The sequence below is a fragment of the Aedes albopictus genome, chromosome 2, assembly GCF_035046485.1.
Source record: "Aedes albopictus strain Foshan chromosome 2, AalbF5, whole genome shotgun sequence".
Classification (NCBI taxonomy): Eukaryota; Metazoa; Arthropoda; class Insecta; order Diptera; family Culicidae; genus Aedes; species Aedes albopictus.
In genome coordinates, this window is record NC_085137.1 from 341,006,732 (window position 1) to 342,081,039 (window position 1,074,308).

Consider the following 1,074,308-nt stretch of genomic DNA (forward strand, 5'->3'; position numbering starts at 1 on the left):
AAAAATTTTGGAAGCAGCCAAGAACAATTCTGACAGCATCTCAGTAGAAATCTGGTGGCATCCCAGGAAGAATCTGGAAGAATCCCTGGATTCTTGAAGCAACGTATAAGTATTCTGAAAGCAACCCAGAAGGATTCTGGAAGAATACCTAAAGTATTCTGTAAGCATTCCAGAAAGCTTCTGGAAGCATCTTAGAACGAATCTGCAAACATCCTATAAGGAATCTAGAAGTATTCCAAAAGAAATCTAGAAGCATCCCAGAAGAATTTGAAAAGCATCCTAGAAGGAATCTGGAAGAATCGCGGAAAAACTTTTTTTCAAGCAACCTAGAAGATATCTGGAAGCAACTCAGAAAGATTTTGGAATTATCCCAGAAGGATTCTGGAGTTATCCTAGAAAGAATCTGGAAGCATCCCATAAGAAATCTGAAGTAATTACAGAAAAAATTTGGAAACAAGCCAGACAGAATCTGAGAGTATCCCTGAAGAACGTTAGAAGCATCCTTGATGGATTATTAAAGCATGCCAGAAAAAATCTGGCAGTATCCTAGAAGAATTTTGGAAGGACTCTGGAAACATTTTAGAAGAATTTGAGAAGCATCTCGAAAGAAATCTGAAAGCATCCCTGAAAGATTCTGCGAGCAACCTCGAAGAATTAGAAACAAGAAAGAATCTGGGAGCATCCCAGATTGTTTCAGGAAATATCCCTGAAGGATTATGGATACTTACATGGTAGATTCTAGAACCATATCTGAAGAAATCAGCAAGCATCCCAGAAGGAATCTGGTAACATCCAACAAAAACTCGGGAAGTGTCTCAAAAGAAATCTTGAAGCATCTCATACAGATTCTGGGAGCAACCTAGAAGAATTCTGAAAGCAACTCAGAAGAATTCTGGAAGCATCCGAGATGGATCCTGAAAGTGTCATGGAACAATTCTGGAAGTATCCCTGATGGATTCTAGAAGCATCTCAAGAATCCTTCTTGTAATATTCCTGAAAATCTAGGAAATGTTCCAAAAGGAATCTGGAAGCACCCCAGATGGAATCTGGAAGTATCCCATAAGAACTTGGGAAGCATCCTGAAGGAAAACTGAAAGCATCCCAGAAGCATTCTGGAAGCAACCCAAAAGGAATATGGAAGCATCTCAGAAGTATTTTGGAAGTAACCCAGAAGGATTCTTGACCTAACCTAGAGGAATTCTAGAAGCATCCCTGAGGGATTCCGGAAGCATTCCGGATTGCCGTCTAGTGGCCACCAATATAGTTTTGTTCAACCTGAATTGATTGTGAATTCTGTATTATTTATTAAGCTGTAGCATTATTTAGATATACATAGTATAGGTATTCAGAGGAACTCGGAATTATCAGTGGCCACATCTTACCTTCTAACTGGCTAGTGTTATCCAGAGAGTAAAAAATTCGAAGATTCAAAATGGAAATTGACATTCTCATTTTTTAATTCGTGCTTCGCCACATTCATTGTCAGCTGAATGCCTCTCTATTTTTATTCATACTTTCAATATGGGTATGAATGTAATGTAAATATCTATTGGAGTAAGTCTTCTGTATACCCGCTTATACGGATGTTCTGGTAGGGTGGGGCTCATTTTAAAAAATCTCTCCGGGATATGATTTCCCAACTGGAAAGTGATCTACTAGTCAAAATAAGAAAGCTGATGATATTTAGGGGTGGCGCAAAGGGTTTAAGTGAAATTTTTGCTAGAGCAAACCTTCAAAAAACGTTTCAAATTTAATTTTCAAACAAAATTTTTCTAGACTAAACCGGTGATTTTAGAACCCAGTTGGGCCAAATATGCGTTCAAAATTGCGTTAAATTGGTTTCCGAGATGTTTGAAGAAAACATGTAATATTTTGGTATCTATCCCAAAAAATACCAAAATACGACATTTTTCCAAATATTTCAGAAACCAATAGAGATATAGCAATTTTGAGCACAAATTTGGCCCAATTGGGTTCTAAAATCACCGATTTAGTCTAGAAAAAATATGTTTGAAAATTTAGTTTGAAATGTTTTTTAAAGGTTTGCTCTAGAAAAAAAAATCACTTAAACCCTTTGCGCCACCCCTAAAGATCAACCAAAATCACTCATTTTTGTACAGCTTACTTATTTCGACTAGTAGATCGATTTCCATTTGGGAAATCATATCCCAGAGAGATTTTTAAAAATTAGCTCCACCCTAATGTTCCGGGTTGTCCCGGATTGTTCCGGAACCACAATTGGACCATAATATGCAACTGATATTATCCGGAGTGCGGTTGACTTCTAATTTGCGGCTTCCGAAAAAATATCGGGTGCGAAAGAATTCTTGGATGACAATGATTTTGCTTTCCGTAAGGAACTCGGGTTGATTCCGGCCCTCTAGCTGGCCACGGTGAGGCCGCCGGCCAATGAGACCCCCACCAATCGATGCAGCACACTTTTTCCAAGCAAAAATGGTCTCAGCCGTTGGCAGAACGCGTTACCTAGCTGAGAAAATGAATTTAGTCGTGTTTCGGGTTCAATTTTTCCCACTGTGCAGTGTTGTGGCGAGCAGAATGTACTGCTTTCTAACGTCCAAAAGTTTGAAGAGCTTCATCTCTCATTTCATTTCTTCACTCGCCGATTCGCTTAGTGGCGTTCGAGAGCACATTGCTGCTCAGATAAACGAGACAATGAAATGCGGATTTGAACAATTGGGGAGAAATCTAAATTGTACATTGGATAGGGCGATTTCTGGCTTTCGGGATATAGTTAATAAAGAAATGGAAAATATGAAATGTTCATTCTCACAATTTAATTCGGTTAATGCTGCAATGAATGTAAGACAAGGTACTTCTAGCACGGCTTCGGAGCCGAACTCGAATCCCAGAGGTAAAAAGCGTAGAGTTCAGAATGACGGTGCCGATACGCCAGATGATGTTTTCATTGAAAAAGTTAGTTTTGCGGATATTGTTAAGAACAACTCTGGGAATCAAACTAACGGTAAAACTAGTAGAAAGAAAAGCGTGAAGTCTAATGACGCTAATGTCACAAAGAAGGTTGAGGTGACTCGTAAGGCTCGTCCAGTCATTGTGATAAAGCCGCAAGAGTCCAGCCAGAGTAGCGATGATACTCGAAAATTTTTGTACACTAAACTGGATCCAAAAATACACAAGATCAGTAACTTTAGAAACGGGAAAGATGGCTCTATTATTGCTGAGTGTGCAACAGGATATAACGTAAATGTTGTTAAAGATGGCATTCAAAGTAAATTGGGTGAAAACTACAAAGCTGTTGTTCCCTCATCGGTGCCAAGACTTAAAATGATGGGCATGTGCGATCAGTTTTCTTCCGATGAATTCATTCAAATCCTAAAGGACCAGAATGAAGACATCGCTATCAATGAAGTGAAAGTCATCCGTATGTTTGAAAATCTACGTTTCAAGTACAACAAGTACAACGCGGTGATTGAAGTTGATAAAAATACGTACAGTTGCATGTTGACCGCTAGGAAGGTAAATATAAGGTTTGATCGGTGCCTTGTTGTTCCAGACAATAGTATTGTACGATGTTTCGAGTGTGGAGAATTTGGACACGTGAGCGCTAATTGCAAGAACGACACTAAGTGCTCTAAGTGCAGTGAAAGTCACAAGACATCTGAATGCACGTCAACTGTATTGAAATGTGTTAATTGTTGTAAAATGAATAACGAACGTAAACTTAACTTGGACGTTAACCACGCAGCTTTCAATGTTAGTGAATGTGAAGTCTATAAGAGACTTGTTCAAAGAAAAAAAAGCAGCTTGCATTTCAATGAATAGCAACCAAGTTCCGGTAGTAATGTGTCACAATTTGATATTTTATATTTTAACATTGCGGGTTTATCTACAAACTACGTTGCACTACGTTAGATTGTAGAAGTTAAACGTCCACTTTTAGTCTTTTATCAGAAACACATATTGTTGATATGGATGCTTTTGAACAGTACAGTATTCCGGGATATAATATAGCTGCTTGTTTGTCACATTCAAGACACACTGGCGGTGTTGCTATTTATGTCAAAGAATCAATTCAATTCAAGCTTCAATTGAACGAAGTTTGTGAAGGTAATTGGTTTTTGGGCATTACAGTTGTGCGAGGCATGAAGGTGGGTAATTATGGTTGTTTATATCATTCTCCCAGTTCAAGTGATCACCATTTTATTGCTATTTTAGAAAACTGGCTTGAGAGTTTCGTAGATCCTAGTAAATTAAACGTACTTGCTGGTGATTTTAATATTAATTGGTGTGACATTCATAATTCGAATCAGTTGAAACGATTATCGGAATTTTTTAATTTAAAACAAAAAGTAAATGAGTATACGCGTATTTCCAGCCATAGTAAAACTTTGATTGATCATGTTTATTCTAATTTTGACTCTGTTAGTACAGTTACGTGTTTAGATTTAAAAATAACCGATCATGAAACATTAGTTATTAACGTTGAGGATACTCAAGAAGACGATAATGCGGTAAAATTGAAGTGCTGGAAAAAATACTTAAAGCAAGCAGTTTCAAGGCTTGTCGAGAGAAACATGGATTTTCAAACAACGGATTCCCTGGATAGGAAATCAGCTGTTCTTACCGACGTTTTGAAAACCTGTACCAATGAATTAGTTGAACAGAAGATTGTTTCTTTGAAAAACTCTAACAGCTGGTACATTTTAGATCTACTGCGCCTTAAACACACAAGAGATAAAGTGTACAAAAAGTTACGTAGAAATAATAATAATTATAATTGGAAGAGGTACTGTGTTGCGCGTAATAAATATTCGCAATCGTTAAAACAAACGCGTTGCGAATATATACAGAGGAAAATTGATCAGCATCAAAACAACAGCAAAGAGTTATGGAAAATTTTAAAATCTCTGCTTAAACCTAGTAATTGTAAACCGCGGTCTATAACTTTTAACGGCACATTAGAAGATAATGAACAAATAATAGCATGTAAATTTAATGAGTATTTCATCAATAGTGTTTCAGCAATTAACCAATCCATTGAGTTAGTTGATGAACCTGATGAAATAAAACAGCCGATAAACAATAATTGTAGATTTGAATGTTTTCACCCAATAACGATTGAAGAACTTAGGAATACTTGCTTTTCTATGGGAAAAACGGCTGGCGTAGATAATGTAAATGCAAAGGTAATACAAGATTGCTTTGATGTCATCGGCCACAACCTGCTGGACCTGATAAATGAATCACTGCAAACTGGGCACGTGCCACAGGTTTGGAAGGAATCTTTAGTGATTCCTATTCAAAAAGTTGCTGGGACGATTAAATCCGAAGAGTTTCGCCCTATCAATATGTTGCACACATCAGATAAAATTTTAGAACTTGTAGTTAAAGGCCAGCTATTAACGTATTTAAATAGTAATAACTTGCTTATACCAGAGCAATCGGGATATCGGGAAGGTCATTCCTGTGAAACCGCATTGAATTTGGTATTAGCAAAATGGAAAGAAAGCATAGAGCGAAAAGATACGATTGTTGCTGTATTTTTGGATTTGAAACGTGCCTTTGAAACAATTTCTCGGCCCTTATTGTTACAAAAAATCAGGCGTTTTGGAATTTCGGGTTCTGCATATAAATGGTTTGAAAGCTATCTGTGTGACAGAACCCAAAGGACTGCATTTAACGATTCTGTTTCGAGTCCCTTGAACAATAATCTTGGGGTTCCACAGGGAAGTGTATTAGGGCCCATTTTATTTATTATGTACATTAATGACATGAAACGAGTCTTGCGATATTGTGATATAAACCTTTTTGCAGATGATACCGTGCTATTCATTGCAGCTAAAAGTTTAGGGGAAGCCATATCCCATTTGAATGATGATTTGCGTTCTCTGAGTAGATGGTTAAAATACAAACAGTTGAAGTTGAACATAGATAAAACTAAATTCATGGTAATTTCGCGTAGCCGAGTAAATGAGAACGTCTCAGTGAAAATTGATGATGAGACACTTGAACGCGTTCGGGAGATTAAATATCTTGGCGTGATTATTGATGATAGATTAAAATTTGACTCTCATATTGACAATGTCATCAAGAAAATAGCCAAGAAGTATGGAATTCTTTGCCGACTCAAAAACGATTTAACTACAGCTAGTAAAATACATTTGTATAAATCAATCATCTCTCCCCACATAGACTTCTGCTCTTCCATTTTGTTTTTAGCCAATGGAACACAAATATCGAGATTGCAGCGATTGCAAAATAAAATAATGCGTTTGATTTTGAGATGCAATAGATTCACATCCTCCTCTTTCTTATTGGATGCCCTACAGTGGCTATCAGTGAAGCAAAGAATTGTGTTTTTAACTTTGGTGTTCATTTTCAAGATAGTAAATGGTTTGCTGCCTCGATATTTGTGTGATCGAATTGAAAGAGGAAGTGACATTCATAGGTATAATACTAGAAACGCGGATGATGTAAGAACACCACATTTTTTAAACGGTGCTTCACAAAATTCCCTATTTTATAAAGGTATAAATGTTTTCAATTCGATGCCTACACACATAAAACTAGCACCAACATTATCACGGTTCAAGAGACTATGTATTTCACACGTCAAAGCTGCCTTTTGAACAGCTACCTTGTCAAATTTGTATCTTGACGAAGTTCCTGCAAACGGATATTTTTGTTTGAACAATTTTGAATTACCTTTTAATATTTATTGAGGCACCAATAAACTATAATGTTCGCCTCGATGATGATGATGGAATTTTATTGTATTGACGTAATTTATTCTATTTTTTGTGTAGTCTACAAAAGTTTGAGTCTCGCGCGCGGTGACAGGTATAAATGACTTTTTTGTATTTATTTATCATATGGAATATTTGTACTGTTGAAGGATTCTGTAGAGTAGTAGTGAGTTGTCTAGTTGAATGTCGGGAATTTCATGAGAATGAGAATATTGCCGACTGTTTTGACATCGCGCGAACGTTATCAATCCTCGCAATATTTTTGATTTTCTGATTTTTCATGATCACTAGTAATGCTTGCAAACATCTGTAGTTGAGAGCATCAGTATTTTAAAATTTATGTTTTTGCTGTATAGTATGACAAATTATAAAGTTGTTTATATCTGTGAAAATAATCAGACCGTATTAAGTTTGCAAATCTGATTACATTGTTTATAATTAATAATTATCTTAAAGATATATCGTCTTGCTCAAACCTTTGTAGGGGTATGTGGCGGGACCATCATCATCATCATCATGTAGTACCTCACCTTAAAAAAAATAAAAAATAAGGTCACGTCGACTACGCCGCCGTCAAATAGGACATACTACGCTGCTTCAAATTACTATAAACGCCGCCGTTGGTGAAAAGTGCTTCGGCGCACACGGGCAAAGTGATGGTCTTTCGTGCTTGTTGTGTAACACTGCTTTAGAGGGTGTAATAAGGAGAGCGGGGATAAACACGAGTGGAACGATTTTCACGAAGTCCGTTCAGCTACTTGGTTTTGCTGATGATATTGATATTATAGCTAGTACATCCGACTAAATAATGAAACCAGGCGAATCGCATTAGTCACTAATGTGTCGAAGACAAAGTAAGTACATGATGGCAAAGGGCTCCAGGGAGGAATCACTGCGCCTGTTACCCCGAATTTCCATCGACGGTGATGAAATCGAGGTGGTGTAAGAATTCGTGTACTTGGGCTCACTGGTAACCGCCGACAACGACACCAGCAGAGACATTCAGAGACGCGTTGTGGCAGGATATCCAGCTTACTTTGGACTTCGCAGGACTCTATGATCGAATAAAGTTCGCCGTCACACGAAGCTAACTATCTACAAAACGCTGATTAGATCGGTAGTCCTCTATGGGCACAAAACATAAACTCTACGTGCAGAGGAGTTTCGAACGGAAGGTGTTGCGTACCATCTACGACGTACTGCAGATGGAATACGGGACTTGGAGAAGGCGAATGAACCACGAGCTGCATCAGCTACTGAGAGAACCAACCATCGTCCACACCGTGAAAATCGGGAGGCTACGGTGAGCGGGTCCCGTCATCAGGATGTCGGATAGCAACCCGACTAAAATGGTTCTCGAGAGTCATCCGACCGGTACAAGAAGACGTGGAGCGCAGCGAGCTAGGTAGGTCGACCAAGTGGAGGACGATCAGCGGACCCTACGCAGAGTGCGGAACTGGAGACGCACAGCCATGAACCGAGTAGAATGGAGACGATTCCTACGTACAACAGAAGTCACTCAGGCCTTAGTGTGACCGGTAAGGTAAGTAAGTTTTATGAGAACGTACCTCTTGAGCCGACCTACTGAAGGTTTATGCTTCCTTTTGTAGAAATGGAGACGCTTGGTTGTTGACGTCTGCAGCCTATGTTTCACCCAAGGTTAATGACATTTGGTATCATAACCGTTTTCGCATTTATTCCATCTTCACCATAACTTCTATTATATTCCAAAGAAAACAAAAACATTTTGAGCACTTAAGTCATATGACAGGGAAATTACTAGAAATTCCTATAACGCAATGGTTTTGAACTGTACCTTATCATGTTCTTACTTTGTAGCATCGCCCAAACCAACTGAGCTATGCTTGGTTACTGCATGTCGGAAAGTAATGAGTTCTATATTGCCGTTCTACGCATAATTGTCCCATGCATATAGGGTTTCCGTTACAAGTACTTACCTACTTGTTTTCAAAATGTTACATCACATTTGAAACCAATTTAGCTTCGCAAAACTTTAATCTCAATTCCAAACAGACGAATTCGAATCGGAACAGCACTATGAATTGTTTATGTTTTTTTAATTGGCGCTCATGCAAAGTTGATATCAGCTACCTAGCTAGTTGGGTTGAGCTCGGGAACCTACGACGCGTGTGACGGCAGTAGTCGTTTGCCAGTGCTAAATGAAACCGCACCGCATCGTTAATATAGTGCGCCTCTAGCTTGCCTCTATAAAAGCTATTGATTACTCATAAGCACCCGACAGTCGTCAGTCGAGCAGCCGCATAGAGAGGCAACCAATAACAAATTGAGTGAAAAAGGGTACCTGAAGTACGGGAGGAATTGAGAATAGAAAAAAAAAACGGTGGTGACTAAAATTCACGCGACACTAGGCAATTTGGTGTGCGATCGCTTTTTGTTCGCGCTGCTTCCGAAAATTTTCACCCATAAATCGTGCAACGTGATAGGCAGTGTGGCTGCGTGAAACCGGCCGCTAAAAGCAAATTAAGAACACAGTGAAAATTGCTCCGGGTGTTTTTCGGGAAGATTAACTGTTTTTGCTGCGATTTGCAGGACAATAGCGAGAGAATTGAGTGCCGGTTGAAGTTCTGTGAAAACAGATTCGTTATTTCGGAAACGGTGTCCAGTTCATTACTCATTGTTACGCGTTAACGTGTCCGTTCCGGTGTTGTGGTGCTTTGGAGCGGAGAATTGTGAACCGCAAGCAAAACAGCGCGTGTCTGCGATCTCACACATCGCATCGCTCTGCCCACGTCGCATCATCACGTCGAACCCGTCATCGAACCGTCGTTCCGCTGCCGACTGCAGTTTGAGGGTCGTAAAAAATGAAGTTCAACTTGTTTACACTGCTGTTGGTGGTGGCGTTTGTTTGCGCTTGCCATGGAGCCGAAATTCCACCACCTACGGTTCCCGAAAATGGAGATGTTGTGCGGAGTAAGTACTATGAACTCTGCTGTAGGTGATGGAACAATTCAATGGGTTATGGACTAGAAAACAGACGTAAAACTATGAACAACAACGATTAAGTTAGAACTACGGATGCATTTTATAACCCAATCAGGTCATATTGTTCAACACTAAAACATGTTTGAGATCCACTCGTCAGTGCATGATTTCCAGACAATCTCAAAAATGTTTTGCAGTTACTCATTCATAAAATCAACTGGACTTGTACTATTTATGATGCACAATGTTCCTTAATAAAATAAGTAAGGTTGCATTCCAGGAATTATTGCAAATTTTACGATTTTGTAGGTGCTAGCACAGAGAACAGACATCCAAGTCCAGTTCCGAAACTGTGTAAGGAATATAACGGCCATTTGAAATCGGCAACACAAGTGGCAATAGTGTGGCGCTGCAATCGGGTAATTTCCCATACTAATTTAATTCACCACTTGAAATATTTCAATTCACCACTGACTGTGGCTATATGGTGTTTGGTGGCGTTAGTGTTGTCATCGTGTATTGGTTTGCAACCTTACTCAAGTAAAGATTCAAATCCTTACACAACTTTCCGAATAAAATTTGTTCTAGCCTGGATGTCTGTTCTCTGTGGTGCTAGAGCTGATTTTGTGATTGTTGAACATACATATTTGATAAAGTTCAAAGCTATGAGAAGGTCTCGTCTCGCGTATTTTACTATGTACTGTGTGGTTTTAGCGTAATGCTAAACTATGGAGAATTAATAGATCTAGCTCAAGTGAAATGTCTGTGTCCAGCGTACTTTTAATTATTTAACAGAAGTGGAGCAATAATTATTTGCTTTCGACAGGATATTTATAATCTATTTATGCATTGTCAATTGTCTCAAGACGCAATGCATGAAGTCCCTAAGAATACGATAGTGAGGGTTTTTAAATGTACGTCAATCTTGACATCAATTTGTTTGAACAAAAAAATGTATGTTGGGCAGCAATCTGAGCATCTCTAGATGAACCAATACCTATTATCACCTTTTGTATGTGGATCCCAATAAATTGTGTGTAGTTTTAGCGAGTTGTGATCGATACGTACAGCAGAGCAGTTGTCTGGTGCTACGATTAAATGATTGGATTGTGAGATGTTCGCTTTTTCAATGATATATCCGAAAGCAAAGTCCTGGCTAATATGGTTTCAATTACCCGGAATACGATATGTATAAACGTCGTTTCAAAAGCAAACTATGAATCTATTTCATGATTTCAATTTTAAATTGAATAAAATAAAAGTTGTTTAAATAATAGAAAAACTAAACATTATTATTTTTTATCTTTGCTTTCGAGATTTCCAGCCGGTAGATGGTTCATCTCCGCGAAACTAAACATAGGCGGAGCTAGGAATACCAGTGCTAGAGATCAAACCGTTGGTAATAGCATTGGAACTGCTAAAAATTCATAACTCCACCATACATTATAATTTGTTCCGCCTATTGAAATAAAAACGATTTAGTTTCCTATTTTTTGTGTTTTTTACCCTTCTTACACCCATAAGAAGGGTATAAATATCGCTCGAAAAACCGACTTTCGATCCGAGGCCCGGAGGGCCGAGTTTCATATACCAATGAACTCAGCTCGACGAACTGAGCAAATGTCTGTATGTGTGTGTGTGAATGTGTGTATGTATGTGTGTGTGAGTATGTGCGTTACAAAAAAAAGTCACGCACGTTTCTCAGCCATCTGTCAACCGATTTGAGTTCTCTTGGAAGCAAATGAATGCTACTACATCCTAGTAGAACGCTATTGATTTTTTTTTTCGTCCAGATTACCAAGATATCTCTCGAAGAGTACTTATGAGTCGTACATCTAAACTTTTTAAGACTTTGACCAAGTGTATCATAATAAATATTTCGGTCGTTTGTCAATCGATTTGGATTCTCTTGGCACCAACTGAAAGCTACAACATCCTAGTAGATCGCCCAGAAATTTTATTTCGATTGGACATTTGGTTACAGAGATATCTTTCGAAGAGTACTTAGGATTTTGAAACGAACTTGGTTTGGCAGTTGACGATTGCCCCGCGATCTTGGATCCCGACGCGATCGCAGATGTCCGAGGTTCTTGTTAGTTGTACTGGTGGTTGACGGCCCGCCCCATGAAGAGGGGGGGGGGGCTTCGCAGTGTCTGTTGATGGATGACGTAGAGGTTATGCGGAGGTAAATTCGGCCGTCCGACGTTCAGCCGAAATAGATGTCGAATGGCGTTCTGTGCTGGGGCCTGAAACTCGTTGGCGACACGGCCGGACCATCCCCAAAAGGGGTGGGGGGTGTTCGTGGTTGAGTTGAAGTGATGGTGTAGATTGCCCGTCAGGTGTCCCATCAAAATCGTGGATAGATGCTTGTCAGCTTCCACATTGGCGGATCTCGTGTCGGCTCAGGGGAGGACGTCTCTGGCGACCGACCCTCGGGTATAGATGCTGATTGGCCAACTTCAGCCTTCACGAGTCCTTTGGGCGGCAACTCGATGGCTCTAAATACTTTCCGGCACACCTTGCCTGTTCTCTGGGTGATCACTGATCCTCTGTTAATCGCTTCGCTCGGTCCGAAGACCCGACTCCCTACTTCGTTCGTCAATCTTCGCCTTTTTGTTTCCTTTATCATAGCACCATACTTCACTTGGATGTTTGCAACCACCACCCACATAACCAATCTGTGTTTTAGTACTCTACTACCAACACCGTACACTCAGTTTGAAATGATCGTTTAAAATCTATCTGCACAATTGGTCTCCCTATCTTCCCACACCGTAGAAAAATAAACAAAGTGTTACCGTACGGTAACAATTTATACAACTAAACCTTTTGAAATTTTTGACCAGGTCTATCATAATAAATATCTTAGTCGTATGTCAACCGATTTCGGTTATCCTGGCACCAAATTAAAGCTACAACATTCTAGTAGAACCCTATACAATTTCATTAGGATTGGACAGTTGGTTACCGAGATATCTTTCAAAGAGTACTTGAGAGTAATACAGGTTAACTTTTTGAGAGATTTTTGACCAAGGGTACCATAATAAATATCTCAGCCGTCTGTCAACCGATTTGGGTTCTCTAAGCACCAAATGAAAGCTACAATATCCTTGTATAAGGCCCCGAAATTTTATTTCGATTCGACATTTGAATACTGAGATATCTTACGAAGAGTATTTCAATAAATTCTTTTTTATTATTATATTCACTTGTTATCTAGCATTAGTTTTTGACCAGTATATGAGAAATTATTTTTCAATAAATAATGCTGACGGAGAGACGAACCAGCCAAGGGCTGAAAGTCTCTCAAATAAAGATAAATCAATCAATCAATTAAATAATACTGACCTCATACAAAATGTATATTAGCAGATTATTGTTTTCAACAAAATAATAAATAACAAATTACAAATACACAGGAATTTTATGAAAACTAACAATATGTTAAATGAAAGCTTTGAATTTATATATTGTGGGAAAAATGCAAGAACCGGACAGCCAAAATAACTAGCTAATGCCAAAACTGATTAAGTTAGTAGATATATCATTTTTGTCCTTTTTACACCATAACCATGAATACCAAGTACTTCGGAGCATATTTAATCGACTGATTAAGAGATATTAGACAAAGCGTATCTCGCTGATTTTCTTACCCATTTGTTAATCGATTTTGGCAGTTAACAAAAGATACAATATTCCAGAATATGTAAGCTATTTTTTAAACAATCCATACAAGATTATAGGAGGTGTCTGGCATTTCTGGTAGTTTAGTAAGTGTAAGAAGGGTCTCTTAGTTGAAAGTGTGAATTTTAGCAAAAATGTTGGTGATACTACAAGTAAAGTTTGAAATAAATTTGTTAAATTGTTAAAATTCTTTAATTATGCTGATATTAGATTGTGCAGCAGAATCTGAGTGGTTTTTGTTCACGGAACGAGAGAAACATTTACCTAGAACAGTGCAGCTACTGATCCGCGATACGGCTGAGCTGGTACTTTCACAGTGCTGCCCTTGGAGCTGCCAATAGGACATTGAGGTAGGTGAATCTAATTCAATTCTCCTGCATCTGTAACTGTTTGAGTTGTGCGATGCGCCTAGCGAAATATTTCGATAAAACATCTCAATTTTAATCATCCACTGGCTCTCCAACTAGATTTTCTTACCGTATTATTTAATTTTTACAAATATTACCTCATATGCAATCTCGCATTTAAGATTATAATGGAGTCGCAACAAAAGCATCTGAAGTTGTTGAAGAATGTCAACTTGAAGTTATATAATTGTTAACGCAAATTTGAAATTATTAATACTGCTAAATGAAATCGGATGAAATTGTGGGCTTCGTATACGATTTAATCTAATTTGTTATTGCATCTTATATAATTCTAACTTAATTTGTGCATTAATATAACTTTAGACTAACATCCTTATATGACTTCTGGTTTGCTGGGACGGTTTCGTTAGTGCATTTGCTCAGAGGACACTCCATGTCAATCGAGGATTTGTGTCAGCTGGAGAAACAGTTGTAGGTGGCACGGCTGGATATTGAACCCATGACCATTTACATACAAAGCGAACGTGGATCCTCGTTACAACGAGGCCGCACCATGTTTTGGATATTTTCAAAGCATGTGCGGAAGGAATATAAAAAAAAATACGTGAGGTGTTTGCTAAGGCCCTGTTTTGCATAGACATTGCCAGAGAAACTCTCAAATGAATTGTTGGAAAAATCATCAAACATCATTCAAAACAATATTTTTCTGACGGAAATGCAAAGAAAAATCTAAAGAAATGTTTGATAGAACTCCCGAAAATTCTCTTCAAAAAAAAAAAAAACTCTCGAGGGAAGCTTTTAAGAAATTTGTCGGAATTCATTACTAAAACAATCCAGAAGAAATTGTTAAAACAACTTTAATAGAAATTTGACAATTCCAGAATAGGGCCTGTCATAAACTACGTGGACTCTTAGGGGGGACGGGGCGGTGGGGGCTCTGGCTAAAGTCTACGCTCCTTACATATTCCGAAATTGTCGTATGAACAAAAGTCTACGAGAGGGAAGGGGGGGTTCTGAGATGGCCCAAAAAAAGTCTACGTAGTTTATGGACAGTGCCTTATTACTTGGGAATTTCTAATAGGATTCAAAATTATCTAATAAATTCCAAACCAATTTCAAAACAAAGTGTCGGGAAAATTATCTAAGGTATTGCTAAATGAATTTTTCTTTCAAAAATACAAATTTCTTATGTATACTATGTATTTTTGGAAAATTTGATGAGTTTTAGGAATGATACTCATAATAATTGTTATCATGTTAAAATGGGAGTTCAACTAATACCACAAAAAGGTTGCCACTATCAATGATGTTGTCGTGTTTAGTGTTAAATTTGGAACGAACATAAAAATCTTCTGTATCAATTGCAGTTTTTTTTTAGAGATTTTGTAATTTCCAAGATTTACTGAGTTTTTTAGTTCTCAAAAATACAACTTTCTTCCTGCCGACATTTCAATGAATCACATTTATCTAGCATAATTTGAAAAATTAATGCCTTCCAAAACTTGCAAATCGAACGAATAGGCTTCGTGGCAGTGCGCTCTGAAATTTAATCGAATTGGTCTCTTCTGCAATAATCGCTAATTACGTTAAGAATAATTCGCGGATGACACCAAAACGAACACTAACACATGAGCGTTTATTACAGAATCATTTAAGTGTCAATTTATCCAATACAAAAAAATATCAAAGATCTGCTTATGTAGTTGAAGATGTTTATAAATATACCATATTATGCATATTATATTCGGCCAAAAGTTTTTCAATGATAAGAGCGCATTAATTGAACAAAAAGTACATAGGACCTGCTCTGCATATATAGTTTAGTAGGTCCTGTATTGAATTATTATAATAAGAGAGCTTTCAGAAGTCAAAGACACCTTTGATGATCAAAATATGTAAAATATGTATAATATGTATTTTGTCTTATATAATATAAAACAGGAGTACTGATAATTGGCCATGCATCGGAAACTTACCATAATCCTTGTTTACTGCTGATTTCTCTCCAGTACGAAGTTTAGAATCCTGGTTTTAACATTAGCAGTCATACCATTTCAATACATTGCAAATTTTAGTATGTATGCAAACCAGGACTTACCAGTCTTTGAAGAGTTAGCCTCGTATGGCGAGGTTTTTAACTATTTGCAAAGTAAAGTTGGTTAGCTTTGTTTTATTCAGAGACTGTGTTTTTAGGGCACATTAGGCTTTAATAATTTTCACTCAACTCCTACAGCATTGATGTCAAAGAAGCAAATAATCACAAGAAATTAGATAATATGATGCCGTTTTAGAATATCCAACATAATACGTACACTCCCTATCAAAAGTTTGGGGTCACCCAAACATGTCATTTTTGTAAACCCATTACAACATTACGGTTTCTGTAATGGTTTTTGGGTTTCGAGAACAGTAAGTTTTTGACCTTAGGTATTTATCGTGATGGGGCTGCCTCAATAGGTATAGCTTCCAGTGGAAGAGAATTACATATATTAGGATGTTCCAAAACAAATTCTATCAAAATTCTTCCTTTTGAGGTACTTCGTATTACAAACATGGTAATTACATATGCTTTCTTTACTTTTATTGGCATACGTTGTTCGGAGAACTTGTAGCAAACAAGTATAGCTTTCTATTTCTGCCGGAAGAAATAATTCTCGATAAGTTTTAGTATAGTTATGATTTTTTGAAGTCCAAAAATAGTCAAAAACACAAAATTGATTTGATGCACCTCTTAATTTCAATGGATTTGGCTGAAAATTTGACCAGTTACTTCTTTTAGGATGTTTATAAAAATATGGGGGTGGACTTGTGAATCAGAGAACATTTATAAAATTTGGACAGGCCTACTGTAAAGTCACCAAGACACTTTGGGTAAGAACTAAATATACTGAAGTTTTTTTTACGACAATAATGATACCGCATAAAAAACGCGTGTACAGATTTTTCATACTTTTTTTGTGGTGAGCATAAAACCTCAAACGCTGCAGCATATGAAAGCCATAGCTAAGCTGTTAAACTAATCAAATAGATTTTGTTTTGAGGTTATGACTTTCAGTTTTGGAAGAAAAACTTAAAAACGGATTGTTAAGTTTTCATCCGTTTTTGAGTTTTTCTTCCAAGACGAAAGCCATAACCTCAAAACATTAAATCAACAGTCGATTTCTCAAGAAATATTAAAATAGAAAGTATTTCATCAAGGTACATGTTGAGATATAATGTTGAGAAAACATATTCAAAAATCCTATATGTTATAACCTTTTGAACTTTCATCTGATTTTACTCAAAATTTCAGCAGATGATTTTTAATTAACCCTAGTAAGATGTTATAGCCAATATGACCCACACAGGCACGCTGGCGTTACATTTTCAGTAGATTTGATTAAAGTGTAAACAAGTAGCAAGCATTTGAATAAAAGCATGTCAAACAGATGGTTGTGTGATAAAAAGTGATGCACTAGACTTAGTACGTCGCACGCTATGTCGGAACCAGCAGATTATAAAAATCGAATGTACATCGGGTTTATTTTCACCAAACATCAGTACTCTAGCTATATTTTTTAATTTGCAGAAGGTTTCTATCGGTGAAAATTTTTCCATACATTTTGTATGGGAGAGAAATTGACCGAAAATGGGATTTTCATGCAAATTTGTGTGAAAAACAGTCAAAAAGATGAAAAACTCAAAATTTTCCCGATGAAATATTTTAAAAGTTTCTGCATATGATAATACAGCATGAATTCTGATATACTGTGGAAAGAAACCTGATGTACATTCGATTTTTATAATCTGCTGGTTCAGACATAGCGTGGGTCGTAAAACAATTTCAAAGTTACTTCAGATGTTACTCGTATTGTCAAAGATACCCGTTTTACAGTACATACTGTACAGTACAAATGTGTAATAACTTTACATTAGTTACCGCTGCCACATATTCTTATTCTTTTTCTTCATATTGGTAGAACGTCCCTTTAGGCTGCCTCATAATGAATGTCTTTGAAAGTTATTCCTACTTCAATGATCATCAAATTTACCTCCAATGTAGGTGTATCGATCATTTTTTTTTTCTTCCATGAAATGGTGGAGACGCAATATATTCCATATGTGCTCGTATCACGGGCTGCGTTTTGAATGAAACAATGTCATCATCCAAACCAAAGCCGCCGGCAATAGCCGTGGGAAACCACCAGAAACCAGCTTAGTTCAAAATGTTAAAACGTTTTATTGCCACCATCCATAACGTTTGCTCAGCTGGATGCACGCGACCCGTTTGCACGTTCGATCCGATCGGTGATGGCGTGGTGGCGCGTTAATCTGTGGTTAATATTCAACGCTCATACGTTCCGGCGTGTGGTGTTCCTTTACGACACACGGGTTCGGTGCTATAGTCAGTCAGTGTGGTTGCGACAGTTGGTGCGAAAATGATCGAAGATATGGGATTCTCCCATACAGGAAGCAGGAAAAAAGCAGTCTGGTCAAGAACACTCGCTAAGCCCATTCAGTTGCGAAACGACTGTTTACAAAGCGAAGAGTAGTGAAAGTGATAGCTTTGTCCTTGGAACGTTGAGCTCTGGTTTGGCTTGGCTGGTTGGACTTGGCGCGATAGTGGTTTACACACACGGATTTAGCGAGGAGGAAGGGGCCGATGATTGATTATGGTCTCATGTTCGGAATTGGTCATTTTCTTAGCATTGGGATGAGCGGAGAAGACTACGGGCAATTTAGATTATGAAATGTAAATGGGCTGTGCTGACTTTTATCACTTAGCTGATGACATAGTGATGCGTTGTTCAATGCCGAACAAGTTTGAGTGAATGCTGTGTATGCTATTAGTAAGAGAAGATTTGAGCCTTAATGAGAAATCAAAGCGGGCATACGTTGAAAAAACCAAACAGATTAATTGTCGATTAAATTAGATCATATGCACTGCAAACACTAGTTAACGTAGAATGTACCATCTTACGCCTACCAAAGGGGCTGTTCATAAATCACGTGGACTTTTTGTGGGGGGGGGGGATGGTTTATTTGAAGAAAAAATTTAATGATATTCCATAGGATAGTCGTAGAAAATCCGTACGTATCCTGCCTGTAAAATGCCTTTCAGAACACAGCTTGATCGCAATTTCAGTTCTCATTTCTACAACGAACCTAGCTTCAATGAGAGAATGATATGATAAAAGTTTCACCACACCAATCACATGTCAGCAAGCAAGCAAATCACTCGGAGTAAGTTTTTTTTTGCAACATCGGCTGGAAATACATAACTCCGTTTTGAGCCAACCCGTTCGTTGGCGTTGGTATCACCATCATACTCGGGGAAACAGCTGTCATTAATGTTGCCGGCTGGAAACTTAAATGTGAAAGATTCCGAAAATTCGTGTCGCAAATTTATGATGGCAAAAACTTTTCCGTTCCCATTCTTCGGCAACCGGTAATGAAGGAAACCGAGAAGTGGTTGATATGATGTCTCCGGGTAGTTATCTAGAGAAGGATCTACTTTTTCGGCAATAATATGAGCAGTGAAAGAGGCCCTTCTTTGCGGTGGAGTAGCATGTTGAGCAGCGTCAAGCGACGACAAGGATGATGATGATGCTCTATAGTTTGATATCAATTTGTGATGAGCTTGATACTTTCCGGATGTGCTGAGTTCGTACTTTTTATTTGAACAGTGGGATTGAATGTAAGACTAGTTTGTGTTAGTTTTACGTAAAACATCAGTTTTACAGTTTTCATCTTCAAAGTGGAGATTGGGGACTTCTCGTTTCACGATAACGTGACTGCACAATAAAGTCTCGACGAAGGCGTCTGAGTTCGAATTTTAATTTGATAATGGATAATTTTTTTGGCACAAAATATTATTTGCTCGCTAAACGATTACGAATACAAAGAAATATTTAACAAATAACACTCTTAGCTAATAAGTGTGCAAGTAGAAGTAAAGCACTTAGGGTTCGAGTTTCCATTCTAGTTGGTGTGTTAAATTAGTAAGAAGAAGATGAATCAATAACTTTTACAGCTTTTACAAGCATCACTGTATGTTCTTTATTCATTGCATTTCATCTGTAAATACGAATGGGCAAAGTTAAACATTAAACCGAGCCGTCATTTTTGCATGAATGAGCCGAGAGATTTCATCCGGCACTGAGGGTGTACACAAACGTGTGGATAAATTGAAACCCGAATCAAATCTGCTGCAGGCTATTGGGATCTGGGGACCTTAGTTTTGCATTACATTACAGCAAAGTATTTTTCTGCATAATGAGAACTTTTCATTAATTGAAATGGCCAATCATAGCTGTGTTTGGAACATCCCACGGAGCACATATAACTCCGACTTGTTTCATCTCGGTGATCATTTTAACAAGCAGGATGCCCGTTTTTTTCTGGATATTTTAACTGCGCTTTTGTCCGAAAATATTTGGGTCACATTTTATTTTCCCTTCAAGCGTGAATCCCACAAACATACATGAGCGAGTTGGAATGGAATGATACTCAACCACTTTGGCTGGTTATTCCTCACTGTGAAGTGTAGAAGAGAGAGTAATGAAATGCATCACTTCGATGATTCCACGATGCCTTGTGAACATTTATTATCTAGGGTATTGGTTCCCTTCTTAAGCATGTGGCTCCCATTTTTTGTTAGAAGTGAGCACGCATGAAAACAAAAAAGAACGGAATCAATCGGTGCCGTAATAGCTTACTTTCGAATAGGATGAATATGGGAGCGTGAGATTACTGATGGCACACATACCCTATATGAATGTATGCTTGTGGATGTGTTTTCGAACATCAAGAATGTTCTGCAAAATCAATTAACGTTGGTCAACGAAAAATAGTCAAATTAATTGAAAAAAAAGCATCGGTTGGTGCGTAACATTGAATCATGGTAAAGTTTCGAACGCGTGTTCTGAATCTGGCTACAATTATCCTCTCATTAACAGGTTCTCACTTCATGAGCGCAGCGTGGGTGTGAGCGCCAGAGATGCCAGATTATTTTAACAAAAGTCTGTATCAAAACAGATTTTTCTATAATACCGTTTTAGGTTAAACCAGACACCGAGAGTCCTAAAATTTCAGTGGAAACTAATAAAATTGTACTTCTTTTTACTGTTTTGAATTTTCATTGGTATTAATTTCACTAAGACGCATGTGAAAAAGCTCAAATTTTCATAAATTCTTCTAAGTTCAAGCAGAAATGTGTACATTATTAATTCAATTTATTGAAAATAACTTTTATGCTTTTTGGAGAAATCTGTATCACATTTTGAAAATCTGTAATTTTTCTGTACTCTGTATCTTGTCTGTATAGAAGGTCAAAAATCTGTATATCTGGTATCTCTGGTGAGCGCTGAGCCGGTAACCAACTTTACGGTGGCGAGGCGAGCATGTTCATCTCGTAGGCCAGAGTATATCAGAGTTTGACCCAACGCTAATCTGTGTGTTCTCCAAAGTTCGGCCAACGGACTTCGCTCAGTCCGATGATCTCAAGCTTCATACCTGCCATGCCTTATTGGCTAGTTTTGCCAGTTTGCCCTGCTGGGCTAGAGTTAATACATTCCAAGTTTCAATTCTTGTCCGTTGTTTCGCGCTAAAAGTCCGTTGAATCAGTTCGTAATCTTTCATTTTCGGTTTCTGTAACGGTTTTTGGGTTTCGAGAACAGTTGGTTGTTGGCCTAAGACCCTCTATCCACCGTAGTGGGGCTGCCACCTTAGGTATAGCTTGCGGTGGAGAAGCATTTCATACTCAGCCGCTGGATGCCACAACAGACGCTGTTTGACCCGCACCTCCTTGGTGAACAGACGCTCGGGACATACCTCCTAAATCTAGCTGAAGTCAGAACCCAAGTAACATTTCAAGTTTTATCAAATACTACAAGGTTGCTATAAAACGACTTTCATAAAGCCATGGTCAAGATAGTTTCGACTTTATATCTACGATCATAACCTCACGAAGAGTAAAATCTAGCCAGTTGGCCCACCCTGCAAGAGGTTTCGAAAGAACTGTAACAAAAGCAATTCAGCGTTTATGGATGCCATTTCTATGCCACGCTGTCTAGGCGCTTGCTCTTTCTCAATAAATTCTTTAAAAAACAGGTGACCAAACTCGAAACATGATGGCTCCATCATATTTTTCGGGCAAAATATTTATCGTGTTGTGCTCTCATTTCAACTGCCACATGAAATTTACTGTGAAACACCATAGATAACCTAAAAACTAATAGCCCCTTCGAAAATAGCTCACATTTCGATTTAGTTTTGGTTTCTACCAGAGCAGGAAATTTTGGACAAAATAATAATTTTATGAATTTCACTTTTTTGTTGCCTTTTGAATATGCTATTTAAGTAATTGAATAAATTTCAGTTGGTATCACTCTATTATCATAGAATGCTATGCGCTCAAAATATTAAAATCAAAGTAAAAGAATGAACTAATTATGGCGACTATCAATTTTATCAACATTGCTGTTTTGCATTCATAAAAGAATCCATTAATGCGTATACATTTATTATCGCATTTGTGAAGATAGTATTCTTGCCAAAATGTTTCTATAAATGCCGTTTGTAGACCGCTTGGCTATTTTTCAGTATTTATGGTGACCAAACAGCATGCAAATAAAATTTTGACAGTTAATTTGTTGATCTGTTTGTTCATGCACTTGTTGATCCATTTTCAGATTGGATCAATTGTAAATTTAGTTCTGTTTGCTTCTTCCGAAGCTTCTCCGGTAAGTTGGATATGTATCGTGATAAAGCTGGATTTGTGGCAACTTTATGATCCCGAACCCGACCATTTGGGACGATGAAAGCGAGTCGATCCTAGCCCTACCGGATATGTACCTAGGTCAGTTTGGCAGTCCTGTTTATCGCTAGCTAAGGGAGAATTGAGTTTTTCGTCGTCAAGAGGTTTCTGGCCGCCGATGTTTGATTTACTTTATATAAAAATATTTCACCAAAACGATAAAATAGCGCTATGCCGGCAGATTTCGCTAGGTCATCACTCAGTCGATTACATTGAGGGTGTTAAGCAAATTAGGTGGAAGCATACAATGTTTGTTTTAACGTGTTTACATAAAATTTAAGCAGGTTGTATGTTTTCATTAAACAAATGCATTGAATTTTATGATATCTAAGCTTATTTGGTGAATCCGAATCGCATACCGTTTGGATTGAAAAAAAAAACTAAAAGGTTTTATGCTGGGTTTTGTAAACTCAAACCAGTCTTATGATGTATTTTAATACAGCAGTTATTAGCAATGATTTTATCTTGGGTTTCGTAGTGGAACTGATAACCGTTTTAAACCTTCTAATGATGCCAAATGATATTGGCATTTAAATGTGTCTTCAAAAGGTTTCTGAAATAACCAGAAGAAAAACTTTAAAGTTTATTTGTTCAGCAACCATAAATGCTCTTTGTAAACAAAACGGCAAGCTTATTGCCATTATAAAACCGTTTTAAATTACCTTGAAGGCAAAATGGTTATTGAATTGCTACTTCGGAAGGACAGTGCCCAGGCTGCACTACCAGCTAAGCACACTTCTCTTAGCTGGCGGTCTTTGTCATCGCTTGGCTCGTGGAAGGTAGGGACTTATGAGGACCAGAGCTATGTTGGACGCTCTCCTTATCCACTCCCCGACCGTTTTGTAGCCCTTATTTGCTGTGTACATAATTCTATCTCTAATTTTCGAGGCATGCGAAAACTCACTTTCATTATCTTTGTTAATGTGCGAAATTCTGCAAAAACAAACAAACGTTTTTCTGGGATAGTACCTACGTCAAAATTAACACGCTAGCGAAATAGTTAGTGCGACGATATAGTTTCTTTTTGGTTATAGAAGACTGTACTCTCCTATATTTTAACGCATTTTTACGAAATCCATTTTTAACACATTTTTTGAAAACGTTATAACGTTGCTTTGCTGTGCATGCATCGCTCCTGTAAGGGTGAGTATGGCAGCATAATCGATCGCGTTCGCTATTGTCTCGAGTGAAAATCAAAACAATAGATGCGCGGGTGTTTAGTATTCAGTATTGTGTTCTGCTTTGCTGTGCATGCATCGCTCCTGTAGGGGTGTGTATGGCATCATAATCGATCGCGTTCGCTATTGTCTCGAGTGAAAATCAAAACAATAGATGCGCGGGTGTTTAGTATTCAGTATTGTGTTGTTCTTTGCTGTGCATGCATCGCTCCTGTAAGGGTGAGTATGGCAGCATAATCGATCGCGTTCGCTATTGTCTCGGGTGAAAATCAAAACAATAGATGCGCGGGTGTTTAGTATTCAGTATTGTGTTGTTCTTTGCTAAGTATTGTGTTGTTCTTTACAGAGAAGAACATTAATCAAGACAATTAGATGATCGGCATTGAACCACACAAAAACCCCACAACAATTGGTGAGATCTTTCCAATATTATTTATTTATAAATAATTCTACTTCAGTACATTTACTTTATAACTGCATATAAGTTGAAAAATCGCTATTTTCAACATCCTTTCATCTATTGGAAGATGCTTCAGTTCTGGGCTCTTTCTAAGTTGATGAAGGGATTTATAAATGCTTGCAAGGACTTGGCCAGGTGTGTGGAGCTGAGTGAATCTATGACATTGTAGATAGTAGCGACATCAGCAATGTCAATGGAAATATTCAACTTTGCAACTCCATCCAAGATTTGTGCAAGTATTCATGCTATGCTATGCTATTTTTTGAAAACGTTATAACGTTGCTGAACATGAACAGATTTTAATGAACTAAAGTATGTTTTCTAGGGTAAGGTCGTGGAATGGTTTTAATGTGGACAGTTTTTATTTAAAAAAAGCAAAGTGACGTAAGCGCCATTCAAAATTTCGATATTTATTAGTATAAATATGATATATAATATCTGGTGTAAAAATCACACTGTGGTATTCTTGCTGTATTAGAATGCAAGATATAGTCGTAATCTATCATCTATGGAAAGAAACTTAGAGTGTGAACAAGAGTTTTATCCATAATAATCAAAAAATGGGCCAAAACAACTATCAATGTCGCTTACGTCACTTGGCAGAATTACGGCAGTGAAAGTGTCTGCTGGAAATAAAGGACTATAGTTATCTGTGGACATAGATGATAAGTAACTTATTGGTAAGGGGTGCATCTAATTTTCTTCAGAGAAACATTTCTCTCTGAAGATATATGAAGATTTTCTTTGAAGATATTCTTCAGATATTTAAAAAGACACGGACACGTTCAATGCTTCCAGTGAGCTATTTGCTCTTTGAAGGAAGCACGACACTAGACAACGGACTAGCATGCAACGCCCAGTGGCACAGCCGAAAACTTTTCCTGACAGCTGCGGCGGGAATCGAACCCGCGCTCCTTAGCACGATGCGACTAAAGGCTTGGTGACCTTAGCCGCACGACCACGAAGCCACACAAAATATTTTCCTGTGCTCGTGGAAAAGGAATTATTCTCAACTTTATTGCAAAAGAACCAAAGAGGAATTTCACGGAGTCATGTAAGTCGATCCTGAGCGACCATTTCAAAAATATCTGAAACTTTGCTCAGTTTTTCAATTTAATCTAAATCGCCATTTTTCGATACCAAACCTTCATCTTCAGTCACGACTAACTTTTCAAAAGGGTGTATGCGAAAATGGTTCAAAATATTCTAAAAGCTGTACAGCAAAAACGGATTGTTCGATTATTATGAATTTTTCAGCAAAGTTAGATAACTAAATGGTGATTCCTAAGAAAATATACACTGTAAAAAAATATTTTTTTACATTAAAAAAATATAATTTTTGTCACATAAACTTAAATATCTCAAAACCCTATCTTTTAACCAACGTATTTTTTTAGGGGAAATGGCCCATTATATAAGCTATCTGCCATAAAAATTTCGTGATGGTAAACTAATAAACAAAAAAGTTATGACATTTCAAACAATTCACAATTTTTACATTTAATAACAAATTTTTTTTTTCTGTGTAAATTATTTCGAGAATTATAGTTTGATGCTGATTTTATTGTAAAGGCTATCGCCTGAATTACAGAAGTTGTTTTCATGATATTTTTATTTGATTATTCATAATTACTATTGTATCTATTTTAAACTTAGACGCGATCCAGTGTTGTGATCAAAAATATTGAGAGTGTCACACTTTTTATTGTACAAGACTGGTAAAAAAATCTCTTAATAGTGTTGAAAACCTGTTGGTTATAAGAAACATGGAATTAAACGTATTTTTAAGACAAAAGCTGTAAAATAAATGTTTTATATACTCGTATATGTCTAGTTTATCTGCAAAATATTACCTCTTAGAGAACAGACTTTATGATCGGAAGAAAGCGAGTAACCACCGACGAACCGACGTGACAGCTAGAACAAACAAATTCAAATTTATTGTCCTCAACGCCATGATGAAAAATAACCGAACACTACCGCCACCTCTATAACGGTTCGAGTTGATTTGATAGCTTGGCCCCAAACCCCCGTGTGTTCATATAGGGAATGGTTCGCGTCTGCGCTGATTAGACAGAAGCGTTCTCTCGCTTCGCTGGTTGACCGTTAAATTTAGGGGGGACACTTTTGAAACGCCACTGTCACGTCGATTCGTCGGTGGAATAACTTCAACAACATCAGATCCATGAGAAGTACATACCACAGACAAACAGACGAAATACATAGAACAATTTTCGTGAAAATCCATCGCCCAGTTCTCACTACCACCACCTGGTGGCAAGCATGGGAAAACTCATTCGCTCACCCGAATACCGGCGATGCATAATAGCAAAAAGAACGCCAACAACCCAATGCTGAGTGAGAGCCCGGCGCACTAAGAACGAACGCAATATGAACGGCTCGCCACCGACGCCGCCGAAGCGAATCAGGAGAGAAACAAATAGAGTTCGAAATGAATCAGCTTGCATCGGTGTATACGAAAAGAATGTTCGCTCTCTCAACTACCGAGTGGCATTCAGCTGATGGACTTATCCACCGATGAACCGAATTCATCGCGGTCCGAGAATTTTGACACTAGAGCGAGGTCTGTTCCAATCAGAATCGTCCAATTCTGATTGGAACGGCCCCGCTCTAGTGTCAAAATTCTCGGACCGCGATGAATTCGGTTCATCGGTGGATAAGTCCATTGAATCAAAACGCACTCACTGATTCAATTCCCAGTACTGAATGCTTCCACTGAACGCTAAGTGAACGTTCCAATATGAATGCTCTCGCACCCGACTCAGTACGCAAACACTCGTTCAATCTTGGTTCGTTCGCCTTCGGCATTCAGATTCGGTAGCGATTCATTCGGCCGTCGTTGCTTGCTTCGCCCGGTGCTCGGCGATTAGAAAGAATGGGCAATGAAAGTGGAAATATTTTGCTTGGCTGGGGGAGAAGCACACTCGCATCAGATTGCGCATGGATGTGAGAGAGGCATACGCAATAAATGAATGAATTTTTCCCATCCTTGCCTGGTGGAAATGTTTCACGACACACTGCGTTGTGCAATATCGTCAACAGAAGGCGCTAGTGATTGGGTCTCCAGTTAGCCTAGTGGTTTAGACTATGGATCGCCAATCCGGAGACGGGTTCGGTTCCCGTTCCGGTCGGGAAAATTTATTCGACTGCCTGGGCATAGTGTATCATTGTACTTGCCTCACAATATACAAATTCATGCAATGGCAGGCAAAGAAAGCCCTTCAATTAATAACTGTGGAAGTGCTCAAAGAACACTAAGTTGATGCGAGGCAGGATTAGTCCCAGTGGAGACGTAGAGCGATAAAGAAGAAGAAGAAGAAGGCGCTAATGTGAAACGTCAAACGCAAAGAAAAACGATGGGCGCGCTTTTGGTTATGAAAGCCACAACCAAGATTTAAAATGATCGTTAAAGGCGTGGCCAATGACAATTTCGCCAGTGTTACGCTTGTTTGTCTGTGTACATACCATGACAATGCTCACGAAAAAGCAAAAAAAAAAATTACTACCGCTATGGGTATTAAAAATTTTAGAGTATTTTTTTTTCGTCAGCCAAGCAAACGACACCAAACTAGTCAGTTAAAACTTATAAGTGATTTTGTTTATTATAATCTAACGAACAACATGAGTAGTCGCTTTCTCAACGGTTCACAACTCAATGCTCTCTTGTAGGCCGTTTGATGGAAAAAAAATGTTCAAAAGAGTTACGAAATCTCACCGAATGCACCATAGATAAACTGAAAGAGACTGGTTATGCCCAAATGTCCACATTGAATACAAATTTACGCATTTGTCTAGACTTTTACAAACGAGCAATCTGTATATCATCGGTAAAGCAGGGCACAGGAAGTTCAAAAACGACAACAACTAAGAAATTGCCAGAAGTGCTAAGTGCAGAGAGTCATGCCGCCATGCCATTAGCGACATCTGCTTAAACCATTTAATCACGCCCCTTTTCAAAAATGCTTTGAAATATTCTTCAAAATCTATGCGCATTTTCAATATTTTTAACGTTGCAAAACACGCTTTCAACATTCATCTTGAAGAAGAGGGTCCTCAAATGTTATAGCAAATTAATGAATAAACGACTGATGCGCGAAGGGCGTGATAAAATTGGAACATTCCTGTACATATAACATACATAATACAAATAAAAACAACTTGTTTAACTCACGCAAGGCCATTAACAATAAAATTAGCATGAAACTGCGATTTCCAGTCGAAATGATTTACACAGAAAAAAATTTCATGACTAAATGTGAAAATTGTGAAATGTTTGAAATGTCATAACTTTTTTGTTTATTAGTTTACCATTACCAAATTTTTAAGGTAGTTTGCTAATACAATGGGCCGTTTTCCCTAAAAAAAATACGTCGGTAAAACGATAGGGTTTTGAGATATTTGAGTTTATGTGACAAAAAATATATTTTTAATGTTAAAAAAGATTTTTTTTACGGTGTATATTTTCTTAGGAATCATCATTCAGTCATCTAACTTTGCTGAAAAATTCACAAGAATCGAACGAACCGTTTTTGCTGTGAAGATTTTTAAATATTTTTGAACCATTTTCACATACACCCTTTTGAAAAGTTACTCGTGATTCAAAATAAAAATTTGGTATCGAAAATGGCGATTTAGATGGAACTGGAAAACTGTGAAAAGTTTTAGGTTAATAGAAAATCATGAGTTAAAAAATTTCCTTAATTTTGATGCTGTTGCTTGGAAAAACCTTTTTAAAAAGTGTAATCATTTGTGATTTTGTAAATTAATAAGTAGGGTATTATAAACTTTATTTTGATTAATGCTACTTAAATGCGACTTAAATCTTTATCTACCTAAATCCAAAGTTTATTTTGTACCGTCCTCCCCACAGATCCTAACGAAATGCCTGCGGTAGAACATTTCTGCTTTCGGGACAAACGAAAAATGTTTTTCCTCCACTCAGAAAAGAAGCAAGTATTTACCCGGCCGCAGAAAGACAAACATGTGCCACCATCAGAGTCAACCTTCTCCGAGCGGACATCAACGTGCTTAAACTTTTTCGGTCCTTGTGAAATCGTTGATTTTCGAGTTGCTACTCGCAAATTACACCGCCGCGAGCAATTAATGCAATTAATTTTACCGGAAAATCTTGCGATTTTTTTTTCAAGGGTATACAGAACACCATATCTTTGGGTTTCCAGTAGAACGGAATTGTCCCCTCGAAAAGCGCAACGTTCAAAACCGAGTCCCGTATACGAGAGTAGTGGCCGGTTGATTTTGTGCTGCCAGAGTACGCTCAAGTGGGGATTTAGAAAGTCCTAGCCTCCAGCTTTCTGGATGCGGAAACGGTGCTAACGATGATGATGACGACGACAACCGGTTGGCTGCCGTTTTCCCGAACACGATGCCTTTGCTGTTCCGCAGTGTGAAGGCAACTAGCTCGTTAGCAGATACTATTTTCCCCACTATGGAGCAGAGGAGTGGTCTGCAATCACCAGCTCTGCAGACCGCGTTGAACGTGTAGGTATATGACTGAGCTGGGGGTCTCATGATTGAAATTAAGTTTAATAGTCCAGGACGGTAGCAGGCTCTGCCGCCGAGATTGCTCCTGAGTCATGCTCCTCTGCGGTGTGCTTGGGGCTAGATTAGAAATATTTGCTTTGCGAACCTGCAATGCAAGTGGCTGAGTTTGTTGGATGGAGCCATAGCCGACGTTTGAAAAAACGTAACCAAACCTTTAAAGAACTGACTTTGATGTTCCTTCCATTATGTATTTTTGAATCATGTTTGGAATTACCTATGGGAATCTTTATTATGAATTTATATACACTACTTTGACATAAATAATTATTATAATCAAATTATAATCAAAACTATTACGTGACAATACATGGTTTACGACTGCCGCTCTCAATAATTATTGATCACACCCAATGTAGATTTAAACGTTCAGGTAGGCCAGGAGGAGGAATTCAGACCGACGATTGGTAAGTTCAGCGCCCACCAGCAGACGAACGAAAACGGCCTACGACTCATTGATTTCGCCGCCTCCAAAAATATGGCCATTCGTAGCACCTTTTTCCAACACAGCCTCCCTTATCGTTACACCAAAAGATCACCACAGCAGACGGAATCTCAAATCGACCACGCTCTGATTGATGGACGGCACTTCTCCGACATTATCGACGTCTGGACCTATCGTGGGGCAAACATCGACTCCGACCACTACCTAGTGATGGTCAAACTGCGCCCAAAACACTCCGTCATCAACAATATACGGTACCGGCGACCGCCACGGTACAACCTAAAGTGACTGAAACAACCGGATGTCGCCTCAGCATACGCGTAGAATCTCGAAGCCTCTGGCAAAGCGAGCCGAGCTCAATGAGGCCCCTCTAGAGGACTGCTGGGGCAGCAGGGACGGATGTCCTGGGGCCTGACGCACCCCCCCGCTTGCGAGTCAGCCGCGTAGTTGCCGGCTAAGAATAGGACTACTAACCCCAATTCAAGGTGTCAAGCGACCCGTGTCGAGGAATGAGTGATCGAGGGGGTGAAAAAGATGCTCGATCTTTAACGGAGCCTGTGGGGCACCTGGGCACCCCCCACAGTAAGCTGTCCCTTACCGCGTTAATGCAGAGCTCTGGCGTGGTGGACATTCTTTCTCGTGCGACTCGTGGGAATCAAATATGAGTAAAAATCTTAAGAATCAAAATTCAGGTGGAAGTAGCGGTGCGATCAACCCCTTCGCAAGAAGCGGGTTGATGAGGTCTCCTACAAGGAGAAGCGAGGAGTCAGGTGCTGGAAGCTGCTTACGCAGCTCAAGCGTGGGAGCTCCTGTCCACTCCACGGCAAGCCAGCCGGCGGAGGTCATGGACGGAGCATGGTTGCTGAGGGCCATCAGCCAAGTTGCAGAAAAAGGACGGCCCGCATTTGAGGTAGCTGAGCAGCAGCTTGGCAAAATTATCGACTTTGCGACAACTAAGTCGAATATAAGCAAGGACCTGAAAACGGCCTTGCTTCGGCTTAGGGCGTCTGTCGATAATGCCAAGCAGGAGCACGCGGTTGCGTTGCTGGCTGCAGCAGCGGCGGAACCCGCAAAGGAGAAAGCGTCTAAGTTTACACAAACGGAGGCCTTCTCCTTCGCGGGTAGTCCGAAGAGAGTGGAAGCGAATGCTCGCGACAAAAGCGACAAGCATTCGCAGAAGCGGGCGAGGCAGCCGTCAGGTGAGGAGCTGTCTGGCGGCGCCCGCAAGGCCAGGCGTATAATAACCCCGAAAGCCGGTGGTAACGCTGGAAAGTCGGACCCCAGCCAGGGTTCCCGGAAAGCTGGGAAGGGTGGGCCTGAAAAGGCCGGCCCGTCCCGGAATGATGGGAACAAGGGGTTGCGACCAATGGTGGGCCCTCAGCAGCCACAGAGCAGGGCGATCCAAGGAGAGGACCCTCCTTGGACAAAGGTAGAGCGGAAGAGGAAGAAGAAGGGGAATCCGCAGGCAGAAGTGCAGGTCGCCAAGCCAAGGCGTAGAAAGGCAGGTGCCAGGCGCGAAAAAGGTGACGCTATCGTCATCAAGACCGAACAGTCGAAATACTCGGACGTCTTGAAGGCGATGAGGTGCGACGCCAAGCTCGAGGGTCTTGGAGCCGACGTACGCAGTATCAGACGTACTCGTACGGGCGAAATGATCCTGGAGCTTAAGCGCGAGAAGGATCACAAGGGCGCCGCCTACAAGAGGCTGGCAGAAGAGGTCCTTGGTGATGGAGTGGAGGTGAGGGCTCTTACGCATGAGGCGACTCTGAAGGTCAAAGACCTAGACGAGATCACCGAAGCGGAAGAGCTCGTCACGGCACTGCGGCAACAGTGCGATGTTCAGGTGGCCGCCACAGCCGTCAGGCTGCGGAAGGGGCCAGCAGGGACACAGATAGCTCTGGTTCAGCTACCTGTGGCGGACGTTAAAAAGTCCGTTAAAGTAGGGAGTATTAAGGTGGGCTGGTGTGTATGTCACCTGACATTCCACGAGCCACCTGAGGTTTGCTTCAGGTGTCTGGAACCAGGACACAAGTCGTGGGACTGCAAAGGCCCCGACAGGCGCAAACTGTGTAGGCGATGCGGCGCTGAAGGTCATAAGGCCCAAAGCTGCACGAGTCCGCCCATCTGCATGATCTGTACCGGGAAAACCTCGAAAAACAGACATGCGATGGGTGGTCCAGGGTGCCCGGCCTTTAAGAAAGCCGCAGTGAGCAACAAATCACAGTGCAGGTAACGCAGCTGAACCTGAACCACTGTGATGCGGCTCAGCAACTGCTTTGTCAGGCAGTTTCTGAGTGGGAGACGGATATCGCCATCATATCGGACCCATACCGAGTACCCGCCGGCAACGGCAACTGGGTCGCGGATGGGACCAGAAAAATGGCGGCGATATGGACGACGGGTAAATACCCCGTTCAGGAGTTGGTGTCTACTACCTATGAGGGCTTCGTGGTCGCCAAAGTAAACGGGGTCTTCTTCTGTAGCTGTTATGCGCCTCCGCGGTGGCCGATCGAGCAGTTCACGCAAATGCTGGACCGCTTAACGACCGTGCTCACAGGGCGAAGGCCGGTGGTAATAGCGGGCGACTTTAATGCCTGGGCCGTGGAATGGGGAAGCCGTTTCACGAACCAGCGGGGTCAGATCCTGCTAGAAACACTGGCCATCTTAGATGTCGACTTGGCTAATGTCGGTACCAAGAGTACCTTTAGTCGAAACGGAGCGGAGTCAATTATTGACGTGACCTTTTGTAGTCCTGGCCTAACAAGTAGTTCGAACTGGAGAGTAGATGATGGCTACACTCACAGCGACCACCTGGCGGTTCGCTACAGTATCGACTACAATAACAGCAGACAGCGGATAGAAGAAGAGGCGGCTAGGCCAAGGCCAAGCCCTCGCAGGTGGAAGACATCATACTTCGACGAAGGGGTATTTAGGGAGGCGCTCCGCCGTGAGCGAAACTTAATCGGTTTAGACGGCGACGAGCTGGTAGCGGTGCTCTCACGTGCGTGTGATGCGACCATGCCTAGGCGAGTCCACCCTAGAGATGGGAGGCCACCGGCTTACTGGTGGACCGACGCGATTGCGGACCTGCGCCGCGCCTGCCTACGGGCTAGGCGGCGGATGCAGCGAGCACGATCAGAGGAAGAGCGAAACGAACGGCGGGTGGTGTTCGCCGCTGCAAAAGCCGCGCTTAAGACCGAGATAAGAGCAAGCAAAAAGGCCTGCTTTGAGGGTCTCTGTCAGAGTGCCAATACGAACCCGTGGGGTGACGCCTACAGGATCGTTATGGCCAAGACGAGAGGTGTGATGGCTCCTACAGAGCAATCTCCAGAGATGTTGGAGGGGATCATTGGAGGACTTTTTCCGCGTCATGATCCTAGTCCTTGGCCTCCTTTCGTAGGACAGCCGGGGACTGGGGCTGGCGATGAGGAGAGGGTCACCGATGTGGAACTTGCGGGGATAGCTAAGTCCCTTAGCGTAGGTAAGGCCCCAGGTCCGGACGGAGTTCCGAACTTGGCCTTAAAAGTAGCTATTGCAGAGGCTCCCGAGATGTTCAGGTCTGCTATGCAGAAATGCCTGGACGAGGGAGTTTTCCCAGAAGATTGGAAGAGGCAGAGCCTGGTACTATTGCCAAAGGCGGGGAAACCACCCGGAGACCCGTCGGCATATAGACCAATATGCTTGATTGACACGGCGGGGAAGGTGCTCGAAAAGATCATCCTCAATAGAATGTTGCGGTTCACCGAGGGCGAAAATGGTCTTTCGAGTAACCAGTACGGCTTCCGGAAGGGGAGGTCCACCGTAGACGCTATCTTGTCGGTTACAAAAACCGCCGAGAAAGCACTCGAGCCTAAGAGGAGGGGAATTCGCTTTTGCGCGGTAGTGACTCTGGATGTAAGGAATGCGTTTAATAGCGCCAGCTGGTCTGCTATTGCCGATGCGCTCTTGCGTCTGGGGATACCGGAGTACCTGTACAAGATTCTCGGAAGTTACTTTCAGAATCGTGTACTAGTCTACGACACGGAGGTGGGTCGGAAGTGCTTTCACATAACCTCAGGAGTCCCGCAAGGTTCCATCCTGGGTCCGGTGTTATGGAATGTCATGTACGACGAGGTGTTGAGGTTAGAGTATCCAGTGGGAGTGGTGATTGTCGGATTTGCCGACGACATTACGCTCGAAGTCTACGGTGAAACGATCGAGGAGGTAAAGTTGACTACCAACCACTCGATTAAGGTTGTGGAGGCGTGGATGCGGTCCAGGAAACTGGAGCTGGCTCACCACAAGACAGAGGTGACGGTTGTTAACAACCTGAAGTCGGAGCAGCAGACGGAGATCAGTGTAGGAGACTGTACTATCCTGTCAAAGCGCTCCGTCAAACACTTGGGCGTGATGATCGACGATAAGCTTACCTTCGGTAGCCACGTCGATTATGCCTGTAAAAGAGCCTCCACAGCTATTGCGGCACTGTCCCGGATGATGTCCAATAGCTCTGCGGTGTACGCCAGTAAGCGCAAGCTTCTGGCTAGTGTTGCTACGTCCATACTTAGGTATGGCGGCCCGGCGTGGGGCACCGCGCTAAGTACTAAATGCTACCGACGGAAGCTGGAAAGTACTTACAGGCTTATGTGCCTGAGGGTTGCGAGCGCGTACCGTACCGTGTCACACGACGCTCTCTGCGTCATTACTGGTATGGTGCCTATCAGCATTCTTATCAGTGAGGACATGGAGTGCTTCGAAATGCGCGGCACAAGAGGCATACGCAGGACTGTCAGGATGGCCTCTATGGTCAAATGGCAGCGCGCGTGGGACAGTTCCACCAAAGGAAGGTGGACCTATAGGTTGATACCGAGGGTAGATAGTTGGATTAATAGGCGCCATGGGGAAGTCACATTCCACCTGACACAGGTCCTTACAGGTCATGGTTGCTTCCGACAGTATCTACACCGTTTCGGGCATGCGGATTCTCCCGAATGCCCAGTGTGCAATGGTTCAGAGGAAACGGCGGAACACGTTTTGTTCGTGTGCCCGCGTTTTCGCACAATGCGTGACCGCATGCTTGCCACATGCGGGGAGGACACAACTCCGGACAACTTGGTCCAGAGGATGTGTAGGGATGAGTTTGGCTGGAACGCCGTTTCAACGGCTATTACCCACATCGTCTGGGAGCTACAGAGGAGGTGGCGCGTGGACTCGGAGAATGGCTAGTCCAGATGCAGTACAAGAGGTGGTCCAGGGGTTCGGAGTCGGCTTCGTAGGTCATACCGGTGCCCTGCGGTCGAGATCGACCCTTACAACGATTAAGTGGCCGCGGAGAGGAAGTCCCGGTAGCGGTGCTGTCGTGGCGTCGGTCTACTGGGTTGGATCCAAGCCCGCGGTTGGAAAGGGGTCCCCGGCAAGGGTCGGGGCAGGTGGAGACCCTGCCGTCAGCAACCTACGGATGCATCTGATAGGGCCTGAAGGGTAGTGATACCCTTCCTTTGCGGGCAGGTCAGATCGGGTTGCATGTGGGCATCAGTTCTTGATGTCCGCTCAGCAGTAGGGCGCGGGCGGGGTTGACTCTGCCCGCCTTCCGAGGACAAAGGGAGTGGCGAGGACCACTCGGGAAACTGGCTAAGCGCCAGCATGCTACCGTGATGGACTCTCCACAGCGAGTCATCGATGTTCGTTGCTGCAGGCTACGCAGCTAACCTTGTGGGTGCGATGTGCACTAGCCCCTCTCTGAAGCAATACCTTCTTGGTGGTTCCGGAGAGACGTAGGGTTTGGCGACCATAGGAATGGTTTAGTGGGTACGAGGAGAGAGTAGTCCTGGATTTTACTTTTGTTGTAGAAGACGGCCTGTCAGACCTACACTACCCTAACCTTCTGTTAGGGTGTCTGTTGATCAGATTATCCCCCTATGGTTTAGAAGGAAAAAAAAAAAAAAAAAAAAAAAAAAAAAAAAAAAAGAGGACTGCTGGAGTACAGTTAAAGCAGCCATCAATGACGGAACCGAGAGCACTATCGGGTACGTGGAACGGGATCAACGGAACGAATGGTTCGACGAAGAGTGCAGAACGGTTTTGGAGGAGAAGAATGCAGCGAGGGCGGTAATGCTGCAGCAAGGGATCCGACAGAACGTGGAACGTCATAAACAGAAGCGAAAATAGCAGATCCGCCTCTTTCTGGAGAAAAAGCGCCGCCTGGCAGAAGCGGAGGGCGAAGAAATGGAACTGCTGTGCCGTTCCCAAGAAACACGGAAGTTCTATCAGAAGCTCAACGCTTCCCGCAACGTCTTTGTGCCGCGAGCAGATATATGCAGAGATAAGGACGGAGGCCTCTTGACGGACGGACGTGCACCTAAATGGCGTGGAGAACGTAGCCACGGGAGACCACGGCAACGGAGGAAATGACGTCACCAATGCAGCGGAGGACGGAAATGAATCAATTCCCACGCTGAGGGAAGTTAAGCAGCTGGTAAGGATGGTATCGCAGCTGAACTCATCAGATGGGCCCAGAAAAGTTGACCAGCTGTCTGCATCGGGTGATAGTCAGGATCTGGGAAACCGAACAGCTACCGGAGGAGTGGAAGGAAGGGGTAATCTGTCCCATTTACAAGTAAGGCGACCATTGGAATGTAAGAACTTCAGGGCGATCACTATTTTGAATGCTGCCTACAAAGTGCTATCCCAGATCATCTTCCGTCGTCTGTCACCTAAAACGAATGAGTTCGTGGGAAGTTATCAAGCCGGCTTCATCGACGGCCGGCCGACAACGGACCAGATCTTCACCGTACGGCAAATTCTCCAGAAATGCCGTGAGTACCAGATCCCAACGCATCATCTGTTCATCGACTTCAAAGCGGCATACGACAGTATCGATCGCGCAGAGCTATGGAGAATCATGAACGAAAACGGCTTTCCTGGGAAGCTGACTAGACTGATTAAGGCAACGATGGACGATGTGCAAAATTGCGTAAGGGTTTCGGGTGAACTAGCCAGTTCATTCGAATCTCGCCGGGGACTGCGATAAGGTGATGGACTCTCATGCCTACTCTTCAACATCGCTCTGGATGGTGTGATGCAACGAGCCGGGCTCAACAGCCGGGAAACGATTTTCACAAAATCCGGTCAATTTGTGTGCTTTGCGGACGACTTGGACATTATCGCCAGAACATTTGGAACGGTGACAGTGCTGTACACCCGCCTAAAACGTGGAACAGCAAAAGTCGGACTGATGAATGCCTCAAAAACAAAGTATGTACATGTTGGTAGGCGGAACCGAACACGACCGGATCCGTGTGAGTAGTAATGTTACGATAGACGGAGATATTTTCGAGGTGGTGGAGGAATTCGTCTACCTCGGATCCTTACTGACGGCTGACAACAACGTGAGTCGAGAAATTCGGAGGCGCATCATCAGCGGAAGTCGGGCCTACTACGGGCGAGCATTATTGGGCGCGACCGAGGATGGAGAGCGGCAACCACAAACCGAGTATTTTGGCGTTCTATTGTTGATTATGTCTTGTCTTAAATGTGATGTTGAATAAATAAATGTATGCCCAAGGCCTCGTACACGCCCATTGTACCTCCCATTATTCTCACAGCGCTCCTCACCTTTTGAATTGACCGGATCATTAGCGAATACCAATATTGCACCCAGATAGTTTACACTTAACGAGAAAACTAAAACTGAAGTTCTTCTGGATCCCTACTGGTATTTCTCCTGGATTCCTGGTATTCGTCTGGAAGTTTTTTTTACAGAGATCTTGAAGGATTTTTTTTCTAAGATTTCTTCCAGAGGTATTGCTCCCAAAGTACTTCGAGAAATTTCCCAGAGTTCCTTCTGCGTATCCTATAAGAAATTTTCGTTGGATATTTTCCAGGGCTTATCCTGAAATTTCTGTAGGAGTTTCTCACGAGATATTTTTTCATAGTTTCTCTTTAAATTATTATGCGCAGTTGCTTCCGGTGTTTGTCCTGGGATTTCTTTAGCCTAGTAGAACTAGTCTAGCTGCACATCATATTTTCTGTTTCACTTTATGAAAAGAGATGTGAGCGATTGAATGTAGATAAACAAAAATTCAATTCTTCTTGGGATTTCTCCCAGCGATTTTTGAGGGATATCTCCCAGTTTCTGTGGGGCAGTTTCTCCCAAAAAATCTTTCCGAATTTTGTTCAGAGAATCCTTGCTGTTCCTTGTGGAATTTCTTGCCGGGAGTTTTCACGACATATCTCTTGGGATACCCTACCAAATTCTATGTAAGAAATTCCTGGACAAATATCTGAATTAACCCTGGTTGAATCTCATCAGGAACTCCGGGAATAACTACTGGAGAAATTACGAGAGGAACGTGCTAGAAACTTGAAAACTAGTATATGTACACAGAATATTGTTTATTTGGCAAATTGAGAGATGAAATTGTGAAAAAATCGCGTTCTGATGGGATTCGAACCTGCAATTCCATATGTACATTTTTATTTTTGTGCATTTAATGAGAGAATCTAGTTGGCGAGAACTGCCCAAGTAACAATCTTGATACTATTTGGTTTTATTTGTTTTTATGATAGTTTTATCAAAGCATTGCATAATTTAATTGATCTTATAATAGTTTATGTTGAGCACTACTATTTTTCTTTTCTCTGTAGTTTTAAAACCTACTCCTAGAATATTTGCGAATCAGTGCAATAAAACCACAAACTCAATAAAGAACTATAGATCTCGATGTCAGTTTTAAGAGCCTCTCGTAGTTATCTTCAATTATAAACCGTTCTTGAGCAATAGCAACTGTTCTCGGGTAAGAATAGTTTGGTAAGGGGAAAATAAATAAAATCTTTAGCATTAGATCTGGATTGACATTGATCTATTATCGAAGCCAAACAAGAACACCAGCCCGGGTGGTGCAGCACCAAACTCCTCCGGTTTCAGCATCCAGAAAAGGTTGGTTTTAGAGATGGGCGAACCGTTCGCGAACGGTTCCGAAGAACTAGTTCTAAGGAAAGAATGAATGAACGGTCGTTCATTTTGAAAGAACGGTAGTTCTCCGCTCTCAAAAAAAAAAAAAAAAACGAGAAAATGAATGAACTACAAAACTGTTCCTTCAGTTTTCCCGATGAACGAATATTGGGTTCTGAGAGAGCAAATGTTGTAAATGATCTACCCAATCATTGCAAAATAGTGGTCCGATAACATATGCAACCGGTCGAAAAGCGGCAGTTGATAAATAATGTGTCAATGTACAGTATGGCAAATCCTATACATTTTTGTGAAGTTGGATTTACTTTGACTGCTGCTGGCCACATATCACGTTAATAACGCAGCAACGTACAAAAGTCAAACTTCGGTTCACAAAACAACCATACAAACTATTAAACGGAAGAACGGTTCGAAAGAACTAGTTTTTTCTAAGGAACTGTTCAATTGAGAATGGTTCTTTTGAAAGAACTGTTTTGCCCATCTCTAGTTGGTTTGATCAGCAGGACGTCGATTCCCATGCAATCGGTGATCCGATGAATTGACTGCATAAACACTTGACCGTTCTTATTTTTGCAAAAAATGGAAACGTTAAAAGTTTAATACATATCTTGCAACACATATACGATGAATTTAGCTTGGCAGTTGACAACCTTGCAACAGAACGGAAATATACCCAACCCAATTTGTGTTAGAAACTTATCCCGATTGTAATATTGTATCATTATCCTTGTGTTTTTCCGACTCAATACAACTTATCCTCCAACCTCGCCTCCAATATAAAAGCTGCAGCAGCAACGAAAACAGATAATTTTATTATCGTTTTATTGTGTACTTGAAGAGCTCTAAGTAGAGACCAATTCGCCTAGAAGACATCTTGTGAAGTAGGGAATCGCGCCGCTTGGGCGGTGGCTTCTATATTCGTCTGTTTTCCACTATAACTCAGTCAAATTTGAACCAATTGCCACAACTTTTGGAATGTGGTGAGATAGGTATAGTATCTACCCGTGTACAACATTTCAAGTCAATTGGTTCAAAATTGACTGAGTAAAAGTGGAAAACAGACGAATATAGAAGCCATTGTCCATGTGGCGCGATAACCCTATAACAGAACTTTTAAATCAACTCTCCAAGACTATCATAGGATGGGATTTCAAGGGTTTCAAGACATTTCAGGTGCGTTTCACGGGTTTCCCAGGTAACGCGTAAGAGACCCTCCGACACCCCTGAAAAAGCCTCCACAACGCCTCTGAATTTCGCCAAACTTGCTCTGATGCTTCCTAAAATGGCTCCAAAATCCCGCTGAAACCCCGTTGGACTCCTTGTAACGCACATAAGGCCCCCGAAGCCTCAGAAAACGCCACCGTAACGGCTTTGAAATTAGCCCAAAATACTCTGAAGCTCATTGACATGGCTCCAAAATCCCCCTAAATCCCATGTAATGCACCCGAGACTTTCCAAGGCCCACGAAAACACTTCCATAACACCTCTGAAACCCGTCGATAATGCTCTGGAACTTCCTTAAATGACTCCGAAATCCTTCTAAAACTCCTTCACACCCCATGTAAAGGATGTGAAACCCTCCAATACCTTCGAAAATGCTAGCGTTACGCTTCTGAAACCAGTTGAAAATTGTCTATAACTTCCTTAAATGGCCCCTTAAATCCCCTAAAATCCTCCCGAATTCCATGCACTGAATCAAAATTCAACCATCGTGCAACAATGACAATGTCATAGCCTGCATTTGTTGTGACAATCCACCGGCCGAAGGCCATTAGGCCGAAGGTCATTAGGCCGAAGGCCATTAGGCCGAAGGTCATTAGGCCGAATGGTCATTAGGCCGAATGGTCACTAGGCCGAATGGTCATAAGGCCGAATGGTCATCAGGACGAATTGAAAATCAGCCGTTATGAGCCTGTAAAGAGATCTGTTGTTTTTACTTTTTCCAAAATTTTTTTGCCGAAAACTACTTTAACAATGAAATTAGAAAGAATAGCCTATGTTTTAAAGAAGGAAAAATTTATGAATTGAATATCAGCAGTTTCTGCGCCAAAAACTATTTTAGCAATGATACTAGAAAGAACAGCCTATGTTTAAAAGAAGGAAAAATTCATGGGTAAAATATCAGTAGATTCAGCATCAATAAAGTATCTTCGTGCCTGTCACACGATATACACATGCAAAATGATCATTTGCCGAGGAAGCTCTCAGTTAATAACTGTGGAAGTGTTCATAGAACACTAAGCTGAGAAGCAGGCTTTGTCTCAGTGGGGACGTAACGGCAAGAAGAAGACCCAATGATCATTCGGCCTGATGACCATTCGGCCTAATGACCATTCGGCCTAATGACCATTCGGCCTAATGAACATTCGGCCTAATGACCATTCGGCCTAATGACCTTCGGCCTAATGACCTTCGGCCTAATGACCTTCGGCCGAATGGCCTGACACCCAATCCACCCAATGCGACATACAGTATCGGACAATAAAAATGCACCAAAGCCGTTTTCCCATACAAACTAGTCAACTTTGGATTGCCATATCTCAGTTATGTCTCAACCGATTGTTTCCATTTTTCTGTAGCGAACTACAAAACATTTCAATTTTCAAAAACTATTGAAAAACTTCAGTTATAACTATTGATACAAAAGTTACAGATAGGTTGAATTTTGACAATAAAAATGCACCAAGACAAAAAAATGCGTAGCCAAAAATGCTGAAGTAAAATCACTATGGTGTCTTCAGCAAATTTATTGGTCATCACACAAGAAACATATTTGCCGAAGACACCATAGTGATTTGACTTCAGCATTTTTGGCTACCCAATTTTTTGTCTTGGTGCATTTTTATTGTCAAAATTCAACCTATCTGTAACTTTTATATCAATAGTTATAACTGAAGTTTTTCAATAGTTTTTGAAAATTGAAATGTTTTGTAGTTCGTCACAGAAAAATGAAAACAATCGGTTGAGACATAACTGAGGAATGGCAATCTGAAATTGACTAGTTTGTATGGGGAAATGGCTTTGGTGCATTTTTATTGTCCGATACTGTAGGTGTATCCAAGGATGTTTTCACTCAGTTCAAAACTCGATCAGTAACCACTCTTTCCCCACTCAATCAACACCCACAGCAAAGAGCCTGGCATCACCTATACGTTTGAAAACTGGCACAGTAACTCAAAATCTGAATGAATACTGAGTGATCTTGCACTGCTGTCATTTAAACAAGTGTTCATCATCGCATGTATTTGTTATGAACTGATAGAATCGTCTCTGCCAATCGGTAGTTCATTATCACTTTCCGATCCGATTGCGCCTTTCATGTTTTGTGTCTTGATCGAATCAATTTCTATCGCAGTCTGATAATTTTCGGAAGCTCAGTTTGCAGCTATTTGTCGACCGATTTTCAAAATAAAAACATTAATCAACTGGAAATACATACTGTATCTCATAATTGATCAGACAGACGCCGATTTTTAATCAAAATTGTCAACTATGGTTTGCTTTGATGAATTCAACTCAAATTTTGACACGGTACAGTACCGTGTAACTACGAATATGCTCAAAGAACAAAATGTTTTACTTTTTTCAGCGGTACCCCTTAGTATTGCATGAAGTTAGTATTGCAGTAAAGTCATTTGAACAGTAACCGACAAATCGTTTCACTTATGTTTGCTTCTAGTCATCTTAAAACGATTTCAGTCAGCCAGAGCAACCATCTAACAGGAAGCGATTCCTTGCCATTTGAAAAAAAAAATGTCACTTCAAATGACTAGCTGAGCACGGAGCACCAACATTCCACCACACTGAAAAATTATCGGAAGTCGGGTCAATTTTTAACGAATGCTGGGCCACTGCTGGACCCACATCGGATAACGGTTGGATCTGTGTTGGGTTTAACGTCATCAATGATGACGAAACCAGAACATATGCTTGCTAGCTGGGGCAATTAAATTATAAGGTATGTGCCGGTCGTCAGTCGTCGCCGTCGGAGAACCCTGACTGTTGCTTGGGTTGGTGTAAATTTGATGATCAGAGGCCAGTCAATTATCCTGATTCAATGAGAGTCTAATAAAGGTGAGGAAGAAGATACTTCGTGTGCGTGAGATCCGTGTCTGGTGCAAAACATATCACTACTACAAGCAAAGCGAGCTCCCATAAGAACGCGTGTCAAATAGTGACGTCACTATTTGTGTTTACATTTTTCTTTCCTTACTAATACGTAGCCCTCTCTTCTTCTCCCCACCTCATTGATCCTGATTGTAAATGGAAAACGCTTGATTCGTTCGTGTGGAAAAGTGTACTTATTTATGATTTAGTATTTGGCTTTTGGGACGCACTCGGGATTCGACTGGTTTCCAGGGACTTTTGGGGCCTTCCCCTGCTAATATATTAAGAGGACAATTAGAGGACAAATGGTGTACTTGTATGAACATACAGTGAAAGTCTCTTATTTAAACGAACATTTTTCACGCCTTTCATTACATTATTGGAAATTCAACTGGTTGCACCTACACTATTGCAGAAATAGAGTGCTTTGGGTGCAACAGGAAGAAACGTGAAAAAATGCCTGTCGATTGCTGCCTAATGCTACATCAACAAGGACTTTTGGAAGAAACTGATTCGATCATAATGAACGCACTCAGCAATCTTCTGCGAAAATTATCGCCAAGTGATTGAGCACCGCAATGTTTACAACCGACTTCGATCAATGCGTGAGAGAATCACGGCCTTGCTGCCCGACTGTCCATTCGGTTGGTGCGGCTGAATGAACTTAGCCATTAAACGTGTAAACTTGTTCATTTCCCGAGTGGCAGTGTATGTATGCTGTACCAACACACCGATCGAAGCGGTTGTTTCAAACAGAGAGAAAATATCAGTTTCTCTCACTGATTCTCTCGGAACTCAACAACACTGGGTGTATCCCAACTTGAAAAGAATACGGTAAAGATCGTACACCACGCGTTTATGTAGAGATGTTTCAACCTTGCATTGCTATTTTTGAGAAGTTACGTCGAGTGGTTAAGCACTGCAACGCTGTTGAAGATCTATTACCAAACAGTTTCGATTTTTGGTTAGTAATAATCGATTATTCACGAGTTAAAAAGTGCGCAACAAATTCAGCTTCCGTTTGGTCTCCAACAACCATTTTCGTGATCATGTCATTATCTGTTACCAGTTGGGATAAAGAACTCCCCTGTAACCCCCTGAAACCTCTGATAGCACCCTGAAGTCCCTTGAAGCGCCCCTGAGAACCATAAAACCCCCTTCTGAAACCCCCGGGGACCTCTTTTAAATGCCCTGGAGATCTCCTGATACACCGCTGAAACTCCTTAAGACCCCTTGAAACGCCCCTATAACTTCTTATTTATGCGCCCCTGGTCACCGTTGCTAACGTCAATAATACATTTTTCTTATGCAAATTACTGGTTCTGAGTAGCTCTTCCTCCTTTTATGCAGGGCATAGAAAAGATGAATAAATCAAAAAGGCATAAAAATAACCTGCATAAAAGGAGGTCTCAGTATTGTTTTCAATCGAAATTGTTAACATTCATCGTAAATTCTAGATAATAAGAGATTTAGTGCAAATCATTCCTTTCCTTCAAACATATGGCCATACTAGTGGCCATAGCTCTCAGCCGGGTTTGTTACCCAATCTTCCTGTAGCCTGAGATTCCTCGTACCCCGGAAAGTTCCACGCGGAGGATGCTGGATAAAAGGGGTAAAAACGAAGATCAGTAACTGTGTTCCAGTTAGGGATTACAGTTTGATCACTTTAATGTCCATTTTTAAATTTCCGAGTGGTGCCACAATGATCAGCACAGTGCTTTATAATAATAACAACAAATGTACTTATGTCCTGTACATCTGCTCAGCATAGTAAATAATAAAAGACAATAATTTCATACACTACAACAAAAAATCGCCTAAGAGAATCGTCCGGAGGGTCCCCGTACGGACAGTATTCACTGAAGCGCAAAAGCACTGAAACCTATCTTTGGATGCTGAATAAGCACTACTGCGTCCGGAAGCTAGAAAATTATTATAACGCCTACAGCAGGAAAATAGCTTGGCACAGCAATTACGTGAGCCCTCCAGTCGGATAGATGGAAATAAATATTGTGAACCTGCTGCTAGACCGACCGGAGACCGCGCAACGTGCAACGGTTGAAAGGCGGAGCAAGGTGCTAACCGAATGTCTGTCTGCTAGCACAAGTAGGAAATGCTCGCGTGTGATATCGGAAGCTGCCTTCCAGGGCTTTTGCTTGGCTCATCTTCCACAATCTACACTCGTTCCGGGGTGGAAATCTTCCTTCCATCGTCGTCAGCATACAATAGGCCGCCACCGTGCAGCATCCGCACACCTTTCTCTATATACAGGTCTCATAATCAGCTGCGGATCGTGTTTCGAATGGCGGAGAAGTCGTGCGGTCGTTGTCGCGCGTTAGCGTGAGCGAAAATAAACGGCAATTATCATTCTACGTCTTACACGTCGTTTACCTAAGACTATTAACATTAATAACATCATAATAAAAATAATTTTCTCTTTGATAACCATTTTCATCTATTTTCATTTCTACATACGACGAGGCACCGGGTGTTGGGCGAATGGCAAAATCAAGGGCTACGTCGTCGATTCCATGCGATGGTTTTCAGGCAGATGAGATTTTTCATCCCTTTTTGGGGTGCTTTTCTGTACACATTTCCAGTGAGACTTTTCCCACCATCATCGCATCGTAACGGTACGCTAGTAAAGAAATATTGACATAGGTCCTACACTGTCTCTTTGGTGAGTTATGGAAATGAGCTTAATTTCGCAACGTCCACATGGCTGATGGTAATTGCGTTGTTCGGTGGTTGTTGTTCCTCGGGAAAGTATTTAATTTTTTTTTCTTTTATGGAGATTGTTACCGAGGATGGTGCGGAGTTGTATCCGGTGTGTCATTTTAATGTGGCAATTAATTCACTCGTTGATGGAGATGAGGAAGGTTTTGAAGCTTTGAAATGCATTGTCCACTAGGCTGCGAACCAAGTCTGGCCATTCCTATTTAATCATTTTCGGTCCTTACTTCAATCCGTGCTTTAGATTCTTCAGTGGACGTGTTTGTTAATGTTAGATTCCATTCATCGTGGTCATCCGGATTCAACAGGGAGTGAACAGCACCTCTCGAAGACACTATCAATCGAATGATTTCAAATTCAATCATAATTCTAAATATTCAATTATGAACAACAAATAGAAGATTCTGTTTAGAAACTGGTATAACTGAGTATTTCAAATTGAAGCTCATTTATCGATAACCATAAAATTATTTCACATTATTTGTCATAAAACTATTTAACTTACTTATATCAAAATTGCAGAAGTGAGCACAAATCTTTCTCTCATAAGTACCTGTAAGCATAATAAGGATGAAAGCATTACAATTCCATCATAATTATATTCTCAAGCATGATGAACTGGAGTTCTCACCATTTTCAATTGCTTAAGAAGTCCCTGGAGAAAATTCTCGGGAAACTCTGGTTGCAATTCCTAGATTAATCCTTTCTGAAATTTTTATTTCAAATCACTTAATAAAATATCTAGATGTTATAAGGAAATCTTAGAGGAGTCGGTAGAAGCATTTCGATCCCCGTTCGGGTTGGGAAGATTAACTTGAGGCATGCCAAGTTCCTATGCGAACGTAGAGCTAGAAAGAAAAAGATACTCCTGCTGGAATTCCCAAATAAAATCTCTGAGAAAGTTCCTGGAGGAATCCCTAAAGAAATACCGGAGGGCTTCTCTAATTAATTTCTGAAGAAACCACTGCGAGAATTGGAAGTCATTAAGAAATCCCAGAGATTTTAATAAATGATTTTTGAAAGAACCCTTCAAAAAATTTTTGAAGAAATTGTTTGAGGAATATCTGAAGGACTCTCTGAAGGAATTTCTTAAGGAACCGTTGAAGGAATTTCTGAAAGAATCTTTGGAAGACTTAGTGAAGAAATTGCTGGAGTAATTTCTGGAGGAGTCGGTGGAATATATTTTGTCAGAATCCATGGAGGAATTTTTAAATGAATACAAGTTAGTTTTTATTAAAGAAATCTAAGAAGATTTTATGATGAGGAATTTCCAAAGAAATTTCTAGAAGGTATTCTGAAAAAATCCCTGTATTAATTTTTAAGGAAGCCCTGAAGGTTTGAGGAGTTTCTGTACGTTTTTCTGAAGAAAACATTGAAGGAATTTCTAAACGAGTCTCAGGAAGATTCACTTAAACAAATTTTAGAGAAATTTCTGAGAGAAACAATGTACAAATTTTTGAAGTCATCTTCTGTGTGAAGAAGTTAAAACTCACGAAAATAAAAAAAGAACTTCATTCGAATGAGTGTAATCAGTTTCGTGTCTTTTAATTCAACCCTATACACTCATTTGAAGAGGGTATTCTGCTAAGAGGGTTCGAAAAGTCGGTACAAGAAGAACTTTATGTTTTTAGAAGTTATCTTTTTAATTTTTTTTTTTAAATAAATCCCTTATAAATTCTTATTTTTTTTTTAACGAGTTAAGAACTCTGGAAGAGTTATTGAGAAATTCCACGGAAGGTTTTTTCATGAATGCTTGGAGGAATCTCCAGAGGAATTTGAATTTCTGAAAGGAGCTTTGGTGTAATTTCAGAATAATACGGTGAAATATTTTTCGAACCAAAACGTGGGTGAGTTTCTTTAACAATTCATGGATAATTTTGTAAAGGATGAATTTCTGAAAAAATCCGTTGAAGATTTTCCGAGAGGAATTCCTGGAGGATATTTTGAAGGCATCCATGGAGCTAGTTCGGATAAAATTCAAGGGAGATTTTGCACATATGTATTTAGAGAAGTTTATGAAGGAATTCCTAGGATACATTTTGATAAAAATCCTGGAGAAATTTTTCAAGGAGTACCTGGAAGCTTTTTTGAACACTGAATTCCTGGTCGTATTTTTGAAGAAACTCTAGAGTGATTTCTGATAGCTTCTCAAGAGGAAGTTCTGAAGAAATTCCTGGAGGAAATTTTTGGATGATCTACAAAAAAAATGCTAGAAATAATTTTTGAAGGAAGCTTTCTTATTTTTTTAACGAATCTCTTAAGAATTATTTTAAAGAATTTCTGTAAGAATTTTTTAAACAATCTTTGTAGAAATATAACAGAATATCTTTTAAAGTTTTTATTAAGTATACTTTCTATAAATGTCCAAAGGAAATAGGAATTTCCAAAGAAATTTCTAAAAAATAATCCAGTAGACTTTTCTGTGTGGGTTCCCAATGAAATCCTTGGAGAAATTCTTGAAGGAAACCCGAAAGTAACTCTTTTCTGTCCCTTCACATTAAAATTTTGGGACAAAAGTTTTATGTGGTAATATTTTTATAAAAAAAGTCAATATGCTGTGAAATGATGTAATATGAAAAACTTGGCTGTGGAATCATGTTTCAATTTGTCTTCTTTGGTTTCATGTTTGTAAATTGTGAGTACTGTCGAAAACGTCGAGGCATACTTTATGATCTTTGGATCGTTTGGCTGAGATCGTTAAACAATATTCATTAGTGATTGTGGGGATGGTAGTCATACTGCAAGCCCATGAAAAATTTCGGAAGAAACCGCAGAAAAATCCGATGTAAGAATTTCTTAGAAAATCCATCAAAGGTGTTGTAAGGGAATCTTTGGAAAATTTTTTGGAGAAATCTCTAAATGAATTTTGAGTGAAAACACTAGAGGAATTTCAAAACTAAAATTATTTTTTGCATATTTTGATTTTTTGTTGAATGACTCAAGTATCATTTTGATAGCCAATTAGTCTTGTAGCGGTTTTCAAAACCGTCATAAAACCTAATACCTTTTATTTTGGTTTTATGGTGGTTCTAAAAACCTCTTCTAGTCTATTTGACTTAACAATGTTATTTGGGAATGGAGCAATACATTCAAAATCCGTTTCCATACACAGCTGGACGATAAATCAAAGTAACTCCTGTTTTTTCCTGGTTTATCATTTTTTCTGAAAACATTTTTTAAACATTTCGTTTAAAACAATTTCTGCAACACTGATACTTTCCACTAGGATAAAAATGAAGAGATACCTTGATCCTTTCTCTAAATGTGCAAGAAACCCGATTTTGGAAATATTGCGGCGTCATTCAACAAAAAATCAAAAACAAAAAATGAAGATATGCATCCAGTTAAGGCGTTGTCCATAAACAATGCAATGTGGACTCACTTTTGTTTATAAATGGGTTCTAAGGAATCCTTTTTTTATTTTTAAGAGAAAACAATATCAGGAGAAGTTTTAGGAAATAAAATCCGAATCATTAGCATATAACAATCAAAAGGATTATTTAAGATTAAAAAGCTTGCTTCAAATCTGTAGGTATTGTAGTGATGTTGTAATTCTTTACTGCTGCGCGATCACTTACCATCTATGTATTTATCCTAATAGGGAGACGATTCCTACAGTAGGGTGCTGTTTTTATGCACACTTTATAAACCAAATTGGAACACCTTGTTTTGGTTTTTTGTTGAAAGTATGCACGTATGATAACAGAAAGAAGTTTTTTTATCTGTATTAACGAGATTTTTAGCCCTAGGCTAGTTCATTTCGGGATCCAAGCTTTACTTCCATTCCAAAGGAAGAACTCACATACTGTGAGTTATTCGGGAGTTGGATTCCATCCTAGGCCTTCGGCGTGAAAGAGAAAGAAGTTATTTTGTGCTCTTTTTTAAATGTGCATAAGAGCGTAAGATAACGAATGACATTGTGATCCCACATTATAATTGTCTACATCTATCAAAACTTTAAAGTACTAGCCAAGCTAGTTGAATACATGCAAGAATCTCCGCTATCTTTATGGTTGCAATCATCGCTTGCCGTCAATGGACTGCAGCAAAGCAGTGTCTGAAATTGACCACTCAACACCATTACCGGGGGATAGTGTTCATCCTCTATCAGTCGCTATCTGGTCGCGTGACCACCACCCTGAAAAATAGAGAACAAATATTTGCCATTGTTGTCAGGGTGTAAAAAGCTTATTGTTTTCGCCACCATTCAACAGCACTTAAATGGACGGACACACCGCAGAAGCAGAAGTAGCAGCAGCGGTCGTCGGCAAGGACACCACGGCCGTCGACTGCCATCATACGCAATCACGCTTCTGTTGTTGTTCGGTTCGGCTGAAGTTGGTTGGTTACGGATAAAGCCAACGCAGCGCAGCTCTGGCAGCACCACTCTAAAGCCTCTTATATTAAGAGTACAAGCGTTGGCAAACATAATGCTGGCTGGCGGTTGCTTTACGGCTAGTATACGTAGGTACGTAGGTATGAATCTCTACGCCAAACCTCTTGATAGCATTGCGTAGGTGGTGGATGTCTGTCAAAAATGTTTCACGCAGAAGTGGGGAGGATGTAGACCGAAATCGTTTTTGATCTTTGTCGGAGATTTCGTGTTTCCATAATCCACATAGACACGGTTCGAATGGATTGTTGAAGCAGGTATAACATGCTGTGACATCAAATGCACCTTGTTGGTAAAATTCCTTTTTGAAATTGTTTTAAAAGAACGATGGTTGCATTAATGCGTATGTGGTTTCAGTTGAATATTTCGTTGTTAGAACAATTTTTCAATTTTTTCGGTTATGCTACAGGATAAATGGAGACTGGTCTGAGAAATATCAAAAAAAAAAAAAAATAATTTGGATGGTCATTTGGGTATTCAATAATGATTATTATGGTGTATTAGTTTCGTGTAATCTGTCCTTCGTTCGTTCCTTCGTTTTGCTTAAGAACATGTAATAATGACGGTAACTCTGCTAACGGCTGCCATTCGAATTTTATCGGAAAGAGCAAAGGAGGTTGCAGAGGCATTTCAAGAGGTTCCAGAGGAGTTTTTATGGAGGTACCAGGAGATCTCAGGGACGTTTGAAGGCGGTTCCAGGGAGCTTTAAATAGTCTCAGGGGTGCACCAGGGGGTCTCAAGGAAGGGGGGGGGGGTTTAAGATGGTCCTTGGGGGTTTCAGAGGGTCGCAGGAAATATAAGGGGAGTTCAAAGGGATCTCACAGCTGTTTCAGGGGGTCTCAGGAGGGCTTCATGGGGTCTCAGGGGTTCTTAGCGGAATTCCGGGGTTCCCAGGGAGTTTCAGGGGGGGTTCAAGAGAGTCTCGGGTGCGCTCCAAGAGTTCTCTGGTGAGTATCTGGGGGTCACAGAAGCGTTCTAGATACGGCCGTTTCATGGGATCCCGGGGATTCATCAGGATTTTGGGGGGATTTTCAGACGCGCTTCAGGGTGTCTGAGGGGTGTTAAATGCGTTTCAAAGGCATTTTGCGGGTCTCATGGGCATTTCAGGTGGTCTCTGGTGGTTTCAGGAGGATTCCTGGGGTCCTCAATTGCACTTCAGAGGGTCTCAGGGATGTTGCAGGAGATCTCAGAGAGGTTCTAGCTCTAGGGGTCTCAGGGGCGTTTTTGGAGTTCTGGGAAGGTTTCAAGTGTTCCAGGTGGTCTCAGGAGTGTTTCTGGGATTCTGAGCGGCGTTCGAGGAGCTATGAGGCTGATTGAATGGGTCTCAGGGGGTTCACAGGGAGTTCCAGATAGTCTATTACCAGTCGTATTAAGGAGGTACCAGGAGATCTCTGGGGTGTTAAAATGGGGCTCCAGGGAGTTTTTGGAGGTATTTCAGGTGGTCCTAAAATGCCTTTAAACGCTTCTCCAACCTCCACAATACCATTGAAATACCATTGAATGCCCGGTATCAATTTGAATTGCCCTGAAACTCCTTGGAACACCCTTTTAGGGTTCCTGAGACCCCCTTGAAACGCTCTTGAAACCTCCATAATCTCATTAAATGCCATGGAATCTCCATAGACAATTTGAAATGCTCCTGAAACTGTTTGGTATGCCTTTAAAAGGCTCCATAAATCCCCGGAATCGTCCCAGAAAATTCCTTGAAACGCCCCTGAAATGCAATCTGAAATCTCTCGGAAATACTCGTAAAACTTCCTAACACCATCTGAAACTCTCTGAAATACCTTGAAACGCCCTTTCAAGGATCCTGAGACTCTCCAAAATTGCCTTTAAAACCACTTAAAACGTCCCTGAAATTCCCAACAATCCCATTGATACGAAACGTTCCGGGATTCCCTTAAAAGGCCCATGGAATCCACTTGAAATCAACTTTTTTCAGGCTGTCTGGTAACTTCCTTGATTCCCCCTTGGCTCCAAAAATCATGATGCTTGCGGAGTGCGTTTTGCCCCATAACTCATCGCATTTACGGGAGGGTTCTTCCGTATAACTATCCCCGCTCACGCACTTGGATGGAAAGTGTTTTGTTGTAAGAGCTTTTTATTTATTTCCTATGAAAGGTCTTTTCTGTACCTACTCTGAAGGATGTTTTACCGGTTACAGGAATATTTTGCACACCCTGTTAACTGTTTCCTTGGATTGATTTGGTCATGATGAAATCTTGGCTGTGAAGGAAAATTGATTTTTTGATTGATGCTTGAAAAGGTATGCGTCCTTGAAAAACCTTCTTTGGTGTCGTCTGGAGATTATTTAAACATTTTCAAAATTATAAGAGAATCAAAATACGTTTTTGTACACATAAGAACCCACATATTTCGACTGAAAACAAAAAAAAAATCAAATTTTACAATTTTTTTCTGAAAAATATTGTAATACTTAGTTGACAGTGTTGCAAAAAAATCATCTCATTCATTTGAATATTAACCAACAAATCTTTACCGTCATTTTTCGTTCTGTTCATGTTCAAAACGATTTCATTCAATCAGAGCACCTATCAAATGAGATGCGAATCTTTGTCAATTGAATAAATTGTCACTCGAATGAGTAGCTGGGTACGAAACATGAAAAACCCTGCGAAATTCCGCCAGACTGAAAAAAATATCGAATGTCAGGTGAAAGTTTGGTCAATTTTTATTGAATGTTGGGCCACTATTGGACCAACGTCTAACAACTTTTGGGTCCATGTTGGGTTTTACGGCAAAAATAAAAATGGGTCAATGATAGGTTGATGTCGGGTTTGACGTCATCAATGATGGAAAAAGCTTTAACCTACAACACCAAAAATTCTGCTTCCTTGCTGGAGCTCAATTGGATGATATGTGCCTTGACTGAGGCTGGAGCTGATGTCAATTGAATGATCAGAAGCTATTCAATTGATATTCTGGTAGTAAATGGAAAAATGAGTGGCTACCATTCTCAGCTATAAATGTCGGTTGATACAGACACTTCGCAGCACTGCTTTGCTTAGCTGTAGTCTCTTCTGTAAAGTTTTGTTGATGGAACTTTTTGCTATAATGAAACGGTACAAATATTAAAATAACCAGTTTATTTTGAGTCGTTTACATTAAATTTTAGAATCGAACATGCTGGTGAAGTAATCCCGGTTTGGTTGGTCTCTGACCGAAAAAGATTAGATACTATTTCTTCTAACGTTTTGACCTTTGGTTTGGGCCTTCTTCAGGGAGGGTTTTGGACTACCACAAGGTGTTTTTGCTAGTTTCTTGGCGTTGGGTGGTCCCAAGCTGGTACAGCTGTTTACAAGTGCAAGACATTGCTATCTTAACAAATAATAAAACTGAACACACTACTGACAAACTGTTCCGGCATCAAAAACAAGACGCACCAAAAAATAAAAATAATTAATTTCAATCCTTGCGTTTGATAATCAAATTATTATATTGTACGCGCCTTGCTCCAGCTATTGCCCATAAGGAAGATTTTATACATGCGTAACTAATTGTGTTGATCCTTTATTGCCTCTTTTTTCGCCAAATCTCGTTTTAGCATACCAAGGAGTGAACGTGTACAAAACTGAACGGGCCTGTGCCAGACAGGGAGGCCTGTGCGTTCAGAAGGACGATTGTAAATCGCTTACCGCCATTAAGGGACTCTGTCCAGAAAATGCAAACCGCGGTGTGGAGTGCTGTTATGAAGGTTTATTTTCTGGTTTTGTGCATGTTTTTCATAACTGTAACAATGTCTTAATATCATGACATTAATACTATCAAAAAACATGTTATCTAATTCAAAACATGATTAAAAATTCAAAAACCATTTAATGATAATAATGCATTTGCTTATTGACATTCATGAATTATTTAACATTCATCTGATATTTAACTCATTTACGTAGCATAGTGAAATTCTTATGAATTTGTCTTAGATTTATTATGACATACATATCAGTTCATCGATGCTTTTAAAGCATTTCCCATATATCGGAACCATTATTTGTACGGATTACTCGTTAAATACAAATGACCATTAATACTACCTATCCATTTCACATCAGTCCCTGCCAATGGTGAAGCCAGCTTTCATATAATACCATTCTAGTGAACCCACCCAAAGGCCTTCGGTGCCGCCAGTATGATGGAAAATGTGATAGATGGTGTCACCGTGTGCAGCAAATGCCAGCCGTAGACTGCGCCGAAGGGCTCGTGTGCTGCGCAGGTTACAACAAAAAATGATCATTCGCTGTAATTTATTCAGAGCTTGCCTACTGATAGTACAAAGTTAATATTATGTTAGCTGACGGTTATATGTCTGATAAACCGAATGCTACAATTTGCTTTCAAACGCGTGTTGCATCAAATAGGTGAGTCGTTTTGTACGACATTGCTTCAATAACAACGAAGAAAAAAACATTCATTGGCTGCAAACTACTAATTCCATTTTTCCTAGTCGTCCAAGACTTAAGCCTGAAAATTGACTCGAATTGGTTGGACCCAACATTCTGAAAAGTAATGACAAACATCTTACCAAATTTTTCTTTTTCTTTTTTTATCTAGTGATTCCTTCGGAAGCGGTTCATACATGTGCTGAACATTTGGGTGAATGTATGACGGGTTGTAGAGCGCAGAATTTGGCGCGCAAGGCTACCGACTGTGCTGAAGGGGAAACTTGTTGTGTATTAGTGGTGTAGAAAAGAGAATGTATGTGACGTGTTTAATTTGATAGAGTTGAAGAACAAACATAGGATCATATAACAGTTAAACTATATCATAAGAATAACCATGTGTAAAGTTGAGTACAAATGACTAAATAATATACAATGTAAGCGACTTTCACGATGCTTCGGGAGTATAGTGAATTTTAATTCGAAATAAATCTCAACATGTGTAATTGAGTGTATAATTAAATAAATAAATAATCTTAGAAAGTAGTGCGTTTTGCTCTATAGAACTTAAGCTTTCTTTGTAATGTAAATATCTTCATCCGAAACTAGCTTGAACCTATAATGCATGTTTTATTCAAAATGATGATTCATAGAAACTAACGAATGAAGACATCCAATGATGCCCGGTCAGGCTCGTGTACAGAAAAGGCGAAAAAGGAGGGGTTTTGAACATTTCCTCAAAAAGCAAAAGGCAGAAGGGCGCCTTGTATAAGGAACTTTGGTAATGAGAGGTTAAAACACCATAACTCCTCCCTTGAGCACGGCCTTGTGTCCGGTGCAACTTCATCTTTAGTTTACAAACTGCGGGACTTGAACCAGTTGCTGTGTACAGTTACTGATTCCTTTTTTCTCCATTTTTTTATACTTTCATCGTTTTCAATGATAGTTTTATTTGTTAGGCATTGGAATTGGTAACTGCATATAAATAATATTTCCTTGATACTTCAGCAGAAAATTCACGAAACTAATGCATTTTCTTCGCTATTGAGCGATTTTTAAAGTTGGTTCGTAAAAGGCCATTAGTCGCTTTGAAGCAAATCGCTAAATTTCACATTATCACAGCAAGAAAACCATCAACAAGAGCCTAAAACACATGCATTATCTGCGAAATGATCTATTTGCATGTCAACAATCCACTCACTCGACTAATGGTCCATCCAAAGGGTCATCGATGACTGCCGTCCAATATTAGGGTTGCCAACTATCCGGAATCTACTGTCATGTTCCTTTGTCGCTGAGTCTGGGTCTTCGGCGCGGAAACCCAAAGGTAGGAATACAACTTTGGGGTTTGCGCGCAATATTTTGATTTTGATGAAAATTTGACAGAACAACCTGAAATTACTACCGTTTCATAGAAGGTACCGGTTGGTTAAGTTGGATGACCGGTTCCAAATTTATACGGAAACCCAGTGGGGTACGTCGTCGGTTGGCCAAATGAGACATTCACTGTTTTTGTTTTTTACAGATCTTATATGAAACAGTAAGCTTTTACATCTGAATCATAAAGTATTCATTTCTTCGGATACTTTTAGGTCGTTTGGAATTATAGTGGTCTGTTTCGGATTCCGAGGTATCATAAAACTGGGTAACTTTGATATTTAGTTTTTCTGCACGCAGTGAAATAAGCAATCAAATCATTTACTGCGTTTTTTTGTTTTTGACATTGTGTGCTACCGTAGCACTGCTACGTATGTAATCTTTACAAAAAGTTCCTGAATCAATCGCGCATCGAACCCGCCACCCTCAGCATGGTCGTGCTGCTTACCCACGCTTTTACAGCTATGGCTATATAGGGGCTGTGTCATAAAGTTCTATAGGGCACTGCATTGTTTTGATTTTGTATGGGATTTTGGCGTTTCTTGGCCTTGTTGTTTACAAAATTTCTGTAAGAATGAAAGAGAAGGAGAGAATTTCATGCAGTGGCCATGGCAAATATTAAATATCAAATATAAAGATTGATTGATTGATTTGTCTTTATTAAAGAGACTTTCAGCCCTTGGCTAGTTCGTCTCTCTGAAATATAAAGATGGCCAATATCCAAGATGGCGGCTGCTGAGTTATACGCTTAAAAACCATGTAGGGGAACTGCGGCCATAACGCCCATAGGGGGCAAGTTGCGCCACCCTTGTTTTAGGCAAACCACGTTATTTTCAGTACTTTTTTCAACTGCAATCGTTAAAATAAGAATAAAAATGCTTCTTTATATTTGAGTTTTCATATTTTTTACTAAAAAAATTGTATAGAAACTTCAAAAAAAGATTTTGGTTACTTTTGATGTAATTTTAGCCTGTCAAATTTTTGCCCTTTTTTACATCATTTAAAAGATTTTTTTTTCTCACTATTCCCATAAAATGTTTTGCAGACTCCCATTATTTGTGTATCAAGCGGAAAAAGTATCGAATTCGATCCTTATAACTTTTTTACAAAGGGCCCATATAGCCGAGGCGGTAAACGCACGGGTTTTCAGCATGACCATGCTGAGGGTGACGGGTTCGATTCCCGGTCGGTCCAGGATCTTTTCGTAAAGGAAATTTCCTTGACTTCCTTGGGCATAGAGTATCTTCGTGCCTGCCACACGATATACACATGCAAAATGGTCATTGGCAGAGGAAGCTCTCAGTTAAAAACTGTGGAAGTGCTCATTGAACACTAAGCTGAGAAGCAGGCTTTGTCCCAGTGAGGACGTTACGCCAAGAAGAGGAGAGGAGAACTTTTTTACAAGGGTCCAAACTTCTGAGGCATGTGTTACCCCTAGTTATTTACATTAAAATAGCCATTTATATCCTAATTTTAGCATAAATTATGTAGAACACAAGTTGGAACCAAGCATCAGCACATTTTTTCTTCACTATAAACAAGTTCACTAATCACACAGTCATGCGTCATTTTGTAGTAATTATTGATAAAACAGCTGACTATGACGTTTAAATGGAACTGAAACATAATTACAAGTGATCCATAATTATGTAATGACTGTAAACCATTCACGAACAATAACAGTTGACAATAAACCAGGCACGAAAATATATGTACACAGTTTGGCATCCTGGCGTTAGCTGTGGCTAGTGGCGCATTTTACCCCACATTAAAACTAAAATTTCGAAAATCAATTTTTTTTCAAATTTGGATTTCTCAGTAGTAAAACATAAAACTGATTCATGGTTTCTTCCATTTGGAAGGAAACATGTTGGTGATTTATGTTAGTGCCAAAAAAGTGTGTATTATGAAGTGTTTCGTGGTTAAAATTGGACTCTTCCTTAACGTGGGCGTCTTACCCCCAGTTCCCCTAATGAGCATGAATTGGAATGCACTATAAGACATCAGGCGGACAAAAATCGGAAAAGTGACCCTCACCAAATCTTTTTGTTATATTTTTGTCGAAAGTAAACATTCCAATTAAGACAAGCCCAAAGTTTCAAATCTCTAGCACTTTGCGTTTCTGAGATATGAAATGTCAAATTTAGAAATTTACGAAAAAATAGAACTTTTTGTCGGATAAGCTCGGTTTGTCTTAAATCAATTTTAGACCCGTTTTTCATGAGAAACCCCTTATTTTACAATACATCATTGAAAAGGTTACTAAAAAGCTGTAAGAAAAAAATAAAACAAGGTTTCTATACATAACTAAATAATAAAAAAGTCACTGAAAGGCATTGAAATATCGCAAATATAAAATATTTTTATCAGCAAATTTGTTTGCGCTGAATTGCGCATATCCCAGCAGTTTTAAAGCATAATCTGGGTCTATTTCAAAAAAGTTACGGTAAAAATGTTTGCGCATAAGTTGCGCAACTTTGGAATCAGGCTTTTCAAAAAATATGGCATTTTAGTACAATTTCATATTTCTTCATATATAACAAAAGCAATTGTATCGCTTTCATATTTTTTCCAAGTAGAGCATGAACAGTTCCATATGAAAACCAAAGAAAAAAAACCTTAATTAATCCACCTAGCGGTGATGGTGCCTTTCTCGTGCTTTAAAATATCCTTTCAACAAAACTCAAGCGACGTGTTGACAACATTGACATAAATACAAAATGAAAACTGTTTGCCAAATCTACTCAATATGGATACATTTTATGTTAGCATAACATCCAATATTCAGAAATATAAGACAACGATCCAAAATTCAAACTAAACAAGTGTTATGAAGCCGCAAAATTTCGAAACGTTATTTTAGATTTTCCGGTCATCATTTTTTGACTCCGGATATCTACCCCAACTAAACTAAGCGCCATCTTGAATATTAGGACACCATCTTGGATGTTCTGGTATTCATTTTTTGACTCTGCACCTAAAATTACATAAAATATGCACCTAAAATTACATAAAATAGTCACCGTATTGAATTTTGGCATGTCGTTTATGATTTTCTGGTTGAAGACCGGCATTCTTCCCCATTCAAACAATAGTCATATTGCAGACCTTGTGAAACACCGCACAGCTTGGGTTTTCTGATTATAAATTCGCAATACAAGCAATCAAACTATTGTCCGAAACAAAAATGTCAAACGAACGCACTTCACGACGATAGCGGCTTCGGGAGACGGTTCGACTTTTGTTATTCCTGTCTTCTTCCATAATAAGAGCTATGTTGCCCATCGGTGTGTCGTATTCAATGCAACATGCAAGAATAAACTAATATTAACATTCATAATCGGAATTGGCTGAAAATCTATGCGTAAAGCTAGAATTAGACAAATGTCATCGTGTCAGATGACATTAATTTGACCCTTTCTTATGTTTATTGATCTTCGTTCTACTGCTCGGTGTGTAAGAGGTAACGGTAGCGCACGAATGTAACAAAGCAAGCTGATACCCGACTGCGGCAGCGAAATGAAGGTAGTAAAAGTGTCGAATGTTTACAAGACTGGTCGTGTTTTGATGTACCGCATCCATGGGTTTGGTTAAATTTTACATTTTACTACCCGGATCTGATTCCGGGTAACTACCGGCTGAACCAAATATGGTCTGACACTATTGTCTTGTTAATCAAAAACGATGCAAATTGAAGGTGTCACATGCAGGGTTTGACAATTTCGACGGGACTCTCGGAACCAATTCCGGAACACTACCAGTTGTCTCTAGTGTGATCTAAGGCTATTTTCTTGCTAACTGTTCGTCAGGTTATCGCAAAAGCCACGATTTGATGTGTCACATGCCTGGATTTGGATTACTTTTACATTTCGCCCCTTCCGGACACTCAAAACCGATTCCGAAACACTTGCTTGCCGTTCATTAGGTAATTTATAAAGCCGCTATTTGATGTGACGCATGTACGGGTTTGTTTCTCTTTCAGATTTGACCACTTCGGCACGAGACCTGGAACAGGTCCCGGAACACTACCGGTTCAGATATGGTATGAGATGGTTTTTCTGCTTATCGCTCATCAGGTTATCGAAAATGCCGTGATTTGATGTGTCGCATGCATGGGTTTGGTTCACTTTGATATTTGGCCACTTCCAGCGGGACGCCTAGAACCGGTTCCGGAACTTTACCGGTTCAGATATGCTCTGAGATGGTTTTCCTGCTCATTGTCCATCAGGTCATCGAAAATGCCGTGGCTTGATGTGTCGCATGCAAAAGTTTGGTTCAATTGTATTTTTGGCCACTTCCAGTGGAACGCCTAGAACCGGTTCCGGAACACTACCGGTTCAGATATGCTCTGATAAGATTTTCTTGCTCATTGTCCATCAGGTCATCGAAAATGCCGTGATTTGATGTGTCGCATGCATGGGTTTGGTTCTATTGTATATATGGCCACTTCCAGTGGGACACCCAGAACCGGTTCTTGAACACTACCGGTTCAGATATGGTCTGAGACTATTTTCCTGCTTACCGCTCATCAGGTTATCGAAAATGCCGTGGTTTGATGTGTCTCATGCATGGGTTTGGTTCACTTTGATATTTGGCCACTTCCGGCGGGACACCCGGAACCGGTTCCGGAACACTACCGGTTCAGATATGGTCTTAGACTATTTTTCTGCTAACCTCTCATCAGTTTATCGAAAATGCCATGGTTTGATGTGTCGCATGCATAGGTTTGATGCATTTTCATATCTGGTCCCTTCCTGGGGTACCGTTCCGGAACACCTAAATGGCCATATCTCCGGAACGGCTGGACCGATCCGAACCATTTTCAATAGGAAACAATGGGACCAGATTCCGCGTCGAATAAACCATCGGTAATTGAAATCGGGTGAGGTTTTCTGCCAAAAAGTGATGTGAGTTTTTTTGTACACACTCACACATACACACACACACGCACACACATACACACATACACAAACACACACATACACACACAGACATCACCTCAATTCGTCGAGCTGAGTTGATTGGTATATATGACTCGACCCTCCGGGGCTTCTATCAAAAAGTCATTTTTGGAGTGAACATATAGCCTTTCGTGTACACTCAGTGTACGAGAAAGGCAAAAATCTATTGATTTGCAATCAAAGTACGGATCGATTTAATTCTAAATTTACTTTACATTAATAAGTTGTACGCCCTTTTAAAAAGTTGAGCTAGAAATACGGAAAAAGCAAATTACCGTAATATTTTGAAAGTATGGACCACAGAATAAGAAATTATAAAAATATTTTTGTCCGCCTGGTTGTATGGAAATTGCGCATAGTGGTATGGGGAAGACGTTTGAAGTCCAAAAATGTGACCAGCAGAATATCCAAGATGGTGCTCCATAATCCAAGATGATCGCTTAAAATTCAATATGGTGGCTATTCTAGGAAGTTTTAGACTCTAACACCATGCAATGTGGGTATGTTTGGTATGAGAAGATGTTCGGAGTCTAAACATGACGGCCCGAATATCCAAGATGGCCACCCAAAAGTTTAAGATGGTGGATGTTTTAAGTTGTTTTAGGTGCTTAAATCCGGGTCTCCAGTTAGCCTAGTGGTTAAGGCTATGGATCTCTAATCCAGAGAAGGCGGGTTCGATTCCCGTTCCGATCGGGAAAATTTTCTCGACTCCCTGGGCATAGTGTATCATTGTGCTTGCCTCACAATATACGAATTCATGCAATGGCTGGCAAGGAAAGCTCTCCAATTAATAACTGTGGTAGTGCTCAAAGAACACTAAGTTGGAGAAAAGGCAGGCTAAGTTCCAGTTGGAACGTCGAGCCAGAAAAAAGAAGAAGAAGGTGCTCAAATCATACAATATGGGTATATTTGCTATGGGGAAGATGTCCGTAGTCCTAATATGGTGACTAAAAATACCCAAGTAACTAATAAGCAGTTACTCAGGCATTTATTCAGTTCTATATGTGCCATTACAGCAGGTCATTAAACGCTAATCTGCCGTTTATGCAGCATAAGTGCTAATGGAATGCAGGTTTTGGCCTAATATACGGTTGATTAAATGCTTATCCCTCCTATCCCCCAGATTGTCAAAAATAAAAACCAAAATATCTTCCCCTGCTTATTTCCCGACATCCTTTCTCTTCTATTTTGTCACTCACTCTCCTGTACAACTTTTAAGGCTTGGGGCGCATTCTGAAGTCCTGTTGTTTTTTTTTTTTTGCTGATTTTGGGGTTCGATCCCTCCATTACCGGGTTAACGTGCGTTTAATTTTTGATCTATTTATTGTCGCGCTTATCTTTTATTAGAGTCCTGCGGCGGTCGTACGCTCGCAAGGCATACCGCCGCATGACAGTCGCAAGGCAAAACAAAAGAAAAAGTGTTCCCGCCAAAATCAAAAGCACGTGGGTTTTGCAAAGTGACAGATGTTTTTGAATGTATTTGTGACGAACGGCAAGAGTAGCTCAGAGGAATGAGTGTTCTTGCTGTCAAACCCCATATAGTGGAATTATATACTTTTAAATCTGGTGACGCTGTTATGATTAGTGACTGTCGCGCTAATATCAGAAGCCAGAGGCAGATAATCGCCATATTCTGATTTTTCTTGAGAGGCATAATAAGGCTTGAGTATAACACTGGTAGTTGCTTTGTTATTCTATGTCAGTTTTTAAGTGGCATTTTAATAGCTAATATAGGGCAGTTTAGCATTCAAACTGCTGTGATAGGGCAATACGCAGGTCAAATTCTGATGGAGAGAATTTCTCGCAATGCCCTATACTAGCTGTCCCGGAAATGTTGTACTGTCTGCCTGCTGTGTTTTTTGGCGTACAACTCCATAGAGAAGTACTCTGCAAATTTCTTCATATGGGAGTCACTTGTTTCAGAGATGGAAGGGGTCTCACACCATGATAAAACCCTTCCTCCGCCACATAACCCTTGCATACAATTTTTTTTGCCGATCGGTTCAGTGTTTTGCGAGTCTATAGTGGTCATACATACAGACAAACAGACTGACAGACAGAAATTCATTTCAATGTATTAACCTGTTTAGCACGAGTCGTTTTGTGCTATAATTCAGTCTTTTTAAACCAATTGGTTCATTTTTTCGTACACGGATAGTACTAACCGTGTCTACAAGTTTACAAATTTCATGAGAATCGTTTCAAAACTGGCTGAATTATAGCAAAAACCCGACCCGTACAAAAAATAACGCAGTTATAGATTTGGTATAAAAAAATGTTCGAAGTCCAGAAATGACGGCCTAAAATCCACTATAGTTATAAGCATAGAAAACGCGAGTGGGTTTTTGAAAATCCAGCTGAATTTTTCAACGCAGTTAGTGCTTACTATAGATTCATCACATACAATAAGTGAACTAAATTGGTTTGAATACAGCCAGGAAAATGCGGTGGGCGTAAAGTGGGAGGCATCGTCTAATAGCAGACCCGACTGTTTTTGGTATAGGGAAGATGTCCGAGATGGTGACCACAAAATCAATATTGCGAATGTCTATGGAGTTTTTGATCTGGAATTAAAAATGTTGTGAAAACATACAAGATAACATAGTCATATTTTTTTAATAAGGGTTTGAATTTGAATAAAGCCTGTATCCGCAATAATCGGGACACAGAAGTATGGCAGTAACTCTGTACTGAATCAATAAAAATTGATCAAAAATTAACTGAGAACTCTTTGATGTATGTTTATTATTTGTGCAAAATTTCATTAAAATCGATGCATTACTTTTAACTGTGGATGAGAAACAAACAGACGTGGTTTTTAGGATTTCGTACAATCATCACCAATTTTTATTCGTATACTAGATGGTTCTTTTCCGCTACAATTCAAAGTTCTGTGAGGATAATTATGAAATTTCGTGAGCAGTTATGATACTTATAGAGACACCTTCTTGCAATATTTCATCAACTTTTATCGATTGGATTGAAAGACACTGGTGTTGATAGGGGATAGTGTTAGTGAAAATGTTTCATGTTTTTCATGTGCGATGTTTGCCCATTCATAACTTTTGAATATCTCTGCCAATTTTCATGAAATTTTCACAGAAGGTAGTTGATTATGTGTATATTATCCCTGCAAAATTTGGTGATTATTGGTGAAGTACTTTCTACAATACAATCGAAACAATAAGAGGTGCTCACTAATTGTTGTCTGAGGGGCTAAAATCACGGTTAGCCCCAATATATGTTTCGGCTATAAAATTGTTGATAGTGCATCGATTTTTTTTGAAATTTTGCCTATGCAAGGGATGTATATTGAGAGGTTTGTGTTCAAAATTTCAGCCATTTCTTTTGCCAAATTCAAAAGTTACAGCGCTGACAAGCTAAACCAGGGGCTGTACAAAATTCAATTGCTCGCGTTCTACTGTTTCATTGCTACAACAAAAGGTACTTCACCGATTCAATTGAAATTTTGCAGGTGAAATAAACATATCTTGAAATATTATCTAGCAAAATTTGACCAATTTTAATGTATATATTGCAGAGTCGCAGCCATATTTCAGTGTCCCGATTATTGCGGATACAGGCTTTATTGAATTTGTAGTTTTCGTATATCCCTTTCGGGACGGAGCGCAACAAAAATAAACTCCATACAAATGACTTAACTTTGGCTCTCTAGAACGCGACAATCACAAACAAACATACGTAACACTCTTCAAAACGGCTTGGCACATACATTTAACGATCAATTAAAATTTCCTTTGATTTCCGCGATCCTTCCACCAGAGGCGCTAGTGTTCGATCGTTTTGACATTTGGCAGTGTACACGTTGCTGAATGATGCAAACAAAAACTACAGGCGATTTGTGTAGTAGTGTGCGTGTTAGACAAACGTCAAATCGAAATCAATCATGGCCGACAGAGTGTCTCGTGCGGTTCTACCAACAGGTGACAGTGTGCTCATGAAAAAGACACCTGGCAAAAGTTTTTCATGAATTTCGCCTAAGAGTTACGTATGTTTGTCTGTGTAACAATTATTTTCCCTCATTTGAAAGAACCACTCCTATCTTTCGATTTTTAGCTATGACTACCTAGATAAATCGGAAATAAAAAATATGCGACAGATAAAACTTTTTCATGTTTTACGGTTTTTGACCACTTTTTGTTCTCCTTGTTGTGGTAAATCTCACAGGCAACGTAAACAAAAGTTTGTTTGCACACATACAAGTTTTAGTAATGGCTGAATTATTGAAACAGTTTACATCACATAAAACAAAGTCTAAGCAGATGAAAAAATATGCAAAACTGTTACCACTCAACTGCACAATTGTGCTGGTTTGTCATGAAAGGGATATAGAGAAAATTTCAGGTGTCCAACCATATTACAGTAGACATTCGATATGTGCAACATGTTTACGTTTTACTCACCAAATGAAATTTGATAACTGCAACAACTGACAGACGTCACATAACTGTCAGTTGCCGCAGAATGCAACCAAAGTGCATTCAAAAAACATCGCATTCCAACAAAAGCTCATGCAAAAAACATCGCATCGCGGTTAACATTTCATTTTGACGAATAGCGGTGCGATAACTTCAAAATTGTTGCACTTAGCGGACTTGCAGTTAAAATGAATTGCAGTTAAAGCGTTTGCACCTAGCGAACGTCTACTGTAACAAGAAATGACGTTCCGAAAATCTTCTGCTCAATAAAATGTTACACTCTGAAATAATGCAGTATTCTTGGGATTATTTTATTGGGTGAGGGGTTGACACCCCCGGATATTGAAAATAACGTTCTGAAAATCCAAAATTGAAAGCTACAAATGAAATTTTGACCGTGGTCTCGGATTTTATGAATACCGAACATCATTCTTATATCAAATGTACCGTCAAGTCGCCATTCACCGTGGGCCTTCGAATATTTTTTCATTATTTCCATATTACAATGGAATGGTATGACAATTTCACTTTAATTTCACCAACACAACACCAATGGATTGTTACCATGTCAAAACGCGGGTTAGAAACCTTTTACAGTACCTGTTCACTGAACAATGGGGAGCTCTTTTCCGACTCTTTCAAGCAGTCCGCAAACTCTAATTTTGGTGCGAAATCAGCTTTAAGCTGCAAATTTATTTTGATTAGTTTAATTTAGTTTTATAGTTTATAGTGCCACAACTTACAATTGTTCGGTTTGAGCCTTTTACAAATTCGTCTGCGTTCGCCTATTATCTATTTGGCCACCGACTCTCTGTGATATCTAACTGTGATAAACGAACTGTAACCAACTGTGATACCGCTAGATTTAAGTTAGTTTAAGCAATGCACTAGACGTTAGTTCAAAAAGTTGCACGTTTTGCACTCGGTAGTATCAACAATGAACTCTCCGTCCACCAGATCCTTCCTGTCACCGAGCGTAGTTGACAATTCTGCCTTCGTCGGAACAGTTCAGTCCCGATGACACCGCGGGGCAGTGCTGGCAGTAACATCCTCCCCCCCGTAACACTGGCCACCGGTTCCAGTTTTACCACCTAACTCAACCTCCAACACGGCCAACTTCGACACCGGTCTACGCAACATCCCCCTCGCCGTTTGCACAATAGCTTGACGGATTCTTCCGTCTTTAGCAGCAACCACTTCCTTGACTCGGCCACGAATCCAACCGTTCCTCCGAACGTCCTCTACGATTAAGACCAGATCTCCTACTGCTATAGGCGGTACTTCATCAAACCACTTCATCCGCTTGGTCAGCATGGGTAGATACTCCCGAATCCAACGCTTCCAGAATACATCAAGTTGCTGTTGTATTTGATTCCAGGATTTTTTCGCAACTACAGCAGGATCACTAACTGGTACAGCAGGCTGGCGAATACCTCTAGAACTTCCTAGCAGGAAGTGATTCGGAGTAAGAGCTTCGGCTTCAGTGGCCTCCAAAGGCAAGTACGTAAGTGGCCGGCTGTTAACTATACTCTCAGCTTCGACGGCCAGTGTCTCCAATCCTTCGTCGTCCAGTTTCCTGTCAGAGTTGTATGCTACTTCCATGGCTGTTTTTATCGACCGCACCATCCTCTCCCATGCACCCCCCATGTGGGGTGCGCTTGGAGGGATGAACATCCATTTTGTGTCCGTATTGGTGAATGTCACTGCTAATCCGTCACGTATTTCCGCTAGTTGTTCCCGCAATTGTCGTTCAGCCCCTTGGAAGTTAGTGCCATTGTCCGTGTAGATTTCGGCAGGTGCTCCTCGGCGACAGACAAACCGTCGAATGCATTTTATACACGATGAAGTAGACAGACTATGTGCAACTTCTACATGAACGGCTCGTATAGTAAGACAGGTGAAGACACACATCCAGCGTTTAACAGAACTCCTTCCTACTTTCACCAGCAACGGTCCAAAAAAGTCGATGCCCGTGTACGTGAATGGTCGAGTGTATGACGCCAAACGAGCGATTGGTAGCGGCGCCATCCGTGGAATCTTCGGAAGCGCTCTCGTTACTTTGCACAATTGACACGCGATTGACACTTGCTTCACTACAGTCCTCAGGCGAGAGATGTGGTAGAACTGTCTGATTTCATTCACAACTGTTTCGGAATTCCCATGATGAAAGGCTTTATGGAAATCTTCAACTATGAGTTTCGTCACCGAATTCTTCCTAGGCAGGATCACCGGGAACCTGGTGTCGAATGATGCATTCGGAGCTGCACCGATTCTTCCATCAACACGAAGTACTCCACACTCATCAATTGTAGGTGTCAATTTGTACAAGGTACTAGTTTTAGGTAACTCGGCTTGTCTTTTCGAAAGTAGAAGCATCTCATCTGGAAAGTCCAGCCATTGCACGTTTCGCAGCACAGTATTCTTCGCTTTCCTCAATTCGTCTTGGGTCAAATGTAGTAGTTCGAGCCTTTCTCCTCGACGTTTGCGTTTGCAGTTGTCCACGAAACGATGTGCATACCCTACTGCACCTAGAAGCCGTCGCCAATTGGAAAATCTGTCGAAATCTACTACGCTCTCTGAGATTGTTGATCCTTGAATCAGGAAACATGATCTTAGTTCTTCCTCGGGTTTGTTTGAGATTGATGGTTGCCTCGGCCAATGTTCTTCGGACAGTCGAAGGAATTCCGGTCCCTTAAACCATGCATCGCTTGCATCAGGGCAAGCATTCTTTCCCCATTTTGTTGCACGGTCCGCTGGATTTTGCTTACTGGGAACCCATCGCCACTCTGCTACATCTGTTGTTGACAGTAATTCTCCTATTCGGCAGGCCACATATTGTTTGTAACGGCGATGGTCAGATCGTAGCCATGCCAAAACTGTTGCGGAATCGCTCCATATGAACCGCTGTTTGACTTCGACGCTGTGGTTCTCCTGCACGAACGACATCAATCGACTACCGAGAACTGCAGCTTGAAGTTCCAGACGAGGAATTGAGAGAGGCTTCAGTGGAGCGACCTTTGTTTTTGCCGCGACTATGGCGCATTCTGGTTCACCTCCCATGTGGACAACCCTGAAGTATGCTACAGCAGAAAAGGCAGATTCGCTAGCATCAACGAAAATGTGTAGTTGTAGCCGTTCATAAATCTGTGCTGTTGCTCCTTGAAAATAACATCGTGGGATGCACAAACTTTCGATTCTAGGGAACATGCCGGTCCATCTCACCCAACGTTGGAAGATCTCCTCTGGCACCTTTTCGTCCCACTGCAGTCCGGCGCGCCACACATCCTGGAGAAGGATTTTTCCGTGAACGAGGAATACACTAATAAGTCCCAGTGGATCGAATATACTCATCAAACATCGCAGCATTTGACGTTTGGTTGGTCGATCACCTTTCTCAATCACCTTCTGTATTTCTTCTGTTACCTCCATGGAAAATCGCAGTGTATCTTCAGTCGTCTGCCATAACATTCCCAAAACCCGATCGCTGTTCTCCATTCCGCTTTTACAGATGCTCTTACTCGCTTTTAGTTCATCCTCACGCAGTCCACTAAGAACGCTGGTGCTATTGGACAGCCAATTTCTGAGTAGAAACCCTCCTTTCTGGTGTACAGTTCGGACTTCTTGTGACACCCGTTCTGCTTCCTCTTCGTTCTCGAAGCTATCGAGATAGTCGTCGACATAATGATTTTTTATAATCCCTTCTACAGCACGAGGGTACAGATCAACGAATTCTTCAGCGTTCTTGTTTTTAACAAACTGCGCCGACGCTGGCGAACAAGAGGATCCAAAGGTTGCCACATCCATTAGGTAGATACCCACCATTTCCTCCGGACTGTTTCGGAATAAGAAACGTTGAGAATGACGATCTGGTCGACGAATTACCAGCTGGTGGAACATCTCTTTGATATCTGCTGATACGCCCACCTTGTACTGCCGAAATCTCGAAAGGACGGCTGGAAGCGACGTGAGTTGGTCTGGGCCTTTAAGCAACATTGAATTTAGGGATATTCCATCAACTTTAGCGGCCGCGTCCCATATTAACCGCACTTTCCCAGGTTTCCTTGGATTCATCACCGCTCCTAGTGGAAGATACCACACTCGCTTTGGGTCCGCTTCGGCAAGTTCTTCTTCCGTTGCTCGGTGTGCATAACCTTTGCGTTGGTACTCCAAAATCTGATTTTTCAGGTTCCTCGCTAGATCGGGATCTCGCATCATTCTGCGCTCCAAGCACTCCAAGCGCCTAATCGCCATGCTGTAGCTGTTTGGGAATTCGATGTCGTTATACTTCCATAACAGGCCCGTTTCGAACTTCTCACCCACGCGAGTCGTAGTTTGCTCCATGATCTCTCTAGCACGCTTGTCTTCTTCGGATTCTAGCACAACCGCTGACCTAGTCCCTGCATCTTCCATCGCGAAATACTCCTTCACAGAATTGTGTAGCTCCTGATCATTTGAGCATTCGCAGGCATGATAGTTCAGCGAGTGAGTTGCTGTACTGCCTCGGCCGCCGAAGATACACCATCCCAGCCTGGTCTTCACTGCAATTGGTTCATCCTTTCTACCTTCTTTAACCTGTAGTGGGACAGTTAAGCTGGCATTGTTGACGCCTATTAAAAGCCGAGGAACCGCTCTATCGTAGCTGTTCACCGGCAAGCCTCGAAGGTAGCGGTAGCGTTGCGACAGCTTGTCATAGTCCAGGCTTTGTTCTGGAAGTGTGAGTTCTTCGACGGTTCGGATATCGTTGAGTGCGAATTGTTGCTGACTGTTCACTCCTTTGATTCCCACTCGAACGTGTTTAGACTCCTGTTCTATCCGGCTGACATTTCCCGTCCACTTTAGGCACAAGGGTTTCTTCCAGCCGTCGATGCCCAGCTGCTCCACTAGCTTACTTTCGATGAGCGAGAGGTCCGAGCCATCATCTAAAAAGGCGAAGGTTTCGACGGTAGCTCGCGGTCCGGAAATGACAACAGGAATTATGCGGAACAGCAACGTTTGCTTGAAATGTCGATGTGTATGATGCTGCACCGTGGACAATCCTTGAGTAGGTCGCTCACTTACTCTGTCGCTTCGATCTGAATGCAACAGCGGATGATGGCGATATTGGCATCCTTCAAATACACACTGCATCGCATTTTTGCAGCTTCGCCTTCCATGATTGTTGAGACAGCTGCGGCACAATCCCATATGTTGAACAAACTTCCATCGATCGTCTACAGTATACGCCCTGAATACAGCACACTCTGCCACACGGTGACCTGGTTTCCGGCAGCAAAAACACGGTCGCTTCTCCTCCCGTTCTGGTTCGTACATCGGCTCTGTTTCGCTGGTGTGGGCATACACAGATCCCTTCTGCTTCGCTTTCTGATGATCGATGTTCCCAACGTACGTTGTCACTCTACTAACGGCTGTAACAATTCGTAGCATGAAATCGCCAAATATCTTCATGTTCACAACTGGATGCTGCTGTATGTACTCTGCCCACTGCAGTTTGGTGTGAGCAGGAAGCTTATCCACCATTTCCATCAGCAGGGTTGGGTTCGAAAGATGTTCATGTTGGCCAGCGGCTTCCAAATGGTCACAAAGGCTTCGGACGGCCAAACCGAAATCAATAATCGTTTCCAACTTTTCTGCCTTCGGTGACGGAACACTGCGCACTTTCTGTAGTAGAACACTGATTAACAATTCTGGTCGTCCGTATAACAAGCGAAGCGTATCTATCACTTGAGGCACTGATTCTGGAAGCAACAACCGACTTTTGACAGATTCGTACGCGGGCCCTTTTAAACAACGTTGGAGGCGCGCGAGATTTTCTGCGCTGTTATACCCACATGCCAGCGTACTGTTCATGAAGCTACTTATAAATATTGGCCAATCTGCGGGATCGCCAGAAAATGTCGGTAGGTCGCGCGACATGACTTGTCGTGCGGCCAACTGCGAGGGGGAAGGAGTGAAGTTATCAACGATCGGTAGTCCCGGCGGTGGGGGAACTGTTCCGATAGAAGTAACCGGATTACCTTGTGGCGAGGCGCCAACATTTTGTGGTTCCACTAAAGGGGGAACTGATTCATAATATGGAATCGTATGTCCATGTGGCAAAGAGCCAACATTCGGCGGTTCCGCTAGTATTAGCAACGGATTTGCCGGTGGCCTATGGCCCGTATTTGTACCAGGTGGTAGTATATTTGTTCGGAAGGAAGCCGTGGCTGATGGTGCCAGGCTTCCGAACTGTTTAATGATTTGTTGGAGGGAGTTATCGGATCTTGGTGGCATACATATAGAATTCGGTGGTTCGAAAAGTGGCTTACCTTGATGTGCTACGGGGGGGCATTGAGAGTCGACTTTACCTGGGTTGATCGAGACCTTCTGCTGCTTAGGGATCGCACCGGTTGACTGCTGCTGGTCACACGTAGCATTGCTCAGCCTCGGGAAAGAATGCGATTTTTCCGTGGAGTTCAGCGGAGGCCTGTAGAACCCGGAATCCGGTCGACAACCAGCGACGATGGCACCTGATCTAGCTTGTTGCACCGCATCTAGCTTTCCGACGACTTCAGCCCGCTGATCTCGAATTTGACTCGCCGGGTTTGGTAGAGATACATTGATGTCCAACTGGTCAGCTGGCCGCTCAAGAATGGCTTTTCCTGAATCCTGTGGGTTGCATAATCCCCCCTGCAAAATTGTAGAAGCACCATCCACAGGTTGACCGTCCACAGGAAGTCCTTGCTTGTCTCCAGACTGTTCTGCGCACTTCCGTTGCCACTGCTTCACCCTGTCTAAGCTCGTCCTTTTGCTTATCCTGCTACGGTTGCTGCTGATTTCGTCCATCTCATTTAGCTCTTCTTCCATTAACTTGTACTTCTCGGCGAGATGACGTTGTTCCATTGCCTGCTGGTCTTCCAGTTGCTTCTTCTTCAAGGCCGAACGTGCCGCCCTAATACTAGACGACGTTGTTCGGGAGGACACGCTGAGCGGCAAACAGTGCCCGCAGGTCCACGATCTATCTGCTACCGAAGCCGTAACCTCCGCGCACACCATGTGCCACCACCCGTTGCATTGGTCGCATTGGACACAATCGTCTATCGTCTCCGGACGATCACAGCATACACAATTGGTAGTTCGTTCTTTATTTTCCGGCGTTTTCGGGTTAGAGGTGTTGGCCGTTTGTTCCGCATTCGACATGACGAACAATTCTTAAAGGTTTGTTCACTGAACAATGGGGAGCTCTTTTCCGACTCTTTCAAGCAGTCCGCAAACTCTAATTTTGGTGCGAAATCAGCTTTAAGCTGCAAATTTATTTTGATTAGTTTAATTTAGTTTTATAGTTTATAGTGCCACAACTTACAATTGTTCGGTTTGAGCCTTTTACAAATTCGTCTGCGTTCGCCTATTATCTATTTGGCCACCGACTCTCTGTGATATCTAACTGTGATAAACGAACTGTAACCAACTGTGATACCGCTAGATTTAAGTTAGTTTAAGCAATGCACTAGACGTTAGTTCAAAAAGTTGCACGTTTTGCACTCGGTAGTATCAACAATGAACTCTCCGTCCACCAGATCCTTCCTGTCACCGAGCGTAGTTGACAATTCTGCCTTCGTCGGAACAGTTCAGTCCCGATGACACCGCGGGGCAGTGCTGGCAGTAACAGTACCATTTTGACACTAAAATGTGTTTATATAATATGAAGCAATATTTAGCTCAGTCATTGCATTCGTAGTAAAAAAAAAAACTGCGCTTACGTGATTTAGGCGATTAACTAAATGTAGTAACGATATTATTTCACCAAGAAGCAATTAAATTCACCTATCAGGTATATATTTTGCATTATCGAAGCAAGTTTACCAAGAAAGTACGATTCCACTCATTTTTTTTTCTTGAAACAAAAGGGAACGGTAAATGGGTATCGTAGAAATCAGTGGTCTCCATTCACCGTGACCCATGTTGCCTCATATAAGTAGAAAAAAATGTTATTACTGAAAATGAATATAAACGAAGAGAATTGACTTTGCTAGGTGGTTTTGAACAAAAAAAAAAACAAAAGAAAAAAATCTTCCGATACACGGTGAATGCTGACCTACCACGGAATCAGGCGACCTTCCCATCCTCTATTAAATGTACTATATCATCCATTTTTGTGAAAATTTTTCTACTTTTGTGGTTATTACTTTAATTCTAACCTATAATGAAGGCAATTAACAGCGATACAATGTTTATAAGATTGGTGTAAAACGACAGCCTTTATTCGCCTCAAATTTTCTTAGATCCACGGTGAATGGTGACTTGACGGTACTTTTATTGCGTCAATTTCTGGATAACTAAGAAATACTAAACCCGTTTATTGTCCTATTTTCAGTGAAACCTCCCCGAATGAACATGACTTGTGCAGATCATCAAGGAGAATGCATGGCCAACTGTAATGCTGTGTGGTTGATTCGACCTGCGAATGACTGTGCAAATGGAGAGACATGCTGTATTTTAGTGCGTTAATACTAATTTCCATTAAAACATTAGACCTATAAAATGATGTTGAATATTTCCAACACCATTATGAGCGATCTCATACCCACCGGCAGCACCGTACATTGGAAATTGGATTATTTATTCAAACGTTTCGCACATATAAAACCGGCTACGGGGAGCTTCGAGGCTGTCATCAGCTAGAAAAGTAGATTGAAGAAAAGCCGGAAGCAGCTTGTATACTGCACGAGACAGCCCGAGCTGGATATAATAGATAAAAATTACGCTTCGCGAACAAGACTGACGTAGATTGTGTCACGGATGACCTACCGGACAACTGCAGTAATGGATGTCGGATGTGGACAACGCGAGAGAGGCATAAATGTCAATCAAGCTGTGTTCACGGGATGGTAAACGCTTTTCCTGGCATAAAATTGATATAATAAACAGAGAAATAATTCATGAAAGCTTCGCATGGCAAAAATAAAAATAAAAACTAAAGCGGGGATCACTGATCGCAAAAAGCCAACTCCTATATCAAAGCTTTTAATTCGCTTGAAAAATATCCGAAACATCAAATATGTTTACAAGCTGTAAGCTGTGTACACATGCAAAATGGTCATTGGCAGAGGAAGCTCTCAGTTAAAAGCTGAGAAGCAGGCTTTGTCCCAGTGAGGACGTTACGCCAAGAAGAGGAGGAAGCTGTAAGAAAAGCACTATAGCCACTTTTTAAGAAGATCAGTTTTGTGAAAAATGAATACAGTCGAGTCTTCTATTAGGCGCTGCCACCCACCTAACGCCCATCGCAATTTTGCAGCTGTCTTGCATCTAATCCCGCTGAATTTTTAAATGCAGTAAGTGCTTACTTTAAACTCATCACATACAAAAAATGAACTAAATTGGTCAGAAGACAGCCTGGAAAACGCGGTAAGCGTAAAGTGGGTGGCAGCGTCTAATCAGACCTGACTGTAATATAAACAAGAAGCTTTCGGGATACTTTGGGGTTAATTATAAACACCGTCAAGTTTATTGTGGAAAGGAGAGGGAGGTCTTGAGAATGTTTGAAAAGCAATGACTCCTAATACGAAGAAGACCCAATACGAAGAAGTATTGAACGCAAACATGCGCTGCAGTATCGGACTTTTTCTAGTAATCATTTGACCATGAGTTTGGATTAAATTTATGACATCAACAAAGTGCTTATTGACAGAGAGAGGGGGGGCGGAATAGTGTTTATCTGAAACGTGTATATTAGGGTGGCCCACACTTATATGAAAAACAAAAATTTCGAAAAATACTAAGTCTTACCTCCTAAATCAGTTGCTTTGGACTCCCAGAAGCTACGTTCAAAATTTGAGCAAAATCGGTTGAGCCTAAGGGGACGCTCAAAACGCTTGAAGTTTGTATGGGAAAACTTGGCCAAATGTATGCAGAAATTTTAAGTTTTCAAATTTCGCCGCTAGGTGGCGCTGTAAGCGTTCAATAATCTAACCCTTTGATATTATTGTAGGTGACTATATGCCAGAGAACTTTGTCGAAGACCGCAAAGTGATCCGACGGCTGTGAAAAAAGTTTTACTTTAGGCAAAGTGAGGCAAAGTATTGAGATTTCATTATTGATATTATTCCTTTTACATGTATTGGAAAAATTACAATAAAGTTTATCCTCACTTTGCCCAGCGTATAATTTTTTTCACAGACGTTGGATCACTTTGCGGTCTTCGACAAACTTGTTTGGAATATAGTCACCTACAATAATACCAAAAGGTTTGATTATTGAACGCTTACAGCGCCACCTAGCGGCAAAATTCGAATTCGAAAATTTCTGCGTACATTTGGTCAAGTTTTCCCATACAAACTTCAAGTGTTTTGAGCGCCCCCTTAGGCTCAACCGATTTTGGTCAAATTTTGAACGTAGCTTCTGGGAGTCCAAAACAACTGATTGAGGAGGTAAGACTTGGCATTTTTCGAAATTTTTGTTTTTCATATAAGTGTGAGCCACCTTAGTGTATATCAAATGTGTGACATGCAATTCATTAGGAGAAACCAGAATGCAGAGGGGATGGGAATCGAAAATTGGATTATTCGATGCTCACTTGACAAAATATTTCTGTTTCAACAACACATTTTTATCTATGACAAGGCATGACAATTTAAAATCGTTTACCTATATATTTTATGTGCCTTTTTAAGATATTTTAATTTTCAAAATTCTTCAAAAAATAATTTTATGGCAGATTTGAGCGCAATGTTAATAAGCCCCCAGCATGCCTGAGGGTCCTTAAAAATATGTATTGTAGTACACTAAAACAAAAAAAAAACTGCCTTTTGCCTACCATCCCGAATTTGCCTCCATAGTGTCACGTGTCATAAACTTTGTGCAAGATTGTAGTAGGTTAAACGGTTTCTAGCTAAACCATCCATTTTTCTCCATCCGGAAATATATCAACTACCCCCTCTCCTACTCTGATGGAGGACGCCATGCTAGGTAGCCTTCTTTGCGTCTATGTTCCCCATATTTCTTGCTTTCACACGTTTTGGCACTCTCAATTTGCCAGATTACCGTGTGTTTCCGTCTACGGAATTTTCATCAATTTATTACTACGCACCGACTACGGGTTGACGTGCTGCTGGCTAAAAGCGGGTGTGTCGCTCGTTGTTGGCACCATTTGTATCCTATGTACCTACCTTCGGCTACAGAAAGCCATAACCTCAAGCTGAACCTAGAAAAAGTAACTTTGACACGTCCGCAAAAAGTTAAGAGGTTTTGATATTATTTACGGTAGAAGTTTCTGTTGCTATTTCCCATGCTACTTGTACTAGACTTTGAGGAATGTTTCGATAATGGGCTGTGTCGTCAGCGAATTGCCATCGGAAGTGGCTGTCAAAGTACAATGCTGCTCAAAGCAATATGACCTCATTTCTGAAGTTGGTTAAAAATATAAAAATAAAAATAAAGTTTGATCTTATTGTTATTTTTTATATTAGAAATTTTATGGAGAAACTTTCTGGAGAAACAGAATCCTACAGACCTCCAGAAGAACCAAAAAAAATCGGTATAATCTGCCAAGGGTTCGACGTTTTACTCGCGTTAATATCGAAGCTCCATCATTGCTGGTGATATCTGCTGAAATACTCAATGCGTAGTATTGCGACATTTGCACCCATTTAGACTCGGCCCAAATTCATTATTATCACAGTGAAATTTCGCACACGACTTCGCAGCGGCTAGCGTAAACAAGTTCGATTGATTTCATGGCAAGGGCGTCGGATACACAACAGATAAACAAAATAAGTTTGATTAGAGTGAAATGTCGCTAGAAAATGATAATTCAGTAGATTATCGAATTATCACAGTAGTCTAAACATTGATGAGAAACCCAATATCTGCACGACAGCTGCATCAGTTATTCTGCAATATCTGGAGCATTGTGACATTTCCGACTGACTGGATGCATAACACCGGACTGGATTCCATAATACCGGACCCAGGATGAATTCTTGCGGAATTCCTGAGGTTATGTGAAAGCACTTCCGATTCAGCTCTGTATACGAGCTGCTTCCTAGAATCTTGTACATTGGGCCGGATATCCATGGGTGCAGTGTACGACGCAGGAGCGCATTAGCAATAACCTCCCAACTGGCACTATTGAACGCGTTTTTTACATCCAGGGTCACTATTGCACAATCACGAACGACCCTCCTCTTATGCTGAAGAGCAACCTCGGTGGTCTTCGTAATCGCTAAGATTGCGTCTACGGTGGGCTTGCCCTTACGGAAGCCATCCTGGTTACTTGAGGGACCATAGACACCGTCGGTGTCCTTCAATACTTCAGGATGATCTTTTCGAGTACCTTCCCCGCCGTGTCCAACAAGCCCATTGGTCTATATGCCCGGATGGTTCTTCCACATTTGGCAATAGAACCGCCCACATAAACGATAACCATAAGATGTGCTTAACCACCCATTCGGCATACAATTTGAACAGTATGTGGTATTGTTGAACTGTCTACAGTACTGTCCGTGTATTATTGCTGTTTATTAGGGCGGGCTCTGTTACTTTCAAACCTTCGGAAAGACTCCTTCGTCGAGACATTTCTGCATAGCAAATCTGAACAACCCCGGAGCTTCTGTAATAGTTACTCTTAAGCTCTTAAGGCCAGATTCTGAACTTCGGTCGTACCTTGGACCTTACCTACGCTAAAGGCTTTTGCAATCTCCGCAGGTTCCTTATAGGTAACCCTTCCCTCATCGTCAGCCCCAGTCTCTAGTGGTTCTACGAACGGAGGCCAAGGACCTGGATAATGATGCGGAAAGAGCCTCTTGATGATCATCTCCAGTATCTCAGGAGACATCTCGGCAGGAGCCATTTCACCTTTTGTCTTGGCCATCACAATCTTGTAGGCATAACCAGTAAAATAACTAGCCACAAAATGTCAATGTCGTAAGCGTTTATGTGAAAAAACATCTAGTAAGCCACGTCCCTACAGCATCATTGCTGGTCCTAGAAGTGTCAAATCAATTTTAACTACCAAAACAAAACATCCACTATAACAAGTGCATTTAAAAACAAGGAATGGTTACACCTCAGGTATGGAATGAAATAATTTAGATTATTGACAACAGCGCCATTAGCGATCTAATTTGTCATATACACTCTTAGAAAAAATCGTGTAAATTTAAATTCTCTTGGATGCACATAAAAGGAGCGGCCCATTTGACACAAATTTACGTTTTCTATCACAAATGAAGAGTATTTCCTGGAGGAATCCAAGTAAGAGCTGTTGAAGGAATCCCAGACGGACACTCTTTATGAATCTCAGGAGAAACTCCAGAAAGAACGCCAGAGGGAAATTCTGAAGGAATCCTTAATAATACACATCATACTGTGTGCAGTATGATGATATTACTGCCTTACGTAATCAGTCGAACATCGTCCTGTCGATGGGCAACGTCGAGCCCAAAACCGATCGACTTAAGAAGTAAATTTGAATCCTTTTATTTTTTTGTAAGAACTATAAGTGTTGTGTCCTGTCTCGCGTCGCGTTCTATGTGTAATTGTCGAGGTTCTTACGTTAGCACAAGCCTCTGCATTTGGAGAAAGGTTTCTGAAGGGATGTACACTTCAGCATAACAGTGAAAGTGGTTCCAGTTTTAGCTGATTATTTGCTGTTCCCATTACACCTTAAATCACCCAGTGTGCATAATTCGATGGCTCAACAAGTGGATTAAACAATCAACCGAGAAATCGCTGCTACTTAATGCGAAATTGAGTGCTAAGTTATTATTTTTTTGGTGCTATCCACGTTATTGTTCTACGATATAAGCCCTTCATAATATTCATCAATCGCTGATCATCGTCATTTATCAACAAAAGCTATTGTGATGAGCCAAAACAAATCGACCAAAACAAATCATTCGATTACTCGGTCGGTTTCTACATCGTCTGTGTACGGCGATGGGAATAACAACAAGCGATCAAGAGATGATATGCAAATCGATGACGATCCTAACTGCGATTTGCTCAGCAAAATTCAGCAGATGTTCTTGATCTCGAACGCAAAAATTGAAGCTAAGATCGATGCAAGCAATGCCAAGCTAGAGGATAAGATCGTTGAAGTGGAGAACATGCTGTTCGCTTTAAAAGCCGAGTGTACGTCGAGCATCAGTAGTATTTCTACGGCGGTAACGGAGGTTCGAGATGAGCTCATTTCGACTGTTCGACGATTGGATCGATTGGAGAAGGCTAGTGATCTCATTATCTCCGGCATTCCCTATGCGACGAATGAGAACCTGATGGATTCATTCTTCAAGTTCGCTGCGGTCCTTGGTTACACCACTTCGTTCCATAGTGGACCTGAAACGGTTGCAGAGATTTTCAATTCCAGTCGGAACAACCCCACCAATTGTCTGCCAGTTTGCAATGAAAAACGCGAGGGATTCATTCTACGGCCGCTATGGCGCTGTCCATAAACTACGTAGACTTATATTTGGTCATCTCAGACCCCCCCTCCCCCCTCGTAGACTTTTGTTCATACAAAAAATTTGAAATTTGTATGGAGCGTAGACTTTGGCCAGACCCCCCCGTCCCCCCTTAAGAGTCTACGTAGTTTATGGACAGCCCCTATCTGCGAACGAGAAATTTGTCGCTACGTCATCTAGGTTTCGACAATGATCGGAGGGTTTTCTTTAACGAAAACCTTACTCAACATGATAGGGACATCAGAACAACTGCGATCAAATTAAAGAAAAACGGAGCTCTCAAGAACGTTTTTACTCGTGATGGGATCGTTTTTGTTCAGCGCTTAAATGGATCCAATGCTGAGCCGGTCGTAGACATCAAACAACTTGCTGTTCACAAATCTTCAAACCTTTCCAAATAGCTTTTCTCTTCCTTCCCTCAGTTCTCCATGTCTCCCATCATTTGCACTCCATGTATCCACCCACTCCTGAAAGTCATCATACTTTGAAGTTACCTTTATCCAAGAAGCTTGTCTTTTCCTTCATATGCAGTTTCCATGCTTCCATCCTCAAGTTATTCCCGTGAATCCTTCCAGTCCTGAAAGTCAAAGTCTATGCTGTCGTCCGAAACTGTTGCTGCTGCTGTTGGTGCAAGGTGCTGTTGCTGAACCGTTGCTGCTGCTGATTGGAGATGTTGCTGCTGCTATACGGAGGGTGTTGCTGCTGTTGGGAGGACTGAAACTATGTTTATTTTTTTTTTCTTGTACACTGCTGTTGGTGTTTACACTGTTAATCAATACCTTGGGATATATAAACAATCCATTTTGTTTTTAGAACTAAAACTGAACTTCAAGACTAAATGAAATATTGATGATTGTAGATTGTAGTTTTAATTTTTCTTTGTTCATTATTGCATGCGGGATGGTTTCTTTTGGCAGACTTTCTTCAAAGCTTAGTTTGATCACTTTTTTTGACTATGGCTAATGTTCTAGATGTTAATGCTTCTCTGAGCACTGCGATTCCAAGAATTGTTCTAAATGCTGCGTTAAAAAATGATCATTTGAATGTCGTTCACATCAACGTTCAGAGCCTTGTAGCTCGTAACTTCACGAAATTGGATGGGCTGCGAATGGTTTTTTGTAAAAGTAAAGTCGATGTAATATGTTTCACCGAAACATGGCTCAATAATACAATCAGTGATGTTATGATCGAAATTGACGGATATAACATAATTCGGAATGATCGGAATCGTCATGGTGGTGGTATTTGCATATATTTAAGAAAGAATTTTGGTTATCGTGTCGTTGCAAAGTCTAAATTTATCATTGACAATTACGGTGAAACTGAATATCTAGCAGTGGAAATCAAAAGTCGTAACGAAAAATTACTGCTAGGTGTTATTTATAACCCACCTACTGTTGATTGCTCTGAGACTATCAATGATTTACTGAAAAATTTCACTGTTCGATATGATAGTACTTTTTTCATTGGTGATTTTAATACCGATTTATTAAATTCTTCATTTCGTACAAGGACCTTTAAAGAAACGCTCGAAAGTTTATCATATGTTTGTGTTAATGCTGAACCTACTTTTTTTCCATCGAACAGGTTGTTCTCTACTAGATCTAATTCAAACTGATTCTCCAGAAATTGTCACGAAACAAGATCAGCTTTCCATGTCAGGGGTTTCTAACCATGACATGGTTTTTTGTTCAATACGCGTTTTTCAAGAAAATAGGAATTCTATTGTAACTTATCGCGATTATCTTAATTTTGACTCAACTCTGTTGCAGGAAGCATTTCTGAGTATTGATTGGAACTTTTTCTTCGCTCAAACTGATCCCAATGAATTGCTTCACTTTATGAATTACCATTTACTTCTTCTCCATGACAATCATATACCTATAAGACGCAAAAGAAATAATGCTAATCCATGGTTTAGTAATGCCATTTGCTGCGCGATTGTCGATCGTGACTTCGCTTATAGGACATGGAAACATTCCAAATCTGAAATTGGTAGAAATACCTATAAACGGCTAAGGAATAGAGTGAATACTATGATATCTCAAGCTAAAATCGAACGTGACAGACTTAAATTTAATGCTGATTTGCCAAGTAAGCAACTATGGCGCAATATCAAAAAGTTAGGAGTTACTAAGGAATGTAGTTTTGCCAACGAAGATTTAGCTGCAAATGAAATAAATGACTATTTTACATCAAACTTTACCGTTGATCCTTCATCAGAGCCTGTGCCATCGACCGTGCAAGGCTTTAACTTCGTCCAAGTTGTGGAACACGACATTGTTAACTGTGTTTTTTCAATCAAATCAACTGCAGTGGGCATTGACAATATACCTATTCAATTTATCAAAATACTATTACCCTTGGCTTTGCCAATGTTTAAGCATCTCTTCAACTCTATAATCAAAACCTCAATATTTCCAAAACCCTGGAAAAGTGCGAAAATCATCCCAATCAAGAAAAAAGGTAATTGTTCTTCCATTAGTAATTTGCGTCCTATTAGTATCCTTAGCACACTTTCTAAAGTTTTTGAAAAATTAATTAAAGCTCAAATTTCTAAGCATGTTATTGACAATAATTTGCTACACCCACTTCAATCTGGATTCAGAAGTAATTTTAGCACAAATACAGCTTTAATTAAGGTTCATGATGATCTGGCTCAGGCAATAGATAAAAGAGGTGTGGCCATACTTTTGCTAATAGATTTCGCCAAAGCATTCGATCGAGTGTCACATTGTAGATTAGTGAATAAACTAATAAATAATTTAAGTTTCTCTCAGTCTGCTGCTTATTTGATAACATCATATTTGAGCGATAGATGTCAAGCCGTGTTTTTCAATAATGTTTTATCTTCTTTTAGTTCGATTAAGTCAGGGGTTCCACAAGGATCTGTCCTGGGACCCTTATTATTCTCTCTTTTTATTAACGATCTTCCTAATTCCTTGCGTTATTGTTCAATTCATCTGTTTGCGGATGATGTACAAATTTATTTCACCGTTACTGGTGAATTCATTATAGATGATGTTGCTAGGAAAATTATTAATGACTTAAGAAGCATCTTTGCATGGTCCATAAACAACTTACTTGCTGTAAACCCATCTAAAACTAAAGCTATTATGATATCGAGACTCAGAAACCCTCCTCAAACACCTGTGCTTGTTTTTGATGGACAAATAATTGAATTCTTTGAAAAAGTTGATAACATTGGAGTTGTTTTTACATCTAATTTATCTTGGGATGCCTTTGTTAATACTCAATGTGGAAAAATCTATGGTGCACTCAAAAGGTTACAAATGGTGAGCAGACATTTCGAAACTAGTATGAAAATCAAACTTTTCAAATCTCTTATTCTTCCTCATTTCATGCATGGCGAATTTGTTTATGGTAATGCTTCTGTGGCATCTTTAAACAAACTAAGAGTGGCACTCAACTCGTGCATTAGGTATGTTTTTAATTTATCTCGATATTCTAGTGTTTCACAGTTCCATAAAACATTGATAGGCTGTAACTTTGGCAACTTCCATGATTTCAGAATTTGTGTACAACAGTTCAAAATCATTAAGACTAAGGAACCACCGTATTTGTATAGTAATTTGCAATTCTTAAGAAATACTAGAACGCGTAGCTTGGTTATCCCTCAGCATTCAACGACGTATTGTGGTAATTCAATGCTCATGAGAGGCATTTCTCTTTGGAACCGTTTGACACCTAATCTTAAAATGTCCATAAGTTTGAAAAGCTTTAAAGAGGGTTTGCTAGAGGAGCTTGAACGTATGCAATACATGAATTTTATTATAATCAGTTCAGAGACTTGAAATTAGATAATAAGTAATTTGTTAGTATGCTATATCCCACCAGTGTGTAACATTCAAATAAGGAGTTTTCCTTACGTTACATGAGTATATCAATAAATAAATGAATAAATAAAAAAATGCATCTTGGATGCTCTTCGTTCGCGGATTTCCCGGAAGAAATCAAACACGTGGGTATATTCGTGCAGCCTTGTGCCATATGACCTTTGCCGCTGCATCGCCTACACAACTTGCTCCTGTCAGGGCCTTTGCTGTTCCATAGCTTGTACCCTGATTCTGGACACCTGAAGCAAACCTCCGGCTACTCATGCAAAGTCAGCTGGCATACTGATAAGACCACCTTGAGGTTCCCTTTCTTTAAGTCTAGCCTTCAGTGTATTTTTTTTTTCAGTGTAGTTTCAAAATACAACAAATGATGAACAAGTGATGTGTGGGCACGTTGTATTCGCGGCATTTCTGCAACACCTGATGGATGACAAACATCTGATCCGTTGTAGTGCGTTCACCCATAAATCCAACCTGATATTGCCCCTCGAACTCTCTTGCAATCGGTGATAGACGGCGGCATAAAATTTGAGAGAGTATCTTGTAGGTAGCGCTCAGTAGTATGATCGCGCGATAGTTTCCGCAATCCAACTTGTCGCCCCTTTTTAAGGGTACACAGTAGGGTGTCCCAAAATAGAAAAAGTGTCAAAAAGTTAACTTGCTCACCCTTAGAATGATAGATTAGGGTCTTAGAAACTATAGTTCCATAGATGAAAACTCAATCAAAAAATATTTAGAGGTTGCACGCATCGATTATATGAAAAAATGGACGATTTTTGGTATTTTTACCAAAAAAATGCTAATATGAGTTAAAAAATAAAAGAAATAAAAGTCATCAATCTCAGTAAATCCTAGTTCTGGGTCCCGCAAACAAAGTTTGGAGGAAGTTTAGGTCATCAAAGCTGATTATATATATTTAGTAAAAGTTGAAAAATCAAAAGCGATTTTTTTCACCAAATTTTTCAAAAATGCTCGCAGTTCCCTCATTTTGTAGCAAATTTTGTGTAGATTATTTCGGCTGAAGACAGACGCCCTTTTTGTAGATGGGACACACGATACCTTCCATCCATTCCTCCGGTAATACTTCCTCCTCCCAAATCTTGGTAATGACCCAGTGTAGTGCTCTCACCAGTGCTTCTCCACCGTATTTTAGAAGCTCGCTTGGTAGTTGATCTGCTCCAGCGGCTTTGTTGTTTTTCAACCGGCCAACCTCCTCCTCAATCTCTTGAAGGTCAGGAGCCGGAAGTCTTTCGTCCTGTGCACGTACTCCTAGATCTGTTACCACGCCACCTTCGGTACTTGCAACGTCGCCATTGAGGTGCTCATCGTAATGCTGCCGCCACCTCTCGACCACCTCACGCTCGTTCGTGAGAATATTCCCGTGATTATCTCGGCACATGTCGGCTTGTGGCACAAAGCCTCTGCGCGAGCGGTTCAGCTTCTCATAGAACTTTCGTGTTTCCTTAGCGCGGTGCAGCTCTTCCATCGCTTCGCGATCTCGTTCTTCCTGCTGGCGCTTCTTCATCCGGAAGACTGAGTTCTGCCTCTTCCGCGCCTGTTTGTAACGTGCCTCATTTGCTCTCGTACGGTGTTGCAGCATTCTCGCCCATGCTGAATTCTTCTTGTTTTTCAACTGTTCACATTCGCCGTCGTACCAGTCGTTTCTGTGATTCGGAGTCGCGAAGCCTAGTGCTGTAGCCGAGGTACTACCTATGGCGGATCGGATGTCCCTCCAGCCATCTTCAAGTGTAGCTGCGCCAAGCTGCTCTTCCGTTGGTAGGGCCACTGCTAACTGCTGCGCGTAGTCTTGAGCCACTTCTACGTTACGAAGTTGCTCGATGTTGAGCCGCGGCGTTCGACTTCGACGCGTGGTGATAACTGTCGAAAGTTTTGAGCGCATGCATACAGCGACTAAGTAGTGATCCGAATCTATATTCGCACTGCGGTATGTGCGGACGTAGGTTATATCTGAGAAGAATTTACCGTCGATTAGAACGTGGTCGATTTGGTTTTCTGTTTGATGGTCGGGTGATCTCCAGGTGGCTTTGTGGATATCTTTGCGGGGGAAGAAGGTGCTTCGGGCTACCATACCACGGGAGGCTGCAAAGTTTACGCATCGCTGACCGTTATCATTCGATACGGCGTGCAGACTGTTTCGCCCGATTACCGGTCTGTACATTTCCTCCCTTCCTATCTGCGCGTTCATGTCGCCGACAACGATTTTCACGTCACGCGGCGAGCAACCATCGTATGTTTGCTCTAACTGCGCGTAGAACGCTTCTTTCTCGTCATCAGGTCTCCCTTCGTGTGGGCAGTGGACGTTGATGATGCTGTAGTTGAAGAAACGGCCCTTAACTCTCAACATGCACATCCTTGCGTTGATCGGCTGCCACCCGATCACGCGTTGTCGCATCTTGCCCAACACTATAAATCCTGTTCCCAGTTCATTGGTGGTGCCACAGCTTTGGTAGAAGGTAGCCGCTCGATGCCCGCTTTTCCACACTTTCTGTCCAGTCCAACAAAGTTCCTGCAACGCCACGATGTCGAAGTTGCGGGGATGTAGTTCGTCGTAGATTATCCTGTCACATCCTGCGAAACCTAGTGACTTGCAATTCCATGTTCCAAGTTTCCAATCGTAGTCCTTATTTCGTCGCGTGGGTCTTTGCCGATTGTATCGAGTCGTATTTTCTCCTATGTTATTCGCAATGGGGATTTTTACGGGTGGCTTATTGGGCCTACGCCAACACTCCTGTCTCGCCGGAGGGCCATCGTGCCAGTTCTGTTTAACTGGGACGACCACGCTGATGGGGCTACCACCTTGGATCTAGCTGGGCGTGGTGCAGCGTTTCTTATTCAGCCGCTGGATGCCAGAACAGACGCTGTTTGAGCCGCACCTCCTTGGTGAACAGACGCTCGAATCGTACCTCCTCAATCTAGCTGAAGTCAGAAGGACAACAGTGCCCAGGCTGCACTACCAGCTAAGCACACAACTCTTAGCTGGCGGTCTTTGTCATCGCTTGACCCGTGGAAGCATGAGGTAGGAACTTGGGAGGACCAGAGCTATATTGGACGCTCTCCTTATCGACTCACCGTTTTGCAGCCCATTATGTTTGCTCAAGAAGAGCACCAAAATCTATTTAAAAAAGGCAAACATTGTTGAGCGATCTACACATCACTCAAAATATATCATAGAACTTACTTGGAATTTGATTGTCTGACTTGCGAACACTATTATTATTAAAATTTCACAGCGAGTGACTTTTTGAGTCTTTTTTTGAACCGGTAAGCACAATCAATGTAAAATTATCAAATTAACCCAATTATTTCTGAAATCTTTCAAAAATGTGTACTTGCATTACATAACATGTCAAATACTTATTATTTGCTTTTTTTGCATGGTAGTCATAGAAACTAATGCACAAAAACAAATAACATAAGAAAATCCTATTTTTTCATTGATTGTATTATCATTATTATGCCGATATCTCAACTCATGAAGGAGATAGCTCAAAACTGTCTTCAGCCGAAATAATCTACCCCAAATTTGCTTGTGGAATTGTGAATCACAGGAAAATTTTCAAAATCCTTATAAATTGAGCATTTTTGAAAAATTGTGTGAAAAAAATCGCGCATTTTTGATATTTTAACCTTTGCTAAATATATGAAATCAGCTTTGATGACCTAAACTCCCTCCAAACTTTGTTTGCGGGACCCAGAACAATGATTTACTTTTATTAATGTATTATATTTCTCTTATTTTTCAACTCATATTAGCATTTTTTTTGGTAAAAATACCAAAAATCGTCCATTTTTCATATAATCGATGCGTGCAACCTCTAAATATTTTTTGTTTGAATTTTCATGTATGGAACTATTGTTGCTGGGACCCTAATCTATAATTCTAAGGGTGAGAAAGTTAACTTTTTGACACTTTTTCTATTTTGGGACACCCTAGTACACAGCTATAGAGGTTATTTCTCGTATGATGTCTAATAGTTCTGCGGTGTATGGCAGTATACACAGGATGCCTTGTCATGCTCAAAAATATTCAAGTTTTATTTTCCATACGATTACTCATTAGCATTAGCATTAAGCGAGTCGCACAAATTCGTAGGTGGTACAGTTAGACCGCTGTTATGAGGGTTGCCTCCTTTCCATCCGAACCAAAGATGTGGGACTAATCTCTGACTCTTAGACAAGACTGACGCAATCCTCCAATGGTCGAGCACTGTCCTGGCCACGTCCTTGCGACTGCTGAGGAATGGGAAAGGATGGTTAGTTTTGGACACCTATGAAAAATGTAGACAACTCTACGATCTCTCAGGCCTAGGTGTCACGGGATTTTGGGTGTTGTTAGTGGAAGGGTAAACTCCAAAGGATACGCTTGGTCAACCTTCAGGCACACCATTGTTAGACTTCTTCAAATCGGTTGTCTGCCCGATTCATCCTGGTTACATCATAAGACATGCCTCGTCATCTTGATGGTATTTGGTTGAATTACTAGATTCTTCGGTTGGCAATCTGAAATGTAAAAGAATATTAACATTGTACGTCAAATAAGCTACATATTAGTGATACGCTCGCCACAGTTACATATTTTTATAATATGATTTATATCATACGATAAATTTACCTGCTGAAATAAAATATTAATTAGTAGTACACTAAAACAAAATAAACTACAAAACACAAAAAAGTGAATCAAACTTTGATCTTGGAATATTTATAAATACGGTAAATATCAAGACCAAAATTTGATTTGGTAGATCTTACATCGCAACGCACCATTCTAAGGTGATCTACCCACGTTACGGGGACTGATGGTTTCGATATGTAGGGCACAGATAAACAGACGAATAGTTTTTGATTGCAAACATATTACATTTGGATTCGTCATTGATATTATAATTTCAATTTAAACATTTCAGCAATGATAGAGAAACTGCTTTTGAATTTCCCATGGTGACGGATTTTTAAACTTTTCTTGTCAAAAGGCTAATAAAAGTCTGGTTAACAAAATACTAGGTATTAAAAGAAAAATAAATCGAGCAGATACGTTAACATGTTGCAGTTATTGAACGTCTATTTTATCAAACTACTCTATTTAAACACACATATATAACGGTTATTGCACAGACAAACAGACGTAACTAATAATTCTCATCGTACACCGATTTAATGGACTGATGGTTGGCCAACTATCCATCCGTGGCGCTCGCATCATTTTTGTTCAAGTTTGACGTTTGTTCACTACCGCCATCTAGTTCATGGTCGGCCAAACTCAGTGATTTTAGTATTGGGCGAATATGTTTCCGTGACTATGATGTGAATCGAAAAATGTTCAAAGTGTTACGCCTGTTTGTCTGTGGTTATTGATTTTCTATGGAATCGGTAGGTTTACAACACATTTTATATCAGTGTACTAAAATGATATACACACAAACCTGTAAAAACCCAAATATTTGGAGTTTCTCCTAAGAATCGTAACATTTTCGCATGGTATGATTCCGCCGCATTGTTGCACGTGGTCCTCACTCTATACGATAAATATAGGTGAGGACCCACGTTTTGCAACCATTGCTTTTGGAAGTAACTGCCAAATTTTGTCGCGTTGTCGGAGTTGAATGTCTTTTTCAAGTGCGCCATGATTAATTGGAACCCTTCTTGTATTTTTTCAGAGGGCAGATGAGGTAGCTGCATAAATAAACGGTAAGCCACGTATTCCGTACTGTTTTCCGGAATACCCAGCTTCGACGTAATGTATCGTCTCACTGCCTGTTTTTCCATTCGATTACACCTTTATTCCTCAATTCATTTAGTCAAAGCACAGACTACCCCGAGGTATATATTTTCTGCAGATACGAAAGTGAAGTGATCATACCAAATTGAAAATCATTATTTTTGTGACAAAATTGTTCATAAAATCGATTTGTTCAAATTCTTATCATCCCAATTTCACGACATCCCATCAGGAAACGTTTGCTATTAGTTCGTGACGAAGATAAATATTGTTTTATTTTTCTGGATCTGAACGCATGTGTTCTTGTGGCATCGATGTTCTCAATCAATTCTATAAACAACACTAACGAGCCATTTGTCGCAACTGTTGAAGACATTTCAGTGAAACATTTGGCTAGAATTGAATGTCACGATTTGGAGATGTTTGCCAAATAGACACCTGGCATACACGTGTGCTGTTTCAGTCTGAAGAGAGGTATCAGCCGGCATTTGCGAATCCGAAGTGTAATTCCATTCAGCCGTTAAAAACTGGACAGTGCCATTCACGGCTTGTGTGAAACCGTTATTTTGACCGTCTACTTGGCTACTGACGTGGACTGCACAAAATTGCATCGTCATTCAGCGTTTGGACATGAAGAGGAAATACATATAATGCACCACTGCGCCACTTTGCGATTGCGATGATATCACGGCAACATTGTGCCCAAGGTAGATACCCGCTTGAGAATTGCGCATCCAGAGGGACATTGAGCCGTCCATCGGCGGCACCAATGTGTGCTAGTGATGTGATTTGAATCAATTGAATCCATTTCCGTTCATGGCGACTACCATTCTCAATTTTGGTTCAATTTGGATGGATTCGTATCATCGGTTGCAGTGCAGCGGTCAGCGTTGCCAATAATTCGTCGTATTCGAATACAACAGGATTACCAGTAAGAATTGGTAACACCGATAACACTGATGGAAAGTTCCAGTCCTCGTGATGATGCCATATCGGGTCCCAGTGAACGCCACTTCCGTTGGCTGAAGCACTCGATACGGTCCGATTCTGCAATACCTTCGGCATCATTTGTGGCCATACATCGTTATAATTAATATTCTATATCTGATGTTGAAAGTGATTGGTAAATTTAAATCACGTTCGTTCTGTTCCATTAAAATTTGCATGAGCATACAATTTGAATTCTACCAGGAACGGCGAACACAGGCATTGGATTTGCCGCTGGGATTCTGTCCCGGCTAAGTCGTGGATTGCGGCTGGTTGACTCTAGTTTCAAGTGTACACGTAACATGAGATGAGGTAAAAGTGGTCATAGGCTTAAGTCAGGATAAATTCAGTATGTGCTGAGTATAAAATAATGTCATTTCACAACCAACTCAGTAATAAATTAAAATCTTAATTTGGTGTTGATTAAACAGCACAAGTTTGCTTTTCCCCACGATACCTTACACTTTGAAAGCTCACCGGAACTAACAGAAGCGCACAAGACTTGCACTAGAAGCATACACCTGTGCCATTTGTGTGCACTTCAGGAATGACCGGGATGAAACGATATTCGCGAACGAAGGTTCAAATTCACGTTTGCAGGTAAACGATGTGTCGAAATCTGAGCACTTTCGCTATTTCGGCTGAAATCACAAAGAAGAGAAGTGGTGAATAAAGAGTGAGAATCCAAATGGAATCTTTCAACATAGGGTGATGCACTGTAACGTGACTCGATTAGTAGATGCTAGATGGAGAGATTTGGGCATATACTTTTCGGATGTGCAATTTTATTCGTTTCCAGTTACTTGTGAGTTATGTAGCTCAAGGGCAGGCGTTCGGCTGGAACGATGTGCAGTGGGCTATTTACTTTCAAAAACTGGTTTCTTACTCTCAAGCACACACTCGTTACAATCGACACAGTCGACACATCCTCACTCTCTGTTGATATCGGGTTTAGGCCAATTTTGATAAACAAGCTTTGTTTACACTCGAACCTCCATTTAGGTCGAGTATATATAGGTATAATCTATATAGGTTCAGTGTACCAGTTATGGCTATAGTACCTCAAACTCGATACATAATCGTTTTTGCCTTTCTCGTACACCAAGGTGTACCGAAAGGCTATATGTTCACTCCAAAAACGAAAATTTGATAAAGCCCCCGGAGGGGTCAAGTGTTATATACCAATCGACTCAGCTCGACGAGTTGAGATGATGTGTGTGTGTATGTATGTGTGTGTGTGTGTATGTATGTATGTGTGTGTGTATGTGTACAAAAAGGTCACCTCATTTTTAGATAGTAAATATGAACCGATTTCATCGACCGATGGTTCATTCGACGGGGCACATTGTCCCAATGTTTCCTATTGAAAATGGTTCAGATCGGTCCAGCCGTTCCGGAGTTATGGCCATTTAGGTGTTCCGGACCGGTACCTCAGGAAGGGGCCAGATATGAAAATGCAACAAACCCATGCATGCGACCCATCAAACCACGGCATTTTCGATTATCTGATGAATGGGAAGTAGGAAAATAGTCTCTGACTATATCTGAACCGGTAGTGTTCCGGAACCGGTTCCGGGTGTCCCGTCGGAAGTGGCCAATTAAAAAAGTGAACCAAACCCAGGCATGCGACACATCAAAGAGCGGCTTTTTCGATAACCAGATGAATGCTAAACAGGAAAATAGTTCCAGACCATGTTTGAACCGGTAGTGTTCCGGAACCGGTTCCAGATGTCCTGTCGGAAGTGGCCAATTAAAAAAGTGAACCAAACCCAGGCATGCGACACATCGAAGAGCGGCTTTTTCGATACCCAGATGAATGGTAAGCAGTAAAATAGTTTCAGACCATGTTTGAGCCGGTAGTGTTCCGGAACCGGATCCAGATGTCCTGTCGGAAGTGGCCAATTAAAAAAGTGAACCAAACCCAGGCAAGCGACACATCAAAGAGCGGCTTTTTCGATAATCAGATGAACGGTAAGTGGGAAAACAGTTTCAGACTATATCTGAACCGGTTGTGTTCCGGAACTAGTTCCGGATGTCCCGCTGGAAGTGGTCAATTAAAAAAGTGAACCAAATTCATGCATGCGGCACATAAAAGAGCGGCTTTTTCGATAACCAGATAAACGGTAAGCAAGAAAATAGTTTCAGACCATATCTGAACTAATCGTATTCCAGAACCGGTTCCGGATGTCCTGTCGGAAGTGACCAATTAAAAAAGTGAACCAAACCCAGGCATGCGACACATCAAGGAGCGGCTTTTTGAATACCCGATGAATGGTAAGCAGGAAAACAGTTCCAGACCGTAACTGAACCGATTGTGATCCGTAACCGGTTCCAGGTGTCTTGCCGGAAGTGGCCAATTAAAAAAGTGAACCTAACCCAGGCATGCGACACATCAAAGAGCAGCTTTTTCGATAACCAGATGAATGGTAAGCAGGAAAAAAGTTCCAGACCGTTACTGTACCGATTGTGATCCGTAACCGGTTCCGGATGTCTTGCCGGAAATGGCCAATTAAAAAAAGTGAACCAAACCCAGGCATGCGACACAGCAGGAAAACAGTTTCAGACTATATCTGAACCGGTTGTGTTCCGGAACAGGTTCCGGATGTCCCGCTGGAAGTGGTCAATTAAAAAAGTGAACCAAACTCATGCATGCGACACATCGAAGAGCGGTTTTTCGATAACCAGATGAACGGTAAGCAAGGAAATAGTTTCAGACCATATCTGAACTAATTGTATTCCGGAACCGGTTCCGGATGTCCTGTCGGAAGTGGCTAATTAAAAAAGTGAACCAAACCCGGGCATGTGACACATCAAAAATCGGCTTTTTCGATAATCAGATGAACGGTAAGCAGGAAAATAGTTTCAGACTATATCTGAACTATTTGTATTCCGGAACCGGTTCCGGATGCCCTACCGGAAGTGGCCAATCAAAAAGGTGAACCAAACCCAGGCATGAGACACATCAAAGAGCGGTTTTTTCGATAACCAGATGAATGGTAGGCAGGAAAATAGTTTCATACCGTATCTTAACCGGTTGTGTTCCGGAACCGGTTCCAGGTGTCCCGTCGGAAGTGACCAATTAAAAAACTAAATCAAACCCATGCATGCGAAGCATCAACTCATCAAAAATGTTCGTGAACCAAATAAACGGGCAGCAAGAAAATAGTCTCTGACCACACTTAAGATTACCGGCAGTGTTGCAGAATCAGGATTGGATGCATTGCTGAAATTACGCAGGTCAACAAAATTGATGCAAGCGATTAATATGTGTAAAAGAACAAAATCTTGATAAAAATTTAAGCGATCTTGTCAATTTACACCATTTTAGATTCCTGAGGCGTCATTATACAGTAGGATGGAACAACGTTGTATGGAAAAATTTAAATTTTATAGCACTTATAGCGTCTAAAATTAGTGCGAACAATTTGCAATGCAACTGGTTGAGCCTTCGCGCTCTGCAACTCGGTTGAAATTTGAATGGGTTTTATTATGGGAAATTTCACTTGCATTTTTTTAACTGTATGAACGAGATTTTTAGCCCTAGGCTAGTTTGCGAGTTCGTCGGGAGTGGGATTCGATCTCAGGTCCTCGGCTGCATTTTTTTTTGTTAAATTTTACATGAATCTTATGACTAATGATAATAAAATACAAGCTAAAGTGTGGAGAAAAAAAATTGCCGAAATGTCTTGATAATGATTGGCATCCAGTGCTAGTGAAGGTGGTCAAGCAATCAACTGAGAGGTTTGATATTTTTCAGCTTTGCCTATACGTTTAACATAGCGTCGGAATATGAGCCATCAATAAGTTTCCAATTCGATTATGGCTTTGATATAATTCTTGCATTTCTGAATAAGGCTTACACAAATTTTGATTTTCTTATTAGTCCAGAGGGGTCCCCCTTTGGAAATTTTGGTCGGAATTCAATATTTTAAAGAAGGGCACAAATAAATAAATCAATATTTTTTTCAATTTTATGGTGAAATTAGAGTTTTTCAGAAAATTTCTTATCAAATCCGATGAGTTAAGCGGTTTTGCTTAATTGTTTGAGATTTTTTTCATCAAATACATTTATTATTTATCAACTCCACCCCCATTGACGAGTCAACGAGCACTGTGACAAAAGAAGAAAATGAGATTTATTCCGTTCTAAAGTATTCTCAGGATTCAGAAACACTTCGGCTTATGGCGACGGAAAAAATGTTGAGTACACATTCGACGAGAAAGGCACTATCACCACTAGGTGGATTAATCTGGGTTTTGCCTTTCTCGTACACCAAGGTGTACCGAAAGGCTATATGTTCACTCCAAAAACGAAAATTTGATAGAGCCCCCGGAGGGGTCAAGTGTTATATACCAATCGACTCAGCTCGACGAGTTGAGATGATGTCTGTGTGTATGTATGTGTGTGTGTATGTATGTGTGTGCGTGTGTATGTGTGTATGTGTACAAAAAGGTCACCTCATTTTTAGATAGTAAATATGAACCGATTTCAACGACCGATGGTTCATTCGACGGGGTACATTGTCCCATTGTTTCCTATTGAAAATGGTTCAGATCGGTCCAGCCGTTCCGGAGTTATGGCCATTTAGGTGTTCCGGACCGGTACCCCAGGAAGGGGCCAGATATGAAAATGCAACAAACCCATGCATGCGAACCATCAAACCACGGCATTTTCGATTATCTGATGAAGGGGATGAAGGAAAATAGTCTCTGACTATATCTGAACCGGTAGTGTTCCGGAACCGGTTCCAGGTGTCCCGCCGGAAGTGGCCAAATAAGAAAGTGAACATAACCCATGCATGCGACACATCAAATAGCGGCTTTTTCGATGACCAAATGAACGGTAAGCAGGAAAATAGTTTCAGACCATGTTTGAACCGGTAGTATTCCGGAACCGGTTCCGGATGTCCTGCCGGAATTGGGCAATTAAAAAAGTTAACCAAACCCAGGCATGTGACACATCAAACAGTGGCTTTTTCGATAACCAAATGAACGGTAAGCAGGAAAATAGTTTTAGACCATGTTTGAACCGGTAGTATTCCGGAACCGGTTCCAGATGTCCTGCCGGAAGTGGCCAATTAAAAAAATGATCCAAACCCAGGCATGCGACACATCAAAGAGCGGCTTTTTCGATAACCAGATGAACAGTAAGCAGAAACATAGTTTCAAACCTAGTTTGAACCGGTAGTGTTCCGGAACCGGTTCCGGATGTCCTGCCGGAATTGGCCAATTAAAAAAGTGAACCAAACCCCATGCGACGCATCAAACAGCGGCTTTTTCGATAACCAGATGAACGGTAAGCAGGAAAATAGTTTCAGACCATGTTTGAACCAGTAGTATTCCGGAACCGGTTCCGGGTGTCCTGCCGGAAGTGGCCAATTAAAAAAGTGAACCAAACCTAGGCATGCGACACATCAAAGAGCGGCTTTTTCGATAACCACATGAACGGTAAGCAGGAAAATAGTTTCAGACTATATCTGAACCGGTTGTGTTCCGGAACCAGTTCCATCTGTCCCGCTGGAAGTGGTCAATTAAAAAAGTGAACCAAGCCCATGCATGTAATACATGGAAGAGTGGGGTTTTTCGATAACCAGATGAACGGTAAGCAAGAAAACAGTTTCATACCGTATCTAAACCGGTTGTGTTCCGGAACCGGTTCCAGGTGTCCCGTCGGAAGTGATCAATTAAAAAACAACAAAACCCATGCATGCGAAACATCAAATCATCAAAAATGTTCGTTAACCAGTTACACGGGCAGCAAGAAAATAGTCTCTGACCACACTTAAGATTACCGGCAGTGTTGCAGAATCAGGGTTGGATCCATTGCTGAAATTACGCAGGTGAACAAAATCGATGCAAGCGATTAATATGTGTAAAAGAACAAAATCTTGATAAAAATTTAAGCGATCGTGTCAAATTACATCATTTTAGATTCCTGAGACGTCATTTTACAGTAGGATGGATCAACGTTGTATGGAAAAATTTAAATTTTATAGCACCAATCCCCTTCTGCGTCTAAAATTACTGCGAACAATTTTGATGCAACTGGTTGAGTCCTCGCGCTGTGTAACACGGTAGAAATTTGAATGGGCTTTAATAGGGGAAATTTCGCTTGCTTGCACTTTTTTTTGTCAAATTTTACATGAATCTTATAACTAATGATAATAAAATATAGGCTAAAGTGCGCAGAAAAAAAATTGCCGAAATATCTTGATAATGATCGGCATCCAATGTTAGTGAAGGTGGTCAAGCAGTCAACTGAGAGATTTGATATTTTTCAGCTCGGCCTATACGTTTAACATAGCGTCGGAATATGAGCCATCAATAAGTTTCCAAATTCAATTATGGCTTTGATAAAATTCTTGTTTTTCTGAATAAGGCTGACCCAAATTTTGATTTTCTCTTAAGTCCAGAGGGGTCCCCCCTTGGAAATTTTGGTCGGAATTCAACATCTTGAAGAAGTGCACAAATAAATAAACCAATAGATTTATCAATTTTAAAGTGAAATTAGAGTCTTCCAGAAGTTTTTTTTTCAAAACCGATGAGTTAAGGACAAGGTATTTGGAGTACATAGCTCAAAATTTCTAGAGCACCGTTTTTTAGAACCGTTGAACGGATTTGGATGAAAATGCATCACGCTAATTGTTCAGTGGTTGTCAACAGCGTGATGCATTTTAATCCAAATCCGGTCAACGGTTCTAAAAAACGGTGCTCTAGAAATTTTGAGCAATGTACTCCAAATACCTTGTCCTTAAGGCGAAACTGAAAGCCTTTCCTCATTTTTTGGTTTTTGATGTACTATTAAATAACGAAGCAATATTTTCAGAATCGGTTCTCGTGCACATGTAGAGTGTGGATCAGGGTATCTTCTGGTTTTTTTTACGCGGTATAAAATGTTTTTCGTTTTTGCAGAAACCATGTTTGAACAAAATTTCACAAAAAATGGTTTCTGCAAAAACGAAAAACATTTTGTGCCGCGTAACAAAATCAAAATATACCCTGATCCATACTCAACATGTGCACGAAAACCGATTTTGAAAATATTGCTTCGTTATTTTATAAAAAATCAAAAACCAAAAAAAATAGGAAATGCTTCCAGTTTCGCCTTAAGCGGTTTTGCTTAATTTTTTAATGAATTTTTTCATCAAATACATTTATTATTTATCAACTCCACCCCTCATTGACGAGTCAACGAGCACTGTGACAAAAGAAGAAAATGAGATTTATTCCGTTCTAGAGTATTCTCAGGATTCAGGAACACTTCGGCTTATGGCCGGAAAAAATGTTGAGTACATATTCGACGAGAAAGGCACTATCACCACTAGGTGGATTAACCTGGGTTTTAACTTTTAATGCTGCAAGTCAACAAGAAAAAAATTGTGAACAACAGATCACGTTCACAAAAGTTGATTACAATCATTTAAACTTCACAATTTGCTCAAATTACGCTAGAAATAAACCATTTTCCTTAATTTTTCGGCTTCCTTGCACCCTATTTCGCCATAGTGTACCAGTTATGGCTAATCCCATAAGAAATGCATGTAAATAGTGCGAAGTGGAACCCAAATTAACAAATGTGTCCATTACTGGTACAGGGTTCCTATTATTGGCACACGCCGCAATAAATACTAAAACTGGTTTTGGACCCGTTTCTATATTTCTCCTGTAAAGTATGAAAACTAATCAATCATTTGACATATCGATGACATTCGACATCGACGGTCTTTTTCTTATTCTTTGTAGAAATAGGGTAATTCATGTATTTTGGACAGGCTGAGGACGTTGTTGGAAAAATCATCCGCTAGCTTCCTTAGAAAGCAATTGATTATTTTGAAAAGTTACTATAATACGCTTATAATATGATTGTACTTTGCGTTCTTGGTGACAAAAACCTTAACGAAAGCATTTAAGCTGAGAAAATCACAATTTCCAATCACCTGTTAGAACTATTGCATTTTGGACACCGAACATATTATGTTTTGGACACCCTCAGGTATATATAATTTGGACAGGGCAATTATCTCAAAGTTCAGTTATGAATATTGCCAAATCATGGAAGTAGCATAAGTTAACACATATTTTCTTGCAAATAATCAAATTTCTCCGCTTAACAGGCATCTAGGTATTTTGATAACTAGTTTTTGTTAAAATCGAGAAAATATGGCAAGACCCACAGAAAACGCCTCCAAGTATGCAATCGTACAGCATCCCAATGTAGTTGGTCAGATGACCAAAATATATTTACAGTAGAAAACTTGTAATGTATTTTGGACACCACCTATTTAAGGCGTTCCAGATGAATGTTAAGAGATTGGCTGCCTAATGCTGCTTCATTGAACATTTTCCATTGCAATAAGGCTTTTAAATTTCTTACAATTATTAATTTAACGATTTTGATGTGAATATTGAATGTGACTATGAAATGTATGTCGTCTTGCATACCTGTGCATCTGAGGGGTTTCAGTGAAACAACTTACATTTTCGATAATTTTGAAGTAAATTCTTAATTGTTAAGCGTATTTTCAACGTAAGTGTAAGTCATCAGAATTGGGTCTATTTGATCCAATAACACTGCTCGACAAAATTTTACAAAATTTAGTGTTATGGGATGAGAAAAAAAATAACAGGGGTTTGGGACCCTGGAAGTGTCATAGTGAAAATTTTTTTGAAAAATATTGGACCGGGCCTTCACAGTTTAAAACCGAAGTTTGTATGGAGAACTTGGGGTGTTCAATTGATATGTGCATTGGAACGTGCCGTGCATATTTTTAGGCGTTTTCGGTATTTGGGCTAGTTTCGTTATTGTCTAACGCCTAAACATATGCACAGCGCGTTCTAATGCGCATATCAATTGAACACCCCAAGTTCTCCATACAAACTTCGGTTTTAAACTGTGAAGGCCCGGTCCAATATTTTTCAAAAATTATTTCATCATGACACTTCTAGGGTCCCAAACCCCTGTTATTTTTTTCTCATTCCATAACAAAATATAGTGTTGAACGGTGTAGTCGATATTAAGAAGTATCTACTATTATTAGCTCTCGGGAACAAGACATACATCGCCATGCATGTCCAAATTACATACAGGGCCGGATCTAAGGGGGGGCGGGGGGGCCCGGGCCCCGGGCTCCCACATTTTAGGGGCCCCCACAAAAACCTTTTTTGGTTGCCAACATTGGCTTTATTTTTCATATTGCTCAAGTACTGTTCAAAAATAAGGAAAAACATTTTTGGTCATCTCTCCGAGGGGCCTCCATATCTGCTTGGGCCCCGGGCCCCCACAATCCTTAATCCGGACCTGATTACATACATGTCCAAATTATATTTTTACCCTAGTTCTTCTTGGGTAGTGCGATAACTGGGACACTCACTGGTACAAGCACCCTAGCTCCCTCCATTTAGGTAACGTTACCTAAATGGAATCTGATTGTGTTCAGAGCAGTTGGAGTCAAGGATTTTTTTTTCCTTCTAAACCATAGGGGGATAATCTGCTCAACAGACACCCTAACAGAAGGTTAGGGTAGTGTAGGTCTGAGGCCGTCTTCTACAACAAAAGTAAAAGCCAGGACTACTCTCTCCTCGTACCCACTAAACCATTCCTATGGTCACCAAACCCTACGTCTCTCCGGAACCACCAAGAAGGTATTGCTTCAGAGAGGGGCTAGTGCACATCGCACCCACAAGGTTGGCTGCGTAGCCTGCAGTAACGAACATCGATGACTCGCTTTGGAGAGTCCATCACGGTAGCATGCTGGCGCTTAGACAGTTTCCCGAGTGGTTCTCGCCACTCCCTTTGTCCTCGGAAGGCGGGCAGGGTCAACCCCGCCCGCGCCCAACTGCTTTGCAGACATCAAGAACTGATGCCCACGTGCAACCCGATCTGACCTGCTGAAGGCAAGGGTATCACTACCCTTCAGGCCCTATCAGCTGCACCAGAAGGTTGCTGACAGCAGGGTCTCCACCTGCCCCGACCCTTGCCGGGGACCCCTTTCCAACCGCGGGCTCGGATCCAACCCAGTAGACCGACGCCACGACAGCACCGCTACCGGGACTTCCTTTCCGCGGCCACTTAATCGCTGTAAGGGTCGATCTCGAATGCAGGGCACCGGTATGACCTACGAAGCCGACTCCGAACCCCTGGACCACCTCTTGTACTGCATCTGGACTAGCCACTCTCCGAGTCCACGCGCCACCTCCTCTGTAGCTCCCAGATGATATGGGTGATAGCCGTTGAAACGGCGTTCCAGCCAAACTCATCCCTACACATCCTCTGGACCAAGTTGTCCGGGTTTGTGTCCTCCCCGCATGTGGCAAGCATGCGGTCACGCATTGTGCGAAAACGCGGGCACACGAACAAAACGTGCTCCGCCGTTTCCTCTAAACCAGTGATCCTCAGCCTACCTGTCTTTGCGGGCCAAAACTGAGTCAAGAAAAAAGACTGCGGGCCGCAAGTCATTCAAGAGTTCATTTTCAACAATTTTCAAGATTTAACACAAAATCCATTTGTTGAAGACCGTAAGGTTTTGTAGTTCTTGGTTCAGATAATGTTGAGCAAATAGTAACATAAAAGTCATACGAAAAATAAGAAATAGCGACGCTGGCTAGAACAATATGGACCTCTTTAAGAATATTGTGGATAAACTTTCAGCGTACTTGTAGCGCAGATTATAAATGTAGAATTTTGGAAATCATAGACTTCGTGTTCGTGTTCTTGTCTTTCCGAATGGAATTTCTTACTGCAGCTTCCTGAAAAGCATATCGAACCCTTTATTTTAAAAAAAATCTTGGGATTGTGACGTTTTTTGAGACTTCTCATGGAATTTGAGAAATTTTAAAATGATTTGTAGGGATTTTAGAGTTCTTTCAAGTGATACGGTTGTGGAAATCCTTGATGCCTTTCAAGAAAATGTAGAAAAACCTGTAGATATGATTTTCTGAGCAATGTGCATAAGTATTTGTAGGCGATTTAGAGTATATTTCAAGAGGAATTCCCAGAATTAAGATTATGGGAATGAAAAGTATCTTGCCCAATTCCTAAAGTTTTTAGCTGAATTCCGAGTTCTGCCACAAGTTTAAAACCCATAGGAGAGAACCTGTGAAATTTAGCCTTAACTTATTATTGAAGCGAAACACACCGTTTCACAGTTTCGAAAATTTTCGGAAAAAAAAATCAAAAAAGTAGTTTTTTGCAGTTTGTAAAACTTTCAAAAATCTTACTTCTTTTGAAAAAAAAAAAAAAACCCATGACATTGGCAAAATTTCCATATATTGATCCTCATAAAAGTTTTAAAATATGGTGGAAGTTCTGATTTCCATTGTGGAATCTTTGAGAGGGCCACTATCTAATACATTTTGAAATCAATTCGCGGGCCGCACAAAACCTAGTGGAGGGCCGCAGTTTGGTGACCACTGCTCTAAACCATTGGGTAAACACCCAAAACCCACTCCTTGTGCACGGGCTTGTAGGATGATTTGTGTTGCGACGGAAACTGGCAACTGTTCTATCTAATAGGAATTAATTGAATGTACTAGAATTGTAAGGAGATTTAGTGTTAAGTTGTGCGTTGAGTCGAACTCTTAAGAGATTAAGAAACTATCATGTAAGTAATTTCAAGTTAATATAGCATTTAAGCTGCCGTGAAATACGCTGCTTTCAGTATGTGTTTCCCTAATCCTGAAGAAACTCGCGCCAACATTTTGTATAGGGTGTGAGATACATTAGCAAAAGTTCCAAGAAAATGGAAGCTTTTCCAAAATATGTCTCTAGAAAAAATAGTTAAATTCCCAGGCGAAATCGATTACGACAAATTCGGTAGAAAGTTTGGTACATGGAAAAACGTCTGAAAAAACACTTGAAAGAGTTCTACATTAAATCTGTATGACGAAGCCCCAAGCAACCAAAAGTTCGGATAAAATAGCATGTTTGGGCTTAATCAGCTATTCGAAGGTATATGAATAGCATTCTATTCAGCTCACTTTTTAAGTAATTAACCGAACTTCAGTTCACAAAAAGTACACTTGTGTCGCTGAAAGGAACGCTATTCAGCTTAAAAATAAACTTCGAAAAAATGAAAAAAGAAATTGTTTAGTCCTCAAAAGTAATTTATTATTAAGAACCATTAGTTCATGTGGAATTCAAATTGACTAATACCTTGAAATAATGTTTGATGTTTTTTATTTACTGAGATTTGAACTCGGGATCTCCTCGTTGAAAGTCGGTGCCTAACCACTACTCCATGTATGTGTTGTTATGCACTGTGGGATTTTACTCAATATGCTGATATCATATAGTAGAGCTCAATCAGGTTCGCGTGTGAACTTTCCCTGAACTTGGAATAGTTTTTGAAGTCGAAAGTTCGAAAGCAGTTCACGTGGAACTTCTTGTGAACTTACGCAGTTTGACATTTTCAGTTTGTTGTGGTTCGCAGTGCAAAGCAATAAATTAAGGCCAGTGTATCGACTTCAAGTAAATATTATAAGTTTTCAGCTTGGTTTTCAGTGAATACGATTGCGTCGATTACCGGTGCGCTGCAGTGACAAGTGAGACGGTGTGAAAACATCCAGCAAAGCTGGAAAATTTTTGTGCGCAGCCGAAAAACCCCCGGCGGCATCCTGGGGGGAACAGTTTTCCGCTGCGGGGGCAGCCTTTGAGCCACACAATACGGATCCTTTGCGTTGATTACAAGTAAGTACGTTCAAATATTATAGTGGAACAAAGTGTACTTGTGAAATTAACACAAGCTGTGGCTGCTGGGCTCGATTTCCGAGTGATTTAATTGAATGAGAACTTCTCCCCGGCCCCGCTGTCGCTGAAGTTCAAGTGAAGTTCACTTTTGGTACGGTTAATATTTATCCGAACTTTCAGTAGTAAGTTCAAAACAAGTTCGAAACAAGTTCGGAACGGATGATTTCAAGTTGTTGGAATATGTTCAAATGAACTATATTTGAATTTTAAAGGCACGCAAAAGTTCAACATGAGTTCGGTTAATATTTGATTGAACTCTGTTTTAAAGTTCAACATAAGTTCTTTTTGACTTTAATGTCGTTTTGAAGAGAAGTCAAAAGCTTGTACATGTACTTCCAAGTTCATAAACAATACAAGACTAACTTTTTGGAGAATTAAGTTCAACGAAACCTGGAATTGAACCGAACTTGAACTTCTGAGTTCGTTCTTCAAGTGGAATCCGAACTTTTGGTTGCTTGGGGCGTTATACACGGATAAACTCTTATTTCTTTTGCTTATAAGAAATTCCGTAAAATTTCATGTTCGTCTTTTTGTTTTTCATTGAACTCTACTTAATATAGAAAGTTGGCGATATTTGGATGAATTTAAGAAAATGCTGTGAATCAATATAAGGGAATCCCCAATCATGTTTTTTTCTCTTAATTGTTAAATTAAATTAAATATGTTTCAGACATCGATGTAGGAGTTCGTAGCGGAATTCTTGAAGTATTTCAAGTGGAAAGTAAGTGATCGTAGGGATTCATACCGATATTTTTGACGAATTTCTTCAAATACTTACAGGAGTGAATTGAAAATGTCAAAAGGTTAAATGAGCACGACAAACTGTAACAACGCTCTATGCGCAGCCAACTTTTATACTACAGTTCGTTAAAAAGGCGTTCGTTAGCTGTATTTCATCAGATTATTCACCAACATACTCTAGGCTGGTGATATGAGGTGATATATTAGGGTTTCGACTGGTTGTTTGATTTATGTTTCGGGTGACTTTCTCAGTCTTTAAGTCGAAAATGAATTGTTTTCTACTCCTCCGACGTTTCGGCCGAAGGGTTTTGGCTTTTCTCAAGGATCATAATGTCTATCATTTCCCGTGAGAAAGGTCAAAACCCTCGGCCAAAACGTCAGGAGAGCAGAAAACAATTCGTTCTCGCCTTAAATACTGAGAAAGCCACCCGAAGCATCGATAATAGGTGAGATGATGCCCATATCATTGCTTCAGGTTTCTGATAAACAATCGGCATTAGAGCATTTTATAGCATAATCGCAATGATGTTATGCATTATTGGTGTACTCTTATTAAGTCATTGGAGCAATCTTTGGTGTAATTAAATCTTCAAATTTTCAACAAAGGTCGCGAAAAATTGAAACATATATAAATGGAACTGTAGAAAATAGAGCGTCTTTATGAGAGTCTTTATAGAAATGCAATTCGCGCCACCGCAATCACGCAGTATCGATTCGCACAAAATTGATTAACCTAACTGGAAAATTCCGCGGAACTTTTTGGAAAAATTTGTTTCGTTTGGAAAAATACCGAGTGAATTCGGATTTCGTATCGATCTTACGGAACATTTTAAAATTTCGTTTCGTTTCGTACCGCATAGTATCAGAATTTTTATATTTCGTTTCGTTTCGTTTCGCCTTCAAAAAATCCCATACCGCATACCCTTACTAAATGGAGGTTTTGATGTAGTAATCTTGCTCAATAATAATAGACCTATAGCTTTGCCGAATATTGCATGTAGTTATTCCTGCAAATGAAAAAAGTTTAGTTTTCAATTTTTTTGATGAGAAGACTACCCTAATTTTCATGTAAGAAGGCCTTATTATTGAGAATAACATTGTAAGAGACCATATCCCAAATAACCAAAAGTTCGGATAAGAGGGTACTTTATGATCTATGCAGCTTACTAGGGGTTGCTCTTTGGTCTCCTAAGCAACCTTCTACAGACTCCTTAAGAAATTCTTACACAGACTTCTTTAGCAATTCTTCCAGTGATTCGTTTGGAAATGTTTTTGTAGATTCCTTTAAGAATTGCTAATCAAATTCCTCGATAAATTTGTTCAAAGATTTCAAGTCCAAGGAGACGTTCTATGAATTTCTTCCAACAGTAATTTATGGATTCCTACAGAAACCACTAAAGGAATTTGATCTTTAAATTTATCAAGGTATCTACCAACAACTTCTACGACGAATTATTATCAGAAATTATTCCGGCGTTTCTTTAAGAACTCTTTCAAGGGCTCCCTCCAAGAGCTCTTTTAATTAGATTTTTTTGGGTCCCTCCATCATGGGCTTCAAAACGGACCTCACAAGTTCCTACCTCATGCTCCCACGGGTCAAGCGATGACAAAGACCGCCAGCTATGATTTGTGTGCTTAGCTGGTAGTGCAGCCTGGGCATTGTTGTCCTTCTGACTTTAGCTAGATTGAGGAGGTACGGCCCGAGCGTCTGTTCACCAAAGAGGTGCGGCTCAAACAGCGTCTGTTCTGGCATCCAGCGGTTGAGTAAGAGATGCTGCATCAGCGTGGTCGTCCCAGTGCAGTGTTGGATGGAACGTTAAACAGAACTGGTACGATGGCCCTCCGACGAGACAAGAGTGTTGGCGTAGGCCCAATAAGCCACCCGTAAAAATCCCCATTGCGAATAACATAGGAGAAAATACGACTCGATACAATCGGCAAAGACCCACGCGACGAAATAAGGATTACGCTTGGAAACTTGGAACATGGAATTGCTAGTCACTTGGTTGCGCAGGATGTGACAGGATAATCTACGACGAACTACATCCCCGCAACTTCGACATCGCGGCGTTGCAGGAACTTTGTTGGACTGGACAGAAAGTGTGGAAAACCGGGCATCGAGCATCTTCTACCAAGCTGTGGCACCACTAATGAACTGGGAACAGAATTTATAGTGTTGGGCAATATGCGACAACATGTGATCGGGTGGCAGCCCATAAACGCAAATATGTGCATGTTCAGAGTTAAGGGTCGTTTCACTAACTACAGCATAGGTTCCCAAACATTCAGGTCGCGCGACCCCCTTTTACCAGCAGACGTAGTTTTCGCGACCCCCCATAGAAATTCCCTCATTTGATGTCTGTTACAGTAAAATATTTAACTGTCCCTCGCGACCCACAGTTTGGGAAACCATGAACTACAGCATCATCAACGTCCACTGTCCACACGAAGGGAGACCTGATGACAAGGCAGAAGCGTTCTACGCGCAGTTACGCACTCTTGGAGTTTTCGGACGGAAGGTGTTGCGTACCATCTACGGCGGAGTGCAGATGGAAGACAAGATTTGGAGAAGGCGAATGAACCACGAGCTGCATCAGCTGCTGAGAGAACCAACCATCGACCACACCGCGAAAATCGGGAGGCTACAGTGGACGGGCCACGTCGGATGTCGGATAGCAACCCGACTAAAATGGTTCTCGAAAGTCATCCAATCGGTACAAGAAGACGTGGTCGACCAAGTGGAGAACGATCTGCGGAGAGGAACAAAATAGAATCCCGAGGATTTTTTAGAGACCCCCTGAAGAAATGTAAAAAAATGAAAGAAACGTTGAAAATAGGCGCAGTAGTGAAGTCATTTTCTTGGGGTATGCCAGTATAGGGGATGCTGAAATGTGGAAACCTTGAGCAACCAGCCCTTATTTCACCATGACAGCACTGAACAAAACTCAGCATATAAAATAAGTGAGGAATACGAAGAACTTAACAAATAAAATATCCTTTGATGAGTTCTTCCACTTTGAATTTATTACGAAATTACGACGAGAATGAATCTCAGCCACTATTGGAAAGATTATTCCGCCAGAGACACTTGCCCAAATCACATTCCCAACCGAGTTCACAAGCACAGAAAAATTCAATATATGTGCTCAGCATATCAAATTACACACAAAGCAAAGTCACTTTCAATTTCTTCGTCGTCGCCTAATGTGACTGAATTTATACGGTTCGAGGGTTCGAAACGTGTTCAAAATTTGTGCACGTTTGCCTTGCTCGTTAGGTACTTCCGGGCCGCCGTCAAGATGGAGCACTTACCTGACACACACGAGCAGGAAGGCACACAACTCCTCTCAGCTGTTCAAGCTGGTAAAGATGAACTGTGGAGACATGCGTTGCCGTTGGCGTTTGCAAAAGCGGCAAGTTAGAGACGAACGTTTGAGGTGGAATGTTCGAGTGTGGAGGTGTGGAATCGGATAAGTACATCAGAGCAATCCCAGAAACCATCTTGAGTGTGTTTACAAATGCCTGTATGGTTGAAGTGTGAATTCTCTAGGATCTAGTTGGAGTAAATTTGCATAATTCAATTATTATTAAATTTGCTTTCGGATTTTGTTGAACGGATGGCAGGAAACGTGGTAGGAGAGCTTGCCAACTGTTGATTATAATATCTGTGTAACCAAGGTGAGCTTTTCGTACACTGTGTTTAAATATTGAATGAAAAAATACATTCTCTTATTTGTGCGGCCTGTTCTTTAGAACAATGAGCGAGTTTTTGTTTTAGTGAATTATACCTTGGTGTTTAACATGTGTGCAAAGCCAGAATAGACAAATGCCTTGTGGTTTCACTCTATCTAAAGGAAACATTGGGAACTGGTTGCAACCTAAGATATGCTCTTCGGAGCTTCATGTAGTTTGAAGTGGCTTGTGAGCATTCTATAGCCTCGTAAGCAGCAAGAATGTTACATTCTTAACTTTAGCTGAACTTTGTGGAACTTAAAAGTGTATTTTTTCATGGTAAGAGATCAAGGGAATGCAAAAAATAAAAACAATACTGAAACTAGAATTTAATAATTTAATTCGTTTTGTACGTGAACAGGTTTTATTGACACAGTTTATTTTAGTTTTTTTTTATTTTAATGGCTTGTGCAAATTGTCTACAACTGTACAGAAAATAGAACAAAAAAACAGGAAGCAAAGAGTCTATGTTAACACTAATTCAATTACCAGTCCCTACACTTCGAGGAACAGGCACCGGGTGCAGAAAGTTCGCAAAAATATGTTGATAATGTTAAAAGTTGCCCGAAAACAAAACTTACATGTACAGTTTGCGATGGTTGCAGCTGTGCGGCGGCGGGAAAATTGATCCGAGCAAGAGAAACTGACATGAAATAATAAAGATATACCAACCGGAAGCTGGCAAAAAAGCGACTGCCATCAGCCAGAAAACAATTGGAAAACTAAAGAAAATTGTTTGAGTTGATTTTTTCAATTCTCCGAACCGACACTGGTGGGATGGCAGACATTGTCCAGTTGAGAGAATGTCGGGTGAAATGTTTCTGCTTGGAAGATAAACTTAAGAAATTTTCCGAAAGTTAGATTTAGTTCATTTGGTTTACCAGCAAAAGTTTATCCATCGTTGTTCGTTCGTTTACGGAACTACCCGGAGCGGATTGTGTGTAGCAATCAATGGAGGTCTTATCCATTTCCTCTGGCGAGCACTTGGTTCATGTAGGCAGAAGTTACTCCCAGAATAGTAGCAAAACTTATTTTCGGGAGTCTAATTAATACTAGAAGACGGGTTGTGGACTTGCTCTAAGCTGAGAATGGCATCGTGATGAAGGTAGTTTAATTACTTTAAACAATTTGCACTTGTTTAAACTCCCTCAATTTGAAGGTTGCTAATTTGATTTTGGTTATGGAATTTCAGTTCCGAATATTGTTTATGTCACTTTACGAAAACTTTTAGAGTGAAAGCGTTAGGTGAACGAAAACGTTCATTTTTAGGAAAATGTAAAGCTTATTTGTACATTCCTACATAAAATTGTATTTTGTTTATTAAGTACAAGATTCTTCTTCCTTGTGATGAGCGAAATGTTACTCATATGGTGTCCCTCTGAAAGTTCGATAAACGTATTACAGGAAGGAAAACATGATGAATCGAAATTAAATCCTCCCAGGCGGCTACCGAAATGAACCGGTCGTAGCTTCCTGTCACGCTTCAACCGGAACATATGCTTGCCTCGAGAGAACGCGCGGCTGATGATGAGCAATGCCAATGTGCCTTCCTAGAGTATGTTGTACGGTTACGGTGGCTTGCCGAGGATGTGGGGCAAAATGTGTGGTTTGCTCTGAATTATTCATCAAGAGCAGATGAATTTAATCTCGGAGTTCTGGTAAAGGAGTTATATGGCTTTCCCGGTCGCACACGTTCACTTTTCCATTGTCACTGTAGCATAGTCGATTCACACCGTTTGGCAGGGGTCTACAAACTGTATGGTGAGGTAAAAGACGCGGACATCGTCTTCAGCCAGAGGCTGTACAGACTGAATGAAACTTAACACTAGATAAGAGACACACGGAGCATGCACCAGTGAATACTGGGAGGAAACTCTCACTAAAAGTTTCAACGCTCGGAGTGGGAATCGAACCCTCACCCTAGGTGACCCTAACCACACGTCTACGAGACCCCACTAAAGTCTGGAGGTGCTGAGAATAAGCTGATTTTTCCATAAAAAAGGATGTTAAGGAAATAAAGTTTGTTATTTCGGAACAGAAATTTTCAAAAAAGTTAAAAAAATCAAGTTATCAAAAAAAAAAAAACTGATGATTTCAAGAGGAATATATATAGAGTAGGCCTGTCCAGCTTTTCAAAAATGTTCTCTGATTCTCAAGTCCACCCCCATATTTTGATTGGCATCCTAAAAGAAGTAACTGGTCAAAATTTCAGCCAAATCCATTGAAATCAAGAGGTGCATCAAATCAATTTTGTGTTTTTCGACTATTTTTGAACTTCAAAAAATCATAACTACGCTAAAACTTGTCAAAACTTAATTCTTTCGGCAGGAATTGAAAGCTATACTTGTTTGCTACAACTTCTCCGAACAACGTGTGCCAATAAAATTGAAGGAAACATGTGTAATTATCACATTTGTAATCAGAAAAACCTTAAAAAGTTCATTTTTTGATACATTTTGTTCTGGAACAACTCAATATACGTAATATGTTTGATTTTTTAAAACGGCATCATATTCTCTCATGTTTTTTGGCTATTTGCTTCTTTGACACCAATGCTGTAGGAGTTGAGCAAAAAATATTAAAATTCGGGAAAGCCAAATGTGGCCTAAAAACTAGCTTTTTGGAGGCAATCACGCTGTGGCGCGAAATTGTACTGAACGTAGTAGCTTTGCTTCCTTGTAGTTTGCCTTGGCTACCCCCTACCACGGGTGATAACAAACAAGCGTGATGACAGATGTTGGCTATCATATCAGTGCTGACGCGATGCCACTTTTTGCGCGCCAAAGCGTGATTGCACCCGAAAAGCTAGTTTTTAGACCACATTTGGCTTTCACGAATTTTAGTATTTTTTGCTCAACTTCTACAGCATTGGTGTCAAGGAAGCAAATAACCAAGAAATATTGTAGAATATGATGCCGTTTTGAAAAATCCAACTTATTACGTATATTAGGGTGTTCCAGAACGAAATCTATCAAAAAATCAACTTTTTAAGGTTTTTCTGATTACAAATGTGATAATTACACATTTTTCCTCCAATTTTATTGGCACAAGTTGTTCGGAGAAATTGTAGCAAACAAATATAGCTTTCCATTTCTGCCGAAAGAATTTAGTTTTGACAAGTTTTAGTGTAGTTATGATTTTTTGAAGTACAAAAATAGTCGAAAAACACAAAATTGATTTGATGCACCCCTTAACTTCAATGGATTTGGCTGAAATTTTGACCAGTTACTTCTTTTAGGATGCCAATCGAAATATGGGGGTGGACTTGAGAAACAGAGAACATTTTTGAAAAGCTGGACAGGCCTAATATAGAGTTTTTTTTAGAAAAGGCTCAGTAACTCACGCTCTGTTTGAATACTCTTTTTTCCTCTTTATTCTTTATAAACTACGTAAAACTGTAAATTTCTTGATTTTGCTTTGGCTGACCAAGCCATGTGGGAAATTACACTGTTGAAAATGCTTTGACATCCATGTGCACAACAAAGCATGTGCTCGATGAACAAATTGAGATTTGAAATTTTGAAAATAATTCCACGTACTCCGGTGAGACTTGAACTCACGACTCCCAATTCGCTAGACGGGCGCTTCCATTCCTTCAAGCTACGGAGTCACTCGACTATCTCCGTCGCCAGTAGGCCTAGAACTGAATTCGATTTCACAATCGCACATGGTTATCTTCTTTTCACAATCCAAACCTCCTTCGGATGGGATTAGATGAACATCTAACACATACACTGTTGTGCACATGTATGCCAAAGCGGAAGAGGAAGTTATTTTTAATTATCGAGAGCTTCGCCTGGCGGTACTGCCTCCCAATCACTTATTGGTATGACAATTAGTGTGCAGTCGGAGAGAAATTCCAAAAATTTCAGCGATTAAAGCTTATAAAATTACCTTCTCAAAAATATTTTTCAAAACTTTCCACGAGTTTTGGTAGTTTTGGTAGTGGGGCAAAAGTTCGAGTGGGGCAAGAGTTTCTTTTGAAGTTTTGAGCTTAATTTAAATTATATCTTTCGGGTGTCAAGGTTGTTCGAAACCTTTTTGAAAAAGAGTCTTTCACTCCAAAAATTATGGAAGTTGATCAATATTTCGAAAAGTTATGACAAAATGTTGGTTTTTGATCAATAAATTGTATTATGCGATGGTCCTTCCAATGCATGGAATAGAATTGTAATGAAATCGACTTCGATATTTTATTTTGGGGGGTAACTAGGTATATTTTGAAGATGCTTCAGCATGTATAACTTTTTGCAAAAAAGATTTGGAAATCATATTTTATACATAGTGGGGAAAAAGTTCGAATTGTGGGGCAAGAGTTCAAGTCATGTGGCAACTTTAGGTAAAACCCTAAAATTCTGCAAAATGTACATATTATCTCTAAAAATGATGGAATCAGTGAGAAAATTCGATCAAAGTTGAAACAAAAATGTTGTTTTATCTGAAGTTGGCGGAAAACTACTAATTTTTGGTGAAGTAAATTTAACCCTGATTTGAGTAAAATCCAGATCGAACTTTAAAGTGTATTCCAGTCCCAACTTCAAATATTAATTGGTTTTAGGTATTCCAATTACCAAAGTGTCGAAGTGGTGTGCTACTGTTAGCGAAATACCACAAGCACTAGATTCGAACTTTTGCCCCAGTGGTGGGGCAAGAGTTCGAATTAGATACACAGATACAAAAAGTATTGTAACTCAAAATTGAAAGGACATTTGGCGTAACTTTGTTCAGCAAAATTTTCGCTCATGGATGGTAGAATCACTACACGGTATTCATGTATTTGTATCCGCTTAGAATTCTTGAAAAAAAAAAAAATGAATGTTCAACTAGGGTCGAACTTTTGCCCCACCTTACTCTATAGTTTTTCTGGCTTTTCTTTACAAATTTTCTCAATGATGAAAAGTTTTGTGGAAAACTTTTTCCAGTTTATATGTTTTTGGATTCCTGAGAAAATTTGCTTTTATTTTCATAAAAAAATGTTTCTGCGATTCTTCGTTCTTGAGTTATGATTCTTTAAATCAATTAGTGTCACTGGAAAAAACAGAAAAAGCCACCTGAGTTTTCCAAAAAAATAGGGGACCCTGAATTTTTCTCAGTTTTTTTATTCATACCGTAACACCCCATTTTTTAAGGGACGGAAAAAATTTTCGTCCCCATTAATTCATGGGTTCTACTTCTTAAAACTTTCAGGAAAAGCAGTCCGATCATTGTCTTGCTGCCTGCTACGCATATAGATTATAAAATTTGACGATTTTTTGGAGAAATTGAAGATATTTAACAAAATGTGCAAATTTTTGAAAATATGTAAATGGAGTGTTAAGGAATTCAAGGGAATGAATGTAAAAGTTCTTATATTTTGAAGAAAGATAATAATTGATTAATGGTAATCAGTGACTGTTATATTTCTTGAACATCGCCGAAAAAGATTATCATTGTCCTGATGGTGCAGGGACAGTTTCAATGTCATCTACCTTTGTATATGAGTTTTTGCCTTTCTCGTACACTAAGTGTACTGGAAAGGCTATATGTTTACTCCAAAAATGACTTTTTGATAGGAGGCCCGGAGATTCGAGTCACATATACCAATCAACTCAGCTCGACGAATTGAGGTGATGTCTGTGTGTGTGTATGTGTGTGTGTATGTGTGTGTGTATGTGTACAAACGAACTCACGTCACTTTTCGGCAGTAAATCTCAACCGATTTTAATGACCGACGGTTCATTCGACGCGGAATCTGGTCCCATTGTTTGCTATTGAAAATGGTTCGGATCGGTCCAGCCGTTCCGGAATTATGGCCATTTAGGCGTTCCGGATCGGTACCCCAGGAAGGGGCTAGATATGAAAATGCAACAAACCCACGCATGCGACACATCAAACCACGGCATTTTCGATAATATGATGAACGGTAAGCAAGAAAATAGTCTCAGACCGTATCTGAACCGGCAATGTTCCGGAACCGGTTCCGAAGGTCCCACCAGAAGTGGCCAAATATAAAAGTGAACCAAACCCATACATGCGACTCATCAAATCGCAGCTTTTTCAATAACCTGATGAACGGTTAGCAAGAAAATGGTCTCAGATCACATAAGAAACTACCGGTGTTCCATAACCGGTTCCGGAGGTCCCGCCGGAAGTGGTCAAATACAGGGTGTTAGGTTCCTGAGTGCAAACTTTTTAAAGGGTGATAGAGGACCATAAATGGAGAAAAAAATGTTCTACACATATGGTCAAATCTCAACCGTTACGTAGTTATTGAACTTCCCATGTTTATGACTCTTATTGCCTTAACTGGTAATAACTTGAAAATGGTCAAACTTATCGAAGTTTTTTTACCCTTATTCGAAAGATTATTGAATTTTCTAACAAATGGCATCTTTGAATCGATTGGTTTAGTAAAATAACTAAGTTTTCTAGAGCAAAATAGCTAAAAATAGTGTATTTTTATTGGTTTTTGTCAATTATCTTTGAAACATGCGTAATAAATTAAAATTCTTTCTTCGGCAAAGTTGTGGCCCCTGTTACACTCTACAATTCGTTCTTTGACACCAAACTTCTAGCTCTTATCGTTTTGTTGCAATTTTGATTTAAATGTGCAGCACAATGCGCAAAAAAGTGCTTTCCATGACAGTTGCAAATTTATGATCTGAAATGCGATGTTAAAATCGAATTTGCAACAAAACGATAAGAGCTAGAAGCTTGGTGTCAAAGAACGAATTGTAGAGTGTAACAGGGTCCACAACTTTGCCGAAGAAAGAATTTCAATTTATTACGCATGTTTCAAAGATAATTGACAAAAACCAATAAAAATACACTATTTTTAGCTATTTTGCTCTAGAAAACTTAGTTATTTAACTAAACCAATCGATTCAAAGATGCCATTTGTTAGAAAATTCAATAATCTTTCGAATAAGGGTAAAAAAACTTCGATAAGTTTGACCATTTTCAAGTTATTGCCAGTTAAGGCAATAAGAGTCATAAACATGGGAAGTTCAATAACTACGTAACGGTTGAGATTTGACCATATGCGTAGAACATTTTTTTCTCCATTTATGGTCCTCTATCACCCTTTAAAAAGTTTGCACTCAGGAACCTAACACCCTGTATAATAGTGAAGCAAACCCAGGCATGCGACATATCAAGTCGCGGCTTTTTCAATAACTTGATGAATGATAAGCAAGAAAATAGTCTCAGAAAGATTCTACCGGTAGTGTTCCGGAACTGGTTCCGTATGTCCCGCCAGATGTGGCCAAATATGAAAGTGAACCGAACCCATGCATGCGACACTTAAAATCGCGGCTCCTTAGGCGACCTGATGAATGGTTAGTAAAGAATAGTTTTAGACTATATTTGAGACAACCGGTGGTGTTCCGGAACCGGTTCCGGGTTCCCTCCGGAAGTGGCCAAATATTATTTTTTTTTTTGCCTTTATTAACGAGATTTTTATCTCGAAGCTTGTTCATCTCGGGACCCTTCCATTCACTTCGGAAGGAAGAACCTACGTTTTGTGAATATGTCGGGAGTGGGATTCGATCCCACACACTAAGATCAGCTCGGTATTTTTCCCATCTTTTTACTGAGTTCTCTACAGCAGATTTAACTCGTTACGCTCGGTTGTTTCTTTTGCGGATATCCTATAAATGAGTTGCCGAGCTCAGATAATAAACTGTCAAAAGTTACTGATACACGGTAAAAATCGTTACAGGTGAACGGTAAATACGATTACCGAGTGTACCGAGATAAATCTGCTGTTGAAAACTCAGTAAAAAGATGGAAAAAATACTGAACTCAATGAAAAAATTACTGAGCTGGAACATCTGAATCGTAGTGTGCAGGCCCTTGGCATGATAGTCTAGTGTTCTAACCATCAAACCAGGCCCGCTCCACCGCCAAATATTTAAGTGAACCAAACACATGCATGCGACACATCAAATCGCGGCTCCTTAGGTAACCTGATGAACGGTTAGCAAGAAAATAGTTTCAGACCATATTTGGGACAACCGATGGTGTTCCGAAACCGGTTCCGAGTGTTTCGTGAGCCGTAAAGTGGCCAAATATAAAAGCGAACCAAACCCATGCATGCGACACGTCATATCGCGGATTTTCCAATAACCTGATGAACGGTAAGCAGTTAAGCAAGAAAATAGTCTCAGACCACATAAGAAACTACCGGTAGTATTCCAAAACCAGCGTTGGGTGCTTCGTCGGAATTCAAAAATGAGAAAAATTAAAGCAAGTGATAGATATCTTGACAAAATTAAGACGATCTCATCCAATCACACCATTTCAGATTCCTGAGGTGTAATAATGCAGAAAGATGGGTTAACGTTGTATGGAAAAATTAAAATTTAATCGTAATAACTCCGAACAAACTTTTTCAATTCTCTTTCGCGTCTAAAATGACTGCGTAAAATTTTTGTGCGACTGGTTGCTCCCTCACGCACTGTAATGTGGTTGAAAGTTGAATGGGATTCAGTATGAAAAATTTCAGTTACTTGCATGTTTTCGTCAAATTTTATATGCATCTTGTAGCCAATGATAATAAAATGTAGCGTGTGTAGAAGTGTGTAGAAAATACTTTGTCAAAAATCGTTAAGGTATCTGTGTTTGTGAAAAAGTTGTATCGTCTTGGTGCTCCAGTGATAGTGAAGGAGGTCAAGCTGTCAACTGAGAGGTCTCATATTTTTCAGCTCTGCCTATACGTTGAACTTAACGTCGGAATATGTGCCATCAAAGTCAATTCAATGATGGCTCTGATAAAATTCTAAGTATTCTCATGATTCAGGAACATTCCAGCTCACGTCAACGGAAACGTCATGAGTACATATTCGACGAGAAAGGCACTATCACCACTAGGTGGATCAATCCGGGTTTTTTTTGTTAAAGCCTCGAAATCTGAAAAAAATATCGTCAATTGTACCTGTGTGGCTTCAATTTTAAACAAACACATTATTAACAGTTACTATTTAGAGTAACCAAATTGAATAATTCACACTGACCAACAGATTGTAAACTAAGGATGTGTAATTACAGTTTTTTGTTCACTTAAAACACATTTATATTGAAATGTTTCATATACAAGCATCATTAGATGGCCCAGGGTGTAAGCTGTGTATTCAATGCTGATATTTCTACTCTGGAGCATCGCTGATAGGTCGTATTTTAGATTCTGAGATATTTTAGCAGCCATGAATCTTCTTCATGAATACTTTTTTTTTACAAGAGTTAGTAGCAGTTTACATAATGTATGGAACAAGTGAGCATATTCCACATTTTCAAAAAGCTGTCACGTTTTAGCGCCAATCATTAATAATATTTAAATAAGAAAACAGACGGAAAATCTATTTTGAAGAATACGCCTGCGTTAAAACATAACAAAACACCTAAATAACACAAACTTCTGTAAAGAGGGGACTACTGCGGCATTGAGTAATAAATGTTTGACCAATTTTCTAATTATATGTATCAATCTGACATTTGTTTCTAAAATATATATTGTATGAGTAAAATTTATCATCCATAGTAACTTTTGGAATGTCTATGACCCAAAATAAAATCCATAATATGTCATTCAGAATAGTAACTGTTATACAATGAATCAATGGCCTCAAAACTTCATGATACAAATAAAAAAGTTATATAAGAAATTTAATCCCCTAACACCCCACCAGTTTATGAAACTAGACGTTTTTCACAAAAAATGTCGGTGTTCGAAAACCACCTTAATTACATCAAATATTTTACCCTAGTTTTGTTTAAAATGAGTTGTAGAACACCATACGATTAGTCACATATTTTTCCTAATAATATTTCTGACCTCACAAATAAATGTTTCAATGGTAGCGAAATTGAGAAAAAGGAATGCCGTTCTATTCTTGATGTCTAGTGTCCAGTTAAAAACGTATTTTCATGAGTGGTAATCCTTATAGTATGCCTTTATTTTCAACACACATTTGAAGCGAATTTGGAATTAGTAAATCAATTTGTATACGGTTTGGCGATTTTTCAAAGTAGTGTGTGAAGATGAATCCCTTAACACCCCATGAGTTCTTAACACCCCATTTTACGGTATATCCAAGAACCCAGCCTGTGGAAAAAAATCATGAAAATCTGAGACCCTTCGGCCCAAACCCGTACGGTAATAAAAAAAATCCCCATCACGTATAAAAAAAAAACAAATAACTCTGCTAGCTCAAAAAATTGTATTGTATACAAAACGTAATCTATACAAATGCTCAAAAATCTGTAAGGGAGACTGAGGAGACTTGATCCGTGGGGATACTTGTTCCTTTCATATTTTCTCGGAAATAAAAACAGTTTTCTTCTAGTATATTTTTTCCAAAACTAACATTTGAACAAACGATCATGTACTGGCTACAAGTAATTTCGATTGTACATTGCATCATTTTTAACGGCTTTAAAAAAAATCTATCCGGAAGCCTCTTTTTACTCGGAATTCTAGTATTTTCAATGATAAAATAGGCCAGATAATTATTATTTTAGTACACATCATGAATAGGGGGATCAAGTCTCCCTATTTTCAAAATACGCCATATCCTTAAAAAATTGAGGAAATCTTACTATTTGAAATACACCGTATAAATCAAAAATACAAGAAAGTTTGAGAAGGAAATGAATAGGAAGCCTCTGGAGTTATTTTCCTTTTAAATGAACCATGTGCTCAAAGGGTGATCAAGTGTCATCCATTTTTTGAAAACTACAGCATATCGCTTCCATAAAATCACAGGTTTCAAAACTTTGACAATAATTTAGAGTCCTTCTGTTCTATTCTATTCTAGTGCTTGCACAGCCAGTATTGAAAAGCATCCTGGAAATATCAAAATTTCTTCTGATATTTTCTTGTCAGCATTTATATTTGCAGCACATCAGAGATGTGACACAAATATTAAAACAGCCAGGCCCGCTGTGGAGACTAATGGGTTGGAAGATAATCCAAAAACTTAAAGCAATCAGGTTATCCACTTACGAATAACATGCTTGACAAACCTTTTTGAATTTATTGAAGAAAGAAACGGGGACAACCGTACCAACCGTTTCGTTTTAGGGGAGTGGTGTAAAATCGTTGGGAGTTGTGCTGCTTACAAGACTACGAAAAAAGTAAACGGAACTCTCTCACCCAGTTTCTTTCATCGATCTTCCAAATTATACAATTTAGGTTTGCCTGGTCGACAACTTCGCTGGAATCTGCATTGTCTCGATTCTTGTTTATTTTTCACTGCTGCTATCTCCATTCTCCAGTCGTCACCGAATTCGAATATCATTCTCCACTACTCAATTGTATATCACTTTTTCCCAATGTCAAAAACACTTTTTCCAAAATGCACAAAATCCTAATATTTGCAAATCAAGACATATCACTAATCAGCCAAATGCTAATTCCACAAAATGAAATTTCAAACCGGAGAGACGATTAAAACCGCGACAGAAAACTCAAACGCAGCCATCACGCGGCGCAGCTTGCTGCGATCAAAAATTTAGAGTCCTTCTGTTGTGAATAAACTTACAACAGCTTTACCATTCTGAACGAAAATCGGGTTTAGTTTTGTGGCTTCCTCAAAGTTACAGGCAAATTCAGAAAAAGGGATCAAGTCTACTCAGTCTCCCCTATAATAAGGACTGTTCATTAAAGAAAGTGGACATCTGTTTACCAATAGTTTAGAGTTAAAACTTAACAAAAAATTGTGAATTTTTGCTCAGTGTGTAAAAACATTGTTCACTTCGGCAACACACTCAAAGAAAACGGAAAAAGTAAGAAATTTCGAGCGATAGGTCGTATTAGCTTTGCGACTAGCAGATTAACTCTGCACAAATGGTGTTCCAAAAAGTTGTCGGGACCGCAATTTTTTAACGCTAAGCAGGGGACTGTTGTGCCGGATGATGTAGGGTACATCAGAACTGAAAAATTTGGGAAAAGGTTTTTAGTGTGGCAAGCCAATTGTTCATGCGGCTTAAAGAGTTCTTCGTATTTCACAATGGGAACAATCAACGGTGAAAATAACAGAAAGGAATGCATCAAAAAACGACTTCTACTTATCTACCGAAAACATACGGGTCCTCTTTTGTTTTAGGTGGATCTGGCATCCGCTTATTACGCTTCTTCTACACTAGAGATGCTCAATACGGAAAAAGTCGATTTTGTCGAAAAATGGCAAAATCCACAAAACTTCTCTGAACAGCGTCCTATGGAAAGATTCTGGACAATAATAAAGCGGCATCTTAAGAAAGATGGAAGAGAAGCAAGCTCTGTTGATTGGTTCAGAAAAATTTGGCCTGCGGCACAACGAAAAGTTACGGAGAAAGTTGTGCAGAATCTTATGGGAGGTGTCAAGAGGAAAGTCCGAGCGTTCTTCCGAAAAGCGAAGTAAATGTTCAAACTCACGTGAATTTGGCCACATGTATGTTGATTGTCATTTATAAAAAAAAAATTATGAATTTGTTCGAAAATACACATTTTCTATTGAAAAACAGGTGTCCACTTTCTTTAATGAACAGTCCTTACAAATCAATCTGTATATATGAGCGTGGTTCCACGGCGCCCTTGGCAAGCATCTAGATTTCCGCCCCATAGTAATGTTTATTGTTCTATTTTTTTTAAATTTCTTCAAAAGCTGTTTTGTTTTGATATTTTGATGACATTTTTTGAGAGTAAATGTTTTTTCTCAAAGAATTTCATATTTTCGAGTTTTCATTGAAAACTGTTTTAAAAGCATTGTATTTAATTTGTTGTATTTTCAAAGTTATATTTGTTTTAAATATCGCAAGACATTCATCTGTTTACTTTTACCAAACTGTTTTATTAGGAATGCATTTAGTTTTTTATATCACTTTGCAACACAACTTTAATAGTTTTTTTTACAGCATACTTCCTAAAGTTTATGACTATGAGAAGAACGCTTGGACTAGCCAATAAATTATTAAACAAACATTAGACAAACAACTTGTAGTCATACAGCTAGATTTTCACAGGAATTATATTCATTGGCGAGAGCAAGTATTATAATTCAATGCTCAAATTTGTTTTTAAATCAATTTTTGCGATTTGGTTGAAACAATATTTGGAAGATAACTTGAGACATAGTGAGAATGCTGATGGATTTTATAAAGTTTCCACAGATATTGGGATTTTTGTTTTAATTTATACAAAGCTTCCTGTTTTATTCCTTTCGATTAAATTGGGAAGAATATAGATTAATGTCTTAAAACGGGTATGAATTCCCAGGAAAAAAAATATTGTAAATATTCAAAAGAAACTGTGAACAAATCTGTATATGAAAAATGCAACAACAACCAAAACATGATAACTGTGAACTGTGGGTTGTGAAGTGTGAATATATAGGTTAATCATTTCCCATGTGTGTTTCTGAAATACAGTGCATGAATCCTGTTAAAACACCATCCCATCCCATCCAGCCTTTGGCCTATTTTGCGCCTTTTTGAGGCTGGCGCCATTGGCGGGGGCCAACCTGGCCAACCAGACGCTACGGCTCTGTCCATACCCTCTAACCTACGCTCTATTCCAACCCTCAACCCTACCATTTACCCTAATCCTCTACCCTACCCTCTACTGTAACCTCTACTCTATCCTCTACTGCCGTGAATCGCATATCTGTCACATCTTTGCTGGAGTTTCTATGCAAATGGGACGGATACTCGATTCACGGTCGATTATTGACACTCCAAGTGAGTTAGATGATGCATTTGATACTACAACGACTTTGAGCCTGTACATAAACTACGTAGACTCTGAGGGCGGACGTGGGGGCCAAAGTCTACGGTCCTTACAAATTTCGAAAATTTTGTATGGACGAAAGTCTACGAGGGTGAGGGGGGGGGGGTCTGAGATTGTCAAAATTGAGTCTACGTAGTTTATGGACAGCGCCTTTCAGACATTGCGTCTAGCAGCGATTAGGAAATTGAGTGTTTGTGGATTCCCCCAAGGGGGTGTCTTATCGCCACTTTTGTGGATTGGGACATTGATCTGCGTCCAATGTCCCATGTATTTGGCCTGAAAACCCCAAACTTGAAATCATTTTCCCCAGCTCAGTTTTTAATCGATTGAGCAGAATCTTTCACAGGTTATACTTCTCATCCAAGAGCATAACCCTAGGGGGTTCCCCGTGGATTTTGACTGCCTTTTTTATTTCCGCACAAATGAAATGTGAGTTGATCTAGCTAGAAAAAAGTATCGGTATTAAAGAACACTGTTATGAATTTTCAAAGTATCAAAACACACAATAAACTTAATGCCTCTGCTTTTATTATTTTAATTGCAATCAGTGGCTTTCAAGAAATCAGTAAATAAATGTGTTCCGAATCAGAAAAAAAAATAAAAAATGTTGTAATTTATGCTTGTCCCGCACAATAAGACCGTTTGAGAATTGCTGCCCCGTAGTGTTTGCAACTCTTAACGAAGCGTTAGGATAGTGTTCGGAAGAACGCAAGAGCAGAGGGACATCGGTTTCCCGTGTAGACATTAACGGAAATGCTCACATATGCTATGCCTGCCGGAACACTTTGGGATGGTCACTTTTCATTTTCATCCGACCCGACAGGCATGTACGGGTGAATATGTGTATGCATTCAATGCGAATTTGCATTGAATTTGGTAGATGAAGTTTCACTCCACGTAGCATGCACCACCAAGATACAAGAATACACCCTTGTCTCGCCGCCAAGCTCGGGAAAACTTATCAACATGGTGCAAAGTCATATTCATAGATACAACTAGGAGAAGATGGCAGCAACAGAAGTGTTATTTTTAGACAATTTTCCAGTTCGTACGCAATGCCCTAGAGGCAAAACCAGGGAAGATGTGTTTCCGTTCATTGGCGGATGTGGTTTCGCTTCCATCCAATGTTCGACTATTTGGTCTAGTTTCGTGTGCGACCTTGCCGGCGAGCGAGTGGTTGCAAGCTCATGCTGAACCATACAACCACGACATCGGGTAATAAGCTAGAGCAATGGTACCAATTTCTAGCAGCGGAAGTTCTTCTGATAGTGTGTGGTGTTCTTCCCCATGGGAATCTTGGCATATGTGGCTAGTTTAACCGAGTACGACTTGGGCACCGTAAATTTCGATGGATGTTGAGTAGCTTCTGGAAATTATAATACTTCTTCGTTAAATTCAATCTAATTTTGCAGAACAACTAACATTCAACTATGGGACATTATGCGATGAACTAATTCGAACAGAAATAGTGAACAAGGTGGACACAAAAGTCACAAAAGTGGTTTCTCTAGTCAAATATATTTATGTATCTTGCGAAAAGAACATGATAGAGCAATCAAATACAAAAAGCTTCTTGTGTTCAGAATTACCACAGGACATGACTTGTAAGTTCAAACATAAGATATCCGTATTGAGGAAGTCAAACCGACTTAAGAAGACTTGAGACTACACTCTACACAAAAGATTGCCTTTCTCACGCTGCCCCGAAGAAGAATATCAATTACGTAAATTTATTTCGCAGAAACTGTTTCTCCTAGTTTGCACAGAACTATTATTCCCATGGTTTGCATATCCCCTCCAAGGAGAACGCTTCGGCTTGGGTTTGTTTTCCACTTGCTAACTTTGTTTCCATAGCTTTGTACTATGTACTGTTACTGCAGTTCTATAAATGAGAAAAAAAAATCAACGGCGACAGAGTAGACCTACAGATGCCCAACGTCGAAAAGCAGACGAAAAACTTGCTTATTTGGAGTAGAAATGCTACGAAGTGCATTCACTTGTTTGCTAGATTTGTGGACAATCTTAGGGGGTGCCCTGCTAGGAGAATGATGCAGGCAGAACTATCTAGACAAAAGTTGAATTCAAAAGAGGCTGACCGTAATTACATGCAGCCCAAGGTTGAGGAATTCTTGGTCGAGCAATTCATTTTAATGCTCATTTATATTAATTTAGTTTCGCTTCCGAATGCAGCATTTAAAGTATTTAAAAGCTTTTTCCCTTCGCAAAAAGGTTGTGTACAGGCACAAAGTGGGATGTAAATGAGACTCGCGAATTTTTAAGCCTGACATAAATTAGCGTTTCAGTTACTGCACTTTCTTGGAAGGCAGGCAGTCTTTGATGTCGTAGAGGTCAAAACATATATTAACTGTCTTGCTCCATGGTGACAAGATACCTAGGGTAAAAGGGTATAATGCGCCCCACCGGGGTAAAACGCCCCCTTCATTTCTAGCGATTCAAGCGTTTTTCACATGCGTGTTCGATTAGAAATCATATATATTGAAGAATAATTGCCATCAAGCTGGTCTGTTAGTTGATTGGTACAGAAAAGCAATAAAAATATCAATTAGTCTGAAATCGAGGCTTTTGACGTAATATTTTACTTCTTGTAAGCTGACTTCATTGTAAACGAAGCTAGTTCTGTTTACTTAGATTATTTTGCAACTCTTATCCAGTTAAAAACTTGGTAAAAGACCCTACTTGGATATGCATGTGGTGGAATTATTCTCTGGGACAGTTTTATCACGGGGCTGGACGTTTTTCTTTTGATGGGGCTTATTGCCCCGATTGTTTTGAAAAGGCAGTTTTTGGAACGTTTTCGAAAAACGTTTCAAAGCTTCCATAGCCGCTCTTCCAAAGACAAAGTTCGAATGCAACTCTTCACTGACTTTAGGGACAATGATTTGCAGTGGACAATAGATGGAATAAGGCGCCTGTTTACCCTACCTTATTATCTCTGTTATCAAATCTGTTACTGAATGATTTCTGATTACACAGCGCAACATTTTTCTTTGTCTCCAGAGCAAACTCATGTATCTCTGACAGATTTTCGGCCGCTGAATCCGAATCCGGACTCAGATTTGCTCCAGTACATCACAGTTTCGAGCTAGGGCAACATATGCAAAATAATTTAAGCCATTAATTATGGAAATATTTTTTTAGCATTCAAAGGGTAAATAAGTCAATTAACATCTAAATCAACGACTCATGCAAAACATTTTGTTTTACCAAATCAAGTTTAATAGATTTAAGCATTTAATGTTAGTAAGTGAACTTGCATGCAACTTTTGGAGCGTGACTTCTATGGGAAATATCGAACCTAACGTAAATCGCTTAAAACTATCAAATTCGATTTTGTTAAACGAAATATTTTGCATGTATCGTTAATGTACATGTTAATCAACCATTTCACCTTCTGATTGCTCAAAAATAATTCCTTTCCATTGATGCAGTCAAAAGGTTTATGAACTTCCTTCAAATGATTTGATAAAAGACTCCTTCGCAATGTTCTGTCAGCACTAACGCCTTCAACAGTTTATGGGAGCAGTTGCGTAGCAAGGGGGGGGGGGGGGGGGGCGGTGGTTGCGGTCCGCACCGGGCCCCCGAATCTAGGGGGCCTCCAAATCAGGGCAGGTCTAGTGTTATAAACCTTCCCTGATTTGGAGGCCCCCTAAATTCGGGGGCCCAGTTTGAATAAAGTTCTGTGATTAGCGAAAGATTCCTACATATAAGTATAAGTTAAATACTTGCCGATCTGCTGATAGGTATGCAGGGGCCTCTTCGTAATTATCAAGAGATTTTGCAATGGGGAACACAGATGGCTATTTTGATGTTCTATTATGACCAATTATAAATGTACACACTTTATTCATGTAGCTTCATTAATTTTGTTTATATTAATTTGATGACTACTCTTTGCACCTGCAGGAGCCCCAAAATACAATAAAAAATGTGTTTGAAATCAAAATTGAATTTTACGATATTCAGTACCGATATGAAAGTATAATTTTAAGTGTAGAATTAGCTATAAGTTAAAATACACATTAATAAAAACAACAAAAAAAAAGTATAATTCATGAGCATTATGAAAATGTCCCTGATATCCTAACCACAGTCGTGTGTCCCATCTACAAAAAGGGCGACAAGTTGGATTGCGGGAACTATCGCGCGATCACACTACTGAGCGCTGCCTACAAGATACTCTCTCAAATTTTATGCCGCCGTCTATCACCGATTGCAAGAGAGTTCGTGGGGCAATATCAGGCTGGATTTATGGGTGAACGCGCTACAACGGACCAGATGTTCGCTATCCGCCAGGTGTTGCAGAAATGCCGCGAATACAACGTGCCCACACATCACTTGTTCATCGATTTCAAATCGGCGTATGATACAATCGATCGAGAACAGCTATGGCAGATTATGCACGAATACGGATTCCCGGATAAACTGATACGGTTGATCAAGGCGACGATGGATCGAGTGATGTGCGTAGTTCGAGTATCAGGGACACTCTCGAGTCCCTTCGAATCTCGCAGAGGGTTACGGCAAGGTGATGGTCTTTCGTGCTTGCTGTTCAACATTGCTTTGGAGGGTGTAATAAGAAGAGCGGGGATAAACACGAGTGGGACGATTCTCACGAAGTCCGTTCAGCTGCTTGGTTTCGCCGATGATATTGATATTATTGCTCGTAAATTTGAGACGATGGCGGAAACGTACATCCGACTAAAGAGTGAAGCCAGGCGAATCGGATTAGTCATTAATGTGTCGAAGACAAAGTACATGATGGCAAAGGGCTCCAGGGAGGAATCACCGCGCCCGCCACCCCGAATTCATATCGACGGTGATGAAATCGAGGCGGTTGAAGAATTCGTGTACTTGGGCTCACTGGTGACCGACGACAACGACACCAGCAGAGAAATTCAGAGGCGCATTATGGCAGGTAATCGTGCCTACTTTGGACTCCGCAGAACTCTACGATCGAATAAAGTTCGCCGTAACACGAAGTTAACCATCTACAAAACGTTGATTAGACCGGTCGTCCTCTATGGGCATGAAACATGGACCCTACGTGCAGAGGACCAACGCGCCCTTGGAGTTTTCGAACGGAAGGTGTTGCGTACCATCTACGGCGGAGTGCAGATGGAAGACGGGACTTGGAGAAGGCGAATGAACCACGAGCTGCATCAGCTGCTGAGAGAACCAACCATCGTCCATACCGCGAAAATCGGGAGGCTACGGTGGGCGGGTCACGTCATCAGGATGTCGGATAGCAACCCGACTAAAATGGTTCTCGAGAGTCATCCGACCGGTACAAGAAGACGTGGTGCGCAGCGAGCTAGGTGGGTCGACCAAGTGGAGGACGATCTGCGGACCCTACGCAGAGTGCGGAACTGGAGGCAAACTGCCATGGACCGAGTGGAATGGAGGCGGCTACTATGTACAGCAGAGGCCACCCCGGCCTTAGCCTGACCGGTAAGGTAAGTATCCTAACCACAGAACCAAACATAGGTGTTGACTTAGCATAAGATAGCAGCTGAAATTCAGGGGCCCCATTTATCAAAATTAAGAACTGAACGCATGTTACGTTCTTGAAGGGTTTCTGCGGGAATTCCTTCGGGCAAGAATATATTTTTCAATTTATCAGGCAGTTACTTCAAAGACTTCTACAAAAAATTCCTCTATGATTTACTTCAGAACTTTTTTCAGGGATTGCTTAAGAAAACTTTCTAAGCATTGGTTTACGAATACTTACAATGATTGCTTCAGGAACTCCTCCTAACATTTCTTCAAGGATTTCTTCACACAATTATTAAGAAATCCTTCAGGAATTCCTTTGAGATTTTTTGTAAGAATTTCTTCAAGCAGTCGTTCAGAAATACCATTTCGGCACCGTTCATAAAGCCATTCAAGGATTACATCTTGGAACTCTTCAAGAAATCCTTCAGATGGACCTCAAGGAATTTCTTTAAGAATGATTTTAGAGATTTCTTCAAGAGGGAATCTTGCAGTAGTTCCTCATGGAAAATATATTTGAGATTTTTGAAGCCATGCCCGAATGGATCCTTGGGAGATTTTCCAAATTTGAATGTATTCCCGAAGGAACTCTTGTAGAAGTGTCTGTAGGATATTTTGTAGAAATATCTAAAAAAATCTTTAAGAATCGCCTAGATGAATTCTAAGATGTATTAGAAAAGAATCATTGGGTTGATTTTGGAGGTATATTTGATGATGTTCTGGAAGGATTACTACAGTACTATGAAGTAGTACTACAAGTACTAGGAGTACTATGAGCAATTACTTAAAGGATTCCTGAAAAAAATCTGTAAGCAAAGGGATTATTGGAAGAACTAATTATGAAATGCCTAGATAATTTCTCAAGAAATCAATGACGGAAACCTTGGGTGAATTTCTGTAAGACCCCCTGAGGAAATTTGTGCAGGAATTCTTTAGGGATGAATGTGTCCATCCTTGTAGGGTTATCTGAAGAAAAACTTCGAGAAATCCATGAACGAATCTTTATACCGTCGTGCGGGGCTTCTTTTGACTTGCGGGGCTACTTTGGACACATAAGCTTTTAGCAGTTTTTAAAATAAATGCTTCTCTAAAGTTATATTTTGTATTTGGCATTTTAACGTACACTATTTTCCTCGCTACTTTACATTGTCCCTTTACAAAAAACGGTTATCAGTTGTTGTCAGAATAAAAAAACACTTCAAGTTTCGAGACGAGGTGATTTGCAGCTCCCGAAAAATTTGTGTGTTTTACAGCTTTCCCACTGTGCTTAAATTCCGGTAAGTTAATAAGCATGTCTTAAAATTAGTTATCTTTCGTATTTCAGCATAAACACCAGTTATTTGTCGATGAATTAGATGATTTTGTAAAAAAAATACACGCGCCGTAGAATATTTTAACATTGATCAAATTTGTAAGGTTATGTTGTTTACTTTTTTTAGGTTCAGAAATGGTGCGAACCTACCGAAAGGCAGATCGATCTCGGAAGTATACCATACTTTCTGGAATCGACAGCAAGGAATGCCTCGAAAAAGTGAGAGCCGGAAAGATGTCCCCTACATATGCAGCCAAACAACTGAACTGCAGCCGGCAAACTATTTACAACAAGCTGCGTGAATCGCACCATAGAACTCCTGGTCACCAAAAAGTGTTTACGGATGCGGAGGAAGCTTCGTTTTCGGACCACCTCTGTGCACTGTCCGAGTGGGGCTTTCCCGTCGGAACAGACGATCTTCGAGAAGTTGTGCGAGTCTATCTGGCGAAGCAGAACCGACAGGTTCCAACTTTCGTGAACAACAAACCATCACGGGACTGGGTAGCACGCTTCCTTCGCGACCATCAGGAACTGAGCAAACGATTCGCCCAAAATATTAAGTTGAGTCGAGCAGGAGTCACTCGTGAGTCTGTCGAGGAGTATATGGTCAACTTGAAGGATTCTCTCGAAGAAGTTCCCGCTTCCAACATCTTCAATTATGACGAGACAAATCTATCGGATGATCCGGGAAAGAAGCTCGCCATATGCAAACGCGGCTTGAAATATTTTGAAAACGTGAGAAATTTCAGCAAATCTGCAACATCCGTAATGTTTTGTGGTAGTGCGACCGGACAGCTGTTGCCACCATATGTGGTGTTTAAGGCAGAGCACTTATGGGACTCTTGGACACGAAATGGCCCTCCAGGAACACGCTACAATCGTAGTGCTTCCGGATGGTTCGATGAAAAGATTTTTGAAGATTGGTTCAAAACGCTTTTCTTGCCAGCAACAAGACATTTGAAAGGACCAATTGCTTTAATTGGAGACAACCTATCCTCTCACTTGAATCCAACAGTTATCGAGATATGCCGACAAAAAAATATACGATTCATCTGCCTGCCTCCCAATGCAACTCATCTGACACAACCGTTGGACGTTGCCTACTTTGGGCCAATGAAGCGAGAGTGGCGAAAGGTTCTGGGACGTTGGCGTGCCTCCAGGGAGGGGTCGAAAAATGCAACGATCCCAAAAGGCAGACTAGGAAGCCTAATCACCGAACTTCAAACAGCAATGGCTCCGAAAACCAGCCGTATTCTAGTTTCAGGTTTCAGGAAATGCGGAATTGTTCCTTGGAACCCACACGAGCTCCTTAGTCAGTTGCCGGTCGTGGACGTTAAAATCGATTTGGTTGGAGATTCGTTCAAAGAATTTTTGAAAGAACATCGCGATGACGTCATCGGATCTACACCCGGACATCAACCGAAAAAGAAATTGAAAGTATCACCAGGAAAAAGTATTTCACCTAACGAAGTTCTTAAACGAGATCCGAAGCCGACTTCTACGACGCCTGCAATACGCGGAAGAAAGCCCAAACATTTGACACCCGATGATAAACCTCGCCAAAATGCTGAAAGCAAATCGAAACAGCCCACCAAACGAGGAAGGAAACCGAAAAAGGCTGCGCTGCAGTGAAACGTTAACAGTACCTATGATTTGAGTCTTTTATTATTTTTGCGTATACTTAATTCAAGTTTTGTTTTATTTGCTTAAAATTATCACTATTACTGTAAATTCGATAAAAGTAATCATAATTTGCCGAAAGGAATGAATTTCGTTTCGAATTTCGATAATTTTTGATGAGTGTCAAAAGTAGCCCCCATGGCATTTAACAGACGAATTTTTGATGACTATATGAACGATTTTTTTGTTTTTCAATAGATTTTGCTCAAATTTGGGCGATATGTTATGTACATAACTACGTTAAATATGTGTAAAAATTAATGAAATCCATTAACTTTCATACGAGTTATATTTTCTTGAAGTTAGAAAATCGAAGAAATGTGTCAAAAGAAGCCCCGCACGACGGTACGTAACTTGAAAAACAAAATTCTTGTCGAAAAGATTAAATTTTTACTGGAATTTCTTAAAAGATTCTTGAACGAATTGTGAAAAAGGACTTAAAAACATTGCCTAAGGAATCTTTGAATGATTTTCTACAGAAATTATTAGAGGAATTTATGAGGAAATCCCTGCAGGTATGATTACTAAAGAAATGCTTGAACAAATTCTTAAGAAATCCTTGAAAGAACTTCCAAGATAAATCGTATGAGGCAGTGCAAAAAGAACCCTTGAAGAAGTTTCTAAAAAATCTTGAAGGAACTCCAAAGTATTCCTCTGAAAAAATGCTGAAGAGAACATGTGGGAATCGTTTGTGGATATCTTTAAGAAACTCTTTATAGAGTTCTTTGAATTACATAATACTGAAGAAAATCCTTCATGGAATTGAAGAAGAAGTTTCCTAAGGAATCGCTGTTGCAACTTTCGCAGAAAATCTTCGAGGAATTTGTAAAGAAGTCCTTGAAGTATTTCCCAGATGAATCGTAAATATATCCAAGAAAGAGTTCCTGGAGCTCCACACTTGAGAAAAAAAGTATTGATGAAATTGTTAGAAACATTTCGTTAGAAGTTTCGTGAAAGAAATCCGGACGAAACTGGTGTAATCGCTAAAGAAACCGTTAAAGTTATCAATAGAAAAAAAAAGCTGATAAAAACCTTGGAAGAATTCGTAAAGGATTCATTGAGGAATTCCAGTAGAATCTCTTGGAGCAATTCCTGTGAAAATTTTTACATCATTTATTACAATTTTTGAAGTATTTCTTCGGATTTTTTTTTTATCTTTTTCAGTAATTAATTCGGAAACCCGTGTACAGATTCGTTGAGGAATATCTTTAAACATTAATTTGAGAATCCATTCGAATATTGCTCTGAAAATTTCCTTTGACGATATATTTGATTAATTGTTAGGCATTTCCTTTGGAAACATCTTCAACTAATTCTCAGAAATGCTACAAAAATGGCTTCCGATTATTATTTCCACGAACTTCTATTTTTCTAATTCTAATTTCTATTTCTACGAAAATTTTGTTGGGAATTCCATCTGCAACTTTTCACTGACTTTTTTATGACAATTCGTTTGAGAAAACCTCTGGTAATAACTTTCGGAATAACTTTAACACTTTTCTGGTAACTTCTATGCCAATCCCTACGGGAATTGATTGGGTAATTAATTTGCATTTTTTTGGTAATTTATTCGAAGAGTTTTCTGTGAGTTACCTGAAAAAAATTTTCAAATATCTTTTGGCGGTTTTTTATGGCAAATTCTTGGGAAATGCTTTGATTGGATTTGATCCGAAAGTTCCTATAAGAGTATTCTTGGAATTTTCTCTGCAAATGTTTTTGAAAACTATTTCGGCATAACTCTTTTGGAATTTCTCGGCAATAATATTCAAAGTTGAATTAGGTTATTATTTTTGAAAATATCTTTGACAGAACCTTTTGAAATTCTTTGGGTTTGGAAATTTATTACGGAATTCAGCAATTTCTCTAAAAGTTCTACCAGCAGTCCCTTTGTAATTTTTTCAATAGCACAACGTAACAAAAATTAACTTTTGGTCTGTCTCAAGAGCAAACTAATGTGTCTCTGACAGATTTTGGGCCGCGGTTATGTTAGGTACGATACAAACCACCCTCCAAAAATTGCATGCAAGTTTACATATTAACATAAAATGCTTAAATCTTTCAAATTTGATTTGATAAAACGAAATATTTTGCGTGAGTCGTAAATTTAGATGTCAATTGACCATTTTACCTTTTAATTGCTTAAAAAAAATTTCCATGCTTAACGGCTTGCAGTCAAAAAAGCCCAAAATCCCATATTTTGCCCTATAAATTGAGGTATAGCTCAAAATTGTGGCATCCTAAAACAAATCTGTGCCCGGATTCGGATTCAGCGGCCCAAAACCTGCCAGAGACACATACAGGTACTTTGAAAATTAATTAGTCGATTCGTTTGTAAATTTAAGTGGCAACTTTTAAAAGCTTCTTTGGTAATTCCTCTGTAAATTTCTTCTGATAATTCTTTATTAAATTCCGTCTGTTATTACTTTTGATGTTCTATGAAATACATCTTTGCAAATTAAAAATAAATCCACGAATTTACAACGGAACGACCGAGAAAAATCTCAAGAGAAATACCGAAAGAATTTCCAAAAAAATAATTTAAATTACCAGAAGAGATCACAAACAATTTCCTAAAAATGTATGAAGAAATTTCTATAGAATTACTAGGAGGAATTTCTGTGAGAATTGAAAGAATTCTGTTTTTTTAGTTTCTAAAGCATTCATTGGAGGAATTTATGAATCCTTGAATAGGCTTATTAGAGGAATTTCTAAAAAAAAATCTAGCAAAAGCACTCAATGCATCCCCTGGAGGAATTCCTATGGAATTTCTTGGAGGAATTTGTGTAAGAATCTCCGGAAAATCCTTGCAGTAGTAATTAAATAAATACATGAAGAAATCCTTGCATAAAAAGACCCCAAAAGATTTCTTGTACAAAATTATTTGTAAAATACCTGGAAAAATCAGTTTAGGAATGAATGAATGAAATCAATTGAAGAAACTCTAAGAGAATACTTGAATAAAATCTGAACGAATCTTCGGGAAAATCGCAAGAGAATTACTAAAGAAATCTCTGGAAAAAATCCTGAAGGAATTTTGGGAGCAATTTCTAAAGGCTGCCTTAAAGGAAATCCTTTAGAATTTTGAATAACCTTAGAACATTTCCTAAATCCTTGGAGAGACTTCTGGAGAAGTTATTTGTTTTGATAAGATAGGATATCTGTTTCTTTACTATTTAGCCATTTACCAAACAATTTGTTGGTTGTGCTAACGTAAGAACATTCACGATCACAAAATACGCGAACACGAGACGGAACACAACACTTATCGTTCTTACTAATTAAAAGGAACTTTAAAAATTACCTTTTTGGTCGACCGGTTTCGGGCTCGAAGTTGCCCATCTACGGGTCGGACATCGTCCCGTAGATGGGCAACTTCGAGCCCGAAACTGGTCGACCAAAAAGGTAATTTTTAAAGTTCCTTTTAATTAGTAAGAACGATAAGTGTTGTGTTCCGTCTCGTGTTCGCGTATTTTGTGATTAGCCATTTACGATGCCATTTTTATCCCACTCAAAACAATGGAATAAAGCGTTTTTGTTCTGTTTCTTATTTTTGTATATTTGTTAGAAGTGAGCACGGATTATATAAAAAATAACGTAATAATTCTGGAGGAATCAATCATAAATTCTGGAGAAATAGAATTTTCTTGAAAAGTGCCCAGAGGAATAATAGCAAAAATTCCTGAAGGAACTCTTGAGAAAACTCCTAGAGTTGATGGATATTGAAAAATTTGTTAGAGGAAATCCAGAAGGATTTTTCGAAAGAATTCCTACAGAACTCCTACAGAAGTCCATCTAAAAATTTAATTAAATTAATTTAATTTAATTAATTCAATTTCTTCAGTAGGAATCCTTGGAGATTTTGTTTAATTAATGGAGAAATCCTATGATGAATCTCTTTGTAAAACCTTAGAGAAACTTCTTGAAGAATCCTTGAAGATTTTTTTGGAAAAGGGAATTTTTGGTGGGATTTCTGAAGTAATCTTAGGAAGTAATTCTTAAGATATCTTTAAAAGAACACTTAGATAAGTGATGAATGCTTGAGGAAATTTCAAGTTTAATTATTGGAGAAATATCTAGAAGAGTTATTTGAGGGAAGAATTGAGGAATACTTGAAGAATCTATGGAAAATCACCAAAGGAATATTAAGAGGATTCTCTGAAAGAAACGGGAGAATGTTTAAAGAAACCCTAGAAGGGCTTCTCTTCCTCTGAGGGAATCCCGATGTAATTTTTTGGAAAAACATCTGGTTCTAAATGAATCATTGATGATTTTTTCCTGGAATTTTTAAAGAATTCTTTAGATGATCTTCTAGATGAATCCTCAGAATATAATTGAAAGATTCTTGAACTAATATTTCGAGAAATACTCGATGAAGCCTTTGCAAGAATCTTTTGAATTACTCTGTAGTATTTTGAAAACATTCCTGCATGTCTGAGGTGAACCAGCCAAGGGACTGAAAGCCTCATTAATAAGGCTGATTATAATAATATCATTCCTGAAGGAGTGCTTTTAGAGGAATACTGAATGATATCCTTGCATTTACAACTTAAAAATTTCTTGAATACAAATTATTCTTCAAGAAAAAAATCTTAAAGAAAAAAGTGAAGCAATCTTTGAAAGCGTTCATAAATGATTATTTGGTGCAATTTCTAAATAAATTGTTAAAACATGTTCAGCATAATTCTTATAAAAAAATCTCGCGCTCCCGAAAAAAATCATAAAGGAAAACAGAAAATAAGATAAGATAGATAATTTTTATCCTTTCGTTGGCCATCACTGCCAGCATCACTAGAATACTGAGTACAAAAAGCGAGATTTTTTCAAAGTTTTTTTTTTATTTTTTTTATTCTTAATCACTTAACCTAATGTACAGCTCTATTGTCCACTGGGGCACTACGCGAGCAATTTCTACTGGCAGCTGCACTTACATTTTTGTACAGCGCCTAGATTCTATTCTACTTTATCGAACTGGTTGCCTTTCTGCTGCTTTCACTTTTTCTACTTTTTTTTTCAAAGTTTTGTACAAAATATAACAGTGAGATTATTCGACAGTTATATGTATAGATTTATCATTGTAAAATATGTACATATTATGTTATTTTCATGGGGGCCTACCAATTTGCTTCCGCACCGGGCCCCCAAATTCCTAGCTACGCCACTGTATGGGAGTTTATTCATGAAACATTGGCAGCAATAATGCAAGCGGTATAATAGGTACCGCACGAGAAGAATGCTGTCGTATGTTAGAAGCTGCTACCCAGATCAAAAGAGAGCGTTACAGGGTGGTAAGATTAGAAGAGAAGTACACCGCAACATGAAACGGCAGCATGAAGAGAGTGGTGTTGATGAAGAGCAGAAAAGCATGGATCGGACCGATATGCGAAGTTTTTATGCAACTGTCAACGGTATGCACCACTGCCCGCCATCTAAAAAGAAAGATAGACGATCAAATACACCAACAACAGTGGGTGAGGTTAAGGAGGCTGGATAAGGTCTAAGAAAACCTTTTGAACACAACGTTGGCCCCAAAATATTTGGTAGACAAAACTCCTTTTAAACCCATTTCAGAGCAGCAGAAACCGCTTAACTCCTTTTAGATCTGGTGGATATTTATTCGTGAGATCCTTTCGTTTGTTGGATTCTTGTGCAGTTAAGATCGTTTGCTTCAGTCACGGAATAGTAGCTACGAATTTTACGATTATCTATGCTCTTGCTCATGTCCTTAAAAAAATAAAACATATTCTGAACGAATGTGTTAGTTTCATTGAGTCATCGTTCAAAAGAAAAGCTATGAAATGAAGAAAATCCGAAGTCATATGGATGGACATATCCAATTTCAAATTTTAGCTATACTAGTGCTTATACTTTAAATTCACTTTGACCTTTTGTTTAGAAAAATAAAACAACCTACAAAAATTCTGGTTCGAGATTTTTTTTATCAAACGAGCGAGCTAGTACTTACTGCATCTATCTTCTCTCACAAATTGGATACTGATTGTTTCAACCGGGGGTCAGCATCGACCGAAGAATTTATGGTTCTGGTGTCATCGTATTCCAGTAGAACTTTTGCACTGATTTTTTTTGTGCGATTATTGATTCCACTTCACCGACTGACAGCACGTGACTTTCACCACCAATCACTCAGCATGAAACTAGACCACCAGCTACGACCAGTTGGTAGTCAGTCAGTAGATTCCAGAAGGTACGAAGGCCGACCGATGTGTGCAAAGCAAATCCGAGCCGATTCGGCATGGCCTGGGCATCGGCTGCTGTGCACTTGAATTTGAATGCATGTATAACTTTGTGACAGGTGTGATTGCATCGTAGCACTTGATGAGGAAATCCTGTCGTCCGTTAGAGCGTGAATTATTGAAATTCATTTCATCGGAGCCCAGTCGGTGTCACCAGCAATCGGTACAGTGCGGTGGTGTGGTAGCAGATACCTAGGTAGGTGGTAACGAACTACCGTGCAGTTAGAATATATGAACTTTGTTCGGGATGGCCACGTAGGGTATGTACGTGAATGCACATTTGATTACGGCATAACGGATGGAACGTAGAACTTGTGAAGAATTTCGATTCCGGGCAGCGTGATTGGAATTTCATTGTTTGCAGTTGTCAGTGTTTCATCTCACGTCTTTAATTCGGTTTGCATGTGGCATTTAATAGTTGTTTGAGCAGAGAATTGGTAATGCAGCAAGTGCATGGCACAATGTTTGACTGTTATAATACAAATACAAAAAAAATATAGAACTGCACTGATTGAAAAATAAACCATTTATTTTTCACATCATTATGGATATGGAATGGATTAATTGTAGTTTTTAGTTGAAGGCTTAAATACATACAGGGGATAGACAAAATGATCGGGACAGGCTAAATTTTTACTTTTAAAAAAATGTTCAACTAGCTGTAACTTTTCGAAACGTGCATCAAATATTCTCAAATTTTCACTGTAAGTTGATCAACTAGTTGTGTATCAGGGGACACAATTTGGAAAAGATCGAGCTATTCTGCACGAAGTTATAAAGATTCTAGAAAAAGGTATAATTATCCGATAGCCAACTTTGAGCTGTTATATCTCCAGATTAAATGAACCGAATGCAATGAAATTTTGACTATTTATGACTTATATAATGAGCTTTGAAAAACATTTGACACAACATAAAATTCTTAACACGGAAGAAAATTATTACGACTAGTTTATTTTTCTAATAAAACACCAAATTTTCTAAAACTTCAACTTCGTTCCAAAATTCAAGATGCGAATTATAGTTCATTTAAATTTCCTCTAGTTGTCTTGAATATAAATATGTTTTGAATGAAAGTAACAACATAGCCTTCAATTAATAGAAAAAGTATTGGGATGCATATTAAAAATAGACCAATTTACTAAAAAATCATAAAATAAATAAAATTGCTATAACTTTTTCTTCTGTTAATAATTTAAAGTTGTGTCAAACTTTTTTCAAAGCTCATTATATAATTCATAAATGGTCAAAAATTTATTGCATTCGGTTCATTGAATCCGGAGATATAACAGCTCAAAGTTGGCTTTCGGATAATTACACCTTTTTCTGGAATTGTTATAGCTTCGTGTAGAATAGCCTGATCTTTTTCAAATTTTGTCCACTGATATACAACTAGTTGATCAACTTACAGTGAAAATTTGAGAATAATTAATGCATTTTTCGAAAAGTTACAGCTAGTTGAACATTTTTTGAAAAGTGAAAATTTTGCCTGTCCCGATTATTTTGTCTATCCCCTGTACCTGTCGCTGTCGTATTTCTTCGTCGAACAAACTCGAAAATGAAAAAAAAAACTACCGCGCTCAAAAAACCTGACTACGCTCTTCAACTCTTCAACTTCTTCTTCTTCAACTCTTCTTTTCCTACTATACCTACCAGCATTCCTCGCAAACTCTGAGCTCCGAGTACTTGCAGGTCCTCCTCGAGCATCATCGTTAAGTACGGGACCTCCAGGCATTGACGTAGCTAGGATTTTTTCCTGGAGGGGGCCCAGGGGGGGCCTGACTTGAGAGGAATCTTAAGCGGGATAGGCGCCCGATATGTGAATATGCAAATCGGTATTGTAGTTTTGAGTAATCAAAATGACTGTTTTAGATTTGTTCATAGTTTCGTAAAGTATATGAGTACGAACAATTCCTCCAAGATTTTTTTCCATAGCTTGCATCAGTGATTCAATCATGGCTTCTTCCAGAAATTCAATCAAGAACTCATCTAGAAATTTCACTAGAAATTTTTTCGGGGATCTGTCCTGGAATATTTTTAGAGGTTCCTCCAGTGCTTTTTTCGAGGTTTCCTTCAGGATCCTCCAGAGATCCATTAAGGTATTTCAGCAGATATTGAGAGATTTCTCCATATATGCCTTCCAGAATTCCTCTAGAGATTGCTCCAATAATTACGTCTGGGATGATTCGAAGTATTTCTGCAGGAATGTATTCTAGAAATTCTTTTAGAAAATTTTACTCAGAGGTTATTAGGAACTCCAGGGTTCCTTCAGAAATTACTACCGCAATTTCTCCAAGAATTTATCTGGAAAATACTCCAGGAATTCATTAAGAAATTTCACCAAGAATCCCTCCCGGAGTTTACCCAAGAATAATTCCAATAATTCTTCTTGAGATTCCTGCATGAATTACTCCTGAGATTTCTCTAGGAATACCTTCAAATATTTTTTTCAGAAATCCCTCAGGAAATCCTCAAGGGATTCCTTTAAAAAATTTCCCCAGAAATTCTTTCCAGAATTTATGCTAGAATTATTCCAGGTATTCCTTCTGGCATTCTTCCAGGATGTCATCCAGGCATTTTTCCAGGGACTCCTCCAGGAGTTCTACCACGAATTTCTCCAGGTCCAGGAATACCTCCTGACATTTATTCAGGCATGGATCCTGGAATTTCTTCGGAAATTCGTACAGAAATTCCTCTAGGAATTCTTCCTGGAATTCCTTCAGAAATCCTTCCAGGGTTTCATCCAAAAATTAATCCAGGAATTTCTTCTCCACGGTTTCCTCTACACATTCCTCCGGGAATTATTTCATGGATTCCTCCAGAAATTCCACCGATGATTCCTCCAGTATTTTTTCCAGAAATTCCTTCTGAAATTGCTTCTGGAATTCTTCTGGAAATTTCTACTGGAACTCCACCAGAAATTACTCTCCGAATTCATCTCGCAATTTCTCTAGGAATTTGTTTACAAATTTCTCCATGGATTCCTTCTAGAATTCCTCTAGAGATTTTTCCAGAAATTCATTGAAGGTTTCCTCAAAGAATTGATTCAGGGATTCCTCCTGGAATTCTTCCATGAATAGTTCCTTGGAATTTCCCCAAGTTTTCCTATAGAGATTTTTCCAGGAATTCCTCCTTGGATTCAGCCTGGAACTTGTCCGGAAGGCCTCCTGGAATTCCTCCTGAGGTTCCTCCAGAAATTTGTTTCAGGGATTCTTCCAAGAATTTCTGTAGAAATTTCTCCAAGAATTCCTTAAGAGGTTTCTTCGAAATACCCCAGGATTTTTCTTAGAAAGTCCTCCAGGAATTCATATTGGAATACCTTCAGGAATTCCTAAAGGAATTCCTTCAGAAATTACTACCGCGATTTCTTCAGGAATTTCTCCAGGGGCTTTTTAAGAAATTCCCCCAGAAATTCCTCCCGGAGTTTTTCCACAACTATTCCAAGAATCCCTCCAGGGGTTCCTGCATGAATGCCTCCTGAGATTCCTTCAGGAATTCCTTCAAGGATTTCTGAAGGAATCCTCCAATCCTTCAGAAATTCCCCAGAAATTTCTCTGGGAGTTTATCCAGGAATTATTCCAGGTATTCCTCCAGGATATCATCCAGACATTTCTCCAGGCACTCCTCCAGAAATTCCACCAAGATTTACCGCAGGTATTTCTTCAGACATTCCTGCAGGAATTTCTTCAGAAATTGATCTATTAATCCCTCCAGGAATTTCTTCTGAAATTCCTACAACATTCATCCAGGAATTTCTGCAGGAAATCTTTCAGAGATTGCTTCAGATAATCTTTCAGGAGATTCTTCAGAAAATTCTATAGGAATTTTTCCAAGGGATTCCTCCGGCAGTTCTTGCAGGTTTCCTCCAGGAATTAATCCATGAATTTCAACTCCAGGAATTCCTCTAGAAATCCGTACAGGAGTTTTGTCACGGATTCCTCCGAAAATTCCACCAGGAATTCCTCCAGGAATATACCAGAAATTCCTTCAGGGATTCCTCTAAGGATTCCTCCGTGAGATTCCTCCAGTATACTCCTCCAGAAATTCTTCCAAGAACTCTCCCTGGAATTCCTCCTGGAATTCCTCCGGAAGTTCTTTTGGGCATTTTTCTAGAAATTAATCTTGGAATTTCATCACAAATTTCTCTAATGCTCCAGGCATTACTCCAGGAACTTCTCCAAGGTAGCCTCCTTCGAAAATTTCTCCATTAACTTCTCCAGGGATTCCGCCAGGAATTTGTCCAGAAAATTCTCCAGGATTTTCTCCAGAAATACATCTAGGAATTCCTCCTGTGATTTCTCGCAGAATTCCTCCAGGGTTTCCTCCAGGAATGCGTCCAGAAATCCCTTCAAGAATTCATTTAAAAAAAAAAAATCTAGTAATTTCTACAGGGGTTCTGATGCGGTTTCTTCAGATTTTTTTCCTGAAATTCCTCGCATAACTGCTCTTTGGATTCCTCCAGGGATTTCTCCAAGTATACTTTCAGAAATTTCTCCAGGGATTCCTGCAGGTATTGCTCCGAGAGTTCCTGTAATGATTTCTTCCGAAATTTCTCTCGGGATTTTTTCAAAAATTTATTCTGCGGTTAGTTTAAAAATTTCAGTAATCATAATCTTTTTCAGGAATTCACCCCAGGTTTTTTTTTAAAGATTAGGTACTTGTAATCTTTTTAAATAATTTGAAGGATTTCTAGATGAATTCCTCCAGCGATTTGTATTGGAATTCTTTTAGATAATTATAATTATAATTATAATTATAATTATAATTATAATTATAATTATAATTATAATTATAATTATAATTATAATTATATTATAATTATTATAATCATATAATTATAATAATTATAATTATATGATTATATATATCATTATAATTATAATTATAATTCGTTCCATGTTTCAATTGCCCTGTGCTGAAAAGAATGTTTTAAGTTATCGGAGACACTTCCAGGTACAATTATTGCAAGCGCTCTAGGTGATCTGGTATACGTGAAGAAATTCTCAAGATAAGTCGGAGGATTATTTAGAATTTTAAAAGTTTGTGTACAAAGCCTAATATTTAAATGGATAACAAAACTTCGACCAAGCAGAAGGTTGGAATATCTAGAGATGTGGTCGTACTTCTTAAGATTGAAAACATACCGAGTTATAGTATTGAACGCGAGGCTAACCCAGACAACCAGGAATCGCATAAGGATGCACGCTGTACATCGTATAAAGTACTATTTTAAGCCATTATCGCATATATGTACGGCTGAGGGACAATTTTCATCGCATATGATGTTATTTTTTGAACTTACTGCGATGTATCTGGTAAAATCATATAAGAGTGCAAATTAACTTGTATAATGCATGACTACATCGTAGTAGACGATATTCCGATGTTTTGTTGCGACGAACTTTGCTTATTCGCAAAAGCGTTCGAGTGAACTCGCAAAGTGTCAACTGAATTCGCATAATTGCGTACTGCGATGATTATACGACTTCGCTTAGTGCTTTTCTAATTATGTTAGTTTAACTCGCATTGGTGTACAAACTAAATCGCATAAAAGTGAAAATAAACTCGTTCAAATGTGCATACTAACTCGCATAAGCTAGAATCGTTAACGTTGGCATATTGCGATGTGATATGTGATAACAATGAAAGAGATGCTGTTGGAGTGCCAAAAAGCTAAAAGAAAGTGAAAAGTCATCATCATGGTTACAAAACAAGTTACAAAGTCATCATTTTTGTTTTGTTGACTTTATAATTAACAATGGGTAGTGCTAGCAAGAGAGGAGTAGTGGTAACTGTGCGGGAAATCATGCTACATCATTTTGATTTCCAAAGACCCTGCCGAACACGTACAGCGCACGGAAACCATGTGCATTCCAACAAGCACTGAGGTGAGTCAGAATGTCATGACATTTAATCAGTGTGTTTCATAAGTAGTGTTTGGTGCTAATTGTGAAGTGCGGCTCGATAATCCAAAGGTTTTTAGTTCGATACTTAGGTGACAAGATTTTTTTATTTCGTATATTTTAAGTTGCATAAGGTGCTATATTACGTCGCAATAGTACATACCGTACATCGCATAAGATATCGCTTCAAGTCATATAGCGTCATCATTTTCCCGTCAATGCACGTATAGCGCCTCCACTTTTGTACGCATAAGGCACTTTTACTGCATCTTATGCGATGTAACTTTACCGTATAAAAGTACGTAAAACATGAACATAAACTTCATTATATGTGCAAATTGGTTGTCTGGGAAGTTTACGTAAGTTTTTTTTTTTTTGACACTGAAGAATAAAGAACATCTCCATAATCAAAGAGAGGAACAAGAAGAGTTCTGGCCAATTTAAACCTAGTATGTTGTGGAGTGCATTTCCTAAGAGCAACAAGTGAGTGAAGGGCTTTGTAGATTTTACTACAGACAGCGTTGACCTGATCGTTCCATGTCAATTTCCAATCCATTAGTATTCCAAGATTTTTTACAACGTCAGAATTCAATGACATCGTTGCCAAGAATATTTTGGATATCAACATTCATTTTGTGCATAATAAGTTTGAATTTCACCAGCAACAAAAAAAGTTTAAGTTTTTCGCCTTCCTAATAATATTTTTTGTTGTGGTTTATGTCAGTATAATATTCTATTTCAATATTGGGGTAGTTACGCCCTGAAGACCCAAAACAGCTAAATTTTTCATAAATTATACCTCTGTCGTATGGAGACCACTTTCAAACAACCTGTATAATCCATGCTAATTTTCTGCCATAAAACCGATTGAGCAACAGTAAAATATCAACTCACATCCAAAGCACGTTATCACATAATGAACCAACCACTCAATTTTCCGATCACAGAATGAATTGCTGCTCGACTTAGACCAAATATCCATTACTGGAGTTTGCGGTAAGGCTTGACCATGTACGCACTCTTGCGTGGTCCTGCTGGAAGCAACTCTACAACGAGAATAGCCTCTGTCTATTCCATGCAGTCTATGGAGGAAGATGTGAAACCGTACCGGGGCGAACAAAATCCCTCCAGCATCTCCAGTGCAGCATATCCCATTACAGTCACTCAGTTCAACAGCACACACAACAGGCTCTATAACGTGCACTTACTAACTCACATGCCGATGGCAGAGAGAGCTGCATCATTTATGTAAATGCTCTTTACAGCAACCATCTCGAACGTGTCAACGACGGTGGCGACCGGCGTTGGTGGTGACGACGGCAGCGGCGAAGGCAGCTTTCCAGACGGGGGCGTTGTAGCAGATTCGTAGTGTTTACATTTTGAACTAAGTGACACGACCGAAGCTGATCGTACACTACATAGCTTTGCTTTTTCGCCGCAAGTCGATGTTGTGGTTGGTGAGTTCTGGTGATGGCGTCGTCGATACGTGGGAAGTGATGGTTACCAACCAACCGCCACCATTCTAGACTGAAATGTGCTTCCGGTTGATGGGACCAACTGGTTGCAAGGATCGGTATATGGCATCCATCTGCGGTTTGGGTATTTGCCAGTGGTTTCTTGCGTCGTGCACTATCTATATATTTTGCTGATCAGCAAATAGATTCTAGTTCTGGGTGATGGCCATTTGCAACGATGTAATATGTATCTAGTAGTAAAACCGGTCTTGGTTCTATACTGCACGTGATGTAGAGGCTCGATTGAATCGGATGATGAATAGGATTTGATTGCACTTCTATTATCTGATAACGAATCGTAGAGCGTAAATTTTCCAACGAGGAATTGTGTTCCATGGAAAAACTATGCTCATAGCCTGTAATTTATTTTTCTTACGAAAATAACACTGAAATCCTTACGATACCTTATAGAAAGTATCGGATGGTTTCGATTGAAGTTGTTGTGCTAGGAGTGTGACTCGGCTTTAACAGTCAACAAACTTGCAACGCTTTCTTTTAAATCTTTGCCGATGTTTCGGTCCGGGAAATAGACCTCCTTCAAAGCTCGCAGAACTAAAATGTGCGCCATACAAGCAACATTACGTAGCAAATAGTACCAGGCACAGTTATAGTCATTAAATCTCCTGCAACATCAAATATTCCTGACACAGAAACTGAATCATCCAGATCGATGCCCCATTGGAGGAAGACTAACCCTTTTAAGCTCGAGATTAAAATAAGCAAAATATATTTTAATTTGTAGACTTACTAATCAAGCCCTGATAAAGAGCCACTTCCTGGACTGAAACGCCGGCAAAGATTTAAAAGTAATCGATGCAAGCTTGTTGACTGTTTAAATCGAATCACACTCTTAGCACTTCCGAAAAATATTGGGAGTTTGAAGACATTTTTCTGAATTAGTTATAGAAATATAGAATAATATTAAAGAATTTATAAAAAAAGTGCACTGGAATGCTTATATTAAAAGTGCTATGTGACATGCATGAAACATTTACCTCTGGTTTGTTTGTTCAGATTAGGTTCCAAATGCGTTGCGGAAAACATGAGTGACTTTTTATTTTGACCGTTCTCTAACTTGCGACAAAGAAGGTGCAATAAAGTAACAAGTAACTTCAGTAGCTTTTATGATGCATTGAGCAGCAATTATCTCACAGAGCTTTTGGTGTGGTATGTAAGGTGGGTAGATAATACTACTGGTGTCCATGGTTCGAGTCTAGATAAAATCTTTTTCCTTTTTTTAATCAACCACCTCGTTCATGTTTCATAAGAATTCAGAATCTACGCTGTTTTGGTTTCAAAGAAAAAGCAATTGTGTTCTGTTGTAATACGGACAGTGAATAAATTGCGCTAAGATTGCTGGCTAAGGCTTAGAAATAAGTCGTGTAGCTTGGGGTTGGTATCCAGCATGACCCTGCTGTGGGTATCCAGCATGACCCTGCTGTGAGTTCCAGTCTCGGTCCAGGAACATTTCGTAATTGAAAGTACCTTGGTTTCCTTCGTGCCTGCCACATAAGATACAAATGCAAAATAGTTATTGGCAGAGAAAACTCTCAGATAATAACTGTGATGCCTGATACAGGCTTGGTCTCTATGGGCACGTCATGCCAAGAGAAGGAAGAAAAAGAAATGCAGAGTGAGTTGACCGTTTAGCATAGCAGAGCATGAACACTTGCACAAATCGTGGTTGGAGTTGTAAAGATGAATATAACCATTGCCATTGGAATGGAACGGCAAAGGCTGGGTAATACGATATTTAGATCCTATTGAAACCACTAGACTCTTTCCAGCAACTCCTATCCCTACCTCCCCGTGGTACTGACCGGAATCTACGACCAACCCTAGGGATAATCGGATAACCAACCCGGTGAAAACTTTGATCGTAGGTTAGTGCTCAGAGTACGGGGGGTTGGCTTCTGGGTAATTCTCGCTGAGACCGGCCCACTATTTACACCTTATCTTCAAAAATGTTTAAGGTGCCGTTTTTCTGAAAGCCCTCGCCTAAAAAATAAGAAAAATGCATTTGGTTACTCAAATTGATGGGCCCCCCGTTAGTTAGAGCCACAACAATTTTTGCAGACCCCTCGATTTTGGTCAAATTGTGGCTCACTTAAACCGTTATAACTCGAAAGTTTCTCCAAAAACCACCTGAAAACGAATTGTTGTTGAAAAGAGGAAAGATAGAGCTACTATTTACAATAATAAAAAGTTGGGTCGGCCATATTGATTTTGGCCGCCATCTTGGATTTTTATACCAAAACTTTTTTTTTCATCATGAGGGCAACCACCGATTTTTAATTTTTTTGCATCAATTGAAAGCTGGGACATCTATACATAACATATCAAAAAATTAGAGATGTCTTTTTCTTCTTTCAAAAGTTATCTGCAGTTTAGTAAATTAAGCCACGTTTTCTCCATACATTTCCATGCGCACCGGCAACGACATGCAACAGCATCCGAGTTTACGCCTGCATGTATACACAAAGGCGCGTACCGCAAAATTTGGCCAAATCGGAGGTTCGTTTCCGTTTTTGACTGTTTCTCAATAATGCGGGCATTGTTTTTATAACTTTTTTTAGTGTTTTGAAAAGCTTAAACCTTCAGCTTTCCATTAGTGGGTTCAGAATTTAAATTCGTGTTCGTAAACACTGTGAAATAACGCTTTTTTTTTTATTTCTTTTTTTTATTGCGGGATTTTCTGCCGTAGGCAGGTTCATCCCGGGTCAAGTTAAGGGGAAAAAACAAGACGAGTCAGAAGGACTCGCCTGAAAAAACTACAATTGCTGCTTAATATTAGTTCTTACATGTTTAACAGAGTTGAGAAAAACGGAGTATTACACAGAGTATAAGTAATTTAACCACAAGTTAGGAAATAGTAACAATGTAAACAAACAAAATTGAACTAACTGACAATACATTCCCTAATTCGAATCGTATGGTTTCTTAAATTTTGAAAAATAGTCCTGCATCTTTGATGAAGCATATGAGCGCCGCCAGCGAGGACGGGTCGTCTTTTAAGGCGTCGCGAATGCTCCCTGGTGTGTCGTATAGCCGTCTGGGGCCCTCGTATGCTGGACATACACATATAATGTGCTCAACTGATGTGATAATGCCACAGATCTCGCAAGTTCGATGAAAAGGACTTCCACCATAGTTGTGGGTGACTCTTGTGTGCCCGGTTCGTAGTCGAGAGATAATCGTCTGTTCTCTCATTGACCTAAGATCTGTCCATGCCTTCGTACTTTGTTTTATCTTCCGTAGGTGTCCTCGTGTCCGAGTCCACTCATCCTGCCAAGCTTGAAGCGCTAGAGCTTTCACCCATCGACGAATATCCGGCACCGGGACTGCGGTTTTATAACGCGGCCCTGATGGACCGGCTCCAGCTAATTGATCTGCTGCTTCATTGCCGGCCACACCACAGTGTCCCGGAACCCACATCAGGCAGAGATCAGGCGGTGCGTGTGTGATTATGTCCTGAATCCACGGATGACGAGGGGCCTCGGATTGAAGTGCCGAGACGACGCTGGCCGAGTCTGTGATGACGACGATTGGACGGTTGGCTGGGGCAGTTACGGCATAGAGAATGGCTGCGGCTTCGGCGGAAAAAATCGAACACTGTTCTGGGAGGCTCATGCTAACCGCAAGGCTATGGTCGAAAATTCCCATCCCAATGCCGGATGTCGATAGAGAACCATCGGTGTATCGACGCTGATAGCTATTATAGTCTGTTTCAAGCAGCTCGACTACGGTTCGTCGTAGGCAGACCGAGTTATCTCCTGCCCGAAAATTTCGTTTGATCCGGTTATCGATGCGAATTTTTGGACCGCGCCAGTCACGCTCACCATACCATTGTATTTTGGCGACTGGTGGAAGCACAGCATCAGCGGTCTTTTGCAGCAAAATGTCTGCCTCTTCTAAGAGTCGGGTTCTGAAGGATCCGGCAGTCCGCTCTGCAAAAGTGGCGGCCTTGCAGCAGAGTGCCACTGTGATTCGAAAGCGGAAAGGAAGCAGTCCGGCTTCGATGCAAGTTGTGTCGGCCGGAGTCGACGGAAGGAGATGCGATATTGTTCTAACGTACCGATTGTAGATAGGGGCAAGTGAGTTGATTAGGATGTCCGATGACAGGCACGTCATCTCGAGGCCATACAGTAGACGACTATCAATTACGGCGGCAGCCACGCGGTACAGTATTCTCCTGTTGTTGCTATAGTGTGGCGAGGAAAGGGTTTTCATTAAATTTAACCTGCTTTGACAGTTGGTTCTGATGTTGTCGAAGTGGGCTTTGAAGGTTAGGCCGCGGTCAATGGTGACTCCGAGAGTTTTGACTGTATTACGGACGGGAATGGCCTGTCCGTTTATTACGATGGGCCGGCCTTTTATTCTGTGTCTGGATGAGCATACGTGGCATCTGACGCTCTTCGGTGCAGACATTACGAAACCGACCGAGGAAGCCCACTTGGCTACTCGTGAAACGGCTGCCTGAGCCTTTCTACGGGTTGCAGCAATCGTCGGTCCAGACACAACAATTACGATATCATCCGCATATACAAAGATTTGAACCCCACTGGGGAGATCCTCGAAAACTCCGTCAATAACGCTGCATTTATGTAAACGGCCGACACCGGGCCCAGTGCGCAAAAGTGGCATGATTTACAAAACGGCAGATAACTTTTGAAAGAAGAAAAAGACATCTCTAGTTTTTTGATATGTTATGTAAAAATGTCCCAGCTTTCAATTGATGCAAAAAAATTAAAAATCGGTGGTTGCCCTCATGATGAAAAAAATGTTTTGGTATAGAAATCCAAGATGGCGGCCAAAATCAATATGGCCGATCCGGCCAAAATCAATATGGCCGATCCATCTTTTTCTTATTGTAAATAGTAGCTCTATCTTTCCTCTTTTCAACAACAATTCGTTTTGAGGTGGTTGTTGGAGAAACTTTCGAGTTATAACGGTTTAAGTGAGCCACAATTTGACCAAAATCGAGGGGTCTGCAAAAATTGTTGTGGCTCTAACTAACGAGGGGTCCATCAATTTAAGTAACCAAATGCATTTTTCTTACTTTTTAGGCAAGGGCTTTCAGATAATCGACACCTTAAACATTTTTGAAGACATGGTGTAAATAGTGGGCCGGTCTCAGCGAGAATTACCCTTCTGTAAACCGAAGCATCTATTCTACAGGAGGAACAGCACACAACGGCGTCCTGGGGTCTTCTCCATATTAGATGTAGTTGATCAACTTTCCAGGGACAGGAAATTACTCTTCTAGCTCAACTGTGCACCCTAGTCCTCCGAAGGTTAGCGGGCTGGTGTTAGCCCTGTGCGCCAGCCGTAAAACTAACAAGCAGTAAAAAGGATACAAGACAATAATACTAACCAGATCCAATAGCAACGACCCACGTGACAGAAAAGGACTTGAGATTAAAAACTCCTTACCTGGAGCCAAGAATGCTAGCAAGGAATGGTGTATAGCAGCATTGGACAAATTTGTCTGAGACATCGATTTTTGTGAATCGGACCAGCAGAATCGATAAACCGATTTAATCTAATGCTTTAAATAGATGTTTCACATCAACTTAATAGTAGAAAACATTACAAAACTGTGAAATGATCCGTTTGCAACAAGGAGTACAAGTTCATGGAATGTTTTATTTGTTTAAATAATTTCAATAGCAAAACATCGAACATTTCGCGACTCGAGTCTAAAATGGATATGACGTTGAGACAGTGCAATCGAATCGAAAGAAAAATCGAATGTAAAGAATCGATTCATTGATTTTGTGGGGCTTCAACATCGATTCAAAAAACCTATTAATCGAAACAAAAACATCGATAGCCGGGGCCCGTAGCGTAGCGGCTACACGTTCACTTCATAAGTGGATGGCCATGGGTTCGATCCCAGCCCCGGCACTTGCAATTTCTCGTCAGTTGCTCTTCCCCACGAGAGCGGCTGACATCTGACCCTTTTCTGAGCATATGCTCTAACGGAACCGGAAACTTGGATATCGGCGAACGGCAACTCATAATGGACCCCCAATCGGACTGGAGAAGGACCAAGACCCACACATCAACATCCTTGTACTCATCGTTCTACCCATGGACAGGGTAAAAAAGTGCAGCGCGATGGCAACCAGTTCGATATAGTGGAATTAGAATAGAATACATTTAGGCGCTGTACAAAGTGTTAGTGCAGCCGCCAATTGGAATCGCTCACGCAGTGCCCTAGTGGACAACAGAGCTGTAAATTAGGTTAAGTGGTTAAAGAATAAATAAAAACATCGATGCTGCGAACATCGATTCAAAATCGCCCAACGCTAGTGTATAGACGACTTTTGTCGTGTGGTTTTGTCTAAAAGTATGCCGAATAAAGTAGGGGTCGCACACTCATACCGAAGTCGTGAGGGAGCTGTGAAAGCGACTCTCCACGAGGTGAATGTAAATCATACTCACCTCGTGGAGAGTCGCTTTCATAGCTCTGTTACAGTTTTGGTTTGCGAATGCTTCTTACTTACCGGTCAGGCTAAGGCCAGGTGGCCTCTGCTGTACATAGTAGCCGTCTCCATTCCACTCGGTGCATGGCTGTTTGTCTCCAGTTCCGCACTCTGCGTAGGGTCCGCAGATCGTCCTCCACTTGGTCGACCCAGCTAGCTCGCTGCGCTCCACGTCTTCTTGTACCGGTCGAATGACTCTCGAGAACCATTTTAGGTTTGCGAATGCGCCCCTACTCTATTCGGCAAATTTTTAGACAAAACCAGAAGATAAAAGTCGTTTATACACCGTTCCTTGGTAGCACGCTTCAGAGCTGAGAACACAGCAGGTGAGTATAACTCTTTGCAAGGGGGCATCCATTTAGTACGTCACGCTAAATTTGGGAATTTTCGACCCCCCTCCCCCCTTCGTACGGGTTTTTCGTATACCTTATGCATTGCTTGTCACACTTTCCAGAACCTCCCTTCCCCCTCTGAGCATGACGTACTTAATGGATGCCCCCCAAGTGAGTGTTCCCATCCCTGCGAGGAGCTGCAGATCTTTCAATTTCATTGGGAGCATCCGTAAGTTAGGCTTGATTTCATTATTTTGTCCTTGCTCACTCGTAATAAGCTTAAAATAAGAAGATCAGGTTTGCTGGTTTTGTTTACGAAGAGATTTGTGCCTTAAAAATCGTGAGTAGGGACCATTGACCAATGTCGGCCATTGTGGCGGCCTTTTTGGGATTCCAACAAGTCTTTCCTAACGATAACTTCAAATCTTCATAGTTGTGGCTTTCACAACTAGAGGTGCGAGCATTGTTTTTCTTTGCGTTTGACGTTTTACACTAGCGGTCTTCTGTAGACGATATTGCACCCAAGTATAGATGACAGTTCTCTTAGGTATGCTAGATCCTCCTTTGCATCAGTAGTTTTGCACAGAGCTCAAATGGGATTTTATAACTATTTTTCATGTATGGGTAAAAAAATGGTGATCTAGCATACCTTAGAGCTGTCATCTATACTTGGATATTGCACAACGCAGTGTTTCGTGAAACATTTCCACCAGATGATGGTAATGTGAACTGGGTGATGGATTTTCATGAAAAATGTTCTAGGTGTTACGTCTGTTTGAAAATTGAATGTTTCCCGAAATCTTTCGGTGTCGGCATCGCTCAAACGTCAAAATTATATACTGTAAGAGTAAGCAGGCCAACAAAAATTCGTGAGTGGACCATTGTACACAAAAATGAGAGAATTGTATACACGTCTATGTACTCTTCACTTTGGGTGTACTCGTTTGCTTTCAATGTAAAAAAATCTTACACCTCCATAAGGCTAAGGTAATTTGGTCTATCAGAAAATCTCAAACAAAGACAACAATAACATACTTCCTTCCTTTTTAGCCAAAACTATTGAACTAACAAAAACAAACAATGCGTGACCCACTAGATTCCTTTCCGGTAATTGCAGCCACATCCCCCGAATACCATTCATAACGAAGTGGTTCTCATTGATGTAACATTGTGAGCATTATCCTCATCCATACACATGGCAGTGACTTGCCATTTGGCACACATTCTCTGTAGCGGTTCCCTCGACTCAATCAATAGGTGACCTTAGCTTGCCGGTTGCTGACTCATGAAAAACTGACTCCTTTTATCCAGTGCATGTGTAGGGTAGGTATGGAACTTATTTAGCGTTGTGGGGTTGTGGCCTCGGCCTTGTGCGGTACGTATAATTCTAGCCTCCAGTCATCGTCGGGCAGCAAACGGTTGTATTCTAGTCTCGATGCAGCATCATCAGCATTATCATAACCGTCTCGTTCCGTTCTGCTTACATGGGTTCCGTGGAAAATTGAGCACCGACGTCGAGACGCTCTCCGGTCTGCAGATAATGGGTTTAGCGCCTCAGTGTAGGGAGTTTATCCTTCAACTACGATGAATATTCGTTTTGTTCAACGTTGTCACTTTCATCTTTTTTAAAAGCTTCGAATTAAAACTGCTTAACGAATTCGTAGTTTCGTTTTCAATTGATTTAGTGTTGAAACGAAAAGATTCTGCACAGAACAGAAATCGAGTCTGTTACCCTCAAAATGGTCTCGCTGAATACGCGCACATAATATCGTCCAAGTTTACGGTGTGGTTTTACCATGTTTTGGGAGGCTTTGGGACATAAGGTCGAAGGACAAATGGTCGAAGGACAAAAGGTCGAATGACAAAAGGTCGAATGGACAAAAGGTCGAATGGACAAAAGGTCGAATGGACAAAAGGTCGAATGGACAAAAGGTCGAATGGACATAAGGTCGAAGGGACAAAAGGTCGAATGGGACAAAAGGTCGAAGGGACAAAAGGTCGAATGGACAAAAGGTCGAATGGACAAAAGTTCGAATGGACAAAAGGTCGAATGGACAAAAGGTCGAATGGACAAAAGGTCGAATGGACAAAAGGTCGAATGGACAAAAGGTCGAATGGACATAAGGTCGAAGGGACAAAAGGTCGAATGGGACAAAAGGTCGAATTTTAGTAGACCAATTTACCAGCTGGTATTTCTCGCTTATAAGACAAACATTTTTGAGAAGTCTTTGTTGCCGCTCATTGAAAGAAACATTGTAGTGCTGTTATAGAAATCATATGCATTTCAGTCACTAACATTTCCATAGGAAATTTTTCCTTCTTTTGTTTGTAGGCTGTTCTTTCAAGTTCTGTTAATGTAGTATTTATTCAATGGCAATTTAGTTTGGTTTTTTGCTCAGGAATTTTTCCTTCTTAAATTTATAGGCTGTTCTTTTAACTTTTGTTAGTGAAATAATTATTGACTCCTTAGGGACTTATTTTTCAATCAGAAATTTTGCCTTCTTCTTTTCAATATCTTAGAAAGAACAACTGTACTGCAGAAACATTCGTTAACTACTTGTGCTTAGTGATCAACCTCTCTTGGATTGATAGGTAGATCCTAATAATTATCCTGTATTAGTAAACAATTTCATTTTGTTTGCTTATACAGGCGTTACGCCAAAAATTGAGAATTTTCGATCCCCCTCTCCCTGTTATATACTAACTATATTGCTTGTTACACTTTTGCAAACCACCCTCCCCCTATAATCGTGACGTACTTCGTGGATCACCCCTATAATACCCAGAGATTTGTCCTTTTCTAATTTATAGACTGCTTGACTTTATTTAATCGCATTAATGATTGGAATTTCAAATGAGAATATTCCGATTTATGATTCATCCTTCTTCAACCCATAGGCTGTTCTTTCAAGGAATCAGAGATGGCATGCTCCTCAGTGCGAAACGTGAGAAGAGAAAACATGCACTCTTACACACGACTTTCAACGAGAGCGGGGTGAACTACGCAACTTTTTTCTCACACAAACCACCCGCTCACACTCAAAATGAATGCTCAAACAAATGTTAGAACAAACAAGTTTTTTTTCAGTTTCTGCGTACACATTTTGTGCGCGCAGAAAATGTGCACACAAAAATTCGTGTTGAGAGCGCACTCAGTCGTGCTTCCAGTGCAATACTGTGTGTACCACAGGAGTATAAAAGTACTTGCTTGTCTAAGATATCACATAAATCACAGACAAATAGATGTGACACTAACGAAATTTCAATCTCATATATCTCATGATCCTGATTACTTAGAAAGTTGGTGACTTCGGCAAAGTTGTTTGGCTGGTCAAGGACTAACCGATAATAAGATTTAGGATTCAAAATTCCACCGCTAGGCGGTGCTAGTGAGCTAAAAAAATTTTTTTTTCATAAATATCAGGAAAATTTGCAAAAAAATGCAACTAGCGTCGCCTAGTTGCAGAAACTTGAACCAAGCGGTAATTATTCTGAAAGCCTTTGATCTACCAAACCATATTGCCGAAGACACAATCTTTCTACAAAATGAGGATGCTGAGATATGCGAAATTTAAAATTTGTTTGCTCTCTAGCGCCGCCTAGCGGTAGAATTTTGAATCTTAAGTCTTATTATCGGTTAGCCCTTGACCAGCCAAACAACTTTGCCGAAGACACCAACTCTCTAAGTAATCAGGAGCATGAGATATATGAGATTGAAATTTCGCTAGTGTCACATCTACTTGTCTGTGATTTATGTGATATCTTAGACAAGCAGATGCTACACTGACAAAATTTCCATCCCATATATCTCAGGAACCTGATTACTTAGAGAGTTGGTTTCTTCGGCAAAGTTGTTCAGCTGGTCAAGGGCTTTCAGAATATGGGCCGTGTGATTCGTGATTTCACCACTAGGCGGCGCTAAATAGCGCACAAATTTTACATTTCACATATCTCAGCATGCTGATTCTTTAGAAAGATGGTGTCTTCGGCAAAATTGATTGGTAGATCAAGGGCTTTCAGGATAATTATCGTTTGGTTCGAGTTTCTGCAGCTAGGTGGCGCTAGTTGCAATTTTTTGCAAATTTTCCTGAAATATATGAAAAACAAAATTTGTTAGGTCACTAGCACCACCTGTTGGCGGAATTTGGAACCAAAATATTCATCAACTGTAAGTCCTTGACCAGCTTAAGACGTCTGCTTGTCTCTGATATCACAGGATTTAATACCCCTTAGCGGGTTTTGGACTTACTGGCATGCTTTCGGTTCACCAAATGCTCAAACAACACTGACCCCTTTAAACACACTGCGTGTGCACTGAGTTCTGTTTTTTTTCTGCGTGCGCGCAGAAATTACGCACTGGGATTATGATCTGCGGGCTCTCATTGCTCTCACGCAGCACTCTAATCACCCGCACAAAAACTCTGCGTGAGAGAAATTATGTATGTACATTTTATTGTGCGTTTTTCTCTTTCTCTTTTGTAAAGTAAATGAAACTGAGAAGTTCAGTGGAAGATGAGCGTAAATGGGCACAATTTCTGCGTGACATGCCATGCAAGGAATATTATTTTCCATATTTAACCTTAATGAATAACATTACTTTTCATCATTTATGGGCATCTATTTCGAACTGCAATGCGGTAAAAATTGCTGCATATAAGCTATTGCAAGTTTTAGAAGACATTTTTCTATTTTCCAATAATGATTGTTTTGAAGTTGTTGAATAATTTTGCTATCACTCGTTTTATTTTTTAATCGTCGTTTTTCTGTCGAATTCTGATCACTTTTTCATGTCTTCCAATTTGTCTTTAGTGTATTTAACCTCTTTACCCTTTTAGACCTTTTGTCCATTCGACCTTTTGTCCATTCGACCTTTTGTCCATTCGACCTTTTGTCCATTCGACCTTTTGTCCATTCGACCTTTTGTCCCATTCGACCTTTTGTCCCATTCGACCTTTTGTCCATTCGACCTTTTGTCCATTCGACCTTTTGTCCTTCGACCTTTTGTCCTTCGACCTTATGTCTTTCGACCTTTTGTCATAGATTCGTTTTGGGAATGTATACGTTTCTCCCCCATAGCAAGCAACGGACAGTTGTCGGTCAGAATGTACTGTTTACTTTTGGTTTAAGACCAACCAACGCAGCTGAATCAATTTGATACTATTCCGAGTGAGTAGGCAACAGCATCTGTGTCATGGCGTTGGTTTTATGTCACGCTACCATAGATTATGCAACGATAATGTTAGTTTTGAGTAACCTTGATGCAGATAAAATATAGACGAACGCAAAGCCAACTGACGAGAATTGCTCTCGAGATGAAATGCAAACATGTGTAGTGCATACACGGAAGGTTTAACCAATGTCTTTCTTCGGTAGATTACTTTTAGGATAATTGATTATGGCCAACATAGTACAGTGTAGTTCATTTTCCCATTGAAAAGCTGACTCTCGCTTGTACACTGAGGAGCGTGCCATCTCTGGATATGTATTTCGCAACTATCGGACATCCGATCCGCTATAGGTAGTACCTCGGCTACAGCACTAGGCTTCGCGATTCCGAATCACAGAAACGAATGGTACGACGGTGAATGTGAACAGTTGAAAAAACAAGAAGAATGCAGCATGGGCGAGAATGCTGCAACACCATACCAGAGCGAATGAGGCACGTTATAGAACGTTAGATCGCGAAGCGATGGAAGAGCTGTACCGCGCAAAGGACATATGCAAATTCTACGTGTAGTTGAACCGCTCGTGCAGAGGCTTTGTTTCACAAGCCGACATGTGCCGAGATAATCACGGGAATATTCTCACGAGCGAGCGTGAGGTGGTCGAGAGGTGGCGGCAGCATTACGATGAGCACCTCAATGGCAACGTTGCAAGCACCGAAGGTGGTGTGGTAACAGATCTAGGAGAACGTGCGCAGAACGAAAGATTTCCAGCCCCTAACCTCCAAGAGATTGAAAAAAAGGTTGGCCGCTAGAAAAACAACAAAGCCGCTGGAGCAGATCAACTACAAAGCGAATTACCAAAATATGGTGGAGAAACACTGATTAGAGCACTACACTGGGTCATTGCCAAGATTTGGGAGGAAGAAGTATTACCGGAGGAGTGGATGGAAGGTATCTACAAAAAGGGCGACAAGCCGATTTGCGGGAACTGTCGCGCGATTACACTACTGAGCGCTGCCTACAAGATACTCTCTCAAATTTTATACCGCCGTCTATCACCGATTGCAAGAGATTTCGTGGGGCAATATCAGGCTGGATTCATGGGTGAATGCGCTACAACAGACCAGATAGGGTATCGCGCCACTTGGGCGGTGGCTTCTATATTCGTCTGTTTTCCACTATAACTCAGTCAATTTTGAACCAATTGACTTGAAATGTTGTACACGGGTAGATACTATACCTATCTCACCACATTCCAAAAGTTGTGTCAATTGGTTCAAATTTGACTGAGCTATAGTGGAAAACAGACGAATATAGAAGCCACCGCCCAAGTGGCGCGATTCCCTATTCGCCATCTGCCAGATGTTGCAGAAATGCCGCAAATACAACGTGCCCACACATTACTTGTTCATCGATTTCAAATCGGCGTATGATACAATCGATCGAGAACAGCTATGACAGATTATGCACGAATACGGATTCCCGGATAAACTGATAAGATTAATCAAGGCGACGATTAATTAAGGAGAGATGTGCGTAGTTCGAGTATCAGGGACACTCTCGAGTCCCTTCGAATCTCGCAAAGGGTTACGGCAAGGTGATGATTTTTCGTGCTTCCTGTTGAGCATTGCGTTAGAGGATGTAATAAGGAAAGCGGGGATAAACACGAGTGAGACGGTTTTCACGACATCCGTTCAGCTGCGTGGTTTCGCGATGATATTGATATAATAGCTCGTAAATTTGAGACGATGGCGGAAACGTACATCCGACTAAAGAGTGAAGCCAGGCGAATCGGATCAGTCATTAATGTGTCGAAGACAAAGTACATTATGGCAAAGGGCTCCAGGGAGGAATCACCGCGCCCGCCACCCCGAATTCATATCGACGGTAATGAAATCAAGGCGGTTGAAGAATTCGTGTACTTGGGCTCACTGGTGACCGCCGACAACGACACCAGCAGAGAAATTCAGAGGCGCATTGTGGCAGGAAATCGTGCCTACTTTGGACTCCGCAGAACTCTTCGATCGAATAAAGTTCGCCGTAACACGAAGTTAACTATCTACAAAACGCTGATTAGACCGGTCGTCCTATATGGGCTCGAAACATGGACCCTACGTGCAGAGGACCAACGCGCCCTTGGAGTTTTCGAACGGAAGGTGTTGCGTACCATCTACGGCGGAGTGCAGATGGAAGACGGGACTTGGAGAAGGCGAATGAACCACGAGATGCATCAGCTGCTGAGAGATCCAACCATCGTCCACATCGCGCAAATCGGGTCACGTCATCAGGATGTCGGATAGCAACCCGACTAGAATGGTACTCAAGAGTCATCCGACCGGTACAAGAAGACATGGTGCGCAGCGAGCTAGGTGGGTCGACCAAGTGGAGGACGATCTGCGGACCCCACGCAGAGTGCGGAACTGGAGGCACACAGCCAAGGACCGAGTGGAATGGAGACGGCTATTATGTACAGCAAAGGCCACCCAGGCCTTAGCCTGATCGGTAAGGTTAGTAAAGTACCACCCATCTATTCAGTATAAATTAGATGTGACGGACTACACGCTCTCGTAAAATTACCCACTTTTTCATTGGTATCTCCGTCACTCTACAAGAGGTTCCATTTTAAAATACCATTGTTGAGCTATTATTGGAAATGTATATTTTTTACTGAAGTTCCCTGTAGAGTAACAGAGATAACAATGAAAAAGTGGGTACTTTTACTGGAGCGTGTAAGGTTCCGAGTTCATGGAGTCAAATATTTGACAAGGAATGAACTCAAGTGTAAACATTAGGCCCTTCCTATTATTGCAAAAGTTAGAAATGTTTATAGTTCAATATTGCAAAACGATCGTTTTAGCTAAAAAACAATCATGCCAAAATTTGGAGTCCGTATTACAAAGCTAAGTGGTCCCCCGGGGCCTAAAGTTCTCAAAAATTGTATGGTTTGTGACCTCATTAAATTAATCGTTTTCCAACAATTTTCACAATCTCCATGTACATCCTGATTGGCACCGGAAAGTGTCAACAAACCCATTCCAGCAGATACCTAGAAGCAGTATCTTATTAATCATCTATCTTCGGTGAAATAGCCGGGAGGTAAGGGATACGCCTTACAATCAGCGGATTAGTGTACGAATCCGTGCCAATATTTTTCTTATATATGATCTTTCCGTTGCTTCGGTTCTAGCGATTGCTAGACCTACATTCAAGCTGGGCGGCTATTTTTCAGCGTGGACAGGATGTAATTGGCACATCACTTTTGCCACGCGACTGATGTGCAGCGGAAATGATGTGATATCACAAGATTTTTTTTTGCTGTGCGGATCGGTCAAGGCGTTCCGGAATTATGGTCATTTTAGTGATCCGGACTAGCCCCGGTAGAATTGGCACATAAAACTGCAGCGATTTGTGTAACCTTCAGCATGGTTGACGAATTCTGTGCGGAAATCAACACTGGAGACGGGAAATTCCATGATGTCGGCGTAAAATTCAAAATGGCAGCCTAATATTCAAGATAGCGGCTGTTTATTAGAGTTTTAGGCTCTAAAGCCATGCAATATGGGTATATTTGGAATGGAGAAGATGTCTGGAGTCCAAAAATGGCGTCCAGAATATCCAAGATGTCGGTCTAAAATCCAAGATGGCGGCCTAAAATCCAAGATGGCGTCTCAAAATTCAAGATGGCGGCTGTTTAATGGAGTTTTAGACCCAAAAACCTATGGGTATTAGTATGGGGAAGATGTCTGGAGTTCAAAAATGACGACCCAAAATATTAAAGATGCCGGCATAAAATCTAATATGGCGGCTCCAAATTCAAGATGACGGTTATTTGATGGAGTTTTAGGCCCTTAGACCATGCAATATGAATATATTTTGTATGGGGAAGATGTCTGGAGTCCAATGACATCCAGAATTCTCAAAATTCAAGATGACGGCTGTTTAATAAACTTTTGGACTCTAAAATCTTGATGCTGGGGCCCGTGGCGTAGTTGGTCACACGTTCGCTTCATATGCGGATGGTCATGGGTTTGATTCCCAGCCCCAGCACTTACAATTTTTCGTTAGTTGCTTTCCCCCGAGAGCAACTGACACTGACCCTCTTCTGAGCCCCATGGCTCAAACGGACCCGGATACCTGGACATCGGCGAACTGCTACTCATAATGGACCCCCAACTGGACTGGAAAGGAACAACGGCCATCCATCATCATCCTTGTACTCATCATTCTACTAGGTATAAAGTAGAAAAAGTGAAAGCAGCAGCAAGGCAACCAGTTCGATAAAGTAGAATAGAATCAAGGCGGTGTACAAAATGTAAGTGCAGCTGTCGATTGAAATTGCTCACAATTTTTCTAAAATCTTGCAAAATGGGTATATCTGGTATGAAGAAGATGTCTGGAGTTCAAAAATGGCAACCAGAATATTCATGATTGCAGACTTAAATCCAAAGAGGCGGCTCAAATATCAATATAGCGGCTTTTTCTTAAGGGGAGTCTCAAACATCAAAAGCCAGAAAAACGATAAATCGTAGAATTAGCCAAAGTTAAAATACGCAGAAATAACATCTAAAAAAAAAACTATATGATTTCTGGTGCCATGAAAAGGATTTTTATTAAACGTATGAAAGTGAGATATTCATCAACATGTGATTTAAGTTTTGTTGAAATGGGTTATCGAAGGCATGAGAAAGGCGCCATCACCGCTAGGTGGATTAATTGTGTGTGTGTGTGTGTGTGTTTTTTGTAATTGGTTTTATGCTTCCACAAATCGGATTATGCTTCCACAAAGCTTTTCAGAGCGAAAGCAACAGAAAACACTTCTGTAAGCCTCTTTTGAATGTTCTATGTTTAGTATACCGTGGGTACACAGTCATGGATCACTTAGTGGCATTTTTGACCTTCAAAATTCAATTAAAAATAAAAGAAAACAGAAACTACGACTTTGAAAGCAGCGTTGGCTATGTTTTGATTCGAACATTTCATTCACGATCCATTTGAAGTATATTTGCAAGTAATTTCCGCGTAAAAAAGGAATAACTCACTGTTTACAAAATGCCTTATTATGGATCAGCTCCACAGAGTCCCACACATTATGGATCAATTTTTGCCATATTATGGATCAGTGCAAAAATACTCAAAATTCCAACTCTAATAATAAATTTGCGTTTGTAAGGCTAAACCACAGATAACAGATGTTTATGCTAGTACAAATTTTTCGCAGAATCCTGTGTAAATGTTCAAAACGATATACGTTGGCTCACTACCGCCATCTACTCAACTGATTGCGACATTACATCTAACTTGAATGCAAAAATAGTTCAAAGTTCCACTTTCATTCAAGATCGGATACAATCTTGAATGTAAAATTGCGTAGTGCATGCAATCTTGAAAGCGATCACTGACTATCGATCACTGCGCCATCTCTAAATGATTGCCACATGAGTTTCAGCTGCTCGTTATATACAAAATGGCTGTTGAGCATTTTTACACACATTGCTTATATAAGCATAAACGTCTGTTATCTGTGGCTAAACTATGCAGTGCATTGATTATTTTACTGATGGAGTACCCGATTTTACAACAGGAATAAAGAGAAAACATTAAAAAGTCCCGAATCCATTTACTTCGATAGAGGTGCGCCACTAGGTTTCAGTGATGCTCTTCATTTTAACTGTTATTTTTACAACTATGTGTTTCAAGACACCGGGTTTTCCAGGTTACATGTTTTTTAATGAAACTTTTGATACTTTAAGGTAAGAATAATGTATCAAGAGCGTTGAGTGGAGCAAAAATCTATATTTGTTTAAAGTGATCCATAATAGTGTCAAACGATCAGTTTTTGGGTCACATTATGGATCACTGTTGAAAGTCACATTATTTTAGTATTTGAACCCCAGAATAAAACAAAACTTCTTTTAATAGATACATGCATATTAGACCGGCCCAAATACAAAAATGTCGAAAAATTCCACGGGGCACCCTCTAGAATCGTGCTTTTGGATAAGAAGAACAATCTGTGAAAGATTCAGCTCAATCGGTTTAAAACTGAGCTGGCGCAAATGAGTTGAAGGTTTGTATGGGATTCTCAGTCCAAATATATGGGAAATTGGATGACCTCCAGTCTCTCATACAGCAGGCCGGTTTGGCGAGTTCGACTTGGCTCAGAATTGAAAGAATAGTAGTTGATACCCTAATGAACAACTTTGTAGAAGACCATATCATGATAAAACTTAATTTAGTTGCAGTTTTAGCCAAAGAAACTAGGATGAGGACATCTTCCCCCGTTTACTCTTGGTTGTTATATGCAGCACGTGTTGGTCGGCCGTAGCTTGCGCACTACATCATAGGCAGCTATGTAATTCTACATTGTCTTGATACTCACCCATATGCGTGAGCAAGGGAAATGAAGGACAACATAGCCGCCTATGATGTAGTGAGCAAGTTTCGAACGGCAAACACGTGCTGCATGTAACAACCGAGAGTAAACGGGGGAAGATGTCCTCATCCTGGTTTCTTTGGCTAAAACCGCAACTAAATTAAATTTTATCATGATATGGTCTTCTACAAAGTTGTTCATTAGGGTATCAACTACTATTCTTTCAATTCTGAGCCAAGTCGAACTCGCCAAACCGGCCTGCTGTATGAGAGACTGGAGGTCATCCAATTTCCCATATATTTGGACTGAGAATCCCATACAAACCTTCAACTCATTTGCGCCAGCTCAGATTTCAACCGATTGAGCTGAATCTTTCACAGATTGATCTTCGCATCCCAAGGCACGATTCTAGAGGGTGCCCCGTGAATTTTGAAAACTTTTTTTCGCTTCATACAAATGTGGGCCGGTCTAATGCATATCTTATCCAACGTGTGCGAGCGATTTTCATATCAAAATTGATGGATTTCGACACTTTTAGAGCTTACCGCTGCAGGAGTAGTTTCTTATGGAATTCGGCTGTTTACTGGCAGACGTGAGAGGACAACACTACCGTTGCATTAAAATACATTTTATTTTTAGATTGAACTCTTGTAAATGACTTTTTATCTCAGAAAACAAATAGGATCATGCTACAAAAATGAATTTCGTGCCGAAATATATGTTTTGAGCAAGATATTCGACTTTAAACATCAAAGTGATCCGTAACTGTGTGTGATCCATAACTGTGTAGGGACGGTATGTAGTAAAATTACATTGTCTCAAATATAGAAATTCCTGAAGAAGATGTAATAAACATCAAAACGTCGGATGAAGCAGAATATCTGATCGTTTGATTGCAATTGCGACTGCAAGCCGAAAATTGTCCCAGGTTTCCAGATTCCTCAGTCGATAGCTGCCTCTAAAGAACATATTTTCCAAGATGATGATGATGATGATGATGATTAAAGTGTACCCACCATCAGCGCAAGGATTACCTATGGCTTCAGAATTATTCCGGAAAAGAATAATCTACCTGATGGTTTGTTGTAGCAGGGCGAATTAAAATCACTGAATCCCTTCGGTAGCCAACAAATAGTTGCTATCTCATGACAAAAGACTGGCTACTCCACGTACTTGAGTCCGGTCATCGGGTCATTTAATTCCCTTAGGCTACCCCACCGTGTGTGTAAACCCCGCAATATAAATAAAAATTTTACAATGTATCATATAGAAACAATAAAAGTAAAAATTAGATAGATCTCACCAAAGTGGGCTTTTGTGCTGACGCGACTTCCTATTTCTTGATCTTTCCATCTGGATCTCCTCATCTGTCGTGATCTCACCATCCGGAACGTCATTGGCAGATGGTATCCAGAACTTCATAATGACGAAAGACAGCGTCGTCTTCCTACATTTTTTTGAATTTTCACTCACGAGCGGACAGATTCTTCCCTTCAAATAACACACACGTTTTGCAAAACATTACAATTCATATCACAATGCTCTTCTCCTTGCTCTTCTCTTTTTAAACTTCAATCAGAATCAATTTCATTACTTAGTTAGAAAGGAACGGATAGAAAATTTGGATTTTCTGACAGACGATCATTTTTTCGTCCTCACTGAAGCGCGGCACACTCTGATCAGTTGACGAGTACTCGAAAATGCAGTTCCGCAAAAACTGGACAGTTACATATCAAATGATACGAAGTTCCATAATCACTAAAGAACATATTTTCCAAGAATACATTTATTTCTCATCGTTTCCCTTTTCGTGACAACTTTTTGTAACAATTATTGAATTTCACAAATATAGTTATTCATGTAACGAGTTGCAAAGTTGATTTTTTTACACGTTTTTTTAGCTCGAGTCGTACATTAATCCAATGAGGCTTGCCAAGTTGGATAAATACAAAGAATACTGAAAAAAAAAATCGATTTTTGCAACGAGTAACATACAAAATTTTATGCATTGATTTTTTCATTGAACAACTCATTGAGGTTGCATAATGGTCATAATTCAACTCAAATGAGTTGCAAAACGAACATTTTGAAACTATTTTTCATTATCCAACTAATTCCAGTTGCAGAATAAACCAGTACGGAATAATTGATAATTATAATGCCAAAATAAGTTATATAAAATAGAAATTATGATACTAAATTGCATAAATAAACTTGCAATTCAGTATCATAATTTATATTTAATCTAACTCATTTTGGTATCATAATGACCATTTTTTCCGAACTGGTTCATTATGCAACTGAAATGAGTTGCATACTGAAAAATAGATGTATAATGTGCATAATGCAATTCATTTGAATTGCATTATGAACATTATGCAACTCCAATGTACGACTCGCGCTGGAAAAAAAACTTTTTGCAACACGTTACATAAATAACTATTTAAGGTAAATTAGTTTCATGTCATGAACTAAAAGTCTTGGGAGTGTTATCATAAAAGCTTTTGCATGGGTTTTATGACGCTCTTTTAAAAGCTTTTAGGCCTCGACTATACGAATTCTCATCACTGTACTAGCAACGGTTGTCAAACTAACATTCCTTCCTTTCCCCGGTTGACCATAAGGACGTAGCTGGCGCTGTTATTGACTCAATTAAGCTTGAACTTTCGGAATGTGTACATTAGTATGGGACTCTCTTGTATGGAAAAAATAAATCCTCGCTCCAGTCGACTTTTTAGATCCCATTTAGGTCCCATATGAACTGTACAAAATTTCAGCGCAATCGGTGAAACTATAATTTAGCGCAAGCGGTTCAAAGTTTTCATAGGATTTACTATGGGAAAAGTTACACTTTCAAATAAAAAATCCCAGAGGTCGCTCTTTGTCTCCTTAATTCAAATCGATCAAGGCTTCTTGTAGAAAAATCATTAATGAAACTTTCCTTCGAAGACCGCAAAACAATCGGATGCTTGTGGAAAAAGTTATTGATTTATTACCGATTAGTGATCCGATGAACGGCTTATTGTTTTGTTTTATCAGCAGCACTGCTGCTGCCGTTGCTGCATGGGGTGGCGGGTGGCATCACCACCCCCAGAAACAGCAGCAGCCAAGGCAGCAGCTACAGTGCTGCTGATAAAACAAAACAAAAAGCCGTTCATCGGATCACTAATCGGTAATAAATCAATAACTTTTTCCACAAGCATCCGATTGTTTTGCGGTCTTCGAAGGAAAGTTTCATAAATGATTTTTCTACAAGAAGCGTTGATCGATTTGAATTAACAAAACAAGGGGCCACCTCTGAGAATTTTTGTCTGAAAGTGTTACTTTTCCCATAGTAAATCCTATGAAAAATTTGAACCGCTTGCGCTTAATTATAGTTTCACCGATTGCGCTGAAATTTTGCACAGTTCATATGAGGCCTAAATGGAATCGAAAAAGTCAACTGGAGCGAGAATTTGATGTTTGTCCCATACTAGTGTACATTGAGGATGATGAATAATCCCGAGCCATCTTTATTGGCCCTCTGTGCAATTCCGGTCAATCACGGAGTAGCAACTGCGAAGTGTACGGACACCAATGCCCATGCTCAAATATTTGACTCTATGAACTGTTAACTGTGCATCAAGGATGATTATTTGTTTAATGTTTGGTACTGATCATGGACAGCAGCGATGATAGACTGTGTCTACATGAATTTAACGCAAATAGAAAATGTAATTATAGATCATCGATTACTGCTTACATCCACTGTGTTGATTCACAGTTTTGTATACAGATAATTCAAATCAATCTCGTATGCAATGTTTGAAAGCCTGTCTTAGATGATTGCGAAAGGGAAATGCATTCATGAATGCAAGTAAGATAAATATTTGGTGCATTTGTCTGATAATTACTAAACAACTCAACAATGATGTCTCATGGTGTAACCAGCAATGGATAATTGAGAAACGATGCTTTATTTCTTCAATCTATACTGTTGAATCACACCCAGGCAACAATTCATTACACAAGCAGTTAGCTGCATCAATTTATTCATCACCGCCGGAAGTGGATCATCAGGCAAGCGGAGCATATTTCTTTTTACGAGCAATTCATTTCGAGCTTAGCTCCCCGAAGGAAACCATCGATCGTAAAAAAGGGAAGCTGATACCTACAATGTGAAAATCACCCAATTTCTTCCGAAACAGGAGAGAACGAGGCAGTTTGTACCTTTCGTGCATTTCTGTGACATAAAGATTGCCTTTGATATACAATAATTGAATTCCAAATGGTTTCAGCAGTGAATTTAAATCAATATTGAATCATATGACGAAATTTGTAATAACAATATATATTTCAGAGAAATATAACTCAAAAATGTTTTCACGCAACTACGAAAAAGAAAAACTTCGAAACGAAAAAGGGTTGCATGAGCGAAAACGATCACTTGTTATCCCTTTCTCCACTTTTCCGGCAAAGCTTTGCATTTTAGAGGTCAATTTAACAATTAGGTATTTATGAACATTTTAGATATTTCGGAAAATTCTCTAATGAATCTGTCTATTCAACGACGCTGGTATTTGCTTTGGACCCCCAATTTTAAAGGAATAAAATTACATCCGTTCGTTCAACATGTACCAAATGTATTTTGAACCACACTCCTTCAACCATCGCATCATTCGGATATCCGATATCGTCAAAGCCGTCTGCTTGGAGGAAAGTCTCTGAAATATTGCATCCATCCTACCGAACGCTTACAGTATTTATCATTTTTGTCACTGTTGTTGGTACTAGCTGCCAGTTACTTCCAGTCGGTCGGTCGGTACGCCAAATGAAAGACACCGAAGGTACTGATCTTTTTCGCTTCATATTCCCCTTCCTTGCGAAGATGATGATGATGGCATATCGACGACGACGATGCGGATTGCCGTATAAAAAGAGAAGGAATTTCCCTTCAACCAGCCTGCCGGGCTAGTTAGCAAGCTGATCGGCTGTTTCCGCTATTGTGTTGTGTTGTGTATGTGTGGTACCGGGCGGCTTTGGGTCCGTAACAGGCTGGAGGCAAAGCAAGATTTATTGCTTCTCGTCTCGTAAATTATGACCATTGTTATTTTTATTTCTGTGAATTATGACAAGGTTCGAGGGAAGAAAATCGAAAAGGAAAAGTTCATTGCCGAAGTTGACTTGACTATCAGCTGTGTTCGACTGCATTAGTATCCAGTTGTCAAAAAAGGAAAAAAGTTAGTTTTTTGTCGTTAAGTATGCAATACAGGTTAATAAACTGAACACTTATGTATGTCACATGATAAAGGCGTTTTTTTGCACAATGCTAGGAATCCGTCATAACGCTTCGCATTTGAATTCTTGTATTTTACATCTATCAATCTACCTTCTTACTATGTATGTAGGACGACCTTTCGGCTGAACTTCTCGAACAGTGTCGTAGGCAGCTGCACGAAGTAGTTTACCGTACTCTGTTCAAGATATCGGAAAATAAAAAAAAAACTACCGACTTGTACTAGTTTAACCGATTGATATCGCTGTAGGAAGCCTTTATCGGGTAATACAAAGCTGGTTTCTATAATGGCCAATCAACGACGCACATTGGAGTAAATCATATCGAAACCTGATCATAAGTGGAAAACTCAAAATGAATCAATTGGGTTTTCCGTTGTGTTTTCTCCAAGTGTAGTTATCGTGTTATCGTTTGACAGCTAAGCAGTGTTCAAATGTTTTGTTTACGCTTATCAGAAGAGGTTAAGTGAAGCTGAATTTTACCCATTTTCTTTGATATAGCGCGTGCAAGTTTTGACCGTACAAAGTGAATAAAATTTATAGTCAATCAATTCAACGATGCAGTTTGTTAAAGAAGGTATATGTTGTTCTGTTTATTTGAAACCCGAACAAATTGACGTTAAATTTATATACAATATATGAAAATATTGAAAAAAAAAATGATGGAATCCTTTACCGTACCGTAAACCGGGGTCAAATTGATCAGCGGGGTGAAATTGATCACTCGGGTACTACATTGTAATTCCATACTAGGAACACTTAAGCATCGTAATGCTCTTAAACTTTTTATGTCATCTGATTCGTAGATGTCTAGAGATGAGTGTAGACTTTTATTTTTTAGAAAAAAGTTAGTTTTGATTTATTTTTTCAAGGAATTTGCAATGTATTTCTCATTCAGCTGAAATCATTGTTGCTAAACAATCAATTGCTAATAGGATTTCCCATGAATTCTCTATCTCAACATTTTTGTGGAGCCTTGGTTGGGATGTTATGCAGTTAATCAGAACATGAAATAGTTATAAAAAGTTCATTTTATGAAGAAATAGTCATTTATTGTGATAGAAACCACTTATTTCAAATGAAATTGCCTACCTTTAGGAGTTTAAGGGGGAATTTCAAAATTCAATTTACCATTTGAAGTATTAAATTCACTAGTTGTAAGATTTTAGACGCGTTATTCGGTTTTAGAAGAGCAAAATTAAGCGGTGAAGGAAATTTTCCTTTCCAACCGAAGCTTAATTGTATACTGATCAATTTCGCCCCAAAGTGGCATTTCCAATATTTTGATATTTGAAGTTATTTAACTTAAAGTTTAAATTTGTTGAACAAAATTCTGTCACATGGTTCCATGGAGATCCACAGGGTACTGGTTTTACAGAAATTCTTTTGGCAATATTCGAACAGGCACTGATGCTATCCGCAAAAGTTGTTTTAAAGTGATCAATTTGACCCCGGATTACGGTACATGCAAAATGAAATAAGTTGATTTTCCGGCTGTTTACGGGAAATCTTCTTTTAGTGTATGATAAAACTATTGTTCCTCTTTCAAATGCAGAAAGAAAACTTTCCGTATGTTTCCGATTTCAAAAGTTGCAACACTTTGAAAAAATCGTGATAATTATATTGTTACAAGTATTGTTATATGATATAATTTGCCTAAAATCACTATTTGGCTCTCTGAACGCATTTTTGCTGAAAACTAGAATTCAACAGCTTTCAAGCAAATAAAAGAAGTTTAAAATCGGTCAACTGGTTCAAAAGCAGTGATTTTTTGGAAAATTTTAGTTTCGAAAAATCTTGATTTTTACAATCATAAAATTGGTCACCCTAATGACGAAAAAAAAACGGGTCTTATTTTCGATAAACTACAAAACCACCAAGTATCACGATGTTCGGAGACACACTATATCGATTTTCTATGGAATGGTTGTATTATTAAAAAAAATCTTGTTGAAGTCGGTTAGATTGGTTGTTTCTCACTGCTAGGTGAGTTTATTGTTATAAAATTCATCAAAAACTATGAAATACGATTCATTACTAATTTGGGTTGCGAAAATACGTCAAAATAATTTTGATCAGTTTTGATGTACTAGGTGCTCCACTGTGCGACGGTTCAAATTTTTGCTCTGGCTGAATCGTTTTACGCAGCATGCTGCAGTATGATTACGCACGCACGCTGCGTTCTTTTCCTCCAAAATCACTTTGCACTCCTCGTTGAACCATTCGAATTGTCGACTCCGTTCAACGTAATCGATGGGGCTCTCGGCTGCGTTATTCATGGCTACCTTCACTGTACTCCAGCAGTCCTCGAGAGAGTGAAAAAGATGCTTGACCGTTAGCGGAGCCTCTAGGGCACCTTGGGAGGATGTCCCCTGGACCATTGGAAGAAAAACCCTAATTTATCCACCTAGCGTATGTATGTGTATGTATTTAGGTAGTCACCATCCTAGCTTGAGTCTTGCTCTGCATGCAGTTCCACTTAACAGTAAAGATCAATTTCATTACCAGCCTGACTTGAACATAACGCTGTAAGAAGGGCCAAAAGGGGGTGTGGCGGACCCGTAAGTAGAGACACTTACGCGAAATCCGCGGGTTTAAGAGAATCTCCTTCCAGCAGTATGATCCAAAAGGGTGAATAATGAAATTTACATTACTTGTCAAGCTTTCTACGGGATGGTTTATCACAAGAAGGGCGCGTCAAATTCATTGCAACTGTTGGGATAGAAGAACCCATCTACAAGGATAGTTACTTCTCACCACACTCCGACTGGCAATCCACTCCGTCGTACAGTTACAACTTCAATGATGCTCTGATGCACCCTCCCAACCCCATATGGTTATATGTTAATACAATGATTTAAATATAATATTTAAAGGAAAATTATGATGAAATATGGTATAATCAATATATATACATATAATAACAAATAATAATAGTAATAAATATAACAACAAAATGTAATGTAATGTAGCGAAATCAAAAAAAAAAAATATCTATTGTAGATAAAGTAAATGAATATTTTTCGGTGACAAGGCCTTTTACTTCCTAGAAGATAGGGTAGAACATTATTATAGTATTAAAATGTAAACACGATAGATGATATTCATATAATCAATCACTGTATAAAGGGCCAAAAGGGGGTGTGGCGGACCCGTAAGTGGAGGCACTTACACGAAATCCGTGGATTTATATGAATCTCCTTCCAACAGTATGATCCAACAGGGTGAATAATGAGATACTTATCACTTGTCAATTTTCCTACGGGATGGTTTGTCATAAGTAGGGCGCGTCAAATCCATTGCAAACCATCTACACGGATGTTACAGTTACTTTTTACCTCACTCCGGTTGGCAACCACTCCGTCGTACAGTTACAGCTTCAATAATGCCCTGATGCACCCTCCGAACCCCATTTAGTTATATAGTCAAAAGTTAAATTTATTATGATGAAATATTATATTGAAATATGGCATAGTCAATACAATGGAGTAACGAAATATAGTGTCATGAAATTCAATGTAGCGAACTATAAAAAAGTATCAATTTACATATAATCTGAATTAGTATTATTTGCTAACGAGTCCTTTTATGACCTAGATGGCAGGGTAGAGAATTGCCTAGCGGGATGGTGCCTTTCTCGTGCCTTTGAAACCCCATTTTAATAACTCAAGTGACATGTTGTATGAATATCGCATTTTCATACGTTCAATAAAAATCCATTTCATGGCACCAGAAATCATATCGTTTATCTGGCTTTTGATGTTTGAGCCTCAAAATCTTAAGAAAAAGCCGCTATCAGTAATTTTGAGCCGCCATTTCGGTTTTAAGACCGCTATATTGGATATTCTGGTCGCTATTTTATGACTCCAGACAACTTCCCCATACCAGATATATCCATATTGCATGGTTTTAGAGTCTATAACTCCAATAAACAACCGCCATCTTGAATTTAAAGCCGCCATCTTGAATATTGTGGTCACCATTTTTGGACTCCGGATCGGACATCTTCTACAAATCAAATATATCCAATATCCATATTTCATGATTTTAGAATCTTAACCTCCGTTAAGCAGCCGCCATCTTAAATTTTAAGATACCATCTTGGATTTTGAGATGCCATTTTGGATTTTAAGATGCCATCTTGGATATTCAATATTCCGGTCGCCATTTTTGAACTCCGGACATTTTCCACATATCAAATATACTCATATTGCATGGTTTTAGAGCCTAAAACTCCAGAGAGAGAGGGGGGAGTAGAGATGGTCGGGTTTCAGATTTTACAGACCCGAACCCGACCCGTACCCGAACAATTTTTAATTTAAAAACCCGGACCCGACCCGAACCCGAGCATTTTTTGTTCCGTCAAACCCGGACCCGACCCGAACCCGAAAAATTTTCGTCGGTCAAACCCGAAACCGACCCGAACCCGAGAAAATATTTGTCAATAAACCCGATCAAAACCCGAGTTAAAAAATAATTGTTAAATGTATCGGATATAACAAATGAACCATTTTTCTGAATACTGATTTTTCTACACTGGTACCAAACCCGACTTGGACCCGACGTTTTTCAAACCCGACCCGACCCGTACCCGAAAATTTTGAAATTATTCAACCCCGGACCCGACCCGAACCCGAGTTTTTTAAAATATCTATGCCCGAACCGGTTGATGTAATGGTAAAGGAAAAAAAAAAGTTTCCAAAAGCTATAATCACATAAATTTAACATTGATTAAACAAAAATTTTGTATCATCGCCTACTTCAATTAAAGATGTTTTGTAAAACATTGACAGTACATAGTTTTAACCTTTGATTCCAAATATGTTACCAAAACGTTACTTTAAATTACTGAATACGTTAATGTACAAGTATATAATTTCACACTCTCTTCTTGAAAATCACTGTCTTGAGCACAACTATGTAACATCTTTTACGCATTAAAATACACGGAAATTAAACCATATTAGCATCCATACTTATTTTTTTTTGCTTTGCCATTTACCTAACACGTAAACAGAGGCATAGAAATAATCTTAAGACTGAAATTTAGCCTTTAGTCTTTAGACTATTTCTTTTCTGGGAAAAACCTGCTGTTCAGATTTGTGTTCTATTAGCACTTTTAACTGAGAACTTCGTCTATCAATGACCAGACCATTGCATGTTATATTTTGTTAAATGACTAGGTATGATTTTCTTCGCATTTGTTGTATAAAGGTTTTATCTCCTTGTGTTTTTTTTCTCTGTGTTTTGTCCTTTTGTATTATGTTCCTGGCTATCCGGCAAATGACAATCCGTGACAAGCTCATGCCAACACCAGAGGCGATGCCAATGGCCAGATGTGCTACAGCAAACCCTGAAACCTTATCCTCATCTAGCTTTTCCTTGAAAATTATGTAACCCGCTAACCTTGAGTAGCCATGAGTACCCTGGCCTCCTTCCAGTACTAACCTTGATATATGAAAAAGCTATAACGTTGTATGTAATTGAATACAAAAAAAATGAATCTCGGCTCCATAAAGCGTTGAACGCGATTGAGCCATTCGACGAACTAGATAGAAAAAAGACTAGGTATCAATATAGGTATTTGAGAGAAAATTAATATACCTACCTACATGATCGTTGATCGCAAATCAAACCTACCTTATGTTTATTCATCGTCATTTGATGAATAGATTCAGTATGGTGTGCAGCATCGGATTCCGATTCATAATCCATGGCCAGCGTGCAGTTAATAATTTTGCGATGATTTATTTTTCCACCAAAACCGAGTGGAAAAAATCACAACCCGTAATAGACGTGTTTATTGATATTAAGAAACACACGAGATGAATGTTTGTTTCGTGAGATGTAGCAATGTGGTTTGGTGGGAAATGTTTATCGTTCGCTTGGTTTTTGCGTTCTGATTTCCCCATGCAAAAGTCGGTTGGTTTGATGGACTTCAATATGCTCTGTTTACCATCAGTCATCCCTGAAAGCATTCTTGGCTGTTGTTGCTCGCCTCTACAGGCGCGCACAGCGTTCGTGTTCTGCGAAATGACAAAAATTTCAATGATGACGCCAATAAATCTCGCTCATGTAACCAAACTGGCATCTAGCGCGGTAAATTAATTGTAATTAGCATCGTTAATTATGTATACAAAATTTGTAGGGAGGCGTCAGTCGCCACGGATGGTACGCACAAGGTAACAAAACCAGCGTTAGAATTGGCGTTAAAAACGTTGAAAACTTTAAAGGTATCAGGTGCAAACAACCATTTTCTGACTCATAAAACTGAAGCCCAAACGAATGAAAATAATGTGGTGCCCGTCGTGATAAGAATTTCCTGTAACGAATCACTATGAATCGTTCTGCCTGCAATGAATAATTCATAAATTGCACTGCCCAGCTGCTAAATGACCAAATCATACGCGCCAACTTGTGACGTAGTTGGGGGGGCGGGGCCTCTCAAAATCAACCAAATTCGTAAAATTTCGACGCAGTTCATCTAGTTTAGGCATATTTACGTGAAAACTAGTGCATTGAGCTAAAAAAAGTTGAATTTTGTCCAATTTTGGAGAGCTTCGCCCCCCCAACTACGTCACAAGTTGGCGCCTATGGACCAAATAATAATTCAGACTCAATACCGGGTGGGAAATACGGTGCTATCTGTGCTTCTTGATAAGTTCTGTTATTGATTCACATTTGAGTTAAGTTCAACGCTCAAAAGAAAACGCCACGTTTAAGAAATGATGCATTTGTTTGAAAAAGTTTTTTTTTCGAATGAGTGTAATCTGCTATTGTACCTTTTAATTCTGCCCTATTTTGCTTATACTTTAACAGATACGCGTATTTCGACTACTACTTGTAATCTTTCTCAGTGTCAGTTATAGCAGTGTCAGTTATATGTATGTGTAAAAATCCATTCAAATTGGACACATCAATATTTTTTTAGTCGTTCACTAAAGGTTCCATTAGACAAGACAAAATTTGGCCAAACAAACTCAACAAATGACCAACACAACGTGAATCATAACAACCTTGGATGAATGTCGGACTTCAATGAGAAATATTTGGCATAGTGACAAACAGTGCAATGTCCCCTTGATTGGTGTGCTGGTGAGATCTGCGCTTGTTTTTCTTTTGATAGCTGGCTTCTTTGACGATGTTGAGATAATTCCATATTCTGAATCCGTAAGCCGTAATCCAAATTTTCACGTATTTTGGTGCCCTGGAACCTATATTTGAAATTCAATTTGAAGTTTATATGGGAGCGATATGTTGAATCCCTCCTCGTCGGACTTTTTACTGGGCAGAGCTGTCAAAGGGTGATACAGTTGCTGTTGTTGTTGTTTGTTTATTACCAGGGATTTTAACCTTTTATGGGTCATTCATCCCGTAGGGTGATACAATGTTTTCTCGATTACATCACGAATAAAAAATAAAACCGCGTGATAAATTGGAGCGTGATAAAATTGAAACTTTTTTTTTTTGAGTGCATTTATTACCCAGAATATACTGATGAACAAAAAATAATTACAAAAACAACCAGAAAGGCACCAATGTTTCAAAAAGATGTTACTGCTTTTGAGCATAGGATGTTCTTATGAGGCTGTGGACTAATTTAATCTTATCCAAGCAACATGCCAAGCAATGCAATGCAATGTACCAGAATTTATAGGAAGTTAAAATAAGACGAGAATATATAAATTAGGTATATTTCAAATCGAACATTTTTTGCTGTCATAGGTCGATGTGCATCTAATGAATATCGCACGAATAGCTCAAAGTGATATTATATCAGTTTTTGTTCTTGTCGAAATAGCTGAAAATTTCTACATAAAAACAAGTTTAGCTCTTCTGCACGAAATGGAACACATACACCCATAGAGATGGCTCAATGTTAGTGAAAAAACTTTCTGAGCTGTGGAAACGAAGAACCGCATGCTCTTATTCCCATGTTATTTACAACAGCGAGCCACAGTTGAGTGGTCAGCATCGCCGCCTGTGAATCCTTATTTTTTTTTCTAGAAAAAAAAGTGAGAAATCTTGTCTGTTATTGTTTTGATCTTGTAATATCTCAACGAGCTATTATTGAGCAGTTCACCATATTAGATTTTGCTATTAATTCTGATCTTTTACCTCTTATAGGGGGATTAGGGGCATAATGGACACCCGGGGCGAAATGGACACCCCTGTTTTTGCCGAAACCGTTGGCTTTTATATAAAACTTTTAATGCATAAGTGTTAAGGAACAAGTCATTGTTCTATTTTTCAAAAGTACCATTTATATTCCTTCAAAATAACCAAAATATCATTGAAATTGAAATATGTTTTTCATATGGTGAAATTCTTATAATTTCGAAGCAGCAGCAAATAAGGTATTACGAGTGATTGAGTGTGTCTACCATACAAACAAGTGAATTGTTAGCTTATCTACATGTATACGTAGATTTAGCAATGGATGAAGTATTATATTTTTGATCAGAACATACTGAAAATAGCAATTTCAATGTTGAAGTTTATTCGGGGCGAAATGAACACTGGCAATTATGAATGGATGAACGCGCGTTGCATACTGTTAGGCGTTTTAGAGAGTTTGAAAAAATTCAATCCGATTGTTTTAGCCTAAAATTTATTTAATTAACTTCGAAGTTATGTAAACTCGTCTGAGATGGAGTATTAAATCTGTGGTATTGATCTCCGTTGGCAAATTACTTAACTGGTCGATATTCTCAAAGATACAGCATAAAATATGCAGGGGTGTCCATTGTGCCCCGATGGGTGTCCATTTCGCCCCGTACCTTTCCTGCCAGCCCCAAAAAACACACGGTTTTCAATTCATTATTTCTTCACAATAATGACATTCTACCAGATGTAAATGATTGAAACACGTAGGAAACAAGTAAAAGTTGTAAGCTAACTAATAATATGTTAAGTTTTTGACTGTTATACAGGCCTAACATTCTCATTTGCTTAGGGTGTCCATTATGCCCCTAATCCCCCTATCAATCAAACTAATATCAGTTTTTGCTCTTCAGTAATTCAATCAATAATAACTGAATATGCTATTCATTAGATTTTTCCACCTACTCGAGATATGCTATGAAATTTGGTCCACAGCTTTGTAAAATGTTACTGCTTCTAAACGCAGTTACGCCCTATTGAAATATTGGCGCTGAGAACATCAAATTTAGCGAAGGAAGTCTAAATTATACTTATTATTTATTATTCTTGTGGTGATTTGTTTTAACAAACGTAGCGCCGACATTGCGTCCGACCATCATCTCCTAATCGGCGAGATCCGACTGCGCATTGCCAGGATCCAGCGACAGGAGGAGAAAATCGGGCGCCGGTTCAACACACGCCGACTGGAAGACACTGCGGTGAAAAGGTCCTTCGTCGAGGACAGACGCGCCAACTTGGTCAAATTATTGTGGGGGTAAAGCCTGCTTTTACTTATTTTTTGTATGGGAAAATTGAAAAATGGTCAAATATTAGAGGGGAGGGGGGCAAAACCATGCTTGCCCCCCCTCCCCTTAGTCGCCTATGGTAGAGGAGTTAGAGAACCGTGCTGCGAATATTTCAGATGATGTAAGCGTAGAAGATCAATGGAGCGTCATTAAGAATGCCTTCATCGTCACCGGCGAGAATAATTTGGGTGAGCTACGCACCCGAAGAAAGCAGTGGATCACAGATGATACCAGGAGGAACATAGAAGAGTGAAGGAACGCCAAAGCCGCGATAGAGCGAGCGAAAACACGAGGAGCCAAAGCCGTAGCCCGTCAGCGCCATTCGGCTCTCGAGAAGGAAGTGAAACATTCATGTAGACGGGACAAAAGAGCGTGGGCGAACTCCCTAGCCGACGAAGGCGAGAAAGCCGCAAACACATGCGACATCCGTCTCCTCTACGATGTCTCACGTCGCCTTAGTGGGACCAAGATGAATGCTACGATGCCCGTGAAAGACACGTCTGGACAGTTGAAACGCTGGTTCGAGTACTTTGGAAACCTTTTTCAAGTGTCGGTCACGCCATCAACACCTCAGCATGATCCGCCAAGGGTTCGACGCATTACCCGTGTCAACAGGTCAACGAAGCTCCATCAGTGCAGGAGATAGAAACAGCCATCCGTAGCATAAAATCGAACATGGTCCCGGGGGACGATCGCATATCAGCTGAGATGCTCGAAGCCAACCTTTAGTATCTGCGCAACTGCAGTTTCAATTATTCTGCAACATATGGCAAACCGCAACATTTCCCGCCAACTGGATGAGAGGCGTTTTAGTAAAGGGTGACCTGACTGCATTCGATAATTGGTGGGGCATCGTGTTGTTGTGCATCGTTCTCAAAGTCCTCTGAAAAGTTATCCTAAACCGGATACAGAAGAAGACTTACGCAACTCTCCGACGGCAGCAAGCAGGATTCCGTGCCGGACGATCCTGTGTGAACCATATTGTCACGCTGGAGAAAATCAATGAATAACAAGAGTCTCTTTACCTGGTGTTCATTGATTACAAAAAAGCTTTCAACCTTCTCAATCACGAAAACCTGTGGGGAGCCCTTCCCGAGCAGGAGAAATAGCTGAAGAATACCTATCTCAGGTATGGAAAACCGAATACCTACAACCTGAATGAGGTATTAAGAAGCTCTGCGTAAGAGGTAAAATACCTAAAATAATAACTGGTGTGTATACTGTGCATAACACGTGAATAATGACATCAGGTATGGTAATACCTAAATAATAATCGGCTATTTTTACATACAAATAGTGATTTTTCCATAGTTGAAGAATACCTTAAGCAGTCCTCAACACCAAACCAATAACTCATTGAGGTATTTTATCAATATCTACAAAATATCAAAATAAGTTATTTTCAATACCTAGGTAACCGACCAATACCTTGTCTTGTTATGATACCTGACTTTGGTATGCTGCAGTAATGTGTCAGTTATTCGTTCCTGCTCGGGTTAGGCGCATGTCGTTAGGCGCACAACGATCGTTGCTGAAGTGAGGCAAGGATGTATCCTATCACAGCTACTGTTTCTCATCGTAATCGACGAGATCCTGGTAGGTGCGATTGATCGTGAACCAAATCGTGATTTGTTGTGGCCGCTCATTACCATGGAGCACCTACATCACTTCGGATTGACTGATGACGTTGCTCTCCTAGCTCAGCGGCGCTCTGCTATGCAGAGCGAGCTCGATATTCTTGCCAATCCTCGTCCAGGTCTTCCCATGAACGTCAACAAGACCAAATTGTTAGATGTAAACACGGTCAACTCTTCCAGCTTTACGGTAGCTGGGCAGGGCAAGAAGTGGAGAATGTTGAAAGCTTCCAACATCTTGGAGCCAAATGGCGGCGTTGACGACGGCACCGAGATCGACACACGTGCACGGATCAAGAAGGCGAGGGCTGATTTTGCGAGTTTAAGATATGTATGGAAAACAACCAGATTAGTCGACGCAACAAAATCCAAATTTTCAACTCGCACGTTAAATCTGCGCTGCTGTACGCCATGGGCGATGTTGAACAGCAGACATGAGCTTCCATTACCTTGTCATAGCCCCCGGCAGGGATGCGATATATACAGATTTATCTGTATTATACAGATTTTTCAGCATCAATACAGATAGCGTTTATATGGAATACAGATTTTCTATTTGTATGGGATACAGACAGAGCCGTAGCGTGGTCCCACGGCGCCATTGGCAAGCATCCAGATTGGCGCCCCACGACAATTAGACATTATTATTTTGCTAAATTTGTTTATTCAAAGTTATGAGTACGTTTTCGAAGTTTTCAAAGAGTATAAGTACGAACACACTTTGCATTTCAAGAATCATACTTAGATCAGCACAAAAGTTAAAAATGACATTTCAGATTATTAACATGCATGATGCATACATTTCTTAAGGAAATCTTAGTTTTTTTTTCGGATTTTTCAAAAATACTGAATTGAATTTCAGGAGCTTTAAGAAATCCTCAAACGTTTTTACTATTTTTTGGCTATAGCTTCAACTGGTTTTACCAGAAATTTCTAATAACTTCACCAAAAGTTTCTTCTGAAGTTCAATCAAAATATTTCTTAGAAAATTTTCAGAAATCATTAGACAAAAATGGAAATGAAGTAATACCAGGAGAAATTCCTGAAGGAATCTCTATTTCTCTGGAAGAATTTTTGCTTGATTCATTGAATGAAATTATGAAAGAGATTGTGGAGGAATTCCTGCATTTATCCGGAGGAATAAATGATTAAAATCTTCAAGAAATTTAAGTAAGCATTCTAAATGGAATTCATGGAGTATTTTTTGCAGGAATTCATGGAGCAATTCGTAAAGAAATGCCTGATGAAATGTCCGTAATAGTTTCTAACGGAAAACCTGTATAAATTTCTGAATTAATTCCAAATTCATAATTTTTTGGAGGAATTTATGAAGGCATTCATGAAAAGTTTTCTAGTGAAATTCTAGCAGAAATTTATGGATCAATCTCTAGTGAGCATGGTACAGTATAATAGAAGATTTTATTTCAAAAATCCCTAGAAGAATTTCTGAAAGAATTTATTCTCAGAGGGACTTCTGAAGGAATCCCTGGAGTGATTTCTAATGGAATCTCTACAGGATTTTTCATAGGAATCCATGGAAGAATTACTAAAGAAATCTATTGAAGGATTACTTAGTAATCCTTATAGACATTTTTTGCAGGAATTCATTGAAGGAAATTATTAAATATCCATGTAGAAATATCGAGAGGAATCCTTTGACTAATTTCTGAATAAATTCCTAGATAACTTCCTGAAAACCTCCCTGAAGGCATTTCTAAAGGGATTCTTCGAGAATTTTTAGTGAGAATCTCCAGAAGAATTCTTAATTTGTTTTTTTTTTTAATAATTTTTAATATATGATTTTGAGAGATTTTCTGTAGAAATTCTTTGAAATTTTTTAAAGAAATCCCTTGAAAAATTTCTGACATAGTTTTTGAAAGATTTTCTTAATTCATTTGTTTGAAGGGAATGAACAGCATCGTCTGTATATTTTTCATTTAAAATACTTGTTATAAACACTCTAAAATATGTCAATAAATAAGTTTCCAGTAATTTTCAGAGAAAAACTCTCACTAGAATTTTGAATATTTATTGATTTTGCTTTGCTCGTTAAAAACCAACTAAAATAACTTCTCACAATAAAAAAAAAACAAGATAAATTTCCAGGTAACATCATGATAAATAATCTAGAGAACGAATTTTTGAGAATAACGTAATGTAAAAAACTCTCGATCAATCTTAGATATTTTGAAGTCTTGGTACAAGAAAACAATAGCATCATAATATTTCTTCTAGCCTTAGATCTTTTCGGCGCCCCTTAGAGGCTGGCGCCCTTGGCGGGGGCCAACCTGGCCAACCCCACGCTACGGCTCTGGATACAGATTTCTTACTCAAATTTTATATGAGATACAGCTTTTTGAACGAGTGATACAGAAAATCATCTGGCATCTCTGGCCCCCGGTGAGATTTAAACGAACTAGGCATATCCTGAAACCCTTACGTAGTATTTTTTTTTTCTATGGCATAGATAACAAACCATTTTAGGCTAATTATGCCTACATTATTTTCGGGTGGGGCTATGTGTAAGAATCCATGCAAATTTTACACTACAATATTTATTTTGTCATTTACTAACTGGTATACTACAACTAACAACTGAGATTACTGAACGCTTGTTTTTCCTTTGATATCATTAGTTTACTAAATAAAACCAAAGTCGTGAACTTCTATCAACGACCAACATCAGAGTAGCATCCTCTAAATAACAATGGTAGCCAAATGGCTGATTTTAATAGGCTGGTTGCGATCAGAGTTGCACCCTATCACTGTCAATGGCAAGCAAATCGATGACTTTGATAGGCCGACTGCGGAACAAGTTAGCGTGCGCTCTGTGGCGTCATTGTCACTTTCCGTTATCCATCAGAACAGGACTGACTGTGATGGTGTGTCGATATCAGTGATATCCCAAGTAATAATTTTGATTCTATCTGGTTTTATTTATTTTTATGTTAGTTTTATGAAAGCATTGCGTAGTCTGATTGATTTTATAAGAGTTTCTGTTGAGCACAACTATTCTTCAGCAATGTGTGGCTTTAAAAACATCTCCAAGAATACTTGGGGTTCAGCGCATAAAACCACAAACACAATAAGAACAATTGACCTTAATGTCAGTTTTAAAATGTTCTTGAAGTTATCTTCAATTAACCGTTCTTGAGCAAGAGTAACTGTTCTTGAGTGAGAATAGATTTGTAAATGAAAAATTAAAAAAAAACTTAAGCATCAGAATCTGATTGTGATCGATCGATTATTGCTGCCAAACAAGAACACCCGTTTAGAAAACCGGCTCTGTCGCGGCGCAGTGTCAAACTCCTCCAGTTTCAGCATCCGAAACGAGGTTTGTTTGATAAACCAGAACGTCGATTCCCATGCAATAGATGATAAATTCGTTTTGCTGCAGACCATGAAAATCAACAACTACTTACCTGTGGGAAACGCCGACCGGAGGAATCTGACACTGCACAGCATCAAGACCGGTTCCCGGGGTGCTCCGGATGGCAGCGGTACCGGGCTGCTAATGCAATTTATCGAACTTTAATGACCACCTCATAGTTTTAAGCAAATCATCGCATTGCGATGCAATTAATTTGTTTATTTACAATTTGATACATAAGATTCATGGCGTTCTCGGTAGAGTTTGCATAAATCCGCATCAAGAGCGTCATAAAACGAACTACTCTTGAGTAACACTTGTTACCCTTGCATAAGTTGAAATAAATTTATATCGGTTTTTTTTTGGCGTTCTTGGTGCAGATCAACCAGGCTGCATTGAGAACGTTGTAAATCAGAGTATTCTTGAGTTACCCTTTTCACTCTTGCGTTAGTTAAAAGTAATTTGAGACAATCTTATGGTGATGTTGAATAAAACCACCGATAATTATGGACGTCTTCGTCGATTTCGACGGAAGCCATGTTGAGAAAACTCATTAATATTGCTCTCCTGACCTGAAATAATAGTTTTCATTATTTTATTACTCCATTATTATCGCAGCGCGTTGCAATTTTTGGAAGTATCATGCAACATATATACGATGATTTTCGCTTTGCAGTGGACAACCTAGTTATAATAGGGAAATATTTCCAATTTGTGCTAGAAATTAATCCCAATAATAATATTGTATCATTTTCATGATGTTTTTACCGACTCAAATAAACGAATCATTTATCATGAAAGCTGCAGCAGTGCAGCAGCAACAGAAACAGACAATTTTATGATCGTTTTATCGTGCACTTGAAGTGCTCTGCAAGCAGAGATCAATTCGCCTTGAAGACATCTTGTGAAGTACAACAGGTTTTAAGAAAATCTTATAATCAACTCTCCAAGCCTACCATAGGATGGGCCTCTTTGGTCTTATGGCGGGTTTATGATTGAGTTGATGTAGTGTTGCAGAGCAATTGGGTTTATATTCAGTTTTAAAGAACAGGTGTTGAAGAATTCTTCAAAAGCATTATAAAATTAATTTTGTTACTTGGGATGCCATCTTTAAAATTTGTTAAAAAATTAAAATAAAAGATAACCACAATGCAATTTTTAAAAGTAAATCAATATATCTAGTATTGCACGTTAGTCATGAAAAAAATAGTATTGGCTAAAATCACAAATATATCAGTCAATTTGCAATGATAGCGATCTAGAGTGGAAAACGCGGAAATGTCAAATCATTGCCTGTCATTGTCGTCGATCCAAGTCAGCGTGTGCTCTGATGAGTCACCAGTCATTGTCACTTTCCTTTGTCCATCACAACTGGAATGACTTTGATCACCTGTAGATATTACCGATGGATCTAGTTTAAAATTCGTTAAAAAATCCAAATAAATGCTTACCGTGATGATTTTTAGTATGTACTACAAAACAATGAGTATTGCATGTTAGTATTGCATGTTGGAATTGAAGCACGATTTTTAAGCGAAAATTTAAGCAGAACAGTTTTTTAGGTTTTTTAAAAAGTCGAGTAGGGTAGAGCACCCAGAAATCGCCCACACCCCAGTTTTCGCCCTCTTACTGGGTCTTCCTTATTGGAAATGTATTGAAACTTTACTTATAATGTTTACCGTGACAGCAACGAATAATTAAACTATTTTTTTTTTGAAAAAAATACGCACATTACTGTATTATATGATGCAATATACAACTAAAAAATAGGTTAAAAGAGACCCATGCTCAGTCGAGCTAAAACTATGCGTGAAATTATTAGAGGTGCAAAAAATCAAAGTGAGGAAAAAATGTATAAAATGCTACAATTTCTATCCTTGTTCACGTACATTATATCAAATACTATCTAAATTGAATAATACAAAGCTACATAATTCGTACTTTTGTGGTTTATATCATTAAATTTAAAAAAATACGGAAGGCGAAAACTGGTGATCAATCGCAGCAATCGACCCAGTAATCGCCCTGGGCGAACTGTCATATATTGTTATCGTTTCTCACACGACACCAGATTTCGACCCGCCTGTGCCAATTTTCTGAAAAGGTTGTTTATTCAATGAAAATGGTGAGTATATTCAAAATTTAATCATATTATGCCACAATGAACATTCATCTATGCTAACCAGGAATCCAAACCAAGTAAGAAATATCGTACGTCGTACTCTGCGGATGAAATCGCCGCTGCTGTTCGAAAAGTTCGGAGTAAAGAGATGGGCGTGAATAAAGCAGCTAAGCATTACGGCGTTCCGAGGTCAACTATCCGGTCCCGTCTGAAAATGAAAGATCGCGCAGTGTATCGGTCTGGACCAATGTCGGTATTAACCGAACAGGAAGAGGACGAGCTGGAATCATGGGTCTTTGACAGTCAGCGCAGAGGCATACCGGTCACCAAAGATATGCTGAGGGAGAGTGTCAAGCACTTCCTTGATGAAAATCCACGAGACAACCCGTTTATCAACAACTATTCAGGTATGAATTATCAAAAAATATATATGAATTAACGTCGATGAACAAAAAGTGTTTTCAGGCATGAAATGGCTAAAACTGTTCCTACAACGTCGACCAAAAATAGCACTAAGGACTCCCGAGTTCATTACAAACGCCAGTGCGAAGGTTTCACCTGACGACATCAAATCCTGGTTCCGACAAATTGAAACATATTTGACAGAAAAAAATCTCATGCATGTTCTGGATGATCCTCGCAGGATTTTGAATGGAGACGAAACCTCCTTCAATCTCAACCCAAAAACCAAAACGGTTTTGGCATTGCGTAGTAGCCGGAATGTGTATGATGTTGAAAGGAACAGCAGTAAGCTCAATGTCACTGTCATGTTTACTTTCCATGCGTCAGGGGAAACCGTGCCACCTACCATCATCTACCCGTACAAAAACATTCCACAGGATATTGCCCAGTCAGTCCCCCCAACGTGGGGTATTGGTAAGTCGGATAATGGGTGGATGACGTCCTTCGTGTTCAGACACTACATTGAGACTGCTCTTAACCCGTATCTCGAACGAAATCAAATTAAGAAACCGGTAATCTTTATCATTGATGGGCATAGCAGCCACATTAACCTGGAAACATCAAAAATGTGCCAGGATCTGGGTATTGAGCTCATTGCACTGTACCCAAATGTGACCAGAATCATGCAACCCGCTGATGTATCGGCATTCAAACCGTTAAAAAACGGTTGGCCAAAAGCGGTAGAAAGATTTCGTAGGGACGATCGGCTACGAAAGGTAACGCTGAAGGACTATGCAGGTGTTCTTCAGGACTGTCTTCGACACTCGCTTACTACGAGAAGCATCTCTAACGGATTCAGGGCGTCGGGTTTATATCCATGGGATTGCAATGCCATAGATTATACTAAATGTATGGGTAAGTCTGCCGAGCAAGAGGTCTCTGAAGTGATGTCAGATGGGGTATCCGAGGTTCCCCAAACGGACTTACAGAAAGCTAAACTAGCACTGGAACAGTACGCTTCAGTGATAGGATCAACGCGGGCTAAAAAATTCAGGAGCGATTTCATTGTTCTCGACAATCCTGAAGAAGAAGCTCTGTTTGACATCTTTCGAATCCTAGAAGAAGCAGCGCCCGAAGCTATAAATTCGTTGGAATGTTGCAATAACGAAGACGCCGAACTGAATTTGAACACAAATACGGCGGCCTTCGATGTACCAGTTGAGCGGGAGGTTGAAGCCAACACGAGTGCTGACTCCTCAACATCCGTTACCCCTGCAATCGATGACGAGCCCATCGACAACGCCTCAGCATCACAAAGGTCATCACTGAAGGATTTTTTGATGCCACCTCCGACTCTGCAGCGTGAGAACAAGCGACAATACCGATCTAAACGGTATCACGTTTTAACATCAGATGAGTTTGTTCGTGAGTTCTCAGAAAAGGAAGAAGAAAAGCGACGTTTGGCTGAAGAAAAGGAAAATAGAAAGAAGCTTCGCGAAGAACGGAAAATTGCGAATGAGCTGAAAAAGAAACAACAAGAAGAGAAGAAAGCTTTAAAGAAACCACGGCGTGTACTTTCTAAGAAAAAATGATGCAACACTTGACTTCGATAACTTATGTTTCAATTGCTGATTATACTGCTCATGAATTCGATTTAATATATTTTCCTAAAACAAAACTATTATAATTTTATTCTTCACTTCTATTGTATATCTTCTGCATGGTATTGGTCCTTATTTTAACGTAAGAACATCGAAAATAAATGGAATATATATTATTTTTTTATGTGGGCGAAAACTGGTTCCAGTGGTGGGCGAAAATAGGATTTCGGGGGTCGAAATTGGGTTTCACTAAGCGCTTCTGAAATGCATGACACAGCGCAACATTTTTTTGTCTCAAGAGCAAACTTATGTGTCTCTGGCAGATTTTGGGCTGCTGAATCCGAATCCGGGCTCAGATTTGCTCTAACACGTCACAATTTTGAGCTATACCCCAATTTATAGGGTAAAATATGCGATTTTGGCCTTTTTTGACTGCAAGCCATTAAATATGGAAATACTTTTTTTAAGCAATCAAAAGGTAAATTGCTCAATTAACATCTAAATTAACGACTCATACTAAATATTTCATTTTACCAAATCAAATTTGATGGATTTAAGCATTTAATGTTAGTATCGAAACTTGCATGCAACTTCTGGAGGGTGACTTGTATGGGAAAAATCGTACCTAACATAAATCGCTTAAAACTATCAAATTTGATTTGGAAAAATGAAATATTTTGCATGAGTCGTTAATTTAGATGTTAATTGAGCAATTCCATACTTAATGGCTTGCAGCCAAAAAAGCCCAAAATCGCATATTTTACCCTATAAATTGGGGTATAGCTCAAAATTGTGACGTGTTAGAGCAAATCTGAGCCCGGATTCGGATTCAGCAGCCCAAAATCTGTCAGAGACACATAAGTTTGCTCTAGAGACACACCAAAAGGTTATTTTTGTTACGCTGTTTCATTGATTTCTAGTTAACATAAGTATTTTAATGTGAAAACAGACAGAATAGTTGTATAACTACATACTGTAAAAGATCTTCTTAAAGGATTTCCATGAAAAATAATATTTTTGAGCTGTTTAAGACAAATCTATGCGTAAACAGGGCGATTTCTGGGTGCACTACCCTATTACAGTTTTAAAAAAATATGGATTTTACTAAAAATCAGGGGGGTATCCAGTTAGTCTAGTGGTAAGGCTTTGGATCGCCAATTCGGAGACGGCAGGTTCGATTCCCGCTCCGGTTGGGAACTTTTTACGGCTGTCTTGGGCATACTGTATGCTTGTGCTTGCCTCACTATATACAAATTCATGTAAGGACAGGAAAAGGAAGCCCTTCAATTAATAACTGTGGAAGGGCTCAAAGAACACTAAGTTGAAGAGAGGCATGTCAAGTTTTAATTGGAACGTCGAGCCAGAAAGAAGAAGACGATGAAAATTAAAATATCTTGCAATGCAGTCAACCAATTTTGCCGAGAGATTGGTGATTATATGGCACGATCTCCTTGAATTTCAACAAAATTCAAAAAAATATAAAAGGGTTTTGTATTTTTTTATAAAGAAAAAAAAACTTAATTTGATTTTCTCATCATCCTTCTTCTTCTTTATGGCTCGACGTTCTCACTGGAACATGGCCTGCCTCTCTTCAACTCAGTGTTCTTTGAGAAATTCCACAGTTACTAATTGAAGGGCTGTCATTGCATGAATTTGTATATTGTGTGGCAAGTACAATGATACACTATGCCCAAGGAGTCAAGAATATTTTCCCGACCGGAACGGGAATCGAACCCACCGTCACCGGATTGGCGGTCTCTTGCCTTAACCACTAGGCTTACTCGAGATCATTTCATCGTGCAATTAAAATATAAAATGTACCAAGTTACAGTAAAAAATACAGCTCAATCGGAGCATTGGTTACTGAGAATGAGGTGTACGAAGAGAGCAACTTTGCTTGAAAATAGAATAAACATCTATTTCGAATCGTCAGCCTTATATGGAAAGTCGAATAAAAAAATCCACTCTACTGTATTTTTTTTCTTCTCGTTTCCAAACTCTGGGCATGGTTCTACACTAAAAATGATTATCAGCGATTAAAAAAAATGCTGTTAACTAGTGTAATTTACAAGTTTTCTTATGATTTTTTGCTTTCAAAGCTATACCCTGATTTGAAACCCGTTCTAGAATACATATCTCTGCCGGGATCCACGGTAGAATGAAATAAAGTTATGATTTAATTTAATTTAATTAGCAGTGTCTGCCGGTTTGATGAATATATTTCGTCACGACCTTCAGCCACGAAGCTCTTCAATTTGTCACATGTTGTTTCCATTTCACGGCAAGGTTGTTAAGGTAAAAGGGCAAATGCAAAAAGCCCAGACCCCACCGTCCTGCATGAGTTTTGTGCGGTTATGAATTATGAATAAACCTCACTAATATCATCATCGGCCTCTACCGTCGTCGCACAGTGGAGCACCTAGTACATCAAAACTGATCAAAATTATTTTGACGTATTTTCGCAACCCAAATACAACCCAAATTAGTAATGAAACGTATTTCATAGTTTTCAATGAATTTTGTAACAATAAATTCACCTAGCAGTGAGAAACAACCAATCTAACCGACTTCAACAAGATTTTTTTAAATAATAATACCACCATTCCATAGAAAATTGATATAGTGTGTCTCCGAACATCGTGATACTTGGTAGTTTTGTAGTTTATCGAAAATAATTAGAACCGTATTTTGTTATTTCATCATAAGGGTCGAAACTAAAATTTTTCAAAAAATCACAGCTTTTGAACCAGTTGACCGATTTTAAACTTCTTTTTTTTTTGCTTGAAAGCTGTTGAATTCTAGTTTTCAGCAAAAATACGTTCAGAGGGCGAAATAGTGTTTTTAGGCAAATAATATCATATAATAATATAATTATCACGATTTTTTGTGATAGTGTTGCAACTTTTGAAATCGGAAACATCCGGAAGGTTTTCTTTCTGCATTTGAAAGAGGAACAATAGTTTTATCATACACTAAAAGCAGATTTCTCGGAAACAGCCGGAAAATCAACTTATGTCATTTTGAATGTACGGTGAAGGATTCCATCAAATATTTTTTTTCAATATTTTCATATATTGTATGTAAACTTAACGTCAATTTATTTGGGGTTCAAATTAACAGAATAACAACATTAACCTTCTTTAACAAACTGCATCGTTGAATTGATTGACTAACAGTTTTATTCACTTTATACGGTCAAAACTTGCACGCGCTATGAGTTATATCAAAGAAAACGGCTAACATTCAGCTTCACTAAACCTCTTCTGATAAGCGTAAACAAAACATTTGGACACTGCTTAGCTGTCAAACGATTACACGATATCTACACTTGACAAAAACACAACGGAAAACCCAATTACTGCATTTTGAGTTTTTCCACTTATGATCAGGTTTTGATATGATTTACTCCAATGTGCGTCGTAGCGTAGCGTCGGTAGCTCAAACGCAGTAAGATCAAGATGGTTCCTTGCCAAGCTGGTCACGGTGAAGAGCGGTAATTCATCTTTTTTTCCTTTCCTTGGCGGACGCGGTTGTTGCAAAATGGGCTGGCAGGATGCGGAGCAGGCATCAACCTCCAAACGGGACTACACGCGCTAAGACGTTTGAATAAGTTTGATGTGCATACCTAGGTACCTGTATTTTGGGGCTGGCAAAAACAATCTGGCCAGCTTCCATGAATCAACAAGCTTGAAAGCATTTGCAGGTATGACTTTTTTGTGGCAGCCAGATAAACCCAGTTGAGCGGCAAATAATAAATTCCTTGTGATTTATTTCGGTGTTTAATGAAACAAGCTATAAATATAACTTTCTGTAATGCCTTCATATTGTGCAACAGCAGAAGACTTGTTACACATTTCATTCATTATTGCTGGTTCTGAGGTTTGCAAAAACAGTACCACATGTGGCTTGAAAACAATCCGAAAGGCTTTCGACAGTAGTAGGAAACCTTCAGGAAACATTCTGCAATCATTTCACGGCCATATAAGTCCACTTCTCACATTTTCACCCAGATTTATGGCGTTATCGTGAGCCCTAAACAGTGCATTTATATTCAAAGATGTGTAGTGGGATTGAAGGTTGGACTAGTTGATGGCTCAGTAGCGTCACCACCGAGGGAATCGTTGAAATGAACACATCAACTGCCATCAACGAATGTTATCGCCGACAACGGTATCCGCTGCAGCAAGGAGAAAATTTGCCATTAAAAGCGGAAAATTATTGCGATGGCCGTAGGCAGCGTAAAACATTTTAAAGGCTGCCACATTTTGTTTGCATTTACGGTCCCTTGGTGAAATTAGTATCGTCCTGCGAACATTCTTGCCCGGCTTGACCGACCCGTCCAGCTAGACGAGGAATTTCATTTCGTTCAACCGCGCTGGACTCTCTGGTCAGCCAACGGTAGCTCTTCAGTCAGTTTTACCGTTTCGCACGTGCTTCACATGCATGGTAATTTAAATGTGTGCGATTAAGAGTTTTGTTACCAAAACTTTTAAAATCTAGAACAAACAAAAATCTTGTTTCGAAAAACTTTTGATTTCGCGATGTTTGCGGAATAATCAATATTTGCAAAGTTTAGGTATATCTACCAGTTAGAAATCATTTCACAACTTCCTACGGCGAAACCTCGTTTTTGGTTTATTTTTCTTTTCCTTCTAAACCATGGTGGGGGAATTAGCTCAACAGACACTCAAACAGCAAGGTCCATGTAGTGTGGGGTTATGGCCGTCTTCTACAACAAAAGTAAAAACCAGGACTACTCTCTCCTCGACCTCGAACCACTAAATACGTTGCCATGGTCGCCAAACTCTGTCTTTCCGGAACCATCAGCAAGGCATTGCTTCAGACAGAGGCTAGAACACTTCGTACTCACAAGGTTAGCTGCGTAGCCTGCAGCAACGAACATCGATGACTCGCTTTGGAGAGACCACCAAGATAGCATGCTGGCGCTTGGATTGGGACAAAGTTGTCTTTGCTTCAAGTGATCTTAGAATTGCTTGTAATTTTCCATATAGGACATTTGCCACGAAATTTCCTTCCCGGGGAGAGTGAACTTCTGTTATCTAGAGAGAAGAATTTCAGCCGGCATCGTATGTAACACTGATGGCACCCTTCTTGAAGGTCGAGCAGGTGCTGGTGTCCACTCTCGTGAGCTAAGGCTACATCACCCAAGTAACAATTCCATTGCTGATTGGTTTTCTTTGATTTTTTATTGGCGTTTTATTACAGAAATAATTAAAACTCACAGTTTTATGGTTTTTATGAAAACCATTGATAAAAATTTTTATAGTATACTTCAAGATATCCATAAGCCAGATTTTAAGAGTAAACAAAACTCTCCGATATGTAAACCTTTTGGAATTCATTATTACCACAATAAAACTGTAACGACATATGTTGGTGAAAAAAAGCAGAAACTACGACACTTCTAGGTTTATTGCGGTCATCGAACTTGCTTTCGTTTTATTCTCGCTCGCTAATTATGGCCATATTGAAGAATGTCAGCTAACGTGTATGGAACATAAGTAATTTTGCTCAAATAAGCAATGAATTGATAGTTTGCCGCCATTTCCATAACATGCTCACATACACTCCCGATCAAAAGTTTGGGGTCACTCCCTCAAAAACATGTAATTTTTTAGGCCCATATCTTCGCCAATTTGCGTCCGATTTCAAAACCCTAGGTTTCATTCAAAAGATAATAAGTCAAAGAAACTTTGAACATGATTTAAAAGAAACTTTTTCAAAAAAGTTTGTATGTAAACTTAACCCAAAGTGGCCAAATTTTCTAAAAAATGAATATAAACTTACGGCAGTGTCGCCGGAAATTGGGTCGACCAAATTTTAAGATGAGAGCGGTAATATAACCCATTTTCTATTAGCTTTCAACTGCTTTTTACAGAACTTAGCTAAAAAATCTAGAAAAAAAGTTATTAAGTAAATTAACTCTTCATGTCATCGACCAAAAGTTTGGGGTCATCCCTCAATATGATGTATCAGCCAAAAGTTTGGGGTCACTTTCGTAAAACATGGAAAAGTGATTTGGTGATTTCTTCGTCATCTATAGGTCAATTTTAATTCTTTTTGGCTCATTTCAAAGATAATTAACTAAATTTACGTTTGATGTCTTCAACTTAACGTGTTTAACGATTTTTGTATATGAAAATGTTATGTAAAGTTAACACATTTCACCACACTTCAAAAAATGAGGCAACTTTACGTTAAGTTTTAGTATGTAAATTTCAACAAATATGTGTGGTTCAATGTCTATGCAGTATGTATCATTCATTTTGTTTCAAATAAGCCAAGAATAATTAAAATTGAATGAAAGATGACAAAGATATCAACAAATCACTTTTCCGTGTTTTACGATAGTGACCCCAAACTTTTGGCCGATACATCATTTTGAGGGGTGACCCCAAACTTTTGGTCGATGACATGAAGAGTTAATTTACTTAATAACTTTTTTTCTAGATTTTTAGTTAAGTTCTGTAAAAAGCAGTTGAAAGCTAATAGAAAATGGGTTATATTACCGCTCTCATCTTGAAATTTGGTCGACCCATTTTTCAGCGACACAAGTTTATATTCATTTTTTTGAAAATTTGACAACTTTTGGTCAAGTTCACAAACAAAATTTTTTGAAAAAGTTCCGTTTAAATCATGTTCAAAGTTTCAATGACTTATTATCTTTTGAATGAGACCTACTGTTTTGAAATCGGACGCAAATTGGCGAAGATATGGGCCTAAAAAAATTACATGTTTTTGAGGGGGTGACCCCAAACTTTTGATCGGGAGTGTAAATAAACTCTCTCAGCTGAGTTTTCTGTGTTCTGAGTTCTGTGATTCGAGATAGTTTTACTGAATTATCAAATTGATTTATTTCATTCCAAGATGATAATACAGGTACTCTTCGATATAACGTACAAAAAACTTTTCTCTTTGTACGTTATATCGAAGTGTACGTTATATCGAAGCAGACATTTTTTTATATTTTTTATGCTAGTATTGATTTATTCGACGTGAAATTAACCCCAAATAATGATTTTGGTGAAATTCACAAAAACAATAATGAAAAACATGGGTTTTCATGAAAAACTCATTTCGTTTTTTGTGCTTCGATATAACGTACATTTTGCTTCGATATAACGTACACAAATTTTTTCCCCAAATTGTGCTCATTTTGGGTAACAAGGCTAATGCTGCAACACAGCATTGATTTGAGTGATTTCGTAGATTATCTGGTGGTTATTACTGGAAAAAATGAAATTTTTCAATGGTGTATGTTATATCGAAGCAAAATGTACGTTATATCGTGTTCGCTATATCGAGGGTACGCTATATCGAGGGTACGTTATATCGAAGAATACCTGTATTCACCCTTTTTGAAGCGCAATAATTTTATATTTTTGCAACCCTAATTTTCACGGTAAATTTGAATGCGCATAGGTCTACCAACACAATAACTACCTAAATATTACTATGAAATGATCGCTTTCTACTTACGAATGATGTATCCTCCTGAACTTTACGTGCCATCGGAGAAGCTTCTCTGCATCTTGAGCTGTCATAGTGTTTGTTTAAAAAAAAAAAATACAACAACCTCTTTTCGAGAATGGAAAATTTGTGAACTAGGTTTAAAATAGTTTTATTGCTACTCTTAATGTGGTTTGCAAAACCTCTCCGAGAGTGGTCCACTTAGCCGGAAGATGCTCTTAAAGAGGTTATCCAGAGGTTTTGATGTATAAATCAGTTTTATTGCAAGTTTAATAAAATTGATCATGAAGATCTTTTATAGAGCCAAACAAAACTTAAAATGTTACTTGGGGCAGTCTTACTCATTTGGTAGACACTGCTCTGTTTTTCCGGCCGAAATCTTTGCTCTTATGTGCGGAGTGCATTCAGCACTTCAGCAGCGCGTAATGGGCAAAGTAATATACTTCTGTTTAGATACCCAGGCTGCTAGTAAAGTACTTGCTTTGGTCAACTCTTGGTCAAAGTTAGTTATCGTTTGTCGAACTTAAATCGAGTTGCTGAATTCAGAAAATGCTGTTCACCATGTATGGGTGCCTGGCCATTCTTCAATAGCTGGAAATAAAATAGCTGATGAGTTAGCTCACACTAAAGCATCACATGACTTCATTCCCCCTGAGCCAGCTATTCCGATATCAAAGTGTTGGGTAAAGCTACAGATTCACACCTGGGCTGCCACTCAACACAGACGTTACTGGAATAGTTTGGAGTCATGTCGTCAAACCAAATTGTATTGTACTGGCGTGTACGACGATCCTATTCCCTTACCTGTCCTTTTCCTAGTCCCATCCTTTTTTTTTCTTTCCTTCTACTTTAGATAAATGATGAATTGGCTCGTGTTCATGTCGATGGCACAAATTTCCCAAATAAAGGAGAACGTGCCTCTGGAGCCGACCTACTGATACCTGATACCTATGTCACGTATTCATCTGTACATGAAATTGCACATATTTAAAATGTTGCACTTCTTAGTACAATAAGTAAAACTGTCACAGTATCTAATGGTGGAACAACGCTCGCAAAAACTAGCACACACGAATCCCTCAGAGGTCGGACGATGCTATGGCGATGGTGCCGCAATGCATAGTCGGGCGACATCACACATTGTCAACTTGGTCACATGATACGACGGACGACATGATACCTATCTACCTACTTACATCACCTACACCACACGACCAACAACCGACGGCCAAGCGATTGGTAAGTTCAAGTGTCAAGAGATTCACACGAAGGTTTTTCCGACTGGACCGGAAGCGACACTAAATATACGCACATTCTCTGTTGCTAGAAATCTGGTGAACTGTTGGTTTGTCTCTTCCAGTGCGAACAAACATTTATTTTTGACACACGTAAGTGCGTCAAAATGTTCGAAAATTTATTAGGCGAATGGCAACTTCAGTTCTTAAAGGTAGGTGACATTAATTCCATATTTTATGTCCCACCCATTAAATATTCGTCTCGTTGCGGTATTTCTAAAGCGTTTCAAAGTTTAAATACAGTAATAAGTCTTACAGCAACGATTACATGAATAATGCATTTTACCTTCAACCGTAAGCATCGCATCGTGCTCCGGGGGCAATAATAATGCTCAAACTTAGCGGAACTTTGCTTCATCTCCGGTCTTAAGCAGACGGAACCGGAAAGCTGTTCCTCTTTATTTACGTGCATCAACCGGCGGCGACCAGAGACGATGACGACGACTGTAAAGACAACGATTCTTTTCTCACAGCACCGAGCTGCTGTGCTGCTGACTCGATCCGCTTGCCGACTGGTGTGGACTCAAGCGAAAACTTTGTCCAAGATGTGGAAGTAAAGAAATATTCGCATGTTTAGTCGAGCGTGTTATTTTGTGAGAAATCCAGGATGTTTCCTTCGGATTGGCAGTCGCAGAAAGCTTGAAAGCGGTTCCTCTTTTTTGATACCCAGCCATCTGACCTAGGGCACGGCAGTTGCCCTACACATGTATGAATCTGATGAGGATAGGGCATCGCAGGATCTGGAAAGGTTCTACGTATGTAAAACGACGAATGGTTAACGGCCTGTCGTCCGAAATCCCCATTGGAGCGGAAAAGAAACAAACGATTTGTCGCTTTCTATCGGATGTGTAGGAATTTGGGTTAGTCTCATACATTGTCATTGTGAAACATATCGTTTCGATTGAAATAAACCTTTTACTTCCTGGGACTAACTTACTGACATTCATCCCCGACCTCTCCATCCCTATCATAAAACATTTGAAATATATTTTTATTCTAAAAGTCGCTGTTTCTCTTGTCGAAATAGATTTTTTAGTCTATTATACTCCTGTGCAGTGAGTTCATTATGACGCACAGAGCCGATCTTAATACCACCATTCCAAATGCTTTATTCCACCAGGTACTCCATAATTGGTTTCCCAAGCGATTTATTTAGAGATTTCTTTTGGATCCCCGTGACTCCTTCATTGATTATGCCTGGGTTACTTTTAGACATTTGCCCTGCTTCATTCATTGTTTCATTTGTTCAGTACATCAAATTCAAGATAAACTGAATCTTGGTAACTCTCGCTGAGACCGGCCCACTATTTACACCTTGTCTTCAAAAATGTTTAAGGTGCCGATTTTCTGAAAGCCCTCGCTAAAAAAGTAAGAAAAATGCATTTGGTAACTCAAATTGATGGACCCCCTGTTAGTTTGAGCCACAACAATTTTTGCAGACCCCTCGATTTTGGTCAAATGGTGGCTCACTTAAACCGGTATAACTGCAGCAACGCAGCTGAAAAAGTATCATCGCAATCACTGCGAGTGAGTATATAGGATGATGATACTTTTTTATACGAATATTCGCTTTGGTTGCAGAAAATTATTACTTTGAAATTTCGAGCCACATATACAACATGGCTGCCGATGCTGATGATGCCGTAAAAAGCCTTAAGAGCCACCATTTGACCAAAATCGAGGGGTCTGCAAACATTGTTGTGGCTCAAACTAACGGAGGGTCCATCAATTTGAGTAACCAAATGCATTTTTCTTACTTTTTTAGCGAGGGCTTCCACAAAATCGGCACCTTAAACATTTTTGAAGACAAGGCCTAAATATTGAGCCGGTCTCAGCGAGAATTACCCATCTACGATACTTCTTCATAATACGCGGTCGAGGCAGGCAATCTCCAACCTCGGTCACGCCCAACGCTCACCAGATCTCTTTCCACTTGATCCGCCCACCTTGCACGCTGCCCTCCAAGTCTTTTTGTACCGTCCAGATGTTTTGCGATCACTATTTTTGCAGAGTTGTCGTCCAGCATTCTCACAACATGCCCTGGTCATCGTATCCTTCCTGCTTTTAAAGTGTAGAATCAGAATAAATTAAAATACACAAAAAAATAAATAAAAAAAAAACTTCAAGCTTTTGCCACTTTCCTGATGCTAGGTTCACCGTAGAGTGCACCAATCTCGTGATACATCCTTCGCCGCCACATACCGTTCTCCTGCACACCACTAAAAATAATCCTCAGCACCCAACGCTCGAACATTTTGAGTGCTTGTATGTCCTCTTCGAGCATAGTCTAGGTCTCGTGCCCATAGAAACCACCGATACATGGTGCATTTGGTGCGGGGTGAATCCTTTCCGACCGCAGGTTCATGTGGAGCCTATAGTATGCCCGACTTCCACTGATGATGCGCCTTCGTATTTCACGACTGACGTTGTTATATTCCGTTATTAAGGGTCCGAGGTAGACAAAACCCTCGATCATGACCTCGAAATTATTTTCGTCTATCGTAACACTACTACCCAGGCTTGCTAATTTCACAGCACTTAGTCGGAAATGTGAATCGACGACATCATTGATTATCCATAACTAATCAGCGTTATTGACTGGTTATGCATACAAACAGCAATTTACACCGCAAGTGTTGTAAATAGAAAAATGTCATGACATTTTTTTCATGAAATTCCACGACATTTTCTATCCCTGCCTATAGGGATAGCATCAATAATTCTTCCAGAGATTTCATCAGAAATACAAGAAATTTCATTTTTTTTTACAGAAAATCCCTTTTGGAAAACCTTCTAGCTTTTTTTTCAGAAACCTCTCTAGGGATCTCTTTATCTAGACATTTATTCTGATTTTTTTGCGCGGTTAGTTTAGATTTTTTTTTCAGCCAGAAATTCTTTCAACAATGTGTTCAAAATTTTACACGGATGTTTTTTTTTATTTTGAACATTTTGCATGGCTTGCTTCAGAAACTCCTTCATGAATTTCCCAAGAAACTTCCACAAGAATTTTTCTTTTCAAAGATTCCTCAACAGGTTCTTTAGAAACACCTTCCGGAAGTTTTTCAGGAATTTCTTTAGACATTCTAATATTACCCAAGTAACACAACTTGTTACATAATAGTTAAAAATTCACTTATAATACTTATTCAGAAGTATTTTTCTTGTTATATTTACTTAATTTCAAACACCTATATAATCAAAACAGCGCAAAAAATGGCGGCTTATAAAACATCTTTTAAGTTACATAAGATGTATTCATTTACACTTATAGGACTAAAAGTGACGTTTGCCGTACCGTAAATTGTTATATTTAAATTATATGTCAACAATAAAAACTTGCAAAATTCATTTATAATACAAACGTATTTATAAGTTGAAATTAAGCTACTTGCAAGAAATATAACTAAAATAATACACTTATAATACCATACCATAAGCATATGTTGAGATTCAGCTTATTTTAAGTGATATAACTAACATTCATAACAAACCTAGAAGATAAAAACCAATGTTGTCAGAAAAAAAAATCTATTTTCATGAATAAATTTTATTCCTTCAACGAGACATATTTTCTAATTCATGGCTTCCATAGCTTCTAAATTATTCAGATACAATACAGAAATGGGGGTTGCTCAGGAATGGTAGTGATGTTTTATGTGCGATTCTAAATTTATCGTGAAACCATCATTTTTACTAGCCAGTAAATAAGGCGCCAGTGATTTGAATTAAAAACACATTATTATTCAACCAAAAAATACAGCTTTGTGAAGATGAATTACGATCTTACAGGAAAAAGCAACATGGCAGCTTGGACGAAATACTTACAGTGCCGTTCAAAGTGTTATAAACTGTGGTAAGCACAATTGCAACTAAACTTACGAGCCAAGAGGACTATTACTGATAATGCCTCAAATGAAATTCCGTTATCAAAATATTAACATAAGAGCTGTTACATATACACTAAGTTCAATTTTTACGCAACGGATGCGTCCGCGAAAAATCAGAACCATGTTATGTCATCATTATGTTAAAGGATAACTTCATACAAATGACATTAAATCAATGAATGAAATATTACCTTGTTTTTTACGTAATTTATTTAGATCAATCGGATAACGAAAGAAAATACTAAATGTCAATTTATTTCACATTTTTGTTTCATAAAGCACACGTATTGATGTTTGTGAACGGTACTGTAAAGTGAAGAGTTTTACGGAAGAATTTATTCATGTCTACAAGCATTGGTTTGCAATAAAGTTGAAATAACGTTTAAAATGCATTGTGACAGCAATCCAACAATGAATTTTGGTTAGGTGTTCCGTCATCATTTATAATGCGTCTGAATAACATTTCTTCAACATACACACATGAAAGTATTATTTTGATTTTGTACCATCATTTACAACATTTAAATAACTAAATTATAACTTATTCTTTGATGAGGCTAGACTGTCAAATGTCGAAGCATTATTGTCAAGAATTGTGTTGTTTACTTTTGTGATGGTTAAAATCCTTGTCGGTATTATTAGCTTCCGTGGGATTTCCAATGCATTAACGCATTCGGAATAATCCAAGAGTGCTTCTGAAAATGTATTCAACGGAAGATAATAATAAGGAAACTGGCTTGCAGAACAAGGAAGCCCAGCTTACTGATAGAGCATGTGAAGCTGACAAATGGATGCAGACGTTCACTACAGGGCGGTGGTGTCGAAAATGTTCATTTCAAGAGGTTTCAATCACAACATTGATGACAAACGAAGCCAAATAGTTTGCTATAGTGCGAATATATCTTGTGGATGCGGATGGATAACCGATTAAGTTCTAACTGTCTTTTTTGCCACGCTTTTGGAACAGAGATCTGAGCGTACCTAAAATTGTGTATGTTGAATGCTGGAAAAAATTTGCTGCTATCTCGATATATTTTCGTCATGATGTTCTAGTAGTGTTAAACAAAAGTATTTTAAAAGGAAATTTTATATATGATGAAACCGATGAGCGAAGAACATTTATTTTTGTTGTTTGTATTTGAAAAACGAAATTAGAGCTTAAAAATAACACAATATGTTTTCTGGAACTCATATATAACTTCTATATTACATCTTTGGAAATGTGGATTTGAAAAGATGTTTTCTGTGTTACTTGGGTATCTTATTTCAGCCATTCCATAGAAAAACGATGAAGTGCAACTCTGATTATCGTGAAACTTGGTGTGTTTGTAGTTCATCGTAAATAATTAGACCTGTATTTTTTATTTCGTCAGTAGGGTGACCAAGTTTCAGATAGGATGGTCCAAAAAATCATGGTTTTTATTTTTTTTTTAATTCATAACTTTTGAACCACTTAACCGATTTAATTCTTCTTCTTTTTTTTTTGTTTGAAAGCTATTGTATTCTAGTTTTCAGGAAAATTCAAATATATACGTTTTCATGGTCCCGAGGCTAAAGAGGTACCCTGATTTTATATTTTTATCAAAAAATAGGAAATTTTGCGTTACATAAAAAAATCAGAGATGTATGTTTTTAAGTTTTTGTGATAGGATTTTCTGAATATCGAGAGTCATATATCCCTTTTGTGATGAACCAGCACAATTGTGCTGTTGAGGTACCATGTTTGCATATTTTTCTCATCCGTATAGACTTTTTTTTAAGTGATGGAATCTGTCTCCATCATTCAGTCATTACTTATACTTGTATGTGCATAAACAAACTTTTGTTTATGTTGCCGTAACAAGGTAAACAAAAAGTGGACAAAAATCGTAAAACATGAAAAAGTTTAATCTGTCGTATATTTTTTAGTTCCGATTTATCTAGATAGTTAAAGCCAAAAACCGAAGGATAAAGAGTAGTTCTTTCAAATGAGGAAAATAATTGTTGTTTTGTTGGGAAATCTTAGAGTTCTGGAGAGCCAAAGTTAAGCAACTTGTATGGAGATTTAACTTTTTCGTGCTCCGTCCCGAAAGGGATAATTTAATACAAGTTGCTCTAAAATTGCCTGATACTGTAAATCTTCATAAAACTTTGCCTTGCATTGTTTTTTTTTTTTGAGTGATTCCTGGTCTTTTTGGAATCCATACAAGCATAAGGTTTCAAAATACATATAATCAAATTAGAAAAAAACGTTTGTGTGGGAAAATTTGGCCTTTTATTTCCAAAAATTCATATCTCAAAAACTAAAAAAAACATACATCCCTGATTTTTTGATATGTTACGCAAAATTTCCTGAATTTTCCGATAAAAATATAAAACCAGGGTACCTCTTTGGTCCTGAGACTATGAAAACGTGAAAAACCTAATATGTGTGCATATTTTTTTTTGCATAAAAATACAATTTGGCCCATTCAACGCATTTTTCTTGAAAACAAAAATTCAATAGCTTTCAAACTAAAAACAAGTTTAAAACCGGATAACTGGTTCAAAAGTCGTGATTTAAAAGAAATATATATTTAAAAACTTTGATTTTCAGAACTACCCTATCCGAAAATTGGTCACCCTAATGACGAAATAAAAAATACGGGTCTAATTATTTCCGATGAACTACAAACCTACCAAGTTTCACGACAATCAGAGCTGCACTTTATAGTTTTTCTATGTAATGGCTGGGGTTTCCTGTTAGCCCAGTGGTAAAGGCTATAGATCGCCAATCCGGAGATGGCGGGTTCAATTCCCGTTCCGGTCGGGAAAATTTTCTCGACTCCCTGGACATAGCCTATCATTGTCCTTGCCACACAATGTACAGATTCATGCAATGGCAGGCAAAGAAAGCCCCTCAATTAATAACTGTGGAAGTGCTCTAAGAACACTAAGTTGAAGAGAGGCAGGCCAAGTTACAATGCGAACGTCGAGCCATAAAGAGAAGAAGAAGATGTAATGGCTAACTTAAGAAGTATGAAATCTTCCATAGATTCCTTCAGCAAGCTGAGTTGGCCTCTGGGAGCTTAAGTCCAACGGGTAGTCTACAAATTTCAGAGGACAATTTAACGCGGTAGCTGGTGGAACGCTTACCAATAGAGAGTACTCATGTACGGTCCCCCCTTTTGTCATCCCCAACGGGCGTACCGCGAATGGGTAGGGAATGAGTTTTTAGTGGGTCGATCTCCACATACCCATTGAACCACCAGATTTACTCATTCTATAACAAAAAATAGGCTTCTCTAGATTTTTTTTTCATAATATTTCCGGGATTCTTTTAGAAATTACTCTAGGAACGATTAAAAAAATCAGTGCTTCATTCGGAAAATTTTCTCCAGAGACCCGCAGAATTTTTTCGAGAGATTCTTTTACAATTTTTGTTTATTCGTTCAATAATTTCTTCACAAATTCATCTAAGATTTTCTCTGGAAATAAGTCGGCAATTTCCTTATGAATTCCCATAAAAAACTCGTTCGGAGATAACTTCGACAATGTATTGAAAATCTTGCATGAAATGTTTCACAAATTTCTATAAAATTTGTTTGCAGATTATTCCAGAAATTTCTCCAAGCATTGCTCCTAGGACTTCCTCAGAAATACAAATATGGATTATTAAGAAACAACTCCGAGGTGACATTATTCAGGTATTTTTTTAGAAACCATTTCACGCTTAAACCGCTCAGCACTAAAGTGCATAATTTCCAGACACCAAAAATGTGTAACCCTTACACATTCACAAAATCAGCTCCTGCGTCCACAAAACCGTGAAATTTGCAAAACATTTTGGACGGCAATCTAGCTAGGTTTACTACCAGACAATCAGTAATCGTATAAGATATTGCATAAGATGATGAAGTGGAGGCCATATGCGTGCATGACTCCATTTAGGCGCATGCAAAATGTACGCATATCACCTCCACTATAGTGACCTTGATAAACAAATAAATATCGAAATATCGCAAGTAGAAGAGTGTAAGAGCTGTTTTTGTGAATGTGTAAGGGGAGCGGACCTGGTGTGATGGTTAGAATACTTGACTATCACGCCGAGGACCTGGGATCGAATCCCACTCCCGACAAACTCACAAAATGTGGGTTCTTCCTTCGAAAGGGAAGTAAAGCGTGGGTCCCGAGATGAACTAGCCTAGGGCTAAAAATCTCGTTAATACAGATAAAACAAACAAACAATGTGTAAGGGTTACACATGTTTGGTGTAGTCTGAAAATTGTGCACTTATGAGTAGGGCTTACACATTTTAAATGGTGAGCGGTTTTAGCGTGTTCGGGGATTCCTTTAGAAATGCCTTTAGTGATGTTTTTTTTAGAAAATTAGATATTTAAAATTCTAAATTCCAAAAAGACAAGAAATTTCCTCAAGGTTTTTTTTATATTTTTTTTTCAAAAATCCTCTTAGGAATTCCTCCAAATATAACATCAGAAACTACTCTCGATTTTTTGGATTTCTCAAGAAATTTCTCCAGAGATTCGTTTAGTCAATTTTTGACGTATTCCTTAATAATTTACTCCAAAAATTCCTTTATAAAATCTTCAAAGGATTTTTTTTTGAGAAATGTTTCCAGCGATTCCTTTAAAAGTTCATCTAGAGTTCATTTGAGAAATTCCTTTTAGGTTTTCTGTAGATATTTAAGATTTTATTCAGTAATTTCTTCAATGAGTTTATTGGGAAGTCTTTAGAAAAAAAATCTAGGGATTTTATCATAAATTTCTCTAGTGATACCGTTAGATATTGTTCCATACAGAAGAGATTATTTCTGAAAATCTTCCAGCTGCATCAGTGGTTCAAACAGATTTTTTTAGAGATTGCTTCAGGAATTTCTGCAGTATTTTCTACATAAACTCCTCCAAAACTTTCTTCAGGAATTTCATGGATTTCACTGGAAATTCCCGAAAGAATATCTCCAGGAAAGACTGGGATTTCAAAGAATCTAGCATGATTTTTTTATAATGGTCCCGCAGGAATTCTTCCAGATATTCGTGTAGAAATTTATTCAGAGTTTTTTTTTTTAATTTATCCAGGCATTCCTCTATATATTTTCCCAGAAATTGCTTCAAGATTTTATTCACGATTCTATTCACGAATTCTTTCATATATATTTGTTTTATTTAGATATTCTTCCAGGAGTTCCTTCAAAAAACTATCCAGGTATATTATTAAGGGAGTTCTCCAGAAATTTTTCTTAGAAGGTCTCTAAAGGTACATAAATGGAAAAATAAAACCAGGAGTTTCCCAGTGAGTAATCATTGGATTACTTCAGATATTTTTCCAAGAACTTTTCCACGAATTTTAACAGAGATTTGACTAGACAATTCTTCAGAAACTCTTCCAGGATTTAATTTAGAAATACCGTTTAAAAATTATTCTGAAAAACCTTCAGTGATTCGTTCAGAATTTTCTTCAGAAAGTCTTATAGCATTTCAAGGATTTCGTTAGGAACGTCAGCAGGGATTATTTTTTAATTTTTCCGTGGAGTTTACCAAAAATTTCTTTAGGATTTCATGAGATGATTCTCGGCGTAACAGTCGCAATTGCAATCCAACGATCAGATATTTTCCTTCATCCAGCGTTTCGATGTGTATTACATCTTCTTCAGTGGATATCTGACACCGAGGAAGATTACAAGTAAATAAAAAGAAAATCGCGTTAAGTACTGTTCCTTTGAATTCCACTAAGAATTTGCATCCTTTGACAATGTCAAAGGATGCAAATTCTTAGTCAATGTCAATGTCAAAGGATGCAAATTCTTAGTGGAATTCAAAGGAACAGTACTTAACGCGATTTTCTTTTTATTTACAGATATTCCCCTAACAAGCCCAGGTTAATCATCATCAGATTACAAGTGGTAGTCGAAATACGCGTATCTGTCAAAGGATAAGCAAAAGAGGGCGGAAATAAATGGTACAATAACTGATTACACTCATTCGAAAAAATCGTAGAAAATTGAATTGATTTTGAAACTCCATACATTTTGTATGGGATGAAAAAAATGGTGAAAAACTTTAAACCTCATTTACTCGAAAGTGGTTTTTGTCACTTACACTCCTTTGATTCTAACCCCCTCATATATCATGTAAATTTGTGTAACCCAGAGTCTTGTTGAACTACATGACATATAATAGAAGTTTACATGATATTTCCTGGCTTTCACATGATATGTCATGTAAACGTCTGTGATATCCTATGCTCCATATATTGCATCATATGTCACAGAAGTTTACACTCTTTTATCGATCTGTGTGTGTCTTCTAATTTTCAAGTTTTTCCCAGCTGGATTACACTTTTGTGATATCTTCAAGAAGCCGCCTTGCATCCTGTATCCTTGCAGATAGAAATGCACTGGATTCTAGATACAGTAAACTAAAATTTGTATATTTAAGAATGTGACTGTTGATAATTGTTACGATTCGTTTTTCGTGTTTTGTTCTAAGTATGTGATTTTGACTAACTATAACTGTCTGATGGCGAAAGTTCAGGCACGTACTATGTATTATTCAACTTTTGGTAGAATTTACATTGTTTGCACTTATTTATGTATGATTATCTCTCATTAATCGACATTCGCCACATGGTGGGAGCGATGAGGAAATCAAATTCGCCTTGTAGGCTAGTCGTTTTCCATAAAAATCTTTAGCATTGACATACTGTAACTGTTCTCTCCTTCTAACGAATTAAAATATAATTGAACGATGAATTTCAAATATGCAGTTTTTTTTTCTATCACTCCTAGCATACAAAATTTCAGATATTTCGGTACAACTACGAAATCCGCATCTTCCATGCATATCATGGGATGACACTGAACGTGAAGTTTTGTTTCTAATTAAACTCAAATAACCCAAAACTTCTCCAGTATCTCGTCGTCTACTAACGGAAGCAGAATTCTCTTTCTTTTTCACTTATAATCTCTAGAAACCGACCGTAAAACTGAAAGCAGTTTTTGCTCGGTACAAACTTGCCGTTTTTCCCCAACGCAGATGTGAACTATTTCAATTTTAACTTCTAAACCTCACCAAGTTCCACTGAATGTTACCAGCTGGCGTTGGAACCCGGATGCAGTTAAGTTTCTTTTCATTTACTTGCTTTCGAAAGTGTGCAGCACTCACATAATCTTGCACTGCTGAGAAGCAGGGTTCTACCCCCGGTTACCCCCCGCTACATATTCTTGTAGTTTTCGCACAGTGTCGCCTCAGCCATCCATTGTTGTCTCAGTGTCTCACTGTTTAATGATGGGGTGCAGCAGTACAAATGTGTTTGGGTGATACTTTTCTGGCGTTTGGATTCAAAGGAGTCTGCTGGAAGTAAACTGCACCCTGTGCAGTGCACTCAACGACCACTCACAGTCGGATGTTCTTTGGAAAAAGGGAACACTTAACAACCTTGAACTTTCAGGGCAGCCGTGCTCCCCCTGTTCCGTTTTTCTGATCTACAACTGTAACCGTGCTGGCGCTGGGAAGTTATGAATAGAGTTCGCCTTGTGCTGGTTGTCGTTTTGAAAAGGTACTTACAGGTACCACTACTGCAGGAACTGTTATTTTTTCAAATATCTTTGCAATGCAGATACGCAAAGGGCATCTGCTCTTTGGAAAGAGATGTGCAAAGTGCTGACTGGGGTTTGAAATTAAATTTCTTTGCTAGTACCTACTCGCAATTTGTATTTTGCATCCGGGCGAAAGTTCTGGCGAATCATTTATCATAATGCAACTGTGGCCACCAACAATGTTAATTTGAAATAGTTTCTAATTGAGCCGATGGACATCATAGTAGAAATAGAGGGATTACAATTGTGAAAATCTTAACGTTTTTCTGTTCCAATTATTAAAGTTGATAGACTGACTCAGAAAAACTGGAGTGGTAAAATATATTTGTAAGTCAATTATTTAACTTAAGACAAAGGATTACCAAGCAGTTTTTTTATTTGATACGTTACGCTAAGAGGAAGAAAAATTCCAAGTTGATTTTATTTTATCACTTTATATGAACGCTATACTACATTAGTGTGAAATGTTCACACTGTCGATTAGTATGCTAACTAGCTTCGATCTCGAAAACTGCCGCATCATCCCAATTTATCAAGAAAGTATTGTTCAAAAGGAAAACCCATCTCATTGGCCGTACAATACAGAGCTCTTTGCAAAATAAAATGTTTCGTCTCCGGTTGTTGCCTCCAGCATGAAAAGTCCAAGCGTGACCCTTTTCAAAATAAATGCTCTTCCGGATTCACCTTTAAAAATCGTAATCATCTTTATTCCGTACCAACCGATAGGATAGAAGAAAAAGATGAAAACGGTTTTTACGGTTTCTACCTTGCTTGGCTTAGGCTCTTCTAATGCCTTCCGGACTCCGGAGTGAGCGTTAAATTTAACGACTTCAAATCTTTAACGTAATCTGGGAAAGGGTGAATTTTGGTTTTCAGCGGTTATTATCATGCTGCTTGCAAAAAAGTATTAAGGAACATTAATTTTAAAAACAGTTCAGTTGTTATGCAGTTTAGGTGAGAGTCAAGTTGGAAGCAAATGTTTAATATTGCCTGTCATCCAGTCACTCCATGGCATGAACTTTTTTTTTCAATTTATTGCATAAGATTTATAGCTTGATCTGTGGTACAGTTGGGCACACGTTTGCCTCATATGCGGACGATCATGAGTTTGGTTCCCAGCTTCCAACACTTGAAGTTCTTCTCGAGAGAGTCGCCATAATTATATTTTTCATTCAACGCACAACTTGCAAAACCGCAAGATCTATCCCCCGAATCATCAAAAGATGTGCTCTTGATTTGAAGATAATATCTTCCCTCCAAGTTAATATGGGCTGCATCGAGCAGCTCTCCAAGATTAAGATTTGTCAGAAATTCTCCAGATATTCTCCCAGGGATTTATTCAGGATTTCTTCCAATTTCTTTAGCAATTTTTCTAGGCATTCCTCCAAAAAATTTTTTAAGGGATTCCTTCCGAAATTTGTCCAGATTTTTTATCCAGGGATTCCTCCAGGAATTTCACCAGGGATTACTCCACGAATTTCTCCAGGAATTCTTCCTGAAATACATACAACGATTCGTCCATGAAATCCTTCGATAATTTCTCCAGGAATTTCTCCTAAGATTCCTAGCGTAATTTTACTAGAAATACCTCAAAAAATTTTTCTAGGAATTCCTCCAAAAATTTATTTAGGGATTCCTATATAAATTCCTCCAAGGATTCTTCATGGATTTTCAGGGATTTCTCCAGGGACTCCTGCATCTTGGAGAAATCTTTGTAGAAGTTTGCGGAAGATTTTTTTGGAAGAATCCCTGGAAGAATTAATTCAGGAATTCATTAAGGAATTCCTTGAGGAAAATGTGGAGAAATATTTGGAGAAATTACTGGTAGATTTCGTGGAGGAGTTCCTGGATGAATTTTTAAAGAAATCTTTGGAGGGATTTTTGGAAAAAAAATCGTAGCAAAATCTCTGAAGGATTTGGTGTTGCAGGAGTTAAACGGCTTCGCAGTCTTCAATGCGGAAAACGAGGTTTAATGTTTACCCGACGTTTCGACACTGGGATTTTGTGTCATCTTCAGGGGTACTAAAATTAAATACATGAACTAGTCAGTTGATCCGCCAAGAGATTTCTGAAAGAGTTTCTGGATGAATTCCGGCAAAAATTCTTGGTGGAGTTTCTAGAGGAATGCCTGTAGGAATTCCTGGAGAAATAATTTAAGCAATTTTTGGATGAACTCCTGGAGGTATCATTGGAGGAGTTCTTGTTAGAATTACTGGAAGAATTTGTGAAGTTATTTCTAGAGGAATGTCCAAGCAACAACGTGGAGGAATGTGGAGCTTCGTAGCCGTGCGGCTTAGAGTCACCAAGCTTCTAATAGTACCATGCTGTGAGGCGAAGGTTCGATTTCCGCTCCAGGCGATGAAACTTTTCATGAGAATAGTTTTCTCTCCGTATTAACTGGCGCATGCTCCGTATGTCCCTTGTCTAGTGTTAAGTTTCATTCAGTCTGTATAGCCTCTGGCTAAAGACAGTGTCCGTGTCTTTTTTTCCTAAAGGAGTTATTAACCCTCAAAACCCCAGGACAAACTTTTTATTTTTAATCGGCTGATGCTCAGGAATTATAAAATATAAAAATAAGCGGTTTTCTCAATAATAATTGATGGGAAGAGTTGTACTTCATACAAGGGTAGTTGTCAAACCGGAAATCTATGCTTGAACCTGAATTTGCACCGAAAATAAGTGTTCCCTGGTGCAAAATGATTATGATCACAAAAAAAACAGTGTGCCCCGAGTCCTACCGGAAGTAAACATCTGGGACCAAGTTTCAGATGCAACCCGTGCTTGAAAACAACTTCAGCATTGTGTTCTTGTGTTGGCCTACCATTTCAATTTGTTAAAGAGTTCAGAATTATTATAAAATGTCAGATTCATAGGCAAACCGCTTATACATTGCACCAGGGAATACTTATTTCCGGTGCAAAAACAGGTTCAAACATGAACTTTCTGTGTGACAACTACCCTAACATGAAGTACAACTCTTCCCATCGATTATAGTGAAATGATAACCGCTTATTTCTATATTTTACAGAACCTGAGTATCAGCCGATTAAAAATAAAAAGTTTGTTCTGAGGCTTTGAGGGTTGAGGCAATTCCTGGAAGAAATTGCTAAAGGAATTCCTGAAATAATTTTTGGAGGTTTTTTTGGAGGAATTTCCTGTTCAAATTGTATGGAAAATCCTAGAAGAATTCTCGAAGGAATTCCCAAAGACATTCTTGGAGGAGTAAATGGAGGATTTCTTGGAGGAACTCCTGAAGGAGCTTTTGGAAGGAAATTCCTGGAGAAATTTATGAAGAAATCCCTGGACAAATTCTTAAAAAAAATCTGGCAGAATCCCTGGACGGATTTCTGGATGAATTCATGGAAATAGCTCTAAAAGAGCGAGTTCCTGTAGGAATTCCAAGAGGATTTTTTTGGGGATTTTCAAGAAAAAATCCTAAGGAGTTATTCCTAAAAAAAAATCTGAAGGAACTTTTGGAACAATTTCAATACGATTTCTTATCCTCCAGGAATTTCTTTCAAAATTCCTCCAGGTATTCTGCCGGAAATTCCTACAGTAATTTTCAATAATTCCTCCAGGAATTCCTCCGACAATTCCTCCGTTAATTTCTCTAAGAATTTACCCATGAGTTCCTCTGGGAATTCCTCCTGAAATTTCTCCGAGAATTCCTTCAAGAATTACTTCAGGAGAAATCCCCGGAGGAGTTCCCGGAGGAATACCTAGAATAATTCTCGGATATATTCCCGGGGGAATCCTTTGAGTAATTCCCGGAGAAATTGCTGGTGGAATTCCTGGAGGAAATCCCGGGTAGAATTGCTTAAGGAATCCGTGATGGAATTCCTGAAGGAATGCCTGGATGAATCCCTGAAAAAAATTTAGGAGGAATCCATAGAGAAATTAAAAAAAGTCTCTGACGGAATTTCTCCATCAATTCCTGGAGTATCTCTAAAGGAGTCCCTGGCAGAGTTTCTGGGGGAGTCCCTGGTCTACTTCTTGAATGAACCTTTGGAGGAATTTCTTGAGGAATCTCTGGAGAAATTATTTGAGATATTTCTGGAGAAAGCGCAGGAAAGCATTCCTGGATGAAGCATTGTAGGAAATACTAGAGAAATCCCTAGAGAAACTTTCGGAGGAATCCCTGGAGGAATTTCTAGAAGGATTCCTAGAGAAACCCATATAGCAATCCCAGGAAAAATCACTAAGGGATTCCTCCTAGAGGAATTCCTGAAGAAATTTCTGGATAAATTGCATCAAGAATTCTTCAAAGAGTTTCTGCAATAAGGTTCCGGAGGAATTCTTGGAGAAATTCTCGGAGAAATTCCTGGAGGAATTTCCAGATGATTTTCCGGAAGAATTCGTGGGCTAATTTCTGGAGAAAATCTTAGTGGAATTATTGAAAAACAAATCCTGGTAGAATTCCTGAATCAGGAGCAATTGTCGGAGGTACTCAAGGAGGTATTCTCTAGGTATTCCTCTAGGAATTCTTGAAAAAGTAAAAAAAAAAAATCTGAAGGAATTTTCGGTAGACTACCTGGAGAAATTTCCGAATAAATTCATGGAGGAATTTCCAGAGGAATTCAAAGGGAAACTCCCTGGTGAAATTTCCGGAAGAGTTCCCTTGAGAAATTCTGGAGTATTGCTTGTATGATTCCCTTGTGAAATTTTTTGAAGAATTCCTGGACGTATCTTTGGAGGAATTTCTGTAGGAATCTCTAGAGAAATCTGTGGGGGATTCCCTGGAAAAATTCCTGTAGGAAAGTTTGAAGGAATTCTGGAGGAATGTCAGGAATTTTATTTTTAGAAAAACCCTTCCTCCAAAAAATCGTCAAGAAATTGTTCCAGTAATTTCTCCAGGAACTTCTCAAACTATTCCTTCATCGTAGAGTCTTCGTAGATTCTAGGTATTATGGCGTAATATTATTAGGGGGATTCCTAGGGGGATTCACTTAACAGCGTAAACTGATTAAACTGATTTAACGTCGCGATCACCGGTTGTCTTGATTATTTCATTCGCAATTGATTTGCGCGATTGATTTGATTATTTCATTCGCAAAATCATAAAACATTTCAAATAAGCAGAAATTCATGGCTTATGCAGCAATTCAATAGGGGGATTCACTTAACAGCGTAAGCTGATTAAACTGATTAAACGTCGCGATCATCAAGGCAATCTTCGATTATTTCATTCGCAAAATCATGAAACATTTCAAATAAGCAGAAAATCATGGCTTACGCAGCAATTTAATCTGTTTAGTGAGTACCCCTAATCTGTTTAGTGAGTACCCCTATAGGGCACTGCACGAACGAAATCAAAACAGTGCCGTGCCCTTTTGATTATGTGGTATTTGGGAGATTCACTAAACTGCTGTGCTACGTCGCAAGCGTCAAGGCAATTTTTGATTATTTTATTTACAATTTTTATGAAACATTTCAATAAGCGGATAATCATGGCTTACGCTTCTATTTACGCTGTTTGGCTAGCTGTTTAGTGAATCCTTTTATTATGACTATGATGGGTTTGATGTTGTACAAATGAATGTATGTAATGTATTGAATATGTATAAAGCGATTCAAGCAAATTCAGCATACATAGGGTCTTGTACCATTTGGGTAGGTGCACCTATTTTGGGCACTTGCCGCTATAACTAAGTCAATTTCAAACCGATTGATTTGAATTTTTGTATAGAGTTAGATAGTGCACTTGCCTAACTCTATACAAAAATTCAAATCAATCGGTTTGAAATTGACTTAGTTATAGCAGCAAGTGCCCAAAATAGGTACACCTGTCCAAATGGTACAAGACCCTACAACAATCAGAATGTGTCCTATGCTACTGCTGTTGTGCTAAAGCCGTTTTTGTTTATTCACATGTTTATAAAACCATATCAGCAGCATAAGACAAAACAAAAAGTCTTGCAACAAATTTGATAAATTTTCGAGGTCTTGATCTCGCAGATTTACGATGTTTAGCTCGAACGACGGTTTACAGAAAAAAAGCGGTCACATATTTTTATGCTAATTCCCCTGTGTTGCGTTTTAAGCTATCACGTTTGGCAACGCACAATTGCCGTTCGGTCTTTATTTTTTTCTTGGCTGGCAGACTTGGTTCCGCCCCAAAACTCCAACCCCACCCCATAGGCTCCAGAGTACAATCAACCTTTATTCCTGTGAAAAATATACTATACTATGATACCAGCTCGTGTCTGGGTTCTCGTGAATTCCCAAGCGTTGCGTAGACTCTGCTGAATTTTATTTTTCTTCCATTTTTTTTTTTCTCCTTTTGCCTATGTTTCATCTCGACGGATTCTCGCAGAATATTGCCTTCCGTGCAAGTATATTTTTAGCACCGCCGACAAGTGCTTTTGTATGGAATAAGCTTTATGTTTATCAACCAACAAGAAAGGGACGTGACGCCTTGGAATTGGAGATCATCGTCATCTACGCTTTTTCTCTGCAGTTTCGCTGAAGGATGCTGGGGATGGCTCGGAGCTGCCAACGACGACGACGACGATGACGACAGCCTTCCCGACCAATGTATAGGTAGTTCAAGCACAAAGATGGAAACCATGAAGGGAAGAAGCCCGGAGGAAAGTGAAAATTCAGAACGAATCTAGGATGGGCTACATAGGACTGCGTACGTAGCACAGTGGCACACAGAACCAGAGACAGCGGAGAGTTGCGATGGAAGCTCACGGGTAAAGCCTTCGATGAAATGCTGCTCTCGGTTGAGGGAATCCTTTATTTAGAGATGAAGTCATTCAGCCGATGTAATACTGGTTGGACGATTTCCATTCAGGGTCATTGCCGCTGGGCAGCACTTGAAACAAACTGCACCATGAATGGAAACGATGTAGTAGAGTGCAAAAGGATATTTTAGTCACGAGTCATTCATTCCGAATGAATGTAGGTTGGTATCGAGCTGGAACCCCATGATTGAAGTACTTTGAAAAGTTTTGTTCGAAACTACGTTTGAAGTATAGTCACGGTGTGCCGAAAACCGTTATTAACAAATAAAAATGTCCATCCAAACGGCACCCGGCATTCGAAAGATATACTATTCTAGTATCTCCTCTGAAAATTTTAAAATCTTTCATCGAGGGAAACTAAAGTTTTTGTGATTTGAAGATTTTGAGCCATTTCCATAGGATTTTCTTATATGAGTAAATATGCACGCACGGTGTGCCTCATATCAATATTAACAAATAAAAATGTACTCCAAACTTACACCCGGCATTCGAAAGATTTACTATTCTAGTATCTCCTCCGAAAATTTGAAAAAAAATTATCGAGGGAAATCAAAGTTTTACTGTTTGAAGATTTTTTTCTATTTTCATAGAATTAACTCATATATGGGAACATTATCATACGGTGCTCTTCATATCATAAACAAATAATAACACTGCTCAACATTTTTTTTAAAACTTCGAATTATGAGAAGAGAAAAAAAAGAACAGGGTTTTGGAACCCTAGAAGTGTGATATTGAAAGAATTTTCGAAAAATATTGGAACGGGACTTCACAGTTCAAGACCGAAGTTTTAATTTAGAACTTGGGGTGTTGAATTCTCGCGTTTAGTATCATACACGCGTATCTACAATGATCGATTTCTTCTCATCGATTTTCTCTTCGGATTATTCCGGGAAATACGACCAATAGTCGGATAATCTATCGGTGTATTTCGGTGAAGGACGACTAGGACTAGCATCTAAAACAACAAAAACAAACAAAAATGATTTGCCGGCCAAGTTATTAATCAAAGAGAAAAACGATGAAGGGAAATCGATCATTGTAGATACGCCCGTATGCTACTGAGCGCGAGAATTAATATACGCACAGGGTTTCTAGGGTCACAAACCCCTATTATTTTTTTTCTCATTCCATAACGCAAACTAGTGTTGAACGGTGTCATGAGTTTCACAAATTCCAAAACGTACAATAAATATTCAAGCAACTTCTCTGAAAATTTGGCATCATTTCATTGAGAGGAATGTCAATTACCGTAGTTTGAGAATCTTATTAATATTTCATAGTTCTACCTGCTAATCGAATACAAAAATAAAATGTGGCACGCCGTGAGCGTTGATTACATAAACTTTCTAAGACATAGGTTCCCAAACTTTTCGGGTGTGCGACCCCCCTTTGCCAGCAGACGTACTTTTCGCGACCCACCATAGAAATTCCCTCATTTGTTGTCTGTTACAGTAAAACATTCAACTGTCCCTCGCGACCCCGTGGATGAAGGCCGGCGACCCCCTTGGGGGGTCGCGACCCACAGTTTGGGAAACTATGTTCTTGGCACCGTTTTTTTTGTTTTAAATCACCTTGTAAATATGTTGGTATCTTGTCGGTGAATTTGAAAACGTTTCATGGTGAAACGAGAGTTAAGATGAATTAACAGCCCAAGGTTTTGGTATTCTTATGAAGCTTTGTAAATCGTTGATATATCGTTGTTTTAAACTGAACCTAAATGCCAGCTTTTGTACGACATGTTACTAACGTGTCTTCCGTGAATTTAGAAATTTCAAATTTGAATGATCATCAGTAACAACAATTTTAAGCTTCGATTTCAATTTCATTGGAGATATGGATACTATCGCTTTATCTATAAACACGTTAAAAACACCTACTGAGTTTTGTAACAGTATTGCAAAAAATGTGAAATATAATCAAAGTTTTAGATGAGTTACAAAATAAATATTCATTGCGAGGAATGATTAACATGAGAAATTGCAATAATATTCTATGAAGTTACTACATTTTAAATATACTTTATCATACCTATCTTATATTTTCAGAAGTTGTTTGAATGTTGTATCTTTGGAATAGTGTTTGTGAAACTCATTAATATTTTGTTTATGATTTGAAGAGCCAATGAACCATCCTATGACAATATTTTCATATATGAGCTAATTCTATGAAAATACAGGAAAATTTTCAAACAATTTAAACTTTGGTTTTCCTCAATAAAACATTTTCAAATTTTCGGAGGAGATACTAGAATAGTATGTCTTTCGAATGCCGGGTGTAAGTTTGGAGTACATTTTTATTTGTTAATTGTGGTATCAGGCACACCGTGCGTGCATATTTACTCATATAAGGAAATTCTATTGAAATGACCCAAAATCTTCAAATCACAAAAACTTTAGTTTCCCTCGATGAAAGATTTTCAAATTTTCAGAGGAGATACTAGAATAGTATATCTTTCGAATGCCGGGTGCCGTTTGGGTGGACATTTTTATTTGTTAATAACGGTTTTCGGCACACCGTGATAGTATGATCTGGGGAGCGATAAAAAAGTATGTTCATGAGGCTTGTCCTGGAACAGCTACCGTATGTCGTTTCAAAAAATCACAAAAAAAGATACATCGAAGCGATATATAAGCATTTCTTCCAAGCATCCTCAATTGTTACACACTTCGAAAAACTCATGTAATTTTGTGTCATTTTACTCCGACATATTGCAGCGAGTTAAATGACAAAAAAATAAGTTTGATCTTACTTTTACAAGAGGCGGTTTCGAGCTTGTTTGTAATTTTATTGCATGGGTCTTTTTAGCAGTAACATAACCTCAATTCCCTAATTCGTTTATCAGAACTCTAACCCTAGGTTTTTCTTCGTATAAAACACAATAAAGACCAGGTATCTTATTTCAGTATATTGTTATTCAATTATCGTTACTTTGGGCACACAATTTTAATTACAACATGCAGTTTTGCATTCTCCCAGATCAAATCTCGAGCCGAAAGTTCTCTTCCTGTTTTTGGATACAACACACTTTCCTATCGTTGCCCGCTGGGACAGTACAAACCGTATATTCACGCATGTACACTGCATGCTGCTCCTTTTGCATGTTGATTCACTTAAACCACTGCACAAATCTTGGTACAAATAGATAATAAACTTGTTTATTATATTTAAAAAAAACGTAGCGCGGAAAATAAAATCGAGAATTACAGCCAGCCACGACGTCGTTTGACGTTTTATTGTAAACAAACATTGGCTGGTTGGTTTGCGTTATGGATCATGTAAAATTTTGGCACATGAAACTGAAAAATAAATGTAATGTTCCAATTCTGCTGGCGCACGCTTAAAAATATGTCAAACGAATCTTAAACGAATTTGACGATGACAGTTTTTGTGTTTACGTGTTCAAAGACGTAAAAATAAATCATATGTTTGTTTGTGTCATGATCGATTACGTCAATTTCCTCCATTACGTCTCCATCAAAATTAAGAATTTTTAAGTGTGTACAGTGTATCAAACAATTGTCCGTACAGCAATTTTTTTGTCAAAATAATGTTTCATTCAAATATTAATAACTTTTTTATGCGTCAATCAGAAACGCTGAAATTTTGACCAATCATGAATCATATATTAAAGCACCATTAGTAAAATTTTGAGCGAGATCGAATAAGGTTTCTGAAAGTTATAAAACTTTTAGTAAAAATTATAAGATTTTTGAACACATTTTTAAATTATTATATCTCAATATGTACTCGATGAAATTTTTTTAATTTTTTTTGTGTTACATCTTATACATAAGGCTTTCATATGCAGCCATGTTTAGGGTTTTATATTCACTACAAAAAATATGAAAAATGTGCGTATGTAGTTGACGATGTTTTAAAATTTACCATATTTTGCACATGTAATCTGCCAAACGTTTTCCACCAATAAAAGTGCATTAACTGAACGAAAAATCCATAGGACCTACTCTTCATACGTAGTTTAGTAGGTCCTGTATAAAAATATATCATTAAGAGAGTTTAAAAAAGTTGAAAACACTTGGCACTTTTATTGATCAAAATATGATAAATTTCCAAATGACACTCTGAACATATACAGATTTTTCATATTTTTTGTAGTGAATATAAAGCCTTAAACGAAGCTGCATATGAAAGCATTAGGTATAAGCTGTAACACGAAAAATATTGAAAAAGTTTCATAAAGTACATATTAAAATATAATGTTTTAAAAATGTATTCAAAAATTTTATAAGTTTTACTAAAAGTTCTATAACTTTCAGAAAACTTATTCGATCTCGCTCAAAATTTTACCAATGGAGCTTTAATATATGGGTTATAATTTTTCAAAATTTCAGCGTTTTTGATTGACGTATAAAAAAGTTATAATCATTTAAATGAAAAATTATGTTGACCAAAAAATTGCTGTACGGACAATTGTTTGATACACTGTAGCTTTAGTATGAAGTTTATTTTGCTCAATTAGTTTTCGCTAAAACAAAGTTGGGTAAATTAAGACTCTTGAAATATCGAATTTGCATACCTGAACTATTGGGATTCATATGACGATATAGTTTTTGTCTTTTTTTTCTGATTTAGATCCATTTTAGCATTAGTATTCACCATGTGAAAAACAAACTAGAGTGTCCATTTTTCGACCATTTTCCTTGTCCCGGGGTTTGGGATAAAAACTGAAGCGTTTCCCGGGATTTCAGGATTTTTGTAAAAGTGTAATGGAATCAACGTTCGGGGACAGCTGACAGAGGAAGAGAATGAGTTTCTCCGCGTTGTACCTACGCTGTTTGCGCAATGGTGGAATCGAATCGCAATCGAGTAGAAATTGCTGATGATGGATGTGGAGGGACAACTAATTGCTACATCGCAAGCCGACCACATAATGCGGCTCGTACGTTGCAGACTACGGGGAAAGCCGTACCCATCAGTACGCTTATGGATTCGGATAAAGACGGATCAGAAATTGAGCAAGGGGGGGTTTGCAATACAGGCATCTTGAAGGCATTCAACGAAGAGATGAAGAAGACAGCGAGTCAAACCAGTGGTTCGCCAGCTAGGTAGATCAAACAACTGTTCTCCCTGAAGCAAGTCAGCTGCCACTACTGTTGGGGAAACCACTTCGTGATCAACTGCGTAATCCAAATTGATTGCACGGAAGTGCAAAAGCCTATAATCGTTGTACACAGAAGCGTGTAGTGTTGCTATACTTATTGGATAACAGTGCATTGCATGTTTTAGACAAAATAAATATAGTTTTTGTTTCGTGTACTGTTGTTATTTCGTCTCCACTTAACGTTTATGTTCCGCTTAACGATTTACTGGATTTCTACTCTGCGAGGATCATCCAACATCACAGCTGTTCGTCACCCCATGGAGGAATCAATCATCCATCCGATCGTATTCGGGAACAGGATCCACATCCCACCGGCTCTTTGTGGAGCCCGCGGAGGCCAGATTGGCCTCCGATTCAGGCAAGTCAATTGTTGGAACATTTATATGTATAATGTAAAAGGCACCGTTTCATTTATTCCAGTTGATTTTGGACAGGATTCGGGGATCAAGATTTGTACGCAATATAATCTAAATCAACCAAAAGTATAAACGTTCAACACTAGAAGTTCAAAGGTTCAGCCTAGAAGAAGTTTGTTGATGCCAGCAGTCCAGTCCAGTTTGTAGAGGAACGGGGAAAACCAATCCAGCCTTCTATGAGCACCAGGTGCAATTGCGCTTTGTAATTTCCGACGGTGTTGGCCACCCAGGGTCAACAACTTCCGAGCCAACGGTTAAAGGTCCGTTGGTGCCTCCTGTGCATCGGCCTGCAGTTCAGTGATACGTTCGCTGGAGCATGAGGATTGTCGGCACGATACAGTCAGTTTCTAGAGTGAACACGACACATTGCACGTATGCAATTGTGTATCCTCAGCTTGCTATAGTAGCAAGCGCCCCATCTCTTGTGCGCTTGCAGGATTTCGGTTGAAATGGTTTCTCGTCTAAAGAGACAGCTTCATAGCCAAGTTCATAACCATGAAGTACCGTCGCGTCGGTTCGACTAGTGTCTCAAACGGATGTCACTAATTGAAAATCCAAAGATGCGCAAACTGTAGTATCGTACCACCGTCAATTAGTATCGAGGATTAGCAGCGAGGCATACGTCGATCAGATTTCAAGAAGTAACTAGATCCGGAATCCAGAATCATTGGAATAAGGTCTGCATTACCACAGCCAATCAGTTCACCTGCAGTTCTAGGATAGTTCGATCAAAAGGTTTCTATTTTGATGGCATGTGAGACAAGACTCGCATCCTCACCTCAGTTCAAACCCAAATGTGGATGAGGAATCACCAAAGCACTTCAGTTCCAGCCGCACCGTTCCCAATGATCGTGACGTAATCAGTAAACGGGACCACCACGTCAACTCCAAGCGATTCAGCGGCGCTACAGGGCGTCCATTGGAGACCTGAAGGCTTCCAGCCAGGCAAGTAGTTCATAGTTTCTTCAATTCAGTTGAAAAAGCCGTCTCTCATAGAAATCAAAATGGATAATCCCACTAAGCTTCACTGCCGTGAATCGCATATCAGTCCCATCTTTGCTGGATTTCCTATGCAAATGGGACAGATATGCGATTCACGGCAGTTCAGCTCCGAATCATCCAGAGGTCGACGCTAGCGAGACACACGTTATTCGAGACATCCTGGCAACCCAGCCAGAGAAGTTGCATCCACCAAGACCACGAAGTTAACTCAAATTAGTTGTAGCGGAAAAGCACTTCCCAACAATCGCCCACGAGTATCAACATTGAATTATCTAGTCAGCATGCCACTGGAGGAACCCTACCGGTTTTGCAAGATGAAGTACACCAGTCGTTGCTATTCTTCTTTACACCAACAAAGCTAGCCATGAGAGTGTTTGACAATTCTCAGGTCATTTTGACAGACCACACACATGCACGAAAAAGACGGATCATGTATATTCTACTTTATCGGTATTGTTACCATCCTTTTCATGCTCATGTTACATCTGTCAACATAACGTGAGAATTGTCAGTCATTTTAAGGTTAGGTTCGTTGGTGTAATAAAAAATAGGATTATAGAACACTACCGAGCGATAATCATTAGTTCTAGCATTAGTTGATTTTGCACCTAAGTCGGAAGATAAAACCGCCATTTCAAGAAACCGAAGGAACATCAACCGATGTCTAGGACCTTCAGTAATCCACAGTAGATGAGCAACGGAAGCAGCAGTTATCGATGAAAAAACTAAGTTGGAAACAGAGGTTCTCACTCATCATCAACACGTTCGATGGTAAATGATCCGCTTGATTCCAGTTTCGAGTATGGCGGTTCCAGCACACATGCGACGTCACGTCCCCCCGGATCATCTGCTCCTGGACACAGATACATAAGTATCGATGTTCCAATTCACAATCGATAGTAAACAACACAATCTTATCTAATGCCATTAGATACTTCCAGCCATCGATGGTTTGAGGACGTTGGCGGTCCTGGAACAGCCAGCCATCCAGCTAATGAAGACGACGATTGAACTACAGACCGCAGCAAATCCATCCCAATCCTGCAGATATGGTTCTGTTGGAAACTGACATCATTCATCGAGCATCGTCCCAAGAAGCAACCCATGAAGACAGCAACGAACCTTAGAACGTCACAAGCGTTCAATACAGGTTTCATACATCCGTGCCAGCTCTTGTCCCTGTTTTCAGCTAAGCGGCTTTGTCGTTAAAACAATTGGAAATTGGCTATCTTCCTTTTTCGGTTTATTTAACGGCTTTTTAGTCGCTTGAAAGGAAGAAAAATGATGAAGATTGCAGCTGAGCAGACACAAACCAGAACAAACATACTCGTGAACAACAGGGGCCCGAGAATACTCGCACTTCTTTATTCGTGAGTTAACGAAGCTGGCAAGCACTCGTATGTGACTCGCGAAGCTTCATGAGTTTTTTTGCGTTTTGACGAAAAACGCATTTTAACGACTGACAGTGCTGCTTTTCAGGAATAATGAAGCATAAAGCATTAGTTTATGTTGGATAATCACAGGATTTGCTATTATAACCACAACAAAATGCACTCCCCGTACCTCCACTAGTTCTTCACGAATAAAAGCTCATGAGTGTTTCTGTTTTTGTTTTGCTTCTTACTCACGAAGCAAGCGGGTGCAAATAAACTCACACACTGTTTACTCTCGGAATCGTGAGTAAGTCTTGTGTCGGTTTTACACTCGCGAATTGCTTCATGAGGAGAGTAATTCCATCATCGACTCGCTTGTTGGTTTAAGGTTCTCTAATCTCTATGCGCTATGGAAGATCTGCCGCCATTATGGAGTTTCCGATTGAGTAGAGTTCAAAACTCAGCTTTTGGCCCGAGCAGAAGAAAATAACAATTTAATAACATATCAAAGTATTTACAGTCATAGCACAATCATGGGTCACCCACAATTATGGATCAATTCCATTTGAACTGCATTGTGAACTGTCTGACTAATAATTGTGACAGATTGACCCGTTATTGTGCAATGACTGTATCTTAAATACTACCATACCTTGACATGCCCTTCATTAGGTGGTAATAAAAGGAAAAATAACATAACGGACACCAAAATTTTGTATAAATAGCACCTAGGAAATAACAAGACTTGTTATTTCAATAATGAATGCATACCTTATATTTCAAGTGTTGTGTTATTGAATAACAAACTAATAACATTTCTTGTTATTAAGAGCCAGTTCGCGAGAACCGCGACCCCCTTTCCAAAGGAAGTGGAATCGATGTGCTCCGATTGAGCTGAAATTTTCAGGGTATGGTTTTCCGTATAAAAGATGATATCTGGCCGATTTTCAGATTTTTCCGTTAGGGGGAAGTGGGGTAAAATAGCCCTCAAAGCTAGGGGCGGGACAGCTCCTAATCCCTGCGCTAATACTCGCTAATAAATATTAGATTCCTAATCCGCAACCAAAATTGGTACGAAATTTTTGTAGTATGTCATGACTTTTTGCAAATACAAAATCAAATTGACAGTCATGAAAGTTGTCACTTGGTACCAATGCAGTAATTTTCATTTAAGATTAGTTGATTAGCATTCGATCGTAAAGAAATCATTAAGTGGATCAATTCGTGCTCAGAGAATGCCCCACGGTAGGCGCATGTGTAATAGTTATTTATGTGACGAGTTGCAAAAAGTTGATTTTTTCAACACGAGTCGTACATTTATCCGACGAGGCTTGCCGAGTTGGATAAATGCGAAGAGTGCTGAAAAATCAAGTTTTGCAACGAGTTCCATACAACATTTTATGCAATGATTTTTTTCATAATGCAACTCATTTGAGTTGCATTATGAACATTATGCAACTATTTTTCATTATGCAACTCATTTCAGTTGCATAATGAACCGGTACGGAAAAATAGATCATTATGATACTGAAATGGGTAGTATAAAATAGAAATAATGATACTGAATTACATAAAAGCATATTTTTTCTTGCTACGATGGGCAAGCCTTGTAAAGTAGGTACAACTTCTCTCAAACTTCTCCGGGTCCAGGAGGAGCTCACAACATGGCTTTTCTACTAGTGTCACATTACTGGAGCACGATGCGAATGCATATTCCTGCAGTTGGTTCCAAGAATATTATCGAGCGATTAGAAACTGAATCTAAATCACCGTGTGAAAAGATAGAACTATTGCAAACTTCTGCTTCTCCCATCTGCCATCCCTCCTAGTCGTGTTTCCATTCATTCATGCAAACTTCCTCAAGTAACTGATCAAGGGCAGTCAGCTTTGTCTGTTGGTTTAGATAAATTGAATGAATAATTTGAAATATGTACGCCGGGTAGGGACTGAAGAAGCTGAGGTTCGCAATTGTTGTACCGCTCACTTGACATGATGGTGTAGAAATGTCCAGTTCAGTCTGAGTTATCCACAATCAAGTCTACAAACTAATTTGATTTTAATCGACAATTTATTGTATAAAATCTGTCTGAAAGCCATTCGAAGGCTCTCCTTTCGAATAACACATGTCAGATTTGTTTTTCATGGCTTGCTTGTTAATTTTTTTCTCCAAGACGGTATATTTCAGGATTAGTATTTCCTAATACCGCTAATACTACTAATTTTTATCGAAGCTGTCCCGCCCCTAGCCTCAAAGATTTCTTGTCTAAAAATAGGTAAAATCACTAAAATCGAAATAATTTCCGCAAAAGCTAACGGATTCATCTGAAATTTTGCATGGACACTCTACTCCTATGGCACTTCCATTTAAGCCAAGCGTTGGATATTCTTTGATATTTAATTTGAAGAAATAGGTTAATTCCTTAATTTTTTTTGACGATTTTCAGGGCGCCTGTTTTCGTACCAACAGAACTAGGATGAAAAACTGAGTACTAAGTTTTGAAGGATTACCCAAGAGCTTTCATTTGATATGTGACCCAGATGCGCCAACTTAAAAACTTTCGAAAAAAAATTGTTTTTCTCGGGTATGCATTTTACCCCATATTTTTAGCTGTCTAAAGAAGTGTTGTCGCAAATTATGACAACGTTAGGGGGATTAGGGGCATAATGGACACCCTAAGCAAATGAGTATGTTAGGCCTGTATAACAGACAAAAACTTAACATATTATCAGTTGGCTTACAACTTCAACTTGTTTCCTACGTATTTCAATCATTTACAGCAGGTAGAATGTCATTATTGCGAAGAAATAATGAATTGTAAACCCCAAATTGTTTTTTGGGGCTGGCAGGAAAGGTACGGGGCGAAATGGACACCCATCGGGGCATAATGGACACCCCTCCATATTTTATGCTTTATCTTTGATAATATCGACCAGTTAAGTAATTTGCCTACGGAGATCAATACCACAGATATAATACTCCATCTTAGACGAGTTTACATAACATCAAAGTTAAATAAATAAACTTTAGGCTAAAATAATCGGATTGATTTTTTCCACACTCTCTAAAACGCCTAACAGTATGCAACGCGCATACATCCATTTATAATTGCCAGTGTTCATTTCGCCCCGAATCGACAACAACATTGAAATTGCTATTTTGAGTAAGTTCTGATAAAAAAATATTATACTTCAACCATTGCTAAATCTGCGTATACATGTAGATAAGCTAACATTTTATTTGTTTTATGGTGGACACACTCAAACACGTGTAGTACCTTATTTGCTGCTGCTTCGAAATTATAAGAAATCCACCATATGAAAAACATATTTCAATTTCAATGATATTTTCATTATTTTGAAGGAATATAAATGATACTTTTGAGAAATAGAACAATGACTTGTTCCTTTCCACTTATGCTTTAAAAGTTTTACATAAAAGTCAACGGTTTCGACAAAAACAGGGGTGTCCATTTCGCCCCGGGTGTCCATTATGCCCCTAATCCCCCTATATAACTTTTAAGGGTTTTTCCTCAATATTAATTCAACAGAAAAATGATGACTAAGAAAGGCAATTATTAGATTTTTTCATTTAGGGAAAGTAGGGTAAGACGAACTAACTCAACCTCCTTTCGAAATAACGTACGCTACGATGTTCTCTTATCGGTCTTTAATTTTCAGAGTTCTTTATTCTATTCAAGAATAGATGCTTTATCACATATTTTTTTTCTTGGGAGGATAACGGGGTAAAACAATTCTCAGAAAAAAAAAATGTTGAAAATAATCAAAATTTCAAAACCTACAAAAACTTGTCGAAATTTCATGAAATAAGAAAAAAATTCTTAATTTTTATTGCTTATTCAAATGAGCAAGTCTGACAACATTTTGACGTCGAAAAATGTCACAGATTAGCACGTGGTGTGTGATTTACCGGATTCTTTCTCGATTTTTCTTTTGATATGTATCTCCGGTTCAATTTTCTCTCTTTTTTTCTCGTGAAAGTTGCAGCATTGCACAATGGTCCACGACAAAGATTTACAAGGAAAGATGCATTCAGCGCCTTCAAATGATTTTTTGGACAAATATGGTCTTCTACGAAGTCGTTCCCAAAAATCAGGCCATCTTTTCAATGTACATAAAAATTAGGGTGGTCCATATTTTCAAAGAAATTGGTAATCAAACTTTTTTATTTGCAAGAATACCTGTATACATTCTTTGGGAAAGTTGTAGATCTATCAATTTTGAGCAAGTTTCCTGAAGACACTTTTTATGTAGCTTTAAAATTGACCGATCTAGAGATATTTTTCTGAATAAGCTTAGGGTGGTTCAAGAAAAACCGGTTTTCTGGCGTTAACTGTTTCAGTTTTGATTTTTCATCAAAGCCACCCAAGAAACACTTGTAGAGCATAGTTTTTTGAAAAGGTGTTATGACGGGTTGGGGCAATCATAAAAATTATCTTTTACCCGCATTCAAAAGAAGAAACGTTGTTATAAAACACATCAAAAAATTAGAGGGGTGTTTTTTTGTAACTCAAGTGAAAAATACTTGAAAAGTGCCTATTTTTTTTTTCTAGATGATCATCAATAACTTTTGAACGGAATGACGTAGCAACATTCTCAGCGAACGAAAATGCGCTTTTTTGGAAGATGTAAAAGTGGTTCTTACGCGACTTAAACGAGAAATTTTAAACAAAAACGGTAAAGCAATAAAACGATTTGTTCTAGCGTCACCCTTTATCTTTATCTTTTTTGTTTCAAATTTCACGTCAAAGTTGTCTAAGAACAATTTCAAGAACTCAAAAATAACGCACATTTTCGTGCGCTGGGAATGTTGCTTCGTCATTCCGTTCACAATATATTGATGGTTTTCTAGAAAAAAAATAGGCACTTTTCCAGTATTTTTCACACACCAATCGGTCATATCAACTTTAAAAAAAAGTTTTTTTAGGAAAAACACCTGTAACTATTGAACCAAAAGAGATAAAGACCATTTCAGCGCATGAAACGACACGTCTTCAAATGCTCTACCAGTGTTTCTTGGGCGACTTTGATGAAAAATCGAAACTGAAAAAGTTAACGCGAGAAAACCGGTTTTTCTTGAACCACCCTAAGCTTATTCAGAAAAACATCTCTAGATCGGTCAATTTCAAGCTACATAAAAAGTGTCTTCAGGAAACTTGCCCAAAATTGATAGATCTACAACTTTCCCGAAGAATGTATACAGTTATTCTTGCAAATAAAAAAGTTTAATTCCCAATTTCTTTGAAAATATGGACCACCCTAATTTTTAAGTACATTGAAAAGAGGGCCTGATTTTTGGGAACGACTTCGTAGAAGACCATATTTGTCCAAAAAATCATTTGAAGGCGCTAAATGCATCTTTCCTCTTAAATCTTTGTCGTGGGCCATTGTGCACTGAAACAACTTTCACGAGAAAAAAAGAGAGAAAATTGAACCGGAGATACATGTCAAAAGAAAAATCGATAAAGAATCCGGTGAATCACACACCACGTGCTAATCTGTGATATTTCTCGACGTCAAAATATTGTCAGACTTGCTCATTTGAATAAGCAATAAAAATTAAGAATTTTTTTCTTATTTCATGAAATTTCGACAAGTTTTACCAAAGCATATGTAGGTTTTGAAATTTTGATTATTTTCAACATTTTTTTCTGAGAATTGTTTTACCCCGTTATCTACCCAAGAAAAAAAAATATGTGATAAAGCATCTATTCTTGAATAGAATAAAGAACTCTGAAAATTAAAGACCGATCAGAGAACATCGTAGCAACGTTATTTCGAAAGGAGGTTGAGTTAGTCCGTTTTACCCCACATTCCCCAAATGAAAATATCTAATAATTGAATTTCTTAGTCATCATTTTTCTGTTGAATTAATATTGAAGAAAAACCATTGAAAGTTAAATAACGTTGTCATAATTTGCGACAACACTTCTTTAGACAGCTAAAAATATGAGGTAAAATGCATACCCGAGAAAAAAAATTTTTTTTCGAAAGTTTTTAAGTTGGCGCATCTGGGTCACATATCAAATGAAAGCTCTTGGGTAATCCTTCAAAACTTAGTACTTAGTTTTTCATCCTAGTTCTGTTGGTACGAAAACAGGCGCCCTGAAAATCGTCAAAAAAAAATATGAAAATAACCTATTTCTTCAAATTAAATATCAAAGAATATCCAACGCTTGGCTTAAATGGAAGTGCCATAGGAGTAGAGTGTCCATGCAAAATTTCAGCTGAATCCGTTAGCTTTTGCGGAAGTTATTGCGATTTTAGTGATTTTACCTATTTTTAGACAAGAAATCTTTGAGGACTATTTTACCCCACTTCCCCCTAACGGAAAAATCTGAAAATCGGCCAGATATCATCTTTTATATGGAAAACCATACCCTGAAAATTTCAGCTCAATCGGAGCACATCGATACAAGAAGGGGTTGCGGCTCTCGCGAACTGGCTCTTAAGTGTTTCATTTGTTCAATGACTTCATGATGTGATAGCAAATCTTGTTCTTCAGTTATTTTCACTGCTAAACCAATAAACACTACATCAATACCAAACTCTGCTCGAATACCCCAACTGTTATTGTGATGTTCTCATAACATTTCGTAGAATACCGCAGCAATAACAGTTTTAGGTATTAGAGCACATGTTGCTCTTCACATGATATTTGTAAGGTATGCCCTTCTGCTAGGGAGACGTTGTTTGAGCCGCAGCTCCTTGGTGAACGATAGTGTTACTCAGCAACGAACAACAGGATTTTCAATTGTTACTGAATGCCACAGATTTCAACTTGCATGCACTTCTATAATGTATGTACTTTATTTTATTTTATTTTACAACACTCCAACACATTTGAACTTCCGCATCAACAAATATTAATATTAGGGGTATTAGGGGCATAATGGACACCCTAAGCAAATGAGCATGTTAGACCTGTATAACTGACAAAAACTTAACATATTATCATTTGTCTTACAACTTTAACTTGTTTCCTACGTATTTCAATTATTTACAGCTGGTAGAATGTCATTATTGTGAAGAAATAATGAATTGTAAACCGTGTGTTTTTTGGGGCTGCCAGGAAAGGTACGGGGCGAAATGGACACCCATCGGGGCATAATGGACACCCCTGCATATTTTATGCTGTATCTTTGAGAATATCGACTAGTTAAGTAATTTGCCAACGGAGATCAATACCACAGATATAATACTTCATCTTAGACGAGTTTACATAACTTCAAAGTTAATTAAATAAATTTTAGGCTAAAATAATCGGATTGATTTTTCTCAAACTCTCTAAGACGCCTTACAGTATGCAACGCGCGTACATCCATTCATAATTGCCAGTGTTCATTTCGCCCCGAATAGACTACAACATCGAAATTGCTATTTTGAGTAAGTTCTGATCAAAAATGTAATACTGCATCCATTGCTAAATCTGCGAATACATGTAGATAAGCTAAAAATTCACTTTTTTGTATGGTGGACACACTCAATCACTCGTAATACCTTATTTGCTGCTGCTTCGAAATTATAAGAAATCCACCATATGAAAAACATACTTGAATTTCCATGATATTTTGGTTATTTTGAAGGAATATAAATGGTACTTTTGATAAATAGAACAATGACTTGTTCCTTTACACTTATGCATTGAAAGTTTTACATAAAAGTCAACGGTTTCGGCAAAAACAGGGGTGTCCATTTCGCCCCGGGTGTCCATTATGCCCCTAATCCCCCTACATGTCTTACTTAAAGAAACATTTCCCACATATCAAATATTATTGCTTCCGCATCCATCGTCACATGTGAAACTGCAGGCAGAGGAAAAATACTGAAAGTCAACTTAATCTCCAATCAAATTTTTATTACTTGTTCGTTTCACTGTAGGCTCATACATGATTGATCTGTTTCCGAATGTATCTGAGTGATACCAGTGCGCAAATGGTCCTATGCTCCAACTTCAACGCATTGCATTGCTTCTGAGCAGTAGCGGTAGTACGTTCAGAACAATATTAAACCGAAAGCAAACAGAAGGACGAAATAAACATTCGGCAGGGCGGAACATAACTTCGCTGTATTCCTACCAACAACCACCGAAGGCACACAAAAATGCCAACGTAGAAATTGAGATTTTCTTTTCATTTCCGCACCGTGTACACACGAAGAGAAGAGATTCGATCCGTCCGCACGTTTATGCCGTCGTCGCTTAGAGGCAATTTTCTGCGTTCTGAAGAGGCTGGCCATATAGGAAGAACACAGCATCCCACCCACCCAAGCAGGTGGACGACCGGCTTCTGGTCGATTGGGACGGGATAGAAAACTGCGTGTTCCCAATAAAAATAGTATACATTCATGCCGGGCCGAGCAATTCACAATTTGATATTCACCTGGCGGCAGCAAGCAGGCAGGCAGGCAGGTAGGTTCAAGAAGACCTTGGGAACGAGACGGATGTAAAAAATATGCAAACGAACTTCCATCGGGCAGCTGGAAGGAACAGGAATCTGGACGACGGTAACATTTTCCCAGCATTTTGGTTGGGAAATTTGAATATTTTGTTCATTTGTCATTGGATAGCACCCGGAGGAGGTTCGGAGGGTTTTGTGAAGTGCCTCGTTATGCTTCGAGTGGTCTAATTACTTGGACGAAAAATTTAAATACTGTCCCGCAATCATCGTAAGGTAGTACGATGAAGTAAACCACTAGGGATTGCTTTGTTGACTGGTGGTAGCCAGTGTCAGCAGTTGATAATTATTTCATTCCTTGGTGCACTTTGAATTCAATTGCCCATGGCATGCAACTTTGTGGAATCAGAATTGCTGGTCGTTATTTTAATGTTTTTAAGTACTTCAATGGAAACCCCTTTTCTGAAAAGAATCTGCAATCTGAGCAAGCACAAATGATGACAAAGACGCATTTTACGTCTAAATTATCATAGAACGACTAAAATGCTGAAGTAGGACAGAAAGAGGAATATAGAAAACCGTATGGGATAATCGGCGCATAGCAGCTGCTGAACGAAAATGACCTACGATTCATTGTTTTCTTAGCCTTCAAGAATATGTATATTCCTCATAGTAACTCCTTCCAACACAGCTCCCCTTATCGCTACACCTTGAGTTTACTAGTGCAAAGGGAATGGCAAATCTACCACGTTCTGATTGACGAAAGGTACTTCTTCGGTCGTATCGACGTCAGGGCCTATGTATTATGGTACCTACCTGTTAAGCTTCCGAAACCAACAAATTCCGGTACCAGCGACTTTCACGGTACAACCTAGTGCTACTGAAACAAGCAGATGTTGTCTCAGCATATGCGTCGAATCTTGAGGCAGCGTTGTCAGACTAGGAAGAGGTGGCATCTTTTGCGAACTGCCAATATCGACGACACAGCCGAGAGCACCCATGGCTACGTGAAACGGACGGAGTCGATATCACGTTGGTTCAAAGATGAGTGTAACGAGATTTAGCAGGAGTAGAACGCTACATGGCAGTATGAAACCCGGCAGAACATTAAATGAAACAAATGAATACTAAAGCAGTAGATTCGCCTTTTCAGGTGAAGAATGCAGTGAAGTGATTTCGAGTAACATACTCAGGCATAGAATTCAAAGCAATGACCAAGTGAATAAATTGGATGACGACGGGAACCAGCTGGGGTATCATCAGGTATCAGAAGGGCAGCTCCAGAGGCACGTTATCCTCCATTTGGGAAACGTTGCACAATAATAGCCTATTTCATCAACTGCTTGAGGGAAAAGGAAGGAAATTAGGATTTTGATGAGGATAGGAACAGCTAGGGAAATACAAAAAAATACCTTGGAAGAGGGCATTAACGCATAAGCGTACCACAATCAATGGGTTTAGACAGAACCCTGAAAAGGGCACTGTAATAACGCATAGAGCGTAACGAGAGCCTATAGCTCCTTACCACAATGGAACATTCTGAAAATTCAGGTTTCTGAAGTCAGTTTGACTTCACTTATTAATAAATGTTTACCGAGTACTCGGAAATGCAATTGCGCAAAAACTGGATAGTTACATCAATTGATACGAAATTCCATAATCGGATTCATAGCTATCACATACAAATGAATCAGCTTGCTGAATATTCGCCATGTCGGCAGTGGCCAGCCAATGCATTGATCAGCATGCTGCAATTCTGCTTGGACAGATTTGTTAGATACTTCGCCACCACTCTGGAGATGGCTCAGTACAATACAATTTTGTTTGACGACATGACTCCAAATCATTGGTATGCATTCCAATATTGTTTGAGCTGAGTGACAGCCCAGATGTCAATCTGAAGCTTAACCCAACACTTCGTTATCGGAATAGCTGGGTCAGGGCCAATGAAGTCATGTAACGCTCCAGTCCGATCTAACTTATCAGCCAATATATTTCCAGCGATGGAAGAATGGTCACTGGCCATTGGCCAGGTACCCATACAAGGTGAACAGCATTTGCTGAATTCAGCTCCTGGAATTGAGTTCGACAAGCGATAACTGACTTCGACCTAGAGTTGGCCGAAGCAAGTGCTTTACTAGCAGCCTGGCATCGCCATTAAGCACATCCTTTAGATAGGCCCTAATTTTGTTTGGATTGTTCTTACTTTGCCCTTTTGCCACCATACAAGACATCCATAGTCCAATATTGGCCGAACAACAGTTGTGTAAATCCATTTGATATACTTGGGTTTTATTTTATTCTTATCCACTTTAACTAATATACAGCTCTTTGTTCCACTAGGGTACTACTTGAGCGATTCCAATTGGCAGCTGCACTTGTACTTTGTACAACGCCTAAATGTTTTCTATTCTAATTCTACTATATCGAATGGACCCCCTTGTGCTGCTTTCACATCTCTACCATGTCCATGGTAGAATAATGAGCACGATGATGTTGTTGTGTGGCTGTTGGTCCTTTTCCAGTCCAATTGAGGATCGTACATTATCAGTTGCGGTTCGCCGATATCCAAATTTCCGAGTCCGTTTGAGCTATATGCTCAGAAGAAGGTTAGTGTCAGCCGCTCTCGGGGGAAGAGCAACTGACGAAAAATTGCAATTGCCGGGCCTGGGATCGAACTCCGCTTATGAAGCGAACGTGTAGCCACTGCGCTACGGGCCCCGACATACTAGGGCTTTAGACCCAAGTTTTACCAAAGATTTGACAAAAAATCATACAAGCTTGATTCTGAACTCAATGCGAGGTGTCCTGGAATGCTTGGAATCAAGAATGACTCCAAAGTACTTTACTTGATCAGTCACATGGATTTCAGAATCCAAGAGACGCAATGGTCGAACGCCATTACGGTTTCACCTTTCTGTGAAAAGAACAATAGATGTTTTACTCGGATTTACCGAAACTCCATATTGGCGTCACCACGACCACCCCTAACTACCTGATGGGCGCTTTGCATCAGGTCGAAGAGTTGTTGCACATACCGACTAACAACGTTAGGTAGCCATCGGCAAAACCATAAGTAGGAAACCCGCTATTATTGAGTTGCCTTAATAGCCTTAATAAACAATCAATTTCCAAATCGCTGCTTGAAGTAATGCCGAGAAGAGATGTCGGTTTTTGAGCATTTGGTAAATCAAATTGGAAGTCATTGAAGATATATCAAGACTTCGTGTGGCTTCCAATACGGCATCGAAATGCATGTTGTCTAAAGCACCCTCGGTATCTGAGAAAACACCCGAACAAGATTGCTTTTGAGTGAATGCTTTCTCAATATCGTAAGCAACCTTGTGTAAAAGAGTCACAGTGGACTTTCCAGGTTGGTAAGCATGTTTGTTCACATGAAGAGGCACGTTGACCAGTAGAACATCACGGATGTGATGATCGACAATGCGTTCTGAGATTTTTAAAAGAAAAAAGGTCAAACTGATAGGTCTGAAACTCTTTGCTTCTTCATACGACGCTCGACCACTTTGAAAAAAAAAACTTTACAGTAACATTCCGCCAGGATTTGGGAATATAAGGACTGCATCAAATATACTATATTAACAATATAGGTCACTTCGTGTTTTCACATACAACGACATGGAGACGCCGTTTACGAATGATTACAGCACCACCTGTTGTCAGAAAAAGTCAATAATTGTATTTTGATCAATTTTTGTTTACCGTGCAAGGTGACATTTCTCAAAAAAAGATGTTAGGGGTGTCAATGTTTTTTGTTCCCAAATAATCGATTAATAAATAATCGATTTACAATATAGGTACACACACAAAATAATATTTCATTAGATGCCATTTACGAATACAACTGTAGAAGAATTTGAATGCTACCTCATTGTAACGTCACCGAAATCATTTCACTTAGAAATTTAAAATTTTCTCCCTCAAAATTAACTTATATTTTGCCCTGGTGGTTGCTATTTTCCTTTGACAATGGCTTAAATTATCATCTTTCTTAATGTCCACGCTGACATACATACATCGGATTGAATAGTTTACAAAAAATCCGGAAGATCACCAACCAAGTGCACGTCAAATTTCTTGTGGCAGAGTGCAAGACATTGAATCCAAGGATCCAAGGGTGCATAAGCCAACGAACCGATGCACGAACTTAATAATTTCAACGTTTGAGCGTTCCGTGCTTACAAAAAATTAGTTATTTTCGATAATTTTCGTTGTTCTTCCGGAGTGAACTGTGAGTTTATTCGAATACTGATTGTTTTATTCCGGACTAATCAGCTTTGTTGTTGGATGTGTGAACATTGTGCTGTCAAAGATTGAACATTTACACGATCGTCGCGAAATCCTTGCAAAGCTCATTATTTTTAAATATACAGTCATGGGCTTCTGGGTGAACTTCAGTTAGTAAAAATATTCTGGCGAATTCGCCTGCTGCAGAGTGATAATCCTCCATAAATTGAGTCAGGCATTCCTTCAGATGTACTTTCTGCATTCCTTCTGATTTTCTAACGGAAGTTCCTTCTCAGTTTTCTCTTTTCCTTTGCTAACCGGAGAAATCCGCATTTATCCGTTGCTAACCATCATTAACCGAATCTAACTGCACCTGCGACTCAGTTAGCAATGGTTAGGAACGGATATACATACATACATACATTTATTTGTTCAACATCATTAAGACAAGACATAATCAACAATAGTACGCCACAATACTCGGTTTGTGGCTGCCGCTCTCCATCCTCGGTCGCGCCCAATGCTCGCCAAGTCACGCTCCACCTGGTCCGCCCATCGTGCTCTCTGCGCTCCACGCCTTCTTGTGCCAACCGGATCCGTTGCAAACACCAGCTTTGCAGGGTTGTTGTCCGGCATTCTTGCAACATGCCCTGCCCAACGTATCCTTCCGGCTTTGGCCACCTTCTGGATGCTGGGTTCGCCGTAAAGTGCAGCGAGCTCGTGGTTCATTCTTCTCCGCCACACACCGTTCTCCTGCACACCGCCGAAGATCGTTCTTAGCACGCGTCGCTCGAAAACTCCGAGTGCTTGCAGGTCCTCCTCGAGCATGGTCCATGTCTCGTGCCCGTAGAGGATCACCGGTCTTATCAGCGTTTTGTACATGGTGCATTTGGTGCGTAGGTGAATCTTTTTCGACCGCAGTTTCTTCTGGAGCCCGAAGTAGGCCCGACTTCCGCTGATGATACGCCTCCGAATTTCTCGGCTCACGTTGTTGTCAGCCGTCAGTAAGGATCCGAGGTAGACGAATTCCTCCACCACCTCGAAAGTATCCCCGTCTATCGTAACATTACTACCCAGACGGATCCGGTCGTTTTCGGTTCCGCCTACCAGCATGTACTTTGTTTTTGAGGCATTCACCACCAGTCCGACCTTTGCTGCTTCGCGTTTCAGGCGGGTGTACAGTTCTGCCACCGTTCCAAATGTTCTAGCGATAATGTCCATGTCGTCCGCAAAGCACACAAATTGACCGGATTTTGTGAAAATCGTTCCCCGGCTGTTGAGCCCGGCTCGTCGCATCACAGCTTCCAGAGCGATGTTGAAGAGTAGACATGAGAGTCCGTCACCTTGTCGCAGTCCCCGACGAGATACGAATGAACTGGATAGTTCACCCGAAACCCTTACGCAGTTTTGCACACCGTCCATCGTTGCTTTAATCAGTCTAGTCAGCTTCCCAGGAAAGCCGTTTTCGTCTATGATTCTCCATAGCTCTGCGCGGTCGATACTATCGTATGCCGCTTTGAAGTCGATGAACAGGTGGTGCGTTGGGACCTGGTATTCACGGCATTTCTGGAGGATTTGCCGTACGGTAAAGATCTGGTCCGTTGTCGACCGGCCGTCGATGAAGCCGGCTTGATAACTTCCCACGAACTCATTTGTTTTAGGTGACAGACGACGGAAGATGATCTGGGATAGCACTTTGTAGGCAGCATTCAAAATAGTGATCGCCCTGAAGTTCTCACATTCCAAATGGTCGCCTTTCTTGTGAATGGGGCAGATTACTCCTTCCTTCCACTCCTCCGGTAGCTGTTCGGTTTCCCAGATCCTAACTATCAGCCGATGCAGACAGGTGGCCAACTTGTCTGGGCCCATCTTGATGAGTTCAGCTGCGATACCATCCTTACCAGCTGCTTTGTTGGTTTTGAGCTGGTGAATGGCATCCTTAACTTCCCTCAGCGTGGGAGTTGGTTCATTTCCGTCCTCCACTGCACTGGCGTCGTCGTTCCTTCCGTTGCCGTGGGCTCCCGTGCCTACGTTCTCCACGCCGTTCAGGTGCTGATCGAAGTGCTGCTTCTACCTTTCGATCACCTCACGTCCGTCCGTCAAGAGGCCTCCGTCTTTATCCCTGCATATTTCGGCTCGCGGCACGAAGCCGTTGCGGGATGCGTTGAGCTTCTGATAGAACTTCCGTGTTTCTTGGGAACGGCACAGCAGTTCCATTTCTTCACACTCCGCTTCTTCCAGACGGCGCTTTTTCTCCCGAAAGAGGCGGGTCTGCTGTTTCCGCTTCTGTTTGTAACGTTCCACGTTCTGTCGAGTCCCTTGTTGCAGCATTACCGCCCTCGCTGCGTTCTTCTCCTCCAAAACCGTTCTGCACTCTTCGTCGAACCATTCGTTACGTCGATTCCGTTCCACGTACCCGATGGTGCTCTCGGCTGCGTCGTTGATGGCTGCTTTCACTGTACTCCAGCAGTCCTCTAGAGGGGCCTCATCGAGCTCGCCCTCGTCTGGCAACGCGGCTTCGAGATTCTGCGCGTATGCTGAGGCGACATCTGGTTGCTTCAGTCGCTCTAGGTTGTACCGTGGCGGTCGCCGGTACCGTACATTGTTGATGACGGAGAGTTTTGGGCGCAGTTTGACCATCACCAGATAGTGGTCGGAGTCGATGTTGGCGCCACGATAGGTCCTGACGTCGATAATGTCGGAGAAGTGCCGTCCGTCAATCAGAACGTGGTCGATTTGAGATTCCGTCTGCTGTGGTGATCTCCAGGTGTAACGATAAGGGAGGCTGTGTTGGAAAAAGGTGCTACGTATGGCCATATTTTTGGAGGCGGCGAAATCAATGAGTCGTAGGCCGTTTTCGTTCGTCTGCTGGTGGGCGCTGAACTTACCAATCGTCGGTCTGAATTCCTCCTCCTGGCCTACCTGAGCGTTCAAATCTCCTATGATGATCTTGACGTCGTGGCTTGGGCAGCGATCGTACTCGCGTTCGAGCTGCGCATAAAATGCGTCCTTGTCATCATCAGTACTTCCGGAGTGTGGGCTGTGCACGTTTATTATGCTGAAGTTGAAGAATCGGCCCTTGATCCTCAACCTGCACATTCTTTCGTCGATCGGCCACCAACCGATCACGCGCCTCTGCATATCACCCATCACGATGAAAGCTGTTCCCAGCTCGCGTGTATTGCCGCAGCTCTGGTAGATGGTATGATTACCTCTAAACGTTCGCACCATGGATCCTGTCCAACACACCTCCTGCAGCGCTACGATGCCGAACCCGCGGTCCTTCAGTAGATCGGTGAGTATGCGGGTGCTCCCAATGAAGTTGAGAGATCGGCAGTTCCACGTACCGAGTTTCCAATCGCAAGTCCTTTTTGTTCGCTGGGGTCGTTGCCGTTGGTCTCGGTTCGTATTATTCTGTTGCTGATTTTCCGTTACAATGGTTTTTTACGGCTGGCTCGTAGGGCCTGACACCAACCCCCTACTTTCCGGAGGACCATAGTGCACAGTAGAGCTTAGAGTCCTTCCCTGGCACTCGGACGTAGATCAGCCGCCCCTAACATGGGGATCAGACGCTGTTGTGAGCCGCTCCTCCTGGAGAACAGACGCTCAGGTTTGTCAAAGCAAACCCCCCCCCCCTTCCCTGTCAGCCTACGACCAAAGTTCCCACCGGGGTTGGTTACCCGATCTTCCCTAAGGTTGCTCATAGTTTCCGGCCGGTACCGCGTGGAGGTAGGGATAGGAGTTGCTGGGCAGAGGCTAGTGGATCACAATGGGATCTGAATTGCGCAGCATACCCAGCCTTTACCGTGCCAAATTAAAGGATATCCGTGCCAGGAACGGATATATGCATTCGGATTTTCCGATTAGAAAAGGAAATGTCATTCTCCTTGGTTTCCTTCTAGAGTTTTTTTCTGAGATTCATTCAGGAGCTCTTTTTGAAATTCCTGCAGGTGTGCCTTCAGAGATTGATTCAAAGTTTTTTTTTTCATAAATTTCTCCAGAGGTTCCTTCGAGGGACCCCCATGAGTTCCTACTGAAATTACTCCAGCAATTTCTTCTGATGTTTCTTCAAGAATTACTTCTATAGGAATCTTCAAGAATTCTCTTCTAGGATTCGTCAAAAAGTTCCTTATAGGATTTCCTTATTGGAGTTTCTTGGAGTCTTTCTTGGATTCCTGCAGTAGCTCCTTCAACGATTCCCTCAGGCGTTTTTTTACGAATACCTCCCGGATTTCCTTCTGGAATTCTTCCAAAATTTTCCAAGAACGACCAGGAGTTGTTTCAAGGATTTATCCAAAAGTTCCTTAAAAATTCCTCCTTCTGAGAATTTCAACCGGGATTTCTACCAGTATTCTCCCAAAAGTTCCTTCCAGAATTCATTCCGTCCTTTTAGAATTTCCACCGAGTGAAGCTTTGGGATTCTTCAAGGAACTTCTTTTGAAATTCCGGAGAAATTCCGAAGTGACTTTGTAAAACACCAACGCGATTTTATATGAACAATTTAATAAATATTTTTCGAGGGATCTTTCCAGGATTCCTTTAGAAGTTCCCTCTTTGAAGTATCAGAAATCCTCCAGGAATTATTTTCGTGATTCCTTCTGAGATTTCTATACATTTGCAATGTCTTCAGAAGTATTTTTTTTCCGGGATTCCCAGAAGGAATAAGTGAAGACGAGATTTGTAGTAATGAGTTAGTTTGTTGTATGGTGAGATGCTAAACTCTTCGTTACTGCAACTCATATGTATTATGATTCTTAGCCTAGTTTGATGCTGCTTGAGCAAAACTTTAGGGAATTATGTTGTTGAAGTTGCAATAAATGAGAATACAACAACACAGTTACACAAAGTTTTGCTTTCGAATAGTTTTGGCGTTTCAGTCTTTTCGGGGTCAAAAACAACTAAATGTTTTCTTCTTCCAACGTTTCGATCCTTATTGGATCTTCCTCAGGGAATCGAATAAAGATCCAATAAGGATCGAAACGTTGGAAGAAGAAAACATTTAGTTGTTTTTGACCCCGAAAAGACTGAAACGCCAAAACTATTCGAAAGTCTTTAAAACAGTCGTCGTCAATATAACAAAGTTTTGCTCAAACAGCATCAAATCACACAAGCAGTAACTGCAATAATGGCAACAAAAAAGGAAGGGTTTTATGACTCATAAAACCCTTCCTTTTTTGTTGCCATTATTGCAGTTACCATTTTATTGCAGCAACGGAGAATTTACTTTCTCATTATATAAAAATTCAAAACATGGGGAGTTCAATAACTACGTGTGGAGCGGACCTGGTGTGATGGTTAGAACATTTGACTATCACGTCGAGGACCTGGGATCGAATCCCACTCCCGACAAACTCGCAAAATGCGAGTTCTTCCTTCGGAAGGGAAGTAAAGCGTGGGTCCCGAGATGAACTAGTCTAGGGCTAAAAATCTCGTTAATACAGATAAAAAAAAATTCAGTTTATTACTACAAATCTAGTATTTCACTGACTGCGTTTTTTTCTTGGAGATATGTAACCCCAGATAAAAACAATGTTGGAGTATGGAGAAGGACCGCTGGAACGCTTTCCCTAAGCAATCCCGAAAGGAGTTCCTAAAATAATTCGAGAATTAATTCTAGGAGGAATCCTCCAAGAGCTTCTGGAGGAATCTTGGAGAAAAAAAAATCCAGGGTGCAATTCTTAAAGGGATCCCACAAGGAAATTCTTGTGTAATTTCCGGAGAAAATACCGTTCATAACTCGCTAACGGAAAGTTCGCTATGGGGCGTCTGTGTTTTAGTCTCTGTTATGAACGTTTATCGGTTCAAATTTACTTCTCATCTGCAACTTCGCATGTCGCGCGAGTCGCGACTATGATTTGGTGCTGCGACGATAATATACGCCAGTAATTGTTCAAGAAGAGGGAATTAAATTTGTTCTAATTTGCGTAGTTGAAAAAAATCGATTAATGTTTAATCGATTATTTCAGAAGAAATGGGCATCCCCACCATGCAATGACAGTTCGACAGAATAAACGTCATTCGGATAGCGCATGCATTTAGTGTGTAGTAGTACCTCTTCTGACGCTTGGTGGCGCCACATTCACTAAAAAGGTGTCGCCAAAAAATCGTAAGAGTGACCTATATTGTAAATATAGTATATTTGACTGCATCGTTAATTATGAGTACACCTTTGAGGCTCTGTATTAAAAAGACTATGCCTTATTTTGTTAACTGCTTTGTGTCTATGTGTTGCTAACGTTGTAAACAAACGATAACCTTCATTAAAAGTTTTTCCTCAAGTGGAACAATGCGAGGGTTTACGGAGGAGAAGCGAAAATCGATTGTGACCAGGCACTGCAAGGAAAAATGATCATCGCTAAGAAAATTAGCAAAAATTGAATGTGGTTTTTTTTTTGTCCAAAATGCTATCAAACGATTCGGTATGCATAACACACTGAAAGACTTACCCGAACGCGGCAAAAAAAACAGGTGCGTCCAAGTTAAATTTGGACAGCAAAACTTGCAAAATCGTTGAAGGAAAATAGGAGGTATCCATTAGAGATTAAGCAAAAAAGTGTGTAACGACTGTTGTTGGTATGGTTCAACGCGCCAAGGAGCGTAATTCCCCGAAGACCTACCCAAAACAGAAATGTCCAAAACGCAGTCAAATTCTGGCAGATTATGTGAAAACTCAGGTTTGGAAGCTGTACGACGATGTTTTGAGCGAAAATTGCATGTGCATATTCATGGATGATGAAACGTATGTCAAATTGGACTACAAGGTATTTCCAGGGGCACGGATTTTCACTGTTAACCTTCCGTAACTCGCGCGGTTGGCTACCTGCGTCAGCACCACGCTAATGCTGAGTACAAAAAGCGAGATTTTTTCAACGTGTTGTACAAAATACAACAGCGCTATCGCTCGAGGGTTAAGCGTGGCACGGATGTTACGAATTAGGAGAAATCGATTTTTTGCGAAAAAAATGGGAAAATGTGTTGGTTAGGCAAGCAATTTGTCAATGTGGTATGAAATCGTCACCTTTCTTCACCGTCCCAGGTATGAACGTCGAAATATACCGGAAGGAATGTCTCCAGAAACATATTCTGCCACTCATCTGAAAGCACAAAGGTCCTACATTACTTTGGCCGGATTTAGCATCCTGCCACTATGCGCGTGACACCTTTGACAGGTATGAAGTAAACAATGTTCAATTTGTGGAAAAGGCAATGAATCCTCTAAATTGCCCGTAAATAAGGCCCATTGAGAAATAGTTAACTTTGATGAAAGGGAAACTACGGAAAAAGGATAGAGGAGCAGAGGACGTCACAAAATTCAAGAAAAACTTGATCAACGTATGCAAAACCATCGTCGGAACGGTTGTCCAAAACCTTATGAAGTACGCCAAGAAGAAAGTGCGAGAGGTGGCAAGATCCACGAAAAATTAAATATACAATCATGTCATGGGCTTTTCTGATGGTCAATGAACAATGTAATTGAATTTAATTTACAAAATAAATAAAACATTTTGAAATACAGCAATTTTAAGGTGTACTCATAATTAACGATACAGTCCTTTCCCAAGTAGTTTTTTTTTTTTCCAAAACATGTTTGAAATAATCTAATTCCTTCGGAAGCAAAATAGGATATCCACTTATCCGCGAGCGGGAATGGCGGCCAGTGGGTGCTACTTGGCAGTGGGTGATTCTTTGAATTTGACGTTTCTTGGGGGAATGTCAGAGTAGCTGCACCTACCGGCATAGACGTTTGACGTCACTGGATTTGACAATCCAGTTTGTTTTGAAAAATCAAAAATTGCCGCAAGTTTTGAAGAAAGTTCAATTTGAATCTCAAAATTCATCAAAATGCTGTCTTCTAAAGTGAGCACGCTGTCCGAAGATGATCTCGTACGCTATAAGGATAAAATCGCAGCTGTTGGTGGAGAAGATCCATATAATTTCCAGTACAATGCCAATGAGCTTCCGCTCACGGTCGACTACGACATGATTTTATGCTACCTGCTTGACACGCTATCCTTCCGATCAAGTGAGCCGCTGAGAAACAGGAAGTCATTGGATTCTTACAAAAACTTTGAAAGAGGATTTGTGAAGGAAGTTAAAGGAAAGAAATGCGATCAAATTTTCGCTGTACATGGAAAGGTATGTTCCGACTATTTACTGTAAATATTTCATATTTATTTCTAACGTACCCATTACACATTTGATTATAATGATTTTTTTTGACTACAGGTTTTACATAGTATGCGAATAAATGATTCACCAGCCGAATGCTGGATATTGATACAAAACGAGTGCGTTGATGGTCATGACGTGGGAGAAATACGTTCTGCGCACTGTGATTGTACAGCGGGTGCTGGAGAAACTTGTACTCATGTAGCTGCTGTTTTGTATGCTTTAAGCTATGCAAGAGAAACGTGTATGGGCAAGCAAGTAAGTATAACTAAATTGCATTGATGTGTAAAGTAATTAATGGTAATTGTCTTTCAAGATATCTGTGACGCAGCTTCCGGCTTACTGGTGCCAGCCTTCGGGGAGTGCGAATCAAAACTTATACAAACCAGTTGATGAGATTGATTTCGGACGATCAGTTCAAACGACTTGCGAGCTCCGCGATTTTGAATTGGAGAAGACCGACGATGATTTGAAGGCTCTGATTAATAATATAACTGCACTTGGTCAAGACGTTGCGGCGAGTGAAGCTTTTTTCGAAGCATCAGATACATGTGACACTGAAAATTATGCGAAACGACGATATGCCGAACAATATTTAGCCTTCAGCAACCTCTTTGAAGAAAATTTAGTTTCTGCACCATTGGAAGAATTGATTGATCGCGGTAAGGAAATTGTATGGACACTCGCTGAAGATGATTGTGAACTAGTTGAGGAACTAACACGTGATCAGTCATCTGAACCACTGTGGTTCAAGCTTAGATACGGACGAATTACAGCTTCCACATTTGGTAGATCTGTAAAAACCAAGATTGATAATCCTTCAATGTCACTCGTGAAAACAATATGCGGATTAAACGCAGTTCAAGAATTACCAGCAACTTTGCATGGAAAGCGTAACGAGCACAAAGGTATTGCAGCTGCCATTAACATGTTTAAGTATAAAAACCATGAAAATTTTAGTAGTCGAAAGAGCGGTTTGATTGTAAATCCGCTCTATTCTTATTTCGCAGCTTCGCCAGATTTTATTTTCGAATGTAGCTGTTGCACAAAGGTTGTTGTAGAAGTAAAGTGCCCATTCAAATTTGAAAAATTTAGTAGAGAGGAAGGGATTAATTCATTGCTAAATAGGCAGCATCCGTACATAGTGCGAGAATCAGTTGACAACATTGCTTTGAACCATAATCATGAGTATTATTACCAAATCCAGATGCAAATATTTTTATCAAATGCTTCATATGGATTATTTGTTATTTGGGCAAAAAATTTCACTCTGTTTATTAAAGTTAACAAAAATGATGCTTTTTGGCAGGAAAAATCCCAAAAAGCCGAACAATTTTTTGAAAACGTTCTGGCACCAGAAATAATAGCAAATCATTTTACATCGATTGCAAATAACACAAAATAATTGTGTGATGGTTACAACCATCTTGAAAGATCTGTTATGAAATGTATATATAGAAGGAAATGAAACAATAATAAATCTTACTCATCTGATACTGCACTTTACATTAAACTCGGTTAACCACCGTGGATTGTCCTTATCCAGATACTCCATAACTCTTCAGGCATGATCCCAAAATATCGGATTCTATATCACTTGGCGGCACTTCATCTCGGTGTGTCACATGGAAAACCTCAATGGAAATATTGATCTGGGTAAGTACCGTTCATGGATGGATCCTCGTCATCGTCGGTGGCATATTTGTGTTCAACGTAGTGGGATGGTGCGACTAAACACAGCTGTGACCTTAATCAGGTTGCCTGTCAACTATTCCTAACACTGCTGGCCTCGATCTTCCTACAGAATCTTATGCATACTCGCTTTCCTCCTCAGAAGAATCAAATGTCTGTCTCCTGCCTTGTTTTCACAAAGGGATTTAATTTTCCTTATTTTCCGTGCAAACCGATCGAACTTGCTGACTGTTTACGGAATGGAAAACAAAAAATCACACGCTTAAACGGCTCATCACTTTAATCTGTAACTGTAAAGCTGTTAGTACACAGGGTCAAATGTTTGCCCAAAAAGATACCAATGCTCAAACATCTGGTTTGACTTGATGTAATTTTCATTAGTGTCGAACTGATGTTGTTTCTTGAGTTCTTTCTTTGTCAAGTATTTGACCCTGTGTACTTGAGGCCTTAATGTTACACAGATGATGTTTATTCTTGGAGTTTTTTCCTTGTCAAACATTTGGTTTCTTTCTGGATAAATATTTAATCCTGTGTACTGGGATCTTAACTCTTACACATTTTTGTGTGGTGTGGAAATTAACACATGGAACATATTTATGTTACAGATTTAAGTGACGAGCCGTTTAAGCGTGTGATTGTTTGTTTTTCATTTCGTAAAAGTTGCAGACAGTTCGTTTGATTTCCACGGAAAATTAGGACAATTTAATCCATCGTGACAACAATTCTTGATTCTTCTGAGGGGAAAAGAGAGTATACACAACATTCTAAAGGATGATCACGTCCAGCAGTGTTAGAAATTATGGACAGAAAACCTGCCACCCGATTATGGCCGCACGCAGCTGGATTGCTAGAAGTGATTTGTGTTTAGTCGGGTGAATACCACTACGTTGGACACGAACATCATAGGCAAGCAGACGTTGCACTGAATTACTACGATTTCACGGCGGATTTAAAATTAAGATAATTGGTCAACGGCCCAGTCAATGGGAGTTATTTAAAAATAAATGTGAGTACAAGTTTTGTTATTTATTACATACATTATTTTGATGCGAATTACAATGCTTACAGATTGATGTAAATAAATAAAATATACTAATGGCATTTTCAGGTGTGTTGTTTGATTGTTTGGCTGAGATGTCTGTTTTAAGCAGGTATTGATTATGCCCATACTTCCTTTACATTGTACTAAATTATAATCGACGGACAAAGATTAACCAATGCACATGAGACCGTCACGGCCATGTGCAAAACATTCACCCCATTATGCTCGTGGTTCATAAATGTTATTGGAACAGGTCCATTAAGAATAGCATACTTTCCACGCAAAGATCCAATTAATCGTTCCACTTCGTTCCTTACAGAGGCAAGAGCTCTCGTCCTTTCCACTGCTGCTGAACTAAGTTGGCGTTTCCTGTTCGATGAGTCTGGTACTCTTAACATTGCACCTTTGTCCGATATAGCCTTGTGTACTGTAAAACCACGATCTGCTAAAATTAAATCGTTTTCTTCTACATAGTTCATGTACCCACAAGATTCAGTTATGAATTTATCGGAAGTTCGACCTGTATACGGTTTTGATATGAAGGACACAGAGCCAAAAGGTGTTATGCTTATCAACAACTTAGCAGTGTAATGGCTTTTGTAGTTTGAATACATTTTCAGGACAGCGTCTTTGTTGCCAGGCTTTTCACTGAAAATCTCAAAACAGTCAATGATTGATGTGATGTTATTTTTCGGGAATACTTTTTTGAATTTCAACGGAGTGTTCGCATGCAGAAGTTCTTTCGCCGGCCACTTTACAAGCCCCCGAAGCTGTTGGTACAGAGAGTATAATCCCGAATAGAAGTATTTGCAGATAGTTGTTAGAGATACTTTAAATAAATATGAGAGAGTTGTGAAACACAAATTTAGTCTTAGTCTCATTAAAACCATGATAAATACTTGTTCCTTACTCAATATACTGGAAAATGTCAGTATTCCTTTGTGAACAAACTCGTATACAATTTTCAAAGTTGCATAGTTTGGGAGTCCTGTAAAATGACGTGTTTTTTTATCATTCCCTTCAAAGCATTTCACATCTAGGATGTAACCTGATAGAAGTTTTTCATGGCTCTCAACAATAGACTGTAAATTATCAATTTGTTTCTGTTTTTCTTCTATTATCTTCTCATATTTCCTGATAATCTCATCATTAGTCTCATCCCTTTCACAATCCAACCACTCCTCTGTCCACTCATCCATAATTTCTTCCATGTCCATCATCATGGTACCTGAAGCACACAACTGTTCTTGTGATAAGCCTGGAGATTGAGCGATAGCTTCATCGAAATGGATGTCACCGACGGAGTCTCCATCCTCATACAAAATTACCTCCTCAAGGACCTCGAAAGAATCATGGCTCTCAAAGGTTCTCAGGTGACATTCTCCACTTTGCTCCTGATCTGAAACTTCCATGTGCACGGAGTCCTCACAGATATTTAGGTCAGCCGAGTCCTCACAGATAATTAGGTCAGCCGATTCGGATAGGTTAAGAAGCCCGTTCATCGTTCCGTATCCTGCATTTTCTTCTCCTGATTTATCCAGAAATAAAGTCGGTATCCAGTTGACTGCATCCGCTTCATTAAATTTCGCCGGTTTTCCTAAATAATTTAAATAGGTATTAGAATTTTATGTGATTTGATGTGATGAAAATACATACCTGTTGTGAAATGCCGACCACAAATTCTGACTTGGTCATAATCCACCACATCCTGCCGCGCTACTGCCTCAATCCATAGCCTGCGGCGCTCTCGTTCCACTGCAGTAGTTCCGGAAGGGAACCGGTGAAACGATACCCTAAAACGATTTGCTATCGATGGACAACTTCGAACGCAGCAACTTTTCACCATTTTTCCCTTTTTGAAAATTTCAAAACAATCTGGATTGTCAAATCCAGTGACGTCAAACGTCTATGCCGGTAGGTGCAGCTACTCTGACATTCCCCCAAGAAACGTCAAATTCAAAGAATCACCCACTGCCAAGTAGCACCCACTGGCCGCCATTCCCGCTCGCGGATAAGTGGATACAGTGGTTTTTCGGTTTTATCACGGTCAAAAAAATTTTACCGTGATAAAAACGAAACCGTGAATTTAGCGGAACGAGAAATAAATGTATTTTTTTTTTAATCCAAAATCGTTCAGCTGCAAAATATATAAGTCGTAGCTTATATTTTTTAACTGTTTTGGTGGACTGGACAATGCTGTATTGATTTTATATTGATTTCGGAATGTTTTAAAACAAGTGTGATAAAAACGAAATGAAAATCGTGATATCATCGAACAGAAAACCGTGAATTTGGGCGAGTAGTGATTAAAACGACTAGTGATAAAACCGAAACGCCACTGTATCCCATCTGCCTTAGAATATTTGAAAGGAGCGACGCTATTTAGTGCCCACTCAAACGATTCTATAGTTATGATAATCCGAGCCGAAGCTAAAGAATCATTACTACAAGAAAAGACTTCATCGAATGAGTGTAATCAGTTTCGTACCTTTTAATTCCGCCTTATGTTGTTTATCCTTTGACAGATACGCGTATTTCGACTACCACTTGTAATCTTCCTCAGTGTCAGTTATCCAGGATCCCAGTGGATAACTGACACTGAGGAAGATTACAAGTGGTAGTCAAAAAACGCGTATCTGTCAACGGATAAGCAACATAGGGCGGAATTAAAAGGTACGAATCTGATAACACTCATTCGAAGAGGGTATTCTGCTTAGAGGGTTCGAAAAGCCGGTACTAGAAAGACATCATGTTTATCCGAAGATGTATTGTATCCTCACATCCGAGGAAGTGTTTGCTGAATAAGCATTCCAAAACATCCTCATCATAGGAAGTGAAGTCGCCATTTGGCAAACCAAGTTCGTCCACTTGAAAATCTTTAGATTTCGCAAAGATTGTGTTCAACCGAAAGACTTCACTCAAACTATAAACATTTGTACAAAGATTTTTTCAGCCGGATCGTTCTGCAGAACTGAGAGGTGTTTTGTAGGCTTTGCGAGCCGACCTGAAAGTCTCCGATCCAGTCGAACGTCGTCAGTTCCAACTTTTTCTACATTGTTTCCTGAGCTTCGCCAGATCAGAGTTCCGCCATAGGGCAAGCTTCTTCATGAGCTTCCATAATGAGGGCCGTTGTAGTATCAATGACATCATCTAAATCACTTGGAGTGTCAATGGATGGTGGGTAAAGTAGATACGGTGGACAGAGTATACCAATCTCTCGAGGTTGGATATGAAGAGCTGCAACTGCGAACTTATTGCTGTGGAGTAGGAGAATCTAATCTAAGCAAACATGTTGTAGTTCTAAGTAAATTAACGAAATGGAATGGTACTAGGAATAATAAAGTGTTTTTAACATAATTATTTCGAGTGTGGCTTTTCGCGCATTCGGTGATGCAGCGAATAAGAACATAATTTCAATTTTAATTATCTTCACGCCACTCGTAACGAGTCAGGTAAACCACTGTAATAAATTTCCTGTCTCCGAGAAAAAAAAATGACAATTTGGAGCACATTGTTGGTGTATGCCCCCCGCGATGACGAAACGGGCAAACCAACACGGACGATCACGGGCAATAAACAGCAAACAGCAATTTCACAGTTCAGGTTGTTCAAGCAGGGTGAAAATTGAAAAATGGAGGAAAATTATATTGCATCGGGACAGGTTTTCACACTGGTCGCTCCTCTGTTTATGCAGCACACTTTCCGTGACGTGCTTTCATCGTTAATAATTAATAGTTTTATGCGCTACGCTTGACGCTGCTGTTTGCAAATTTTCACACTGGATAGCAGATAGCAGAGAGGGATCTGACACCCGAGTGCTTGCAACAGTGGATGCAATGGCAGCGCGAGATAAATCCCACTTCCTGAAGCAATGCACCACGAGCGGATGTGGCAGCGAAAAGGAAATATCGGTTCGGTTTAATCTACTCCGCAATAACTGGTATAATCGGTTAAATAACACAAAATAAGCGTCCACCAACAGCAATGGTGACGCTGCTGGCTGTCCTTCCTTCGCACAATGGTTATCGTTAACGATGTGTCGGACCAATGGAAATTGAAGCGGTAATCGGGAAATATGTTTGTCATTATGTTGGGTGTGTGTCGAAATGGAATTCTAGCGTATTGATTCAGAACTGCATCGATGGAGCTGCGGATTTACTGCATAGTGGTTCACAACGTTTTATGATGTACCTTGTGATAAGAAACAATATTCGCAGTCGCACTATGGGTTCAAATTTGATAGTGAATCGCCTTGTTCCAATCCAACCAAGCTCACACACATCACTTCACTTGTGATCCGAAGAATTGATTTTGGTCCATCCAACGTTGAACGTAAAACTTCTTTTTCATATTATCAGCCTTTTATTTGTCGTTGAAGTACACCTAAAATGTTCCTCAGTCTGTGGAATAGGACACGCGACAGCAGCATGTATGCAGTATGCAGAATTAAGAATGTAAACTCGTCCTAATTAGTATGTATTCTTTCTTGGGTAACTCTCGCTGAGACCGGCCCACTATTTACACCTTGTCTTCAAAAATGTTTAAGGTGGCGATTTTCTGAAAGTCCTCGCTAAAAAAGTAAGGAACATGCATTGGTTACTCAAATTGATGGACCCCCCGTTAATTAGAGCCACAAAAATTTGTGCAGTCCCCTCGATTTTGGTCAAATGGTGGCTCATTTAAACCGTTATAACTCGAAAGTTTCTCCAAAAACTACCTCAAAACGAATTGTTTTTGAAACGAGGAAAGATAGAGCTACAAAACGGCAGATAACTTTTGAAATGAAAAAAAGACATCACTAATTTTTTGATATGTTATGAATAAATGTCTAAGCTTTCAATTGATGCAAAAATTTTGAAAATTGGTGGATTCCATTATGGTGAAAAAAAAAATGTTTTGGTATAAAAATCCAAGATGGCGGCCAAAATCAATATGGCCAACATAACTTTTTATAATAGTAAATAGTAGCTCTATCTTTCCTCGTTTCACCAACATGATTGTATATTAAGCATATGAGGCCATCTGACAAACGCTTTGATCTCTCGCAACACTTTCATATCTCAGGGAGTGTTCATGCAGAGAAAAAGAAAAATAAAATCTTGTGATATCACATCCTTTTAGATGCACATGACTCGCGTCGTACATATTATGTGCAAATTACATCCTTTCCACGTAGAAAATCAGACGACGCCACCTGAAAGTTGTCTCGCCAAAACCGGATCAATGGATAATAGGGTGGCCCATACTTATTAAACAAGTAAAATTAAAATGAAAATAAAATGTCTTACCGCCTGAATAAGTTGTTTGTGACTTTCAGCTCATGAGCATGAACATGAGAGCATAGATGACCGCACAATGCGTAGTTGCTACTCCGTGATTGATCAGAGCAATAGAAATTGCCCAAGGAACCAATGAATAGGGCTTGGGACTAGCTTACTATTCTCAATGTGCACAGTTCGAGAATTCACAAGTAATGTCAATAACGGCGCTGTCCACGTCCCTACGGTCATCGAGGAGTGAAGGGGTTATTGTTAGTAGGACAATCGCTGTTATAGAGACCGGAAATCCCAGTGTCTCCATGATTGTCTTGGGAAGGATTTCTTGTTCGTAGGCTATGGTTGGTGATGTGATCTGACAATGGATCAATAAACACTAATTTTCGCGCACAGCCGACCACTTTTTCATACGAAAACAGGTCTAATAAAAGAAATCCTGTCGCGTTGGTCCACTCCATAAGGGAGCAGAAGCTTTAAGCCCATTTCACACAGGAATGAACTGAACGCGACAAAGGACAAACTAATAATGATCCAAATCATATGCAATCTCAACAAGAAGCAACTCAAAACTAAGTATCCGTGCATCTATTGTTTTCGTTTTCGCGCGAGACCATACCCGGGTAGAGGTAAAATACTGACGATCAAAACATGATATTGGCTTGATTGATATAAGAGATAAAAGATCTGAAAATAATATCTGAAAAATGTTCCTGGAACATCTGAACAATATCAAAATTTGATATTTCAAGATCATACGAATAGCTCGCTGCTATTGGCTAGATCTTACAAAATCTAAATATGATTTGATGATGATGTTCCAGGAGTAAATTTTTGATTTTATTTTTAGATCTTTTATCTCTTATGTCAATCAACCCCATATCACTTTTTGATCTCCATATCAAAATATGCCATTATTGAGCTCTTTTCCTCTACTCGGGTAGCGAGCGCGATCGATTATGCTGCAATATTAACTCAGCCCATCAGAGTGATGCATGCACAGCAAGAAACAACACAATACTCACTTGTTTGTGACTTTGATCGATTAAGTCTAAGAGGGCGTTCAACGAGCTTAAAGTTAGCATGAGAAAACTTGACCAATTTTTTTTATTTGTGAATTTTAACTAATGCTAATTCTTCACACTGACCAAATGTATGTAGAAATCGAAAGTTTTTGATTTTTTTTCCGCTAGGTGGCGCTGTAAGTGTTCAATCAATACCATCTTTGGTATTTTTGTAGGTAACGTGACATATGTGTATGGCTGTATATCTTTCTCGAAGACCGCAAACTGATCCGACGCCTGTTCAAAAAGCTATACCCTAGGTAAAAATAGGCGAAACATAGCGATTTTATTATTGATCAATAAGTTTTAGTTACAGTGAAAAATACAACAAAGCTGTTGTAGGCACTCTCAGAGAGTGTTGATAGTGCACATCTAAGGACCGAAGGAGATGTGGAGGTGCGAAAAAGAGCGTGGAATGAGATGGACATTGACTTCAGGTTGGCTTTTGGCTCCGCAGTGTCGTGACCTGTTCATTGGCGAAGTTGGTTAACGCTCCCTGGCTAGCAAATTGGGGTGAGGTAGGTTCAAATCCCATTAGAAGTACGTGGATTTTCTTTTCACAATTTTTCATTTCAATTTGTCCATTTTTTCAACACATCTGTGCCTGAAGCTTTTACGTATATCTAACATACCGTTTCTATTGGTTATCCGAAAAGCATCAACATTCGAGTTCTTCCGCATATTGTTCTTATCCATAATTTTCGGTGTTTCAGAAACCACACTCTCTTCGTGCTGCCGTTTATTGCTGCAGTAGATTAATCAGAACCACTGTGTAAAAATAAAGTATGCACTGGAAACAAGTTTCCATTCACAGTTGAAATCAGAATAACAGCTGAGTTGCATTATTAACCACCGATATACATATCTGGGTATGCAGCAATCACATGAAAACTTATACGCATGGAGAATGCCGATTCGAGCGTTGTCCGATTTCCGCACGAAGTACAAACAAGTACGGTTGGCATGATCAACAGCGTGTCATTAAACATCGGGGCAGACGGCATTTTCACCACGGTAAATTTTCTCTACACCATTTTCCGGATATGGGAAATGCTACGGCTCCTCTATCATATCATATGCCACTTTTGCTGTGGCACACTTTCGGTTACGTGACTACATACACATCCGGTACGCTGCACGGTTAAGTCCGCCCATTAGGTTTTTGGCCACCAATAGTAATTTATATTAATTATAGGGACACAAATGCGCTAGCCAAACACGACTAATTAATGGCAATTTAATGTTGATTTTAGACCACACGAACAAGCGAACCGAGCGACTGCATGTTTTTCCTACAAATACACGGGAGAAGGATCAAAAGCAACTGCAGCTTGGCTGCCACGCCACGTGCGAGTCAAGTCTCGTGAATCATCGTTGCAGTTGGGCTTTAGTTAGAGTGAAAATAATAGGGGCATGCCTCTGGAATGTCAAAAATCTTGTTTGATCTGGAGCATATTAATTTAATGAGTGGTACCTAGAGAGACTCTTGTGTGCAGTGACGATACTATTTGTACTAGGATATTAAAATGAATGTTTAAATTAAGTGGTGGCTGATTCTGTTTACAATAACCATTGAACATTTGCAGCCAAAATCGACCAAAACACGAGAAAATATGTTATTTTTATCAAGTTTTAAATTTTAATGTGAGGTAACTCACCCACTGAATGTTGTAAATCATTTATTTTTGCATCAACACCTGACCATTTTTCTCACCTACACTTTTCAAAAGGCGTATACAAAATCCATTCTTTTCTCCGGAAAATTATAACGATTTATTGGATTGGAATATTGTCCTCGAAAATATTTCTCAATATTCTACGGACTCAAGGGTGGCCCACACTTGTATGAGAAACAAAACTTAAAAAACATGCCAAGTTCTACCTCTCGAATTACTTGTTTTGGACTGCCAGAAGCTACTTTCAAAATTTGAGCAAAATCGATTAAGTTAAAGGGAGCGCTCAACAAGTTTAAAATTTATATGGGGAAATTTGGTCAAATGTATGCAGAAATCGATTAAACTCTTTGATATTATTGTAGGTGACTATATACTTAACAACTTTTTCAAAGACTGCAAAGTGACCCGGCGTCTCTGAGAAATGTTATATCTTAGGCAAAGTGAGGTGAAGTATTGAGATTTAATTATTGATATTTTCATTTACATGCACTGGAAAAACAACCATAATGTTTTGCCTCTCTTTACCAAGGGTATAACTTTTTTAACAGGCGGCATATCACTTTGCGGTCTTCGACAAAGTTGTTTGGCATATAGTCACCTACAATAAAACCAAAGGGTTTTTAAACGCTTACAGCGCCACCTAACGGCAAAAATCGAAAACTTAGGATTTTTGCATAAATTTGGCCACGTTTTACCATACAAACTTCCAGCTTGTTGAACACCCCCTTAGGCTTATTCGATTTTTATCAAATTTCAAACGTAGCTTCTGGGAGTCCAAAACAACCGATTCAGGAGGTAAAACTTGACATTTTCCAAAATTTTTGTTTCTCATATAAGTGTGGATCACCCTAACGGACACCGAAAGAAAAAAAAAAGTCATCGCGCATGAATGTTGAACGGCGAATAATTCAATCATTCCAAAAACCAAAAGAATTCATAAAAACCCAGATAAATCCACCTAGTGGTGATAGTGCCTTTCTCGTTGAACATGTACTCATGATCTTTCCTTAGTTGGGATATGACTGGGATGATTTTGCCTCAGAATGTTGGCTTATGATTTTTTCCGACGTTTCGGTCCGTTTGGGGCCTTTTCAAGGGATCAATCGGTCAAGGTTTCCTAGTCAAAATGGCTTTTCTAAACTCAAAAATGTCATACGGAAATTTTGGTATATATTGAGTCCGTTCGGTTTGAAACCGTTGTGAAGCGGACAATCTCCTACCTATCGGGTGATCTAGAACTCGATCCCTGTTTTTGGAATCTTCCGCTATTGCTTTGTTCAGCAAGTTTCTCTGCATGAGCCATCATTCCGAAGCATGATCTTTCCATCGACGTAATCTGAACTGTTCCTGAATCCTGAGAATACTTTATTTAGAAAAGCAATTATTTTAATATAATTGGAAAACTTATTAATGGAACATATTCCAACGTTATGTTAAACATATAGGCAGAGCTGAAAATTATCATTATTTTCAGTTGACTGCTTGAGAACCTTCACTATCACTAAATCACTTCTTTCACAATCACAGGTGACTTTACGGTCTTCGACAAAGATTTTTCTGCACGCTTTAGTCTATATTTCATTATTATAGGTTACTAGGTTCCTGTAAAATTTGACAAAAAATGCAAGCAATAAAAAAATTTCCCAGTAGTTTTAGACGCAAAAGAGGATTGAAAAAACTTTGTCAGGGGTTGATGCGATAATTTTCATTTTTCAATATAACGTAGACCCATCCTACTGTATATTTTTACACCTCAGGAATCTGAAATGGTGTGATTCTTGGTGTGATTTGATGAGATTTCTTTAGTACAGACTAGACATATAGCCGACGCGGTAAACGCACGGGTATTCAGCATGACCATGCTGAGGGTGACGGATTCGATTCCCGGTCGGTCCAGGATCTTTTCGTAATGGAAATTTCCTTGACTTCCTTGGGCATAGAGTATCTTCGTGCCTGCCACACGATATACACATGCAAAATGGTCATTGGCAGAGGAAGCTCTCAGTTAAAAACTGTGGAAGTTCTCATTGAACACTTAGCTGAGAAGCAGGCTTTTGCCCCAGTGAGGACGTTACGCCAAGAAGAGAAAGAGAGAGAGACTAGACAAACAGATATATCATTTAGAACATATTGCTATTTTATTCGTCACGAAACAATAATCGCCAAATGCTAATCAGGTTGCGTTTCATAAGCCGCTGCTGGCTTGATAACGATAGTGAGTAAACGTCAAACGGACAAAAATAATTAATATTTGATTCAACCGTTGAAAACAAGCACTATGGGTGAGTATAGTGAGACGTCTGTTTGTATGTGGCCTTAGTTCAGTCAAGATTTTGTTCTCTTACACATATTTATCGCTTGTATTGACTTTGTTAACTTTTGTAGTTCCTGCGAGCACCCAATGCTGGTTCTGCATCACTATCGGTAGCCTCTAATGTGGTCTGAGCCTATTTTCATGCTAATCGTTCCTTAGGTTATTAAAAAACCGCGGTTTTGATATATAGCATGCATGGGTTTGGTTCACTTTTGTATTTGGCCACATTCGGTAGGATACGAGAAACCCAATCCGGTGCACTACTGGTAGTTTTGAATGCGGTCTGAGCCAATTTTCTTGCTAACGCACGCATGGGTTAGGATCACTTTTACATTTGCCTACTTCCGGCGCGACACCAGGAACCGATTACGGGACAGTACCGATTGTCCCTTATGTGGTTTGAGACTAGTTTCTTGGCAACTGTTCATCAGATTTGCATTTTTGCATTTGTCCACTTCCGGCGTAACAACTAAAACGGCTCTGGAACACTAGAGTAAGGTGGGGCAAAAGTTCGACCTTAGTTGATAATTCAACCTATTTCAAAAAATCGAAGCAGATAAAAATAAATAAATACCGTGTGGTGATTGTACCATCCATGAGCTAACATTTTTCTGAGCAAAGTTACGCCAAATGTCTTTTCAATTTTGAGTTACAACACTTTTTGTATGTGTGTGTTTTATTCGAACTCTTGCCCCACCACTGGGGCAAAAGTTCGAATCTAGTGTTTGTGGAAGTTCGCTAACCGTAGCACACTGTTTTGACACTTTGGTAATAGGAATACCTGAAACCACTTAATATTTGATGTTAGAACTGGAATACACTTTAAAGTTCGATTTGGATTTTACCCAAATCAGGGTTAAATTTACTACACCAAAAATTAGTAGTTTTCCGCCAAATTCAGACAAAACAACATTTTTTTTTCAACCTTTATCGAATTTTCTCACTAATTCCATCACTCTTAGAGATAATATGTGCATTTTGCTGAATTTTAGGTTTCTACCTAAAGTTGCCACATGACTCGAACTTTTGCCCCACAATTCGAACTTTTGCCCCACTATGTGTAAAATACGATTTCCAAATCTTTTCTGCAAAAAGTTATACATGCTAGAGCATCTTCAAAATATACCTAGTTATGCCCCAAAATAAAATATAGAATTCGATTTCATTAAAATTTCATTCCATGCGTTGGAAGGGCCATCGCATGTTACAATTTTTTGATCAAAAACCTACATTTTGTCATAACTTCTCGAAATATTGATCAATTTTCATAATTTTTGGAGTGAAAGACTCTTTTTCAAAAAGAGTTCGAACAATCTTGACACCCGAAAGAAATAATTTGAATTGAGCTCAAAAACTTCAAAAGAAACTCTTGCCCCACTCGAACTTTTGCCCCACTTTACTCTACCGATATTGTTTAATGTGGTCTGAGCTTATTTTCTTGCTAACTGTTCATCTAGTTGAGGCTGAAAGTCTTTTAAATAAAGACAAATTAATCAATCAATTCATCAATTTATCGGAAAATCCGCTATCTGATGTGTCGTATGCATGGGTTTGGTTCCTTTCGGCATTTGGCCACTTCCGGCGGGATACCCTAGATCGGTTCCGGAACACTATCGGTAGTCTTTAAAAAGATCTTAGATGTGGTCTGAGCCTATTTTCTCGCTAATCGTTCATCATGTTATTTAAAAAGCCGCTATTAAATGTGCCGGGTTTTGTTCTCATCTACATTTGACAACATAGGTCGTTTCCAATATGGTACGAAACTATTTTCTTGCTAAACGTTCATCAGGTTACCTAACGAGCATCGATTTGATGCGTCGCATTTAAGGATTTGATTAATTTTTATGCTACTTCCGGCTGGATATCTGGAACCAGTTCTGTAACACTACCGGTTCAGATCTGGTGTGAGAATGTTTTCCTGCCTACTGTTCATCAGGTTATCGAAAAAGCCGCTATTTGATGTGCCGCATGCCTGGGTTTGGTTCACTTTCATATTTGGCCACTTCCGGCGGGACACCCGGAACCGGTTCCGGAACACTACCAGAACACTACCAGTTGAGATATGGTCTGAGAATGTTTTCCTGCCTATTGTTCAACAGGTTATCGAGAAAGCCGCTGTTTGATGTGTTGCATGCCTGGGTTTGATTCCCTTTTATATTTGGCCACTTCCGGTGGGACACCCGGAACCGGTTCCGGAAAACTACCGATTCAGATATGATCTGAGTCTATTTTCCTGCTTACCGTTCATCAGGTTATCGAAAATGCCGTGGTTTGATGTGTCGCATGCATGGGTTCGTAGCGTTTTCATATCTGGGCCCATCCTGGGGTACCGATCCGGAACACCAAAATGGCCATAACTCCGGAGCGGCTGAACCGATCTGAACCATTTTCTATTGAAACAATGGGACAAAATGCCCTGTCGAATGAACCATCGGTCGTTGAAATCGGTTGATATTTACTATCTAAAAATGAGGTGACCTTTTTGTACACACACACACACACATACTCACACACATACATACAAACACACACACACATACACAAACAGACATCATCTCAACTCGTCTAGCTGAGTTGATTGGTATATAAGACTTCCCAGTCAACCAGTGATCGTATAAGATGTTGCATAAGATGATAAAGTGGAGGCGATATGCGTACATTTTACATGCGCCTAAATGGAGGCATGTACGCATATGGCCTCCACTTTATCATCTTATGCAACATCTTATAGGATTTCTGGTTGTCTGGGTTGACCCCTTCGAGGGCTCTATCTAATTTTCGTTTTTGGAGTGAACATATAGCCTTTCGGTGCACCTTGGTGTACGAGAAAGGCAAAAATGTTTTCTGTAAAAAAAAGCAAAATCATAATTTGCCAAATAGCCTAGGGTGGTCAAATGCTTCTACAATGTTTTCTTGTTTTGCCTTTCTCGTACACTTAGTGTACTGGAAAGGCTATATGTTCACTCCAAAAATTACTTTTTGATAGAAGGCCCGGAGGGTCGACTCACATATACCAATCAACTCAGCTCGACGAATTGAAGTGATGTCTGTGTGTGTATGTGTGTATGTGTACAAAAAAACTCACATCACTTTTTAGCAGTAAACCTCAACCGATTTTAATGACCGTCGGGTCATTCAATGTGGAATCTGGTCCCATTGTTTCCTATTGAAAATGGTTCGGATCGGTCCAGCCGTTTCGGAGTTATGGCCATTTAGGTGATCCGGACCAGTACCCTTGGAAGGGGCCATACATGTAAATGTAACAAACACATACATGCGACACATCAAACTGTAGCATTTTCGATAACCTGATGAACAGTTAGCAGGAAAATAGTCTCAGACCATATCTGAACCGGTAGTGTCCCGGAATCGGTTGCGGGTGTCCCGCCGAAAGTGGCCAAATATGAAAGTGAACCAAAGCCATGCATGCGACATATCAAAGCACGACTTTTTTTTTATAACCCAATGAAAGGTTGGCATAAAAAAGACTCAGATCATATCTGAACCGGTAGAGTTTCGGAACCGGTTCCGGATGACCGGCTGGAAGTGATCAAATAAAAAAGTGATCCAAACCCATGCATGCGGCACATCAAACTGTAGCAATTTCGATAACCTGATGAACAGTTAGCAAGAAAACAGTCTCAGACCATATCTGAACCGGTTGTTTTATTAAAGTGAACCAAATCCACGCATGTGACATATCAAAGCGCGGCTTTTGTGATAATGAAAGGTTGGAATAAAATAGACTCAGACCATATCTGAGCCAGTAGGGTTGCGGAACCGGTTCCGGTAGTACCGCCGGAAGTGGCCGTATATAAAATTTGACATAACTTTTGCATGCGGCACATCAAATCGGCTTTTCCGACAATTTAATGACCTATTATCAAGGAAGTATGCCAATACCACATTATGGACTGTCAGTAGTTCCGAAACTAGTTTCGGGTTTCCCTCCGAAAGCGGCTTAATATAAAATTGTACCAAACCCATGCATGCGATACAGCAAAGCGCGGCTTTTTTGATAACCTAATACACGTTTGCAAGCAAATAGGCTCAGACAATTTAAGAGACTATCAGTAGTGTTCCGCAACCGGTTCCGAGCCGAAAGTGAAAGCAAATCCATACATGCGATTGAGGTATAACGGCTATTTAGGTAACATGATGAACAGTTGCAAAAAAAAAAAAAAAATTAACGCAGCCATATCAGTGTGTTACGGAACCGATTCCGGTTGTCCCGCCAGAAATGGTCAAATGAAAAAGAGAACCAATACATGTGACATATCGATGACTTATTCAGCAACATGATAAACGGTTAGCCAACAAATAACCTCAGATCGTATTTGGGAGAACCGGTAGTGTTCCAGAACTGGTGACAAGACGAGTAGCCCACCGGAAGTGGTAAAATATAAGGGGAACTAAACCATAGCGGCGTTTTTGATAATCTGATGAACGGCCAACAAGAAAATAGTATCAGGCCACATCTAGAACTTGTAATAATATTTCGGAATCAGTTGCGGGTGTTCCTTCGGAAGTGATTTAATAGAAGTCTCCAGTTAGCCTAGTGGTTAAGGTTTTGGATCGCTAATCCGGAGACGGCGGGTTCGATTCCCGTTCCGGTCGGGAAAATTTTATCGACTCCCTGGGAATAGTGTATCATTGTACTTGCCTCACAATATACAAATTCATGCAATGCCAGGCAAAGAAAGCCCTTCAATTAATAACTGTGGAAAAGTGCTCAAAGGACACTAAGTTGAAACGAGGCAGGCCAAGTCCCAGTGGGGACGTCGAGGCATAAAGAAGAAGAAGAAACCAAAATCATGCATGCGATACATAAAATCGTGGCTTTTCGAAAATTTGCTGAACTGGTAGCAAGAAAATAGCCTCAGGTCACATTAATTTTCAGCTTTTTAGGTAACTCGATGAACAGTTAACAATAACATAGTCTCAGACCACATTTGAGACAACCGGAATCGGTTCCAGGTGTCGCACCGGAAGTGGTCAAACGTAAAATTTAACAAAACCCATGCAAGCTGCCCATCAAATAGCGGAATTATAAAAGTAAACAAAATAAATGTCAAAGCGATAAATCAAATCGTGGCTTTTTTGATTGCCTGTAAACGTTGGGTAAGATTATAAGTGAAGAAATGGTCAAAGTCTTCATTTCAGATTCCAGCGGTGTAAATGCATAGTAGGATGGATCAACGTTTTATGGAAAAATTATAATCTAATCGCATCAACACCTTATCAGTTTTTTCAATCTTCAATCTTCTTTTGCTTCTAAAATTACTGCTCACAATTTGGGTGCGGCTGGTTGAGCCCTCGCTCTTCTCATTGCGATTGAAATTTGAATGGAAAACTTACATTTTCTTTTAGAGTTTTTCCGGCTAGTAATCCCTGGAGAAATTTATAAAAAAATTTCTGAAGAAGTCATTGTAGGTATCTCCGTAGAAGAATCTTTGCAGAAATATCTATAAAACACCAAGAGCAATCAATGGAGAAGTCCTTGGGGATATTCCGGTGAGAACTCATGGAGTAATCCCGTTATTTATTTTCATGGAAACCTCTAGATTTCCTGAATATATCCCTTGATTAATTTCTGAAGGAGGTATCCCTGAAGAAACTTCTGAAAAATATCCTGCACTAATTCCTAAAATAATCAAAGGAGGAATTCACATTCAAATCTCTGAAGAAAACCCTATAAGGATTTCAGATGTAATTGATGAAAATATCCACGGAGGAATTAATGGAAAAAGAGCTATTTTTGGATTAATCCTAGCAGAAATGCCATGCCTGGAGAATTTCCAGCAAGTTATCCTAGAAGAAACTCTGTAGGAACTCCGGAAGAAATCACAAGAAAAAATCCTCAATCATCTACCATGGAATATCTCTGTAGGAGAGAGGAAGTCCTAAAGAAATCCTCAAAATATGTACTGAAAGGCGAAGTAACTAAAACTCAAACTAGAATTGCAAAAGAAACTTTCTCTATTTTCGGCTACTTTTTTCTCTTCTTCACGGGGTGTTTTCTGAGAAGCTCAAAGTTGGCCTCAACACTTTTCCTAGCAAACTTAGTTGTTCAGATTGAAATCACATTAAAATAAAAACTTCTGAAATTGAGCCAAATTGTACTATTGATTTAAAGCTGCCGCAAAAGACTGAATTTTCGAGTATTAAAAAAAGACTCCCACTTGCATTGTTATATTTTTTCAATTATCAACCGATATTAATTTTTTTCGTATGAACATCTTTTAAATTGATTCATGAATAAACTTGTTGAACTTTTTTTAACCAAAATCACTTAAAATGCTCTTATTTATATGCAAAATTATGAATCTAGGGCCCGATAATTTCTCAATTGCATGGTCCATTTCAAATTTTCAAGCAAACTTTTGCAGATATTTTTAATTTCTAAAATTGTTTTGAACAAACTTCACTTTCAGCTACTCATTTGTATGATTCTTGTTACCAAAGACTGCTAATACATAACTAAAACTTAAAATTTTAATGTAAAATTCAAGTTGAGGAATTGATTGATTGATTTGTCTTTGTTATAGAAACTTTCAGCCCTTGGCTGGTTCGTCTCTTGCACAAGTAGAGGAAGGATTTTTGACAGTGTTTACTTAAAATCTTTTGTAGTAAAAGTCTGTATTATTTAGCCTTTTTATTGTTATGTTAATTATTGTTAATATAACCCTAATCCGAATGTTACGCATTCTCATGAAAACATGCACTCTATTTCTCAAATCAACATTTAAGAAAGACACTCAATATAATTGAGCACCTTCCATCCATCCATCATATTGCAAATTCGCTTAGAACCCTTCATCCGGCGCGCAACACTTCGTCAGCCTCTTTCTGCCTGGGACCTGTACGCGTGGAGCGCCACCATCAGGCAACCGGTCAGCTAGCGTCGTCGTCAGTATGTCGCAAACATCACGTCAGGCACCGTCGTCCCGTCCTCGTACACCAACAGGCGTGCGCGGGTATATGTGTGTGGTGCGTCCGGGATTGTTGACTGACGGGCTAGGAAAGAGAGCGATTTCGCCTGCTCTTTCGTAGAAAATTCAACTCCAAGCGTTTCGTATGCGTGTCCCACAGTCAATAATGCTCTATTTATGCTCCCCGCGACTTGTCAAACGGTCTAATGCTCATGTTTTTCGCCAGGCTGTGCAATTTTGCATGCGCGTTTCAGCACACACGTGTAGCTATGCTGTTTCTCAGGAGAGAGAGTGAGTTAACCGCGGGAAAATGAGTGCCTTTCTTCACGGTAAAATGATGCGACACAGCACAAAACAGCAGTAGGATGTAAGATTTATTCATTGTTTCAGCTTATTTTATAAGGATTTTTTTTCTTATATAAAATCAACTACTGACTAATACGAAAACATAAATCATGGCCTCAGAATTCTATTCCTGCCCAATTCCAGGATTTGAATGTCCTTTATTTTTTAAATTTTTGATATCATTCGTCATAAAGAATCCTTTTATCTGTCTAAAGCACAGTGGTGCGAGGGCGGTCGAAACCTAAAAAAATGAAAATGCTTTTCACGTAGATATAACATTTTTGTCAGATTCCTAAATATTTCAACTGTAGAAATCCAAAATTTCAGATCGATTCATTGAAATTAGAATTTTTGACAGCCTCCTGAACGGACTGTGGTTTATGGCCTTCATACAAAATCTATAATGTTTATTCACAGCTATGCCAGTGTCCCGTGCTTAAATAAACGCATGAACTATAATAGTTGCTTTGAAGGCTTTGTTCGTAGATATGTGAAGATCATCTGTATGGCATTTAAGTTGTGAAAAAGCTGCCTAAAAATGAGTTATCCTTCGATATTCTTGAAAATTACCCATTTTTGAGTCAAAATTGATCTAAAACTATAGTAGGACGTGCGCGCCCGCGATGTGGTTGTGCGATTTTGCAAGCCTAAGACCAGTGCTTTCGATTGGTGTATGATTTATTTTGCGAAAACTTGCGATAGATTTCATGATTTTCACATGTTTTTGAGGGTTTTGGGTAAGAGGTTTTGGCTGGCTTTTGTTCAGCAACGCACCACTGTGTAAAGGTAAAAGAATGCCAAAATGTATATTTTGTAAAAAATATCCTATGTTTCATCACGGTGAAAATGCTCAACGAATATATTGCGGAGACGGCGGAGACCAAGTGGAGAAATAACATAAAGCATAATAGAGCAAAAATTTTCATCATTATTCATTACTCTTTATCATTTTTGGCAAAATCGAATTTGTAGTTGTGTAGTAGTATGGGACAAATATCAAATCCTCGCTCCAGTCGACTTTTTAGATCCCATTTAGGTCCCATATGAACTGTGCAAAATTTCAGCGCAATCGGTGAAACTATAATTTAGCGCAAGCGCTTCAAAGTTTTCATAGGATTTACTATAAGAAAAGTAACACTTTCAGATAAAAAATCCCAGAGGTCGTCCCTTGCCTCCTTAATTCAAATCGATCAATGTTTCTTGTATAAAAATCAATTATGAAACTTTCCTTCGAAGACCGCAAAACAATTGGATGCTTGTGGAAAAAGTTATTGATTTATTACCGATTAGTGATCCAATGAACGGCTTTTCGTTTTGTTTTATTAGCAGCACTGTAGCTGCTGCCTTGGCTGCTGCTGTTTCTGGGGGTGGTGATGCTTCCTGCCACCCCATGCAACAACGGCAGCAGCAGTGCTGCTGATAAAACAAAATAAAAAGCCGTTCGTTGGATCACTAATCGGTAATAAATCAATAACTTTTTCCACAAGCATCCAATTGTTTTGCTGCCTTCGAAGGAAAGTTTCATAATTGATTTTTCTACAAGAAACATTGATCGATTTGAATTAAGGATACAAGGGACGATCTCTGGGATTTTTTATCTGAAAGTGTAACTTTCCCCATAGTAAATCCTATGAAAACTTTGAACCGCTTGCGCTAAATTATAGTTTCACCGATTGCGCTGAAATTTTATACAGTTCATATGGGACCTAAATGGGATCTAAAAAGTCGACTGGACCGAGGATTTATTTTTTCCATACAAGCGTGTACCATACTATTGTGTAGTTGTGAATCAAGATGGTGATGGAGACGCATTATACATTATGTGTATTTTGTCCAATAATTATTTCAACTCAATATAAATAGGGTGACGTTGTATATTATCGGCATATTAATACCATAAAACCACAATCGGCAGACCCCATTAGGATCAGAAATCAGGAACAGAAATTTAGCTATGAACGCAGCAACAAAGACTGTTAACCCTCGAGCGCCGCGCTCACGCTGTGTACCACAAGCGTGCATTTTTCATGGTGCGTGTACTCAGTACACGACGCGACCGCTCCCGGGTTAACAAAAAGCCAAAATGCCAAAGAAAACACATTTCCAGGGCAGACTCATAAATACAAAACGACCTATGAAACCGCGACATCACAATATTGTAATGCGTTATCCATCTGGGTAACAGGGTAACATTTACTCTTAGTGCTGCATTTGTCTTTATGTGATGTCCTAGTTTGTTATGAATTTTTTAATGTTCTCCCGTAAGTCCATCTCACCCCATATTCGATGGGAATTGGTCTTGCGAACCCCTCGGCATTTGTCGGACTAAATTGTAGCATGTGGCAACTAGTCGAGAGTTGTTATTTGTCCTGCTGCAAGAACAGTGCCCACCGCGATTGTTTTCAACAAATTCTAAAAGACATTTCAAAAACACTGCCTAAATTCCATTAAAATTTCTCAAAAAGGGGCCATCCATAAACCACGTGGTCACTAGGGGGGGGGGGGTGTCTCTGCCGAAAGACCACGAAAAGCCACGGAGGGGGGTAGGGGGGGCGGGTTTGTGACCACCCTGTGACCTGTCCACAGCACGAAAAACTAAATTGTCCTTTTAGAGCCCGTACAAACAAACCACCTTTATCTTAAACAGAAAAAAAAATAACACAGGGAAAGGACGAGCTTTGAGAATAAAGACGTTTAGTGCACTTTAGCCTTCCGTCAACCGAGCGCTTGGTTACCACAACTAATGCAGAGTACTTAAAGCGAGATTTTTTCAACGTGTTGTACAAGATGCAAGTTGATGAGAAAATTCAAAGAAACTTTTTCTTTTATTTAACCTAAAACCACGAAAGACCACGGTGGGGCAGGGGGGGGTCTAAAATTCTGGAAAAAATGACCACGTGGTTTATGGACAGCCCCAAACTAGCCTATGGAATTTCCAAAGAATTTTTCGTTAATGTTTTGAAAGAAATTTCTATGAGAATTGCTAAAGAAATTCCTAAAGTAATTGCTACAGTATTTCTAAATGTACTCCAAAATAAATTTCCATGAAAGTTCTACAAAGTCGCCAAAAATATTTTAATAGTTATTCCGGATATTGACGATGACTGCTTTGAAGACTTTCGAATAGTTTTTGGCGTTTCAGTTTTTACAGGGTGCCCATAGCTTTAGTGGTGGCAGAGGATGAAGAATGCTTCGAGCGACGCGGCATAAGAGGCGCGAGGCGTATCGCCAGAACCTCGTCTATGCTGAAGTGACAGAGCGAATGGGATTCCTCCAGCAAGGGTAGATGGACACACAGGCTCATACCGAGCGTGTCCAAGTGGACGAGCAGGCCCCATGGCGAGGTGAATTTTCACTTGACTCAATTTCTGTCAGGCCATGGGTGCTTTAGGTGGTATCTGCACAGATTCGGACACGCAGGCTCCCCCGCATGTCCGGAGTGTGCAGACTGCGACAAGACCGCGGAGCATGTGCTCTTTGAATGTCCACGTTTCGTGGAGCAAAGGTCGAGTATGCAGGAGGTATGCGGAAGAGATATCACGCCTGACAACATTGTTGAAAGGATGTGTATGGGGGCGGACAAGTGGGACTACGTTACTTCCACGGTTTCTCGAATCGTACTTGAACTACAGAGTAAATGGCGAGCCGAACAACAGCTAGTTGAGTTGGCCCCCTTCCCCATCCAGGAGCTTGAGTTCAACGGGTAGTCTAAGTACTAGCCAGGACCCGAGCCTCCAGGGGAGAGTGAACAACTTAAGGCGGTAGCTGGTGGAACGCTTACTATTAGAGTGTACTCATGTACGGTCCCCCCCTTCTCGAAGTCATCCCTAACGGGCGTACCGCGAAGGTAAGGAAGAGAGAGAAAGAGTTTTTAGTGGGTCGATCCCCACATCACCCGAGGAACCACCTCTTGGGTATCTGTTGCAGATTTTCTCATTCTATTAAAAAAAAAACCCGGATTAATCCACCTAGTGGTGATAGTGCCTTTCTCGTCGTATGTACTCATGATCTTTCCGTCGACGTAAGCATCCTGAATCCTGTAAATACTTTATTTATAAAAGCAAGGATTTTATCCAAGCCATCATCGTTGGGAAACTTATTGATGGCACATATTTTCAAATTTTTCATACTGAATCCAATTCAAATTTAAACCATATCACAGAGCGCGAGGAGCAACCAGTCGGATCAAAATTTTGCGCAATAATTTTAGACGCAAAAGGGGATTGAAAAATTTTGTTCGAGGTTGATGCAAAAACATGAATTTGAAGAAAGGTGTGATTTGATGAGCCGGCTTCAGTTTTGTAAAGATTTTGTTCTCTTATCACTTCCAGCGGGACAACCGGAACCGGTTCCGGAATAATGCTGGTTGTACTAAATATGGTCTGAAACCATTTTCTTGCTATCCGTTCATCAGATTATCTAAAGAGCCGCGATTTGATGTGTCGCATGCATGGGTTTGGTTCAATTTTATATTTGACCACTTCCGGAGGGACATCCGGAACCGGTTCCAAAGCACTATCGGTAGTCTCGCTGTGATCTAAGGCTATTTTCCTGCTTACCGTTCACTAAGTTATCCAAAATTCCGTTATTTGATGTGTCGCGTGCATGGATTTTGTCTAAGGTTTGGTTCACTTTTATATTTGGCCATTTCTGGCGGGGCACCCGGAACCGGTTTCGGAACACTGTCGGTAGTCTGTGCTGTGATCCAAGGCTATTCTCATGCTTATTATTCTTCAGGTTATCGAAAAAGCTGCTATTTAATATGTCGCACGCATGGGTTTGGTTTCCATCTACATTTGACCACTTCCGGCGGGACACACGGAACCGGTTCCGGAATACTACTGGTTTTCCTAAATATAGTCTGAATTCATTTTATTGCTAACCGTTCATCAGGTTATCCAAAGAGCCGCGATTTGATGTTTCGCATGCATGGGTTTGGTTCAATTTTATATTTGGCCACTTCCGGCGGGACACCCGGAACCGGTTCTGGAATACTACCGGTAGTCTCTGCTTGATCAAAGGCTATTTTCCTACTCACTGTTCATCAGGTTATCGAAAAAGCTGCTATTTGATGTGTCGCATGGATTTGGCTCACTTTTATAATTCGTCATTTCCGGCGGGACATCCGGAACCGATTCCGGAACACTACCGGTTCAGATATAGCCTGATACTATTTTCCAGCTTACCGTCTGCCAGGTTATCGAAAAAGCCGCGGTCTGATGTGTCGCATGCATGGTTTTGTAGCATTTTCATATCTGGCCCCTTCCTGGGGTACCGATCCGGAACACCTAAATGGCCATAACTCCGGAACGGCTGGACCGATTCGAACCATTTTCAATAGGAAACAATGGGACCAGATTCCGCGTCGAATGAACCGTCGGTCATTAAAATCGGTTGATGTTTACTGCCAAAAAGTGATGTGAGTTTTTTTTGTACACACACATACTCACACACACACATACACACTAGCCTGGTACACGGTTTATATGGGAAAACATAAAAAATGGAAAAACTCCAACTCCTGTATACTTTTTGAGTTCAATTTTGGTCCCATATCAACTGTGCAAAATTTCAGATCGATCGAAGAAACTATATTTTAGCGCCCGCCATTCTTAGTTTTTCATACGATTTACTATGGGGAAAGTTTACTTCTTCAAAGAAAAATCGCTTGAGGTGACCCGTTGATCCCTAAAAGTCGTTGAATGATTTCTGCAGATAACTTCACGAGGAATCAGACCTCCGAAGACCGCAAAGCGATGCGACATTCGTGGAAAAAGTTATTAAGCCTTTCCCGATCGATGAAATGACGAGATTTTATTATTTATTGTTATTCCTTACATGTTAAACAGCATTGGCATGCCATTTGGTTTTTAGTTAATAACTTTTTCCACATACCTTAGATCGCTTTGCGGTCTTCAGAGGGTTTGTTCCTCGTAAAATTTCCAACAGAAATCATTCATCGATATATTTTTAGGGATTAAGGGGCAACCTGTGGCGATTTTTCTTTGAAAAAGTGATTTTCCCCATAGTAAATCGTATGAAAACTTAAAACGCCTGGCGCTAAAATATAGTTTCTCCAATCGAGCTGAAATTTTGCACAGTTGATATGGGGCCAAAATGGAACACAAAAAGTGTACAGGAGTAAAATGTCTTCTTGTGTCCCACGCTAATACACACACACACACATACATACACACACACAGACATCACCTCAATTCGTCGAGCTGAGCCGATTGGTATATGTGACTTGACCCTCCGGGCCTTCTATCAAAAAGTCATTTTTGGAGTGAACATATAGCCTTTCCAGTACACTGTACGAGAAAGGCAAAAAGGGTCAAAAACAACTAAATGAAAACAACTAAATGACCTTGAAATAACTGAAACGCCTAAAACTATTCGATAGATATTCAGGTCAAAACTTACAAAGGAGTTTTCGAATTTCCCACGATTGCAAAAAAAAAAACCTGAAGAAATTGCTAAAGGAAAAAAAAATGATTGCTGATGGAATCATTGTAGGAATTGCCAAAAGAAGTATCAGAAATAATTTACTTAGACATTTTACCAAAAAGTTCCCAAAATATTTGCCTGAGGAATTTGTAAAGGATTTGCGTACTAAATTCCAAGGGAAATTTTCGATTGAAACTGCTGAAAAAATCCCCAAATAAACTGGTGCAGGAAATGCCGCGAATACAACGTGCCCACACATCACTTGTTCATCGATTTAAAATCGGTGTATGATACAATCGATCGAGAACAGCTATTGCAGATTATGCACCAATATGGAGTCCCGGATAAACTGATACGATTGATCAAGGCGACGATGGATCGAGTGATGTGCGTAGTTCGAGTATCAGGGACACTCTCGAGTCCCTTCGAATCTCGCAGAGGGTTACGGCAAGGTGATGGTCTTTGGTGATGGCTGTTCAACATTGCGTTAGAAGGTGTAATAAGGAGAGCGGGGATAAACACGAGTGGTACGATTTTCACGAAGTCCGTTCAGTTGCTTGTTTTCGCTGATGATATTGATATTATTGCTCGTAAATTTGAGACGATGGCGGAAACGTACATCCGACTAAAGAGTGAAGCAAGGCGAATCGGATCAGTCATTAATGTGTCGAAGACAAAGCAAAGGGCTCCAGGGAGGAACCGCGCACGCTACTCCAAATTTCTATCGACGGTGATGAAATCGTGGCGGTTGAAGAATTCGTGTTTTTGGGCTCACTGATGACCACTGACAACGACACCAGCAAAGAAATTCAGAGGCGCATTGTGGCAGGAAATCGTGCCTACTTTGGACTCCGCAGAACTCTACGATCGAATAAAGTTCACCGTAACACGAAGTTAACTATCTACAAAACGCTGATTAGACCGGTGGTCCTCTATGGGCACGAAACATGGACCCTACGTGCAGAGGACCATCGCGCCCTTGGAGTTTTCGAACGGAAGGTGTTGCGCACCATCTACGGCGGAGTGCAGATGGAAGACGGGACTTGGAGAAGGCAAATGAACCACGAGCTGCATCAGCTGCTAAGAGAACCAACCATCGTCCATGCCGCAAAAATCGGAAGGCTACGGTGGGCGGATCACGTCATCAGGATGTCGGATAGCAACCCGACTAAAATGGTTCTCGAGAGTCATCCGACCGGTACAAGGCGACGTGGAGCGCAGCGAGCTAGGTGGGTCGACCAAGTGGAGGACGATCTGCGGACCCTACGCAGAGTGCGGAACTGGAGACAAACAGCCATGGACCGAGTGGAATGGAGACGGCTACTATGTACAGCAGAGGCCACCCCGGCCTTAGCCTGATCGGTAAGGTAAGGTAGGAATACATTGAAATATTACCGCAACATTTCTGGAGAAATTGTATAAATGATGCTCATAAGGGTTACAGAAAGAGTTCACAAAAGAATATCTGAAGGAATTGCGAATGAAAAGGCCAAAAGATTTCTCAGAAGAATTGGCGAAGAAATGAAAATAAAATGCGAAGAACAGAATCATTGCCGAACCATTTACCAAAGGCATAACCAAATGAATTTCGAAAGAGATTGACGGTGAAACTGTAGAAGAAACATGGAAACTATGCAAAAGAATTTCCCAAAAAAGTTACGAAAAAATCTGCAAAAGCATTTTTTTTTGTAACAATTATTGATTTGTTTTCAAACGTTTTATTTTCGATAATTTTATTTCAGGTTCTCATATATGTAGGTTTTCCCACAGTAATAAACGATGAGATTTACAAAGGATACACGAAAAAAATAAAAAAAAATATATAAATATATTACCGGAAACATTTCAAAATAAACTAAAGTGAGGATTCCAAAAACTAAATGAGAAAACTTCAAAAGTTTGCTCCAAATAGATTCCCAAAACTAGTGTCTAACTATTGCTAAATTTCCTAATGATTTGAAAATGAATTCTGTAAGCAACTATTGAGAAAATTCCTGAATAAATACTGAAACGATCTTTTAAAGAAATGATGTAGGAATTTTCAGATAGATTTAAAAAGAAAAAAGGAATTGCTCATAGAAAATCCAAACCATTGGATTGAATAAAAATGTTTTGTGTACAACACGAAATTTTGCGATTTTGTTATTGTTCTTCGAATAAATATAGCCCAACATTTACTTGTCTCCAGCCAACCCAACAAACATTGTAAGTAACTGGATAACAGGAGCCACTCTGGAGCTCAATTTTGAAAATTTTGGCTGATCAAACTTTGTGAAGTATTGGCATTAGTTTACCAATAAAAAGAAATAGAAAAACAGCTGATTAAGCTGTTGTTAAGCTATCATTGTTAGTAGTTTCCACAAAACACTTTTTAATTTGTTTCCATATTTTTAATTAAAAGATTTTGAACATGAAGCTTTTAATGAATGTTCTGTCAGAAGCGTGAATTTCTACATATGATTGTTTATGGATTATGGAATTCACGTTTTACACTTAACTTTTCTATTAGACTAACACTTGAAATGGTCTTAAGTTTTTCGATTGATGTGCAACAAAAAAATGGCAAAAAACGTATGGGTGACTTTTCGGAATTCTCGAGTAGGCCAAAAAATCCAATGAATAGCTTATTCAGTTATTATTGTCTGAATTACTGAAAACAAAACCTCATATTGGTTTGATTGATATAAGAGTTAAAAGATCAGAAATAATAGCAAAATCTAGTATGGAGAGTTGCTCAAAAACACTAGTTTACAAAATAAAACGAAAGTCGTGAACTTCTGTCAACGACCAAAATTTTTGAAGCATTGTTTAGCGCTGATTTCGAAACCGAGCTTCAAAAAATTTAAAGTAGAACAGTTTTTGAGTTTTAGCTCAATATTGAGTTTTTCAACTTTTACATCACCCAGCCAGCAATTTAACTGGAGGGAGTAGGCCTTGACTGAAGTTGAACGGTTTTGTTTTTCTTTCCTGTCAATTTATCTCCAGTTATTTTATTAAAAACGAAAATATCGTCGAAATTATCCTCGGACCTTCTTTTTACTTGACAACCAACTGCGGTTTGGCAAAGGGCACGGACGACGGGCCGGATGAAGACGCCACGGACGGTTGCACGGCACGGACTACTGTGCAATATTTACACCACGGAAGGGCATCGGATGTTGTAGGACTTCTGCCAGAATTGGAGCTTCCCCTCGACCGATGGGCTGAATCAAACGGTGACCCGCCATGGACAAAGGGTTCAATAAGGATCTCAAAGACAGTGGCACGGTACGGATGAAGATTTATGAGCAGAATACCGCAGGCGGACGTCGAATGATGTGCGATTTGTCCTGGAACCGGTTATTGACTTTATTGAGAAGGCAGTATCTGGCTTTGGCTAGACACATACCAGCCCGTTACCTGACACAGGTGGTGTTTCTGCTCTTATTGACTGAACCAGAAAGCAGACGTTTTGTTTTGTCCAACTTTGCCAAGAAAAGTCTTTCAGTGGTTCAAGAATTGGAAAATCGGAGTACATCGAGCGTTATATTCCGGGAGAATTATAGACGGCAACAGCGGTGCTCCACCTGAAGCTAATGGCGCCTGAAGAATCGTCGTGTTACTGTTCGTCTCAACCCATGTTCAAAAGGTTTATTGGAAGTACTCAGGCGAAATACCCGGTGAGTTTGCTCCACGATAGTTTCAGTACTTCCTACGTTTTACTACATACTATGTACAGTACACGTCGTGAAGAGATGTATAATTTTGTAAAAATCTAATCCCATATTTCAATCATACTGAAATCCAGACCATTACTTATTATAAAACATTTGGTATAAAACAACTATTTTTGGGAGTGGAGGGAAATAAGAGCTGTCAGTCGAAAGGGGAAGAGTGGAGATGCCAACTTCTTATTATAACTTTTATGTGGAGAATGACAGATTCTTCTTTTTCACATTCATTGGGGCATCCTCCAATGCGATGGCTTGCACTATATATAATTGTATGATCTTGGTTGTATAATTATAATGTTATGCTTGATCAAATCACATTGGATGGACAGCCCATTGCTATCGGGCTTAGCATCGTGCTACAATGAATGGAATCCATCATCATCATCATCATCAATATTGAGTTTTACAACTTTTTAAAATATGGAATTTAATAAAATTCAAATATCTTGCGTTTTGTTCAACCAATTTTAAATCTTTTTCCAAAAAATAAAAGCTGAATACAATTCGATCATCAGAATGCAGGTTTTGTGTCAAATTGATGAAGTTCAAGATATTGGCGAGTTTTGAGGACGATCTCCTTAAATTTTAGCAAACTTTCCAAAAATCTATGAATAAATATATATTTTTTTTTTCAATAAGAGAAAAACAATTTAAAAATTCTTTCTCAATGTATATTTGACATATCATATGTAGGCGAGTTACAGTAAAAAATCAGCTCAATCGGAGCAATGATTACGGAGTATGAGATGTGTGAATTGAGCGACTTTGCTTAAAAATAGAACAAAAATCGATTTCAAATCATCAACCTTAAAAGTCGAAAAAAAATCCGCTCTACTGTATTTTTTTTTCCTTAGCGTTTTCGAACTCAGGGTATGATTCTACACCAAAAACGATCATCAGCTTACCAAGTTCAAAAATGCTGTAAACTAGTGTAATAGCTCGTTAAGATATTACAAGATCGAACCAATAGCAGACAAAATTTGTCGACGTTTTTTCTTGAAAAAAAAAATTGCAAACATCCAGTATCAAACCTACGATCTTAGGATTCACAGGCGCCGATGCTTACTGCTCAACTGTGGCTCCCTGTTGCGAATACCATGGGAATAAGAGCATGACGTTCTTCGTTTCCACAGCTCAGAAAGAGACACATGGCATTTCACTAACATTGTGCCATCTCTATGGTTGTATGAGTTACATTTCGTGCAAAAAAGCTAAATTTGTTCTCACGTAGAAATTTTCAGATATTTCCACAAGAACCAAAACTGATATCATATCACTTTGAGCTATTCGTGTGATATTCATTGAATTTTTGAATAACACATCAAAATCACATCGAATTATGACAGCAAAAGTTGCTCGATTCGAGATATGATTTAGATATTCTCGTCTACCCGGGTTCTTCTGAGCTTTCATGTTAAAAAAAATGAAAAAAAGGTTATTACACGCTGAAAAAAATTTTCAAAAATACCAATAAGCTTTGAATTGTTGAATATTGTTTTACCAAATAAAATGCTATTTTATTTATTTACCGATTTTTTTTCTGAAAAAGACAATATAATTATCTGAAAGTTCACCATAGATGGGCACTTTTATGGAAAGAAAGATTTTCGAGCAACACATTTTTATGACATCTTCTTTAACCAACCTAAGATGTTAGCTTTTTCACACCACGATGACGTAGTGTACGTTCATCGTGCCTATCTGGGTCATATTGGCCCCAACATCCTAACGAGAATAATAAACACGCCTTCGGCGATATTGTTTTTACCTACATGAACGCTGATGCAGCGTAAAAAAAATTAACGCTAATTGTTCGGCTGTCTCAAGTCCGATTTCAAAAACTTTTGCACCAATAATGGATTTTTTTAAATTTTTATTTATGTGTACTTTAATTTAAATGCTAATTCTACACTCAAACCAATAATGGATGAGAGAAGACGATTTAAATGTTTTTTTTATCAACATTCTAATTCCTAGTTTAACTGCCCATAATCAAGGATGGAAGAAAATCACTTCTAACGATAAATGATACACCATACGAACAATCAAAGACAGCCGTTGCTCTTGCGGTAGCATGATGTGACACCCTCGCGCTGTGCTCGTATCACAGAGCAATCAAACATCTGATGCACGCTTTATCGCGGGATCTATCGTCATCGGATCATGTTACAAGTCGCGATAAACTTTATTCATCACGATTATGGCCACTTTTGCACCCGAAACCAAAATTCATGATCTGGAATATTACATTCATATGCAGATCGTGAAGCTTCAGCAATAAGAATGCACAAAAAGTAATCGAAAATCGAAATTTATCATTTCGACTTCATGATAACGATCGCATCGCGGCCGCACATGCCGAGCGATTCATTATTCGCGGAGCATGGTTTGTTATGAATGTTTGACGATAAAATTCTATCCTTGTTGCTATGATCGCGCAATGCCTTCCAACCGCGACACATTGGGGATCCTATTATGATCACTAGATTTCCATCCTTGCCCATAATCGCATAATTGACGTAAGCGCCACTGTAGTTTTCAGCACACTTTTGAAATTTTAACAATGATTAATGAAAAGTTTATGATTTTTTAACGTTGATATCTAGCTAGTGATTAGATCTTGTGCTCTATTGAATAAAACTGGTCACAACCCAAGTAACAATTTAAATTCCTTTTAGACTTGTTTATTTTTATGGAAGCTTAATCATAGCATGACCAATTCATGAAACATTTATAGTTGTTTTTATCAAGAGAAAACAATCTCCGTTCGTACGCGGTTTTGAAGTTTTCTTCAAGTTAATTTTGAAAATCTCGCATAAAACAACTTGATTCACTAAGGCATTTAATCTTATAATATGTTTTAAGACGTATTTGAAGTTATTTTCAACAAATAACAACAACAAATTTTATTAAAAGTTTAAACTTCGCTTATTCAAGTGCAATACATCTGATTTATTCTCCTTTAAAAACTTCAGAAAACTTTCGATTCTTGATCTAGAGCCATTACTCTGGAACAAGAACTAAGCGGAATAATAAAACAACGAACTCTTTTATTATCTCAAGTAATAAATTATGCAACAAATTGGTTGTAAACAGCTTTCTTATGCAAATATGAACACTCAATCACTTTTGCTCACTGCTAATTTAGCCGTTTTAGTGCTCAAAAGTAATCATATCGACGAAATATTCATTTTATAACCAATCAAAAATGCGAGTAGCTTGCTGCTGTCGTCCAACCTTCAGTCAGCTACTCACACAGGCCACAGCAACTTGAATCGAAAATGAAATGGGTACTTACTGTGGCTCTTCTCATGTTCTTGCTAAATTGTGTAATTTTAGTAAGTTGCACTTAATTTTTGAATGCAAAAATACTCAAAACTATAATAGAATTGCAGGAAGTACGCGAAATGTACAGAAACAACTTTCTAGCTCCAAAAAGGTAAACAAACAATTTTCAAAGGCTGTTACTCTTGAATAAAACGAATAAGTTTCATTTAAGAGGAACAAATCTGCCTTAAGATCATCACTAGTAAAACCAATCTTCAATAAATACTGTAGATTTTATGCAAGGCAACTTTGTTCCATCATTGTTTTGAGGTGGTTTGGATTAAAGGAAATAACAATTGATGGCGGCTGCATGAGTTTTGTTTGCTTGCAACGGCAGCCATGTTTAGAAAGAATTGAAAAAGTGGCGTAGCCTTTTGTTTTTATAGGTAATTTATGTCTTCGTATATTAATGATTGATATTATTTTTGAGGCGCTCTGTTATTTTCGTATGTTTTGTGTGGCATATCAACGAAAAAGTAGATATGGCACGGAAAATTGTGATTCACCGTCATCAATGATCTTTGCCTGATATATAAATGCTTTAGTCATTTCAATTTGATGAAAATTCATTCGTAGTCCAATTAACATTTTTCATCCATGAAACAAAACTAGTTCGGATTTGCATTATGCATAGGCAAAATATTTCATTTATTATGCACTATTGGCACTTTTGGGAAAGACGGCTAAAAGATCAACATGCCTCAAGCTATTCTTGTTAAAGTTTTATGAAGTCCTTATAATCAATCATCAGTGCAAGTACATAAATACATCAAGTTTCAAAGCAGTCTTCAAAAGCAGTCTGGGAGATCTCCTGAAGAGTGGGCCAGATTAGTCGTATGGGTATTTTATGCCAATTTTATCTTGGATTTGTAGAACATAGAGCTTTATTGCTAAGTTTTATTATTCTATCTTAGAAATTACTTCAGGAATGCCACAAAAGTATAATTGTTACTTGAGAATTATGCACATTTGATAAATATTAGCTTGTGAGTGCTGGCATTGTCAATGGTGGTTACGTCAACTATGCGATTATGGCCAGTTAAGTATACCGGTAGCAAGTCGTTATAAAACTCATAAATTTCCTATGTTTAAACAAAAGCTATCCTCACAAGAATATTGATATATTTTTTTTAGTGATTGCTTGAAGACAGTTTAAGGAAGTTTGTAATAGTTCCCTCATGGTAGAAATTCACAAAGTCGCATGCCTGTTTTATGTCAATTTGAAAACTCATTATAGACAAATGCTGACGCATTTTTGGTTAAAATCTTGGATGAATTTCCGAGAAAATACATGGGGGAATACCCAGAGGAGTTTTTGAAGGAATCTCTGTATAAATTTCTACATCAATCAGTGGGAAAAATCCTGAATACATATTAAGCAACAGATGGATAAATTTTTGAAAGAATGCTTGGATTACTTTATAAAGGAATTCCTAGATGGGGACGTCTATAAATTATGTCACGCTTCGATAAGGGAGGAAAGATACACACATTTAAGAGACCCCATACACAAAGTTTATCTACAGGGGGTTGGAAGTGGATTTTTTTGCGTGACGCATTTTTTGGAATTTTTTTATCAATGGATCAATTTTGGAACGAATCCATAGAAAGAAATTCTTAGGAGAATTTATGGAGTATTTTTTGAAAATAAATTTTTGGAAGGATATCTAAAAGGAGATAAAAGGAAAATTGCATTGAGTTAGCATCCTTTGACAGATACGTATTTCGACCTCAACTGTAAGGTCGTCTTCAGTGTCTTGTACTTGACTCGGCATCACTGAAAATATAGCTGTAAGAATATTTGGAAGATTTTTTTTAGGAAATCCATGGAGAAATTAGTGTAACAATTCTAAACTTTTGATTTACTAAAAAAACGCTATAAGAATGTCTGGAATTCGTGGATGGTTTTTAGAAATAATAACCGGAGATATTTCTGAAACAATCGATGGAGAAATTTCTTAAGCATGAAGGTGTCCTAGAAAAAGTCTTGGTGAAATTCCTGGAGGTTCCTCTAGAGAAAGGAATTTCCAAATAAATTCATGAAAAAAATTTTGAAGGAATCCGTTGAAAATAAGTTGATAGAAAGCTGTGGTGGAATCTCTAGAAGAATTCCAGAAAAAAATCTCGGCATTATATTGAATATTTATTAGGATCAGGAATCTAGTTACCCGTCGTCGACCTCAACCATTAGGCGAACGGAAATTTAACCGGATATCTGCCATAAATAAGTTAGAATACAAATGCCATAAATTAGAATACGAAATTGCGAAATCTTCTGAAGCGAGGATCTTCAAAGTATTGGTGATGATGATGATATTAATAATGAAATCATAAACAAGAAAACATTTAAATAAGCATAAACATTTACAAGAAAAGAAATGCAAACTGTTTAAAAATTAACACTATTATTGCTAATCAGGTCTAAACAGGTGGTTCGGAGCTGGCTAGTAGTAGTGGTAGCCAGAAAAAATCCATTGTCGTTTTCATCATTTGATGATTAAGTGAAAAAAAAGTTGATTTTGATTTTTTTTTTTGCATTATTCACAATACCTAAATAGGTTAATATCTGATATATTTTTGCATTTCTCATATTGCCTTCTCTTAGTTAACACCATGTTGTTTGTCTGATAACACTGCATCCAAGGCACTCTTTCATGCTGGTTGGTCCGGAAAAATCACCACATGGAAGCAAGAGCATGCGGGGGATCCACTCTTCGAGTGCCTGCTTAGTGCTATGCCACCCACCAGTATTATTACCAGTAGCACCAGCAAAAGCAACAGCACAAGTAACTCAGTAGCATGATGACTGGTAATGACGATGATGATGGCGGCGGCTGCTGTGTTGCTATGTTGCATAAACTCTCGCTCCCACCCGATTTTCCTCTCGCATCTCTCGCATCGAGCTGACGGCTCTCCATAATAAATCCATTAGCAGCGTACAACAGCGTTCGGTGGCGGCCAGAGTGGACGCGTCACGCGGCGCGGCGCGGTGCAATGCGGCATTTGACAGGTCGCGCGTCGACGCGCGGCAGAACTCCGTTCATTGGAATACAAGGAAAACAATCATAACATGCCAGAGTGCGCGCGGAACGATGCGAAACGGAAAGCGTTTAGCCGCGCGACGCACGACAAAACAGTGCATGCACTGTTTTTGATGCGGAAGTCACGCGGTTCGCGCGGAGAATTTTGTATTCATGTGTGGATTTCGTCCGTTTTTACCAAACCATGACGTTAATTTTACGAAATTGTTTTTCAAATGTTGAATACAAAAAATATTAACATGAATAATACCACATGTTTATTGAACGGTGGCGTCTCGTAACCCCACTTTTCACCTATTATGCGAAACAAAATCAGTCATTTCTTCAAATTTATGACTAAAGACTTAACGGAAATAATCGAAATCTCTGTCATTCTACACCCATTACAAGCAGAGCTTTCACATTAGCCCTACCCATGTTTCATGCACAAAAAGGGTTGATACCCTCTTGTTTATTTTACTACCTCGAAGTATTCTACTAGGGTGTAAGCTTAAAAAATAGTTTCAAAATAAAAATACACTATTTTTGAGTTAACAAACTTGTTCCATTACCTTGCTGTTTGAAAATAAACCAAGGGGCGCCATTTTTTTACGTATACAACCCTGTGGTAACTCTGACTACAAGCTCACTTGTTCATAAAATTTCAAAATTTGTACCTGTAGGACGGGTAGATTTGAGGTTAGGGAATCACCATTGTCCCAAATGTATATCTCTTCTGAATCATCTGAAGTAAATAGCATTTGAGAGTAAATTTAGATAAATGATTTATTTTTAATTTTAGGTTGAGCACAATAATCACATATCTCTTGGAAATTTTTCATCAGATAACATGTACTCATGTGCAAAGGTGACGGAAATTATGAAAACTTTTCAGTTTACTTCACGAACAGACGCGTTGCACCGCGTTCACTCTGGCTATCAAGCCGCGTTGAAAACCGCGTCAAAAACGCGCCGCACCGCGTCGCGCCGCGTGACGCGTCCACTCTGGCCGCAGCCTTCAGCTTGGCCAAGGCGGCCGCGGCGGTGTGGCGACCCCCACATGAGGATCCATCCTTCCAACAAGATTTTCCAAGAGAGGATCACGGTCTCGGAGCTACTCTTGCGTAGCGATTGCGTTGGTATTGGTGCGCGCGTAGCAAAATTTTTCCCTCACGCTTTTCCGAGCAAATTTTCCTCTTTTCGCATCAGTTGGTTGAAATTTATGCACCCGTACGGAATCATCCATCGAGAGTGGGCCTCCGCTGGCAGCTGGCGAACCGATAGTGAAGCAAAAAACAGACTCTGGAGCTGGGGAGATTTGGCCATACCTTTGGCTGAGGGGTACTGGGATTTGAAGTGTGTCTTTTGATGTGAGATTTGTGGATATTTTGTCCGAAAGATAATAACCGCTGGATCAGTTCTGGGCTTGATCTGCTCTAGGCAAGAGAACTTCGTCGAATTTTAGGTGTTCTGTTCGCGACTTTAATACTGGACCAGCGAGGACTTTTTTCTGGGATTACATCTTGAAGGATATGTGCGAGAAATTTGCGTGAATAATTGAGTCGCATCAATAAGAAATGCTGCTGGTGAATAAGTGATAGCACTTAGTCTGAACGGATCGTGTCGGTATTGACTCCAACTGGTGGAAGTGAAGAAATAGAAAAATGCCAGTGTTCTTCTGTTTGAATCTAATATTGAGTGGTGATCGCAAATGAAACCGGACTAGTCCAGATTGTTTTGTGTGTGGGTGAAAAGTGATAAAGACATCGATTTGATTTTTCACTTGCGAAGAAACTGAACAGAAGTAACGCTTCGTCTCTCGGTGATGGTGATTTATTTACTGCCAGCTTTGCTTAAATAGAGAGGCCCGGATCGTGTATGATAGGAGAAACCGAACGTGGACAGTCTTGAATTTGGTGAAGCATTTTTGCCATCTGTCAGGATTTTTTTCATAGAATCACAGCCCAAGTGAAAGTGAAAAGCTCAAACCCAATAGATGCCATTGGAAGGTTGATAAAATCGTTGCATAAATCACAGCCCAATGGCAGCAATCCGAAACCAAAGAAATATGGAAATTCAGTCGAACGCCATCCAATGCTAGGGTTGTGAGGTTTCGACTTCTATACGAGAAATCACATTCAAAAATATATTCTCCTAGTGCGTGGTGCGGTGGGAGTAAGTACGAGTGAAAATCGAAGAAAACGTATAAGCAATCGAAAGCGAAAACCCGGTGGAAAATAAGAGAGAAAACAGCAGAAAAATATTTCCTTATATTTGAATCAAAAGCAACACTCCGCGATAGCTTCTACACGAGTGTTTCGAGCAAAACGCAAGAGTGTGCGGGAAGAAAGTAAAAACAGCATAAGTCCTAGCCGCAGAAGCAAAAAGCTATCAAAAAGTGTGTGAATAAAAAAAAAGAAATATGAGTAAAAAATTGTAATTGTTATTGATCGTGACAAGAGGTAAAGGAAGAAGGGAGAATAAATTATATTGAAGCTAAAGGAGTCCAAACCTTAGTGAGTGCTGCGAATACTACGAAAAGAAAAGCTCAGAAGTGTAAGGGTTCTGGAAGTGATTTTTCTCCTTCTCATTCCTCAAGGGTCGTGCCAACTATACATTTGCGTGAACGTCGAACCTGCAATTAATAATAATAGTGGTATAAGGAAAAAACCATCCAAACGTGGCAAAGTACAAGTGGCGACGAGGTGGCAGCGAAGTGGCAACAATTGTGTGCGCTTCTATACTCACTTTTCCTGTGTGTCAGAAATCTATGCTCACTAAGGCGAAAACAGGTGTAAAACGAAAAGAAGAAAGTCGTCATCACTAGGGAAACCCCGAAGAATTTCCCAGAACTAGAGCAATCTCCTAGTGTCGTAAGAAAATTTCTCTCCGTGCCAGCGGCAACAGCAAGTCGAGTGGTGTGCAGGCAGTGTGTTCAACAAAAAGCTAAAAGAGGCGAAAAAGCGAGATTTTCTCGAGTTCAGCAGCCAGTTGAAGCCCGTTCAGTTCAGTGTATCTGTGCGAGAAAAGTTGGAGAGTGCTCGGTTGGTGTTGGTGGTTTCCCACGAGAAGAGTGTGGAAGAGCATCATCATCATACAGGTTTCCATCCATCGAGCGACGGACGACAACGCGGCAGCAGCCAACCCGTCAGCCAAATCAGTCAAATCAGGGCAGTGTGGGTATTGAAGAGGTGCGTAATGTTAAAAATAAGTTAAATCCTCCTTGTATCCCCCATACCCTTCGTTTCCTTTGCCTTTGCAGATCAAGGCAAAACTGAACAGCGTTCCTGGTTGTTGTTTAGCCAGATTATAATAATCTTTCATATATAAGGTTTAAACCAGCATAAAGTAAAAACGTTCAAACATGGTTGTTCATACATATGGATGTGTGGGATTCAATCCATTGAAATTGTGGATATATTTAACTCCAAGTGAATATGAAAAAAATAAAACAAATGGATTGAACTTTATTTTTCAAACAAACAGAAAAACGTGAAAAATTGCGATAAACGCCTCATTCAGTTCTCAAAAAATTGTTGATCTCGACCTAACAGCCTTTGCAAAACCATTTTGTTCCTTGTCATTTTTTTCCGGGCCTATCATAACTAATTCTTTGAAAACAAACTTTAGATTTCTTCCTCAGCTTCAGCTGTCAGCTATCAGGCTGGATACTTAGAAGAAATCTTTAGAAGTAACTGAATAAAGAAAAATAATAAAAATTCGTAGTTTTAAAAGGACATCCAGACAGACAGAATGTTCTTTGAGGTCAAACTTTCAATGCCTACTTTTTAACATTCCAATATTAAAATCAAAGATTGCTCTACAAAGCAATTATGATGCATGTCGTTTTACACAGTGTTGACACACTGCTTGGTTAAAGAAAATATGATATATTTGACAAAGATGATCAGTGCGTTATCCAACGATAATTTCAGGTACTCAAAGGAGCTTTTTGAAACTTTCAAATGTATTACTGAAAAGCAGTTCAAATACTGTTTTGGAAAGCCAAAAATGCCGATGCAAATATTGTTTTTATGTCCGAGGCATAAAAATAAATCAGGAATAAAAAAATAATAAACACAAAAACTAACTATTGAAAAAAAAAGTTTTTGAGCAACTTTTTTTTTTAATATTAATGGAGTCATGACACTTTTTATAAAACATCAGTAGAACGGCTTGAATATTTTCACACCACATCATAAACTTCAATTTTAAATGGAAAACAAACTGAATGAACAAAACAGTAGTTTGTCAGTGAATCAGTTTCTTCCTAAATCGCAAAAACAGTAAAATTTAAAAAAAAATATATGAATTACCCATCATTGAAAGAACACGTTAATGTATGTTTTATATCTTCGAAATATTGCTTGGGGATTGCCCCGGGCCCCCCGAATCTGAAATCTAGCACTGAATTTACACCCCTTCAAATTTTGGGATTTTCGAGGGGGGTGGATGACAGAAAACAAATTACATAAAGAAAAACAATAAAAAAAGAAAAAAAATCAAATCATGTGCTAACACCCTATTTCAAATAAAAAAAATATATTGAGCGCGCCTTTATTGATAAGCTACTCATCATTTAAGTTCTTAGACAACTATAGTTTATATTAAAGACATTTGCTGTTGATTACCGTTACCCACGGATTACATTTCTTCAGCGTTTTGACAGAACATGTCTTTAGCTTGTTACTAACAGTTTGATTTAGGACTAGCAAAAATGTCAAGGATGTTTTTCTTCGATATTTTTCAATGAATTCAACACTACAATCACTGCAGATACACATAAAAATGATAAGATTAACATGTTATGTAAACTTTTTATTAATCATACAAACTTCGTGTTATGATGGTTTACATGTAAATTGGGAATTACTTTAAAAATATGTTCATATATTCCTCCGAGAGTTCTTACCGAAAATCCTTCATGAGTTATAGTAAGAGAAATTTCTCCAGGAATATTTCTGAATGTTTATTAATAAATAAAAAATACTAATAGAAATTCCACCAAGGGTTTCTGAGGGAGAGTTTCCAGAAATTAAGCAACTCTTACTAGAATTCCTTCAGAAAATTCGCTGAGATTCTTTCACATAATCCTCCAGGAATTCATTTTGGAATATCTTCAGGGATTTCTACAGGAATTAGATAGACAATTTATTCAAAAGCTTCTACAAGGATTCTTTTAGAAATTCCCCCATGGATTCCATCTAAAACTTACTCAGGCATTCCTTTAAAAATACACTTAAAGACAAAGACTGCTTCAGTAGTTAAAGGATTTTTTCATAAAAGTCAGAAAGAGTAACCTCAATTTTTTCATGGATCTTTGTTTTAAATTTTCAAAATTTTCAGAGAATTTTCAGCGATTCCTTTGGAAATTATTCCAAGGTTCTCCAAGGATCCTCCAAGACTATCTTCGAACACTTCGTCAGGGTTTACCGAAGAAGCTTTCTTTTTGAATTTCATCCTACGGTTCCTTTAGAAATATCTCCTGGGATTCCTTTATTTTTTTTTTCCTGGAATTCTTTGAGATATTCCTCCACAAATACATATTTACACTAAATTCTGTTTTACGCGATTTTTTGTTTCACGTAAAAAAAAAATTGACAGAGTTATCAAGGATGATAAGAGAGAAATGTAGTGCAGTAATTCCAAGATGACTTTTTTAGGTATTCTCGGAAATACTTCTATAAATAAATTCTAAAGTGATTTCTTCTGGAGCTCCTGGAATAGGGTGGCCCACACTTATATGAAAATAAAAAACCCAGATTAATCCACCTAGTGGTGATAGTGCCTTTCTCGTCGAATATGTACTAATAATCTTTCCGTCGACGCAATCAATCTTGCCTTAGAGTGATCAGCCCCAAAATTTGGGGCCCAAATCTCTGTGCTTTGGTAATGGACGAGAAGGAGGAAATGCTCATAACAGCCATCTGAGACAGTACCACCTACGAATTTTTGAATCATAAGAATACTTTATTTAGAAATTCAAGGTCATCATCGAATTGGGGCACTTATTCTGACGTTATGTTCAACGTATGGGCAGAGCCGAAAGTATCAGACCTTTTAGTTGACTGCTTGATAATCTTTACTGGAGGCTGATTCATACCAAGATGACAATTACTAGCCAGGATTTAACTTTTTCACAAATCATTTTGACAAAGTTTAATCTGTCCACTTTATGCTATATTTTGTTATCATTGGTTACAAGATCCATGTAAAATTTGTTATGTAGTAATTTGAATTGCCAATGTTATATCACATTCAAATATAAACCACATTACAGAGCCCGCTCTCCAGTCGCATCAAAATTTTGCGCAGTAATTTTAGACGCAAATAAAGATTTCAAAGAATATTCGGGGCTCATGCGCTTAAATTTTATTTTTTCCATATAACGTTGACCCATCCTACTGAAAATTTATGTCTCAGGAATCTAAAATTGTGTGATTTAATGAGATCGCTTTAGTTTTTTTTAGGTTTTTGGTTCTCTTACACATATCCATCGCTTGCATTGATTTCGTTCACTTTCGTAATTCCGCTGAAGCACCCAACGCTGCTTCTGCAACACCACCGGCAGCCTCTTATGTAGTCTCAGTCTATTTTGTGTTGCTTACGAGACTCCCGGAAATGATTCCGGAACACAACCTTATGTTCACTAGTTTATGAAAACTGTTAATCAGGTTACCCAGATTTAGAAACACTACCGATGGTAACTTCTGTGGACTGTGGACTTATTTTCTTATTATCCACGCATCAGGTTACTGACAAAAAAGCGATTTGATACCGCAAGCATTGGTTTGATCCACTTTTATGTATTCCATTTCCAATGCGACACTCTTAACCGGTTCCGGAAAATTTACATGGTTCATTTTTACATTTGACCAATTCCGGCGGGACACCGGAAACCGGTTGTGGAACGTAATCTCAGCTGATTTTCTTAACCCTTCAGCGCGCGCGCCGTTGGAAAAAGTACAACACTACCAAAAAACCTCGCTCGTCGTATACAGCGCGAACGCGGTGCAGTTTCAGCTGCTTGATGGCGCGCGTCCTGGAAGGTTAATAACCGTTCATCAGCATATCGAAAAAACCGCGATTTGATGAAGCGCATGCATGGTGCTCGGTTCCCTTCTACATTTGACCACATCCGGAGGGACACCGGGAACCGATTCCGGGACACTACTAGTTCTCCCAAGCATGGTCTGGGATATTATTTCTTTGTAACCGTTCATTAGGATACCTTAAATGCCATTTGATGTGTCGCGAATATTTTTTTGGTTTGTTTTTGCATTCGGCCACTTTCAGCGAGACACCTCGAACCGATTCCGGAACACTATCCGTAGTTTCTAATGTGGGCTTAGCTTATTTTCTTGCTGATCGTACAAGTTATCGAAAAGGCTACGATTTGATGTGTCGCATGTATGAATTAGGCCACTTCCGGCGGGACATCAGGAACCGGTTCCGGGATGCTACCAGCTCAGATATGATCCGAAACTGGTTCCGTAACACTACCGGTCAGATATAGTACACGACTATTTTCCTATTTACCGTTCATCAGGTTATAGAAAAAGCTGCGATTTGATGTGTCGCATGCATGGGTTCGGTTCACTTTTATATTTGGCCACTTCCGGCGGGATACCCGGAACCGGTTCCGGAACACTACCAGATCAGATATCAGAGACTATTTTCTTGTTTACCAATCATCAGGTTACAGAAAAAGCGGTGATTTGATGTGTCGCATACATGGGTTTGTTTCACTTTTATATTTGGCCACTTCCAGCGGGACACCCGGAACCGGTTCCGGTATGCTACCGGTTTAGATATGGTCTTAGACTATTTTCCTGTCTACTGTCCATCAGGTTATACAAAAAGCTGCGTTTTGATGTGTCGCATGCATGGGTTTGGTACACTTTTATATTTGGCCACTTCCGGTGGGACACCCGGAACCAGTTCCGGAACACTACCGGTTCAGATATAGTCTGCGACTATTTTCCTGCTTACCGTTCATCAGATGAACGAAAATGCCGTGGTTTGATGGGTCGCATGCATGGGTTTGTTGCAATTTCATATCTGGTCCCTTCCTGGGGTACCGGTCCGGAACACCTAAATGGCCATAACTCCGGAACGGCTGGACCGATCTGAACCATTTTCAATAGGAAACAATGGGACAATATTCCGCGTCGATTGAAACCTAAAGCGTTGAAATCGGTTGATATTTACTATCCAAAAGTGAGGTGACATTTTTGTACACATACACACATACACACGCACACACACATACATACATACACACACACATACACACACAGACATCATCTCAACTCGTCGAACTGAATCGATTGGTATATAAGACTTGGCCCTCCGGGGGTTCTATCAAGATTTCATTTTTGGAGTGAACATATAGCCTTTCGGTACACCTTGGTGTACGAGAAAGGCAAAAAAATAAAAAAAGTCAAGTCTTACCTCCTGAATAGGTTGTTTTAGACTCCCAGAAGCTACGATCAGAAATTGATTAAAATCGATTAAGCCTAAGGGGGTGCCCAAATTGCTTGAAGTTTGCATGGGAACACGTGGCCATATGTACACTCAGCCAAATAACCTTAAGATTTTCATAAGGCCCAACTTATGAAACAGCCTTTAAATAATTCATAACGGTGTGAAGAATTAGCATTAAGTTAAAATTCACAAATAAAAAAAAAAATTCATAATGATTCGGATGAATTTCATAAGGTCACTCTATGACGTAAAATCGTCTCACAGCTTGGCTTTTATTCATGTTTAGCAGCATTGAATTCTCAAGCGTCGGTAGCCGTGTGGATAAAACACGGGGTCGGTGATCCCGACGTTCATGGATCGAATCCAGTCTGCATCATTTTAATTTTTTTTGTTTTTTTTGTCTGTATTAACGAGATTATTAACCCTAGGCTAGTTCATCTCAGGACTCACGCTTTACTTCCCTTCCGAAGGAAGAACCCACATTTTGTGAGTATGTCGGGAGTGGGATTCAATCCCAGGTCCTTTTTTCTGATTCTCTAGAACACATGGATCGAATCCAGTCTGCATCATTTTAAATTTTTTTGTTCTTTTCATATGTTTATCTTATGAAATTTGTCATAGCAAGCACGATCAATTTTCATAAGGTATTCTTATGTCATCCATAAGAATTAGTTATAGCAAATTTTCATAAGGTATTTCGATGAATTTCGCTGGTTTTTTTTCGCTGAGTGTATGCAGAAATTTTTCGTATAACTTTTTTTCACAGGCGTACACTGGGGCAGGACTGAACATACACGGAAGAAACCTCTAGCTCGTCGAAATGTCGAGATACTAATTTGGTGTCTTCAGAGAAAATATTTCTATAGACATGGTCGATATTCTGAGCGGTAGGTAATTTTCGTACGTTATTCGCATAAAAGTCCTATAAGTCATTTTGGCCAAATTACATTTTAGCGATATGGTGTCTTCGGCAAATTTGTTTGGCTATTCATGCTGAAAAAGTTTGCTGAAGACGTCAAATTTCCAAAGCCTACTATTCTTGAGATATTAACCGATTTATAAAATACCTACATAAAATAGAAATTTTTCATTAAAATACGTTTTTAAACAAATTTTATGTCCGTTTTCGAGTTATAATAATGAATAATACTAAAATAAAACATATATATAGGAAATTAGATGAAAAAAATAAATATGCATTAATTTATGTAGAAAGTTCCCGAAAATCACTCAAAATGTGTATAGGACGTTCTTGCAGTCGGGCAAGTTCGGGCATGTATTTTCATCGCCAATCGCCTAAAAAATAGATTAGCTTTCATGTAAAAAAAAATCACAGACATGATTTTTGATGATTTTTTAAAGTAGGGTTCAAAGTTTACTGTTTTTGGTAAATTAGAACAAAATTTGTGCTCATAAATAACTACGTTTTAAGATGCCAAGTGAACCATAAAAAGTATAGATGCTACCTGGTCACAGTTTAAGATTGAAAATAACTTGTGAAACACAAAAATGTCCGAAACGCCAATTAAAGTAAGCCTTGGTTTTATCATTTGTTAATGATTTGCAGTCTCCGACCAAGTTGTTTAGTATATAATCACCTACAATAATACAAAAGGGTTTTATCATTAAACGCTTACAGCGCCACCTAGCGGCAAAAATTCGAAAACTTAAGATTTCTGCATATATACCACGGTTTTCCCATACAAACTTCAAGCAATTTTAGCGCCCCCTTAGGCTCAATCGATTTTGCTCAAATTTTGAACGTAGCTTCTGGGAGTTCAAAACAACCGATTCAGCAGGTAAGACTTTGAATTTTACAAAAAAATTGTTTTTCATTTAAGTGTGAGCCACCATCTCCTGCAAGAATCTTTGAAGGAATTCCTGAAGGTTTATCGGAATTGAAAGAATCCGTGAAAGAAAATTTCAGCAGAGAATTAAATTTTTGACCTTTCAAGTTATTTTAAGCAGAGCGTCAAAGTTTGACCTTGAAATCAGAGTTGATGTACACGTGCTGTAGTCCCATGTACGGGAGCCATATTACAAGCAAGCTCCCAGGAGCACAGTACATTTTGAGACTGAAAGTTGTGCGCCTCATTTTTCTCAAGATGTGTTTCATGAGCTGCGTCTCATGCGCTGATTAAATTAGAAAATTTCACGACAAAAACTTCCTAAACGAACGAGAATTGAAACCTTAACCTTGGCATTGAGAGTCTCTAGTCGTATCGCTTGGACCAACCAGACACTTGTGTTCTGTACGGAAAAAAGTTGTTGAGGTTCTGCGTTACCAAGAAGTTGTTTTTCACCTTAGATACCAACAGCTCACGCAGCGCATGAGACGAGCTCCCCGGGAGCTAGGTGCCTAGCTCGCACCCACCAGATTTTCGTGATCCTCCTAGCAGCGCAGCACACTGCGATTTTGGAGAGCAGGGAGACAATTCTTCATTACACCAACAAAGCTAGCCATGAAAATGTTTGACACTTCTGAGGTCATTTTGACAGACCACACACATGCAGGAAAAAGACGGATCATATATTCTACTTTATCGATCTTGTTGCCGTCCTTTTCATGCCCATGTTACATCTGTCAAAATGACCTGTGAATTGTCAGTCATTTTGAGGTTAGGTTCGTTGGTGTAATAAAGAATTTGGTGGGAGGCTCGCTGTCACATTTATGTACACATGAGAAATGGGAAACTCTGCTTGAAATAGAGAATTCTGAGGATCGATAATTTTCTAAATTTTGGGCATTTGCTATCGAAAACAAGAATTTTCAATGTCTGTGTTGAATTATATGTTTTAATTTAAAATAAGTGTTAATTTAGTTCATTAAGACTAAAAAATGTCAGATGAATGTAAATGTGAATAAATAAAATCAATCGTGGGACGTGTACGTAACTACAATCAAAAATCAACATTTTCCAGAGTTTTTACCGTACAAATTTTATTTATTGAAATGCTGAAAAATCTACTCAAATTTGCATTTTGTGCACATTTTTAATGAAGAGGTGTTTTATTCAATCCCATTTTCAATAATATTTATCATTTTCAACACATCTTCAAGCTATTCTAAGTTTGACTAAGGAGTGTATCGTAAAGTAGTTGAAAATGTTTACAGTTGCCTCAAACATAGATTCATACAACTTTTAAGTGGCTTAAGTACTTTATAAATCCTTGAAAAAAGAAATTGCCTTTTGGTTTTCTAAAAATATTCATTTAACTGGGTTTTCAACCTAGATTACTGACACTTATTTTTCAAAGTTTGCACACCTTCTAAAAAATTGAAGTTGCGAAAAAGTTCGATAATGTTCGAAGAATCGTGATCCAAGGCAAATTATTTTTTTTGCGTTGCGTTGCGTTGTGTGGTAACGGAGTAATTCGTAGATTGCGTACTGAAAGTTGTCATGTTAAAACTTTAATACTCCTATTCTAATTGCTTATGGAATGCTGTTTGGGAAGGAACAGCTATCCAATCAGAGGTTGAAGTAAAAAAGACATGAAAATTTCCATTGCCGGCCACGCCCATCTTCTCCGTTACGAGGATAGGAAAGGATGTGATGATATGATACCTACTTTAGGTGAGGTCAGCGACTCACCGACGCCCCCATAGGTGTCAAGGAGTTGGATATTTGGAATGGGTTAATTTGGGATTCACTATTAGCGAGTGAAGTGACAATATTCAGATTGTGTAAGTGTATTTGAGTAGATCATGTAGATGAATTTATGGGAGTGTAAGTGTTTTAGTATATTTAAACACGAACGTTGGGAGTGACGTAGATAAGAAATTTTGTCACTCCATGGGCCTTTTTGCTTCAGAGATAGGACACAGGAATTTTCACTGTGTCCTGGCTAACAAGCCTAGGCTAAAGCGCCATTGGTCGCTCTCTGAAACGAAAAGAAATACAATTGATGCTACCTGGCGGTGGGTAGGGATAGTTAGGATGGGAGGACATCTATTTAACGAGAGGCCAGCGACTCACCAACGCCCTCGTAAATAGCAAGGAGTTGGATTTTTGGTAAGGGAACGGTCTAGCATACGTAACTATACGTAAGTATTTTTTTATTCTTAATCGCTTAACCTAATTTACAGCTCTATTGTCCACTGGGGCACTACGTGAGCAATTTCAATTGACAGCTGCACTTACATTTTGTACAGCGCCTAGATTCTTATTCTACTTTATCGAACTGGTTGCCTTTCTTTCTGCTGCTTTCACTTTTTCTACTTTATACCTAGTAGAATGATGAGCACAAGGATGATGATGGATGGCCGTTGTTCCTTTCCAGTCCGATTGGGGGTCCATTATGAGTAGCAGTTCGCCGATATCCAGGTATCCGGGTCCGTTTGAGCCATGGGGCTCAGAAGAGGGTCAGTGCCAATTGCTCTCGGGGGAAAAGCAACTGACGAAAAATTGCAAGTGTCGGGGCTGGGAATCAAACCCATGACCATCCGCATATGAAGCGAACGTGTGACCAACTACGCCACGGGCCCCGGCTACTATACGTAAGTAATGCGACTATGTATTATTGTTTTGTTTGGTGATTCCAAAGAAAGCACCATTATCATGATGATCAAACCAGAATGAACTCACCAAATTTCTTGTTTGATATGATGTCTCCCTTGGCGGATGAATTGACCGAGAAGTGCGACACACTTGACCCAAGGCAAATTATTTTTTTCAAGTAGAATCTCCACTGCATTTTAGCGCAATGCATAAAAATGAAAAAAAAAAAACAAAAACATTTTAGAGGAATCCCTTTTTTCTATGCTCCTCCAAATCATGTTTACGCAAATAAAAATACGTAAAATGAAAAATTCGGATTTTTATTTAAATAGGGTATGTTTGTTTATTAATTTATGGACGAGCAAGTTAAAGCAAAAAATGGAATTTTATGACCTTTTAAGATATATTAAAAGCAGAACTTCAAAGTTTGACCAAAAATAATAGACGTTTTTTTTTGGAGTGGACCATTTTGCATATACATAATAAAGATTTTTCTATCGAAAATATAAATTTTGAAAGTCGGTATTTTATTTAGGAGCGGACCTGGTGTGATGGTTAGAACACTTGACTATCACGCCGTGGGATCGAATCCCACTCCCGACAAACTCGCAAAATGTGAGTTGGGAAGCAAAGCGTGGGTCCCGAGATGAACTAGCCTAGGGCTAAAAATCTCGTAAATCTCGTAAAAAAACGTAGCCTAGGGCTAAAAAGTCGGTATTTATGATATATTATGTGTACATAATTGTTAACAAGTATCAATATTTATATTAATTATATTATCGTTCAAATTTTATTCGCCACATATTTTTGAAATGTTGTAAAATTTTAACAAAATTGCATTTTGTGCAGATTTTTATTTTGTGAGGTGTTTTGATTTAATTATATTTTGAATAATACTAAACATTTTCCAATTGTTTTTTTTTTCAAGCTGTTCTAAACTTAACTACGTCCTGAACATTTATGCCACAAAAGTTCAGTCTATTGGACGCAGTGGCTTAATTTCCCCAACAGGGGAGGAAAAAAAATACTGAACATTTTCAATCTTTATTGCTTCTATTTAGGATGTGCCTCAAATCTGTATCGACTGCGACGTCCTGCTGGATTAGAAATTAATTAACAGTTGTTTGATCACTTTATTTTACTCCTATCAAAAATATGTTCGCCACAAGACTATCGGACGTATATCAACCTTCTCTTTCATGCAACAGCAGTAAATTGTCATTTTTTGTTTAGTGTTTTCATATATAATCGTTTCTCTGAAAATAACCCAATTCTGCTAGGGAGCCAACACGAGAAAGGCGTTTGGATAAATTTCAGGCAATCTAAAATATCTACGTATAAAATGACTATGAGTACCATAAGAGGTTATAACATTATTTTGATAGCCAAATCATCATGATAAAGTAACTGTCCTCTTTGTACTATTGCTTCCATTTTCGACCTATTGTTGTTGCTTATTTTTATTTTATTTTTCAGGATTAAACATAAAATATAAGTAACATAGGTAACGGAAACAGTCGATGTCGTAGTCTTCTTTTTTTCGTAAATGATTGAATTTGGGAGCAAAGGATTGATAAAGGTATTCATGTCATACTCTATGTGTTTTCCATAATTAAAGGCCAAAAATGAAGATGTGTGGCTTCAAAATATGTATATACAAAACAGGCATACTGTTTTTCGCAAACACACATGTTTCTGTCCCTGTGGGGCCTATATGCATCCACCCCAAGATCCACCCATTAGCATCGCACATCAGCACCCTTAACGGATATGTAACTTGAAGATTGCTCTCTCTGATAACGATGTTGAAGTGCGTGGGAGGTGGATACAGATGGGTCCTAGAGACAGAAAAATGTTTGTCTACCCAAATCAGATAGGCCCTTTTTAAATGTTAACTAAGATTTGTAGTCTGATTGTAAGGTGTTTTTACTTATTGTTCGTTAATATAGCATTCGTAGCAAACTCCCTTTCCCCCGTTAGTCACTAGAATTGTTCAAACCGCACAAATACTATAAACAGTTCGAAACAGTTTTCGTATGGCATCTACTCGTCACGATGCTACATGATCGGCTCTCCCGGCGTGGTTCAGCATAAGAATTATACAAATTATCACATTAATTGCGAGAACCAGCACGATACGCTATCCCAACTGTGACGACAACCCGAACGGCACCAAATGAAAAGCGCCAACCAAATCAGCACCCCGAACCGAACCCAAATGGATTTTATTTTAAGAATATTAGCATGATCGCACGCAGTGGCCACAGCGAAATATGTTTATCTTTTCACTATGCAGCCATAAATCTGCGTGATTCTTTCTTTTATTTTCCCTAGATCTCGATCGAATGGGTGTTTTCCTCCGTGCGCATTCGGAGAATGTAGCCAATTGACAGCCCAAGCTGATCGGAAATGGTAAATAAATTGTGGGAGGCCACGCTCGTCGTCCTCGTCATTGTCTAGCCCTGACTGGCCGGCAGCCTGGCTGCTATCTATGGGGGCGCCTGACTCGAGTTGCAAATTTGAAGACAAAGCATGATGATGGCGCATCGGACAGTTTGTTGATTAATGACAGATGCGGGGTGATGACTGAAACCGCGTCCAAATTTTGGCGAGGTGGTTATTATACTTTGGTTTCTTCCCACCACTGGCATTCGCAGATGTTTTGGTTTTGGAAGTATGATTCACTCATTTGTATTCGAGGAATGACTAAAACCAAGTCAAGCGTTTTGCGTTACAGGATGAAAACAAAGCAAATGGATAGAGTGGACGAGTTTGACGTGGGAGTTGAGATAAAGCAAACTTTGTAGTGCGTAATAGTTGCAGCTGGAGCATTATAGTTCCCAATTATTATGACGCTGTGGGCGGTAGCAGCGTCATTGGCCCTTAATCTTCTATCGATGACAGTTCTACAAATCGATGAACAAGTGATGTGTGGGCACGTTGTATTCGCGGCATTTCTGCAACACCTGGCGGATGGCGAACATCTGGTCCGTTGTAGCGCGTTCATCCATAAATCCAGGCTGATATTGTCCCATGAACTCTCTTGCAATCGGTGATAGACGGCGGCATAAAATTTGGGAGAGTATCTTGTAGGCAGCGCTCAGTAGTGTGATCGCGCGGTAGTTCCCGCAATCCAACTTGTCGCCCTTTTTGTAGATGGGACACACGATACCTTCCATCCATTGCTCCGGTAATACTTCCTCCTCCCAAATCTTGGTAATGACCTAGTGTAGTGCTCTCACCAGTGCTTCGCTCCACCGTATTTTAGAAGCTCGCTTGGAAGTTGATCTGCTCCAGCGGATTTGTTGTTTTTCAACCGCCGAACCTTCTCTTCAATCTCTTGGAGGTCAGGGGCCGGAAGTCTTTCGTCCTGTGCACATACTCCGAGCCTCTGCGCGAGCGGTTCAGCTTCTCGTAGAACATTCGTGTGTCCATAGCGCGGTACAGCTCTTCCATCGCTTCGCGATCTCGTTCTTCCTGCTGGCGCTTCTTCATTCGGAAGACTGAGTTCTGCCTGTTCCGCGCCTGTTTGTAACGTGCCTCATTCGCTCTCGTACGGTGTTGCTGCATTCTCGCCCATGTTTAGTGTTCACGTTTAGTATCTAGCTGTGTACAAAATTTCATGTAAATTGGTTTTAAGCCAGCCGATCGAAATTGTGCAAGAAGGTGTCTCTTTGAATATCTTCTTCTTCTTCTTTATGGCTCTACGTCAACACTGGGACTTGGCCAGCCTCGCTTCAACTTAGTGTTTTGTGAGCACTTTCACAGTTATTAAGACGGGCTTGGTGGTCTAGTGGCTACCGCTTCTGATTTATATGCAGAAGGTCCTGGGTTCAATCCCTGGCCCGTCCCTTTCCTCCTACTTTGTATCTTTCTATATACTTTCTCTCTGCTCTCTACATATACAACTCATGTATATAAACATGTTCATAGCCGTCGCTAGAACAGAAACGGGTTGAAAAAGCCGTTTCCCTTCCTTCCAAACTTTCACAGCACAGTGTCACAATCCTATTAGAAAACGCCTACAAGTTATGCAATCAAACGAACTGTGCCGCACATCTTCAAAAATAATAAAAACACACAATTCTATCACCTTACCCTGGTATCCACACACCAATGTGTGAACCTTGCCAACCAATTCCCATCAACACTCCAACATCCGCATGAATTTGTGCTGACGTAGAGGTACATTCGGCCAGATGTGGATACAAACGATTGCAATCATCACTTCCTTACCCCTTCCCCACATTGACTTGCAACCTGACGTGGCAGGCGCCATTGTCGCCTAAAAATAGAGGATCACCAACGCTCACACACTGAAGATGCCTGCTAGTCCCCGGCAGTTATTCTCATTGATCCTTGTGTGAGTGTAGCTGGTCTGGCGATACTAGAGTAGCATCCACGGGCGGTCAATCAAGCTCAAGCTCAAGCTCAAGTGAGCACATTCACAGTTATTAATTGAAGGGCTTTCTTTGCATGCCATTGCATGAACTTGTATATTGTGAGGCAAGCACAATGATACATTATGCCCAGGGAGTCGAGAAAATTTTCCCGACCAGAACAGGAATCGAACCCGCCGAATCCCCGGCAATCCATAGCCTTAACTAACTAGGCTAACTGGAGACGGTTTGAGTATCATAACTGCTTGCAATACTGCGCCAGTCGTTTAAGTGTTTCGTAAGCCTCGGAATGTGGTTCAGACTCCCGCTGCAGTCGGAGAAAACTTTTCTACAAACGGAAAATTCTCCATTTGACCATTAGATGTTATGTATGTGTTGTCCATTGTAAAATGTTAATAGGGTAACTCTTGCTGAGACCGTTCCGTGATTTACAAAAGTGCAGATAACTTTTGATAGGAAAAAGATACATCTCTATTTTTTGATATGTTGTGTAAAAATGTCCCAGCTTTCGATTAACACAAAATCGGTGGTTGCCAACATGGTGAAAAAAGATTTTTGGTATATAAATAAACTCAAGATGGCGATCGAAATCAATATGGCCGACTAAACTTTTTATAACTGCAAAAAGTACCTCTATCTTTGCACCTTTCAACAGCATTTCGTTTTAAAGTGGTTTCTGGAGAAACTTTCGAGTTATAACGGTTTAAATAAGCCAACAATTGACCAAAATCGAGGGGTTCGCAAAGATGGTTGTGAATCTTGCAAACGGGGGGTCCATTAATTTGATTAACCAAATGTATTTTCCTTACTTTTTTGGGGAATTTTTAGAAAATCACCACTTTAAACATTTTTGAAGGCATGGTGCAAATAGTGGGACGGTCTCAGCGAGAGTTACCCAGTAATGTTACATAAGTATATTCGGCATCTGGCCGAAGACGACGTAATTGTCTTTATAAAATCCATGTCACAGCATTAAAGATGACCTGCCACGTGCCAATTTAACTCGAACAAGAACAACATAAATAAACCAATGTAATTTATTTACATTCCTCACTTGGGTCCACTGAATCGAATTCCAAGGTCAGATAAGGTGATGGCAGCGTTATCATTAACAAAAAGAAAATTGTTCCCTATTGACGTTTTATAGCTCCTTTTTATGTCCTTGCCACCCGTTACATACTTTCGATGAGACGCTCTGTGTGGTCCCTCTCCAATCTTTTCTTCTTGAGACGAAAATGTTTCCGTTTTTTTTTTGTGAATTGTAAATCTTAATCGATGAAGGCGGGCGGCAGCATCGAAGACGACGATGACACTGTTTCCTTCCGATTGTTTGCTAGGTCGTAATTCTGCTGGTGCTGGCAAAAAGCTGGAAAGTTCTCACCGAAGAAGTCCCCTCGTAAAGCGACGACGGGTAGCGAAGGACATGGCATTGTTGTGGAGACACCGATAGCCGGATGGCACAAATTAAGTGAAAGAGGCCATCAAAAATGTCGACTGTAATTATGTTGCGTTTATTGGGCTTGCGATAACTGCCCGTGCTCATATTGCATACGAAATGCGAGAAGAGATTTATAGGCTTCAATTATGTATGCACTAAAATTAACTGCGCTTGAAAGTTACTGCACATCTGATGCCTTAATCACCCTGAGCATAATTCAATTATCGTCATTTCGAGAAAGTGCTTTAAATAGCTCAGCCAAATCCTCCCGCTGGAAATGACAGCCAGTCAGGAGAGACCGTGAAACGCACCAATAAAAGAGAAAATTAATTAATAATTAATAGTCATAAATTTCAGACACACTTTAGGTCGCGGTTTTCGTCGTCGGCCGCACCGCCATCATCACCTCTCAACGGGCATGCTGCTGTGTATCTCACGACCTACCTTTTTCTTGCGCCAAGTTCTCGCTGCTGGGAACACGAACTTGACGGCGAGCAGGCGAATCACAGAGCTGCCGAGCAGGCTGTCCCGAGAGATCTGTGGCAGTTATCGTCATTTCGACAGCAGCCATCATTCATTCACTCAGCAACTTATTCACGTTATGGGGCCTCTTCGTCTCAGTTGACGTGTGATGGTGGTGGAAATGAAATACACTCCTTGTTGTAGAGTAAGGTCACATTTGTGTTAAAGCATAACACAAGAATGATTTTTGTTTGGTCCGCGAAAAAAGTTATCTTTTTTTCAAAACTTCTTTATTGTTCTGAACAAAAAAATGACGTCAAATCAATCATGCTGTAGTTACGATCATTAATATTTCGCATTTATATTGTGTTTAGTTTTTAATTTTATTTCGATTGGTTATTCCTCCTTCCAAATGTATTGCGTATCTCTCCTCTACAAATCATTAAATTCTGAAGCCTCAAGTGTTATTTTCCAAAATCTTCAAAGAACCAATACAGGAATCGTACAATGTACCCTGCTCCAGTTTTTGTTAGACGAAAAAAAAAAAGAAAATGATGTGGAGTTTGTCTTAGAACTAATATAGTATGAGAATCCTGTCTGGAATCTTCAATTGCTTGTAAATGTCAAAAAAATGATCACGTTCTCCCGATCCGTTTACATTCATGTTAAAATGTATTGATCATGGCCGACTTGAGTCTGTTTTGGTCGAAATCATTTTTGATTAACCTTCTTCGGGCATTAAAAAAAAGTTACGAATAATGAATTGGGGTCATTATGACCCAGAAAATCAAACTCTTATGAATGACGATTTTTTCACCAATTCAAATGACCAAAGTCTTATTTGATAGATAATTTCGTCAAGAATGTGTTGAAATGTTGAAATCGTGGTTCCGGGAACATTGGCCACCGGGAATCTGCTACACAGGGCACCGTGTCGGACATGTGGGATAGCACTACCTTTTGCCAGTAGTTGTGGAATATCTCGCGTTCTGGACCACCTAGAAGGGTACTGTCTTCGGCAAAGTTGCTCAGAAGACTTAGAGCTTTCACAGAGGAAACAATTAAGTTCGAGAATCACTCACTGCGTGGCGCTAGTGTTCCTATAAGCTTCCAGTTCATTCTGAGCGTCGTATATCTCGTGTTCTGGACCACCTAGAAGGATACTGTCTTCGGCAAAGTTACTCAAAAGACTGAAAGCATTCACATGGAAAACAAACTGGATTTCCTGACTTCACCCACCTAGAATGATACTGTCTTTGACAAAGTTGCTTTTTCACATAGGAAACAATTTAGTTCAAGCTACTCACTACGTGACGCTAGTGTTCTTGGGGCATCCAGTTTGGTCTAAACGTCGTATATCTCGCAATCTGGAACACTTTGAAGGATAAGGTTTTGCCAATGAGACTGAAAACTTTCACAATGAAATCATTTTAGTTTGAGATTTTAGTGAGACATGCAATTTTTTGGTTTAAACTATAGGTAAATCCAACGGAAGCTAACGATCCCTTCGCATCTGGTGGCAGGAATGAGAACCCTATGAAAAACGTGACTCCGCCAAAATTTGCCATGGCGCAGCATAGGCAAAGTGCACTTTTTTCACTTTTTCGTATCGAATTCCGCATCGTAGAGAAACAAACGAGCACTTTTTGGAAAGAAAATTTAATTCTCTTTCAGATGCGCTTAGATCCGGTAGGTACTTACGAACAATTTATGTGATTAATTTGAGGAGTTCTTGCTATGCCTCCGGCGGGCAATCTCCCGGATGTTTTGTTACCTGGCCAATCCGGTGTCTGTCGGCGTGGGCGTCAAGAATGATGATATTAGAAGCCATTGCAAATGGAAGATAGCAAATCCTAGACCAAAAAATGAGAAAAAAATTGACGACAAAAAATTGACTTTTTTATGTAAGCAAACGATTTTCTCCTTATCTCACCAAGCGCCTCTACAAATGGGGGTCATCTGGATTAGCCTATACTATCACGCTCTGGACCGCTTTGAAGGATACGGTCTTCAGCAAGAATGCTCAGAAAAAAATAATAGGTTTCAAGATTCAATTTAGTTCGAGAATCACTCACTAAGTGATACTATTGTACTTTTGGTATACAACTTTAGTCTAAACGTTGTAAATCTCCTATTTAGGACCACTCAGAGAAAACCTCACTTTAATAAAGTTGCTCGGGAGAATAATAGTTTTCTAGTAGAAAGCAATTTAGTTCCACATTTATTCACTACTTGGTCCTAGTACTGTAATGAGTTTTGATTCAGGGCGTTGCATAAATCACGATCTACTCCTCTTCTTCGGCATCTGATCAGGAAAGCTTTTCTGCTGATCATGTTTCCGAGTTTTCTGGTGTTGTTAGCGTAGTCTTTAAGCATGTTTTTAGCACTTGCACCGTAGTTGTTGGCTATTTCGTCAAAGAAGTGAGCGCCGGAAATGATGGCCATTTTATTTAACGGAAATGGTTGCTTGTCGACTATTAGACTGCAAAGGCCGAGAATATCACGTTTCCCAGCTAAAGTTCCACAGTCGACAAGCAACCATTTCCGTTAAATGAAATGGCCATCATTTCCGGCGCTCACTTCTTTGACGAAATAGCCAACAACTACGGTGCAAGTGCTGAAACATGCTTAAAGACTACGCTAACAACACTAGAAAACTCGGAAACATGATCAGCAGAAAAGCTTTCCTGATCAGATGCCGAAGAAGAGGAGTATTTCCGGCACATTTCGCAACCAGTTTCCGTATCACGATCTAGCATGAGAGCATGAGCATGAGCATAGATGACCGTACAATTCGTAGTTGCTACTCCGTGATTGACCAGAACAATCGAAATTGCACAAGGAACCAACAAACGGAGCTTGGGAGTAGCTACCGCTCTCAATGTGCACAGTTCGAGAATTCCAGACTTTATTAGTCAATAACGGCGCCGGCCACGTCCTTACGGTCATCGAGGAAGGAAAGGAATGTTAGTGTGACGTACGTTGCTACTAGAGACCGAGATCACCTCATCTTCTCCACGACTGTCACGGGAAGGAGTTTTTGTTAGTGGGGAGGGGAGAGTTACATGATTTGGATTCACTTTGGTAAGTGATTTGATTCATGCAACCTTTACTTGAGTCAAAACATTTATTCATTTTGACTAAAGTATTACACATGTCGACACCGAAGATGACGAACCATTCAAATTTGTGTGAAAATGCGAAAAATAAAAGAAAAATATTTATAATCAACTGAATGTGCATTGAAAACTAGCGCCGACACATGACGTGGCGAACTTTTCAATATTAGTTAGATAAACACACAAAAACCAGAGCAGAATTTTATACATCCTTTAGCATTAATTATTATGATGTAATGGAAAGAGCTCACCAATAAACATCCTTCGAAGTGTCCAGTGCGTATGTGTTGCAGCATCCTCCACTAACAGGCCTCTTCTCCGAAATCACACTGAAACGCTACAACTATACACGGGTACGACGATGTGCACATTCAAATTGACGACGACGACGCGGCCGGTCTGAATGAAAAAAAACGGCCTCTTCACTTCGCCACCAAAATAACACTAAACCGTCCCGTACGAAGATGAGCACAGTCAAATCAGCGACGACGACGACGCGGTCGGCCCGAATGAAAAATGCGGTCTCTTCACTTTCCCTCCAAAATCACACTCGCAACCAGTTTCCGTATCACGATCTTCTTCTTCTTCTTCTTCTTGGCGTAACGTCCTCATTGGGACAAAGCCTGCTTCTCAGCTTAGTGTTCTATGAGCATTTCCACAGTTATTAACTGAGAGCTTCCTCTGCCAATGACCATTTTGCATGTGTATATCGTGTGGCAGGCACGAAGATACTCTATGCCCAAGGAAGTCAAGGAAATTTCCTTTACGAAAAGATCCTGGACCGACCGGGAATCGAACCCGTCACCCTCAGCATGGTCATGCTGAATACCCGTGCGTTTACCGCCTCGGCTATACGGGCCCTTATCACGATCTAGATCGCTAAAAATGACAACTGTTGTTGCAAAGAAGGATGTCCAGTTTGATCAAACGGTAATATTTATCGCGTTTCTTTAACAAAATTTCTCAGAAGACTTAGAGCTTTCATCTGAGAAACAATTCAGTTTGAAATTTTCCCACGATGTGGTCTTAGTAGTTTCCAATATAGTCTAGTCGACATTTATCCCGCATTTTGGACCGCTTGAAAGAATACTGTTTCAGTAACGTTGCTGAGACGACTTTCTTCAAGAAAACAATTAATTTCGAGATTCAATCACTATATTGGTTTAGTTCTGTAATAAGCTACGAGTTTGGTCTAAGCGTTCTACATTTCACGTTCTGATCCATTTCATAAAATACAGGTTTCAGAAGGTTTGCTCAGAAGAATAAAAGCTTTTTAATTTGTATAGGAACCTTTCAAGAAATCTCTTTGGGAATCTCCTATAGAAATTTTCGAGACAATTGATAGGAAGTATTCCAGCAGTTTTTGGAACTTTTCAATAATTTATTTGAAAACACTTTCGGCATTGACAATTGCTTTAGAAAACCATTTTGAATTAAATTTAATTTAATTTGAAAATTTATTCATATTTTTTAAATGTTTTGATTTTTTATATCTTCGGAAAGTATTTTTAAAAATAGTTTTTTTTATTTATTTATTCGATAACACCTTCGGAAAGTTCTTCTCAACTTTGTTGGCAATCCTTCAGAAAACTCTGATCTTTCGTTCATACAAAAAAATAAATTTGTATGGCCCGTGGTCTTTGACCGAAAACAATTCTTTGACCTTGCAAAATTCCGGCAAACTGCACAATAATCGAATGTTGAGTCAAAGTCGGGTCAAGTTTTGTCAATTGCTGGGTCACTTTTAGATCAACTTCGGACAATTGTTGGGTTTGGTAACCAAAAAAAAAACAGGTTTATGCACACAACTTACGCTTTCTAGTAGTTCCGCTGACATTCTCGGTCCACTGCTGCTGCATCCGAGTAATAGTCCATTTTACGAGACGATTTTATGAATGAATTTTGACAGGAGGTAGCGTCCAAATTTCAAGTCAACTACCGGCCGCTGCCCAAGTGGTTCACTACCCTATGTATTTTTTTTTTGGTTTATTCGTCGTTGGACTGCAAAACGATGAGTCAATAAGGAGACTGTTCAACATAGCTCTGGTCCTCACAAGTCCCTATGTTTCCACGGGTCAATCGATGACAAAGACCGCCAGCTAAGAGTTGTGCGCTGGTTTCTTTTTCGTTTTCGGTACTATTATAGGGTTTCTCTTAATGTAACTGTTTGTGTTGACTTTTTTTTTCACATACAAAACTCATAATTATGTTGAAGATGCCAAATTTGCATCTCATGGATTAAATTTGAACCTTCTTAAGGTATATGTATCAGCAACAAGCAAACACGTCGTATACAGTAAATGTTACATCCGAGATACCGGATCATTTTAAGTGATGCTGTAAACTAACTAAGTTGTGCATCAATGAACTTTTAGACCAAAATATTACCAGTTTCAAACATGTTTTAACATATTGGTCTTAACTTTGTGTTGCTGAATGTTTGCACAACATCTGAATTTGAAGATAGTTGATGATGTAAATAACTTGTTTTGTCAACCTCAAAAATACATAATAAAAACTTGTGATACTACTGCTCAGTTTTTTAGCAGTTTGTTATCACCATACATAGCTATAACATATTTTCAACTGAAGATGTTTATGTTTTCATTACTAATACTATACTACAACATATTTTTGAATTTTTATTTCTAACACTTAAACTACCGAGGGGGTAAAAACTCCCGCGAACTACCAAGGGTCCAAAAAAAGTCGGAAGTCCAACTTTGACAAGGCATTTCTCGGTCGTTTTTCAACCGATTTCAAAACTTTTTTTTGCGATGGAACCGGACAGGTTTCAAGATCATCGTCCATTTAAAAAAATATAAAATAGATGCGTCTACCCAAAGTTATTAAGCAAAAGGCACTTCCTAGTTTTTTTTGAGAGCGCATTTTTTGCGCACATTGATCAATAAAACAAAATTTAAAGCGATGACATATGGTTTTTTCGACTCTAAATCATGCGTACAGCTGGAGTGAATATGTTTATGCAAAATTAGTGATTTTACAGTACACTGATATTTTATCTTACTCAGAAAACTGCTAAAATACCCTATTTTTCACATAAAATAAGCAATAAATCAAAATTCAAAGCGATGACATATAGTTTTTTTGGTCTTAAATTGTTCGTAGGGTTGTACTCGACATTTTTGATGAACAATGAAAATGTTCTAATTACACTCTTATTTTGTTTTACCCGGAAAAATACGAAAATTCCATACTTTTTACACAAAGTAGTCAACAAAACTAAATTTAAAACGATAACATGTAGTTTTTTAGCCTCGAAATGTTCGTAGCAGTTTGGGGCAGTTATACTTGAAGAATAATAGTGATGTTTTCATAACACTCAAATTTTGATTCACACAAAAATCAGCGAAAGTACCACATTTTTCACGCAAAGTGGTTAACAAAAATGAAGGCTTACAATGCAAAGTAGTTTTTTACCTTTAAATTATTCGTGAAAGCGTATTGCACGTTCTTGATGAGTAATAGTGACGTTTTCATGACACACTTAATTTATTTTACTCGAAAAGCTACAAAAATATTATAATTTTTATACAAAACAGCCAATGAAACAAAATTTAAAGCCATAACATGTAGTTGTATGGCCCTAAATTTTCCGTTATAATGTACTGAACTTGTTTTTTATAAAATGTTGATGTATACATTACACTTATAATGTGTTTTTTGAAAAAATGTACGAAAATACCACAAAAAAGCGAACAAGCAAAAATGTAAAGCAATGATATGTAGTTTTTCAACTTTGAATATATCGTAGTAGTTTAGTGGATTCATTTGAACAACCTTAGTGATGTTTTTATTACACTCATATTTTATTTCACTCAAAATACTAGGAAAATACCACATTTTGCACACAAAGTAGTCATCAAATAAAAATTGGAGTCAGTGCATTATAGTTTTTTTTTGCCATGAAATTATTTGTGAAAAAGTACTAGAGTTGTTTGATAAACAATAATGATCTTTCAATTACACTCGTTGTTTTCTAATTTTTTTTTATAAAATTTATAAAAGCATATAGTCACATGTTGATGTACCGTAAAAATATATTTTTACACAGATAATTATTTTTGATAGCTAAAAGCACTGAGATTTTCACTCAGGTTTTTCAGGTGGAGTACTGACTCAATTTGTTATTTATAATTTTATAAAATTCTTCATGTTTTGATACAAAAAATTAACCTAACATGGTTCATACGGCTTTTCTCATCATGCTGATACTCTTTGTGTTGCATTCTGTAATATTTTATGGGATTTAATATGTTTGTCAGAGCACTATCAAAGTTTCCCCAAAATGAAAATGTGATTCTCGCTCATATGAAAAAAATAATACTGATCACCCAAAACAGTTAAAACTGTCCAATCCTTATATTGCACAATGGGTCCAGAGCCGTGTTTACGAAGACAAAAATGTTTGTGCCTAAACCATAAGTTTTAGATACATGGTGTCTTTGGGAAACTTTCTTCTTATTTTTCGACCTTTTTTCTCATTATTGTGAAATTAGGGTGGTCCCTCTAGTTTCGCTGATCCAAACATCTGCTTTTTAATAGTTTTATGTACGTTCACAAAATGTTCTACAAAGTTGTAAAAGAACCTATTTAGAGCAAGTTTGCCGAAGAAACCATTATTCTATCTCTTTTGGTTCCTAACTTATAATTTTTTTAAAGATTCATGTTAGGGTGATCCATGAATTTAAGTTTTCCTGAAATAACTTTTAATGCGTTCGTTTCTCGTAAATACTTTGTTCCGAGCACTTTTAGAACTATCAACGACGCATATTTTTTCCAAAGAGCCCAAAGTTCTAACTCTCATAGTTAAAAAGATATTGGCATTTCTCTTCGAAAAATCACTTTTTTTCAAAATGTCATATCTTAAAAAGGAGCAAATGGATTTTCAATCTCCCGGTTGCATTGGAAAGATCGTACTCTGTTCTATTTATGGTGAAAACACTGTAGGTACCTTTTTTGTTTAAAGCTTTTTATTGAATTTTGAAAATACGATTTTTTTCATGGAAAAGCAGTTGTAACTTTGAAAATAGATGAAATACAAACTTGGCGTCTTCGACAAAGTTGTGAGTTTTTGGCTGTTATAAAAGTGCTAAGAACAAAGTATTGCGAAAAAATCAACACATAAAATTATATTGAGTAAAAACAGATTTTCATATGGAAAGCGGAACAATTTCAGCTAACTCTACCAGTCTTTGTTAGATAGATCGAAGTAACCATGTCGAAAATGTTTGAATTTGCTTATAATCCATAATTCGTCAATAAACTCAACTTAAAATGTGATTTTGAGCTGATTTCCATCAATTTAATTTCAATTTCACTTCAATGTATGGATAGTGAAAATGTCAATCACTAGTATATGTTTATGTTAACGTAAAAGCCTATCAAAGTTACATGATTTACAATATCTTATCAACATTGTGCCTAAATGGTGATGACAGTATAAATAAACATTGGTTCTACAATGGAATAGATGACCATTTACCAAGCTACTTTGATCTATCTAACAAAGACGATTTGAATTTGCTTGAAATGTGTCATTTTTATATGAAAATCTGTTTTTACTCAACTGGGAGATTGAAAATCCATTTGCTCCTTTTTGAGATATGACATTTTGAAAAAAAGTGATTTTATGAAGAAAAATGCCAATATCTTTTTAACTATGAGAGTTAGAACTTTGGGTTCTTTGGAAAAAATATGCGTCGTTGATAGTTCTAAAAGTACTCGGAACAAAGTATTTACGAGAAACGAACGCATTAAAAGTTATTTCAGGAAAACTGAAATTCATGGATCACCCTAATATGAATCTTTTAAAAAAATATAAGTTTGGAACCATAAGAGATAGAATAATGGTTTCTTCGGCAAACTTGCTCCAAATAGGTTCTTTTACAACTTTGTAGAACATTTTGTGAACGTACATAAAACTATAAAAAAGCAGATGTTTGGATCAGCGAAACTAGAGGGACCACCCTAATTTCACAATAATGAGAAAAAAGGTCAAAAAATAAGAAGAAAGTTTCCCAAAGACACCATGTATCTAAAACTTATGGTTTAGGCACAAACATTTATGTCTTCGTAAATACGGCTCTGGACCCATTGTGCATTGCAATTATATCTGAGACACCAGAACTTGTTTTAAAATTATTTAATCAGGAAAAATGCATTGAATAATATTAGGGAAATTTGCTGAAAAACTATCAAAGCTATACCGTTTTACGGTATTGCATCAGAAACTCTTCTATACACATTTGTGTTTCAGAAATTTTCCAAAAGGTGCAATTATATTTTATGATATCTTTCAAAGATTCTTTCAAAATATTTTGTCGTGAGTTCTTTTTGAAAATCTTTCAAAAATATTCCAGAGATTCAGGGATATTTTCAAAAACATCAAGGATTCATGCGGAATTTATTTAGAGGTTCTATTTCTCGAGGAATTCTTTTAGAAAATTTTTGAAGTGTTCCCGTGTATTATTCCTTTGGGTTTTCATCAGAAATACGCTAGAGGAATTGCTTGATAAATTTCTCCATGGACTCATTTAGAATATTATTATATTTTTTAGGAATCTCTTTTTATTTTCCTGGAGCATTTTCGAAGTTTTTTTTTTTTGGCTTTCTCCAGTTTTCTCAAGTTTCCATCCTAGTTCCCATGCAAAGTGGTTTTCTTTGCTCCCATTAATAGTTCCTTCCGTGGTTTTTTCGATATTTTTAGAGATTTCCGATAATTACTTCTGGAATTTCTGCCAAAGAGCTTTCGATATTTCTCCTGAAATTCTTCGCTCCGGTTTTCATCCGGAGTTTCTCCCGGGATTTCTCTTAGAAATTTTCAGAGTTCTTTCATGAATTTTCTAAATATTTCCTACCAGGGCTTTTTTCCGAGATTTCCCAGTTCTTCTCGGGATTTCTTCCGAAGTATCTCTCGCGTTCCTCATTGCATAATTTCTCGCAAAAATCACGTGGATTCATTCCGACATGTCTCTGGTTATTTAACAATGAATTTTGTAGGTTATCTTAGGCAGGAGGTTTTCCGAGAAACACTTTTAGAAAAGTACAGTACTGGACGCATTGACCGATTTTCATACAAAATGCTTAAGTTTGGAGCTACCCCGTAACGTGGGTAGATCACCTTAGAATGGTGCGTTGCGGTGTAGGATGTGGAGGAAAAATCCAACGAGAGACTCTGAGAGCAAACATGGGAAAACCTCTGGAAGAAAATCTATAGGATTCCCATAAAAACCTTTAGGAGACAATATTTGAATTTCAGAAATCCTGCAATATTCGCCGGGAATTTTTCCGGAAAGAACTGTTTGAATCTAGGATAAAAACGTCGATAGGAATACGAAAGAATCTCCGAGAGGAATTTGAAAATGAATCCCAAGAAACAGGGAAAGAAGGCTGAAAATCTCTCTAATAAAGACACATAAGCTAACCTTAACTTTGGAATCAAGTTAAGTTCGTAACTTTTTTTTTCATTTTCACGGGGTTTTCATTCATTTTTTGGTGATTGCTACTGCATGTTCAGGAAACGCAAATGGACTCAATTAAAAACAAATAAAAAAAATCCCTGGTGAATTTTCGGTTTGCCTTGTATTTTTGTCAGTTAGTAGATAACCTGAAACTGGTACAAAAAAGTCAGTAATAGAAATCTGCATGTGTTTGTTTTGAATTTCGTGTTATTGGCTATTTTGTGTGAAAAATATGGCACATTCGTGATTTTTTAGTAAAACAAAACGTGGATGTGATGTGAACATCAAAATTTTATCAAATACATGTCTAGTACATTCCAACGGAAAATTTTAAGACTAACAACTACATGTCATTGCTTCAAATTTTGCTTTATTGACTATTTTGTAAGAAAATTATGGTATTTTAAAAAATTGTTGGGTAAAATGAATTAAGAGTGTCATGAAGGCGGTATTATTGTTCAACGTTCATCATTTCACGAAAAAATTCAAGCCAAAAAACCAGAATGCATTGCCTTATATTTTTATTTGTTGACTTCTTTGTGTGAAAAATGTGGTATTTTCCTAGTATTGTGAAATAAAATATGAGTGTAATAAAAATGCACTAGGATTGTTCAAATAAATCCACTAAACTACTGAGATAAATTCAAAGTTGAATAACTACATATCATTACTTAAAATTTTGGCTTACTCGCTTTTTTGTGGTATTTTCGTACATTTTTTTATAAAACAAATTATTGGTGTAATGTAAACATCAACATTTTATCAAAAAAGGTCCAGAACATTGTAACGGAAAATTTAAAGCCATACAACTACATGTTATGGCTTTAAATTTTGTTTCATTGACTGTTTTGAATAAAAATTATAATATTTTTGTAGCTTTTCGAGTAAAATAAATTAAGTGTGTCATGAAAACGTCACTATTACTCATCAAGAACGTGCAATACGCTTTCACGAATAATTTAAAGGTAAAAAACTACTTTGCATTGTAAGCCATCGTTTTTGTTAACCACTTTGCGTGAAAAATGTGGTACTTTCGTTGATTTTTGAGTGAATCAAAATTTGAGTGTTATGAAAACATCACTATTATTCTTCAAGTATAACTGCCCCAAACTGCTACGAACATTTCGAGGCTAAAAAACTACATGTTATCGTTTTAAATTTAGTTTTGTTGACTACTTTGTGTAAAAAGTATGGAATTTTCGTATTTTTCCGGGTAAAACAAAATAAGAGTGTAATTAGAACATTTTCATTGTTCATCAAAAATGTCGAGTACAACCCTACGAACAATTTAAGACCAAAAAAACTATATGTCATCGCTTTGAATTTTGATTTATTGCTTATTTTATGTGAAAAATAGGGTATTTTAGCAGTTTTCTGAGTAAGATAAAATATCAGTGTACTGTAAAATCACTAATTTTGCATAAACATATTCACTCCAGCTGTACGCATGATTTAGAGTCGAAAAAACCATATGTCATCGCTTTAAATTTTGTTTTATTGATCAATGTGCGCAAAAAATGCGCTCTCAAAAAAAACTAGGAAGTGCCTTTTGCTTAATAACTTTGGGTAGACGCATCTATTTTATATTTTTTTAAATGGACGATGATCTTGAAACCTGTCCGGTTCCATCGCAAAAAAAAGTTTTGAAATCGGTTGAAAAACGACCGAGAAATGCCTTGTCAAAGTTGGACTTCCGACTTTTTTTGGACCCTTGGTAGTTTAGGAGCTAAAGATGTTTTCTGTGTTACTTGGGTACTGTGCATAGCTGAATCCATGGATATTAATCTGAAAAACATGAACATGCAATCCTTGGTGCTTTGTGCTCATAGTGCAAACGTTATATGCTCATAAAGATTACATTTTCCATTATGATATACAGGTTTCCATATTCCCCTGTTACTAAGGTATGCGATTACGTGTGGCAAACATTATTTACATACCAACAGGGAAAAAAATGTCATTCTTATTCAACCTCGTTTTGCGGTGGCGCTGTATTCAATCACTCTTTGCTAGCCATAACCACATTGTGAAAGTTATTACCCCACAAACAACCAGTGGAGAGAAAAGAACGGTTTGTTGATGTATGTGACATTATTGCAATGTAGATATAAGCCGATTGCAGCTCCGTACCGAAAGTGATAAAAGGGGGCACCGACTGGCTGGCTGGTTATGGCCCGAGCTTTGCCGATCGATATCACACAATCATTTAAAATTGATGATTAAAAATGCATATTGCTATCATTCCGGTCAGGGAACAACAGTCGGCTTTGTGTAGTCGGAGATTACCTGTTGGTTTGTTGGTCATACGAGAGGCAATTTGCTTGTGCATAATCATTTATGGGTTGGAGATAATGTGATTCTCAAAATGCCAGGTGATTTCAATCAAGTTTGGGGCGTTATTCAAATCACCTAGTAAGGATGCACTTAAACTGATTATTTTACACAGTTATATCTCCATACAGCAGTATGTATAATTCTACTACCAGCAGTATGTAAAAACGTACTACCATGCGTCTCCATTATCTTCATTGCGGAATACTTTGTGAAGTGTACACAGTCATGCCCCGAAGAAAACGTGCTTCTCCGTGGTTGCAATCAGTCTTCCAGATGTAGCCATCACTGTGCTTCGTCTAGTTCGATAATGTATTTCTCGTATCGTACAACACTAACACGGTATGAAAAAATTCGCACTTATTGAATAACCTGTTGTCATTCCGCTTGATACATATCTTCATTTGTGCAGGCTGGCTGCCAATATTCATCGAAATGATACAAATCTTCAGCACGCCCTGCAACCGAACACCGCCACCGCGCTGGGCCCGGTTGGGTGCATTAAGCCAGCCACTTAACTCTGCAACTATTAGAGTGTTGCGATTTTTGGCCATTTGCCCACCGTCGTTGTCAGCAGCAGCACACCTACCATCGAGAGCCGGAGTCTCAACACGGTGCTTGACTGCTAGGGTACGGTACGGTGGTGGTTGGCGTGTTGGCAAAACATGTGTCCCTCGGCTGTTGAGTGCGGTGCTGGCTGGTGCCAAATAATGCACAAGCTGGGAAATGTTTTGTCAGCATTTTCATCGGTTGAATAGCGGTTGCGTGCCATTTGGTGGAAGGGGGGAAGCAAAGTGGGGCGCAGTTTGTTGGAACAACCTTTCAAACACCCAGGTACCTGTACGCTGTACCTAGTGTCACAAAGCCGTTGTGTGCTTGTGACGTATGTATGTATGCTCTGCTCATATGTAGATTTAGATGTCCATTAGAAATTTCATCTAACATCCGAGAGATGCTGACGTGGAAGCCGGCGCTTCGTTGGCAATTTCGTTTTGTTCACGTTTCTGCTGATTCGTTAGGATCGACCTTGAAACTGTCAGCCACAAGGAAAACACAAAATGTGGGATTTTCGGTCCCACCCGTTGAAAGGGGAGAAATGGGTTGAATGTTCCCATAAAGCGTGGCTTGTTTTAATTTTTTCGAAAATCCAGTGTATATTTAATTGACCAATTGAGAGATAATTTGGTACTTGAGCCCCAAATAAATGAACTTAATAGGAAAAAAAGAGAAGTTTGTAAAAAAAAAATACCACTTGTTTTGGTGGGATCCGAACACACGACTCCGTATCAATAGTCTGGCGCTTAAACCAACTAAACCGCAGAACAAGTTACCATTCTGTGAAACAGAAAGTCAAACTCGATTCGAAGTATTGTGATCGCTCGGAAGTTTTCACACTCCAATTTGTCATCTTTCCACTACTCCGGTAGCTGTTCGGTTTTCCAGAACTATTAGCCGGCGTAGTGTAGGCAGATGGGCAACTTTTTCGGACCCATCTTAATGAGTTCAGCTGCGATCCTTACCTGCTTACTTATTGTTCTTGAGCTGCTGGATAGTATCCTTAACTGCCCTCAACGTGTTGAATAGTTCGAGGAGCGCAGACATGAAGGACCACTGCGGCGGGAGAAGTAGTCATTCCTCCCGCTGCCTTGGTCCTCCATGTCTGCGCTCCCCGAACCATTCAAGTGTACGTCGTAGTGACGCATCCACCTATCGATCGCCTTATGTCCTTCCATCAGGATGCTCCTATTTTTATCGCTTTACACTTGGGTCGCGGCAGGAAGCAATTTGGGGAGGGATGGGGAGTCTACAACAGTGTGACAGTACGTGTATTAGCATTATGTATAGTCAAAAAGCAAATAGGAAGGCGGGCTCAAAAGGTGCATCCATATCGTTTCTCCCCACTACAAATTGAAATCCGCTTTTCTCGCATGAATCACACGCAAAGCGTATTCCGAACCGCAACCACACAGGCTTATGATCCGCCGGTGTCACTGTGTGCGCGTGATACGTAATTTGACGCAATAAACGGATAGTCAGCTTAGGCTTTGGGTTAGGTTATTCAGACGCATTCACCAAATGTACGAAAATGGCAAACAAAAAGGATTTATTTGTGGCTTTTCATTTTCACCGTACACGGTAAAATGTGTGCATTCAAAAAGCCTTTTGTTTTGTGCTTTCAGATAAACATTCTGAGAGTTTTCTAATAAAAAAACTAATGGTTGACCTCTCGGATGAGTTCACACCCCTCCACGTTCGCAGGAAAGCAAGCAGACTCAGTGATAAGTGCTCCGAGCTTAGTGTGCGGTTGCTGACGTTGACGTTCGGTATCTATTTCGAGCAATATTTCCATTTCACTATCTACCAGTGAAATTGGATAACTGCGGTCAGGATGGTACTTGACCCGTGTTCCGTTACCAAACCAAACCTTCCAATGAATATGTTTGTGCAATGCAACAAAAAATGACCACAGTTTTTCACCCAATCCCGTACTCCTACACTAAATAAACCCAACTCAATCCGCTTCCCCAGCCCAATATCCAATTGGCTCTGGTTTTTGGAAATGTTTAAACATTAACACCCCATATGCATTATTGAGCGTCGTAATTTCCCTCCCATTTTCGTGGTTTCGGCTCAATCAGATGCTCGGTTGAACCTGCTGGCGTGGCCTGGGTGTGTGCCGGACCCGTTGTTGGTTTGACTGGTTTGACGTTCGGTTTCTCGTTCGGGTGGGTGATTAGCTTAATTAATTTGAATTTATATATCTTTTTTAAAAATAAAAATGTATGTGCGTGCGCAGAGCGGCAGCGCGGCGGCGGTGTGTTACTTCGTACTTCCAAACAATAATCACAACAACACATTACACATGTACACACGTTGCCATTGACGCGATGTGGGGCAGCCGGTTTTTACTGCTCCTTCTTCGGTTTTACTTCATTGCATTCTAGTACTTCTACAGACGTGTGGTTGTTAATCACTTTGGCGTGTGTTTAAACATTAGAACATGAAACGTGTGCCTTGGCTGCGAGTGTTGGAATGCAGCAAGCGTTAATTGAACTCTAAAATACTTATAATTTAATGCTTGTTGATTGAAGGAATTCACTCGCCAGGTTTTACTGAATTATAATAATAGACTGTTTCAGAAGAATTGAGTAATATTTTTCATAGGGAGAAAATACTATTTTCCTAACAATCAACACTTTTTTTTTTAAATCTACTCAACGTACACATGTACAGATGGATGAATTATGAATGAAATTATAAGAAAATCCACAGTTAAGGTGAGATTCAAACTCCTGACTCTTAAACACTAGACGATTGCTTGGCCAACAAAGCCATCGGGCCAGTTTATGATATGTGTCGTACGACATCATACATATTTATTGCAAGAAAATGAGATGGATAGATTTGTGGTAATGGAAGAATGAAGCATGATTCTTTTAAATTTTGCAATAGCTTTTACACGGTTAGGCTCTTTCAATGTATTATTTTTTCTATGTGGTTAAATACTCTTTGAAGCCGAACGAGACGGTGGTTGAATCGTCCGCCATTGCTCTTTTGGTAGTAAGATGCAAATCTCAACTTGTACTTCATATTATCGACTAGAAATTTGATCGTTCGTCTGCTCACTTGTGTTGCACAATCATTCAGCTACGTCAGTGCAGCGGAAATTTATACTTCCATCTTCAAAATCGCGAAGCAAACTGTTAAAAAGTGGGAAGATAGCAAAAATTACACGTCGTCCCGTGCGACCTTAATCGACGATAGTTATTGGCTATGCAAAATCGATCTTTTCAGTGATATCGCAGTCAGTCTAGTTGTGGCGGAAAAGGGAAAGTGACAGTGAAGTGACTCAACAGAGCACACGTGGACTTGGATCGCAGACAGTCTATCAAAATAGTTGATTTGCCCATCTTTGATAGCTATAGCGAGCAATTCTGCTCCCAAGATTGGTTTTCCCTGTTTCTTGGTCGTTTTTTCCCCTAGAATTCATTTGGAAATTTTCTTTGGACATAGATTTAAAAATTCCACTGGGGATTCTTCAAAAAAAAAAAAAAAAATACAAAAAATTCTTTCAGAACATCTTGTAGGGTAGGTAATCAAAAGTTGAACCATACTGTAGCTTTCCGAAGTAGCGCAAATTTTTAGTGATTTTTTCTCCCACATGGAAAAAATTTACTACTGCAAAATCTTATGTACATGAGAGTATTGTGTTGTTCTTGACTGTGCATGCATCACTCCTGTAGGGGTGAGTATGACAACATAATCGATCGCGTTCGCTATTGTCTAGAGTGAAAATCAAAACAATAGATGCGCGGGTGTTTAGTGTTCAGTATTGTGTTGTTCTTTGCTGAGTATTGTGTTGTTCTTTACAGAGAAGAACATTAATCAAGACAATTAGATGATCGGCATTGAACCACAAAAACCCCACAACAATTGGTGAGATCTTTCCAATATTATTTATTTTTAAATATTACTACTTCAGTATATTTACTTTATTACTGCTTATAAGTTGAAAATTCGCTATTTTCAACATCCTTTCATCTATTGGAAGATGCTTCAGTTCTGGGCTCTTTCTAAGTTGATGAAGGGATTTATAAATGCTTGCAAGGACTTGGCCAGGTGTGTGGAGCTGAGTGAATCTATGACATTGTAGATAGTAGCGACATCAGCAATGTCAATGGAAATATTCAACTTTGCAACTCCATCCAAGGTTTGTGCAAGTATTCACGCTATGCTATGCTATGCTACTGCAAAATCTTATTGTATTTGCGCCGAATTTCATTGAAAAATTCGATTATTCGTCAACAATGATTTTAATCTTAATTTGAACCATCGCACAGTGGCTGATTTCGTCATTTTAGCGCGCTTAATTAATAACTTTTTAACTATGACGTTTAGCGCCATGGTGTCTTCGAGAAAGTTTTTTGCTATAATAAGGAGCTTCTTTTGAACTATTGTAAAAAATGATCAATCCCCCTAAAAGTGAGATAGAAAATTTATTTTTTGCAATTTTTTAGATACAAGGTTGGTGACTTCACAAAAGTTGTAGAAAATGTTATTTGGAGCAACTTTTCCAAAGACGCCAAGTTTGTAACTCCGTTACTTTTCAAGATACGTTACGTTTTTTATCATCAGCCCCTTGAAAAGGGTTTTTGCGTAATAACTTTCGAAGGATTGATTCTACATTTTTCTAATGTTCTACAAAGTTATAGATAATGGTAAAACACATAACTTTGCCGAACACAACATCCCGCTAATTTCAAAAATAAAATAGTTATAACGGTTTTTGTAGTTTTTTGGGCCATATTTCAAGCATATATAATCTAGCTATAGGCAATTATATGCAAATTTCCTTTTGCGCATGTAAATATGCAAGTAATTGCCTCTCTTAGAAAGCCAAAACCATCAAACTGTAAGAGACTGTAAGTTGGTTTTTGTACAGAAACTTTCAACCATCTATGTTACTTTTGTATGGGATTTATTCATATCTTCACCATATTTTTTTTAGAGTTCATTACAACTTGCATTTTTATTGTTATTGTAAGTGTGTGAATATATAGAAAGGATTGTGGTGCATTCTGCAACATTCATGAAGTACGTTACATGAAAACTTACCATCTACTTGTATTTTCTGACTAACTGACAGTGCTGCACGTAGTCCACGAAAATAACGCATAAAGTGTTACTTTTTTGTCAGGTCACGATTAAACAGCACCTTACTGTAAAGTACAATAAGATTCATAATTAGCTATAACTATTGTAAACATGTACTAGAGGGAGCGTTCATCAAATATGTCACGCACAAGTTTAGAATTTGAGAAAAAAAAAATGGCACTTCGTTCGCTCTTTTCGTGGACTACATGCAGCACTGTGAGTTACTAAGAAAATATAAATAGTTGGTAAGTTTTCGTGTAACGTACTTCATGAATGCTCCAGAATGCACCAAAATCCATTCTATATATTCACACATACGTACAATAACAATAAAAATGCAAGCTGCCATGAATTGTCAAATAAATATGTTGAAGATATGGATAAATCCCATATAAAAGTAACATAGATGGTTGAAAGTTTCTGTACAAAAACCATCTTACAGTTTCTTACAGTTTGATGGTTTTGGCTTTCTAAGAGAGACAATTACTTGTATATTCACATGCTTAAAAGGAAATTTGCATATATTTGCCTATAGCTAGGTTATATATGCTTGAAATATGGCTCAAAAAACTATAAAAACCGTTATAACTATTTTATTTTAGAAATTAGAACAATGTCGTGTTCGGCAAAGTTATGTAATTTACCATTATCTATAACTTTGTAGAACATTAGAAAAATGTAGAATCAATCCTTAGAAAGTTATTGCGCAAAAACCCTTTTTAAGGGGCTGATGATAAAAAACGTAACGTATCTTGAAAAGTAACGGAGTTACAAACTTAGCGTCTTTGACAAAGTTGCTACAAATAACATTATCTACAACTTTTGTGGAGACACCAACCTTGTATCTAGAAAAATGCAAAAAATAAATTTTCTATCTCACTTTTAGGGGGATTGATCATTTTTTACAATAGTTCAAAAGAAGCTCCTTATTATAGCGAAAAACTTTCTCGAAGACACCATGACGCTAAACGTCATAGTTAAAAAGTTATAAATTAAGCGCGCTAAAATGACGAAATCAGCCACTGTGCATCGTAATCATAATTTGAACCAATTTTAATCTTTATTTGAAGTACTGGCGGCAGCAGCTCGAGCGTCTCCCAGAACAGCCAATTTCGTGCTGAACAATAGAAAAAACATATGGATCTGCTAATTCCCATAACTATTTTTCATTAGGCAGTGGAATTTCAACTAAGAATGTTCTAAACTCTTCAGGAACTTGGAAACTAATTTTGGAATTTTTCATCCCCCAAGAGTAAACAAAACGACCACTAGCGCAGTCTGCAGGCCAACACTGGAAGCTCGCCCTCGTTTACTAGTTCAAATTTAGATTATAATTGGTTCAAATTAAGATAACATTCTCCGAGTAAGAATTACTTAAATTTGATAATTTTATGACAAATAATGCGGAATATTGTTCGGTTGGTCGATTCTACGATAAATAAGCTTCCATTTGACGTGTTCATATATTGCGTGTGATACAATGCATGAGCTATACGAGTGCATCGAAAATGTGCTTTATCTGGGGGAAAATAGGTGAAATCACAGTGGTTTTTCAATTGCCTGTTTTCCATGACAAAAACGCTTTTTTCAATGCTTTTAAAGTCCATGTTATCAGGTTGTATTACGGAAAGCTGTTTAACATCTTTTTCGGGGCAATATTTGCCTAAAAATATGTCGTTTTAATGAATTTCGAAATGGTTCAAATTAAGATTACAATTTGACTAGTTCAAAGTTTGATTTCTTACCCTAATCTTGTATTGATTGCATCAGAAGATCTTTCATGAGTTTTTCGAAACACTTCGAAAGCCCTCAAAACAAAGGTTAATTATTGTACTTTCATGGAAAAATATCATTGAAATTATTTATTTTTATTTTTCACACATTTCCTCACTTTTTCAGTGTTGACCTCTCTAAAAATCTGCACAACGGTGGTAAATTTTAGCAACAACCCCTTCCGCACGTTTGTTCAACAATCAGGTCATCTATGCAGTGTCCTGAGTGCCTTGACTAGTCTGACCAGGATTCCGAAGAAAAATTGCCAAACTTTTTTTTTATTGCGAAATGAGGGGCAATTCAGTCAATTGAGAAAACGCGAAATTTGAGTGTTTTTTCGTTGATAAACACTACCCATCTGTGACGATACCACTGAACGTCTCCGGCTGTCATAGCAGCTCATCAAAATAGGTAAAACCTCTACATATTCCTTGTGTGCGTTTTTGAAAAGCAGCACGCGATTCTTGAGGCTGTCATCCTTGTATGAATTGGTTCTCATCATCTTGTTGCGAAAAAACCATGCCCAGAGTTCGCACTTCTTGCCAAATCTTCAAATTCAAAGCAGATTTATCAATGAACCCAAGCTTTTTTCTTCCGAGGACACTTCCTTATGCCATGGTTAACAACATCTATGCACATAACACATAATGGTTTTGACGATATTAACATTTTTCGCGACTGTCGTACCTGACCACGCTAAATTTTCAACGTGTTTGTGCAAGATTTTTTCCTCCTCTTGTCTTCAATCTGAAATAACTTTTCACCCGTTGCAAGAAAATCGATGAAATTTTCACCATTTAAAGAGGATTAGTGTATGATCAGAGTGCTGTAAAAGAATGATGATTATGTTCATTGAGAGCGCCACTAGAAAATGTGACATGATTCCGGATTCTAAGTGAACATAGCTTTAACTGTTCTAGACACACGAAAGTGATGAGAAAAACACGAGTGAATCTCCACTGAAGTGATGAGAAATTCCTTCAGATATTTCACAAAAGATTCCTTTATAAAAAACTTCCGTGTTTTTTAAGGTTTTTTCATGGATTCCTTCATTTAATCAACAATTTTTCCAAGAGGCTTTCAGGATTTTTTTGCAGAAATTGTTTTGGAAATTAATCTAAAATTTTTATTGAAGTTTCTCCAAGTATTTCCGTAGTATGCAAATATCCATGAATTCCTTACGAACTTTCTCCAAGGATTTTTACAGAAAATCATCCAAGGGTTTCTTTGGAAATTCTTTAAGGGGTTCTTTCAGAAATTTCTCGAAGGATATTTTAAAGAAATATTCCGTGGGTTGTTTCAGAAATTCCTTCCGAGTTTGCTTTAGACATTTTTCTAGAAATGTTTCAATTGAAAATCAAAAATTCATTTTTTTTTTTAAGAAATTTCTCCAAAGTTTCGGATTTTTAGTCAGAATAATTCTGAAAATTAATGTCTTTATCGAATTTGTAGAATTGATTTGTGAGACTCCTGTAGGAAATTGTTCAGGTATTTCTTCAGCCAAACTCAGAAAATTCCTTTGTGGTTTCTTAAAAATTTCTTCATGACATTAGGAATTTCTTCTCGATTATTTTCTTTTTTTTTCAGAGATTTCTGCAGAAATATCTCCGAGGCATTTTTACAGGAATCCCTCTGGAAATTTCAAGGGAGATTTTTCCAGGAATATTTGCAGATGTTCATGCATTTTTGCTTCTGTTGCTCTTCCCCTGGGAAATCCCTTCAGAAAATCATCCAGGAATTGCATTAAGGGACTTCTCCAGAATGTTTTGTAAATTATTCCACCCAATGAATTTCTGCTGGTTTTCCCCCATTCTTAACGTGTGCACCGCCGCGCCGCGCCACTGTCGCCAACGTTTCTTCTACGCCACCGCTACTAATCAAGTTGACCCGACGCGTCCTCGCCGCTGAGCTAAATTTCCCACGCCGAGAGGAAAACGATAAAGATTTTTTTTATCTTTAGAACTTTTATAATTTTGACGTAGGACTACGTCTCTGTTTTCTATACCCGGTGTCATTTCAAAATTTATGAAACCAAGAGCGTTACGTTTGAGTGAAAGATTTTAAACGCTCACAGTACCTTTCCCACTGAACGAAATGATAAACAAATCCCGTTATCCGAGAGATGAAACTCCCGCGTTCAATTTGTAATATTCGGTGAACCTGAAAATCATTGATAAATAGTTGAAAAGTTGTTTTAAAGTTAGACATTGAAATCGCTGAAATCTATAAATATGGGTAGCGGACAAATTTTCTCGTTCAGTATACCAACGCTCTCTGATTGGTGCGCATCGTGGGGGCAACTACGATGCAGGAAGGAATGCGATCATGCGAGAGCTGATCGTCAGTTCCATTTCGACCACCGTCGAGGTGACACCTCGAGCTGGGCAGCGGCACATCGACTCAGCGACGACACTTGGCTATCGTACTGATAGCACCAGGAATCTCATTCACAACAGCAAGCGGCGGGCCAGTTTTCGATTGCGTCTAGCGTTGAGCGCGGAGAAAACCAACACGAATTGCGTGGCATTGTAAATTCATCAAAATCGTCCATTATTCAAACGGTTCTTTTCAGGACCATCGAAAAAGATTTCTCAAGAGTTAATTGGATGAATTCCCACCCTCGATCGAGAAAGGTGAACCTAGTGCAAAGCAAGGACAGAGCGGCGTTTCTCAGCAAAAGCAAAGCCGGTCATTAATCGCATGCACGGCAGCAAGCGGCGGGCCAGTTTTCGGTGGCGTTCAGCATTTAGTGCGGAGAAAACAAACACGCATAGTGGCATAGTGAATTCATTTAATTTTCCTCCTAATTTAAGGACTATCGAAAATGATTTTTCAAGAGCTGTGAATCGGATAATTCCATTCCAACGAACGGGAAAAGTGTAGTACAACCGAAAAGTGAATGATTTTGAATGCTTGGTGACTCAGCCAGCAACAATTATGACGTCTAATTGTTCCACCCGGACTTTGGCAACGCATTATCATATCCGGACCATTTTGCGTGAAAAATGTTTCAATTCTAACATTTTCCAAATTAAAATGATCTAAATCATCTAATATTTTGGTTACATTATCCGTTCAATGGAAATTTTCTCATTTCTCGGTTGATTTATCGTTTGATGCATCTGGAGCATAAGGGGCGGGTCATGCAAACGAAATTAACTGAAAAGCCAGCCGAATGGGAGGAGCTTCATCTGCCAATCTAGGGGTATAAAAGCAGTGTTCTCTGTTTTCTTTCGTCATTTTCGTTGGATCAGTCAAGGAGGTTGGAGGTGGATGTCACCTCCAGCAAGGCAGCAGCACAACAACCCAGCGACTACTCTCGGATATCGTGCTGATGATAGCACTTGGAATCGCATCCATGGCAGCGGCGGTGGGCCAATTTTCGACGGCGTCCAGCATTCTCCGCACTCCGCAGCGAAAACCAATTGCATGGCATTTTGAATGCATCAAAATCGTCCATTATTCAAACCGGTCCTTTTCAGGACCATCGAAAATGATTCCTCAAGAGTTAATTGGATAATTTCCAACATCGATCGAGATGTAGTGCAACCAAAAAGCAAAAGACAGAGCATCGTTGCCAGCAATAGTGAAACTGGTCATTATTGTAATCCACGGCGGTCCAGTTTTCGGTGGCGTTTATCATTCAGCACGGAGAAAACCAACACGCATTGCGTGACATGGTGAATTCATGCCATTTCGTTCCTAAAATCGTCAATTAATCAAACGGTCTTGTTCAGGACCACCGTTAATTATTCCTTAAGAGTTTGTGAATCTGCTAATTTCATTCCATCGAACGAGAAAAGTGTGGTGCAATTGAGAAGTGAAAGATTGAATACTTGGTGGCCCAGCAATAATGATGAAACCGGTCACTAATGGCCTAATGGTTCCACCCGGAATTTAACAACGCATTATTCTATCCGAACTATTTTGCGTGAAACATTGTTTAATTAAAATTAAGTTTAAACATTTTTCGAAAACGTTCGAAGGTGAATATATGACGAAGCCACACCTAGAATTTTCTAGAGCACAAATCTGAAGAACCGAATGTCGGTTTGCGCTTAAAAGTTGATCGTTTGGTTACCCGCTGGTGGTTTGCTCATTTCTCGGTTGGTTAGTTGCTTGATGCGTCTGGAGCATTCGGGGCGGGTCATGCAAACGAAATAAACTGGAAAGCCAGCCAAATGGGAGGAGCCTAATCTACTAATCAAGGGGAATAAAAGCAGTGACCTCTGTTTTCTTCCGTCATTTTCGTTGAATCAGTCAAAGGGAATGGATGTCACCTCCGCAGCTGCGCACCAATCCTGCGATGACTCTCGGCTATTTAGCTGATAGAACCAGGAATCTCTAGAATCTGGAACCAGGAATCTCAGGCTATATGGAACAGGGCCCATATAGCCGAGGCGGTAAACGCACGGGTATTCAGCATGACCATGCTGAGGGTAACGGGTTCGATTCCCGGTCGGTCCAGGATCTTTTTGTAAAGGAAATTTCCTTGACTTCCTTGGGCATAGAGTATCTTCGTGCCTGCCATACGATATGCACATGCAAAATGGTCATTGGCAGAGGAAGCTCTCAGTTAATTACTTTGGAAGTGCTCATAGAACACTAAGATGAGAAGCAGGCTTTGTCCCAGTGAGGACGTTACGCCAAGAAGAAGAAGAAGAAGAACCAGGAATCTCATCCACGGCAGTAAGCGATGGCAGTTTTCGATGGCTTCCAGCATTCAGTGCGGATAATTTTCAATTGTCTTGCCGAAATCTCCTGTTATTTAAAAGGTTCTTTTCAGGACCAGTGAAAATTATTCCTCCAGAGTTATGAATCGGATAATTAAAAGCGACAGACTGAAAACTTAGCAACAGCATAGCCGGCCTCTAATTGTTGTTCGCGTAACTATACAACGTATTGTTGAATCTAGCAATTGAGTTGTGTCAAATACACATGGCTACGGTGGCTCCATCTGTTAATTTCATAGCGGCAATTTTAGTTATTTTAATGATTGTTGCGATCGCAATATGATGTTTGGGAAGCTATGGCTTAACGCCTTTCAATATTATAATCATTCTTTCCTTTCGACGAAAATTCTTTCAAACTACGGTTGAACATTTATCTTCAAAATAAAATAATACTCAACCCTCAAGTGATGGCCAACCGCGCGAGTTACGGAAGGTTTAACTAATTAACATCTTATGAATGCGTTCAGTGAAATGGATCACATAGGTAACAACTTTAATCAACACATCACTCCGCCGATTTGAATTTTGCCAGCATACATTGTGTAGGCCTTTTATCGTCGGTTTCCTGCAATAGGGGCACAACTCAAAAAATGTGAATTTTCAGAATAAGCGTTTGAAAATTGGCAATCATGAAGCACCTCCTGCAAATTCACTTATTTCTCTCATCATTTGACAAAAGTAAACAAATTTTGATTGTTGTATCATTGAAAGGGGCTGAAGGACTATCTGTTTCATGAATTTTTGACAACTATTTTTCAACGACTATTGAAAAAATTGACTGATTTTGAGTTGTGCCCTTACTGCAGAAAATTGGTGAAAATGCCCAAATCTCGCGTTTCTCATCGAATTTTGGAACGGGTCTTTGTGAGATGAAATTTTACATAGTTTTTCATCATTTGCCATCAAAATCTCAAAAATGACATATTTTGAGTTGTGCCCCTATTGCAGGAAACCGACGTTATGTGATAAATTCGTTATGCATTTATTTACGAAGGTCGGACAACAATGACACGAAAAATCAGCTGATTTAAGACTTCAAATTAAAGGGCCCATTTCAATATATAAAAGTCGGAACCTCATTCCAGCCTTTGTCCTACGTCAACAATGCGGTTATGTCTCAGACATTACCCACCCCTAGTTTTTTTTCTAATTTGTTTATGATTTCATTGTTATTTTCTTCCGATTTTAGTTAGAAGTTTTACTGTTTCTCTATAGATTCTTCCCTTAAAAAAAGCTTCATGTTTTCAACAGGGTATTGTTTTAGATAATCCATGAATTTTAACGATGGACTCCTCCAGTAATTCCCTGTATATTTCCTTATAAAATCTTAAGGGAATTCCGCCAAGGGTTTCTCAAGCAATTTTCTAGGTCATAGGTTCCCAAACTTTTTTGGTTGGCGACCCCCCTAGCTACTGGGCTTACTTTTCGCGACCCTCCAGGGAAAATGTAAACTTGAAAAGATTTTGAAATTTTTCATAAAACCGAAAAAAAAGCTGCAATTTTACTACATCATTACAACATACAACATGTGTAATCTTAAACAATCACTAAATGTACTTTAGTGTTAATCTTAACATAATCATCTAACAAATATAATAAAATAAAAACAAAAATCTATAATTATACCAATATCAATAAAGTGAAACTGTCTCTCGCGACCCCCCTTCTGAATGCAGGCGACCCCCCTGGGGGGTCGCGACCCACAGTTTGGGAAACTATGTTCTAGGTATTACTTAAGGAATTTCTTCAGCAACATCTTCAAGGATTTCCCATGATTTTTTCAGATATTCCTCCAAGATTTTTTCGAAAACATCTCGAGACATTGCTTCAGGAATTGGAAAAAGAACTTAATGAAAAAAAACCCAGATTAATCCACCTAGTGGTGATAGTGCCTTTCTCGTCGAATATGTACTCAAAAGCCATAAGCCGAAGTGTTCCTGAATTCTAAGAATACTCTTGAACGGAACAAATCAAATTTTCTTCTTTTGTCACAGTGCTCGTTGACTTATCAATGGGGAAGTAGAGTTGATAAATGATTAATGAATTTGATGAAAAAATACCCAAACAATTGAGCAAATCCGCTTAACTCTACGGATTTGGTAGGAACATTTCTGGAGGACTCTAATTTCACTTTAAAATTTAAAAATTTATTGGTTAATGGGGATTTGGGGCATAATGGACACCCTAAGCAAATGAGTACGTTAGGCCTGTATAACAGAGAAAAACTTAACATATTATCAAATGGCTTACAACTTCAGTTTGTTTCCTACGTATTTCAATCATTTACAGCAGGTAGAATGTCTTTATTGTGAAGAAATAATGAATTGTAAATCGTGTGTTTTTTTAGGGCTGGCAGTGAAGGTACGGGGCGAAATAGACACCCATCGGGGCATAATGGATACCCCTGCATATTTTATGCTAACTCTTTGATTACATTGACCAGTTAAGTAATTTGCCCACGGAGATCGATACCACAGATAAAATACTCCATCTTAGACAAGTTTACATAACATCAAAGTTAATTAAATATACTTTAGGCTAAAATAATCCAATTGATTTTTTTTCCAAACACTCTTAAACGCCTAAGAGTATGCAATGTGCGTACATTCATTCGTAATTGCCAGTGTTCATTTCGCTCCAAATCGACTACAACATGGAAATTTCTATTTTGAGTAAATTCTAATCACAAATAAAATACTTTATCCATTGCTAAATCTACGTATACATGCAGATAAGGTAGCAATTCACTTGTTTTTATGGCGGACACACTCAAACACTCGTAATACCTTATTTGCTGCTGCGTTGAAATAATAAGAATTTCACCATATGAAAGACATATTTCAATTTCAATGATATTTAAGTTATTTTGTAGGCATACGAATGGTACTTTTGAAAAAAAGAACGATTGCTTGTTCCTTTACACTTATACATTAAAAGTTTAGCATAAAAGTCAACGGTTTCGGCACAAATAGAGGTGTCCATTTCGCCCCGGGTGTCCATTATGCCCCGATCTCCCCTATTTATTTGTGCCCTTCCTTAAAATGATGAATTCCGAATAAAATTTCCAAGGGGACCCCTCTTGACTTAAGAGAAAATCGAAATTTGTGTCAGCCTTATTCAGAATAGCAACAATTATATCAAAGCCTTATTCGAATTTGGAAGCTTACTGATGGCTCATATTCCGTAGTTATGTATCATGGTAAATGTATAAGCAGAGCTGAAAAATATCAAACCTCTCAGTTGACTGCTTGACCACGACCACCTTCACTAGCACTGGATAACGATCATTATCAAGATATTTCGACACATTTTTTTCTGCACACTTTAGCCTTTATTTTATGATCATTGGTTATGAGAGGGCCCATATAGCCGAGGCGGTAAACGCACGGGTATTCAGCATGACCATGCTGAGGGTGACGGGTTCGATTCCCGGTCGGTCCAGGATCTTTTCGTAAAGGAAATTTCCTTGACTTCCTTGGGCATAAGAGTATCTTCGTGCCTGCCACAGGATATACACATGCAAAATGGTCATTGGCAGAGGAAGCTCTCAGTTAATAACTGTGGAAGTGTTCATAGAACACTAAGCTGAGAAGCAGGCTTTGTCCCAGTGAGGACGTTACGCCAAGAAGAGAAAGAGAGGTTATGAGATTTATGTAAAATTTGACAAAAAAGGGCGAGCTAGTAAAATTTCTCATAAAAAAACATTCAAATTCCAACCGTGTGACAGAGCGCGAGGGCTCAATCAGTTGCATGAAAATTGTGTGTAGTCATTTCAACCGCAAAAGGGGATTGATGCTATAAAATTGAAATTTCCTCATACAACGTTGATTCTTCCTACTGTATAATGACGTCTCAGGAATATGAAATAGTGTGATTTGACAAGATCGCTTTAATTTTTATTAAGATTTTGTTCTTTTGCGCATATTTATCGCTTGCATTGATTTTGTTCACCTTCGTAATTTCAGCGATGCATCCATTTCTGATTCTGCAACACTGCTGGTAATCTTAGGTGTGGTCAGAGACTATTTTCTTGCTGCCCGTTTATCTGGTAATCCAACATCTTTGATGATTTGATGTTGCATATGCATGGGTTTGGTTCACTATTTTAACTGGGCACTTCCGGCGGGACACCTGGAATCGGTTCCGGAACACAACCGGTTCAGGTATGTTATTTGTGGATTGATTGGTAATTATCGGTGACAAATATCGGAAACAGCTTGTTAAGCGTTACGCGTTTGGACTTACTATTCTTCGGTCATCGTCAGACGCATTCAGTTGGATTAACCCCTTCAACTTCGTCAGTTTAATATATAAGCGGTTCAGATATGGTCTGAAACTATTTTCCTGCTTACCGTTCATCTGGTTATCGATAAAGCTGCTATGTGGTATGTCACATGCATAGGTTTGGTTCAGTTTTTTAATTGGTCACTTCCGAAGGGATACCTGGAACCGGTTCCGGAACACAACCGGTTCAAATAAGGTATGAAACTTTTTCCTGCTAACCATTCATCTGGTTATCGAAAAAGCTGCTCTTTGATGTATCGCATGCATGGGTTCGGTTCACTTTTTAAATTGGCCACTTCCGGCGGGACACCTGGAACCGGTTTCGGAACACAACCGGTTCAGATAAGGTTTTTACTGCTTACCGTTCATCTGGTTATCGAAAAAGCCGCTCTTTGATGCGTCGCATGCATGGGTTTGGTTCACTTTTTTAATTGGCCATTTCCGGCGGGACACCCGGAACCGGTTCCGGAACACTACCGGTACAAACATGGTCTGAAACTACTTTCCTGCTAACCATTCAACTGGTTATCGAAGAAGCCGCTCTTTGATGTGTCACATGCATGGGTAATGCTCACTTTTATATTTGGCCACTTCCGGCAGGACACCTGGAACCGGTTCCGGAACACTACCGGTACAAAATGGTCTGAAACTATTTTCCTGCTTACCATTCAACTGGTTATCGAAAAAGCCGCTCTTTGATGTGTCACATGCATGGGTTATGCTCACTTTTATATTTGACCACTTCCGGCAGGACACCCGGAACCGGTTCCGGAACACTACCGGTTCAGATATACTCTGAGACTATTTTCCCACTTCCCGTTCATCAGATAATCGAAAATGCCGTGGTTTGATGGGTCGCATGCATGGGTTTGTTGCAATTTCATATCTGGCCCCTTCCTGGGGTACCGATCCGGAACACCTAAATGGTAATAACTCCGGAACGGCTGGACCGATTCGAACCATTTTCAATAGGAAACAATGGGACCAGATTCCGCGTCGAATGAACCGTCGGTCGTTAAAATCGGTTGATGTTTACTATCTAAAAGTTAGGTGACCTTTTTTGTACACACACACACACACATACGCACACACATACATACACACACACACACATACACACACACAGACATCATCTCAACTCGTCGAGCTGAGTCGATTGGTATATAACACTTGACCCTTCCGGAGGCTCTATCAAATTTTCGTTTTTGGAGTGAACATATAGCCTTTCGGTACACCTTGGTGTACGAGAAAGGCAAAAACCTTTCAGAATTCTTTCAGAAGCTCATCGGTGGATTCTTTCTGAAACTTCTTCATGTATTTCTGCAGAAATGTTTCCAGATACTTTTTCGGTAGTTTGAAAATTATTCTGTGAATATCAGCAGTGATTCTCTCGGAAATTCTTCCAGGGATCTCCCTGGAATCCCTTGCAAAATTTTGTCAGGAGTCACTGAAGAAATTTTTAGAAGGCTCCTTCAGAAATATCTCCTGGGATAACTATAGAGATTCCTGCAGGATTTTTTTTTTTTCAGATATTCCTTGACGGATTTTACAGAAGTATTCCATGAAATTACACAAAACATACTGGAGAAATTTTCATCGCTACAGGAATTCCTAAAGGAATACCGGGAGATATTTCTAGAGATCCCAACTAAAAAACTTAAAAAAAATCCTGAAGCGATTCCTGAACAAAAATTTCTGAAGTAATCTTTGGAGAAGTTTCTGTAGGAACCTCTGACAAACTCCTTGAGATGGTTCTGAAAAAAATCCTAGAAGAATTTTAAGAAAAACTTTTGAAGGAATTCAATGAAAAATTTCTGGAAGAGTCGCTTAAAAATCTCTGAAATGATTTCTTAAGAAAGCTTGTGAGGAGTTTCAGAAGTGAACCTCAGAAAAAAATCTGGAGGAATCCTTGAAATAATTTCTGCAGGAATCCGAACAGAAACTGTAGACAAAGGTACTGGAGGAGTTCTTGAAGAAATCTCTATGTAAATATCGGAAGAGATTGTTGGAGGATGTTCTGAAGCTGGAAGCACTGCTGGAAATACTATAGAAGTAGATCTTAAAATAGTTTCTTGTCAAATGTCTGAAATTATAAGTAGACAAAATTGAATTTCTTGAGGTATTTGTGGAGAAAAGACTACAAATAAATCTGGAAGTGATTTCTGACAGAATTCATGAAAGAATCAATAAAAAATTCCCGAGAAAAAAAAATCTGAAAAAAATCCCTTAGGAAGGACATAATTAATTCCAATAAAAGTTTATGGTGTAATCCTTGGAGGAATGTTCGATGAACTTCTAAGACAAATCTCGTGAAAACTTTCTAGAGAAATTTCTGAAGTAACATTTGAGAGAATCTCCGAATTCCGGAAAGGAAAAAAACTGAATATCTGAAAGAATCGCTGGTGAAATTTTGAGATAAATACTCGAAGGAATCTCTTGAGAATTTCTTGCCAAAATCTCTTGAGGAGTTACTGAAAAAATAACTGGACGAAACTTCTGAAGGATTCGCTTGAGGAACTCCTCTACAATATGATAAATAATTCCTGCAGGAATTATACCAGGAACCCATTTAGAAATTATTTTATTTCTCCTAAAATTTCTTCAGAGATTCATTTAGAAATATCTCCAGACACTCCTACAGTATTTCGCGAATTTCTTTAGGACTTTAAGCAGGCATTTCTTCAGAAACTCTTCCATTGATTTTTTCAGAAATCCCTAAAGGGATGTCTATAAAAGTCTATAGGGGATAGAAATTGGTAACCTGCAGTAACCAGCTTTTATTTTACCACGATAGAACCGGATAAAAAAATTGCTTGTTGATACACTCAACAGGTATTCTTGTTGCAACTTCAAAAATTTACATCTGTGAATAATTTGTGGGTTATAATGTGTTTTGCAGAGCAATAGCAAAGTTACCTCAACATGAACACGTGGCTTTCGTTCGCATGAAAAATTATGTTTCCCTTGATGTTTCCCATATAATGCCAAACTTATCGAATCTTTAGATTGCAAAATGACACCTTCAACAAGGTTGCTGTTACTTTGCAAGTTACACAATACAAATATTTTCAATACAGCACGTATTGTATTCTTGTACCGACTTTTCGAACCCTCTAAGCAGAATACCCTCTTCGAATGAGTGTAATCAGTTTCGTACCTTTTAATTCCGCCCTATGTTGCTTATCCTTTAACAGATACGCGTATTTCGACTACCACTTGTAATCTTCCTCAGTGTCAGTTATCCAGTAGTGGATAACTGACACGGAGAAAGATTACAAATGGTAGTCGAAATGCGCGTATCTGTCAAAGGATAAGCAACATAGTTCGGAATTAAAAGGTACGAAACTGATTACACTCATTCGAAAACCGTATTGTATTACCTTTCTCGATCACCTACAAATGCTTCACATCGTCTGGCTTAGTTCATTGTTCACCCATAACAACAATTAGTAAATGAAGAAGCCAACGGTAACTACTTTTTTATCTGGATACATTTGTACAACGGATTGGATATCCGATAGTTGTCGTTTTTCTCTGTCTAGTGTGGAAGTGCTGTAATCGCCAGATTATCACGGATTAAAAGAGCGTTTCGAGTAACTTTATCCATGCTAAGGGGATGTCCATTTACTACGTAAGGTATTTTTTTCGATTTTTCCACACATAAGACTTTTTGTATGTAGTCCTAAATATGTTTCTGTGGTACAGACCCCACAATTTATGAATCGACAAAAATGACCACAGTTTATGGATCACTCATTTGATCAACATGGTGATTCATAAATAGTGTATAAAATTAAGGTGATTCATCGGTGTGGGGTCACTGTATGTTAGATTTCGCTTCCTTCCATAAATCCTTAAGTAAGCAACGGACGTCCCCTATGTACAAATTGTTTGGTTATTGTTGTAGAAGCTAACATGACTGGAGTGTTAGCTTCTAAGGGAAGAATTGAAGAAGCTCAAGCACCTCTACTTGTGCTTATGTATTCTACTGATTGCTAACCACCCTAGAGCAAGCCATTGAATTCTAACCATGTCTCCACCAGGTATTTATTCATTGACTTTGGATTAGATTTCGACAACATTATCTTAAATATCATCAAAAATCAACAGCGACAAATACTCAGGAGCGGAAGGAAAGAAACCTACCAATAATCATTAGACTAGAATCCAGCAGGTCATCACAGCAGGATGGAGTTCTTACACGTTGGGTAATTGCACCACAATATGCCTGCAGAATTGAAAAAAAAACTACCGTATTTTATTCAGTAATTATCATTTTGACAGCGTCCTTCATGGTTTGCGGGCAATCACATTTTACAGCACAATATCTCATTGAAAGTTTTTTGACATCCAATCAATTGACAACCGATTTTCCGAGTTTGCTTGCCCTACTTTTACCTCTGTATCGGTTCAATAGGGTACAAGTTGTTCATTACGTTTTCCCATATTCTACGCCTCCATCCTCAACTCAGCTCTCAGGGATGCAGCGCACTCACATTTACATCATTCCGATAAGCGAAGCGTTGATCGACAGGAAGCAAAGTGCATTTCCTGGCATCTGCTGCTGCTGCTCTCCACACACTACGGGTGAGAGTTTTCACTTCGTCTGTCAGTAGTATGTCAATCATCTGCAAATTCTCGGAATCGATACCACCGCACCGAGTAAAAGCGGAGATTAAATGAAGCACCCATGGCGTGGTGTGGCGTAGGTAGGTATATGCGCGAGTCGAGTCGAGCGAGCGTGTGCACTAACTGTACACAAATCTGTGTGAGGAAGTCCCTGTCGACTTGTATGCCATTCGGTTTCTTCAACACCTGTGCCACGCATCCTGCCAGTACGAGTAGGAGGCAGGCAATCGCAATACTAGTGACAGAGCAATATTTCAAGACTTCAAATATCGAAGCGGCGGCGCGCGTGGAGCGGAGGCAGAGTTATGAAAGTATGGTTATGGAATATACATTTCTGCAACTTACTTGCCGTTTTCCTCGCATGCTCGTATGATATGTTGGTGGGATACAGTCAGGTTGTGTTGGCATGCCAAATGGCATACCTTTGCATGCCACGTCATCGTCGTGAAGCGTGGAGCGTTCTAAATTTGCTCGTTTTGGATTAGCTTGACTTGTAGTTCAGAGAAACCTTATTTTCTATTGAACTAGTGAGAATACATTGAAGTCATAGGCAAATACACGTATAACAACGAAATTCTGATGTCTGATTGCTCTGGCATTCATGCGCACAAAAGAAACACGTGTTTGATAAACAAATTGAGATTTGTGGAGCTCCATCGTCGATGTCATCAAAAGCCGATAGCAACAGAAATTCGGGAGCGAAAGTGGAGGTGGGTCGGCCACACTCTACGCAGGGGCGGAAACGAAATCTGCAAGCAAGCGTTAGACTGGAACCCAGCAGGACATCGCAGCAGAGGAAGACCCAGAGGGTCATGGCGGCGCAGCCTCAATAACGAAATCAAACAAGTCGACAAAAATTTGACTGACTGGCAATCGCCCAGGATGGAAATCTTTCAATTTGGTCCTCTGCACCATTCATGATCTCCTTCTGTAGCGAAGTTATGATCTGCACAAATCGAAAGTACGACGTGAACTGACCACTGAGGTTGCTTATATGATCTTCCTGAACGCAAACAACCACTCAACGAGATCAGCAAAAACTTGATATCGTACGTACACATTTTCAACGCACCACGCTATCGCAAGCCATATCGTCAGCTGACAAGAATTGGAGGACCGAGAAAAACTGCATATGTGTCAGCAATTTTACTGTGGCCCCATATTTTCCTCGAGCAGCTCGTTTTCATATTCATATTCGGTGAACTAATCCGTGAAACACAGCCGTTTTTACGCTTCCTCGACTGCGTCAGATGTCAATCAACAACCAGCTACGGTGAGAACGGAGGGAATTTGGCGCTACACCGCTGCTACTACAATGCTGCACGACGATGGGGTTGTGTGGACGGAATAGGGGACAGCAGGGGCGTCTGAATTTCCTCGATGTTTTACCAGGGAAAACGGTAGGTCACATTTTGTTGTACTACTGTCACAACTCTCAGCCATCCGAGAGTGAGCGAGCAACGTGGTGCCTTTAGTAGGTACGTAAAATTCCTATACGGTTGGCGTGACTTTGCTTATTTATTTTGCAAGAGAGGGTGAGTGTGGGTGATGATACCCCGGTCCGCACCGATAGAGTAACGGCATGTGTGTAAACTCTCTATGGGTACGTGTTTGTTGTTCTTTATCGATGGGTACACAAAAGTTCAAAACGATCTTTTTGTGGAGTGAGTTCCCGTGGTGTTTGTGTATGTCAGCTAATCATCTGTAATGACTCTATTGAGTTTGTTTTTGAGGAAAAGTTTGTGTTTCTGCAAGAACATTTGAGTAAGGAGAGTAAGTTTTACTTAAAACAACATCGAAAAAGGGCATATATAGCCACATATGTAATAAACTCGTGGGTATTGAGCATAACCATATTGAGGGTGACGGGTTCGATTCCCGGTCGGTCCAGGAAAAGTCCGTAACTGAAATTTCCTAGATTTCCTTGGATAAAGAGTATCTTCGTGCCTGCCACACAATATGCACATGCGATCATTGGCAGACAAAGCTCTCAGTTAATAACTATGGAAGTGTTTAAAGAACACTATGCTTAGAAGTGTGCTTTGTCATAGTGAGAACGTTATTTCAAGAAAAACTAAAACAAATAAAAAAATCAGAAATTACATTAATTTAGAATAATCTGCCTTTATTCTGACATATTGGACTTTTTGTCGCCACAGGAAATCCTTCAAACTTCTCGCAATCAAATTAACTGCACTATCTTCATGGCAGATTCGCATTTTTGTCCCTAAGTTTTCTTATCTGCCATCATACAGTCACATAACCCTTTTGTTAAATTGTTTCCAAATTGATTTCGATTCAAACTGTGAACCATGTAATCCACAGGCGGCCATATGCTACCCGGTTGAAAGTGATCATTAAGAATACATTTTATGAACGTACACTGTGTAGAGAGTGCCAATAATGCTTCAATATCGAAAAAGAATAGACTATGCTTTTTCTGATACTGAATCGGATTAGAGCAAAGAACCATCAGTGCCTGGATCAGAGTTTTGGCACTACTTTGCGCACCAGCTGGGGCAATTTCTACGGTGGTCTGGTATTGAGTCATCTAAGAATCAAATTTTAGTTTGAATCTGCAACGGCGAAGGAACAGACGCGAGAGAAGAACAGTGCAATCTATTTAATGGTTCTTATTTATAGATTGAATTCCAATATAAAAGATCAGACAAAAACAGTGGATGCAATTGAAATCTGCGTTGAATAGTCAGGGCGGAATGGCTTCGCAGGGAAATATACTGTCTTGCATCTTCGCAAATTATGCGATTTTACTTCCGCATGCACTCTGTTTAATTATTTGTTTCTTTCGGAAAACTGCAGGGGTCTCATTAAACCATACTCTGAGTCTGGTAAGTGCCTGTTGTTCTTCGTGTTTATTTGAGCTGATTGTGTGATTTTTAAATTTATGTATTCATAATTTAAATGCAAAATAATCAAATGTAGAATCATAAAAAAAACAACTTCTCAGTGCAATAGGGTTTCCAGTGGAGTACGGTGAAATATTTCGTGTTGATGCTAACTATCGTATATCTTTTCTTTTAAAGCAGTTGTACGGCTCTTCATCATTTTAGTTACATCCTCATCCAGTATCGCAGCAAATTACTTTCTTATTACGCATCACGAAAGGTGGTGCACAACACTGACAGTTTTGTAAAATTTCAGCATATCATTTTGTTTCATAATATTTCGTGCCTCACTAATATCTTTCCCCTTATGCTGCGCTAAGGGGTAAATTTCACCTTCAATATGGCTACAGATTGCACGATTTTTTTTGCAATAGTTTGATCACAAAAAAATGAAGAAATTTGGCAGTAATTGCTAACGATCATGGCTACAAAACTCATGAAGTTAAATGGTTTATATTTCAGCATTTTGTCATAAATTCTCAAAGGAACTCCATAGAAAATTGTGCCATAAATTCTTTAAAATTGTTTGCGAAAACAAAAAGTGCAATCATTTCCTATCACTTTATTTCGAGTTAAGTATTTCAAGTTTTTACTTTAAAATTCACAATGACCCTAATTTAAACTTTTCCTTATCCAAAACCCCCCTCATTTGCTTAAACCCAAATGGACGCAGTGTAAAAATTACAATGTTTTATTTCTTTTCAGATTTGAGGGGTCAGCATTATAATGCCGTGGTAAGTACATAATGATTGAAATCAACTATTAATTGCTTCCCTGCCTCTCAGTGGTCATGAAGTAACATGATCATTGAGTAACCAGTAGTAAAGGTCAAACATAAAGACTGCCCCAGGAAGTATGGACGCACCTAGTCTTCAATTGTCTGGGTCTGATCGATGGTTCTAGTTTCGGGCTTCGTTTTGGCTATTTCTGCTTACAATAGGATTGTAAATTCAAACGTTCTTTGCCACGATGAACATTGGAATTCGAAATGGTAACTTTTTTGGTCATACCCGCTCTGTGTCAGTTAGAAGGTTTTTTTCTTGTGCTCAAATACCTTCATTATTTTCTTTTCCAAACGAGGGTTAGCTGGATCTTTATTTTTAACACAATTTTTGCCTGTGCTTAAGCGTGTTATCCCCACCGTGTTTGCCGATTGCTGCTTGCACGGTTTTCTCACTTACTCCCACCATATTTTGCTCATTTCCTTAGTGATCTTTAAAGCCATGTTCATCGTTTGTGCACATTTCTTCGATGATGTTCCGCTGAAAGTTCTTGTATTTTGAAACAAACTGTTGGAATCACAAAAACCGCAATACAAATGCTGAGAAAATAGGTTGACCAACATGATGTAGCTTTCAAAAAGAACTAGTCATCAATAGTTTTGAAATGTCAGTATTTTCTTTATGCGTCCATACTTTCTGGACCGGTCTTTATATTTAAAATAAAACTCCCTGTATGAGCGCCCTTGAATTTATTTTTTTTATTTTTGCGCTTTTATTTATTTAGCCAACAGCTTCTCAGTAAAATAATGAAGTGTATCCACCCTGTCGATTATCAGAATTTGCCTAACTTTTAGTTTTATTTTTTGTGCTCTAATGAGGGCAGTACAAATATTAATTTTCCCCAGGAATTCCTCTATGGGCGCTTTTAAAAATCAATCGATGATTGATACAAGAATTTAGTGGAAGTATTTATTCAGTTTCTTATAGGGATTCACAAATATATTTCTCTGGTTATTCCTTCTAAACTTCTCAACAGATGCAGAAATCTTTCAGAGGTTTCTCAGAAATTCATCATCATCATCATCATCATCAGATTTCTTCATAAATTTCGAAGGATTTCTTGAAGAAGTAGTCTATGTTTTTTTTTTAAATTTTGCTCCATGGATTTCTTCTGAAATAAATTCAGAAATTCGGTCTTAAAATCTAACAAGGCTTCCTTCGATAACTCCTCTAGCGGTTTCTTCAGAAATTCTTCCAGTGATTTTTGAAGAAATTTCTCCATGGCTTCTTTCTTTCAAGAATTTTTCAGAAATTTCTCCAAGGTGTTTAGATTTCTATAAGTTTAGCATGAAAATTAATAATTTAAGAAATCTAGGAAGATTCCTTCAGAAGTTTGTAGATGTATTTATTCAAGAAGACCACCTCAGAATTGTTCAATGACTGGATTCCATCGAAAACTCTCGCAATAATGTTTCCAGGAATTTCTTCAGGGTTCATCCTCCAGAAAATCCAGCAACAATCCTCCAAGTTTTATTGCAATACTATTTTCAGTAATGTTGATTAGAATTCTTTAAGAGAATCTTCCATGATTTTCTCCAGATGTATATCTCCATGTATTTACCTTGTTTTCTTCGGTACTTTCTCCATGCATAATTGGAAGAATTTCTCCACGAATCCTTTAAGGGAATAATTCAGAAATTCCTTAAAAGATTTGAATAGATCTTTACAGCAGCTTATCAAGGTGTTTCTCCAAGAATCCCTACAGGAATTCCGTCAGGAATGCCTCCATAGTTTGCTTCAGGAATACTTGTGGAAAATCCTTTAAAACTGGTATTAATTTTTTTTCAGGAATTTTCCAAAAAAAAATCCTCAATGAACTTTCCTAGGTATTCCATCAAGGGTTTCCTGGGAAGTTTTTCCAGAAAGCTCTTCACAAATTGCTCCTGGCATTTCTTCTGAATCGCCCGGAGGTTTCTTCAGACAGCTCACTCAATTATTTAAAAGCAGTTCCTGAGATTTTCACAGGGATTTTATTAAAAATTTCATCAGAATTTTTTCAGAGATTCCTTCAAAAATATCGCCAGATACTTTCTTCACGTACTTTCTCAAAACTTTCTACGGGAATTGTAGTCTCAAGGAGTGTATTTTTTTATTCCTCCAGGAGTTCTTCTAAAAATTCCTCAATAAATTTGTCTTGAAATTTCTGTAGGAATTCTTTTGAAGATTTCTTCAAGAGATGCCAATCCAAGAGAAATTTCTTTTACATAGATTCGAAGATTTTACTCCTAAGGCTTTTCCAGATGTTACTTCTTCTATTCAGGGGTCCTGTCGGGATTTTTTTTAGACATTCCTCTGGCCAATTCTCAAAGGATACTTGTGGAAGTTTCTCCAAGGAATGCCTACGATTTATTTATCCAGACTTTTCTTCAAGAATTCTTTCAGATTTTTTTCCGGTGAAACTTCTTAAATTTTACTAAGGATTATCTCGCCAATTTCTGCAAACATGGCTCCAGTATCAATTCTTTGCATTTTCAAAGATTTAAAAACAATCTTCTACGAATTCCTGCAGAGGGTTCTCCAGTTTCTTTCAAGTATACAAAGATTCCTTGAAGACTTATTTTTTCATAAATATCTTTAGTGGCACTTTGAAGAATTCCTTCACATATTTTTGTTTCTGCAGGAAATTTTTTTCACTTCTGTTTTTTTTTTTGTACATATAAATCCTTTCATAAGATTTTTTCTAAGCATTCCTTCAGTCGTATCTTCAGAAGCTTTTCCAAGTATTACTTAAGAAAAATTTCCAGAGGTCCCTCAGTGATTTGATGGGAACTTTTTTCAAATATTCCATCAGTACCATTGTCTGAAATTTCTGCAGACACTTTTCAAGTGATTTATTCTGAAATTCTGCTATAGATTTCACCAGGAATCCCTCCAGAAATGTATCAAGCATTTTTTCTTTGTAATTAAATCCAAAGTTCTTCCGGAAATTCCTCATGATTTTTTTTCGCCCCACATACCTCATGTTTTTATCAGGAATTCCAAAAGGAATTCCTTTAGAAAATGGTCAAGAATTTCCTCTAGGAACCTTCAAAGTTATCAACAGGATTTTTTGGAAATTCTTCAGGGATTGTTTCCAGAATTCTTCCAGTATTTTAGTGTAATTTCTGGAAGAACTTAAGAAAAAAATTGCGTAATAATATTTGTAACATTTGCTGCAGAAGTCTCTGAAGTAGATATTTCTGACGGAGCCGCAGGAGCAACTTCTAAAAAGAAAACGTCGAAAACCTTGTAGATATTTCCGCAGGAATCCCTGAAAAAAATTCTCAAGCAACTACTAAGAATTTCGGAAGAAATCTCCGCATGATTTTCAAAGAGACCCGAGCAGAAGAAAATAACAAGAGAATAACATATCAAGGTATTTATCTTAAATACTTCCATACCTTGATATTCCCTTCATTAGGTGGTAATAAGAGGCAAAATAACATGAACGAATACCAAATTTTTGTATAAATAACACCTAGAAAATAACAAGTCTTGTTATTTCAATAATGAATGCATACCTAAAATTTCAACTGCTGTATTTGTTATCCCAAAGTTTTTGAATAACAAACTAATAACATTTCTTGTTATTAAATCCCAGTCAACCAGTGATCGTAGAAGATGTTGCATAAGATGTTAATGTGGAGGCGATATACGCACATTTTACATGCGCCTAAATAGAGGCATGTACGTATATGGCCTCCACTTTACCATCCTATGCAACATCTTATACGATTACTGGTTGTCTGGGATGTTTCGTTTGTTCGATGACTTCATGGCGTAATAGCAAATCTTGTTCTTCGGTTATTTTCACTGCTAAACCAACAAATATACATCAATACCAAATTCTGCTCAAATACCTCCAATTGTTATTGTGATGTTCTCATAACATTTCGTAGAATAACGCTGCAATAACAATTTCAGGTATTAGAGCACATGTTGCTCTTCTCATGGTATTTGTAAGGTATGCCCTTCTGCTTGGGAACCTGCAAGGTTATTTCTGGAAAAAAAAATCCATGAAATAACTTTTAGCAACACTTCTTGCTAAAACTCTAAAACACTAAAATTCATAAAAAACCTGAGAAAGTACGTGGCTCATGGCAGATAGAGATGCAAACTAGCTTGTGACATTCTAAACTTAATGATTTTGCAAAACAAGATTATTGGAACATGTTTCTAGAAATTCTAGAAAAAGGTTAAAGGATTCGTCATTGACATAGATGTCTTTATTGTAAATTCGATAGTAGTTTTTTTGTTCAAAACATTTTTTTTGAACATATTTTCATTGCAAATTTTTAGGTTTTCATCGAAAAAACTGCTTTCGAATGAAGACGATTATATGAATGACGAATTATTCAACCTTAAGGCTTTTACGGCATCATCAGCATCGGCAGCAATGTTGGAAATGTGGCTCGAAATTTCAAAGTGATAATCTGTCACCAAAGCGAATAATCGTGTGAAAAAGTATCATCCTATTTGCTCACTCGCAGTGATTGCGATGATACTTTTTCTGCTGTGTTGCTGCAGAATTGACAATTTTTCATCACTTCAAAAACGCGAGGCAAACAATCATTGAAAAGCAAAAAGTCAATGATTTGTTTGAAAGCGTAGTGATGCATCATGACACCTTAATAACAAAACTAATCAACGTTCCAATACTTATATGAAAACTGAATTGCAACTACTGTTTGTTTTGATTATAATGGTTCAACAGAAGCTAGTATGAACTGCAAAACTATCGGCCTAGACCATAAATTCAAGAAGGCTGCTTAAAATCCAAGATGGTGGCTGCTGTATGGAGATTCAGGCTCTGAAACCTTGCAATATGAGTATATTTGGTATAAGGGAGATGTCCGAAATCCAAAACAGCAACCGGGAAATCCAAGATGTCGGCACACAATTACAGATAGCCGATGTCCGGAATCCAAAAATGGAGACCTTAATATCCAAGATGGCGGCCCGATATTCAAAATGGCGACCCACCATTCAAGACGGCTGATGTTTTATAGTGTTTTGACACTGAAACTTTGCGCTGTTGTTCTAGGCTCTAAAAGCATCCAATATGGGTGTAGGGAATCCTCTTAAGATGTCCAGAGTCCATGGTTAGAATGGTTAGAATGACTCGCGTCCAACCAAAAAGCTGCGCTGTCGAAACTCCTTTGTGGCTTGTGTGCTGCTTGGGCGGTACATATCTTGTGATTGTTTTAGGATTTTCTATTTAAAACCTAGCTTAATGTTTTACTGTACCAATCGACGAAATCGAAGAAAAGCTTCTTATTCCGCGCATCGTTTCATATGGACAAATTTTAGGTGCCTGAGATGATGTTACCTTACCTTACTGGTCAGACTAAGGGCTAAATGTCCTCTGCTGTACGTAGGAGTCCTCTCCAGTCTACTCGGTCCACGGCTGTTTGTCTCCAGTTCCGCACTCTGCGTAGGGTCCGCAGATCGTCCTCCACTTGGTCGACCCACCTAGCTCGCTGCGCTCCACGTCTTCTTGTACCGGTCGGATGACTCTCAAGAACCATTTTAGTCGGGTTGCTATCCGACATCCTGATGACGTGACCAGCCCACCGTAGCCTCCCCATTTTCGCGGTATGGACGATGGTTGGTTCTCTCAGCAGCTGATGCAGCTCGTGGTTCATTCGCCTTCTCCACGTCCCGTCTTTCATCTGCACTCCGCCGTAGATGGTACGCAACACCTTCCGTTCGAAAACTCCAATGGCGTGTTGGTCCTCTGCACGTAGGGTCCATGTTTCGTGTCCATAGAGGACGACCGGTCTAATCAGCGTTTTGTAGATAGTTAACTTCGTGTTACGGCGAACTTTATTCGATCATAGAGTTTTACGGAGTCCAAAGTAAGCAGGATTCCCTGCTACAATGCGCCTCTGAATTTCTCTGCTAGTTTCGTTGTCGGCGGTCACCGAAGTAACGAATTCTTTAATACTGCCCAACGCAAATCTAATTTTCCCCGCACAACGTATACTTCAAAAGAAAGTTAATTAGATTTGCGGAAATGTGCCTCTGCAGTTTGTGCTGCAGTTTTAGATGTAGTGCCCTCGTTTGACGGTGTCCCGGAAAGTATTAAGACAGCATTTTTTCCCTTCTATCGCATCCCCGGAAGCAGTTTTGCACTCTAATTGCTACGTTAAAGAAACCGTTCATGCTTGGTATCGCTTCGAACAACAGGATGCTCCAATGTACCGTGAACTAAGCTAAGAAGACTTCCCCCGCTTAAACAGAAAAACAAAAAAATACCGTTCCGAATACCACCCTGCAACGGAAGGAGGTTCCCGAGGTTCAAAAGTTCAAATTAGCAGCAGCAGTACGGCGCACATGGGGGCGGGTCGAGTCCTAGTCCTAGGCACAGCAGCACCACACCGCACCGCTGAGCTGCGAATTATGAAGAAAGGGGAGGAAACTCTCCTAACAAAGCGCGCCGCGCCATTTTTGCTGGCCTGGGAACATCCGGGCGTGCGATTCTACCGCACTCGGATGTGCGGCTGTTGCGAAATTTAATTTATCATCAACGACTTTGCTACGGTGGGGAAGCTTCAAATTTCACTTGATAAGCACTTTTCGGAAGTGATGCGACAGAAAACTTCTCTATCCCGCACCCTTTGCACGCTCGTCGGTGGAGTTGAGTTGAGATGCTGAGCGGGACGGGAGGCCTTGTAGTAGCGAACCGAGAGCATTCCACTGCGTACATACAGCATTAATTAGTCGGAGGGAAATTCCTAAGCGGCTTCATTAGCGTCAAGCATCATCGTTGTCGTCATCATTTTGCGGTGGAGAAGTTGGAGCTTTCGTAAAGAGTGGGAGGCTGAGGAACAAAAGCGAGTGGAGTTGGTGGCAACGTTGGTTATTTTGTATTGAGATAAGACTTTGGGGTGTGTTAAGCTCGCTTATGTTGCTTCTACTAGAGTACTGTACTGCATTACAAACTTTACAAAATAGTGGCGATTGGGTGGTAAAGCATACATTTTATGACTGTTTCAAAATTCTAAAGGATTTCACTGTTGTGATTATACTAGACCAAAAGCAAAACTAGATGCATTTCCTCGTTTTTAATTATTGATTTTTGATTAAATAACGGAGCAATATATTCAAAATCGGTTGCCGTACACATGTAGAAAGATCAGGGTATCTCTTGATTTTTTTTCTAGTGGAAAATGTTTTCCATTTTTTTTTTTCAAAATCCATTCAAAAAATCGAAATCAAAAATGGTTTGTGGAAAGTGAAATATGTTTTACTATAGCGCAGTTTCGAGTTCGCAAGTAATCGCTCAAGAAACTTCTTGAGTGATTCCTGGCAGAAACTTTCTTCGGTAACTGCCATTTAAACTGTCATTTCTTCGCGGTTGCGTACTGCGATCGAAGAAAAACCGGTTTCCGTAGGCTGAGAAATTCCTTCTGAACTGAAAACAGCCCTTATGGAAAAAACCAGGAGATACCCTGATCTGTTCTCTAAATATGTACGAAAACTGATTTTAAATATTTCGCTCCGTTATGTAATAAAAAACCGAAAAAATGAGGAAAGGGATCCAGTTGCTCCTTAAGGCGAAACTGGAAGCATTTCCTCACTTTTTGGTTTTTGATTTTTTTAATTAATAACGAAGCAATATTTTCAAAATCCGTTTGTGCATCGGGCACATGTAGAGTATGGATCAAGGTATCTCCTGATTTTTTTTGTAGGGGTAAATGTTTTTCATTTTTGAACAAAATTTCACATAAAAATGGTTTCTGCAAAAATGGAAAACATTTTCCACCTCAAAAAAAATTTAGAAGATACCTTGATCCATACTCTACATGTGAACGAAACCCGATTTTGAAAATATTGCTTCGTTATTAAATAAAAAACCAAAAATTGAAAAAATGAGAAAATGCTTCCAGTTTGGCCTTAAGGAGAAACATCAGAGAACACCTGAATGGCTGCCACAGTTGCCAACTTGGGCCCCTATTCACGTTTTTATTCCCGAGCAGAGGAGAATAGCAAGTTAATAACAACGAAATCACATAACCTGTTTTTATATCTTATTTTGTTATTATTAAATTATCAAGGCATAGCTTTACCATAACAAATTTTGTTGGACAATCTCATTTTGTTATAATCAAGCTATTGATATACATTAACTAAATTACATTTTAATAACATGTTTTGTTGAAGTACAAGCTTAGTTATTGTTTTACTATTGATCAAGTTATCAGCAATAGCACAACAGTAACAAGTTTTGAAATCACAGCAACAATTATGACCTGTCCCTTTGTGTTGTTCCATTTTTTAGTTCCAGTATTCAGTTAAAAGGGAAATTCCTAATCGACTCCTTTTAAGAATTCCTTAAATAATTTTCGGATAAGTACCGTAAACCGGGGTCAAATTGATCTTCGGGTTGAAATTGATCACACGTTTTTCAGTTAGGTTTAGCATATTTTAAATAATTTCCTCTCAACTATCGTGCAGTTGGGAACCAATACTAAACGATATTTGCTTGGAAACTATTTGAAGTATGTTTTATCTAACAGAAAATCGTCTGATCAATTTCGACCCGGAGATTAATTTGACCCCGGTTTACGGTACTTGGAAGTTCTGGAGGAACCTTTCGATAAATCCATGGAGAAGTCTTCAACAGAACTGCAGGCGCAGTTTTCTTAGAAATTTCGAAGTATATTCTTCTGAGCAATTATAAGGATTCTTGGCAGAATCTTTTGAAAAACTCCTGGAGATTTTTCGTAAAAATTCATGGTGAAATCCTCGAAGAAATTTTCAGAGAAATATTAAGATGAACTTCAGGACTAATTATCACAGGAAATTCTGAAGAAACCCTTGAAGGAATTCTATGCAGGATTCTGGAGGAATTTCTAGAGGAGTCTTTGAAAATCCATGAAAGATTCCGTCAAAGAACTCTCGGAGAAATTTCTGGAAGATTTTTGGAGTCATTTATGTAAAAGTTTATGACCAAATCTGTCGACAAATTTTTGGAAGAATTTTATGACAAAGTCATTTGATAAACATAAAAGGAGTTTTTGACGAAATCCTTAAAGAAATAAACAGAGGAATTTTAGAAAAAAAAATTGAAAAGAATTCTGGTGAAAGTCCTGTAGAAATAATCAGACGAAGCTAAGGAGAAATTATAGCAAATTTTTTGGAGAATTCTTGTAGAATCCAGGAGGAATATTCGACATAATTCTTGAATCCAGGGAAAAATCGGAGGAATTAAAACAATCTTTCCAGGAAAATTCTAATAATCTGTGCAATATTTCCAATATCCCAGAAATTTTCTGCAAAACTTTTTAGAATTCTAAAAATTCTTCAGCTTATATGCTGAAAAAAAAACAAAGGTCACACGTGCTCCGAAAACAATTAAAGTATAACAGTTTATAAATTACAGGTGGAAATCGAAGCTCGTCGTATTTGATAATATAGAAATTACTTAAGTTCGATTATCTTGCGACTTCAAATCTCTTAGAATGAATTTAAAGCTGAATTAAGTATTTTTGGCCTCAGAGGTATTCTGTGGGTCTCAGAAGTTTTTCAGTGTTCCCATGGGTCGTTTTAAGGGGCCTCATGGGCATTTCAGGTTATCTCAGGGAGTTTCAGAGGGTACCTGGAGATCTCACGAGCGATTCAGGAGGTACTTGGAGGTCTTTGGAGCACTCAGGGGGTATCATGGGGTTTCTAGGGAGTTCCAGAGGGTCTCTGAGGCAATCCATGTTATTAAACGATCCTAAAAACCCCGTAATCTCTTAGAAACACCCCTGAACGCCCTTAAACTCCTGAATCACCTTGAGAAAACCCCAATGATCGTGCAAGTGGTAGGTACATAAGACTAAAGAACGACGTTTCTTCTCCGAAGTGAAACTGATAAACGGTCACATAATTTATTGACTAGCACTATCGATGCAGTAGATTGGCCTACACTGAGTATACTATTGAATACATTTGGTGTATAGCTATTGTAAGATAGATTGTAAGATAGTAAAGATTAACGCCTTCTTAATGCCCCGAAACGCTCTTGGAGCGCCCTTAAAATCTTCGTAATCTAAAGTTTAAAATATGACGAAGCCCTAGACGAAGCCTGAATTAAAAAAAAAAACACGATTCTGATGAACCAAATGACGATTGACGCTGAAAAGTTGATCGGTTGGACAACACCAGCGGGCCACTAATCGGTAACATTTTCAGCGCAATCCGTAATTTGGTGCTTCAGTTTTATGATCTTTTAAATTCGAGATGTTGCTTCGTCAAATCTTCACCCTAAAATGTTTCTGAAACCCGCTGAAAACTCCTTGAAGTGCTCCTGAAATGCCTCGAAACGCCCCTGATACCTTCATAATCTTATTGAATCGCCCATGAAATCCCCGTAATCAATTTGAAAGGCTCCTGAACTCCATAGGAACACTTTTAAAAGAATCGAAAAACCCTTTTAAATGCACCTAAAAACCTACGCTAGCGTTACTGAAATGCCATCAAACGCCTCTAAAACCTCTCGTAACATCCTTAAAACGTTCCTGGTATTCAACTCTCTAAAATGCCCATGAAACCCCTTGTAACGCCTTTTAAAGGCTCCTGTGACCTGTGACCCTCTCCCTTGAATCGCCCATAAATTTACTTACTTTCTTTCAGTCCTGGGCACTCATGATGGTGCAGAGGGCCGAATTGAAAGATTTCCATCCTGTGCAATTGCCAGCCATCGGCTTGACCTGTGGCCAGGTAAAATTTCTTTAGCCTTGCTTGATTTCATTGTTGGGACTGCGCCGCCAAGAGCCTCCAATCTAACGCTTGCTAGCAGATTTCATTTCCGCCCCTGCGTAGAGTGTGGCCGACCCATCTCCGCTTTCACTCCCGAATTTCTGTCGCTATCGGCATTGACGATGGAGCTCCGCGTTGGAGATCCAATTGTGAGGCCACCATGCACGAATTATATACCGCAGGCATTTATTGATGAAGACCTGCAGCCGTTGAGTGTTCTCCGCTGATACACACCAGGTTTCACTGGCGTATAGCAGCACAGAATTCACGTTCAAGTTAAAAATCGGATTTTGGTGCGTCGACTGATCTGGTTGTTGTTCCATACATTTCTTAAACTCGCAAAAGCAGCCCTCGCCTTCTTGATCCGTGCACCTATGTCGATCTTGGTGCCGCCATCGGCCGTCATTTGGCTACCAAAATATTGGAAGCTTTCAATATTCTCCACTGATTATCGTAAAGCTGGAAGGGTTGACCGTGTTTACATCCAACGATTTGGTCTTGTTGACGTTTATGGTAAGACCTGCCGCTGAGTAGTGATTGGCAAAATAATCGATTTTTGATTTGTCTTTATTTGAGAGACTTTCAGCCCTTGGCTGGTTCGTCTCTGCAAAATAATCGAGCTTGCTTTGCATATCAGAGCGCCGTTTAGCTAGGAGAGCAACGGCAGCAGCCAGTTCGAAGTCATTTAGGTGCTCCATGGTAATGGACTGCCACAGCAATCAACGATTTGGTTCACGGTCAATCGCACCAACCAGGATCTCATCGATTACAATGAGGAACAGTAGCGGTGATAGTATACATCCTTGCCTCACTCCAGCAACGACCCGGATGGGATCGGACAAAACACTGTTGTGCAGCACTCTGCACGAAAATGCTCTGTACTGTGCTTCAATGAGGCCGATGATTTTCTCAGGGACACCCTTGCGCCTGAGGGCTTCCCACATGTTTCCGTGATTGAGACGGTCGAAAGCTTTTTCGTAATCAATGAACACCAGGTAGAGAGACTCTTGAAATTCATTGATTTGCCCCAGAATGATACGGAGCGTTATCCCTAAATCTCATATAACAACCCCCTAAATTCTATAAGGCCCCTAGGTACCCGTTTTATTGGGCTCTCTGCTGGAACATGCTGGAAACCCCCCCCAGCCCCATCTCAAATGCCCAGGAGAAAGAGCTTTTTCCGCGAACTAAGTTTCCTCATTAAAGCCCTGATTTAGTCAATGAAATAAATTCCCTCTTCTGATGCACTTATCAATTTATGCACCCCCAGTTCATGGCATAAAAGGTCGTTTCAGAGCACGACAACTGGTAATTACAAATGCTTCCAATTTTCTTATTTCATTAAAGCTTAAAGAACCTAACCCTATATCAACCGCTAGCTACACCTGTAATAAAACAGCACATTTCCCGCGCGATCAGCAACTTGAGTTGAATGAATGATGATACTTCAGAATAACTCAAATCCGTCTCAAGAAGCAAGGCCACACACATTGAAGCATTATTTGCTAATAGAAAAAAAACAGCAACTTCCACCATGAACCACTGAGTCTCTCTGTCGATAGATGAGGTATGGAAACAGGTGTGTTCTCCTCGAACGGACGGAAAGACTTGACGATTGACGGAGCGATGAAAAAGCCGATTTAATGCTTCTTGAATGGAAGCACTTGAGAGCAGAACGATGTATCGTTTGATGGATGGGATATTTCCGAATCGAACACTGTTATATGAGTTGTTTTGAAGGAATTAACCTATTATATCAGGTTTATGTTACTCTCTCTCCGAACGCTCTATTAATCGCATTAAACTGAAAGCAACACAAAACACTTTCTTGTGCCGCCTTTTCATTTCATATAACTCGAGTTATAATTGTCACCAAATCGGTCCAAAATGCCTACCATTTACCGTCGGTCGTAAAATTATACTCCAGCACCACTCTTTTCCGCTCATCTTTCACCAAATCAGTTCAAAAGAACCGCACCCGAAATTGGCTGGCTCCAATAAAAGTCATTATGAACGTGGTACATAAAAGTTTCCCATTTCCGAAAAAAGTATCATTTTTGACAAATTTCTAGGATGAGAAAAAGCTCAGCGGAAAAACGTTATTAAAATTCTTCGCAATGCCGTTTATAAGGCACCAGCTCGGTTTCATCCCCGCTCGCTCCCCTAATTGTCGTCGTCGTCGTTTTCGTCGCTTCCGCAAGTCACGACGCAGCACTCGCTCGCTTCAGCACTTTTCAAGCTAGCAGCCAACGCGTTTACGTGACATCTGAGAGCGACGGGAAAAAGTTCTATCCTAGCGCAGCAGAACACGGACCGTGGAGCAGCAGACTTGGCGGATAGTCTCCGTTGACGGAGGAAACCTGATGCGAATCTGGTGCTCAGAGGCGTTGCTAGGTGCGCGAGATTGGTGCGTTCGACCCCGCTTTGTCGATGTGCTAGAGCCCTAGCTGATGGGGGTGCGCCCTATGGTCCTATGCAAATCCTATTGCTTCCACGAACCGTCGCGAAGCTGTTGGTCAACAGGGGCACATCAAACGAATTGTTTCCGGCTGATAAAAAAAATCTCAAAACACAGTTAACACATAAACTTTGGGATGAATACTTGTAAGAATTCCAGAGAAAATCCTGGAAGAAAACTACGAAGAAACCTCGGAGGAATTTTACAATCCCCAAAGTAATCCCTGGAAGAATTCTTGGAAGAATCCCTTAGTAAATTTCGAGATGAATTTAGAGGAAACCTGGGAGAAATTGCCAATGGCATTTCAGAAGGAGTTCCTGGAGGAATCCTTGACAGAATCACGGAGAAACTCCTGTTGGAATCTTAAGATAAATCTCTGAGCAAAACTAGGGAAAGATTAATTATTGAACCCCGGGAAAAATCCCAGGAAAATATCGCTGAAATGATTTTATTAAATGATCTCGGGAGAAATTATTGACGAAATCCATAAAGGAATCCTGGTGGATATCTCTAAATTTCCACCTTCAAATTCCTGAAATCACCCTGGAGGAGTTTCTTAATGATTCTCGGGAGATTCTCGGGAGGATAACCTGAAATAACGCTAGAAGGAATCCCAGAACAAATCTCTAACACCCTAGTATACTTCCTTAATTCTCCGAAAAAAAAACATGGGAGATTTACGGCGGAGCTTCGTAAGTAATTCCACAGAAAAAATGCTTGAGATTCTTCTGGATGTATTCCTGGAAAAGTCCGTGGAAGAATTTCTGAGAAAATCTTCTAAAACACGTCTGCAGAAATCGCAGACATAAGTTATGGTGGAGTTCTTGAAGAAATCCCTCAATAAATTTCTGACGGTTACCTGGAAGATTTTCTGAAAGTATCCTTGTTAGAACTCCTAGAGAAACCTTTGAACTGCCGTAATTCTGCAAAATGACGTAAACGACATTAACCTTCACGTACCCGACCCTCGACAACTCATTTTTAGAATGCTGGTATTTCGTTAATTTTCATCTATCACCCCCTGACCCCAGTATAATCCGGAATAGTTCTGAATATTTCATGGCCACTCAAGTATACTAAACTTGCACCAATTTATTACCGATTGAGGGCGACTTAAAAAAAATCGGATGAACATTGACAAAATGGCAGCATTTTGAAAATGAGTTGTCAGGGGTCGGGTACGTGAAGGTTAAAAATGTTGGCACATTTTTGATTATTATGAATCAAGATTTTGGTCATTCATGAAATTTTCTTTCAAAGCTGCCAGGTTACGACTAGATCTGTTATCTTAATATCGGAGGTTTATTGCAGCGTTACAATTTCACCAGATATGATGATGATGATGATTGTGTACCCACCATCAGCGCAAGGATTACCTATGGCTGCAGAGTCATACCGGAAGGGAATGATCTACCTGATGGTTTGTTGTAGCAGGGTAAGCTAAAGCGTTACAATTTCATCAGATATATACAAAAACCTTCAAAAAACAGAAATGTCCTTACATCACTTTGCAGATTTAAGACAAAGGAGGAATTTTCATAAAGCTTGGCCTACCTCACTTTACTTAGTGTTCTTTAAGGACAAACGTCTAGACATCCCGCTTTAACAGTGCATCAAAACTTCAAACGCACAAATCTCAAGAAGTTCACACAACATAGCATTTTATTATTCTGTTCTTGCTCACTTGTAATACAGTCATAGCACAATCATGGGTCACCCACAATTATGGGTCAATTCCATTTGAAATTCATGGTGAGGTGACTGACTAATAATTGTGACAGAGTGATCCATAATTGTGCAATGACTGTAAGTTTAAAATAAGAAGATCAGGTGCGCTGGTTTTGTTTACAAAGAGATTTGTGGCCTCGAAACCGTGAGTAGATGTCAAAGTCGGCCATTGTGGCGGCCATTTTTGGATTCTAACAAGTCTGTCCTTAAGTACTTCCACAGTTATTAATTGAAGGGTTTTCTTTATCTGCCATTGCATGAATTTGTATATTGTGTGGCAAGCACATTTATAAACTATGCCCTGGGAAGTCGAGGAAAGTTCCCAACCAGATCTGGTATCGAGCCCACCGTCTCCGGATTGACCATCCAATTTCTTATCCACAAGGCTAACTGGACACAGCAGAAAACTTTCTTATACATTTTTGAAGGCATTTGTACTAAAAAATCCCTAAACTTTACCTGGAAAAATTTCTGAAGGAAATCCTGAGGTTTGAATTTGGTGCACTGGTGCACACACTAGGGTATTTTAGCCAATAATGAACCCTCAATCTATAGTGGTCCCCTAGCAATTATTCTCCAAGTTCACGCTCAAGTCTGTTTCTACCGGTGAACTTCCTCCGGGAGTCCATGGCAGCCTATTTATTGCACCCATAAACACATAGAAACGCTCCATAGAAAATCAAAAAGCGCTCCATAAAGAATGAACTTAATATGTTCCATGAAAATGTGCAATGTTACCCATAAATAATTGAAAACGTTCCATACTTTATAAAAAATGTACCAATAAAACATAAAATTTTCTCATTAAAAGTGAAATTTTGCACCAATAAATAATACTGAAATGCTCCACAATAAAATACAAATGCTCCATAGAAAAATGCAAATGCTCCATAAAAAAATAAAATTGAACCCATAGAAAATTTAATATTGCTCCATAGAAAAATTAAATTGCATCACAAAAAAAATAAAAATGCATCATAGAAAATAGATGAATTCTCCATAAGTATTATCAAACTGCACCATAGCAAATATGAATTGCTCCATGAAAAAAATTAAATTCCTCCATAGATAGCATATTCGCATAATTTAATTCGACAGGGCTAAATTGCTTGACATTGCACTGCTTTAGCGGTACAATAGTTTGAAGTTTAGGAGTATTTTCATTTTTTTATGGAGCATTGTATTTAATGTGGTGCAGTTTGATAATACTTATGGAGCATTTGTCTATTTTCTATGGTGCAATATAATTTTTTTATGAAGCAATATTAAATTTTCTATGGGTACACTTTTTTTATGGAGCGTTTGCATTTTTCTATGGAGCATTTGTATTTTATTATGGAGAATTTCAGTATTATTTATTGGTGCAAATTTTCACTTTTAATGAGAAAATTTTATGTTTTATCGGTACATTTTTTACAAAGTGTGAAACGTTTTCAATTATTCATGGGTAACATTGCACATTTCATGGAACTTATGTTTATTCTTTATGAAGCGCTTTTTGATTTTCTATGGAGCATTTGCAATTTGTTATGGTTGCAATAACCTTTTGCCGGAGACCATGGCTCAGGTTCCTAGACAGCAGTTCCATGTGATGAAACTAGCCTGGAAAGCAATGATTTGATTATTTGAACAAATTTGTAAATGTAAACAAGTCTGGGAGTCCACTATTGATTAAATCTAAGGGGTTCACAATTGTCACCAATTTAACGTGGTAAGAGAATACGATCTACCCAACAGTAGACCCCAACAACCCAATATGTGGACCCCGCGGGTGCAATGTGTCGACTTTCTTCGCTCTGCTGATATAAAAATTTTATTCGCTTGTATTTTCTTCTCCAGTTTTTTTTCTTTCTGTTTTGTCCTCTTTGTGTTACCAATCTGCTCCTGGCCATCCGGAAGACCAAGCTCCACAACAAGATGGTACCAACACCACAAGGCACCGAATACGCTAGCAAGATGCGATTCAGCTCCGGATGAGCTGCAGTCAAACCCTTTGTCCAATCCTTACCCTGTCCATCCCTCAAAATGTGACCTTATAACCTTGAGCTGCCACGAATAGCCCGGCTTCCACCCATTACTAACGGATATTATTAAAAAAATTGTATACTTTTAAGTACAAAAAAGATCTTCGGCTCCGTAAAACGTTATACGTGGTTGAGCTCCAAATAAATGAACTAGATAAAAAAAAGCTTGGGGTAATTCCCTAAAAAAATGTATATTTTTTGTCCCATATCCGCCAACTTGCGTCCGACTCAAGTAACAAAGAATGCTTAACAGTGAGAGTATAAGCTGAATTATATCTGATTAATGTTGTCAATGTGTGTTCAGTCATGACAGCTGACTATTGGTCTGAAGTATGGCTTGTTCAACCTCTTTAATCAGCAATAACTAGACGGCTGAATATTAGGTTGAATAGAATATTATTCATCTGGGTAACCAGCTTTAAAACATACACCAACATGCAGAATTATTCATCTGTTGTTCAACCTTGATTCAATTATTTTTAACAGCTGCCCCAAGCATGGTTTTCGTGAAGTCCACATCGTTTCTTCAGCCGTAATACAGACTTAGTTCAACTTATGTTCTTGACTATTCAGAAACAACAAGTAATGCTCTTGTTTCCGAGAATATGTATACAATTGTATGTGGTGTAGGTGCTAAGGTGAGTGACTCTAAATCAGGAGGTCCAACTTCAATTCCCAGTTTTCCCACATATTAATTTAAACATTCCTAAACATCTCTTCTAAAAATAGACGCAGCTAATGGTAAAAATAGGCTCGCGAAAGTGTTTTTATTTTACGTTTACACATGTAATACATTTAATTGATTACTGATTAAGCGCATATTAAGCCTTAAACCAGCCTTCCAATGAACCTTAAATCAGCTAAAAGTTGAATTAAATCACCAAAATAAGATGTTTAGGAGCAGAATAAAGGATTGTACCTCCTGTGCTCAGTTTTTGTTCAAATGAAGGCTGATTTGAAATAGTTGGAGAAACGTTTGTACAACATCAAATTGTTACCTAGGGATTTCAAAACCCTGGTCTCATTCAAAAGAAAATGGGTGAAAGAAACATTCACGCAGAAAAATTACACATATGAGAACCAAATTTAAAGATATGTATTTCATTTCAAAGTTGCGGGGCTTATTGAATAAAAAAAAAATCTACCCAAAATCGCACATCGCTAATAATGAGCAAGATGTTTCAGTTTTACCCTCAGATTTTCAAGAGCAGATCTGGCCGTGAACAATAGCTCGCTATTTGTGATGCATATTATAACAGTACCCGTGTTCGATTCTTGCATGGTTTTTTTTATTTCATTATCATTTTTGAACAAAAATTTTGTTTTTGATATAAGTCGATGGATATTTGTTTCTAAAATATATAGACTTTGATATAACAAAATTTATTTGTTTCAAAGCAATAATGTTACAGATTCAAAGTGAAGAAGCATTTGAAACTAAAATCAACGCCACGAGGCTTGATTCTAGAAACAATTAAATGCATACTTTGAAACTAATGCCAAATGTTTTAGATTCAAAGCTAAATGGTATTAAACCGTTGTTCAATGATTTATTCTCTTTGATTCAAAGCAGTTTATTTTTGAGTTCAATATATTTTTTCTGCGTGTTGAACACGAATTAAGTTTTTTTTTTTCACTATTGCATTTATATGTATACTTAACCTAAAGTTGCAACATTTTCTAAAAATAAATTTTAACCTATGACAGTGTTACTGGAAATTGGGTCGACCAAATTTTAAGATGAGTATGGCAATATAACCTAATTTCTATCAGTTTTCCACTGCTTTTTACTGAACTTAGCAAAAAAAAAAAGAAAAATGAGCATGAGCATTGGTGACCGTACACTTCATAGTTGCTACTCCGTGATTGACCAGAGCTAGCGGAATTGCACAGAGAACCAACAGATGGGGCATGGGATCAGCCCAGCATCCCCAATGTACACGTTCCGAGAACTCACATTTTTATGGGTCAATAACGGCGCAGGCCAAAAAAAAAAAAAATAGAAAAAATAACTATTAAGTCAATTAACTCTTGATGTCATCGACCAAAAGTTTGGGGTCACCCCTCAAAATGATGTATCGGCCAAAAGTTTGGGGTCACATTAATAAAACATGGAAAAGTGGTTTGTTGATACCTTTGTCATCTTTCAGTCAATATAATTCCAAGAAGAATAAATATTGAAAAAAGTTGATCGGGGCGTATTAATAATAACTATTTACTGAAATATTGTGTTATTCTCAAAATATTCACCTCACCTTCAACAGTAAACTGCCAGGAACTTAAGATAAGCAAAAAATAAGAAGAGCAGTGGCGCTGGTTTTGTTTTTCATGAGATTTGTGTGCTTAAAATGGTGACTAGGTGCAAAATTCGGGCATTGTAGCGGCCACCTTCTAACAAGTCTGGTCTTAAACTAATTTACAGCTCTTTTGTCCACTAGGGCACTGCCTGAGCGAATACAATTGACAGCTGCACTTACACTTTGTACAGCACCTAAATGTATTATATTGTAATTCTACTATATCGAACTGGTTGCCTTTGCGCTGCTGTTACTTTTCTACCCTGTCCATGGTAGAATGATGAGCACGAGGATGTTGATGTGTGGCTCTTTTTCCTTTTCAGGTCCGATTGGGGGTCTATTATAAGTTGCCGTTAGCTGATATCCAAGTTTCCAGATCCGTTAGAGCATATGCTCAGAAGATGGTCAGGTGTAAGCCGCTCTCGAAAAATTGCAAGTGCGGGGGCTGGGATCGAACCCATGACCATCCACTTGTGAAGTGAACGTGTGACCACTAGGCCATGGGCCCCGGCAGTTACTGGAAGTTATATGTAAAGTTCTAGTAAGGCTCAGTGTTATTGATTTTTAACATTTGGTAATCAAATGCAGTACCGCACCCTGTCCCACAAAACCCCAATTACGCTCCTGACTGGTACTGCTTGCTGTTGCTTATTCCGAAACCTGACACCACCACCGCTGAAGCATAATAGCATTGGGAAAGCAAACCTCGTCCTGGTCGTTGTCGTGCTCGTCGTCGTCGTCTGTCGAGTGTGAGTAGAGATTTGTACTTTCATAAGATTGGTTGTGCAATATCGCGAAAAAGGCACGTTTTTCAGTCAAAAGGAGAGATAAATAAATGTCGCTTTTTATAATTTCCTCTGGCGCCTACGAACATGTTATTCTCGTGTCGTCGTGTCCCGGGATATCGGTGGGTGAAAGGGTGGACGACGGGACGGACAAGGTTAGTGGTTGTGATGGAGCTGTTTGCGTGCCTCATCACCTCTATTGTTTTCTCGGCTTCTTCTGCGTGGAGAGTGAAACTGCACTGCAGAAGGCTACCGCTGGAGTATTATTTCTTGTCGCTGAAGGTAACACTGACTGCATTGTGAATATTTGTTCCGCGATGCTTGCTGACCTAGAATGTTCCTATTCAGATGCGATGACTTTATTTCGAGATGAAATTGCAGCTTTTTGTCTTCCGCGAACAACTGGTTGTCCTGACAGGTTATATAATTCTGTTCGGAGAATAGGATTGAGCATTGAGAGTTTCTCACCTTTTTTCTAAAATTGCACGAATCACCACTGTAATCATTTTCATGGCCCTTTCGCAATATAAATGTGTTTTAATTTATTAAACAAAGAATTATTTTGCACCAACGACCCAAATTATAAACAAAACTTTATTTTTACTGGTAATTGAACGACTGTAGGGTTAATTTGAAATTTTTCGGCTACGCAGTCTTTAATAAACTAACGACATTTGTTGTTATCCCAACGTTTCGACGCTTGGTGAGCGTCTACCTCAGGGGGTAAATACTTGTGTCGTTATTTGTCTAACTATAACTGTCGAGTATGTTGAATTTTGGTACATGACTTTAAAATCTTTCACTTTTTCCACCGCACTGTACCACTGGCAATGGCGCAATTTTTCACAACAAAGTGGTAGTAGTTGTGCGGTGAAAAAAGTGAAACATTTTAAAGTCATGTACCAAAATTCAACATACCCGACCGTTATAGTTAGACAAAACATTAGACAAATAACGACACAAGTATTTACCTCCTGAGGAAGACACCCACCAAGCGTCGAAACGTTGGGATAACAGCAAACGTCGTTAGTTTATTAAAGACGAACGAAATCTTGACAAGATTTTGTGGTACAGAATTTTGAACTGAAAATCTTACAGAAATCTAATGAAATATTTGGTAAAGTTGCTGATACAATCTGTGTTGGCCACCAGGGAGTTCCTTGAAAAACTTTATCAACGAGTTGCAGAAAAATATATGGTGAATATTCCTGTCGTGCCTCGAGTATGTGTGCTTGGTAATGATGCGATCGTCGCAATATTCATTTCTGCGAACTACCTCACTAAGTTGTGCAACTGAAAATAGATTTTCTTGGCGATTCATTGTTATCCACACTGAATGCTAATCCTGAACAAATCAAAATCACCATTTGGAATAAAGCCGAACAAGTTCATTGTACCCCCACAAAGCTAATAAAATAGAAGAACATCGAACCGCTTCGTGGTCCCCGCCTGATGGAACACACTCGGAGGCATTTATTTCCACCCTCACGCACGAACGCAACTATATCGGAAGTCTTCTCCACTTTCGCAACCACAACGTCGTCGTCGTCGCCATCATCGCCATCGGTAGGTGTATGAAACGCAAACGATGATGGCACACAACACGCGCACCGCCTTTGTAGGCACGACTAAACGGTGGGAAATAGCTCGTTACGTTTTGCACACACCGTCTTACGCTACGTGAGGCCACGACGCACCTCTGTCCTATAGCCTAGCGTCCTTGCTTGAAAGTTCTGGGCGGTAATTTACCAGCCTATTGAGGAAGTTGCTTTTTAGTGAGCCTTTTTTCGCTGGTGGTAGACCATAGAATAGAGTTCAAATTTAGGACGGGGATTGACGTCTTGTAGTGTAAAAGGATCGATAATGTCGACACATTTATGGCATGTCACGTGGGAAATTCGTTGGGTGTCTTAGAATTCCTCTCGTGAAGCCGTTCGATTGCGATTTTTACATGTGAAATTGATGAAATTGATGTCTGCCGAACTGAAGCAAAATACAAGCCTGACACTCGGATTTTACGTTCATACTTAAGTTTTTGAAAAGTGAGACTTGAACGTGAACTTCAAAACAAAAGGAACATACTCAATTTTCTTGGTCATAAACAACATTGCGTAAAAAATCTCTGTGGATTTCTGGTGTATAAGCATACTGATTCAGCCGAAGTTCAGCGTACTATAGGTACCAGTAAGTGGAAAGTGCGGTCAAAAGAGATTCACCCTATATCAAATGTACCATATACAGCACGCTAATAAGATCAGTGGTCCTCTACGGATATGATACTTGAACCCTAGCTTGAACCATGCTCGAGGAGGACGATCTTTGTTTCATGTTAATAAAAATAAAAAGACTGTCAGAGAAACTCAGCATCAAATTTTTGGAGAAATTTCCAAAGAGAATGAGAGGAATATCTGAAGATCAAAATCGGAATAATGCATCAAAGAACTGCGTAAGGAAGCATAAGCTGGATTAACCGCCCGTGGATGCCACTCCAGTATCGCTACACTGAGGATACTGCAACTCCGAAAATCATACGAATCAACTATGATTTTTTGCCACAAGAATTTCTTCCGAAAATCATAGTTACGAACTATGATTTTGGATTCAAAGCGCCAACTATTATTGTCATACTGTTACTGTATAAATTTCATTACATTCACGTATGAAAATCATACCGAAAACGTATAAAAACTGAAAGTATGTCTTATGGCTATCATACATATTTTTGTGAAATATTTTGCACAAATTTAAAAAAACTGCAACCTGGAATCGAACCAGGAACGTCAAGGTTGGCGAGTGCGTGCTTTACTCATTCGCCCATCGACACTTCGGAAGTTGAAGTGGCTAGAAGCCAATAAAAGGTTTTATTGTTTTTTAGCAATGATATTTCATAACACATCTTATGATTTTCATACGATGCTTCTTATGAGATTTTTCATACGACAAGTCTTATGGATTTCGCTTTTCAATGCATGAAAAGCATACGTGAACTATGAAATGATGAAAAAAAAAACAAAAATAACTGGTTCATAATATGTAAACTATGAAAAACATACGATCAGTATCCTCAGTGTAGACCAGCTACACTCACACAAGGAACCAATGAGATATCTGCCGGGGACTAGCTCTGCATACCTCTGCGTCTGCAGAAATTAATGCAGATGTCGGAGTGTTGGTGGGATATGATTGGCAGTGGGTTCACAAATTGGTGCGTGGATGCTAGGCGTGATTGACAATTATTTGGTTCGAATGGCTATGATCGGTGAATTGAATCACAAGTCGCATGTATTTAATTTGCATAACGCGTTTCGGCTTGCTACGTTTCAGCCATCATCAGACGCAACATGCTGGTGACGGCTGAAGCGTAGTCAGTCGAAACGCGTTACGCAAATTAAATACATGCGACTTGTGATTCAAATCGGTGAATAGACAATAGAACCAAATAATAGTAAAGGTCCACGATGATTATCCTTAACCGACAGGGACTCAACCCAAGACTTTCTGCATACAAATCAGCAAGGTTGCGACCATTCATTTGCAAAGATTTACATTCATTTGCAATTATCTCAGTTCAGAAGCATGCTATCAAAAAACAATGTATGGATGAATTTAACCTTGTAGTTTTATCTGAAAGTTTGCCGAATAACATTGGGGTCGCAAACGTATAACAAAGTCGTGAGCGAGCTGTGAAGGCAACTCTCCACGCGGTGAATGTAAATTTCATTCACGCTGTGGAAAGTTACCTTCACAGCTCGCTCACGACTTTGGTATACGTTTGCGACCCCAATGTTATTCGGCAAACTTTCAGATAAAACTACAAGGTTAAATTCATCCATACATTGTTTTTCGATAGCATGCTTCTGAACTGAGATAATAGCAAATGAATGTATATTTTCGCAAATGAATGGTTGCAACCTTGCAAATCAGAAGCGATAGCCACTAGATCACCAAGCCCATCATTCTCCGAGATGAGGCGTATTGAAAAAAAAAAAAAAAAACTTTCAAGGAAAACACTGGACGCCGGAACCCGTAGCGTAGTGGCTACACGTTCACTTTATAAGGCGATGGTCATGGGTTCAATCCCAGCCCCGGCACTTGCAATTTTTCGCCAGTTGCTCTTACTCCCGAGAGCGGCTGGCGCCTGACCCTCTTCTGAGCATAACTTGGATATCAGTAAACGGAAACCCATAATGGAGCCCCAATCGGACAGGAGAAGGAACAAGAGCCACACATCAACATCCTCGTGCTCATCATTCTACCAAGGGTAGAAAAGTGACCGGCGTAAGATCTACCAAATCAAATTTTGATCTTGAAATTTTCCTGCCCAAAGTAATCAGTCCTTAGTTTACAAATACTCCAAGATCAAAGTTTGATTAATTTTTTTTATGTTTTGTAATATTTTTGTTTTAATTTTGCTACTAATCAACATTTAACCCTCGAGCAGTCGCGTCTTTGACTACCTGCAGCGACGCCGCGCTCGCGCTGTGTATCACAAGCGTGCATTTTTCATGTTGCGTGTACTCAGTACACGACGCGACCGCTCCCGGGTTAATTTCAGCAGGATTCAGGTAAATTTATTGTATGATACAAGTAATATTAAAAAATATATAACTGTGGCGAGTGTATCACTAATATGTAGCTAATTTGACGTCAATGTTAATGTTAAATATATTTAAATATTGTTAACCGAAAAATCAAGTAATACAAATAAATGCCATTAAGGTGACGAGGAAACCAGGACGTATTGGGCAGATAACTAAATCGAAGCAGTCTAATAATGGTGCGCCTGAACGTATGCCGCGTCCTTTGGAATACCCTACCACTAGAACGCCTAGAACAACACCCGTATCCACTTGACGCCTAGGCCCGAGAGCAGTCACAAGGACGAGGCAAAGACAACTCTCTACTGCACACAGGATTGCGTCATTCTTGTCAAAAAGTCAAAGATAAGTCTCTAATCTTTGTGTTTTGGTATGCGACGGAAAGAAGGCAATCCTCATAACTGTGATCTATGGCTGTAATTATGTTTACTTTTTCAGTGCTAACCAGGTAAATGATTAAATCTAAATGTAACGCTACGCTACACTCCCACCCCCTCCCCCTATAGCGTTACGTAATTTGTGTACGATGCCTATGAAGTGGGCCAAGTTCTTGGACGTATTCTAAGTAGTTATCTAATCAACATTTCCTCCCCATCTGATCGTAAGGACCTGGCCAGGTGTCGAGAGTTCGTTAAATGAAAGGTTTGTCAAGTCCCAGGCAACTTTTCTGGCGCATTGAACGTCTCTATCGACAGCCACCCCAGGATGTGTACGGTCGGCTATGCTATGCTAGGCTATGCTTTTTAGAGATCGAGAGATCTCTTCCGTTCTTGGAGGTGCGCAACTATCAGTAAGATCTATGAAGGGCTGTCCTCAAGAAGGAGTACTATCGCCCTTATTGTGGTCTTTGGTAGTGGACGAACTCCTTTAAAAACTCATCAATCAAGGCTTTGAGGTTATTGGATACGCAGATGATGTAGCTATTCTGATACGTGGAAAATATGACGACACGATATCTTGCCGGCTACAATCTGCGTTGAATGTTACCATCAAATGGTGCCGAGAGGAGGGATTAAACGTAAACACTTCAAAAACTGTAATTGTACCTTTTACTAAAAGGTTAAAAATAAATCTTACTGAACCTTCTTTAGATGGAGTTCAAATTCAGTTCTCAGAAGAAGTTAAACATCTTGGGGTAACTTTGGACAAAAAACTGAATTGGAATTCTCATTTAAACAATGTTTCAACCAAGGGTACCAATGCCCTTTGGGTCTGCAGCAAAGCCTTAGGAAAAACCTGGGGTCTTAGACCTAACATGATTCACTGGATCTATGCTGCAATAGTCCGGCCTAAGATTACTTATGCTTATGCCACCAACCAAAACAAATGAGGTAACCTGTCAAAAGAAGCTAAGTAAGCTTCAAAGACTTGCTTGTATATCTATGACAGGAGCAATGAAAAGCACTCCATCAGTTGCTTTGGATGCCCTTCTCAATTTAATAAATTTAATGCCATTGCATCAATTTGTTAAACTACAAACGGCAAAAAGTGCCCTGCAGTTTATACATTACAATAAAGTCCTAGACGGGGATCTTGTTGGACATTTGAGGGTCATCAAAGACTTCAAATTAAACATGGACATAAGGCATGGTACACAAATGACGTAACTCTAAAATCGGCAATGTCAGACCAACTCCACCTCCCCCCCCCCCCCCTTTAGTAACGCTTTTTGTATTAAACCCAACATTTTTTTGTATGGATCGTAACGCAACGCTGGACTCCCCCTTCCCTCCCCCTATACCGATACGTAATTTGTGTACAATGCTTAACAACAGTAGAAGATTGGATGATAACGAAGACCAACTATGATGTTCCCTTCAAAGTGATGAAAACATGTCGCTATGTTTGGGATGCTGGTGGGCCAAGTTTACGTCCAGGTTCTATTGTATTTTATACCAGTGCTTCCCAAACTGTGCGCCGCGGCGCCCTGGTGCGCCGCGAACCTTTTCCAAGTGCGCCGCAGGATTTTGGCTTTTGTGACGAAACAAAAACAACAAACTCTTTATTTGTATTGCGGAACACCTTTAATTTATTTTTTATTAGTAAAGCTAGTGTCGCTCACATTTTTTTTAATCTTTCCTGACTCTTCGATTGTTTCATAGGATTTCTGGTATCCTTATTAAATATATCAATTGAAACCACATTTTGAAATATCAAGTTTGAAATTGTTTTTGGAATTCTTAAGCTTCAGCTTAGTTTTTGATTTCACTAAAACTTGTCCAAAGTTTTAATTTCAAGAACATTATTTACGTTCTTTTCAGAATATTTAGGTCTTCGGAACAGCTTAGCGGCATGCAAGTTTGCCGATCTGGTAGTGTGAAGATCTAGCTTTGACCCTTTTGAACCGGACTGTTTTATCAGTACTGCCGCAACCTCGCTGAACTCGAATAAGTTTGTTCTGCTCGGTTTCATCAATGGGGTTATATATGGCCAATCCAGGCCCAAAGGGTTAAGTTATAATTTATGAAAATAAGTTCAATCAAAGCCCATCTGGCAGGTCTTTACCATCTCTGAGACACATGCAGTTTGCCAAAATTTTCCAAAATAAATAAAAGTGTTGCTTGGCAATTTCCACAAAAAACTTGGTCAAGTTCTGTGTAGCCATTTTCATTCAATAAGAATTCTTTAATTATTGCAAACGCTTTAGAATTTACTTTATGGCTGAATTGTTGAAATTCAGCAGCGTGTTTTACCATTATTCTGAGTTTCTTCTTGTTTTTAAAACTTCTATGATGAAATCAACATGATTTTTGAAATCTTACAAATATTTAAACTATTTTTGAGAAATTAATTTAAAAACTAGCTAATTTTCCAAATATTGAATTCTGAAAACATGATATTAGAGAAGTGTTTCACGATTTTGTCTTGCATACTGTAAAGTGAAAGTTGCCCAAAATTAAAAAAAAACTTGGTCAAAACTATGGTGCGCCGAGACATTTTTGGAAATGTCAAAGGGCGCCGCGATAGCAAAAAGTTTGGGAACCTCTGTTTTATACTGATGGGTCCAAGATGGGAAAAAATACTGGACCCGGTGTTTTTGGCCCCGGTATCAGTAAGGCTATACCAATGGGATGCAGTCCCACTGTATTTCAAGCGGAAGTTCAAGCCATTCTAGAGTGTGCCAACATTTGTCTGAAAAGAAATTATAGGTTTGCCAAGATCTGTATTTTTTCGGACAGTCAGGCGGCTCTAAATGCGCTAAAAGCTTTCACGTGTCAATTAAAGCTAGTGTTTGAATGTATTATTTCTCTGAAGCAATTGGCCAGTAGGAACGAGGTAACTTTATACTGGGTGCCCGGTCATTGTGGAATTCTGGGAAATGAAAACGCCGACAATTTAGCTAGACTGGGTGCGGCGTCAAGCTTTGTAGGCCCTGACCTTTCTGTGGAGTTCCTGAGTGTGCTCTTAGGATGAAACTAAAAATTTGGGAAATGTCCACGGTAGAATCTAATTGGAATGCCACGGATACATCCAAGCAAGCAAAAAGGTTCATAAAACCCAGTGCAGAAAAAGCCAGATCCATACTGAATCTAAACAAAAGAGATCTCAGGGTAATTACTGGTCTGATGACTGGCCACTGCCCGAGTAAATATCATCTAAGTAAAATTGGAAAAATCCAATCCTCCGAGTGTCGTTTCTGCCAAACGGAAAACGAAACTGCCGAGCATTTACTCTGCAATTGCGGAGTGCTGAACCATCACAGATTGGCGATACTTGGTAACAGGTTTCTAGAGCCCTTAGAAATTTGGAGAAGTAATCCTAACAGGGTAATAAACTTTATAAAACGAGTTGTGCCTAGTTGGGATCAGGTGTTACATCAACCATTGTCCATAACAGCTCAATTGTGACAGGATACTTGACTAGCACCAAATTAAATATGGGTCATACCACAATATTCCTAAATAATGGACGCAGTGGTTAAAAGGCTCTACAGATGAGAAAAAAAAAATCTCGGAAAGAATTACTTATTTCTTATAGAATATATCGGCTTCCACAAAGCCTTGAGAAATTGTCGAATTTTCTCAAAAAAATATTCCGGAAATACTATAGTGAAAGCATAAATCACGTAAAAATCCAAACTTATCCAGATGACGGTCCTGGACTTTTTCGCAATGGGAATTTCTCTAGCTTCATTGGGCATACGAATTACATTGGACTACCAGTACAATGTAACTAAATTTTCGTAATTTTCGTCAAAAATAAACGTAGTAAGTAAACGTAGTAGCTGCGATCCAGGAGGTTCAATCGCCCAGATCTGGAGACCGTGACCATCGTGAGAAGATCTCTAGGCCATGGAACCTCCTGAATCGCAGCTTACAGATAACACTTACTTGAAGTACAACATCCATCACAGCTTTGGCTATAAGTCAGACCATTGAATTAGTTTCTTAGTAATCGGGAAGCATAATGGTAGAACACGATTTTCCGACGAAACTGGTAGGGCATATTCGTTCAACGCTGGATGGTGACGTGCGGAAATGATGTTACCCGTAAGCTGAAAAGTCGTCTTGCATTTGAAGAGAACCTAAGAACACTCAACATCTAGAGTGACTGTAAGCGATTAGATCAGGATTGGGTACAAACATGTACGAACTCATGTTTCATTAGGCGTAGATGTATTGAAGCATAGTATATTTCACCAAAAATCAAAGCTGGCATAAAACAACTCTCATTAACTATAGTATATTTATGAAAATACTCAGTAAACGCTGAGATGAGGAGCTGGACCGATCCCATTTGAATCGTGAACATCTATGAAACAAGAAGAATTATTTTGAAAGCCGAACTCAAAAGTTTTGCAGAATCAACAACGGTCCACATGCTTGATGTTTACTCTACTATGTATTCAACTGCTAACATTGGTTTTGTAGAACTTCCCACAAATCAATACCAGCCATACCTATATGCTCAAAGTTCACCTCCCTTTCGTTCTCACACAATAGAATCTCTTTCTGCTGTAAGAAGTCCATTATTGGAGCCATAGTCGTATTGTTTGGAGGCATATGTGCCGGCCGAATGAAACATGGAACGAAAAAAAGTGGAAAACACTTACCCAGGCGGCGCTGAAGGATGGGATAATAAAGTTTTCCTCTTGGGGCCTGCTGCTTCTTAGTCGATCCACTTGACCAAACGGAGGACTTCTTCAAGGAGAACCGAACACAAAAAGGGATGCCTTGTTTTGTTTTGTGTTTGAATGGGCAGTAAGGTTGAAGGTTAATTTCCTCGTTTGGTATTCTTTTTCACAGGGGCGGCCACATCATTCACTGCTGGTGCTTCGCTGCTGGCCGGAACGGAAATCAAACAATAAATCAGGATTTGGGATACGAAGCAATACTTTCGTCTGATGGTATTGATCGCCATGGGTGACAGTTTTGCGATGCAATACCTTGTGATATGGGTGTACGGTTTTCCAATGCTTGACTGGCGGATGGCTTTCGGGTAGATGAATGGGTCGTTTTTGTCAAAGTGATTAATGTATAAGATACATGGAAGAACAGTAATAAAATGCGATAAGACACTTTAAGAATTTCGAATTTTAAAGCAATTTTAGGAAGTTTAGAATTTGAAAATGAAGATTTACAATCAGTAACAAAATGCTACAGGGACGTTATCTTTCAGTGAAAATAATGAACGATTATTTTCATTCATCCATGATTTTCCGAAACATATTCCGTGAAAATAAAACCTTAACAACATTTTCAAATGAATATCCGCCAGCAGTATCATACATGTACATAGAATGAGATTAAACAGAATGTCGCTTATTCAAAATCTGCTGAGCTGCTTTCATATAAGACCATGGCTTTGTTTACCAAATAGTGAGCGTGGAAATTGAAAGCAAACGCATGTGTCTTCCAGGAAGAGGGGTTCTCATTGGCATCAGGATATCCAAGTATCCCCTGCGTTCTGCCTTGCATTGTATTCATAGAGTCACATGAGAGATAAATCCACGACCAACCTTATAGGTCCCCACCCTTTTGGATCGGCTACCTTTTTAAAGGTGCACACAGATTTATGGACGTAAATCCAGATGCTTTGCCTTTATTCCCATTACAAGCAAAGTCCTCAACTTTTCCACGATTCGGATTGTTTCCTTTCGTTTGTCATCTGGATTCCATTGTGAAGCTTTGCCTTAGTGGGGCTTTAAATGCGATGGAAACACCATTAGACGGCAAAGATTTGAACTGCCTAGAAAATGGAGCATTTTAAAAACAAAATCAAAATTATAGCGTCTGCAAAACTTCAGACAGACGAACAACGTCCGTTTCAATTTATGTTCTTCTTCTTACAAGTTCCAAATCTGGCTTCTCCTACTGGAACTATGCCAGCTTTGTTAATATATTATTTAATAACCTTTTCCACAACTATCCATTATACATTAATCTGTTGATTATGTGATTAGGACTATACCTGAGAAATATTCACACCTAAGTAAAAAAACACGATCAAATTAGGCAACGAACCCGCCATTTCCAGAAAGATGTTCCATGGCCCCCTTATGCTAACTTGAGATCATCGCTGATATATTTGCGAAGCACATTAGGAGTTTCTAGAAACGCTAACTCCCAACAAGCTTACCAAAAACAACACATCCTCTTTGTCATTTTTATGCCTAAAACGGGTCTAAATGGTGCATTAAGCTACTTGGAAATATACTTTTTTTCCTTCCCTGCAAACATAAGTCAAACGACTATTTATGGCGACAAATGGAAATCTTGCGTCATTGTTTTATCAAACTTTCATCCATCTTCCTACCCGAAGGCTCTGAGCACCAGCTCCACCATCACCCAGCAACAGCACCAACGGTGATATTCGTCGAGGAAGGATTCGTCTAGCCAGCAGCAGCGATTCTACTAGGTGGAAGTGGTATGAAATGGTCTCTACTTCTAGATGGTGCTTAAAGATTTGGGATTTTTCAATACTCATGTGTACAGATGCTTAATATTCATTACTCAAATATTGTGAAATATTCTAGTAGCTACACGGCTCCATGTAGTGTAAACACGACATGATTCGTAAACAGAGGTAAATTAATTTTGAGCTGCTGTCCTCTACATAGTATATACACAATACAACGTTCATCGGTCGACTAGGAGTGACAAAAATGCGAGCCAATAAAGAAGGCACCACCATTGTAGTCATGCAAAGGAACCAAACCTCGGTACTCGATAGTGCTGGAGATGGTAGCACAAAGTATGCCTATGAGTATGTATAACACCACATAGTACGAATGAAGCAGAATCGGGATAAGAAGAGCAAACTCGCTATTCCTTAGAGTAAGTTTTACTCACGGTTGCAGTGGCGTGCAAAGTGCACGGGAAAGGGCAGAAGTGATGAATACCAGCTGTCTAATAATGAACCGAAAAACTTAATCCCACTGAAACCCCATACTCGTTCTTCCATTACCGTTTAGACACGCTTGGTATTAGCCTGTGTGTCCATCTACTCTTGTTGGGGGAAGCCCATTATTTCCACCTTTTCAACATAGACAATATTTTGGCGATTCGACACGCGTTTCTTATTCAGCGTCGCTCGACGCACTCTTCATGCTGCATTGGCGTAGCCGTTCTCTCCGTTGTCGTGGTATCCCGTGCCTATATCCTCCACGCCATTCAGGTGCTCGTCGAAGTGCTGATTCCAACTTTCTACCACATCACGTCCGTCCGTCAAGAGGCCTCCGTCCTTATCTTGCATATTCCGGCTCGCGGCTCGAATCCGTTGGGGGATGCATTAAGCTTCTCGTAGAACTTCCGTGTTTCATGGGAACGACACAGCAGTTCCATTTCCTCGCACTCCGCTTCTTACAGGTGGCACTTTTTCCCCAAAAGAGACCGGTCTGCTACTTCCGTTTGTGTTAATGACGTTCCACGTTCTGCCGGGTGCCTTTCTGCATCATTACCGACCGTTCTGCGTTCGCAAAGTTACTTTACACTCCTCGTCGAACCATTCGTTTCGTCGACTCCTTTCCACGTACCCGATGGTGCTCTCGTCTGCGTCATTGATGGCTGCTTTCACTGTACTCCAGCAGTCATCTAGAGGGGTTTCATCGAGCACACCCTTGTCTGGCAACGTGGCCTCGAGATTCTGCGCGTATGCTGAGGCGATGTAGTACTTATATAATATTACTGTGTACGGACTGACTCAACAGACTTAGATGATTGTAAGCAGGCCATGACTTTTCAATAACTGAAATAAAGATCATTCTGTCAGAAACTGTAAAACTGAGCACCCCTATTATCTCTACAAACTCAGAAGTGGGATAAGTTCCTCAATTAGCGATTTTTTTTTCCAAAGGAGAGGCCAGGTGATCCAATGTTTCAGAAGAAGGTCGTTATGGATGACGTTTCCTCCAATGAAACATCAAGAGCTGCGGGTATCGATGCAATTTGCACAATGAATGCTGCAGCGGGGCCCAGGTCAAAAGTCTCCGATTCCGATGGATATTGCTCCAGTTCATCAAACCAACCATCAGTTCATGCAAATGGTATGGATGTCTTTCCGAGTGTTCCAGTAACCTGTGGAAGTGCGGAGCGATATTGCCAAGAATCGATCAAAGGTGGTTCAAGTATTTGGCTGAATGAAATTTCAACTCTTCTACCGAAATTCAATGGAAGCAATAACGAAGATGTGGATCATTTCATCAATACTGTTGAATTCACGAAGCGTGTTTTGAATGTAAGCGACGATATAATGAAGTTACTTTTGATGCAGCAATTCGATGGAAAAGCAAGATTATGGATGTCTTCCTGTTCGGAGTTTGTTATGAAAAGCTATCAAGAAATACTTGGAGAAGTTCGTGAGACGTTCGGAGTAGCAGAAAACAAGATTGAATTGTGGAAAACTTTGGAAAATATCCGGTGGAATTGTCGTCAACCTTTTGAAGAATATTGTTTTTTCAAGAAACTCGTTGCGCAAAAACTGAAGATATCTGAAATGGAGTTAGTCGAGTATGTGGTGGAAGGGATTGCAGATGACGTTCTCTGAAATCAGGTCAGAATGCAAAATTTCAAGACGATGGCGGATGTACTTCAAGCATTTCGACAGATCAGGTGTTCCGATGTTCGCTATTCCAGGAGAAGTTCAATAATATGTTATGCATGCAATCAAGAAGGACACAAAGCAGTTGACTGTTTTAATCGAAGAAATGAAAATAGAAAATATCATACCAGACCGATGAAATATTCAAACAATGAAACTACCAAAGAAACTGCAGTAAACATAGTATCGACAAAAGACAGTATTTTGACCAACAGACCATTAGAAAAGTTAGAAGGAAAAGAAGGACTCATTGACTTTAAATTTTTAAATAATAATTGTAATTTCAAAGGACTTTTCGACACAGGCAGCCCCATCTCATTGATACGCCGAGGATTAGTAGAAAAAAAAGATATTGATGAACACATTAATTGTAAAAAGTACCGGGGTATCGGTGGGAAGAGGATAAAAATTTTAGGAACATGCAATAATATTATATTAATTCAAAATCTTCGTTTCAGCATTGAATTTTATGTTGTACCAGACTCAACATTGGGCCTATTCGATGCCATTATAGGGAGAGACGTCATTATGCGCCCCGGGATTCGAACAGTAATTGAACGAGGTATAAAGATTTGCCCGGTTAATGAAAATTTGAAGCTTAGCAATCCATCAATGAACAAGGTAAACTCTAAAACACTTTTCCATATTAGTTCGGATATTTTGAACCAAATCAAAGAAAATACAGATAACATATCTTCGGATCAAATGGCAAAATTTTTAGAAATTTTCAAAAAGTATTATTTGTTTTATGAAAAACCTTCGAATCCAGAGATAAATTATGAAATGATAATTTCGTTAAAAAAAGGTGAACCGTTTCATTATAAACCAAGGAGGCTATCATATGATCAAAAGAAAAAAGTAGATGCTAAAATTGATGAACTTTTAAAAGCAGGAGTAATAAGAGAAAGTGATTCCCCATTCGCGAGTCCTATTGTTCTAATTCCAAAAAAAGGCAGTGACTTTAGAATGTGTGTTGACTATAGAAAATTGAACAAGGATACAGTACGAGATAACTATCCATTACCGGTAATAGATGAGTTGTTTGATAATCTTAGAAATAAAAAAATATTTTCAATTTTGGATCTTAAATCGGGATTTCATCAAATTAGAATATCAGAAAATTCAACAAAATATACTTCTTTTGTAACTCATCGAGGACAGTATGAATATGTTAGAGTTCCATTTGGTTTATGCAATGCACCGGCAGTATTTCAACGTTTTGTGAACAAAATTTTTAAACATTTGATTGATGAGGGTAAAGTTTGCATTTATATTGACGATATTCTTATAATAAGTGAAAGTTTCGAAGAGCATTTAGAAATTTTACAGGAAGTCTTGACCATTTTAAGCAAAAATTTGTTAGAATTAAATTTGGAAAAATGTAAATTTTTATTTCGAGAAATTGATTATTTAGGATATACTGTGAACGAACAAGGACGTAAACCGAACAAAACTCATATAGAGAGTATTTCGAATTTCCCCGAACCAAAAAATTGTAAAGATGTGCAGCGTTTCCTTGGATTAACTAGTTATTTTCGAAAGTTTATTAAGAATTTCGCAATATTAGCTAGACCGCTTTATAATTTAATTAAAAAAGATGCTGTATTTATTTTTGAAAAGGAACAAAAGGAATCTTTCCTTCTTCTTAAACAAAAACTAATATCTTCACCAATTTTGGCTATTTTCGACCCCCATGCTGAAACTCAGTTGCACTGCGATGCCAGCTCCTATGGTTTTGGAGCAATGTTGTTTCAAAAACAAGCTGATTGTAACTTTCATTCCATTAGTTTTTTCAGTAAAAAAACAGATGAATTTGAAGAAAAGCTCCATAGTTTTGAGTTAGAAACACTAGCTGTAGTTCACGCTATAAAAAGATTTCATGTTTATTTGGCCGGTTCTCATTTCAAAATTTTCACTGATTGTAGTGCTCTTGTCAAAACATTGTCTAAAAAAGATATTAATCCTAAAATTAGTAGATGGGCAATGTTTTTGGAAAATTATAATTTTGATTTGGAATATAGGGAAGAAAGTAAAATGCGACATGTTGATGCTCTAAGTAGAGTAGATATGAGTACAAAATTCAATCATGAATCAAATATAGTTTCAAAAGAAGATTCTGTTGAAATTGATAATCATGAAGTTGAAACTATAGGATTGCTTGAAACTTCAGATATAGAACATAATATAGTAGTTGCACAAGAACAAGATGGTAAGATTTTGAACATAAAACAACTATTAGAGAGATCTAGTTTTCCAAACTTTAGTCTAATTAATGGTGTTTTATTAAGAAAAGAACAGAATAAAAATTTATTAGTCGTTCCGAAGTCTATGATAGACAACGTTATACGATTACATCATGACAACTGTGGGCATATAGGTATTGAAAAAACTATTCATGAAATTAAAAAAATGTATTGGTTTAGTAGTATGAAAAAGATTGTCAAAAGCTATATAAAAATTGCCTTACTTGTATTTTTTACAGCCCAACTAATAAAAAGGAGGGATTTCTTAAAATAGTTGATAAAGGAAGTCAACCATTTGATACATTACATGTAGACCACTATGGGCCGATAAAGTTAGCATCGTCGAATAAATCTAAATTCATTTTGGTAATAGTTGATGCTTTTACAAAATATACAAAATTTTATGCTACTAGATCTACAGGTACAGAAGAGGCTATCAATCATCTTGATAGTTATATACAATATTATAGTAAACCGAATAAGATTATATCTGATAGAGGCACGTGTTTTACATCAGAAAAATTTGATGAATTTATAAAAAAGAATAACATAGAACATATTAAAACTGCTGTAAGAACACCAGAGGCAAATGGTCAAGTTGAACGTATCAACAAAACTCTCACCCCAATGCTTGCTAAAATGTGTAGTGAAAATTTGTTAAAATGGGATAAACTGTTACCGAAGATTGAGTATGTATTCAATAACACATACCATAGGTCGATTAATAACTACCCTAGTGTTTTGCTTTTCGGAGTTCAGCAAAAATCTTCAGACATAGAAAAACATAATATTGAATGTTTTATTCAAAACAATCAACCTGATATTCCTGCTCAAAATATACAAAACATTCGTGAAAAAGCTCGTCGAAAGAATTTAGAAGTTCAGAATTATAACAAAAGCATCACGGACAAGAAAAGATTAAAATGTCCTGATTATAAGATAGGCGATTTTGTAGTATTGAAAACAATTGAATCTCATAAATTATCTCCAAAGTTCAAAGGGCCATATATTATTAAAAAAGTTTTGCCAAATCAAAGATATGTTGTATCTGACATTGATGGACTGCAAGTTTCAAGTGTTCCTTTTGAATCGGTTTGTTCTCCGCAAAATATGAGAAAATGGGTGCATAGTGAGGTAGACCAAAATGGTATCGATGAGGACATCGCGGAGATCAGGATGGCCGAATTGTAGTACTTATATAATATTACTGTGTACGGACTGACTCAACAGACTTAGATGATTGTAAGCAGGCCATGACTTTTCAATAACTGAAATAAAGATCATTCTGTCAGAAACTGTAAAACTGAGCACCCCTATTATCTCTACAGGCGACATCCGGTTGTTTTAGTCGCTCTAGGTTGTACTGTGGCGGTCGTCGGTACCGTACATTATTGATGACGGAAAGTTTTGGGCGCAGTTTGACCATCACCAGAGAGTGGTCGGAGTCGATGTTGGCGCCACGATAGGTCCTGACGTCGATAATGTCGGAGAAGTGCCGTCCGTCAATCAGAACATGGTTGATCTGAGATTCCGTCTGCTGTGGTGATCTTCAGGTGTAACGCTAAGGGAGGCTGCGTTGGAAAAAGGTTCTACGTACGGCCATGTTTTTGGAGGCGGCGAAATCAATGAGTCGTAGGCCGTTTTCGTTTGTCTGCTGGTGGGCGCTGAACTTTCCAATCGTCGGTCTGAATTCCTCCTCCTGGCCTACCTGAGCGTTTAAATCTCCTATGATGATCTTGACGTCGTGGCTTGGGCAGTGATCGTACTCGTGTTCGAGCTGCGCGTGAAATGCGTCCTTGTCATCTTAAGTGCTTCCGGAGTGTGGACTGTGCACGTTTATTATGCTGAAGTTGAAGAATCGGCCCTTGATCCTCAACCTGCACATTCTTTCGTCGATCGGCCACCAAACGATCAGGCGCATCTGCATTGTGCCTGTGTGTTGCCGCAGCTCTGGTAGATGGTATGATAACCTCTAAACGTTCGCACCATGGATCCTGTTCAGCACACCTCCTGCAGCGCTACGATGCCGAACCCGCGGTCCTTCAGTAGATCGGCGATTATGCGGGTGATCCCAATGAAGTTGAGAGATCGGCAGTTCCACGTACCCAGTTTCCAATCCGAAGTCCTTTTTGTTCACTGGGGTCGTTGCCGTTGGTCTCGGTTCGTATTATTCTGTTGCTGATTTTCCGTTGCAATGATGTTTTTACGGCTGGCTCGTAGGGCCTGACACCAACCCCTTACTTTCCTGAGGACCATAGTGCACAGTTGAGCTTCAAGCACTCGGACGTAGATCAGCCGCCCCTAACATGGGGATCAGACGCTGTTGTGAGCCGATCGTCCTGGAGAACAGACGCTCAGGTTTGCAGAAGCAAACCCCCTTCCCTGTCAGCCTACGACCAAAGTTCCCGCCGGGGTTGATTATCCGATCTTCCTTAAAGTTGCTCGTAGTTTCCGACCGGTACCACGAGGAGGTAGGGATAGGAGTTGCTGGGCAGAGGCTAGTGGATCATAATGGGATCTGTATTGCGCAGCATACCCAGCCTTTACCGTGCCGTGAGTTTGATACGATTGAAGTAATACTGGATCGCGAAGATCCAGAAATGTGACCAATGTGACCAACGAATTTGTCTCGTGAAAACATTACAGGAACGATCCACACAGTTGCATTCCCTGCAAACGGGGAAAGAACATTTCCAACTTGGCACATACATATGTTCTTAAAAAGGCACAACATTCTTGTCTAATGAAGATGTCGGAATATTGTTACACCTGGAGATCTCCACAATAGCCAGAATCGCAAATCGATCATTTTCTGATTGTTGGATGGTGCTTCTCCGACATGATTGTCGTCGGGACCTAGCGTGGCATTGACCCTGACCTACCTGGTGATGGTAAAGGTGCGCCCCAAAATTCTTCGTCATCTACAATGTACTGTACCGAAGATTGCAGCGGTACGGCTTAGAGCGCCTGATATATTCGAATGTCACCTTTGAATGTGTGCAGTATCTTGAAGTAGCTGTGCCAGATGAGGGTGAGTTCGAAGAGATCTCTCTAGATGACCACAGCTGAACACGTGGATCTGAGTAGACGAATCGAATTGTTTGACGGAGAGTGCAGAAAAGAACGTTTTGCAAATGTTGATGCTGCAGAAAGGCACCCGGCAGCAAGTGGAACGATACAAAATAACAATTGTAACTCTTGCAAAAATTAAAGAGACACTATACCTGCCTTTCACCGGAAGTTGTACAGACTGAACAATCACTAACTTGAAGACAATGGACAACACACGAAAAGTTTTACCAACTGGAGTGTGAATCGAAACCACGTACGAGGCTTTGGAAACATCTAGACGACTTACGCCACTGCATGGGCCACATGGCCGCCAAGCCTTGTTAAGGTTGTCCATAAAATACTTCAAGGAAACCATTCTCCTGAGCACAACACTGCATTTACCCCACTAGTCGCAGATATAGCACTGTGGATTGGCGAAATATTCTACCAAGCAACGCAACGCACCCAACCGAAAGGATTTACCGATCGCCCTGCGAAAGTCAGAAATAGAGCTTGCCCCGGGGTAAAAGCAAGCACGCTGGAATGAATAAATCAGGAAACAAAGCGCTTCTCTTGGTTGGCACTTTGTGCGCGTGGAGATGGTCTTCGCTGTACCGTGGGTTAGAGACGGGAGGTTTAGTGAACCTATCAATGTGATGAATAGTGTGGGTCGTGTGTAACAACCTATCTGGGAGTCACACCACGCAATATGTTTGTGCCTGGGCAATCAAGCTCTGGCGGAAGCGGTTCGTTACTGGTCTAGGTCTTGCGGCAGGCGGTGTAAGGGAAAGAAGGACCAATTGGAATTGGAAGACGAATGAAACAAAAACAGTGTCAACTTAACAAGTTCGGCCAATACCAAGCAGATTGTTGGCATCCAAACTGCCGCAAGGTGTCCGACTTTTGTTTTGTGCTCTACAACTGAGTTCGTGCGAGACGTGAAGTAAGCTGTAAGGTGAATTTATTTCCATATTTCAATTGGATTGTTTTTTGTTTTACTTCGCTCTGCGTTTCGACATCCAAGAAACGTGAACAAGAAAGTGCGATGTAATGTCGATGCCCAAAAAAATGCTAGCTATTTTTCGCGCTTGAGTTACTACCGTCTTTCTCCAAACCCAGAGATAGACATGGCTCAATGGGTGGCAGGATTTAAAGGAAAACACATACCTCGAAAAGGTTACAAAGCAATCCCGGGAAATATGCTACCCTTGGAATGTAACGAAATAACTTTCGCAATATATGTACGAACATTTCTTTTCTTCTGACATGACGGTTTCAGGAATGATGGAGAAAGGTTCCACCGGGGCAGCTGCCTTTCCCTGAAAAGCCACATCACAGAAATAAATTCCTGGAAAAAAGTTACTTTGCCAGCAACCCCTCCGAACTCCAAATATTTCAATGTGGATAGAGGTATGAAATCGATTGATTTTTCTCCTTCAGTTATCCTTCGCTTCCTCTAAGTTTATTGACTACCTTTTTAGACGAATATATTCCCTCTGGAGAAGCTCGGTACTACGATTGGTGATGCCTGCCGTACTACCACCATTACCGGTTAGGTGGTCAGTATAACAAATTTCCTCCGATAAGGATCTGTCAATAGCTTCGGATATAATAATCTGCGACATGAATAATAATCAGTAATAAAATTACGGTAAAAGCAATACACCCGTAGTGGGTTCCGTTGGCTGAGTTGGCTGGTTCTAGTCTAGGGAAACACACCTAATACACCTCGGACGTGCTGTTTCGTGGTTTTTCTCCCCCTATTATTTTTATGTTGAACCATTAACTATGGCAGTGGGCTAGCTGTGTGGTGGCTGAAGGTTATTGTACGATTATTGCTCTGTGTTGCCTCTGAATAAGGAAAAGTTTCTCACCTGTTTGATTAGCGCTAATCACGTGTTATTGATTTCATTGGTATAATGACTGACGTTTGCGCAGGCTGTTATCGATAGCTCATCGTATATTTAGCTCATTAGTATGCATTAATCAATAAGTATTTTTCTTCGTGTTAGGTTTGTCACTGAGAATCACACTTTGAGTCATTCACAAGAAATCGTTATAATTACAACTGAAAGCAAGAGTGCGAACAAACGAAACTCCATCAATTTCACACCTCCTTTCACTGACTGCTAAACGAGATGGAGCGATAAAAATATTCAAAATTTTCTTCTCCTCAGCAAGCAAGCGAAGTATCTAATTGACACGATTGACATGCTTGAAAGACGTTGCCATCCAAGGCGGTTGTCATTCCACTCTTTTGTCAATCTCCCAGCTTGGCAAGCGCTTTCACCCATTTGCAGTTCTGGAAAATTGTTCGGGGCACTTTTCTCGGTTGGACGACAGCTTCTGACAAGCAGTCGAAATGACGAAAATGATTATGGTGTCATTTCAAATATCTGCAATGGTGATGTCCATCATGATACTTTTGCTTTGATCATTTGTCTTTCAAGAATTTATGTTCTAGTCTGGATCTTTGTTTAAGCTGGAATTTGTTTGCAGAAAAAAAATGAATCTATTCTCAATACATATTTTTTTATGAATTTCCAGATCCAAGGTTGGAGTCTTCACAAGAGTTATAAGAAATGCTGTTCGGAGGAACTTCCTTGCAAGCTACGTAACGTTTATTGTCATCATCCCCTCAAGAAGGGGTTTTGCGCAAAAAATTCAGACTTGATTCTACATATGAATAATGGTAAAACACACAACTTTGCCGCACATAACATCCCGCTACTTTCAAAAATAGATTATGTAGTAATACTGGTTTTTATAGTTTTTGCCTTTATCGTATACCAAAGTGTATCGAAAGGCTGTATGTTCACTCCAAAAACGAAAATTTGATAGAGCCCCCGGAGGGGTCAAGTGTTATATACCAATCGACTCAGCTCGACGAGTTGAGATGATGTCTGTGTGTATGTATGTGAGTGTGTATGTGTACAAAATGTTCACCTCATTTTTAGATAGTAAAAATTAACCGATTTCAGCGACCGATGGCTCATTCGACGGGGTATATTGTCCCATTGTTTCCTATTGAGAGTGGTTCAGATCGATTCAGCCGTTCCGGAGTTATGGCCATTTAGGTGTTCCGGACCGGTACCCCAGGTGTCCGGTGGGACACCTGGAACCGGTTCTGGTTTTCTAGAATATGGTCTGAGACTATGTTCTTGTCAACTGTTCATCGGGTTACCTGAAAAGATGAAAATTAATGTGATCTGAGGCTGTTTTCTTGCTAACCGTTCGGCAATTTTTGAAAAAGCCACGATTTTAAGTATCGCATGCATTATTTCCGATGGAACACCCGCAACCGATTCCGAAATATTATTACAAGTTCTAGATGTGGCCTGAGGCTATTTCCCTGTTGACCGTTCATCAGATTATCAAAAATGCCGCCATGGTTTACTTCCCTTCTATATTTTACCACTTCCGGTAGGTTACTCGTCTCGTCACCAGTTCTGGAACACTACCGGTTCTCTCAAATATGGTCTGAGATTATTTGTTTGCTAACAGTTTATCATGACTTAATAAGTCATTGATATGTCACATCTATTGGTTCTCTTTTACATTTGACCTTTCCCAGCCAGCAATTTGGTTGCTATATCTAAATTGCAACTGAAATAGTCACACATATATAGCACCAAAGAAATCGTATTCAATGCACGAAACAGGCATATACATACTAAAGTGGAGGCCATATCGAAACATATATACGATTACTGCGATTCCATCCAACATAATTTACGATTACTCGAAAAATTTCTACGATTTCGCTGATTTTATCCGTCTAAATATACGATTATGCATGATCTTATTACGATTGAGAGTACCAGTATACGACTCAAGATTTTCAAATAAAAAAACATTGTGTTCAGTGGGAATCGAACTTAGGTCCTTTGATTGAGAACTGCGCGTTATCTCTTTAGGCTATATTACCAAGTTGAAAATAGAGAGTTCAAAGTGAATGGCATGGCACGAATAAAAATTAGTATGATACGGTGCGAGAATTGTGGTGGGAACGTTATTGTTGTGCATTGAGTGGCACCAAAAGTGGTGACCAGGGTCGTGCAATTTCGAAAGGAAAACATGACGTACGACGACTGTAGCAAATCGTTTCCCATGCGAACGGACTGCTGTGATGCTTCATCTCTCACCCAGCAACACACTCGTTCGTTGCTGCTACAGAAACAAGTGTGTATGAAACATGGGATGATACACTTGGATTTTCGTTTCATTTATGAGTCATTGAAATACTTCAGCATGCTAAAAACACTATTTAAACCACATTTTTAAATAGTGGTGCACGCCAATAGAATGACAATTATGTTTTATGAAAGAGGATAACAAATTCGACAACTTAAATCCAATTAACCGGAGCCCGTAACCATTGAGAGACTAGCGCGCACCAGTGAGACACTAATGCTCTGACGGGTGAAGCACAAGCAATGCGACCGGGTGGGAGACTACCGAGTGCTACGATGAGTGGAAAAGTTTTTTTTACGACCGAGTCATAAGAAAAATATATGAAACACTTGAAGTGACTCATTCAAATGTTGCATGAAAGTGTATCATTGAAACGAAATTGTACGCCCCTGGTGGTGACGAGCAAGAGGCCCGGCATTCACATCGTTGTTGGAATCTATACATCACTTATTGTAAGCCATCGGCCAGTATGAAAACCTATATATTTGGTTGAAATTATTGCTAACATGGTTGGAATGTGGCAACAACAACAAAAATACAAATTTGTGATGAATACCATTTTTTCTTTTTCTCCATCATACAAATATGTAAACAAAACCATTTGCGATTCCCGAGATTAAGATTCGACTATTGAAAGTGCAGTAACAATCATATGCGACTGTAAAAATAAATATACGATTTCTACGATTTCATTCACTTCGTATACGACGCAAGTGTGACGCAAACGATCAATATACAACATTGTTATAGTTGTATACGATTTCACCGATTTTCATCATACCTTTAGGTAGCAAGCTCAATTTAGCAGATTCATATACGATGTGAAGCGACGATTTCCACGATTCAAAGAAATCATATATACGATGCTAGCGAACTTGCAGCTTGACACTAAGAATGTATGTTTTTTTCACGATTCTATCCAATTCTGTGCGATCCTTCCGATAGTATCTCGCACCTTTTATGATCGGAGACGACAATATGAAACAAAATCGCGATTGAAATTTAATTTGGCATGAAATGCGATTTTACGCAATCATTGTCAACAAATATACATATTATTATACAATTCTGATTCAATATATGAACATATACGATTTTTTCCACACAATGATTTACAATATGTGGTTGGCTGGGTTTCTGGCGGGACACCCGGAATCGGTTCCGTAACACTCTGACATGGCTTGCGTCTATTTTCTTGCAACTGTTCATCATGTTACCCAAAAAGCCGTGATTTAAGATATCGCATGGGTTTGCTTTCACTTCCGGCCCGGAACCGGATGCGGAACACTACCGATAGTCTCTTAAATAGTCTGAGCCTATTTGCTTGCAAACGTTCATTAGGTTATCAAAAAAGCCACGCTTTGCTGTGTCGCATGCATGGGTTTGGTACAATTTTATATTTAGCCGCTTTTGGAGGGAAATCCGGAACTAGTTTCGGAACTACTGACAGTCCATAATGTGGTCTTAGCCTACTTCCTTGATAACCGGTCATCAAGTTGTCGGAAAAGCCGTGATTTGATGTGCCGCATGGAAAAGTTTAAAATTTTATATACGGTCACTTCCGGCGGAACTCCCGGAACCGGTTCCGCAACACTACTGGTTCAAATATGGTCTAAGTATTTTTTTATGCCTTTCATTATCGAAAAAGCCGTGCTTTGATATGTCGCATGCATGGATTTGGCTCACTTTAATATTTGGCCGCTTCCGGCGAGACACCCGGAACCGGTTCCGGAACACTACCGGTTCAGATATGGTCTGAGACTGTTTTCTTGCTAACTTTCATCCATGGTTCATCAGATTATCGAAATTGCCGCAGGTTAATGTGTCGCATGCATGGGTTTGGATCACTTTTATGTTTGACCTCTTCCAGCGGGACAATTGGAACCGGTTTCGAAACACTACCGGTTCGGATATGGTCTGAGTCTTTTTTGTATGCCAATCTTTCATTGGGTTATCAAAAAAGTCACGCTTTGATATGTCGCATGCATGGATTTGGTTCACATTGATATTTGTCCACTTCCAGCAGGACACCCGGAACCGGTTCCGGAACACAACCGGTTCAGATATGGTCTGAGACTGTTTTATTGCTAACTGTTAATCAGATTATCTAAATTGCCGCCATTTGATGTGTCGCATGCATGGCTTTGATTCACTTTCATATTTGGCCACTTCCGGCGGGACACCTGGAACCGGTTCTGGAACATTACCGGTTCAGATATGGTCTGAGACTGTTTTCTTGCTAACTGTTCATCAGGTTATTCAAAATACCACAGTTTGATGAGTCGCATGTATGTGTTTGTTACATTCCACAGGCCCCTTCCAAGGGTACTGATCCGGAACACCCTAAATGGCCATAACTCCGGAACGACTGGACCAATTCGAACCATTTTCAAAAGGAAACAATGAGACCAGATTCCGCGTCAAATGAACCGTCGGTCATTAAAATCGGTTGAGATTTACTACCAAATAGTGATGTGAGTTTTTTTTTGTACACATACACACACACACACACACACACACACACACACACAGACATCACCTCAATTCGTGACTCAACCCTCCGGGCCTCTATCAAAAAGTCATTTTTGGAGTGAACATATAGCCTTTCCAGTACACTTAGTGTACAAGAAAGGCAAAAAGGCTAAAGTGTGCAGAAAAAAGATGCCGAAATGTCTTTATCCTGATCGGTATCCAGTGCTACCGAAGGCGGTCAGCCAGTCAACTGAGAGGTTTGATATTTTTCAGCTCTGCTTATACTTTTAACATAAAACCTCAAGTCGGAATATGGATAAGTTTCCAACTTCGATTATGGCTTTGATAAAATTCTTGCTTTTCTGAATAAGGCTGACACAAATTTCGATTTTCGATTGAGGAGTGCCTTCGTTATATATTCACCTTAAGTCAAGAGGGGCCTCCCTTGGAAATTTTTGATTAGAATCCAACATTTTGAGGAAGGGCACAAATAAATAAATCAATAAATTTTTAAATTTTAAGGTGAAATTAGAGTCTTTCAGGAAATTTCTGATCAAATCCGATGAGTTAAGCGGTTTTGCGTAATTGGTTGGGTATTTTTTCATTAGGGGCTGTCCATAAACCACGTGGTCATTTTTTGGGACTTTCCAAACCCAGCCGCCCCCCCCCCGCGTGGCCATTAGTCCATACAATTTTTTTTATTTGTCCATACAAAATGATCATTGGCCGAACCCCCCGCCCCCCCCCCCCCTCATGACCACGTAATTTATGGACAGCCCCTTAAATACATTTATTATTTATCAACTTTACCCCCGATTGATGAGTCAACGAGCACTGTGACAAAAGAAGAAAATGAGATTTTTTCCATTCTAGAGTATTCTCAGGATTAAGGAACACTTCGGCTTATGGCGACGGAAAAATCTTGAATACATATTCGACGAGAAAGGCACTATCACCATTAGGTGGATTAATCTGTTTTTTAGCTTATTTAGACATTCATGCCTGGACCATTTTTGAAGGGTTCTTATTTATGCAGAACCGATGCCAGGCATCGCCTCCGATAGTGACTCCACTGAGAATTTTTCTACGAGTTTCACCGGGCATTCCAAAGTTTTCGTGGACCCAGCGTGAATTCCCGCAAAAGTTCTTGCGGGATTTTCGGTAAGCGTCCCACCAGGAATTCATCTAAGAGCTTCACGGAAAAACTATTGAAGAAATTCCTGGTGGATCTCCTTAGAGAATTCCTAGAGTATAGGTTCCCAAGTGCCTCCGTGGGAGAATGCGTACTAGATGTCGATTTGCGGTAGAAGAAGGCTTACTTAGAGCACAGAACGTCCAGGAGAACAGGAAGCGATAAGCTCAGGACCGCGAGTTCATTGGAAAAGGATGCTTTATCAACCCATTTAATACTTTAAATGGGTTTGCATCTGTTCCCTCCATTTCAAAACCAATAACAGAGTAAATCTCAACGAAGTTCTCCAAGAAAAACTTTTATGCATATGGAAAATAGTTATATTTCACATCTCACTGAAAGCTTTTGAGAATTGGCCTATTTGCTAAGCTCCTTCAAATGAATAAATTTATCTCCACATCCCAAAAATACTTTACTACCCACACCACAAACCCAATAGAGTAAACGAAAAAACTTTTCGTATAAATTGTCAAATTGGTGCGATCCTAGATCTCGGGTGTCTCTCTTCGCCATAGCTATTAATTCAGCTTCGCCACACCGTCGTCCAAACTTTCTCATTACCTTCACACCGCGCGCGCGAGTAACCGAGACACAAATCAGGACGAGAAAAGAAAATAGCACGTAGCAAAGCTCTCGAGAAAGTAGTTTGTTCTCCTGCCTTTCTGCCGCTGACCGCCATCCTTGGCGTTTTCTTTGCCGAGTGGCCACCATCTCACGAAGAAGGGAATCCGACTAATTACTGCTCTTCTACCGTCGTCATTCCCAGGAAAGAGGCAAAAAATAACCCCGACCCGACATTTTCCACCCCTTGCAACCCCGTTGCCTTCTCATTAGCCGAAACCTCGACGAGTCATCCCGAAAGAGAATGGTGGATATGACCTTCCACAAACTTTGTTTCTTTCTTGCACTTGGTATTTTTTTTTTCCTGTTTGTCCTGTTGCACCATCCTGGACAACACTGGGCCGCACGTCCATTGCTGCGCGGCGACGGATCGTGTGCGGTGTGGAAATGGGCGACAGATGGTGGAAAATCTCATTTCTGGAAACAGTGCGTTTATAAACATTTTCTATTTCTAGACCCAGGGAATGTTTAATTAGATTAGGAGGACGAGAATATGCATTAACACTTACGTTGGACCTTCTTGGCTTGCCGAGCCAGAGAGTGCGGTGTATTGTGTATATTTTTTTGCGCGTTGAAACTCAAATGAAGCAACGAATTTCACCCGACGAGTGGTTAAGGCAGATAACGGCAGGACCTTATGATTGTAGAGTGCTATGTAGTCGGTGGGTAGCCTCAGTAGAACCAGAACTGTGGACAGAGAGAGGGTGATTGTACGTACAGCCAACAACATTGCCGCCGGTGAATTTCCACGTCAGTATGATGAAGTCGGCGGCGATGGTCCAGAGCACAAACTTGGATACGGATCGTTTGCTATCTGTCGTTTCACAGCACAGCTGTTTGCATCGGAATGCGATGTAATGGAGAACGACTTAATTTTGTTGCAGAACATTTTAGTAAAAATGGTAATGATTAGCTCCGCCAAGGACAGTATTCTTCTGTTTCTAGTATATTGTTACGGTGTTGTATTGAAACGATTATTTTTATCAACATTACCTACAACAATATGCTGACATAGCATAGTATAGCATGAATACTTGCGCAAATCTTGGATGGAGTTGCAAAGTTGAATATATCTATTGACATTGCTGATGTCGCTACTATCTACAATGTCATAGATTCACTCAGCTCCACACACCTGGCCAAGTCCTTGCAAGCATTTATAAATCCCTTCATCAACTTAGAAAGAGCTCAGAACTGAATCATCTTCCAATAGATGAAAGGATGTTGAAAATTGCGAATTTTCAACATATATGCAGTTATAAAGTAAATATACTGAAGTAGAATTATTTATAAATAAATAATATTGGAAAGATCTCCCCAATTGTTGTGGGGTTTTTGTGGTTCAATTTTTTTGTTGTTTTTATTTATGTGTATTTTAACTTAGAGCTAATTCTACACTTCATTTGTGGTTCAATTCCGATCATCTCATTGTCTTGATTAATGTTCTTCTCTGTAAAGAACAACACAATACTCAGCAAAGAACAACACAATACTGAACACTAAACACCCGCGCATCTATTTTTTTGATTTTCACTCGAGATAATAGCGATCGCGATCGATTATGCTGCCATACTCTCCCCTACAGGAGTGATGCATGCACAGCAAAGAACAACACAATACTCACCTACAACAATATGCTGACAAAGTTAGAACAAACGTCTAGTCAAATTATATCCAACAAGGTCGGTGTTAAAATTGGTAAGCAGTTTAAACGCCAACAGTCGTAACGACTATCAGAAATTGGTAAGTTTTGAGTATCAGGTATCAGAAGGTTGACTCATGAGGCACGTTTTGCTTTAGAGGCTATCCATTTATAACGTAAGGGAATTTTTACGATTTTTGACACCCCCAAAAAGCTACACCCCCCCCCCCCTTTGTAATTTTTGGGGCCTCGTACAACATTTTCTAAATGGCTTGTAAGATTTCAAACCCCACCTCCCTCTATTTATAAGCCCTTACGTAATTAATGGACAGTCCCTTATCTGGGACATTTATGACACCGCATCGTCGTAAGAAGATGTGGTAAACAAATTATATAACTGTTGTTTTGTGTATCGAGCCCTGAGGATGGTCCAATAGCCGGACCAAAACGTCGGCGATGATAAAAAATCAACGCATTTTGTTATACTGCAAGCCGAAATTATACAGCAAAATATATTACGCTGGAATCTTTAATTTCCGACATTCAACACCCCCCCCCCCCCCCCGCCCCCCCTTCCCAGCAACGCTTTTTGTATAACAATCCATTTTTTCGTAACGCTACGCTGGACACCCCTCCCGCTATAGCATAGGTTCCCAAACTTTTCGGGTAGCGACCCCCTAGCACTGCGCTAACTGTTCGCAACCCACCAGGGAAAAAAAAAATATAAATACTAAAAAGAACCACTTGAAAAACTGTCCAGTATTTAGAATATATTCAAATACTGATCGCTTTCTTATTATATTCTTTCTGGATACACAGTATGCGGCAGGAAAAAATGCGTTTTTTTTTTTTCAAATTCAAACCTCATGCTCGTCTATTTGACGTTAACAAATCTATGTTTCAACATTCCATGATCTCTTACAGGCTAATTTTTATAAAAAAATAATTTAAAATGTTTACAAGACTGTGCCTGAAGCTGAAGATAATCAAAATTGTCAAACCATTGAAAAGTACACAGGTCGCTGAATTTCATATCTGATAAAACATAACTTTTAATTTTCTCTGGGAGTGGCCAAAATGTTTGGGATAGGCATGTTTTTTTTCTCTCACAAAAAAGTTCAAAACACTACTGACTGTAACTTTTCATAAAAGGCATCAAAATATCTCAAGTTTTGACTGTTTGTTAACCTACTAGATGTGCATCATTGGTACAATTGAGCTCGATTGGTTAATCTTTCGCGAAGCTAGAATCGTTCTCGTAAAACACTATTTTTTGACTACTAATTTTTGAACTGTCATATCTCGGAAACCAGTGATCCGAATTAATTGAACTTTTGAACGTTTATCAACAATACATTGATGCTTCTCATGTCATTAAAACATACGTACTTTTTGAACGTTGAAAAAAGTTATCATGGATTGACACTTTTTGGATCTTTCTCGAAAAAATGTAAAATTTTTACATCAATGTCATTAAATTTTAGTGTTGATATCCAAAGATTTTCTGCTTCTATTCTCAAGATCTAGAGTAATGCGGGGCAAAAGTTCGCACCTAACAGACTTCACTGAATAGCTATTCAACGAAAAGAAAATGATATCGTTTTTCTTCGTAAAACGGGTGCATATCATGTTGCCTTCAAAACGTAGTACTAGATTTTTTCGCGCTCTTCTCGTAGTTTTAGTAATACAATGTTTAATACAAGTACTCCAATGCGAACTTTTGCCCCATAGTGGGGGCAAAAGTTCGCATTATGCGGGGCAAAAGTTCGCACCTTGAACAGCGTAGTTTATTGATGTGATGTTCATTTATTTCATGGTAATTCATGTTCATCCTTTCACTCTAGCCGTGAAATCTGTTTCTTTCTGTTCTTAGCATTACGGCCCAACTGGAATACAACCTGGTGTTCAGCTTTGGTGTGCCATGTATTTTATGAAGACTTCCACAACTATTAACTAGAAGCTGTCCTTTCCAGCAGTACTGAAGTTATCAAAATACATTGAGGGGTAATCATACAGATGCGCGTTGCACAAAATAAATAAAAAAAAATAAAATATGCTGCAAAACTATTGAACGGGACCGTAATTGAATCTTATCCCCGTCAGTATGGTGATGAATTATAACTGTGAATATACAAACTAAGCTATGAAAGACCCCTGTAAAGTAGATGAACATAACATGACCTTCAGAAATATACGAAAAGACACTACGAGCATGACGAAGAAAATGTTTTAAAATGTTTTTTTAGCCATTTTTCATTTCTTGATTTAAATGGGTGGACATAATGTTTGCCTTACAATCGATCTTCTTACAAAACTAAGTTCAAACCCTCTGCCGGAACGATTTCAGGGTGCATGCAACACATATTATACATGTATAGTAGTTTCTATACGAAACCATCATTGCTTCAAAGATTCTGTAATTATATTGGTTTACTTCATTCAGAAATCTAGTGCGAACTTTTGCCCCACAGCTACTGCGAACTTTTGCCCCACCGTCAAGGTTTTAACAATGTCCCTTTCTGCAAGAATCACTAGTAGTTTATTGTTTATTCGAGTGCACCTCTCTAACTACTATGGATAACGATGATCTGACATCAAGAGGTTATGAGATTCTTCTTCTTCTTGTTACTACAAATTCTTATTCCAAAAAGTCCAAAAATTCTATCAAAACACCTAGAAACACATTTTTTCGCATAACTCTGCCACACCATAACGAAATCGTTCCAATTTTTGTTGACGAGTAACTGGCCTGATTATGTGTCGAACCCATACAAATTTGTTTGGGTTCTTAACTCGTGTTCAGAAAAAGACCCACTGCGAACTTTTGCCCCGTGCGAACTTTTGCCCCGCATTACTCTATGACAAGATATATTAGAGCCCATTTGGATTGAAAGAATAACACGTTTAGTAATTTTTGTATGATATTGTAAATTTGACTTATGTTTCCTCTATATGGGTGAAAATGTCAAACCGGTATAACTTTATTCATCGTGAAATAATAGTACATTTTATAGCGTCGTATTAAGTATCAATATATTGTTGATAAACGTTTAAAAGTTCATTCAATTCGGATCACTGGTTTCCGAGATATGACGGTTCAAAAATTAGTTGTCTAAAAATAGTGTTTTACCAGAACGGTTCTAACTTCGCGAAAGACCAACCAATCGAGCTTAAATTTGTACCAATCATGCACATACAGCCAAAATTTGAGAACTTTTTATGCACTCTATGAAAAGTGACAGCATGTTGAACTTTTTTGTGAGAGAAAAAAAGTTACCTATCCCAAACATTTTTATCATTCCTTGTATGTGTTTATTTCATCTGGTATGTGAAAGTACATGGCTCTGGATTAGTATGCCCTGGTTTTTCATCGAATTGAAGCTAATATTTATTTTACTATTTTAGCCCTTTTGTCCTATGACTATTGTTTGCGCAGTTTATTGATACCAACTTTTTCGCATTTTTTCCTGCCGCACCCTGTACGTTTTTTTTGTGTGTATTAACGAGATTTTTAGCCCTAGGCTAGTTAATCTCGGGACCCACGCTTTACTTCCCTTCCGAAAGAAGAATTCACATTTTGTGAGTTTGTCGGGAGTGGGATTCGATCCCAGGTCCTCAGCGTGATAGCCACGTGTTCTAACCATCACAGCAGGTCCGCTCCACCGCACCCAGTACGCTTAAAAACACAAAAATACTTTATGTTTTCTAGTGTTCGCTAAATCTCACCAATTTTGATACATTATTATGGGAAAGACTACACTGCTCGACAAAATGTGGTGTTATGGGATGAAAGAAAAAATAACAGAGGTTTGGGACCCTAGAGTGTCATAGTGAATTTTTTTTTGAAAAATATTGGACCGGGCCTTCACAGCTTAAAACCGAAGTTTGAATGGAGAACTTTGGGTGTTCAATTGATATGTGCATTAGTGCCGTGCCGTGAATATTTTTAGGCGTTTTAGGTATTTGGGTTAGTTTCGTTATTGTCCAACGCCTAAATATATGCACAGCGCGCTGTAATGCACATATCAATTGAACACCCCAAGTTCTCTATACAAACTTCGGTTTTGAGCTGTGAAGGCTCGGTTCAATATTTTTTTCAAAAATTCTTTCACTTTGACACTTCTAGGATCCCAAACCCCTGTATTTTTTCTCATCCCATAACAAAATTTAGTGCTTAACGGTGTTATTGGTTTTTTTTTTTCCAATATCAACAAATTGAGACTGTCTTCTCGACCCCTTGGTTAAGACAGGCGACCCCCTAGGGGGTAGCATCCAGAACGTCCATTCAAATACGAAAATCTTAGAACTTTTTTTTTTTTAATTTTTCGTCAGATTTCAATAATTATTCTCAACTCTCCAGAAGTTTCTTCAGAGATTCTTCCAGAAGCATTCAGTGATGCCTCCAGGGTATCCACCAGGAACTCCTCCAGAAAATTCTTCAGGGCTGCTTCCAGGAGTTTCATCTTTGAGCTTTTTTTTCAAAAAATCTCTCAGAATGATTTTGAAAGGAGTACCATCAGGGAAATTATCCAGGAGTTCTTTCCGATATTTTTCCAGGAGGATTCAGAGATTACCTCCTGAAGACACATCAGAGATTGATCCACAAGATCCTAAAGGGATTCCCATAGGAGGTCCTTTAGAGATAAGCCTGAAAGTTGCTTCAGAGATTCCTGCTGAAGTTCCTTCAGGGATTACTACAGGAGTTTCTTAAGAAACTAGTCCAGGAGATTCCTCAGAGTTGCCTTCAGGAATTCCTCTAGAAGGGAAGGAGTTTCTTCTGGCATCCCTCCTGAAATGTCCTCGGGAATTTCTCTTGAAATTACTTTAAAGTGCCTCATGAATTTTTTCAGAGATTCTTTCAGGAGTTCTTTCAAAGATTGCTCTAGAAGTTCCTCCGGTGATCTCCCCAGGAGTTCGTTCAGATATCTTCTCAATAGCTCCAGGAGGAATCAGGGATGCCTTTAAGTATTCATTGGAAATACTTCAAAAGTTCCCTAAGCTATTACAACAGGAGCTTGCTCAGGTATCGTTCCAGAAGCCCTTTCAGAGAATTCATAAATGCCTCCCTGCAGGAACCCCTAGAGTAATTTCTAAAAACCTCCTGCAGGAGGTCTATCACTAATTTTGTAAGAAGTTCCTTTTGGAACTGAAGCAGGAGGAAATTACTCTGTGAGTTCCTGCATAATTCTTACAGAAATCTGCCCAGGAGTTCCTCCAGAGATTATTCCAGAAGTTTCAGGGATTCTTACAGATGCAGATGCTTCTTCAGAGATTGCTCCTGAATTTCTTCATTGATTCCTACAGAAGCTCCTTCAGAAATCTCTCTAGGAGTTCTTTCATAGAATCCAATAAGAGGATCCGATGATACCTCCAGAAGAATGCAGAGGGATTCTCCCAGACGTTTATTTGGGGATTCTCATGCAAGCGTTCCTTCTAAGATGCATTCAAGATATACAGTATCGGACAATAAAAATGCACCAAAGTCGTTTTCCCATACAAACTAGTCGACTTTAGATTACCATATCTCAGTTACTTCTAAACCGATTGTTTTCATTTTTCTGTGACGAACTACAAAACATTTCAATTTTCAAAAACTGTTGAAAAAGTTCAGTGATAACTATTGTTACTAAAGTTACAGATAGGTTGAATTTTGACAATAAAAATGCACCAAGACAAAAAATTGCATAGCAAAAAATGGTTACGTCATATCATTATGGTGTCTTTGGCAAATATGTTTCTTGTGTGATGACAAATAAGTTTGCTGAACAGAGCAACATGATTTGACTTCAACATTTTTTGCTATACAATTTTTTGTCTTGGTGCATTTTTATTGTCAAAATTCAACCTATCTGTAACTTTTGTAACAATAGTTATCACTGAACTTTCTCAATAGTTTTTGAAAATTGGAATGTTTTGTAGTTCGTCACAGAAAAATGAAAACAATCGGTTGAGAAGTAACTGAGATATGGTAATCTAAAGTTGACTAGTTTGTATGGGAAAACGGCTTTGGTGCATTTTTATTGTCCGATACTGTACTTAGAGAATTTCTCAAGCAGTTCCTTCAGGGATTCTTCCAAGGAACGCTCCTGGGGTTCTTTCAAATTGTAGAGCGAGATTTCAGATTGTATATTGAGATTGAGTTACGGATGCCTCCAGTAGTAATATCAGAGATTGCTCAAAAGGTCATTCAGGAATTCTTTCAGGAGTTCCTACAGGGAATCTTGTAGGAGTTACTTCAATAATTTCCATAGGATTACAATCAGGCATATCTCCAGGATATTCCTGAGGGATCTTTCATGGATTTTTTTTAAAAGAATTCCTCCAGGATCCTGCAAATTCTTCCCCCTACCTGGAAAGATTCCCTTTGGGAGATTCCGCTGAAAATCCTTCGAGGATTATGCTTGGAAATTCTTCGGAGATTCCTACTGGAAGTGCTTTGATAATTCTCCTTTGAATCCCTGCAGGGACTTATCCTGTAATATCTTCGGGGATTCTTCGTAGAATTCCTTCGACGATTTTTCCTGGAATTACTTTGGGGGATTTCTCCTTAACTTCATTTAAGTATTCCTTCCTTCGGGGATTCCTCCTGGAATTCCTTCATGAAATCCACCGGCAGACAATTAAACGTTCCATAATAAACACAAAATTTCCCATAAATAATTCCAAAAGTCCCAGTGAAGAAACAGGGGTGAAAGCAGTAATAAATAACAAAAGTTCCATAAACAAATAGGAAAATGCATAAATGAATCAAAACTTTTCATAAATAATTGATTTTTGAGCAATTAAAAACGTCAAAAATGCAATGAATAAATCAACTGTTGCAATAAAAAAAGCCAATTTTCCCACCAAATAACTTCGAATTTTCCATAAATAAATCCGATTTTTCCATAATAAATTAGAAAATTCACAATAAAAAAATATCGAAAAAGCAATAAAAAATTTAAAAAATGCAATAAAAAATGACGAAATTACCCATGAAAAACAAATGCAGGAAAGTATGAGACAGTGAAATGCTGAATCGCACTTATATGACTGAAACAACTGAAAAGCTTGCGTAACTATGATCGCAATTTACCGAGCAATTGCTTGCTGTCCGAACTCGCTATCGCTCGTCGGACCTAAAAAAGGGATAATATCTATGTTTGCATTCTACCGGGCAAATTCTTGGATCTGTGGTTTTCCTAGAACCGAAACGATGCAGTTGTGGTGCATCGGATATCGGAAACTTCGGCGGCCTTCTGCCGCCTCAGTTCCTCAATCCTCTATGCGGCTTCGCCGCATAGTCTATGTATTTTTTTGGCTTAAAATGCATTTACGTTTATTGCTCGTTTTTTGACATTTATTGATAATTTAGTTTTCCGTTTATTGCACTTTTTGAATTATTTATTGCTTTTTAGATATTTTTTTATTGTGATTTTTCTAATTTATTATGGAAAAATCGGATTTATTTATGGAAAATTCGAAATTTTTTGGTGGGAAAATTGGCTTTTTTTATTGCAACAGTTGATTTATTCATTGCATTTTTGACGTTTTTAATTGCTCAAAAACCAATTATTTATGGAAACTTTTGATTTATTTATGCATTTTTCTATTTGTTTATGGAACTTTTGTTATTTATTACTGCTTACACCCCTGCTTCTTCACTGGGACTTTAGGAATTATTTATGAGGAATGATCACTTTCTTATGAGTCGTTTATATTTTAGCCAAATCCACCTCATTTTTTTGATATTTCTACTGATATTGTGTTGTGGATTTGATGAATCCTGAAATTTGTTCGTTGTGTCCTCCGGGAATTTCATTGATGATTTTTATTAGCATTCCTTCGGAGATTCCTCCTAGATTTTCTTCAGGGATTCCTCATAGAACTTCTCCAGGAGTCCTCCTGGAGCTCTCGAGATTTCCTCCAAGAATTCCTTCAGTGATTCCTCCTAGAATTCCATAGGATATTCCTCCTGGAATTCCTTCGGAGATTTCTCGTGGAATTCTTTCAGCAATTTCTCCAAGAATTCTCTCAAGGATTTCTCCTGCATTTCCTTCAGGAATTCCTCCTGGACATTTTTCGTTGATTCCTCCTAGAAATTCCTAGGGAGTGTCTTCTCGAATTCCTCCAGAAATTCCCGCTGGAATTCTTGCGGGGATTCCTGCTTGAATTCATTTGGGGAACCCTCCTGGAAGTCCATCGGGGATTCTTCCTGGATTTCCTTCTGAAATTTTTCAAAAATTTCAATCTTCCCTTAAATCATTCGGAAATTTCTTAGTGCGAATAGTTCGACTTTATTATCAAATTTGATAGCTTCTGAAGGTTTTGAGAAAACAATTCAAACGTAATGGTTCATGTTATCAATGGTCTTGAAAATGCTCAGACTACAAATTCTAAAGCGTGATGACAACTTCTTTGCTTTGCCAATGTTGACACTATGGTCAAATTTTGGTCATTCACGCCTCTTCACGCCGCCAGACCATCACCTTGCCGTAACCCTCTGCGAGATACGAAGGGACTCGAGAGTGTCCCTGATACTCGAACTAGGCACATCACTCGATCAATCGTCGCCTTGATCAATCGTATCAGTTTATCCGGGAATCCGTATTCGTGCACAATCTGCCATAGCTGTTCTCGATCGATTGTATCATACGCGGATTTGAAATCGATGAACAATTGATGCGTGGGTACGTCGTATTCGTGGCATTTCTGCAACACCTGGCGGATGGCGACCAACTGGTTTATCTGCAAAACTTTATTGTAGAATAAGCTGAACTGGCGCGGTGAAAATATTTAAAAAAATGTTATATAAACAACTACTGAAATAAAGTAAATTTCTGAATAATGTTTTGAAATTAAAAAATATTATCAATTTTTGAATTTTATACGAAAAAGTACTCTTTTGTAAAACACTTTGAAATGGTTTTTGGGTTTAAGAACTTTATTCTAAAATATAAGATTATATAAATATCAATAAAATCAATTTCAAAGCATTTTCTAAATCTCTTTTAACAGCTGGGCAACTGCTTGGTTAATCCGCCCAGTATAAAAACCGACAAGGGGTGAATAAACAAACTGCTCACAAACAGACTTTAAACTTATTTTAAAGTAGATTGCTAAGTACCGAGTCTCATGAAAATTTGAATTTCAGCCCAGTTTGGCGTGCAAATTCAGAATATGGAATTGTCTCAACACCGCCAAAGAAGCCAATTGATAAATGTGTGGAAAAATTTCAACAACTATTCCTGGATTAATACTTTGAATTTTTGTAAATCAATCAATCAATCAAAATCTTATTTCAACGTTACTGAAGAATCATAGTTATTAGTAAATTGTGGATACACTTTGGTTGTTTTTTTTTAATCCTGCTATAAATATATAGCTTTTTGCGAGTCCTAATGAACACCATAAGCACGCTCTTTTTTGGAAGGGATAAGTTTAGTTTGTCTCGGATGCCATTGGGCTAACAAAACATCGGACCTGATCTCTACCTTGTTGTCAGTAAGATTTTAGCAATACCATCGGTTGTGACGTGCTCAATTCAAGATCTTTTGACTGTGGTGGATACGCTATTCCCTGACGATTGACAACTATCAATTTATTTTTATTAATATTGAAGAATTGTATGATTGATTGTCATCGAAGGCACGTGCCCATAGTATGAGAAGAATTTGAATTTCTATAAGGATTCAGAATATTTGTGAGGAAAATTGATATCTATTATGTGTACCGGAGATCATGCCGACACAAGCAGGTGCCCGTGCTTTATTCGATTGCGATTATTCGAGCCATAACGAGCAAAAAACCCGCCGATGTCGCGAAATATCCTATTCCATTTCGTGCCTCACTTGTCGCAGAAAATAAAAATTCATCACCCTTGTCAATCAGCGAATCTGCAGCAGGAAAAGAAATTTCCTTCCAGCTCCGGAAAAGAAAACGTCAATAATCAATTTCTCACCATCGGAAACCAGTGAACCGTGGTGGCGCGCAGAGTAAAATCCAACCGCCACCGCCGCTTTCCGCAAGCAACTCACGTCCTCGGGGAGAGCACCAATCCGACGCCACCGGGATTTCCCATCCCTCTTCTTGGAGCCACCATCACCAACACCACCCAGCGGTGCCAGCGTCGCGTGCCCGCCGTTCGTCTTCCACCACCGTAACCATTATGCGATCGCGCCCTAACCCAACCCATAGTCGGCGTGGCGGCTGCTTCCCAGCATTTCCCAAGTGGGTTCCAGTTCCAGCCGGGGCACTGACTGACTGGCACGTTTTAATTGAAATAGGAAAATCAATAAATTGTTGCGTGTGTGACGTGACTGAGCTTCCACGAGGCACGCCGCCTCGCCTATCGGCGTCGGCTGACTGCGACTGACTGCCTGAGTGGCTCGAGGCTGCTGGTTGGTTTGGTTCTGCTAGGAATGGTTGGTAGCAATGCCTTCGGCGGCAGCACCGGTGGTGACGATGACGACGATTGCCTTCTGCTTCTGCTGATGTTAGTTTGTTGGGTAGGTTGGCTGGCACATCACACCAGATGTCGACAACTATTTTTTTCTCCAACTTTACGCCATTAGTGCTGCTGCCACCGGGAAATGAACCATTGAGGCGCGAATCTTGCAGCAGCTGTAGAGGGACAAGCTGGAAACGTTGTTAATGCCAACAATGGGTGTCGTTCAAGTTGTGGTTCAATTATAATGAAGTTTGTGGTGTGGCAAATACCAGTTTGCAATGTAATTATAGGTATTAGGATTGAGAATTTGTTAATTCTGTTATAAGTAATCGTGATGGGGTACCACAATTGGAACAGGTATATGTTGTTTTTAATTTCATTTTCGATTTTCATGAAATCCGGCCAATTTTACTGCTTTGAGGATGACAAGAACATTATTTTCAGAAAATTTGGAATTTTGTACGTTCGCCTGAAACAAAAAGCAGCAGAAGTCAAACTGGTGATAAATACTTACGGATATAGCTTGTAGGTGATGTGGGAATTTCTCTGCCTCGAATACTTACTAACAGTTGAAAACAACTTGATTCGTGAAATACTAAAATTTATTACCATTGTCTTGTCTACTTTGAGCTCCGTATGAAATTGGAGCCTTTTCTAAACCAATCGTACCATATACGAAACGCTGTAAATGGACATCTATAACGAATCCTTGACCATGCTCGAGAAAGACCGGTAAACAAACATATCTGAAGGTCCAATCTGCCAAAGGGAGGCTCTCTTTGTTCCGATTCTCTTTTAATAATAACGATGTCACAGTGGACATTTTGACAATTTGTGATGTGCAGATCGGAAAAGGATTGTTTAATCTACCTTCCGATAACAGAAGTAAATCAAAATTTATAAATACAAGCACGTTATAATCGAAAGAAAGGAGACTTAAAGAGAGCCTCTCATTTGCACTTGGGACCAATAGAAATGTTTAGCCTGATTTGGTGTATCTATGTGATGAATTGTTGGCTCAGAATCATCACATACACTATATAAATAAAAATAATTAATTGATTGATTTGTCTTTATTATAAAGACCTTCAGCCAATAAAAAAGAACACCAAAAAGGAAAATTCTAATCTGTAGCTCAGCTTAAAAGTAAGTGCATATTAGTCAGCACAACGAAATCAAATATCAAATTTTAAATTCTCGTTTATTCCATTGCTACAATCTGAACTGAGTTAGTCCTCAAGTTTTTGATTGATAATAATGGATTATTACTAAAAAAAATGAGGAAAAACAAACCAGTAAAGATACTATAAATTTAACTAAAATAATGCATTACTTTCAATGATGACGTATCATAATGACATAAATTTTAAAGTTCACCAGAAAAAAGTCAACTTCTTCCATACGCCACGGCGCACCGGATCTGAAACGTTAATCTTCATTCAAATCCCACGAGAGAAGATTAGAATTTAGTTAATGCTTTACGATGATTCATTGCCAAAAGGCTTTCACAGAGCGAGCAACAGAGTCTCGAAGGCACACTCATGCACAGCTCATCCATCCCCCGAGTTTCATGTGTGTCCGAGTGAATTTAACGTTGAACCGGAGAGTCAGTGCACACGCCGTAACGATAAATAATACGAGAGGCGGTTATGAATGTGCAAACGAGTATGGTTTGCTTTTTCATGTCATTGTTCCTGCCTGGAAGCAAGCAGAAGCCTGGCGGCGAGGCGTGCGTTTTCGATCAAAATGTAAATTTATACCCTGTTTTTATTATCGTTAAGATAATGTGATCTTTTGCGCGATTGAATTCTCTTTGTTTGGAATCCAGGGGAAATAATTTCTCATGTGATGCTTTTTATATGTGCGTGTACGGACGCGGTCGCTTCTTCATTCACATTTTTTAAAGTCAGAAAGAACTAACTTTTACTCTATAAATTACTATTTAAACACCAAAACTAGATAATTAAGAACGCAGTGGCTTGTTCTACTAAAACATATGTTTACTCTAAGTCTTCTTTATCAATATTTCCAAATTTTCGAATCTATACTAACCGAGCATGAGAAAATAGCTGTACAATACACTCTGAGAGCTTTTTTTTGTGAAACCTCAACGATGCCGGGGCCTGTAGCGTAGTGGCTATACGTTCACTTCATAAGTGGATGGTCATGGGTTCGATCCCAGCCCCCGCACCTGCAGTTTTTCGTCTGTTGCTCTTTCCCCCCGAGAGCGGCTGGAACCTAATCTTCTTCAGAGCATATGCTCCAACAGACCCGGCAACCAGGATATCAGCTAATGGCAACTCATAATTGACCCCCAATCGGACTGGAAAAGGAACAAGAGCCACACATCAACATCCTCGTGCTCATCATTCTACCATGGGCAGGGTAGAAAAGTGACAGCAGCGCAAAGACAACCAGTTCGAAATAGCAGAATAAGAATAGAATACATTTAGGCGCTATACAAAGTGTAAGTGCCAATTGGAATCGCTCACGCAGTGCCATAACGGACGAAAGAGCTGTAAATTAGGTTAAGTGATTGAAGAATAAATAAAAAAAACCCTCACGAAAACTAGTTTTCGTAACTTGAAAGCAATATGCGCAATTCTGCAAGAATTCATGCTGGCCTGCTCACTCTTACAGAAAGGTCTGACGTTTGAGCGATGAATTGGCAAATGATTTGCTGGCACTGGTAGGTATCAATAGGAAGATACGTGTTTCGAAGTCTGTGATATCCAACTTGACGAATTTTTTAGGCATGTTATTTGCCATTTCCACAAAAAATGAGACAGCAATGTCTGTTTTTTTTTTTTTCAGTAGGAGTGATTTTTCACGAAACGAACTCGTTGCAGAAAACAACGAATAGTACCTAAAACTGGACGAACAATTTCGTACAATGAAACAAAATATATTTTCAGTATGGACATTTTCAGAAATTCCTCCATAGATTCCTGTAAGAAAATTCCTTCAGGTATGTCCTCACATATTTCCCCAGCTTTTTATTCCGAAAGTTTTCCAAGGAGTTTCTGAGAAATTCTCCAAGAAATTCCTTCGGAGAGATTTCTCTAATATTTCCTCCAGGGATATCATTAGGAGGTTACCCGGAAGCGATTTTAGAAACTCCCTTGTTAAACTTTCATTGAGTTCCTTCTGAAATTTATCCATGGACTACATTACACTTTTCGAAAATCCTCCAGGAATTCGATTCAGAAAGCTTCTTACGGTTTCTTTGTGAAAGTTTGTTTAGAACACCTTTCATGGACTGCTACAAAAATTCTTCTAGATTTTCATTCGGAAGATTCTCCAGAAATTTATCAAAGAATTTGTCTATAGAAACCTCCATATATATCTTTAGAAATTCCTCCAAAGTTTCTTTCAGAGATCCGTACGAGAAGTCTTTCAGGAAATCGCGCTTGGATTCATTCAGAAATTTTTTAGAGCTTGCTCCGGAAAATCCAATGTTTAGAATTCCTCCCAGAGATTCTGTTAGAAGTTTATCTGGAGATTCCTTATGAAATTGATTATGACACATCTTGAACTGTTCCAAGGATTCCTTTAACAAATCTTCTGCAGTTTTGTTTAAAATATGCTTCATGGACTCCCTTATAAAATACTTTGGGGATTCAGTGCTAAATTTGTGTGCTTTGCGGACGACATGGACATTATCGCTAGAACATTTGGAACGGTGGCAGAGCTGTACACCCGCCTGAAACGCGAAGCAGCAAAGGTAGGATTGGTGGTGAATGCCTCAAAAACAAAGTACATGCTGGTAGGCGGAACCGAACACGACCGGAACCGTCTGGGTAGTAATGTTACGATAGACGGGGATACTTTCGAGGTGGTGGAGGAATTCGTCTACCTCGGATCCTTACTGACGGCTGACAACAACGTGAGCCGTGAAATTCGAAGGCGCATCATCAGCGGAAGTCGGGCCTACTACGGGCTCCAGAAGAAACTGCGGTCGAAAAAGATTCACCCACGCACCAAATGCACCATGTACAAAACGCTAATAAGACCGGTGATCCTCTACGGGCACGAGACATGGACCATGCTCGAGGAGGACCTACAAGCACTCGGAGTTTTCGAGCGACGCGTGCTAAGAACGATTTTCGGCGGTGTGCAGGAGAACGGCGTGTGGCGGAGAAGGATGAACCACGAGCTCGCTGCACTTTACGGCGAACCCAGCTTCCAGAAGGTGGCCAAAGCCGGAAGGATACGGTGGGCAGGGCATGTTGCAAGAATGCCGGACAATAACCCTGCAAAGCTGGTGTTTGCAACTGATCCGGTTGGCACAAGAAGGCGTGGAGCGCAGAGAGCACGATGGGCGGACCAGGTGGAGCGTGACTTGGCGAGCATTGGGCGCGACCGAGGATGGAGAGTGGCAGCCACAAACCGAGTATTGTGGCGTACTATTGTTGATTATGTCTTGTCTTAATGATGTTGAACAAATAAATGTATGGATTCAGTGCTAAAATCTACAGAAACTCCTCCATCTGTTTCTTCAGAAATTCTTGCAGAGATTCTTTAGAAAATTTCTCTAAGATTCCATTCAAACATTACTTCAAACATTTCTCCAAAAAATCTCTTAGATAAATTTCTATGAAATTATTCTGAAACTCCGCCAGGGACTAATTTAGAAATTTTGCTAGAGAAACCGCAAATTTCTCCATCAACTGATTCAAAGTTTTCTAGAAAGAGTTCTTAAGGAATTCTTCCAAATATTTTATGAATTCTTTCCAGATAATTTTTATGATTTCTTCCAGTGGTTTCTTCAGGTTTCGTACATATATTTTTCAAATTCATACTCACATTTTTCAAAAAAAAAAATTACCAGTGATTTGTTCAGAAATCCTTCGCTGGATTCCATTGAAAACTTTCGCAGGAATATGTCCATGTTTCCCCGGAAATTTCTTCGGCATTTCCTCTAATGACTATTCTGAGGATTTTTCCACGGATTCTTTAGGAAATTATTCAAGAAATATTTTTTAACATTTCTTTGGTATTTACTGGAATTTATTCAGAAAAAAATAAGAGTTTTTTCTAGGAAATTTACAGACACATAAGCTCCTGACATATCTACAAGAATTTCTTCTGAAACATGTCCACAGAACGCTCCAGAAATATTTTCAGAAAATCTTCTAAGAATTTCAACACAGAATTTCTAAAGGAATTTTCCTAAAACTTCCAAAATAATCTTTTCTGGGAATTCCAGCAAGGCTTTCTTGAAGAGTTTTCCAAATTTTTCTTCAAAAAGTTTTTCAGAAATTTCTCCAGAAATTCCTTCAGGATGTTTTTCTGAAATTTCTGCAGGTTTCTTTTTGAAATTATTTCAAAATTATCTCCAAAGACTTCCAGGGGATGCCTCGGGAGGAATACTTAGAAAAATTTCTTAAATAGCCTCTGAAGGGATTTGTTCGCAAAAATCCCTGAAGTACTGTGAACGATTCTGAAGGAAATCTTGCAAAAACAAAAAATAGGGTTTCTCTGAAGAATCACTGAAGAAATTCCAGAAAAAAAATATATTTTTTAAATGAATCTTCGATAGATTTCAACTGTAGAACTCTCTGCAGCTACTCACAAAATCATTTCTTGAAAACTTCTGTTACGGTGAAAAGGGGGTCCGTAGTGGGTTACATGAGGCTCACAGCCGAATTCTTCGAAGCAGATCGCAAACTCTAATATGCAGGTGCGAAACAGCTAAAAGCTGAAATATATTTGCATGTTTAGTTCAATGATGTCTTATAGTTTTACAATACACTCACATTATTCGGTCTTACGCTTATTTTAGGATAATAATTAACAATTTCAGACGTAACATCTTTATGCATTTATATGCGATTATAGAATTTAAGGTTAGAATAACAAATTATAAAACTTCTAGTAACTTACTGTAGTTTCATCGATCAACGATCGATCAATTCTGACTATACATGTCAATGGTTGCTCCTCCGTGATTGATCTGAACTGGTACCAGTTTCACTGAGATCCAACTGAATAAGGGGCTGGGACATTCCACTTATTCTCAAAGTGCAATTTTAGCAGCTCATGATATTTGATCAATAACGGCGCTGGCCAAGTCCTTATAGTCAGCTGGGAAGGGAAAGGAATGTTAGAGTGTACTGGTTGATGCTACTAGAGACCGAGAGCACTCTGCGTCCCCACAATCAGCACGGACTGGGGTATTTGTTAGATGGAAAGGATGGGAGATCTGGGAGTCACCGTTGGGTCGGTGATGCGATCCATGGATTGGGGGTTATTTATAGTGTTCGTGATAGATTGTGTGGTGAATAAGGTGAATAAGGTCAAGCGGCACAGCACGCTTTTGGTTGCATAACATATAGGCGTTATATATACACTGTGCTGTGAGTAGAAGTTGGAAGGGAGGGAAACGACTTTTTTCAATTCGTTTCTGGTTCTAGCGATGGCTATGAACATATGAATATACATGAGTTGTATATGTAGAGAAGAGAGAGCGAGAGAAAGTGGATAGAAAGATACAAAGTAGGATGAAAAGGACGGGCCAGGGATTGAACCCATGACCTTCTGCATACGAATCAGAAGCGGTAGCCACTAGACCACCAACCCCGTCCAAAAACTTCTAGTAACTTACTGTAGTTTCATCTGTGATAAACTAGGTTAATATTGCATGAATCTATTCTTAGGAATTTTAACTTTTAGCTGAAAATGGATTAAAATTTTAGACTAATAATTTCAATAATTCAAGAATAACTCTTCAAATTACACTTCAGGTGTGCGGTAGTTCGGCAGCAGCAAAGCATCGCGCGCTCGCTTTGCTAGATTTTTGCGATTATTTTTCTCTTCTCTCTGCGGGGCTCCGACGACGGGACGCCAAGCAGTCAGTAGTGTGCGGTAGTTCGGCAGCAGCAAAGTTTCGCGCGCTCGTTTGCTAGATTTTTGCGATTATTTTTCTCTGCGGGGCTCCGACGACGGGACGCCAAGCAGTCAGTAGTGCACGGTAGTTCGGCAGCAGCAAAGCATCGCGCGCTCGCTTTGCTAGATTTTTGCGATTATTTTTCTCTTCTCTCTGCGGGGCTCCGACGACGGGACGCCAAGCAGTCAGTAGTGTGCGGTAGTTCGGCAGCAGCAAAGTTTCGCGTGCTCGTTTGCTAGATTTTTGCGATTATTTTTCTCTGCGGGGCTCCGACGACGGGACGCCAAGCAGTCAGTAGTGCACGGTAGTTCGGCAGCAGCAAAGCATCGCGCGCTCGCTTTGCTAGATTTTTGCGATTATTTTTCTCTTCTCTCTGCGGGGCTCCGACGACGGGACGCCAAGCAGTCAGTAGTGTGCGGTAGTTCGGCAGCAGCAAAGTTTCGCGCGCTCGTTTGCTAGATTTTTGCGATTATTTTTCTCTGCGGGGCTCCGACGACGGGACGCCAAGCAGTCAGTAGTGTGCGGTAGTTCGGCAGCAGCAAAGCATCGCGCGCTCGCTTTGCTAGATTTTTGCGATTATTTTTCTCTGCGGGGCTCCGACGACGGGACGCCAAGCAGTCAGTAGCAGGGTTGTGCAGTTTCAGGAGGGTCAATGTCGAATGACACTCGCTCTAACCATCACTTCATACGACAAACGCAGTCCATCAAAACATAATCGATTCACGCAAAAGCCACTCAAGCCAACCCTCGTTCAATGCAGAGTCAACCACATCCAACAGCAGCGATCGTCTCTTGTTTTCGAACCACACGATGAAACACCGAAGCGAGTTTTTGTTCTACGCTTTGCATTCTATTCATAGGGCGTGCTATGTTTGTGTTTGCTGCGCCATGCAATACTACTTAACAAATTGACCCTCATCCTGGCATTTTCAGACGAGAGTCACCCCGCAGTGAGTGACATAGCTCTGCTTCGGAACGACGGTTAAGAAGCGTTCGGCTACTCAAGAGATTTGCAGAGAAAGAGCGTGGCGGCGGCAGCCACCGTATCAATGCTTTCGTCTCGAATGTGTTCGATAGCAACATAGAGACGGTCGACTGTAGCGTTGATGGAGGAAGAAGGGCAATGTTGATGTTGCGGCTTTTTTGTGTTATGATGGTGATAATGTACAAGACTGGTCAGTAGTGTGCGGTAGTTCGGCAGCAGCAAAGCATCGCGCGCTCGCTTTGCTAGATTTTTGCGATTTTTTTCCTCTTCTCTCTGCGGGGCTCCGACGACGGGACGCCAAGCAGTCAGTAGTGCACGGTAGTTCGGCAGCAGCAAAGCATCGCGCGCTCGCTTTGCTAGATTTTTGCGATTATTTTTCTCTGCGGGGCTCCGACGACGGGATGCCAAGCAGTCTGTAGTGTGCGGTAGTTCGGCAGCAGCAAAGTTTCGCGCGCTCGTTTGCTAGATTTTTGCGATTATTTTTCTCTGCGGGGCTCCGACGACGGGATGCCAAGCAGTCAGTAGTGTGCGGTAGTTCGGCAGCAGCAAAGCATCGCGCGCTCGTTTGCTAGATTTTTGCGATTATTTTTCTCTGCGGGGCTCCGACGACGGGACGCCAAGCAGTCAGTAGTGTGCGGTAGTTCGGCAGCAGCAAAGTTTCGCGCGCTCGTTTGCTAGATTTTTGCGATTATTTTTCTCTGCGGGGCTCCGACGACGGGACGCCAAGCAGTCAGTAGTGCACGGTAGTTCGGCAGCAGCAAAGCATCGCGCGCTCGCTTTGCTAGATTTTTGCGATTTTTTTTCTCTTCTCTCTGCGGGGCTCCGACGACGGGATGCCAAGCAGTCAGTAGTGTGCGGTAGTTCGGCAGCAGCAAAGTTTCGCGCGCTCGTTTGCTAGATTTTTGCGATTATTTTTCTCTGCGGGGCTCCGACGACGGGACGCCAAGCAGTCAGTAGTGTGCGGTAGTTCGGCAGCAGCAAAGCATCGCGCGCTCGCTTTGCTAGATTTTTGCGATTATTTTTCTCTTCTCTCTGCGGGGCTCCGACGACGGGACGCCAAGCAGTCAGTAGTGTGCGGTAGTTCGGCAGCAGCAAAGTTTCGCGCGCTCGTTTGCTAGATTTTTGCGATTTTTTTTCTCTGCGGGGCTCCGACGACGGGACGCCAAGCAGTCAGTAGTGTGCGGTAGTTCGGCAGCAGCAAAGTTTCGCGCGCTCGTTTGCTAGATTTTTGCGATTATTTTTCTCTGCGGGGCTCCGACGACGGGACGCCAAGCAGTCAGTAGTGCACGGTAGTTCGGCAGCAGCAAAGCATCGCGCGCTCGCTTTGCTAGATTTTTGCGATTATTTTTCTCTGCGGGGCTCCGACGACGGGATGCCAAGCAGTCAGTAGTGTGCGGTAGTTCGGCAGCAGCAAAGTTTCGCGCGCTCGTTTGCTAGATTTTTGCGATTATTTTTCTCTGCGGGGCTCCGACGACGGGACGCCAAGCAGTCAGTAGTGTGCGGTAGTTCGGCAGCAGCAAAGTTTCGCGCGCTCGTTTGCTAGATTTTTGCGATTATTTTTCTCTGCGGGGCTCCGACGACGGGACGCCAAGCAGTCAGTAGTGTGCGGTAGTTCGGCAGCAGCAAAGCATCGCGCGCTCGCTTTGCTAGATTTTTGCGATTATTTTTCTCTTCTCTCTGCGGGGCTCCGACGACGGGACGCCAAGCAGTCAGTAGTGTGCGGTAGTTCGGCAGCAGCAAAGTTTCGCGCGCTCGTTTGCTAGATTTTTGCGATTATTTTTCTCTGCGGGGCTCCGACGACGGGACGCCAAGCAGTCAGTAGTGTGCGGTAGTTCGGCAGCAGCAAAGTTTCGCGCGCTCGTTTGCTAGATTTTTGCGATTATTTTTCTCTGCGGGGCTCCGACGACGGGACGCCAAGCAGTCAGTAGTGCACGGTAGTTCGGCAGCAGCAAAGCATCGCGCGCTCGCTTTGCTAGATTTTTGCGATTATTTTTCTCTGCGGGGCTCCGACGACGGGATGCCAAGCAGTCAGTAGTGTGCGGTAGTTCGGCAGCAGCAAAGTTTCGCGCGCTCGTTTGCTAGATTTTTGCGATTATTTTTCTCTGCGGGGCTCCGACGACGGGACGCCAAGCAGTCAGTAGTGTGCGGTAGTTCGGCAGCAGCAAGTTTTCGCGCGCTCGTTTGCTAGATTTTTGCGATTATTTTTCTCTGCGGGGCTCCGACGACGGGACGCCAAGCAGTCAGTAGTGCACGGTAGTTCGGCAGCAGCAAAGCATCGCGCGCTCGCTTTGCTAGATTTTTGCGATTATTTTTCTCTGCGGGGCTCCGACGACGGGATGCCAAGCAGTCAGTAGTGTGCGGTAGTTCGGCAGCAGCAAAGTTTCGCGCGCTCGTTTGCTAGATTTTTGCGATTATTTTTCTCTGCGGGGCTCCGACGACGGGACGCCAAGCAGTCAGTAGTGTGCGGTAGTTCGGCAGCAGCAAAGCATCGCGCGCTCGCTTTGCTAGATTTTTGCGATTATTTTTCTCTTCTCTCTGCAGGGCTCCGACGACGGGACGCCAAGCAGTCAGTAGTGTGCGGTAGTTCGGCAGCAGCAAAGCATCGCGCGCTCGCTTTGCTAGATTTTTGCGATTATTTTTCTCTGCGGGGCTCCGACGACGGGATGCCAAGCAGTCAGTAGTGTGCGGTAGTTCGGCAGCAGCAAAGCATCGCGCGCTCGCTTTGCTAGATTTTTGCGATTTTTTTTCTCTTCTCTCTGCGGGGCTCCGACGACGGGACGCCAAGCAGTCAGTAGTGTGCGGTAGTTCGGCAGCAGCAAAGTTTCGCGCGCTCGTTTGCTAGATTTTTGCGATTATTTTTCTCTGCGGGGCTCCGATGACGGGACGAGTGTGCGCGCGCCGTGGTTCGAGTCGGTTCCGAATGTTTCGCTTCCCTTCGGCGCTAGTTTCCAATACACTTTTAGTTGATAATAAATATTTTCTTTCATTTTTTGCATTTACACAAAAGAGTGAAAAATGTTAGTTCGGGTTCGCCGGTCGAGAAAAAAAAAATCCGGGCGCCGACAAGTTAGTCGCGTTCAGTGTATTTCTGTGTGGAATAGACTAAAGGTTTCTGCTCCCTAGTGGAGTGGAGACGCGCGATAGAATTTTTTTTTTGGCTAGTTCTTGCGTCGAAAAGTGGTCGGTTGTTAACGGCGGTTTGTGTATATTGATCCATTGTCAAATCATATCACCAACCATAGGTGACTCCCGGACTGACAATGTACCTTACCCTACTAACAAAAAATTCCTTCCTGAGACAAACGTGGAGATGCAGCGATTCGCGGTCTTTCTAACAACGTTTGTCTTACTAACATTCCCTCCCATCCTCGATGACCGTAAGGACGTGGCCGGCGCCGTTATTGACCTTATTAAAGTTGAGAGCTCTCGACTTGTGTACATTGAGAATAGTAAGCTAGTCCCAAGCCCTATTCATTGGTTCCTTGTGCAATTTCGATTGCTCTGGTCAATCACGGAGTAGCAACTACGAATTGTGCGGTCATCTATGCTCATGCTCATGCTCATGCTCATGCTCAATAACTCTTCAAATTACACTTCATGTGCCCTGTCTTCACTACACTTTTGCTTTGACAGTCCTATCTCCTATGCATTTAGCATCGATCGACTATCATGATTATTCCGTTGCGATGACACCGTACGGCAGTGCTGGCAGCAACGACTTCCTTGATAAATGAAAATGTAATCTCTGCAGGAATTTCTGTCATAATATCTGGAGAAATACCTGAAGCATTACCGAAAAAAAAAGTCTAATGGAGTCCCCGAAAAAGGGTCTGAATGTATTCTAAGTAATTCCCCGAGGAACTTCTTGAGAGGATTCTGTCACATTCGCCCGAAAACCATTTGCCCGAATGACAAACGCCCGAATGACAAACGCCCGAATAGACCAATCGCCCGAATAGACCATTCGCCCGAATGGACCATTTGCCCGAATAACCATTCACCCGAAAAGACCATTCGCCCGAAAGACCATTTACCCGAAAGTCATGCGCCAATTCCATGCAATTTCTTAGGACAATTTTTTTTTTGTTTGCCATGATGAAAGTTTAAGGACAGGCCCATGGTGTACTTAGTATCCGACCAATCGCAAGAACAGCTGGACTATCGCCAATAATAATCATATCAGCTTAGTTTGAAAGAACGGCCTATGTTTTAAAGAAGGCCTAATTGCTTGTAAAAATATTACATATTAAGACATTAATTGTTACAGCATTGCTGATCGAAAGGATAAAGACAATACTTCAGCACAGAGTAGTAAACATTTTTCGTTAAAATGTACAATAATTGATAAAAATTAGAACGTGTGAGCTAATTCAGCATTCTTATTTGAGCAAGCTGTTCTTTTGAAATCATGTTTGGAATCCAGAAGTTGTAAAAACGTAAAACGTCAAGGTTCCCCATAACAGAATAACTTAAAAGAACAGCCCATGATTGCAAGAAGGGCAAATTTCTGGTAACAAATGAGATATTGAATTTAATTTCCTTGAAGGTGAAACTAGAAAGAAAAGCCTATTAACAAAAGAAGGGACAATTCCAATCAATGTTTCCACAGCTATATTGCCGAAAATGTTTGTAACAGTATAAGTCTTAAATCAGACTGTGTCCAAAGAAAGCAAAAACCTCTGATGAAAATGGTTGCAGTAACTTTTAGTTGATAATGGCGTTGAGCCATACGCGTGGACGGCGCTTTAACTGATTTCATAAAAGTGTTCTTGATTATTATGATTTTCGGGCGAATGGTCTTTCGGGCAAATGGTCTTTTCGGGCGAATGGTATTTCGGGCGAATGGTCTTTTCGGGCGAATGGTCTTTTCGGGTGAATGACTTTCGGGCGTTTGTTACATTCGGGTGTTTGTCATTCGGGTATTTGGAATTCGGGCGAATGGTTTTCGGGCGAATGTGACAGAACCGAAGGAATCTCTTGAGATTTTTCAAAGGAATTTCAAGATAAATAGTTGAGAGAATCCCTAAATATATGGAGTAATACATGAAGGAACCTCTGGGAAGATTCCAGAAATAATTCCTGTCCGAAACATTCGAATGAATCTCTGAAAAAATATCCGAATCTCAGAGAAATGAGAATCTCCTAGAATTGCATCTTTTGGAGAAATCTTTGAAGGAATTTCTGAAGAAACCCCTAGAGTAATTTCTGGGTGAATTTTTGGGTAAAACGAATACTCTGGGAGGAAATCTAATAGTTTTCCTGGAAGAATTATTGCACGAACATGCACGAACTTCTTTAGCAATCTTCGAAGGAATTTCGTACAAAATCCCTGAATTTTCGAAGAAACCCGTGGACTAGAACACTGAAGGAAGAATTTCCGGAAGAACTTCTGGAGGAATCTCAAAGACATACATGGCCAGGAATGTATTCTAAAGAGGAATTCCACGGGGTCATGTCAGTCGATCCTGAGCGACCATTTCAAAAATATCTGAAACTTTGCACAGTTTTTCAATTTCATCTAAATCGCCATTTTTTGATATTAAACCTTCATATTCTCTCACGACTAACTTTTCAAAAGCGTGTATGCGAAAATAGTTCAAACATATTCTAAAAGCTGTACAGCAAAAACGGATTGTTCGATTGTTATTAATTTTTCAGCAAAGTTAGATAACTAAATGATGATTCCTTAGAAAATATACACTGGAAAAAATCTCTTTTTTCACTCTAAAAAAATATGATCTTTGTCACAAAAACTCAAATATCTCAAAACCCTATCTTTTTACCAACGTCAATTTTATAGGGGAAATGGCCCATTATATCAGATATCTACCATAAAATTTTGGTGATGGTAAACTGATAAACAAAAAAGTTATGACATTTCAATCATTTCACAATTTTTAGATTCTGTAACAAAAAATTTTTTTTTCTGTGTAAATTATTTCGAGAATTATATTTTGATGCTGATTTTATTGTAAAAGCTACCGCCTGAGTTAAAAAAGTTGTTTTCATGATATTTTTGTTTGAGACGAACCAGCCAAGGGCTGAAAGTCTCTTTAATAAAGACAAATCAGTCAATCAATATTTTTGTTTGATTATTCATAATTACTATAGTAAAGCATTGTCCACTTAGAATCCGGACGCAGGGCATATTTTCTAGGGACGCTCTCAATGATCACAATCTTCATTCTTTTACAGCAGTCTTATACTACACTAGTCCTCTTTTAACGGTGAAAATTTCATCGATTTTCTTGGAACGAGTGAAAAGTTATTTTAGATTGAAGACAAGAGAAGGAAAAAAATCTTGCACAAACACGTTGAAAATTTAACGTGGTCAGGTACGGCAGTCGCAAAAAATGTTAATATCTCCAAAACCATTAAGTGTTTTGTGCCCAGATGTTGTCAATCATGGCATAAAGAAGTGTCCCCAGAAGATTAAAGCTTGGGTTCATTGATTAATCTGTTTGGAATTTGAAGATTTGGCAAGAAGCACGAACTCTGGGCATCGTTTTTCAAAAACAAGATGATGAGAACAAATTTATACAAGGATGACAGCCTCAATAACCGCGTGCTGCTTTTCATAAATGCACACAAGGGATCTATAGAGGTTTTACATATTTCGGTGATCTGTCACGGCAGCCGGAGCCGTTCAGTGGTTTCGTCATGGATGGGTAGCATTTATCAACGAAAAAACACTAAAATTTCGCATTCACTCTATTCACCAGATTGCCTCTCATTTCGTAATGAAAAAATTTTTTTGAATTTTTTCTTCGGAATCCTAATCAGACTAATCAAGGCACTCAGGAAATTGCATAGACGACCTGATTGTTGGACAAACAAGCCGAAGGGGTTGATTCTAAAATTTACCGCCTTTGTGCAGATTTTTAAGGAAGTTAACACGGAAAAAGTGAAAAAATGTATTTGAAATAAAAATAAATAATTTCAATGTAATTTTTCCATGAAACTACAATAAATAATCTTTGTTTTGAGGGCTTTACCTTTTATGTTTGTTATTCCATCCCTGAGATAAACGTGATTTTGTCCGTCCGGATTCTAAGTGGACAATGCTTTATCTATTTGAAACTTTGACGCGATCCAGTGTTGTGATCAAAAATATTGAGTGTCATACTTTTTATTGTACGTAACTAGTGAAAAAATCCCTTGATAGTGTTGAAAAGCTGTTGATTATAAGAAAAATGGAAATAATAGTTATTTATGTAACGAGTTGCAAAAAGTTGATTTTTTTCAGCACGAGTCGTACATTTATCCGACGAGGCTTGCCGAGTTGGATAAATACGAAGAGTGCTGAAAAATCAAGTTTTGCAACGAGTTCCATACAACATTTTATGCAATGATTTTTTTCATAATACAACTCATTTGAGTTGCATAATGTTCATAATGCAACTCAAATGAGTTGCATTATGAACATTATGCAACTATTTTTCATTATGCAACTCATTTCAGTAGCATAATGAACCGGTACGGAAAACTAGGTCATTATGATACTGAAATGGGTAGTATAAAATAGAAATTATGATACTGAATTGCATAAACTTATTTTCAAGACAAAAGCTGTATAATAATAGTTTTATATACGCGTATTCGTCTAGTTTATCTGCAAAAAAATACCTCTTAGAGAACAGACTTTATGATCGGAAGAATGCGAGTAACTTCAACAACAACAAATGCATGAGGTACATACCACAGACAAACAGACGAAACGCCTAGAACAATTTTCGTGAAAATCCATTGCCCAGTTCACACTACCACCACCTGGTGGAAATGTTTCACGAAACACTGCGTTGTGCAATATCGTCATCAGAAGGCGCTAGTGTGAAACGTCAAGCGCAAAGAAAAACGATGGGCGCTCTTCTGGTTATGAAAGCCACAACCAAGATTCAAAATGATCGTTAAAGGCGTGGTCAATGAAAATTTCGTCAGTGTTACGTTTGTTTGTCTGTATACATACCATGACAATGCTCACGAAAAAGCAAAAAATACTACCGCTAAGGATATCAAAAATTTTATAGTATTTTTTTTCTTCAGCCAAGCAAACAACACCAAACTAGTCAGTTAAAACTAATAAGTGATTTTGTTTATTATAATCTAACGAACAACATGAACAGTCGCTTTCTCAAAGGTCTTCAACTCAACGCTCTCTTGTAGACCGTTTGATGAAAAAAAAAATGTTCAAAAGAGTTACAAAATCTCACCGAAAGCACCATAGATAAACTGAAAGAGGCTGGTTATGCCCAAATGTCCACATTGAATACAAATTTACGCATTTGCACGTCCTGCCGTCTAGACTTTGACAAACGAGCCATCTGTATATCATCGGTAAAGCAGAGTGCAGGAAGTTTGAAAACAACAACAACTGAGAAATTGCCAGAAGTGCTGTTTAAACAATTTAATCACGCCCCTTTTCAAAAATACTTTGAGATATTCTTCAACATCTATACCTATTTCAATATTTTTAACGTTGCAAAACACGCTTTCAACATTCATCTTGAAGAAGAGGGAAAACACTTGTCCTTAAATGTAACAGCAAATTAATGAATAAACGACTAATGCGCGGAGGGCGTGATAGAATCGGAACATTACTGTACATATAATATACCAAGCCCGTGCACAAGGGGGGGGGGGGGAGGGGGGGGGTTAAACCCCTCCCATTACCGACGCTTTTTACACTAAGCGCCCTTCCGCCTTTTGCCGAAATTGGCAAAAACCCCTCCCTTGGCGCCACTTCTGTGCACGGGCCTGTAATATACATAATACATAATAAAAACAGCTTGTTTTTTCACGCAATGCCTTTAACAATAAAATCAGCATCAAACTGCGATTTCCGGCCGAAATAATTTACACTAAAAAAAAATTATTTCTAAATGTGAAAATTGTGAAATGTTTGAATTGTCATAGCTTTTTTGTTTATTAGTTTATCATCACCAAATTTTTATGGTAGATTGCTAATACAATGGACCGTTTTCCCTAAAAAATTAATTGGTCAAAAGATAGGGTTTTGAGAAAATTGAGTTTTTGTGACAAAAATGATTTTTTTAATGTTAAAAAAGGTTTTTTTTTTACAGTGTATATTTTCTTAGGAATCACCATTTAGTTATCTAACTTTGCTAAACAATAAAATTAGCATCAAACTGCGATTTCTGACCGAAATAATTTACACAGAGAAATTTTTTTACCAATATTGAAAATTGTGAAATGTTTGAAATGTTATAACTTTTTTGTTTATTAGTTTACCATCACCAAATTTTTATGGTAGATTGCTAATACAATGGATCGTCTTCCCTAAAAAAATTACGTTGGTAAAAAGATAGGGTTTTGAAATATTTGAGTTTTTGTGCCAAAAATTATATTTTTGCCTTTCTCGTACACCAAGTGTACTGGAAAGGCTATATGTTCACTCGAAAAATGACTTTTTGATAGAAGGCCCGGAGGGTCGAGTCACATATACCAATCAACTCAGCTCGACGAATTGAGGTGATGTCTGTGTGTGTGTATGTATGTATGTGTGTGTGTATGTGTGTGTACAAAAAAACTCACATCACTTTTTGGCAGTAAGCCTCAACCGATTTTAATGATCAACGGTTCATTCGACGCGGAATCTGGTCCCATTGTTTCCTATTGAAAATGGTTCGAATCGGTCCAGCCGTTTCGGAGTTATGGCCATTTAGGTGTTCCGGATCGGTACCCCAGGAAGGGGCCAGATATGAAAACGCTACAAACCCATTCATGCGACACATCAAACCACGGAACTTTCGAAAACATGATGAACGGTAAACAGGAAAATAGTCTCGGGCCATACCTGAACCGGTAGTGTTCCGGAACCGGTTCCGGGTGACCCGCCGGAAGTGGCCAAATATGAAAGTGAACCAAACCCTTCATGCGACACATCGAACAGCGAATTTTTCGATAACCTGATAAACAGTAGGCAGGAAAACATTTTCAGACCATATCTGAACCGGTAGTATTCCGGAACCGGTTCTGGGTGTTCCGCCGGAAGTGGCTAAATATGAAAGTGAACCAAACCCATGCATGCGATACATCAAACAGCGGCTTTTTCGATAGCCTGATGAACAGTAGGCAGGAAAATATTCTCAGACCACATCTGAACCGGTAGTGTTCCGGAACCGGTTCCGGGTGATCCGCTGGATGTGGCCAAATATGAATGTGAACTAAAGCCATACATGCGACACAACAAACAGCGGATTTTTCGATAACCTGATAAACAGTAGGCAGGAAAACATTCTCAGACCATATATGAACCGGTAGTATTCCGGAACCGGTTCTGGGTGTTCCGCCGGAAGTGGCTAAATATGAAAGTGAACCAACCCCTTACATGCGACGCATCAAATCGCAAGCTCTTCAGGCAACCTGATAAACGGTTAATAAAATAGAATAGTTTCAGATCATATTTGGATCAACCGATAGAGTTCCGGAACCGGTTTCGGGTGTCCCGCTGGAAGTGTTCAAATGTAGTAGATATCAGAACCCATGCCTGCGGCACATTAAACAGCGGCTTTTTAAATAACGTGATGAACGATTAGTCAGAAAATAAGCTCAGATCACAACGAAGATCTTTATAAAGGCTACCGATAGTGTTCCAGGCCGATCTAGGGTGTCCAGCCGGAAGTGGCCAAATGCAAAAAAGAACCAAACCTATGCATGCGACACATCGAACCGCGGTCTTTTTTTAACCATGAGGAACGATTAGCAAGAAAATAGGCTCAGACCACAATAGAGGCTACCGATAGTGATGCAAAACCAGCATTGGGTGCTTCCTGGGGTGCTTCGCAGGAACTTCAAAAATGAACAAAGTCAATGCAAGCGATATGTGTAAGAAAACAAAATCTTGACTGAACTAAGGCCACATACATACTGACGTCTTACTCTACTCACTCTCTATCGTCCTTGTTTTCAACGGTTGAAACAAATATCAATCGTTGTTGCTCGTTTGACGTCTACTCACTACCAACATCAAGCCGCAGTGAAACGCAACCTGATTAGCATTTGGCGATTATTTTTTCGTAACGATGAATATAATAGCAATATGTTACAAATGATATGTCTGTTTGTCTGTACTAAAGCAATCTCATCAAATCACTGAGGTGTAAAAATATACAGTAGGATAGGTCAACGTTATATGAGAAAATTATCGTATTAACCCCGGAGAAAGTTTTTTCAATCCTCTTTTCCAATTGGCAATTTCGCTTGCTTGCATTTTTTGTCAAATTTTACATGAATTTTGTTACCTATGATAATAAAATATAGCCTAAAGTGTGAAGAAAAAACTATGTCGAAGACCGTAAAGCAGGGCTGTCCAACATAAGGCCCGCGGAATCGATGAATGAAACTTGGCCCAAGGATTGAAATATTTCAAGATATTTCATATTTAAATAAAATTTAATATTAAAAAGAACCTCGAAATAGGTAGAGTGTTTTGTTAAAACTTTTCAAAGATTAAAAAATTTAAATACATAAATTTAAAAATTTTAAACTTGAAAGGTACAGCCAAATTTGAAGCAGAATTTCAGCAAAATTTACTGAATTTCAGAAAAACGTTGCTGCTGAACAGCAGAGTTTACTGCACGAATCAGGAAAGTTTGCTGAATTTCAGCAAATTGTTTGCTGCAACCTGCAGTTCGGCAAAATTCAGAAAAAAGTATTCAGCGTGATTTTTGCAAAAAATCAAGAATTCTTGCTCACATTTTTATGACCCAAATGATGTCAGTGTTGTGATTTGCCGTGAGAACGGGTAATCGGATGTACACAATTTCACCGTTGCATTCGTGCTTTCGAAATTTGATGTCGAAATTTAATGTCAGGCCCGTCGACTGGTATGTAGTATCACTTGTGGCCCGCGGCCACGAAAGGTTGGGAAGGCCTGCCGTAAAGTCATCTGTGATTGTGAAAGACGTTATATCCTAGCGTGTAAATATCGTCTTGATGTTGATCGGTCTTCAGTGATAGTGAAGGTGCTCAAGCAGTCAACTGAAAATTCTGATATTTTTCAGCCCAGTCTATACGTTTAACGTAACGTCGGAATATGTTCAATTAATAAATTTCCCAATTTTATTTAAATTATTGCTTTTCTAAATAAGGTATTCTCAGGATTCAGTAACAGTTCGCATTACGTCGACGGAAAGATCATGCTTCGGAATGATGGCCCTAGCACAGAAACTAGCTAAACAAACAATAGTAGAAGATTCCAAAAACCGGGACCGAATTCTAAACCGCCCGATAGGTAGGAGATTGCCCACATCACGAGGGTTTCAAACCGAACGGACTCAATAAATACCAAAACTTCCGTATGACATTTTTAAGTTAGGCAAGGCCATCTTAACTAGGAAACCTTGACCGATTGAACCCTTGAAAAGGCCCCATACAGATCGAAACGTCGGAAAAAATCATAAACTAGTGTTTTCGATTCCCCCAAAAGGCTGAAGCCAACATTCTGAAGCAAAATCATCCCAGTCGTATCCCAACCAAGGAAAGATCATGAGTACATGTTCGACGAGAAAGGCACTATCACCACTAGGTGGATTAATCTGGGTTTTTCATGTTAAAAAAGATTTTTTTTCACAGTGTATATTTTCTTAAGAATCATCATTTAGTTATCTAACTTTGCTGAAAAATTCAAAACAATCGAACGAACCATTTTGGCTGTGAAGATTTTTGAATATTTTTGAACCATTTTCACATACACCCTTTTGAAAAGTTAGTCGTGATTCAAAATAAAAATTAGATATCGAAAAATGGCGATTTAGATGGAACTGAAAAACTGTGAAAAGTTTCAGTTCAATAGAAAATCATGAATTAAAAAATTTCCTTAATTTTGATGCTGTTGCTTGGAATCGCTCTAAAGGACTACTTGGAGGAGTCTTTAGAGGAATTTTGCTGAAATCATTATATTTACGACTTCACCATTTTTCTCGATTTGCGTTTGCCGAACCACATCAAAGCAGCATCTAAAGGCATTGTTTTTCATCACCGTTCACTTCGCCAGATTCACTTGTTGAACCAACCCGGATTGGCGATCCATAGCCTTAACCACTAGGCTAACTGGAGTCCTCTGGTCAGTGCATAGACGGGAATTAGATGAAAACCCTATAGGTTCTGAGAATTGTTGTTCTAGAAGCAACGACGACTGATCCGTTAGTGCTTCATATTCTGTGTTGGGGCTTTTTATCAGTATTGTGAAGCTATTTCTAGGCCTGACAAGCATTGCTCGCAGCTTTATTTTTTAAGTTTTTCCTCATCTATTTATATTTGATACACAATGGTATGAATTCACATAAAGACAGGAACTCGTCATTTTACCGGCTGAACTAAACTAATATTGTCCTTTAATCAACAAAACACTGCTTCGCTTTCGGTTTCAATAATTAACACATGATTTTAACGACCAGTTAATTACAATTAACCTTCCCACCTATATGCCACGCTATCACCACCACCACTCAACACATTCAACACCGAACGATGGCCATGTTTCTCACGGGCGAACGACCAACCACCAACGAACGAACGGTTGATGTCACTGTTGACAGAGTATCAAAAAAAAAAAAAAAAAGAGAAAATGTTTGCTAAAGAGACGATCGCCTTTTAGCCACGCTTCTCCCGACTATTTTTTGTACAATGTTCGCCCAACTTCCACCCACTTCCGTCCGCATCCTCCTCATTACCGTCCTCAGCTGCTATAATCCTAATATTCGGAGACACCCGCACAGGTCTATAGCTATTGGGTTCGGTTCCCCAACCTTCTGCTGCGCTGTGCGGGATCTCAAGGAAACAACGGATGAGTGGATGGTGTCATCCTCCTGTGAAGAAGGGCTAAATGAAATCCGACAAACCCAAACCCACATCATGTGGCAGTGGTATAGCTAGTTATACTACACGGGGTATGCGGTTCCAGCCCAGGAGCTCGCCTTCCGTCGTGTTGGGCTACTACCTGCTACCTATTACATGGAATTTCGCTTTCCTTGTCAGAGGTTTTTATGGGTTCGCTGCCGTGTGGACCCCGAGTTTACGAGTTGAGCATTCGCAAACAGTCAGTGCAAAGGCAAACGGTGCTGATGTTGATGTACGCCCCTTCGGGGCCGTCCATATACCACGTGGACAGAAAATTCATGGTTTTTGACCCCCTCCCCCCTCCCCATGGACAAGCATGGACTTTTCATTGACCCCTACCCCCCTCCCCTAATGTCCACGTGGACATCCGAATTTTTTTTTCATATTTCTAAAATAAATGGAAAAAGTGATATTGAAAGGTTTTTTTAATATTGTTTTTTTTTGTTCTTCGTAAACATTTTCCTAAATATAATTAAAAATTTATAAAATACAAATATTCTATAGCTTTACATAGAATACAAACAAGTAGCACGAAATAGGTACCTACAAGTTTTCAACATTTTTTTTAAATTCAGCTTAATGTTTGTGAGAGTGTGGGTTCGATTCTTGCTCCAGTTCGTGAAATTTTTTCGTCAAACGGAAAATTCTTCATTGGGTGTTTTTCGTGTTATGTCCATCGCCTAAGGTTAGTGATTGTTCAATGTTTAGTCTGTACAGTCTCTGGTTGACTACGGTGTTTTTTAGAATGTTTGTTTAATCCATTCTGATTGTTTTGTTCAAATAAGGTAATTTTAAATCTGATTTTTGAGATGAAATTATATTTCTTAGATTCTTACAAAAAAAAAACAAGGTTTACAGCAACTTAATTGTATTGCTGAGGTTTAGACTTCAATCTCCATTAGAAACATCTTAAATTTTAAAGGAACCTACAAATAAAGTTTTAGAGATAGGCCTGCAAATCCTTACTTGTATTTTGAAACTTTGAAGTAGTTTAAAAATTTGATATGAAACTTTGAAAAATCCATACAGAACTTCAATGAAAATTTTCTGACTGAAACATCAACGTTTGCATGGTCTATACTCCATTTTAAATCTTCAGAATATTCCTCGATGAAGAAAACTAAGTAATCAGAAATTCTGATAATTTAAAACAAATTAGTCTGTGAATCAATAACATGATTTTTTTTCGTTGGAGAAGTAGCTTACAACTAAAAGACAATGTATAATAAAATAAAATGTATTAACTCTCAGGCGGCGGTGCTTAAAATTAGCGTTACACTAATTTTCGAAGCATCATATCTTCTTCGTTTTAAACCCAAATGTAAAAATTTTTATATTGCCGAAAACCTTGGGGCCTCAGCTTTCATAATAATTTTTCAAACATAGTCGTAGCGAGGAAAAACGAAAAAAAGGGGCTCTTCAAAGAGGGGCACCTCCTTAAAAACAGCGTTACACTAATTCAAATGCTTATATCTTTGCTGTTAATCCACATAATTACAATTTTCTTCCATAATTGGAAACCGCCAATACTCACCTTGCTAGAAAAAATATCGAACATAGTCGTAGCAAGGATAAGGGCAAATGGGGGGCACCCCATTTATGTGTTCGCCAAACATATAAAAAAAAATATCTGCCCCGTTTTGCAAGCAAATCATGATTTTCTTTCACGGTCAGAATCTTCAGGTGAGGTACTTCCAGGAAAAAATGCAAATCATGGGCGGAGCTAGGAAAAACAGTAATAAGGGGCAATTCTTTCAAAATCGTCCAAAAATTTCAAAAAATCATAACTTGACCATAAAGTAACAAATAATCAATTTTCTTGCGCCAATTAGAAGCTCAGAATCTTGCACTATTGAAAAAAAATATCACACTAAGGCGTAGCCAGTGATATGGGCTCGCAAGGGGCACAGAAATTGAGTTTTCAAATCAGTACACATAATCAATATTCCATACTAATTTCTCAGTCATCAAATCTAAATTTATTCGTTCTTTTTTTACCACTGTAAGTCACCAGAACCCACCTTGAAAGGATTAGACATAGTCGTAGTAAGGAAATAATAAAAGGGGGGGGAGAGAAGGTGACTTTAAATATTTCTTAAAATTTGCCGTTTCGCAGGTTAATGTCTTTCTTCCACGATAAGCATCGTGAGACGATGAACTTTATATGGAAAAACAAAATACAATACATAGACGGAGCTAGGAATAATAGTAGGAATAAATTGCTAATGAAATCCGTGGATGAAATCCTGAAGAAATCACTAAAAGAATTCTCCAAGAAATCCCTTACAAAATTCCACTAGGAGAAATGGCTCAAACAATCTTAAAAATTTTTTCGATAATATGCCAGGAGAAATTCGGTAAGAAGGATCTCTCAACATTTAAAGATGGACTTTTTTGAAAAATGTCCCATGACTTGATGGAGAGATTTCTGAAAGACTGCCTGGAAGAATTCCTCATGATGGTATCCCCCAACGTATACCTCAAGAAATTTACTGAGGTATTCCAGGGGAAATGGCCTATGCAATCCCTACAGTAACATGCAATGAGATAAATAGATATGTAACCGATTCAATTATTAGGTGAAGGAATCTCTGAAAAAAAATCCTTTGTTCAATTCCTTAGGACGCATGGAGAAATTCATTGAAAAATCTCTGAAGAAATTCACGATGAAATTACTCGGGGAACTCCCGATAGAATTCATAAAAAAAGATCCTCAAGGAATCTCTGCTGCAATTCTGCATTCCTGCAATTCTGCAGATTCCTCAATTTCCAGGAAAGATTATCTAAAAATGCTTCAACAAATCCCTGCAGAACTTCTTGTTGTAGTACTTTGAATAAAAAAAAACTACCGATAGAAATTCTGTAAGAATTCATACTGACACCCCTGAGAAATTCTTCTAGGATTTCCTGCAGGTAGTATTCAAAAACACCAAAATAATTTCTAGAAAATGTATTTTTTTTATTTCTTTTTGTTCGTTAATTTCAACTGATGCTTTTTCTTCGGAATATGTTCGGAATATGATAGAATCAATGGGGTAATTCCGTAATAAAGTACAGGGGATAGATAAAATGATCAGCAGAAGCAAAATTTTCACTTTTCAAAAAATGTTCAGCGCATCAAATATTATCAAATTTTTACTGTGAGTTGATCAACTAGTTGTGTATCAGTGGTCACAATTTGAAAACGATCGGGCTATTCTGCCCGAAGATATAAAGATTCTAGAAAAAGGTATAATTATCCGATAGCCAACTTTGAGCTGTTATATCTCCGGATCCAATGAATCGTATGCAATGAATTTTTGACCATTTATGACTCATATAATGAGCTTTGAAAAACTTTTGACTTAATGGAATGGAAGAAAATTATAACGATAAGATTATATTTCTAATAAAACATCAAATTTTCTTAAATTTCAACATCGTTTCAAAATTAAAGATGCTTATTATAGTTCATTTAAATTCCCTCTAATTGTATTGAATATAAATATGTTTTGAAGGAAAGTAATAACATAATCGGCAGTAAATTGAAAAAGTAATGGGATGCGTATTGGAAATTGATCAATTTACTAAAAACGCAAAAAAAATTAATGAAATTTCTACTTTTTCTCTTGTTAATAATTTTAAGTTGAGTCAAACGTTTTCCAAAGCTAATAAGTCATAAATGGTCAAAATTTCATTGCATTCGGTTCAATGAATCCGGAGATATAACAGCTTAAAGTTGGCTATCTGATAATAATACCTAGAATCATTATAGCTTCATGCAGAATAGCCTGGTCTTTTCCCGTATCTGGATAAGTTACCCAAAATATCCCTGTAGAGATTTCTAATGATTTTTTATATCAATATACCGAAAAAATGACTGAATGGCTACCCAAAAAATATCTTTTGATGTATTCTCCTATTACTAAAAAAAACGTGTAATTGAGCATGAGCATGAGCATGAGCATAGATGACCGTACAATTCGTAGTTGCTACTCCGTGATTGACCAGAACAATCGAAATTGCACAAAGAACCAACAAACGGAGCTTGGGAGTAGCTACCGCTTTCAATGTGCACAGTTCGAGAATTCCAAACTTTAATAGTCAATAACGGCGCCGGCCACGTCCTTACGGTCATCGAGGAAGGGTAGGAATGTTAGTATGACGTACGTTGCTACTAGAGACCGAGATCACATCATCTTCTCCACGATTGTCACGGGAAGGAGTTTTTGTTAATGGGGACGGGGAAGTCACATGATGTGGATTCACTTTGGTAAGTAATTTGATTCATGCAACCTATATACATCAAAACGCGTATTCATTTTGAATTAAATACTACACATGCCGACACCGGAGATGACGAACCATTCAAATTGCATATTGTGTAAATACAAAAAAAAATAAAGAAAAATATTTATTATCAACAAGAAGTGAATTGGAAACTAGCGCCGAAACATAACGTGACGAACCTTTCAATATTTGATAGAGAAATACATAAAAATCAGCATATTTTTATATTATTAGTTATTAATTATTATGATAGAATGAAACGAGCTCACCGATAAATATCCATCTAAGTGTCCAGTGCTTATGTAATGCAGCATCTTCCACTAACTGGCTTTGTAATTACTGTAAAACTTCAGCAAAGAATACTTGAAAAAATCGGTGGAATACCTAGACAAGTTCACAAAAAAAAACTATTGGATGAATTTTTGAACAAATCGTAAAAAGAATTTATTCTGCAAATTACTTAGGAAATTCGTCAGAGAATCTCTAAAAAATTACAATGAAATTCCTTAAGAAATTTCCGATGAAATTTCTTGTATAAATTGCTATAAGCTGAGAGTATTATTCGCAGAATTCCTAGAAAAATCATTCTAGGAATTTTGCAACGAATTTCCCAAAGGTAGTTTCTTAAAGAGTTCCAGGTGAAATTCTCGTATAAGCACCTGCAGGAATTTGCTAATGGAACCCTCAGATAAATTTATGAAGAAATCTCTGGAAGGATTCTTAAACGATTCTTTTAAGGAGTTCTTCAAGAAATCTCTGCAATAGTTTCGCCAAAGAATCCTTATGTTAATCCCTGATGGAGTCCCAGTTTTTTTACTTGTTCATTTATTTGGGAGGCTTGGGCGCCATACGGGCACACTGAATCAAAATTCAATCATCGCGCAACAATGATGACAATGTCGCAACCGGCCTTTGTTGCGACAATCCACCCAATGCGACATAAGTTTATCCCAACTTGAACATAATAAGATAGAGATCGTGCATCACGAGTTTAGAGATTCTTAGCCTTGCATTGCGATTTTTCGGGTGGTAACTACGAGTCGATGAACACTGCAACGCTGTTGAAGATCTACCATTAAACAGTTTCGAGTTTGGATTTCGTAAGAAATCAAACTATGAACTAGTCATATTGTAATCTTAATTAGAACCATTTCGAAATTCACTAAAACGACGTACTTTTTAGGCAAATATTGTCAGAAAAAGATGTAAACAGTTTTCCTTCCGTAATATAACCTGATAACATGGACTTTAAAAGCATTCAAGAAAAAGCGTTTTTGTCATGGAAAACAGGCAATTTAAAAATCACTGCGATTTAAACCCCCCCACCCCCCCAGAGAAAGCACATTTTGGTGCACTCGTACAGCTCATGCATTGTATCACACGCAATATGTGAAAACATCAAATGAAAGCTTATTTATCGTAGCATCGACCAACCGAATAATATTCCGCATTATTTGTCATAAATTTATCAAGTTTAAGTTATTCTTACTTGGAGAATGTTATCTTAAGATGAACCATTTGTAATCTAAATTTGAACTAATAAACGGGGGCGAGCTTCCAGTGTTGGCCTTCAGACTGCGCTAGTGGTTCTTTTGTTTACTCTTGGGGGATGGAAAATTCCAAATTTAGTTTCCAAGTTCCTGAAGAGTTTAGAACATTCTGAAATTCCACTGCCTAATGAAAAATAGTTATGGGAATTAGCTGATCCATGTGTTTTTCTATTGTTCAGCATGAAATTGGCTGTTGTGGGAGATGCTCGAGCTGCTGCCGCCAGTAGTTCAAATTAAGATTAAAATTGGTTCAAATTAAGATTAAAATCATTGTTGACGAATAATCGAATTTTTCAATGAAATTCGGTGCAAATACAAACTTTTTACCACTTAACAGAAAGCTTATACCCGTAGCTTTCATGTACATAAGATTTTCCCGTAGTGAACTATTTCCATGTGGAAGAAAAAATCACTCAAAATTTGCGCTACTTCGGAAAGCCGCAATTTGGTTCAACTTTTGATTACCTACCCTAGTAGTAATTGATTATTCACAAGTTGAAAAGTACGCAACAAATACAGCTTCCGTATTGTCTGCAACAAAAAATAGAGATCATGTCATTATCTGTAACCAGTTGGGATAAAGAGTAATCCCCACGCGTTCTTTGTTGCTTATTTTGTGCATCTTTTGTCTGACAATTCAGGCCAAACATGTCTAAAGGTCCTATCTGCAGAAGAGAGACTCTCTTTGATTTCCCTCTCTTTCGTTAATATCTCAGCTGTTTATTTGAATTATCAATGTCTCCTTGCATTGAACGATGGTCAAAACAATCGTCTTTTGATTTGTACCGCAAAAATAGTTGAAAAGTGTATTATTGCATTGAAATAATTGAAAGAGAAAGTGAACAGAGAGCCTCTCAAATGCAGATAGGACCTATTGAAATGTTTGGCCTGAGTTCTCTTCACTGTATGGGCACAACAGAGCCGAAATCACTATGGAATCTCACTTGCTTGAGCAACTTGTTGAGAAACTTCCAATGAAATCGCTGGAGAATCTTACTATGATTTTCTGATAGGATTTACAAAATAATGCTTGGAGGAAACTCCCGAAAGAATCCTTAGAAGAATTCCCATGAGAATATCTGGAGCTTTTTTGAGATTCCCTGCAAAAAAATCATCAAAAATCCCTAAATAAAGTGTTTTAGTGGGTATTTTGAGAAACCAAGATGAGCTCCTGAAATAAAGTCTGCAAGAATTCTTTTATAAACTCCTGCAGTAGTTTTCCAAGGATTCCTGAAAGGATTCATCAAAGAAACTCGTGAACGAATTCGTAAAAAAAAGTCCTGCTCAAATGGTACAAGACCCTACTTTGGGAAATTCCCGAAAGAAATTCCGTGACGAAGTCCTTAAGCAACTTCGGAAAAATAATTTTAACGAATCCCTTGAAAAATAAAATAAGAAATCCTGATAGCAATTCCCAAAAACAACGTTGGAGAATTTCCCCAAAGAATGCCTTAAATTATCGTTCGGGAGAAAATTTCAATAATTCTGGAGGAATTCCCGGAATAATGTTTAGTATTTCAAAGGAATGCATGGAGGAAGTTCATAAGGAAACCTTGATGGTAGACCTGATTGAGTCGTTTGAGGAATTCCCACAGGATTGCTTACAATAATTTCCAACGGGATTTCTAGAGTAATTCTCGGAAAAGTCTCTGGGCAAATTTCCAAAGAAGTACCTAGGGATCCCTGAAAGGATTGCTGAGGGCATCATCGATGGATTTTCATTAAACATCCCTAGAAAAATTCTTTTGAAATCTCTGAAATGGATTGTCAAATTTTCGTTCGACTTGAATAAAAACCCCCTAAGAAGAGTTCGATAAAACACTTTTTGTTTTTCAATATTTTTCAACCAAATTTTAACACAAGAAGTGCATATCCTTCAAATTTAGGGATTTGATAGGGATTTTTGGATTGAACATCTGTGTTGCCGCTGGCCACACTGCTACACGCCGTCTGATTGCTTGTGCTGTGTCAGTTAATCTATAAAAAACGATATAACCGCGGAACTACAAATTTTGACATACATATGAAGAGGCAGAAGAAGAGAAAACTAACGCGACCATGAGATAGAAAATCATAGGTAGAAAGTGCTCGTATTGTTACTAATTTGTTAAAGCCTAATAATTTGATAAAATATTCCTAATCAGTTGAAATAACCCATTGGCATGCAGTGAGTAACAAATCTGCAGAATATCTATAGTTTGAATGCTAACTAATGAATTGTTTACAGTTATCTAATTGAATAAAAGATCGTGTACAGAACATGATCTGTGAAGTACTTTACAGAAAGTTGTAACTCATCAAAAGTGAGGTTAAAACATAAATATCTTAAATACTAGCGGAATCATCATTTAATCATTATTTACAGTTAAATTAGATTAGCCTAATCATTTGTTGCGTCGGGAACACGAGAATGAAATTTTTCTAAGCAAAACACCGAACGTGTAAGTTATTATTAACTGTATATTATAATATCCTAAATGATGAATATATTTACATGTTTGCAGTTTAAAGCTGCATAACACCAATACAACATTTGTGTGTATGATATGTGCTGCTGACAACCCGGTGCCGACAGGCGTTCTCAACTTGTTCTCCGCCAACAACCTGGTTCCGGAGTTATTCCGGAATAAAAATGGGTCATTGGAATTGTTCATATTGGGAAAAGTGAATTTCGATATGAGAAAAGTTTAGTTTTCAGACGTAATTGAACTAGAATGATAGAAAAATATGTCTTAAATTTCATCCCGGTCACTTACGTGCCTTGGAACCAGTTTTACGGATGTTTTGAGGAACCGCTTCCGGGGTCAATTTTGAATATAATTCAGTACCTCATACGACACCTCAAATTTCTTGATTTTTTATGATATATCATTCTGAGCTATTTTTATGATATTCAAAATAATTTGTACATTTTGGAATCCATATGCGGATTTCAATTTCACAGAAATCGGTACCGGTGGTTCCGCGGTCCATTTTTCGAAGATGAATAAACACATATGAAGCTTAATGATTTTGAAACCTGTAGCATATGAATATATTTGGGTATTTTGGAATCCGTTTACCGATTTTCCGGAATCATGTTTCCAGGGCCATGTTTTGAAAATGATTCAATGCTGTCACTATACTGGTGTATGGAATTCCCATCCTGACATAGAATGCTAGGATTCTTGCTGGATTATTTCGAGCAATCTTCCTGCAATTCCTCCAAAAAATTCTCCAACGATTCCTTCAGGGACTCTTCCATGGATTTCTCCAGAACACCTCTACCGATTCCTCCAGTAGGACAATCCTCTTGGCATATATTCAAGGAACTTCTTTTAGCATTCCTCCAGCTATTTCGGATGGGATTTCAGAGACTTATTATCTCCCGAAATACTTCTTCTAGAGATTTCAGAATTCTATAATGATTGCGTTAAATCATCCCAGCAAGAGATTTTTGGGATAAATCCCAGGAGAATCCTTGGAATAATGCCGCGAGGTATTATAGTAAGAGTTTCTGGATGAGTCATGGGAAGAATTGCTGGAAGAACCACAGCAGAAATTGCTTGTGAAAGGCCAAGAGGAGTTCGTGGAGGAATATCATGAGAAATTTATGGGAAAATCTTTGGATAAAATCTATTGGATAAAAATTCTGGAGGAATCACCGGAAAAATCACTGTAGGAAATCTTAGAAGGATTCTGGAATGTACCATTGTAGAAATTTCAACAGAAATCCTAGGGATGAGCCCCATCAGGAATGTCTGGAAAATCAAAAGAAAAATTTCTTAAAGATATACCTGCAGAAATATCTCGAGAAGTTCCTGAAAGAACTGGTAGAGGTGTTCTGAAAGAATCCACAGAGAAGACCCAAGGCCCTGATGGAATCACAGGAGAAGTTTCTGAAAAAAATCTCAGGAAGATTTCCCGGGAAAATTCCAGCAAGAATGCCAGGATAATTGCAATTACTAAAATCATTCTTAGAGGTACGGTAGTTAGAATAAATAACTGAAGGAATTCTTGGATGAAACCTCTGGACGATTTCCTGGATGAGTCCTTGAAGAAATCCCTGGCAGAACAACCGAAGCAATTTTTAGAAGAATTCCAGAAAGATTGCCCGGAAGGGTCACAGCAAGAAAGCTCTAGAGGAACCCCTTGCAGAATTTCTGAAGAACTACAGTTAGAATTTCTGGAGGAGTCTAAGCAAGAATAGTTGGAAGAACCACAGGCATAGTACGTGAGGAATCCATGCTGGAATTTCTGGAGGAAGGCCACGAGAAGCTCCTGGAGAAATCCCATGATAAATAACTGAAGGAATCCCTAAATAAAATCTCTGAAGGAATTTCTAGACAATTCACCGGAGGAACTTCTATAAGAATGTCCGGAATATTGCCACGCTTAATCCTAGAAAAAAAATTCCTGAAGAAATCCCACGAGAAAACTGGAGGTATTACAGTAAGAATTTCTGGAGGAGTCCTAGAAGGAATTGCTGGTAAGGAATTGCTGGTAGAACCACAGTTGCAATTGCTTGACGAATCACAGCTGAAATTTCTGGATAAAACCTCTGAAGATATTCCTGGAGAAATCACTGGAGGAACTTCTGGAATAATCCATGGAATATTGCATTGAATGATCCCACAAAAAGTTCTTGAAGAATTTTCTCGAGGAATTTCTAGAACTTCAGGAGATTTAATATAAGGTGTTTCTAGAGACATCCTAGTAGGAATTGCTGGAAGAGTTTTAAAGAGTTTTTTTTTTAATTTTGAACTTTTTTTTCATTTTTTATGTTTTCCGTAGGAGTCATTGATTTAAGTGGTTGCCCCTTATTACTAGTTTCTAAACTTTGTCTATTTTTTGTGTTATTTTAATGTTTTTTTTTTACCAAAAGGCTATTTGCAGTTCAGTAGGAATATATGGGCCTATCTTGATGCATAGGAAATTCATTGCCTGTATTTCCTAAGAAATCGTTTTTCTTGCATCGCAGTACGCAGTTGTTAAGAAATGATTCAAATAATATTCTCTGTTGGTAGTTTCTACCAGTATCTATCGAGAAATATCTTGAGCGAAAATGGGCATAAGGATTTGTGAAAGAAATGAAATGGTCTGGGGAACACCTAAAACTAGCTTCCCACCCCATTTTAGAAGATCATTTGGTAATAGAAAAATAAATAGTGCATGTTAGTAAACTGATTTTAAAATTAAATGTTTCGAATGAACTCTTGTTACTGGCTACGACTATGTGTGATATTTTTTTCCAATAAAGAAAGATTCCTAACATTTTATTTGTGAATGAAAATGAGAATTTGTTGAGCTTTTGCTTTCTAAAATATGTGTATACTTTTCTAGATGCTGCCCCTCATTACAATTTCCCTAGCTCCGCCTATGTATTGTATTTTGTTTTTCCCTATGAATTCCCTATGAAAACTAAACAGACATTAACCTGCGAAGCGGCAACTTTTGAGAAATATTTAAAGTCACCTTTCTCCCCCCCCCCCCCTTATTTTTTCCTTACTACGACTATGCCTAATCCTTCCAAGGTGGGTTCTGGTGGCTTACAGTGGTAAAAAAAAGAATAAATATAGATTTGATGACTGAGAAATTAGTATGGAATATTGATTATGTGTACTGATTTGAAAACTCAATTTCTGTGCCCCTTGCGAGCCCATATCACTGGCTACGCCTTAGAGTGATATTTTTTTTCGATAGTGCAAGATTCTGAGCTTCTAATTGGCGCAATAAAATTGATTATTTGTTACTTTATGGTCAAGTTATGATTTTTTGAAATTTTTGGACGATTTTGAAAGAATTGCCCCTTATTACTGTTTTTCCTAGCTCCGCCCATGATTTGCATTTTTTCTTGGAAGTACCTCACCTGAAGATTCTGACCGTGAAAGAAAATCACGATATGCTTGCAAAACGGGGCTGATATATTTTTTTATATGTTTGGCGAACACATAAATGGGGTGCCCCCCATTTGCCCTTATCCTTGCTACGACTATGTTCGATATTTTTTCTAACAAGGTGAGTGTTGGCGGTTTCCAATTATGGAAGAAAATTGTAATTATGTGGATTAACAGCAAAGATATAAGCATTTGAATTAGTGTAACGCTGTTTTTAAGGAGGTGCCCCTCTTTGAAGAGCCCCTTTTTATCGTTTTTCCTCGCTACAACTATGTATGAAAAATTATTATGAAAGCTGAGGCCCCAAGGTTTTCGGCAATATAAAAATTTTTACATTTGGGTTTAAAACGAAGAAGATATGATGTTTCTAAAAATTAGTGTAACGGTGTTTTGTAGGCACAGTCTTCTGAGGCTATTTTTTTAGCACCGCCGCCTGAGAGTTAAAGAACTGTTGAAGAGAGTCTCATCAATAATGCGACATAATTTGATTCGTTTGTGGATTATTGTTTCACTTATATGTCAATGTTGTCCACGTGGACATTTGACGGACCCCCACCCCCCTCTCCGTGGACAAGCGTGGACTTTTGGCTAACCCCCTCCCCCCTCCAAGCTGTCCACGTGGTATATGGACGGTCCCTTCGCTGAAACTGGGACCGGATGAAACGGGATTCCGAGGAGGAGGGTGCATAGTCAAAATAAGTTCGTACGTTTTAAATAACAGTTCGACAGAAAATTAAATATATGTTTTCCTTTTTGATGATTTTTAACAATGAAAGTATAAGAGTCATTTACCTTCACATTTTCTGAAAATTCTTATAATTTCTCAATAAAACTTGAAAAGCCTCATGTGAATGATTTATCACTAGCGTAACACTATAATTATAATAAAACCGAATCAACAATTCCACGCCACAACACTCGGTGCGAGGCTGCAGTCCTTCATCCTCGGCCGTGTCCTACATATGCCAGAACGTTCTGCACCTGGCCTTCCCATCTTGCACGCTGCCCACTAGGTCTACTTGTACAATCCGGAACGCTTGTGAACAACAACTTTGCAGGGTTATTGTCCGGCTTTATCACAAAATACCCTGCCCATCGTATTCCTCCAGCATATGGGGCCTTCCTGATACTACAGGGATAGAGAAAAAGATCAGGACAGGCAAAATATTCACTTTTTAAAAAATGGTCAAGCAGCTGTAGCTTTTGGAAAAGTGCATAAAAAAATCTTGAATATTTACTAAAAGTTGATCAACTAGCTGTATATCAATGGTCCAAATTTGGGAAAAATCGGACTATTCTACATGAAGTTAGAATGATTCTAGAAAAAGTCATAATTATCCGATAGCCAACTTTGAACTGTTATATCTCCGGATTCAATCAACCGATTGCAATGAAATTTTGAGCGTTTATGACACATATAACACAGCGCAACATTTTTTTGTCTCAAGAGCAAACTTATGTGTCTCCGAAGGATTTTGGGCCGCTGAATCCGAATCCGGGCTCAGATTTGCTCTAACACGTCACAGTTTTGAGCTATACCTCAATTTATAGGGCAAAATATGCGATTTTGGGCTTTTTTGACTGCAAGCCATTAAGCAAGGAAATATTTTTTTTAAGCAATCAGAAGGTTAATTGGTCAATTAACATCTAAATTAACGACTCATGCAAAATATTTCGTTTTACCTAATCAAATTTGATAGATTTAAGCATTTTATGTTAGTATGAAAACTTGCATGCAACTTTTGAAGGGTGACTTGTATGGGAAATATCGTACCTAACATAAATCGCTTAAAACTATCAAATTCGATTTGGTAAAACGAAATATTTTGCAAGAGTCGTTGATTTAGATGTCAATTGACCAATTAACCTTTTGATTGCTCAAAAAAAATATTTCCTTACTTAATGGCTTGCAGTCAAAAAAGCCCAAAATCGCATATTTTGCCCTATAAATTGACGTATAGCTCAAAATTGTGACGTGTTAGAGCAAATCTGAGCTCGGATTTGGATTCAGCGGCCCAAAATCCTTCGGAGACACATAAGTTTGCTCTTGAGACAGACAAAAAGTTAATTTTTGTTACGCTGTGTAATGAGCTCTGAAAAAAGTTTGACTAAACTTGAAATTATTAATAAGAAATAAAACTAGGGCAGGTAATCAAAAGTTGAACCAAATTGCAGCTTCCCGAAGTAGCGCAAATTTTGAGTGATTTTTTCTCCCACATGGAAATAATTTGCTACGGAAAAATTTTATTTACATGAAAGCCACGGGTATAAGCTTTCTGTTAAGTAGTAAAAAGTTTGTATTGTAAATTCGATTATTCGTCAACAATGATTTTAATCTTAATTTGAACCATCGTAATCATAATTTGAACCAATTTTAATCTTAATTTGAACTACTGGCGGCAGCAGCTCGAGCATCTCCCACAACAGCCAATTTCGTGCTGAACAATAGAAAAACACATGGATCTGCTAATTCCCATAACTATTTTTCATTAGGCAGTGGAATTTCAACTAAGAATGTTTTAAACTCTTCAGGAACTTGGAAACTAAATTTGGAATTTTCCATCCCCCAAGAGTAAACAAAACAACACTAGCGCAGTCTGTTGGCCAACACTGGAAGCTCGCCCCCGTTTACTAGTTCAAATTTAGATTACATTTGTAACTTCAACTTAAGATAACATTCTCCAAGTAAGAATTACTTATATTTGATAATTTTATGACCAATAATGCGGAATATTATTCGGTTGGTCGATTCTACGATGAATAAGCTTTCATTTGACGTGTTCACATATTGCGTGTGATACAATGCATAAGCTGTACGAGTGCACCGAAAATGTGCTTTCTCTGGGGGGAAATGGGTGATATCACTGTGATTTTCCAATTGCCTGTTTTCCATGACTAAAACGCTTTTTTTCAATGCTTTTAAAGTCCATGTTATCAGGTTATATTACGGAAAGCTGTTTAACATCTTTTTCGGAACAATATTTGCCTAAAAAGTACGTCGTTGTAATGAATTTCGAAATGGTTCAAATTAATATTACAATTTGACTAGTTCAAAGTTTGATTTCTTACCCTACAGTCATTTCAATTATTTTATGATTTTTTAGTAAATTGGCCAAATTTTAATATGCCTTCTATTGTTTTTTTTTTCAATTTACTGACGGTTATTTTGCTACTTCCTTTCAAAACATATTCATATTTTAGTCAATTAGAGGAAATTCTATGAAACTATAATTACCATCTCGAATTTTGAAGCGATGTTGAAATTTTCGATAGTTTGTTGATATATTGGAAAAATATTCTAAGCCAAGCGCTATTATTTTCTTCCGTGTTAACAATGTTAGGTTATATCAAAAGTTTTTCAAAGCTTATCATGATATAAGTCATGAATGCTCAAAATTTCATGGCATTTGGTTCATTGAATCCGGAGATATAATAGTTCAAAGTTGACTAACGGACAATTATGACTATTTCTAGAATCTTTCTAACTTCATGCAGAATAGCCCGATCTTTCCCAAATTTAGACCATTGATACACAACTAGTTGATCAACTTACAGTAAATTCAGATTTTTTGATGCACTTTTCAAAAAGTTACAACTGTTTAACCATTTTTAAAAAGTTAAAATTTTGCCTGTCCCGATCATTTTGTCCCCTGTAAGTTTGCCGTAGAGTGCGAGCTTCGTTCTTTGCCGTTTCACACATGGACATAGCCAGAGGGGGGCGGGGGAGGGAGGCCTGGGCCCCTCCTCCTGGCCACCAGATTTTTTTTTTTAAATCGAGCTAACTCAAACATTATCAATAACTCAGATTTTCGGAATAAAATGCTCAAAAAATAATTCTAATCATCAAGGTTTTTATTCACAGATCGGTGAAGTACTAGATATGTAGTATTGAGCTGAATTTTAGTATGGTGAGAAGGTCAATTCTCCGTTTCTGCAAAAAGCGTGGGTATTATGATTCCTTGCCTAATTTGGTGCTGTTTGAGCAAAACTTTGGTCAACAATGTTGTTGTTTTCTCCATTTCTTGCTACATAAACAACATAATTCGGCACCAACATTTCAAAAGAGCGTAACTGCTTTAGCAACCAATGCCTTCTCACAGAGCTGTGGGTCGTATTTCATTTATCTCACGCAATTCAAATCCATTAATCGAAAGAGGAGGATTTTATCTTTCTATTTGTGCTAGTGGATTGCTCGAGAGGGATGGGATACGCTCCACAGCTTGTGAGAAGGCATTGGTTATAAATGCAGTTACGCCCTTTTGAAATATTGGTGCCGAATTATCCAAAGTTTTGCTCAAACAGCATCAAATTAGGCAAGGAATCATAATACTCACGCTTTTTGTACCATTTCATTGCAGAAACAGAGAACTGACCTTCTCACCATACTAAAATTCTGTATGGAGTTTTAAAATCATCCCACTTTTCTCTGATTTATTGTGATTTTTCAAATTATCGTAGAAACAATCTTAAAAAAGTTCCTGAAAGCTTGAAGTCTGAAGAATTTTATGACACACTCAGCTTAAAATCAACAAAATGGCCACTTACACCCCTTTGATTCTGGGACCATCAATTATCAAACCTTTTTTACTCGAGAACCACAGAAAATTTCGCCAAGTATTTCTTCAAGAGAACCACTTCAATCTTATCATAGAATTTTACCAAATAACATGAATGGTTAAATTTTCCCGGGTAGAGCAATGGCAAAAGAATGGCAAATTTTACCATTAAAACAGAATGTTTAAATGGCAAAATGTGTTATTTGTTTGTTTGAAATAAGAGTTAAAATAACAAAAATAATAACAAAATTTTGGTAGCAGAAAAACATAAAAATAACTTATTTTGCCATTGTAATAACAAAGTAATGGTAAAGCATGCGGATAAAATTAAGAACAAAATAAGTTATTATTGAGATATTGATAACAAAATAAGACCCAAATTAACTGTTATCGGTGAATAACAAAATATGACATTCTCGAGTTATTGATAACAGAATAAGAACAAATTTAGATGTTTATGTGGCGATCAAAATAATGGTAGGTTCAGTTGTTCGAATTCAATTTTAAAATAATGGTAGATTCAGTTATTATTTCAAAGTAGCAGAAGAAAGGTAAAATGAGCTATTTCTTTTTTTTCTTCAATATAATTTAAGTTCATCAATCAATGTAAAAACAGTTTCATTTTGTGGAAATTAAAAACTCAAAACGAAACGAACTTAAAAATCATATTCACTTTGATGAACGTAGCCACCGTTATGCTTGAAATATACAATATAATAGTTAATGGTATATTAAGAGTAAAATATGTTATAGTGCCAAATGTTTATAAATAATTCCTCACAATATCAAAATAATGGTAAATTTAGCTAGGAATGTAAATTATGTTATTGTTTTGATATTTTATACAATTCATTATAAAAGGTGCTAAATTGCTAGTTTTACCATGATAGTAATTTTTGTTAGTGATGTGTTATTTAGCATTATTCATGAATAACATATCAATGACAAGATTTGCTATGATTGTATATTTTGCTATTGATTAGCCATTTTTTTTTTTATCTGTATTAACGAGATTTTTAGCCCTAGGCTAGTTCATCTCGGGACCCACGCTTTACTTCCCTTCCGAATGAAGAACTCACTATTTTGTGAGTTTGTCGGGAGTGGGATTCGATCCCAGGTCCTCGGAGTGATAGTCAAGTGTTCTAACCATCACACCAGGTCCGCTCCACATTAGCCATTTTAAGTTTTTCATAATAACAGAAGAATGGCTAAACGAGATATGATGGCAAAACCAGTTACTATTTTGTCCTTTGTTTGCCATTAGCCTCTACCCGGGTTGTGATGTTCAATTATGAAATACAAAAAAACAGCATGCCAAATTTTCCAGATATGCCAGAACCGGTTGCGGTAGGGAAAAAGAAGGACTTTGTAGAACTACAAACTGCTATAGAGTGCAGTTATGTGTTACTGCTACACGAATTTTCACTAGTATTCAATCTAACAAACGTCATTCTGAGAGCAACATACCTGGGATTTCTTTACGAATTCTTCCAAGGACACCATCAAAAATTTCTTTATGCATTTATTCAGGAACTTTTTCAGGGAGTCTTTCAGAAACTCCACAAGGGACTTCTCCAGGAGTTTCTCCTTCGTGAATTCTTCCATGAACATCTTGCAAGGTTCCAATAGAGATTGTTTCGGGCTTTGTTCCAAGAAATGCTTCAATCTCTCCCTCCCATGATTCCTTCAGAAATTTTACAGATACTTTTGCAAGGATGCACCGACGAATTCCTCCAAGAATTTGTTCAAAGCTTCCTTTAGTGATTCCATTATGGATTGCTCCAGAGATTTTTTTTCAAGAATTCCTCTATGAGTTTCACCAGACATTCCTTCGGGAATTTTTCCTGGGATATCTATAGAGGTTCCTCCAGTGATTGTTCCACTGCTTTTTTCGAGGGTTTCTTCATAAATTCCCAAAGGAATGTCAGAAGAAATTCTTTCAGGTATTTTTGCAAGTGTTCGTTCAGAGAATTCTACAGATATTACTCCATATATTCCTTCAGGAAATTCACTGGAGATTGCTCCAATAATTCAATCTGGAATAATTCGAAGTATTTCAGCAGGAATATCTTCCAGAAATTTAACCAAAGATTAGCTAAAAATTTAAGAATGTTGTACAAAACACTCTTTTTTGAGTTCATCCAAAGAATCCAGCAATAATTCGTCCAAAAATTATTGCAGACATGGATTCCTTCATATTTTTTTTCGAGCTGAAACTCTCCCAGGTATTTCCCAACAAACATTTTTGCTGTATAAGAGTGGAACAAACCACTCTTAAGCAAACTGTTGTTCAACAAACCACTCTTAAACAAACTGTTGTTCAACTAGTTCTGTTTCTTGGGTTGTTAAGAAAGCTTTCCTGGGATTTCCAAAGGAATTCCTCATAGGATTTCTTTAGGAACTCCTCCAGGTTTTCCATCAGGAATTCCTCCAGGGTTTCACTCGGGAATTTCTTTTGTGTTTCTTTCAGGAACAACTCCAGGGATTATTTTAAAAATTCCTCCAAGGATTCCTCCAGCAACACTTTCTATAATTCCTTCAGGAGTTCCTCTTGGAATTCTTTCAGGAACTCCTCCTGGAATTAATCTAGTACTTCCTCCAGGGACTGTTTAGGGGTTTCCTTAGTAATGCCTCTAGGAACTACTTCCGGGATTCCTCCTGGGGTTTCTTCAGGAACTCCTGCAGGGATTCCTACAGTGATTTCTCAAAGAGTTCCTCCACGTACTCTACTTAGAGTTCCTTCAGGATTTCTTCAAGGATTCCATCTGCAATTTCTTCAGGAATTATTGCTGGGATTCCTCCAGAAATTTCTCAAGGGATTTCATCAGAGATTGCTCCAGGAATTATTCCAGGAATTCCTTCAGAAGTGCCATTTGAGAATCCTCGAGGAATTCTTCTAGAGACACCTGTGTTAATCCCTTACGGCATTCCTCTAGGATAACCTTCAGGGATTCCTCCGAGAATTTTGGCAGGGCATAACTCGGGCATTCCTTCTGTGTTTCTTACTGGAACAATTTATTCTAAACATTTCTCCAAAAAGCTTTAGGATTCCTTCAGGAATTCCTTCTTGTATTCTTTAAGGAACTCCTTCAGGAATTAATTCAGTACTTCCTTCAGAGACTGTTTAGGGATTCCCTAAGGAATTTCTCTTGAAAATGCTTCCGGGATTCCTTCTGGAGTTTCTTCAGGAACCCTTCTAAGGATCCTTTAGAATTTATCAAAGAATTCCATCTGCGACTTCTTTAAGAATTATTCCTGGTATTCCTCTACGAATTCCTTAAAAGCTTCATTCACTAATTTATTCAGGAATTCTCCAGAAATTTTCCCAGGGATTGCTCTGGGAATTCCTGTAAGAATTTCACTAAAAATTCCTCCAGAAATTCTTCTGGAGATTTCTCAAGAAGTTTCTCTGGAGATTCCTTTAGCAATTCATACAGGCATTCCTCTTGTATATCTTCAAGGGATTCCTCCAAGAATTCCTACAAGATTTTTTTCAAAGATTGCTCCACGAAATCCTCCAGGGTTTCCTCAATGTATTTCTTCAGAAATTCCTCCAGTAATTGCTTCCGGGATTTTTCCATGAATTCCCAGGATTATCTTTATTAATACCTTCTAGTATTTTTTTCAGGAATTCCTTCAAGAATTCTTCCAGATTTTCGTCCTGGAATTCCTGCAATAATTCCTCTAGGAATTCCACTGAAAATCTTCAAGGAACTTCAGAGATTTATCCAGGGCTTTCTCCGCGAATTTCTCACGAATTCCCTCAGAGATTCCTTCAGTCAGAAATTCCTTCGAGGATTTCTCCAAGAATTCTACCAGACATTTTTCTAAAAATTCCTCGGAATTTCTCAGGGGATTTTTCAGACAATTTCACTCGAAGTTTCTCTAGAGATTCTTCCAGAAATTTATTTAGTAATTGTTGCAAGCATTTCTCGGAAGACTCTTCCAGAAATTCCTTTAAGGATTCCTCCAGAAATTCCCAAAGGAACTCCTCCTGGAAATTCTCTGGAATTACCCCAAGAACTTCTTCAGGAATTCGTCCAGCAAATTCTCTAGGAATTGATCTGGGAATTGCTCCTGGACATCTTTCAGAAATTATGTCAACAATTTCTCCAGGAGTTTTTCCAAAAAATCATGCAGGATTTTTTTGTAGAAATTCTTCCAGGAAGTCCTCCAGGAATATTTTCAGGAATTTTTCAGAGATTCCTCCAGGCATTTCTGCAGGAATTTCTCCTGAGAATCCTTTATGAATTGCTTCAAGGATTCCTCCAGGGATTTCTACTCGAATTTCTCAAGGAATTTTCTCAAAGGTTCCTTAAGAAGTTTTTCTAAGGACTCTTCCTGCAAATTTTCTAGGTATTTTTTCAGAAATTCTTCCAGGAATTTTCCAGGAACATATTCAGAAATTTTTCATGGATTACTTCAGGTATTCCTCCAGAGATTTCTCTAAGGATTTCTCCACAAATTTCTTCAAGGATTCCCCCAGGGATTCTTTCAGAAATTCCTTCGAGGATTTCTCCAGGAATTCCTCCAGAAGTTACGCTAGAAATTCTTCTAGGATTTTTTCAAGGGATTTTCCCAGAAATAGAATAATAATAGTAATCTCCCAGAATTCCTCTAGAGATTTCTATAGAAATGTATCCAGTAATTATTTCAAGAATTCCTTTAGAAATTCTTCCTGCAATTCCCACAGGAATACCTATAGGAATTCCTCCAGGCATTCCTCCAAGATTTTATCCAGGAATTTATCCACAAATTTATTCAATGATTCCTCCAGGGATTCCTTCAGGAATTCCTTCGAGGATTTCTCCGGGAATTCCTCCAGAAATTCCGCTAGAAATTCCTCCAGGAATTTCTCAAGGCACTTTTTTCAGAAATAGAAAATTAACAGAAATATAAATCTGGGCCCATATAACCGAGGCGGTAAACGCACGGGTATTCAGTATGGCCATGCTGAGGGTGACGGATTCGATTCCCGGTCGGTCCACGATCTTTTCGTGAAGGAAATTTCCTTGACTTCCTTGGGCATAGAGTATCTTCGTGCCTGCCACACGATATACACATGCAAAATGGTCATTGGCAGAGGAAGCTCTCAGTTAATAACTGTGGAAGTGCTCATAGAACACTAAGCTGAGAAGCAGGCTTTGTCCCAGTGAGGACGTTACGCCAAAAAGAGGAGAGGAGGATAAATCTCCCAGAATTCCTCCAGAAATAAATTTAGTAATTCTTTCAAGAATTCCTCTAGAGAGGTTCCTCCAGAAATTCACACAGGAATACCTGCTCTAGGAATTCTTCCAGGAACTTTTCCAGGAATTCCTCCAGAAAATACCCCACAAAATTTCTTCAGCAATTCCTCCAGGATTTTCTTCATTAAATCCTCTAGGAATTTCTTCAAAGATCCTTCCAGGAAATTCTCCAGGAATTCTATCACGATTTTTTCAGGGGTTCCTCCAGGAACCCCTCTCAAGATTTGTCCAGAAATTGCTTCAGGGATTTCTCCACGAATTTTTCCAGTGATAATGCCAGAGATTCCTTCTGGGAATCCTCCAGAAATTTATCCAAGGCACAATGGTCGGAAAAAGATAAAGTTCGGCCAAAACTCTTTTTATGTGTTTAATCGAAGTTATAGGTTGCCTAGATATGTTATATAGTATTTTTAGTGTATAAAAAGGGGTATTCAAAAATAACGTAATTTCAATAATTTCAAAAACGATAAAAATCAGTAAACCCCATATTTTTTGCGTTTTTTTGTTAGAAAATCAATTCGAATTTAAATAAATGATCATGTTTCGATCAAATCTAATCAAGTTTGTTCAAAACATGTGTAAAATGTGGATAGATAAATTATATTTTAGTAAAAAATGGAAAAATAACGTAAAATATATGAAAAAACATGACTTTTTTAAATAGCTCTAATTTGAAAAACTGCAAATTTCTGCAAAATATTTAAACGTTTTTAGGCAGCTCTAAACATGATGTTTTTTTTTTTATCTGTATTAACGAGATTTTTAGCCCTAGGCTAGTTCATCTCGGGACCCACGATTTACTTCCCTTCCGAAGGAAGAACCCACATTTTGTGAGTTTGTCGGGAGTGGGATTCGATCCCAGGTCCTCGGCGTAAGCATGATGTTTAAGATGTACTATTCGAAATTGCGGCGACACGTGACGACACGAACCGTTTTTTAACTTAAAAATTACCAAAATTTCTAAGGTACAATATATGTGTTTACGCCGATTTCTCCCTTTTTGTGTGGATATCCACCAAATTGATTTCCATTAAGAACAAATCCAAGTGTACAGATTTAGAGCGTTACCAATACGAAATAATAGACAAATAGTCCCCTCTGTACACAATACAGCACAATAACCATAGTGAACAGTAGAACTTGTGTTCTTCCTAAAATGTATCCATTTGTATCAATCCCATTCAAACATATTGTATAAAACCAAGTAATGAACCCAATAAAGTCAGTTATAGTTAACCATGAAACCAGTACAAACCGAAATACATCACTCTCGTTATCCAGTGTACCAGTACAAGTGAGAAACTATTCCCCCTGCTGCAAAGGTGTCTTCCAGAGCCATCAGTATGATTCTTGCGTTAACAATATGAAAATTTGAAAAGTTTTGTGACATATTAATTTTGCACCATACGTGCATTCAAACAGTCCAATAACAAGCTTTCATATGCTGGATAACTTAAAACATAAATTCCATTCTCAAAATATTATTATTTTTCTTTTTTCGAATAATTCATTTTTCAATTTTATGACTTAGGCCACTTTGGCAGTGAAAATGTCATTGAAATACAAACACTGGTATGCTTTTAATTAAGAATCATAAAAGTTCAATACATAAGCTTTGTTATGAGGTGAAACAAAGTTTAAAAATATTAATTTCGTTTTTTGAGAGTTTTGGCCGCCCCTTTGTATGGAGCCCGACCAATGTGCAAGGGTTCTTCCAGGAATTCCTCCTGGAATTTCGCATGAGATTTTTTTTCTGTAATTTCTTCAGCAATTCCACCCAGAATTCCTATGAAGATTTCTACAGGAATTCCTCCAGGTTTTTTTTCCAGAGATTGCTCCAAGAATTCATCCAAGAAATTTTTCCATGATTTTGTGCTCTCACCCAAGAATTCTTCCAGGAATTACGCCAGGCATTCCTCCAGGATTCTCTCTGAAGATTTTCCCAGGAAATGTTTTAGTGATTTTTTTAGAAATACCTTCAGGGATTACTCCAAGAATTCTTCCAAGGATTCCTTCTGAAATTTCTCTAAAATTTCCTCTAGGAATTCCTCATGAGGTTTCTTCTGAAATTTTTCTAGGGATTCCTCTCAGAATTCCTTCAGGAATTTCTCCAGAATTTTACGTTTAGTCATAAAAGCTAGTAGGTACTTTCTTCTGCACTCCGCCAAAGATGGTCCGAAGTACCCGACGCTCGAACACTTCGAGTGCATGCATGTGCTCCTCGAGCATAGTCCATGTCTCGTGCTCGTAGAGAACCTTTAGATTATAACGATTATTACATAATGATGCACAGAGGACTCAGTATAAATCCAACGGAAATGTGATAACGCTAAAAAATTTACTGAGTCTTCGGCACATAATACAAGGACCTATTGACAATGGTAAAAATTCAAATACCAATAAACTATGTTTTGCTCAGCGTCATTAATCTTGTAGCAAACGAAATATCATTAATTTCGATTTTCTTTCTCATTCCAGGTGTTGAAATGCGAATACCCATCAATGTCCATCAGGTAAGACCCATTCACTCTATTCCAGTAGAATGCCCGCATAAATTTATTCAATTTCTAACCCGTACTGAATAAACAAAACGACTCCAAAGGTCACTCGAAGATTGATAAACCTACCTCAAAGAACGGCCCTCTAATCCAATAACCGAAGAACAATGCCTAATCAAATTCAGACTCTGTAACTATCCCCGAAATGAACCGGAATAACCGCATACCATCGGTCCTTGTTATGTGGCATTTCTCCAACTAGCCAAACGGACGGTCGGACGTCGATGTCATACCAAGGCAGCCGCAGCAGCAGCATTGTTCTCGGTGTGATTCGTACCATTGCCTTCAGTCGTAATTAGGTTTACGACGCGTAATCTACTTTCTGACCGGTCAAGCCAGCAACCATTTATATCCCTCGGCCACCTTCCGTACCGGTTTACCGGCCGTCCTCCCTTCGTCCTGCTAAGGTGGACAATATGCCAAAATCTGTTCCGCGCGTCGTCTTAGCCGTCGTAGCAGCAGACGACGACAGAGAGAAAAGACCTGAATTTTATTATTAATCATTAGGCTTGTTTCTTCGTTCGGGGAAAGAAAGTCCAATCCGTGATCGTGATTCGGTAAAAGTTGGACCTTGTTGAAGTTATAAGCGGAGCCTACGCAATGAATCATAGCCATCGGAGACGGCTTGCGGTAGATCAATGCTAGCGCTGACTACCGAAAAGAAAGTTGCCAGTCAGTTGCGGAACAAAAAAAAAAAAAAATGTTGCAAAGTGGGTGCCAGTAAAGAAACTTTTGTAATTAATTTCTTTTTTTCCTTTTCGCGAACAACGTGGCACGGGTGGGCAGAAGTTTTATCCTAATTTTGCAGCTGGTGACTGTCCGTGGAATATTGGACGGCGAGAATTACGCTTTGTGAAGAAGGGACCTAATAGTGGTAATGGAAGCTACCTAATTGCTTCCTGAATAGGTTTTATGCCATTGTGTTTACCTTACAAAAGTGGACGCGACGTATTATAACGGGCAATATTGCTGTGAAATAATACTTTGAAATGAAAAGGAAAACTCATCAAGAAAAACCCAGATTAATCCACCTAGTGGTGATAGTGCCTTTCTCGTCGAACATGTACTCATGATCTTTCCTTGGTTGGGATACGACTGGGATGATTTTGCTTCACAATGTTGGCTTCAGCCTTTTGGGGGAATCGAAAACACTAGTTTATGATTTTTTCCGACGTTTCGGTCCGTATGGGGACTTTTCAAGGGTTCAATCGGTCAAGGTTTCCTAGTCAAGATGGCCTTGATTAACTTAAAAATGTCACACGGAAGTTTTGGTATTTATTGAGTCCGTTCGGTTTGAAACCGTCGTGATGCGGACAATCTCCTACCTATCGGACGGTCTAGAATTCGGTCCCTGTTTTGGAATCTTCGACTATTGCTTTGTTTAGCTAGTTTCTGTGCATGGGCCATCATTTCGAAGCATGATATTTCCGTCGACGTAATGCGAACTGTTCCTGAATCCTGAGAATACCTTATTTAGAAAAGCAATAATTTTAATAAAATTGGGAAACTTAATAATTGAACATATTCCGACGTTACGTTAAACGTATAGACAGAGCTGAAAAATATCAGAGTTTTCAGTTGACTGCCTGAGCACCTTCACTATCACTGAAGACCGATCAACATCAAGACGATTATTACGAGCTAGGATATAACGTCTTTCACAATCACAGATGACTTTACGGTCTTCGACATAGTTTTTTCTTCACACTTTAATCTGTATTTTATTATCATAGGTTTCAAAATTCATGTAAAATTTGACAAAAAATGCAAGCAAGTGAAATTGCCCATCTAAATCCCATAAAAAATTCCCAGTAGTTTTAGACGCAAAAGAGGATTTTCATTTTCTCATATAACGTTGACCTATCCTACTGTATATTTTCACACCTCAGTGATTTGATGAGATTGCTTTAGTACAGAAAAACAAGACATATCAATTGTAACATATTGCTATTATATTCATCGTGACAAAAAAATAATCGCCAAATGCTAATCAGGTTGCGTTTCACAAGCCGCTGCTGGCTTGATGTTGGTAGTGAGTAGACGTCAAACGAGCAAAAACGATTAATATTTGATTCAACCGTTTAAAACAAGGACGATGGAGAGCAGTCCTGCAAAATATCAGTGTCAGTGCCTGTTTTTCAGCCAAAAATGAATGACTGCGGCGGTCATTTTCAGTTCCTCGATGTGAGAACTGACAGAGTCCGAGAGCTCCATTCATGAGCAACCCAACAAGGTCAATTCCCAATCATTCACACACTACTCATGCTGACAGGCCATTCGTCTTGTGAGAGTGAGTGCCCTATACAATACCACGGGTGAAAATACTCAAATACAGAAAATTGAATGAAAATTTAGCCCGGTCGGCGCTCGCTTTCAGCACGCTGCATGTGAGTGTGAGTACCTATTTCATTTCGCTCCCGTGTTGCTGATCGGAAAGCAACATTGACAAAACAAAACGAAGAAAATGAAAAGAGCAAAATATCGCTATCATAAAGGCCTGTCGAAAAATTTCAGTACTGCTACTCACTCTCCAATGGAGAGTGAGTAGAGTAAGACGTCTGTATGTATGTGGCCTTAGTTCAGTCAAGATTTTGTTCTCTTACACATATTTATCGCTTGCATTGACTTTGTTCATTTTTGTAGTTCCTGCGAAGCACCCTACGAAGCACCCAATGCTGGTTTTGCATCACTATCGGTAGCCTCTAATGTGGTCTGAGCCTATTTTTTTGCTAATCGTTCCTCATGGCTTAAAAAAGACCGCGGTTTGATGTGTCGCATGCTTCCGGCTGGACACCCTAGATCGGTCCCGGAACACTATCGGTAGCCTTTATAAAGATCTTCGTTGTGGTCTGAGCCTATTTTCTGGCCAATCGTTCATCACGTTATTCAAAAAGTCGCTGTTTAATATGCCGCAGGCATGGGTTTTGATCTCTAATACATTTGACCACTTCCTGCGGGACACCCGGAACCGGTTCCGGAATTCTATCGGTTGTTCCAAATTTGATCTGAAACTATTTTCTTTTATTAACCGTTTATCAGGTTGCCTGAAGAGCTTGCGATTTGATGCGTCGCATGTAAGGTTTTGGTTAATTTTTGTACTTGGCTACTTCCGGCGTGACATCTGGAACCGGTTCTGCAACACTACCGGTTCCGATATGGTCTGAGAATGTTTTCCTGCCTACTGTTCATCAGGCTATCGAAAAAGCCGCTGTTTGATGTATCGCATGCATGGGTTTGGTTTACTTTCATATTTGGCCACTTCCGGCGGAACACCCAGAACCGGTTCCAGAATACTACCGGTTCAAATATGGTCTGAGAATGTTTTCCTGCCTACTGTTTATCAGGTTATCGAAAAATCCGCTGTTTGAAGTGTCGCATGTATGGGTTTGGTTCACTTTCATATTTGGCCACTTCCTGCTGGTCACCAGGAACCGGTTCCGGAACACTACCGGTTCATATATGGTCCGAGAATATTTTCCTACCTACTGTTCATCAGGCTATCGAAAAAGCCGCTGTTTGATGTATCGCATGCATGGGTTTGGTTCACTTTCATATTTAGCCACTTCCGGTGGAACACCCAGAACCGGTTCCAGAATACTACCGGTTCAAATATGGTCTGAGAATGTTTTCCTGCCTACTGTTTATCAGGTTATCGAAAAATCCGCTGTTTGATGTGTCGCATGTATGGGTTTGGTTCACTTTCATATTTGGCCACTTCCGGCGGGTCACCCGGAACCGGTTCCGGAACACTACCGGTTCAGATATGGTCCGAGACTATTTTCCTGTTTACCATTCATCATGTTTTCGAAAGTGCCGTGGTTTGATGAGTCGCATGAATGGGTTTGTATCGTTTTCATATCTGGCCCCTTCCTGGGGTACCGATCCGGAACACCTAAATGGCCATAACTCCGGAACGGCTGGACCGATCCGAACCATTTTCAATAGGAAACAATGGGACCAGATTCCGCGTCGAATGAACCGTTGGTTCTTAAAATCGGTTGAGGTTTACTGCCAAAAAGTGATGTGAGTTTTTTTTTGTACACACACATACACACACACATACATACACACACACAGACATCACCTCAATTCGTCGAGCTGAGTTGATTGGTATATGTGACTCGACCCTCCGGGCCTTCTATCAAAAAGTCATTTTTGGAGTGAACATATAGCCTTTCCAGTACACTTAGTGTACGAGAAAGGCAAAAAAGGTTCGTTAAGGTGATGTTCTTCATACCATATTCTTCTTCATCTTGGCATAACACTGCAACTGGGACAAAGCTCGCTTCTCAACTTGTTCTATGATGAGTCATAAACTATTTTTACTTACTTACCGATCAGGCTAAGGCCGGGGTGGCCTCTGCTATACATAGAAGCCGTATCCATTCCACTCAGTCCATGGCTATTTGTCTCCAGTTTCGCACTCTGCGTAGGGTCCGCAGATCGTCCTCCACTTGGTCGACCCACCTAGCTCGCTGCGCTTCACGTCTTCTTGTACCGGTCGGATGACTCTCGAGAACCATTTTAATCGGGTTGCTATCCGACACCCTGATGACGTGACCCGCCCACCGTAGCCTCCCGATTTTCGCGGTATGGACGATGGTTGGTTCTCTCAGCAGCTGCACTATGGGGCGGCTCCATACAAACAGGGGGCCAATAATATTTTCGCGTCAATTTCGTAATGTCTTGCTTCTATTCGTAAAGTTTATGCCTGAAAAATATGAAAAACATGTTGAACAGGTTGTTTTTAACACGACAGTATCAAACAGCATGACCTTATAAGGGCATTGCCTACTTTTAAGCGTTTAAGGATTTTTGTTCCCATTTACAAAATGTATTCCAATTCGTAAAAACACGCTTCGCTAAGAGATCCAAGACCAGATTTAGACTGCACTATGATTGATCTACCGATAAAAGTGGCCATGACGACCAAATGTTTCCTCAGAGGTATTTAAGGGGCTGTCCATAAACCACGTGGTCATTTTTTTGGGACTTTTCAAACCCCCCACCCCCCCCCCCCCCCCCGCGTGGCCATTAGTCCATACAAAATTTTTTATTTGTCCATACAAAATGGTCATTGGCCGAACCTCCCCCCCCCCTCCCCTCATGACCACGTGGTTTATGGACAGCCCCTAATGGCCAATAGGGTGATTTTATATAGCAATATCTAAATCATCGCCGTCAACTTGATTGGAATTGCAGAAAAGCAGCTAGTAGCAGCCAAATTTGATTTCAATGTCTCCCAGGGATCCGAAACTAAGACATAGAAGTAGTCCCAAAGCGAAACTTTTTTTGTATGGAACGGTCTGTATGAAGAAAATTTGCTTTTTTAAATTTGGTATCATTTAATAGTTTTACAATCAACATTTCTACGTCTGACGTATCATTCGAAAGGTTTATAAGCAAGGTTCCAGAAACTACTTTAAAAGAATGACGTTTTTCATTTAAGCCAAAGATATGTAAAGTTGAACATTTCATTCGTTTTACCAAAAAATGGCAATGGTCTCATTTAGCTACCAATATCTCGATAAGTATAGGGATTAGCAAACTAATATTCTAGGGTTTACTGGTCCAAGTGGTCTACTTTCAACTACCGAAGTTAAATCTCAAATTCAATAAAGTCAATTTTCGATTTTTGGCCACCTGAATCCCCTTATTGAGCTGATGCAGCTCGTGGTTCATTCGCCTTCTCCAAGTCCCGTCTTCCATCGGCACTCCGCCGTAGATGGTACGCAACACCTTCCGTTCGAAAACTCCAAGGGCGCGTTGGTCCTCAGCACGTAGGGTCCATGTTTCGTGCTCATGGAGGCGTTTGTAGATTGTTAACTACGTGTTATGGGTAGCACGCAGATCGTACTAAATTTCTTGGCCTATATCGATGCGTGGAAAATTCAGGCAAGGAATCGTTCAAGAAATAATAAAGCGTCGCTTTATTCCGCATCCTAGTACGGAACTAAAAAGAAACGTCAAATCAAATGGGGCTTGCTGTGTTAAATTCCGGTCATGGAAAAATGATGCACTGAACGAAAATTATTTGAGCGATTCCGTTTGAAGTGCATAACTCGCATTACGGCTATCTTTATTCGATCGGCCAAATATAATATCATCTGCAAATCCAAGCAGCTGAACGGACTTCGTGAAAATCGTCCCTCTCGTGTTTATCCGGGTTGTTCATAAACCACGTAGACCAAAATTTGGCCATTCCCCCAAAAAGTCTACGTGGTTTAAGAACGGCCCCTCATTACACCCTTTAAAGCAAAGTTGAACAGCAAGCACGAAAGACCATCACCTTGCCGTAACCCTCTTCGAGATTCGAAGGGACTCGAGAGTGTCGCTGATACTCGAACTACGCACATCACTCGACCCATCGTCGCCTTGTTCAATCGTATCAGTGGTGGGCTTCGTGGCCGAGCGGTTAGCGGCGTCAGTCGTTTAGGTGTCTCGCAAGCTTCGGAGTGTGGGTTCGATTCCCGCTCCAGTCGGGGAAACTTTTCGTCAAACGGAAAATTCTTCACTGGGCCACTGGGTGTTGTATGTGTTGTCCGTTGTCGAATGTTAGTAATGTTCAGTCTGTAGAGGCCGTAATGTCGAAGACGGTATAATTGTCTTTACCCGGGAATGCGTATTCGTGCATAATCTTCCATAGCTGTTCTCGATCGATTGTATCATACGCCGATTTGGAATCGATGAACAACTGATGTGTGGGCACGTTGTATTCGGGGCATTTCTGCAACACCTGGCGGATGGCGAACATCTGGTCCGTTGTAGCGTGTTCACCCATAAATCCAACCTGATATTGCCCCACGAGCTCTCTTGCAATCGGTGATAGACGGCGGCATAAAATTTGAGAGAGTATCTTGTAGGCAGCGCTCAATAGTGTGATCGCGCGGTAGTTCCCGCAATCCAACTTGTCGCCCTTTTTGTAGATGGGACACACGATGCTTTCCATCCATTCCTCCGGTAATACTTCTTCCTCCCAAATCTTGGTAATGACCCAGTGTAGTGCTCTCACCAGTGCTTCTCCACCGTATTTTAGAACCTCGCTTGGTAGTTGATCTGCTCCAGCGGCTTTGTTGTTTTTCAACCGGCCAACCTCCTCCTCAATCTCTTTGAGGTCGGGGCCGGAAGTCTTTCGTCCTGCGCAGATACTCCTAGATCTGTTACCACGCCACCTTCGGTACTTGCAACGTCGCCATTGAGGTGCTCATCGTAATGCTGCCGCCACCTCTCGACCACCTCACGCTCGCTCGTGAGCACATTACCGTGATTATCTCGGCACATGTCAGCTTGTGGCACAAAGCCTCTGCGCGAGCGGTTCAGCTTCTCGTAGAACTTTTGTGTGTCCTTAGCGCGGTACAGCTCTTCCATCGCTTCGCGATCTCGTTCTTCCTGCTGGCGCTTCTTCATCCGGAAGACTGAGTTCTGCCTGTTCCGCGTCTGTCTGTAACGTGCCTCATTCGCTCTCGTACGGTGTTGCAGCATTCTCGCCCATGCTGCATTCTTCTTGTTTTTTAACTGTTCACATTCGCCGTCGTACCAGTCGTTTCTGTGATTTGAAATTGCGAAACCTAGTGCTGTAGCCGAGGTACTACCTATGGCGGATTGGATGTCCCTCCAGCCAGCTTCAAGTGTAGCTGCGCCAAGCTGCTCTTCCGTTGGTAGGGCCACTGCTAACTGCTGCGTGTAGTCTTGAGCCACTTCTACGTTACGCAGCTGCTCGATGTTGAGCCGCGGTGTTCGACTTCGACGCCTGGTGACAACTGTCGAAAGTTTTGAGCGCATGCATACAGCGACTAAGTAGTGATTCGAATCTATATTTGCACTGCGGTATGTGCGGACATTGCTTATATCCGAGAAGAATTTACCATCGATAAGAACGTGGTCGATTTGGTTTTGTGTTTGATGGTCGGGTGATCTCCAGGTGGCTTTGTGGATATCTTTGCGGGAGAAGAAGGTGCTTCGGACTACCATACCACGGGAGGCTGCAAAGCTTACGCATCGCTGGCCGTTATCATTCGATACGATAACTATGGTTATTCCTCACAAATTACAATTTTCCATTCGTGTACAGTCAGGTTTTTTTACGCGGTTTTCATTTACGCGGCCGCGTAAATGAAAACTCCATACAAAAAAGAATTTATCGTCTTATTTTTGCATGATTCGTCGAAAAATGGTGAGACTTTTTTTACGCGGTTTTTTGGTTTTTGAACTGAGTTTTTTTACGCGGTACGTATCCCCCGTGTTAAAAAAACCTGACTGTATTGTATAGTGATAAGCATGAGGTTACTCTACACCTATAGAATTTCTATTACGAAAAGTCTCTGGACCAACCGGAAATCGAACCCGACGCCCTCTGTATGGTTTTGCCGAACATTCGTGTGTTTACGTTTAGAAATTATGTTCGTGTGTTTTCGTTTAGAAATTATGTTACGGGTATAAATATTTGTTGCAATAATAAGTCAGAATAATTGTTTAATGTGTTCAAAGTTTAATATTCGTGCGTTCTTTGTGTTACATATTGAATTTCAACTTGTAAATATTCCCCTAGTATTAACTAACATGACTATCCCATGAAAAAAGACACTATTTTTTCTGTAATTACCGCCTACCCCCGTTGGTTTGAGCGACACCTCATGCAAACCAACGGGGTTCATTTTTTAATTTGAACTTCTAGTAACCCTGTGGGCATCGGAAAACACACTGATGATAACCTTTTTTGCTGTTTTGTTTTGATTTTCAATTCCGTTTCACCCCGTTCCAGGAGTAGAATGTCATTTGAACCTTTTTTAGTTTGAACGATGTGCAGATTAGAGGGGGTCAAATTATAAAGTGTTCAGATTAGATGAGATCAAACCAACGGGGTAGACGGTATTGCGTTAGGGGCATTCTTGCAGGTATTACTTGAATGTGTTCTGCAAGAATTCTTCTAAAGATTCCTCCAAAAATTAGGATTTACTCCTTCTCCTGCACTGCTTAAGATTTTTCTCTATGATTACATCCAGAGATACACGGTGTCAAAATTTTGATTATTATCGAACTTTCATGTACCTCGGATTTTTGTCATAGAATGTTAGAATTTCGGCTACAATTTATACATGCAAAATTTGAAAATATTCTATCGGGGAAAATTTGAGTTAGATGAGTTTTTAGCTATTTCCCATACTAAAAATCAATAATTGCTATTTTAGCCCAAAAAACGTCCCATACAAAATGTATGGAAAAATTTTCGCCGATGAAATATTTTCTAGTTTTCCAATTATGAATATATAGCCCAAATACTTATCATTTTCGAAGAAAAATCCGAGGTACATCAATGTTCGATAATGATCGAAATTTTGACACCGTGAGATACTGCCAGATATTCCTTTTCGATTTTTTTTCAATACTTTTTTTTTCAAATGTTACGGTATTTTTATAGAAAGATAAGATTCTCGCTGGATTTCCTTGATTGATTCGAGCAAGATTTCCCCCAAGATTGTCCCAGTATCTCTATAAAATGCATTTCTGCCCTTTTATTTGTTTCATAACTTTCTCCAGGGTTTTCTTCAGAGATTATTTCCGAAACTCGTCCAGGAATTTGCCTAGGTTATATTTTTTTCAAGAAATTTCTCAAAGAATCATTTTTATACTAGTCAAGTTTTTCAGAAATTTGTTCAGAAATTCCTCTTGGGACTTCCTTAGCGATTATTTTGGAAGTACCTTGAAGGATTGCGGCGGAAGTTCGTGCACGTATTCTTTCATGTGTTGCTTCACACATTTCTGTAGCTATTTCTTCTTAGAAATATTATCAGAATTTTTCCAGAAATTTCGCCGAGGGGTTGTCAGAGAGCGTGTGTAGAGATGGCTCGGCAGCTGGAGGCCGGATTTGCGCGCGCGTTGCCTTCGGTGCTCTGATTTTTTTTTCGTTTCGCATTTTTAGTTCGATTGATGGCAGGTGATTATCCGGTGAGTTTGTTCCTAGTTATTCTCTTTCTATGGATTCTTTATCAATTATTATATTAATTCAATTTTATACCATAGGTGATAGTTTGTATTCATATGTTTATAATGTCCTCCTTTCAAATATTTTTTCATTGACTTTGTATAGTTCGTCACCATGAGTGTCGACTTGGATTTTTGTTCCATTTTGTCACTGTTCGGGATAGCATTTTACAAATTATCTCTTCTTTTTATTGATTTTTATTTTTTGTGCAATCTCTTAACAACATACTGTTTCTCTATGTATCTGTCCATGTATATTTGTTGTATGTATTTTTATGAATAAATATTGAGCGATCACCTTACGTGGGTGGTCGATTGTTTGCTTTCCGCACAGAGAACAGACATCCAAGTCCAGTTCCGAAACTGTGTAAGGAATTTAACGGCCATTTGAAATCGGCAACACAAGTGGCAATAGCGTGGCGCTGCAATCGGTTAATTTCCCATACTAATTTAATTCACCACTTGAAATGTTTCAATTCACCACTGACTGTGGCAATATGGTGTTTGGTGGCGTTAGTGCTGTTATCGTGTATTGGTTTGCAACCTTACTCAAGTGAAGATTCAAATCCTTACACAACTTTCCAAATGAAATTTGTTCTAGCCTGGATGTCTGTTCTCTGTGCTTTCCGCGTGAAGCGAGCAATAGTGCATCAGATTGCATGTTTTGTCACGTTCAATAAGTTGAATGACGTTTGAACCATTTTAAGTTTGAACGATGTGCAGATTAGCGGGAGTCAAATTAAAAAGTGTTTAGTTTAAATCAGGTCAAACCAACGAGGGTAGACGGTATCTGGTACATGACAGTCACACATAAATGTCTTCTCCTTACCCGCCGCGCATCCCCACCAGTGCAGTCGTAAAGCAAAAGTTGAGTGATTCCAAAGAACCATATCGTAAAATGTAAAATCCGTAATTTCACTACCACTCACAAAATTTCATCCATCAAAACTCCAGTGCCCAACACTTGTATCAAACGACATGAAAGACTCGCTTCCACTACTTTCTGCTCGTTCGTTCGTCATCAGACGAATCACAGAAGCGAAAGCAGAGCACGGAGTAAATTTTTTATCACGCAAAGGATAATCCTAATTAGTGAATCACAGTGACTCCAAAGTGCACCGAGCGAGCAAACCGGGCCGAGCGCAAACGAATGCCAAGTGCGGGTGGCGTACAAAACTAATCCACCTAATCACTCATTCGTTTGCAATTCATGCCCCCACCAGCCGAAGAGCTCCATGCTCTGCTCTGGCTTGCTTGCTGGTCATGTTTTCTGCTCAACCAACTAAGCTTGGCTTGCTCCCACGCACCCGCTGGATTCCTAGCTATAAGGGCAACTTTTTCTGCGTGGTATCTCGTCTAGCACGAAACTTTGGTTGGATTACAGGATTAGCTACGCTCAGCTAGCGAAGGAAACAAAAAAAAACAATTTGTTACGGTAGTACACGCTGGAAATTTGCTTGTGGCTTAGACTACATCGATTTCAGTACCCGTCCCGGCTGCTGGTGGCAACAAGCGGTACGACATGGAAAATGGAAATCCAAAGTGCCAACAGCAACTCGGTAGGGATGAAAGTTCGTTCTGGGAACAACTTTCCAGCTTAAACTCTTCAATCAAACCGGCGGCATTCATTTTTGGGAACAGAGAAAATTGTACAAAAAAAAGGGAAAAAACAGCAGCGGTGCAATCTTTGAACTTTGTCAGTACCTACATTCATCAGTTGGGAAAACTCGAAAGTTGGCGAAAAGCTATCAAAAATTCATTGTTGTGCACTGTACCGAGAGGAACGAATTTTGATGAACTAATGCTGGAAGTTTCGATTGCTCAACTGGGGTTAATGGTGGAAAGTTTATGGACGGAATAAAAATTATACCAAGCGTGTCCAAGAGTCTGAAATTTCGGATTGCTAAAATGGTTGCAGTAATTCAGTGAAATTTTCGTTACGAAAAATTAAAATTTTTTTTGTACAATTTTTGAATCAGCTGTGAGCTGGATATTGCACGCATTTCATCGTGTACAAAAAATTAATATGAAATTGTCTGAGTTATACCGGAAGATGACAAAAATAGACCACTTGTCGACCCAAAACAACCAAAATCATCTGAAACGACAAGAAAGGATCATTTATAATATGTATCGCATTCTAATGTGACCCATCTGCTAAGGTGATAATACAGTGATGAAATATTTACTAAGTGTGCGAAATTCGTCCACTAAAAAAAAACAACACAAAATCATTAGCATTCTTAGTGTCATACTTTGTGTGTCGTTAAAATCATTTATACTGCTTCTCTCGATCTGTGCTGGATTACCGGGAGTATCTATCATTAATCCTCATCATGAAACCACAGCTGCTTCGTCGTCACAGACAGTGGTCTCTGTGATCGGACTCGGACACCATCTCGGCTGATGGCGAGAGACAACCAAACGTGCGTAATTTATCCTTTCGTGAATCGCGAGTCATGGTGGCGTTGTAGAAAAAAAGAAAAGTGTGCAAACACTTTTCCTAGTTTTTTTTTTTTTTGTTGTTGTTGCTATGTTCATCGAGATGGGTGTAGCGTCTTGCCGTGTCGTCACCGTGGAGATTGTCCGGTGTGCCTACTTTCACCATTAGCTTGATAACCACCTCCACCAGCCAGCGTGGTCCGATAGGACAGCAAAAGATGACGCATGGATATATGGGAATCACACTCTCACTCAATTGATGACGAACTTTTGCGTAGCTATTTCACATGGGGACCCAATGCAATGGATTATTGCAAACAATATCGTTGTTCAGGACGAAGAGGAGGCGACCTAGATTGAGTGGGCTGCAGTAAATTCTACTTCAAACTTCGTGAATCGATTCACAGTAGACGTAATACCGTAAGTGAAGCCGACGACTGTCACGCCTCGTTATACATAATATTCCATAACGACAAGCCCAGAATTGAACCTTGCGGAACTTCTGAGGTTAAGTGAAATCATTTCCGACCCACCTCTGTGTCCTATACTCAGTACTAGATTTTGGACGTAGCTTCAAAGATCTTATACAAGTAGAGATGACGCAGGAGCACCTCGACAATAGCCGCCCAACTGAACGTGTTCCTTTCATCCAGAGTCACTACTGCACAGTAGCGAATCCCTTTTTCTTACACTACTGGAAAGCTACCTCGGCAGTCTTCGTAACCGACAAGATAGCGTCTATGGTCCCATCCCAAGTAACATTTTAAGTTTTGTTCGGCTCTATTAGAGATCTTCATGACCAATTTTGGCAATTTTATAAAACTTGCAATAAAGCTGATTTATACATCAAAACCTCTTCATAACCTCCTTAAGAGCATCATCCTGCGGAAACCACTCAAAGGGGTTTTTCCCTCTTTCAAAATTTTTAGTTAAAAAATAAATAATAATAATAATAATAAGAGCATCATCCGGCTAAGTGGACCACTCTCGGAAAGGTTTTGCAAACCAAATTAAGAGTAACAATAAAACCGTTTTAAAAGCCGGTTCAATTTTTTCCATACATGAGAAGCGGTTATGATTATTTTGTTGTTTTTTTTTACATCAAAAACAATGACAGCTCAAGATGCAGAGAAGCTTCTTCGATGGCACGTAAAGTTCAGGAGGATACATCATTCGTATGTGAAAATCGGTGATTTTAAAGCAGTGATTCCCAAAGTGGGCGAAATTGCCCCCTTGGGGGCGAAAATCAGGCCCAGGGGGGCTAAATTTCGAAAAATGAAAATTGGGGGGCAAAAATACTAAAATGGGGGGGGGGGCGATTTTTTGAATGATTCGAAAACATCAATAGAATTGAATTACAAGGAGAATGTCAACTGAATCATAAAAACTTTCTGACATTAAAATTTAAATTTCAAGTTTTTTTTTCTAAGAATATTGGAAAAATGCTGTAATGAACATACTGAAACATCCATCTAGTTTTACAGAACTAACGTAAGAGAAAATCGAAATTTGTGTCAGCCTTACTGAGAAAAGCAACTACATTTGAAAATACACCGATATTTTTCTAAGTTGCACTTTTTACACATAAGTTTTTGTAATTATTTTCCAATTCTCCAGTTATATTTGACTACTTGTATCGAACATTGACTCTTGGACGTTGTAAAATTCCCTTATAGAACACTGGTAAAACAACTGCTTGAAAATAACGGATGTTCATAGGCGTACACAGTCCATTCTATTTAAAATCATCAATGCTCAATCAACAACCGTTTGGAAAACAAGAACAAACATGATTTCAACATTTATGCATGCACGATTGAAATTTTTTTTTTTGTTTATTCAAATGCGGAAAATCAACGCATTTACCAACATATTCAATGAAAATAAGAGTGAAACAAATTTAGATACATTAGAGGTATTCACTAAACAGATTAAATTGCTGCGTAAGCCATGATTTTCTGCTTATTTGAAATGTTTCATGATTTTGCGAATGAAATAATCAAAGATTGCCTTGGTGATCACGACGTTTAATCAGTTTAATCAGTTAACGCTGTTAAGTGAATCCCCCTATTATTAAATGGCAATACTAACTTTGCCACAGTAGCGCTTTTCAGGGCTTCAGCTAAGTACAGTATCAGCTTCCTACTATAGAAAAATTAAATCTCACGTAGGGGGGCGAAAATGTTTTTTCGAAACTCTAAGGGGGCGATACCTCTTGAAAGATTGGGAAACACTGTTTTAAAGTAATATTTTAGCAGTTATTGTGTTGATAAGCTTATGCGCATTCAATTTTACCGTGAATATTGGGGTTACAGAAACACAAAATTAATGGGCTTCGAAATTGGTGAATATTATTGTTGTGGTTCAACCACACTCACGGCACTGTGTTTCAGAGCAGACCAAAATACCTTATTTTTGTTGATCAGCTTGAACTGAAAAGATAAACTTTATTTCGCAAACTTACAATAAATTTAATATAATCACTCACAATTATCAGTGCATTGATGTACTTTTAATTTGGTTTCAAACCGTTCCTAATTCACTTTGATTAAGTATTCTACAACTTGCTTTGCTTGCGCCGACTGAAAGCACCTATCAGCCTGGCTTTCACTTTTGTATTGATATTCTATTAGGTTCAACAGCTATTGCTTTCTCATGGGGTGACCAGCTTTTACTGTCGCGGTAACAATTATCATCTTGGAATGAAATAAATCAATTTGTTAATTTAGTAAAACTATCTCGAATCACAAGAACTTTCCATTCACGTTAGTTAATTCTACAATATGGCGACGACCATAATTAGCTAAAATAAAACGAAATCAGGTTTACTTTCATGATGACCGCAGTAAATCTGGCAGTGTTGTAGTTTTCTGCTTTTCCAACAACAGATGTCGTTACTAATCGAACAGATCGCCATCTGTTGAGAGTTTCAACAATTCATAAAAGTAGTCATAAAACTGTGAGTATCAATTGTTGCTATTATAAATTCCTAATAAACAATAATAATGGAATAGTTACTTGGGATCTACATTCTACACTCTAGGTGTGTTTCAACAGTCTGTGAGAATGATCTTCTCGAGAATCTTCCCCACCTTGTTGAGGAAGCATATTGGTATATATGTCGACTGGTCCCGGGTAGCTCCCCGCCTTAATAGGACCAGGCCATGCCACTCCCAAACCTCTGGGAAGCTTCTTTCGTCCAGACATATCTGAATAGCAGATCTGAACATCCCTGGTGCTTCCGAAATTGTTATTTCCAAAACCAAGTTTGACAATCCGTCCATATCTAGGGACTAACCTACTCTAGAGAATTTTGCAATCCCTTTAAGTTCCTCATCGGTGACCCTCTCCTTATTGTCGGCCTCAGTTCCTAGTGGTCCCACGAAAGAAGACCCTGTAGGCATCGCTTTATAGATTGTATTGGTACTCTGAAAGATACTCTCAAAGCAGGCCTTTTTGCTTGCTCTTATCTCAATTTTGAGCGCGATTTTGGCATCTACCGCTATTACCGTTAGCATTTGTTACCACGATCATCATAAGCATAGCAATAAAATATGAAAATTTAACAGCACGTAATATGAAGATCGACTGAACATTGTGACATACATTCTGTAAACCACGTGCCACACGACCGGAGCACGGTGTACAATATTTAGAAGGTGATACCTTCCGGAAATCTGACAGTTTTTTGATAACGTAATTCAAATCGTTCATAGGCGTTAACACAGTGATCTAATACTCCTCACCAATTTGATCAACGTAAAACGATAAGAACGACGATCGTTTATGGTACAAGCTGTTTAACTTTGACTGTCAGAAGTTCAACAAGCTGAGATAGCCGTGAGCTGAGGATTGCGGACTGAAATTTGACAGCAGCCAGGCTGCTGCCAAACCTCCAAAATGATCAGAGTGTGCCTGGATACAAGTTTGGTTTGCTCAGTCACGCTAAAACAAGTGAAACATTTAATGACACACAAACTTTGCCGTCAGATACGAAAACGTTTAAAACGTTTTATCTGTGAGAAAATTATGTGTGAAACTTGCCTAAAATTTGTAAATTATTCTTCCAAGCCCATAATGACAAAGTCAGCTGAATATACGTTGTATTGTAGCTTTTACTGTAATCGATATTCTTGAGCCTTGGTTTAAACGTTGTGTGAAGTAGTTTATGCGTGCACTTCGAAATTGATCTCCATAGAGATAAGAAACCTTATAACGGGGAGCACTGGAAGAAACCGCTGACACTTTTTGTCCAACGCCAACGCTGATCGAGGAATCGGCAGGGCGTCATACGCCGCTGTTTGGCATGCCACCGATTTTCATTTTTCGCACCGGTGATCAGTGTACGAACGAAATTAAGTTTACATAATGTTGAGATGAAAAAATCTCACGATCGCACTCTTTGACGACCAACTGTGCCGATGCCATGCAAGCAAGGGAACAATGCTACATCCCAGCTAACATAAAGTCTTATATGATGTTGAGTATAATGCTAAAGTGGAGGCCATATGCGTACCTGTTTCCATTTAACCGCGTGTAAAGTGTGCGTATATCGCCTCCACTTTTGCATTCTATTCAACATAATATGCGATCGTGTGTTGACTGGGATATTGCCCTTTACTGGAATTTACAAGATTTACTGGTAGGTCTTAAACATACTGGAAAAACTTGTAATTAGAAGGCACAAAATGTTGCTAAGTTGTGAGTGCGTTGTGGATTGGCATTTAAGTCGAAAGAGAGATGGGTTTGTGCAAAAGATGTGTTCACAGGGCGGCTTCGGAGTCAGTTTGGCTTTGTATTCCGCCGAATTGTAGCAAGCACGGACAGCCAAGAAGCTGTCACGACTAAAAGCGTAGGCGAAAACTGTGCGATTATAACAAATAGAATATATGACGAAGCCACACCTCGAATTTTCAAGAGCACAAATCTAAAGAACCGAGTGTCGGTTTGCGCTGAAAAGTTGATCGATTGGTCATCACCAGCGGGTAACCAATCGATCAACTTTTCAGCGCAATCTGATTTTCGGTTCCTCAGATTTGTGTTCTTGAAAATTCGAGGTGTGGCTTCGTCATATATTCACCTTAAGCTCCAAACGACAGGCTTTTTATAGCAAAAGCCACCCGCGATACAGTGTCTTGCAAAAATATCGCCACACATGCACCGAAGCGAGCGCCATTTCAAATTGAATGGACAATCAAATGTAGAGCACTACCGTTCCGTACAAGAGAACAAAACTTCTATTCCTTGAAAATGGTAAAATACATTACCGAAACCGTCGGAAATTGAAGCAATTCTGTTCTTGCTGCTCTGAAAGACTGCCAAGGCCGGAAAACATAACGTTTCTCTAGCTACAATATCCAGTCGTTAAGCAATTCTTCTGTAACTTGTTCTGTGGTTCTTTCAGATAGTTTCCAAGGAGGACTCACGGCTGCCTCCAGGAACAACATCAGAATTTTCTCCAGAAGTTCTTTTATCAATTCCTACAGGAGTTCGTTCATGGAATCTTGTAGGAGTTTATTCAAGAATTTTCTTAGGATTATAAGCATGAATATCTCCAGGATTTTCTTGATAGATCCTTCGCGGAGTTTCTACAAAAATTCCTTCAGCTTTTTTTTCGGGAGATCCTTCTGCTGATAATCCTTCAAGCAATCCTCCTGAAAATCCTTTGGGGACACTTCCGGCAAATCCTTTCCCCCCCTCCCGAAATGACTCCTTAAGAGATTCCGCTGAAAATGCTTAAATTTCTGCAGGGATTTCTCCTATAATTCTTTCGAGGATATCGTCTGATATTCTGCCGTGGATTTCTTCTGGAATATAAAGTGTAGAATTAGCGTTGTGTTAAAATACACATATCATTCCCTGTTGTGCATTTGGACGAGTCGGACGTGTGCTCCGTATCTCACCACGCGATAGCCTTTAAACAAGTAGAGTTTTTTCCCCCGCAATTGCGGAAGGTTTTTTATATCGTGCGTTCTCCTGCTTGTGCGAAGTGTAGTGTCGCAAGGTGGTATCCAGCGCAACGCGGAAGCGAGGTGCTTGCATCATCGTACATCAAGGTCAAGGAATAATCGCATCCAAAAGTCATCATTATCGTCATCATCAGCCCCTCCGTCAACAAAGAGGACGGCGGCGACGGATGCGAAGGCAGACGCGACGGACAGCTTACCATCTGCCTGCCTGATAAATATCTACCTGCTCCGGTCAGATAAGTATCACTCTTTCGATACACTCTTTTGTCTGCCCAATTTGTTTTGATCGCTTTTGTCTATTGTATCCCCAGTCCACATTCGACCACGTGCTTTTTTTGACATCCATTACAGTGGTTCCCAAACTACTGTATACGGGTAAGGGTGTACAAACTGTAAATAACAGAACATTTTTTTTTGTTTTTTTTTGCATCCTACAGGGTGCGCTAAAATAATCATAAGAATTGAATTCGTATATTATTAGTACAAGTTTTTTTTTTTTTTGCTTTATTTTTTTTTATATATTATTAACATTGTTTGGTTTACAAACCAAACAGTTGTCCTCCTAAGGAAGAAAGTGCACTGTAAATACTTTAAGGTTTTTTCTCTTCCTCTTTGCACTTTTGAATTATTTTTCATAAATTTGTTTCCACATGGAAGATTCGATTGGAGGCGAAACGCCTCCTAATGATATCATTGCTCGTACGCGGTTTTATCAGCCATCTTCGCCTGGACCTTGGGTTGTCTATTTCCGGCGCAAATGCAAACCATTGAATATGCTTTCGATTTCTCGAGAGCTGACGCGTAAGTATCCTGGGACCGTTGTTCACCAAGTGAAAGCATCCAAGCTGCGTGTTACCGCACCTAGCTACAAAGCAGCAAATGAAATTGCTCAACACGAAGCGTTTACTGTTGAATACGCGGTCTATGTGCCAGCACGAGAAGTGGAGGTGGAGGGGAAGATCCTCGACGAAATGCTGACATGTGAGGACATCAAGACCGGCTTTGGTCGATTCAAAAATAGGTCAATTCCTGATGTGGCTATCCTAGACTGTAAACGCTTATCTAAGGTTTCCATGGAAGGAAATAAAAAGGTGTACTCGCCTTCAGCGTTTTTTCGAGTGACTTTTCCAGGTTCCGTCCTCCCGGAATTTGTTGTAATTGATGGTGGTTTTTACCCAGTGCATCTTTTTAGGCCGAAGGTTTTTAATTGTACCAAATGCAAGCAGTTTGGTCACAGTGATAGCTTTTGCGACAACAAGCCCCGTTGTGGCAAATGCAACCAAGCTCATTTGGAGGACTCTTGCACACAGGAAGCGGAAAAATGTAGCTACTGTGACGGAGATCCACACGACTTGCAAGTTTGCCCGGCTTACAAAAGACGCATTCGAAATGAGAGTCGCTCTATCATAAAGCGCTCCAAACAGACATATGCGGAGATGGTGAAATCTTTTAAAACACCAGATTCCGTGTCTGAATCAGCTGTCCCAGTTGAAAATCCCTATCAGGAGTTGTCTTCCGATGATCAGGACGATGGCGAAACTGATGAGGGTGGATCTCTTTCGGAGGTACACGCACCTGGAAAAAGGAAGTCATCATCTTCCCCGGGATTGCGCCGAAAGGTCTTTTTAAAGTCTTCCCTCAAAAGTTTGCCTAATGTTAAAGGAGACGGGGTAAACTTAAAAACTCCGAAGAATCAGGTTCCTCTAGCTTCAGATCCATGTTGTAGCAAGAACCTGTCACCCCCGTCTCCGCCTGTTAAATACACTTCAAAGAGAAATAATCGACAAGGTAGCAAGAAAAAAGCTACCAAAGTTCCTCGCAGTTCAAGCAAGCCTCCTAGACCCAAGCGAGGACTGTTTACTTTTAGGGTTCTCGTGGATCGCTTATATAATGCCCTCAGCCTTCCAGAAACATTTAGAGGCATTATTGATATGTTTATACCTACAGTAGAAGAATATCTTCGGAATCTGACACAATCATGGCCCCTCCTTGCTGCGATCATATCTTTCGATGGATAATTCATCAAGTGAGGTACAAGATATGATCACTGTGCTACAGTGGAACTGTCATAGTCTAAAACCTAAATTAGACCTGTTTAAGTTTTTGATTCACAACTCTGATTGTGATATATTTGCCCTTTGTGAAACATGGCTTTCTTCTGAAGATGAACTCAACTTCCACGATTTTAACATTATACGCCAGGATAGAGATGACCATTATGGGGGAGTTCTTTTGGGGATCAAAAAGACTTACTCATTTTATAGAATTCCAATCGCGACTCATCCTGGCGTAGAAATCGTCGCTTGCCAAATAAACGTAAAGGGTAAAGAACTTTGCGTAGCTTCCGTTTACATTCCTCCAAGAATTTCGATTAACCGCCGTCATCTTTGGAATGCGGTTTCTGCACTATCACATCCAGTTTTAATTCTGGGTGATATGAACGCGCATGGTACAGGGTGGGGCGAACCATATGACGATAATAGAGCGGCCATTTTCTATGATTTGTGCGACGATTTCAATTTGAACATTTTAAATACAGGTGAAGTGACACGTATTGCATCTGACGGCAAAGAAAGTCGTCTCGACCTATCACTGGGGTCAAGTTCACTATCATTCGATTGCTTGTGGAAGGTAATCGAGGATCCTCATGGTAGTGATCACTTACCCATTATAACCACCATAAAGCATAATAGTGAAAGGTCAGACCATCCAATTCAGGTTCCTTTTGACCTCACAAGGAATATCGATTGGCAAAAGTATGCAGAAGCGGTATCTTTTGGCATCGAATCATTCAATCCCCTCCCACCTTTGGATGAGTATCGATTCCTGTCTGAACTGATATATAAGAGTGCATTAGAATCACAAAAACGACGTGTTCCAAGTGCAACCTTCAAAAGAAGACCAGCCACACTAGGCTGGGATGATGATTGCACCCAGTTGTATCTTAAAAAATCTGATGCTTTCAAAACTTTTCGTAGGCACGGTACCTCAGATCTTTATCAAGAGTACGCAAAGCTCGAAAGACAGCTGAGAAACCTGCTGAAAGCGAAGAAGCGTAGTTATTGGCGACACTTCATTGAGGGTCTCTCAAGAGAAACTTCAATGACAACGCTTTGGAGAGTGGCTCGCAACATGCGAAACCGCTCTTCTTCTAATGAGAGTGACGAATACTCCAACCGTTGGATATTCAGCTTCGCGAAAAAGGTCTGCCCAGACTCAGTCCCAGCACAACCGATTTCTTGGGAAACATCCCTAAGAGACGGTTCTCTGGACAGACCCTTCACTATGCTGGAACTTTCTATGGCTCTTCTTTCATCAAACAATTCCGCTCCGAGAAGCGATATGATCAAGTTCAATCTTCTAAAGAATCTCCCAGATATCGCGAAAAGACGATTACTGGACCTGTTCAACTCATTCATGGAGCACAACATCGTTCCGCATGAATGGAGACAGGTCAAAGTAATAGCTATTCAAAAGCCTGGTAAACCAGCGTCTGATCATAATTCATACCGCCCAATTGCTATGTTATCATGTTTAAGGAAATTGTTGGAAAAAATGATCCTATCACGACTCGATCATTGGGTCGAATCGAAAAACTTGCTTTCAAATACACAGTTCGGGTTTCGCAAGGGCAAAGGAACAAACGATTGTCTAGCGTTGCTTTCAACAGATATTCAACTGGCCTTTGCGGAAAAGGAGCAACTGGCTTCAGTATTCTTGGATATTAAGGGCGCCTTTGATTCAGTTTCCATAGGAATATTGTCAGAAAAACTGCACAATAGTGGGCTTCCAGGAATTTTGAATAATTTCTTGTATAATTTGTTGTCAGAAAAACATATGAGTTTCAATCTCGGACAACTGACAACTTCCAGAATTAGTTACATGGGCCTACCCCAAGGCTCATGTTTAAGTCCCTTGCTTTATAATTTTTACGTGAAAGACATTGATAGTTGCTTGGAAGGACAATGCACGCTAAGACAACTTGCAGATGATGCTGTGGTTTCTCTAAAAGGCCCACATGCAGAAATGTTGCAAAGACCATTGCAAAATTCTCTAAATAATCTGTCAATCTGGGCAAGAGATTTAGGGATCGAGTTTGCTCCGCAAAAAACTCAATTGGTTGTGTTTTCTAGGAAGCGGAATCCAGCCCAACTGAAACTCAATCTTTTGGGAATAGAAATCGACCAGTCTTTGAATTCGAAATACCTTGGGGTCTGGTTTGATTCAAAAGGCACTTGGGGTACCCAAATCAAGTATTTGGTGCAAAAATGTCAACAAAGGATCAATTTTCTACGCACAATTACCGGAACATGGTGGGGTGCTCACCCGGAAGACCTCATAAAACTTTACAAAACGACTATTCTCTCTGTTATTGAGTATGGCTCTTTCTGCTTCCACTCAGCAGCAAACTGCCACCTAATAAAGTTGGAACGAATTACCGTTGTTTGCGTATTGCTCTCGGCTGTATGCACTCAACGCATAATGCGAGCCTTGAGGTCCTGGCAGGGGTGAAACCTCTCCAGAACCGATTCTGGGAGCTCTCGCTAAGGTTACTTATCAAGTGTGGAGTGAGCAACACACTTGTCATTGAAAACTTCGAAGAAATGCTCAGTCTGAACACTCAATCAAAATTCATGAGAATCTATCTGTTCTACATGTCATCTGACATAAGCCTACCAAGTTATAATCCTCCCCGTGTACACTTCACTAATGACAGTACCTCTGTTAAATACGATCTGTCCATGAAACAAGCTATTCATGGAATACCAGATCAACTTCGATGTATATCTATTCCTCGCATTTTTAACGAAAAGTACCAAAATGTCAATTCCTGTAAGAGATTCTTCACTGATGGGTCTCGCATAAATGGATCCACTGGTTTCGGTGTTTTCAATGAAAATTTCACCGCCTTCCGCAAACTTCAGGAACCTTGTTCGGTTTATGTTGCTGAGCTGGCAGCAATCAACTTCGCTTTGGGGATGATTTCCAACATGCCCGTAGACCATTTCTTCATCTTCTCGGATAGCCTTAGTTCGATTGAGGCACTCCGGTCGATGAAACCTGTAAAACATTCATCTTACTTTCTTACAAAAATAAGGGAGCAGATGGGTGCACTGGTCGAAAGATCATATAAGATTACCTTTGTATGGGTCCCCTCACATTGCTCAATTTATGGCAATGAGAAGGCGGACTCTCTCGCAAAGGTGGGCGCACAGGAAGGTGAGATCTATGATAGAAGAATTTCACATGATGAATTTTTCCATTTTGTTCGCCAGAGTTCTCTTCAAAGTTGGCAAAATGATTGGCGAGATGGCCAGCTGGGACGGTGGTTACATTCCATTATTCCTAATGTTTCTTTGCGAGTGTGGTGGTATGGTCTGGATGTAAGTCGCAATTTCATTCGCGTGATGTCAAGACTTATGTCCAACCATTACTCGCTAGACGCGCATTTACACAGGATTAACCTCGCGTTGAGCAATGTTTGTACTAAGTGCGGTTCCGGTTATGATGACATCGACCACGTAGTTTGGCAATGCCCGGATAATGACGCCTCCAGAGCGCTACTTTTGGATACCCTTGAGGCCCGAGGTAGACAACCCTTTGTTCTTGTGAGAGATGTGTTGGGGACCCGCGATGTCACATACATGGGATGTATTTTCGACTTTCTTCGCTCTGCTGGTATAAAAGTTTAATTTGCTTGTGTTTTCTTCTCCAGTTTTTTTTTTTCTCTGTTTTGTCCTCTTTGTGTTACCAAGCTGCTCCTGGCCATCCGGAAGACCAAGTCCCACAACAAGTTGGTACCAACACCACAAGGCACCGAATACGCTAGCAAGATGCGATTCACCCCCGGATGAGCAGCAGTGAAACCTTTGGCCCAATCCTTACCCTGTCCATCCCTCAAAATGTGACCTTCTAACCTCGAGCTGCCACGAGTACCCTGGCTTCCACCCATTACTAACAGATATCATTAAAAAGTTATTGCTCTGTATAATGTATACTATTAAGTACAAAGAAAGATCCTCGGCTCCGTAAAGCGTTACCCGAGTAGGTGGAAAAATCTGATGAATAGCATATTCAGTTATGATTGGTTGAATTACTGAAGAGCAAAAACTGATGTTGGTTTGATTGATATAAGAGGTAAAAGAACAGAAATAATAGCAAAATCTAATATGGTGAACTACTCAATAATAGCTCGTTAAGATATTACAAGATCAAAATAATAGCAGACAAGATTTGTCACTTTTTTCTAGAAAAAAAAAATGAAAAAATGGCAGCATCCAGCATCGAACCTACGACCTTAGGATTCACAGGCGACGATGCTTACCACTCAACTGTGGCTTGCTGTTGTAAATGACATGGAAATAAGAGCATGCGGTTCTTCGTATCCACAGCTCAGAAAGGGGCACATGGCATTTCACTAACATTGAGCCATCTCTATGGGTGTATGTGTTTTATTTCGTGCAGAAGAGCTAAACTTGTTCTTATGTAGAAATTTTCAGCTATTTCGACAAGAACAACAACTGATACCATATCACTTTGAGCTATTCGTGAGATATTCACTAGATTTTTGAATAACTCATCAAAATCACATCGAGCTATGACAGCAAAAAGTGTTCGATTTGAGATTTGATTTAGATATTCTCGTCTACCCGGGTATACGCGATTGAGCCCCAAATAAACGAACTAGATAAAAAAAAAATACACATAAATAAAAACAAAAAAAAAATCTTCTGGAATACCTTCGAAGTTTCCTTCTGGTATTCTTTTGGAGATTCTTCTTAGAATTCCTACTGAAATTTGGCCTGGAGTTCTTTCGATGATTCCTCGTGGAATTCCTTCGAGGATTCCTCCTATACTTCCTTCTGTCTATGGAAGTTAGATAGTGTTGAACGCTCGGGTAGCGTCGAACCTTCAGGTACTAGATTAGCAGCATTGTTGATGGGTAGAATTGTTGAGAGATGTCGTAGGTATATTATTATAGAAGAAGAATGTTGAATTGTATATATCTGAATGGAATAAAGAGTGCGGCGGTTGCAGATTGAGGCATCAATCGACAATCTATCTAGCTTGATGGAAGGTGACTACTGCGTTCTTTTTATTTATTAATAAGAAATGGCCAGCAACGGAGCGGCGCAATTCATAACATCCGAGGTCATATTGTCCCAGGAATTTATGGCCCATTTTTCCGTGGCATAACGTACGAACATACAGATACAGATACGCAACGAAGTCCAAGGAAAGAAGGCACATAGTATATTATGACGCATCCACACTTTTGGAAGTTATTTCGCAAAAAAAAATACGCGGCTTAACGACCATACGAGTCAGTATGGCCTCGGACGTTATGATCCGGCCCCTTCCTTCATGGATTCCTTCTAAAATGCTAGCGGGGATTTCTCCAGATATTCTGTCGTGGATTTCTCCTGCAATCCCTTCGAAGTTTCCTCCTGGATTTTTTTGTGATAATTCCTGTTAAAATTTCTCTTAGAATTCCTTCGGAGATTCCTTCTGGATTTCCTTCTGGGATTCCTCATGGAACTCCTCCTGGAATCATCCTGGAATTTTTTCGGGGATTCGTTCTGGAGTTTCTTCGGTGATTTCTCATAGAGTTCCTTCGGGGGTTTCACCTGAAATTCGTTCGGAATTCCTGCTAGAGTTCCTTCGGGGATTCTTTCTTGATTTCCCTAGGAAATCCTTCAGAGATTCCTATTACTTCGAAAGTTCTTCCTGGGATTCATGTGGGGATTTCTTTCGTAATTTCTTTGGGGATTTCTCCTGGAGTTTCTTCAGGAATTCCTCCTGAAATTCCGTCGGGTTTTCCTTCTGGACTTCCTTCAGGGGTTCCTTCTGGACTTCCTTTGGAGATTCCTCCAAGAGTTCCTACAGTGATCCATCATGAAATTATTCTAGAGATTCCGTCGGGAATTTTTCCTGCATTGTTTTTTTTCAGAGATAAATCCTGGAATTCCTTCAGCTATTTCTCCTTGTATTCTGTATTCTCTTAGGAAGACAAATCTGTGAAAAAGGAGTATTCATGGTGTGGCTTTGAAACTAGTCATTGAGGAAATTGGGTTACCGATGCTGGCACTACGTGCACAGCTTCCTAAGGAACAGAATACTATGGGTGTGCTGGACCCCACAGGATCCGTAAACGATCGAGCATATTTTTCACCCTTTCGATCACTCATTCCTCTGCACGGGTCACTTGACACCTTCAATTGGGGCTAGTAGTCCTATTCTTAGCTGGGATCACAGGGCAACTACACTCGCATCTTCTTGCGCTTCTCCCATGGCTTCATGGGAAACCCATATCACTTTGTGTACTGATCGATGGGAAAAAGACGATCGCATCCACTCTTCACGCTGTGAACAAATTTAAAGTTTTGTTTTTGTTTATGTAAAAGTCTACGTAATGAACGTCTCAGATACTCTCAATATGGTCTACGCAATCATGGACGATTTCCATATTTGTTGTTTAACCCGTTAACGCCCAAGGTGTCTCACAATTTAAATCTACAAATAAATTTGTTATCAAAGGTCAAGTTCCAATAAAATAAGCATGGTTTGATGAAAAAAATGGAAGTCTATGGTGTAGTTCCAAAAAAATTCTTCATTGTAGATCCTCAATATCTGATAATTTTCTTGAGTTCTTCTTCAGCACAGCTTCCACGCTATTGTTATATTCTGATCCGTATAGATAAAATGCAGCTCTAAACAAGTGAGAGAGATGATAACCACTCAAAAAGAATAGAAAAAGGGCTTATAAATTGGGGCAGAAATCGAACCCGATAAACGCCTAAAAGTATGCAATGCATGGTTCTTGTAATTTCATGTAGTTTCGACTGCAGTGTTCATCATTTCTCATTTTTTTTAACAAATCAAATAAAGAGAGCTCACTATGTGTGGCATAAGCAAACGTTAAAATACTTTAGAAGTTAGATTTTACACAGATAATTATTTCTAATAAAGCAATTGAGTTTTTCCTTCAGCACCCCACAAACTCTCTTTACGGACTCACCATACGTAAACTTTTCAAAAGTTTTTTATATTTAAAAAAGAAAATCGTGTTAAGTAATGTTCCATTTATTTTGTCTCCTTTGACAGATATGTATTTCGACTTCAACTATATGGTCGTCTTCGGTGTCTCGTATTTACAGGTATTCCACTAACACGCCCAGGTTCATCAACATTCCATGTTTTGATATAAAATTTCAACCAGATATACTCTACACGGCTTCTCCACTTATGTTTGTATTACTCCATGACTGTTTATTCGTGAACAATGTGTGAATTTTATGGTGTTATTCTAGGCCAGTGATGGAAAACAGTGAGGAATGCAGCTGAGTAAACACAAACGCAAAGCTATCCTACTCGCGAACAACAGAAGCCAGAATATATTCGCACTTCCTTCACTCGCGAGCTAACGAAGCTGGTCACACTCGTGATTGATTCGCGAAGCAGCTCTGAACATTTTTCAATTTTGTAAAAATACGAATTTACACGGCCGACAGATTAACTTTTCAGGAACAATAAAGCACAAAACACTACTATCTGATGGATAATTACTTGATTTGCTATTAAAATCGCACTAAAATGCAATTCCCGCATCTCCACTTGTTCTTCGCGAATAAAAATTCATGAGTGTTTTTGTTTTTGTTTTGCTTCATACTCGTGAAGCAAGCGGGTGCCAATAAACTCACACACGGTTTACTCTCGGCACCGTGAGTAAACCGTTTGTTGCTTTTACACTCGCGAGTTGATTCACGATGAGAGTATTTCCATCTCTGTTCTAGGCACTATCAAAGTTACATCGAAAAGATAATGTGAAATCCCCGAATGAATCCCAGGAGGATATACAGAAGGAATTCTGAGAGTTATATCTGGTAGAGTTCTGAGGGATTCTCAACTGAAAGCTTGGTAGGAATCCCTGAAATAATCACAGAAGAATTCCCGGAAGGAATTGCTGTATAAATCCCGAGCGAGGATCCTGGCTCATGGAAAGAATTCCATTAGGATTCTCTGAATATGTTTCGACAGAAAACTTTGAAAGTATACTAAAATGAATCTGTGAAGTGATTCCAGAAGGAATCCGTGAAAGAATACTGGGTAAAAATTCTGAAAGAACCCTTTCAGGATTTTCTAAAGCAATTCTGGCAGAAATCCCTAAAGTTATTCCTGAAGGAATCCCGTAAAGAATACCTGATGTATTCCCTCGAGAGATCATGACAGGAATGCCGGTCAGAAGCTGAGCAGACATTCCTGCAAGAACCATAGAAGATGTCTCTATGATATAGGGTTGCCTGAAAACAATCTCGGAAGAAACATATATTTTTTATTTTTTTTTTCGGGAGGGATCCCTTAAGCAATAACAGTAGAAATCACGGAAGGAATCTTTGAAGGAATTTCAGCACAAATCCCTGAAAGAATGCAGAAAAGAATAACTAACAGAATCCTGTCATGATTTTCCAAAACAACGCCTGCAAAAATCCCTGAAGAGAACTCCGGAGCAATCCATACAGCAATCTCGGAAGCAATATCTGAAGGAATCTCGGGAATAAACCTGAGAAGATTCTCGAAAGGAATGCCTGAAGAAATCCTGGAAAGAATTCCTGAAGGTATCTTAAAAAAGAACCTCAGCTCATCTAATCTCATCTCAATTCTTCATCCTATTCTCTTTGCCCTCTATTCCAACCCTCTATTCCAACCCTCTATCCTACGCTCTATCATAACCTTCAACCCTACCATCTGCCCTACCCTCTAAACTATCCTCTACTATAACCACTGCCATATCCTTTACCGTACCCTCTAGTATATATTGTGCTTAATCGTACCGTCTACCCTACTCTCTACCCTAACATTTTTCCTACCCTCAAACCTACTCTCTATTCTACTCTTCTCCCTACCGTCTACCCTATCCTCTACCTTAACCTTCTACTCCACTCCCTCTACTCTATCATTCACTCAGACCCTCTACCCGACCGTCTGCTCCACCTTTTATCCTACCCGCTATCCTTTAGATACGCATATTGCATGGTATCATAGCTCAAACTACCTTGCCGTGGCCACTAACTTCGATATGGTCCGCCATCTTGGGTTTCAAAATGGCGTCGGATATTCATTTTTGAGTTCTACTCATGAAGCCCGATCGATAGATACCCATAATGCATGGTTTCATAGCTCCAAACACTCATTCTGTGACCGCCATCTTTGGTATGGGCCGCCATCTTGGTTATGGGCCGCCACTTTGGATTTCTAAACAGAGTCAAATATTGTTTTTTGACTTCTACTAATGAAGCCCGATCGATAGATAACCATATTGCATAGTATCATAGCTCAAACTACCATTCCGTGGCCGCCATCTTGGATATAATCCGCCATCTTGAATTTCAAAATGGCGCAAAATATCGATTTTTACTTCTACTCATCATGCCCGATCGATAGATACCCATATTGCATGGTATCATAGCTCAAACTACCATTCCATGGGCGCCATCTTGGATATGGTCCGCCATCTTTGATTTCGAAATAGGGTCAAATATCGATTTTGACTTCTACTCATGAAGCCGGATCGATCGATACCCATATTGCATGGTATTATAGATCAAACTACCATTCCGTGGCCGCCATCTTGGATATTTTCCGCCATCTTGGATTTCAAAATGGCGTTAAATATCGCTTTTTTACTTCTACTCATCATGCCCGATCGATCGATACTCATATTGCATGGTATTATAAATCAAACTACCATTCCGTGGCCGCCATCTTGGATATGGTCCGCCATCTTGGATTTCAAAATGGCGTTAAATATTGATTTTCTACTTCTACTCATCATGTCCGATCGATCGATACCCATATTGCATGGTATCATAGCTCATACTACCATTCCGTGGCCGCCATCTTGAATATGGTCCGCCATCTTGGATTTCAAAATGGCGAAAAATAACGATTTTTGACTTCTACTCATCAAGCCCGATCGATAGATACCCATATTGCATAGTATCATAGATCAAACTGTCATTTCATAGCCGCCATATTGGATATGGTCCGCCATCTTTGATTTCAAAATGGCGTCGGATATTGATTTTTGAGTTCGAATTATGAAACCCGATCGATAGATACCCATATTGCATAGTATCCGAAGCAGCATTGTCGTTAAAAAGCATATATTCTGAAGTTTTGACCGCCATCTTGGAACCTAAGCCGCCATCTTGAATTTAAATATCCTTGCTTCCACCTCCACATCCTAAGGAATGTGTGATTAACAACTCTGTCGAAGAAATGAACTGTAAATTATTAACCATTGTCAAGATTCCAGGGAAATAACTTTTTTTTCGCATTGGAAATGATGCTCACAGATCGTGACAATTTGCATTCTTTGCAGCATCGTTTACGCCACCTAGTGAACCAGTCACATACTATATTGTCCACTATGAGCAAGGTATGGGTGTGGAGAACATCTTCTCTGAAGAAAGTATTCTAAAATTGTGCATAATTCTGGAGATATTCACATCAAAAGGACTGTCCTATTTATAGGACGCTGGGCGTTCGGGGCATCTGTCCTATAAATAGGACGCTGGGCGGATATGGGTTAATGATATACTTTGAATCTATCTGATCAAATCAAAATGTAACATTTCAGACATTTTTTTATACACTGGCATTTGCCGTATCAATTATGCAGCACAGTGTACAGTGTATCCCAAATATATTCCTCCAGGGATCTCACAACCTTAGATAAGTGGCCACAAAAAATCATTAATATCGGACGCAGTGGTACGTTGTAATGATGACACGAGGAAAAACAAACCCCGTTGTGACCTCGAGCGAGTAGTAACTATCAACACAAACAGCACATAACTGGGTTGAACGATGACTATACGGTTGTTATGGTATGGCTGGCGAGCAGATGAGTTCGCATAGAGTAATATCGCTTTTTCCCACAGCTCGGGAAGAAAAGAAAATAAACACGACCAAATGAAGCAAATAAATAAAATAAGGTGGAAATCATAGTTACACAATGCTTGCGTTTGAACGAATGAAACTGATTTTCTCACCGTAATAACTTAATCCGAATAAATACACGATTGAAGTTTGAAAATACACCTACCGACTGCACATTGAAGGGGCCAAGTAATTATTGCTACCAGGCAGTTATTTTAAGATTCTCATTTATTTTAATCACGATATTTTTAGCTCACATGTGAAAATTAAGATCTCGACGAGTTCGTTATGCTTACTCAGCTTGATGAAAGCAGGCGTCCGGGGCGCGCCTGTCTAGTGCATACACACATACATATTCATGGCAGCTGCTCGTCTCTCTAGTGTAAACATTGTACTCCGAATGCGTATCTACATCCTGACATAATGATCTAGGATCGTTGTTGGGATGTAGGTAGGTTCGCTTAGTTTTGTGTAAGCCAAGCAGTGCTGCAGCTCCCCTCCTGCTTTCTTTCGTTCCAAGTTCACGACTGAAACGAGAAGTGTAAGAATGTGTAATTTATCTAGAGCGCAGGGGCTTTAGCTGGAGCCATTTGTTTCCAGCTGCTATGCATACTGAAACACTGAATGTGTTCTGAATGAAATTATTTCGGCTGGCTCGTGGAATAGCGTGGCAAAAAGTTTGTTTTGGGAAATACGAAAAAGTATGGGTTTGACTTATCGTACTAATTAAAATGGTCGCAGAATAAGAATGAAGTTTATATTTTTCTTCAGTATGCTAATGAATTCTCATAAGAATAAGACAAAATAAATAGCAAATGGAACATTATGAAGAGTGGAAATTCAAATACGAAAACGAAATATAATGGGAATAAAATTAGTAACAAGTAGTAGTACTAGAAGTTTGTTGAATTTCAGAATAAAATTGTAAGAAATATTGAATTTGAATAAAAAATCTTATAAATTCGTGTAAAATTTTTTTTAACATAATTTTGAATGGTAATGTTGGGTTATTTTTGTACTTGGTTATCATAAGGCAATACGTTTTGGAATGAACGAAATTGTTTCCTCATTATGAATTTCAGTACTCGTACAACACATATCCAGATATATGTGAACATTACCCAGCGCCAGCTGTAACGAGCAGTAATTCTTCACCACAAATTTAGCGAATTCATCCAGCTCATGGATCCATCATGGATTTTACGACCACTTGACGAAGACAGAGTTCTGAGCATACACAAACGAAGCATAATCCCGATCCAAATGTTCCGGCATGGATGGAAAACAAAATGATCATGTTTTGCTACAAATTGGTACCTGCCTTGTCGGTAAAGCAAGATGAATGGAAAAGTTGTCCTTGGTGGTGGCATTGGTACCATCTCTACCGCAGGAACAAGTTACAGGCATTGCTACAGTCACGTTTTTTTTTTCTGCTGTCTTTCTGGAGAAATACTGGAAACAGCAAAAGGGAGGCTACAGATAAAAAGCAAATTGCTTGATACGGTACAAATGAATCACCAGAGTTGAGGTCGGGAGAATGTGCCTCGAATGTATGAGATGCAATCCGGGGGATATGTAGCCCAGTATCGGTGTAAGTGATGAGAAGCTTTCATGAAATACTCTTTGTGTTTTATTGGTGGGTCGTTGGATAAATTCTCCAAAAGTTCGTTTTCATCGGAGCAACGATACGGCCATACGCAGCCTCGAATGCTGATTAGGGTAATTCGCCAATTGTTGAACGGTTAGTACTGGCATTTTTGTTTTCGTTTATTTTTCCGTGCATAAGTCCACTTTAGTTGAAAAATATCCAGTGAACGTCTAGATCCACTCATTCCGTATACTTCACATTGAATTTCAATTCCCTTAAATGCCATTTTCTAAGATAAAATAGAACATTTGTATGGGAAGTCTGTTACCCAAATGTTGAACGCTTCCTTAAGCTAGCTCATCCTAATGTTGGACGATTCTCGCTAATTGTTGAACGGTTCAAGCTTTGTTCGTAATTGATGACGTATGACCCGACATCAACCTATCATTCACCTGTTTTTATTTTGGCTACCAAACCCAACATAGAACCTACAGTTATCCGATGTGAGTCCAACAGTGGTCCAACATTTGATAAAATTTGACCCGACTTTGACCCGACATCCGATAATTTTTCACTCTGGCGGAATTTTTCCACGTTTTTCGTGTTTTGTGGCCAGTAAGGCATTTGAGTGGCAATTTATTCAAATGACAGGGAATTGCTTCTCATTTGGAGAGAGCTCTAGTGGACTGAAATTGTTTTAAACACGACTAGATGTAAAAAATGTCTGAAAAGATTTGACTAGAAACGAAAACGATTGAAGAAAAGAACGCTTTTGAAAGCCCCTGAAACACTAAAACACTGATACCCATGGGACCCACTCAACCCCCTAGAACACCCCTACAACGACTCTTAAATCTCTTGCAAACTCGTGGATCACTCGTAAATTCCTCTGGAACGCCCTGAAATACTCCTGGGACCACCTTAACACTCTGAATCCCTCTGGAACGCCCTTGGAACCCATTGAAACCCCCTGGAACCATCCTGAAGCCCTCTGCAACACCCCTGGAACATCCCTGGAACGCCCTTGAAACCCCATGACATGCACGATTAGGTAAAGTGAAAAAAAAATATGGCAGTCATGCTAACATCGTAGCTTATGTCAGTGTTCAACAATTGGATCCTAGATGCATAATGATAGTGTGATAAGAAAAATATTTTCTACAAATGAAATTACAATGAAAATGTAATTTTAAACAATGTTAAACTGTTAAGGACATCCTTCCAGTTCTTGTAACTATGGTGTGACTTTGATATTTGAGGTTGATTTGCCAGCAAAGCTTATTTCGTAAGAGCAATTTCTTAAAATTAATCTTAAGAATTGTGCAGTTTTCGTGTCATCAGCGGTACAAAATTGGAAATCATCATTTTTGACGTAAAATATATATAATTTTGTTACTTAATTGGAGCAATATCGTGACACACATGTATACGCATCTACATCATACGTTTACGTTGAGCAAAAATTACTCAAGTTAGATTTGTAATAACATTTTCAGAAACTGTTCAACATTTGGGTGGTGTTCAACAATTAGCGAATTACCCTACTTGAATATATTCCTTTGATGCGGTCGATGAATGGTTCCACACTGCGGGGGAAGTTTTCAACTTTTATCATTCGATGTGTGTCTGTCCGTGCAAATGGGAAAATTTGTGGACGACATGGAAAAAGTTTTGGAATTGTAAATTATCAACTCACTCAAAGAATAAGTATAAAAAATAGACAATTTAGGGTGGCCCACACTTATATGAAAAACAAAAATCAGTTGTTTTGGACTCCCTAAAGCTACGTTCAAAATTTGAGCAAAATCAGTTGAGCCTAAGGGGGCGCTCAAAACGCTTGAAGTTTGTATGGGAAAACTTGGCCAAATTTATGCAGAAATTTTAAGTTTTCGAATTTTGCCGCTAGGTGGTGCTGTAAGCGTTTAATAATCAAACCCCTTGGTATTATTATAGGTGACTATATGCCAAACAACTTTGTCGAAGACCGCGAAGTGATCCGACGGTTGTGAACAAAGTTATATCCTCGGCAAAGTGAGGCAAAGTATTGAGATTTCATTATTGATATTATTCCTTTACATGTATTGGAAAAATAACAATAAAGTTTATCCTCACTTTTCCTAGGGTATAACATTTTTCACAGACGTTTGATCACTTTGCGGTCTTCGACAAAGTTGTTTGGCATATAGTCACCTACAATAATACCAAAGGGTTTGATTATTGAACGCTTACAGCGCCACCTAGCGGCAAAATTGGAAAACTTAAAATTTCTGCATACATTTGGCCAAGTTTTCCCATACAAACTTCAAGCGTTTTGAGCGCTCCCTTAGGCTCAACCGATTTTGCTCAAATTTTGAACGTAGCATCTGGGAGTCCAAAACAGCTGATCGAGGAGGTAAGACTTGGCATTTTTCGAAATGTTTGCTTTTCATATAAGTGTGGGCCACCTTAATAGACATTCAGGTTATCAAACTCATATCTCTAAAACTAAAAAAAAAAACAACTCTGATTATTTGATATGTAACGCCGAATATCCTGAATTTTCTGATAAAAATACATACCCAGGGTACCTCTTTGGTCCCGAGACTATAAAAACGTGAAAAAACTAATAATTTCGCATATTTTTTTGCACAAAAACACAATTTGGCCCATTCATCGTATTTTTCCTGAAAACTAGAATTCAATAGCTTTCGAACAAAAAAAAAACAAATTTTAAACCGGTTAACTGGTTCAAAAGTTATGATTTTTGTTGCTGGTTTTGATGCGGCGGTTGGAGTTGATGATCTCCATCGAATCTAAAGTTTCCCCTGGTTGGCTCGAACCTGACCAATAGCAACCATGTGAGTGACCATTAAATGCTGTCGGGCTGGACCAGGAGATGTTAGAACACTGTTCCTTTACAAAGCCTGTCACTGCTTAAAGTAGATGGACTTATCCTGGAAACGAAGACTGGTTGGCCATCGTGCACGTCCCCAGGTTGATGCTTTTCCGACAACTGTTGCTGATGGAATGGGTACTCAGTATTATCCGGGTGGGTCACGGGGTTCACGGGTAAGCTTGGTTGGAGAATTAACCAATCTCTTATTCCGTTCTAAGATGGTGGAAGTGAGGCGTTCTGACGGAATGAACTGCTTGGTACAAACTCATGAAATTCATTCCCTGTTCAGGCTCTTATGATAAATTGAGTAAGCCGAGGTTTCCTTTCTGTGACTCCAGATAGAAGAATTACAATGGCGACAGCACAATCAGAACTTATGACGGTTGCAGGTGGCGCCACTACTCAATCTCCAAGTTTATGGTAGGTTTATATATCTTCAATGATGCAGCAGATACTGAAGTAGACCTAAACGATGAAAATCATGACAGGATTGCTCAGTAGATAAACAAACTCAAAGTGCGTTCAGTGTGAACCATATAATTCAGGTCCAAAAGAAAACTAATAAAGAAAGATAAAGAAATCTGATACAGAAAATGTGTACTTTTGGAGCGTTCAATGACATTGATTAGAACAAATGTTCCACCGACCAATTCAGCTTCGCAAGGGCTGTATGAAGTTCCGAGTGGTGCTTCAGATTACAATACAGGCAACTTGGAAGCTTCGGCATTTCGGGTGACGGAAATTGAAGCAATTAATTAACTACCGTCGTTGGGGGTGAGAATGGGTCAAAAAAGGATACTCAAAGATTGTTTGTTAAATAACAAATGCAATTGAAGTCAGAATAACTTTTTATTTGGTATGTATACTCTTCTATGTGGTTATGATAGTTTAGCAAGAAAGTATCATATTAAATGAATTGCTTACTAAACTACAAATGATTGAAAATTGACCCAATCTCACCCCTTAGAGGGGGTGAGAATGGGTCAAAGTATTCAAAATCGCCTATTCAAAAATATAAGTTAATTTTATTGATCATATCTAGTAAAGCTACTTGAAATACGATGTAATCATTACGAATTAAGACTTAGGTAATTCTAAAAGATGGTTAATCCGCCTAAAAGGGCTAATACATCCGAAAAAATGGTTGAAATTTGATAAAATAACGTTTGCATGTTGTATCGCCATTTTTAGCCACCATAATCATCCTCATTTAAAGTTTCAACCTCCATGAGAGGAGGGGGGGATTGCAATGAGGGAGGGGCGCATTGAAAGATTGATTAAAAAATATATTTTTAGTATACTGCATAAGACATGTTTAAACAAACCCTCCGTTATAAACTCTTACGTACATGATCTTTGGCCTCTATATAGCCAAAGCAAATCACTCCATCTCAAGATAGAGGGTCGATAAAATATTGTGTTACACAACATTTCACATTATTAGAACCTCTCCCGCAATAACATTTAAAAAGATTTTTGAATATTTTTTTTTTTGAGCCCTAGCAAAACGATAGACTTATTCTTCTTTCTTCAGTATTTTCTATGTATTTTATGAATGATCCTTATATGACACTATTTTCGAAAAAAAACGTGCTTTTATGAAGATACGGTAACATGGCACCACTCTAACGTCAAATGGGGACTGGAAAACTAGTTAAATTTTTAGATCAGTTTATGTGCACTCGATAATTTGCTTGACCCAATCTCACCCCCATTTTTAATATTTAGACATAGGGTCGAAAGTATTGACTTTTAAAATAAAAAGAGCAACGACAGCCCGCTTTTTTCATTGCATCAACCAGGTAATACCTACAGCTAACCACTTATAAGAAAATTTATGGTAAGGTACTTGTGTTAAACATTCCGAAGGAGAAATTTTTTCAGAGTGATTTATTAGTAGCTTCATCATATAAGTTTAGCCACAAATTTAACAAAAAACGATTATTGCCAAACATTTTAATCTGCATCATGACGTGTAAAAACATCTCCTCTTTGAAATAATATAAAGTTTTCAATATAAATTAGCGATAGTTGATAAGCTATTTCAAATTTTATATTTCTCCGTTTTGACCCAATCTCACCCCCCAGACCCATTGTCAACCCCATCGACGGTACATCGGCTGTTTTCCTACTCTCCGCATTGACCAATGTGGCGCTAGCTTCTATACACGAAAAATCGCTAAAAGTAAATCGCAAAAATATTGTATGGCGAATAGCATCTAAAGGCAAATTTATCGAAGTGGAATACATTATTCGAAAAAATATTTGGTAGTGGTTGTGCACAATGGTGACAACTATTAAGCCTACCATATATTTTTTTCAGTAAAAGCTTTCTATTTCAAGTAACTCAAGTTTAGATGCTTTTCACCATACAAAATAAAATGGATTTACTCCTGCTGATCAACTGTGGGTGTGCGCCAAGCGGGTAGTCTATTGATGCAGAGACGCTGACCCTGTATGTATTGGTGGCGGTTGCCCACTCGCATCTTCATAAATTCCCGACAGTGGTAGAGGAAATGTCGTTTGTTACACAAACAACATTCTGGAGGGATGATTTGATTCACCTTTTGAGGCAACTGCTGAATAATCTTGACGATGGACTTTGGTCTTTCCTGTTTCGATGGTGGTTGCACATCAAAGATCTTCCAACTAGTCTTATCATGACGAATAACCTTCATGGAAAGGTCAACCAACGCGCCATTGACAGCCGCCATCGCGTTCGCTTGGTCGAAGAGCGACAAATTGCTGAATTCCGGTAATACCTGAAGCTGGTTCCGCAAGCGTTTCACGACGTCTTTGCTCGCCCTCAATCAGGCAATCTCGTAGTCTAACAGGGTTTATCCCTTTCCCAGCAACTCGGTGGCATACTTCATGCGTTCCACGATTTGAAGCGCAGTGTCCAGAAAGTAAATCTTCGCCATTCGAATTTGTTTCAGCTCACCAATTGTGAAAAATGCTCGAAGTAAAAATTGCAAAATGAAGATGTCTTCTCGCACTGACTACGGCACCCTACACACTACTCAAACGGTTTGACCAACATTGACTCCGCCCCCAGGTTGGTGGTTGAGTTGGTGCTGTGTTTGACCGTGTGTGATGCTGCTTGACGAACCGATTTGGCAGTTCGTCAAACCGATTTGACGGTTGACGGTTTGGTCGGCAAAAATCAAACCAGTTTGATTTTACTCAAACCAACGGTGGGCGGAGCCAATGTTTGACGAACCAATCGTACCGTGTGTAGGGTTGTTGCACAAACACAGTGCGATTTCAAATGGGGAATGATGTTGGTGCAACCAAAGTGACATGTTGGTGCAACACGATTTGGCAGTTCGTCATACGGTTGCAGGAACATTCGCTGGTTCGACCAACCGGGGGGCGGTGGCAATGTTGGTCAAACGGTTTGAGTAGTGTGTAGGGTGCCGAACTGCCAAATTGTGTTGCACCAACATGTCACTTTGGTTGCACCAACATCATCCCCCATTTGAAATCGCACTATGTTTGTGCAACAACACTACACACGGTACGATCGGTTCGTCAAACATTGGTTCCGCCCACCGTTGGTTTGAGTAAAATCAAACTGGTTTGATTTTTGCCGACCAAACCGTCAACCGTCAAATCGGTTCGACGAACTGCCAAATCGGTTCGTCAAACAGCATCACACACGGTCAAACACAGCACCAACTCAACCACCAACCTGGGGGCGGAGGCAATGTTGGTCAAACCGGAGTGGTGTGTAGGGTGCCTATGACGAAAAATACACACTGTCTCGCGAAATGTCATTCAGTCGTCACTGTTTCTCACTCTCTTACGTGGTGAGTATAAATTTCGAGCAGTTTGACAGTCGGTAATACACAGAACTCGAAATCCGTCGTACACATCCAAACAGTACACGGAGAAATCAAACTACCTAATTTTTGGGTCGATTTTACTCAAAGCTGACTATATCGAATAAACTAGTTACCCAAAACTAGGTTGTTTTCCCTCTTTCCCCCACCGATGTTGTCAAAAACAAACAGAGATGCATCTATCCAATGGGGGTCCTTGAGCCTAATAAGCCAATTTTGAGTAAATGTAGGTATACTCAAATTTGGGTTGAATGAGGGGGGGGGGGGTCTTGGGTTGAATTTCCCTACTCTTAAGTATATTTTTTGCTGGAGGTAAAGGCAATTTACCTAGTGTGAGTCTAATCGATTTACTCAAATTTGGCTTATTGGGCGGAACTATGGGATTGCGTCAAAAGAACTCAATTTTGGGTAGTTTGGCGGTTCCGTGTTGGGAAAACGGTACACGGTTGTTTGTGAAAACCTATTGATGGGTAAAAAAACACCCATTTTTGAGGAACATGCGTGTCTGTCAAAAAATGCATAAATTCATAAAAATAAAATGTGTGAAAAAATACCCATTTTAATCTATTTCATTTAACTTACGAATGAGTATTTTTTTACTCCTTAATGGGTGAAAAAATAGTTCTCCAAAATTCTAGTCTGCAGGTGGAGCAAAATATTATATTTTTCAAGGATTTTTCAAGAATTATTTGTGAATGTCAGATATTAGGACGTACATTTTTGAAATAAGAAGTGGTGAGTATTCGGAAATCAAAATAATTGTTTGCTTCTACAGGACTTCTCAAGTCACTTCAATGAAGTGTTATATTTTTTTTTTCAGTAAAATGAGCGCCGCAGCAGGAGAAGCTTACTTCAAGGGAACTGGATCGGCATCAAATTACGCCGTATTTGTAAGTACGAATATGGAATGCCTTGCATCCGATAGCATCAGATCAGGACCCGAAATTCGAACCGGAACCCATCCAAAATGACTGAATGGAGCGAGATCCGGCGGAACTGCCAAATCGAAGGCTGGCGGGAGGCTGCTGCTGACAGAACGCTGGTGATCCGGAATAATAAATACGATTCTAGCAGAACTTGTAACATTTTTATAAATAAAATAGTGATATCAATAAAATTGATACGAAACTGGTGTGTAATTTTAAATATTGTTCATCATTATTATCATTTTTAAGATTCAAAGCAATTTTTCACTGAACATTTTCAAAAATGGGTGAATTTTTACCCATTTTTCCAATTGCACCGCGTTTTCATAATGGGTAAATAAATACCCATCTCTTGACATAAACCGTCTTTATCCGTTAATGGGTATACGGCCTTTACCCATTAAATGAGTGGAGGCACTTCTACGGAAAATGAGTATTTTTTCACCCATTAATGGGTATCTGAAAACGACCGTGTACGTCACGTGCTGTTGTTAAATCGGCTTGCAACTTTTAGTACTCGTTGATTGTTCTCGATCAGTTTCCCTACACGGTCGTTTTCAGATACCCATTAATGGGTGAAAAAATACCCATTTTCCGTAGAAGTGCCTCCACTCATTTAATGGGTAAAGGCCGTTTACCCATTAACGGATAAAGACGGTTTATGTCAAGAGATGGGTATTTATTTACCCATTATGAAAACGCGGTGCAATTGGAAAAATGGGAAAAAATTCACCCATTTTTGAAAATGTTCAGTGAAAAATTGCTTTGAATCTTAAAAATGATAATAATGATGAACAATATTTAAAATTACACACCAGTTTCGTATCAATTTTATTGATATCACTATTTTATTTATAAAAATGTTACAAGTTCTGCTAGAATCGTATTTATTATTCCGGATCACCAGCGTTCTGTCAGCAGCAGCCTCCCGCCAGCCTTCGATTTGGCAGTTCCGCCGGATCTCGCTCCATTCAGTCATTTTGGATGGGTTCCGGTTCGAATTTCGGGTCCTGATCTGATGCTATCGGATGCAAGGCATTCCATATTCGTACTTACAAATACGGCGTAATTTGATGCCGATCCAGTTCCCTTGAAGTAAGCTTCTCCTGCTGCGGCGCTCATTTTACTGAAAAAAAAAATATAACACTTCATTGAAGTGACTTGACAAGTCCTGTAAAAGCAAACAATTATTTTGATTTCCGAATACTCACCACTTCTTATTTCAAAAATGTACGTCCTAATATCTGACATTCACAAATAATTCTTGAAAAATCCTTGAAAAATATAATATTTTACTCCACCTGCAGACTAGAATTTTGGAGAACTATTTTTTCACCCATTAAGGAGTAAAAAAATACTCATTCGTAAGTTGAATGAAATAGATTAAAATGGGTATTTTTTCACACATTTTATTTTTATGAATTTATGCTTTTTTTGACAGACACGCATGTTCCTCAAAAATGGGTGTTTTTTTACCCATCAATGGGTTTTCACAAACAACCGTGTACAGTCGTATTAACTATAGAATATAGTAAAAACCTTTGCATTACGGTTTCAACAGAATTCACAAATTTCAGTTTATATCCTCTGACGACCACAATTGCTAAACCACAATGTTTTCGCTCTCACAGAACTTTAATCAGATTGCATCTAATTGGTTTATTGGTTACACTGAATCATGATGGCACTAACAGAGTATTCCTTGCGTAAACATCTAACTGCGTTTTGTACACATAGCCTTTGGGATAAATTACGGTAATATTTGGATTACCCGACGATTCGGCCGGCTTTATTTGGTCTTTATCAAGGGAAAAACAAAAAACATTGCACATTTAGTATACTTTAACATTGATCGATGTTCACTTGTACCTACGGTACCTACACAGTCAACCGTTTTTTGTCTTATGGTTGAATGCCGCCATAGGGGGTGTGGGCTTCTTGTTTTCTGCCTGAGTGGACAAAACATATTACATGAAGGATTTGAGACATTAATTGGCTAGACTTACAATTATCATACGTATAGTTTTTACAAATTTTCTGGACTGCACATGTGAACACTACACTACTTGACGGTACTCAACGGCTATTTTAAACATGGAGGATATTCTACACACAGTCAACAGTATCACAGATCAGAACAACAACAGTAATCAATCAGAGACTGTTATCAGATCAGAACAATAACAGTATCACTGATAGTCACAGTATCAGTGATCAGTGATATGACACATGTATCAAAGTAATCGAACTGAATCACTATTCAATATAAATTCTTCAAATATAAGTTTGAAAACGATCGGCCGAATAAAAAATTAAAGGTCCAATTTAAAACAATCGAAACTACTTTTAAGAGAAAATCAATATTTTCGATATGTATAATCGGCGAAGAAAACAAAACTTTATTCAAAACATACTTAATCAAAACTTGTCTGTTTCAATCTATCATTTTTCTGCGTTGAGCCTACGGATAGAGACCCTAGTTTGCTTGTCTCTAAATTCTAAGCCCCGTTTCGAAGGGCACGTAAACCTTTAGTTTTCGAGCCCTTCTTAGCAGCGATCGGTGCGGTTCGCGCTTCGCGTTAAAACGCTTGATGGAGCCCATGCGTGGGCTTGGTCTTAGAAGTACAGTAGTATGATCATCGTATGCCTAACGACAGGGTAATCAGAATGAACAATGGGAGATGCACTTTGATGACAGTCAATTATTGTTAATGCGATACTAGGGCTTAAACATGCATAAACAGGGTCATTCAACCAACGTTTAGAGTTGAGAGGGTCTGTAAAAGTGACACTCCATGTATTGAAAATAGGAAAAAGTGGTTCTTAAAAGTCCAAAATTGATGGACATAATTTTTGAATGTTTTCATAAAGTGGCACCTTGCTCCATGGCAGATGGTCTTTTAAGACCACTTCCGTTTTACGAATCAGTTTCTAAAATGGCTATAACAAGATAAAAATGCATTAGTTTCGTGAACTAACTAATCAACTAACAATCACTCATTTACAAGCACCTCTACGACGAATTGATTCAGCATGATGCTGAATAACATTTGGATAGTATTCAGGCACAACCTTAGTTCGGGTTTTGTTCACACAAATTTGGAGAAACTATAAAGCATAATGTTGAGTAGAAACTGAACTGTATGTTGTTAAATCGTTTTACAACTATATAGTAAAGCTGTTATTCAGCTTTAGCAAAAAGATTAAAAATAAATAAAATTCAATTTTTTTAAATTTCCACGAGAGTTCATGATTGGAACTTAATGCTGTGTACAAATATTGTGAAATTATAACTACACATAAATTTACCTAAATTCAGATTCGAACTCGTGACCCGTCGATTGCCAGCCGCATGCCTTCCTATCTGCGCCATCCTAGAGATGATGAATTGCAGCGCTCAAATCAAAACATAAACTTCCCGTGGTTTAATAATGATCAGACTTCAACTCCTTTTCAGAAGTGGTGAATTAGCACAGACATTATGGTTAAAGACTGAACAACAGATTAATTCAGTTGTTGTTCAGTAAAAAACACGTGTTTTTTATCATGTACTCTGAGTCGAAGTATGATGAAACGAAAGCGCTTATTTGACTTGTGAAAAACAAATTATACAGATACTTGTGTTAATTTTTACATGAACTTAACAAGAAGCAGAAAAAAGTCTTGTTAAGCAAAGTTGTAAAGGAATTACTGCGAGTCGAATAAAAATCTTATAAACCCTTAAAAAGTGTTTTAACTTATCATTGTTAATACCAATACGAAAAGTTGAACATAGGCTACCTTTTCAACTGAAACAGCATTTGTTACAGTAATGTGTACAGTATAATTTTAGTTCAGCTATGATTACTATTATAAAGCAACAAGGATCGAGCTATTTTACATGGAATTACTAGTACTAGTACTTGTAAAAGGCATAATTAAACAATAGCCAACTTTGTACTGTTACATCTCCGGATTCAATGAGCCGAATGCTCCAAATTTTATTGCATTCGGTTCATTGAATCCGGAAATACATCAGTTCAAAGTTGGCCATCGGATAAACATTTATTTTTACTAGAATTTTTTTCACTTCATGTAGAATAGCCTGATCTTTTCCAAATTTGTACCATTGATAGAAAACTAGTTGACCAACTTACAATTAACATTTGAAATTTTTTGATGCACTTTTTGAAAAACTACAGCTATTTGACCATTTTTGGAGAAGTGAAAATTCTGGCTATCCCGATCATTTTGTCTATTCCCTCTGTATTTATAAAGTACCTATACTGCTGCAGCACATATGGATGCTGGTATTTTCTACATCTAACACGAATTCAATAAAAAAAATCACAAAAACGAAGCACTTCAGCGAAAACAATTTCTCAACTGACCCAAACCGTTGTTGTAAAGGAAATCGATCAATCATGCATAACACCAACCGACCAACCTGTCACGAAGCTTTCCTCCTATCGTTTACTTGTATTTTATTATGGCATTCATTGAAAAGCAGTGGCACAATCACCAGATGGTACCTGTCATATTTCTACCGGTGTTGTTGTTGGTGCTGTTGGTTGCTGAACGACGACGACGTGCAAAGTGAGAATTGATTCTTTTCCTGAAGAGGTTATGACTGGGATCCTTAGTCACTACTGTTTGCCCAGCAGCTTGCGAAGCTAAAGTGGCTTGCGATGCGAAAGCATCGCATCGCTGTCCGTTTGTGTCTGTTCGGATCAGCAGCGCAAGTGGAAAGTTTTTCTGGCTCCCAGGAAAATAATACTGCGGGGCCGAGAGAAAATCTAACTATTTTCCATCCACCGACTGCCCGGGCACATAGCATAGCAAGTCCGTCATCGTTTGAGTGGTGCACTTTTCTGTGCAGCTCGGTCGTTGGAACGCGCGCTTCCGTAAGATGATGATGCTGTCTCTCGACTCGGATGCTACCGGGTCTAGAACTTTCTCAAGTGTGTTTTTGTTGACGCTTTTAGTGATGGTCCATGGTCCCGCTGTGTAGCTCAAGATGCACTATCCATAATTCCAATCACCCGGGACGGTCGATACGTTCCGTTACACACACAGCGATGGAAGAGTATCGTAGTTGCATGGATATAAATTCAAACATAATTGATGGGATACCCGGGTAGACGAGAATATCTAAATCAAATCTCAAATCGAACACTTTTTGCTGTCATAGCTCGATGTGATTTTGATGAGTTATTCAAAAATCTAGTGAATATCTCACGAATAGCTCAAAGTGATATGGTATCAGTTGTTGTTCTTGTCGAAATAGCTGAAAATTTCTACATAAGAACAAGTTTAGCTCTTCTGCACGAAATAAAACACATACACCCATAGAGATGGCTCAATGTTAGTGAAATGCCATGTGCCCCTTTCTGAGCTGTGGATACGAAGAACCGCATGCTCTTATTTCCATGTCATTTACAACAGCAAGCCACAGTTGAGTGGTAAGCATCGTCGCCTGTGAATCCTAAGGTCGTAGGTTCGATGCTGGATGCTGCCATTTTTTCATTTTTTTTTTCTAGAAAAAAGTGACAAATCTTGTCTGCTATTATTTTGATCTTGTAATATCTTAACGAGCTATTATTGAGTAGTTCACCATATTAGATTTTGCTATTATTTCTGTTCTTTTACCTCTTATATCAATCAAACCAACATCAGTTTTTGCTCTTCAGTAATTCAACCAATCATAACTGAATATGCTATTCATCAGATTTTTCCACCTACTCGGGATTTGATAAATAAAAAAAACACTACATCAAATATGTAAGACTTGCTCATAAGTTTATAATTTCCAGACTATACACCAAAAATGTGTAACAGTTTACAACAAATTTACAAAATGATCATTTACATACTTCTAGAGGTGAAATGTCTGTAATTTTTGGTTCACCTAGGTTATGAATTTAGCTGGTATGGTTAGCTGGTAATGCAGGCTAGGCACTGTTGTCCTTCCGACTTCAGCTAGATTTAGGAGGGACGTACCGAGTGTCTGTTCACCAAGGAGGTGCGGCTCAAATAGCGTTTGCTCTGGTATCCCAACTTAATCCAAAGTTGTAGCTCCATCAGCGTGGTCGCCCAGTGTTGGTTGGGATGCTAAATAGAACTGACACGATGGCCCTCTGGCGAGAGAGGAGTGTTGGCGTATACCCAATATGCCACCCGTAAACATCCCCATTACGAATAACGTAGGAGAAAATACGACTCGATACAATCGGCAAGGACCAACGCGATTAAAAAAGGACTACGATTGGAAAGTTGGAACATGGTAGTGTAAGTAACTGGTTTCGCAGCATGTGACAGGATGATCTGCGACGAACTACATCCCCGCAACTTCGACATAGTGGCATTGCAGGAACTGGGAATAGGATTTATAGTGTTGGGTAAGATGCGACAACGTGTGATCGGGTGGCAACCGATCTACGCAAGGATGCACATATTGAGAGTTAAGGACCGTTTCTTCAACTACAGCATTATCAACGTGCACTGCCCACACGAAGGGAGATCCGATTTCGAGAAAGAAGCGTTCAACGCGCAGTTAGAGCAAACATACGATGGTTGCTCGCCGCGTGACGTGAAAATCTTTGTCGGCGACATGAACCCTCAGGTAGAAAAGGAGGAAATGTGCAGATCGGTAATCGGGCGAAACAGCCTGCACGCCGTATCGCATGGTAACGGCCAGCGATGCGTAAACTTTGCAGCCTCTCGTGGTATGGTAGTCCGAAGTACCTTCTTCCTCCACAAAGATATCCACAAAGCCACCTAGAGATCACCCGACCATCAAACAGAAAAGCAAATCGACCACATTATAATCGACGGTAAATTCTTTTCGGATATAATCAATGTCCACACATACCGCAGTGCGAATATAGATTCGGATCACTACCTAGTCGCTGTATGCATGCGCTCAAAACAATCTACGGTTTCACATCGAGCAGCTGCGTAACGTAGAAGTGGCTCAAGACTACGCCGCGCAGCAGTTAGCAGTGGCCCTACCAACGGAAGAGCAACTTGGCGCAGCAACACTGGAAGATGTATGAAGGGACACCCGATTAGCCATAGGTAGTACCTCAGCTACAGCACTAGGCTTCGCGACTCCGAATCACAGAAACGACTGGTACGACGGCGAATGTGAACAGTTGAAAAACGAGAAGAATGCAGCATGGGCGAGAGTGCTGCAACACCGTACGAGAGCGAATGAGGCACGTTACAGACAGGCGTGGAACAGGCAGAACTCAGTCTTCCGGATGAAGAAGCGCCAGCAGGAAGAACGAGATCGCGAAGCGATGGAATAGCTGTACCGCGCTAAGGACACACGAAAGTTCTACGAGAAGCTGAACCGCTCACGCAGAGGCTTTGTGCCACAAGCCGACATGTGCCGAGATAATCACGGGAATATTCTCACGAGCGAGCGTGTGGTGGTCGAGAGGTGGCGGCAGCATTACGATTAGCACCTCAATGGCGACGCTGCAAGTACCGAAGGTAGCGTGGTAACAGATTTAGGAATATGTGCACAGGACGAAAGACTTCCGGCCCTTGACCTCCAAGAGATTGAGGAGGAGGTTGGCCGGTTGAAAAACAACAAAGCCGCTGGAGCCGATCAACTACCAAACAGGCTTCTAAAATACGGTAGAGAAGCACTGGTGAGAGCACTACACTGGGTCATTACCAAAATCTGGGAGGAGGAAATATTACCGGAGGAATGGATGGAAGGTATCATGTGTCCCATCTACATAAAGGGCGACAAGTTGGATTGCGGAAACTACCGCGCGATCACACTACTGAGCGCTGCCTACAAGGTACTCTCTCAAATTTTATCCCGCCATCTATCACCGATTGCAAGAGAGTTCGTGGAGCAATATCAGGCTGGATTTATGGGTGAACGCGCTACAACGGATCAGATGTTCGCCATCCGCCAGGTGTTGCAGAAATGCCGCGAATACAACGTGCCCACACATCACTTGTTCATCGATTTCAAATCGGCGTATGATACAATCAATCGAGAGAAGCTATGGCAGACTATGTACGAATACGGATTACCAAATAAACTGATAAGATTGATAAAGGCGACGATGGATCGAATGATGTGCGTTGTTCAATATCAGGTATACTCTCGAGTCCTTTCGAATCTCGATTAGCTCGAAAATTTGAGGGGATGGCGGAAACGTACATCCGACTAAGGAAAAAAGCCAGGCAAATCGGGTTAGTCATTAATGTGTCGACGCACACGATGGTAAAGGGCTTTAGGGAGGAATCACCGCGCCTGCCACCCCGAATTTATATTGAGGCGGTTGAAGAATTCGTGTACTTGGGCTCACTTGTGACCGCCGACAACGACATCAGCAGAGAAATTCAGTGACGCATTGTGGCAGGAAATCGAGCTTACTTTAAACTGCATACAACTCTACGATCGAACAAAGTTTGCCGTCACACGAAGTTAACCTTCAAAACGCTGATTAGACCGGCAGTCCTCTATAGGCACGAAGCATGGACCTTACGTGCAGAGGACCAACGCGCTCTTGGAGTTTTCGAACGGAAGGTGTTGCGTACTATCTACGGCGGATTACAGATGGAAGACGGGACTTGAAGAAGGCTAAAGAACCACGAGTTGCATCAGCTGCTGAGAGAACCAATCATCGTTCACACTGCGAAAATCGGGATGCTACGGTGGGTGGGTCACGTCATCAGGATGCCGGATAGCAACCCGACTAAAATAGTTCTCGAGAGTCATCTGTCCGGTACAAGAAGACGTAGTGTGCAGCGAGCTAGGTGGGTCGATCAAGCGGAGGACGATTTGCGGACCATTCGCAGAGTGCGGAACTGGAGACGCACAGCCAGGGGTCGAGTGGAATGGAGACTTTCTCAACGTTCAGCAGAGGACACTCAGACCTTAGTCTGACCGGTAAGGTATGGTAAGGATGTTGTAGCTTTCATTTAGTGTTAAGAGAACCCAAATCGAGAGAAACATGAGTGACTTTTTTCTTGTATCGCACATACACATACACACAAACAAACTTTTGCTTAGTTTGTCAAGCTGAGTTAATTGGTATATGAGACTCCGCCCTTCGGACCTTAGATTGAAAGTCGGTTTTTCGAACGCTATTGGTGATGGTAAAAAAGGGGGGTGGTAAAAGTGGGGCGTTGACTGAAATTGATCTACATATTTATTTGACAATACATTTTAGAGCCATGAACACTGGTAGTGAAAAGCTACCTGAACTGGTGGATGAATTCGATGAACGAGCAAAGAAAAGTCTAATAATATCGAAAGCAGGAGCACCTCTTCTTCCTTTCGTACGGTGCAATGGAATCGAATAACTTGTATTGTACATAGCACGGTTGTCGATGAAGAAATTCCTCAAACTGATTTTCAACTTACCTAACTCTTGAAAACTGCACAACTGCATTAAAATTTTAACAAGTTTACCTTATGGTTGATTGTATCTGTCTGTATCACACGAAACTTTCAAGGTTTAAACACGTGCTCCTTATCAATTTTATTGACTCTCTTGAAGCTGCGGTACGAAGATGCTTAAAGTGAGCCAAAGTTCCAGCATTTCAAAGACATTTTTCCAAAACACTTGCTCGCCGAACCAGCACAATACCCACTTTGGAAAAGTCGTTTATCTGCATGACACCAATCGCAGCCACAACAAAAGAGGAAACTCGAAGCTTCTATCCCCATCGGAAATACATACCTAGTACAGCCAAACGCTGATTCCACACAGGGGAGACCAACTGGAAAGTTGGTTCTTCCTGTCAAAGCCTCACCACGTCAACGTCACTCTCCGTCCGGCATCGGTTGTTGGTGTTGATGGCTGACCTGGATGCACCCTGTGGGCTGCGGCGGTGAGGCTGTAGTGCGGCTTAGGGGGAGGTGTTTCCGAAACTTTCAGTGGCCTGCCAAAGTCGGTGAATGGTTCTTCTCAAATTTCAATGTCGGTATATGTAGTTTTTTCTTCTCCTTCGTGTTTGGCAAAAGGATTCCCAAAAACGGAAGGATGGAAATAATGTACTTTTGGGTGGTCTGTGTTCTTAGAAAATTGTCTGTTAAACGATACGACAACGGATGCGGTTCGGACAGTAGAGAGCTTTTTGTATTGATGACCGACAATTTTGTCGACAAAGCAAAACATATTTATTTTGGGGATGTAGAACATGGGAAACATATCAAAAAGAAAGATTTGTCATACATTTTGATTATTCGTGAAAACTTGCCAAACCCAGTTTTAACCTGTGGTTTTTAGTTTTGCAAACAGTAGCATTCATAATCAAATTTAATCCAAAAGTAACTATGTACATCACAAATGCTGGTGAATCGTACATTACAATTTAGATCCTATTGCGCTTACATATATTCGAAGTAATGATGTTTGCTACTGTTACTCATTTCAAAAAGTACTACTCGCAGAGACTACGACGTGGGGGGTAAATGACATTTAGTAATTTAAAGATCTCATTAAACCCAAGAAACTCCTTCCCAGATGTGTAGTGGACGCCAACAGCAACTGAATGTGATTCATCATCCTAGCAGATGGACATCAAAGAACCCATCTGATACGTGCCTTGGCAAAGATTTCTGTTCGACCCATCTTTCGTCGTCGTCGTCGTCGTCGTCGTCGTCGTCGCATATAACTGGATGAAACACAGTCAGATCACATTTTGCAAATCTTCTTCTCCCGCCAATAAACCGTAATGGGCACTTTAGGGCAGTAAAATTACTTTGTATTCACGTCGCCTGTTCGCGTGCTTGTCTAATCGTCTAATCTTCACAGGAAAGGTCACTCAATTTTACCTCGCTTTCTCTTTCTTGGGGACAAAATTGAGAAGTTCGCAACCCATTTACAATTTTGTACCGGATGTGAAATGTTCCGAAGCGGCTAATGGGTTAACGTTCGATAATGAAAGGGATAACGGCTAATTTGGGGAGATTTTCACGGGCCGAAAGGAAACCCGTTCCGGATGATTTAATTAGGGGATGAATCTCACGTTGGATGTAAAACCCTATCCCAGCACAAGAGATTGTATCAGGATTGAGCTACAAAGCTTCAGCGCATCATATTCCTCTCACCGAAGCGGATCAGGTTTTCAATTTCTATGCGATTTAAACCCGGTATTGGTCTCAAGAGCTTTTACTGGCTTTATCTCGGGCAGGCAATCGTAGTTGGTAGCAACTGTAGAAGGTCTACGTCAAATACCGGTGGCAGGGCTTATCCGGAACGAGTCGCGGAGGAAAATTTTTCACAACGACGTCGGCATTGTGGAGCACTCCATGAGATGTTGTTTTTACTAGTTACTATAGGACAAGTTCATCCTTTGTTGTTATTGCATCAAATGTTGGAGCTCCGGTAGTAACGTATCGTTCAGTAGCCTTATCCTTGCTTGTTTCTGATGCACTTCTGCTGCTTTTAAGTTTAACAATAGTAAAGCTACTGAGATGGAACATTGATTTGTTGGAATCCTTTTATACCATCATGGCATGAATCCATCTTTACTACTTCTAGTATTACTACTTCTAAATAGAAATAACTCAGAAGTAAAGCCCACACAGTTACTACATTGCTGACATTCTAAAAAAGTTTTTAGACATGTAGTGTTTACGTTTTTAGAACCAGAGTGTATATGCGTGTAATGCAAAATTGTCAAAACAAATCTGCTTGCGTAATGTTTAAGATTCTTACAGGAAGTTTAGTGTTCCGCGAAAATGGTACCTCTGGATGATTTACCGAAAGGCGAATTAAATCAAATAGTTACCTTTATTACCGTGCTAGAGAAAAACAGGGCCAATAAATCAAGCAGATTCCGAGATGATGCTACAAATTCCAGGCGGACGTCTATGACTCTGAGAGTTTAATTTTATACTGAAGTATGTACACAAGGATTTACCAGAAATTCCATCACGATTTCTTTCTGGAACTTCATTAAAAAAGCCTTTTAGAATATCTTTCAACGTTTTTTTAGTATTCCTCCTTGAATTCCTTCCAAAGGCTGTTCCGGATTCCTACTTCCAATTACCAATTTTTCTAGATTTTTCATTGAGAATCTTCCAGTATTCCTGAATTCCGACCGATTGCTCTTGGAGTTTTAACGGATATCATGCAGAATTTATTCCTGGATTTAAACCAGAGATTATCCCGATATAGATCCCAGTATTCGTCGTAAGATTCGCTACTGCGATTTCTCCAATAGATTCTCGTGGTATTTTTTCACGGTTTATCCTTGGATTTCCTCTCTTTCAGAATATTTCTCAGATATTGCCGCGACATTTCTTTTGGAGTTATCTCTCGACTTCTCTTGTCTAATTTTTCACGATTTCTTCCAGTGTTTCTTTCAGGATTTCCCCAGGACTTCCGGAATATCTTCCAGAGTACTTTCAGTGATCCTTTTGGGCAGGCTTGTCCGCACTGAGCGCATAAAAATTCTGCTCTTTGGATTTACACCATCAAGCACATCATAAATTATAAATCTTTTCATCTTATCAGATAGAAGGATGTTGAAATATTGTAAATGTCATCTCGACCTGTCAAAAAACCACACCGCAGCGCCGCACGGGCCGTTCAAAGTGAAATTCACTAGAGTGTTTTCACCCGTGTGAAAATCTCTGCGCGCTCCGTGTGGCTCTGTGGTGCGGTTTTTTGACAGTTCGAAATGACATTTACAATATTTCAACATCCTTCTATCTGATAAGATGAAAAGATCTATAATTTATAATGTGCTTGATGGTGTAAATCCATAGAGCAGAATTTCCATCCGCTCAGTGACAAGCCTGCTTTTGGGAGTAGTTCTGCTGAAGCTGTTGTTGATATTACTCATGGCGTTCTTCCAACGATTTCTTTCAGAAGTTCTCACAGGTTTTCTCTCGAAGTTGTTTCCAGGATTTCTTTCGATGATACTCCTGAGAATTTTCTTAGATTTTTTTTAGGGGATTGCATCCACAATTCTTTACGGAATCACTGCCAGAAATTGTTCCAGGATTCAAGGTGTTTCTAACATTTCTTCCTGGTGTATGTCGTGTTCCGCCGAGGAACCACCGTCCAAAGGGCCGCCAGAATCCAGCTTACCTTCCTTAATTCCATTTTTTTCTTCCTTCCTCTTACGCGTGACTTATGTCGAATTCGTTTTTGAACCTGGGTTGGAACTGGATTGGCGGAAAATGTGTAAACAAACAAACGTCAAACAAACTCAAACAAACTTTAGTACAAGCGAAACCGAAGTCGGGTTGGGGTTGAAACTGTGATCTCATCCAGTTCCAACCCAGGTTGGAACTGAATCAAAAACGAATTCGACATTAGTCTTACCACATTCGCCGAAAGAATCTAATGTTAACTGAACGAAAACAGTTTGCCGCCGCTTTGCTGCACGATAATAATGTTGAACGAATGTGTGTAAAGAAGTGGGATTGTATGATCGACTGAAAGATTGTGGATGTTTTTATGTGGTCGGTACAGTGCAGGGTAGTAGCACACGAAAATTTGATCGTGCAATCATTCTTTCGGCGGCAAACACTGTTTTCGTTCAGTTAACATTGGGCGCTTCTCTTGAATATTTATCAAGCCCACTTTATGATAATGTCCTATAATTTAAACCATTTACTGTTTACCTAATTGCACAGTGTACTTGTTGGGATTTTCCAGGAATGTTTTTGGGAATACCTCTTGGGATAACTAAAGAAATGTCTTGTAAGAAACTCCAGGTAATCTATAGGAATGAATCCTTATAAAATCTTGCACAAAACTTCGGAAATAACTTTCGGAAAAACTCCAAGATATTGGAAGCTGGGACTTTTCGGAAAAAAAAATCTGGGAGTAATCCCTGTCAGAAATATTAAGGAAATTCTGGGATAGCCTCTGAAAATTCCGTGGAGGGAATTTCCGAAAGAAATTCATGGAGGAACTACTGTTGAAATCTTACAAAAATTCCAGGAGACACTAATAAAAAACGTTCTAGGAACTTCGAATAAATTTTGGCAGGATCTTGCGAAAAACTTTGTGAGCAATACCTGGAAAACCTTTGGAAGAAAATCAAAAAAAGTACTCCTGCAGGGACCTAGTGAATAAGTACTGCAGGAATCTTGGAAGATTTCTGGTTGAAATTCAAGGAACAACCCGGAAGGAGCACAACAAAAATCGTCGTCTCTCTTCCGTTTGCTCTCTTCTTGTCATTGTCGCCGATAAAGTCCTTTCTTTTTCGTTCCGTTACAGATCTGGAGAATTTGTCCCATCACTGTTTCTAGTATAAGTTAGCAAATAATTAAGTTTTAAACCCATAAATCCCTCCTTCCCAATGTTTTTTATTTTTTTTTTCTTAAACCCTTAACCTCGAAACAGCCGCGAGTACTTCGGCTTCCCAAACTAACATATTATTAAGGCAGTAATAAATTGTAAAATGTTAAATCAATGTAAAAATAAATGATTTCGGCTCAGTTATGCCCATGTGGCGCCGGAGCCTTTCAAATAAACGAATATGTAAAAAAAGCACCAACAAATCTCAAAAGGAATTCTAGGAGCAAATCCGGAAATCTGTATGGAGTGTTTGGAGAAACTCCTGAAGAAATCCATAAAAACTTCAAAAAAAAAAACCAGAAAAATGCAAGTAAGAAATCGCGGGAAGAATTCTCTAAAGAACTGCGAAAAGAACTAATGAAGGAACTGCGATTCAAAAATCCTAGATGTCTTTTTGGGTTAAGCGAAGGAGCTTAAAAAGAATCCTTTACGAAATTTCATCAGAAATTTATCTGGAAGTTCTTCCTAAAACATTTCCAAGAATTCTTTAAAATACACATAGAACGCGACGCGAGACAGGACGCAACACTTATAGGATTTAAATTGCCTTTCAAGTCAACCAGTTTTGAGCTCGACGCTGCCCATCGACAGAACGATGTCTGACAGATCGGTAATCATAAATCCTAATAATTTGTAGTTAAAACTATATGTGTTGTATCCTGTCTCGCGTCGCGTTCTGTGTTTTGCCGAGGTTCTAACGTTCACACACAACCCTAACGAAATTGGAATTCCTTTAAAGATTTCTCCAGAAATAACACTGAAGATTAAAAGTAAAATCTCTGGATTAATTCCAGGAAAACCACTGAACAAAGTCCTGACGGAATCTCTGCAGACACTTCAAAAGGGATTCATGGAAAAATAATATTGATGATCTACTGAAACGACATCTGGTAAAATCAGCAGAAGTATCTGCATGAATTCATGGATAAATGTCTGGAGGAGAGCTTGTAGAGGTTTCTGTGAAGGTTTCCTGTAGTAATTCCTATAAATCCTGTAGAAATCTACGGATAAATTGCTTTTGGAGTTCCAGGAATACTTTCTAAATAATAAAAATTCTGGAACTCTTCCAGAACTTTTTAAGCATTTTAAAAGAATTCCCGAAAGCATCATGAACTTTTGCCAGAAATCCCGGTGGAATTTTTTGAAAAAAAGAAAAAAATCCTGAAAGACTATCCAGGCAGACGTAAAAATTTGAAGTGTTTTTAGGCAAAGTTCGGTTAATTGGCAATTTGAGAGATAAATTTGTGAAAAAATACCACTTGTTTTGGTGGGATTCGAACTCACGACTTCAAATCGCAGAATCGTAACTTGTTCTGTGGCTTAGTTGGTTAAAGCAGTCGGCATGATCATGTCGCGGTGACATCTGCAAAGCATTAGGGGGCGTCCATAAATGACGTAGCTTTTTTTAAGCGATTTTTAATACCCCCCTCCCCCCTCGTAGCATTTCGTCACAAATTCAGATACCCCCCTCTATAAATGACGTAGCATGTTAAACACCCCACCCCCCCTCAATAAAATTTTCATGTAAAAAAAATTCGAACTTAGTTCTGATTGAAATTTTAACTTGCATGTTAATAGAATATTATGAAAAAAAACAATAGCAAGAAAACATTGCCGACTACCAGGTTCAGATCGCCGACATCAAGACCATAGGTGCAACCAGTGGAGATTATCACCATAGCTAATGACTCAATAAACCGCCCATCGTTCTGCTTGATGCCGAAGAACCAGAAATTCATGCTCTCAATATACCATAGAAGCTCTTCCGGAGATATTAGTTTGCTCACTAATAAATCTATTAAGAATATCAAATTGGTTTTATTTGAATAAAATTCACCACGACATTCGAAGGACCCTGCAGGAGTTTCTTCTAAAATTCTTGCAGCAGTTAATTTTGGAATTCCTCGAGAAGTTTCTTTTGAAATTTCCATTTTTGAGAATGTCTCCCTTTTTAGTTCCTCCAGCACTTCCTTCTAGAATTTCTCCATTAATTTTCTTTGGGAGTCCATTAGAGAATTCCTCCTTATTGTATTCCTTCAGGGGTTCCTTCAAAGATCCGTTCAATAGTTCATTCCGGAGCCGGCATTTCGACCTCCTTCTGAGATTTCTCCATGAGTTTTCTAAGGTTTTTCCAAAAGTTTATCCAAGGTTTCCTTCAGGAGTTTTTTCAAGGTTTTCTTCTCCTCTCTTCCACCAGCAGTTTCTTTGGACATCTTTACAGGGATTTTAACCGGAATTTCTTTTGAGATGCCATCAGAACTTTTTTCTGTGTTTCCTAAAGAAGTTCCTTTCGGGATTCCTGCAGGAGTTCCTTCTTGGTTTCCTTCAAGAATTCACTCAGATATTCATTCCAAGACCTCGGTAGGTAGCCCCTCCGTCATTCTTTCAAAACCCTCCCAGGAGTTGCTTCTGGGATTCCTCCAGGTGTTCTTTTTTGGATACCGTCAGGATTTCTTTCCTGGACTCTTCTGGGATTCCTCGAGGACTTCCTTCTATCCAGGATGTTTTTTTTTCGGGACTCCTCCAGTAACTTTTTCCGGCATCCCTCCTATCACTTCATCCAGGATTCCTCCAGGATATCTTAGAATTCTGCGAGGAATCCCTTTACAAATTTCTCCCATAGTTGCTTCTGGAATTCCTCCAGGATTTTCTTTCTTAGATTTCATCAGGAGGAGTTATTTCCGGGATTCCTTCAGGAATTCTTTACGGGATTCTTTCAATTTTTTCTTTTGTGCTTTCTTCAGAAATTAAACCAGGAGTTCCTTTTGACAATCAACAAGTATCTCCTTCTAAGATTCTTCCAGAAGTTCATTCAAGATTTCTCTGAAAGCTTCATCTAGATTTGCTCCAGGTACTCCTCATGGAATATCTTTTGAAATTTATCTATTTCCTTTCAAGATTGTTTTAGGAGTTCCTTCAAAAATTCTTCTGGAAGTTCCTTCAGGGATTCCTTCTGAAATTCCTCCAGATCCTTATGGAATGTTTTCAGAAGTTTTTTTTTTCTTGAATTCCCAGTAAGAATTCCTGTGGAAATGTTACCCTTCCCCTGTTGGGGAAACCTATAAAGAACACAATGAGAAATTCCTTACAAAGTTGCTAGAGGAGCTCCTTAAGAAATTATTGGATGAATTCTTCGAGAAAGTCCTGTAGAAACTATATAAGGAATTCCTGGAATGATGCCGTAATGCCAAAAACTTAGAAAAAAAATCCTTTGCAACCTTAGCGGCGTGCAGTGCCCTATAGCAAGCAGCAAACTATTGGTCTTGAGAAGCATTTAAGCGAAATTGATTTTTGTCTACAAACACAATACATTATTCTTTACGCAGGATTTCAAAACCACTTTCTCAGATACAGTTGTTGCGTCCGATAGCTGCATGCCTTATGAAATGAAGCCGGCATTTATTTTTTGTTTATCCATTATTTGTTATTTACATTACTGTGAATGGAAAAAAACATGCAATATTTTTTAGTCACTAGATAATGATAAGTAATGCAAGTAAAATGTTTATTAATTATGAAATATTTTTTTTCAATAGGCCTTGTAGAAAGCTACGTAGCATATCATAAACCCCTACCCCCTATCGTCACACTTCGTCACAAAATCACAAACACCCCCCTCCCCCCCAAAAAGCTACGTCATTTATGGACGACCCCTTAGCGATGCTCGGCTTCCTGCGCCGCAATACAGCTCAATTCGATAATGTATATGCTATGAAGTCCTCGTACTGTGCCTTAGTACGAAGCGTACTGGAATACGGAGTTCAAGTCTGGGCACCATACTACGATGTCAATGTCAACCGTATCGAAAATGTCCAGAAACGTTTCATAAGGCATGCTCTACGAAATCTCCCATAGAACGTCCCGGTTCAACTGCCTCCCTACGAGCAACCATGTGCACTAGTAAGTCTACAACCGCTAGCAAGTCGCAAAGACTTTTCATTTTTGATGTCATCAAGGGCAATATCGATTGCACCTCCCTTTTCGAGAACGTAAGAATCTACGCACCTACTCGTCAGCTCCGAAATCGGCAACTATTGTGGATTCCTGGCCATCGCACTAACTACGGACAGTTTAATCCGATGGATTTTTGTTGTAGATTGTTTAATCAAGTGTGTGACGTTTTCGATTTTAATATAAGTAAACTAGTTTTTAAGAATAGGGATATTTTTTTTCAAACAGTGTGTGACAATTTTGTCAGAGATGTAGTAGCAAATAAAATAAAAAATAAAGGAATCGTTTGGGACTAATCTCTGACTCTTAGACAAGACTGATGCAATCATCCAACGATCGAGAGCTGTCGTGGTCGTCTTGCAGTAGCTGGGATGGGAAAGGAAGATTAGTTGGAAACCTAAGAATAGCATAGATATCTCTACGTCTTTTCAGGCCTAGGTATCACGAGAATTTGGGTCTAAGTTGAATGGTTAAGTCCAAATAATGCGTTTGGCTAACATTTAGTCACTAATATTTTATAACGATGTACCGAAACAAACTCACCAGATTATGCGAATTACATTGCTGATAGCACCGTTCAACACCAAATTTTGTTTTGGGATGAGAAAAAAATAACAGGGGTTTGGGACCCTAGAAGTGTCATAGTGAAAGAATTTTTGAAAAATATTGGACCGGGCCTTCACAGTTCAAAACCGAAGTTTGTATGGAGAACATGGGGTGTTCATTTTCTATGTGCATTAGAACGTGCCGTGCATATTTTTAGGCGTTAGACAATAACGAAACTAACCCATATACCGAAAACGCCTAAAAATATGCACGGCACGTTATAATGCACATATCAATTGAACACCCTAAGTTCTCCATACAAACTTCGGTTTTAAACCGTGAAGGCCCGGTCCAATATTTTTCAAAAAATCTTTCACTATGACACTTCTAGGGTCCCAAACCCCTGTTATTTTTGCCTTTCTCGTACACCAAGGTGTACCGAAAGGCTATATATTCACTCCAAAAACGAAAATTTGATAGAGCCTCCGGAGGGGTCAAGTCTCATATACCAATCGACTCAGCTCGACGAATTGAGGTGATGTCTGTGTGTGTGTATGTGTGTGTGTATGTGTGTGTGTGTGTATGTGTGTGTACAAAAAAACTCACATCACTTTTTGGCAGTAAACCTCATCCGATTTCAATGACCGACGGTTCATTCGACGCGGAATCTGGTCCCATTGTTTCCTATTGAAAATGGTTCGGATCGGTTCCGCCGTTCCGGAGATATGGTCATTTAGGTGTTCCGGAACGGTATCCCAGGAAGGGACCAGATATGAAAATGCATCAAACCTATGCATGCGACACATCAAACCACGGCATTTTCGATAACCTGATGAGCGGTAAGCAGAAAAATAGTCTAAGACCATATCTGAACCGGTAGTGTTCCGGAACCGGTTCTGGGCATCCCGCTGTAAGTGGCCAAATATACAATTGTACTAAACCCATGCAAGCGACACATCAAACCACGGCATTTTAAATGACCTGATGGATAATGAGCAGGAAAATCATCTCAGACCATATCTGAACCGGTAGTGTCCTGAGAAATAGCAATTGTATATATATGTTAATTTAGTTTTAGTCTTTAAATTCACATTGATAATATGTTTTTTAAGCATTTGAGTGTCTTGTGTGTCCATGCATGATTTCTGTCTGTACAATGTATGTTATCTGTCGACTAACGTTTAGTCCCCTATAGTCGGATCGTACACTTCGATGTCGGTCAAGTCAGCAATTCCGTGACTGTATAATTCAATAGTTTAGATTAGAAAATAAGATAGCTATTGTAGAGAAATTTCATTGCATGTCTTCTTACCAAATTAGTTTTAGTTGTTGAAATTAGTTCGAACTATGCAGATAGGATAAGCTTTCATAGCACATAATTTTCTAGCTAGATTTAAGGACAATTCAATTAGATTTAAGTTAATTTAAATAATCATACTTTTAACTAGCCAGACGTTAAGAATTAGAACCTAAATTTATGATTAGAACCAATAGCTGTAAGCACTATATCAATAATTGTTACACCACTGATCACTTTTGGGAGTTAAGCTAAGTTGTTTTTTTGTTTTAATCCTCTTTCTACCTACATTTGACAGTCATTATTGTTACCTGTCGTAGTGAGTGTGCGATAGTGTTCGGTGTTCAAGGTAGATTAGGAATAAGGTGCGGTGGCGGCGATAGCCTCGCCAACAGTCATGGTCCATGGCTCATGGAATCAGATCCGGCACCGGATATCCCACCGGAAATTACCAAGTATAAAAATGAACCAAACCCATACATACGACACATCATATCGCAGATTTTTTGATAATCTAATGAACGGTTAGCAAGAAAATAGCCTTAGATCACATTAGAGACTAGCTGTTGTGTAGCAGAACCAACGTTCATGTGAAAAATTAAATCGTGGCTTTGTTTAATGGCCTGATAAACATTAGGTATGATCAACAGTGACGAATCGGTCTAAGTTCTAATATATGAGAACAAAATATAGACAAAACTAAAGCGATCTCATCAAATCGTACCATTTCAGATTCTTAAAGTGTAAAGTTATAGCAGGATTGGTCAACGTTGAATGGAAAAATAAGAATTTGATCGCGTAAACAGAAGATGGCGACTGTTTTAAGGAATTTTGAGCTCTAAAACTATTATGTAAAATAAGTGTATTTGGTATGGGAAATTTGTTTTGAGTCCACCAGAGTATCCAAAATAGCGGTCCAAAGTCCAAGATAATGGCCCAGTATTCAAGTTAGTGCCTATTTTATAGGATTTTTAATTCTTGCATTATGGGCATATTTTGAATGAAAATATGTCCAGAATTCAAAATTTGTAATCAGAAAACCCAAGCTGTGCGCTGTTGGACAAGGTCTGCAATATGACTATAGTTTGAATGGGGAAGAACGCCGGTCTTCGTCCAAAACTGGTAACCAGAAAATCATAAACGACATGCCAAAATTCAATACGGCGACTATTTTATGTAATTTTAGGTGCAGAGTCCAAAAATGAATACCAGAACATCCAAGATGGTGTCTCAATGTTCAAGATGGCGGTTAGTTTAGTTGGGGTAGATATCCGGAGTAATAAAATGATGACCGGAAAATCTAAAATGACGTTTCAAAATTTTGAGGCTTCATGACACTTGTTTGGTTTGAGTTTTGGATCGTTGTCTAATATTTTCTGAATATTGGATGTTATGCTAATATAAAATGTATCCATATTGAGTAGATTTAGCAAGCAGTTTTCATTTTGTATTTATGTCAATGTCATCAACATGTCGCTCGAGTTTTGTTGAAAGGATATTTTAAAGCACGAGAAAGGCACCATCACCGCTAGGTGGATTAATTAGGGTTTTTTTCTCATACCATAACACCAAATTTTGTAAAACTTTGTCGAGCAGTGATATCAGGAGAAATCGTTAGCATTAGAATTGAGCAAGTCGCACAAATTCATAGGTGATACAGTTCTAGACCGCTGCTGTTATGAGGGTTGTGAGGATACGTTTGGCCAACATTTACACACCAATGCTTTATAACGATGTACAGGAACAAATTCACCAGATTTTGCGAATTACATTAGTGATGGACGAAGTTGTTGAATTTAAATGCGGGATATTTTTCTTCACACACAAAGAGCAACGACCAGGGAGGACATATATGTCAACATCGATACTGGTAGGGGGGGGGGGGTAAGACGGAACGGGTGGGTAAGACGGACCAGTGACTAGTTCTGTCACTTAAGAGCTGAAATTTGATTTTCTTTTACGATTAACTCTATTTTCTTATCAGTTGATGATTATAAAGCCACTCCATGAGAGAATACATATGTCAAAAGTTCAAAAATAAACAATTATTTACCTGGCTACACGTTTTTGTGATGGGATCTAATTTTGAGGCGGCAATAAATAAGCTTTTATAACATTAAATTGCTAAGTTTTCGCATTTTTTTTTGAGTTTCCCAGTTGTGTTAAACTGTTCCGTCCTACATACAACGAAATTCAGGTAAATTTCATGGCTTATGGATAACGGTGGTGGAATAAATATTTTGCGTTGCGTGGGGGTAAGACGGTCTGCCTTGAGGGTGGGTAAGACGGACAGTGTTGCGGTTACTTTGATAGTGCCATGAGAAACACATTAAAACCCACACATTTTTCACAGATTGAAATCTATGGAGTACAAAAATGATTGTGGAAGCAGTGTTAAGCATTTTATATTGTTTTTTTGTTCAGAAATCATTATATTTGAATTTTTGTTGTTGGAACAGTTTGCACTTCGTAAAATTACCAGAGCCTTGCATACCAGTGTATGGATGTTTCCAATTTACAAAATGGACTTTAATTTTCAAAAACACGTTTCGCTAAGAGATTCAAAGCCAAATTTAGATTCTACTATGATTGATCTACCGAATATAAACGGCCATGAACATCATTTAACACAATTAATGGCTTATTAGCTAATTTTCCAAACGTGTCCATCTTACCCGCCCTACCGGTCCGTCTTACCCACACTGTTGAAAAAGATATCTCAAAAGTCATGGAAAATCAAATTTTATTGCATCGACTTGCAGATTGTAAAGTACCTTAGTTGAAGTAAAAAGTATGGAGGTAACATTTTAATTATCTCATTGTTTACACTGTTAAAATAGAGTGTTTCCTAAGCATGTCCGTCTTACCCCCACCCCCAACAATACCGGTGCACGCAAACCCAATCACGAAAAATTTCACGCAAAAAAAAAATTTGCTGTCAAACGCAAAAAAAAAGTTTCACTTGCGTACATTTTCTATTTCGATCCCCTTGAATATCAGGTCAAAATTGTTGGTAAAAAAAACCTTGGAGCAGGTACAACAATTCTTGAGCATGTGAATTCCAGAAGGAATATTTGGAGTATACCTAGGAAATACGACGAAGGCGCTAATTTCCGTCATATCAGATGTAAAATAGCCAATAATTCATTATGTTACAGCTAACCTTTGGCAATGACTCATTTTATGGAAGCAAACATTTGTAGACTATATCCCTACAACACTGGAAGTCGAATAATTACACAAAATTTCACGTTTCAGTCTCATTTCATTTAAGACTTCACAATTTTTCTCGTTTTGTGTATGACGAAGACAACCGCAGACAAAGCAGCAGCTAGCCGAATTGCTCCTAATCATCGTTAAATTTTCACTAAGGTAGATTCACGTATTGAATTCAAAAACCTTCAATTCACACCCCACAAAAGCTCTGTGGCACTTCAAAGTTGAGTTTCACTGCTGCAGAGTGCTGCAAAAGCTAATCAGTTATTGAAACAAATTGCTGTGTTCCGTCGGTAAATTGCAAACAACAAGTTGTCCTCATCCCAGGGAAGATGCAGGCAAATGTGTGCTTGGCGTGGACTTTCTGCATACGAAACATCGCTTTTCACAAGCACAGATAAAGATTTATTCGTTGCACTGTGATGACGTATTATGATCCGGTGGGGAAATTAACTCAACAATAACATTAACCGAAACGTTATTCTAAAGTTACATTTGTCCCAATTTCGAAGCTTTCTGATCAATAGTACTTTGAACACATAATTACGAAGAGTTTTACCGACTTTTCGAATGCACAACTACGACCAAATCAGATCAGAAGTAGTATTTAACTACCCTATGTACTATAATGTCACGAAGAATGCTGTAACCTGTCAACTAGGTTCCAATATGTAAATATTTTGTAGATAGTAAATGGAAATGAATTCGTGTTTATATAATTAAAGTCTAAAATAATATTGAATAAAAAAAAATAGAACTTAAGAAAATGAATTGAAAAATTATTTGAATTAAATTTAGTCTATCCCTATCATCTTTCCTACTCCTTTTCCTTGGTGTCAGATGCCCTTTACAACCCTATAAAAATTTGAATTTAAAAATCACAATCCACACGATCCAATACTCCCTGACACCAAACGACCATTCAATTCATACTAACCATACTCAGTATGAATGCCACGTCATCCCATCATGGATCCCGGGACCAGGACATCGACTGGAATAAAAACCCGATGCATGGATGGATCGCTCGCTTATTCGGTAACGAAATTCTAAAGTATTAACAGTCCGTAGTAGACCACATAAGTATATTTTTAACAGTGACGAAATCTACGTCGGTGTGCCAGTGAGCTGTACCACGAAATTTAACGACCTCGAAGTTTCCGTGCAAGTGTATTACCGCACAACGTTACCGCCGGGGAGTGAAAAGTGCCCTGGACCACAACCAAGTGCCTAGTGTGGAAGAAGTGCCGCGTGGGACTGGGTCGACGTACGCTAGCGTGAATTACCCGTGAACCTCAGTGACCACCGACGCCACCGACGACGCCGACGACAGCGACGGCTACCCGGGTAGACGAGAATATCTAAATCAAATCTCAAATCGAACACTTTTTGCTGTCATAGCTCGATGTGATTTTGATGAGTTATTCAAAAATCTAGTGAATATCTCACGAATAGCTCAAAGTGATATGGTATCAGTTGTTGTTCTTGTCGAAATAGCTGAAAATTTCTACATAAGAACAAGTTTAGCTCTTCTGCACGAAATAAAACACATACACCCATAGAGATGGCTCAATGTTAGTGAAATGCCATGTGCCCCTTTCTGAGCTGTGGATACGAAGAACCGCATGCTCTTATTTCCATGTCATTTACAACAGCAAGCCACAGTTGAGTGGTAAGCATCGTCGCCTGTGAATCCTAAGGTCGTAGGTTCGATGCTGGATGCTGCCATTTTTTCATTTTTTTTTTCTAGAAAAAAGTGACAAATCTTGTCTGCTATTATTTTGATCTTGTAATATCTTAACGAGCTATTATTGAGTAGTTCACCATATTAGATTTTGCTATTATTTCTGTTCTTTTACCTCTTATATCAATCAAACCAACATCAGTTTTTGCTCTTCAGTAATTCAACCAATCATAACTGAATATGCTATTCATCAGATTTTTCCACCTACTCGGGTAGCGAGCACCGAAGACGATCATCCGTCCAAGATCGAGCTTCGAGGAACGGCGCGAAGCACGACGACCATCCACGTGCGTTGCCGGACCTACCCGAGCAGAATTGGTTCGTTATTTAAACCTATTTCCTATATTTTCTCCTTGCTGTTTTTTGAGACTAAATTAAAACCTGAATTAAAATTAAATATTGAATTTTTCTGAATTAGATACTTTTTTATTTAACCACGTAATCCCTTTTCCGCCATCTGCAAATTGTTTTCCGCCTGGTGCCATAAAGGTGGGAAGTAGTCTACCACCATTTTAACGACCCTGAGATCCATGTCACCACAAGAGGCCTTGAGTGCCCACCCCGGAAGCAGCCGTCGGCTAAAGACCAGCCGCTTGGGGCTTTGGCAGGTTCCCGTCTGGGGCCGGGCAGGAAAAAGACCTGGATCAAAGAGAATCGTATCAATGCGTGACGAGAATTGAATTCATATTGTGCATGAAATAAACATGGACATGGACATGTGAAAATAGAATTCAAGGGACAATTATTCAATCTTCTCATTCTAAGGAAATTGTAATTATTTTACAAAACGTTTTAACATGATTGAAACCTAACAGATCATGCGGCATTGGGCGAGGTGCAAAAATAAACTCGATCATGATTGGTCAGTCCTTAGTAGGGTAATTCATGTATTTTGGACAGGCTGAGGACAACGTTGGAAAAATCGTCCCCTAGCTTCTATAGAAAGCAATTAATTATTTTTCAATGCCACTAATACGCTTATAATATGATTGTACTTTGCGTTCCTGGTGACAAAAACCTTAACGAAAGCATTTTAAACTAAGAAAATCACAATTTCCAATCGCCTGTTAGAATTGCATTATGGACACCGAATATATGTTTTGGACACCCTCAGGTAGGTATATATAATTTGGACAGGGCAATTATCTCAATGTTTAGCCATGAATACTGCTAAATCATGGAAGTAGCATAAATTAACATATATTATCTAGCAAATAATCAAATGTCTCCGCTTAACAGGCATTTATTTTGATAACTATTAATTTATTTTGATAACTATTAATAACAATTCATTATTTCTTCTCAATAATGCCATTCTACCAGCTATGAATGATTGAAATACGTAGGAAACAAGTCAAAGTTGTAGGCCAACTGATAATATGTTAAGTTTTTGTCTGTTATACAGGCCAAACATACTCATTTGCTTAGGGTGTCCATTATGCCCCTAATCCCCCTATTACAGTTTTTGTTAAAATCGATAAAATATCGCCAGACCCACAGAATACGCTTCCAAGTATGCAATCGCACAGCTTCCCCATGTAGTTCGTCAGATGACCAAAATATATTTACAGTAGAAAACTTGTAATGTATTTTGGACACCACCTATTTTAAGCGTTCTAGATGAATGTTAAGAGATTGGCTGCCTAATGCTTTTTTATTGAACATGTTTCATTGCAATAAGGTTTTCAAATTTCTTACAATTATTCATTCAACGATTTTGAGGTGAATTTTGTATTTGACTGTGAAGTGTATGTCGTCTTGCATACCTGTGCATTTGAGGGGTTTTAGTGAAATATTTTACATTTTCGATAATTTTGAAGTAAATTCTTAATTGTTAAGCGTATTTTCAACGTAAGTCATCAGAATAGGGTCTGTATGATCCAATAATCGATATTGAGAAGTATCCACTTTAATTAGCTCTCCGGAACAATACATACATCGCCGTGCTTGTCCAAATTACATACATGTCCAAATTATATTTTTTACCCTATGACGGCAATTAGATAGAAACCCCTCCATGAAAGTTCGATGGTAATCGAAATTTTGACACAGTGTTTCCGTAACCCCTCAAAACTCCATGAACGTCTCTGAACCCCTTGATTCGCTTTGAAACACCCTGTAACTCTTCTGGAACCTTTCAAAACGCTTCCGAAACCTCCTTAAAACACTCATGAAACATTCTGAATTCCCCATTGAAAGAATAAAAAAGAGACACAGCGGAAACAAAAAAGCCATGTTACTAGTTTCTTCTCTCGTGTTTCTATGAATCGATCGTTTAACAACCTTGGGAGCGTTTATTGAACATTAAACTGCGAAGCCGGCCTTTGTTGGGATCTTGTGTCATAAAGAAAGAAGAAGTGAAACCAACTAATACCCCTTACATTCATTTCTATTTATTTTTCTTCTACCAAAGGAATTCACATCACTGAGCACAATCTTTTCCCGTATCTTTTCAGGTATGTTGAAGCAATCCTAATGCCAACCATTTCCCGAAGAGTAAGTATATTATCTAACCGAGCCAAAACATTTGCGTTGTCACCTATCATTATCGTCAAACCGATGATGCGATGGATGAGGAAAGCAAGAACCAACCTGTACGCCAAAAGCGGCTTTTCCAAATACCTTCACCTCGTTCAGCCATTTCGCATTTTCCTCGGCTCACATCCACACATCTCGCAAACTCTTCTCGTTCCCATCACTCGACTCGCATAAGCAGCTTTGCGGGAATGAACCACTTGATAGCACACAAGCACAAGTCAGCTGGATGGATGGACGGATGGTTCGTTGGATGCTGGCTGGCTGGCTGATGCTGGGTCGACAAAGACGATGCCATTCGTGGATCGCGGAGACAACACGTTGCGCGAAATGATAGAAAAGCTTCAGCTTGGTGTCACCCCGTCAGTCAGCAGAGCCGTGTCACGGGAATCTCACACCACTTTCATCAGTCAGCGTCAGTAGCCGAAGACGATGTGATACTTAGTTTTTTTTTTTGTAAAAATTTCTTTTTTCCTTTATTTTGTTTTCAACTTGAATTTAGACATCTAAGTTTGGCACTTTTTGATTTCATGGAGCTAAGCTTGACTTGGATTTATCATTTCTATATTTACACACCTTTAGATAGAATACTAAATATGATGGATTCCCAAAAGAACATAAAAGTTTTAGAACTTTCAGGGCAGAAAATTGAATCTATTTACATGTCATTTTTTTACTTTAATTCATGTGAATGTTTTTTTTTTATGAAAATTTTTACATCAATTTTTAACAATGGTAATTTATCTACTTCCATTATGATTAGTCATACTAATTGATTATCAAAAATCTGTCCAATTTTTTGTCATTTCGGAGTCCTGTGGCAGTAAAAAACAAAGTTAAATAGTAAACCAGAGTAACACTGCGAAACCACCATCAAGCCATGATTAAACCTAAAAAATTACCTGGAGTGTCACTGTGTACGAAAAAATAATCCACAGCAAGGGAAAAATGTACGTCCTGAAGAGCCATGATTGGAAATGCAAATTTGAGTGACGAGTACCCTATTGAGGGAATTGAGATGAACTGAAAGTGGCCCGGTGGAAGGAGTATTCATCTCAGTTCGGCAGAACGTATAGTCTCCGTCTCCATAAGCAGATTCGTAAGCTCCAGTTTTTTTTTTGGCTAACAGCGCTTTAGCTCCGTCCTAAAGGTGCCGCAGGCCATTGGCTCATTTTGCTTCGTCGAGTTCTTCGGGTTCATTTCGATGCCATGCTTGAATGCCAAGTAGGAATGTGATTCGTGGATCGGTGTTTCATGCCAATCAATTGGCAAGCTACTCAGTTCGCATTCCCCCTCACACAAGGAGGAGGCGATTGTTTGAGCTCGGTTCTAAGATAGATAACCTGAGAGAACTGTGGAAAAAATGGAATTTTCATACGGTGATTCGTATCAGCTCAAGTTGAGGCGGAATGAAACTGGGTCAAACTATGATACCGGGATAAATTCAATTATGCTTGATTTCAATTTCGATTTTATTTAAAAAGCTGTTCCCGTTTTATCGTTACTGAGGAAAATCGATTGAGAAGTTTTATCAGACTTTAGATTTCTGTGACTTGGATTAATGATGTTTCTTTGAATGTAAATCTTTTAATTCGTCTTATTGTTTTTTTTTCTTTTTGGCGTAACGTCCAATTTGACCAGGTATTAAGGTACTCTACGCCAAAAAAAAGTCAAAGATGTCTCCATTACGCAAATTTCCTAGACCTTGTTTGAAGTTGGCATGTTCAATGATTTGGGTATATTCAGCCGTATTGTATTAATATATGTAAAATTTAAAATTTGAAGTCAATAATTTCCCTAAGATCCCCTTTGATCATTAATGGCATTTTTGTTTCACCTTATCATTTGCATTGCTAATGAAAACAAATTACACGTTCAATATACATTATTTGATCAAATGCTGTGAGCTTATAATAGGTGAAAATGTACTTAAGGCATCCGCTCATTCGGCTTACTATATTATTCCCTAAAGTGACTACCAGTATCAATAACGTAGAAAAATGAAGATATTTTTAACAGTACTGTGCATTGCTGTAATTACAAGTTCAACAAGTGCGGCTACTCAATGTAATAAAAATTGTAATTACCTATTGTATTATTGACAAATTAACAACCATCAGTTTCAGATTCGTCCGAATGCTCGGATCCCAATACAGAATATCTGGAATGTGGGAGTGCATGTCCTCTGACTTGCAGAAATATGAACAGAAACTTCATGTGTATCGCAGTTTGTCGATCCGGATGCTTTTGTCGGAATGGATTAGTGCGGAATGCAGACAATAAGTGCATCGAACCATCACATTGTTTGATACCAATGCACTCTTAGTGTAAAATGTCATAAATAAATAATAAAAAAAAATCACATTGTCAGTGATTGAAGAATTCGAAGAACAAAACATGTGAAATATTTTTTTACAATTGAAGGCTTGTATTATAGTGGGGGAATATCGGCAAACCAAGTTCTTCCTGGTCTACCCATCCCAACCGCTATGTTCCATACCTTCCATACCTTCTTTCGTCAACCTGTGGCGAAAACCAGCCAGAATTGTGCAATTTCAGGATGGATTTTGCCTAACGACACTCACTCAACTGTCACAACAAACGCCATTCATCGGAATAGAATTGCTCCACGCCAAACCAACTCAAGCCACCTAGAGGTGCAGAGGCATGTGGACGGGTGATCCGGTTCTCTCTGAAAAAGAACTGCGGTTCACTCGCACTCTGCATTGATTCGAATATTTTCAACGGCTTCGGATCTGATAAACCCAAAAAAACAACAGCAGCGATCGTCAATTCTTCTTGAAACACACAGTGAAACACGAAGCTCTAAATGCTGTATTGTTGGTCTACGTCGTCTACGTATTTTCTGCAGCATGCAATACTACTTAAGGACAAACGTCTTGACATCCCGTTTCAACCGTGCATCAGAGCTTCACTCGCACAAATCTCAAGAAGCAAGCTTCAAACAACACAGCGTTTTATTATTCTGTTCTTGCTCACTTGCAATATGCTTTAAATGAGAAGCTCACCTGTGCTGATTTTGTTTACGAAGAGACTTGTGCCCTCGAAATCGTGAGTAGGTGCCAAAACCGGTCATTGTGGCGGCCATTTTGGAATTCTAACAAGTCTGTCCTTAACCAATTGACCATTTTCGGGACTTAACTCAAACAGCACACATGTTACAAAGGCGTGTCGACAGCGCAGATTTTTGGTTGGACATGAGTCATTTTTAAGTTATTTTGCATTTATGTTCGAATTTCATGAATATAACTCCAGTACAACCAAAATCTTGCGCTGTCGACATACCTTTGTGACTTGCGTGCTGCTTAGGAATTAGATGACGGTCATTTAGCAGTGAATCATGCCCGAGCAAAAGGGAGGAGTTTTAGAGATTAAACTCCTCCCATTTCCGCTGTTCCATACACTAGGTACCCCTCCACCCTTTGCCAAAATTAGTCTCTAACTTTTCGCATCTCCTGTGCACTGGCCTTCAGTGAGTGACAAAAGTTCTGCGTTGGAGTGACTGGTTACACATCGCAAGATTTTTTTTTTTGTTTCAAGAGCAAACTTATGCGTATTCGACAGATTTTGGGCCGCTTAATCCAAATCCGGGCTCAGATTTGCGCCAGTACGTCACAGGGTAGGATTTTCCTTTGCTTCAATGCGTTCTTCGTAAATGCATTTGGTAGCGACTTTAAGACGATCGGCTGTTGCGTTGAAAAAGTAAGAAGGGAAATGTAGAAGTCGTAGCCTTTTTGTGTTAGGATGGTTATGGTGCACAATACTGACATCTGGAATTGATGAAACTAAATAGACCTGCCATCAGTATTCTTCCGGCGTTGGCTACCTTCACGATGTTGAGTTCACTATAAAGTGCAACAATGTTGTGGTTTATCCATCACCATCACATATTGTTCTCCTTCATACTGCAAAAAAAATCCACTGGTCTTAAACGCGTACATTTAATGCGATGATGAATCTTTCCTGAACACATTTTTTACTGGAGTTTATGTTATGCGTTGCACGTCGTTCAAACACTATACTTAGCGCGCTAAGCACTGACAAAGAGGGAAGAACTGAACTTCGGTACCGTTAGAGGTGCCCAGCAACACGCATGTCACAGAAGAGTCACGGCAGCGCAGGATTTGGTTGCGTAGAACAAATATGTACTGACTTGTGTGTTTCTTGGGTATTAGGTATTGGGTATGAAAGACTTTCACTCAAGATATGTCGAACTCTTCCATTATCTTGAAGGTATCCCTATCCAATACAACATTACTTCTTAGATGAATGCTATCGTACTTGCTTCCACCTACCTGTTTTGCCGCATTGACGTTAGCGTTAGCTTAGTTACGGTATACTTCGTAGATTGGATACTAACAACATTCATGTACCTTTTGCTTATCTTGCTCGGATTGATTTTCGGAACAAGGCCGGGGAGTTAACATTGCTCCAATCTTATGCAAGAATACCAAAAGCACAAATGTCATTATTCCCGGCTACGTCCATCTTTACCGTAACTTGGGATAGGGGAAGGAAATGTTGATGTAGCACTTATTTAAGAGGCCTCCGACTCAGTGACACTCCCATAAGTACTACGGAGTGGGTGATTGGGAAATGTATTATGTAGGTCAAGGATTCGCCTGAAAAGCTGGCAATGGACCCACGGCATTGGTAGTTTATTTGATTAAAATTTGATGTTTTGAAAGCCGCCAATCAAAAGAGATTTTTTTTTCTATTTATTGTTTAAATAATTATGTTTCTACTCAGTGAGAGGCCCAAGCTGAACCGATTCCTCCAGGGTAATCGGAACATTACAATAAATGTTTGAAACGCGCGAGAAAAAAAAAAAGAAAAAAAAGTTGGCGATCCGAGAAAAGAAAACCTCAATTTACTTAAAAAACGCGAAAACAACGAAAAAAACCATCTCAATTTAGAGGTTTTTTTCTATTTATTGTACAAATAAGTATGTTTCAGCTCAGTGCGAGGCACAAGCAGAACCGATCCTTCCAGGGTCATTGAAACTTTGCAATGAATTTTTAAAACGTGAGAAAAAAAATGGCGACTCGAAAAATAACAAAACAAAAGAAAAAAAAAATAAACAAAAAATCACGTTAAAGAACATCAAAAAACATCTCAATTTATCAAAAAAAATGAAATAAAACAAGATCTATAACAACATCGCGTAAAATGAGTAAAAAAATTGGCAATCCGAAAAAAGTCAATTTTTCTAAAAAAAAACCCTAATTAATCCACCTAGCGGTGATGGTGCCTTTCTCGTCCTTTAAAATATCCTTTCATCAAAACTTAAGCGACATGTTGACTCAATATGGACATATTTTATATTAGCATAACATCCAATATTCAGAAATTATAAAACAAAATTCAAACCATATAAGTGTCATGAAGCTGCAAAATTTTGAAACGTCATTTTAGATTTTCCGGTCATCATTTTATGACTCCGGATATCTACCCCAACTAAACTAACCGCCATCTTGAACATTGAGATACCATCTTGGATGTCCTGGTATTCATTTTTGGACCTAAAATTACATAGAATAGTCGCCGTATTGAATTTTGGCATGTCGTTTATGATTTTCTGGTTATCAGTTTTGGACGAAGACCGGCATTCTTCCCTATTCAAACTATAGTCATATTGCAGACCTTGTGATACAACGGACAGCTTGGGTTTTCTGATTACAAATTTTGAGTTCTGAACATATTTCCATACAAAATATCCCCATAATGCAAGAATTAAAAACCCTATAAAATAGGCACTTACTTGAATACTGGGCCATTATCTTGGATTTTGGACCGCTATCTTGGATACTCTGGTGGACTCCGAACATATTTCCCATACCAAACACACTTATTTTACATAGTTTTAGAGCTCAAAATTCCTTAAAACAGCCGCCATATTCTGTTGACGCGATCAAATTCTTATTTTTTCATTCAACGTTGACCCATCCTGCTATAAATTTACACCTTAGGAATCTGAAATGGTACGATTTGGTGAGATCGCTTTAGTTTTGTCTATATTTTGTTCTCTTTAATATATGTGAACTTAGACCGATTCGTCATTGTTGTTCATACCTAACGTTTATCAGGCCATTATACAAAGCATCGATTTAATTTTTCACATGAACGTTGGTTCTGCTACACAAAAGCTAGTCTTTAATGTGATCTAAGGCTATTTTCTTGCTAACCGTTCATTAGATTATCAAAAAATCTGCGATCTGATGTGTCGTATATATGGGTTTGGTTCATTTTTATATTTCGTAATATCCGGTGGGATAGCCGAATCTGATTCCATAAGTCATGGACCATGACACTACCGGTTGTCCCAATAATGATCTGAGATTATTCTATTGTTTATTTTTCACCTTTACCTAATCACCGCGATTTGATATATCGCATGTATGAGTTTGATTCACTTTTACTTTTAACCACTTTCGAAGCCACAGCTGAACCCGCAACACTACCGGGTCTGACCCTATGTTTCCATCAGGATGTCCGTGATCAGTCTTGTTAGAGATCACAGTCATTTGAACCTTTTCGTCGATATTCGGCCTCCTTTGTCTCCGGTATTCGCAACACAATCAATCAAACTACTGTTCGAAACAAAAATGTCAAACGAATGCACTTCACCACGATAGCGGCTTCGGAAGACGGTTCGGCTTTTGTTATTCCTGTCTTCTTCCATAACAAGAACTATGTTGCCCATCTATGTGCCGTATTCAATGCAACATGCAAGAATAAACTCATATTAACATTCATAATCGGAATTGGCTGAGAATCTATGCGTAATGCTAGAATTACACACGTGTCATCGTGTCAGATGACATTGATTTGACTCTTTCTTATGTTTATTGATCTTCGTTCTACTGCTCGTGTTGTGTGTAGGTGAGAGGTAACGGTAGCGCACGAATGTAACAAAGCAAGCTGACACCCGACTGCGGCAACGAAATGAAGGTAGTGAAAAGTGTCGAATGTTTACTAGACTGGTCGTGATTTGATACACCGCATCCATGGGTTTGGTTAAATTTTACATTTCACTACCCGGATCTGATTCTGGGTAACTACCGGCTGAACCAAATATGGTCTGACATTATTGTCTTGTTAACTGCTCATCGGTTAACCAAAAACGCTGCAAATTGAAGGATTTCGATGGGACTCTCAGAACCAATTCCGGAACACTACCGGTTGTCTTTAGTGAGACGTAAGGCTATTTTCTAGCTAACTGTTCATCAGGTTACCCAAGTAACACACATGTTATATAAAAGTTACGACAGCGCAAGTTTTGGTTGTATAGAAGTTTATTTTACGTTATTTCAACACAATGATAGAATTACGTAAAATAAACTTCTATACAACCAAAACTTGCGCTGTCGTAACTCTATTATAACATGCGTGTTGCTTGGGTATCGCAAAAGCCACGATTTGATGTGTCACATGCCTGGCTTTGGTTTACTTTTACATTTGGCCTCTTCCGGCCACTCAAAACCAATTCCGAAATATTTGCTGGCCGTTCATTAGGTAATATAAAAAGCCGCTATTTGATGTGACGCATGTACGAGTTTGTTTCTCTTTCAGATTTAACCACTTCGGCGGGAACCCCGGAACGGGTTCCGGAACACTACTGATTCAGATATGGTCTGAGATGGTTTTCCTGCTCATTATCCATCAGGTCATCGAAAATGCCGTGGTTTGATGTGCCGCATGCATGGGTTTGGTTCAATTGTATATTTGGCCACTTCCAGCGGGACGCCTAGAACCGGTTCCGGAACACTACCGGTTAAGATATGGTCTGAGATGGTTTTCCTGCTCATTGTCCATCAGGTCATCGAAAATGCCGTGGTTTGGTGTGTCGCATGCATGGGTTTGGTTCAATTGTATTTTTGACCACTTCCAGTGGAACGCCTAGAACCGGTTCCGGAACACTACCGGTTCAGATATAGTCTGAGTTGATTTTCCTGCTCATTGTCCATCAGGTCATCTAAAATGCCGTGGTTTGATGTGTCGCTTGCACGGGTTTGGTACAATTGTATATTTGGTCTCTTCCAGCGGGACGCCCAGAACCGGTTCGGGAACACTACCGGTTCAGATATGGTCTGAGACTATTTTCCTGCTTACCGCTTATCAGGTTATCGAAAATGCCGTGGTTTGATGTATCACATGCATGGGTTTGGTTCACTTTGATATTTGCCACTTCCGGCGGGACACCCGGAACCGGTTCCGGAACACTACCGGTTCAGATATGGTCTAAGACTATTTTTCTGCTTACCGCTCATCAGGTTATCGAGAATGCCGTGGTTTGATGTGTCGCATGCATAGGTTTGATGCATTTTCATATCTGGTCCCTTCCTGGGGTACCGTTCCGGAACACCTAAATGGCCATAACTCCGGAACGGCTGGACCGATCCGAACCATTTTCAATAGGAAACAATGGGACCAGATTCCGCGTCGAATGAGCCGTTGATCGTTAAAATCGGTTGATATTTACTATCTAAAAGTGAGGTGACCTTTTTTGTACACATACACACACACATACATACACACACACACACACACACATACACACACAGACATCATCTCAACTCGTCGAGCTGAGTCGATTGGTATATGAGACTTGCCCCTCTGGGGGCTCTATCGAAATTTCATTTTTGGAGTGAACATGTAGCCTTTCGGTACACCTTGGTGTACGAGAAAGGCAAAACGTCAAAACGTTACAACGTTCGTACTTTACCTTACCGGTCAGAATCAGGCCTGAGAGCAGGGATGTCATATATACAGATTTATCTATATTATACAGATTTTTAAGCACCCGTACAGATTTCGTTTTATATGAAATACAGATTTTTGAGCTAGAGGGGTCATTTTATTTTTGTATGGGATACAGATTTTTCTCCCAAAATTTGTATGGGATACAGATTATTGAAAATAGTGATACAGATTTTTCAAAAAATCATCTGGCATCCCTGCCCGAGAGTCTTCCACTTGATCGACCCACCTAGCTCGCTGCGCGTCTTCTTGTACCGGTCGGATGGCTCTCGAGAACCATTTTAGTCGGGTTGCTATCCGACATCGTATTGATGTGACCCGCCCACCGTAGCCTCCCAATTTTCGCGATATGGATGATGGTTGTTTCTCTCAGCAGCTGATGCAGTTCGTGGTTCATTCGCCATCTCTACGTCCTGTCTTTCATCTGCACTCCGCCGTAGATGGTACGCAACATCTTCCGTTCAAAAACTCCAAAGGTGCGTTGGTCCTCAGCACGTAGAGCCCTTGCTTCGTGCCTTTAGAGGACTGGTGATCTCCAGGTGTTACGAAAGGGAGGCATTGCTGGAAAAAGGTGCTACGTCTAGTTGGCTACCGTTTTTATTCGTCAGCTGTTGGGGGCTGAACTTTCAAATCATCAGTCTGAATTCCTCCTCCTGGCCTACCCAGAGCGTTGACTTCGTCGGTTGTGCAGCGGTCGTACTCGTGTTAGAGCTGTCTTCAACCTTCACCTTAAACGCACTTTAACAAATACAGTCATTGGAGATTCAAAGGGAAACTTTGCAGCAGGTTGTGCATAATGTGTATTTTAATTGAAAAGTACTACTCAACTGAGTTTCTTCAAAGTTCAGCATGATTTGGCTATGTTATATGTTCCGCATGTTTCATCTTCGAAACAACTACAGTCGAGAACAATCCTATGTGGTTCTTGCTACTTCTACGAACCATAACCCATCATTCTCACTGACTGGTGCAAACGAAAAAGGTCAACCGGCCAATCAAAATTTCCATTCGCCGCCCCAAAAACACACACTGAAACCATTGCCCATTGCCAAAACATAAACCAAACGTGAACCTTTTCTCTGTGTTTTATTTAATTAAAATCAGAGTCGAAAACTCTGCCTGATTCCCCGCTCGTAACGACCGTCGTCACCGTCGTTGTCGGGTGACCAACCTGCAGCCCTTGGGATTCAACGTCCGTTGTTCAGTGAGAATAAATATAATGGCTACAGCGAACTCCGAGAATACATGACGCTTTGTGTAGTCGCACCCTCCCACACGTGGTAAATGGTTTTTGTGACATTTAGAAGATTAGTATTAAGAAAAGCCCCATGAAAGTGAAGATTCTCTCTTTTGTAAACTGAGTAGAATCATCCAGAGATCCGCGACTTTTGACAAGACGTGCCTTAAGATCGTTGGTTGACATAAATATCATACCGATCGTCCTTTGTAGCGAGTGGATTGCTTCTGCGTAAGGTGAGTATCAATCACGACGAGTCGTGATTTGTATTTGTATCACCAAGCAAAGCAACTTCCAATGCTCTACTAACAAATTCTCCTTTGCGATACAACCGTGTTCATGTAGCAACGAGTGTAGTGCTGCTTGTAGGATTGTTGTACAACAGATAAACAATCTTCTCTTCAGCTAAATAAAAAAAAATATGACTGAATAAGCTGTTATACAGCTATCATTGTAAGTTGGAAATTCCTCTAATTTCTTGATAACCCAACTAGTTCAAGCCTGTTTAAACCTTTTCCCAGTTATTACCTACCTTGATACCTTGTTGGCTACAAAGTAACTTTACTCCAACGCCGAGCGTATAGTAGAGTACCATCTTCGTCGCCGAATCGTCGGTCTTGGACGATGTTCCTCCAGTTTCCCCGAACGTGTAGGGATCGTAGATCTTCTTTAACCGCGTGCAGCCAGCGAGTTCGCGGCCGCCCACGAAGTCGCCTACCTCTACCGGGTTCTCTGCTGAATATTGTTTTCGCTATTCTTTCTTCCAACATTCGCACTACGTGTCCAGCCCACTGAAGTCTGCCGTATTTTATACCTTTCACAATATTCGCATCTTCGTACACTTGGTACAGCTCGTGATTCATGCGTCTGCGTTTCAAAGTTATTAACTTTGATTTATCTTTACCAACCAGCTTACCATTTGGCATTAGTATACTGTGATGAACGCACGAAGATAGTCTCTGCCCTAGGAAGTCAAGATTACTTCCATAACGAAAAGATCGCAAAATCACCAGAAATCTAACCAATCACCTGAATATTCTTGCTGTTTGTCTTGCGGAATACCGTTTCAATGCCCGTTCATGCGTTCTATGCTCACGTTGAATAAGCTGCCACCCACACAGAAAACCCTATTCCCACATATTCGGCCAAAGTCGAGCTCACACAAAACCCGAACAACACAAATGCTAAATGGAACTGGTTGTTCGGCGTTGCTGATGTTGTTGTTGTTGGGAAAAGCGACGCCACTGATTCGGGCTTGTGGCTTTCCGCCCGATTCCGAAACGGAACGTGTATGCGCATTTGCTGACCTGGATTAGAGGAGCAATTGAATCGCCGCGCCCGGGGTAAATGCTAAATTCAATTATTGTGAGTGCGAATGGCGGATGAACGAGGTGTAAACATGGCAAATTTTCCGGTTGAAATTGATTGCAAATTCCGGACCAAACGGATTGAATCAGTCGTCACACCGGCGCTTTGAGTTGGATCTAATGATTGTGAAACATCATTTAAATTAAATTTAGTGAGTTGCCAATAAATGACTATCGATGTTTGAATTTATTTAGCAGTGTTATACTATTCATTGTACCTATCACCAATATTCAGAACAGACAAGTCAGCTAGTCATAGCAGTTCAATTTTATACAACACTTGTTTCTAGCTCACCAACCTTCCCATATCTAATTCTAATGCAGATAGCGTGGGTGTCCGCAATGCCGGCATTCAGTTTTTGTTCAGCTCGAACCAGTAAACAACATTCTAGCTGTTGTCAGCATAGATAACAGAGACAAATTTTAGATTCAATGCAATGTGCTGCATTGGATTCGTACATGCATATGAAGGTACCCCTCAGAATAACAAACTGAAATAGTGCGTCCCAAACAAAACTGGGATGCCTGTAGCTGGAGCACCGTTTTCTTGTTATTGCTTTTCTCGTTGTTTCTCTTCCAGAGACAATTTCAGATTCATTATTTCCAGTACTCCCCTGACATTGTTTGGGAAATTCCTTTTCTGTATGTTTTCGTCATGTGAACCCTTGATTTATGTGCACCTTAAAGTTTATTCTTTGTCAGTCTTTGTTCAGGCACAGTGTATGGATCTGTCCACACTGCTCAGGCTAGTCTTCCGTTATTGAGATAAGGTTGGTTTCCGCAAAACAAGAACACATATTTTATTACCTCCTTTTATTTTCTCAACATTTGTCTTATTTGGTTTTGGAATCTGTCTGCACGGCCATATAGAGGCGGTCGGATGATGGTGGATGATCTTGAAGGTTTGAAGGAGGAATCAATATAGATAAACAAGGAGCAAATGTTTAGCGTTATCCAGAATAGGGATCCATGTATTCGCGTCATTCATTTTCACTAGACGTTAATTTTACTTGTAATACATACATATTTCAGTGTGAAACTAAAAAAGTATTTTTTTTCTGATTTTTTTTCGGAGATTTTTCCAAAATTCAGTTATTTATTCATGGTCATGTTTCAAGTGTTCTTCCTTCATTATTAGTAGCTAAATTTTTTCAAGGCTCCTTGAAAGAGCCTTGAAAAACTACGGCAAAAAGTAATGAAGGAAATCATGCCTTTCGATGTTTTCCTGTGGTCTCTGGATTTTTTTTTTTAATTTTCATTAACGAGTATTTCAACTTAAAGCTTATTCTACACTCTTCTCCACAGATGTTTTTGTTTTCAATATTATCTAGGGTTTCAATTAACAATTTCTTCATGATTTTTATAATTGTGGAAATGTTCATAAATACTATATACTGGGATGCAGGGTCGTAATGACAAAATGAAGAAGATAAACAAACAAGAATTGAAAGTATCGGCAATCGAGTTCTGCAGCGGACCTGGTGTGATGGTTAGAACACTTGACTATAATGCCGAGGACCTTCGATCAAATCCCACTCCCGACAAACTCGTGAAATGTGAGTTCTTCCTTCGGAAGGGAAGTAAAGCGGGGGTCCCGAGATGAACTAGCCTAGGGCTAAAAATCTCGATAAATTCTGGCCATCAAGTATTTTGCAAGGAACTGTAGTGCATCTCCAATAACTTCGCTGAAAATCTCAAAAGAAATTCAACCTTTATTGCTACGAATTCTCGTATGGCATGGGAAAGGATCTATCAAGAATCTCGCAAGCAGCTTCCAAGAATTTCTCTCAATTTTTCATTGCTTTACGTACATATTCGATATTTTTAAATTTTGATTGTTTTTGTATTACCTTCAGATTTCTTTATGAATCGGCCAGAAAACAAGGATGAAAATTACCGAAAATCTTGTCAATTATTTCAAACATCCAAGAATCTTCCGAGAATCTAATTATAGTTGAAAAATCCTTAAAATGATTCAAGGGTTAACACAGGAATTCGTCGAGGTTCTTGTTAACTTGTTAGGAATCAACCGGAGATTATTGTTGTCCGAAAATTTTCAAGAATACCGTCAACAACAGAAAAAAATGTCTCAAATTCATCAACAGTTTCACTCGTAGTAAGTCCGACAAGTTATAAAAAAGCTAACCAATGTTATACCATCTACCCCCGTTAGGTTGACCTCATCTAATCTGAACACTTTTTAATTTGACCCCCGCTAAACTGCACATCGTTCAAACTGAAAATGATTCAAACGTCTTGAACAGAATATGAAATGAAGTGAAACAAAACGCAGGGTTAAAACAAAACAGCAAACCGCCCTTAGGGTTACTGGAAGTTCAAATTAAAAACTGGTTGGTTTGCATGAGGAGTCGTTTAAACAATGGGGGTTGACAGTTATCATATCCATGGGAAAAGTATTTAAACATATATACATAGTTGCACCCGGAAGACACTTTGGAAAACATGACAGCGTTTTTAAGAAACTCTCAAATCGTACTCCTTGACTATGATGAACAGGTGCACCGCAAAGCAATTTATTTCCCAAAAGTGCACCGCAAGCCAAAAGGGCTGAAAACCCCTGATCTACACCACACATTATGTAATCTTAAGGGACGATAAAATTGGGTCAAAAACGTGATCTAATCGGAGGCAGACAACTGTAGCAGACTGTATTTTTGAAATTTCTCTCATTTTTTTCTCTTATACTTCCATTATTTTTATTTGATGTAATGAAGACATTCGTCCTCTTCGAGGACGCAAAGTCGATGATCACGTCCACTTAATGTGCAGCCACTTCCACAGCAGGAAACCTATTTTGGTTCTTCTTAACAGCCCTCGCCATAGGCGCCAACTTAGGGGGGCAAGTATAGGTTTGCCCCCCACCCCAAAAATTAAGGATTTTTAATTTTCCCATACAAAAAATCGGAGAAAACAAGCTTTGCCCCCCAATAATTTGACCAAGTTGGCGCGTCTGGCCCTCGCCAAACACGCTCCGTTCGTTACCTCTCCCTACCGGTCGAGATTGTAATGGGGTTCCTCACGTTTGCACTACGTGTTATGCTGCCTTCTTCAATATTTGCCTCCTTAACAAAAACCTAGCCAACCCACTCCTTGGGAAAACCTCACAACTATCTACGCTTCTATTTGAATTTGAGTTCCTACCAACAATACGGGAAAAAAATCAGCCACGCTACAACCCTGCATTTACGCGGCAAGGGATAAATTACAGTCTCGAGGTACCTCACAAGCTCCGTCAACCATGTTTTAAACCTCCGTGACCATTCATCGGTAGGGGTCGCTTGACCCCTGTAATTGGAATTCCCTATATGATAGATTCTTACCTACGGAACAGTTGGTCCGTAGTACTATTCTAAGCCAGTATCTATACAACAATACACTAGTTTACAAAATGAAACGGAAGACGTGAACTTCTGTCAACGATCAAAATTTTTGAAGCACAATTTTGAAGCTGATTTCGAAACCGTGCTCCAAGAAATTTTAAGTAGATCAGTTTTTGAGTTTTAGCCCAATATTGAGTTTTACAACTTTTTGAAACATGGAATTTACTAAAATTAAAATTTCTTGCGTTTTGTTCAACCAATTTTAAATCTTTTTCCATAAATTTAAAGCTAAATATAATACCATTCGATCATCTGACTGCAGATTTTGCGTCAGATTGATGGAATTCAAGATGTTGACGAGTTTTAGAGACGATCTCCTTAAATTTTAGCAATATTTCCAATAATATCTGAAGGAATGTATTTTTTTCAATAAGAAAAAAAAACAATTTAAAAATTCTTTCTCAACGTTTATTTGACATTTCATATGTACGCGAGTTGCAGTAAAAAAAATCGGCTCAACCGGAGCATTGATTACGAAGAATGAGATGTGTGAAGTGAGCGACTTTGCTTAAAAATAGAACAAAAACCAATTTCAAATCATCAACCTTGTATGGAAAGTCGAAAAAAATTCCGCTCTTCTGTATTTTTTTTCCTTCGCGTTTTCGAATTCAGGTCATGATTCTACACTAAAAATGATCATCAGCTTACCGAGTTCAAAAATGCTGTAAACTAGTGTAATAATTTGCCAAGATTTTGTAGAGATTGTGTGATGAATATAATAAAATTTCTAAGGTGGGCCAAAATACATGCCCGAGCCAAAATACGTCAATTATCAGTTAGACCACGCTGAAACTATCCGCGTTCGGTTCTCGGTCGATCCAAAATCTTTTCGTAAGAGAGAATGCATAAATGAAATTCCATTTTGTTTTATACATTTTGACATTGCCCTGCCCCTTGTAGCAAAAGTTTCATACATGACTGGGATGGTTAAAACGCATGACTGTCTCCTCGAGGCCCTGGGATCGAATCCCACTCCCGACAAACTCACAATATGTGGATTCCTCCTTCGGAAGGGACGTAGAGCCGTGGGTGGACTAGCCGCGTTAAAATTCTCGTTAATAAAGATTAAAAAAAAAACTGTTACACTATGGACGAATCCCTTTCTCTTTCACATGGAGTAATCCTCGCAGGAAAATTGTCGGGAAGAATTCAATCTAAGGGAAAAATCAGGAGAATCCTAAAAGAAATTTCGGAAGGAATCACGGAAACAATCCCTCAAAAGAAAAAATCGTAGAGAAATCCTGAAAAGAAGACCGGAAAGATTATCACGACAGAAATCCTTGGAGGAATTCCAGAACAAAACTAGAAAGGAATCTCAAGAGCAGTCCCTGGAGAAATCCAAGCTTGTTATTCAATGAGCAGTTGAGCAGTTACTTTTCTTTTCATCGCTTTCGATAATATCACTGAACTTATCACGAAGCATCGTCGGCTGGAAACTTTTATTGAATATATGCAAATGTTGCGTCTGTGTGCGTGTCGAGCGTTCGTGCCGTAGCCTCTACAGTCAACCTATTTGGTGTGGTTCGGCTGTTCGGGCGACCGTGTGGCGGTACTGAAAGATTAGCATCGATCAACAGTGCACGGTTCAATCGTAAGCGATTAAATTACGGTTGATAAGTCGTAATGAGCACTCGTTAGGTGATAATTTGCAACCTTGGAGAAAGCTATATTTTTGGAGATATAATTAAAAGAATCTCAGAATATTTCCCTGAAAAACCTCGGGGGAAATCCCTGAAAAAATCCTGGAGTCAATGATGGGATCCCTGAAAGAATGCAGGAGGAATAAACGAAGAAGTCGGTAAATGTATTTCAGGAGAAATAACTGTGAGAATGGCGGAAGAAAGCCCGGGTAATATCCCTGAAGAAATCTGGGACGACTCGGTGAAAGAATTTTGGAAGGAATCAAGGAGGGAGCCCGGGAGAAGTAACAGAAGAAATCCCGAGAGACAACCCAAGAAAAAATCTAAAGGATTCCTGACAGACATTCCTGACAATATTCCTAAACGAATCTTGGAGAAATTCTTAAGATTCTCAAGTGGAGTCCTTTCAAACATCTCTGAGAAATCCCTGGAACAAACCCGGGAGAGCTCTGAGAGAATCCCTGAAGAAATCTCAGTAGAAATCTCGGAAAACATCCCTGAAGGAAGCCCGGGAAGGAGTATCTGAAAAAAATCCCAAGAGAAATTCCTAAAGGAGTCCTAGAAAAAAATTTCTAAATGGATCCTTAAAAGAATCATTGAAAACGTCCCGGGAGGATTCCCAAAGGAATACCGGGATAAACTCCGATAGAAAACATAAAAAGAGTCAATGAAGAAATTACGGGAGAAATTTCTGAAGTAATCCCCATTAAAATTTAGCAAGAATCCCTTTATAAATCCCCAAATAAATCTCGAGAAGAATACCTACAAGAATGCAGGAAGAAAACCCGGGATGAATCAAAGCAGCAATCTCAGAAGGAATGCTGGAAGAAATCTCAAAAGATATCCCGATTAAAATCTCAGAAAGAAACTCTGAATTAATCTGAGCAAGAACCTCTAAAGGAAACTTGAAAGAAATCAATAAAGAAATAGGACAGATCGGTGAAGTACTAGATTTGTAGTAATGAGCTGAATTTTAGTATGGTGAGAAGGTCAATTCTCCGTTTCTGCAGTGAAATGGCACAAAAAGCGTGGGTATTATGATTCCTTGCCTAATTTAATGCTGTTTGAGCAAAACTTTGGGCAACAGTGTTGTTGTTTTCTCCATTTCTTGCAATATAAACAACATAGTTATTCAAAGTTTTGCTCAATCAGCATCAAATTAGGCAAGAAAACATAATACCCACGCTTTTTGCACCATTTCATTACAGAAATAGAGAACTGACCTTCTCACCATACTTAAATTCAGCTCATTACTACAAATCTAGTACTACACCGAACGTGCCCCATTCCAGGAGGAATCAATTAAGGAATCCCTGGGAGGAATCCTGACGGAATTTCAGGGGGAACATCTAAAGCAATCAAAGGAGGAATTCCTGAAGAAATTGTGGGAAAAAATCTTGAAGGAATACTGGGAAATACCCGGAAGAAACTCACGTGGTATCCTGGTAAAACCCGATAAAATTCAATGAAGAAATCTCAGAAGGTGCAAGTGAAGGAATGAAACTCAGGATATTCCCAAAGGCATCCATGACGGAATCTAGGTAATAATCCGTAAAAAAATAGGAAGCAATTCCGATAGCAATCCCTGAAGGAATCTCAGGATGAATCATTGAAGAAATCACTAATGGTATACCGAAAAATATCCCTGTATGAGTAATAAAAATAATAAGCAAGGGAATCAGAAGTAATTAATGATAGAATCTCGGGGAAAATTCTAATGAGTGTCCAGGAAAGGAAAGAATACTAGGAGAAACCCCATGAAAAACAGGAAAGCCGGAAAGAATTCCAGAAGAAGTCCTGTAAAAATCAGTGAAAGAGTCACAGGAGGAACCATTGATTCTTGTGGACATTTTTGAAGAAATTTCCCAAAGAATGTCTAAAAAAAAAAAAATCATTTGAAGAATCCTGGGTAGGATCTTCTGGAGAAATCCGGGAAAACTCCTAGAATAATCACGGGGGAAACCCTGAGAGAATGCCGGAAGATATTTTTGGAGGAATCCTTAGAAGAATAGATGAAAGAATTCCATGAAGAACTGTTCGGAATACCAGGAGGAATTCGTGGAGATATTCTGCCAAGATGGATTCCTGCAGGATTGTCGAGATGAATCATAAGATGAAACTCGATTGGAATCCTAGGAAGGAGAAATCCGTAGCGCAGGAGGAATTGTTAAATAGTTTGTCTTGTGTACAGACGGAAATATCCGTGATGACATGTAGTGCGAACGTCTACAGGACATACTGAAATGCCCGAAATATGTTTTTGAGCTCATATTATTTTATTTTATATCGCAATGATTCAAAAAGAGGATTTCTCTTCTTTTTTTGCAAACACACAAAGATAAATTTGCTTTTAAACTGGAGCCACAAATAATCATCAGAAGATTTACTTTTTCGCAAATACGGGCTTCCTAACAGAATCTGAATATGTTGATTAAATTGTTCCAAATATTGTCTGATTATACACAACTCCCATTCGTTTCCATCTACCACTATTTGAAGGAAAAGTTACCGCCCACAAATCCGCCCTCACGATCCCCAAAAACGTCTCCCAATCGTTCCACACCGGCATCTATCAGAAGTATCAAGATGCTAATCTCATTCTCGTTGCCAAAACCACATGTGTACGTTAAACATTCAAAATCAAACATCAGAACCAGTTAGGGAAAACCCGACTTTCGACCCGGACTTTGTCAGTCAGTTGTTTCGAAGGAAGCTGATGGGAAGTTGGGTCGGGTCCTCTTAGGGCGGAAGACTTTTAGGCAACCGGTAGTAGCTAAGCTACACTCAGAAGACATGCCCAGCCCACTGACTGCCACTACCAACTTATTCTTTATTTATTTTCCCTTGGTGTTGCCGGAGGCCCATATGTTTTCTCTGCGTATTAAATTAAATTGCATATCAAATCCCAACTCGCTCGGGTGAGGGTCGCTTGGTTGCTTAGGCTTCCGTTTCCAGCACGATGACAACGATGAAGACGTTGAGGAGGACGAGCACGACGACGCCGGTGATGAAGACGTCTTCATTGCCGCATCACCCATCCCCCATCTGCTAGACTGTGTTTCGTACAGTTGCCTATTTGTTTATGCAGATCAAACTTGAACATCATCGACGTTTTTGCATACCCATTCATCTCCGTTTCCGGTGATGTGGCCCATGGAGAAACTACGGTGGCGACGACGTTGATGATGACGGTTGCTGACAACAAAGGCTTTGTGTGGTTTTACTAGTTGGTGACCATTTCAATCCACCAAGAAAATAGCTACATTTATGTCGTTTTTACACTGGGTCTTTTTTCAGTTTTATGGCCTGTTTTTTTTTTTCTTTATTTGTATGTCTGTGGAATGGAGATTTTCCACCTAGGCTACGATGAAAACCTGAAAGCTAAGGGTTTTCACGCACACACCATAAGAGGGTTTACAAATGTCTATCCGATGAAAACATGAGACCTTTTTTTGATGGGTGGAAGAGAAGCAACTGAAACATTTGGGAAGCGAGAAAATAAGGCCTAATGGAAAAGGATATCTACAGCGCTTTTGTTTATACATGCCTCCATATTTGACGATCCATTCATTAAGCATACTTATTACTTACATACAAGAAAACAAAAAAACAAAAGCAAAACCAGAAACATCTACGTTAATTTATTATTATTACATTTGTGTATATCGTGTGGCATGTAAATACTGTATGCCCAAGAAAGCTAAGTAGACTCTCATGTCAAAAGATCCTGGACCATACCGAGAAATAAGCCCAGAAACCATCAGCATGACCTTGCTGTTCTTTAGGATAGGATGTTTCAAGTATTTTGAACTGACTGTTACGAGTATTGAGCACTTCCCGGACAGAAAAGAATTACAAAACAATTGCAAGTTTTACCATTCAAAATGAATTACTGAATGGTAAAATTTGCCATTGGTTTGTTTGAAATAAGTGACAAAAGAGCAAAAATAATAATTGACATTGTTCGATAAAATAACTAAAGAATGTCAAATTTTGACATTAAATACAACCGCAAACCAAGAACAAAAAAAAATAAGGTTGAGAATTGCAAAATATACCATTATTCAGTTATTGAAAACAGAACAATATCAAAATTAGTTATTCGTTTGTCAACCAAAAGAAGGGCATATTAAGTTGTTTATTCCAATAACAACATGAAAACTTATAATTTTTCAGGATGGAAAGTAATTTCAAACAAATATCAAAAGATACCATTAGAATAACCAAAATTCAAATTTTGTCATTATTATGCACTTATAAAGCCGAAACTGTGATGGTTCATCAACCCGGGTAGAGCTTAATGGCAAAAAAATGGCAAATTTTACCATTAAAACAGAATGTTTGAATGGCAAAATGTGTTATTTGTTTGTTTGAAATAAGAGTTAAAATAACAAAAATAATAACAAAATTTTGGTAGCAGAAAAACATAAAAATAACTTATTTTGCCATTGTAATAACAAAGTAATGGTAAAGCATGCGGATTAAACTGAAGAACAAAATAAGTTATTATTGAGATATTGATAACAAAATAAGACCCAAATTAACTGTTATCGGTGAATAACAAAATATATGACATTCTTAAGTTATTGATAACAGAATAAGAACAAATTTAGCTGTTTATGTGGCGATCAAAATAATGGTAGGTTTAATTATTCAAATTCAATTTTAAAATAATGGTAGATTCAGTCATTATTTCAAAGTAGCAGAAGAAAGGTAAAATGAGCTATTTCTTTTTTTTTTCAATAAAATTTAAGTTCATCAATCAATGTAAAAACAGTTTAATTTCGTGGAAATGAAAAACTCAAAACGAAACGAACTTAAAAATAAAATTGACTTTGATGAACGTAGCCACCGTTATGCTTGAAATATACAATATATTAGTTAATGGTTTATTAAGAGTAAAATATGTTATGGTGCCTAATGTTTAGAAATAATTTCTCACAATACCAAAATAATGGTAAATTTAGCTAGGAATGTGATATTTTATACAATTCATTATAAAAGGTGCTAAATTGCAAGTTTTACCATGATAGTAATTTTTGTTATTGATGTGTTATTTAGCATTATTCATGAATATAATATCAATGACAAGATTTGCTATGATTGTATATTTTGCTATTGATTAGCCATTTTAAGTTTTTCATAATAACAGAAGAATGGTAAAACGAGATATGATGGCAAAACCAGTTATTATTTTGTCCTTTGTTTGCCATTAGCCTCTACCCGGGAAACTCGTAAGAGGTCAACAATATCTCACCAGTTGCAAAATTTGTTATGATAGCAAAATAACACATTCAGTAGTTATTCTTCCAAATTTGATAAATGACAAACGAATGGCATATTTTGATATGTCGCAAAATTAGTTATGACAATAAAATTTGTTATTCTTTTGTTTTTGGTTTGCCATTCACCTCTACCCGGGTTCCATTTCATTCTACCGTTAATGTCCAAAATATATCGATCTGTTCAAAACTCCTGGAACACCATATAGATGCAATATTTATCCCTCTACTAATCGTATATCAGAACTGTTAGTAATGGTTCATCCCATTTCCATGAAAGACTGCCCCAGAAAGTATGGACGCACCTAGTCTTCAGTTGTCTGGACCCAATCGATGGTTCTTGTTTCGGGCTTCGTTTTGGCTGATTCTGCTTACTATAGAAGGGGTTCTCAAACTTTTTGAGCTTGCGACCCACTTTTGATTTTTATAGAATTTGGCGACCCATTTCGCACGTATTTCCAAATGCAAATTCGAATTGACTTTTAAAACAAAGACATTTTATCATTGGTTTAAAAAAAAACTAACGTAACGTAGCATTCATACTTAAAACATTTAAATTATTGTGCTCTTTTCGTTTTTCGAAAAAGTCTAAGTAAGGTTAAGGCGACCAAGTGTTCAGCTTCGTAAATTCTTAGTCTAAAGGATGTTTTCGATCACCTGGCAATCATTTCCCAACTAACAAAAGAAGCTGTATAAAAGCTTATGGAGCAAACGCATGGATGAAAATAGCCTATTAAGCTCTTATGCAGCAAAAATGTTAGCTGGGTTAACTCATTTATCCACAGTCCACAGCTCAGTTCAGAAGCATAATGTTGAAATGAGGTGTTCGGCAAATGTGTAGATAAGTGTTTCCTGCAATTATCACCAAGGACGCCATATCCTAACTCTCATATATACGGCGTGACAGCGCTACTACCACCTACTCATACTAAACGATCGAAAAATCCGATCGTTTAGTATGAGTAGGTGGTACTAACACTTTTACGCAGTTAATATAAGAGTTAGAATATGGCGTTCTTGGTGATAATTGTAGGAAAAACAATAATCTACAAGTTTGTCAAATATCACATTTTAATATTAGGCTTCTAAACTTAGTTATAGACAAATGAGTCAAATGATTGCCAGATGATCGAAGACATCTTTGCTCGGGTTAAAAATACTATAAATATTTACAGCGAATTGAAAAATCCGTTCGAAATTTTCAGTCATATCCTTCATACACACTGATTTTATTTTTATTTTTGATAAAATTACTTTTTAGTTGTTCTGATTTCCATAAAAGTTCAGATTATCAACATTCAGCAGAATTCTAACCGAGTTTGATATTTTAACTACTGAACTTTGCGTTTGAATCCAATTGAAAATGCAAAAATCTAGCAACAACTTGAACTCATTTTTCCAGAACGCAAGTAAAAATCTAAAATTTTACCCTAATCTAAAATCTTCTGATTGAAAACTCACAGTTTCATAATAGATTTCAGATCATAGACAGTATACTCCATACTAAGATTTACAATACGAAATTTTGAATAGAATTAAGAATATACCGAATTTCTAGAAATAAACCTGCCGATTCTCCAAGAGAGTATTTATAAATTAGAAAATAGCAATCAATATCATTTGTCGGAAGTTAATTTAGACATTTATTACAATATTGCCAAAGCCTTCGCGACCCACCAAAAATCAGCCCGTGACCCACCGGTGGGTCGCGACCCATAGTTTGAGAAACGATGTACTATAGGATCGAAAATTCAAACGTTCTTCGCCACAATGAACATTGGAATTCGAAATGGTAACTTTTTTGGTAATACCCCGCTTTGTGTTAGTTAGAAGGTTTTTTCTTGTGCTCTAACACCTTCATTATTTGTTTATCCAAACGAGGGTTAGCAGGATCTTTATTTTTACTCAATTTCTACCTATGCTTAAACGTGTAATTCCCACCGTGGTTGCTGATTGCTGCTTACACGATTTTCTCACTTACTCCCACAAAATTTTGTTCATTTCGTAAGTGACCTTTCAAACTCTGTACATCGGTTGTGCATATTTTTTCGATAATGTTCCGCTGAAAGTTCATGTATTTTGAAACAAACTGTTGTGATTGCAAAAACCGCTATACAAATGTTGAGAAAATAGGTTGACCAACAGGATGTAGCTTTCAAAAAGAACTAGTCATGAATAGTTTTGAAATTCCAATATTTTCTTAATGCGTCCATACTTTCTGGACCTGTCTTTATTTTACTAATGCAAATCACAAAAACTCTTACAGATAAGCTATATAATCTAGTAAAAACAAAGAAAATCTTCCAACTGGATTTTTTGACACTAGATTAGCTCGCATGACTCGCTTCATATGTATTCATATTCAGAACTATGTATTCTTCTTTAAACTCACTAGCATCGACGACAATGTCGATGTGGGAATATCCTCACTTGTACAAAAGGGCTTTTCCACATCAGCGACAAGTCCCCAGTTTTCCCTCGAAATTCTCCCAAAACCACTGGAGGCATAGCTAATGGTCTACTCATGTGGCCTACACCGGTCGTCCGGAGCAAGCGTGCATGCATATATGACACCCATTTTCAAAAGGAGCAGTAGCCTCTCCTAACATATACAATATGGAGAATGGGAGGAATGCATTATGCACCACGAATAATTGATAATTTGCCATTGTATCATTCTTTTGTTTCACAATGCTTATTCCCCCGCTGGCTGCTGGCAACAGTCTTTCTCTTTGTCATCCTCATCGTCATCAAGAGCTAAGTACCTATCGTATGTAGGTAGCATCGCCACTGTTCAAAAGTGAATATTTGCACGAACAATTCAATTTTCAATTTCGATTCCCACCACGATGTCGAGCTGTTTCTGTCATCAAGCATCATCATCGTCGTTCGTACTTGAATTTGAAATTTTGGCGACGATAAGGTTTTAGCGATAATTGTTAAGTTGGTAAGCTGGATAACGAAGGGTTGCATAGTGAGGAGTTGACAATAACTACAGTGAAGCTTTATTCCAGCGTAATCATGTACTTAGTCTCGTCTCTTCAGAGGACCATACACAGATAAAAATAATGACATTTACACGCCATGTAAACTTAATTTTAGTAATGTAAACTTAGTGTGATGATGGTTAACATGATATATCATGTAAATTTACGTTATATGTCATGTAAAAACTCAGAGTCATGCTGAATTACATGACATATAATGGAAGTTTACATGATGTTTCATGAATTTTACATGATATGTCATGTAAACTTTTGTGATATCCCACACGCTCCAATTATGTGAATCATATGTCACAGAACTTTACACTCTTTTTTCGATCTGTGTAAGCTTCCTCCACTGTCCAACGGTCGTTGTCGTGCTGACGCTGTGCACGTTCAATACGCCTGACTGGGTCGTAATGACCCCGATGTCGTAAAACATGGAAAAGTGATTTGTTGATATATTTGTCATCTTTCATTCAATTTTAATTCTTCTTGGCTTATTTGAAACAAAATGAATGATACTTACTGCATAGACATTGAACCACATATATTTGTTGAAATTTACATACTAAAACTTAACGTAAAGTTGCCTCATTTTTTGAAGCGTGGTAAAATGTGCTAACTTTACATAACATTTTTATATACAAAAATCGTTAAATACGTTAAGTTGAAGACATCAAACGTAAAGTAGTTAATTATCTTTGAAATGAGCCAAAAAGAATTTAAATCGAACTACAGATGACGAAGATATCACCAAATCACTTTTCCATGTTTTACGAAAGTGACCCCAAACTTTTGGCCGATACATCATATTGAGGGGTGACCCCAAACTTTTGGTCGATGACATCAAGGATTAATTTACTTAATATCTTTTTTCTAGATTTTTTAGCTAAGTTCTGTAAAAAGCAGATGAAAGCTGATAGAAAATGGGTCATATTACCGCTCTCATCTTAAAATTTGGTCGACCCAACTTCCAGCGACACTGCCGTAAGTTTATATTCATTTTTTAGAAAATTTGCAACTTTGGGTTAAGTTTACATACAAAATTTTTTGAAAAATTTTCTTTTAAATCATGTTCAAAGTTTCTTTGACTTATTATCTTTTGAATGAAACCTAGGGTTTTGAAATCGCGGACGCAAATTGGCGGAGATATGGGCCTAAAAAAATGACATGTTTTTGAGGGGGTGACCCCAAACTTTTGAACGGGAGTGTAAATCTGGTTATTGCAGTTGTGTTTCACTGTTCGCATCAAAAAATTCGCTGAAAATCGATGGTTCATACACAACAACACATGAAATAATCACTTTTAGCCATTTTGACAGCCACCCTGACCCCAGAACAATCCGGAATATCCCCGGAATGGTTCCGGATATCGCATGGCGACTTGAGTATAATAAACTAGCACCAATTTATGATCGATTGAGGGCAATTTCATAAAACTCGGATGAGAATTGACGAAATGCCAGCATTTTGAAAATGAGTTTTCAGGGGGCGGGTACGTGAAGGTTAATCCCGTTGCATAAAAAGATTGTCCAGTGCGCTTTTCCTTTAACCCATGAACACCTGGGACGATCTACTTTTGGTAGAAATGCAATATACCGCATTTAGTTCACTACTGGACTGCGAACTGCGACATTATAAGTGCGAAAACATAAATAAAAGTGCGCGATTGTATCAAATCAGGTTGATGTCTTCGGCGCACTATTTCTTCAATCTATGGAGAACAAGTGCTCTGAAGACACCGAGTTGATTTGATGCAATCGCGCACTTTTATTAGCGTTTTCGCACTCGTGAAAACTAGTGCGATAGTCCAGTGGTGAACTAAATGCGCTATATCTTCTTTGTTTTAAAACATTTTACCCTGGATGTTTTTTTTATAGTCAAGGGGAATAGTTGTGCTAAGAAATGCATGGTACCTCCCCCTTTTGCACGTATTTTTGCTCAAATTTCATTGTTTTGCTAATCATCAATAGTTTTCACTGATCCTTGACATGCAATGTATTACTACCCATCATAGTCTGTTGAAGTTTTGATCCCAGAGCTATTCTAAGGCCTCCAAAGTACTCCGAAGTTTGTGACACATATCCAACATTCTTAACCAAATTTTATACACGATGAATGATCACAGAACATAGTCTACGGTGCTCGAAAAGCCTCAAAGCAGCCCTAGAAAATTCATGGGAAATGAATTGGGTGATCTAGGTCATCCAAACTATTCTGGGATTCATGTTCTTAAGATCTACAACTTCTACCATCGTTTGTGTTCACTCTGTTCAAGAAATTCAGTCACCTTGATGTCCATTAGACCTAGCAATGCTATGATCAACTTTATATTGTGGTAGTTGAACATTCCGTGAAATACAAATGGCTTCCAATACACTTTGAAGTTTGGGATACGATATCTACATACTGTATCATACTTTAGTTGTAAAAAAAACATCGTGGAATGTAATATATACTGCTGAAGGAACCTCAGTGCACAGCTATAATGCTTTTGGTTCATTCAGGGGATATTCCAGGCATTCCAAACTATTCTGGAATTATGACCTTCAAGGTATACAGACTCAACTATTGTTTTTCTTCACTCTATCGGCATAATTCTTTCACGATTGTGTCTGTTGCACCTTTTTTTTTTGTTTTTTTTTTTTTGTATTTGTGAATTTTAACTTATTGCTAATTCTTCACACAGGTCTGTTGCACCTCATTATACTACGAGTATCTCTATTTGTTGCTATTTGAGTGCCCACTGGTATACAAATGGACCCAATGTATTTTTAATTATGAGTCGCAATATCTGTAAATTTTATGATATTTTTATTGTAGCAAATGTTCGCGGAACATAATCTACGCTACTCTTTGAGCCTCATCCAAACCTTCAAGCTCCACAAGCTCTACTCTTGTATATCTTTACTTTATTGATGTAATTCCTTCACGATTACCTCTGTTTTATCTCATAATATTTTGAGTATTTCTTTGTGTTACTTGTGCATCCTCTGACATACAAATGATCTTCATGTTATTTTGTCGGAAATTACCCAAGAATTCCTCCAGGCGTTCATCGAAAATTCCTCCAGAATTCCCTCAGAAATTCATCGTGATACCTCTATGAGTTCCCAGGGAATGCCTCAGGACTTCCCGTGAAACTCTTCAGGAGTTTCCCAGCATTATCTCGAAAATTTCTTCAGGTGTTATGCTGGAATTGTTTCACGAGTTCTTCTTTACTTAAAGAACCTTTCTTATGATCCTGCAGAAGTTCCTTGGGAATTCCCTCGAAAAATCCTCAGGAATTTTTCCGGAAATTCCCAGAAGATTCCACGGGAGTCCCCCAAGGATTTCTCCAGGCGTTCTCTTAAAATTTCCCAAGGAAGTTTTTCCAAGAAATTTCTTCTGGGATTCCTCCAGGAAGTTTTCTAAGGATTCCCCCAGGAATTTCTTCAGGGATTCTTCCAGTGATTTCTCTAGAGATAGGGTTTCCTTCAGGGATTCCTTCAGGGATGCCCCCAAGGGACTCCTTCACGAATTCCTCAATGGATTACTCCATGGACTCATCCAGGAATTTATTCAGGTATTCCTCTAGGAATTTATTCAGGTATTCCTCCAGGAATTCCTCCAGAGCTCCCCCAGGAATTCATCCAAGATTTCCTCCAACAACTAATCGAAAGATTTCTTCAGTTTTCAAGGGATTCTTCCAGAAATTCCTTTAGGGATACCTCCAGAGTTTCCTCCAGAAATTCTTCCAGGGATTACTCCAAAAATTCCTCCAGAGAATTTCTCTGGGTAATTTTCCCGGGTAATTTCTCCAGAAATTCTTCCAGGAATACCTCCAGGAATTTTTCCATGAATAACTGCTAATTTATCTATGAATTCATCAAGGGATTCCTCTAGATATTACTCCACGGTATCCTCTAGATTTTTTTTCCAGGGGTTCCGCTTGGTATACCTCCAGGAATTCCTTCACAAATTTATCCCGGAATACTTCAAGCAATTCCAACAGGGGTTCTTCCCGGGATTCTTCACAGGGATTCCTCCTGAAATTCTTCCAGGAATTCCAGCAGTCAATCTTCCAGGGATTCCTCCTGAAATTCTTCCTGGATATACTCCAGTATTTATTCCAGAAATTCCTCCACCAAATACTTAAGGTGTTTTTTGATTATACTGGCCATACCAATAAATGATATCGACGAAAAAGTTTACCAACATTTGATTTCATTACAGAAATACCGGCCGTGAACCTTAAAAATAAAAAAAAAAAGCATCGGTCTTTCAAAAGATGCGACGCACTCGTTGGCGTTCGTTTCGTACGATTGTGAGTCATAGACGTACGAACACATCGCATAGCAAAGGTTTACGATGCGATGGCATTTTTTGTAGCGCGTAAGCACACGTTCGCGATTAATTTCCACCACTGGCTGCATGACATTCTAGCCAACATGATACTCAGAAATGATCATATTTTGTTCCAGTTTTTCGCTGATTCTAGGAATCCTGGCGTGATTCGGTTTAAAAACTCACCTTCTATGAACTCAGATGGGGGATCGGTCCCGTCACCGAGGATTGCGGATGTGATCTGCAAAAGTTACTGATCAGCATACTTCCTTACTTACTACGTTTACTGCTCCCATTCACTTGATGAAGTGTTCTTCGCGAAGTATAAAAAAAACGAATGCTTGTGAATAATGGATCGCGAAGATGCAAAAATGAATGCTCGCGAGGAAGATCCAATGCAACATTGGTGTCATGAAATCTGTGTACCATGCCTAAAGGGCTCCAGAAAAATGAACCGGACACTGGAAACCCTTTGAAATGCCCCTGGAATGCTATCAAACACTCCTAAAATCTCTAGGAACGTCCTTAAAACATTTCGTTGGATCCTACTCAGCCTTGTAAAATGCTTAGGGGTTAAACTCCTCCCATTACTGACCCTGTTGCCGAATCCAAGAAAACCCTTCCCTTGCCGCCTTTCCTGTGCACAGGCCTGCTTATTCTATTTGAATTTTGTAATCATCCATTTTCGTCAAATTGTAATATTTCAACAATGGTCAGTGACCATTGGTTACTGAACAATATATTTAGCGATTATGTTTGTCCATGATTGTGAAAGTAGCAAAATAAAATGGTCAATGCTATGCTAAATTCATGACACTCACCAGCACTGGTCAATACCGACGTAGATTACATTCAGCGTGCCTATTCATACTAACGCAACCTCTTACTTGGGTAAACTGGTTCAGCTTAAAATGAAAGTAGCAAATCATGGAATATTTTATCTGTATTAACGAGATTTTTAACCCTAGACTAGTTGATCTGGGGACCCACGCTTTACTTCCCTCCCGAAGGAAGAACCCACATTTTGTGAGTTTATCGGGAGTGGGAATCAATCCCAGGTCCTCGGCGTGATAGTCAAGTGTTCTAACCATCACACTAGGTCCACTCCACATCATGGAATATCAAGTATGGAGTATGGATCACGTTTTGTATTTTATGTGCTGTAAAAATATACCGTCAATTTTAGCACCCAATCGTTTAAAAGTGTGCATGGCAAATGGGGTGGCTACCTCGACATACCTAATAGGGACCGAATGATATACAGCCACGATGCAAGCTCCCCACTCACAGTTCTATCTGTCGTTCGATACCTACCCACTGACCCAATTAAAATTTTAGAAACTTTCGCAATCGGGTTTCCATCGGCAAAAGCTTAGCGCCACAATTCCCATTCATTTTGCCAGACACCATGTCACGTCGTGATGTCAGATCGTGAGTAGCATCTGCTGCTGTTGCTGCTGCACCCAAGTGCAATTCACCTTCTGCGGCCCTGGAGGGTGAACTTTTGACTTTAGGTGTTTCTGATCCGGGGTGCTTCATATATCTAGCGATAGAAGCTGGATGGAACCGTTTAAGCCTTTGTGTTACTTTGTCTTCGAATGTTCAATCATAAAAGATGGTAGGACCGGCTGGAGAATGGGGTCACGACTGAGCAGCATTCATCAGTGCGGTTCTACATCTTCGTGACTTTGTCAGATTTTCTCAAGCTATGGTGCCCGAGCAGAGTCTGACAACAAAATGATAGCAAATCGAAAACTCGTTTTGTATTCAACAGCAAATTGGTATCACATTTTGATATCAGTTGGTCTTGACTAAATTTGATTTCAAACTTAGGTTTCGTTTTGCTGTCACTTCAAACTATTTAAAAAAAATAAGTTTTTAAGTTATTTCATATCTTCTAGGCAATCTTATATAATAACTTCAGGAATATACCATTAGTGTAGTTATCTTATGGCATTTGGAATTTGATATCAATCGAAAAACCCCTATATTTAACGATTTTTCCATTTTTTCGTACTGATAGCAAAAACAGTTATCAATTTGCTATCACTGATAGCAGAAATTGTTTTCAACTTGCTGTTACGGGAACATTTTTCTGCTCTCATTTTTGATGTTTTAACCGTTAAAACGACCAAAACGACAACAACCTGAGTTATCATAATTTGCAATATCACAACATCAAAATTTGTTTTCAATTTGCTGTCAGACTTTGCTCGGGTGGAGTCACATGTTGGTGGAATAGGTATCCCTAGTATTTTCACCAATGATATTGATTGAATTTTTGATTGACAACCCCTTTTCAAATAGATAGAATCGGAAAAGTTGATCAGTTATGAATTGAAGAAATTAAAGTAAATTTGGGAAAAAAAATCAAGTACCGTAAGACACCAGTTGGTAATCAAAATTTGCATTCGCTAATCATACACGTTTACAAACTTTTTCTCCCTGCAAAACAAAAAAAAACACAATAAAGCGAGGCCATTAAACTCCCTTACTTTCTTCATGGCTTAAAAAAAGTTGTTAGCCAAGTTGTAATATTGGATATTCGGTTGTTTTTTTTTTTCTTTTTAAGAATCCAAACAAACCATCAGCATTTGATTGGAAAACTCCGAGCCCCAAGCCAATAATATGTATCCACTGTATCGGGCAAGCCTGATGTTTGCTATCACAGAGAGCTTTGCTAAATATAGGCAGTTGATTTGCATATTCTGCCCATGGCCAAGGGAAAGAAAAACTGGCATTGTGGAGAAAAATCCCCTGGATTTCCATTTATTTTTTTATTTATTTTGATGCTCGGTTTTTGGCAAGGTTTTTGTTAGCCAACAAGCCAAAAAGAACCAATAAAAGGAAAAAGCACTTGAGAACCTACATCAACATCAAGGATCACGCTTTCTGCAGTGGCTACTTTTTTGGGGATGAGTGAATGGAGCTGGTCAACGGATAACAACACCGTTCTACATAAGTTGCTACAGCATTTCGCTTGTGAGGTACATAATCTGGAAACAATATCCAAACTTTTTCAATCCCGTTCAAGTTACAAAAAATGTCAATTTGGAATCTACACACTAGACATAAAACAAGAGGTTAATTCATTCACAACTTCTTGCAATTGTAAGATCACGTGGAACAAGGACCACTTTATCCCAATTAAGCAAAAGTGGAAACAACGAGGTGTGTGTTGATCTGCGTCAAAAAGAACTTCGAGCGCTGCCGTGGGAGTTGAATAGAACGCTCCAGACATCACCATTAAGCACGTCCTTTGGAGATAGCTTAATTTTGTTTGGATTGTTCTTACTTCGCTCTTTTGCCACCATAAAAGACATACATAGGCCAAAATTGGCCGAACAACAGTTGTGTAAATCCATTGGATATACTTGGGTTTTAGACACCATGTTTTACCAAAGGTTCGCCGACATTGCCCGAAGGCCATACAAACTTTTTTGATTCTGAGCTGTGGGGTGTCCAAAAAAGCGTGGAATCAAGAATAACTCCATCGTATTTTACCTGATCAGTCACATTTATTTCAGAATTAAAGAGACGCAAAGTTCGAACGCCATTACGTTTTCGCCTCTCCGTGAAAAGACAATAGATGTTTTATTCGGATTTACCGAAAGGCCAAATTGGCGACACCAGCCTTTAACTACCTGAAGAGCGCTTTGCATCAGGTCAAAAAGGGTGCTAACGCACATACCGACTAACAATGTTAGGTAGATGTTTTTTTTTTTTTTTTTTTTTATAGAATGAGATAATCTGCAACAGATACCCAAGAGGTGGTTCCTCGGGTGATGTGGGGATCGACCCACTAAAAACTCATTCTCTCTCTTCCTTACCTTCGCGGTACGCCCGTTAGGGATGACTTCGAGAAGGGGGGGACCGTACATGAGTACACTCTAATAGTAAGCGATCCACCAGCTACCGCCTTAAGTTGTTCACTCTCCCCTGGAGGCTCGGGTCCTGGCTAGTACTTAGACTACCCGTTGAACTCAAGCTCCTGGATGGGGAAGGGGGGCCAACTCAACTAGCTGTTGTTCGGCTCGCCATTTACTCTGTAGTTCAAGTACGATTCGAGAAACCGTGGAAGTAACGGAGTCCCACTTGTCCGCCCCCATATACATCCTTTCAACAATGTTGTCAGGCGTGATATCTCTACTGCATACCTCCTGCATACTCGACCTTTGATCCACGAAACGTGGACATTCAAAGAGCACATGCTCCGCGGTCTCGTCGCAGTCTGCACACTCCGGACATGCGGGGGAGCCTGCGTGTCCGAATCTGTGCAGATACCACCTAAAGCACCCATGTTAGGTAGATGTCGATGAAGCCATAAGTAGGAAAACCGCTATTATTGAGTTGCTTCAATAGCGTATCTGCTACGAGATTCCACAAAAGCGGTGACAAGACTCCCCCTTGATGGGCATCCACAAACACTCAATTTCCTAATCGCTGCTTGACGCAAAGTCGAGAAGAGATATTGGTTTTGAAGTACTTGGTAAATCCAATTTGAAATCATTGGAGATATACCATGACTCCGTGCGGCTTCCAATATGGCATCGAAAGGCACGTTGTCAAAGGGACCCTCGATATCTTAGAAAACACCAGAACAATATTGCTTTTGAGTAAACGCTGTCTTGATATCGTAAACAACTTTGTGTAAAAGTGGACACAGTGCACTTACCAGATTAGTAAGCATGTTGATTCACATGAAAAGGCACGTTGGCCAGATGAACATCACGGATGTGATGATCAAAAATACGTTCTAAGCCTTTCAGAAAAAAAGAAGTCAAACAGATACGTCTGAAACTCTTTGCTTCATGACTTACAACTTACAACCCACTTTCGGAAAAAACATTAAAGTTTTATCCCGTCAGGATTTGGGAATATACCCTGTATTAAAACTGCAAACAAGTAGTTGTTTCAAAACATGTTTGACATGATCAAATCCCTTCTGATGCAAAACAAAATGTATCCTATCTGCACCAGGAAATTTGAAAGGAGCAAAGCTATTTAGTGCCCACTCAATCAATTCTATAGTTACAATACTCAGTACCGAAGCCACGGAATTGTAACTACAAGAACAGCAATAAGGTTCAACTGAAGATGAAATATCCACTAGGGTGGCCCACTCTTATAGGAAAAACAAAAATTTTGAAAAATGCCAAGTCTTACCTCCTGAATCGGTTGTTTTGGGCTATGTACCAGAATTGAACGTAGCTTCTGGTAGCCCAAAAATCGTAAACTTAAAATTTCTGCATACATTTGACTTCGTTTACCCATACAAACTTCAAGCATTTTGAGCGCCCCCTTAGGCTTAATCGATTTTTCTCAAATTTTGAACGTAGCTTCTAGTGGTCCAAAACAACCGATTCAGGTGGTAAGACTTAGCATTTTTCAAAATTTTTGTTTTTCATATAAGTAGGGGCCACCCTAATATCCACACATTAAGAAAAGTATGAACTGAATAAGCATTGCAGTACCTCCTCATCAGAGGAAGTGAAATCGCCATTTGACAAACGAAGTTCGTTTACTCGTAAATCCTTAGATTTCGCAAGGATTTTGTACAACCGACTGATTTCACTAAAACTGGGAGCATCTGTACAAAGGTTTTAGCAGCAGGATCGTTCAGCAGACCGGAGAGCTTTCCTGTATGCCTTGCGAGCCGACCTGAAAGCCTCCGATCCAGCCGAACGTCGTCTGTTGCAACTCTTTCTACATTGTTTCCTGAGCTTCGCCAGATCAAAGTTCCACCAAGGAATTCCTCTTGTGGTCATCACAGACCGCAGAAAGCAAACTTCCTCAAAAGCTTACACGATGAAGGCCGCTGCAGTATCAACGGCATCATCTAAATAACTTGGATTATCAATGGATCGTGAGAATCCATGAAATTTGGCCGCAACTAGATCTGTGAAAAGGTCCCAGTTGGTTGACCCGGGATTCCTGAAACGCAAGATTTGCACAGTAACATTCAAGTGTTCAAAAAGGATGTGGCAATGGTCAGATAAGATTCTTCATATGACACATGCCAATTGGTCAACTCATGACTAATTCTGCTAGAGCAAAGAGTTATATCTAACAGATACCATGAAGGTTGGGCGGTTGCCTATGTTAAGTAATCCAATATCTTTACCAATTCAGTAATTCATCTACTTAACTGGAGCTTTTCAAGGTGATGTCTAAGGTGCCCCAGATGATACGGTGAGCATTAGCATCACTGCCAACAATTAGTGGAAAGCCTTTTGAAGTGCAGTATGCGATGGCTTAAGAGCAGGCGGTACGTGGTGATATTCTAAGCCAGTTGAACTAACCGCCACCACTCAACTTCATACGGGCCAGAAAAGCCTCAATCCTAGACACAAGGAGCTCGAGACTATTGGAGGGAAGTGGCAACCATGGCTTAGAGTTAGTGACCCCAAATCAGGCCCGTGCACAGAAAAGGCGAAAAGGTAGGGGTGTTGCCTAATTTTGGCAAAGGGCAGAGGGGCGTCTAGTGTATGGAACATCGGCAATGAGAAGGGTTTTGCCTCCAAAACTCCTCACTTGTGCACGGGATTTCCCCAAATATCTATGCTTTGGTAAAGGGCGGGTAGAAGGCAACCTTCATCAGAGGCCTAGGACTGTACCACCTATGAATTTATGCGACTTGCTTCAGCTAATCTTAATATATATTGTTATTTTACCTCTATTTACAAACATTTTTTTTTGTTCTCTTTCCAGAAACGGACATTTGATGCGAACAAACCATGATTGATGGTAGGTCATCTACAACAAAAATAGTTGTTATGTCGCATGTGGGTACCGACTATACAGTATAGTTATTGTTGGGTGTCATACATTTTCAAATTTAAATCAATTAAAATTATGAGTGACGATACTGTCACATTAAATCATTAGTGTAAAGGGATATTACCATGGGGTCTTCAGTTAATCTATGTAGTAGTAAAGGCTATGGATCACCAATCCGGAAACGGCGGATTCGATTCCCGTTCCGATCGAGAAAATTTTCTCGACTCCCTAGGCATAATGTATCATTGTACTAGCCTCACAATATATAAATTCATGCAATGGCAGGCAAAGAAAGCCCCTCAATTAATAACTGTGTAAGTGCTCAAGGAACACTAAGTTGAAGCGAGGCAGGCCAAGTCCCAGTGGGGACGTAGAACCAGAAAAAGAAGAAGAAGAAGAAGAAGGATATTGTCATTGTCAACGTAGTGTTGAGCCACCGCTCAAAAATACCGCTTCTACCCCAAAAAAAAAGAACCTAACATATCGTTGCTTCATCAACCTGTGAGCTGTTTATCAGATTGGGAGCTGATACGAACTAACCTTTTGAACCGTACCATAAATCATGTCCGACCAAATAGGAGGTATAAATAAAATTAAGTGTAAACGGATATTGAAGCACCTGGGACCAAAATGAAGCATGTTTTCCCCCATTCTTGTGTGACCACCTTCTCTCAGTTCACATTCGAGTAACGCCATAAGCCATCCTTGAATCCCTAGTTGACATGTTTTGAGAGCGCAAAGCTTTCCACTTGGTTTGAAACACCCATCCCCCCACCACCACCACACGTACATCATCGGTGATATCGGGGCTTAGGGCAATCACCAAACTACCTTCAAGCTGAAATCAAATCTATTTTTAAAATGGGATCAAAGCTCAACCGGCAGGCAATAGTACTGGGGGCTACATTGAGTTCCCATCGCACTTTTGCCGTGGCTCCTACCATCGCATCGCATCGATGTTCCAGCTGGGTGGAGCCGAAGCATAGAGCAGCGACGACGTCGAAGAAGACGATTGCGCTAATGGAATGACGAACGACCGACCGACTGATGCTTATCTCGAAGATAGCTACATAAACTTTTACTTTCCCGAAAGAGGATCCAATCTTCATCCCCACCCGAGGGCACACGAATTTGTGAACAGTCTCTCTCAGTGCAGTGGCAGGTAACACGGTATAGGTATCGAACGGAAATTGTTTCGTCGCTTTTCACCGCATCCATCGGGCTGCTGCTTTTGACATTGGGTGGCTTTCTCGCGAAAAAGCCGAGCCACTTTGGAGGATCCTTGAAATTTTAACACCGGACTGAACTTAATTAAGCACTTTGGGAATCGATCCTATCTTGGGATTTTGGCTTCGGGCTACCGACCGTTGCCGGTCAGGTGATTCATTGATTGAGTTTTCTGGAAGGCGGCTGGAAATTTTTGAAGGTGGAAATTGAGGATAATTTATATCCGGAGGATAAATTATTTGCGGAAAAATAGCGGAGGGAACTTTATCCATAAATGTAAAAATAGTAGTTTGTAAACTTAAATCATATTATCAAAACACGAAATTGTATAAAAATGGTAACATTAGACTTGATTGGTCTTTTCCATAATACCTGTGACGTTACAACGTTTTGACGCATTCGTAGTCAGATTTTCCTCTATAACTCATGAAAACGAGCATAAACCGCAAAATATTTTTTCATATTCGGATTCCTTGTAAAATTTCTGATATATTTGACCTATTGAACATTTAGTTTTCATTAGAAAAACGTGTTCAAAATGCGTATTTGTAGCGTGACGTTACAACGCGCTAGAAACCGACCCTCTCTAACGCGCTACCAACATCTTAAAAAATCTGCTCGGATTTTTATGATATTCTGAATTTTTTTTTTCCACCATTGAAATTTATTGGTTTGTTCTTCGTGACGTTACAACGCCCGTTCAGTTTCAAACAGGGTTCTGCTCGCGTTGTAACGTCACGAAAATGCACATCATGTTAGAATTAGAATAATCAGCCAAATTTACCCGAATTTGTGAATATATCATTGCATTATCTTCATTGCTTCAAGGGGAACTTTATTCTATTAAAAATCCGTTTTGTGATAGATGGCTCGGAGGGCCAAGTTATTGTTATCAATAGTATGAATACTCCTTCATGAAGGTTAATGACACCGGCACATCTTTGGTTTAGTATCACCCATATTCTTCTAGTTTTGTTCCAAAGACTAGCGCGCTGAGATCCATTATTTTGCACCGCCTGATATTGAAATTTTTCAGCATATAACTCATCACGCCGTCGAGATAAGGCACATTCTACCGTGACGTTACAACGTTTCTACGCATTCGTGTTCAGATTTTTCACTATAATTCATAAACGATTGTAAACCTTAAAATATTTTATCATATTCAGATTCCTTGTAAAATTTCCGATATGTTTGACCTGTTAACATTTAGTTTTCATTAGAAAAACTTGTTTAAAATGCGTATTTGTGGCGTGACGTTACAACGCGCTAGAATTCGACCCCCTCTACCGCGCAACCAACATCTTGAAAAATTTGCTCGGGTTTTTATTTTAAACTGAAAATTTCTCCCACCATTGAAATTTATTGGTTGGTTCTTCAATGCAGTGAAATAAAACATATACGTTTCGGATTCGTTTTTGGATAATCGACTTTTACATTTCGTGACGTTACAACGCCCGTTCACTTTCAAACAGGGTTCTGCTCGCGTTGTAACGTCACGAAAATGCACATCATTTTTGAATCAGAATAATCAGACAAAATTGCCCGAATTTGTAAATATATTATTGCATTATTTTTACTGCTCCAAGAGCAACTTTATTCTATTAAAAATCCGTTTTGTGATAAATGGCTCGGAGGGCCAAGTTACTATTACTATTAATATCAGCAGTATGAAAACTCCTTCATGAAGGTTAATGGTACCCATCTTCGGCCTAGTACTACCCATATTCATCCAATATTGTTCGAAAGACTAAACCGTTGATATTCATTACTTCGCACCGCCAGATATTTAGATTTTGCAGCATAAAACTAATCACGCCGTCAAATTAAACATTTTTTCAATAATTTATGCAATGTCATTGATTCAATTAAAAACGCTTTAAGATGTGCGAGCAGTTATTGAACCAAAGATATACCTGAGAATCTACATACCACTTAGGGGCATCAATTTCTGTGATTCCAGAGACAAATAGACCTAATTCTGACAAAAAAAATCCATCCTATATATGTCAGAGTCATAATTACTCAGAAAGTTAGTGTCTTTGGCAAAATTGTTTAATTAGTCAAAAACTTACAGCTGATTTACTATTGGATGTGAGATTCAGACACACTGAGCGACGCTTATAAAAAGTTTACAATAGTTTAGAATTTCTCAAAAAGTTTTCAACAAATTTTGATTAGTTGAGAAGCTATTTTTTGGCAAAATCTTAGGGCACTTTATAAGAAGTTACAACATGTTGAATATTTTTTGAATAAATATAAAGTGCATTATTTTTCAAAATTTCAACTACCACTAGTCAGTTAGAAACTTGAACCAAACGGCTTTTAAACTGAAAATTCTTGACAAGATAAACAACTTTTCCAAAGACATCAACATTCTAAAAGTCTAAAGTCTAAGTAATTAGAGTCCCGAGATATATGAGTTTTAATTTCGTAGGTGTTACGTCTGTTTGTCGGTGATTCTTGTTATATCAAAAATGGAACACTGACGTAATATCCATCCCATATATTTCAAGATCCTAACTATTAAGACAGTTGGTGTCCTCGACAAAATTGTTTGGCTGGTCAAGAACTTTCAATTGATGGGCCGTATGATTTAAAATCCTTCCACTAGGAGGCGCTAGAGGGCATATACATTTTTAGTTTTACTTATCTCAGGATCGTGATTTATTGAAAAGATGGTTGCTTCATCAAAGTTGTTTGGTAGATCACTAGACTTTCAGTTTAATAGCCGTAAGGTATTAATTTATGCCACACAGTGGTGGTAGTTGCAAATTGTCAAATCATACCAATTTTATTATTTACCCAAAACACATTCAACAAGCCGTAACTTTTTATAAAATATATCAAAAATTCTCAAATTTTGACTGGTAGTTCCTCATCTTGTTGTCTGTAATTTCTACAAATTTGGACTTGATTGGTTAGCTGTACACCAAAGATGGAGCGTTTTAAGCAGAATCATTTTTTTTTGACTGTGTTCTATTAACTCTTATATCTAAGGAATAAGTGAATCAAATGAAATTAAATTTTGAAAGTTAAGAATTATATGGTGATCTTTGATTACAATTCGATTTGAATACAATATGTCCAAAATGAAAAAAGTTCCACCTTGTAGAATACTTTTCAAGAAATTCTTATCCCTTGCCTGCTTTTACAAAATGGAAACTAACGTCTTCTAGTGGCAAAATCTCGCATCTGTTGGTAAATCAACTGCAAGTCCTTTACTTACCGAACAACTTTGCCGAAGAAATCGTATTTCTATGTAAAAGGGATCCTGAGATGTATGAAATTTAAAATTTGTAAGCTCTTTAGCGCCGCCTGTTTTTGGAACTTTAAATCAAACTATCCATCAACTGTAAGTCTTTGGCCAACTTAATAACTTTGTAATTTCGTCAGTGTTTCGTCTGTTGGCCACTCATATCACATAAATTTTCGGCTTGAGTTGAGTGGTATTAGATTACGATTAAAAAAATTACAATATCGCAGTACAATTACATCGTAGATTTTGGCCAAACACCATCTCCCCCGTCCTTCAAAAGTCTACGTAGTTTATTAACCGACAATGGTACGCAATTTATAAACGATATTTCGAAAAAGACCTCATACACAACGAGAACGAAACTGTTTTGAATATAGAACTACGTTTGTCCAATTCAGAAGCCGTCCAATCCAGAAAGATTTGGTATTTCCCACAGAACTTTTTTTCGTGACGTTACAACGCAAACTTCAACCAGGTGAAACTCAGGCTTCCGTGAATCGATTTTCTTTTTTTTAGTCTCATTTGAAAGATCTTTTCGAGTACAAAGAGCATACAAAATATCATATTTGTAACGTTTTCCGTATTTAAATGAAATTTAAAAGTGTTGATTTTTCGTGACGTTACAACGCAATAAAAACCTATACTATGATCAGCCATATTTCAGAGTTGTAAAATCTTCCGATCAAAAATCTTTTTATGCTTAAAATATCTACATACATTTATCTACAAATGATGGAAGATTTTTGAAAAATCAGTGTATTGGTGTATAAAATACGATAGTTTGGATGAAAAGTGTGCCTGAAGGACTTAAAATCACGATTTTAATGTTAATCTTAATCGTCGTTCAACTTATATTTATTGTCACACTAATATCATGTCGAATACATTTTTGGATGACAAAAGTAATGTACAGTCATTGCACAATTATGGGTCACACACAATCATTAGTCACTTTTCACTTTAATAGATAAATACTACTCAATTGCAGGCTTTTGTTAGCCATTATTATTTTTCGTTTATAAGTTGATTTGTTTTGTGTCACTATACGTATCGCACACGGGCTTATACGTCCAAACATACATATTTTCGATTTTTTTTGTTCGGCGCAAAACTATCTGTCAAAGTAACGCTTCGATTGTGAATATCGGATAGTGCGTGCGCTGCTTTCGTAAGCTCTGTAAAAGCGAGCTTCAGTGATTTTCAAGTGCAAAATGGTATCGTCACCAGAACAAAGGTATAATTCACATTCCCAATGTAGATATTCATGTGACTGCAGCTTATTAAAGCTTATTTCAGGCAAAATTTAAGTGACTCATTATTGTGCCAAGGAACACCGAAAATCACACAATTATGGGTCACTTTTTGTGCAGCATAATATTGACAGTTCTGTGTACATGGGCATTGCATACTTTTAGGCGTTTATCGGTGGTTGTGTTGAAGATTTTGTCCCAATTTTGAAAAATTGGTTCCAAATCGTTAAAACACGCTTTGTAAAGAAGTTTGAGACCAGTTTTAGATTCTACTATAGTTGATCTATCGAGAATAAGTGATTATTCAGTGAAAAAAATAGACAAAACATTATTGTTGAACTGATTGTGGAAACGACCGACGGATTGGCAGAGTTATCCCTCTATGGTTGGCTTTTCGGTCCGGACACAGAGAACAGACATCCAGGCTAGAACAAATTTCATTCGGAAAGGTGTGTAAGGATTTGAATCTTTACTTGAGTAAGGTTGCAAACCAATACACGAAGACAACACTAACGCCATCAAACACCATATTGCCACAGTCAGTGGTGTATTGAAACATTTCAAGTGGTGAATTAAATTAGTATTGGAAATTAACTGATTGTAGCGCCACGCTATTGCCACTTGTGTTGCCGATTTCAAATGGCCGTTAAATTTCTTACACAGTTTCGGAACTGGACTTGGATGTCTGTTCTCTGTGGTCCGGATAAATTATAAGCGGGGTGATACTATTTCATCCGACCAAGGGTCCGAACGTCGGATGAAATAGTATCACCCCGCTTATAATTTATCCGGACCGAAAAGCCAACCATAGAGGGATAATTATGGTTGAACCGATTCCTCTTGAGTGACCCATAATAGGCAACAAATTGACCCATAATTGTTACACAACCAATTTTGACCCATTATTGTGGTTTTCATTATTCACTAACATTTTAGTAATTTTCACCGTCTAAAGTGAATTTTACAAGCAAATTTTTATATAAAACATTAAAAAGGAGTTTCAATGAAGAGAATATAAAATAAAAATAATGAAAGTGTCATTTTTGTATGTAAAACGATTCATATTATGAAATGATTATTCCTTGAGTGACCCATAATTGTGCTATGAGTGTAGAATGTGATAAAAATGTCAAATATGCCATAAATCAACTTTGAAAAATTGGTATTGATGATACGGGGCCCGTAGAATGTGTCAGAAACTGATAAATTGAATGTGTTTCTAATAAATATCCAAGGTCACAGTAGCGCATTCTCCTTTTTTACGCTGGAGAGCTACATTGGCGGTTATACTAACTGATACGATAGCGGCTTTGGAAGACCTCTCCTTCTGGAAGGAGTATTGGATACTCGACCCAAGCAGCACCTGCAACATCATCCAAAATGTGGTTTTCTATGCTTTGGTCTAAAAGAGTTGCAATAAAAGCACACGCAACTTCCATCTTGTCAGTTGAGTTGCATTTAAACTCCGAATATCGTTAAGTTGCAGCTTTGTTTCAAAGGAATTACAAATAACATCGTATTTAACATCGATTTATGGAGGCGTAGCTTACATATTCCTCACAAGTGGCAATACAGTCAGCTTGCATTAAATGTGCTATGTAACACACATGAAACATCTTACTCTGGTTTGTTTGTTCAGATTAGGTTCCAAATGTGTTGCGGAAAATTTACGCGTCTTTTCATTTTGACAGCTTTCTAACTTGTGGCAAAGACGGTACAATGAAGTAACGCGTAACTTCAGTAGCTTTTATGGTGCATTGCGCAGCAAATCTTTCACAGAGCTTCTGGTGTAGTGTGTAAGGTGAGTGGTTAATACTTCTGGTGTCCATGGTTCGAATCTGAATATATATTTTTTTTTTCATTTTTTTATCATTCCCCCTAGCTCAAGTTGCACAACGATTTAAAATTTGCGCTTTTTGCGTTTCAAAGAAGAAGCAATTGTGTTCTGTTGTCCTTAATTTGAACAGTGAATAAATTGCACTTATGTTGCTGGTACTGGCTTTGAAACAAGTCGTGTTGCTTGGGGAGAGACCCATCAACAACACCCTCGGTGTATCTCGACAGTCCGTAGAGGATGATCCTTTTGAGTACCTTCCACGCCGTGTCGAGCTGACATATTGGACTATATGCTGACAGGTCAACGGGTGGTTTCCTCGCCTTACCTAGCTGTACCAAGGCCACATGTATCTCTGCCGGGCACTTCCGGGCTGTGGAGACCACCTGTATCTCGTACTGTTGCCGCCGTGCCGCGACAAGATCTCCACGTCAGTGATCTCGTCTAGGTCCTTCATCTTCAGAGTCCAAAGACCTTCTCCGCAAGGCATTCGTAAGTAGCGCCCGTGCGCTCCTTGTCGGACTTAAACTCATGGATCATTTCACCAATACGAATACGTCTAATACTGCGCAAGTCGGTTGCCAAATCCACGAGATTTGTGTCGCTTTTCATCGCCTTTAAGACTTTGAAGTACCGTAAACCGGGGTCAAATTGATCTTCGGGTCGAAATTGATCACACGTTTTTCGGTTAGGTATAGCATATTTTAAATAATTTCCTTTCAACTATCGTGTAGTTGGGAACCGATACTAAACGATATTTGCTTGGAAACTATTTGAAGTATGTTGTATCTAACGGAAAATTGTCTGATCAATTTCGACCCGGAGATCAATTTGACCCCGGTTTACGGTACTTGAACTGTTCAAATTTGATGACGAGCTCGTCGTCCTTCTCGAACTGGTACCTGCCCTCCTACGTTTCCAAGGCCTGGTGTCTCTAATCTCCTGCAACTCTTGTGGTTTCTTCTTTTTCTTCTATTTTGGTCCACGAAGCGTCTTCCCCCTAACTCGCCCTAACTTGTTAGGGCTGAGAGCCTACTTATGGTCGCAATCCCCGGCTACCGTCGATTCAGGACTTACCGGCGTTTTCAGGCCCACCCTTACTAGCTCTCCAGAACGCCTGCCCGGGACATACTAGTAGGGGAGGAACTGGGGTTCCCAACGCTGGCAACTGGGTTGTTAAACGGAGAGTCGATAAGGAGAGCATCCAACATAGCTCTGGCCTGCACAAGTTCCTGCGTCATGCTCCCACGCACGGGTCGAGCGATGACAAAGACCGCATGTTAAGAGTTGTGTGCTTAGCTGGTAGTGCAACCTGGGTACTGTTATCCTTCTGACTTCAGCTAGATTGATGAGGTACGTCTAGAGCGTCTGTTCACCAAGGAAGTGCAGCTCAAACAGCGTCTGTTTTGGCATCCAGCGGCTGAGTATGAAATGTTCCTCCACCGGAAGCTATACCTAAGGTGGCTTTAGGACAGAAGGTCGAAGGACAAAAGGTCGAAGGACAAAAGGTTGAATAGACAAAAGGTCGAATGGGACAAAACGTCGAATGGACAAAAGGTCGAATGAACAAAAACATTAGTAGACCAAGTTACCAGCTGGTGTGTCACTTATAAGAATAAATAGTTAATGTTGTTGCTCATTGAGAGAAACATTATGGTGCTGTTATAGTAATCATATGTATTTCAGCCACTGACATTTCTATAGGAAATTTTTCCTTCTTTTGTTTATAGGCTATTCTTTCAAGTTGTGTTGACGTAGTATTTAATGGCAATTTAGTTTGACGTTTTGTTCAGGAATTTTTCCTTCTTAAATTTATAGGCTGTTCTTTTAAGTATTGTTATTGATTTATTATCGACTATTTTGGTACTTATAATTCAATCAGAAATTTTGCCTTCTTTAATTCAATAGCTGTACTTCCTATCTATACTGCAGAAACAATTACTACTTGTGATTAGTGATCATCCCCTCTTGGATTTATAGGTAGTTTCGACGAATTACACTGTATAAGTACAAATAGTTTCTTAGAATTTCGACTGTTGATGATTATGTTGGGAGGTATGGCGTTCAGTTTTTGCAAGAATAACTCAAAAACGGATTCTTAAGCTTTCATAAGTTATTCCTCCAAAGATTGAAAGCCATACCTCCCAACCAGTGAACCGTATAGTACATTTTTTCACTATCGTCGCAACGCCTCTACCGTCATAACTAATGTTGCATACTACCGTCACACACTACATTCATACTGCCGTCGATGCATGAATGTCGTCTACCATGAATGTGACATTTGGAACCATGATTGTAACACAAATCAAGATGATGGGAGTACGAAATGACTGTTTTGAAATGTAGAGCTGGAGTTCCAGTGGTTCCGAAAATTGCGAAAGAAAAATGCGAAAAACTCGTGCTAAAGGGTGTCAGGGGCATTACTTGGAAGGGGGATAGTTTAGGAAGATTTTGGAGGTTTTTTAGGAAGTTTCAGAGGATTTTCGGTTAATTTCAAAGACATTACGAAGGCGTTGCATGGCGTTTCGGGGGTTTCGGAGAATCACATATGCGTTACATGGGGTCAGAGGAGGTTTAAGGGGGATTTCAGAGGCATTCCAAGAAGCTTCGGAGCATTTTCAGCAGATTTCATAATCGTTACGGAGGCGTTACATAGCGTTTTGGGGGGTTTCGGAAGGTCTGAGGTGCGTTACATGGGGTTTCTGGGGATTTTGGAGGCATTCCAAAGAGCTTCAGAGCATTTTCGGCGGATTTCTTAAACATTACGGAGGCGTTATATGGCGTTTTTGGGGGCTTCGGAGGATCTGAGGAGCGTTACATGGGGTTTCCGGGGGTTTTAGGGGGATTTTGGAGGCATTCCAACGAGCATCAGAGCATTTTCGGTGGATTTCAGAAACGTTACGGAGGCGTTACATGCCGTTTTCTGGGGTTTCGGAGGGTCTGAGGTGCGTTACATGGGGTTTCTGGGGATTTAAGGGGGATTTTGGAGGCATTCCAAAGAGCTTCAGAGAATTTGCGGCGGATTTCACAAACGTTACGGAAGCGTTACATAGCGTTTTCAGGAGTTTCGGCAGGACTGGGGTGCGTTACATGGGGTTTACGGGGGTTTAAGGGGATTTTTGGAGGCATTCCAAAAGGCTTCAGAGCATTTTCGGAGGATTTCAGAAACGTTACGGAGGCGTTACATGGCGTTTTCGGGGGTTTTGGAGGATCTAAGGTGCGTTACATGGGGTTTCAGGGGGTTTAAGGTAGATTGCGGAGGCATTCCAAGAAGCTTCAGAGCATTTTCAGCGAATATGATTTCAAAGTCGTTACAGAGGCGTTTTGAGGATGGCAGAAACCCTCAGTAGTGTCCCCGAAACCCCAAGCGCAATATTTCCTAAATGGCCTAGGATATAGGGTTTCAACATCAACTCAATTAGTCAGGTTCGAAAATATCCGTATGAGACTTTTTGATTTTTTAGACGTGCGTCATAACTATTCAGTTGTTCCCCTGCTCCATTCGTGATTATGACCCTCGGAACGCACTATCCGAAAATCTTTGTCTCCGCTTCTTCACACTTCCGGTTCCTAATTTATACGCATGTACCGTTCGCAGTTTTCGGAACCACTGGGATTTCATTAGTTCACTCAATTTGCCAATCCTCTACATTTTTTGCAGTGATTAAAAAATTGACACAGTCACCCATGAATATTTCATCTGGTCATACGTGAATGTTTTTGTTGCATGATAGTCAAGACCATACACCGACGATTATCATGCAAACTACAGTACATTTTGGATCACTGCTCCCAACGTAAATAATTTCGTTTTGTTTGCTCATATAGTACCCAGAGATTTGTTCTTCCCTTATTAACCTTCACATACCCGACCCCCAACATCTCATTTTCAAAATGCTGTCATTTCGTCAATTTTCATCCGATTTTTTTTAAGTCGCCCTTAATCGATCATAAATTGGTGCAAGTTTATTACACTCAAGTGGTCATGAAATATCCGGAACCATTCCGGAGATATTCTGGATTGTACTGTGGTCAGGGGGTGGGGGAGTTGTCTGTTTTTCCAAATTACCAAAAGTTATTATTTCGTGTGTTATTGTGTTTGAGAGACCCTCGCAGAACCTGTTTCAGGTGTTCCGGAGCGGCCATATCAGTTGCATCATACTTCAGTCAATTTTTTCAAATTTTTCATGAAAACATGAAGTTTAATAAGTCGCACAGCAAGTCTTAGTAGCAAACCAGAAATGTCTCCGATGTCACCTCCAAGGTAAGTAAAAGGAAGGTAATCCAATATGATATATCATACAATCCGCCATATTGGAATTCGGAATGACAGCTGGCAAGTTTGTTTTGATTTGGAACTGTATACATGGCATACAAGCCATGATCCAAAAGTGTCAGAGCCTTGAAGCGATCACTTTTGTGCACTTTTTCTCCACGTTCCATCCGAAAGACTTTGGGGATACGTTCCGACGTACCTCCCCAAAGAAATTCGTGGTTGTATCGAGCAGTGTTTGCCGGACAAAGTATCGGAAATTCGTTCACCCGTCAGACAAATCACGGCTATCCCAATTTCCCGACTGCATCTGACGCTCTTTGGTTGATGACAACCGCTTCCCGCCGACTTAAGGATCCTCCTGCTTGTACCTGTCATACCCGGGTACCAACGGCTTGATGGGCACTGCTAGTCCTTGCCACCCGTCTTCCCCATCACTACCTGTCGCCCAAAAAGTTACAACTCCGGGTGAAATACCCATTTTAAAAACTTAGAAACTGCTGTAGCTCTGCCACTACGACAAAAATTTTCACTTGTGTGGGGGTAAACAACTCCTAGCAACCCTAGCAACCCCACAGAAACCGATAGAGTACAGCGTAAACAAACTCGCCAGCAGTCGCCCCCACCACCCTCGTCATAAGCCTCTCCCCGCATCAACTGACTGCGTATATGCCAGTACCTTCCATTAAATTTACCTTGGTCACCTCCGTCGAACCTATGCTAAATGCTTCGGGGTGGCCATATTAGTTGATACAGACTTCAGGGTATCGTTTCTGATTCAGTCATTCGAAATCATGAAGTTTGATATGTGGCACGACATGTTTTGGATGAAAACCAGAAATGACCCCAATGAGGCCCCCGCGGAACCTGTCACAGTGATTTATAAGGGTCAACTTATTCAAACTGCTTATCGCAGTTGTATTTTATTGTTCGCAATGAAAATTTCGCTCAAAATCGATGGTTCAAAGACAATAACACGAAATAATCATTTTTAGCCATTTCGGCACCCTCCCTAACCCCAGTACAATCCGGAATATCTCCGGAACGGTTCCGGATATTGCACGGCCACTTGGGTGTAATAAATATGCACCAATTTATGATTGATTGAGGGTGACTTCAGAAAAGTTGGATGAAAATTTACGAAATGCCAGTATTTTGAAAATGAGATGTTCGGGGTCGGGTACGTGAAGGTTAATAGATTGTTTAACTTTATTGAATCGCTGTAATGATTGGAATTTCAAATGACAATATTTCAATATATTATTCATCCTTCTCCTACCCATAGGCTATTATTTCAAGGAGTACTATTTTCCACATTTTACTTTCCTGAATAACATTACTTTATATCCTTCTATTGGCTTTTACTTTCTATCATTCTAGACATCTATTTCGGATTGCAATGCGGTAGTAAATAGCTGCATATAAGCTAATTGTCGTTTTTCTGTCAAATACTGACCACTTTATCATGTCTTCCAAATTGTCTACTGTCAATTATACCTTTTGTTTTATTCGACCTTTTGTCCATTCGACTTTTTGTCCTTCGACCTTTTGTTCTTCGACCTTATGTCTTTCGACCTTTTGTCATAGATTCACCTAAGGTGGTAGCCCCACCACAGTGGATAGGGGACCATATGTCAACAATCTAATGCTCTCGAAACCCAAAAACCATTACAAAAACTGAAAATGAAAGATTACGAACTGATTCAACGGCAACGACTTTTAACACGAAACAACGGACAAGAATTGGATCTTGGAGAATGGTATTAAACCTAGCCCAGCAGGGTAAACTGGCACAACTAGCCGATGAGACATGCCATATGGGGCTTGAGATCTTAGGACTGAGCGAAGTTCGTTGGACGAACTTTAAATAACACAGATTTATGTCGTGTCAAATTCTGCTATACTCTGGCCTACGAATCCTCACCACCGTGGAGTTGGTTTCCTGCTCAGCGCTCACGTCCACGCTGCGCTCACGAAGTGGGAACCTAACAATGAGAGGATAATTGTAGCCAGATTTAGAACACGGATTCGAAATCCTACCATGATCCAAGGTTACGGGCCAACCGATGCTGCCGAATTGCAAGACAAAGAGAACTTTTTTTTCCAAAAGGTGATATCAAGATCCTCATGGGCGACTTCAACGTGAAGATTGATTCCGGCAAGTCGGACTATGAGCACGTCATGGAACGTCATGTTCTCTGGAAATGAACGAGAACGGTGAGCTGTTTGTAGAGTTTTGTGGCAACAATGACATGGTGATTGGGGGATCGCTTTTTCATCATCAGTCAGTGCACAAAGTGACATGGTTTTCCCACGATGGCGTCATAGAAAATAAAATCGACCACATCTGCATCAGCCGGAAATGGAGACGGAGCCTCCTTGATATGCGGAACAGACGAGGCGCCGACATTGCGTCCGACCAGCATCTCCTAATCGGTGAGATCCGGCTACGCATTGCGAGGATTTATCGACAGGAGAAGAAAATCGAGCGCCGGTTCAACACACGCCGACTGGAAGAAGCGGCGATGAAAAGGTCCTTCGTCGAGAAACTGGAGAACCATGCTGCGGAGATATTCCCAAGGATATTTCGGAAGGTGGAAGCGTAGCAGATCAATGGAGCGCCATCGAGAACGCCTTCATCGCCACCGGCGAGAATAATTTGGGCGAGCTACGCACCCGGAGAAAGCAGTGGCTCACTGATGACTCTTGGAGGAAGATAGAGGAGCGAAGGAACGCCAAAGCCACGATAGAGTGAGCGTAAACACGAGGAATCAAGGCCGTAGCCCGTTGGCGCTTTGCGGCTATCGAGTAGGAAGGGAAGCGCTCATGTAAGCGGAACAAAAGAGCGTGGGCGGACTCCCTAGCCAACGTAGGTGAGGAAACCGCAAAACCGGTGACATTCGTCTCCTCTAAGATGTCTCACGCCGCCTTCATGGAACTTGGATGAATGCTATGATGCCCGTGAAAGATACATCTGGACAGCTATTGGACCGACCCGGCTGACCAGCTTATCCAAGTGTCGGCCACGCCACCAACACTTCAACATGATCCGCCAAGTAATTGGATATGTTATCCGCCAAGTGTTCGAAGCATTACCCGTGTCAACACCGAAGCTCCATTATTGCAGGAGATAGAAACAGCCATCCGTAGCATGAAACCGAACAGGGTCCCGGGGTTGATTGAATATCTGCCAAGATGCTAAAAAATTCCGTTATGCCTATTGGCGTATGAGCCTCAAATAAACGATAATTAAAAAAAAAAAAGATGCTCAAAGCTGACCCCGTAGTATCTGTTCAACTGCTACATAAATTATTCTGCAACATACGAGAAACCGCGACATTTCCGGTCGACTGGATGCAAAGCGTCTTTGTAAAGGTGCCCGAAAAGGGTAACCTCACTGTATGCGATTATTTACGGGCTATCATGTTGCTGTGCATCGTTCTCATAGTGCCGGACGATCCTGTGTGGATCATATTGTCACGCTCCGTATCATCCTGGTGATCATTGATTACGAAAAAGCTTCCGACCGTCTCAACCACGAAAACGTGAGCCCTCAGGCGCAAGGGTGTCCCTGAGAAAATCATTGGCCTCATTGAAGCACAATACAGGGCATTTTCGTGCAGAGTGCTGTATAACGGTGCCTTTTCCGGTCGTGTAGCAAATCGTGGATTGCTGTGGCAGCCCATTACCATGGTGCTAAATGACTTCGAACTGGCTGATGATGTTGCTCTCTTAGCTCAACGGCGCACTGATACGCAGAGTAAGCTCGATGATCTTGCGGATCGCAGCTCAGCGGCAGGTATTGTTCGTGCAGTTGAAAATCGGAATGCGATTATGAACAACAGAGACCGGGTTCGTGCGACGTTGGCGACAGGGTTCTACTATGTTGTAAGGGTCGAAGGCTTCGCTGCTACTAATGTCGAAGGAGAGATATGCTCTTGCAATCGGTTTGTGAAACGGTCGGTAGTTGACGCAGACTTGTTGGAGTACGGTAGCGAGAATTTGTTGCTGGAAGTGGATGCCGATTCAGAGTACGAAGGGCGGATGACGCAATGGTACTTGCCTGACGAGGCACTTTGGAAGCCTCGTTCCATAGTCTCAACAGCAGGACCAGGACGGCTGTGTTGACGCTGGCGGCGGGGCTCGACTGCGTTGGACGGGTCGGAGGCTTCCAAAAGGCCGTGATTCATGCGTCCCGGTGAAGATGATTCGGTCCCTTCAATCTGCATACATTTTACCTTTCCATATGTCGATATCTCCTTATCTCGATATCTTTCTATCTCGATGCGATCTCGTTCGTTTTCCTTCTAGATTTTCTCTTCATAAAGTCGGTAACAAGATGCTTTTGCGAGTTCAAGAAATGTATGACAAAACATTCAGATTAGTCGACGCACCAAAATCCGAATTTTCAATTCGAACGGGAAATCTGCACTGCTGTTGTACGCCAGTGAAACTTGGGTGTGCACACTTAGAAAAAATCACCGGTAATATGTATTTTACCGAAATCTCAACCGTTAAGTTTTTTACCGAATTAATTCGGTGACGTTTACCGAACTTCGTTAAAATTTGACAGATAAACGATAACATTTTACCGAAATTTGATATTTTTTACAGAATTTCGGTAAAAACCATTACCGAACGCTCGGCTGTTGAGATTTCGGTAAAAATTACCGAACGCGACTAGCTGTGTGTATCATTGGAGAATACATAAAGGCTGTAGTTCTTCATCAATAGATGTCTGCGGTATATAATTCGTGCATGGTGGTCTCTCAATTGGATCTCCAACGTAGACATCCATCGTCGATGTCACAAAAGCCGATAGCGACAGAAATTCGGGAGCGAAAGTGGAGGTGGGTCTGCCACACTCTACGCAGGGGCGGAAACGAAATCCTCAAACAAGCGTTAGATTGGAGCCCAGCAGAACATCGCCAGCAGACGCCTCAACAAGGAAACAAAGGCAGTCGACAGAAATTTGGCCTGGCCACTGGTCAAGGCGATGGCTGGCAATGGCCCAGGATGGAGATCTTTCAATTCAGCCCCTACACCATCATGGGTGTTTAGGACTGAAAGTAAGTATGTAACGATGGCACTTCGCGCACAGTTACCTCCTCCCTCATGTATCTGCTCTTGTCTCTGCTTCTGTCTCTGCTGCCTTAGAGGATACCTGCCTAACCCACTTCTTGCGAAAGGGTTATCCTTACCACTGCCGCTACTAACTGATTTTTTTTTGTTTTTTCAAGCTCATATTGAAATCATACAAGTATAGCATGGGAAATAAATTCTTTCACGTCAGATCCTTGCATTAACGTTTTAAGGGTGCCCAGATGCCCCACTGACTCAATTAACGACCGAACATCTTTTACCCCTCGATCATTCATTACTTAGCAGGGGTTATATCTATCTATCTATCTATCTATCTATCTATCTATCTATCTATCTATCTTCTATCTATCTATATATATAAAAATGAGTTTGAAATCCCTTTGAGGCAACAAAACTCACAAACGGCTGAACCGATTAGGATGGCTCTTGCACGGTTCGATTCGTTTTCATGGTGGCTGTGTTTATATGTACAAAAAGTTACGAAAATCAACTAGAAAAGTAACAAAATTGAAAAAGAACTGATTTTCTATGAGCTGGGAAGGAAATCAACACGACCGAAATGAAATCAATCTAGAGTGCGGTGCTATTTTGAGCTCAACAGTTGTCAAACCACCACAAGACGGCAAGACAAAGTTTGCCGGGACAGCTAGTATAGGATAATATTTTATGCCCAAGGAAGTCAAGAAAATTTCTTATACGAATAGATTTTGGACCGATCATGGTCTGCCGTATACATGCTCGTTTACCGATTTGGTTATTTAGAGCTATCCTTCTGGGTTCTAGATTATTGAAGGAAAATACTCAACACAGAACAGCTATCAAAATAAAGTCTCAGCATTGAATATCCAGTTTGCTCTGCCATACACCAGTATGCACAGCGCATTCGGGATGAAAACAGGCCGAGAGGTCAAGTGTGTGTTCCACCTGGTTCTCCCGCGTGCGTCACGAAGCAAGGTAATTAACGCTGCTGTTGCTGCTATACGACTTCATTTGTTTGTGTAACTGGTGGTGTACCTATTCCGTAGTTATGTGCGCACTAGAATTCTGCACTGGAGCTACCACTGCCGCGTCATGCCGTGCCAGTCACCAGTCGTCCGTCCGTACGCTCCCTAAACAGCTGAAAGATGTTTCAGTTTCATGTTTATTTCTGAGGCCCCCATTTGGATGTTTGCTCCCTAAACAGCCGTCGTCGTCGTCATAGTCGACATCACAAGAGGACCCGACACTCGGAAGCCAACTGCACCCGGAGGCAGAGAAGTCATCAGCAAAAGTAGCGAAAAACTTAATGTTTTCTAGCTTGTGGGGGCTTAGAAGGAAGTTGAAGGCTTTCTCGCGTCGCCGCGCCGTGCACCGAGCAGAATGTATGACAAGTTGATCTCTGTTAGTCAAAAACAGGGTACAACGACGACGTGCTTATGCAAATGAGTAGTGCTCGGTAAATATTTGGCGGTTCAGGTGGACCGGCTGCCGGTGGCGTTTCTGCAGAATCTAATCTTGATGCCAAGCTTTGCCTTTCTGTGGGAAAACATTTCTGAGCCGTTATGAATAACTAACGGAGATGAATGAGCGAAAATCTGCATCTAATTTCGGAGGCTCGATTGAAAATTTATGTATTCATTAGAGGGGAAACGTTCCAGCGAAGTATGGAAATGTATTCGAAATTTTACTTTTTCTAATATTTCAAACTAATGATTCTCATTGACTCAAAACTTGCACTTGAAGATTTCCAGTCGTTTTTGTAAAGATATTTGTTGATTATCAATGTTAGGATATTGTGTAATAAAACTAATAATTATTTGCTGATTTAGGGATCTGCAGAAAGCGTCAGTTATAATGCTACTAAATTCTCATATATTCTCAGGATGAAGCTCACTTTTCTTTTAAACATATGTGTCCAGCCATTCTCGTTTATCCATCGCCATACATCATTCTTATACCATTAGTATTCTTCTGGCAAAGTTCCTAGAATCTTGCACGGAAAGCAGAGCATGCCGTAGTAGCAACCGGAGGGGGTGGACGGGGAAAGGAAATAAGCACTTTCCCACGGTAGTAACTTTTGCAGGAGTATATAGTAGCACAGTGCGGAACATGCCCTTTCCATTGCCATTGCCGGCAGTCAATCTTTCTCATGCATACAGATTTCCGTCCCTTTAAATGACAGAAAGCTTATCCGCCTACATTCGTTCGCAGATCGTGAGCATGGAACATATGGTCGGGGTTCAATTACTTGGAAATTTACTTGATTTATAAGCATCGTTGCGAATAAACGACGCTGGGCAATACAAGATATATGTGTGTTGATCCTCGTGTAAAACACAAAACGATATATTTTATAGTCGTTAAGGTCGTTAAGGACAATAAGGGCGTTTATCGCCTTCTCTTCAGCTTTAACTTAAGGGAAGCTTTGAAATTTTCTTGAGTATTGACTCCAGTAGAACATGTTCTTTCCTATAGGACTTAAAAATTTGTTACACAAGCTTATTATACACATGTATTATCTTACTTATTTGGATAATTTAAGGCCTACAAGTCGCGTGTTTGGATTCACGCAGAAGAAAAAAAGGCACTTCACCGTCTTCAACCAGAGTTTGCACAGACTGAACGAAATCTAACAAAAGACAACGGACAACACACGAAACACCCTGTGGTCCAGCGGAAAATTTTCCGTTTGACGAAAAATGGTCACCGACTGGAGCGGGAATCGAACCCACACTCCGAGGCTCACGAAACGTCTAGACGAAACATATTATAGTAGACCTTACAAATGCGTAATAAAACAGGACATCACAAATGGACAAACACAACACAGAACATATATTTTGCCCTGTTACCCTAGCGGATAACAATTGCCGATGTCAGGAGGAGGAGGTTTCATATATGTTGTTGGTCCATCAGTCAATCCTGTAATCGTATTTTCTCTGGCAGGTTGCCTTTTGTTCGCAGCATTAGTTGCTTCCATAGCTTGAGTTTTGTCTAGGAATTTCTAATCCTAAGGGGGACATCCCGATTCGAGTTTCATCACTAGAGTTCTATAACTTGAAGTCTGTGCCAGGGAAATGTTTACATCTCTAGTACTTAATCGCGACCCGAAATGGCCTGAATGTTGGCAATCGAAATAAGATTGCGGGCCTCCATTCTACCAGAACCCTATAAATGTGCATTTATTCTAGGGGAATATTTACAAGTTAAAACAGCACATTTCGCCATAGTTGATTTTCAACCTTTAAAGATATAAATCAACAAGAAAAATAAAACTTGTACATAATAACGACTGACGCCGCTACCTGCACGGCCATGAGGTCCACAAACACAGCCCACAGTTTTTGTTGGGTAATTATATGAAGGTTAGTTTTAAGCTAATAGATGCATATACTTAAGATATAAGATAAGATAAGATATACTTAAGATATAAGATAAGATAAGATACTTAAGATATAAGATATACTTATAGATATAAGCTGTTTCCGTTATTTTTCACCGATAATTGGCAATAAAACCACATAATAATTTATACATTGCTAAACATCTCTTCTGGAAATAGGTGCAGCTAATGGTAAAAATTGGCTCACGAAATTATTTTTATTTTATTTTTACACAATTAATAAATTTAATTGATTACTGATTAAGCGCATATTAAGCCTTAAATCAGCCTTCCAGTGAATCATTAAAATTAGATGTTTAGGAGCTGAATAAAGGATTGTATCTCTTGTGCTCAGCTTTTGTTCAAATGAAGGCTGATTTAAAATAGTTGGAGAAACGTTTGTACAGCATCAAATTGTTACCTGGGTGTCATGTTGCTGTTGTAAATTCGATCTTTCGATTGACATTGTTTGATTCGAAGATGCTTCGGAATTCAGTTGTTTGATGGTGATTTTGATGTCGGCTGATGCCAATTTCACGCATATTGCGAACTTTCATTCTTCGGGGTATAGCTGGGAGAAACTTGGATGTCTACAACCTCCTGGTTGGAGATGGATCTTCCGTACTATGTTTTCGACGTACGCATCGAAGACCAGTAAACTTCAGATCGTAATGGGAAGTGCATTCAAAATCGTACTCCTTGCTGCCAGAAATCAAAATCGTACAATCTTATGATAAAAAATGTCAAGTCCAATTGTATATAAATCGCTGCTGCGATTTGTTTTGGAGTAAAATTGTTGTGTATAGAGCAAGTCATAAATAGCGCTAATTGAAGTCGTCGCTGTTTGCATACGCTTACAAGTCATATACAGGGTGTTAGGTTCGTGAGAGCAAACTTTTTAAAGGGTGATAGAGGACCATAAATGGTGAAAAAAATTGTTCTACGCATATGGTCAAATCTCAACCGTTACGTTGTTATTGAACTTCCCATGTTTATGACTCTTATTGCCTTAACTGGCTATAACTTGAAAATGGTCAAACTTATCGCAGTTTTTTTGGCCCTTATTCGAAAGATTATTGAATTTTCTAACAAATGGCATCTTTGAATCGATTGGTTTAGTTAAATAACTAAGTTTTCTAAAGCAAATAGCTCAGAAGTAGTGTGTTTTAATTTGTTTTTGTCAATTATCTTCGAAAAATGCGTAATAAATTGAAATTCTTTCTTCGACAAAGTTGTGGCCCTTGTTCCACTCTACAATTCGTTCTTCGATACCAAACTTCTAGCTCTTATCGTTTTCTTGCAATTTCGATTTAAATGTGCGGCACAGTTTACAAAAAAGTACTTTCCTTGACAGTTACAAATTTTTGATCTAAAATGCGATGTTTAAATCAAAATTACAAGAAAACGATAAGAGATAGAAGTTTGATGTCAAAGAACGAATTATAGAGTGAAACAGGAACCACGACTTTGCTTTAGAAGAAATTTTAATTTATTACGCATTTTTCAAAGATAATTGACAAAAACAAATTAAAGCACACTACTTTTGAGCTATTTGCTCTAGAAAACTTAGTTATTTAGCTAAACCAATCGATTCTAAGATGCCATTTGTTAGAAAATTCAATAATCTTTCGAATAAGGGCCAAAAACTGCGATAAGTTTGACCATTTTCAAGTTATAGCCAGTTAATACAATAAGAGTAAAAAACATGGGAAGTTCAATAGCTGTGTAACGGTTGCGATTTGACCATATGCGTAGAACAATTTTTTTCACCATTTATGGTCCTCTATAAAAGTTTGCAATCACGAACCTAAAACCCTGTATGTATAATGATAGTAAAGTTTGGTTGGGAATCGTAACGACTTACCTAATGAATTTCGGCACCGCGACGAGGTGATTGGGTAGTGTTATGTGCAGAATGAAAAAAGCATCCCACTTGTCTTGCTCTATCACCGACTGGCCGCTGTTTATGTTTTGGGACTGGAAACATTCTGTCCACCAATACAAATATTCGGGCAATCTTTGGGACTGTTCATAGTTATCGAATGATTTGTTCCTACATGAGCAGTAAACTTTTCTTGCGACGACGACGACGACGACGACGATAACGACACTCGATGCGGAACTAATGTTGTAAACAAAACATGTTAAAATAAGTGCAAATCCACCTGCTATATATCAGTAGGTACAGCATTGTAATAAATGAAATCGCAATGACTTAGAAAAAATGCAGCCCAATCCACACATCAGTATTCATGTAGGAAGACTGGCAAAGGCATGTTTCATGGGTGGTTTAGAAAGCTTAAGTTATATTAGCCAAAATTTACGCTCTTCTCAAGGCAGATCAGTTAGTACAATGCTATAAGCTTAGACTCACAATCTCGAGGTGCCGTGTTCTTGCCTAGGTGTCAACCCGAAGTCGTATTTTATTTATTCGATCGATTATTTGGGATATCGTAATGATAATCATATGAAATCGCGAAATATCGACAGAAGTATGTACAGGGGATGGCCAAAATATTTGGGATAGGCAAATTTTTTTCTCCCACAAAAAAATTCAACATGCTGTAACTTTTTATAGAGTGCATCAAAAAATCTCAAATTTTGACTGTTTGTCAACCTATTATATGTGCATCATTGGTACAAATTTGAGCTCGATTGATTAATATTTCGCGAAGTTAGAACCGTTCGAGTAAAACACTATTTTTTAGACAACTAATTTTTGAACTGCCACATCTCGGAAACCAGTGAACCGAATTGAATGAATTTTTTAACGTTTTTCAACAATATATTGATACTTAATACGACGTTATAAAATGTAATATTTTCTCACGGCGAAATAAGTTATACCGGGTTGAAATTTTTACCCATATAGAGGAAAATAAGTCAAATTTACAATACCACACAAAAATTATTAAATGCGTTCTTCCTTCAATCTAAATAGGCTCTAATATATCTGATTAGAGATAATTTGAGAACAGAAGTAGAAAATCTTTGGATATCAACACCAAAATTTATTGAGATTGATGTAAAAAGAATACATTTTTTCAAGAAAAATCCAAAAAGTGTCAATCCACGATAACTTTTTTCATAGTTTAAAAAGTACCTATGTTTTAATAGTTTGTGAAGCATTTACATATTGTTAGTGTACGTTCAAAATTTCATTCAATTCGGTTCCCTGGTTTCCGAGATATGACAGCTCAAAAATGAGTTGTCCGAAAAATAGTGTTTTACCCGAACGGTTCTAACTTTGCGAAAGATTAATCAATCGAGCCCAAATTTGTACCAGGTTGACAAACAGTCGAAATTTGAGATTTTTTGATGCGTTCTATGAAAAGTTATAGCATGTTGAACTTTTTGTGAGAGAAAAACAGTTGCCTATCCCAAACATTTTGGCCATCCCCTGTATGTGGCCTCCACTTTGGTACGTATGTAGCAGTTTTGTGCAGTTTATACGATTGAAAAGGTTCTTATATAGTAGCACAAATTATACAGACCAAAATGTTTAGGTACTGGGTCTGTAACCAGAAGGTTGATGGTTGTGGCACTTTGTTCGGTTATCCATGTAGCGCTCAGTAGATAGGATGATGAAGTTGAAGAATGGATTCGAGCAAGGGCCTCCGCATTGCCGCTGAGATGATTGGCTGCAACGCTAATGTTATAATCACCGACCCAATAGATACTATCGAAGTTGAATTCTTGATGGTCAAGTGGAAGTTTTTCATAATGCTTTACAAAAAGGGGATTGGACACGATCGAGTTGTACGCCACATCAGTTGTATGTTATACATAGTCGTTAATTTTGATTTGTATCGCGAGGAGTTCCAGTATGTCAATAGTGTCGGGTTCTATGGCATAGTAGAACATTGAAGAGTTGTTCCCTTTTTATACTAGTCTGGTCTTCTCGATAACTTTCACTTGCGTGTAACGAGGTTGATTAGACAGAAGGACCAAAACGTAACCGTTGCGAACAAATACAGATTAGACCAGCTTCCTATGTTTTGGTTACAATGCTAGATTGCAAATCTGTAAGGTTGTGACGGGGAATATTTTGTTGAGTGTGAACCGGTAGTCTAGTGACAGTTAGGGGAGAATCTAGCACAACTTGATGTCGTTGTACTTTCTGAAATACTGGTGAAGAACTGCATCTCATGATTTGTGGTCATCAAGAATGACTATGCTCTTAGGGTTTAGAGGAACGTTTGGTCAATTTGAAAACTTTTACGGTTAGTCTGAAGAATTCAGCATCGTGCGACATGTTTATGACATAGATATTATACTGGGTCAACAAAGTCGATTTTTTGGAACAAAGCTTTTTTGATTCCTTTTGGCGTCCAAAGCAACTGTGCAAAATTTGGGAGCGATTGGTTGCGTCCCCGTATTCCGCATTGCGATTGAAATTTGTATGGAATTTTATATGAAAAATTACGCTTTTTGCATTTTTCTCCTAAATTGATATTTCTGAAGTATAGCCTAGGATGTTCTATTCTATTCTATTCTATTCTAGTGCTTGCACAGCCAGTATTGAAAAGCATCCTGGAAATATCAGAATTTCTTCTGGTATTTTCTTGTCAATATTAATATTTGCAGCATATCAGTGATGATGTGATACAAATATTAAAACGGCCAGGCCCACTGTGCAGACTAATGGGTTTGAAGATAGTTCAAAAACTTGCGGCAATTAGATTATCCACTTATGAATAACGTAATTAACGCAATTTTTTGAATATGATAAAAGAAGAAACGGGGACAACCGTACCAACCGTTTCATTTTCAAGGGAATTGGGTATGTAAGTATAATTATAATATTATAATCGTTGGGAGTGGCGTAGCTAAGAAGGTTAATGCACACTCCTTGGTACTATGATATCCAGGGATGGGAAAATGACATTTACATCGTATGCTCTGGCCCTAATGCCTAAGGCTTAAGCGCCTATACTCGCTCTCTGAAACGAAAAAAAAAACTAGGTTAGCAGCCCCCCCCCCCCTTTTCATGTTCAAGTTAGATGAGAAAAATGGCATATTAACTACAATATAAAAAAAATAGAAAGATCTCACCCGGAAATCAGTTTCAGGATTCTTCATAATGAAAGTTGCATTCATCCATCAATGAGCAGAGAAATTAGTTACACTGTCATCTTCTTTCTTCTTTGAACTTATTTGAACACATTTAAAATGTTTTTTTTATATCAATCAATATCTTCAATTATTTGAACGTATTTAATAGTAGTTTACGCAACAAGGTGCAGAATGACGATTTTTACAGCACGAGTTGTACATTTATCCAACGAGGCTTGCCGAGTTGGATAATTACGACGAGTGCTGTAAAAATCGAGTTCTGCACTGAGTTGCGTACAACGTTTTTTGCAAGTTCGTAAATTACCGCTTGAACAAAATTTTTCATCAAACTGTATACTGATGCTCATAGCCATGTTTAAGAAAATCTGATCATAGCAGGTTATACTGTGCAGTTTGTCACAATTTTTCAAAACTGCATCCAGAAAGCATCAAGAAGTTGATCAAAGCTGAAAACAGTGCTGTAATGGTTCATTACGCAACGCAAATCAGTGCTGTAATGAATCATTACAGCACTGTTAATTTGGTGTGGGAAAGTAGGCCTTTTCCTGTCAGATTTGCGTGAGGTAAAACAGCCTATTACGATGAGAAATTGCAAAATAGTTATTTATGCAACAAGTTGCAAAATGATGATTTTTTCAGCACGAGTTGTACGTTTATCCAACGAGGCTTGCCGAGTTGGATAAATACGACGAGTGCTGAAAAAATCGAGTTTTGCAACGCGTTGCATACAAAGTTTTTTGTAATTGCCAGAATACCCGTAAAGTATAATCTATCTAGCCACACAAACGTGTAACAGCAGCAACCACGTGCGAGCCTCCATGCGCGACAGGACGTAGTGCATAGTGTTTTCTTCGATCAGGTAGGCTATGGTAGGCCAACTGTCGCAAGTTTTCAAGCTCCCGTCGTCGTCATGCAGCATCATAAGCAAAAGCAAAAGTAGGTTCAGTTTCTGCTTCTACGCCAATTCTACGCCTGATTGGCAGTTAAAATTAGAATCTGAATCGTCCTGATTTGGATTCGAACTGCTCAGAGCATGTAGAAGCAGCAACTGTATCTACGAAAGTAGCGGTGCTTAACAAAAATGTGTGCTGGCAAAAGTGCCGAAAAGTATTACTTTTCAGCACTCTAAAGAGTGCCGAAAAGTAGTACTTTTCGGCACCTTTGCTTCAGTGAAGAAAAGTAGGCCGTTTTAACATTGTTTCCGCGAGTGAAAAGTAGGGGAATTCGCAACGCAATTACAAAAAATGTGTTTTAAAACAATGATCAAGACATAAACGATCGAAGGTGGCGTTACCATCGACTTCTACAGGCAGCTTGTTTATAGTACAGAGTAGAAAAAACACTTTTTTGTCACTTTCTTGCCGATTCTTTTCTCCTTTAACTGCCATTTTTCCTCTCAATGGCTGCTCCCGAACTTTTTTCCGATACCTTTCCTCAAAACACTATCGATCTGGGAACAACAATTCCATCTCCAACGACAACGTAGCCCTTTTGCTACCACTTTTTGGTGATACACGAAGCATTTTGTTTTTGGCCGTCCCCGCTACATACACTTGGATCGAATCCGCAAAAGAACACCCACGACTAGGTACGTAACAAGCGAGTGGCGCACGCTTTGAAACACGAAAACTAATTTCTTTAGCCAATAACCGGTCAACTTTATTTCAATTTTATTCGACTTTTCACAGTTTATCACACAATTTCAATTGTTGTACATTCCCGAGCAGTTTCATTTCAAATGTTTGTGAATGTAACTCGAATACCAATCAAACCATTACGCTGCTACCATGTTTCTGCAGTCGGGAAATCCGCGGAGATAGACCCTTCATTCACGGCCCAAACTTATCTCACTTTGTCTTCTTTGTTCTTTCACTCGTGAGAAAATCTAAAATATATACGAACTATTTGAATAAAAATTAACGGACACGAAAAAAATGACAGCGAAAACAAATTACACGTCCGCGCGTGTCTTGAAGTATAGCCTAGGATGTGCCGAAAAACTTTGTCGAAGACCCCAATATGATCCGACACTTGTGAAAAAAGTTATAACTTACAGATTGCCCGGTGGTGCTTAACGTTTAACATGTAAAGGAATAACATCAATAATAAAATCTTAATTTTTGGCCTAGGTCACCAAGCGAATAACTTTTTTCACAAGCGTTGCATCACTTTGCGGTCTTCGGCAAAGTTTTTAGGCATATCCTAGGCTATACTTTAACGAAATTAGTTACATGATATTAGACAAAAGAATTCAACTTATGAATAAAATGCAAAAAAGTACGTTTTCCCATACTAATTTTCATACAAATTTCAATCGCGATGCGGAATACGGTGACGCAGCCAATCGCTTCCAAATTTTGCACAGTTGTTTTGGCCGCCAATACAGATTGAAAAAGCTTTGTTCCGAGTTGATGCGATCAAATTTAAAGATCCCCATACAACATTGACCCTCTCTAATAGATATGTAACATGATACATGATATCCTTGTATTACATCACAGCTACCCAATGCCGATGATGCGTCTCTTCACAAGCTTGCAAAGAACACCCCACTAAAACAATTTGTGCTATCTTAGTTATAATTAACCTCATTTTCACAGACAACGAACAATTCCTCCTTTTGCATAAAATTTCCACTTAACAAAAAATACTTTTCTCCTCAACTGCTATCTACAGAAAATGAACATTCTGCAAGTTTTCCCATAGTTAGCACAGTAGAAAAAGTAATTATTTTTTCCCACTCGAGATGATCCACTTGCTGCTGAGCAGCAGCAACATCGCCATCGCCATCATCATAATCTCCATAACCATCTCGGTAATCATTATTCATTTTGATGCAAAAATTCCGCATGAATTTTGTACCTACCTGCTGGAAGAAACTTGAGCAAGCGGTGATAAACTTTGCACCGTAACCAACTTACAGCTTGTGCACTTCGCTGCTGTTCGCAGCAACAATTGTTGAATGATCGAGGAGAAAGAACCTTCCTGTTGGGTTGTGTGGCAGTTCCTACCTAAGAATGATGGAAAATTTAATGAGAGCCAGGAGCGCTGGATTAGATAAGCTCGAGGACACGAAACACAGTTTCTATAGCTGCTACAGCTTCTATATTAAGGATTCTTGAGCACTCATTGCTATCCGGAGGGGAAAGTTTTCAAGAAAAAATATGTGCGGAAGCTATTTTTAGTTGTGATTGGTGGTGAAGGTTTACCCACTGGAAAGCTCTAGATATTCAAATTAAACTTCAACAGTAAACGGATAGTTCAGATTACTTTTTCTGAAGTATTTTAAACATTCTCGTAAATTTGTTGCCGTAAGCGAGGTCATTGGTTTACCACAAACTAAACCATTGAAATAGGATCTGTTTTTCTGTCGATAACTCTACCACACGTATTTTGCACCGCCTCAACCCGGCCAACGCTTTTCTTTTATCGCTGCGTCGGTCGTCGTCACTGACATGGTACTAGTAGTTTAAGTTAGTGGCCGGGTGGCGGCCGGCCGGTAGGTGCTGCATCAAAATCTGTGCCACATTGCACAACCGAAGGAGGTGTGACGTCGTTGGTGGTCACCTTGTGGGAGGTATAAACTACAACTAGGTAGTTGCTCAACTCGGCCGGCATCGTGTGTGCCTGTGTGTTTATGTAGCCGGTCATAATCGTATTCATAAACCGTTTTACATTCTGAAAATTAAATTAAATGGATGCAGGTATGCCAGAAGCCGGCTGTGCTGTTGCTGCTGCTGACGGTGCGGTGGTGGTACGTACGGCTGCTAAATACAACTGCAACAACAAAAACGGGCAAAGGTCTACGCCAAAGTCCAGAAGTGTGCTGCACTCGAGGGCAGTTGGGCGGTGGTAGAATGCAGTGTGCATGTGACACTTGCAGCTCTCTGAAAATTGCTCTGCTCGAGCACTAATTACTTGAACTATTTTTGACTATAAGGGATCGTTTTCCACATCAGCTAATCCTTGTTTTGGTAAAAGTGTTTGATGCTGTAGGTTTTGTAGTAGAGCAGTTTATGGGCAGGAACATCTGTAACAATAAATGCATAAATGAACTGTGAAATGTTAATAGGTGCAGTTTATTGGGTAGATCTGTTCTATTTGTTCAATTTTATTGTCAAACAAATTGCCAGAGGTTAGGCAAAATATGACGTGTAACTGTTGCATTCAACAGTGCGCAGTGCAGTTCTTAGTCGCATCGAGCTGGGGAGCGCGGGTTCGATTCCCGCCGCAACTGTCAGGAAAAGTTTTCGGCTGTGTCACTGAACGTTGCATGCTAGCCCGTTGTCTAGTGTCGTGCTTCCTTCAAAGAGTGAAAAAGCTCACTGGAAGCATTGAACGCATTTGCCGTACGAATTAAGATTTGGTCCTTTATCGACCGGCCATCAATATAGCCAGTTTGATTACCTCCTACGATTTCATTCGTTTCATGTGACAGACGACGAAATATGATCTGAGACATAACTTTGTAGAAAAAATTTAACTTGGCAATCGCTCGGAAGATATTAAGTTATATTGCAAATGGTCGCCTTTATTGTGCATCGGGCAGATTACTCCTTTCTTCAACTTCACCGGTAGCTGTTCGGTTTCTTAGATTTTCAACAACATTGTGTAAACGAATCACAGTGGACATTCAATTTTGGTAAGCATGTTGATTGTTGGTATTCATATAGAGGCATGTTTGTCAGAGAAACATCACGTTTGTTATTAGTCGAGCGTGCTAATCATTTCAGAAGAAAGAGGTCAAGCTGATAGCTCTGATCTTCATACGATGCATTATCCACTCCCTGAATAAACTTGACAGTAAAATTCCGCTAAGATTTGGGAATAGCAAGGCTGAAAATAAGCAGTTTCATTAAAATATGTTAGTTTATAGTATTCACATTTTGGAGATTTAAAAAGGCCCATATAGCCGAGGCGGTAAACGCACGGGTATTCAGCATGACCATGCTGAGGGTGACGGGTTCGATTCCCGGTCGGTCCAGGATCTTTTCGTAAAGGAAATTTCCTTGACTTCCTTGGGCATAGAGTATCTTCGTTCCTGCCACACGATATACACATGCAAAATGGTCATTGGCAGAGGAAGCTCTCAGTTAATAACTGTGGAAGTGCTCATAGAACACTAAGCTGAGAAGCAGGCTTTGTCCCAGTGAGGACGTTACGCCAAGGAGAGGAGAGAGGAGATTTAAAAAGAACAAAGTGATTAAGTGCACATTCAATCTATATCTATCCGGTTCACCCGAAGAAGTAATATTCACTCATCCGGGAAGTGTTATCGAATGAACATTCTAGAAAACCATCATCAGAGAAAGTTAATTGTCGTTCTAGGCATGACACACGAGTTTGTCATTTCATTTTTACTGAAAGTAGCAAACACCAGGCAGAACACAAAATGCGAAACCATATAGGGGAACTTATGTATTTTCGGCCGTTTTGTTCTCTTCGTCAAAGAGGGTTTTTTGAAACCTATTGAACTCAAAATTGGCCTCAGATCTTTCCCAATCAAGCTGAGTTATATGCCCAAGTTTCAGGTAATTTGGTCGACAAAAACCCCCCATGACGAAGAGAACAAAGCTGCCGATAATACCCTTTGTCACCCTAGATGATAAATAGAGCTAAGCCACCTATATAGCAATCCCCACCCCACCCCCCTACGAAAGTTAAATTATACTAAAGCTGTTCTTTTATGTTAGAGATTGATGTGACCTGTCATACCATAGCCACTACCCAAACTAGGCAAGATCAAACTCTTACAATCACAACCCAAGAAAATAACAGCAGCGAAAAAAGACCAATTTTGTATCGATTAAAGAACGCCAGAGGTGAAGATACACAGAGGACACTGTGTAGAACGCATAATGCGAAGAGCCATAAAGGTGATAATTAAAGCTAATAAATAACATACTAATAATCCCACACTTAAGCCTTGCAGTTGATGCTCAAGAAGGATAGCTGATTATCTCGAAGAAACATGTTGACCTTGTGCACCATTGGTTGTTAGCGATGGGAGACTATCACAAGAAGCCGCGGCTTTGAACATTCTTAACAATTTTGGCTTGAGCACCTGCAATCCGATAGATATCCCGATGAAGAAGATACTCCAATTGGAAGGAGATCGAAATAGAACATCTCATCCATATCAAGACTTTCTAAGCAGAAGTTATGAGTAAGACCGGACTCGTGTTTTCCCATCAGCTACATGGGGCGTTTCCAGCAAAACCCGACTGAATACCACTGGACATCGGTGAAGCAGATACTTGATATCTGCAATTTTTTAGTCAAATAGACTGGAAGAGGTTATTAGAACCATATTTTAACTAAAATACAAGGTATAAGGTGTTATGACGGCTCTAAAAACCTTTACAAGTCTAATTGGTCATCAAAATGTTACTTGAGATTACTAGATAGCTCAAAAGAAAAACTGCGACGGGACTGACCTTCAAGAGGACTGAATCCATTACATCGCTTGTAGGTTATGTAGATGCTGACTGGGCAGTGGTAATGTTGAAGGATGTTGAAGACCCGAAATCCCCGACTTTAAGTGAAACAAAATACTTTGCACTGAGCGCAACAGTATACGAGAGCATTTGGCTGGCCAGAATATTAGTAGATATAAAATGCATACTCCTCGTTATACCATTCATTCCGTCGACTTCAGCCTTCGTGCTCTCGACTGCGTCGGTGTTGACTAGGGGCTCATCGAGCTTGCACTTGTCTGGCCACGTTGCATTAAGATTCTTTGCATATGCTGAGGGGACATCCGATTGCTTCAGTCGCTTACCTGAATTATATCTGACAGGATGTTTTGGGCACAGTTTGATCATCACCAGGTCAGGGTTCGATGTCAGCGCCAAGATATGTCCTGACATCGATAATGTCAATAATGTGCCATCCGTCAACCAGAACGTTTTCGATTTGTGATTTGATGTAACGATAAGAGAGGCTTAGAGTGTCCATCCCGGGACCAGAACTCCCGAGATTTGGGCAATTTCGAGATTTATCATATCCCGGGATTTTTCAAATCCCGAGATTTTATTTTTGATTTCACGGAGCTCCCGGAAAAAAACCCAAGAAAAAATCTCGATAGAGCCTGTAAAAGGAATGATTTGTTAACAACACATTCTCTCGTTGTGATTCCTATTATTCCACCAAAAGACTAAGAAATCTTTTGTTACTATCAAGTAGACAAAATTTTCTTCATATGTCCTGAAAAACTTTGTCGAAGACCACAAAGTCATCCGAAGCTTCTGAGAAAAGATATTACCTGTAGACCATCTGGTGGTGTTCGACATTTAACATGTAAAGGAAAAACAATATTTATCAATAAAATCTCATTGATACATGTCCATTGTCTAGGCTATAGCTTTTTTAACAAGCGTCTGATCACGTTGCGGTCTTCGACAAAGTTTTTCGGTATATCCTAGGCTGTATTTCTATAGGATCTATTACGTGGTTTATGAAAAAATAGTGCCCCCACGAGAAAAATGCAAAAAAAACGATGTTTTCCCATATAAACTCTCATACAAACTTTAATCGAGTTTAGCACCGCCCAAATGTTAACGGATTGAGCTGAAAATTTGGCCAGAGCATCGTGGCGTCATATAGAACAAAATAAAAAGGGGGCCCATCGAACTTTTTGACATGTGACGATTGCTAAGATTTCTAGTAATGAGCTCATTTATTTGTATTGTTGGTGAATTCTCCGTTGCTGCAATGATATGGTGCAAACAACATGGGTATTATGATTACTTGTCTTTCATATTTGATGATGTTTGAGCAAAACTTTGGGTTGTAACAATACAACATTTCTTGCCTCTTCAACAACACAGCAACCCAATATTTTGCACAAATAACCTCAAATTAGAGCTAGATGAAAAAAAAAAAACAATTATTACAGGTTGTGTTATTTTGTTACAATACAACGGTTGTTATAAAACATGTACCGTAAAATGGGGTGTTAAGAACTCAAGGGGTGTTAAGGGATTCAACTTTACATCCTACTTTGAAAAATCGCCAGACCGTATACAAATTGATTTACTAATTCCAAATTCGCTTCAAATGTGTGTTGGAAATAAAAGAATACTATAAAGAATACCACTCATGAAAATACGGTTTTAATTGGACACTAGACATCAAAAATAGAACGGCATTGCTTTTCCTAAATTTTGCTACCATTGAAACATTCATTTGTAAGATCAGAAATATTATTAGGAAAAATTTGTGAGTAATCGTACGGTGTTCTACAACTCATTTAAAATGAAACTAAGGTAAAATATTTGATGTTACTAAGGTGGTTTTCGAACACCGACAATTTTTGAGAAAAAAAGTCTAGTTTCATAAACTGGTGGGGTGTTAAGGGATGAAATTTCTCATATACCTTTTTTATTGGTATCACAAAGTTTTGAGGCAATTGGTTCATTGTATAACAGTAAATTTTCTGAATGACGTTTTACGGATTTCATTTTGGGTCATAAGCATCCCAACAGTTGCCATGGATGATAATTTCAACTAATTCAATATAGATCTTTAAAACAAGTGTTAGATTGATACATATAACTAGAACATTGATCAAATGCTTATACTCAATGCCGCAGTAGTCCTCTCTTTACAGAAGCTTGTGTTCTTTTGGTGTAATGTTACGTTTTAACGAAAACGTATTCTTCATAATAGATTTTCCATCTGTTTCTTATTTAAATATTATCAATTATTAACGTTAAAACGTGACAGCTTTTTGATATTGTGGAATATGCTCACTTGTTCCATATATTATGTAAACCAGACTGTCTCTAACTCTTGCAAAAGCAAGTATTTATTGAGATGACGCATGGCTGCTAAAATATCTCAACATTTGAAATATAACCTATCAGCGATGCTCCAGATTAGAAATATAAGCATTGAATACATAGTTTACATACTGGGCCATCTAATGATGCTTGCATATAAAATATTTCAATAGAAAAGAGTTTTTAAGTAAACAAAAAACTGTTAATACACATCCTTAGCCTACAACCTGTTGCAGTCTAAACTGTTCAATTAAATAGTAACTGTGAATAATATGTATGTTATAAATTGAAGCCACTCAGGTACAATTTACGGTTTTTTTTAGATTTCGAGGCTTTAACAAAAAAAAAACTCATATACAAAGGTAGATGGCAGTGAAACTGTTCCTGCACCTTCAGGAATATGATAATCTTTTTCGGTGATGTTCAAGATATATTACAGTCACTGTTTACAATTAATCAATTTCTATCTTACTTTGAATTATAAGAACTTTTACATTTATTCCCTTAAGTTTCTTAACACCCCATTTTCGTATTTTCCAAAAATTCGCACATTTTGTTAAATATCTTCAATTGCTCCAAAAAATCGTCAAATTTTATAATCTATATGATTGGACTGCTTTTCCTGAAAGTTTGAAGAAGTAGAACCCATGAATTAATGGAGACGAAATTTTTTTCCGTCCCTTAACACCCCATTTTACGGTACCATGCGGAGTTAAAATAACAAAAAAATCTAACTGGACACGTTCTAATAATTAAAACAAAAATATGTCAAGATGAGATATAATCATAACAAGATTATATCAAACTTTGTTAGACCAAACATGCGAAAACATAACAAAATTATAACAAGTTCTGTTATATTTCTCAGAACAAATTTGTTACAAGTTTTGTTATAAATCTCTTGGCTCTGGTGACCAAAATAACAAAAACTATTAACCTTTTCCGAGACGACGCAAAAAGTCCTACAAATTCGGCAATAATTTTGTTACAAAAAATATAACAAAGATTGCTATAAACGTGCTGAGTGTGGTGCGTTAAATTACAGGTCAGAGTAGCATATTTCTGCAATAGAAATATTATTCACTTTTTTGGGCATAGAATATCTTCATTCCTATCACACGATATTCGAATGCAAATAGGTCAATAGGTGGGGAAAGTTATTATTGTATTTAACTTTCCATCGATTTGACAACTTAAATTTAATCATTGGACGTCCCAAAGAGTTATGTTTCACCGATGATGGGTCATTAGGCCGAATGGTCATTAGACCAAATAAACATCAGGACGAATAGAAGTTCAGCAGTTATGAAACTACACGCTAAGAAAAAGTTACTCTAAAATGAGTAAGATTCACTCAAAACTGAGCTAAACTGGAACAGCTCAAAAAATGAGTAAATTGCCTTTCCAGCGATAGCGCTGGCGCAAGTGCAAAAATCCAAACAATTTAAGGCGTACAATATTCATCACATCTGCTAGAATATTAAACGACTTAAACTGATGAGATTTTCGTACTTGGGCCAGCGCTAGCGCTGGAAATAACATTTACTCATTTTTGAGTTGTCCCACTTTAGCTCTAAAATGAGTGAATTTTCTGACCGTGTAGAAGCGGATATGTTGCTTCTACTTTTTCCAACAATAATTTCCAAAAACTTAATAATGATAGGGTACGAGTGCCATAATTTATCTCATGTTCCCATGTTCATCCTATTCGAAAACAAGCGATTACGGCACCGATTGATTCCGTTCTTTTTGGTTTCACGCGTGCTCAGTCCTAACAAAAAATACAAAAATAAGAAGCAAAACAAACAGCGCTTCATTCCTTTGTTTTCAGTAGGATGAAAATGGGAACCACATGCTTAATAAGGGAACTAATACCCTACTAGAAGGAACAGCCTTTGTTTAAAAGAAGGAAAAAATCATGAACTAAATATCAGGAGATTCAACGGGTTCAATTCCCAGTCGGTCCAGGAACTTTTCGTAATGAAAATTTCCTTGTCTTCCTTGATCATATAGTATCTTTGTGCTTGACCCAATGACCATTCGGTCTAGTGACTATTCAGTCTAATGACCTTCGGCCGAATGGCCTGACACCTGTTTCAACGTTAGGACAAAAATTAAATCCTATCCAAACAAAATCTTTAATACATTTCTTAATACGGAAGCGGATGGAGATTTCAAATTTTCTAGCACAATTTAATTTCGGCTAACAGGGCAAAAGTCATCAATCCATAAGATAAATCTATCACGATGCCCAAAGCCTCAATCGAAAAGTCAACATCTTCAACAGTGGAACGATAAAGTTGCTGCCGCCTCATCAATTCTCCCGCCATAAATATTCTAAAATATAACTACCCCCCACCCCCCCAAAGTTGGCATTTCCTGTCAGGTGGTGGTTCTTTCTCATTTGAAGAGCAATAAATTTTACTCCTTCTCCCAGGATCCCGATCACGTTGTGGTTGCAGCAGTGGGGCCTTTTCGGAATGCTCGCTTCAGCAATCACGTGATAGGTACGTTTATTTTGTGTTACTCGGATGGGACTAAAATATGGAGCACAGCGCATTATGGTCATCGCCACAGACAGCCCAGGTTGGCACTTGGTTTGTTGGTTTGCCGGTTGGTTTACTAGTTTGCTGGTAGCCACTCTGGCACAGCACCACCAATCCGATACGCTACAGTACCTTCCAATGTTAATTTCTCAATCAACCGGGTGTCTTCGTAGTTTGATAAATGTTCACCGAAGAATAAAGTCACGCAAACAGCTATCTACACAGACAGATGAGCTGACGATGGGCAACTGAGAAGCACATTATCTGAATTAAGGAAAATGGAGATGCTTCCTAAAATGCTGATCGTTGAAAATTGAACTTTCTTTCACCTTCCAACCCTCTTGCCAAAGAATCGAATGCCGGATGAGCCATTCATCGGAGAAATAGAACTTTCCTAATGCTTGCCTTCCGCTGCTGCCAGATGAATTTGATGAAATCATCAATTTTGTGCTCGGGACTTACGGAGTTTTTTTTTTGTTTGAAGACACGCGTACCCTTCCGCCACCCACGACTCTCACACTCGGTTGAAGAATTTGCCACAGTCATTCTCGGAACAGGAAGCATCATCTATGAAAATTGTTCATCAACGGATTCACGCTCGGAGGCGCAAAGAAAGAAGGCTTCGCCGGGTGGAGAGGTCTTTTAGTGGATGATCACATGGTTATAGCGAGAGAGCAACATTTGAATGATGTGGTTTTGGAGGGTAATCATAGCTGAATGGGTAAAAGGATTTATGCTTTCTGAAGGATGAAGGCATTCGAGAAGACATCAATCAAAGTTTAAAACTGTTTAGATTTGGGAAAATTAAAACAGCGAAACTTTATCCTCGATAGACTGCTTGGTGTCGGACTTGACGGGAGTGGTTTCTGTGGGTGTTATGCATGGCTACAAATGATCTGAAGATTTCTTAACGAGGGAAAGTTTTCTGACACCGAAGTGACTAGAAGATGTTGGAGCAGTTTGAAGTGATAGGAGAAACTTCTGAGAATCCAAATATGGCCGCCGCAATGACCAACTGCGAAACTGCGAGTCTGTACATGTGCGGTGAAAACACAGTGTTGGTAGAAACATTACTGATAGGGTGAGGGAGGTATTTTGGACCCCTTTAGGAAGTGGAAGAACAAGTATGTGTGTGTATACAATTCAACTCCCACTGTCCGGCAGTGGTATTACGGAAGAAAGATGTCTGTAGTTTTCTGTGTAATTTTTACTGAATTTCACACTAAAAAAAATCATCATCAAATCATCTTTAGCCCGGGAGTTGAAAGGTGATAGCTCTGTTGGGATCCAGTGACCCGTTTCAGAATGTCTGGTTACTCACGTCCATTCCGAGATCACTTTCACTTTCAACAAGCCCCGCATTTCTGCATTACCGTTATCAAATGGATAATGATATTGCAAACACACTTCCTGTTTCAAAGGTAATCTTCGAAACTGGCACGTATTTAGTTAAATTTGTAGTAGTAATGATCAGAACAATCTCACCAAAAACCATCCAAGGTAGCACTGCCATCTCCATGAAACCGTCCTCTGTCAGGCTAGCTCCTCGCCCCATTGCGCTCACAGTCCGTCATCAATTGTAGAACAAACGTCGCTTCATCACTCATATAATTATGGATATGAGACTGCACTGGTACCAACAGGGTTTCGTGTCATATCATCCAAAGACGTAAAAACACTCGGAAAACCAGGAGCCATAGTTTCACCACAAACGTTACAATCGAAAAACTACTGGATGCTAAAACGCGGATTCGACGACAAATTCCGACACTTGATACGAATTTTGGTCCCATTTGCAAGACTGCAACGCGAAACTGAGTTTGGACACCTCCTGAATTTGAACACACATCTTCTTAAAATCAATGATTCACAATTTTCACCCGCGGAAGTACCATCCGGATGGCGTCGGCGGAATCGCGAAAATAAAATCTTCCGAACGCGAAAGAAACGTGACGAGCAGATCAAAACACGTCTGCACGCGGCAACGCCTACTGCGTTTTTTTCTTAGGAAGTGGAAGAACAAGTCTGCGAAAAAAGAAAATTCCCACTTCAAAATATGGATAATTTCAGTAGGCATCACGTAGAGCAACATGATTCTGTCGAAAAAGGCCAAAAAGAACTCAAAAATGATGTAGTAAATACAAGAAATATCAAAACTTCTGAAGGATCTCGGTCTTCTATTTGGACCACCTGATTTTATTTTGGCCCACCAAATAAAACTTCAATTGATTGATGAAATGAAAGCCACCTCAGCAAAAATTTAAACATAGTTAAAACTACGTGAAATTTACATCTTTTCTTTTCATTTTTTGAGGCAGGGAACGTTACGTAAATTACGTAACGGTAAAAAAAGATGAAATTTTGTTGCAATTGCCAGTTTTAACGCATTGTAGTATGATGTTTCATAAAAAAATGTAACGCAAAACATGTATTTATTAACTATTGCATAACGTCAGTCATCATGCATAAATTACGTAACGCTTCATAGAAGTGTGAAAGTCTAGTGATTTTGCTAAATCTAAGAGCGTTCCACACATATTGTAATGAGTGGAAAGGCCATCAAAAATAAAGTAATTTGAATGATACGTAAATTGTCAAACATACATTTAATAACACATTGTCTCAGTCATCACCTGATTTACGGGAAGGAGAACTTTTCTAAACTGGATGACTGAACACCTGAAAATTTCAACTTGTCGAAAAGTTGTTAGGACACAAATTGAATCGAATTTTTCAGCTTGGCGGAAAGTTGTTAGAATAAATCGAACCCACAACAATCTCATTGTAAAATAAACGTATAACAATCCTGATCAGGGGAGGTCCCAACTTATTCTATTTATCTGTTTTTAGAGTACATTACATTGGCATGAATATTTTCTCCTTTTAGAAGTAACTCGAGAGATGAATCTGACAGGTGGTCCAAAATATGTCCACATCTGATTATGTTGTACATATTTTGGCCATACCTCAAACCACCATTTTAGTAAATATTATCGCTCCACCGAGCTGAAGAACAGTTTAATTTGGGTGGCAAAAGGTTATTGCAACCATAACATTGCAAATGCTCCAACGAAAATCAAAAAGCGCTCCATAAAGAATGAACATATGTTCCATGAAAATGTGCAATGTTGCCCATAAATTATTGAAAACGTTCCATACTTTATAAAAAAAGGTACCGGTAAAACATAAAATTTTCTCAATAAAAGTGAAATTTTGCACCAACAAATCTAGACTAACATTTGAAAAGGGCGGAACAACCACTGCAAATTCTCACTTGTTCCGTCCCTCCTGGGCGTATTTCAACATTTTTATGCAAACTTTTTCCGTTAACAGAGAGAGGGGAGTCAGATCTATCTGCTACTGGTAAAAGATTTCATGAATAATGGGGGTAATCCTAGGAGGGACGGGAGAAGCAGAAATTAGAAATGGCCGTTACGCCCTTTTCAAATGTTGGTCTAGAAATAATACTGAAATGCTCCATAATAAAATACAAATGCTCCATAGAAAAATGCAAACGCTCCATAAAAAATTAAAATTGTACCCATAGAAAATTGAATATTGCTCCATGAAAAAAATAAATTGCACCATAAAAAATTGAAATTGCACCATAGAAATAGACAAATGCTCCATAAGTATCATCAAACTGCACCACATAAAATACGATTTGCTCCTTAAAAAAATTGAAAATTTTCCAAAACTTTGCACCACTAAAGCAGTGCAATGTAAAGAAATTCAGCCCTGTCGAATTAAATTATGAGAATATGCTATCTATAGAAGATTGTCAATTTTTCATGGAACAATTCATGTTTTCTACGGTGCAGTTTCATAATAGTTATGGAGTATTCTTTTATATTTTATGGTGCAATTTAATTTTTCTATGGAGCAATATTCAATTTTCTATGGGTACAATTTTAATTTTTTATGGATCATTTTCATTTTTCTATGGAGCATTTGTATTTTATTATGGAGTATTTCAGTATTATTTATTGGTGCAAAATTTCACTTTTAATGAGAAAATTTTATGTTTTACCGGTACATTTTTTATCAAGTATGGAACGTTTTCAATAATTTATGGGTAACATTGCACATTTTCATGGAATATATGTTCATTCTTTATGGAGCGCTTTTTGATTTTCTATGGAGCGTTTCTATTTACTTATGGGTGCAATAAATAGGCTGCCATTTTGAGTTCTTACAAGGCCATAACTACATTCACATGAAATAAATATTTATTTGCAAAATTTAATACCTCTTCGAAGCCGACTACAAATTTGTCACCTTCTTAGTTTTTGGTGCTTTTCCGTGCGTTTCATTGGAAGTGAAAACATTTCCTCTATTTTTGATACTGAACAGCATATTTCACTGACATCCAAAATAAAGGTCATCACACAGTGGAATACTTTTCGTGTTCCAATAAAAATTTACCAAGATTTAATAGAGATTATGTTATAAATATCATAAAACTCCCTAGGTGGGCCAAAATACCTGCCCGGTCCAAAACATTCTCCATACATACATTTATTTGTTCAACATCATTCAGACAGGACATAATCAACAATAGCACGCCGCCACAATGCCCACAATACTCGGTTTGTGGCTGCCGCTCTCCATCCTCGGTCGCGCCCATCGTGCTCTCTGCGCTCCACGCCTTCTTGTGCCAACCGGATCAGTTGCAAACACCAGCTTTGCAGGGTTGTTGTCCGGCATTCTTGCAACATTCCCTGCCCATCGTATCCTTCCGGCTTTGACCACCTTTTGGATGCTGGGTTCTCCGTAAAGTGCAGCGAGCTCGTGGTTCATCGTTCTCCGCCACACACTCTTCTCCTGCACACCGTCGAAGATCGTCCTTAACACGCGGCGCTCGAAAACTTCGAGTGCTTGCAGGTCCTCCTCGAGCATGGCCCATGTCTCGTGCCCATAGAGGACCACCGGTTTTATTAGCGTTTTATACATGGTGCATTTGGTGCATGGGTGAATCTTTTTCGATCGCAGTTTCTTCTGGAGCCCGTAGTAGGCTCGACTTCCGCTGGTGATACCTCCACTACCCTACATAGAGGAACCAAGAAGGTGCAAGATTCGGGGTGCAAGATGCGTCCCCTTTGTATTGGGCAAACCACTGGAACCCTTTTTTTATTTGCAACCGTTGAGTTGAGTACTATAGTACTATCGAATAGTAGCTATATTAGTAGCTATCGAAACGTACGTACTATCGAATCACAAATTTTTATTTCAAATTTAATTTTCAAATCAACGAATGTTATTTCTAGAACGCCAGCATTGCCAAAAAATTATACGTTGCCTAAGGGTCCGTTTATTAATTACGTAATTTTGCTTGTTTAGGATCCTATCTTTTTTGGAAAAATCTTCTTGTGCTCCAGGGATGCTTCGTAGGGGCATCTCGTCTCTGGGAACTTAAATTGATTTTATTTATTTGAGTTATCTTTTAGAACCATCCAAACTGGTCTAGATATAATAAAACCGATCTAGATCAGTTATATTTTGTTATAGAATCATTCTAGATCTTCACAGCAATGAATTGGTATTCTAGGCGGTGCCTGACAGCCCCGATAGTTTCGCCCATGCTGGAGGTATTCTGGAAGAAATTCCTGAAGAAATCCTGGAGCTCCCGAAAGTATTACAGAAGAAAATTCTTGGTGAAGTTTTGGAAGGAATCTCTGGAGAATTATCTGAAAGAGACCCTGGAATCTCATTAGGAATCGCAGAAGAAATTCCTGGAAGAATCCCTTATGAATCCCAGAAAAAAATATTGGAGAAATCTCGGAACCAACACCTACAGAAATTTCGGAACTGAAAGAAACTTGAAACTTTAAGAAATCCCTTAAGCAAGCGAGAAAGCAAAATGTCTTTCCCCGAATCTCACAATTCGGGTTCACCCAGAAACAATTGAATTGGTACAGCCTATAGGGCAATGTAAACCGCGGTTTCTAAAGATTTTTTTCTATGTTTTTGATGTTTTGTGACCTTCTTGTTTACGTTCGGATTTCAAGAGATTTCTTTCAGAATTTCTTAAGGAGTCTCCGGAATCCTCCAGAAATTTCATCCGAGATTATCCGAATAGTTTCTTTGAGGATGTCACTGGATTTATTTTTTGGGTTTCCAGATGGTATTCCTGGAAATTCTAGCAACTTCACCCAGAATTTCTCTAGGAGTTCTTTCGGAAATTGTATCAGAAGTTCTTACCGAGATTCCTTCAAAAAGCAACTTCAAATTCAAGTATTCCATCTCGGATTCCTACAATAACTTCACCAAGTAATCTTTCTGGGATTTTTCCAGGATTCTTTCGGAAATTTCTTCTGTAATTCCTCCGGGAATTTCTTTTGGGTGACTGTCAGGAATTACTTTTCAGGAACTTCTTTCGGGATTCCTCGTAGAGCTTCTTCTATGAATTCTTTCAGAAACTGATTACGGCTACGGGATTTCTTCGAGAACTCTTTCCAGGAATTATCTAGGTATTCTTTTTTGGTTTCTACCAAGAGCTCCTTCAGGAATTCCTGCAGACCCTTCAGGAATATGCACAGGAAAAAGCAAGTTAGTTATAGCTCCCTGAAGAATCATATAAATCCTAGAGTGATTCTAGAATAAGTTTGTGGAGAAACCACGGAAGGAATACCTGGAAGAGTTTCAGGAAAATTACTAAGGTAACTGTTACGATTGCAAATCAAACACGCGTGTACAGGAGAACGTTACTTTAATAATAATAATCTATATCGGTTACAGTGTTGCCAAATACATTTAATGTTAGTCAATCACAACATATCTCTCTTTCTATAACGAAGTTAGAAACATTTTAAAAGATGGAATCAATCAACTACAGACGGAAATCATCCAGATGATTTGGGCGTCTCACTTCTCTTCGAGGTCGCTGCAGGGTGTCCGATACCTGGGATGAAACCGGATCTTCGACAGGTTCTACAACCTCATTGTCATCACTCTTTTCCGCCAACCGTTGTTGCTTTCCTTCCGCTGGTCTCACAAGTGGTTTGACGTGAGATGTATTCCGTTTATAGACTTGTCCGTTTTCTGTTTCCAGTGTAAGACTGTTTCCGTTTCGGTGAATCACTTTAGCTGCCGTTGATAGGAAGTTCGACGATAGCTTGTTCTGCGGAGTCATGTTCTTGAGCAAAACTTCATCTCCAACTTCGATTTGCGATTCCTTTGCTCCAACCCTCCTATCTCGGCATTCCTTGGCATTGTGTTTCACAATTCTGTCACGATCGCGCAATTCTTCGTCGTCACACAACTCCATTTGCATATGTGGGATCAGATCTCGGAATCGACGTCCGAAGAAAGTTGTGCCGGGGAAACACCCGTTACCGAGTGTGGAGTTACGGAGTACATATACAGGTAATCCTGTAAGGCTTCCTTCCAGATGGTTCCTTGTTGTTTGCTGATCTTCAATACTTTCAGAACAGAGCGGTTTTGGCGCTCGATTTCTCCATTTGCGCTCGGGTAGTACGGTGTAGTGTGAGTTAGCTTTATCCCTCTATCCACACAGTAGTCCTTCAGTTCTTGACTAGAGAAATTTCTCGCATTGTCAAAAGTCAAGATGTACGGCAAACCCATTCGAGTGAACGATTCGTTCAGAAACCTGATGACTTCCTTCGATGTCGTATACTTCATCGGCTCCGCAAGTACATATCGACTGTACAAATCGATCAGCATGAAGAGATACGTACCATCTGGCAGCGGACCGAGAAAGTCACCCGCAAGATGGATCCACGGTGCACTCGGTAGATCCCTGATACGTAACGGCTCTGGTTTTTCGAATGGAGCTACGAGTTGACAGCTGAAACATTCCTTGCAGACTTTCTCCACAGCGGCGTCGATACCTGGCCACCAGACTGCCACCCTCAATCTTCTTTTCATTTTTTCACGCCCGGGGTGACCGATGTGGGCCAGGGTTAGGATGACTTCGCGAAGATCTTGTGGGACAACGATTCTGTTCTTTCTCAGAAGGATTTCGTTGGCGAAGCACAACTCACTTTTGAACGGTGCGTACTTCTTGATCACTCCTTCCCATTCTCCGTTGTGCAATGCAGTTTTAACACCTTGCAGCTCTTCATCTTCTTGCGAACGTTGGATTATTTCACTCATCGTAATGGCAGCTGGCTTGTTAACTTCTACAACTGCGCAAAGATCCGCTTCAGAGCTCCTGTCAAAGGATTTCTTATCGAGGACTTCGGAAAGCCGTGATAGAGGATCGGCTATATTTATCCTGCCGGGAACGTACTCTATCTTGTAACGATACGCTTGCATCTTTAGAACCCATCGTTCTTGTCGTTGGTTCGGTATGGATGTTAGGCTAAAGATGTTAACCAGTGGCTTGTGGTCAGTCATTATGGTGAAATGCAGTCCTGTCAGGTACATCCTAAATCTTTCGGTAGCCCAGGCGATCGCTAGAGCCTCCTTGTCCAGCGTTGAATACTTCTTTTCTGCTTTTGTCAAACTTTTGCTGGCATAGCTGATGACCTTCGTTTTGCCTTGCTGGTGCTGAAGCAATGCAGCCCCAAGTCCGTTGTCGCTTGCATCGGTGATCAAAGTAGTCGGGTTCTTCGGACTGAAGTAGCCCAGATGTTCAGGTTCGATTAAAGCAGATTTGATTGCCTCAAACGAGCGTTTTTCCTCTCTGGTCCAGCAGAACGGTGCACCTTTTACTGTCATCTGTCGCATTTAATAATAATAATCTATATCGGTTACAGTGTTGCCAAATACATTTAATGTTAGTCAATCACAACAGTAACCCTAGAAGGAGTAATGCTGAAGGAATCTCGGAATTAATTTCTACAGAATCCAAAAAATTACTTGAATAATCTCGGGGAACTGCCTGGAACAATCCTGGCAAGAGCTTTTGACGAAACTCCAGATGAAACCTCTTAAGGAATCTCAGAAAAAAAAACTCCTGGAAAACCCCAGAGCGAACTTTTGAAGGAATTCAAAATAAACTTCCGAAAGAATCTCATTAAGAGCTTACGGAATCCTAGAAGAAAGCTCTGGAACAAATTTGTGGACAAACCACGAGGGGAGTCCCGGATGGAATTCTCGTGGGATTCCGGAAGGAATTCCATGAGGTGAGCCACCATGCCACCATCAAGTTATAATACAGCACACGCACGCATACCTCACATTTAGAATTAAATCCAACCACTCATGATAAGCTGACGATTTTTTAAAATCTGAATCGTAAGCAACAAAGCCATGAAACGTCAAAAACTAAGAATATTTTCCTTAGCAACCGCGGCTTGCAGTGCCCTACGGTACTCAATGTTATTTAAATTTTCAAACTCATGGAAAACTGTCAAATATTTTATACGTATCGCAAAAAAACGTTAATAGTTAGAAAAAAAAAAAAAAAATAACATGTTAGTTAGCGTGGCTCAAAATACCACATGTCAAAAAGTTCGATGGGCCCCCTTCTCATTTTGTTCTATATGACGCCACGATGCTCTGGTCAAATTTTCAGCTAAATCCGTTAACATTTGGGCGGTGCTAAACTCATTTGAATTATGTATGGGAGTTTATATGGGAAAACATCGTTTTTTGCATTTTTCTCATGAGGGGCACTATTTTTACTTAAAACACATAACCGATTGTATTGAACTATAGTCTCACGAAAAACTTTGTCGAAGATCGCAAAGTCATCCGAAGCTTGTAGGAAAAGATATTACACGCAGACCATCTGGTGGTGCTTAACATTTAACATGTAAAGGAATAACAATAGCAATAAAATCTCATTGAATGGACCCGTATTGTCTAGGCTATAGCTTTTTCCGCAAGTGTCTGATCACGTAGCGGTTTTCGACAAAGTTTTTCGGCATATCCCAGGCTATATTTCTATAGGATCGATTACGTGTTTTAAGGGAAATTGGAACCCCTCAGAAGAAAACTGCAAAAAACGATGTTTTCCCATATAAACTCCCATACAAACTTCAAACAAGTTTAGCACCGCCCTAATGTTAACGGATTTAGCTGAAAATTTGACCAGAGCATCGTGGCGTCATATAGAACGAAATAAGAAGGGGGCCCATCGAACTTTTTGACATGTGGTTTTGCCATACAAGCTTGAGCCACCCTAATGTAAGTGAACTGAAATCAATGGTTTGGATAAGTAATTTGATGGGTTTGATTAGTGTTTCAGAGAGCATTCTTCGCCGAGAAATTTAGGTATTTTTTATTACCACACAAAATAGAACCATTATGTGCCTTTTCATTTTATTACAATGTTCTATTGGTAAAGAAAGCGTTTGATGACTGTGCAAGTGCTTATAGATCACTAAGCTGAGAAGCAGATATTATGACTGGCAGAAAATGTATCTGTAAAGCGAAGAATACTGCAATCATTACATCAAACGTATTCGTTCATGCCTTTAATTTCGCTACATTTAAAAACTGTTTAATGAAAATCCGTGTTATAGGCGTCTGCATAACACAAATTCATTGTATCGGAGTCTCTGCTATACGTCTACTAATGATTCGAACTCATTTTTGTAGATTAACCTTCACATACCCGACGCCCGACAACTCATTTTGAAAAAGCTGGCATTTCGTCAATTTTCATCCAATTTTTTTGAAGTCGTCCTTAATCGATCATAAATTGGTGCATGTTCATTACACTTAAGTGGTCATGTAATATCCGGAACCATTCCGGAGATATTCCGGATTGTACTGGGGTCAGGGGGTGGGAGAGGGTTCTGTTTCGCCAAATGGTTAAAAGTGATTATTTTGTGTGTTATTGTGTTTGAAAGGCCTCCGCGGGACCTGTTTCAGGTGTTCCGGAGCGGCCACATCAGTTGCTACATACTTCAGTTATTTTTTTCTGTCCCATTCTCTTGAAGTCTTGAAGTTTGATACGTTGCACGGCATGTTTTGGATGCAAACCAGAAATGTCCCCGATGTCACCCCCATGGAACCTATGCTAGATGTTCCGGGATGGCTATATTAGTTGATACAGACTTCAGGGTATCGTTTCTGACTCAGCCATTCGAAATCATGAAGTTTGATATGTCGCATGACATGCTTTGCGTGAAAACCAGAAGTGTCCCCCAGAGATGGCATTTCACCGTAGCGATTCACTGCGGCGTCAGTTTATCGACCACACTGGGGATAGGAACATTTTTCACCACACCAAGAAGCCAGTTTCTCTTGTTTTGGGTGGTAGGCAGACCAAGCGCTAGTGCGTGCTCTTGCTCGTCCGCCTTGGAACGAGTGTGGCTCACTCTTTCGCGCGCATCGCTCTCCGGCGCTCTCCCGTGTTTTCACCCAGCAGTCACCGAATTATCACCATGGTGTCGCCGGGGCGAGAACTCTCCGGTGTTTCACCGCAGCGCGCACTCTGGCGCAAAAACCTCACTGGAGCGCGCGCCCGGGTGATTTTTTACACTTTCACCGAAGAGAATTTTAAATCGCTCTCGCCGCACTGTTGTGTGGCCTAGTGCTCAGGGAGCTAAGAGATTTATTTCTACTCACCAAGCTTGCGCGCATCCGAATCGCAATGGTGGCTCCACATATAAGAGAAGGGCTCCTGTTCAGATGCACAGCGTGAGTGGTGTATTTTCTATTTCTCTTTCCCTCACTGAGGATATGGACATCTCTGGTGTCCCCAATGAGGTCCCCGCGGAATCTGTCACGGTGATCCGTATGGGTCAATTTATTCAAATCTGATTATTGCAGTTGTGTCTTATTGCTCGCAATGAAAATCCCGCTGAACATCGATGGTTCAAACACAATAACACACGAAATAATCATTTTTAGCCATTTCGGCACCCTCCCTGACCCCAGTACAATCCGGAATATCTCCGGAATGGTTCCGAGTATTGCATGGTCACTTGGGTGTAATAAACTTGCACCAATTTATGATCGATTGAGGGCAACTTCAAAAAAATTGGCTGAAAATTGACGAAATGCCAGCATTTTCAAAATGAGATATTGAGGGCGGGTACGTGAAGGTTAAAAATTAACTTCATTTTGGTGTACGTACTATCGAGGCAAAATGTACGTGCAATCGAGGGTACTTACTATCGAGGTACGCCTGTATCAAATTTTCCGCTTGTAATGTGGGAAATTTTCCAGCATAACATTCGCTTCGTATGGTCGTAATGTGATGAGCTGTAAACAAAATTTGATTGGCATTATTGCATCACTTTTGGATAACGCCTAAACTTTTAGGGAGTAATTCACTCATATTCTTCGTCGTAAATTTCGCTAGCTGTCTCCCATCAACTACCGTTTAACTTGACCCCCCAAGCGCAAAAGAAACTTTCCGTGCCAAGAAACGTTTTCGAAAGTCTACTGACAATGATGCTTGTTGTTCCACTTTGCAGCAACTGCATTCTCTCCGTGGGCAAGTACCAAGTGCACCTGAGTCGCTCAGGGCGCCCAGTTTCTGTAGTTGCTGCTGCTGCTGTTGCTGAAGGCCGTAATAAAGTTTTCGCTTCTTCATCAGTTTTTCCGCACCTTCGTGCAAAATGGTCCTAACGAGTTTATTCGCGGAAATGGGTCGCTCCGTTTACAGGGATGATGACTATATTTTTTTCGAGGAGGGGATGAAGTTCTGCTCTGCTTGAGATCAACAACTAAGGTCATGTCATGAAAGAGGCAGATATTCGTGCATTTTTTTTCACGTAGAATTTCCAAATAGAGTTCGACGCACAGGATAGTCTCAGCTGCAAGCAGATTTCGATAAAAAGTTGACAGCTGCTACGGCATCGAGGCTAACGATAACAATCGAGAGCTTAAGAGGTTTGGGTTATAAAACTTTCCGGGAAGTTGGAAATTGTTGTTGAAAACACAAAGCATGACAAAGTGTAATAAAATTATTATTTGGAAGCGATTATGAAAAGCTGGAAAAGCGTATTCTATTCTATTTCAATGGTGTTCTATTTCAATGGTTACAAAAAAGCTACAAAGAAAATTAAGGAAGCTATCTGACTTACATCTTTTATGAAAAACACAGCCCCAACCAAGAAATTCAATGCGAAATTATTTGCTAACTGGTTAATTATGACACTGTCTTACAACATTTACATCTCCATCCTGCCTTAACCGTCTGTCTGCGCGATGTGCATCTCATCATCATCTGAAAAGTACGTGGAATTATTTTCCCGATGAAGAGGCACCACTCTGCCAAGCGATGGTGGACGGAAGGGAATTTAATTTTCTTGGTTCCCATGCCGCGCCTTTCCAACGAAACGACGCGATGGCGGCAACGGATCCGCTCGGATGTACGTACATAGTGGCACGGGATTTAATCTTCTTCGATGCGCCTCCTTGTTTTGGGCAATTCATTTTTCCGGGTTGGAGCAAGCTTAAGCTAAGCCATCATCAACCGTAACGCCCAGCCAGTAGAGCGAGGGGGAACGGTGAAAGTGTAAATATTTTGGCATGATTTCAATTAGTGTTATCCTTTTCGTGAAGTTCTCTGCGCGCCGCAGTGTCTTAGACGAGTGAAAGCATTTGCTTTGGCAGGAGCTAAAGATCAACCGACGGATGTTGGTTTAGAAAATGTACATCTTAAGCCTTTCGTCGGCACGAAATGGAAGTTGGGGGCTTATTATTGGATCGCATTTGCGTGAGAATGAGTACACGTGCTCACGAAATGGAAATCAACTATAGCAGATCATAATAGGTAGGTATTTTGACATCGATTATATTGTATAGCTATTTCGCTCACTGAGGCAACAGAATGACTTCAATACGAAAATAAGAATTACCGAAGTTGACTGGCATTGTAGTTGTAGACATTGCTTTTACCTTCTTATTAAATATTTCTTCTGAAGCACTCACTCTTTATTCTCCAATCTTACTTTCAAATTTCATTTCCAAACCCAAACTTCCACAAAACTATGAATAAGTAATTCACTGAATCACTAAACGTTATTTTTAATTAAGTAATGAAAACATCGCAACCACATTATTGTGTTTTCTTATTACATTGCTTGATGGCTATGTTTTTGATGTCAGTTTATAGATGTTGTACTCAATTTTTGATATATCAGTTTAATATATCCCAGTATGATCTGTGTACAGACTACCCACTAAACCAAAAGAATCAAGGCGTCTAAAAACCTAAACAAAGTGACATTCTCATGCTTATTTTGCTTCTTCTTCTTCTTAATGGCTATACTTTCCAACTGAAACTTTGCCTACCTCTCTTCAATTCTATGATCTTAGAGCATTTCCACTGTTATTAATTAAGAACTTTCTTTACCTGCCATTGCATGAATTTGTATATTTTTTTTCGATCTCCAGTTACGCGTATTTTGTTGTGAACTTTGGCTGTTTTTGCCTTTCTCGTACACTAAGTGTACTGGAAAGGCTATATGTTCACTCCAAAAATGGCTTTTTGATAGGAGGCCCGGAGATTCGAGTCACATATACCAATCAACTCAGCTCGACGAATTGAGGTGATGTCTGTGTGTGTGTATGTGTGTGTGTATGTGTGTGTGTATGTGTACAAACGAACTCACGTCACTTTTCGGCAGTTAATCTCAACCGATTTTAATGACCGACGGTTCATTCGACGCGTCTGGCCCCATTGTTTGGTATTGAAAATGGTTCGGATCGGTCCAGCCGTTCCGGAATTATGGCCATTTAGGCGTTCCGGATCGGTACCCCAGGAAGGGGCTAGATATGAAAATGGAACAAACCCACGCATGCGACACATCAAACCACGGCATTTTCGATAATATGGTGAACGGTAAGCAAGAAAATAGTCTCAGACCATATCTGAACCGGTAATGTTCCGGAACCGGTTCCGAAGGTCCCACCAGAAGTGGCAAAATATAAAAGTGAACCAAACCCATACATGCGACTTATCAAATCGCAGCTTTTTCAATAACCTGATGAACGGTTAACATGAAAATAGTCTCAGATCATATCTGAACCGGTAGTGTTCCTGAACCGGTTCCGGGCGTCCCGCCGGAAGTGGACAAATATAAAAATGAAACAAACCCATGCAAGCGACACGTCAAATCGCGCCTTTTGCGATAACCTGATGAACGATTAGCAAGAAAATGGTCTCAGATCACATAAGAAACTGCCGGTGTTCCAAAACCGGTTCCGGAGGTCCCGCCGGAAGTGGCCAAATATAACAGTGAAGCAAACCCAGGCATTCGACACATCAAGTCGCGGCTTTTTCAATAACTTGATGAATGATAAGCAAGAAAATAGTCTCAGACAACCTAAGATTCTACCGGTAGTGTTCAGGAATCGGTTCCGTATGTCCCGCCAGATGTGGCCAAATATAAAAGTGAACCGAACCCATGCATGCGACACTTTAAATCGCGGCTCCTTAGGCGACTTGATGAATGTTTAGTAAAAAATAGTTTTAGACCATATTTGAGACAATTGGTGGTGTTCCGGAACCGGATCCGGGTTCCCTCCGGAAGAGACCAAATATTATTTTTTTTGTCTTTATTAACGAGATTTTTAACTCGAAGCTAGTTCGTCTCGAGACCCTTCTCTTTCGAAGGAAGAACCTACATTTTGTGAATATGTCGGGAGTGGGATTCGATCCCAGGCCCTTGGCATGATAGTCTTGTGTTCTTACCATCAAACCAGGTCCGCTCCACCGCCAAATATTTAAGTGAACCAAACACATGCATGCGACACATCAAATCGCGGCTCCTGATGAACGGTTAGCAAGAAAATAGTCTCAGACCACATAAGAAACTACCGGTAGTATTCCAAAACTAGCGTTGGGTGCTTCGTCGGAATTCAAAAGTGAGAAAAGCTTAAGCAAGCGATAGATATCTTGACAAAACTAAGACGATTCCATCCAATCACACCATTTCAGATTCCTGAGATGTAATAATGCAGAAGGATGGGTCAACGTTGTAAGGGAAAATTAAAATTTAATCGTAATAACTCCGAACAAACTTTTTCAATTCTCTTTCGCGTCTAAAATGACTGCATAAAATTTTTGTGCGACTGGTTGCTCCCTCACGCACTGTAATGTGGTTGAAAGTTGAATGGGGTTCAGTATGAAAAATTTCAGTTACTTGCATGTTTTTGTCAAATTTTATTACATGCATGATAATAAAATATAGCGTGTGTAGAAGTGTGTAGAAAATTCTTTGTCGAAAATCGTTAAGGTATCTGTGTTTGTGAAAAAGTTGTATCGTCTTGGTGTTGATCGGCCTCCAGTGATAGTGAAGGAGGTCAAGCTGTCAACTGAGAGGTCTGATATTTTCCAGCTCTGCCTATACGTTGAACATAACGTCGGAATATGTGCCATCAATAAGTTTAAAGTCAATTCAATGATGCAATGATGGCTCTGATAAAATTCTAAGTAAAGTATTCTCATGATTCAGGAACATTTCAGCTCACGTCAACGGAAACGTCATGAGTACATATTCGACGAGATAGGCACTATCACCACTAGGTGGATCAATCCGGGTTTTTTATTTATATAATGTACCAGGATACATTACACCAATTCAAATTGAAAAATATACATATTTTAAGCTATTTTTCTTTCTGAAAATGTTATACCGCTGATGACACGAGAACTACACAATTCTTAAAATATTTTTTTAAGAAATTGTTGTTACGAAACAAGCAAACCGACTTGAAATACCGAAGCCACTCCATAGTAACACGAATTGAAAGGATGTCCTTAAAACTTTGACATTGACCTAAACTGTTAGCATGCCTGCCAGATTTTTTGTTTTCATTTTACCTAATCGTGCATTTTAAGGGGTTTCATTTGCGTTCCAGGGATGTTTCAGGTATGTTCTAGAGGGCTTCAGGAACGTTCCAGGTGTTTTAAGGTGTTTCAAAGGCATTACAGAGGGATTCAAAAAGTTAAAGGGATTCGGGAGTATTTCAGGGCTTCCCAGGGGGTTCAGAAGCGATCCAGGTGGTTTCAACGAGTTTCATGGACGTTCCAGGGGTGATCCAGGCGGTTGAGAGAATTCAGGGGTTTCTAGAGGTGTTCCAAGGACTTTCAAAGGGGTTCTCTTCTTAAGTCATTTTTGCTTCTAGTTAAATCTTGTCAGTCATATTTGCTTCAAGTGATATTTAAACGATTTCAGTCAACCAGAGCTCTCTTCAAATGAGATGCGATTCATTCAAATTACAAGCTGAGCCCAAAACACGAAAAATCCAGGAATATTCCGCCAGAATAAAAAATAAACAGAAAGCGGATCAAAGTCGGGTAAAATTTTATCGATTGTTGGACCAGTGTTGAGCCCACATCGGATAACTGTTGGGTTTATGTTGGGTTTGGAGGCCAAAATAAAAACAAATCAATGCTGCACACACAGATAAAAAACATGAGAATTACACGTTATGTAAACTTCATTTTAGTCATGTAAACTTCCAGTTAGGATGGTTAACATGATATATCATGTAAATCTGTGTTATATTTCATGTTCCCGCAGAAGCGTTACGGGACCGACATTATGACACGGAGAGATGTACTTCACTTTGCATTTTATTTCGTACTAAACTTACACATTTTGAGGTGCCCTATTTATAGGAAGCTGCTCCCTACTATTTTACACGGTTCCAAAAGCTTATTGTTGTATACAATATTGTTTGCCTATTTACAAAAAAAGATGTAAAAGCACCATAGCTCACCTCCGATCAGGCTAAGGCCGTGGTGGCCTCTGCTGTACATAGTAGCCGCCTCCATTCCACTCGGTCCATGGCTATTTGTCATCAGTCCCGCACTCTGCGTAGAGTCTACAGATCGGCCTCCACTTGGTCGACCCACCTAGCTCGCTGCGCTCCACGTCTTCTTGTACCGGTCGGATGACTCTCGAGAACCATTTTAGTCGGGTTGCTATCCGACATCCTGATGACGTGTCCCGTCCACCGTAGCCTCCCGATTTTCGCGGTATGGACGATGGTTGGTTCTCTCAGCAGCTGATGCAGCTCGTGGTTCATTCACCTTCTCTAAGTCCCGTCTTCCATCTGCACTCCGCCGTAGATGGTACGCAACACCTTTCGTTAGAAAACTCCAAGGGCGCGTTGGTTTTCTGCTCGTAGGGTCCATGTTTTGTGCCCATAGAGGACGGCCGGTCTAATCAGCGTTTTGTAGATAGTTAACTTCGTGTTACGGCGAGCTTTGTTCGATCGTAGAGTTCTGCCACAATGCGCCTCTGAATTTCTCTGCTGGTGTCGTTGTCGGCGGTCGCCAGTGAGCCCAAGTACACTAATTCTTCTACCGTCATGATTTCAACACCGTCGATACAAATTCGGGGTGGCGGGTGCAGAGACTCCTTCCTGGAGCTCTTTGCCATCATGTACTTTGTCTTCGACACATTAATGACTAATCCGATTCGCCTGGCTTCACTCTTTAGTCGGATGTACGTTTCCGCCATCGTCTCCTTGATCGCCTTGATCAATCGTATCAGTTTATCCGGGAATCCGTATTCGTGCATAATCTGCCATAGCTGTTATCGATCGATTGTATCATACACCGATTTGAAATCGATGAACAATTGATGTGTGGGCACGTTGTATTCGCGACATTTCTGCAACAACTGGCGGATGGCGAACATCTGGTCCGTTGTAGCGCGTTCACCCATAAATCCAGCCTCTTGCAATCGGTGATAGACGGCGGCATATATCCATTTTATTGCATTCGATTTTGCAGAAAATAATTTCTTGCAAGCAAAGTTGCAAGCAAGCTCCATACTGCAGACAACATGGAATTTTACAAACCGATGGAGTATTGTGTTGAAACCAATGAACTTCAATTTGTTACAGCGAACTCGATTTGCACTGTGTAGCTTATGTCGGGTCATCAATCACTGACAAAGCTTGAACCGTTTAACAATTAGCGAGAATCTTCCAACATTAAGATGAGCGAGTAAGGAAGCGTTCAACATTTGGGTTCCAGACTTCCGATACAAATAATCTATTTTCTCTGAGAAAATGAAATTGAAGAGAAGACGTACTTGGACATAACAGAGCCGAAATCATCTTTACATTTTTTTTTTTATGTTGATTTTACATGTTGTTTTTTAAATTTATACTGACTTAATACTAGGTTAGTTTTGGGAGCCGAAGTACTCGCGGCTGTTTCGAGGTTAGGGATAACAAATATATAAAGTTGGAAAGGAGGGAATTAAGGGACTTATACTAAATTACTTGCTATCTTATACTAAAAACCTTGATGAGACCGACTGTCCTGATCTGTAACGGGACTAAACAGAAAGGGCTTTATCGGAAGACAACGACAAGAAGAGGACAAACGGAAAGGGGGGCAACGAAAGACAGGGAGCGAACAACAAAACCAAATTTCGGGCAACGAAAACAAGGAACGTACGAGATCAAATTCTGACATCAACACGTTTCAAAAACTGGTAAATAAGATCCATGTACTCCAAATCAAGGCCTGCCAACACTTCTCTAACGGGTTTCTGTTGTTTTCCTCGGACCCGGAGAGTTTCATACAGCTCAGATCTGACTTCACGATGCTCATCGCATCCCCACACGACATGTTCGATATCCTGGTAAGCCACGCCGCAGACACAGAGATTGCTTTCCGAGAGCCCAATACGGAAGGTATGTGCGTTTAACAAATAGTGGTTGGACATCAGCCGACACATTACACGAATGAAATCGCGGCCTAAATCCAACCCTTTGAACCATGGCTTCTTCGATACCTGCGGAATGATGGAGTGCAACCATCTACCCATCTCTCCATCTCTCCATTTGTGTTGCCAGCTGATCAAGGTCTCCTGACGGGCTAATGCAAAAAATTCGTCGAAGGCAATTTGACGCTCGTAAATATCGCCTTCGCTAGCGCCCACCTTAGCCAGAGAGTCCGCTTTCTCATTACCCGGAATTGAGCAATGTGAAGGGACCCAAGCTATGGTGATGGTGTATGAGCGTTTGGACAAAGCACTCAAGACTTGGCGAATTCCATTCAGGAAGTACGCTGAGTGCTTCATCAGTTTCATTGACCGAACAGCCTCCAGAGAACTTAGACTGTCGGTAAAAATGAAGTAGTGCTCAGGTGGGAGAGTGCGAATGTACTCTAAGGTGTAGTATATAGCCGCTAGCTCAGCAATGTATACCGAGCATGGCTTTTGAAGCATGAAGGTGGCGCTATGAAATTCGTTGTAGACACCGAAACCAGTCGAATCATCGGTTTTCGAACCATCTGTGAAGAACTGTCTGTCCCCGCTAACATGCCCGAACTTACTTGCAAAAATTTGTGGAATACACACGGAACGAAAAGATTCTGGTATTCCGGTGATCTCATCCTTCATGGACAGATCAAAATCCACAGAGGAACTGTCGAAGTCTGAGAAGTTATCACGATTGGTGTTAACCGGAGATGGGCTTACCTCCAACGTCATGTATCAGTAGTACACACTCATAAAACGAGTTTGAGGGTTCTGTGCAAGCAGCTTTTCGAAGTTTTCAATGACCAATGGATTCACAACCTCGCATCGGATGAGGAACCGGAACGATAACTCCGCAAAGCGGTCTGTCAGAGGCTGTACACCAGCAAGTACCTCTAAGCTCATAGTGTGAGTTGAGTTCATGCAACCTAACGCGATCCGAAGGCAACGGTACTGAACCCGTTGAATCTTCAGTAAGTGTGTTTTCGCCGCGGATTGAAAACAGAAGCTACCGTATTCTAAAACCGACAGAATGGTTGTTTGGTACAGCCTGATCAGATCTTCCGGGTGTGCTCCCCACCATGTTCCGGTAATAGTTCGCATAAAATTGATTCGCTTTTGGCATTTTTGTATCAGATACACAATGTGCTTCCCCCAGGTGCATTTAGAGTCGAACCAGAGACCAAGATATTGAGAAGACATGCTATGAGTGATTGTCTTACCCATCAGAACGAGCGGAAACTTAGCCGGTTTGTGTTTTTTAGAAAAGACAACCATCTCAGTTTTCTCCGGAGAGAACTCGATACCCAGCTTGAGAGCCCAAGTGGACAAATTGTCCAAAGTATCCTGTAATGGTCCTTGCAGATCAACTGCTATTGATCCCGTCACAGAAACAACACAGTCATCCGCAAGCTGTCTTAACGTGCAATTTTCCATGAGACAATCATCTATGTCTCTGACATAAAAATTGTAAAGAAGGGGGCTTAGACATGAACCCTGGGGGAGACCCATGTAGCTAATTCGTGAAACTGTCAAGTCACCATGAGCAAATCTCATCTGCTTCTCAAACAGCAAATTATACAAAAAGTTGTTTAAAATTGGTGAAAGGCCACTTTCGTGGAGTTTGTCGGAAAGAACATCGACACAAACTGAATCAAAAGCCCCCTTAATATCCAAAAACACTGAGCCCATTTGCTGTTTTTGAGCAAACCCGGGTAGACGAGAATATCTAAATCATATCTCAAACCGAACACTTTTTGCTGTCATAGGTCGATGTGATTTTGATGAGTTATTCAAAAATCTAGTGAATATCTCACGAATAGCTCAAAGTGATATGATATCAGTTGTTGTTCTTGTCGAAATAGCTGAAAATTTCTAATAAGAACAAGTTTAGCTCTTCTGCGCGAAATGGAACACATACACCCATAGAGATGGCTCAATGTTAGTGAAATGCCATTTGTCCCTTTCTGAGCTGTGAATACGAAGAACCGCATGCTATTATTCCCATGTCATTTACAACAGCGAGTCACAGTTGAGTGGTAAGCATCGCCGCCTGTGAATCCTGAGGTCGTAGGTTCGAGGCTGGATGCTGCCATTTTTTTTTATATTTTTTTTTCTAGAAAAAGTGACAAATCTTGTCTGCTATTGTTTTGATCTTGTAATATCTCAACGAGCTATTATTGAGTAGTTCACCATATTAGATATTGCTATTATTTCTGTTCTTTTACCTCTTATATCAATCAAACCAATATCAGTTTTTGCTCTTCAGTAATTCAATCAATCATAACTGAATATGCTATTCATCAGATTTTTCCACCTACTCGGGAAGGCAAGCTGAATTTCTGAAGAAAGTAACGCAAGACAGTCGTTCGTTCCTTTGCCTCTGCGGAAACCAAATTGTGTATCTGACAACATGTCCTTCGATTCAACCCATTTGTCCAGTCGAAAGAGAATCATCTTCTCCAACAACTTCCGTAGGCAAGACAACATCGCGATTGGACGGTACGAGTTATGATCCGACGCGGGCTTCCCTGGTTTTTGAATAGCTATCACTCTCACTTGCCTCCAATCATCCGGAACGATGTTGTTATCCAGGAACTGATTGAACAAGTTCAACAAGCGCCTCTTAGCGACGTCGGGGAGGTTTTTAAGCAAGTTGAACTTGATGCGATCCATCCCAGGAGCAGAATTGTTACATGAAAGGAGAGCAAGTGAGAATTCCACCATCGAAAACGGTCTATCCATGTCATCCCTATCTTCGGAAACGTTACGAATTATTCGCTCCACGGGTACGGAATCTGGACAAACTTTTTTTGCGAACTTGAGAATCCACCGGGGAGAGCTTTCCCTATCCTCGTTAACCGTCGACGCGTTACGCATTCTTCTCCCGACGTTCCAAAGAGTTTTCATCGAAGTCTCGCGCGACAAGCCCTCGACGAAGCGACGCCAATAACCGCTTTTCTTCGCCTTGATCAAGTTCTTGAACTTGCGTTCAAGGGAAGCGTACCGCTCAAAGTTTTCGACCGTACCGCGTTTACGAAACTCTTTAAACGCCGCGGATTTCTCGCGATAGATTTCTGTACACTCACTGTCCCACCATGGATTGGGGGGTTTCCTACGAACCGACGGACCTGGTACTGGCCGACGTTGTGCCTGAAGCGCGCTACCGATGATCAGTTCTGAGAGAAACTGATACTCTTCCCGCGGTGGAAGGACTTCTACAGATTGCACACCGTCGATGATTGCTTCCGCGTACTTCCCCCAGTCAATGTGTTTCGTGAGGTCATAGGTGATGTCAATAGATGGAGGCTGCTGTGGGCCATTGGAAATAGAAACAACGATCGGCAGATGATCACTACCATGGGGATCCTGGATAACCCTCCATGTGCACTCCAGCGATAGTGAGCTCGAACAGATTGAGAGGTCTAATCGGCTGTCTCTAGGACTGCCATCTTTAGCTGGAGGTGCCACTCGCGTAACTTCCCCAGTGTTCAAAATTGTCATGTTGAAGTCGTCGCAGAGGTCATATATCAAAGATGAACGGCTATCATCGTACAGTTCCCCCCAGCCTGTACCATGGGAGTTAAAATCTCCCATCAGCAGCCGTGGCTCAGGCATAACCGAGCAGATGTGAGCGAGATCTCTGCGAGATATCGCAGTTCTCGGTGGAAGATAAATGGAGGCGAAACTTAGGCTTCTCCCCCGGATAGTCACTGCACATGCGACGGCTTCAATGCCTGTCATCGGGTGTAAATCGACTCTATAAAATGAGTGCTGCTTTTTGATCCCTAAAAGCACCCCTCCATACGAGTCGGATCGATCAAGGCGGATGATATTGAAATCGGTAAAAGGTAGGGTCACATCAGGTGTCAGCCATGTTTCGGAGAGCGCAAAAACATCGCATTGTAAATTGCTAAGTAAAAATTTAAAAGCGTCTAATTTCGGTACTATACTACGACAGTTCCAGTGTAGCACAGAAATCATATCTTCGACCTCGGTGGTTAAATTAGCCATCGAAAGATACGATTGTCGCAAGAAGAGGCATTTTAGAAGCCAGCTGCTTCAAAAGAGGGGACACACAAGGAAGAAGTCCTTTAATAATGTTCTTCACTGAGTCGGGAGCATTGAAGAAGTTCAGAATGATGTCTACGATGCCAGACAGCGTAAACATCGGAGCACCAAGGGGTTGTTCCTGGTTCTCTGAATGCCGTCCCTCTGGCTGAGAAGTCGAAAAAATTGGAACATCTGGGATTTTTGATGTTCCTGGGAGCGAAGGAAAGTCCCGTTCATCTTGGATTTTGAATCCCGGAGGTGAACGTTTGGTGCCTTTCTTAACACTCCTAGAATTTGTCACGGTGGGTTGGGGGTCACTGCTAGGCAGATTCCGAGGTTTTTTGGTTGGTCTCTGGAGCCTCATCCGTTTCCTCGTTTCACCTTTGAAAACAAAGGGAACCCCGTCTCCAACCTCAGAGTCAGAGCCCTGATCATCGAGAGACAAAGACGAGTAGATGTTGCGTGATTCAACGACCGGAGCAGCTTTCTTCAGCATCTCGGCGTAGCTTCGCCTTGAACGCTGCTGCAACGACCGTTTTTGATGTTGTTTTTGCTGTATGTACTTCGGGCAGACATTGAGATCATGTGGACGGTCACTGCCACAATAAACACACTTGGGCGGCGTTTTACACGCACCGTCCACATGTCTCTCCCCGCATGTTGCACAGCGAGGTTTGTTGCCGCAGTACTGGGCAGTGTGGCCCAGCTGCTTGCAATTGGTGCAGTTCATAACCTTTGGTACATACAGCCGCACAGGTAGCCGAAGTTTGCCAATCACCAGCAGGTCTGGTAATGCTGATCCGGAGAAGGTCACACAAAACTCATCCGATGGTGTGTAAACCTTTTTCTCGCCCTCCTGGCAGACCGAATGCAGTTGCCGGCAGTCCAGTATCTGGACAGGAGGAAGAGAAGGGTTCTTGAAGCGACCACAGCCTTGCATGATCGTTTCGCAGGTCAAAGATCCTTCGGCGACCTTCCCCGAGATCTCGACCTGATGGCTTGGAATGTAAACGAAATATTCAAGTGTGAAGAGCTCATAGGCCACAATCTCATTAGCCTGCTTTCGGTCACCAACCGAAACCCGAAGCTTTCCTGTACCAACCATGTCAATGGCGATAACAGAAGAAAACCGCTTTGTCAAGTCCTTGCTAATCTGAACGGTGTTCAAACGTTTGCCTTTGGGTCGGAAGAAAACAACATATGGCCCGCCAAAGTCGGGAGGGTAGGCCTTGAGGCGGGGGGACGTCGAAACAGATTTACTGTTGGTGTCCATTGCAGAAGCGTCAGGGTGAAGGGAGACAAAGGGATTAGCATTTACATCGCCATGTTGGCTCAAGCAATCCGATGCCAATAATGTAGCTTCGTTAATGCGGTACGACGTACCCCCGCCATCTTCATCATCGCCCATTGTGGTAGCTAACTACCACCACGGGGCACTCAAAAATTAACACTATCACGGGGATGAGGAATAATCGAAAAACAAGGGACAAAAATAACGCTCAAGGAAAAGTGAGAAAAAAATGCTTATATACCAAATTAAATCTAATCAAAGAGTCAGTGGAGAGGGGGAACAACGAAGGGTAACTTTATGTACTTATCTTTGTGCACTCTGTATAGCCACAGGCTCGACGACGACAGCGATCGGATCGCCCGCACTGGGAAGAGGCGAGCTGCTGCTGAGCGCCCGTCACGCTCTCTGCTCTTCTCTCGGTGGGCTGCTGCTGTCGACGACGATGAGCTTGGGTACTCACTGGAAGAACCCGATCACGGCCGCGCGAGCGGCGTGGTATGCGGGGGGTGCTGCACTGCTGTGCTCGATAATCGGTCAATCCGCCACGTGATACAATAAAAACGTGAAATTTTCTCAAACTAAATGAACTTTTGCGGCAAAAATAGTGGCCTAGCCAACCGCACTCGTCCCACTAGGGATAACCACTTAAACACTTGATCACTCGGAAAACTAGCGCTTTGGAAATTAGCTACCGAACTGGGAATATCTGGAGACAAACCGGACGAACGAAAAGTTGCGACTGTCTCACACGAACGCTCGCCAAAGAGTGACCTGGTAACTTGACTCGTGTAATAGTGGCATCATCTCTCACTATCCACTCAAAAACAACTCATTGAGCATTGATAGACCCTTCTCTCTTCCTTGAAGTTCTCTTCCACACGGAAGGGATGGATTCCTAACACCAAGTCGGCCTTTCTTGACCGGCGATAAAGCTACATTCAGATTCAAAATTAAAAAGCCCTTGCGCAGAATAGGGTAACCAATATTATTTGGACCCCCATATATTTTGGACCCCCTGGGTCGTATTATAATAATTATGATGAAAAGACACTACACCGTCGAGATGACGAAAATTCCTAGAATTATCCACTTAATTAGAATGCTCTGCACGAGCAGCAATCATTTCCTCACTGGAAATATCATTATTTGCCTTAAAATTAATTTTTGTTAATCTCATCATCCGTGCGAGTGTTGCGACATTACGAAAAGAGAATGTGGTGCTGGGGAAACTTGCCGATGTAAACAAAAACGTATATCATTCTAGTGCAATAAATTCGCAAAGTTCGTCTAATCAGCCTTTGTCAATCAAGTAATTAGGATGTGATACAGCATATTCAAGTGGTAGATACTTCGAAAATAGTTTCAAGCGGGTTTAAACACTGGGTGTTCAAAATATATACTTAAGAGGGTCCAAAATACATTAGGGTGTCCAAAACAGTGAAAATTGATGCTGCAAAAATCAGCTATTTTAATCAAATTTTCAGCCAGAGATGACCTTGTGAGTATTTTTATGTGTAACACCGTCTGGATCTATTTTATTTTGGCTTAAATTCAAGCTAATGTCCTCTAGGGGTCCAAAATTCAACCGTTTTCCTAGCGAGAGTCTTAATAATCTTCGATCATGACAATAGGGTCCTAAAATTAAAGACGAAATCTCGCTTATATTGAATAATACGATCAAGGATGGTATTCTGATCGGAATTGTACTATCAGAATACCATCCTTGATCGTATTATTCAATATAAGCGAGATCAAGGATGGTATTCTGATCGGAATTGTACTTTACACGAACTTGAAAAACAAAGGAATAATGAGAAAATTCGAAATAAGTAAAACGGTAAATATTTCTACTTTGACATTTGAGGTCAACCTTGTGTGACTGAGCTCGACATTTTTCGCACTGGGATTTCAAAAATGTTCCTATCTGACATACACGGTGAAAAAAAATCACTCAAAGTATGTGTTATAAGCTAGGGACGAGACAAAAGGCCAAAAAACTAAAAATTATATATATTTTTTTTATTTATTTATTATTCTTTGTCTTCAGTATACACTGTACAGACTGTTTCTTAAAAACTTAGTAACACATATTCACACAACACAATCTTACAAACATTCGCAATTCAAACACTTCCATCTTATTGCAATATTCCTGATTACTTTAACAAGCATTAAAAACAAACTACCTAGACACTATACTTCTATTTTTATCGTGAAGCATGACTTCAAATGGTACATATACATAATCGCAAATATCTTTTAACAATCCAAACATTCATAACAGTACACTAATCATCAACATAATGAACAATAATCCACAGTAGAAACGAAAAAAAAAACAAGCAATAAATAACGTTAAACCTTCAATCTAACATGACACAAATCTCATGAATCAAGGCCTCCAAGTATTATTACACTTTTTCACAAACTCTCTAAATTTAACATTAACAGACCATGTAGATGGATTCATTGCGCGAGATTTGTACTTCCCGTCTAAGACCACCTTAAACGACAAATAATCGATTGCACGGCGATCACTCCAGTTCGTCGTCAGTCTAACGATATCGATTCGCTCAAGTTCGGATGTTCCAAGAGAACGAGAAACCATTCGATAAACGTCCCTTTCGCTAGCGGTCACGTCAATATTAGAGAGAAACAGGGAGAAATGGTATCATTCGTCGTCTTGTCCGTCGTACACCCTGATCGCTGGTTACCTTCGGCTTCGCAGTTCGTACAATTCGTATCGGCAACACATGTATCCGTTCCGCTCAAAAGTGCGTGCTCTGATCTTGGAGTCGAGTGAAATAGTGTCATTATTTTAGGTACATCTGACGGAGCAATTTTAGAAAGAGTTTGAACGATCTCCAATACCGTGTCTTTCAACTCTCTTACTTCCTCTTCAATCAACTTGGCACTGGCAGCAACCGTTTCATGAGATAAAGGTCGTCGTTTACCTCTCATTTGTTGATAGTCTATCATGCACTGATCGCACATCCATATTATATTGCCAGACAGTACTGGCAACACATCCTCGGCCAAATTTACACAAGCTGCATGAAATAAACAGGCGCAATCCCCCTCGCAGACGGTGAAGTAATCAACGCTCACATCAATTCCTTCAGGACATTTTTTGCAGCACTTGTCGATCGCCATTGTTCCACGTTCTGCTTGTCGAACCGAAATAAATCAGTGTATTTTGGAATTCACCGTTGATAATTATGGCACTGAACAAATTCAATCGCGATCACAATTGTTCATTGAGCGGCTGATGATAGTCAAACTGCTTTTTACGATTTTTTGCAACAGTAAATCGTCAATCAAAGACAGAGGGAATGACGACACGTTTGCACACAGCACGGAATAGCCACCAATTTTCAACTACGGTTGATAAAAACGTCAAAAAATGAGTAAATATGTACTCTTGAACCATATATTGTGGTTTAAAACAAGAATCCCGATGGGACTTTAGGAGCCTATTGCTGTAGCCAGTTGAACCTGAGATGAGACTCACAGTATGTACCGCGTTGGAAGAAGTAGATTCAACCGCTGAGGCGAACAAAACCAGTGTGTCCGATTCTCATAATTGACTAAATAAACAATCGGACATTTTTATTTTCTTTGATTTGTTGATCATTTTGGAAAAAAGTGCTTTTTTAGTTCTGGGATATTCGTCGGATGTTAGGATTAAGACGAGAATTCAGAAGTTCCACCCGCGACAGCTCGTTGTAACCCACTGGCCGTATGGTCGAGTCGTCTGATTCACACGGTCGAATCCATCAATCAACTTGCGGAGATCCGTGACCGATACCTTGCTGAGTGAAGGCAATTTCATGATCACTTGTATCTCAAGAAGCTTGTTGTTCGTTTTGTAACGTTTTTGCAACGTTTGCCAATCAATTTGATAGTTGTCCATAGTGATCTTTAGCAAATATTTTAGTATTTTTAGTACTGTATTAATTGTGTTTTAGTACACCTGCTAGGTACCCTTTAAGGACAATCTTCAGAGAATACAAACATGGCTGCCACAATGGCTGACTTGGTCCCCTACTCACGTTTTCAAGAGGAGCAATCTTGAAAATTCGTAAACAAATGCTCTCTATTTGAAAAAGCTGCCTCTTTTTGCAAGTGAGCAAAGCGAGGAAAATCAAGTTTAGCTTGGTTCAATGCCTCATTCATCAGATTTGTGCCTCTAAAGTTTGTATGCAAAATTGCAATGAGATTTCTTGATGTTTCACCTTAAGGTAGCAAAACATCTCCACTGCAGGTATACCTGGCTATCAATTAGGTATAGTGATCCCTGAAACTCAATAAAACAAACAGAAAAAAATATGTAAATAAAATTCAGCGAGAAATCATGCACATAAAGGGAATGCTAGAGTTAGTGCACTTTTACATGAGATATAATGTAAAATTACATTACTACCGTGTGAATTTCCGCCAACCATCGCGTAAATCATCATAGACTCCAACCGGTTACGTGACCATTAGCGGAAATTTGTACGATTGTAACGTAATTTTACATGATATCTCATGTAAATATGCCCTAACTCTAGCATTCCCTTTATGTGCATGATTTTTCGCTGAATTTTACGTGAATATTTTTTTCAGTGCAATCCGTACAATAAACGAAATGCTGGACCCGTGGTGTAGTGGCTACATGTTCACTTCATAAGTGGATGGTCAACGAAAAAATAACGAGGTTTGCACGTCATGTAAACTTTATTTTTGTCAGGTAAACTTCGTGTTATGATGGTTTACATGATAAATCATGTAAATTTGTGTTATATGTCATATAAACATTCTGAGTCATGCTGAATTACATGACATGTAATGGAAGTTTACATGGTATTGCATATGTTATTTACATGATATGTCATGTAAACTAGTGTGATATCCCACGCACCAATTGTGTACTTCATGTGTCACAGAATTTTACACCCATTTTTTGATCTATGTCGGTAAGTAGTAAAAGCTATGCAACACTTATTCGAACCAACACAGTTATTTCATATTACTGCTGTTTCTGTTAAAGCATGACCGGAACAGAACAGTTACCGTCGTTCGGGGTGACATTGAACCTAGAGGGTAACATTGGTCCATCGATCACATGAATTCAATATAAGCCAGAGAATCCGACGATGGATGCAAAGTATCTTAGAATTATGTATTCTAATAGCACACAATTTGCATTCTTTTCGTATTCTAAACGTGCGGAATAGTGGCCCAATGTCACCCGCTTTGGCCCAATGACACCCCGCATGACGGTACAACGAACAATGATACTCTATAATTAATCCTTATTTGACATATTGCGCTCAAGAAGATTTTCCTCAGTGTATGAATATTGTCAACAAGAAAAAAATACATTTCGAGCCGCTCTCCATTTTGTTCAACCGTATTTACATAATTAATCATATGCTGAGTTGGTGGATGAAAAAAGTGAATCAATTATTCCAGCAAGTTCGTACGTGAAATACGTCATAAGTAGTAGCTGTAGCTGTTATCATCAGCTTCTGGAAAAGTGTGAACAGATATTTCAACGCAAATGTCGAAGGAACGTTCCACCACATCACGGAGTAAAGAGATAGGATGTTGGCTTTGTTTGAATTCCTTGGGGAGCCCGCATAGGAGGGAGGTACAATGCTATACATATTTTTGTCATTCTGTTTAACCCAAGGAATTGGCATCCCTATCCCACCAATGCAATGTTTTCGTAGCCAGCATAACAGCGGCTCAAGCGTAGGGCTCAAGCTGACTACCTATCTTTCAACACAGCAGCATAATTTTAATGCGGGGTAAGAAAACAAGAAGACCATAACAGTCCCCTGGTTTAACCGGGTGAACTCGTCGTATGACAGCATACCAATAGAAAAAGAACGTAAAATTCTGGCGGGAAGTAACCACAAGTACCAGAGCAAAATAATTGTTGGTGAACGTGCTGAAGAGAGAAAACCAAAACCAAATGAAAGTTACTTCAGCTGAGGGTTTAGGGTAAACAGGTATAATATGCCCCCCTAAGCAGAAATGGCAATATATCTAAAACTTGCGCCTTATTCCATCTATTGTCCACTGCAAATCGTTGTTCCTAAAGTTAGTGAAGTGTTGCTTACAAACTTTGCCTTTGGAGGAGCAGCTATGGAAGCTTTGAATCGTTTTTCGAAAACGTTCCAAAATTTGCCTTATCAAAGCAAACGGGGCAATACGCCCATCAAAAGAACAACCTCCAGCCCCGTGATAAAACTGTTCCAGGGAATAATTCCACTGCATGCTTATCCTAGGAGGGTCTTTTAACAAGTGTTTAACTGTATAAAAGTTGCAAAATAACACAAGCGAACAGAGTTAGCTTCGTTTACAATGATGTCAGTTTACAAGAGGTAAAATATTACGCCAAAAGCCTTGATTTCAGACTTTTTGATATTTTTGTTGCTTTTCTGTAGCAATTAACTAACGGATCAGCTTGATGGCAATTATTCTTCAATATTCAAGATTTCTAATCGATCACGCATGCGAAAAGCGCTTGAATCGCTAGAAAATGAAGGGGGGCGTTTTGCCCCGGTGGGGCGCATTATACCCTTTTACCCTAATACCTAGAAATTATCTACAGCTATAGATGGAACGCTTTTGACACGATGAAAAATAAATGATCATATTTAAGTTTTGTCTAAAAGCAATTCCAATAATCTATTTTTCTCCTTCTTTCTGGAGAGATCTCGGACTCCAAGAAATCCCACTTTGAGTTCGACAAAAATGCTAAAAAATTTTCTTCATATTAAATCGAAATAATAAATTTACATAGGGTGACAAAGGGTATTATCGGCAGGTTTGTTTTCTTCGTCATGGGGTTTTTTTGTAGGCCAAATTGCTTGAAATTTAAGCATATAACTCAGCTTGGTAGAGAAGGGTTTGAGGCCAATTTTTAGATCAACAGGTTTCAAAAAACCCCCCATGACGAAGAGAACAAAACTGCCGAAAATACGTAAGTTCCCCTATTTCAAAAACTCTACGCAACAATTGGCAGCATTTATATGCACTTAGAAAATCAATCAGAAGTCTCTGCGTACTACTCTAGCAATACCTTGTGCAATTCTTGGAAAATGATCAATAATGGTGTTCAAGCGCTCACGTCAAAGATTTCCAGTTCATTAACACATCGCTATAATCACAACACAACCTTCATGTTATTATGACAGCCAACGGTCCATCCCAATCCATTTCCGTCGTTTTAATCGCAGTCCATTTCCCTAGATACGTATTCCTAATCTGCGTGGTGATTGTGCGTGACTTCACCGCCAATTTCATCTCCTCTGGGAGGCCAGAAAAAGCGTACAGAGCCAAGAACCCACTCCAATCGAACCGGTCCGAGCGGCTGTGGTGGTTGGTCAGGCGATGATTGGTCAAGTCTTCGAAAACACATAAACCGCACAATTATACTCCATCATAGGACACTAGCACCGACAACGGGCCAGTACAGTGTAGTAAAGGAACTGCTGTGGGTTCCGGAGTCATTCATGGTTTCAAGAGAAACAGAGGGACAGACAAACGTTGGCCAAATTGCCGCCCGCCTCTGATGGGTGTGAAATGGAATTCGGGCCGATTAGCAGCAAAGTCGGATACCGGGGTCCATATTGGACTGCTCCAGCCGTCCGTCGTCGAGCAGTCGGAGACTTAATTAATCAAAAACACTAAGGCGTCCCCGAAGACGGATTGTCTGTATGCCATCGGGGACCAGCTTGACCACCACGCACGTCGTCGTCGTCGGCTTCCGAAGAATGAAGGTTGTTGGTTGGTTGGTGCGCTCGTGTTGACTAAGTGTTGGGCCGTGCTGTGAAAACGAAGCACGGAAGCTTGGCAATAAATGCTTATCAATCTTGTGGTGTTTTTGCGGAATAGTTTCGTCCATGATTGATGTAACGTTAGCGGAGGAGATGACAGTGTGTTTTGGGAGTTTACTGCACAAGGGGGGCGACGTCGTATTGTATCACTATATTAACCGGAGGTCGAGCAGAAAAGCAGGTCAGAAGAATAATATTGGACCTGCTTAGCTATGCAGCTATGCTATGCGGATTGCTTGTGCTTGTTGTAGGTTAAGAAATATAAGCAGTATTTGATTGCACTCAACTCTGTTTTTACGCGATTGCACCATACGATTGAAGCTTACGCGCAAAGAAATCGTGTTAAAAGGAGTAAAACGTGTTAACATCCAACGATTTAGTCTTATTGACGTTGATGGACAGACCTACCGCTGAGAAGCGATCGGAAAGATCATCGAGCTTGCTCTGCATATCAGAGCGTCGTTGAGCTGAAAGAGCAACGTCATCAGCCAGTTCGAAGTTATTTAGGTACCTCAAGGTAATGGGCTGCCACAGCAACCCACGATTTGGTTTGTGATCAATTGCACCTACCAGGATCTCGTCGATTACGATAGGAAACAGTTGTGGCAAGCCCGGCCTTTTGTTGAAATTAGTAAAAACCCTCCCTTTCTGCCTTTTCTGTACACGATCCTGAGTAGCGGTGATAGTATATATCCTTGCCTCACTCCAGCAACAACCTGGATGGGATCAGACAAAACACCGTTGTGCAGTACTCTGTAGGAAAATGCCCTGTACTGTGCTTCAATCTCTGATGAAATGTGACCTCCGAGGCTCTGTCCGATTTCATGCTACGGATGGCTGTTTCTATCTTCGGCACTGATGGTGCTTCGGTGATGACACGGGTAATGCGTCGAACCCTTACCGGATGCTGAGGTGTTGACGGCGTGACCGACACTTGAAAAAGGTTTCCAAAGTGCTTGAACCAGCGTTCGAGTTCGAGTGGTCAGCCAGGTCGTCAATAACTGTCCAAACGTGTCTTTCACGAGCATCGTAGCATCTTAGTCTCAATAAGGCGACGTGAGACATTCTAGAGGAGACGGATGTCGCCGGTTTTGCGGCTTTCTCGCCTTTGTCGGCTAGGGAGTCCGTACGTACACCCTGTTTTGTCTCGTCTATATTAGCGTTTCACTTTCTTCTCGAGAGCTGAATACCGCTAACGAGCTACGGCTTTGGCTCCTCGTGCACGGTGCTCCCCAGACCGTTATTATAAAATAAAAATCTTCATTCAATCGGTACCCACCATTCGTTTTTTATGACTATCCTGCATGTCTGGGCAAATTTGAAAAAAAATCGTAGGGTCCATTTTTGAGTTAGGCCCTTTTAAAGGGCGTAAAGCCATATATTCAAAGTAAAAATAGAAATATTTATGTGCTCAGCCATTTTTCAACGATTTTGATGAAATATTTTCACGTAGAATCGTGTTGTATTGAGTACCAGTAGTGTCAAACATAGTTTTGACTGATTTCTACCAACATGTGAAAAGGGCGGAACAACCATTGCACGCCTCTGTTTCTTCCGTCCCTCCTGGCGTATTTCAATTTATTTATGAAAACATAGGTATACCGTTATCAGATTCAGGGAAGTCAGCTCTACCTGTTACTGGTCAGAAATTGCAGAAATTTGCAATGGTTGTTATGCCATTTTCAAATGCTAGTCTAGATTTTTTGATGAAAATGTGAACATTTGGGTGTTGTAATATGGATAAGTGAGAACTATTACGTGAATATTACAATAAATTTTGAACATCTATGTTTGCTTCAACTAAGAATAAAACGCGGACAAAATTACAAGAAAAGGGAAATATAAAGATATCTATAAACCTATCATGTTGGTATAAAAGTGATGAGGAAATTTAAATAGAATTTCAGGGGTTAAATAGAAAGTAGAAAAAAATTAGAGTTATGAAATTTTATCCATATAAGTTCGTTTTCACACATGAATAAAACACAAAATAAATACCCAAGTATGAGGCTGAGCAGATCCCAAGAAAATATCTTATTCAAAGGAATGGGTTTAAAAATATTTGCTACAAGATATCAATCGTTTTTCCAGTGTTTAATGTCTCTCGAGTCTATTAACATATAATCATCCTCAAGTGTTGATAAAGTGATATCCATCACGATGTTTGAACATTCTAGTGTGAAGCACATGTGTTTTAAGGCTGGGGCCCAAATCCCCCTTCTTATGAGCCGCGAAGATTATTGAAGAAATTACTCACTCACTTAAAATATGCAGATGTCTCTGTAAAAGTAGATATTTACAGATTTGCTTCGGCATTAGAGTCTTTTAATTTGCAATACCCGTCCATATAGTGTCAGTAATTCGGCATTTATCATACTCATACGCTCAAAACCGCTTGTGATTAGTATTACTTTTCTGTGAAATTGAACCTAATATTCAACGCCATTGAATTTGATGATATTGATGGTTCAATCGCCGCGAATTGATGTGTTGCACAAGAATAACACCATTATTGCCTTAGTAGATAGAGCCTTAAAATTAACACATGCTAAGTACAGAGTAAACACGCTAAAACGGTCAAACGAATTCTTGCAAAAAACAATTACCCAAGTTTTCTTGTGGGAAAAGTTATAAGGGAAAGGCTCCACAAAATGTACAATACGTTACAACAACACAATAGAAATGACACAAACAAATTTATAACTGTACCATACATTAAGGGACTAGGAAAAAAACTATCTAGATATCTACGACAGTATAACTTCAAATTAGCTTTTAAAGCAATTGACAAAATCAAAGTTACTTTATTTACAAAAACCAAAGACAAAATATCAAAAGACAAAAATGTAAATGTTGTTTATGAAATTCCTTGTGGTGCATGTGAAAAGTCGTACATAGGTGAAACTAGTCAATTTTTGTGTGAGCGTCTATAATGTAAAAACAAAAAACATATCTGGTACGGGATTATCCCAACACACCATAGAAGAAGGACACATTTTCGATTTTGACAAGACAAAAATACTTGACAAAGTTACTAACAGCTACACTAGATTAATTACGGAAACCTTTCATATTAAGATTAAAGGTGACGAGAATGTTGTAAACAAGCAAAAAGACTCTGCAAATTTCAAAACCGCGTACAACTCTATTATATCGAAGCTAAAATCTAATACCAATGACACTTAGAGTAAGGAAACTTGTATGTATGTATCTACATATATGTAGTCTAGTGTATTCATGTTTGTAAAGTAATGGTCGTCCAATAGTGAAAAGACGACTAGAAGATTGTAAGAATTTTATTTTGTGTTTTTTATGTGATTTTAAATCAAAAAATATATTTTAAAGTCCGTAGAAGATGGTCGAAGGCCAGTAAAATCGACCGAAACGTCCGGACAATCTGGCAAAACAACAGTTTTATTATTTTTTCGCCGAAAACAATCGATGAACCACCAACACACCCATTGAATTTGAGGGGACTGCGTTTCGTTTCATTTCAACGATTAACATTAACTCAATTTCACAATGGCATGGCAGCACTACGGCCAATAAGTTTCGAACATAGCACCCTGTGATTATCGAATTAGCTGATAAAAGAGAAGACAAATCACAGTCAAGAAGCACTTATGGTGTGATGATCATGTTTTCTCATAGTAAATTTAAATACATTTTTGTGGTCTTCACTGCAAATCGGCTTTCAGTGTTGGTATTATTATTTATAATACCGTCTACCCCCGTTGGTTTGAACGACAGCTCATGCAAACCAACGGGGTTTATTTTTAGTTTGAACTTCTAGTAACCCTGTGTGCATCGAAAAACACACTGATGGAATCCCTTTTTGCTGTTTTGTTTTGATTCTGCGTTCCGTTTCACCCCGTTCTATAAGCAGAATGATGTTTGAACCATTTTTAGTTGGAATGATGTGCAGATAAGCGGGGGTCAAATTAAAAAGTGTTCAAATTAGATGCGGTCAAACCAACGGGGGTAGACGGTACACTACTTTCATTTTCAAGATATTACTTTTTTAAATACAATATATACTTGATTAAATGTTATTGCCAATCGAAGTTTATAAATCATCACATAATGGTGTTCCTTATTTTATACAGAATTTATTCGTTTTTTTTAAATCCTTCTGCAAAAAAAACTAGTATGTTAAGTGCTAAAAACAATTTAAACTCTTCTTTTACGCTAGCAAGATGCGATTCGTCCCGGATTGAACCTGTGGTTCAATCCTAACCCTGTCCATCCTTCAAAATGTGACCTTCTGACCTTGAGCTGCCACAAGTATTGTCGCTTCCTCCCATTACTAACAGATATGATTAAAAGTTGTTATCGTGAGTATATTATATATATTCAGTTCAAAAAGATCTTCGGCTCCGTAAAACGTTGTACGCGATTTAGCCCCAAATGAACTGGATAAAAAAAACTCTTCTTCCTTTTATTCTTACGAACATAATGTGTATTCTCTTCATTTACTTTTTTGTTACGATTTTTTTAACGTATTTAAACTTGAGAAGTTACAAGCATTATAAAAATATTTTCATATAAATTCACATTTGTTTATGTCAACTAATAAAAAGATTATTTTTTTTTTCAAAAAGTTCAACAAAAACCATGCTTAACATATCTAATACTCAATGCAATACCACACACAAACAGACGTAACTCTTAGAGGAAATTCACCAAAAATTTTTGCCATGTGTAATTTTCATGAGCACACTGCCACCTGTTGGTAGAACCGCGCGCAACACTGTCGGCCATGATGGATTTCGATTTGACGTTTTGCTGGTACGCACACTACTACACAAATTACCTGTAATTTTTGTTTGCATCATTCAGCAACGTGTACACTGGCAAACGTCGAAGCGATCGAACACTAGCGCCTCTGGTGGAACGATCGCGCAAATCAAATGAAATTTGAATTGATCGTTAAATGCATGTGCCAAGCCGTTTTGAAGAGTGTTACGTCTGTTTGTCTGTGGCAATACAATTCTTCTTAACCTTCCAGCGCGCGCGCCATCAAACAACCGAAACTGCACCGCGCTCGCGCTGTATACGAAAAGCGAGGTTTTTTGGTAGTGTTGTACTTTTTACAACAGCGCGCGCGCTGAAGGGTTAAACATATTTCATCAAAATCGTTTAAAAATGGCTAAGTACATAAACATTTTGATTTTTTCTTTGAATATATGGCTTTACTCTTTTTAAAAGGGCCTAACTCAAAAATTGGCCCTACGATTTTTTTTCAAATTTTGCCCAGACATGCAGGATAGTCATAGAAAACGAAGGGTGGGTACCGATTGGATGGAGATTTTTATTTTATAATAACGGTCTGGGGAGCACCGTGCGTGGTTTTGCTCGCTCTATCGCGACTTTGGCGTTCCTTCGCTCCTCTGTCTTCCCCCAGGAGTCATCTGTGATCCACTGCTTTCTCCGGGTGCGTAGCTCATCCAAATTACTCTCGCCGGCTGCGATGAAGGCGTTCTTAATGGCACTTCTTTGATTTTCTAGGCTTCCAACTTCCGGAATATTCGCAGCACGGTTCTCTAGCTTCTCGACGATGGACCTTTTCACCACAGTAGTGTGTGTCTTCCAATCGGCGTGTGTAAAGCCGGCCCACGCTTTTCTCCTCCTGACGATGGATCCTAGCAATGCGCAGCTGGATCTTACCGATTAGGAGTTGCTGGTCGGACGCAATGTCGGTGCAACGTTTGTTTCGCACATCAAGAAGGCTCCGTCCGATTTGATTTTCCGTAACGTCATCACGGGAATTCCATGTCGATTTGTGCACTGGTCGATGAGGGAAGAGAGATCTCCCATGCATTATGTCATCGTTGCCACAAAACTATGCAAACAGCTCTTAACTCTCGCTCATTTCTCCGAGTCCATGGCATCCCATGAGTTCTCGGAACCAATCTTCTCGTTGAAGTCGCACATTATGATTTTGATATCACCTTTCGAAATCTTGTTTACATCCATTTGACCTAGGATCTCAAGCTTCACATGCCATACCTCATTGGCTAGTCGTCCCAGTTTACCCTGCTGGGCTAGGGTTAATCAATTCCAAGCAGTCTTGCGAATAATCGCGACCATCACGAGACAATCACTTGAACCGCTTTCTGGAGTCACCCTTCCCAAGGTGATACGAACCAGCTAGCATGTCATGCCTGGAATGACAAACATGTTGTTGATTCCACCCTTCGCAGCTTTGCAGTTGCTGAGTATTCTTCAGGTGGGTTGCTAGACAATCAATCTCTCTGAGCAACGATGCACAACGGGCGAAGTGAGAGCGTTTGCCGTAGCCAGGGCGAACTGCGTGGTGCGCTCAATGTGTGCGTTTAAACTGAGCTATGCAGAACGAATAGGATTTATGACGTAGTACCGTGCATGTGATAATACACATGCATAGTTTTACATGCTGTTGCGCGTGCATCTGCTTGAGGCGACGGAGAGAGTCATGACACTCACATGAGCCGTATCCAAGTCAGGATGATTGTAGCAAAACAAAGGTGACCGGGTGACTATGATGGGATTCTGTCTTTTCTGGTGTTAGCGACTGTAGAGAGAGCGAATCAGAAACCGCAGAGACAGGGTGATACAAGTTTGGTGGTTATCAGCTTTTTTGTGACTTGTACGCTGATGCTTCGCGACACTGATTCCAAGTTCCAATTCTAGTTCGTTGTTTCGCGCTAAAAGTCATTGCTGTTGAATCAGCTAGTAATCTTTCATTTTCGGGTTCTGTAACGGTTTTATTGGATTTCGAGAACAGTAGGTTGTTGACCTAAGGTCATTTATCTGAGGCTGCCACCTCAGGTATAGCTTTCGGTGCAGGAGCATTTCATACTCAGCCGCTGGATGCCAGAACAGACTCTGTTTGAGCCGCACCTTCTTGGTGAACAGACGCTCGGGACGTACCTCCTCTATCTAGCTGAAGTCAGAAGGACAACAGTGACCAGGCTGCACTATCAGCTATTCACACAACTCTTAGCTGGCGGTCTTTGTCATCGATTGACCCGTGGCAGCATGAGGTAGGAACCTGTGAGGACCAGAGCTACATTGGACGCTCCTTGCTGAATCACCATTTTGCAGCCCATGAGATATTTCACATAGCAAATGTTTATTCAAACGACCAAATTTTTGTTCAACTCACAGATAATCATGGAAACTGATATCGACTTAAAATGATAGTTTTAATAGAAGCATGCCTAAATCTAATGTTAAACGAAAGCTTACGAACGATTTAAATAAATCATCAATCCAAAAGCTTAAAGCATGATTCTGTTTTCCCAATGCAATATCAATCGCTAATATACACAACCGCTTACTACAAATAACATGCAAACACCATCAACGATTCCACTTGCATATGGCAGAATATGCAAATATGTTTGATTTCAATTCGTCTTCATCCATGCGTGAATGTTTACATCTCATCTGCATATCTAACGAATCCTTTCTTTTTCATTCTCCATTTTTATTTCCAGGTGAGTGCCGTCATCAAACATCATCCCCATAATTGACAGTGCAGCTTCCCGCCCCGACATGGCTCCTCAGTCTGGTGAACATGAGGCATGCACTTCGGTCGGAGGAGGTAATTTATCACGGTCATGATCCTGTTCATTCTTCCCAGTCGTAAGATTTGTACAATGTTATGCGAGCAAGTTTGTATCTTTGCTGTTTCAACATCTGGCAACGCAGGAACATTGTTGAGCAATCATGCATAATTCACCTACAGTATCAACATACCGTGACAATTTGAAATCCCCCTCAACAACGACGCAAAGGACGACCCAGATTTCATAACATTGAACAGAAATAGGCACTTACCGACATGCACACACATTAGCTAGAGTGCGCTTTTCCTAGGCCCAAGGTACATGCCACAACGGCGGGAACAAATCAAAGATTTTCGATGTTCCCGCCTGGGGGCGATACGGCAGGCAGCCATAAATTATTAATATGACAAAAACAGCAACTTGAGATATACGAACCGAGAGAGCTAGATAACTTGCCTCATCCACGCCTCATTGCTGTTCATTTATTTGCGATGGCCTAGCTAGGCGAGGGCGACCACCGGCACTACTGGCAACAACGGAACGGTCGTGTCACCCCGGCTGCTACTGCGGTATACGTGCCAGGCCAAAGTCAGAAAATGTCACACCACTAATCGACGACGGAGTACACCGAGAAGAACGGACGGGATCCGTCTTGTGCTGGTCAAGTTAGTGAAACACCAGTAACATTCGTTGTCAGATGTCTTTGGCAGCTAGCAGTGCCCGGTTGACCTAGTGTTCATTTAGGCATATTCCTAATTGAGAGTACAGACAGCATTTTGCCAGATGAGATGACTCAACGAGATTGCAGCTCCATTTGCCAGTTTGTGGTCTCTTTGAGGTCGTACGGTGTTGTGATTACGATGGCCTTGCTGCTTTATATACAGTGCCGGAGGCGTGCACTCTTAAAAAATTAGGAATTCACACGTGACGTAAACCATCAACGTACGTAAACATTTCTGACTGAATGGCAAATTTGACACAATTTTACATCCATCATGTAAGTTCGAGTTGGTTGCACAAGATGTAAACAAACCTATATGACCAGATAGGTAGAAACAGTTTTACATTTATCGTATGTCTCACAACTTGGGGATACAGCCGAGAGGTATAGTTCGTGCCTCTCAATCAGCGGATCAGAGTTCGAATCCAGTTATTATTTTACTTACATATGTTTTATCTCTCGCTTCGGCTCTAGCGATTGCTAGCTCGACTTTATTTGTGATAAAAGACGTAAATTTGTGTCAAACGTGCCGCTCCTTTTATGTGCATCCAAGTGAACTTAAATTTACATGATTTTTTCTAAGAGTGTGGGTTCTATCTATCTTTGTTGTTTGATATTTTAATAATTTGATCGAACCCAAAAGAAAACGTAACCTTTATAAGATCTGGGACCATTTGGGCAGAGGGATATTTTAAGGCACTTGGTGCTCAAAATTGGTCCCCCTCTACAAATGGTACAAATCCATTTTGTCGAGTTTCTGTCAAACGTTTGTTTACACATTATTCATCCTTACGTAGAACGTGTGGAACTCAACTTAACTTCCGCTCGCGAATGTCTATCGTCACAGACTTTAGTGACATCGATGACTTAACATTGGAGATCTAGTTGCGAGGTCACCATGTACGAATCAAACAACGCATTACCACAGGTATCTGCTGATAAAGACCTGTAGACATCGAGTGTCCTCCATTGATACACACCAGATTTCACTGGCATGCAATAGCACAGATTTTGCATAGACCTTCCATTGCACACCTTATTATGCTTTTGTAGATAAAAAGATTTATCGATTCAGTAAACATCGACTTAAACCGGAATTCCATTCCCATACTTGCGGAAGGTACTTTACTGCAACCAAGCGAAGACTGTTCTCACGTTTGAATGAGCACACTTAATACCGCCGCCTGTCATACAAACGACAAGGCAAGGCGTGAACTCGTATTCTTGGCGCAGAAACCAAATCCCCGCCGCAGCGATGATGATGCTCACCGTGCTGCATTGGTGATCAGCCGCCGCGTCTTGTCCTTGGAGCAAAATGGCTTGATAACGGTCGGGTCGACCATCCAGCCAGCGCCAGCAGCGCGTCCTGTACATACAGAGAACACACACCACAATTGAACCGACCTTCCCAACTAACCCCGGGACAACCCGGTACGCTCGCTGCTGCTGCTGCTGGCTGGGAGGGAGCCATTTGCCATCGACATAATAGTTTCCTGATTCCGTTCTTCCATCCGATCGTTGTTGGCCGGATGGGGCAAGCAGACGCGTCCTATAGTGCAGCAGCAGCAGCAGCAGAAGCAGACGGACGACAACCGTTGTTCCCCGTTCATTCATATACGGGAGCAACCAGCGAGTGACACCCGATAACTGATGATTAATTCGTTTTTGATAATTTCTGTCATTTTTCTCTCTTTTCATTCCTCGTCATGTCACGACCAGCAATAGTGTGGGGGGATCGGGTCAGATAGGTTCCCAACCGTTCTTTGTCAAATCGTTCTCCACTTGTTAACCGGTGCTGTCATGGTAAAATCAGAGCTGGTTGGTTACTCAAGGTTTCCAAATTTCAGGCACTCCCTGTACGAGTACGCTGCCATGGAATGGACTTCTATGTTGCACCTAAATAAGCTTTCTTCTGAAAATCACTACATAAATAATTATTTCACGATTTGTTACTGTAATTTCCGAAAAAGTTTATTCTTGTACGAATTCCTTTTACGAGTTCAACAACAACTCTTTTAAAGATTTAATGGAGATTTTTTTGGAATGTATGAATTTCTTCAGAATTTTCTCCATGATTACCTTCAGAAATACTGACACAAATTCCTTTAAGAATTCTTTAAGCATTTATTGAAAAAAAAAATTATATAAAAAATTTTATATTAAAACCTTTGTGAGGATTCCCCAGAATGATTTCAGCAAGAATTCTTCTACAAATTCCTCCAGCTGTTCATTGACAATCTTTTTCCGTAGATGTATTTTCTCGACCATTTCTCAAGGGATTTCTCCAGAGAATCTTTTAGAAATTCGTGTATTCGTCTATGTATTCTTTCAAAAATTTTTGAAGGAATTCTATCACGAATATTATCAGAATTATTGTCGGAATTTCCTTTACAAATTTCTTCAAAAAAATGCAATTAAAGAAGATTTTTTAACCAGAGATTCGGAGGTTCTTCAAGAAACTCCTCTATATTCCTTTAGAATTTCAGATAATTTTCCAGGTATCCTTTTCGAAAATAAAATTCGAATTTTCCCAGAAGTTTTTTCCAGGTTTTGCTCCATATATTCAGGGAATATTTTTTTTATTCTTCAATCACTAAACCTAATTTACAGCTCTTATGTTCATTACGTGAGCGATTCTAACAGGCACTTATACTTTATACAGCGCCTAAATGTATTCTATTCCTATTCTACTGGTTGTCTTTGCGCTGCTGTCACTTTTCTACCCTGTCCATGGTAGAATTAAGAGCACGAGGATGTTGATGTGTGGCTATTGTTCTTTTTCCAGTCCAATTTGGGGTCAATTATGAGTTGCCGTGGGCCGATATCCAGGTTTCTGGGTCCGCTGGAGCATACGATCCGTGGCCAGATGCCAACCGCTCTCGGGGGGAAGAGCAGTTGAAAAAACTATATAAGGTGTTGATGCGATTAAATTATATTTTTTTCATAAAACGTTGATCATCCTACTATACATTTACACCGCAAAAATCTGAAATGGTGTGATTTGAAGAGTCCGTTTGGTCACGATTTTGTTCTTTTGCATATAGGGAATCGCGCCACTTGGACGGTGGCTTCTATTTTCGTCTATTTCCGCCATAACTCAGTCAAATTTGAACCAATTCTCACAATTTTTGGAATGCAGTGATATAGGTATAGTATCTACCCGTGTACAACATTTCAAGTCAATTGGATCAAAATTGACTGAGTTATAGTGGAAAACAGACGAATATAGAAGCCAGCGCCCAAGTGGCGCGACACTTCCGGTGGGACAACTGGAACCGATTCCGGTTGTCTCAAATATGGTCTGAAACTATGTTCTTGTCAACTGTTCATCGGATTACCTAAAAAGCAGAAAATTAATGTGATCTGTTAATGCTTTCTTGCTAACCGTTCAGCAAATTTTTGAAAAAGCCACGATTTTATGTATCGCATGCATGATTTTGGTTTACTTCTATTAAATCACTTCCGATGGAACACCCTCAACCGATTCCGAAATATTATTACATGATCTAGATGTGGCCTGAGACTATTTTCTTGCTGACCGTTCATCAGATTATCAAAAACGCCGTTATGGTTTAGTTCCCTTCTATATTTTACCATTTTCAGTGGGTTACTCGTCTCGTCACCAGTTCTGGAACACTACCGGTTCTCCCAAATATGGCCTGAGATTGTTGGCTAACCGTTTATCATGTTACTGAATAAGTCATTGATATGTTACATGTATTAGTTCTCTTTTACATTTGATCATTTCTGGCGGGACACCCGGAATCGGTTCCGTAATACACTGATATGGCTTGCGTTTATTTTCTTGCCACTGTTCATCATGTTACCTAAAAGCCGTAATTAGAGGTATCGCATGCATGGGTTTGGTTTCAATTCCGGCCCGGAACCGGTTGCGGAACACTACCGATAGTCTTCTAAATATTCTGTGCCTATTTGATTGCAAACGTTTGTTAGGTTATCAAAAAGTCGCGCTTTGCTGTGTTGCATGCATGGGTTTGGTACAATTTTATATTTAGCCACTTTCGGAAGAAAACCCGGAGCTAGTTTCGGAGCTACTGACAGTCCATAATGTGGTCTTAGTATACTTCCTTGATAACCGATCATCAAGTTGTCGGAAAAGCCGTAATTTGATGTGCCGCATGCAAAAGTTTTGTCAAATTTTATATACGGCCACTTCGGGCGGAACCGATTCCGAAACAGCTTTCATGTATGTCAACCTTTCATTGGGTTATCAAAAAAGTCGCGTTTTGATATGTCGCATGCATGGATTTGGTTCACTCTTATATTTGGCCACTTCCGGCGGGACACCCGGAACCGGTTCCGGAACACTACCGGTTTAGATAAGGTCTGAGACTGTTTTCATGCTAACTGTTCATCAAGTCATCCAAAATGCCACAGTTTTATGTGCCACATGAATGTATTTGTTACATTTTTATGTATGGCCCCTTCCAAGGGTACTGATCCGGAACACCTTAATGGTCATAACTCCGGAACAGCTGGACCGATTCGAACCATTTTCAATAGGAAACAATGGGACCAGATTCCGCGTCGAATGAACCGTCGGTCATTAAAATCGGTTGAGGTTTACTGCCAAAAAGAGATGTGAGTATTTTTGTACACACACACACATACACACACATACACACACACAGACATCACCTCATTTCATCGAGCAGAGTTGATTGGTATATATGACTCGACACTCCGGGCCTTCTATCAAAAAAACATTTTTGGAGTGAACATAGGTCTCCAGTCAGCTTAGTGGTTAAGGCTATGGATCGCCAATCCGGAGACGGCGGGTTCGAATCCCGTTCCGGTCGGGGAAATTTTCTCGACTCCCTGGGCATAGTGTATCATTGTACTTGCCACACAATGTACAAATTCATGCAATGGCAGGCAAAGAATGCCCTTCAATCAATAACTCTGGAAATGCTCAAAGAACACTAAGCTGAAGCGAGGCAGGTCAAGTGCCAGTGGGGACGTAGTGTCATAAAGAAGAAGAAGAATATAGCCTTTCCAGTACACTTAGTGTACGAGAAAGGCAAAACAATGGCAAACAATGACAAAACATTTGTTAAGGAATCCCTGGAAGATGTTCTTAAGGGAACATTGGAATATTTTCTAAAGGGGTCTGTGGCAGATTTTGTAAAGAAATCGGCGACATTTCTGGTGGAATTTTAAGCTGTTGATTTTTGGAAATAGGGGTTGTGTGCTAGTAGTGGACCCCCCACAGGAAAACTGGAATATAAATGCCCAAATCAACTATTTCCAGGCAACTTCCACCGGGGGAACATCAATTACATTGCTACACAGCAGTTCCTGGCGAACGAATTGGGTTGTTTAGTGAATAAAATATTGCTATTTTCTATAGCCTAAAGTTTTTTGGATTCCAATACCTTTGTTTTGATGGTTGAATTAACAAAACAGTTTTAATTTTCGTGGATAGAATGACAGTTCAATCGATAAAGTTACAGTTCGACCCGAACAAAAAAATTTCCCCATACAAACTTTAAATGAATTTTAAAAATGGTTCCCGGACTCCAAAAATTATGATACATATTTTGGATTTTGACTAATTTTTGGGTGGAGAATCAGATTATGAAATAAACGGGATACCCCTAAAGAACCCAATTGCCCAGTGGCCATCGGATATTTTAACTATTTAATGAATGTAAACACTCAAAAGGGTCCACTATAGGTACACTCAGGGGGGGTTCACTATAGGCTCCATCGGCAGCGTGACAGATAACATGGCAATCAAATGGGGGGTCCACTATTGGCGCCGAGATATTTGTAAATAATCCTATAGTGGACCCCGGTGGTGTCCATTATAGCCATCATCGATGCATATTGCCAAATGCGTATTTCACTGGAATAATTTGTTAATGTTGTATGTTTGACGGTCTGAACATATAGAGGGAACATGGAGCTTGTTATAAAATTCCACTTTGGAACAATCCACTGACGTAACATAGCTAAAAACCTCAGAAGTAAATTTCGATGGCTTAGGGGGTCCACTACTAGTACCCAAACACTTATAGCTGAAAGCATCTCTCAAGAAATCTTTCAAGAATACTTTTAGGCCGGAACAAATCTCATTTTCTTCTGTTGTCACTTTGCTCGTTGACTCGTCAAGAGGGGGAGGATAAATAATAAACGTATTTGATGAAAAATTTCCCAAACAATTAGGCAAAATCATGAAACTCATAGGATTTGTTAAGAAATTTTTTTCGGCGACAATTTTACTTTAATCTTTTTTTAAATTTCTTGATTAATTTATTTATGCCCCCCCCCTCAAAATGTCGAATTCCGACCAAGGGGGGGGGGTCGAAATTTGTGTCAGCCTTATTGATTTCTGGAAAAAAAATCTGAGACAACCCATAGAAGTTTTTCTGGAAGCATTCTTAGTGAAATTTCTGGATGAACAAGCCTGAATCTAGCAACCTAGAAGAGTTTTCAAAAGGTATCCATCGAAGAACTTCTGATAGGAATTCCTAATGGTTTTCTAAAGGAATTTATGATGCAATTTTGATAGGATTCCAAAGAAAGTTATATAAAGGAGTTCCCTGGAAGATTTTCTGATGGAATCGCTGGGCCGGTCTTCTCTCAAAGAATTTCTGAAAAATATATTGAGGGATTTCTAAAGAAATTCATGGAGGAATTGTGAAACATCTAAAATCCTTTTTAGAAAAGTTGTGCATGAATATTTGATAGATTTTTTGAACCTGTATATTCATTATTATTGGTGGAGAAAAGGAAGCCTTTCTTATGAATGTGCAAAAATATCTCACCCCACACTGTTTTGCAGTACACGTGATTCTTTTTTTTGCACGGGTCTGGTTTTTGCTATTATTCAGCCAATGTTGAACCAATTCTATTGAAATGTGTACTCATTAAGGCACGATCAGTTCTATCCGTGTACAAAAAATAATTCAACTGATTCAAAACTGACTGAAATATAGCAAAATAAAAACGAACCGTGCAAAAAAGAATCGGGTGTATAGTTGTTGGTATAGTCAGGGTCTCCAGCTAGCCTAGTGGTTAAGACTATGGATCGCCAATCAAAGTATTCCGATACAAATTCATGCAATGGCAGGCATACAAAGCCCTTCAATTAATAACTGTGGAAGTGGTCAAAGAACACTAAGTTGAAGAGAGGTAAGCCAAGTTCCAGTGAGAACGTCAAGCCATAAAGAAGAAGATAGTCGAGGCAACAGCTACATGCAACGGAAACGACGAAACGGTTCATTCTTCGAGAAAAAATCAATAGGTTTTGGAGCTGATAAACACAGCGCAGGTAAACATCTGCTCCGTTGTTGATCGGCTCTCAGGAAAACCCGCTTGACATTCGCCGACGAAAGTCTTCTCAGCCAGTATGAGTTGTTAACAGATTTCCGGACAAAATTTTGTACGCTGAATTGAGAAGTGTTATTCTTCTATAATTCACGCACTCCAGTCGATGTCATTTCCTGTATAAAGGGCAAATGAAATCATCTAACGGGCAGTTCTTCATTTTCCTATATCTTCAATATAATACGGTAGGAATAGCTGTAGTTGCTCACAACCGTCCTTGAGATGTTTGCCCTGGAGTTTGTCTTTCTCAGAAACATTGTTATTATTCAGTCCTGTTATGGCTGTCTTGACCTCGTCTAGCGTTGGAGGTTTTTCAAAAATGTCCGTTCTCGTCGATTCTAATTCTGTCTGTACCTCTTCCAGTCTTATCGTTGAACAATTTCTTAAAGCGCTGTCTCCTCATGGCAGCCACCATTGTTTTGTCTGTTAGCGAGTTTCCATCATGATTGTTGCACATGACGGGCGAAGGCGCTGGTTTTCTCCGCACGTCATTGACAGTTTCGTAAAACCTCCGCATGTCATTTTGTTCCAGCATCCGACTTCTGACCACGTTTTTCTCGTTCATTACTTCTTATCGAACCACTCGCTCCTAGGTCGTCTTTGCGCAGTTCCCAAGATACATCGTTCCGTGGATAGACTCCCACAGAGTGTTTAGATGATCGCTCTCGTTGATTTCACCCATCCGCTCTTTCAGCAGATGACTGGTGATAGTCAGCTACTGTACCGTCTGCTTAAACAACGCTGGATTTTGAAACGCATCGATCGCCAGTTCCAAGAGTCCGACGCTGTTGATAACCAAGCTCGAATCTTACTTATTTCTAGATAGTGATCTAAGTCGACGTTTGGACTCCTAAAAATTCTAACAACGATGACGTCCGCGAAGTGTTGACCGTCTACCAGCACACGGTCGATTGAGTTTAATACTTCGCCGTTTGGGTGTCTCCAGGTCTGCCCATAACCGCATAACAGTAACATTCGACAGAAGTAGGCATTGGAGAAAATGGAACCCAAAGTTGAAACTTTGGATAGTATTGGAGTGAATCGAATTTTTAAAAATTTCCCATAAATTTGTCATCAGTCGTATAGCAATAAAATTTTCTACTGCACTTCCTGTATGCTGGGGGAATTGTCGAAAAATAAAGCGGACCTCAGTATGATTGATGTCACGCTTCAAAGCCAGTCTATTTTCCTAGTGTGACTGTTATGCGGTCACATTGGTCAATGAGACAAAATGACTTGGTATTTTTTTCATAAATCCTAGAACAAACTTGATTTTTTTATTCATGTGGTCGAAAGCACTTGTGATTAGATGATGATCACCAATATTAACTCAATACCAGCAAAATATGCAAATGTTACAAATATGCAGTTATGGGCAGAGGTGTGCTTGCGGATATACTTGAATTCAAAGCAGGTGCTAAAGCCGGGGCCCGTGGCGCAATTGGTCACACGTTTGCTTCATAAGCCGATGGTCATGGGTTCGATCCCAGTCCCGGCACTTACGTCAGTTGCTTTTTCCCCCTGAGAGCAGCAGACACTGACCCTCTTCTGAGCCCATGGCTCAAATGGACCTGGATACTTGGCCATTGGCGAACGGCAACCCCTAATGGATTCCCAATCGGACTGGAAACAGGAACAACCAACAGCCATAAATCAACATCCTCGTGCTCATCGTTCTACCATGATAGGGAAGAAAGTGAAAGCAGTGCCCCAGTGGACAAAAGACCTGTAAATTAGGTTAAGTGACTGAAAAATAAAGCAGGAGCTACTAATTACCATCCCCCTGGGCAGGCAGTGGCAAAGTTGACTCAGTCGTTGTACCGATAACTGGATAGAAAAAGTCTTTTCCTGCAAACTGGTCGTTCGTGTGACTGATGACAATGTCGTAATTTGGGATTTTTCCATAGGTCTTGTTAAGACATTCGTAAAACGCAACCTTCACTTCATCGGTTTCATCGTTGGTCGATGCATAGACATTGGTCAGGCTGTACTTAATGAATTTATTTCGTATCCTCAATACGCAGATCCGCTCGTTGATCGTCTTCCACCTCATAACTCGCTCCACCTATTCCCCGATCACTATGAATCCGATCCCATGGTCTGCCTTATCGTGGTAGATGTTATATTTGTATGATGTTCACCAGATTTGGGCCGCCGAACTTCCTGCATAGCAGCTACACACTCACCAACCATCTGCAATTCACGAGCCAAAAGTCTCACTCGTCCAGTTTTATTCAAGGTCGTGGTGGTATAAGCTACCTTACCGGGGTCACGTTAGTGGGACTGACTGACGCACAGTTTTTCTTATACAATCGCTGTTTGATCCGCACATCCTTGGTCACATTGTATCTGAAGCCAGCAAAATATAAAGCTTTGCAAGCGGAAGCGCACACAGTAGACTTGTATCTTAGCAAGGCTAAGGAAACTTAATAAAGGTGAAATTGCTGACGACTGTAAAAATCATTCGCGAAATATTTTACTATCACATAAATTGAGAACCCCCTGGCGACAACGGAATTCGGTGCAGGTGGTACACGGCGTTGCCGCCGACGGAGATTCCGTGTCGAAGTTGAATCCCGTCCGCCCCACTGATTTTCAACTTCCTACACGGGTTGGTACAACATAACTCCGTCAGCCAGCTCAATACTTCCTCGAACGAAACTAACACTAGCTGACTGGTTGGTCGGCATGGAAATCACACGATGACCACCACCGAACGACCAAACGCAAGACCATTCCGGGGCGGAGCATGGCAGAACAGGAGCAGCTGTGCGGTTGAAAGACGGTGAATTATGGTGCTTGTAAATCAAATGTTTTAGGATTCAATTGGCGTCCCGGGTGGGCGGGGCCGGGTGGTGCCGTGGCCGTTGTTGGCCGGGTGCGAACGAGAGGTCCCCAGGAGATTGATAAATGACGTCCAGTTGTTTATTTGCTTTTTTGAACCATGTCATGTCGCGAGTCGACTGGCCAGCACATAGTAGTGACTGCTGTTACAACAGTACTTAATGGTCGAGAACGAGTAGATTTTCCACGTTCGATGACCGGTGACGTCAAGCATGTGTGTGATGTTTTTTTCTCCGTTGGTGATGCTGTGGACTGGAGGGCACAAGTTGGGGCACATTTTGGTTGTTAAATGTGCTGATTAATGAGTTGTAATTAGAATTGTTTTAATGGGACTTCTCCGAAGGGATTATCCCGCAGAGGTGCATGTGGTGAATTTAAATGCAGAAATGCTGCTGTAGAGAGCCAGGGATGACATTTTCATGTGCAATATATTAGCATTTAAAATTACTTTTCTACTAGATATAGGGTCTGGATCTGGAACCATTTGGGCAGGAGTACATATTTTGGGCACTTGCTGCTATAACTCAGTCAATTTCAAATCGATTGACTTAAATTTTTGCACATGGCTAGATACTGTGCGTATCTGCTCGTGTCTCAAAAATCAAGTCAATCGGTTCAAAATTGACTGAGTTATAGCAGAAAGTGCCCAAAATACGTGCTCCTGCCCAAATGGTCCCAGACCCTATGAATGCAAGTCATTCATGTTTTATGATTTTTTTTGCGATGTTAAATATGTTATTTCTAGTTTTAAAATGACACTGCGTTTGTCCTGAGATCATCAGATATCTTCGTAAATGTCCATACATTTTTATTTATCTAGTACGTATTTAAATAAAATTAGCAAGAAAAACTTGTTCACGCCGCGCTTAACATTTGACGTTCCACCGTGCTCTCTGCACTTCACGCCTTCTAGTAGCAACTGCTTAAGTTGCCAGAACAATTTTTTTTGTTTATCTGTCCGCGCAACATCATCAAGCCATTGACCACTACATTTCGATAGGGTGTAAAGTACTAGCAAAATGTTAAAATTCATGAAAATAAAAATAAAACGTATCCGGTAGGGCGCGGAGGGTCATTGCTAGATCACTTTGTAATTCTATCGTGCCACAGCTCAACATACGTGATTTTTCATCAAACCTCAAATGCACACACACTAAGTTTTGATTACCGAGTTCGGTAATTTTTTGACAAGATTAAAACTGCTAAGCACCGAACTCGTTCAGCAAAAATGCATTGTTTACCTTTTCCATACGATTTTGACAGTTGTTTTACTGAACCTCAGTAAAATCGATTACCGAGACTACCGAGTTCGTACTGCTGTTCTAATCTCGTCAAAAAAGTACCGAACATGCAATTCAGAAATAAGTGTGCACTGAGCCGTAAATCAAAATTACGATCTACAGCTTCCAGAGATGCGAGATATGATTTGAAATGTCGTTTTGATTATGAACATAATGCAACATAAACAGATCGACCTATGATGCATCAGAAAATTGGGCCCAAGAAATGAAGAATCAGCACTTTTAATAACTCTTGTCAAGCAGAGCAAAAATTTTACAGTATAGAACATGACCTTCAAGGAAATGATCGTTCAAATCATATCATAGGAATATCGAATAAATCAGCGGAATGCTATAGCCTATATTTTGGAATAACCTGAATCTGTATTCCTATACGAATAAGGTTCAGTTGCATTGTTCCAAGTACACCCTTTCTGAAATTTCCCTATAGACAGTTCTATATAAACATATACCCGAGCAAAGGCGGATAACAAAATGATAACAAGTTCTGTTACCTGGTTATCATTCGTTTGATATTTGAGTTTGTTATCATTTAGGTTGAATTAAAAACCAACATAACAAATATGATAACCCAAATTTACTCCACGAATACCAAAATGATAAGAAGTTATCATTTAGTTCAAACTGATAACTAATTGTGTTATAGAGTATTTTATTCAATATAACATTCAGTTATCAACATGAAAAAAAAAAACAGCTGATTGATAACAGGTTTTACTATCATTTGGATATCATTCAGAGCTTTTTTACCGACCAAAATACCGAAAATCTACTTTACTGACATAGTTAACAGTTGAAAAAAGATTCTTATAATTATAATTCATGTTTTCAACTATTGCGCCCAGTGGATCTCGAACCCTGATCAAGTGATTACCGGTCTTAGCCAATACCAATGTACCAAAGGGACTCAGTGAGAGGGAGAATGGTTGAAGGCTACGCTTTCATACTGCATTCGCATTGAAGATGGAAAGCGGAATCCATTTGTAGAATATTTTGTTCAAGGATAAGTCCTACTTAGAAAAAAATCGCTTGAAGAATCGAGGCTCTCCCGGAGAATGTCCTGAAGTAATCCCTTGACACATTTCTGGAAGAATTATTGAAGGACTTTCCAAAGGAGGACCCTCGAAACATCCCTGTCTAACTCCTCCTAGAATTTCCATGGAAAACTTCTTGAAGGATATCTTGTAGAAAAAAAGTTATCTCAGGATAAATTCCTGAAATAATCGAAATTTTTTTTTGTGAAATCCCCAAGAGTATTCCTGGAGGAATCCCCGGGGGGAATTCCTGGAGGAATCCCCGGGGGGAATTCCTGGAGGAATCCCCGGGGGGAATTCCTGGAGGAATCCCCGGGGGGAATTCCTGGAGGAATCCCCGGGGGGAATTCCTGGAGGAATCCCCGGGGGGAATTCCTGGAGGAATCCCCGGGGGGAATTCCTGGAGGAATCCCCGGGGGGAATTCCTGGAGGAATCCCCGGGGGGAATTCCTGGAGGAATCCCCGGGGGGAATTCCTGGAGGAATCCCCGGGGGGAATTCCTGGAGGAATCCCCGGGGGGAATTCCTGGAGGAATCCCCGGGGGGAATTCCTGGAGGAATCCCCGGGGGGAATTCCTGGAGGAATCCCCGGGGGGAATTCCTGGAGGAATCCCCGGGGGGAATTCCTGGAGGAATCCCCGGGGGGAATTCCTGGAGGAATCCCCGGGGGGAATTCCTGGAGGAATCCCCGGGGGGAATTCCTGGAGGAATCCCCGGGGGGAATTCCTGGAGGAATCCCCGGGGGGAATTCCTGGAGGAATCCCCGGGGGGAATTCCTGGAGGAATCCCCGGGGGAATTCCTGGAGGAATCCCCGGGGGGAATTCCTGGAGGAATCCCCGGGGGGAATTCCTGGAGGAATCCCCGGGGGGAATTCCTGGAGGAATCCCCGGGGGGAATTCCTGGAGGAATCCCCGGGGGGAATTCCTGGAGGAATCCCCGGGGGGAATTCCTGGAGGAATCCCCGGGGGAATTCCTGGAGGAATCCCCGGGGGGAATTCCTGGAGGAATCCCCGGGGGGAATTCCTGGAGGAATCCCCGGGGGGAATTCCTGGAGGAATCCCCGGGGGGAATTCCTGGAGGAATCCCCGGGGGGAATTCCTGGAGGAATCCCCGGGGGGAATTCCTGGAGGAATCCCCGGGGGGAATTCCTGGAGGAATCCCCGGGGGGAATTCCTGGAGGAATCCCCGGGGGGAATTCCTGGAGGAATCCCCGGGGGGAATTCCTGGAGGAATCCCCGGGGGGAATTCCTGGAGGAATCCCCGGGGGGAATTCCTGGAGGAATCCCCGGGGGGAATTCCTGGAGGAATCCCCGGGGGGAATTCCTGGAGGAATCCCCGGGGGGAATTCCTGGAGGAATCCCCGGGGGGAATTCCTGGAGGAATCCCCGGGGGGAATTCCTGGAGGAATCCCCGGGGGGAATTCCTGGAGGAATCCCCGGGGGGAATTCCTGGAGGAATCCCCGGGGGGAATTCCTGGAGGAATCCCCGGGGGGAATTCCTGGAGGAATCCCCGGGGGGAATTCCTGGAGGAATCCCCGGGGGGAATTCCTGGAGGAATCCCCGGGGGGAATTCCTGGAGGAATCCCCGGGGGGAATTCCTGGAGGAATCCCCGGGGGGAATTCCTGGAGGAATCCCCGGGGGGAATTCCTGGAGGAATCCCCGGGGGGAATTCCTGGAGGAATCCCCGGGGGGAATTCCTGGAGGAATCCCCGGGGGGAATTCCTGGAGGAATCCCCGGGGGGAATTCCTGGAGGAATCTCCGGGGGGAATTCCTGGAGGAATCCCCGGGGGGAATTCCTGGAGGAATCCCCGGGGGGAATTCCTGGAGGAATCCCCGGGGGGAATTCCTGGAGGAATCCCCGGGGGGAATTCCTGGAGGAATCCCCGGGGGGAATTCCTGGAGGAATCCCCGGGGGGAATTCCTGGAGGAATCCCCGGGGGGAATTCCTGGAGGAATCCCCGGGGGGAATTCCTGGAGGAATCCCCGGGGGGAATTCCTGGAGGAATCCTCGGGGGGAATTCCTGGAGGAATCCCCGGGGGGAATTCCTGGAGGAATCCTCGGGGGGAATTCCTGGAGGAATCCCCGGGGGGAATTCCTGGAGGAATCCCCGGGGGGAATTCCTGGAGGAATCCCCGGGGGGAATTCCTGGAGGAATCCCCGGGGGGAATTCCTGGAGGAATCCCCGGGGGGAATTCCTGGAGGAATCCCCGGGGGGAATTCCTGGAGGAATCCCCGGGGGGAATTCCTGGAGGAATCCCCGGGGGGAATTCCTGGAGGAATCCCCGGGGGGAATTCCTGGAGGAATCCCCGGGGGGAATTCCTGGAGGAATCCCCGGGGGGAATTCCTGGAGGAATCCCCGGGGGGAATTCCTGGAGGAATCCCCGGGGGGAATTCCTGGAGGAATCCCCGGGGGGATTCGCAGAATCCCTGAAGAAATGCTCAAGTAAATAGCTGAAGGAATTCTTGAAGAAATCCCTGGATGAATAACTGTAGGAACTCTTGGAGGAATACCTGAAGGAGTTCTTGACGAAACTCAAGAAGGTGTCCCGGAAACAATCTCAACGGGAATTCCTTAGGAAATCCCAGAAGAGATTTCTAAACGAATTTCTGGAACAATTTCTGCGGAAATCTGTGGAATAAAAACTGAAGGAATCCATGTCTTCCGTAATTTCTGGACGAATTATTGAAGAAATCCCAGGTTTTTTTGGGAAAATTTTGAGGGAATTCCTAGATAATTCTTTGAATAATTTTTTGAAGCATTTCGGAGAGAATTCCTAGAAGAACTTTTTGCAGAAATACCAATAGGGTAGATGCTTCAGTTTTGGCCAGCCCGGAGTTTTAGCCATAGTGCGGTATTCAGTCTGTAACGATCTAAATTGGCATAAATTTATTTTTTACTAGAAGATTCTAATATAATAATATAATTGCAGCTGTCAAAACCATACATTTTGAACAAAAACTGGAAGAAAAAAATAATTTTCCTAAAAAAAATCAGCTCCCATATATCTATTTTGGCCAGGGTGCTTCTAATTTGGCCACTCCCATAAGAAATACACGTGATTGTTCAAAATAGAAACCAAAGCTGAGAATATGGCCAAAACTGCGGCAAGGCTTCTATTTTGGCCAGTGCCACTTTTAATACCAAAATCGAGTATCAGCTTGATTTCTGCAATTTTCTAATGAAGTATAGATCGAAAACTTTCATTTAACACATTGATAGTTTTCATTGAATTATTGGTTATTTTTATATAAATGATTTCCCTTAGACTGGCCAAAACCGGTGCCCGCACCATATAATATAAAAAAAATCAGATGGAATTGAGGGAGAAATCTCTAGTAGAATTCTTGAAGGAATATATGAAGAAACTCTTGAAGAAATCGCTGGAAAATTCCTCTGGGGATCCTTGGATGCGAAAAAATCATTGGAGGAACCACTGTAAATATCCAAAGAGAAATTTACATAGAATTGTAAGGTGAAATCTCTGAAGCAATTATTCAAAGAATCTCTGAAGAAATCCATGATGGAATCGCTAAAGGAAGCTATGGGAAAATTTCTGGAGAAGTTCTTTGATGCAGCTTTTCAGAAGTATCTGTAAGATTTCTGAAGGAAACATTTCTTGGAACAAGCGCTAAAACAACCAATATCGGAATACCGCAAGACGTCCAGGAAGGAATTCACGAAGGAGAAGTTCTTGGTAAAGTTCCTAGAAGGATTCCCCTGGAGAAACTCCTGAAAAATTACCTGGAGAAACCCAAGTAGCATTTATAGTCAAATCGACAACAAGAGGTTCTTTGAGCCATCATTAAACCATCACGCCGAGGACCTGGGATCGCATCCCACTCCCGACAAACAGTTCTTGAGGGAAGTGATGCGTGGGTCCCGAGATGATCTAGCCTAGGGCTAAAAATCTCGTTAATTCAGATAAAAAAAAAACATAAAACCAAAATAAAAAGCATTTTATTACGGCTCTCAAAACCTCTCGCTCTCTCTCTCTCTTCTTGGCGTAACGTCCTCATTGGGACAAAGCCTGCTTCCCAGCTTAGTGTTCTATGAGCACTTCCACAGTTATTAACTGAGAGCTTCCTCTGCCAATGACCATTTTGCATACGTATATCGTGTGGCAGGCACGAAGATACTCTATGCCCAAGGAAGTCAAGGAAATTTCCTTTACGAAAAGATCCTGGACCGACCGGGAATCGAACCCGTCACCCTCAGCATGGTCATGCTGAATACCCGTGCGTTTACCGCCTCGGCTATACGGGCTCTCAAAACCTCTACAAGACTTATTGGTCATCAAAGTGTTACTTGGGCGGGGTGGTTGGGATAGGAGTTGCTGCGCAGAAACTAATGACCTCAATAGAATACGCGGTATCCTACATTTACTGTGTCATTATGTCAAATTAACATTGCCTAATTTAAACCATTCTTATGACATACTTTCTGTATAAAACCATATTTGTTTTTGTATGAGTCTTGACGATGCCTTGACGTTTCGCTGAGACTAATCATCTTAAGACCGTTCGCAATGCTGTTTTATTTTGTATGGCGAGTTTTAAAATTTTTAAAACTCGCCATACAAAATAAAACAGCATTGCGAACGGCCTAAGTATTAGAAGTATAATGTCGATCATTATCCACTCACTTGAGATTTAGCAGACGCTTCAAGCAATCCAGATTAGTCAGGACCTAGCAAACTTTTATGACCAAAGCAGTAAATCGAGCGTACCCTCCCAAAGGAGTAACAAACAGGCCAATTTCCACGCACACAACAAGCAGCTGTTTGTGACCTCCAGGCCGATGAGGATAAATTCGATTACTTCGTCCCCCCGAATCAGCAGATACATCCATACATCCTATCAAATAAAAAAAATACGCTCCCAGCTTTCGAAAGTTACACCACGTGAAAGCGGATCACCGTAGCGCACACGCAGAAAGAGTCATAGCACGGTTCCGTAAAAAGGTAAAATAAGGTGAAATGTTTACCATTTTCATGTCTCCTCCAAACGTGCTTCCGCGACCGTTCCGACCAGCCTCTCGCGCGCTGGCAGCAATAACTGTGATCCCCATGTGGACACGTGCCCGATCATCATGAGCCAGATCAGATTGTGTTTATCGAGGGTAGAGAGACTGTAGTTTGGGGTGAGTTTGATGAAAGGTAACTATAGAACCCGGGTTTTGAAATGTTCATGATGTTGTACTCTTGAATTGAAATATCTCATTCAGGAGTGTGTCTTTAAAAAAGTATATAAAAATGTCAATAAAATAAAAAAAGTTATGATGAATTCGATTGTACTTCTGAAAATGTTTGTATACTTCTGAAGCACAGGCCATTATTGGCAACAATAGTCAGATTTTAAGGCCGATGTTGGTTCATCTCAAAATAGGCAATTTGAGGATTCATCTTACATATTAAAATCGACCTAGTTCTCTCCAATCTACGATTGTCCAAATATCCAACGTGGGCGCTTACGTGCTTGGCTCTGCTATGTTTGTGATATCTGAGTGGGACATTTATAGCGCATTTTACTTCCATTTTACAGCCCTTTTTTCGGGCGATTCAACGAAACTGTCACACACCGATTTGCCTTGAGGGACGTTTGAAGTTTTTTTCTTCCTGTCTTGCTCTGCTGCTGATGACTCAAACAACCCTGCATAAATGCTTCCTGCCCGAGGAGCTTGACCGCATCCCACAAGCGAGCGAAGAGGGTCAAACGTACGAGCGCGCCCCCGCACGGCAACACGGCGCGGCTGCTCTGTGGAAATGTGGCAAGGTTTTTATGGTGATGCAGTACCGATAAATTTCTTCCAGCTAAATCGATCCTGTTTATTTTTAATGAAAATTTATTGGAGGAAGCTTACCCTGGCGTAGGCAAACGGCTCGGTGGATGGTGATTATTGTGGGCAAATGGAGATGGCCGCCCGCAGACATGGGCAAAACACCACACCGTGCCGCACCGGTGGCGTGTTTGCCCGTAAACACACCACCGTGTGTGTTCATATCACCACCTTCGTTTAGCTTCTACTGATGAACACGCAGTGCGACTGGCGAAACACTCGTGTCGGTGTTATAACTCGAGCCTCAGTTTCGGCTCCGTGTTTCAGTTTTGGTTGGGCACGGAGGCCGAGTGTTTCCGATTGTATGAAACACCAAAGCAGTGAGCTCGGCCCCTCGGCCACAGTGCGTGGTAGCTTGACTGCATCAGAGCCACTGAGTCAGAAGGGACGAGAAAGACACAAAAGGAGCCGCCAAGTACTTCACTCTCGTCGTCGACGAGCAGCATTTGCAACTCGTGCTGGAGAATGAACGGCACCGAGCGCTTGAACTCGCACGAGTGTTTTGGATAATCGGAAACACTCGGGCTCCGTGTTACCCGAAGCGTCAAACACCGTGCCCAGTGCCTGAGCACCGCCACCGACACCGGTGTTGAGCCAGACACGGTGCGTGTTCGTCTGAAACACGGAGAGCTAGGTGGTGGCTTGGCACCCACGGTGGTGTGTTTGAGCATCGACTCCTCGTGCAGTGCGGTGTTTGGACATGTCTGGCCGCCCGTAATGCAAGTCGTTTTTATGGGCTGCATTTTTACGCACTGCAATATAATCCCTATTTGTGTGCCGCCAGGGAAATGTGGCTGATGAAGGAATGTTCGCCAAAAAATGGACAATCAGCGGAAAAAAACGAGTTAAAAAATTGTCAGGATAGTCGAGGATCCCTTTGTACAATCAAAAACCTTTCAAGTCTTTTTTTTTAGATACGGGATTTCATTGAAGTACATAATTATCAAGATTCCTGAGAGTGTAGAATTTCTCATAAAAATCATTCTTGGTTTCATAACAATAATGAAACAGCCCTTATGGCTACAGCTGTTTAGACGTGGGTCATATAGAATGATGGATTTTTTTACCAATTAAAGTCTTATTTGAAAGATAATGTGTTGATATGCTCAAACAGTGGTTCCGAGAACATCCCCAGTCAACACTCGATCGCATATGTTGTTGAATATGACGCTAAAGGTGAGGTGATATGCGTACACGTTACACGTGGTTAATTGGAAGTATGTACGCATATTGCCTCCACTTTAGCATCCTATTCAACACTATATAAGACTTATTGTTTGGTAACATACTTTCAGTCCTGAGCACCCATGAAGGTGCAGAGGGCCGAATGGAAAGATCTCCAGATCAAATTTCGGTCGACTTCCTTTATTTGATTGTTGAGGCTGCGCCGCCATGAGCTTCTGGGTCTGCCTCTGCTGCGATGTCCTGCTGGGTTTCAATCTATTGCTTGTTTACAAATCGTTCCCGATCCTGCATAGAGTGTGGCCGACCCATCTTCACTTTCACTCCCGAATTTCCGTCGCTATCGGCTTTTGATGACATCGACGATGGAGCTCCACGTTGGAGATCTAATTATGAGATCACCATGCATTAATTATATACTTCAGGCATCTATTGATGAAGACCTGTATAAATGTCACAAGTTACATTTCGACATTTTTGAGGTTTTTATGTCAAAAGTCATATTTAGGTATGTGTTTTTGAAATATTCTGTCAACCTATGAATTTATGTATATTTCGATAGTTGAATTGAGTTAAAGTCTATCCAATGCGACAACAGTCAAAGTTTATTTTGAAACTTCAAATGTGTTTTTCTCGTGTATTTCTAATGTAGCATGTGACATTTATGCGTCCGAGGGCCGTGCAGCAGCTGAGTGTTCTCTGCTGATACACACCAAGTTTCACTGGCGTACAGCAGCACAGATTTCTCGTTCGAGTTGAAAATTCGGGCTTTGGTGCGTAGACTTTTGTTTTTCCATACATTTCTTAAACTCGCCAAGGCAGCCCTCACCTTCTTGATCTGCGCACCATCGGCCGTCATTTGGCTACTAAGATATTGGAACCGTGATGCTAGAAGGGTTGACGGTACATCCAATGGTTTGGTTTTGTTGACGTTGATGGTGAGATCTGCCTCCGAGGAGCGCTCGGCAAGATCATCGAGTATGTACTGCAGGTCTAGAGCGCCATTGAGCTAGGAGAGCAACGCCATCTGCCTGTTTGAAGTCATCTAGGTACTCCATGGTAATGGGCTGCCATAGCAAGCCACGATTTGGTTTACGATCAATCGCCCCTACCAGGATCTCGTCTATTACGATGAGGAACCCCTAATCGAATACATCCTTGTCTCAGTCTAGGAAATACCGGGATTGGGTCGGACAATACACCCTTGTGCAGTACTATTTACAAATATGCCCTGTACTGTGCTTCAATGAGGCCGATGATTTTCTCAGGGACACCCTTGCGCCCGAGGGCTTTCCACATGTTTTAGTGATTGAGACGGTCGAAAGCTTTTTCTTAATTGATGAACACCAGGTAGAGAGATTCGTGGAATTCTTTGATTTGCTCCAAGATGATACAGATCGTGACAATATGGTCCACACATAATCGTCCGGCACGGAATCCTGCTTGCTGCCGCCGGAGAGTTGCATCAAATCTTCTTCTTTCACGGGCATCGTAGCATTCATCTTAGTCCCACTAAGGCGACGTAAGACATCGTCAAAAAGACGAATGTCGCCGATATTTGTGGCTTTCTTGACATCTTTGGCTAAGGAGTCTGCCTACACATTTTTTGTCCCACCTAAATGAGCGCTTCACTTCCTTCTCCAGAGTCGAATAGCGCTGACGGGCTACGGCTTTGGCTTTTCATCTTTTCGCTCGCTCTACTGAGCCTTTGGCGTTCCTTCGCTCCTCTATCTTCCTCCAGGTGTCATCTGTGATCCACTGCTTTCTCCGGGTGCGTAGCTCACACAAATTATTCTCGCCGGTGGTAATGAAGGCGTTCTTGATGGCGCTCCATTAGTATTCTACGCTTCCACCATCCGGAACATCTACGGCATGGTTCTCCAGCTTTTTACCTTTTTACCGCAGCGTCTTCCAGTTGATATGTGTTGAACCGGCGCCCGATTTTCTCCTCCTGTCGATGGATTTTCTCAATGCGAATCCTGATCTCACCGATTAGGAGATGATGGTGGGACGCAATGTCGACGCTACGTTTGTTCCGCACATCAAGAAGGCTCCATCTCCATTTTCGGTTGATGTGGTCGATTTGATTATTCGTGACGCCATCAAAGGAAACAAGAAACCCATGTCACTTTGTGCACTGGTCGATGGAGAAAGAGCGATCCTCCAATCAACATGTCATTGTTGCCACAAAACTCTGCAAACAGCTCTCAGTTTTCGCTCATTTCTCCGAGACCAAGGCGTTCCATGACGTGCTCATTGTCCGAGCTATTGGAACCAACCTTTGCGTTGAAGTCTTGAGGACCTTGATATCACCTGTTGGACTCTCATCCACGACAGCATTCCGTTGACTGTAAAAGTTCTATTTGTCTTGCAATTCGGCAGCATCAGTTGGCGTGTAGCAATGAATCATGGTAAGGTTTCGAACCCGTGTTCTGAATCTGGCTACAGTTATCCTCTCATTCATCCCACTTCATGAGCGCAGCGTTGGCGTGAGCGCTGAGCCGGTAACCAACTGCACGATGGCGAGGAGCATGTTTATCTCTCTATTTATTTATTTATTTATTTATCTTCGACATAATAAAAATATCGTACAGACAAAATTAACTTATCTACTAATTCTTAACTTAAAAACATTCTTCGAAATTCCAAAGTCAAACATTGAGGCTACTTCATTGAAGCGTGTACAACAAACGTCTAGAGGGTTGTTCATTCCGTATGTAGTGCGGTGAAACGAACGACGAAAAAAATCTGGCTGACGAGTTTCTCGGGACGGGGCATTGAATCGAAGCTTCTCAAGTATGTCTGCGCAGTCGACGTGGCCCGACAGGACTTCAAACACAAACATTCGCTGTAGAAATGCACGTCTGCTTGACAATGTTGGAAGATCCATTAGCATGCATCGATTTTCATAGGGCGGCAGGTTCATCCTATCTCTCCAGTTTAGCGACCTTAGAGCGTACCGAACAAAATGTTTTTGAACCCGTTCAATTCGATTAACATGGACTTCATGGTATGGGGCCCATACTTGTACGCAATATTCCAAAACACTGCGCACAAACGAACAGTACAGTGCCTTTAGACAGTATACGTCATAAAACACCTTGGAGTTACGTTTTACAAACCCCAGCATAGAGAATGCTTTGGCAGTCACAGCAGCGATGTGTTCTGAAAACCGTAGTTTGCAGTCGATGATTATCCCCAAATCCTTCACAGTAGTCACACGGTTCAGGGTTGTTGTTGCCATCATATAATCATTAGTGTGGTTCAGAAAATCGTTTTTGCTCCACACCGCTTATTCGATTTGTAGCCAGATTATGAGTCTCCTCCCAAAATTTAAGCCGATTTGGTTGAAAACTGAGACTGCACAAGCTCTTCAAAGTGTGTATGGGATTTAGTATGGGAAAACGGTGATTTGTATTCACATGCTTTTAATTTTTGTCCACTTCCATTGAGAGTAAAACTGGTTTAGGTCCTTCTAGCCTATTGTTACAGCTATCATTTATGGAAGAAAGTTTTTCATTAAAGTCGTCAGAAAAATAGTTATTAATTTTCAATCATAATGCAAAACTTTGAACATCATAATGAAACTTAATTGCTGGCACCACTTCCACAAGCATTTAGATCGTAGCAGCCACCGATCTGCAATTCAGTTCGAAATGCAGTATTATTGTTTATTGTTGTTGCATGACGTTTCGTGCATTCGTTCACGCAGGCACGCGTAAAGCTTTTTTATTTCGATTTATTGTCAAGTGGTTCTATACTTTTAAATATCTTATGCAGGAGGTCCAACCGTAGTGAATGATTTTTTATTATTTATTATAGTTTTAATGGACAATATCCATAGAAGGACGGTCTGAGACGTAAGCATATTCATTAAGTTTTGATGACACGAAGAGCCACTACCAGCAGGTTGCATGTATCACGGTGGCTAGCGATTCGACTAGACACCGATTGACAAACTCAAATGGAATAGCTCAAACACAATGAACTTATTATTATTATTACATTATCTTCTACATTCATCAGTTTTCCATCTTTCGATAAATTTCAAAAATTAAAAAAAAATCCTCATCTTTCATATGATGAAGACAAGACAATAGCATGCTAAACGTCATTATGCTAGCGTACCATGTTTGAATGGTTACATTTGAGACGGCATTGATCTAAACTGGGTTTTCTTCACTAAAAATAAAAAGTATAAAAAGAGAACGAACAAATGAAAATGTGTGATAATATAATTTATTTTAATTCTGAAGCCATTTCTATTCTATTTAAGGCCCTAATAAGTGAATGGCTTCTCATTTCTGTTGTATTCAACTATTTGCAAAAGAAATTGCAAATTTGCCTTTGGGGTTTGTAGGTTTGCCAGGTAATCCAATAAAAAGTTCATTTTTTCAATAAAAGAGTTTCTTTTATGTTGCTCCGTAAGAGTATCTCTGTTTCTGTTCGCGTAGAGCACTGAAAAAAAAACAGATAGCAGTATTGACCTTGCAATTATTAAATCAATTAATATACTAACTTCGCCAATCATCATAAAGCTTAGTCACTTGTTTTTTCGATGACATCCTTTCTAGATTCGAATTTTTTATACACCGTATGGTTTTCAAGCATCCTTGTCGCGTCTGTAATGCTTTCTGAGACAGATTTACCTCCTTTCGAAAAGCTTATCACGAGTCGAAGAATATCTCGTTTCATGGGAGCTTTGTTTGGCAGATCATCCCGCATCGGCCCAATCAAAAAAATTTCACACGCAGATCGCTGCTGTCGCTCCATTGTATCGCGGCTCAGGGTTCGGTTTCTGACATTTATCAACAACAACAAAATTGCATGCAGAAATGCATTGCAGGCATTCTTGGCTACTATGACCAAAATGCCTGTGGAAGTGGTGCCAGCTATTAAGTTTCATGATCATGTTCAAAGTTTTATATTATGATTGAAAATTAATAACTAATTTTCTGACGACTTTAATGAAAAACTTTCTTCCATAATTGATAGCTATAACAATAGGCTAGAAGGATCTGAACCAGTTTTACTCTCAATGGAAGTGGACAAAAATTAGAAGCATGTGAATACAAATCACCGTTTTCCCATACTAAATCCCATACAAACTTTGAAGAACTTGTGCAGTCTCAGTTTTCAACCAAATCGGCTCAAATTTTGGGAGGAGACTCATAATCTGGCTACAAATCGAATAAGCGGTGTGGAGCAAATATATACGTAATAATCATACGTCGTCGGAGTGCGCATACGTCCAAAAGAAATCACGCAACACTTCTTGATGTTGACTTCCATTCCATTCAAGTTGCACCATTTTAACAGCGCATCGATATCCGATTGAAGTACGCAACAGTCAACTAAAGAGGCGATTATACGGAAAATCTTCAGGTCATCAGCATACAGGGATTTCGGAGATTTAAGCACCAAACAAAGGTCGTTGATGAACATAATAAACAGCAGAGGTCCCAGGATACTGCCTTGTGGTGCACCAGAATTTACCCGGAATGGTGTGGAACATACATCTCCAATTTCGACAAACGACATGCGCCCAGAAAGGTCCGATAGGATCCATTGTGTCAACCAATCAGGAAGTCCGATTCTTTTGAATTTTTCTACTGCAAGGACGTGCGGTACCTTATCAAAGGCTTTAGCAAAATCAACATACACAGCGTCGATTTGCTGCCCTTTCTCCATCTCATCAACAAGGGTTGAGACGTAACTCACCAGATTGGTTATAGTCGATCGCTTATTTATAAAACCGTGTTGATCAACGGAAATGATACTCTTGACGGACTGGTAAAGTACATCGTGCACTAAATTTTCGAAAATCTTCGGTAAGCAGCTGAGAATGGAGATCCCACGATAGTTCTCAATATCGTTGCGTGAGCCAGATTTATAGATTGGTGAAATGGATGCCAATTTCCAAGCCGTGGGGAAACATTCTTAGGCCAGAGTATAGCAGAATTTGACCCGACGTCAATCTGTGTTCTCCAAAGTTCAACCAACAGACTTCGTACAGTCCTAGGATCTCAAGCTTCATACGGCATTCCTCATTGGCTAGTTGTGCCAGTTTACCCTGCTGGGCTTGGGTTAATACATTCCAAGTTCCAATTCTTGTCCGTTGTTTCGAGCTAAAAATCGTTGCCGTTGAATTAGTTTGTAATCTTTCATTTTAGGTTTCTGTAACGGTTTTTTGGTTTCGGAGACAGTAGGTTGTTGGCCTAAGGTCTCCTATCCACCATGGTAGGGCTGCCACCTTAAGTATAGGTTCCGGTGGAGGAGCATTTCATACTCAGCCGCTGGATGCCAGAATAGACGCTGTTTGAGCCGCACCTCCTTGGTGAACAGACGGTCGAGACGTCCTACTCAATCTAGCTGAATTTAGAAGGGCAACAGTGCCCAGGCTGCACTACCAACTAAGCACACAACTCTTAGCCGGCGGTCTTTGTCATCTCTTGACCCGTGGAAGCATGAGGTAGGAACTTGTGCGGACCAGAGCTATGTTGGACGCTCTCTTTATCGACTCATCGTTTTGCAGCCCAATGTGTACGCTCCATACCTACCTTACCTTGATACCTTGTTGGCTACAAAGTAACTTTACTCCAATGCCGAGCGTATAGTAGAGCACCATCTTCGTCGGTCTTGGGCGATGTTCCTCCAGTTTCCCCGAACGTGTTGGGATCGTAGATCTTCTTCAACCGCGTGCAGCCAGCGAGTTCGCGGCCGCCCACGAAGCCGCCTACCTCTACCGGGTTCTCTGCTGAATATTGTTTTCGCTATTCTTTCTTCCGACATTCGCACTACGTGTCCAGCCCACTGAAGTCTGCCGTATTTTATACGTTTCACAATATTCGCATCTTCGTACACTTAGTACAACTCGTGATTCATGCGTCTGCGCCACACTCCATTTTCTTGTTTCCCACCGAGAATTGTCCGCAGCACTTTGCGCTCAAAAACTCCAAAAGCTTTTCGGTCTACCTCCTTTAACGTCCACGCTTCGTGACCGTAGAGGGCAACCGGAAGAATCAGCGTCTTATACAGAGCGAATTTTGTTTGCGTTTGCAAGTTACGGGACCTAAGCTGGCTACGCAATCCGTAAAAGGCCCTATTCGCAGCTGCAATACGCCTTTTCACTTCTCGGGAAACGTCATTGTCACATGTCACAAGTGTTCCAAGATAAACAAATTCTTCAACAACTTCAAACACTTCCCCATCAATCACTACCTCAGCACTAACACCACTAGGCCTGCTTCTGTCTCTACCCGCTATCATGTACTTCGTCTTGGTAGAGTTAATCGTCAAGCCTATCCTCGCTGTCTCTCTCTTCAGAGGAGCATAAGCTTCCTCCACTGCCCTACGATCGATGCCGATGAGATCAATATCGTCCGCAAAACCGAGGAGCATGTGCGACCGTGTATGATAGAGCCATTCCTCTGCACGCCTGACCTCCTAATCGCTCCTTCGAGTGCAATGTTGAACAATAAATTTGAAAGAGCATCCCCCTGCTTCAATCCATCCAAGGTCACAAACGACGTAGACACTTCGTCCGCGATCCGAATACTTGATTTTGATCCATCCAGCGTTGCGCGTATCAGCCTAATTAGTTTCGCCGGAAAACCATGTTCTGACATTATCTGCCAAAGCTCATTTCTTTTCACTGAATCGTACGCTGCTTTAAAATCAATGAACAGATGGTGAGTCTGCAAGTTATATTCCCGAAATTTATCTAGGATCATCCGCAGGGTAAACATTTGATCCGTCGTTGATCGGCCCTCACGAAAACCAGCCTGGTATTCGCCGACGAAGGACTCCTCAAGAGGTCACAGTCTGTTGAACAGGACACGCGACAGTATCTTATACGCCGAATTTAAAAGGGTAATCCCTCTGTAATTGGCACACTCCAGTCTGTGCCCTTTCTTGTAGATTGGGCATATGAGGCCATCCAACCAACTAGTGGGCAATTCTTCATCCTCCCAAATCTTTATAATAATCTGATGGATTGATTGATGTAGCTGCTCGCTTCCGTGCTTAAGAAGTTCGACCGGGATCTCGTCCTTCCCAGCAGCCTTGCTGTTTTTCAGCTCCTTAAGGGCCTTTTTAACCTCATCCAGTGTTGGTGGTTCCACTGCTTGACTGTCATCCATTATGTTAATCCTGTTCCTGGGTGCTCCTTCGCTGCTACCATTCAACAAATCTTCGAAGTGCTCCTTCCACCTGGCTGCCACCATTGTTTTGTCTGTCAGCAAATTTCCTTCCCGGTCATTGCACATGGCGGGTGTACGCTCCATACAAATGTCAAAATTTGAGTATTGACAACAGTCTATGAGGTGGGACCAGAGTGGTCTGAGATGACAAAATTTTGGTCTAGGTGGTTTATGAACCGCTCATATGTACTATAGTTTTGGTTCTCCTAACATGCAATATTTATCATTTGTGTAAAGAATGAATCTATTATTCGTCCATTATTCGTCGGAAACTCATTCTGTGTAGACGATGCAATTTTCGCGCTGACCGGTACATAATGCATCCCTTAGAATAGAACAGCTCCACCAATGCGCAATACATCATGTCCCCTATCCAGTAGCATAATCTCGTTCCGTTGGCAACAATTTATTTGCTTACCTTCCAAGGAGCCATAACTCTTCAAGATTCATGGCCCGTTTCTGGCTATGAACCTAATCAGCGCAGCCATCAACTGCAGCCGAGCCGTATTCCGCCGGCTCGCTCACATTGAGCCGCTTTGACGATGCCGTTTTGAGATAAACCAGGTTTTTATACTTTGCGGGTGTTAAAAATAATTGTTCACACATTGTTTACAAACTTTTTCCCACCACCTTGGCACACACGAGCGACGAGGTAAGCCTGCTGGTTTGTTCGGCCGACTTGAGAAAAACTCGGCTTCCGCGCACCCCCTGGGTATATGATTTCATTTATGAATAATAACATATTTGATGTTCTCGTGTTTTGATTCCCCTGGGAAGCAGTCGATGTTACGCCAGATCTACCTCAGCGCCACTCGCCACGCTGAAAGTTCATAAAGTACATGCGCCTCTACCGACCATCTCGGTGGCGGTCCGCGTGTTGAAAATGAAGAAATTTATGAGCTCAAGCATTTTACACGGTCTCGTGCTGCAAAAGACCCACCGGAAACGCAACCGCATGATGCATTTTCCCGCACATACACAACACTGGCAGCGTGCACTGACTGGCGGGTTATTATTTGCTCATTTTGCCGCGTTCATTGAGCGCTCATGCTCTTGACTGTGCGGTGGCGTGCCACTACTGGGAACTCCACTCCTTGTATGGGTCAGTCGGTGGAAATGTAAATAGGAGCTTCGAAAATAAAAATTATTAAAAATGGGCTGTTTATTCAGAAATGCAACCATTTTAGAGAAGATATTATTATTACGTAAACCAGATGTCTTTTCCTATAGTAAAGTAGCTCAAGTTGAGAATCCCTGGCTTCAACATGCGAAGTATCATGACTATACAGTTATGATTGAGAGGGCACTAAACAGCTTTCATCCTTTCAAAACTCCAGCATCAGATGAAATTTGTACAAGATATTCAAGATGTTCACACATAACAATCTTGCTTGGGTGTTCTCTTAAATATCAAGGATGATTCTGACATCTTCTTTTCGGTACCATGTTGGAAGCCATGCGAAATCATTCAAACCAATCTAATGACTACATATCAGATTCATTGGATCAGATTCAGATGATGCAGCTCTTAATTTCAATAGATTTGCCTGGCAAAGGGGGTAAACTTGAGAATCAAAGTGTATTTGTGAAAATAAAGACAGCCTTACAGGCCATGTAGAGTAAAGTGGGGCAAAAGCTCGAGTGGGGCAAGAGTTTCTTTTGAAGTTTTTGAGCTCAATTCAATTTTTTTCTTTTTGGTGTCAAGGTTGTTCAAAGCCTTTTTGAAAAAGAGCCTTTCACTCCAAAATTATTAAAATTGATCACTATTTCGAAAAGTCATGATAAAATGTTGATTTTTGATCAAAAACTTGTAATATGCGATGGTCCTTCGAACGCGTGGAATGGAATTGTAATGAAATCGAATTCGATATTTTATTTTGGGTGGTAACTTGGTATATTTTGAAGATGCTTTAGCATGTATAACTTTTTGCAAAAAGATTTGAAAATCATATTTTACACATAGTGAGGGAAATGTTCGAATTGTTCGGCAAGAATTCGAGTCATGTGGCAACTTTAGGTTAAAATCTCAAATTCTGCAATATGTCTATATTATCTCTAAAAATGATGGAATTAGTGAAAAAATTCGATTAGAGTTGAAAAAAAAGTTGTTTTATCTGAATTTGGCGGAAAACTACTAATTTTTGGTGTAGTAAATTTAATCCTGATTTGGGTAAAATGCAGATCGAACTTGAAAGTGTATTCCAGTGCCAACATAAAATATTAATTGGTTTCAGGTATTCCTATTATCAAAGTGTCAAAATAGTGTGCTACGGTTAGCGAAATTCCACAAATACTAGATTCGAACTTTTGCCCCAGTGGTAAGACAAGAGTTCGAATAAGACACACACACACATACAAACAGTATTGTAACTTAAAATTGAAAAGACATTTGGTGTAACTTTGTTTAGCAAAGTTTTAGCTTATGGATAGTAGAATCACCAGACGGTATTTTGATTTTTTTGGAAAATATTGAATTTTCAACTAGGGTCGAACTTTTGCCCCACCTTACTCTATTGTTTCATAAATTTGTTAAAGACTCCTTCCAGGGATTATTTCAGGATTTTTTTCCAGGAATATCAATTGGAATTTCTTCGGGAGTTTCTTAAGAAATTTCTCAAAAGATGCTTCTTGGAACTAGTCCTCTTTGCCAACGAGTCATTGGTTTCTTAGGATATTCCTCCAAAAATTCTTTCATGGATTTTAAGGAAATCCGTTTAAGACTGCTTCAAAAATTCTTTCAAGTACTCCTTCAGACATTTCTAAAGTATTTTTTTTTTCAGAAATTATAACAAACTTTCCTGCTGAGATTTTTCTAAGGGATTTCTCAATCAGTTCCTCTAGAAATTTCTCCAAATTTTTTTTTGGAGCTCGTCTAGGGAAGGAATTTCTCCAAGTTGCACCACAGATTTCCTAAAAAAAATAATTCCGACAGAAATGTCTTAACAAATTCTAGTAGGAAATCCTCAAGAGTTTACTGCAGGAGTTCTTTCTCAGATTCCTTCAGAGACTCTTGCAAGAGTTTCTCTATTGATGCCTGAAGTTCCTCTGCTGGTCGGTCGGGTATTTCACATTTTCTTCTGGGATGCCATCAAGAATTAATCTGGACTGGAGATTTTTTCAGTCATATCTTCAAAAATGTCTTCAATCATTATTCCTCGGAATTTCGGCAGAAATTCCTCTAGAAAATTCTTAAGAGATTCTCATTTATCAATGATGTTTTCAAGAAATAATTCGTGGAGTACCTGGATAGGGATGTTCAATTCTTCCAGAAAGGAATAAAATTCCTTCAAAAAACTAATTTCCTTCAAAAATTTTCTAAGGGAAGAATTACTTCAGAAATTAGGTTTTCAAAAATTTAAGCAGGACTCCCTCTCATATTCTTAGACATTGTTTAAGATATTCTACGAAGCATCTTTCATGAAGCATCTCCAGAGCTTCATTCAATGATTGCTTGAGAAATTTAACCATAGATTGCTTCCGAAACGCCTCAAGGGTGTCCGTTAGAAATCTCTCTAGGGATTTCCTCAGCAATTCCTTAAGAAGTTTTTTCGTGAAATAATTTCCCGTATTACTATACAAATCATCATGGAATTCTTTAAGGAATTTCTTCAGAGATTTCACAAAAAAAAAAACGGATATTTCATCAAAATATTTCCAGAAATTCCTCCAAACATTACTTCTGAAATTGTTTCAGGAATTTAAGTCCTACAATTTCTTCTAGTTATCTCCACATGTATCTTCTTGCGTTATTTTACGGATTCCTTCATAAAATCTTTAAGGTATTTTTTTAGTAATCCAAAAATTCGTCCAGAAATGCTGAAAAAATCTCTGAAGGAATCTTTGACGGACTCCCAGAAGACATTTCAGATGGATTCTCAGGAGTAATTTTAAACAGAACCATTGTGGAGATTTTCATAGGAATGCCTGAAGGAATTTCTCAAAGAATACCTGGCGAAGAAAACCCTTGCAGAAATTCTTGAAGAAGCTTTAGATACTAAAAGAGTCCCTGGAGATAGTTCTGAAGAAATTTCCAAAGAAATCGACAGAGAAATAATTTGAAGGATCCCTGAAGGATTTTCCAAGAAATCTCCAGTTTCATCCCGGTGTAAGTTCCTGAAGGTATTTTTGAAACCAAGGGAAATTCCTTGGAGAATCTCAGGAAAAATTCCTGAAGAAATTCATGCAGGAATATCAGCGGAAACTTTTTGAGAAATGCTTGGTGCAACTGCAAGAAAATTAATTTAGAAACTTTAGTTGATTTCTTGGAGGAATTCTTTTCATTCCATTTTCTTATTTCAGGAGGAATTCAAAAAAATCTCTTGAGAAATTTTCAAGGGAGTTGCTATAGAAATTCCTAGGAAATATTTCATTCGAGAAAGTGCAGAAGGAATTTCAGAGAAATATACGGAGGAATACTACGGGAGCTTCTGAAGGAATTTCTTCATGAATTTCTTCAGAAATCCCTCGAAGAAGTCCTTCTAGAATCATTGCTAGAATCTTGGAGGCATTCTTGGTGGATTTCCTGAATGAATCACTGAAGTAATTCCTGCAGACATTCCTGCAGATGTTTTCAATGAAATCCCTGGAGAAATTCCCAAGGAAAACTCTGAAGGACTTCGAAAAGAAATACCTGAGACCTCTCCGGTCTCTGGAACGGGGGGTTCCCATACAACTGAAATGGCTGCGTACTTTTCTATGGAACTGCACGTCAAAGACAACGTAAGCAGGCAGTACGACGTTTGCTGGGACAGCTGGTAATTGATAAAACTTCTGGATCTCTGGAAAACATTGTTAAGGAATCTCCTCGGAGAAACTTCTTATTCCTTTAGAAGGATTTTCAAAAGGACACTCTATAAGAATCTCCGAAGTAGTTGTAGCAGAAGTTACAGAAGAATTTCATGAAAATATCATGCACGAATTATAGGTGAAGTTTCTAAAAAAAACCCTTTCAAGAGTATATCTGAAGGAATCCCTGGAAAATTTTCTTTAGGATTTTCAGGAAGTTTTTCATAAAGAATTTTTGGAAAAAAAACGTATAATTGAGTTCTTGGAGTAATTTCTAAACATATCAACAATACAATTGAGGGAAAAATCCATAGAAGATTTTCTAAATGAATCTCTGGAGAAATATCTGAACAAATCCCTGGAAGAAGTACAATAAGCAACTTTGGAGCAAGGTTTTTATGAATCCCTGGAATGAATTTTCTGAACGGATCTCAGGAGATATTATTGTTAACCCTTATGTGGCCGGCAGGGTAACCGGGTACCCAGCACCCATTTAAAATACACGGTGTAGAAAATGAGCATGAGCATGAGCATGATTGACCGCCCGCGGTTGCTCCTCTGTTATTGCAAGGACAACTGCATTTACACAAAGAACCAACAAATGATGCTTGGGATTAGCTTCCCAGCCAACCACATATCGTAAATCATTGTGTGGAAAAAATCGTATATTTTCATATATTGAATCAGAATTGTATAATAATATGTATATTTGTTGACAGTGGTTGCGCAAAATCGCATTTCATGCCAAATTAAATTTCAATTGCGATTTTGTTTCATATAGTCGTCTCCGATCATAAAAGGTGCGAGATACTATCGGTAGGATCGCACAAAATCGGATAGAATCGTGAAAAAACGTACATTCTTAGTGTCAAGCTGCAAACTCGCTAGCATCGTATATATGATTTCTTTGAGTCGTGGAAATCGTCGCTTCACATCGTATATGAATCTGCTAAATCGAGCTTTCTACCTAAATGTATGATGAAAATCGGTGAAATCGTATACAACTATAACAATGTTGTATATTGATCGTTTGCGTCATACTTGCGTCGCATACGAAGTGAATGAAATCGTAGAAATCGTATATTCATTTTTACAGTCGCATATGATTGTTACTGCACTTGTAATAGTCGAATCTTAATCTCGAAAATCGTAAATGGTTTTGTTTACATATTTGTATGATGGAGAAAAATAAAAAAAAGATATTCATCACAAATTTGTATTTTTATTGATGTTGACACATTCCAACCATGGTAGCAATAATTTCATACTAGCAGATGACTTACAATAAGTGATGTATAGATTCAAACAACGATGTGAATTTCCGGGCCTCTTGCACGGCACCACTTTTAATGCCACACAATGCACAACAACAACACTCCCGTCACAATTCTCGCACCGTGTCATGCTAATTTTTATTCGTTTCATGCCATTCACGTTGAACTCTCTATTTTCAACTTGGCAATATAGCTAATAGAGATGACGCGCAGTTCTCAATCAAAGGACCTAAGTTCGATTCCCACTGAACACTTATTGTTTTTTTTTATTTGAAAATCTTGAGTCGTATATTGGTACTCACAATCGTAATAAGATCGTGCATAATCGTATATTTAGACGGATAAAATCGGCGAAATCGTAATTTTTTTTTCGAGAAATCGTAAATTATGTTGGATGGAATCGCAGTAATCGTATATATGTTTCGATATGGCCTCCACTTTAGTATGTATATGCCTGTTTCGTGCATTGAATACGATTTCTTTGGTGCTATATATGTGTGACTATTTCAGTTGCAATTTCGATATAGCAACCAAATTGCTGGCTGGGTTTCTCTTGATTGTGTAAATGCTGGAATCCCAATACTTTTCAATAAGCAATACCAGCTCCGGCCGCGTCCGAATGCAGGTCAATTGAGGATAGGGAAGGAAGTGATGACGTGATTCTCGCTTAGGCCAATAACCGAGGAATTCTCTGCGTTACTACGAGAAATCACTAGGAGTTTGGACAGGGGAAATGGAGACGTGTTGAGGATTTTGTCGTGGTAAACGAGTGTAATGTTTTGATTCGCGATTAATAATGCGCTCGCGAAGAAATACCCTTCTAAATCTTGGACGACGAACGCGATCTTTCGTGCCTCAAAACTCACCCTACATAAGTTATTCATTCGCAACTAAGGAGAACACAATGCTAAACACCGACGCATCTGTAGTTTGCGTTTCCGCGCGTGACAATGCTGAACGTGATCAATTCACAAGTATTAACAAAATAACACGTGATAAATAAATCAGAAAGATCTTACCGCATGGTTTGCCGTCTATCTTTTACCGACCCTCTCTTTTTCCAGAAATTCATGCAACCTTTATATGAGTCAAAACATTTATTCATTTGGACTAAAATATTACAAGTGTCGACACCGAAGATGACGAACCATTCAAATTTTTGTGCTCATGCAAAATAAAATACACGGTGTAGAAAAAAGCAAAAAGTTTGCAGGCCACATAACGGTTAAAATCCATGGAGCAATTTCTGTGGAAATCTATGGACCTCTGGAAGAATTTATGTAGCAATGCATGGATGATTCAATAAAAGAATCTCTAGAGAATTTACTGAAAGAATCCGTGCAAGATATTTTGGAAGGAAGCCTAATGAAACAGTTCTTAGTTTTTTTAGTTCGTAGTTTATGGAAGAATCTCAAAGCTTGAGCAAAACTATGCATGTACAAATACAGGATTTGGTATTTTTGTTACAAAGGAATTTTATCATTTCTAGCGATTGTTCAAAAAGCCGCCTCTGTCGTTAGTCAACTCCCGCTTTGCAAGACAGATGGGTGCTGCAGATTTCCCACAAGCAGTTACTCTTTGCATTTTGCACCAGGGAACTCTTGTTCGCAACATTTTCACAGCGCGCGCTAAATGCAAGACATAAGTGGATAAACAGCTCCGATCCGGTAGCAACATCATCCTTCGGCGCTCGTGATCTCCGAAAGCCCTGAAACCCCGAAGCTTGACCGAAACCTATTAAGCTCGAGGAAGTGCACAAAGCTGCGGGCCATAAATTATAACTAGATTATTTGACTTTCAGGCTTCGTCGCTGGGCGGTGGCGGCGGTTGTGGCAGATGAAAGCAGTTCAGCACTCTACACACAGTTCATTTCCATTAAGTCAACTGCTTTTCCCCGTTCGCTGTTGTTTCCGTGTTAAATAAGTGGTCCCGAACGGCCGACCCTGTTGGTATCCTGTCCGTTGATTCGAGCCTAAATACACAGCTTCCGACGAAAGCTCAGTCGATTTAATCAGCGCATAATTGGATTAAGCGTTGGTAACGAGCGAGTGGCTGGCTGGATGTATATAGAGAGGCTTTGGATGGGCACTGCAGTACAAACCTGCTGATTGTTGTACATTTGTTGGTTCATTAGCACCCTTCATGGGCGAGAGCGAGAGAGGAGGAACTGCGTATGATAGTAATAATCCAGAGGAAGCAAAAGTCAGTTGGTATAAATAAACCACTGACCGATACGCAGTGGCACTATAATTAACTTAGCAGAACACCTGATGTTGGAAATGCGCGTAACCCAACCGAGCATAATTGTGTTCATAACAGAACAGGGTCCTAACAGCTGAATTTACAAACACGTGGGGAGTCAGTAAAACAAAACTGAGAGTTTCTGGGATCGATTCCCAGTTTATGAAGATTTTTTCATGTGAAAATGCAAGACTTTCTTGAGAATAGTTTCCCTATCACCTGCCACATGATGTACGAATGCAAAAAAAGTCAACTATCACAGAAGGTTGTAGTGAGCAGCACTTCGCCCATAGAACAGTTGACTCTGCTCCAGTTGATACATTACATGAAACATTTACATCCTGATAGATTCCTCACCATCGTTTCGACCTGAAATCATATCAAACTTTCATCAATTTCTACTTCTTTATTGTGATTGCAACGGGAATTTTATTGAAGCGATGCTTTTAAATGCATTAAAACCCAATTGAAACCTCCTAATACCCTAGTGAACTTTTTAAAATCTCCTTAAGGACAAACGTCTTGAAATCCCGGTTCAACAGTGCATCAAAACTTCAGACGCACAAATCTCAAGAAGCAAGCTTCAAACAACAATGCATTTTATTATTCTGTTCTTGCTCACTTGTAATAAGCTTAAAACAAGAAGCTCAGGTGCGCTGGTTTTGTTTACGAAGAGATTTGTGCCCTCAAAATCGTGAGTAGGTGCTAAAGTCGGTCATTGTGGCGGCCATATTGGGATTCTAACAAGTCTGTCCTTAAACCAGAGATGAGGTGCGATATCAAGGAGGTCTTAGCGAAGGGGCACGAGGGAATCAAGAGAAAGTTAAGGTGGCGTTTCTGGGGAAATTCAGATGCGTTTTAAGGAGTTTCAAGGGCATTCCATGGGTTTTCATTGAGATTTCAGGCGGGATTTGTAACTGTTTGCTTCTATTGGGCTTCAATGCGATTTAAGAAGCTTTTTAGGGTTTCTAAAAGGATTTCAGGGGGATTTCAGGGTGTTAGAAGTAGTTTTGGGGCAGTTGCATAATGCATTTGGCGTTAACATCCATCTCTGGGTAGGTGTTTTATTTTATTAAAGTTTCAGGACGGTAATGGTGTTGCTGGCTCTGTGGCCAATTTAAACTTATCCCAACCCATTGAACACCCAGGAATCGTCCTCAAAAATCCCCAAAAGCGTTCTAAGAACTCCCTGAATCGCCAAGAAACGTTCCTAAAAGCTTGTCAATACCCCTTAAAACGCCCCTGAAAACGCTTCTAAACGCCTCTTAGGCGTTCTGAAACATACCTTAAGCCCCCTGGAAGTCCTTTAAAATCCTCTGAAACGTCACTTAAATCCAACATGGAACTCTCTAGAACCCGTGGTCCACAATCTGTAAACTCATGCCCAACCATGAAAGTTTAACGAAGACATCATCTCGGTAAGAAATCAGGATCCTAATCAGTGTTGGTAAACTCACACTCAAAGCTGAACCGCTTCTGCGTGAGCAAACTCGCGCGCGATTTTGAATCATTTTCTCACGCGCGAGATTTTCATGCAAAATCTCGCTCTCACGAGCCAAGCGCCGAAATCTCGTTTGCTTGTAAAACGAATCCAAATAAATTTAAACGACATTCTTTGTTGTTGCATGCAAGATTTGGTCTTGTTCTGTCATACAATCCTAAAAACTTCGTTGTGAATAATAAGATTACCAAGAAATTAAGGAATGAGTAAAATCAACTCATACATGATTTTTTCGGCAATGAGTTTGTCGAGTCAAGAATCGCGCGTAAATCAACTCAACCATGAGATTTGAGAATTTGAGTTTTTACCAACACTGATCCTAATATATAAGAGGATTAAAATGTGTATGCTACTCCGTGATTAACCAAAACGGAGCTTGGGAGTAGCTACCACTCTCAATGTGCATTTTCAAGAATTCCAAACTTTATTAGGTCAGTAACAGCGTCGGCCACATCTTTATGACCACCGAGGAAGGGAAGGAATGTTAGTATGACGTACGTTGGTACTAGACCCCAAGATCACCTCATCTTCTCCACGACTGTCACGGAAAGGAGTTTTGTTAGAGGGGAGGAGGGAAAGTTACATGATAAGTAATGTGATAAGTAATGTGATTCATGCAACATTTATTGGAATTAAAACACGTATTTAGACTAAAATATACACATGTTGACACCGATAATGACAAACCATTAAAATTGTTTTGACAATGCATAAATTATAGAAAAATATTGGTAATAACAAAAGCTGATTTGGAAACTTGTGCCGACACTTGACGCGATGAACTCTTCAACACTTGTTGGTTCAATACTCGAATGGTTTGGTTTAATAAATCATCAAATATTTGTTTCAATATGAAATGAACCCACCGATAAAATTCCATCGTTGGCTCGAGTGATAATGTGCTCCTAATTGAACGCAGACATAAGAGAACCTAAACACACACGCACACACATGTCGGTACCCGGATTATTTCCGACCGGAGAGCCCAATCTTTCACTTTGCCATAGGACCACCAATCAGAATGCTGTTTGCGCGTGAACCTTTTTTTTTTAATTCTTTCTGAAGCTTCCCTGAAGCTCTCCTGAAGACTCTGGATACCAACCTGAAGAAGCTTAAAATCCTCAGAAACGCTTAAATTCAATCCTGAAACAAGCTCAAACGCCTTGAAACCCATTTTGAAGTCTCCAGAAGTTCTCTTGAAGCCACCAGAAACACCCGAGAACCTCCCTGAATCTCTCCAAAACCTGCTCGATGTCTTGATCATTGAAATCCTTTAAAAGGTACAGTTCCCCCTCGCTCTCCTGAAAGCCCTTAAAACCATCTGAAACCAACCAGAAACACACTAAAGTCTTCCGAAATGCACCTCAGATATCCCCCTGAAACTACTCTGAACACCCCCTCAAACCCCTTGCATGGGCGTAACCAGAGAGGAACAGGGGGTAGCGTGCCTCCCCCCCAGGTCGACAGATTTTTTTTAATTTGACCTACTTACTTCAAAAATTATCAATTGTTAAGAGTTCCAGAAAAAAAATTCTAAAAAATAAACTAGGTATACTAATAATTAGGGTTTTCATCCTCAATTATCAAACCTGTTTTATTCGAGAACCATAGGAAATTTCGCCAAGTATTTCTCCAACAGAACCACTTCAATTTTATCATAAAATTTAATTAAATAACAAGCTTGGTTGAATGGCTTTGATGTTTATTCATTCAATATAAAAACAGCATGCAAAATTTTCCAGATATGCCGGAACCGGTTCCTGTAGGGAAAAGAAGGAGTTTGTAGAAACATATGCTGCTATGGAGTGCAGTTATGTGCTACTGCTACACGAATTTCACCAGTATTCAATTCAAATAAACGACATGCTAGGAGCGAAATATCAGGGATTTCTTTACGAATTCTTTCAAGGACACCTTCAGAAATTCCTTTAGGCAATTATTCAAGAACTTCTCCAGAGAATGTTTCAGAAGGGACTTTCTCCTTCGTGAAATTTTCCATGAGCTTCTTGTAGGGTTCCGATAGTGATTGTTTCAGGGTTTGTTCCAAGATATGCTCCAAGAATTACTTCACGATTCCTTCAGAAATTTTTACCGATACTTCCACAAGAGTGCATCGACGAATTCCTCCAGAGAGTTTTTCAAGAATTCTTCTATGGGTTTCACCAGACATTCCTCCAGGAATTTCTCCTGGGATATCTTTAGAGGTTCCTCCACTGCTTTTGTGAGGATTTCTCCAGCAATTTCTCCAGGGATTCCCAAAGGAATGTCAACAGAAATTCTTTTGGGTATTCTTGCAAGTTTTCTTTCAGAGATTTTTTCATGGATTTCTATATATGACACATTCTACCGTGACGTTACAACGTTTTGACGCCATTTTGGGCAGATTTTTCACTATAACTCGTAAATTTGACCATAAACCCTCAAATATTTTTGCATATTCGGATTCCTTGTAAAATTTCCTATAAGTATGATCTGTTGAACAGTTAGTTTTGATTGAGAAAGTATGTTAAAAATTAGAATAAGTAGCGTGACGTTACAACGTTGTAACGTCACGCTACTAATTCCCATTTTACATATACTTTTCCAATCAAAACTAACTGTTCAACAGATCATACTTATGGGAAATTTTACAAGGAATCCGAATATGCAAAAATATTTGAGGGTTTATGGTCAAATTTACGAGTTATAGTGAAAAATCTGCCCAAAATGGCGTCAAAACGTTGTAACGTCACGGTAGAATGTGTCATATATATTCCTTCAAGAATTCCACTGGAGATTGCTCCAATAATTCAATCTGGAATAATTTGAAATATTTCAGCATCAATATCTTTCAGAAACCCTTACAGGAAATTTTTACCAAAGATTAGCCAAAAATAAATCTAGGAGTTCCTTAAAACATTGTACAAAACAATGGACTCTCAACATCTAAAGATTCCAACTTTGTTAAGGAAGCTTTCCTGGGATTTCCTGAGGATTTCCTCATGGGACTGCTTCCGGGATTCAGGAACTCCTGCGGGGATTCCTTCAGGAACTGCTACAGCGATTCCTCAAGGAGTTTCTCCACGAAATCTTCTTAGAATTCCTTCAGGGTTTCTCTTAGGCCTCCATCTGCAATTTCTTCAGGAATTGTTTCTGGGATTCCTCCAGAAATTTCTCAACGGATTCTTTCACGAATTTCTTCAGAGATTCCTCCAAAAACTATTCCTCTGGGAATTGCTGCAGATATTCCCTTAAAAATTCATCCAGGATTTCCTTCGGTTATGCTTCTAGAGATTCCTCCAGGAATTCTTCTAGATATTTCTCCAGGAGTATTTCTATAGACTCCTTCGTTAATCCCTACAGACATTTCCCTAGGATATCCTCCAGGGATTCCTCCAAAAATTTCTACGGGGCTTAACTCGGGAATTGTTTCTGTGATTATTTCTGGAACAACTTATGTTAAAAATTCCTACAATGATTCTCCCAGGAACTCTTCTTAGAATTTCTTCACAAAATTCTCCTTGTATTCTTTAAGGTTTTCCTCTAGGAATTAATTCAGTACTTCCTTCAGGAACCGTTCAGGGATTCCCTTAGGACTTTCTCTTGAAATTGCTTCCAGGGCTCCTGCAGGAGTTTCTTCAGGAACTCTTCTAAAGATTCCTCCAGAATTTCTTAAAAAATCCCATCTGCAATTTCTTCAGGAAATTTAGCCACGATTTTTTTTCGGGAATTCCTCTAAGAGTTTTTCCAGGAATTCCTCTGGGAGTTCCTGCAGGAAGTTTTCTAAAAAATCCTCCAGGAATTCATCTAGAGATTCCTCCAAAAATTCCGTCAGAAATTATTCTAGAGATTTCTCCAGGAGTTCTTCTGGAAATTCCTTCAGGTACTTCGTCCAGGAATTTCTCTAGGAATTAATCCACGAATTGTTCCTGGACATCCTTCAGAAATTATGTCAGCAACTTCTCCAGGATTTTTTTCAGAGAATTTTCTGGAGATTTTTTTTCAGAAAGTCTCCCAGGAAATTCTCCAGGAATGTACTCAGGAATTTTTCAGGGATTCCTGCACAGGTATTTCTCCAGGAATTTCTCCTGAAATTCCTTCATGAATTGCTTCAGGGATTTCTTTACGATTTTTTTTCAAATTTTCCCAGCGATTTCTCCAGGAAATCATTAAAAGATTCCTCCAGGTAACCTTCAGGAGTTCCAGTAAGGATTCCTCCAGGAAATTCTCTAGGGGTTTCTTAAGAAATAATTTCAGAAAATTCTCAAGGAATACCTTTACAGAATTTTTCAGGAAATTCCCCTGGAGATTCTTCTAGAAATTCATTCAGTAATTGTTTCAAGAATTCCTCTAGAAGAGATTTCACCAGGATTTCCATCATGAATCCCTTCAGCAATTCCCACAGGAATATCTTTAAGAATTCCTCCAGGCATTCCTACAGAATTTTATCAGGGAAATTCTCCAGAAACTCCTTCAAGAACTTCCTCCATGAACTACTCCAGGATTTTTTTCAGGAATTCCTTCAAATATTTCTCCAAGAATTGCTCCTGGACATCCTTCAGAAATAATGTCAGCAATTTCTCTAGGGATTCCACCAGGTATTTCTCCTGAGATTCCATCAGGAATAGCTTCAGGGATTCCTCCATAAATTTCTCCAGCGATTTTCCCAAGTATTTCTCCAGGAAATCCTCCGAAGATTCCTCCAGGAAATCCTCCAGAATTTCCTCCAAAGATTCTTCCAGGAAATCCTCTAGGAATACCCTCAGAAATTCTTCCTGGAAATTCTCCAGGAATACCTTCAGGAATTTTTCAGGGTTTTCTCTAGGTATTGTTCCAAAGATTCCTCCAGGGATTTCTCTACAAGTTTCTTCAAGGATTCCCCCAGGGATTTTTTTAGGAATTCCTTCAAGGATTTCTCAATGATTTTTTTCAGAAATAGAAAATTAAATTGAAATTTTCCAGAATTCCTCTGGAGATTCCTATAGAAATTCATCCAGTAATATTTTCCAAGATTTCCTCTGGACATTCCTCAAGCATTTTCCACAGGAATACCACTAGGAATTCCTTCAGGCATTCCTTCAGGATTTTATCCAGGAATTTCTCCAGGAACTTCTTCAGGAAATGCCATAGAAATTTCTTCAGGAATTTCTCCAGGAATTGCTCCTGGACATCCTTCAGAAATTATATCTGCAAATCCTCTAGGAATTTATCTAGGAAATCCTCTAGGCAAGGGATTACTTCAGAGATTCTTCATGGAAATTCTCCAGGAATACTTTCAGGAATCCTCCAGTCATTCCACCAGGAATTGCTTCAGGGATATTCCCAGAGATTCCTCCAGGGAATTCTCCAAGAAATTAATTTAAGGGATTTTTTTCAGGAATTTCTCCAGCAATTCTCTGGAATTCCTCCGGAAACATCTTCCGGAATTCTTTCAGGGATTGCTCCAAGAATTCCTCCAGGAATTACATCCAGAATTTGTTCAGAAGTTTCTTCAGGCATTATTCTAGGATTCTTGCTAGACATTTTCCTATGAATTACTTCAGGGATTCCTCCAGAAATTCCTTTAGGGATTTCTACAAGAATTCCTCCAAGGAATCCTCTAAAAATGTATCTAGATATTCCTCCCATAATTTATACAGGAATTCCTACCAGTGTACTTTCAAAAACTCTTCCAGGGATTCCTCTGGGAATTTTTTCCGGGAATTCCTCTAGGGCAGAGGTTCCCAAACTTTTTGCTATCGCGGCGCCCTTTGAAATTTCCAAAAATGTCACTGCGCACCAAAGGTTTTAATGCAGTTTTGTTTTTTTTTAATTTTAAACGGCTTTCACTTTAAAATGTCAAAGGCAAAATCGTGCAATACTACCTATACCATGTTTTCTTAGAATTCAGAGAAAATTTGGAAAACTAACTATTTTCCTAAACAAATATCTCAAAGATAAATTAAATATTTGTAAGATTTCAAAATTTATGTTGATTTCATCATAGAAGCTTTATAAATAAAAAAAACTCAGACGTACAGGTCAAACAAGCTGCTGATTTTAAATAATTTAACCAGAAATTCTAAAGCGTTTGCAATAATCAAAGAATTATAATTGACTTAATATAACTTCACAGAACTAGACCAATTTCATTTTTTTTGCGGAAATATACTTTCAAACACTTTTTTATTTATTTTGCAAAATTTCGGCAAATTAAGACACATGAAGAAATTGAGTGACAAGCAGGGCGCCGAGGCTGAAACATGCCGCATTTCGTCTTTACCGCGTTTCTGCATTTCTCTTTGTGTTTTCGTTCGTACTTGAGTGGAACGCTGATGGAAGAGTGAACGGTCGTCGGTCGTCAGTGACAAGCAGGGCGCGGAGGCTGAAACATGCCGCATTTCGTCTTTACCGCGTTTTCGTATTTTTCTTTGTGTTTTTTGTTCGCACTTTGTGTAAACGATCGACGATGGCTCGGTGGCAAGAGACCACATTGCCCGCATCGTGGTGCTCGTGTCCGTCGTTATTCCGAGTTCGGAAATGCTGAGACCAAAGCCAAACATAGAAAACTAGCTGGTCAGGATTACCCGGTGAGTTCGTTCCTTATTATTACTTTTTATATTTGAACATGACATATATGGGGATTTCGGAGGGGTAGCCTAAGGAAGTTAAATGAACTGGTTTCCGGGCAAATGTTCGTGGGGTGGCCAGACTTTGTCACGAGATAACAATTATCATGTTGTTTTCCGAAGGTCTCCAGTGAATTTAGCTTACCCTGCTACAACAAACCATCAGGTAGATCATTCCGTTCCGGTATGACTCTGCAGCCATAGGTAATCCTTGCGCTGATGGTGGGTACACAATCATCATCATCATCATCATCATCATTAAGACACATGAAGAAATTGTAAAGGACCAGCCAGGTGGGCTTTGATTGAACTTTTTTATTTTCATAAATTTCAACTTAACCCTTTGGGGCTGGAGTGGCCATATATAACCCCGATTATGAAACCGAGCATACAAACTTGTTCGAGTTCAGCGAGGTTGCGGCAGTACTGATGAAACAGTCCGGTTCAAGAAGGGTGACGGGTTCGATTTCCGGTCGGTCCAGGATCTTTTCGTAAAGGAAATTTCCTTGACTTCCTTGGGCATAGAGTATCTTCGTACCTGCCACACGATATATACATGCAAAATGGTCATTGGCAGAGGAAGCTCTCAGTTAATAACTGTGGAAGTGCTCATAGAACACTAAGCTGAAAGCAGGCTTTGTCCCAGTGAGGACGATACGCCAAGAAGAGGAGAGAGAGGAGGTATAAATTTGCTAAGAGTGCTTGCGACCCCCCCCCCCCTGATCGTAAAGCTGGCTACGCCCTTGACCCCTTGTGATCCTTTTGCAACATCGCAAAGCATCACCGCATCACGGTATTCAGCACGACCATGCTGAGGGTAACGGGTTCGAATCCCGATCAACACAGAAACTTTTCGTAAGGAAAATTTAAGTGACTTCCGTGGTATAGTGTACACAGATAAATATAATGAGGTTTACACGTCATGTAAACTTCATTTTAGTCATGTAAATTTCGTGTTATGATGGTTTACATGACATATCATATAAATTTGTGTTATATGTCATGTAAACATTCTGAGTCATGCTGAATTACATGACATATAATGGAAGTTTACATTATATTTCATGAAATTTACATGATATGTCATGTAAACATCTGTGATATCCCACGCTCCATTTATGTGCATCATGTGTCACAGAATTTTACACTCTTTTTCCGATCTGTGTATCTTTACGCCTGCCACGCCATAATCACATGCATAATGGTTATTGGCCGAGAAAGCTCTCAGTTAATAAATAACTGTGGAGAAAACATAAGCCTGAGAAGCAGGCTTTGTCCCAGTTTTGGACGTTATGCCAATAATAGGAACATATACCTGGTTATGGAAATCGATATGTTCTGTATGTTTCCAAATCACCAAACCTGTCAACACGTGCTTCTTACCTGTCGACTAGACGAATGGCACAATTATCAGTGATTCCTCTATATTTAGCTATCGACCAGGCACCGGGTGCCCAAACCTCTACTACCGGAATCCGTTTGCTCGGTAAACATCGTTACGCAATTTGGTTTATAGGTATGAGTGACGTCACAGATAGGGGCATCGCGTCGTTTAATTAAGGCAGGGCACAAGATAAACAAACGGCTCATTTTAGAGCTGCTTTCCTTGGGTGAGTTTTACGAGTGGCAAACCAACCCAATACATAGTGGCTGCCGGTTTAATAGCGGAAGGACGATGCTACCAGAGCAAATACGTTTTATTGAGATTTGATAGTTTGTTGGGATGGGAAATTTGGTAGCAGTTTGAGTACACTATGAACTTTTCGGTGTAGGTGTTCAGTTGTGGATTGTGATTTCACTCGAAATCCAAAACAGGAGATGTGATGAATTCCAATATGAGAACCATTAGCGAAAGATTGCTCGACAACTATTGGAATGCAGTGGGCACTGTACAGTTTTTCTTCACAGACCTAAAGGGGTTTTGTAGAATTCTACACGTTCAATGTACAACGGACCAAAGTTAAACACTATCCTACAAAAACAAAATTGTCAACGTATAATCAACATTAAATCAATCCGAGACACCCGGATTACGAGGTGCTTAGGGGCCGTTCATAAACCACGTAGACTTTTTGGGGGGAGGGGGGGGTCTGGACAAAGTCTACGCTCCATACAAATTTCAAAATTTTTGTATGGACAAAAGTCTACGAGGGGGGAGGGGGGGGTCTGAGATTGTTAAATTTTGGTCTACGTGGTTTATGAACAGCCCCTTATCTGACCCAGGCAATCTTACGATTTTCCTGGAAACCATTCATCATGTCCGAAACAATAACAACAAAACCAGACCAGCCAGCCAGCCAGCCACCTGCGCACATCGTCCTCCGACAGTAGTGGAACAATTCATATGATGTTACTCCTCCCATCCAGAGAGAAAGAGCGCCAACATAAAAGATCTGGGTCAACGCTAAGAAATAGCACTCACTATCTTGATCCAGCCGGAGTGGAGCTGAACGAAGCCTACATCACCCAAAATGAGACAGCAATTTAGATTCACCGCAAAACGAAGCCATTATGGTAAGAACAACAGGCACACCAGCTTCGTCCGGTTTCAGTCGACTCTGTCCAAAAGGATCTCCCACACGCACTACCACACTCTAGAGGGCTGACCTCGACGGCTTTACGCAGCGGGGCCGAATGAAGACCATTATGATTATAGATTGTTTGATTATACGCACATTTTGGTCCTTTTCTGCCGTTTAGGATTTGGCGTCGTATTTTGAATGCACAGGATGCTGCGGAGATGGCTTTTATGTGTAGGACAAAAAGGTATTGTTTCAGATGACTCCTTTCCATCGAAAGAAGCTGAAGGAAAGCTTCAATCGGTTGCCAGTCATTAGGCGCTAACAAGCCTAGACGGTTACGTGTATATCAAAAACAGGACCTTTTACGTCTTGGTTACCAGGAAGAGCAGGGTCGTCTCCGTCCTTGATTCTATAAAGTTTCTCTTCCAACCACAGCTGGAGATATGACTTATGCGACATAATATATATTTTACGTTCAGCTTTGGTGAAAATTTTCAACGAATGTTGTAATTTATTTTAAGTATATTCATTTTCCGAAAATTCCTGCCACACAAACAAATGCTTACATTGACAACGACACCTTCCAGCTCATAACATTTAAACAACTATAGAGAACCTGTCAACTAAGCTACAAGGTCTGCCCCAGTTGTGTTGTAATCTCTGTGGTAGAACGTAGAAGAAAATATTTTAAAATGAGTTGACTGGTTAGTGCTCAAAATTCCCATAGTTCGTAAATTTCTCTCTTAAACAGATCCTGACAACATCTAGAAACGCTGTTTTTCAGCCCCTCAGAGATGCGACCCAAAACTGTCGGTGGTTACATATTTTTGCCAATCAACTGAATCGCTTGCTACGAGAACTAGCCGACTCATAAGGCTCAATATTTCGTTCCCCAGACAAGGTGCAGAGTGCTATATGGTCCCATTATTGTAATGTTTCGTGTGTGTGACCGACCGACTCTTTATGGTCCTCCTGATAGCAATGGAAATTTTTCGTTCTTCTGTTTTTCTTCACATTTTTTTCTGTAATCCACATCCAATCACCACCGTAGTTGGAACGATTCCATGCCGCAACCAGAAAGTGACCCCAAAAGATTATGAGTAATGCGATTAACTTTGCTGAATGGGTAGGAAACGATCTCATTAGACGGAAAATGGTCCACACATGCTTGTTTCGGATGGGTTTGTGTCCGAGTGAGAATGTTTCGAAAAGGTCTTCATTCTTGATGCCATCCTAAAGGTATTGGCACAACCTAAACTTCAAATAATTATGTTCTTTTTCAAGCACTTTTAGAAAATGCGTTTAATTTGAAACTTCAAATCAGTCAAATGATTATTGCTTACTATATTTTTCAAGTAAACTCTGCAATCTGCATACAGTAGAATTACAAAAGGTGTCTGAAAAGTTAAACAGGAATTTTGGTATGGGTTCAAGATGATTTTATGGGGTAGAGGAGGTAGTTTGATCGGGGAAGTAGGATAATGAAAAAGAGTTTAAGTAGCTTTTATGGTTTATAAGAGAGTGTAAGGACTAGGAGAATCTAAATCGACTCAAGAGAGTCTTCAGAGGATAATTATTAGGAGAGGCGTGGCTTTCAGAAGATTCTAAGGAGATGCCATTTGAGTTTTTAACCTTTCACCGACCGGAACGAGACTTGATTGCTTCATCTGGTTCTAAGAAACTAGAACATCACATCGCAATCGGTTTGAAACATCATCAAGGGGAAGAGTATGCCTAAACGATACTGTGAAGGGGATCCCCTATTGCCCCCGTTTCTGCGGGCTTAATACGAATACGGCATGAACCGCATATTTTAACTATTTCGAGAAGGTAATAAGTGGTACATCATTAGCAAGTTACTTTGGGATTATTCTGTCTAACTCCATCGATTTGGGCGTTAGCAGCTCACGGCACAGATTATGGGGACCCTAGAATCTTGGGTGAAAATGTTCATTTTGGCCACTGATTAGAAACCTGACATACCTTATCCCACTGGTCACACTAAGGCCTGAGTGCCTCTGCTGTACATAGAAATCGGTTCCGGGTCATTTGGCCAAACTCCATTTGGACGAATGCCGTTTGGCCGAACGCTATCTGGCCGAAAGGGTCATATGGTCGAATGGCATTTGGCCGAATGCTGTTTGGCCGAATAATAAATGATTAATTTGAGTGACTATGCCCCTGTTCTCCACATCAGTAAAAATTCGAAAGAACAGCTTGTGATTCAAAGAAGGAAAAATTTGTGATAAAATGTTGACTGTTTCAATGCCAACTAATCCCCGAATGTTTAAACTAGAAAGAATAGCCTATGATTATAAGAAGAAAATATTTCATTTGGAATGTCAAAAACTTACTCGGAATTCATTTGATTGTAATTCGACCAAACGGCATGCGGCCAAATGACCCATTCGGCCAACCAGCACTCGGATTAATGGCATTCGGCCAAATGGCTGGACACCATAGGAATCGTCTCCATTCCACTCGGTCCATGGCTGTGTGTCTGTAGTTCCGCACTCTGCGAAGGGTCCGCAAAACGTCCTCCAAGAAACCTGACTTACGACATTTCAAAGTGCACAGATTTCTTTATGTGGCCTGTGAGGAAGAAGAAAATTTATTTTGTTTCATTCCGGTCATCTGGAGGATTCGGAACGGACTCTGGAGAGCCGGGAATGCTCAGTTTTGTCGTTGAATGGGGCCCTGCCGTGTGGCACCTCGATGTTTTTGATAATCTGTCAAAATAGTGACATTCCCGCAGGAAATCCCTGGAAGACTCCCTAGAAATCTCTGAAATTATCTGAAGATGTCCCTAGGGAGTCCCTGGAGGAATTTCGGTAGGGAGGGGCGGTTGTGGGGGGTATTTCTGAAGGAATTTCCGGTGAAATTCTTGGAAATGTTCCCGATAGAATTTCTGGAATTCGCGGGGCAATTTCCGGAGGAAGTCATAGTGGAAATCCTGGGAGAATTCCTGGAAGTATACCTGGAGAAATTTATGGAGGAATTTCTGAGGGTATTTTTGAAGGAACTCATGGATAAATACTTTGAGAAATATCTGGTAGAATTCCTGGAGGAATTCCAACAAATATTTTGGCTGTACAAGAGTGGAATAAACCTTTTTTAAGCAAACTTTAGCTTAACAAATTCTTGTTAAGCTAGTTCAGTTTCTTGGGATATCCTGGAGGAATTCCTGGAACACAAGAAGTTCCTGTTAATAATTCCCGGGAGATTTCCTGGATGAATTTGTTGGAATATTTCTGAATGAATTTCTAAAGGAACTCAGGAAGAAAACTCAGCGAGAATTTCTTGTGACCTCTGGAGGATTCCCTTGAAATATCCCAGAAATTCCTAGAGGATAGCTGGGTAAATCCTAGGAGGAACTCCTGGAGAAAATCCTGTGTGATTTCATGATAAGCTTTGGAAATGCCCTGCAGATTTCTGGGGAAATCCTGGAGGGATTGGCGGAGAAAATACCTGGAATATTTTTTTATATTTTTTTGGCTTTTTTTTTTTATTTTTTTTAACCCTAAAAGGGATACCTGGGGTCCATTGGACCCCAGGCGCCTTTCAGAGCTCGTCTTTGATGGAACACACTCAGCGAGATGACGAAACTGAGGCCACGAAGGTATCCCTTTTAGGGTTAAGCAAGACTTTACCTTTGTGGCATTCGTCTCTAAGCTCTGGAGCAGTTTCTGAATGATTTCTGCGGAAGTTTCTGAGGGAATTCTTGGAGCTCGGAGGAACTCTTGGAAGAATTCTTGAGAGAATCCCAGGAAAGACTCCTAAGGGAATTATTGAGGTAATTCAAAGATGATTTGCTGAGGGTGTTCTGAAGGAATTATTGAGAAATTTCAGAGGTAATTCCAGGAGAAAATCTTGATTTCATTCCTTCTGGAGTTCCTGGGGCATCCGTGGAAGAATTTCTGGGGGTATTGCTGGAGAAAATTCCTGGAGGAATTTCTCAAGGATTTTTTGTGGAATTTTTTGATGGGATTCCTAGAAGATCTACTGGGAAAACTTCTGGAAGAAATCTTTGAAAAATCTTAATGGAATTACCGAAAGAATTTCTGAGGGAGTTCCTAAAAAAAATCCTGGTGGAATTCATAAAGGAGCTCCTGAGAGAATACCTGGAATAATACCTGGGGAAATTTGTTGATGAGTTCCGGGGGGAATTGCTAATAAAAATTCGTGGATGAATTCCAAGAAGAATTTCTGCCGATTTTTTTTTAAGGAATCCCCGAGCAGAGGAAAATATCAAAATAATAACAACGGAAACACAAAACCTGTTTTTATATCTCGGTTTGTTATTATTGACTTATTGAGTCATCACCGTTCCATAACATGTTCTGTTGGGCAATCTTATTTTGTTATGATCGTGCTCTTGGTATATTTTCTTTAAATTAGATTTCAATAACATGTTTTGTTGTAGCACAAGGTCAGTTATTATTGTGTCATTGAGACTGTACAAACATTTGATAATTAATATTACAACATAACTAGCTTTGCAATCAATACTACACCATTCGAGATTTTCGTTGTTCACATCATTCCGTGAGGAACTGTAAGAGAAAATATTATTTTGTCATCAGTTCCTCTCCTTTCTGACATAACGTTTTAACTGTGACAGAGCCAACTTATCAGCCTTTTGTTTTATAAGCACTTTGAAAAGTATATCTGTTTTTTTCCAATTTCAGTTAAGTTAAATATGAATATAGAGTGTGTAATAGAGTGTTAGCCATTTTATGAAACTTTTTGGATCAACTGGTGGAATTCAATGCCGAACAACACTTTTTCGACAAAAATGTAAAAAAATAAATCATCAAGAAGAAGAACTCTATTGATTGTTATTTTTAGACATTTTATTTTTATTGATTTCACTGCATTAATCCCACTTAGATTCACTTGGATAAATGTGTCAATCAATGAGGTAATAATGTAAATAAATCTTATAAACAATGAACCATCTAATAAAGGGCTTCTAAACGTCGGTAGTTTTTCATCTTCAGTTGTTTGGCAAATAAACGAAAACTATTGTTTCTCTCTGTTTTCGATAATAAATCGCTTGCGACAACAATAGCGTCCCAATTATGAATGAAACATTTAACAATAGATGCTATTGTTGCGTATCCCATTGATTTCATATGGGACTTTGGAGGAGTGCCTATCCGCAACAGAAAAAAAGCAAATTTTGTTTTCAGATTGTTATCAATAACTTATTCATATCAACATTTGTTATTGAAATATTTTTAAAAATCGCTGTTATTAAGTTGTTATTGTAGAGGAATTCCACGGGGTCATGTCAGTCGATCCTGAGCGACCATTTCAAAAATATCTGAAACTTTGCACAGTTTTTCAATTTCATCTAAATCGCCATTTTTCGATATTAAACCTTCATATTCTCTCACGACTAACTTTTCAAAAGGGTGTATGCGAAAATAGTTCAAAAATATTCTAAAAGCTGTACAGCAAAAACGGATTGTTCGATTGTTATGAATTTTTCAGCAAAGTTAGATAACTAAATGGTGATTCCTTAGAAAATATACACTGTAAAAAATTTATTTTTTTACTTTAAAAAAATATGATCTTTGTCACAAAAACTAAAATATCTCAAAACCCTATCTTTTTACCAACGTCAATTTTTTAGGGGAAATGGCCCATTATATCAGCTATCTACCATAAAATTTTGGTGATGGTAAACTGATAAACAAAAAAGTTATGACATTTCAAACACTTCACAATTTCAACATTTAGTAACAAAAAAAAATTTTTTTCTGTGTAAATTATTTCGAGAATTATATTTTGATGCTGATTTTATTGTAAAAGCTACCGCCTGAATTAAACAAGTTGTTTTCATGATATTTTTGTTTGATTATTCATAATTACTATTTGAAACTTAGACGCGATCCAGTCTTGTGATCAAAAATACGCGTATACATAGAAGTGTAGAATTAGCATAAGTTAAAATACACATAAATACAAACAAAAAAAAAAAAAACGCGTATACGTCTAGTTTATCTGCAAAAAAAATACCTCTTAGAGAACATACTTTATAATCGGAAGAATGCGAGTAACTTCAACAACAACAAATGCATGAGAGGTACATACCACAGACAAACAGACGAAACGCCTAGAACAATTTTCGTGAAAATCCATCGCCCAGTTCACACTACCACCACCTGGTGGAAATGTTTCACGAAACACTGCGTTGTGCAATATCGTCATCAGAAGGCGCTAGTGTGAAGCGTCAAACGCAAAGAAAAACGATGGGCGCTCTTCTGGCTATGAAAGCCACAACCAAGATTCAAAGTGATCGTTAAAGGCGTGGTCAATGAAAATTTCGTCAGTGTTACGTTTGTTTGTCTGTATACATACCATGACAATGCTCACGAAAAAGCAAAAAAATACTACCGCTATGGATATTAAAAATTTTATAGTATTTTTTTTTTTCAGCCAAGCAAACAACACCAAACTAGTCAATAAAAACTAATAAGTGATTTTGTTTATTATAATCTAACGAACAACATGAACAGTCGCTTTTCCAAAGGTCTTCAACTCAACGCTCTCTTGTAGACCGTTTGATGAAAAAAAAATGTTCAAAAGCGTTACGAAATCTCACCGAAAGCACCATAGATAAACTGAAAGAGACTGGTTATGCCCAAATGTCCACATTGAATACAAATTTACGCATTCGCACGTCCTGCCGTCTAGACTTTGACAAACGAACCAACTGTATATCATTGGTAAAGCAGAGCGCAGGAAGTTCGAAAACGACAACAACTGAGAAATTGCCAGAAGTGCTAAGTGCAGAGAGTCATGCCACCGTACCATCAGCGACATCTGTTTAAACAATTTAATCACGCCCCTTTTCAATAATGCTTTGAAATATCCTTCAACATCTATACCCATTTCAATATTTTTAACGTTGCAAAACACGCTGAATACCCATCTTGAAGAAGAGGGAAAACAGTTGTCCTCAAATGTAACAGCAAATTAATGAATAAACGACTAATGCGCGGAGGGCGTGATGAAATCGGAACATTACTATACATATAATATACTCTCTCTCTTCTTGGCGTAACGTCCTCATTGGGACAAAGCCTGCTTCTCAGCTTAGTGTTCTATGAGCACTTCCACAGTTATTAACTGAGAGCTTCCTCTGCCAATGACCATTTTGCATGCGTATATCGTGTGGCAGGCACAAAGATACTCTATGCCCAAGGAAGTCAAGGAAATTTCCTTTACGAAAAGATCATGGACCGACCGGGAATCGAACCCGTCACCCTCAGCATGGTCATGCTGAATACCCGTGCGTTTACCGCCTTGGCTATATGGGCCCTATATAATATACATAATACATAATAAAAACAGCTTGTTTTACTCACGCAAGGCCATTGACAATAAAATGAGCATCAAACTGCGATTTCCGGCCGAAATAATTTACACATTTATTACTAAATGTGAAAATTGTGAAATGTTTGAATTGTCATAACTTTTTTGTTTATTAGTTTATCATCACCAAATTTTTATGATCACCAAATTTTTATAATACAATGGACCGTTTTCCCTAAAAAAATACGTTGGTAAAAAGATAGGGTTTTGAGATATTTGAGTTTTTGTGACAAAAATGATATTTTTTAATGTGAAAAAAGATTTTTTTTCACAGTGTAAATTTTCATAGGAATCACCATTTAGTTATCTAACTTTGCTGAACAATAAAATTAGCATCAAACTGCGATTTCTGACCGAAATAATTTACACAGAAAAAAATATTTACCAAATGTGAAAATTGTGAAATGTTTGAAATGTTATAACTTTTTTGTTTATGAGTTTACCATCACCAAATTTTTATGGTAGATTGCTTATACAATGGACCGTCTTCCCTAAAAAAATTACGTTGGTAAAAAGATAGGGTTTTGAGATATTTGAATTTTTGTGCCAAAAATTATATTTTTCATGTTAACCCTTAAAAGCCCTAGACGAACCACTTTTTTTCAATCGGCTACTACTCAAAGACCATACAATCAAAAAAATTGAAACCAATTTTAAATTGAATGCGGTTAGTTGGTCTTCCAATATCTGGGTGTGGCATCCCCCCTGGCCCCTCCCCCCTTTCTGGGTATTGAGAAATGCCTTGCCACGGGGGTATTTTTCGGCAATTTTATTGAATATCACACATATTATCATTCTGAAATTTGTAATGTAAAATGTATTTGGCCATAAAATGGTCGCTCTGTGCTATGGGCATCCCACCGCTACGGAACCAGTTCCGGACGTTCAGGTTTTCGGACATAATCTCCGGAGGAACCTGCTACATACTGTATACTAAGGTTCGCATTCATAATCTTTTTTTTGCGGCTTCAAATATTGAATTTAGAAGTATGATGTCTTAGAAGAGTTTGTTCTATATACTTATTTCTTTATTTAAAAATTTTCACCTAGATGATTAATCCACCTAAAAGTGCGATAGGAATCACTTTTCTCAAAAATAAAGATAGAGTATTGGTGTCTTCTACAAAGTTGCAGAAAAGGGTATTATTGGAAAGTTTGCCGAACAAACTATTACCTTATTTGCTCAACTTTAAGAGTTATGTGTCATTGTTTGTGGACGACCCCTTGTAATAGGTTTTCGGATATAACTTTTTCAATGGATTTTTAGGATTTTTTGAGTGTTTAACAAAGTTGTTCTTTGTGATGCAATACACCTCCTTCTGTTTTTTCTTCGTACTGGAATAACGCTCCAAGTGGAACAGCGACTGCATCTCAACTTGGGGGTGAAAGCCTAAAAGGCCACCCTGAAGTATACTTGGGAAAATTCCCATGATTTTTGCAGAAATTATTGCTGGAATACCTCAACCAATTACAGTCACTACTTACTTACTACTTTCGGTCCTGGCACCCATTAGATTCGGCTTATTTTTCTTATTTCTCATTCATTCTCTTCTATAATCATGAGAAATAGAGGAATAGAAGTGAGAGTAAGTTCTATCTTTTCCATGATTCTCATTCTCTTGTTTGTCCCTGAAGAACGAGTAAAAAAGAAACATATGGTCACGCTAGTGGTTACAACTGTGATTCTTAAAAAAAAAATCTCGTTTTGATTCCCTCGGGGATTTACATGACGATTATTTCGGAAAAATTCTTACAAATTTTCCAGCTGGGAAGCAACTTGAAATTCCTTTAGGAATTATTACTGAGATTTCTCCAGAAGTGATGCTGGAAACTTTCTTGGAGAAATTCTAGTTGGAGTTTCTGCTGGTAGGTACTCTTAGAAAAAAATCTTAAGGAATCCATGGAGAAATCTATAAATGAATCGCAAGCGGAATTGCTATAGCATACCTTGGAGAAATCTCTGGAGGAGCGGATCTGGTTGGATGGTTAGAATACTTGACTATCACGCCGAGGACCTGGGATCGAATCCCACTCCCGACAAACTCACAAAATGTGAGTTCTTCCTTCGGAAGGGAAGTAAAGCGTGGGTCCCGAGATGAACTAGCCCAGGGCTAAAAATCTCGTTAATACAGATAAAAAAAAAAAAATCTCTGGAGGAGTCCTTGAAGGTTGCACAGAAGAAATATGTATAAAAATATGTTTAAAACTCCTTAGGAAAATTGCGAGAGGAATGCCTTCAGAAAAACCTGATGAGCTTCTCTAAGCGATTCCTGCGGGGATTGCTGAAGAAATAGCTTCAAGGGTTCCTTCAGGAATTTCTCCGGGATACATTCAGATTTTGTTCTCAAAAATCCTACAAGAATACCCCCTGGGATCAGGGATGAGAAATGTACTGAAAAAAAACGGTTACAGGTTGTACATTTGACATTTTTCCACACGAACATCACAGGCCCAGCCAAACTCAAACTGTTCGAAAAATAAATGTCATAAATTTTTTTTTCCAGCAGCCTTCTTCCTCGAAACGGTTTCCAAGCCCGAGAGCGCCCGGTACTCGAGCACAACGACGACAGAAATTTCTGTCTCTCCTATTTTCGCATTTTTCTGCGTTTCAAACCGCTTCTAGACAAACTTCTTTATATGCATCACAAAGCTAGGAGTGTGCTCTAGCTATTTGTGCAAACAGATTCAAATTATTCACAAAAATAAGTGAGTTATTAAACAGCAGTTGAACATATTTGACGTTTTTCGCAATCACCCGCCTCGGCATGACTGCTCATAAATATTATTGTGGGGAAGCGAAAACTATCAAGCGCCAGCTTGACTGCCGACGGCGTGGCTGCTGATGGTATTGGTGCTGCCGTTGTTTTGTTTTTATTTTACTGTCGGTATCGATGAACGGAAAAGAGAAAAAAGTATTTTTGCCATCCCTGCCTGGGATTCCTGCAGAAATTCTCATTGCGACATTTGAAGGGATTTTTCCATGGAATCTCCCAGAAATTCCTCCTGTGCTTCTTTCAGAGGTTTTGACCAAGAATTCTTCCAGCAATTGCTCTTCAGATTCTTCCATAAATTTCTGCAAGGACTCACACAAGAAGAAGCAAATGGGTGAAAGTGACAAAAATATACTTTCGAGTAAACAAAATTTGAGTAAATAAAGTTTTCCATTAATTTTTCCTCCCACGCAAAATGTATATGGTTTCAAAATGGACCAAATTTTCTTTGATTTATTGCAATTCATCGTAAAAATAATCTAGAAAAAGTTCCTAAGAGCTTAAAATTATAAGAATTTTTTGATATGCTCAGCTCAAAATCAACAAAATGGTCACTTACACCTCTTTGCACCTGGACTCCTCAATTCTTCTTGCATTACCAATAGGAATTTCTTGCTGGGACTTCTCCAGTAATTCCTTCTGTAATTTATCATGGATTTCTCCAGAAGTAAGTAATTCCTACTGGGAATCCTCTTGAGAATATATTATGAACTACTGCTGGAATTGCTCCAGGACTTCTACTGGGGTTTTTTCTAGATATTTCAGGTAGGCACCCTCCTGATTTTTTTTTCTGGGATTCCAATGCAATATCTGCAGGTAATCCTCCAGTAATTTCTGCAGGACTTTAAAGAGCAATATTTATATTTATTGGATATATTCCATGGAAATCTCAGCAAGCATTCCCTAAGAAATTCCAGAAGGTATTTTTGGAACCCCTGTTGTTTACTGGATGTATTGCAGGAGGAGGAATTCCTAGAGGCATCCTTGGAGAAGAATTTCAAGGAGAAATTCCAGAGGGATCTTCAGAGGAATCCCAGCAGTCATCCCTAAAAAAAATGCTGGAGAAATCTTTTGAGAAATCTTCTAAGAATTCCTCCAGGAATGCCTGATGAGATTGTGCTAGAAGTTTCTGCCGGGATTCTTCACTCGGCAAGGAATGTCCCTTTAAGAAACATTCTACAGTTTATTCAAATCCTCCCGGAATATTTCTATGAATTCTTGCTGTGATTCCTTCAGGAACTCCTACCAGGATTTCTCCAAACATTTCTGCTGGGATTTCACAAGCATTTCCAGATGGTATTGCTGTAAATGCTTTTAAGAATCCTCCAGAAATTGCTGAATAATTTCTGTCAATAATGGCTAGAGGAATTCCAGCAAGACTTCCAAGAGGTTTCCCACCACGAATTCCTCGAGAAATCTGAATCGATTTCAACTTGATTTCTCAAAGAAATCTGAAGGAGATTTCCAATAAGAAAATGAAGAGGGATTCCTGAAACAATCCCTAGATACATTCTTAAAAGAAGCGCAAGAGAAACTCTGAAGGATGTTACAGAAGAGAAGTTGCAGTAGTAGTTGGTGGATAAATCCAATCAATAATAATAAAATAAATCCCAACAAGAATGTCTAGAGGAATTCAAGAAAAAGTATTTTGGAAAATCCTCTTTAAATTCCTCCACAAATTAATAATGGAATTTCTCTCGAAATTCTTGCTGAGATTGCCCCAAAGGTTTCTCCAAAGTTTCCTTTACATTTGCTACATGAAATTCCTCCAAGGGTTCCTATAGGAATTCCATTTGTGATTTCTCCAGAGATTTTTCAAGGATACCTTTAGGAATTTCCCTAGAAACATCATCTGAAATTCTTGCTAGGATTCCTTCAGATATTTCTACTATTTTTTCAGGAATTCTTGCTGGAATTTTTCAAACAATATCAGCTAAGATTTCTTCAGTAATTGCTCTTACTAGTCCACCAAGAATTCCTGGTACATTACCACCAGGAATTGTTTGAGGAATTCCAACAAGACTTCCTGGTGGATTCTTTAGGAAATTATTGAATTAATGCCAAAAAAGTTTCTGAAGAAATTTCAAGTGGATCTCCGGCATGAACTACTGGATAAATACTAAGAAAAATTTCTTAGTTTACAGAAATAATTTTTAGAGGAGTATTATAATCATTAAAAAATAAAAAAATAAGAGAATTTCACCAAAAACTCCATAGAGTCTTTTTGAAATTAGATGCAGGCGCTGTTCCACTTGGAGCGTTATTCCAGTACGAAGAAAAAACAGAAGGAGGTGTATTGCATCACAAAGAACAACTTTGTTAAACACTCAAAAAATCCTAAAAATCCATTGAAAAAGTTATATCCGAAAACCTATTACAAGGGGTCGTCCACAAACAATGACACATAACTCTTAAAGTTGAGCAAATAAGGTAATAGTTTGTTCGGCAAACTTTCCAATAATACCCTTTTCTGCAACTTTGTAGAAGACACCAATACTCTATCTTTATTTTTGAGAAAAGTGATTCCTATCGCACTTTTAGGTGGATTAATCATCTAGGTGAAAATTTTTAAATAAAGAAATAAGTATATAGAACAAACTCTTCTAAGACATCATACTTCTAAATTCAATATTTGAAGCCGCAAAAAAGGATTATGAATGCGAACCTTAGTATACAGTATGTAGCAGGTTCCTCCGGAGATTATGTCCGAAAACCTGAACGTCCGGAACTGGTTCCGTAGCGGTGGGATGCCCATAGCACAGAGCGACCATTTTATGGCCAAATACATTTTACATTACAAATTTCAGAATGATAATATGTGTGATATTCAATAAAATTGCCGAAAAATACCCCCGTGGCAAGGCATTTCTCAATACCCAGAAAGGGGGGAGGGGCCAGGGGGGATGCCACACCCAGATATTGGAAGACCAACTAACCGCATTCAATTTAAAATTGGTTTCAATTTTTTTGATTGTATGGTCTTTGAGTAGTAGCCGATTGAAAAAAAGTGGTTCGTCTAGGGCTTTTGAGGGTTAAAAAAGATTTTTTTTCACAGTGTATATTTTCTTAGGAATCACCATTTAGTTATCTAACTTTGCTGAAAAATTCATAGCAATCGAACGAACCGTTTTGGCTGTGCAGATTTTTGAATATTTTTGAACCATTTTCACATACACCCTGTTGAAAAGTTAGTCGTGATTCAAAATAAAAATTTGATATCGAAAAATGGCTATTTAGATGGAACTGAAAAACTGTGCAATGTTTCAGTTCAATAGAAAATCATGAATTAAAAAATTTCCTTAATTTTGATGCTGTTGCTTGGAATTGCTCTGTAACTAACAATTCATGTTATTAAACAGGTCTTCCAGGAACATTTTTTTGTTATAGTTTTTGTTATTTTGCCGCTTATGACAGACAAGTTTAGAACAGGATATGTTATGTAAATAACATGAAAATAACTCTTTCCGTTACTCAGTTATTTTTCCAAAATAACACATTATATTATGCTGTTGCTATTCCCTTCTGCTCGGGTCACTGGAAAAACTCCTGGAAGAACTCCTGAACGAACTTCTTAAGAAATTCCTGGAAAAAAATCTGATGAAATTTCTGGAGGAATTTCTGAGGAAGTTCTTGGAGGCATTTCTGAGGAAACTCCTTAAGGAACTGCTGAGGAAATATCTGGAATAATACCAGGAGGAATTTCGGAAGAATCCCTGGAACATGTTCTTTTAATCTCTGTAGGATTCCGTAGAAAAATCCCTAGAGGAATTTTGGTGGGCTTCTGGGGAAATTCTTGAAGGAATTCTTGGGAGCATTTTTGGAAGAATTTCTAGAGAGAACTTTCAATGAAATTCCTGAAGGAACTACTGGAAGAACTCCCAAAGAAATTCCTGGAAAAAAAATCTTGAGGGAATTCCTGGAGGATCGCTTGGAGAAATCTCTAGAGAATTTCCTGGTAATCTCTGGAGGATACCCTGTAAATATCTTAAGTGGGATTCATGGACGATGCCTGGGGTAATTCCTAGGGAAATTTTTGGAAGAATTATGGATGCATTATTATTAGCTCTATTAATGAGGCTTTCTGCCTTTGGCTGGTTCATCTTAGTTTTGGAGGAATTTATGAAGGAATTTCTTTGAAATTACTGGGAGAATTTCTAAAGGAACTTCTGTAATGATTCTCGGGAGAATTCTTGGAGCAATTTAGAATTTAGAATACAAATCTGAGAGAGTTCTTGGAGTAATACCTTGGAGAATTCCTGGGGAAACTCTTGGATGAAATCCTGGGAGAACTCCTGGAGAAGTTCTTGAGGGAAATCCTGGAGGAATTCCTGGCAGAATTACTGGTTAGAAAGCTGGGAAAATTCCTGATGGATATCTTGGAGGACTTCTGGGGGAGTTCCTGGGAGAATTGATTGAGAATTTCTGAAGACATTTCTGGAAGAATTTCTAAGGACATTCGTGGAGGAATTCCTGGGGGAATCCCTTAGTGAATTTCTGGGGAAATGCCTAGGAGAATTTCTGGAAAGATTTCTGGAGGGAGTATCTAAGGGAATTTCCAGAGGAACTCCTGGAGGAACCTTAGAAGATTCCCTAGCAGTCTTCGAAGGATTGCTTTGAAATTTTGGTGGAGAAATTCCTGCGAAAAACAGTTTCTGACTGCCACGCGATATTCACATGGTCGTCGGACAGAATCTGCTCTCCGTTAAGGCATTCAATTTTTCACTCACGTGATCAAATTTCACGGATTAATCCATCTCCGCGATCATTATTGTCAACTGCATGGGATGAAAAATAAAAGTCTCTCACTCCAGCGCTCACGATAATTCTCTTTCTCTTCATGTACAACTCACAGATAAACAACAAAACATAAAATTCTTCACTCCGTTTGCTAGACACATAACGTCTCCACGATATCAATAATTTGACCACAGGCAAACAGACGTCTCACTCTACCAACTTCCCATCGTTTGCTTTTTTAACGGACTGTTCAAATATTCTGTAGTTCGCAAATCTCTCTCTCATGGCGCTCGCATCGTTTTTGTCCCTGTTTCACGTTTGCTCACTACCGCCATCTACTCAGTGGGTTTGCGAAACACAGCGTAAGTAGCCTTGGGCGATTATGCTTTTGTGACCATGAGTTTAATCGTACTTTGTTCCAAGTGATACGTCTGTTTGTATGTGATTTAACGTTAAGTGGTATCGTGTTTACATTAAATATACTTGTTTTGATGGCCATCTAGATAACAGGGCACCACTCAGACGTACACCGGGTGAAAGCGTGGATGGGTGCAGACTGAGCAACCGTTTTCTCATGGGAGAGCAAACCATTTGTGAGTGATTGAGAGCATTTTCAATTGTCTATGGGTGCAAGGAAAAAATCACAGGCTGCTTTATCCGGATAATATCGCAGTGTGATAGAACGTTACTCGCGGGAGTGAGGGAATATCTTGGTACCTGTCTCAGTTAATAACCGTGAAAGGGCTTATAGAACACTGCTATAGTAACATTTTTTTGGTCAAATGGACTAGAAGAGGTTATTACAATCATTGAAAACCAAAATAAAAGGAATAAAGTTTCATTGCAGTCAAATAATAAGTCAAAACCCAATATGTTGCTTGTAAGTTAGGAGTTTTAGCTAACAAAACATTTTTCGTGGCATGACCCATGTTTGCTATAGTGCTTATCAAAAATCCTTTCACAATTAAAATGTGATGGACATTGCAAGATGTAGCACTCGAGTAGGCTCAACTCGTTTCATGAAGTCGATTACCGTGTTCGGATTACACGACCTTAAATTATATAGTACTCCACATTTGCAGAAAATGTGTTCCGCAGTTCAGTTTTCCGTTTCACAAAAACGACATTCAGAAGATTGAATTTTAACAATCTTATTTAAATGATATCTGCTTGGACAACGCCCAGTCATCAGACCGGTTATTACCCTAAGATCTTTTTGCTCAGATGTAATATGTCCTTGGCTTTTGCTGCACTGGGTCTTATAAAACTTTTTGCTTGTATTTTTTGGAAAAATAAAATATCCAACTAAGAAAAAACTTTTGTCCCATCTTACTCTATTGGCACTTCGAATCGAACGTATCCAGCACAAAAGACGGGCAAGCAATCTCCACCTCATTTTGAAAACACTACTGCTGCTGTCACCTGTCAAAGGAGTGTCCCCCTCTAATCGGATTGCAAATGCTTAAAATGTTTAATTTGCGCAATCGGAAGCGAATGAGATCCGTTCGAAACATTGGCCGTTTGAGAAATGAACGTCCATCATTTGATGTCACTCCAGCTGCCAGGGGTGCCTGATATAGAATGGACTAGTTTAGGGAAAGTAAAGCAAAACTGTCTACTAGACTTGGTTTTCTAACGTAAAAGGAAGAAAATGTGACATTAAGTTTAAAAGGAACATGAGAAAAGGATAAGTGCGGATTACTCGAAAATGTGTCTGAACAAGTGTTTATGTAAGTTCTACTGATTCTGATAGGGTCATTCCGATAAGTCATCAGATAGACAGTGCCCGGAGCTCACAATTCATTAATAATTCCTCTCCCGCTCCGACATTCGTGCACATTGCACACAACAGAGACGTATAGATGTTCACCTTACTCTATTAGAAGGAGATTCAGATTTTGAAAAGGTACAAACCATGTGTATTAGTCGAATCGAGTTGTATGCTTTCAAAGGACGGAGATATGGACAAGTGGCTCCGTACCTTTTAGGAAAGAAGCACCCGTCTAACGAATTCTCAGTCAGTGGTTCCATTCCCACTGGAGCATATGAATTTCTTATCGCAATTGGAATCTCAATTTGTTCATAAAACACGTGTTTCTGTTATGTGCTTGAATAGCAATCAAACGTTGAAGTTACGATCGTTTTAATCGAAAGTAAAAATGGTCCTCGAATCGAATTAGGATCTTGTATCATTTGGACAGGTGTACTTATTTTGGGCACTAGTCGCTTTAACCAGCCGGGGCCCGTGGCGTAGTTGGTCACACGTTCGCTTCATATGCGGATGGTCATGGGTTTGATTCCCAGCCTCGGCACTTGCAATTTTTCGTCAGTTGCATTTCCCCCGAGAGCAACGGACACTGACCCTCTTCTGAGCCCCTGGCTCAAACGGACCCGGATACCTGGACATCGGCGAACCGCTACTCATAATGGACCCCCAATCGGACTGGAAAGGAACAACGGCCATCCATCATCATCCTTGTGCTCATCGTTCTACCAGCTATAAAGTAGAAAAGTGAAAGCAGCAGAAAGGCAACCAGTTCGATAAAGTAGAATAGAATGTAGGCGCTGTACAATATGTAAGTGCAGCTGTCAATTGAAATTGCTCACGTAGTGCCCCAGTGAACAATAGAGCTGTATATTATTTTAAGTGATTAAGAATAAAAAAAAGTCGCTATAACTAAGTCAGTTTTATACCTAATAACGTAACTATTAGCACAAGGTGAGATGCGTACAATATCTATCGTTATAAATTCAAGCCAATGCAGATGAATTCTGTCACAATAGTGCTTATTATCCCATCTGTCCCTTCTCTTACGAACTTCGTTCAATGAAACACTTTTGCCATTATCAGGAACACCAAGCTGAAATTGAAACGCTTCGCACCGGGCACAGTCAAGTTTAATTTCTCTGCCATTCATCTCGGAAATGTCACCCGGAGAATGGCAACGAACCATAAGTCCAATACTTGTTAAGTTTCCTCCATGGCCAGGGATATCTTGCTCATCCGGTTTCTCTATTTCACAGAACAGGATTTAATTTGCTTCTTCTTGGTGCTGTTTCTATTTTCAGAACCAACTTTGCCGGAACAATCCAACGGTGATGCTCATGCTGTTTGCGACTGCCAGCGAGGGACAGTGGGCCACCACCACCGGCTTCATCAACACCAGCAGCTGCTACTCTAGGTAGGTGTAATTATCTCGCTTCAATGGTAGTGCACTACCGGTCAAATAACTTTAGTGCCAGCAGCGATGAATTGTAAATGGCCATTGGGATATCGTGATGTGAATCTAAAATAGCATTTACAGTTGCAAGTCAGACAAGAACATCGCTTAAAATCCAATCCCGGAGACGGCATGGCCCGAAGGGATTTTCCCATCAGTTCTATTATTGTTGAGCAAAATGAATTGATTATGTTTCCAGTCCTTATTTTACGCTCTATTACTTTTTCTACAATCTCGTCCGAAAACAACCAGGGTCGACGAAGGAAATCGATTGATACTAATTTATTGGAAGTGATTTAATTCACAATAGCGAACTGGAATAGGAAAACCTATTGGAAGTGGAAACTCTTCTACGGGCAAAAACATTTTCCTTTATATTGTAGGAGATAGATGAAAACGCTCCATCAAAAATTGGGAAATCGACAAAAAAAAGTATCAAACAGAAATTGCTTTTCCTCCGGTTCGCACATTTCTCTGCAGACTATAACTAACTATGTATACTCTGAAAATCTGAAACACCAAAGGCGTCTTACTGACAAACGCGAGGGAAGAGCTTTCTATTCATCCTCAACCCTGTTGACCCAGTACTGCAAGTGGAGCTTTTCTCCGTAATCACATTTCTACTTGTGGCATTTATCTTTCGTAGAAATACCCAGCAGGAATTTGAGTGTGTGTGTGCTCGAAACGAGACAGCAGCGCCAGCGTTGCGTTGACCGAAAAAGCTAAGATAAACAGACGTGGCACTCGGACCGGGTTTGGATCAGAAATTTCCGATTGTGAGTTGATCGTTCGTTGAGAAAATACTTTTCATTCTGTGTGTAACATGAAAAACGTGTTATCTAAAACGCGAATAAGCTGAGCTCTTTCAGTGTTTTTGGGATAGGTGAGGGGTGAGATTCACACAAAGTCAGTGCATTCGATCAGAAGTAAGGTTTATATTATAGGATAACGTTGAATGCATTACTTCGTACTTTTTTTGTGATGGTGAGATGTCAGTTGTAAAGACATGAATTTATTCTGAAAGTATTTGACATACTGGGGAGAACATTGAAGACATTGAATATTTGGAATCGATGTTCTCCAATGCTGATAAAACTTTCAGGAGGGTACCATGCCAATTGGGCTGTGGATGGTATTTTTGGCACTTTTTCGCTATAACTCAGTCTATTGACTCGGAATTTCGTATACGGCTAGGAGCTATACAGCCATTCCATAAAAAAACGATATAGTGCAACTCTGATTACACAAGTTTACAAAATAAAACGAAAGTCGTGAACTTCTGTCAACGACCAACATTTTTGAAGTACAATTTAGTGCTGATTTCGAAATCGGCCTTCAAAAAATTTTAAGTTGAAGAACTTTTGAGTTTTAGCTCAATATCGAGTTTTGCAACTTTTCAAAATATGTAATTTACTAAAATTCAAATATATTGCGTTTAGTTAAACCAATTTTAAATCTTTTTCCATAAATTAAGAGCTGAATACAATACCATTCGATCATCTGAATACAGGTTTTGCGTCAGATTGACGAAATTCAAGATATTGGCGAGTATTACGGTCGATCTTCTTAAATTTTAGCAAAATTCTCTAAAGCTTTTGAAGAAATGTATTTTTTTCAATAAGAAAAAAACAAATTAAAAATTCTTTCTCGACATTTATTTGACATATCATATCTAGGCTAGTTGCAGTAAAAAAATCAGCCAAATCGGAGCATTGATTATGGAGAATGAGATGTGTAAAGTGAGCGACTGTGCTTAAAAATAGAACAAAAATCGATTTCAAATCATCAACCTTGTATGGAAAGTCGAAAAAAATTCCGCTCTACTGTAATTTTTTTCTTTCGCGTTTTCGAACTCAGGGCATGATTCTACACCAAAAATGATCATCAGCTTACCGAGTTCAAAAATGCTGTAAACTAGTGTTATCGTGAAACTTGGTGGGTTTGTAGTTCATCAAAAATAATTTGACCCGTTTTTTTTTTATTAAATCTTAACTTTTTATCCAGCTAATCAATTTTAAACTACCTTTTATTTTTGATTGAAAGCTATTGAGTTCTAGTTTTCAGGAAAAATATGGGCCAAATTGTGTTTTTTGTGCAAAAAAAATGCAAATATAATAGTTTTTTACGTTTTCATGGTCTCGGGACCAAAGAGGTGCCCTGGTTTTATATTTTTATCAGGAAATACAAGAAATTTTGCGTAACATATCAAAAAATCAGAGATGTATGTTTTTCAGTTTTTGGAATATGATTTAAGCATCACCTCACACGTGCAGAAAAACTCTCATATATAGTGAGAATTCTTCCTGGATTATTTTTTTTTTCAAATGAAAGAAAGTTTCATGGATTCTTCCAGAATTTTTTTCCGGTATGTTTTCAGAAACTTACTCAAGGATTACTCTACAGATTCTCCTATAAATCTCACTATGAGCTCTTTCAAAAATCTATCGAAATTCATCCGGAAACTTTTCCCAGGATTTCCTAAGTTTTGTAAAAAAAATAATACAGATATTTGACTTGCTTTATCTGCGAAAATCTAACATGGATTGCATCAAAAATGGCTCCATGAATTTCTTCAGAAATCTGTTGGACATTTTTTTGCGAAAAAAGAAAACATTTTTATTTCTAGGCATTTTGTTATAATTGTTTTCTTATGAATTTTGTTAAACGTTCCTTTTCCTAGAAAATAATTTAAAAACTCCTTCATAAAACCTTCCTTGGATTCCTTCCGAAACTGCTTCCAGAATTATTTTCAGAAGAACACAAAATATTCCACGGATTCCTTTTGAAAGATCTCTAAGAGCATCTTCTATAGGTTGCTTTAGAAACCCGTCTAGAACGCAGAATTTCCTTCATAATTTCCTATCGGAGATCCTCCAGCAATATTTCTAAAAAATCTTTTAGTAAAGCTGCAATGGGTTTTCTCAGTAACTCCTCCATAGTTTTTGTTTTCTCAGAAATTAATACGTAAATTTTTCCAGAAAATCATCCTCTTGAAATGCTTTCAGCGATTTTTCTGAAATAAGTTCAAAATCCTGTCAGAAATTTCTTTAGAAAACCTTCCCCAGACAGCTTCAGACATTTTTCCAAGGACTTCTTCAGAAACTACTACAAAAAATCAGTTTTTTATTCTAAATCGATTTCTCTCAGAATTCAGAATTGTAGGAATTCCATCAATGGTTTCCCGAGGAGATTTTTCAGTCATTTTTTCAGAAAGTTCCTGAGATTCCTCCAAAAATATCCTTCGGATAATATCAGATATTCTTCTAGAGATGCATTGAGGAGTTCTTCCTGAGATTTCTGCCGGAATTCTACTAAAGATTTCTACAGAAATTCCTCTATGATTTTTAAAATAAATTCATGGTTTGATATATTCTGAAATTTCTTCAAAATTATCTTCACAGACTTCTTCCACATTTTTTGCATTTCTTTTGAAATTCAAAAAGTTCTGCCATGGTTTTTTTCCAGAAATTCTTCTAAATGTCTTCATAAAAAATCCTACAGTGATTCCATAGGAAATTCTTCCGAAGGTTCTTCCAAGAATGTCTTGGTAAATTACCTCAGGGATTCTAGTAGGGTAACTTCAAGGATTATATTTAGAAATTGCTCCTGCGGTTCTGTCAGAAATGTTAACTGGGATTTGTTTGGCGATTCCTGTTGGAATTGTTTCAGATATATTCTAGGGATTGTTTTGGTGTTGTTCCAGAAATGGTACAAAAATAACTGTGAGAATTCTTGAACGAATCGCTGCCGGGAATTCTGATAAAATCCCTGGAGAGTTTTTCAAGCAAATCACTTCAAAACTTCTAATGATGACCTTTGAGGATTCCTGAACGAAATTCTTTAATATTTTGTGGATAGATTCCTGAACACAAATGTTTGATGCTATTTCTAAAACTTTTGCAGGACGATTTTCTGGATGGATGCCTTGAAGAACACTTCCAAAACTCCTTCTCAACTAACAATGATAGCTGAATAGCAATTTATTCTGCTATTGTACAGCAACATTTTTTTTTTGTTTTTTTTTTAGTCCGGAGCTAGTTTATCTCGGGACCCACGCACCTTAGGAAAAAATCACAATTTATGAGGTCGTCGGGAGTGGGATTCGATCCCAGGTCCTCGGCGTGATAGTCACTTGCTTCAACCTTCACACCAACAAAATTCCTTAATATTGCTCCCTAGATACTAGCATCATGAGAAATTGCTTGAGAAATTGCTGGAGGGATTCATGGAGAAGTCCGTAGTAAAATTTCCGAATGAGTCTCATAAAGTTTGTCTACAGAAATTGCAGAAGATGGTATGACGGAATTTTCTATCCTTTTAATAAATATCTGAAGGTTCTAAGAGGATTTTCTGGATGGAGTACTTTCTGTACCATTTCTGGATGAAGTAAAATACAAAAATCCCCGAAGTACTAGCTGAAGAAATTTCTGAAAGAAACAAAAAAATCTTGGACCAATTCTCTAAAGATCAGCTGAAAAAAATCTGAAAAAAAAATTTTTTTAGGGAATTTTTGAAAGAATATCTGGAAGAAATGGTGAGCCCTCCGCAATATCCGAAACTCATAAAAAATCTTAAAAATGCCAAGGAATAGAGTCTGTCCATTTCTGCAGGAATGGTTGAGATTTTTTTTGCTGAAATTTCTGCAATTTCTAATAGATTCCTTCAAAAAATATCTGAATAAATCCAAAGCAATCTCTGGAGAAACTTCCAGAAGAATCTATTGAGAATTTGCTGGAGGAGTTTTTAATGAATACCTGCGAGAATCCTCAAATATAAAGAGTACTACACAGAGGAACCTCTGTAGAAATTCAACCATAACGTCTGAAGGAGCTCATAGAATAGTTTCTGAATCGACGATTGAAGCCAAATTTGCCGGTACTTACCGCATCAAAACCCGGGCAGAAGAAAATAACAAAAGAAGATCAAGTTTTGCCAAGAAGACCAAATTGAATAGCTGGATGGCAAATTTTTTATGGGTTTTTTAGGAATAAGAGCCAATAGAACAAAATTAATAACTGACTTTGTACCAGAAAATAACTCAATAATATCTAATTTTATCGTTATAAGATCGAACCAAGGACAACATATTTTTAACTGTAGAATAACTGATTCATTTATTGAGAACAAAGTAAGTATAAAATAAGTTATTTAAAAAAAGTTCATCATAATTGTGCCTTCTGTTCTTTTGATTGGGAAAAATTGTATTTTAAGTTCAGATATGTTTTATCCTTCGTTTTATCTTATAATAACAAAACTAGTTATTATCAAATTATTTTTCATTACAAAGTCTGTTATTATTTTTGTTCTTTTAGCTCTTATTCTCAATAAACCAATAACAAGTTTAACTTTTAATATAGCCATTTCATAGAAACAACGATACAGTGCATCTCCGATTATCGTGAAACTTGCTGAGTTTGAAGTTCTTCGAAAATTATTGGACCCGTATTTTTTATTTCGTCATTAGGGTAATTAACCTTCAGATTGGGTGTTCCTAAAAATCAAGGTTTTAAAAACCAAAAAAAATTCAAAAAATCATAACTTTTGAACTAGTTAACCAATTTTAAACTTCTTTTTTGTTTGAAAGCTATTGAATTCTAGTTTTCAGGAAAAATATGTTAAATGGGCCAAATTGTGTTTTGTGCAACAAATATGCATATATATATATATATATATATATATATATATATATATATATATATATATATATATATATATATATATATATATATATATATATATATATATATATATATATATATATATATATATATATATATATATATATATATATATACATATATATATATATATATTTATATATATATATATATATATATATATATATATATGTTTTCACGTTTTCAAGATCTCGGAACCAAAGAGGCACCCTGGTTTTACATTTTTATCAGAAAATTCAGAAAACATATCAATAAATCAGAGATGTATGTTTTTAAGTTTTTTTGAGATATGATTTTTTTAATATCGAGATTCACATACTTTAATACTAGCTGCTCTAAAATTGCCTGATATTTTAAAACTTCATAAAACTATGCCTTGTTTTGATGTTTTGAGTGATTCCTGTTTTTTTATATAAGCATTAAAAATATAATCAAATAAGAAAAAAATATTTTGTATGGGAAAATTTGGCCTTTAATTTCAAAAAATCATATCTCAATAACCAAGAAACGTACATCCCTGATTTTTATTTTGATATGTTAGGCCAAATTTCCCGAATTTTCTGATAAAAATATTAAACCAGGGTACCTCTTTGATCCCGAGACCTTAAAAACGTGAAAAAACTAATGTATTTGCATATTTGTTGCACAAAACCACAATTTGACCCATTTATCGTATTTTTCCTGAAAATTAGAATTCAATAGCTTTTAAACACAAAAAGAAGTTTGAAATCGGTTAACTTGTTCAAAAGTTATGATTTTTTGAAACTTTTGGGTTTTTAAAAACTTTGATTTCAAGGACCACCCTATCTGAATATTGGTCACGCTAATGACGAAATAAAAAATACGGGTCCAATTATTTTCGAAGATCTACGAACCCACCAGGTTTCACTAAAATCGGAGTTGCACTATATCGTTTTTCTATGGAATGGCTGAATGGCTGAATAGCAAAATGTGATCTTCCCCTGTTATTTTCTCTGACAAAAAATATACCAAATAACTGATCAAAAACAAAATAAATTATGATTGCAAAATAATTACATTGAGATGTTATTTTATTTAGGATGCTCAGAAGAACTTATTTTGCTATGATTGCATCTTTTGCTATGATTCAGTCAGGCCCGTGCACAGAAGTGGCGCGAAGGGAGGGTTTTTTGCCGATTTCGGCAAAAGGCGGAGAGGCGCCTAGTGTATGAAGCGTCGATAATGGAGGGGGAGTTAACACCCCCCAGTTTTTCTTCTGCGACAATTACAGAAAGAATCATGAAAAAATAATTAATGGATGAGTTTTTTTTTTCGGATTAATTTTTAATTAGTCACAATACTGACGTCATTGGGGAGTCCAAGGTGATGATTTTTTTTGGGAATTGTAACTACTGCGTTGAACTTTTGTAGGTAATGATTTTGTTTGCGTAAGAAAACGAAGAAGGGAAGTATTTTTCGCTTATTCACCAAACAGCCAAATATTATCCTGATTAAATGTCGCGATCGCCAAGGCAATCTCTGATTATTTCATTCGCAATATCATGAAACATTTCAATAATCAGGTAATAGTGGCTTATTTACACAGTTATTAAATCGAGTGAGTCCCGTTATTGTTTCCCGGCTCATTCACCTTATATTACGAATTCTCTTGTGGGCGTATATTAGTAATGGGGGCGCTTAAATTTGGAAACCTTGGGTAACCAGCTCTCTTGTTTTACCACTGACTTCATCTTCCTGATACCCATTAGCGTAATGATATTGCTTTTTTCAACTTATCTCACCGTACATAATGATCTTCGATTCCCGCCGGGAGAAAACAGTTGCATTCACGGATGCGAAAACGCACCTTCATTACGGGTGGTAGGTGCCTAGCTGAACCGTGGCACAGTGATGCGAGGGCGGCGAAAAGTCAAAAAAACAACTTTCAGATATGGGTCCTGTATTATTTTTGTACTATTTCTATATATTTCGAGAGCTTATTACCAAAGTTTCAATAAGATTGGACCGAAATTGATTTTTTTACAGCATTACAAAGTATGTGTTGGAAAGTGTTAAATTTTTAGTTTCTTTGTAAAATGTATGGGGAAACGAAAAAAAAAAATCAACTAAGTTTTCAAATATGAGGATGCCGTTGGACACATTTCACGCTATGCTTATTTTGAAGATTTTCATGTCGTCTTTCAGAAAATCAATGGGTCATCTTGCGCAAACTTGCGCAACATATGTTTTAAGTCCCTTGAACATAGAGTATGATACAATACATACATACATACATACATATCATACAATATTTAGTACAAAATAATATCGTCCGTGCCTGGAATTGGTATGCATATCATTGTATAGGGTGTCCCAGAAAGTATGGGCACAACTTTGAAGCTCTGCCATTTGGGAATGGATGCATAAACAAACTTTATTTTCAAACATATCCTGCCTTTATATGTTAACATCAAATGCCAATCATAAAAATTTGCATTTACCACTTTGTTTGAACGCGGTAGAACATTCCCTGAAAGACCTTTTAAAGCTTTTGCACAATTTGCTATATTTTTCAATAACATCACTCAACAAATTGTTTCCTACGCATGAAATTAAGCTCGATAAAAATTTCAAAAAATATGTGCGTGTATTTCCATATGCGTATCTATTATACTACCCTTAGTTTGAATTGAAAACATATACTTTTGAACCTGAAAAATGAATTCAAACACCAAAATCGATATTTTCAAAACCCGTTTTCATAATAGATGAAAACAAGCATCTGAATATATATCACAACATGCAGAAATAATATTTTAATTTCACTATAAGTAAAATAAATGCTCCAGCTTTGTAAAGTGTAGATTGAATTATTTTTATTCTCGTTAAAACATGTTTAAAAACTCGAATGTCTGTGGGCATGTCTTATCCAGAAATAGAAAAGGCGAATTTTCCAGTTTTCTCAAAATTCTGAAACACCCGTGCGTACGGGCAAAATATATTTTTATAAAAAAAATCAATCAATCATCTGAGGAAACATGTTTTTGAATATATCATGTGAAAAAAATTCGAAAAAAATGTTTCGAATTCGGATATTTGGCAAAACCGTAAAAAAGTAGTTTGTGCAGAAGTTTTGAAAGATGTTTTTTCATTTTAAACATTCTGCATAAAAAAAACCTTTTTAATGTATAATCTCTTTACAGGTATCAATTAAAATACCTTGAATAAAAATACAAAAATATAAAAATTGTTGTTTGTTAAGAAAATTATTGTATTTTCGCTACACAAAGGTGTGCCCATACTTTCTGGGACACCCTATAGTCAGGGTAAAAGCATCTGTTAATATGTGTTCTTTTTTTGCCTTTCTCGTACACCAAGGTGTACCGAAAGGCTATATGTTCACTCCAAAAACGAACATTTGATAGAGCCCCCGGAGGGGTCAAGTGTTATATACCAATCGACTCAGCTCGACGAGTTGAGATGATGTCTGTGTGTATGTATGTGTGTGTGTGTGTGTATGTATGTGTGTGTGTGAGTGTATGTGTACAAAAAGGTCACCTCATTTTTAGATAGTAAATATGAACCGATTTCAACGACCGATGGTTCATTCGAAAGGGCACATTGTCCCATTGTTTCCTATTGAAAATGGTTCAGATCGGTCCAGCCGTTCCGGAGTTACGGCCATTTAGGTGTTCCGGACCGGTACCCCAGGAAGGGGGCCAGATATGAAAATGCAGCAAACCCATGCATGCGACCCATCAAACCACGGCATTTTCAATTATCTGATGAACGAGAAGTAGGAAAATAGTCTCTGACCAAACCGGTAGTGTTCCGGAACCGGTTCCGGGTGCCCCGCCGGAAGTGGCCAAATAATAAAGTAAACACAACCCATGCATGCGACACGTCAAATAGCGGATTTTTCGATAACCAGTTGAATGGTAGGCAGGAAAACAGTTTCTGACCATGTTTGAACCGGTAGTTTTCCGGAACCGGTTCCGGATGTCCTGCCGGAAGTGGCCAATTAAAAAAGTGAACCAAACCCAGGCATGCGACACATCAAAGAGCGGCTTTTTCGATAACCAGATGAACGGTAAGCAGGAAAATAGTTTCAGACATTGTTTGATCCGATTGTGTTCCGGAACCGGTTCCGGATGTCCTGTCGGAAGTGGCCAATTAAAAAAGTGAACCAAACCCAGGCATGCGACACATCAAAGAGCGGCTTTTTCGATAACCAGATGAACGGTAAGCAGGAAAATAGTTTCAAACCTCGTTTGAACCGGTAGTGTTCCGGAACCGGTTCCGGATGTCCTGCCGGAAGTGGTCAATTAAAAAGTGAACCAAACCCAGGCATGCGACACATCAAACAGCGGCTTTTTCGATAACCAGATGAACGGTGAGCAGAAAAATAGTTTCAGACCATGTTTGAACCAGTAGTATTCCGGAACCGGTTCCGGATGTCCTGCCGAAAGTGGCCAATTAAAAAAGTGAACCAAACCCATGCATGTGTCACATGGAAGAGCGGGGTTTTTCGATAACCAGATGAACGGTAAGCAAGAGTTTCATACCATATCTAAACCGGTTGTGTTCCGGAACCGGTTCCAGGTGTCCCTTCGGAAGTGACCAATTAAAAAGGTGAACCAAACCCATGCATGCGAAACATCAAATCATCAAAAATGTTCGCTAACCAGATACACGGGCAGCAAGAAAATAGTCTCTGACCACACTTAAGATTACCGGCAGTGTTGCAGAATCAGGGTTGGATCCATTGCTGAAATTACGCAGGTGAACAAAATCGATGCAAGCGATTAATATGTGTAAAAGAACAAAATCTTGATAAAAATAGCGATCTTGTCAAATTACATCATTTTAGATTCCTGAGGCGTTATTTTACAGTAGGATGGATCCACGTTGTATGGAAAAATTTGAATTTTATAGCACCAATCCCCTGCTGCGTCTAAAATTACTGCGAACAATTTTGATGCAACTGGTTGAATCCTCGCGCTCTGTAACACAGTTGAAATTTGAATGGGCTTTAATAGGAGAAATTTCGATAGCTTGCACATTTTTTTGTCAAATTTTACATGAATCTTATAACTAATGATAATAAAATATAGGCTAATGTGCGCAGGAAAAAATTGCCGAAATGTCTTGATAATGATCAGCATCCAGTGCTAGTGAAGGTGGTCAAGCAGTCAACTGAGAGATTTGATATTTTTCAGCTCGGCCTATACGTTTAACATAGCGTCGGAATATGAGCCATCAATAAGTTTCCAAATTTAATTATGGCTTTGATAAAATTCTTGCTTTTCTGAATAAGGCTGACACAAATTTTGATTTTCTCTTATGTCCAGAGGTGTCCCCCCTTGGAAATTTTGGTCGGAATTCAACATCTTGAAGAAGTGCACAAATAAATAAACCAATAGATTTATCAATTTTAAAGTGAAATTAGAGTCTTCCAGAAGTTTTTTTTATCAAAACCGATGAGTTAAGGCGAAACTGGAAGCCTTTCCCCATTTTTTGGTTTTTGATGTACTATTAAATAATGAAGCAATATTTTCAAAATCGGTTTTCGTGCACATGTAGAGTGCGGATCAAGGTATCTTCTGATTTTTTTTACGCGGTATAAAATGTTCTTCGTTTTTGCAGAAACCATGTTTGAACAAAATTTCACAAAAAAAATGGTTTCTGCAAAAACGAAAAACATTTTATGCCGCGTAACAAAATCAGAAGATACCCTGATCCATACTCAACATGTGCACGAAAACCGATATTGAAAATATTGCTTCGTTATTTTATAAAAAAAATCAAAAACCAAAAAAGCAAGTTTCGCCTTAAGCGGTTTTGCTTAATTTTTTAAAGAATTTTTTCATCAAATACATTTATTATTTATCAACTTCACCCCACATTGACGAGTCAACGAGCACTGTGACAAAAGAAAAAAATAAGATTAATTCTGTTCTAGAGTATTCTCAGGATTCAGGAACACTTCGGCTTATGGCCGCAAAAAATGTTGAATACATATTCGACGAGAAAGGCACTATCACCACTAGGTGGATTAATCTGGGTTTTTTCATTTGTAGCTGAGATTAGCGATGCTAAAAGGATTTCATTACATTTTTGTGTTATTCACTTGAGCCGTCCAAGCTCACACGTCCTAGAGTTTAACGGAGCCGTACATGCAGTTCGAATGAAGTCAGCGTTCAGTCGTTAACTCTATCAGTATACTACGGTCAATATGACCCAAGTTCGAATATAAAACAGGCATATTTTAATTATTTATGCACGGAGACTTATTATTCTGGGGTAACGTAACATGGCATCAACTTTTTCGATAAAGTTTAAACCTGTACGAGCTGAACAAAAAACTTACAAATAATACACTAGGGTCATATATAAACGCTAAAAATCAAACCCTTGAAGCCCAGTGACATATTAACCAAACAACATCATTTTATACATCATTCGATTGAAAATTTTGGTAAGAACTCGATGTTGAAGTGAAAAATTTATTTGTGGTACAATGATCACCGGGAATCGACTTAACATAATACATAACACTTACCGCATCTTCAACCATTTAGGTTCTATGGGAAACCTGGTTTTAAGTAAAGTTAAAAAATATGTTTTGATCCCATAGTGTATTCTGCTTGATGAAATTTCGACAGATCATCGACAGCGGAAGCTATGCTAGAAAATTTTCGGACGTTTCGTGGTGCCCCGAGGAACTTGTGGCAAGAGACATGTATGTAGTAACGTCAAAACATGGCGTGTAACAGCTCTTTCGTGTGATGTTTAATGAATGTTCTTCGGGTTGTGCCTGAACGGATGGGCTTTAGGAGAAAAGGTCGAAGTACAGAACGTCTAAAGACAAAAGGTCGAATGGACAGAAGGTCGAACAAACATAAGGTCGAACAAACATAAGGTCGAATGGACAAAAGGCCGAATGGACAAAAGGTCGAATGAATAAAAAAAATAGTAAAATATGCTCTCAGGGGGTTGTATGACAAAAGCTCAAAGATCAAATGGTCGAAGGTCGAAGGTCAAAAGGTCGAAAGGTCAAAATAAATTAAATAACTAGGACAAAAGGTAGAATGGATGAAAGGTCGAATGGACAAAAGGATGAAACAAAAAACAGTACAAATGGTTAAAAGGACAGAAGAACGAATGTTGAATTGACAAGAGAAACAGTGCCGATGCGACCATCTTTTTTCCTGCTTTATGTTCTCACTGCAACTTGGCCTGCATCTCTTCAACTTAGAGTTCTTTTAGCACTACCACAATTATTAAAAGCAGGGTTTCTTTTGCTTTTCATTGTATTTGTATATTGTATTTGTATGTTGCATAATAAGCATAATACCACACTATGTCCAAGAAGACGACATTTTTTTCTGATCGGAATCTGGGCTTATTATAATAGTTAGTGTTTACCTGGTATAAGTGTTTTGAAGAACTTATACCTCTTTTGGACGATGGCTGTTCTCTCGAGTAATTTGTTTTTACAGTTATTGGCGTGATTACTAATGCTTTTTTTTAAATAGTATTCTATTTTCTTTTGAATAATATTCTTTCTAGTAATGCTAGAAAATAATTAGCGTACTTACGAATAATACATTTGTTTCTTATATTTTCAATCTTGAAAAATTCGTCATTCTGTCAAGCTATATTGTCACGGAGATTATTTTAATTGGTCTGTCAATATTTCCAAAGAAATCTCCTTGAAAAATTTTCTTAATCCTTCAGAAAACGCGCTTATGTGCTTCTTAAACTGCGCCGCGCTCACGCTATATACGATGGGCGGGGTTTTTCGGTAGTGCTGTACTTTTTAATACCGCTACGCGTCCTGAAGGGTTGGGTAGATGAGCAGTTCCTCACATTATACTTTATTACTATATCTGATTTCGTTTTGTTCGTTGATATATCAGCCAGAGATTTGTCCTTCTTTAATTCATAGCGACATTCTTTGTCATAGTAATGGATGGAATTTAAAATGGCAATGATTTGATTGCCTTTCTTTAATCCATAGGCTATTTTTCTAGTAAAATGATTGCTGTTTCGAATTGCAATGTAGTACCTTTTGCCTTTTCTACCCTTTGTCCATTTAACCTTTTATCCATTCGACCTTTTGTCCTTCAACCTTTTGTTATTAAAATTTTTGTCATATATTCAACAAGCTTCTTCATAATTAGCGTCGTTAGCAATCGATCCACCCATGGATATCAAATGAATGTTATTCTTATTCTTTTCTGGTTTTTTATTAGAATAAGTCAAAAACAAAAAAATAAAACTGATCAAACGAAATGTATAACTAATTTAAATGTTATTGTTGTAATACCATATTGAGCAATTTGAGGAACTAATTTATAACACACATTATTTTCAATTATATTTAATAATCAAGCTTAGTTTTTACTCAATATAACACAAATATTAACAATTAACGCGATTTAAGAAAATAATCTATAATAAAATTCGTTTGACTTTTGAGTAGAGCCTTGTTTTCTATATAGCCATCTAGAAAAGGTGCTGAAATGACTACAAATGTACCTATTTTTAAAATTCATGAAGAATGGTGTGTCGCAAGATGGGGTTTGAAAACATCCAAAAAATGTCCTCTTCCCCCAGGGAACCAGGACTCCGCAACGGTCCTGAATGTGGCCAATCTAGCCAAAAAGTCCGGAAATGACTTCTACTGGACCTATTTTTCAAAATTATGAAAAATAATGTGTCGCAAGATGGGTTTCACAAATATCCGAAAATTATCCTCTTCCCCGAGGGAACCAGGATTCCGGAATGGTCTTGAAAGTGGCCAATCTAGCCCAAATTCCGGAAATAACTTCTACTGGACCTATTTTTCAAAATCATGAAAAATGACGTGTCGCAAGATGGGTTCTAAAAATATCCAAAAATTGTCCTCTTCTCCGGGGGAACCAGGATTTCGGAATAGTCCTAAAAGTGGCCAATGTGACTCATGGGATGTCAAAATGTCATCTTGGTAACTAATTATAATAAATAACAAAGTTTGATAAGCTGTGAAGGTATATAATTCATGTTAGGACTTTTCGCCACCTTTTGTATGGAGCCGCATCACTGTGCGTGGGTTGCATTGCTGCGTTGCGTTTGTAGAGGCACACTAAACTTCCGCTTTCATCTCACATCAAACCCCTTCCCCCAGACAGGAAGGAATGCGAGACGCCACACGTGTTTCAGTAATGCGCTATTTGGTTGACTGAAACCACATCAACCATGTTGGAATTTCATTTCAGTAATGCTGCAGGCTGGAAAAGGATTGTGTGGCGCACCTGACCTCTGTACTAGAGCTTGTTTAGATGGTGCAGTGCGGGAAACCGATTTACATGCTCCTGGTTGATGCAGTGGTGGTTGAAGCTCGACGGAAATAGTTGGAATGATACCTGTTTTGTTATGATTTTGTTTCATATTTGAAGAATGATCTGGTGATTCGGAATGAAGATTCAGCAAATCAAAACGACAGGCCTCTTCGACGTTGTTTTTTAATGATCAAAATATTTAAAAATATTATCAAAAGTCCACGAATTCGGCAATTATACGCGTCATCCATGTATAGTCTAAATCACGTAAAATCTGTTTCATTCATAGTGGAAGTTCAAACATAAGTATGCAACAAGTCTAACTTCTGAATCAAACATAAAAAATGCACAAAAACTCTCATCTATTGTTCAACACTTGTTCTACTTGTAGTGCATTCGCAATAAACGTTGATAACATTGCAAGCAAGATACCCAATTCCCTCGAAACGGGAATCAAATCATTTTCACCTATCCCAACCGGCAACGGCACTGCAGATTTCCCATTGTGATAAATTTTGGCTTCTTGCCAAAACAATGAAATTCGAATCAGACCAGGTAAATTAACCTCAACTCCAATTTGGAGTGGGTTAAACTGAAACCCCAATCGGAAGAGAGAAAAAAAATGCTGGCATTGCTTTCATTTCATTTTCATTTACAACAACAGAACTGAACGGTTCGCCTATCTCAGCCATGATCTCCAGTGGGTTGGGGATGGTGATCTGCCCTACTTGGTTTGGCGTCAGGTACCCACTACTTGTACTTGTGTAAGACACACGTAGGTACGGTTGCTTCCAGCTCCTTCTGCCTGGCGCTCGGAACAATTGTATCAGATTGTTCAACAATCTGACACTGACATTGTGTGCACACACGACAGGCTATCTCTGATGGCAGGAAAAACTTTGTCCCTTGCGTTCGAAGATAAACATCGCATGGATGAGATTCGTTGCGTTGTTGTTGCTGCCTTCTCTGCTCCTGCTGGATGGAGGCTAGTCGAGGGGAAGCAATTCTTGGATGTTCCGGGCAAGTGAATAGATGACGGGAAACGGCAAGGAATTTGTCTCTTCCGACTCTGCAAGGAATTGTGTCGTACCTACAGACACGCAAATAGATATTGTGAACAAGAAATTACGTGCTGTCGATGCTGATAGTTTGAGTAGATCGATACGAAGATAGCAACTTAAGAAGGACTAGATGTCAGTTTGTAATATTCCCTATAACTGCAATATTTTTGAAACTGTGATAATATTCCATTTATGTAGAATATTTTGGAGAAATATCTCGCTAAATCTCTCGAAGATTTTTTAACGAAATCTTTCAATATTTTTGTGTATCTGAAATATTGAAATATTTTGATATAACAAAATAAATTATGATCCTAAAAACTGCTGACAATGCTGACAGTTAAAGTCATTAGTCACTTCAGCATCCAAAATGGAATAACATCTGCAGCTGCCACGAGCAACACCAGTTCCAAGCCAATCTATTTTTAAATCGTACAACACAAAAGTTTCATCTATCACCCATGAAAGGGTTTCCGATAAAAGGGCACGTTCCTCTTTCGTGTACAGAGCAGTCAACTCAATCCTTACACGAAAGTAATGTGCTCTTTCGCTGGTTCCTCTACTAGGTATACCACATACTACACAGCATATTTATAAATGTGCCATGCATCAAGTCTTCGTACAGTACCATGCATCGTCCTGCCACCCACACATGCGTTGATTGACGGCACAAAGCTTCAACTTTCCTCATCACCATGAAGGACTTTTTTCCTATCCCGGAGACATCGATGCTTGTTATCGATGGCAGCGTGTATGTATGTGGAAATGTGGAAACCCTTGCATGTTGGGAAATTTCCTGCATCGCCCGAGGTTCATGTCTCCCAAAGCGCCAAGGGGACACTTCTTTTCCTCTTCCAACCCTCCCATTTTTCGCTTTTGAAATAACAACTTCCGAACGAAAGCATGAGATTCACTCAAGCCCTTTCCATCTGATCGTAAATATCTGCACTAGCGCAGTGCTAGTAACTTGAAGAAGTACAGTTGATACTCTAAAAGGAGACTGTCTTCCACTTAACGCCCATGGTATGTTCTCGGTTGTGTTATTTAAACTCTAAAACTAGAAATTGTAGTGTACAAGCACATATGAGGCTTGATTTAATGACAGACTTGTTAGAATCCCAAAATGGCTGACTTTGGCACCTACTCATGATTTCGAGGGCGTAAATCTTTTCGTAAACAAAGCCAGCGCACCTAAACTTCTTATTTTAAGCTTATTTCAAATGCGAAAGAAAAGAATAATAAAATGCATTGTTGTTTGAAGCTTGCTTCTTCGCATTTGTGCGTCTGAAGTTTTGATGCACTGTTGAAGACGTTTGTCCTTAAAATACATTTATAAGGGTCAAGGTCAAATGTCTTATAACAAATCGGTCATAATATAGTAAATATATCATATGATAACATGACAAAATTAGAATTTAAGAATAGAATATGGAATAGAATCTATGACAAAAGGTCGAAGGACATAAGTTCGAAGGACGAAAGGACAAACAGTCGATTGCGACAAAAGGTCGAATGGGACAAAAAATTAAAAAGACAAAATACAAATTAGAAGACATGAAAAAGTTTTCAGAATTCGACAGAAAAATGACAATTGAATCCCGATAAAAATAATAGAATCAGTGTACCAAAATTATTCAACAACTTGAAATAAACATTACTGAAATATAGGAAGTACCGTTCGATGGCGGTGACAATGGGTCTGGGGGGTGAGATTGGGTAAAAACGGAGGAACATAAAATTGGAAATAACGCCTAGACGACTGACGCCGTTAACCGCACGGCCACGAAGAAGTTTTTACACGTCATGATGCAGAACAAGATGTTTAGCAATAGTAAATCGCTCTGAAAAAAATTCTCCTTCGCAATATTTCACACAAGTACTTAACCATAAATTTTCTCATAAGTGATTAGCTGTAGGTATTACCTGGTTGATGCAACGAAAAAAACGGACTGTCAATGCACTTTTTATTTAAAATTTCAATATTTTCGACCATATATCTAAATATTAAGAATGAGGGTGAGATTGGGTCAAGCAAGTTATCGAGTGCACAAAACCTTAACTAAAAATTCAACTTGTTATCCAGTCCCCATTTGACGTTAGAGTGGTGCCATGTTTACTGTATCTTCATAAAAAGCACGCTTTTTCCGAAAATATGTCGAATAAGTGTCAAGCGAGTGTGTTCATACGTTTAGTGCCTAAAATCATTTATAACAATAAACCCATGCGTTTGGACAGCTCCTCTGATCATCGGCTAATCTTTAGTGTACTGCAATATCGTAAGCTCACAAAATTGACTTGATAGCGTTTTTTCTTCACTCATTTTTTTAAATTTTAAGGAAATATCGTGAAGCTACCAGACGGTAGTGGCATCCAGGAAATGCCGGGGCCATAAAACCGTTCACATGACAAAATTTCGGAAGACGAACGAACGTCGAAAAATATCATGTTTTTTTTCAATAAATCTTTCAATGCGCCTTTCTGTCATTATAATCCCCCTCCTCTCATGGATGTTGAAACTTCAAATGAGGATGATTATGGATTATTTCACCAATTTTTTCGATTGTATTAGCCTTTTAAGGTGGATTAATCTTAAAAGATGATCAATTACCTAAGTTTTTATTCGTCATGGTTACATTGTATTTTAAGTACTAGATATGATCAATAAAATTAACTTGTATTCTTAGATAAGCGACTTCGAATACTTTGACCCACTCTCACCCCCTCTAAGGGGTGAGATTGGGTCAATTTTCAATCATTTTTAGTTTAGTAGACAATCCATATAATGTGATACTTTCTTGCTAAACTATCATTGCCATATAGAAGAGTATACATACCAAATAAAAAGTTATTCCGTCTTCAATTGCATTTGTTATTTAACAAACATTCTTTGAGTTTCTTTTTTTGACCCATTCTCACCCCCAACGACGGTATCCAATAAAACTTGCAATAGTTTATATGCAGCAATTTATCACCGCCTTGCAATTCGAAAAAGAAGCTCATAAATGTTAGAAATAATGTTGTTCATTAAAGTTAAATGTGGAAAACTATATTCCTTGAAAGAACAGTCTATGAATAAAAGAAGGATGCATCATAGATCGAAATATTGACATTTGGAACTCCAATCATTACAGCGATTTAACCCAAATTTTGTATTTTGATTTAAATATCATTTTCCGTCATCTAAAATCGATTTAAACATGTTTTGGAAGATGATTCTTTTTAATTCTTGATTTCGTGAATTTCAGTTTTTGATTTTTCTAATTTTTATTTTTGGGCATCCCCACACTTTTATATATTTCCTGAAAATCTATTTGGGGTACGGATTTTTTGAGATGAAAACATTTTGAGATTTCATGATTATTGTTAAAATATTTTTATTTTAAATTTTTTTCATAGAAAATTTTATTTTCTGTATAATGTTAAGGAAAATAATTTTAGAGTGTATTCGATTTCCTTAAACTATTAAACTAGGATAGAATGATTTGAGAAAAATTTAAAATATGTTAATTGTAGCGATTCAATACAAAATAAACAATGACTTCTAAAAGGTGACTAAAACATCAATTTTTAAATGATTTTTGACAAATGTAAATACGCTTTGAAACACACCAAAAACCATTTTGAGATATACAAAACAGTCCTAAATATCGGCCAAAAATAAAAAAAATGAATTTCCACGAAACAAAAATTACAAAAATGCTCAAACTATACCCCGTCTAAAGGCGGGGTTGGGTATTAGAGGGTTAATAAAACTAAAGAGTCTCTAATCGATAGAGAGGCTAGTCTCTGGGTATTATATGAACAAGCAAAATGAAAATATTTACTAATACAGTAAAATTCGTAAGAAATACCTATCAATCAAAAAGAGGGGGTGATAACTAAGCAAAAGTAGTCAATTAATCTTCCTGCAGTATAGTTAGGAAGAACTGCTATTGAATGCAAGAAGGCAAAATTTCTGATTGAAAAATAATTACCCAAAGAGTCAATAATTATTTCAGTAACAGGGAGCGGCCCTGATGTGATGGTTTAAACACGTGACTCTCACGCCGAGGACCAGGGATCGAATCCCACTCCCAACAAACTCGCAAAATGTGAGTTCTTCGTTCGGAAGGGAAGTAAAGCGTAGGTCCCGAGATGAAATAGCCTAGGGCCAAGGGGCAAGTCGCTCAGCACACCTTCATTTGTGCCAACTTTTCTTAGAGTGCCAATAATCATCGAAGCGTGCTTCAGTGTGCCTCAGTGTGCCACTGCGGTGCCGTTGCTGACTGCCTGAAAGTGATTTTGATTTTACTTGGCAACCACCAAGGCAACCAGCTGTTTGTTTTGATTTTGCAGGCCCATTTGCACATGGTTGCCTAGATTTTTCATTTAAATTCAAGTGCCTAAACTGTGCCTTGGTGTGCCTCGGAGTGCCACACAGCATGTATGATGGTGTACTGGGCACATATTGGCACAATGTTCCAAGCGTCTACCCCTTGCCTAGGGCTAAAAATCTCGTTAATACAGATATAGAAAAAAAACAAAATATATATTTCGGTAATAAAAGTTAAAAGAACAACCTATATATAAAAAAAGGAAAAAAAAATAAACTAAATTGCTATTAAATACAACATTAACACACAACTTGAAAGAGAAGCCTATAAACAAAAGAAGGAAAAAATTCCGATAGAAATGTTAGTGGCTGGAATGCATATGATTTCTATAACAGCACTATAATGTTTCTCTCAATGAGCAACAACAAAGACTCGAATATTTTTTTTTCTTATAAGTGAGACACACCGCCTGGTAAATTTGTCAATAAATTTTTTTTGTCCTTTTGTCTCATTCGACCTTTTGTCCATTCGACCTTTTGACCCATTCGACCATTTGTCCTTCAACCTTCTGTCCTAAAGTCTTTGGGAATCTATGACAAAAGGTCGAAAGACAAAGGTCGAAGGACAAAAGGTAGAATGGACAAAAGGTCGAAGGGACAGAAGGTCGAATGGAAAAAAGTCGAATGGGACAAAAGGTCGAATCTCTAAATATTTCTGCAAATAGTAAGAAAGAACAGCTATTGAATAAAAGAAGGCGAAATTTCTGATTGAAATATTGATACCTAAAGAGTCAGTAGTTGTTTCTGTAACAAATCCTAAAAGAACAGCCTATAAATTTAAAAAGGAAAAAAATCCTGAACAAAAAATCAAATTGAATTGCCATTAAATACATTACCACAACTTGAGAGAACAGCCTATAAACAAAAGAAGGAAAAATTTCCTATGGAAATGTTAGTGGCTGAAATGCATATGATTCCTATAACAGCACTGCAATGAGCAACAACATTTTTGTTTTTCTATTCAGTGAGACACACCAGCTGGTAACTTGGTCTACTAAAATATTTTCCCATTCGACCTTTTGTTCCATTCGACATTTTGTCCCATTTGACGTTATGTCCCATTCGACCTTTTATCCATTTGACCTTTTGTCTTTTCGACCTTTTGTCCCTTCGACCTTTTGTCCATTTTACCTTTTGTCCTTCGACCATTTGTCCTAGAGCACCCCTATCATGATATATAATAAAATATTTCAAACAACTGATGTAAACATTCAAATAAACGCTGGCGCAAAGTAGTAATGAGTTCCACGCTTTCCAGTATTTGAAATCCTTTAGCTATCTGTACAACTTGGATGAAGATACGAATGTATAATTGTGACCAATTGCATGCGTGTAACTACAGCGATTTGGCTCCCTAGCTCCGAAGTCGTGCACGCTGGCGGTGGTGAACAACAAGTGCGTAAGACATTGAAACTGAAGGGCCTAATGGGTTGTAGTTACGGGTATGGTGACGTCATACTTTTTCTTTCTTGTATGTTGGATCAACAATTCTATTTCTAGAGGAGCTAGCAATATGTAGAATCATTTCAGTGCTCTAAGTGCTGCGATGGCCTCACTGATAAAAAAGACGAGTTCCTGTTCCAGGTTCTAGGCGTCCTAGGTTCGTATCCCTGGGTTTTATGTATACGATGCTGGGTCATTAGGCCGAAGGTCATTAGGCCGAATGGTCATCAGGACGAATTGAAAGTTAGCCGTTGTTTTTACCTTTTCCAACCATTTTTGCCAAAAAACTAGTTTAACAATGAAACTAGAAAGAATAGCCTATGTTTTAAAGAAGAAAAAATTTATGAATTGAATATCAGCAGTTTCAGCGCCAAAAACTATTTTAGCAATGATACTAGAAAGAACAGCCTATATTTAAAAGAAGGAAAAATTCATGGGTAAAATATCAGTAGATTCAGCATCAATAAAGTATCTTCGTGCCTGTCACACGATACACACATGCAAAATGGTCATTTGCAGAGGAAGCTCTCAGTTAATAACTAAGTTAAGCTGAGAAGCAGGCTTTGTCTCAGTGGGGACGTAACGGCAAGAAGAAGACCCAATGACCATTCGGCCTGATGACCATTCGGCCTGATGACCATTCGGCCTGATGACCATTCGGCCTAATGACCATTCGGCCTAATGACCATTCGGCCTAATGACCTTCGGCCGAATGGTCATTAGGCCTAATGACCTTCGGCCGAATGGCCTGACACCTATGTATACTACTATGTGGAGAAGCTTTTTGAACACAGTCACTTTTTACTAGAAATAAAATTTTACTCTTAAAATGAATTACCCAAAAATGAGTTAATTTTTACTCAACTTAACAACGAAAAAGTTGCTCAAGAATACGCGCAACAATTAGCATTGGCCCTACTAACGGAAGAGCAGCTTGGCGCAGCTGCACTTGAAGATGGCTGGAGGGACATCCGATCCACCATAGGTAGTACCTCTGCTACAGCACTAGGCTTCACGACTCCGAATCACAGAAACGACTGGTACGACGGCGAATGTGAACAGTTGAAAAATGAGAAGAATGCAGCATGGGCGAGAATGTTGCAACATCGTACGAGAGCGAATGAGGCACGTTACAAACAGGCACGGAACAGGCAGAACTCAGTCTTCCGGATGAAGAAGCGCCGGCAGGAAGAACGAGATCGCGAAGCGATGGAAGAGCTGTACCGCGCTAAGGACACGCGAAAGTTCTACGAGAAGCTGAACCGCTCGCGCAGAGGCTTTGTGCCACAAGCCGACATGTGCCGAGATAATCACGGGAATCTTCTCGCGAGCGAGCATGGTGGTCGAGAGTTGGCAGCAGCATTACGACAAGCACCTCAATGGCGACGTTGCAAGCACCGAAGGTGGCGCGGTAACAGATCTAGGAGTACGTGCGCAGGACGATAGATGTCCAGCCCCTAACCTCCAAAAGATGGTTAGCCTGTTTAAAAACAACAAAGCCGCTGGAGCAGATCAACTATCAAGTGAGTTACTAAAACACGGTGGAGAAGCACTGGTGAGAGCACTACACTGGGTCATTACCAAGATTTGGGAGGAGAAAGTATTACCGGAGGAGTGAATGGAAGGTACCGTGTGTCCCATCTACAAAAAGGGCGACAAGTTGGACTGCGAGAACTATCGCGCGGTCACTACCGCGAAAACAACGTGCCCACACATCACTTGTTCATCGATTTTAAATCGGCGTATGATACAATTGATCGAGAACAGCTATGGCAGATTATGCACGAATACGGATTCCCGAATAAACTGATACGATTAGTCAAGGCGACGATGGATCGAGTGATGTGCGTAATTCGAGTATCAGGGACACTCTCGAGTCCCTTCGAATTTCGCAGAGGGTTACGGCAAAGTGATGGTCTTTCGTGCTTGCTGTTCAACATTGCTTTAGAGGGTGTAATTAGGAGAGCGGGGATAAACACGAGTGGGACGATTCTCACGAAGTCCGTTAAGCTGCTTGGTTTTGCTGATGATATTGATATTATTGCTCGTAAATTTGAGACGATGGCGGAAACGTACATCAGACTAAAGAGTGAAGCCAGGCGAATCGGATTAGTCATTAATGTGTCGAAGACAAAGTACATGATGGCAAAGAGCTCCAGGGAGGAATCATTACGCCCGCCATCCCGAATTAATATCGACGGTGATTGAATCGAGACGGTTGAAGAATTTGTGTACTTGGGCTCACTGGTGATCGCCGGTAACGACACCAGCAGGAAAATTCAGAGGCGCATTGTGGCAGGAAATCGTGCTTACTTTGGACTCCGCAGAACTCTACGATCGAACAAAGTTCGCCGTAACACGAAGTTAACTATCTACAAAACGCTGATTAGACCGGTCGTCCTCTATGGACACGAAACATGCACCCTACGTGCAGAGGACCAACGCGCCTCCGTTTTCGAACGGAAGGTGTTGCGTACCATCTATGGTGGAGTGCATATGGAAGACGGGACTTGGAGAAGACGAATGAACCACGAGCTGCATCAGCTGCTGAGAGATCCAACCATCGTTCACACCGCGAAAAACGGGAGGCTACGGTAGACGGGTCACGTCATCAGGACGACTAAAATGGTTCTCGAGAGTCATCCGACCGGTACAAGAAGTCGTGGTGCGCAGCGAGCCAGTTGGGTCGACCAAGGGGAGGACAATTTGCGAACCCTTCGCAGAATGTGGAACTGGAGACACACAGCCATGGACCGAGTGGAATGGAGACGGCTACTATGTATGTACAGCAGAGGCCACCCCGGCTTTAGCCTGATCGGTAAGGTAAGTAAGAATGCAATAATTGAATGAGATACCAATAAAGATTACACTGCTCGACAAAATTTTACAAAATTGGGTGTTATGGGATGAGAAAAAAAAATAACAGGGGTTTGGGGCCCTAGAAGTGTCATAGTGAAAGATTTTTTGTAAAATATTGGACCGGGCCTTCACAGTTCAAAACCGAAGTTTGTATGGAGAACTTGGGGTGTTCAATTGATATGTGCATTAGAACGTGCCGTGCATATTTTTATTTGGGTTAGTTGCGTTATTATCTAACGCCTAAATATATGCACAGCGCGTTCTAATACACATATCAATTAAACACCCCAAGTTCTCCAAACAAACTTCGGTTTTGAACTGTGAAGGCCCGGTCCAATATTTTTCAAAAATTCTTTCACTATGACACTTGTAGGGTCCCAAACCCCTGTTATTTTTTTTCTCATCACATAACAAAATTTAGTGTTGAACGGTGTTATTAGAAAAACAAATTATGATATGAAATCAGTTTATATGATTTCATTGTTACCAATTCGCTATTCCCCTTTGATCGGTAAATACTTTATAATTTTTCAATAGTAAAGAAATTAAGTAAAATACATGTACTTTACAAAAAAACATGGGATATACTACTACAATAGATCAAATATTGGTCGTAGTGGTTTATGTCCCGAATATGTAGAGAAAAATTACAAGTAGCGAATATAAACAAGAACATCTGCTTTAAAAATCATTTTTGGGTTTACATGCAATAATTCAAAGCAACGCAAACCGCAAGACTATCAAAATTGACGAAAACAGAGCAATAAATATGTTTCCCGTAATCCTAATTGCTTAGCCGGCTACTAATCACAAGGAAAAAACGAAAAAAAAACTTCACAATCATTTGCGTGGTATCCACAGAAGCGCCACCGAAGATAAAGACATCTGTGCACGTTTTCCCGGTTCGCAAAGAAAACAAAGTTTCCTATGAAAAATCTTATTCTCCTCATTCATGCAATTACTCATGATGAGCCGCCTAGTGAATGGGCACTGAGCGTGAACCAAAAAAAAAAACTTACCCGACATCAGCATGCAGACCGGTTTGCAAGCCCGGTGATGAATAGCTTTCCTGCTGAGGGATAAAAAAATCCATCCTTTTACTCCTGACCGGTGGAGAAGAGGGAGGGAGTGCTTGAAACGTCGGTTGTTCTCAAACTGCTCTGAACGAGCTCCTGGTGGTGCTTTTTCCGAAAAATGGGCCAACGCTTAAAATTCCTGACTGGACATCAATTTCCAATCACGACAAATTGTGTTGCCCAGAGTCGTTGAGAGTAATTGAAATGAAATCTTTTTTTTTCTTGTGTGACGAATTTTTATTTCAGAGCAACCACCGCGCACCGTCATGACCGTTCTGTCCAAGGGTGCAATAAATTTTGCCCGATAAACAAAGTCACTTTGCTCTGCTTCTCTTCTGAACTGACTGAGTGAAAAACTTGCATTCAAATGAGAAGTGTTCGCAATGTAGTCTCTTTTCATTCTCGTTCTCGTTTTTTTGTGGGTGTGCAAATGTCTCCACGTCCTAACGCGCCAGCCAGCAGCAGTGCTTGCAGCTTGTTATTTTGTTGCATAACAAGGCCGCCTTGTAATGGATACACACGTTTGAAACACATTTTCTAGTGTGTTCAACATAGAAGCAGGAAAAACAGGATGCCTCAACTCATGTTACCATCAATCATCCGTCATTTCCGACGTGTGATGACAGCTGTACTTCACTCGTACTTTGTGTAGGTGTGGGGGATATTTGTAGCTTTACTGTTGTACAAATTGTTTGCCATAGATGTAGAACATGAACGAGTCTAATGTTTTGTGCTTTGATTTTCTGCAAGGTAATTAAACTTTTTATTACTCATTCAAATGCAAGATTGAAAAAATAGGACATTTTCTGAGGTTTATGAATCTTTTGTGGTGTTATTGTGTAGAAGTGTTGTGACTTCTTGCTATTTCGTTTCAAGCCTCGAATTTACCATGACATTCGACCATCGTTAACCTGCTTCAGAACTATTATCAAGCCTTTTTGCCTTTCTCGTACACCAAGGTGTACCGAAAGGCTATATGTTCACTCCAAAAATGAAATTTTGATAGAACCCCCGGAGGGCCAAGTCTTATATACCAATCGACTCAGCTCGACGAGTTGAGATTATGTCTGTGTGTATGTATGTGTGTGTGTATGTATGTGTGTGCGTGTGTATGTGTGTATGTGTACAAAAAGGTCACCTCACTTTTTAATAGTAAATATAATCCGATTTCAACGCTTTTATTTTCAATCGACGCGGAATATTGTCCCATTGTTTCCTATTGAAAATGGTTTGAATCGGTCCAGCCGTTCCGGAGTTATGGCCATTTAGGTGTTCCGGACCGGTACCCCAGGAAGGGGCCAGATATGAAATTGCAACAAACCCATGCATGCGACCCATCTAACCACGGCATTTTCGATTATCATACGAACGGTAAGCAGGAAAATAGTTGCAGATTATATCTGAACCGGTAGTGTTCCGGAACCGGTTCTGGGTGTCCCGCCGGAAGTGGCCAAATATAAAAGTGAACCAAACCTATGCATGCGACACATCAAATTGCAGCTTTTTGTATAACCTGATGAACGGTAGACAGAAAAATAGTCTCGGACCATATCCAAACCGGTAGCATACCGGAACCGGTTCCGGGTGTCCCACTGTAAGTGGCCAAATGTAAAAGTGAAACAAACCCATGCATACGACACATCAAATCACCGCTTTTTATGTAACCTGATGAATGGTTAACAGGAAAATAGCCTCAGACCATATCTGATCCGGTAGTGTAACGGAACTGGTTCCGGGTATCCCGCCGGAAGTGACCAAATATAAAAGTGAACCAAACCCATGCATGCGACACATAAAATCGCAGCTTTTTCTATAACCTGATGAACGATAAATAGGAAAATAATCGCAGACTATATCTGTACCGGTAGTGTTGCAGAACCGGTTCCGGGTGTCTCATCGGAAGTGGCCAAATATAAAAGGGAAACAAACCCATGCATGCGACACATCAAATCACCCCTTTTTCTGTAACCTGATGAATGGAAAACAGGAAAATAGTCGCAGACCATATCTGATCCGGTAGAGTTCCGGAACTAGTTCCGGGTATCCCGCCGGAAGTGGCCAAATATAAAAGTGAACTAAACCCATGCATGCGACACATCAAATCGCTGCTTTTTCTATAACCTGAGGAACAGTAAGCAGGAAAATAGTCTCAGATCATATCTGAACCGGTAGCATCCCGGAACCGGTTCCTGGTGTCCCGCCGGAAGTGGCCTAATTTCATACATGCGACACATCAAATCATGGCCTTTTCGATAACTTGTACGATCAGCAAGAAAATAAGCTATGCCCACATTAGAAACTACTGATAGTGTTCCGGAATCGGTTTGAGGTATCTCGCTGAAAGTAGCCGAATGTAAAAGAGAACCAAAAAAATATTCGCGACACATCAAATGGCTTTTAAGGTATCCTGATGAACGGTTACCAAGAAAAAATATCTCAGATCATGCTTGGGAAAACTAGTAGTATCCCGGAATCGGTTCCCGGTGTCCCTCTGGATGTGGTCAAATTTAGAAGGGAACCGAACTCCATGCATGCGCTTCATCAAACCGCGGTTTTTTCGATAAGCTGATGAAAGGTTTTCAAGAAAACCAGCTCAGATTACGTTAGAGACCACCGATAATATTCCACAACCGGTTTCAGGTGTCCCGCCGGAATTGGTCAAATGTAAAAATGAGCCATGTAAATTTTCCGGAACCGGTTAAGGGCGTCCCACTGGAAGTGGACATACATAAAAGTGAATCAAACCCATGCTTGCGGTACATCAAATCGCTTTTTTGTCAGTAACCTGATGCATGGATGATAAGAAAATAGGCATAGTCCACAGAAGTTACTACCAGTAGTGTTTTTAGTTCCGGGTAACCTGATTAACAGTTTTCATAAACTCAGATCACATTTGAATATACCGGTAGTGTTACGAAATCATTTCCAGGGGTTCTCGTAAGCAATACAAAATATACTCAGATTACATAAGAAGCTACCGGTGGTGTTGCAGAAGCAGCGTTGGGTGCTTTAGCGAAATTACGAAAGTGAACTAAATTAATGCAAGCGATAGATATGTGTAAGAGAACCAAAAACCTAAAACAAAACTAAAGCGATCTCATCAAATCACACCATTTTAGATTCCTGAGACGTAAATTTACAGTAGGATGGACCAACGTTGTATGGAAAAATTAAAATTTAAGCGCATCAGCCCGGAACATTCTTTTAAATCTTTATTTGCGTCTAAAATTACTACGCAAAATTTTGATGCGGCTGGAGGGCGAGCTCTGTAATGTGGTTGATATTTGAATGTGATATAGCATTGGCAATTCAAATTACTACATTACAAATTCTACATGAATTTTGCAACCAATGGTGCAAAGTTGCCTCATAAACACCCCTCCCCCCTCCCATGCAGGCTTGAAAAGTGCCAGTATCCAGCGTCATTTCCAGCTGAAATTGAGATAATCAACCATCCTTCCATCATTCCATTGATATTAGCTTCAGCATTGATGACGTCAAACCCGACATCAACCTATCATTCACCTGTTTTTATTTTGGCCACCAAACCCAATATAGACTCAACAGTTGTTCGATGTTGGTCCAACAATGGCCCAACATACGATAAAAATTGACCCGACTTTGGCCTGACATTCAATAATTTTTCAGTCTGGCGGAATTTTGCAGGGGTTTTCGCAAGATTTTTCGTGTTTCGTGCCCAGCTAGTCATTTGAATGACAATTCTAATCTAAGACCCTCCAAAACCCCCGAAAACGCCCCTGAAGCCCCTCCCCTTCTGAAACCCACCCCCTCCTGAAACTCATTGAAAGCCATCTGAAACTCCGCATGATCTCCTTTAAATCTCCTAGTAACTCTCCCTTGTTGAACTTCTTTGCAACCTTGTAATCCATTTAGGTAATAAACTGAATCCATTTAGGTAATGAATCCATTTAGGTAAAAATTCTATTGAGGCAGTCCCGGCTCATTACCTAAATGGAGGTTTTAGTGTAATGAATGAAAGGCCGTAAGGGGTCATCGATAAAGTACGTATGGGAGAGGGGGCGGGGGGTTGTGGAAGTGTGACAAGCAATGTATTAAGTATAAAAAAAGCCGTACGAAGGGGCGAGGGGGGTTTCAAATTCCCAATTTTGATGTGACGTACTTAATGGGTGTTCCTTAATGAAATTATCTTTTTTAACGTGACGTACTTGATGGATGCTCTTTTATGTGAACTAAAACAAAAAAACACATTATTCGAAAACTAAAAATTAAATCTGGAGCTCGATTAGAATAGGTCGTATGTGCTTTTGTCGATTAAAAATTCGATCAGTTGGATTCGCTTATTATAGCGAAAACCGTTGAAATTGAGCAAAGTTGATACATACAGCAGAATCCTCACAAAACAGGCTTTCTGTTCCAACATTGAAAGTTTGCAAAATATCTGCCATATTGCTACAATGACTAAAATGAACTGATCGAATTTTATATCGACAAAAACTCATACGACCTATTCAAATCGAGCTCCAGAAATAATGTTATGATTACATTTTGTGCGCTTAGGACTTTTTCAAATGTAACGCCTGTTTATCTCACTCCGCGTTGGAAAACTCACACCGTCAACATCGCGGGAAATCCACGGGGAAACCCGACTTCCAATGGCCCCATTGGGATAAACCAGCCTCGAACCGATGGACCGGAACAAATTGGATATCAGAGGTGAGAAAACTTTTTATGGATTTGACAATATTTACCAATATTATACTTTCTGATTTCAGGGTGAAAACGAAACGTCGACTAATCGGAAATTTGGTGCAGACAACAGCTGGAGGCGGATCCCCGATCAGTGTATAATGCGAGACAAAAGAAACGCTCTGCACTGTCCTTGGGACATCCGTGTTGGCGTCGTAGTTACTTCCGTGGCAACAGTTCATCAGAATAGCCAGCAGTGGACTCCCCAGCGGCAGCTGGATCCAAGACAGGATTTGCTTGCGGCAGTCGTGCATTGATGTACGGATACCACATGATTTCGTTACCGATCTTGCGGACCGATTCATTCTACAGTCCGTGTGCGGCCATGTCGATACATCGGAGACGCAGCAGTATTCCGGAAGTCGTTTTGCCGTTCTTTAAGTTTTCATCATAGGTACTTATCCTGTTCAATAAAATATACAAGGCTTTTCTGCCATTTTCTATAATAGTAATAATCTACAAATCATTTAGCTACTTTCAAATAACTGTTTCCCTAAGCGATTAATTTTTATGGCGATTTCGAATTGCATACGCATTTTGGTGATTACGAAGAAAATGCTTATTTTGTTGTGAATTAGCAAGATTTTTTTCGCTTGGGAAAATAGTTATTGAAAAACAGAAAATTCCGAAAAATAATGGTTCCAATTGTGAAAATATAACCACACAGTATAGCATGCTGTTCATTATACTATATTGCACAATACACAAACAGTTTCATTGAGTGTTACAATTTTCTCCTAAATTTATTGTTCAACTGTTCTGCAACAGTTTGGTGCACTTTTATTACTGCAGAAAATGAACTGTATGTCCACAGTATGGCTTACTGTTTTACGAAAATTTTGTTCGAGAAAAATGCCAATTTTTTATTGTAACATAACTTAACCGCCTATTCCCCATATTGTAATTTGCTCGAAAACCATCTATCACACTGTTGAAACCGTTTATGGTAGGGTTGATTTATTGTTACTTTGTATATTATACCATACTGTTGAGATACAGTAGGAAATAGTTGTGAACAGTGTGGCAAACAATGGTTATGCGGGTGACTCTAAGACAAGATTGATTGCGTCGACGGAAAGATCATGAGTACATATTTGACGAGAAAGGCACTATCACCACTAGGTGGATAAATCTGGGTTTTATATTCTAATGAAAGATATTATAGAGAAAAGATAGTTTTAAAGAACGAACAAGATCGCGAAGTGATGGAAGAGCTGTACTGCGCTTAGGTGCACGGAAGCTTTACGAGAAGCTCTGAACCGCTCGCGCAGAGGCTACTAAACTGGGTCGTGGGAGGAGGAAATATTACCGGAGGAATGGATGGAAGGTATCGTGTGTTCCATCTATTAAAAAAAGTGACAAGTTTGATTACGGGAACTATCGCGTGATCACACTACTGAGCGCTGCCTACAAACTACTCTCTCAAATTTTATGCCGCCGTCTATCACCGATTGTAAACGAGTTCGTGGGGCAATATCAGGGTGAATTCATGGGTGAATACGCTACAACGGACCAGATGTGCGCCATCCGCCAGGTGTTGCAAAAATGCCGCGAATACAACGTGCACATCACTTGTTCATCGATTTTAAATTGGCGTACGGCGGCACAATCGATCGAGACCAGCTATGGTAGATTATGAAAGAATACGGCTTCCCGAATAAACTGATACGATTGATCAAGGCGACGATGGATCGAGTGATGTGCGTAGTTCGAGTATTAGGGATACTCTCGAGTCCCTTCGAATCTCTCAGAGGCTTACGACAAGGCGATGATTTTTCGTGCTTGCTGAGCGGGGAATGATTTACATGAAGTCCTTTCAATTACTACTTGGTTTTGATGATGATATTGATAGTATAACTCGCAAATTTGAGACGGTGATGAAATCGAGGCGGGTGAAGAATTCGTGTACTTGGGTTGGGCTCGCTGGTGACCGCCGACAACGACACCAGTAGAGAAATTCAGAGACGGCAGCAAATCGTGCTTATTTTGGACTCCGCAGAACTCTACGATCGAACAAAGTTCGCTGTCACCTGAAGTTGACTATCTACAAAACGCCGGTCTAGACCGGTAGTCCTCTTTGGGCACGAAACATGAACCCAACGTGCACTGCACAGGACCAACGCGCCCTTGGTGTTTTCGAACGGAAGGTGTTGCGTACCATCTACGGTGGAGTGCAGATGGAAGACGGGACTTGGAGAAGGCAAATGAACCACAGCTGCTAATAGAACCAACCACCGATCACACCATGAAAACATGGAGGCCACGGTGAGCGGGTCACGTTATCAGCATGTTGGAGAGCAACCCGACTAAAATGGTTCTCGAGAGCCATTCGACCGGTGCAAGAAGACGTGGTGCGCAGTAAGCTAGGTCGATCAACGCAGAGGACACTCAGGCCTTAGTCTGACCGGTAAGGTGGGTTATAGTTTCAAAAAAAACTTCCTCGTCCTCGCGAGCATATCTTTCCTGGAGTTGTTGAAGATCCTAGAGATTTATCATATTAGAGCATAGTTGCAAAAAACTGCTCGACTTCTAGTCAATGTTCCGGCCAAATGTTCCGAAGATCATGTTCTCGGACGAGACTATTTCTAACAGTGCCAAATGGCCCTTAAATCTCTCTGTAATACTCCTGAAAATCTCTTGAAAACCCCTGAAATCCCCTGGAACGCCCCTGAAACTCATTTATAATCCTAAAACCCACTGGGACACTACTGAAATCCCCTGTAACGCCCTTTAAAAATTCTGGAACACCCCTGAAACCCCTTGAAATTCCAGAACATCCTGAAACCGCCAAGAACGTCCCTGAAAGCTCCTAGAAAAAACGCTGAAACCCCTGAAACACATTCGGAGCTCCTGGAATGCCCCATGCAACCAGGGTTCCTGATTTCCACATTGCATCCCTATTCACAATGAGAGCCACTTAGCAGCGAACGGTTGTTGCATCTATTGGTTTGCCTGCTTGGCAGAGACTAAAGCAAACTGCGAAGATTTTTTAATGGGTGTTATGTATTCGATCAGGACAATCAGTTTGCTACTTCTTTCTCGACTCGCTTCGGCGAAGAGGAGTAATTATATAATAATTATGAAAGTGATCATAATGAACGGAATGAGGCGAATATACGGACCATTGCATGAAACCCCCTGGAACACCCCCGAAACCCTTTGAAGACCCCTCGAGTATCCCTGAAACTTCTTGAAGCTCGCACACCTGTAACATTCCAGAAATTACTGGAACGCATTTGAGACCCCTGGAACGCTCCTGAGATTCTTCGAATCACTCCTTGAACGCCAAATAAACTCTCTGAAACCTCTTGAAACTCCCTGGAATACACCTGGAATGACCCTAAAATCACTTGAAACACCCTGTGACACCATCTAGAATACCCCTGAAATTGGACTGCCTCTGAAATCGAAAAAGCAATTAGGTAGTAATTCCCACAGTTTAGGTAATGAAACTATTCAATTTTAAACCATGCAAAAGTGCTTTGGACCTTCTCTTGGATGATTCTTGTGACTATGGTGAGACCTTGGAATTTACAGGGGATAGACAAAATGATCGGTACAGGCAAAAATTTTGCTTTTTCAAAATTGGTTAACTAGCTGTAACTTTTCGGAAAATGCATAAAATGTTCTCAATTTTTTACTGAAAGTTGGTCAACTAGTTGTCTCTCAATGGTTCAATGGTCAAAATTTGGGAAAGATTATGCTATTCTACATGAAGTCTTGAAAAAGACATGATTATCCGATTGCCAACTTTGAGCTGTTATATCTCCGGATTCAATTAACCAATTGCAATGAAATTTTGACCATTCAAAACTTATGTAATGAACTCTTCAAAACATTTAACTTAATTTGAAATTTTCAACAAGAGAAAAAAATATAGCGATTTTATTCATTTCACGATTTCTCAGTAAATTGGTCTATTTTTAATTTACATCCCATTACTTTTTCAATTGATTAGCGACTATGTTGTTACTTTTCTTCAAAACACATGTATATATATAAGTATAAAAGAGGGAAATTAAATGAACTATAATTTGCATCTTGAATGTTGAAACGATGTTGAAGTTTTGGATAATTTGGTGTTTTATTAGAAAAATAATCTAATCGAATTTTTTTTCGTGTTGAGAATTTTTAATTAAGTTAAAGGTTTTTTATAGCTCATTATATAAGTCATGAATAGTCAAAATTTCATTGCGATCGGTTCATTGAATCCGAAGATATAAGAACTCAAAGTTGGCTATCGGATAATTATACCTTTTTCAAGAATTTTTATAACTTCGTGGAGACTAGCCCGGTCTTTTCCAAATTTGGACCACTGATACACAACTAGTTGATGAACTTACAGTAAACATTTGAGAGTATTTGATGCATTCTTCGAAAAGTTACAGCTAGTGGAACTTTTTTTGAAAAGTGAAAATTTTGCCTGTCCCGATCATTTTGTCTATCCCCTGTATTATTGGTTTTACAGCAAACATTATTTCGAAGCAAAAATTTCATATATTGAATTTTAAGGATAGGACACGTTCGGTGTAGTACTAGAATTGTAGTAATGAGCTAAATTTTTAATGATGAGAAGGTGAATTCCCCGTTTCTGCAATGAAATGTTGCAAAAAGCGTGGGTATTATGATTCCTTGACTAATTTGATGCTGTTTAAGCAAAACTTTGGGTAACCGTGTAGTTGTTTTTTTTATTTCTTGCAACTTAAACAACATAGTTGTCCAAAGATTTGCTTAATGAATGGAATGGAACATCCATTCACAAGAACAGCTCGCACACTCTTCTAGATGCGAAGTGTCGATAATTATTTTGTTTACTAAGGTCACTAGTAAATCAGAGATGGAATTACTCTCCTCATGAAGCAATTCGCGAGTGTAAACCCAACACAAGGCTTACTTACGATTCCGAGAGTAAACAGTGTGTGAGTTTATTCACACCCGCCTGCTTCGTGAGTAAGAAGCAAAACAAAAACAGGAACACTCATGAGCTTTTATGTGTGAAGAACTAGTGGAGGTGCGGAAAGTGCATTTTGTTGTGGTTATAATAACAAATCCAGTGATTATCCAACATAAACTAATGCTTTATGCTTCATTGTTCCTGAAAAGCAGCACATGCGAGTGCTTGCCAGCTTCGTTTACTCACGAATAAAGAAGTGCGAGTATTCTCGGGCCCCTGTTGTTCACGAGTATGTTTGTTTTGTTTTGTGTCTGCTCAGCTGCAATCTTCATGATTTTCCATCCCTGCTAGTAAACCTTGCTAGATTGCCGTACATTTTTTTGGCGAGTTTCACGATTTTGTGGACGCAGGAGCTGATTTTGTGAATATGCAAGGGTTACACATTTTTGGTGTAGTCTGGAAATTATGCACTTTAGCGCTGAGTGGCTTTAGCATGTATACGCTTTTATTAAATTATTTTAAATTTTAAATTTTATTTAAAATTTGGGACAATTATTTGAATTTGATTTATAAAACGATTTTCAGAAACTTATCAACATTTGGATAGTGTTCAATAATTGGCAAATTACCTAATTTGATAGTTTCTAGGACGAAAAGGAACAAAGAACACCCCAATTCCTTCAATAAATAATGTTCATCTTGAGTTTCTGTTCAGTGCAAAAATTACCGAAATTTATTTCCCCAATTGAAAGTTCGCAGCAATAAAACTTGGTGCTTCATCCCTCCCATGAAGAATGAATACTGTCGGCAGCAATAAAAGCTTCCTTACAGCCAAATTGTGCTTGCAACCACGCTCCAGTCCAACCGCTACACCGTCTCTTCTAGGGAAAGATTACAATCACAGTCGTTGACGTTACATGAAATCTATCTTTATTTAAGCTCATAAGCACCTTTTTGTGCTTCCTTTTCTCGCCATTCTATGGATTTCAAGTCGAGGTAGAACGCAATAGCACAAGGAATGCATTTTTGACATTCGCGTTTTCTTTTCTTTTTGGAGTAACTTCCCTACTGGAACAAAGCGTGCTTTCCCGCTTTATATTCTATGAGCGCACCAAAGACATTAACTGAAAACTTTGTTACCGATGGTCATTTTTGCATTTGTATTCTCCTGTAATGCGTAATTAAGTTAATATACTTTTTATTACGATAAACTTCAGGGTGATGATGAATTATTCTTGGATATTCAAAATATGTTAAAGATTAGCTTTGAATTTGCTTCAGTGTTACTCAGTTTTCAAATTTCGTGTTTTATAAATCTCTTATACAACATTATATATTTTCCGTCTTCATGGTCAAAACTCCACGCAAGTTTGAATAAGCCTTAGGGGGTAGATACTACGTCCACAACCACAACGATGACGACGTAGCGAAGACCGAGGACGGCAACCAATGCTCCAAACTCATCAACGTTCTTCTTTCTTTCTATCGGTGATTGTTCGGTCGGCTGGTTGGTGTGAAATAAACACTCGTAACCATCATCGTGGCTCAGCGCTTCCAAAAGGACGACGACGACGGTGGTTTAATATTTCCATGTCTAAATTTTCTCTTCGTTAGGGCAGTATGCTCGTACTCCGTGGTGATTGTGATGTTTATGCAATCGTGTAATAAAATTATATTTACCTACCTGGTTTTATGGGAAAAGTTTCACAGCAAAGTTTTGCGGGATTTTGAAGAGACTGGTCGGTGAGTCGAATTAGGGTAATTTATTAAAATCAGCATGCGCCACGGCTCGGTTGTGCCAATCAAATTCATTTCATTGCAGGTTAGAACAATGAAGAATAAGCTTCAATTTTTATTATAAATGAAGTTGTAAAATGGAGTTTTGTAATTGGAGTGGACACAGTTGAAAGAGCGGACAGAATAAAACCAGATGAATCAAGCGCTTTGCAGTTCTGGATATGTGCATCCATCGACGTGAGGGTAATTTAATCAAAAGTGGATAGACCTGTGCGCCGACTATATTGTGCTTGGCGGCGGCGCGAGGGCCATTTTTGACCCCCGAAGGAATTCTAAAAGGAATCCCCGAAATTACTCTAGGAGGAATCCCCGAAGGAATTCCAAGAGAAATCCCCGACAGAATTCCACGAGAAATTCTCGAAAGAATTCTAGAAAGAATTACCGAAGGAATTCCAGGAAGAAATGCTGCAGGAATCCCTGAAGAAATTGAAGAGAAATTCCAGGCAGGCTTGCACAGTTTCAGGATGGTCAATGTCGAACGACACCCGCTTTAACCATCACCTCATAAGACAAACGTAATCCATAAGACCAAGCCCACTCATGGGCTCAATCAAGCGTTTTAACGTTAAGTAGAGCCCCGAACAAGGAAGCGACCCGCACCGGTCGCTGCTAAGTAGGGCTCGAAAGCGAAAAGTTTACGTACGGTTCGTAGCAGGGCTTAGAATATAGAGACACGCAAAGTACGGTCTCTATCCGTAGGCTCGTGCGCTCTCTCGCGTTTAGCTCTCTGGGTAGCGTAAAGAGGAGACGAAAGAACATGAGTATGGATTTGTTGCCAGGTATATAGTTTCTAGAGAATGATTTTCTTGTTTTGTATAGGTAGGAATTTATTTTAGTTTGCATCAAATATTTGAAATTTTCAACCAATCAATATCATAGATCGTTACACGAATAACACAACAAATTGTCTGACATAGAATTGTGATAGAGTGACAATACAAACGCAGAAAAATAATAGGTTTAAATTGACAAGCTTTGCTTAAGTATGTTATGAATAAAGTTTTCGCTTCTTCGCCAATTTTAGGATCATGCATATCGAAAATGTATTGATTTTCTCTTAAAAATAGTTAAGATTGCTCATAATCGCACCTTTAGTTTTTGATTCGGCCGATTGTTTCGAAACTAATATTTGAAGAAATGTATAGTGATTCAGTGAGTTTTGCTGTTTTAACACGTACATGTTTGAGCCGGGTTTTCTACGCAGCAAGTAAAGCTTAGTTTCGAACATTTAGAAAAATGTCCAAATAAATAACTCGCGAAGTTCGTTCCGACAAGTTTCAAAATTATCGTCATCCGACGCAGATTCCGGTGAGAAGATGTGCGTATTTTCTAACCCGAAAAGAAACTATTTGACGGTAATAAGTGACCACAAGGTTTTCTTTCTTCACTTTCCGGGCTGAGATCCTCCGCTTTGAAAGAGCTGTGCCTCGCGTTTCGTTTTGTCGTATATATTTCAAAAAGGCAAAAAAGTTTTGGTTTGATTGCTGTTTTTGAAAATGGTGGTCGTCAGTGGGTGGTTTATTAAATATAAATTTAAAAATATAAATTAAATAAACGAGACATTAGGAAGAAAGTGTGCGAAATGGGTAACTTCACCGTCCACGCATCCTTCCTCCCCTGTAAATTCGAGAAGTACTTTGCCGCAATACAATATTCTGTACTCCAAGTATTTCGAAGAATCATCTTTGCGCGTAAATACAACGCAGTAGACCAGGCCGCTTTGATGCATGTGTCATATCTCTGATATGCTGCAAGCATCAGTATTGACAAGAAAAGTAACACGATTGCTTTCCAGGGTGATTCCGCGTATGTATGAGATTAGATAAGAGTAGTTACGATTATTCAAATATGCTTTGACTGTACCTAACTCAACTCAGATATCAAAGAAACACTACAGTTATTTCTTTTTGTAAAAACTAAATCATACCGATAAAATTTTAAAAAATGTAGTCGAGCTGCCAAGTTTCACCAATTAAAATAGGCGGTGTGCAGGACTGCCATATTGCAGGTTCCGCGTTATAGAAAAAGGAAGGCGTTGGATGTTAAAATACAACAATTGTTGTATGAAGTGCCAAAAAGGAGAGTGGGCTCATTATGTACTTTGACTAATACGCAGTCTACTTCAAGCGCATAGAATCTGCTTCCAACAAAATATTCATATACCAGCATCCAAAAGATCGCAATATATATTAAGCTTTGCGAGTTATGCTTTGTAACTAAAAGGTTGTGACTGAGTATACAATTAGCAGATGTTAAAATACACGTTAATGAAAAAAAGTTGCGCAAACTTATCGCAGACTGTTAGAAGACAGCTTCTACTATGACCAGGATTCAAGAATCTTGACCTACGCGAAGTTGTAAAGGAGACAACTACGTTATAAATGTGTTGGAAATGCAAGGGATGTAGTTATTCAATAAACCTAATTATTAAAAAAAGATGCTCATAATCCCAAATTCAGATAAATTTCTTGCGAGAAAGGCAACATGAATATTGAAGAGATGGATATTATTTTAGATAAAAATTCAACCTACAAGTCATACAGTAAGCAACAAACATATAATTTAAAAAAAGATTGCTTGAATTCCGGGATTTAAAACAATCCCAAAACTGGTACAAATCTCCAAGTGAATTATTTATTTGAATTCAATTTTTACTAGCAGTTTTCAGTCTTATCCAAAACCCCATCTTTCATAATATGAGCACAAATTATTATACTGAATAAGATTTGCAATAACCCCATAGAAATACACAAAATATTGCGATGATTTACAGAAGTGCAAAAAACCGATGGTACGGAGAGAATAGAGACCACCGGTGCGCAAAGGCGACCGATCATTATTTTACTCACATGGAAACGAACAACCGGTGCGAAAATGGGTTGATAACGAAATTAAAAATCGTTAACGACGTGCTGTTGCGTGTGTAGTATTAAGCCCACGGGTGGGCTTGGTCTAATAGAATCGAATCACGCCAAATCCACTCAAGCCAAACCTCGTTCAAGGCAGAGTCAGCCACATCCAACAGCAGCAACCGCCTCTCTTTTTCGAACCACACGATCAAACACGAAGGGATTTTTTGTTCTACGCTTTGCATTTATATTCATATGGCGTACTATGTTTGTGTTGATTGTGCCATGCAATACTACTTAACCAATTGACCATCATCCTGGCTTTTTCAGATGACAGTCATCCAGCAGTGAGTGACATAACTCTGCGCCGAACAACTGTTAATATGCGTTCGGCTGCTCAGGAGATTTGCAAAGAAAGAGCTCGATGGGAGCTGCCACCGCATCAAGGCGTTCGTCTCGATTGTGTCTGGTAGCAACATAGAGCAACGGTCGGCTGTAGCGTTGATGGAGGAAGCAGAAAATTGTTGCTGTTGGGGCTTTTTTGTGTCAAGATGGTAGTTGTGCACAACCCTGATTCCAGGAGTAATCCCCGACACAATATCAGGAGGAATCCCCGAATGAATTTTAGAAGGAATCCGCAAAAGAAGTCTAGAAAGAATCACCGAAAAAATTACAGGAGAAATCCTTGCAGGAATCACTAGCGGATTCCTCAAAGAGCCCGAAGGGGATTCTAAGACGAATCCCCATAGAAAGTGGAAGAGGAATCTCCAGAGAAATTTAAGAAGGAATCCTCGAAGGAACTCTAGGAAGAATATTCGAATACCAGGAGAAATTCCCAAAGGAATTGTGGGAGAAATCACCGTAGAAATTCAAGAAGGAAATCCCGAAGGCATTCCAGGAGGAGTGATTCCGTGAGGATTTTTTGAAAGAATGAAAGGAAGAATCTCCAAAAGAAATCTAAGAGGAATCACCAAAGGAATTCCAGGAGGAAACCCCGAAGGAATTCCAGGAGGAATCCATGAGGGAATAGCAAGAGGAATCCCCGATAAAATCCCAGGGGGAGATGATGAAGGAAGTCCAGGAAGAATCCCCAATGAAATTCCAGATTTTGTTAAAGAATTCGAGAAGAAATCCTCAAAGTATTTCTAGGAGGAACCATCGAAAAATATCCAGGAGGAATCTTCGTAGGAATTCCATGAGAAACCCCTGAAATAATTCTAGGAGGATTTCACGCAGGAATTCCATGAGGAAACCCTGAAAGAATTCCAGGAGAAATTTCCGAAAAAATGATAGGTTTGCTTTTGTTCTATCATATCATCCTAAAAACATCGATGTAAGTAATTAGAATACCAAGAAATAAAGCAATGAGTGAAATCGCGAGTCAACTCATGCATGATTTTTTCGGCGGTGAGTTTGGTGAGTCAAGAATCGCGCGTGAAACAACACAAGCATGAGATTTGAGAATTTGAGTTTTTACCAACACTGGCTATAGGTGGTTGAATTTGATTATGTCGAAATTACATTTTCAGCACTGTTCCTGAGGGAATTTCTGAACTAATTTCTGGAGAATTTACTGAAGAGATTCCTTTTTGATCCACTGAAAAAGAAAACATGTAAAAATCTCTGGAGAAATATTTTTTAAATATTCTGGAGACAAACCTACGGGAATGTACAATGACATTTTAGATGAAATCACCGGGGTAGTTCTAGAACGAATCTCTGGAGGAGTTCGTGAAGGAATAATGCATGAATTTTTGATTAAATCTTTTGAAGAAATTCCGAAGAGACTGCTAAATGAATTTCTGAAATAATTCTTGGAATAATTTCTGAAAAAATCTGAACGAATCCCAAGACAAATTTCTGGAGGAATTCCTGCCGCTTTCTTTTGAGAAATTCAAAGAAGATTATCTAAAAGAATAAAATAATTTCTACGAGAATTTTTAAAGAAATTTATAAGGACATTTTAGAACACATTTTTGAAAAGTTTTCTGAATCAGTGGCGAAATTTATAAAAATTTTAAAAGGCATTTTAGAAGCAATCCAGGATGTTTTGCTCCTAAATTTCAGGGAGATTTCATAAGGGGCTATTCATAAACCATGTGGACTTTTGGGGGCAAAGGGTGGGTCTGGTCAAAGATTACGCTTCATACAAATTCATAAATTTTTGTATGAACAAAAGTCTACTAGGGGGGAGGGGGTCTGAGATGGTCAAAATTTGGTCTACGTTGTTTATGGGCCGTTCATAAATAAAGTTTAGGAGAATCTTTTGAAAAAAAAAACAGAATTTCTTATTTTTTATGGAATTATTTGAAAAATTTCAGAAGGTATTCGTGGAAAATTTTGCTTTATGAAGAAATTTCTAAGGAAGCCAAAGCGTGTTTTCTTGAAGAATAATTTTAGAAATCTTGTGAGAAATCTCTGGATAAATTACAGAAGATAACTCCTGAGACACTTCCGAAGAAGTTAATTGTTACATCTTAAGCACTACATGCTAGATTTTCATAACGAATACCTGGAGAATTTTTTTCAGCGATCTTTGGATTACTTGCAGAAAGAGTCTCCAGAAGATTTTCAAAATGTATCCATGCATCGGTCTGAGAACCGATCTATGGAAGATTTTCTGGATATATTTGGTGATATTTCTGGAGGAACTTCCAGAAAAATGCCTCGAATATTTTATGAGAGATCCATTTGAAGGTATTTTTATGATTCGCCAGAAGAAATGCTAAAGGAGAAATTTCAAAATTAATCTTTGAAAGATTTTATAAGGGAATTTCCGAAAATTATTTCCAATGTGGTCACTGCAAGAATTTATCAAACAAAAGATGAAGGTTTTTATCGAACGCCTTGCCAACAGGTTAAAGCCTCTCTTTAAAACAAAATATACGCACATACGCAGCGATCTGTGGAAAATTTTCCAAAGGACTGGTGAAGAAATTTCTAAAGAAATCCATGGAGAATTTTTACTAAAGGAATGCTAGAAGGAGCAGATGGTGAAGTTTCTAAAGCAATTTGAAGCTGTGGTTCAATTTCTGAACCAATAAATGAAGAATTTCCAAAAGTATTTTCTCTACAAGTATCTGAAAGAACCCACCTTTCAAAGAATTTAAAAAAAACCCGTAGAAGAATTTCTGATATTTTCCCTGAATGATGTACTTTGAAAATCATTGGAGGAAATTCTCAAGGAATATATGAAAGTTTTTCCAGATGGAATACTTGGAGAAATTCTGATAGAATCTGTTGGTTACTTTTTAAAGATATTGCTAAAATGCTTCCTTGAAGCCATTTAGAAAAACTCCTGAAGAATTTCCTGTGAGATTTCACAATAAATAATTAAGAAAATTTCTGTAGAATTCATGGAGCAATTTCCGAAGTAATCCATGGAAGATTTTCCTAAGGAATTCTTTATGTTTTTGGACCAATCTGAAGGAATTTATGGAGATTTTTTTTTAAATCCTAGCAAGATGCTTTTTATACAACTCGTAAGAGAAATCTTTTGGGAATGCCTGAAGAAATTTCCCAGTAAATATACAGCGGCCTAAATTCCTATTAGCGCACACGCATTTTTCAACATTTGCGACTAGTTATTACATAAAATTTCGACGATTTGTTACTAAAATGATATATACTTTATTTCCACTTGGTTGTATGGAAGACAGTCAAAACTAATATTTTTTTTTTGATTTTGTGAAATAAAAATATCATTTTTTGGCCAAGAAATTCCTATAAGCACACAGTGTCCAAGCTAACGGCATTTGTGTTTACTTCACTCACACCACAAAAACTTGTCATGCGTGCGTAAAGTTATGCGATTCGTGCACAGTGTTGTTTGTTGACAGTTTTAAAAATGCCGTAAGGAAAGTTCTTGGACGAAACGGATCGAAGATTAATCCTTGAATTGAAGGATGTTGGCCAAAGTAACCGTGCAATCGTCAAGAGGATCGGTAGAGGAGAGACGGTCGTGCGAAATTACCTGAAGAAAGGTGAGAATTAAAGCATCCGGAAGAAAAACAAAGGCCAACTCCAAGATCACCAACCGTGCGAGGAATTGAATTATCCAGCTTGGTGAAGCCAGGGAGCTGGATTCATCCGGTATTAAGAAGGAATTGGGTCTTCCCATCTCAATAAGGCGAGTATCTCAAATATTACGTGGATCTGGACACATGGTGTACACGAAAAAGGCCAAAAAACCCAATCTTACGCCGAGGCATGTTCAGGCAAGACTGAATTTTGCCAGAACCCATATGTTGATTGATTGATTTGTCTTTATTAACCCTAAAAGGGATGCCTGGGGTCCATTGGACCCCAGGCGCCTTTCAGAGTTCGTCTTTGATGGAACACACTCAGCGAGGTGACGAAGCTGAGGCCATGAAGGTATCCCTTTTAGGGTTAAAGAGACTTTCAGCCCTTGGAACCCATATGTTTCGGATGCGGAAACGGAACAACGTGGTTGTTTCCGACGAGAAGAAATTCAATCTTGATGATCCTGACTGCTGCGCGTATTATTGGCACGATCTTCGGAAGACTCGGTAAGTGTAGCTGAGCAGAAATTTCGGTGGAAGAAGTTTGATGGTCTGGGCCGCATTTTACCGTAGAGGTCAAACCCCGATTGCAACAATTACTACCAGAATGAAATCCGAAAACTATGTTGAGCTTCTGGACAGTGTTTTGATCCCATTTACGGAGGATGTGATGAAAAACGAATTTGTTTTTCAACAAGTAACGCTGCGACCCATGTCAGCAAGGCCTCCAAACAATGTTTTTTTGGAGCGGGACTTCCCAGTTGTGGATTAACCAGCGCGGAGTCCGGACCTAAACCCAATTGAAAATTTTTGGGAAATCCTCGCAAGACGTGTTAACAGTGGAGGACGGCAGTTCGGATCAGTTCTAGAGCTGGAAGCAGCTGTTAGAGAGGAGTGGCGGAAAATTCCTTTGGCAATGCTGCAGAACCTCGTCGATTCAATACCGAAACGAATTTAAACAATTCGGAAAATTGGTAAACAAACAAAGTACTAAAGTTGTTGTGTTGTTGTGATATGATTTTTAATAACTGAAAATAAAGGTGCGCTTATAAGAATATCCATGCTCAAATCCCGTTTTCTCCTATCATTCCAAACAGTTTGAAAGAAAAATCTTAGTAGTTGGTAGAAATATCATATTATCCGAATTCCGAAAAGCAGAGATCATTTATTTATGTATTGGACTTTCATACTACATGTGGCGGTGAAAAATGATCATGCGCTTATACCCAAGCAACACACATGTTATATAAAAGTTACGACAGCGCAAGTTTTGGTTGTATAGAAGTTTATTTTACGTTATTTCAACACTATGTTAGAATTACGTAAAATAAACTTCTATACAACCAAAACTTGCGCTGTCGTAACTCTATTATAACAAGTGTGTTGCTTGGGTAGGAATTTTGGTCACTGTATAGAGGAAGATCTGGAATGATTGCTAGATGCACTTCTGAAAAATCATGGGAGATTTTCTAAACTAATCCCAAAAGCAAATTTTCAGATAAATCCTTAGCAAATTTTTTGAAAACAAACTTGAGAAGGAATTCCAAAAGAAAAACTTGAAGAAATTTTCAAAAGGAATCCCTGGAAGAATTTCTGAATATTTTTCCGAAAGATTTCCTTAAGGAATTTCTGGATGAAATTCTGAAGAAGTCACTTAAACATTTTCTAAAGGAATCTCTGCAGGCTTCAAAAGATTTTTTTTATAAAATGAATTGCACGAATTTTTCGTTTTTAAACGTAGGGGTGGAAAAAACTAAACACAAGGGTAATTAAGGCGAAATAAAATCTAAATTTACCAAAATAAGTATTTTTTATATTTTATCTGAAGAGCTGGTAACTCAGTGAACAACTTGTAATCACCCCAATAATATCATTGCTTTCAGTAAGGTCAGAAGTTATAAGATAAAATTTTGACGTTTGGTATGCACAATTTTAAAGGGAAATTACATCGAATCCCAACTGATGCTGCTCATCCATCACTCAGCCCTTTCAATAAATAGGGGGAATAAAATGCCACGCGAAAGCATTTTTACGATCCTTGCGGTTTCATCGTCGTTTCGAAGCATCTTCCAGTCGATAACATCTATCACCCAGACATTGTATTATGCATGGATGACAAGAGGTGGCGAAAAAACAGCCATATTTTTACTCGAAATGATACCCGATTTGGCTGGAAGCTGTTGCGTTGCTTAAATCGATGAGTTTAGCGTTATTTCTTCTTGACAACCTGTTTGCACCCTAAAGCGCAAAATAGCTACCTGTTGGGCCAAAAAACCGCACTCTACCACAGGGCCTTGGCATAAACATCCTTTTTGGCACCGAACCATCCAGTTTTTCTGATAAATTGAAGATTCCAGCCTTCAGTCTGGCGGGAAATGGTTGTTTGTGGTTGGGGAGGCAAAGACTTGAAGAGGTCTTTGCTTGAATGGAAAAGTATTCAAGCAATCGGTGGTGGTGAGAAGAAAAGGGGTTTCTCCCCTGTCATGATTTATCGATGACTTACGGCGAGTAACGACAATAATTTTAACCTAATTGGATCATAAAATGAGACAAAAGCGATAAAATGATAATAATTGTCACGAAACAATTGGTTCATTTGAATAAAAATGTTGATGAGCTTGCAGAGAACCGAGTTATAGATGCCTATTGTGGGATTCTCTCGGAGCACCTTAATGTCATTTCAATACCAACGAATGCAGAGGCTCCGTCGTCGGAAGTAAACGAAACATAAAACGGCCATTCAGATCCAGGAGCGACCGAATAATGAATTCCTTTAATGTCTTAATTAAAATTTCGGGCAATTGATTGGATAAATGTTCGCCGGGGGCATCAAACCGTCAGGATAATAGGAGAAATTGCTGTTCTTTTCTTTCTCAATTACAATCAGCAGCGTTTCAGAACAACATGGGACCCTTTCGAAAACGTCCCTATATTCAAAAGAGTACCATTAAACATCCGACAAACGCCTATGATGATATCCTGATATGAGGAAGGATACAGCCCAAACCCAGTAGGAAGCCAATTCTCTGCGGCGCAGCATTAGCACAACCCACTACTGACTGGTCGCATTTTGTTCCCAATACATATGTATGCGGTGGGAATAAATTTCCATCGAAATCGGAAAAGATGAAATCGAAGAAAGCTCCGGTCTTTGTGGAAATGATTATGAGTCGGCAAAAGCTTACATTCCTGGTTCTGCGAACGGCTCTGACTGATAGGTTCTGGCTTTTCGGCTTGTTCGTGAAAATTGTTTCAATCAACGACTTTTGTGATGGGAGCGTAGTTGGTGGGTGTCTATGGCAATGGAACATTACAATTTGTGCCAACCGGCACCAGCCAGGGCCAGAATATTACCGACAAGGTGAAGCGAGGAAGTGTGTGGGCGGGTTGGAAGTGCCAAGAGGAATAACTAGCATCTGATGCTGCTGGGTAGGGGCTTTGCAAATTGATATCGTAAAACTCACATCACAACGGTATGTAATTAAATTTCCTTTTGAAAGTGAGGATGAATTTCGGAATCGGATGCTCGTTTGATATATTGAAATGAGAAGAAAGGCATCATTAAAATGTTTCCAAGGGGAATAAGCGCTGTGAAGGCTTTTACCTAGTGTTTTGTTTGGGATATACTCGGAAGCATTTAGTAGCCTTTGAACTGTGAAATTGAAATAGGTTCAACCAGTATTCAACCTCCTTAATTTGTAAACATAAAGCACAAATCTAGTATAATCTTTTCTTTCAACTTGAAGAGTTCATGTTTTCATGTTTACTTGTAATATGTGTCAATGTTGAAAAAAATCATCGTATTCTCCCATAATATTTTTTAAATGTTATTCAGCCATTTCAAAGAAAATGGATAAAATAAAACTTCGGATATGGTGGTACTTAGTGGGCTTTAGGTTCATGGAAAACAAAACGATCCAATAAATGTTTTGCCCAGCTTTAAGTTTTACCTTTTCTGATTGCTTCCGACCAGAATCTCATAAATATTAAGATTTGACCATCTCCGTTCTGGGAGATGGGAGGCGCATTATCAATTTGAAATAATAATATCTATTCTGAATTTCATAAAAAATGCAGCACTTGAATTAAAACACTAGAATTGTAGCAATTATACTGTAGGGTCTCCAGTTAGCCTAGTGGTTAAGGCTATGGATCGCCAATCCGGAGACGGCGGGTTCAATTCCTGTTTCGGTCGGGACAATTTTCTCGACTCCCTGGGCATAGTGTATCATTGTTCTTGCAACACAATATACATATTCATGCAATGGCAGGCAAAGAAAGTATGTATATAATTAGCAAATTGAGAGATAAATTTATGAAAAAAATTACCACATGCTTTGGTAGGATTTTGACCCACGACTCCGTATCGCTAGTCTGGCACTTTAACCAACTAAGCCACTGAGCAAGCTACGGTTCTGAGAAATAGAAAGGTCAATCTGCATTCGAAGCACCACCCCAACCGGGACCGTCTTTCATATTGAGTTGGCAACCCCTGCTATCTATATTTCTCTCCCTGAATACGAACCTGATATTGTTCTGTCATTCATATGTATTATGTTTACTATTATATAACCTTGACCTGAAATCATTCAAGACACGTTTTTTGTACTCGATGTTACCGTTTTATTAGAATAAATGTTTCTATAGTAAATGCGAAGTAAATGTAGTTTTTCGATTCGGTGATTCGACATCTTCCGTCGCGATAACACTTTAGGTTGTGGTGCCCAGAAACGCGGATCGCGCGGTGAAAGTGCAATCATGAGCGAGGAAGAAAGAAAGTTTCTGTTGCCGTTGTTCGATGGGTCAAACTTCACCGCCTGGAAGTTCCGAATGAGGATAGCACTTGAGGAGTACGAGCTCGTTGAGTGTTTGGATTCGGAGCTGGCGGATTTGGAAGAACTCAAAGAGGCAGCGGGCGATAGTGCTGAAGTACGAGCTCAGAAAAAGGCGAATCGAGAGAAACGACTGAAGAAGGATAGGAAGTGCAAATCGTTCCTGGTGTCCCGCATTCACGATTCGATGTTGGAATATGTGCAGGAGAAGCAGACACCGAAACAGATTTACGATGCCTTAGTCCGTGTCTTCGAACGTAAGAGCATCGCCAGTCGGATGCACCTAAAGCGTAAAATGCTTGTGATGAGATACGAGTCAGGCACGCTTCAGGATCATTTTCTTCAATTTGACCGTCTGGTTCGGGATTACCGTAACACGGGTGCAGCGATGGAGGATCTGGATGTAGTTTGTCATCTGCTCCTGACTCTTGGTCCGGCTTATTCTACAGTTGTGACAGCGCTAGAGACAATGCCAGAGGAAAATTTGTCCTTGGAGTTTGTCAAGTGCCGTCTCTTGGACGAGGAGATTAAGCAGAAGGGGCTGGGCGTCGAATCAGTTACTTCGCCAACGAGCGGTGCCGCCTTCGCGGGTTCGAAGAAGCAGCGACCAAAGAAGAAGAAGTTCAAGTGTTTCGGGTGCCAGGAAGAAGGTCATAAACTAACCGACTGTCCGAAGAACCAGCCGCAGAAGGGTCATTCCAAAGAAAAGTCGCGTCCGAGGGCTAATCTGGCGGATGGAAATGCAGTTTCGTTCGTCGTCCAGAGAGATGGTTGTGAAATTTCGAAGCGAAGAAAAGTGCAGTGGATAATTGACTCAGGGTTCTCAGACCATATAGTGAATGATAAGGCTCTATTCGAGGTGCTAAGGCCACTGAAGAACCCAGTGAAAATTGCTGTCGCCAAGGATGGCGAGTGGATCACGGCGCATCACTCCGGAAGAATAAAACTGGTGTCTGTTGTGAACAATGTGCGTTTTCCATGTACAGTTGATGACGTTCTTTATGTTCCTTCATTGCGATGTAATTTGTTTTCGGTGTTGAAGATAGAAACGAAGGGCATGAAAGTGGTATTCGGTAACGGAAAAGTGGATGTTTACAAAGGGTCCGAAATCGTGGCAACTGGTGCACGTCACGGGAAACTGTATGAGCTCGATCTTTATACAGAATGTGACAACGAATCGATGTTGGCCTGTGGTCGGATTTCAAAACGGCTGGAACTCTGGCATCGCAGGTTTGGCCATGCAAACATGAAGCATCTCGAACAGTTAATTGATAAGAACATGGTAGATGGTCTGACGCCCAAGAAGAACGTTGGTGAAGAATCGATCGTGTGCGAACCTTGCGTGATCGCAAAGCAAACGCGGAAGCCTTTCCCCAAGCGCGAAGGTAGGCAATCGTCGCGGGTGCTGGAAGTTATCCATTCGGATGTTTGCGGGCCAATAACGCCGACCGGACGAAATGGTGAACGGTTCTTTGTAACGTTTATTGACGATTGGTCTCATTTCGTAATGGTGTTTCCAATGAAAACGAAGGATGAAGTTCGCGAGTGGTTCGAGTACTATGAAGCTTTGGTCACGGCCAAGTTCGGAACGAAGATTTCCCGTTTGAAATGTGATAATGGAGGCGAATATTGCAACAAGCGATTCGTGGGGTTCTGCCGTAATAAAGGGATTCAAATCGAATGGACTGTCCCTTATACGCCGGAGCAAAACGGAACCAGTGAAAGAATGAATCGCACTCTTGTTGAAAAAGCGCGTTCGATGCTAGTAGATTCGAAGATCGGTAAAGTGTTTTGGGTACAAGCAGTGCAAGTAGCCGCGTACATTTCGAACAGATGTCCGTCGAGTGCTATCGAGTTGAACAAAACCCCTTTCGAACTGTGGGAAGGACGGAAATCGAACGTTTCGAAGCTTCGCGTGTTCGGTTCTGTAGCATATGTCCATGTTCCGAAAGAACGTCGTAAGAAGTTGGATCCGAAGGCGTGGAAAGGTATTCTTGTCGGTTATTCGCCAAATGGTTATCGCGTGTGGCATCCAGAGAAGAAAGAAATTGTGATTGCGCGTGACGTTGATTTTGTAGAAACGGCGGAATCCGAAGAACATGCCGAAGAAGAAATGAAGAACTCGAAGAATCCAGCGAATGAAGTTGCAGTGATCCGATTGCCCGCAGTGGAAGAAGATGATGAAGCTGTTGCTGATATCAGTTCTGAGTCCGACGAAGAAGAATACGCAAGTTTCCGTGAAGAACCAGTGCAAAGTGATGGTGGAAACGAGATTGCTGAACGTTCTGAGAGAAGATCAGTACGCGATCGCAAAGCGCCAGGGTGGCATAAAGACTACGAGGTGGAATACGTCAGTTATGCACTCAATGCGCTGAGTTATGTGGAAAATTTGCCTGAGAAGTTGTCGGAGTTGAAGATGCGAAGTGATTGGCCGCTATGGAAGAAGGCAATGCAAGAAGAAATGGATTCACTGGCGAAGAACGACACCTGGACTCTTGTACAGCTGCCCACAGGAAGAAAAGCAATCACTTGCAAATGGGTGTTCAAGATAAAGAAACCTGAAGACGATTAGCCGGCTCGCTACAAAGCAAGGCTCGTAGCGAGAGGATTCACCCAGAAGCATGGATTCGATTATACCGAGACTTACTCACCCGTGGCCCGTTTGGATACTCTGCGCACTGTATTGGCTTTGGCTAATCGTGAAGGAATGGCTGTTCATCAAATGGACGTGAAGACAGCCTTCCTGAACGGAAGACTATCTGAGGAAATCTATATGGTGCAACCCGACGGATTTGAGCAACGCGAAGGACTAGTCTGTCGACTGAACAGATCGCTTTATGGGCTGAAACAAGCTTCTCGTTCGTGGAATGAGCGGTTTCATCAATTTGTGCTGCGGCTTGGTTTCAAGAGGAGCGATAACGATCTCTGTTTGTACACCCTGGGATCTGGCAACCAGCGTGTCATTCTCGTTCTCTACGTTGACGATGTACTGGTAGTTGGGCCATCTGAGAAATTCGTTGAGAAGATTAAAGCGGCTTTGTCTCGAGAGTTTGAAATGACCGACGTGGGGCCTGTGAAATGCTTTCTGGGTATGAAGATTGAGCGGGATGATTCCAAGAAAACTATGCGGATCAGCCAGCGAAGCTATTTGGAAGGACTCCTCAGACGTTTCCAAATGGAAGATTGTCGACCGATTTCAACGCCTCTAGAGAACAAGCTGAAATTGACCAAGGTTGAACCGGATAAAAGGACTGACAAGCCGTATCGAGAGCTGGTAGGCTGTATTATGTATGCATCAATGACTACTCGACCGGACTTAGCAGTAGCAGCAAACTTTTTCAGTCAGTTCCAGACTTGTCCAAGTGAGGAACACTGGGTCCATCTTCGTAGAGTTCTGCGCTATGTGAAAGGGACGATCGACTTCGGGCTGGTGTACAAAGGAGACAGCAATGGACCGTTGCTTGAAGCCTACTCAGACGCCGACTGGGGGAACGATGCGTCAGATCGTCGGTCGGTTACAGGAGCGGTGTACAAGGTATTTGGTTCAACGGTTAGTTGGACTGCGAAGAAACAAACCACGGTGGCCTTATCATCAACAGAGGCAGAACTAGTTGCTCTGACTGCTGCTGCGTGCCACTGCCAATGGTTGGTGCGTATTCTACGTGATTTGGGATTCACTTCAACGGAAGCTGTATTGGTGCAAGAAGATAACCAATCAACCCTTCGGATTGCTTCTACCCCCAAGGACTCAGCCAGATTAAAGCATGTGGATGTTAAACATTTCTTTGTTCGAGAACTGGTTGATAAAGGATGTATTGCAGTTGACTACGTTCAGTCTTCAGAACAACAAGCCGATATGCTAACGAAGGGTCTTCCCGCACCAGCGTTCCGGAAGCTTCGTCTCTCTATTGGAGTGGCAGATTGCAGTGTTTGAGCGGGCGTATTGAGTTGGCAACCCCTGCTATCTATATTTCTCTCCCTGAATACGAACCTGATATTGTTCTGTCATTCATATGTATTATGTTTACTATTATATAACCTTGACCTGAAATCATTCAAGACACGTTTTTTGTACTCGATGTTACCGTTTTATTAGAATAAATGTTTCTATAGTAAATGCGAAGTAAATGTAGTTTTTCGATTCGGTGATTCGACATCTTCCGTCGCGATAACACTTTATTTCACAACTTATATTTCTCATTCGACTTATTTGTCAATCTCCCACATTCTCGCGGTTGCGCTTTCGAAATGATGAGCGCAAGCGAATTGTTTATGCGATGAAAATCGATGCCCTACGGTCGCATGCTTCTTCGCCGGCCGTCTGGTCAGTGCTTAATCAGTATATTGAGGGATTTACATAAAAGTGCACTCGGTCTATCGCTTCATTGCGGCGTTTCCTACCGTGCGTCTGTTTCTTTTGAAAACGTTGAAACGTTTGAACTTTTGTGCAAAACCCCTTATTGAAACATTTCAACGATTTCAAGAAATCCAACAACATGTTAAGCACTCAACGCGAACGCATGCTCAAATAACCGATTGCGTTTGTGAAAACGCAACTTCAATAGGCAGATAATTTCATTGGGCTTAAAAATATATCATAAACCTTGGACAATATTTTTTGAGAGTTACTCAACAATGCTGTATACGCCTCAAGTCAGTAAAATTCATGAAACGTTTAAAATCACTAACAAAAACCACTATTTCACACTCCCAAAATATGTAACCTCTGGAAAAAAATATGAAGAAATTTCTAAATGAATTGCCAGTGCAATTGTTAGAAGAAATTCCAAAGAAATTTCCAAAGAAATTCTAAAGAAATTTCCAAAGAAATTCTTGGAGGAATTTCATGCAAAACATTTTTTAAGGAATTCGCAATTGTCTGCGGAATAATTCCCGAAGGAATGAACAACGAAACTTTCAGTGGAATTGAAACATCATTATCCACATTTTTTTAAGAAAAAAAGGGAATAACAGAAAACAAAAAAGAAATACCGGAGTTTTTCCAAAGGACTTGCCAAAAAAGTTACCAATAGAATTACCAAAGTAGTTTCCAAGGAAATAGTCGATGAAATTTAAAAAAGAATTTAGAAAAAAAAAATTGAAAATTTGTTTCCAGAGTAGAACTACTTTTAAAACAATTTTCATAGAATTTGTCAGTAAAAGTTATGCAGAAATTCCAGAATGAATTCCAATACGTGAAATCACAAAGAAGTGGCCGAAGGAATTGTCGAATGAATTTCCAAATAATTTGGAACTCTTAAAAAAAAACTGTAATATGATTTACCTAATATTTCTTCGAAACTGCTGAATTGCTACTATTGGTATTCGACATGAATAAATTTGCTGAAGAAATTTTCAAAGACAATTCCGAAGCCCTTCACAATCAAGTGAAGAATAAGTTTCCATTAAAATAAACATAAATAAAAACAAAACAGATGTTCTGTTCTCCAGATATGTGAAGAAAGCTTTTTATCATTTGCTTCAGATACAAGGTTCTTATCACCATCCAAAAGTCTGTCGATTACTCTTCTATTCATCTAGTCCTCTAATATCAACAGCATTTTCATAAGTATGTAAGTATGTAAGTGTGAGATGGGCCGGATGACTGAATGTAGAAGCTCTCTTTATGGTACATAGAATTAAAAAACCATTTTGGTAATTTCTACATAAATTACATCCTTAAATCAAAATGACCAAACAATATTAAAAAAAAAATTGACCGCTCACGCCGAGGACCTAGGATCGAATCCCACTCCCGACACACTCACAAAATGTGTGATCTTCCTTCGGAAGAGAAGTAAAGCGTGTGTCCCGAGCAGGGTTGTTAACGTTAATCAACGATTAACGCCGTTAACGTTAATTTTAATCAACTTCAACGTCAACGGAGGTGCGTTGATTTGCTTGACAATCAACGTTAACGTTAACGGGTTGCGTTGAATTAACGTTAACGTATGCCGTTAATCGATTCGTTGATCGATGTGTTTTATGTTACTGTATGTTTTTCAGGGGAATCGGGCATATAACCAAAGTGTAAAACATGCGAATATTTAGCAAGACCATGTTGAGGATGACGGGTTCGATTCCCTGTCCATTTTGGAACTGCTCGCAATGTGCATTCCATTGAGTTCCTATGGCATTGAGTATGTTCATGGCGGCCAGACGATATAAGAATACAAAATGGTCCTTGGCAGAGCAAGTTGATAAAGGTCTCATAGAACACTAAACTGAGAAGCAGACTTTTTTCCAGACGGGACGCTGCGCCAAGATGAATCAAGTGTATTCTAAGGTGAACAAAATTCTTTCTTGACCAGATGCCATATTATGAGCCTTCGTGAGGTTCGCAATCAATCTTTCGGTTTCCGATGTTTCTGAAAGCTTATGGGGTTCCATTTACACTGCTGCCCTTCTGTACGAACAGGCGATCGAGACGCTTCTCTTACTGGTTTCATCTCAGCAGAACTACAGTACTCAGACTTCATACAGATAAATTACCAATCTTTCCCTGGAAATCATATTATTGCATTGCATTGTCGTCATGCCACCCGTAACCACGTGCATACGTCGGTTATTGTCGATCACAGCAGGCATGCATATGTTAAACGTCAGTGTTCTCCGAAGCATTTTTCTAACTAGTCCTGACTCAAGTTCTGACCCGAGAATTCTGACTAGGATTAGTCTGTTCAAAAAACGACAGACCCATGGAGAGATCCCTAGAAGAACCTTTTAAATTGCGAAAATTTTTGGATCATTGAAGAGATTCAGAAGTTCCCAGAGTATGATGGAAAGGCGAAAAAAATGAAATTTTCCATGTCTCCAACGGAAACCTCAAGGTAAGATCCTACGAGTTATAACTAAGAAAAACTCTCAACATTCCTGAATAATTATTGATATAATAGCTGAACTTTTTTGATCAGTTTGGGCACATCGGAGGAAATTACTAAATTTTTAAAGTTTTTGGAGTGTATTCTATTATTACTGACACTTCACACTAACAGTGCGTTCATGTCAAAATTACATTCGTTGAGGTCTATTTTTTCTACACAACTTGGGAACTTGGGAAGCCCCATTTCCCCCATAGCAAGTTTTTTTTTGTTCATTTTGAGTTCATTAAAATTGACTCATAGGATGTCTTCCATGCTTCATGAACGACTAAACTTACAATAATTTCACAAAAATATCTCGTTACCCATTAAATGGCGCCCATATTAGTGGACTAATAACTCTTCGCGCACTAGGCACAGTTCCAATACGTCGCTTAAAGAGTTGCCACATATAATCTTGGGTTAGCTAATGGAACACGAGAGTTGTGATTTTGGTCAAAATGAATGCATTGATTGACAAATCCTATCGAGTCAATTTAAAATCGAACAAGAAGTTATTTTCGAATTGTTTATTCTTTTTGGCCCAATGGTCTCTTAACTGACGGTAGTTTGAAAGCTAGAGAAGGTTCAAGTAAATCCATACTTGGGAAATTGCCAATGAGCCACATTATTAACGCAAAATTAACGGTATCGTTGACGTTAAATCAACGCTAAGCGTTAACGTTATCGTTAATCAACGGTCCTGAAAAATCAACGGAAAATACGTTGATCGTTACAATTAACGTTAACGAATTAACGTAACGGCGTTAATCGTTGATTAACGTTAACAACCCTGGTCCCGAGATCAACTAGCCTAGGGTTAAAAATCTCGTTAATACAGATAAAAAAAATTGGACCGAATTTTTTTTTCCAAATAACGTATGTAATAGTTTCTCCAAAATATAAATAACCAAAACTGACATTTAATTTGAATGTGTCTTTCTTAAGTTTGAGTAATAATATAAAACTATAGAATTCCAAACATTTTTATGAACTCCGATAGAAATTCCTGTATCTTATCTTAATATTCTGACGAAAAAGAACACCAATATTAAGGTGAAGATATGACGAAGCCACACCTCGAATTTTCAAGAGCACAAATCTGAAGAACCGAATGTCGATTTGCGCTGAAAAGTTGATCGATTGGTCACCACCAGCGGGTTACCAATCGATCAACTTTTCAGCTCAATTCGACATTCGGTTCTTCAGATTTGTGCTCTCGAAAATTCGAGGTGTGGCTTCGTCATATATTCACCTTAAGCAAGAACATTTTGACTATTCATTCTGAGGTATAACCCCAAAATTCAGTGAAAATGTAATTAAAATATGTTACAAGCTGTAAAGGAAGTTTAAAGCTTCATAAGGACCTAGAAAAATAGCTGCAGTCGTTCCACTAAGAACCACAACGTATCACATATCTGCCAGTAAACACTAATTTGATGTTCCTTTGAATTGAAAAAAAAAAAGAAAGAGGTGTTTTTGCATTATTCTATTTTTACTTTTTTCACATTATTATTCATAAAATGTGATTTTGTGGAAACCCCTAAAATGCCGAGCCATGGCTTCCTGCCTTTCCCTTAAATCAGGCCCTGAGTTTGAGCATTCTTGTTTTTTTTTCTTTCCTGGTCAATCAAAATCGTTTTAATTTGTAGATACTATTCAGGGCTGTTCTGCATATCTCAAAGTGGTTTTTTGTGTCTTTTAAAGCGTATTAAAAAAAACATTGGAAAATTGATGTTTTGGAAACCTTTCAGATGTCTTTCAACATTTTTTTTTCAATTGAATTGGAATATCAAGCATATTTTGGATTTGTACCCAATCATTTAATCCTAGTTTGGTTTCCCATAAAAATTAATATGTTTCAAAAAAAAATCATAGAATCTCAACATGTTCTCGTCTTCAAAATCGGTTTACATCCAAACGTCCAGTTAGGTAGAATCCATTTAGGTTAAATCTATTTAGATCCTTCATTTGGGTAACGTTGCCTGAATGGAATATGATTGTGTTTAGAGCAGATGGAGTGTTTCAGATCAGGAATAAGGTTGGTTTACGCGAAATAAGTAGCAAGTGAAGTTAAAAGAAGTTTTACGCGTCCTCAGGAAAAAGGGGCTGTCCATAAACCACGTGGTCATCTTTTTGGGACTTTTCAACCCCCCCCCCCCCCGCGTGGTCATTTGTCCATACAAATTTTTTTATTTGTTCATACAAAATGGTCATTGGCCGAACCCCCCCATGACCACGTGGTTTATGGACAGCCCCGAAGCTATGAGAGAGGGAGGGAGTGATACTGTTTAAAGTATCCTAAAGACTTTCTTGAGCATAAGTCATTGAATCTGCATGCATAACTTGGGTGCTTGAATGATCGGATAAAAATGCAAGTTATGCTTACACAGCTTATGCAACTGTGTGCTCACAAGTGATAAGTTCAATGTTTATTTAGGAATCTCTAACAGCTCCCTTGAGTAAAGGTCTTCGGATCTACAATCGGAACGTCTTGAATCTCTTAAACCGCCTGAAACGTTTATGATACCCTTCGGAGCGTCGCGGAAATCTCCCTGAAGCTTACTGAAGAGCAGTGATGCACAATGTATTTTCAGAAACTGTAGGCCCTCTTAACCGAAACCCCCAAAAACGCCTGCGTAATGTCTCTTAAACCCGTCAAAATCCTCTGAAGCTTTCTGAAATATGTACTTTTGAAATCCCCCTAAAGCCGCCTTGAACCGCATGTAACGCACCTGAGACACTCAGAAACCCCCGAAAGCATCTACGTAACACCTGCAAAACGCCTCTGAAACGTGCCTTAGATCTTCTGAAGCTTTTAAAAATGTCTTCGAAATCCCCTTAAAACCCCATCGGATCCCATGTAACGCAACTGTGACCCTTCGAAGCCTCCCGAAGACGCTCCTGAAGCCACCATGTAACGCCTATGACCTCCGCCTTCTGAAACTCCCTTGAAAGTCCTCCGGAACCCCGAATGACTCACTTTAAATTTCAAGGCCACTCTTTAAACTTCTTAGCAATCTTCAAATCCATTTAGGTGATAAACTGAATCAATCAAGGTAAAAATTCAATTTAGGCAATCCCGACTCATAATGTAAATGGAGGTTTGGGTGTACCAAATAGGCTTCCTGGAAAAAAATAGTAGGGGTGTTCAAAACTAAAAATTTGTAAAATCAAAAACCAAAATTCGCGAATTAAGAAGACATGTGACATTAAATCGATTTTGGAAGACACAAAAAGATATTTGGATCAAAATTTAACCACAGACGTATCACTTGGAGCAAAGTGCGATTAAAATCATCGTCACAAAAACATAATCGCCCAATTCTAATTACGAATTCTAATTGTGATTCGCAAATCCACTGAGTAGATGGTGGTAGTGAGCAAACGTCAAACAGGATCAAAAACGATGCGAGCGGCATGAGTGAGAGATTTGCGAACTACATATAGTATATTTGAATAGTCTGTTAAACAGGGAAACGATGGGAAGAGGGTAGAGTGAGACGTCTGTTTGTCTGTGATCAAACATTTGGGTATAAAAGGGTTAAACTAATTTCACCTCATATAATTATACACTATGTTTCATAACTATAGATCCAAACAATAATTTTGGATACTCGGATATGTAGAATGAATTCGAATCATATTGTTCTCCTGTTTAATTCATTATTTAGAGTAGACATGAGAAAAATAATAATTCGATATTACATGTGTTCTCCGAATCTGATGAATAATGTTACATAAATTCCCTGGTTTCATAACAATAGATCCAAGCAAGAATTCATTCTAGTTAATTTAAGCTACACAAAACATTCAACATATCAATAATGAGTAGTCTCTCTTCTGTTATTAATAAGCTCAAACAGCCTTTTCAGGATACTTCGGCACCAACATTTCAAAAGGGCGTAACTGCATTTGGAAGTAATACCTTCTTTCAAAGCTGTAGGTTGTACTGCCTCCCTTACACTCAAACCACCGTGGTTGTCGAAAAGAGGAGAGTTTTTCCCATCTGGTACTTGTTGTGAAAAACATGGAAATCATAACACATGATAACACAGCTTTAAAAGAAGGTGATGATTCAACAAGCAGTTACGCCCTTTTGAAATGTTGGTGCCGACTTTTAATTGGCTTTAAATGGATTTTATTCCACGTTCAAACAACTACACGGTTTAGATTTGGAAAACATCCGTACGGCTTATTTTATTTACACACTGCTTTTATAATTAACCCTACAAATTCTCAATTGGGTTCTAGTCAGGGTAAGAAGCTAACCATTCTTTAATCTGAATAAGCATTTCACGAAACTAAGCCATAGTTGCTTGAATCGTGTTAACAAAAGTATTCATGATCTTGATAAAACTTTGTCTAATTTGTTTAACGGCGTTGCTGCAAGAAACGGTAGTATATATTTTTCAGGTTCAAAAACTCGGCACATCCCTGAATGCCCGTCAATTCGAGTCGACAGAACCCTCTCCATACCATCATGACGCCACCTCCGAGAGGTTCCTTGAGAAGTAACGTGTTTATTTTCGTAAATCTCACCAGTACGAAAAAAAGCCATTCTGTCGATACAAGCTGAACCTCTTTCCGACCTAAAAGGTCTCCCAAAGTGTCAAATATCCTTGAAAAGCCAATCAAATAAATATTTAAACAAATAACAGTTGATTCGCCGCATGTTGAAGGACCATCCTATCTCGATATATCGAGATGAGCAGAAGGAACTGTAATTTTTTGAAGAATTTAGAGATCGAAATGAAGAACCAATTTTTAAACTTTCGTAACTAAGAAAAACCTTCACCAAACAGATATAATTTCACCTTCTCAGAATAATTTGCACCTTGGCAACCAGGTACAGTTAACCTGTAAAAATAGTATATTGACAAATCGAGAGAAAATCTGGAACAAATACCATGGGGATCGAATAAAGACAGGGAGATAAAGTGATATTTACCTTCAAAGAACTGTAATCAGTTTGGTACCTTTTAATTCCGCTCTCTATGCCACCCTATAGAGGGTAGCATTAAAAGGTACAAAACTGAATACACTCATTCGAGGAGGGTATTCTGCATAGAGGGTTCAAAAAGTCGGCACAAGATGATATTTGCCTGTAGAACATCAAGATGACAGCACAACTGTAGTACCTACCTACTTTACTCTAATCTCAACGCATGTTATCGCAATAAAATTTTGAGCACGAATCCTTATGATGGCTCAAAAGTTGTGGAGCTCATTTCATTTTTTCAATCGTGTGGACATTTTTTCAGGACTCTATAAATTGTCAAACGCGAGACGTCTAGTGCTACCTAGTTCTTTCTTTAACTGGTTCAAACTTTTTAGCGAGTTGATTGCGATCCTTATTCCCCTTAGTGCGATTAGACAGCTTCCTTGAGTTTTCTTTCTGTCGTATTGAATTGGATCTTAAAAGAAAATTACAACGGTACGATGAAATCTGCTTACACGACGAGAAATTTCACAAAATGTTAAACAGATGTCTTGGTGTGTCAAAATCTTTCTTATTTCAACTTCAGATATATATTTTGCACAAGGCATATTATAAATTGAAGTTTACACGCAACAATACGTCAAACGCCGAAATAAACTTGAGCACAGACCCTAAAACAACGCGTTGATTAGGCACAACAGATGACTTACACGTATTGGATCTATAGTCATGAAACAAAGGGATTTCAGTTTTTTTTAAATTTATCTGTGTGCACACATGTTCATGAATACAATTACATGGCAGTATGTGTAAGGTATAATGTAGTATAATGGTGTAATGCATGAAATAATCAGATGCACTTTTAATAAATATTAAATAAATATTAGATGGATCTATAGTTATGAAACAAAGTGTATATGCACATTGAAAAGCTTCTATCGATATTATTTGGAAATCGTAGTTGTAGTTTAGGTTTTGCTGATTGAATCCAGTTTATTATTACATCAACTGGAAATTTATTTGAATTGTGAGCCAACACATTGCAGTGAATACGCCTACATAAGTGTACCCGTAGGACAAACCCTTTTCAACTGAAATAAAACTGTCTATTTCAGGCATCACATGATCAAAAAGCTCACACCCCAAAATCGAGAGTCTAAATTTAAACATGCAAACATCATGACAATATTATACAAAAAGATTGTTAAACTTCCTGAAAGTTCGAGTTCCGTCGACTTCATTTTTCGTTCTCACCGAACCTGCTGCTGCCGATGCCGCCGCCGCATCGCATAGAGGGGTATACCTACCTGTACCTGCCATCACCATCATCGCCTATTCTTGTGCGACAACACAATACGAGAACGCTCAAGGTGGTGCTTGAATGGCGTGTAACCGATGCCATCGCCATCAACCGCCGCCGCCGCCGCCGCCATCCATGCCAGTGCCTACCATCGCCTGAATTCGTATAGGTGGGTGGATGGTTGGTTATAGTAGTTTTCCTTTCATTTAGCTTAGCTTTTGCTCTCCATTATTATCAGAGGCCCATCTGCTCGCTGTTGTGAGCTTATATTTTTTCTACCTGGCTCGGAAAATGTGGGGTTGGCATAATAAAAGCAGTGAGTTCGTTGATAGAGCGACGACAACAACGGCAACGACGACGACGGTCTGCTCGTCTAGCTCGTTCCGGTTCCGGTTGTATGATTCAGGTAACGGCTGTTGGTGACACCGTGGCATGATGCAGGGTGGGAGTGGATGGTGTTCACAACATGGGAGCTGTTCCGGCTATGAATGATTGTTGTTGAAATTTTGAAATAGACATCTTTTACACTTTACACTTGATTAGTCGATTCTAATGGTAAAATAAAAGTTCGCCCATGAGATACAGTAATTCCTTTATTGAGTAATGCAATGAGAAGTAACTACCGTGATTTCGGGTGAAATTGATCAGGGGGTGAAATTGATCGACGTGAGGGCAATTTTTGTTTGTCAAAAATGAAGCTTTGAATTGAAAACAATTTGTTGAAAATGACCATCATCTTGCTCAAGGGTTATTGAGTTATGAGTTTACATGTTTTACAGCCAATTAGTCACATATTTCTAATCTAATCTAATCTAATCTAACACATACGCAGCCAGTACAAGAAAGCATCCTGGAAAATGATCGGGTTAGATTACGCCCGATTATTTTTCTTGTCAGTATTGATGCTTGCAGCATATCGAAGATATGTCACAAGCGTCAAAGCGGCCAGGCCTACTGCGTAGCGTTTACCGCAAAGATGATTCTTTGAAATGATTCGATCTCAATTCATTTCAACTTAGAATCGAATCACTTCTCGAATCTACAGGGGAGGAAGGATGCGTGGACATACCGTACCAAACGCTCCATGCTGTAAGATATGATATTTTAAATGAAAAAAAAAGAAGCATGAAACGTTCTCACCAAATTTGAATAATCCATCCATAGATCCGCTTGAGAAGTGATTTTTTTTTTCGGACGTCCAAGGGCCTAATGTTGTTAACTGGATCCATTAGCTTGACACCTTCACGTCCCTCAGTCACATCACGAAATTCTCGCTGCTTTCGATGCTTAACCTTACACAGAGTGGAACCGCGAGATAAAAACTCCAAGAGTCTTCCAAATGATCCAGAATCGAACCACGGGGAAGCGACCGAAGCTTGCACACTCTTTGTATGTAACTCGTAGAGATATCGGAATGATGCGGGAAACAGCAGGAGTTTTTCCTTCAATTCCACTGACAAACAAGCCGCGGCTGTTGACTAAGTGCAGTAAACGCACTTTTCACACTTCTTTGTCGCGGATGTTTTCACGTTTGGACCATTCAATCACTACAAGGCACTTTTTATGATTACCGGACACGCGGTGGCACGATATTTTCAGCACTTTCAGCGGATTTTGTTACCAAGATAACATTGCCACCCTGGTTTCCACTCTGTAGAACCGTATCCGCGGACATAACATCGGCCGAATTTTCACATTCCAATATTGGCTCAAATAATCGTAAATCGAAAACTCGCGGAAACGAAAAAAAAAATGACAGCGAAAAATTTTCACACCCGCACGCATTCGCGGACTGCTGCGATCCCCCCAGCCAATTAGTCACATATTTCTGTATTAAATTTGATATTTTCCGAAACTGCGTGTTTGGCGAATTTCAAAAGCACTTTCAAACTTTTGTTATCGTAGCTGTATTGCACATGGAATAAATATTCGAATGAATGTTTATAGCTGCCAAGTGTTCGCTAAACCTGATTTCGCCATCAAAAGTTCTGTAAATATGGATATTTTTGCATAAAATTGAACTTTTGCTGAAGTAATGACTTGTTTAGTATGAAAATTGCATACTTTTAGGCGTTTTCTTTAGATTTATTTAACTGTAAATTCAAATAATTAAGAATTTACTGAACTTCTATAAGTTTTACAAAGCTTTTCGCATTCTGGGGTGGTTAATTCAGATGGAAAATTTATTTTCAGCAATTACAAAGATATTTCACAGACTAATCAATTTCACCCCAAAACTAAAACTTCTGATTTTTTATTTTAAATGATTGCAATAAAATGATTTGCAGTAAAAGTTTCCACCTCGTTGACTGATGAAACTAGTGGTCGTACTTGTTTTAAAGCATTGAGTTTGACCATATTGACAACTAATATAAAATTAGAAGCCAAAACCTGTGAAAAGTGATTAATTTCACCCGAAATCACGGTACTTTCCGTCATTAAGTGGCCCATCGAAGTATTATTTTTTTTCTTTCAATCAATGTACATTCGTCTATGAAGCTCCTCCCCTTTTAAATTCAATGATATGCGACTGACATATTTATTCGGTAGCAAATCTTGGTACGTGATAATACGAAGAAGAAGGCTTAAGAAACGGAATGTCAGTTTAATTTATTGTACGATAGGTCTCTAGGTCTCCAGATAGTCTATTGGTTAAGGCTATGGATCGCCAATCCGGAGACTGCGGGTTCGGGAAAATTTTCTCGACTCCCTGGGCATAGACCTGTGCGCCGACTATATTTTGCTCGGCGGCGGCGTGAGGGTCATTTTTGGCCGGCGGCGGCAGCGTGGATCGGCGTGACCTAAATTTGATCATAATGTTAACATTAGCAAAGCAAAGAAGCTGTCATTACGCTCTAGAATTCGTAGTCTGAGCTTTTCAATTATCTTTGATGACAAAGTATTACGTTTAAATGAAAACCTTTTTTTATTTCTGTTCGGGTCCGTCACTGCGACCAGTGATTAGACCTTTTGTCCAGTATCCTTAGTGTGCATGTTGCATACTCAATTGCAAATTATAAAAGATCGATTTTGCTACAGTTTTTGTTTTGTATCAACATTCTGATTTATTGACCGCATTCTATTTATAACTTTATTAATTTATGGATGGCTGTATCGGTCTTTTTCTACTCAGAGAGTAAGGAAGTAGAGATCAAAGTGGATAATGAAAATGATAGGTATCTCCACTCCCTTACTCTCTGAGTAGAAAAAGACCGATAAAGCCATAAAATGGTTAAGTTTTTGTTTTGTTTTCTTAGAACCTTCAGAAGCTATGAAATGTGATAATAAGGTCGCACCTTTTACACTAAGGAAACCGCGAATGATTTCAGGGGGCAATCTCAGAAAAAAATCCAGGAGGAGTTTTGGAGTAACTTTTGGAGGAATCCATGAAGAAAATTCTGGACTAATCTCTGTAGAAACTGCTGTATAAAGCCCTAAAAGAACTTATGCAGGAATCTCTGCTGGTTCCAGAATCTCTCTTGGAGAGATAAATACCTGCAGAAAATTTTTAAGAAATCCCTGATTGAAATTTTTGAGAAATTCCAGAAGGAAACCCAAATAAATTCAAGCAGAAATTCCAATAGAGCTACAGCAGGCATCCCTAAAGGAATTTCAGGAGGCATCACCGAAGGAATTTGTAAGGAAATTCGAGAACAAACTATGAATTTCTAGGAGGAATCAACGAAAAGTATTCAGGAGAAATTTCTGAAGGAATTCCAGGAGAATTTTCCGAGAGAATTCTGGTAGGAATTGCCGAAAGAACCCCTCGAGGAATCCTTACAGGAATTCCAGCACGAATCACCGAAGAAACCCTGGAGGAATTCTAAGAAGAATCCTCGGAGGAATTCCTGGAGGAATCTCCGAAGAAATTCAAAGATAAATCATCAAAGGAATTCCAAGTGGGAATCCAGGAGCAAACCCCGAAGAAATTCCAGAAGGAATCATCGAAAAAATGTGAAGTGAAATCACCAAAAGAATTCTATGAGGAAATCCCGAAGGAATTCCAGGAGGAATCCCCGAAGGAATTTTTGGAGGAATACTCGAAGAAAGTTCAGAAAGAATCCCCGAAGGAATTCCAGCAGGAATTTCCGAAGGAATTCTAGGAAGAATCCCCGAAGGAATTCTAACAGGAATTTCCGGAGAAATTCCAGGAGGAATCTCCGAAAAAAATCAAAGAGAAAACACCGTAGGAATTCCAAGGAGGAATCCCGAACGAATTCCAGAAGGAATCGCCAACATCCACGAGTAGAAATTCCCGAAGGCATATTAGGAGGAATCCTTGATTGAAGAACCCCCCAGGAAAAACCCACAAAGAAACTCTAGGAGGAATCCCCGGATGAAATCCCAGAGGAATCCTCGATAGAATTCTAGAAAAAAATCTCGAAGGAATTCAAGAAAGAATCACCGAAGAAATTCCAGGAGTAAACCCCGAAGGAACTCCAAGAGAAACTGCCGAAGGAATTTGAGGAGGAATCCTCAAAGGAAGTCCAGTGAGAATCCCTGAAGAAATTCTAGGAAGATTCTCCGAAAGAATCCCAGGAGTAATTTCGGGAGAAATCGCAAGAGAAATCCCTGCAGGAATCACAGGGGGAACCACTGAAGGAATTCCGGGAGAAAACTCCAAAGATATTCCAGGCGGACTCCTCAAAAGAAAACCCTGAAGGAATTCCAAGAGGAATCCCCATAGAAAATCCAGGAAGAAACCCCGAAGAAGTTCAAGAAGGAATCCCCGAAGGCACTCGAGGAAGAATCCTCGAATTCCAGAAGGAATTTCCGACGGAATTTTAAAAGAAATCACCTTGGAAATCACTAAAGAAGTTCAAGAAGGAAATCCCGAAGAAATTTCAGGAGAAATCCATGAGGAATTTCTGAAGGAATTTCAGGAGGAATCTTCGAAGTAGTTCTAAGAGGAATCGCTAAAAAAATTCCAGGTGGAAACCCCGAAAAAAATCCTGGAACAATTGACGATTGAACATTAAGAGGAATCCTCTAAAGAATTTCAGAAGGAATCCATGTAGGAAGTCCAGGAGGAACCCTCAAAAGAATTACAGATAGAATTTTCAAAAGAATTCAAGTTCGCCATAGGATTTTGAGAAGGAATCATCGAAAAATATCCATGAGGAACCCCCAGATGAATTGCAAGAAAAATCCCCGGAGGAATTTTGGGAGGAATACTCGAAGGAGTTTTTGGAGGAATCCTCGTAGGAATTCTATGAGATATCCCTGAAATAGTTCTTGGAGGAGTCCTCGCAGAAAATCCAGTTGGAATTTCCAAGAAAATTTGATAAAGAATCTTCGAAGGGTTTCCAGGAAGAATCAACGAAAAATATCCAGAAGGAATCTCTGAAGGAGTTCCAGGAAACATTCCTGAGATAATTCTAGGAGGAATCATACAAGCAATTCCAGAAGAAATCTCCGTAGAAATTCTAGGAGAAATCTCCAAAGGAATTCCAGAAGGAAATTCCGAAGGAATTCTAGGAGGAATCTCCTAAAAAATCGTAGAGGAATCACCACAGGAATTCCAAGAGGAAACTCAGAGGAATCGGAGATTCAGAAGGAACCTCTGAAAAAGTTCAACGATCAATTCTTGTGGAAATTTCAGGAGGAATGCCCGATGGAAATCAGGAGGAGTTCTCGAAGGAAGTGTAGAAAAATCCCCGAAAAAGTTTTAGGAGGAATCCCCGAAGGAATATCAAAAGATACTTCCGAAAAAATTCCAGGAGGAATCTCCGAAAGAATTTCAGGAAGATTTCGTGAAGAAATTCTAAAAGGAATTTCCGTAGGAATTTTATAAGGAATCTTCGAAATTATTCCAGGAGGAATTTCCAGAGAAATTCCAGGAGGAATCACCGGACGAAGTCCAGGTGGAATCCCTGAAAGAAGTCCATAAGGAATATCTAAATGAAGTCCAGGAGGATTCTCGAAAGAAACTCCTGGAAGAATTTCAGGAGGAATACTCGAAGGAAGTCTAGGAGGAAACCCCGGAAGAAAATCTAGGAAGAGTCTCTGAAAGAATTCCAGAAGAAATTCCCGATGGAACTCTAGGAGGAATCTCCGAAGAAATTCCAGAAGGAATACCCAAAGGAATTCCAAGAGGAATTCTCGAAGGAAGTCCAGGGAAACCCCTGATGGAATTCCAGGAGGAATTCCCGAAGAAATAACAGAAGAAATTCTTGCATCAGTTCCAGGGGAAATTCTCAAAAGAACTCCGAAAGGAAAATATTACTAAGGAAATTATTGAAGGCAATCTTATAAGATTCCCCGAAGGAACGCCTGTAGGAATTCCTGAATGAGCTTCTGGAAAAATCTTCAATTGAACTCTCTGAAAGAACTCCTGGCAAAATCCCTAAAGGAACTTCTCGAGGAATACCCTAAGGATATCCTGAAGAAATCTTAGAAGGAACTCTTATATGAGAATACCTGAATAAACTTCAGGGGAAATCCTTAAATTCTCCTGGAGGCATCGTTGGATCCTTCTATAAGATTATCTGAAAGAACTTCTGGAGAGATTTTTGAAGGAACTTCTATATGAATCACTGAAGAAATTCAGGAAGAATCTTTGCTGAAACATCTGTAAAAAAAACCCTCAAACTTCTGGAGAAATATCTGAAGGAACTCCTGGATTAATTTATGTAAAAACTACTGTAAGAATTTCTAAAGAAACTTCAGAAGGAATCCCTGCAGGAAATCCTAGACTAATTTCTAAAGACCTCCTGCAGGAATTCCTGAAGAAACTTCATACGGAATTCTTGATGGTTCTCCAGGAGGCACCTATGAATCCTCCTGAAAAAATCTCTGAAATTTTTTATGAGGCAACCTCGAAGTAATTACAAATCAATTATTGCAGTCAAACATTTGTAACAGAGATCGTAAGATTTGTTTTTATCTCAACTTTATGTAAACTTAATTTTTTTCGTACACTGATCACCGGCGCGAAAAATGAAATTCGGCGGCGTGACAAACATCGGCGTATGGCGCGCCGCCGATACCTCGGTCGGCGTCGGCGTGGGACAAAAAGTGTCGGCGGAGGCGGCGTGGCGCGGCGGCGCACAGGTCTAGGGCATGGTGTTTCATTGTGCTTGCCTCACAATATACAAATTCATGCAATGGTAGGCAAAGAAAGCCCTTCAATTAATAACTGTGGAAGTGCTCAAAGAACACTAAGTTGCAGCGAGGCAGGCCAAGTCCCAGTGGGGATGTAGTGCCATAAAGAAGAAGAAGAAGAAGAAGAAGAACAATCTCTAAAAGTTGTACAGAGCACTTAATTGTTGGTCACTGAACAGGGTCCGTCCATAAACCACGTGGTGTTTGAGTAAAAACACAACTCATGCAAATTCAAAAACGTTCTAAATAACCGGGAAAAAAGGTATGATATGGTTTATGGACAGTCCCACATGGACAGAGACCTGGCAGGTCCTACTCATTTGTTTGTGTTCATCAATGGATATCAATAAATTCAGCTAAATATCTTGTTTTGCCAACACCAACACCCGAATCGATCCCCGTGTGGCATAGCATGCAAACAAAAATCCATCAAACATACCGTAATGGAGGCAGACATCGTGATGGAAAGTGTAACCACATCGCTTCTTTCACCAGTAAAACCACAGCGGACACCCGTCACCTGTCGCTATCCTGTGGGTTTATGCATCCCCGTGGACTGGATGGATTGCTATTTTTCTGACACGTTTTTTGGGAAGCTCACCACAAACCGACATAAAATATTCAATGAAGTTGGTATACTGTTGACAGGCCAAATGTACTCGAAACATTCCGCTGAGGGTGGAGTTTTCAATGTGTTGAAAAAAAAATCCGTAGACTCGTGGAGGCAAGATTAAGTATTATTATTTTAGTGTGTTTTATCTTGAATTTAGAGTATATCGAATAAAGCAATCCTCCTCCTCTTCTCTTCTTGGCGTAACGTCCTCACTGGGACAAAGCCTGCTTCTCACCCTCAGCATGGTCATGCTGAATACCCGTGCGTTTACCGCCTCGGCTATATGGGCCCTCTAATAAAGCAATCCATTATCGTTATTAAAATTGCGAAGGCGTAGTTGGGTACATGGATTAAGTTGTCTCCACTTTCGCAAGTCTGTGAATTCTGCAGTATCTATAGCTGAAGTTCATCTGCACGATAATTTACGAAGCATCGCCAGCAAGTGCATTCGTTAAAGATTACAAGCGGTATATCAAACAGTTCCCTATCATCCTTGAGTGATTTGCATACACTTCTTCCGTACCGGACTAAACCTAAGCTAGTTAACGATGATGATACCACGATGATTTGAACGACCTGCTCTTCTTAATGAAGCTTTTCGGTCCCTCCCACATTTTCTTTGTCCATTCCCTTCTACCTCCGATAAAGTACATCAAGCCAAGCACAATCCTCTTTCGGGGGAGCACATAATCCCACAAAACCATCAAAGTGAGAAATCTGGATTGAAACTGTGGGAAAATGCACTCGGTCTCGATCCAGCCCGCTGCTGCTGGTGCTCGTTACGGTGAGACTACCCGGCCATCACCGTCGGGAGCTACGTCATCAAGTACCGCAGTAATGGCGGCATCATCACCACCACCACCACCACCACCATCATCATCAAACGAATGACCTCGGTGAAATGCAAATTTATTGCACAGGAGATGGGTTTTCAATTTTATTCCCGCTCACTTTACATTTTTATTAGCGTCAAGTGGCCCTTTCCTGCTGAAGATGGCCGTGGGAGCGAAAACTTACCCCGGGCGGATGGGAATCTAGTTGTTGCAATCTGCTACTCAGCTTTGATAGGGTAATCGAAGATCAATATATACTTTCTTGCCAATGCAGTTGCTCTGCAAAAAACAATAATTCAATTCCAAATTTCAATCGATTGAAATGACCGAAAGGAAAACAGTTAGGAGGATTAGGGGCATAATGGACACCCTAGGCAAAAAAGTACGTTAGGGCTGTATAACAGAGTGAAACTAAACATATTACACAAGTTTACAAAATAAAACGAAAGTCGTGAACTTCTGTCAACGACCAAAATTTTTGAAGCACAATTTAGTGCTGATTTCGAAACCGACCTTCAAAAAATTTAAAGCAGAACAGTTTTTGAGATTTAGCTCAATATCGAGTTTTGCAACTTTTCAAAATATGTAATTTACTAAAATTCAAATAAATTGCATTTTGTTCAACCAATTTTAAATCTTTTTCCATAAATTAAAAGCTGAATACAATACCATTCGGTCATCTGAATACAGGTTTTGCGTCAGATTGATGAAATTCAAGATATTGGCGAGTTTTAGGGACGATCTTCTTAAATTTTAGCAAAATTCCCTAATTTTTTTGAAGAAATGTATTTTTTTCAATAAGAAAAAACCAACTTAAAAATTCTTTCTCGACGTTTATTTGACATATCATATGTAGGCGAGTTACAGTAAAAAATTCAGCTCAATCGGAGCATTGATTACGGAGAATGAGGTGTGTGAAGTGAGCGACGTTGCTTAAAAATAGAACAAAAATCGATTTCAAATCATCAACCTTGTATGGAAAGTCGAAAAATTTTCCGCTCTACTGTAATTTTTTTCCTTCGCGTTTTCGAACTCAGGGCATGATTCTACACCAAAAATGATCATCAGCTTACCGAGTTCAAAAATGCTGTAAACTAGTGTTATCAGTTGACTTACAACTTTAACTTGTTTCCTACGTCTTTCAATCATTTACAGCAGGTAGAATGTCTTTATTGTGAAGAAACAATGAATTATAAAAGGTGTGTTTTTCAGGGCTCGCAGAAAAGATACGGGGCATAATGGACACGCCTGCATATATTTTGCAAATTCTTTGGTTACATCAACCAGTTAAGTAATTTGCCTACGAAGATCAATACCACAGATATAATACTCCATCTCAGATGAGTTTACATAACATCAAACTCTCTAAAACGCCTAACAGTCAGAGATGCTAGATATACAGATTTTTCTGTATTATACAGATTTTTTACCTTCTATACAGACAAGATACAGAGTACAGAAAAATACAGATTTTTGACATGTGATACAGATTGCTCCAGAAAGCATAAAATTTGAAGTAATTTTCAATAAATTCAATCAAAACTTTATAAATTGTTGCTTAAACTTGGAAGAATTTATGAAAATTTATGCATTTTCAAACATGTTTAAAAAAAAAACATTAAAAATTAATCACCTTCAAAAAGTAGAACATTTTCAATAGTTTCTATTGAAATCTAGGACACTCGGTGTCAGCTATACCTTCAAATACGGCGATACAGAAAAATCTGTATTGATACAGATTTTTGATAAAAATAATCTGGCATCTCTGCTAACAGTATGCAACTCGCGTACATATATTCGTAATGTTCATTTCGCCCCGAATCGACTACAACATTAAAATTGCTATTCAACTAACCGAGAACCGAGAGCTGCATGATCTAATGCGGCAATAGTTTGCGGTCGAAGAAGCAGCAGTAGCCACGCCTATCGAATCCGCAGATGACATTAGAGCTCGTCAGATTCTGGACCAGACAACACGTAGAACTAACGGAGGGTTCGAGACTGGGCTACTCTGGGAATATGACCAACCGGTGTTTCCAGATAGCTATCCACTAGCAGTGCGTAGACTACAGTCACTGGAAAAGTGGCTCGAAAAAGACCAAGAGCTGAAGAAGAAAGTTGGGTCACTGATTGAAGAATACGAGGAAAAGGGATACGCACACAAAATCACGCTGGAGGAGTTGGAATCAACCGATTCGAATCGAGTGTGGTATTTACCCTTAGGTGTCGTGAGAAACCCCAAGAAGCCGACTAAAGTTCGGCTTATTTTGGACGCAGCAGCGAGGGTGCATGGTCTATCATAAAACTATATGCTCCTGAAAGGACTGGATATGCTAACATCCGTGTTCTCTGTACTGCTGAGGTTTAGGCGGCGTTCATTCGCGGTATGTGGGGATATCCGCGAAATGTTTCACCAAACTCGGATCATTCCTCAAGACAAGCAGGCTCAACGATTCCTGTTTCGCGAGTGTCACGAACAACCTCCACAGATTTACGTTATGGACGTGGCTACGTCCGGCGCATCATGTTCTCCCTGTTTGTCGCAGTTTATCAAGAACAAACATGCTGAAGAATTCGAGTCACAGTTTCCGAAGGCAGCCGAAGCAATTGTTAACGCTCACTATGTGGACCACTATCTCGATAGCGTATATTCCACCAACCCAAGCAGCACCTGCAACATCATCCAAAATGTGGCTTTCTATACTTTGGTCTAAAAAACTTGCAATAAAAGCACACCAACTTCAATCTTGTCAGTTGGGTTGCATTTAAACTCCAAATAGTTACAGCTTTGTTTCATAGGAATTACAAAAAACATCGTATTTGACATCGATTTATGGAGGCGGAGCTAACATATTTTTCACAAGTGACAATACAGTCAGCTTGCATTAAATGTGCTATGTAACACACATGAAACATCTTACTGTGGTTTGTTTGTTCAGATTAGGTTCCAAATGTGTTACAGAAAACTTGCGCGTCTTTTCATTTTGACAGCTTTCTAACTTGTGATACAATGAAGTAACGCGTAACTTCAGTAGCTTTTATGGTGTGTTGAACAGCAAATCTCTCACAGAGCTTCTGGTGTAGTATGTTAGGTGAGTGGTTAATACTCCTGGTGTCCATGGTTCGAGTCAACGTATCTAAATACCAAGGTAAGAGATTCCCGCAAATGTCAATAACGAGACTAACCAACACATCTGCGTTAGTTATGAAAAGTTGGTGTTTTTACTCTAAAATGTCATTATTTCAGCAAAGTTTGTGAAGTTTTATTAGTTTGGATGTTTCTTAATGCTGAAAAAACATGTTTAGAATCAATTAAAAAAAATTTGTCACCGATTTTCAAATGGCGATATTTCTTGTTTCATTGCATGGAAGTCACTTTTAATCCAGTGAGATTTAACTAAATAATTGCTTCTATGATGGGAGTGCTTAATTTCTTAAGAAAATTTGCTAATTAGTGATGCGCCCATACAAATCAGCGCAAACTTCATAACTATTTTTTGCTTTTTTCCTTTTCTCACTAATACATGAATATTAGCGGGAATCTCTTACCTTGGTATTTAAATACTTTGGGTTCGAGTATGGACATTTTTTTTTTTTCTTTTTTTTATCAATCCCCTTAGCTCAAGTTGCATAACGATTTAGAATTTGCGCTTTTTGCGTTTCAAAGGAGAAGCAATTATGTTCTGTTGTCCTTAATACAAACAGTGAATTAATTGCACTGATGTTGCTGGTACTGGCTTTGAAACAAGTCGTGTTGCTTGGGAAGGAAGCCGTACAGTTAGTGAACGAGGTGAAGCACGTGCAATCCTCGGTTAGGAGGGTTTGAAATAAGGAACTTCTCTTCGAACTCGCCGGACGTTCTACGGCAGTTGGGGGAAAACACGTGTACGGAGGCGAAATCGCTGGATTTGGATGGCTCAAAGCACGTGAAACGTGTTCTGGGTATGGTGTGGAATCCCAAAAAAGATGTGTTTTGCTTCGACGTTCTGATGAAGGACGACTCACAGAAGCTCTTGGCGCAGGAGTTGACGCCAACAAAGCGCCAAATATTGCGACTAGTGATGTCCCTCTTTGACCCGTACGGATTCATTGCTCACTACATTGTACACGGCAAGATCTTAATGCAGCATATTTGGAGATTAGGTACGGAATGGGACGACGATATCCCGGATGAAAACGCCATTTGTGGAGCGACTCTGCTACGGCTCTCGCTTGGATCAAGTCCGATAGCCGAAGATACCATCCTTTCGTGGCCTTCCGAGTGGGCTAAATTTTGAATACTTCCTACGTAGACGAGTGGTGCCACGTTCCGTCAAAGCAAAATGTAGCAGATGGCACCACAAAGTGGGGAGGTGGCCCCGACTTGAACCCGAATAGCCGCTGGTACGTAGGTGAAGCCTTCCTTTATCGGTCTATGTCCGAGTGGCCGAAGCAGGCTGGAAAGCAGTGGGGAACAAACGAAGAATTACGTAGCGTTTTCCACTTTCATCCAAAAACTCCATTACCGCTGATAAACGTGAGCAGATTTTCAAACTGGAATCGCTTAGTGCGATCAACAGCCTACGTGTTTCGAGCAGTACAGAAGTTTCGTGGACGGAAGGTTGAGAGAGAGTTGACTAGCGATGAGCTGCTACAGGCTGAAAATCTGCTGTAGCGGGCCGCAGTTTCAAGCCTACCCGGGCAAGTATAGTGTATTGAAGCATAACCAGCAAAATCCGAGTGAATTACCGAAAACTTTGGAAAAGTGCAGCGAATTGTACCGAGAATCGCCGTTTATGGGTGAAGCAGGAATAATCAGAATGAACAGCAGAATCGTAACCGCTCCTGCATCTCCTTTCGCAACCAAATGCCCAATAATTCTGCCGAAGGATCACGAGCTAACTCACCTATTAGTGGATAGCTATCACCGACGCTTCCTGTACATGTCCAATGACACGATGTTTAACGAAATCCGGCAGCGGTTCAGAATATCAAAGCTTCGTCCAGCCACACTAGTTTACAAAATAAAACGAAAGTCGTGAACTTCTGTCAATGACCAAAATTTTTGAAGTACAATTTAGCACTGATTTCGAAACAGTGATTTAAAAAAAATTAAGTATAGCCGTTATTGAGTTTTAGTTCAATATCGAGTTTTATAACTTTTAAAAATATGGAATTTACTAAAATTCAAATATCTTGCGTTTTGCTCAACCAATTTCAAATCTTTTTCCATAAATCAAAAGCTGAATACAATACCATTCTATCATCTGAATGCAGGTTTTGCGTCAGATTGATGAAATTCAAGATATTGGCGAGTTTTAGGGACGATCTCCTCAAATTTTAGTCAAATTTCCAAAAATATATGAAGAAATGTATTTTTTTTTCAATAAGAAAAAAACAATCTAAAAATTCTTTCTCAACATTTATTTGACATATTATATGTATGCGAGTTGCAGTAAAAAAATCAGCTCAATCGGAGCATTGCTTACGAAGAATGAGATGTGTGAAGTGAGCAACGTTGCTTAAAAATAGAGCAAAAATCGATTTCAAATCATCAACCTTGTATGGAAAGTCGAAAAAATTTCCGCTCTACTGTAATTTTTTTCCTTCACGTTTTCAAACTCAGGGCATGATTCTACACCAAAAATGATCATCAGCTTACCGAGTTCAAAAATGCTGTAAACTAGTGTCATCAAGCGGGTCGTCAGGAGTTGCCAGCGTTGCCAAATTAAAAAAGCCGCGCCTCAGGCGCCAATGATGTCAGCACTTCCAGCAGTTCGCCTTACTCCGCATATTCGTCCATTTAATTCAGTGGTCCCCAAACTGCGGCCCGCGGGCTGCATGCGGCCCTCGACAAGGTTTTGTGCGGCCCGCGAACTGATTTTGGAATATATTGGAAAGTGGCCCACTCAAAGATTCCATAATGAAAACCAGAAATTTCACCATAATTCAAAACTTTAATTTAATGAACTTTGCCATTATCCCGGAGAGTTTTTCAAAAGCTGTTAGATTTCTGAAAGTTTTACAAACTGTAACAGACTACTTTTTCGAATTTTGTTCCGAAAATAAGGCTAAATTATTTACAGGTTCTCTGTCATGGATTTCGAACTTGTGGCGGAACTCGTCATTAGTAATTTGTTTAATTTCACTAAAATAAAATTAAAATAGTGTGCGTTTTGTTTTTTTTTTAATTCCAAAACATGCAAAGGAAGTATTGTCCAAACTTTTGGAATTTCGCTGAAAACTCTTCTTCCCCTTACAATATTCTAGGGAATTCCTCTTAAGTTATCTATTCCAAATTGGATACAAACACTTGCACACATTGCTCAGGAAATTATGTCTGCAGGTTTATTTTCCTTAGTATCGTAAGAAATTACGCAAGAAAAACTAAAAAAAAATCACCAAGAATTTCCAACAGTATCTCAAGGCAGTTTTTCGGAATTTCTTTCGAGAACCCTAGAAATCATTCAGAAATTTAATAAAATCCACGAAAAGTCCCAAAAAATTTTGGAACCAAGATTAAAAAAAAGGGTTCAATATACTTTTCAGCAGTAAGAAAATTCATTCGATATTTTCTCAAAACTGGATCCAGGAGAATTACAAGAAATTTATCCGTGTTCGTGTCTTTGACTTCTGTACTGCAAGTTCATCCACAACATTCTTAACCTTAAAAGGGATACCTTCATGGCCTCAGTTTCGTCACCTCGCTGAGTGTGTTCTATCAAAGACGAGCTCTGAAATGCACCTGGGGTCCAATGGACCCCAGGTATCCCAGGGTTAAAGAGGTCCATATTGTTCTAGCCAGCATCGCTATTGCTTGTTTTTTGTATAACTTACAAGTAGCTAGTCTGAAATTATTTGCTCAAAATTATTAATACTAAGAACTACAAAACCTAAATATTAATGACAGTATCCTGTTTTTAATTTCCTACGATTTTCAGGACTTTTTCTAGTGAAATAAAACCTCCTGATAACTACAGGTTGTTTGGCTCTTTGCTAATGTTCAATAATTTCAAAAAATCAAACAAACGAATTTTGTATTGAATCTTGATTTTATTAAAAATAAACTCTTAAATGTCTTGCGGCCCGCAGTCGCTTTTCAAAATTCAATTTTGGCCCGCAAAGACAGTTAGGCTGAGGATCACTGATTTAATTACAACGGTGTTGACTATTTCGGCCCAATAACGATCAAACAGGGTCGGTGCCTGGTCAAGCGTTGGATGGCACTATTCACGTGCCTTACCATAGGTGCGATACACCTAGAGATCGTTCACAGCCTATTGACGCAATCTTGCGTAACGGCAATTCGTCGGTTTGTGAATCGTAGAGGTTTCCCATCAGCGTTCTACTCCGACAACGGGACTTGCTTCAAGGGAGCCAGTAATATGCTGGCAGAACAGGTTCAGACCATACGTCAGGATTGTGCAGCCACCTTCACAAATGCTAGACAACCTGGCACTTTAACCCACCATCTGTGCCTCATATGGTCGGATGCTGGGAGCGGATGGTCCGCTCCGTCAAAGCCGCTATGATGGCCATGCTGGATGCTGAAGCTATAGTTAATTCTCGACCGTTAACCTACATCCCGCTGGACGACGCAGACCAAGAGGCTCTCACGCCGAACCACTTTCTTCTGTACGGCACCCAGGGGATCGTTCAACCCAAGACAGCGTTCACACCTGAGGGCGCGGCTCTACGGGACAGTTGGAAACTTACTCAATATTTGTCGGATCAGTTTTGGAAACGATGGGTGCGAGAATACTTGTCAACGATTAGCAGACGCACAGAGTGGTTCCAACCAATGAAGCCCTTGAAGCAGGGAGATCAGGTGTTCATAATAGATGAGAACAAAAGGAATGGATGGTTGAGAGGCCGTATCATCGAAGTGTTCCGAGGAAAGAATGGGCAGGTTAGAAGTGCAAAGGTGCAAACTGTGGAAGGAGTTCTAATCCGGCCAGCCGTGAAGTTAGCTTTGCTGGACATACACGTGAACGAAAAACAGGGAATGTAAAGGAACCACAGGGCAGGCACATGCATGTAACGCATTTGGTGAATTCCGCATCACCCATCAACTGTCCGTTTGACGTCGAGCAGAGGAACGTACGGGATAATGAGAAGACAGAATTTCAATGATTCGATAGTGACGGAGCGAAAAAGTATCGAGTAGATTAATTGTTGCTCAAACTAAATGATTTGGTGAATGCCGTTGTGAATTGGCTTGAAATATGAAATTAGTTGCCTAGGTGAGATCTTTATTATTCTAAAATTTGTTCTATGCTTATTCTAACAGAATATTTATTATAGATCTAGAACTAGTTTTCGGCATGATATAGTTCATTGTTCTAACGTGCAAGCTAAAAGAAAACGTAATTTAACCTACATTTTTAATAAAACTCATTAAACTAAATTGAATTTATTAACCATAGCTTTTACCAAGAAAATACATGCATGGTAGTTGTTCGATCAGATAGTTGTCGAGAAATGTACGAATATGTAAGTAAAATCAAGAACTTATACCTAATTGATCATGATCTGAATAATAAATTATTTACAGCTTTAAAGCTGCGATTGCTGCAAAAAGATCGAGCTTCTCGTACTGATCCGAAACAACTAGAGTTCGATTGGTAGATCTTTCACATGAACGCAACCTAAAAAGGTGATCTACCCAAGTTACGGGCTCCGTTGAAGATCGAGCATCTTCAACAATTCATTCATCAGCACGGGTCTCCTGACACTTTGGACTGGGGCTCCCTCCCTGTTTGGTGGACTTGTACCGCAGGAACAGGGCTCCGTGGTGTTATTCTAAGCCGGCAGCTACAAGGACAATCCAGGTCATCAGAGGTTGGTGGAGTATTTGGTAAGCGGCTTATTAAACCGACCGTGATGCTTGACTTGTCCTTAGAGATAATGGATAAAGCACAACTTTGGGAGGGAAACGCCCACACCCACAGGATTACGGCTACCAGCGGATTTAGTTGGCTATCGATTGTACTGGAACTTTTCATATGTATCCGTTTTAAGATGCTGAAGTCGACCCAGCGACTTACCGTGAATTAATGATAGCCCCAAAGTTAGTAAAAGTTCTTTAGGTTTCTTCCGTTGTTGTTGTTGTAGTTGATACAAAGTTTTAGTTCTTCCGATTTCACCCGGAGACGCTTACTAGACATTTTTTCGGGGTCCGTATTTGTCTTGGCGGATCCAAGGATGAGTATTCAAGGACAGCTCTGGAGTGACTTCTGTGGATGTGGAGAGAAGAATTCCACACTTTGATTTTATTTAGAGGAGTGCGAAGGAGTCCCAAAAATCATCACCAAGGTTCATTACCCCTTTTCTCAAATTGTCGTACACCCTATGCTGATTGCTTTCCACGAGAAACTTTCAAAGCTGAAGTTTCAATCCTCCCCCTTTTAAGAGATGGGAGGGGTTTAAATTTGTATATTTTTCAAAATAGGGAAATTTTCAGGATTTTTGACCGCCACTTTTGTGAAATGGGAGATACTATCAAAACTTCACCTAGATCCTTTGGGTAAAACGGTATTTTACGAAATGCAGTCTTCATGTTTCCTTCTATTGAACCCTAAGGAACCTTCTACTTCAGTACACTATTGTACAGATGGCAATTGTAAATTACACCTTTTCGTTTCTTTTTTGATATCCATGCATTACACATATCTTATGAAACTATGTAAGTTATAGACCGACATGTGAAAAGGGCGAAACAATTATTGTACACCTCAGCTTCGTCCGTCTCGCCTTGGCGTATTTCAATTTATTTAGGCAAACTTTTCCCGTTATCAGATAGAGGGGAGTCTGCTCTACCTGTTACTGGTCAGAGATTACATTGATAATGGATTAATGGGAAATGCGGTCATGAAGACCTGGAAGAAATCCGCAATGGTTTAACGCCGTTTTCAAATGTTAGTCTAGTATTGCTCGGATTTCTATCTTATACAACTATTCCTACATAGGGTATGTGTGCCATCAGTAATCTCACGTTCCCATATTCATCCTATTCGAAAACAAGCGATTACAGCACCGATTGATTCCGTTCTTTTTGTTTTCATAGGTGCTCACTTCTAACAAAAAATACAAAAATAAGAAACAAAACAAAGGGGCTGTCCATAAACCACGTGGTCATTTTTTTGGGACTTCTCAACCCCCCCCCCGCGTGGTCATTTGTCCATACAAAATGCTCATAGGCCGAACTCCCCCCTCATGACCACGTGGTTTATGGACAGCCCCAAACGGCGCTTCAATCCCTTGTTTTCCATAGGATTAAAATGGGAGCCACATGCTTAATAAGGGAAGCAATACCCTATATAAAATATTTGCAGATGAAAAAACCCCAGACATTGTTGAGTTTCTCTCGGCTTTAAGCGACACTCTTACCCAATTATACTAATGTCCCTTTCTTTTCTCGAATCTCCTCCACAGACCATTGCTAGGCGCTCAAATACCACGAAATAAGACCGAAATGGCCCCAACTGCCATCAGAAACGGCACACCGAACAAGTTGACAACATCCCACTAACCACCGACCGGCCGGTTGGGCATTCCCCGATACTGCTGCGTGTGTTCGTTCGTTCATGTTGGGGATTCTTCGGAATTGAAACTTGGCATCATCGAAGTAGTAGAGCTTATGTCGGCTTAACCGGAAGGGGCTGAGGGAAAGCGAGGGAATTATTAGTCGTTAGTGTAGTGTGGTGGTAGCTGAAATACTGGGCAGTGGAAAAAAAAATCTTCGTTGGCCTCGGCAGCAGCAGCGTGAGAGCTTAGAGCGAAAGTGTATCCTTCGGGGAAAGCGACCTGTGGTGGAAGCTGTAGCAACTAATATGAGGGCTCGTCGAGCTAAAGCCTCTCGGTAACAAGTGGGAAAGTGAAACTTGGGGAAGTGAGGCAAAGTAAATGGTAAAAAATTGAAGATCAAGTGTTGGCAGACAAGCTGTTGTTGGTTGGGAAGCGGAACGAGCTCGTGGTGGGTGGCAGTTGAGAAATTGGATGGTGAAGATATCAAGATGAAAGTGATTAATCATCACAGCAGTGCCATTTAGTTCGGAAAGGAAACGGGTTCGGTTACAAAAAAGAAACGGGAAAAGCGAAGCGGAGTGGATGGTTTTCTGCTACATTAACATCAGCTTGAAGTTTTCTGGGCGGGAAGTGCTTCTCGGTGAATAATTTTCAATATCATCACAATGTTAATCAGTTCGTGAAGCGTTTGGATCGTCTGGGTCGAAGGTCGTCGTGAAGGACTGTGTAGTTAGTGAGGGGATTGAAATTTCGCCGACGTCGACGCAGCAAACCGGAAGGATTGGACTAAGCCAACGCCGTAGGGATTCGACAAGAGAATTTGCATCTGAGCCCACCATCGCAGAGCGGCAAAGGAAAATAAAACAGATGGAAGATGTAGTCTGAGCATGTTGTTTCCGAGGAATTTGCGCTTTTCATTATTTTCCATCTGCTTAGCCCCGAAATTGCTTGAAAGCCATTATCATAAGCAAAGAACGAAGGAATAGCAAAACTAGAAGGAGCTTCAACCTTGTGTTGGCGCAAGATTTTTTCGCTGTTTTCGCCTTGTTCTTCGAATTCAGGTATTTTTTGCTTGCCGAGTAGAAGCCTATAATACATCGGATACAGCCTCTAGGGACGTTTATGAGAAGAGCATTTTTCCTTGGCTCAAAAATCGAGAACAGAATAATTATAGAAAAACGGTGATTTATTTGAACCTACACTCGGAGGGTTTTCGGTCTCAGTGGGGCACCGTATAAAAACGAATGTCATAATTGGATTTATTATCTGCAAGGAAGCAGCAGAAGCAATAAGAAGAGCAGAGGAAGTCTGCTATTAGACAACGACGAGCCGTGTCAAGGTCACCAAGAGGACTGGAGAAAAAAAACGGAACTCGGATAGTCGCCGTGGTTGACCTTGTTCTCGCACCGAAGAGGACGTGGATACCATTATCGTGCCGTTCCTCGTGTTTTATTGGGGGACCATTGAAAAATTCCACCGAATAGTATGGCTTCGGTCGCCGCTTGGTTGCCATTTGCACGGGCGGCGGCCATCGGGTGGGTCCCAATAGCCTCCCATCCACTCCCAGCACCGCCGGTGTTCAAGGACCGCCTCCGATCAGAAGACGAGAAGCTAATCATAAACGTTTCCGGACGAAGATTCGAAACGTGGCGAACGACCGTTGAAAAGTATCCCGACACCCTATTAGGCTCGAACGAGAGAGACTTCTTCTACGACGAAGATAGCAAAGAGTATTTTTTCGACCGTGATCCGGACATATTTAGGCACATATTAAATTACTACCGCACTGGTAAGCTGCACTACCCTCGACACGAGTGTTTGCTCAGTTACGATGAGGAATTAGCATTTTTCGGAATCATGCCGGACGTGATTGGAGACTGCTGCTACGAAGACTACCGGGATCGGAAGCGAGAGAATGCCGAACGACTGATGGACGACAAACTGTCGGAGAATAGTGATAATAATCTGCAACAGCTTACCAACATCAGACAACGGATGTGGCGAGCATTCGAGAATCCACACACTTCCACTGCCGCCCTCGTGTTCTACTATGTAACGGGCTTCTTCATTGCTGTATCTGTGATGGCCAACGTCGTCGAGACGGTTCCCTGTGGGTTACGGCCGGGCCGAGCCGGAACGTTATCCTGCGGCGAACGGTACAAGATCGTATTCTTCTGTCTGGATACGGCCTGCGTGATGATCTTCACAGCGGAATATCTGCTTCGGTTATTTGCCGCACCGTGTCGGTGTAAATTTGTGCGGAGTGTTATGAGTATAATCGATGTGGTCGCCATCCTGCCCTACTATATCGGTCTGGGTATCACCGACAACGACGATGTGTCCGGTGCGTTTGTAACGTTACGAGTGTTCCGTGTGTTCCGAATCTTCAAGTTTTCCCGCCACTCGCAAGGTCTGCGGATTCTCGGCTACACGCTGAAATCGTGCGCTTCCGAGCTGGGCTTCCTGGTGTTTTCGCTGGCGATGGCCATCATCATCTTCGCCACGGTGATGTTCTACGCCGAGAAGAACGTGGACGGTACGAATTTCACCTCCATCCCGGCGGCGTTTTGGTATACAATTGTCACGATGACAACGTTAGGGTAAGTAAAACAGCCACACTTAGAAAAAATGACGGATTACGGTAAAATTTTACCGTAATCTCAACAGCTGAACGTACGGTAAAAAGTTCGGTGATTTTTCAAACCACCGAACGTACTGCGAATCTCAGGAAAATGCATCTGTCAAAATTACCGGAACGTTCGGTACTTTTTACAAATTTACCGTAAAAATCGCAGAACGTTCGGTATGTTTGTTTACAAATGAATTCTCAATATCACTGAACGTACGGTAAATTTTACAAATTTACGGCGATTTTATGCGAGCACAAAAAAACTATATTTTCATAAAAAACGTCGATGATAGGATTGAATACATGACCTTCTGATCAGGAACCACACTTGCTGCCACTGTACAAGAGAGTCTTGCTTGGAGATGATGCGCAAATTCTAATAGAACTGATACTCGAAGCTGCCGGCGTGGCTGTCAAACGCATTTTACAGTAGTACGGCAAAATAGTCCCATCACCGATCTGTTCGGTAAAATATTCACAGGTCTCCTGTAAATTTGTCTGATTTCACCGGTTCTTCGGTGATTTCTTAGATTTCACCGATTTTCTCCTGCAATTTCATCGATTTCGCCGTAATACTGTAGTTTGCTTGTTTACAGACCAGTTTCGGTGATTTTTTTCACCGAATACTGTAATTTATTCTAAGTGTGAGGGTTTTAATGAAATGTTACATATCCGCTAATGTTGAGTAAGTCTATCATGTGATGAAAACCATTCAATCGACAGAATAAGCTTAAAAAATCAAAAACTATCATGAAGATTACACGCCTAGTGGAATATTTGTAAGTAAAAGCCTCGAGTCAAGTACGAGACACTGACGACGACCTTACATTTGGTGTCGAAATACGTAACTGTCACTGGACACGAATATATGGAAAACAAATATGCAAAATTGAAAAATTCTCATCTTGCGAATTCCATTTGGGTCCCACACATCCATTCCGTTTATTTAGTATTACATTAAACTCAAAATAAAACTTAATCAACAATATTTCTCCATAATACACGGTACGTGGCTGCGGTTCTCCACCCTCGGTCACACGTTATTCTCGCCAAGTCACGCTCCACCTAGTCCGCTCATCGTGCTATCTACGCTCCACTCCTTCTTGTATCAATCGGACCAGTCATCAACACCAACATTGCAGTGCAGGATTGTTGTCCGGCATTCTTGCAACATGCCCTGTCCACCTAACCTTCCGGCTTTGGCCACCTTCTGGATGCTGGGTTCGCCGTAAAGTGCAGCTAGCTCGTGGCACCGACGAACCGACCAACGTGACAGCAAGAACAAATAAATTCAAATTTGTTGTCCGCGACGCCATGATGAAAAATAGAAGAACACTATCGCCACCTCTATAACGGCTCGCGATGATTTTATAGCTCGACACCGAACCCCCGTGTGTTCATATAGGAAACGGTTCGTGTCTGCGCTGATTTGACAGAAGCGGTGGTCGACCGGTAAATTTGGGGGGGGGGAGGACACTTTTGAATCACCACTGCCACGTCGGTTCGTCGGTGCTCGTGGTTCATCCTTCTCCGCCACATACCATTCTCCAGCACACCGTTGAAGATCGTCCTTAGCACGCGTCGTTTAAAAAAACATATTTTGCGTGATGTAATCTAGGTATCAGGTATCAGTAGGTCGGCTCTAGAGGCACGTTCTCCTCCATTTGGGAAATTTGTGCCATCGCCATGAACACGAGCCTATTCATCATTTACCTGACGGAGAAGGGAAGGAAAAAGGATAGGAGATGGGAAAGGACAGGTAAGGGAATAGGATCGTCATACTCGCAAAAGCGTACCACAATGGGTTCACATAGCGTCCTGAAAAGGACACTGTAATAACGCATAAGCGTGCCACAATGGGTGCGAACAGCGCCCTGAGAAGGGCACTGTGATAATGCATAAAGCGTAAAGAGAGCCTATAGCTCTTTACCACAGCGGGTCAAGAACAACAGAACGTCCTGAAGATTCAGGTTTCTGAAGTCAGTTTCACTAAATAAGTGTTTCCCGAGTACTCGGAAACGCAATTGCGCAAAAGCTGGACAGTTACATATTAAATGATACGAAGTTCCATAATCGGATTCACAGCTATCACATGCAAATGAATCAGCTTGCTGAATATTCGCCATGTGATAACTGAGTCGGCAGTGGCCAGTCAATGCTTTGACCAGCATGCTGCAATTCTGCTTTGACAGATTTGTTAGATACTTTGCCACCCCTAGAGATGGCTCAGTACAATACAATTTTGTTTGACGACATGACTCCAAACTATTCCAGTATTGTTTGTGCTGAGTGGCAGCCCAGGTGTCAATCTGAAGCTTCACCCAACACTTGGATACCGGAATAGCTGGCTCAGGGCCAATGAAGTCATGTGATGCTCCAGTGCGAGCTAACTCATCAGCCAATTCATTTCCAGCGATGGAAGAATGGCCAGGTACCCATACAAGGTGAACAGCGTTTGCTGAATTCAGCTCCTCGATTTGAGTTCGACAAGCGATAACTATCTTCGACCTGGAGTTGGCCGAAGCAAGTGCTTTAATAGCAGCCTGGCTATCTGAACAGAAGTATATTACTTTGCCCATTGCGTGCTGCTGAAGTGCTGATTGCACTCCGCACATAAGAGCAAAGATTTCGGCCTGAAAAACGGTGCAGTGTCTGCCAAGTGAATAAGACTGATACAGCCTTAGCTCACGAGAATAAACACCAGCACCTGCTCGACCTTCTAGAAGGGAGCCATCAGTGTAACATACGATGCCGTCTGAAATACTTCTCTCCAGATAAACAGATGTCCACTCTTCCCGGGAAGGGAATTTCGTGGAAAATGTCCTATATGGAAAATTACAAGCAATTGTAAGATCACTTGGAGCAAGGACAACTTTGTCCCAATTCACCAAAAGTGGAAACAACGAGGTGTGTGTTGAACTGCGGTTCACAGGAGTTTCCTCTAGTAAACCGAGTACCCATAGACGATAAGTGCAAGAAAGTGCTTCTTGTTTGAGATGAATGTGTAGTGGGACAACGTCAAAGAGAACTTCGAGCGCTGCCGTGGGAGTTGAAGAGAACGCTCCAGACATCGCCATTAAGCACATCCTTTGGAGATGGCCTAACTTTGATTGGACCGTTCTCACTTCGCCCTTTTGCCACCACACAAGACATCCATAGGCCAATATTGGCCGAACAACAGTTGTGTAGATCCATTTGATATACTTGGGTTTTAGACCCCAAGTTGTACCAAAGGTTCGCCGGCATTGCCCGAAGGCCATACAAGCTTTCTTGATTCTGAACTCAACATGAGGTGTCCAGGAAAGCTTGGAATCAAGAATGACTCCAACGTACTTTACCTGTTCAGTCACATTGATTTCAGAATCAAAGAGACGTAAAGTTCGAACACCATTACGGTTTCGCTTTTCCGTGAAAAGAACAATAGATGTTTTACTCGGATTTACCGAAAGGCCATATTGGCGACACCAACCCTCAACTACCTGAAGAGCGTTTTGCATCAGGTCGAAAAGGGTGCTGATGCACATACCGACTAACAATGTTAGGTAGTCGTCGGCAAAACCATAAGTAGGAAAACCGCTATTATTGAGTTGCCTCAATAGCGTATCTGCTACGAGATTCCATAAAAGTGGTGATAAGACTACCCCTTGGGGGCATCCACAAACACTCAATTTCCTAATCGCCGCTTGACGCAATGTCGAGAAGAGATGTCGGTTTTTGAGCATTTGGTGAATCCAATTGGAAATCATTGGAGATATACCATGACCCCGTGCGGCTTCCAATATGGCATCGAAAGGCACGTTGTCAAAGGCACCCTCGATATCTAAGAAAACACCCAAGCAGGATTGCTTTTGAGCGAATGCCTTCTCGATATCGTAAACAACTTTGTGTAAAAGAGTCACAGTGGACTTTCCAGATTGGTAAGCATGTTGGTTCACATGAAGAGGCACATTGGCCAGATAAACATCACGGATGTGATGATCCACAATGCGTTCTAAGCATTTCAGAAGAAAAGAGGTCAAACTGATAGGTCTGAAGCTCTTTGCTTCTTCATACGACGCGCGACCCACTTTCGGAATAAACTTCACAGTAATATCCCGCCAGGATTTGGGAATATACCCTGTAGCAAAACTGCAAACAAGTAGTTGTTTCAAAACATGTTTGAAATGATCAAATCCCTTCTGAAGCAAAATAGGATAAATCCCATCTGCCCCAGGAGATTTGAAAGGAGCAAAGCTATTAAGTGCCCATTCAATCGATTCTAAAGTTATGATACTCCGAGCCGAAGCTAAAGAATCATAACTACAAGAAAAGACATCAGGTTCATCCGAAGATGTAATATCCACACATCCGGGGAAGTGTGTACTGAATAAACATTCTAAAACTTCCTCATCAGAGGAAGTGAAATCACCATTTGGCAAACGAAGTTCGTTCACTTGAAAATCCTTAGATTTTGCAAGGATTTTGTTCAATCGACTGGCTTCACTCAGACTGGAAACATTTGTACAAAGGTTTTTCCAGCCGGATCGTTCAGCAGACCGAAGAGCTTTCTGGTAGGCCTTGCGAGCCGACCTGAAAGCCTCCGATCCAGCCGAACGTCGTCTGTTCCAACTCTTTCTACATTGTTTCCTGAGCTTCGCCAGATCAGAGTTCCACCAAGGGGTTCCTCTTGTGGTCTTCACAGACCGCAGAGGGCAGGCTTCTTCAAAAGCTTCCATGATGAAGGCCGTTGTAGTATCAACGGCATCATCTAAATCACTTGGAGTGTCAATTGATGGTGAGTATCCATGAAATTTGGCTGCAACCAAATCGGTAAAGAGATCCCAGTTGGTTGACCGGGGATTCCTGAAACGCAAAGTTTGCGAAGTAAAATTCACATGTTCAAACAAGATGTAACGATGATCAGATAAAGATTCTTCATCTGACACATGCCAATTGGTCAGCTCATGACTAATTCTGCTAGAGCAAAGCGTTATGTCTAACACTTCCTCTCTACCAGATACCATGAAGGTTGGGCGGTTGCCTATGTTAAGTAATCCAAGATCTGTACTACTCAAGTATTCCATCAAACTGGAGCCTCTCAAATTGATGTCTGAGCTGCCCCAGATTATATGGTGAGCATTAGCATCACTACCAACAATTAGCGGAAGGCCTTTTGAAGTGCAGTATGCAATGACTTGCTTGAAAGCATCCGTAGGGGATGGTTCATCATGCGGTAAATAAACCGAACAATAAACGTATTTCCTGTTGAGGTTTCCAACAGATACATCTATTATGATAGCACATACATCTCTGGTAGTTAGTTCAGAGATGAGTGTAGCAACGATTGCGTTGTTGACAAGCACACATGCTCGAGGCATGACACGTGAGTTTGCCATTTCATTTTTACTGAAAGTAGCAAACACCGGATTCACAAGGTTTCCTAAATAGAAATTCCCCTTACGAAAGTAAGGTTCTTGGACTAACGCCACTTGGGCTGTACCATTTTGCATAAGTCTACAAAGATTGATCGTTGCTGTTCTTTTGTGCTGAAGATTGATCTGAGCTATCCTAACCGTAGCCACTACCCAAACTAGGCAAGATTAAACTCTTAACAATCACAGCACAAAAAAGAACAGCAACAATAAAGCCAGATCGGTATCGAATTGAGTGCGCCAAAGGCGAGGATGCACAGAATACACTGTGTAAAACGCATAATGCGAAACCATATAGGTGAAAATCTAAACTAATTAATAACATCTTCATAATCCCGCCCTTATTCAGCCTCAAGTATGAGATTGAAGAAGGGCAGCTGATTGTCTCGGAGAAACACAAGGTCCACCGCGCTATTGCTCCGGTTAGCACAGTAAGGGCAAATACTGTGGAGGGTGCCCTGGTACTCCACAGGCTCCGTTTGCGGTTAGGTTTTTATTAGACCCCCCTAGCCATTCATTCCTAGGCACGGTAAGCATAAAGCCGCATAACACCATGAATTAGGGGTCACCTGATTAGTGGATTCCTACCACTGGAACAGGCGGTCCGTAGTGCTATTCTTAGCCAGTTGAACTAACCGCTACCGACACTACACAGCGCTGATTTGACAGAAGCGGTGGTCGACCGGTAAATTTGGGGGGGGGGGACACTTTTGAATCACCACTGCCACGTCGGTTCGTCGGTGCTCGTGGTTCATCCTTCTCCGCCACATACCATTCTCCAGCACACCGTTGAAGATCGTCCTTAGCACGCGTCGTTTAAAAAAACATATTTTGCGTGATGTAATCTATGGACGTTTCCCTATAATTTGTTTGATGAGTTGCATTTATGGTGTCACAACGATAAGTTGTTCATCTGCAACAACGAGGCTGCTCATCAACCCATCGTAAAGTGGATCATGCTTTGCTGATGGGCTACGAACGAGTGCGAAAGATAGGAAGCACAAATTTGGACAACTGACAGGGGCCCGGACAGGTATTCGTAATCTCACCAAATGTTCGATGAATGATTACGATGAGGAGCACTGTCCGTTTTTTGCACATGATTCATTCGAACATGGTAGTTTTAAATTTGATTGTTTCATTTCAATTGTAAGCAATAACAAAATTTAAAATTATTGGGGACCAGGAATCAATCGAAGATGGAGTATGGAGTGCCCATTGACACCGGAATTCAGCCGGAATAGTTTGGCATGTAACATAAATCTGATTGACCGTCCGTAGATGCTACTCCAGTATCGTCAGATCAGACACTCACACAAGTAACCAATGAGATTATCTGCCAGGGACTAGCAGGCATCTTCAGTGTGTGAGCGTTGGTGATCTTCTATTTTTAGGCGACAATGGCGCCTGCCATGTCAGATTGCAGGTCAATGTCGAGAAGGGCAATCGTTTGTATCCACATCAGAGAGAATATACCCGCGTCTGCACAAACTCATGCGAATGTCGGAGTGTTGGTAGGAAATGGTTGGCACATTGGTTCACAAATTGGTGCGTGGAGGCCAGGCATAGATAGGTGAGAGCACAGACAAACAGACGTAACTATTAGAGGAAATTCACCGAAAACTTTTGCCCGGTGTCTTTTTCATGAGCGCACTGCCACCTGTTGGTAGAACCGCACGCGTTACTGTCGGCCATGATGGATTTCGATTTGAAGTTTGCTAACACGCACACTACTACACAAATCGCCTGTAATTTTCGTTTGTATCATTCAGCAACGTGTACACTGACAAACGTCAAAGCAATCGAACACTAACGCTTCTGGTGGAAGGATCGCGTAAATCAAATGAAATTTGAATTGATCGTTAAATGCATGTGCCAAGCCGTTTTGAAGAGTGTTACGTCTGTTTGTCTGTGGTGATAGATTAGTGCGCAAGCGGCACAGTTCGCTTGATTGCATAACTCGTAGGTGTTATCTGATAGATTGACTGACACTGTGCTGTGGAAGTTGGAAGGAAGGGAAACGGATTTTCAACCGTTTCTGGTACTAGCGATGGCTATGAACATATGAATATACCTACATGAGTTGTGTATGTAGAGAGGAGAGTATACATGAAGTGGATAGTAAGATACAACGTAGAAGGCAAGAGGGACGGGCCAGGGATTGAACCCAGGACCTTCTGCATATGACTCAGAAGCTGTAGCCACTAGAGCACCAAGCCCGTCAGGACATTTAACATAAATTTATATTACAAAAAGGATAAGGATCACTTAGAAGCAAATATTTTCATATCCCCACCAAGATCCCGTCTCTTTTATTTATGTGGATTCACCACTGAGATTCGATTGCGAGCAAGTATGTTGGGCACTGGATCACATGACAGCGTGGGAGAGCGCTCTAAAATTCTCTGCTCAGAAGAAATTGCTGAAAAATTCATAGACATACATTGCAGGTGGATTTTCCGAGAGGAATCAGTGTCAGTAGAAGGATTGCTGGATACCCGGTCAGGAATGCTGGAGGATTTCCTAGAATTGAAAGTTGTAGTAATCTCTGAAGACATTGTTTAAACATCTTTTGAATGGTATTGGTGATGGCAAAAGTTGAATAGAACTGCTGGAGGATTCCTCGGAAGAAATATCCGGAGGATTTCTAAGACATAAATTATGAACTCTTGGGGAAATTGCTTTAAAAAGTTCCTCTGAGGAATTCAACAGGAGTTCTGTCTGGAGCCCTTTCCATGAGTTCCTGCTCAGAGTTTCATTAGGAATTCTTACTGTGGATTGCTTCAGGAATACTTTTTGGAGTTCCATTTGGAAATTATTTAGGTTTTTTTAGTACTTAAATGTGGAGTTCTTATAGATGTTTTTCCTAGGGACACCTCTGGGAATTCTTTCTAGCGATTTCCCAGGAGGGTCATTCTGAAGTTCCTCCTGTGAAATCCCGCAGGAGTACTCTCTGGTTTTTTTCTCGATAGTTCCCTCTGGGAATGCCTCCACGAAGTCCTATAGGAGAATTCAATGGAAGTGTCTGTTGAAGTTCCATCTGGAGTTCTGGAGATTCCTCCAAGAGTTCATTCTGCAGTACTTGTCTCTGTGAATTTCTCCAGGTGGTTCTTCTGGAGGTTTCTCGAGGAATCTCCTCTCGGGGATCTAACAGTAATTCCTATGAATATTTCGCAAAAAATTCCCTCTAAGGATTTCACCAGAAAGCGGAAATTCCTTCTGGAGATAACGTCAAAAATTTCATCCGGAAATTTCGCTAGGAATTTTCAGATTTCACTAGGAATTTCCTGTACAAATTCCACAACGAATTTCTTTTAGGAATTTCTCAAGCAATCCTCCAAGATTCCCCAGGAAATCCATTTGAGGATCTTTTCAGGACTTCTTTCTGGGGGTCCCTCTAGGAGTAACTTCTGAGAAATACACTAGAAGTTCCTTCTTGTGATTTCTCCATGAGTTGCTTCTGAAGATATCTCCAGGAGTTCTTATTGGGGATTACTTCAGATGGCTCCTCTGCAGATTTCTCCTATATTCTCATTTGGGGATGGATGCCTCCAGAATCTCTTTTCAGAGATCGCTTTAGAGTTCATTCTAAGGATTCCTCCAAAGGGAACTCTTGGAGAAACCCCAAGAAAGAAATCTAGGAATCTCTTAGGGGAATTCCTAGAGGAATTCCCAAATGGAACTCCTGGAGCAATGTCCCAACGAAACTCCAGGACTAATCTTCAAAGGAAATTCCTTGAAGAAAAGGCATGTTCTCCTGAGGTAATCCTCAAAAGGAACTCCTGGAGGAAATAGAAAGAGAAACTTCTAGAGGAAGTCTTATGAATAATTTTAGAAGGACACCCTAGGGTAAACTACTGGAGAAATCTCCCGAAGGAAATTTTCGAGGAAATCCTGGAAGATTTCCCAGAAGCTACTCTAGGAAGAATCATCAGCAGGAAATTCCTGTAGAGATCCCAAGCAGATCTTCTGGAAGTCCTGTAGAGATCCTCAAAACGAACCTTCGAAATAATCCGCAGGGGGAACTTATTGAGCTTTTGGGGAATCCTCAAAAGGAACTTCTGAATGAATCCATAAAAAAAAATCTTCTCGAGGAATCCCCAAAGAGAATTCTTGGCGAAACCTTCAACGACAACCCCCGCCCGGAGTCCCCATAATTAATTTCTGGAAGAATCTTCAAATCTAGGGATTTCCTAGAATTAACTCCATGGAAAATGTTCAAAAGAAACTCCCTGCAATAGGGAATTTCAGGCAGGGTATCCAAAGGAAATTTCCTGTGGAATTACTACACGGAATCCCAAAAGGAAATTTCCGACGGAATCTCAAGAGGGAGTTCTTGGTTGAATTTGGCGGAATCTCCAGGGGGTTTTTGACGAAATCCCCTGACGGAATTTCCAGCGGAACGCCCTGACGGATTTCCCGGTGGAATCATAAGAAGGAACTCCTAGTGGAATCTCCAGAGTTCAGCTGGAGGGTATTCCTGGCGGCATCACCATACGGAATTTCAGACGGAATCTTCAGCGAGATTTCTTAGCGGAATTCCCAGATGGAATTCGCGGCAAAATCCCAGGCGGAAATATCCGCTGGAACCCCAAGAGGAAATTTTCGACAGAACGCCCATACGAAATTCCTGACGGAATCCTTAGAGGGAACTCCTGAGGAATTCTTACAGGGAAATCCAATCGAGCTAAAATTTTTCACAGTTTATATGCATTCAAAATGGAAACCAAAAGGAGTAAAAGATCGATTTGTTTTTCTGTCACAAGCTACCCCGTTCATGTATCTTCCCCTTTGTCGATTGGAAGGTAATTATCACAGCAAATTAAACAAATTATATAACCATCGTAACAAGATACAGCTCTACCCGGAAGAAACACAAGGAGGGTTCCCAGAAGAACATATTGAAGGTTTTCAGAACAAACTCATGAAATATTCCTTAGAATATTTCAGAAAAGAACTTTATGAGGAGAAATCCCAGAAGTTACTTATGGTATCCAAACAAAAATTTCTCTCAGAATTCCAAATGTTTATCAAGTGGAACTGTATGAGAATTCCTAGAAGAGCTCCAGGAACATTCAAAGAGTAATCCCAGAAAGAACACCTTGGGAATCCTAAAAGTTGTTCTAGGGAAAAACAATGAGATTACACAGAACAATAAAGAAAAAGAAAGAATTTCACGATCAATCACAGAAGAAACTCATACAGGAATTCCTAGTGGAACTAGTGATGAAAATAACAAAGGAATCTCTAGATAAACTCCTGATGGACTTTTGGGAGAATTTTTGAGCTATTTTCCGGAGGAGCTCCTGTGAGATTTTAAAGTTAAATTTCAGCAAATAAATCTTTGGTATGTATTGCCATAATATTTCGTAAAGCAACCCCAAGAACTTTCTGGAGCAAAAAACATCCTTGAAGAATTTCAACGAAAGCTTAAGGTGAAACATCAAGAAAACCCATTGCAATGTTGCATACAAACTACAGTCGAACCTCCATGAGTCGATGTTCCTTGACTCGATATCGACTCATGGAGGTAATTTTTTCCATACTGAAAAATAATTTCTGGGTTACTATGATGGTCCCCCCAAAAAGCTTCCCAAAGGATTTTTGTTCCACTACTCGATATTTCCTTGAGTCGATGGTCCCTTCAATATCGACTCATGGAGGCTTTACTGTATAGAGGCACAGATCTAATGAACTAAGCATCGAACCAAGCCGCACTTGTTTATCCTGACTTTGCTCACTTGCAAAAAGAGGCATCATTTCTAAATCGAGTGAATATGTTTGCGAATTTTTAAGATTGGTGCTCTTGAAAACGTGAGTAGGGGTCCAAGTCGGTCATTGTGGCAGCCATATTTGTATTCTCTGAAGTTTCCCCTTAAGGCTTTCCACGAAGCAGCACGAAAAAAATCATTTTTTTTTAATTTTGCATTTTTGATTTGCATATAATTTTGCACAGCTGTTCTAATCAATATAAATATCCATTTTTTCATATTAAAACTTTTTATGAAGTCTCGACTAACTTTCAAATAGGGCCTTAGGGGGTTTGGCAAAACTGTCTCAGAATACGATGGAATTTCTTAGGTTTAAAGACTATGTATTTTAAAGCAAGATTGCATGCGTTGTTTTTTTTTAATTTATCTAGACTAGTGTTTGAAAAGGGCTAAAGTATTTGACCGTTTCTTACTCAATATAACTTAAAAATGACATTACCTACAAAAAAGTTATGTATGGGTGACTTTTAGATAATCATGTGAACTTTCATAACATTGAACAATGTCAATACACTTTAAAATTCAGAAAAATGCAAATAAGAAAAATTATTTCAATTTGCAAAACATGACACTTTTGTAATTATTGAAGATTTTGTCATACATCGCAAGATGGGCACTTTTGAAGAAAAGCATTTCTAAGGTACCGTGATTTCGGGTGAAATTGATCAGTGGGGTGAAATTGATCGACGTGAGGGTCATTTTCATTTGTTAAAAATATTGCTTTAAACTTAAAACAATTTGTAGAAAATGACTATCATCCGGCTAAAGGATTATTGAATGATGAGTTACATGTTTTACAGTCAATTAGTCACATATTTCTGTATTTAATTCAATATTTTCCGTAATTGCGTGTTTGGCGAATCTCAAATACCCTTTCAAACTTTTTGTTACCGTGGCTGTATCGCACATGTAATGAATATTCGAATGGATGCTTTTAGCTGCCAAGTATTTGCTAAATAAGATTTCATCATCAAAAATTTTTATAAATATCTAAATTTATACATAAAATTGCACTTTTCCGGAAGTAATCACTTTTTCAGTATAAAAAGTGCATACTTTAAGGCGTTTTCAGGAACTTTATTAAATTTAAAACTTGAATAATTAAAAATTGAGAAAACTCGTAAAAGTTTTGCGTAGCAATTCGCATTCTGGGGTGGTTAATTCAGGTGGAAAACATATTTTTGGCACATGCAAAGGTATTTCATTTACTGACCAATTTCATCCCGAAAGCAAAATTATTGATTTTTTATTTTAAATGATATTTACCTATTGTAATAAAATGATTTGTAGTAAAAGTTTCAATCTCGTTGACTGATGAGAATCGTGGTCGTACTTGTTTTATTGCTTTGAGTTTGTCTTTCTTTAGGTGATCGACTGTACGTTGGATGATATCTTTAATTGGCATTTCAGTCTAATTTGGTCAATCAAAAACAACTATATGTTTTCTTAACCCGACGTTTCGGTCCTTATTGGACCTTTTTCAAGGATTCTGTAATGTTTGAGGTTGACCATATCGCTGCATTCGAAATCACGGTAGCATTAGTGGAATTTTTTTGATAGCTCCTCCCCTTTTAAAGTATATTCTCCCATACCTAATAGAAGGCTCCTAGCAATATCATAAACTTCCCCTAAAATGCTACGTCTTTAATGGACGGTTCCTAACAACAAATACTTCATGTCATCATTTTGCGTGTTTCTCTTCGGTAGAAAACAAAAGTTATTTTCCAGGGTTTTTTTTACAGATATTTTCATATATTAAATTAAACATTGCTCCATATGTTTGATTCACAAGTCTATCTAACGCAAAGTATTTATTTTGATCTCCTATGAATAAGGAAACTTTTAAGTTGAAATTCGACTTCTGGTTCTGGTTCAAAAGAGAATCCTAAATTATATTCTTTGTATTGGACAGATTTATAATTGAAACATATAAAGCTATGTTCAATATTAATATGTGAAAATCCACTTATAAAAATACCCAAAAATTGGTTTGACTAAAAAAAACATTTTGTGTTGGGTTGGATTCAGATAATAGCAATTTAATTACTTTGATCCATTTTGAATTCTATTTTTAATGGTTGGTGTGGGGTTTGGTTCTCCGAAATAGGATTAATTTAATTTCGCAAATGGGCATGTATTCCGAATTGACATCAATTTATTTTTTAACTTTTTTTAGCGTGATTGTTTTTTCAATATTTCAATTTCTTGCTTGAAAGTTCACACAAATTCCTTAAAGTCACACATACCACACTTTTTTGTAGGTCATGTTATTTTTAAGTTACATTGGTATAACAAAATGGTCAAAAACTTAAGCCCTTTTCAAATATTAGTGTAGATAAATTAAAAAAAAAAACAACAAAGTATGCAACGTTGCTTTAAAGTACATAGTCTTCATGCCTACACAATTCCATTGAAATCTGAGAGGGTGTTGCCAACCCCAAAATCTAGTTTGCGGGAAATTGAAATTCGTCATGCACTTTAAAAAAAAAACATGCAACCAAAAATGTTCAAAGTGCCATAAATTTTTTGTACATTTTTTCACCACTATAAAAATTTTACAGATGATAGCTAACAGAATGAACTTTATTTTCACAAAATATCACGAAGGTAAAAATATAGCTTTTTGAGATATTAAATTTTTAGTAACAAAATTCAGTTTTTTCAGAAGAAAAACTAAATAAATTTTTCAATATGTCTTTTTCTGAGAGCCACCATATATTATCCTACAACTTTGCTGAAGACACCTTTCCGATCGAACAAGCCGTTTCCGTGTTATAATTTTTTATTTGCATGTGTTCCATTTTTTCTTTGGCCCTATTTGAAAGTCGAGACAAAATATGAACTTTTGATATGAAAAAATGGTTTCTCACATAAAAAGGAATAGTATACAAAAATATCGAGTAGATTAAAAAACATCGATAAAAAGGATTCGTGCTGGTCCGTGGAAAGCCTCCCTTAAGTCATAAATCTTACTATAAAATATCAGGTAATTAGACCCAATGGCTTAATTGCCCCAACAACGGGACAGGGGAAAAAAGTCCTACGAAATTACCTGGGGCATGTTACTAAGAGGCATGCTTGGAAGAAACTTAGCAGGAATTTCAGAAAGAACTTTTCGGCGAATCCCAAAAGATCTTCTGACGAAGTATTGGAGATTACCTCAAAAACTCCTGAATCAATGAAGGCATTTTTGGAGACATCTCAGGAAAAAGTCATGGAGAAATCGTCAATCCGCGTCATTAACATTTCCGTTCTTGTTTCATGCAACGCTGCAGCCGACCATCTCTGTGTTGCCAACAAACACATTCGCGACGAACGCAAGGATATGATGGGAACTTTTACCATGTGCTTGCTTTGCAAATCTCTTGAGCAGCTCAATGTATGTTCCTCTCTCCTCTTCTTGGCGTAACGTCCTCCTGGAACAAAGCCTGCTTCTCAGCTTGGTGTTCTATGAGCACTTCCACAGTTATTAACTGAGAGCTTCCTCTGCCAATGACCATTTTGCATGTGTATATCGTGTGGCAGGCACGAAGATACTCTATGCTCAAGGAAGTCAAGGAAATTTCCTTTACGAAAAGATCCTGGACCGACTGGGAATCGAACCCGTCACCCTCAGCATGGTCATGCTGAATACTCGTGCGTTTACCGCCTCGGCTATATGGGCCCTTCTCAACGTATGTTACCGTAGCTCAAACGCAGAAATTATAACACTCCCTGCTAGATGACAGTCAACCAGTTTGGCCTGATGAGGGTCAACTGGTTAAGTATTTCTGCACGGCACTGCAGTATGAATATAATTGTGAATCGTAGAACAAAAAAAAACAAGTGGTCAGAGGTTTATAAAAATAAGACAAGATCGCTGTTTTTGGATGTTATTGATACTGATTACATCTATGATTAGCTTGATTTGATTTGGTGTGGTACCATTGTGTTTTGATTATCATTTAAAGTGAGAGTCAGAGTGAGTGTCGTTAGGCATTGAGATCCTTGAATTGCACAACACTCATATCCCAAGTAACATGTTGATGACCAATTAGTCTTGTAGAGATTTTGAGAACCGTCATAAAACCTTATACCTTTAGTTTTGGTTTCCATCGATTGTACGACATTTCCCCGAAAACCAGTTCCCCGAATGAAGTTTCCCCGAAAGTTTTTTCCCCGAATGTACCATTTCCCCGAAAAATATTTCCCCGAATGTACCGTTTCCCCGAAAAGATTATTACATATGCCATTTAACATTAACCCAATGCACAACTAGGGGCATCCGGTCTTTAGGACGAAGTACGCTTAGCCAAAGTACGTCAGACCGAAGTACGTTAAGCCGAATGGGTTGCAAAGCTAAAGTTCATAGGGTAGAATGGGTCAGTAGGCCGTCTTCTTAATTTTCTTCATTCAACAATGTTGAAATTTGTTTTCGAAGGCCTAGAAGATGTCTGAGTCCCTTGAGTGTTTTACATTTCTCGAATCTAGGGAATTCTATGGATACTGGGATATACTTCCATGATTTTACAATATTTCTTTATTCTTTTCCCTTTTCTCACCCCAGACAACCAGTCATCGTATAAGATGTTGCATAAGATGATAAAGTGGAGGCCATATGCGTGCATGCCTCCATTTAGGCGCATCTAAAATGTACGCATATCGCCTCCACTTTAACATTTTATACAACATCTTATACGATGACTGGTTGACTGGGACATAGATGATTTCTTGATATTGATGTTATACTGTTACTGAAGTACTGATGATCAACCCAAGTAACATGTTGATAGGCAATTAGTCTTGTAGAGGTTTTGAAAACCGCCATAAATCTTTCTATCTATTATTTTGGCTTTATTTTGGTTCTAAGAACCTCTTCTAGTGTATTTGACTAAACAATGTTACTTGGGATGTGATCACCCTGCCAACATTCCATCTGAAAATTTCGCCTCTTTTTATAACACGTAGTGGTTTTTAGTTGTAATATTGCATAGCTTATTGCCGGTAGTAATTTATCAAACCACTGACTGTCCTATGACAGATTACCCTTCTTTGAGAAGTCGGCTGTTCTTTTGAGTATTGGGTTATATATGATCAAACTGAGTATTTTCTTGGCTTTCAACTCAGTTGTAATGATGCTCGTCTGGCATAATGATACTTTCGGCCTAATGATTGCAGCCTAACGTACTTCGGCCTGACATACTTCTGCCTAAAGATCCAGCAGCGTCTTTTTGGCTGAATTAATAACCTTTCATTTAATAAAATTTTCCTTCTTTCAAACATAGGCTGTTCTTTCAAGTAGAACTGCTCAATCAATCATCAGTTATTTGACTGCTGCTATATTTATTTTTTTTGTGACCGACTGTTCTAGTAGGTATCTATAGGCGTTATAGTAGAAATCTTCATCAAAGATTCTCCCTTCTTTCATCATATACTGTTCTTTCAAAATATTGCCGGCGGTCTAACTACTAGTATGTTCTGTAGAAATGTCAATTCTAAATTCTACTTCGGTCATGGTTAATCCATTGATTTACAAAAAAACTGAAGCGTGCTTAGCTTCAAATCTGTTTGTCAAACAAATTGAATTACATTGACTTTTGTTTTAAGGCCTGTTAATACACATTAAAATTGTGCTCATAGACTTCCTTCGCTAGCAAGAATACTTTAAGACTTAAAGTTGAAGTCATCTGGATCATGTGTTTTACAATGACAATGAACTTTAGCCGATTACTACCATAATCACGATGACTCGTTTTAAAAGTATTATGCGTTTAAAGGACGTTTTCATCGATTGAAAATTCAAAAATAAATAGAAAGAACAGCCTATGAATAAAAGAAGGGAAAATTATGATGAGCGTGGTCTTAGTCGAGTGCCATGTCATTTTCAATCAGTACAACAGAAAAGAACGACCAATATTCAAAAAAAAAAAGCAAACCTCATTGAAGCATCATGAAGAACATTATAACTCGAAGAATTCATGGTAAGAGGGAATGCACAATATCAATTAGATGTGAATGTTTCCATAATCTTGATATCTTTCTAAAGACTACACATCGGCACACTTTGTACTCAGGCTAACTTTCCGCTACTTCGTTTCAATGACTAGTTCAGACAATGGAATTAATCAAGAAAATGATTAGAAACCAGTACTAAAAGTAGTATTATAAATATTTCGGGGAAACGGTAAATTCGGGGAAACGGTTCGTTCGGGGAATCGTTTTTCGGGGAAATAACTTTCGGGGAAACTTCATTCGGGGAACTGGTTTTCGGGGAAATGTCGTACAATCGTTTCCATCGTATAAATACGCTCGTCGCTATAGTGTTGATGGAGGAAGAAGAGAGATGTAGATATCGACCTTTTTCAAGTGCGGATTTTGATGTTGGTCAGTACTGATTGTCAGCTTTAAAGTTGTACTTAATCAAAAACCAGTTAGAAATATATTCAGTTCCATCCGGCGCGTATTGGTATGCTTAATTCATTATAGAAAAGGAATATGATGAAATCCTATCATTAACATGTACATATACAATACCATTGAATCGTCTTTTTATTTCGATACTACAACAATTTTACAGAACGAAAAATCTCCGCAGTCAATCCAAAACAAATAGACGGTAATTGCACCATTATTCGTCGTTGTCTTCCAAACCTGGCTTGTTTGCTCTCGATATGGGTCCAATGACTTTTAACATCTATTCGGTGGCATTTTCTTTTTTTTTTCGGTATATCATCGCCATCGGCATTGGTTGCCGGCCCGGTAGTCATTCGTCGCCCATTGCTAGTCGTTCGTTTGTTCGGTCGGTCGGTCGGTCCGCTGGTCGTTTGGAGAAAGTAATTATTGTTAATGGAAAAAGCACACCGCACCACCGCAAAAGCGCCTCGTCGTAACATCCAATGATTTGTTCTCGTGTGGAAATTGAATTTAGGACGATGATGGCCTCTCTTGTTGTTCCACGGTTCGTTTCTTCCAGTTCGGTCAGCCTGCAGCAGAAAAGCTAGTGGTTGATGGCGCTGCACAGTGGCTGATTTCAAACGAAAAAACGGACGCATTTCAGAAACGCGTTTTCAGTTTATGGACAATAGTGTATCTTATGTAAAAAAATGCGGGGAATCCAATGGTGCCAACCCCTTTCCAGAAAAATTACCGGAAGTATCCCATTTTGCCCTTTTTCCCCTATAAATAAGACATATTCCTATATATTAGGCCATATAGAAGCATGCACAAGATAAAAACAAGCAACAAATATGCTACTTTACGTAAAAAAGTCCAAGGAATCGAATGCCGTTATCCCCTTTCTTGTCAAACATCGATTAGTGGCCCAATTCACCCCTATTCCCCTATAAGCTCGTCTTTTTCGAAATATTTATTCAAAATAATGCACAACTTTTAAAAAGACATTCAAAAATGATGGTATTTTATGTAGAAATGTCCAAGGAATCGAATGCCGGTATCCCCTTTGTTGCCCAACATAGATAAGTAGCCCAGTTCACCCCTATTCCCCTATAGGTAGAATTGCTTGAAAATATCGATCTATTACAATGCACAACTTCGATAAAGACATTCAAAAATGATGATACCTTATGAAAAAATAGTGCAAGGTATACCCTTTATTATCCAACATCGATGAATGACCCAATTTGCCCCTATTCCCCTATAAGTTGATCTCTTTATTAATATTGATTGAAAAAGACAAAAAAAAATATGGCATCTTATGTAGAAAAGACCAAGAAATTGAATGCCGGCATCCCCTTTATTGGTAAACAACAATAAGTGGCCCAATACACCCCTATTCCCCTATAAGTTCATCTATTTCAAAATATCGATGCAAAACAATGCACAACTTTGATAGACATTCAAAAATTATGCAACGTTATATAAAAATGTCGAAGAAATCAAATGCCTGCATCTTCTTTATTGTGGAACATCGATAAGTGGCCCAATTTGCCCCTATTCCCCTACAAGATGATCTTTTTCATAATATTGTTTCAAAATAATGCACAACTTCGATAAAGACGTCCAAAAATGATGGTACATTATGTAAAATCGTCCAAGGAATCGAATGCCGCTATCGCCTTTATTGCAAAACATCTATAAGTGAACCGATTCACCCTTATTCCCCTATAAGTATAATTACTTGAAAATGTCGATCTATTACAAGGCACAACTTCGATAAAGATATTTAAAAATGATGCAACTTTATGAAAAAAAAAGTCTAAGCAGTAAAATGCCGCATCCCCTTTATTGTCCAACATCGATAAGTGGCTCAATTTGCTCCTATTCCCCTACAAGTTAATCTCTTTACAAATATCGACTGAAAAATGGTACAACTTTGATTAATGCAATCAAAAATGATGGTACTTTATGTAGAGGATACCAAGAAATCGAATGCTGGCATCCCCTTTATGGCCAAACATCGGTAATTGGCCCAACCTACCCCTATTCTCCTATAAGTCGAATTACTTGAAAATATCGATCTATGTATTACAATAGCGATTAACAATATTTTTCAACAAGGAACATACATACAGACATTCGATTCCTTAGACTTTTTACATAAGGATCCATCATTTTTAAATGTCTTTATCGCAGTTATTTTAAAAGAGATTTTAAGAGGTGATTTTTTAGGGAAATAGGGGTGAACTGGGCCGCTTATCGATGCTTTACAACAAAGGGAATACCGGCATTCAATTCTTTGGGCTAATTCACATAATTTTGGACATACCATTTTGAAAAGTCTTTATCGAAAATGTGCATTGTAATATATTTTAAAGTAATTCAAATTATAGGGAACTAGGAGGGAATTGGACCACTTATCAATGTTTCACAATTAACCCTCCAGGACGCGCGCCATTGTAAAAAGTACAACACTACCAAAAATCCTCGCTCATCGTATATAGCGCGAGCGCGGTGCAGTTTCAGCTGCTTGATGGCATGCGTCCTTAAAGGTTAAGAGGATACCGGCATTCAATACCTTGACTTTGCTACTTAAGGTAGCATCATTTTTGAATATCTATCAAAGTTGTGCATGTTTTTAAATCGATATTTTAAAAAGACCAACTTATAGGGGAATAGGGGTGAATTTGGTCATTTTTCGATGTTTGACAGTTAATGGGATACCGGCATTCGATTCCTTGGACTTTTTTACGTAAGGTACCATCAAAATAATGGCATTAAACTTGCATTAAACAAAGTTGCATTTTTTAAATAGATATTCATAATGAGATAAACTTATAGGGGAATTAGGACAAATTGGGCCTTTTTTCTATGTTGTACAACAAAGGGGATACCGGTATTTTATTCCTTAGACGTTTTAACATCATGTTGCATCATTTTTGGACGTCTTTATCGAAATTGTGCATTGTAATAGATCGATTTTTCCAAGTTATTCAACATATAGGGGAATAGGGGTGAATTGGACCACTTATCGATGTTTGCCAGTAAAGGGTATGCCAGCATTCTATTTCTTAGTTTTTCTCTACATAAGGTGCCATCATTTTTGATTACAATAATCAAAGTTGTACCTTTTTCGTTCGATATTTGTAAAGAGATCAACTTATAGGGGAATAGGGGCGGATTGGACCACTTGTCGATGTTAGACAAAAAATGAGATATCGGCAATTTATTCCTTGCACTTTTTTATCATAAGGTTCCATCATTTTTGAATGCCTTTATCGAAGTTGTGCATTGTAATAGATAAATATTTTCAAGTAATTCTTTTTTTGGGGAGTAGGGGTGAATTGGCCCACTTATCGATGTTTGGCAATAAAGGGGATACCGGCATTCGATTCCTTGGACATTCTTACATCAGGTAGCACCATTTTGGAATGTCTTTATCAAAGTTGTGGATTGTTTTGCATCGAAATTTTGAAAAAGATGAACTTATAGGGGAATAGGGGTGAATTGGGCCACTTATCGATGTTTGCCAATAAAGGAGATGCCGGCAATCAATTTCTTAATCTTTTCTACATAAGATGCCATCATTTTTTATTGTGATAATCAAGATTCTACCTTTTTCCGATCAATATTTATAAAGAGATTAACTTATAAGGGAATAGGAGCAAATTGGGCCACTTATCGATGTTGGATAAAAGAGGGTATACCGGCATTTTATTCCTTGCACTAGTTTTTCATAAGGTATCATCATTTTTGAATGCCTTTATCGAAGTTGTGCATTGTAATAGATCGATATTTTCAAGCAATTCTACTTATAGGGAAATAGGGGTGAATTGGACCACTTATCGATGTTGGGTAACAAAGGGGCTACCGACATTCGATTCCTTGGACATTTCTACATAAAATACCATCATTTTTAAATGTATTTTTAAAAATTGTGCATTATTTTGAATGAATATTTCGAAAAAGACGAGCTTATAGGGGAATAGGGGTGAATTGGGCCACTAATCGATGTTTGACAAGAATGGGGATAACGGCATTCGATTCCTTGGACTTTTTTACGTAAAGTAGCATATTTGTTGCATGTTTTTATCTTGTGCATGCCTAATATATAGGAATATGTCTAATTTATAGGGGAAAAAGGGCAAAATGGGATACTTCCTGTCATTTTTTGGTAAAGGGGTTGGCACCATTGGATTCCCCGCATTTTTTTACATAAGATATACTATTGTTCATGGGCTGCAAAACGGTGAGTCGATAAGGAGAGCGTCCAATATAGCTCTGGTCCTCACAAGTTCCTACCTCATGCTTCCACGGGTCAAGCGATGACAAAGACCGCCAGCTAAGAGTTGTGTGCTTAGCTGGTAGTGCAGCCTGGGCACTGTTGTCCTTCTGACTTCAGCTAGATTGAGGAGGTACGATCCGAGTGTCTGTTCACCAAGGAGGTGCGGCTCAAACAGCGTCTGTTCTGGCATCCAGCGGCTGAGTAAGAAACGCTGCACCACGCCCAGCTAGATCCAAGGTGGTAGCCCCATCAGCGTGGTCGTCCCAGTGTTGGTTGGGACGTTAAACAGAACTGGCACGATGGCCCTCCGGCGAGACAGGAGTGTTGGCGTAGGCCCAATAAGCCACCCGTAAAAATCCCCATTGCGAATAACATAGGAGAAAATACGACTCGATACAATCGGCAAAGACCCACGCGACGAAATAAGGACTACGATTGGAAACTTGGAACATGGAATTGCAAGTCACTAGGTTTCGCAGGATGTGACAGGATAATCTACGACGAACTACATCCCCGCAACTTCGACATCGTGGCGTTGCAGGAACTTTGTTGGACTGGACAGAAAGTGTGGAAAAGCGGGCATCGAGCGGCTACCTTCTACCAAAGCTGTGGCACCACCAATGAACTGGGAACAGGATTTATAGTGTTGGGCAAGATGCGACAACGTGTGATCGGGTGGCAGCCGATCAACGCAAGGATGTGCATGTTGAGAGTTAAGGGCCGTTTCTTCAACTACAGCATCATCAACGTCCACTGCCCACACGAAGGGAGACCCGATGACGAGAAAGAAGCGTTCTACGCGCAGTTAGAGCAAACATACGATGGTTGCTCGTCGCGTGACGTGAAAATCGTTATCGGCGACATGAACGCGCAGGTAGGAAGGGAGGAAATGTACAGACCGGTAATCGGGCGAAACAGCCTGCACGCCGTATCGAATGATAACGGCCAGCGATGCGTAAACTTTGCAGCCTCCCGTGGTATGGTAGTCCGAAGCACCTTCTTCCCCCGCAAAGATATCCACAAAGCCACCTGGAGATCACCCGACCATCAAACAGAAAACCAAATCGACCACGTTCTAATCGACGGTAAATTCTTCTCGGATATAACCAACGTCCGCACATACCGCAGTGCGAATATAGATTCGGATCACTACTTAGTCGCTGTATGCATGCGCTCAAAACTTTCGACAGTTATCACCACGCGTCGAAGTCGAACGCCGCGGCTCAACATCGAGCAACTTCGTAACGTAGAAGTGGCTCAAGACTACGCGCAGCAGTTAGCAGTGGCCCTACCAACGGAAGAGCAGCTTGGCGCAGCTACACTTGAAGATGGCTGGAGGGACATCCGATCCGCCATAGGTAGTACCTCGGCTACAGCACTAGGCTTCGCGACTCCGAATCACAGAAACGACTGGTACGACGGCGAATGTGAACAGTTGAAAAACGAGAAGAATGCAGCATGGGCGAGAATGCTGCAACACCGTACGAGAGCGAATGAGGCACGTTACAAACAGGCGCGGAACAGGCAGAACTCAGTCTTCCGGATGAAAAAGCGCCAGCAGGAAGAACGAGATCGCGAAGCGATGGAAGAGCTGTACCGCGCTAAGGACACACGAAAGTTCTACGAGAAGCTGAACCGCTCGCGCAGAGGCTTTGTGCCACAAGCCGACATGTGCCGAGATAATCACGGGAATATTCTCACGAGCGAGCGTGAGGTGGTCGAGAGGTGGCGGCAGCATTACGATGAGCACCTCAATGGCGACGTTGCAAGTACCGAAGGTGGCGTGGTAACAGATCAAGGAGTATGTGCACAGGACGAAAGACTTCCGGCCCCTGACCTTCAAGAGATTGAGGAAGAGGTTGGCCGGTTGAAAAACAACAAAGCCGCTGGAGCAGATCAACTACCAAGCGAGCTTCTAAAATACGGTGGAGAAGCACTGGTGAGAGCACTACACTGGGTCATTACCAAGATTTGGGAGGAGGAAGTATTACCGGAGGAATGGATGGAAGGTATCGTGTGTCCCATCTACAAAAAGGGCGACAAGTTGGATTGCGGGAACTACCGCGCGATCACACTACTGAGCGCTGCCTACAAAATACTCTCTCAAATTTTATGCCGCCGTCTATCACCGATTGCAAGAGAGTTCGTGGGGCAATATCAGGCTGGATTTATGGGTGAACGCGCTACAACGGACCAGATGTTCGCCATCCGCCAGGTGTTGCAGAAATGCCGCGAATACAACGTGCCCACACATCACTTGTTCATCGATTTCAAATCGGCGTATGATACAATCGATCGAGAACAGCTATGGCAGATTATGCACGAATACGGATTCCCGGATAAACTGATACGGTTGATCAAGGCGACGATGGATCGAGTGATGTGCGTAGTTCGAGTATCAGGGACACTCTCGAGTCCCTTCGAATCTCGCAGAGGGTTACGGCAAGGTGATGGTCTTTCGTGCTTGCTGTTCAACATTGCGTTAGAAGGTGTAATAAGGAGAGCGGGGATAAACACGAGTGGGACGATTTTCACGAAGTCCGTTCAGCTGCTTGGTTTCGCCGATGATATTGATATTATTGCTCGTAAATTTGAGACGATGGCGGAAACGTACATCCGACTAAAGAGTGAAGCCAGGCGAATCGGATTAGTCATTAATGTGTCGAAGACAAAGTACATGATGGCAAAGGGATCCAGGGAGGAATCACCGCGCCCGCCACCCCGAATTCACATCGACGGTGATGAAATCGAGGCGGTTGAAGAATTCGTGTACTTGGGCTCACTGGTGACCGACGACAACGACACCAGCAGAGAAATTCAGAGGCGCATTGTGGCAGGAAATCGTGCCTACTTTGGACTCCGCAGAACTCTACGATCGAATAAAGTTCGCCGTAACACGAAGTTAACCATCTACAAAACGTTGATTAGACCGGTCGTCCTCTATGGGCACGAAACATGGACCCTACGTGCAGAGGACCAACGCGCCCTTGGAGTTTTCGAACGGAAGGTGTTGCGTACCATCTACGGCGGAGTGCAGATGGAAGACGGGACTTGGAGAAGGCGAATGAACCACGAGCTGCATCAGCTGCTGGGAGAACCAACCATCGTCCATACCGCGAAAATCGGGAGGCTACGGTGGGCGGGTCACGTCATCAGGATGTCGGATAGCAACCCGACTAAAATGGTTCTCGAGAGTCATCCGACCGGAACAAGAAGACGTGGAGCGCAGCGAGCTAGGTGGGTCGACCAAGTGGAGGACGATCTGCGGACCCTACGCAGAGTGCGGAACTGGAGGCAAACAGCCATGGACCGAGTGGAATGGAGGCGACTACTATGTACAGCAGAGGCCACCCCGGCCTTAGCCTGACCGGTAAGGTAAGTACTATTGTTCATAAACTGAAAACGCGTTTCTGAAATGCGTCCGTTTTTTCGTTTGAAATAAGCCAATGTGCGCTGGTGGGTGCTTACAGACAGCTGCGCTGGAGGTCTGCGGAGCAGACTGCGGTAGAGGTGCTTTTAAAACTTCAGGCGGTTTTCGGTCGTGTCAATCGAGTTCACGGCTAAATGTAATTAATTACAGCTTGTTTTTTTTTTCTTGGCGAGCGCCGGGATTGCCCGCCCTAAATGGTTCATGTAGTTGTACCACCGGGTAGATGACCCGCAGTTCGCAGGTACTGTATAGAACATCTGGCTGGGATACAGTTTGTTAGAATTTCCGGGATTGTTATGCACGGAAACCCACGGCATGACCTGTCATATTTTCTGAATGGGAGCCTAAGTGGTTTCTAATTGTCCTCGGGTTAGGAAGCAGGTGGCAGTAGTTAGGAGCTTTGGAGGATGTCAAATAATGAAGGTGGCTTTTGTAACTGATATGGGTCTTGGGTTCTTTTGATATAAATATATCAGGTGGGACATAATAAAACATTTTGAAAGTACTAACAGAAGTTCATTGATTTAAACAGCTCTCTCTGATAAGGCCATGCAGTGACAGTAGCGGTAGTTTTATTATACTGAGAATGACTTTACAGCTATAGCAACTTCCACAGTACCACAATACCATACTCTGTTATATTCATTTTATTTTGTGCTTTATTGCATTTGATGCCTATTAATAGATCTATCAACCGGTCATATATTTACCAATACCATAGATTGACTTCTTGCGACCATTACGTTCACCAATACAGAAATAAGTACATAATTTCAAGAATCATTCCAGATTCACATAACCGTTCACGAAAATAATATCAAAATTCCGCCATAATTCCAAAGCTTGAGCTGTCCTAATTAAATTCACATTCACTACCAAATTAAAGCTGAATTTCTAGGAAATCGTAAGCCCAAACTGTAGGCACAGATATGCTGTAACGATTCTCGGAGCGGCATTTTTCCCGGCAGGGAAACCCCAAACCATAATCCCTGTCGCGATTCCGCTTACGGAACAGCTTTCCAAAGTCCCAGATTGTATTTTGATTACTCTATTCTTGTATCGCCTAATATCGCGACAATGTTCACCATTCCAACGAGAACGAAACGTAATCGTTCTAGTCTACAGAGGTGTTCCCTCCCATAGCAGCCTGGCAACAACTTATGTGCCCCAACAGCAGGTTGCTATTATTTCGGAGGGGAATCGCTTCTCCGACCGGCAATTTCAAACTTTCCACTGCGGTAGCCAAATTGCCAAATTTTGGGACCATTCGTAAATCGTTTTAATGGCACTCTGTTGAATTTTAAATTCGATGGCCGTTGTTCCGCTAGCAATTTGGAAATATGCTTGCCAGGCAGGCACTAAGCGTCAGATTGTCGATGGGAGATATGGGCAATTTACCTGTGCAAGTCCCCAGCCTCGGTTAGTTGTGGTGAGCAGATTGACAGTACGCTGTTTTCCACTTCGGTAAGCAGATTAAGGAAAAACTTATTGGATTACCCTCGAAGGCGTTTTTATTAAAATATTGTGCTTTGTGAATTGGCGGTTGCCATCCAGGCTGTGCGACAGGAGGAGAGGATAAAGTCAATTTTAACCAAATGTGTTTTCAATAGCCGATTTTATCTCGACGGTTTTTCAAGAAAGGAAAAATTAAGTTTCAGGATGAAGGAAAAACTTTTACCGTTCGATTGAACTTTAATGTAAGCCGGTAAGAGGCAAACAAAGAACCAGACGTTTTTTCTTGCTTGTTCGTGAGATTTCTAGCCATTTCTTTTTTTAATCAACCATGTATTTTCAACGGTGACGTTTAGACATAAATAGAGGAGACGCGTGGTTGATGGCTTTGCTACTTTCTTGATACATGATAGGAAACAATTCCTTTCGTTAAATCTACCCCAATGAAGAGTTGTTCTGCACTGGACTTAGTCATCTGACTCCTGTCAACCTGGATGTTAGTGCCCTTTGGTCCTCATAATCTGTAAACAGTCATCATGTGTGCGGCTTTCCATGGAATCCCAGCTTCTTGAATATTTATCTTCACTTGTCGTTCTTCTGGCACCTGTGCAACGTGAATAGCCTAGAATAGAATGCTTTCCGATCGGTTTTCTTTAACTTACAAGACTTGTGGCCGTATGGATCAGCACAGCAGCACCACCCCACTTTACTGCCAGCATCACTATTGTAATCACGCTGTCTACCAGCAATCACCATTAGATGGACGAAGCATTGTTGTAGCCAATAGTTAGCCCAGTTATTTCTGTTCCTTTTTAACAAGGTTCAAGGGTAAACTCGATGATATCGAAATTCATTATTTTTTTTTTCTGCATCTGCAGTAAAAAACTTCTAATAATTCCCAAGACAAATATGTGTGTATTGAAAAAAAAATTCTTTAATAATTTCTGGAGAAATTTCTGAAAAAAATCATGGCAAGATTTCTCAAGAAATTATTGAAAAAAAATCATTCTGAAAGAATCTCTGAGATCAGAGTAACAAATTTACGAGTGGACGTGTTTTAGTGATAGCGGAAGTTTTCTCTGATTATGTTTGCGAAAATCTGAAGGAATTGAAAACTATTTTAAATTATTTCACTGGATTTTGAAACGTTTCCGTTTTTTTCAATTCTGATTCCGTTTTTTTAGTGATACGTAAATTATAGGCAAACAGATGGAACCGCAGAAGATGTGTTTTTCAATGTTCCGGTTCCTGGATAACTCTAGTTATCTGGGTTGCCTCCTGTGTTTTTAAAGAACACGGAGTGAGTTAGAAGCAACAAATGACGGCACGAGACAGAATTGTGGAAAAAAAAATAAAGTGGAACATAGAGTCGACCCTCCACATGTCGATGTTCTACATCTCGATATCTCTCCCTATCTGCCTTGTAAAATTTCTGGAGGAATCTGCAGAGGAATTACTAAAGGAAACTCGAAAGAAATATCTGAACTGAAAAAAAAAAACTGCAATGTTTGAAGCAATCCTTGCCAGATTTTTAAAAATAAATCTTAAATCACTTGTTTTAAAGAAACCCCTGGAAGATTTTTTGAAAGTAATCCCAGGCGGATTCTCTATAACAATTCCTAGAACGTTGTGAAAAAATCTGTGGGAGATTTTCATAAGAAATGTATGGAAATGTTTGTGAATAAAGTTAGATTTTTTGAAGTAGTCGCTGGAGCAATTTCTGGCTGATCTGCAGAGAAATTTCTAGAGTAAACTCATGGAGGAATTTCGGAAGCAGCCCATGCAAGGTTTTGTAAAAAAAAAACTCTCGAATTGTTTCTGAATGAACGCCCAAAGGAATGAAATCAATTTGTAGAATTGGTCGGCGTTAAGTCAGAGAGGACCATGTGTATTTTACTTAATTTCTAGAAAAACGACTTTAAAGTTTGCAACTCTATAAGTTTTGAGTTTTTCAACAAATGTTCTTGAATTTTTGCCATAAATCTTAATAACTGTTCATCACAACATCGCTCTGTATCAGTGCTGAAAATTTCATTTCGTCATGTCTAAATTCAACCACCTATAGCTCATTTTAGAAGCTGAACCTGAGAATATGGTGTATGAAAAACTTGGGCGGCTGAACCAGTTCTGCAAGAAAGTCACGGAAAAACCGCTATTTTTCCAATATTTAAGGTAAATGTCACGGTCCTTCTTTAAAAAATGCCAAATGATATTCACCGTGAATATCATTTGCATTTTTCAAAGGTAGTCCGTGACATTTACTATGAATATTCGAAAAATAGCGATTTTTCCGTGACTTTCTTGCAGAACTGGTTCAGCCGCACAAGTTTTTCATATACCATATTCTCAGGTTCAGCTTCAAAAATGAGCTATAGGTGATTGAGTTTAGATAAGACGAAATGAATTTTTCAGCACTGCTCTGTATTGATCGCGAAAAAAACGTAAAATAAAGCTTGAAACCGAGAAATTGCTTAGTAATTGATTGTACTTAGTCTACTCTGACTGAACGGTTTTTGGAAAATCTTCACCCACTACAGTTTACACTTATGTTTTTACATATTTGTTGAAAAAATAATGCACAAGTAGGACAACAGTTACTAGGAGTAGTGTATAATGTGAGCAGGAAGTTTGCAATTTGTTATTTCTGTTATTACACTGGTGATTACCATTTTCAATTTTTATGTTCAGTCAGAGTGGACCAAGTACAACAGTTCAATATCACATGAAGAGTAGTCAATTTATGAGCTATTTAAGGATTCTCAACTTGAACATTTAATAGCTAACAACTTTTGGATATATTCTCATAGTTCGGTATATTTTTGAAATATTGTAGTTACTCAGTTCATAATAATTTATTCAGAGAACTGGCATTTATCAAAAAATCGTTCAGACAGAGTGAACCAAGTACACAATTCTTAAATAATCGGTAAAATCAATTTCTTTATGAAACGGGTATTAGTACATTTCAATATGAAGCCCAACAGTTACTAAACAAACATATTTTGATTTGGAAAGGATTACGAAGAATAAGGTAATTTCAACTTTTTTTCTTAGAGACACATGGTCCACTCTGTCTGCACGCGAAATGCCACAATATGCTTCAACACGATGATCTGTAAAATACGATATTGACCATAATAAAATGGAATTTCACGTGCTTTCTTGATCAATAATCATCAGAAAATGCGTTAGGGATTCATACGATTTGGAAACGTATCACATTTTGATGATAAATTATTTTGATTATTGGATTTTAACCAATACATATTTTTTCAACTCTCTTGACATCAAGCATATGGTCCACTCTGACTGCACACTATTATCGATTTTTGCAGTTCAATCAAAAGAAAATTGTGCAATAACTCTCGTTAATAGTAACATTAAGAAAATTGGGTGAATGTTCCAAGTAGCTTAAGTAATTCTTAATCGAATGCCCTAAAAATCAAATTTTCGTCAATTTTGTTACTTGGTCCTCTCTGACTTAAAGCCGACCAATTGATCCCCGAAAGACTTGTTTTGTAAAAAAAAATCCTGGATGAAACCTTTAAGCTTTAAGGAATTCATAAGAGATTTTCTTACGGAATATTTCGGGAGAAATGTGTAGATTAGGAATCTGTAGTAATCCCTGTCTCTCTGGAGAAATTTCTAAAGAAATCTAATGAAGCTTTTTCAAAGGAATACTTCGTCGAACATCTCGAAAAAAATCTTTAAAAAATTCCTGGATAAATTTCCGATCATATTCATAAACGAATTTCGAAAACAACATGTGCAAGATTTTTTGAAAAAGAATTATGTGTAAAGTTCTTCATTTAGTTTTTTTTTTTTCAGGGAGAATTTATGAAGGAAACTGTTTCACCGCCAGAACCACGCTATTGCTGTATACAACAATCGAGCGAGATTATTTCAACGCGTAGTGCAAAATACATCTGCCCGATCAGGCCCGCGCACAGCAGTGGCCCCAAGGGAGGGATTTTTCCCAATTTCGGCAAAAGGCGAAGGGGCGCCTAGTGTATGAAGCGTCGATAATGGGGAGGGTTTAACCCCCAAACCCCCCCCCCCCCCTTGTGCACGGGCTTGTGCCCGATTGCAGAGGGATTTTTCACATGCAATCACTTGAATAATTTTCGAAGGAAACATTGGGAAATAAATTCTAAATTTCTGATGTTCTGAAGAAAGCGAAACATTGGAGCAAAACTCAGAATGAATCCGTGTAAATTTTTCAATAAATAGGACGTAGTGATGTAAGAAAGAATCCATGCAGGAATTTCTGAAAAAGTCCGTGGAAGGTTTTCTACAAAAATCCTTGCAGATACTGCTAGAGGAATCTGTGGCGGAATTGCTAAAGGAAAATCAGAAGAAAAATCTCTGTTGAAATTTCAGCCCTAATTTGTTTATCCTTTGACAGATACGCGTATGTCGACTACCACTTGTAATCTTCCTCAGAGTCAGTTATATTGTGGAAGTATTTCTGAAAAACCCTAATTAATCCACCTAGCGGTGATGGCGCCTTTCTCGTGCCTTCGACACCCCATTTCAACAAAACTCAAGCAAAATGTTGATGTATATCGCACTTTCATACAATTAACAGAAATCCATATCATGATACCAGAAATCATATCGTTTATCTGGATTTTAATGTTTGAGCCTAAAACTCTTAAGAAAAAGACGCTATCTTGAATTGAAAGCCGCCATTTAGGATTTAAGATTGCCATCTTGGATGTTCTGGTCTACGAAAAATATATTTAATTAAACAGCCGCCATATTGGATTTGGAGCCGCCATCTTGGATATTCTAGTCACCATTTTTGGAATCCAGACATCATCCCCATACCAAATATACCCATAATGCATTGTTTCTGACCCTAAGACTCCATTAAACAGCCGCGATATTAAGTTCAGAGCCGCCATCTTAAATTTAAGATCGCCCTCTTGGATATCCTGATTGCCATTTTGGACTCTGGAAATCTTCCCCATACCAAATATACCAATATTGCATGGTTTTAGAGCCTAAAACTTCATTAAACAGCCATTAGAGCCTAAATCTCCATCAAACAGCCGCCATCTTGAAACTGAAGCCATCTTGAAACTGAAGCCGCCATCTTGTACATTCTGGTCGCCCTTTTTTTACTCCGAACGTCTTCCCCATATCAAATATACCTATATTGCATGGTTTTAGAGCCTTAAACTTCTCTAAACAGACGCCATATTTAATTTGAAGCCACCATCTTGGATTTCAGACCGCCATCTTGGATATTCTAGTCGCCATTTTAGGAGACCAGACATCTTCCCCATATCAAATATTCCCATATAGCATGCCTTAAGAGCCTAAATCTCTATTAAACAGTCGCCATTTTGAATTTTGAGCCGCCACCTTGAACATTTGGCTGCCATCTTGAATTTTGGGCCGACATCGTGGAGCTTCTGGTCTTCAGTGTTGATTTCCACACAGAACTCGTCAACCATGCTAAAGGATACAAAAATCGCCGCAGTTTGATGTATTGCATGATGGGGCTAGTTCAGTTTTATATACGGCCAGTTCTACCGGTGCTGGTCCGGATCACTGAAATGACCATAACTCCGGAACGCCTTGGCCAATCTGGACCATTTTTGATAGCAAACAATTCCGGTTCGATTCAAGCTACAATCTGAAAAATCGGCCAATGGGAAGTGCCTTGAAAAGTGAACTTATTTTGCGCACATACATACATACTTACACACATACATACACACATACAGACATAATCTCAATTCGTTGGACAGAGTTGATTGGTATATGCGACTTGATCCACCGAGCCTTTTTTCAAAAAATCGTGTTTTGAGTGAACATATAGTTTTTAGTACACTAAGTGAGCGAGAAAGGCAAACACTACTTTCGAAATTTTTTTCTTTAGTTATCTAATTAAACCAAAAGATTCCAAGATCGTTTTGGTAGCAAATTAAATAATCTTTCAAATGCGATAAGTTTGACCATTTTCAAGTTATAGCCAGTTGTAGACAAGCAAAGTCAAAAACATGTAAAGTTCAGTTACTACGTAACGGTTGAGATTTGACCATTTGCGTAAAACATTGTTTTTTTTTCACCGGTCTGAACCTGTTTGCTTGCTTACGTTCATAAGGTTATCAAAAACTCCTAGCTTTGCTGTGTCGCATACATAGGTTCAGTTCAATTTTATATTTAGCCGCTTTCGGAGGGACACCCGGAACTTACGACACTACCGGCTGTCCCTAATGTGGTCTCAATCTATTTCTTTGATAACCAGTCATCAGGTTATCAGAAAAGCCGTTATTTGTTGTATCGCATGCATGGGTTTCGTACTCTTTTATATTTGGCCACAACCGTCGGGACCCCCGGACCGGTTCCGGACAACTACTGGTTCAGATATGGTCTGATATTGTTTTCCTGCTGACCGTTCATCAGGTTATCGGAAATGCCGCTGTTTGATGTGTCACATGCATGGGTTTGGTACTCTTTTATATTTGGCCACTTCCGGTGGGACATCCGGTACCAGTTCTGGAACACTACCGGTGTAAATATGGTCTGATACTGTTTTCCTGCTTACCGTTCATCAGGTTATCGAAAATACCGCTGTTTGATGTGTCGCATGCATGGGTTTGGTACTCTTTTATATTTGGCCACTTCCGATGGGACATCCGGAACCGGTTCCGGAACACTACCGGTTCAGATGTGGTCTGATACTGTTTTCCTGCTAACCATTCATCGGATTATCGAAAATACCGCTGTTTGATGTGTCGCATGCATGAGTTATGTTCAATTTGATATTTGGCCACTTCCGGTGGGACACCCAGAACCGGTTCCGGAACACTGCCGGTTCAGCTATGGTCTGAGACTATTTTTGTGCTTACCGTTCATCAGATAATCGTAAATGCCGTGGTTTGATGGGTCGCATGCATGGGTTTGGTGCATTTTAATGTCTGGCCCCTTCCAGGGGTACCAGTTTCGGAACACCTAAATGGCCATAACGCCGGAACAGCTGGACCGATCCGAACCATTTTCAATAGGAAACAATGGGACCAGATTTGATTGATATTTACTATCTAAAAAGAAGTGACCTTTTTTGTACACATACACACACATACATACACACACACACACACACACACACACACACACACACACACACACACAGACATCATCTCAACTCGTCGAGCTAAGTCGATTGGTATATGAAACTTGCCCCTCCGGGGGCTCTATCAAAATTTCATTTTTGGAGTGAACATATAGCCTTTCGGTACACCTTGGTGTACGAGAAAGGCAAAAAGCTGGAAATATAAATGTAGGTAGAAAAAACTCAAATAATCCTTGGAGGTTTTTAAAAGTTTTTCCAAAACACGGATGCATTTCCTTAAGTCTGGAGGATTTTCTTAAGGAATCTTTGGAGAAATTTCTTAGAAGGTCCCACTCACTGAGATATTTTGGGCGCACCAAAAACATGAAAATCTCACAAAGATAAATTATTTTATAAACTTGACAATTTCGAAAAAAACCATCGACGTCTTTCTCGTACCCAAAATAAAAACTTCGGGGAATCTCTTGAAACGAATTCTGGAAAAGTCGCTGAGAGAATTTCCTACCAAATTAATAAAGGAATTTCTTAAGCAATACATATCGGATTATTTTTTATTCTTCAACCACTTAACCTAATTTACAGCTCTTTTGTCCACTAGGGCACTGCGTGAGCGAATCCAATTGGCAGCTGCACTTGAACTTTGTACAGCGCCTAAATGTATTCTATTCATTCTTGTTCTACTATATCGAACTGGCAGCCTTTGCGCTGCTGTCACTTTCTACCCTTTCCATGGTAGAATGATGAACACGATGATGAATGATGAACGGATGTTGATAAGTTGCTCTTGTTCCTTTTCCAGTCCGATTGGGGGTCCGTCATGAGTTGCCATTTCGCCAATATCCAATTATCCGAGTCCATTTGAGCTTTGGAGCTCAGAAGAGGGTCAAGTGCCAGCCGCTCCCGGGGGGAAGAGCAACTGACGAAATGCCGGGGCTGGGATTGAACCTATGACCATCCACTTATGAAGTGAATGTGTTGCCACTACGCTACGGGCCCCGACAAAAAAAAACATCAGATTTTCTAAGAAAGAATTAATTGAGGGGGTAAGAAGCAAAGGGGTGTAAGTGACACCCTTTCGAGTAAATGAGGTTTTCAGTTTTTCATCATTTTATAATGTATAAAGTTTCGAAATCAACAAAAATTTTTCCGATTTATTGTATTTTTTTTTCTAATTATCGTAACAATAATCTTAAAAACGTTACTAAAAGCTTAACATCTGAAGAATTGTTTGATATGCTCAGTTCTTAGGAGAGAATGACTGAACTGTCATTCGTTTGAAAAAAAAAAAAACTGTATGTAGTTCTACGTTCTCTACAATATCGAGAAAACTGATTTTCTCGCAGAACTGTTCATTCAGTTTTTTCAATGAACGAATATTTGGTTCTGAGCGAGAGAGCGAATGTCGTAAATGATTTACCCAACCACCGCACAAAAGGGTACTCCGATGACATGCAGCCGGTCGAAAAATAGCAGTTGATAAATAATGGGTCAATATACAGTATCATATCACAAATCTTTGCTATTTGGGCGGAGACAGATTTGCTTTTTTAATGTGGACACGTAAATAACATGTACAAACGTCGCGTCGGACTTCGGTTCATAAAACAACAATAAAAACTACTGAACGGACGAACGGTTCTAAAGAACTAGTTCTTTCTAATGAACTGTTCAATTGCGAATGGCTCCCTTAAAAGACCTGTTTTTCACATATCTAACTTACACCCCTTTGCATCTGGGCCCCTCAATTGTGAAATTCCTTTTCTAGTGAAGGATCTCTACATGGAATTTCTTTAACAATTCCTAAACAAAATTTTCGAACGATTCATTGGATTTTTTAAATATTCCGTGATCGAATTTTGTAAGAATTTATGAAAAAATCCGTCAAAATTTCTGGAAACAAATCCCTAATGAATTTTTGAAGGTTTTCAAACGAGTCTATGTAAACCAATCCTTGAATAAATTCAAAATAAATATCTAGGCGAACGAGACCGTCATGCAACTTCTACGGGAACTTCTAGAGAAACGCTTCGGAAAAACTTTCAATAGATATTTTGGAAAAAAATTTGAAAAAAAAAATCGGAAAAAATCCTGAAGCATTTGCTAAAGAAATCCCTGGAAATAAATGTAATTCGTTTTTTGAATACAAATTCTAAATGCAGCCTTGTCTGCTTTTTTAAAATAATTTGCTCAATTATTCTAAGGAGAATTCCAAAAGAAATCTTTAAAGGAATTTCTAAAGCCATTTCTGAAAAAGTTTTTAGAATACTTTCTGGAAAATCCCTGGAAAAAATATAAATGAATCTTAGAAAGACTTTCTTGAGGAGTCTGTAGAAAAAAAAAATGAATGAATTCCTGAATGAATTGGTTAAGGAATCTCTTAATGAATTTCCAGTGATTTCTGAAATTCATTTAGAGATTCCTTTACAAATTCATTCAGGAATGGAGTTTGCGAAAAAAAAACGTAAAAAAAAGTTCTAAATCAATCCCTGATGAAAGTTCTCGAAAACTGAGATCACTTCAATGCACTTCATTTTTTTCCATTAAGTTGTTTTTATGCCTATAAGATGCGAAGAACCGAAGAAAAACTTCGATGTGCTTCCCAAAACGTATCAAACCTGACTGCATATTAAAGCAATATTTCAAAGTGACAACTTAAAGACATCTTGATAATTCGCAATCTTCGCAGTAACGGGCCAACAATGAAGTGCTCAACATCTTCGGATGATTTATGGCGGAATGCTTCACCTCATGGCTGACCCCCAACATTCCATTCGTGCGTTCCAGAGGCCCACTCAATAGAGACCCAACCATGTCGGAAACCTTATTGGCCTCCAGCTTCGATTAATGGGCTCAAATTTTGATTCCATTAGTAATAACAACGCGTCCATCGTCCATTGCCGTCCACTCGAAAGTATAGCCTTCGGTTGTTGAGGTTTTCCAGCTCGGTTAGCCGGAAAATTCCCTCCATTTTCGGATGAACGAGCGAGGGACCGGATGGATGAGTGCAGAGCCGTATGGTTTGAAATCGATTTCCATCCACACCCATGGCTCACAATAATGACCAATGGCGTACCGTTTACATGGCGACCGTAATACATTGACGACAAATCAGTGCGTGCGGTCCGATTCTGTCACACATAAATTTTACACTGACCCGGAACGGAACGGAGAAATGGCCACTGAAACCCCTGCCTGGACTTCAAGAGAAATATCATCCATTCGCATAATTGGATTCCTTTCATCAATCAATATATTAGCCATTGAATGCCAAAACCGGGTCGAGTTGATTATCGCAAGCCGAGGGAAAACTGGGAGCGGGATGATTAATGTACAATCGGGTTGAAAGGTTCGGGATACACTTAGGGGAGATTGGGGAAAATCGATCTCTTAGGAAAGCTCTAGTCCGAAGCAGCTCTACTTTCTTGCAAATTTGTGGAATACAACCACTTAAGTCAACAATCCGAAAATAACTTAGAACTTCTGTACATCCAATCTCCCTTACAACAGATTTTCTAGGAAGATCCAATAGAATGTGTAATATATCACATCATTTTAACTAATCAACGGACTGATACGGCCAGCAATCGAGGTGCAAATCCGTTTAACACCTGCCGTTTGTCTTGTATCCCATCGCCAACATGCCTAGATTTTCCTATCGACACGTTTTACAAATGAGAATCTGTCTGACCGCCGACGAGCAGGTGTTCTTCAATGATGGAAAAGTACCGGCATAAACAATTTGGATTTCAACTCGAAAGCCGTAACTACTGCACCTTTCACCAACCAACCGTTCAACCGCGTCGAGTAAACACCAACCGTCTGTCTGCTGCGGCTGTCATTTCAACGGGTGGTGGTGCTGGTGGGAAAACTCAGCCGTTCAAAGTAGGTGATAAGTTGTAAATAAGAATTTAAGATTTCAATCTTTTGCCAAATTGGGATGAGCGAGTGGAAAATTTTCCCTCCGGCTGTGTGGTACTCGGGATGCCTTCATAAACTACGTACACTTTTGGAAGATGCTTTGTTTTCAATATCACTTGTGGACCAAACTCTCTATGGTTGGCTAACCGGACAAGAGTCTAAGACACCCAAGATAAGGTTGTACGTAGTATATGCACAGCGCCCTATCAGTCAAAAGAAGCAATTTAAGCTCCACCCAGTATGCGCAGGGGTTGGCTGTAAATGGCAGAAAGGATTTATAACTTTTCGGTAGATATTTTTTTTTTCATGGGGGACGAAAAAGTTTTTGCTAAGAATGTTTTCTTACTGATGGTGCAGAAGATTGTTGCTCGGGGAAGAATGAACAAGATTACAGTGCAGCAGCAGCCATTTTTTGGTTTGAGTTGTGCAGGAGGAGTTCACTGTTTTGCACAGTCCTTAATCTGAAAACATTATGAGATTATCGTAACATGCGGTGCAGGCAACGCTTAGCTTAGCAACTTCAATTATTATTTATTCAGTATATGTTGACAACCTTTCCTCCTTTACTAAGTTTTTCCCTAATCCTTTTATGAAAGAAGTTGATGTTTTGCATCTTCAATAACATTTGTCAAAAAAACACAAAAAAGGCGAGCTCCAAATCTTTTAGTATTGTAGATAATTTCAAGTAGAATCCATGCGGAAAATACAACAAAAGTGGCAAGAAGAATCTCTCAAAGAATTCTTTTTACAATTCCGTCTTATAAGTAATTCTCAAATAATTCAACCATATTTCTTTAATAAATTTCATTATCAATACTTTCGAAAATTTCAGCATTGACTATTGTGCAAGAATTTCATAAGCAGTTTCTTCAGGAATACCTTCAACATACACATTTGTTTCTTTTTTACAGAAATATTTCAAATTCCAATATATTCAAAAATTGATATAAAACAACTTTCTTTGGGAAAAAAAAAATCTTCAAACTACTTCAAAAGGTACTTAGACTATTTTAACACAAATTTTCTTAGCGATATTTTTAGAGTTCTTTCGACGCTTCTTCAAGACATGTATTCATTATTTTTTAACGTTTTTTTTTGTCAATTGTTTAAGAAATTTGTTCAGCTATTTCTTTTGGAATAATGTCAGTAATTCCGTCAGAAAATTATTTGGCAGTTGGATAAATGATTTTCTAAAAAAAATCTTTTAAACATTTTACAGACATTCTTTTACAAATTTCAAGCATTTTGTAGAATAATCAATTGAGATATTCTTGGGGGATTGCTACATTATCTTTAACAGAAGTTTAATCACAATTCTTGCAGAAAATTCTAGGGCTACTTTTTTAATAATTGCTTTGAAAAATTGAATACATTGTTTCGACAACTTGTTTAGGGTTTCTGCAATGCATTAATAAATGCCTTCTGTAATTTTTCAAGTTTTTTTCTTGATATTTTTGCTTGCAAATTTATAAGACATTTTTTTGGCAATGAACTTTAATACGGACACTGCAATGGTTTTGGAAGTTCATTTGACACTATATGTTTTAGGACCTTAGTCGAAAATTCCATTGAAGAATCTCAAAGTAATTCATCTGGAAATTGCTTTGGTTATTCTTTTTGAAATTTGTTTGGTAAGTTTTTTGCTCATTTCTTCGCGTAGTCGTTTTAAAAAAGCTACTGTTCCCCCAGAAATGTCTTCGGCAAACCGTTAGCAAATCTCCTCCGAAGTTCGGAAAATCCCTTGGAAATTCATATGATAATTATTTTAAAAAAAAGTCTTCAAGAACAATTTAGGGAAATCTTTTGGCCATCAATTTCATTGAAAATCTGTGGGAATTTATAAGGATATTCCTCTAGGAATTTCAAAAGAACTGAACTCTCAACAGTTTCATTGAGAATTTCTTTGGCAACCCCTTTCGGATTTTCATCGAGCATTTTATTGACGTACATTCAGAATTTATTTTAGCAATTCCTTTTTAGGAAAAAAATCGAGATATTATTTTGCAAATTTCTTTGACACCCACTTTGAGCCTTTTTTTTTGTAATTTTTTCGTGTTTTTTTAATACCTTTGTTACATTTTTTGAGAAGCAGTCTTGGGCAATTCGTTTGGAAATAACTTCAACAGTTCATTTAATCGACAATGCCGTTGCAAGTCTTTTCAAAAACTTCTTTTGTAATTCTTCTGGCAATTATTTTGGAAAATCCTAGGGCAACTCCTTTGCAATTGTTTTTTTTTGCAATAATAAATCTCATTGGGAATGCCTGTGTCAATTTCTGTACGTTGTCCGTTATTTTTATTTTTTTTTCTCCATTATATTTAAATTATGTCGGTGTCTTTTTTTTTAAATTATTTCTTTGACGGTTGATTTAGGGATTTTTCTCGGTACTTATTCTGGGAATCTTATCGGCAGTTATTATGGTAATCCTTTGGGGATTTTTACGGCAAATCATTTTAGAATTCTTCTGGCAATTCCAGTAGCAATGGCTTTCGGAAATGCAATGGCAAATCATTTTACAGTTTTTGTATTTATTTTTCTAGAATTGATGCGGCAATTATCTTGGAAATTTTTCGTCAACTGTTTACATTTATTTTCAGTAGTTTATGTAAACATTTTTCAGATATTCCTGCACAAATTCAACTTTTAAGTATAAGAAGTTTAGGTTCAACTTTAAATATTTCGTTTTTTAGTAACTCCACTGGTTTTCAAAGTTTATTGCCTTAGAAAACTAGATGTGCTGCAAGCAACCCAAGTAGAATATTTCAAAAGAGAAAGAATGACAAATTAGTGCACTACAGAAAATCTTTTTTTTTATTTTTTATATTTTTGTTTTTGATTTTCATTTTTTATCGATGTCTTCTTCTTGGCATTATGTCCTCCTGGACAATGTCAGTTTCTCAGCTTACTGTTTTCTGGCCACTATCACTTTTATCACCTGAGAGTTTCCTCTGCCAAATACCGGCACTACTTTCAAAAATGGAATTATCAGTTTTGGTAAAAAAAACTTCAATAAATTCCTCAAAGTATACCATTAATAACTATTGAATGTATTCTTCCGCACATCATTTTTCCATACAACCGTTTTTGCAGAAATAAGTAATGAATTTTTTGATAAACATCCAGGAGAAACATTAAAAACACTTAAGCAATACTCGAAGAAATGATTGAGAAAGTCTAAGAAGAATTAAAAAATGTCTTGGAGAATTTGAAAATCCTTCCAAATATGAAAGGATGTTTTGGAGCTATGAAAAAAAAATCCTCTGGAATTCTTAGACAAATTTCTATATGAGTCATTGGCGAAAATTCTGAAAAACTGGTCGACATTTTGAAAAATGTTGTTAAAAAATTTTGAAGGATTTTCAGACGAAAATTTCGGATGAGCTACTTGTATGATTTGTGAATAAAGTCCTGTAGAAATCTTTGCTGGAATTATTGAAGAAATCCTTTGAAAACTCTCTTGAAAAAACATTTGAATAAATATTTTGCGTAATTCTTGAAAATCTGCCGCAGGAATAATGAAAAAAGTCGACAAATGAATCTTTTCAAGTACTTTTAATGGAGCTCTGAATAAATCATTGAAAAAATATCTTAACAGTATTTGGGGAAAATTCTGAGAAAAACAATACAGGGTAAATTTACCAGAGAAATTTTAGAAAACCCATCATTGTAATCATTTAGGAAATACCCATACATCCTTGAAAAAATATCAGAGACACCTTTGGAGAAATTACAAGAGCAATTTGGAAATTGTCCCGACACTGTCATTGGAGGAATTCTGGTAAAAATCTCAGATAAATATCTAGTGGCACCATAAAATAAATTTCTAAGAGACTCTTTGGAAGGAATCCTGTAGAAAATCTTCGCAAAATTCATAACTGAATTGAGTTTTCCTTCGAGATTTTTTCATGGAAATTATTCAAGAAAATTCTAAATGAATCCATACAAAAACCCTTTAAGATATAACGAAGCTACATCTCGAATTTTCGAGAGTACAAGTCTGGAGAACCGATAGTCGGTTTGCGCTGGAAAGATGATCTGTGGAGACAGACATTTGGCTCTTCAGATTTGTGCTTTTGAAAATGTCTATACCTGAAAGGATCGTTGTTGGAATCCTATCCCTACAAAAAGGGCTTAAAAGATTTTCAAAAGTTTTTTTTTTTTTCATTATTGTGTATTTCAACATAGAAACAAATTCCACACATATTTTTGAAAATATTTTGAAGCAATCCTTGAGAAGTTAATGCTACAGAAATGTATTGAGGAACGATATAAATTGATATTTGGAAGAATTGCTTAAGACCTTCTTACAAAATGAGGGATCGCCTTGATGAATCTTCGGGAAAAATCTTAAAGAGAAATTTGAGACACTTTTTGAAGTATTTATTGATGGTTTTTTAAATTCTTGTTTAGTAATTTGAAAAATGTCTGAAGTTATTCTTTAAGAAGCCTTGAGAAGACACTTTTTGAAGTATTTATTGATGGTTTTTTTAATTCTTGTTTAGTAATTTGAAAAATGTCTGAAGTTATTCTTTAACAAGCCTAGATAATTGTTTGATCAATTCCTAGAGCAATTTTCAATAAATTTCTCGAAAGAGTTCTGAATGAATCATTAAAGAAATCTCAAGAGAAATTTTTTAAAGAATTTCTTTTAAGATCTTTTTTGGAATTTCTGAATAAAGTTTCATTGGAATTTAAGATGATAAGTACCTTCACTGGTGTGGTATCTGATAAAAAAATACATTAAAAAACCCAGATTAATCCACCTGGTGATGATAGTGCCTTTCTCGTCGAATATGTACTCAACATTTTTTTCCGTCGCCATAAGCCGAAGTGCTCCTGAATCCTGAGAATACTCTAGAACGGAATAAATCTCATTTTCTTCTTTTGTCACAAAGCTCGTTGACTCGTCAATGGGTGTTGGAGTTGATAAATAATTAAATAATAAAATTCTCAAACAATTAAGGAAAACCGCTAAACTCATTGGATTTGATAAGAAATTTTCTGGTAGACTCTAATTTCACCTTTAAACTGAAAAATTTATTGGTTTATTTATTTGTGCGCTTCCTCAAAATGTCGAATTCCGAACAAAATTTTCAAGGGGGGGTCCTCTGGACTTAAGAGAAAATCGAAATTTGTGTCAGCCTTATTCAGAAAAGCAAGAATGTTATCAAAGTCATAATCGAATTTGGAAACTCATTGATGGCTCATATTCCGACGCTATGTTAAACGTATGGGCAGAGCTGAAAAATATCAAACCTCTCAATTGACTGCTTGAACACCTTCACTAGCACTGGATGCCGATCATTATCAAGACATTTCGGTAATTTTTTTTTGTGCACACTTTAGCCTTTATTATTATTATTTTATTAACATTAGTTATAGGATTCATGTAAAATTTGACAAAAAAAAGTGCAAGCAAGCGAAATTTCCCATAACAAATTCATTCAAATTTCAACCGTGTTACAGACCGCGAAGGCTCAACCAGTTACATCAAAATTGTTCGCAGTAATTTTAGACGCAAAAAGGGATTGGTGCTATAATATTTAAATATTTCCATACAACGTTGATCCATCCTACTGTATAATGACGCCCCAGAAATCTTAAATGGTGTAATTTGACAAAATCGCTTTAATTTTTATCAAGATTTTGTTATTTTACACCTGAGACTTCGGTTTTACACATATTAATCCCTTGCGTCGATTTTGTTCACCTGCGTAATTTCAGCAATGTATCCAATCCTGATTCTGCAACACTGCCGTTAATCTTAAGTGTAGTCAGAGACTATTTTCTTGCTGCCCGTTTATCTGGCTAACGAACGTTTCTGATGATTTGATGTTTCGCATGCATGGGTATGGTTTAGTTTTTTAATTCGTCACTTCCGACGGGACACCTGGAACCGGTTCCGGAACACAACCGGTTTAGATACGGTATGAAACTATTTTCCTGCTTTCCGTTCATCTGGTTATCGAAAAAGCCGCTCTTTGTTGTGTCCCATGCCTGGGTTTGGTTCACCTTTTTAATTGGCCACTTCCGGCAGGACATCCGGAACCGGTTCCGGAATACAATTAGTTCAGATATGGTCTGAAACTATGTTCTTGTTTATCGTTCATCTGGTTATCGAAAAAGCCGCTCTTTGATGTGTCGAATGCATGGGTTTGGTTCACTTTTTTAATTGGCTACTTCCGGCGGGACACCTGGAACCTGTTGCGGAACACAACTGGTTCAGATATAGTCTGAAACTATTTTCCTGCTTTCCGTTCGAAAAAGCCGCTCTTTGATGTGTCGCATGCCTGGTTTTGGTTCACTTTTTTTAATTGGCCATTTCCGACAGGACTTCCGGAACCGGTTCCGGAACACTACCGGTTCAAACATGGTCTGAAGCTATTTTCCTGCTTACCATTCAGCTGGTTATCGAAAAATCCGCTATTTGACGTGTCGCATGCATGGGTCATGTTCACTTTCTTATTTGGCCACTACCGGCGAGACACCCGTTCCGGAACACTACCGGTTCAGACATAGTCAGAAAATATTTTCCCACTTCCCGTTCATCAGATAATCGAGAATGCCGTGGTTTTATATGTCGCATGCATGGGTTTGTTGCATTTTCATATCTGGCCTTTTCCTGGGGTACCGGTCCGAAACACCTAAATGGCCATAACTCCGGAACGGCTGGACCGATCTGAACTATTTTCAATAGGAAACAATGGGGCAATATACCGCGTCGAATGAACCATCGGTCGTTGAAATCGGTTCATATTTACTATCTAAAAAAGAGGTGACCTTTTTGTACACACACACACAGACATACGCACACACATACATACACACACATACATACACACACACATACATACACACAGACATCATCTCAACTCGTCGAGCTGAGTCGATTGATATATATCACTTGACTCCTCCGGGGGCTCTATCAAATTTTCGTTTTTGGAGTGAACAATATATGAAATTCAAATAACTCAACGTACATATGTACAGATGGGTAAATTATTATAATTTACCCATCTGTACATATGTACGTTGAGTTATTTGAATTTCATAATTTGACCACACGGATTGGTATTACCGAAAATTTGCACTTCAAGTGAGTCGTGAACAATATAGCCTTTCGGTACAACATGGTGTACGAGAAAGGGGCTGTCCATAAACCACGTGGTCATTTTTTTTGGACTTCTGATTTAGGTTTCAAGTATTTTAAAATCATCTCATTTTGTCAAATATTTTGAAAATTATTTCGATTTTGTCAACTGAGAAACGAAGATCATACAGGATATTTCAGGTCAATGCATTCAGGAATAAATACAGATTACCTACATTTTCGGAAATCTGTGATTTTTTGTTACTTACACAGCGTATGTTATTCGTGCATATCCAATATAAATTGCATACTGAAATTGATAGCACTACAAAAAGTTTTGTGCAAGTTTTGGACATTTTGGAGTCAACTTCTATTAGCTTCATTCAATATTAGTTTTCTTGCTGATATGGTTGTATCAGAAATAAATACGCACAATGCACAATGATGTTTTGGAAGCTAGAATTTAAAGCTCATTTTCCAAAATGTTTTAAATTTCTTGAAAAAATATCTTCAGGAACTCAGAGGAAATCGACAATAACGCAATCCTAGGAGAATCAACACAAAGAAAATCCTTTAAAATCATTGCAAAAACCGACAAAGGATTCCCTGGAGAAATTCTTTGTGAATACCTAAAGATACCATTGACGAATATGTTTAGGGAATCTGTGGAGTAATTTCTGAATGTTTTCAGAAAACTTTACAGAAATCACATTATGAGCTTTCTTAGAAATTTATTGAAATATAAAATGATCCCCGGACTTTCAAAAGAAAATAAACCTTGTGTTGTTGTCGGATTTTAGAGAGAAAATTCCAAAAGATTTTCCGAAGAAATGGCTGAAACAATGACTATCCAGAATTTCTTGATAAATATATCTTATCAAAGTTGTACTGCAAAAGTTTTGAAACATTGAAATATAGACCACCACCCCGAAACGTTGGTTGTCCTGCGCAACTTATTTCTAACTTGTAGAGGCTACTATTGGCAAGTTGCAAGTAATACAAAACCATGCCACATCCCAAGTAACATTTTTAGTCAAACAGACAAAAAGAGGTTTTGAGAACCAGCATAAAACCAAAAATAGTAGATATAATGTTTTAAAACCCCTACAAGACTGATTGTTCATCTGACTGATTGTTATTTGGGATGTTACCGCAAAAAGGACTCATACGAACCAAGTAAGTAAAGCAAGTTTTAAATGTTATTTGGTGAGATGTTTAAAAGGAAAAACAAACATAAGAACTATAAACAGAATATCTCAGAATTTAGATAAAGTTTATAAATTGAACTCTAACTCTTAGTCGTTTTGAAAAATTGGCGAAAATGTCAAATTCCGTGAAAGATTATGAATTGTGGAAAATGAATTTGGAAAATATGCTTAAAAATCATCAAAATTCCAGTTGTCCATCTAACATGTAACACTCCTACTTTGAGTTACAACTGCGTAAAAAAAAAAAAACAAAACGAAAAAAGCTATATAACTTTATATTAACTGTCATTGTAGCACCTTTCGTTCATTGATCCGGGGCTAGAACAAATCATCAACAGCTCGGAATAGCTTTTCTAAAAATAGCCGCTTGCAATATAAATATAACGATTTTTAGCAGCAGCAGCCGATATGCATGCAATTATTACAATAATTATACTTTCAAAGCGCGAACGATTTCTTCCACTAGTCCCAGCCCCCCGCCATCAAAAATCCCACAAGCTCACATTCGCAAACCGGCCGTTAGGAATTTTATTTAGTACGTGCTCACGACCGCGCCTATTTGCGGCACAAAATCCGTCTCTCTGCTGTGGCGCGGTCCATCAGAGGTGCCTACTCTTTTCCGCGCCAGGCCGGCCGCGGCCGGTCCATATCTTCTCACATTCCCAGTCGCAAGCGTCACGTGCCATGTGAATTATTACTAGTGCATGCTGGTGGCAAAACTATGTTGAAAATTAGTTTTCTTCCGCTCCGTTGCACGTTTTCGCGCTTTTCCACTCCAGTCAGTGTCACCACATCACCACCACCGAGTGCAGCGTGGTTGGTTATGACTGTGCCGCACGAAAATCATGCTCTATGCAAAATTGTGTGAACGTAATGTAGGTATGTAGGCAGCCAGCGTTGCGGTAGGTAGATATGTGGGATATTTGACTTTTCTTGAAAAATGTTGAGAAGGGCTTCATTGTGGCAATATTCGAGCCTACAAAGTTAAGCCATGCTGAAATCGGCTTGGTTTGCATCCTGATCTGGTCAAGGATCTACTTGTCTTGGATTTTTATGGGTCCTCGAGCATAGTCTACATTTGGTCGACAATGTTGCAATTAATAAAAACCGTATAGCAGAAAACAGGCTTTTGGCAAGCTTATGGTTATACACAGTTTGTTAGGTTTTTGAAGCAATAGGTACTGCTAGCAATAGGTACTGTCCAATGTAATGGATAAGGCTACTTCGGTTAGGCTTTAGATAAATAACTCGTGCGGGTATATCCGCTCATTTTTATAAAAGAACAGACCATCAGGTATACAATAACAATGTGTAATAAGTAGCATAATGTCAAGATTGGTACCGCCATCCAAAGAGATTTCTCGATCCATTGCAAACATAACATATAACTCTAAGGTTGTTTTCAACTGTGATATTTTTTTATTCAAATTTATAACAGTTCTAAAAGTCTGGAATGTTAAAATATACCGAATTGCACTCGCTGTGTTTGTTTAAAATTCACACAAGCCTCGTCAACAATATTTTGATTGTAGATTGAATCTGAAATATATATAAAAAAATACGAAATATCGTGGGTTCTTCAATAAAGCTCATGGTGATGGAAAAACCTAGGGATTTAGGAGAAAACTCCCAAGCAACAATCAGCATGCCTTGAAGGTTTATTCATGTTTTATCCCGGTTTTATACGAGCATGTGAAAAAGCTAGCTGTTCTAAATTAGTTGTATGTGGTAGTTTTTTACTTTGAACCTTTGGCGTTCCATAAAACTATCATGTAACTTCTGCTATAAACATCGTAATTTAAAGACTTGCAAGTGGTCATGAATTGGTTTTGTTACTAATTATATGCCATTTCTGGAGCAACATTTGAAAAGGGCATACAAGCATTGGTAAACAATGACTTCACACGTCGCTCCTGAGCCCCCCTCAGCTTATTCACAAAAACTAAGACCGTTATCAGCTAGAGCAAACATCGATCTTTCAGATAACGGTGATCATTTGCATGGGCGGGCTGCTGTTATGCCCTACGGAGCGTTTTAGAAAAAAGACACAAGACCTCTTGGGCCCTTTTCAAATGTTGCTCCAGATTTCGATAAAACTTGCATTTGCGCGGTTGTTGTCGGAGAGATTTTTTTTGTAAACAAATACACAAAACTGTGAGGCAATGCATAAAACCAACAAAAGATTTCGTGGCCGTAACATAAACCAAAAAAATGCTGTGATAAAACCGCTAGTTCTATCATGAGCTAAGTTATGACCACATCAGGAGGGTTAGCCCTATTGGAGGAATCATCAGGAACACAGAGTTTTATCAGAAAAATATGTCGCCTAGTCGGGATTATTTATGTAAATACAGAAAAATCATTACTCAATTTTATGATTTCACGTACAGCTTAAGATCAAATTGAACCATACAACACGTTTCTGTCATTCTATTTTGTCAGAAAAATTACATAATGTCTTTTAAACTCCGCTGTGTTGAAAAAACCTATTTTGCACCCAATTCCACCGAGTAAATAAAATGCATTTAACTTCCAAATTATGCATAGTTTGTGTGGCGCACTTAGTTTTTGTCATTATCACAGTCACATTCACCACAAATTTTCCGTGGCATGTCTCCTGACACGTATTAAATAGAAAACAAATCTGAATTCCATATCTGCATCTTTCCAATTGATGGCTGGATAAACAATCAAGCATAATTTATTCAGACGATCGAACATTGAGAGTGAAAAATAATCAAAACAAATATTTGACAAGTCAGAAGATGGTTTTATTTAGAAGGTTGATAAAACTATGATACAACCCGAAATCCTAAGCCGGTTTGCATACGAAGTCCTGTAGACCCCAATAAGACTGGGCCAACTAGCCAGAACGTGGGCTTATTGAGGCATACAAGAACTCGAGAGCATTTTCAAGTCGGCATCAATGGTTTTATGTATAGGGTTTTTGAATCGCTAAAAAACTTTGATAAAATTAAAATTGTTACTTGGGCTGTCATTTCCAAGTGTATGGAAGTGTACAAAAGATTCAAAAAATGAAGAGAGAAAATATCAACAGCAGCTAGGGTCTGGGACCATTTGGGCAGGAGCACCTATTTTGGGCACTTGCTGTTATAACTCAGTCAATTTCAAACCGATTGACTTGAATTTTTGAACACGATACTGTGCGTATCTGATCGTGTCTCAAAAATCAAGTCAATCGGTTCAAAATTGACTGAATTATAGCAGCAAGTGCCCAAGATAGGTGCTCCTGCCCAAATGGTCCCAGACCCTAGCTGCTGTTGATATTTTCTCTCTTCATTTTTTGAATCTTTTGTACACTTCCATACACTTGGAAATGACAGCCCAAGTAACAATTTTAATTTTATCAAAGTTTTTTAGCGATTCAAAAACCCTATACATAAAACCATTGATGCCGACTTGAAAATGCTCTCGAGTTCTTGTATGCCTCAATAAGCCCACGTTCTGGCTAGTTGGCCCAGTCTTATTGGGGTCTACAGGACTTCGAATACTTCCAGAAGTTTCACCAGAGATTGTTGTAGGAGTTCATCTGCAAGATTCTTCAGCATTTGCATTTTGCACCAAAAGTTCTCGGGGAATTTTTCCGAAAGTTTCTGCGGGCAATCTTCCCGAAATTTATCTGAAAAATTTAACTGAAGAAGCTCTGAAATTTCTTGTAGAATTTTTGCCTGGAATAGTTCCGGAAGTACCTTCTAAAATTAAAATTATCCAAAAATTTTAACACGAACTCTTCCAGTTTTTTTCCGGGAGTTTCAAAAGATTCTTATGAAATACTCTTAAGAAGTCCACCGGGAATTCTTCCAGAAATTCTTTCAGGAATTCTTCCGGATGCTTTCCTGGAAATTCTTCTGCTTACTCATTCGGAAGTTCCTCCGGGAACTCATCCTTAAGATCATCTGAAATCGCTCTGGAAATTCCCAGATGGAACTCTTGAATCAAGAAGTTCCAGTGGGAATTTATGTGAGAGTTTCACTCTAAAATCCATTATTTCTCATGAGAGTTGCATTGGGATTTGCTCCAGGAGTATCACCAGTTTTTTTTTGGGAATAACTCTCAAAGTTTTATTGAAAACTCCTGTAGGAATTGTACCAGGAACTCCTCTGGTAGCTCAATTAGAACTTCTGTTAAGGTGAATATAGAACGAAGCCACACCATGATTTTTCAAAAGCACAAATCTGAAGAACCAAATATCCTATCGCGCAGAAAAGTTGATCGATTGGTCACATGCTGGTGGTGACCAATCGATCAAGTTTTCTGAGCGATCCTTCGTTTGGTTCCCCAGATTTGTGCTTTTGGAAATTCGGGATGTGGCTTCGTTCTACATTCACCTTAAGAGATACACCGGGAACTCTTCTAGGAAGTCTCACAAAAGGTTGTCTTGAAATTCTCATGAAGTTTTCCAGAAATTTTTGCAGAATCATCTTCACAAATTTCTGACATTTATTTTTACATTTTTGTTTTAACCTTTTGCAAAAGATGTGAACCGGGCCTAGTTCGATGCTAAGAACATATGACTATCAAGCCGAGGACCTGGGATCGAGTCCCACTCCCGTTAAACTGGCAAAATGTGAGTTCTTCCTTCGCAAGGGAAGCAAAGCGTGGGTCCCGAGGTCAACCAGCCTAGGGCCAAAAATCTCGTTAAATTCAGATAAAAAATGTAAAGATTCATGAGAAATATTCTCAAAATGGAAACCGGGAATACGAATACGAAGAACGAATATTCGAAGAAACTTAAGCTCCTGAAAGCATTCCTGGAGGAACTGCCGATGACATTTTCGGTGGAAGTTTTGGTTCGATGTTTTGATAAACTTCTTTTCTTCGATTCGTAGGTGGTACAACCCTTCACGGCTGTTGTGAGTGTTGCTCCCCTCTGTCCGTACCAAAGCACAAATATTTGGGACTAATCTTGGACAAGATTGACGCAATTTTCCATCAGTCGAGAGTTGCCTTGGCCATGTTCTTATGACTGCTAAGGATGGAGGAAGGATGGTTATTTGGATACCTTAAAAATACATAAAAACCTCAACGACCTATGGGTTAAGTAGGGCAAAGTCCAAAGGATTGATCAACGTTAATGCCCGCAAAATATTATTTGGTTGTGTTGAATCATCTGCTATCATAATGGGGTATGGGTGATTTCTCCATTTTGATAACTGCTTGACTGTTTGCTTTAAGATGAAACAAACCATCATCTGTATGGAACAATTAAAAAGCAGTTTTTTCGCTCAAATTTCAACCAGAGTTAATAGAAAATTATTACTAAACTCTATTAAATATCTAGATAAAAGTGAAATCATTTTAAACATTGATTTTATGAATTTGAGCGTAAACACTGTTTTTGAATAGTTGATGATTGCTGATGATTGAATAATGGTTAGAACTCGGAAATCGCAAATGGTATTGACATCTCCCGTTGAAAAAATTTGATTGATTGATTTGTCTTTATTAAAGAGACTTTCAGCCCTTGGCTGGTTCGTCTCTGCGTTGAAAAAATTAATACATAGTGATACGCCCGCAATAGTTAAAAATTGCACAATAAGTTTTGTATGATATTATACATTAAAACGAAACATCCTGAAAAAATTGTATATTATTCGGTCCTCAACCTTTTTTACACCATTTAAAACAAATGGCGTGAATCCCAAGCAGCACACAAGTCACAAAGGAGTGTCGACAGCGCAGGTTTTTGGTTGCACAGGAGCTACATTCATGTAATTCTAACTCAAAGGCAGAATAACTTGAAAATGACTTGTGTCCAACCTAAAACCTGCGCTGTCGACACTTCTTTGTGACTTGTGTGCTGCTTGGGATGGGACCGGAAACCAAAAGAAAAGCGTGACCAGAATCAGGTGATGTTACGGTACCGTGATTTCGGGTGAAATTGATCAGTGGGGTGAAATTGATCGACGTGAGGGCAATTTTTATTTGTCAAAAATGAAGCGTTGAACTTAAAAGAATTTGTAGAAAATGACCATCATCTGGCTCAAGGGTTATTGAATGATGAGTTTACATGTTTTACAGCTAATTTGTCACATATTTCTGTATTAAATTTAATATTTTCCAAAATTGCGTGTTTGGCGAATTCCAAAGACACTTTCAAACTTTTGTTACCGTAGCTGAATCGCACATGTAATTAATTTTCGAATGAATGTTTATAGCTGCCAAGTGTTCTCTAAACCCTATTTCGTCATCAAAACTTCTATAAATATTGATATTTTTGCATGAAATTGTACTTTTGCTAAAGTAATTACTTGTTTCGTATGCAAATTGCATACCTTTAGGCGTTTTCTTTAGATTTATTCAACTTTAAACCTAAATAATTAAGAATTTACTAAACATGAATAAGTTTTACAAAGTTTTTCGCATTCTGGGATGGTTAATTTAGATGGAAAAATTATTTTCGGCACTTACGAAGACTTTTCACTGACTGATCAATTTCACCCCGAAACTAAAATTTCTGATTTTTTATTTTAAATGATTTTTATTGCAATTAAATGATTTTCATTAAAAGTTTCAACCTCGTTGACTGATGCAGCTCGTGATAGTACTTGTTTTAAAGCATTGAGTTTGATCATATCGATAACTATTCAAAAATTAGAAGCCAAAAACTGTGAAAAGTGATCAATTTCACCCGAAATCACGGTACATCAAATTGTGATCCTGGAATATTCCTGCATCCCTTCCTGATTACTCTAGGTAGGAAAATAACAAGGAAGCTCTGAATGTATTTGAAAAGGTATCTTCTTATAAAAAATCTCCGGAAGAGTTTCTAAAAAATACCAAAGGGAATTTATAAGGAGTTCAATGAAGAATTCTCAAAAAAAAAAATCCTGGGAAAGTTTTTGAATTAAACTTTCAGAAGTATTACGTGAAAGATAATGCTTGGAAAAATTTCTGAAGGATGCTTGGAAAAAATTCTGGAGGATTCTAAGTTTTCAAGAAATTCCTGGAAAACTTCCTGGAACCCTTTGAGAAATGTCTGGAGAAATCACTGCAGGACTTTTGATGAAAACTCTGAAGCAATTCTTGGAGGAATTTCTAAATAAATAAGCAGGGGAATATCCGAAAGAGTACAGGGTAGATTTAATAAAAAAAGCATAAGAAATAAGAAAATTTTCGAATGATACTTTAAAAGATTTTTTGAGAATTTCTTCAGAAATTTATGGAAAAAGAACGCTGAAAGATTTTTTGTAAGGATTTCTGAATTAAATTCTTAAGACATCCATTACAAATTTCGTATTGGAATGCTTGGAGAAATTTCTAAAAGCATTTATTTTTTTTTTTCAAGAAATCCATCGAAAACCTTTTCGGAAAATTTTTTGAAACAGTCTCATAAAATTTGAAGAAACCTGAGAGAATTCCTGAAGGCAATCCAGGATAAGTTTTTGAACAAATATCTACAAGAATTTCTGAAGGAAAGCGTGGCCAAAGTTCCTAAAAAAACTCAATCACTAATTTCTTTCTGATCACTGGAATTCTTCGTGAAATTCCGAGGACTTGTGACAACATTTTGTGAGTTTCGATTCTCGGTCCTCGACGTGATGAATTACACAAATTCCCAAATGAATATGAATGATGAATGAATATTTTGAAATCCGTGAAGAGAAAAAAGACCTCGAATATTATTTTACTTGGTTCCACAGATTTTTCTTAATTGTTGGACTTTGCTGTAACTTAAGCATGATCGGTCGTAGGAAACAAAATTAATAGTTTTTTTAATTGAAATTTGTTCGTAAAATCTACTTGTAATATCGAAAATCTCAATAATTTGTTTTCTTTGTTTTTTGTATTGAAATCGAAGGGTAAGATTTTTAAAAAATAAAAATTATATGGCATCTATTATAGATCCGCGATGAGTATTACTCTTAGTGCATATTTTTTCCAACTTCTTCAAATGTCCTCATAAGCCCTCGAAGACTTCTTTTCAATCCAACAAAACGATTTCGAGTTACAATTTTCTAGGAAGATTTTTTTTATATACGCACTTTTTAAAAGTAAGGCGCAGAATATTGCAAAACAAATGACACGGAAATTATTTGCAGATATAAGGAGCAAAATTTCATTTGAATTTAAAAAGGTCGCATCTACGCAATTCGTGAGTTGAGCTGGAAATGCTCACAGGAAGAATAATTCCAAATATGAATACTAAGGACAGAAAATGGTGACAGAAAGTAGAGAGGAGCGACTGATAAAAAGTTCTTGAAGCGGCATTTGGAAGGTTAGACATAAAGTCAAATTTGGAGCAAAAAATACGAGAACGTTTTTTTTTTTTAAATTAGAATGAATCGAATCCAAAAATCCCCTTAAAAATCGATAAACTACAAATAACTCATACAACTTTGAAGATAGAGTTAAACTGTCTTCGAAAAAAAAGTAGGCTTTTACCATACCTACAAATTTCCAATGCACGAGTTTATTTGTTAAACTTGAAACAAAAGCTTGAAATTGTTAATTTGTTTCTAATGAATAAAATCGTTCTGATTTCCTAGAAAAACATAGCATGTACCCCTAAACATGAAAATGTCAATGTCAAGCTTTTGTTTCACATTAAAAAAAAAAGAACTCTTGTAGGGGAAACTTGTAGGTTTGGTAAAATCTACATTTTTTTCCGAAGACAGTTTCACTCTATCTCTAAAAATGTTTGAGTGATATGTAGTTTTTTTTTTTTTATTTTTAAGGGAATTTTGAAGTCGATTTATTCCAATTTAATAATAACGTTCACGTATTTTTTGCTCTAAATTTGGTTTTATATATGACCTTCTAAATGCCGCTTAAAGTTTTTTTTTATCGTACCTACTCCATGAGATATATATCTAAGCATTTCAAAACATCGTTGTTTTTGAGTCAAAACTGCTCATAACATGTGAGTGACAAGACTTAGCAGCATGTAATGTTCAGAACAAATATGCGTCATTACTTCAAATGCTCCGAAGCTCACATCTTCGAAAAAAATCAAATAAAAAGTGTGAAAAAATCGTTTTTGGAGGGGTCACCGTAAGTCAAAACTTTGCACGTGTAGTTGCCGGCTTAGAATAGTACTACGGACCACTTATTGTTATTGTTATTTATTTTTAACTAAAAATTTTGAAAGAGGGAAAAGCCCCTTTGAGTGATTTCCTCATCTACGAAATCTTTCTCGAAAAGGTATAAAACCTCTTTTACGGACCACTTGTTCCGGGGGTAAAAGTCCACCAAACAGGTAACCCTAATCCAAGGTGTCAGGCGACCCGTGCTGAGGGATGAATGGTTGAGGGGGTTTAAAACATGCTCGATCTTTAACGGAGCCCGTAGCGTGGGTAAGATCACCTTTTTGGGTTGCGCTGCGGCGAAAGATCTACCAAACCGAACACTAGTCCTAACTGCTTCAGCTAGTGGAGCAGCACATTTGAGTAATTAAAGGAAAACACTTTGGTCCTTATTACATTTCACATCTTGTTGAAAGTGATAGGTCTCGGTTTTAGGTGTGGCCGAGATGGATCTTGAAACAAGGAAAAATGGGTTAGTATTCCTAATATTTTATTCGGTGTTCACTGGTTTGAAACAGAAAGGACTAGGGTTCCGATGCATGGTCAATATCGGTATGATTTTTTGACGTTCTCGTTAAGGGGTCCGATTATGACTGAAAAAGGAGCATTTTAAAAGCGGAACCTATCAATCAGAATCCTTCCTTACGATTAAGTTGAAAATGGCTACTGTAATAAAACCGAATACTTTATAATTTCTCAATGGTTATGAAGTAATACGACATGCACTATACAAAGGACACGGGCACGGGGTATACCACATCAGATCAAATATTGGTCGAACCCAAGTAACACTTGGAACTAAAATAGACATTTAAATCATTTCAAACAAGTTATAATTAAGTTTTATCATAACAATGAGTTAGTATCAGGTTATAATGTTGTTCCGAATGTTTTGCACTTTGCATATAACATTAAAAATAGACGAAACAAGTTTAATACTGATTAAAAACATTTACATAAGTGAACTCAGTTATTACAAGTTTATAACAACGTTTGAAATCAAAACAAGTGCAGAAAGGTATGCGAGCAACATTACTAGAAACTGAGTAGACTCGCTCCCTGCTGCAAAAACCATTTTCATTATTTTTTTCAATCGAATATTAGCACAATTTCAAATTTTGAAGCACCAATAAATTCTACGATAAACTACTGTTTAGCATAATAATTCTCACAAACCGTTTCAAAACGTAAGCTAACCATTAATCAGAATCGTATACACAAGAGTTGTAACCACCGCACGCAATCTGAGCAGTAGCACACATCCCCCGTCTGACCGGCAATACGGAATTATAGTAACTAGGTACCTATGTACCTACATTTATTTTGTTTCCTGCGGAGAATGCCAAATGCGTCGGTTCCCCATCAAGATAATTCGAAGGAATTCTACAGTGCGGGTTCGAAGGTGGACAGCTGGAAGTCGGGGGTTCCAAACGGTACTGATGTAGGTGGGGTGTTTTGAACAGGACAAACTTTCTTGCAGCATCCACTTGGTGGCACTCCGCGGTCCCCTATGAGTTCACTGATCCGAATTTCGTCGTCATAATTATCACCAGACTTGGCTGCGGCTAATAGGTGGCCACTGATTATCCTGGATATGTCTTTATCCGCTGCTCTAGGTCACGATGGTCACAATCGGGAACCGGGCACTAAAATCTCGCAAACCAAACCAAACTACCGTAACGGTGGCAAACGAACTAAAACAGCTGATTGTCGTAAACGCGTTCCACTCGAAATTTTATAAACAAAACATGAAGGTTCGACAGGAATATAGCACAATGCGCGAAAACGTATTCAAAATCGAATCAATTTGCAGAAAATTAAATTAAACTTAGGTACATATTGGCCACCGCACGAAACCAATTTTTCGGGGAGAGTAAGCATCCCAGCATAAATTCGTGCAGTGGTCCATTGTTTAGAATAAATAGTTATTGAACGAGTATTGTAAAATTCCTTAGATAGTAAGCTTCGAGCGGACATTTTAGTACTTAAATAAGTAGAGTTTACATTTGTGCACGAGTTTTGTGTCAGGACCGTTCCGTTAGATTGCATCATTGTTCACGAAATAATTCATAATCACAAAGATATTTTTAGCAATAATCAACAAGAAAGTTATATTCCAACTCTAATCTTTCCAACGTGAGAGTGCTCTATTCATATGTATCTTCGTCTTTTTGGCGTAACGTCTCTACTGGGACAGAGCCTGCTTTTCAGCTTAAGTGAGTTTTCAATGAGCACTTCCACAGTTATTTACTGTGTGCCTCCTCTGCGAATCACCATATAGCATGTGTATACCGTGTGGCAGCAAGTTGCATACAGGGTAGGGAGTGGTGCATTACTCGAATAAAATATCGAATTTGAACCGGTTTGTTTTATTCTGTAAATTTCCTCCCAAACCATTTAGACAAAACACATGAAGATATTTAGAGTTTTTAAAATCCACTTAAGCTTAAAAAAATTAGTCGAACTCTTGTCAGATTTCAATTTAAGCAAATGAATAAAGTTTAATTTGAATAGAATAAAAATCTTCATGATTGGGTTGTAAAATATGTTTGCCTATGAAAAGCAGTTTATACGCAAGTTGTTGTTAAGACGCTAAATTATTTTGATTTGATAAGCTCGTTTTTGCCCACTGTGCAGAAGAAGGCACATCTCAAAGCAATATGGCGCAAATTTTCACAAGAAAATGATACATTTTATGACTCAATATCCCTTTCGTGACGAACCAACACAATTGTGCTGTTGAGCAATAACAGTTTTGCGTAATTTTTTCAACAGTTAAGTCTTTGATTTACCTGATGTAAATTGTTTTATATATTGAGCCATTACATATACTTGTATGTGTGCAAACATACTTTTGTTTATGTTGTGTGTGAGATTTGCCACAACAAGTTGAGCAAAAAGTGAGCAAAAATTGTAAAATATAAAAAAGTTTTATCTGTCGCAAATTTTTATTTTTTGATTTATCTAGGTAGACAAAACTAGGAATCGAAAGTTAAAGAGTAGTTCTTGTAAATTTCAAAGAAAAAGTGTTGATTTATTAAAAAGTCTGAGAGTTCTGTAGAGCCAAAATTCAGCAATTTGTATGGAAATTTTAGTTTTTTGCTCTCCGTCCCGAAAGGGATATGGCGATGTTTGAAGAGCGCGTGAAAAATACAGCACTAGAATAAACTTTTGAACGATAAACTTGGAGTCTCATACAATTTCATATTATGGTTCTATGCAAAGTTTAAAATCTCTGCTCACATTAACAGAATATTCTTGAATGAATCCAATTGAAACGCAGATATGGAAGATACATTCTGTGACCAATTCAACTACTAACTCTGACTTACAACAGCTGATCAGGAGTCGAGTTAGTCACCAGCAATTATATTTTTTTTTCTAAGTTTTATTAAAGTCGCGTGCCAAAAGGAAATATAACCAAGAATATAACTTCATTATGTTTTATATAGGCCCTGCCTCTTGCGCTTTTTTGGTTACAAAACAGTTGTAAGTCGGTTGAACAGTACAAACAGAATAACATTGATGTTGGTTGTAAATCAATTGATGGAAGTTCATTACGATCACTTGTGTTGCTTGGGCAGTCTTTATGTCCCGAACAGAGAAAAAAAAGTCAACACTTAAAATTGTCCTACTACATTCAAATTAAGAGCTAGATAAAAGGTCTTTGGCAAAGTAGCTGGCAATAGCATCGCCTACAACTTTGCTGAAAAATTCGATCGCATATGTCTCGAAATTAAAAAGTTGCATTCCACATTTGAGTTACGATGTGGACCACCTTAGTCAACTTTTTTTAAAGATGCAGATCTGCTGAAACGTGTATTCGGACAATTGTGCAATGAAGTTAGAAACAAAATTATTGCCTTCTCTTAAAGATGCTTTTTTTTAATTGAAATATTAATTTTAAATGTATTTTTCTTGCTCCTGTCTCTATCTTCCTACTTTTACTAGGCCTGCCTCTCTTCATCTTGGTATTCCTTTAGTACTTGCATAGTTCTTAAATGTCTGACTTTCTTTGCCTGGAACTGGAATCGAACCTGCAGTGTCCATATTTGGAATCCAAATTTTTGCCCACAAGGCTATCTGGAGAATTTTTGATTTATTTGTTTCATCTAACCCAAGAAGAATAACGAAAACTATAAATGTTTCAATGGAAATTTAAAACCTGAATCCAGTCATAAAGATTTGCATTTTCACTCACGAAGTACTTCATGGGATCATTCCAATGTGTCATAACATCGCCGGTAGCACTAATCAGAAAATGTTTCACCGTAATAACTTAATTCCTATTTTCCACCAATCCAATTCAATGGTTTCGGTTGGTGCAATTTTGAACGTTCTCGACAGCCGGCGAAGAGGCGACGACGATGGCCCGCATATGAGTGACAGTCCTAATTACCGGTGCGCGGCGCGGTGTTTCATACATTTTTCAGCGACTAATGTTCGACACACGCGACGAAATATGACCGACCACACGTTTGCTTTTCGTGCTTTTCGTGCTCACCGGGCATTGCGAAAGTGGACGTGTCCGGTTCGACGAAGCGCAAAGTTGAGATATTTTAATTTATTATTGCGCTAATGCTCGAGCTTGAGCATGGAATGAGAACTTCCAATTCGCTTGGTTGGTCAACGAGCGGTACAACTAGGTATTGGCAATGGGAAATACATTAGTCACGACAGGCGAGAAAAGCGTGTTACAGAGGGAGCCTTCGTGCCACCAATCGGATCGGAACAAATGTTGAAGGGTTTCTATGTTGTGTGAAAGCAGAGTGCGATTTTTTTTCGAGTTTCATGTAATGTGATATGTACCTTTTTGACTAATGTATCTCATTGTTCGGCCGTAGTGCAGACAGAAAGAGCATAGAGAATGATTTGTCATGACAGTGACGCGTTGTGGTAAGTGGGAAGGGTCTACCTTTGCACTACCATCCTGTAAAAAATACTTACCAGAAACTACTTAGATGATGGTATGGTTATGAAAGGGAAAAATAAGCCGCATGAAACCCACAAAGAGTGACAAGTATTAGAAAGCCTTTTGCCTTTCTTGTTCACCAAAGTGAACTGAAAGGCTATGTTCACTCAAAACGAATTTTCGATAGAAGGCTGGGAGGGTCAAGTCGCATATACTTATCAACTCAGTTCGAAAATTGGAATGATGTCTGTGTGTATGTATGTCTGTGCATGTATGTATGTGTACAAAAAAAAGGTCACTCACTTTTAAAGCACTTTAAATTGATCAATTTTTCGGATTATAGTTCGAATCGAACCGGAATTTTACCGCATTGTTTGCCTTAAGAATGATCTGGATCGGTCAAGGCGTTCCGGGATAATGGCCATTTCAGTGATGCAGAACAGTACCAATAGAACTCGCTGTATGTAAACTAAACCAAGCCCAAGCCTCCATCACGCGACACATCAAACTGCAGCGATTTTTGTAACATTTGAGCAAAACTCTAAAACCATGCAATAGGTATATTCTGTGCGGGGTGGATGTCGGAGTCCAAGAAAAGTCCAAGAATCCTCAACATTTAAGATGGCGGTTGGTTAATGGAGTTTTAGGCTCAAAAACCATGAAATATGGGTATATTTGATATGGCGAAGATGTCCAGAGCCTAAAAATGGGACCAGAATATCCAAGATGTGGTCTTCAATCCAAGATGGCGGCTTAAAATTGAGGACTATGGCTGTTTAATAAAGTTTAGGCCCTAAAATCATGCAACATGGGTATATTTAGTATGGCGAAGATGTCCGGAGACCGAAACTGGTGACCACCAACCCGATATTTTCAGCACTATAAGCTTCAGTCATTTGCTTTCTATTGTGTAACCATCTAATAAAAGCAGTCAACGCTGAATAAAAAGGAAGCCAGTCAAATATAAATCATAAGCTAATACACGACTGCAAAACAAGCACCATACAGCTACCAAACTCGGTTTTCAGAAATCCATCACTTGTTGCTGGGGTTGTCTTCACTCCACTCTATTCCAACTCCGGGAGATTTTCCGGAAGATGTGAAAACTTAAACAAATCGAATAGGAGTCCCCACTAACAAAACAGCTGCTACTATACAGTACAGTTCGTTATACTGGCAAATCCCCAAACCAGCAGCGCTTTGAAGGCCGTTATGCGATTTCATTACAGCTAGTAGCTGTGAAAAAGAAACTGTTGGTATACCAACACGGCTTGTCGGATGTAAACATTTTTGTCAAAACAAACTTTAAGCGGAATATATACAGTGTATACGTAGCTACTACACAAATTCTTTACAGCAATCCATCTATGTGCTGTGCAATTATTTGGGGTGCTTTTATTGCACTTTAATTCAACACCGGAAGATTTGCGGACGATGTGCAAATCGAGTAAGAGTCCCAGCCAATACAACAGTTGCTTTTATACAGTACGTTTTGTAATGTTGTCTCAAATACACATAACAGCAGCGCTTCGTAGCTGTTTAAAGAACACTTTTTCAGCTAGAAGCTGTGATGAAGAACCTGTTGGCACAACCACACAGCTTGTTCACTGTAAACATTATGCGTTTGACGTTCCACAAGCTTTTGCAGCAATATGAAGTTGGGTAAGGTTTCATGTGGCACAATCATGAAGCCTTGTCTGGAGTAAAACAAAACGGGCTATTTCTATGCTATTTATATATAGCAGTGTGGCAGCGAGGACATCATCGGGACCAGTGGATACGGAGATCGGGAGTTTCGATTCCAAGTAGCGGCAAGTACTTTAATTGTCCAATTTTAAAAGTGATAATTCCAGTTCCACATGCATTGCATCACGGTATCCATAACCTAATTATATTTAATCGATTAATTTGGGGATGCCGTGTAACTATTATTTAACAACTTTGGATGTTATTTAGTTAGTGGTTACATAGGAGCCGAGAAAAGAGCTATGACTTCGTGGCATAGAAGCTGCACGCACAGCATATGCATGTGGATTAAGTTAGCCAGATTCATTGGGGCTTGCATAGAAGCTTTCGTCCATATGTACAACACAGTAACTCAGCATCAAGCCGTATTGAGGACGCTTTGTTGACGTTTACATACACAATAAGTGTTAGTTGGGCAGAATGTCCTAGATGAAAGCCTAAAATCCAAGATAGCAGCACAAAATTCAGGATGGCGGCTGTTCAATGGAGTTATAGACCCTAAAACCATGCAATATGGGTATATTTAGCATGGGGAAGATGTCCAGAGTCCAAAAACGGTGACCAGAATATCCAATATGGCGGTCTAAAATGTCCGGAGAACAAAAGTGACTTCCAGAATATCCCAAGTAACAATCAGCATGCCTTGAAGGTTTATTCATGTTTTATCCTGGTTTTATAGCATGTGAAAAAGCTAGTCGTTCTATATTAGTTTTATGTGGTAGTTTTTTACTTTGCACCTTTGGCATTCCATAAAACTATCATTTATCTGCTGCTATAAACATCTTTAGTTGAAGACTTGCAAATACACTGAAATAAATTTTGTTGTCGTTTCCACTGAATCCATGGTAGAATTAAGAACTGTACCAACAATTTTCAACCGAATGCAAAATTCTGTTAATTGTACTGAAACATTGTCAATATTACCATGCGTGTATAGTAATACACGCATGGTAATATTGACAATGTTTCAGTACAATTAACAGAATTTTGCATTCGGTTGAAAATTGTTGGTACAGTTCTTAATTTTACCATGGATTCGGTGGAAACAACAACAAAATTTATTTCAGTGTAGTCATGAATTGGTTTTATCACTTGTTATCCCAAGTAACAATTCAACTTTTATGGCAATCCTGAAGTAATTTCTAAGATAGAATAATAAAATTTAGCAATAAAGCTCTATGTTCTGCAAATCCGAGATAAAATAGGCATAAAATATCCATAAGACTAATCTGGCCCACTTTTCCGGAGATATCCAAGGCTGCTTTTGAAGACTGCTTTGAAACTTGTTACCCGGCGGATCGGATGGACCTAGCACGAGAGACTCTTAGGGTCGGCGTGAGCTCGTCAAGGGTTCAAGAAAACGCACTCTTCTTTCTGAAATTAATTTATTTGACTTACGAGGTGTGTGAGTGTGGGAGGTGTGGCGTGTATCTCGTCTCGATGAGGCCGGCCGGCGGAAGTGCAGCACGGGGAGGGGTTCTTGATGTTCTGGCGGGGTTTCGGGCTGTCCACGGGTCCAGGACGTCCTCGTAGGATTCCGGAGGTCTTCGGAGGGCTCCAAACGGTCATCCGGGCGGTGCGTTGACGGACGAGGCCAATGTTTGCGGTGTACCGGGGTCTTCCGGGTTACACCAGGGTTCCGGAACGTTGCGGTCTCTCAAACGGATCGACGTGCGGGGCACTAGGTAGGCGGAGGCCCTACAGTGGACCTTCTAGGCTGCTTTCAGTGGTTCACCACGGAATTTGGCGGCTCGTGGGAGACCTTCAGCAGGCCAACGCTAATGGCTCCTAGTATCTAATGAGGTTAGGAAATCATTTTACGTTCGAGGGGCTACTGGGTGTTGTTGGAACACCGTAAAACGGGTCTCTTCCGATACCCATACCTGATTCCAACTTCAGTAATCGCGCACTATTAACTAAAAAATCTTAGTACTCATAAAACGTACCACTAACGGTCAACTTAAACTTCGGATTCGATAATTTTCCGTGTCTGTCTACTGTGAGCTCTAGATCAGAATAGGCCTTAGCTCTAGCGCTATTCGACCCAGTAGCCTGCTCCCCTTTTCCTTCCTTTTCCCTCATCAACCTTTATTTATTCTCTTTTTGACGTGGCATTCATCTGGCAACTCTCTTATTCCCTTTTTTCGAACCCTCCGTGCTTTTAGGTGTTAGGTGTGTTCAATGTGTTTTCGTGTTTTAACAATTTTTGTCCCTAGCTCTATCGGAGTGATTTTACAGTATTAACATTTTTGCCTTTCTCGTACATAAGTGTACTGGAAAGGCTATATGTTCACTCCAAAAATGACTTTTTGATAGAAGGCCCGGAGTGTCGACTCACATATACCAATCAACTCAGCTCGACGAATTGAGGTGATGTCTGTGTTTTTTTTTTTTTTTTTCCTTCTAAACCATAGGGGGATAAATCTGCTCATCAGACACCCTAACAGGAAGGTTAGGGTAGTGTGGGGATGAGGCCGTCTTCTACAATGCCGGTAGAAGCCAGGACTACTCTCTCCTCGACCCACTAAAACACATTCCTATGGTCGCCAAACCCTACGTCTCTCCGGAACCACCAAGAAGGTATTGCTTCAGAGAGGGGCTAGTGCATATCGCACCCTCAAGGTTAGCTGCCGTAGCCTAGCAGCAACGAACATCGATGACTCGCACTGGAGAGTCCATCACGATAGCATGCTGGCGCTTAGCCAGTTTCCCGAGTGGTCCTCGCCACTCCCTTTGTCCACGGAAGGCGGGCAGGGTCAACCCCGCCCGCGCCCTACTGCTGAGCGGACATCAAGAACTGATGCCCACATGCAACCCGATCTGACCTGCTGAAGGCAAGGGTATCACTACCCTTCAGGCCTTATCAGCTGCATCCGTAGGTTGCAGACAGCAGGGTCTCACCTACCCCGACCCTTGCCGGGGACCCCTTTCCAACCGCGGGCTCAGATCCAACCCAGTAGACCGACGCCACGACAGCACCGCTACCGGGACTTCCTCTCCGCGGCCACTTAATCGCTGTAAGGGTCGATCTCGACCGCAGGGCACCGGTATGACCTACGAAGCCGACTTCGAACCCCTGGACCACCTCTTGTACTGCATCTGGACTAGCCATTCTCCGAGTCCACGCGCCACCTCCTTTGTAGCTCCCAGACGATATGGGTGATAGCCGTTGAAACGGCATTCCAGCTAATCTCATCCCTACACATTCTCTGGACCAAGTTGTCCGGAGTTGTGTCCTCCCCGCATGTGGCAAGCATGCGGTCACGCATTGTGCGAAAACGCGGGCACACGAACAAAACGTGTTCCGCCGTTTCCTCTAAACCATTGCACGCTGGGCATTCGGGAGAATCCGCATGCCCGAAACGGTGTAGATACTGTCGGAAGCAACCATGGCCTGTAAGGACCTGTGTCAGGTGGAATGAAACTTCCCCATGGCGCCTATTAATCCAACTATCTACCCTCGGTATCAACCTATGGGTCCACCTTCCTTTGGTGGAACTGTCCCACGCGCGCTGCCATTTGACCATAGAGGCCATCCTGACAGTCTTGCGTATGCCTCTTGTGCCGCGCATTTCGAAGCACTCCATATCCTCACTGATAAGAATGCTGATGGGCACCATACCAGTAATGACACAGAGAGCGTCGTGTGACACGGTACGGTACGCGCTTGCAACCCTCAGACACATAAGCCTGTAAGTACTTTCCAGCTTCCGTCGGTAGCATTCAGTACTTAGCGCGGTACCCCACGCCGGGCCGCCATACCTAAGTATGGACGTAGCAACACTAGCCAGAAGCTTGCGCTTACTGGCGTACACCGCTGAGCTATTGGACATCATCCGGGACAGTGCCGCAATAGCTGTGGAGGCTCTTTTACAGGCATAATCGACGTGGCTACCGAAGGTAAGCTTATCGTCGATCATCACGCCCAAGTGCTTGACAGAGCGCTTCGACAGGATAGTGCACTCTCCTACACTGATCTCCGTCTGCTGCGCCGACTGCATGTTGTTCACAACCGTCACCTCTGTCTTGTGGTGAGCCAGCTCCAGTTTTCTGGACCGCATCCACGCCTCCACAACCTTGATCGAGTGGTCGGTAGTCAACTTCACCTCCTCGATCGTTTCACCGTAGACTTCGAGCGTAATATCGTCGGCAAATCCGACAATCACCACTCCCACTGGGTACTCTAACCTCAACACCTCGTCGTACATGACATTCCATAACACCGGACCCAGGATGGAACCTTGCGGGACTCCTGAGGTTATGTGAAAGCACTTCCGACCCACCTCCGTGTCGTATACTAGTACGCGATTCTGGAAGTAGCTTCCGAGAATCTTGTACAAGTACTCCGGTATCCCCAGACGCAAGAGCGCATCAGCAATAGCAGCCCAACTGGCGCTATTAAATGCATTCCTTACATCCAGAGTCACTACCCCGCAAAAGCGAATTCCCCTCCTCTTAGGCTCGAGTGCTTTCTCGGCGGTTTTTGTAACCGACAAGATAGCGTCTACGGTGGACCTCCCCTTCCGGAAGCCATACTGGTTGCTCGAGAGACCATTTACGCCCTCAGTGAACTTCAACATTCTATTGAGGATGATCTTTTCGAGCACCTTCCCCGCCGTGTCAATCAAGCATATTGGTCTATATGCCGACGGGTCTCCGGGTGGTTTCCCCGCCTTTGGCAATAGTACCAGGCTCTGCCTCTTCCAAGCTTCTGGGAAAACTCCCTCGTCCAGGCATTTCTGCATAGCAGACCTGAACATCTCGGGAGCTTCTGCAATAGCTACTTTTAAGGCCAGGTTCGGAACTCCGTCCGGACCTGGGGCCTTACCTACGCTAAGGGACTTAGCTATCCCCGCAAGTTCCACATCGGTGACCCTTTCCTCATCGCCAGCCCCAGTCCCCGGCTGTCCTACGAAAGGAGGCCAAGGACTAGGATCATGACGCGGAAAAAGTCCTCCAATGATCCCCTCCAACATCTCTGGAGATTGCTCTGTAGGAGCCATCACACCTCTCGTCTTGGCCATAACGATCCTGTAGGCATCACCCCACGGGGTGGTATTGGCGCTCTGACAGAGACCCTCAAAGCAGGCCTTCTTGCTTGCTCTTATCTCGGTCTTGAGCGCGGCTTTTGCAGCGGCGAACACCACCCGCCGTTCGTTTCGCTCTTCCTCTGATCGTGCTCGCTGCATCCGCCGCCTAGCCCGTAGGCAGGCGCGGCGCAGGTCCGCAATCGCGTCGGTCCACAGTAAGCCGGTGGCCTCCCATTTCTAGGGTGGACTCTCCTAGGCATGGTCGCATCACACGCACGTGAGAGCACCGCTACCAGCTCGTCGCCGTCTAAGCCGAGTAAGTTTCGCTCACGGCGGAGCGCTTCCCTAAATACCTCTTCGTCGAAGTATGATGTCTTCCACCTACGAGGGCTTGGCCTTGGCCTAGCCGCCTCTTCTTCTATCCGCTGTCTGCTGTTGTTGTAGTCGATACTGTAGCGAACCGCCAGGTGGTCGCTGTGAGTGTAGCCATCATCTACTCTCCAGTTCGAACTACTTGTTAGGCCAGGACTACAAAAGGTCACGTCAATAATTGACTCCGCTCCGTTTCGACTATAGGTACTCTTGGTACCGACGTTAGCCAAGTCGACATCTAAGATGGCCAGTGTTTCTAGCAGGATCTGACCCCGCTGGTTCGTGAAACGGCTTCCCCATTCCACAGCCCAGGCATTAAAGTCACCCGCTATTACCACTGGCCTTCGCCCTGTTAGCACGGTCGTTAAGCGGTCCAGCATTTGCGTGAACCGCTCGATCGGCCACCGCGGAGGCGCATAACAGCTACAGAAGAAGACCCCGTTTACTTTGGCGACCACGAAGCCCTCATAGGTAGTAGACACCAACTCCTGCACGGGGTATTTGCCCGTCGTCCATATCGCCGCCATTTTCCTGGTCCCATCCGAGGCCCAGTTGCCGTTGCCGGCGGGTACTCGGTATGGATCCGAAATGATGGCGATATCCGTCTCCCACTCAGAAACCGCCTGACAAAGCAGTTGCTGAGCCGCATCACAGTGGTTCAGGTTCAGCTGCGTTACCTGCACTGTGATTTGTTGCTCACTGCGGCTTTCTTAAAGGCCGGGCACCCTGGACCACCCATCGCATGTCTGTTTTTCGAGGTTTTCCCGGTACAGATCATGCAGATGGGCGGACTCGTGCAGCTTTGGGCCTTATGACCTTCAGCGCCGCATCGCCTACACAGTTTGCGCCTGTCGGGGCCTTTGCAGTCCCACGACTTGTGTCCTGGTTCCAGACACCTGAAGCAAACCTCAGGTGGCTCGTGGAATGTCAGGTGACAAACACACCAGCCCACCTTAATACTCCCTACTTTAACGGATTTTTTAACATCCGCCACAGGTAGCTGAACCAGAGCTATCTGTGTCCCTGCTGGCCCCTTCCGCAGCCTGACGGCTGTGGCGGCCACCTGAACATCGCACTGTTGCCGCAGTGCCGTGACGAGCTCTTCCGCTTCGGTGATCTCGTCTAGGTCTTTGACCTTCAGAGTCGCCTCATGCGTAAGAGCCCTCACCTCCACTCCATCACCAAGGACCTCTTCTGCCAGCCTCTTGTAGGCGGCGCCCTTGTGATCCTTCTGGCGCTTAAGCTCCAGGATCATTTCGCCCGTGTGATGTCTGTGTGTATGTATGTGTGTGTGTATGTGTGTGTGTATGTGTGTGTGTATGTGTGTGTGTATGTGTACAAAAAAACTCACATCACTTTTTGGCAGTAAACCTCAACCGATTTTAATGACCGACGGGTCATTCGACGCGGAATCTGGTCCCATTGTTTCCTATTGAAAATGGTTCGGATCGGTCCAGCCGTTCCGGAGTTATGGCCATTTAGGTGTTCCGGACCAGTACCCTTGGAAGGGGCCATACATAAAAATGTAACAAACACATACATGCGACACATCAAACTGTGGCATTTTGGGTAACCTGATGAACGTTTTGCAGGAAAACAGTCTCAGACCATATCTGAACCGGTAGTGTTCCGGAACCGGTTCCGGATGTCCCGCCGGAAGTGGCCATATATAAAAGTGAACTAAAGCCATACATGCGACACATCAAATTGCGGCAATTTCGATAACCTGATGAACAGTTAGCAAGAAAACAGTCTCAGACCATATCTGAACCGGTTGTGTTCCGGAACCGGTTCCGGATGTCCCGCCGGAAGTGGCCAAATATAAAAGTGAACCAAATCCATGCATGCGACATATCAAAGCGCGACTTTTATATAACCCAATGACAGGTTGGCATTAAAAAAGACTCAGACCATATCTGAACCGGTAGAGTTTCGGAACCGGTTCCGGATGACCCGCTGGGAGTGGTCAAATAAAAAAGTGATCCAAACCCATGCATGCGACACATCAAACTGCGGCAATTTCGATAACCTGATGAACAGTTAGCAAGAAAACAGTCCCAGACCATATCTGAACCGGTTGTGTTCCAGAACCGGCTCCGGGTGTCTTGCCGGAAGTGGCCAAATATTAAAGTGAACCAAATCCACGCATGTGACATATCAAAGGGCGGCTTTTGTGATAATGAAAGGTTGGCCTAAAATAGACTCAGACCATATCTGAGCCAGTAGTGTTGCGGAACCGGTTAAAGGAGTTCCGCCGGAAGTGGCCGTATATAAAATTTGACATAGTTTTTACATGCGGCACATCAAATCACAGATTTTCCGACAACTTGATGACCTTTTATGCTAAGACCACATTATGGACTGTCAGTAGTTCCGAAACTAGTTCCGGGTTCCCCTCCGAAAGCGGCTGAATATAAAATTGTACCAAACCCATGCATGCGACCACTAGCGTGCGCAGGGTTCTTGCTTAGGGGGGGCACTATAATAATGGTGCAATATATGTATGATCATGGTGCAAAAAATGGAATGATGGTGTTACACGCAATATGAATTCCCAAGTAGGGGTTTCAACATGTTGTGGTGCTAACATCGCCAAGTACTCCATATTGGGATTCTGGAGAAGGCTTCGGATGGTGATGATTTCAAGGCAATACGAGACTTTAATATGAAATCATTATTTCGACTCTTATAAAATTTTATAAACGTATCAAATACAATGGAGAATATCTAGAAAATCATCAATTATAGAAAAAAAATTGTCGTTGTGAAAGAATTCTGATCCTAGACAATTAGTGATGTTAGAATTGAAGAATGTCAGAGCTCCTAGATATAACATTTTGATCGAAATCCTTGTTGCAATCTATCAGGTATCAGGTATCAGAAGGCCGGCTCCAGAGGCACGTTATCCTCCATTTGGGACATTTGTGCCATCGCCAAAATAACAGCCTATTTCATCATCTACCTGAGGGAAAAGGAAGGAAAAAGGATTTGGATGGGGATAGGGACAGGTAGGGAAATAGGAAAAATACCCTGGAAGAGGGTACTAACGCACAAGCGTACCACAATGGGTTCAAACAGCGCCCTGAAAAGGGCACTGTAATAACGCATAAAGCGAAAGAGAGCCTATAGCTCTTTACCACAGCGGGTTAAGAACAACAGAATATCCTGAAGATTCAGGTTTCTGAAGTCAGTTTCACTTAATAAGTGTTTACCGAATACTCGGGAACGCAGTTGCGCGAAAACTGGACAGTTACATATCAAATGATACGAAGTTCCATAATCGGATTCACAGCTATCACAGGCAAATGAATCAGCTTGCTGAATATTCGCCATGTGATAGCTGAGTCGGCAGTGGCCAGTCAATGCTTTGACCAACATGCTGCAATTCTGCTTAGACAGATTAGTTAGATACTTCGCCACCCGTAGAGATGGCTCAGCACTATACAATTTGGTTTGACGACATGACTCCAAGCTATTCCAATATTGTCTGTGTTGAATGACAGCCCAGGTGTGAATCTGAAGCTTAATCCAACACTTCGATATCGGAATAGCTGGCTCAGGGCCAATGAAGTCATGTGATGCTCCAGAGCGAGCTAACTCATCAGCCAATTCATTTCCAGCGATGGAAGAATGACCAGGTACCCATAGAAGGTGAACAGCGTTTGCTGAATTCAGCTCCTCGATTTGAGTTCGACAAGCGATAACTATCTTCGACCTGGAGTTGGCCGAAGCAAGTGCAGCCTGGCTATCTGAACAGAAGTATATTACTTTGCCCATTACGTGCTGCTGAAGTGCTGATTGCACTCCGCACATAAGAGCAAAGATTTCGGCCTGAAAAACGGTACAGTGTCTACCAAGTGAATAAGACTGATACAGCCTTAGCTCACGAGAATAAACACCAGCACCTGCTCGACCTTCGAGAAGGGAGCCATCAGTGTAACATACGATGCCGTCTGAAATACTTCTTTCCAGATAACCAGATGTCCACTCTTCCCGGGAAGGGAATTTCGTGAAAAATGTCCTATATGGAAAATTACAAGCAATTGTAAGATCACTTGGAGCAAGGACAATTTTGTCCCAATTCACCAAAAGTGGAAACAACGAGGTGTGTGTTGAACTGCGGTTCACAGGAGTTTCCTCTAGTAGACCGAGTACCCGTAACCGGTAAGTGCAAGAAAGGGCTTCTTGTTTGAGATGAATGTGTAGTGGGGCAACGTCAAAGAGAACTTCTAGCGCTGCCGTAGGAGTTGAAGAGAACGCTCCAGACATCGCCATTAAGCACATCCTTTGGAGATGGCCTAATTTTGATTGGACCGTTCTCACTTCACCCTTTTGCCACCACACAAGACATCCATAAGCCAATATTGGCCGAACCACAGTTGTGTAAATCCATTTGATATACTTGGGTTTTAGACCCCAAGTTGTACCAAAAGTACGCCGGCATTGCCCGAAGGCCATACAAGCTTTCTTGATTCTGAACTCAATGTGAGGTGTCCAGGAAAGCTTGGAATCAAGAATGACTCCAACGTACTTTACCTGTTCAGTCACATCGATTTCAGAATCAAAGAGACGCAAAGGTCGAACGCCATTACGGTTTCGCCTTTCCGTGAAAAGAACAATAGATGTTTTACTCGGATTAACCGAAAGGCCATATTGGCGACACCAACCCTCAACTACCTGAAGGGCGTTTTGCATCAGGTCGAAAAGGGTGCTGATGCACATACCTACTAACAATGTTAGGTAGTCGTCGGCAAAACCATAAGTAGGAAAACCGCTATTATTGAGTTGCCTCAATAGCGTATCTGCTACGAGATTCCACAAAAGCGGTGATAAGACTCCCCCTTGGGGGCATCCACAAACACTCAATTTCCTAATCCCTGCTAGACGCAATGTCGAGAAGAGATATCGGTTTTTGAGCATTTGGTGAATCCAATTGGAAATCATTGGAGATATACCATGACTCCGTGCGGCTTCCAATATGGCATCGAAAGGCACGTTGTCAAAGGCACCCTCGATATCTAAGAAAACACCCAAACAAGATTGCTTTTGAGCGAATGCTTTCTCGATATCGTAAACAACCTTGTGTAAAAGAGTCACAGTGGACTTACCAGATTGGTAGGCATGTTGGTTCACATAAAGAGGCACGTTGGCCAGATGAACATCACGGATATGATGATCCACAATGCGTTCTAAGCATTTCAGAAGAAAAGAGGTCAAACTGATAGGTCTGAAACTCTTTGCTTCTTCATACGACGCACGACCTACTTTCGGAATAAACTTTACAGTAATATCCCTCCAGGATTTGGGAATATACCCTGTAGCAAAACTGCAAACAAGTAGTTTTTTCAAAACATGTTTGAAATAATCAAATCCCTTCTGAATCAAAATAGGATAAATCCCATCTGCCCCAGGAGATTTAAAAGGAGCAAAGCTATTAAGAGCCCACTCAATCGATTCTATAGTTACAATACTCCGAGCCGAAGCTAAAGAATCATAACTACAAGAAAAGACATCATGTTCATCCGAAGATGTAATATCCACACATCCAGGGAAGTGTGTGTTGAATAAGCATTCCAGAACTTCCTCATCAGAGGAAGTCAGATCGCCATTTGGCAAACGAAGTTCGTTCACCCGGAAATCCTTAGATTTCGCAAGGATTTTGTTTAACCGACTGACTTCACTCAAGCTGGAAACATTTGTACAAAGGTTTTTCCAGCCGGATCGTTCAGCAGACCGGAGAGCTTTCCTGTAGGCCTTGCGAGCCGACCTGAAAGCCTCCGAACCAGCCGAACGTCGTCTGTTCCAACTCTTTCTACATTGTTTCCTGAGTTTCGCCAGATCAGAGTTCCACCAAGGGGTTCCTCTTGTGATCTTCACAGACCGTAGAGGGCATGCTTCTTCAAAAGCTTCCATGATGAAGGTCGTTGTAGTATCAACGGCATCATCTAAATCACTTGGAGTGTCAATGGATGGTGAATATCCATGAAATTTGGCTGCAACCAAATCAGTATAAAGATCCCAGTTTGTTGACCGAGGATTCCTGAAACGCAATGTTTGCGAAGTAACATTTAAATGTTCAAAAAAGATATAGCGATGGTCAGATAAAGATTCTTCATCTGACACATGCCAATTGGTCAGCTCGTGACTAATTCTGCTAGAGCAAAGCGTTATGTCTAACACTTCCTCTCTAGCAGATACCATGAAGGTTGGGCGGTTGCCTATGTTAAGTAATGCAAGATCTGTACTACTTAAGTACTCCATCAAATTGGAGCCTCTCAAGTTAATATCTGAGCTGCCCCAGATGATATGGTGAGCATTAGCATCACTGCCAACAATTAGCGGAAGGCCTTTTGAAGTGCAGTATGCGATGACTTGTTTGAAAGCATCCGTAGGGGATGGTTCATCATGTGGTAAATACACAGAACAATAGACGTATTTCCTGTTGAGGTTTCCAACAGATACATCAATTGTGATAGCACATACATCTCTGGTGGTTAGTTCAGAGATGAGTGTAGCAACTATTGCGTTGTTGACAAGCACACAGGCTCGAGGCATGACACGCGAGTTTGCCATTTCATGTTTACTGAAAGTGGCAAACACCGGGTTCACAAGGTTTCCTAGATAGAAATTTCCCTTACGAAAGTAAGGTTCTTGTACCAAGGCCACTTGGGCTGTACCATTTTGCATAAGTCTGCAAAGATTGATCGTTGCTGTTCTTTTATGCTGAAGATTGATCTGAGCTATCCTAACCGTAGCCACTACCCAAACTAGGTAAGATTAAACTCTTCGCAACAGCAGCACAACAAAGAACAGCAACAATAAAACCAAATCGGTATCGATTGGAAAACGCCAAAGGCGAGGATACACAGAATACACTGTGTAAATCGCATAATGCGAAACCATATAGGTGAAAATTTAAACTAATTAACAACATCTTCATAATCCCGCCCTTATTTAGCCTCAAGTGAGACTAAAGAAGGGCAGCTGATTGTCTCGGAGAAACACAAGGTCCACTGCACCATTGCTCCGGTTAGCGCAGTAAGGGCTACATACTGTGGAGGGCGCCCTGGTACTCCACAGGCTCCGTTAGCGGTTAGGTTTTTATTAGACCCCCCTAGCCATTCATTCCTAGGCACGGTAAGCATAAAGCCGCATCACACCATGAATTAGGGGTCACCTGTTGGTGGATTCTTACCACCGGAACAGGCGGTCCGTAGTGTTATTCTTAGCCAATTGAGACAATCGCTACCGACACTACACAGCTATCTAGGCTGATCGAGAAAAGAAGTTAATATTGATGATCAACTTCATATGGACCCGAACAGCCGAAAAAGTGCAAAAAATGGAATGATGGTGTTACACGCAATATGAATTCCCAAGTAGGGGTTTCAACATGTTGTGGTGCTAACATCGCCAAGTAGTCCATATTGGGATTCTGGAGAAGGCTTCGGATGGTGATGATTTCAAGGCAATACGAGACTTTAATATGAAATCATTATTTCGACTCTTATAAAATTTTATAAACGTATCAAATACAATGGAGAATATCTAGAAAATCATCAATTATAGAAAAAAAATTGTCGTTGTGAAAGAATTCTGATCCTAGACAATTAGTGATGTTAGAATTGAAGAATGTCAGAGCTCCTAGATATAACATTTTGATCGAAATCCTTGTTGCAATCTACAGAGATTCCTCCAGGATTTCTCCGAAGATTCGTGCATGAGTTCCTCCAAGAATTTCCCCAAAAAAATCTTATAATAATTCCTTCAGAAATTCCTCCAGGAAGTCTCATATATTTCTCCAGAAATTCCTCAAATAATTCCTCCAGGAATTCCTCCAGTAAATACTCCAGGAATTCTTCCAAAATTACCTCCAGGAATTCCTCCTGAAATTTCTTCTAGGAAAAACCCTCTAGAAATGTCTGCTAGAATTCCCCCAATATTTCCTCCAGGGATTCCTCTAGGAGTTGCTCCACGGAATCCCCCAGAAAATCCTGAAGGAATTTCTGAAGAATATCTTCCAGGAATTCCTCGAGAAATTCCTCCAGGAGTTCCTTCAGAAAATTATCCAGGAAATTCTCAACGAATTTCTTCAGGAATTCCTTCAGGGATTCATCCATGGTTTATTTCAATAAATCCTTAAATTCCTCAACAAATTACTCCAGAAATTTCTCGAAAAATAACGCCAGAAATTCCTACAGGAATTCCTCAAAAAAAAAATCCTCCAAGAATTCCTCATGAAATTCCTCCAGGGATTTCTCCAGAAAATCCTCTAGGAATTTCTGCCAGAATTTCTCCAGAGAATCCTAAAAGAATGTCTCCCGGAACTCTTCCAAAAATTCCGCTAGGAATCTCTACAGGAAATCCTCCACAGATTCCTCCAGTAATTTCTCCAGGATTTCTTTTCAGGAATTCCTTCAGGAATTTCTCCAGGGATTCATTACTGAATTTCTTCAGAAATTCTTCAGAAATTTCATCCAGAAATTCCTCCAGGAATTTCTTCAGAAATCCCTCGAGGAGTTCTTTCAGACATTTCTCCAGGAAGCCTCATATATTTCTCCAGAAATTCCTCAAATAAATCCTCCAGGAATTCCTCCAGTAAATACTTCTAAAATTCCTCCAGTGATCCCTCCTGACATATTTCTAGGAAAATTCCTGAATGTCTGTCTGTCAGAATTCCCCCAATATTTCCTCCAAGGATGCCTCCATAACATGCTAAAGGAATTTCTCACGGAATTCTTCCAGGTAAAAATTTCTCCATGGATTTTTCTATGGATTCCTGCAGGAAATACTCAAACAATTTCATCAGAAATTCCTCCATGGATTTCTTCAGAAATTCCACAAAAAATCCTCCAGAAATTACACCAGGAATTCTTTCAGAAATTTGTCGAGGAAGAACTCCTGAAATTCCTCCAGCAATTCCTCCAGAAAATCCTCTAGGAATTTCTGCCTGAGTTTCCCAAGAATGTCTCCCGGAACCCTTCCAAGAACTCCTCGAGGAATTCCGCAAGGAATTTGTCCAGGAAATCCTCCACGGATTTCTTCAGGAATTTTTTCAGGATTTTTTCCAGCAATTTATCCAAGAATTCCTGCAGGAATTCATTCATAAATTTCTTCAGAAAACCTAAAAAAATCCTCCAGGTATTCATTCAGAACTTGCTCGAGTAGTTCCTTCAGACATTCCTCCAGAAATTCCTCCGAGATGCCTTCGATTTCTCCCCGAAATTCATCCATGGACTCCATCAGAAAATCCTAAAGTAATTTCACCCGAAACTCTCCCAGGAATTCCTCCAGGAGTTCCTCGGATGATTCCGCGAGAAATTCCACCAGGGAATCCTCCACAGAATCCCCCAGGAATTTCTCCAGGATTTTTTTTCCTGAAATTTGTTCAGGAATTCCTCCAGGGATGCAATAATTAATGTCTTCAGAAATTCCTTGAGAAGTTCCTTCAGGCATTCCTCCATTAATTTTCCAGAAAGCCTCATATATTTCACCACAAATTCCTCTGGTAAATACTCCAATAATTCCTCCAGAGATTCCTCCTGAAGTTTTCTTTCAGGAATGACTGTCAGAATTCCTACAATATTTCTTCTATGGATTCCACCAAGAATTGATCCTCGCATTCCTCCAGATAATCCTAAATGAATTTTTAACGGAACTCTTCCAGGAATTCCTCCTAGAATTCCTCGAAAAATTCCCCCATGGATTCCTCCAGGAAATTCTCAAGGCATTTCTTCAGAAATTCCTCCGAGGAATCCATCCATGAATTTCTTCAGAAATTCCGCAAAAAATCCTCCGGGAATTTTTTAGAAATTTCTGCTTAAGGAAGAGCGCCAGAAACTCTACCAGGAACTCCTCCAGGGATTCCTCTAAGAAATCCTCTGGGAATTTTCACCAGAACTACAGGGATTTCTCCTTGCATTCCTCAAAGAATTCCTCAAGAACTTTTTCTAGGAGTTTCTCAAGGAGTTCCTGCAGGGATTCGTTGAAAAAATTCTTCAGAAATTCTTTAAATAAATCCTGCAGAAATTCCTCCAGAAATTCCTTCAGAAATTCCTCGAGGAGTTCCTTCAGAAATGTCTTCATGAAGCCTCATATATTTTTCCTGCATTTCCCCAAATAATTCCTCCAGTAAATACCCCAGAAATTTCTTCAGAATTATTCCTCATGAAATTTCTTCTAGGAAAAATCCTCTAGAAATGTCTGCCAGAATTTTTTAAATATTTCCTCCAGAGATTCTTCAAGGAATTGCTCTACAAATTCCTCCAGAAAATCCTAAAGGATTTTCTCCCGGAACTCTTCCAGGAATTCCTCCTGGAATTTCTCGAGCAATTCTTCCATGGCAATTCTACAGAAAATTCTCAAGGACTTCTTCAGGGATTCATTCCTTCAACGATTTATTCATGAATTTCTTCAAAAATTCAACCCTGAAGAAATTTCTCCCGGAACTCTTCCTGAAATTCCTCGAGAATTTTTTTCAGGGATTTCTACAGAATTTTTTCAGGATATTTTTTTCTGGAATTTTTCCAGAAATCTCTGCAGAAATTTCTCCTGGGACAACTATAAATATTTCTTTAGTTTTTGCTCCAGAAAATCCTCTAAGAAATTCTTCATGGATACCCCCAAAAATTCCTCTGGGTATTCCTCAAAGAGTTCATCCACGGATTTCTTCAGAAAAAACCTCTCTTGGAACTGTTCCAGGAATTCCTCTAGGAATTCCTCGAAAATTTTCTCCAGGGATTCCTCCATGGATTTCGCCAGTAATTCCATCAATGAATTTCTTCAGATATTCCTAAAAAAATCCTTCTAGGAAATCTTTCAGAAATTGCTCGAGGAGTTCCTTAAATCATTCCTTCAGCCTCCAGGAAGCCGCAAATATTTTTCCAGAAATTTTTCAAAGAATTCCTTAAGGAAATCCTCCAGAATTTTTTCCAGGAATTATTTCATTTTTTCAGGAATTTCTCCAGAAAAACCGTTCAGGATTCTTCCAGAAATTTTTCAAGGAATTCTCCAGGGATTCATCCTTGAATTCCTTCACAGATTCCTTCAGGAATCCCTCCTAGGATTACAGCAGGGATTTTTCCCGGATCTTTTCTGGGAATTTCTCTAGGAATTCCTTTAGGGATTTCTACAGGGATTCCTCCAGGAATTTCTTCGGGAATTCATCCAGGAGTCCATCCATGAGTTTCTTCAGAAATTACTCAAAAAAAATCCTTCACAAATTCCTCGAGGAGTTCCTCCGGGAAGCCTTAAATATTTGTCCAGAAATTCCTTTAAGAATTCATCCAGGGGAATCTCTAGTTATTGCACCAAAAAATTCTTCGGGAATTTATCCAGAAATACCTCCCGGAATTCAAACATGGATTCCTCCAAGAATTTCTCCAGAGATGCCTCAAGAAAATCATCCAATACCTTCGGGAATTTCTACAGAGATTCCTCCAGGAATTTCTTCGAGGACTCCTAAAGGAATTCCTGCTCGGATTTTTCCAGAAAAGCCTGAAGAAATTTCTCCCGGAACTCTTCCAGGAATTTCTCGAGAAATTTCTCCAGGGATTTCTACAGACATTTTTTCAGGATTTTTTTTTCTGGAATTTTTCGACGAATCTGTCTAGAAATTTCTCTTGGGACAACTATTAAAATTTCTCTATTAATTGCTCCGGAAAATCATCTAAACAATTCTTCATGGATTCCTCCAAGAATTCCTCTATTATCTACGGATTTCTCCAGAAAAAAAAACTTCTCCTGGAAATGTTCCAGCAATTCCTCGAAAAATTTCTTCAGGTATTCCTCCATAGATTTGGCCAGGAATTTCTCAGGGAATTTCATCAGGAATTCCTCCAGGAATTCATCAATGAATTTCTTCAGATATTGCTCAAAATTCCCTCTAGGAATTCTTTTGCTCGAGGAGTTCCTTTAATCATTCCTCCAGGAAGCCGCAAATCTTTTTCCAGAAATTTTTCAAAGAATTCCTTCAGGAAATCCTCCAGAAATTCTTCGAGGAATTCCTACATTTTTTAGGAATTTTTCCAGAAAAACCTCTAGTAATTCTTCCAAAAGTTTCTCTAATATTTCTTCAGGGATCATCCTTAAATTGCTTTACGGATTCCTTCAGGAATTCCTCCTAGGATTACAGCAGGGATTTCTCCAGGAATTTTCCAAAGCTTTCTCTAGGATTTTCTCTACGAATGTCTCCAGGGATTCCTACAAGTATTCCTCCTGAAAATCTTCCAGAAATTCTTGAAAGAATGCCTCCAGAAATTCCTCCAAGATTTTTTTTGCGGATTCTTCCAAAAATTCCTTCAGGAATGACTCCACTGATTCCTCCAGAAATTGCTCCACAAATTCCTCCAGAGATTTCTCCAGTAATTTCTGCAAGGATTCGTCATTGAATTCCTCGAGTAATTCTTCCACAAATTCATGCAGGATTTTTTTCAAAAAATCCTTCAGGAATTCCTCCAGCAATTCATCCTGGAATTCCTCCATGAATTATTTCATAGATTCCTTCTTTTACCCCTCCAGTGTTTCATCCTGTAATTCACGGATTCCTTCAGGAATTCCTCCAGGGATTACACCAGGGATTTCTCCAGGAATTTCTCATCGCTTCCTCCAGGAGTTCTTCTAGAAACTCCTCCAAATGTCCCTCCAAAAATTTCCCCAGGGATTCTTGCAGAAACTCCTACAGACATTCTTCCAGAAGTTCCTCCAGGAATACTTACAAGGAAACCTCCAGGCATTCTCCCAAGGATTCCTTCAGGAATGCCTTCAGAGATTCCTCCAGAAATTCTTCCAGGAATTTCTCTAGGGTTTCTTCCAGGAATGCCTCCAGAGTTTACTCCAGGGGTTCGTTAATGAGCCCCTGCTGGAACTCTTCCTGAATTTTTTCCAGGAGTTTTTCGAAATATTTCTCCACAATGTCCTCCATGAATTCTTTCATGAATTCCTCTGCGGATTCCCCCAGGAAATTCTTCAAGGATTCCTTTAGCAATGCCTCCAGGGAATTCCTTCAATAATTTTTCCAGCAATTCCTTTAGTAGTTCCTCCTGCAAATTCTACAGGAATTTCTCTTGACTCCTCTTCCAGTTTATGAGAGCTTCAATGATACATATTGCCCCCCCCCCAGTATGAGAGCTTCGTTCAAGAATTCTTCCAAGCACTTCTTTAGTAATGCCTTCAGGGATTCCTCCAGAAAGTCCTTCAAAGATTCCTCCTCAAATTTCTCCAGATATTTCTCAAGCTGGTAAAGTGATTCTCAAAATGATCCACGGAATGCTGTTTTGATGCGCGACTCACAAAATGGTATATAAAATGCAATTGTGGATGATACAATGAACACCAAGAAGGTGCATAGAATTTTAAAAAGGTGAGTGATGTGAGTATGGTACATTATATACCTTAATGATCAAGGGAACGTCGAGATAGTGCATGCGTGACAAGTAATTGCAATTTGATTTATAGAATATAGAAGAAGATAAAGCATGAGATTTGGAGATGGTGTGAACATAAAAATGTTGGTGCTGCGTAAAAATCAAATTGCGTGCGGCAATAAAGGTGCATGATGTCACCGTGGTGCATAGGATCTTCTGATAACACTGAGTTCATTGGTATGGTGCATTGAATGCTTATATGGAGCATGTCATTCAAAGATGGTGCTTGATGGCAGTATGATGCATTAGAGTTGACATCGTACACGAAATGCAATTTCGATGTGCGAAACATCATACAATAATAATGGTGCAATAGATGCCTAGATGATATAGTGAACGCCACGATTATGCATTAAAAGCTTTAGAAATGCATGAAATTTAACGATGGTACATTATTTCGCAATTAGACACATATTTGATTCAAAGATAATGCGTGAGATGGTGCCTAGACGATTCTGTGAACATCTTGGTGGTGCATGTAATGAATGATGTATGTATGGTGCATAAGCTTCACCATGATTCTGTTATACTCGTTATATTTCATATTAAGGTGCACATGCAATTCGTGCAAAGGTGCAGGAAACTCAATGTGGCACTGAAATCAACATGTTCCAGGTACGTGGAATACTATTTTGTATGCGAAATGCCAAAATGGTGCATCAAATTCAAATGTAAACCACATCATAATGGTGCATAAGATACCTAGATAGTATAATGAATGCCAAAATGGTGCATGGAAAGCATTGAAGAAGGCATAAGATGCTAGTGTGCTGCATTACTTGTCGCCGTTATTCAAAGATTATCAACATGTTGCATGGTTAGGTGCACGAATTGCAAAAATGGTGCATAGAATGCAAAATAAAAGTATTTAATGTGATGCTCACAACATAATGGTGCATCAGATGCCTAGATGATATAATAAACGCTGAAATGGTGCTTGGAAAGCTTTGATGGTGCATGAAATTTAATGATGGTGCATATCAGTATGATACATTAGATTTCTAGTTGATTAAAAGATAGTGGATAAGATCAGCATAATGCGTGGATACCTAGTTCATTCTGTGGACGCTCTGAAGAAGGTACACGATGTTAGTGTGCTGTATTATTTGTCACCGTTATTCAGCGACACTCGCCATTGTGTATGGCTAGGTGTACGAATTGCGAAAATGGTGCCGAAGTCATCATGGTTCACGTGCATGGATTACAGTTTTGGAATACGAAATGCCAAAATGGTGCATGTTATTCGAATATGGTGCTGACATCACTGATTAGTTAAAAGATGGTGCGTGAGATTAGCCTAAAAATGATCCTGAGAGCATCATGGGTGTGCATGCGATACTAAGAAATTGTATGTATCAGGGGTGCATTTGTTGCCACCATGATTCAGTGATTCTCAACATTGAGTGGTTAGATCCAAAATGCAAGAATTGCAAAAATGATGCATAGATTTTAATGTGGTGCGGGAGTGGAACATGGATCAGGTACATGGAATGCAATTGGGTGTACGATATGCCAAAATAAAGCTTATGAAACTTAAATGTGAATTAAATGCTTAGATGACGCGTGAGATGGTGCTTAGATATTTATGTGATCATCATGATGGTGCATGGAATGCAAAGGAGCTACATGATGTCTGTATGGTGCATTAGTTTTACCATGATTCGGTTATACTCAACAAATTTCACATGTAGGTGCACGAATTGCAAAAATGGTGCAGGAAACTCAATACGGCACAGAAATCAACATAGTCCAGGTACAATGAGTGCTATTTTGTATGCGAAATATCAAAATGGTGTATCAAATTCACTTGTGAATCACATCATAATGGTGCATAAGATGCCAAAATGGTGGTTGGAAAGCTTTGAAGAAGGTGCATGATACTAGATGATGCTTTAGTTGTCACCGTTTTTCAATGCTTATCAATATGGTTAGGTGCACGAATTGCAAAAATGGTGCATAGCATACAAAAAAAATTATTTTATGTATTGCTCACGGCATTACGGTGCTTTAGATGCCTACATGATATGGTGCTTGAAGAGCTGTGATGGTGCGTATGAGGTATTAGATACTTAATTGATAAAAAGACATTTCATGCGATCATCATAATACGTGGATACCTAGATCATTCTGTGGACATCACGATGGTGCATTGAAAGCTTTGAAGAAGGTGCATGATGTTAGTGTGCTCTATTAGTCGTCTCTGTTATTCAGTGATACTCGTTGCAAAAATTGCAAAAATGGTGCTTAGAATTCAATATGGTGCCGAAGTCACCATGGTTCACGTACATGGAATACAGTTTTGGAATACGAAATGCCAAAATGGTGCATGTTTTTCAAATGTGGTGCTGACATCACTGATTAGTTAGAAGATGGTGCGTGAGTATAGCCTAGATGATTCTGAGAACTTCATGGTTGTGCATGAGATACTAAGAAATTGTATGTGTCAATGGTGCACCATAGCTCAGTTATTCTCAACATTGCGTGGTAAGATCCAAAGTGCAAGAATTGCAAAAATGGTGCATGGATTTTTTTTTAATAGAAGGGGGGGCAAGTGCCCCCCCCTTGCCCCCCCCCCCCCTGTGCACGCTAGTGCATGCGACATAGCAAAGTGCGGCTTTTTTGATAACCTAACAAATGTTTGCAAGCAAATAGGCTCAGATAATTTAAGAGACTCTCAGTAGTGTTCCGCAACCGGTTCCGAGCCGAAAGTGATAGCAAACCCATGCATGCGATTGAGGTATCACGGCTATTTAGGTAACATGATGAACAGTTGCAAAAAAAAAGACGCAAGTGTGTTACGGATCCGATTCCGGTTGTCCCGCCAGAAATGGTCAAATGTAAAAGAGAACCAATACATGTAACATATCAATGACTTATTCAGTAACATGATAAACGATAGCCAACAAATAATCTCAGACCATATTTGGGAGAACCGGTAGTGTTCCAGAACTAGAGACTAGACGAGTAGCCCACCGGAAGTGGTAAAATATAGAAGGGAACTGAACCATATCTGCGTTTTTTTTTATAATCTGATGTAAGGCCAACCAGAAAATAGTCTCAGGCCACATCTAGAACTTGTAATAATTTCCCTGAGCATAGTGTATTATTGTACTTGCCTCACAATACACAAGTTCATGCAATGGCAGGCAAAGAAAGCCCTACAATTAATAACTGTGGAAAAGTGCTCAAAGAACACTAAGTTGAAGCGAGGCAGGCCAAGTCCCAGTGGGGACGTCGAGCCATAAAGAAGAAGAAGAAACCAAAATCATGCATGCGATACATAAAATGGTTTTTCAAAAAATTGTTGAACTGTTAGCAAGAAAATAGCATCAGATCACATTAATTTTCAGCTTTTTAGTTAACTCGATGAACAGTTAACAAGAACATAATCTCAGACCACATTTGAGACAACCAGAATTGGTTCCAGGTATCCCACCGGAAGTGGTCAAACGTATAATTTAACAAAACCCATGCAAGCTGCACATCAAATAGCGGAATTATAAAAGTGAACAAAATAAATGTCAAAGCGATAAATAAAATCGTGACTTTTTTGATAGCCTGTAAACGTTGGGTAAGATTATAAGTGAAGAAATGGTCAAAGTCTTCATATATGCAAGAGAACAAAATCTTGACCAAAGTGATATCTTCAAATCACACCATTTCAGATTCCAGCGGTGTAAGTACATTTTTGTTAGTTCCTATTGAAATCTAGGACTCTCGGTGTCTGCTATACCCTCAAATACGGCGATCCAGAAAAATATGTAATGATACAGATTTTTGATAAAAATAATCTGGCATCTCTGATTGGGGTCATTATGACTCCATTCCATGCACTACGGCAGCGGGGTGAGCGTCAGCTAATGCATGAAGAAGGTCAACTCTATTCACGATCTACGATTGTGAATAGAGTTGACCTTCTTCATGCATTAGCTGACGCTCACCCCGCTGCCGTAGTGCATGGAATGGAGTCATAATGACCCCAATCAGAGATGCCAGATTATTTTTATCAAAAATCTGTATCATTACATATTTTTCTGGATCGCCGTATTTGAGGGTATAGCAGACACCGAGAGTCCTAGATTTCAATAGGAACTAACAAAAATGTACTACTTTCTGACAGTTTAAAACTTTTGCAGGTATTTATTTTTCTTAAACATGTGTGAAAACGTATAAATTTTCATAAATTCTTCAAGTTTTAGCAACAATTTATAAAGTTTTCAATAAATTTATTGCAAAAAGCTTCAAATTTCATGCTTTCATGAGAAATCTGTATAACATTTTAAAATTCTGTATTTTTCTGTACTCTATATCTTGTCTGTATAGAAGGTCAAAAATCTGTATAATACAGAAAAATCTGTATATCTGGCATCTCTGACCCCAATATACGACCAGGGTTAAGATGGTCAAGCAGTCAACTGAGAGGTCTGATATTTTTCAGCTCTGCTTTGCTCTGGAACATTACATCGGAATATGTATCATGAATAAGTTTCCAAAATCGATCATGGATTTGTTAAAATTGTTGTTTTTCTATATACAGTATTATCAGGATTCAGGATCATTTTGGCTAACTTCGACAGAAAGTTCATGAGTACATATTCGACGAGAAAGGCACTATCATCACTAGGTGGATAAATCTGGGTTTTTTAATTATTAACAAACAAATAACAATTTTACTAACAACTAACCAATAGTCAGAGATTTTATTATATTTTTAACTATCATTACTAACATTGCTAACATCAAATGTAACAATATTCTAAAAAAATACAAATAAAAAAACGCAGATCATCGCAACGGTAACAAACTAGTTGTATTTATGTACTTGTACTCCTGATTGGCTACCCAGTCAACACACGATCGCATATGATGCTGCACTTAAGCATCCTATTCGACATCATATACGACTTTGTGTTAGCTGGGCATAAGAACTTCATAAAACTTTAACAAGAATAGCTTGAGGCATGTTGATCTTTTAGCTGTCTTTCCCAAAAGTGCTAATAGTGCATAATATATGAAATTTTTTACCTGAGCGTAATGCAGATGCGAACTAGTTCTGTTTCATGTATGAAATGTAAATTGAACTGCGAATTAATTTTCATCAAATTGAAATGGCCAAATGCCTGACAGGTCATTTGATGACAGGGAATCAAAATTTTCCGTGAAATATTCACTTCTTTGTTGATATGCCACTCAAAACATACGATAAAAACAAAGTGCCTCAAAAATAATATAAATGATTAATATACGGAGACATAAATCTATATATATATGTATATATATAAATGTAGTAGCATACGTGGGACCGCGCATAACTTGCGAACGGAGGGTCCGATTTGAGTCGTCTTAGTTTTGTTCTGTTAGTTTTCACCCAAGGAAGGTTTATGAGCCATGAAACATGGACAAATTGAGAGTTTTAGAAAATCCATTCTTCATACATTTTGAACGGGGACTTGAACTTGGCTAAGGACTTGAAACGTCAAAAAACGCAGTAGGCAAGACAAAGTTTGCCGGGGTCAGCTAGTTTCATATAAAAACAAAAGGCTACGCCACTTTTTCAATTCTTTCTAAACATGGCTGCCGTTCCAAGCGAATAAAACTCATGCAGTCGCCATAAATTGTTATTACCTTTTATCCAACCCACCTCAAAGCAATGATGGAACCAAGTTGCCTTGCATGAAATCAACAGCTTTTATCGAAGATAGTTTTTACAAGTGATGATCTTAAAGCTGATTTGTTCGTCTTGAATGGAACTTATTCGTTTTATTCACGAGTAACAGCCTTTGACAATTGTTTGTTTACCTTTTTGGAGCTAGAAAGTTGTTTCTGTACAATTCGCGTACATCCTGCAATTCTATTATAGTTTCGTGTGCAGCCTACTAAAATTACACTATTTAGCATAAGCATGAGAAGCGTCACAGTAAGTACCCATTTCATTTTCGATTCAAGTCGCTGTGGCCCCTGCTGTGGCCTGTGTGAGTAACTGGCTGAAGGTTGGACCACAGCAGCAGTTACTCGCATTTTTAATTGGCTTTAAAATGAATATTTCGTCGATATGATTACATTTGAGCACCAAACGTTTAAATTAACAGTGAGCAAAAACGTTTGAGTGTTTATATTTGCATAAGAAAGTTATTTACAACCAATTTTTTGCATAATTTATTATTTGAGTTAATAAGTTAGTTCGTTGTTTTATTATTCCGCTTAGTTCTTATTTCAGAGTAGTGGCTCTAGCTTAAGAATTAAAAGCTTCAAGAAGTTTTTAAAGGAGAATACACTTGAATAAACGAATCATAAACTTATAATAACATTTGTTGATGTTATGTGTTGAAAATAACTACAAATACGTCTTAAAACTTATAATAAGATTAAATGCCTTAGTGAATCAAGTTGTTTTATGCGCGTTAAAAATTAACTTGAAGAAAACTTATAAAAACCGTAGACGAACGGAGATTGTTTTCTCTTGATAAAAACAACTATAAATGTTTCATGAAATGGTCATGCTATGATAAAGCTTCCATAAAAATAAACAAATCTTAAAGGAATTTAAATTGTTACTTGGGATATACCATTTCAATAAAACTTGCATGTGTGGCTGTTGTCGGAGATTTTTTTTGAAAAAAAAAAAAAATACGAAACTGTGAGGCAATGTTTAAAACCAACAAAAGATTTCGTTGCCGTAACATAGACCAAGAAATGCTGTGATAAAACCGTTAGTTTTATCATGAGCTCAGTTATGACCACCTCAGAAGGGTTAGCCCTATTGGAGAAATCTTCAGGAACACAGAGTTTTATCAGAAAAACATGTTGCTTAGCCGGGGTTCATTTGATTTTTTTAGTTAACATCAAATTCATGATAATACTGAAACAACAATTTGTCGCCATAATACTCGATTTGCAGCTGCAGCTCTCCAACGTGGCCAGATCACGCTCCACCTGGTCCGCCCATCGTGCTCTCTGCGCTCTACGCCTTCTTGTACCAACCGGATGGTTAGCAAACACCAACTTTGCAGGGTTGTTGTCCGGCATTCTTGCAACATGCCCTGCCCACCGTATCCGTCCAGTTTTAGAAACTTTCTGGATGTTGGGTTCACCGTAGAGTGCAGCGAGCTCGTGGTTCATCCTTCTCCGCCACACACCGTTCTCCTGCATGCCGCCAAAGATCGTCCTTAGCACGCGTCGCTCGAAAACTCCGAGTGCTTGAAGGTCCTCCTCGACCATCGTCCATGTCTCGTGTCCGTAGAGAACCACTGGTATTATTAGCGTCTTGTACATGGTACATTTGGTGCGGGGGTGAATCTTTTTTGACCGCAGTTTCTTCTGGAGCCGAGCCCATAGTGGGCACACCTTCCACTGATGATGAACCTTCGTATTTCACGGCTCACCTTATTGTCAGCCGTTAGCAAGGAACCGAAGTAGACGAATTGTTCTACCACCTCGAAAGTATCCCCGTCTATCGTAACATTGCTGCCAAGGCTTGTTCTGTCTCGCTCAGTCCCACCTACCAGCCTGTACTTTGTCTTAGCCGCATTCACCACCAGTCCGACCTTTGCTGCTTCACGTTTCAGGCGGGTGTACAGTTCTGCCACCGTTCAAAATGTTCTAGCAATAATGTTCATGTCATCCGCAAAACAGACAAATTGGCCAAATTTCGTGAAGATCGTACCCCGGCTGTTGAGCCCGGCTCGTCGCATAACACCTTCCAGGGCGATGTTGTATAGTAGGCAGGAAAGTCCATCACCTTGTCGTAGTCCCCGTCGAGATTCGAATAAACTGGATAGTTCTCCCGAAATCCTTACGCTGTTCTGCACACCGTCCATCGTTGCTCTTATCAGTCTGGTAAGCTTCCCGGGAAAGCTGTTCTCGTCCATGATTTTCCATAGCTCTGTGCGGTCGATACTGTCGTATGTCGCCTTGAAGTCTCTTAGCCAGGATAATTTATGTAAATACATTTTTTGATTTCACGTACAACTTAAGATCAAACTTAACGATTCAACACGTTTCCATCATTTTATTATCAGAAAAATTACATAATGTCTTTCAAACTCCGCTATGTTGAAAAAACCGTTTAGATGGCAATCTTGAATCCAACATGGTGGTTCAACATTCGGCGCATAGTAAAACGAAAATTAGATAAGACCCTACTTAACTTTGTTGAACTAATGAAGCAAACTGCCTAGCATTCTTCGCATGTAAACAAAGGCGCCACCGTATATGAACATTAGCATTGTGACAGCAATGGAGTTATGTCAAACATACAAGGCTACGGTGGCGCTATCTGTTCATTTCATAACGGCCGTTTTATTTATTTTAATGATCCATTGTTATAAGCCAAACAATTTTCGATAATTCATACCACCGTGGCTATTAATAGTTTTCTGCTGGAAAAAACGCTCCCGCATTTCCTTTTCATCGCTCGATGCAATGGAAAACAATTTACGGGAGCTTAAACATTATTTTTCAGGGCATCGATGCTCCCCAAAGCAGAGCACGAATGATTTATGAGCAAACACAAAACAAAGACCTCTATCAAGATCAAAGATAAAATTGACCAGTGACTTTGCGAGAACCAGCAGCCATTGAAGTACGAAAAGAGCATTCCGGAAATAGCGTCCAATGAAGCACAAGGCATGGATCGTAGTAAATGCGAACGCTTCGAGAGTAACACGACCTATCCCACAGTTCGAGGGGCTTACATCCGCCCTACTTTAGGATCATCCACGCTTCGCTTGAGAACTTCAATTCCCTACTTTGGGACGGAGAATTGGCCTTCCCTTGCCCTGCCGATAAGCATGACAAATTGCTTTGTTCATGGGACACTGATTTTAAAGTCATTCCCAGTTATTCCCAGCTGGGAGCACAAATTTCCTAAAATGAATAAACTAAGCTGAATCGTCGTCATGGTTCTAGTGCCGGATTTTCCTTTCCGTCGTATTTACAGCCCAGGTTGCTTCCTTCGCCTCTAGGCAAGCTGCTAGGATCAAGTTAGGGCAATGGAGCCGGGAGGTTGGTGTGAAAATTCAATCCTTGCACCAGTATCAGCCTGCACCCTTGGCAGCGTAGGTACGATGTGAACGCTCGATTGGACAGCAACATAGTCTCATAATCGGGCACAGAGTGAATAAAATTGAATACAGACCGAGAAAACTTGTTATCCCTAACCCACGATGCGGTGGGTAAAGACAGTCGGGAGTGGTGAAACTGCGCATGCATACACCTAAAGTGTCTAGTGCTGAGCCGGAGGAATGATTGGGTAATGCTGTGGAAACTTCATAACGTAGAATAACGTTTAAGCCAAAAAGTAGCATCACGGTGCACAAGTTAAGTGTAGATAATCCAGTGGAGGTATTGAACAGTAGACAATGTAACCGACAATTCACTCGCTACGGAAGTGGACTTAGTTCGGAAATAGATTTGTTACCGGTAATATTTTTCCTGGAGAGATAAATTTACTTTATTGGACTAATAAATTGTAGAAGTGAGTTTAATAATTTGCGTAACAGGAAGCAAATACATAGCTATCTTTCTGCTAAAGGATCGGTAGGGGCGCTAATCTGATAAACGCGATTATTTTTTTTACGTGATTTTCATATATACATAGTAGAAACTGACAGATTACTTCAATCATATTTTGGTATAATGCATGGAAACATGTTATAAATATCACTTACTTAATACTTGATGCGTAATTGCTTCCAGTCGCCCTGAACGTTAAAAGTCCTTAGGGCCTCCCACCTACATAAAGCCAACGTGTACGTGGGTGTTTTATTCGCTTCACTACGTTCAACTAAGTTTATCCAAGTTTTTATATGCTTGGTACTATTCGTAGTTCATGCGACGATGCCAGATACTGTCTTTCAGTTTACCGCCGACTATTGTTCGCAGTACTTTAAGCTCTCCGATCAACTTATCTTAAAGTCCTCGATTCACGAACACATTCGTTTTAGGAGACAAACGACGGAAGATGATTTAGGAATCTTATGTTCTCAGATTGATAGGGCCCATATAGCCGAGGCGGTAAACGCACGGGTATTCAGCATGACCATGCTGAGGGTGACGGGTTCGATTCCCGGTCGGTCCAGGATCTTTTCGTAAAGGAAATTTCCTTGACTTCCTTGGGCATAGAGTATCTTCGTGCCTGCCACACGATATACACATGCAAAATGGTCATTGGCAGAGGAAGCTCTCAGTTAATAACTGTGGAAGTGCTCATAGAACACTAAGCTGAGAAGCAGGCTTTGTCCCAGTGAGGACGTTACGCCAAGAAGAGAGAGAGAGAGAGAGAGATGTTCTCAGATTCTCTTTTAAAGAATCTTAAAGAAATTTCTACAGAGCTTCCTTCAGATATGCTCCGTGAATTCTTCTCCGCATTCAGAAGTTCGTTCAAAATATTCCCAGGAAATATTTCCAAGTTATTTCTACAATCATACTGCTAATCTATTAATGGATTTTTTTCTGAAATTTGTCTAAAGTTACTCAATAAATTCTCTTGGAGTTTCACCAAGCGTTTCTCCAGAAGTTTCCTCCTAGTATTTCTCCATGATTTTTTCTTCAGAATTTTCTTTACCTATGTCCAGGAAGCACCTAGGATCAACGGGTGACATTAACCTTCTTTAGGATCGTCACCCCCACCGATTTTCATCGTATTTATTTTACTTTTCAATAAACTGAGCGATTGGTACGAGATGCCCCCACTCATTGTTTTTATTGTTGAACTAAAAACGCTGCACAGTAGGCTTGGCCGCTTTAATGCTTGTAATGCATCTCCGATGTACTGCAATCATTAATAATGACAAGAAAAATGATGGAAGTAGTCGTTTCTCTCATTTTCCAGGATTCTTTCAATGATTGGCTGTGTTGTATATGTGTAGGCTAGACTAGACTAGATTAGGATTTTTCTTCAGAATTTTCTCCTTACCAGATTTTTCCTGGGATTCCTTCAAACACACATTCAGGGATTTTTACAGGAAATAAGGCTAGAATATTTTTCAAAAATTTCTTCATGGATTTTTTTAGTATTTCCTCCAAGGATTGCTTCTGAAATTCCTCCAAGAACTCCCCAGATTTTTTTTTTTGAGAAATCCTTTCAGGGACTCCTGCAAAAAGCCATATAAAGGTTCTTTTTGAAATTGCTCCTGCGATTGCGAAAGCTTCGCCAAAGATTTTTAGGGGTTCTTCCAAAAATCGCATAAAAAATACTTGAGAAATTTTTGAATTCGTGCACCGCGAAGCCTTGCCCAGTGCACCGCGATAGATTTATCTACTTAATAAATGGATTCACCAACAACATGAATGACTGATATTTATTCTTGGCGAACGACTGGAAATATGTTGATCGAAAGAAGTTGGAGCTTCCAGTCTTGACAAATTAAACGATTTTATTTTTCGTCCTTAATTGTCTGCTTTTGTAGTTGTCGGTAGGTCATGATTTGGGCTTTTTTGTGGTGATCAAGTAGTACTGTGAAGTTGATGAAAAAATTACCACAAATAACAAAGATCATGACCAACCGGCAACTACAGAAACAGACAAATTAGGACGAAAACGATTCATCAATCTTTATCTTGAAAAAGGCCACATCTCATGGCCGAAACGTCGGACAGAATAGAATAAAATAGTTTAATTTTTCAAGACTGAGAGTGCCAACTTCCTTCGTTGAATGACTGATATATTATATGAATATTGTATCTGTAATATTTAGTTTACGAATTCTACAAAAAAAAAATAATAACAAAATATCTATGTGGCAAACAATTCCAGGTACGTAGATAAATGTTATGTAAAATTTATCATGAGCTTCTGAAGAATTGCAAGAAAAGTCTAGTATGATACGAAACAAACCTAATAATTCATCAAGAATACACATACAAAACAATTTATAAGGTATTCCAATGTATCTTCATGAACTTCACTAAGAATTTTCTAAAGGAATCCTGCTATGATTGTTTATAATTATTCTGGGAATTTTTCTCAGACATTTCATTACTTAGCCCTAGAATCTGAGATAAATGTATTAAAAATTACTTTCGGAAACATCAGAACTATTAAAAAAAAAATCCAGAATCTTTAGAACATTTTTAACCGAAAATCATAGCAATAGTTCGCCAGAAATCCAATGACTTTTCCAACAAACCAAGTCTTGACTTTTTTAGGAATTTGCAAAGAATCTTCTCTATTTTTTGAGGTTAGGCAGGGGCTGGCATTTCTACGATACAGAAATAGAAATACAGGGGATAGACAAAATGATCGGGACAGGTAAAATTTTCACTTTTCAAAAAATGTTCAAACAGCTGTAACTTTTTGAAAAGTGCATCAAAAAATCTGAAATTTTTACTGTAGTTGTGTATCAATGGTCAAAATTTGGAATAGATCGGGCTATTCCACATGAAGTTAGAAATATACTAGAAAAAGTCAAAATTATCCAATAGCCAACTTTGAACTGTTATATCCCTGGATTCAATGAACCAAATGCAATGAAATTTTGAGCGATCATCCCAAGTAACAATTCCATTGCTGATTGGTTTCGTTTGATTTTTATTAAGGTTTTATTTCAGCAATGATTGAAACTCACAGTTTTCTTACTGCTTTTATGAAAACCATTGATAAAATACTTTATAGTATACTTGAAGATATCCATAAAGACAGATTTCAAGAGTAAATAAAACTTTCCGATATGTAAACCTTCTGGCAATCATTATTACCACAATAAAACTGTTAAAACTCTCAGCAGATGGCGATCTGTTCGATTTCTAACGACATCTGTTGGTGGAAAAGCAGAAACTACGACACTGCTAGGTTTATTGCGGTCATCATAAAAGTAAACTTGCTTTCGTTTTATTTTCACTAATTGTGGTCGTCGCCATATTGAAGAATTAGCTTACGTGAATGGAAAATAGTGAATTTTGCTTAAATTAGCTATGAATTGATAGTTTGCCAACATTTTCATAACATGCTCACATAAATAAACTCTCTCAGTTGAGTTTTCTTGTGATTCGAGATAGTTTTACTAAATTCACAAATTGATTTATTTCATTCCAAGATGATAATATTCAGTATTTTCGAAGCGCATCAATTTGATGATTCTGCAACTCCAATATTCACGATAAATTCGAATGCGCTTAAGCCTACCAGCACAATAAATACTTAAATATTATTTTGAAATGATTGCTTTCTACTTACGAATGATGTATACTCTTGAAATTTAAGTGACATCGAAAAAGTTTCTTTTCATCTTGAGCTATCATAGTTTTTGTTGAAAAAAAAACAACAACAATCGAGAATGGTAAATTTTCTACTAGGTTTTAAAACGGGTTTATTGCTACTCTTAATGCGGTTTGCAAAACCTCTCCGAGAGTGATCCACTTAGCCGAAAGATGCTCTTAAAGAGGTTATCAAGAGGATTTGATGTATGATTCAGTTTTATTGCAAGTTTTATGAAATTGGTCATTAAGATCTCTTGTAGAGCCGAACAAAACTTCAAATGTTATTTGGGATGACTTATATGATTAGCTTTGAAAAAAGTTTGACTAAACTTGAACTTATTAATAAGAAAGAAAGTTACAGCGATTTCATTTATTTTAAGATTTTTTAGTAAATTGGTCTAATTTTAATATGCTTCCCATTACTATTTCAATTTACAGTTGGTTATTTTGTTACTTCCTTTCAAAACATATTCATATTTAAGTCAATTAGAGGGATTTCAAATAAACTATAATTTCTATATCGAATATTAAAGCGATGTTAAAATTTCCTATATTATATCGGAAAAATAATCTAAGCGCTATAATTTTCTTCCGTATTAACAATTTTAGGTTATGTCAATTTTTTTCAAAGCTAATCATATAAGTAATAATCACTCAAAATTTCATTGCATTTGGTTCATTGAATCCGGAGAATCCATTGATATACAACTAGTTGACCAACTCACAGTAAAAATTTCAGATTTGTTGATGCACTTTTCAAAAAGTTACAGCTGTTTGAACATTTTTTGAAAAGTGAAAATTTTACCTGTCCCGATCATTTTGTCTATCCCCTGTAGTTATAATAAAAATTACAAGTTAGTGTCAAAATCGCATCGGTGGGCGGAAAATACCAAAAAAATGCGTCGGACAACACACTAGTTTTTTTTTTTAATTACATAACCCTCTAATACCAAATCCCGCTTTTAGACGGGGTATAGTTTGAGCATTTTTGTAATTTTTGTTTCGTGGAAAATCAATTTTTTTTATATTTTTGGCTGATATTTAGGACTGTTCAGTGTATCTCAAAATGGTTTTTGGTGTATTTTAAAGCGTATTTACATTTTTTAAAAATCATTGAAAAATTGATGTTTTAGTCACCTTATAGAAGTCATTATTTATTTTGTATTGAATCGCTACAATTAACATATTTTAAATTTTTCCCAAATCATTCTATCCTTGTTTAATAGTTTAAAGAAATCGAATACATTCTAAAATTGTTTTCCTTAAAATTACACGGAAAATAAAATTTTCTGTGAAAAAAATTTTAAATGAAAATATTTCAACAATAATCATAAAATCTCAAAATGTTTTCATCTAAAAAAATCCGTTCCCCAAATTGGCTTCCAAGAAAAATATAAAAGTGTGGGGATGTTCAATAATAAAAATTAGAAAAAATCAAAAACTGAAATTCACGAAATCGAGAATTGAAAAGAATCATCTTCCAAAACATGTTTAAATCGATTTTAGATGACGAAAAATGATATTTAGATCAAAATCAAAAATTTGGGTATTAGAGGGTTAACCTAATTTACAGCTCTATTGTCCACTAGGGCACTAAGTGAGAGATTTGAATTGACAGCTGCACTTACATTGTGTACAGTGTCTAGATGTATATTCTATTCTTCTTTATCAAAATGGTTGCCTTCCTGCTGCTTTCACTTTTCTACTCAATACATAGTAGAATGATGAGCACAAAGATGATGGATGGCCGGTGTTCCTTTCCAGTCCGATTGAGGGGTCCATTATGAGTAGCAGCTCGCCGATGTCCAGGTATCCGGGTCCGTTTGAGCCACGGGGCTCAGAAGAGGGTCAGTGCCAGCCGCTCTCGGGGAAAGAGCAACTGACGAAAAATTTCAAGTGCCGGGGTTGGGAATCAAACCCATGACCATCCGCATATGAAGCGAACGTGTGACTAACTACGCTACGGGCCCCGGCCACACTAATATTTTGAACATTTATTTTTTGAACAACTGCACCGCGCTGCAATTTATTTCCATAAAGTGCACCGGGAGAACGCAAGGTCTGAAAAACCACCTATCTAAAGGAGTCCCTCAAAGGATTTTTTGAAGGAATCCCTGATGAAACTCCAGAAAATACCTGATGAGATTCCTAGAAGAAATCCTTGAAACATTTCTGGAAGATCTCATGGAATAAAATCGGTGAAGCAATTTCCGAAAGGAATTTTTAAATTAATTCTTCACGTATTGAAGGAATTTTTTTATATCTTTGAAGAAATTCCAAAAAGAATTTCATGAGAAATTATGGGAGAATTCTCAAAATAATTCAAAGGAAAATTTCTGAAAGAATTTCTGGAGTACTTTCCAAGGAAATCCCTGAAGAGATTTCCAACGTACACCCTGGAAAAGCAAAGGCGTTCCAGTAGCGGAGGGGATGGTGCTGAAATTTGAAAATCATGATTAACCAGCTTCGATTTTACCATGACAGCACTGGTACGTAGCCGTTCGGGGAAGGATTGAGCTTCTGATAGAACTTCCGTGTTGCTCGAGAATCCGTTCCATGCACCCGATATGGTGCTCTCGGCTACGTCATTGGATGCTTTTACTGTACTCCAGCAGTCCTTCAGAGGGGGCACATCGAGCTCACCCTCGTCTGGCAACGCTGCCTCGAGATTCTGTACGTATGCTGAGGTGACATGTATCTAATTGATAACGTATGGTTTTGCGAGTAATTTGTCCATCACCAACCAGTCCTGACTTCGGTTATATCGGATAAATGCCGTCCATCAATCGGAACGTGATCGATTTGGGATTCCGTCTGCTGCGATGATCTCCAGGCGTAACGATAAGGGAAGCTGTGGTTTTGGAAAAGGTGCTACTTATGGCCATGGTTTTGGAGGCGGCGAAATCTATGAGCCGTAGGTCTGAACTCCTCTTCCAGGCCTCCCTGAACGTTTAGGTCTCTCAGGTCCTCAGGAGTGAGGACTGTCCACGTTGATTACGCTGAAGTTTAAGGATCTGGTAAATGTAAGAATTACTTCTAAAAGTTAGCACTAAGGACCCTTGGAGCGCTACGATACGTAACACGTGGTCCGTTAGCAGATCAGCGAGTATACGGATGCTCTCTATGAAGTTGGAAGATCTACAGTTAGAAGCACCGAGATAAGGATAGGAGCTGCTTGGAAGAGACAACAGCGGGCTCTGAATTACGAATTACCCAGCCTTTACAGTGCCTTTAGCATCCAAATTCACCCATTTTGTGAATAAATCAATAATGGCTTAGATTAATTCCGTTATCATTTGTGTTTACAGCGAACAAAAAATACAAATATAAGAAACGAAATGCACAGCGCGGCAATTATGTATTTTTAGTATGTACGAGTACGATGCAAAAGGGAGGGACACTGAGCAGTCCCTATATGCATAGCAGAGCGTTAATGATTAATCATAAATTTAATCATGATTAATGATTAATGATTAAGATTAATCAAAATCATTAATCATAATCACAAAAAAAATCTCATTTAATCATTAATCATTAATCTTAATCACACTGTTTTTGCAATCTAATCATTAATCAGTAATCATAATCATAAGAAAAAATATTAATCAATCATTAATCATTCATCACCAAAAATGATTCATATAAAATATATAATCCAGTTTAAATTGGTTCAAATGCTGTTTCAAATAATATAATTTATAATTCTTTTTACAAAAATCTCCCGGAAAAAATTACCCTTTACTTTTCAAACTTCAAAAACATGTTAATCAATAAATATATTTTAATCATTTACAGTTTTTTGTGATTGATTAATCATGATTAATCATGATTTTTAATCATTGAGCCGTTTTTAATCATTAATCATAATCATTAATCACAGATAAAACCAATTTTAATCATTAATCATAATCTTTAATCATCCTAAAAATCAAATTAATCATTAATCATAATCAATAATCACCAAAATTGGAATTTTAATCACCAATGATTAATCATGATTAAAATTTTTGTTAATCATGAACGCTCTGATGCATAGATAAATTATTTTGCATAGCAAAACATTTGAAATCACCAACAACTATGAATTGCGATATATCCCCCGTCTGAATCAACACTCTCGTTCGATCTCAAAACCATTAACATGGTAATGGTCTGGAGTGAACGCGGACATCGTGCCAGGCCGTCGTCGGATGAGCTCCATTGACATGATCTGTCGCAATATTTTGCCCGCTAATTGCCAATCGAAAGAGATACATCCGTGGAATCGATGCATGATGTACACATTCTCGCTACAAATTTGCCTCGGTCGGTATCTTATCCCGTCATTATGAGTGACACAAACCAGAACATCAACCTCGCATGCACCCATCCATCCATCGTGACGTAATGGCCAACCGCACCCATCCCACCACAATGGGCGGGAAAATCTCGACGAGCTGAACCGCAACCCATTCGGTGGGCAACCATCAACATCTCATAATAGCGACAAACATTATCCCCAGCTTTGATTCGAGCGGACAGCAGCAGCAGCAACAGCAACGACAAGGCTATGCTCAACTGCACCAGATGATGCCGTCCGTCCGTTGATGATGATGGCCTATGATGATGCTCGAGAAGCGTGACCTGCACAGATTTTGGGCCTTCGGGGAGTCCAGAGGGGGATCGGTTGGGGCGTTGGCTGCTACTAGACCGAAGGAAAATATTAGTATTGGTCAGTGGAAAAACACTTTGGCCTGATGGCGGCATCCAAGGCAGGCGAGCGTAAATAAGATATGGTCTAGCAAGTCCGTATATTGATAGTTCGGACGGCCTGCCGCACAACGGGATTATTTTTCTGGGAAACGATGTTTCTCAATCCTGGATGCACCAAAGCATCATAAGCTTGTAATAAATATACCTTTGATTTGCTTCTTTTATTATCCAATTTCGATCATAAATACCTGTCGTTATCCCCGCAAAGGGAATATTCATTGGAGAGTGCTAACACGGCTACACATCAACGTTGTACTGCTCCTTCAAGACTATTCACTTCTCGTGGAAAGAATGTGTCCAAATATGCGAGCTTCGCTAATATATTAAATTTTAGTCTTGGTTTTCTGTATTTAATACAAACATAGCAAGTTGTATTTTTCAAACTTTCATGTACATTTCGCTTGGCAACTCATTATCTCTTACGCCTCATATCTAAATACCTTGTTGCAGAATCTTACGTATCGTCTATTTTCACCCAACGTCAAAAACAACTGAAAAACTGGCCTCTTCTAGATCGTTTTTGTCCACACCGGACTTCCCACAATGCCCAAAATCGCCGCGGAGATGATCTTTTTGGACTGGAGCCAGCAAAAAGTCGGTCCTAACACAAACACACAAGGCAGACGAGTTTCCACCAGCGCAGCAGCAGCAGCAGTAAAATGGCCAATTCTATATCGAGGGCTGTTGCTGCAGTCGGCTCGACACGACAGGGCAATCTTTGAGCGAGTTGATGCCGCCACTTCTGCTCGCTATTTGTACACACGTATACCGCCGCTATACCTACGAAAAAAGTGTGCTTGCAAACAAATTATATGAACTGGGCAGGAGGAAAATTTCGTTAAAAAGCAATTTGGTTTTGACCCAGTTTTTCGTCTCGATTTTCAGGACGGTTTTGCTTCGTTGCACCGCGATGACCGCAAGTGGGCAACGAAAGCTATTATGCGACGACGACGAGGACGACGACGGGGAAACGTTTGCCGGGTCGTTGCAGTGTGCAGTGTGATAATGGGCTGATAATCATGATGCTTATCTGGCGCGTTTACTGTGATCCCACTCGCCACAGTTCCATTGGGGGAGTTGGGTCAAAAAATGCAATTAAACTTTGGGTAATTATACCTTTTTGTCGAGCAAATAGTTACAATTATTGGCAAAGGGAGAAGAAGTAATTACTAGGTTGAATAAACTTACAATGTACACACTTGTTAGTATAGAATAAAGCTAAGCCAGTTTCCGATTTAACGATACATCCTTGGATAATAGATATTTGGAGAGCAACAATTCTATACTGAATCAAGCATCCTTTCCCACTGGACCCGAAAGACTAGCCTAACGTAGTATGTCATGTCTTATAAGTTTGACATTCTTGTACACTGAAACCTCTTTTTATGACTTTGGCATTGGATGTGGATACATACCTTAAAAATGGCATAAAGGAGGGAGTTTTGTGGATGCACACATTGATTTAGGGCTTTAATGATAATGATAAAACTTAGTTCGCGAGAACAGGGGTCTCACTCGTGGGCATTTGAGATGGAGCCGAGTGGATTTCAGGACCCAGACAACCAAGAATCGCATAAGGATGCACGCTGTACATCGTATTAAAGATTATTTTAAGTCGCTATAGCATATCTGTACGGCTGAGGGACAATTTTCATCGCATATGATGTTATTTTCTGAACTTATTGCGATGTATCTGATAAAATCATATAAGAGTGCAAATAAACTTTCATCATGTATGACTATGTCGTAGTAGACGATATTCTGATGTTTTATTGCGACGAACTTTGCTCATTCGCAAAAGTGTTCGAGCAAACTCACAAAGTGTCAACTGAATTCGCATAATTGCGTACGGCGATGGTTATACGACTTCGCTTGGTGCTTTTCTAATTATGTCAGTTTATCTCGCATTGGAGTATAAACTGAATCGTATAAAAGTAAAAACAAACTCGTTAAAATGTGCATACAAACTTGCATAAGCGGGATCCGTAACGTTGGCATATTGCGATGTCATTCGTGATAACAATAATGATAGAAGTGCTCTTTGAGTGCCAGAAAGCTACAAGAAAGTAAGCAGTCATCATTATGGTGACAAAATAAGTTACAAAGTCATCATTGTTTTGTTGACCTGATAACTAACAATGGGTTGTGCTAGCAATAGAGGGGTAGTGATAACTGCGGGAAATCACGTTTCATCATATTGAGCTCCAGATAGCCTGCCGAACACGCACAATGCAGGGAAATCAAGCGCATTCCAACAAATACTGAGGTGAGTTAGAATGTCATGACAGTTAGCCAGTATGTTTCATAAGTAGTGTTTGGTGTTAAGTGTGAAATGTAGCACGATAATCCAAAGGTTATAAGTTCGATACTAAGGTGACAAGAATTTTTTTTTTCGAATATTATAAAGTCGCATAAGATGCAATATTACGTCGTAATAGTGCACACCGTGCATCGCATAAGATTTCGCTTCAAGTCATATAGCGTTAATATTTTCCGTCAATGCACGTATAGCGCCTCCACTTTTGTACGCATGAGACACTTTTATTGCATCTTATGTGATGTAAATTTACCGCATAAAAGTACGTATAACATGAACTAGGGCAGTTCAGACTTTAAACATGTCAAAAATTCAAAGCTCCCATTAGTTCATTACAATCCTTGGTGCAAAACTAGAGTCCTGTCAAATTTTCAGCCATTTTGGTGGTGTTTTAATGGTGGCCCAAAAGCAAAATAGGTTTATATGGGAATTACTATGGAGAATTTTCGAAAAAGGTTCTCCGCGCTGTAGAGCATTACCACATGGATAAAAACATAGGGTCAAAGCCGAATTGAATTCTTCAGATCTCAATGATGAATGTTGCCGAAGACCGAAACATATTACGACAATCGAATAAAAAGTTATTAAACAAATTCTCACTCGCATGCGTATCTTTATACAAGATGTCCTGCAAGGTGTGCAAGAAGCTAACACGCATACTATGATTGCGTGTCAAGCGTGTCGGTCGAGCTGCGGTCTTCTGTTCAAGCATGCATAGATGAATATTGATTAATAACTTCTCTCTCGTGAGTCGAAACGAGTTGCGGTCTTCGGCAACACTCATCATTGAAGTCTGAAGAATTCAATTTGACTTTGACCCTATGACTTCATCCATGTGTTAATGCTCTACAGCGTGGAGAACCTTTTTCGAAAATTCTCCATAGTAATTCCCATATAAACCTATTTTGCTTTTGGGCCACCATTAAACCACCACCAAAATGGCTGAAAATTTGACAGGACTCTAGTTTTGCACCAAGGATTGTAATGAACATATGGGAGCTTTGAATTTTTGACATGTTTAAAGGCTGAACTGCCCTAATGAACATAAACTTCATTATACGTGCAAATTGGTTGTCTGGGGATGTTCTCAGAGAGCCCAAAAAAGGAGTTTCTAGGGGTTTCATTGACGTTTCAGGGAGTTGTTTCAGGGGATTTCCGAAGCCTTTGAAGGGCGTTCAGGTTCCTTTGGCGTTTCAATGGCATTTTGTAGGGGCTCCAAGGGGTTTCAGGGGGGTACCAGGAGATTCATTTCAATTATACAGTATTACACATCGTTATTTTGCAGGGTTGTTTTCCGGAAATCCCACATCATGCCCCACCCATCGTATACTTTCAGCTTTTGTGACCTTCTGGATACTAGGTTGACTGTCGAGTGTAGGATGATCCTAAGCACTCGACGCTCGAGTGCTTGCATGTTCTCCTCGAGCATCATCTAAATCTCGTGCCCGTAGAGAACCATCGGTCTTATAAGCTGTACATAGTGCATTTGGTGCGGGGTGAATCAACCGCAGCTTTTTGTGGAGCCCATAGTAGACCCGATTTCCACTGCGCATCGCCTTGGTATTTCGCGGTTAACGTTGTTGTCTGCCGTTCATAAGGATCCGAGGTAGATGAAATCTTCCACAACCTCAAACTTCTCTCCGTCTACCGTAACACTGTTGCCTAGGCTTGTCCTGTCGTTTCAGGTTCCACATGCCAGCATGTATTTTGTTTTTTCGCGTTCACCATCAGTCCGACCTTTGTTGGTTTACGTTTCAGACGAGTGTATAGCTCTGCCGCCGTTCCAAATGTCCATGTCATCCGGGATATAGACAAATTGGCCGGATTTCGAGAAAATCGTACCCCGGCTGTTAAGCCCGACTCGTCGTATAACACATTCCAGTACGATACTGAATACAGTAGGTACGAGAGTCCATCACCTTACCGCAGTCTCCGGCAAGATTCGAACGAACTAAACAGATTGCCCGAAACCCTTACGAAATTGTTTGTCACCCTTCTTGTAGATGGGGTAAATGATCCCTTGATTCCACTCCTCTGGTAGCTGTTCGGTCTTCCAGATCCGGATAATTAGCCGGTGCAGGCAGATGGTAAACTTTTCCGGGCCCATCAAGCTAAGTTCCGCTCCGATACCATCCTTACCAGCAGACTTATCGTTCTTGAGTTGCTGGATTGCATCCGTAACTTCCCTCGACGTGGGAAGTCATTTCTTCCGCAGCCTTGGTCCTCCATGTCTGCGCTCCCCGCCTTATTCAGGTGTTCGTCGTAGTGCTGCTCAGGGATGCTTCAAGAGGGGATTCCAAGGGGCTTCAGAGGGTACCAGGTGATCTCAGGGGCGTTTCAGGCGGATCCAGCAGGTTTCAGAGGGGTACCCATAGGTCTCGGCGGCGTTTCAAGGGGTACCAGGAGGTCTCATGAGCGTTCCACAGTGCTTTCAGAGGTCTCCAAGGGGGTCCGATGGGGTCTTGGGAGCGTTTTAGGGGGGAGGGGCCTCAGGATATCAGTAGGTCGGTTCCAGAGGCACGTTCTCCTCCATTTGGGAAATTTGTGGGGCCTCAGGGAATGTTCGATGTGGGTTGAGGGCCGCTCCAAGGGTGCTCCAGAGGTTCTCAGGGACTTTTCAGCGGGTTTCAGAGGGGTACTGAGAGATCTTAGGGCGTTTTAAGGGGGCAATGGGGTTTCAGGAGTATAAAGAGGTCGCAGGGCGTTCAAAAGGGGAATCCATGATGCTCCAAGGGGTCTCAGGTGGTTCCAGGGGGTCTCGGGTGGTTCCAGGGGGCTCCAGTTGGTATCCGGGGCGTTTCAGAGAATCTCAGGTTGGTTCAGACGTAATAATGTAGATTCAAGGATAATTTGGATTACGTAGTACATCCAAAAAATATCCTCTTGTTCGTTTTTTATGTTTCTAAGTATCAAAAGTACTGGTGATGTGGAGCGGACCTGGTATGATGGTTAGAACACTTGACTATCACGCCGAGGACCTGGGATCGAATCTCACTTCCGACAAACTCGCAAAATGTGAGTTCTTCCTTCGGAAGGGAAGTAAAGCGTAGGTCCCGAGATGAACTAGCCTAGAGCTAAAAATCTCGTTAGAACAGATAAAAAAGTACTGGTGACGGAGATAGTCGACTGACTCCGTATCTTGAAGGAATAGAAGCACCCGTCTAGCGAATCGAGAGTCGTGAGTTCAAGTCTTACCAGACTTCATGGGTTTCTTTTTATAGTTCAAATCTCAATAAGACAGATCAGTGAAGTACTAGATTTGTAATAATGATCTGAATTTTAGTGTGGTGAGAAGGTCAATTCTCCGTTTCTGCAATGAGGTGGTGGAAAAAGCGTGGGTATTATGATTCCTTGCCTAGTTTGATGCTGTTTGAGCAAAACTTTGGGCAACATTGCTGTTGTTTTCTTCATTTCTTGTAAAATAACAACAAAGTTATTCAAAGTTTTGCTCAAACAGTATCAAATTAGACAAGGTATATCAATACCCACGCTTTTTGTACAACTTCATTGCAGAAACGGATAATTGACCTTCTCACCATACTAAAATTCAGCTCATTACTACAAATCTAGTAATACACCGAGCGTGCCCCATTGATTCATCGAGCACATGTTTCTGTTGGGCACATGGATGTCAAAGCATTTTCAACAATGCTACAGTTACGTTTTCGGGGGTTTCCGAAGGTCTCACGCGCGTTACATGGGGTGCGAGTGATCTAAAGGGGGTTTCGGAGGTGCATTAGTAAGTCTTAGAGCAGTAGTTAAGGCTGGTTTCAGAAGCGATGCGGAGGCGTTTTTAGGGGTTTCGGAGAATCTCAGGTGCATTACTTAAGTCCGTGGGGGTTTTAAGAAGACTGCGGAGGTATTTCTGGAAGTTTCGGAGCTTTTTCGGCGGGAGTCAGAGGCGTTACGCAGGCGTTTTCGGGGGTTTCAGGCCATCTCAGGCGTATTACTTGGGGTCCGAGGGGGTTTGAGGGGGTTTATGGAGGCATTTCAAACGCCCTTAAATCACCTGGGAATGCCCTCGAAATGTTCCTGAAACACCCTCAACTCTCTTAATTGACCCTGAAATGACTCTGAAATACATTGAAACGCCCCTCAAATCCCTTGCAAGGCCCTTTAAGGTTCTTGGGATTCCTTGAATTGTCCTAAAAGTCCCTTGAAACGTACCTGAAACACCCTTAATACTATTGAAATACTCATGAATTTTCCGGAAACCCGTTAAAATTACCAACAAATATAAACAGAACGCCCAAGAAACAAAAACAATAACATCAATCTTATGGCTCGTGAATCACATTACGATCAGTATATCATGAGTTGTTGCATCGATCTCACACCACTCCATTCATCATTGGAGTAGCTTTTGGTAAGTTGTCGAGTTTTGTTATCAGCGTAGAAGCCTACCTTCTTTCTAGTTGAAAGGACAGACCTTGTCAGAATTGATAATCGTGTTGACTCCATCGGAACAGTGCTGTCTGAATTGAGCTCTAACCACCAAGCAATCGTATTCGATGATAACAATCAGTCAAATCTGGGTTGAAATACCACTTCTGCTGTATATCATGCTATATGCAATGTTATAAACTTTCCCAGCCACAAGCGATGATCTTCTGGATTGGTTCAATATACATGACCTCACGCAAATAAACTTAGTATCCTTAGATCTAGTAATAGTAAAATAACCCTTACTGACCAACTGCTCGCTTTTCTAAGCTGTTGAATCTATGTATTGTTCCTACATACGATGTTCATCCTCTATTATATGTTGCAATAAATTTGCAGAACCCTCTGGTATACGACCTGTCCGATGAAAAAAGATTTGATTTCTGGAAAGTTGACTTCAATGGATTGCAGGAAGCTCCTGTTTCATGTAGATTGGAGAATTATCGAAACTAATGGCTTCCATTTGACAAAATGTCTTGATGAAGCTTAAGATTGAAACAAAAAAAATCATGGTACAGAATGACGTAAATCGTTTCTAGCCTTTAATTAATCCTTGGTTGATAAAAAAATAATAAACGACGCATTCTTGAAGATTGTTGACTTAAAACTTCACTAGTCAGACTGATAAGCCGCACAAATTTTTGATAGGTATGGACTACCTATACAGGGTGACTGGTAATTCGTGTTACACCCGAAAGGAGGTGAAAGTAGACCATATTTGCAGCAAAAAATTGTTCTACAGGTAGGTCCGGAAATCACTGCTAAGTGAGTTATTCAAAAATTAGTGTTATTAAATTACCCCATCTTTAAACATCTCTAACTCAGAAACTATGAACCGTATAATCAATCTAAGCGCATGGATAGAAAGTTTAAAGCTTTGTCTTTTAATGCTCTTTGGATAGGTAATTGATAAAAAGTCATTTAAGTGCAGAAATTTTGACTTTTATGTAAAAAGTGCCTAAAAATGTACCCCCTTTTCACCTTTTTTGATAGTTTACTCGTGAAAAACGTGATAAATGTGAGAAATGTTCTTCTACAAAAAATTCATTTTTTGATACGCTACCAAACTGTCCTTTGGTGCAACATTGTATCTTTCATAGTTTTGTCACAATCTTGAATTCAAAATTTTGTGAAACAAACCAATGTTTTTATTGCAATACTGTCTGGCAACCCTACACGTTTGCTTGCTGTTGGTCGTCGAGCGCATGGCAACGAAGTCCAGCGTCGCGGCGGCGGTCATCGTTTGACAGAGCCAACAGTGAACGGCAAATTGCGCGCAATGTTTATGAATCAATCTCAAGGCATCCTTTTCTTTTGGTGAAGATTGAATTCGCCTAGATGCCATACACCCAAACCCATTCACTGGAATTTAGCGAGATCATACCGCTGGGTGGCACCGTTTTAAGGGATATTCAAACCTACGGGCCGAGACTGGGTCCGGGCCGGGGCCGCGGCCGAGACTCGATAGGGTTTTTGTCGCTTCGTTCTCACTGTATACAATGCTCACCGGGCTATAGCGCCTGCGCACCAACAATTTATGTTGCGCGAACGCACGCACAGTATGAAGCGGTTGTCATTTATTTTTGTTTTTGTTTCTGCGCACTTTCTCCAGTGTGTTTGATGTACATTCATCCAGAACTTTCTTTTGTAATTTCTACAGGAATCTGGGATTCCTCCAGCTTTTTTATGATTTCCCTTGGAGTGCTTTCTGGGACTCTCCCGTAGTTCTTTCTGGAAAACCTCTAATGAGATTCTTCTAGGAGTCCTTCCTGGTATTTCTCCAGCTACTCCGTCTGGGTTTTTGTCCTCTAGTTCTACTAAAATTTCTTCTGAGATACTTTCAAGAACTGGTTTAGAATTTTTCTCCAGAAATTCCTCCAGGAGTAGTTTCCCACAGTTTATTTATTTTCAGTTCAACGGAAAGCCCTCCTGAAGTTCCTGAGAGTGAATCCAGGAGCTCCCCAGGCATTCCTCCAGGGCACTCCCGAAAAAAACCAAGGGAATTTCTTTTGAATTAGCCCAAGAATTACTCCAGCATTTGTCGTAGAATCACCCTAGGATTTTACTGGGAATTTCTCCATTATAACTCTGGAAATTAATGCAAGAGTTCTCCAGCAATAATGCATGCTTCTCTTCAGGATTTTCCCCGAAAATTATTGAAGGACTCAAGGGATTTCTCCAGAAATTCCTGCATTAATACCACCAGGACTTCCTCAAGGGATTCCTCCAAAAAATCCTCCATGATGTCAACTAAAAATTCCAGCAGTTCTTCCAGGAATAACTCCAGAAATTCATCTCGATATTCCTACAGGAATTTCTCTTCATGAATTGTGGAAGAGATTTCATCAGGAATTCTTCCAGGTATTTCACAAGACAATTTTTCAATAAATTGCTCCAAGACTTTCTTTAAGAATTCCTGCAAGGATTTATCTAGGAATGCCTCTGACGATTCCTCTAGATTTTTTCCACGGTGTCCCCCAAGAATTCTTCCAGTTATTCCTCCATGAGTTCCTGCAGGAATTCATCCCAAAATTCTACCAGGAAATCCTGCAGGGATTCCTCCAGGAATCCACCATAAATTCCTCTTGTAATTGCTGCAGGAGATTCTCTAGAGGTTCCTCCAAGGATTCCTCTAGAATTCCTTCCAGAATTTCTCCCAGGAAATCATCAAGAAATTCATCCCAGGAAATCATCAAGAAATTCCTCTAGAAATTCCTTCAGTAATTCCTCCAGAAATTCCTTCAGTAATTCCTCACAGAATTCCTCTAGGAATTTCTACAGAGACTTCTTCAAAAATTTCTTAAGAAAGTACTCCAGGCATTTCTCCAAGAATTACTTCATGAATTTCTCCAGAAATTATTCCAGGAATTCCTCCAGAAATTACTTCAGGTACTACTTCAGGAGTTCCTCCAAGAATTCCACCGGAAATTCCTCAAGGAATACCTCCAGAAATTCCATCAGGTATTTTTCCAGGAAGTCTTCTTGGAAATACTCCAGGCATAACTCCAAGAATTTCTCCGTGAGTTACTCCAGGTATTCCTACAGGATTCTTACAGATGTTTATCCAGGAACTACTACAAGATGTCCTCCAATTCTTTTTCCAGGAATTCCTCCGGTGATTCCTTCATAAATTTCTCCAGTAAATGCTCCAGAAAATTCTTTAGAGATTCCTTCAGAATTCCTTCCTGTATTTCCTCCAGGAAATCGTCCAGAAATTTCGCCTGTGATTCCTTTAATAAATCTTCTATGGATTCCTCCAGGAGTACAGAATATCCTCCAGAAATTCCTCCAGACATTCCTCCAGAAAACACTCCAGGAATTCCTCTAAGAATTTCGCCAGTGATTTCTTTCTTCCAGAAATTTCGCCAGTGATTCCTTTAATAAATCTTCTAGGGATTCCCCCAGGAATTCCTACAGAATATCCACCAGAAATTCCTCCAGGCATTCCTCCAGGAATTCCTACAGAAAATACTCCAGGAATTCCTCCAGGAATTTTACCAGGAATTACTCCAGGAATTCATCCACGAACTTTTCCAGAAATTCCTCCAGGAATTCCTCCGAAAATTCCTCCAAGAATTCTTTCAGGATTTTTTCCATAAAGTCTTCCAGGATATACTCCATTAATTACTCCAAGAATTGCTTCAGAAATGACATCAGGGATTCGTACGGGAATTCTTCCAGGAACTACTTCAGCCTGTCTTTAAAAAAATTCTCCAGATATTCTACAAGAAAATACTTACGGGATTCCTCCAAGAATTACTCCAGGAATTCTTCTAGGATCTACTCCAGGGATTCCTGCACGAATTCTTTCCGATATTTATCGAGGAAAGCCGTCAAGAATTCCTCCTGGAAACAATCCAAGAATTCCCATAATATCTCTTTAAATTACTCCAGGAATTCGTAAAAAAAAACCTTCCGGAATATTTCCAGAATTCCTCTTAGGAATACCTCAAGGAAATGCTTCAAGAATTTATTCAGAAATTCTTTAAAGAGCTGCTTCAGAAGTGGCTCCAATCTTTTAGGAATTCCTTCACGAATTATTTCAGGAATTCCTCCAGATATTGCTTACGAATATCTCCAAAAATTCGTCCTGAAATTCTTCCCGGAATTTCTCAAGGTTTTATTTTAGAAATTCCTTAAGAATTTTTCCAGGAAGGCCTCCAGAAATTCCTCTCAGAAACACTCTAATAATTTCTCCATGAATTACTTCAGGGCTTTCTCCAAAAACTATTCCAGAACCTACTCTAGGAAATACTCCAGGATTTCCTCAAGCAATGTCTCTAGAATTTCCTCCAAGATTTCCTTCGGTTAATCTTCCAGGAATTCCTCCCGGAATTATCTCAGGTACTGGAATTCTTTAAAGAGCTACTCCAGGGATTTTTCTGGGAAGTGCTTCATATTTTTTTCAGGAATAGCTCCAGAAACTCCGTTAGAACTTACTCCAAGAATTCCTCCAGGAATCATTCCTCTAGGTAGGTTGTCATCCGGAAATTTATCTAAGAATTCCTCCCAGGAATACCTTCGGAGTTTCTTTCGGGAATTACTCCCTGGAAGAATCCCTGGTGGAGTCCTTGGAGGAACTCTTAAAATAATCCCTGGAGGAATTTTTGAAGAAATACCTGGAGGGAGTCTTGGAAGAATTCCTGGGGGATTTCCTTGTAGAAATTTCATTAGGAATCCCTAGAGAAATACCTGCAGTAAGCCTTGAAGGAGTTTTTGAAAGAGTCACTGGAGATATACCTAGAGGAATTCAAGCAGGAATCCCTGGAGCTATCTCACAAGTTATTTTTGGAGGATTTCCTGGTGGAATTCATGGAGAAATTCTTGGAGGAATTTTTGAAGGAATTACTGGAGGAATTTGTGAAGGAATTCCTGGAGGAGTTTGCAAAGTAATTCCTGAATAAATTTCTTCAAAAATCCCAGGAAGAACTGTTCGAGGGATTTTTGGAGAAATTCATAGAGAGATTCTTGAAGCAATTCTTGGCGGAAGTCTGGGAGGCATTCCTAAATAAACTTTTCTAGGATTTCTCCCAGGAAATCCTCCAGAAATTCTTACAGGATCTTCCCCAAAAATCACTCCAGAATTCTCCCTGGAAATCCTTCAGAAATTATTCCAGAAACTGCTACGAGAACTCCCCCAAGAATTCTTTCAAGATTTCAATCAAGAATCCGTTTAAAATTTTTTCCAAGAATTCCTACAGTAATTCCTGGATGACATCCTACCTTGAAGAATTACTGGAGTGATTCCTGGAGGAATTCTTGGAGTAAATTCTAACGGAGTTTCTGGAGCTATTCCTGGAATCCCTGTAGAAACTCTTTAAGGTATACTGTACCTGAGATAATTCCGGGAGGAATTCCTGGAAAGTTAACCAAAGGAATTTTTGAAGGAAGTTCTAGAGACATTTCTTGAGGAAATCCTGGAGTAATTCCTGGAGTACGTACTGGAATAGTTCTTCAAGACGAATTCCTAGAGATATTCCTACCTAAGCAATATCTGGAGAAGTTCCAGAAAAAAATCGTGAAGGAATTCCTAAAAGATTGGCTGGAGGCACTTCTGGAGGAGTTCTTTAAGGATTTTCTGAAGAAATTCTTGAAGCATTTGCTTGAGGTATTTCTAAAAGGAATTCTGGGAGGAATTTCTGGAAAAAAATCAGAAGCAATTTTTTGACGAATTCCTGGAGTAATTCAAAAAGAAATTATGGGAATTCTTGGATTGTTTCCGGGAGCAATTCTTGACATCTTTCCTGGAGTAGTTCCTGGAGTAATTCTTGGAGGAATCCCGTAAGTATTTTCTTGTAGAATACCTGGAGATTTTTTTTAAAGACAGGCTGAAGTAGTTCCTGGAAGAATTCCCGTACGAATCCCTGATGTCATTTCTGAAGCAATTCGTGGAGGAATTCCTAGAGTTATTCCTGAAGCAATTCTTGGAGTAATTAATGGAGTATATCCTGGAAGACTTTATGGAAAAAATCCTGAAAGAATTCTTGGAGGAATTTTCGGAGGAATTCCTGGAGGAATTTCTGCAAAAGTTCGTGGATGAATTCCTGGAGTAATTCCTGGTAAAATTCCTGGAGGAATTCCTGGAGTATTTTCTGTAGGAATTCCTGGAGGATTGCCTGGAGGAATTTCTGGTGGATATTCTGTAGGAATTCCTGGGGGAATCCCTAGAAGATTTATTAAAGGAATCACTGGCGAAATTTCTGGAAGAAAGAAATCACTGGCGAAATTCTTAGAGGAATTCCTGGAGTGTTTTCTGGAGGAATGTCTGGAGGAATTTCTGGAGGATATTCTGTACTCCTGGAGGAATCCATAGAAGATTTATTAAAGGAATCACAGGCGAAATTTCTGGACGATTTCCTGGAGGAAATACAGGAAGGAATTCTGAAGGAATCTCTAAAGAATTTTCTGGAGCATTTACTGGAGAAATTTATGAAGGAATCACCGGAGGAATTCCTGGAAAAAGAATTGGAGGACATCTTGTAGTAGTTCCTGGATAAACATCTGTAAGAATCCTGTAGGAATACCTGGAGTAACTCACGGAGAAATTCTTGGAGTTATGCCTGGAGTATTTCCAAGAAGACTTCCTGGAAAAATACCTGATGGAATTTCTGGAGGTATTCCTTGAGGAATTTCCGGTGGAATTCTTGGAGGAACTCCTGAAGTAGTACCTGAAGTAATTTCTGGAGGAATTCCTGGAATAATTTCTGGAGAAATTCATGAAGTAATTCTTGGAGAAATGCCTGGAGTACTTTCTTAAGAAATTTTTGAAGAAGTCTCTGTAGAAATTCCTAGAGGAATTCTGTGAGGAATTACTGAAGGAATTTCTGGAGGAATTACTGAAGGAATTTCTAGAGGAATTTCTTGATGATTTCCTGGGATGAATTTCTTGATGATTTCCTGGGAGAAATTCTGGAAGGAATTCTAGAGGAATCCTTGGAGGAACCTCTAGAGAATCTCCTGCAGCAATTACAAGAGGAATTTATGGTGGATTCCTGGAGGAATCCCTGCAGGATTTCCTGGTAGAATTTTGGGATGAATTCCTGCAGGAACTCATGGAGGAATAACTGGAAGAATTCTTGGGGGACACCGTGGAAAAAATCTAGAGGAATCGTCAGAGGCATTCCTAGATAAATCCTTGCAGGAATTCTTAAAGAAAGTCTTGGAGCAATTTATTGAAAAATTGTCTTGTGAAATACCTGGAAGAATTCCTGATGAAATCTCTTCCACAATTCCTGAAGAGAAATTCCTGTAGGAATATCGAGATGAATTTCTGGAATTATTCCTGGAAGAACTGCTGGAATTTTTAGTTGACATCATGGAGGATTTTTTGGAGGAATCCCTTGAGGAAGTCCTGGTGGTATTAATGCAGGAATTTCTGGAGAAATCCCTTGAGTCCTTCAATAATTTTCGGGAAAAATCCTGAAGAGAAGCATGCATTATTGCTGGAGAACTCTTGCATTAATTTCCAGAGTTATAATGGAGAAATTCCCAGTAAAATCCTAGGGTGATTCTACGACAAATGCTGGAGTAAATCTTGGGCTAATTCAAAAGAAATTCCCTTGGTTTTTTTCGGGAGTGCCCTGGAGGAATGCCTGGGGAGCTCCTGGATTCACTCTCAGGAACTTCAGGAGGGCTTTCCGTTGAACTGAAAATAAATAAACTGTGGGAAACTACTCCTGGAGGAATTTCTGGAGAAAAATTCTAAACCAGTTCTTGAAAGTATCTCAGAAGAAATTTTAGTAGAACTAGAGGACAAAAACCCAGACGGAGTAGCTGGAGAAATACCAGGAAGGACTCCTAGAAGAATCTCATTAGAGGTTTTCCAGAAAGAACTACGGGAGAGTCCCAGAAAGCACTCCAAGGGAAATCATAAAAAAGCTGGAGGAATCCCAGATTCCTGTAGAAATTACAAAAGAAAGTTCTGGATGAATGTACATCAAACACACTGGAGAAAGTGCGCAGAAACAAAAACAAAAATAAATGACAACCGCTTCATACTGTGCGTGCGTTCGCGCAACATAAATTGTTGGTGCGCAGGCGCTATAGCCCGGTGAGCATTGTGTACAGTGAGAACGAAGCGACAAAAGCCCTATCGAGTCTCGGCCGCGGCCCCGGCCCGGACCCAGTCTCGGCCCGTAGGTTTGAATATCCCTTAAAACGGTGCCACCCAGCGGTATGATCTCGCTAAATTCCAGTGAATGGGTTTGGGTGTATGGCATCTAGGCGAATTCAATCTTCACCAAAAGAAAAGGATGCCTTGAGATTGATTCATAAACATTGCGCGCAATTTGCCGTTCACTGTTGGCTCTGTCAAACGATGACCGCCGCCGCGACGCTGGACTTCGTTGCCATGCGCACGACGACCAACAGCAAGCAAACGTGTAGGGTTGCCAGACAGTATTGCAATAAAAACATTGGTTTGTTTCACAAAATTTTGAATTCAAGATTGTGACAAAACTATGAAAGATACAATGTTGCACCAAAGGACAGTTTGGTAGCGTATCAAAAAATGAATTTTTTGTAGAAGAACATTTCTCACATTTATCACGTTTTTCACGAGTAAACTATCAAAAAAGGTGAAAAGGGGGTACATTTTTAGGCACTTTTTACATAAAAGTCAAAATTTCTGCACTTAAATGACTTTTTATCAATTACCTATCCAAAGAGCATTAAAAGACAAAGCTTTAAACTTTCTATCCATGCGCTTAGATTGATTATACGGTTCATAGTTTCTGAGTTAGAGATGTTTAAAGATGGGGTAATTTAATAACACTAATTTTTGAATAACTCACTTAGCAGTGATTTCCGGACCTACCTGTAGAACAATTTTTTGCTGCAAATATGGTCTACTTTCACCTCCTTTCGGGTGTAACACGAATTACCAGTCACCCTGTATATTAACAGATCACCGTGCTACGAATGAACGGATACATTTCACTCGTTATATATTTAAAACTGACGGCTCGCCCGTCTGGTTTGTCCGGCTTCATTGCACACGATGATTGAAATGTTTTAATTAATAATTAGTTGCCAATTTGGAGGAGTCGTGTGGCGTGGAAATGATGCCATGCCAGTGAATCTGACCGAAATGGTCCATGCTGAGGGTGATGATGAGTACGTGCTGATTTCACCGACGATAGATTTACTCAATTTTTTAGCGGTTGGAAATTATCGGTTGAATAATGTATGCCTCAGCGTATTAATTCCGTTATTATTTTCTCTTCCCCTCTCCCTCTCTCACACACAGTTACGGCGACATGGTGCCAGAAACAATAGCCGGTAAGATCGTGGGAGGTGTCTGTTCCCTGAGCGGTGTGTTGGTCATCGCGCTACCCGTACCTGTAATTGTGTCCAACTTTAGCCGCATCTACCACCAGAACCAGCGGGCGGACAAGCGGAAAGCACAGCGGGTAGGCATACGGACCGTGGCCGTCGATTGCGATGGGTCCACCTACAACTCGTTGTAAGTACCGCTGGGAACCCTCTTTAATTTGGCGTCCCGTTTTTTGTCCCTCTTGTAGAAAGCACGTCTCGCACGAATACGAATAGCGAAAGCGGGCGCTAGTGCGGCGTTCGCGAGTAAGAAGAAGGCTGCCGAATCGCGGCTAGCGGCGCAGGAGTCTGGAATCGAACTGGACGACAACTACAACGATGAAGACATCTTCGAGCTACAGCATCACCATCTGTTAAGATGTTTAGAGAAAACTACGGTAGCTATCACAGAACCAAAAACTGAAATCATTCATCCTCCTAATTGCGCGTTCGCTCTGTCTTTATTAATCTCCTTTGTCACTAGAGACGTTCAGAAAACTTCCATTTCCACTCTTTGCTCTACGATTAATTGCGCTTTGCTGCTACTGTTCGAGTTAACTTCCAGAACTAACTTCTTCATTATCCACTCATAACTGTGCTATGGCGGTGCTTTCGGATGTCACAAAACATATGCTACAACACTTCATCTCCATAAATCACCATAAATGTCAACCATGTGGAATTTGTACATTGCCTTGAGTTTTATGTTAATTGATGATTTCTAATGCAAATAGATTATGCTCACTTCTTCTGCACTGTTGGTGGGTTTCCCTTGCTTTGCTTATCTTTAGGATTTTAGTAATGGTGAACATAGTTTATGGGCGAATGACAGTCACTATAGAAGGGAATGTATTAAGGTAACCGAACAAGCTCTATGAACCACAAGTATAAAATGAAACATGTTTAGATCACCTCAACTGAAAGACTTGAATATTAAATAACGAACATTGAAAAGTCCATTTCGTATCAATTGATTCGATTTTTCTTATAGGGTTATATACTGTAGGTGTGTCATAAATTAAGTCAGGCGTAAATTTACCTAGTTATAGCGTCCAAAATTAGTACACCTGCTCAAATGGTACAATACCATTGATTTTTTCATTGCTACTTTTCGGAGAAATTGCCAATTTTAGCCATTATTGCATTACAATGCACAAAACCACACCTTCTTGGTGAACTAAAAACTAGCGAATTGAGCAAAGCCTTCACACTTTAGGCAGGAAGTTAGAGATTCTGTGAAAAAAAACCGATGAATTCTAGAAATGTCGAAATTCTAGGTGATTGTTAGAGGAATTTTGCGATTTCAGAAAACTAAAAATGAATATTTAAAAAATAAGATAGGAAGAGGGCAAGTAGCTATAATTTCTTGGAGTAAGCTGCTTTCAAAAGGATCAACCAGGAATTCTCTTTGAGATTCTTCAAGAATTCCCTTGACTCATTTCTTCAAAGATTTTGCAAAAGCTCGTATGATAATTTCTTCTGAGATCTACAAAGAAATACTTGAAAATTTGTTCCAGAAATTCTTTCTCATTTAGATTATACCAGATTTTTTTTTATTCTTAATCACTTAACCTAATTTACAGCTCTTCTGTCCACTAGGGTACTACGTGAGCGATTCCAATTGGACGCTGCACTTCCACTTTGTACAGCGCCTAAATGTATTCTATTTTATTCTACTGTATTGAACTGGTTGCCTTTTGTGCTTCTTTCATTCTTCTACCCTGTCCATGGTAGAATGATGAGCACGATGATGCTGATGTGTGGCTGCTGTTCCTTTTCCAGTCCGATTGGGGGTCCAATTATGAGTTGCGGTTCGCCGATATCCAAATTCCGGGTCCGTTAGAGCTATATGCTCCGAAGAGGGTCAGGTGCCAGCTGTTCTCGGGGGGAAGAGCAGCTGACGAAAAATTGCAAGTGCCGGGGCTGGGTTCGAACCCATGACCATCCGCTTATGAAGCGAACGTGTGGACCACTGCGCCACGGGCCCCGACATTATACCAGATTATCCAGATTATCCAGATTGTCTTCCGTAAGTTTTTTTTCAAAACGTCTTTCAGAAATACCATAAAAGATTTCTCCATAGAATCGAGCAAATGGATTTGAATGGTTTGAATGAGTTGCAGTTTACAGTCTCTCTCAACTTTGGCCCGCAGAGATGGGCCTTGTCTGGGGTCTCAGCAGATTTTCATGAAACATTTTCCACAGGCTGGGCTCATGAATAAATGAACAAAAAAATATTGAGAAAAATTCAGGGCCGCTTATTTTCCCGGAAAACTCAAAAATATTTGTTTGAAAATTTCCCGCGAGCTCGGACATAGTTTTTCCGGCTTTTCTTTATGAAGTTCCTCAACGGTGGAAAAATTTGTGGAAATCTTTTTCCTTTTCATTTTTTTTTTGATTCCTGAGAAAATTTGCCTTCATTTTCTAAAAACCATTGCATTGTTTCTACGGTGCTTCGTTCTTGAGTTATGATTTTTGAAAGAAAAAGCTTATATGATACATTTGGAAATTTTTCAACAAAATTGGCCATAACTCAAAAACGAAAACAGTGCATTCCAAATATTTATGCGATTAAAACTTATGGAATACCCTTCTCAAAAATATTTTTTTAAAAATTTTCCACGAGTTCGGGCATTGTTTTTCCGGCTTTTCTTTACGAATTTTCTCAACTGCGGAAAATTTTGTGGAAAACTTTTTCCAGTTCATATTTTTTAGGATTTCTGAGAAAATTTGCTTTCATTTTCTAAATAAAACTTTGTTTCTATGATGCTTTGTTCTTGGGTTATGATTTTTCAAAGTAAGTAGTGTCAGGGAAAAACTAAGAATTTCCACCTGAGTTTTTCGGGAAAATAGGCGAGCCTGAATTTTTCTCAATTTTTTTTTTGTTAATATATCCATGAGTTCTGCCTGTGGAAAAAGTTTCATGAAAATCTGAGACCCTTCGGCCCAATTCCATACGGTAGTACAAAAAATGCCCAGATATCAAGGCAGGAGAGTCACTGCTTTAGAGACTCCTCCTGGAACCCTTCAAAGATTTCTTCAGCAAACTTTTTTCCAGAGAAAATTGTAGTTACTTTTCAGAGATTCTCTTAATTACTCATTCAGAGATTGCTGCAAAGATATCTCCAGGAACTCATGCAGACGCGCTCTGAAGTGCGCACTAGACACCAATATGATTGGATGCAAAAAAGCAGTTTTTTCTAGATCCCGCACTGCCAACTGCGACAAGGGTTCAGAGGAGTGGGAAATGTGCAATAACGCCACGATGAATATTGTTGGCATATCAACTTTTTATGCCTGTCTTATCGAAGCAAGCCTTTAATGATTGTAATCGTTCATTCAAGATGTTTTTCGAACTTTGCTACGGCTTGTTGATCTTCTTGAAACCTCACAGTGGAGTGGACCCGGTGTGATGGTTAGAACACTTGACTATCATGCTGAGGACCTGGGATCGAATCCCACTCCCGACAAACTCGCAAAATGTGCGTTCTTCCTTTGGAAGGGAAGCAAAGCGTGACTCTCGTTAATACATATAAAAAAACCTCACAACAGAATTTAACAAAGCTGTATAGTAGACTTTAAGTATATGCCATAAAATCAAGTTGCTTGAAAAACGTTTTAAGTAATATTTCTAACAACCTCCTGCAGGGTGGGCCCTTTCGGGCTTAATAAGGTTTTATCACGGGTTTATTAGAACTGTTGCGATTACTAAGCTTTAAAATGGGTTTAGTTAGTTTGATTGTAACAACAGCTTGTGGGCTATAAAAAAATAAAAATGTTACCTGGGAATGTATCGAGTTCATGCATTTTTCCTCAGCTTCACTGGGTCTTGTCATTTTAACCGTTTATATTTTTTTCGGAAAGTTTATGAATACTAACAGAAAAATACAAAGGTGAAGTGATACAACTAGGTGCCTGTAACTTATCCTAAGGATTCGGTTACCTGTTTGAAGATGAATAACTTTCCATAAGTGTATACGGAAAATGTAGTTCCAAAAACTACCTGACGGAACTATAGATGTTTCTTGGGCTTAACGATTGCAGCCCATTTTTTGAAGATATTGGACGGAGTTCTTTGGGTACTGAAAACTGGGTGAGAAAGCTTCATTTTATATCATAATCAATTTTTGGAAGACGATTTTCTGATTTAGGGTTCAGAAAATTAGGAAAGTTGATTATAAAAAAGAATTTGGAAATTAAACTTTTTAATTTGCAAGAATAAATAGGATGCGTTTACCAATTATTATGGCACTACCTAAAGAAAGCTATTTATACTAAAATAACGAGAAGACCAACGAATGTCACCAATGTGGTAAAAGACTGCTTAGTTTCCATTCTTTACAGGAAAAATATAATTACGGAGCCAAAACTACTTTTAGTATTTGTTACAGCGTGTGCCAATGATAGGAACCCTGTATCAGTTATGGTTACATTTTTTAACTTCGATTCCTTTTCGCACTATTTGCATGCATTCCTTATGGGGTTAGCCATAACTGGTACACTATGACAAAACAGGGTGCAGGGAAGCCGAAATTTTAAGGAAAATGATTTTTTTTTCTACCATGATTTGAGGAAAATGTGGAGTTTAAATGAGTGCTACATGCTACTATCTTTTGTGATCTGTTGATTTACATCGTTAAACGGTGAAAATCAAGTATGGCGAATATTTGGTACTATAGCCATAATTGGTACAAATACCCTATATGAATCTTGTGACATGTAGTTATTCTGGTAAAAAATGTTATTATAAATTTATTATTTTGCAGCATTTAGTTGAATTTTCGCTAAAGATGTTTTATGCAACTGAAAATTGACCAATTTAGAGCAATTTAGACCACACTCTGGGTTTTTAAAGCTCCAGAAGAAATTTAATATAACAATTATATGGCGATAAAACTGTTTTGACCAAATGTATAGCGTTTTTCATAATTTTCATAGGGTGGCACTAGAACAAACTGTCAAAGAGTTTCAAGTAAAACACATGCAGTAGACACATATGACACTCATCATCATCCGATAATACTGCCAATAAGTAGCATGTAGTTGTAGTAGTTAACAAACAATTCTCACGTATCCTCTTGAAACTTCGAGAAAAAGTTGCATTACTTTCACATCAAATTTCACCTCACATACAATATTCTCGCTCAAGCATCCACATTCTCTAGTAGGTGTAACTTTCTTCTTTCTCACGTCAAATCCCAAGTATTGCTTCGACATCAGTTCTAACTTTTATTCTTTCGCTATCCCGCAAAGCTTTTACTCTGTGGTGCCGGATGCAATCGATAAGCCGTCTCATGATTTATATTTGTTTTATATTTCGCTCAGGACCGGGAGTTTGTCGAGCTAGAGACTCAGTACAACGGCCAAACGAAGCGGCCCGGATCGCCGTCACCGATGGCCAGCCCCTCTCACTCAGCCAACACGACTACAGGTGCAACCGGGTTGCTGCAGTCCTGCTGTGGTCGGTGCTGCTCCCAGCGGTATCAGGTAAACCATGCCATCCTCTAGGTCTTACAAAATATATTATTTTTTGGTGTATTGCCGAAAGAAAACAGAAATCTTTCACCCTCAAACCAACACAAAACCAGCAAACAGACAACAGAAATAAACAAAAGAAAAACCCCTAAACAGCGGCCAATGCGGAGTTTGAATTTTTATTCCCACTTTTCCCGTGCGCGCCTTTCTGGTTCCGAGAGGGAATTCAGGGACCGCAAAAAGAGCTCACAACAAAATCCACGAAAACCGAAAATTAATTACCCCGAGGATGGGAAAAATATCCCAAGCCGGAAATCAAGCTCCACTGAGCAGGGCACAAAAAAAAGACCACCCCATTAACCGTAATCGCGTTGGACGGTGTCACAGAATGGGCTTTCCAGATCCGACTACGGATACTGTTCGGAAGAGTAGATTTCTACTCCAGCCGAGCAGAGAGGTTTGGCGGAATTGGAAATTGTCCCGGGATATTAGAGCTTAATGAACTTCGTAAAAACCACCGGAAGCACATATAAAGCGATAGAATGGTAATCACCGGCACATACACTATCACATCCATGTGTAGTTATGCGTTTAGTTTCGATGTATGTTTACTATAGTTGTGGTTTACGTCCTGAATTGCATTACCACCGCAGGAAAATATTCGTATTGATTGATTTTTTTTTATTGTAGCAATAAACTATGATAGCACTCCATTGGTCTACCCGTGGTGCTTAAATCGAGTTTAAACATTATACGCTATCATCACCAGGTGGATGGTTGACCAAACACAGTGGTTCAGCATTGATAGGAAATGTTTTCTAGACTATGCCTTGAAGTTCAAAAAAAAAATCCTACTTTTCTCCAATGCTGAAAATTTAACGTTGATATTATTGGAACATAAAAAACGGAACGAGTGCCACGGGTAAGCTCTTGGCTGAATAGACAAACCAACGAATCTTAAAACATAACGATTATAATATAGGTAGGGTATGTATCCCATCAGTAATCTTACGCTCCCATATTCATCCTATTCGAAAACAAGCGATTACGGGACCGATTGATTCCGTTCTTTTTGTGTTCATGGGAGCTAACCTTTAACAAAAAAAAAATAATACAAAAATAAGAAACAAAACAAACAGCTCTTCACTCCTTTGTTTTTCGTAGGATGAAAATGGGAGCCACATGCTCAATGAGGGAACCAATACCCTATATTGTCTTTTAGCTCTGACTATATAACGATGAGGACTGAGGAGTGATTTATTTTTGACATTTCTTGTCGACAGATTTAACAGATTGGTCTTGGTGGGCCATATTTAGGGTTGTTGATTTTATTGTCAAAATTTTCACGTTTATTGTTGAACTAAAATCATCACTCTTTTGTCGTTTTTATTTTGTTTATTATGTTTTTTACATGATTTAAAGTATTGCAAAACTGTTTCCGGCTGTTCGGGCTCTAAAGAAGTTGATCATCAATATTAATTTCTATTCCCGATCAGCCTAGAAATCCGTGTAGTGGCGGTTGCAGTTCCCTCAACTGGTCAAGAATATCCCTACGGATTGCCTAATCCGGTGGTAAAAGTCCACCAAACAAGCGACCCCTAATTCATGGTGTCAAGCGTACCGTGCCTAGGAATGAATGGTTAGGGGGGTCTTATAAAAACTTAACCGCGAACGGAGCCTCTGGAGTACCAGGGCACCCTCCACAGTATGTTGCCCTTACTGTGTTAAAAGGAACAATGACGCAGTGGACCTTATTTGTCTCCGGGATAATCGGCCACTTTTCTTACGTCTCAATTCCGAGGCTTAACTGAAGTGGGTAAATGATTTTTTTTTTTATGGCAGGAATTAAGTTCGTACAGCTATCCTTCATCACGCAAAAGGTGCATCTGCTGTGTTGAGTCGAAGGTTTAAAAAAGAAAGACTGGAAGTGGCGCTTATTCAAGAGCCATGGTCCTATAAACGAAAGATTCTTGGTGTTCTGACACAAAATAGTAAACTTTTTTATGATGAGCAACAAGATTCTCCCAGAACTGCTGTCCTAGTACGTAAAACGTAAAAATGCTATCCTATTACAGAGTTTATCAGAAGGGACATTGTTGCGGTCATGGTAGAGGTACCAACCACTAGGGGTAAAACTGAGGTAGCTGTGGCTTCAGCTTACTTTCCTGGTGATGTTCCTGAGGTTCCTCCTCCTGAGATGACATCATTTGTTCAATTCTGTAAATAAAACAACAAATCGTTTATCATTGGCTGTGACGCCAATGCGCATCACACGGTTTGGGGTAGTACGGATATTAACAGTCGAGGTGAGTCACTATTAAGGACTGTATCGGAAATTAACTATAAACATTCAAAATGCTCTCTCTCGAAGCACGGTTGGTCTTTTCATTTCGGTTCTTCTATGAAATCTTCACAATATAGTTAAATTTAGAACAGCTTGAAGAAATTTGGAAAATGTCAAGTATTATTGAAAATATGGTTCTATGAGTATACCACACAAAATAACAATCTGTACACACTGCATTTTTTTAACGTTTCAATAGGGTAATTCATGTATTTTGGACAGGCTGAAGACAACGTTGGAAACATCATCCCCTAGCTTCCTTAGAAAGTAATTGATTATTTCGCAAAGTTACTAATACGCTTATAATATGACTGTACTTTACGTTCCTGGTGACAAAAACCTTAACGAAAGCATTTTAAGCTGAGAAAATCACAATTTCCAATCGCCTGTTAGAATTGAATTTTGGACACCGAATATATGTTTTGGACACCCTCAGGTATATATAATTTGGACAGGGCAATTATCTCAATGTTTAGCCATGAATACTGCTACATCATGGACGTAGCATAAATTAACAAGTATTTTCTTGCAAATAATCAAATTTCTTCGCTTAACTGGCATCTATTTTGATAACTATTACAGTTTTTGTTAAAATCGAGGAAATATCGCCAGACCCACAGAATACGCCTCCGAGTATGCAATCGCACAGCATCTCCATGTAGTTCGTCAGATGTCCAAAATATATTTACAGTAGAAAACTTGTAATGTAATTTGGACACCACCTATTTTAAGCGTTCTCGATGAATGTTAAGAGATTGGCTGCCTAATGTTTCTTTATTGAACATTTTGAATTGCAATCAGGCATTTAAATTTCTTACAATTATTAATTCAACGATTTTGAGGCGAATATTGTATGTGACGGCGAAGTGTATGTCGTCTTGCACACCTGTGCATTTGAGGGGTTTTAGTGAAATAATTTACATTTTCGATAATTTTGAAGTAAATTCTTAATTGTTAAGCGTATTTTCACCGTAAGTCATCAGAATAGGGTCTACTTGATCCAATAATCGATATTGAGAAGTATCTACTTTTATAGGCTCTCCGGAACAAGACATACAACGCCGTGCCTGTCCAAATTACATACATGTCCAAATTATATTTTTTACCCTAATTTGTAGCGAAAAAATGTGTACGGGAAAAAATCTGGAAAATAAGGTTTATTACTAGCAGTTATGTACACATAACATATCACCTTAAACCGACTTTTAAAATTCTTATTTTGTATAGAAAAACCTCCAACATTAAGAATATGGTCTATCCCAAAAAACACCTACTTTTTGGTCGAACTTTGACGCTCTGTTTTAAAGATCTTCAGAGGTTATAATATTCCGTTCTCTGGTAAAACTACCTCTTCAATAGATTTAAATACATACCCAATCGAAAAAAAAAATGCAAATTTTCAACTTTATGTATTTTTTATTTGCGTAATCGTTCTTTGAAGACGAATAAAAAAAAGAGTTCCTTGAAAAATGGCCTTTTTTCATTTTTTAGAATTGCCCCAAACTGCGAAGGGAATTTTTCTTGATAAAAATATATATATTTTTTTTTTGCCGGGGCCCGTGGCGTAGTGGCTACACGTTTGCTTCATAAGCAGATGGTCATGGGTTCGATCCCAGCCCCGGCACTTTCGTCAGTTGCTCTTTCCCCCTGAGAGCAGCTGACACTGACTCTTCTGAGCCCATGGCTCAAATGGACACGGATACTTGGACATCGGCGAACGGCAACCCATAATGGACCCCCAGTCGGACTGGAAACAGGAACAACCAACAGCCACACATCAGCTTCCTCGAGCTCATCATTCTACCATGATAGGGTAGAAGTGAAAGTAGCACAACGGCCACCAGTTCGATGTAGTACAATTAGAAATAGAATACATTTAGGCGCTGTACAAAGTGTATGTGCAGCTTCCAATTGGAATCGCTCACGCAGTGCCCTAGTGGACAATAGAGCTGTAAATTAGGTTAAGTGATTGAAGAATAAAAAAAAAAAAAAATTCCTATATCATGAGTATTCTGAAAAAGAATATATTTGTGCAAAAATAAGAGAAAAAATTGAATATATTCCACAGCTTTCGCAATTTTAAATTTTTAGGAGGCGTCTAAAATTTTAAAACATATGTGCAATCTTTGAGATAAAAGTTCAAGTAAAATGATTATTTTTTGAAAATCAGAACTGCCATTCTTTATTTAAGAGATTTATATAGTATCTCCAAAAATAAAGTTATGTTTATTCCGAACAGATTATTTTTCAGGCAATTGTGAACGTGTATAGATAATTTCCGATACAGTCGTTAGAGTATCTGTCTTCCAACAATATAGATATTTGCAATAATGGTGATAAACCTACATTCTCAAATGTAATCAGATAAGAGGTCTTGGATCTAACACTGTGCAATGCTGCAATCTTTGACAAGATCACAAGCTGGCATGTGTCAGATGAGATTTCTCTATCTGATCATAAACACATAATCTTCAATTGGAGTGGTGGAGATTATTCTAGAACCGCATTTAGAAATCCCAGGAAGACAAACTGGGATCAATATGTAGAATTGTTGAATACGCACACATTTACAATGAAAGAAAATATTGATTCAACCCAAAAGTTAGAATCATTTTCTCAAAGGGTAAATGAAAGTATCATCAATTCCTTTAACAGAAGTTGTCCCACCATACAATTGTCTTCTACTAGAGACGTGCCATAGTGGAACTTTAAACTGGATCGCCTTAGAAAATGTTCTCGTAAAATGCTGACATGTGAAAACATAAACAGCACTCCTGTAGTTGCAAGATTACAGAAAACGCTTGCAAAAGATCATTCAAATGGATTGGGAAACCTGAAGCGCGACGATGGAGCTTTTACCAAAACTCCTCGTGAAACTTTGGATTTAATGATGGAAACCCATTTTCCAGGTTCGGTTCTAAGTGTGGATTCCAATGATACTACATCTCTGAAAGGTGAAGGATGTCCTAGTATAAACTCTTCGGAGTCAAATAGTACAATAAACACCGCCTCAGATTTAGCTGATGAAATCTTCACGTAGGCCAGAGTAGAAAATGCAATTAGATCTTTTCAGCCTTTTAAATATGCAGGAGTTGATGGAATACTTCCAGCACTGATTTAAAATGCAGAAGCGGTGTTGACTCCATCACTAATTGAGATGTACAAGGCTAGTTTAAGATTGAATTACGTTCCATCAAAATGGAGACTTGTAAAAGTTATCTTTATACCAAAAAAGGGGAAGCGAGACAAGACGCATCCCAAAGCATACAGGCCAATTAGTCTTTCTTCAGTTTTGTGGCAGACTATGGAAAAGGTTTTGAAAGATTTTATCAATTCTTCTTACATAAAAGAGCATCCCCTATCTGACTTCCAGTTTGCTTATCAATCTGGTAAGTCAACGGTAACGGAACTTCATTCGCTAGTAACTAAGGTGGAAAAAACGTTTTCAGCAAAAGAAATAGCTCTATGCGCCTTTTTAGACATAGAAGGAGCATTTGATAATGCCTCCTATCCATCTATGAAGCGTGCCATGGAGAACAAAAACTTCGACCAATGTATCATACGTTGGATTTATACTGTGCTTGCAAAAAAAGAAATCACCTCTGAGATGGGAAGTTCTTCAATAACAGTAAGGGCAACGAAAGGTTGCCCTCAAGGAGGAGTCCTCTCACCACTAATGTGGTCCTTGGTTGTAGACGATCTTCTAAGAAGCTTGAAGGAAAAAGGTTTCGAAGTTGTGGGCTTTGCAGACGATATAGTCATGATAGTGAGAGGAAAGTATGACGAAACTGTTTCGGAGAGAATGCAAAGGGCTCTAAACTATATACATTCATGGTGTATTAAGGAGGGCCTTAGCATCAACCCGTCAAAAGTCGTAATTGTCCCTTTCACTAGGAAAAGGAAGATCAACCTAAAAGCTCTTCGGCTTGGAGGGATACAAATTCATCCTAGTGATCGAGTCAAATACTTAGGATTGATACTGGATGCTAAACTGAACTGGAATGCTCAAATTGAGTCTGTGATCGGTAAGGCAACAAGTGCATTCTGGTTATGCTGCAAAGCTATTGGCAGGAAGTGGGGCTTGAAACCAAAAATGATAATGTGGATTTATACTGCCATAATCCGCTCAAAAGTGACGTATGCTTCGTTTGTCTGGTGGCCAAAAACAAAAGAGGCTACCACGCAATCAAAGCTTGCGAAAATTCAACGTCTTGCGTCCATTGCTACAGGTGCGATGCGAAGCACTCCATCAAAAGCTTTAGATGCGATTCTCAATCTGCTACCCTTGCACGAGTACGTGCAATTAGAAGCAGAAAAGGAATTGCTGAGACTTGAACGAGTTCAAAAGTTTATGCCAGGTGATCTTGTGGGTCACCTGAGCATTTCACAATACTTCCAAAATAGGCCTGTAATGAAAATGATTAAAGACTGGATGAAACCTGTGGAGAACCATGATGTTCCTTACAAGTTGCACGAAACAACTCGTGCAGATTGAGAAGTCGGAGGTCCCACTGTTCGTCAAGGGTCAATCAAATTCTATACAGATGGCTCAAAAGTTGGAATAAAAACGGGAGCAGGAATCTACGGCCCTGGAATACAAAATTTCAGTGGCGATAGGACACTATCTTACGGTGTTTCAAGCAGAGATTCTTGCTATTTTGAAATGCGCAAATATCTGCCTTGAGAGAAAATACAGATATGCAAATATTTGTATTTTCTCAGATAGTCAAGCTGCACTAAAAGCATTGTGCGCCTACAAATGTACTTCAGAGCTTGTCTGGGAACGCATTCTTTCTCTGCGCCGGCTGTGCCAAGGGAATTCAGTAAACTTATACTGGGTTCCAGGTCACTGTGCCATTGAAGGGAATGAAATGGCAGACGAGCTTGCTAAAAGTGGTTCCAATTTACAGTTTGCTGTCCCAGAACCATTCTGTGGTATATCAAACTGTACAATTAAAATGGACCTGATACGTTGGGCTGAGCAGAGGGTGATATCCAATTGGATGGATGTCAAAAATTGCAATCAGTCAAAACGATTTATAACACCAAATGCTTATAAAACCAAAAAGCTCTTAGAGCTCATCAAGAGAGTTCTATGAACATACACTGGCCTAGTAACTGGACACTGCCCGAGCAGCTATCACTTGAAAAATATTCGCCATATTCAGAGTGATATCTGTCGTTTCTGTAATACGGAACGGGAAACCTCGGAACATGTGTTTTGCAGTTGTGGTGCTTTATACACGCGCAGGCAATTATTTCTGAATAGTGGTTGCTTGCAACCTAGTGAGATCTGGTCTGCAAAACCTGGGAAGGTCTTGGAGTTTATCAATTCCATTGCACCGACTGGGAGACGACGCGTCGTGGCTGTAGCTGATTACTTGACACATGGTAATTAGCTGGCTAGATGCGAATATCAAAACGGGACATGCCACAAAAGTTCAGCCTATTGGACGCAGTGGCTTAATTTCCCCAACAGGGGAGGAAAAAAATGGCAAAACTACAGTCCTCCATGCCAATCAACAAGTGATGCTAGTAAGTTAAGAATTAGCATGCAAGTAGAACATTTATACTTTTGTTTATCAATAATCGCTCGGGAGTTGTCACTAGCCCCGAAAGTATTCTGTACAGAGAGAAAAATCGTTTGAAATCCAAGCCTTTGCACAAAGTTTAAGATATGCATACAAATCTTAAAAAAAAATGTTCCCTGTATAGTTCTTAAATGATTCATTAATATTGTAACCGAAACAAAATTAGACACTGAAAATAATGTTTTACCAGGAAAAGTATATTATGTGTAGCTCTTGAAATTTACTTAATCAAAATCGGTTGACTGCGTTGGAGGAGATATCGTTGAAAAAAGAAAAAAAAATTATGCTGCATAGAATTTTGACAGAAACAATCTCTTCCCTACAAATCGATTACACAAGTTTACAAAATAAAACGAGAGTCGTGAACTTCTGTCAACGACCAAAATTTTTGAAGCACAATTTAGTGCTGATTTCGAAACAGACCTTTAAAAAAATTAATGTAGAACAGTTTTTGAGTTTTACCTCAATATCGAGTTTTGTAACTTTTCAAAATATGTAATTCAAATATATTGCGTTTTGTTCAACCAATTTTAAATCTTTTTCCATAAATTAAAAGCTGAATACAATACCATTCGATCGTCTGAATACAGGTTTTGCGTCAGATTGATGAAATTCAAGATATTGGCAAGTTTTGGGGACGATCTTCTTAAATTTTAGCAAAATTCCTAAAATTTTTTGAAGAAATGTTTTTTTTTTTCAATAAGAAAAAAAAACAACTTAAAAATTCTTTCTCGACGTTTTTTGGACATATCATATGTAGGCGAGTTACAGTAAAAATTTCAGCTCAATCGGAGCATTGATTACGAAGAATGAGATGTTTGAAGTGAGCGACTTTGCTTAAAAATAGAACAAAAATCGATTTCAAATCATCAACGTTGTATGGGAAGTCGAAAAATTTTCCGCTCTACTGTATTTTTTTTCCTTCGCGCTTTCGAATTCAGGGCATGATTCTACACAAAAAATGATCATCAGCTTACCGAGTTCAAAAATGCTGTAAACTAGTGTTATGGACGACTCCAAAGAGGGGTTTAGCTTAAGGTCTTTTTTTCTGTTCGGGTGAGCCACTGCGACCAGTATTTAGATCTTTTGGGTCTTAGTGCTTGTGGACCTTTTTGAAATAGCACATAACAAAGTGAAAGCAGTGATATATTGATATTGTCTATGTCCTGGCATGTTCCATATTAGATATTGCGCCAATCCCGAGTAACGTCACAACTACCGTAAAATTGATGAAAACAGTTGGCATAGAATGTGGTAAAGGGCGAACTCGATGAAATTGCCACACAGAAAATATTGTATAACTTTTGATTGCGTTCGTCAAAATAGCTAATTTTTTTACCATGAATTGTATATTATGTGTAGCTAATACCATAACATTTTCATTAAAATCGGTTGAGTATTGGCGCATATATTGTCGATATCATAAAATGAGATTTTAGAAAACTTGTACACCCATTTCAAAAAATTACTTAGGCTATAACTTTTTTGTTACCTCATCAAAACGTTTGAAAATTTCACTCGATATTCTTAACATAGTATCAATTAAGACCGTTCGCAATGCTGTTTTATTTTGTATGGCGAGTTTTAAAATTTTTAAAACTCGCCATACAAAATAAAACAGCATTGCGAACGGCCTAAGTGGTAAAAATTTGATCGAAATCAGTTCAGTACTTTTTCTAGTAAATAAACAAAGCTCAAATCGCTTCAAGGTAAATTTCAGGTACTTTTGACCATTTTTAGTTCCGCGTGCACTATTTAGACTGTAAAACTGGTAGCACTGTCCCGATTTTTATAAAACTTTGACAGTGTAAAATAGTTGTGTTAAACTGTTTACAGTGAAAATTTCAGCCATTTTTGTTGAGTACTTTCAAAGTAAGAGCAGTTTGAATTTCACTATACCAAAAACCACATCTGCTTATTGTGGCATAGTGCGACATATATGGCTATAACTTTTTAACGGTATGATCAAATTGAATGAAATTTTGACAAACTACTTCTACATACATACTTTACGTACAAAAAAAAATTCATTGAAATCGGTTCAGTATTTTTGGCGCCAGCGTTGAAATGGCAAAAAAGTGATATTTTCCAAAATGATTGTTTGTACAAGATTCTCAAGTGGCAATTTCCTTGTTCCAACAATATTTCCGCCATTACTCAACCGATTTTAATGAAAATTTTATGGTATTAGCTACACATAATATACTATTCATGGTAAAAAAATTAGCTATTTTGGAACGCAATCAAAAGTTATACAATATTTTCTGTGTGGCAATTTCATCGTGTTCGCCCTTTATACACTTGAGTTTTGCAGCATCTTTTGCAACACCTGAAATCACACAGTTGAAATTAAATTACGGATTACAAATAGTGAAAGATCCGTTGACGGTGGCATAGCCATTTTTAACCGGAGAAATGATCATCTGTCTAAACCATCCCACAAAGGCAGATGGTGTGATCCGTGAGAGGGAAGGATAAAAAAAAATTCTGACAGGCGAGCTGTGTTTGTTTTGTTTATAAAAATTGTGATTTCAATGTTTTTTCATGATTTTTTTTAATTTTTATGCTGGCTACGCAATAAGAAGCGGTATATCAGTCCCGTTTCCCTGAAAAAAAAAACAATGACTTTAGTTTTAAAACAAACGTGAAAATTACAGACAACTAAATCAACACTTCTCAAAAACGGCATACCAAGATCAATCTTCAAAACTCGTCACTCAGTAGGTAGAAATCAAATATGTCTGACTTGGTTTGATCACCGCGATACTTTATATGCTTAGTTAGATTGGCTATTTTCGGTGAAATGATCAACAAACAGCATTATTTGCGTAACGCGTTTCGGTCTACTACTCTTCGACCATCATCAGACGCATTCAGCTGATTTACTTCACAATTACGTCAGACGATTAATACTAATTAGTATTAATCGTCTGACGTAATTGTGAAGTAAATCAGCTGAATGCGTCTGATGATGGTCGAAGAGTAGTAGACCGAAACGCGTTACGCAAATAATGCTGTTTGTTGATCATTTCACCGAAAATAGCCAATCTAACTAAGCATAGAAATCAAATATGCCTTGTCGTTACAAGGCTTGTGTAAAAAAAAAACTGGATTAAACAATCAAACCACTAATAAAATGAGTGCATTATGAAAACTGATCAAGTACAAAGCTTTTGTAGTAGACTAGTTTAGGTTTTCAAAAATGTTCTTGGATTCTCAAGTCCACTACAGACTTGACATCCTCATTGAAGAGTCTGGTCAAAAGTTCAGCCAAATAGCCAATAAAATCAGACGAATTCAATTAAATTGATAGGTGTATCTAATAAATGTTGTGTTTTTGAGTACCGTCAAGGCGCCATTCACCGTGGGGGCTCCATTCACCGTGTGCCGTCGAATATTTTTCCATTTTTTCCATATTATGATTGAATGATATGACAATTTCCCTTCAATTTCACCAATACAACACTAATGTATTGTTACCATGTCAAAACGCTCATTAGAAACATTTAAAAGTATCATTTTGACACTAAAGTGTGTTTACATGAAGCGGGTTTCTGCTCGTTCACTGCATTCATAGTGAAAAAACGAAAACTGCGCTAAGGTGATTTAAGCGATAAACAAAATGTAGTAACGTTTTTATTCCACCAAGAAGCATTTAAATTCACATATTAGGTATGTATTTTGCATTACCGAAGTAAGTTTAACAAGAAAGTACGATTACTCGTACTTTTTAATTGAAACAAAAAGACACGGTGAATGGGTACCCTAAAAATCAATGGTCTCCATTCACCGTGCCCCATATTGTCCCATATATCTAGAAAAAATCGAAAATTTGAACAATCGTTTTTCTAATAAAATATTGCAAGTTATTACTTGAAATGAATTTAAACGAAGAAAATTCCCGTGGCTGGGTTGTTTTGTTCATTTTTAAACAAAGTAGAATAAAATTTCTCATACACGGTAAATGGGTCCCTACTACCACGGTGAATGGTGACCTACCACGGAATTAGGCGACCCTACTACCTTTTACTAATTGTACTATATCACCAAATTTTGTGAAAAATTTTCTACTTCTATGGATATTACTTTAATTTTAACCTATAATGAAGGCAATTGAATGCGGCACCAACAATGTTTATAAGACTAGTGTCAAATGACAGCCCTTATTTGCCCCGAATCGTCTTAGATCCACGGTGAATGGTGCCTTGACGGTACATATTTGAAAATTCATAAATATATTAGAATGCATCGAGAAGTAGTTCTTTTATCACAATTAAAATGATTGCTTTAAGAAGCATTTGAGTCTAGTTATGACATGAGCTATGATCTAGTTTCGAAGCACATATACACACATGCATCTTACAATTTCATTGGATTTGCCTAACATATTGACCAGTGACTTTTTTAATAATGCCAATAAGAGTATGGGGAACGTTTTTGAAAATCTAGACAGTCACATTGTTTATGTGTGCCACCATCCTTTTATTACTGCAGAGTAGTACGAATGGTCAATATTGAAAATAAAAGTTATACAAACCCTTAAGCATAATGCTATAGTCGTAGATAGCTTCAGTCATTTACACTATGTTCTTTTGAAAAAGTGAAGTTTTTTTTAATTATTATTAACTAGTGGTTCTAGCAAGGATGTTTGTTTATAATACTTGACAGACTCCTTCTAGAATACATACTGCGAAAACTTGAAAAATTGTTTCAGGGGATATCAGAAACTTTTTAAGGGCGTTCGGTCAGGAAGTTTTAGTTGGCGTTAATGGGATTACGGGGATCTCAGAAAAGTTTTATTAGTGTAAAGAGTGTTTCAGGGATATTTTCGTATTGTTCGTATCAGGGGGATATCAGGAACACCCTTATATCGAAGAGGTTTTAGGTTTTAGGAACACTCAAAATGGATTACGGAAATTTCAAGGGAATTTCAATTGGAGTATGGAAGTTCTAAGAGCGTTTCAAGGGGTTTAAATATTTTTGTGAAGGGCTCTCTGGGAATTCCCTGTATGCTTCCGTTACGCTAATATAGCATAGCATAGCATAGCACAGCATGTATACTTGCACAAATCTTGGATGGAGGTGTGAAGTTGAATATATCCATTGACATTGTAGATATCGCTACTAACTACAATGTCATAGACCCACTCAGTTCCACATACCTGGCCAAGTCCTTGCAAGCATTTATAAATCCCTTCATCAATTTAGAAAGAGCCCAGAACTGAAGCAGCTTCCAATAGATGAAAGGATATTGAAAATACCGAATTTTCAATTTATATGTAGGTCCGGAGGTCTGCCGAAATCTTGGCCGAAATCAATAAATTGCTGTTGCTGCTAAACTGATGCAGCTCCAAGACCCTCTTCTTCTGAGATGTACTTATCTAGTTTCAAACTAACTTCACACTTCCCTTTCAATTCATTAAAACACTGTCTCACTAGCGGATGGCATAGTACCAAACCATTACACTCCATCCGATTTAAAAAGTTCTCGGAAATGAAAAAACGCGCGACAGAAAGTTAAAAGCAGCCGCTTACGCGCATGGTATGCTGCGACCTCCCCATGCTTCCGTTACACTTCTGATATCTGCTTAAAATGCTACCAAACTTCTTGAAATGCCTCCGAAACCCCCTAAAACTTCTCGGCCACAAGTAACACACCTGAGACCCTCAAAAACTTCCAAAAACGCCTGTGTAATGACTTTGAAACCCGCCGAAAATACTCCCGAAAATAAACCCCATCTAACACCCCTGATATCTCCAGGTACCCCCTGAAAAGCCTTTAAACCCCTTAAAACGCCCCTGAGATCTGCTGGAACTCCCCTGGAATCTGTGTGATTTTAGTGCAACAACCCAGCGCGTCGATAGCTTGCACATAACCTCACTCTCTTTGGTTTTGTGTACGCTTATGTTAGACCTAGGCTATTTTCTGCCTCAGATGGACATTTCGGCAACATCATGTCCTGCAAAAGGCACTAGCTGTATTTATTATTAGTCTTCATTAGATTTATGTTGCTTCATTTTTTAAATTAACAAAATTCCAAACGACTGCAGTCTTTGACTGATTTTGTAAGGTGCTGTCTGACAACTCAACATCAATAAATATCATTTGATTCTGTCACATATCGGGTAAATTTACAGCATAAGGAATCGAAATTATCCACAGTTCAGAATTGTTGCATCGAGTTCGCTGTAACAAATGACCTCCATCGCTTTCCACCCAATTCTCCATCGGATTTTACAATAACATGTTGGCTGCAGTATGAAGCTTGCTTAAAATTTTGGGTGCAAGAAATTCTTTCATGTAAAATTAAACGAAATGAAATGGAAATTTACACGTTCTAATATTTACGTCAAGTGTAGTTTTCAGAATTTCTTTCGGTGTAATTACCTGAACTTAACATATACGAGCGATTTTGCGGACGTAAATGTGAAGGTCAAAACACGTAATTTTACGTCTTGTAAGACTTTTAAATGAGTTGACAATTTTCCGTCCTTTAAGAATTAATTTCACAAGAAAGATGTCATTTCCAGAGTAATGCTTGTTGATTTGAGTTGCTTTAATGTTTACGTCAGACTCATGAAATTTACGTCTCAAGCTATGTTCGTTTTTTGTAGCCATTTCTTTTCATTCTTGCACGCAATCGGTAATTGTAAGCAAGCTCCATACAATAGACAACCTGTGACTTTACTATCCGATGGAGAATTATGTTGAAAGCGAAGAAGGTCATCTTGTTACTGCGAATTCGATGTAACAATTTTGAACTGTGTATCGTAGGATGTAAACACATAGTTGGAATTGAACGGAACAGTATTCAATTCGATTTTCTTTTACTTGCTTGCATATACATAAAAAAAAATCAAGATATAGAGCAATGACTGTATTAGACGTTAAACAGTGGATGTAAACCTATTCCGCGTGAAATAAACAGGAGTAAAATTAAGGTCAGCGTATTACATGTAGAAATTTCCTTGCAATTTTCAATTCAAATCTTTCGAAAGAAATTTCGTGATTCACCACGAGTGTTTTTTAATAAGATTCAAAATAAAAATATGTTTGATTTTTTTCTAGAAATTTTTCCAGAGTTTTCAAATCAGAATATAAAATTTCCTCCTGGATTTCCTTATGAGAATTTGGCCAAATTATACTAAATTTGATCTTTAAATATTGTTTCCACTATCAAACTTGCATTTCTTCTTAAAGATAGCTCTTGATATGCTCTGCTAGAAACTCTTTTGGAAGTGTTACCTACATTTTTTAATAAAGAGTTTTTGCCACATGTTGCCTTGAGAATTTCTCCAAAAACTTCAGAGATTTTGCATTATACTCTTCCAGGGATTCCCCTTGCAAAACTTCTGGAAAAGCGGAATTGCTGAAGATTCCATAATCATAAAATTTGTTGCAGTCGATCAGAATTTTCTTTTTGAATTTAGCTTAGAAACTCTACGAGTAGTTCTTTCGAAACGGTAAATGGACATATTGGGTCCATCCCATGTACTCTAATCATTCAGGCCTTATCTAAAGATTTTCATCAAAACAAGAAAAAAACTATGAAATTTTTTCATTCACGTAGAAAAGACGTAGTTTTTCACAATAAAGAAAATACCAAACAAAATCGCACTCTATTTTTAACTGTAACTTTTTTCTTCCGGTATACATAGTTTTCAAACAATACAAACATTTTACAGTTTTGTATGTACTTGACTTAAAAATGTAGTTTAGGAGTTTCATAAAGACAAATATAAAAGGTAATAAGCTAACATATTTTTCACGAAGTAGTCGCATGAATTCACTCATGCGCGCTATTAAAAAAAATCAGTTCGTATTATTGACCATTCGTGCTTCAGTTAAACTTTATACTGCTCCTTCAAATGTTGGCATTCAATTCGAAAGCATTAGTGTTGGTATTCTTCAAACCAAGGCATATAAATATAGAAACCATGATAAACGAAGTACATACCGGCAAAAGCTTCACTAGATCTCCTGCATTAAGGCCATACAAGAAATTAGAGAATGTAGACTTAATGTGCCAAGTGTACGCGTACGCCTCGGTGTTAGAGTGCAATTAGCTAGCATTTGCTCATTTCGTGTCGGTAACGTACCGAATTCCCGGCTGACTGATACTAGCACCATCGCATATGGGGAAGTGAAACCATCTCGGCAGGGCTCCTGTTTTGGGTACTTTTCTGCTATAACTCAGTAAATTTTCGAACCAATTGAATTGACACAATTTTTGGAGCGCGGTGAGATACGTATAGTATCCAGCCATGCACACAATTTCAAGTCAATAGGTTTGGAATTGACCTGAGATATAGCGAAAAGTTTGCAAAATACCGGCCACTGCCTAAGTGGCTCACTACCCTACCTAAGTATCATCGGATTGCACTTGCTTTCTTATCTGGATGCCAGATGCTGCATGTAGACCGAAAACTGGTTGTTTTAAAGAATGTATATGTGGATATAGAATATAGATAGGTTAGAATATGTGTTTTTTAAGGGACGAAAAATATCTTGTGAATGCCGAGGTTATCTCCTTTAAAGAGCTGGGGATGGTTGAACTAAGCTGCGAAATGAGCATGGAACAGTAAACTATAGAAGTTCAATTCTAAGGTTTTGTAGCTCTCTAATGAATCAAAATTTTCATCGGCAGTGTTGGACATATTTTCATTTGAAAACATGCTGTTAGGCTTACATTCATTCTCTTGTTATAGTATTCCCACAAAGTACAAAATAGAAGAAAAGAAAAGCGAATCTAATCACGAGCTGACTTCTCCAAAAAATAATAATTGAACAAAACTTTTGAAGCGATTTTTCATAATAGTTTAGTTGATAGCCATCACCATCACCATGATTCGACCGCAAAAAAGCGAACTAATTAAAACACCAAACGCAAAAAATGGCTTCTTAAACAACGACGGTCCCCCCATTTTCACACCGCACAAAACCCCTCTCAATTATCGTAAATTGTGCCACAAACTTAATTTTAATACAGTTGACTTTTCAACTCGTTGTGCCGCTGTACGTTACACGATGCCATCACCGCTGCCGCCATTGCCGTTGCTATTGCTGTTGCTGCGGCTCCTGGCACTGAAGTTAGTAGTCCTCATCAGTAGCAGCCTCTATCATCCAACAGACAGCACCGACCATCGCACATTGGGCAAAATCAAGCACAAAGGTGGAAAAAATTAATAACTTTCTTAATACAAGACCATATGTGACCATCAATGGCTTATTCGAAAGCAAATTTTCTCAAGAATTGGTTAGTGGATGCTTCATGTACGGGCAACTTCTCTGGAACGAGTTATAGAGCCTGTTTTACCCCAGTTCCCCCTAAAATTTGTGAATTTCTGTTATTTTTCGGCACTTGTTGTGATTTTAATGATTATTTCGCTGGGATACCATCGCCCCACTCCCATTGAGTAACGTTACATACAAAAAGTTATTAAAATGTTGGAATTTTAGGGTGTTGTGGGGTCAATTAGGCAATGGTATATTTTCAAGGTAGAAATTCATTTTTTATTTTTATTTATGATCTTTTACGTGACAATAACTAAATAAATAATCGAATACACATGGTTTATTCCTAAAGAAACCATTTTTGGCGAGTTTAATCTTAAATTACTGGTTATATTAAAGTTTTCCCGCATACAAATATGAGTAGTTCCCATCCTTATACCACCGATTCCAAACATTTCCAAACGATGAGCCATTGCTTATATACTCCAAAAATATCCTAAATGTTGTTTGCGCATAGCCCCATAGACGGGAGGTGACGGCAGCATATAGTTTTAGAGCTTAGTTTACCCAAACTCCGCTATAAACTTATTTTTTATTGTTTTTAAATTAAAACAACTTTAACTTGAAACTTCTATGCAAGATATGAGTTAATATTGATGAAGAGCTAACCAGTAATATCTCTGCATCCTATGAAATTTGGAAATTAAGGGTACAATGGGGTTAAATGAGAAAAAAAAACATTCAAAAAGCTTGAATGACCATACAAGTTGACAAATAGCTTGTTTGGCAGATAATATCCATACGAGTTCATTAATGACAGATTGATGCACAGGTAGAACACATATAGCCGATGCGCTTAACGCGCGAGTCCGTGCAACGAAAGAATTGAGTGTATGTAATGTAGGGTGCAAGACTTTTTGGACAGAGTGTCCGATTTTGCACAGTCTGTACAGCAAAGTATCTAGCCGAATACAAAAAATCAAGTCAATACCAACATCTTGAGGAATTTATATCTAACCTAAAAGTTTTGTCTTTTGTGCAATTGAACTTGATTAATTACTCAACTTTTCTTTTGCTGTGGCCATATCCACCACTGATCTTCGTTAGTGAACAATCAGGCGAAAGACTGCATATGCGACATAAGTTTGTTCGAGAACATCTGGCAAGGAAATCATCCCCAGAGCAAAATTCGTCAAATATAATGGCAGTATGTCTTTATAAAAACGATGAAATTGTACTACCGCCACAAACGGGAAGATTCTGCTTTAATGAACGCAACGCCAGATGAAGGTGACTTCGATTATGATCAGATGTGCAAAGAAATGTGCTCAGGAAATCTAGTATCTATTACTAAAAGATATACACTATCCGTCATAAGTAGAGACTCACAAAAAGTATTGAATTACCCTAACTCACCTCGATATCTCTAAAACCAGAACACCTACAAAAATGCCGCTTTTTGAAAAGTTGTTGCTTTTGGGCTTCTGAATAACATTGATGAAGACAGCATCTTTGTAAGGTATTGGAGATATCAAGGTGAGTAAATGCGATACAATATTGTTGCAATATATTTTTTGAGTATATACTTATGACGGGTAGTGTACTTGGCTAAGTGGAATAAGACTAACATATTATTAGTGTATAGCAAAACAAAATAAACACCTATTTGATGTTTAGGTTGCTATTTCGTTAACAAAAATATACTGAATGCATTGTGGAGAGTTTTTACTACAATGTGTTACTACAACCCCCATAAAGTGTATCGGCAAACAGCAGTTTGTATATTCTCAAATTCACGCTACAGCTCTTTATCATGAAATGCTTGGAATGGTGAATAATGGAAGTGTGCGACATGGATTTTAAATATAATTTCACGTATTGATTATAAATTTCTTCATCTTCAATACCAAAATTCCCAGAAATAAGCAGCAGCATATTTTGCCCCATTATCCCCCAAACGTCATATTTATAACATCTTTCATGTATACTCATTGAAATCAGAATGTTATAATATGAATGATATATTATATTAACTGCAATGGAACAATTTGATTTTACTTTTAGGGAAATTGTGGTGAAACAGGCTTTACACCCCGCTGAAGCAATGTCGAAAGTACAAGAATCATTCGTATAGGAATTATCTGCCAAACAAGCTATTTGTCAACTTGTATGGTCATTCAAGCTTTTTGAATGTTTTTTTTTTCTCATTTAACCCCATTGTACCCTTAATTTCCAAATTTCATAGGATGCAGAGATATTACTGGTTAGCTCTTCATCAATATTAACTCATATCTTGCATAGAAGTTTCAAGTTAAAGTTGTTTTAATTTAAAAACAATAAAAAATAAGTTTATAGGGGAGTTTGGGTAAACTAAGCTCTAAAACTATATGCTGCCGTCACCTCCCGTCTATGGGGCTATGCGCAAACAACATTTAGGATATTTTTGGAGTATATAAGCAATGGCTCATCGTTTGGAAATGTTTGGAATCGGTGGTATAAGGATGGGAACTACTCATATTTGTATGCGGGAAAACTTTAATATAACCAGTAATTTAAGATTAAACTCGCCAAAAATGGTTTCTTTAGGAATAAACCATGTGTATTCGATTATTTATTTAGTTATTGTCACGTAAAAAATCATAAATAAAAATAAAAAATGAATTTCTACCTTGAAAATATACCATTGCCTAATTGACCCCACAACACCCTAAAATTCCAACATTTTAATAACTTTTTGTATGTAACGTTACTCAATGGGAGTGAAGCGATGGTATCCCAGCGAAATAATCATTAAAATCACAACGAGTGCCGAAAAATAACAGAAATTCACAAATTTTAGGGGGAACTGGGGTAAACCGGGCTCTATAACTCGTTCCAGAGAAGTTGCCCGTACATGAAACATCCACTAATCAATTCTTGAGAAAATTTGCTTTCGAATAAGCCATTGATGGTCACATATGGTCTTGTATTAAGAAAGTTATTAATTTTTTCCACCTTTGGGCTTGATTTTGCCCAATGTGCATCGTCTGACCGACCATCTCTTCCCAGTTTTAACCGATGTCGCCCTCCGGCCAGCACTAGCAACACAGCAGCCATAGTGGAAAGAAGGAGCGTTTGCCAATCTGAGCGCGCGCGCTTGGCTATTCTTTCTTCCAGCGTTTTTATGATTCGCTGCAAACTTTGTCCTTTTTTCCTTTCGACTGGCCACCCACTATTACAGATTTGGATCGTGGGACACGTGGCGTTGTGGTGGATTACCCGTAGAAAGAGAGATATTTTTTAGGATTTTTTTTTTCTTTTTTTATTAATGTGTATTTAAACATAACGCTAATTTTACACTTGCAGGAACTACTTTCATAAGTTCAGCTAGGATTTTTTTTTATTATTATGTAATCCAAGAATTTCTTATATGTGGAGATTTTTTTTTTTAATTATCATACCAACTGGGCCGAAGGGTCTCAGATTTTCATGAAACTTTTGCCACAGGCAGGGTTTTTTTTATCTGTTCGGAACATAAACCACTGCGACCAAAATTTGATCTGTTGTGGTATATCCCGTGTCCTTTGTATAGTGCATGTCGTATTACTTTATCGCTATTGAGAAGATATAAAGTATTCGGTTTTGTTACAGTAGTTATTTTCAACTTGATCGCAAGGGAGGATTCTGATTGATAGGCTCCGCTTTGAACACGCTCCTTTTTCAGTCATAATCGGATCCCCTAACGATAAAGTCAAAAAATGATACCAATATCGACCATGCATCGGAACCCTACTCAAACTAGTTAACACCGAATAAAAGATTAGGAATACTAATCCATTTGTTTCAAGATCTATCTTGGCCACACCTAAAACCGAGACCTATCACTTTCAACAAGGTGTGAAATGTTATAAAGACCATAGCGTTTTCCTTTGATAACTAAGTTTTGCTGTTCCACTAGTTGGAAGCAGTTAGGACTAGGGCTCGGTTTGGTAGATCTTTCTCCGCAACGCATCCCAAAAAGGTGATCTACCCACGCTACGGGCTCCGTTAAAGATCGAGCACAGTTTAAACCCCCTCAACCATTCATCCCTCAACACGGGTTGCCTGACACCTTGGATTGGGGTTACCTGTTTGGTGAATTTTTACCCCCGGAACAGGTGATCCGTAGTGCTATTCTAAGCCGGCAGCTACACGGCCAACAGGCAGGGTTCATGGATATATTAATAACAAAATGAGAAAATTTCAGGGTCGCCTATTTTCTCGGTAAACTCAGGTGGACATTTTTAGTTTTCCCCTGACAATACTTACTTTGAAAAATAATAACGCAAGAACAAAGCACCGTAGCAACAAAGTTTATTTTTTCAAGAAAATTAAGGCAAATTTTCTCAGGAATTCAAAAAAAAAATGTGAACTGGAAAAAAATTTCCTGAAGAAAATTCGCAAGAAAAAGCCTGAAAAAATTTTCAATAAATTATTTTTAAGAAGGCAAATGCATAAGCTTTGATCGCTGAAAGTTTTTGAATGCGCTTTTTTTTTTCGTTTTTGAGCTTTGGCCAATTTTGGGAAAAAAAGTCCAAATGTGCCGTATAAACCTCTTCTTTGAAAAATCATAACTCAAGGACGAAGCATCGTAGAAACAAAGTTTTTTTTTAATGAAAATGAAAGCAAATTTTCTCACGAATTAAAAAAATAAGATGTGAAAAATTTTCCAGTTCATATTTTTTTGGACTCCTGATAAAATTTGCTTTGATTTTCATAAAAAAATGTTTCAACGATGCTTCGTCCTTGAGTTATGATTTTTCAAAGAAATGACTTATTGGGCATTTGTACATTTTTCACAAAATTGGCCATGATTCAAAAAAGTATATTCCAAATATTTCAGCGAATAAAGTTCATGAAGTTACTTTCTCAAAAATATTTTAAAAGAATTTCCCACGAGTTCAGGCATACTTTTTCCTGCTTTTCTTTACGAATTTTCTCAACCGTGGAAAATTTTCTGGTAAACATGTTCCAGTTCATATTTTTTTTTAATTCCTGAGAGAATTTGCCTTCATTTTCATAAAAAAATAACTTTGTTTCTACGATGTTTCGTTCTTGAGTTAAGATTTTTCAAAGTAAGTAGTGTCAGGGGAAAACAATAAATATCTACCTGAGTTCTCCGGGAAAATAGGCGACCCTGATTTATTCTCATATTTTTTATTCATCCATGAACCCTGCCTATAATCGTACCACAATATTCCTAAATAATGGATGCAGTGGTTAAAAGGCTCTACAGATGAGAAAAAAAAAATCCTGACTGTGGAAAAAGTTTCATGAAAATCTGACACCCTTCGGCCCAAACCCGTACGGCAATAAAAAAAATCCCCATGTGTACGGTCGGCTATGCTATGCCATTAATGCAAAAATTTCTCATACACTTTTTTAGAATTTTCACCACAATTTCCTCCAGCGACATAACCTAAAATTCAGGAATTATCAATTTTTTTCTAAAAATTTTATGGAAAAAGATTTTTGCAAGATTGCCTAGAATGATTCCAGCAAGATTTTTTCCAAAGATTCCTCCAGGTATCCCTTAAGAATCCATTTATGTCCATCCATTTAATAAAATCTCCAGGGATTTCTTCAGAGATTCTTCCAAGAACTTTCCTTGGGTTTTCTTCAAAAGTTTCTCAGAAAAAATCTCAAACATTCATCTTGAAACTGGTGCACAAGTTTCTTCGAACTCAGAAATTCCTCCTGCAATTTTTGTAGGGATTTTTTATGAAATTTCTTCATGGATTGCTGCAGAACACATTAAAAGGTTTTGTGCCGTTTTGAGAAAGATTTCAAAGTTGTTTAAATCACCCAAAAGCACTTCTTTCTAAATATTTGGTTAAAAATTAAAAGCAGTGATAATAACAATAGTTGTAATGGTTGCTAGTTTCAGCATGAACTCTTCCATTTATTCTTCAAGCAGTTATGAAGGAATACTTTCATTAAAATTATAGTATTTTTTTCAGGAAATTTTCTTTCTAATTTTCTTCAAAGATTTCTTCAGAACATACAATTCCTGGAGAAATTATTTTGACAGATAATCTTTTAGAAATTCCTCCAGGGTTTTCCTTCACAAATACGGTTTTTTTTCCAGGAGCTCTTCTTAAATATATATTTTGGAATTTATCCAGCTCCTGAAGGAATGGTGTTGTTTCACGTATTCAGAGATTCTCCTCTAAAAACTCACAAGAGATTCTTTAGGAAGTTCCTCTGTGGATATCTCTAGAAATTCACCGAAGTACTCCTCCAGGGATTGTTAAGAATTTAATTAGGGTTTTTTCTTTGAAATTCTTTCTGAAATGTTTCCGGTGATGCTTAAGAAATATCTGCAAAGACTCTCTTAACAATTCTTGTGGAATTTGCTCCAGAATGTGTTACTTGTCATTCATGAAGAAATTTTTCAAATAAATCTTCTATGAATAGCCAGGAATTTTGCGAATATTCATTTTAAATTTATTGTCGGAACTTTCTCCAGTGGCTCTTAAGAATTCCTCCAAGATATTTTTGATTTAATTCTGTAGGATTTCCTTCAAATTTTTTTCCAGATTTGTACTTATTTCTTCAGAAATTGTCAATGAAATTCTTCTACGAATTCCTCTAGTGGTATCTACAGCAGGTGTGTCTCCAATGATTCCTCCAGTGGTATCACAAGTTTTAATCACTCAGATATTTCTTGAAGGATTTCTTCAAGAATTTCACCATTACCTTGACTTGAAATTTCTGCAGACATTTTAAAGAGATTCTTAATAAAAAAAAAACCAAGAAACTTTTCCTTGGCATCACTTCCAGGGTACCTCTAGAATTTAAAAAAAAAATCCAGATGTTAAAAAGGCATTCATCAAGGAATTCCGCAAGATATAACTTCAGAAAATGCAGAAAATATCAGGATTTTTAAACTGAAATCTCAAGAAAAATTTCAAGAATTTATTCTTGGAATCTTCTAAGGTATCATTAGGAGTTTTTTTTTAAGGGACAAACAATCCTGCAAGGATTTCTTCAAGATTTTTTTCAAGAATTCTGTTAGTTTTTTTGTGTGAAGAATTAGCATTAAGTTAAAATTCACAAATACAAAGAAATAAAAAAATGTTAGTTACTTTTGTTTAATTTCTAAAATAATTTCCGAAAAAAATCCTTGGAGAGAAATAACTGAATCCTGAAAAAAATTCTCAACACTTGCAAGGAACTACTGGAACAATTTCCATAGGAATCGCTGTGGGATTTTTAAAGAAATTTTTAGGTTATTCTTGAAAAAATCATCATTTTTGGAGAAATATCTTGAGTAATTTTTGAAGGAATTACAGAAGGGATCAAAGAAAGAATCAATGAAGAAATTTCAAAGAAAGAATCAATGAAAGAAATCTCCGGGGTAATCTTCGTACAAACCTCGGAAACTACTCTTCAATTCATCTCTAGAGGATTATCTGAATGAAATTTGTGCAGCAATTCCGGGAATAACCTGGATAATAGACTGTCCCCAAAAAAATCGATGTTCGAAAAGTCAAGGTGCTCAACCCTTAAATGAAAGATATGCATATTTGAATCAGTTTTGTAGAACATTTCGATTTTCTAAAAAATCGTTTAGCGGTTCCACCAGGGCAATTTTTGAAAAATGACCATTTTTCATGAAAATTCTTAAAAAAATATTTATTTCGTAATATTTTTTCAACTTCTGATTTTTTCTAATATTTTTGTATTTTTCTATGGACCTATAAGCATTCTTTAAGGGTATTAGTTTTTGAAATATTGTGTTTATATTGACGGCAGAACCTTTTTTGTAATATCTAGGCTTCTAGACAAGATATTTAAATTTTTTTTAAGAAATGACGCATATGAATAAGGTACACCGGGGCAAGATGAAATGCGAAGTTTTGAAATAGATTTCAATACTATTTGGAAATTTATTCATCGCTAAAAGATTGTTTTAATCAAAAACTATGTGTTATGGCGATCAAATTAGAATTATTAGAAAACATCATGTAAACCCGCTGTTTCATCTTGCCCCGGAGTACCTTAGTACTATCGGATGAAATTTCCATGTTTGAAAATAAAAATAGTGCATATATTTTTTCTAGCATATTTTGAAAAAAATTACTTTAAAAATAGACCTTTTATCAGCACAAAAAAGGATCTGCCGTCAATATAGACACACTATTTTCAAAACTAATACCCTTTTAGGCATTCTTATACTGCCCCCACTTGCAAAACAGTCCCATATGAATAGGAAACCCAGCAAAGATGGGACTGTTATGCGAGTGGCGGCAGTATAGGTCTATAGAAAAATACAAAAATATTTGAAAAATTCAGAAAATGAGAAAAATATTACTAAAAAATAGTTTTTAGAGAATTTTCATGAAAAATGGTAATTTTTCAAAAATCGCCCCGGCGGAACCTCTAAACGATTTTTTAGAAAATCGAAATGTTCTACAAAAATGCTTCAAATATGCATATCTTTCATGAGCATTCTATGCAAGTATTTTTAAGGAATATTTGTAGAAATGCTTGAAAAAAAACGACAAGATAAGCTTCCCTAAAAAAACTTCGGATTTTTCCAAAGGAGACCCTATTAATACTCTTAGGAATTATTTCTGAATAAATTCTTTAACAAATCCGTAAAGAGTTTGTTACCCAAGTAACACACATGTTATATAAAAGTTACGACAGCGCAAGTTTTGGTTGTATAGAAGTTTATTTTACGTTATTTCAACACAATGTTAGAATTACGTAAAATAAACTTCTATACAACCAAAACTTGCGCTGTCGTAACTCTATTATAACATGTGTGTTGCTTGGGTAGAGTTGTACTTCAAGGAAATTCAAGAGAGATTTCTGAATGCATGGAGAAATATTTGTGGGGAATCTCGAAGGAACCTCTGTTTGAACTCCTACAAAAATTTCTGGAGGATTTCATGCATGAATCTCTGAAGAAATTTCTGCGAGAATTTTCAATGCAACTCCTATATTAATTCCTGAACAACAAAAAAAAAACAAAAATCTCTGGTGAACTTCTAGACGGAAAACCTTCACGAATTTCTAAAGGTATCTCCGGATTACTTGAATAAAAGCCACTAAAAGAATTTATGATTTTTTTTTTTTTTTTTGAAAAAATCCCTCTGGAAAATTATGAAGAAATCCTTGAATAATATTTTGAAGGATTTTTAATCGAATATCAAGAAGAATTTCTACAAAAACCACTCACGGAGCTTCAGAAGAAATGCATAGAAATCTACTTTAAAAAAATTCGGGGAGAAATCTCTGGCAAAATTCCTGACTATCTGGAGCCCTGGAGAATTTTCTGGAAGAGTTTCTGAATAAAACTTTGGAAGAACTTCTGAAGCAGTCTGTGGAAGATTTTCTAAAGAAATCCTTTGGAAGATTTCTGACAGAATGCTGAACTTTTGATTTTCTGAAGACACCGCTGGAAGTATATCATTCTCGTACGTACCCACGGACAAATTTCAAGAGAATTGCAAGAATTTCTGAAGGTCCTCTGAAGGAGATTCTGAAGAAATCAATGGAAGATGTTCTAAAAAAACTTTCAAAAGTAATCCACTTAAGCCTTCTGGAGGATTTTCTATAGAAATTCAGGGAGCAATTTCGGAAGGAACCCAGAGAAGGTTTAAAAAAGTAGATCTTAAACTAATCTCTAGGGTACTCTTGAGAAAAAATTGTATTTCAACGAAACTAAAAACTAATTTTCGAAAGAAATCCCCAGAAGAACTCCTAAGGGAATTTTTTGAAAAATCTCCAATGACATTTCAGGAAGATTTTTTTTAATTATCTGTAAGATTTTCTTAATGATTGGCTGGATGGTTTTACAATGGTTTTTGAATAAACTCTTCGATGCTTATGAATGAATGCTTCTTTCAAAGAATTTCTGAAGGAACTACGAAAAGGTTTCCGGAAAGTTATTTGAGAATTTTCTTAAATAATCTATGAAAGATTTTCTCAAATAATGTTTCGAATAGTAAATCTTTGAGAGCCCGCAGATGAATTTCAGAGGGAATAAAGGGCGAACGGCGAATAAAGGCGAACCTTGAATGAATATCTGAAAAAAGGCCAATACGAATTCTTGAAAGAATCCCCGAAATATTTCCCTTATTCGGCGGGATTGACTGGGAGATATTCCACTATCACAGGGTGTATTTGTGTACATGTGAGGGCAGCTTTCTTATAATTAGGAGGAAAAGTGTTTTTGGTCTCAACAGCTGATTTCTCAGGGAGTTACATGAAGTAAACATGATGACACCACTGCAGAAGCTCAGGTTGGATTTTTCATCAAAAAACATTTATTAAACATCCGTTCATTCGAAAATAGAATTCATGTACCATGAACTATTCAGCTTCATTATTGTAACAACTATTGTAAGTTCTGTCGTCCTCACTGTTCGTTATATTCCCACTGTCTCCGCATGTAGTTCAACCAGCCCAGTTCACTGACGACAAGAAACTTTTCGCTCTTGACTTTATCGTTCTCGGTCGTCAGGAACGACAACGGCGACGGCAATGTACACCGTAGGTTCAATCCAATGCCGTGCTGCAAGTGTGGAGTGTTAGCCATATTTTTCGTTCTTTATAACTTTGTTAACAGCTAGCAAAAAAACAACGACAACGACAACGGAGACGGCAGCCACAGAGCAGCGAAAAGTGAATATCGTAGCGCCTCTCCAGAGCACCGGGCAAGGCTCATTACTGCGAGAAAAAGTTGTAGAGGAAAAAAATACGTACACCCGACCGAGCAAGAATATCAACCAGAACATATGGCACCGGCGAGGGGGAACAAAAGACCAACTAAATATAAATTTCATTTAGACACAAAAAATGGATGTTTTGTTAAAAATTCTTGCTGGAGAATGTGATTTTAGCTCTGCAGTAATGGTCGAGTGGGTGGGTGGTAGGAGGATGGGTAGCAAATTACTCGCGCTGCTGCTGGCTGACTTGGGAAAGTTTTTACTTTAAGAGTGCTACCACCACCACCATCACGGACAACAAATGTGAGCCTTAACTGGTACCGGATGAAACACAAAGCCATCATAAGATAGCAGTTTTGTGCAGTTTAAGGTGTCATGATGCATCACCGAGCTTTCATACGAATCATTGACTATTTACTTTTCAATTATTGTTTGCCTCGCGTTTTTGAAGTGATAAAAAACTGATAATTCTGCAGTAACGCAGCTGAAAAAGTATCATCGCAATCATTACGAGTGAGCATATGGGATGATACTTTTTCATACGAATATTTGCTTTCGTGGCTGAGAATTATCACTTTGAAATTTCGAGCTACATATCCAACATGGCTTACGATGCTGATGATGCCGTAAAAAGCCTTAAGCTCTGAAGATCAAAGTAGATTAGCCTTAATTTGCATGACAGGAAAACAGAACCTGTTAATTATTAAACATTCTTCTGTTACTATAATATCACACTCAAACATGCCCATATTTTCTAACAACCAAATTCTGCAGAAGTTTTTTTTCAGAATTTCTCTATCAGAATTATAAGGTCGGCTCCAAAGACACGTTATCCTCCATTTGGGACATTTGTGCCGAAGCACTTATGTCTGGACATTTTTTAAGGAAATTGCAGAAACGTCCCAAGGATTGCAGTCTTTTTATGTTGCATAAAAGTTCTGCATTTTTTTTTCCAATTGCCAGGAGCTAACGAGAAAATGTTAAGGGGTTATTTAAGAAAGTTGAATGTTATTAAAGATCACATTTATTCATGTTCCTCAACGACAAATTACCAATGTTAAATATTCGTAGCCCAAAACATCTATAATTATGTGAAGCCTAAGAATAGAAAAATGAATTCATTTCAGAGGCAGTCTGTATGTTGATTCAAAACTGCATTCCACAGCGATTCAACTAGATCGAATCAAAAACTCGTTCCCCCGTGAGACAATTCTTACTGGTTTTACATTTTATGTCCCAAAACCGAATCCGACTGACCTACTTTCGACGCATTATTCCGCGTTATCATCCTCCAAGACGACCGACGCTTGGCTTGGTGATTTATTTGTAGGTACTGCACAATTTCCTCTCTGGCCGTTTCTAACCCGCTTCCCTCTGGGGGGCCGTAGCAACTCGTACCATCATCACAAACATCCAACCAACGCGACTTCGCTTCACCATACCGCGCGCTGACGCTGCTGGGGAAGGTATTTCAAGATCGTATTTCTTTCACCCTTTATGATCTAATATTCCACAGGATAAGGCTCATAAAAATGTCAAATTTACCAACCTCGGTTCAGTGTTCGAATCGACAGCAGTCGCTTTGGGAGAGACGCACCGCATGCGCTCACAACACAACACTTTTGGTTTGACAGAGGAGGCGATCCAATAGAGTGGGCCAAGTTTTTATCCAGAGAAATTGATGAGTCTAGAATTTTGAACCTTGGAACATTTCTTGAAGGCACAAATGGTGATTTTTTCTCAAACAAACTTCAAGTCGTTTCAGATGGCCCATTCATTGGTCCATCCTAACGATCCATATGGTAGGTCAGAAACGAAGCTACAAGGATAAAAATAAATGGTTTCCTTCAACTGGGTTTCGTTTAACTGGTCTCGCTGGAAGCACACAAGCAGCAGTTACTCCCGGCTCTGGCCCGGAATGGTCACTCTTTCTCGTTATATTTATCATTATATTGCAGCAAAAGGCTAGTGAGCATCGAAGCAGCTATTCTCGTAAGTTTAGAGCTGATAGCAATAACACTAGTTTACAAAATAAAACGAAAGTCGTGAACTTCTGTCAACGACCAAAATTTTTGGAGCACAATTTAGTGCTGATTTCGAAACAGACCTTCAAAAATTTTTAAGTAGAACAGTTTTTGAGTTTTAGCTCAATAACGAGTTTTACAACTTTTAAAAACATGTAATTTACTAAAATTCAAATATATTGCGTTTTGCTCAACCAATTTTAAATCTTTTTCCATAAATCGAAAGCTAAATACAATACCATTCGATCATCTGAATACAGGTGTTGCGTCAGATTGATGAAATTCAAGATATTGGCGTGTTTTAGGAACGATATTCTTAAATTTTAGCAAAATTCCCAAAAATTTTTGAAGAAATGTGTTTTTATCAATAAGAAAAAAACAATTTAAAAATTCTTTCTCGACGATTATTTGACATATCATATGTAGGCAAGTTACAGTAAAATTTTAGCTCAATCGGAGCATTGATTACGGAGAATGAGATGTTTGAAGTGAGAGACTTTGCTAAAAAATAGAACAAAAATCGATTTCAAATCATCAACCTTCTATGGAAAGTCGAAAAAATTTCCGCTCTACTGTTTTTTTTTCCTTTGCGTTTTCGAACTCAGGACATGATTTTACACCAAAAATGATCATCAGTTTACCGAGTTCAAAAATGCTGTAAACTTGTGTAATGGGTGACCAATTCGGTTGATCGGTTTGCTCAATTGGCTAGTAGCTAGTAACTGCTTGATGTCACAAAGGAGGCACTAAAGCGCAGGTTTTTGGCTGCATACGAGTCATTGTGAAATAATTATAGCATTGGGTTAGAATTACAGAGCTGCAGCTTCTGTGTAACCAAAACCCCGCGCTGCCATGACTCTTCTATGACATATATTCTTCTTGGCGTGACGTCCCTACGGGGACAAAGCCTGCTTCTTAGCGTATTGTTCTATGATTGATCATGATCATTTCCACAGTTATTAACTGAGAGCTCTTTCTGCCAATTACCATTTTGCTGGTGCATATCGTGTGGCAGGAACGTAAGTACTATATGACCAAGAAAGTCAAGAAAAGTCCCATTACGAAAACTTCCTGAACCGATCGGAAATCGAGTCCGTCTTTCGCAGCATAGTCATGCTGAATACCCACGCCTTTACAGCTGTGGCTTTAGGGGCCCTTCTGGGTAATAAGAAATGTCTCCAACCATAACACCAAATGCGTAGCGACATCATTATTTATTTACCTTTCCGGTCAGACTAAGGCCTGAGTGACCTCTGCTGTACGTAGGAATCGTCTCCATTCTGCTCGGTCCATGGCTGTGCGTCTCCAGTTCCGCACTCTGCGAAGGGTCCGCAAATCGTCCTCCACTTCATCAACCCACCAAGCTCGCTACGCATCACGTCTTCTTGTACCTGTCGGATGACTCTCGGGAACTATTTCAATCGGGTTGCTTTGCGACATCCTGATGACGTGACGTGACCCATCCACCGTAGCCTTCCGATTTTCGCGGTTTGGACGATGGTTGGTTGACTCTGCAGCTGATGCTGCTCGTGGTTCATTCACCTTCTTCAAGTCCCGTTTTCCATCTGCACTCCGCCGTAGATGGTACGCAACACCTTCCGTTCAAAAACTCCAAGGGACACGTTGGTCCTCAGCACGTAGACTCCATGTTTCGTGCCCATAGAGGACTATCGGTCTAATCAGTGTTTTGCAGATAGTTAACTTCGTGTGATCGTAGAGTTCTGCAGAGTTCAAAGTAAGCTCGATTTTCTGCCACAATGTGTCTCTGAATTTCTCTGCTGGTGTCGTTGTCGGTAGTCACCAGTGGCCTATGGTCACGAATTCTTCAACCGCCTGGATTTCATCACCATCGAGGTGATTTCTCCCTGGAGCCCTTTGCCATCCTGTATTTTGTCTTCGACACATTAATGACTAATCCGATTCGCCTATCTTCATTCTTTAGTCGGATGTACGTTTCCGCCATCGTCCCAAATTTGCGATTTCGTTCCACTCGTATTTATCCCTGCTCTCCTTATTACACCTTCTAAAGCAATGTTAAACAGCCAGCAGGAAAGACCATCATCCTGTCGTGACCCTCTGTGAGATTCGAAGGGACTCGAGAGAGTCCCTGATACTCGAGCTACACACATCACCCAATCCATCGTCGCCTTGATCAATCGTATCAGTTTATCCAGAAATCCGTGTTCATGCATAACCTGCCATAGCTAGTCTCGATCGATTGTATCCTACGCCGATATAAAATCGATGAACAAGTGATATGTGGGCACGTTGTATTCGCGGCATTTCTACAACACCTGGCGGATGGCGAAAATCTGTATCGTCCGTTGTGCCGCGTTCACCCATGAATCCAGTCTTATATTGCCCCAGGAACTCCCTTGCATTCGGTGATAGATGGCTTCGCCATTGAGGTGCTCATCGTAACGCTGATGCCATCTCTCGACCACCTCACGCTCGCTTGAGAGAAGATTTCCGTGATTGTCTCGTCACATGTCGGCTTGCGGCTCCCAAAGACTGAGTTCTGCCTGTTATGTGCCTGTCTATAACGTGCTTCATTCGTCCTCGTACGGTGTTGCAGCATTCTCGCCCTTGCTGCATTCATCTCATTTTTCAACTGCTCACATTCGCCACTTTCAGTTACAGCGCATGCAGCAGAATTGGGCCCCTTCAATCACGGGTCAGCCGACAACATCGGCCCGTTGCCCTAATGGATTCGAACAGTGGAACGACTTGAGTATTTTTCAACAGCCAGGTGTTGGTCAAGGGAATGCAGCGCCACCGCCGGTGGCCAATATCAATCACGGAGCTCAGTGGGCGGCTATTCCACCAGCAATGTTCAACGGGAACAATGCCAGACCTTGGATCGGAAATAATGTGGGAAAAAAGGTTTTTGCGAGCCTGGGTGTTAACACCGTTCCACACAGCACCAGATTTCCAAACGTTGGCTTGACAGGCTCTTTTGACGTTCCGAAGCCTTCATTCAAGGGTGATTTTGAACAAAGTCACCCAGTCGAATTCCTGCAAGATATCGATCGATATGTAGACTCCGTACAGTTGGACCCAAACTGCAAATTACCCTTCGTTCTGTCCTGTCTAGAAGGAGAAGCTAGGGCGTGGGCAAGAGGTTTCGGATACCTGCTGGTGAACTACGAGCGTTTCCATTTCCTTCAGCAATATTGGGGACAACGTGCTCAGAGACTAGTTCGTTAAGAAATTATGTATGGAAATTATACCGTCAAATGGGGTAACTTGCAACACTTTTTGACTTTGAAGCAATATCATTGAAATTCTATACATTTCAAACATAATGTAAAGCATTGTGTCTACTAATTACTACGAGTAGAATACTATGTAGAACTTCATATACCAAAATACGTTGCCACCTAAACAGGAGGTGTAAAATACATGCTTGTTGCAAGTTACCCCATCTGTGGGGTAACTTGCAACACATGACATGAAGCTAAGTTAGCTACTATTAAACTGCACTAACATTCCAGTTCTTGGTTATATTATAAGTTTTTTATGTAACGCATGAAATATGCTTTGAAAAGATGTACACTATTCAATTGAAATATGATTTTTCATTATAGGGTTGGTATTTATTATAAGCGAGAGTATATCGTTTCACAGAAGGTCTTACGTCCCTCAATATAAAATATTTATGGATCTCATGACTCAGTACTAGTTACAAAAATTCAACAATGTTTAATGTAATTTGTTGGAAAGGTAAAGTGAGTCAGTTATCTTTAGGTAATTTTCAGTATGTAGTGGTGTTTGGCTACTTCAGCTAAAATAACATGATTGAAATACCCATTTAGCTACTTACAAAATTTAAAGCCGTCAATTCGGGCATTCTATTGAAATAGTTTACTCCATCTAGGTTCAGAATGGACGTTGGTGATTGGTTTAGAACGTTCATTAACTGAATTAAACTTTCATCAAGGTGAATCATGAATGAAGTTTCATAATATGGAAGTCTTTAACAATGTTTGAAAGTCACGTGCAAAAAAAATGGTAAAATTGAGTTGACATTTGAAAATAAACACGTCACGTAATTAATAAATGATTCATTTCGATTATTTCTATCCGAAATATTGTGAAACGAAAATAAATTTTAGAAAGTTTTATTAACTTCAACTGTTGCAAGTTACCCCATAGTGGTTGTCGAATATGATAATGATTTTTTACATTACTCAGTCTAAAAGTTTATCAAACTTTAATCGTTCAGCTAAGCTTACTATTAGGTACCCTAACTGCAAGCAAGGTCATCAGACTTATCGCACTTACCATAAGAGAGAGGTAAAGCACGATTTTCATACTTGTTTTTATGGCATAAAATAAGCGAACCGTTTTAACAGTGTAGCTGAACAATAAACAAAGAAACAATACTGATTTTTTCATCAAAACGATCTTTGGTACACATAATTTTATTAACCGAAATGGTGGAGCATACTAGCTTCCATTATTATGGAAAAATAGTTCACATTTAATGTATGTCATCGTGTTGCAAGTTACACCGCTGTTGCAAGTAACCCCGTTTGACGGTACTGCAAAAACTCCCTCGAAAATGGCGAAATATTTCCTAGCTTTGATCACTAAAGCGCGCCATCTAGACACGGCTCCGTCCGAGCTAGAGCTAGTTTTGCAACTAACACAACACTTCCCTCGTAGTGTCGGCGCACGACTGAGTAATTGCACGGATATACAATCCGCTTATACTCTACTACCCGAGCAGGAAAAAATAGCTGAAGAATAACTAAGACAACCGACCAATACCTTGTCTTGGTATGATACCTGACTTTGGTATGCTCCAGTTATGTGGCAGTTATTCATTCCTGCTCGGGTACAGACGGAGGATCATCATAACAACACGTACAATTGAAATGCCGTGAGAGGCCGAGCCGACGGAAATCAACCAAGTCAATTGCAAAACAGCGCTACCAACAACCGGCCTTGGAGAGGCCAGCTGTATAAAAATGGAATCGCAATGTACGAGCTACAGTAGCTGAGCTTGGAGACGAAGCAAGGGCTGAAGTTCATTCGGTTTCAATCATATTTCAGGCCAAACATTTCAATAGGTCCTATCTGCATTTGAGAGGCTCTCTTTGTTCACTTTCTCTTTCAATTATTGTAATGTAGGCGAAACTTGATGCGCTTCTGGAAGAATTTTCGGATGTACCTGGGCTCACAGCAGCATACGAGCATCAAATCCATGTAACCAACGATGCGGGATTCAACCTGAAACAATATCCAATTCCATTCCGCTATCTCAACAAGGTGCGGGATCAGATCGATAAAATGGAGGAATGCGGCATCATCTCTCGAGAATCAACTTTTTACATCAACCCGTTAGTAGTCACAATGAAAAAGTCAGGGGAAGTTCGAGTATGTTTGGATGCTCGCCGGCTGAATGCAGTCATGGAGAAAGATAACGAGAAACCTCCAGATGTGCAACAGATTGTCCAGAAGTTCAACGATACGCTCATTTTCTCCTTAATAGACCTTACCAGTTCGTATTGGCAAATACCAATTAAGCCAGGCCACCGGAATTTCACGGGATTCTTGTTCGATACAAAATCATACGTGTTCAACGTTCTCCCATTTGGATTATACACGGCTGTGGGCAGTTTCTCTCGTGCGCAGTTCATTGAGAAATATTTGGATGATCTGCTTGTGAAATGCAGGTCTTCCGAAGAGCACCTAGAACATCTCCGGAAATTATTCACCCGACTTCGGAATGCTGGTTTTACGATCAGCGCGTCGAAAAGTGAATTCTGTAAAACCAGGCTCAAATTCCTGAGGCATATCGTTGGACAAAATGGTGTTAGCATCGACCCGGATAAAGTGTCGGCCATGCAGTGGTTTCCTGAACTCTGCGACCGCAAATCCCTAAAATCGTTCTTGGGATTAGCAAGTTATGCTTCGTGATTTACTCCCAAGTACGCTACGATTTCGAAACCACTTTATGTGCTTCTGCGTGATGATGTTAGATGGAAATGGCTGGAGGAAGAAAAAGAGGCTTTCAATGCTGTGAAACATCTTTTTTTGCACCACGCGACTCTTCGATATCCCTCAGTGGCGTAGCAAGGGGGGGGGCGGAGGGTGCGGTCCGCACCGGGCCCCCGAACCTAGGGGGCCTCCAAATCAGGGCAGGTGTAGTGTTATAAACCTTCCCTGATTTGGAGGCCCCCTGAATTCGGGGGCCCAGTTTGAATAAAGTTCTGTGATTAGCGAAAGATTCCTACATATAAGTATAAGTTAAATACTTGCCGATCTGCTGATAGGTATGTAGGGGCCTCAAGAGATTTTGGAATGGGGAACACAGATGGTTATTTTGATGTTCTATTATTAACAATTATAAATGTACACACTTTGTTCATGTAGTTTCGTTAATTTTGTTTTTATTAATTTGATGACTACTCTTTGCACCTGCAGGAGCCCCAAAATACAATAAAAAATGTGTTCGAAATCAAAATTGAATTTTACGATATTCAGTACGCATATGGAAGTATAATTCATGAGCATTATGAAAATGTCCCTGATATCCTAACCACAGAACCAAACATAGGTGTTGATTTAGCATAAGATAGCAGCTGAAATTCAGGGGCCCCATTTATTAAAATTAAGAACTGAACGCATGTTACGTTATTGAAGGGTTTCTGCGGGAATTCCTTCGGGCAAGAATATATTTTTCGATTTATCAGGCAGTTACTTCAAAGACTTCTACAAAAATTCCTCTATCATTTACTTCAGAACTTTTTCAGGGATTGCTTAAGAAAACTTTCTAAGCATTGGTTTATGAATACTTACAATGATTGCTTCAGGAACTCCTCCTGACATTTCTTCAAGAACTTCTTCAAACAATTATCAAGAAATCCTTCAGGAATTCCTTTGGGATTTTTTTGTAAGCATGTCTTCAAGCAGTCGTTCAGAAATACCATTTCGGAACCGTTCATAAAGCCATTCAAGGATTATATCATGAAACTCTTCAAGAAATCCTTCAGATGGACCTCAAGGAATTTCTCCAAGAATGATTTTAGAGTTTTCTTCAAGAAGGAATCTTGCAGTAGTTCCTTATGGCCAATATATTTGATCATTTTTTGAGATTTTTGAAGCCATACCCGAATAAATCCTTGGGAGATTTTCTAAAGAAATTTGAATGTATTCCCGAAGGAACTTTTTTTAAGTTTCTTTGTATTTGTGAATTTTAACTTAATGCTAATTCTTTACACCCCGAAGGAACTCTTGTAAAAATGTCTGTAGGATTTTTTGTAGAAATTTCTTAAAAAAATCTTTAAGAATCGCCTAGATGAATTCTAAGATGTATTAGGAAAGAATCATTGGGTTGATTTTGGAGGTATATTTGATGATGTTCTGGAAGGATTACTACAGTACTATGAAGTAGTACTACTATGAGTAATTACTTAAAGGATTCCTGACAAAAATCTGTAATTTTTGGAAGAACTAATTATGAAATGCCTAGATAATTTCTCAAGAAATCAATGACGGAAACCCCAAAGAATTCCTGACAAAAATCTGTAATTTTTGGAAGAACTAATTATGAATTTCCGCAGGAGGCCTTGGGTGAATTTCTGTAAGACCCCCTGAGGAAATTTGTGCAGGAATTCTTTAGGGATGAATGTGTCTATCCTTGTAGGATTATCTGAAGAAAAACTTCAAGAAATCCATGAACGAATCCTTATACGTAACTTGAAAAACAAAATCCTTGTTGAAAAGATTAAATTTTTACTGAAATTTCTTAAAAGATTCTTGAACGAATTGTGAAAAAGGACTTAAAAACATTGCCTAAGGAATCTTTGAATGATTTTCTACAGAAATTATTAAAGGAATTTATGAGGAAATCCCTGCAGGTATGATTACTAAAGAAATGCTTTAACAAATTCTTAAGAAATGCTTGAAAGGACTTCCAAGAAAAATCGTATGAGGCAGTGCAAAAAGAACCCTTGAAGAAGGTTCTAAAAAAATCTTGAAGGAACTCCAAAGTATTCCTCTGAAAAAATGCTGAAGAGAACATGTGCGAATCGTTTGTGGATATCTTTAAGAAACTCTTTATAGAACTCTTGGGATTACATAATACTGAAGAAAATCCTTCAAGGAATTGAAGAAGAAGTTTCCTAAGGAATCGCTGTTGCAACTTTCGCAGAAAATCTTCGAGGAATTTGTAAAGAAGTCCTTGAAGTATTTCCCAGATGAATCGTAAAAGATATCCAAGAAAGAGTTCTTGGAGCTCCGCACTTGTGAAAAAAATATTGATGAAATCTTGGAAGAATTCCTAAAGGATTCATTGAGGAAATGCAGTAGAATCTCTTGGAGCAAATCCTGTGAGAATTTTTACATCATTTATTACAATTTTTGAAGTATTTCTTCGGATTTTTTTTTTATCATTTTCAGTAATTAATTCGGAAACCCGTTACAGATTCGTTAAGGAATATCTTTAAACATTAATTTGAGAATCCATTCGGCTATTGCTCTGAAAATTTCTTTTGACGATATATTTGATTAATTGTTAGGCATTTCCTTTGGAAACTTCTTCAACTAATTCTCAGAAGTGCTACAAAAATGGCTTCTGATTTTTATTTCTACGAACTTCTTTAGATTTCTATTTCTACGAAAATTCTGTTGGGAATTCCGTCTGCAACTTTTCACTGACTTTTTTTTGACAATTCGTTTGAGAAAACCTCTGGTAGGGTAAGTGTACCAATTATGGCTATAGTACCAATTATTCGCCATAGTTGATTTTCACCCTTTAACGATGTAAATAAACAAGAAAAATTTTGTGAACAATAGATCACGTTTACAAAAGATAGTCGCACTCATTTAAACTCCACATTTTGCTCAAATCATGGTAGAAATAAATCATTTTCCTTAAAATTTCGGCTTCCTTGTACCCTTTTTCGCCATAGTGCACCAGTTATGGCTAACCCTATAAGGGGCTGTCCATAAACCTCGTGGTCATTTTTTTGGGACTTTTCAAACACCCCCCCCCCGCGGGGTCATTTGTCCATAATTTTTTTTTTAATTTGTCCATACAAAATGGTCATTGGCCGAAACCCCCCCCCCCTATGAGCACGTGGTTTATGGACAGCCCCTAAGGAATGCATGCAAATAGCGCGAAAAGGAACCGAAGTTAAAAAATGAGGCCATAACTGGTACAGGGTTCCTATCATTGGCACACGCTAAAAGTAGTTTTGGCTTCGTTTCCATATTTTTGCTGTAAAGTATGGAAACTAAGCTTTCTTTTAACTTATTGATGACATTCGTTGGTCTTCTCGTTATTTTTGTTTTAATAGCTTTCCTTAGGTAGTGCCATAATTAGTACACGCACCCTAATAACTTTCGGAATAATTTTAACATTTTTCTGGAAACTTCTATGCCAATCCCTACGGGAATTGATTGGGTAATTCATTTGGCATTTTTTTTTTGGTAATTTATTCGGCGAGTTTTCTGTGAGTTACCTGAAAAAAACTTTCAAATATCTTTTGGCGGTTTTTTTTTTGGCAAATTCTTGGGAAGTGCTTTGATTGGATTTGATCCGAAAGTTCCTATAAGAGTATTCTTGGAATTTTCTCTGCAAATGTTTTTGAAAACTATTTCGGCATAACTCTTTTGGAATTTCTCAGCAATAATATTCAAAGTTGAATTAGGTTATTATTTTTGAAAATATCTTTGACAGAGCTTTTTGAAATTCTTTGGGTTTGGAAATTTATTACGGGATTCAGCAATTTCTCTAAAAGTTCTACCAGCAGTCCCTTTGCTCATATACCTGACAATTACTATTGTAATTCTTTCAATAGCACAGCGTAACAAAAATTAACTTTTGGTCTGTCTCAAGAGCAAACTAATGTGTCACTGACAGATTTTGGGCTGCGGTTATGTTAGGTATGATACAAACCACCCTCCAAAAATTGCATGCAAGTTTACATATTAACATAAAATGCTTAAATCTTTCAAATTTTATTTGATAAAACGAAATATTTTAAGTGAGTCGTAAATTTAGCTGTCAATTGACCATTTTACCTTTTAATTGCTTAAAAAATATATTCCCATGTTTAACGGCTTGCAGTCAAAAAAGCCCAAAATCGCATATTTTGCCCTATAAATTGAGGTATAGCTCAAAATTGTGGCATCCTAAAACAAATCTGAGTCCGGATTCGGATTCAGCGGCCCAAAACATGTCAGACACATACAGGTACTTTGAAAATTAATTAGTCGATTCGTTTCTAAATTTAAATGGCAACTTTTAAAAGCTTCTTTGGTAATTCCTCTGTAAATTTCTTCTGATAATTCTTTATTAAATTTCGTCTGTTATTACTTTTGATGTTCTATGAGATACATCTTTGCAAATTAAAAATAAATCCACGAATTTACAACGGAACGACCGAAAAAAATCTCAAGAGAATTACCAAAAGAATTTCCAAAAAATTAAGATGATTACCAGAAGAGATCACAAACAATTTCCTAAAAATGTATGAAGAAATTTCTATAGAATTTCTAGGAGGAATTTCTGTGAGAATTGAAAGAATTCTTTTGTTTTTTTGAGTTTCTAAAGTATTCATTGGAGGAATTTATGAATCCTTGAATAGGCTTATTAGAGGAATTTCTAAAAAAAAAATTAGCAAAAACACTCAATGCATCTCCTGGAGGAATTCCTATGGAATTTCTTGGAGGAATTTGTGTAAGAATCTTCGGAAAACCCTTGCAGTAGTAATTAAATAAATACATGAAGAAATCCTTGCATAAAAAGACCCCAAAAGATTTCTTGTACAAAATTATTTGTAAAATACCTGGAAAAATCAGTTTAGGAATGAATGAATGAAATCAATTGAAGAAACTCTAAGAGAATACTTGAATAAAATCTGAACGAATCTTCGGGCAAATCGCAAGAGAAATACTAAAGAAATCTCTGGAAAAAATCCTGAAGGAATTTTGGGAGCAATTTCTAAAGGCTGCCTTAAAGGAAATCCTTTAGAATTTTGAATAACCTTAGAACATTTCCTAAATCCTTGGAGAGACTTCTGGAGAAGTTATTTGTTTTGATAAGATAGGATATCTGTTTCTTTACTATTAAGCCATTTACGCTGCCATTTTTATCCCACTCAAAACAATGGAATGAAGCGTTTTTGTTCTGTTTCTTATTTTTGTATATTTGTTAGAAGTGAGCACGGGTTATATAAAAAATAACGTAATAATTCAGGAGGAATCAATCATAAATTCTGGAGAAATAGTTTTTTTTTTGAAGAGTGCCCAGAGGAATACTAGCAAAAATTCCTGAAGGAACTCTTGAGAAAACTCCTAGAGTTGATGGATATTGAAAAATTCGTTAGAGGAAATCCAGAAGTATTTTTCGAAAGAATTCCTACAGTAGTCCATCTAAAAATTTAATTTAATTAATTCAATTTCTTCAGTAGGAATCCTTGGAGATTTTGTTTAATTAAAGGAGAAATCCTATGATGAATCTCTTAGTAAAACCTTAGAGAAACTTCTTGAAGAATCCTGAAGATTTTTTTGGAAAAGGTAATTTTTGGTGGGATTTCTGAAGTAATCTTAGGAAGTAATTCTTAAGAAATTTTTAAAAGAACACTAAGATAAGTGATGAATGCTTGAGGAAATTTCAAGCTTAATTATTGGAGAAATATCTAAAAGAGTTCTTTGAGGGAAGAATTGAGAAATACTTGAAGAATCTATGGAAAACTACCAATGGAATATTAAGAGGATTCTCTGAAAGAAACGGAAGAATGTTTAAAGAAACCCTAGAAGGGCTTCTCTTCCTCTGAGGGAATCCCGATGTAACATCTGGTTCTTAATGAATCATTGATGATTTTTTGTAGTATTTTTTTCTGGAATTTTGAAAGAATTCTTTAGATGATCTTCTAGATGAATCCTCAGAATATAATTGATAGATTCTTGAACTAATATTTCGAGAAATACTCGATGAAGCCTTTGCAAGAATCTTTTGAATTACTCTGTAGTATGTTGAAGACATTCCTGCATGTCTGAGGTGAACCAGCCAAGGGACTGAAAGCCTCATTAATAAGGCTAATTATAATAATATCATTCCTGAAGGAGTGCTTTTAGAGGAGTACTGAATTATATCCTTGCATTTACAACTTAAAAGTTTCTTGAATACAAATTATTCTTCAAGAAAAATTTCTTAAAGAAAAAAGTAAATCAATCTTTGAAAGCGTTTAAAAATGATTATTTGGTGCAATTTCTAAATAAATTGTTAAAACATTTTCAGCATAATTCTTATAAAAAAAATCTGGCGCTCCCGAAAAAATCATAAAGAAAAACAGAAAATAAGATAAGATAGATCATTTTTAACCCTCCTTTGGCCATCACTAGAATACTGAGTACAAAAAGTGAGATTTTTTCAAAGTTTTGTACAAAATATAACAGTGAGATTATTCGACAGTTAAATGTATAGATTTATCATTGTAAAATATGTACATATTATGTAATTTTCATGGGGGCCTACCAATTTGCTTCCGCACCGGGCCCCCAAATTCCTAGCTACGCCACTGCCCCTAATGGATAAAGAATTTTGCGTACAAACGGACAGTTCGTGGTTCAAGGGCTTGGAGCTATATTGTTTCAATGGGATAATCAGAACGACCGAATGGTTATCTCCTATGCCAGTCGTCTATTACAAGCCTCAGAACAAAATTACACCGCTACTGAACTGGAAGCCCTAGCGGTGGTGTGGTCGCTTAACAAATGGCGACAGCATCTACTGGGGACCCTTTTCACCTTGTACACTGACCATAAAGCCCTTGTTTTCCTCAAACTTTGTCAGCTACTCAACGGTCGGCTGACAAGATGGATCCTTTATTACCCTCTAAACAGCATGCAGATGAAGATTTGCACAACATTTACCTGGAAACTGATGTTGGAGTTCATAGTTTTGGAACCGGGGAATACACGCTCTTTGTCAAAAATCATTGGAAAGCGGATTGGAAGATAGCTGTTCCTCGAGATATGGTGGGCGTTGTTTGACGTTTCGAAGATCCCTATGAGGTGAAGGAAGCTATACAAGAGGATGTACATATTTGTATTGCAACACACGGATACAGGGAAGATAAGGGGAATGTTCCACATCAACCTTCTCAAACCTTTTGTTCAGCCGTGGCAGCCACAAACTTTGCCCAACAATGAGTTTGCTGGACGAGGGAGTTGTAACCTCATGGATTAAACCCTGATGGACCCAAAACGCGGTGGATGGAAAAAGCGAGTTGGACGGGCAGATTTTAGAAGCGAAGCTTCGGGGAAGGATGTCGACCCGAGAGAAGACAGAAATTGTAACTAAAAACCATTGACTATTGTATCCAATTTTCTAAAAAAACATTATTATTATTATTATTATTTGCGTATTTGAAGAGCTGAATTATATAAACCAAGTGAATTGAACCATAAAACCTTTTTATTACGTGAAAAATCATCACAGTATATTCGCACAGCGTATGTGCGGACATTGGTTATATGCAAATACTCTGCAGCTGTTGAATTAGGATTTGTCAATATGTGGAACATGATCGTTAAAGCCCTTGGAAATTTGAAATAGTTATCGTAACAAAGTCATCCCGATCAAAAGAATCTAGCACAATCACATCAAGTGGTGTTGTTAATACTTGAACGTCTAACGTGTAACAAAAACAAATATCAACCATTTGTACGATTCTATATGGTAACAATGAAAAGTTAACATTTTGACGAGGTTGAAGTGTGATTGACTCCTGTTTGGAATAAATTTCATAAATCGAATTGTGCTTGATTAGCAAACAAAAATACGTAACAGAAACATTGGATTGTCTTTTCGTGGATTTTGTGAAAAAGCTCAAATAAAGTTCTGATGCATTTCAAAAATTTCAATATATATATATATATATATATATATATATATATATATATATATATATATATATATATATATATATATATATATATATATATATATATATATATATATATATATATATATATATATATATATATATATATATATATATATATATATATATATATTATATTTTTTTGTTGGAAGAAATACAAGCGAGATCTTAAAGTTTGCGACTTTATTTCGGGTGATTATTTTCTTTGTATTTCCGAGCTGAAATTTGCAACACATTTGATAACAAGGTGCGAAAACTTTGTTTTAATTAACACCAAAAACTGCCAAAAACTGTCTCAATCGTGGTAGACCCATTAATCGCGTATTAATTTTGGGTGATGCCCAAAAGTTATACGTGATTAATGCGTCTAGGACGAGTAAGAGAGGACAATATTATTACACTGCAATAGTCAAAAGTTTGCAAAAAGAACATTTTTATATAATTCTTCTTTAAAATTACAAAGGGGAGGGAAATTTCCAGAGTGTGTACAATAGATTTTTGGGCATTCCTGCTAAAAAGTGTACTCATACCCTGAATGAAAAGTATGCGTAGAACATTGTAGTAGTTATCTTACCAGATCGCCGAATTACTTCCGCTCCAGTTTACTTTTCCGCTTTGGTGATTTCGCAATCCGGCACGAGATTACTCAAGCGGAAATCCCTGAAGGACTTCCCTCGCGATGGTGATGGTGGTTTCTAGTGGTCAACAGCAGCAACATTTTTAGTTTCTGTACATAATTGTTGAATGGAAGCCCGTTAGTGCGAATAGCTATTGCTCATTTTTTTGTTTGTTCCAAGCCGTGTCTAAACCAATGCGCAGGTAAACTATGATAGCACAGCTACGCTCAATGATGATCGAACGCAATCCCCTGACACATATAAACCATATAAATATTCCATTTTAAGCCCGAACATTAATGATGAACATTTTTCAAATCAGCCAAATCTATAATTGGACTTTCAGATACAGGTAGAGTTAGAATTGCTTCCGGCAATGCCGAAAGCTTCTTTGTTTTCTGTTTGTTAGTGTTTGTTTTTTGATATAGATGTACTGTTCCTACTTCTTATTGTCAAGAGCAATGTTATTTTTGTAGATACCTTTTTCGCTCTTGTAATCTGGTAGACTGGAATTGTACAGACACGGCAGATATTGACACTGTGTGGCTAAATCTTCTATGCGGCATACTAGTACCGGCAGCAAACAGCTTAGCGCCCACTAGGAATAGTTGATCGAGTAGAATGTTTTCAAATTAATAGTTTAGAAAGCTAATAATGCCTAGGTACTTGATGCATCACCTGCTTTCTACACAAGCTTCGAATCATGTATATATATATTTGAATAATAAACATTCAAATCAAATAGATAGTAGCTCATATCTCAAAACAAAATCGGAACTAAGCTTCACTGCACCAGATATGTCATTCAAATCCTGTACCTAGCAATAAAAAACCAACTCACAATCGCAATAAACTAATTTGTTTGTACAAACAGCTTTTATAAAATGCACCAAATCAACTGACGACGGCAGACTATGACAATTCGACAGTTGATTGCGCATGGGGAGGACCGTATCCGGATTTTCGCTTCGTCAGTAAATGCGTTGCACACTGTGGTTGAACGATGGTATTGGTGGACAGATCGTGTAATGCTGTGGATGATCTGAAACATATCTCGCGAAAATCGAAGAAGGGAAATCGATCATTGTAGATACGACCGTATAAAACTAAGCGCGAGATGTAATTGGTTACTTACAATCAAAATGTTAACTCAAGTTGGGGTTCGTAGTGTACTTGACAACACTTTCGTTTCATACAAGACGGTCATAGGTTTGACTCTCAGTCTCGTCGCACCAAACTTTTCATTTCGTCGAATTAACCTTTAATAGCAACTGGCACAAAAACCGACAAAAATATGGGATAACATCCCGTGCCCATCATTTACTGTCGGCAAAGTAGAAGTGAAACCAGAATTATTCAATGCAAGATCCAAAACTTAAGATTATCGTAGATAATACGTGCACCTATGGCTGCAACTAAAGTACTAGATGAAGTTTCGGGGCAACATATGTTTCCAAATCAATTGAAATATTGATATCGTTGCTGGAAATATTACCTACAGAGTTGCGGGAATGATCTACACTACTCCTATTCATCTGCCGGGCACGAGATTCAACAACTGTTATAACGGTAGGGCAATCCCAGAAGCTTGACTTATAGTTATTCCGCAGTTCAACCATTAAACTTATATGCTACATTACTTTCACCTTACAATGTTTTCCATAATTAGAGTCCAAGTAGGATTGCCATCGATTAATCGCTGAAAAGTTCTGTTGTTGATGTAATAAGTACTATTTTATTGCCTTTTGTAGTAAACAGTATACTCAGTACAAGAGTACAATTCGAACTGTTCCGACTACTCGAGGTGATTTGCCCGTTGTCCCACTGTACATTGGGATGAAAAACAGCTCCCCATCCAGCTGCCATCATATTCAATCAACGATGGATTTCAGGAGCAAATCCGAGGCTTCATTAAAATAACGTTTCGACGCACACAACACAACCAACCAGCACAGCGCCAGCTAGCGTGCTGCTTTCCGTAAATCAACACTTTTTCCCCATCTGCACAGAGCACAACAAAAAAAAACGGAGAGGAAAAAAGCACATCCAAACAGCGATGGCGTGAAATGGAATGCGCTTATCAACTGGTTCACACTCGGTGTTGCGCCGTGGCAAGAGAGTGTATACGATTGTGTCAACGTTATTCATTCGGTGAGTGCATAAAAATATGGGCAATCAGCATCGTTACAGCCGGTATTTGTGTGGCGAGCAAAAAAGAAATCAATGATTTCAATTCGACATACTGTATGATCATTATCGGCAAAGGATTAAGGGGTTGAATGTGTGGAGGGATGTAAGCTTGGCTCGGCATGTGTAGGATATTTGCAAATGCTTCCGACAAAGAAAGCTTTGATGATTGCTTGTGTTTTTTTCTTTTCAATGAGGGTGGTTCTTTTTTATCTCTTTGTAGTTAAACAAGTGTATTTTCAGAACATATTATGTACAATTAATCACTTTACACGAAAAGCGCATAAGACGTTGTTTTTTAACATCTCGTATCGATACGAAAAGGCACAACTCACTATACAGAGAAAAAAAACTGCAAAATTTATTGTGACATCATGTACATAAACGGGATGGAAAACTACACCATATGATATAAAATTACATCATCGTGTAAATTTCCACTATGGAGTTACGTGACGATTGACAGAAATATGTGCACTTTGCTGATTTTACATGACATGTATGTAAAACAGTTCATGAGAACAATAAAACTGAAGTTGTCTATAAGTGCATGATTCGATGCTAATTTTTACAAACTTATTTTTATCAGTTGTCTAATGTTATAATATATGACATGATCTAGAATACACAGATAAAAATAATGAGATTTACACGTCATGTAAACTTCAGTTTAGCAATGTAAACTTAGTGTTATGATGGTTTACATGATATATCATGTAAATTTGTGTTATATGTCATGTAAACACACAGAGTCATGTTGAATTACATGACATATAATGGAAGTTTACATGATATTTTTTTACTTTTACATGATATGTCATGTAAACTTCTGTGATATCCCACGCTCCAATCATGTGCATGATATGTCACAGAATTTTACACTCTTTTTTCGATCTGTGTATGATATTAAGCCATTTTTCCTAGTTGACCAATGCATACAAACACAGATGAAAATAATAAAGATTAAACGTCATGTAAACTTCATTTTAGTCATGTAAGCTGTGTAAATTTGTGTTATATATCATGGGATCACTATGAGTCAAGCCGAATTACATAACATATACTGAAAGCTTACATGATAAATTATGAAATTTAGATGATATGTCATGTAAACTTCTGGAGATCTCAACGCTCCAATTATGTGCATCATATGTCACATTTACACATTTCTTCCGATTAAAACTTCAAATATGCTCGTCATGAGCTAGTTAAATAAAAAAATACTCCGCAACTACCCTAATCCCTCATGCTTCGACAAATCCATACTGTATCCAGTTTCAAAAAGGACCCATAACCCGCACGCCTGGCGCTACTCAGTTATCCTGAAAATGGTTTCCGGGTGCAATCGACACGAGGCAAGTACCACTCAGGCGATAAATTGCACCGACAACTAGTGAACAACAGCCGTTTTTGCTATTCCCTCCATCTGACGAGCTTGTATGCACTACTGGTGCCTGGGTTACATTTCCACATTTTGATATCGATAAACGGCGAACAATCGGTGCACCGGGCACCGGAATCGTTACTAGGTACAAAATCTGCATGCATTCGCACCCAGCACGGTCCGGACTGGAATCCCTCTCTTCAGAAAAAGCATCACGTTCCATCCATACTTCACGGGTGGAGCATCCACCCGAAATGCGCCATGCTGGCTATCCATTCTGAAATATAATAACAATGGAAACACATTGTTATTCCTTAATTTACATAAACAACAAAACGCTAAATAACACCTCCAATCGACGTGTCCAACGGGGGGTTCCAGATGACGGCGAAGCTGGATGGAGGATTCAGCTGCTGATTGTGCTTCGGAAACCCTTTAAAAATTTGCATTAGTGTTGAGTTTAGAGCGAAGGTACTTGCAGACAAGGGTTTGCACTTAATGGGTGTACACGAAAATATGTGCTCTCGGTTCATACCTTTGTTTATTCAAACAACTTATTGATAAGCAATCTTGGTCACTGATTAAGTAGTCCAATAAAAGAAACTGTCGGATAGAAGCTCTGGTGAAATACATAGTATATAGTACCTATTTATTGCTTGTTATGTTGTAATCACAAGAAGTGGTCCAGGCCTGAGTTAATGGTTAGAGCACGTAATTTTCACATCATTATTGATAAACACAAACCGATTTCGATACGGACCCCCAGGGGACTCATTCAGTATTTCTGGAAACTTCATCGTACGAAGGCTCATGATTTTTATCCAGACGTCGACAGACATTGTGCCGATAATCAACAATGGTTCTGGCCTCTTTCGGATACCTACCCTCGGTTCTTGCAGTGACCGATACGACCGCGATCTCCAGCCCAGAATAAAGCAATTCTGCATATCAATGCAAACCGGTAGACATACACCTCGGTCCGGACCAAAGCCTTCCACTTTGAAAATCGCAGCGGGTCCCCCCATCGGCTCTGTGACTGAATTCTCTTGGAACTGCATGCATGTACGAATCTCCTCGACAGTGGTCGGTGCTACGGTGTTTCGCTTAGGCCAACTATCAACCGGCTGCCACAGCAACTCTGGACCATAAAACTATAGTCCATCTGGTCTCAAACCGTGCACGTGCGCTTGCTCCCACTTCAGTCACATTGCACTTCGACGGAACCAATTTCCATTCTGCAAGCTTCATAACACTGTCGATTTCGCCGATTCGGAAGGCAACGAAATGTTTGTACCGACGATGGTCGGAATGGATCCACGGAAACTCGGTCCTCGAATTGACGCTCGCCGATCTTCCTTCTCGCCTTCTTCTGAATCTCCTCCGGTATTCTGTCGTTTACGGCTTCGGGGGCAAGGCGATGGGAATGCTGTGCTCTTCCAGCGTGTAGTGGCTCTTCGGCAAACCATGCTACTCCTGATTAGACACCGGGCTTCACGAATGATGCGAGACCATTCCGCTGGTCATGTTTCCTCTGCCCGTCGGCCCGTTAACAGTGCAATCTAGCTTCGACCTTACTGCTATCGGTTCCTCCGATCGGTCGGCCATTTCGCGATTCCAACGGCGCGTAAAGGTGAATCTCCTTCAGCTCGATTAGAATTTTTGGAGCTGTATGCTGGATGTCGGTGATTGGTAGGCCTTGGAGAAGTTAATATTTTCTCACTACTTCCGAAATAGCTACCGTGTGTTGCGGAAACTTTGAACTTTTCACTGTGTGAAAACGTTGCGTGAATCGTCTCGCCGAGATGAAGCGACTTACGCACTGCGAATCTTTCTCTATTCTGGAAACACCGGAAGCCCAAGTCACGCGCAGTGATTGTGTCACGCCTCGGACTCTTAGTCGATTTACCAGTGCCCTTTCGACCAGCATACATATTCAACGATCCTTCGGCCAGAAATACGATAGCGTTGCAGCTTAGCCCTGCGACTAGCCTGACGAAATGAAGCAGCGGGTTGTGACGCTCCTTATGTACTCATTCAGGCACAGTTGGCATAGCTTACATCTGTGTACCGCTTCCTATCACTCTCCTAGCTGCAGCCTCCGAAAATTCTCACAGTTCCGGATCCGGTGATCATCTCTGCCACAAGTCCGACAGGGCTTCCTCTCTATCAGAACGAACCATTCAACTGTCTTCCACGTCGTGCACAGCAACAATACTAGCGTCCTTCACGATCCTTAACAAGAAGTTTCATAACGTCCGCAGCGCCACCATTTTGCTCTTCCTGCGATACCGTGTCCATTCCAGCTGGGTGCAAGCCAACATCTTCTCTGTCAGCCCTTGGGCGGAGTGCGTAGTTAGCCCGGTCGCTTCTAGGGGATCGGTGAACTACCACTCCGAAGCTAATAAAACTCGCCAGACAATCTGCTTTCGGTGGCGCTGCGTTACGAACCTTCGACAACAACATGCTGGGAAGTCGCCCTTACCTACCGTACAACATGCGCAGTGTCTCGATGATTTTGGCAGAAGCAGTCTGCTTCTCACCGCCTCCAGGGCCTCTCCATTCAGGTATTCCTGTAGCCGTGCTAGACTCTCCACGTCGAAAAAGAAGCACGCCTTTGTTGACGTCTCGTAGCTGCTGATGAGCATCGGCCATTCTTCCAACCTGCCAGAACACGTTGGCAACTTCCTGGACATCTGCGCCTTCATCGTTGTCTTTTCCACTTTTCTTACGAGACTTCTCTTGCTTTCTCCCTTCTTTGGAAATCCTCAAACTTTCTTCTTCGCTGCCTTCTTCCTTCTCTGCGGACCTCTCCTCTTCCTTACCCGACGTCTCCACTAGACAGAAATGTCTTGTCATTTTGCTGGACAGATGTGTCATGACAGAAATGTTCTCTCGCTGTTTGCATGGAAAGCAGCAGTGTTGATCATTTCTGTTACGTTTTCTCTTTCTGGCAGCAAAATGGCAAGACATTTCTGTCTAGTGGAGACGTGGGGTTATTGGCAGTGCCGGATTTAGGCCTCGGGGGCCCGGGGCAAACCCTAAAAAGTGGGCCCCCAGAATCAAAATTTCGAAAAAAATGAACCATACAATTACGTTTTTTTCCTAATCTTATGTATTATTTTAGACCTAATATTGAAAGCTTCTGATTTCTGAACTTCTCCAAAACTCCGATAAATAGAAAATTATTCGAACATTTAATTTGATATTTGACTCAAATGTCAAAATGCTAGCGTAAATGACATCTCGTTAAGATAGTATATATTTTAAACTTTCATCCGAATTGAAAACATTAATACAAGTTTAAGAACTTAGCGTTCAGTTAAAAATCTACTAAAACTCTACTAAAACTTTATTTGAGATTGCACGGGATCGACGAGTATTTCAAAATTCAGATTATATAAAGATTAGTCTCTTGGGAGAAACTGTAGCAATAAATCTTAATATCTACAGTAAAACCAAACATAAAGATATGGAAAGTTACAGTTTCCAGGACACTCGGTTTTCAAAACTAGCCTTAATTCCCAAACATCTCCAGAATTCATCATCTTTTCTTTGTCATGATAGCAGCGAACTGATGCAAATAAGTATAAGGCGTTTGTTTTCAAAATATAATCATAATCAACAAACGTATGTATAATTGTATAATCACTGTGAAATAATAGATAAATTTGTGAAACTATTGAAATTTATATTGATGTACAATTACTCAAAAGCTTAATCTTTCTTGCACTCTACTTAGAGACACTTTTTGTAGCAACTTGAAGTCACGGAAAAGTGTTTCCACTCGATAAGAACTTTCAAGGGTTTTTAGAGAAAATCGCATATTTTCAAATACTGCACCAAAAATTATGAAACTTTTGATTTCGAATTATTCTTAAGAGAAAATCCAGATAAATGGCCAAACATAGTTTAGATACCTTTAGGAACCCCATTATAATTTTTTTTTAGTGTGACGTCCTCACTGGGACACTGCTTCTTACCTTATTGTTTCATGAGCACTTCCACAGTAACTGTGGAACTGTTATTAACAAAGAGTTTCCTTTGTCAATGATTATTTCGTATGTGCATACCGTGTGGCAGACACGAACACATTCTTTTCCTAAGGAAGTCAAGGATTTTCCTCTACGAAAAGTTCTTGGAACGACCGGGAGTTGAACGCGTCACCCTTAGTATGTTCATGCTGAATATCCACACCTTAACAGCTGTGGCTTTAGGGGCTTTGTATAAAATATGAACGGTCATTCACGTGAATTTCATATGGTTTCGTTGAGAAATATAAATTGTATTTCGGATTCTTGGGCGCCCCGGGGCACTTGCCCCCTTTGCCCCCCCTTAAATCCGGGCCTGGTTATTGGAACTTTCTTCTTCGTCGCGGCTACCACTTCTTCAGCGGATTCTTCTCCTTCTTCTACTACTTCTTCTTTGTCTTCTTCATATTCTTCTTTTTCTTCATGTGCTTGTACTTACCCTCTCAAAAACTTCTACTACTTTCTTCATCTTCTTGGTTTTCTCCACCTTTTCATGTTTGGAAACCCCTGATCGATGCAGACTCGATGGACCTCGAACCAGCTTCAGTATCAGCTTGCGAGAAACTTTCGAAGTCGAGTGTTTGTGGTAGGCTCCTCTTGGATCTTCGAACTTTGCTATTGATGCATCCGCTTTTCCAGGGTTTTCATGTAGCGATTTTTTCTTCTCGAGACCTTTTCCCTGCTTCTTCTGCCCCAATTTCACTTTCTTACTTGCTCCTGGGCCATTGAACTTACTGAATAACCAACCACTCACACATCAACTATTTTCAATTCAGGAGCCAAAAGGCTCACTCGTCCAAGTTCATTTAAGGTCCTGAATTTCCAATCATAGTCCTTATTTCTTCCTTATTTTCTTTTTCTGACTTCATTTTTTGTGGCTTATACAGGTTACCTCACCGGTGTCACGTTGTCTAACTGAAGCGATACAGCGTTTCTTATCCAGCCACTGGATGTTAACAGACGCTGTTTTAGTCACACCTCCTTGGTGAACGGATGCTCGGAACTTACCTCCAGCACACAGCTTTTATTTGGCAGTCTTTGTCATCGGTTGATCCGTGTAAGCATGAGGTAGAAACTTTTGTTGAATTTGTTGAATGATAACTATGAAAGTGTCCTTCATGATGTTATCTACCTAAAATGAAACTGAGTGTCAACTTGCGGCTGGCTCCGTGCCAATGAATTCTAACGGAAACGACAGATTATTGCTTCATCGCAGACAGAATCAGCTAGTAGACGGCAATAAAGCCGCTAATGATCTATTTGCATCTGTTGTGAGGCACAAAAGTGAGTGTTGTCAGGATTTGATTCAGGGATTTTTTCAAGGCTTCCTTTTGAGATTCCTCCAGGAGTTCTATCTGGAATTCCACGAATGTCTTCCACGATTCCTTCAAGAGTACTAGGATTGCTTCAGATATCCCTTGCGAGATTTCTACAGGAGTTCCTTCCATAAAATCTTTCAGGGAATTCTCCAGAAGTGTCCCTACTTCTCCAAAAATCCCTTGTGGAATTCCACAGGAAGGCCCTTTAGGATTCCTCTTGGAATTCCTTCAGGAGTGCCTTTAGGAATTTCTATAAAAGTTCATTGCCGAAATTCTCCAGAAGTTCCTCCCGGGACTCCTCTAGAAATTCTTCCCTGGAATGCTCTAGAAATTCCTTCCAGGAAGGAACACATGGAGGAATTCCGGCAGGAACCTTGGGAGAATCCCGGAAGGAACTTCTGGATGAAACCAGGACGTAACTCCTGAAAATATATACGTCCGAAACTACTTTAGGAATCCTGACCGGATTCACTGGAGGAATCCCGGAAGGAACATGTGGAGGAATGATGGAAGGAATTTCTGGAGACACCCAAGAAGGAACTCTTGGAGGAATCCTGGAAGGAACAGCTGTAGCAATCCCGCAGAGAACCCTGGGAGAATTCCGAAAGGAGCTCCTGGAGGAACGCTGGAATTAACTACTGGAAATATCTCGTAAGTAAATCCTGGAGTTATCCCGGCAGGAATGTCTTGAGAAATCACGGACGTAACTCCAGGAGAAACCCTTAATGGAATTCCCAGAAAAATCAAATAATTGACTCCTAGAGGAATTCCAGTAGAACTTCTGGAGGAATCCGAAAAAAAAATCTTCTGGAAGTTTTCAAAAACGAACTTCTGGAGGAATCTCGAAAGGAATTCCTGGAGGCATCCCGGAACTCCTGGAAATATCTCGCAAGTAACTGCTGGAGAAATCCAAGAAAGAACTCTTAGAGAAATTCAGAAGAAATTCTCGGGGGATCTCGGAAGAAACTCCTGGAGATATTCTTCAAGGAGTATCTGGAGAGATCTCGTAAAGAGATTCTAAACAAATGAGCATGAGCATGAGTATTGGTGGCCGTACACTTCCTAGTTGCTACTCCGTGATTGACTAGAGCTAGCGGAATTGCAAAGAGAACCAATAGATGGGGCTTGGAATTGGCACAACTTCCTCAATGTATACGTTCCGAGAGCTTAAACTTTTTTGGGTAAATAACGGCGCCGGCCATGTCCTTGCGGTCAACCGTGGAAGGGAAGGAGATTCTAAACAAATCGAGGAAGAAACACCTGGAAGCAATTATTGGTGGTATTTCAGAAGAATTTCCCGGTGCAGTTCCGGAAAATATTCCTGGAGGTGTCTCGAAATGAACTTCCCAAAAAAAACTGGAAAGATCTCAATGGAAAATGACTTCAGGAATCCCAGATGAAATTCCCGAAGAAGTCATGGACGAAAATCCTGGAGCAGATTCTAGAGGTAATGCCTAGACTAAGCCCAGCTACATTTTCTGAAAAAAAAAATCCGTTAAGAATTTCTGGAGTAATCTTGGAAAGAACTCTTGGAGGAATCCTAAAAATATCTCCTGGAAAATTCCCGCGAAGGACCGCAGAAGAAATTTCTGGAGGAATTCTCCCAGAAGACTCCAGAAGGCTCTGGATCCTTAAACCATAAAGAAACTCCTGGAGGAATCTTGGAAGCATTTCTTGGAGGAATTCAGAATGGAACTCCCGGAAGAGTGCTGGAACAAAATTCTAGAGAAATCCCAGAAAGAACTTCTGCAGGAATCCTGGAAGTAAGCCCTTAAGGAATTCCAAAAAGAATTCGTAGAGGAATCCTGAAAGTAACTCCTTGGAGAAAGCCGGGGAGAAATTCCTGGCAAATAAATTGTTGCAGAAATTTTAGAAGGGTATTTTGGTGGAATCCTCAAAGAATTATGATAGCAATTCTTGAAGGAATCTCAGGAAGAACTTTTAGAGGACTCCCAGAAGAGACTCACGGAGGAATTCTGGTTATAATTCCTGAGAAAACTCGGAAGTAGTTCTAGGAACAATACCGAAAGGCACTGCTCGTGGAACCTCAGAAAAAAACCCAAAAAATACTTATCAAATCCTCCTGGTATCCCTATAATCATTTTCGTAAGAATTTCTGAATGAAAATCAGAAGAATTTTTTGATGGAGTTCCGATAGGTATTTTATTCGTGAACATCCATTTATTCCCCACCCGAAAGCGGATACCTTCGATGGTCGTACTCCTCGCATCCGAGAACGTCGAATTGTTTTGCACATTGCACACCGCACATTTGTCTGAATGCACAATTGTCGAACTGGACCGCTCAGCTGCGTCGGTATGGACGGGTCCTCGTGGCTAACATTTATTTTCTTTAGACGAAAAAATGTTATGGTCCCAGTCTCCACAGTAGTCCGGTACCACAAGCCATACGATCGGTAACGAGCTAGCCAGCCATCCTCGTGGGAACCAACGGGAAATGCACCACCTCAACCAGCGCACAGTGGTGACGTGGTTTTGGAACGGAAAATGGCAAGCGATTTGTTCGACCCAACAACCCAACAGCTTGTGGGTCGGGTGGCAGAGCAAGCCGGCGATGGAGAAACGCATCGGTGGTTTTCACACGATGAGTACCTACCTACCTAGCAGCACTCTTTTGAAGAAGTGCCCGCAATTACTATGACGTGTTTATTGCCATGTTTGGGGGCTATTGTCTCCGGTGGGGTGAGCATCATATCCATTTCGTGTCAAAAAAGCAATGAAAATGTTATTGCACGCGGGTCATAAATTCGTATGCAACGGGTGAATTTGAATGTAATTGGTCATCAGAAGAATGGTTGACATAGATTGCAGTCGTAATTGGTTTATATGCATTTTATTTGTTCAGGGTGATAAAAGGTGACAAAAGACAAAAACGTTTTACTGGATCTGAAACATTTGATATTCCTGTTCCCATTTTTTTGTGGTGTTTATGCGTTTCGAATTGTTGAATACTTTTCTCGAAAAGCAATTCAAATACTCGTTGTCAACAATACAAAGGATGGACATTTTTCAGAATTTGCATCTTTTGTATCAACCAAATCAGCACGTCTCATCAATACTTCAATGAAAAAAAAAACCCAAAAAATACGAAACATTTAACAACAATATAATGCGCCCACATGTGCAATCAACTTGTTTAAACCCACCTGTCATAGTCTCGCTAAATTAATGCTTCTGCCAAGAACTAGTGCATACATCACGCCGTCAAACACCTTCATGAGCTCATTAAACTGTTATGGCTTTCCAAATCGTGCATTGCCATTCAAAAGAACGCAACATTGTAAATACGTTTAGTACCGTCGTGCGGGGTGTCATTAGGCCAAAGCGGGGTGACATTGGGCCACTATTCCGCACGTTTAGAATACGAAGGGAATGCATATTGTGTGCTTAGCTACTAGAATACATAATTCTAAGATACTTTGCATCCACCGTTGGATTCTCTGACTTATATTGAATCCGTGGGATCGATGGACCAATGTTACCCTCTAGGCCCAATGTCACCCCTAACGACGGTACCCTCCGAAAATCTATTACTATCGTTCAACTCACCGATGCATATGCCCTGCACCTGAATCCAACACACGTGCCACATATGCTTTTTCAACGGTGCAACTCGACAGGAAGATTTATTCATGAAATCTAATTCGTCATTCCGAACTGCATTACGTGTACCACGGTAATCGATGCAATCGCTGCTCTACAGTACAGAATGACGAGTAGCTGGAAATCAAGTCTGATAGACGTGATGTGCCCTTTTGAGTTTGGTTCTAGATTTAGCTGTTTGCATTTTTTTTCGTCGTGGTGCTGAGATAAGCGAATCGTATCACATTTACCATGGCATTTTGATTCTATTGTGAACTTACGTAAATCAATTTGTTTCCTGACAGCTGTTCCAATTCAATGTGTTTGCAGTTCTTCTGAAAGCATTTTCCTGCATATCGTCTGCATCGTCAAGACTTCCCAAAAATATGTGTTTCAAATTGATTGATGAAATCTGTTAACCTGCATTAGTACATTCTAGAAAACATTATTATTTTCTAGCCGTTTCACTTTATGTGTAGCACATGATTTATGAATACCGATTCAACAGTTTTGAAAAAAAAATTCTCAGTTGATAACTGCGCAAATATCCGTTGAATATTTAAATGGAACGCAGATGGCCATAACCAGAAACCAAAAGTTGGAATGTACTCTAAGAAACCTTGACGAAAATATCAGTAATGTAGTGTTGACACTCGCCAGCGTGTTGAAAGGCGAATAGCAAACAACACTGCTTGGGCTTTAGTCAGACTTGCAGACACGGCTCTACACACAAGCACAAAGTACAATGTCTTATCCGGACACTTTTGAGCCTATGGAAGCTGAGAGTGTACCAGCTAGCACATAAAACGACTAACCTGCATGGAGATTCCATCAGCCATGAACCTTACCGGAGACTTCCTCTACTCAAGGGCTCGCATCCAATCCAATCGTTATGTAGACCAACGCCACGACAGCCTCAATAGCGAAGCCGATGATGGCCACCGCAAACTTTAATCTCTACATCTCGTTGTTCATGATCTTCCGTAACACCGGACTCAGGATGAAGCCTTGGAAAACTACTGAGGTTATGTGAAAGCACTTCCGACCTACCTCTGTGTCATATAAATACTAGTTTCGATTCAGGAAATAGCCTCCAAGAAACTAGTACAAGTATCCGGGTATTTCCAGACTTTTGGAGTGTTCTGGCAACAGCTATCTTACGCTGAAAACATACCCCGGTGGATAGTAACTAGCAATATAGCATTCAAGGTCAAACTCCCCTTCCGGCAGCCGAACTGTGGAGAAATTATCTACACCCTCGGTGTACCTCAATAGTTAGGGATGATCCTCTCGAGCATCTTCTCCGCCTTGTCGACCAAGTGTATTGGTCAGTATGCCGACAGGTCACCTGGCGGTTGTTCCGCCTTTCGCAGTAGGACCAGATTCTACCGCTTCCAAAACATGGTGGAGAGGGCCGAATTGAAAGATTTCCATCCTGGGCGATTGCCAGCCATCGCCTTGACCTGTGGCCAGGTCAAATTTCTGTCGACTTGCTTGATTTCGTTATTGAGGCTGCGCCGCCATGAGCCTCTTGGTCTGCCTCTGCTACGATGTCCTGCTCGGTTCCAGTCTTACGCTTGTTTGCAGATTTCCTTTCCTTCCCTGCGTAGAGTGTGGCCGACCCACCTCCACTTCAGCTCCTGAATTTCTGTCGCTATCGGCTTTTGATGATATCGACGATGGAGCTCCACGTAGGAGATCCAATTGTGAGGCCACCATGCACGAATTATATACCGCAGGCATCTATTAATGAACACCTGCAGCCGTAGTGTTCTCCACTGATACACACCAGGTTTCACTGGCGTATAGCAGCACAGATTTCACGTTCGAGTTGAAAATTCGGATTTTTATGCGTCGACTAATCTGGCTGTTTTTCCATACATTTCTTAAACACGCAAAGGCAGCCCTCGCCTTCTTGATCCGTGCACCTATGCCGATCTTGTTGCCGCCATTTGGCTACCAAGATATTGGAAGCTTTGAACATTCTCCACTGATTGCCCAGCTACCGTAGAGCTGGAGGGGTTGACCTAGTTTACATCCAACGATTTGGCCTTGTTGACACTGATGGTAAGACCTGCCGCTGAGGAGCGATTGGCAAGATCATCGAGCTTGCTCTGCATATCAGAGCGCCGTTGAGCAAGGAGAGCAACTTTATCAGCCAGTTCGAAGTCATTTAGGTGTTCCGCTCCATGGTAATGGGCTGCCAAACCAATCCACGGTTTGGTTCACGGTCAATCGCACCTACCAGGATCTCGTCAATTACGATGAGGAACATTAGCGGTGATAGTATACATCCTTGCCCCACCCCAGCAACGACCCAGATGGGATCGGACAAAACACCGTTGTGCAGTATTCTGCACGAAAATGCCCTGTACCGTGCTTCAATGAGGCCGATGATTATCTCAGGGAGACCCTTGCGCCTGAGGGCTTCCCACATGTTTTCGTGATTGAGACGGTCGAAAGCTTTTTCGTAATCAATGAACACCAGGTAGAGAGACTCTTGGAGCTCATTGATTTGCTCCAGAATGATACGGAGCGTGACAATATGGTCCACACAGGATCGTCCGGCACGGAATTCTGCTTGCTACCGTCGGAGAGTTGTGTCAATCTTCTCTTGTATCCGGTTAAGGATCACTTTGCAAAGGACTTTGAGAACGATACACAGTAACATGATGCCACGCCCAATATCGCATACAGTCAGGTCACCCTTTTTGGGTACTTTTACTAAGACGCTTTGCATCCAGTCGGCTGGAAATGTCACGGTTTCCCGCAGAATAATTGATGCAGATCATGCTGAGGTGTTGTTGACCTGGCTGACACTTGAAAAAGGTTTCCGAAGTGTTCGAACCAGCGTTTCAGCTGGTCAGCCAGGTCGGTCAGTAACTGTCCAGATGTGTCTTTCACGGGCATCGTAGCATTTATCTTAGTCCCACTAAGGTGACGTGGAACATCGTAAAACTCTGAGAAGATTACTATAAAGAATAGATTCGGAACTCCGTCTAAATCCAAGGCCTTGCCCACGCTAAAAGATTTTGCTATTTCCGCAAGTAAACCATCGGTGACCATCCCCTCATTGCCAGCCTCAGTCCCTAGCAACTTTAATGAAGAAGACTAATGACTTGGGTCATGACGTGGAATTGGCCCCTCGATGATCCTCTTCAGCATCTCTAGAGACTACTCGCTATGAGTGTGAGCATCATCTACCCTCAAGTTCAAACTACTAGTTAGGCTGCGATTGCAAAAATAAAGGCGATGAACAACTCCACAACGTTCCGGCTTTTGGTATTGCTAGAAGCAACAATAGCCAGTCATTGAGCCAGAACGACTTCTAGCACAGTCAATGCTTCTAGCGGTATTTGACCCCGCTGGACAAAGAGCGTTCAACTGTTGCGATCTATAGAGCTACTAATTCGGCACTGTTTTATTTTTTCCCAACGTTTTGACTCGTGTTAGACTCTTCTACAGGGACTGACATAGAACTGTCGGTGTCTGAACTATTAAACATTGGATATTTGAATACTAAGCGGAACGTAGCGGATTTCTCCTAATTTCACTCAATGAATCAATTATTTTCTTTGCACTACACATCTGTCGGAGGTAACGGTTGGTTTGAAGATGGTGACTCATTTCCGCTGGATCGCATTCCACGGCCCTGGCTTTGAAGTTACCCACTACTACCACCAGTCAGCTCAGCTGACATACAGTCCAGCGTGTGCGTGAACTGCTCGGGAGAAGAGCATAGCAGCTAAAGAATAAGACTCCGTTTACTTTGACGACCACGAAACCCTCGAAAGTGTATTTAAAAGTCGAACTCTCGCGCATTCCTTTCATGGTATTGTGTAGTAACCAAAATGAAAGGGCTTTGTGAGGGCCATCATAATGTCGAATCCCGGTGCCTCATCCCTCCGCCCCCCATCTTCAGGCGGCCCTGAGTACATCTCGGCTCCCAAATCAGGGAGCTTAGCACCGCTCCTGATTGCTTTCAAGACCTCCAAGTACTAAGACTTATCAATAACTGCACTACCTGATCCCTTATGCTTCTTCTTGTTCATGCACCTACCCACTAGGGTTCAACAACCGTCATCCCCAGACCCGTCCTAACCTGCGACAGCAGAGGACCCACACAAGCTTCCAGCCACCTTCTCCCTTCAGTCGGCTTTCTCGGACCCGCTCTTTCCAGCCTTCTGGAACGTAGAGCTGGGCCCGACTCACGTGTTGTTTCTTTTTTTCAATTGATTGCAAAGATCTCAGTCTGGATGGACTTTGGTTTCGTCTTTTTACGGGGCCTACTGTTACCCCCATTGCCATGAGCTTATTAGGGTCATAGCACGCTGCTGACATCGACTTCCTGAGTCTCGGCAAGTCCGGCTTGAGGTCTATACTGATGTAGACGTGGCAGTCGAAAGTCATGTTCAGCTGTTGTGCAGCTACTTCCATAGCAGGAAGCCCTTCTCTATTCTTGTTGACATTATTCCCCAAACACACTCCAACTTTCACTTTACACGGTGTACCAGTCTGGGATGCAATTGGGGTCCCTACACTTGCCGTACGCAAACCACTTTCTTCAAAATTCACCCTTCTTTTCGGAGACCTAACCAACCCACTTCTTTCGAAAGGGTTAGCGACACATTATTGTGATTGAGGTGCCCTGATAAATCACAGGTTCCATTTTCGATGTCGCATGAGACCTTGAATTGGGATTCTGTATTTTATAGACTCTTACCCCCGGAATTGGTGGTCCGTAGTGCTCCGTAGAGAACTGGATGGCTTCCAATGTAGACCTACCTTTCCTACCTGGCTGGCCGCATCACACCTTCCTTGGGAAGCACACAGTGTTGGAAAGCAGACATGAGAGTCTGTCACCTTGTTGATGTCCCCTGAGAGATTCGACTCTGAGTTACTAGACGCACAGCGTCGATCGTTGCTATTAGCAGACCATTCAGGATAGCTTCCCGGGAAAGCTATTCTCGTCCATGGTTTTCCCTAATTCCAAGCAGTCAAAACTTGTGTGTGCTGCCTTGAAGTTGCTTCGAAGGTCATGTATTGGTACCTGAAATCCAACATATTTCTAAAAAATGTGCGTTTCGGTGAATATCATGTCTGTTGCCGACCAGCCGTCGACAAAGCCGGCATGATTACTTATCGTAAACTTATTCGCTTTAGATGGTAAACAATGAAAAATGCTCCATGATAGCACTTTGTAGTCGGCATGTAAACTGCTTATCCAAGCTACTACGTTGGTTTTTAGCTGGTAGATGGCATCCTAAACATCCCGCAACATGAAAGTTGGTAGTTATTTTCTTCGCTGCTTTGATCTCCCGTGAACTTGTTTTCCATGCCATCCACGTGCTCACCGAAGTCATTATTCTGCTTTTCAATCACATTAGTTCATATGTTATAAAACCCTCGTCTTCAGCCTGCACATTTTGACTCGCAAAACGGCACCCTTACGGCTGAACTTGTGGTGGGACTTTTACATTTCTGGGAATTCATTACACCAGCAAAGCTAGCCATGAAACTGTTTGACACTTCTCAGGTCATTTTGACAGGTCACACTTATGCAGGAAAAAGACGGATAATATAAATATTCTACTTTATCGATATTGTTGCCGTCCTTTTCATGCTCATGTTACATCTGTCAAAATGACCTGAGAACTGTGAGTCCTTTTGAGGTTAGATTCGTTGGTGTAACAAAGAATGATAGGGGGATTAGGGGCATAATGGACACCCGGGGCGAAATGGACACCCCTGTTTGTCTTAAACTGTTGACTTTTATGTAAAACTTTTAATGCATAAGTGTAAAGGAACAAGTCATGGTTCTATTTTTCAAAAGTACCATTTATGTTGCTCTAAAATAACCAAAATATCATTGAAATTGAAATATGTTTTTCATATGGTGAAATTCTTATAATTTCGAAGCAGCATCAAATAAGGTATTACGAGTGTTGGAGTGTGTCCACCATAAAAACAAGTGAATTGTTACCTTATCTACATGTATACGAAGATTTAGCAATGGGTGAAGTATTTTATTTTTGATCAGAATTTACCTAAAATATCAATTTTAATGTTGTAGTCGATTCGGGGCGAAATGAATACTGGTAATTACGAATGGATGTACGCGCATTGCATACTGTTAGGCGTTTTAGAGAGTTTGAAAAAAATCAATCAGATTATTTTAGCCTAAAGCTTATTTAATTAACTTTGATGTTATATAAACTCGTCTAAGATGGAGTATTATATCTGTGGTATCGATCTCCGTAGGCAAATTACTTAACTGGTCGATGTAACTAAAGAATTAGCATAAAATATGTAGGGGTGTCCATTATGCCCCGGTGGGTGTCCATTTCGCCCCGTACCTTTCCTGGCAGCCCTGAAAAACACACGGTTTACAATTCATTATTTCCAGTGTTGGTAAAATCACACTCAAAGCACACTCATGAACCGCTCCTGCGTGAGCAAACTCGCGTGCGATTCTGAATCATTTTCTCACGCGCGAGATTTTCATGCAAAATCTCGCTCTCACGAGTCAAGCGCCGAAATCTCGTTCGCTTGCAAAACGAATCCAAATCAATTTGAACGGCATCCAATGTTGTTGTACGATAGGTTTGCTTTTGTTCTATCATATAATCCTAAAAACATCGAAGTAAGTAATAAGAATACCAAGAAATAAAGCAATGAGTGAAATCGCGAGTCAACTCATGCATGATTTTTTCGGCGGTGAGTTTGGCGAGTCAAGAATCGCGCGTGAAACAACTCAAGCATGAGATTTGAGAATTTGAGTTTTTACCAATACTGATTATTTCTTCACAATAAAGACATTCTACCTGCTGTAAATGATTGAAAGACGTAGAAAACAAGTTAAAGTTGTAAGTCAACTGATAATATCTTAAGTTTTTCTCTGTTATACATGCCTAACGTACTCATTTGCTCAGGGTGTCCATTATGCCCCTAATCCCCCTACAACTCTAAACCATACCGAGGCAGGCGTTGGTTATGTTGATTATGGGAAGGATTGTGCGCAGGCATTTATCTATTTTGCCTGAATTCGTGGTACCATATGAGACAAAAAAAGTATATCTTTCCATCCTGTGTTCTTATTTAAATGATTAGTTTCCGTATATCCGAATGAAGGATAACTTGAGAAGTTATTTAACAAAATGCAAAAGAAATATAATAATCCTTTCTGTACAGTCCTTAAAACTGAAGAAAACTGCCAATTAATACTATGCCTCATTCAGCTTTTGTACATACACCATATTTCCATTGAATCTTGATGCTTGAAATAAAACCGAGGTAACGAGAGAAAGAAACAAGCCGCAATCCGACAAATCTTCAACACAAGAATGACATATGTACACCTTTATATACATACATACACTGCACTTAGACCACCTCCACAGCTCTCACTTATCTTATTCTCTGCGCGCTGCAAAATTATTCACTCCGTACATGCAACTTTGTGAAAAATTCCAAAGCTAATTGGAAACACGCGAAAACTTTCTTCTCACCTTCTCTGACAGCAAGCATACATCACGTACTCACCGGTTCAATTGGGAAACAAAATAAAATTACAGCAAGACGTTCTACACAGAAAATTTCCGAGCAACTTTTGTTTCTTTCCGTCGACCTACACCTACGTTCTCTGTTGTATTCTCTATCTTTTTCACTTTTTACAGTTGAGGCGTTCTTTTTCATTCTTTGAAGGGGCCCCTCAACAACGCTCCTAGTCCTATTGATGTTTTATGTTTATAGATGTTATTTGTTTATGTTGGAATTTAAGTAGAGCACTCCGCTTTCCATTCACCTTAGGAAACGAGTTTGGTCGTTAAATTTCATGACTTTTTCTCATCTTGTGTTTACTTCTTAGATTTCCACTCTTATTTCAAGTCCGTTTCTCGACCAATCAATCTTCCATCATGTGTTCTGATTACTACTCTATTTCTACTACAGATAGATTCACTCACTTTATACATCTACATGTAAATACAAAATTACGCCTCAAGGAGAAAGGAAACCATCAAACAATATCGATGTTAACTGTTGCCAGATAAGACTCTCTGATACTTTCTTTCTCTCCTTCAAACAAAACTAAAAAAACTCAAAACTAAAGTGTATCTTTCATTATGGTAAATCGGCTACTTCTACTCTTTCTAGCTCTCAAACCCCATTTTAGAACATTTTCTTAGCTACACCCACTCTTAACTTCTTCACCACACCGAATCAGGAAAAAAAGCATCTAATCAAAGTTTCTCTCTTCCGTTTTCCTGCAGAACTACACTTCGGCGAACCAATGATGTCAGGAGGACGACATCCCGCTGCGGGAGAGGAAAAAGTCGTAATAGATTCCGGAGGCCACCGAACCCCCAGCGGACGGCGGAAACCAGTTTGAGTGAGCTCATCATCCGATTTTTGATCCCAGCCTAGGAACGGTCCATCCATCCATCCGGTCATGGTCCTCGCATAATCCGTCATCATCCGTACATCCATACCTCGAAGCCGGAATGTTCCTCTCCAGCAGCGATATCGGTCATTCTGTCACACGAACTTTCCAGTGCCGCGCCGCCATCAAGCCAGCCAATGTGTCCAACTGTGGGTCCTTAGCGGTTGTGTGAACCCACCCACCAGAACCTCACAAACATAACAATGCATCAGTCGTCATCATTACCATAGTAGAATATTATCAGCACGCCAACAACGGTCGTCACATTCGTCGGGTGCTCATCGTTTCATCGTTCGCCATTCGTCCCGCAACGTCGCAACTCCTGGGCAACAACACTAATTTAATTTAGCATTAATTAACAAATTATAGATGTACAGTGTTATTCTCTCCGCCCAGAGGAGGTGGATTTTTCAAAACAGAAACGGAATGCTGCAGATGGGAGCATAAAATAAGTATGAAACAAGAAAACATAGGCTATAGATATAACCAACCAGGAAACGTGTATGGTAAACAAATTTTAGGGTAGCAATTGAATTTAAATTATTAACTGAAACCAAGGAAAACCTAGTCGAGGAACCGTTACCACGTAGAGAAAACGAATACTACACACTACATCTACTACACCTAACTATCTAATGCTACTATCACTTACTACGTACCCTGATTTCCCGTGGAAAGGACCCGTCGTCATTAGTGAAGAAAAGAGAGACAATGATAGCAAACCAGCTTTAATAAACACGACCATTTTTATTTTTTATGTTTGATCGGATTTTATTATTTCCCGTCGGAAGCGTTAGATATCACAGGAATGAATGTTCTCTGCTGGCGAATAACTTCCCATGTTTCTCGAAGTAAATTTAGGAAATCAAAAATCACATATCAAGTGTGAGACATAAACTATAGGCAACTGCGCAACGGTACCGGGTAGGAATCAGGTAAACTGCACTTTGTTACTGGACGTGTTTTGTTCCGTTTTATCGATTACCGGGTTATTTTTAATGTTGATGATGTTTTGTTATTTTTTTAACATTTATTGTCTGTTATATTTTCTATTCTCTTACTTTCATTTTCATTGATACGAATAGTTGCGTTTTACTCAGCGTACAATCGAGTTTTTCCCATGGTTGTCCCCCATCTGATGTGGAAAAATCTGTTTCAAATGACTGTTACAGATTCAAATGGACCAGATGTCATGAAAGCGCAATGACTTTTGACTTACACACTTCAACTAAGCTTTCATTCAACTTTCAGAAAAAGTGTATTCCCAAATGTTTGTCAATTTATTAAATAAAAGATATTATTATTTTTGTGATTTTCCAATCAGTAAGATTGACATCTCTAGTTATCAATTTAAAACAACGCGGCTGTTAATTGGTGAATTAATTGCTACCATCAGCCAACGAAGGAGCGAAGAGAAACAAATTGACGTTAAAATTGTACATTTTCAACCTTCAATAATTTACTAAAACATGGCGTAATTCAAACACTGTTCCTTACCGGCACATACGGTATATAGTGAAAAGTAAGTTCTAGAGAGCAGTTCGACAAACTTTGTCGTCTTTTCTGCCAGTTGCTCATTTAGTACATAGGAAGAGGCATGCCATTCATTCAACAGTTCTTATAGGCATAGGTACACTCCCGTGCAAAAGTTTGGGGTCATCCCCTCAAAAAGATGGAAATGTTTTTCGGTCATATCTCAGTCAACTTTCATTTAATCCACTCGTTCTTTTACTCTATCAAAAGATAAAGAGTTAGATTTGATTCGTAGGTACTTTTCACAAATTTCATATGAAATTTTTAGTACAAAAAGTTTACCTAAACTTTCATGTTTTTCCTAAATCTGTACGAAAAATTGTTTTCCGTGTAATTCAAAATTGGGTCGTCTAAATTTTAAAATTAAAGTTGCATTAGAACCCTATTTCTATCCTCTTTAAAAGCCATTCATTAGATTTTAGCGAAAAAATTCATAACATAATTTAAATTATCGAGTTAGGTTTACAAGTCACCGTGCAAAAGCTTGGGGTCACCTTTCAAATGAAGTCTGAGTCAAATCGTCATTGTTTTGGTGCAACTCCAATTCCTTCTATGATAGTTGAATGGCAAGACACAGAAATGGTTATGAAATGTTCATAAACTAAGTTCTAGACTAAGTTCAGGTAGAAAATAGTATATAAAATCCATACTAAATCAGCTAAGTTCGTTATATAAAGTGCGAAAGAGGATAGAAGTGAGATAAAAACGACTAAATCGTGAATTCTACCCTATATAACTGTAATTGTTAAAACCACAATTATACAATTTTCCCAAAACCATTACAATCAATGTCATTTCTCCGAATGTAATATTACATTCGAGATTTAGTGTTTTGGTGCAAAGCAAATGGATAACTTTTTGATGAAAAAGCCATTTAAAATAAAATATGTAGCATTCCTTAAACTTATGGATTTTGGGGTAATGGTATGTTTGTGGTTATAACACTTACAGTTATTAGGGTACAATTCGTGAATCAGCCATTTTTATCTCACTTCCATCCTCTTTGGTACTTTATATAACGTACTTAGCTGATTTAGTATGGATTTTATATACCATTTTCTACCTTAACTTAATCGAGAACTTAATTTATGAACATTTCATAACCATTTCTGTGTCTTGCCCTTCAACTATCAAAGAAAGAATTGAAGTTGCACCTAAAAGAAATGACGATTTGAACAAAAATCCGACTAAGAATTCATTTGGAAGGCGACCCCAAACTTTTGCACGATGCAGCATCCTAAGGGGTGACCCCAAACTTTTGCACGGTGACTTGTAAACCTAACTCGATAATTTAAATTATGTTATGAATTTTTCCGCTAAAATCTAGTGAATGGCTCTCAAAGAGGATAAAAATAGGGTTCTAATGCAACTTTAATTTTAAAATTTGGTCGACCCAATTTTGAATTACACGCAAAACAATTTTTCGTACAGATTTAGGAAAAACATGTAAGTTTAGGTAAACTCTTTATACTAAAAATTTCATATGAAATTTGTGAAGAGTACCTACGAATCAAATCTAACTCTTTATCTTTCGATAGAGTCTGAGAACGACTGGATTAAATGAAAAATTACTGAGATATGGCCGAAAAACATTTCCATGTTTTTGAAGGGGTGACCTCAAACTTTTGCACGGGGATGTATCTCCAAGTGTATCCGCATACATTCTGTCAACATATTATAGTACTCTTTCAGGCTTTCCTGCGCCAGTTCCTCAAAGATTCCCTGCAATTATGCTTTCAGAATAATATTCAAGAGTTCTTTCAGTAGCTCCTCTGGAATTTTCTCCTAGAAATTTTCGTCCTAGATAAATTATTAGAGTTATTCCTAGAAGGACTGCTGAAGAATCTTTTGGCGGAGTTTCTATGAGAGCTCTTAGAAGAATTATTGAAGTAAATCCTGGAGACAATTCTAGAAGTACTTAAGACAGAGATGACCAAGCGACAAAATCAAAAATTATGAATTCTAATATATCTGAAAAAAGAAACTCGAGGTTGGGCTGCGGAGGCGAATTTAAAAAAAGACTAGCTTTAGAAGTTTCTAAAGGAATATCAAAACGAACTTTAAAAGCGATTTAAGGAGGAACTCTTAAAAGAATTTCAAGACGAAGTTAAAAAAAACTTTGAAAGGATTTCTCAGAGACACTTCTTGAGAATCTCTTTCAGTAATCCGATGAAACTCTTGAATCAGGTATCAGGTATCAGAAGGCCAGCTCCAGAGGCACGTTATCCTCCATTTGGGACATTTGTGCCATCGCCATAATAATAGCCTATTTCATCATCTACCTGAGGGAAAAGGAAGGAAATAAGGATACGGATGGGGATACATGCGAAAAAATCCGTTCTGATAAACGTGAACAAACAAACGCAAATATAAAAACAAGCAAATATACACCGTGAACTGGAACTAGTTCCACCTGTCAATATGGGCGTTCTAGAAACCGTGATATCTAGTTCACGGTGTACATGTCTTATTGTTGTTATCGTTGCTATGCATAGTTCCCGAGGGCCCATATAGCCGAGGCGGTAAACGCACGGGTATTCAGCATGACCATGCTGAGGGTGACGGGTTCGATTCCCGGTCGGTCCAGGATCTTTTCGTAAAGGAAATTTCCTTGACTTCCTTCCCAAGAAACAATTTTTGCTTTAAGAAATGTTTCTCAAAGCAACGTTATTAAGCTGCAAGTCGTATTATATTTGAATAATTTTGAAATAAAACTGTTCTTCAACTCTTGTTCGCCCAAAAATGGGAATCTATTCAACATCAACCGTTATATAAGCACGATTGAATGAATGTTTATCCAATGATCGTTCATAGGTTGTGAAACTCTTGTTCAACGTTAGAACCATCAGCAATTTACACAAACATCATAAACTTTTCTTCAACGTTTATTAAACAATGTTGTATGACGCCATTTGTTTAATCATTTAAGAATGGTTTTAGAAACCATTATTGTGCATTAGAGGCATAGTGCATAATAACAAGCTTTCTTCGATATTTATTCCACCATAATACAATCAAAACATGCTGGGGCCGTGACACAACTCACGAAATTTCTTTCTATTAATAGATATGGTTTAACAATTGCTACAAAAACGATTCTTAAACGTTTTTTCAATATCATTGTAACAATAAAATAGCAAAAATGATTTAACTTTCTACATTTCTGCATTTGTATTGAATCTGGAATATTTCTCTCTGATTATGTACCCCCAACATCTTTATTTTATTACATTTTATGAGACAAATCACATCAATGGAAAGACTCGAACTCTGGACCTTTGGGTTCACACTCGCCTGCATCCGCTCTGCTTCAATCCGAATTACATGAATCGGCAAATTTCAGCAGTATATAAATATTCAATCCCTGAGTCGAATACATCTGCTGCTTAAACATTGCTTAACTATTTTATTCAACTGATTATAAACATAAACATTGAAGCTGATCAATGATGGAATAATTGTAACCGCAACGTTTAATCATGCATGCATGCTAATTATTTTGCTAGCCCGTCAGTAATTCACGGTGTTATGTTGTGAGATTGGTATCTCTTCGAACTTTTGATTAATTTGAACGCCTAAACAAGTGAACTATGTTTTATTTTCACCGCTTCTGTTCTGTGTCGGGAGAAGAATGTGTAACGCTTGTGTATATCTCCATGCAGCTATAAAATATGAACACAAGGAAGCTGAGCCCGGTTTGACCGGTGCCACCAAAGTGGGTACCAATACCAAAACAGAGGAGCCGCCCAGGATCCACCTCAGTCGCATTTTCTGGTGTTTTTGTTGCTGATTTTGCTGTTGTTGGAGCGGGTAGTGTAAAAGGTGAGTTAAAATATTAAATATTTTGTGAAAAGTGAATATTTTGAGCTGCTGCAAGAAGTTTGTTTGATCTTCAAGCTTGTAGCCGCGGATGCTTTTCTTAGGCTCCTAATCAGCAATCGTGTTTATAAAAAGGGGCAGGGCGAACAACGATAATTAAGTGATACAGTACCACTGCTAATCAACGTTACTTGAATAAAAGTGTAACATTTGTATTGAAGAAACATGGTAGCAACTTGTTGTTAAGCTATATCAGTGTGCTTGAATAAAATGATCAAGCAAAAGTTGTTAAACTTTAAATAAGCTACTTGTTCGATTGATGATCATATGTGGAATAACGGTATCTAATACGTCGGAAGCAGCTTGTATTCTATCATTATTAGAGCACTATTAGACAGATGATGTGAAAACCTAAGCAACTGTGTTTCAACTTTTGTACCATTGGTTATTCAATGAGCAGAAATATGTTTAATAAACGTGCAGTTTTCACTGCATGAAACATTTATTTGCCATTTTGTTCAACATTTACTCTTGTACAACTGTCGGCGCCTTTGTAGCACATTTAATCAACTGGCATGTTTATTAATGATTTTGAATTGTTACTTGGGTTGGGCATAGAGTATCTTCGTGCCTGCCACACGATATACACATGCAAAATGGTCATTGGCAGAGGAAGCTCTCAGTTAAAAACTGTGGAAGTGCTCGTTGAACACTAAGCTGAGAAGCAGGCTTTGTCCCAGTGAGGACGTTACGCCAAGAAGAGGAGAGAGGAGCATAGTTCCCGTTTGTTCCCGTTGCCGTGACTGAGAGTTCACGTATATCGGAACGGATTTTTTGCGTGTATAAGGACAGGTAGGGAAATAGGAAAAAAATACCCTGAAAGAGAGCACTAACGCATAAGCGTACCACCGCAATGGGTTCAAACAGCGCCCCGAAATGGGCACTGTAATAACGCGTAAAGCGAAAGAGAGCCTATAGCTCCTTACCACAGCGGGTTAAAAACAACAGAATACCCTGAAGATTTAGGTTTCTGAAGTCAGTTTCACTTAATAAGTGTTTACCGAATACTCGGAAACGCAGTTGCGCAAAAACTGGACAGTTACATATCAAATGATACGAAGTTCCATAATCGGATTCACAACTATCACATGCAAATGATTCAGCTTGCTTAATATTCGCCATGTGATAGCTAAGTCGGCAGTGGCCAGTCAATGCTTTGACCAGAATGCTGCAATTCTGCTTTGACAGATTTGTAAGATACTTCGCCACCCTTGGAGATGGCTCGGTACAATACAATTTGGTTTGACGAAATGACTCCAAACTATTCCAGTATTGTCTGTGTTGAGTGGCAGCCCAGGTGTGAATCTGAAGCTTTACCCAACACTTCGATATCGGGAAAGCTGGCTCAGGGACAATGAAGTCATGTGATGCTCCAGTGCGAGCTAACTCATCCGCTATTTCATTTCCAACGATGGAAGAATGGCCAGGTACCCATACAAGGTGAACAGCGTTTGCTGGATTCAGCTCCTCGATTTAAGTTCGACAAGCGATAACTATCTTCGACCTGGAGTTGGCCGAAGCAAGTGCTTTAAAAGCAGCCTGGTTATCTGTATAGAAGTGTATTACTTTGCCCATTACGTGCTGCTGAAGTGCTGATTGCACTCCGCACATCAGAGCAAAGATTTCGGCCTGAAAAACGAAGACTGATACAGCCTGTGCTCACGAGAATAAACTCCAGCGCCTACTCGATCTTCGAGAAGGGAGCCATCACTGTAACATACGATGCCGTCTGAAATACTTCTTTCCAGATATCCAGATTTCCACTCTTCCCGGAAAGGGAATTCCGTGAAAAATGTCCTATATGGGAAATTACAAGCAATTGTAAGATCACTTGGAGCAAGGACAACTTTGTCCCAATTCACCAAAAGTGGAAACAACGAGGTGTGTGTTGATGTGCGGTTCACAGGAGTTTCCTCTAGTAGACCGAGTACCCGTAGACGGTAAGTGCAAGAAAGTGCTTCTTGTTTGAAATGAATGTGTAGTGGAGCAACGCCACAGAGAACTTCGAGCGCTGCTGTGGGAGTTGAAGCATATCCTTTGGAGATGGCCAAACTTTGATTGGATCGTTCTCATTTCGCTCTCTTGCCACCACACAAGACATCCATAGACCAATAATGGCCGAACAATTGTTGTGTAAATCCATTTGATATACTTGGGTTTTAGACCCCAAGTTGTACCAAAGGTTCGCCGGCATTGCCCCTTGATTCTGAACTCAATGTGAGGTGTCTAGGAATGCTTGAAATCAAGAATGACTCCAACGTACTTTACCTGTTAAATCACATTGATTTCAGAATCAAAAAGACGCAAAGGTCTAACGCCATTACGGTTTCGCCTTCCCGTAAAAAGAACAATAGATGTTTTACTCGGATTAACCGAAAGGCCATATTGGCGATACCATCCCTCGACTACCTAAAGAACATTTTGCATCAGGTCGAAAGGGTGCTGATGCACATACCGACTAACAAGAGAGGGGAGACAAGACTCCCCCTTGGGGACATCAACAAACACTCAATTTCCTAATCCCTGCTAGACGCAATGTCGAGAAGAGATATCGGTTTTTGAGCATTTGATGAATCCAATTGGAAATCATTGGGGATATACCAAGACTCCATGCGGCTTCCAATATGGCATCGAAAGGTACATTGTCAAAGGCACCCTCGATATCTAAGAAAACACCCAAACAAGATTGCTTTTGAGCGAATGCTTTCTCGATATCGTAAACAACCTTGTGTGAAAGAGTCACAGTGGAATTACCAGATTGGTAGGCGTGTTGGTTCACATGAAGAGGCACGTTGGCCGGATGAACATTACGGATGTGATGATCCACAATGCGTTCTAAGCATTTCAGAAAAAAAGAGGTCAAACTGATAGGTCTGAAACTCTTTGCTTCTTCATACGACGACACTTTCGGAATGAACTTCACAGTAATATCCCATCAAGATTATCCACGATATATTCTAGTACACCTTTAAAAAACCAGAGGTTGGGCTTCGAAGACGAATTTCAAAAAATACTTGCTCTAGAAGTTTCTACAGGAATATCAAAACAAACTTTTGGAGGGATTTACTGTTTACTGCAGCGTATCACTCAGCCCGGTACTGTGAAAAGAGTTGATGTTTGAATGAAATCATTGGTTTTCATCGAAGAATTATTGTTTACAGACTGGATATCACATGCTGCTTACAGAAGGTATACGGGAACGACGTTTAGCCAGTTTATTTTTTTTTTTCGAAATATCAGCAATCCTTTGATTGAGTTGGAACTCTGCAGTGAAGTTATATTTCAAATAGATTTTAGAAAGAGCAGGTACGAAAATTCAAAGACAGAAGGTGCTTTGTCACAATGGCTACCGAAACTATCAATTTGGGCGTCTGAATGTTTAGGTTTCATTCCAAAGTGCGAATGTGTTGATAAAAATCATCAATTCAAAGTACTTACCAGTTGATATCTTAATTCTTCTCGGAACTGACGATAACTGGCAGTTACAATGCTGAGCCAGTCGGAAATGCTTTAGGTACCGCTTTTTAGTCGGATAGCTGTGATGTATCGTTTGCCAGTGAGCAATAGTTATGACCAATCTTTGTTCTACCACTACATCTTCAGCTGACAGTTCTTAAAACCCGGTGCCGTACTCACCGGCGCCAGTCAATGATGTGATCGTCTTCTGTTCTAATTTTCTTGCGTTCCGAGTGCTTTATGTAATTGATCTTGATGAACAATTTCCCAGCCAGATTGGATTAACCAGCTTCTGGTATGAAATACGTATCCTTAAATTATTTCTGCATGTAGTGTCAGTTCCGGATCAATCCGCGCTTCACTGAAAATATAAGAGCCATGGTTCAATTAGAATTTCAAATCGTGTTTACAATAAAATTACATTACGGTGCAAAGGGAAACACTTTTGGTTTACACTCCATTGAGCATCAAAAAATCGTAACACAAACAGTTACGTTAAATAATAACATCGGACTCTTTCTGGAAAACATGGATTATCACGTTACTGAGTTCGCTTACCGATTCCACCGTGGTCTTCCATCCATGGAGTAAGTGGAACCGAGTCGCAGTGTCAACAACCAGCTTCCGTCCTGCGTCAGATAGGGTCTGGGTGGTCGCGATTTGCAACATCCGTTTGCCGTGATCGGTTTTGCCAGGGTGCGAAGATAATTGGGCGTCAGGGAAGACGGCGAAATCGATGAAATAACGTCTTTTTGAAACCTTAAAAAAGGAGTATCTTTAATAATCCACCAAAACTACACGCAAAAATGGCTATGCATGACATACCTACTTCAACATCGATCATGACCGTTGTCTTCGAACTACACCACTGAACACAGCTGCTCCTCGTTTCCAACGGCGTTTACAGTGCCTTGGTACCCTCGTCAGCTTCGTTGGGTTGGAACTAGATTCCTGCCGAGTTTCCTTGTTTAGGAATTTCGTTGCTCTGATTGTAGTCGACAGTCGTAGCGTTGGAGATGGCTTCTGTACTGAATGAGCCTGGTGTTACTGCAGTCGAATCTTCTTCTGGGAATTTCACTCGGGAACTCTTGGTTGTCCGGATTGTTGAAAATTACGACTTCATGTGTAAGCTGCTGCTAGCGATGGTTCACTTCTTCGACAAGCACACAATTTTGAAGGTTCTGTAAATAGGAAAAAGAAACAAACGTAAACAAAGTTTGCTTGGTGCGTTTCAAACGATTGTTCATCGGCGGGCCAAAAATCTCCGAAGCGAAAGTAGCAAAAATGCATACTTAAGTTTGCATGTATTCAAAACGCAATTGTACTTACATTTCGGTTCAGCTTATTCATAATAGGGAATCGCGCCACTTGGGCGGTGGCTTCTATATTCGTCTGTTTTCCACTATAACTCAGTCAAATTTGAACCAATTGACACAACTTTTGGAATGTGGTGAGATAGGTATAGTATCTACACGTGTGCAACATTTCAAGTCAATTGGTTCAAAATTGACTGAGTTATAGTGGAAAACAGACGAATATAGAAGCCACTGCCCAAGTGGCGCGATACTCTAAGTATATTCCCAAATTTTGCTTGTTTCGATGGGAGGGGAATTGACAGACACGATTGAAATAAAATCCACTTCGCTTAATGTACGCAATTCGCCTATACTCAACTTTGCTCGACGGAACAATTCAGCTCAATCTTCCGTGTAGTAACTGAAAATCAATCTTCCATCGTAATCTTTTCATTCCCACACTTTTCCGTCTTCAACTTTTTTCAACTACATCGGTTCTCAAAACGGACCAACCGTCACAAAAGTAGTCACAAAACTCGTTCGATTCTAGTACGCATGTTGCGTTTATGTTTCCTCTATCTGTTCTCTTTTCCTTTTTCGTTCAGTTTGGACCGTTTGGACGTCATAATAGCCCTTTTGGAACATCCCCAAAGGAACACGCTGAATTCAAAGTGCGCAAGACTAGTATTATTTTCACATAAATAATTCATTTCTCTCACCACATTTACACATCACCTAAGGACTGTTCATTAAAGAAAGTGGACATCTGTTTACCAATAGTTTAGAGTTAAAACTAAACAAAAAATTGTGAATTTTTGCGCAGTGTGTAAAAACATTGTTCACTTCAGCAATACACTCAAAGAAAACGGAAAAAGTAAGAAATTTCGAGCGATAGGTCGTATTAGCTTTGCGACTAGCAGAATAATTCTGCACAAATGGTGTTCCAAAAAGTTGTCGTTTCGAGAATTGGCTTACTAATACACTTCCGGGACCGCATTTTTTTAACGCTAAGCAGGACACAGTTGTGCCGGATGATGTAGGGTACATCAGAACTGAAAAATTTGGGAAAAAGTTTTAGTGTGGCAAGCCAATTGTTCATGTGGCTTAAAGAGTTATTCGTATTTCACAACGGGAACAATCAACGGTGAAAATAACAGAAAGGAATGCATCAAAAAACGACTTCTACTTATCTACCGAAAACATACGGATCCTCTTTTGTTTTAGGCGGATCTGGCATCCGCTTATTACGCTTCTTCTACACTAGAGATGCTCAATACGGAAAAAGTCGATTTTGTCGAAAAATGGCAAAATACACAAAACTTCTCTGAACAGCGTCCTGTAGAAAGATACTGGACAATAATTTAGCGGCATCTTAAGAAAGATGGAAGAGAAGCAAGCTCTGTTGATTGGTTCAAAAAAATTTGGCCTGCGGCACAACGAAAAGTTACGGAGAAAGTTGTGCAGAATCTAATGGGAGGTGTCCTTTTTTCTCAACTTTGCCACTTAATGTGAATCATAAGTTTCAGTACGAAAGCGCTCAACGCATACTGAGCTTGCACCGACCATTCAAGGAAATGGCATACCTATCCCATCAATACGATGTTTTCGTTGACAGTATAACATCGGCGTAAGCCTAGGGCCAAGCCCGTGCACAAGGGAGGGGTTTTGGGGGTTTAACCCCTCACATTGCCGATGTTCCATACACTAGGCGCCCCTCCGTCCTTGGTCAAAATTAGGGAAAACTTTTTTTTAGTCTCCTTTTTCATGCACGCCATGGCCTGCCTAAGACTCAAGCTTAATACAACAGCATATATCTATAGTTTTTATACCGGATAGGAAAAGAAGGAGACTATCCCAAGTAACCTAAACTTCAGATAAGAGGGTACTTTATAAGCCAAGCAGCTTTAGCTTTAGCTTTCTTTTTAAATAATTTTGGAACTTGAAAGCTCACATAAGGTAGCTGGATATATCCAGGCTATAGCCTTCTAAGCAGCTTCTGATGGTCTATCCTGGTCAATCCTGGCATAGAGTTTTGTTTGGCTGGTTGCATTCTTGTTAGCAGAATGTATTCTGTTTTCTTGGCTTAATTTTCTCTAGGAAAACGGATCCTGATTGGCCACCCCGTATCGGGTGTTAAGGGGAATGGCAAGACGGCTGCATTTTGATGTCCGTGCTAGGGACCGGTTTGTCTGTCTTGCAGTTATTTATCGCCAGAAATGACCTAAAACTATGCAACTACTCCGGTTGCTAGAGCTGTATTCCTCGTAAACAATAGAAGAGCCTTTTATATGCAAATTAATATAAGGAAATATGCACAAGTTAAATCGAATATGCAACAGATAAATAAAACTGGTAACACTTTGCCAAAAATCATGCATAAACAAAAATGTGTTTTTCATATTCATCAGAACCTTATTGATATTTTGATTCATGTCTGAAATTGCACCCAATAATGATATTTCACACACATTGCTCCCGTATAGAGTTGAACTGATCCTCCTGTGTGGTAGACTGCTGACTTACCGCTGCGCTGCTGAAGACACTTGACAATGTCAAGCGACCTTCACTTCTGTATAAGTGTACAAAACTAGCTGCCGACATGGAATCGATTCAAGACTTCACCCGCCATTCACTTCATCGTAATTATAGCAATGTGATAGAGCGTTGTGCTCTCACACAACGGCTATCGGTTCGAATCCGGTAGGCGGCATATTTGTTTAACCTTATATTTATTGACTTGATGTACCGTAAAACGGGGTATCTTTGATAATGCGGGTAACTTTGATAGTGCGGCAGGCATTGTATAATTTATCTTATAACTATGATTCCTTCAACCAGTTGAGAAAAAGGCAAACGTAAATCTATTCTTTACATATGAAAGTTCATCTTGGACGTATTTTCGTTAAAATCTAGTTTATATACAACTTTTTGGACAAAAAATAAAAATTATTGATATTTTTGTCATTTATCAACCCCTTCAAACAATCTGCTATACGACTTCGTTACAACTATTTTTTCAATGAATGGACTCTTATTCTCGATAGATTCATCATAGTAGATTCCAAATCTGGCCTTAAATCTCTTAACGAAGTGTGTTTTTACGAAATGGAAGCAATTTTGTAAATTGGGAAGTAAATCTCCATACATTGATAAACGCCTAAAAGTATGCAATGTCCTTGTAATTTCATGTAGATAAATATGTGTTGTTCAAAATTTGTAAATAAAACATTGAAAAACTACCCAAAAAAAGAGAACTAACCATGAATAGCATGTAATCATATGTTGATGTACCGTCAAGCATTTATTATTACAAAGATAATGATTTTTGATACCTAAATTTATTGTGTTTTGCACTCAATACTGCACAAACTCATTTTTATATGTAGAATTTAGTAAAAAATCATTGTTTTGATATAAAAAATCTTTCTGATATATTCCACAAGTCTTCTCTAATCATATGTTTACTTCTAAGATTTCAATCCGTGATAAGTTTTTGAGATTTTATGTGTTTTAAGGGAATTATCAAAGTTACCCCAAAATGAAAATCTGATTTCTGGTTATATGAAAAACTAAAAGTTACCCAAAATATTTCAGATTATCGAATCTTTTAATTGCAATTGATAACTGATACCCCAGTACTTGTTTTAAAAATATAAAACTCTGGGAAATACTATTACATGTAAAAATATTAAGAAAATTCGCTGAAAAACTATCAAAGTTACCCCATTTTACGGTATTCATATTTGTCTTTAATTTGAGTATGCAGTTGTTTTCTGCAAAAAATGACATTTAATTCTCCCGTGACACAAAATTTTACTAAACTGAACTTCTATGAACTGGAAAGTTCAGGCAAAGTTCCGAGTAGCAGCTTTCAAGCTGCTTAAGAGGCTAACAATGAGCATTGCCGGAGCTTGTGTGCGAAATTCCAGCAAGGTTCATCGTTAGCCTTTTAAGGACAAACGTCTTAAGATCCCGCTTCAATAGTGCATCAGAACTTCAGACGCACAAATCTCAAGAAGCAAGCTTCCAACAACAGCGCATTTTATTATTCTGTTCTTGCTCACTTGTAATACGCATCAAATAAAAAGATCAGGTGCGCTGGTTTTGTTTACGAAGAGATTTGTGCTCTCGAAATCGTGAGTAGGTGCCAAAGTCGGCCATTGTGGCGGCCATTTTGGGATTCTAACAAGTCTGTCCTTAAGCAGCCAGAAAGCTCCATTCGGAAATTTATCTGAGCTTTGTGGAACTTGAAAGTGCAATTTGCCATAGAAAGCGGAACTTTTGGTTACTTGGGATATCAGTCCCCTGCGATCATGTGGTCGTTGACGATGTAGGTACACTCATTGCACAATTATGGGTCACACACAATTATTAGTCACTTTTCACTTTAATAGATAAATACTAATTAATTGCAAGCTTTTGTTAGCCATTATCATTTTTCGTTCATAAGTTGATTTGTTTTGTGTCACTATACGTATCACACACGGGCTTATACGTCAAAATTTACATAGTTTCAATAATTTTTTGTTCGGCGGAAAACCATCTGTCAAAGTAACGCTTCGTTTGTGAATATCGGAAAGTGCGTGCGCTGCTTTCGTAAGCTCTGTAAAAGCGAGCTTTAATGATTTTCAAGTGCGAAATGGTATCGTCACCAGAACAAAGGTATAATTTAAGTTCTAAATGTAGAAATTCATGTGACTGCAGCTAATTAAAGCTTATTTCAGGCAAAATTTAAGTGACTCATTATTGTGCCAAGGAACACCGAAAATCACACAATTATGGGTCACTTTATGTGCAGCATAATATTGACAGTTCTGCGTACATAGGTATTGCATACTTTTAGGCGTTTACCGGTGGTTGTGTTGAAGATTTTGAGCCAATTTTGAAAAATTGATTCCAAATCGTGAAAACACGCTTCGTTAAGAGGTTTGAGACCAGTTTTAGATTCTACTATAGTTGATCTACCAAGAATAAGTGATCGTTCATTGAAAAAAATAGACAAAACATTATTGTGGAGCCGATCCCTTTTGAGTGACCCATAATAGGCAACAAATTGACCCATAATTGTTACACAGCCAATTTTGACCCATTATTGTGGTTTTCATTATTCACCAACATTTTAGTAATTTTCACCGCCTCAAGTGAATTTTACAAGCAGATTTTAATATAAAACGATAAAAAGGAGTTTCAATGAAGAGAATATAAAATAAAAATAATGAAAGTGTTATTTTTGTATGAAAAACGATTCATATTATGAAATGATTGTTCCTTGAGTGACCCATAATTGTGCAATGAGTGTATGTGTCAGTCGAACTTCAATATCAACATTCTGAAAACAATACGCTCGCACTTGTTGTCCGTTGGCTGCGAGAATGCGGGAGCATTTAAGAGCCGAAGGAGAGATAGCGTTGTGGAAGACGGACCCGGTTAGGGTGGCGCTTCGAATTTTTTGACGGTAGGTTTCGACATTCAACGGATTTCTTTTTCTGTTTAGCTTTACCGTGATTGATCAGGGACACTCAAAGAATATGCTATTCGTATCACATCATGTATTTTGCAATAATTTCTCATCTTTCTTGTTTGTCCTTATATATTTATTATTTGATATGAAAACTTAGAGGCATATATTGTTGAAACTTCCATACGAATCTGTGAATAAAATTATAAGTATAACTTTTACAAAGCTTTATCGTTGTTTGAAATCTGAAACTTTTTTTATGAAAATGGAGGAAAACCAAATGAGACGAAAAAATGACAAATACAAATACAATAAGTGAATGTTACGAATATTGAGTATCTAGTAAGAATGGAAAAATAACATCTTTCTATTAAATGTAAACAAGTTTACAATATGATAGTGTATTTTAATGACTAGAGAATAAAAGTGGGAAAAAGAAAATAATAAAAAAAGTCAACCAAACAGTGGAACGAAAACTGAGAACTTAGTTTTAATCCGGTAGTTTAGTAAAACAAAAATAGACAATTAAGAAACATTTGACAAAACCAATTCATGAAACAGGCCGACTACCGCTTCAAGACATCATACACCAACAAGAGAAAAAATAGCCACTGAAACGAGAGCCGTTCGTTTGAAAATGAAGTCGCAATATGACGCTGACCCACAAAAACCGAGCTAGTTCAGAGTTGACCGGCAACGAATGCAGACATCATTCAGGAAGTAGCCTTCTTATGTGCGGTTTTTTAGTTTGGACTGGATACGTATACTTGCGGATCTTCTTTGGTTAACAAATATTTATTATTAGGTGGAAATCTCGTTGAATTCTATGAGGTTCACGTGAAGCAGATATTGAACATGAAAGCAAACAAACAATTCTAAAAGCGAATAATACCTAGAGTAATCAATGTGACGAATCATGTGAGACATGAAATGTTCTTAGAGTAGGTATCTTAAAAAAAAAAAAAAAAACTTGGAGCAAATAATCAGTATCGTGCAGATATCGAGGTCACCCTGGAACCATATTGAGAAACCAACATCACTGACCCGTTGAGTAGCTGAGTGAATATATTATATTAATATGATACACTGCGTACTCGGGTCCACGTACAATTGATTAATACTGATAATTACATCGGAACTGTGAACACCAATCAAAGACGAACGAACGAACGAACCGTCTTAATCGATTTGAAAAGCGGAAAACGGCTGAACTTGCTGTGAACAGTCATTATTGTTGCCAAGACAGACGAATCGTACTGAAGGGGATCATTTGAGCATTTCTTGTGCTGGGTTGGTAATGGGTCAACATCCGGTTAATTTGTTCTTTTTATAATTTTCGTATGCAAAGATTTTTATAAAATTAAATTATTGGTAACGGTCAAATAATAATAAACTTACATAATTTTGAAATACTTATTTAAATGACTGATTGCATAATTTTGCTTTTCTATTTTACATCGCAGAACAGTAACAGCAGTTCCCTCGTCAACTTTTTCAATCCAAGTATTGCTAATTTAGAGAAAATTTTCCACTTTACGGAAAATTTAAAAGCTGATTTCCACCAATGTATCATCAATCAGTCCAAGGATACCTTGGAACGAGCCTTGGATACGATGCTGATGATCATTGTTTGTTGTTGTTTTCAGAACATTTCACTTTACAAGCATGCTTTGATTTGACCAAATTTTTCAATGATACGATCATTTTCATGGCTGCGGTAGGACTTTGACAGCTGCGGTAGAACCCGGCGGCTACCGCAGAGTGGAAAATTTTCTAAAAATCCGCAATATTCGAATGTGCTAAAAATTCCTCCAGGATATTTTTGTTCGTTTAGAAATGTCTTTAAAACACCTTCTGATGATTCTACTGAGATATCTTTCAAGGATTAATCCAGTAATTTATGTGACAGATCCAGTACCGTCTTACCCCGCTGGTTCGACACGTTTTAATACGACACTTTTTAATTTGTACCCCGCTTATTCGACACATGTCGAATTAAAAAGTGTTCAAATGTCACAGCGATGTACACTGTAAATGCAAAACAGTTTGATATTGCGCTTATACTCGCACCCGCAGCAGCTCCTCTTGCAGCCGCTAATTTCGGAAGTTCTGAGTTGGTGCTTTTCAACACCCAAACCGCCTGGAGACCAACCGGAATGAACTAATGATGGCAATAATCGTAGAAAGAACGAGCTTTCCATTCGCGCCTCCACAATATTTGTTGAAATTATGTTTCATAACAAATCCGGAAATCAAAACAAAAACAAAAATAGAGTTGCCAAATTTCAATGAGGATGGTGGTGTAGGGTGACCAGTTTGTTGAATTAAAAGTTTACCCCGGTTATTCGACAACAGTTGGTGTCGTATTAGCGGGGTCATACGGTAGTTAATTAATGAAGATAAATTTCGAGATGAACTGCAAATGGTATCCCTCGGAAAACATCCGGAGGAGTGAGCGGATTTTTTTTGGTATAATCGAGTTGTACTGCAGAAGGAGTCATGTAAAGAACAGTTGAAGGAGACTCTTGAGGAGACCACGTGAATTCTTCTGAGATTCCTGTAAATATTCCTGCAGGTATTGTTCTATACATTCCTCTAGTGATTTTTTACGCTCTTCAATGAATTGTGCATCCTGAAGATTGCTTAAGAAATGTCTCGAAAAACTCTTGGAGATTCTCAGAAAAAGTTTTTTAAACTCTCTGGAGGGATTCCTGGACAAAAAATCATGAAGCAATGAGTTATCTCTGGAGGAATTTGTTCAAAAAATACCTGAAAGATTACCCGAAGAATCTCCTCAAGTGCCTCTTCAAATCCTAGAAGAAATGAGAAACTTCTGGAGGAACTCTGTATGCATAAGAGAATTTCTTGAAAAATGCCATGAAATAGATTCTGGAATGATTTCTCCAGGAACTGCAAGTACCGTAAACCGGGGTCAAATTGATCTTCGGGTCGAAATTGATCAGACGTTTTTCGGTTAGGTTTAGCATATTTTAAATAATTTCCTTTCAATTATCGTGCTATTGGGAACCGATACTAAACGATATTTGCTTGGAAACTATTTGAAGTAAGTTTTATCTAACGGAAAATCGTCTGATCAATTTCGACCCGGAGATCAATTTGACCCCGGTTTACGGTACTTCTAATTTATAAATAATAGAATGAGAGAATCCCTGAATAGATGGATTCAAGACTGAAGGAACGTCGCGATGAACTCTAGCGAGAAAGAATCTCATATTTTCTGTAAACAAAATTGTCCTGGAATTGCATATTTAAGAAATAATCTTCGTAGGAATTTCTGAAAAAGAAAACCCTGGAGAAATTCTAGAAGAATTGCATAAGAAGTTTCCAGAAGAATTCCAAGAGCAATCCACCAGGAAATTTTCTGCAAGAAACTTGAATGATATTCCTTTAGAAATTCCTTCATAAATGATTTAAGAAATACAATGAGGAATACATGCACAAACCTCTGTAGTAATCCTTAAGGCAATTTCTTAAAGAATTTAAGATGGAATCTATGAAATATTTTTTGAAGAAACCTGTTTACTAGTTTCAAAATAAATTTGGGCCACTCCTGGAGAAGATCCAAGAAAATCCATAAAAGGAATTCCAATGGAAGAATCCCAAGAGAAAATTTTACAGAAAAAACATAAACAGGAATACTTTTAACCTGGAGAATCTTAAGAAGGATCTTCTAATGATTTTTTTCTGAAATCATTGAAGGAAATCCGGCAGAAATAGGGTAATTTTCCAATTGTTGCACGGCTAAAAACTCGCCTATCGTTGCACACTCCATGTTATTTTTATGAGGTGTGAATTTTAAGCCGTGCAACAATTGGAAAAGTACCCTACTAATTTGATGCAAATTTAAAAAAAAGATTTTTCCCGACAGAGTGAAGAAATTTCTGGAAGTAATAGTGGAAAGAATTCTTAAGAAATACACTCGGAGAAATCTTTTGAAAATTCTTAGCTGAATGACAGAGAAATTTAGTGGAAATGGAGGAATACTAATTGCTTAATATTGCGCCATATTAAAGTCATTTCCGTAGAGGCCTACCAGTACAAATGGTTGTGAATCTTGAGTAACCAACTCTGATTTTACCAGGACAGCACTGAAGAAGAATCTTTTTGCAATATCAGAAGTAATTCCTATAGAAATTCTAGGTGGTATCCGAGGAGAAAAATTCCCAGAGGAAAACTGTGTGTGGAAATGCCTGTTTATGTTCTGCAGCAGGAATTCCTAGAGGAACTCCAGTAGGAATCATAAGGAATCATTTAGAGAACTCCAGGAGAAACATTAAAAAATCAAGATAAATTCAACGGATAATCCTAAAACCCAGTTAATAAATATTAAATCCGAGAATGAAGGAACTGACGTATTCTCGACAGTTTTGTTCTTGAAATCTGTTGAACTCAAAGTTGGTGTGGAATCTTTCCCAACCAAGATTAATTGGACAACCAAGTTTCAAGCAATTTGGCCCATAAAAGCCCCCTCAATCAGTTGAGAATTTTAGTAGCGATCCATGAGAAGCCCAGTAAAAAAATCTCTAGAAGCAGTCCTTGTAAAACCCTTGAACTTCAGCAAAAAAAAATCCCAAGAGAAATATCAGAATGAATTCCTGCAGAATCCCATGGGAGACTTCTAGGTGAAGTCAGAGAAATAATTCCTGGTATAAAACCTTGAGGTACCATAATAAACATCTCTGGACGAACTCGACCATTAATTTTTGGAAAGATCCGTATAAAAACTCCAGACTAGGGCCAATGGAAACAGTAGAAAATCTGATATCACTATGAACCGTCTAGAGAGCGGCAAGAGGAATCCATCAAGGTATTGTGGGAAGAATCCTTGGAGAAACTCTATGAACAAATCGTAGAAGAACTTCGGAAGTAATCCCTGATAGAATTTCAGAGATCCCCTGGTATACTCCAGGAGGATTTTCAAGAAAAAAAAAACTCCTGAACTGAAAGTTGTACTCCTAATTAAATCATGTAGGAGCCCCTGAAAAAAAAATCCCTGGAAGGAACTGTAATAGTTATTTATGCAACAAGTTGCAAAATGATGATTTTTTCAGCATGAGTCGTACATTTATCCAACGAGGCTTGCCGAGTTGGATAAATACGACGAGTGCTGAAAAAATCGAGTTTTGCAACGAGTTGCATACAAAGTTTTTTGCAATTGCGAAAAATACCCATTCAGGATAATCTTCCTAGCCACACCAACATGGAATCAGGAAAAACCACGTGGAAGCATTCATGTACGACAACGCAGCTTTTATGTTTGATCAGGTAGGCTATGGCGTAGTAGGTGTCACTGATTTCCATTTTCCCGTCGTCGTCATCAAACAGCAGTATGGGCGGGCAAGCGAAAGGCAGTTTCAGCTAGTGCTTCTACCAAGGCTTCTACACCTGATCTGCAGCTCGAGTCAGAATCTCAATCTTCCTGATTTGGATTTGAGTGCTCAGTGGACGTAGAAGCAGCAGCTGTACTAACTGATAATGTGACAGTTAATAAAAAAGTGGCGATAAGCAAAAGTGCCGAAAAGTGTTACTTTTCAGTACTCAAAAGAGTGCCGAAAAGTACTACTTTTCGGCACTTTTGTTTTAGTGAAGAAAAGTAGGCCGTTATATGGTTGTTACCGCGAGTGAAAAGTAGGGGAAAAGGCAACGCAATTGCAAAAAAGATATTCTCGCAACTTACGCATGCATACATCCCTGCAGAAACTCTGAAGAAATATTCGAAAAGAAACACCTGGTATCGGATCCCACTGCCGTCGGTCTCGAGATATACTGACCTAATGTTAAAATTCTGTTTTATAAAGACAAATAGAAATATCCAAAGAAATCCCTGAGAGCAATTCCTGGAAGAATTTCCAGCAGGAACTCATGAGAGCAACGCTAGGAACGAATTTATAAATAAACTAGTAAGCGAAACCTTGTAAGAAAACTTTGAGGGAATTTACGGAACAAGTGGTGGAAGATCCTTGTTAAGTAACTTTTTAAAGAACTCCTTCAAATGTATCTCCGCAAGGAACGATTTCTTGAAAAAAATCTTGGGAGCAACTCCTGGAGGAATCCATGAAAGAAATTCCTAGTTAATCCCCGTAAGGAAGTCACGCAGGAACTTCTCATTGTAGTGCTGGTATGAATTCCTGCAGAAACCCAGAAGATAGTTCCTGAAAGAATGCCTGGAAGGTGTTCTTGGAGGATATCCGGAGAGAAACACCTGAAAGCATTTCTGGCAGGAGCTTCTGACGGAATCCTCGAGAATAATTTCTGGAAATAGTCCCATGGGGGATCCTTAAGGAATTCTTCGAACGTACTTCTGGTGAAATCATTGGAAGAAGCTTCTGAACAAATATTGGGAAGAATATGTCGAGAAGAGCTTTTTTGGGGAATCCCTTGGAGTAAATCCTGGAGGAATTTCCAGGAAGTATTCCTAAAGTTCCTGGGATTCACGGAAGGATTCGAAGAGATTCGCGTTAGAAACTTCTGAGCGAATTTCTTTAAGAAGAGCCTAAAGAAAATCCTGGAGGAACCTCCAGGAAACCCCAGCATGAAATCCAGGAGGAATTCTGGTGAAGATCTACTCAAGAAATTCCCGCAAGAAACTTCTAGTTGAATATCAAGAAGGCACTCCTGGAGAGATTTCCAGATGAAATTTCTTTTAAATGTCCTGAAAAGAACTCCTTGGAAAATGTCCGTAACAAACTTCCGGGGACATTTACGGAACTCCCAAGAAGCCAAGAAATAAACTCCTGGATTAATACCCGAAAGAAAGTTCCGGAAGGTTTTCCAGTTACAACTTATGTAAAATATCCCAAGAGAGTTTTTTTTTGTAATGCCCAGGAGAACATTCTGGAGGAATTTTAATAAGGAACTTCTGCAAGAACACCTGAGGAAAACTTTGAGAAGAACTTCTGGGAAAAACAATCCCACAAGAAACTTTTGAAAAAATATCAAGAAGGCACTCCTGAAAATACTTCTGCAAGAAACTCCTAAAGAATCTTCAGAAAGGAACTCCTTGGGGCAATGTAAACATTCTTGGAGGCATTCCCGGCAGGAGTTCCAGAGAAGTCTATTGATGAACTCCTGGATGAAAAATCTGGAGTCTTGCCAGCATAAATTTCTGAAGAATGTACCGGGAAAAAAATCTTTAGAAATCCTAGAGAAGAACTCCTGGAGAAATGCTGGTGAAGTTCACGGAAGGACCAGCTGAAGCAATTCTTAAGCGAAACTGCTGAAAAGATTCGCACTAGAAAATCCTGGACGAATTTCTAAATAAAATCCCGAGGGGAAATCCTGGAGGAATCTATTGCCAGAACTTTCGGAGAAATTTTCGGGAGAAACTCCTGGAAAACAGGAAAGCAATCCTAGATACATTTCTGGGAGAAATTGCTGCACAATGTTCCTGAAAAAAAAACTCCTGGGAAAAACTTCTGGAGGGATACCGAAAAGTTGGCAATCCTGGATCCAGGAGGAGCTCCAGATCAGGAGGAACGCTTGGATAACTATCTGTAAGAAAGCTCTAGACTCTTACCCAGTAGTATTTTCTGGAGCATGTTCCAGGAAAATTTTCTATGGAAATTCCCGAGAGGAACTTCTCGGGGAATCCCCCAGAGGATTTTTTCTGTATTAACGAGTTTTTTAACACTTAAACTATAGATCAGCTCGAGACCCACGCATTACTTTCCTTCCGAAGAAAGAACTTACATTTTACTTATTACCTTACTTACTTATTTACTTATTAACTTACAACTTACATAAAATTTCATTCAACTTTTTTAAATAAAACTCACATGTATTACCATTTCCAGCAATCGATTTCAAATCGATACCTCTTGACAATTGATCTCCTTCACTAGAGCCCCCCACGGTTCGTCTGAACAACCTTACCCTGATCATATGATGCAAGTAAATTTACAATAATAAGCACAGTCATCGCGTCGGTAGCATTTTACTTCCAATGTGAAAAAACACAAATCAACTGAGTTTGTGGCAATTTCGGACTTAAATTTGTGCAACAATTTATTTGGAAGATGAAGTGTCGAATTCTTGTCTTAGACAACAGCAAAAAACTAAAACAAACTATATAGCAATGTTCATTTCGAAACCACCTCAAGGTGTATTCAAGTCGATGGAAGCAAATGGTAAATGAACTGCGGTAGATTATAAACAGCTTGAGTGTCTTATGGAATGAGAGTCAAAAGTTAATAACTGAGAAAAGGAAAGCTCAGACGGTAGGGCTCACCTGCAGTGTTATGTGGAATTCTTAAGATCAAAGCCACAGGTGAGAAGTAGTTGACAGGTTAAGATGAATGAAGCTTACCTTCCGAGCCAGACGATTGTTGTAGCAAATGTATTATAATTCTGCAAGCAGAGGGACTAAATCCTCAAATCAGAGAACTATTCCATCTACTGATGAATTGTGGCTAGACTTGGCACCCGAAGAAGAAAAGCTCACAAATGGACAAAGATGATAGCAACCACAGATAGCGATAGGGCATACCAACGAAAGGGGATTCCCCATCCCCGTGTAGTCACAAAGCCACTAGCAATAGACAAAACACAACACCCCCGTAGCATTCAGAATTCGAAGTAACGAAACTGAGTGATTTGATCCCAGTTAAATTAACACGTGGGTTGATGGAAGTGGTAGTTTTTGCTAAATAATGTTTGAAATGTGTTGTGCATGACAATTAAATGATGCGTAGAATACCACCTGGTACTGTACCGATATCCATCAAACGAGTCGAAGCATGAGCTTCTTCAGACTGGTTGCAAGAGACACTTCAAGTCTTACCCAAGAAATGCGATTCTTGAATTTTTGACGGCAACACACAATGGAAAAGACTTGTATACGTGCAAACACCTTGAACATTTATCAGACGACAACAAACTAAACAAAAAAACACAGATTTCACTCTTACTAGGATGTTAGGAAAAACTTGTTGATCCCATCCCACTCCTAGAAGAACTACGGTTGATCAGTTTCGTATCGAGATTGAGCATTGTTATTGAAACTTAGATTTTTATCCGGGAATACTGGGTCTGTACCCCCACCCTCTTTGATTCACACTGTTCGACACTGAAGTAGATAGATCGTTAAATCAAGTGTAATGTGAAACGAAACACTCGAAACCATAGCTTAATCCTTATTGTCGAAAAACTATCTCCAAACTCTTTCCATGGAAGAAGCAAATTCCAAACAATAAAAAAAACCTTGAGACAGGCGAAAACCGACGTTGCAATGTTTCACAAGAAGGCAATGAAACAATGTCCTAGAATCGATTTGTATGTAGTAATAGGTAAGTAGGAAATAAATTGATACAAAGTATTTGCTAGAGAAGAAAATGAAAACAAAATATCAAATTAGAACCAAATTGTTGGTAGCGAACAAATGTAGAGTACAGTGTAATATTATTTTTTTGAAAAAGGAGTAATACTGAATATTTTAATAAATCTTGTATGTGGACATTAGGAAGAAAACAGAACATTTACTGACGTAATTCTAGTGAGAGAACATCCGTGTACATTATTTTATACGATTTACTTATTGGTTTTGTACATACAAACATAGTTTTACGAATGGAACAAGTTCTTCTAGATTACCGGAAACCTAGACTTGGTAAATGTACATAGCCAATTTTGCAATTAGATGTAAACGAAAAAAAAATCACTCTTTCCAAAAGAGGTGACAAAGCAGAAGAATGTGTATCAAGAGACACCCGAATGGGAAGCAAAATAAAAACAAAAAAGGAAGAACTCGTCACATCATGAAAACCATTGTGAGCTGTATGTTACATTTCTGCTATTTCAGACGCCAAGCGTTCCTTGTTTATTTTTTTACTGAAACCCTCGAATCGACATGCCTCACATCGACTGCAGATATGGTCGGGTTAGTTGCTCTGAAGAATATTGTAAATTACTTCCCTGAATACTAAAACAAAACGAATGTTGTTGAATTGTGTGCGATTTATGAATAGTTTATTTTTACTACCAAACAAATGAGAAGAACAAATAAATGAGCAAAAGTTGACAGTTGTTTTCTTGATGATAGCTGCCCAGGACACCTCTAGTCGTCGTGAAAAGTTGTTAATACTTTAGTTTTCAGAAGTAACGATAGGACAATGAATAAAGTAACCACTTTTAAGTGTTTAATAACTTCGGGTGTTTCATTTGATGTGAACATATCACCACTTCCATATTGCCGAGGTGTTGAACACATCAGTTTTCAGTGATAGTTTGGCCATCGGACTCGGCCTTCTTCAGGGGACAAACTTGCACCGTCCCTCGTGTGCTGCAGAAAGCTTTGCGCTGAATCGTCCTATGCATTTTAAAGTTATTTCCTGCACCGAATTCAGTTTCGCGGTCGCGTTGGTGGATAGTCATTCGAAAATACGAAAACTAAAATCTGACCAGTGACTTTGACACAACAATGGACACGTGTTGTTTATCAACATACCAAGTTTATTTCTTCTTAACGGCTCTACGTGCCTACCGTAGCCTGCCTCTACTTTTACAGTTGAGGAGGTTAGAATCAAAGGGGTGTTAGATGATGATATGATGATATTGTTCTACCATCTATTGTAGCAAGGCAGCTGCCTATAGCACTGGAATAATCTGAAAAGCGATTTGATCAAGATTGTGCTGTTGTTAGTGGTCAATCATTCTCCTGTATGAAGGGCCAAAAAGGGTTAGGCGCCTTGCGCGAAACCCGCGTCAGGGGAAAAGAATCTCCTTCCAGAAGAAAGTTCTCACGAACAACTGCAAAATCAAGCCCTCGATTGACAGAATACTCCCAATAGATGGGGTCGAAGAGCCCGCCCTCAATCCACGAAATGTTAACAACAAGGAGGAGGCAGTTCCAAGCTCCTGTCCAAATCGTTTCAATCGGGTGCCCTGAAGATCCCTTCCTTTCCCAATATATGATGAGATATGTATATGTAATGTATGTCAGTGTGTGTTGTGTATGTTTTGTTATACATTTGTTTGAAAAACAATCATAATCATGATCAATAAGCATTTATAAAGTACGCAAAACATTAACCTGATTACTCCTGAAATAAAATGTGGATTAGCAACAAAACATTAAAAAAAAGCACATCAAATCTCGATCCTGGAATGTCTGCTCACCACCGATCAGCCACTTTAGGCATGAAAACATTAACAAGATCGAAATTTGATGTAGTGGTAGATCTTACGCCGCAACGCACCATTTTAAGGTGATCTACCCACGTTACGGGGCGGGTTAGAATCAAAGGGGTGTTAGTGACAAAAACCCACTTTCCAATAAATAATTTTTAAAGTTTTTCATCAATTTTTCTACCCATACAAAACGTATGGACATTCAAAACTCAACTTCCTTCGATTTATTATAATTTTTCTAATCATCATAAAAATCATCTTAAAAAGGTTCCTGAAAGATTGAAATCTGAAGAATTTTGTTATACGCTCTGCTCAAAATCGACAAAATGGTCACTTACATCCGTTTGCATCTGGACCTCTCACTTATTATGAGGCTACTGTGCCTTTCATTTCATTGCAAGAATTTTAATACTTTGTGGCAAGCTCAATAATAAAGACTTGACTTAAAAAAAAAAAATAGACACACAGAATAGTGTATAACTTTTGATTGCGTGCACAAAAACAGCTGATGTTTTTACCAGTAATAGTACATGATGTGCAGCAAATAACATTAAAATATCTTCAAAACCCGTAAGTGTGTTGGCGGAGATATCGTCGAAACAGAGACTCACCATTTGAAATCTTGGGCATAAAAAACACTTTAAAAATATCACTTTTATGTACTTAAAACTGTAGAGCCAAAAATACTGAACCGATTTCAATGATTTTTTTTTCTATACGTGAAAAATGTATGTTGAAGTATTGTGTCAAAATTTCATTCAATTTGATCTAACCGTTAAAAAGTTATAGCCATATATGTAGCACTATGTCAGAATAAGCAGATGTGGTTGTACTGTGAAATTCAAACTGCTCTAGCTTTGAAAGTATGCAACCAAAATGGCTGAAATGTTCACCAAAAACAGCATAACACAACACTGTCTAAGTTTTATAAAAATCTGAACAGTGTTGCCAGTCTACAGTCAAAGTACTAAACCGATTATTTTGAAATTTTTACCGCTTTTTAATTTTTTCGTTTATTTGGAAGGCTCAGGCGCCACATGGGCATAACTGAGCCGAAATCTTTTGTTTTTACATTGGTTTTACATTCTACAATTTATTACTGCCTTAAAACTATGTTCGTTTGGGAAGCCGAAGTACTCGCGGCTGATTGAAGGTTAAGGATTGAACAATAAAGAATAAAATAAAATTGGGCAGGATGGATTTATGGGACAAATTGTCCATATCTGTAACGGAACCAAAAAAGAAAGGACTTAATCGATAGACAACGACAAGAAGAGGACAAGCGGAAGAAGGACGACGACAGACAAGGGCGAACAATAAAACCAAATGGCGGACAACGAAAACAAGGAACGTACTACAACAAACTCTGCCATCAACACGTTTCAAAAACTGGTAGGGGAAAGAGGGGCATAACGCCCCGGCTAAGCATATGTGGTCATAAACCTCAAATGATGCTAATTTTAAGGTCGTATTCTGCCTTGGAGAGCAGTTTACTCCTTTACCTAAGAGACTCCAACTTTTGGCCCGCATGCCCACAAAATTTCCCATTCAAAAAAACAATTCAAAAAAGTGTTACTTTTTAGGTGCCGGAAAACTGCAGGAGGCAAAACGCCTTTTTGGGTGAGGCAAAACGCCCGCTGGCATTTCCCGCTTTGACTTGCTGTGAAATACCAAGGGGCTCCATCGAACTCTTCCCAGCAGCAAATGAAAGAGTAGGAGGCGCATGGTAGTTTCATGGGTTGATTCCATATAATTAGCGCGCAATGTCTTAATTTCTGTGCGCTGCAAATTAGGGAATCTTTCCAAATGTGGAAAATCGTCGTTTTCCACGCTTTTCTTTCGACAATAGCAGCCGTTCTTGGGCTTAACATGCTCAGATTGAGTTCTAGTTTGCTTGCGTCTTGCGGAAACCTCCACATTATGATGAAATCGCGTGAAGGCGTTTTGCCCCCGGGGGGCGTTATGCCCGCAGTTCCCCTAAATCAGGTTTATGTATTCCAAATCAAGTCCTGCCAACATTTCTCCAACTGGTTTCTGTTGTTTTACTCGGACCCGGAGAATTTCATGCAGCTCAGATCTGACCTCACGATGCTCATTACATCCCCACACGTCATGTTCGATATCCTGGTAAGCCACGCCACAGACACACAGATTGCTTTCTGAAAGCCCAATACGGAAAGTATGTGCGTTCAACAAATAGTGGTTGGACATCAACCGACACATTACACGAATGAAATCGCGGTTTAAATCTAACTCTTTGAACCATGGCTTCTTCGATACCTGTGGAATGATGGAGTGCAATCATCTACCCAGCGTTTGGTCAAAGCACTCAAGAAATTTAAATACAAATACAAAGACTTGGCGTATTCCATTCAGGAAGTACGCTGAGTGCTTCATCCGTTTCATTGACCGAACAGCCTCCAGAAAACTTAGACTGTCGGTAAAAATGAAGTAGTGCACAGGTGGAAGAGTGCGAATGTACTCTAAGGTGTAGTATTCAGCCGCTAGCTCAGCAATGCATACCGAACATGGCTTTTGAAGCATGATGGTGGCGCTATGAAATTCGTTGTAGACACCGAAACCACTCGAATCATCGGTTTTCGAACCGTCTGTGAAGAACTGTCTGTCCCCGCTAACATGCCCGAACTTACTTGCAAAAATTTGTGGAATACACACGGAACGAAAAGATTCTGGTATTCCGGTGATCTCATCCTTCATGGACAGATCAAGATCTACAGAGCAACTGTCGAAGTTTGAGAAGTTGTCACGATTGGTGTTAACCGGAGATGTAAGGGCCCATATAGCCGAGGCGGTAAACGCACGGGTATTCAGCATGACCATGCTGAGGGTGACGGGTTCGATTCCCGGTCGGTCCAGGATCTTTTCGTAAAGGAAATTTCCTTGACTTCCTTGGGCATAGAGTATCTTCGTGCCTTCCACACGATATACGCATGCAAAATGGCTCTCAGTTAATAACTGTGGAAGTGCTCATAGAACACTAAGCTGAGAAGCAGGCTTTGTCCTAATGAGGACGTTACGCCAAGAAGAGAGAGAGAGAGAGTGAAGAACTGTGTGTCACCTTTTTTACCGCTTATTATGCCTTATTTGGAGAACTTACAGTCAAATTTTCCGACGATTTGATTAGCTAACAACAAAATTACAGCTTAAGCAGTTTTTAAAATGGATGCCCATATTTTTATCTTATTACACTAGTTTACAAAATAAACGAAAGTCGTGAACTTGTGTTAACGACCAAAATTTTGGAAGCATAATTTAGCGCTGATTTTGTAACCGTGCTTCAAAAATTTTAAGTAGAACAGTTTTTGAGTTTTACAACTTTTTAAAATATGGAATTTAATAAAATTCAAATACCTTGCGTTTTGTTCAACACATTTTTAATCATTTTCCATGAATTAAAAGCTGAATATAATACATTTCGATCATCTGAATGCAGGTTTTGCGTCAGATTTATGAAATTCAAGATATTGGCGAGTTTTGGGGTCGATCTCCTTAAATTTCAGCAAAATTTCCAAAAAATATATGAAGAAATGCGTTTTTTTCAATAAGAAAAAAAACAATTTAAAAACTCCTTTTCAACGTTTATTTGACATATTATATGTAGGCGAGTTACAGTAAAAAATTCAGCGTAATCGGAGCATTGATTACGGAGCATGAGATGTGTGAAGTGAGCGACTTTCCTTAAAAATAGAACAAAAATCGATTTCAAATTATCAACCTTGTATGGAAAGTCGAAAAAATTTCCGCTCTATTGTAATATTTTTCCTTCTCGTTTTCAAACTCAGGGCATGATTCTGCACCAAAAACGATCCTCAGCTTACCGAGTTCAAAAATGCTGTAAACTAGTGTTATTAATTGACTGTTCCTGGTCAAAAATTCAGCTACACGCAATCGAAGGTTATACACTAGGGTAATTCATGTATTTTGGACAGGCTGAAGACAACGTTGGAAACATCATCCCCTAGCTTCCTTAGAAAGTAATTGATTATTTCGCAAAGTTACTAATACGCTTATAATATGACTGTACTTTACGTTCCTGGTGACAAAAACCTTAACGAAAGCATTTTAAGCTGAGAAAATCACAATTTCCAATCGCCTGTTAGAATTGAATTTTGGACACCGAATATATGTTTTGGACACCCTCAGGTATATATAATTTGGACAGGGCAATTATCTCAATGTTTAGCCATGAATACTGCTACATCATGGACGTAGCATAAATTAACAAGTATTTTCTTGCAAATAATCAAATTTCTTCGCTTAACTGGCATCTATTTTGATAACTATTACAGTTTTTGTTAAAATCGAGGAAATATCGCCAGACCCACAGAATACGCCTCCGAGTATGCAATCGCACAGCATCTCCATGTAGTTCGTCAGATGTCCAAAATATATTTACAGTAGAAAACTTGTAATGTAATTTAGACACCACCTATTTTAAGCGTTCTCGATGAATGTTAAGAGATTGGCTGCCTAATGTTTCTTTATTGAACATTTTGAATTGCAATCAGGCATTTAAATTTCTTACAATTATTAATTCAACGATTTTGAGGCGAATATTGTATGTGACGGCGAAGTGTATGTCGTCTTGCACACCTGTGCATTTGAGGGGTTTTAGTGAAATAATTTACATTTTCGATAATTTTGAAGTAAATTCTTAATTGTTAAGCGTATTTTCACCGTAAGTCATCAGAATAGGGTCTACTTGATCCAATAATCGATATTGAGAAGTATCTACTTTTATAGGCTCTCCGGAACAAGACATACAACGCCGTGCCTGTCCAAATTACATACATGTCCAAATTATATTTTTTACCCTATTTGGTGTGTCTCATTTTTTTTCGAGACTAGTCGTTATACTATGTCCAGGAAGTCGCGAAAATTTCCCTTAATCCTGACCCAAACGGGAATCGAGCCGGTCATATCCAGATTGGCGATCAAATGCCTTATCCACTCAGCTTACAGAAGACCCTCCCATTCAGAGTCTAGGACATATACCTTTTACTTTTAATCATTGGACCACTTCGCTAGCTGTGCACAGTATTTTCGATAACAATACCAAAGATATGGGGATTAAACATTAATAAGCGTCACCTAGCGACAAAAAAATAAAACTGTGTCCTTTCTGCATATTGTATTACCAGTTTTCGGATGTAAACTAACTCTTCGAACATATCCAGACTATGTCAATTCCGCTTAAAGTTTCACTATAGCTTGTGATGGTAAAACTTAGGATGTTCAATCCGGGAACAATCGCGTACTGAGTACACGCACCATGAAAAAAACATGGTTGTGGGACATGTTAGCATGGTGTCCCTGAGGGTGGCCGAAGACGCGACTGCTCGGGGTTTAAGGTTTAAATTTACCAAATATATTTAGGCCACTCCAATAGAATTACATTATTTATGTTTTGAATTCTCAGTTGTTTTTTAAATCAGTCAGTTGTTTTTTTTATAGATAACAAGCTTATTGAAATCCCCACACGCTATGTATGCAGTACAACATTATAAAAATTGAATGTATATCGTGTTTCTTTCCACAGAATATCAGAACTTGTACTGCACATGACAAGCGTAATAATGATAGATGTTTGGTGGAAAGAAACCCAATGTACATTCAATTTTTATAATTTGCAGGTTTGAACATAACATGCCTCGAAATTTACTAATAAACAACAGGCGTTGTGCCGAAATGCAAATTGGTGACAATTTTTTTAATCTTAACCACTTAACCTATTTTTACAGCTCTTTTGTCCACTAGGGCACTACGTGAGCGATTCCAATTGGTGGCTGCACTTACACTGTACAGCGCATAAATGTATTCTATTATATTCTTATTCTACTATATCGAAACTGGTTTTGCTTTTGTGCTGCTTTCACTTTTCTACCCTGTCCTTGGTAGAATGATGAGCACGATGATGAAATGATGTGTGGCTGTTGTTCCTTTTCCAGTCCAATTGGGGGTCGTCCATTATGGGTTGCCGTTCGCCGATATCCAATTATCCGGGCTCGTTTGAGCTATGAGAGCTCAGAAGAGGGTCAAGTGCCAGCCACTCCCGGGGGTAGGAGCAACTGACGAAGTGCCGGGGCTGGGATCGAACCCATGCCCATCCGCTTATGAAGCGAACGTGTAGCCACTGCGCCACGGGCCCCGGCCAAATTGGTGACATTGTCTATTATTGTCTATTTTATAAAAACGCTTTAATAACTGTGATAATGATCAAAGATCATTGAGCTAAGGAGTACAATCTGTTCAGTTGGGATGTGCTTAGCTAATATAGCCACATTTGATGAGAACAGAAGATCTGGGATTGAAATTTTTTTTTTTGCAATTTCTCATCGTAATAGGCTGTTATACCTCACGCAAATCTGACAGGAAAAGGCCTACTTTCCCACACTAAATGATCAGTGCTGTAATGGTTCATCACAGCACTGATTTGCGTTGCGTAATGAACCATTGCAGCAGTGTTTTCAGTTTTGATCAAATTCTTGATGCTTGACAAGTTTTAAAAATTGTTACAACTGCACAGTATAACCTGCTATGATCAGACTTTCTTAAATATGGCTATGAACATCAGTGTGCAGTTTGGTGTAAAAGTTTTATTAAAAACTATCCTCAAGTGGTGATTTATGAAATTGCAAAAAACGTTGTACGCATCTCGGACCGAGATTCTCGGTACAGAACTCGATTTTTACAGCACTCGTCGTACTTATCCAACTCGGCAAGCCTCGGTGGATAAGTGTACAACTCGTGCTGTAAAAATCTTCATTCTGCACCTTGTTGCGTAAACTACTATTAAAAGATTCAACCAAAGGTCTACGTATGACGGCCTATATAATCAGAGCTATTAAGGCTTGGATATTCAGAATGACCATGCTGACGGTGACGGGTTCGATTCTCGATTGTTCCTGGATTTTTTGCCTTTCTCGTACACTAAGTGTACTGGAAAGGCTATATGTTCACTCCAAAAATGACTTTTCGACAGAAGGCCCGGAGGGTCGAGTCACATATACCAATCAACTCAGCTCGACGAATTGAGGTGATGTCTGTGTGTATGTATGTGTGTGTGTATGTATGTGTGTATGTGTGTGTACAAAAAAACTCACATCACTTTTTGGCAGTAAACCTCAGCCGATTTCAATGGCCGACGGTTCATTCGACGCGGAATCTGGTCCCATTGTTTCCTATTGAAAATGGTTTGGATCGGTCCAGCCGTTCCGGAGATATGGCCATTTAGGTGTTCCGGAACGGTACCCCAGGAAGGGACCAGATATGAAAATGCATCAAATCTATGCATGCGACACATCGAACCACGGCATTTTCGATAACCTGATGAGCGGTAAGCAGAAAAATAGTCTCAGACCATATCTGAACCGGTAGTGTTCCGGAATCGGTTCTAGGCGTCCCGCTGGAAGTGGCCAAATATACAATTGAACCAAACCCATACATGCGACACATCAAACCACGGCATTTTCGATGACCTGATGGACAATGAGCAGGAAAACCATCTCAGACCATATCTGAACCAGTAGTGTTCCGGGACCGGTTCTAGGCGTCCCGCTGGAAGTGGTCAAATATACAAGTGAACCAAACCCATGCATGCGACACATCAAACCACGGCATTTTCAATGACCTGATGGACAATGAGCAGAAAAACCATCTCAGACCATATCTGAACCAGTAGTGTTCCGGAACCCGTTCCGGAGTTCCCGCCGAAGTGGTTAAATCTGAAAGAGAAACAAACCCGTACATGCGTCACATCAAATAGCGGCTTTTTAGATTACCTAATGAACGGCCAGCAAGTGTTTCGGAATCGGTTTTGAGTGGCCGGAAGAGGCCAAATGTAAAAGTAAACCAAATCTAGGCATGTGACACATCAAATCGTGGCTTTTGCGATAACCTGATGAACAGTTAGCTAGTAAATAGCCTTATGTCACACTAAAGACAACTGGTAGTGTTCCGGAATTGGTTCCGAGAGTCCCGTCGAAATTGTCAAACCCTGCATGTGACACCTTCAATTTGCAGCGTTTTTGGTTAACCGATGAGCAGTTAACAAGACAATAATGTTAGACCATATTTGGTTCAGCCGGTGGTTACCCGGAATCAGATCCGGGTAGTAAAATGTAAAATTTAACCAAACCCATGGATGCGGTACATCAAATCACGACCAGTCTTGTAAACATTCGACACTTTTTACTACCTTCATTTCGTTGCCGCAGTCGGGTGTCAGTCGGCTTTGTTACATTCGTGCGCTATCGTTAACTCTTACCTACACACAACACGAGCAGTAGAACGAAGATCAATAAATATAAGAAAGGGTCAAATCAATGTCTTCTGACACGATGACACGTGTGTAATTCTAGCATTACGCATAGATTCTCAGCCAATTCCGATTATGAATGTTAATATGAGTTTATTCTTGCATCTTGCATTGAATACGGCACACAGATGGGCAACATACAGGGGATAGACAAAATGATCGGGACAGGCAATATTTTCCCTTCTCAAAAAAATTTCAAATAGCTGTAACTTTTCGAAAACTGCATCAAATATTTTCAAATTTTCACTGTAAGTTGATCAACTCTTTGTGTATCAGTGGACAAAATTTGGAAAAGATCGGACTATTCTGCACGAAGTTATAACACAGCGTAACAAAAATTTACTTTTTGTGTGTCTCAAGAGCAAACTTATGTGTCTCCGAAGGGTTTTGGGCCGCTGAATCCGAATCCGGGCTCAGATTTGCTCTAACACGTCACAATTTTGAGCTATACCTCAATTTATAGGGCAAAATATGCGATTTTGGGCTTTTTTGACAGCAAGTCATTAAGCAAGGAAATATTTTGTTTAAGCAATCAAAAGGTTTATTGGTCAATTATCATCTAAATTAACGACTCATGCAAAATATTTCGTTTTACTTAATCAAATTTGATAGTTTAAAGCGATTTATGTAAGGTACGATATTTCCCATACAAGTCACCCTCCAAAAGTTGCATGCAAGTTTTCATACTAACTTAAAATGCTAAAATCTATCAAATTTGATTAGGTTAAACAAAATATTTTGCATGAGTCGTTAATTTAGATGTTAATTGACCAATTAACATTTTGATTGCTTAAAAAAATATTTCCTTGCTTAATGGCTTGCTGTCAAAAAAGCCCAAAATCGCATATTTTACCCTATAAATTGAGGTATAGCTCAAAATTGGGACGTGTTAGAGCAAATCTGAGCTTGGATTCGGATTCAGCGGCCCAAAATCCTTCGGAGACACATAAGTTTGCTCTTGAGACAAAAAAATGTTGCGCTGTGTAAAGATTCTAAAAAAAAAACTATAATTATTCGATAGCCAACTTTGAGTTGTTATATCTCCGGATTCAATAAACCGAATGCAATGAAATTTTGACCATTTATGACTTATATGATGAGCTTTGAAAAACTTTTGACATAACTTAAAATTCTTAACATTGAGAACATTTGATGCACTTTTCGAAAAGTTACAGCTAATCGGACATTTTTTGAAAAGTGAAAATTTTGCCTGTCCGATCATTTTGTCTCTCTCTCTCTCTCTTCTTGGCGTAACGTCCTCACTGGGACAAAGCCTGCTTCTCAGCTTAGTGTTCTATGAGCACTTCCACAGTTATTAACTGAGAGCTTCCTCTGCCAATGACCATTTTGCATGTGTATATCGTGTGGCAGGCACGAAGATACTCTATGCCCATGGAAGTCAAGGAAATTTCCTTTACGAAAAGATCCTGGACCGACCGGGAATCGAACCCGTCACCCTCAGATCATTTTGTCTATCCCCTGTAGCTCTTGTTATGGACAAGACAGGAATAACAAAAGCCGAACCGTCTTCCGAAGCCGTTATCGTGGTGAAGTGCATTCGTTTGACATTTTTGTTTCGAACAGTAGTTTGATTGATTGTGTTGCGAATACCGGAGACAAAGGAGGCCGAATATCGACAAAAAGGATCAAATGACTGTGATCTCTAACAAGACTGATCACGACTTATCGACATCCTGATGGAAAAATAGGGTCAGACCCGGTAGTGTTGCGGGTTCAGCTGTGGCTTCGAAAGTGGTTAAAAGTAAAAGTGAATCAAACTCATACATGCGATATATAAAACCGCGGTGATTAGGTAAAGGTGAAAAATAAGCAATAAAATAATCTCAGACCATAATTGGGACAACCGGTAGTGTCATGGTCCATGACTCATGGAATCAGATTCGGCTATCCCACCGGATATTACCAAATATAAAAATGAACCAAACCCATATATACGACACATCAGATCGCAGATTTTTTGATAATCTAATCAACGGTTAGCAAGAAAATAGCCTTAGATCACATTAGAGACTAGTTTTTGTGTAGTAGAACCAACGTTCATGTGAAAAATTAAATCGTGGCTTTGTTTATTGGCCTGATAAACGTTAGGTATGAACAACAGTGACGAATCGGTCTAAGTTCACATATATGAAAGAGAACAAAATATAGACAAATCTAAAGCGATCTCACCAAATCGTACCATTTCAGATTCCTAAGGTGTAAATTTATAGCAGGATGGGTCAACGTTGAATGGAAAAATAAGAATTTGATCGCGTCAACAGAAGGCTGTTTTAAGGAATTTTGAGCTCTAAAACTATGTAAAATAAGTGTGTTTGGTATGGGAAATATGTTCGGAGTCCACCAGAGTATCCAAGATAGCGGTCCAAAATCCTAGATAATGGCCCAGTATTCAAGTAAGTGCCAATTTTATAGGATTTTCAATTCTTGCATTATGGGCATATTTTGTATGGAAATACACTGTGGTGCATAATTAATCGGACAAACGCCGATTTTCATACAAAATGGCCAAATTTGAGATGCTTTAACTATGGTTTGCTTTGATGGATTGAGCTCAATTTTTGACACGAAACTACAACTATGCTGAATTTTGTGTATACAAAGTATAAAATGTTTTCCTTCACAGGTCTGGGCGTGGCAAGGCGTTGAAAATATTGCAAAAGTGATCGGACAGCGGTACCCCTTTGATTTACACGCGTGCCGCTGTCCGATCACTTTTGCAATTTTTTCAACGCCTTGCCACGCCCAGACCTGTGAACGAAAACATTTTATACTTTGTATACACAAAATTCAGCATAGTTGTAGTTTCGTGTCAAAAATTGAGCTCAATCCATCAAAGCAAACCATAGTTAAAGCATCTCAAATTTGGCCATTTTGTATGAAAATCGGCGTTTGTCCGATCAATTATGCACCACAGTGTATGTTCAGAATTCAAAATTTGTAATCAGAAAACCCAAGCTGTCCGCTGTTTCACAAGGTCTGCAATATGACTATAGTTTGAATAGGGAAGAATGCCGGTCTTCGTCCAAAACTGGTAACCAGAAAATCATAAACGACATGCCAAAATTCAATACGGCGACTATTTTATGTAATTTTAGGTTCAAAAATGAATACCAGGACATCCAAGATGGTGTCCCAATGTTCAAGATGGCGGTTAGTTTAGTTGGGGTAGATATCCGGAGTCATAAAATGATGACCGGAAAATCTAAAATGACGTTTAAAAATTTTGCGGCTACATGACACTTATATGGTTTGAATTTTGTTTTATAATTTCTGAATATTGGATGATATGCTAATATAAAATGTATACATATTGAGTAGATTTAGCAAGCAGTTTTCATTTTGTATTTATTTCAATGTCATCAACATGTCGCTTGAGTTTTGTTGAAAGGATATTTTAAAGCACGAGAAAGGCACCATCACCGCTAGGTGGATTGTTTAGGGTTTTTTGTAATGGAAATTTCTTTGACTTCCTTGAGCACAGAGTATCCTTGTGCCTGCCACACGATATACACATGCAAAATGGTCATTGGCAGAAGAAGCTCTCAGTTAATATAACTGTGGAAGTGCTCATGAAAAACTAAGCTGAGAATAAGGTTTTATCCCAGTGGCAACGTAACGTCGAAACGAAGAAACAAAGTCTGCGTATGGCGAGGACCGCTCTGAATGCGAACAAGGATATACGTTATCCAGATGATCCACCCTAGCATAATTCAACAAAAAAGCTTCAAGGCTTGTGTACAATATTGCTTTATACAAGCCAAAGCGAGCTTATCACTTGCACTCAAGCCGAAAGCTGTATTCATATGAAATGTGGTAGAAAGCACTGCTGACAGACTTTTCGTACAGTTTTGTGAAAATTACTAAATCGGTTAAGCTTGGGGTAAGCCATGGTAACGGGCGGCTGCATTTTTCGTACGCGGGACGTGTTCACTTTGCTGGAAATTTGGCAGGTGAAAAAGTATTTTGCTGGTATGTTGGCAAGGACATTTTGCAAATAATACCGTAATCTGGGGAAAGTTGATCGCTTTTCCTCTAGTCCATTCCAAGGATGGAAGAAAATCACTTCAAGCGATAAATGCATCTTGGAAGTTAAAACAGTAAGAATGCAAAAAAAAGAATTTATTTTATGCCAGGGCTGCCCAACGTACGGCCCGCGGGCCGGATCCGGCCCGCGAGGACATTTCGTGCGGCCCGCGGCACGAATGAAGAAAAATTATATAATTTGGCCTTTTAAATAATATTTTTGAGTACCGTAATCCGGGGTAACATTGATCAGAATTCTCGTTTTTTCTTGAATAATTCTCTAGTTAAAGCAAACGTTACATGTTTTATATTTTTAAAACAAGTACTGACCCTCTGAGTATGTGTTAAGCTACTCGAAAAAGTATTGGGAAACTTTAAATCATGTTAAAATAAGCTTTTTAAACTAAATTTCGTATTCGTTGGTGTGGGGTAACATTGATCATGTCAGTGATCAATGTTCGTTTGTTTTAGAAATACACTTGCTTACTAAATTTAGGGTCTCTGATTTTAAATATGTTGTCCAAATTCTTACAAGTTATGTTCTTTTTGAGTTATTTTAGGATTAAAACCCTCTAAACTGCAAACTTGACCGCAAATAACGCCTAAAGGCATGCAATTGCCTATGGAATTGATAGCCTACTTTGAATAAATAGTATATTTTACTGAAAAAGAGCACTTTTGTAAAGGTTTTGTTCATTAAATCCAACTCTAGGATATCGTATTGAAGTTATACAGTGATTTCTAACCTTATGCTGTAGCTAGTATTCATACCAAGGATGAATGTTTGACAATGCATCTCGTTGCGTTGCGAAACACAGTTAAGGAAAAATAGATTTATTTCAATGTTTATGAAATTCAATTTTCATGAATTCCATGTCATTTGAAAGCCAAATAACAGCAGATTACGAAATACCATTCGTGAGCAGAAACTGATTCAATTAAAAATGTTTATTTGGACATTTCATGAGGTCGGTCAAGCTGATCAATGTCACCCCGCTGATCAATGATACCCCGTTTTACGGTATTTTTTTTCGTTTCCAAGTGAAATTTGAAAAAAATAAATAATTTTATATTTCAGTGCGTAAAACGAACTGCAAAATTTTTCAAAAATTCTTATGTATGCAGTAAGCATAGCAATTTCATAAGAAACTGAAAATTTATTAAACAATAGTTCAGAAGTTCAGAGAAGTTTTTGAAAAAAAGTTGGAGGGGTTGTATACTAGACACGACCGCAAGTCTGACGTTGAATAACGTCCGTTTATGCATTAGTTTCGATTATTGAATGCTGTATTAACATTGATAAAGACTGTGATGTGAAATTTTGGTTTGGTTTAGTTTGATTGTAGACGGCAATTGATAGTGGAGTTTATTATTTATCATTATTTTCGATCCGATTCATTCCTTATGAACTTTGCCGTTCAATTTGAATAGGTCGCAAATTTGCTGGGATTCCTATACAGATACTACCTATTCAAATCGAACGTCAGAACTATTTAAACCTATGTACTAGCCCAGCACTAGGTTTTCCTGGTTCACCATTTATGGGCAGCCCAGGGACTGGTAGTCGTAACTAGTTTCTCTTTCATTAAACTATGTTGTTGCTTTCGAAATACAGTGAGTCAATTTGCAGAATAATTTCAGCGGGACAACTGTAGTTTGCTAGACCTTTGAATTTCTTTGGATGCTAACAGGTAATTATTTTGCGAAGAAAATTGATGCAGATTTCAAATCCTCTCGCACAATTTCTCTGCATTTGCAGGTTTATATATAGACATTTAGGATGGACGCGACAAGACTTGTTCCGCGTAGTAGTTGGTTTTAAAATGTTTCCATAAACGAATAAAATATAAAACCATAAAACCATTTAAAAATCTTTACCTATAACAGAATTGTCTTGGTAATCGTTCATTTTATAAAAATTTAAACAGATGCAATCCAACAGATCATTCAAAAATGCAAATCATTTTGGTTGACTGGAATTAGCAATATGTAATTATATAACTAAGAATTTCTAGATATCATACAGTTTTCTTCTAGATTGTGTGGCAAAAATGGGCATAGAAATGTTTAATTCTTGCGGACACAACACACATTAAAATTTGGCTGGGAAATATCGTCGGTTTCCTGCAATAGGGGCACAACTCAAAAAATGTGAATTATCAGAATGAGCGTTTGAAAATTGGCAAACTTGCAGCACTTCCTACAAGATCACTTATTTCTCTCATTATTCGACAAAAGTAAACGAATTTTGATTGTTGTATCATAGAAAGGAGCTGAAGGACTATCTGTTTCATGATTTTTGGATTACTATTTTTCATCGACTATTGAAAAAGTTGACTGATTTTGAGTTGTGCCTTTATTGCGGAAAATTGGTGAAAATTCAAAAATCTCGCGTTTCTCAACGAATTTCGGAACGGGTCTTTGTGAGATGAAAGTTTGCATAGTTTTTCATCATTTGCATCATATAAAGGATGCTACAACAATCTAATATATTTCCACTATTCCGCTTGCAAAGTTTATGCTACGGTTTCAAGACTTAGTCGCTTTTGACATATTTGTGACCCGACGCGTCGTCTAAGAAAATTATTCGATTCACTCTTGTGAGGAACATTTGTGAAGCCCTTAGAAAGGCTGTTTAATTTTATTTGTTGTACAATAATCGTTCAATTGTTGCATGAGGTGAAAATCGGTAGCTATGCCAACCAAATCCAGAACGGCATCGGTGGCGTTGATTCCGATGGGGGTTTTGCGATGGCGATGCTGCGTAAACTTGGGGCAAAAGAAAGCCCTCGTTGTTGCCGCGCACCAGTTTGAACTGGCTGATTGCTCAACTGGCGTCGCGTACAACAATGCGAAGGAGAGCGTAACAGCCGACAACCACCGCGCTCGGCTGGCCAAAGCATACTGATGGAAAACGCAAACGGAGAAACTGGCTAGCTCTCATTCTATGTGATCCCCTCGAAGGGTCAAGAAAGAATGATAGAAGATGACTTCTTTTCTTTTGTTGGGTTCGAGGGACTTTAACCCGAAGGTCATTCGTCCCTTCGATAGAAGATGAGAAGAAGCAGTTTGCTTTTATACGGCACAATGGCCTGGCTTCCCCTCTCGAACGTGATTGGTTAAATGTGAGGGGAGTAAAATTCAACGATGCCATACAAATTTATCTGCAATAATTTATTATAGCGGAGTATTGAAATATACTAAAATGATTATTATTAACCATTTCCAAATCAGTATGTAGGCTTAGGATTAACCAATATTATAATGTTTAGTAAAGATTGACATCATATAGTACAAAAGTCATGTATTTTCGACAAAAATTTCTAAAGATTACAAATATTTTAAATTCTAAAATTCTTATTGAAATTTGGCAACGCTGGTTAACATTTTCATTTTCCAGCAAACCTGCCATTTTTCAAAGTTGAAGAAATTTCAAGCAGATTTATTATGCGCACATAAGTTTATGCTTTTGTCACCGCCACTTGGGCAGTGGCTTCTATATTCGTCTGTTTTCCACTATAACTCAGTCAAATTTGAACCAATTGACACAACTTTTGAAACGTGGTGAGATAGGTATAGGGTAAAAAATATAATTTGGACATGTATATAATTTGGACATGCACTGCGATGTATGCCTTGTTCCGGAGAGCTAATAAAAGTAGATACTTTTCAATAACGATCATTGGATCAAATAGACCCTATTTTGATGACTTACGTTGAAAATACGCTTAACAATTAAGAATTTACTTCAAAATTATCGAAAATGTAAATTATTTCTCTAAAACCCCTCAAATGCACAGGTATGCAAGACGACATACACTTTACAGTCACATACAATATTCACCTCAAAATGGTTAAATTGATAATTGTAAGAAATTTAAAAGCCTTTTTGCAATGAAAAATGTTCAATAAAGAAGCATTAGGCAGCCAATCTCTTAACATTCATCTAGAACGCTTAAAATAGGAGGTGTCCAAAATACATTGCATGGTTTCTACTGTTAATATATTTTAGTCATCTGACGAACTACATGGGGATGCTGTGTGATTGCATACTTGGAGGCGTATTCTGTGGTTCTGGCGATATTTCCTCGATTTTAACAAAAACTGTAATAGTTATCAAAATAGATGCCTGTTAAGCGGAGAAATTTGATTATTTACAAGAAAATATTTGTTAATTTATGCTACTTTCATGATAGAGCAGTATTCATGGCTTAACATTGAGATAATTGCCCTGTCCAAATTATATATACCTGAGGGTGTCCAAAACATATATTCGGTGTCCAAAATGCAATTCATACAGGCGATCGGAAATCGTGATTTTCTCAGCTTAAAATGCTTTCGTTAAGGTTTTTGTCAGCAGGAACGCAAAGTACAATCATATTATAAGCGTATTGGCAACTTTGAAAAATAATCAATTGATTTGTACGGAAGCTAGGGGACGATTTTTTCAACGCTGTCCTCAGCCTGTCCAAAATACATGAATTACCCTAACCATTTCTGAATTAGAAGAACAATACTAGCGGAAGGTGATTGCAAAAGTTAACAAAGTAAAAAATCCCCTGGACAATCGCTACTGCGTCGCTGTCATCCAACTGGAAGACAACCTACGTCTTACCACGTGTTTCAAAAACATATGAGCGGCAGAAATTTCGGCAAAGGATACCCAAAGAAACGGAGAAGCTGGAAACATTTGTCATACGGTCGAAGCAACAGGAAGGCTACTGTGATTTCTGTTACCATACTAAAAACATGTTTGTGGGCCAAATCGTTAGGGAAAGACGGGGTAAGAAGGCCCGCCGGGGTAAGACGGACCACCTGCACTGCCGTGAATCGCATATCAGTCCCATCTTTGCTGGATTTCCTATGCAAATTGGACATGTATGCGATTCACGGCAGTGCAGTTCGCCATGAAAATACCGTTTTCTGTAAACTTTCACCTACTACTCTGTTCAAGTAAAAACTATTTGTCATTTTGAGCCATTTTGTGCAATGTTTATATTGAGATTTTCAAAACAAATAAACAAAACAAAGATTTTGCTCCATAATGATGTATTTGATCTAATGTCGCATATAGCCTTAAGGATTTTGATTCGGAATAACGTTTTCAAACCAAAAAAGTAACCCGTTCATAACTTACCAGGAATGTTAACAAAACATAAGAGAAACGGGATTGAGATTGAAAACAAAAATCCTTATGAACTAGCCTTACATGTAAAATCTGCCCAAGCGGAGTAAAAGCGACCACCTCGAACGGGGTAAGACGGCTACCCCCCAGATCATATAATAAAATGGCTGCACCCAATTTATCGAAAAATTTTTGTTGAAAATATGCCATTTCACATTAATAATCTCATATTTGCGCTGGACGTAACCAGAAACAACATTGTTGTGATGTAAATGGGTGTTTGAGTTTCCATATTTACGATCCCCAATAAAAATAATAAATGGTAACTCCCGGACAATTATTGATAGAATTAAACTTTATTGAAATTTAAATTCCCCGACCAGCCAACCCGTTCCACAATTCTGAACCCGTCTAATGTACGTTGCCTTTTTCTTGCCTACCAGTAGAGTACGATACACATGTATACCTACATCCATCTATTGTATCCCTGCCTCAATGATCGGGTTTTGTTTTTCTGCTGCTGTTGATAGCTAATACATTCCTAACGAAAGTGAAAGCAATCACGCGGTTTTGATTTCGTTGCCGATCCCGAAAATATCGATTTTTTGTGGATTTTAACCATTTGATTGCCCGCAATAATACTATTTTCCGGTCATTGGACGCGCCGTGTACGATTCAGTGCCAAGGTTTAAGTGTTCACCGTGAAACCGTTGAGAATACGTGAAAATCCATATCCCAGAATATACACGTGATTACTCGCCTGAGTTGCCCCCGTCGTCGCTTCAAAGCGAAGCTACTGAAGTGTCTGCCCCGTCGATGAGCCGCTGTAGAGTTGACCTGTGACTAGAAGATTCTAGAGAACCCCGCCCCGACAATACCCGGTGAGTCACCCGTTGCCCATCATTTGGTGCCGTGACCAGGATACTGGTTCCCCGTCCCCGACTACACAACGTAACCTCGAACGAGCCGCTGTGAGGCTTTCCCGTCGCATTAATTGTGGAGTAGACTGGTCCAAAGTTTCTACTGTGGAAGTTGCTGTGAGATCCAGTAACTATAAAATTCAAGGCCTCCTGAGATTGGAGGTACCAGGTTAGTACCTTTCCAATCGATTAACCCACCACTTGCGGTACTTCTGGGTCTGTTTTGACCGTTTTAGTGTGCGGATCCCTGGCCTACCGAGTGACTGTTCTGAAGTTCTGTCCGTCCGTCCCATCGCAGATTTTCGATTAAATACAAGGCCTCCTGAGATTGGAGGTACCAGGTGAGTACCATTCCAATCGCATTATTCCTCCGTTTGCGGTACTTCCTGGGTCCTTTCTGACCGTTTTAGCCCTACTACGTTGGAGTAAGCGGGAACGATGCCGGACGAGAAGCGGTTGAAGGCGAAAGAGACGAAGCGGAAGAACGTTCTCGAGGCGCTGAAGCGATTGGATGCATTCGTCAAGAACTACGATCCCGATCAACACCAACAAGAAGTTCCCCATCGTTTGGATCGCTTGGAGAAAGTTTGGTGCGCATACGAAATCGTTCAGGAAGAGTACGAGGAGATGGATGACTCCGAAGAATTCGTCCAGAAGAATTTGGAGCTACGCGGAACTGTGGAGGAACTCTATTTCCGTGTGAAGGCTGGATTATCATCGAAGGTACCACCCCCGCCAAGCCCCACTGTCGCTGTTGCCCCCGCTGCCCCTGCTGCTCAACCAACTTTGGCCAATGTAAAGCTGCCGACGATTTCGCTGCCAGAATTCGACGGAGATTTCAACAATTGGCTGACGTTTCACGACACTTTCATGTCGATGATCCACTCGTCGACGGAGATCTCCCAGGTCCAGAAGTTCCACTATCTCCGTGCAGCCTTGAAGGGAGAAGCGGCCAGACTGATCCAGTCCATCACGATCACAGCGAATAACTACGCCGTCGCTTGGGATACGTTGGTGAATCGCTACTCAAACAAGGCCATTCTGCGCAAGAAGCATATACGAGCCTTGTTGAAGCACCCCAAGATCCCGAACAACAACGTCGAAGCCCTGCACAAAATCGTCGATGAATTTCAGCGCCATACGAAGGTCCTGGAACAGCTAGGCGAACCAGTTGACCAGTTCAGCTCGATCCTCATTGAATTGCTGGAAGACAAGCTGGACGATGCGTCGCTCACCGCTTGGGAGGAATCGATCGCAACGAACGCTCACCCAACATACAACGAGATGGTCGATTTTTTGCAGAAACGCGCCCGTATACTGGAGACCATTTCGATCAATCGCCCGCAGAACAATGCTTCCAAGTCGTTTAGCCACCCGTCAGCCCAGAAGAAGCCGAGCCAGCCGAGATTGAGCTCCAACGCTGCCACCGAAGTTTCATCGAAATCCTTCCCGACGTGCCCTGCGTGTGAGAAACAGAGGCACTCAATTTTCGATTGTACCGTTTTCAACGGCCTCGATCCCAAAGGTCGCATGAAAGTTGTAACGGAGAAGAAGCTTTGCAGTAACTGCTTCCGCAGTGACCATTTCGCTCGCAACTGCCGCTCAAAGTTCAGCTGCAAGCACTGTTCGAGACGTCATCACTCCATGATTCATCCCGGACCGGCAGAGATGGAGAAATCCGCTCCCGAAGCAGGAAGCGACAACCCTTCGCCTGGTCCATCTAGCGTGGTAACAGCTGTTGCCGCAATCCCGACACCCGAGGTCGTCTCCACCGTTAAATCGTCCAATGCCAGCGTTTTGTTGACCACAGTGGTGCTCATAGTCGTCGATGTCTACGGACAAGAACACGTGGCCCGTGCCCTGTTGGATACAGGATCCCAACCGAACGCAATCAGCGAACGCCTGTGTCAGCTGCTCCACCTTCCTCGGAAAACTGTTAACGTTCCAATAGCTGGAGTTGACAGCACTGTTACGAACGCCAAGCATGAAGTCCGAGCAGAAATCAGATCCCGTGTCGTCAACTTCTCGGAATCCTTGGAATTCCTGGTACTCCGGAGAGTTACGAGTGATACACCTTCAGCATCGTTCTCCACCTCCCGGTGGAACATCCCCGAAAACTTCGCCCTCGCGGATCCCGACTTCAACACTTGCAGAAAGGTGGATATGATCATCGGCGCTGCGCATTTCTATTCGTTCCTCCGAGATGGACGTTTTCGCCTGATGGACCAAGGTCCCTTACTGGTTGAAACGGTATTTGGCTGGATAGTTGCTGGCAAATTTGAAAACCCAGCAGAATGCAGCAATCGACCCGCCGTAACTTGTCATGTGGCGACAGTTACCTCCGTGAGTGAGCAACTCGAACGCTTTTGGCGCATCGAGGAGCTAAATGGATCGGACTATTCCGTTGATGAGCAGAAGTGCGAGGATTACTATCGCGAAACAGTTTCTCGTGACCCGAGCGGTCGCTACGTCGTCCGAATGCCGAAGCACCCCGAGCACGACCGAATGCTAGGATCGTCGAAGTTGTCTGCTGTTCGTAGGCTGAAGTGGTTAGAGCTGAAACTGGCGAAGGACGAAAATATGAGGATTCAGTACCATGATTTTCTCCGCGAATACGTCGCTCTCGGCCACATGACTCCAGTTCCCGATAATGAAGAGTGTAGTTCGAACGTTTTTTATCTCCCGCACCACCCCGTACTGAAGGAGTCGAGCAGCACCACGAAGGTGAGAGTGGTATTCGACGGCCTCCGATTTCGAAAGTTTCCGGTTGCATTGGTGGCGGACATCGAAAAAATGTACCGCCAAGTCTCGATGAACCCCGCAGATCGCCCGCTCCAGAGAATTCTATGGCGGTTCGACGCTTCTGAGCCAATTCAGACGTATGAGTTGGGTACCGTCACGTACGGCCTCGCCCCGTCCTCCTTCCTCGCCACCCGGACGCTTTTGCAGCTGGTTGAAGATGAAGGCACCCCGTTCCCGAAAGCTAGCACGGCCATCAAGAAGAACGTTTACGTGGACGACCTTATCTCTGGACACAACAGCATCGAAGAAGCCATCGAACTCCGTGAAGAACTGGACTGTCTTCTGCAGAAAGGTGGTTTCCGTTTCCGAAAGTGGTGCTCCAATTCCCTTCCAGTTCTGGCTGGCCTACCTCCCGAGTTACTCGGGACGCAATCGTCTTTGAAGTTCGATCCCGAAGAAAGCATCAAAACACTCGGAATACGATGGGAACCGGAAGCAGATCTTTTCCGCTTCGACGTTTCCGTTACGATCCAGAATAAATCACCGACCAAGCGCACCATACTTTCCACGATCGCTCAGCTTTACGACCCTCTTGGCCTGATCTCTCCCGTCGTCGTTCAGGCAAAAATTCTAATGCAGAACCTCTGGCTGTTGGCGTTGGACTGGGATGACGAAGTTTCTCCAGATCTCCAACGAAAATGGGCTCAATTTTGTGAACAGCTTCCCACCCTCTCCAACTTCCGCATCGAAAGGTTTGCTTTCGCCCATGGTTTCCAAACTGCGGAACTGCATTGCTTCGCTGATGCGTCCGAGGTCGCATATGGTGCCTGCATATACGTTCGCTCTGTTGCCGCTGATGGACAAGTGCAAGTGAGTCTCCTGGCTTCAAAGTCTAAAGTGGCCCCACTAAAGCCGCTTAGTATCCCGCGTCTTGAGCTGTGCGCAGCTCTCCTTGCCTCTCGCCTGTACGAGAAGATTGTCAGCTCGTTGGACATGGAGTTTGATGGAAGCTTTTTCTGGTCCGACTCAACAATCGTTCTTCAGTGGATGAAGGCACCTCCACGAACGTGGAAAACGTTCGTAGCGAACCGCATCGCTGAAATTCAAGCTTCAACCGTTACTTTGCACTGGCAACACGTCTCCGGGAAAGAAAACCCTGCAGATATGATATCCCGTGGAGTTTTCGTCGAAGAGCTGATCCGCAGCGAGCTGTGGAAGCACGGTCCCCCGTGGTTACGTGAAGACAAATCAACGTGGCTCTCCCAAGGTATCCCAGAAACCAAGTTCAGCGTAGAAGAATTGGAGTTGAAAAAGAATGTAATTCTGACGACCCAGATTCGCCATCCCGATTCGCTGTTCGAAAGGTTTTCGTCGTACCAAACCCTCCTCAATGTAGTTGGGTTCTGTTTTCGTTTTTGTCACAATGCCCGTTACAAACAGCGACGAAACTCCAGCAGTGTACTCTCCGTTGCCGAACTTCATCATGCCAGGACAGCCCTGGTCAAACTCGTCCAAGCTGAAACGTTTCCCGATGATCTGCAGCGCCTAAAGAAAGGGTTCATGGTGTCCAGTAAATCGCCTCTTCGCCTGCTAAGCCCATTCCTAGACGCTGACGGGCTGATCCGTGTCGGTGGCCGGTTACGGCTAGCTGACACACCATACGACGTGAAGCACCAAATCGTGCTCCCTGGATTTCACACGTTTACACGCCTCCTACTGAAATTCCATCATCGCAAGCTAGTTCATGGTGGGATTCAGATGACTCTCGCAGTCGTCCGCGACGAATTTTGGCCACTGAACGGTCGGAAAGCTGTTCGGAGTGCTATTCGGAACTGTTACGAGTGCAGTAGGGCGAACCCGCAGCCGATTCAACAACCGATCGGCCAGCTGCCGATTGCCCGAGTCACCGCAAATGAAGCCTTTGTCTGCACAGGGGTTGATTATTGTGGTCCCGTTTTTCTTAAGCCCGTCCACCGTAAAGCTGCAGCCCGTAAAAGCTACATCTGCGTTTTCGTCTGCTTGAGTACAAAGGCCGTTCACCTCGAGCTCGTCAGCGATCTGAGCACTCCCGCTTTTTTAATGGCTCTCGATCGTTTTGTCTGGAGAGAAACAGGCCTCAGCATTTGTACTCCGACAACGGTACAAATTTCATCGGCGCGAAAAATGCACTGCACAAGGTATATCAAATGCTTCAACCCGGACCCGATAGCGACAAAATCAGTAAGCATCTCGCTGAAGAAAACATCCAGTGGCACCTGATTCCCCCGCGTGCCCCCAACTTCGGTGGTCTATGGGAGGCCGCCGTAAAGGTGGCCAAAGCCCATCTGGTCCGTCAACTCGGATCGTCATTGCTGTCCTTCGAGGAACTAACAACGGTTCTAATCAGAATCGAAGGATGTATGAACTCCCGCCCGCTTCTTCCACTTTCCAGCGATCCTAACGATCTGGGAACTCTCACACCCGCACATTTCCTCGTGCGGAACATGATCCGCCCGCTCCCCGAAGTCGATATAAGAAATGTACCGCTGAATCGCCTCAACCAGTACGAGAAGCTCCAGAAGTACTCTCAAAACTTCTGGTACAGATGGCGAAACGAGTACTTGAAGGAGTTGAACCAGCAGTACTGTACCAACCCGAAGCGCTACCAGGTCAACGTTGGTGACATCGTGATCTTGAAGGACAAATCCCTTGGTCCTGCCCGCTGGCCGCTAGCCCGTGTTATGGAGACGCACCCTGGCCCAGATGGTGTGACCCGTGTTGCAACCCTCCGAACTTCATCCGGGATCCTGAAGAGAGCTGTCTCCAAGATATGCCCGTTAGAGTGTGTCACTGAAGGCTGATAGGATAAGTAACCTTTAATTTCGTTACATGATTTTGTTAATTCTCTTGGATTATTTTGAAACTTGCTTTTCAAAGGTGGCCGGTAATGATAGAATTAAACTTTATTGAAATTTAAATTCCCCGACCAGCCAACCCGTTCCACAATTCTGAACCCGTCTAATGTACGTTGCCTTTTTCTTGCCTACCAGTAGAGTACGATACACATGTATACCTACATCCATCTATTGTATCCCTGCCTCAATGATCGGGTTTTGTTTTTCTGCTGCTGTTGATAGCTAATACATTCCTAACGAAAGTGAAAGCAATCACGCGGTTTTGATTTCGTTGCCGATCCCGAAAATATCGATTTTTTGTGGATTTTAACCATTTGATTGCCCGCAATAATACTATTTTCCGGTCATTGGACGCGCCGTGTACGATTCAGTGCCAAGGTTTAAGTGTTCACCGTGAAACCGTTGAGAATACGTGAAAATCCATATCCCAGAATATACACGTGATTACTCGCCTGAGTTGCCCCCGTCGTCGCTTCAAAGCGAAGCTACTGAAGTGTCTGCCCCGTCGATGAGCCGCTGTAGAGTTGACCTGTGACTAGAAGATTCTAGAGAACCCCGCCCCGACAATACCCGGTGAGTCACCCGTTGCCCATCAATTATGTTAACCAATTTTCTATGTGAGGGACTTAAGGGAGTCATATCTTATTTCAACGTATGGAATTCAAACATTTCTAATCACTATTATTTAAAAAAAATAGTGATGTTCCTTCTCACCCCGCTGGTGGGCTGTCTTACCCCGTCGTCAAAAAATAAAGTGCTTTTTAATCACATTTTCAAATGGCTCAAAATTATAAAAGTTTCAACAGCACGAATCGAAAAATGATTTACTTGCATGCCCAACACTTTGAAAAATGATATGCTGTGTTGAAACTAGTGTAATTCATTGTCAGTGTTAGGTTATGATTTTTTTGGCTTAGGGTGGCCGTCTTACCCCATCTTCCCCTACTACAACGAAAGATGCGAAGCTGAAGCAGAAATGTTTGGAAAAGGAACTCACGCTAAATGAAGTAGGTATTGAGTATTGGACGCACCAACGAATCAGACGAATTCCAACTCAGTGACTGGGAGGATCAGGGACCAGCAAAATCCACTCAGAATTTGATGATCAACTTCAAGTCAGCAACAGAAGAGGATAACGTAATGAAGGTCTGCTCTAAGAACTACGTTGCAGGACAGTTTGCAGGAAGACATAGTTCCAACGATCCTGCTTGTTCAGCAAGATCACAGAAATGCACAATGTGCGGTCAAGTTGGACACTTCGGTCGTTGCTGTCTAACAAGACGGAAGAAGTTCAACGAACTAGAACTAGACGACTTGTTTGTGAGATAGACAGTACCAGCGGGAGGCTAGCAGAAACAACAACCGATGAAATCTACGACCTATTCCATCATGGTTCTGGTAAGCGATTCGTTAGTATGCAAGTAAGAGGTCGCGCCGTGAAGTTCGTAGTCGATACAGGAGCTGATGAGGACGTAATAGGGGGATTTGGGGCATACAGGACACCCCTTTTTTGCCCAAAAAAGTTAACTTTTATGTTAAACTTTTAATGCACAAGTGTAAGGGAACAAATCATGGTTCTATCTTTCAAAAGTAAAATTTATATTTCTCAAAAATACCCAAATTTCATTCAAATTGAAATTTGTTTTTCATACATATGATGAAATTCTTATTATTTCGAAGCAGCAGCAAATAAGGGATTACGTGTGTTTTAGTGTGCCCACCATAAATATAAGTTAATTATTACCTTATCTACATGTATACGCAGATTTAGCAATGGATCAAGTATTTTATTTCTGATTAGAATTTACCTAAAATAGCCATTTTAATGTTGTAGTCGATTCGGGGCGAAATGAACACTGGTCATTACGAATGGCTGTACGCGCATTGCATACTGTTAGGCGTTTTAGAGTGTTTGAATAAATCTCTTCGATTATTTTAGACTAAAGTTTATTGAATTAACTTTGATGTTATGTAAACTCGTCTAAGATGGAGTATTAGGGGCTGTCCATAAACCACGTGGTCATGAGGGGGGGGGGGGGGGGGGTCGGTTCGGCCAATGACCATTTTGTATGGACAAATAAAAAAATTTGTATGGACTAATGACAACTGGGGGGGGGGGGGGGGGGGGTGGTTGAGAAGTCCCAAAAAAAATGACCACGTGGTTTATGGATAGCCCCTTACATCTGTGGTATTGATCTCCGTAGGCAAATTGCTTAACTGGTCGATGTAATAAAAGAATTAGCATAAAACAGGCCCGCCCAACCTTTTACGGCCGCGGGCCTCAGCCAACACTCCATACCAGTTGACGGGCCAAAAATTGAAATTCGACTATGAAACACTTTTTGACGTTGAATAACGTCCTTCGGCAACATATAGGGGTGTAACTTCAGAAAAACCAAAAATCGGCCGCGTCACGAAAAGTGGTCAGCTTTTGAACGCTAATAACTCAGTCATTTATGAAGGAATTTTTAAAATTTTAGCACCGATCAGACGCAAATATTTCCAGCAATTATGTCAATTAATAACAACTATTGATTTTCAACAGCGAACTATTGAAAATTTAGGAAAAGTGAACCCATGTTTTATCCAGCCAATCACGTTCGAGCGCCAGTTTGAGGTTTTTCTCCGAGCACCGAGCAGTATAAAAGCTATTTCTTCTTCCCCTCTTCCGTCATTCTTCATCAACAACTCGAGGGGAACGCATCGGCAGAGAGCTGTGCAGTTTGCTCCGTTTGCGTTTTCGTTTAGTGTTCTTTGGCAAGCCGAGCGCGGTGGTCGGTGCGGTGGGTCTTCGTGCGCGGCAGCTCGAGCGGAGTCGTTCACCGTATCAGAGACGGTGAAGCACAGCTTGGTTTGCATTTTCGCTCAGCATTCTGCCAGCACATTTTCACGCTGTCGACCGCGGTAGACTGACTGACGCGGGACGGGACACACCGACGACAACCGAGCAGCAGCGGCGGTAGTGGAATAATTAATCATTTCCCCAGTTCGAAAGCGGATGGGCGCCGACGACACGGCAGCAACGCGGTTTGGTTTTGTGAAATCAAAATTAAACAGCCCTTATTAGGGCTACAATTTTAAATTCCACGTAAGAGTTGATTCGAATTCCAATAGAAATTGAAGAAACGCAAGTGCAAACATCTTGAAACATACTTCGAGAGCACCGCCGAACACGGTACAAGCACCGCCAGCAAACCTAGCAGCAGCAGCGGCGGTGGCTTATTAGCATTTTCCCAGTGCGGTAGCGAATGGGCATGGCAACAACTGGGAATATTTTAACCGCTTGATGTCGAATCTATTCTAAATTCAAGATAGGGTATCGCGCCATTTGGGCGGTGGCTTCTATATTCGTCTGTTTGCCACTATAACTCAGTCAATTTTGAACCAATTGACTTGAAATGTTGTACACGGGTAGATACTAGGGTAATTCATGTATTTTGGACAGGCTGAAGACAACGTTGGAAACATCATCCCCTAGCTTCCTTAGAAAGTAATTGATTATTTCGCAAAGTTACTAATACGCTTATAATATGACTGTACTTTACGTTCCTGGTGACAAAAACCTTAACGAAAGCATTTTAAGCTGAGAAAATCACAATTTCCAATCGCCTGTTAGAATTGAATTTTGGACACCGAATATATGTTTTGGACACCCTCAGGTATATATAATTTGGACAGGGCAATTATCTCAATGTTTAGCCATGAATACTGCTACATCATGGACGTAGCATAAATTAACAAGTATTTTCTTGCAAATAATCAAATTTCTTCGCTTAACTGGCATCTATTTTGATAACTATTACAGTTTTTGTTAAAATCGAGGAAATATCGCCAGACCCACAGAATACGCCTCCGAGTATGCAATCGCACAGCATCTCCATGTAGTTCGTCAGATGTCCAAAATATATTTACAGTAGAAAACTTGTAATGTAATTTGGACACCACCTATTTTAAGCGTTCTCGATGAATGTTAAGAGATTGGCTGCCTAATGTTTCTTTATTGAACATTTTGAATTGCAATCAGGCATTTAAATTTCTTACAATTATTAATTCAACGATTTTGAGGCGAATATTGTATGTGACGGCGAAGTGTATGTCGTCTTGCACACCTGTGCATTTGAGGGGTTTTAGTGAAATAATTTACATTTTCGATAATTTTGAAGTAAATTCTTAATTGTTAAGCGTATTTTCACCGTAAGTCATCAGAATAGGGTCTACTTGATCCAATAATCGATATTGAGAAGTATCTACTTTTATAGGCTCTCCGGAACAAGACATACAACGCCGTGCCTGTCCAAATTACATACATGTCCAAATTATATTTTTTACCCTAAACAAGTGCGACTCGGTTCGATGCTTCGTTCGTCAGATTTGTTTGTATGCAAAATTGCAATGGGATTTCTTGATGTTTCTCCTTAAATACAATTCTAATAAACTGAGCAATATTTGCTAAGTGCATATTAACTAAGCACCAGCAAATTTCCATATTTCCTTTGCAAACACATACCTCCTGCTAACGTGTGATATGAAAGAAGAAAAAAGAATATGCTCACAGTTGCCATTCAAATCACATTGTCAATCTCCTTCGACATGAGTGAGCTTTGCCGTTTTCCACATTCCTAGAAGCCAGTAGGGGGGTGGGGGTAAGACGGACCGGGTGGGTAAGACGGACCACCGACTAGTTCTGGCACTTAAGAGGTGAAATTTGACTTTCTTTTAGGATTAACTATATCTTCTTATCAGTTGATGATTATTGATCCACTCCATGAGAGAATACATATGTCAAAAGTGCAAAAAATAATCAATCATTTACCAGGCTACACGCTTTTGTGCTGGGATCTAATTTTGAGGCGGCAATAAATAAGCTTTTTAACATTAAATTGTTAAGTTTTTGCATTTTATTTTGAGTTTCCCAGTAGTTTTAAACTGTTCCATCCTATACACAACGACATTCAGGTATATTTCATGGATTATAAATAACGGTGGTGGAATGAATATTTTGCGTTGTGTGGGGGTAAGACGGTCCGCCTTGAGGGTGGGTAAGACGGACAGTGTTGGGGTTACTTTGATAGTGCCGAAAGAAATACATTAAGACCCACACATTGTTCACAGATTGAAATCTATGGAGTACAAAAATGATTGTGGAAGCCGTATAAAGCATTTCATATTGATTTTTTATTCGAAAATTCATTTTATTAGAATTTTTGTTGTTGGAACAGTTTGAACTTCGTAAAATTACCAGAGCATTGCATACTGTTAGGCGTTTATCAGTCTATGGAGGTTTCCAATTTACAAAAAAGATTTTAATTTGCAGAAACACGCTTCGCTAAGAGATTTAAGGCCAAATTTAGATTCTACTATGATTGATCTACCAAATACAAACGGCCACAAACATCATTTAACACAATTAGAGGCGTATTAGCTAAATTTCCAAACGTGTCCATCTTACCCACCCTACCGGTCCGTCTTACCCACACTGTTGAAAAACATACATTTGGAGATCACTTTTTAATTATCTCAAAAGTCATGGAAAATCAAATTTTATTGCAAAATCGGCTTGCAGTCTGTAAAGTACCTTAGTTGAAGTATATAGTATGTAGATAAAATTATAATTATCGCATTGTTTACACTGTCAAAATAGAGTGTTTACTAAACATGTCCGTCTTACCCCCACCCCCCCTACCCACGCTCATGCACTGCACCGAAGCCAAGCGGAATGGAAGCGTTTATCCATACACACATCCAGAAATTCATTTTCAAAATCACATAAAATTTTGTGGTACGATATTACATTATGATGAAAATGGCCGCCGGATATGTAAAATTAAATATTTGACGCTAATTCAATACGAGTCAAAATGTACACGCACGGATCCAGTCGCACGTAGGTACAGTCGAATGCCACTCGAATAGCTCGCTCACCGGTTGGCACATTGCATATTTACGGCGCTCCACCCGGTTGGGGGAAAGGTAGAAATTCACATGGCGACGACGAGACACAGCTCGGTTACGGCGAAGGAAAAAAAAGGATACGGGATCATGATTTAAGCACTTTTGCATTGCAAGTTTTTACTGTTCTTGGGCGATAAAAGAAGAAAATCATGGAATTCAATCTGACTCTTCTATTAATATTTTCTTCTTTGCAATTATAACGTTATAAACATGCTCAATTAGAGGGAATCCATAAAGTACGTCACGCTCATATCGCGAAGGGTAGGTTGCCTAATTTGTGAAAAGCAATGTATTAGATATACGAAAAATCCGTAAGCCAGAGTTGGGGGGGGGGGGGGGGGGGTTGGTGATCAAAAATTCCCAAAATTTGCGTACTAAATCGATGTCCCCTCATTGACGAATAACCTACTTTAAACGCCTGAAGGTAGGCGATTTCATTCAAAACCAGTAATTCTTTCAAAAAACAACAGCTTGAGGTTCACGCAAATATTACGTAACGCAAAATTTGACAATTTTAGACCCCCTCCCTCCTCCCTTAGCGTTACCTAATATTTGAACGGCCTGTATTTGAATTTTATCTTTGCTCAAATCCTTCCCTTCCTGACCACGTAGCTTATTTTTGAAAGTCGTATCAAAGTACGTCAAAATAATTTCATTCCTCACTTTGATTCAAATGATCTTCAGTTAATTTCGTACCGTAATCTGGGGGTAGTTGATCAGCGGGGTAAAGTTGATCACTATGGGGTCCACGTCTTTCAACGGCTGGGGAAGTTACATTTCTGTTTCAGTGGAAGAACTTTTGACGTAAATCAATTGGGTGAATACATTTGATGGATTTTTGAGGGTTTTTATGCCAATTGTGTCAGATTTTACATAAATAAAATCGCCTTTTTTGGATGTGCATTAAAACACGGTGAAAAGATTGTCTTTCGAAAACGCCTCCCATCAACGAATATGCAATCAGATGACTCACAAAATACTTTTATTCATTCATGGATTTGAGTTAAAATTGATGTTAACATATAAGTTTTATTATAAAATAGCATATTTTTGAGAAAGTAAGACAATTTTTCAAGAAAGTGCCTACCTTTAGGCGTTAAATGTGGGTCATTCTGTAACTTACTAAACTTCTATCATACAAAATACACCAATTGTAAGATTTGTTAAAACTTATTCAGATTCAGCATCATCAAATTTAGTTTGTTCAATAATTTTCCAATCTTGGAATGTTATGTCATTGGTAGATCAACTTCACCCCGGATTGAAAGTTTCCAAATTTAGCCATTTGAACATTTTTTACTAAAAGTAGCTGTTTTTTGTTAGAATTTCGTTTACGGAACCTGATACAGGTCCACTCACTACATATTTTAAAAATATTTGTTTGGAATCATATGCAATGTACCTGATTTTACTGAAAAGAATAGAAGAAAAGTGATCAACTTCCCCCTAAATTACGGTACCAAACTTTTTTAATGTATTCAATGAAGTTTAGCTGTTGATATGCATCCTTAAGCTGTTAGTACACAGGGTCAAATAATTGTCCAAAAAGAAACCAATAATGCTCAAACATCTTGTTTGACTCGATCGAATTTTCATTAGTGTCAAACTGATGTTGTTTCTTGAGTTCTTTTCTTGTCAAATAGTTGACCCTGTGTACTACTGCCCTAAGTAGTGTAAGCAAATAACACTGCGCGACAAAATTTAAAACAAGTTTGTGCTATAGGATGAGAAAAAAGAACAGAGGCTAAGGCCCTGGAAGTGTCCTAGTGAAAGAATTTTTGAAAAATTTTTATGACAGGACCTCACAGCTTATGGCCAAATTTTGTATGGAGAACTTGGGGTGCGCAATTGATATACGCATTATAGCGTATCGTGCACATAGGCGTTTTCGGTATTCAGTTTTTTTTTGTACAGGTTTGTTTTTTTATTATCAAACGCCTAAACTTAAGCACGGCATGTTCTAATGCGCATATCAATTGAACACCCCAATTTTCCAAATTTCCGGCCATAAACTAAAAAGGCCCGTTTTAGTATTTAAAAAAAATATATTTTGCTATGACGAATGAGAAACAGACGTCACACTCCGGCCGCATCCCATCGATCACCGTTTCAACGGATGACTTAAATTTTCGGTAGTTTGTTCAACTGACCACTCTACTATGAGGCGGCTCCATACAAACAGGTGGCCAAATAGTTATTTATTTGCAAAATGATGATTTTTTCAGCACGAGTCGTACATTTATCCAACGAGGCTTGCCGAGTTGAATAAATACGACGAGTGCTGAAAAAATCGAGTTTTGCAACGAGTTGCATACAAAGTTTTTTGTAATTGCAAAAATTACCCATTCAGTATTATCTTGCTACACGTACATATATCAAGACGAACCACGTGGCAGCATTTATGCGCGTCAGCGTGGTGCTTTTGTTTGATCAGGTAGGCTATGACATGGTAGGTGTCAGAAATTTGCAAACTCCCGTCGTCGTTATACCGCAACCGCACCATGGGCAAGAGCAAAAGTAGCTTCAGCTGCTGCTTCTACGCCTGATCTGCAGTCTTAATCTGAATCTGGATAGTCCTGATTCGGATTCGAGCTTATCAGACGATGAAGAAGTTGCATCTGTGTCTACGGTAGCCTCGAAAATTTTCGAAAAGTGGGTTCTGGCTAAAGTGCCGAAAAGTGCTACTTTTCAGCACTCTTAAGAGTGCCGAAAAGTAGTGCTTTACGGCACTTTTGTTTTAGTGAAGAAAAGTAGGCCGTTTTAACGTTACAACCGCGAGTGAAAAGTAGGGGAAAACGCAACGCAATTACAAAAAATATTTTTTCGTCAATTTTATAATGTCTTGCCGCTATTTGTAAGGATTATGCCTTAAATATATGAAAAACACGCCTTGAATGCTTCTAAGGACTCCAAACTCCAGGCTTGTCAGTACTGAGAGCATGAAAATTCTGCTCTTTGGATTTTACACCATCAAAATCGTAATATATTAGCAATCTTTCCATTTCAACTGATAGAGTGATCCTAAATGTCATTTTGAGCTGTCAAATAAACTGATCTCATTAGGGTAAAAAATATAATTTGGACATGTATGTAATTTGGACAGGCACGGCGTTGTATGTCTTGTTCCGGAGAGCCTATAAAAGTAGATACTTCTCAATATCGATTATTGGATCAAGTAGACCCTATTCTGATGACTTACGGTGAAAATACGCTTAACAATTAAGAATTTACTTCAAAATTATCGAAAATGTAAATTATTTCACTAAAACCCCTCAAATGCACAGGTGTGCAAGACGACATACACTTCGCCGTCACATACAATATTCGCCTCAAAATCGTTGAATTAATAATTGTAAGAAATTTAAATGCCTGATTGCAATTCAAAATGTTCAATAAAGAAACATTAGGCAGCCAATCTCTTAACATTCATCGAGAACGCTTAAAATAGGTGGTGTCCAAATTACATTACAAGTTTTCTACTGTAAATATATTTTGGACATCTGACGAACTACATGGAGATGCTGTGCGATTGCATACTCGGAGGCGTATTCTGTGGGTCTGGCGATATTTCCTCGATTTTAACAAAAACTGTAATAGTTATCAAAATAGATGCCAGTTAAGCGAAGAAATTTGATTATTTGCAAGAAAATACTTGTTAATTTATGCTACGTCCATGATGTAGCAGTATTCATGGCTAAACATTGAGATAATTGCCCTGTCCAAATTATATATACCTGAGGGTGTCCAAAACATATATTCGGTGTCCAAAATTCAATTCTAACAGGCGATTGGAAATTGTGATTTTCTCAGCTTAAAATGCTTTCGTTAAGGTTTTTGTCACCAGGAACGTAAAGTACAGTCATATTATAAGCGTATTAGTAACTTTGCGAAATAATCAATTACTTTCTAAGGAAGCTAGGGGATGATGTTTCCAACGTTGTCTTCAGCCTGTCCAAAATACATGAATTACCCTAATTGACGGGTTTTAGAAATTTAAATAAACATTTTTTCAACATGATAGTTTCAGCAGTATTAAAATACAAAAGCCTTGCATACTTTTAGGCGTTTATCAGTATTTCTGAAGCAATTTACAAAGAAGATTCCAATTCGTGAAAAATACGCTTCGCTAAGAGATCCAAGACCACTCTTGATTCTACTATGATTGATCTACCAAGAAAAGCGGCCATGACAATCAAATGCTTAATCAGATATATGTAATGCCCAATAGGATGATTTTATATTGGAATAATTCAATCATCGCCGACAACTTGATTGGAATTGCAGAATAGCAGCTAGTAGCAGCCAAATTTGATTTCAATGTCTCCCAGGGATCCTTAAGAAAGACATAGAAGCAGGGATTGGCGGCATGCACCGTGCGGTGCGAAAAAAGCGTGTGCTTCACACAATCTCAAGTGCTTGTCTTCCGTTTTGCCGAGAGACGTAAGAGTGAGAGCTTACGTAATTGTGCGAGAGACAAACCGCAGCACTAGCTCTACGGCGCAGGGAGTAATGCACGATGCTTGGGACTGTGCTTGTCACCAAACATCAAAAAATCACTTAATAAATTAACTGAAGAGTTTGTGTTTTCGGCAAAGTTGTTAAGCTTGCCAAGGGTTGATAAGTGATAGGGCGTTTGATTCGAAATTTCACCAATCATGCGTAGTATCAAGCAAAGTGCAAAGCACGGAGACAAGCACCAAGAGAGTGCATACGACAAAGAGTGAGAGACAGGAGAGCTCCAGTGCGCGCCAAAGTAAGCGAGCAACACACAACCGATTGCACGTACTCGTCTCCTTCTGGTTTGTTGTGCTGTCTCGTAGCAGCGTGTGCGGCACGCAAAGAGTTTTGAGTCGCACCCTATCCCTGCATAGAAGTAGTCCCGAAGCGAAACTTTGCGAAACTTTTTTTTTGTATAGAATGGTTTGTATGGGGAAAATTTCTTGGTTTTACTAGGTTGGCTAACTTTGGCTAACTCAACCCAGGGGTGCAAGGTCCTACCCTTTACGTCTACCCAAACATGCCCACCTGCGCGCCATCTACTGTTGGTTCTAATTTGTAAACATTATTTGTTTGTAAACATTCTAGCAGCAGCAGAAGCAGCAATGTATTTCTCTTCACAATTCAGGTGCTTTTGATCAGTGTTTTAGGTATTAACCCAGATTTCTTGAGTTGTAATGCTCAATAATCTTCAAATTTAAGTTTAGTCCATTTGAGGTAATTGCTCACTGGAAGTGTTTTTCTTTCCAGCCAATTTCTGCACTACCTACCTTGATACCTTGTTGGCTACAAAGTAACTTTACTCCAATGCCGAGCGTATAGTAGAGCACCATCTTCGTCGGTCTTGGGCGATGTTCCTCCAGTTTCCCCGAACGTGTAGGGATCGTAGATCTTCTTCAACCGCGTGCAGCCAGCGAGTTCGCGGCCGCCCACGAAGTCGCCTACCTCTACCGGGTTCTCTGCTGAATATTGTTTTCGCTATTCTTTCTTCCGACATTCGCACTACGTGTCCAGCCCACTGAAGTCTGCCGTATTTTAAACGTTTCACAATATTCGCATCTTCGTACACTTGGTACAACTCGTAATTCATGCGTCTGCGCCACACTCCATTTTCTTGTTTCCCACCAAGAATTGTCCGCAGCACTTTGCGCTCAAAAACTCCAAAAGCTTTTCGGTCTACCTCCTTTAACGTCCACGCTTCGTGACCGTAGAGGGCAACCGGAAGAATCAGCGTCTTATACAGAGCGAATTTTGTTTGCGTTTGCAAGTTACGGGACCTAAGCTGGCTACGCAATCCGTAAAAGGCCCTATTCGCAGCTGCAATACGCCTTTTCACTTCACGGGAAACGTCATTGTCACATGTCACAAGTGTTCCAAGATAAACAAATTCTTCAACAACTTCAAATACTTCCCCATCAATCACTACCTCAGCACTAACACCACTAGGCCTGCTTCTGTCTCTACCCGCTATCATGTACTTCGTCTTGGTAGAGTTAATCGTCAAGCCTATCCTCTCTGTCTCTCTCTTCAGAGGAGCATAAGCTTCCTCCACTGCCCTACGATCGATGCCGATGAGATCAATATCGTCCGCAAAACCGAGGAGCATGTGCGACCGTGTGATGATAGAGCCATCCCTCTGCACGCCTGACCTCCTAATCGCTCCTTCGAGTGCAATGTTGAACAATAAATTTGAAAGAGCATCCCCCTGCTTCAATCCATCCAAGGTCACAAACGACGTAGACACTTCGTCCGCGATCCGAACACTTGATTTTGATCCATCCAGCGTTGCGCGTATCAGCCTAATTAGTTTCGCCGGAAAACCATGTTCTGACATTATCTGCCAAAGCTCATTTCTTTTCACTGAATCGTACGCTGCTTTAAAATCAATGAACAGATGGTGAGTCTGCAAGTTATATTCCCGAAATTTATCTAGGATCATCCGCAGGGTAAACATTTGATCCGTCGTTGATCGGCCCTCACGAAAACCAGCTTGGTATTCGCCGACGAAGGACTCCTCAAGAGGTCGCAGTCTGTTGAACAGGACACGCGACAGTATCTTATACGCCGAATTTAAAAGGGTAATCCCTCTGTAATTGGAACACTCCAGTCTGTGCCCTTTCTTGTAGATTGGGCATATGAGGCCATCCAACCAACTAGTGGGTAATTCTTCATCCTCCCAAATCTTTATAATAATCTGATGGATTGATTGATGTAGCTGCTCGCTTCCGTGCTTAAGAAGTTCGACCGGGATCTCGTCCTTCCCAGCAGCCTTGCTGTTTTTCAGCTCCTTAAGGGTCTTTTTAACCTCATCCAGTGTTGGTGGTTCCACTGCTTGACTGTCATCCATTATGTTAATCCTGTTCCTGGGTGCTCCTTCGCTGCTACCATTCAACAAATCTTCGAAGTGCTCCTTCCACCTGGCTGCCACCATTGTTTTGTCTGTCAGCAAATTTCCTTCCCGGTCATTGCACATGGCGGGCACTGGCGCAGTCTTGTGCCGCGCGCCATTGACAGTTGCATAAAATCTCCGCATATCGTTCCTGTCCATACTTTCCTGCGCTTCAGCAATAACACTCTCTTCGTGTTGCCGTTTTTTCCTGCGGTGGGTTCGTTTCTCTTCTGCTCTTGCAACCCTGTACCGCTCTCTGTTCTGCCGGGTACCGGCCACTAGCATTCGACTTCTGGCGGCATTCTTTTCGTTCGTCGCTCGTTGGCAGTCCTCGTCAAACCAACCATTACGTTGGCGTCGCTGAGCGGTACCAATCACCTCTTGCGCTGTTGTTGTCACTGCTTCGTGGATACTTCTCCACAAGCTGTTGACATCTCCAGATCCGTTGGTCTCTCCTATCCTCTCGTCTAGCTTCTGATGGTACTGTGCAGCAACCCCTTCGGCTGACAAGCGCTGGATATTGAAACGCATCGTCCTGTTGTTTCTTGAACTCGTGACGCTGGATAATCGCGCCCGAATTTTAGCGGCTACAAGATAATGATCCGAGTCGATGTTCGGGCCTCTGTAGGACCTCACATCTATGACGTCCGAGAAATGTCGCCCGTCGACCAGCACGTGGTCTATCTGGGAGCAAGTGTCACCACTCGGGTGTCGCCAGGTGTGTTTTCGGATATTCTTACGTGCGAAGTAGGTACTGCTGATTGCCATCCCTCTAGCAGCAGCGAATGTCACAAGGCGCAGACCATTATCGTTGGTAACAGAATGAAGGCTTTCCGTTCCAATGACAGGCCGAAAGAAACTTTCTCTGCCGATCTGCGCATTTGCATCTCCGATGACTATTTTGACATCTTGTTTTGGGCACTCTCCGTAGGCCTTATCAAGGCTCTCATAGAACTCATCCTTCATGTCATCGGGTTTGTCGTTCGTTGGCGCATAGATGCTGATCAGGCTGTAGTTGAAGAACTTGCCCCAAGCAACACGACTTGTTGCTAATCCAGTAACAGCAACCTTAGTGCAATTTATTCACTGTCCGTATTACGGACGATAGAACACAATTGCTTCTTCTTTGAAACCCAAAAAGCGCAGATTCTGAATTCTTATGCAACATAAACGAGGAGGAATGATAAAAAAGTTGGGAAAAGATTTTGTCCAGACTCGAACCATGGACACCAAGAGTATTATCTACTCACCTTACATACTACACCAAACGCTCTGTGAGAGAATCGATGCTCAACACACCATAAAAGCTACTGAAGTTACTTGTTACTTTATTGCACCTTCTTAGTCACAAGTTAGAGAACTGTCAAAATGAAAAGACGCTCAAGTTTTCTGTAACGCATTTGGAACCTAATCTGAACAAACAAACCAGAGTTAGATGTTTCAGGCATGTTACATAACACATTTAATGTAAGCTGTCTGTATTATCACTTGCTAGCAATATGTAAGCTCCGCCTCCACAGATCGATGTCAAACACGTGGTAATTTGTGATTTCTATGAAACAAAGCCGCAACTTTACGGATTTCGGAGTTTAAATGCAACTCGACTAACAAGATGGAAGTTTCGTGTGCTTCTAGTGCAACTCATTTAGACCAAAGCATAGAAAGCCACAATCTGCATGATGTTGCAGGTGCTGCTTGGGTGCCCTTCATCCTCAACACACAGATTCGGTCGCTTATCGGCTTCCACCGAATAACTCGCTTCATCTGCTTCCCGATCACTATAAAGCCAACTCCGCGTTCTGCCTTATCGCCGCCGCTGTAGTAGATGTGGTACTTGAATGAAGTGTTGGCGATGGGATCCACCGCTCGGAATTCGCGTTCTCCAGTTTTGGGCCAGCGTATCTCCTGGATAGCGGCCACATTAACGCCGACATTCCGCAGTTCACGAGCCAGGAGCCCAACACGTGCGGGTTCATTCAAAGTTCTCACGTTCCAAGATCCGACTTTCCAATCGTTGTCCTTTATTCGTTGCCGGGTCTGTTGCCGTTGAATCAATCCGTTTACTCTACTATTGCTTTTCTGGGTGTTTGAAGGGTTTCAGCAGGCTACCTTACCGGGGCCGCGCTGCCTACATTGCGTTGAAGGGGCTGCCTTCTTAGGTATAGCTGACGCAATACAACATTTCATACTCAGCCGATGGATGCCAGAACAGACGCTGTTTGAGCCGCACCTCCTTGGTGAACAGACGCTCGGATCGTACCTCCTCAATCTAGCTGAAGTCAGAAGGACAACAGTGCCCAGGCTGCACTACCAGCTAAGCACACAACTCTTAGCTGGCGGTCTTTGTCATCGTTTGACCCGTGGAAGCATGAGGTAGGAACTTGTGAGGACCAGAGCTATGTTGGACGCTCTCCTTATCGACTCACCGTTTTGCAGCCCATCGATCACCGTTTCAACGGATGACTTCTGCACTAGTTTGTACCAAAACTCCCTTCTCGAGCACTAGTTCAATATACATGTTTCGGAAGCTTTGAATGTTTATTAAAAAACCCAGGAGGCCTGTTTTAGATGCCGACTGTAAAATTGGTTGGCCTGTCGACAATGTCAATGTTCCTAAAAATGATTCGGCATGCTTGAACAATGCATCTAGGCTCAGTGTACCAGTTATGGCTATAGTACCTCAAATTCGCCATAGTTGATTTTCAACCTTTAAAGATACCAATCAACAAGAAAAAAATCGTGAACAACAGATCACGATCACAAAAGATGATTGCAATCATTCAAACTTCACAATTTATTCAAATTATGGTAGAAATAAATCATTTTCCTTAACTTTTCGGCTTCCTTGCACCCTATTTCGCCATAGTGTACCAGTTATGGCAACTCCCATAAGGAATGCATGTAAATAGTGCGAAGTGGAACCCAAATTAACAAATGTGTCCATAACTGGTACAGGGTTCCTATCATTGGCACACGCCGTAATAAATACTAAAAGTAGTTTTGGCTCCGTTTCTATATTTTTCATGTAAAGTATTGAAACAAATCAATCATTTGACTTATTGTTTACATTCGTCGGTCTTCTTCTTATTTTTATAGAAATAGTTTTTCTTGGGTAGTGCGATAACTGGTACAGGCACCCTACTTCATCGAAATTCTCTTTGCATAATGGTCTTTTGAAGCCACTGGCTTGGCAGTCCATACTATTCATTATGTCAAAAACGTTATTCACTATGTTTATAAACTCTATTGTTGCTTCCGAATCAATAAATGCAGGGTCGTTCTGTTGTAATACTTGGATATCATCAGCAACGAATCCAACGACTTTTGCACGTTGGTGTTGACCCTGCAGAGCAATCAAAACATGCTCAACAAGCTGCTTTTTGATATTTGTTTTCAAACCGTTGATCAGAAAGTACGCTACTGGAACCTTCCAATCGCCGGCCGTCGTTACCATCACCGACAGAGCACACCATGAACACCAACGCTTCCTTTGCTTTGCGACAACTAGATCGTCTCCATCCATTAGGAATGCCAATGAATTCCCGTAATCGACTATTCCACCAAATTTCTTGTTGTGAGGGTTCCATTCAACTAACTGCCTAATAGCAACTTCATCCATTGTTAGACTTACTAACAATTCTCGACCTTCAGCGGCCAACTCTTAGATTTATCTTCTAATGTGCTCATCGATTCAGCCGTAACACCTGGCTCGCCATCAACTACTTGGTACCAGATTCATCGTGAATATCATTGGCATTTTTCGAAGGTAGTCCGTGACATTTACCTTAAATATTCGAAAAGTATCGGTTTTCCGTGACTTTCTTGCAGAACTGTTCTAGCTGCTCAAGTTTTGCATACACCATATTCTCAGGTTCAGCTTCTAAAATGAGCTGTTGGTGATTGAATTTAGATATGACGAAATGAATTTTTCAGCACTGCTTTTATCACAATGTCAGCAAAATGAATAATGTAACGCAGGCAGTTTGCAGTCAAATTCGTCATATTTCTCTGCAAAGACAGTGATTTTCACTAGATAAAAGTGCTGCCAATAGCAAAAAGGTATGCAGTACACGTTCGAAAACTGCAACATGTTTACGTTTCACTTAGCGAACAAAATTCGATATCTGCAACGTTAGACAGGCGTCAACAGCCCATCAATTGGCTTCTTTAGCGGTAATGAGATAATTCCATATTCTGAATCTGCATGCCAAACTGAGCCGAAATCCAAATCTATACATATCTATATCTATATATATAAAAATGTAGTGGCATACGTGGGACCGCGCATAACTTGCGAACGGATGGTCCGATTTGGGTCGTCTGAGTTTTGTTCTGTTAGTTTTCATCAAGGAAGGTTTATGGGGCAAAAAACATGGGAAAATTGTGAGTTTTTGAAAATCGGATTTTCATACATTTTGAACGGGGACTAGGGCGCTTGGCTAGGGACTCGAAAGGTCAAAAAACGCAGTAGGCAAGACAAAGTTTGCCGGGTACAGCTAGTAAGTATATAAAAATGCAGTAGCATACGTGGGACCGCCCATAACTTACGAACGGTAGGTCCGATTTCGGTCGTCTTAGTTTTGTTCTGTTAGTTTTCACCCAAGGAAGATTTATGAGGTAAAAAACATGGAAAAATTGAGCGTTTTTGAAAATCGTTCTTCCACACATTTTGACCGGGGACTTGGTCTTGGCTAGAAACTTGAAACGTCAAATAACGCAGTAGGCAAGACAAAGTTTGCCGGGTACAGCTAGTTTTCATTAATTTTGATGCCCAAGAACCTATCTAAAAATCAGTTTGAAGTTTGTATGGAAGCGATTTGTCGAATCACCCCTCGTCGCATTTTGTGCTGGGCGGAGCTGTCAAATAGTTGCCCAGCTGTCAAAAGGTGATTTAAAAAATCTTTTTATAATTGATTTTAGGTATCAAAATAAAGTGCTAAAAATCTGAAAAAAATCATGGCGCCTCAGAAAAAGATGCTCTTTTAAATAAAGTTAAAAAATCAATACATTATTCTAAATTCAAAAACCCAATTGACGTTGAATGAACGCAATGAGACCGGGGTCTCCAGTTAGTCTAGTGGATAAGGCTTACTTACCTTACCAATCAGGCTAAGGCCGGGGTGGCCTCTGCTGTACATAGCAGCCGTCTCCATTCCACTCGGTCCATGGCAGTTTGTCTCCAGTTCCGCACTCTGCGTAGGGTCCGCAGATCGTCCTCCACTCGACCCACCTAGCTCGCTGCGCTCCACGTCTTCTTGTACCGGTCGGATGACTCTCGAGAACCATTTTAGTCGGGTTGCTATCCGACATCCTGATGACATGACCCGCCCACCGTAGCCTCCCGATTTTCGCGGTATGGACGATGGTTGGTTCTCTTAGCAGCTGATGCAGCTCGTGGTTCATTCGCCTTCACCAAGTCCCGTCTTCCATCTGCACTCCGCCGTAGATGGTACGCAGCACCTTCCGTTCGAAAACTCCAAAGGCGCGTTGGTCCTCTGCACGTAGGGTCCATGTTTCGTGCCCATAGAGGACGACCGATCTAATCAGCGTTTCGTATATGGATAACTTCGTGTTATGGCGAACTTTATTCGATCGTAGAGCGATCCTGCCACAATGCACCTCTGAATTTCTCTGCTGGTGTCGTTGTCGGCGGTCACCAGTGCGCCCAAGTACACGAATTCTTCAACCGCCTCTATTTCATCACCGTCGATATAAATTCGGGGTGGCGGGCGCGGTGATTCCTTTGTCTTCGACACATTAATCACTAATCCGATTCGCCTGGCTTCACTTTTTAGTCGGATGTACGTTTCCGCCATCGTCTCAAATTTACGAGCAATAATGTCAATATCATCAGCGAAACCAAGCAGCTGAACGGACTTCGTGAAAATCGTACCTCTCGTGTTAATCCCCGCTCTCCTTATTACACCCTCTAACGCAATGTTGAACAGCAAGCACGAAAGACTATCACCTTGCCGTAACCCTCTGCGAGATTCGAAGGGACTCGAGAGTGTCCCTGATACTCGAACTACGCACATCACTCGATCCATCGTCGCCTTGATCAATCGTATCAGTTTATCCGGGAATCCGTATTCGTGCATAATCTGCCATAGCTGTTCTCGATCGATTGTGTCATACGCCGATTTGAAATCGATGAACAAGTGATATGTGGGCACGTTGTATTCGCGGCATTTCTGCAACACCTGGCGGATGGCGAACATCTGGTCCGTTGTAGCGCGTTCACCCATAAATCCAGCCTGATATTGCCCCACGAACTCTCTTGCAATCGGTGATAGACGGCGGCATAAAATTTGGTAGAGTACCTTGTAGGCAGCGCTCAGCAGTGTGATCGTGCGGTAGTTCCCGCAATCCAACTTGTCGCCCTTTTTGTAGATGGGACACACGGTACCTTCCATCCATTCCTCCGGTAATACTTCCTCCTCCCAAATCTTGGTAATGACCCAGTGTAGTGCTCTCACCAGTGCTTCTCCACCGTATTTTAGAAGCTCGCTTGGTAGTTGATCTGCTCCAGCGGCTTTGTTGTTTTTCAACCGGCCAATCTCCTCCTCAATCTCTTGGAGGTCAGGGGCCGGAAGTCTTTCGTCCTGTGCACATACTCCTAAATCTGTTATCACGCCACCTTCGGTACTTGCAACGTTGCCATTGAGGTGCTCATCGTAATGCTGCCGCCACCTGTCGACCACCTCACGCTCGCTCGTGAGCGGTTCAGCTTCTCATAGAACTTTCGTGTGTCCTTAGCGCGGTACAGCTCTTCCATCGCTTCGCGATCTCGTTCTTCCTGCTGGCGCTTCTTCATCCGGAAGACTGAGTTTTGCCTGTTCCGCGCCTGTTTGTAACGTGCCTCATTCGTTCTCGTACGGTGTTGCAGCATTCTCGCCCATGCTGCATTCTTCTCGTTTTTCAACTGTTCACATTCGCCGTAGTACCAGTCGTTTCTGTGATTCGGAGTCGCGAGGCCTAGTGCTATAGCCGAGGTACTACCTATGGCGGATCGGATGTCCCTCCAGCCATCTTCAAGTGTAACTGCGCCAAGCTGCTCGTCCGTTGGTAGGGCCACTGCTAACTGCTGCGCGTAGTCTTGAGCCACTTCTACGTTACGAAGTTGCTCGATGTTGAGCCGCGGCGTTCGACTTCGACGCGTGGTGATAACTGTCGAAAGTTTTGAGCGCATGCATGCAGCGGCTAAGTAGTGATCCGAATCTATATTCGCACTGCGGACGTTGGTTATATCCGAGAAGAATTTACCGTCGATTAGAACGTGGTCGATTTGGTTTTCTGTTTGATGGTCGGGTGATCTACAGGTGGCTTTGTGGATATCTTTGCGGGGGAAGAAGGTGCTTTGGACTACCATATCACGGGAGGCTGCAAAGTTTACGCATCGCTGGCCGTTATCATTCGATACGGCGAGCAGGCTGTTTCGCCCGATTACCGGTCGGTACATTTCCTCCCTTCCTACCCGCGCGTTCATGTTGCCGACAACGATTTTCACGTCACGCGGCGAGCAACTATTGTATGTTTGCTCTAACTGCGCGTAGAATGCTTCTTTCTCGTCATCGGGACTCCCTTCGTGTGGGCAGTGGACGTTGATGATGCTGTAGTTGAAGAAACGGCCCTTAACTCTCAACATGCACATCCTTGCGTTGATCGGCTGCCACCCGATCACACGTTGTCGCATCTTTCCCAACACTATAAATCCTGTTCCCAGTTCATTGGTGGTGCCACAGCTTTGGTATAAGGTAGCCGCCCGATGCCCGCTTTTCCACACTTTCTGTCCAGTCCAACAAAGTTCCTGCAACGCCACGATGTCGAAGTTGCGGGGATGTAGTTCGTCGTTGATTATCCTGTCACATCCTGCGAAACCTAGTGACTTGCAATTCCATGTTCCAAGTTTCCAATCGTAGTCCTTATTTCGTCGCGTGGGTCTTTGCAGATTGTATCGAGTCGTATTTTCTCCTATGTTATTCGCAATGGGGATTTTTACGGGTGGCTTATTGGGCCTATGCCAACACTCCTGTCTCGCCGGAGGGCCATCGTGCCAGTTCTGTTTAACGACCCAACCAACACTGGGACGACCACGCTGAGGGAGCTACCACCTTGGATCTAGCTGGGCGTGGTGCAGCGTTTCCCGGGTAGAGGTGAAATACTGACGATCAAAACGTGATATTGGTTTGATTGATATAAGAGATAAAATCTGAAAATAATATCTGAAAATTGTTCCTGAAACATCTGATCAATATCAAAATTTGATATTTCAAGATCAAACGAATAGCTTGCTGCTATTGGTTAGATCTTACAAGATCTAATTATGATCTGATGATGATTTTCCAGGAGTAAATTTTAGATATTATTTTCAGATCTTTTATCTCTTATATCAATCAAACCAATATCACATTTTGATCTCAATATCAAAACATGCTATTATTGAGCTCTTATCCTCTATCCGGGTTCTTATTCAGCCACTGGATGCCAGAACAGACGCTGTTTGAGCCCTACCTCCTTGGTGAACAGACGCTCGGGTCGTACCTCCTCAATCTAGCTGAAGTCAGAAGGACAACAGTGCCCAGGCTGCACTACCAGCTAAGCACACAACTCTTAGCTGGCGGCCTTTGTCATCGTTTGACCCGTGGAAGCATGAGGTAGGAACTTGTGAGCAGTGTTGCGAAACTCATGCTCACGAGTAAAAAATACTCACTCACTCATTTGCGAGTAATGCTCACGCTGTGAGTTACTCGCGTATGAGTATACTCACGCGTGAGTAATGACGTCATACTCTCGCGTGAGTATTACTCACAAGTGAGTAATACTCACGCGAGAGTATGACGTCATTACTCACGCGTGAGTTACTCATTTTACTCACGGTGAGTTTAGTGAGTAAGTTATTTTTGTTGGTTTGAAATGATGTTTTCGTTTGTTCTGTACTGCAATGGTGATTATTTATATACAAGGCACAGTTTTCGACGAAAAGTGGATCTGCTCGAGAGCTTTGGCACCATAGGCTAAAAACTCTTATTGTTTACCTACGCATGCAAAGTAATATCATCAATTAGAAATCTCTATATTTCACCACACTTTGTTAATGGTATAACTTTTTTCGCGTACGTCGGGTCACTTTACGCTATTCAATAAAGATGTTTGGCATATATTTACCTTCCTTCAAATTAAAAATGGTAGGGTCAATTACAGCATCTCCTTGGTCCAAACATTTAAAACTTTTCTTTTCTGCATACATTTGATCGTTTTTTCCCATATGGCTAGTTTCTATTACTGTGCAAAAAGATAGGGCATTTAATGGACAAATAGTGGTTTCGCTTCAAAATTACTTGAGTAGGCAAGTAAGGAAACAAAGTTTTACACTGGTAACGCCTCCCTTGTAAATCTAAAAGAGCTGTAGTTTTTTCTGCGCGGAAAAATAGTCCGTTCTATTATTCCGTAAGGAAAAGTTACGTTTTTCCTCATATTAAACACTTGATCAGTTTGTAATTTAAAATTTACAAAAAAATAGTAAATTTTCTTGAGTACTCAACTTTCGAACATGAAACTTACACACTAAACGCATCCAGCAAAGCAAAAACCAGCAAAACGAATAGTTGGTTTTTTAAGCAATTTTTTGCTAGAATCCGGTACAACTTTGTGCCCTATCAGCACAAATTGCTGGATGTTTCATAAAAAAGTGCTTAGACTTGATAGAATTGGAACAAAACTTTATTGGAACTTATGGGTGACAAAAGGAACAAATTGCCAGGGCCCGTAGCGTAGTGGCTACACGTTCACTTCATAAGTGGATGGTCATGGGTTCGATCCCAGCCCGGCACTTGCAATTTTTCGTCAGTTGCTCTTCCCCCCGAGAGCAGCTGGCACCTGACCCTCTTCAGAGCATATGCTCCAACGGACCCGGACACCTGGATATTGGCTAACGGCAACTCACAATGGATTCCCAATCGGACTGGAAAAGGAACAAGAGCCACACATCAACATACTCATGCTCATCATTCTACCATGATAGTGTAGAACAGTGGTGCTCAGGTCGAAGTATACAGCGGGCCAAATTGAGATTTTGCGTCTGAGCCGCGGGCCGCAGGATAAAAATTATCGTGAATATTGTATTAAAAGTGTTCTAACTTTTTTTACTAAAGCAATATTAGTATTTGAAAATAATAGATTTTTCGATAGTTTTGATAAGTTTCTCTTGAACTTCAATACTTCCTAAGACTTAAGTTTGACCATTGAAAACATATTGAAAATCGGAAATTCTATCTAATTGTGAGTCATTTGTAGTAGCAAATTATTTATTGCTACTTATGGCTGGTGTTGTGGAGGTTTTTTAGCTTGGTAAAACTGGCAGCACTGGAATAGCACATTGCTTAGAACTGGTTAACAGATAGAAGGCAGTAGAGAACTGAAAGGAAAAGTGTTGGGATGTTTGTGTCTCGGAGCAAAGAATTTATAATAAAAACTAAAATAAAATTCCAGCATTGAAGCTGACCGTTAAGCGACTGCTACAGAAAATTAGTGTATTTCTACTAGGGCGAACAAATACTTATTGACAACAGCCTTTGTGTGGTCAGCTTCAATGCTAGAATTTTATTTTAGTATTCATTATAAATTCGATCATTTTAATCTTAAATATAACTTACATTATAGTATTTTACTGCTGCCCCGAGACACAAACATCCCAACACTTTTCCTTTCAGTTCTCTACTGCCTTCTATCTGTTAACCAGTTCTAAACAAAGAGCTATTCCAGTGCTGCCAGTTTCACCAAGCTAAAAAACCTCCACAACAATTGTAATAATATATTTTCATTATTCTGAACTATCAACATTTTTTTTCCAAAGTACTCTGCGGGCCGCATTCAACAGCTTCGAGGGCCGCATGCGACCCGCGGGCCGCAGTTTGAGCACCACTGGTGTAGAAAGTGAAAGCAGCGCAACGGAATCCAGTTCGATCTAGTAGAAATATGGACTTATCCACCGATGAACCAAATTCATCGCGGTCCGAGAATTTTGACACTAGAGCGGGGTCTGTTCCAATCAGAATCGTCCAATTCTGATTGGAACGGCCCCGCTCTAGTGTCAAAATTCTCGGACCGCGATGAATTCGATTCATCGGTGGATAAGTCCATAATAGAATACATTTAGGAGCTGTACAAAGTGTAAGCACAGCTTCCAATTGGAATCGCTCACGCAGTGCCCTGGTGGACAAAAGAGCTATAAATTAGGTAAAGTGATTGAAGAATGGAAAAAGGGAACAAATTCTGAAGGAATCCCATGAGCTTTTTCAAGGCTTAGTTTTTTTTCATATAAAGTTGGACCACCCTAATTATATGAGCCTCGGACCTAAAAAGAAAAAAAAACTGTTGAGCAAATTACTACCAGTAACATGGCCAGTAATCACACCCAGGTAACCAATTAGCAGCTAAAATGGCATTAATTCAGCACTATATGCGCCTTTGCAGCAGGTCTGCTGCTATCGAACTGTCAAATCCAAGGTTAAATCGGCTACCAATCGAGCACACCACACGATTCCGTAAAATTACTTTTTCTTAATTGCTATCTCTGCCAACCCCCTGAAGAAAGCGTTAGTTCTTGAAGTTCTCGAACGGGCTCGTTTACGAAATTTCAATCTGCTACGTGCGGAAGCGAACTTTGTCGTACGAATCATCGTGCATTTGCGAAACGATCGTTTACACATTTGTTCAATGCGTTTAGTGTTCTTTATTAAATTTACAAGACGCACAAGCATGAAAATACATTTCGTTCATTTAAAACAACGCTGAACTCAATTATATGTGAATGTCACGCCTGCACTAACAGATCTCTGTCTACAAGAGGTTTGAGTTCAAACAAAAAAGCCCTCACGTTGAGCTGTTGGGCTCAAAGGGGACCTCTTCAGGACCACCCTTAACGAAGCGCTTAGAACTACCAGTAAGATACAATTCACTAGAATAAAAAAAAAACAATAGAATTATTGACAAGCAACCTTGTCTACTGATTCAATACATTCGCCCCAATAAAACATACCATTTTAATGTTTGATAGGATTCCAAGCCTTTGGATAAATTTTAGATTACCGTATGAATATGAGTAAAGCATACTCGTGAGTGAGTATCTGCACGTCAATACTCACGAGTGAGTGTGAGTTGTACAGCGCTTATTCAAATGTGAGTAATACTCACGGTGAGTTTAAGGTGTACTGCTCATACTCACTCGTGAGTTTGACTAGTTGTGTGAGTACTCGCTCATTTCGCAACACTGCTTGTGAGAACCAGAGCTATGTTGGACGCTCTCCTTATCGACTCACCGTTTTGCAGCCCTAGTGGTTAAGGCTATGGATTGCCAATCCTGAGACGGCGGGTTCGATTCCCGTTCCGGTCGGGAAAATTTTCTTGATTCCCTGGGCATAGTGTATCATTGCAATTGCCTCACAATATACAATTTCATGCAATGGCAGGCAAAGAAAGCCCTTCAATTAAAAACTGTGGAAGTGCTCAACGAACACTAAGTTGAAGCGAGGCGGGCCAAGTCCCAGTGCGGACATCGAACCATAAATAAGAAGAAGAAGAACGCAGAATTCATTCAACTGTTCATTTGGGCTAACATGGTGCACCGTTTTGATAGCGGTGCGATAACTGCAAATTTGTGGCACTTACCGGACTTGCAGTTAGAAAGCATTACAGTTAAACCCTTTGCACCGACCGAACGTCTACCAAAAAAAGTGTCATGAAAATCTGAGACCCTTCGGCCCAATTTGTACGATAATAAAAAAAAAATTTCGTAAATACATGGAGGAGAACTGTCTCTGGAGCCGACCAACTGATACCGATACCTGAAATACATAGCCCACAGTAAACCAAACTTCGTTGGTAGATTTCGTTTTTCAGTAATTGAAAAACATCATTGATAGGTGGATAGCTCTGCAGTTGGCACCAGTTCCAAAATATTTCAGCACATTTAGCTTTCATCCTTATTTTGCATCCTCCCCCGCACCTGTAAAGCTACCCTACCGCAATCCCCACAGAGTCGTACTCGCATCCAGTAGGAATCCAGTTTCATTTGCTTATATTTTTCTTGTTTTTTTCACCTCCACTTTTCCTGAACCTATATGATCCTGCCCTCCGGATCACCATCACCAGTTCGCCAGCACCTCGGTATGCATGATGTTTACCCCTACCACACACACTCAGTACGGAGCGAAGCTGTGAACCTGGGCTCCAAAATGCCGGCTAATAAAACGTCCCACTTTTTCGGCATCCCGACGAGCTGCTGCTGCAGCAAAGCTTATATCGACTTAATAATTTATATTTGAACGAGGGGGTGGTGCGGGTGCGAGCTTTTTTTCTCCTGTTCGTATTGCATCCCACTGACTGGCTGGGTGAAGCAGTCAAGAGTGAGCAGTACGTGAAAATGGAGTGTTTATTTTGCGATTTTTTTTATTTAATTTAGATTTCCAGCGCACCCGATTTTGTTTATCTATATGAGCGCTTCCATTCGACGTTCATGGAAATGAGCTTAGGATTGGGGTTTGCCTGCCGAGTTGATTGGGATTGTGTATTTTAAGCTCAGCCTGAAAGGTTTCTGGGGTTAACTTTTCCAACTCAACATACCGTTTAACTGCGGTGTAATGAAATTATGTTATTTTCCCGTTATTTCGGTTAATATGAATAAATAATATAAATGATAATGAAAACATGATTGTATGTTCTAAAACAAAAAAAAAGAGCAGATGGTAATCTTCCAAGGTCGTGTTGATTGCGTGGACATAATAAAAACTTGATATGCTTCTTGACCTAACGTCCCAACTGAGACAGAGAACTTTTGCAACTGTACACACTTATTTCGGAGTCACTTGTTCGGCAGTTCTATTTTCGGTAAAAGTTCAGATTACCGAAGTTCAGCACAGTTTTACCGAAGTTCGGCTATTTTTAACCCAATGTTCGGTAAACATTACCGATGATTCAGTAGAGTTTACCGAACGTTCGGTAATTTTTTGACGAACTTCGATAATATGCTACTGAACATTCGGTAATCCGAACTTTTACCGAAAATAGAACAGCTGAATACGGTACTTTATTTTAAGTGTGTAAACATTTAGGTTTACAGTTATTTCAAAGCTACATTTGCCTATCATCCATTCAAACATTGCATGTACTCTAACCCCAAGGAAGTAAAGGTAATTTCCATTGCTAAAAGACCCCAGCCGAGCCACTATAAGGAGCTTTTGGCTTTTGGTATCCAGCATGACCTTTCGGGGTGACAGATTCAATTCCCGGTCGGTCCTGGACTTCTCCTTCTTTATAGAGTATATTCGTTCCTACACGTGCAAATGATCATTAGGGCAGTTTAGGTACATTATAAATATGTTAAAAGTTCAAAACTCTCATATCTTTATCAAGATCCTTGGTGTAAAACTAGAGTCCTGTCAGTCAAATTTTCAGCCATTTCGGTGGATATTTAATAGTGGCCCTGGCACGGTTAAGGCTGGGTATGCTGCGCAATGCAGATCCCATTGTGATCCACTAGCCTCTGCCAGTGATGGAATTACTCTCATAATGAAGCAAGTCGCGAGTGTAAAGCCAACACAAGGCTTACTCACGATTCCGAGAGTAAGCAGTGTGTGAGTTTATTCACACCCGCCTGCTTCGTGAGTAAGAAGCAAAACAAAAACAGAAACACTCATGAGTTTTTATTCGTGAAGAACTAGTGGAGATGCGGGAAGTGCATTTTATTGTGGTTATAATGGCAAATCCAGTGATTATCCAACATAAACTAATGCTTTATGCTTCATTGTTCCTGAAAAGTAGCACTGCCAGTCGTTAGAATTCATTTTTCGTCAAAATGCAAAAAAAAACTCACGAAGCTTCGCGAATCACATGCGAGTGCTTGTCAGCTTCGTTTACTCACGAGTAAAGAAGTGCGAGTATTTGCGGGCCCCTGTTGTTCACGAGTACCGTCGATGGGGGTGACAATGGGTCTGGGGGGTGAGATTGGGTCACAACGGAGAAACATAAAATTTGAAATAGCTCATCAACTGTCGCTAATTTTTATTGAAAACTTTATATTATTTCAAAGAGAAGATGTTTTCACACATCATGATGCAGAATAAGATGTTTAGCAATAATCGTTTTTTTGTTAAATTTGTGGCTTAACTTATATGATGAAACTACTAGTAAATCACTCTGAAAAAAATTCTCCTTCGTAGTGTTTCACACAAGTACCTAACCATAAATTTTCTTATAAGTGGTTAGCTGTAGGTATTACCTGGTTGATGCAACGAAAAAAGCGGACTGTCAATGCACTTTTTATTTAAAAATTCAATATTTTCGACCCTATGTCTAAATATTAAGAATGGGGGTGAGATTGGGTCAAGCAAGTTATCGAGTGCACATAACCTTAACTAAAAATTCAACTTGTTATCCAGTCCCAATTTGACGTTAGAGTGGTGCCATGTTTACCGTATCTTCATAAAAGCACGCTTTTTTAGAATATATGTCGAAGAAGTGTCAAACGAGTGTGTTCATACGTTTAGTGTCTAAAATCATTCATAACAATAAACCCATGCGTTTTGACAGCTCCTATGATCATCAGCTAATTTTTAGTGTACTGCAATATCGTAAGCTCACAAAATATACTTGATAGCGTTTTTCTTCTCCACTCATTTTTTAAATTTTAAGGAAATATAGTGAAACTACCAGACGGTTGTGGCATCCAGGAAATACCGGGCCATAAAACCGGTAACATGACAAAATTTCGGAAGACGAACGAACGTCGAAAAATATCATGTTTTTTTTTCAATAAATCTTTTAATGCGCTTCTCCCTCATTGTAATCCTCCGTCCTCTCATGGAGGTTGAAACATTAAATGATTATGGTGGCTAAAATGGCGATACAACATACAAACGTTATTTTATCAAGTTTCAACCATTTTTTCGATAGTATTAGCCCTTTTAGGTGGATTAATCATCTTTTAAAATTACCTAAGTTTATATTCGTCATGGTTACATCGTATTTTAAGTAGGTTTACTAGATATGATCAATAAAATTAACTTGTATTCGTAGATAGGCGACTTCGAATACTTTGACCCATTCTCACCCCCTCTAAGGGGTGAGATTGGGTCAATTTTCAATCATTTGTAGTTTAGTAGACAATTCATATAATGTGATACTTTCTTGCTAAACTATCATTACCATATAGAAGAGTATACATACCAAAAAAAAGTTATTCTGACTTCAACTGCATTTGTTATTTAACAAACAATCTCTGAGTATCCTTTTTTGACCCATTCTCACCCCCAACGACGGTATGTTTGTTTTGGTTTGTGTCTGCTCAGCTGCAATCTTCATCATTTTCCATCTCTGGCCTCTGTCTAGCAACTCCTATCCCTACCTCCTCGTAATAACTGCCCTGCCGTCGGACGCATAAATGTCACATGTTACATCTCGACATGTTTGATGTTTTTATGTCAAACGTCATATTTTGATACAAATTTTTGAAATATTTTGTCAACATATATGAATTTATATGTAACTAGCTGTACCCGGCAGACTTAGTCTTGCCTACTGCGTTTTTCAACGTTTCAAGTTTCTAGTTAAGACAAAGTCCCCGGTCAAAATGTATGAAAATTCGATTTTCAAAAACTCTCAATTTTCTCATGTTTTAGGCCTCATAAACCTTCCTCGGGTGAAAACTAACAGAACAAAACTTAGACGACCCAAATCGGACCATCCGTTCGCAAGTTATGCGCGGTCCCACGTAACGGGGTAACTTGCAACACTTTTCGACTTTGAAGCAATATCATTGAAAATCTAAACATATGAAACATTCTATAAAGCATCGTGTGCACTAATTACCACGAGTAAAATACTATGCAGCTATTAATTTACCAAAACACGTTGCCACCTAATCCGGAGGTGCAAAATACATGCTTGTTGCAAGTTACCCCATCTGTGGGGTAACTTGCAACACATGGCATGAAGCTAAGTTAGCTACCATTAAACTGCTCTTACATTCTAGTTCTTGTTCATATTATAAGTTGTTGATGTAAAGCGTGGAAAATGTTTTGAAAAGATGTACACTAACCAACTGATATATGATTTTTTCATTAAAGGGTTGATAGTTATCATAAGCGAGGATATATGGTGTCACAGAAGATTTTACGTCACAAATATTAAATATATGAAGAGCTCATGACTCAGTACTAGTTACAAAACGTTAACAATGCTTAATGTAATTAGCTGAAAAGGTTAAGTTATTCATCTTTAGGTAATTTTCAGTTCGAAGTAGTGTATGGTTACTTTAGCTAAAATAACATGATTTAAACACCCATTCAACTTTCTAAATATTAAATTTGGGCATTCTAGTGCAATAATTTACTCTTTTAGGTTCAGAATGCATGTTGGTGATTGTTTTAAGATCGTCCATAAACTAAATTAAACTTTAATCGAGGTGAAACATGATAAAATTTCAAAATATGGAAGTCCTTATCTTTGTTTGAAGGTTACGTACAAAAAAAGATAAATTTAAGTCGACATTTGAAAATGAGCACGATACGTAATTATTGAATGATCCATTTCAATTATTTCTACTTGAAATACCGTGAAATGAAAATAAATTATAGAAAGTTTTGTTAATTTCAACTGTTGCAAGTTACCCCATAGTGGTTGTCGCATATGATAATAATTTTTTACATTACTTAGTCGATAACTTTATCAAATTTTTATCGTTTAGCTAAGCTTACTATCAGGTACCCTAACTGCAAGAATGGTCATCAGACTTATCGCACTTACCATAGGAGAGAGGTAAAGCTTGATTTTCATACTTGTTTTTATGGCATAAAATGAGCAAATCGTTTTAACAGTGTAGCCAAACAATAAACAAAGAAACAAAATTATTTTTTCCACTAAAACGATCTTCGGTACACATAATTTTGACAACCGAAATGGTGGAGCATACTAGCTTTCATTATTATGTAAAAATAGTTCACATTTAATGTATGCCATCGTGTTGCAAGTTACACCGCTGTTGCAAGTAACCCCGTTTGACGGTACCTAGATTTCGATAGTTGAATTGCGTTGACGTTAACCAAATGCGATAAAAGCCAAAGTTTATTTTGAAGCTCCAAATGCGTTTTTATTGTACTTTTCTATTGTAACATGTGACATTTAAGCGTCCGAGGGCAGTGCCGGTAACTTCGAGTAACCCGACCAGAAGCTCCTAACAAGATTATAACAAAATTATTACAACCGTTGTTAGAAATAACACAATTTGATATAATTTTGTTGGAAGGATTCGTATATTAAAATAACCATAACAAAATTGTAATAAAATTTGTTATTATTTTAAAAACAAAACTGTAACCAAACTTGTATTATTTATTCAAACAGATATATAAAAGCATTTGTTACATTATGCATATCAAAATAATTGCCTATAACACAATATCGTAACACATTTATTGTAGTATTTGCTAAATTTTTTGTAACAAAATAATTCAAAATACATAGGGTATTGGTTCCCTTATTAAGCATGTGGCTCCCATTTTCATCCCACGAAAAACAAAGGATTGAAGCGCTGTTTGTTTTGTTTCTTATTTTTGTATTTTTCGTTAGAAGTGAGCACCCATGAAAACAAAAAGAACGGAGTCGATCGGTGCCGTAATCGCTTGTTTTCGAATAGGATGAAAATGGGAGCGTAAGATTACTGATGGCACACATACCCTATGTTAGATTGATTGATTGATATGTCTTTATTAAAGAGACTTTCAGCCCTTGGCTGGTTCTTCTCTTAGCCTGCATATTAGGTTTTTTTTTTATATCGACGCGAAATATTTTGATCGTTTTTGTAATACTGACCACTCGAGTCAAAAGCCATAAAATAAAACTTATAGCATTCATTTAGAACGCAACGCTCGTCACGTTTTAACAACTCCCCCTCTTCCGTTACGCTTTTTTGTATGAAAGTCCTGAAATTTTTGTACTTTTCCCTCTCCCTTGAGCGACGCGTAATTTGGGACGGCGTCATATTTGTTTAAAAAAACTGCAACAGAGTAATCATTTAGTTATAATCTGCCAAATTCTTCCCAAACCAGCAGTGCTAGTAGCGTTTTAAAGAACATACTTTCTGCTGGAAGCTGTGGCGAAGTACCTGTTGACGCAACAGCACAGTGTTTTCTAGAATCTAGATGATGTTGGGTTAGTTTTGTGGCACAATTGTTAAGTTTTGTCCGGTGTGAAACAAAACAAGTGAACATTGACAATCTTCCCCTTCATCAGTCAGATCATTAGTTTTTCTTTCTTCTCGGTTAACCTTAGTTTTGTATTCTTACGCGATAGGTAGTCGGGTAAACAACGTGAAAAAAGGTTTGGAACTTTTTATTAGACCGTTTTCAAATTTTAGTAGGATATCAAAGATACAGTAGACGTTCGATAACTGAAACATGTTTACGTTTCACTTAGCGAACAAAAATCCGATAACTGGAACGCCTGACAGTATCGATCGATATCGAAAATCTCTCACTGGTTGACCGGGATGTTTCAGGCAATTTAGGGAGCATCTATTAAGGACAAACGCCTTGAAATCCCGCTTCAAACGTGCATCAGAACATCAAACGCACAAATCTCAAGAAGCACGCTTCACACAACAATGCATTCCATTATTCTGTTCTTGCTCACTTGTAATAAACTTAAAATAAGAAGCTCAGATGCGCTGGTTTTGTTCACGAAGAGATTTGTGCCCTCGAAATCGTGGCCATTGTGGCGGCCATTTTGGGATTCTAACTAGTCTGTCCTTAAGTACGTCACGCTAAAATTGGAAATTTTTAACCCTCCCTGCCTCCTCCAAACGTGGCGATAAACTTAATGGATGACCGCTTATGTGATAGATTCTATTTCATTGTTTAAAATTTAAAAAAAATGTGGGATACATATAACTAAATTATATCTACAGTTATCATATGTGCATATGGTATAATTGTGATAGATTAAAACAATATCACTAACGATAAATCAAGTCTATTCTACGTCAACGAGTGCAATGTAACGTCATATTAACCCGCTCGTGTGCGTCTGACAAACAAGGATTTGAATGAGGAAACTGGCAATACGTAGAACCAGTAAAGCTTCTATCACCACCCTCTTCAAGTGTTGTGATGGCCTCATTGGCAGAGGCGTCAGATTGCTACCGATGGTAGGTGTCTTGGTTCAAATCCCGCTCGGATCCGAAAATTTTATTAAGTACTGGAAACTTTTTTTATGTCACCTACTTTTTCTAAAAATAGAATAACACACATAAAAATATTTACCCAAAAATGAGTATAAAAATTGAGTTTTACCCTAAAAAGTTGCCAAGGGATTATGACACAATTTGTTATATTTTTGTTAAATTCTACCATATTTTATGGAACAAGTTTTGTAATTTTTTTGTTATGATCGTAACAAAAGTTATGACATTTATGTTCTTTTCATATGGCAACTTTGATAGAATTTCTGTTATTTTAACTACTAACGGTACATGTTTTACAACAACCCTTGTTATTAAAATTTATTGTAACAAGATAACACAGCTTGTTATAATTTTGTAATGTCCATCTAGTCGGGTAACCTTACGGAAGATCGGGTGACCAACCCCGGTGGGAACTTTGGCCGTAGGCTGACAGGGAAGAGGGGTTTGCTTTTGAAAACCTGAGCGTCTGATCTCCAGGAGGAGCGGCTCACAATAGCAGCTGATCCCCATGTTAGGGGCGGCTGATCAACGCCCGAGTATCAGGGAAGGACTTTAACCTTCCAGGACGCGCGCCATCAAGCTACCGAAACTGCACCGCGCTCGCGCTGTATACGAAAAGCGAGGTTTTTTGGTAGTGTTGTACTTTTTACAACAGCGCGCGCGCTGAAGGGTTAAGCTCAACTGTCCACTATGGCCTTCCGGAAAGTAGGGGGTTGGTGTCAGACCCTACGAGCCAGTCGTATAAAACCATTGTAACGGAAAATGAGCAACATAATACGTACCGAGGTCAACGGCAACGACCCCAGCGAATAAAAAGGAATTGCGATTGGAAACTCGGTAAGTGGAACAGCCGATATCTCAACTTCATTGGGAGCACCCGCATACTCACCGATCTACTGAAGGACCGCGGGTTCGGCATCGTAGCGCTGCAGGAGTTGTGTTGGACAGGATCCATGCACTAAGGGGATTCAGGTGGCCAAAAATCGAAAATCAACTTCATTCAATTTGAGATTTAGGTTCGGTAGTTGAAAGTAGAGCACTTGGACAAGTGAACCCCAGAATATTAGTTTGCTAATCCCTAAACTTATCTAGGTATTGGCAGCTGAATGAAACCATTGGCATTTTTTTATAAAATGAATGAAATGTTCAACTTTGCATATCTTCGGCTTAAATGAAAAAAGTTGAACTTTTAAAGCAGATTCTTGAAGGTTGTTTATAAACCTGTCGAATGCAATATCAGACGTTGAAAGGTTGATTGATTGACAGTATTAAATGGTGCCACATTAAAAAACTCAAATTTTCCCCATGCAAACCGTTCCATACAAAACAAGTTTCGCAAAGTTTCGCTTCGAGACTACTTCTATGGCTTTGTTTAGGATCCCTGGGAGATATTGAAATCAAATTTGGCTGCTACTAGCTGCTATTCTGCAATTCCAATCAAGTTGTCGGCAATGATTGAGATATTGTTATATAAAATCTCCAAATTGGCCATTAGAAACCTCTGAGGAAACATTTGGTTGTCATGGCCACTTTTCTCGGTGGATCAATCATAGTGCAGTCTAAATTTGGTCTCGGATCTCTTAGCGAAGCACGTTTTAACGAATTGGAATGCATTTTGTAAATAGTATAAGAAATCCTTACACGCCTAAAAGTATGCAATGTCCTTATAATTTCATTCTGTTTGAAACTGTCGTGTTAAAACAAGAGGAGCAAGACATTATGAAATTGACGCGAAAGTATTTTTGGCCACCTGTTTGTATGTAGCCGCCCCATAGTGCCATTGTGCGAACGTTTAGAGGTAATCATACCATCTACCAGAGCTGCGGCAACACAACACGAGCTGGAAACAGCTTTCATCGTGATGAGTGCATGCAGAGGTACGTGATCGGTTGGTGGCCGATCGATGAAAGAATGTGCAGGTTGAGGATCAAGGGCCGATTCTTCAACTTCAGCATAATAAACGTACACGGCCCTCCTCCCAGAAGCACTGTTGATGACAAAGACGCATTTTACGCGCAGCTCGAACGGGAGTATGACCGCTGCCCAAACCACGACGTCAAGAGCATCATAGGGGACCTAAACGCCCAGGTAGGCCAGGAGGAGGAATTCAGACCGACGATTATTGGAAAGCTCAGCGCCCACCAGCTGGCGAACGAAAATTCCATTCCGGCCAGCACAAACAAAAGTGTTCCCAAAGTGCCAAGTGTTGTGACTCGAACTGTGATCAACACGAATCTAAAACAAGTTGATTCACATCGAGTTCTGATGAAAATCCCAACCACAGGATCGAAACGTTGGCAATGATCTAAAATAATCAACGATTTTCTGTGACTGAAAGCCAGAAAATACCAAGTTTTACGTATACCCAGTCATATCCCGTAGAAAATGGCCTACGCCTTATCGATTTCACCGCCTCCAAGAACATGGCCATTCGTAGCACCTTCTTCCAGTACAGCCTCCCGTATTGTTACATCTGGAAATCACCACAACAAACAGAATCGCAAAACCACCACGTTATGATTGACGGACGGCTCTGTTCACTACCTGGTGATGGTTAAACTGCGCCCAAAACTCCCGGTATTTACAATGTACAGTATCGGCGGCCGCCCCAGTACGAGTAGTGATCCTCAGGCTTATTTTTTCAACTGCTCGTATTGCAACGCCTGGGTCGATTTGTGAAACATTCAACACGTTATTCTTGATTATTTCTGGAGTAAAACAGCTTTCATAAGAAACATTGCAAGGAATTCTACGGTAACATAGAGAACTGGACATCACGTGCGGCCCGCGGGCCGCACTTTGGTGACCTCGGACTAGAGCGCCTGAAGCAACCGGATGTTGCCACCGCATACGCGCAGAATCTCGAGGCAGCGTTTGCGGACGAGGGTGTGCTCGATGTGGCCCTTCTAAAGGACTGCTGGAGTACAGTCAAACAGCCATCAACAACGCGGCCGAGAGCACTATCGGGTACGTAGAACGAAGTCTACGAAACGATTGGTTCGACGAGGAGTGCAGAGCGGTTCTGGAGGAGAAGGACGCAGCGCGGGCGGTAATACTGCAGCATGGAACCTGACAGAATGTGGAGCGATACAGACAGAAGCGGAAGCAGCAGACCCGTCTCTTCCGGGAGAAAAAGCGCCGCTTGGAAGAAACGGAGTGCGAGGAAATGGAACTGCTGTGCCGTTCACAAGAAACACGTAAGTTCTACCAGAAGCGCAACGCATCCCGCAAAGGCTACGTGCCAGCAGAGGACGGGAACGAACCAACGCTGAGGGAAGTTAAGAATGCCATCCTACAGCTCAAAAACAACAAAGCGACTGGTAAGGACGGTATCGCAGCAGAACTCATCAAGATGGGCCCGGAAAAGTTGGTCGGTTAGTAGTCAAGATCCGGGAAACCGAACAGCTACCGGAGGAGTGGAAGGAATGGATGAACTGTTCCATCTACAAGAAAGGCGACAAGTTAATGTGTGAGAACTTTCGAGCGATCGCCATTTTGAATGCCGCCTACAAAGTGCTATCCCAGATAATCTTCCGGCGTCTTTCACCTAAAGTGAGCAAGTTCGTGAGAAGTTACCAAGCCGGTTTCGTCGACAGCCGGTCGGCAACGGACCAGATCTTCACCGTACGGCAAATCCTCCAGAAATGCCGTGAATACCAGATCCCAACCGACACGCACAGAGCTATGGAAAATCATAGGCGAGAAAAGCTTTCCCGGGAAGCTTACCAGACTGATAAGAGCAACGATAAAGGGTGTGCAGAACAGCGTAAGGATTTCGGGTGAACTATCCAGTTTATTTGAATCTCGACGGGGACATCGCCCTGGAAGGTGTAATGCGACGAGCTGGGCTAAACAGCCGGTGTACGATCTTCACGGAATCCGGGCAATTTGTTTGTTTTTCAGACGACATGGATATTATTTCTAGCACATTTGGTACGGGGGAACAACTGTACACCCGCCTGAAACGTTAAGCAGCAAAGCGGGTCGAACTAGTAATGACTGCGGCTAAAGCAAAGTACATGCTGGTAGGTGGAACTGAGCGAGACAGGTCAAGCCTTGGCAGCTATGTTACGATAGACGGGGATACTTTTGAGGTGGTAGAAGAAATCGTCTGCCTCGGTTCCTTGCTAACGGCTGACAATAACGTGAACCGTTAAATAAGAAGGCGAGTGGTGGTCGTGCCTACCACGGACTCCAAAAGAAACTGCGGCCAAAAAAAATTCACTTACGCACCAAATGAACCATGTACAAGACGCCAATAAGACCGGAGATCCTTTGCGGATACTAGGAGACATGTACCATGCATGAGGGGATGGGCGGATACGGTGGGCAGGGCATGTTGCAAGAATACCGGACAGTAACCCTGCAGAGTTGGTGTTTGCTAATCATTCGGCTGGTACAAGAAGGCTTGGAGCGCAGAGAGCATGATGGGCGGACCAGGTGGAGCTTGATCTGGCGAGCGTTGGGCATGACCGACGTTGGAGAGCTGCAGTTGCAAATCGAGTGTTATGACGGCAAATTGTTGATTCACTGTTATCATGAATTTGATGTTGAACTAAATGTGTAAATGAAAAAAAAATCTAACTATATCAAAATCTGGTTTGTTCGGATATTGCAAAAAGTTTTAACAATTTTAATAAGTAAAGTGAGATCAAAACGATTTCTTAGATCGCCCTAAAATTATTGTTAGCTGCTGAGCCTTTAGTATTTTTGTTAGTATTAATAGAGATCAATGTTTATTGAAAAAAAATTGAATACAAAATTTCATTTGCAGATTAGTTGTAGTGAATATGTTTTAATAATTTGAAGGCATGTTTTGTGAAATTCCGCTCGAATTCAAATCATTCTGCTTTAATTCGCGTGAATCATCTTTGCTGACTACACCCGTGTTCTTTTCAATTGCCTCAAGACTCGTGAAGCACCGAGGCTTGCTTTTCAGCAAACTGTGATGCAAGTCAAAGGAAAAACTGCACACCGAGCACTAGGGGAGAATAAGTTTTCAAGCCCTGGAGCAGCCTCGGAGCAGCAGTTCTTCACCGACCGCTGGAACAAACCGACCGACCAACGTGTACGCCTGGTGTTGCCCGATGTGTATTCTACTTGAGACTTCCGCCGAGAGCGCACAGTTCAGTTCGCTCGGCCCGGTGGCCTCTGTACCCGCAATTTTGGTACCGTGCCCGTGCCACGGATGTGTTATATCAAAAAACGAACGAAACGAGAATATATTTTATACTTATATATTTATTTTATAACTGCTCCAGGTTAAACTGCGATGGATTTCTCTGTCTCTCGCTGAGCCACCTTCCTTCCTGCCTGTCGCCGCTGCCGCTTCAACGACCGACGCTATCGCCGCTGTTTGCTGTTGCTTTGGATGACCCCAGGCGATGTAGTTGCTGTAGTTGTTGCTGTTGCTGTTGCTGCCGCCGCCGCCGTTGATGCTGCTGCTGCTCCTCTGCTGTTGCCGTTCATCGGCCAGCACAGCACCGAAAGCCAGTCAGACTGAGGGGAAAAAGTCTGGAAATATAATATATGAGTGCCCGGGGCGATTGAATGGCCTCGGGACATTTCAGCTTATAATATACACCACACTCACTGCTGGACTAGGTTCACTCACCGAACTGGCTGGCTGGCTGGCTGGTGCTGCCTCTCAGCTCTCCGGTGTTATTGCTTTGACTGAACTCTCATTTCTTTCTGTTTTGGATATGTCTATTTTGGACTGTTGGTTATTTGTGTGCCAGCTAGCGTTTGAAGTGAATTGAATCAATCTACCACCCACGTAACGTCATTTTTGGTAGGGATTGAGTTTATGTTTAAATGCGGTTAGATTACACTTGTTCTAAGCTTACATAGATTGAACCAAATACAGTGAATAGATTTTTTACTTTTTTCGATACTATGTTGTAAAACATACTATCGAGGGCAGGATCGTAATTTATTGCTCCCATGTACTCCACCTCCACTATCGGAAGGAGGAGCTGTTGCTCTGTCTGGTCGTGTCTGTGAATTAAGTGGAAAATGTTAAATACGATATCCACAATTATAAAATAATCTCATTTATCCATAGGCAGTTATGCCCTCTTGAAATATTGGTGTCGAAAGTTGATTTGTTAGAAATAAAGTAATTTGTCAATACATAATTGCATTTATCCTTAACCGATTATTGATCCACAGGCAAACAGACGGCTTACGCTACTCACTTTCCATCGTTTTACTTTTCAACGATTATTTCGAATAATCTACTGGCACTAGTGCCGTACCAATTTGTACGATAATAAAAAAATGCCCAGTATTATTGCCTATTTCAGTCAAATTTGGCATACACATTTCATAGGTTGTGGAGGTGCGTATAACCATATTGGAATTCAACATGGTGGCTTGGGTTCCAAGATGATAGCCAAAACTCCAAAATGCATGTTGCTTCGGATACTATGCAACATGGATATCTTTTGATGAAGCTTGCTGAATGCAAATAAAAATTCGATATTTGACGCCATCTTGAAATGCAATATGGTGACCATAGTTCAAGATGGCGGCCTCTGTTTCGTGGTTTGAGCTATGATACCTTACAATACAGGTATCTATCGGTGGGCTCGATGCGCACAAATAAAAAATCGATATTCGACGCCTTTTTGATATCCAAGATGACGGACCATAATCCAAGATGGCGGCCACGGGATGGAAGTTTGAACTGTGAAACCATGCAAAATAGATATCTATCGATCAGGCTAGATGAATAGAAAGGGTGAGGTTACCCGAGCAAAGGCGGATAACAAAGTGATATCACTTTGATAATAAACTGTGTTATCGGTATTATCATTTTGTTATGTTTGTTATCTTTTCCAATTTATGATAACCAGATGAAAAAAAAATATCGGTAAAATTTGCCTATCACGATAACATAAAAATACTAAATGATAACAAAATCAGGCCAAACATGTCTAAAGGTCAAATCTGCAGAGGAGAGGCTCTCTTTGGTTTCCCTCTCTTTCGTTAATATCTCAGCTGTTTATTTGAATTATGATTGTCTCCTTGCATAGAACGATGGTCAAAACAATCGTCTTTTGATTTGTACTGCAAAAATAGTTGAAAAGTGTTTCATTACATTGCAATTATTGAAAGAGAAAATGAACAAAGAGGGCCTCTCAAATGCAGATAGGACCTATTGAAATGTTTGGCCTGAAATATGCTATCAGTTTCCAAACGCATATTTCAAAGCTTTGCCAAAAATGAGAGTCTGATGAACCTTGAATCTCAAAATAGATTTCCTTTCCCCAACTTCAAAGCGGATGTACTACGGAAGCGTAGCCTTCAATTGCTCTTACTCTCACTGAGTCCCGTTGGTATAGGAGCTATCGGCTGCGACCGACAATCACTTAATCAGGGTTCGAGACCCGCTGGGCGCAATAGTTGCAAATATGAATTGTAAATTATAAGAAACTTTTTTCAATTGCTGACGATGTCGTTAAAGGAGATTTTTGCTATTTTGGTCGATAAAATAGCTCTAAATGATATCTAATTGATAGCAAAACCACACAGATCGAAAAAAGAGTGTGAAATTCTATGAAATATGATGCACATAATTGTAGCGTGGGATATCACAGAAGTTTACATGACATATCATGTAAAAGTCATAAAATATCATGTAAACTTCCATTATAATGTCATGTAATTCAGCATGACTCTGAGTGTTTACATGACATATAACACAAATTTACAAGATATATCATGTAAAACATCATAACACTTAGTTTATAGGACTAAAATGAAGTTTACATGACAAGTAAATCTCATTATTTTTATCGGTGCAGTTATCAATCAGCTGTATTTAATTATGTTGATAACTAAATGTAATGTTGAACAAATTATTAAGGGTACTCACTAAACAGATTAAGTTGCTGCGTAAGCCATGATTTTCTGCTTGTTTGAAATGTTTCATGATTTTGCAAATGAAATAATCAAAGATTGCCTTGGTGATCGCGACGTTTAATCAGTTTAATTGGTTTACGCTGTTTAGTGAATCCCCCTATTGTGTAACACAACAAGTTATCATCTTGAGCTCAATGATAACTTAACTTCTTATCATTTTGATATCCGTAAATTCGTAAAAGTAAATTTGAGCTATCATTTTTGTTACGTTGTTCAACCTAAATGATACTCAACTCAATTATCAAACAAATGATAACGAGGTAACAGAACTTGTTATCATTTTGTTATCCGCCTTTGCTCGGGTAGGGGTAGAGAGTTAGGGATTGGATGAAAGGTAGGGTAGAGGGTAGGGTAGACGGTAAGGTAGAGAGTTTGGTTGGAAGGTATGGTAGATAGTCAGAATAGAGGATAGGATAGAGGGTAAAAGAAGAAAGAAAGACATTCATACCGTCTTCGGTCAGTGGCCGCACAGACTGAACATAGCTAGCATTAGACAACGGACAACACATATAACACCCAGTGGCCGAATGAAGAATTTTCCGTTTGACGAAAAGTTTTACCTGGCTGGAGCGAGAATCGAACCCACACACCGAGGCTTACGGGACACCTAAACGACTGACGCCGCTAAACGTTCGGCCACGAAGCCCACAGGCTGGAGGGTTAGGGTAGAGAGCAGGATGGAGGGTTAGGGTACAGGGTAGGGTAGGGTGTTACGGTAGAGGCTGGTTAGATGGTAGAGTAGAGGCTAGAGGGTTAGGGTAGACGGTGGGATGGAGAATAGTGTAGAGGGTTGGGTGATGGGTAGGGTAGTAGAGGAATGAGGTATGAGGATTAAAATAGAGGGTTGGGACAGAGAGCTGGGAAGACGGTAAGGTAGAAGGTACAGGGTTGGGATAGAGAGTAGAGTGAAGAAATGAGATAAGATTAGATGAGATGAGATTTTCTCGATATACCTTAAGGAATTGTTTCCGGTATTTCTTCAAACATTCCACTCGAGTATCTACCCAGGATTTCTCCAGGTGTTCCTTCCGGAATCTTTGTAAGGATCTCAAGTAACAATTCCATTAATGATTGGTTTTGTTTGATTTTTATTATGGGTTTATTGCAGCAATAAGTAAAACTCACAGTTTTATGACTATTTCTATGAAAACCATTGATGAAACGTTTTAGTATATTTGAAGATATCCATAAAGCCAGATTTTAAGAGTGAACAAAACTCTCCGATATGTAAACCTTCTGGCATTCATTATTACCACAATAAAACTGTCCAAACTCTCAACAGATGGCGATCCGTTCGATTAGTAACGACATCTGTTGGTGAAAAAGCAGAAACTACGGCACTGCTAGGTTTATTGTGGTCATCATAAAAGTAAACTTGCTTTCGTTTTATTTTCGCCGATTATGATCGTCGCCATATTGAAGAATTAGCTGACGTGAATGTAAAATAGTTAATTTTGCTCAAATAAGCAATGAATTGATAGTTATCTGCAATGTCCATATATCTGCAATGTCCATAACATACTCACATAAATAAACTTTCTCAGCTGAGTTTTCTTGTGATTCGAGCTAGTTTAACTAAATCAACAAATTGATTTATTTTATTCCAAGATGATAATATTCACCAATTTCGAAGCGCATTAATTTTATGTTTCTGCAACGCTAATATTCACGGTAAAATTGAATGCGCATAAGCCTACCAACACTATAACTACTAAAATATTACTTTGAAATGATCGCTTTATACTTACGAATGATGTATCCTTCTGAACTTTACGTGCCATCGAAAAACCTTCTCTGCAAGCTGTCATAGTTTTTGTTGAAGAAAAACAGCAACAATCATCATACAATTTCTTTTCGAGCATGGACAATTTTTCAACTCGGTTTTAAAACAGTTTTATTGCTACTCTTAATGTGGTTTGCAAAACCTCTCTGAGAGTGGTCCACTTAGCCGGAAGCTGCTCTTAAAGAGGTTATCATAAGGTTTTGATGTATACATCAGTTTTATTGCAAGTTACCCCGTAACGTGGGTAGATCACCTTGGAATGGTGCGTTGCGGTGTAAGATCTACCAAATCAAGTTTTGATCTTGATATTTACCGTATTTATAAATATTCCAAGATCAAAGTTTGATGCATTTTTTTGTGTTTTGTAGTATTTTTGTTTTAAAGTACTGCTAATTAACATTTTATTTCAGCAGGAGTCAGGTAAATTGATCGTATGATATAAATAATATTGTAAAACTATGTAGCTGTGGCGAGCGTATCACTAATATGTAGCTGATTTGAGGTACGATGTTAATATTATATTACACTCAAACCTCCATTTAAGTCGAATCCATTAAAGTAAATTCTATTAAAGTCCCTCCATTTAAGTAACGCAACTTAAATGGAATTTGACTGTTTTCACAGCAAAACGAATGTAAATATGCTACGGTTTCGAAAACATCTGTTCTTCGAAAAGGTCATTAGGCTGAATAGGCCGAATAGGGACCTTTTCGGCCCAGTCATGAGGCTGAACACGTCATTAGGCCGAACAGGTCAATAGGCCGAATAGGTCATTAGGATGAATACGCCATTGGGCTGCAAAATTCGTTAGATCGCAAAAGTGATTAGGCTGCAAAGGGCTTTAGGCCGAAAAGGTCTTTAGGCCGAAAAGGTCTTTAGGCCGAAAAGGTCTTTAGGCCGAAAAGGTCTTTAGGCCGAAAAGGTCTTTAGGCCGAAAAGGTCTTTAGGCCGAAAAGGTCTTTAGGCCGAAAAGGTCTTTAGGCCGAAAAGGTCTTTAGGCCGAAAAGGTCTTTAGGCCGAAAAGGTCTTTAGGCCGAAAAGGTCTTTAGGCCGAAAAGGTCTTTAGGCCGAAAAGGTCTTTAGGCCGAAAAGGTCTTTAGGCCGAAAAGGTCTTTAGGCCGAAAAGGTCTTTAGGCCGAAAAGGTCTTTAGGCCGAAAAGGTCTTTAGGCCGAAAAGGTCTTTAGGCCGAAAAGGTCTTTAGGCCGAAAAGGTCTTTAGGCCGAAAAGGTCTTTAGGCCGAAAAGGTCTTTAGGCCGAAAAGGTCTTTAGGCCGAAAAGGTCTTTAGGCCGAAAAGGTCTTTAGGCCGAAAAGGTCTTTAGGCCGAAAAGGTCTTTAGGCCGAAAAGGTCTTTAGGCCGAAAAGGTCTTTAGGCCGAAAAGGTCTTTAGGCCGAAAAGGTCTTTAGGCCGAAAAGGTCTTTAGGCCGAAAAGGTCTTTAGGCCGAAAAGGTCTTTAGGCCGAAAAGGTCTTTAGGCCGAAAAGGTCTTTAGGCCGAAAAGGTCTTTAGGCCGAAAAGGTCTTTAGGCCGAAAAGGTCTTTAGGCCGAAAAGGTCTTTAGGCCGAAAAGGTCTTTAGGCCGAAAAGGTCTTTAGGCCGAAAAGGTCTTTAGGCCGAAAAGGTCTTTAGGCCGAAAAGGTCTTTAGGCCGAAAAGGTCTTTAGGCCGAAAAGGTCTTTAGGCCGAAAAGGTCTTTAGGCCGAAAAGGTCTTTAGGCCGAAAAGGTCTTTAGGCCGAAAAGGTCTTTAGGCCGAAAAGGTCTTTAGGCCGAAAAGGTCTTTAGGCCGAAAAGGTCTTTAGGCCGAAAAGGTCTTTAGGCCGAAAAGGTCTTTAGGCCGAAAAGGTCTTTAGGCCGAAAAGGTCTTTAGGCCGAAAAGGTCTTTAGGCCGAAAAGGTCTTTAGGCCGAAAAGGTCTTTAGGCCGAAAAGGTCTTTAGGCCGAAAAGGTCTTTAGGCCGAAAAGGTCTTTAGGCCGAAAAGGTCTTTAGGCCGAAAAGGTCTTTAGGCCGAAAAGGTCTTTAGGCCGAAAAGGTCTTTAGGCCGAAAAGGTCTTTAGGCCGAAAAGGTCTTTAGGCCGAAAAGGTCTTTAGGCCGAAAAGGTCTTTAGGCCGAAAAGGTCTTTAGGCCGAAAAGGTCTTTAGGCCGAAAAGGTCTTTAGGCCGAAAAGGTCTTTAGGCCGAAAAGGTCTTTAGGCCGAAAAGGTCTTTAGGCCGAAAAGGTCTTTAGGCCGAAAAGGTCTTTAGGCCGAAAAGGTCTTTAGGCCGAAAAGGTCTTTAGGCCGAAAAGGTCTTTAGGCCGAAAAGGTCTTTAGGCCGAAAAGGTCTTTAGGCCGAAAAGGTCTTTAGGCCGAAAAGGTCTTTAGGCCGAAAAGGTCTTTAGGCCGAAAAGGTCTCTAGGCCGAAAAGGTCTTTAGGCCGAAAAGGTCTTAATACGATGAGCAAGGTTTCTTGTACATACATATACTTTTTGATTACCCATTCGGCCTAATGACCTATTCGACCTAATGACCTATTCGGCCTTATGACCTATTCGGCCTAATGACCTATTCGGCCTAATGACCTATTCGGCCTAATGACCTATTCGGCCTAATGACCTATTCGGCCTAATGACCTATTCGGCCTAATGACCTATTCGGCCTAATGACCTATTCGGCCTAATGACCTATTCGGCCTAATGACCTATTCGGCCTAATGACCTATTCGGCCTAATGACCTATTCGGCCTAATGACCTATTCGGCCTAATGACCTATTCGGCCTAATGACCTATTCGGCCTAATGACCTATTCGGCCTAATGACCTATTCGGCCTAATGACCTATTCGGCCTAATGACCTATTCGGCCTAATGACCTATTCGGCCTAATGACCTATTCGGCCTAATGACCTATTCGGCCTAATGACCTATTCGGCCTAATGACCTATTCGGCCTAATGACCTATTCGGCCTAATGACCTATTCGGCCTAATGACCTATTCGGCCTAATGACCTATTCGGCCTAATGACCTATTCGGCCTAATGACCTATTCGGCCTAATGACCTATTCGGCCTAATGACCTATTCGGCCTAATGACCTATTCGGCCTAATGACCTATTCGGCCTAATGACCTATTCGGCCTAATGACCTATTCGGCCTAATGACCTATTCGGCCTAATGACCTATTCGGCCTAATGACCTATTCGGCCTAATGACCTATTCGGCCTAATGACCTATTCGGCCTAATGACCTATTCGGCCTAATGACCTATTCGGCCTAATGACCTATTCGGCCTAATGACCTATTCGGCCTAATGACCTATTCGGCCTAATGACCTATTCGGCCTAATGACCTATTCGGCCTAATGACCTATTCGGCCTAATGACCTATTCGGCCTAATGACCTATTCGGCCTAATGACCTATTCGGCCTAATGACCTATTCGGCCTAATGACCTATTTGGCTTAATGACCTATTCGACAAAATAAACACTTTAATGTAACAATATTTCTCGGCCACACGACCTTTTTCCGACCAAACGATGTATCGGCCTGATGACCTCTTCGACCTTACAACTTTTTCGGCCAAATGGCCCTTTCAACCTAATTACGTTTTCGGCCTAACGGTCTATTGGCTTATTTCGATAGTACTGTAAATATTTTGACGAAACTGCAATGGAAGAGCATGAACTCTATTTAAGTCAAAAACAGAATCCATTTACGTAATGGATCCATTTACGTAATGGATCCATTTAAGTATCCCCGACTCATTACTTAAATGGAGGTTTGAGTGTACACGGTGGGTGGTACTTTACGCTCGCCGCGATTCTTCTACTACCTTACATCCGGTTCAGCTCAGTTTTTTGTGTGTAGTTGCGGCATATCGTAAGCTAATCACTTTCCAAAAATGAACTGATAGAACTAAAATGAATTGGTGAAAGAAAACAGAGAAATTACTGTCGGCGTAAATTGGGTGGCACTGTGTATAACGAATCCTGACTGTATTTGAAATCAAACTAGATATAAAGTTGCAGAAAATCCAGAATTGATGGAAACCCACCATCAACCTGATTCCAAAACACATCCGTTGGAATCCGCCATTAATCGGAAAATTTCGCTAATAACACGGCAAAGTTCAACACAGATTCATATTAAAATTCATAAATAAAATCTTCCAACAAACATTTATCTTGGAGCACAAACACACTTCGTTTTCTCATTTCCCATTCGAGCTGACTGACTAACTGGCTGACTGGGCCCGCCGACGACGCACGCAACGCAGGGCCAGCACCAGCGACGGAGAACACACGGGGGCAGCCGGAGCGTGTGTTATCAAAACTTTATCATGTTCATGTACGCTGGCTGCTGGCGCTGGCCCCGGCTCATCCTGAGCAGTTGGCCCGGACTAAACTTTTCTTCCTGCACCCTTTCCGTTGCACCGCCTTTGGACTGCTGCTTGCCGTTTGAAAAATCAGTATAGCTGGGTGGAAAAGTCAAGGCTCATCATGTCAGCAAGACAAACATGAGTTTGTCTGTCGTTTCGGGTGGGAAAAACGGTTCGCGCTGCTGTTCCGAATCCTTTTCGTTCCGTTGGCACGAGTTTTTACTTGTTGAATGTTTGTCGAATGGAGAAAGTGAGTTGTGGAATGGGAGCAGGGGATTGAAAATGTTAATAACGTTTTTGCTGGTCCAAGGGGAGTTTTAGTATTTTTTTTTAGATCAGCTCGGGTGTAACAGATCAATTTATAATATTTTTTTTTTCATTTTTCGTGTAACTGAAGCTTTTTAGTTTGCTCGACGATCTTCGTAGAGCAACAACATAAATTGCCCTACAAATATAACGTGCCATAGAAGTTTAAAATTAGAAACCTTTTAGCAGTTTTGTTTGGTAGACACACCAAAACGGTTTACATTTAACACAATTTTTAAAAACTTCCCAGGATCCGAACGCACTACACCCTATTGCTGCATAAGTAGATCACACTTATCACAGACCCACCTTTCACGCAAAATGATTATATCACAACGATAACCACGGTGGTCAGCTAGCCTAGGATAAACACTATTAATCCTAATCAATTACCGTTAATCATCCATCTCAAGCTTCTCACTTGTTTTACCTCAAAAGTGGCTTCAGAAGCCCATCCCATGTAATTAACCAACTTAAGAACGATTGCGATCCATTTACACGAACTCACACCAGACTCAACTTCAGTTTAATCGTGCTACTTAAACACTAACGTACTCATCATCAATAAGCCTCAAGGGAGGCAACCGAAGGAGGCAGCACTGAAACGGATCTTTAATTATTACCTGCTGCTTAATCTGGGGTCTCATGCTGGCTGCCCGACATGATGTTTGTTTACATCTGCAGATTCAGATAGGCTACCAGGCCTTGGAAGGAGTTATGCTCTCCAGTCAACTGCAGTTGCATGTTTATTCTCTTAGGAAAAGTACGTCACAGTTTTTGTTCCAGTTGGAAGTTCGCACTGACTATGGCTTAGGAGGTCATTTGATTGTGTAAATGCATCATGAGTAAATCAATGATTTATCAGTTTTTCTTATTTTTTTCCGCTGCAAAAAATAGAGTTATTGATCGCTAACTTCCTGCATACTGATATGTTATACTATGTTTAGGGTTTAGGAATAGACGTCACGTTACTTTGCAAGGATAGTTCCTTTTGTTTCATAAAACTAGAGATGGGCGAACCGTTCGCGAACGGTTCAAAAGAACTAGTTCTTAGAAAAGAATGAATGAACGGTCATTCGTTTGAAAAGAACGGTAGTTCTCAATTCTCTTAAAAACAAGAAAACTGAATGTCCCTTAGAAGCGTTCATTCAGCTTTTCCAAAGAACGAAGTTTGGTTTCTGAGAGAGTTGAATAAATGATCTGTCAAGCCATCTCGCAAACAGTTCTCCGATGATATGCAGTCGGTTGGAGAACAGCAATTGGAGAATAACGGGAGGATGCAAAAGATCCTATATTTCATATTATTTATTGCGGAGTTTAATTTACAAAACATTAAATGTCAAGTAAGGCCAATTACCTAACTCACCTAACCTAAGTACCGTAATCCGGGGTAACATTGATCAGAAACTTCGATTTTTCTTAAATAATTCTCTTGTTAAAGCAAGTATTACATGTTTTATATTTTTAAAACAAGTACTGGCCCTCTGAGTATGTATTAAGCTACTCGAAAAAGTATTGTAAAACTTTAAAGTATGTTTAAATAGGTTTTTTAATCTTATTTCTGATTTTGTTGATTTGGGGTAACATTGATTATGTCAGTGATCAATATTCGTTTGTGTTGGAAATACCCTTACTTACTGAATTCGGGGTCGCTGATATCGAATATGTTGTTCAAATTCTTACAAGTTATGCACTTTTTGAGTTATTTTAGGATTAAAATCCTCCAAACCGCGAATAACGCCTAAAGGTAGGCAATGGCTTAAGGAATTTGATTGAATTGATAGCCTACTTTTAATAAATCGTATATTTTATTGAAAAATAGTATTCTCATAAAAGTTTCGGTGATTAAATCCAACTCTAGGATATCATATTGAAGCAAGACAGTGATTTTGAACCTCATATTGTATCTAGTATTCATGCCATGCATGATTTTTTGATAATGTATCTCATTGCGTTACGAAACACACTTATGGAAAAATCGATTTATTTCAATGTTTATGAAATTCAATTATCATGTATTACATGTCATTCGATAACTGAATAATAGCAGATAGCGATAAATCATTTGAAAGCAGAAACTGATTCAATGTAAAATGCTTGTTAGAACATTTCATGAGGTCGGTCAAGCCGATCAATGTTACCCGCTGATCAATGATACCCCGTTTTACGGTACCGTGATTTCGGGTGTAATTGATCAGTGGGGTGAAATTGATCAACATGAGAGCCATTTTTATTTGTTAAAAATAACGCTTTAAACTTAAACCAATTTGTAAAAAATGTCCATCATCTGGCTCAAGGGTTATTGAATGATGAGTTTACATGTTTTACATCCAATTAGTTACATATTTCTGTATAAAATTCAATATTTTTAAAAACTGCTTGTTAGGCGAACTTCAAAGACACTTTCAAACTTTTGTTATCGTAGCTGTATCGCACACGCAATGAATATTCGAATGAAGGTTTCTAGCTGCCAAGTATTCGCTAAACCCGATTACGTCATCAAAAGTTCCATAAATATTGAGATTTATGCATAAAATTGTACTTTTCTGGAAGTTATAACATGTTTAGTATGGAAATTGCCTACTTTAAGGCGTTTTCTTAAGATTTATTAAACTTCAAACTGAAATAATAATTAATTTAGTAAACTTGTAAAAGTTTTTCAAGGCTTTTCGCATTTCGGGGTGGTTAATTCAAGAGAAAAAAATATTTACAGCACTTACAACAACATTTCACTGACTGATCAATTTCACCCCGAAAGTAAAATTATTGATTTTTTATTTCAAATTATATTTTTTGTAATAAAATGATTTGCAGTAGAATTTTCAACCTCGTTAACTAATGAAAATCATGGTCGTACTTGTTTCAAACCATTGAATTTAACCATATCGATAAGGATCCAAAAAGTATTCGTTAAAAACTGCGAAAAGTGATCAATTTCACCCGAAATCACGGTACTAACTCAACATTAGAATCACAAAACAACGATAAAACCTACTGAGCAGTAGAACGGTTCACAAGAACTAGTTCTTTCTAAAGAACGGATTTTTTTTTTCTCTGTTCGGGACATAACCACTGCGACCAGTATTTTGATCTATTGTGGCATACCCCGTGTCCTTTGTATAGTGCATGTCGTATTACTTTATCACCATTGAGAAGTTATAAAGTATTCGGTTTTGTTACAGTAGTCATTTTTAACATAATCGCAAGGAAGGATTCTGATTGATAGGTTCCGCTTTTAACACGCTCCTTTTTCAGTCAAAATCGGATCCCTTAACGAGAACGTCAAGAAATGATACCTATTTTGACCATGCATCGGAACCCTAGTCCTTTCTGTTTCAAACCAGTGTACACCAAATAAAAGGTTAGGAATACTAACCCATGTTTCCTTGTTTCAAGATCCATCTCGGCTACACCTAAAACCGAGACCTATCACTTTCAACAAGGTGTGAAATGTAATAAGGACCAAAGTGTTTTCCTTTGATTACTCAAATGTGCTGTTCCACTAGCTGGAAGCAGTTAGGACTAGGGTTCGGTTTGGTAGATCTTTCGCCGCAACGCAACCCTAAAAGGTGATCTTACCCACGCTACGGGCTCTGTTAAAGATCGAGCATGTTTTAAACCCCCTCAACCATTCATCCCTCAGCACGGGTCGCCTGACACCTTGGATTGGGGTTACCTGTTTGGTGGACTTTTACCCCCGGAACAGGTGGTCCGTAGTGCTATTCTAAGCCGGCAACTACACGGGCAACGGATCAATTGAGAACGATTCTCTTGAAAGAACTGTTTTGCCCATCTCTACATAAAACGCTTTTGGTTTTCAAAATCTTCGGCTAAACTCATGCGGATACTGAACTACAACAGGATTGAGCTACCAAAGATGTTGGTAATCGCCAAGCAGCTCGACCGGCTGATCGGTTGCATGAGCGGTCGGAGAAACATCAATAAAAACCTCAAACAAGGTCTGCTGAAGCTTCGTGAGTTGGTGTCCTTGGTCAAGAGCATAGGCAACTAACTGAGTGGATGTAGGTTCAGATGAACACTCCTGATTAACGTTGATCCGGCTCTGAGTCCCCTCAGCCCCAATAAGGGCCCCCATAAGATAACCACCAGGATCATTGACGACTGGTTCATTTGCAGTGGCGGATAGTGGCTCTAAGGAGGATCCAACAGAAATAACGACTACTACCAAGTCCATGAACAGCAATGTGATCGAGAGTGGAGAGTCAGAGGGAACGACGTTGAACCCGTTCGCGCGAGGAGGACTGGCGAGATCGCAACTACGAGAGGCTGATGTACCCACCAGCGAGCTGATGGTAGGAGGTTCAACAGGAGCACCAGGCGGCGCAGCGCAGATGACTGACTCTGACCTCCCGCGGGCACTGAATCGCAACAGGAGCGAGCTACCAATGATGTTGGTAGTTACCGTACAGTTGGACGAGCGTACCGGCTACACTAGCGGGCGGACTACCATCAACAAGGACCTGAAACAGGGACTGCTGAAACTCCGCAAATCGCTGGCTCTGGCCATGAAGGAGTACGGTATCTTTGTGGAAGAGTGGAGTGCGGCTGATGCGAGCAAGGAGAAGCGGTCCACCCAAGGTCAAAACACTCTACGGCTAGAGCTACATGGTCGAAACCGGCAGAGGAGACGCGGCCCAAGAAGCGTCCGGCAGAGACGGGCGAAAAGCCAAAGAGGAAAAAGGAGACGGCCAGCGCGAGTAGCCAGGATGCCAAGTCAGTTGCGGAACGTGCAAGGGGCAGAGAAACCAATCCCCAAGAGGCCAACCATAAGAGGAGCGGTGGCCAACTGGACCAAAGGAAAGAGAATCCTTGTATTACGGTCGGAAAGAAGAACGTTGTGAGAAAAGTGAAGTCAGCCCGCAAAAGCGAACGGAGCGACGCGCTGATCTTCAGAACCGAGGTAGACACGTATGCCGAGGTGCTGAGGGCCATGCGAGGTGAAAATCGTCTGTAAAATGCTTCCGGCGCACCAGGACTGGAGAAATGATGCCGAAGAAGGGGACGACCAAGGAAGGCACCTTTTACAAATTATTATTAATATTTATTAAAGACACTTTACCACTTATGTGGCATTCGTGTCTGATGCCTTTTACAAAGGTAGCATCCAGTTATTACGTAACGCTAAAATCATCATTTTTTGAACAAACCTCTCCACCTCGTTATCCTTTTATGGAATTACTAAAGTTTTTGTATGGGCCGTAACACTTGGCCGTACTTTCCCCCTTCCCCTAGAACGTTACGTATTTTGTGGATGGCGCCAAAGCACTAGCTCAAGAGGTACTGGGTGTAAAAGTGCAGGTTAGAGCCCTAACGGCGGAGGCGACTTCTTCGTCTTCTTCTTTATGGCTCTACGACGTTCCCGCTGGAGCTTGGCCTTGCCTCTCTTCAACTTAGTGTTCTCTGAACATTTCCACAGTTATTAATTGAAGGCCTTTCTTGAACGTAAATCGAACCCGCTTCTTGGCGATCCATAGCCTTTTCTTCCTCCCCTGTTGGAGAAATTAACCCTTAACCACTAGGCTAACTGGAGACCCCCGGCGGAGGCGATTCTCCAGTGTATAAGCCTTGACGAGATCACCGACGCAGAAGAGTCCGCAACCGCACTTTAAAAGCAGTGCGAGAGAGATGCACCAAGTGCATCGATCCGCCTGCGAAAGGGCCCGGCAGGCACGCAGATTGCCACGGTTAAACTCCCCGTAGGGGAGGTGAACAAGGCGACTGCAGTCGGCAAGATTAGGGTAGGCTGGTCAGGGTGCCCGCTTATATACGTGTCACCAGTGGCGTGTTTCAAGTTCTTCAATCAAGAACACAAATCGTGGACGTGTAAAGGCCCCCCCAACAGGAGCAAACTTTGCAGGAAGTGGTTAGTGGAACGCCAAATTGTTAGGGAGTGCAACTCGGCACCCTAATGCCCGATTTGCACGGCGAACAAGGGTCACATGATGGGTCGGCCTATATATCCAGACACGAGAGGAGATCGGACCAACCGACGATAATGCAGGTTACATAGCTAATTCTAAACCACTGTGAAGCCCCATAATAGTTGCTGTGGCAGCCAGTCCCCGAGTCAAGTACAGACATCGCACTATTATTGGACCAATACCGCATTTCTCCCGATAACGGGAACTGGGTTGTGGATAAGGCTAGCGCCCAGTCAACCAGTGATCGTATAAGATGTTGTATAAGATGTTAAAGTGGAGGCGATATGCGTACATTTTACATGCGACTAAATAGAGGCATGCACGCATATGGCCTCCACTTTATCATCTTATGCAACATCTTTTACGATTACTGGTTGTCTGGACGGCGATCTGTACAACCGAACGTCTTCCGGTCCAAGAAATAATTTCCACGTTGCGCGAGGACTTCGCAATAGCGAAGATTAACGGGGTGTACTACTGCAGTTGTTATGGACCCCCCAGGTTGCCGATAGATTAGTTCTCGTCTATGTTGGATTCGCTATAATTCTCACTAGTGGGATTGAGTCCCGTGGTCATCGGTGGAGATTTAAACGATTAGGCGATTGAGTGGGTTAGACGCTAGACTAACGCGACAGGCTGGGCTCTACTCGAAGCTATGGCTAGACTTAACTTGGATGTCACAAACGTAGACGACACAAAAACTGCAGAGTCCATCATTGACGTCTAAACCCTAGCTCGGACTGGAAGGTCGACGATGGATATACGCACAGTGGTCATCTGGCGATTCGATACAGGGTGGAACACGGAGGAAGACGGCCACAGCCGAAGGTCATCGACCGTCATCGGGGATGGCTGACCTCGCGTTTCGATAAGCCGCCATTTATGGAGCGATTACTTATGGAGGATTGCCAAAGCGATACCTATCCAGTCATGGACGCAAACCGGTATACTGGTGGTGTCAAAAAATCGCAGAACACCGCGCATCCTTCCTAAGAGTTAGAAAGAGGATGCAAAGAGCTCGCACCGATGAGGGTAGAATGGAGGGAAGTGAGGCCTACAGGGCGGCTAAACTGACACTGAACAAAGAGATTAAAGCGCGTAAGCGGGCGTGTTTCGAAAATCTTTACCAGGCAGCCTACAGGGTAGTTACGGACCGTAACTTACGGTCAAAACTAAAGACGCGTCAGCACCCCCAAAATGATCCCCCAAGATGCTGCAGAAGATCGTGGAAACGTTGTTCCCACGCCACGATACAAGGCCATGGGCCCCGTCCTCTATGGCCAAACGACCCAAAGTGAGGTCGCCCGATGACGAGCGTCGAGCTCATCGCAATAGCGACAGTTACCATTAAGACGGAGCCTTGGCATGTTCAGAATGGCCATGCGGATGTACCTAGGCAGAGACAAATTTCCGGAGAAATGGACACCGCCGGGAAACTGTTATATGGGATAATTCTATCAAAGCTGGCGGTCTATGCCGAGAAAACAGACGACTCTGGGCTCTCGGATAACCAGTTCGGCTCCTACAAGGGTTGATCGATGGTGGACTGTCACTAAAACGGCTGATGTAGCGCTCCAAAAGACGCGAAGGGAAATCCCCTATTGCGCGGTCGTTACGCTAGACGTGAATAGTGCATTCAACAGAGTCAGCTGGGCCACCATTGAGTGTGCCATACATCACCTAGGAGGCACAGATTACCTATGCCGGATACTGAATAGCAACTTCCAGAATTGTCGAAGATGATGTAAAGAAGTCCGGAAAGTCCCGAGCAAGCGTGAGCTGCTCGCGAAAGGAGTGGTCTCCATACTACGGAACGGCACCGCTGCGCTAGTGGCCAACTGAAAAGTGAAGCGCATCGAGAGCACCCACAGACTGATGTGCCTTAGGTTGGTCAGCGCATACCGTACAATCTCAAAGGATGCGATATGTGTGGCACATTGTGTGCTATCGGATACAATTTTCATATCACTAGTACTAGCAGAGGATGAAGAGTGCTTAGAGCGACGTGGCATGAGAAACGTAACACGGATTACCAGAACATCGTCTACTTATTTTGAAATGGTTAAGAGGATGGGATTGCTCCAGCAAGGATATGTAGATGGACACACAGGCTCATATCGTGTGTGTCTTAATAGACGAGCTGGTCCCATGGCAAGGTGAACTTTGAATTGCCACACTTTCTGTCGAGCCATGCTGGCGGAGCACGTGCTCTTTGAAAGTGCACGCTTCGTGGAGCAAATTTCGTACTCAAAGTGATATGCGGTAGAGCTATCACTCCAGACGGAGGGCGGATATCTGATTAGCAGATTTATTGTCGCGCTTATCTTTTATTAGAGTCCTGCGGCGGTCGTACGCTCGCAAGGCATACCGCCGCATGACAGTCGCAAGGCAAAACAGAAGAAAAAGTGTTCCCGCCAAAAACAAAAGCACGTGGGTTTCGCGAAGTGACAGATGTTTTCGAATGTATTTGTGACGAACGGCAAGAGTAGCTCAGTGGAATGAGTGTTCTTGCTGTCAAACCCCATATAGTGGAATTATATACTTTTTAATCTGGTGACGCTGTTATGATTAGTGACTGTCGCGCTGATATCAGAAGACAGAGGCAGATAATCGCCATATTCTGATTTTTCTTGAGAGGCATCCCAAGTAACCACGAAGCCGTATATAAGTGCATCAATTTTGCTATATATTATTAATTAAAATTATGAATATAATGCTGCATTACTTTATACACCTCATTGAAGCAATATTAAAGTCGAAAAGGGCCCCACTAAAATCAAATTAGTGCCACATATTGCAGCACGCTGACAGCCATTGCTAATGTAATATAAATGCATGTGCTGTACATTTGCATTCCACATGCTTGATACGTGCAACACGAAAAACCAAAACAAAAATCTATTTTTAGCACCGTTTCGTTATCGACGGTACTGATGCCCCCACACATGAATGTTTTAACCATTTTTTTTTGTCGTCGGGTCGGGAGTCGAACCAGAAGTGTTGAAGACCGCTAGATGAGTTCCATACGCGCTGGCGCCTTGGACCGTTTCTGCTGCAGTGATAACAACAGATATTTGATTCACTAAAAGGAACCTGTTCTTCTGTCCCAATCATTGTAAGTAGAGGGTAAAACGACTATGTCATATGTAATATAATACAGTAAATTATCTCATTCCGATAAATTACTGATGAATACATAATACATTTTAGAAGATATTTAATCAACATAAGAAAATTAAAACCTCGATTAAAAAACCCTTCACACACTGCTCATATGCTAATTGTGATTTCCATCGTTATTGGCATGTAATAACAGCCTACAGAAAAGAGAAAAGTTCATCTCTAAATAGGTTTTGCTGTCGTCGATCGGTGGCTCAAACGGGGAATCAGTTGGTCGGTAGTCGAACCAGAAATGTTGAAGACCGCTAGAGTTGACCGTAAAGTTGTTCAATCTTCTTGATTTCATTTGTTTACCATTAGAGTCAAGCTTTTATAATTGTATTGTTAGAGCAAACTTTGCTAGTTTGTACATTGCATTTATTCAGTTTTTGCAGTGTTGAATTATTGAATTATCTTATATCACCTTTTAATAAACCCGAATGTAAAGAAAAATGCAATGCATCATTACACTGATAATGCCAATCTAAAACATTATTGCATGACAAGTGTGGAATTACTGCATTTCGCATTGCAAAGGTTGATATTCAGTCTAATTCGTGCAATGTTATAATGCTTGTGGTTACTTGGGATAATACTGATTCTGTAGATAAAAAAACTTCGCAGCCAAGAGCGCCATCACGTACATGGAATGGAGTAGACGAAACGATTGGTTTGACAAAGAGTGTAAGAGAGAGTTTGGATGAAGAGAACACAGTGCGGGGTATCTTGCTGCAGCACGGGACCCGTCAGAATGTGGAACAATACTAATGAAAGTGAAAGCAGCAAATCCGCCTTTTACGAGAGGAAAAAAATCATCCTGGAAGAAGCAGGGTGACAGACAAACGTCAGAAAAACAAAAGGTGGAAGTGGCACTTCGATAAACACCTATATGGTGCAGAGAATGTACGCAATTAATATCAAGTCAACAGAAGAAATGCCTATATCAGCCAGCGGATGATGCGAACCAACCAGCTCCCTTTCTGAATGAAGTTAAGGATGCCATTCAACAATTCAAGAACAATAAGGTAGCTGGTAAAGAAGGTAATGTTGGCTATTTACCGGAGGAGGAGAAGGAATGGGTGCTTTGCTTCGTTAACAAGAAGGCACACATGTAGCCGATACTGTAAGCGGAGTAATATTCAGCACAAACGTGCTAGGGGTAATGGATTCGATTTCCGATCGATCCAGGAGCTCTTCATAAAGAAATTACCTTGAATTCCTTAGGCATGTTTGTGCCTGTCACAATATTCGCATGCAAAATGTCATTGGTAGAGGAAGCTCTTAGTGTTCATAAAACACTGGCTGAAAGTAGGTTTTGTTCCAGTTAGAACGTTACGCCACAAACAAGAAGATAAGAAAGGCAACAAGTTAGATAACTTCCAAGCGATCTCCATTTTGAATGTCACTTGTTAAGTTCTTCAAATTTTTTTGTCAATTTGAATTGCCCAAAATGCTCTCAAATGACGTTTTATTAAATTTTGCTACCTGAGGGGGTGGTCGTGGGTACCGACTATTGCCAAATCCCATTTACACTCAATCTGGTACGGTCAGGGCGTTAACACTGAACACCCAAAATGGTCAAAAATAACGTTTTATTAAATTTTGCTACCTGAGATGGTGGTCGTGGGTACCGACTATTGCCAAATCCCATTTACACTCAATCTGGTACGGTCAGGGCGTTAACACTGAACACCCAAAATGGTCAAAAATAACGTTTTATTAAATTTTGCTACCTGAGATGGTGGTCGTGGGTACCGACTATTGCCAAATCCCATTTACACTCAATCTGGTACGGTCAGGGCGTTAACACTGAACACCCAAAATGGTCAAAAATAACGTTTTATTACATTTTGCCACCTGAGGGGGTGGTCGTGAAGTGAAGTGAAGTGATTTTTTTTGAAAGATGTGCACCACGTGGATGGTGGTAAAATCACATTAACCATTTTACATGGTTATTTTGAGAAAAATCTTTTTTGACTTAAAAATAAAGCCCCTTAGTCGTCGACTAACCGTGACTAAGGAGGACGACAGGGCTGATCAAATTTTTTTGTCAATTTGAATTGCCCAAAATGCTCTCAAATGACGTTTTATTAAATTTTGCTACCTGAGGGGGTGGTCGTGGGTACCGACTATTGCCAAATCCCATTTACACTCAATCTGGTACGGTCAGGGCGTTAACACTGAACACCCAAAATGGTCAAAAATAACGTTTTATTAAATTTTGCTACCTGAGATGGTGGTCGTGGGTACCGACTATTGCCAAATCCCATTTACACTCAATCTGGTACGGTCAGGGCGTTAACACTGAACACCCAAAATAGTCAAAAATAACGTTTTATTAAATTTTGCTACCTGAGATGGTGGTCGTGGGTACCGACTATTGCCAAATCCCATTTACACTCAATCTGGTACGGTCAGGGCGTTAACACTGAACACCCAAAATAGTCAAAAATAACGTTTTATTAAATTTTGCTACCTGAGATGGTGGTCGTGGGTACCGACTATTGCCAAATCCCATTTACACTCAATCTGATACGGTCAGGGCGTTAACACTGAACACCCAAAATGGTCAAAAATAACGTTTTATTAAATTTTGCTACCTGAGGGGGTGGTCGTGGGTACCGACTATTGCCAAATCCCATTTACACTCAATCTGGTACGGTCAGGGCGTTAACACTGAACACCCAAAATGGTCAAAAATAACGTTTTATTAAATTTTGCTACCTGAGGGGGTGGTCGTGGGTACCGACTATTGCCAAATCCCATTTACACTCAATCTGGTACGGTCAGGGCGTTAACACTGAACACCCAAAATGGTCAAAAATAACGTTTTATTACATTTTGCCACCTGAGGGGGTGGTCGTGAAGTGAAGTGAAGTGATTTTTTTTGAAAGATGTGCACCACGTGGATGGTGGTAAAATCACATTAACCATTTTACATGGTTATTTTGAGAAAAATCTTTTTTGACTTAAAAATAAAGCCCCTTAGTCGTCGACTAACCGTGACTAAGGAGGACGACAGGGCTGATCAAATTTTTTTGTCAATTTGAATTGCCCAAAATGCTCTCAAATGACGTTTTATTAAATTTTGCTACCTGAGGGGGTGGTCGTGGGTACCGACTATTGCCAAATCCCATTTACACTCAATCTGGTACGGTCAGGGCGTTAACACTGAACACCCAAAATGGTCAAAAATAACGTTTTATTACATTTTGCCACCTGAGGGGGTGGTCGTGAAGTGAAGTGAAGTGATTTTTTTTGAAAGATGTGCACCACGTGGATGGTGGTAAAATCACATTAACCATTTTACATGGTTATTTTGAGAAAAATCTTTTTTGACTTAAAAATAAAGCCCCTTAGTCGTCGACTAACCGTGACTAAGGAGGACGACAGGGCTGATCAAATTTTTTTGTCAATTTGAATTGCCCAAAATGCTCTCAAATGACGTTTTATTAAATTTTGCTACCTGAGGGGGTGGTCGTGGGTACCGACTATTGCCAAATCCCATTTACACTCAATCTGGTACGGTCAGGGCGTTAACACTGAACACCCAAAATGGTCAAAAATAACGTTTTATTAAATTTTGCTACCTGAGATGGTGGTCGTGGGTACCGACTATTGCCAAATCCCATTTACACTCAATCTGGTACGGTCAGGGCGTTAACACTGAACACCCAAAATGGTCAAAAATAACGTTTTATTAAATTTTGCTACCTGAGGGGGTGGTCGTGGGTACCGACTATTGCCAAATCCCATTTACACTCAATCTGGTACGGTCAGGGCGTTAACACTGAACACCCAAAATGGTCAAAAATAACGTTTTATTAAATTTTGCTACCTGAGGGGGTGGTCGTGGGTACCGACTATTGCCAAATCCCATTTACACTCAATCTGGTACGGTCAGGGCGTTAACACTGAACACCCAAAATGGTCAAAAATAACGTTTTATTACATTTTGCCACCTGAGGGGGTGGTCGTGAAGTGAAGTGAAGTGATTTTTTTTGAAAGATGTGCACCACGTGGATGGTGGTAAAATCACATTAACCATTTTACATGGTTATTTTGAGAAAAATCTTTTTTGACTTAAAAATAAAGCCCCTTAGTCGTCGACTAACCGTGACTAAGGAGGACGACAGGGCTGATCAAATTTTTTTGTCAATTTGAATTGCCCAAAATGCTCTCAAATGACGTTTTATTAAATTTTGCTACCTGAGGGGGTGGTCGTGGGTACCGACTATTGCCAAATCCCATTTACACTCAATCTGGTACGGTCAGGGCGTTAACACTGAACACCCAAAATAGTCAAAAATAACGTTTTATTAAATTTTGCTACCTGAGATGGTGGTCGTGGGTACCGACTATTGCCAAATCCCATTTACACTCAATCTGGTACGGTCAGGGCGTTAACACTGAACACCCAAAATGGTCAAAAATAACGTTTTATTAAATTTTGCTACCTGAGGGGGTGGTCGTGGGTACCGACTATTGCCAAATCCCATTAACACTCAATCTGGTACGGTCAGGGCGTTTACACTGAACACCCAAAATGGTCAAAAATAACGTTTTATTAAATTTTGCTACCTGAGGGGGTGGTCGTGGGTACCGACTATTGCCAAATCCCATTTACACTCAATCTGGTACGGTCAGGGCGTTAACACTGAACACCCAAAATAGTCAAAAATAACGTTTTATTAAATTTTGCTACCTGAGATGGTGGTCGTGGGTACCGACTATTGCCAAATCCCATTTACACTCAATCTGGTACGGTCAGGGCGTTAACACTGAACACCCAAAATGGTCAAAAATAACGTTTTATTACATTTTGCCACCTGAGGGGGTGGTCGTGAAGTGAAGTGAAGTGATTTTTTTTGAAAGATGTGCACCACGTGGATGGTGGTAAAATCACATTAACCATTTTACATGGTTATTTTGAGAAAAATCTTTTTTGACTTAAAAATAAAGCCCCTTAGTCGTCGACTAACCGTGACTAAGGAGGACGACAGGGCTGATCAAATTTTTTTGTCAATTTGAATTGCCCAAAATGCTCTCAAATGACGTTTTATTAAATTTTGCTACCTGAGGGGGTGGTCGTGGGTACCGACTATTGCCAAATCCCATTTACACTCAATCTGGTACGGTCAGGGCGTTAACACTGAACACCCAAAATGGTCAAAAATAACGTTTTATTAAATTTTGCTACCTGAGGGGGTGGTCGTGGGTACCGACTATTGCCAAATCCCATTTACACTCAATCTGGTACGGTCAGGGCGTTAACACTGAACACCCAAAATGGTCAAAAATAACGTTTTATTACATTTTGCCACCTGAGGGGGTGGTCGTGAAGTGAAGTGAAGTGATTTTTTTTGAAAGATGTGCACCACGTGGATGGTGGTAAAATCACATTAACCATTTTACATGGTTATTTTGAGAAAAATCTTTTTTGACTTAAAAATAAAGCCCCTTAGTCGTCGACTAACCGTGACTAAGGAGGACGACAGGGCTGATCAAATTTTTTTGTCAATTTGAATTGCCCAAAATGCTCTCAAATGACGTTTTATTAAATTTTGCTACCTGAGGGGGTGGTCGTGGGTACCGACTATTGCCAAATCCCATTTACACTCAATCTGGTACGGTCAGGGCGTTAACACTGAACACCCAAAATGGTCAAAAATAACGTTTTATTAAATTTTGCTACCTGAGGGGGTGGTCGTGAAGTGAAGTGAAGTGATTTTTTTTGAAAGATGTGCACCACGTGGATGGTGGTAAAATCACATTAACCATTTTACATGGTTATTTTGAGAAAAATCTTTTTTGACTTAAAAATAAAGCCCCTTAGTCGTCGACTAACCGTGACTAAGGAGGACGACAGGGCTGATCAAATTTTTTTGTCAATTTGAATTGCCCAAAATGCTCTCAAATGACGTTTTATTAAATTTTGCTACCTGAGGGGGTGGTCGTGGGTACCGACTATTGCCAAATCCCATTTACACTCAATCTGGTACGGTCAGGGCGTTAACACTGAACACCCAAAATGGTCAAAAATAACGTTTTATTAAATTTTGCTACCTGAGGGGGTGGTCGTGGGTACCGACTATTGCCAAATCCCATTTACACTCAATCTGGTACGGTCAGGGCGTTAACACTGAACACCCAAAATGGTCAAAAATAACGTTTTATTACATTTTGCCACCTGAGGGGGTGGTCGTGAAGTGAAGTGAAGTGATTTTTTTTGAAAGATGTGCACCACGTGGATGGTGGTAAAATCACATTAACCATTTTACATGGTTATTTTGAGAAAAATCTTTTTTGACTTAAAAATAAAGCCCCTTAGTCGTCGACTAACCGTGACTAAGGAGGACGACAGGGCTGATCAAATTTTTTTGTCAATTTGAATTGCCCAAAATGCTCTCAAATGACGTTTTATTAAATTTTGCTACCTGAGGGGGTGGTCGTGGGTACCGACTATTGCCAAATTCCATTTACACTCAATCTGGTACGGTCAGGGCGTTAACACTGAACACCCAAAATAGTCAAAAATAACGTTTTATTAAATTTTGCTACCTGAGATGGTGGTCGTGGGTACCGACTATTGCCAAATCCCATTTACACTCAATCTGGTACGGTCAGGGCGTTAACACTGAACACCCAAAATGGTCAAAAATAACGTTTTATTAAATTTTGCTACCTGAGATGGTGGTCGTGGGTACCGACTATTGCCAAATCCCATTTACACTCAATCTGGTACGGTCAGGGCGTTAACACTGAACACCCAAAATGGTCAAAAATAACGTTTTATTAAATTTTGCTACCTGAGATGGTGGTCGTGGGTACCGACTATTGCCAAATCCCATTTACACTCAATCTGGTACGGTCAGGGCGTTAACACTGAACACCCAAAATGGTCAAAAATAACGTTTTATTAAATTTTGCTACCTGAGGGGGTGGTCGTGGGTACCGACTATTGCCAAATCCCATTTACACTCAATCTGGTACGGTCAGGGCGTTAACACTGAACACCCAAAATGGTCAAAAATAACGTTTTATTACATTTTGCCACCTGAGGGGGTGGTCGTGAAGTGAAGTGAAGTGATTTTTTTTGAAAGATGTGCACCACGTGGATGGTGGTAAAATCACATTAACCATTTTACATGGTTATTTTGAGAAAAATCTTTTTTGACTTAAAAATAAAGCCCCTTAGTCGTCGACTAACCGTGACTAAGGAGGACGACAGGGCTGATCAAATTTTTTTGTCAATTTGAATTGCCCAAAATGCTCTCAAATGACGTTTTATTAAATTTTGCTACCTGAGGGGGTGGTCGTGGGTACCGACTATTGCCAAATCCCATTTACACTCAATCTGGTACGGTCAGGGCGTTAACACTGAACACCCAAAATAGTCAAAAAAAACGTTTTATTAAATTTTGCTACCTGAGATGGTGGTCGTGGGTACCGACTATTGCCAAATCCCATTTACACTCAATCTGGTACGGTCAGGGCGTTAACACTGAACACCCAAAATGGTCAAAAATAACGTTTTATTAAATTTTGCTACCTGAGATGGTGGTCGTGGGTACCGACTATTGCCAAATCCCATTTACACTCAATCTGGTACGGTCAGGGCGTTAACACTGAACACCCAAAATGGTCAAAAATAACGTTTTATTAAATTTTGCTACCTGAGATGGTGGTCGTGGGTACCGACTATTGCCAAATCCCATTTACACTCAATCTGGTACGGTCAGGGCGTTAACACTGAACACCCAAAATGGTCAAAAATAACGTTTTATTAAATTTTGCTACCTGAGATGGTGGTCGTGGGTACCGACTATTGCCAAATCCCATTTACACTCAATCTGGTACGGTCAGGGCGTTAACACTGAACACCCAAAATGGTCAAAAATAACGTTTTATTAAATTTTGCTACCTGAGATGGTGGTCGTGGGTACCGACTATTGCCAAATCCCATTTACACTCAATCTGGTACGGTCAGGGCGTTAACACTGAACACCCAAAATGGTCAAAAATAACGTTTTATTAAATTTTGCTACCTGAGATGGTGGTCGTGGGTACCGACTATTGCCAAATCCCATTTACACTCAATCTGATACGGTCAGGGCGTTAACACTGAACACCCAAAATGGTCAAAAATAACGTTTTATTAAATTTTGCTACCTGAGATGGTGGTCGTGGGTACCGACTATTGCCAAATCCCATTTACACTCAATCTGGTACGGTCAGGGCGTTAACACTGAACACCCAAAATGGTCAAAAATAACGTTTTATTAAATTTTGCTACCTGAGGGGGTGGTCGTGGGTACCGACTATTGCCAAATCCCATTTACACTCAATCTGGTACGGTCAGGGCGTTAACACTGAACACCCAAAATGGTCAAAAATAACGTTTTATTAAATTTTGCTACCTGAGATGGTGGTCGTGGGTACCGACTATTGCCAAATCCCATTTACACTCAATCTGGTACGGTCAGGGCGTTAACACTGAACACCCAAAATGGTCAAAAATAACGTTTTATTAAATTTTGCTACCTGAGATGGTGGTCGTGGGTACCGACTATTGCCAAATCCCATTTACACTCAATCTGGTACGGTCAGGGCGTTAACACTGAACACCCAAAATGGTCAAAAATATCGTTTTATTAAATTTTGCTACCTGAGGGGGTGGTCGTGGGTACCGACTATTGCCAAATCCCATTTACACTCAATCTGGTACGGTCAGGGCGTTAACACTGAACACCCAAAATGGTCAAAAATAACGTTTTATTACATTTTGCCACCTGAGGGGGTGGTCGTGAAGTGAAGTGAAGTGATTTTTTTTGAAAGATGTGCACCACGTGGATGGTGGTAAAATCACATTAACCATTTTACATGGTTATTTTGAGAAAAATCTTTTTTGACTTAAAAATAAAGCCCCTTAGGGAAGATTCAAAAATTACGTCCATCGTTTTTCGGGATTTCTAGACCCCCCCTCCCCCCTCTGTCACGCAATTTCCCCATACCCAATACACGTACTGTCACACTTTTCTAGACCCCCCCCCCCTCCCCCAAATGTTGGACGTAATTTTTGAACGTTCCCTTAGTCGTCGACTAACCGTGACTAAGGAGGACGACAGGGCTGATCAAATTTTTTTGTCAATTTGAATTGCCCAAAATGCTCTCAAATGACGTTTTATTAAATTTTGCTACCTGAGGGGGTGGTCGTGGGTACCGACTATTGCCAAATCCCATTTACACTCAATCTGATACGGTCAGGGCGTTAACACTGAACACCCAAAATGGTCAAAAATAACGTTTTATTAAATTTTGCTACCTGAGATGGTGGTCGTGGGTACCGACTATTGCCAAATCCCATTTACACTCAATCTGATACGGTCAGGGCGTTAACACTGAACACCCAAAATGGTCAAAAATAACGTTTTATTAAATTTTGCTACCTGAGATGGTGGTCGTGGGTACCGACTATTGCCAAATCCCATTTACACTCAATCTGGTACGGTCAGGGCGTTAACACTGAACACCCAAAATGGTCAAAAATAACGTTTTATTACATTTTGCCACCTGAGGGGGTGGTCGTGAAGTGAAGTGAAGTGATTTTTTTTGAAAGATGTGCACCACGTGGATGGTGGTAAAATCACATTAACCATTTTACATGGTTATTTTGAGAAAAATCTTTTTTGACTTAAAAATAAAGCCCCTTAGTCGTCGACTAACCGTGACTAAGGAGGACGACAGGGCTGAGTTCTATTTCAGATCATCTTCCATCGTCTATCATCTATTAGAAAGAGTCTGGGATTGTGTGACGAGCCATGTATTTGGTATGGGAAATTATGCTACGAGTAGGGAGGGGGAGTAAAAAATCGACCAAAAAATGCTAAGTCATTTATGTACGCTCCCTTACGAATGCGTTCGTTGCATTCGTGGGAAGTTAACGATGACCGGTCCTTGACGGACCAGATCCTACCATTTGGCAAATCATCCAAAAATTCCATGAAAATCAGATCAGATGGTTCTATTGAGATTTTCGGGGTTCGGGGTCTCCAGTTAGTCGAGTGGTTAGGGCTATGGATCGCCAATCCACAGATGGTTGGTTCGATTCCCGTTACGGTCGGGAAAATTTTCTAGACTCCCTGGGCAAAGTGTATCATTGTACGTGCCTCACAATATTTAATATACATATTCATGCAATGGCAGGCAAAGAAACTCCTTCCATTGATAGCTGTGGAAGTGCTCAAAGAAAACTACACTAAATTCTTTTTTTACACGATCTTTTTTTACGCGGTTTTATTTTACACGATTTTTTTTACACGATTTTCTCGAAATTACGCGATGTGTTTTTGGAAAGATTCTTCTCTCCTGGTCGCAATTTACTTCCGATGGGGCTCAAATTTCTACCAGAGATCTCTCTTATCATCCTTGATACCCTGTCAAAATTTTAGGATGATCCGATAAAAAAAGTTTTGAAAACTTTTTTAACACGATTTTTTTTACGCGGAACAAAAAATCGCGTAAAAACAGAATTTAGTGTACGTTAAAACGAGGCAGACCAAGTCTCAGTGGGGA

At 39.6% G+C, this 1,074,308-nt stretch overlaps 8 protein-coding genes and 3 long non-coding RNA genes across 21 annotated transcripts; 8 read left to right on the forward strand and 3 right to left on the reverse strand.

Annotated features, from left to right (window-relative positions):
* The first annotated feature begins 8,877 nt into the window (after positions 1–8,877).
* LOC109431702 (U-scoloptoxin(19)-Sm1a) lies at positions 8,878–74,453 on the forward strand. 3 transcript variants are annotated; one of them, XR_003895603.2, is made up of 4 exons: positions 8,878–9,677; positions 53,953–54,102; positions 54,505–54,766; positions 54,960–55,097. XR_003895603.2 is itself a non-coding variant. In XM_062852628.1 (3 exons), the coding sequence occupies exons 1-3, from the start codon at positions 9,569–9,571 to the stop codon at positions 74,046–74,048; spliced, it is 393 nt and encodes a 130-aa protein (XP_062708612.1). In that variant the 5' UTR covers positions 8,878–9,568; the 3' UTR covers positions 74,049–74,453. The 3 variants fall into 3 exon arrangements, 2 of the variants coding, with proteins under 2 accessions (XP_062708612.1, XP_029721937.1); XM_062852628.1 differs by lacking the exons at positions 54,505–54,766; positions 54,960–55,097 and adding an exon at positions 73,915–74,453; XM_029866077.2 differs by lacking the exon at positions 54,505–54,766 and having other exon boundaries at positions 8,880–9,677; positions 54,960–55,330.
* Positions 66,180–73,202, reverse strand: LOC134288278 (uncharacterized). Its single transcript, XM_062852627.1, has 2 exons — positions 72,904–73,202; positions 66,180–72,844 (listed from the first exon to the last, which is right to left on the reverse strand). Exon 2 carries the CDS (start codon positions 72,738–72,740, stop codon positions 66,573–66,575), a length of 6,168 nt encoding a protein of 2,055 aa, XP_062708611.1. The 5' UTR covers positions 72,741–72,844; positions 72,904–73,202; the 3' UTR covers positions 66,180–66,572.
* Positions 74,454–128,066: 53,613 nt separating the features above from the next.
* Positions 128,067–130,391, forward strand: LOC134287211 (uncharacterized). The gene has a single exon (XM_062848887.1). The coding sequence runs from the start codon at positions 128,504–128,506 to the stop codon at positions 129,998–130,000; it is 1,497 nt and encodes a 498-aa protein (XP_062704871.1). The 5' UTR covers positions 128,067–128,503; the 3' UTR covers positions 130,001–130,391.
* A 16,265-nt stretch (positions 130,392–146,656) lies between these two features.
* Positions 146,657–148,144, reverse strand: LOC134286726 (uncharacterized). Its single transcript, XM_062848390.1, has one exon. It carries the CDS (start codon positions 148,142–148,144, stop codon positions 146,657–146,659), a length of 1,488 nt encoding a protein of 495 aa, XP_062704374.1.
* A 35,927-nt stretch (positions 148,145–184,071) lies between these two features.
* LOC134286727 (uncharacterized) lies at positions 184,072–185,917 on the forward strand. Its single transcript, XM_062848391.1, has 2 exons — positions 184,072–184,330; positions 184,389–185,917. The coding sequence occupies exons 1-2, from the start codon at positions 184,072–184,074 to the stop codon at positions 185,915–185,917; spliced, it is 1,788 nt and encodes a 595-aa protein (XP_062704375.1).
* A 55,235-nt stretch (positions 185,918–241,152) lies between these two features.
* LOC115267337 (uncharacterized) lies at positions 241,153–244,464 on the forward strand. The gene is made up of 2 exons (XM_062848888.1): positions 241,153–241,923; positions 241,982–244,464. Exons 1-2 carry the CDS (start codon positions 241,735–241,737, stop codon positions 243,068–243,070), a joined length of 1,278 nt encoding a protein of 425 aa, XP_062704872.1. The 5' UTR covers positions 241,153–241,734; the 3' UTR covers positions 243,071–244,464.
* Positions 244,465–279,528: 35,064 nt separating this feature from the next.
* On the forward strand, positions 279,529–769,312 carry LOC115263151 (uncharacterized). Its single transcript, XR_009997875.1, has 6 exons — positions 279,529–281,701; positions 335,416–335,444; positions 440,703–440,737; positions 544,645–544,680; positions 687,102–687,214; positions 768,217–769,312. It is a non-coding gene; the product is annotated as an uncharacterized LOC115263151 (long non-coding RNA).
* Positions 717,564–718,205, forward strand: LOC134283996 (uncharacterized). The gene is made up of 2 exons (XR_009997122.1): positions 717,564–717,724; positions 717,784–718,205. It is a non-coding gene; the product is annotated as an uncharacterized LOC134283996 (long non-coding RNA).
* Positions 769,313–769,337: 25 nt separating the features above from the next.
* On the forward strand, positions 769,338–957,131 carry LOC109431739 (potassium voltage-gated channel protein Shal). 2 transcript variants are annotated; one of them, XM_062852632.1, is made up of 6 exons: positions 769,338–770,909; positions 885,453–885,615; positions 885,727–885,915; positions 890,843–891,004; positions 935,730–935,759; positions 956,198–957,131. In XM_062852632.1, exons 1-5 carry the CDS (start codon positions 769,795–769,797, stop codon positions 935,739–935,741), a joined length of 1,641 nt encoding a protein of 546 aa, XP_062708616.1. In that variant the 5' UTR covers positions 769,338–769,794; the 3' UTR covers positions 935,742–935,759; positions 956,198–957,131. The 2 variants fall into 2 exon arrangements, with proteins under 2 accessions (XP_062708616.1, XP_062708615.1); XM_062852631.1 differs by lacking the exon at positions 935,730–935,759.
* Positions 957,132–1,001,998: 44,867 nt separating this feature from the next.
* Positions 1,001,999–1,007,142, forward strand: LOC134286728 (uncharacterized). Its single transcript, XM_062848392.1, has 2 exons — positions 1,001,999–1,006,351; positions 1,006,408–1,007,142. The coding sequence occupies exons 1-2, from the start codon at positions 1,001,999–1,002,001 to the stop codon at positions 1,007,140–1,007,142; spliced, it is 5,088 nt and encodes a 1,695-aa protein (XP_062704376.1).
* A 58,090-nt stretch (positions 1,007,143–1,065,232) lies between these two features.
* LOC134288279 (uncharacterized) lies at positions 1,065,233–1,071,657 on the reverse strand. 8 transcript variants are annotated; one of them, XR_009997870.1, is made up of 5 exons: positions 1,070,667–1,071,657; positions 1,069,305–1,070,294; positions 1,068,810–1,069,057; positions 1,066,334–1,068,438; positions 1,065,233–1,066,209 (listed from the first exon to the last, which is right to left on the reverse strand). It is a non-coding gene; the product is annotated as an uncharacterized LOC134288279 (long non-coding RNA). The 8 variants fall into 8 exon arrangements; XR_009997869.1 differs by having other exon boundaries at positions 1,066,334–1,068,562; XR_009997872.1 differs by having other exon boundaries at positions 1,066,334–1,068,066; positions 1,068,315–1,069,057.
* Between the last annotated feature and the right edge of the window lie 2,651 nt (positions 1,071,658–1,074,308).

What these genes read in the sequence shown, in the direction of transcription:
- LOC109431702 (XM_062852628.1), top strand. Translation starts at nt 9,569, where the DNA reads ATGAAGTTCAACTTGTTTACACTGCTGTTGGTGGTGGCGTTTGTTTGC. An exon ending in AAATGGAGATGTTGTGCGGA is followed by an intron (nt 9,678 to 53,952) that starts GTAAGTACTATG and finishes ATCTCGTTTTAG; the next exon opens with CATACCAAGGAGTGAACGTG. An exon ending in TGTGGAGTGCTGTTATGAAG is followed by an intron (nt 54,103 to 73,914) that starts GTTTATTTTCTG and finishes TCCTATTTTCAG; the next exon opens with TGAAACCTCCCCGAATGAAC.
- LOC134288278 (XM_062852627.1), bottom strand. Translation starts at nt 72,740, where the DNA reads ATGTCGAATGCGGAACAAACGGCCAACACCTCTAACCCGAAAACGCCG.
- LOC134287211 (XM_062848887.1), top strand. Translation starts at nt 128,504, where the DNA reads ATGGTGCGAACCTACCGAAAGGCAGATCGATCTCGGAAGTATACCATA.
- LOC134286726 (XM_062848390.1), bottom strand. Translation starts at nt 148,144, where the DNA reads ATGTCTGCACCGAAGAGCGTCAGATGCCACGTATGCTCATCCAGACAC.
- LOC134286727 (XM_062848391.1), top strand. Translation starts at nt 184,072, where the DNA reads ATGGGCGTGAATAAAGCAGCTAAGCATTACGGCGTTCCGAGGTCAACT. An exon ending in GTTTATCAACAACTATTCAG is followed by an intron (nt 184,331 to 184,388) that starts GTATGAATTATC and finishes AAGTGTTTTCAG; the next exon opens with GCATGAAATGGCTAAAACTG.
- LOC115267337 (XM_062848888.1), top strand. Translation starts at nt 241,735, where the DNA reads ATGCGAATAAATGATTCACCAGCCGAATGCTGGATATTGATACAAAAC. An exon ending in AAACGTGTATGGGCAAGCAA is followed by an intron (nt 241,924 to 241,981) that starts GTAAGTATAACT and finishes TTGTCTTTCAAG; the next exon opens with ATATCTGTGACGCAGCTTCC.
- LOC109431739 (XM_062852631.1), top strand. Translation starts at nt 769,795, where the DNA reads ATGGCTTCGGTCGCCGCTTGGTTGCCATTTGCACGGGCGGCGGCCATC. An exon ending in GTCACGATGACAACGTTAGG is followed by an intron (nt 770,910 to 885,452) that starts GTAAGTAAAACA and finishes TCTCACACACAG; the next exon opens with TTACGGCGACATGGTGCCAG. An exon ending in GATGTTTAGAGAAAACTACG is followed by an intron (nt 885,916 to 890,842) that starts GTAGCTATCACA and finishes TATTTCGCTCAG; the next exon opens with GACCGGGAGTTTGTCGAGCT.
- LOC134286728 (XM_062848392.1), top strand. Translation starts at nt 1,001,999, where the DNA reads ATGCCGGACGAGAAGCGGTTGAAGGCGAAAGAGACGAAGCGGAAGAAC. An exon ending in AGGCCGTTCACCTCGAGCTC is followed by an intron (nt 1,006,352 to 1,006,407) that starts GTCAGCGATCTG and finishes TTTTGTCTGGAG; the next exon opens with AGAAACAGGCCTCAGCATTT.